General features: G+C 37.1%; 7 protein-coding genes across 20 annotated transcripts; 5 read left to right on the top strand and 2 right to left on the bottom strand.

The window, feature by feature from the left end:
• Window positions 1–16,106: 16,106 nt before the first annotated feature.
• Window positions 16,107–39,249, top strand: LDAF1 (lipid droplet assembly factor 1). Of its 3 annotated transcripts, none has more exons than XM_072597921.1 (6): window positions 16,152–16,517; window positions 17,546–17,597; window positions 18,433–18,610; window positions 31,223–31,391; window positions 32,582–32,720; window positions 38,349–39,249. In XM_072597921.1, the coding sequence occupies exons 3-6, from the start codon at window positions 18,515–18,517 to the stop codon at window positions 38,425–38,427; spliced, it is 483 nt and encodes a 160-aa protein (XP_072454022.1). In that variant the 5' UTR covers window positions 16,152–16,517; window positions 17,546–17,597; window positions 18,433–18,514; the 3' UTR covers window positions 38,428–39,249. The 3 variants fall into 3 exon arrangements, with proteins under 3 accessions (XP_072454024.1, XP_072454022.1, XP_072454023.1); XM_072597922.1 differs by lacking the exon at window positions 16,152–16,517 and adding an exon at window positions 16,618–17,036; XM_072597923.1 differs by lacking the exon at window positions 17,546–17,597 and having other exon boundaries at window positions 16,107–16,517.
• Window positions 39,250–59,198: 19,949 nt separating this feature from the next.
• Window positions 59,199–72,999, bottom strand: ZP2 (zona pellucida glycoprotein 2). 2 transcript variants are annotated; one of them, XM_072597918.1, is made up of 18 exons: window positions 72,802–72,999; window positions 72,414–72,502; window positions 72,148–72,231; window positions 71,569–71,663; window positions 70,181–70,333; window positions 67,970–68,014; window positions 67,585–67,749; window positions 66,753–66,849; window positions 66,487–66,668; window positions 64,884–65,007; window positions 64,186–64,373; window positions 64,004–64,095; window positions 63,768–63,892; window positions 62,778–62,967; window positions 61,589–61,724; window positions 61,398–61,494; window positions 59,720–59,800; window positions 59,199–59,365 (listed from the first exon to the last, which is right to left on the bottom strand). In XM_072597918.1, the coding sequence occupies exons 1-18, from the start codon at window positions 72,852–72,854 to the stop codon at window positions 59,223–59,225; spliced, it is 2,139 nt and encodes a 712-aa protein (XP_072454019.1). In that variant the 5' UTR covers window positions 72,855–72,999; the 3' UTR covers window positions 59,199–59,222. The 2 variants fall into 2 exon arrangements, with proteins under 2 accessions (XP_072454019.1, XP_072454020.1); XM_072597919.1 differs by lacking the exon at window positions 72,414–72,502 and having other exon boundaries at window positions 72,802–72,962.
• Window positions 73,000–84,840: 11,841 nt separating this feature from the next.
• ANKS4B (ankyrin repeat and sterile alpha motif domain containing 4B) lies at window positions 84,841–101,626 on the top strand. Its single transcript, XM_072597917.1, has 2 exons — window positions 84,841–85,084; window positions 99,715–101,626. The coding sequence occupies exons 1-2, from the start codon at window positions 84,921–84,923 to the stop codon at window positions 100,805–100,807; spliced, it is 1,257 nt and encodes a 418-aa protein (XP_072454018.1). The 5' UTR covers window positions 84,841–84,920; the 3' UTR covers window positions 100,808–101,626.
• An 18,922-nt stretch (window positions 101,627–120,548) lies between these two features.
• On the bottom strand, window positions 120,549–129,578 carry CRYM (crystallin mu). The gene is made up of 8 exons (XM_072597916.1): window positions 129,265–129,578; window positions 128,583–128,736; window positions 126,945–127,007; window positions 125,405–125,506; window positions 123,810–123,993; window positions 122,179–122,300; window positions 121,600–121,684; window positions 120,549–120,862 (listed from the first exon to the last, which is right to left on the bottom strand). Exons 1-8 carry the CDS (start codon window positions 129,432–129,434, stop codon window positions 120,798–120,800), a joined length of 945 nt encoding a protein of 314 aa, XP_072454017.1. The 5' UTR covers window positions 129,435–129,578; the 3' UTR covers window positions 120,549–120,797.
• A 26,974-nt stretch (window positions 129,579–156,552) lies between these two features.
• Window positions 156,553–421,193, top strand: LOC140497227 (phospholipid-transporting ATPase ABCA3-like). 4 transcript variants are annotated; one of them, XM_072597914.1, is made up of 31 exons: window positions 156,553–157,838; window positions 162,482–162,543; window positions 163,460–163,718; window positions 188,549–188,676; window positions 194,884–195,037; window positions 222,870–223,132; window positions 225,060–225,176; window positions 225,851–225,968; window positions 237,278–237,451; window positions 249,280–249,461; window positions 252,794–252,928; window positions 278,786–278,915; window positions 283,643–283,797; window positions 284,055–284,210; window positions 284,432–284,642; window positions 286,832–286,982; window positions 300,984–301,082; window positions 311,825–311,981; window positions 335,945–336,095; window positions 339,184–339,439; window positions 339,619–339,823; window positions 346,943–347,162; window positions 358,975–359,127; window positions 362,554–362,762; window positions 365,456–365,587; window positions 365,779–365,973; window positions 389,119–389,306; window positions 397,812–397,982; window positions 398,413–398,603; window positions 420,129–420,202; window positions 420,934–421,193. In XM_072597914.1, exons 2-31 carry the CDS (start codon window positions 162,490–162,492, stop codon window positions 421,054–421,056), a joined length of 4,911 nt encoding a protein of 1,636 aa, XP_072454015.1. In that variant the 5' UTR covers window positions 156,553–157,838; window positions 162,482–162,489; the 3' UTR covers window positions 421,057–421,193. The 4 variants fall into 4 exon arrangements, with proteins under 4 accessions (XP_072454015.1, XP_072454013.1, XP_072454014.1 ...); XM_072597912.1 differs by having other exon boundaries at window positions 335,795–336,095; XM_072597913.1 differs by lacking the exon at window positions 300,984–301,082 and having other exon boundaries at window positions 335,795–336,095.
• A 10,922-nt stretch (window positions 421,194–432,115) lies between these two features.
• Window positions 432,116–741,466, top strand: LOC140497226 (phospholipid-transporting ATPase ABCA3-like). Of its 5 annotated transcripts, none has more exons than XM_072597909.1 (31): window positions 432,116–432,220; window positions 460,826–460,911; window positions 476,518–476,779; window positions 495,282–495,409; window positions 509,418–509,583; window positions 542,943–543,202; window positions 548,046–548,162; window positions 548,811–548,928; window positions 552,017–552,190; window positions 580,538–580,719; window positions 600,738–600,872; window positions 603,906–604,035; window positions 609,882–610,036; window positions 612,479–612,634; window positions 613,001–613,211; window positions 618,734–618,884; window positions 626,868–626,966; window positions 642,512–642,701; window positions 649,608–649,908; window positions 653,915–654,173; window positions 654,341–654,545; window positions 670,657–670,870; window positions 682,345–682,503; window positions 684,528–684,703; window positions 708,991–709,122; window positions 709,313–709,510; window positions 724,920–725,107; window positions 729,979–730,149; window positions 730,575–730,765; window positions 740,473–740,546; window positions 741,207–741,466. In XM_072597909.1, the coding sequence occupies exons 2-31, from the start codon at window positions 460,858–460,860 to the stop codon at window positions 741,324–741,326; spliced, it is 5,076 nt and encodes a 1,691-aa protein (XP_072454010.1). In that variant the 5' UTR covers window positions 432,116–432,220; window positions 460,826–460,857; the 3' UTR covers window positions 741,327–741,466. The 5 variants fall into 5 exon arrangements, with proteins under 5 accessions (XP_072454010.1, XP_072454011.1, XP_072454009.1 ...); XM_072597910.1 differs by lacking the exon at window positions 432,116–432,220 and adding an exon at window positions 432,498–432,653; XM_072597908.1 differs by lacking the exon at window positions 432,116–432,220 and adding an exon at window positions 432,498–432,693.
• A 13,197-nt stretch (window positions 741,467–754,663) lies between these two features.
• Window positions 754,664–946,678, top strand: LOC140497225 (phospholipid-transporting ATPase ABCA3-like). Of its 4 annotated transcripts, none has more exons than XM_072597904.1 (32): window positions 754,664–754,762; window positions 757,559–757,627; window positions 766,367–766,448; window positions 767,265–767,529; window positions 768,037–768,164; window positions 773,050–773,215; window positions 774,738–774,997; window positions 793,302–793,418; window positions 794,196–794,313; window positions 799,135–799,308; window positions 812,194–812,375; window positions 813,241–813,375; window positions 822,787–822,916; window positions 836,446–836,600; window positions 837,137–837,292; window positions 837,654–837,864; window positions 840,230–840,380; window positions 843,117–843,215; window positions 862,286–862,490; window positions 864,818–865,121; window positions 895,001–895,259; window positions 895,439–895,643; window positions 898,923–899,142; window positions 912,917–913,072; window positions 915,088–915,272; window positions 927,422–927,550; window positions 927,808–928,002; window positions 932,062–932,249; window positions 932,986–933,156; window positions 933,680–933,870; window positions 945,704–945,777; window positions 946,478–946,678. In XM_072597904.1, exons 3-32 carry the CDS (start codon window positions 766,383–766,385, stop codon window positions 946,607–946,609), a joined length of 5,127 nt encoding a protein of 1,708 aa, XP_072454005.1. In that variant the 5' UTR covers window positions 754,664–754,762; window positions 757,559–757,627; window positions 766,367–766,382; the 3' UTR covers window positions 946,610–946,678. The 4 variants fall into 4 exon arrangements, with proteins under 4 accessions (XP_072454005.1, XP_072454003.1, XP_072454006.1 ...); XM_072597902.1 differs by lacking the exon at window positions 754,664–754,762 and adding an exon at window positions 754,861–754,939; XM_072597903.1 differs by lacking the exon at window positions 754,664–754,762 and adding an exon at window positions 755,082–755,169.
• Window positions 946,679–970,217: the final 23,539 nt, after the last annotated feature.

Here is a 970,217-nt window from a genome sequence, read left to right as displayed (position 1 = left end):
GACCTCTGCACACATCCCAGGCCTCATCCGTTGTTATACAGCCCCCCCCCCCCCCCCACCACCACCACTCAGGAGGGGAGAATATTTGGTGCCAAATTTGAGGGCATTATCCAGAAATAGAGAATACATGATGACAAAGTATTTTGCTATTTTGCAGAAGAAATGGACTTTGTAAGTTCTACACATTCACACACCAGTAGATGAGTACAGACTTGTACACATACCCACTAACATGTTGTATGGTGACTACATTTACTGAAAATCAGGTTATGATTTGACAAATGACTTTTTTTTACTTAGAATTTAAGTGAATAATCTTGCCAAAAAATGAAACAAACCATACAGAAATTATTCATTTCACAAACCACCTCTATTGTAGTGTGGTACCATGGGAAAAGTTCTGATTCTGGAGTCAAAGGATCTAAGTTCAAATCCTGCTTTTGACACTATCTGTTGGAATTAGAAAGTTAAGTGACTTGCCCAAGGTTGCAAATAGAATTTTAGTCATGGGTTAAAGAGGTATAAACTTCAGTTATGTATTTTATATTGAGACTGCCTTAGAAAATCCAGGACTCTGTGGTCATTTGACTCATTGATATGTAAATTTGCTGTTGTTAAGTTATTTTTCAGTTTCTTGACAAAGATACTGGAGTGGTTTGCCATTTTCTTCTCCAGTTCATTTTACAGATGAGGAATTGAGGCATATAGGGTTAAGTGACTTGCTCAGGGTCACACATCTAGTAAATGTCTGAGGCCAGAATTGAACTCAGGAAGAGGAGCATTCCTGACTCCAGGCCAGGCACTCTATCCACTATACCACCTACTTATCCACATACAGCTTTATATATACATTGATACCTACATGCATATATATGTATATACGTATACATACATACATAAATATATACATACATACATAATTAGCCCAAAGCAACTGTTTCCTAAATGTTACAAGCATTTCCTAAACGCTTGTTGTAATTGGATCACTGATGGTTAACGTGACAGAAGAGAAAAATGATAAATGTTGGAGGGGATCTGGAAAAATTGGGATACTAATACAGTGTTGTTGGAGTTCTGAATTAGTCCAGCCATTCTAGAGAACAATTTGGAACTACATCCAAAGGGCTATAAAATTGTGCATACCCTTTGACCCAGAAATATCACTGCTAGGTCAGTATCCCAGAGATATCAAAGAAAAGGGAAAAGGACCTATTTATAGGAAAAATATTTATAGCAGCTCTTTTTTTTAGTGGTGGCAAAGAATTGGACCTTGAGGGGATGCCCAATAATTGGAGAATGACTGAACAAGCTATGGTATATGATTGTGATGGAGCACCATTATGCTATAAGAAATGACAAGCAGGATCATTTCAGAAAAACCTGGGAGAACTTACATGAACTGATGTAAAGTGAAGTGAGTAGAACCAGAAGAATATTGTACATAGGAACAACAATATTGTACGATGATCAACTGTGAAAGACAGCTACTCTGATCAAGAGATTAATCCAAGACAATTCCAAAGAACTCATGATACTATCCACTTCCAGAGAAAGAACTGATGAACTCTGTGTGGTGATTGAAGTATGCTTATTTTTCTTGGTTTTGTGTGTTTTTTTCTTTCACAACATGGCTAATATAGAAATATCTTTTGCATGACTTCACATGCGTCATCAACATGATATTGCTTGCCTTCTCAGAGGGGCGGGAATGGGAGGGAGAGAGGAAGAGAATGCTTAACTCAAAATTTTAAAAAACAAATGTTATAAAAATTTTACATGTAATTGGGAAATATTTAGTAAAATAAAAGCATATAAATAAATATAAATTTAAAAATAAATATAAATTTAAATTTATAAATTTAAATATAAATTTAAAATAAATAAATATGAATTTAAAAATAAATATAGATTTAAAAAACTAATTGGGTCACTGGGGTAAGATTGGGCCTGGTGGCCTTGAGGCCCCCAAGACAGTGCCCCCTTAAGGGAGATTGTAGCTTATAGAATCTATGCTTGGAAACCATTATTATAAGATTAGATCTGATTGTCTTGAGACTATCAGGACACTGTCCTCTTAAGCGAGGTTGTAAGTTTATAGGACAAATACTGGGAAAATACTGACAACATTTTTCAAAGGTTAGTATAGCTCTGTCCCCCATTTTGTCTAACACCAGCTTGTTTCCTCCCTGATAACAAACCCCCCAAACAACTTTTTGCCCTGACCTCTAATATGCAAATTCACCAGCTCCAGGAGGGCTATGCAAAATCAGAGTATAAGGACCCTCTCTCAGAAGGGCACTTTGGAACACTCCCTCCCTGCTGACAGGACCCATATCTCTGTGATCCCCAATGTAACACTCCCCTTACACGAGTTATGCTCTGTTAGTGTGAATGACTGAATTGTATGTCGGGTCCCTTTTTCTCTCTCCCCTGTCTCCTCTTTTCCATTGCAATAAACCTTTGCATTGAACTGACTCCAATTGTTTTATGTATTATTCTCAGTATTCAAACTGATTAAGGGTTGTTTTCCCTGCTTTGGGCTTTTCCTTAGAAAACTGGGTACCTGGACAAGAATTTAACCTTTTGACTAGCTAAATATGACACTGTGAACCCAGCTGCTGAAGACAAGGGTTAATGTTATTTTTCAGTCATGAAAGACTTTATGTTTATGGGTTTATAACTGTATGTGGTTTTCTTGACAAAGATACTGGAGTGGTTTCCTACTTCCTTCTCTATTGGATTTAGGTAAACCAGTTAAGTCACGCAAGGTCACACAGCTGGTGAGTATCTGAGGTCACATTTGAATTTAGTTCTTCCTGAATCAAAGCCCAGTGCTCTATCCACTGAGTCACCTAGCTACCTCCATGGGCTCCAAGAGTTAATAGTGGAGCCCTACATCCTTCCAGGAGAGATTCCCTTATTCCTGAGGATTCCCTTATTTCAAAGGGTATCATTCAAAATGTACCCTGCAGTTTCTTGTTTTTTTCTTTTCTTTCTTCTAGTTTATGGTGTTTTAGCAGATGTTTAAAAACTGGCTTTCTTGGGAAAATATACATATGACACACTTTTAAATTTAATCTGCATTATTAACATTGTTTCCATAACTTTCTTAGGTCTAGATGATCAGTGAAACAATAAATCAAGCCCTGATTTGTAGCACTTGATTATTTCCCAGACACAAATGTTCCCAATAAAAATTTAACAATCAGCTCTTGTGAGCTAGTCAAAGGCAGCTTCAGAACTAGCTTTGTGGCCTTGGGAAAGTCACTTAACTCTTCTGAGTCTAAATTTCCTAATCTGTAAAGTAATGAGTTTAGACTAAATAAGGGGTTCTTAGCCTAGAGTCCACAAACTTTTTTTTTATAATTGTATTTTAACATAACCGATTTCCTTTGTAGTCTTATGTATTTTACTCCATTTAAATACATCATTCCGAGAAAGGGTTCATCCATAGGTTTCACCAGATTGTCAGAGATCCATAACATAACATAAAAAAAAGATAGGAAGATAAAAGATAGGTTTACATCATCCTTAAGGCCCCTTCCAGCTTTAAATTCTATGAATGAAACAAAAAAAGAAAAAAAACAAAAACAAACTTCTAGGATTTTCATTTGTTTATACTCCTCTACTTACAGGGAATTTCTATTCTGTGAAGTAATGCTTAGTTCACAAGTGGACCACTGATCAGAAGTTCAAGCCCCTTGGTTGGACATATCTGATGGGTGAGAAAGCTGATGGTGTCTGGCATATATTTGCTCACATGGCATCATCCAAGAGTAGGAAGCTAGGAAGTTGCTTCCAGGATACATGTGAAGACTGGAACATCAATGGATATTCACTAACTGGTTCCCATTGGTCTGCCACAAGGTTGGGAGAAACCTTTTCCCGTTGACTGCGTACTGGTTAACTGATGAAATCTTCAGAAGGGCCTATGACTGTTGCCACAGGGGGCAAAGGTGCCTGAAGGAGGCCAGGTGACATCTTTGACAACGACTTCTAGTGAGAGAACCATGCTATAAAGGGGAGGGCCTGTTGCCTTCCCCTTGTGAGGCCATATGGCTCCTGAGAAGCAGGCCTACTTTTTTGATCTTATCATTCTTTTCTGTTCTAGGTTCAGTGCATAGTCTGTAATACAGGTCAAGAGCTCCAGTCATGGGGATCTGAGAGTTCAGGAATCCAGGGCAGGCGCTGCAGTCAACCCTTCATCAACATCTTGGGGAGCATGAGTCCCAGACTCCAGCTCAGCAATGTTACCTTTAGACATGAACTTGATTGGATCAATGTTATGTAGAACTAAGCTAAATTGTAAACCTAATCCTCCACCCCATCCCCCTATTTACCTGAGGTATTAGGGGAAAATGTTTGTATCTTTGCTCTTGCTATATGTGTGAATAAATATTCCTTTGTAAAAGCTAATTGATATTAAGTAGCCAGAGAGAACTGGGATACTAGTTATTGGTCCCTAAAATGGAGAGGAAGCAGCCAATAGGGACTTGAGCTGGCGAGAGAAGAGCCAAAGTAAAGCATGTTTCAACTATATTGAGATTTGATTTGCAGTCTCACTTGCTGATCACTTCTCCAAAAGAAAATCAATCACTTTGGGACAGCTAGGTGGTACAGTGGATAAAGCACTGGCCCTAGAACCAGGAGAACCTGAGTTCAAATATGACCTCATACTTGCTAGCTTTGTGACCCTGGGCAAGTCACTTAATACTGACTGGCTCCAAAAAGAAAAGAAAAGCAATCACCTTGCTTCAGGAATTCCATTTCTCACCCACCATGCCTGTGGTGGCAAATCCTGTGACCCAAAGTGAAAAAATTAGAAACTAGTCAGGTCCTCCTGCATTTGTCCCTTTCTTACTATTCCTTATAAAAATCCTTCCCTTAGTTCATTACCTCTTGCCTGGATTACGCAATAACATTCTCCAACTCCAGTCTTTTGTCCTCCACACCATTCATTGCCAGACTGATCTTCTTGATAAACAGATCTAATCATGTCTCTAGACTATTTCAACTGTTTCCCATAATTTACCAAATCAAGTCCAGATGCCTTAGTCCATACACAATCTGGCTTTGTTCTCCTGTTTTTCTCACATTAATTCCCAACTACATGCCATTCATAGCCCACCTTGATTTCTTTATTCATATAGTTCCCCATATCTGGAATCCTTCCCTGCCCCCCCCCCACTTTCTGTCTATTGATATCTTACCCATCTTTCAATATTCCAGTTCAAATGCCACCTCCTCCATGAAACCCTCTCTGATCTCCTCCCCCAACTCAGGAAGCCATCCCCACCCTTTTCTGAACTCATAGTACCTTGTAATCCAGTTCCTTACTTGTCATATTCTAAATGGTATTATTACAATCTCATAGTACTTCATGATTTACAAAGTGCTTTCCTTGCAATAAACCTATGAAACAGTTCAAGCAAGTATTGTTATCTTTATTTTACAGTGAGTGACTTTTCCATAGTTACATAGCTAGCAGGTGTCAGAGATTGAAACCAGGTGTTCAGACTCTACATACATTGTTCTTTATACTATACCATGCTGCTGTGTCTCTATCTGTGTGCATGGTTTATCTCTTCTAATAGGTTATAAACTTCTTGAGAACAAGGGCATTCCAATTTATCTTTGTATGGCTGCAAGTTATGGAATGGTATCCAAAGAACAAAAGATAGGGATCTCCCAAAGGACAATGAAGAGGAATCTGCTTGGTATAAACAGGCTACAACACATTAAAAATAAAGAGTTGTGTAAGGGATGACGTTATTTTAAAAAAAAGTAACTGGGAAGAAAAAAAATAGGCTGGTTAAGTAATGAGGTAAGGGATAGCGAATGGATAGCCATGTAACGAGAAGTCAAGCAAGGTCTCTAATGCCTTATTGGAAGACAAAGAAGGATAGGCATGGATGAGTTGAAATCTGTACCAATGAATTAATATACACATTGATGAAATTAAAGAGTGACTGGAATTTTGAAGTATTCCCATTAGTACCCAGCAAAGTAGGATGCACATAGTAATATATACATAGTTTGATAAATGTTTGTTGAATGAATAAATGAAGATCATGAGTTAGGTTCTAAGGCTAGGATGCTTATGATCTTCATAGTTGCTTTTTTAGTAGGAAACAGCTGAACAATCTGTGAATCAGAGCGGGTTACCAACAAAACATAAACACATCAGAAAATGTATTATCATGGAAAACCTAACTTTTTATATCAGACCTGTGCTGTTAGCTTGTCTAGTACAAAGTTGTCAATCCTGTCTCTGACCAGGCTTCTCCATCTGTTCCCCTCACCTTGGTGTAGATCCCTAGATTCCCACTCTGTTAGAATGGCATCTTCTATGGAAATGTTTAGCATGATTTTACATGTGCTATAGGAATCACATTGCTTGCCTTTCAATGGGTGGAGGAAAGACTAAAAGGAGAGAGAAATTGAAACTTGAAATTAAAAAAAAAAAAGGAATGTCATCTTCAAGGCCTTTTCTACCATGGTAGAGTGGCAAGAGATCAGAGCTGGAAGGTCAGAATCTAAGGGATTAATCCAAACTCTATAACTAATTAGCCATGTGACCTTGGACAATTCCTGTCATCCTTCGGGTGTTGTTTATTCATGTCTAAAATGAGAAGCCTGGGCTAGATGTCTTCTAATGTCCCTTTCAGCTTTAACATTCTACCTTACCAAGAACTCAATTTTGCTCTCATCTTTTCTGAAGTCAGTCTCCATGGAAACCTGGAAAATGACTCAAAGTAGGTACTTAGTGGGAAAAAAATATGAATTTCATTTCATAGAATCATAAAATATTACAACCAGAGAGGTCAGATGTTAGAAGTCATCTAGTCAAACCTCTTTTTTTTTTCCAGATGAGAGAAAAGCTACAGGTCTCCAAGGTCACACATCTAGTAAGAGACAGGTGAAATTTAGATCCAGACCTTCTTCCAAGTTCCATGATTCCCTTGTACATAGCATGTTCAATTGCTCTAAAGTCATACATATTCCCAGCCCACCCCCATCTCAGAGGGGAAAGCTTTGCCATCAACTTCCTCATCTGTAAATTAAGGAGTTGGGCTAAATATCTCTAAAATTATCTTTAGCTCAAAAATCTACCAATTAATAAACTAGATTGCCCTCAGACAAGACCTCAGGAGAGAATTTATTGTAGATTTTCCTAGAGTAACCTCTTTTAAAACATTATTGGGCTATAGGAAGAAAGAAATAAAGAAAAAAGGAAGAAAGGAGGAAGCAGGAAAGAAGGAAAGGAGATGAGAGAGAGAGGAAAAGAGAGGAGGAAGGAAGGAAGGAGGAGGGAAGGAACGGAGAGAAGAAAGAAGGAAGCAAAAGAGAAAAGAGAAACCTTGAGAAGCAGAGAAATGATAGTCTCCTCTTTCCTTCTCCACAAAGGAGAGATCATTTTCACAAAACAGCCAAATTTTAGCAGTGCCCACCCTCAACAGAGTTATGACTTATTTGATTGTATCTGTGATGTCATAGTTTGGGATATATAATAATGTATTACATATTAATAATAATAATAATATAGACTGCCAACCATGTTTACCCATCCCTTACAACTTTTGCTCATGTCTCATAATATCACATCCACCACCCAATGTGCTGGAGCTTTCCTGGCAATGCAAGGCTATCCATGTACAGTCTGGTTAGCTATTAGATTGCTCTAACCATGTGACCAGGATCATCAGTTCTTCCTAGCATTCCTTGACAATATCTTTTATTTCTATTATTCAGAGGTGTTCAATCGATCTGTATTGCAAGTTGTTTACACTCACCATGCACTTCTGTTGTCCTCTCTTTGATATTCATTTTTAACTCTTTGGAGTCAGTTGTACTCTACCTGTTGCCATATAGCAGTATTAGTAGACTGTTGGTTTTCAAAAGATAGACCTTTGTTTTCAAGGGAAATCTGGGGTCAGTAAAAGCACTTTGTGATTTCCTGAAGGCAATTCAATCTACTCTTCTTCTCTTCAACTCTGGACCCAACTCTTTGTCCACCTGTAGTGTATGTCCCATATATATGTATGTATATATATATATATATATATATATATATATATATATATATATATATATATATATATATATATATATATATATATATATATATATATCTTGATGGGCAAGCTTTATAGGGTATCCATCCAAATGCATGATGGAATCTGGGCAAATCAGTTAGTTTTTCCTGTCTGTATCATCACTATCAATGCAAGAAAACAAAAAACAAAACATTTTTCAGCCTAGAGATCTGCTAATTCTTTATTTAACAAGGAATATGGGATCTTTTACTTAATATAAAGACAGTTTGGTACAGCAGAAAAGAATATTGAATTTGAAATCAAAGGACCTGGATTCAAATCCTGGCTCTGCCACATACTACTTTCTGGGGCTCAGTTACTTATTTGTTAAAAAAATGTTTAACTCATTCAGCAGGTTGAACCTTAGCTGAATGACCTCAAGGGTCCTTCTAATTCTATCCTTCTAGTTTGATCTCAAACCTTTGTACAAGGAGATGATAGGTAAGGGCATCATGATGCAAGAGTTCTTGTATGAGATGGAGCTTTATAAAGAACAGAAGGAAGATGAGAAGAAGGGGCAGATGATGGTTGAGGAAATTTCCTCATTGTTGTATCTCTTCCCATATCAATCTGCCAACACAAGAAGGTTTCCCTTCTTTCTTTGCCCTCATAATTTTAAGTCAAATTTTTGATATTTGAGGCAGAAACTCTTTCCAGACATGAGTTTTATCCTTCTTCCTGGCTAGAACTCAAGTCCCTAGACTAGAGACTTCATTCATCTGTGAAGATGATAGAAGAAGCAGATTCCCAAACTACTCAGCGATCCATGAGGCAACCCAGAGATCTGTCATGGCAACCCAGACATCATGATGTAGTACCTTTTATGTTCATCGAGAATCATGTTATTAACTCACATTATCCTGCCCCCTAACCCCAGCTATGGGAGCTGAGTCAAGGGACTGAAACACATCTAGACTTGCAACTTTCTGCATGTGTAGATTGGTGTCTTGGATTGAAGCATAGGCATTGAGAGTGTTTGCTGTGACTTTACCATAGCATCCCCTTTGGGCTACCACTCTAGGAATAAACCTGTGAGTCTGTACTGGCAACAATAGTCTTCACTAGTAAGCTTCCCATTAACAGTTATCTGGGAGACAACTGTTATTGTTGTTGTTCAGTCCTGTCTATTCATGATCCCATTGGGGTTTTCTTGGCAAAGATACTGAAGTAGTTTGTCATTTCCTTTTCCAACTCATCTTAGAGATGAGGAAACTGAGGCAAACAGGGTTAACTGACTTTCCTAGGGTCACAGCTAGTAAGTATCTGAGGTCAGATTTGAACCTTCTTGATTCCAAGTCCAGTGCTCTATCCATTGTGCCACTTAGCTTCCCCTGTAGCCACAACTAGATCTTAGTAAAGGCCTTTTACTAGGATGTTATAGTTAAAAAAAGTAGCTCTTCCTCCACCTCCAAACTCTTCTACAAATACACATAGCATCCTGGGAAGAATGGCTCACTACATTGGTAGTGAGGTACACGTGTAGGATACACATATGACAAAAACTCACAACTCCTGATATTTCAAGTCTCAGAGTTTTTTTCTCCCTTTGTAGAGTCCATACCAAACCCATTTTGGTTCAGTGTCTCTCCTGGATGGGTGGCTCAGCTGTGTGCCCAGAGTCAGCTCCATACCTTGATTCTCAATTGCCAGGATTAGCTCTCCAGTCCAAAGCTGTCTCTGTTCTCTGCCATAAGGGATCCTGTTCCTCTAGACTACTTCCTCCTTCAAATGACCAACTATCTTTCTCTATCTGGGTCTGGGTATAATATGTATCTACCTCTCAATTGTGCCTCAAATATTTAATTTTACAAACTCTTGAAATGTTAGATAAGGTGTCTCACTCTAGACAATTTGCTGCCAAATGACATAGTTAATACAAAGGGAGGAGAAAGAAATCTCCCCCACCCAAGGATCTTTCCCCATAAAATGTTCTTGAGGCTTCACTCCCTTTCCAAGTGACTAATGGGAAAGAGAGAAATCTCCCAGCTTCCCCAGCAAATCCCTATTGGGGGCAGCATTCTCTTTCCATTGCTAACTCGAATTAACATGTGTGTTTGATATTTTCAATCACGTTCAACTTTTCATGATCCTATTTGGTTCATGTCTGACTCTTTATGACCCATTTGGGGTTTTCTTGGATACTGCAGTATGCTGGATAGAGTATGTTTGATAGTGGTTACTGGAGTGATTTGCCATTTCCTTTTCCATCTCATTTTACAGATGAGGAAACTGAGGCAAACAGGGTGAAATGACTTCCCCAAGGTCACATAGGTAGTAGTAAGTGTCTGAGGTTAGATTTGAATTTATATCCTCTGGACTCCTGGGCCAGCACTCTATCCACTGCACCACGTAGCTGCCCCTAACTTGAACTGAAAAACTCTCTTAAATATCCCAGTGCCTCTCTGAAACCCTTAGAGAGGGAATTTGTTAGCTTAATCAATCACATTGTTCCCTTATGTCTTACTCGGAGAGCTGTTCAAACTTTGTAAAGGGATTACAAGCAGTTAAGACATTACTATTATATTATCTGTCATTTATTCTTTGCTTTCGATAACTCCTCAAGTAGTTGAAGGGTAGGATTGAATCACTCTCTTACACCATTTTCCTTACCTGATGTTCTTAATTTAAATAAGTTTTGATGTGGGGTGTGGAATTCATAGTAAAAGCCTTCTGTGGAAGAAAATCAAAGGATTAGGGAATTATGAGCACTAATTTGAATAGACTGAACCCAAATCAGGCTTTAAAAGTTTGGAGGTGAGAGGGAGGAGCCAAGATGGCAGAGTAGAAAGATATACACATGCTAGCTCCGAACCCACAGCCCATAAAATACCTGTAAAGAAGGACTCCCAACAAAATCTGGAGCAGCAGAAGCCACAGAAGAAAATAGTTCTTTCAAAATTAGAATGGAACAGATGGAGGCTAATGACTTTATGAGAAACCAAGAAATCACAAAACAAAACCAAAAGAATGAAAAAATGGAAGATAATGTGAAATATCTCATTGGAAAAACAACTGACCTGGAAAATAGATCCAGGAAAGATAATTTAAAAATTATGGGACTACTTGAAGGCCATGATCAAAAAAAGAGCCTAGACATCATCTTTCATGAAATTATCAAGGGAAACTGCCCTGATATTCTAGAACCAGAGGGCAAAATAAGTATTCAAGGAATCCACCGATCACCACCTGAAAGAGATCAAAAAAGAGAAACTCCTAGGAACATTGTGGCCAAATTCCAGGGTTCCCTGATCAAGGAGAAAATACTGCAAGCAGCTAGAGAGAAGCAATTCAAGTATTGTGGAAATACAATCAGGATAACACAAGATCTAGCAGCTTCTACATTAAGGGGTCAAAGGGTGTGGAATATGATATTCCAGAAGTCAAAGGAACTAGGACTAAAACCAAGAATCACCTACCCAGCAAAACTGAGTATAATACTTCAGAGGAAAAAATGGTCTTTCAACGAAATAGAGGACTTTCAAGCATTCTTGATGAAAATTTGACTTTCAAACACAAGAATGAAGAGAAGCATGAAAAGGTGAAGAGCAAAGAGAAATGTATTGGGAGGAGAAAGGGAGAAATGGAATGGGGGAAATTATCTCTCATAAAAGAGACAGGCAAAAGGCAAAAGACTTCTTAGTGGAGGGAAAAAGAGGGGAGGTGAGAGAAAAACATGAAGTTTACTCTCATCACATTCGACTAAAGGAAGGAATAAAATGCACAGTCATTTTGGTATGAAAACCTATCTCACAATATAGGAAAGTGGGGGAGAAGGGGATAAGCAGGGTGGGGGGGAGGGTGGAAGGGAGGGCATTGGGAGGAGGGAGCAATTTGAGGTCAACACTCATGGGGAGGGACAGGATCAAAAGAGAGAAGAGAAGCAATGGGGAGCAGGATAGGATGGAGGGAAATATAGTTAGTCTTACACAACACAACTATTATGGAAGCCATTTGCAAAACTACACAGATATGGCCTATATTGAATTGCTTGCCTTCCCAAAGGGAATGGGTGGGGAGGCAGGGATGAAGAGAAGTTGGAACTCAAAGTTTTAGGAACAACTGTCAAGTTCTCTTCTTGCTACTAGGAAATAAGAAATACAGGTAAAGGGGTATAGAAAGTTCTCTGGCCCTACAGGACAAAAGAGAAGATGGGGACAAGGGAAGGGAGGGATGATAGAAGAGAGGGCAGATTGGTGATAGGAGCAATTAGAATGCTCGGTGTTTTGGGGTGGGGGGAGGGGACAAAGGGGGAGAAAATTTGGAACCCAAAATTTTGTGAAAATGAATGTTAAAAGTTAAATAAATAAATAAATAAATTTTAAAAAATAAAGGGAAAATTAAAAAAATTAGCTATTAAAAAAAAAGTTTGGAGGTGACAGTGACTGGGGAGGGGATGGTTTGGAAACAATGAAGGGATTCTATAATTCAAATTGATCTCACTATCTACAAGCCACTGAGATAATGCCCAATTGTTTCCTTGGGAAGGATGGGGGAAGTGGAGGGAATATTTATACTCAAGGGTTTAGTTCCCAGCTCTTTTGTAGGTCCACCAATAAAAAATAGTTTTTCAACTTTCTATTTTGGTCCCATAGTATAAATTACGTTAGCTTTTGTCTTAGTGATACTTGAAGATGCCAGAGGACACCAGAGTTGTGAGCAGATGAGGAAGAGGAGAAGGCAGGCAGTTTTATCCTAACTTGATATCATCTACAAAAGAGGGGTAGGGAAGGGTAATAGTTAAAGAGTTTGCCACTCAAAGTTATTGTGAGGATTAAATGAGATAATTATGCAAATGTACTATGTGTCAGTTATTCTTATGAATGTTAATTAAAGTGATCCTACAGAAGAGAATAAATTAGACTGTGGGTTTGGCCCCTCAGGGAAATACAGAGAGGCAGCTTAAGGTTCAGTTTCTGGAAGAGTTTCCTAGAAGGATCCAAAAATGACTGTCTTGGGAAGTCATAGGACCATGGGAATTATTGATTTAACTATGGAAGGCACTTCAGAGATCATCTTTTCCAGGGTTCTTAACCTGGGGTTGGTGAATTTGCTTTTTTGTATGTAACTGTTTTTCAATATAATTAGTTTCTTTGTAATCTTTTTAAAAATTTATGCATTTAAAACATGAGGTACACAGGCTTCACTGGACTGTCAAAAGGCTCCATGACACTAAAAGGGTTAAGAACCCCTGATCTAGTCCAACCTGAAAATGGTGGCCCAGGGAGATTAAGTGATTTGCTTATAGTTACACAAGTGAGCAGAAGGAATATCTGAACCAAAGTCCTGCGTCTCCAGAGTTGGGGCTCTTTTTGTTATACCACACTTCCTCCAATGGCCATTTATTGAGCATCCAGTTCAGGGGATTTTTTTGGGGGGACAAAGTTGGACAAGATGATTGCTGAGCTCCCCTTCAGCCAATGGTGTATTGGCAAATGTTTAATAACTGGCTCTCAAAAAAAGAAAAAGTGTGTAGGACACACTTTTAAGGTTAATCTTAACATTAGCACTTTTCTCTGTTACTTTCTTAAGTTTCAAATGACAATCAACAAAACAATAAATTGATCCCTGATGTGTAGCATTTGCTGATTTTTGAGGGGGCAAAGGCTCATGATAGAGTGATGGGACTCGACCCCTAAAAAGGAAAAGACCATGTCTTTGAAAACAACCCAGTCCCTGAATTTTCCTATATATTTCAATAGGCCAGATCACTGGCTCCTCTGCCCAAAGTATAGGTCCCCCAGCACACCTAGATCACTTAATTAGTTTACTTAACTGTCCTTTCACTATCTCTCAGGGCCCACCCCAGAATACCTAATATTCCTTTCACATTTGCTGACTGGCCCAACCCAGACCACTTACCACTCCTTAATTCCATCCAGATCCTTTAACTGCCTTTTTTGTATAAAAATCACTAGTCTTACCTCCATGAAGTTGCAGTTTCTAAGAATCTTGCCTGCTCCCATTACCTTACTATCAACATTGTTTTTTGACTGGAAGAACATTTGAGTGTGTGAATTCATTCCAGGTGGATGCCACCTTGCTGCCTGACATTTCACACTAGAATTTTAACGATCTGCTCTCATGTTATAGCTGGCTCCAGTACAACCTTGCTTCTAGCTTTAGAGCTATGATTTTGTGATATATAACATTAATAGTTAATAAGTGTGGCCTCTACTTCTCCTGTAATCAGTATATCCAGGGCCTTGAGTGTATCACTGACCTTCTCTGTCTTCACAAAAATTTAGGCAGAGAAACTAGAGCACAGCATATCTTGGCTTTAGATAAATCTTATCACTTTTCTTTGGAGATAACCCCTTTTACTCAGATTAGGCTTCAGAATCTTGGTACTTTCATCGAAAGCACCACACTTGTCCAGTGTGATTCAACACTTAAAGTAAGGTGTGAGTAAGATAATCATCCTTTTGGTCCCAGTGTACCTTCTATCTTACATTCTAAGGTGTTGGTGGTAGGAGAGAAGCAAAATACTAAAGGGAGAAGGGGAGAGAGAAAGTACTGATATCGTGGCCAATTTTAGAATTCTTTGTAAAGAATCTTTCCTCCCCAGGAGGGAACTGGAATGGGCCTATCCCTAAAATGGAAATCTGTCCCCACAAATTTCACACACACACACACATACACACACACACATACACACACACACACACACACACACACACACACACACACACACACACACACACACACACACACACACACACACACCCTTTCTCCAACTAAGTCACGGTCATAGGGACAAAGTCCAGGAGAATCAGAAGTATAGGAGAGAGGGAAATTATAACAGAAAGAAAACTTTCTTAAATATTCTTGATTCTTATTATATTCTTAATAATACATTAATTATATTATTCTTAAATAAAATTATATATGAAATAAATATGAATATTTATTTACATGCACATAAATAAAATATTTAATATTTTTAAAGATAACTTAAGTTCTATTACCACCAAATATCAAATAAGGTTTGTAAAGCACTCAGACTTCATGATCTCGATTTGTCCTTATGACAATGTAGGGGTGAAAGTGTTATTATTATTTCACAGACAAGAAATTGAAACTTAGAGAGGTTAAGGGACTGGCCCAATGTCACATGGCTAATAGGTGGTGGAACTCAGATCTCCTGGCTCTTAGGTCTAGTGTTCAATCTATGAAAGGACGTCGTTTCTCACTAAACCACACTGAACTCATCTGCTCATATATAGAGAAGCAGGGGGATGTTGTGGAAAGAGTTTAGGATCTGGAGAAGCAGTGTGGTGTCAAAATGACGGGGTGCTGGACCTAAAGTTTAAATCCTTTATTCCATATCGATGCTTTGTGGATCCATGGTCAAGACACAAGGGTCCCAGTTAACAATCGTCTCCTACCCATGTCTGTCTTTCAGGTGACCCCTTCTTATCTTTCCAGTCTTCTTACACATACTCTGATCCAAGTGCTGTATTCAGTAACATTGGCCTCTTGGCTGTTCCTCAACCATCATGACTGATTAATCTTCAGACTCCGAGCGCTTTCACTAGCTGTCTGCCCTACCTGGAACGCTCGCCTCCTTATCTCTCCTGCCTAGTTTTCCAGGTTTCGTTCAACTCTCACCTAAAATCCCGCTTTCTGAAATAAGCGTTTTCCAGCCCTTCCTCTTAGTGCCTTCTCTCCGAGATTGCCTGCAGTTTACTCTGTCTTTACCTTGTTTGTGTCTACTTTCCCCCATTGGACAGTAGTAGGTTCCTTGAAAGCAGGGACTGACTGTCTTTTGACTTTCTTTGTATCCCCAGAATAGGTGCGGAAAGAGCATCTCAAGGCTCATATTTCTCCCATTAGAGATGACTTCCTTTAGGGTCCTCCTCTGCCCTCCCAAGAAACCAAGTTCTACTCATAGGAAGATGTTAGTGAGTTGTTTGGTTCTCTGGGTTCGCTCCCAGAGCCCAGCGGGGAGGGGCTCAATAAAGACGCCGCAGAATCCCTGCCTGTCCGGCCCTGGACCGTCCCAGCCCCGCTGCTCCGCCGGCTCTCGCTGTCTCCAAACCTCTCCGGCTTCTCCTTGCGCTCTCCGCCACCGCGCTGCGCCCCGACTCCGGCTGCCCACAGCTCCTGCTAACTGACAGCTCCAGGCTCGGCTGGAACTCCTCTGCTGGCCGGACTGGAGAAGACCCTGGGGGAAGGGGCGGTGCCGGCGGCGGGAGGAGGATCGGGCGGGGAAGGGGCCGGAGAGAAGCCGAGGCCGGCTGTCACCCAGCTCCCGCCCCTTCCGTGCGTCTGCTTTGGCTCGGGCTTCTCCTCCTCCTCCTTTACTGTCTCCCCGCCTCCTGTCGCGCGCCACCGGGGGCCCTCGGTTCTCTGCTCCGCTGGCCGAAGCGGGTGGGCAGCGGGGTCTCGGACAGCTGGAGCTGCGGAGGGAATCCGGATCAGGTGAGAACCCCGGCTATCTGATCCCGGCAGGGAGGGAACCCGCGGAGCTGCGAAGCGCTGGGTGTCTCCACCCCTCTTCCCCACCCCCAGATCCAAACAAAACACACTTTGTGTTTAGGGAAAGGGTGACTGCGCCCTCAACCCCTTCTCTCTCCCTACGACCCTAAAGGGAGCCTAGGATCTTTCCACTCCCCAACTTTCGGGGCTCCCTGGGAAGGGAGAGGCCTGAGCTAGGTCTGAGGTTTGAGGCGGAGAAAATAATGGTATTTGAGGATCCAACAAGGAAGAAGTACAGCAGGCAGCCCTGGTTCTCCTTTCTCAGTTGGAAAGATCCCATTCCTACTCCAGTCCAGTCTCAGCCCTGAGCTCTGGATTAGAACGTTGTTGGGGTGACAGTTTGGACCCCCAGTAGATAGAGTGGGGGAGAGAAGGAGGCAGTGTTTACTTTCGGGCTCAGGAGTGAGAGTAGGATGTCAGCTTCCCTCCTTGAACTTATGAAATGTGTCAAGAGACAAATTGGTAAGGCCTTGTATTCTCCCTGTGGGGGCTGGGTGGTTGTTGCCTGAGGTACCTGCCGATTCCTTCTTTTTGGATAAAATGGCCTAGCCAGACCTTCTTAACCTGGAGTTCATGAAATTTTTATCCTATACATGCATGTATATAACACACTTGTATGTAGCATATGCACATATGCCTGTGTTGCATGTATATATTTCTATGTTATCTACAAATATATAAACGTGTATATATGAAACTATTTCACTATGTTTCCTTTGTGATCCTATGTATTTTACTTTATGCATTTAAGAACATTCTTCTGAGAAGGAGTCTATAAGCTTTATTAGATTACCAAAGGGGTCCTTGACACACAAAAAGGTTAAAAATAACCGTATAGATATCAAAGGTTGAGTAATAAGGGACCCTAGAAACAGGAGTTGGTGTTGATACAAATGGGTGTTGGGACAAATGAGCTTGGTGACAGATGGGGGGAGGAAAGCTTCATTGATGTAATCTTTCCGATTTCTCAGCTCCTGAAGAAAGTGGCCTGGGGAGGACAAGGCTGCCTATAACAGAAATGAGGTACACAGAATCAATAGAATGCCCCTAAACCTGGATCTATTGTTGAAGAATTGTTTTAAGCAGACCTGAGTTGAAAATCTAGACTTGATGCGTTAAGATCCGTTAGAAGGGAATATTTGCTTTATATAATGTTTTTTGCTGTATTTTTCATTTACTGTACCAAATGTCTCTAGTACTTATGGAATGTAATTTTATTTGTAGAAATGCACTTTATATGACAGGAATTCAGTAAATACTTGTTGATCAGTAGCTCTTAGGAGTTTATTTACTTTGTAATGTTAGATACAACCACTACCAAATCTGGCTTTTTGATATGAAAGGGCTTTAGGAATCAAATAAATCTTGAATAAGCTTGGGAACTGCTCAAGTAGAAAAGGTCTTGAGATAAGATCATTTTCTGGTCGATATTACAAACTAAGCAGGTGACTTGGAGATAGGAAGAAAGAGGATGAACATGGTTATAGCCTCAGTTCACCTTTATACCATTTGGGTTTGAAGTCAATTCATTTCTTAATGGATATGTATTGAATACCTACTGTGAGGCTAGCATAGTACTGTGGGCACAATCAGTTTTTAGAGATATTGAGAAGACTGAGTACATAGAGCAATTAGAACCTAAATTCAAGACAATATAAATACAGTTCTCAAGTATGTGGTATGTATCGTAAATAGTAGGGGGAGTCTAGAAAGGTCTAGAAAGAAAGATCAATTTCACTGGGAATTGTCAGGTTCTTCATGGAGGAAAGTAGATTATGCTCAGCAGCTACAGTACGTTGATCTAATTTGTTACAGACCCTTAATTGATTAAGAATTACCTTTTTTCCCTTGCTTCCAGCAAGAAGTAAACAGAGACATGTGAAATACAAAGTTGGGTTATTTTGTTTGCCTGAAGAAACTTCAGCAGGTAGGAAAGAAGTATGGTGAAAATGGAGGCTTCCTCTATATCCAGAGATTTGCAGGAGCTGCAGAAGATGTTGACTTCCTTGATCACTTTCATCCAGAGTAACTCCGAGGTGAGTGTGAATTATCTGCAGGCTGCTTAGAGCTAGAACATGACCCTTTATCATGGGATTTAGAATAGGAAGGAATGTTTATACATCATCTAAACCACTGGTTCCCAATGTTTTTTTGTTCCATGTTGTTTCAACAACCACAACAAAAGTTTGTTGTAAACTCCTCCAGGATAATTTTAATATGCTACTCATAATATTCTATAATTATTTACTATCTCAGAAGGCATTAAAGAATTTTTAGTATGAACTTGTTGGACCATAGACTCAAACCACCAGTGGGGTTTGCAAACCACTAAATGAGAACCACTGATCTCATCCAACCCCATCACTTTACAAATGAGGAAATTTAATCCCAGAGAAGTAGCAAATATAGTACCAGATTTGAACCCAAGTTCTCTCATTTCAAATCTAATGTTCTTGAAACTATGTGGCTTGTAAATTTTTTTTTCTTATTTTATAGGGTAAGTCTTTGTAAATAAGTCAGCACCTTTCAAATGAGGGACCAGACCTATTAGAAACTCTAGTCTGGTTGTGTGATTTTATGTCTATCCATTGTTGTCCTTCAGTTTAATGTAGAGACAGTAGACATAGTGTAATGGATAGAAAGCTGGTCTTGGAGCTTAAAAAACCTGGGTTCAAGGTCTACCTCTGATACATATTAGCTTTGGGACCAGGCAGGTCATTTAACATCTCAATGCTCTAAGCAACATTTTAGGAGTATAAATCGCAGAAAAGGTGCTAATCTGCTTTGATAGAGGGAATTCCCTCATCCGGTTTTTGTTGTTCATTCTTTTCAGTTGTGTCCAACTCTTCATGACCCCATTTGGGGTTTCCTTCTCCAGCTCATTTTACAGATGAGGAAACTGAGGCAAACAGGGTTAAGTGACTTGCCACGGGTCACACAGCTAGTATGTCTGAGCTCAGATTTGAACTCAGGAAGATGAGTCTTCCTGACTCTAGGCTTGGCACTGTATGCACTATGGCACCACCTAGCTGCCTTCCTTCTCCAGTAGCTCTCCAATGAAACGTAGGTCCAGTCCCTATCTCTGCTGTACTGAGAAAAAACTTATCTTTTGCAAAAGCATGTCTTTTTGGTAAAGAGATAAACCAAAAAAGGAACAATTTGTAAATGTTGGTTGCTTGGTATTTTCTACCCAGTTTTCAGCAGCCCAAAATTCAGAGTAATGGGGTTGGGGTTTTGCTACGTTTGCCAATATACACACAGTGGAATTTGTCAGGCAACAGGTATTTGGTCTGGATAACTCTTAGCCAAGCTCGTCCTCTGTTGATGGTCTGAATCCAGAGTGGAAAGTGAGAGTACCCAGATGGGCATCCAGGAACATCCAGGAACAATCTGTTTCCCAAGGGCATTTTTTAGGGTTTCATAAAACTCTCTGAATTGCAGAAAAACATAACTGATTTCACCTCATTTGCATGTGTACAATCTCTATTTGCACAACAACAATCAACATATTTAGCTTGGAAGTTTTCAAGGATCTTCCTTCACAATGACCCTGTGAAGTAGATTGTGCAAGTGATATCTCCATTTTACAGATGAGGAAACTGAGGCCTGGAGACATGAGGTAAGTTACTGAGTCACATATGTCAGAGCCAAAGTTGGAACCAAGATGTCCTGACTTGATCTAGTGCAAACTTTTCTAGAGCTGGGACTCTTTAAGCTTTTTCTTTGCTTCCTCAATGCCTGGCGCGTAGTAAACATTTAATAAATTTTTGTCTATTAATTGATTCCATTGTACTATGATAACTCTCAGTTTTGTCCCTCACTGCAGAAAACAAACAACTGATTTTTCATGTTGTGGATTATTAGAGGCAAATATTTTAAATCTTGAGAGGCAGTGCTTTAGTGGAGCGAGAGCTGACATTTGAAGGAAGACCTAAGGTTCTGTCCCCCTAGCTGGGGGACCAGGCAGCTCCCTAGACTATAAATTGAAGAATATGTGACAATCTGCATTGGCAGCGGAAATAACTCATTGGAAGCTCTCAGTACTAATGAAATCACAGGTCTGGTTAAAAATAAATTAAATCTTAAACTGGTTTTCTTTGTCATCTAGAAAATTTCTGTGCTCTTCCCTCTATCTTTCCAGTATCATCAATAAGGGTGTGCTTAGGGAACTCAGACTTCAAAGATTTAATCTAAGGAGGAAAACAGAGCGCAGCTAAGTGTGTTACCAAAATCCTTGTTCTAATGGCTATCATTGTTTTTTAGATTTTTAAAAGTTCTCTAGACCACGTCTTCCTTCTGTTAGAGACAAAAAAAGTGTGGTTGAAAGTGTTGAACTTTGGGGTTTTTAGTTCTGGATTCAAATCTTGACTCTATTGCTACCTATGTTATTGGGCGTCAGTGGTATAGTAATAATCGATGCATTCTCATTTGGCTGTTCTTGGGCAAATCATTTTAATTTTTCTGTCTCAATATGTAAAATGGAGATATTAATATTTGTACTCACACTATTATTGTAAGCAGTGAATTAATGAATGAGTAAAAAAGAATTTATAAAGTCATTACTATTTGTGAAGCATTAAGGCTACAAGTAGTCCTTACTCACAAGACCTTCCTTACTCTCAAGAGGCTCGCCTTCTAATAAAAAGACATTATGGATATGTTTCATTTTCAAGTCAGATGAGAAGGTTTTGTGGTCCCTTGGGTATGGCAGCATTTTCTTTGGTATCATCTCTACTGAAAAAATCATTCATTTCTGACATTAAACAGTTTGACCCTGCCAAGATGTTTGGTGTCCAAAACAGGTTTTTTGGGGGTTTTCTGCAGTCATCTTTTACAGAATCAGTTGCACATGCAGCACATTGACAGGGGTCCTGGGGTGATGTCTATATGGGCTAGGCTAGAGGCAGACCGCCATGTCTGGTGTTGCCTCTGCCTGGACCCTTGGGCTAATCTGCCTCTTGGTAGGCAGTTAGTCAATAGTTGGTGTTGGCAGATAGGTGGCTCAGAGTGTAATGTGGCCTGATAGGTCTTACATCAAGAAGACCTGGGTTAAAATGTGGCCTCCTACTCTAGTACCTACCTCCCAGGGCTATTGTGAGGATCAAGTGAGATAATATTTGTAAAGCACTTAGTACAGTGCTTGGTACATAGTAGGGTCTATAGTACCACTATTATTATGGTGAACTCCTTTCCCACAGATTGCTCTTCTCAGTGATGGCTGCGGGGCCGGCACTGGAAATCAGGCCAGTAAACTTTGGGGCACTGATATTCCCAAGTTTCTTGGATTTCGGGTCCTGAGCTGACTACTTTGGGGTTGGAGGGGAGATGCTTTTTGAAGTGGCAATTGTGGTTTGACTTGCCTGGCACATTCTGTCTCCTCTCCGGGGTGCCTTGCAGCTTTTTTTTCTTTTTAAAGACTCGTTTGCCTACAGGTGGCATTTGGTTTTCAGTTGGTGGAGGTGACTGCTCCCTTTTCCACAGGACCTGCTAACTTGGATGATGGCTATAGGGGCCAGGATGGAAGCAGGGCCAGGATATAATGGTTCCCATTGGTAGAAGGTTGTACTTTGTAAACAAAGTTCTGTATAGAAATGAGAGTTATTGATACTAGTCTGAAGAATCAAGAGTTGACTGTCTTTTACATTCTTTCTTAAAAACTTTTAAGTACCAAGACTTAATTATTCTTTTTTCTGCTAGTTCCAAATTTTCTCCTTCTCTTATCCATTGAGAAAACAAGAAAAATGAAGCCTTCTACAAATACGTATAGTCATGCAAAATAAATTTCTGTCTCTTACATTCTGATTCCAAGGTATTGTATTCCTGTTCCACTAATATCAAAAGTATAGGGAATCCCAGTGTGGACATTCTTTCCACATATATAGAGCTGCAATTCCTCTGTAACTTAGTTAGTTGCCTGGGGCCCTGCTCACAATAATTTTAAGTAGAGCATTCAGTCCAGGGTTGGGGAACCTGCTTTGACTGAATCCAAATTTCATAGAACAAATCCCTTTAATAAAATGATTTGTTCTGTAAAACTTGGACTCAGTCAGAAGGCTGCACCCAAGGACCTAAAAGGCCACATGTGGCCTCCAGGCTGCAGGTTCTGCACCCCTATAGACCAACCTAGTCCCTGTTCGATTAAGGTGTTTTTATGAACAGCAGTGGGAAAACATTTTAAGGTGCTGCCTGGTTTCCCTCTTGATCATGGTGATCAACTTTTTAAAGAAAGCATGGACCTTTATTTTAAGGAGCTTGGTTCAGTAGGAGAAGAGAGGCAGCCTTGTGGGTTAGTTACCACCCTGACCTACCATCACCACCCCTCACCTGTTGGCAAAGTAGACACAATGGGAAAGAGCAGATGACAATCAATAACCTGTCCTAAATCATATTAGACTCCTTCCCTTCCTTATATGGTGGCTTCTGACTTGAGTGATTCACACTTAATGATCCTGCCTCATAAGAGGCAGCATGACAAGACCAGTCTCTCCTGGAAGCTCTGTGGGAACCCACTGAACAGCTACTAAATTCCGAAGTGGCTCAGGACCAAGGCTGTCTTTGTTGTTAGTTCTGCCCTTTTGGGGTATGCAAAGCATTGTGTGTATTCATACATTTGTTGGGATGCAGATGGGACAGTACGTTGGAGATGTTTTAATCCTTAGTTTCAGAAAATTTACTTGCCACAGCATTTGTATATAAATGTCTAAGTTACACAAATGTTTTTGTGTCTGTAAATATATATATCATATTTATGGACATGTATACATTAATATATATCCTACATATGATACAAATATGTGCTTTTATATATACATATGTGTATATATACATACATACATATACATACAGACACATATCCAGCATTTAGCACAGTGCCTAGCATACAATAGGTGCATAGTAGATATTTGTTAATTTGTTGCTGTTAAACATGTGTACGCACATCCATGACATCTATTTCTAATTTTCGTATAGAGCTCTGATTTCATAAATTCCTACTATCAGTGTATAAGAACAATAATACTTAATAATTAACATTTATATAGCACTTCCTTTATGGTAGACACTTTGCTAGGTGCCTTACAAACATGATCTCATTTGATCCTCACAATAACCCTGGGAGGTAGGTGCTGTTACTATCCACATTTTCAGATGAGGAAACTGAGGCAAACAGAAGTTAAGTGACTTGGCCGGAGTTGCATTGCTACGAAGCGTCTTGAGGGATGGAGCTGTATTTTACCCCAGCGTTTAGCACAGAGTGTTGCATATAGTAGTTCCTTGATAAATTTGATTGATTGAAGTGTCTGAGGATGAATTTGAACCCCAACCCTAACCCAGCCCCAGCTCTCTATTCACTGAGTTAGATCACTGACCAGTCTGTAACTTAATCATCTTAGAGAGTACCTAAGGCACTACTGGCCACGCAAGTAGACTATGGCAGAGGCAGCACATGAGCTCAGGCCTATCTGATGACAAGGTTCACCCTCCTCCTACCTATACCCTGCACCCAGCTGCCACTTGTAGATGTATGTCTGTAATTTTTTTAAAAAATCTTAGTAACTAAAGGTTTAGATATATTTTAGGATGATTGATCCATTAAAAAAAAGTTATTTCTGCGATTTTATTGGCAGAGAAAACTCTGGGTCTGAAAATTATCTCTTCCAACATATATCAGTACCTTCTCTAAAACTGGGTTAGGGATACAGCACCCTGAAATCTGGGAAATCTACATGGAATTTTTGGGCCCTCCCTTTGGACTAGAAGTCTGAATTATTATGGTATTAAAGGATAAAATACGTTGTTATTATATAATACTATGCATATATTTTATGCATTTCTGAGTTTCTTAAACTTTTTTTTATCTGCTAGCCTCCATATGTCATCTGCAGCTTCCACAAAACTCCAAAATAATTCCCATTTAATTTCTTATGCCGATCTGCAATATATTGAAACTAGGATAGAAAAGTCACAATATGAAAGGGATAACTGTAATAGTCTTAGAGACTTGCTGGGAGATAGGATGGAGGAAAGGGTTGTGTACTGAGAGGTTAGTCACTTGCCTGTGGTCACAGGGCCCCCATGTGGAAGAAATAGGAATTGAACCCTGTGATCCCAGAGTCAGGGGCTAGTTCTCTCATCATTGTCATGGTGCTCTTGATAGGAAATCCATAATCATTAATAATAGAATTTAAGGATGTTTAAGGTGTCGGCCTACAGAGTTTGTCTAAGAAAGGCAAACAGAATTAGGTCGCATCCATGTTTCTTTCTCTCAAACAGGCAACATGCATGTGTCCATGCATGGGAGCTGCAGTTTTGACTTTAGCTCCCTTTGGGGTGAGAGTGCACGGTTTGTATACCCTTTCAACAGGGGATGATATCACTCATCTCACCGCTGGGCAGAGAAAATATTTCTTTATCAGACCAATCCCAGCCATACCAGACCTCTCCCAACCTTGGGCTGTCTAGACAAAAGAATCTATATCCACGCAAATTTGAGTAGAACACCTTGGGCTTCCCTACCTTAGATCAAATTACTTGCAAGCTTCTTTGGGGTCTGGCCTAGATACAGTCTCATTATCGGTAATGTCCTTCTGAAGAAAAATAGAACTTTAAGTCCTGACTGTGGAAGAAATGGGCTGGAGGAAGCTCTGAATCTCCAAGATAATGGTTATTAATAATCATTTTTTACAAAGATCACCTCTTCTCTTCTAGGGATGATATTATGGAAGAAACTACTAGATTCTTCTCACCAAATATAGTGCTATTTGCATATAGTGGTGCTGCTATATGCAAAGCACTGTGCTAGAGACAAATTCTGGGCTAAATAGAGCATGAAGCTTCTCTGACTCAAGTGGGTGTCTCCGACATTCTCATATTTTTTTTTTTTAACTTTGCTCTTGTCTCTGAGTCTGTGTTATGGTTTATTTAGTGAACAGTTATGGGATTGAAATGGAAACGTTGGAGCTAAAAATCAATCCTACCATCGCTCCACCTGTCCCTGTGCTGACCCAGGCAGATGGCACAAATGCCTTTACTTGGTAAGGTAGACTAGTTGAGAATGTAAATATAATACAAACCTATCACTGCTACTAGAAAACAGTTTCCTGTTATTCTCCTACTGTCTGGTGCAGTATAAAAAGAAAGCCCATTGTAGTTTGGCTGCTTTTTGGTAATGTTAGCAATAAGAAAACTGTAAACCAAACATTATGCAATGCTTTAGGTCAGGATGGGTTTAGTAATCAGTCCTTTTCCTTCCTTTTCTTGGAAAGGAAGGTGTTAAAGGAGAATGGAGATGGCTTAGTAATCATTCTTCCCCACCCCCTAAGTTGCCCCAAGATGTTTGCTTATTATTCTGACAAGTCCTGACTCCTATGTGTTGTTTCAGCTTTGTTGCTGACCAGCAGGCAAACTCTCCACCATCTTTAGTTTAAGCAACACCAAAAGCCCCCCCAAAGGGGTTGCCCCAGAAAAGCACTTACAGGTATTCAGATGTGGACAACCCACATCTGGGACTCTCACCCAGCCTTATAACTACCTACTCTGAAAAAATCCTTCTCCGCTCTCTGATTATCTTGACTCTTGGACCAAAATTAAATTCAGGAGATGTGAGTGGAGATATCTAAGGAAATATTGTAGGTCTAAGGAGGATTGCAGAGCTCTTCCTTTCCTTTGTGGACTGGATTAGGTTGTAGTAAGCAAGACTGACCACTCACCTAGATGGAGTAGGTTAGATGGGTCTTTATGTGACGAAATTTTTGAAAGTTACAAAAAAGTTCCCTTCTCCCCCTTGATCTTCTCCTGCCCCTGTCCCTGAAATGTCCACTATCAAATTCACTCCTGTTTTAGTTCTTTTTTTCTAGCAGATCCCCACAGAAATGGAGGAGTTCTAACTAGAACACCGTTGCCTTGTATATGTCAAACAATCTGTAAGTCAGTCAGTGGGCAGATGACACAGTTCTATTGTGGGCTGCTTGGTGGTCCAGTGGATAGAGTACCTGGCCTGGAGTCTGGAAGACTGAGTTCAAATCTGGTCTCAGACACTTACTAGTTGTGTGTCCCTGAGCAAACTTCATCTGTAAAATGAGCTGGAGAAGGAAATGGGAAACCACTCCAGTATCTTTGCCAAGAAAACCCTAAATGGGGTCATAAAGAGTTGGACACGACTGAAAAAGGACTGAACAACAGGTTGGTCAATAAGCCTTTCTATGTACAGGCATTTTACTATGTGGTTTTGGGTATACAAAACAAGCAAAAACTTAGTTCTTGCCCTTAGGAAGCTCACATGTAAATGGAGGAGACCCAAAAAACCCACCAATCTATGTATATGCAAGATATATAGAGTAGATTTGAAAATAATCTCTGAGGGAAAGCATTAACTGTGAGGGGAGTGGGGGATGACTGGGAAAGTTACCTATAATAGGTGGGATTGTCACATTAACTAGTTATTCCGCTGAAGGGTCCTAGTTTTAATGAAGTAAGGAGTTGAGAAAAATTTGGAGCATGAGGCATTGTCCAGAGTGAGATATTGAGGTAGGATGTAGCAGTCAGGAGATATTATTAGAGCATTAAATGTCTTAAGGAATGGGGTTAGACAGGAAAGGCAACCTCAGAAATTTTCCCAAGTCTTAACGTATGTTTAAGCAATCTTTCCTTGAATTGCATCCAAAAATATCATATGTATTATACCTTCAGAGGATTTTCCTGTATTTCAACATAATTTCAACAGTGGCCACCAAATTACAGGTTTACTACCATATGGAAAGGAAAACCCTTTGGAGCTGAATCATGGCATCCCTGAGTTGAAAGGGATCTCAGAGGCCATTTGAGTCAACTTGTACTGAGTAAATAATGAATGAATGCAAAATGAAAAAGCATTTAGTAAGCTCTTATTTAGGTACTAAACATAGGATGAAAGTTGAATGTGAGACAAACCCTGCTCTCAAGGTGCTCACAGTCCAATTTGGTGCTCATATTCCAGATATAGGAGGGCCTGGCTACCCAGGTGAATGGAAAGGCCCTGTGGTTCTGGTTCTTAGAGTGCTTTTGAGATAAGCAGCCTAAAATGAAGAGACAATTCCTGGAAGACTGGAATCGTAGTTCTCCTTTCACATGATTTGCTTTTGTATTTCTGTCAACTGTCTCCCATATCTAGGATTATTTTTGGTTCTAGTCAACAAACTTTTATCAAGTGCCCACCATTGCAAGCAATAGAAATCTAATATTATAGAACCATATGTTAAGAAGTGGGATGGACCTTAGAGACCATCAGGTTTCCAATCTGGTGAATACATACCCCAGGGGAATGTGAAGCTTCTCTAGGGCCCATTGAGAAATATTTGGTATAACCATGTTATCCTCCTGACATATTCTAAAAGTAGTAGTGTTAGTAGAGGGGGAAAAGTTACATATTGAATAAAGTTTTCTTTTTGAAAAATTAGCCTTATCTTATTTTACTTCTTACATGCATATGCTTGTCAAAACCTAGAGTATATTTCTTTTCATATTAAATATGATTATAAGAAGGTTAACTAAAAGCCACAGGATACCAGGGGACCAAATAAATTTGAGAAACCTTGATCTAGTACAATTCCCTCATTTCACAGAGAATGAAACTGAGGGGAGACAGCCTTGTTAAGTGATTAGACCAAGAACGAACAGGTGCTAGAGCTGGACTTTGAACCCATATCCTGTCAACTCCAGATTCATATAAGTGGTGATAAATGTAGATTCACCCCTGGCCTTCTCACTCTGGAAATACACTCCGACCTTTCAGCCCCTTCCACTGATTGACTGGTTCCTTCCACCTTAAGGAAAGCACCCAACCATATATCAGCCCTGGGCTTCATTCTCACTCTCCATTTTTTCTTTACTATCCTCCCTTCCCTATGTCTTCTGCAAACCCTTTTTCTACTTAGGGTACCAACAACCTCCTAGCTATCCAGCTTCATAATTTTGATTCTTCTCACCATCATTTCTCCATGTTCCATCAATTGTCAATTTCTGGTTAATTTTATCTTTGCCATATCTCTCCCATCCCTTTCCATCCTTTTCTCTTAATTTACCCCTGTTTCAAGTCCTCATTACCTCAGTCACCTCATCACTCTCTCCCCTGGCCTATGCTGGCCTTCTAGTTGGTCTCTCTGTGACCATCTTCTCTCTTCTCCCTTCTGCCTCCTCACAGCTGCATAAATCACAGTATCACTTTCAGGCTCAAAGTGTGCTCCCTATTGAATAAAATATGAATTCTCCAGTCTGGCATTGAACATCCTTCTCAGTCTGGTTCCAGATTTCCTACATTATTTCTCATTATCCTCTTTTATATGCTACATTCCCACCAAACTAGACTACTGACCATTCTCTGAACTCCATATTGACCCTCTTTCTTTCTTACACAGGTAAGAAACCTGTACCTGGGGTGTACTCCCTTCTTATCACAACCTCCTAGAATCTGAAAACTTCTTCAAGACCCCACCTAGGTGTGACCTCCTCTTAGATGCCTTACTGATCTCCCTCAGTCTTTAAGTGTTTTCTCCCTCAAATTATCTTAAATAACTCAACACATCAATCATCAAGTATTTATTATGCCCTTACTATGGGCTAGGGCACTGGGGAAAGAAGTAAAAAATTAAATAGTCCTTGCCCTCCTCAGGAGGCTTATGTTATATTCAGAGAGAACACATTACATAAATCAAAAACATGCAAATTAAATATAAGGTAAATTTGTTGGAGAAAGGCACTTACTGTAAGAGTGTACAAAATAAACACAAGGTAAATTTGTTGGGGGATCAGAAAAGGCTTCATGTAGAACTGGGCACTTGAACAATGAAGGATTCTGAGAAGTAGAGGTGAGAAGGTAAGGCTGTAGGGGATAACCAGTGCAAAGGCACAAGGCAATAAGGGAGAGGGGTGAGGGCATAAGGAACAGCAAAAAGGCTAGTTTGGCCTGACCATAGAGTATGGGAAGGGGAGTAATATGTAATTTTGGAAAAGCAGGCTGGGACCAGTTTGTGAAGGACTTTACTAGCCAAACAGAGAAGCTTATTTTTGATTCTAGAAGCAGTAGACAGCCATTGGAATTTATTGAGTAGGGAAGTGATATAGTCAGACCTGCACTTTAGGAAAGACACTTTGGCAGGTCGGTGTATATTGGATTAATTCAATTCAAGCAACGTTTATTATATAAACATTACATAAATTGTATTGTGTAAATTCTTATATAAATAAGGAAAACAAAGACAGTACCTATTCTCAAAGAGTTTGTAATCTAACAGGGTAAGAACACACCAAAGGAGGTGGGAGAGGAGGGTGGGTGGGATACCAGGAAGGGCGAGGAGGCATCTTGTTCTGGGGAATTGAAACCAGGCAGAGCTGCAGATGCAGAGTAGAGTGAGTGAGCAGTCTAATGCCTACACTTTATACAGGAGGGCTTTGGGAAGGGTTTGTTACTCTACCCTCTGGCCCGCTAATTAAATTAGGAGAGAGAAAACAGAGAGGCTGCTGATCTGTTTGTGTGGAAAGTGTTTTCATACTCTGAATTTCTGACATGGATATAAATATAGGTAAGGGGAGTTTCCATATTGTGAATTCCTTACATAATAATAGCTACCATTTATATAGCAGCTTGGGGCCGCTTAATGACATAGTGGATAGAGCTGCTGGACCTGCAGTCAGGAAGACTAATTTTCCTGAGTTCAAATCCAGCCTCAGCTGTGAAACCTTGGACAAAGCACTTCACCTGGTCAGCTTAGTTTCCTAATCTGTAAAATGAGCTAGAGAAGGAAATGGCAAACCACTCCAGTATCTTTGCTAATAAAACCCCGAATTGGGTCATGAAGAGTCAAACATGACTGAAAATGACTGAACAGCTCTATTCATTGTGTATCGGCTTAGTTTCTAGTAGGTGCTATATTTTGTTGTTCAGGCATACTCCAAGAAGCTGTAGCACAGGCAGCAGCCACACCCTGCTAAAAGTAACCCCAGTAAAACCATCTTGACAGACAAGCTAAATCGGATTGAGGGTAACCAGCAGGCCTCAAACCCATCAGTAAATTTTAGGGGGCTGTCTATCCCAAGCACATGAAGAATTGCCCTCAGAAGAGGTTGATGAGAACGGTTTGTTCCAGCAGTCATGAAGGTGGCTGAAGCAAGTGCCATGGAGAGCTTAGATCTTGTTCAGACATTAGAGGTGCCACAGTCATCTATGTTGTCCCAGCCCATCAGCTATTGTCCTGACTTTTGTCTTACCACTGGATTTCAGTGACTCCAGAAGAGAGTGAAGCTGATGGCTTGGTGCAACTCTGCTTTGCTTAGATCCAATTCACTCTTGAGTCAAGACTCACATATCACTAGTGCTCTTTGAGACCAATGGCAAACAGCAACTTCAGACCACACCATGCTACCTCAAAACCCCCCAGACCCTTTTTTTGGCCTGAGTTTTAGACCGTCTCTTTGGCTTTGTCACATCCATCAAGACATTCCACACTCACAGTGCGGTTGACTATATCCAGACCTCTTTGATTATTTGACGGAGAGCAAAATCATGACAGGTATACAACTAGGAGAAAAGCCCTTGAGATGCACCCCCTTCCCCAAAGGTAGTGAAGAATGACAGCCTGACCTTCTGTGTAGTAACTCTGTGTCTCCTTTGCCCACAGGTGATTGCTTTTATGAACTCTCCAGTTGGTCGATACCTAGATAAGCATCCCTTTGTTGCCTTAACCTTGCTGATGTTCATTGTGGAATCCGCCATTCCTGTTGGATTGTTCCTGCTGCTGGTGGTGCTGATGTCTCTGGCTGCCTGTGTTGGGGTTATATTAGTGGAAGGTATTTCATAGTTTCTCTCCATAAAATGGGTTAGTCATGGGATCCTAAATGTAGAGTTGGAAGGAACCTTACGGATCATCAATCAATCAGTCCATATTTATTAAGTGCTTGCTATGTGTCAGTGCTAAGCACTGGGAATACAAAAAGAGGCAAAATATAGTCCCTGCCCTCAAGGAGCTTATAATCTAACAAGTAATACAACATACTGTTAAATCTATACAAAGCAAACTATATACAAGATAAATAGGAAATAATTAACAGAGGGAAGGCACTAGAATTAAGAGGGATGAGGGGCAGCTAGGTGATACAGTGGATAGAGCAACATTCAGGAGGACCTGAATTGAAATCCAGCCTCAGATACTTACTAGCTGTGTGACCCTGGGCAAGTCACCTAACCCCTATTGTCTCAAAAAAAAAAAAAAAAAAGAGGGGATGGGAAACGTTTCTTGTAAAAGATGGGATTTTAGATGGAACTTAAAGAAAGCTAGGGAAGTCTAGCCCCTTGTTTTATAAAAGAAGAAATTGAGTCCCAAAGGCTAAATAACTTACCTGAGGTGACTCAGTTGAACAGCATTTATTGAGCACTTATTATATATATTATGTCTGTTCTAGTCAAAATCTTTTAGACCAAGTGCTTCTGATTAAGCTCAGAACCCCCTTTTATTGTATCTTCCTCTCATACAGTTCTTGATGGAGATTAGAAATTATTTGTCATAATGAAATTCTTAAGTACCAGTTCCTAGCTGTTTGACTTTGAAGAGAGGATGTTATATCTCTCTGTGCTAGTTCTTGGTCATTTTTTTCCTTTATTTTTCTCTGGAAGGTACCTAGGAAAGCTTTCTAGACCAGGAGTGGGGAATCTGTGGCCTTGAGCCCACAGGTGGCCCTCTAGGTCCTCAAGTACAATCCTTTGACAGAGTCTAAGTTTTACAGAACAAATCCTTTTATGAGGCCGCAGGCTCCCCACCCCTGGTCTAGACTTTTCAGATGGCAAATGCTTTGACAATGTTAGCTATTCATTTTTATACTTGGCCTTCCTTTTTCTTTCTTCCCCCTTCCCGAGGGGCAGGGGAGAACTCTATCTCTTACTGAGGCCCAGTCACCATCAAAGAATACTGATCACAACTTTTTCTCATTGGGTGCAAACACAGTCCTTGTAACTTGACTGAATGCGTTTCTTCTCTCCCCAGGACTCATCATTTCTCTTGGTGGCCTCACCCTGTTCTTTGTGCTGTGTGGCTTGGGTTTCCTGTCACTGGCCATGTCTGGGATAATCAGCATGTGTTACATGGTCCTCTCAACCCTCATCAATTATTGGTTCTCTTTCGGGTAAATATTAACAAGAATTTAACTTCCTTATTTGAAGATTTAAACAAAGAGGTATAACAACTTCTGATCACTCTCTGGATCAGGAGTCGTTAGCCTGGTATTTGTGAACTTTTAAGACAAAAAATTTGGATAACTGTATTTTACAATTGATTTCCTATGTGGTTTTTGTCTATTTTATTTTATGCTTTGAAACTGAAAAGGGATCCATACGCTTCCCTAGACTTCCCAGAGGGGTCCATGATGCAAAAATGATTAAGAATTCTTGGAAGCTCCAGGTGCTTCCTATCACATGCCACATATCAAGTCCAGGAGGAGTTTATAATGGTCATTTCCATGCTCATATGGAAAGACTATGTATAGAGTACTTCCTTAATTCCTCTAAATCTAGGATCCATTAGTTTTATAACTAATCAATTAGGCACCTACTATGTATGTTCCACATACTATATTAGGCACTGGAAATGCAAAGACAAAAATGAAATTTTCTGCCTTAGGAGCTTAGGGAAACAACATGTGGACATATGAGGATATATGAAATAAATACAAAGGAACTTTTCAGGGAGGAGACAGTTGGGGATGATTAGGAAAGGCCTCATGGTAAGAGGTGGCATTTGAGTTGAATTTTGAAGGAAAGAGGGGATTCTAAGAGGCAGAGATGAATAGGAAACACATTCTAGGAATGAGGCACAGCCTGTACAAAGTCACAGAGAAAGTAGATGAAATATTATGTGCCAAACAGCAAGAAAGCCAGTTTAGTTAGACTGAAGGGTATGTGAAGGGGAAGTAATAATACTATTATATTTTTATTTTAGTAATGTTATATTATTATATTGATATATAGTATGTCATTTTCTATTAATATGTCATAGAGATTATATTAAATACTAAGTATAATTTTCCATTATTTGCACCAGTTAGAATAGAGGTGAGAATAGAAATACTGACTCATCTGACCTATTAAATATAATTGAGGAATTTTAAGCTCTTCCTTGTTCCTAAGCAAACTGCCCTAGCAACAACCCTATCGGGGCAGTGTCTTTAAATATATAGAGTATGTGTTGTGTGTTGTGTGTGTGTGTATATGTATATACACACACACACACATATACCTATACACATATATACATATATACAATATAAATATATAGGCAGCGTGCCTTGGACTTAGGAGGTCCTAAGTTTAAGTTCTACTTCTGACACATACTGGGCAAGATGTGTGTGTGTGTGTGTGTGTGAGTGTGTGTGTGTGTGTGTGTGTGTGTAGCCCTTTCAGGTTCCGGGGTTCCTTATCCCAGAGCCTACTCTGATGACTTGAGTTCCCAGAACAAGACCACATCTCCCCACTCTCATGGTTTCAGGGGTACCCCTGAGAGATTGAAGGTGTCCTAATGCTATTGACTTGAATCCTCTTTCTGGTGTGGTCCACTCAATATCGATGTCTATTTCAGTTAGTACCTCCCATATATCAATGATGCCCTCTACTAATTAGGACCTTAGTTTCATTTAACCAATGAATAACAATTAGTTTTTACTGAGAAGATATGATAAGTAAAGAAGCATAAAACATCCCCTGTCTCCCCCTAGTTGGGGGCCCATTCTCCCCATACCACCTTGGTCCCTAAGTTTCTTAAAGTGTTTGTTACAAAGTATTTGCTCCCTGTAAATTCATTTCCATGTACAGCGTACCAAGTAAATGAAGTAAATAGCATCTTCATTGATAATCAGGTTCATTGCTGAGCTGGATCTTGTAAGTGGCTCCTGATGGCCGTACTGGTAATAAACTATGGTATGGACTCCCATTCCTGGGCCTTTTGAGGTCTTCCAGTCGTAACCTACTCCTTTTCATCTGCAACACTCTTTCACTTAAGAGCAGGAAAGAATAAACTCAAAGAGTCAGAGAAATAATAATAATGGTTAATATCTATATAGCACTTACTATGTGCCAAGCACTGTACTAAGCCCTTTACAGATATCTCATTTGGTCCTCACAACAACTCTGGGAGTAGATGCTATTGTCATTCCCATTCTGAGGAAACTGAGGCAGGCAGCAGTTAAGTGACTTGCTCCTCATTGGTACCAGACTTAATGTGGACACCTCAATGGCTTTTTAGCCCTACTGTTGCTAGGAACTGCTGAGCTCAAGTGATGCAATACCTTCCATCCTCCCCCAGTAGCAACGGTTATAGAAGTGTGTGACTTTGACTGATAGGTTGGTACCTTTTGAATGCATACCCAGTTCTGACTCAACAGTCAGTCAAGAGAACATTTCTTTACCACATGGTTAATCAACCAGAAATAGTCATAGAATACCCATGTGCTCTCTGAAGTGGAGATTAAGGTCTCTCCATTCCATGTCAGGGACTGAGCCTTCATTAGCCAGGCCTCTGTTAAAGGCACATATGGGCAAACCTTGGAGATATTTGTAGATTTGGTTCTAAACCAACACAATAAAGTGAATATTGCAATAAAACAGGCTACATGAATTTGGTTTCCCAGTGCATATGAAAGTTAAGTTTATACTATACTGTAGTCTATTAAGTGTATACTAGTATTATGTCTAAAAAACACTATATACCTTAATTAAAAAATACTTTGTTTCTAAAATAAATTGCTAACCATCATTTGAGCCTTCAGCAATGCATAATCTTTTTGCTGATGGAGGACCTTGCTACGATGTTGATGGCAGCTGACTGATCAGGTGGTAGTTGCTGAAGGCTAGGGTGACTGGCATCTTAAAATAAGACAATAATGAAATTTACTGCATTGATTGATTCTTCCTTTCACTTAAACATTAGGGGCCATTATAGGATTTTTAATTGGTCTAATTTCAATATTGTCCTGTCTCAGAGAATAGGAAGACCTGAAGAGCCAGAAATATAGGAGAACAGTGAGTGGGCCAGTGACACAGACAGAACAAACACAACATTGTTCCAGTTTGCTGTTTTATATAGGCACAATTCATAGTGTCCTAAAACAAGTACAATGGTAACATCAAATATCACTGATCACAGATCACCAGAACACATATAATAGTAATAATGACAAAATTTGAAATATTGTGAGTTATCAAAATGTGACACAAGTACGTGACCCTGAAAACGTGGCACTGATAAGACTTGCTCTACGTATGGTCGCCACAGACCTTCAGTTTGTAAAAAACTCAATATATCTGAACTGCAGTAAAGCCAAGCACAGTGAGAAGAGGTGTCCTTCTATGCATATAGGAATGACATGTGTGTATATCTGTGTACTACATGTTCCTGTATGCACATATACACACATATAATAATCGTTCTCCCTGGGATAATAGCACAGCTTGGTGAGGAGATTCAAAGATCATCAGAATTGAAACCTCAGACATAGCTGTGTGACTATGGCCAAATCACAGCCTCTTAAGCGCCTCAGTTTCCTTTTTTTAAAATTAGAGATAAAATTTTGTTGCCTACCTCATAGGGTTGTTGAGGAAAACTTGAAATTGCTCATTTTAGAACCTCAGTATTTTTTCCCTCAAATTGGAGTTAATATTTGTCTTGCTTTCCTCACATAGTTGTTGAGGAAAACTTGAAAATGTTTATCCCTGCTCTGAGGCTTCAGGAAGAGAAAATTTAGGTTTTTGTTCTGTTTTGTTTTGGTTTTTGGGGACGAGGAAGGCAGAAGATGGTAGAAAATGGGAAGGAGGGAAAATAAATGCTTGTTAATTGAAAAAAAAAAGTGAAGAAAGAGAAAAGCTTTCCTTTTTCCACCGCACCTTCAGTTCCTCAGAGGTCATCTTTCACTCCTCCCACCAGATTCCCAGTCTCTGGGAACTTCTGGACAACTCCCACTCTTGGGCTGTTGCCACCAGGCAATGGGGAAGTAAAGAAACACTGAGTTCCCCTCTGGGCTCATCACCTTCCTTCTCTGTCACTTTCCTTATTGCCCTGTAGCAACTCCTTGAGATGGCAGGTGAGATTGCACTGGTTTCTTTCAGCCAAGTATTTGCAGGGAAAATATACCATTCCTAAACAAGGAAGAGATCCATGGAGTCTTATAGATATGCTGCATCTTGCTTCACTTTGTAGCAACACTACAACCTTAGCCAATGACTTGCCAGCCCTGAATAATCTGGTGCACGGGTAGGGAACCTTTTGCTTCAAGGCTTCATGTGACCCTCTACGTCCTCAGGAGTGACCCTCTACATCCTCAAGAGTGACCCTCTGACTGAATCCAAACTTCACAGAATAAATTCCCTTAATAAAGCAATTTGTTCTATAAAACTTGGACTCAGTCCAAAGGCTGCACCCAAGGACCTAAAAGGCCACGTATGACCTTGAGGCTGCAGGTTCCCCACCCCTGATGCAGTGCTCAGCACAATACTTGGCTTAATTTATATTATAATATAATAATTAGTAATAACCTCTGCTAACATTTATATAGTGCTTATTACATGCCAGACACTGTTCTAAACAATTTGCAATTGTTATTAACATATTATTATCATTAACAATTGATCAATAATTGTTAATTTTTTTAAAAAGTAAAGAATTCCTCAAATTCAGTTCCTCAAAGGTCAGACCTGGCTGAAAGAAACCAGTGCAATCTCACCTCCAATTTCAAGGAGTTGCTACAGGGCAATAAAGAAAGTGACAGAGAAGAAACATGATTAATTAACAATAACAGTAATATTAACGTATTATTAATAATTACTATTGCAATTATTATATCATTTGATCCCCATAACAACCCTAGAAGCAGGTGCTATTATTATCATCCCCATTTTACAGAAGCAGAAACTGAGGCAGAACGGTTTAAGTGACTTGCCCAGCGACCCAGGGTCCCACAGCTTATAAGTGTCTGAGGCCAGATTTGAACTCAGGAAGATCTGAACTCTGGGTTAGCCTTCTATCTATTACATCACCTAGCTGCCCACTCTACTACTTCAATAATTAATTAAGGGTTGACCTTTATATCTGTATAGGATAATTTAGATGTGATTCTATCTATATAGAAGAGAAACATCCTAGCTTATCTTTAGAATAGTGAAGATGTCGTAGGAGTAAATATTGAAATTCATGTGACCTTATTATGATTATTTTCTCATCAGTCAGAATGGCAAGCTACAAACACTATATAATACACTCCCGTACTGAAAGACTAGGAACGCTAATCTCTCCACTTATCCCTAATGCTAATTCATTATGTGGTTTAAGCACTTCATTAAACCCATCCTAGGCTCTTCATTTCCTCATCTGTAATAGCAGTAATAACCATTGATCATGTTTATGGAGCGCTTCAAGGTTTACAAAGTATAATATCATCTCATTTGATCTGCAGAACAATCCTGGGAGGTTGGTGCTATGATTATATTCATTTTACAGATAAGGAAACAGAGGCAGGGAGTGTTTAAGTGACTTGCCCAGGGTCACATAGCAAGTAAGTCTCTGAGGCTGAATTTGAACTTGGATCTTCCTGACTTTACGTCTAAGTCCTTGATCTGATGTGCCACCTAACTGCCTGTAAAATGCATCCAGCTGTGACAACCTGCCACAGGTGCATGGTTGCAAAAAAAGGCAAAGAAAGCTAAGTCTTTAGTTATATACACACTAATAAAGTCTTAGAACTGACTCTTCCTTTCTCCTTATTCTGCAGCTCACCAAAGCATCAGCAGAGCCTGGGAAACAAGTGCCCAAAGACTGTCCAATATCCCGACTCTACCAGGAATGACTGAGTGAAACCAGTACTTTGTTTTAAAGGCTTTGGGAATACATGCTGTGCTTAGGATATTGGATTATGGCTTTTGTCAGGGTGCAAGACTAATAGAATTTGTAGGTGATCACCACTATAGAAATATTGTTTAGTATTTTCAGGTTTGATTATTGCAGGACCCCTAGGAGAACAGGGTCCTGGCGGACTCACAGGGTCCTTCAGATTGTTGAGACAGCAACAGCTGGGAAGGCCTTCTCTTGGGGCCACATTACCAGCAAGACTTGGAAATGACACTATCCCCTCCTTTTCCTCATCCCTCTTCCAAAGTAAAACAATAAATAAAAGAATTTTAAAAATCCTCTCCTGCACAGGGAAGCTTGCTAGTATTCTGAAAAAGCTTAAACCTAAGCCTCAGGACTGACCTCTAGGGGCCCAACCTGCATAGATATGGGAATTTATTCAAAGCAGATTGGCTAGCCATTCTTTCCTCCTCTATTTGGAGTCTGAGGATGGACAGAGAAGGAAATGCTTAAGCCTTAATTGCTTTTATCAGAATAATAACATCTAGGTACATTAGCAGCTGCTTATTTAAGACTGAAATTCTGTCATTGGAATTTTTTGTTAAAGATATTTGACTCAAAGGAAGACACTCCAGAGATGTACTGTTAATCTTTTTTAATGGTTAAAAGCCGAAAAAACACAAAAACCACTTGTGCATTTTTTGGGGTATTGTTTCAAAGAGTTTACTATATTAGTCCATTTCCTGGAAAACATATGTAAAAGCACATGTTCCTGAGGTAATCCATTATTTGCCATGTTACTTTATTAAACTAAATTCTACTCACTTACTTTGCCTTTTTAATCTCTTCTAAGTGGGAGCTTGGGTGCTAGCCAGTGTCTCCATAGAACTAAATAGTCTGCATTTCAGGGAAGCTGGTCAGTCTATGCTGATTTCACTACAGAGGCTGCTTTAATTAATTTCATAATATTGAAGTCACTTCATAAGCCCCAGCTTCTCTGTCTCCTCTTTACTGTAACTCAGGGGTTCTTAACCCTTTTTGTGTGAAATGGATCCATTCTACAGTCTGGTGAAACCTATAGATGAATATCTTCTTCACAGAATAATGTTTTTAAATGTATAAAGTACATTATACATGTCCTTTATATATATAATGATCATATTATCAAATATAATATCAGATATGATGATCATATTATCAAATATAAACATATATATGTATAGGGTTTTTTGGGGGGGGGTGCAGTTTATAGTCGGTGTTAAGTGACTTGCCCAGAGTCTTGCAGCTAGTCTGAGGCTGGATTTGGACTCAGGTTCCCCTGACTCCAGGGCTGGTACTCTATCCACTGCACCACCTAGCTGCTGTAAAAACTGAGTTTATGGACCTCTGCTCCAACTCCATTTGGAATTGGTAGGATATTGCAGTGCTCATCCAGGTCTGTAATTTTAGCCTCATTTTTGGTTCAAACAGTTTTCATTTCATTTCAAATTCAAATCCCACAAATTTGAAGTGGCTTTTATAAAAAGGCAGCATTGTGCAGTGCATAGTGACCTGGCTGTGGAGCCAGGAACCCTAGGTTCAAGTCCTATCTCTACCACCTCCAATGGGACCCTTGCAAGTCACAACCTTTTCGTGCCCGGAGTGCTGTCTGTTAATCTGAGTTGTAGAGCAGGTGTTGATCTACATTGTTAGAGTTTCTTTAGTGGGAGTGCTCTGAATCTTTAAAGGGGTGGGTAACCTGTGGCCTCAAGGCCACATGTGGCCTCGAGGCCGAAGGTTCCCTACTCTTTTTCTATACCCATTAAATTTCAGTTCTGGTCCCATGAGACACACAGACCCTATTCTTAAGGACTTTACAGTCTAACATGGGAGAGAGACATACATAAATCATGGTGCAATGGAAAGTGCTATATTGGGAATGGGGAATGGGGGAGAAGTATCAGATGACCTGAGTTTGAATTCCATCTCCACCACTTGATACCTAGTGCAAGTATCTTCATATCTCTGTGCCTTCATTTTCTTTAAAAAACAAAAACAGGTATATATTTATCTAGCTATTGTTCATTCATTTATTCATTAGCATTCATTTTTTAATGTTGAGCTCCAAATTTTCTCTCTCCCTCCCTCCCCATTTCCACCCATCAAGAAAGCAAGCAGTATGATACTCATTATACACAGTGAAGCCATGCAAAACATATTTCTGTATTATGCAGCTCCATTTTTCTCATCTGTGAAATAAGAGACTGAGTTAGATCAGCTCTGGGTTCCCTCCTAGTTCTAAATCTAGTATCCTAATTATGCTGTAAGGTAGAGTAGGACACATGCAAAGGGAGTGGGGTGTGGGGATAGAGTTCCAAATAAAGTGTGCTTTACAAATTTATTTTTTTTCTCCTCCAAATTTACTTATTTGTTTTCAATTTTCAACAGTCACTTCCATAAGTTTTAAATTTTCTTACCCTCCCTCCCCAAGATGGCATGCAATCTTATATGAATGGACTCCTCACATATATTCTTATTAAGCACATTTTCACGTCAGTCATGTTGCATAGAAGAATTAAAATGAATGGGAGAAACCATGAGTAAAACTAAACAAAACTAAACATAACAAAAGAGAAAATAGTTTGCTTCATTCTGTGTTTGGACTCCATCATTCTTTCTCTGGGCGTGGATGGCATTTTGCATCATGAGTCCTTTGGAAATGTTTTAGATCCTTGCATTGCTGTGAAGGGCCAAGTCTATCAAAAACAGTCCTCGCACTCTGTGGCTGTTTCTGTGTATAATGTTCTCCTGGTTCTGCTCACTTCACTCAGCATCAGTTCTTATAAGTCTTTCCAGGTTTTTCTGAAGTCCACCTGTTTGTTAATTCTTATAGCACAATAGTATTCCATTACATTCATATACCACAACTTGCTCAGCCATTACCCAGTTGATGGGCATTCCCTCAATTTCCAGTTCTTGGCCACAACAAAAAGAGCTGCTATAAATAGTTTGTACACATGGGACCCTTTCCCATTTTTATGATTTCTTTGGGATACAGTCCGAGAAGGGATATTGTTGGGTCAAAGGATATACACATTTTTATAGCCTTTTGGACATAGTTCCAAATTGCTCTCCAGAATGGTTGGATCAGCTCACAGCTCCACCAACAATTAATTAGTGTTCCAACTCTCCCACAACTTCTCCAACATTTATCATTTTCCTGTTTTGTCATCTTGGCCTATCTGAAAAATGTGATGTGATACCTCAGAGTTGTTTTGATTTGGATCTCTCTAATCAATAGTGATTTAGAGCGTTTTTTTCATATGACTATATATAGCTTTAATTTCTTCTCTGAAAACTGCCTATTCATTTCTTTTGACCATTTATCAGTTGGAGAATGACTTGTGTTCTTATAAATTTGACTCAGTTCTCCATATATATTAGAAATGAGGCCTTTATTAGAGACAGTAGTTGTGAAAATTCTTTCCCCGTTTTCTGCTTCTCTCCTAATCTTGGTTGCATTTCCTTTTTTTGTGTGTATGCAAAAACTTTTCAATTTAATGTAATCTAAATTATCCATTTTGCATTTCATAACGTTCCATATCTCTTGTTTGGTCATAAATGCCTCCATTCTCCACAAATCTGACAAATAAACTATTCCTTGCTTCCGTAATTTGTGTATAGTATCAGCCTTTACACCTAGATCATGTACCCATTTGGACTCTATTCTGGTGTATGGTGTCAGGTATTGGTCTTTGCCCAGTTTCTGCCACACTATTTTCCAGTTTTCCCAGCAGTTTTTGTCAAACAGTGAGTTCTTATCCCAGAAACAGGGTCCATGGGTTTATCAAACAGTAGACTGCTGTAGTCATCGACTACTGTGTCGTGTGTACCTACCCTACTCCACTGATCTACCCCTCTATTTCTTAGCTAGTACCTGCTTTACAAATTTAAAGGAAGGGAGAAATCCCCTTCAGCTGGAGGCAAGTGGTGAGGGAAAGAAATGGAGGAAGAAAAATTCTTCTCTACCTTGTGTGAAGATTAGTTGAAGGAACTAGAGATGTATAGATCAGAGAAAAGATTTAGGGAGTGGGAAATGATAGCTGTCTTCAAGTTCCAGAAAGACTGTCATACGAAAACAAAGTAGTTACAAACGCAAGACTTCAGAGTCAAGAAGATGAGAGGTTGAATCCAGCCTTGAACACATATTAGCTGTGTGATCCTGGGTAAGTCTTTTAACCCCTATGCCTTCGTTTCTTAAGCTGTAAAATAGGAGTTAGCAATAGCACTTATCTCACAGGGTAATTATAAGAATCAAATGAGTTAAAATATATAAAACTCGGCAAACTTTAAAAAGCACTATATAAATGCTTATGAGATTATATATGATTTTGTGGTATAATGTATTATAATATACCATATGTTGTGTTATACTAATATATAATACATTGTATTATGATATATACTACATGTCATAATATATTATAAATGATCTAAAAATATAACTAGCCTTAGAAGGCAGAATTGGAATAGAAAGTTGCAGATTTAGGCTCTACATAAGGAAAAACTTACTAAACAATTAAATCTCCTCTAGGACTGTATTTGCTTGTTGGGGACATTATGGAGGGTGTGGCCTCTGAGGTAGGTCCTTTCTAACTTGGAAGTGATTTTTAAGTAATAGCTACAATTGGCACTAAAGCTAATTTCACATCTACAAGTGGGCAAGGGTCCACCAGAACTGCCTGTACTTATTATGACAACTTTCCCACCTCTAGTTCCAAGGTTGTGTTTCCCTTCCATTACAGGTTGGGCACCCCAAAGACAAGCCTGCTTCAAAGGTCTGCCCACCTTGCCACAGTTGCGAAAAGCCAAATTATAATCATACTTGAAGAACAAGCCCCAAGAATGATGATTCAAGTCATGAACATGATGGTAGCTTTTTAAGGTCTAATCATGCAAATTTTTAATTCTTTAGTAAACAGCCTTTCTGGTATAAGCTCCCACTGAGCACAGTCCTGTAATTTAGATTTCTTGGAAAAACATTTTCCCCTAATGAACTCTTGCCAGATTATAGTAGCTTATACTTAAAAAAGAGGGGCAACTTGACATAATGGATAGAAGGTTAGTCTTAGATCCTCTGACTTAGACAGCCCTGGGTTCATATTCTGTCTGTGCCACATATTAGAGATATGACCAGGGACACAAGTCACTTAATATGTCACAGTGCCCCTATTCTATTCTCTTTGAATAGCCAAGAGGAGCGATTTCACACTAATAGTTCCCAACAGTGTTATATTCACTGAACTGGAATAAAACCCCTAAAACTTTAGAGGGGAGAACAAAGATGCTACTAATTAGCCTTTCAAATAGGATTTAGAACTCATCAGCCTGTACTGACAGCATCTGAAAGCTCTCAACAGGACCACGTTTAAAGATGGTATTATGCCATGAGGCACCAAAGAGATTTCTTGTGTTGTCCATGATTCCAGACCTGTCAACTTTCCACAGGTTAGTATATGTAGACAGAAACACTCATGGGAACAAGCTGTCCCCAGGGTTATAGTGTTAACTCTGAGCTTTTTCTCTTGGCAGCAACACTGAGGCATATTCCAAATACTCTCGCATTTGACTAATCACCCATATGAGGTCTTGCTACTGCTCAATGGAATGTGGTCTTGAGCCAGAACTGAGCCTTTTGTCCCTCTGAGAATAGGAGCTATGACCACTGAGGGATTTTTTTTCCCCTAATGCTTCTGCTTTTTATATCACATTGATTACTAAATATACTTTTTTTTCCCTCCTCTGATCTGTAAGCCTTCCCTCGTAACATAGATTTTAAAAGAAAAAATAATAAATAATAAAATAATAAAAAAAAATAAAAAAATAAATAGTTCAGTAAAAATCAATTGACCAACTTTGCAGTGTATACAATATTCCACTCCCCTAGTTCCCCACCCTGGCAATGAAATAAGAAAATGCATTTTCTTAACTCCTCAGGGGCCAAGTTTATACATTATAATTACACTGCATTCAGGCTGAGGTTCTTTTTACATTATAATTAAGTATATTGTTTTCCTAGTTCTGTTTGCTTCTTTCTATATTTGTTCGTATGTTTGTCACATGTTTCTCTGAACTCTTTATTTTCATCATTTCTTATGGCATAATAATATTCCATTATACTCATGTACCATAATTTGTTTAGCTGACCTCAAACGCTTACTATCTGTGTGGCCCTGGGCAAGTCACCTGTTTGCTCCAGTTTCTTCACTGTAAAATGAGCTGGAGAAGGAAATGACAAACCACTCCAGCATTTTTGCCTGAAAAACACCAAATGAGGTCACAAAGAGTCAGAGGTGACTGAAAACAATTCAGCAATGACAACTTCATTCAGTGTGTATCTGCTTTGTTTCCAGTGCTTAGGTACCACACAAAGTGCTCCTGTTAATGTTTTGCTATATATGAGACCTTTCTTAATGCTCTCACTCAAAGGGTTTAAATGTTTTATTCATTTTTCCTAGCATAATTCTAAATTGCTTTCTAGAAGAAATAAACCCGTTCACAGTTCCACCAACAATATATGGGTATACCTGTCTTCCTCTAACATTTTCCATTTTTTGTTACTTTTACCAATTTGCTAAGGGCAAGGGAAAAGTCCCTACCAAGTAATTTTAGGTTGATTAAAACCCTGTGGTAAAAACATAGTTAATGGCAAAATAGATCTCTCGTTATTAGAAGCAGGTAGGTGGTACAGTGGCTAGGATACCAGCTCTGACGACAGAAAAGACCTAACTTCAAATTTGGCCTCATATATTTACTAGCTGTGTGTCCTGGGCAAGTCACTTAACTTCACCTGTCTCAGTCTGTAAAATGGGGATAATTATAAAAACTATTATCCAAGACTGTTGTTAATGCTTACCACTGTGCCTGAAGCATAGTAGGTACTTAAGAAATGCATTTTTTCTTCCTTATCTTATCTTTATCTTGGAATAAACAAACAGTGATTTTTCTTTCTAGAATCACTATTTCTTGATCTGTCATGGTCTTCTTTGTTCCCTCTTTGCCCAAATATATAATCCTATGGAACCCATGACTTTTTCTCACCCCCATCCCCAACACACCCCTCCCTCCAAAGCTCTAAGATCAAATGGACTAGGTCCAACCCCAAAAGATCATTCTCTTCCTCTAGGTCATTATGACCTCCAGCTAGAGTTTACAGTTTCTTTTTGTGTCTTATCATCTTCATTAGATTATAAGCTTCTGGAGGACAGGAATTGTCTTTTTTGTTTTCTGGGGGTCTTTTTGGTTTTGGTTTTTTTTGGATTTGTATCCCCAGCCTGGTGAGTAGTAGGCACTTAATGTTCATTAAGTAACCTATTAGATCCTATGAACTGAGACCTCCTGACACTCAGTCCAAGACTTCCTTCCCTTAGACTCTTAGGCATTTTAAAGCTCCATGGTTTCCATTGCAGTTAGTTAAAGGGGAAGACCAGGCAATTGAAAAGTTTGGAAGTCACAAAACTTTCCATACCCCACAGCATTTGGCAATTTAAAATGCATTCACCTAGTCAAGCTGCCGGTATAGAACTCATTTACTTCTGCTCTAACTGTGCTACTGGCCTTCCTTGCTACCATTCAAAGCTCAAGAAGCCATACTGGAGCTGGAGACAGACAAAAATGTCAAATTGAATGCATTAGTCTTGTTTAACCAGAAGAGGGAGCACAAGTTCAGGAGATTTTTTTTTTTTTTTTTAAAGCTGATTCATTAATGAGCAAAAAATGGTGTGTGTATGTGTGTTGGGGTATGGTACAGGATGACCATATGATTGGGAGAAATGAGTTAGTATAATTTTGGGTGCTAGGAACCCCAAGTCCCAGTTAGGAAAGAGACACTACCCAGCATCAAGTTTTAACAATCCTGGGAACCACAAAGATACTGGCAACCCTAACGGAAAAGAGAGTACAAGGATTCCATGTAGTAAAACACTTCCATATTAATCAATCTTTATAAAAAGCCTACCACTAACCAAGGCTATTGTCAGTCATCCTGACTAGTATTGTCTTGCCACTGGACTTTGATGACTGTGAAAGAGGGAGGGAAGTTGATGACTTTGGGCAACTCTGCCTCACTTAAATCCAGTTCATGAACCAGTCAAGACATCATCCTGTGATGTCACTGGTCTTCTTTGAAAAAGGAAGGATGAACAAGAACCGTTAGCCAAGAGCTGAGGGGTAGAAGTAGCAAACACTTGGGTTGGGCATCATGACAGCCAGTAACATTCCTGTCCCAAACCAGATGGAAAATAATTAACAAAATTAATAAGATGTCAGGATAATAATGTTAATATGTATTTTTTTCTAAGTCCATATGTATAGCCCCTTTGTTATTTTTAATTTAATATTTTATTCCCAATTACATGTAAAAACAATTTTAACATTCTTTTTTCATATTTTGAATTCCAAATTTTCTCCCTCCTTCCTCCACATTGAGAAGGCAGTTTGATATGTATAGTCATGCAAAACACATTTCCATGTAAGTCATGCTGTGAAAGAAAACAGACCAAAAAAATTTAAGAAAAATAAAGAAAGTAAAGAAAAAGTATCTTTAATCTGCTTTCAGGATCCACAAGTTCTTTCTCTGGAGATGGACAGCACCTTTCACTCACAAGTCTTTCAGAATTGTCTTGGATCATTATATTGCTGAGAATAGCTATGATATTCACAGTAGATTGACATACAATACTATTGTTACTGTGTACAGTGTTCTCCTGGTTCTGCTCATTTCCTTTTTCATCAGTTCGTGTAAGTCTCTGAGAACACCTTGCTCATTTCTTAAAGCACAATAGTATTCCATCACATTATATACAATAACTTGTTCAGTCATTCCCCAATTGATGGACAGTCCCTCAGTTTCCAATTCTTTGCCACCAAATATTTTAACTGAAATATTTTAGTACATGTAGGTCTTGTTTCCTCTTTTATGATCTCTGGGTTATAGACCTAGTGGTGGTATTGTTTGGTCAAAGGGCATGCATGATTTTGTAGTTCTTTGGACACAATTCCAGATGTACACTATTTGTTTGTCACTACTGCTAAAGAGAATGTAGACATAAGAGAAATTCAAGACACTTGAGGTCTGGAACCACAAATCAGAAACAGATAAAAAAAAAATCCAGCTTACATTAAAGAGTCCTTTGTTAATATAGATGAGGTATAAGGAGTTAACTAAAGCATTACTACATGATTTGCCACTTACTAGAGTAGCACGGCAAGGTTTAGAAGCCCAGTGTGAGCCAATCTTCCTGACTCTGCACAGTACATTATTATATAGCTTGTCAGGCTAATAAAATCATAGCTGTTTGGGTATGCATTTGTTAAAGAGGTTGCATGGCATATTAGAACAAGTAGTAAATGGACCTAAACTCCAGCCTAAGTGCCTTGTTGATTCCTAGCTGTATGAGTTGTTGGGTTGAGTCCGAAGTTCTCCGCCTCAGTTTTCTCATCTAATACAATTTGAATAATAATCTTTGTTGCAGTTAACCCTACGGGGATGAAGGTTATGCCTATAAAACTTTTTGCAAACCTTCAAGGGCTGTAGAAAAGTTTGTTCTTATTATTACTGCTTAACTCAGAGGAAAGTACTTTGTGTCCTGCTGAACATCAACTAAATGTATATTATCTACTTGGCAAGGTCTTTGTAAGGATGGCGAGAACTAAAGCAATTTGTAACAGAAACCATAGTGTAAGTGTAAATGATGCTTTTAAAGAAAAAAAAAGGAAGCTTTTTGGCTTGACCCATAATGTGTTCTTGATCCTCCCCCCCCCCCTTTTTTAGGAGGCAGTGAAGTTAAGGGACTTGCTCAGGACCACACAGCTAGTCTGTCCCTTTGACTGTTGGGCTGGTGCTCTATCCACAGTTCTTTCAAGAAAAACTGTTTTCATGAATAAATGACTTGGCGATTTTTGTTTTTTAAACGATAAGGGACAAAACAGTAGCAATCAGCTCCTCTAAGCTGAACTGGGTTTGATTTGGGCATAAAACTGATCGAATCCAGACTTCACAGAAGGGGGCTTGTTCTCTGAAATTTGGATTCAGTCAAAGGGACACTTGAGGATCTAGAGGGCCACGTGTGACCTGGAGACTGCAAGTTCTCTGGCTAGGCAGCATGAAGGGATTAAAAAAAAAGAAAATAAGATCTTATGGGGTTCATAGCCCCATTCCCTACTCTTTCTGACACTACTGTTAACAATCAATAGCATTAAATACCCACCTCAGAACTGAAAACAGAAAAACCAGGAGCTCTCTTGGCTCTGCCAAATGATACTAGTGATGTGGTGACTTTAGATCACCAAAATATGAAGACCAAGTTTAATATTATCTTTAAGAAGCCTTTGGCACATTCAGCTTGAAATGTCAAATAGATACTGGGTGAACTATCATTTTCCTATTACAGCTGTTATTTTTATGCATTAACCACCACTAATTTATGAAGAGTTTTTATGTCATCACAAAGGGCTTTAATTTTTAGTTTGGGAGACAGTCAGTTGTTGACAGCTATGTATTTTGTATATCATAATAATATATCATATGTAACGTCTTTCCTCCATGAAGCACAAAGTTCTTATGATCACTTTGAAAGCAGATGTGAAAATTATGCAGATGCCCAAAAGACATTGAGGATGGATGCGAGATTGTACTGAACTTACTTATAGTTTCCTGTTTTACTTCAGAAGAAGACAGAAAGCAAAATACTAGATATTTATGTTAATTCTCAAATCCTAGTGAGAGTTATTGGACTTGTTTATCTGAAAACATGCTTTGTTGATTCTTAAAAGCTTTGAATTTTCAGTTTTTTTAATGGAATGAAGTGAACTACTTTGGTTAAATTTGACCACTCGGCATTAAACACATTTTTTTGTTGCTGGTTTAGGAAAAACACTGAGTTTGCAAAACTCAGGCTCAGTAGAAACTCCCTTTCCCCCTCCCCTCACTGCTCCCGTACAGGCTCTGTTCCCCATTTCAAAAGAATCCATTCTAATCATTACTATTTGCAGACATGATGACAATGTGGTCTGTATGTTCATGAAATGGAAAAAAATGATTTTATGAAAAATTGTCTTCTTTCCTACAGAATTTTACTTCTGGGCTTCCACGGAAACGAGCATTTGCTTCAATTGCTGTTAAAAAGCAAAATTCAGACTTTGCTATTCTTTTGTTTCATAGTTACATAACATTGATGGTAAATCTCCTTCCTTTTGTTCTGTGGTGGGGTTATAACTCACTTCATCCTTTTAACTATATGCAAATATGTACTGTAGGTCTATATACTATACATTAAGAAGCAGCATGCTTTAGAATAGACCGAAAACCAGGAATATCTGGGTTAAATTCCTGCTTCTGTGTGACCCTGGAATACCTACTTGTTTAACCCTTTAGTGCTCTAGATAACTCTCTAAGACAGGGCTTCTTAACTTGAGGTTCGTGAACTGGTTATCAAAATATTTTAATAACTATTTCAATATAATTGATTTCCTTTTGTCAACCATTACCAATTTCATTCTAAGAAAAACAAAATTAGGCTACATGTGCATATTTATTTCTCTCAAAGCTTATGAGCCCAAGGAGAGATAGACAAAGGCGATCTTCAGAGTAATTCCCTCTTACCCCTCCTTCCTTAGGAGGTTGTCATAGGCTCAGGATGCCTAGGTCAGACAAAATTATAGTCTCCATATGTATTAACCATAATATGAGAAAGGAATTTCTTAATTGGATAGATTGTAAATACAATAAGATAAGAGAATGTCAAGGTGTCAATTGAAATTATAGATCCAGAATGTCTGTGTTTCTTCTGTCATTAACATTAATAATAAAACATAAGAAAAGTCTCATTATTCAAGACAGTGTCTGGTTCAAGGTGCCTTGTCCTTGGTAGTCATAAATAGAAGAATGTTCCGGGTCAGCTTCCTCTGACCTCGTAATTGCTAACACAGGAAGGGGCATTTTGGGTTCATTCAGAGAGCAAAGCAAAACACATCTGTTATGCTAGAGCTTGCAAAGCATTATGATAGGTTAAGCTCAGAGTGGGCCAAAATATCTCTCCTGATTGGCCAATTCAGGTTTTAGGCCTTTCTCAGGTCTTGGGGGTTGGAAATGGTTTGGGGAGGGGTTCACACTTTGTAATCCAACATTATTCTGAGAAGGGAGGTTAAGAATTCTTACTTTAAGGCTATAAGTTGAAGAGAAGGGAGTGATGAAGATGGGTTGAATTTCCTCACTCTGAAGCACCTTACGAATTGAAATCATAGGTCCAGGCCCGATCTCTACTGTTTGGTCTTTGTTTTTGAAGATCAATGACATCGCTCAGGTGATGTCTTGACTTGCTCGTGAATTGGATTGAAGTGAGGCAGAATTGTCCAAAGTCATCTGCCCATTCTCTCTTCCAGAGTCATCGAAGTCCAGTGGCAAGACAAAAGTCAGGACAATTGGCAATGGCCTGGGATGCAGAGCACGCCAACATTGGAGCATAGATTTAGAACTGGAGGGGACCATGGCTACCATCTAATTCAATCCTCTCATTTTTACAAAAGAGGAAAATTAAAGCTCAGAGGTTGGGACTTGTTCTAATAGCCGCACTATTAAGTGGTAATAGTAATTAACAGTTTATGTAGCTTTAAGGTTTATAAAGCACTTTACATATATTATCTTTTTAAAAATATTTTTTCTTTTATTTCATTAATTATTTCCCACTTAGATGTAGAAAAGTTTTTAACATTCCCTTTTTAAAATTTTAATTCCAAATTCCCTCTCTCCTCATTCCTCCCTCTTACTTGAGGAAGGAAGCATTTTGATATCAATTATACATGTGATATTCACATATTATCTTGTTTAAAACACAACAACCCTAGAAAGTAGGTTCTGTAGATGAGAAAACTGAGTGAAACTAAAGCAATTTAGGTGGGTTTTGAACCCAGGTCTTCTCACATCAAAGTTTGTACTCTTTCCACTATACCACACTGCCCCTTAAAACTCTGCAAACTTTTTTTTAAATTGGTTCTAAATCTTTTTCAGCCACTATGCAGCTGATTGACTTTGGGGAAATCATTTGAGATCTTTGGGTCTCAGTTTCTTCCTCTGTGAAATGCAAAGGTTAAGTAAGATGAATGCTGTTTTCATTACAGCTCCAGTTCTCTTTGATGTCTCTGATGTTATTGGTGTGGGTACTCCCTACAACAGTGGAGGTAATGGAGGTAGAAACCCCATGGGATTTTTCATTCCATATTCTCTTCCACAAATTTTCCATGGAGAATCTTCCCAAGAGCCTGGAGTTTTTTCCTTTAATACCTTGAGTATCTTAAAGGCACCCCTTGAAACACTTATCTATTAGTTTTGATTCTTACTGGACCACCTTTCCCAATTATACATGTCTTTTACTCTCCCTCTCCTGCAGTAATCAGAGGAGTATTCTATCAAGAACACATACCGCAATTTGTTTAACCAGTCTCCAATTAACAGGCATCCCTGCAATTTCCAGTTCTTTGCACCACAAAGAGAGCTGCTATAAATATTTTAGAATATACAGGTTCTTTTCCTTTTACTCAAATTGTCTTGGGAAACAGACCTAATAGGGGCATTGCTGGATCAAAAGGTATAGACAGTTTAATAACTCTTTGGGCATGATTCCTAATTGCTCTCCAAAATGATTGACTCAGCTCAGAAATCCACCACCAATGACTTAAGGTCTCAATTTTCCCATATCTCTTCCAATATTTGTCACTTTTACCTTCTATCATTGTAGCTAATCTGATAGGTGTAAAATGATATCTCAAGATTGTTTTAATTAATCAAAAATTTAGAGCATTTTTTTCCATATGATTATAAGTTGTTTTGACTTCATCTTCAGAAAATTGCCTCTTGTGGTCCTTTGACCATTTATCAGTTGAGGTTCATATTCTGACAGATTTGACAAAGTTCTTTATACATTTAAGATATGAGGCCTTTATCTGAGAAACTGTCTACAAAATTTTTTCCCCTAGTTTTCTGCTTTCATTTTGATCTTGGCTACTTTGGTTTTATTTGTACAAAACCTTTTTAATTTAATGTAATCCAAATTGTCTATTTTTACCTATATTCACCTATTCATAAGTCTGATAGGTAATATGTTCCATGTTCTTTAAATATTCTTATAATATCTCCCTTTATATCTAGGTCATGTACCCATTTTGACCTTATCTTGGTAAATGGTGTGAGATATTGGTCTATGCCCAATTTCTGTCAGACTGCTTTTCAGTTTTCCCAACAATTTTTATCAAATAATGAATTATTGTCCCCAAAACTTAAGTCTTTCCACTCATCAGACACTGGGTTACTATATTCATTTGCTGCTGTAGATCCACTCGGTTCCACTGATCTACCTTTCTATTCAGTACCAGATCATTTTGATTTTTACCTTATAATATAGTTTAAGTTTTGATTCTGCTAAAACTCCTTCATCTTTTTTTTTATTAGTTCCTTTGATATTCTTGACCATTTGTTCTTCCAAATGAATTTTATTATTTTTTCTAGCTCAGTAAAATAATTTTTTGGTAATTTAATAGGGATGACGTTAAATATACAAATTAATTTTGGTAAAATTGTCATTTTTTTATTATATTGGCACTGTCTATCCATGAACAATGAATATTTCTCCATATTTAAAACTGATTTTACTTGCATGCAAATTTTTTTTATAATTTTGTTCATATAGTTCCTGGGTTTGTTTAGGCAGGTGTACTCACAGATATTTCATACAGAAAGGGTCAAATATGCACTTCTACTACCTGGTTCTGCTGCATATTAATTAATGAGATGTGCTTTTGAATATGTATGGGTTGGACCCTAATGGCCTCCGAGGTTCCTTTCAATTTTTCCATAATTCTAATCTGAACCTAATTCTGGCGAGAAGAAATTAATTTTCTGAGGTGGAAATGATGGAAACCTTGGGAAAAGGGACCCCTCAGATTAAATTTGACAAAAACAATGAGGACATCCAGGCCCTCACAGAATCTGAATTGAGATCACAGAGCCCAACCCGTAATCTAATAAGAACACTTTTTTGTAACACACTTGACAAGTGGTCATTTAGCCTTTGTGTAAAGGCTTCAAGTGAGGAAGAACTTGATACCCCCCTGAGACAGCCAATTGTTTTTGGAGATCTTGAATTTCTAGAAAACTTTCCTTATATCAAACTTACATTTGTCTTTTTTCAACTTCTGATTATTTGTAGTTCTGTCCTCAATCAAATCAAATCTAAATTCCTTATGATAATCCTTTGATTTGAAGACAGCAATAATATTCTGTCCCACCTCAAATCTTTCCTTCTCCAGGCTAAGCATCCCAATTCCTTCAAATAACTTATATGACATGATTTTGAGACTCTTACCATCCTGAGGGTATACTGCTTCCCAACATATGCTTTATGTTCCACCTAAACTAGATGACTTAGTATTCCACTTCCCTTCCATCTGTGCTCCTGACTCTCCAGTTTCATTATCATAACTCAGCTGCCTTGCCCTACCCCTTCTGTTGGCCACCTCATCCCACTGGCAAGTTACTTCCAGGGTCTTCTATTTGGAGGATAGACCCAGATTGCCCATGTGTCATTTCCCTCCCAGATGTACTTCTGAACTCTCCAGATTTCAGCATCAAGACTTAACTGCCTTCTTACTCTGGAACTTCCTCAGCACTTGGGACCTTTTCCACTCTTGAACATCCCTCTATCATGTCAGCCCCCTTCTCCCACTGGCCTTCTTTCTGGAGGCCTCCATTTTTGATACAGGCTCAGCCAAAATCCTCTATCAATATTAAACAAACTAAAAGCATATTAGTGCAATATAATAAAAATCCCAGGTATTTATTAAGGCAGAAAAAAACTAGCAAAATAAAGCATTTTTGTTAAAAACTAATTTATATAAAAAAACAAAAAACTAAGAGGCACAGGAAAAAATAGACTTTAATAAGATAAAAATTGCCTAAAACCAAAGAACTAGCATTTTGTAGTACAGACACACTGGCCACTTTTGCAATATCAGGTGTAAAGGAAGGATGTCTAGTCACCATTATTATTTAATATAGTTCTGGAAATGTTAGCAATAGCAATAAGAAAACTACATTGGGTAAGAAGGAAGGGAATAGGCATTTATGTAATACCCAATAGGTACTGGGTCATGAGCTAAGTGCCTTATCTCATTTAATAAGAATGATTAAAAGGAAGAAAGTTATTTAAGTATTCCTAGAGATCCAAGAATTGAAAATGTAATATCTTCAATAAAATTCTGACATCAGACTTAAAAGGGTTCAGGAGAAAATCTATATACAATCCCATGAACTAAAAAGCTATAAGGGAAGTCAGTATAGGAAAGAGATCAAATTTAGTTTTTGAAAATTTTCCTAAGCACTCAAAGAGAAATAATCCTAATGAAGAGTAAAAAATGAGAGGTAAATGAAGTGATGTGAATACATGAGATCTTCACCAACCTTAACTTTAAAACTGTATATTTTGATTGACTATACATATTGCAGTGGAGGGATTGTTTTTTTGTTAATTTTTTTTTGAGAAAGGAAGATTGAAAGACATAGAGGGGGAGGGGTTATGGAAGGAAGAGAGGGAGAGAAGGAAGCAGAAGGGCCATAGAAGGAAGAGGGGAAGGGAGAGAAAACATAAGTTCAGAAGGGGAAATAGTCAAGCAAATCAGTGTTGGTACTGTAGTGCTAAATTTAATATGCTTTTTAACAAACTCTACTTAAAAGATTGGTTTCACATACAACTTTCATTCTTCATGGTATGTGGAAAGTTTGTCAAGATCATAAATGAAAATTCAAATATGAATGTACATATTAAAGCGAGAAGATAAAAGCAAGGGTAAATAGTGCTAAAATTCAGAGTAAAGAGACAAGCTCAGGACAATAGCTTAGCAAGGATAAAAGAAGGGATGAGACCTTTCTGGAGAATAGATGGTACAGTACTTCCACACAGAGAAAACAACTGTTGAATTCTTAATTTGTATCTTTTTAGCCAAAGAGAATTAACTCTATACTAGAAGTGATAGAATAATAATGACTCATGGAGTTTTTAACCTAAGCAGGGAGATAATGGGAAAACCAAGATGCTCTTGATCAATTTAGTCATCTGACCCAGATAAGCAATGGTCTTGAGTAGCTAGGAGCTGGTGGATATGATTGTTTCAACCTGATCAGTCAAAGTTGAAGGATTGTGGAAAATAGTGATATTTAAGGAAAAAGCTATAAAACAAAAATTCATGGATTCATGTACAGTCTTATTATTCTTTGGTTAACACACTTTTTTTCAAAAAAGAAAAATGAATAAGTACTGAAAGACAAGTGTCTTAATTTTCAAAATCGAACATCCATTATATAGGTCAACGAGACTTTGGTTCTCAGAAAAATTGTGAAACATATTATCAAAGGTATGGTACAAGAATCTCAAAAGAAGAATCAACAAGTCACAGAACAAACATGGTTTTGTCACCAAAAAGTCATGCTAACCTAACTCATTTCCTTTGTTTTGCTAGTGTTTAGTTCAGTAGATCAAAGGAAAATGGTAAATACTTGACAGAAGTATTTAACAAAGTTATCTCATGTTATCCTTATAAAAGAGATGGGGGGGTGGAGCCAAGATGGCAGAGTAGAAAGACACACATATGCAGGGTCTCCCCCCACAGCCCATAAAATACCTGTAGAGAGGGACTCTCAACAAATTTTGAAGCAGCAGAAGTGGAGAACAACAGAGTGGAGGAGATTTCCAGCCCAGGGTGACCTGAAAGGCCCATGGAAACGTCTGTTGCACTAAACACAGAGCAGAGCACAGAGCCCAGCCCAGCCTTGGCTGCATGGTGAGGCTCAAGCAAACAGCCCTTGGGGGCAAAACCTCCAGTCTCGGAATCCCCAGTCCCAGCAGCAGCCAGATCACAGATCCTTCAACCCACAGGAGCCAAAGGTCAGTGACGGTGCTTTTTCAGCTGGCCAGGAAGGGAGAAGGGCCTTCCATAGCTTCAGCCTTAGGCAGCTGCCACAAAGGCCACATAGGCAGGCGGCCACATCAGCAGGTGCAGCAGCCAGACCATTATTAGAGCGTAAAAACCCCCTGGGGGCATCAAAGAGCTGAGCCTTGCCTCGGCCCTGTGTGGAGGCCCTAGGGGAGTTGGTTTTTGTCTCACAGTGAATGGTGGCCCTGCCCATCCAGCTCATCTGAAAATCAGCCCCCAGTGCTGACTTGGAGGAACTGGAGGCCAGGTGGCTGTGGAGAGGCAACTGCTAAGATTCTGGGCACAAAAATCTCTTTCTGGGTCCAGACCAGTGCATGCTTGATTGTGCCCACCCTGGAGGAACTGAGATCTTACAGATTCCCAGAGTATACCCTACTCTTGACAAAGGACCCAAAAGTCAAGTAACTGGTTGGGAAAAATGCCCAAAAAAGGGGAAAAAAAATAAGACTATAGAAGGTTACTTTCTTGGTGAACAGATATCTTTCCCATCCTTTTGGATGAGGAAGAACAAGGCTTACCATCTGGGAAAGACATAGAAGTCAAGGCTTCTGTATCCCCAACATCCAAAATAAATATTCAATGGGGTCAGGCCATGGAAGAGCTCAAAAAGGATTTTGAAAATCAAGTAAGAGAGGCAGAGGAAAAATTGGGAGGAGAAATGAGATGCAAGAAAGTCATGAAAAGCGGGTCAACACCTTGCTAAAGGAGACCCAAAAAAATGCTGAAGAAAATAACATCTTTAAATATAGGCTAACTCAACTGGCAAAAGAGGTTCAAAAAGCCAATGAGGAGAAGAATGCTTTAAAAAGCAGAATTAGCCAAATGGAAAAGGAGGTCCAAAAGCTCACTGAAGAAAATAGTTCTTTAAAAATTAGAATGGACAGATGGAGGCTAATGACTTTGTGAGAAACCAAGAAATCACAAAACAAAACCAAAAGAATGAAAAAATGGAAGATAATGTGAAATATCTCATTGGAAAAACAACTGATCTGGAGAATAGATCCAGGAGGGACAATTTAAAAATTATGGGCCTACCTGAAAGCCATGATCAAAAAAAGAGCCTAGACATCATCTTTCATGAAATTATCAAGGAAAACTGCCCTGAGATTCTAGAACCAGAGGGCAAAATAAGTATTCAAGGAATCCACAGATCACCACTTGAAAGAGATCCAAAAAGAGAAACTCCTAGGAACATTGTGGCCAAATTCCAGAGTTCCCTGGTCAAGGAGAAAATATTGCAAGCAGCTAGAAAGAAACAATTCAAGTATTGTGGAAATACAATCAAGATAACACAAGATCTAGCAGCTTCTACATTAAGGGATCAAAGGGTGTGGAATAGGATATTCCAGAAGTCAAAGGAACTAGGACTAAAATCAAGAATCACCTACCCAGCAAAACTGAGTATAATACTTCAGGGGAAAAAATGGTCTTTCAATGAAATTGAGGACTTTCAAGCATTCTTGATGAAAAGACCAGAGCTGAAAAGAAAATTTGACTTTCAAACACAAGAATGAAGAGAAGCATGAAAAAGTAAACAGCAAAGAGAAATCATAAGGGACTTACTAAAGTTGAACTGTTTACATTCCTACATGGAAAGACAATATTTGTAACTCTTGAAACTTTTCAGTAGCTGAGTAGTTGGAGGAATTCAGTAGGATGGGATCATATCTTAAAATAATAAAATCAAACAGTGAGAAATATATAGGGAGGAGAAAGGGAGAAATGGAATAGGGCAAATTATCTCTCATGAAAGAGGAAGGAAAAGAGATGGGAAGAAAAAAAAAGTACATTTTCATGGATCCTTAAAGGCTACATTTAAAGAAGACATTCATGTCTTAGCTTTGGAATGGAATCTCCCGTAGAATTCCTCAGTAATCTCCTTTTGTGCTTAATATCTTTATCAGACTCAAATATGGGATAGTTGGCAAGCTTAGAAAGCAGGTGGTACAAAACCAGGAGAGGCAGTCGATACATCGGATAAGAGTCAAGATCCAAAGACATCAGTAGGCTAGATTGCTAGGCTTCCTCTTAGAAAGAGCTGTGGAAATGTACCATTAAGAAAATTTGCCATTAGGGAAATTACTTATGCTTGTATTTCTTTTCTTTTCTTTTTTTTTTTTAAATTCGCAGGTCCAAGATAGAAGAGGTATAGAAGAAATGATTGGTGTAGTTTAGTGAATTTTAAGGATCTTGATATGCTGAAGAATGTGCAAAGGAGGGTAATTCCTCATGCTAACCTGTTCAATTAATGTTCACACTATAATAAACTCTATTAGCAACCCCATCATGGCAAGAGAAAGGGGTTAGATCTCACAAAATTGTGTTACTATTTGTTGGTTTGGGGTTTTTTTTTTTTGTCACAAAAACATAGTATTTTATCATTATTGATCATTATTATGTTAATAATAATATATTGTTATTACTTACTACTGATAGAGACTGGATTTAATCCAAAGATATTCTTAAAGTGATATAGACAAGACATACTTAAGATCCCTCTTGGTTTCAGTAAATAAGGAGTTGGGATTTAACCATAAATTGCAAACATTTCTCTGTTTCTCCAGTTAAAGAAGTCCTATAACTCATGCTACTTTTTTCTAGTATAATTACTGATAAAATAAATGAATAAATAAAAGTTTTAGAAAGCAGTCTCCAGCATAGATACAGGGAGCTATAAGAAAGGGGACAATGTTGACTCTAACCCTGAATACAGTTACCTTCACTCTTAAGAAGCTAAGTAAAATTGATGCTTGGATGACTTTGTTAAGCAGCTCATTTATTAACTCACAGCTCTTGTCCTGCTTGGCATACATTTAACCAGACAAAGCACTGCCACAACAAATATCTCTCCTATTAGGACAGACCCTACTTGAAGAGCAATACTTGCTCCTTTATACCCAGGCCCTTCAGCGTCCGTGGGTCCTGAAAGACAAGGCAAACAGATTCAAGAATCAGATTTTAGGTCATGCCTACTTTAAAATTAAGGTCATCATTCTTCAAAGTTTCTATTACAAAGAATAGTAATTTTAATCATAGTTGGTTATAAGTTAAACTTTTTGGACAACTTGAATATAGTATAATATTAAAAGGCCTAATAATTGTCTGAATCAGTCCTTTCCCATCTAAAGGATGAGGCCAATTCTTAATCAGATAAGTACTTTTGAAAACAAATATACTTAATTGGTTTAGGAATTTGACACCAAGACAATATTTGAACCCAAAGTTTAATAACTCAAGTAAATAAAAATAAATTTCTCCACATGCCTTGTGTCATACCTCTAAATGAAGGGACCTGATCTGACACCAAAAAGACAGGTCCAGGAAGACTTGCTATTGTAGACTTTTCTTCAATGATGCCTTTGGAGAGAAAAAAAAAGATGTATATATACACATATACGTACACATTTATTTAGCATTACCATCTGGTCATCCAGATGAATGGTTAATACAGGGTTTACGAGAACAAGTGCTCTGGAATGTCTTGTTCTCTGTAGACCACTGTAAGCAGTCTTATTATAACGAGTGATCTCGTTTTTTTAAATGACTTCCACTATATTTCTTATTCTCAATTCTGGTGGAAATTATGTTTACAAAAGACAAGATCCACTGCTCAACAATGGCCTTTAAAGCAAATTTAGAACAGTGGTTCTACAATAAGATGAAATCTTTAATATTTAAAGAAAACAAACCAAAACAACTAATTTATGGCTGTAGGCAAGTAACTTACTCTCCAGGTTTTTAAGAGGCAAGGTTAAGGACCTCATAGAGTAAGGCTAGTAACTAAATATATATTTAAAGTAGGTAAGGTAAGTTATCGCTCTTCAAAGAGGTGCCACAACATGACTAATATGGAAATATTTTTTGCATGATTGCACTTGCATAACCTATATCAAATCGTTTACTGTCTCAGGAAGAGGGGGAAGGAAGGAGGGAGAGAATTTGGAACTTGATTTTAAAAAGTTAAAAATGGCTTTTACGCATAATTGGAAATAAAAAAAAAAGTTTTTTTTTTTTTTTTTTAAAGAGGTTTCAGATGTGATAGGTACTGCTTTCAGTGCCGGGGATACCAAGATGAGGAGGCCCTGCCCAGTAAGAAATGTAGTCTAGGGTATAGGACAGAGACTAACGATGACTGGAGACTGGAGAGCGATAAAGGAGAAATCTAAACAAAATGCTCTAGGAAAGTCTAAGGAATAGAAGAATAAGAACCCCACAATTCCTCTCCCTCAGCTGAATCAGGGAAGCCTTCATAGAGGATGGGGCACTCATGCCTTAAAGACAGCGATAGACTTTTTAAACAAAGATGTGAGAAAAATGACTATTTTCTTATTATGTTAATAACTAACAAGAATCTCTCTTTTTTTTTTTTTTTTTTTTTTTTGTTCAAAGCCTAGCCTCTCAAGGACATTTCTGACCTTGCTCCAAAATCCATCCCACTCAGACCGTCTTATCTAGGTGGAATTCTTACTGTAACCCCACCATTGTTGTACTCAGGTAGGACTAGGTGAAAATAGATTCTTTTGTGTGGAATGATCTGGGTGGACAAGAGTGTCTTTGTCCAAGAGTGACATGATCAAAGTCATGGATTCCCCCACTCCCCTCACCCCTGCTCTTTGTTAGGATAAGCCCACTTTTCATTGTGATGTTCATTCTCTCCTTAGTTGTTAACCAGAGTTAATTTCCATCCTAGGGACAGCCCCTTTTCCAAAGGTATTTCAACATTCAAGCAGCCTCCATGTGGGATCCACTAACTTCAATTTATTATCTGCTACCCTAATTAATAAATTGATTATTACCCAGAAACTGTCTCTTGGACTTTTCATTCGTCTACATTGGGCATAACTTATTACTAAGGTGCTGGTTGAAGATCAAGGAACAATGAAGTTCTCTTGCGTTCTAAGAAGGGCAAAGATTTTAAGACTTTAAGCCTGTTCCAAAACCCTTCAGTATTTACCTCTTTTCATCCTAGATGACCCAGGACAAGTCACAGAGCACAAAGGGGAATCTGGATAGAACTGGTCACAGAGTAAGACGCTGCAATGGAAATAGATCTAAAAGACATAAATGGGGGTGGGGAGAGGAAAGGAGCTTAGCTAATCTAAAGGCCCATCTCACCGGAGGATCGTGGCAACTTAGATCACTTACCAGGCTAGTGAGAGCTTGGCCACCAGATACAAAGGCAAAAGTTGTCACTTCGAACCTTTGGTAGTGATTGGGATAGTTCACTGAAGAGCCTACATGGTGGAATTTTGTGCGGTAGTTGTCCAGCGTATAATCACAGCTAGGAGGCAAACACAAGATGCCTGGTGCAACTTGAACCATATTAAAGTGTAATTGAGAAATATCAAGCAAAATAAATAAAAATAAAATTACATAGATGTTACATTTCAAAACTAAGTCAGTATGAGGCCTGGGGATCCTTATGCATGGATCAATGGTATCCATTTCTGTTTGAACTTGATGCCACTGAGTTTAGATGTATTACATCTCAAGGTTTGTTACAGAACTTCTAGCCACTCCAAGAGATATATCTCTGGTCCGTCGATAAGCTTTTATTAAGCATCTATGATGTGCCAAGGCACTAGTGGAAGCCCTATGCTCACAAACCCCAGCTTCCACTGTGGTTTGAGCATTTAAGAGGATATGCTAGCTCTGAGCATGCTCTTAGATTCAAGGGTAGAAAAAACGCTTGAAGTAAGAGTCATCCAATTATGCTTGGCCCTATCTCCATCCTGGCTTAGACCAGGGAACTTCAATAGCTGCTGTCCACTTCAGAAACCATGCCTTGGTGGAATTTTTATCCTGGGGCCCTGCCTTCATAAACCACTATGTCAGGAAAACTTTAGCACGGCTTTTCTTCATTCCCCCCCCCCCCCCCTTTCCCCACCTCCTCATCCATAGTGTCTTTATCAGACAACTGATATTTCCCTTCTCCTCTCCCCAATTCCCAGTTCTGGTGGTATGAACCATTATCAAATCAACTGTCATGATTCCTGGATGGATTATGTCAGTCTAGTCTCTCCCTATTTCTGTAACTTTCCAGAGGAAAGTTCCCTTTCCTTGCCATCATTCTCTTATATACATTGTCTTCCTCATTAGGATGCAGACTCCTTGAGATCAGAAACCAATTTTGTTTGTATCCTTAGTGCTCAAGACATAATAAAATCCTAGTAGATGCTGTTTTCAATCATTCAGTTTAAAGAGGCAGTCCAGTTTCACCTTTCCTATGAACCTGGGTGACATTGCATGGTTCCAAAGGTGTCTTGTTAATTTAGTCATCACAATTCTGCACCCAAGAACTAATTATCTTAAAGGTATTTTGTATAGACTTTACCCATCCACAATGACATTCCATCGGGGAAGAGATGTAGGGTCCGCTGATAATGTTGCCCAGCAGTCATCTAAGACGAGTTTGATGTTTGGGTCATTTCTATTTACAACTTGAACTTCCATGTAAATCGGTTGACGCAGGTATTTCACTATTGGATACTGATCATCCCTATAAGGCTGCAGATAGGACTTGTCTAGGAAAGAAGGGACAATACTTCTTGTAGGATTTTAGAATTTTAGTTTTAAGACCAGGGTAGAAATATGAGGAAACCAAATAGCATAGTACAATACCATATGAGATTCAGGAAGACCCAACCTCAAATTCTGACTCACATTAGTTGTGAGACCCTGGGTAAGTCACTTAGATTTAGTTTCCCCATCTACAAAATGGGATAATAATAGCGGGAAGGGAATACACTTTTATTAAGTGCTTACCATAGTATCAGGCACTGTGTTAAGTTCTTTATAAATGTTCAAGTTTGATCCTCAAAAGAAGCCTGGGAAGTAAGTGCTATCATGATCTTCATTTTTATATAGTTGAGGAAACTGAGGCAGGTAGGGGTTAAATGACTTGCCCAGGGTTCACACAGCTAGTAAATATGTGAGGCCCTATTTGCACCCAGGCCTAGCACTCCATTCACCAGCTGTGGATATGTGACACCAGCTGCTTCTATAATAGTACCCATAACATGTTTGTTGCCAGAGCCAAACAAATAACATGTAAATTGATTTACAAATATTGAAGCACTATAAAAATGTTAGGTTATTAAAGTGTACTAATATTGTTAATAATAATAATAATAGAAACCACTGACCATAACTACTCAAGCATAACCAGGATTGTGTAAAATTAAGTCTGCAAAAGGTGACTTTGCCAACAGGGACTGAAATTAACATAGGTTATAGTAAAGTGACCAACCAAAGGAAATTGAACTTGTCTTGGAGAGTTCAAGTGCCATGTAAAGCTTCTTGGAAGCTTTTGTATTACACTTACCTGGATAGATTTGAAGGATTAAGGAAAGTGGTCCTGGTTTCACTGAAGCAATTGGAGAAGGAGGACTGCTGATATTTGTTCTGACCATGAGGTCAGTGCTGGTATAGTAGCATCTCACTGTCAGACTAAGGGAGGGTGGGAGGGGAAGACATGAAGGTAAGTGCTTCTAGTTAAAATAATTTAGCTTGATACTAACCTAGAGTAAAACTAATAATACTGAACCAAGAGACTCTTACCTGAATTCACTGTCTCTAGTAATTTTGCTTGGGGGGAGATCTGTCCAAAGAGCATGGATTTCGTTTTCATAGATAGTTTGGTCTCCTTCAAACTTCAGGACAGTTTAAGGAAGAGTTTATTAGTAACTGGTTAACTTGAGGAGGGGCAGGTTTCAACCTCTTACTCTTTTCTTGTTACTGACCTTTGCTCTTGTTCCACACCCATTCAGGGGTATGTGAAATCGAACCATGTCCTGAGAGGGATTCTTAAAGGTCGGCTGGCAGGCTGTATCTCTTACTTGGAGCGTATCCAGGTTCAAGGCTGGCTTCGTTTGGTGACTGTAGACTTCAAAGTCCATAAAGCCATCAGGGGTACATGTGCTATCTGTAACTATAGTTTTACGGAGAGAAAGAATTTGTTTACTGAATAAGCTTTATAAGTTGATAATTTGTCAGCTACTTGGTTAAGAAAAAGGAGCACTGGATCTTGAGTTAGGAAAACCCAAGTTCAAATCTAGCCTCAGATACTTACTACTGTGTTACCACAGGCAAGTCACTTAATTTGTCAGTCTCAGTTTCCTCAACAGCAAAACAGAAATAATAACAGCACTTACCTCCCAGGTTTGTTGTGAGGATCAAATGACATAACTGTAAAGTACTCAGCACACTGCCTAACATGCTTAATTCTTCTACCTCTTCCTATTGGGGAGAGTCTTACCAGATCAAATGATGCGTTCAGACTCCTAGTAGTCTGACTACTTTGATAGAATTTTAACATCCTTCAATTCTGGGCAACTCACTTGAACTATATGTCCATAAAGGCTGGTATGGCCAGAACAGAGAGGAGGAAAAAACCCAAATAAAATGACAAAGCCAATCTTTGTATCCTTAGTATCCTTACCTACTGAAACAGGGGACTGGCAGAATTCAGGATAGGTGATCACAGATACCATCTCTCCATAATATTGAAAAGTCAGCTTTACTGAAGGTAAGTAAAACTGAATACCTGCACCATTCTCAGACACCTGAAAAGAAGGAACAATTTAAGGACTAATACCTAGTCATCAGGGCTAGTATGAGTTACCAGAGGTCAACACCAAAGGCAACAATCATGATGTTTATAGATTTGCTTTTGGTGGGTTTTTTTTTTTTTTTAAAGTCACCAGGTCATGGGACTCTAGATCATTTCATTAGATCTGGAGGCTTCTTGAGAGCAGGGATTATTTCCCTTAGTACAATGATGCCTCAGTATGATGAATGATGAAATACGAGACCAAGAGAAGCAGAGACCATACACAACAGCAGCAGAACAACCTCCTTTTCTTTCCTACCAAACCACCACACTCATCTGATGATGTAGAAATACAAGTATGGGATAGTAGAACAGTTATTAGACTTAGGAGCAAGAAGGCTCAACTAATCCCTGTCCCAAACATTCACTAGCTATGTGACCCTGGACATCTGACTTTACTTCTCTGGCTTCACTTTCCTCATCTAAGATGAAGGTTGAGCTGCATTGTCTCTAAGGATTGTCCTAGCTTGGACATTCTGAGAAGATGTAAAAGTGGGCAGTAGTTAAACTCAAAAACCAGTCACTCTCTTTCAAAAGAGAGGCCTCTCCTAGGTCATTACCCAGACAACAGGGTTGAAGAAATGACTAGAGGGTACTAGTGTAGTAAGGAGAAATGTCCACTGTCACAAACATATTACAAGTCCCTACATCCCTCAATAGTGTTCACTGAGAGTAGGAACACAGGATCCTATACTTAGAGCTACAGGTCATTGGGTCCAATTTCCTTCTTTTATAGGACACTGAATCCCAGAAAAGGTATGCTACTTGTCTAATGTTACCTAGTAAGTGGCAAAGGTGAGGCCATAAGGAGTTCTAGAACTCTTTGTACTATACCTCTGGGATAAGGACAGCTGTTGTTAGTAGTGAAATAAAACTTCAAGAAAAGACTTCTCTACTTTAATAGGGAATTTTAGATGGATTTCCATTAAGGTTAGAAAGTAGGTTTGCTACTTAGGGGGGAGGGAAAGGTATATGACCTTAGGTTAACAGGAAAATTCACTTAGAGTGAGCAAGTCATTCACTGTACTAGACAGCTGTTACTATGTTTGAATCTTTTATACCACAGGGAATTACGTGGACAACACAGTAACTTCCTGGGACATTAAGGTTGTAGGTGTCAAATCTCTTCATTTTAAATGAGGGAGGTCCCAATTCCTTCAAATCTGTAGTAAGGTAGCATATTTTATTTGTCTCTTCTTCCTTTCAGAGGAAGTACTATAAGCTAAAAGTTGTTCTGATTTAAAATAAACTTACTTTAATGTATTTTTATTTATTTCATAAAATATTTCCCAATTACATTTTAAAAAAATTTTTGACATTTGAAAAAAAAAAAAATTTGAGTTCCAAATTCTCTCCCTCCCTCCTACTTCTTGAAAAGGCAAGCAATACCTTAATTATACATGTGAAATCAGGCAAAACATGAGAAACTTACTTTAGATTTCAGAATTCTTTTGTTGAAATGTAGTCTTGAGCCATTTCTTGACTCTACAGCAATGCCACTGATCTTTGATGAATTCATGGGAACATTATGATTGTCTATATTTATGGCTGTCAGCACCCCTGGAAACTCAGGTATAATAAGAGTCATGTGTGTTGAATTACAAGTGGCTGGACCTGAAAGAGAGATCAGGATTACTTATGTTAATCTTAAACAAGTCTTCCATCTAAAAATGTTTTCTTAACTTCCAATGGCCTTACCTAATATGCAAACCATCCGGGATGAGAGGGTAAGCCTCTGTTCAGGAGGTCCATATGTAAGCTTGAGAGCCACAGTATACAGGTGATTGTTTTCTTGCTATTAAAAAGAAAAAGTTGAATATAAATTGACATTCTTTTACAGCATCAATAACCCAGTTAATCCATGTACAGAAGCACTAGAGTTCAGATTAGACAAAGCTTAACCATTTTGATATAATGGTTTTCTCTGTAGGTGAGAAACTAAGTACCTGGCACTTTATAAAATTAGAACACTTTTTGTATGAAGGAAATGTAATCTCATTCAGCATTTCAGAAATGCCAGTTGAATAAGCTTGAACACTTACTTGATCCCATAAATTTTCTGTTGCTAAAGAAACAGCACCAATAGTAGTGCTTAGCAGCTACAAAGGTATGGATTAGTGATTAGTGGGTAATTGGCCTTCACAAAATGTGCACAAGACTATATGCCTTGCTGCATATAGCTGCAAGCTATAATGATTAGTAACAGTGTTATATAATGAACAGAGGGCCAGCCATTGAGTCAGAGACCTGGGTTTAAGTCCCAACTTATACCGGTTATTCAGTAACAGACAAGTCACTTAGAACAGCAAATTTAAGAGTCAAAGATGAGTTGCTAATCTTCATCCATATTTGTGGAGGGAGTTTATATGCTTAGAGCTCTCCACACTAAACAGAATCACAGATTCAGACCAAAACAAAGAAACTAAATCACTTTCACAGGAAAAGGAATTCAAGTATTATCTTCTCTTATGACTAAGAGTCTTTTTATTTTTTTAAAGACACAGACACACAGACACAGGCACACAGGCACCTCATAGTGTGAGACTCCAGCAGCATCGAAGGACACTCGCAAGATGATTTTGCTGTTCTCAATGATGAAACTGTAGCCCCGCTGCATGGCTTCCTGCAGTGTAAGGGTTTGCATTTTGGGGCTATCACCCACAATGACACTCCAAGCTGTTTGAGGTTCTGTACCCTAAAAATCAAAAAGCCTTCTTAGATGTTTGTGTCTAAATTAAGTCCCATAAGGCAAGGTTAAGCCCCTTAGTTCAAATGATACTTCATCCTTAAAGCCCTTTAAAATAAGCTGCCCATAAGTAGAAAAATACAAGCTACCTTGAAGTCTTTAATTAAAAAAAAAACAAAAAAAACAAAACCCAAACAAAAACAAAAACAAAAAACCAAATAACCCATACCATAGTCTCATCATCAAAACTGGGTAGGATCTGTGAAAATGAAACCTGAAAAAAGGGAAAAAAAATCATTCTAGCTTCTAAAAAAATATATATATATATATTGTACATGATACTTACATAGTTCTTAAAGTTTACAGAGCACTATACATATATATATGTATATTTTTCCTTACATTAATTTTGAGTTTTCAACATTCAATTCCACCAGTTTTAAATTTTCTTCCAAGATGGCACGCAATCTGATATAGGCTCTAAATATATGTTCCTATTAAAACATTTTCACATTAATCGTTGTATATGCATTTTCATTTGATCCACAGAATTCTATAAGATAAGAACTGCAGTTATCATTGTCCAGATGAAGAAACCGAAGTTTAGAAAAGTGAAATGATTTGCCCAAACCATCCTGGCTGGTCAGTGTAAAAAGCAGGCTTTGAATTTGGTTATTCTTGACTTCAAGTCTAGTACATTTCCACTAAAACACAAAGTCCAAATCAGTCCACCTATGAGAAGATGAGGTCCTGACTCCCCAAAAAAAAAAAAAAAGATGGAAATATGATATGGAAAGGTGGAAAAAACATTAGGCTGAGAATGTGGAGACCCTAGGTCTTTGTTCTGGCTTAGTAGCAAGTTAATAGAACTGGGGTCAAAGAATTTCTATGCATTGGCTTCCTAAGTTACGTGCCTGGCACTTAACAAATATTTATTGATTTAGGTTAGACTAGGGAATTTAAAATCTTAGAGTTAAAAGGTACCTAGACTCTCATCTTAAGGTACCTAAAGCCTTCAAAGGGTTTGTAACCAGAATTTTCTTTTTTTTACTGAGCCAGTCTCTAACCTGAGAATGCTCAGAGCTGTACAAAGCAGGCCTAGAGATGGGAGTGCCAGTAATCAAGTAGTTTAATTAATCAATTTCAAGAGTGAGGAATGTTCTAGCTAAAGCAAAAGCATGGGTTATATATTTAAAATCACAAGTGGGGAGGGAGGATTACAAGCAGTCATTTAATGATTTCCCACAAGAAACCATTAATACAATAATTCTGGAGTCATGACTTTGGAGGTTGTGACCACCTCCCCTAAAAATAGAAACTAGAATTCTGTGATGGGAACAGGTTCTACCATCCAAAGACTGGCTTCACTTAAAGTCCAATGATCGTGAGCATTGTCAGAGCTTTGATTAATCAGTTTAAAATGCATTGTGAACTCTGACTTCCAAGGCAGAGAAGAAGCTCTTAAGAAAAGTAAATGAGTATTCATTACATATATCATATCGATTAATATGAAAATTATAAATTCCTTTCTCAGGTTCATCCATGCCTACAAAAGAAATGAACACAATTTTAGTTTTAAGTCTTGTAGTGGTGTTCAAGAAATGAGGATAAAAAAAGATACAGTGTAGAGCAGGGGTGAAGAACATGTTTCCTCAAGGCCACATGTGGCCCTCTAGGTCCTCAAGTGCGACCCTTTGACTGAATCCAAACTTCACAGAATAAAGCCCCTTAATAAAAGGATTTGTTCCGTAGAACTTGGACTCAGCCAAAAGGCCACACCCAAGGACCTAGAAGGCCATATGTAGCCTCAAGACTGAAGATTCCCGCCTCTGGGTAGAGAGTGTACCTACTTCCCCACTTCTGCATCTGCCCTACCCCCACCTTTACAGTTAAAAAAGGAGCAGCCTAGAGGAAGAAGCTATCCAAAATCATGGTTAATTGGAGTTAACACCAATTAGCCATCACCCACAGCAACAAAAGGTATTTGCATAAAGTTTTAAGGTTTACAAAACATTTAACAAATATTATCTCATTTGATCCTTACAAGAACCCTGGGAGACAGGTCCTATTATTATCTCCATTTTACAGATGAGGAAAATAGGCAAGTAAGTGTCACAACCCTCATGTTTATTAGGCTTCACTAAAATCTATTGGGTTTTCAAAAACATAGCACCTGGCCTCAACTGTAGACTCAGATGAGTGGTTACATTTTGGTGCCAAGCAAGCATTTCAAGTTCACATCTGTATATAATGTAGGGAGGGACAGTTCCTGCCTTCAAGGTAGCTTACTTACTTACTTAATAGGGGTAACAGGATTCTGAAACAAAACAAAAACCCAAGAGCTTGCTTAGATTTACCACATGTATAAAGAAAGCCAAAGTTGTGGGAGAGGCCCTCTGAAAGCAAGGAGCTAGAAAGATAGTGAGATTGGCATACTCACAGACATGAAATCCTTGGTACAGTTTGTGTGAGCTAACATTTGACCCAGAGCCTCATCAGCTTGAGTGGCAGGACAACTGAGACAGTAGGTTACAACCTGGTTGCTCATAGTCTCATTGGGCAGGAATCTGAGATTCACTTGATACACACCATGCTGGATACAGACAAAGCACAAAACACAGTTGACTCTACTGTAACAATGCTTGGATCAAACAGGTTTTGCAGTCTCAGAGGCCTGGGATAAACCCAACACTTTGCTCAAAGGAAGTTTATGTTTTGAACATCAAGAGGGAAGTCCTATGAACAATTAAACCCTTTCAGATAGTCTGACATGGTTGTACTTTTTGTAGAAGTGGGATTATATATTCTTAGTCTGAGTAACAAATTTGAGAATTATGTCTCACCCTCCAAGCCATGCCTGACACCTTTGACATCTGCTCCCACGTTTTAACCCTATTTCCTAGGGTTCTTTGTGATCTGAAAATTTCATTTTCTCTGGTAACCTTGAAGAGAGGCAACAAGGAATCTTCTTCTGTACTCACATGTGACCAGTATCATCAGGTAGTCTCATTTCCAACTCCCCCCCCCCCCCCCATTATTCTACTGATCAAGATGTGTACAATTCACTTTAGTCAAATTAGTGTTAGCGTCACCAAAGAAGCATGAGGCACATTGGAACAAATTGATGCCACTACCTATAGTTTAGTTTTAGAAACCAACATAGTTTAGCTCCCTAAACATCAGGGGGTTGAACTAAAATGTCTTCTAAGATCATTTCTAGTTCAATCTATGATCCCCATAGACTGGTATTAGCTCACTGACCAATACTGTCATTTATTAGCTGTATAACTTTCAGAAAGAACTTTTCTTTGGGTCTCAGTTTCTTTATCTGTATAAAATGAAATACCTTGTCTACTTAACAAGGTTGTTAATAGTCCAGATTATAGGATTTAGGTATCTAGTATAATCCCCTTACTTTGCAGACAAGGAACTCAAAAAAGGAATTGAATTGCCCACAATCTCAGTAAATGGAGGAATTAGAACCACTATGCCAAACCTACCACTAGCCAGTTTATCCTTGACGTGATATTCACAATTTTTTTTAAAAAGGCTTATAGCATGGATACCTTGGATATGTGGTTTCCAAGGCTTCATCAGGTTGTTAGTGATGATAATCACTAATAAATCACAGAGCTTTTGTTATTGACTGGCCAATATCGATGACCTAGTACTATTATAATGCCTATTAGGAGATAATAGCTTTTCTCTGCCACATGTAATGTTTATTCTGACATCTGTTTTCATGGTTCAGTAATTTCCCATTTGCCACAACCAAAATAGCCTCCCCACTCAGAAGTGGCTCAAATTATTTTCCCCAAAAACACTTACCACCATTTCAGCACAACTCTTATACATGATGTTCAAGGTGAGGTTTTCTGAGGTCATAACATGGGCACAATTCAAGATTTTATTGCCAAAGGAATCTAGAGGAACCAGAGAGGCAATCAGAAAAAGGTCCAGAGCACCACAGAAGTTTCAACAAAATTCCTAAATTTGATTAATATTTAATGTAGAATTTGCCCTACAAAGACTCCCAATCTAATCGTTTTTCTCAGTTGATTCATTCATGTGTAATTTTTTTTTTTTTTTAAGCATCAACTAACTTGAAGGCAAACACATGAAAGCTTATGGAGCAAATTATCTTTTCCAGGAAAGGCATGAAGGGATATCGCCACCCTAGGAACTGACTGTCTCCTATTCCCAATCTTCCTCAGCTTTATAAAGACTCTTGTACCCTTCGGATATTTCAGTGGTTACAAAGTACTGAGACATTTACAACCCAGTGAACTCATTCAAATCAGGGCTCCCCATTTTCTCATGTTTGTAACCTATGGTAAGGAATTGCATACAGTAGACATCAAAATAATATGTCAGTAAGGTGGGTCCAGTTAGCTAATCAAGACCTACCAACCACATATGCTTGCCAAGACTTGTTGCCAAGATCTTCAGGAAATCCAATCTTCATTTCGTCATCATAGCAAGTGACTGTGCCTAGAAACCAGAGTAGAGTGAATAACACACAACTGTTTCTTCCTTCTTCAGGTTGGGGGTGGAGAGACAGAGAATTTCTCTCTAGATATGGGAGGAAGGGTGAAGGGGGTTACCTTACCCACCCCTTGGTTTACTAGGAGCTTCTGTACTGATACTGAGAGGAGAAACAGCAGTCAATGTACCTGGGAAATTGTTGGTTGAGAAGTTACCAACCACTGCAGAAGTTACCAGAGCCATAAGGCAGAAGAGCCAGGGAAGCTGTGGGCCAGGGCTGTGGAGAAAAGAGAATATAACAAGGGCACCTCTGCCTCCACTTAGTGCAGGGATCCTTACCTCTTTATCTATCATGGACCCCTTTAGCACTGGGGTGAAGCCTGTGAACCCCTTCCCAGAATGATAATTTTAAATGCACAAAGTAAAAATACATTGGGGATTACCAAGGGAAATGAGGGCTGAGAAAAGCATTAAAGTGTTTGGGTTTGTTCCCCTTACTCCCATCTCCAAGTTCCCAAACTATAAAATTCATCCAAAGACCACAAGTTAAGAATCCATGCACCTAGTGCTACTCACCATGTCCCTTTAGGGACTCCAGTTAGCCTGACCCCAAAGACCCTTCTCCACATCGTTCACAGCAAACCAATCTCTGAGAGCTCAGCTCAGAAGCCTGAATTTATGTAGGGAAGGCTGTGCGTCTGCAAGGTTTCCTCCTGCTCCCCACCCTATCCCCCACAGGTGGTGCTTGGACTCATATCATGACTTCTGAGTCTCATTGGGAACACGTGGCTCAGGCAGAGAATTGGGGCAAGCCCAATGAGCACAAGCTGGGAGTGCATAGAATGAATCCCTCTTGAGAGAAGGGGATAATGTGGTCCAAGGCCCTCTCAGCAGTGGAAAGTAGGCCTAGTGCTTCTGTTCCAGGGAAGTAGGAATCTGCACAGTCCTGCAGCTCCTCTGAGGTGTTGCCCACCCCTTTCACCCCCAGCAAGTCTCTATTGATTGAGCACCTTGAGGTTACCCAAGAGGTGCCAGGTGAGTGACTTGGAATCCTTCTCAATGGTTGAGGAAAATGCCAGTATTTAGCACTTGGTAGCTATGATACTAACCACGGTTGAAAGGAAATGGTTTTAACAGAGCTAGGTGGCTAGTAGATAAAATCCTACTCCTTTGACCTCAGATACTTAACTAGTTGTATGACCTTCATTGTCACTTAAACAATGTCTTCCTCAATTTTCCTATTTGTAAATGAGCTAATAATAGCATGTATCTCTCAGGGTTGTGGCAAGAATCAAATGAGAGAATATTTAGAAATCCTTTTGTCAGCTTTAAAGGACTGCATAAACATAAGTTGTTGTTTTTTTTAAAGAAAGGAAGTGGACTGCTTAAGAAAAGAAACAAGAGAAAAACAAGTTGAAGGTGATGCCTCTTAACTCTCCTACCACTCAAGTAGGAACAGAGGATTTGGGATAGGGAAGAGACCTACAAGATCATTTACTCTTAATCTAACATTTAACAACTGAGGAAACTGAGCCTAGAGAGAATCAGCGACTGCTCCAAAGTCATACAGGTGAACCAAAATTCAAACTCAGGGCCTCTGATCCCAAGTTCAGTTTATCTAGATGCTGTGAACAACTATACTTCTTATTTTTCTTTTTTAAAATTTCTTGACTTTTGTGTAAATTTCATGGTCAGCAGCCAAGAAAATACAGCCAAAATCCCCTTTAGAGGTAAGTCAGGACTATTTGACTACTGTTCAGTCACTGTAGACTTTTCCTTGGATATGGCATCTAAGGGTTATTCCCCCCACCACCTCCCACCGCCACCCTGCACTTTTTTCTTTACAAGGATGATCTTTTATGTAGGCAGTAGCTAGTTTAGTTCATCAGAGGACCCTGCTTCAAAATCTCCCCAACAGGCCTGCTATGATACCTGACACTATCATTAGACAGTTCTTCCTTGGCATTAAAGTTTTTCAGTTCCAAGAATGTTCTGTTACCACTAAAATATCCTTGGAATATATAATATCTTAAGCATCTGAGTGTTTTGGAGTTAGAAGGGAGGATCTCTGGTCTAACCATCTCATTTTACAGATGAAAAAACTGAATCCTAAGGAGAGGGAGACAGTAAGAGGAACCAGAAACCAGACTGGCTGAATGATCTAGAACAATTGAATGTGTGTGCATTTACATACAAGCTATACTTCACATGCAAGGGGAAGCTTGCTCTAATGAAGCAAGAGGTGTCCCTCAGAGTTAGGAAGACGTGGCTTCTAATCTTGCCTTTGACAAGTACTAGTTCTGTCACCGTGGGCAGGCCACTTTGCCTCTCAGTGCCCCCAAACCAAGAGTGCAAGTTGCAAACCAGTTTGTGATCTGCATCAGTAAAGTGATTTTTTTCTCATTGAGAATTTTCCGTACCAACAAAATTACAGAGGGGGACTGTGCCAAAACTCCTAAATGCTTCACACACAGTCAGCAGTGTGTACTGTCTGAAAATGCAGGACACAATTTGGAGAATAATCTGCAGTATTCAATCGTTCTCCATCCCTTTCGTTAAGTCTAGACAATCAACAAAACAGCAACTCAAGCCCTGATTTGTAGCTTCTGCTGATTTCCAGGACATAAATGCTCACGCTGAAAATTTAACAATTGGTTCTAGTTTGCTGGCTCAAGCTGGTCTTGATCCAACCCACCCTTGTGTATAGTCCACTTTGCTTCTGAGTGCAAAGATTAATTAGAAATATTCCACAGTCAGCACTAGCAATAAAGAAACTTGGGTTCTGCCACTAACTTGCCAAAATTATGTCACCTTTCTGGGTCTGGTTTCCTCATCAGTAAGATGAGAGAATTGAAAGAGATGACCTCTAACCTTCTTGCTAGTTGAGACATTCTGTGGTTAATCAGAAAAATGGAAACTATAACTAGCCATAAATAAAATAGTGTAAAATAGCATGGACCAATAAGAAGAACTTTGGCAGCAGAGGACCTAGGTTTAAATTTAGCCTCAGTCACTGACTTGTGTGACCTTGGCCAAGTCATTTAATTCTCTGGGCCTCAGTATTTTAAAATCTGTCAAATGAGGAGACTGGACTAGATGGCCTTTTAGGTCCTTTCTGGCTCTTTATCTATGATCTTGTGGAACTGATATAACCCTCTTCCATTGTCTGTTGATATGAGATTCTCTTCTTATATACTGGTTGAGATGAATGCACTGACTTGTGTGAGAGGGAGGGTGGACTTGTCAAAAGCAGGGAGCACTCTAGCCTTTGTTAATCTCCTCAAACCTTGGGGGTCTCTTTTCCCCCAAGACAACGAGGTGATCAGAAGTTGGATGGAACCCTATGCTAATAATATTTAAGGGAGTAGATAGACATATTTCTAGCCTAGTACCCCATCTTTAAGTGGCCTCCAGTCATAACTTCCTGCTTCCCTTCCTGGCAAGAATTAAAGTCAGGGAAAAAGAGGTTCAAAGGCCTCCTTTTGAGTCACACAACTACACCCTTGTCACACATGTGGCCTCACTATACCTGGGGCCCTTCTGCTCTTGCTTATTCAGATGACCTTGAGGGAAAGATGATACATAATAGAACAAGCTGGGACACTTCCCATGGAGTTGGGCCTTTGTTAAGTAGATAAGTTTTGATCCCTTGATCCAAATGACAGACATTCTGTTGAAGATGATTCACCATAGGGCTAGAGTCAGGAAGAATCTTCAATGCCCAGTAGGTTATAAAAGAGTGGTTCTACTCTCTTGTTTCTTGATCAAATCACTTTGGGACTTTGTCAACTCTCAGACTTCTAGAGAGACTTTCCCTATCAGAAATTGAGGCTCTAAGCTCATGACAATGAGGACATATATTTGCTTGGATGGTTGCCCCGTCTGCCTCTATGTTTCCTCCTTGAGCACAGATCTGCAAGGAGCAGGCAGCAATACCTGGATGTTTTTAATACTGGTCATTGCTCCATGAGCCCCTAGGTTACCAGTTGGTTCTGACTGCCTGATGAAAGGTATTTCCTGAAACTTACAGCATTTCTTAGAGATGCTTCTAGATAGAATTATTCTGAACCTAGTAAAATTAAAGAACTATGCTTCGCTGCCCAACTTGGCCTTGTGAAGAACTCAGATGGTTCAGGCCTGAAATAAAAGTGAAGCAACTGTTCAACAGTCTCACAAATTGCCTTTATATTTGAGGGAAAGTTATAGAGGGAAAGTTATAATGAAGATGATGGACTATTGTTTGTATTTTAAATATTTGTTCATAGATAAATAGGGACAACTAGGTGGCACAGTGTATAGAGTGCTAGGCCTGGAGTCAGGAAAACTCATCTTCCTGAGTTTAAAACCCATTAGCTGTGTGACCCTAGGCAAGTCACTTAACCCTGTTTGCCTCAGTTCCTCATCTGTAAAATGAGCTGGAGAAGGAAATGGTAAACATTCTAGTATCTCTGCAAGAAAACCCCAAATGGAGTCATGAAGAGTCAGACATTACAGAATAACTAAAACAATACACAAATACGTAGAGCTCGTATTAAGTGCTTGATATGTACTGGACACTGTGCTAAATAGAAGTCTTTTGTGTTTTTAAACTTTTTTTAGGAGTAGTAGAGGAAATAAATAGCTGTTCTCTGATGCTTATTTTGTACATTGAATATCTTTTCTAGAAGAGGCCCTGTTAATTCCTTTTGGGAAAACTGGAGATATGAGCCATACCTAAGCTTTGTTTGGGGATTTTCCTTAGGATTTTACTCTGGGAGTGAATAGGAGTATAATGAGTGAGGGAAATGAGGAAAGCTTGTCTTCCTTTTTTTGGGTCAGGTCACCCCCAGGATGAAGTGAGGCTCTGTGTCATTCCAGAACAGGAATGCCTGGCTCATGGATCATGTATATACTCTGCAGTGACAACTAACATCTAATACCCAGTAAACCATGCTATTAGATAACTGTAAAACACTAACCCTGCAGTGCTGTGGTAGGCATAGCAACCACTAAGGCTCTAACATGTAGGCTGGGCTAGCTTTTCCCTAAAAAGTGGAGCAGTCATGTCAAACTCAAATAGAAATGGAGACTGCACACTCATATACAAAGATCCTTGTAGGCTTCATATTTTCTCAGAAAATCGTATATTAATCTTATTTAGATTTTATTGTCTTTTATTAATTTTGTTAAATATTTCCCAGTTACATTTTAATCTGGTTCCTGCAACACTTGGGAGTATGGTGAGCTGCATACTAGAGGGTACAAATGCAAGCAGGTAATGAAGCCCCTGCCCTCAATGAGCTTATATTCTAACGAGGGAAGATAACATAAAAATGGAAAATAGAAAACAGCCAGGGGGATAGCACACATACACTCAGTAGATGGTAGAAGCAGAGGAGTCATGGCATGGAGATGACTGGAAAGTGAGGTAGAGACCTAGACCCCAGCAAGATTAGGAAAAAGTTCACCTGTCAGAACTGGGGAGAATTCTAGAGGCAGAGTACAAAGTTCTGGTGGGAAAGAGGTAGAAAAAATTGATGGTTGGAATGCAGAAGGCATGGCATGGATGTGGCATAGAAAAGTAAACAAGTAACTTGGCCAGGTAACTAATGTAGACCCAGGTCTGGAACTCTATATTCTGTTGAATATGAGAGACTTTGGAGAGGAGAAAAGGTGAGTCTATTCCAGTAGAGGCATAGAGTATATGACCAAAAATTAGGTTGTAGTTGAGAATGGGTAAAAAATCTCTGTTTCAAAGAAAAGTTCAATAGGATGCATGAAAAACAAAGGCAAGAGCAATTCTACACAGCTCAAGATGTATATGTGTGTTGTACCTTCACAGATTGCATGTCAGGGAAGTTGTAAAGGAGATTTCAGCACTGGCCATGCAGAATGACTCAAAAGTCCTTTCCACTTCTAAAGTTCTAGAATTCTAAGTCTGAAAGGCAAGGAGGAAGGAACAGTTTATGGTAATGGAGCTAGATGGAGAAGAAAGTTTTTTTTAAAAATTCCCTTTTCCATTATGAATTTGACAGGCATCAGTATACATAATCATCTTAATAAACAAAGAAGAGAAAAAGAAGACTGCATATGAAAGGGTGAACTTCTGTTATCAGAGGAGCATTAAAAACTCTTCCCTACACCTTCATTTATAGAGGGCTCATGACTTTCCTGGTAACTTGATTTTCCATTGGCTGCTTTGCTTAGCTTAGACAAGGCTGAACACATGCCCCAAGACAATTACCCCCTTCCCTCCCCCAATCAACTTTCTTTTGTGTGTTCTCAGAGAGTGTCTCTCTCTCTCTTTTTTTTTTATTTGTATCCTCGGGGCTTAAACACAGTGCTTGGCATATAGTAGGTGCTTAAAAATGTTTATTGAATTGAATGATCAGTTGTGGTTTTTAAAATATATTAAATTTGACATGATAGTAACAAAACTGCCATGTCTATTTTGTGAACTTCCTTTTGCTCTCTTCTGTATATTTTAAAAATGTTTCATTGACACCCTTTTCTTTTTTTTTCTACATCGTTATCATTACCCACCAACATTTTCCCCACCCCCTACTTTACTTTCACCCAAATAGAAGCTTTCCCTTGTAACAAACAAGTATGATGGAGCAAAGCAAATTCACCCACCGACCATATCTAAACCCTTCTTTATTCTGTACTTCTAGTCTATCACCTTCTTGGGAAATGTGATTCATGATCAGTTTTCTGAAGACAAATAGTTCATTGACTGGATTAGAGTTCTGAAGTCTTTCAAAGTTTTTCTGAATTCAACCCTGTTATCATTTCTTATAGCGCAATAATATTCCATTCCACTCATACACCATAATTTGTTCAGCCATTCCACAATTGATGAGTGCTACTCCTTTAGTTTCCAGTTCTTTGCTACAACAAAAAAAATTGCTATAAGTATTTTCATACATATGAGTCCTTTCCCTCTGTCTCTGATTTCCTTAGGGGGTAAATGTCTCTTAGTGGTATGGTTGGTCAAAAGCTAGTGACTTTGGGCCTATAGTTCAAAATTGGTCAGCCCAATTCACAGTTCCATCAACAGTGCATTAAAGTGTCCGTCTTTCATAAACCTAGAGAAGAAAATTTAGAAGAAACTATTTCTTTCATACTTTGCTTTAGGTAGAGGGATATACAGTGTGCTTTCCACTCTACCATAAGTTGTCTGACTGGGCAGCTTCTAGCCATCAAAATTTACCTTCCTTTGGAGAGGAGAGGGAAGGGACAGGATGAGCTGAGTTACCCTACTGGCTAGGTCCCCATTCAGGCAGCTCGGACTACTCACAGGGTTGTTTGTCCTTAGTGTTCGAGGAGGATCATGACATCAGGGAAATGATGACATGACTTTCAGTTAGTTTTGATTTGAGTGAGTACATTGATAATGCATTTTTGCTTACTGTTAATATAATTTTGCTTTTTAATGGGAAGATCTTCCTTACCCATTAATGGACCTGGGAAGATTTGTAGGAAGGCTCATACCTTTTGTTAATTTTCTAATGAGGTATTGACTCTGAAGGGTTGTGATGCCCTCTGGCTCTAAAAAATGTATAAATACTCTGAGGGTGAAGTTTTACTTTGGGGCTTACTGACTGGAAGTATTTGTTTGGCTTGATGAGATTCTGAGAAGGCACTAAGCAGCCCCTCTAGCTTTGAAAACCCAGATGTTGGTGCTTCCCTTTCTGGAAAATATATCTGAGACTGTGACAGCCCTCCCCCCACAAAGAAGGGGTGCTTGTTGCTACAGTGAGAGAGGGCTGTGCAAGGTCACCAGCCTCACTTTCTCCTCTAGAGCCATCTGGATCAAGTGGCCAGATATTCATCAGGATGACTAGAGATGGCCCAGGATGCAATGGGAGACCCCGACCCTTTTTAGGCTAAGGCCTTGTACACAGAAAGGCATGAGGGACCGAAGAGAAGACAACATATGAGACTGTGGAGGTATGGATGGTAAATGAAACCATGTGAGTTGATGATTCACTAGTAGAATTTTTTCAGAGAAAAGCCAAGGAACCTAATCAAGTCATTAGCATCCTTTTCTATTGATAATCACTTGCATATTATTTTAAGTTTGATTTATAATTCAGTCTGCCATAGTGAAAGAAAATGGCAGCCAATAAAAGCTTTAAAGAGGTCATCTATTCTGTAATTTTACATGGATTTTGATGACCTTTGTTATCTGAAAAGGGGTAACAAGTATATGATTATCCTGATTGAGACTTTCAGGTCAGAATAATTTATTGGTATGAAATCTGAAAAATGGAGAAGAAAGAGAGAACTTTCCCTAGATCACAAAAGCCAATTAATTGCAAATGTAGAATTAAAATTCATAGCACTTACTGCGAATGTCTCTTCTCCCCCCGCCCCTCTCCATTTTTCTTCGTTATAAAGCACATCTAAATCATGAGAGGGTTGGTTTCTTTCTCTCTTTTCTTTTCTTTTTTGGCTGGACTTAAAAAACAAAAAACAAAAAGCCCTCTTTATTGTTTCTGGTCCTAATTAGACTGTAATACCGTCTGGGATTTAGCATTTTTAAAATATGCAGTTGAGAGATGCCAAATAATACCTCATGCAAACCAGATGGTACAATAGCAACTTTGTCTTTTATTCTGGCAGGAAAATAGGACTGTGAATAGTTTGAAACTTATGTGAACAAATTAAGTCCCACCAGCCCTTCAGAAGCGTTAAAATTCCATGAGTCAATCTACCCACCTAGTTTTTCTCTTACATTTTAATATGAAAGAGAAAAAAGAATGGGTAGGCAATGGTAATGATGTGAGGAAAAAGTGTCTTTTTACATCCTTTTAATAGGAAAACAAGGCAATTATTCTTAGTATCTGAAATCTTGTGAACAAGAAAAGTCTTATTCAAGTTGGTTGAAACAGTTTTGGCCGAATGGCAAAAAAGAAAACAGAGATCTAGCAGTCATTTTCTGAAGAGTTCATTTGACAACAATGTGCTTATCTGAACAGATAATGAGATTTTATAGGATAATGCACAAGTTCACAACAGATTGCAAGGTAGCGAAGTGAGGTATTGTTTGTACTTTCCTATGGGTCATGTTGTTAAGGGTTTTTTTTGAAACTCCTTTATTTCCTGGTTGGTTTTGCCTTAAATGAAATACAAAACCAAGGCAACATGAATTGAAAGGCAGATTTCCTCTCATTGCCTTTTTCCTTATTACCAAAATATGTGTGGGTTTCTGTTCCATGCAAGCAAGTTTCTTTTATAATCAGAAATGAAAAGCTTTAGAGACTGGAGAGAAACTGCTTATTGAAAACTAGATCTCTTGAGGGCAAGAGAGAGTATACTTATTACATGAATATATGTATTTCTGGGCCACTCAAGCCACTGAATTTCTCTTACAGTTTAGCAATGAATAGCTTTATAAAACAAAGGGAAAAAAATCTAGTTGGAAGTTTGCTAGCAAGTTTCTCTCAGGGTGGATTAGAAATTTGTACACATATGAATTTGTAATACCCTTTGCTTTCTTCTCTCTGTCCTCCCCACCCTCTACCTAAATGACCACAAAGGAATGAAATACCTTGCAGTTCCTAATAAAATAATTTTACTACTGCTACTTTTAGTCAATTCAAATTGGACTCTTTAATATATCTGACCCAGAATGCACATGCTCATACTTGATATCTTTCCTTTAGTTAGATTTACAGGAGAAACTGCAAATCTGTGGGAATAAAAAACCCTGCAGACTAAACCCTGAATTGAAAAAGTTAGTGCTGGCACAGCAAGAGTTACCAGTTGAAGATATGGGAAAACCTACCAAATTAGATCACTTCAATTAAATCAACTAAATCTCTTTTTTTAACCTTTTCCCATGGCCAGAAGTGGCATTAAGAATGGACTGACAAGCTATCCCATCAGTCAGGGTTGGCCAAGTTAGAATGATAAGATAATAAAAACAATACGAACAACAATAATGCATCTTTTCAAAACACAGAGAAGGTAACTGGATATCAGAATTAGGAAGAGACAGCAGAACACTGTCCAAATACACGGCTGAGTCTAACCAAAGTTCCAGAAGGAAATTGAATGCTATGAAATTGCAGCAACCAAGCTTGACTTGAAAGAAGAAATAGAACAAGGCAGTTCCTTACCTTTTTGGAAGAAGTGGAGGATTATGAAGTTTGAAATAATATTGACAATGTTGGACTTTTTTCCGTTGTGTTGCTTTGTTGAACTGATTTCTATCTTTTAAAAATTTTTTTGTTATAAGGATAGCTCTCTGTGAAGGGAAGGAGGAGAGAAAAATTGGGAAATATAGGTACTGTAAAAACAAAAGATACCATAAAATTTGTTTTGGAAAGAAATGCGAAAAAAATATTGGATTTTTTTAAAAAAGGAAAAACAACAACAAGAAATTCCACAAATTTTTTAAAAAGAAATAAGAAAATTTAGAATAGAAAACAGGTCTGAGATTAATCAATAAACCAGAGCTTCTACTAAAGAATTCAGCAAAACAAATGAGTAAGTAGGTAGTTAATAAATGTGGATGGGTGAAAGCCAGTTTGATTGATAAGGCCGTAGATGCCCCCCACAACCCCCAAGCAAGTATACAAAAACCCAGACATTAAGCTCCATTTTCAACCTTTTCCTGGAATGGTACTATTAGAATTAAATTTCCTTTTTCCCTTCTCCTCATTTCTAGTTCCCTGCTCATGTCCCTCCTTCTTCATTAGGTAATTTTATAAATACTCTCACTTTTTGGGTTCTATAGAAAACAAGTCAGCCTTACCTTGGTAAGATACTGCTTCTTTTCTCAAACAATCTATGAATTTTAGCCTGAGGGTTTCTATCAACTGAAGTATGGATCCTTCCTCCTCCCACCCCTGCTACCTGGTGCTACCCCACTGCAGGTACAGGGGCTGTACATTGAGATTGTCCCTGAAATCAGCTTTCTTGCCCTATGAGGGGAAATAAAGTTTATTAATTCTGTGTAGGATGATGCTTTTCATCTAGATTCTCCTACAATACAAAAACATATGTCTATAAAACCATTGAAACTGTAAAAAAGGAATGAAAGATTTGGGATTCAAAACTATAGATAAGGAAAATTTGGTAAAACAGAGCCAAAGGATAACATCGTTAGAAGAATTCATATTCTACAAAAGTCAAACTGACCTTGAGAAAAGGACTCAGAGATAAACTGAGGATTATTGATATCCTGGGAAAATGTTATTGATTTGAAAATTCTGACTACCGTACTGTAGGAACAATGCATGAAAATTATCTAGGAATATTGAAAATGGATGACAGAGTTCTGATCGATGGCAATCCTGGAGGACAGATAAGATCTTTAATCTCTAAGCAACACAGTAGTTAAACACCAAATTTCAATGTCTAATAATAGATACTGCAGGCAGAAAAGAGAGAGGCTTTTAGATATTAGGGAAAAGCTATTCAAATAACCTTTGGAATATGATATAATATCCCTCCCCCACCCCAGCCAAGGCAATCAGAATCCATCCCAAAATATGCAATGTGGAGCATCTTCATCAATAACAAAAGATTTCACCAAAAAAGGGACTGTAAAAAGAAGTGCTATTGATGCCTTTTTCTTGTTATATCACAGTCATTCAAGACATTCTTTCTTTCCCCAAAGCTTTCTCTTTCAAAGCCTTCCCAAAGAAAGCTATTGTCATCATTCTTTCTAAAGACACCAGAGACAAACAGGTTACTTGATCTAGAAATACTTCAAATGGGAGAAACGCAAGACAAGTAAATAAACAGTTAAGAAGCAAAAAAGAAATCCATATAATTAACAAATTCTCTCAAGGTTTGGGGGCAAGATATGGATATTGTTTTGGTTTTGGTTTTTTTAAAGAAAATTACATTGGTTGAGAGACAAAGAAAGATTATCTAGGGCCAAAAGAAATTAAAATGATTAAAATAGGAATGACAGTAAATTTAAATTGTGTGGATTAAAAGCTTCTTCATAAGTGAATCAACATTTCTGTTCGATTCATTCTTCATTCCCAGGTTAGCCATAACCCCTGAACAAAGTTAGCCTGCTCTAGGAGAATTTGTTCCTCTTTGCAACCAAATGACTCAGTTATCTCAAATACTCCTCCTACTGTTTACATGGCAACCAGGAAAAGGATCAAAGGTCAGCTTAAATCTCTAATTATTGTTGAGAAGTAGCTGAGAACGGAAGACCCATGAAACGTAAAAGCATCCCCCTGGAATAATGTCTTCTTTGTGACAGTGGGGGACAGAGAAAACAGAAGAGAGGAAAGCATAGTTTAAAAAGATACTTTCCCAATAAAATCTGGGGAGTAGTGCTAGATTATATGACAATGAAAACTGTCTCCTTTTGTTCAATGACTATATTGCCTATGTCACCTTTATGATAATCAGTTAGTGATGTAACCTCTGTTTCAGTTCCTTTTTCCCCCAAACTGTAAAATACTTGGGAGTGTGAAGGAAATAAAATAACCATTGGCAGCCATTCTGGAAGGAAAATTTCCTCTGTCAGATCTAAGTACTTTTCTGGCTTCCTCCAGGGAGGCAGACAGGTGATGAGCTTTGCCCTCATATTTCTACCTTATTGAAGGTATACTGCAGTTTATAGTCACTGATTAACCCCTCCCATTGAGGCAGGGCTGCTGGGTAGGCCTCTGCCTGGCAGAAGACTTAGGGCAAACACTCTGAGTGCTGGCTGAGGTAAGAGAAGAGCTGAATTTAAAATGTCCACCCGGTACCACCAAGCTGCGACTGATGGCTACCTGGAAATTCTGAAAGAGGCTACCAAGCGAGATCTTAATCTGTCTGATGAAGATGGCATGACTCCCACACTCCTGGCAGCCTACCATGGCAACTTGGAAGCTCTGGAGATCATCTGTAGTAGGGGGTAAGTTTAGACTATAGTTTTTGATAAAGGCCAAGTTACTCAGGGGATTTTTTCACATGAGAGTAAAGTAAATGGCACGTGGGACAAATCCTACAAGTCTTTCCTGAAGTCTTTAAATAACTGCCTCCTTGGGAAATGGGGAAATCCTATAGTTAGCGCCTCTTCCTTGTGTTTTACAATTCTGAATGACAGGCCTATCTCAATAATAATGATTGTGATAATAATAATAGACATTTACCTAGATCCAGAAATGCATTTTTTTTTAACCATTGAGCTGATGCTAGGTTTTTTGTTTTATTTTGTTTTGCCATTGAGGATGGAGCAAGATGATCTGGTGATAATGGCAAAGAATAGATGATGTTTCTTTTATAAGCCAGAGACACTGGAATGTGTTGCCAAGGATAAATACTTAAAAATCTTTGCTGAATATTTTCAAGACGATAAACTCCGTGTATCTGGCATGATTTTAAAATGCAGTTTAAATGAGTAGGAGGTGGGGATAGGAGAGAAGCAATTCTATTATTTTATGAATCTTTTTACCCAAAAGTAAATGCTCAACTTTTAAGAAGTTCTATTTCCAAGAACATTACCAGCATAAATTCCAGTTTATAGAATTTTTATTTTCTCTTCACCTATGAAGTCGCTGGATGAAGTTGTTCCCTTCTTGAAGATCTGGTCCCTGACACCGTAGCGAGACCCAGTTTCAAAGTTGGATGGCAGGCTTATTTATGAGTCAATTAAATAAGCTATAAATAGGACTTTGAGTTTGCCTCACTATGGGAACTACTTCATCCAAAACTAGGCCTAAACAATGATCTCTCTTTGTTCTAATTGAGGCATTAGCAATTTGCTTAATTCTGAGGACCACCAATAGAACTAAGCAGTATATGTGTTGGGGGGAGTGCAATAAAGGGGGAGGGAGGGAGGGAGGGAGGAAAGGAGGGAGGGAGGGAGGGAGAGAGGGAGAGAGAGAGAGAGAGAGAGAGAGAGAGAGAGAGAGAGAGAGAGAGAGAGAGAGACAGAGAGAGAGACAGAGACAGAGAGAGAGAGAGAGACAGAGAGAGAGAGAGAGACAGAGACGGGGGGGGCATTACACAGAAAGAAAGGAGGAAAGAAATTGAAAAGATGTTTATGATGGAGAATATCAGGGTCAAGGCCAGCCCTAGACATAGTGGTGAAATTAGCAAAGTTTTACGTATTCTGTTCAACTTTGACATTGACTTCCCCCAACTCCCAATTATAGGGATGTCTCCCTTAGTCTGCTACTCTCCTGCTGTTCCTTGACTCCCTTACTCCTTAACCTTTCTCTGCTTCTCTGTGAAATTTATTTAACATCTACTCTCATTAGTTTCAAAGATGATCTAATAAACTAGCTTTCCCCAATGTGCTAATGGAAAAAGGCTTAAAAGCCATTCTGAGGTAAATTATATTAATGGGAGCTTTTTCCAGCTTTGTCCTCTAGTCCACTTGTAATCCACAGGTGATGATTTCAGATCAGAAAGGTAAGAATAGTTTTAGGCACTGAGCTTTCCATGCACCTCTAGGATGATGCCTATCCACTTATTTTCATATAGGATTAGCTTTGGGCAGAATCATTTCTTCAGGATCTACCTTACTCCAAGTACAGAAAAGAAAATAATCAAGGTGAGGTTACCACAGAATTCCTTGTATTCCACTGAAGATGCTAACTAATTCTCAATGAATAATAAAACAAGATTCAAAAGCCAGTCCCTACCAAAAAGGATTATTCACTTAGAAAGAGAAAAGGGGCCTTAACAAAATATAAGAACATTGATTAGCCAACACAGCACAATTGTGTCAGATTGTACGAAAGGTATTATGGGATGAATGGTAGCAAAGGGGGAAGATGAACCACTTTCATTGCATTATTCAAATCAGAAAAGAAAAGTAGGGGAAAAGAGTTGGAACCTCAGCTGAACACTTTCAAGGACTGCCAATCTCAGCACAATATATGACAAGGATTGGGATTAACATAGGGAGTTATAGTGGAGAGATGAGAGTGGGGAAGGAAAGGAATATGAAAAAGGAAGAGAAAAAATCATATACCTGAAATTTCATTCCCCAGGGATCTTTAAGAATTGGAGGAATAGTTGTCTAGGATAATTTATGTATAATCTTTCCTAGAAGCAAGGGTCTAAACTAACTGACCTTGAAGGTCCTCCATTCCAGCCTCAGAATTGAATAAGTAGATTCTTAGTCATATCCATAATGTGATAGAAAACATTAATGTGACTCAGTGACCAATGCTCTTTGACACAGGCACCCTTTGCCTGTGACACTGTCACATGGACTAAGTGACCAATAAAGAGATTGCTTTATCATCCCAAACAGCTTAGTCCCATTATCAGCTCAGCACATGTCCCAATTCAGAGATGACCTAAGGGAGATCAGTTCAGCTGCATGCATATTCCATGGGATGACCACCATTGCACATTTAAGTATGGAACTGAATAATACTTATCTTGACCAGCTTACTATAAACAGAATTAGAAGAAAGAAGTTGAAGCTGAGTGTAAGGATGGTTGATAGGTATTCCTTGGTGAGACAAGGGCATTGACAGTTGGTCTTATTAGACATTCCCAAACAATAAGAAACATCAATGCATAGAACATTTGGTAATCTAATATGGTGCTCAAGATAAGTAGTTCCAAAAAGATCACTATGAAAACAATTATACCTTATGCACTAACATTTATTGTACAGAACAAAGAGAAAAATTACAGTAGAACTTGATAAGATCTTCCAAAGTAAATCAGCACATACTTGGTTACTTAGTGACTTCAATGCAAAGGTAGGACAAGGTAACAATGACAAGAAATATATTGAAAAAAAGGATCAGCAAAAAAGAATGAAAGAGTACAAAGATGAAGCCTTAAGCCTAAATGCCATGATTTTCTTCAAGAAAAGATTCATTAAGCTCTAGACGTGGTGAGAACCAAACAGCATCACAAAAGAATTTATTATCTTTTTAATAACTGGAAATGCTTCATTACTAGTGTGGGAGCAATTCCTGACCAGTCAGTCTGTAGACTTGTGAGATCAAAGATCAAAATGAATACAACACAAGGGGAAAGAATAAAAGGAAATAAAACATATGGAATGCAGTTGAAACAATTTAAACCTGACTTATAAAACAAGTTATTTTATAACTTGTTTATGTTATACAAACAAGTTATAGGGAGGAGAAATGAGGCTGGTGACCTTGCACAGATTTCCCTCACTCAAAACAAATTCAAGTACAAGTCACATCATCATTTCTCTGATGGCATGGTCTTCTTCGGCAACAAAGAATGAACCCAATGAAAAAGGTATGATAATGGTAGGAAGGGCATTGACACAGATAATAATTTTAACTTTAAACCAATTATCATAACATGGAAACTCAAAGAGTCTAAAGTCTTAGTCAGCAAATTCTTGATTTATTCACCAAAGAGAAAGAAATAGTAGCCAGAGGAAGCACTAACCTAGAATGAAACTCATTTATAAAATCTTGTTTAGTGGATGATGCAAGATTGTGAGCAGTATATACTGATAAACCAGAGAAACAGTGGACTTTATCAGAGAGAAGCAATATAGATTAGAACCAATTTAAAGAAAGTTTGACAATAGACCCAACCAAACAAGTTCATCCCAAGAAAATTAGGGATGAGAAAGGAGAGAGAACAAAAAATTTAAAAAATGAAAAAGATTTATAAGGATTTTTTAAAATCACAAATATCTTTCATCAATAAGGACAGAACCACCATACTTATACTCATAGAGGAGACAGAAATGATGCTAGAGAGAAGCAAGGTGGGAAAGCAACTGGATTGGATCAAGTATACATTGATGAGATTGATTCTGGAAGTGACACAATTATGAGGACAGGATGAGAGCAATTCATCTCTAGGCAAGGAAGATACCAAAGATACAACTATTTTTTGCATCTGTGAGAAGAGTGTAAGAAGAGAAAAGGACTTAAACCAGATAAGGAGGAGGACCTAGAGCAGGTGTGTTGGAGGCATTTGGACCATTGAGGTACATCAGAGGTTGAATATGACAAGGAAAAATTTTGTGAAATGGGATAAATTGAAGAAAACTTTAAAAGCAATCTCCAAGCCCAGATGTCCACATTCTATTTCTTGGTTGAAAAAAAAAAAACATGGTAAAGGACAACTAAAGAGGATATAATAAAAATGGTAAAATAAATAATAATTGTTGGGTTTTACATAGTATTTTAGTCTGCAAAATATATTTCATCCTCATAATAACCCTGGAAGGTTTGTTGTTCAGTCATTTTAGTCATGTCTAACTCTTTATGACCCTATTTGAAGTTTTCTTGGCAAAGACACTGGAGTAGTTTACCTTTTCCTTCTCCAACTCATTTTACAGATGAAGAAATTAAGATAAACAGGGTTAAATGATTTGCCCAGGGTCCCATAGCAAGTGAGTGTCTAAGGCTATATTTGAACTCAGATGTTCCTGACTCCAGGTCTGGAACTCTATCTGCTTTGTTGCCTAGCTGCCTTCCTGGAAGGTAGGTGCTTTTATTATTTCCATTTTACAGATAAAGAAATTGAGGCAGACAGAAGTTAAGTGACTTGTCCAGGGTCACACAGCTAATTAGTGTCTGAGGTCAGACTTGAACTCAGGTGTTCCTGACTCCAAGGACACGGTGCCATTCAGCATTGGCATAAAATTAGCTAGTAAAACCTGAAGAATTATCAAGTTTAAGAAGCCTAAGGAAGAGATAATTCCAAAATGAGTAAAGGGAAATAAGAAAAGGTTACTGGTACAATTAAAGAATAAAGGAAATGAATAGAGGGGATTAGTGGGTTGGGCAAGTTAGTGAAACCTATAGAACGCTGGTACAAAAAAAAAAAGGAGGGAGGTGTGGCTGTGAAGTTGTTGATACTAAGGAAAGGAAGCTAAGTGGTATTAACTGGCTGGAAAAATTTTTAACAGGTGTTTAGGGTTGAGGATTAAGTACCCACAAGTCAAAAACAGAAGCAGGACTGAAATCTCAACTGTTATGGAGAATAAGTGACTTAGAGGCTATTTCTGCTACAGCTGAGTGGCTATTATCTGTGTTCCCAAGTGTAGGCTAATCTCTCTCCTAGATAGTCATAGTGTCATAGCTATAAAGTTGGAAGGGACCTCAGTGGCCATCTATCTAGTCCAACTAATCCTCTAGATGAGGAAACTGAAGCCCAGGGAAATTAAGCTCCTTTCCCAAGTTCATACGTGTAGTAAGTGTCAAAGAATGTGTCTCCATAGTAGTAAGTAGGATAGAGATCATTCAGTATCTCAGGTGTCTATGTATGATTGGCCTTGTGGTGTTTAATATTTTCGTCAATAACTAGGATCAAGACATAGATGGCAAATTCATCAAACCTGAAGATGATTTTGACTTTGCTAGATTTCTCTGGTATAGATACTTCTTCCATTGTTTCATATTGCAACCCCTCTACATTTCCTTGTCCTCTGTGATTCTTGACTATGTCTTTCTATCAGTTCTCCATAGACTATCTACCCAACATTCTAGAGCCATCATGAAATGATTCCTGGCTATCAGAATTTTTTTTAAAGACTTCCTTTCATTGTAATGTCCAGAATGAGTGTAGGATTTAGAATCTGAAATTGTTGTTTAATCATTTTCAGTCATGTCTGACTCTTCATGACCCCATTTGGGATTTTCTTGGTAAAGATCCTGGAGTGGTTTGCCTTTTCCTTCTCCAATTCATTTTACAGATGAGGAAACTGAGACAAACAGGATGAAGTGATTTGCTCAGGATCTTATAGCTAAGAAGTGTCTGAGGCCAGATTTGAACCCAGGAAGATGACTCCAGGCCTGACACTCTATCCACAGAGTCACTTAGCTATCCATAATCTGAAGACTTGGGTTTAAATCTCATGTTTGTCATGCACACTTGTGTGATGCAAACTACTTAACCCTTTGGGCTTCAGTTTACTCATCTGTAAAATGAGGGGATGGACTCAGTGATCCCTAAGATCCCTTCTTGCTCGATATCTATGATTCTATAACCCAAGATCCCATCTACCTTTAAGAGTGGAATTTTTTCATCATTTTTGAAAGTTGATGTTTTAAGGTTAAGGACTTGATTGGCATAATAGAAACTGTAACCTCAGGAATAAGAACAACCAGTGTACACCAGGGCAGAAATGGGAAATAATAATTTCTAGAGATACAGGGAAATTATTCCAAGGACTGAAGTCTATCTATGGATGAGCTGGCTTTGAATGTAAGTTGATCTAAAGGAATATAGAAGCAGAAAATTCCTTCCTTGAGGCAAGGAGAATTTTTTTCACACCCAATGTAAAGCTTTACATATATCTGTATTGGATTTCATCTTTTTAGATTCAGCCCAATATTTTCTATTGAGACCTGTTTAGATCCTGACTCTGCAAAGGGTACATATCTGAGGAGAGCTGACATACTAGATGACAAACTCATTGATAATGCAATGCCAATGAAACCCTCAAACTAAGTTTAGTATAAATTTAATTTTGTAGGTTCAACCATTTTAAGCATACTCTGTAAGTTCACCAGTAAAGAATTTTGCAAGAGATTCTTCTGTGAAGTGTTTAATGCTTTCCTAATGTGACATTTAATTTCCTGATATCTGTTTTGTGAATCTGGAATTTTGCAAAGTAGATTTCTTTAAAGAGGAGCATACTTGTAGAATCAGATTGGTCTTTGTTAATGCAATTTCTCCACACTGGAAAGTCATTTGCAACAGTGAGACATGGGAAAATTCCACTCACCTGTGGGGTTTTTTCAAGCATTTATGACTGGACTCAGAACTCTGTCCTCTGTTGGGGAAAAATGCTTTCCATGCTTTTCTTTCTAGCTCTAGTTTCAGTTCAACTTGTGAAATTTCAGGAAAATGTTATCGTGTGTTTTTTAAAAATTATTTATATTGCAGTCATTGAGATATTTTATAATCATCTTTTGATGGCCAGGGTTTCTAAAGAGGCTTTCAACAGTTTTGTTTTAAAATAAATAGAACAGTGGGTTTTGGAAACGAGAGGCTATGTTTTTGTTGTTGTTTCATTTTTTTGTCTTTTTCAATATGTTTATTTATTTTTAGTTTTCAACATTCATTTCCACAAATTTTGAGTTCCAAATTTTCTTCCCATCTCTCCCCTCCCCACACCCCATAATGCCTTGCATTCTGATTCCCCTTCCATCAGTATGCTTTCCCTTCTATCTCAACCCTCCCTTTCCTTATCCCCATCTTCTCTTTTTTCTTGTAGGGCAAGATAGATTTCTATACCCCATTACCTGTATTTCTTATTTCCCAGTTGTATGCAAAAACAATTCTCAACATTCATTCCTAATACTTTGAATTCCAACTTCTTTCCCTTCCTACCTCTCCACCCATCCTCACTCAGAAGGCAAGCAATTCAATATAGTCTATATATATGTAGTTTTGCAAAAGACTTCCATAATAGTTACGTTGTGTAAGACTACTATATTTTCCTCCATCATATCCTGCCTCCCATTTCTTCTATTCTCTCTTTTGACCTAGTCCCTCCCCAAAAGTGTTTACTTCTAGTTTTTCCCTCCTCCCATTTGCCCTCCCTTCTATCATCCCCCTCACCCCACTTGTCCCCTTCTCCCCTACTTTCCTGTAGTGTAAGATAGATTTTCATACCAAATTAAGTGAGCCTGCTATTTGCTCCTTAAGCCAAATGTGAAGAGTAAGCTTCACTTTTTCCCTCTCACCTCCTCCCTTTTCTTTGAAAAAGCTTTTTTTGCTTCTTTTATGAGAGATAATTTGCCCCATTCCATTTCTCCCTTTCTCCTCCCAATATATTCCTCTCTCACCCCTTAATTTTATTTTTTTAGATATCATTCCTTCTTATTCAACTCACCCTGTGCTATCTGTGTGTGTACATATATATGTATGTGTGTGTGTGTGTGTGTGTGTGTATAATCCCTTCAACTATCCAAATACTGAGAAAAGTCTCAAGAGTTGCTAATATTATCTTTCCATGTAGGAATGTGAACAGTTCAACTTTAGAAAGTCCTTTATGATTTCTCTTTCCTGTTTACCTTTTCATGTTTCTCTTGATTCTCGTGTTTGAAAGTCAAATTTTCTATTCACTTCTGGCCTTTTCATCAAGAATGCTTGAAAGTCCTCTATTTCATTGAATGATAATTTTTTTCCCCTGAAGTATTATACTCAGCTTTTCTGGGTAGGTGATTCTTGGTTTTAATCCTAGTTCCTTTGACTTCTGGAATATCTTATTCCAGGCCCTTCAATCCCTTAACATAGAAGCTGTTAGATCTTGTGTTATCCTGATTGTATTTCCACAATACTTGAATTGTTTCTTTCTGGCTGCTTGTAATATTTTCTCCTTGACCTGGGAACTCTGGAATTTGGCTACAATATTCCTAGGAGTTTCTCTTTTTGGATCTCTTTCAAGAGGTGATCAGTAGATTCTTTCAATATTTATTTTGTCCTCTGGTTCTAGAATCTCAGGGCAGTTTTCCTTGATAATTTCATGAAAGAAGATGTCTAGGCTCTTGTTTTGATCATGGCTTTCAGGTAGTCCCAAAATTTTTTAATTGTCTCTCCTGGATCTATTTTTCAGGTCAGTTGTTTTTCCAATGAGATATTTCACATTGTTTTCTATTTTTTCATTCTTTTAGTTTTGTTTTGTAATTTCTTGTTTTCTCATAAAGTCATTAGCTTTCATTCTGCTCCATTCTAATTTTTAAAGAACTATTTTCTTCAGAGAGCTTTTGAACCTCCTTTTCCTTTTGGCTAATTCTGCTTTTTAAAGCATTCTTCTCCTCATTGACTTTTTGGACTTCTTTTGAGAATTGAGTTAGCCTATTTTTCAAGGTGTTATTTTCTTCAGCATTTTTTTGGGTCTCCTTTAGCAGGGTGTTTACTTGTTTTTCATGCTTTACTTGCATGTCTCTCATTTCTCTTCCCAGTTTTTCCTCCAACTCTCTAACTTGATTTTCAAAATCCTTTTTGAGCTCTTCCATGGCCTGAGCCCATTGAGTGGGCTGGGATACAGAAGCCTTGACTTCTGTGTCTTTCCCTGATGGTAAGCATTGTTCTTCCTCATAAGAAAGAAAGGGAGGAAATACCTGTTCACCAAGAAAGTAACCTTCTATAGTCTTATTTCTTTTTCCTTTTGTGGGCATTTTCCCAGCCAGTGACTTGACTTCTGAATATTCTCCTCACACCCACTTCGCCTCCAGCCAGTGCCTGGGGTCTGAGATTCAAATGCTGCTTCCCAGCCTCAGGGCTTTGGGTGGGGGCAGGGCTGCTATTCAGTGTGACATTAAGTTGAGGTGCTCAAGTGGGGGCAGGGCGGCCTCACGGGCTCAGTTCCCTCAGGGGGTTTATGCAGAGACCTTCAACAATGGATCCTAGCTCCTGCCTGCTTGGGGAGCCCTGGTCTGCTGCCGCCTCTGCTGCTGCCTCCTGAGGAGGCCTGAGTTATGGGGGCACCCCACTCCCCTCTTGGCAAGCTGAGAAGACCCTCTCACCAACCTTTGGGGCCTGTGGGTGGAGGGACCTGTGTGGCTGCTGGAGATTCTGTCCCTGAAGCCTACTCAGATCTGCTCCTCTCGGTGCTGCGTGGCCAAGGCAGGGCTGGGCTCGGCTCCAGGTCCGCAGCTCGAGGACCTTTGGTGTCTGTTTTCAGGGCTCTCTGGAACAGAAATCTCATCTGCTCCATTGTTCTGTGCCTTCTGCTGCTCCAGAATTTGTTGGGAGTTCTTTTTTACAGATATTTTATGGGCTGTGGGTTCAGAGCTGGTGTATGTGTCTTTCTACTCCGCCATCTTGGCTCTGCCCCTCCTCATTCTCTTTTTCAAGAATGCATATCCTAATTTCCTTTGTTCCCTTCTCATAGGGGGCAGCTAGGTGGCACAATGGATAGAGTGCTTATCCTGAGTTCAAATCTAGCCTCAGACATTTTCTAGCTGTGTGACCCTGGGAAAGTCACTTAACCCTGTTTGCCTCAGTTTCTTTATCTATAAAATGAGCTGGAGAAGAATATGGCAAACTACTCTAGTATCTTTGCCAAGAAAACTCCAAATAGGATCACAGAGAGTCAGATACAATTGAAAAATGACTAAACAGCAACCACATTCTCATAGGACATGGATTCAAGTTCCTTTATCTTCCTGGTTAATTTCCTCAAGCTTATCTGTATTCTTCTTAAACTGTGACATCCAGAATAGAACAAGATTCTTGAGATGTAATCTTATCATGGTAGAGTACATCGAGATAGCATCACCTTGTGCCTTAAAACTATAACTCTCACAATGCAGCCCGAGGTCTCTTGGCTCTCTTGATTGCCACCTTACACTGTTGATTCATTGAGCTTACTGTCCATTAAAATCCCATGCCTGTTTTTAGACAAATTGTTTGACCATTCTATACTTGTGAAGCTATTTTTTTTTCATCCAAGGTTTAAACTATATTTATCTGTATTGCATGCCATCTTATCATGTCAACCCAATGTTCAAGCTATTGAAACCTTCTGGGATCCTGACTCTGTAGATGCTAAAAACTGGGAGGGGTAGCTAACAGATGATGACAAATTTGATCAACATCCCATCTGTCCCTTTTTCTAAGTCATTGATAAAAAATCTAAAAATAGCATAGAGCCAAGGAGAACAGACCCCTGGAATGCTCCAATGGAGACTTTTAGACCTTTAGACAAATTGTCATTGAACCCCATTAAACTATTCCTTTTTTCAACTAGTTTCAAATCCTTCAAACTATATTATCATTGAACCTATATTTCTCTATCTTGTCTATAAGAATAGTATGAGATACTTTACAAAATGCTTTGCTAAAATTTATGTAAACTTTATCTACAGCATTCCCCTTGGTTCCATAGCCTTCTGGAGGATGAAGTTAAGGCAGATGTGCCTTAGATAAAGAAAGGTCTCCAATAGATAGCTTACTAAAGTGTAGGTCTGATCATGTCTCTAGCCTCAGTGATAAAATCCATAGTCCCCATTTGGGCTCTTAAGGACCTTTACAATCTTCCTACCAGCCTATCTGTCTAGACTCAGTATTTGATATTCCAGACAATATATTCCTGAACTGGACAAGGTACCTTACTAGAGTCAGCTCAATGCTCTAGGACTGTTGGGATCATTTTGTATCCCAACTCTTACCATCCAGTATGGGAGCTGCCCCTGTCAACTTTGTGACATTTACAAATTTGATGGCCTTTATCCAAGCCATCATTAAAATTGTTAAATATCACAAGGCCATAACCATTTGGATGCCATGTTGATTTAGACCATCTACATGCCCTAGAGACCTCCTGCCAATTTTATTTTTTCATTGAACCATTAATGACTACGCTTTGATCTTTTCTTACCCATATGATTCTTTCTTACTGCTTACAAACATGTCTGATATTTCAACCAGTTCAGAATCTAGTTGTATGATCATCTGACCCACAACTCTATCTTTCTTGGAAGTATAGTATGGAGTACTTTATCAAATACTCTTCTAAAATCTAGCTGTTATATATGTATAGCATTTCCCTGATCCACCAGTTTATTAAACCCTGTCATGAAAGGAAATAAGATTAGTTTTTCATGACCCATCTCTTATAAAGCTGTGCTGGCTCTTTGAAATCATTGTGTTCTTGGCTAGGTGTTCACTAGCCATTTTTTTTAAGGATTCATCTAGAATTTTACCAGATATCACCGTTCACTGCATACTTTATTTCCTCTTCTGAAAACTGAAACATTTGCCCTTCTTTAGGCCCATAGAGCCCCTTCCATTTTCCACTATATTTCAAATATTCCAGACAGTGAGCTAGCCAGTTTGAGTACTTCAGGATGCAGCTCAGCTAGGCAAGTCAACCTCAATTGATCAAGAGTGATCAGTCCTTACTTATCTTGAGTGTTAACTCCTGTTTGGCTATTTTGTTGTGTTGTGTTCTCCTTGCTAAAGAAAAGCAGCACAATGAGAAACGAACAACTTTACTTTCTCTCTCTTGTCATCCATTTCAAGCAACAGACCTATCCCTTCTATCACCCTCTTTTTTCCTTCCATAATATAGCTTTTTTTTTTTTTCCAAAATACAACTTCTTTTAATTGACTTTAGCTTTCTTCAGAGAATTCAGCTTATTCTAAGTTTTAGGGCTCCTGTCACTTTGTTTTCTGGCATATAATAAGTGATTAAAAAATGCTTTTTTTTTTTCACTCATTTATAAAACCACAACAAGCTGTGCCCTTCCTATTTATTTTTACCTTCTTTCCACATGACCCTGATGTTTATTCTTTTCCTACCAAATTCTTCTGGTTCTACTTCTTCTTGTTCTGTGTTGGCCTTTTGTATTAGAAAGTCAACATTTAGGGATAAGTTCAGGAATGCCTGGGGCCTTTCAGTCCAATCAGCGATGACCCCTATAAGCCTAATTTCAAGATTGTTTATCTTCCTGACCAACACTGACAAAATTGGGACCATCCACCCTAATTTAGCTCTCTCTTCTCCACAGGTCTACTCTTCAAGTCACCTTCCTGTTATTCCCCACTCTTTTCGCTGTTGCTCCAATCTGAGGAGAACAGTCATTGGCCCTTCTCTTTTAGAATGACACTTCCTCTACTCCTGATTCCATTGCCTTCAATCTCTTCTGGGAACATATCCTTTCATTAGCTGACTTCTACTTTTCAATCTCTCCTTCATCTAGTGTCTCTTTTGCTACTGCTTACAAATATGCTCAGATCTCCCCCAACCTTAAAAAAACTTCATTGAGCCTACTGTACCCTCCAACTATCATCCTATTTATTTTCTCTTCATAGCTAAATTATTTGAAAAAGCTGTCTACACACATTACCTCCATTTTCTCACTCCATACTTGCTTTTCAACCACATTGCAATAAATATCTCATTTCTGATCTCATTACTCAAGTTAAATTATCTTTTCCAAGGTTATCAATGATTTATTGTCATATCTAATGACTTTTTCTCAGTCCTCATCCTTTTTAATCTCTCATTTTTTAATGATATTAACCACTCTCTCCTCGTTAGGTCTTAGTGACTTCTTTTTCCTATTTTTCCCCTTCCTACTTGGCTGTTCCTTCTCAGTATTCTTTGCTGAGTGTAATGGTAATGGAATTTGAAGATCTTCCCTGCCCCTTAATAGGCTTATGTGATCTGCTTTGAGCTCTGGCCCAGCCCACAGACTGAGTCACGTGGAGCAGATGGTAGGAGAAGTTTGGTGAATGGATGGGGCAGGAAGTGTGCAGCAGGAAGAGAGAGTGAGGTAGAACTGAGAGAGAGAGCAGGCAGAGCAGAGCTAAGCAGCTAGAGTGAGTGAGAGAGGGAGTGATTTTGCCTAAGGGAGCTTGTTTGTGGGGAGTCCTGATGGAGCGAATGATTGGGGATAGCCATGCTCCCTTTGTTGGTAATGTGTACAAACTTCATTGTTACCATGGTGGAATTGGCTTTCTGGTACCTGAATAAATATTTTGGTTTTGTCTTTGGAGAAGAGAGTTTATATTTTGTGAATTTACCCTGGAAATATGCCTGCTGTGGGTATCATATTGGCACTACAATGGGTTATCATTAATGTCCCACCTCCTTTGCATGACTTAACCCCAGGGCCTTCTTCTTTTCATTCTCTACAGTTTCTCCTAAGAATATCATCGATTTTCCTGTATTCAGCCACCACATCTAAGCAAACAACTTTCAGATAAATTATATCCAGTCCCAGGATCACTCTTAAACCCCAGTCTGACTTTATCAGCTGCTTATTGGATATTTTGAATTGCATGTCCCATAAGCACCTCAACTTCCACACATCTAAAATAGCACTCATTATCATTTTTTCCCTAACCCTTGCCCCTTCCTAACTTCCCTATTTCTACTGCAGATGGCCCGATCCATCTAGCCATCCTGGTTCCAATTCCTAGAATTATCCGTCTTGGACTCTTCCCTCTTCCTCAACTCTCATATTCAACCAGTTACCAAGTCTTGTCAATGCTATCTTCATTAAATCTCTCTTGTCCATAACTTTGTCACCTCTCCTGGAGCCATCAACCTGTCTTAAATACTTGTCACCTCCTGCCTAGCTTACTTCAATAGCCTGAAGTGGTCCTAAGATCTCCAGTCTTTTCTTCTTTCCAATCTATCTTCCATGTAGACACCAATCCTAAAGCACAGTTCCAGGTTTATTGCAATACTCTCATTTACACATTCTTAAGTTCCAGTCCCAATACATGACATTCCATATCCCGCCTCAGTTCTTTGCACAAAAATTTGCCCCCAAGTCTAAAATGTACCCTTTTCATCTCTCTACCTCTCAGATTCCCTAGTTTCTTTCAAAGTTCAACTCAAGTGCTACCTCTTATAAGCAATCTCCCTGTTATTTAGGGCATCTACTTCTGGGAAAGTACTTTGTACCTATTTTATATCTACTATTCTGTGTTCATGCTGTTTATTATCAATAGAATATAAGTTTCTTGAGATCAGGGACTGTTTCAGGTTTGGATTTATGTGTTTTCATTGTGTTCTTAGTACCTCATACTGTTCCTGATACATAATAGGTGCCAAGTGAATAAACATAGGACAATAACATGTGTTTCCCACCCTTTCTCTTCTAGGGGTGATCCTGATAAATGTGACATTTGGGGGAACACTCCCCTCCATTGTGCAGCCTCCAATGGACACATCCACTGTGTTTCATTCTTGATCAACTTTGGTGCCAATATATTTTCCCTAGACAATGACTTACAGTCTCCACTAGATGCTGCTGCCAGCAGAGAGCAGAGTGAATGTGTTGACATCCTAGACAACGCTGCCAGGAATCAGAGTATCTTGAACCCCAAAAAGGTTGCCAGACAGAAGGAGCAGGCTCAAAGAAATGCCAGGAAGCAGATTAAGGATTGTGAAAAACTTCAGGACAAACATCAGGATAAAATGAATCGCACATTCAACAAGGAGAAGGGTGGGACCCTCACTTCTTCCAAGGATACTTTTTCCGGGTCATTGTCTTCAAACTCCTCCATTCCTAGTATATTTGAAACTTTCTCCAAGGGTTTGAAAGATACCTTCAAGGTAAGATACAAGAACAGGAACACAGAAGAAGAACAGATGGGAAAAGGAACAGAGAAGAAGAGCAGGAGAAGGCAGCAAAATGTGATGGAAGTATTCCAGGAAGATGAGGAAGAGTCATTCACAAATGGTTTTAAAGATAAGATGCAGCTCACCGAAGATGAGAATAGTGATGTGCCTCAAGAGTCCATTTTCAACCGTCCTGGTCTGGGCAATATTGTGTTTAAAAGAAATTCAGCCATTGAAGATATCTCAGACAGCAAAAGAGAAATAGGGTTTAATATAGTTTCTGGGTTACTCCAGAAAGGAGGACCAGGGGGCATTGGTGAGACTAACCCAGATGCCGAAACAGAAGAAGAAGATGAAGATGCTGTGCCTTGGAATGAGAATGAAATGGAATGGGAGGAAGATGAAGCAGATATTACCCCCCTTGAATTGTTCTTGATGTCTCAGAACCTGAGTGAGTTCATCCCCATCCTTATGAGAGAACAAATAGATCTAGATGCCCTCTTACTTTGCTCAGATGAGGATCTCCAGAGCATACAAATGCAGCTGGGCCCAAGGAAGAAAATCCTCAGTGCCATAGGCAGGAGGAAGCAGCTACTGCAGCATCCTGGCCAGATGACCGACACAAGTCTCTGATGAATGAGTGTGTGCAGAGGGGGTAGTGAAGAGTATGTGACCTTTTTAATGTAGGTCTGGGAAACATCTTGATGCCAGATGACTGCTTCTCTCTCTCCTCTTTCCATACCTAAAAAACGAACAAATAAAATCTCAAATCCAAACAGCCACTTGGAAAATCCCCCATTATCTTTTAGGGGAATCTTACCTTGACTTGAAGATGTCCTGTAGTTCTTCACATCTTGAACTCTGGGGATATTCCATATAAACCACCATTGGGTATCACAAAGAGACCAAGGGAACATAGAATGGTGTCTCATTTCACAAGACCTTTTCAAGAGTCTTTGCTGATTCATCTTAGGAAAGGTCTAGTGAATAACAATGAATAAAAAAAACACCTTTCTGGTTTCAACTTCAAACTTAAACTCATTTCTCATCATATTATAACCTGCTTCTTTTATTCAAATTCTTCTAAAGTGAGTAGACCAGACCATTTAAAAAAACCCCTTTACATTTCTGAAGTAAACACCAAAAGCATTATCTAGGGGTGGTCTGAAGACACAGAGGGGTCCCTCACCTCAACTTTGGATGATCATTTGGCATTGATATTACAGGGTGGCCAACACAAACTCTGTGTCTACTAAACACCCACATCACCAAAATCACTTTCCAGCAATCAGATGGTTCCGACTCCTCATAGCACAAAACCAGAAGGTGTCCAAAGTCACATTCCCTGACACCACCTTCTTTATTAGTACTTCATGCTCCCAAATCAAATGTACTTATCAGGTACCTATTGTCAAACTCAACAAATGGTGAATAAAGATGAATGCGAAATCATTTTAAGATGCTTACTTTAAGTTCCTTAGCATGTTCATTATCAAATGCCAGAATTCTCACTGTGATGGCATTTGGGGGCAATATATTCTTTGTCTTAACCTGCTGAAGAATGATTTTTACCAGAGATGCCCCTTGATGTAATCTGTCCTCTGCCATATGCTCTATGACTGCCTCCAGTAACTCTTTAAGACAAAAGGTGCAGAGATGGTACACAATTTCCTCACAGGGAGCACCCTATATTGATAAAAATGCCAGCCAAGACCAAAAACACAAACAACAACAATGACAGCAAAACCCAAGCAAGCAAAGAACTAGTTCTATTTGAGGAGAAAAAATTTATCTGTCTTCCAATTACAGCCACAGATGAACTGAATTGGTAGTAACTACAAACTTGACTTTTCGTTGTTGCTCTTAGACAACTGATCAGCAGGGATACCTCCTGTAAAACTCAGAAAACAGTTTTGAACAATAAGATGATTTAGGCCAAATCCACAACTCATTCAATTTATTTTTTTCCTGCTCAAATCACTAGGACATTTAATTGCTGGGGATTTTATTTCATTATTCAAGTTCTTCAAGAATTACAGGGAATGAATCACAGAATGATGGAGCTAGAAGGGACTTTAGTGACCTAAGTTCATCTTTTTATAGATGAGGAAACTGAGGCTCAAAAACGTTAGGTGACTTTCTTAAGGTCACACACATATCCAGTAAGTGGAAGAACTAGCATTCGAAGCCATGTCTTCTAAGTACAAGTAACTTGTCATTAAACCATATTGTTTTCCTTATTGAGTTATGTCCAGGAGAGGGACTAGATAAATTCTTAATGCTTTTCCCTATCTGTAGGGTCTGTGCTTCTTTACCTGTAATATAGCACTGCCTCTGGCCTCTTTCCTCCAATCTACACTCAAATGGAAGGTTGGTTCTGTCAAATTCAGAAATACATCAAAGTCGTAAGTGGAGGAATAGAGCAACTTTAATTGAGATAACAGGGTAGCAAACCTGTCACTCTAGGGAAATGGCCCATGAGTGCAGAGTACAATAGATTTTGCAACCCAAGGAATGAAGAAAAAGGTTTTTATACTTTTTGAAGAAAAGAGGGAGGAGGTTGTATGAGGTAGCAAGACCTAGTCATGACACCTCCAAATACCTTTGGCAATCCAGGCAAGAAAAATCACTTCATTCTGGCTGTTTTGCCCTTTATATCATCAATTCCAATGGAAGGGTGCAAGGACATTAGGAACTGAGGTCCAGCTTAAGTTAGATTCCTTTACAAGTTAAAAATCTCAGGGTGGGGAGACTTAAAGGGTGTGGTGTGGCTTAACCTAATAGAGAGTAACTATCTTAAGAATAGGAATATAAGTCATTACTAAAATCCTGACATTATAAGGATCATTAAGGGAGTGGCAAGTATTATTATATTTAGTATTAATGATTTTCTATTACATCAACAATTTTTTCTATCAGTTCCTCAAAGCTACTCTGGGTTATAAGGGAAATCCTATAGTGATTACCTCTAAATATTGTAGCTCCCAAGTCCCCAAGGGTGTGCTATCCAATAACAATTATAGAGTAGTTTCAGATTTTAGAAAAGTCTTTTACTCAAATAGCATGTTAAGTGTAAGAGTTTCAGAGTATTTTTTTGAAAAACAGTAACAACAACAAATAAACCTGGGGCACGCTTTCTCACAGACAAATAGACCATGGGGGTAAAAGAAAGCACAAGTTCGACTTACAATGGTCATGAGGCACATCTTTGGAGAACAGATGTAGCAAAATCAGTTCAGAACTCTAGAACATTAAGGCCTTAATGTCCTTTCTCCAGAGGGTGCTTGTGAAGTTCACCGTGGGGTGGTATTGGTGATGGACAAGTCACTCTGCTGCTAGGTTGGGGTGGCTCTCTACAGAATCCTGCAACTTAGCTAAATGGGTGATTTATCTGGGCTTGTTCCTTATAGGGCACACCTTCTTCAGGATGTGTTAGGTAGAGCAGACTGCTTGGCCTTTGGACTGACTCCTAATAGAGCATAGAATATCTGCTTAACATCTTGGCTTAGGAAAGGTGCTCAGTCATTGGGCTGATTCTGTTGAGGTCAGGGAGCCATAAAGTTGAGGTTTGGGGTGCTCACAACCCCAAAATACCAACATGCTGGGTTCGTGTCAAATGAATTTGACTCCAGTCTTCTTTCAGCCAAAGTAAAACAAAGTTTATTAAAGATTTGCCATACTGGGTTGACTCTTAAGAAGTCTGTATTTGTGATGTTCATATTGACATATGGTTCTGATACAATCTCAGCTAAACAGAATCAGAGCTGGATTGACTCTGAGCACCTTCATGGAGGTGAGATGAAACTCCTATACAGAAAGACTGTGGAAGGGATCTGGGGGTGGTCTAGTAGTCTGGGAGGAGGAGACTAAGGAGGGTCTTGATGGGACTGGGGTAACTAGTGATGTAATCAAAGACAGGGAAATAGCTGGAGATAATTGGGAAGTGTCAGACAATGAAGGGGTTTGGGTGGGAAGTGATCAAGGATGGGAATCATCTGCTAGAGGCAACAGACAATGGAGGACCAGGCTAGGTTAAGGGTAACAGATATGGGTATGAAAAGCCAGATTAAGTGGGAAGATTCAAGGAGAGTTCAAGGAGATTCCCAGAGCCTGTACCCCATCAATTCCTGAAATGTCTATGCTAGTTAGGTCAATCTATTGGACTCTCAGTGCTTACTCTGCAATGGGCAACTGTAGATTCCATTACCTCCAACTTTAGGGTTGCTAGGTGTTACTGTGCTCATTCAGTCAGTGTTATAGTATTCTTTCAGGAAGGACAGAAACCACTAACCTAGGCTTTGTAAAAGCCTCTCTAGTTTTGTTCCCTCAACGTCTTGGTTTTGAAGTTTCTCACTTTCCAGATAGAAAGTGGGAAAGATAGAGACTTTTTCTGTTCAGTAGTTCTTTCTAGTGTAGAATAGGGTTCCTTCAGGAGTCTCAGCCTAACTTATAGTGACCATACAGTAGCATTTTCCAGATTCCTGTTGGGTCTTCTATAAAATGACTAACTTAGAGCAAAGGTACTGGGGTCTTCTACGCCTTGGAGCAAGTTCATTGGTCTTTTATACAGAATTGAGCTACTTAGAACTTCAGATTCCCTACCAAGGTGTGGAATGCTTCATTTACACCATAATGGCCTCATTTTTGAAGCCCCCCTCCTCACCCACTCCCCCATTTTACTGTCTCCATTATTGCCCCTAAAGACCTTCAACTTTTCTGAGGTCTAAATACTTTCTTACTACTAAATGACTTGTTATTAGGTGATGAATGAAATTTCACAATGAGAAATCATTGTGTTTTTTTTGTCTGTTTGTTTAATCCTTTGTCCTCCATTTAAACACAAATAGCTTTAGGCAAGGTCTCTCATTATCTAATTAATCATTTACATGTATAATATTAATGAGTTCCTTATCAAGGTCAGTATTTGATGGGTAAAGAGTAAAAAGAGGGTGAAACTACTGGGAATTTCAGGGAAGTAGGGGGGAAAGAGAAAGGAGGAGAACAGAGTAGGACACTTCTCTTTCACATCCTTTCCTTTTTGCCTCTACCCCTTTTCTCTTCCTTCTCTTTTTTCTGTGAATAGCCCTGCCAGTACTAAATATACGTGATGTCCCAAAAGTCTCAGTGCAATATTAAGCTTTAAAAGTTCTAATAAATTAACTTTAAAACTTTAATAACTTACAAATGGGGAGGTGACTTGATTCTTCTTGATCCCCCAAATCTTTCCTCTTATTAACTTTCCAATTGGCAACAAGGAGGCTACCATTCTCTTCATCAACTAGGCTTGAAACCTAGGTGCCATCTTCAACTCTTCACTTTCTCTCTTTCCCTCACATTCAATTTTTTGCCAAGTCCTATCAATTTTACTTTTGTGACATTTCTTATATATGCCATTTTCTCCCTTCTGACGGTGCCATGATCATTCTATTCCTTCTATGCCTTTTTAAACATGGTTCAGTGATACTGTTGTTTTTCCTTCCTTTCTTTTTTTGATATCACTGTCATTATCATCTGTCTCCTCTAAGTTCTCTTGAACCCCACCTCCCATCAATAAAAACAAATCTTCCCTTGTAGCAAATACTAATGGTCAAATAAAATAAAAAAAAGGAACAAATTCTGGGAAGATGATGAAGTGAGAAGTTTCCTAGAGAAAGTTGCCCCCTTTTTCATATGCAATAATATGAATAAAGAGTCTGAAATATAGAACCTGAAACAAACTAATGCTTACAGAAAAATATTTGAAGATGAACTCACCAGCCCATGACTACTGCTACTTCTCTGTTTCCACCCTTATTTTTTCCCCTCTCTCTACTTCCTCCCACATTATATGTGCTAGCCTGGAACAACTCTGTGATTGCCATGACTTCAACAAATTCAGGCACCCAGGATTTTGTAGTTAACCACTTGGGGGGTCCCAGGGGAAACCTCACTACCAGGACAAGATGAGTTCCATGAATCATGAGAATCTCAGACCTGAGATTCAAGAAAAAAGAAAGGAGCTTGCTGTGGAGGAGTATAGAATTTTGTTGTGTTGTGCAGTCATCTAGTCATGTCTGACTCTTCATGATCCCATGAACCACAGCACTTCAGGTCCTTCTATTCTATTCTCAAAGTCTAAGTTCATGTTCCTTGTTTCTGTAGTACTATCTATTCCTCTCATCCTCAGCAGTCCCCTTTTCCTTTTGCCTTCAATCTTTCCCAACTTCAGAATCTTTTCCAAAGAGTCCTGTCTTCTCTTTATATAATCAAAGTATTTAAGCTTCATCTTCAGTATTTGGCCACCATGAATAGCCTGAACTATAACCCCCATGTAATTTATTATAATTTCTAATAAATCTCTATTTCTTTGAGTTCAAGCATTTTGGATAATGTGTGTGTGTGTGTGTGTGTGTGTGTGTGCATGCATGTGTGTGTGTGTGCGTGCGTGTGTGAGTATAGTCCCTGGTACAATCAGTTGTAGTATATATGACATCTGCAACTATATTTCACAAACATTAAATATCAATATCAATATTTACAATAACAAGACTGATTATCTCAACATCACAAGGAATTATTGTACGTACATACTGAATTTACATGGACATTACATGTATTTGACATCACACAACTGAAAGGAACAATTCTTAATTAAGTTAATATGGATGATGCTGTTGATTTACTTTACCGTATAAAGTCTGATTAACACAGTTTTAGATTAAAAAATTTATAATTATTGTAGTAAGAGATTAAGTTCCTCATTTCACAGAGCTGAGCTCCTGCAGAGCTGAACTGAAATAGCCAGTTTCTCAGACAATGGTTGTCCAAGTTCCCCATTCTTTAAGTCTCTGAACCATATTCCTCTCCTTTCGGTTGGCCCAATAATTCCGTGCTATCGGTTGTAACTATAATGCTATAGCCAATCAGATAGACAAATTGATGATGATAATGCCCTCTAACACCCCCCACAACATGTCCGCAGTTCAGTTTTGCAAATTGACCTACTTCTCTATTCTTTTTATGCTTCCTTATTTCTATAAATAGTCATTAATGTCATGAATATGTATTAATTTCATAAATATACTTCTGTAAAATCATTTGTCTTTTCTTCTTGAGAGGCCATTGACCCATTTATTGGTGATTGTTAGCACTACTAATTGATGTTTTGGTCAGAATACAGGCTCTTAGAATTTCTAGTACAACACAAGGTAAAACATTGTTTGATAATCTGCTTCAATGACTAAATTAATACAGAGGATATGACATGTATACATTATGATAGTACTTATGTGTCTGGGGTATACAAGGTCTTCCAGAAGGACTAGCACCTCAGGCATGAAGGCTTGTCAAGCCATTTTGGGGGCTGCTCATCTACCTTTGCTGTCCCCCAACTCTCAACTATGGCTCCAAGAACCTGTAGCACATGCCTGGTAAAACCACCTCAGCAGATAGGCTAAACCAGTTTAAAGGTAACTGGCAGGCCTCCAACCTGGTGGTGAATTAGAGGAATATCTTCCCTAAACATGTGAAGACTTTCCCTAGTGGAGTGACCACATAAGAACAATTTGTTCTAATGGCCATGAACACAGTTGAAGCAGGTGCTGTGGAGCACTTAGAGCTTGGTCAAGCATCAAAGATGCTTAGGTTGTCATCACCAGGCATTCTGACTTTTACCTTGCCACTGAACTTTGATGACTCTGGAAGAGAATGAGGCTGATGGCTTTGTCAGCTCTGTCTCACTTAAATCCAATTAGTAGGCAAGTTGAGATGTTATTGACACTCATTGAAAACGCAGGATGAACAGCTTCAATGTCCATAGTACAGAAGCAAATACACATTATCAATAAAAATATAAAAACAAACCAAAGCTATATTAACAACAGCAGTGTTGTTCAGTTGTGTCCAACTCTGTGACTCCATGGACTTGTCCACAGGATTTTCTTGGCAAAGATATTGGAGTGGTTTGCCATTTCCTTCTTCATTATATCCCCATTTAACAGTTAAGGAACTAAGGCAAAATGGGATTAAGTGACTTGTCCAGGATCACACAGCTGTTAAGTGTCTGAGGTCAGATTTGAACTATGGTCTTCCTGATTCCAAGCCCAATGTGCTATCCATTATGGCATCTAGAAGTGAGCATTAATATTACTTATATGCAAATAAATAAGCAGCAAAAAGTGTATAATTAATAGATGTAGCTACAGGACATTCATGATGCTAGTAATAAGCAAATAAATGGAAAGAGTAAAATAACAAAATAGAAGCATAACTCAGAAACAGGTAGTAATTAATATTTGTATCAATACATATCAGTGCATATAAACCATACATGTAAGGCATCTGTTACATGAGCAAACATTGTCATTGTCATCTGACTACATGTGCAGTCATTTCTTCAGTTTTACTTGTAACAATATTAGAATGATTATTGGTTGAATGGGTCTGATTCTTTAATGATTTATTTACTTGAGTACTGCCCCCCATCCCCATTCCTGAAATAGTTGATAATATGATAGATACCAGTTAATAGAGAGCTGGACCAGGAGTCAAGAAAACCTGAGTTCGATTCTTGTCTCAGATACCAACTAGCTATGTGATGCTGGACAAGTAATTTAACCTCTGTTTCTTCTGTTTTCTCAACTGTCTAACGGGGATAATAATAGTACCTACCTCCTAGAATTGTTGTGAAGATCCAGTGAAATAATATTTGTAAAACTCTTGGCCTATCTCAGTGCCTGGTGCATTGTAGGAACTATATAAATATTAGATATTATTATTATTGCCTCCTCCTCCTCATCAGTGTCATTGGATCTATAGGCTTTCATTGCTAAACATGATCTAATAGGGGCCCAAACTGATCATCATAATTTTCAGACTCCATGAATTATTTTTGTAATTTAGGAGGCTCTACAATTGAAATTCTAGACAGAAGAAGTATTGACTGTAGGTTCATTTCTGTCTGAACTGGGGTCCTCATTCAAGGCAAGGATTACAACATATAGTATCTTCATCACTTGAAACTCTTATCCTATATTGTATATACATGGTAAAATCATAAGTCATCACTAAGATATGACTTAACTTCTTACTACCTCTTTCCAGAGATAAAAAGTCAATGCAGACAAGTTCAAAAGATTTGTGTCTCCGTTCTCTGAATATACAGCATGATTTGCTAGCACTTTTCTTTGGATATATCAAACACAGGTCTCATACTTCTTAATTGTACTTGCCACCATCTTAGGCCGGTAGAACCTGTTTCTACCTTTGCAGTTCTCTCTTGATCCATATGTCTGAAGTTATCATGTAGTACTTTCATGGTCACAAAGTAATATGTATTGGTGTAAGAGACAGGGAATTTATGGAAGAATTTTTATGGAAAAGCAGACTAAAAGAGGGGGGCTTTCCTGGTTTCAGAAATGTTGGAACTTGGCAAATGGTATTTCCAGATTTGTCCTTATATGTTGTATAGTATTCAAGGGCTGAACTAGGTAACCTATGTGTGGTGGGAGAAGTATCCTAACTCTCCATCTCAGTTACAATAGTTTCTCCTTATTGAAATTGTCCTTGAGGTTTGATTGTTTCAAGGGATTAGAAGCTTTGGCTACGGACATCATTTCCTGGTCTCCTGTGTACAAAATAACCACGAACACCTCCAGCCTCAAACTCAGTGTTGACTGGTTGCCCATGATGGACAATTGGGAAGGGAAGCTTCATTTAGGACAGTTAATCCTCAACTCTGTTGAATAACCTCCCCTCACCATGACTAAGCAAATCTCCTTTTGTTAACAATTGAATAACCTATTAGTGTATAATATTCCAATAGAATTTGAACCACAAAGGTACTGACCTAAGTTGAGCCTAGCCCAGAATCATTGATGGAGTTATGCAAGAGTGGAATGAAATGAGCTCATCAAAGTTAGGGGTGAACAGGGCAGAGGAAAGTGAACCTACATTGACCTCTATATTTCTGATAGTGCTTTTGCCTCAAGAAATAGTAGGTGCTTACCATATGTTGCACCCATCTCTCTCAGTCCTAGGAGATTAGACAGAGAACAATGGCCATTCAAAAAGAGAGAACAGGGGTGGCTAGGTGGCACAGTGAGTAGAGTACTAGCCCTGAAGTTAGGAGGACCTGAGTTCAAATTCGGCCTCAGACACTTGACACACTTACTAGCTGTATGACCTTGGGCAAGTCACTTAACCCCAATTATCTTGCCTTCCCCCCTCCAAAAAAAAAAGCCACAAAAAGGAGAGAACATTATAAATATATCCTGTGGCATTAATACTGTACCCTGAAGAAAAGTACAGCTAACTGCTGGTGGTTGAATTTATATAATTTCATGTACGTGTGTGTGCATGGGTTGGGGGGAGCAGGGATTATAGTGGTTTCTAGGGCCACCAGCTGGTAGGACTATCTGGGTCAGGGCCTATCCTTTCTACCCTAAGACTATAATTTTGAGATAATCTGAAAAACTGCTAAAGAAATTGATTGGAACTTTTTAATGACATTCAGGAGGTCATTGAGAATTGTGTCATATGGACTCCACCCCCACTTAAATTTTTTCTATATAATATTTTTCCCAATTATGTGTAAATATAATTTTAACATTTTTTAAAAATGGAGTCCCAAATTCTGCCACATGGATTTTGTTGAGAGTCACTTGAAAAAATATTGCTTAATTCTTCCTGGTACTCAGAGACCTTACTGGAATTGGAAATATGTACACATGGGCCAATTGTTGAATTGCTGAGGACAAAGAGTATTCACTCTCTGTTTCAGTCTCTGTCTATCTGTCTGCCTCTTTCTGTCTCTCTGCCTCTCTGCCTCCCTGTTTGTCTGTCTACCTGTCTGTCTGTCTCTCTGGACTTCTATAGAGATCAGGACTCAGGTGCCCTCCCCCACATTGGCAGAAAAGGCTACTATTCTCACATGGGAGATAGAATGCATATACTAGTCTAGAGGAGTCTGGGTCTTTTGTTTTGTTTTGAATGGGTTTTGTGTTTCTGCCTAGCAAAAGGGGTCAGAGTGAGGCCTGGGCACAGGGCTATATCATTTACCCTTTCTTAATAGGGCAAAGTAAAGCTCCAGCCATGGAAATACAAATCAGTAGAAATGTTCTTCCCCTGCCTAGGGTGTTAGAGTTAAACCTTGGCGTGGGAAGGCAACAATCACCTCAGCATAGGCTGGTAGAGTAAGGTACCAGTAGGATCAGCAACCACAGTGCTCTTGCTTTAGCATGGTGGGTACAGAACCAGAACAAGATCTAATTATTGAATTATTAAACTAGCTACCTATGTGATTCCTTAGGTTGCCTGCCTAAGAGCAGTATAAACCCGTTTTATTCATATTAAACAGCTTATTTTGAAACAGTTTGGTGAATCTGGTGGGGTGCTTGGGAGCATGTGCTTGGACCCCAGTTCTAAAATCACATTTCTCTCTAGTTTCAAAACACTGTCTCAGGCAGTTTCTCCCCAGCCCAAGGACACAACCTGCCCCAGCAACAATTGTTATCTCCCTTCCTGCTACAGCAGTCAGCTACCCCTATAGAACTTATTAGCCTGAACCAATTGTGTACTGGCTGAGTACAGGCTGAGCTGGCTGTGTACTGGGTCATATCGACATTTACTACTCATTGATTAGTGAGTCTAGGATACGTATCCTAGACTTAGACATATGTATGCTCCCTTACATTTATCTTGTCTAACAAGACATTGATGAGAGTAGCCTGGTATTCCTTAGTCAGTCCTAACTGCTAGTTGATGTAGTGATGTTTCAGGCCTAGAACCACACCTCCACGTAACCCCACCTTGGACTATTTCCTGATGAACTCTGGGTAAAATACCTGCCCAGTAGATACCAAAAGTATATGTTCCTTTAAGAACTAACCACTTCTTAATCACTCCCTAATCCCACCCTGAATCACCTAGTTAGCATATTTGGCACATGGTTTACTATAGAATGTCCTATATAAACTTTACCTGTACCCCTCTAAAGTTGCAGGTTCCCTAAGAATTCTTGTTTGCTGAAAAGTGTAATAAACCTTAACCTTGACCTCAAGAATACTTGAGTCTGCGAATTCATTCCTGGTGACCTACCCCTGTATTCTGGTCTTTGCAGGGGTCTCACTCCCCCTCCTTTCTAACCCACATCATATTCTTTTCCCTAAATTGAGTTTGTCATGCATAGAGTACCCCCATACTTCAGACATAAGCCATAGTCATAGAAGAGAAGAAAATGAGCATGGAGCCAAGAAACTGCCCCAAAGCTATGTCTTGTTCCTACGCTATTAGTAGGAAACCATCAGGCTTTCCTTCTCTTATGTCAAAAGATACTGACATCTTTTCAGTTTTGGTTCATGTCATTGTTGAGGTCAGAGTTGGGAGAGCTGGTTCAGATTCGAAAGAACTCACTTAGACCTTCTCTGTAGCCAGTGGGAGCTTTATTGAAGCAAAAGTATATGGACCTGAGACCTTAGTAAGGAGTCAAACAAAGGCACTGATATAGGAAAGAACCAGACATATAAACAGAAAGCTATACAGCCTGTAGGATGATGATGTAATTTTTAGGGTTTCCATTGGGGATTGGAGATTTAGGGACAGGACAAGGAAGATGGATGACACAAGATAAGGGAGATGGGGAAATTTTATGTTCCAGGATAAGAGGGAAGTTTTATGGTATCTCAAGGTAAGGGGGAGAGACTTTAGGGTGCTCTCAAGCTCGGGAGGTGACCCACAAGGTACTGAAAAAGCAACCTTTGTTATTAACCGTTAGGGTACTTTTGTATCCACATCATCGTGAAAAGCCATGGTGGAAAACTTTTGTACTTGGTAGTTCTGCTGCTGATAGGTAATGCTTTTTTTATCCTAAGCTCTGAGGTTCAATCATTGAACAGGCTGTATTTTGTGGTTGTCCAGTCTTTTCAGTCATCTCCATCGCTTTGTGGCCTCATTTGGAGTTTTCTTGGGAAAGATACTGGAGTGGTTTGCTATTTCCTTCTCCAGCTCATTTTACAGGTGAGAAACTAAGGCCAACAGGAATAAGCGACTTGTCTGAGATCAGATTTCAATTCAGGTCTTCCTGACTCCAGGCAAGGTGCTCTATTCATTGTGCCACTTAATGGCCCAGAGAAAGTTGCAAAAAATTCTTTATTTTGCCCTAGATAACATCAGCATGCTAACATAGGTTTCCAAGGCCAGACTAAAAAGTTGGTGTGAGAAGTAGGGCAAGAGCACTCACAAACTTTCTTCCCTATAATTTTTGCATACTTTGCAATTGTTGCTTGGAAAGTAAGAAAAGTGTTTATTGTTTAGTTTTTTCTTTCTTTTTATTGGGGGATGGTGTCTCTTTTTATATTTTTCTCTCTTCCATTCTAAGTATGTATCCTTTTTTAAAGTCATGCAAAAATATATATTTCCATATTAGACACGTTGCCAAAAAAAGCAAGAAAAATAAAATGAAAAAATATGCTTTAATTTTCACTCAGAGCTCATCAGTTCTTTCTCTGGAGATCCTCAGTCCTTTGGAATTGTTGTGGATCAATATATTGATCAGAGTAGCTAAGTCTTTCACAGTTGATCATCATAAAATATTGCTGTTAGTGCATACAATGTTCTTCTGGTTCTGCTCACTTCACTTTGCATCAGTTCATATAAATCTTCCCAGCTTCTTCTGAAACCCTCCCTTTCCTCCTTTTATTCCTATGGTGTTTCATGATTAATTCTTGCTGGTTAGGGATGTTCAGAGAAAAAAATGGAGGGCTTCTGAGCAATGTTTGAATTAGGAGATGTGAGGGAAAAAATGCAACCTGTGTTCAAGTAGGGAAATAAACACAGGAGGAAGAACTAGAAGAGGGGGACCTGTCAGACTATAAGCAAAGCAGGTTTCAGATTCTGGAAGAAACCAGGGAAGAAATCTCTCATCTTCAGCAGCTCCAGAAATTTCAATGAAGTATTTTTTGGGCAAGTTCTCTAAAAAGGAACTTGGGAGTTATTGACCATACCTTCTGACTCCTTCTCCCAATCCCTTCCAAATATTTCAATTAATTTAATTGCAATTAATTCAAATAATTCAAAGCAAGTATAATGACTGCTAATCAGTTCCTCCCTTGTTTTGTTGAAGGGGGTAGATTGTATAATGTTAAGTGATCTTAGAGATTATCTAATGTAAGCCTTCACTTAACAGAGGAAGGAAATGAGGATTGGACAGATTAATTGATTTGTACAACACCACACAGGTAGTACAAGCAGCAGAACTGGAATATGAACTCAGATCTTCAAATACCACATCTAGGGTTCTTTCTAATACATATTGTACCAGAAGAAAACTGGGAAAGGACACACAGTAAAGAAGAAGGAGAGAAGACAAATTGAGACTTCATAATTTCACCTTCAACTGGGCTGAGATAAGTAGATATTGGGTAACTAGGTGTCACAGTATAGAGTACTGGACCTGAAGTGAGGAAGATTCATCTTTCTGAGTTCAAATCAGGCCTCAGACATTTATTTACTAGCTGTGTGACCTTAGGTAATTTCCTTAACCCTATTTGCCTCAGCTTCCTCATTTGTAAAATGATCTGGAGAAGGAAATGGCAAACCACTCTAGTATTTTTGTCAAGAAAAACCCAAATGGGGTCACTATGAGTGAGATACAACTGAACAACAACTGAGGTATTTTAATTATGCAATTGAAAAAGAGATAGCTGTGATTCACAAGATTTATGCAGATTTAAATGCACAAAAACAATGCAGACTTTGAAAAAGTGTTTATTTTCCAGGAAAGGTTTAATCTAATAGAAGTATTACTGTACTGGAGATAAGGAATCCTAGTTCAAGTCCTCATTATTTCCCCTCTGGGCTACTTTAATGACTTAATAACTAGTTTCCCTGGCTCTAGTCTCTTCCTTCTCCAATATAATCTTTAAACAGCTGCCAAATTAATCTTCAAATACACAGCATGATCACATTCCCAACTCAATCAGTCAGTTAATAAGCACTAATTATGTACCTAGTGGGCATTGTGTTAGCTGCTGGAGATACAAATTCAAAGAATATACAAGTATATATTGAATAAATCTGGAGAGAATAAATAAAAACACACCAGGTAATTAGCAAGAAAGGGCATTAGCAGAGGAATCAGAAAAATCTTCATGTAAGAAGACTGTGGTGTTTAAGTTGTGTCTTAAAGAGGGAGTCTTTAAGGCAGAGGTGAGAAAAGAGTGAGTACATTAGAGAAGACAGTGCAAAGGAATGGAAAAAGGAGGTAGAGCAATGTGGGTGAGGAACACAGAGGACAGTTTGTATGAATTTCAGAGCATGGCAAAGGGAATGATATTCAACAAAGTTGGAAAAAATAGATTGAAGCCAGTGTGTGAAGGGTTTTTTTGGGTTTTTTTTGAGGCAATCAGTGTTAAGTTGACTTGCCTAGGGTCACACAGTTAGTGTCTGAGGTCAGATTTGGACTCAGGTCCTCCTGACTCCAGGGTTGTGCTCTATTTACTGTGTCATCGAGATGCCCCTGTGAAGGGCTTTAACAGCTAAAAAGAGGAATTAATATTTCATCCTAGAGGCAACAGAGAGACATGGGAGTTTACTGAGTAAGGGGGTATCATAGTCACATCTGCACTTAAGAAAAATCATTTTGGTATCTGAGTGAAGGACAGAATATAGTGGGAAGAAACTGAAGGCAGGCAGATCAATTAGGAGTCCATTTCAATTATCTAAGTGAGAGGTGATGAGGCGTGATTTGAACTCAGAAAGATGACTCTTCCTCACTTCAGGTCCAGTACTCTATACTGTGACACCTACTTACCCAATATCTACTTGTCCCAGCCCAGCTGAAGGTGAAATTATCATGTCTCAGTTTATCTTCTCTCCGTCTTCTTTACTGTGTGTCCTTTCCCAGCTTTCTTCTGGTACAATATGTATTAGAAAGAACCCTAGTTGTGGTGTTTGAAGATCTGAGTTCATATTCCAGTTTTGCTGCTTATACTACCTGTGTGGTGTTGTACAAATCAATTAATCTCTCCAATTCCCAGTACGTGGAATGTTTGCACACTTATAGACACATCATTTCACCATTTTTACCTGTCCTGTGGTGACAGGCAAGTGACAAAGTCCTGTGGTAACAGGCAAGTGACAAAGCATCAGGTACAGATACACTGGGAGCTGTCGTCACGACTCTGAACACAGGCAGCCCAGACCATAGGGTCATCTTCTTACTGGAAGCAGCAGTGGGATTCAGTAGCCTCCTGGGTGTCTGAACAGCTTTTTAAAGATCATACTGCTCAACTCCTGGTCTGATAAAGGAGCTAGAAAAAATGCTCTAAAAATTGTCTGCTTACCCAACCCTGGCCTGATTACTGCAGTAAATGGGGATCCCACCCCATGGTCGAAATACAAAAAAAAATGTACAAAAACACCTGCAAAGATGATTCCATTCACCATCAGTACATGGAATGTTGGCACACTTACAGACAACACAAAATCTAGTAGACCTGAAAAGATGAACAGCTCTTGTTGCAAGAGAACTCAGCAGGTATCACATCTAAATAACATCCCTGGGTGAAACAAGGATGTCAAATGAAGGCCAGCTTACTGAAGTAGGATCTGGATACATATTTTTCTGGAGTGGCCACAATGAAGGGGAGCACTGTGAAGCTGATACAGGTTTTGCAATCAAAACAAATCTAGTCAACAAGCTTGTATGCCTACCGAAAGGAATGAATGACAGATTCAGGACAATGTGATTGCCACTTGAAAGAAAACACAGTCCGCCATCATCAGTGCCTATGCTCCCACTATGACGAACCCTGATGAGGTCAAAGAAAAATTTTAGGAAGATGTGGAGACATTTATCAAGGTGCCAAAAGAGGACAAGCTTATAGTTCTGGGTGACAGAGTGCTGGACTGATCGTAGACTTATCCTCTCCAAGCTAAATATTTGCATTAAAAAAAAATGGCAGCCACAAGGCAAAATGACTACTAGAAGAATTAATGTCAGCAGATTAGAGTGCTTCTCTGAGTGGGAACAGTTTGTTGCTAACCTGGAAGGAAAGTTGAGCCAACACACAGTTTGCAACAATGGAGCAGGAAAGAAATATTTGAAATATTTCAAAAATTTGGTGTACAGCACTGCATTTACTCATCTGGGTCAGAAACACTCACAAACATCAAGGCTGGTTTGACAAAAATGATGAAGAAATTCAGAAGCTAATGAATGAAACACAAGAACTCCAGAGGGTTTACCAGCAGGATAGTTCATCCATCTCTAAGAAGTCAGTATTTAATTCCATCAAAAATAAAGTATAAGTGAAGATGAGATGCAGAATTCTTAACTCAGTAAGAAGGCAAATGAAATTCAGTTTTATGCAGATAGTAAGAATCCAAAACACTTTTATGATGCCTTAAAGTCTCTTTATGGGACAAAGACCTATGTGCATCTCAACTAGTCAGTACTGATGGAGCCACATTGATTGCTGATGAGGGCACAATCCTAGGGATATCGGCTGAACACTTCCACAGAGTTCTCAACAGACTGCCATCAATTGTTGCTGAAGCAATTGACCATTTACCTGAAGTTGAACTCCTTCCCTCTCAAATTTCCAACTGAAGGAGAGGTTTTGAATGCCATTAGGCTCCTTTTGTGTGGCAAAGCACCTGGTGCTGATTCTATTCCAAGTGAGATTTACAAGGTTGGGGATCCATTACTCATTTAAAAACTGACTGAAATTTTCTGGGTTATATGACAAGAGATGATTATCCCCCTGGAACTCAAGGATACCTCCATTTTTATCCCTATAAAGGTAAAGGAAATAGATTGTCCTGTGACAATCATGGGCAGGGGGTATTCCTCTCTCTTAATCATTTTTAGCAGGAAGAGTCCTCTTTAATAGGCTGATCCTTCATGGAAGATAGTTATCTACCTGAGAGCCAGTGAGGCTTCAGAAAGGGCTGAGGAATGGTTGATATGGTGTTTGCTGCCTGACAACTCCAGGGGAAATGCCAGGAGCAGAACAGAGGTCTATACAAAACCTTTGTAGATCTGACCAAGACCTTTGATACTGTCAGTAATGAGGGCTTATGGAAAATTATGTCAAAATTTGATTGCCCAAAGAAGTTCATCAGTACTGTACATCAATTTCATGATAACATGTTGTCTGGGTTCTGGACAATGGACAGTGCTCTCGTGCTTTTCCAGTTACCAATGGAGTGAAACAAGGCTATGTGCTTACTCCTATGCTTTTTAGCATAATATTTTCAGTCATGTTGTCAAATGCCTTCAATGAGGATGAACAAGGCATCAAGGTCACAACTGCATCGATAGTAAATTCTTCAACTTGAAAAAGCTACAACTCAAGACCAAAGTAGAGGGAATGTTGGTGCATGATTTTCTGTTTGTAGATGATTGTACATTCAGTGCAGCCTGTGAGACTGAGATGCAGCAAAGTATACATTGTTTCTCTGCTTCTTGTACTAATTTTGGCCTAACAATTAACACCAAGAAAACACAAGTTCTCCATCAGCCACCACCACACCATCTATACATGGAATCATTAGTTACAGCAAATAGAGAAGTTTTGAGTGTTGTGGATAAATTCAATTACCTTGGCAATATATTTTCCAGGGATGTAGACACTGATAATGGGGTTGACTGCCAGAGCTAGCTCAGTGTTTGGGAAAGTATGGGAGAGAAGAGGTATTAGACTGCCTACCAAACTGAAAGTCTAAAATGCTATGGTGCTGATCTCATTATTGTATGCCTATGAAACCTGGACAGTATACCAGTGCCATGCCAGGAAACTGAATTGATTGTCTTAGGATGATTCTGAAGATCATCTGGCAGGATAAGATACCAGATGCTGAGATCTTTTCTCAAACTAAACTGCCAAGCATTCAAACTGTATTTCGGAGAGTGAAACTCCAAGGGCTGGCCAAGTTGTTTGAATGCCTCATGTACACTTACCAGAAAGACTATTTTATGGAGAACCCACACAGGGAAAGCACTTACATGGTAGTCAGAAAGAGCAATATGAGGACATTCTGAAGGTCCTTCTGGAGAACTTTGGAATTGATTTTATGACATAGGGGATACTGCCACAGGACCACCTCGCATGGCATGCCCTTATCAGAGAAGGTGCAGTGCCTTATGAGCAAAGCAGAACTGAAGTAGCTCAAAAGAAATGTGAGATGAGCAAATTTAGAGAATCAACTCCAAATGTTCACATGGATTATTCGTACCAGACCTGTGATAGAGCATTCTGAGCTTGTACTGGTCTGATCAGCCACAGTTTGACACGTTGTTACTTGACTCTAATATAGTGATGTCATTTTGATCCTCTTGGAAGGAAGGATACCAGCCAACTGAGCTGATAATGCCATCCCACCTACAGGTACCTTATGTCAATTTTTGCATATATGCTTATAGCTGTGCATATTTTCTCCTCTATTAGAATATAAGCTCTTTAAGGATTAGAACTGGTTTCATTTTTGACTTCGTATCCTTAGAGGCTAGTATAGGGCCTGGCAGATAGTAGGCACTTAATAAGTACTTATTGATTGATCAAAAGGCAGACTGACTCTACAATTCATTGTAAAGCACTTGCTCTAATAACCTTGTGAGGTAGGTAATATGAGTATTATTATCTCCACTTCAAACACAGGTTTAAACTCTAAGTATAACACATTTAACACAAGTTAAATGACTTGCCATATGGTCAAGAAGACTGCCCCAAGCCTCACAGAAAAATAACAGAATACCATGTGTTTGTTGCATTATTGCTACGACATGAGTGACTGTGAGAAGGGTGAAAAAAAATTTCAGATTAAATGAATTTTCAGAACTTATTAGCACTGATTTTAAACTCTGAACCCTTAAAAAAAATTGCTCATTCTAAGCAAAACTGATCATAGACTCTTAGATTTAGAACTGAAAAGGACTTTAAATGGCATGTAGTCCAACTCACCCATTTTACAGATAAGAAAACTAATGCCCAGAGAGGTTAAACAAGTTGCACACAATCATGTGGGTCATGTCAGAGTCAAATTTTGAACCCAAATCTCTGACTCCAAAACCAGCATTCTTTCTACCATATCATGCTGCCTCCCCAGATAAGGCTATGCATATTATCATAAGGTTCCTTTAAAAAAACAAAGAAAAATCAAATGCTACTCTCCCCCACCATGATTTTGTTCTTCATGTGAAGCTTTAAAGTTTTATCATCTAACATGATAAATATGGAAAGATTATTCCTTAAGTCTTTAGTGTTTGTGGTTCTATGATGCTTTCATTGGGAAAATCTCTGTGTCATTGTGGACCTTTGCCCCCAGCCACCTTCCAAAAGGAAAAACAAACATTTGGCTCACATGACTTCCACAGATAAGAAATGTAGCAAGCAAGTGAAGACTGGCAAACTGTTTATTTAAGGGAAATGCAAAGGTAGTAGTATCTATGGACAAAGAATACTATGATAAGATAGAGGAAAGGAAATACACAATACTGTCATTTTTTTTTTTAAACCACAAACAGTTTAGTTTTTGAGGCAGATGATACTAAGTACAAAAGAGTATTCTCCCCTGAGAAACTATGGGAGATGACTAGCAAGAATAGGTCTTAATGTTGAAGCATTTCAAGGCTACTTCCTTGGCTTCATTTACCAGATGACCAAGAATCATAGACCAGTTTGGCAGCAACTGCATCTTCCACCGCCATTCCTGGAATAGACAAAAATCCAAGTCATTTTTGACCTATTCTATTTCCTTGAAATAACCCAGACTCAACCCTATTTTCTGAAGGCCAAGTGATTATGGCAGATTTCTGATATTCCTACTAAATAAAATCAATGAGAAATGACAAGATGAAGGAAACATACTGTCATTGACTAGGTCAAGACTGGGGAGGTTTGGGAATGAATATTTCACCTGATTATTCTGGCAGTCACCTTTTATTGGCCACTGGATTTATTATGTGGTATGAGTTAGAGAATTTAATTTTTCAATATGCCCACAAAGGAAGTATCAGTCACCTGAAATCCAACACATTCTTTCAGGCTATTATTATTTCCATTTTACAGATGAAAAAATTGAGGCACTTAACCAAGGTTAGGTGAATTCTCTAAGGTCACATAAGCTAATAAGTGTCTAAGGATGATGATGGATGCATTAAATGCATTCTTGGCCTGGAAATTTGCCACTTACCTTAAATCCCCTTCTTAAAAGCATATGCCCTTCTGGGCCCCTCTAGTATATAAATAATGCAACTGTATTAATTTCTTTTTAACAAATATCATATACATTTATTATAAATAGCTCCAGTTACCAGAGGACTCATTTCCATTTCCACCACTGGACAAGCCACCATATTTTTAGTTATACAAATATAACTGTATATAAATGTAAATACAAAATATGAATAGAAATGTAATTTGTATTCAAGGGGTGATGACTCTTACCTAAGGATTTGAACACTGTAGTTTTCTCACGGTGGGCTGGCTTCACTCCCTTCACCACTTCTCCCAGCTCTGCAAAGATCTCAGCCTATGACATAAACACACATTGATGAAGGTAGGTCTGCATTGGTGGAAGTGGCATTCTAAACCAGAATTTGGCTGTTCCATGTTCATTGAGGAGATGGAGGGGAAAGAATCTTCAATTCTCACACCAAGCTAGTCTAGACTCCTCCATAACATGGCTATTGGAACAAATTGTTCTCATCTGACCATTTTGCCGGGAGAAGTCTTCACATGCTTGGGGGTAGACATCCCCCTAACTCACTGCTGGTTACTCTTAAATCTGGTTTAGCTTGTCTGCAAAGATGGTTTACCAGGGTATGGCTGCTGAGCATGCTGATTATGGTTCTTTGGAGCCATGGGTGAGAGTTGGGTGAATCAGGTGGACACCAAAGGTGGATAAGCAGCCTTGAAAGGAGCTTGTCAAGCCATCACACCACAGGTGCTAGTTCTCCTGAACATCCCATACATCTTGGAAAATCAGGGACACTCAAAGTTCAACAACAAAAGAAAGAACTTTACCCCAGACAGTATGACATCTCCAGACTCCTTGAGGGCTGCCTCACGAGAATCTACGTATAGCACACAATTCTTCATAATTTCATCATCTAGTTCTCTCCAGTCAGGTCTACTGGCTCCAACAGCTAATAGCAGCAACAGCCACAACAACAAAAATACCAAACAACAAACAGCAAAACAGAACCCTTGGTGAGACTCCAGCCCCAGAAACACAAACATATTAACAGCCTGAGTACAGAGGATGTGAGAAAGCAATGATTTTCTTGCTGAGGCCTAGGAATATGAACAAAATAGGGGGCATGTGGACTTGAGAAAAATTTCTTGATCAGAGAATTCATTCTCTTTCCCATTGCATTCTTGGAATTCCAGCATAAGGATTACATCAGCCCTTGACGAATTAGGTTCAGCCCCACTACAGGTACTTATCTCATCTTCAGGTAAGGGGAATGTTAGGAGCCTTGGGCCAATCAGTTCTCTGCAGCTCAGTAGCCTGTAGCCTGTTTTTGTTTTCCTCTGACTTTGGCACCTCAGTGGCTGGGGTGTTATTCTGTTTTCAGGTTTGCCAATAACTATATTTCTCTTTTACATATCCTTGTCTGAGCTTCTGTGCTGTGCCCCTCAGCCCTCCCAAGGTCTGAGTTTCTGTTCTGCCCCATCCTGTCAGGCCTCCCTGTGCCTGGTCTTTCCTAATGCCTCATAAGGCATTCTTATGGCTTCTGCCCTATACCCCCATAACTCCCAGTGTCTAGGTTTCTACTCTGTGTCCCCAGTTCTCCAGGTTACTGGGTTTGCCTCTGATGGTTTGTCTGTCTATGAGCAGGTCCATATTATCTGCTGCCAGACCACTTTAAAAATGACTGCCTACATATCTGCTCTCTATCTGCCCTACCCCACACAGATGAACAATCCAAATCTTAAGAGCTGAGGTAGACCTTTAGTTCCTGGTGTTTGCTTATTACCTCTCCTTTTGACCTCTAAATCAGGTGCTCCTAACCTGGAGTCCATGGGTATATTTCAGGGGTGAGGGGGAGGGGGACATGAATTTGGATGAGGAAAAAATATCTTTATTTTCACTAACATGTAACTGATATTTAGCCTTTCTTTCAAATATGAATGAAGCCAAGAAACATTATTAGGAAAAAAGACCCCCATGGGCTTCACCAGACTACCAAAAGGGTCCTGTGTGTTGTGGTTAACAAGACACAGTTTAACAAAAAAGGTTAAGAATCCATGCTCTAAATTAATGTCCCGGTTTGGGACCTAGTTTCAAAATACCATCTCTTTATATGCCTGAACCTGGAACAAATGATCCTTGATATTACTCCTATGTCTAGCCCCTTTGCTCTCACCTAACCTTGAAGGGTTGTTTGGATTTTGGTTTCAAGCCTTCTCTTGCCTAGCTTGTTGCAATGTTTTCATTTTGCTGGTAGTGTTCATGGTCAGGAGTTGGCCCTGCACGCAGTGGGTTAAGTTTTTGGTGCTTTGTCATTCAAATATTAGTGACTCAATAAACTATGTGGCAAGAGTATTTATGGTACTTATCAACCCCAACCCCTTTTATCCCTCCCCTAGTCCAGCAGGAACAATATTTATATCCTGTTTTAAAAGCTAAGGATCTCAGCCAGGTTGCTTACCATTGATATGGGCTCCTGGCTTCACCCATTCTCCAAATAAAATGGGTTTTGTTGCCATGGTGACAGTGATGATCACATCTGCGCCTGTCACTGCCTCCTGGACAGATGAGCAGACTCGCACATCCCCCTTCACTGTCTGAGCAAACTTCTCAGCATTCTTCTTGGTTCGATTCCATATCCGGACCTTTAACCAGGGTGGCAAGGGGGAATTATAAACAGTCACACTTTCTGGCAATTGTACAAATTCCAAGGGCGGTTAGAGAACAGTGCTTCCTGCAGAGGAGGCAGGGGATATGGTTGTCTAAATTGCTTACATTCTAATGGGGAGGGGTAACATACAAATCAACACTAAGTGGGCACAGATCTGAGTTCAAATTTGGCCTCAGGCACTAATAGGGCTCACCAGGCAAGCCACTTAACCTCTGTTTGCTTCAGTTTCCTCAACTGTAAAATGGGGATATTAATAGCACCTACTTCCCAAGGTTGCTGTGAGGATGAAATGAGGTAATGATTGTAAAGCACTTAAACATAGTGGGTCTGGCACAGATTAAACATTGTTATTGTTTTTATTACTACATACAAGAGAATCACAGAGTAGATGGGATCACTCTGTAAGGCAAATAGGTATTTGATAAAATAAACAATCTAGGGTGGAGAAATAGTATAATTCCACTGGATCTGGAGTCAGGAAGACCTGAGTTCAAATCCTATCTCAGACACTTTCTAGCTGTATGGCCCTGGGTAAATCATAATCTCTGTCAAGCCTCATTTTTCCTCATACATTAAAAGACACTTACCTCACAGGGTTATTGTAAGGATCAAATGAGATAACACATGTAAGATGCTTTGAAAATTTTAAAGTGCTATATAAACGCTGGGGCAGTTTGGTGGCACAGTGGATGGAGTGCCAGGCCTGGAATCAGGAAGACCCGAGTTAAAATCTGGCTTCAGATATTTACTAGATGCATGACCCTGGGCAATCACTTAACCCTCTTTGCCTCAGGTTCCTCATCTGCAAAATGAGCTGGAGAAGGAAATGGCAAACCACACCAGTATCCTTTCCAAGAAAATCCCAAATGGGATCATGAAAAGTTGGACACAATTGAAAAACGACTAAACAACGAAATGCAAATGTATTACTCATTTTAAAAAGGGCATCCCTTTCTGCTACTTCAAAGGAAGTCAGAAATTTGTCATTTCTAGTCTACATTTACCATTTGAATTTAGCATTTGATTATAGCCTATTTTGTACTGTTCTCAAATCCTTTACTTTGCACAATTCTCACCTCCCCAGTCAGGCTTTTCTAGAGAAGGGACAATGCTTTGCAATTCTCTTGGGTCATCATCACAGGCCTAGGCACATGAGCTGGGCACTCAATAAAGGAACTGCATAGCACAACCTATGAAGGAGCTGTAATGCACTTTGCAAATCTTAAAGCATCATATACATTCTTGCCACTATTGTTACCCTTTAAAAAAAAATTTGATAACTGTATTCCAGTGGTTTCCTTTGTAATTTTATGTACAGGGCTGTCTCAGGGACCCATGAGACAAAAAAAGGTTAAGAAAGTCAATTTCTTTCAATTCTACCTTACCTCTTTAAAAGAGAATTGCTCTTTGAAGATTTCATAATGACTGTAGGCCTGGACACCAGCACCAAGTATGCACAAAACTTCACTTGAAGGGGGTTTTAGAAACTGTTGGGTAAAAAGGAAGAATGGCCAATGGAGAGTTACTTGTGCAAAGACTACTTCCCTGTAGCATATTAGAGAGAGAAGAGACATCTGGGATGCAAATCAGGTGGTGTGATACCTATCTCTGCATAACCCATGTACTCAAGAAAACTGGAAACCATCACTTTGTGCCTCACTTTTCCTATCTGAATAGTGGGTGTGCTAACATCATCTACATGCTCAAAACATATAATTTAATAAAGCCCATGACAGCTTCTAAAACCCACACTCTTCCCATCACCAGGGGTCTCAATTGTTTCCTCTGCCCTCTGTTGGGCTTGTAAGAATGCCAGTCATTATGGCCTCTGAGGTCCCTTCATCTCTAGATCTATGATCCTATTATGGCATGATTCGGTGACTTTCTTTGATCCAATGAAAGAAAGAGGATAAAGAATACTTCTAGGCATCAGGGTGTGTGTGTGTGTGGGGGGATGTGTGGGGGGATGTGTGGAGGAGGGTATGTCAATGTATAAAATCAAGAATTTCCTGAGATAAGTGGTTGTCTTAGGTAGAGAATATTTGGGATCACCTATCCCAGGCTGTTACCCAAAGGTACCACAGAGTCAGATGGATTCTGAGTTCCCCACCATCCTCCCCCCAAAAAATTGTCAAACCAAAAAGGAAGGTGGGGAGAAACGCTTCAAGGAGAAGTTTTCTTCAGATTGAAATCTGCATTGAAAAATAGAAGTGCTATACAATGCAAAATGCTAGTCCTGTAACAAGGTTAGCCAAGCACTAGCACATGTATTTTAAGTTATCTCCCATCCAAAACCTTGGAAAAGTCTCAGAACAATCCCCCATTTATTCAACACTAAAGTGAGTTTGTATGTAATTAATAACCAGTTTACCAAGGTGGATGCCATGGTTATCTCATTTCATATACAATTACTGTGTTCCACGACAGTAATCCCTCAGTTCCCTTCCCCATAGGCCCAGAGCCAAATGCAATTTTAACACATTTATAAAATATACACCTGTTCCTTTTACTCCTCCCACTGATTTCCCAAGTTTTCTGGAGGTTAAGCCTTTTATTTCTCCCTTCCCCCCACCTCTCAGTGTATTATTTCTCTTGCATGGCTCCAATGGACTTAAAAGGTTCTAGAGTCTTCAACTCCTCAGTTTCTCCTTCTGTTCCCTAAAGTGACACTCTTTCTGATATTCCTTCTCTCTTACACAGGTGATCTTTATCTCCAGTTTGGGAAACCAAACTATTGTCCGTCTTGGCTCTGACTAGTCTAACATTCCACTTGTTTTCTTTGCCTTTTATGCCTTAGATGCCTTGCTCAGTCTTATTCATCTTACCAAGTCTTGGGTCTTATGTATCAAGTAAATTAGTGATAGAAACCCTTCTCCCACCACACACAACTTGACTATAAAACTTGTCATCAGAAGCAAGTCTTACCTTGGTTGCAATAGCTGACACAGCAGCTGTCCTCTTTGCAGTAATTATGTTTCCATCCATGATCTTTGGGAAAAGATTGACAAGTGGAATGAGTAGCACCCAGAATTTAGAGATACTATGTGTATCAGAAAACTTTTTTGCTTTCCTCTACCCTAGTCAAGAAACTTTCATTCCTTAGGACCTAGCCTTTGTCATATAGTTCTTGAGTCACTGAACTAGGCAGGCCTTTGAGGATCCAAAACGATCCCTTGATATTCACAAAAAGGCTTTGAGACTTTACCTGGACCTCATTTCTATTCTTCCAGGGTAAATAAGAGCTAGATACATACAATAATGTAAAAGAAAAAATCCCTCTTTTTTTCCATTCAGTTAGATAAACCTAAAGTACCTATGATGTCCAAGACACTGGAGATACAAAACCAAAAAGGACACAGTCTCTGTCCTCAAGAAGTTTGAAACCCACTATGTGGATACAATATGAACACAGAAAAACAAATACAAGATGATTTGAGAGGGAAAAAACCCTTAACAACTGGGTAGGGGGAATCAATTGGCATTTGAGTCATGTCTTGAAGGAAGCTGGAAATTTTAACAGTTGAGGTAGGAGAGGGAATACATACCAAGCATGCCTGTGTAAGGGAGATTGAGAGTCTACTTGGAGGAAATAGCTAGTAGTCCAGTTTGACTGAATGGGAAAATAGGCAAGGGGAGTAATATAAAATAAATCTGAATATGGAGATTACAAACAGCTTTAGAAATGAGGCTGAACAATTTCTATTTTATGCCAGAGGCAATGGGAAGGCACTGAAGATTTCTAAGCCAGGGAACAACATTGTCAGATATTTTAAGAATGAATATTTTAAGAATATGTATTTGGTGACTGTGTAAAGAATGGATCTGAGGAAGAAGGAACTAGATGCAGGGACACCAGTTAGGAAAACTAAGAGAGGTGGTATGGGCTTGGACCTTTGAGTGAAACGATTGGAACAGATGAGATGTGAGTCATTGTGGAAGTAGAATTCAAGACACATCTGTATCTACCCTGGTACTCAACCTCCTAACTTATTCCAAGTAATAGGGGCCTAATTCAGATAACTAAAAATTTAAGGGAACGAAGAGGGCATAAATATGTAAATTGGTATTAAGGAGAATACATTTAAAGAAATCTCAGATATGACTCATGAGGTCATATAAAAGGAAACTGTAAGAGCCAAAGCTTGAGGGGTCCCCTTTTGTGGCCTCCTCATTTCCAGATAAGACAACCTACTTGTCTATTTGAAATGAGGGAGTATCTCCCAGAAAAGTAAATTTTGGGCTCCTGAATTAGCAGGAGCCACTCATCTTAACAGATGGTCTCAGTCACCCAGTCTCATAGGCATACAGTCTTTCTTATTGATATAATTGTCCTTCAGTTACATCCACTGATTTACTGTTTTTTACACACATCCTTAGAAAAACAAACACACAATTGTGCTTGTATTAGACAGTCACTGTCACTTACACTCTGACACCATCACAACTGCTCTGGTTTTCATTCATTCCTTCTAACCTTGGATCCTAGGCCAACCAACCAAGAAGTTTCACAAAGACTTCCTTATCCCCACCCTTCCTTTCTCCTTCAAAGGAGCCCATACTTACCGAGAGTAGAGAGCCATTGCTGGGGTCAAAGAAAAGCACTGTGGTCTGATGTGAGGGAGCAGTGGAAGTGGGGCTCATTCCCTCATAGAAGGTTACTAGCTTGGTGGTAAGCGCATCTTCACTAGCGCTGTAGACAGGCATGATACCCAGGAAGCTACAAGGAGATGAAGCCAGACAGCAGTTTAGATGTGCAGAGACATTTCCAGCCCTTTTTCACTTTCCCATAAGGGAATTTCTTCTCCCGCCACTTTCAGCACGATTCTGCTCCCCAGGTGGCTACTCCAACGTACTTTCCCTTGGTGTTCCTCCCTTTTTGGATTCCTACCCGGGTACTACCTTCTGCCCATTTCTTGTCGGTATCAGAAGACCTGGGTTAAAATCCCACCTCTGACTCTACCTACAAGTGTGACCTCGGGCAAATCATTTCACTCACCTGGGCTTTAATGTCCTCATCTGCAAAATGGACTCGATGGCCGCTGGGGTTTTCTGCTTTAGGATCTGTGATCCTAAGTCCTTTTCTTTTCTGCCTTTCCCTTTATTCTTAGAGACTTCCCCCATCCTCTCTGGGTCTCCCTTATCATTTCCTCCTTTTTTCCCGTGTTTCTCTTTTCTTAGTCTCTCCTCTCCCTCGACCCACCCACACACCCTTTCTTTCTCCTCAGCCTCTCCCCTCTCCCCTTACCCTTGGTGTTTCGCCACAGGTATCACGGTGCGAACTGGCTGCACGACTCCTCCCTCCGAGCCGCTAGAAAAGTTGGCCAGCGCCTTTTCCAGGGCTGGTAACAGGATGCTGGAGCTGCCCAGGTACCGCTCCACATCCTCGGACCTCAGGAAAGCCGGACTCCAACTCATGGCGCCCGCTGCCGGCTGTCCGCCGCCCGCTGTCCGCAGCCTGCTGCCGGCTGTCCGCTGCCAGCTCCCGCGATTCCGGCAGGACCGCTTCGGCTGATCAGCGACACTGAGCAGCAGCCAGCCCAACAATCCCTATATAGAGAGACTGGCAGCCCAGCAGAGACGCCTATTGGCTACAGCCTTGCCCTGGGGGCCCTTGGAGCCGGCACAAACCCCGCCCCTCCACCGCCCCGCCAATGCACACTCTGGGTGGGATGTGCCCGCAGTGATTATTGACTCGTCCAGACTGGGCTTTTGATAGCTTCGGAAATAAGGTCTTTGGGTCCAAGTTTTAAACCCTGTAATTATCATCAGCCGTATTCTTTAAAAGGAGATTTGCAAAGCGTTTTTACAATCATTCCTTCCCATCTCTTATCTTACTCCAAGTCTGGGAAAACTAGAGGGTGGAGAGTGGAGCTGTGGCAGCGGTAGGGGAGACTGAGAGATGTTGGCGATTGGTGGGGAGATTCTTCCAGGTCTTAATTGCTACCTACTGGTAGGAGAGCCCTAGATGAAAGGAGACAGAGTGCCATTTAAAAACATTTTGTTTTCTGTTCAGTCCACTGGGGCTCCCAGGGCCTTCCATCAAGGTCTACCCAGATCTCAGAGCTGGGAATTATTTTGGGTTTCAAAATTTCTCCCTGGGTGACCACCACCTTTAATAACAAAACACTGCCCTTAAAGCACATAGCCTCTGGGCACTGACTGAAGGGGTCTGATCATACTAAAAATCTACTCTCCAGAACAAAGACATATTTCAACACCACTTGGAATATGTGCATTTATAACTACCCCCTTGGTGTCTTTAATGATCCTTTTTTGGATTCTTACAGTCTGGAAGTTCCTCTGAACATTAGAATACCTTTCCTTTCATCTTATTTTCTAGAACTAGATGAGAAGAAATTCGTTTTCCACTTAGGAACAAAAGAAAATATACACAACTGATATCTATAAAATAATGGATGACTGATTAAAAAAGTCACAAGCTTGTTTCCTAAATTCTTAAATGTAGAACCAGGCAGGCATCCACTTTAAACTTAAACTGGCTTACTTAAGGACAAATACAATCAATTCATCAGCAAATGTTCACTGAGGGTGGGTCAGATGCCAAGGGATACAAAGAGGTATAAGAAATGCCCCAGTCTTCAAGGAACTCACAAGGGAGTTGAGGAGATGCAAGTCAGTAAATGCTAAGTGCCAAATACACAGATTGTAAAACTACTCTGAAGTTCAAGGACAAAACTTTTGTGAGCTGGAGGGATCAGGGAGGCAAGATATGAATTGGGTCTAAAAGGTTGGGTAAAAATTCTTTTCAAGCCCCTCATTTTGGGTAAAATTTTGATAAGCAGACAAAAGATGAAAGGACCTTCCAGATTTAGGAAAGCATAGAACTGAGAAAACACAACATATGTTCAAGGAACAGTGAAGAGACCATTTATGTATAATGGAGGGTTAATGTAAGGAAACAGGAGGGCAATAAGGCTAGAAAAGTCAAACTAGGGCAATGAAGGAGTTCAGTCTTTTTTTTTGTCATCAGTGGAGAAATATTGATGGCCTTAATCTGGTGTCTGTGTGCAGAATGGATTGGAGGGAGTGGAAATGGAGGTAGGGAGGCCACTATATTTAAGATGATGGGAGTGAGACTGAGCTTGTGATTTCATTGGTATGGGGAACTCCCTGGATAATGAAACTCCTTCTGTCAGTTTGGGACAACACCATCTTGCTATTTATAATTTTAGAGAGGAGCCTAGGGAACTGAGTGATTAAGTGACTTGCCTAGGGTCATACAACCAGTATGTGTTAGAGGAAAGATCTAAAACCACATCTTTTTGGTTGCAAGGCCAACTAGCTCTCCATCCACCAGGCAATGCTGTTTCTAGTATCATAAGACTTGGAATAAAGAGCTTGAGAATGATAAGAAAGGAATAAGTTTTAGGAGACCTTGCAAAGGCAGAAACAATAGATATTGGTGATTTAGTGGATGTGGGGAGTGAGTAGTTCCATTAAAGGTAATCAAACCTGAGTGACTCAGAGAGTGATAATAGCATTAATAGAAAACTCTGGAAAAGCAAACTAGTCTGGGACAAAAAGAAGTTCAATTTTAAGCACAAGGAATAAGATAAGAGGATGTCTCTAAAAATCATTAAATAAGGTTGTGTCAGAGAGCCCCATAACCAACAGTTAGAGGAGTCTGAAGAATGTCTCTTGAAGGTTTATAAACCACCAAATATCTAAGCAACTACTTCAAGGATGGTATGAGCTTAACTGGCTTCAGAGTTGCTGATTTTCTACACTAGATGTGTAGGTTTACTACTAGGTTTACTCTCTGTCCCTGCAAAGGTTTGTTGGTATGTCAAGCAGCCCTGTATCTTAGCTAATACAGACAATCCTTATATGGTTCTTCTCTATTACATAGATAATTGAGGGTGTCAAGCAAATCAAGGTAGTTAGCATATCTATTTTTTACACTCTGATAGCATCTGCCCCTATGGAAGAACTTAGAAAGCTTGCTTTGGGGAAAATCATGAGACTGTGTAATGAACATGCCTTGGAGAGAGACTGTGGAATTCATGTAGATATTCAGTAACTGGTTCTTGTCTGCTAACCATGTGGTAAGGAGAAACCTTTTCAATTGCTTGCATTGCTGGAAGTGGGTCTTCAAAAAAGCCTTAGTTGCCTAGGCCTCATTCTCTTTGACTGTTTGTTGATTTCTTTGTTGATATGAGAGATGGTATTATAAGGGGAGGAACATTGGTCCCCCCCGCCCCCCAAGACAACACGTGCCCTCTGGAATGTACATCTCACCATTTTTGGGCATCTGTTCTTCCATTATATGTGAAGAAGATTACTCTAGAAGCTCTGGTCTCATGAATTCATAAGGTCTGGAGAGTTGACCTCTAAAACAAAGCTTAGGAAGGATATCTAGCATCTCCCCCCAAAATAAGTAACAGGATCTCTTCTAGAAAAGTTACTTAATATATAATATGGAGATCAGTTAGTATAGAACAGCTATTTATTTTTCTCCACCACAGGAAATGCTTAAAATTCACTGAAAAATGATCATTGAAAAATGGCTCAAAAGTATAAACTGACAAATGCAGAAAAGCATAAACTTATAAGCCATTATACTGTCTTGGAAGTAAAGACAATTTGGGGGAATTCTGAAAATTTATCACATTTTTCATTTTCACCCCAACTTTGTACTATCTAAGCAACTTATGAGTTCCAAATTTTCTGACTAGTGAGGACATAGTTTCTTTTCAGTGTTTTGGACAATATCCTCCTGCCTTCTCCTTTTCCTTCTAAGTATCAATGCTTTTCTAACACCTTCTCCCAATGGACAGTTAGTACTCACCTAGAAACTGCTGACCTAAGTGAAGATTCCAGTTCTTTCCCTGCTTTTCACTCTCCTCTGGACTTGGGATCCTCCCAATGAAAGGTTAAACTTTTCCTGCTGTGTGACAAGGTCAACAATGAAGGGGTGTGTGTGTGTGTGTGTGTGTGTGTGTGTGTGTGTGTGTGTGTGTGTGTGTGTGTGTGTGTGTGTGTGTGTGTGTAGTGAGGGCTTCTGCAATATTAGAGCTAGTCAGCAGTGTTTTCTGAAGATTTCTGTGAAGGTGTTTGGCTATCAGAATTGTAGAAATATTTGCCTTCCTATGATGTTGTACAGACAGAGCAACAGGGTAGAGTTTAAGTGCTGCAAGAAAAAAATTACTGCAACAAGTTGTTGGGGGCCTACTTCCTCTATCCCACTCCTGACCCAGTGGATTCTGGCAGGAATGAAGACTTTCTCTCCCTGAATAACCCTCCCTTCTTTATATTCTTTTTTTTTAAAATAACATTCTATTGCTGTCTTCTATTTTTACATCACCTTCATTTCCATGTATATCTTTCCCCTCCTTTTTCCCCCAGATATTCACTAACTTAAACAAAGAATAAGAAAGGGGGGAGGGAGGTATTTCAGCAAAACTAGCATATCAGCAAAGTCTGACAAATATAGATATTGTCAACCAAAGAAAGGACAAATGAACATTTTTTCTTTGTTGGGGTTCTTTGTATGTACCCTTTAGACCTAAAAAAAAACCCCAATCAGATATCCTTTTCCCCTTTTCCTTAGCTCAAAGATTTCCTAACCTTGCCCCTGTACAGCCCCTCAGTGTCCAAATTATAATCCCTAGGTCTCTCTGTTGAAGGTCCTTCTTCATGACGCTATGGAAAGTTGTGCTTGGAGGTGGGAGAACTATCATTCATGATACTGTGAAAACATCTCTCTCAGCTTTTCTTTATCTATTAAATGGAAATAGTAATGTCTACAATACTTAATTCACAGAATTGTTGTGAGGAAATGACATAATGTATACAAAGGGTTTTATAAGCATGAAGAGCTATGGAAATTTAATCTGTAATATATATTTTTTCACCATCTCCTCTCCTTTTCTCTGTTCTCACCTCAGACCTCTCTCTGTATAGGACTCTGTATTTTCTTTCTTGGCCAGCCTGAGTCTCCAGACTAACTGCATACTCTATTTTCAGTTCCCTCTCTGTTCCTTCCCTCTTCCAGCAAGTTCTCCAACCTTTGTCCTTATTTCCCAGTCTGATTTTCATCTCAGCCACTTCTATGTCATTTGAACAGAAGAAAGATAGAAAAAAGAGAAAGAGAGTGCAAGGAAAAGAAGGGAGAAAGAGAGAAGGAAGGAAAGAGAGAGAAAGAAAGGAAAAGAAGCCATTGATTTCTCAAACTTATAAGCAGGACTGGAAACATCCTTCTCTCAGGATTTCTGGTTCATGATCTATATTCAGAGAAGGAAATAGCAAGCAAAAGAGGTAGCTGAAGATTTGAGATAAAGTTTTCCTAGGCAAGCACATTTCCATTGTCATCAGGGGAGAGTCTGGGAGAGAAATCCTTTCCCTTCCACCCTCAAGTCTAAGGGAGAGAAAGCACTGATGTTTCCCAAAAGAAACAGGGTTCAAGAGAATGGCAACGTTTTTGCCTTGTTCTTCTTATAGGCCATAGAGCAGATTTCTCCTGACTCTGTCACCAGTTATCTTCAACGTAACCCCACATCACTGGGGACCAATTTGAAGTTGCTACATTACCTAAACAAAGCACATATCTTTCAGCAATGGACCACATGCCCAGCTCCATGGGAAGTGCCCCAGTTCATCAGATCAAGGTGTTCCTCAAACATCCCCATTATGTCTGTAAAGTGGTAGGTGTAGAAGCCAGATTACAGGTTAGGGGGAGAGTGAGTCATGATGAAGTCCTCGTTTCTAAAGGCATCATGCCATAGTGAATAAGGTACTGCTCTTGTAGTCAGGGAGACCCAGGTTTGAATCTTGCCTTAGACACTTACTTATTAGCTGTGTGACTCTAGAGTAGTCACTTAACTGCTTTGTGTCTCTTTTATCATCCGTTAAATAAGGGAGTTGGACTTCTAAGGTTCCCATTGTCTTCTAATATCCCTTTCTGCTCAAACTCTGATAATAAAAGAGGTAATTAGTAATAACCTCTAAAAAGGTAATCAAAAACATTTTTAAAGCTCTTGTGTTCTAGGTACTGAGCTAGGTATACAAATATCAAGGTTACACTTTTCTGGGGAGATACGCGTATTTGCAAATAAGTAAATGCAGGATAAATAGAAAATAAATACAAAGTGAAGATAATGGTGGTAGGGGGATACTAACAACTGGGAGAATTTTTTTTTTTAAAGGCTTCTTGAAAGAGCTAGAATTTGAACTAGGCTTTGAAAGGAACCAGGAGTTCTAAGAGTTGGAGAAAAACCTTTAGGATTGGGGGCTGACCTCTGCAAAGCATAAGGGGCTGGAAAAAACCACTCATTTGAGAAGTGTGGTAGTGAAATTGTAGGGTGAGGTGAGGGAAGAACACTTTGGCTAGTGAAGTAGGGCCCTTTCCCCTTCAGGCTTTGTGCTATCAATCAAGTGCTCATCTGCCCTGCCATCTGCACTCCTTAAGCAGGATTTTGAAATATTAACTTACATTCCTAGACCTCTCTCAGGTGCTGTGGCAGTTATTGTGCTCTCCCTTTTGGCTCTATCAATAGGGTGATAACCCAGATTTTTCTAGCAGTTTGATGTGGATTTATCCAATTGAATTCTTAGCTTGCTATACCCCAGCTCAGGAAAACTCATCCTCTCATCTTGTTTCTATCACCTTTCTTTCTTTGCCCTTGGACCTGCCCTGTCCTTAGTTAGATTCCATATCTCTACCTTTCCCTACCCTGACCATCAGGAAGGACCAGGAATTCCTCTGGAGCAGCAATGGTGACTAGTTCAGGGAAAACATATCTTGATTCACCTACCCTGGGGCAGAGATTTCCTGGCTGACATTTTGTATGTGAGTGTCTTAAAGATTCCTTACTTCCAAGGTCCCCCTCTATTATATTCAGGCTCTATCTTCCATATTCTCCACCCAACTCAATATTATCTCCTATTTTCTCTTCTTCACACCAATCTCAGAGGAAGAGAAATGACAATATCCACAAATGACAAGACCATTATCTGTTTCATTGTTCCTGGAAAACTGCCTCTTAGAGCATCCCTTCTCCTAGTTTTCAGCCACTCCTTATTCATTATTGTTGTTCAGTTGTTTTCAGTCATGCCCAACTCTTTGTGACCCCATTTGTGACTCTTTTGGCAAAGCTACTGGAGTGGTCTGCCATTTCTTTCTTTAGTTCATTTTACAAATGAGGAAACTGAGGCAAACAGGGCTAAGTGACTTGCCCAGTGTCACACAGCTAAGAAGTGTCTGAGGCCAGATTTGAACTCAGGAAGATGAGTCTTCTGTACTCTGTGCCTGGCACTTTTATCCACTTATTGCTTGTAAACATAATCTTCATTTAAAAATTTATTTGCATAAGACTTTCTTCGTAGGTAGAGATTGGTTACTAATTCCTACTTGTGTGAGAGGCAGAGTTGGAGAGACTGAAAGGCGAGATCTTGGTCTTCTGCCTTCCAGCCTTGAGAAAGAAGACTTATAGTTCTGCATAAACATTCCCAGATGTCTCTATATGTAAAAACAAAAACAAAACCTTTCATTTGAATCCAACAAACTTTCTTCTTACATCTTTCTTTCCTTCTTAGCCAAATTTGTAAAAAAAACAAAACAAAACAAACTATCTATACTCTCTTTCCTCGAACTTCTCAGTCCTTTGCAAAACTGACTTCTGACCTCATCACCCACCTGAAACTACTGTCTCCAAAGTTATTGGTGATTGATTAATTGAGATTTCTGATGGCTTTTTCTCAATCCTTAACCTTCTTGACCTCTCTGAAGCATTTGATTTTTAAAAATTTCTTGTATGACCTTAATAGGACAGCTAAGTGCTGTAGTAGCTCATATCCAGAGTCTAAAAGACCTGAATTAAAATCTGGCTTCAGACATGTGCAGATGTGTGACCCTGGGCAAGTCATTTAACCACTGTCTGCCTCAGTTTCTTGAGCTGAAAAATAGGAATAATAACAATAGCATCTTCCTCATGAGAGTTGTGAAGATCAAATGAAATACTCATTGTAAAGCACTCAGCACATGCCTGGCACATAAAACCTGCTATATTAATGGTGGTTATAATTATTATAATTATTAACATATGCACGAGAGCAGTGGTGTGCTAGTAAAGTTTAACAACTGGCTCTTTGGAGGGAAAATGTATGCACAATACACTTTTAAGCTTAATCTGTATTGTAATTTTTCCATCACCTTCTTAAGTAGTAATAACATAAGTCTAGACAATCAGCAAAACAACAAATCAAGCCCTGATTTGCAGCAATTCTGAGGCATAAAGTCTCATACTAATAATTTAACCATCAGTTTGAGCTGGCTCCTGCATGTGTTGCCTTGTTAAAAGAGAATTTTGAAAGCTGTGTCTTACTCTCCAGAGTCAGATGCTATTTTATAATGAGCAAACAGCAGGATCTCCTATTCTGTGAGTCTTCAACTCAATTGTGTGTCTGTTATAGAGATTAAAAAAACAACCCTGCTTTATTTATTCTCATAGTCTCATCAAGGACATCCTCAAGATGTGTGTAGATTAGTCTCAAAGATTTTTTTTTGGACTAGACCTATGAATTTGTTGGCAAAGTAGCTCTTGATGCTGAGAAAGTCCCATGACCAATGCAGATCAGTGCCTGTTCTGCAACTGACAGTCTTAGAGAGTTACCTGAGGCACAGAGAGATGATTGGGTCTTGCCCAGGGTTACACATCCAGATTGTGATAATGGTTGGACTTGAATTCAGTTCTTTCTGTCTCCTACTCTATTCTGTCATATCCTTCACAATCTTACTTTTGACATTCCAGAATGATATGGAGGTGGCCGTGGATTCTTCAACACTCTAGTTAGCTAAATGAAAGCTTGGGCAAGCTCTACCATGTAGGAGAGATCTCAAGTATGGTCCTGAAAACAGATCATGTTAATTTTTGAGAAGATCAGCCTACTTGGCCATGGCAACCTATGAAAAAAGAAAAATACAAAATAGTCCTGTCTTCTGCTGCCCCCTCCTGTTTCTGTAGCGAAAGTGACAATGTGGAAGACAAAGGGAGAAAGTGCTGAGTCTCAGTTTTTAGACCATATACAAATATCAACTTAGTTGTTAATACTTTAAGTGTGAGATTCTTGTTTAGTGACCAATCAGTGAATGTTGTGTTGGTAGAGCTAAAACTTAGCAATTCTTATATTTCTTTTTCTAAAAAATGAAACCAGAAGACAAAAGGATATTTTCAGGCTATAGAAGGATGGTTCACAAGTGAGGCAACAAGAAATATTTCATGGGCCATTAGGGTTGTCTCAATGCTTATTATAAGTATCTGTAAATTCTTTGGATGGACTGGAATGAAATTGCAAAGGAAATCTATTTGGATTGGTTGAAGGATTTGATCATGCCCTATGGAATAAAACCAGCTAGCTAGGTGAAATTAAAGATTCAAGGATAGTTGCTTAGTGATTGATGTCTTTTCACTTAGAACTGAGAATGGGTAAAAGAGTGCCTTTGCACTGTGAACTTCAGGGACCAGAAGATTTGGATTTTCATCAGTGTCCTAAAATCATCCCCAGAACAGCTGTGTCTGGAGTTAGCATCTTCCTCAGGAGACAAGGACTGGATGTGATAAGCAAAGGCAGATTCAAAGACTTACCTTGAAGTCTAACAGAAAAGCTAGATCTTACCTATACTCATTACCGACATGAGTATTTAACAAAGAGGTATTCAAAGACATTTAAATTGTTGGAGGACTTTTCACATTTACTCTAAAGCCTATGGTTAATAGATTGATTCGATAGGTATCCAGAACTTGTTCACCCCTAGTGATCAATTAACATATATTCCCATCTGGTTAAAGTTCTGACACATAGTCACTTATCTTAAGTGAGTTAAGGTCATTGTTTAGATTGAGCCCTACTCTTAACACATATATTTTGACAGGAAATAACTGATTCTTAATTCAAAAGTAATTTCTGAACAAATCACCAGTGTTAAAGCAAAGTACAAAATCAAAACCAAGTTAGAAGTGTTGACCTGAAAGTCTGGTCAAAGGAGGCAAAGAGTCCAGGTAATATGTAAATCCATATTGTTTATTTCCTTAAATCTAGCAGATAAATGCTTGCACAGATCCAAAACATAAGTTCTGACTGTGATAAAAGAATGACAAAGTTTTTGTATGTTTTAAGACAATCCCAGGATGTCTGTGTTCCTCAGATCTATGGTCTTCATATGTGTTTAACTATACCATGAGAAAGGAAGTTTCTTGGTTGAATAAACTGTAAATACAAATTGAAAAGACAATCGACAAAGTACTATCAGTTGGAAATTAAAATCCCAGGATATCTGAGTTTCTTCCATAAAGCATATGCCCATAGGATGCCAAGATAATACAAGCCCCACCACTCTGATTGCAGGCATCCTGTCACAAACAGGTCTGACAGAGCTGCCATAGAAAAGGACATTTTTAGATCAAAGTTAAGCAGTCAGACTGATTATATTAGTTTAGGGTTTGACCCTTATTGAGGTTCAGAATGGTTTGGGGACAGGTCTATAGAAGTAACAATAAAAATGAGAAGTTATAGTGTGCGGGTGAGACAACTCTAACAATTTTAATAATTACTTTATAATTTATTCAGTGTTAATCACCAAAAGGAAGAGACCAAAAGAACTACCCAAAACACTTTATCTCCTTACCAAATGGAGAAATATGGCAACCAAAGGCAGCAATAGTTTAAAATATAAACTCATTTAAAAAAAATCTCACAGAGGAATATGCACAGAATATAACCCTCTCAGATACTCTCCGAGTATATGTTTTTTCCCCTTGAAATGACTGTGATCTAAAGACAAAAGGCTAATAAAGATATATTTTTTAAATCTTACAAAAGAACATGGTAGAAAAGTGTGAGCACTATTGCTGATAAAACATTGAGAAGCAGTCTTATTTTTTAATTGGGAAAATAGAGCTCCTTATCTTATCCTACTAAATGTCTCAAAATCCCTTGTTATTATTCTCCATTGTCTCATCCATTTTCCAATGCTCTAATGAAAGAGTAGCTCTTCTTTCTAAGTGTAATGCCTTTACTTGTACCTTTGATCTCACCCGCTTTGTCTTCTCTGATAGATTGCCTCCACACTCACCATCACTATCACCATTCACCATCATCACCCCCCCAACAATGTGTTCTCTCTCTCTCTCTTTCTGTCTCTCTCTCTCTCTGCCTTTCTCTCTCCTTTTCACCCTTAATCCATCCCTATACAACTAGCTCATTCCTTGCTGTCTTTAAACATAGTCAAGTTTTCCTCATCTTTAAAAGACTCTCATTTGACCCTACCAGGACTCAAACTTTCTTCCTTTTCTCAGTCAAATTCCTATTTTAAAAAAGCTATCTATAATCAATGCATCTACTTTTTCTATTTTCACTCACTTCTTAAATCTTTGTACTTTGGCTTCTGACTTAATAAGTCAGACATTACTCTTTTCAAAGTTACCAAATGACCTTTTAACTGCCAAATCTGTTGGCTTTATCCTCAAATATGTGTGGGATGGAGAGGTCCCTACTCAAATTGACTACTCAGAGGCATCTCAAAGTACAAACAGAAGTCCTTTATTTGGTTCTTGCAAGAAGCAGACTTCACACTCCGCAAGCAGATTGGAGGAGGGGAAGCCCCTTATAGAAGCAGATGCAAAGTAATATAGCAGAAAACCACAAAACCCACAACTCCTCCCCTTTTGGTCAAGAGCCTGAGCAAGCAGCTTATTTTCAGAAATTTGCCCCAGATACAAGAAATATGGAAATGGAAGTCAAGGGCCTGAGCAAGCAGCTTATTTTCAGAAATTTGATTAGGAAATGGGTTAAGCAAATCTGGGGAGAGGGACGATAGGTGGTTTCACAACTTTGAGTTTCCTCATATCATATGATTTTTGAGAAATTGAAGCTCAGGCCTAGAATCTGATCTACTTCAGATTTAGGTCCCTGAGAAGTCTTTGCTGACTTATCACACTCAGATATGTTCCTTTTTAACCTGTCTACAGCATTGTTGTGATACAATTCACTTGTAAGTGAACTGGATTTAATTGAGGGAGAGCTGTGCAAAGTCACCAGCCTTACTTTCTCCTCTAGGGTCATTTGGGTCTAGTGGCAAGATGTAGTTCAGGATGACTAGAGATGACCTGGGAGTCCTTGGCCTTTTTAAAATTTAAGGTTTTTCTAAGTTCTCACTTTGACTGAGACAACACTCATTCAGTGTTTAAGGTTAGGTAAGAAATGAGCCAAGGAATGGCCACCTAATTTTTAAAAAAAAAATCATTTTGGGAGGAGAAGACCCTCAGGGTTTCTGGTCAAAATGTAAACAATTAATTTACATTCACTCTGAGTTAATGGGTCCCAAACAACGACCACTAAGTGAGGCTTAGGCCAGGACCTATTGTTGGCCAGACCAGAGTGAATTGGATTTAAGGCATGGTGTATAAGAAAGAAATGGCAAGATACCAAAATTTACATTCCTTTGAACAGAGCACTAGCAAATAAGGGTATGATACCCTATGTGGACAGAGGAAGGGAGGCTAAGGGAAGAGAAGAAGGAAGGAAGGAAGGAAGGAAGGAAGGAAGGAAGGAAGGAAGGAAGGAAGGAAGGAAGGAAGGAAGGAAGGAAGGAAGGAAGGAAGGAGCTGCGCTGTCCAACCAGAACTGGCCAGTTGGATCCCCAGTAGGGCAACTCAGACAACTCACAGGTTCTTTGTCCTTTGTTCTGGAAGAGCCTCCTGGGTGCAGTATATGACATTGCTGGCCACCATCTTCTTTTGCCAAATAGGTGTTTATATTTGGTTCTAAAGATATTAAGGAATTTACTAAGGAGTTTATGTTAGTTTATGTTAAACTCTTTTTTAAAAAAAATCTCAAATCTATACTTTATACAGATGCCCAAGTGACATTCCTGAAGCACAGGTTTGACTTCTCTGCTGAGTAAACTCTAGAGACTTCTTATTACCTTTAAGATGACATACAAACAAAAATGTACATACCCTTTGACCCAGTAATATTACTTCTGGGACTGTATCCCAAAGAGATCATAAAAATGGGAAAGGGTCCCACATGTACAAAAATATTTATAGCAGCTTTCTTTGTGGTGGCCAAAAACTGGAAATCAAGGGAATGCCCATTAATTGGAGAATGGATGAGCAAGATATGATACATGAATGTAATGGAATACTATTGTGCTAAAGGAAATGATGAACAAGAAGACTTCAGAGAGGCCTGGAAGGACTTATATGATCTGATGCTGAGTGAAAGGAGCAGAACCAGGAGAACTTTGTACACAGTCACAACCACAGCGTGCAAGGAATTTTTCTGGTAGACTTAGTACTTCATTGCAAGGCAACGACTTAAAAAATTGCCAATGGACTCTTGAGGCAGAACGCCTTCCACATCCAGAGAGACAACCATGGAATTGGATCACAGAACGTAGCAGACCACTTTCTTTTGTATTATGTTTTGTTTTGTTTTGCTTTATGGTTTCTTCCTTTCATTTTAATTCTTCTATGCAACATGACTGAGGTGAAAATGTATTTAATAGGAATGTATGTGCAGAACCTATAAAAGATTGCACACCATCTCAGGGAGGGGATGGGGAGGAAGGGAGGAAGGGAGAGGAGGGAGGGGAAAAAAATCTAAGATATATGGAAGTGATTGTAGAATACTGAAAACAAATAAACTAATTTAATAAAAAAAAAGATTACATACAAACTCCTTTGGCATTTAAAGCCTTTTAGATACCATGGTTCAAAGTTGTCTTTATAACATTATCATATATTATTCTTCTTCACAAATTTAGTGGTCCCCCAAAACCAGCCTTCTTGAAAAGCCCTCCTATGTGAGGTCTTTACTGATTCTTTCCCCTGATAATCCTTTCAGATCATTTGAATCCCAATAAGAGTCAAAGCCTGAACTAATTTAACTAGACTGATTCGCTCTAAAAATTCCCTTTTCTGTGTCAGCAATTTCAAAGACCAGATAAGGTGGACAAGGAGTTTTCTTCTTGTTTGTGACAGTATGCCTGCAACCAGAGTGGTGGGACTTGTTTTATCTTAGTATCCCAGAGGCATATGCTATATAGGGAAAAACAGATATCCTGGGATCATAACTGACACAACTTTGTCAATTTTCTTGTCAATTTGTCACACATATGGAGACCATAAATCTGAGAGACACAGACAACCTGGGATTGTCTTGAAACATATAAAAATTTTGTCATTCTTTTATCAAACAGTCAGAACTTATGTTTTGGCTCTGTGCGGCATGTATCTGCTAGCTTTAAGGGAATAAACAATTTGAATTTATAATCACCTGGCCTGTTTGTCTCTTTTAACCAAACTTTCATATCTACAGTTTCAGTGCTAGTAACAATAGATGGAACTGTTGGAGTGGACAAAGACAGAACAGCACCCCACCCTAGCGATGCTAATGACTCTGGTGCCTCAGGATTCATTTTTCCTGGAGTCTTATCCTTGATGGGCTCTGGTAAATTCCCTGTTCCCAGTTTCCAAAGGACTCCTACTAGTTTTGTTGAAGTCCAAAATTCCCTTTAAGCTAGCTGAGGGGGCAGGGATCAAGTCTGGTCAAATCACCCTGTATAGATCCCCTGGAAGTAAGGATCGCACAAGTATTGCCAGCACCAGTGTCAGTTAACTAAAGATAGCCCCAAATTATGTTGGCCACAGTAGGGCTCTTTTGGACTCCTCAAAGTTACTTTGTCTTAAAATCAAATTAAGTTTAAAGGCCAACAAAACATTTAGACAGGAGTGGAAATGTTTTTGTCAGTGATGGCTGAGCAAGAGCAAAGGGCCTTTTTCCTCAAGGCTTGCAAAGCTGCTTCAGCATCACCCCCAGTACTGGCTAATTCCCTCCACCCCACTTTCCCCTCTTTGTCAATAACCCCAGGTTGTCTTTCTCCTCCAACCTTCACTCCTTCTCTACCCTATTCCTTGCTTTCTCCCTCCCTTCCCTTAAAGGCTCTGATCCTGGGGAGGATAGTTGCACTTTGCCATTACCCCCTCCCTCCTCACCTTCTCTTACAAGCTCTAGTCCTGAGAAGAATAACTCTGTTCTGACTCTGTTGCCTCCTCCCCCTCTCACTTCCCTTCAGGGCTCTGATTTTGAGGAGGACAGCTGCACTCCACCTATAGATAACAGGCCTGAACCTAATCCCATGAGGTCTATTCCTTTAAGATAGTAAGAAACATAAGGAATGCTAAGGTTTCCCTCCAACAAGGACAATAGAGATGCTCTAAGCAAAGGTTGTAGGATCTCATCCCCATCTACCCCCTGTTCTGTCAGTCTTGAATCCTTGCAAATTCACCTACTCCTTTTCCTTGGAATAATAATAGCCAATTCATGATGGGGATTGTAGCAAGCCTCTAATTGCCCCTCTCCCTGTCATTAATTCTGAGCTCAGTATTTGTATGCGTCCTGTCTATTTATCTGTCAATGTGTGTTTCTGTATCTGGATCATGTATTCTGTGAATCAGTCTATTACCTTAGAAGGCAGACAGTCAGCAGCTTCTAAGGGCTGCAGGTAGGGAAACAAACAAAACTGTAAGACTCTTTTCCTTGTAGTTTCTGGCCAACCTGGAGCTACAGTGAAAAGTTAGATATGGCTAAAAACTACACTACACCTCCTCCCAAATCCTGATTGCTCAGCATTCCCCATTCCCTCCCCAGGTCAGAGTAAGAGAAGAGAATTCAGGAGAATTGTAGGGAAAACTTAAATCACCCTTCCCCACCTGGCAAAAGGAGGGGAGGGGCAATACTGTCAGATCCCCTGGGCACCTTGTAGCCCACCCTTCTAGGTAAAACTTGGGAATAGTACCCAGGTCCTATACATTCTGCCGACCCTGCCCCAGTAGCTGCAAACTGCCCCAGGTTCAGTAAATTTTTCAGTTATAGGGGAAAGGAAAAGTGGATGTGTCTGACCTGTGGTGAGCATTCTCTAAACCCTGCCTACAAGAATTATCACCACTGAGAAGCTAGCTTGGGCTCTTGGTAAACTCCACACTTCTCTATTCCAGTTGCAAAATGTATCAACTTTTTGCAAGCTATTTTATCTGTGTGCCCCATTTCCTGATTTGTAAAGGGAAAATAATAATGGTTGCTGTTAAGGGATCAAAATGATATAATGATTGTAAAATGTTTACGATTGGCATATGCTAGACACCTTATTATTATCTCTCTAATTTAATGTAATTTTACCTGATAACTTTAAGTAGTTTTTTTCTCAATAATTTCTATATGTGATAATCTAGAAATACAAGTGATGTCATCTGAAATTTAATGTTTGAATACTGTATTTCTAAATTGTATTGTATTCCTAAAATTCTCTTAGACTGTGCAATTTGAAAGACTACTATGAAGTAGAAATGGTGTTAAAGCAATTTTTATCTGGATTGTGTTATATATGGATTAGGTTTAAAAAATATATAGGGGTATGATTTTCAAGGCTTTTTTCATCTAATGACATATTTTTGTATGTTCATTTGAAAGTTTATGGAGTATCACATTCATGATCTATGTGAGATTTCAGAATATAATTAATTTCTAGTGATATATTTAAGGAAAAGGAAAAGAAAAGATACTGGGTAAATTTCAAAAAGTCTGGTAAACTTTGTGATTGTGATGAGGTGAATTTAATTATGTATGTTCTTGATTTATAAAAACACTCTTTTTCCATTACAGACTCCTTTTGACTAAGGAATTTTGTAATATTTAAGAACTGTGTAATTTGGCTTGTTATACTACTTTAGGAATTTGTGTTACCTAAGGAAATTTTATACCAACTTAGTTTTAATTAATTACAATGTTTAAAGGTTTTTTTGCTTCAAGGAGGACGAAAGAGATATCTATCATTTTAAAACTTTCCAACTAATTTTCTTCATGAAAGTTTAGCGACTATTCCTTTGAACATCAGGATAATTTTTAAACTTTTTAAAGAAGGGGAAATATTTTTAGAATAATTGTTTTGAAAAATCTTGTGTGAATTTTTAAAGGGTCTGCTAAATTTTCATTTGCAAGATAAATTATTGTTAAATTAATGCAAGGAGCTATAAAGCAACTTTTGATCTGAATTCAATTCCATGACCTAAGCAAGAGTTGAATTAGTGTTTGAACTTGTCATATGTATATCATATGAACTTATCATATGTATAAGACTCAAATTCTGAAGTGTCTCATTCTTCTAGACTGAGTATAATTAGAGAAGAATAAACAAGGATATAAATCCATCAACCTATGAGGTTAAAGTTAGGAACCTCTTATTTTGTTTAAGGAATGAAATTCTAGTACAGATGGTTATGTTACTAAAGAATAATAACTTATGAGCTATCTTGTCTTATGGTTGAAATGTAAAGGAAAGTTGAATAATTGAATAATAGGATCCAAAGGTTTGAAAAGATAAATGAAGATTTGATTGAAAATATGAAAGGCAGATCAGAAGGTTTGGGGACAAATGGGGGTTATCCAGGCCCTTGCTATCCCTAGATAGTTGCTCTGGATACCTTTGTGTCAGTTTCAGATGGTTTAAATATGTTGAGAGAGTGTGAAGAAGTATTTTTAAGAAGAAAGAAAAATTATGTAACTTTATTTGACAATTTAATAATTCATTCCAATTTGAGATGGCCCTATCTGAAGGATACCAGCCCATGTTTATCTGCTATTCAAGAGTTGGTGGGACTAAAATCTAGTATTGTTTTTGAGCTTTGATTACAAGGATGGTTGTCATATAACCAATAGTAGAATAGCATGTGCTGCAGACTGAGAACTGCTAAAGGTGGATGTCTGTGTCTGGGAAAAGTTTTGAGGACAACCTTGGACATGGCTTAGACTCTCCCAACTCTATTTCCCAATTGTGCTATTTTCTTTCTGAAAAAGGAAAATTCCCCACCTGATTAGTTCTAAACCAGGCTTTTAGCATCTAGTGACTACATGATTGACTATCAGATATGACTCATACCTGGAATCAAAAGGAGTTATGAAAGCTCTTTTCTTCTGTTCAAATATATGACATTGTCGCTCTTTTTCTTTTATAGCAAATTTCTATAATCAAGAAGTCCTGTAAGTATAAATTTAATATAGATATAACATCCTTCAAGGAGGAAATGATTAGACCAAGTAATGCCATAGATGTCTAATTAAATAGGATTGCAAATTTTGAGAAAATCAACAGGATCAGACTAATCCCTCTAAGAGTTATACACAAATGTATATCTCAAATGTGGATTTTTGCACAAAAATTGTATGATAGTAGTAAAAGTGAAGTTTTTTCTCCTTTATTAAAGTAACTGTCTGATAATTTTAAAAGGCAGATGAACTCATTTTATGGTTGGATCCACACATTTCAAGGTATTCTTATACCAAGTACAGGGTTTAGATAAGGACAGAACCAGAGAAGCAGACCTCCCTTTTTGAAGTGTTCTAAGAATAACATCTATTGAAACACTGGTAATAATGATTGCATTTAACTGTATGGTTCATGTTTAATTTTTCTTTGTTATCTTAGTAACATGTAAATTCCCGTTCTCAAAATTAGTCTATTGTGAGTCATCTAAGTAGTTTAATTTGTACCTAGCTTAGTGTACTTATGCAATTTGTGAATTGTGAGAAAAACTTTATTGTATTGTTTGAACCTAGCCCTGTGTGCCTGGGAAACTGAGCCACTTCTATGTGCCATATTAGCTATGTTGTGCAATTTCCTCCCAATTGTCAAATCATATGTCTTCCGGGAGCACCTGTCAGGTATGTCTGACTACTCCCATAGCTGTCGACTTGTGGATATGGACTTCTGGATTCATCTGTCATATCTAAAGATTGCCCCTGTTCCTAGTAAACATCTGAGCCCATAGGAGACCTTGCCCTCTGATTTCAAAGGGGCTTGAAAAAGATGACATCATACATAGACAGCTTTCCCAAGAGTCTGAACCAGACCTGTACAAAGAACAGCTCCCTCCCTACCTGACTGGTTGCCTATATCTTTGATAGCTTTAGCTTATTTTTACACATTATGCTCCCTACTTTGATCCCCCTTGCAGCCTGTTCCTTTTGTTTTTTGTAATTGCCTGTCTCCGTTTGAGATACTTTCAATCCATATTTACCACTCAATTAAGATTATGGCAGATATTATCTACCAACCTCTTTCCTTCTTACAGGTGTTGTGGATAGAATGCTATCTAGAGTCAGAAAGACCTGACTCCAAATCTGACCTCGGACATTTATCTGTGTGATCCTAGACAAGTCACTTAATGCTCTGCTTTGATTTCTTCAGCTTTAAAAAGGGATAGTAACAGACTCTACACTCCAGGGTTGTTGTGATGATCAAATGAGATAAAAATTGCAAAGTGCTTAGCACAGTGCCTGGAACATAGTAAGTGTTATATAAGAGCTTATTTCTGTGCTCCCTCTCCTATTATCAGATATGAACTAATTTAGTACCTAGCTCACAGTCTTTTTCTTCAACCTAATTCTTTCCTTTTTTCTAGGAGACTTCAACATACTCATTGGCTATGACATATTATTTACTTACTACTCCACCTCAGCTACAGAGATGGTCATTCCCATGATCTTGCCATGACCTGCAGGTGTTCCACTTTCATATTCACAAACTCTGAAATTCCTTTATCTCTTCTTCCATCTTTTCTTTTGCCTTATGACCCCTAATCTTATTCTTTGTGCTTATCATGACCTCTAATCCCTCTGCCTCTCAGTTCTTTTCTAAGGCTATCACCATGGCACTGCTTACACTTTCCTCACTTCCCTATCAGAAAAATGTATTTGGGAACCACTTCAGTTCCATACTGTCCTCTACACTTAAGTCTTTTGCCCTCTCATCTCATTGCCAGTCATGCTACTATCTCTCCTTTCACCCTTATCTCAAATGAAGAAGTGGACTTTTTGCCAAGGCAAATCCTTTTACATGTACCCATGATGCCATTCTATCCTAATCTTCTCTACAGAATTGATTGTCCCCTCTATTGTCCTCACTCTCTCACTAATCTTCAGTTTACTGACTCATTCCTTGCTGTCTACAAGAACTTCCATTTCTCTCCTATCTTTAAAAAAAATCATCTTTTGATCCATCTGTTTCTGCTACTTATCATCCTATATCTCTTCCCTTTTATGGATATCTCCTTCAGAAAGACACCTACAGTTAGTGCCTCTGCTTCCTTTCCCTCTCACTCTCTTCTTGATTCTCTGAAGTCTGACCTTCAACCTTATTGTTAAACTGAAATTGTTCTTTTTATTTTTACCAATTATTCCTCAATTGCCAAATCTAATAGTATTTTCTCAGTACTCATCCTTCTTAACTTCTGACCTTTTACACTGTCAATCACCCTTTTCACCTGGTTACTTGTTTCTCTCTAGGTCTTCATGCCAATGCTCTGTCCTATCTAATATTTCACTTGGTGATCTTATCAGCTCCCATGGATCCAATGGATTCTATGTAGATAATTCTCAGGTGTGTTTGTCCAGTACTGATAATCTCTCTCTCTGACTTTCACTCTCACATATCCTATCGACTAATGGACATCTAAAATTGGATGACCCATGACATCTTTGACACATGTCCCAAACTAAGCACTTTATCTCCCCCCTTTCCCCTCCTTCTCCCCAAAACCCTTCTCTTCTTTCTTACTATGGGTTGCAGGTAACACCATCCTCCCAATTACCTTAGCTCACAACCTAGGTGTCATTTTTGACTCCTTGCTCTTTCTCACCATCCATGTCTGTCCAATCTGTTGCCAAGTCCTATCATTTGTATTTTTGAAAACATCTCTTTTTTAAAAAATGAATTAATTTATTTTTAGTTTTCACCATTCACTTCCATAAGTTTTACATTTTCTCCTCCTCCACCTCTCCCCCTTCCCAAGATGGCATTTGAAACATCTCTTGTATATGATCCTTTTTCCCCTCTGACACAGCCATTGATGAGGGCTAGAGAGATAGAGGTACAGGAACTGCAAGACTGGAGTTCCCATAGTAGGCCATCTGGGAAAGAATTCACCGGCTCAAGCATTGTTGAGGTCAAGGTGGTAAAGATTTATTACACTTTTCAGTGGACAAGAGTTCTTAGGGAGACTGCGAGTTGAATGGTGTACAGGTAAAGTTTATGTAAGATATTCTATAGTAAAACATGTGCCAAATATGCTAACTAGGTGATTCAGGGTGAGATTAGGGAGTGGTTAAGGATTGGTTAGTTCTTAAAGGAACGAGCACTTTTAGTATCTACTGTGAAGGTATTTTACTCAGAGTTCATCGGGAAATAGCCCAAGGAGGGGCTACATGAAGGTGTGGTTTTAGGCCTGAAATGTCACTAAGTCAACTAGAGGTCAGGACTGAATACCAGGCTACTCTCATCAGTGTCTTGTTAGACAAGATAAATGTAAGGGAGTATACATATGTCTAAGTTTAGGATACATAGGACTGATAAGTGAGTAGTAAATGTCGTTATGACCCAATACACAGCCAGTTCACTCAGTACACAGCTGGTTCAAACTATAATTCTATAGGCGCAACTGGCTACTATAACAGAAAGGGAGATAATGGTTGTTGCTGGGGCAGGCTGTTCTTGGGCTAGGGAGAAACTACCTGGGATAGTGTTTTGAGGCTAGAGAGAAATGTGAATTTTAGAGAGAAATGTGATTTTAGAATTGGGGTTCAAGCACATGTGACCAAGCCCCCATCACCATCACCAGGCTTTTATCATCTCACACCTGTACTATTACAATAACTTTTGTGTTGGCCTCCCTGCCTCAAGTCTTTCTTCTATTCTGCTGCCTAAGTGATTTTCCTAAAGCACAGATCTGATCAGGTTATCCTCCTACTCAGTACGCACAGTGGCTCCTTGTTACCTCTAGGATAGAATATAAAATCCTCTTTTTAGCTTTTAATTCCTTTCACAATCTTAAAACCTTCCCAGGGTCCTTAACACTTTACTTTTCTTTACATAATTCACAGTCCTGTAATACTAGCCTCCTTTTTGTTACTTGCACAAGACATTCTATCTCCCAACTCTGTGTCTTTTCCACTCACTGGTACCCCCCAGGCCTAGAATGCTCTCATCCTCCTCTTTGCCTCCTGGATACCTTTGGATTCCTTCAAGTTCCAGTTCAAACCCCACCTTCTACAAGAAGACTTTTCTGATCTTCCTTAATCTTAGTGATTTTCTTTTGAGATTATTTCAAATTTAACATATCTTAATTATATATAGTTGTTGATATGTTGCTAGTTATAATGACACTAATTAATGATTTAGCTTAGTTTAATTTTTGCAAGAATTCTTTAACTTTATATTGCTTACCTCCAGGGATAGCTGTTACCTTGGAGACAGTGAAGATCACCTCAAGCCCAGTTATAGGGAATGAAGAAAGAGTAAATTATTCCCTCATATCTTCCCACTACTGCAGATTTTCAGTCCCATTAATTTGCATTTGGAGGATGAAGTGTACATTTTTACACTTAGTCCTCAAGCCCTCCTAGGTCCTGGTGGTAATCATTATGGTGGTCTCTACTAGCTAATATAAAGCGCTAGAGGTACTTGTATTCCAGAGGCTATATCACAGTTGCCAAAGGGAAGTTCACTTCTTGACCAAGAGAATATGAATCACCTTATCACATGGGGAAAAGTGCTTAACCTTTCTCAGTGTCAGTCTCTTCATCTGTAAAATGAGAGGGTTGGACTTTATGGCCTCTAGGGTTGCTGCTAGATTGAAATCCTATGATCTAACGACTACTTTGATTCTTGCTCAAATTTAATTCAACAAGCATTTATTAATTACCTATTATCAGAGTATACAAAGATGAATAAATGATAGTCTTTCAAGAAGTTTATAGTCTAGTATGAGTATGAGATATATGAATTAATATGAAACAAATTAGAAAATGGTTAAATACATAGGACAGATCAAAGAATGTGGCCTAAGAAATTCAAGGGAAAAAGGAAAGAAAGGTCATTTTAGTTGGGAAAATCAGAAAATGAATGATTCATGGAGTACGTAGCAATTATATTAGTCCTCAAGGTGGAGAAGTAGGGAGTTAAGAAAGCACTGGACAAGATAGAAGAATCAAGTGAATAGTTCAGTTTTGTTTGGAGTATAGAGTGCATGTAATTTACATTTTGATAACATTTTAAGGTTTACATAGGCTTTTTTCCTCACAACATTGCAAGGTAGATTAGAAGGCCCTTTTTTAGAGGAGGAAAATGAACTCAGAGAAATTAAATTATTTATACCAGTATTAGAGTGAGGAGTTGAACACAGGTCTTGTGGTAGCAAGTTCAATGTTCTTTGACCTACATCATGTTGCTATTATTATAATCTTCTTTTTTTTTAGGAAAAGGTTAATATACATTTAGAGATTTTCTAGCTGTGTGGCCTTGGGCAAGAAGCCTTTTAACTATTGTTTGCTTCAGTTTCCTGACCTATAAAAGGGGAAAATAATAGTATCTGTCTCAAAGAATTATTGTGAGCATCAAATGAGATCATATTTGAAAAGCACTTAGCACAGTGCCTAGCACATAGTAAATAATGTAATTGCTAGCTATTATTTATTATTATTATATTATATACATAACATACAATGTTATATTTTATACAGATAGATAGATATAGATATTCCTTCTAACCAAACTGACCTACTAGCTGTTCCATAACTCCCATCTCCTGCCTCCATGCATCTGCATAGGCCATCCCTCCTCACACTCCTCCATCTCCACATTCTCAGAATCCTTACTTTTCTTCAAGGCTTACCTCATATGTGATCTTTTCTATGAAGCCTTCTATGACCCACCTATCCCACTCCCTGCCCAGGTATCAGTGTTCTCTAATTCTCAAATATTCCTTGTGTTCTTTGAGCTTTCCTTTAATCTGTCTATTCCCTATCACTTATTATACTTATCAGTGTAGAAGGGTGGTGGTGTAAAGAGAATTTTAAAATGTCCTTTTATTAATTTTATTATTCAAAGCTCAGGACCATTCTTCCTGCAACTTTTAGTTAACTAAAAAACCTGTCTTTGTTTATATTAACATCACCTGACTAAAACCATATTATTAAGACGAGGCTATTAGACATTCCTCTTATAAAAGCCAAAGAGTAGTCTGAGCTCCCCAAAGCGATTTTGTTATTTGTTAACTCCCCTAGTTAACTTTCTTCTCCTGGAAGATGGTCACCTACCTGAGAGCCAGTGTGGCTTCAGAAAGGGCCAAGGAATAATCAATATGGTGTTTACTGCCTGATAGCTCCAGGTGAAATGCCAGGAGCAGAACAGAGGTCTATACACAACATTTGTAGATGTGACCAAAACCTTTGATACTGTTAGTCAGGAGGGCTTATGGAAAGTTATGTCAAAATTTGGTTATATGGAGAAGTTCATCAGATTGTACGTCAACTTCATGACAGTATGCTTGCCCAGATTCTGGATAATGGACAATGCTCTCATGCTTTCCCAGTCGTCAGTGGAGTGAAACAAGGCTGTGTGCTTGCTCCCATGCTTTTTAGCATGATGTTTTCAGCCATGTTGCCAAATGCTTTTAATGAGGATGAATATATCATCAAAGTCAGCTACCACACTGATGGTAAATTCTTCGGCTTGAAAAGGCTACAAACCAAGACCAAAGTGGAGGAAATACTGGTGCATGATTTTCTGTTTGCAGATAATTGTGCATTTAATGCAGCCTCTGAAGCTGAGATGCAACAAAGTATGGATCAATTCTCTGCTGCTTCTGCTGATTTTGGCCCAACAATCAACACCAAGAAAACACAGGTGCTCCATCAGTCACTACCACACCATCCATATGTGGAATCATCATTTACAGCAAATGGAGAAATTTTGAATGCTGTGGATAAGTTCATTTACCTTGGTAGTGTACTTTCCAGGGATATACGTATTGATAATAAGGTTGATGCATGTATTTTCAGAGCCAGCTCAGTGTTTGGGAGGCTCCAGAGGAAAGTATGAGAGAGAAGAGATATTAGACTGACTACCAAATTGAAGGTCTACAGACTCATTGTGTTGACCTCATTGTTGTATGCCTGTGAAACCTGGACAGTACACCAGAGTCATGCCAGGAAATTGAATTGCTTCCATTTGAATTGTCTTAAGAAGATTCTAAAGATCACCGGGCAGAATAAGTACCAGACACTGAGGTTCTTACTTGAAATAAACTGTCAAGCATTCAAACTCTGCTTCAGAGAGAACAACTCCAATGGCCTGACTACGTTGTTCGAATGCAAAACACACACTTGCCAAAAAGACTATTTTATGGAGAACTCACACAGGGGAGGCATTCACATAGTGGTCAGAAGAAACAATACAGGGACACTCTCAAGGCCTCTCTTAAGAACTTTCAAATTGACTGTGTGACATGGGAGACACTGGCACAGGACAGTTCAGTATGGAATGCCCACATCAGAGATGGTGCTGTGCTCTATGAGCAAAGCAGAATTGAGACAGCTCAAAGGAAATGCAGGATGTGCAAATGTGGAGTAACCACTCCACATGTTCAAATGGACTATTTGTGCCTGACCTATGCTAGAGCATTCTCAGCTTGTATTGGTCTGATCAGTCACAGTTAGACACACTGAAACTTGACTCTACTATTTTGATGTCATTTTGGTCCTCTTAGAAAACAAAGGACAGCTAACCAACCAACTAATTGTGGAAGGAGGAATTTTCCCAGATACAAGCTTTCTTGGGATAGCATGTAAAATTTCCCCCTCAAACAGCCTAAACCCTCTAAATGTTTTAATAGTAACCTGATTTAGTTTACCTACAGAATCTGTTTAACTAGGCTTGTTTCCCTAGGTCCTAAGGAAATGTATAAGATAAAGTCCTTAGGAGATGTATAAGATTATGACTGTTTAAGTTTGATCAACTTTTATGACATTTAAGAAAGTATGAGGTTATGAATTTGTCTTTCCTTTAACTTTTATGGCCTAAGAGAAATGTATAAGATTGCAATATTTAAAAGAATTATTTTTCTATCGCTGACATAATTTTATCTATGTAGAGCATCTCTAGACTACCAATCTTGGTTCAGGTTTATTTATTTATTTTGTCTGAGATATGAATTTGTGCATAAGCATAATAAAACCTAGGCTTTTAAAATTTTGTGTACTGGTAGATTAATTTCAGCAGCAGTTACCTACCACATACACGTAAATAAGAGATATTTCTCCCATAACAATAGTGTAGTAGAAAGAATACTGGATCTAGAGTCAGTTTAAATAGTGGCTTTGACAAGGTAGAGGCCCAGGCCGAGATCTTTTCCCCTTACCCCAAAAGAATTTGGGTCCCACTTGTGTAAGGACCTTGGAACACTCCATCTTGAACTCTCCTTGAATCTTCCCACTTGATCTGACATTTGCCAGAGGTGTCTATCTCATCTGGCCCCACCCCAGACTTCCCACCCTTGATTCCATCTAGACCTGATTCTCCCTTGGTCCCTTGGTCCAGGTCCCTGGTATTCCCCTTCCCTTCTCTGTTACCTCATAGTCACCCCAACCTATTAGCCATTCCCATCAAGATCCTCCCTAGATCCCTCCTCCAGTCACCCCAGACTACTTGGCCAATCTAGATCCCTTCTACAGTCTTGTTTCCATGAAAGTGCTCAGATTCTATCTGGCCCTCTTACGTTAGCTATAGAGATGCTCAGATTCCTTGAATCCAACCAATGCTGAGATTTCTTAAGGGTCTGGCCAATAGGGAGGATTTTTAATAAACTTTGTTTTCTGTAGCTGAAAGAAGGCTTGGGTTGAATTCATTTGGGCAGGACTAGTGTGTTGCTATTTCAGGGTCCTAGCACCCCTAAACTTCAACAATTCTGCCATTTACTACTTTTGTGATTTTTAAATTAGTTAACCTCACTGTATTTGTTTCCTCCTCTGTAAAATGGGGGGGGTTGATTACTACATTTGTTGTTGTTCAGTACGTGTGACTTTTTGAGATCCTATACTCTATAGCATACCACATCTTCTTGGGAGGATAACGTCGTCCACTATCTCCCAAGGTCTGTCCAAGCTCCTGTTCATTGTTTCCACGAAACTTATCCATCTCATCCTATGCCATCTCCCTTTCCCTTTTGACTTCAATCTTTCCAAACATCAGGGTCTTTTGCAAAGAATCCTGTCTTCTTTTTATATAGCTAAAGTATTTAAGCTTCCACTTCAGGATTTAACCTTCCAGTGAATACTGTCTGAATTAATTTCAAGTATTGACTGATTTGATCTCCTTGCTGTCCAAGGGACTCTCAAAAAGTCTTTTCCAATACCATAATTTGAAAACATTGACTCAGCTTTCTTTATACTCCAGCTCTCACAGTTATACATTGCTACTGGAAAAAACCATAGCTTTGACTCTACAGAACTTGGTTGGCAAGGTGATGACTCCACTTTTTGGTATGCTGTTCAGATTTGCCATAACTTTCCTTCCAAGAAGCAAGCACGTTTTTATTTCCTGTCTGCATTCGTCCTCTGCAATGATCTTGAGTCCAAGAACATAAAATCTTACATTGCTTCCATTTCTTCTTTTTCTATTTTTCAGGAAGTGATGGACCCAGTTGCCAAGATCTTGGTTTTTTTTGATGTTAAGCTTGAAGCCAGCTTATATACTTCCTTGTTTATCCTCATCAAGAGATTCTTAAGGCTTCTTCATTTTCTGGCATGAGAATGATACTGTCTGCATATGTGACATTACTGATACTTCTCTCAGAAACCTTAATTTTGACTTTTGATTCATCTAGTCTGGATTTTTGCATAATGCATTAGAAGTTAAAAAAATAAGATGACAGTATATAGCGTTGTCATACTCCTTTTCTGATCTTAAACCAATCAGTGTTCCATATTTGGTTCAAATTATTGCTTCTTGTCCAGATGACAAGTCTCTCAAGAGATGAGTAAGATGACCTGGCACTCCTGTCTCTTTGAGGATTCACCATTTTATTGTGATCAACATAAAGGCTTTAGTGTAGTCAATGATCCTTTTTTTTCCTTTCTGGAACTCCCTTCCTTTCTCCATAATCCAGGGATCACTAGATGTAGATTACTAGAAGGGATTTCTACAGTCCCATTCATAAATAAACTCTATGATTAGCAACAACCCCATAGGCCTCCTTAGAATATATGTGTTGAGGGCAGGGACCTAATTTTGTTTATCCTCTTCATATAAACAATGCCTAGTCCTGTGTTTTTCTTCTATAATCACTTCACAACTATTTGAATTGAATTGGAAATTTGGGAACTGGAAACTGGATTTGGCAAGAATGCAGCCTGAAGAACTGAAGAGTTTTTGTTTTCGATGTTTTGCAGAATTTGGGGCAGGAAGGAAACAAGGTGAAGCTCATCATTTTCCATCCTTGATTTTTTTTTTTTTTTTGCACAGAGGTGATTTGAATCCCATTTGGGCGAAGTGTCAGATTTGGAGTTCTTGTATTCAGGAGCTCCCAACAGCTCCCAGGTAGAATAGAAACTCCTTAAGGGCAGGGACTGCTTTCCAGTTTTGATTGTGCATTCCCTGTTCCCCCTCGCCCCAAAACTGTAGCAAGAGACCTAAAAACTACCATCCGTCCAAAAAGGATCCATCTGCTAGGAGAGGTGAAAAACTGGCAGATTAGCGGGCACCACCCACGTGCATCAAAGGGGGGATGAGTCGCGCCCCTCTGGTCACGTGACCCATCGAGAAGCAGTTGAGAGGTGTTGCTTTGCCTGGGCGTTCTGTGAATGCTCACTTTCAGCCCCTTAATTTGGGGGTGAGGCGGCTGTAGGGAGCCTGGATGCCGGACGAGAAGACGACAGCCTTCACCAAAGCCCTTGCGGTCAGGGAGTGACCAGGTGAGTCCGACCCCATCCCCACCATCTTCCTCCCACCTGTCCCTCACTCCTTTCCAGGTCCAGTACCATCTCCACATCTTTCCCCTTTTAAGATGTTAACATTTTTAAATGTTGCTTAACATTTCAAAGACACGCATTTTTAATTTATTCTTCTCCCCTTCAACTAAGCAGCAGCAACAAAATCCCGTTATAACAGATGTGCACAGTCAAGGTAATAATTCGTGCCCTGGCCCCGGCCGAAACGTTTGGGTTATTTATTCAGCGTGGGTCCCTCACCTCTACTTCGTTTTGGGTGCCCTTCAGTCCATGGCTTGCCTCTTTGCATCCACCAGGGATCGCAAGGCTTTCAAAGCTGCATTTTGTAAGATGATTGTATAATTTGGTTTTTCGGCTTTTGTTCGCTCTGTATCAGTTCATATAGGTCATTCCAGTTTTCTCTGAAACTCTCCGCTTCATCTTTTGTCACTTTTGTATGGGAGAATAATATCCATTACATTCATCCACCATAATTTAGCCATTCTCTACGAGATGTCGGGCCCTCCCTTTAGTCTTCAGTTTTCTGTTATTACAAAAGAAACCGTTAAGAAATTTTTTTATATTATGGGGATTAAAAAAAAATCTCTTTTGTTGTGTAGACCCAGCAATGGTATAGCTGGATCAAAGGGTGTGCACAGTTTAGTGACATTTTTCTACTTGATTTTTTCCCCAGAAGGCATCTACCAGTTCACAGCATCAATATGCCTGTTTTCCTAAGTCCCTCCAACATTTTTAATTTTCATTTTTTGTCATCCTTGCCAATCTGATGGATATAAAGTGGAATATTAGAGTTACTTTTTAAGATTTCTCTTAATTATTACTTATTTGGAGCATTTTTTTCATGCAAATGTTGATAATTTAAATTTCTTCCTCAGAGAATTTCTTTTTCATATCCTTTGACCATTTTTACCAGGGAGTATTCCTATAATTTTAATCAATTTTTATATATCATAGATATAAGACCTTTATCAGAGAAACTTGCTGCAAAGATTTTTCTCTCAGTCACATGTTCTCTTCATCCCCTTTTCTCCAGTTCCTTCTTCTTGTTTTCCCCTACTCCATTTCTTCAATTCTTGTTTACAGAAGCCTTTTCCATTGTCTGTTTCCCTGAGTGGCTATGGCAAATTCCAGAAAAATTTTGATCTATAGATGCAAAAACTGGTTCCTCAGGTACCTTAGTAAAGCAACAGTCAATCAATCAACATATATTTATTAAGTACCAGTTACTGCCAAGCACTTCTAGGTACTGAGAATGCAAGTACAAAGAATAAAACAACCTTTCTCTGCACCTCAAAACCCCTCTTCATTGTTGCCCTATGATATTTTTATTGATATCACTTTAAATGTATATTCATATGCGAATTATTGCCATTTTTAATTTAATGACTTAATCCATCTGCAACCATTGAGTATCCTTCTAGGTATTTATATCATCCTTTATTTCACACTCAGAATTTTTCTAAAGCTTTTTTTTTTAAACGAAGGGATGTTTATTTTACCCATTTAGCAAAAACAAGAAATATCTGGATGGTGCACTCTCCTCTAATCCACCTTAGTTCCTGGGGAAAGTAGGTTCAGACTTAAAGAAGTTTCTACCATTCCTTCTTGGTCCCATCCAATTCATGTCCAAATGTAATATTAGCTACTGAGCCTGTATCTCAGCTGCTGCTGGGCTAGGTCCTAAAAGCTGTTCCTCAAGATATTGATGCTGAACTGACTGGTCTCTAAACAGGCATAGATTTTTCTCCTTCACTTTTGGTGGTTTACTTTCTGACATTTTGAAGTTAATACATTAAAATTAAATCTCCTTTACCTAGAAGCAGGAAAGAATGCACACCACAGGAAAACAAAAACAAAAACCAAGAGCAAGGGTATGTGCGTTCAGCTTTGCCCAAATTTGGTGAGAGAGAGTCCAAGGCTTGTCTCTATCTTAGAGACCCTTAGCAACTTGTCTTGCTCCAAGACAAGGCAAGTCTGGAAAGAGCCTATTCCAAGAACAAGCTCCTAAAATTATGAGTTGGAAAGGATCTCAAGAGACATAGTAATTTGGAACTATGCCCAAAGGGCTATAAAACCATGTACTCTTTGATCCAACAGTACCACTACGAGATCTGTATCCCAAAGAAATCAAAGAAAAGAGAAAAGGACCTATTTGTCCAAAAGTATTTATAGTAGCTCCTTTTTTTTTTTTTTTGGTGGCAAAGAATTGGAAATTTAGAGGATGCCCATCAACTGAGGAATGACTGAACAAATTGTGATATGCAAAGGTGATGGAATCCTACTGTACTATAAGAAATGATGAGCAGCAGATTTCAGAAAAACCTGAAAAGGTTCACATGAACTAATGCAAAGTGAAGTAAGCAGAACTAGAATATTTCCCATAGTGTCAGCACCATTGTGCAATGATCAGCTATGAATGAATTAGTTTTTCTCAGCAATACAATGATCCAAGACAATTCAAAGGACTCATGATGGAAAATACTATCCACATCCTGAGAAAAAACTGATGGAGTCTGAATGAGGATTGAAGCATACTGTTTTTACTTTTTTTTTTTTCCCCTTTTTTGCAACTCTTTTCTTTGGGCCTGTTTCTTTCACAATATGACTAATATGGAAATGTGTTTTACATGCTTGCACATACATAACCTATATCAAATTGTTTATTGTCTTAGGAGAGAGATATTTTGGAACTCAAAATTTTTAAAAAATGAATGTTAAAAATTGTCTTTACATATAATTGGAAAAATACTATTAAATAAATACATAATACTATTATTTACTATTAAAAATGAACAGAAGATAGGTCTTATTTAGAAATTCTCTTTCCTTTTTTGCCAATCTAAGCAGTTTGTATTTTTGCAAATATTTTTCCACTTCACTTAAATTGTTAAATTTATTGGCACATCATTGGACAAAATAACTCTTCATAATTGTTTGGATTTCATCTGTGGTAGTGGTAGAATCACCTTTTTCATTTTTAGTACTAGTGATTTCATTTTCTTCTCTGTTTAAAAAAATCATTAAGTAATGACATTTTTAAAAAAACAACTCCTAGTTTTGTTTGTTAATTCAATGGTTTTCTTATACTCAGTTTTATTAATCTTACTTTAACTTTTCTGTATTTCCAATTTAGTGTTTAATTAGGGATTTTTAGTTTGTTCTTTTTCTAGTTTTTTAAATTGTATACTCAATCATTAGACTCTTATTATTTTTGTTTCCTCTCTGCTGAGCTTTCCCCCTACTTCACTATTTTTGTATTCTACATCTAGTAATCTTTAATTTTTTGAGAGATCTTTCATACTTGGTTTTCTAGTTGTATTTTAAAATTCTATGTTGAGCACTGTATTTTCATCATTCAGTTCACTAATTGCTGACTTAAATTCCTTATTTATTTTTAGTTTTATTTTTTCTTTTGAAAAAATACAAGATTCTGTATTTTGTCATTTGAAAAATGACAGGATTTTCTGTCATTCATTAGGCAATGTGGATGTATTATTTGCTAAGAGTATTTTATTTCTCTTTTTGGTTTTGTTCATGTTTTCCTTCTGATTTTTAGGATTCTCTTTCATAGTTTATCTTTTGTAACTCATATTGATGCTTATTCCTTGATACCCTTTTTAATGTATTTTCCCACTTCTCATTCTCTGGTACCTGCCTCTTCACTGGTGCCTCTAAACCCTTAAGCTGCCTCAGCCTCTTAAGATGGGGAATATGTGCCAAATTACACCAAGTCCCTGCCATAAGTAGTCTTTGGGGTGTTAAGCTGGTCTCAGTTGGGTTTCCAATCCCTCTTTCCTCATATCTCGAGCATCTGCCCTTGTAGGCCCATTTTCAATGTTTTTGCTTCCTCTTCCTGTTTTCTTCCTTTCTTTCACATCACTGGGCAGTCAGCATCTGCTGTTATTTGTGGAGTAGGGGAAGAGCAGGGGTGTTTGGATAGAAGCACTGCAGCATCAGGGCTTCCCAACTAGGATACGGCCCTGACACAAGTCTTCTTCTTAGCTTCTGCTTATTGTCATGGAAACATAGAATTTGAGGAGGGGGGATACTGAGTAATCCCTTTAAGTATTAAATTTTTCTGAGAATTAATTCATATATCCTAAAAAATAGTATGTATGTATGTATGTATATATACTTAGACTGAGGATTTAGCTTAGGTTACTCTATATCTGGATCATAAATCTTTGTTTGGACATTAAAGAAATTTGCTGAGAGTAGCGTATCCACCACCTTACTGGTCATAGTGACTATTTTTTAATGTTATTCTCACTAATATATTTTTCCTTTTTAAATGCAATTGATTGTGTGTCCAATAATATTAGGTACTTTTGTTTTGCACATACTTTTACAGGAAATACTTCAAATATTGTTTTTTGGCATATTATGTTGGCTTTTAGCTTAATGTAGATACTGTTCATCATATTAAGGAAAAATATCTTCTTTTAAATCATGATTATTGGATTTTTGTCAAAGATTCTTTTATCAATCTGTTGATATAACCATGGATTTTGGAGTGATCTAATTATATGTGGTTAAAAGTTTCTCAGATATTAGATTTCGAAATTTCTTCCATTTGTTCCCTGGCTAATGTTAAATTTCTCTTTTAGGTAAAAGCATGGGGACATTCTACAAGTTCACAATTCTTCTGTGGAAGAATTCTATTATCATGGTAAGTATAGGGACATATGGGAAAATACTGGAGGAGTTAATGAGGCAAAAGGAAATGCAGAATCATTCTCTTTCAGGTTTCTTTTTATTTTTGATCATTTTGTTGAGACTGTGGACAACCAAAGGTCAGTGGCTAATACTGAGAGAACCAAGATTGGGTTTCTAACCTAGACATTGTTAACAAACTAGTCATTGGTCGGTTGTCCAGAAATCTGTTTAAATAATTCTGGCCATGGGAAAGAAGTAAGTCAGAAAATTGGGTGTAAGCACCCCCAAATCAAGATGAATACAAATTGCAAAGGTCTATAGAAATTAGACAAGCTATGAATTACATACCAATTAGGTAAGGAGATGGCAAAATAGATACAATTACCAGAGATAAGGGAAGAATCAAATGCTATCCAGGCAGATAGGAATCATAAAAATACAGAATCTAAAAGTAAGGCAAAGCAGATTGTCAAACTTTTCAGCAGAAAATTGGGAACTAAAGGAAGTATTAGCAGCAGAACAGATAGAAAGCTCCAATGCCAAGAAGATGTTTATGGAACTCAACTGAGCACCATACCCATAATAGGACCTCAATAAACATTTTTTGAATGACTTATTAAATAACAGAGGCAACTGTCTGCTTCAGCCAGATGGCTTTTATAGCCTTGTTAGAGCAGAAATCAGTCCCCAAATTTGACTAGTTTAGGTCTAAAAATTGGAAGAAGATAAGTGGGAGCTTACCTACCTGGAGTGGAACATAGTTGGGGTGGAAGGAGTGTATATCTTACTAGGTAAAAATATTGACATTTTTCACATAAGGAATACTAGGGTGGTGTAGAATGGGGATGGAAAATAAGCTTTTAATATAAGAGAACTGATGGGGTGTCTCATGTATGTACTTTTCATTGGATTAATTTTTTTTCTTTCAGAAGCGCCTTTGGTACCGTATAGTCTTGGAGCTTCTTCTTTCACTGATGTTCACTTCATTTATTTTGAGTATTCGTTCTGTTAGCCATGAAATTCTTTATAAGTCTTATAATTACACTCTTCTGAACATCGATAAACTCCCCAGACGTTTGGCAAATGACATCAACAACACACTGGAACTGGCCTATGTGCCTTCCACAAGTGATGCAGTGAAGACTGTCATAGACGATGTGCAGAAAACTTTGGGCACTGCTATGAGAGGTTAGGAATTATGGAAAGAAAGAGGTTTCCTATAAACTACATTGTTTTATTGAGTACATTCTTTATTGTTCTCTCTCATAATAACAGGACTTGTAAGAGGTGATATATATTTTTCTCTGGTTACTGCTTTTGCTGCATCCCACAGGTTCTGATATATTGTTTCATTATTGTCATTCTCTTTAACAAAATCATTTATTGCTTTCTATGACATTCTTTGACCTACTCAGTTTTCAAGATTGGGTTATTTAATCTCCAATTAACTTTTAATCTCTGTTTCCATGGTCCCATATTAAATATAATTTTTATTGCATTATGATCAGAAAAGGATATATCTAGCATATCTGCTTTTCTGCATTTAACTACATATTTTTATTCCCTAATATGTGGCCAGTTTTTGTGTAGGTACCATGTACTGCTGAGAAAAAGCTGTATTTCTTTCTATTCCCATTCAGTTCTCTCCAGCTGTATATCATGTCTAGTTTATCTAAGATTATTTCATCCCCTTGACTTCTTTCTTATTTATTTTTTGGTTAGATTAATCTAGTTCTGAGAAATGAAGATTCAAGTCCTCTACTGTTACAGTTTTGCTATCTATTCCATCTATAATTCATTTTGCTTTTCCTTTAAAAATTTGGATGCTATAGTATTTGGTGCATGTAGGTTTAGTATTGATATTACTTCATTATCTATGGTACCTATTATCATAATATAGTTTCTCTGTTTATCTTTCATAATTAAATCTAGTTTAACTTTGTCTGAGATCATGATTGCTACCCATACCTTTTTGCATCAGTTGAAGCATAATATGTTCTACTCCAGCTCTTTATTTTTACTCTATGTGTATGTTTCATTTTTAAATGTATTTCTTGTAACAATATTGTCAGATTCTGGTTTTTGAATTCATTCTACTCTTCATTTCTATTTTATGAGTGAGTTCATCCCATTAACATTCAAAGTTGTAATTAGTAGTTGTGCATCATTCCATTCTATTTTTCATCACTGTTTATCTTTATCTCCCTCTCTTCTTACGCTATCCCTCCTCAGACATCTAATTGATTTCTAACTACTGCCTCCCTCATCCACAAACTTTCTAAGAATCCCTCTCTTATCATCTCTTCTTACTTTCCCATTCCTTAATCTACTCACCTTTCTAAGAGTCTCTCCCTTATTCTCTCCCTGCCTTTAAGAATCCCTCTCTTCTCACGTTACTCTCCTATTCCTTATTTTACCCACTCTTTGAAGAGTCCCTCCCTTATCCTATCCTCTCACCTTCTTCTTTCTGTGTAAGTTAGAGACTTTTATACCCCTGTACACGTATGCATGTTATTCTCTCTTTAACCCAGTTCTGATGAAAATAGGGTATTAACATTACTTTCCCTTCACCCCTTCCTGCCTCCACTGTAACAGTTCTTTCATTTATGCCTCATTTGTATGGGATAATTGCTCCATTTTTTCTCTTTCTAGACATTTATTTTTTAGGATCATCCCATCATATTCAACTCAACTTCAAGACTTCTATCTATGTATGCTCTTTCAAACTACCCAAATAATGATAACACTTACAAGAATTACAGATAATGTTTTCTCATGTAAGAAGTAAAAATTTTGACCTTATTAAGTTTTTTATAATTGGTCTTCAATGTTTACCTTCTTGTGTTTCTCTCAAGTCTAGTAGGTCAAATTTTCCATTCATTTCTGGTCTTTTCTTCACAAATACCTGAAAGTCCTTTAGTTCATTAAATATCTATTTTTTTTTCCATTCAGGATAACACACAGCTTTGCTGGGTAAGTAATTTTTAGCTGCAAGCTCAACTTCTTGGCTTTTCAGAATATATTGTTTTATGTTCTTTGATCTTTTAATGTTGAAGTTTCTAAATCTCATGTTATCCTGAGTGTAGCTTTGCAGTATTTAATTTTTTTCTAGTTGCTTGTGAATTTTCTCCTTGATCAGGGAGCTTTGAAACTTAGCTATGATGTTTCTGTGAGTTTTTATCTTGGTCTTTCTTGCAGGTGGAGATTGGTGGATTTTTTCCTATTCCTATTTTACCCTCTTACTTTAAAACTTTACCTTCATTTTCCTTAATAATCTCTTGAAGTATGCTATCTAGACTCTTTAAAAATAATAATTTCAAGTTACATATTTATTATCATATTATTATATATTTATTATTATTATATATTATTGTAAATATATAAAATCCAGCAATTTTTATATTGTCTTTCCTTGATCCATCTCCAGGTTAGTTATTTTTCTAATGAGATGTTTCACTTTCTCTTCTGTTTTTTTCATTTTGGTTTCTTATAAAGTCATTAGCTTCCCCTTGCCCAATTCTAATTTTTAAGGAGTTATTTTCTTCTGTAAGTTTTTGGATTTCTTTTTCCAATTTGTTGACTTTCTTTTCACAGTTTTCTTGATCTTGCTTTACTCTTACTTTTTCCCTACTTTTTCCTCAATCTCTTTTATTTCATTTTAAAAATATTTTTAAAACTTTTCCCAAAACTCTTATTGAGCTTGTAACCATTTTGCTTTTTTCCTTTGAGCTAGAAGTAGCTGTTTTAACTGCAGTGTCTCCTTCTGAGGTTGAACCCAGATCTTCTCTGTCACCATAGTAGCTGTTGGTGGTTAGGTTTTTTCTCTTTTGCTTACTCATTATTATTATTGTTGTTGTGTAGTGACTTGTTTCTTATATTTTAATTTTGTATTAAAGTATAAAGGTGCTAGTCTTGAGGTGTGGGGGATAATATCTCAGCCTTTAGGTTTTCTGTGCTATTATTTTCTGAACTTTGTCTGGGGGCTTGACTTTAGGTATTCCTCTTCACCCTGAACTGCAACCAGGGCCCGCTGCAACACTATCCCTATAAATACTTCTTTTCCCTATGGTCTCTCTTGTAGCTGTAAGCTTCATTTCACCTCTTGGCCCTGAACTAGGGACTCTCTGCAAGCCCATAGCCAGAAGGGGTCCCCACCTTTTGTAACTTTGCTGACCAGTGCGTACATATTTTGCTTGCTCTCAGCCATAACCCAGCACCACGTCAGGTTAGCACAACTGAACCTAGTGTCCAGCAATAGCAGAGGGTCCTGAAATCTTCCCTTGATCAAATGTCTGACCCCTATGCTGTGTGTGAGACTAAAGTTCCTGAAGTACTTCTTTGTTGATGTGGCAGTATCTTCCTGGAAGTATCTGCACTTCAATCAGGTCAAACCATCATCCTGGGATGTTTGGTCTTTCCTAATATCCTCCCAACTTGACTTAGGCAGACAATTGCTTTATCTTAACTTTTAATTATTTCTATGCCCAAAGTCCACTTTGAGGCATTGTTTTATATTATTTGTGAGGGAATTTAGGAGAGATAGGTAATGTTCTGCCTTATTCCACCATATTCCCAGAATCCTCCTCAGTATTGAAGTTTTATAATATTAAAGGCATGCAACAATGCTGATAAAATTACTATAAATTTATATTACCTGTCTAATTTCAACTTGGCCTTTATTGCTGCATAGCAGTCCTTTTATTCTTCACTGATTGACACTCATGCACCTCATGGTGACAGTTGCAAACCTTTTCCTCTCTCTTTTTTGTTGACATTTTTATTTTTATGTAGGGAAAAATAAAGTTTATACATAGCCAGTTTTATTTACAATTTTATTGTATACATTGTATTGATTTTATTCACTTGATTTCACTGCATCAAGTCATAAAAGTCTTCTCAAGTTCATGAAGCCATTCTTTTGTCATTTCTGATGGCATAGAAATATCCTCCACTATGTTTATGACAGAATTTTCCCAGCTGTTCCTCATTTGATGGGAACCCACTTAGTTTTCAGCTCTTTGTACAAAAAAGCTTCTGTAAACACTTGTGTATGTACTGTTCCTTTTCATCTTTCTTTGATCCCTGAGATATATGCCTAATAGTAGTATGGTTGAGTCAAAGAGAATATATAGTTTAGTGAGTTTGGGGACATATTTCCAATAGCATATTTCCATAGTAGCTTTGCCAATTCATACCTCCACCAACAATGCATGAGTGTGACTTTGCCCACAGTCCCTTCAGCATTTGTTAATTTCCTTTATTGTCTACTTTGTCAATATAATGGGTATGAGATGGTATCTTAGAGTTGCTTTCATTTGCATTTCTGTAGTTATTAATGATTTGAAGCATTTTTTCTTATGACTAATGATAGCATGGGTTTCTTCCTTTGAGAATTACCTACTTGTATACTTTTACCATTTATTAATTAGAAAATGGCTCTGATTCCTACAAATTCAAATCAGTTTCTTATTTGTCTTGGAAATAAAACCTTCATCAGAGAAACGAGTTGCCAAGATTCCCCTCCCCCGAAATTTCCCTGACCTTCAAATTTTTGCTGTATTGGTATTGTTTTTATGAAAACTTTTAATTTTATATAATAAAAATTATATATTTTCTAAACTCTATCCTTTGGTCATGAACTTTTCCTACATAAATAGATCTGAAAGAAAATTTCTTCTTTAGATGTCTATGTTGGTTATTATAGTACCTTTTATATCAATCAATAAACATTTTTAAAAAGGCCTGCTATTTTCCAGACACTGTGTTGAGGACTGGCACTAAATACGCATTAATTAATGTGCCTATTGGAGTTTATCTTGGTATATGTTGTGGTCTAGAGGTAACAATTTTTGTTGAATAATTGAGTACTTACCTCAAACCGGTGTCTTTGAGTTTATCAAACACTAATCTATTGTTGTCCTTGTGAAATTGTAATTATAATTGGACTTCATCTTGTGAGCCAAATCAATTGCTGTCCTCCATTTTGTACTGTTTCTCATAAATTGTATGCATTCTGGTAAACAAGGGGGCACGAACCACAGAGTTCCCTGTTCTTTGAACGTGCCCACCACAAGGTGGAGATGGGGGCTTGTGGGCAGATCTTTCTGGTCAGGATGGAAGGTTCCAGTCACAAGATTCCTTTAGCTACAATTTTCCTGTCACCAAACATTTCAACTTCAACTTTTCTTTTCAGTTCTAGCCACAAGAAATTTTATCAGTGACTAGCTAATCAGAAAACTTTGTAAACACATTACTCAAGATTTGTTTTGATTTGTTCCTCTTTATTGACTAGAAGAATGCTCTGTTAACACCCAGATGGCATCCTTGGTTTCTGAGGAGCCTAGAATCTCATTTATTCATAATTGCTAGCTTTGCTAATAAATTGATTGTGCTTGAACTTTAATGCATCAGTTTATCTTTATTGTGAATTTCAATTGCAACAACCTTTGTGTTTTTTAGCTAGTATAAAATTATTTTGATTACTGCTTTGAAGTTTAGATTGAAGTCTGATAGTGCTAGACTCCCTTCCTTCCTATTTTTTTTCCTTATTTCCCTAGAAATTTTTTAAGTTCCTCCAGATGAGTTTCATTTTCATTTTTTCTTGCTCTAATTCTTTGCTAGTTTGGTATGTCACTGTACATGAATAGATTAATTTAAAGGAATGCCATTTTTATTATATTGGCATGGCCTACCCATGAACAATTAATAATTCTTTAAATATCTAGATACGTTTTTATTTTTTTCAAAGTTTTTTTGGTAACTATATTTATTTGATTCCTGTCTGTGTCTTGGTAGATAGACTATCAGGTATTTTATGCATTGTTTAGTTATTTTGAATGGACTTTCTTTATCTCTCACTGCTGTGTTTTTATGGTAATGCACAGAATACTGATGATGTATGTGGCTTTATTTTAGTCTTTGCCTTTGCTGAAGTTATTGTGCTAATTTTTTAGTTGACTTAGTAGATTTCTCTAAGTAAAGCATCATATTATGTGCAACAAGCAAAAATTTAGTTTCCTCTTTACCTATATTTATTTCTTTGATTTTTCTTGTTTTATAGATATTATTTGTAGGCACATAGATAGCTTTTCTAGTACTATATCAAATAGTAAAGATGAGAATGCATTCTTTGGTATTTCCCTTATCTTCTTAAAAAAAGAGTAGGAGTCATTGTGAGCATGAAATTTCTTTAGGATTTCCATAGACACTACTTATTGTCTTAAAGAAATGTCTATTTATTCTTATGTTTTCTGAAATATTTTTCAAACAGAAATGGATAACGTATTAGCACAGCTTCTGGCACACATAGTAGGCATGATTGATTATTATTTCAACAAGTTCTGCATCTATTGATGTAATCATATGATCTTTATTATTGTTTTCCTACCAATTCCTTCAGTAAAGAAAGAGAAATCAACACAGGTGGGGAAGGTTTGCTTTGCCACAGGGAAATCGTATATTTATCAGTAACTTGTTATATTTCAGCCAGACTGGAATATTCTGTTGCCTGTTCATCCTTCACTTTGCCATTCCTCCTAGTTAGTCCTTTGGCCCAAGGATCTCTTCTCTAAATCCATCATCCTCACAGTTCCCAAACTTATATCTCCAAAGCATAGATCTGTCTGTATTACTTCCTTTTTGCCTCTAAGATGAAATGCCAACTCCTTTATTTGTCGTTTAAAGGAGTACACAGTTTGGATCTGACATATCTTTCTATGCTTGTCACACATTACTTGTGAAACATAATGGATAGAATACTGAATGTGGAATCAAAAGGCATGGGTTCAAATCCTGACTCTACCATTAATCACCTTAATCCCACACACCCCAGCACTGTGTATTTTAATTTTTTGAATTACATGTAAAAATAATTTTTAATATTCATTTAAAAAAATTTTAGTTCCAAATTTCCTCTCTCTTTTCCATCCCCACACCTTGAGACACCAAGCAATTAGACATTGATTGTACATGAGCACTCATGCAAGATGTTTTCTTACTAGTCATGTTGCAAAAGAAAAATGAGCAAAACAATTGCCCCCAAAAAACAAAGAAATAAAAAAAGGATGTTGTAAGTATTCCAATTCCATCAGGTTTTTTTTTGGAAGTAGATAACATTTCTCATCATAAATCCTTCAGAGTTGTCCTGGATCATTGTATTCCTGAGAATAGCTAAGTCATTCACAATTGATCATCATATTATATTGCAGTTACTGTGTACAGTATTCTCCTGGTTCTGCTCATTTCATTTTGCAGCAGATCATGTAAGTCTTTCCAGGTTTTTCTGAAAACATTCTGCTTATCATTTTTTACAATGCAATGGTATTCCATTACATCTATATACCACAATTTGTTCAGTCATTCCCCAGTTGATGGGCATCCTCTCAATTTCCAGTTCTTTGCCACTACAAAAGAAGCTATTATAAATATTTTGTATAAATAGGTCCTTTTACCTTCTCTTTGATTTCTTTGGAATACAGACTTAGTAGTGATATTGCTAGGTCAGAGGGTATTCACAGTTTTATAGTTCTTTGGACATAGTTCGAAATTGCTCATCAGAATGGCTGGAACAACTCCAACAACAGTATAGTAATGTATTAATTTTTTCACATCCCCTCTAACATTTATTTTCCTGTTTTTGTTGTATTAACCACTCTGGTAGGTGTGAGGTAGAACCTCAGAGTTGTTTTAATTTGCATTTTTCTAATCAGTAGTGATTTAGAGCATTTTTATATGACTGTCAATAGCGTTTATTTCTTCTCTAAACTGCTTCTTCATGTCTGTGACCATTTATTAATTGGGTGATGCTTTGGATTTTTATAAATTTGACACATTTCTTTATTTGAGAAATAAGGCTGTTACCAGGAACACTTGCTGTAAATTTCCCCCCTCCCCCAATTTTCTGCTCTCCTTTTACTCTTGGCTGCATTGATTTTGTTTGTGTAAAACCTTTTAAATTTAATTTATTGTATTGAAATTTAATTTAATGTAAAATCATCCATTTTACATCCCATAATACTTTCTATTTCATTTGATCATAAATTCTTCCCTCATCCAAAGATCTGGCCGGTGTATTATTCCTCATTTCCCTAATTTGCTTATGGTATCACCCTTCATGTACCTATTTTGATTTTATTGTGGTATATGGTGTGAGATATTGGTCTGTATCTAGTTTCTGCCAAATTGCTTTCCAGTTTTCCCAGCGGTTTTTGTCAAATATAGTGAATTCTTGTCCCAAAAGCTTTAATCTTTGTGTTTATCAAACACTAGATGACTGTAGTCAATTGCTATTGCGTATTGGGTACCTAATCTATTCCATTTATCCATTGTTGTATTTCTTTGCTTGTACCAGATTGCTTTGATGACTACTGCTTTGTAAAATACACTTTGAGATCTGATACTGCTAGACCACCTTTCTTTACATTTTTTTCATTGATTCCCCTGACATTCTTGACCTTTGAATTTCATTACTGTTTTTTCTAAATCTATAAAATAAGGTTTTTTTGGTAGTTTGATCAGTATGGTACTGAATGAGTAAATTAATTTAGGCAGAATTGTCATTTTTAGATTTTTTTGTTGTTGTTCATATGACCTATTATGTTTTTAGTTTTCCTATTAGTGAATCAATGTATCATTCCCAATATTAATCCAACATGAACAAATGTATTTTTCATAAGTCCTTCAGAATTGTCTTGGATCATCACCAAGAATAGTTAAATCATTCACAGTTGATCATTGTACTATATTGCAGTAACTGTGTATAATGTTCTCTTAGTTCTGCTTATTTCACTTTCATCAGTTCATGTATGTTGCTTTGACACCTTTTCTAATATCCTATTTAAAATTTCTCATATTAGAGGAATTGATCTATAGTTTTCTTTCTCTGTTTTGAATTTCTGATATTTATATCATAAATTTGGTAGAATCTCTTATTTTTTCACTTTTGCAAAAAAAGTTCACAGAGTTGGGCATATTAAAAAATGACTGAATAACAGTAAAAATATTACAATTACTTGTTTTTTGAATATTTTATAGGCGTTACTTGCAAATTCATTTGGTCCTGGAGTTTGATTTATTTGGATTCTTTTGGTAGTTTATTTATGGATGGTTCAGTTTTCTCTGTTGATATTGGGGTTTTAAAAATTCTCTATTTCTTATTCTATTGACTCAGACACTTAATATTTTTGTAAATTTTCTCCCATTTCCCTAATTTGCCAGTTTTATTTGCATATTACTGGACAAAATAGTTTCTGATAATTTCATTTTTTTCTTAATCTGTTTATTTTCAAGCTTCACTTTCAGTACTGGTTTTCTTTTAAAAATCAAATAAGGGAAATATCTCATTGGAAAAACAACTGACCTGGAAAATAGATCCAGGAGAGACAATTTAAAAATTATGGGACTACCTGAAAGCCTTGATTGAAAAAAGAGCCTAGACATCATCTTTCATGAAATTATCAAGGAAAACTGCCCTGATATTCTAGAACCAGGAGGCAAAATAAATATTGAAAGAATCCACCAATCACCTCCTGAAAGAGATCCAAAAAGGGAAACTCCTAGGAACATTGTGGCCAAATTCCAGAGTTCCCAGATCAAGGAGAAAATATTGCAAGCAGCTAGAAAGAAACAATTCAAGTATTGTGGAAATACAATCAGGATAACACAAGATCTAGTATCTTCCACATTAAGGGATTGAAGGACGTGGAATATGATATTCCAGAAGTCAAAGGAACTAGGATTAAAACCAAGAATCACCTATCCAGCAAAACTGAGCATAATACTTCAAGGAAAAAAAATGATCATTCAATGAAATAGAGGATTTTCAAGCATCCTTGATGAAAAGACCAGAGCTGAAAAGAAAATTTGACTTTCAAACACAAAAATCAAGAGAAACATGAAAAGGTAAACAGCAAAGAGAGATCATAATGGACTTACTAAAGTTGAACTGTTTACATTCCTACATGGAAAGATAATATTTGTAACTCTTGAAATTTTTCTCAGTATCTGAGTAGTTGGTGGGATTACACGCACACGCACACACACACACACACACGCACATATACAGAGGCAGAGACAGAGAGCACAGAGTGAATTGAATAGGATGGGATCATATCTTTAAATAATGAAATTAAGCAGTGAGAGAGAAATATATTGGGAGGAGAAAGGGAGAAATGGAATGGGGCAGATTATCTCTCATAAAAGAGGCAAGTAAAAGACTTTTTAGTGGAGGGAAAAAGGGGGGAGGTGAGAGAAAAAACATGAAGCTTACTCTCATCATATTCAACTAAAGGAAGGAATAAAATGCATACTAATTTTGGTATGAAAACCTATCTTACAGGATAGTGGGGGAGAAAGGGATAAGTAGGGTGGGGGGGATAATGGAAGAGAGGGCAGTGGGAGGAGGGAGCACTCTTGGGGAGAGATAGGATCAAAAGAAAAAATAGAAGAAAGGGGGGGCAGGATAGGATGGAGGGAAGTATAATTAGTCTTACACAACACGACTATTATGGAAGTCATTTGCAAAACTACACAGATTTGGCCTATATTGAATTGTTTGCCTTCCCAAAGGGAATGGGTGGGGAGGGAGGGATGAAGAGAAGTTGGAACTCGAAAGTTTTAGGAACAACTGTTGAGTATTGTTCTTGCAACTAGGAAATAAGAAATACAGGTAATGGGGCATAGAGATATATCTTGCCTTACAAGACAAAAGAGAAGATGGGGATAAGGGAAGGAAGGGATGTTAGAAGGGAGGAAAGATTGGTGATAGGGGTAATTAGAATGCTCAGCATTTTAGGGTGGGGGGAGGGGAGAAATGGGGAGAAAATTTGGAACACAAAATTTTGTGGAAATGAATGTTGAAAACAGATCAATTTAAATAAAAAAAATCAAATAAGGAAATGACTTTTCTATTTTAGTTTTTTTCATAAGAAAAACAGCTTCCAGTTTTTAAAAATTAATTTTTTTCTTGCTTTTGATTTGGTATGAGGCAAGAGCAAGGGCAATGCCATTGAGTCAGAAGATGGGGCATCGTGTGAGGAAGAATCAGAAGGCCAGTTTCATTGGATTGTAACTGAGACAGTGGGAACTAATACATGGTAATCCTGGAAAGTTATGTGAGGGCCAAGGTGTGAAAGATTTTAAAAGAAGTATGCATCTTCTCTTTCCTAGAAGCAATAAGGAACTACCGTGATTTGTTGAGTAGGGAACTGATAGAATCAGATTTGTATTTAAGGAAGATCACTTTGGTGGCTTTGTGGAAGATGGATTAGAGTAGGGAGAGACTTGAGACAGAGAAATCATATTCTAGGCAAGAGTTAATTAGAGTCTTAAATAAGGTGCTGTTTATATGGATAGTTAGGTTTTATGGAGGCTGAAATTATTTTTGCAACTGTGTGGGATACTTTGCCAAGTATTTTTTTTTAACATTCTAATTTTAATTTATTTATTTTCAGTTTTTAACATTCACTTCCACAAAAATTTGAATTTCGAATTTTCTTCCTGTCTCCCCCCTCCCCCACCCTAGGATAGCATGTATTGTGATGACCATTTCCTCCAGTCTTCCCTCCCTTCTATCATCCCCCTCCCCCTCCTCATCCCCTTCCCTTCTATTTTTCTGTAGGGTAAGATAGATTTCTATACCCCATTGCCTACATATCTTATTTTGTAGTTGCATATAAGAACAATTTTTAATATTCATTTTTAAAGCTTTGAGTTCCACATTCTCTCCCTTCCCCTCTCCCCACCCACCTTCATTAAGAAGGCAAACAATTTGATGTAAGTTATACATGTGTAGTCATGTGAAACACTTCCATAACAGTTATGTTGTGAAAGACCAACTATATTTCCTTTTATCTTGTGCTGCCCTCCATTTATTCTGTTTTCTCCTTTGACCTGCCACTCTCCCCAGTATTTACTTCTGATTACCCCTTCTCCTAATCTACCATCCCTTCTGTGGTCCCCTCTCTCTTATCCCCTTCCCCCCTGCTTTCCTGTAGGGTAAGATAAACTTCCATACCCAATTGAGTGTGTATGTTATTTCCTCCTGAAGCCAAATTTGATGTAAGGAAGGCTCACTTATTCCCTCTCATCTTCCTCTTCTTCCCCTCCATTGTAAAAGCTCTTTATTGCCTCTTTTATGTGAGATGATTTACTATATTCTACCTCTCCCTTTCTCTTTTGCCTAGTACAATCTTCTCAACACTTAATTTTCTTTTTAAAATATAATTTCTTCATATTCACCTCACCATGTGCCCTCTGTCTCTCTCTCTCTCCATTCTTATATATACATCCACATCCACATCCACATATGCATATGTATATTTTATATATATATACGTGTGTGTGCTTGTTTGTGTGCATGTGTGTGTGTGTATTCCCTCCAACTATCCTAGTACTGAAAAAAGTTTCATGGGTTACAAATATCTTTCCATGTAGGAATGTAAACAGTTCAGCTTTAGTAAATCCCTTATGATTTCTCTTTCCTGTTAACCTTTCATGCTTTTCTTGATTCTTGTATTTTAAAGTCACATTTTCTATTCAGCTCTGGTCTTTTCAACAAGAATGCTTGGAAGTCCTCTATTTCATTGAAGTTCCATTTTTTCCCCTGAAGAATTATACTCAGTTTTGCTGGGTAGATGATTCTTGGTTTTAATCCTACCTCCTTTGACCTCTGGAATATAATATTCTAAGCCCTTCGATTCCTTAGTATAGAAGCTACTAAATCTTGTATTATCCTGATTATGTTTCCATAGTACTTGAATTCTGACTGTTTGTACCGTTTTCTTCTTGACCTGGAAACTCTGGCATTTGGCCACAATACTCCTAAGAGTTTTCCTTTTGGAATCACTTTGAAGAGATGATCGGTGAATTCTTTCCATTTCTATTCTACCCTCTAGTTCTAGAAGATCTGGGCAGTTTTCCTTGATAATTCCTTGAAAAATGATGTCTAGGTTATTGTTTTTTATCATGGCTTTTAAGCAATCCAATAATTTTTAAATTATCTCTCCTGGGTCCATTTTCCAGGTCAGTTGTTTTCCCAATGAGATATTTCACATTGTTTTCTATTTCTTCATTCTTTTGAATTTGTTTTATAATTTCTTGATTTCTCATAAAGTCATTAGCTTCTAATTGCTCCATTCTAATTTTGAAGGAATTCTTTTCTTCAGTCAGCTTTTGGACCTCTTTGGCATTTGGCCCATTCTGCTTTTTAAGGCATTCTTCTTCTCACTGGCTTTTTGGACCTCTTTTGCCATTTGAGTTAGCACAATTTTAAAGCTGTTATTTTCTTCAGCATTTTTTTGGGTTTCCTTTAGAAAACTATTGACTCAATTTTCATAATTTTCTTGCATCACTCTCATTTCTCTTCCCAAATTTTGCTCTACTTCTCTTACTTGATTTTCCAAATTCTTTTTGAGCTCTTCCATGGCCTGAGACCAATTCATCTTCTTCTTGGAGGTTTTGTGTGCAGGATCTTTGGCTTTATTGTCCTCTTCTGGTTATATGTTTTGATCTTCCTTATAACTGGTGATGTAAGAAAATACCTCTTCATGAAGAAAGTAAGAATCTATATAGTCTGTTTCTTTTCCTCTTGTTTGCCCATTTTCCCCAGGTAATTACTTGAATTTTGAGCTCTTTGCTAAGTGGAGTGCTCCAGAAGCAGCTTCAATTTCAGCAGTGGGTTTTGGGGTTAGGACTGGGGCTGGGGTTAGGGCTGGGCAAGGGGTGGAGCCTGGAGCAAGGGCTGAGGCCAGACCACAGTCCCTTATCAACCAGGTGAGAGATTTTTCCCATTCATTTTCAAAGCTTTCTTTGGTGTTTGTGGGTTGAAAAGGTTGGAAAACACAGCAATCACCAGTGATTCAGTCCCCTGAGTGTTGCTCTAGCTCTGTCCACACCAGTATGGCCCAGGCCAAATTGTTCTGCTCCCAGGCTGATAGACCCTCCTTACTGATCTTCCAGATTGCCTTGGGCTGGAAATTTGCTTCAGTCCATCATTTTGTGGCTTCCACTACTCTAGAATTTGTTCAGAGTCATTTTTCACAGGTTTTTTGAGAGGTCTGAGTTGAGAGTTCTAGCAGGTCCATGCTTCTCCTCCACCATCTTGACTCCATCTACTTTGCAAAGTATTTTGCAACTTATTGATTATGTGGAGTGTGAAAGAGTGAGTAGTAGGGCATAATGCTGAGGTTATGAATTTGGGATACCAGAAGGATGATGGTACCTTTCACAATAATAGGAAAGGTTGGAAGTGAGGTAGAGGTACAGATTTAAGGGAAAAGATAATGAGTTCTGTTTTGATCCTGTTGAGTTTGATATGCCTTTGAAATATTCACTTCAAAACCTCCAAAAAGTAGTAGATATTGCTAGACTGAATCTCAGGAGAGATACTGAGGCTGGATATACCTCAGAGTTATTTGCACAGAGATAATAATTAAACTCATGGAAACTGATCAAAATCACCAAATGAAAATATACTGGACACAGAAGGCTCAGGGTATACACAGTTATTGGGCGTGATATGGATGTTTAATCAAGAGAAGGGTTGCCAGATAAGTAGGAGTAGAACCAGGAAATATTAGTACTATTAAAACTGAGAGAAAAGAGTATCCAGGGTGGTCAACAGAATCAAATGTTGAAGAGGAGTCCAGAAGGATAACACTAGAGCTATACTGCCTCTTGCCATTCTTCTAAAATAACAACATATATTCAAATATATAAGTGGGTGATTGCTATTTCAGTGCTGACATCATTAATCAAAGGGATATTACAGAACTTTTATATTTGAAATGAAACTTATACCTAAAATATTCTCCCAAATATTCCATTCCTTATCCCAGTACATTATCAAGCTTTAGCAAGGATACTTATTTAACTCTGTTCTCATTTGTGTTACTGTTGATTTTTAGTATTGGTTGTTGTCCTTCATTCTCGAAGAGGACCAAAAGGACATCACCATGATAAAGTGAAGTTTCAGTGTGTCTGACTGTGGCTGATCAGACCAATAGGAGCTCAGAATGCTCTACCACAGGTTGGGCACAGATAGTCCATGTGAATATTTGGGGTGGATATTCCAAATCTGCACATCCTATGTTTACTTTGTGTTGTCTCAATTCTGCTTTGCTCATAGAGCATAGCACCCTTTCTCATGTGGGCACTCCATGCTGAACAGTCCTGTGCCAGTGTCTCCCCATGTTGCACAGTTGAACCCAAAGTTCTTGAGAGAGACCCTGAGAGTGTCCTTGTATCACTTTTTCTGACCACCTTGTAACTGCTAGCCCCATGTGTGTTCTCCATAAAATAGTCTTTTTGGCAAGCATACATTTTGCATTCGAACAATGTGGCCAGCCCATCAGAGTTGTGCTCTCTGAAGCATAGTTTGAATGCTTGGAAGTTCCGCTCGAGCAAGAACTTCAGAGTCTGGTACCTTATACTGCCAGGCGACCCTCAGAATCTTCCTAAGACAGTTCAAATGGAAGTAATTCAATTTCCTGTCATGGCACTTGTAGACTGTCATGTTTCACAGGCATACAACAATGAGGTCAGCACAATGGCTCTGTAGACCTTCAGTCTGGTAGTAAGTCTAATACCACTTCTCTCCCAAACTTTTCTCTGGAGCCTCCCAAACATTGAACCAGATTTGGTAATGCATGCATTAACCTCATTGTCAATGTGTACATCCCTGGAAAGTATACTACCAAGGTAAGTGAACTTATTCACAGCATTCAAAACTTCTCCATTTGTTGTAACCAATGGTTCCATATATGGATGGCATGGTGGTGGCTCATGGAGCACTTGTTTTTTGTTGGTGTTGATTATTAGGCCAAAATTAGCACAGGCAGCAGAGAACTGATCCATACTTCATTGCATCTCAACTTCAGAGGCTGCATTGAGTGCACAATCATCTGCAAACAGAAAATCATGCACCAACTCTCCCTCCACTTTGTTCTTGGCTTGTAGTCTTTTCAAATTGAAGAACTTATCATCAGTACGGTAGTTGACCTTGATGTTGTATTCATCCTCACTGAAAGCATTTGACAACATGACTGAAAACATCATGCTGCAAAGCATGGGAGGAAGCACACATCCCTATTTCACTCCATTGGTGACTGGGAAGGCATGAGAGCATTGTCCACTATCCAGGATCCGGGCAACATGCCGTCATGGAATTGATATACAATACTGATGAACTTCTCTGGGCAACCAAATTTTGACACAATTTTCCTTAAACCCTTATGACTAACAGTGTCAAAGGCCTTGGTCAGATCTACAAATGGTGTGTACAGACTTCTGTTCCTGGCATTTCTCCTGGAGTTTTTGGACAGCAAACACCATATCAACTGTTCCTTGTCCCTTTCTGAAACCACACTGTCATTCAGGTATATGACCACCTTGCAGGTGAAGGATCAGCCTATTAAGGAGGTTTCTAGCAAGAATTTTGCCAGCGATGACTAAGAGAGAGACCCCTCTGTGATTGTCACAGGACAATCTATTTCCTTTACCTTTTTAGAGATGGACAATGGAGGCATCCTTGAACTTCTGGGGGATAGCCTCCTCTTGCCATATAACCTGGAAAATTTCAGTCAGCTTTTGTATGATCAGTGGTCCCCCTACCTTGTAAATCTCCACTGGAATGGAATCAGCACCAAGTACTTTGCCACATGAAGCAGCCTAATGGCCCTCAAAACCTCTTCTTCAGTTGGAAGTTCAGCTAAGGAGGGACTGACTTCAACCTGAGGTAAACAGTCAATGACCTCAGCATTGATTGATGATGGTTTCTTGAGAACACTATGGAAGTGTTCAGCTCATCCCTCTAGGATTATGTCCTTATTACTAATCAATGTGGCTCCACTAGCATTAAGTAGTTGTGATGCACCATAAGTTTTTGGTCCATAAATAACTTTCAGGGCGTCATAAAAGTGCTTTGGATTGTTACTGTCAGCATAAAGCTAAATTTCACCTTCCTTTTTACTGAGCCAGGAATCCTGCATTTCTCTAAGGTTTGCTTGTACTTTACTTTTGATGGAATTAAATACTGCCTTCATAGAGGTGGATGAACTATTCTGCTAATAAATCCTGTGGAGTTCTCATTTTTCATGTAGCAGCTTCTGGATTTCTCCATCATTTTCATCAAACAGTCTTGTTGTTTGCGAGTGCTCTAACCTAGATAAGGAAATGCAGTGTTGTACACCAAATCTCTGAAAGCTTCCCACTCCTTTTCTGCTCCATTGTTGCCAACTATGTGTTGGCTGAACCTTTCCTTCAAGTTAGCAACAAACTGTTCACCCTCAGAGAAGAGCTCTAATTTGTTTACATTAATTCTTTTGTTAGCCATTTTGCCTTGAGGGCGTCTCTTTTGATGAATACAAATATTTTTTTTGGAAAGGATAAATCTATGATCAGTCTAGCACTCTGTACCAGACATTGCCTTTGTCACTGTCACATCTTATCTGTGTCTTCTCCTTACAATCACATAATCTATTAGATTTCATTGTTTGCTGTGAGGGTGCATCCATCAAATTTTATTGCATTTAGGTAAATGGAATACAGTGTTGGTGATGAGAAGGTCATGTGATGCACAAGTCTTCAGCAGTAAATGACCATTGCTGTTGCTGTTTCCAGCTCTATTCCTCCCTAGGACTCCCTGCCAAGTTTGGTAGTCTGAGTGTACTCTAGCATTAAAGTCACCCAGAATTATAAGCTTGTCCTCTTTTGGCACATTGATGAGAAGGATCTGTAGGTCTTCATAAAACTTTTCTTTGACCTCATCAGGGTTTGTCATGGACCATAGGCACTGATGATGGTGACATGGCATTTTCCTGCTAGTGGCAATCGCATTGTCATGAGCCTGTCATCACTCCTTTTGGCAGATATATCAGTTTTCTGAGTAGATTAGTTTTGATTGCAAAACTCACACCAGTTTCACAGTGCTTCCCTTCACTGCACCCACTCCGTAAAAATGTGTATCCAGCTCCAACTTCAGTAAGCGGGCCTTCATTTGCCAACCTTGTTTCACTCAGGGATGCTATTTGAATGTGATACCTACTGAGTATTCTTGCACCAAGAGCAGTTCATCTTTCAGGTCTACTGTATTTTGTGTTGTCTATTAGTGTGCACATGTTCTATATGCCAATAGTGAATGGAATCATTTTTGCAGATGTCTGTACATTTTGTACATTTTTTTGGGTGTTTTGCCCACATAGTGGGATTCCCTGCCTGCTATGGTAATCAGTGCAGGGTGGGTTAGCCGACAATTTTTAGGGCACCTTTTCTATCCCCCTTCCTCACACCAAGAGGTGAGCAGTGCGATCCTTAAAAGACTGCTCGGATGCCTGGGGGGCTACTGAATCCCACTGCTGCTTCCAGTGAGAAACAACCCTAATGAATGCAGGGTTGTGACTACACCTCCCAGTGTATCTGCACCTGCTGCTTCATCACTTGCCTGTCACCACAGAATTTTTGAGACATAGTAGTAAAATGGAATGAGTGATGTCTTTTGATTCATGCATAAATGGATTTAAGTGAGGCAGAGTTGCATGAAGTCGTCAAACCTACTCTTTCCTCGGAGTCATCATAGTACAGTGGCAGGACAGAGTCAAGATGGCTGGTGATGGCTCAGAATGCAGTGGATGACCTTGGCCTCTTCAATGTCTAACCAAGCTCTAAGTTCTCCACATTACCTGCTTCAACTGCCTTTATGGCTCTTGGAACAAATTGTTCTCATCCGCCCATTCCATCAGAGGAAATCTTCACATGCTTGGGATAGACACTCCTCTAACTCACCAATGAGTTTGAGACCCCTTGGTTATCCTCAATCTGGTTTGGTCCGTCTCCTGAAACAGTTTACTGGGATGAGACCGCTGAGCATGCTTTAGCTTTTTGGACCACAGCTGAGAGCTGGGTGGAACACGTGGATACCAAAGGTGGAAAGAGCCCCCGAAAGGATCCTCCTGAATACCAAAGGTACTGGTCCTCCTGAACACACCCTACACCTCAGTACTTTTAGTATTAATATTTTAGTGAACAATTCACTTTTAGTAGAATCATTTATATGCACTGAAGTTTTTTTTTATATTGATGAGTATTTTTGTTGCTTCTTCTGAAGATAAGATGTGGATCTATCCATTACAAAATGATTTTAGTAGTTTAGACGCAGTTGAAGAAAAAGTCTTAAGAGATGAGTAGCTAATTTGATCCCCCCTGTGTGCTTGATGCTGGAAATTTGGCTTCTGGAAAGGCATTGATGATATGTAATGGATTTGTATAGCTTCCTAATCTGAAGCATGTGCAGATGTTCTGTAGCTAGCTCCAGTTGGCTAATCATGTATCAAGAAGATGTACTATTGATTGACTGCATAGCCAGAACGTGAGTGGAATTGCATTAATTTCTCACCCCTTCCCCATCCTTACATACAAGTAAGAAAGAAGACTGACAGAATGTCAAACTGTGAAAATGCAGGTCTTTGATCAAACCATTCAACTACGATTATATTCCATTACTCTTCTTAGAGAACTTGGTAAGTTTACTATCCCTTGGCAAGGTTAAGAAGTTTTAATTTTGTACATTGTAGTTTCTTTTTTTCTTTTAAAATAATCTAGTTTTTTTTTTTTTACAAATTTTATTTATTTTATTCTGAAAAATTTATTTATTCTGAATAAAACAAGCATTTCCATAACACAGAGAGATAGAAAAATAGGATTGAACCTGAAATTGCAGGTCCATTATGTTTGCTATTCCTTTCAAATATACAGCAAAGTTAACATGAGACTTTTTCCCCTTCCCCCACCCCTTACTTTGAGATGGCTACCATTAGACACAAATCTGTATATATATATATATATATATATATATATATATATATATATATATATATATATATATACACACACACACACATACATATACATATATATGCACACATATACACACACACACATATACATACACATATACATATATGTCAGCTCTTTTTCTGGATTCAAACAGCATCTTTATAAGATCTTTGTCATTAATTTGGGTATTTATAGCAGAATGACTTAGTTGCTCAAAATTGTTCTTAAAATAATACTGCTGTTACTGCAGACATGTTCTCTTAGTTTGGCTCTTCATTATTTTGTGGAGGTATCTCCATGTTTTTCTAAAACCATTTCTTATAGTGGAGGAATATTCCATGCTGAATGCGCACCATGATTTACTTAGCTATTCGCCAGTTGATGGGCATCCCTGCAATTTCCAGTTCTTTGCCACCACAAAGAGAGCTGCTGTAAATATTTTAGAACACATAGATTCTTTTCCTTTTCCCCAATCATCTTGGGAAGCAGACCTAATAGAGGTATTGCTGTGTCAATGGGTATAGGTAGTTTAATAATTTTTTAGGCATAATTCCAAATCTCTCTCCAAAATATTTGGATCAGTTCACAGATCCACCAACCATGAATTAAAATTCCAATTTTTCCATATCCCCTCCAACATTTGTCACTTTTCCCTTCTATCATTTTACTCAATCTGATAGGTATAAGGTTGTTTTAATATGCATTTTCTAATCAATAATGATTTAGAACATTTTTTATATAATTACAAATTGTTTTGATTTCTTCATTGGAAAATTGCCTATTCCTATCCTTTGACCATTTGCTATTTGGGGAATGACTCACATTCCTATGGATTGGACAAAGCTCTTTATATATTTGAGATATGAACCTTAATCTATCAAAATTTTCCTCCAGTTTTCTGCTTTCCTTTTGATCTTGACTACATTTGTTTTATTTGTACAAAACCTTTTCAATTTAATGTAATAAAAATTATATGCTTTACATCTCACAACACTATCTCTTGTTTGTCCAGAAATTGATCACTTATCCATAAATCTGATAGGTAATATGTTCCATGTTCTTCAGATTTTCTTGTGATTTCTCCCTTTGTGTCTGGGTCATATATCCATTTTCACATTGTCTTGGTAAATGGTGTAAGATGCTGGCTTATGCCCAATTTCTGCCAGACTGCTTTCCCAGCAATTTTTGGAACACATAGAACACATAGAACACACACACACACACACACACACACACACACACACATAAAATGAATTTTTCTCCTCAAAACTTAAATCTTTATACTTGTCAAATACTAGGTCACTATAATTGTTTGCTACTGTAGGTTGTATATCCGCTGTTACAGTGATTTACCTTTCTGTTTCTTAGCCAGTACCAGATTGTTTTGATAATTACTGCCATATAATGTAGTTTAAGATATGGTACATCCTTTAAGAAATTGAAATCCTTCCTTTGCTTTTTTAAAATCAGTTTCTTTGCAATTCCTTTTGTTGTTCCACATGAATTTTGTTATTATTTTTTCCTAGCTCAGTAAAATAATTTTTTGGTAATTTAATTGGGATGGCATTGAATATATAGATTAATTTTGGTATAATTGTCATTTTTATTATATTGGCACTGCCTAACCATGAATAATTGCTATTTCTCCATTTATTTAAATATGATTTTATTAGTATACAAAGTTTTTTATGGTTTTGTTCATATAGATCCTGGGTTTGTTTTGGTAGGTACATTCCCAGATACTTTATACTATCTAGAATTATTTTAAATGGGTTATCTCTAGCTATCTTTTCCTGTATGATCCTGTTGATGATATATAGGAATGCTGATGATTTTTGTGGGTTTACTTTATATCCTGCTGCTTTGCTGAAATTATCAATTATTTCAATTAACTTTTTAATTGAGTCTATAGGATTTTCCAAGTATATTATTATTTTATCTGCAAAAAGAAATAGTTTTATTACCTCATTCCCTATTCTGATTCCTTCTATTTCTTTTTCTTCTCTTGTTGTTATTGCTAGGATTTCCAATACAATATTGAATAACATTGGTGACGGTGGGCATCTTGTTTCACACCTGATCTTACTGGGAAGGCTTCTAGTTTATCCCCATTACAAATAATGTTTACTGATAGTTTTAAGTAAATGCTCCTTATCAATTTGAGGAAAAGACCATTTATGCCTATACTTTTAAGTGTTTTAATAGAAATGAATATTATATTTTATCAAAAGCTTTTTCTTCATCTATTGATACTTTCATATGATTTTTATTACTTTTATGATTGATATAATCAGTTATGTTAGTAGTTTTATGTTGACACCCTTGAATTCCTAGTATGAATCCTACTTGATCATAATGTACAATCTGTATAATACACTGAATTTTTATTTTCATGTTAATCAGTGAAGTTGGTCTATAATTTTTTTCTCTGTTTTTACTTTTCCTGATTTAGGTATCATTATCATACTTGCTTCATAAAAGGAGTTTGGTAGGACCCCTTCTTTGCCTATTATTCCAGATAATTTATTCAGTATTAGAATTAATTATTCTTTAAATGTTTAATAGAAATGACTTGTAAATCCATCTGATCCTGGTGCTTTTTTTTTTTTTTTTTTTTTTTTTAGGAATCTCATTTATGGTCCAGTCCATTTCTTTTTCTAAAATACGTCTATTTAAATATTCTATTTCCTCGTCTGCTAATCCAGGAAGTTTGTATTTTTGTAAATATTCTTCAATTTCACTTAATTTCTTAAATTTATTTGCATATAATTGGGCAAAATAACTCCTTATAATTGCTTTGATTTCTTCTTCTTTAGTATTCACCCTTTTCATTTTTATACTAGCAATTTGGTTTTCTTCTCTCTTTTTAAAAATCATGTTAACCAATTGTTTATCTATTTTATTAATTTTTTCATAATACTAACTCCTGGTTTTATTTATTCAATGGTTTTCTTACACTAAATTTGATTAATTTCACCTCTAATTTTTAGAATTTCCACTTCAGTGTTTAATTGTGCATTTTTAATTTGTTCTCTCTCTAGTTTTTAAAATTGCATACCCAGTTAATTGGCCTACTCTTTCTTTTTTTATTGATATGAGATCTTAGAGATATAAATTTTACTGTGATTACTGCTTTTGTTGTATCCCACAGGTTTTGGTATGTTGTTTCATTATTGTAATTTTATTTAACAAAATTACTGATTGTTTATATTATTTGTACTTTATCTTATACATTCTTTAAGATTAGGTTGTGTAGTTGCCAATTAGTTTTTTCCCTATATTTTCATGATCCCTTATTAAATATAATTTTATTGCATTATTATTTTTATTATTTTTATTTCTCCTATTAGGTATACAATTTTTGTGCTCCAACACATGATCAGCCTTTGTAAAGGTGTCATGTACTGCTGAGAAAAATGTTCATTCCTTTCTATTTTCATTCACTTCTCTCTAGATATCTATCATATCTAGCTTATCCAAAATTCTATTCACTTCTTTAAGTTCTTTATTATTTTTTTCTGGTTAGATTTGTGTAGTTCTGAGAGAGGAAGATTAAAGTGCCCCACTATTATAGTACTATTTTTACCTGTAGTTCATTTAACTTTTCTTTTTAAACTTTAGATGCTATAGTATTTGGTACACATAAATTTAGTATTGATATTGCTTCATCATCTAGGGCACCTTTCATCATAATGTAGTTTCCCTGTTTGTCTCTTTTAATTAAATCTATTTTAGCCTTGATTTTGTCTGATATCATGATGGCTACCCTTGCTTTTTTGCTGAAGCATAATGCAGTCTACTCTAGCCCTTAATCTTAACTCTGTGTGTATCTCTCATTTTTAAATGTTTTTTTTTTTGTCAGAAGCACATTGTGAGATTTGATTTTGAATCCATTTGCTATCAATTTCCATTTTGTGGTTGAAGTCACTCCATTCATGTTCAAAGTTATAGTTACCATTTGTGTATTTCCCTCCATCATATTTTTCCTCACTATTGTCCTTTTCAGCCTCTCTTTTTACCCTATCCCTTCTCTAGTTTACTTCTAATCACTACCTCCCTATTCCACACCCTTTTAAAGAATCTCTCTCCCGTATGCCTCCTTTTCCTTGTTCTACCTACTCCTCTAAGATTCCCTCCCTTTTCTTCTTCCCCCACCCTCCTAAATCTTAATCTATACACCTTTCTAAACCTCTTTTCTTATCCTGTTCCCTCGCCCTCTTATTTCTTTATAAATTTAGAAGAATTTTATATTCTTCTAAAAGTATGTGTTCTTCCATCTTTAACCCACATCTGATTAGATTAGGGATTTAGCACTACCACCCTTATTATTATAATTACCTCTAGTCCTGGGGTGTGGATGGTGCCTCTTTCTCAGGTCCTTCTTACTATTATTTTCTGAGCTTTGTCCAGGGCCCAATCTTGGCACTGCTTTCTCCCTCCAAACCACAGCTAAGATCCCCCAGTCACACTATTCTGGAAATACTCTTGCTCCCAAAGGACCCTCCAGTGGCTGCAACCTTCAGTTCTCACCACTAGCCCAGATCTTAAACCAAGAAGTCAGCTCCCATTTAAGTGTTCACAGCCAGCAGCATCCCTGCCCCACTGCTTCTGCGCTCATTGGGCATGTGTGCTGGTTCCCTCTCACCTTTAGCCAGCCTGGGGCAAATCCTGGCAGCACTGCTGTGGCTGGCATCCCTCAGCAGCAGAGGGTTCTTCAGTCTTCCCCTGCTCAAATGTCTGACCCCTCCCCCACCCTCAGACACTGTCTAGGAGGTGAGAATTCCTATGGTACAGGCTGAGGCTACTTCCCAACTTAGGTGTTGGGCTTATTGTTTCAGTGGAGATAGCATGGAGGTATTTGCCTTCACTCAGGCTGAACCTCCATCCCTGAGATCTTTCCTCCAATCTTCTCCTGTTGTCCCAGGAAGCCCACTGCTCTACCCGGACTCTTGTTAATTTTTGCTGCTATACATTCACCCTGAGGCACTAGTTTTCTTATTTATGGAAGAAATCTGGAGAGATTGGAAATTTCTGACCTACTCCACTGTCTTCCTGGAATCTCCACATTGTAGTTTCTTAATAAATGTTTGGTGAACTGAATTGTGAAGTAATTCTCATGTTTACATATCTCAGAAGCCATTAACCTTATACATCTTTATACAATTTAATTTTCCAATTTTTTCTTTCCATAGTTCAAGGCTTTCATTCTGAATTTGATTTTGAAAATTACATTAAGTTTTCTAGTAAACCATCTGAGATACTGGCTGGCATTGTTTTTCATCAAAAGTTTAATGATATCAAAGACACCCTTCCGCTTCAGGTGAGAAGCTTTTAATTAAAATTACCTTAATTTCTCTTTTTTGTTACAAGAATTTGTTCCAACGGGTCTTCAAGCAGTTATCTAGTACACTGGCATTCACGGGCATTTTGATACATGATTAATTATCACATCTGCTACATGATAACCTAGTTTTGAATTCAGGTCTTACTGATTTCAGGTCCAGTTCTATCCACTGTGCCACCTGGCTGCCCCTCATTTTTTGATGTTGTTCTTGCTTAGTCTGACTTTTTGTGATTTTATTTGGAGTTTTCTTGACTGAGATCCTGGAATGGTTTGCTTTTCTAGATTATTGAAGAGATAAAGAAACTGAGGCAAACAGGGTTAAGTGACCTGCTCAGGGTCACTCTAGTAAGTTTCCAAGACCAGATTTGAACTTAGATCATTCTGACTCCAGGCTCAGCACTCCATCCACTGTGCCACCCAACTGCCCCTTTTCATGATTATTCCACTCCAAATATTAGCATTCCCCTCTTAAAATTTTGTTTTATGCATTTTCTACTTGCTATAGAGCAGAATTTTTTTTTTTTAATCTAAGGTCGGTGAAATTAAACTTCTTTAATATAATTAATTTATTTTGTAATTCTATGTATTTTATTTTATACAATAAAAATTATTCTAAGAAGGAGTCTGTGGCATAAAAATGATTAAGAATTCTTGTTTTTGAAGAAGTGTGATATAGTGGATGAGAGTGACTGACTTGAAGTTCAGCTTACTTTATGCAGCATTTTTGCCTATTTCTTACATAAAGCTCTCTGCAGAGAAGACATGCACAGAGGATGTCCAATGCAGTCGTGCATTTGGAACTTGTAAATACTATTAGAAACCAATGAGCACTAAGACATGAAAGAACTAATTTAGTTTACCTATGTGTGAGACCTACCACAGCTCGAAGAATCCCTATGCAATATATGAGAAATAAAAAGTTTATGATAAAAATGTCAAAAATATTCTCCACATAGAGATCTTTTTACTGTTACTTTGCTATGTGGATACCAGAACTACTGAGAATAACATGACTTCTCTTTCTAGAAAGATAATAAACAGATGGATGCAATTGGTTTCTTTGACCAAAATCAACCACTTTTTGTGTGAGCTACCCAATAATTTCAGTATGAATTTCTCATTATTGTTACTTTTAGATGACTTACAGAACTGTGTCAATATATAATGCTTACAACAGCTCTATTAGTTGCAGAACATTTCATGAAAGAGTAAATAATTTAATTTTGTATTAAATTTGTATTTTGTGAGCCAAGGTGGCAGAGTACTAGGAAGAAGTACAGAGAGATCCTTCTCTCTATTCTATTTCAAATAGATCTAGAAAACTCATTTGGCTGAGTTATGATTAGGAAATCCAAGGAAATCCAATGTCACAATGACACATTTTTTCAGCCTAGGTTGGCATAGGAAGATAAGTGAGATCTGTAAACACTGAGATGGGATCTAGCCAAGAATATTTGTGTGGACCATTCTGTTATAGAGAGAAACTGTGCACCTGAGGAAGAAGAGGTCCCAGATCCAACACAGAGAGTATCAAACTTGTACAGTAGCACTAGCTACTCAGTTCATGTTCACGGATCCAGGGACAGACTGAGGAGAGGACCTGCATCTGAGAGTAGAATTTTAGGGTAAGGAGCCATTGAAGGTCTATGTACTGAGTAACTAGCAAGTTCAGAAGCAAGCAAAAACTATATGACTCTGACCTCAGGAGTAGAGTGGGCTTTTTAGTTCCACTGTGTGGCCCAGTCTGAAGTCTCTCATAGAATAAGCGGGGCAGGAATCTCAGATCACAGATTAAACCTGAAGTTCTGTCCTCTGGCTATTGGTGGCTGAATCCAGTAGTGCTCTGCTGGAAATCCTGCCACTGCAAGCCCACACACATGTTGCTCAGATCCAAACATAGGTCAAGAAATTGCAGAGGTCATACCTGAAAGCCATGATTCGACTTTGACCTAGGTCAGACCACTTAGGGAGTACTGAAAGCTTATAATCTCCAGCCTGAGCTGTCTCTGAGATACTGGAATAACACTACATTCAATGACCCTAGAAAGCTGCAGCAGGATCAGCCCATACCTTCACTCCAGAAAACTGTAGAGCCTGATCCTAACATAAAATCTGAAGTCAGGAAAAAATCTAGAAAAGTGAGCACACAGACAAATGAATCCCACTATTAAAAGACTTTTATGATGACAGGGATCCTGAAGGCACAAACCAAGAAGAAAAGAGTGACTCGAAAACATCAATCAAATCTCAAAGCAGAACACAGCTTGGGCATGAGTTTAACTAGAATTCCTGGAAAAGATGAAGCAAAAGTTTAAAATGGGTTGGAAATATTTCTGTCAATGAAATGAGTACTAGAGGAAAACATTTGAAAAGAATTCTGAAAGAAAGATTTGAAAAGGGAATTAATAACTTAACGTAAGAGTTGCAAAACCTTGCCTTAGAAACAAACTCCTTGAAGATAATAATAGTGACAAGACATTATTATTAAATTTAGAGCAGAACAAATAGAAGCCAATGACTCCATGAGACAACAAGAAATGTTAAAAATAAAGTCAAGAGACTAAAAATAGAAGACAATTTAAGATATCTCATAGCAAAAAAGGACTGACCTGGAAAAGAAATTGAGGAGAGAAAATTTAAGAAATGTTGAAATACCTGAAAGTCATGACTTTAAAAAGGACCAAAACATATATGTGATGATCTCAAAATATGTTTCAAGAAATTAAAACTGCCCAGGTCTCTTAGAACCATAGCTAAAGTAGAAACAAAAAGTATCCACTGATAACCTCCTGAAAAAACACTCAAAATGAAAAGTCTCAGGAGCTGTAGAGCCCAAATCCACACTTTCCCAATCAAAGAAAAAATATTACAAGCAGTCAGAAAGAATTTAAATACTGAGAAGCTAAAGTCAGAATTACACGTTTTAGTAGTCACCTGTTGTTGTTGTGTTTGTCCTTCATTTTCAAAGAAGACTATGATATCAGAGAAATGATAACATGGCTTGCATTTGACTTTGTTTTGAGTGAGTGAAGGCTGTGCAGGTCACCAGCCTCACTTTCTCCTCCTGAGGCATCTGGATCCAGTGATTAGATATTCACCAGGATGACTGGAGATGACCCAGGACGCAATGGGAAACCTTGGCCTTTTGGGCTTAGGCCTTTTCAGGTACTCTCTTAAAGTGAGGTAATGCCCATTCAGTGAACAGGCCTCTTTAAGAAGTTTTCAGGGGATGGCCACTTTAAATAGAAAAGAAAAAAAACAATAAATCAAGATGGGAGAGTTATTGTTTCAAAGAGAAACAGTTACTATTGACGTTCACTCTAAGCCAGGAGGGTCCAAAAAATAGCCATTGAGTGGAGTTTGGGCAGGGACCCATTGTTGTTCCATCTATGGACTTCGGAGTGCACTGGGTATAAGGTATAAGGTGAAAAAAAGAAAGGAAGGAAGGAAGGAAAGAAGGAAGGAAGGAAGGAAAGAAGGAAGGAAGGAAGGAAAGAAGGAAGGAAGGAAGGAAGGAAGGAAGGAAGGAAGGAAGGAAGGAAGGAAGGAAGGAAGGAAGGAAGGAAAGAAAGAAAAAGAAAGACAAGAAAGAAATCTAGCCAGTAAACCCCAAGTTAACTGGGCAGCTTCTGGTCATCAAAATTTGCCTTCTTTCAGAGAAGAGAAGGAAGGGGAGAGGGAGAGATTGAGAGGATGAGCTGAGTTACTCAGCTAACTGGGTTCCCATTCAGGCAGCTCTGTCTACTCATAGTTTGTGTTTGTCCTTCATTTTCAAAGAGGACCATGACACCAGAGAAAAGATGACATGACTTGCACTTGACCTTGTTTTGAGTGAGGGAGGGCTGTGTAAGGTCACCAAACTTCACTTTCTCCTCTTGATTCATCAGTCACCCATATAAAGGAGCAAAGAATTGGAATATAAGGGATATAAACTTAGAGTCAAGAATAATTTACCCAGAAAAACTGAGTATAATCCCACAGGGAAAAAAATGGATCTTTAATGACATAGAGAACTTCCAAACATCCCTGAGAAAATTAAATTGATTCTGTATCACTTTTTATTGCTCCCACTTACAGTTAATTGGTTTTATCCCATAACTGCCCAAGTTCTTTGTTTCTGAACTTAGTTTAGAAATTTGGATGATTTATAATGGCTTAATTTTAGAAACCCATTTCTGTTGCTAATCTCTGTCACGTTCTTGCCTCAGGGAAATCTGCCGTCCTTGGGGAATGTGGGTGGATGCCAGGTTTAATGCCAGAATATCTTTCAATAATATATAGTTCACTCTCTCTAACCTTGCAGGTGGACTCAAACAATGAACTTTTCTTAGAGAAGGGAAGGAGGGGGATGTTGCTATCCCCTCATTCCCTACTTCCAAACAATCATATTGTTTCTCATGCCTCAACTATGTAATTAGTGATGTAGTCCTCAATCCCATGATATCATCCCTTCTATAACCATTTGTATTTATTTCCTCACCTACACTGTTCTATCCTTAGTTCTAACCTTGTAAAATGAATTAAGTCTTCATCTCCAGGTATTTAGGTAAATGGAAGTAGTTGTTGACCCATTCTATTGGCAGATAGTGTTCTTATTAATAAAATGTTCTCTTACTCAGAGAAATTATGCCTCAGTTCACCTTTGCAAACTTTTTTTCTTGAGGTATGATAAAAAAGACTAGAGCTACACACAAGACCTTTGAAGTACAAACACAGTACTCAAGAGAAACATACAAAGGGAAACATGAGTGAATAATCATAAAGGACTAAACAAGATTAAACTATTTGTATTCTAACATGGGAAGTGATGTGCATCTCCTCCAAAGCCTATCATCATCAGGAATCATAGAAGGAATCTAATTATACTGAAGGTCTGGGAGAGGTTCAGTTATATCTTGATGATCTTAAATGCCAAATGGAAAAGAGAGAGGAAAAGGAATATACTAGGTTGGAGAGGGAGAGGAAGGTTGGAGAAAATTATTTCACGTAACAAGGGTGCACAAATAGAAGTCTATAAAAAACAAGGAGGAAGGGAGCGAAACCTGAATTTCACTCTCATGTTCATTCTTATGAACTAGTCAAAGGAGAGAAGAATATATAGCCTCAGAGTTGGGTGTAGAAATACATTTGACTAAATCAGTCAATAAAAATTTTTAAGTCCTTTATATGTGCTAAGAGGGAAACAGGAGGGAAAAGGTAGAAGGGGAAAAGAGGGAGGGTATATTAATGGCAAGGAGATTAATCCCAAGTAAACAAACTTTAAAGATGTAAAAAAAAAAGATACAGCAGATATTTTTGTTGTGGCAAGAAATTGAAACAAGAGGGGATATCTATTAATTGGAAAGTCACTGAACAAATTATGGCACAGGAATATGATGTAAGAAATATTGAAAGGAGGATTTTAGAGAAACCTGAGACTTGTATGAAGTGATGCATAATGAAATGAGTAGAACTGAGAGAACAATTTATATAATGATAGCAATGTTATAAAGACAAACTATTTTGAAAGACTTAGAAACTATGATCAATCTAATTACAAGCCATGACTCTAGAGAACTTGTGATGAGACGTTACTGTTTCCTAGTAGAGAGATGAAGGACTTGAGTGCAGATTGAGACATTTAAAAAAAACAAAAAAAATGGTCAGTGTGAGAATTGGTTTTACTTCTTATGCATTATTTTTAACAGAGGTTTGGTTTTGTTTTGTTTTTTCAGTGTGTTGGGCAGTAAGATGGGAAAAAGCAAAGGTGATTTTTGTTTCCTTTTTGAAAAATCAATTTAAAAAGTTTGAATGAGCACAAAAAGAGAAAAAGTAGCATTTGCCACTTATGTTATGGCAGTATTATTGTAGCATCATTTAATGGAAAGATAAATGTATTTGAAATCAGAGGTCTGAGTTAAAATCCTAACTGTGAACCAAGGAAAGTCACTTAACCTTTCTGGGCTTCAGTTTCCTCACATCTGAAATAATATGGATGATATCAAAGGTCCCTTCCTACTTTAAATCACTTGAACCTGTGTTGTCATTACATAATTCTCAGAATCTTGACTTGTTCATTTCAGCTCTGTGAATGAACCTCTGTTCTCTAATCACTAGAATTTCCCATGAAAACTTTAAATTTCTTTTGACTTAATGTTTTCTTTCAATATTTAACAGACAAAACATTATCATTGTTCTTTACAGGTTAGATACTCCCTACGTTTCAGTTCTGCTCCAAGGAGTCCCATTGAAATGATGATACGTAAAAAGAGGGAAGGTTGGCTGACAGATGCTCTTTTTCCAGCTGTAGCAGGAAAAGGACCAAGAAATTACCGATCAAGTTATGGGGGAGAGCCTGGTGAGAATGAATTTATGCATGTTTATTTAGTTAACAATCTAGTTGTTTACCTATTGTTTCACAGATAACACAAAAGAGACCCTGGAAGTATTAAGATTCCAGCCTCTAACTGGCTCACTCTTGATCTATTGAGACAGGCAGATGGCTTTGGAGGGGTTAATAATCAGCTTTATTCTAGTCTTGTCTTCTTAGAGGGTTGATTATAAAGGGAGCACTAACTCCTACAGCATTCCCTAATCATGCTTCTTGCAAGGGCAGGCAAGAAATGGGGAACAACTACCCCTACATCTCCATGGGGTCAATTGAGGAAGGCACAGCTTGTACACTCCCCTAAATCTTCTCAAGCCTTGCTTGATGGGGTGTGTGTTCATTCTTCATTGTTGAAGAAGACCATGCCTTCAGAGAAATGGTGACATGACTTGCACTTGACTTAGTGAGGGAGGGCTGTGCAGGTTACCAGTTTCACTTCTCCTCCAGAGCCATCTGAATCCAGTGACCAGATATTCATCAGGATGACTGGAGATGGCTCAGGATGAGGCAATTGGGATTAAGTGACTTGCCCAAAGTCATACACCTAGTGAGTGTCAAGTGTGTGAGGTGAAATATGAACTCAGGTCCTCCTGACTCCTGCACTGGTGCTCTATCCACCACACCTCCTAGCTGCCCCTGCTTGATGGAGACTGGTCAAGGCATACACAGATTCTCTTATGGGTTCCCTGTGGTTTCCCCACTCACTGACTTGTGCCCACTTGCTTTATAGGGCAACAGACAAAGAATGTATCTTGCCAACACAGGTTAACTTGAGCAATATTGTCATTTTGCACAAGCATAGCAAACATCAGTTGTCACTGCCATATCTCATGGTGCAGCTTCATAGGACTGTCTGTCACTATGATTCTAGGGATTGCTATCTAGGATCCTTGGGGCTGTTCTGGGAGTTATTATCTAACACCTGGAAACTAAACATTGACATGACCATAGATCCTGAGAAATAACTCTAAAAAAGGATAACAAAATCCTCCTCACATATGCCTATATTTTATGTTTATATTTTTTTGACTTTTGAAGAAATATATTTCTTTTATAGTTGTGAGTTAGATGGTTTAACTATTAGCTATGTTAGTTATTGTTCAAAAGAATCGACCACCAACTAGGTTGCTGAGTCTCTAGGAGTAGACTAATTGGAAATTTTGTGTTAAAAGTCAATCAATAACAATAAGAAGAGGTGGTTAAGGAAAAACGGTTTGGGATAGGCTATTTTAGATGAGTCAGTTTTTCTGGTTTTGGGTAGAGAGTGTACTGAGAAGCAAGCAGGAAATAGACCAAGTGAGACTGAACTATTCTGTCTCTTAGTAACATGAGCCACAAAGTAATATTGCATAATACTTCTAACTTGGAGTTGCTACATTTTTGAGAGCAGTGAGTTAAGAGTCAGGAGAACTGATGTGAGGGAGCGAAATTTTTGGACAAGGTGATTTTATTAACAGATCAAGATTGATATCCCTTGGTGCCCCTTTGGACACTTTGCTGTGTTGTTGCAGAAACTATAGGATGTGCAGAAATTTTCTATTAAGAACTTACAAAATAAAATTTGATGAGTCATTTCTTTATAATTGCTATCCTGAAATGGCACTGCTTTTGGGAACTCTAAATACAGGTTAGCTAGCTTTCACAGGCATTTTCTTTATACTGAAACCCAAATGTACCTGATGAGGCAGCAATTTCAACATTAGCTAAGACTGATTTTCCTTCTTTTTAAAATTCAGTTTTGTTTTATTTTGGGGTCCAAATCTTTTCACTCTCACCTTTCTCTTTTTTTCTCATCCCCTTGAGAAAGCAAGAAAAATAAAACCTATAAGAAACATGTATTGCCATGCCATTGGCCATATGAAAACAAAACATAAGCCTCAGTCTACTCCTTGAGTAAGCAACCTGTTTTGTCATGAGTCTCTGGAATTGTGGTTGTCATTGTGTTATTCAGAGTTCCTAAGTCTTTCAAAATTGTTTATCTTTATAATATTATTGTTATTGTATACATTTTTCTGCTGTTTCTTCTTACTTCCCTTTTCATCAGTTCATATAACTTCTCCCAGATTTTTCTGAAACTATCTCCTTCATAATATATCATATTATAATAAAATAACATTAGTTCATACGCCATAATTTGCTCAACTGTTCTCTAATTGATAGGCACCCCCTCAATTTCCAATTGTTTGCCATTACAGAAAGAGTTGCTATAAATATATTTGTTCAAATGAGTCCTTTTCCTCTTTCTTTGATCTCTTTGTGGTGTAGACCTAATTATGTCCCTAAGGTCATTGAGTCAAAGGGTATGCATAGTTTAGTAGCTTTTTGGACATAGTTCAAAATTGCTTTCCATTCACAGCTCAACAACAGTGCATTAATTTACCTGTTTTCCCACAGCCCCTCCCGCATATAGTTGTTTTCCTCTTTGGTCAACTTTGCTAATCTAATAGGTATGAAGCAGTACCTCACAAGTGTTTTAATTTGCATTTCTCTACTTCTTTGGAGAACTTTTTCATGTGGTTGTTAATAGCTTGAATTTCTTCCTCTGAAAATTCCCTTTTCTTTGACCATTTTTCATTTGGAGAATTCCTCTTCTTATAAATTTGACTCAGTTTTCTACATCAGAGAAACTTGATGCAAGGATTTTTTCCCTATGTTTCTTGCTTTTCTTCGGATTTTCGCTGCCTTGGTTTTGTTTGTGCATGCATAAAATTAAAACTTTAATTTTATGTAATCAAAATCCATTTTAACTTTGTGAATCTCTCTAACTTTAGAGTGATTTTCTTAATCTTAGTTGGCAAACTGTGGGGGCTACCAAGGGTCTTACCTTCTCTCATACTTTCACACTTCTGTTCTCATTCTCTCTTTCATACAAACTCCTAATTTCTGCTGTTGCTTAACCATTCTGACTATGAACAACAGATTTTTTCTTCTACACAAGAGGCCAGGATCCAGCAAGCAAATGACTCTTTTATACCAGCACTGAAAGTGCATACTGTTAAGTCTTGAATAAACTTATGGCATAATTAGTAGTTGCTGGCAGTTGTATGCCCCTTCAGCCTCTGATCAACAGCTTTTTATGCATCCCCAGACTGACACTTGTGTTCTAGTTCTAGCCTTGTCACTAACTTACATGACTTTGGGCAAATCACATAACCTCTTGAGTAATAGTCTTCATATTTGTAAAAAAATAAAAACTATTTTTTTGTAAAATGTTTGTTTATAGTTTTCGACATTCATTTCCACAAAATTTTGATTTCCAAATTTTCTCCCCATCTCTCCTCTCACCCCACCCCAAAACATCATGCATTCTGATTACTCCTTCCGTCAACCAGCAGTCCCTTCTATCACACCCCTCCCTTCCATTTATCCCCATCTTCTCTCTTTTCTTGTAGGGCAAGATAGATTTCCATACCCCATTACTTGTATTTCTTATTTCCCAGTTATATGCAAAAACAATTCTCAACATTTGTTCCTAAACCTTTGAGTTCCAACTTTTCTCCCTTCCTCCTTCCCCACCCATCCCCACTGAGAAGGCAAGCAATTCAATATAGGCTATATATGTGCAGTTTTGCAAAAGAGTTCCATAATAGTCATGTTGTGTAAGACTATATTTCCCTCCATACTATCCTGCCCCTCATTTATTCTATTCTCTCTTTTGACCTTGTCCTGCCCCAAAAGTGTTTACTTCTAATTACTCCCTCCTCCCATTTGCCCTCCCTTCTATCATCCCCCCACCCCATTTATCCCCTTCTCCCCTACTTTCCAGTAGTGTAAGAAAGATTTTCAAACCAAATTGAATGAGCCTATTATTCCCTCCTTAGGTGAAATGTAATGAGAGTAAGCTTCACTTTTTCCCTGTCACCTACTCCTTTTTCTCCTCCATTCAAAAAGCTTTTTCTTGACTCTTTTATGAGAGATAATTTGCCCCATTCCATTTCTTCCTTTCTCCTCCCAATATATTCCTCTCTCATCCCTTAATTTTACTTTTTTAGATATCATCCCTTCCTATTCAATTCACCCTGTGCCCTCTGTCTATATGTGTATAATCCCTCCAACTACCCTGATACTGAGAAAAGTTTCAAGAGTTACAAATATTACCTTTCCATGTAGAAATGTAAGCAATTCAACTTTAGAAAGTCTCTTATGATTTCTCTTTCCTGTTTACGTTTCCATGCTTCTCTTGACTCTTGTGTTTGAAAGTCAAATTTTCTATTCAGCTCTGGTCTTTTCATCAAGAATGCTTGAAAGTTCTCGATTTCATTGAATGACCATTTTTCCCCCTGAAGTATTATACTCAGTTTTCCTGGGTAGGTGATTCTTGGTTTTAATCCTAGTTCCTTTGACTTCTGGAATATCATATCCCAAGCCCTTCAATCCCTTAATGTAGAACCTGCTAGATCTTGTGTTATTCTGATTGTATTTCCACAATACTCACATTGTTTCTTTTTAGCTGCTTACAATATATTTTCTCCTTGACCAGGGAACTCTGGAATTTGGCCACAATGTTCCTAGGAGTTTCTCTTTTTGGATCTCTTTCAGGCGGTGATCTGTGGATTCCTTGAATGCTTATTTTGCCCTCTGGTTCTAGAATCTCAGGGCAGTTTTCCTTGATAATTTCATGAAAGATGATGTCTAGCTTCTTTTTCTCATCATGGCTTTCAGGTAGTCACATAATTTTTAAATTGTCTCTCCTGGATCTATTTGCCAGGTCAGTTGTTTTTCCAAAGAGATATTTCACATTATCTTCCATTTTTTCATTCTTTTGGTTTTGTTTTGTGATTTCTTGGTTTCTCACAAAGTCATTAGCCTCCATCTGTTCCATTCTAATTTTGAAAGAACTATTTTCTTCAGTGAGCTTTTGAACCTCCTTTTCCATTTGGCTAATTCTGCTTTTGAAAGCATTCTTCTCCTCATTGGCTTTTTGAACCTCTTTTGCCAATTGAGTTAGCCTATTTTTCAAGGTGTTATTTTCTTCAGCATTTTTTGGGTCTCCTTTAGCAAGGTGTTGACCTGCTTCTTATACTTTTCTTTCATCTCTCTCATTTCTCTTCCCAGTTTTTCCTCCACCTCTCTTACTTGATTTTCAAAATCCTTTTTGAGCTCTTCTATGGCCTGAGCCCATGGTATATTTATTTTGGATGTGTGGGATCCAAAAGCCTTGACTTCTGTGTCTTTCCCTGATGGTAAGCATTGTTCTTCCTCATCAGAAAGGAAGGGAGGAATTATCTGTGCACCAAGAAAGTAACCTTCTGTAGTCTTGTTTTTTTTCCCTTTTCTGGGCATTTTCCCAGCCAATGACTTGCCTTCTAAGTTTTCTTTCCACCCCCACCACACCTCCAGATCCTCCCAGCCAGTGCTTGGGGTCTGAGATTCAAATGCTGCTCCCCAGTCTCAGGGCTTTTGGCGGGGGCGGGGCTGCTATTCAGTGTGAGATTAAGTTCAGGTGCTCAGGTGGGGGCAGGGCCACCTCACAGGGCTCAGTTCCCTCAGGGAGTTAATGCAGAGACCTTCAACAATGGATCCGAACTCCTGCCTGCTTGGGGAGCCCCTGTCGACAGCCGCCCTCCCCCCCTCCCTCGCTGCTGCCTCCCAAGGGGGCCTGAGTTATAGAGACACCCCACTCCCCTCTCGGCAAGCCAAAAAGACTCACTCACCCCCGGCTGTGAGTGGAGGGACCTGCGCAACCACTGGAGATTCCATCACTGGAGCCTGCTGGGATCTGCTCCTCTTGGTGCCACGTGACCAAGGCAGGGCTGGGCTCTGCTCTGGGTCTGGGGTGCGATAGGCCTTTCGTTGGTTTTTCAGGGCTTTCTGAAACAGAACTCTCCTCTGCTTTGTTGTTTTGTGGCGTCTGCTGCTCCAGAATTTGTTGGGAGTTCTTCTTTACAGATATTTTATGGGCTGTGGGTTTGGAGCTAGCATATGTGTCTTTCTACTCAGCCATCTTGGCTCCTCCTCTAAGAGTTTTCTTACTGACCTTTGAAACTGTCTTTGACATTTGTGGGTTGATCACTCTGGGAACTGCTGCTGCCAGTGGTTCCCTGAAGCCTGTTCTGGTCCTGTCCCTGCCACATGGCATGGTCCACCTGGGCTGCACTCTACTCTGCATCCAGTATAATAGACCTTTCCTGTAAGCCTTCCATGCTGCCTTGGACTGGAAATCTCTTTCACTCTGTCATTTTGTGGCTTCTGCTGCTCTGGAATTTGTTTTGAGTCATTTTTTACAGGTATTTTATGGACTGTGGTGGGGAACTTCTACAGGTCCATCTTTCTACTCTGCCATCTTGGCTGCACCCAAGAAAAAGTATTTGACGTGATAATCTCTATTGATTTCTAAAACTTTAATGTCCTAAGATTCTATGAAGGTGAGCTAACTTGTTTGACTTACTTCTGTTCTCTGAGTCCATCTCACCTACTTTTGTTCAATTGCTTCCATATCTACTCGTGCCTCCTTGAGGTTTGTACTGCAATGTTTTATAGGCTACTATCCTATATAGAATCTCTTCCCCTTTTGACACTCTATCACTCTTGATTTATAAATCTTTATCTCTGGCTAATACCTAATAGACAGTTTTTCCATTGATGGTCCAGATCAACTGAGCATCCCTAGTAAAATCATATCCATTTAACACACTACAAAACCATACACGTGTTAAAAAATTTTTTTTTGTAAAGTAATCCATAGAATTAGCAAATTGCCTTTTTCCAGACTAGTTATAGGTGAATTGACATGATGCTCAATTCAGGTGTGGCTTCTTAGAGGCGAAATGTTTTGAGTGGTATTCCAACATGGGCCAGTTGTGTTAAACCACTATTTGCTAAGTTAGATCTCTGGTAGTGGTAGCAGGGGAGTAGCCAGTTTTTTGATAGATGTTCAAAGCAAAGAAAAATGCAATACCTCCTGTTTAATACTTATATATGCATCTTTTAGATTTTTTTTCTTCTCTAGTCACTTCATTACTTTGTTCTGGACTTTTTAGATCAAGAAATGATTCTATGGTTGGGTGATATTTTGAGAACTCTGATAACTTGAAATTATAAGAATAAAATATTAACTGAGGAGACTTTTTATTCCATTAGGGTCTCGCTTTGTGACATTGATTAACTATGCCTCAGTCTCTCTCCAAGGTTGAGATTTTAAAACCATGGAGAATAAATTACTCAGAGCTTCTTTTAGTGCTCCATATAGTAGAGTGTTCTGCATCTATGAGATGGATCAGAAGGCAACTACAGTAGACTATAGAAAAGTCATCAGTCCACAACTTAGAGCAGTGCCTCTCTTGGTATGCCTTGTGCTCTTATGACAGTCAAACACTCTTTTTGCTACCTACTTTTACTATAGCTCCATTTAGTTCACCATCCATAATTTCTCTTTCTTCATGAGCTCAAGTTTCCGTCTGAGGTCATTTCTAACCCTGATATATTATATTGCTGTCCTAGTGGTGGATGACTAACTTGAGGAACTGGAGGTCACTCAGGAGAATTTACAAAAGCACTTGAGAGGCAACCCAAAGTATTTGCATAAAAGTACCTGACTACTTCTGGCAAATAGAAACACTCATCAGGCTTAATGCATAAAAGAAACTAGAAAGTAGGTGAAACCTTTCCCAGTTATATAGATGATGAGCCTGCTAGATTTCCTTTGAAAAGTTCCACTATTCCTTGCAGCTATAGCTATCAATGTCAGCTTTGCTAAGAAATCAAGTGGTGACAATTAGATATGCAAGAACAAAGAAACAATTTAAAAAACAAAAATAATAGGTTTTTAAAGAATTATTAACAAAGAATCTTTGTTAATTCTAACATACATATATATTCAGAGACATATACACATATGCACATAGGTAGTGATGCTGGCCTTTTTATCAAAGTTGTAAATGTCAAAGTAGTTATCGGAAAGCATAGTGCAAAGGAAACCAAGCTTCTGGGGGCATCACAGAGAAATGGAGGTATTTCATTTTGGGTGTAGAGGCTTATGGTAAAGCTAATTCCTTTCATCTTCAGAGAATATTAGAAGGGCCTTAGCTAAACTGAGAGAATTTTTTTTCTGTGTTAGCCTTTCACACCAGTTCATTACCCAATAGTTACGTCACCATATAAAGTCTTTTCCACACTGGACCTGCTATTTAGGCGTTGCTTTGCAAAAGACTTGTGTGTTTACAATCTTTAGCCAATGCTCTTGGCAATTTAACTGTAATATTACTTTTACCCAAACCGATAGCCATAATCAATATGCATGCATTTTACATGTACCACAGTGTCGTGTAATTGGATTTTAACTTTTTCCTCCAGTGATTTCTTTATATTGTTAATTTGAGGAAAAAATGTGTAATCATTAAAAATGCTATGGAATCCAACCAACTTGACTCCTCTTCAGTTCTGGTTCACTGTCTGTTTGCACTGTCTGCCCAAGATATTTATTTGCTGATAGACTAACTCTATTAGCTAGTCTATCAATGACATATTACAGTCTAGACAAAAATATTTTTCATCCACTTGATTTTTCTCCATGTGGATAGATAGGCTGATCTCTTTTAAGGGATTATGCATTTCTTTTATGAGGCTTGATGTAGTCATCACAATACAATTTACAAATGGGAGTATTCTGAAGACTCTCTACAAGGAATCACTCTTCCATTTCAATTCACTTCTGTATCGGAAATCTTCCATGTCAATGGCAAAGACTTTCATTGAGTATTTGTCTTCTTATTTTATGTCGCTTATACATTAATAATCAGGATTCTAGAGAAGATCATATCTGTAGAATATCATCATTTCAAAGTCTGCCTATTTTCTTCTCTCTCATCAAATATACTTTCAGTCTGCATAGATTATTCTTGTGAATGTTTGAAGAACTACCTGACACTTTATTGCTTGCTGATTGATTTGACTATGCTTCAGAGTTCAGTGTTGGTTGTATGTTTCATCTTGCTCCCACAACCATGAGCTTTCTTCTTTTCCTTGTCAAGCTCCATGTTTGCCATTCCATTCCTTAGCTTTGGAGTTCTACTTAGCAGTTGCTTTTTTCTGTTTTCCTTTTCTAGTTATCTATTTTTCCTAAGCTTTTTTCTCTTTCAGTTAAATGGCTAAGTAAAATCCTTCTCCCTCTCCTTTCCTTCAACTTCTTTTGTCAACTTTTTATTTTATGAACCCTTTTCTAAAAATAATTTTTGAATGTCTTACATCTTTTTCTTCATTAATTCTCTTTCTTTTCTGTACGGTAGGTTTTTATTCTTTGCTTCTTGGTTCTTATTTGTTTCTTTTTTAATCTCTGTGTACCTCATGGAATTAAGGCTTCTAAAGTACCTAGTTTGAGTTCTCTCCTATAAACAATTATGTGCTACTACTTTATAGATCTTGACCCCTTACTCCTTTCTTTGTCTTGCTCTTAGATGCATAAATTTCTGTAGGAAATGAGAGTGGAAGTATTGCCCCATGGTAGCAATTTTCCTGTGGAAAATGGATCATGTGTCCCATTTTTAATTGCTGTTCTCCCTGTTATAATTTTCTTTTCTATTTGCCATGAAATTTCTTTTCTAGGTTCCTACCTTCCTACCCTTTTGAGTTGGTTGTCCATAAAAGCTCTCATTCCCCTTGTGAGGCAGGATGCTCTCCCTGGAGGCACAAAACCCTGTCTCAGCCATCACTACTCTCTCTGAGTACATAGTCCCATTGCAACTTACTTGCCTCTCAGTACAGAATATTTCTATCTTCCCATGCAAATATTCTTATATTGTGACTTCTTATCTTTATCATTTTGTATATTTTTAGAATCAAATATCTTGATGTCTATTTTTTTATGTTGTTTAACCTCATAAGTATCTCCTTTCTACTTCTTAAAAGGAATAATATATGTTGTTACTTATAATTTCCTTAGCAGCAGCATTTATTTGCCTTTTTTGTGTTTTTGTTGTATGAGGTTATTGCAGAGTGAGTAATTCACTCATGGTTTTTTGTTTTTTGGTAGAGATGCTTCATGTCTCTTGGATTTGCATCTTGAGCTCCTTAGCTCTTTAGAACATATTATTTCATTCCATCCTGTGGTTTCTGGTGGGTGAAGTATACTCTTGTGCTATTTGAACTTTTTTCCTTTATATTTTAAGATCTTTTCTTCTGATTACTTGTAGAATTCACTGTTATTGAAATGATTAAACTTAACCATTGTGACTTATGGAATTTGCAGTATAATTTTATTTTGTTTTGTTTTTCCTGAAGGTGATCTATTGATTCTTTCCATTGATACTTTGTTTTCTGTGTTCAGAATCTCTGCACAGGTTTTTTTTTTTTTTGCATTATTTTGTATATTCAAGTTTTTTGACTATTCATATTCTTCTTGGAGATCATTTCTTCTATATTTTCAGTTGTTTGACTTTGTTTTTACTATTTCTTGTTGCACTGCGGAGTCATTGCCTTTTGTTTGGTCAATTTTAATTTTTAGGAGGGAGCTAGATAGCACAGTAGATAGAGCACTGGGCCTGAAGTCAGGAAGCCTCATCTTCATGAGTTCAGATGCAGCCTCAGATATTTACTAGCTATGTGTCCCTGGACAAGTTACTTAATCTTGTTTGCCTCAGTTTCCTTATCTCTAAAATGAGCTGGAGAAGGAAATGGCAAACCACTCCAGTAGCTTTTCCAAGAAAACCCTAAATGGAGTCTTGAAGAGTTGGATATGACTGAAACAGCTGATCAATAGCAGCAAAAACAATTTTCAAGGAGTTTGTCTCTTGGACAAGATTTTGTACCTCTTGTTCCAAATGGTGAATTCCTTTTCTAATCCTTCCTTCCACAATTCTCTTTTCTTTCCACTTTTTTTCCTCTGTACTCTCATTTTATCTATAAAAACATTTTTTAAAGTCCTTTAAGGCTCTTGCTTCATCTTTTTCAGGAATTTTAGTTGAATTTGTGTCCCAGCTATGTTTTGCTTTGAGACTCTGCTTGCAGATGTTTTAGACTCATTCTTTTTTTCTGAGTTTATGTCTAAAAGGTCCCTGTCACCATAATAGTTTTTTATGGTTGAATTCTGCTCAATCAGGTCTCTCTGACTTTATCACTTTGTATTAGGTTCAGATTTCTGGAGGGACAGACTGGACTGGTTCTGTTACTTTCTTGGGGATATTGAATACTAGATTCCAGGATCTTAGGAAGAGCTCAGATTGGGGACCTGCAAACTTTTTTTGTTCTCAATGTGTGTGATTCTGGGAAAGGTCTGCTTTCTGGTGCTACCTCCACCCCACCTCCCAAGCCCTCTGAGCTCTGCAGATTCTTAAATTGGATTTGGGTCTGAGCAAAAAAAGGCTGCTCTTAGATTCAGACTCCATCAGCCACTAAGGAGCTCTACTAATCAATGACAGAAGTACAGACTCCCTTTAAGTCTAGGATCTCTGCCCTGGTTGTTCCTCTGCAGGTTTCATATTGGGCTAGAGGCTGGAACTGAGACCCTGCTTAACTCCAAATCACACTACTTCTTCCTCTTGAACTTGCTTCTCAGAGAAGATTCTGGGAAGGTGACAGAGTAGGTCAGGAAACTCCAGGTTCTCCAAATTTGCTTCACAAACAACAACAACAATGAAAATAGCCAGAACATATCCTCAGAGTGAATGTAGAGCTGCAGAAATAATCAAAAGTCTGGGTAAAGCAGTTTTCCTTCTAAGACAGCTTGAAAGGACCTCAGGAAAGACTCTACCACCAGCGGCAATGGCTTGGCATGAATGAAGTGTAGATACCTCCAAGAGGACTCCATTGAATCAACAAACAGATAAGCCCTGAGGGCACTTGCAGGCAGCTTAGGCCTCGGGAATTTTCACTTCAGGACAGTGTGGGGGTCAGATGGCTGAATAGGGAAAAGACCCTCCATTGTCACAGCATGCCTGATACAACCGTGCTGAGCAGATGTGGTCCCTGGCTGAGGCTGTGGGTGAGAAGGAGCTAGCACATTCCTAGTGAATGTGGTGGCAGAGTGGTGGGGACCCTACTGGCTATGGGCTCTTGCAGGAGAGTAGAGTCCCTAGCTTCAGTTCTGAGGCAGAGAGGAGAGTTGAAGTTTGCAGCCCTGTGAGGGACTGTAGGGAACAAGAGCTGTTATGTAAGTGTTTTGCATGGCTACGCGTCATGACCTAAATCAAATTGCTTGCTTTCTCAATGAGGATGAGTGGGGAGGGAAGAAGGGAAAGAATGTGGAACTCAAAGTTTTAAAAATGAATGTTAAAAATTGTTTTCTTTATGCAACTGGGAAGTAAATTGTAATGGGATATAGAAATCTATCTTGCCCTACTGGAAAATAGAGAGGAAGGGATGGAAGAAGGGGGAGAGTGATAGAAGGGAGGGCAAATTGTGGTTGGGGTGTACCCTTTCCTGGAAAGTGAAGGGGAGAGATGAGGGGAAATTTGGAATTCATAATCTTGTGGAAGTAAATGTTGAAAATAAATAAATTATGTTTAAAAAGTATAAAAGTCTTCTAAATTTAGAAAGAAATAAGAGGGTGGGAGGATAGAATAAGGGAGAGAATTTTAGAAGGGGGTGTAAGTTAAGAATTAGGAGGGTACGAGAAGATAAGGGAGGGAGTCTTAGAAGTTTAGGTAGATTAAGGTGGATGGTGGCAGGGTGAGGATATAAAAGAAAGATTCTTAGAAGGAGGGTAGATTAATTAATAGGAGACCAAGGCAGTAGGTAGAAGTAAATTAGAACAGTGAGAAGGGATACAATAAATAGGGCAAGAAGGATAGTGAGGAAAAATAGAATGGGAGGAACTAAAGAATGAGTAATTATAATTTTGAATGTGAATGGGGTGAGCTTTGCCCATGAAATGAAAATGGATAGCAGAATGAATTAAAAATCTGAATTCGACAATATGTTGCTTACAGGAAACAATAAAAATGAAAGATACATGCAGAGTTAAAATAAAGAGGTAGAGTAGCATTTAATATGTAAAAAAAATACAGGAGTAACCATTATGATCTCAGACAAAGCTAAAGCTAAACTAGATTTAATTAAAAGAGGAAAACGGAAACTACACTGTGTTGCTAATATTATTTAATAATGTTTTAGATCATTTAAAAATAACTATAGGTAGTATAAAATACCTGGTAGTCTCTCTGCCAAAACAAACACAGGAACTACATAAATGTAAATATAGCACATTCTTTATACAAGTAAAATCAGATTTAAATAATTGGAGAAGTATTCATGGGTAGGCAAAGTCAACATAATAAACATCACAATTTTACCTAGTAATGTATTTATTCAATGCCATCCCAATTAAATTACCAAAAGATTATTTTACTGAGCAAGAAAAAATAATGGTTCATTTAGAAGAACAAAAGATCAAGAATTTCAAAGAAACTAATGAAAAAAATATAAAGGAAGGAAATTCAGCAGTACTAGACCTTGAATGGTATTATAAAGCAGTAAGTATCAAAACTGTGTAATACTATCTAAGACATAGAAAGGCAGATCAATGAAAGAGAGCAGATATACAATACATAGCAGCAAAGAACTATTGTAACCTTGAAAGACTTAAGAATTTGGGATAAGAATTCAATGGTAAAAATTTTGGGGAAACCTGGGAAGCAAAAACATTCTAGCAGAAATTGGGCATAGAACAATATACTATATGCCAAAATAAGATCAAAATGAATATGTGACATAGATATAAAGTGAGATATCATAAAAAAAATTAGAAGAGCATGGAATAGAGAATAATATATAAAGAAATGAGATACAGAGTATTGTAGATGTAAAATGTATTATTTCAATTACATTAAATTAAATTAAAAAGTCCTGTACAAATAAAATCAGTGTAGATAAGATTAGAAGGAAAGCAGAAAGTCAGGGGAAAAATACTTTCACACAGTGTCTAAAATAAAGGTTTCATTTCTCAAATATATAAATTACTTTGTCAAATTTATAAAAATACAAGTCATACCTTACTTGACAAATGATTGAATTATATGGATAGACAGTTTGTTATGAAGAAATCAAAATTACATTTAGTCATATGAAAAATGCTCTAAATCACTATTGATTGATAACAATTTTAAGATATTATCCTGCACCTATTGGATTGGCTACAATGATAGATGCCCTTCACTTGGGGAGTGACTAAACAATTTGTGGCATATGATTGTGATGGAATATTACTATGATATAAGAAATAAGCTTTTTGATTTTAGAAAAACATGGAAAGAGTTAGACTTATGAAGGAAGATGCCATCTACCTCAAGAAAAGAAATGAAAAATAGAACTGTGTATAGTTTGGTCTTACATATATATTTTATATATATAATGGGGCTTTATATTTGTGTGTGTATATATCTGTGTGTGTGTGTGTGTGTGTGTGTGTGTGTGTGTATAGGTATATGTTTAATTGTTGCCTTCTGTAGGGCAGGATGGGGAGGGAGGGAAGGAAAAAATAAAAAGTACATAGGAGAGAACAAAATAAAACTTGGAAGCACAGAAAAGCTGGATAGCTTTGAAAACAATATGTAGTGTTTATTACATAGGTTTTCCAGAAAAAGTAAATGCTTTGAAATGAAAATTTATTGTTTTATATTGAGTCCTCTCTTATGTTCTGCTGTGTACATGGAAATGTTCTTTTTTTCTTTTCCTGTTTTGCACTTGTTTAAAATGAATAAAAATTAAAAAACAAACTTGCTCCTCTCAGTATATGATCTAGGGCTTATGATCACTCTTTTCTCCATACTGCCATCCCTGGGCATCAGATTCCTCTTTAATCTGCCCTGTATCTTTGACCTGAAACTAGGTAGGGAGCAACAGAACTGTTAGTAGGCACCTGTTACTGCACTTTACACAGGTTTAGTTCCCCCTGTTCTGGATCTGGGCCCTTCCTGTCCTAGTACCTCTCCTCTCCTTGTACTCAAGTGGTCCAGATGATTATGTTCTTGGCTAGACCCTGTGCCCAGAGCTTTCTCCCTATTTCTTTATATCTAACTGGTTTGGGAAAATTAATCACTAACTTTTCTTTCAATTTCCTCATCAGGATCCATTCTAGTGTTTTTAAAATATATTTGGAGGAATTTGGAGGTAGAATTTGCTGTAATTCTTGCTATTCTACCATGCTTTCTACGTCTCCAATTTAAGATAATTTTAGTTGATTTCTAGGGTTCTTTATGTAAAATATCATATATAAAAGCCATATTTTATTTCTTCTTTGTCTATGCTTATTTTAGCTTCTTTTTTTTATCATTGCACTATCTTGCATTTTTAGAACTATGTCAAATAATAGTGGTGATAATGGGCATGCTTGTTTTGCCTCTGGTCTTATTTTGAAGGCTTCTAAGTATTTCTTCATTATGTACGATATTGGATCTTGCTTTTAAATATATGTAGCTTAGCAAATTGAGGAAATGTCAATTTATTCCTGTGCTTTTTAATTTTTAAAAATAAATTAGTGTTGTATTCTGTCAAAAGCCTTGTAACCTTGTGATTATTATTTTTGCCACTAATATAGCCTGGTATGTCAACATTTTTCCTAATATGCATAAAATGTGTATGTTCTTTTCAATTTCTTTTTAGTAATTGCTAGAGTTCTATTATAGCTAACTTTTGTAAAATTCTTTACTGGTTCTTAACTTTTTCTTATTTATCTTTTTATTTTTTCTAGTATTGGAAGTGGAAGATTGAGGGCCTTAGATATTAAGAGTGTTGCTGTGTATTTCTCCCTATATTTTCCTTATATTTTCCATTAAATACTTAGGTGCTGTGTCATTTAGTACATATTAGTCAAGTATCAATTACCTGTGGCATTGCCATTATCAGTTTTCATGCTAGGTGCTGGATATACATATATGAAGAATGAAATAATTCCTACTCTTAAGGAGCTTATATTCTATTAGAGAAATAGCAAATAGGTGTATAAATTGCCCCAAAATAAACATAAGGCCCATATATGTGTGGAGATTTGATCTGTGATTTCATTGGCATAGAGAATTCCCTGATGAGGACAATTCCTCTATCAATTCAGGTCAGTACCTTCTCTGCAATAGTCTTAGAGAGTTTGACTGGCATATATTAGATGCTTAGTAAGTGTTGATTGATTGATTAATTGATATCCTACAGATAAGAGTATCTAGAAGAAGAGGATGGTCAAGACTGTCAAATGCATCAGAGAAGTTAAGTAGGATGTGGACTTGGAGAAGGAAATTAAGAGATCCCTGATAATAATAGAAGATTAGAAGGCATATTAGATTGCAAAGGGTTATGGAATGGGTTAAAAGAAGGGAGGTGGAGGCAACAAATACAGAAAGTTTTTTGATGACAAAGAGAGAAGAGATGTAGTATGATACTTTGAGTAGATGATATTTTATAGTAAAAAATTTTTAAAGATTGAGGAGATTTGTTCATGTTTCAAAATATAGGAAAGATATCAGTAGCTAACAAGAGGTCTAAGATTAGAGAGGTGAAATTGGGTATGACTGAAGGGACATTCTTCTGGAGAGTTGGGAGGACATCAAGGGTACATACAGAAGGGTTGATATTGGTGAGAAGGACTACTGAATCAGAGATGTTTTTAAATTAATTAATTTATTTGTTTTCAGTTTTCTATAATCACTTCCATATATCTTAGATTGTTCCATCTCCCTCCCCCTTCCCTCCCCGAGGCAGTGTGCAATCTTATATAGATTAGACACATACACTCTTATTAAATATATTTTCACCTTAGTCATGTTGCATAGAAGAATTAAAATGAGTAGGAGAAACCATAAAAACAAAACAAAACAAAACAACACAAGAGAAAATGGTCTTCTTCATTTTGTCATCTAATTTCTTATTTCTTTTTCTGAATGTGGAAGGCATTTTGCTTCAAGAGTCCACTGGGAATTTTTTAGGTCCTTGCATTGCTGTGAAGGGCTAAGTCTACTACAAAAATTCCTCACACACTGTGGTTGTTGCTATATACAGAGTTCTGGTTATGCTCCTTTAACTCAGCATCAGTTCATGTAAGTCCGTCCAGGTCTCTCTGAAGTCTTCCTGTTCATTATTTCTTGTACCACAATAGTATTCCATTACATTAATATACCACAACGTGTTCAGCCATTCCCCAACTGATGGGCATTCCCTTGACTTCCAGTTCTTGGCCATCACAAAGAGAGTGGTTATAAATATTTTTACACATATAGAACCCTTTCCCATTTTTATGATCTCTTGGAGATACACTCCTAGAAGTGATATTACTGGGTCAAAGAGTATGCACATTTTTGTAGTCCTTTGGGTATAGTTCCAAATTGCTCTCCAGAATGGTTGGACCATTTCACAGATCCACCAACAATGAATTAGTGTTCCAACTCTCCCACATCTTCTCCAACATTTATCATCTTCCTGTTTTGTCATGTTAGCCAATCTGATAGTTGTGATGTGGCACCTCAGAGTTGTTTTGATTTGCATGTCTCTAATCAATAGTGATCTAGAGCATTTTTTTCATATGACTATAGATAGCTTTAATTTCTTCCTCTGAAAACTGCCTATTCATATCCTTTACCCATTTATCAATTGGGGAATGACTTGTGTTCTTGTACATTTGACTCAGTTCTCTATATATTTTAGAAATGAGGTCTTTATCACAGACACCAGTTGCAAAAATTCCTTCCCAATTTTCTGCTTCCCTCCTAATCTTGGTCATTGCATTTATTTGTGCAAAAGCTTTTCAATTTAATGTAATCAGAATTATCCATTTTTGTACTTCATAATGTTCTCTGTCTCTTGTTTAGTCAAAAATCTCTCCATTCTCCATAAATCTGACAAATACACTATTCCTTGCTCCATTAATTTGTTTATAGTATCAGTCTTTATACTTAGATCATGTATACATTTGGACTTTATTCTTATGTACAATGTCAGGCATTGGTCTATGTCCAATTTCCACCACACTGTTTTCCAGTTTTCACAGCAATTTTTGTCAAGCAGTGAGTTCTTATCCCAGAAACTGGGGTCCTTGGGTGTATCAAACAGTAGATTGGTATATTCATTGACTACTGTGACTTGATAACCTAAACTATTCCACTGATCTACCTTTCTATTTCTTACTCAGTATGAAGTGGTTTTGATGATTGCTGTTTTGTAATACAATATGAGATTTGGTAGGGCTGGGCCACCTTCCCTTGCATTTCTTTTCATTAGTTCCCTTGATATTCTGAAACTTTTGTTCTTCCAGATGAATTTTGATATAATTTTTTTCTAGCTGTATGAAGTAATTATCTGGTAGTTTTATTGGTATGGCACTGAATAGGTAAATTAATTTAGGTAGCATTGTCATTGTTATTATATTAGCTCAAGCCTACCCATGAGCAAACTGATGTTTTTCCACTTACTTATATCTCACTTTATTTGTGGGAAAAGTGTTTTGTAACTGTATTCATATAGTTCCTGGGTTTGTTTTCACAGGTAAACTCCTAGATATTTTATAGTGTCTTCTGTATCTTCAAATTGGATTTCTCTTTTTATCTCTTGCTGTTGGGTTTTGTTAGTAATATATTGAAATGTAAATGATTTATGTGGGTTTATTTTGTAACCTGCAACTTTGCCAAAGTTGTTTACTATTTCAAGTAGTTTTTTACTTGATTCTCTGGGATTCTCTAAGTATATCATCATATCATCTGCAAAGAGTGATAACTTAGTTTCTTCTTTGCCTATTATTATTCCTTTGATTTCTTTTTCTTCTCTTATTGCTAAAGTTAACATTTCTAGTACCATATTGAATAGCAGTGGTGATAATGGACATCTTTGTTTCACCCCTGATCTTATTGGAAATGCATCCAGCTTATCCCCATTACATTAAATGAATGCAGATGATTTTAGGTAGGAACTATTTATTATTTTAGGGACAGCTCCATTTATTCCTATGCTCTCCAGTGTTTTCAATAAGAATGGGTGTTGTATTTTGTCAAAGGTTTTTTCTGCATCTATTGAGATAATCATATGGTTTCTGTTAGTTTTATTGTTGATATGATCAATAATACTGATAGTTTTCCTAATACTGAACCAGTCCTGCATTCCTGGTATAAATCCTACTTGATCATAATGCATTATTCTTGTGATAAGTTGCTGTATTCTTTTTTTAATATATTATTTAAAATTTTTGCATCTGTATTTATTAGAGAAATTGGTCTATAATTTTCTTTCTCTGTTTTGGTTCTTCCTGGGTTAGGTATCAGAAACATATTTGTATCATAAAAAGAATTTGGTAGTACTTCTTCACCAATTTCCGCAAATGGTCCATATGTTATTGAATTTAACTGTTCTTTAAATGTTTGATAGAATTCACTTGTAAATCCATTTGGCCCTGGAGATTTTTTCCTAGGGGGTTCATTGATGCCTTGTTCAATTTCTTTTTCTGAGATGGGGTTATTTAAGTATTCAATTTCCTCTTCGGTTAAGCTGGACAATTTATATTTTTTAAAAATATTCATCTATCTCATTTAGATTATCAAATTTATAGGCATACATTTGGGCAAAGTAATTTCTAATTATTGTTTTAATTTCCTCCTCATTGGAGGTGCATTCACCCTTTTCATTTTTGATACTGGTAATTTGGTTTTCTTCTTTTTTCAAAAAATCAAATTGACCAGACGTTTATCAATTTTATTGTTTTTTTTATAAAACCAACTCAGTTTTATTTATTAGTTCAATGGTTTTCTTAATTTCAATTTTATTAATCTCTCCTTGTTTTTCAGTATTTTTAATTTGATATTTACTTGGAGATTTTCAGTTTGTTCTTTTTCTAGATTTTTCAACTCCATGGCCATTTCATTGATCTCCTCTTTCTCTAATTTATTCATGTAGGCATTCAATGATATAAAACTGCCCCTAAGAACTGCTTTTCTGGTATTCCATAAGTTTTGGTAGGTTATCTCATTATTGTCATTCTCTTGATTGTTGTTGATTGTTGATTGTTTCTATGGTTTGTTGTTTAACCCTCTCATTCTTTAAAATTAGATTATTTAGTTTCCAATTAATTTTTGGTTTATCTTTCCATGGCCTTTTACTACATATAATTTGTATTGTATTATTGTCTGAGAAGGATGCCTTGACTATCTCTGCCTTTCTTTATTGTATTATGAGGTTTTTATGCCCTTGTACATGGTCAATTTTTGTATATGTGCTGTGTGCCACTGAGAAAGAGGTATGTTCCATTCTATCCCCATTCAATTCTCCCCAGAGATCTGTCATATCTACCTTATCCAGAGTTTTATACACCTCCTTAACTCCTTTCTTGTTTATTTTGAGGTTAGATTTATCAACTTCAGAGAGGGGGAGTTTGAGGTCCCGCACTAGTATAGTTTTACTGTCTATTTCTTCCTGTAAGTCCCTCAACTTCTACTCTAAGAATTTGGATACTATACCATTTGGAGCATATATATTTAGTACTGATATTGCTTTGGTGTCTATGGTCTGTGCCTTTTAGTAGGATATAGTGTCCTTCATTATCTCTTTTGATTAGATCTATTTCTGTTTTTGCTTTGTCTGAGATTAGGATTCCTATCCCTGCTTTTTTAACATTAGCTGAAGCACAATATATTCTGCTCCAACCTTTTACCTTTACTCCGTGTGTATCCTTCTATTTCAAATGTGTTTCTTGTAAGCAACATATTGTTGGATTATGGTTTTTAATCCATTCTGTTATCCCCCTCATTCTGTGAGAGAGTTCATCCCATTCACATTGACAGTTATGATTACTATCTATATCTTTCCCTCCATCCTCTTTCCCCATTTATGCTTTTAGTTCTCCCTTCTCCCTTCCCCTCCACAATAGAATTTTAATTTTTGACCACCTTAGTCTTCCATCCCTTCTTTCAGCCTCCCTCCCTTTTACTCCCTTTATCCCTTATTACTTCTTCCCTGTCATTTATCCTCCTCTTTCCTCTACTACTGCCTATTGAGCTAGTTAGTTTTCTATACTTGAGTTTGTCGTTCACTCCTGAGCTAAATCAGATGACAGTAAATCTCAAAAATGCTCATTTTTCTTCCTTCTTTCTGTCTATTGTAACTTGTTTTTGTGTCTCTTCCTATGATATAATTTATCTTTTTCTGTCTCTTGTTTTTCACATCTGCCATTACAATCCTTTGCACCCTTAAATTACATTTTAATCATCATATCATTTAATTTATACCCGTTCCCTCTATCCATGTACATCCTTTTAATATATCCTAATCAATATACAATTCTCAAGATTAACAAGTATCATCTTCCCTTATAGGGTTGTAAACAGTTTGCCAATACTGAATAACAAGGTTTTTTTCCCTGTTTACCTTTTTATACCACTCTTGAAATTTGTGTTTGAAGATCAAATTTTCTTTTGAGCTTTGACTTTTTCATCAGGAAGGTCTGGAAATTCCTTATTTCTTTGAATGTCCATCTCCTTGCCTGAAATATGTTCAATTTTGCTGGGTAACCTTGGTTGTAGTCCCAACTCCTTTGCCTTACAGAATATCATATTCCAGTCCCCCCAATCTTTTAATGTAGAAGCTGAAATGTCCTGTGTGATCTTTACTATAGCTGCTCGATATTTGAATTGATTCTTTCTGGCTGCCTGCAGTATTTTCTCCTTCACTTTATAGTTTTGGAATTTGGTAACAATATTCCTTGGTGTTTTCAGTTTGGGATCCCTTTCAGGAGGTGAACAGTGGATTCTTTCAATGATTATTTTGCCCTCTGGGCAGTTTTCCTTGATTATTTCTTGGAAAATAATATACAGGCTCTTTTTTTCATCATGGCTTTCTGGTAGAACAATAATTCTTAGACATTTCTGTCCTGGATCTTTTTTGCAGGTCATTTGTTTTTGCAATGAGATGTTTTGCATTTTCTTTTATCTTTTCATACTTTAGATTTTGTTTGACTGATTCTTGATGTCTCATAGAGACATTAGCTTCTATTTGCCCATTTCTAATTTGAATCAAATTGTTTTCTTCACTTAACTTTTGCATCTCCTTTTCCATCTATATAATTGTTTCTTTTAAGGAGTTATTTTCTCCAGTTAGGTTTTGTGCTTCTTTTTTCATGAGTTCAATATTCCTTTTAAATTATTCTATGATTTCTTTTCTTCATATTTTTAAAATCATCAGCCAGTTTTTCTTCTACTTCCCTAATTTGGCCTTTGAAATCCTTCTTGAGCTCTTCCAAGAATGCTCTTTGGACTTGAGACCAGTTCATATTTCCCTCTGAAGTTTCAGGTGGGAGTGCAGTCTCAATGCTGACCTCTTTGGTATTTGTGTTTTGGTCCTTGACCCCATAGAAAGACTCTATAGTCTTATCTTTTTTGATTTGCTTCTTGCTCATGATTACCCTTTCCCTGACTTTTAAAGTGGATCTCTGCTTCTGGGCCACAGGGGACTATGTCCCACATTTCTTATGCTTAGAACTTGAGGCTTTGTGTATTTTGCCCTCTGGTTCTTTCAACTAGAAGTTAGAATGTAGTAGCTTACCTGGTGCTGAGTTGGCTGGTGTGCCAAAGCAGAGCTCAGGTGAATTCTTTCTGAGTTTCCCCAGACTTACCCTGGAGGTAGCTGCATTGAGTGTGGAGATGGGGTGGTCTGGTCTGGTCACAGGAGATCTCCTCTTCTGAGCACAGGTAGGCTCAGTAGTTGCTGAACCTCATTTGTGCTAGGGTCTTCCTGATTCCCTTGACTGTGCTGAGGCAAACATGGGGTCCTGGTGTTGGCGATTGTGGGGCTCCATTCCCCTGGGGCTCAGGATCTTTTCCCGGTTTACTGAAGAGGGGCTATCTGGGACAGTTCCAATCCTGCACTGGTCCCCTTCAGCCACAGCAAGAGGGCCCCCCCCTTTATGATTTTTCTAGCTTCAGAGGCTAAGAGACTGTTAACCCCTTTGGCTGATCCCACTGATCCAGTATTTTTCCTGGGGATTTAGTCTCTGGATTTTTCAATGTCAACAAGGGAACAGATAGAGAAGTTACTGATCACTCCACCGTCTTGTCTCCTGGAAGCTCAAGTAGGTGACTTATAGACATTTAATCTGCTGGCTGATAATCTCAAAAAAAAGCTACTGCAATTACCTGGGATTCTGTGATTATCTATTGCTTAGTTCCCCTGGACTTCCACCCTTGGCTGATATGTTTGAGATTCCACAGTGTTGCTGCTGCTTCAGAATGCCCAGGGCTTCCTGCTCAGTTTTGCTATAGTGAGGTCTGCAGCAGTACGGCCTGTGCACTGTGTGCTCCTTCAGCCCCATGCAATAGATCTTTCCCATCAACCTTCCAGTCTTTCCTGGGTTGGAAATCTGCCACACTCTGTCTCCTATTGGATTCAGCCACCCTAAAATTTGTTCAGATTCTCTTTTTGATGTATTTGAAAGAGTTTGTCTCAGATCTTAAGTGAGCAGTTGCTCTCACTCTACCATCTTGGCTCCATCCTGCTGTGCATCAGAGAACTGATGAAAGGAGAGAACAGGAGTGTAAACCAAAGGGGTTCTGAGATGGAGAGAATGGGAGAAGAAGGAGCTCACTGTAAATACCATCAATTTTCTTACTGAAATAAGAGGTAAAGTCCTCAACTGAGAGAACTAGAAGAGGGGGAGAGTTGAGGGAGACATAGGGAAAGAAAAGAAAATTTGAAAAGCATCTGAAAATAGTGAAGTAGGGAAGCATTTGTGGAGGAATAAAATAACTATTATGTACAGCAAGGGCTCAGTTAAAGTTACATAATATGAATTTATAGTGTACCCAGGAGCATAGCATGTGACTTCTTTCTGCCTGTCTTTAACAGTGCAATAGTTGTGAAGAAATGAATAGGGAAAGTAATTTGGATTTGGAATTTGGCAAGGGATGAGCAGTGATATAGAACAAGCAAGTGAAAGCGATGAGAGTTGAAGACAAGATAGAGTTGGATTCCCTAAATTTGAGGGCCATATTGGGAAAGGAAGAAAGTATGTAGTTGTATCAGTGTAGTGGCCTTAGAAAATACCCTGTGATGGAAGTGTTGAACATAATCATGAAAGTGATCTTTAGGAAGGGTAATGCTTGTGGAGAGAGGGAATGTTATTTATGATCAGACACAGGTATGTGAAAGATAATTTTTTTAATATTAAGGAAATTACTGCTAAGGGTACTAGTGAGATCCAGGGTGAGACCATCTTGGTAAGTGGGTATGGGGGAATGAAGTAGTAGATTATGGAATTTAAGGAGGTTGAGGAATTGAGAGATTAAGGTATTGAAGGAGGATCAATATGATTTAAAATCATAAAGGACAAATGTTAGGGAAAAAGGAAGATAGTTCAGGGTAAGACTATTATTTCTTGATGTCTCACAATGTCATTAGCTTCTGCTTCTCCAAGTCTGCTTTTTAAGCAGTTATTTTCTTCACAGTTTTTGTATCTGATTTGACCAGTTCTGATTTTTTAAGAAGTTATTTTATTCAGCATTTTTGCGACTCTTTTACCAACCTGTTAACTCTCTTTTCATGATTTTCTTTTATAGTTTTTATTTCTTTCCCCAATTTTTGCTTGATTGCTCTTATTTTTAAAATAATTATTTTTTTGCTTTTGTTTTTTGAAGCTATTTTGAAAGCACTTCTAGAAATTCTGGTTGGGCTTCTGTTCAATCTGCATGTTTTCTTTAGGTTTTGCTTGTAAATGTTTTCACATCATTGTCTTCTAAGTTTGTGTCTTGAGCTTACCTGTCACCATAGAAGCCTTTTATGGTCAGATTCTTTTCTGATTGTTTGCTCATTCTTCCACTATATTTCTTGGTTTTGTACTTTATATTAGAGTTGGGTTTTTCCTCACCTTTGAGTTTGGGGGTATGCCTATCCTGTTCTGTCTTTTATATCTTTCTGCTAGTTTTAAAGGTTAATGAGTCCATAAATTTTCAGTGCTTCCAAAGTGATGTGATGGGGAGAGGTCTGATCAGTGCCTTCTTTGTCTGTGCTCTGGTCCTTATCTGGGTGTGACCCCCACTCCCTAATATCCATGACCACTTCTTTCTGTACTGTGGTCTGGTACTGGGTAATATGTGACAGAGCTGCCAGGGGACACGTGTTTGAGCTCCCATTCCTAGTACATAGGTCCCCTATTACATAGGATTGCCTTGCTAAGGGTTCTGTTTCCTTGCCATTTATGGGCATTGCTGGTGCTGCCCCTGCCACCACATGGTTTTGCTACTCTTCTGCTATGCTATGCATTTCTTGTCTGCGTAAATCTCTTTCTGTCTTCCTAGGTTGCCCTAAGTTGGAAAAATAGCTCATTGTGACTTTTAGTTGATTTTTCTGCCCACAATTCTCTTTGATGCATTTTTTAGATTGTTTTGGAGAAAGTAAGTTAGGAGAGCTCAATAAATGCTGGCTCCACTACTCCATCTTAACTCTGCCACTCTAGAGAATAACTCTTAATTTTAATGTTGTGCACCCATGTCTCATCTTGGGGACTACTTCTTTAAGAGACAGCTAACTGGCATGGCAGCTAGATGGCATTGGACTTGGAATCAGAAAGAGCTAAGTTCTTATGCTCTCTCAAATATGATAGGCAAATCACTTGATCTTTCTGTGCATTAGATGAGTTTCCTCATCTACAAAATGAAGGGGCTGGACATTACAAGATCTCTTCCTTATAAGTTCTAAGTTTGTGATCCTGTGGTCTATGACCCTATGACATGTGGTGGATAAGTTTGATACTCTGAACTTCAGAGGAGGAAAAGTTTTTGAATAATGACAGTACAGGATAAAATCCGGAAATGGTCTTGGGGAGCATGAAGTAGTCTACCTTTCCCTGTTGGAACAGTGTGTTTTGGGGTGTTACTGAAGGTACAGACATTGATGGAAAGAATGACAAGGAATCCAGTGTTTTCTGGGGGAATCCAGGTCTTAGTGAGGATAAGTACTGGAAAGCATTATAAAAGAAGTAGATCTGGAACAAAGGGGAATTTGTTTTCTGTGAAAATGGTAGTGGGTGGGCAGCCAGAGTATGGAATAGATGGGGTAAGGTTAAGAATGCAGGCTTAAGAGCATGGGAGTGTAGAATTGGAAATATTTAGTCCTGAGGTGGTCAGTAATTTAGTATTATAGGAATAAGGATGTGTGTGGTTTTCAGGGGGATTGCCACTTCTGATGTGAGGGCTTGCTGAACCCTTTTCAGGGCTGGTCAGTCATTTTGACATCCACCTGATTCACCTAACTCTCACCTGTGGCTCTAAGAAACTGTAGCATGCACAAAAACCACATCCTGGTAAATCTTCTCAGTAGATGGGCTAAACCAGGTGGAGGGTAATCAACAGGCCTCAAACCTTCTGGTGAGTTAAGGGGATACTTACCCCAAGCATGTCAAGACTTTCCCCAGTGGAATGGACAGATGAGAACAGTTTGTTCCAATGTCCATGAAAGCAGCTGAAGTAGATGCTGTGGAATATTTGTTTCAGGTATTGAAGACACTGCATTCTGGGTCATCATTCATCACCTTGTTTTTTTCCCTGCCTCTGGACTTTGCTAACTCAGGAAAAAAGAGTGAGGCTGTTGACTTTGTGCAACTCTGTATCACTTAACTCCACTTCACAAGTTATCACCCTGAGATGTCATTGGTCCTCTTTGAAAATGGAGGACAAACAACTTTATAGGGATAAGAAAAGAAGTAAGTGGTGGTGGATTATAGATGCAGGAGTAATAGTGTCTGATTGATGAATCATAATTCTCAAAGTTTCTAGAGGGTATTGTTGCTGAGCAAATTCCTGGAAATAGGGCTTTGGTTAACCTACAGTTCTCCTACTTGGGACTGGATAGATGGAACAGGGTAGCAGTTAGGGTATCAGTTGGTCTCCCTGGCCACAAGTTGAATAGAAGCTGCTGATCTACATTGGTAGAGGAAGTTTCCTATAATAATAAGATCACAGGACCCACTATTCTATTAAAGGTATATTCCTCTGTCCCTTGACTTCTGCAGTAGGATTATACTCAGTTTTATAGGATATTTTATTTTTGATTGTTAGATTCCTGCTCTCCCCCCTCCCCTCACATTCCCTTTTGGAATATTGAAAGTTTTCACTCCTCTAAAATAGTTGCAGTATAGTCTTGTATCATTCTAATTCTAATTTCTTGGTACTTGAATACTTTTTTTTTGGCCACTTGTGATACTTTTCATTTAACATAGAATCTCTGGATTTTGACTTTGACTTTTAGGAAGTGACCAGCTGATTCTTTCTGGTTTTAATTTGCCCTTTATAGATCTGGGCAGTTTTAGGGTTTTTTGCATAAGAGACTTTTAAATTCCTAGCTTGACTATCATGGACAGCACTCACCAGAAGCCCCTTTTGCCACTAAGTGCTTTGTCATTCTACTTTCCACCCCCATCTTAGAAAAACTCTGGGTTATTTAGAATGCCATTAATCCTTGGCTTTCTTTAGGTATCACTACATCTTTCCTGGAAAGGACACTAGACACTAGAGGAATTGTGACTGTGGGGATGGCCTTCATATCTCAGTTCCTTCTGTTCTGGAAATGAGAAGTACTGATTTATGTGCTGTCTGATTTGTATCTTTGACTGTTTTTCACCCTAATGAGGTTGTTATCTTTGTAGAGCAGTGAAAAGTACATTGAATTTAAAGATTAAATCTGTTAAGTAAGTTTAAGTCTAACTTTAGGATTTAATCTTAAATAGGTTTAAGTCTAACTTAAGGACATAAGACAATTCACCTAATCTCTCTGAACCCATTTCCTCTGTAAAATAACAAAATAACCACTTTGCCAATGATTTACAAAGTTGTTGAGAACATCATAAGAGATAATGTACATAATAATAATTTATAAACTCTAAAACGTTATATTGATTAAAACTTTATTATTTCTCATTCAGGCTATTTCGTTGAAGGTTTCCTGGCTGTACAACATGCTGTGGATAAAGCCATAATACAGTACCATAGAAGAAATACTGTGAAAGACAAGTCTAATATCACTCCTCTTGTTTTTGTAAAGAGATTTCCATCGCCATCTTTGACTAAAGATGAATTCCACAATTTTCTCCCCTTAATTTTTCCCTTTTCAATTTTATTAGTTTTCTCTATTACTGTACTCAGTGCAGTTCGTTCTGTTGTGTCAGAAAAAGAAAACAAATCCAAGGTAAACCATTTGTGTTTGAATTAAAACCCATTTTCTGTTGTAATTCTTGTGCGATATTCGAGACAGAATCTAAGATTTTGAGAGGACTCCACAGGCCGTCTAATCCACTTTATACCTACAATCCCTGAGAATCCCTACAATATCCCCAATACGTATCATGTACCTTCTGCTTGAAAACTACAGTAAGTTGAAACACTCTGCCTTCCCTGCCCACTTTAGCATAGTTCTAATTGTCAGAAAGTTTTCCTTGTATTAAGCCAAAATCTGACTTTTGCTGCTTCCACCTATTGCTCCTACTTCTGTTTTCTGGGGACAAGCAGAGCAAATTTAATTTGCCTTTCAAAAACCTTTCAAATACTTGAAGATTATAATTTCTTCTTAAGTCGTTTTCTTCTCTAGGTTAAATATACCCAGTTTCCTCAATCAATTCTTGTATGGCATGTTATTTAGTCCTTTTATCATCTTTGTTACCCTCTTCTAGACACTCTCCAACTTGTCTGTCTTTAAGAAAGTGTAGCTTCCAAAACTCAACACGGTATTCCAAATATGGACTTACCAGAACTGAGTATATTATTATTATACCTGTCTTGTCCTGGTTACTATTGACTTTCAGTTAAGTTACTGGTATTGCTCCTTTTTTGTTTTTTGGCTACGATATCACACATTTCATTCCTATTTCAATGTTGTTCACAAGAATCCACAGACCCTATATGCAGGAGCTGTTGTTTAGCTTCATCCTTCTTTTTGACATTAGTTTTTTAACCTAATTGTAGAATTTTATGTTTATTCAATTTCACCTTATTTGATTTAGCTTTTGTTCTGAGATGAAAAGAAATAAAAGGATTTTAAAAATTCTGCCTCTGTTCAGTAAATATCAGTTTTTCTTCTTGTCTTTATATCATCTATGCCTTTGTCCAAATAATCTATAAAAATATTGAACTCAGCACCAAATTTAGATCACTAGAACACTGTAGTAGAGATTTTGACATTGCCCATTAAAATGACTACTCTTTTGATTTGATCATTCAACAAATTCCAAATCCACCAAAATGTATTACCTTGTACCCCATACTTCTCTATCCTGTCCACAAGATTGCCTGAAAAATTTGTTTTGTAGAAGCCAAAGCATGTTATGTTTATTGAATTCCTTGATTTCCTTTTATTCTGTCAAGAAGAGGAAAAGATTAATTTCTCTTCATTATCTTCATTGGTATGACTTGTTTACTTGGAAGAGCTTAATGTCACCTGAAAGTTATGATCCATTTATCCCAACTTTTTCTCTAAACAAAACAGTCCCCTTGATACATTGGCAGCTTGATTTTTTTCATTCATTTGTTGAATAGACAGGCCTTTCCTTACCAACTTCAAAGGATAGATAGTATGCAAAGAACCAAAAACTATTGTGTTTTATAATCTAAATAATAAGTCCTATAATCAAAGACCTACAGAAGTGTATGTATGTATAGACATACTAAAAATACTAGAGCATAATAAAGTATACGGTATAACATATTGCTTTCTCATGCTCTACCCTTAAAAAAAGCATCCTTTGCCTCCTACCTGTTGGTCTTGTGAGTTATTAATACAACATGATTAATCAGCTATACCAGATGATGTTTGTTACAATTCAAAACATCTGATATTTTCATTGTGAATAATGTTAAAAGAATCTTTATGATTTTAATCTCTCTGAGCGTTAATGTCCTTTTAAAGTTATGTTTTAGATTATTTCTTAATAATTAGCAGTTGGAAGTAAAACTAGACTCTATAGATACTTTCATCACATATTTCCTGAGGATACAATGTAAGAAATAAGGAAAAGAACCTTTAGTTCAGTCCTGCAGAGTTTTATTTAACAGTTTACTATGTTATAAGACAAAAATGTTTGATCGTATACCATTTGTTTGGTCTTTCTGGTTCCTAACAGGAATATCTTCGCATGATGGGACTTAGTAAATTTTTGCTCTGGAGTGCTTATTTTTTTGTATTCTTCGTGCGTTTTCTTCTCACCATCCTTTTCCTGATTGTGATCCTCTTTTCCAAGGCAAGTGTCTGGGTGTGTGTGTGTGTGTGTGTGTGTGTGTGTGTGTGTGTGTGTGTGTGTGTGTGTGTGTGTGTGTTTATTTGGTTGAGGTTGGACAGGAGAGGAGAGACATTTTATTTTGAAGAGATGTTACACAATCAAACAACATCAAACAAACCCCAGATGTAACATGAAGCAATTGTTGCATTGTCAAGGTGATGATGGTATATAACTAAGCAAGCATTTACTTCTGGAGGATACCAGGAGAAAAGAGGACATTGAAGATAATACAGAAGTTATACTTTTCCTAATCTTACCTTAGCCAGGGTTTGCAATTGAGGAGATTGATAGAAGATTAAAATAAAGGAACTACAGGGAGAAAAGCCTGATATGAGTAAGTTATATTGAGACTACTGGGTGAATAAAGCTCTGAGACTGATCAAAAGTATATACTTAGTCTCTTGGGAAATATTTCTTCTATTTACAGAGATCAGGAAGATCCCTTGCCCTTCTGAAAAGGGTGAACTGTTTAGTTTATATTCCCTTTAACTGGGCTTTAGTCAGTGGATAGATTAGGTTAGTTGCTTTTGTAGTATTGCAGTATTTAAGGACATGATCTATTTCTTTCCCATTTTGTTATCCTTTAACAACATTTTTTATGTAACTGAATGAATTTATTGGATGTTTTGTGGTAGATTGCATACCTGCCAATAATTCGCCACAGTGATATATCTTTGGTGTTTGTCTTTCTGATGTGTTTCGCCATTGTTTCCATAATCTTCAGCTTCATGATCAGCACATTCTTCAGCAAAAGTGAGTCCAGGGGTCATTCTATGTCAAATTCTCAGAGATTATTTTCATTTTTGTCTTTGTAACTCCAGTACCTTACATACAGTGGGTACTTAATAAATATTTGTTGAATTGAACAAATTCGAGACACAGTGGGAACATGTTTTAGTACTCCCTCTTTAGGTAGCATTATTAGGTACTATACCTTCCATTCATGAGAATATGAGAAGATTTAGGCAGACATTTGAGAACTAAGTTCTTATTTTTAACACATTTTAATTAATTGTGCTAACTACTCTTTGATAAAGGTTGTTTTAATTAATAATGCATTTTTGGTTCCAGACTTAACTTGTGATGGTTATTTACAAAATGTCTTCATGGGTAATTATACTCACCCTGGATGTACATATAGAAAAATATTCAATTAGGAACCAAATTTGTGCTGAATGCAGAGTATTTCATTAGGTAATATGAGGAAATACAAAAAAGATGTATCTTCTTCCTTACTTTCAAAGTTTGTGCTCTGGTTGGGAGAGATAGAGTGTCTGGGTGCAAATGGAGCAACAGCTGTACAATCTTTATTAATATACCATATGAAGAAGTGACACTTTTCGTTGCTCAGTCATTTTTCAGTTATAGCTGACTCTTCATGACCCTATTTGGAGTTTTCTTGGCAAAGATACTGGAGTGGTTTGCCATTTCCTTTTCCAACTCATTTTACACATGAGGAAACTGAGGCAAACCAGGTTAAGTGACTTGTCCAGGGTTACACAGCTAAAAAGTGTCTGAGGCTAGATTTGAACTCAGAAAGATGCATCTTTCTAATTCCAAGCCCAGTGCTCTATCTACTGTGCCTCCAAACTGCCCTAAATGACAATTAATATAGTACAAAAACTACTTGAATTTGTAGGGAGACCTGGAGTAGAAGAGTGAACATGGTTCTGTGGGGCCAATCATGCAAGACTTCCTGGAAAAAAATCAGCCTACTTTTAAAGGAGATGGTGGACATTTTGTATAAAGATAGTGGCCTGTGAAAAGGGATTATGTGAAGACTGATGACATTTGTTATCTACCGTGCAAACTTTTATTTAAAGTTATACTTGCCTGTGTGGAACTTTCCATCAAATTGGGGAAACAAACATACATATCAAACAATTTGAGAGAAAGTGAACACAAAACACGCAAAACATGGAATATGAGTGCTAGAAGCATGTAGAATTAAGAAATTATCCCTGTAAGCATAAGGAAAATTGAGGAAGTTGTATTAGAATAGGCAAATTTTTAGTTACCTTTTTAAAGAAAGGTATCTTCTTTATGGCTGAGTCATTAGAGTACACGTCATTTCATAGAAAGGAACAGGGAGAGAAGTCTAGGCAGGGAGGCCATTATTTATAATAGTCATATAGACAAATTATCACTATAGAAAATGACCCACTGAGGGGATCATTGTCTCTGTTTAGAGGATTCATTGACTTAACTAGAGGCGACTTTTCCCTCTCCAACCTATAAGTTAAAATATATTTTCTCCTTTAGACCATAATTTTTATAACACAAACTATTCCCTCATTACTCTTATCCTCCTTCCCTACTAAGTCATCAGAAAAATGATCTCCATCACTCATCTAGTGTATGCATATGACACAAATCAGTTGTATTAGAGTCAGGAATTTTATCCTTCATGAAAGCTTAAGTTGGTACCATAACATGATATTAGTTGGTGGTTAAGACAGTGTTTCTTCCACAATTTTGCCATGTGCACCTAAGCCCAGTAGCTCTTAGCCAACATTTTTAAAAAGTCCTTTGGTCTACAAATTAATAATAATAATACCATCAATAATGACAAAACTGTTATTTTAAAAAATTTATTTATTTTTAGTTTTCAATATTCACTTCCCTAAAATTTTGAATTCCAAATTTTTACCCCCTCCATTCCCTTCCTCCACCCCAAGATGGCATGCAATTTGATATAGACTCTACATATACATTCATATTTAACATACTTTCACATTAGTTATGTTGTAAAGAAGAATTAGAACCAATGGGAGGAGCCACAAAAAAGAAAATAAAATGGAGAGAGAGCAAATAGTATGCTTCAATCTGCATTTAGACTTCATAGTTCCTTTTTGGATGTGGACAGCATTTTCCATCATGAGTCTTTTAGAGTTATCTTAGATCCTCTCATTGCTAAGAAGAGGTAAGTCTATTAAAATCTTTGCACGCTGTGGCTGTCACTGTGTACAGTGTCCTCCTAGTTCTGCTCACTTTACTCAACGTCAGTTCATTCAAGTCTTTTCAGGTTTTTCTGAAGTCTGCCTACTCATCATTTCTTATGGAATAACAGTATTCCATTACATTCATACCACAACTTCTTTAGCCATTCCCTCACTGATGGACATCCCCTCAATTTCCAACTCTTAGCCACCACAAAAAGAGCTGCTATAAATATTTTTGTACTTGTGGGTCCTTTTCCCATTTTTATGATCTCTTTAGGATACAGACCTAGAAGTGGTATTAAGGTCTAAGGGTATGCACAGTTTGATAGCCAAATGGCTGTCCAGAATGGTTGGATCAGTTCACAACTCCAGCAAAAATGCATTAGTGTTCCAATTTTGGGAAGCCTTTTCTGAGGGGTAGTCCAACTATGAGTACCTTTCTTCTATAACTACCTTGTATTTAACTATTTTGCATATATTTATAGTTTTTAGCTTTATATTTATGCTGTACACATTTTGCACTGATATAATTGATGCAGTGCCTATATATTAACACCCCTACACTGACTACATTTGCCTCTCTTTTCAATCTTAATGGTATGACCAGTTCAACTATACGCTATTTTTATATGTCAATCCCTTGTCCCCTTGTCCTAATGCCACTTGTAAACCCCCAATTGTGGTTTACTCTTATTATTTGCTCCATGATCCACTCAAAATGCTCTCTCTTCCCCACAAAACACTCCATCTCTCCTCCCCATATCTTGTCTTTGCCATCCCTCATACCTGGAATGTACTCAAATTGCCTCAAAGATGATGCTCTAGCACTCCCTTATATATAAAGCCTTTCCTGATCCCCCTACTGGTATGTCTGATGTTTTTCCAATTATTTATATCTGCCTTTATTTGCACGAAGTGTTTTGTAATTGGGTTCATATAGTTCCTAGGTATATCTTGCAAGTAGACTCCCAAATATTTCAAGTTATTATTGTTAATAATAACAGTTGCTTCAAAGGGTGTCCCATTTCTGGGATGGGGAATGGGTAACAAGAAAACAGTACCTTTAAGTACAAAAATATTTATAGCAGTTATTTTTGTAGTAGCAAAGAACTGAAAACTAAAGGGATGACTATCAGCTGAGAAGTGACTGAACAAATTATGGTTTATAAATGCAATGGAATTGTATTCTTAGAAATGATAAAAGGAAGGTTTTCAGAAAATCCTGTATGAACTGATGCAGAATAAATTGAGCAGAACCAGGAGAGTGATTTATATCATAACAACAACATTTAAAGATAAATAACTTTGAAAAACTTAAGAGCTCACATCAACACTGCAATCAACCATGATTCCCAAGAAACAATGATGCATTTACCCACCCTCTGACAGAAAGGTAAGGGACTCAGGGTGCAGAATGGGACAGATTTTTTTAGGCCTGGCTATTGTAGGAATTTATTTTGTAGTTTTCTTTTCCAGTTTTTTTTTTTTTTAATATTAGGGGTGTGATGGAAGGGAGAAAAAAATTGAGTATTCAGTTCAAAAAAATTTTTTTTTTATTTAGTTGGGACTGGAATTCCTAAAAGTCCATTTGAATCTGACAGCACAAATCTAATTAACATGTCAATTATACTAGTGCAGAGTAACTTTTTAAAAGGTGGCATTTGATATCATGAATAAATATATTTTCTTTCAGTATTTGATCTACATGTAGTTTTATTGCTTGCCTAAAAAGGAAAAAAAATATGATAGTCGATTCTCTAAGGGGAATGTGGAATGATTCAACCCTGAAATGTGACCATTTATTTTCTGGAAAATAATTGGGGTCCTTCATTAGTGATATAATGTAATTATATATATATATGTATATATATATGTATACACACACACACACATACACACACACACACACACACATATATATATATATATATGATTTAATGGTAAAAGGTGTTCTAGGCTAAGGTCTTTGTGAATGCTTAAATGGAACCAGAGCAGCTTATTGCAGTTATTATGTGGTGAATGCTCCTAAGCAGCTCTCATACTCCTTCTTAGAATGGTCTAACAAAGCTATAGCTAAGGAAATTTGTGATAATTGTACAAATACAAAAATCCACTAAATGAAGAGCCTTATCATGGATGTGGATTATCAAATGAATGTTTTGTATATGTTAGACATAACCCATTTTTTTGTATCCTCCCCAAATAAAACTGCCAACTGTGAAAAATCCTAGGTAATTGGCTACCACCCATTTATAATTTTAGATCTTAAACTACAAGAGGGTTCAAGCAAAGCTATACATTTAATGAACTATTGGTATATCTCATTAATGTTCAACATAAAATTTGACTTATAAAGACCCACAGCCAAAAGAGGGTACCCTTTTCCCAAAAGGAGTTCAAATTCTAGGCATACACGAATGGGGTTCAATACTTCATAGAGCCTGATCCCAAATAGAGAGTGGGGCGTGTGTGTGTGTGTGTGTGTGTGTGTGTGTGTGTGTGTGTGTGTGTGTGTTTAAAATCAGCTCTGGCTTATTTGCTTCCATTCTGGGAGTTCTGGGAAAATTCTCCTAAACAGAGATTCAGAATGATTCATGTCAAGGATCTCCCCCAAAGAGGCTTTAGCAGAGTGCCTTTGATAAAGAAACACTTAAATCAGAGAAGGCTTGTGAGTATGCATTATTGAATATTTAAAACATAAAGTAGTAGCCTATAAGATAGACTATACACTAATCTGTAAACAAATAAAAACACAAAACACTCAAAGAACTCACAAAAGCCCATCAGCTCTATTATATTTTTGTGGGAGGTAGAAAAGACTCCAGAAGACTTGTAAGATTGCTGTAGGCATTTCATTTTAACTTTTAAAATTTATCACTTAAAGTTGTTTCTTCACTACTCCAATAACTCAGGATTGTTATCATATTATCAGCCAAGAAATCAACTAATCTTTCATTTTGTGGCTATCTCTGATAAGTAAATGAAATCCTCTCTTCCCAAGTCTAGATACATTCCACCTAGGTTTGAAATTTTTCATTCTCTTGCAAAATCAGTTACAGTATACCTGACATCTGGATTCATATAGCATAACAGCATGAACATCTGCACTTTACAGGGATGATTAATCCAACAACCCAGATAATTATCTAAGCATGCCATTCATAGCAAATATACATCAAAAATACAGATGTATAGTGTAAAGTGTTACATGACAGGCCACTTCAGTGACTGACTACAAGTCTAAATGATGTATAGGATATAATAAATTCACATTATCATAGCAATATGTTCATATACATTGAACACAAGCAAACATGCATAACAGCAAGCAAACTAAAGCAATAGTAGCACCAATATGCCTACAGTTAACAAAATATACAGAAATTGCAGCATAGGTACATAATAAATAGCAAAATTATATATACTGGAGAGACTAATGTAGAACTTACATAATAGCACAAAAGCAAATATATATGATTAAGGAGAAAAGCACACTTAAAACATGCAATAATTTACATGTGAATCAGCAAACATTTGCAATGGCACACATTACATAGGTAAACATTAGCATGATTGTCTGGCTACTTGTGTAATTCTTTCTCTGGTTTCTCCCAGAACATCAAGTTAGTCTGACCATTAGTAGAATGTGTTTACCTCTTCTATGATCTGTTAAACTGTTAGTCCTTATGTCTGAATTATTAATGGTTCTATAGGCCAATAATAATTATCATCAGAACTAGAATCCTGCAGAGGGAGTAGCAAGAACAGCAGCCTCTTCCCTCAAACTCACCCAAATAGATCTAGAAAATGCACCAGATTGGTTTCTAATTGGGAAATCTGAGAAAAAAAATTACTGTCCAGTTCAGATTATTATAGAGAGGTCTGTAAACACTAGGGAGGGGGTTTGACCAGGAGGCTGTCAGGCAGAGCATTTCAACACATAGGGACTGTGCCAAACTGCAACATGACACCTTAGATCCACTGGGACATGACCTTGTGCAGGGGGCAGGAACAGGTGCCACTAGGCTGCTTTGTCAGTTCATGGCATCCATGGAAGGTCAAGGAGGTGACCACAGTGCCCACATCCAGGGATGAAAAGTGGTCATTAGTCTTAGGAGGAAATGTAGAATGTAGAAGCAAGCTCAGACTCCACAAGTGGTGTGTCAGATCTAGCATCAAGCCTGCACAGAAGTGACCAGGGTAGGAATCTCAGACAAAAGGCAAACTTGCAGTTTTATCACTCTGAACCAGCAGAATGTCCCTAGCTAACTGATAGTCGCTGAGTCTGGCAACAGTCTACTGGTGCTGATCCAGACTCAGATTAGGAACTTTCAGACCGAGAAACCAAAGGACTGGGATCAGATTTTGTCCTTGATCCAACCACTTTGGGACCATGAAAGCTTGTACATCACATCCTCAGTCTCAGCTATCTAGAAGAGCTTAGAATAAAACAACACTCAGTGCCCACAAGAAAACAGTAGCATGACTAGCCTAGACCTCTTCAGAAGTCCACAGACCCTAGCCTGAGAATCAAGTCCGAAGTTAAAAAATAGCCTACAAGAATAACAAATAAAAAATGAATCATATCATTAAAATGTTAGGGTAGCAGAGTTGCTCAAGACACAAACCGAGAAAAGGAGAAATGCCTATAAGCAAATCATTAAAGAAAAACATAGCATTAATTAAATAATTAAATAAATTAAACTAGAATTCCTAAAAGAGGTGAAGCAAGATCTTTATCTGTCTTTTAACAATAAACTTTTATTCATATTTTCTGTTTTTAACATCATTATAATTATCCTCCTCTCCCTCCTAGAGGGCTATCATTTGAAAAATAGTGTTTTTAGGGGGAAAAACTGAAAACAACTGATCAATATCTTTAAAAAAGGCCAAAAATACATGTAATATGGAACACCTGTGTAACATGTAATACCTTCAACCTCCACAAAGGGTTGAGTTTGATGAGGGGGGGGGGGGGGTTCCTCTTCTGTCTCGTCATTTGACTCCTAGATATTTATAATTTTGTTACATTTACTTCTGATTTTTGGTATGTGGCTGTTCTTTCTATTTACAATGTTACAGTTATTGTGCATATTATCTTCATGACTCTGCTTACTTCACTCTATCAGTTAATATAGTTCTTTCCATGCTTCTCTATATTCATCACACGCATCATTTTATACAGCACAATGATATTTAGTTACATTAATATATTTGTTTAGTCATTCCCCATTTGATGGTCATTTATTTTGTTTTCAGTTCTTTGCTATCACAAAAAAATGCTGCTATAAATATTTCGGGGTATATGGGGATTTTATTCTTATTAATGATTTCCTTGGCATTTCAGCCCAGTAATAGAGTCCCTAGTTCAAAAGGTATATACATTTTGGTCAGTGTTTTGCATAATTCTAATTGTTTTCCAAAATGGTAAAAGCAGATTATAGATCAATCCACAATGTTTTAATGCATGCATCATTCTACAACTCTTCCAACATTGGCTATTGCAGCTTTTAGTCATTTGTAGTCATGGGTCCAAGTTCAGCATGATCTTCAAGTAAATTTTTGTCATTGTGAGTCTGTGTCTGGGCCTCTGGGACTCTCATGGTAGTGGTTTGATCCCTGTGCCTGCTCAGATCTCACAGTGTCCTCGGTCAAAGCAGCGGGCAATCTCTCTTTCTTACTTTGGGAAGATTCACCACCAGTACATTAGTGTCTAACTTTTCTCACATTCCCTTCAACATTTGTCATTTACTTTTTCAGTCTTATTAGCCAATCTAATAAGAATGAGGGTAGTACCTCAGAATTGATTTAATTTGCATTTCTCCCATCAGTAGTAAATTAGGATATTTTTTTCCCTATGGCTATAGATATATCACCTGAAAACTGATCATATCTTTTGATCATTTATCAGTTGGGGAATGGCTCTCATTTTTTTTTTTTTTACAAATTTGACTCACTTCTCTATAGTTTGAGAAATTAGGCCTATATCAGAGAAACTTGCTTCAAAATGTTTTTTCACAATTACTATTACTAGCTATATTTCCCTCCATCCTTCCCCCTTCTATTCCCTCTTTCATTTTACCCTCTCCCTCCTCAAAAATGTTTTGCTTTTGACTGTCCCCTCCCCAAATCTGTCCTCCCTATCACACACATCCTGTCTCTTATCCCCTTCCCCTCCTACTTTCCTTTAAGGTAAGGTAGATTTCTATACCCAATTGAGTGTGTATGTAATTCCATCATTAAGCCAGTTTTTATGAGAGTAAGGTTCACTCACTTTGCCTCACCTCCCTCTTCCCCTCTACTGTAAAAGCTTTTTCTTGCCTCTTTTATATGAGATAATTTACCTGTTCTACCTCTCCCTTTCTCTTTCTCCTAGTGCATTCTTCCCACACACCTTAATTTTACTTTTTAGATATGATCCCTTCATATTCAACTCACACCTATGCCCTCTGTCTACATACACTCCTTCTAACTACCCTGATAATGAGAAAGGTCTTATGAGTTACAAATATCATCTTCCCATGTAGGAATGTAAACAATTTAACCTTATTAAGTCCTTTATGATTTTCCTTTCCTCTTTACCTTATTGTCCTTCTCCTGAGTCTTTTGTTTGAGAGTGAAATTTTCTATTCAGCTCTGGTATTCTCATCAAGAATGCTCAAAAGTTCCCTACCTTGTTGAGTGCCCATTTTTGCTCCTGAGGGATTATACTGTTTTTCTGGAAAGATGATTCTTGGTTGCAATCCTAGCCCCTTTGTCCTTCAGAATACCATAGTGCAAGTTCTCCAATCTTTTAATGTAGAAGTTTCTAAATCTTGTATTATTCTGACTGGCTTCACAATACTTGAATTGTTTCTTTCTGTATGCTTGCAATATTTTCTCCCTGACATGGTAAAATTGGGATTTGGCTTTATTATTCTTGGGAGTTTTCATTTTGGAATTTCTTTTTGGAGGTGATCAGTGGATTCTTTAAATGTCTATTTTACCCTCTGGTTCTAGAATATCAGGACAATTTTCCTTGATAATTTCTTGAAAATTGATGTTTAATCTCTTTTTTTGATCACAGTTTTCAGGTAGACCAAGGATTTTTAAATTATCACTCATGGATCTGTTTTCCAGGTCAGCTGTTTTGCCAGTGCGATATTTCACAGTCTTCTATTTTTTCATTGTTTTGGGTTTCTTTTATTCTTTCTTGATTTCTCATAAAAATCATTAATTTCCATTTGCTCCATTATAATTTTTAAAGAATTATTTTTTTCTTTGAAACTTTGGACTTCCTTTTCCATTTGGCCAATTCTGTTTTTTAAAGCATTCTTCTCCTCATTGGCTTTTTGGACCTCTTTTACCGTTTGGCTTAGTCTGTTTTTTATGGTGTTGTTTTCTTCAGTATTTTTTTGTGTGTGTCTCCTTTACTAATCTGTTGACTTGTCTTTCCTGATTTTCTTGCATCACTCCCATTTTTCTTTGCATTTTTTTCTTTACCTCTCTTACTTTCATGGCCTGAAAGCAATTCATATATATTTTTTTTTTTTGGAGTTTTTGGATGTGGGAACTTTAACTTCATTGTCTTCTGAGAGTGTGTTTTGATCTTCCTTGTCATCATAGTAACTTTCTATAGTCAGAATTTTTTTCTGTTGTTTGCTCATTTTCCCAGTCTATTATTTGATTTATATTTTTTTTTGTTAAATTGGGGCTCTGGTAGAGGGTAGAGGGTACACAGTTCCAAACTTCCAGGGTTTTGTGCAGCTGTTTTCAGAAATGTTTCTAAGAACCTGTAAGTTTTCAGTTCTTCCAAAGTGACATGATCTAAGAAGAAATGTTTGCTACTCTCCTGGCCTGTACTCTAGTCTGTGAGCAACCACAAACCCTCTTTTCTACCCTGGAACTGTGAGAAGGGTCCCCCCTCCACTGTGACCACATGCTCTGTTTTGCTAGTTCTCCTTATCACTGTGACTGCCACCTAGGACTGTGACCTGGATTTTAGTATGCAGAAAGAAACAGAGTCCTGTCTCAGTACTAACAAAAAATCCCCTGTAATCTCCTTACTAGTTGCTCAACCCCCTTACTAGCTGTGGGCTGAGAGCTCCATGAACAGTCACTGCCACTGTTGATACAATCATTTCCAAGGCCTGCTTCTGATTTGCTGGTGCCAGGGCTGCACTGGACTGTGCTCCTCTCTCATTCTGGTGTGACAGACCCTTCCTGCTGACCTTCTAAGTTGTCTATGGCATCAGTAGGCTGAGAGGTCTGGAAATCGCCATTGATTCAGTCACCTCTACACCTGTTCTGAGTTTGTTGGGGCCTGGTCTGCACTGGTGCAGCTTGTACTGGACTACACTCTTCTATACTGGGCTATGCACCTCTCTCACCATGATACAACAGATCTTTCTTATCCATCTCCCAAACTGTCTTGAGCTGGAAATTTGTTTCAGTCTAGAATTTATTTAGATTCATTTTTTGAAAGTATTTGGAGGGTTTGGGGGGAGAACTCAGGCAAGTCCCTGCCTTTACTCTACCATGTTGACTCTGCCTCCTATAGTGATTTTTACTCACAGTTTAGTGGCTCATGTTTCTATTTGAGTGTGGCATTGCTACTACATAGTGCTGCTGGGACCCTAAAGGGTGCATACTTCTTTCTTTACAGTTCCTGAGCAAACCTCGGTTTACTCAAGGGGAAGAGAGCTCTGATGAGTTCTCATAAGCAGGTACTTTCTTTGATCATTAATTAATATCAATTAGCCAGTCAGGCAATTAGCTTTCAGAAGGCTAGTGTTGGAATCAGGAAGATGTGGGTTCAAGTATTGCTCTTTGAAATGCTGACTTACACTTAAGTTGCAGATCAGGTGCTGATCTGTATTGGTGGAGAGAATTTCTTCATCAAGAGCTCTCCATATGAATGAAATCAGCTGTCTGGTGAAAAAAAGAAAAAAAATTGGTGCCCCATGAGAGAGGTAATATTATCACTGTATTGTGTCCATATGTGTACTACTGTATTCAGTTCTGTCTGCCATATTGTAGGAAATTTGTAAAACTGCCATATTGTGGCCAAAAATGTTTTCATGTGTCATTTAAGGTTATTGAATGTTGCTTAATTTTATTTTCTTTCTCCAAACTTTTTAGCAAAAATGGCTTCTTCTGTAGGATTTTTGATCTATTTCATATCCTACCTCCCATATGCTTACATCCAAAGTAACTACAAGAATTTGACTCTCAGCAAAAAGCTGTTTTCCTGTCTCCTTTCAAATGTTGCAATGCATTTGGGAATTACACTCCTTATCAAATCTGAAATTAAAGGTAAGCATTATTTTTCCAGTATGATTTAAGTTCTTTGAGCACAAAGACTATTTTTGGTTTTGCTTTTGAATCCTCAATATGAAGGACTTCATGGCATAGTGAAGTGTGAGCTGGCCTCAGAGTTAAGACTAAAATTTAAGACCTTCCTTTGACACATGTAGTTATGTGAACCCTGGATCAGGCAATCAACCTGTCAGTACGTGAAGCAATTCTTCGAGTCATATGGAGAATAGAATTTCTGACTTATGTTGGTAGGAGTTCAGTTTCATCATCTATGGTTTCCTGTATCAGTGCAATCATAGGTCCAGAGTAGATCAAAGGGGAAAACTCAACAAAGAGTAGGCACTTAGCAAATGTTTAATTTGAGTTCAATCCTTTTTGATTTCTTCCTTAACTGATAATGGTTCATAAGCATAAGTGGAAGACTGACAATGATGTCCTAGAGTTTTTAATAAAAATAAGACTAATTCTTAAAGTTTATGAAAATGCTTTGCTTATTTAACTAGAACTGGAAGTTCCTGGCTTTGTATTGTTTTCAAATAAAAATCCTTTTCAGTATTTGAAAGAAATTATGGAGTGTTTTTGGTTAATGCAAAATGAAAATTCTATGATTAAATTTACATTCAGTATAGATTTCTAAGGAAAACTCAGGTGCTTATAATAAATAGCCTGTATTATACCTGTCTTTGAGTGAGCCATGGTGAATTAAAATGTTGATTGAGAATTAACTGTTTTGTATTTGGATTTCTGGGTTGTGGCTTAAAAGATTCAGTGTGCAGTGTAGTAGAAAGAATTCTGGTCTTGGACTCTCAAGACTTGGTTTCATTTCCTGGATATGACACAATGGACAATTCTCTTTACTTCAGTTTCCTTATCTGAAAGTTACAAATAATAATACTGCCTACCTAATAGGCTTGTTTGGGCAAAGCTCTAAAAGTTATGTAAATGTGAACTATTGTTATTTATATTATTATAGATGTGAACTATTATATATTATACATTTATATTGATAATATATATTCATATTAATAATAATGGTTTCTTGGTTAGTGATGTAGTACACTTGACAAAAACTGGCATTTCTGCATATTTGCCTAAAGACTTGTGAATCTGTTCCAAAAGACTAAACTGATAATGAAAATAGAGGGGCAAAACTATTTACAAATATAGTACTGGAAAAGTTGCATCACAGAAAGTGCAAAACAGGGAGAATATCAGAAGAACGGATCACTAATTTGTTGGGAAGCAATATTCAAATGGGAGCCAGCAGGAAAAACTCTGCTAGGCACACACACACGCACGCACACACACACACACACAGTGTTTAATAAAGCTTAAAACATCATTTGCCTCCGTTTCTGCCATTTAACTGCCATCACTACAGAACTAAAAGGCAGTCACACAGGACTGTAAACCATTTGATATTTTTCTCTGATGCATTTTCATGGTCAAAGAATTCACCAGTGGCTAGATTACTTTTGATGAGTTTCTCTGTACTTAGATAGACCAGTCCTTAGAAAACTGACTTGTTCTGTTTCCATGGCCATAATCAAAGCCCTTTCAATAATTTTTGAGTAGCCACTGTCACTTCCTAGCCAACTTCCTTTTCTTTGCCCTTCTGATAGGAATATGTTTTAAGAATTATATAGTCCACTTCATTCTTCCCACTGCTTCATTAGCTTGGATTTCATCTGTGGTACTCTCATTCAAAGTACAATAACTCCTCTTATCCTCATTTTTTCTAGGTAGTTATTTTATTTCCTTCTTTAAAAGGGAGGTTTTGCTAACTAGTTAGTAGTGCTTATTTTCTAGAAATTACCCTTTCAGTCTCTAACATTGAAGAGACAACATCTTTTGCTTCTTAGAGAATTAAAATTCTTCAAGGTCCTTCATTTATTCATGATTTTAAAAAATTATTTTAAATTATTTCTAACACTTTAAAAAATTTTTGAGTTCCAAATTCTCTCCCCCCCCACCAATTGAGAAGGCAAACAATATAATACCCATTATTTGTGTTAGATATTGCAAAACATATATATTGGTCATGTTATGAAAAAGGAAGTAAAAGGAAGGGAAAACAATATGCTTCAATTTGGACTCAGAATTTATCACTTTTGTCTCTGGAAGGAGTCTTTAGGAATTTTCTTGGATTATTGTATTGCTGAGAATAGCTAAGTCATTCAGTTGATAATTATACAATATTGCTGTTACTGTGTATGGGTTTTCCTGGTTCTATTCACTTCAGTTTATATGTATCCCTAGATTTTTCTGAAACCATATCCTTTGTCATTTCTTTTTTGTTTTCGTATTTAAATTTATTTATTTAAGTGTTCAACATTCATTTCCACAAAATTTGGAGTTCCAGATTTTCTCCCCATTTCTCCCCTCCTCCCATCCCAAAACTCTGAGCATTCTAATTACCCCTAACACCAATCTGTCCTCCGTTCTAATATCCCTCTCTTCCCTTATCCCCATCTTCTCTTTTGTCCTGAAACGCAAGATAAATTTCTATACCCCATTACCTGTATTTCTCATTTCCTAGTTGTATGCAAGAACAACACTCAGCAGTTGTTCCTAAAATTTTGAGTTTCAGTTTCTCTTCATCCCTCCTTCCCCACCCATTCCCTTTGGGAAAGCAAACAATTCAATATAGGCCATATCTGTGTAGTTTTGCAAATGACTTCCATAATAGTCATGTTGTGTAAGACTAACTATATTTCCTTCCGTCCTATCCTCACACCCATTTTTTCTGCTCTCTCTTTTGACCCTGTCCCTCCTCAAGAGTGCTGACTTCTAATTTCTCCCTCTTCCCACTGCCCTCCCTTCCATTATCCCCCCACACCATGCTTATCCCTTTCTCCCCCACTTTCCTGTATTGCAAGATAGGTTTTCATATCAAAATGAGTGTGCATTTTATTCCTTCCTTTAGTTGAATGCGAGAAGAGTAAGCTTCATGTTTTTTTTTCACACCTCCCCACTTTTTCCCTCCACTGAAAAGTCTTTTACTTGCCTCTTTTATGAGAGATAATCTGCCCCATTCCATTTCTCCCTTTCTTCTCCCAATATATTTCTCCCTCATTGCTTAATTTCATTATTTTAAGATATGATCCTATCCTATTCAGTTTACCCTGTGCTCTCTGTCTCTCTCTCTATTATGTGTGTGTGTGTATGTGTGTGTGTGTGTGTGTGTGTGTGTGTGTGTGTGTGTGTGTAATCCCACCAACTACCCAGATACTGAAAAAAAGTTTCAAGAGTTACAAATATTGTCTTTCCATGTAGGAATGTAAACACTTCAACTTTAGTAAATCCCTTATGATTTCTCTTTGCTGTTTACCTTTTCATGCTTCTCTTCATTCTTGTGTTTGGAAGTCAAATTTTCTTTTCAGCTCTGGTCTTTTCATCAAGAATGCTTGAAAGTCCTCAATTTCATTGAAAGACCATTTTTCCCCCTGAAGTATTATACTCAGTTTTGCTGGGTAGGTGATTCTTGCTTTTAGTCCTAGTTCCTTTGACTTCTGGAATATCATATTCCATGCCCTTTGATCCCTTAATGTAGAAGCTGCTAGATCTTGTGTTATCCTGATTGTATTGCCACAATGCTTGAATTGTTTCTTTCTAGCTGCTTGTAATATTTTCTCCTTGACCAGGGGACTCTGGAATTTGGCCACAATGTTCATAGGAGTTTCTCTTTCTGGATCTCTTTCAGGAGCTGATTGGTGGATTCTTTCAACATTTATTTTGCCCTCTGGTTCTAGAACATCAGGGCAGTTTCCCTTGATAATTTCATGAAAGATGATGTCTAGGGTCTTTTTTTGATCAAGGCTTTCATGTAGTCTCATAATTTTTAAATTGTCTCTCCTGGATCTATTTTCCAGGTCAGTTGTTTTTCCAATGAGATATTTCACATTATCTTCCAGTTTTTCATTCTTTTGGTTTTGTTTTGTGATTTCTTGGTTTCTCACAAAGTCATTAGCCTCCATCTGTTCCATTCTAATTTTGAAAGAACTATTTTTGGGGGGCGGAGCCAAGATGGCAGACTAGAAAGACACACTTACATAGGGTCTCCCCACACAGCCCACAAAATACCTGTAGAGAAGGACTCTCAACAAATTCTGGAGCAGCAGAAGTGAAGAACAACAGAGTGGAGGAGATTTCCAGGCCACAGTGACCTGAAAGGCCCACAGAAACATTGGTTGCACCTGACACGGAGCAGAGCACGGAGCCTAGCCCAGCCTTGTCTTCGTGGCCCAGCGCTATGAAACTCTGGGAGGAGGACACTTTGGGGGTGGAATCTCCAGTTGCAGCAGCGGGTCCACAGATCCCTCAACCCACAGGTGCCAAAGGTCAGTGAAGGGGGTTTATCAGCTGGCCATTAAGGGAGAAGGGCCTTCCCATAGCTCCAGCAGCAGGCAGCAGCCACAAAGGGTGCACAGCAGCCCTTACAGACCGCTCCTTGTTGAAGTGTAAAAACCCCTGGGGGAACTGAAGAGCTGAGTCTTACCTCAGCCTTGGGTGGAGGCCCTGGGGGAGCTGGTCTTTGCCTCACACTGAATGGTGGCCCTGCCCATCCAGCTTATCTGAAAATCAGCCCCCAGTGCTGACTTGGCAGAACTGGAGGCCAGGTGATTGTGCAGAGGTAATTACTAAGATTCTGGACATAAAAATCTCTCTCTGCATCCAGATTAGTACATGCTTGATTGTGCATGGAGGAAGTGAGATCTCACAGATTCCCAGAGTATACCCTACTCTTGTCAAAGGACCCAAAAGTCAAGTAACTGGTTGGGAGAAGGGCCAAAAAAGGGAAAAAAATAAGACCATAGAAGATTACTTTTTTTGGTGAACAGATATCTCCTCCCATCCTTTCAGATGAGGAAGAACAATGCTTACCATCAGAGAAAGACATAGAACTCAAGGCTTCTGTATCCCAAATATCCAAAATAAATATTCAGTGGGCTCAGGCCATTGAAGAGCTCAAAAAGGATTTTGAAAATCAAGTTAGAGAGGTGGAGGAAAAACTGGGAAGAGAAATGAGAGAGATGAAAGAAAAGTATAAGAAGCAGGTCAACACCTTGCTAAAGGAGACCCCCAAAAATACTGAAGAAAATAACATCCTTGTAAAATAGGCTAACTCAATTGGCAAAAGAGGTTCAAAAAGCCAATGAGGAGAAGAACGCTTTAAAGAGCAGAATTAGCCAAATGGAAAAGGAGGTTCAAAAGTTCACTGAAGAAAATAGTTCTTTCAAAATTAGAATGGAACAGATGGAGGCTAATGACTTTGTGAGAAACCAAGAAATCACAAAACAAAACCAAAAGAATGAAAAACTGGAAGATAATGTGAAATATCTCATTGGAAAAACAACTGACCTGGAAAATAGATCCAGGAGAGACAATTTAAAAATTATGAGACTACATGAAAGCCTTGATCAAAAAAAGACCCTAGACATCATCTTTCATGAAATTATCAAGGGAAACTGCCCTGATGTTCTAGAACCAGAGGGCAAAATAAATGTTGAAAGAATCCACCAATCAGCTCCTGAAAGAGATCCAGAAAGAGAAACTCCTATGAACATTGTGGCCAAATTCCAGAGTCCCCTGGTCAAGGAGAAAATATTACAAGCAGCTAGAAAGAAACAATTCAAGCATTGTGGCAATACAATCAGGATAACACAAGATCTAGCAGCTTCTACATTAAGGGATCAAAGGGCATGGAATATGATATTCCAGAAGTCAAAGGAACTAGGACTAAAAGCAAGAATCACCTACCCAGCAAAACTGAGTATAATACTTCAGGGGGAAAAATGGTCTTTCAATGAAATTGAGGACTTTCAAGCATTCTTGATGAAAAGACCAGAGCTGAAAAGAAAATTTGACTTCCAAACACAAGAATGAAGAGAAGCATGAAAAGGTAAACAGCAAAGAGAAATCATAAGGGATTTACTAAAGTTGAAGTGTTTACATTCCTACATGGAAAGACAATATTTGTAACTCTTGAAACTTTTTTTCAGTATCTGGGTAGTTGGTGGGATTACACACACACACACACACACACACACACACACACACACACACACACATACACACACACACATAATAGAGAGAGAGACAGAGAGCACAGGGTAAACTGAATAGGATAGGATCATATCTTAAAATAATGAAATTAAGCAATGAGGGAGAAATATATTGGGAGAAGAAAGGGAGAAATGGAATGGGGCAGATTATCTCTCATAAAAGAGGCAAGTAAAAGACTTTTCAGTGGAGGGAAAAAGTGGGGAGGTGTGAAAAAAAAACATGAAGCTTACTCTTCTCGCATTCAACTAAAGGAAGGAATAAAATGCACACTCATTTTGGTATGAAAACCTATCTTACAATACAGGAAAGTGGGGGAGAAAGGGATAAGCATGGTGTGGGGGGATAATGGAAGGGAGGGCAGTGGGAAGAGGGAGAAATTAGAAGTCAGCACTCTTGAGGAGGGACAGGGTCAAAAGAGAGAGCAGAAAAAATGGGTGTGAGGATAGGACGGAAGGAAATATAGTTAGTCTTACACAACATGACTATTATGGAAATCATTTGCAAAACTACGCAGATATGGCCTATGTTGAATTGCTTGCCTTCCCAAATTAGATGAGTGGGGAGGGAGGGAGGAAGAGAATTTGGAAATCAAAGTTTTAGGAACAACTGCTGAGTGTTGTTCTTGCATACAACTAGGAAATGAGAAATACAGGTAATGGGGTATAGAAAGTTATCTTGCCCTACAGGGCAAAAGAGAAGATGGGGGAAAAGGAAGGGAGGGATGTTAGAAGACAGGACAGATTGGTAATTAGAATGCTCGATGTTTTAGGGGGAGGGGAGAAATGGGGAGAAAATTTGGAACCCAAAATTTTGTGGAAATGAATGTTGAAAACTTAAATAAATATATTTAAATTAAAAAAATTATCTCTGAGAAACAACTGCTCTAGAATAGAGATCAAAAAGAGATAATTCAAGTCAGCTCATTGAACTTCTTGAAAACTATGATCAAAAAGAAAAAACCTAGACATAATTTTAAAATAAATTATCAAAAAACTCTCCCCTGATACTGTAGAACCAGAGGGTAAAATAGAAATGGAAAGAATTCACTGATCACCTCCTGAAAGAGATCCCAAAAGGACAACTCCTAGGAATATTACTGCCCAATTCTAGACCTTACAGGTCAAGGAGAAAATATTGCAAGCACCAGAAAGAAACAATTAAAATATCATGGAGCCATAGTCAAAATATCACAAGATTTAGCAGCTTTTACATTAAAGAATCAGAGGACTTCAAATATGATATTCTGAAAAACAGAGGAGCTAGGTTTATAATCAAGAATCACCTACCCAGAAAAACTGAGCATAACCCTTTTCAGGGGGAGGGAAAGTGTTTTAAAGTTCTTTTATGCTTCCTCTCCCTCCCTTCTTCCCCTTGATTAGGCTACAATTAAGTGCGGACCTATTTCTGTATGGATATAGGTATTGATATATGCATACACATATACATATACATATATAAACATAAATATATACAACTGTAGACATATACTTTTCCTAACAAATCCTACTCCTGATCTTTGGTTTTGTGTTTGTGCATATCTCTTGTTTGCTATCCCTTCTGACTCCTCTTCTTTACTTCTATCTGCTACCTTGCCCCTTCTATTACTTAGCCCAACCCCTCTAATGATCCCTCCCTTATTCTCCCATTCCTATAAATCTAAACATCCTTCAATAGCCCCCTGTAACTATTCCCTCAAACCCCTAGAGATCCTTCCCTTGTCCTCCAGTTCCCATGGATCTAAACACCCTTCTTTACCCCCCCTTTAAACTATTCAGGGGAAAAATTGGTATTCAATGAAATAGAGATCTTTTAAGCATTCCTGATGAAAAGACCAGAGCCTAATAGATAATTTGAGTATGAAAATTTCAAATTCAAGACTCAAGAGAAGTGTAGAAAGGTAAACAGGAAAGAGAAAGCATAAGATTTTTAATAAGTTTAAACTGTCTACATTTTCTTCATGGGAAGATGATACTTATAAATCCTAAGAATCTGATAATTATTAAGGCAGTTAAGAGTATACATAAACAGAGGGCATGGATTTGAATATGACAGGATCATATCTAAAAATAAAATTAAGGGGTGAGAAAGAGGAATGCACTGGGAGAAGGGAAGGGGAAGAGGTAGAATGGGGTAAATTATCTCACATAAAAGAAGAGTGAAAGATGTTTTGCAGCAGACAGAAAGATGGGGTAGATGGCGGGCAGTGCTTGAAACTTAATCTCATTTAAATTTATTTTTTATTTTATGTATTTTATTAATTTATTACCACGAGGTAATATCATACATACATATGTTACCTTTGAGAAAGTAGGAGAGGAGGGGGACAAAAGAATGGTGGGGAGCTGATAGAAGGGAGACCTGACTGGGGAAAGCAGTAGTCAGAAGCATAACACTTTATAGGATGGGCATGGTGACAGGAAAGGATAGCATAAATGGAGGGGGAAAATAAGCTGGAGAGAAATACACTATCTGTCATCATAACTGTGAAAAAAACTTTACAGCAAATTTCTCTGAGAAATTCCTCTTTTCTCAAGTGAATAGATAGCTGTAAGATTTATAAAAATAAACCCTTCCCCAATTGACAAATGGTTAAAAGATATGATCAGGCAGTTTTTAGATAAAGTAATCAAAGCTATCTATAGTCATATAGAAAAATGCTCTAAATCTCTATTGATTAGAGAAATGCAAATTTAACAACTCTAAGAAGTTAAGGAGGTAATAGAATTTTAGAAAAGTTAATTATTATGAAATTGTGATAAAAGATAATTATGATAAGCCTTTGGAGAAAATTTAATGGAAATAGAAAAGAAAATACCTTTTTCTCAGTGGTACATGGAAGGTGCAAAAAAATTGACCATGGATAAGAGCATAAAATCTGCACAACTAAGTACAGAAAAGGAGAACTACTAAACTCATCCTTTACAAACCATCAAATTATGTTCAATAAAGTGTGTGGAAACAGATGAAAAATTAATTGGAAACTAAGTTATCTAATCCTTAAAAAAAGTGGGTCAAAAAACAAATATTAGAAACAATAAATGACTTCATTAAAGAGAATAAAGAAAACAATGAGATAAAAGAGCAACATTTATGGGATGCAGCCAAAGTAATACTTTGGGGAAAATTTGTATATTTAAATGCTTACATCTGTAAAATAAAGAAAGAGCAAATCAATGAATTTGGGGCATGCAATGGAAAAAAATGATAAGGAACAAATTAAAAACACCAAATTGGAAATCCTAAAAAGCAAAAGAGATTAATAAAATTGAAACAAAGAAAATCATTGAATAAATAAAAATTCAACTAATAAATAAAATGTGGGAACTGGTTTTATTAAAAACCAATGAAATAGGATGTGAGGGTAATCTGGCCTCCCATTGATTACCAGGGTTAATTTGGGTGGTCCAGCTAACTATGTGGGTGTTACTTTCCTAAACTGCTCCATGTGCATCCCTTCTGAAGCTGCATGCTCAAACAAAGAAAATAATCTTCTCCAGTATAGACATATTGTTCTTTGGTCAAAGGTATATGAGTAGCTGTGTTCCCCTGCTACAACATACTCCCAAGGTCCATTCGTAGGAGAATGTAGAGTAATCAAGTATCCAAGACTTCAGACACATTCAAATGATGTGCTGCATGTGGCAGTCTACTTTCCTTTAAAAGAAACAAACAAACAAACAAAAATATGAAGTAGTCAAACCATTGGTTAATTTGATTAAAAAAAGAAAAGATGCTAAATTAGCAGTATCAAAAACAAAAAGGGCAAATTCACCATCAATGCAGAGCAATTATGAGGAGCTATTATGCCTAACTGTATGCTAATAAATCTAATAACCTTAAGTGATATGGATACATATTTACAAAATATAAATTGCCTAAATTAACAGAAAAGGAAATAAAGTATTAAATAATCCTATTTTAGAAAAAGACATTGAGGTGGAGTCAAGATAGCAGAGTAAAAGCAAGGACTTCCCTGAGCTCTCTGACAAAGCCCTCCAAATACCTGTAAAAAATGACTCTAAACAAATTCTAGAGCTACAAACCCCACAAAATGACAGAGTGAAACAAATCCCCAGCCCAAGACAACCTGTAAAATTCACAGGAAGAGTATTTCATACTGGGCAGGGAGTACAGCACAGTCCCAGCATGGGCTACACTGACACAGATAGACTAGAGCAAGCCTCAGGGGACTGTATCTTTGATCGTTGTGATGATTTCCAGACTTCTCAACCCAAGAACACCAAAAAGGTCAATGGAAAAGCTATGTGAGACCTGGATGAAAGAGGAGGGTTCAGTCTGACTGGGTCCAACCCCAGCCCCAGGGTAGTGAGGATGGTGGTGGTGACCAGCAGTAGCAGCAGCAGCAGCAGAGGCTGCTTCTAGAGCTCTTGGCCCATAGATAATGGAGGATAGAGCAAATTCAAAAGTAAATTTGACCTTTTTATTTTTGATACTGGTAATTTAGTTTTCTTTCTTTCTTTTAATCAATTTACCAATGGTTTGACTACAAGATCCCTGAAGCCTGAGACAGTACCCCAATCCCCACCACCACTGGAAGCAAAGTCCTACCTTGACAAAGAGTTAGAAAGTCAATTATTTGGCTGGGAAGATGAGTAAACATTATCAAAGAACTCAGACTATAGAATCTTATTTTGGTGACAAGATCAGGGCATACAACCAGAGGAGGACAGCAAAGTTAAAGCTCCTACATCAAGAGCCTCCAAGAGGAATATGAATCAGTCACAGGTCATGGAAGAGCTCAAAAAGGATTTTGAAAATCAAGTAAGAGAAGTAGAGGAAAAAATTGGGGAGAGAAATGACATGAAATCATGAAAATCATGAATAAATAAAATCATGAAAAACAAGTCAACATTTTGCTAAAGGAGACCCAAAAAATAATGCCTTAAAAATAGAATAGCCCAAATGGCAAAAGAAGTCCAAAAAGCGCATGAGAAGAATACCTTAAAAAACAGAATTGGCCAAATGGAAAAGGAGGCCTGAAAGCTCACTGAAGAAGATAATTCCTTCAAAATTAGAATGGAGCAAATGGAAACTAATGACTTTATGAGAAATCAAGAAATTACAATGATCTAAGATATTTCCAAAAGACCTATGATTAAAAATGTTATCTATCTCCAGGGAAAGAACTGATGGAAACTGAATGCAGATGAAAGTATACTTTAAAAAAAAAAAACTTTATTTTTTTGTTTTATTTTTCTGGTCTGTATCTTTTTTAAAAAAGACATAGTTAATTGGGAAATATATTTTGAATGACTTCACATGTATAATCTGTATGAAATTTTTTATCTTCTCAAAGTGGGGGGAAGAGGGAGAGAGAATTTGGAGCTCAAAAATTTTAAAAATTTTGAAAATTGCTTTTACATGTAATTGCAAAAAATTTTAAGTGATTACAGAGGGTGTTTGGCTTTCAGTATTTGAACATGTCATATAAATATTAGTTGTATTTGAAGATAAGCTACTCTCTTAAAATGAAATCTCCTTGAAAAATGCCTACATAATATTATTGTATTACAATTTAGTTTTTAAAAACATTTAATTTAAAAGCTTATTTAAAACTTCTCTCACCTAAGGAGATAAACTCTCATCACAAATTGAAAGACATGGGAAAGAGGAAATTTTCAAGAAATGCAGATTTCCTCCTTCTCAATACTGTCTAATGTCTGAGTTCTGTAGAGGTAACTGATGTATTTTTAGCTTGGTATGAATAGTGACTTAATGTTTTCTTTCTTATGTTTCAGGGACTGGACTTCATTGGAAAGAACTTAGGCAACCAGTTACCACTGAAGATGATTTATCCTTTGGTTATATATTGGGAATGCTGTTGTTTGACTCTTTCATCTATGCCTTGGTGATCTGGTATATGGAATCTGTTTTTCCAGGGGAATATGGAATCCCCCAACCCTGGAATTTTTTCTTGATGGTGAGTTCTGAAGTTTTGTTGTTAAGGTCTTTACAGCACTTTTGGGGGTTAGTTGTTTGTGAAAGAGTGACTGTTCCAACTCCTCTCTAAGTTGTCTTGTTTCCAAAGCTTGTAATTATTAGGAAGCAAGTATCCATGGCTGAAACAATGGCATGAACCCCCTCCTAGTTCTTTCTCACAATTCACCTAGATTATCTAGAACAATAGTTGTTGATGTACATGTCTTCTCCATGGAAAAATTTAAGTTCTTTAAGCTTAATGTTGTATTATTTATCTTTGTATGCCCCATATCTAGCACATTGTCTAGCACATAGTAGATGTGTAGCAAGTGTCATTTCAACAAATTGTTTAATGGCTATAGCAAACTAAGGTAGAGTGAATCTTCTTTCTTCTTTCTCTGTCTCTCCCTTTCATACCATATTTTGTTTATTGACCTCATCTTGAGATTATTTCATTTTAACTACTGCTTCTGTATAAGTCATGTATTTTTTTACATTCCAATTTTAATTTTGAGTTACACTTACTCTCCTTTCTTCCTGCTTCTTCCCCTCCCCACTTACAAGACAAGTAATATGATGTCAATTATACATTCTATATCTTATTAAATTTTTCCATATTAGTCATGTTACAAAAAGCAAGGTACTTCAAAAAAGTAAAAAGCAATGTACTTCAATCTCCACCCAGAATTCATCAAGTTTTTCTCTGAAGGTGGATAGCATTTTTTCATCACGGGTTCTTTTGAATAGTCTTAGATCATGGTGTTCTTGAGAATAGCAAAGCCATTCACAATTGATCATTATTCAATATTGCTGTTACTATGTACAGTGTTCTCCCTGGTTCTGCTTATTTCACTTTTCAACAGTTCATGTACATCTTCCCAGGTGCTTTCGAAAATATCTCCCTCGTTATTTCTTACAGCACAATAGTATTCTATCACAACTATGTACCACAGTTTGTTCAGCTGTTCTTCAGTTGATGGGCATCTCCTCAATTTCCATTTCTTTGCCACCATAAAAAGATTTACTATAAATATTTTTAAACATATAGGTCCTTTTCTTTTTTCTTGTTTTTAATCTTTATAGTATACAGACCTAGTAGTGGTATTGCTGGGTCAAAGGATAAGCAGAGTTTTATAACTCTTTGGGCATAGGTGCCCATTGTTCTCCACTATGGTTAGACCAGTTCACAACTCCACCAACAATGCATTAATGCCAATGTTTTTACACAATCTCTCCAAAATTTGTCATTTTTTCTGTCATGTTAGCAAATTTGAAAAATATGATGTGGCACCTTTGAGACATTTAATTTACGCTTCTTTAATTACTGGAGTTTTAGACTATTAAACTATTGATACTTTTGATTTCTTCTAAAAACTGTCTGTTCATATCCCTTGACCATTTATCATTTGGGGAGTGGCCATTATTTTTATAAATTTGTTTCAGTTCTCAATATATTTGGGAAATGAGATCTTTATCAGAGAAGTTTGCTGGAAAATATTTCCCCTAATTTTCCTGCTTTCCTCCTAATTTTAGTCACAGTGGTGTCTAACCAAGCTCTAAGCTCTCCACATCTCCTGCTTCATCTGCCTTCTTGGCTGTTGGAACAAACTGTTCTCATCTGCCCATTCCACCAGATGAAATCTTCACATACATGCTTGGGGTAGACACCTCCCTAACTCACCAATGGGTTTGAGAACCCTTGGTTACCCTCAACCTGGTTTGGTCCACCTGTCAAAACGCTTTGCTGCGGTATGGCCACTGTGCATGCTGCAGCTTCTTGGAGCCACAGGTGAGAGTTAGGCAGAACAAGTAGGCACCAAAAGAGGCAACAGCCCGGAAAATGCTCCACAGCCATTACCCCAAAGGTACTTGTCCTCCCTGAATACAAATCTGCTTCCTGTGCTAATTTTGGACTAATAATTAACACCAAAAAAGCATCAGCTACCACCACACCATCCATACATGGAACCATCAGTTACAACAAATGGAGAAGTTTCGAATGCTGTGGATAAGTTCACTTACCTTGGTAGTATACTTTCCATGGATGTACACATTGACAATGAGGTTGATGCACACATTGCCAGAGCTAACACAGTGTTTGGGAGACTCTGAAGAAAGTTTGGGAGAGAAGAGACTTGGTAGACTGACTACCAAGTTGGAGGTCTACAGAGCCGTTGTACTGACCTCATTGTTATATGCTTGTGAAACATGGACGGTCTACCAGCACCATGCCAGGAAACTGAATTGCTTCCATTTGAACTGTTGTAGGAAGATTCTGAGGATCACCTGGCAGTGTAAGGTACCAGACACTGAAGTCCTTGCTCGAGCTGAACTGCCAAGTATTCAAACTATACTTCAGAGAGTGCAACCCCAATGGGCTGATCACGTTGTTCAATTGCAAATATGTTTGCCAAAAAGACTATTTTATGGAGAACTTGCATGGAGCAGGATATTACATGGTGGCTCCAAGAGCACAGAAGAATTAAGACAGCACAAAGTAAATGCAGTATGCGCAAATTTGGAATATCCATCCCAAATATTTATGTGGACTATCTGTGCTCAAACTGTGGTAGAGTATTCCAAGCTCATGTTGGTCTGATCAGCCACAGTCAGACACAATGAAATTTCACTTTACAATCATGATGTCATTTTGGTCCTCTTCGAAGATGAAGGACAACAACCAACCAACCAGTCACAGTGGTTATGTTTGTGCAAAACCTTTTTAACTTCATGTCATCAAAATTATTCATTTTACTTCCCTTAATGCTCTTTACCTCTTGCTGGTTCATAAACTTTTCACTTATCTAGAGATCTAACAGGCAAATTTTTCTACTTCCCTCTAATTCGCTTATGATATCATCCTTTATGGCTATATCATATTATTTTGGTATATGGTCTGAACTATTGGTCTTTCCTTTTTTCTGCCAGACTGCTTTTTATTCTTCTGGACAGTTTTTGCAGATATTGAGTTTTTATCCACAAAGCTGGGGCTTATCAAAACCAGATCACTATGGAAATTTACTACTGTGTATTATGTATCTAATCTATTCCATTGATGTACCACTCTTTTCCAGTACCAGAATATTTTAATGAGCACTGTTTTGTAATATGGTTTGAAATCTGAAGTAATATTTTAAAAATATATTTTAATGTTGTTGAAGAATTCAAATCTAAGGCAATTTTCCTGTGAAAATTCAGTACCTTTAAATATTTACTTACTTTGCCAGTTTTAAATGGAAAAGTTAATAAAGTTATTTTATTTTGAACTGTCCAAATGATTCAAACTTTTGACAACTGCTCATTTTTGTAATCAACTTTTGATTTTGCTCTTAGCCATCCTACTGGTTTAAGAATTCAAAGTTTATTGTGACTGTGGAGGACACCTGTGAAGTAGATCTAAAAAATGAATACATTGAGGATGATCCTACAGGATTAGTACCCCGGATCCAGATAAGACATTTGTGGAAGGTATTATATTTCAATAATTCTCTTTTCTAGCAGGGCCTAAATATCTGCTAACAGCATTTGATTCTTTAAAATTCATTTTATTTATTTGTAGCACTATTTAAAAACTTTTGAGTTCCAAATTCTCTTTCTCCCTTGAGTCTATCCCTTACCCATTGATAATGCAAGTAGTATGCTATCAGTTATAAATGTTAAGTCATGTAAAATGTATTTCTATCTTAGTCAAATTAGGAAAGTGATAGTGTTTTTTTTCCTTTTTGCCTATTCTTATTTCTTTGATTTCATTTTCTCCTCTAATTGCTATAGCTAGCAATTCTAGTGTAATATTGAACATTAGTGCAATGACAGATATCATTGCTTAAGTGTTGGTCTTCTTGGGAAGACTTCTAGTTTATCCCAATTACAGATTATGCTAACTACTGATTTTAGATAACTACTTATCATTTTAAGAAAAGTTCCAGTTACCCCTATGCTTGCTAGTGTTTTTAATTGAAATTGGTGCTGTATTCTGTCAAAAATATTTTTTTGCATCTATTGATAAAATAATAGGATTTTTTTTGTTTTCTTATTCATGTGGTCTTCCTAATATTGAAAGAGTCCTACATTCCTGGTCATACTGTATTGTATGATCTTTGTGGCAAAGTGCTATAATCTCCTTACTGGTGTTTCCTTTCTTTTGTACTTATTTTTAGTTATCAACATTCATTTCCACAAAATTTTGAGTTCCAAATTTTCTCCCCATCTCTTCCTTCCCCTCACCCCATAATGTCTTGAATTCTGAATACCCCTTCCCTCAATATGCCCTCCCTTCTATCACACCCCTCCCTTCCCTTATTCCCTTCTTCTCTCTTTTCTTTTAGGGCAAGATAGGTTTCCATATCCCATTACCTGTGTTTCTTATTTCTCAGTTGTATGCAAAAATAATTCTCAACATTCATTCCTAATACTTTGAATTCCAACTTCTCTCCCTTCCTCTCTCTGCACCCATCCCCACTGAGAAGGCAGGCAGTTCAATATAGGCTGTATATGTGTAGTTTTGCAAAAGATTTCCATAATAATCATGTTGTGTAAGACTAACTATATTTCCCTCCATTCTATCCTGCCCCCCATTTATTCTATTCTCTCTTTTGACCTTTTTCCTCCCAAAAGTGTTTATTTCTGATTACTCCCTTTTCCCATTTGCCCTCCCTTCTATCATCCCCCACCCCACTTGTTCTCTTCTCCCCTACCCTTTTGTAGTGCAAGATATACTTTCATACCAGACTCAGTAAGCATGTCATTCCCTCAAGCCAAATGTGAAGAATAAGCTTACCTTTTTCCCTCTCACATCCCCCTTTTTACTTCCACTGAAGAAGATTTTTCTTGATTCCTTCATGACTGATAATTTACCCCATTCCATTTCTCCCTGTCTCCTTGCAATATATTCCTCTGTCACCCCTTAATTTCATTTCTTTAAATATCATCCCTTCCCATTCAACTCACCCTGTGCCCTCCATCTATATGTGTGTAATTCCTCCAACTATCCAAATACTGAGAAAAATCTCAAGAGTTACAAATATTTTCTTTCCATGTAGGAAAGCAAACAGTTCCACTTTGGAAAGTCCTTTATGTTTTCTCTTTCCTGTTTACCTTTTCATGTTTCTCTTGATTCTTGTATTTGAAAGTCAAATTTTCTATTCATTTCTGGTCTTTTCCTCAAGAATAATTGAAAGTTCTCTATTGCACTGAATGACCATTTACCCCCCGAAGTATTATACTCAGTTTTGCTGGGTAGGTGATTCTTGGTTCTAATCCCAGTTCCCTTGACTTCTGGAATATCCTATTCCAAGCCCTTCAATACCTCAATGTAGAACCTTCCAGATCCTGTGTTATCCTGATTTTATTTCCACAATGCTCAAACTGTTTCTTTCTGGCTGCTTGCAATATTTTTTCCTTGACCTGGGAGCTCTGGAATTTTGCTATAATATTCCTAGGAGTTTCTCTTTCTGGATCTCTTTCAGGAGGTGATTGGTGGATTCTTTCAATATTTATTTTGCCCTGTGGTTCTAGAATATCAGGGCAGTCTTCTTGATAATTTCATGAAAGATGATGTCTAGGCTCTTTTTTTGATCGTGGCTTTCACATAGTCCTATAATTTTTAAATTGTCTCTTCTGGATTTATTTTCCAGATCAGTTGTTTTTCCAATGAGATATTTCACATTATCTTCCAGTTTTTCATTCTTTTGGTTTTGTTTTGTAATTTCTTGGTTTCTCATAAAGTCATTAGCTTCCATCTGTTCCATTCTAATTTTTAAACAATTATTTTCTTCAGTGAGCTTTTGAACCTCCTTTTCCATTTGGTTAAGTCTGCTTTTTAAAGCATTCTTCTCCTCATTGGCTTTTTGGACCTCTTTTGCCATTTGGGTTAGCCGATTTTAAAAGGTTTTATTTTCTTCAGCATTTTTGAGGGTCTCCTTTGGAAAGCTGTTAACTCACTTTTCATGATTTTTTTGGCATTTCTCTCATTTCTCTTCCCAATTTTTCCTCCACCTCTCTTATTTGATTTTCGAAGTCCTTTTTGAGCTCTTCCATGGCTTGAGACTATCACATATTTATTTTGGAGGTTTTGGACACAGAAGCCTTGACTCCTTCTGATGTTATGCTTTGTTCTTCCTCATTCAAAAGGATGAAAGAAAATACTTGTTCACCAAGAAAGTAACCTTCTATAGTCTTATTTTTTCTCCCTTTTGGGGTCATTTTCTCATCCATTTACTTGACTTTTGAGACCTTTGTTGAGAGGAGGGTGTATTCTGGGGACCTATAAATTCTCAGTTCCTCTAAGGTGGCACAATCAAGGGAAAGGTGTTTACTCTTCTCTTGACCTGCACATTGGTCTGGGAGCAGCCAAAAACTTTTCTACACAGAATCTATAATTGAATTCCCTCACCATAACCACCTCCAGCTCCACTGACAGTGCTCCTCCTCATCCCTGGGTGGAGCTCAGGGCTGAGAATCAGATCAGTGGCTCAATTCCCCAAGAGGCTCTAGGTGGAAGGCTCCGAAAATGGCAGCTGTTGCTGCAGTGCCTGCTGCCAGAGGTTCAGACTGTGCTTCCCTGTCCTGGGTGAAGGAGCCCTCCCACTGGCCTTTGACACTGTTTGTGGAGTTTGTGGGTTGTGGAATCAGGGAATTGCTGCTGCTGCTGATGTCCTGAATTCTGTTCTGGGTCCTGTCCCTGCTGTTCCCTCTGGTCTGCACTCTGTGCTTGTCTGTGCTCCACATGCCCATCTGGTCTATGCACTGCATGCTGGTCTAGTCTCTGGTGTTGTCTTTAAAAGTTTTGTCAGTAATTATTGCAAATTTCTTGCAATATTCCTGATATTTCAAATGCTGATACAAAATTATTGTATCAGTATAGGGAACCTGGTCTATAGTGTCTGTCTGTTTTTGCTTTCCCTGGTTTAGGTATCAAAAACATATTTGTGTCACAGACAGAATTTGGTAAGACCCCTCTTTTACCTTTTTTTTTTTCAAATAAGATGAGGTTAATTCTTCCTTAAATGTTTGGTAGAATTCATTTGTAAATACATCTGGGCCTGGGCATTTTTTCTTGGGACCTTATTTATGGCTTGTTCAATTTCTTGTTCTAAGATATGTTTATTTAAGTATTCTATTTCTGCTCCCATTATTCTGTGCAATTTATATATCTGTAAATATTCATCCATTTCACTTAGATTATGAGTTTATTGGCATTTTATAATTAGACAAAATGACTATGCATACATGCTTTAATTTCATCTTCATTTTTGATTCATTCAAGTCAACCTTTACATTTTTGTAACTGGTCATTTGGTTTTCTTTTCCTTTTTTTTTAAAATGAAATCTGCCAGTTTTTTATTGTATGGATTTTTACTAAAACCAAATCCTAGTTTTACTATTTTGCTCTTTTTACTTTTAGTTTTATTAATCTCTCCACTGATTTTTCAGGATTTTTATTTTGGTGTTTAATTTGGAATTTTAATTTGTTTTTTTCTAGTTTTTTTTAAATTGTATGCCAAATTCATCACTTTCTTCCTTCTATCCTTTTTTAATGATCTAGCTGTTTAGAGATACAAATTTTCCTCAAATTTAGTTATATCATCTCTTTGTTGTTATTATCCTTAAGGAAATCATTGATCATTTTGATGATTTGTTCTTAGATCCACTCATTCTTTAGGATTAGATCATTTAGTTTCCAAGTAATTTAAATATGTTTATTTCAGTAAATATTTTTCATCTAAAATTTTCAACATCTATTTTTTAATAATTTCAATTCCAAATTCCCTCCCAACCTCCCAGTCCTCCCCCACTACTTGAGAACTCAATTAATATAATGTTGCCTATACATGTAAAGCCATGCAAAATGTATTTCCATATTAACCATGTTGGAAAAGAAAGTACACTCACACACAACAAAAAAGAAAAATAAAGTAAATTTTGAAAGTGTGCTTCAATCTTCACTCAGAGGTCATCACTTCTGTCTCTGGAAGTGAACAGCATTTTTCATCATGGGTCCTGTGGCATAGTATTGGCTCTTTGTTTTTCTCAGAGTAGCTAAGTCTTTCTCAGTTGATCATCATTTCAATATTGCTATTATTCTATACAATGTTTTGATTCTGCTTACTTCACTTTGCATCGATTCAGATATCTTCCCAGATTTTTCTGAAGCTATTCTGCTTATCATTTCTTATAGCACAGTTAGTATTCCATCACAATCATATACTCCAACTGGTTCAGCCATTCCTCAATTGATGGGTATCTTCTCAACTTCCAATTCTTTGCCACTACAAAAAGAGTTACTACAAATATTTTTGTACAAACAGGTCTTTCCCCCTTTTCTTTGATCTCTTTAGAATACAAACCCAATAGTGGAATTGCTAGGTTAAACATATGTACAGTTTTGTAGCCATTTTGGCATAATTCCAAATTATTCTCCAGAATGGATGAACTGGTTTATAACTCCACCAGCAATTCCTTACTGTCTCTACTTTTTCACATCCTCTCTAGCATTTGTCATTTTCTGTCATGTTAGCCAATCTCAAAGAAGTGAGGCAGTATCTCAGAGCTGTTTTAATGTGAATTAACTTAAATTAACTTAGTGATTTAGAGCATTTTTATCCGACTATAGCTTTGATTTTTTTTTCTAAAAAGTGCCTATTTATAAATTGGGCAATGACTTTTATTTTTATAAATTTATCTCAACTCCCAAAGAAATATGAGATCTTTATGAGAGAAATGTGTAATTTTCTCACTGGCTTCCTGCTTTTCTTCTAATTTTGACTATATTAGTTTTGTTTATGTAAACCCTTTTTAATTTCTTGCAATCAAAGTTATCCATTTTATTTCTTGTATTCTGCTTTATTTTTCATTTGGTCATAAACTCTTTCCTTATCCATAGTTCAACAGCTCAATTTTTCTTTTCTTTTTAAAAAATATTTATTTATTTATTTTAAGTTTTCAACATTCATTTCCACAAAATTTTGAGTTCCAAATTTTCTCCCCATCTCTCCCCTCCTCCCATTCCAAAATGCCTTGCATTCTGATTTCCCCTTCCACCAATGTGCCCTCCCTTCTAATGCCCCTCCCTTCCCTTATCCCCATCTTCTCTCTTGTCCTGTAGGGCAAGATAAATTTCTATACCACATTACCTGTATTTCTTATTTCCCAGTTGTATGCAAAAACAATTCTCAACATTTATTCTTAAAACTTTGAGTTTCAACTTCTCTTCCTTCCTCCCTCCCCACCCATCCCCACTGAGAAGGCAAGCAATTCAACATAGGCTATTTATGATATCACCTTTTATTCTTTAATATCTAAATCATTTTATCCATTTTCACCTTATTGTGTTATATGCTGCAACATGTTGGCCTATGCCTAGTTTCTGCCAAACTGGTATCCAATTTTAACAGCAAATTTTGTAAAATGGTGAGTTCTTACCCCCAAAGCTTGAATCTCTAGGTTTATCAAACACTCAATTACTACGGTCATTTACTACTTTGCATTGCGTAACTATCTATTCCACTGATCCACCACTCTCTTAGCCAGTAATAGATTGTTTTATGATTATACCTTTGTAATATAATTTGAAATGAGTTGTTACTAGGCCACCTTCCTTCATATTTTTTCATTGATTTCTTTGATATTGTTGATATTTTATTCTTTAAGATTCTATTATCTTTTATAGCTCTATAAAATAATTTTCTAGGGAGCCAGAATGGCAGACTGAAATCAAAGACTTGCCTGAGCTCTCCCCCAAACCCCTTCAAATACCTTTAGAAAGTAACTCTGAACAAATTCTGGAGTTCCAGAACCCACAGAGAGACAGTGAGGCAGATTTCTATCCTCAGACAAATTGGTAGGTCAATAGGAAGGGCCTGTTGAACCAGGCTGAGATAAGAAGGCAGTATAACACAGGCCACACCAGCATAGACCTAGCCTCAACAAAGCTGAAGTAGACCATGGGAGACTGAAACACTAATGGAAGTGACAGTTTCCAGATTTCTCAACCCACAGATGCCAAAGAAAACTTAGAAAGTCAGCCCTGGCCCCATCAAACCAGGAGTAGGCCTTGGGAGTAACTGAATCAGTGGCAGCAGTGGCAGCAGCAGCAGTGACTGTACTTCGAGCTATCAATCCACATACGAAACATGTGAAAGTTAGTTATTTCGACTTATGGGGAACCAAAATAGTGAAGTAAGCAGTAAGTTACTTTCACTCTCCCTTATTGACATTGAAAAACGGAGAAAATATTGCCCCAGGAAAAATATTGAAATAGTGGAGTCAGAAGAAAGACAAGGTGTAGCAGTCTTTTAGCTCTGGAGGCTGGGGAGATTAAGGGAAAGGTCACTTGTGCTGTGGCTGAAGGAGACCAGTACAAGATGGGAAACATCCCAGCAAGCCAACATCAAGTCCCACCTCAGCAAACCAGCATGAGATCTTGAGCCTAAGGGTGGTGGAGAAGGCAAGCTCCAACACCAGGCACACACCAGTCACCACCAGCAGGTCCAGCTCAGCACCAGCCAAGCTGTCTCCAACTGCCAGCACCTGAGACCCCAGCACATAAAACCAGTAACCAGGCCCCTATTCCCCAGCACAAATAGGCTGGGATAGTTCCCCCTATGACCCAGAAGCAGAGATCAACTTTAAAAGCCAGAAAAAAGGCAAACAATACGAGCAAAAAGCAACAAAGACAACAATAACCATAGAGAAGTATCTTGCTTACAGGGAAGACCAAAACACAAATTCAGGAGAGGACAACATTGTAACTATACCCATGTCTGAAACTTCAAAGGGGAATACACACAGGTCAAGGGAATACATACAGGTCTGAAGCCTAAAAAGCCTTGTTGGAAAAGTTCAAGAAGGATTTTAAAAATCAAATGAGAGAGGTAGAACAAAAATTGAACAATTCTTTTAAAAATGCAATTGACAAAATGGGAAAAGAGTACACTGAAGAAAACAACTCCTTAAAAAGTGAGATTGGTCAAATGGAAAAGGAGGTACAAAACCTAACTGAAGAAAACAATTGTTTAAAAATTAGAATTGGGTGAGTGGAAGCTAATGATATTATGGGACATCAAGAATCAGTCAAACAAAAATTTTTTAAAAAATAAAAAATAAAAGAAAATGTAAAATACATAATTGGAAAAACAACTGACCTGGAAAATAGATTCAGGAGAGATAATTTAGGAATTATTGTTCTACCTGAAAGCCATGATGAAGAAAAGAGCCCAGACAGCATCTTCCAAGAAATCATCAAGGAAAACTGCCCTGAGGTTCTAGAAACACATGGTAAAATGTTATTGAAAGAATCAACCAATCACCTCCTCAAAGAAATTACAAATTTAAAAGTATTGAACTAACAAATAAAACTAAGAGCTGGTTTTATGAGAAACCAATAAAAAAGATAAACTTTTGGTTAATTTGATTTAAAAAGAAAGAGAAAACTAAATTACTAGCATCGAAAATGAAAAGGGTTCATTCACTATCAATGAAGAGGAAGTTAAAACAATAATTAGGAATTATTATTTATTATTTATTTATTGCCAATAAATTTGACAATCTTAGTGAAATGGAATTTAGAAAAATATAAATTGCCCAGATCAACAGAAGAGGAAACAAGATTCTTAAATAATCATATTTCAAGAAAAGAATTGTACAAGATGCTAATGAACTCCCTAGGAAAAAATTTCCAGGGCCAGATGAATTTACAAGTAAATTCTATCAAACATTTAAAGAATAATTAATTTCAATACTATATAAACTTTTTGGAAAAACAGGTAAAGAAGGAGTCCTACCAAATTGTTTTTATGATACAAATATGGTATTGATATCTAAACTGGGAAGAGCCAAATGGAGAAAGAAAATTATAGATCAATTTCCCTAATGAATATAGATGCAAAATTTTTAAATAAAATATTAGCAAAAAGATTACTGCAACTTTTCATGAGAATAATACACTAAGATAAGGTAGGTATGCAGAGCTTTTTCAATATTATAAAACTATCAGCATAATTGATCATATCAATAACAAAACTAACAGAAACCATATGATTATCTCAATAGATGTAGAAAAATCTTTTGATAAAATACGACACTCATTGCAATTAAAAATATGGGAGAACATAGGAATCAATGGAGTTTTCCTTAAAACTATAAGTTGCATCTTCCTAAAACCATTGGATAAGTTATATGTAATGGGGATAAGTTAGAAGCATTTCCAATAAGATTGGGGGTGAAACAAGGATGTCCTTTTATCACTACTGTTATTCAATGTGTATAAACGTTAGCTTTAGCAATAAGAGAAGAAAAAAATTGAAGGAATTAGAATAGACAATGTAGAAAGAAAGCTATCACTCTTTGCAGATGATAGGGTGATATATTTAGAGAAATCCTAGAGAATCAAGTAAAAAATTACTTGAAATAATAACTTTAGTTGCAGCATATAAAATAAATCCACATAAATCACTGGCATTTCTCTATATTACTAACAAAGCCCAACAGCAAGAGATAGAAAGAGAAATTCCATTTAAAGTTACAGTAGAGATCAAACATTTTTTGGTAGTCTGCCTGCCAAAACAAACCCAGGAACTATATGAACACAATTACAAAACAATTTTCATACAAATAAAGTCAGATCTAAATAAATGGAAAACATCAGTTGCTCATGGGTAGGCTGAGCTAATATAATAAAAATGACAATTTTACCCCAATTAATTTACATATTGAGTGTCATAACAAACTACCAAAAATCATTTTATATAGCTAGAAGAAATAATAACAAAATTCATCTGGAAGAGTAAAATATCCAGAATATCAAGGAAATTAATGAAAAGAAATAGTAGGGAAGGTAGCCTAGCCACATCAGATTTAAAACTGTTTTATAAAACAGAAATCATAAAAACTTCTGCGTACTGGCTAAGAAATAGAGTGGTGGATCTGTGGAATAGGTTAGGCACAGAAGACAACAATAGTCATTGGCTATATTAACCTTCTGTTTGGTAAACCCAAAGACTCTAGTTTCTGGGATAAGAGCTCACCATTTGACAAAAACTCCTGGACAAACTGGAAAATAATATGGCAGAAAATAGACAAAGATCAGCATCTTATACTATATACCAAAACAAAGTCAAAATGGGAACAAGATTTAGATATAAACACTGATTCTATAAGCAAATTGGGAGAGAAAGGAATAGCTTAACTGCCAAATTTACGGAGAATGGAAGAATTTATGACAGATACAGAACATTATGAAATGCAAAAGGGATAATTTTAATTACAATAAGTGGAAAAGTTTTTGCTCAAGCAAAGTCAATGCAACTAAGATTAGGAGGGAACCAGAAAACTGTGAAAGAATTTTTGCAACCAGTGTCTTTGATAAAGGGCTCATTTCTAAAATATGGAGAGAACTGAATCAATTTATAAGAATGCAATTGATAAATGGTCAAAGGGTATGAACAGGAAGTTTTCAGAGGAAGAAATTAAAGTCATTTATAGTCATATGAAAAAAATGCTCTAAATCACTAATGCAAATCAAAATAATTCTGAGGTACCACATCACACCTATCAGATTGGCTAATATGAAAAAAGGAAGATGATAAATGCTGGAGAAGATGTGGGAGAATTGGAACACTAATTTATTATTGGTGGAACTGTGAGCTGATCCAACCATTCTGGAGAGCAATTTGGAACTATGCCCAAATGGCTATAAAATGTGCATATCCTATGACCCAGCAATACCACCTTTAGTTCTGTATCACAAAGATATCATACAAATTGGAAAAGGAATGATATGTACAAAAATATTTACAGTAGCTCTTTTTGTGTTGGCCAAGAATTAGAAATCGAGGGGATGTCCATCAATTGGGGAATGGCTGCACAAGTTGTGTTATATGAGTGTATTGGAATGCTATTGTCTATAAGAAAAGATGATCAGACATCAGAAAAACCTTGGAAAGACTTGAATGATGCTGAGTGAAGTGAGCAAAACCGGGAGGACATTGCATACAATATGAGCCACAACGTATGTTGACTAACTTTGATAGACTTTTTCTCAGCAATGCACAGCTGAAGACAACTCCAAAAGGCTCATGATGGAAAATGCTGTTTACATCCAGAAAAAGAACTGTGAAATCTGAATGCAGATTGAAGCATATTATTTGCTTTCTCTCTTTCTTTTTTCTTTTTTTGGTTGTTTCTTCTTGTGAGTTCTCCTATTGTTTCTAATTCTTCCTTGCTACATCACTAACATGAAAATCGGTTCCATATGAATGTATATTAGAGCCTATTTCAAATTATATATTATCTTGGGGTAGGATTAGGGGACAGATGGGGAAAAAATTTGGAACTGAAAATTTTATGGAAGTGAATGTTGAAAGCTAAAAATAAATTAATTACTTAAAAAAGAAAATGTATGTGAAAAAGAAGATGAGACAGTCTTGTAGTGAAAGTACAGCATATTAGGTTGGTGTTGTATTTGTCCTTCATTCTTGAAGAGGACCATGTCATCAAGATGATGACATGACTTGAAGAATATTAGATGAATAGTTCAAGTGCTTGCTACACGGTATACCCATGAAATGTTGGTTGACCTAGATAAAGAAGGTTTCCAGAATGAATCTTCTTGTGAGAATTAAGGGAGGAGGGAAAAGATAAGAATCAAATTGGATGAAAAGGTATGAATGGGTTGGGATCTATATTTATGGAGAGAATAATGATTCAAGTGAGATCATGGATCCCTTGAAGATAATGTAGGTATATGGTTATGGAGTATGGAATGCATGGCACATGGTAGTTGATCATGGCTTCTTGGTTACCCTTTCATAGAGAGTACAAGAGAGTACAAGTCATGACATTTGCCATTTGATTCTAATCTTTCCTTTCTTTGAGCTAACTTACAGTTTTATCCCTGAGTACCTTTAAAATTATGTTGCTTTCATATGATTTTTATTTGTGTTACGTATTTGGTTTGGCCTTGCAGAACATCTCCAAGAGCATCTCTTTTTCTTACCCCTCCATTTTTTGGAGATTATCCCAATATAATAAACTCACAATGTGCCCTTTCTCTATGTAGACTCCTTGTAATTGCCCTAAAAATATTCAAATTCTTTAGAGTTACTTGTATCATCTTCCCAAAAAGGAATGTAAACATTTTAACCTTTAAGTTCCTTATGGTTTCTCTTTTGTTTTTACTTCTTTATGCTTCTCTTGAGTCATGCATTGAAAGTGAAATTTTGGGTTCATCTCTGGTCTTTTCATTTTTTGAATATTTGAAAGTCCTCTATTCTTTAAATATCCATGCTTTTCCCCTGAAGAGTTATATTCCATTTTTCTGGGTAGCTTATTCTTGATTGCATTCTTAGTTCTTTTGCCTTCTAAAGTATATTTCAAGACCTCTGCTTCTTGAACATGGTAGCTACTAATTATTTGTGATAATGACTGTGTCTCCATTGTATTTGATATTTTTCTTTCTGGCTGCTTGTAGTATTTTCTACTTGATGTAGGAGTTCTGGAATTTGTTAATATTCTTGAAAGTTGTCATTTTGGGGTCTCTTTTAGTGATGAATAGGTTATTTCAGTTTCTGTTTTTCCCTTTGGTCTTAAGGATTTAGCACAGTTTTCCTTGATAATTTTTTGAAATATGATGTCTTAGCTCATTGTTTGATCATGACTTTCAGGTAGTCCTGAAATACCTTTCAGTTAGACCCATTAATTTTCAAATTCTCTCTTCTTCATTTATTTTCCAGGTCAGTCTTTTCCCATGTGATATTTCACATTCGATTCAATTTTTCCCCTTCTTTTCACTTTTGATTGTTTCTTGACATTCCATGGAGCCATCAATTTTTACTTGCACAAATCTGACTCTTAAGGAATTATTTTTGTCTATGAACATTTGTACCTCTTTTTCTACTTGACTGATTTTTAAGGAGTTATTTTCATTAGTGAAGTTATGTTCCACTTTTACCGTTTTTATAATTCTTTTTAAGGGGTTGTTCTTTTCAATGAGGTTTTGAATCTTATCATTTGCCCAATTCTGTTTTTAAGGCCTTGTTTTCTTCAATACTTTTTATACCTCTTTTACTAACCTGTTGTCTTTTCATGTATTTCTTGCATTCACTCTCATTTCCATTTTCAATTTTTCCTCTAACAGTTATATTGATTTTTAAAACAAATTCTTAGATTGCGTCTAATTTGCATTTTTCTTTGAAGCTTTTCTTATAGCTATTTTGACATTTTTGTCATCTTCTGAGTTTTTGTCCTGATCTTCCCTTCCTCCATAGTAGCTTTTAACAGTCAATTTCTTTATTGTTGTTTGCTATTTTTTCCAGCCTATTTCTCTCCTTTGAACACTATGCTAAAATTGGGCTCTCTTCACCTGGTGATGTGTGTGTTGGGGAAGGTACTTCAAACTAAAGACTTTTTTGTGTTACTATTTTCAGAGCTAGTTTCAAGCATTTGGAAGTTTTCATTGCTTTCAGGGTTGTGTGATCTGGGAAGAGATGTGGTCATTGCTCTCCTTATTTGAACTCTGGTCCTTATCCAGGAAGAGTCCCAGATCCCTTGTGATCACAAGCACTATTTTTTCATTAGGGCCCCTACTCCCTTGAGTATGTGCTCTTCTCCACCCTAGAACTGTGACCCAGATGTGGTTATGGGCAGTGGGATTGATAAATAGTACTTAGTTCTTTACTCAGTGCTTATACAGAAGTATCCTGTAATCTGTTTTTGAACCATATTTTGTCCCTACTGTCTCTTGGTTCCTGAAATTGCTACTGTTGCTGTTGCAACCACCTCAAAGGTCCATAGATACTATTGCTTGTATTCTAGACCAATTCCTAATCCAGTGTAACAGACTGCTCCTTCCAACCTCCTAAGTTATCTTGGGCTGGAAAAATATCTCACTCTGAACTTTTGTTGTCCGAGATGCTCAAAAATAAGTTTGAAGCATTATTTTAAATTTGTTCAGAATGGCATATTGGAAGAGCTCAGTTTTAAATCTTTCTGTTTTCCACCATCCTAATTATGCACTGGAGTTTTTGGACATGGAAAAATGGCAGAGAATTATTTGCTAGAATTATTTGATAACATGATTTAATCCACATGACTGCTTTCCTTAGTGGAGAGTCAAGAGAGGAAGCTCAGCCATTGTCTCATTACTTGTGTGTTTATTAGTGCCTTTATAAAGGAAAGGATAAGATTTCCTGGATATGGCAACTATACCTTATAGTGATATTTTTACTACAAGAGAGGAAATCTATTGGTATCTTGTTGGTATGGTAAACCTAAGAACTCTGGGACCAATAGCACTCCATGACCACCAGGTCTGCCTCCAGCCTGGCCACTGCAGTAATCATTCATAGGAGTAGCCCCTGTGAAGAAGTACTCACTGTTCCACCACTTCCAATACCATCTGCCACCATGTGGTTGGTGACTCTTCCTCTTGCATTTCATCTGTCTACAATGGTTACTCTTTTGAGTTGCTCCTAAACACTTTTACTTTTGAAAGTCACATCATACTCAGGTGTACCCCAATTTTTCTTCTGAGCTGCCCAGTTACTAATAATAATCTTAGACAAACATTTTACATACATGAAAGTCTGTCCCTTGTAATTAGTCTTTGGCATGTACTTGTATTTGTACATACTTTGTGGATGTAATTTGGTATTGGCTCTTGTATGTCAAATCTTCTATTAAGTTCAGGTTTGTTTTCGTTTTTATTTTTGTTTTTTTTTTTTACCAAAGTCCCGAAAGTGTGACATTTATTTAATGCCCATTTTTTTTTTTCATTCAGGATTATGCTTAGCTTTTCTAGGTGTGATATTTTCATCTGGAACTCCAATTCTTTTGCTCTTCAGTATATAGTGTCCAAGACATAAGGTCTTTTAGTGTCACTGCTACTAGGTCTTGTTTGATTCTAATTGAAGTACCATCATATTTAATTATTTTGTGGAAAGGGTTTTCGGAATTTGACCATAACATTCCTATGAGTTTTCCTCAATGGATTTCTTTCAGGAGGTGATTGGTGGATTTTTTTTTTCTATTTCTACTTTCCTCTCTTGTTCTAATACTTTAAGACAATTTAATTATTCCTTGTATTATTGTATGAAGATTTTTTTTATCATAGCTTTAAAAGTCCAATTATCTTTATGGGTCATTCTCCCCACTTCTCACTGGCCTCTGCAGAATACTGATTAGGGAATGCTGTAGGATCTGATGCTCCCATGATCAGCAACTCTTTTTTGAGAAGACTAGACTAGAATAAAGTCAGATTATTAACTCCTCTGAAACTATCTTCCTGCCTTCTTGTCTGACCAGATTAAGAGTGAACCTGTTAGAGGTTGGAGTCCACAAACTCCAGTACCTCTTGTGTGTTTTCTGTGAAACACATACATACATATGTAGTCATATACTTTCCCTAACAAATTCTACTTCTGATTTTTGTTTTGATATTTTTGTGTATCTCTTATTTTCTATCCCTCCTAACTCCTCTATTTTACTTCTACCCATTACCTTGTCCTCCTATTACTTAACCTACCCCCCTCCAAAGATGCTTCTCTTGTCTTTCCATTCCCATTAATGTAAACACCCTTCTATACCCTTCCTTTAGCCCATTCCTTCATGCTTTCCTCTAGAGATCTCTCCCTTATCCTCTCCCCCCTCCCAATCCCCCTAGGATTTTCTTTCTTTCTGAATTTAAAAGACATTCATATATATATGTATTATATATATGTATTATATATAATATATATAATATATATGTAGTCTCTTCTTATATCCATTCCCAATGAAAGTAGCTTTCCAGAACTAACAACCCTTCCTCCCAATCTGTCTCTCTTGTCCTCCCATTTCCATTAATCTAAACACATTATTTCTTGTATTATTGTATGAAGATTTTTTTGATCATAGCTTTCAAAATGCAATTATCCTTATGTTTTCTCCTCTTGATCTATTCTCTGGATCAGTTTTTTCTTAGATGTTTCACGTTTCCTTCTATTTTTGCATTCTTTTTATTTCATTTTATTATTTCTTGATCTCTTATAACTTGCTGAATTCTGATTTTCAAGGAGTCATTTTTTTTCCCTTAAGATTCTGGATCTCCTTTTCTAATTGGTTGGCTTTCTTTTCATAATCTTCTTGTTTTTATTGGACTTCTTATTTTTAAAAAAACTTTTTCTTAATCTATCTCATTTGATTTTTAATTTTTTTAAAGTTCTTCCGTGAATTTTTTTTTTGGACAGGTGACCATTTGACGTTAATCTTTGGGGTAGAAGATTTTTTTTGCTTCTGTATTCTCCTCTGAAGATGAACCCTGATCTTCTCTCTTCCCATAGTAACTCTCTATAGTTGGATTCTTTCTCCTTTGCCTGTGCTTTAAAAAAAAAGTGTAGTAGCTTAGTTTTTATAATCACCTCTAGTCCTAGGATATAAAAGATGTTGCTTCTGGCCTCAAATCCATCTCCAGTTTTCCCCTCTGGCCTGGAACTGGAACCAAGTTCTCTAGCCTCATATAAGTACCCACATCTGGCTGTGTCCCCGACTTACTGGTTCTGCACTCACCAGGTGTGTGCCAGATCCTTCTCACCCCTGGCTGCATTTCCACAGCACAGCTAGGTTTGGCATTGCTTATCAGCAACTGGGTCAGATACCCAACACACCTTCCTGTCCCAGGAGTAAATGTTTCTGCCACTGGGGCCAAGGTAGCCTCCCAACTCAGCTACTCCCAGAGCTTGCCACTTGCTGTTTAAGCACATCTAGGACCTAGCCTGGAGTTTGCTCTTCACAGGGACCAACCTCCTCCTGGGACTTTTCCTCAGATCTTATTTTATTGTCCCAGGAGGACCTCTGTTCTGCTCCTACTCTTATTTATTTTTATTGCTCAATATTTGCCCTGAGGTGGTATTTCATCTCTTTTGTGGGGGAAAATCTTGAGAGTTTGGAATTTCTTTTTTTAATATATAGCCTATATTTTATAACATTATAGTGTAGGTGATATATTATAATATATAAAATGATATATAATATATGACATAATATATGTAATGCATATGTTATAATGTATATTATATATTTATGTATTTTAAATATATTATATCATATTATTTATATAATAATATGATATAATATAATATGATATGATATGGTATGATGTGATGAAATGTGACATGATGTGACATAACATGATGTGATAATATGTAACAATAATATTTAATAAAATATAATTTATATACTAAAATATACAATTTATTTTTCAGTTCTTAACATTCACTTCCACAAGAATTTGAATTCAAAATTTTCTCTCCTTCTTTCCCCATCCCTTACCCCAGGACAGCATGCACTCCATCCACTTCTTCCTCCAGTTTGTCCTCCCTTCTATTACCCACACTTCTTCCATCCCCCCTCTCCTCTATTTTCCTGTAGGGCAAAATAGATTTCTATACTCCATTGCCTGTGTATCTTAATTTCCTGTTTCATGCTAAAGCAATTTTAGTATTCATTCTTAAAGCTTTGAGTTCCATATTCTTTCCTCCCTCCCCACTCATCCTCACTGAGAAAGCAAGCAATTTGATATAGGTCATACATATATAACCATGTAAAGCACTTCCATAATATTTATGTTGTAAAAGACTAACTAAATTTCCCTCTGTCCTATCCTCTCCTTCATTTATTCCATTCTATCCCTTGACCCGTCCTCCCACAATAGTGTGTGCTTCTGATTATCCCTGTCTCCAATTTGCTGTCCTTTCTATCCCCTTCTCCCTTGCCTTCCTGCAGGGTAAAATAGGTTTCCATAAACCAATTGTGTGTTATTTCTTTCTTTAGCCAAATCCCATGAGAATAAGGCTCAATTTTCTTTCATCTCCCCCCTCTTTCCCTCCATTGTAGAAGCTCTTCATTCCCTCTTATATGTGAGACAATTTGCTACATTCTACCTATCCCTTTCTCTTACTCCTAGTAAATTTCATTCAACAGTAAATTTTATTTTTTTTAGGTATTCTCCCTTCATATTCAGTTCACCCTGTGCCCTCTGTCTATATATACATATGTATGTATGTATGTACATACATGCATATACACATATATACAAATATACATATACATACACACATACACACATGTACACACACATATATATATACACATATATAATATACACTTACATACATACCCATACACACCTACACACATACATTCCCTCTAAATACACTAATACTGAAAAAGGTCTTATGAGTTCCAGATAACATCTTTCCATATAGGAATGTAAACAGTTCAACTTTAATGAGTTCTTTAAGTCTTCTCTTTCCTGTTTACGTTTCCATGTTTCTCTTGATTTTGGTATTTAAAAGTCAAATTTTCTATTCAGCTCTGGTTTTTTCAACAAGAATGCTTAGAAGTCCTTTATTTCATTGAAATTCCATTTTTTCCCCCTGAAGTATTATACTCAGTTTTACTGGGTAGGTAATTCTTAATTTTGATTAAAACTAATCTCCTTTGACCTCTGGAATATCATATTCCAAGTCCTTCAATCCCTTAGTGTAGAACCTGTCAAATCTTGTGTTTTCCTGATTGTATTTCCACAATACTTGAATTGTTTCTTTCTGGCTGCTTGTAATATTTTCTCCTTGATCTAGGAACCCTGGAATTTGGCTACAATATTCCTAGGAGTTTCCCTTCAGATTTCTTTCAGGAGATGATTGCTGAATACTTTTCCTTTCAATTTTCCCCTCTAGGTCTAAAATATCAGGGCAGTTTTCCTTCATAATTTCTTGGGAGATGATTTTGATCATGGTTTTCAGGTAGACCAGTAATTTTTAAATCATATCTCTTGGATCTGTTTTCCAGGTCAAGTTCTTCTTCCAATGAGATATTTCACACTGTCTTCCATTTTTTCATTCTTTTGGTTTTGTTTTATAATATCTTTTTTTTTTTTACTGTTAAAATTGAGAATGTATTATTAAATGGATAGTTAGAAAAAGAAGCAAAGATTACAAAGAGTCAACATGACTTCATGAAAAACAGATCATAAAAGGCTAGCCTCATTTAGTTTTACTTAAAAATATGGAATGCTTCACGAATTTGTATATCATCTCTGCATTGCTCCAATTTTAGCATATGCATTGCTAAATCAAGCTCCTTCAATTACTTTTTTGACAAGGATATCAGACTGGTAAATGAAGGAAAAACTGAAAATACTGTTTACCTATTTTTTTCTCTTCTTTTTTATTTATTTATTTAACTTTTAACATTCATTTTAACAAAATTTTGGGTTACAAATTTTCTCCCCTTTTGTCCCCTCCCCCACCCCAAAACACCGAGCATTCTAATTGCCCCTATCACCAATCTGCTCTCTCTTTTATCATCGCTCTCTGCCCTTATCTCCATCTTCTCTTTTGTCTTGTAGGGCCAGATAACTTTCTATACCCCTTTACCTGTATTTCTTATTTCCTAGTGACAAGAACAGTACTCAACAGTTGTTCCTAAAACTTTGAGTTCCAACTTCTCTTCCTCCCTCCCTCCACACCCCTTCTCTTTGGAAGGCAAGCAATTCAATATAGGCCAAATCTGTGTACTTTTGCAAATGATTTCCATAATAGTCGTGTTGTATAAGACTAACTATATTTCCCTCCATCCTATCCTGTCCCCCATTACTTCTATTCTCTCTTTTGATCCTGTCCCTCCCCATGAGTGTCGACCTCAAATTGCTCCCTCCTCCCCATGCCCTCCCTTCCACCATCTCCCCCACCCTGCTTATCCCCTTATCCCCCACTTTCCTGTATTGTAAGATAGGTTTTCATACCAAAATGAGTGTGCATTTTATTCCTTCCTTTAGTGGAACGTGATGAGAGTAAACTTCATGTTTTTCTCTCACCTCCCCTCTTTATCCCTCCACTAATAAGTCTTTTGCTTGCCTCTTTTATGAGAGATAATTTGCCCCATTCCATTTCTCCCTTTCTCCTCCCAATATATTTCTCTCTCACTGCTTGATTTCATTTTTTTATTTGTTTTTCATGCTTTACTTGCATGTCTCTCATATCTCTTCCCAGTTTTTCCTCCACCTCTCTAACTTGATTTTCAAAATTCTTTTTGAGCTCTTCCATGGCCTGAGCCCATTGAGTGGGCTGGGATACAGAAGCCTTGACTTCTGTGTCTTTCCCTGATGGTAAGCATTTTTCTTCCTCATCAGAAAGGAAGGGAGGAAATACCTGTTCACCAAGAAAGTAACCTTCTATAGTCTTATTTCTTTTCCCTTTTCTGGGCATTTTCCCAGCCAGTGACTTGACTTCTGAATATACTCTTCACACCCACTTTGCCTCCAGATCTGCCTAGCCAGCACTTGGGGTCTGAGATTCAAATGCTGCTTCCCAGCCTCAGGGCTTTGGGTGGGGGCAGGGTTGCTATTCAATGTGAGATTAGATTCAGGTGTTCAGGTGGGGGCAGGGCTGCCTCTTGGGCTCAGTTCCCTCAGGGGGTTTATGCAGAGACATTCAACAATGGATCCAGGCTCCTGCCTGCTTGGGGAGCCCCTGTCTGCTCCCACCTCTGCTGCTGCCTCCTGAGAGGGCCTGATTTATGGGGGCACCCCACTCCCCTCTTGGCAAGCTGAGAAGACCCTCTCACCAACCTTTGGGGCCTGTGGGTGGAGGGACCTGCGTGGCCACTGGAGATTCTGTCCCTGAAGCCCGCTCAGATCTGCTCCTCTTGGTGCTGCGAGGCCGAGGCAGGGCTGGGCTCGGCTCCGGGTCCACAGCATGACGGACCTTTTGTGAGAGGTTGTCAGGTCCCTCTGGAACAGAAGTCTCATCTGCTCCATTGTTCTGTGGCTTCTACTGCTCCAGAATTTGTTGGGAGTTCTTTTTTACAGATATTTTGTGGGCTGTGGGTTCGGAGCTAGCATATTTGTGTCTTTCTACTCCGCCATCTTGGCTCCGCCTCTGTTTTATAATATCTTGGTTTCTCATAAAGTCATTAGTTTCCATCTGCTCCATTCTAATTTTTAAAGAATTATTTTCTTCAGTGAACTTTTGAACCTCCTTTTCCATTTGACTAATTCTACTTTTTAAAGCATTCTTCTCCTCATTGGCTTTTTGGACCTTTTTTGTCATTTGGGTTAGCCTATTTTTAAATGTGTTATTTTCTTCAGCATTTTTTGGGTCTCCTTTAGCAAGCTGTTGACTCGCTTTTCATGATTTTCTTGCATCGTTCTCATTTCTCTTCCCAATTTTTCCTCCACCTCTCTTACTTGATTCTCAAAGTCCTTTTTGAGTTCTTCCATGGCTTGAGACCATTGCATATGCTTTTGGAGGTTTTGGATATATGAACCTTGATTTTTATGTCTTTTTCTGGTGGTATGCTTTGTTCTTCTTCATCCAAAAGGATGGAAGAAAATACCTTTTCACCAAGAAAGTAACCTTCTATAGTCTTATTTTCCCCCTTTTGGGGGCATTTTCCCAGCCAGTTACTTGACTTTTGACTCCTTTGTCAAGTGGAGGGTATACTCTAGGAACCTGTAAGTTCTCAGTTCCTCCAAGGTGGCACAATCAAGGAAGGGGAGTTTGCTCCTCTCCTAGCCTGTGATCTGGTCTGGTATCAGCCACAAGCACTCTTTTCTGCCCAGGATCTGTGAGTAGGATTCCCTCTCCAGATCCTCCACCAGCTCTGCTATGTCAGCACTCCTCCTCATCCCAGGACCCTCACTCAGACCTGAGACCCAAATTAGCAGCTTGATTCTTTAGGTCAAGGACTCCCAAAGTGAATGCTGTGACACAGTGGCTGCTGCCATCCTGCAGCCAGGGAAGGACCTTGCTCCCTTCTCACCCAGGTGAAAGAGCTTTCTCACTGACCTTTGAAGCTGTCTTTGGCATTTTGGGTTGAGAAATCTGGGAACCACAGTTCTACCCATAATTCCACTCCCTGAAGCCTACTCCATTCCTGTCCATACCAAGTGGCCAAGGCTGGAATGTGCTCTACTCTGAGCCTAGTGCGATAGACCTTTTCTGTCAGCCTTCCAAGATATCTTGGGCTAGAAATCTTTTTCAATCTGTTCTTTTATGGCTTATCCTGCTCTAGAATTTGTTTAGAGTCATTTTTACGGGTATTTTATAGGCTATAGAGGGAGAACTAGAGCAATTTGTCTTTCTACTCCACCATCTTGACTCTGTCCCCTGTATGGGAATTTCTGTTAGGAGGAGACCAGATTATTGTTTCTATTTCCTCTTTGCCCTCTATTTCTAAGAGATCTAGGTAGTTTTCTTTTAAGATTTCTTGCAGCAGTGTTTGTGTGCTCTTTTGTTTTTTGATCATGATATTCAGATAGTCCAGTGATTCTTAAATTTTTCTCTGTGATCTATTTTCTAGTTGCTTTTGCTACATTACATTTTCTTCCTTTTTTTTTAGCCTTTTAACTTTTAATATTTCTTATTGTCTCATATAGTTATTGGCTTCTGTTTGGTCCTTTCAAGTTTTCAGGAAATTTGTTGCTTGTGCCAAGCTGCTAATTCCCTTTCCAGTTATTTCTTTTATAACACCTTTCCAGTTTTTTCCTCAAATACTCCCATTCCACTTATATGTAATGAGGCCCTATGTGTTCTGAGAGCCTATAGATGAAGAGGACTCTATATTTGGAGAGGGCTGTCCCCACACTGCAGCATGAGAGTGTCATTATGTGGCTCAAAGGGAGGAAGAATAGACATTTGTAGTATCTTCTCTATTCTCTCTTCTCCAAGGAGACTTTCATTCCTGTTGGGAGGGAAGCAGGAAGTTGTGTCTAAAGGTCCTTCTACGCTACAGGGACACACACACACACGAGAGAGAGAGAGAGAGAGAGAGAGAGAGAGAGAGAGAGAGAGAGAGAGAGAGAGAGAGAGAGAGAGAGATCTGGCTATAATTACATCTATCTGATCCTTTAAATATTAGTAGTCTAAAAGAATATGATCTCAATCTATCTAACTTGTGGTCATTCTTTCACTAAATGGGGGAAGGAGGATACTAATCCTTTTGTTGAAAGTTTGTCTCTGTTTCCACCAAATGTCAGTTCTATAATGAACTTCTAGTGAATAGCAAAGAAACCCATTTATCCATATCATAGCAAAACAGAAATCAAGAAAGCTGTACATAGGAGAATATATACTACACAATGAAGAGTGAAGGAGCTTTTCTTTTGGGAACAAGATAATTCACTTTAACCAAAGGAAAGTCATAGATCTCACCCAAGGAGAAATTTCCTGAAGTCTCTAGTGTCTCAAGCTGGAGATAGAGGCATGATGGAGACTGCCAGCTTCTCTCATTAGTTACCAGAGTCTTTTCCTTCAGGACTCTGAAATGGAGTTCGCCTCTTCCACCTTCCCTCTTGAAGCTGGAAGTCAGAAGTGCCTAAAGCAACTCGATACTTAAAGAAGGTCTGAAGAATATTGAAGAGAATGAAGCTCTTTCATTCTTGCCACCTCTGCCATTTCCCTCACTTAAAGCAGGACATTCATCTCCTCTGATAAAGAAAGAGTCCCATACCAATGGAACACGATGCCATATACAAACATCTTTTAACTCTTGCTTTATCTTTTCCAGGAATTCTAGTTGAATTTGTGTCCAAGCTGTGTTTTTCTCTCAGACTTTGCTTGTCGATAATCTGGAGTCATCCGCTTCTGCATTTATGTCTTGAGCATCCCTGCTACCATAATAGCTCATTACGATGGACTTCTTTTTTGTTGTTGCTGTTGTTGCCTGTTCTTCCAGCCTATTTCTTGACTTCACACTTCATGTTAGGTGGCACTTCTGAAGGAAAAGTTTGCACTGGTCTTGTTGCTGCTTTCTTGGCGTATTTTCAATTGTGTTATTCCAGGATCTCCTACACAGACTGAGAACCTAAAAGCTTTGAACATTCCCAAAGTTATCTATTCCAGAGCAAAGTGTGACTGCTGCCCTGCCTCCTCTAGTCTGAGCTCTATAAAGGCCTGTCCCCAGTTTGAGTCCAGGCAACAGTGAAATGCTGCTAGACTCTGCCCTTGTCAACCAACTTGAAAACTCTATTGACTCAGAGAGGCAGAATTGGAGGTTCTTCTTTGGTTTGGGTTTTTCACCCTGCTTTTTCTTTTGCAGGCTAAGCTGGATGCTAGAAGTGAAAGTCTGCTATGCACCTGAGATCTGGCACAGCTTCTGCTGCTGCTAGCATCAGGTTTGCTTTTTATTCCATGCATCACACAGGGCTTCCTTCCCACACCTTCCTCCCAAGAACACTAGTGTTGGTGCATATGTTCTTTTCTCACTCTTCCCTGGATCTTTGTCCTATGACTGGGTAGCTGGTAACAGTTGCCAGCATGCAACTTGTAGTTCCCTGGACTGGTACTCAGGTATGGATCTAAGAAGACCTCTTGCCCACATACATGCTTCTCCCTGGATCTTATTAGCATCCTCCTGGCTTGACTCTTTTTTCCAGTGTCCAAATATCTCACTGGCTGGACTGGCATTCCCAGGCTTTGTCTAATTGGACATTTTGTGACTAACGTGATACTTTTTTCTGAATTTTTCTATCAGGATTTAGTTTACTGCAAGTTTGTGGATAAGAACTTATTGCACTATCACTCTGCCATCTTGTGTTCTCCTACCCCCAGTTAATATTTCCTATGTAAATTTAGCTGCTATACCATTTGGTGTAGATATGTTTAGTATAACCAATATTGATTCATTGTCCAAGTCCTTTAAGTCTAATAGATTTTCTCTCTTTTTCTTGATATTGTGAATTTTTATTTTTGCTTTGTCTGTTAGCACAGTTGAAACTCTAGATTATATGATTCGCCTTAAGCATGTTAAATTTTGTTCTAGACTCCCATTTTTCAATCTGGCTATCAATTTTGTTAATATGTTTCTTTTATGTAGCAAGTTATTGAGTTTTGCTTTCTCACTATTCTGCTCACTATTCTTTTTCATTTCTTAAAGAATATTTAACAAATCTATAATTAAGGCATTATTATTATGTTTATGTTGTCCTCCATTTATTTTTTCATTGATTTTCATTAGCTGTCTCTTTCAAATGAGTACTACGTTGCTTGGATTAGGGTTTGCTTTTGTTTGGGATTTTTTTTACACTGCTTTGGAAGTATTCCATTTCTGCAGGCTTTTCACCATGCTTCTCTTACCACTCTTTGTATTTACCTGCCGAATTCCAAATCCCTTGAATTTACTTACATTCTTGACTCTTTGTATTTATTGATCTGTTTCTTTGCTTTCTCTTGTCCCTTCCATTTCCTTTCTTAACTAAGCTCATGGTTTGTTATCTTTTCTTACTAGCCTCCCCTCAAACCTCTTGGATTAAGAAGCATTCTATGTTGTACCTTTTTACATGAAGTTTTCCCCTTTTTTGTCTTTGTCCTTATTTTCTTCTGTAGCAGGCTATTCAGAATTTCATCCTCCAGTTCTTTAATCTTTACTAGTTCCTTCTTTATTGTTTCTATGTATTGGCATATCTTAGCTCATTTTTTTCCTGCTATGTCTCACAATTAGAAATACCAATTCATGAGGGAAGCATCATTAAATGGAAACACTGCTGTTTGATAGGAATTACTGTGCAAGTCCCTCCTTCTACCTCCACTTACCACTACTAAGGTCAGCCTATTTGATTTCTCATTTGATTTCTGGGTTCCTCTGCCACCCAGAATGCTAGATATTCTAGAGGACTAACATATCCCCTCTCCTAAGGTAGAATTTTATACTAGGAAGTGAAACCCTTGCTCAGAGAAGATGGTCTCATTATGTGTAAAATTTCCCTAGAAGAAACTCATTATAAGGCATTTGTTTCATCATATACCCTTTCCCATCTTGACTGCTGTTTAGGGCTACCTTAACTTTTCCTTTCTTGAATTAAACTCTGTTCTACTCCACCTTCCTAATTTCAGTTCTTCTTCTCCATTACCTATACATATATATATATTTTATTCCCTACCCTTATGCAGAGTAGAGAAACTACCATCCTTTGTTCAGCTATGATATGGGTGAATCTCTAACTTTTCTCAGGCCCATTCTTGTGTTTTGTTACTATGTTGCCATTCCCACAAAACATATGGATCCATGTATTAGAGGAGAGGAGATAGGCCAGGGACCATGGAGTTTAATTCAACTTTTATTCTTCTCTTTACCACATTTTTTAAATTCCCTCTAAATCTTTAGCCTTTACCTCCTAGGACAGCACCTGATACACAAGTGGTGGTATTTTCAAGAACTGATGAAGTTATTATGTTTGATTTTTTCTGGGTCTTGTTTACTTAATCTTAAAAAAAATTTCTGCTTTTTTAACCAATGTATTTCAGAAATTCCAGAGAAGTATATAAAGTTACTCTTTCTTTGCCTTTCCCACAGGTATTTACCAAAGGGAATACAACCAAAGCAGCAGTAAAAGACCTGACTCTGAACTTCTATGAAGGACAGATCACTGTCCTCCTAGGACATAATGGAGCCGGGAAAACCACCACCCTGTCAATGCTCACAGGTATGTTCTCTGCCAAGAGACCAGAGATCCGCTCTATACAGCTTTTTATGTTTTCAGAAGTAGAGCAGATGCTAACTAGCACCATCAGGCTTTCATCTATCTTTTTGTGATTGGATTTGTTATTTCAGTATTACATATCATCATTGCTCATTCAACTAGTTTTCAGTTCTTTGTAAGAGATTTGTTCTTATGAAAGTATGGAGCAATTTTTTTGTATTCTACAAAAATACTGTTCTCAAATACAAGACATTTTGCTTCTAAGTTAAATTAATGCAAATTATGTCTTCTGCTTCAGTTAAGCTTAACTCTTCATTGTTTTTCACTCCACCTGACTTTATAGTTCCTTTTTTCCACAACTTTGAACATTCTATTTTTAATAATTAGGTGATACTTCTCAGGTTCTAGTCCTACCAAGACAGTGGTACTTCAGGATAAACTGAAGGAAATGTGGCCATACTGTGCTGGGTGGTCAAAGGGACTTGTTACATGGAAACTCCTTCAGTGGATAATTTGTGTTAACCACTATTCTTAACATTCCAAGATTTTCTAGCACTGGCTTTTTAACTGGGCATTTAATACTTCTATCTTCATAAACATATACCCCCATTCAGTTTGGTTTCCTTATGATAGTTTTGCTTATTCTCAGCTTGACAATTCATGCATCAATACTGTGACCATCTTTCTGCCTTGTCCCAGCTTGGTCACCTTGTTTTCCTGATTCCTTCACCTTGCCTAGAGTCCAGGAAAAAGGAACATGATAATTAAAACAATAACAGCAACTAGAATTTATATAGCATTTCAAAGTTTGCAAAATACTTTACATATGTTATCTCAGTGGATCCTGACAACAATTTCCAGAAGCCTTCTCACTCTGGAAGTTGCCTCTTTCCCTGCAGCTCTTCCCTCTGACTGATCTCTTCTTCCCAAAACCTTTATTTTAAGGAAAGTCAGCCACATTCACTTCTCCATTACTCTTCAGGCTCTGTTCCTGATTCTCTGGATTTCTTTCTCTCCCTTCAATTTTTGGTTTCCTCCATTAGAATGCAAGTTCCTTGAGGAGAAGGACTTTTTAAAAATTGTATTTGTATTCCTAGAATTTAGCACAGTTCTTGACAGTTAAATGCTTTATAAAATGTCTGGTGACTTGATGGAGTTATAAACTGGTCTCGCCATTCTGGAAGGAAGAAAACAAGGAAACAAATGTTTATTAAAGACCTATTATGTGCCTGACACAGTGTTAAACACTTTACAAGTATTATCCCATTTGATCCTCATAATAACCCTGGGAGGTAGGTGCTATTATTATCCTCTTTTTGCAGTTGAGGAAACTGAAGCAAACAGGTTAAATAACTTACTCAGAGTCAAAGAGCTACTAAGTGTCTAAGGCCAGATTTAAATTCAGGTCTTCCTGACTCCAGGCTTAGCACTCTATCCAGTTTGCCATCTAACTACCCTTAGAAAAGGAAAGCTTCTTGATCTTTTTACCTGGAGATTCAATTGCTAGTCAGAAACCTCAAGGAGCTCAAAGACAGAAAAGTCTCAGATGCACCAAAAGAGTCATACCAACATTTTTTGCGACAGCAAGGACAGAAACAAGCTAGATAATTATTAATTGGAGAATGACTAAAGAAATTGTAGTACATGGATGTAACAGAATATTACATGGCCATAAGAAATTATAATTATGAGAAATACAGAGAAGTAAGAAAATATTTAATATGAACTGATGCAAAATGAAGTAAGCAGAAGCAGGAAAACAACAATGTTGTCTATAACAATGGAATGATCAGCAAAATGAAGAAAAGCTGAAATTTAAAGCTGTATAATTATAATCACTAAGCTTGTTTTTAAGAGGTGATATTAGAATGCATTTCTTGGGGCAACTAGGTGGTGCAGTGAATAGAGCATAGGCCCTGGAGTCCAGGGTACCTGAATTCAAATCCAGCCTCAGATGCTTGCTACTTACATTGAATAAGCTGGCAGATTTGGCTGATATATTCATTAGTTTTATTTGCTTTTCTTTTTCCATTTTTATCCTTTTTATTCCTTTTGAAAGGAATCCTTGTCCAGATAGAGGAAAGGTATTGTCATTTTTAGTTATTTAGAACATTTTTTTCATATCACTATAGATAGATTTTATTATTTCATCTGAAAACTGACAATTAGGGAATGACTAATTTTTATAAATTTAATATAGTTCTCTATATATTTGAGAGATGAGGCCTTTATCAGAGAAATTTGCTTCAAAGATTTTTTTCACAGTTATGATTGTTATCTCTATTTTTCATTGTCGTAGTTCCCCCTGTTTATTATATTCCCTCAATTCTCCTTTCACCGTGTCCCTCCTCAAAAGTGGTTTGCTTCTGCCTCCCTCAGTCCACCCTCTCTTATATAAGCACCTCTATTCCCTTTCTCTCATCCTTTGCCCTACTAGTTTCCTGTAGGGTACAATAGATTTCTGTACCCAACTTGAGTGAGTATATTATTCCCTCTTTGAGTCAATTCCAATGACAGTAATGCTGAAGTTCCCTGCTACCTCCTCCATCTTCCCCTCCACTATAAAAGCTCTTTCTTGCACCTTTTATGTGAGAAAAATTATTCCATTCTACCTCTCCCTTTCCCTTTCTCCCAGTACTTTACTCTTTCTCACCCCTTAATTTTAATTTTTTAGATATCAACCCATCATATTCAACTCATACCTGTGTGCTCTGTCTAAATATACTCCTTCTAACTGCCTTAATAATGAGAATATTGTTATGAGTTACAAGTTTCATTTTTTCACATAAGGATGTAAACAGTTTGACCTTATTAAATCCCTTATGATTTCCCTTTCCTGTTTACCTTTTATGCTTCTCTTGAATCTTATATTTGGAAGTCAAATTTTCTATTCAACTCTGGTCTTTTCATCAGGAATGGTTGAAATTCCTCTGTTTCACTGAATATCCATTATTCTCCTGAAAGATTATACTAAGTTTTCCTGTGGAGATGATTCCTACCTATAATCCTAGCTCTTTTTCCCTTTGGAATATCATAGTTCCAGTTTATCCTTTAATATAGAAGCTACTAAATCTTGTGTTATTTTGACTGTGGCTCGAAGGATACTTGAATTGCTTCTTTCTGGCTGCTTGAAATATTTTTTCCTTGACCTGGGAGCTCTGGAATTTGGCTGTCATATTCCTGGGAGTTTTCATTTGGAGATCTCTTTCAGGAGATGAGCAGCAAATTTTTTTTCAATTTCTCTTTTACCCTCTGGCTCTAGAATATCAGTGCAGTTTTCCTTGATACTTTCTTCTATGATGATGTATAGGCTTTGTTTTCATCATGACCTTCAGGTAGTTCAATAATTTTCAAATTATCTTTCCTGGATCTGTTTTTCCAGGTCAGTTGCTTTTCCAATGAGATACTTCACATTGTCTTCTATTTTCTCAGTTTTTTGGTTTTGTTTTATTGTTTCTTTATATCTCATAAATGCATTAGCTTCCACTTGGCCAATTCTAATTTTTAAGCAATTATTTTCTTCACTGAGCCTTTTCCATTTGGCCAATTCTACTTTTTAAGAGTTCTTCAGTGAATTTCTGTAGATCTTTTCCTATTTGCACAGTTATGTTTTTTAAGCCATTCTTCTCCTCATTGGATTTCACCATTTGACCTATTCTGTTTTTTAAGGTGTTATTTTCTATGGCATATTTTTGGTGTCTCCTTTACTACACTGTTGACTCTTTCCCCCCCCGTGATTTTCTTGTATCACTCTCATTTCTCTTTCCATTTTACTCTATCTCTCTTGATTGTTAAAATCCTTTATGAGCTCTTTCATGGCTTGAGACTGATTCATAGTTTTCTTTGAGACTGTGGATATAGGACTTTTGACTTTGCTATCTTCTGTGTGTGTGTTTTGAGTTTCCTTGTCACCACAGTAACTTTCTGTAGTCAGAATTTTTTCTGTTGTTTGCTCATTTTCTCAGTCTATTCCTTGACTCTTAACTCTGCTAAAGTGGAGCTCTGCTTCCAGGGTGGAGAGTGCACTGTCCCAAGCATCAGGAGTTCTGTGCAGTTCTTTATAGAGATATTTCTAGGAACCTATAAGTTTTCAGTCCTTCCAAGGTGGTATGATCTAAGGAAAAGTGTATTTACCATGCCTCTGGCCTGTGCTGTGGTCTATGAGTAACCACAAGCATTTCTTTTTGCCCTGAAACTGTGAGGAGGGTTCCTATTCCACTTTTGTTGCAAGCTCTAGTGTGTTACTACTCCTCATCACCCTGGAGCTGCCACCCAGAACTGAGGCCTGTATTGGAGTATGGGCAAAGTAATGGAGTCCTCCCCACGGTGCCAGCAAAGAGACCCCTGTAATCTCCTTCTGACCAGTTTTTCAACAACTTACTGTCTGTGGTCTGACAACTTCCTCCTTTATATTAGTGATGAAAGACTGGGCCTCCTAGAAATAAAGACTTCATGCCAAGGTCACACAGGTAACAAGCCACAGAGTCAGAATTTGAACCAGGGTCTTGTGCTCAAAATTCAATTTCACTTCTATGACATAGCTCTCCATAAGCCTGGGTTATATTCTGCCCTTCATCTTGGGGCTATGACTGTTCTAGAGTGTAGGGCTGCAACTCCTATGTAACTACTACCATGAAGATTAGGCAGAATCAAGCTTTTGATTTCAAAACCATATATTATAATGTCTTGTCACTGAAGTTAAGTTTCTTGGATATTTTTCTTTGTTCTAGGTATGTTTCCCCCAACAAGTGGAGAGGCACATATCTGTGGATATGCAATCTCAAAGAATATTGCTCAGATTCGGAAGAGCTTGGGTTTTTGTCCCCAGCATGATATTTTATTTGATTACATGACAGTATCTGAGCACCTTTACTTCTATGCTGGGGTGAGCCAAAGAGATACAGTATCATTTTGTTTATTTTGTTTCACCTCAGTTCATTTACTAGGATGTATGTGGCCATGAAATCTTTGCTATGATTCCAAATATACTTTTTGAAAAACTCTCTCTGAGATAATAATGTGAGGGAGGAGGGGACTTTCTAAACCAATACAGCTAATTAGAAATATGCAGAGGTGATGAACATTATTAGGTAGAGCTGGAAACTCTAAAGTATCCTTTTTTGATTTGTTTGGTTTTTTTAGCTGAAAGGATTGTCTAGGCAGGAATGCCATGAGGAAATAATTCGTATTTTAAACACTTTGAACTTGGAAGAAAAACGCAATACACTCTCAAAGCATCTAAGTGGAGGAATGAAGCGCAAGCTCTCCATTAGCATTGCACTCATAGGAAAATCTAAGGTAAAAAAAGTGAATCAGATGCATCTCTATTGCTGCCTGATAGACATAAAAAAGAAACCTATCAAGACATTCTCAGTGGGGAAAGACCTTAATGGTATGATGGGTATAAGGTGGAAAAGTAAGTCAAAGTAGTCCCAAGGTCAGTCCCAGGAATATTAGGAAGCTATCCATGTGGCACAGCATCAGTACTAATGTCACAGTGTTGTCCTTCTGCTCTGTAGGTGGTTATTCTGGATGAGCCAACAGCTGGCATGGACCCCATCTCAAGGAGGGTCACCTGGAATCTCATTCAGGAGTACAAAAGAGGGTGCACCATTCTATTGACCACTCATTACATGGATGAGGCTGACCTGCTGGGTGACCGCATCGCCATCATGGCCAACGGAACTCTGCAGTGCTGTGGTTCTTCACTCTTCCTCAAACAGAAATATGGTCTCTGTCTGTCCTTCTGATGCTTCCTTCATATCAATGTCAGACTAATTATTCTTATAATTTTTTTTATTATATATCTCCTTTAGACAGAAATTTTCAATGTTTCTTGCTCTATTACATCAAAACTCTTCTCCCTAATTTTCAAGGTCATCTAATCTAGTTTCATCTTTCCTCATTCAAAATTGGTCCCTCTAAAATTTTAGCCAAAGTCTGTCAGAGACCATTTACCAGTGTATATTCATGCTAGGAGAGAGGTCTAAACAGGCAGAGATCCCCTACTAAGGAGAATTCTCTCTGTTCCCAGAAATGTCCACTTATATCTTATAGTAATCTAAAAATAGAAGAGAGAATTCCATAGCAAAGTGAAAAAGGGTATGTAGTTTAAACTGAGGGTGTTTTTTAAATTACCCAACAAAATAGCATGGCAGAATTGATAGTGCTGAACTTGGCTTCAGGAAGACTTGGGGTCCCATCTCTGTTCTGACACTTACCAGCTGAATGTCATTGTCTGTTAACCCTTCTGAGTCTTGCTTCAGTCCTCTTAGCTGTAAAATATGATGGTTGGACTAATTGGCTCTTAAGGGCTCTTCCAACTCTAGATTAGATGTTTCTGAAATATTAATGCCTGTGTACTGTAGAAAATATCTTACAGAAACAAAAAATTTTTTCTTTAACTACTCCCTTTAAGAATTCCCTTTTAATCTCATCCAAAAAAAAGAAGGAAAAATCTCTCTTAATTGGGTTAAAGAGGAACACATTCTCACTCTTTGGTCAATATGAAGAAGACAAACTCTTTATAATGAGCCCTGTCTTTGGAAATTAAGATCCTTCGCTGAAATTAAGTCTTTGATTGAAGGAAGACTAAGTCTGATTCAAGTGTTAGCAAAAACTTCAGACTGGAATACTGTTATAATATTTTTCCCTTTCCCATTGCTTTTCCCTTTTCCTTCCTTTTTATCCTCCTCCTTCCTCTTCCCCTTCTTTCTTTTCTTTTTTTTTCCCTTTTCTTTCCTAACTAGGTCTCCCTATTTTGTCTAGGCTGGAAGTACAGTGGCTGCTCATAGGACCAATCATAATGTTAACATGTACAGAAGCTTTCACTTACTTTGTTTTTCTGACTTTGGATAATCCACCCTTCTTTAAGAAGGCCGGTGGTTCTCTGCTCTTGGGAGTTCGTCACATTGATGCCAGACCTATAGTCTTTAGTCTTATTGCAGCTCAAAGCTTCTGAGCTCAAAACTTTTGAATTTAAGCAGCGCATCAACCTTAGCCTCCTCAGTAATAGGGATTACCAGTGTATGCTATCACATCTGACCTATAATATTATTTCTTAATATTTTATAACATGACTAAAGCCTTAATGCTATGTGTGCTTCCATACTCCCTAAGCTTTTTTCCTTATTATGCAATATTCAATTTTTTTTCCAATCAAGAAAGTATGTGAAAAATATACCTTCAAAGTTGGCATTATTATTCCCTTCTCTATGTTTTTGTACATTTTGTTATACTTCCCCAGAAAACTTTCCTGTTTCCAAATTAATTGATTGAGTTATTGGTGAAGGAGAAAATATTTACGTAGTTTCTAAATCCAAGATCTATACCTTATTCTCATTGACTAGATAGCATCAAATCTCTAAAATAGTGAGTTTTGCTTGAAACCAAAGAATTTTCTTCCCTAGCTAACTTTCTGCTTGTTCTGGTGTTGGATTTCCAATCAAACGTTTTCTTCTTCTGATTTTTTGGCCTAACCATGAGAATCCTATAACTAAAATCAGGCCTTTTCCAGCAAAATAAATGGAAGATGCAACTGACTAGAAATATTGAAACAGTTAAGAGATTTTTTTAAAAAATAAATTCAGCCAAATAGTTAAAACTCACATTTAAGCACTTTGAGGTTTGTTAGACATATCTCACAGCCTCCCTATAACATAACTAGTGTATAATCCCATTTTATATCTGAGGAAACTGAGGTTCCAAAGGGTTCCAAAATTCCCTCATAAATGATTCTGTGGGAATTCAAATCCAGATCTCCTGACTCTGAGTTGGAGTATCTTTCCACAATGCCACACTCCATTTCCCTTTCCCCAGAAGCTAAACCAACCCAAACAATGAGTAGGCTAAGTATGGTCTATAAAGATCAATGGAACACATAACATTATTTCATTTGTTCTTACAAATTATTTTTTCAGGTGCAGGATACCACATGATCATAGTAAAGGATTCTCACTGTAACATTGAAAAAATTTTCCATATTGTTCATCAAGTTGTACCAAATGCTACTTTGGAGAGCAACTCTGACACAGAATTATCTTTTATCCTACCCAAAGAGACTACAAACATGTAAGAATTCTGAGACTTCTAGCCTAATAATTCTTGACAACTCAATGTTCATATTTTCCTTTTTTTTAATTTCTTAAGCTTGGAAAATGGGCCTTCTGATAATCTGAGAATCCTATATACTGTAGCAAGTAATGTATATAAATGTACACATTAGCAATCCACATGTTGAAAATTACTTTTATTTTCCTCATAGTACCATAACAAAAGAATCACAAATCTGTCCCCTATCCCTAACCCACAAACTGGTTAAAGGTAACAAAAATCATCACCAAATAACAGAAGAAAACACAGCAACTTAGAACTCAGTGTATAGGTAATTATTTGAATTAATGTGAAAATTTGGATATTTCATGTATAACGTATGGACAGTCACTCTGAGAGAGTTCTGTTTAAATTGTAGGAGCTCTTGTCAGTCATATCTGAGATAAAGTTTGTTACTGAGTCTGGGGAGTGTGTGTGTGTGTGTGTGTGTGTGTGTGTGTGTGTGTGTGTGTGTGTGTGTGTTTGAAGGGGGTAGTGGAAATGCCAGTCTAGTAGCCTATATCTTGTATGCAGGAAGAATATCTTGGATACAAAGTTAGTAGAATATATTTTCTGAATAAATCTTATTTCCTTCCTAGTATTGTAATTAATTGAATTGTAGCATCTCTCTGAACTACTATGCTTGTATGCAAATCTTAAATTCAATTAGATTGTGAAGGAAAATAAATTTTGATTAGATAAAATTCCACAGAAAACTTGAACCTTGGATAACTATTCTAAAGGGGTAGTGGGTGCTGTGTGTAAGAAGAGAATGCCATGGCTATAGTATTATGAGAACTCATCCAGTATATGCATGTTGGATGCTCTAGTACTGCAGGGATCCATTGAAGAGGAAAAGTAAATCTTTATGATGTTTCAACATGCTCCATTGTGTTTAGGTTAAAACTGTTACTGTAAAAATAACTACTTTATTACATAAAGTACATTAAAGTATTTCATCACTATCACTATATTTGCTTATAAACTCATCCCTTATCTATAGCTCTGACAGGTAAGTTTTACATGTGTCCTTAATTTGTTTATAATAATACCCTTTATGTCTAAATCATATACCCATTTTGACCTTATCTTGGTGTATCACTCAGGCAATATTCACAGCACCAAGGGCAACTAGAAATATGCTGGCATAGTTCAGAATTCTAAAGTATAAGAGATTCTCTATATAGAAGGCAGAAGAAAAATGTTGTTTGAGACACCAGAAAACCAAATTCCCAAACCAGAAAGCCAGATCTATCATAGTAGCCAAGAAGTCAGTACACATTAACACTGCAGGAGACAAAGCCATTCCCAAGCCTTCCCCCTCCACACACACTCCCTACCCCCGCTGGGACCTTCCCACAAACAAACACTCATGAGTCTGTTTGTCTGTGTCCTGTCTCTCCCCCCACCCTAACTTTTCCCAGTAACTTCTTCTCAGTTCTGCTCCATCCTTCCTGTTCCACTTGTTCAGCATGCTCCTCGTATTACATGTGACTTAGTCTTCCATGTGATTTAAGCAGGTCACATGGGTCTAGTAATGAATGGAAAAGAATTTCCCCTTTGAATGACTATTACATTCAACCCCAAGATCTTTCATGTTCATTACATAGGTCAGTGGGGCAATTGGTATCAACAGAATTGTAACAAGGATAACAGAATATAAGCACATAAAACGATATCTTAGGATGGGACTTGAGCACAAGCACCCCATCATTTCCCCCTTGAATGATTGAGGGATAAAATATTGGGGTAAAGGGTGAAGGTCTCTTCTTCTATAGCTACTTCCTGCTGAAATTGGACATAGAACTGTCCCTGCCTCAAGAAGTTCCATTTGAGAGGTCAGTTCTTTAGATGGCATCTGGGGTATGGTCAATGCCAGGTCCAGGGGTGGCACATCACATTCATGGACAAGGGGTGACATCTGGTTTAAGCAATAAAGCATCTACAGGTGGAGGATACTAAGTTTGCAGAAAACAAATCTTACAAAAGAGTTTAACAGACAAAAAAGCCCAAAAGAAACAAGGAGACAATAACCAGAAGCAGGGTAGAAATAAGGACAGTCGTGCTTTTGGAGTTCATGAAGCCACTATCATAGACTCATTCACACTAGAATATATGACCTAAGCGTCCAATTTGATAATCATCTTCTCCTGAATAAACAACAGTTATGGTATTATTCTTCCTATGTACTAAAATTTCCTCAGCCTTTGGCTTCCATTTTACCCATATTCTAGCTCCCAATCTTATTCTATCAGTAGAAACCAATCCTTCAGTTTCTATGCTAGTTATTTACAATTTCCACAAGAAGTATTGTTTCCCCAGGAATAATAATCACTTGAACTATTTTATCATCTTTACTAAACTATAGGAGTTCTTCACCTAAATTTTGGAATGTCATAATAATTTCTCCTTAATAACTACAATCTATCACTCCAGCCAATACATGTATTCCTTGAGCTGCTTATCCTGATTGAGATAATATCCATCCAAAATGATTTTTAGGGATTCTCATATGTATTCCAGTAGAAATTTTTCTTATTTTGTTTCTATCCAATCCAAAGTCCTCTAAATGATGTAAATCATATTCTGCTGAACCAAGTGTCCTTGGATATGGTGCTGGAACACCTGGCCTCCCAATACTCAATATTTGGAAACTTATGTATTTGTTTTTTTCTAATTTTCAGATTTGGGGTCATCATCCTGTCTAGAGGTGTGCTTCCTCTCAATGATCTGTTATTCAAATTACATGAAGCAGTGAAAAAATTATCTTTCCAATGTTGATAAGAATTATTAGAACTTAACTTCCTTAACTATTTTTTCAATAATCCATTCATTCTTTCATTTAACCTAGATGCTTATTGATAATATGAAATATGATATATCCATGTCATGTTCTTTAATACACAATATCTCATTTCATTACCTTTGAAATGTGACCCATTGTCATTTTGATCTGCATTAGGGTTCCATAATACAGACTTATGATATCTAGAGTTTTACAGGTGTTTTTCTGGGTCACATTCTTAGAGGGACAAGCCTCTAGTATGCCCAAATAAGTGTCAGCACAAGTACGTATAAATTTTCATCTTTTATCTTGGGTTGGGGGTCAATTTAATCTATTTGCCAAATTTGGGCTAGTACTTTTCCCCTTGCTCTCTCCAGTTTCTTTTCCAATTGACATATACAACATTCCTCTGCTACTTGTTTTTAACAATGATTGAGAGATACTAATACCTCGGTCTTTTGCTCACTGGTATGTGGCCTGGACCCTTAAATGTTCAGCCATTTGATGGACTCGTTTTGCTAGTACCAGATCATCAATCGATGTGAGTAGGGACAATATGTTCAGTAGCAATCTTTGCTCGTTGATCAGCATGTGCATTGTACTCATGTTCTGCCATGGTGAGGGCCTTGTGAGCATCTACATGAAAAACCAACAAATTAGTAACCAATGGCATATCCCATATATCTTCCCATAATTCATTGGCCCAGACTTGTTTGCCATGAATTTCCCAATTTTGATTTTTTCACATGGGCGTCCATGTAGCTAACCCATTAGCTACTCCCCATAAATCAATGAATGTATTACACTGTCCTGCTTGTTCTGTTTTGATAGCTTGATGTACAGCCATAAGTTCAACATATTTACTACTTGCACCTATCCAAGTACTTTCCATAGTCCATCAGTTACATGGGTTATAGGCTACTGCTTTCCAATGTCTTTTGTGGCTCAAATATTTTGCTGTAAACCATGCATATCTTTTGATCTTCAGTTAGTCCATCATATCTCTTATTCCATCAAGGCCTGTACCAACTGTTACTTTGGTTCAGGGAGTGTATCATTTCCCTCAGTATCTATGTTTGCTATAGATTTATGTAAAGCAGAAACACCACTTTAGCCTGCTTTAGATCTATTTTGAATGTACCATTTCCATTTAATTATGCTAGCCTCTTGAGCATGTCCAATTTTGTGAGCTTTTGCTAGTAATTTTACATAAGGGTTTCAAATTTGTCCTGGATGAGGTATGTAATGTCGCCAATATTCAAATAGTCCTATAAACCGTTTGACTTCTTTCTTATTGGCAGGGATAGGAAAATCCCGAATCTTTTGTCAGGCTTGTGGGAGAATCTCTCACAGTCCCTTATTCCATTGTATACCTCAAAATTTTATGGTTTGAGCTGACCCTTGAATCTTTGCAGGGTTAATTTCCAACCCCTTGCTTTTTATATACTCAAAAGTATTAAACTCTTCTCCACTTCTTTTACATTTTTTCCCTATACCATAATATCATCTAAGTAGTGGGTAAACTGTACACCAGGTAGCTCCATTTCATCCAAATGTTCAACCACAACCCTATGACAAATAGTGGGGCTATGCAGATATCCTTGTGTCAAGTAGGTAAAAATATATTGTTGACCCTTCCAAGTGAAAGCATATTGGTTTTCTTGTTTAGAATCTATTGGGATAATAAAAAAAGCATTGGCTAAATCAATAACTGTGTGTGAAGTCCTATCATATTTCTAAATCCTTCCTATTAAGGTAATGGTATCTGGAAGAGCAGCATACAAGGTAGGAGTCACCTTATTCAATTATCTATAATTGACTATCATCCTCCATGTCCCATCTGACCTTCATACTGACCAGAAGGATTTTTCCATCAAGTAACTGTAGAGACTAACACTACTGCTTCAACATATTCTTTATAATATTGCTCATTTAATCTTGCCCACCTGGCATATGATATAGCTTTAAAGTAATTACTTTAGATGGTTTAGATAAAATGATTGATCCATTTTTATTTTTCCCATTAAAACTGTATTAACTCCTTGCTGCAAATTACTGTCTCCCCCTCAGGTAAATTTAGAGTCATACCTCTCAATATATCTATTCCAATGATGTATTTAGGAATAGGTACAATTACCACAGCATATTCTTTCTTAGATAATTGTCCAATTTTCATCATTAATTTGACTTGTATGGCTGATATTTCAGTCCCTCCCAGTCCTGTAATGGGACTCAATGGGAGTTCCATGTTTAAGCTTATCAGGGTTTACATATATAAGGGAGGCCTTTGCCCCAGTATCTATTAATGCCCTAGTTACCATATTTGATCCATTTTTCTAATACATGGTCAAACTGATATGGGGTCTGTAATCCTGTCTGTGTATTTCTTTCATCTGAGCTAGGTCTCAGCCAATTCCATATTCTCTCTGAAGGTGTGACAAACTTGGATACAAGAGTTCAGGATGGTCTATAGGAGTAGTTCTTCTCTTTTCTGTCTAATATCAAGCTCCTTTTCTCTGTATATTCTGTATAGTTCATCAGTTGGAATACCATCTATGCTTCCAAAATCTATCCCTGCTCTCAATAGAGCCGCAAACAATTCTTTCTTTGTTAATCTGTTCTGACCTTGAATTCGCTGGCTATTTACTCTTCTCTATTGAGGAAATTTATCTTTTTCCCAGTCCCCTAAGTTACTTAACTATGAAATCTTGTCCAGTACCTCCAAAAGAGGGTTTTCTATTTCCCCAACTATTAGTCAAAACTAGGAGCTTGTAATCAGGAGGAGCTGTCTTTATTATTATATTCCTATGGGAAACTACTAAGGGTGTATCATAGTATACATCTGTGTTTCCATTCATTATTGCAGTCTTTATTATCTCCTCCTTTAACTTCCTTATACAGTTCCTAAGTGAATACCAGGGTCTATCTCCATTAGGCCACATAGAATCAGTATGGTACTGCATACTGAATCCTTCTGTGGCCAATGCTAACACATTTGTCATATTGTTACCTCCCCGAGTATTGTAATCTCTAAAGGCTTGCTATACTTGCCATCTAGTGAAACTCCTCCTGCCCCTTCATCACTTATTCTCACCATGCAAGATATTAATGATTCTCCTATCCTTTGAGTGAACCAGCTCAAAATATCTGTGACCTACTGCTGAGTAAAATCCTCAATTATCTCCCTACACACTGTGTTCCTTGGTTGGTTCTTTTGTTTTTGCCTTAGTATGAAGTGAGCTTCAGCCTTAGAAGTCTCTCCCTGCAACATTGTTTCATCTCTCAATTCTGACTTAATTTTCTATCCAGGTACTCTGCTGGCAGTCATCATCATGGCAACTAGACTGGGTTTATACAAAGATTGTTTGCACACTTCTTTTTCAAGCCTTCTACTTCATCTTAGCTAAATGAACAGCCTTTTCTTACATCTGAGACCCCCAGCTTGCTCTTTTAAAGGAAAGCCCAAATGCTGAGAATTTCTATGCTAACTAGCTATTTTTCGATATGAAGTTTTGTTCCTCCAAGATTTCATCTCTGCTTTCACACATAATACAGTAACATGTTAATAAAATCCAGCCTCTCCTACTTATCCCTGCCATCTCTTTCCCTGATCTTATCAGTATTCCTTGCAAGCACCTTTCCAAGTTTCTAGGTTCCCCCTCCTGTAATTTCACTTCCCACTTTTCACAGGGTCCACTGCTTTTAGCCCATTCCCTTGCTAGGGAGGAGTACAGTAAATCCTCCCATCCTGGAATATCCATTTTTTCCCTCTAAATCCTTTTTACCTCCAAATAGAGATTTTATACCCTGTGATCCTATTCCTGATGCCACATGTATCACCCAGACAATATTCGCAGTACCAAGGGTAGCTAAGAATATGCCAATGTAGTTCAGAATTTCAAAGTATAACATATTCTCTATATAGTAGGCAGATGAAAAACATTTATTCAGACACCAGAAAGCCAAATCCCCAAACCAGAAAGTCAAATCCATCATAATAGTCAAGAAGTCAATACACATTAGCACTGTAGGAGACAAAGCCATTCCCAAGTCTTTCCCCTTGCTGGGCCTTCCCACAAGCAAACAAACACTCATGAGCCTGCTTGCCTATGTCCTTTCTCTCCCTCTGCCTTAATATTTCTCAGTAACTTCCTCTCACTTCTGCTCAACCCTTACTGTTCCATCTGTTCAGCAAGCTCCTCCCATAACATGTATCTTAGGCTTTCATGTGATTTAAGCAGGTCACATGGGCCTATTAATGAATGGGAAAGAACTTCTCATTTTAGTTACTATTGCTCTTGATATATGATATGAGATGTTGGTCTGTGCCTAGTTTATGCCAGATTTCTTGTTATTTTTTTAGACAGTTTTTGCCAAATAATGAGTTCATGTACCCAAAGATTGGATCTTTGGAATTATCAAGTCTAGATTACTATGGTCATTTATTATTGTATACTTAATATACATTGATCCACCACTCATTTTTAGCCAATACCAAATTGTTTTGATGATCACTACTTGGTAATATAGTTTGAAATCTGTACTGTTAGGCTGCCTTTTTTTACATTTTTTTCATTGATTCCCTTGATATTCTTGACCATTTTTCTTCAAGATGATTTTTGCTATTATGTTTTTCTAGCTCCATAAAAATTCTTTTGTAATTTGATTGAGATGGCAACGAGTAAATTAATTTATACTGTACTACAATTTTTATATTTTCTTGGCCTACCCATGAGCAATTAATATTTTTATGTTATTTAGTTCTGTCTTTATGTGAAAAGTGTTTTGTAATTTTGTTCATTGTTCTATGTGTATTGGCAGGTAGACTCCCAAGTATTTTATAATAGCTGCAGTCATTTTAAATATAAATTTTCTATCTCTTCTTGTTGGGTTTTGTTGGTAATATATAGTAATGCTGATGATTTGTGTGGGTTTATTTTATATTTGGCAATTTTGTGAAATTGAGGGAATGCTTATCAATTGGGGAATGGCTGAACAAGGTATGGTATGTAACTGTAATGTAATATTATTATAATATAAAAAATGACAAGGGAGGTGGTTTCTGTAAAACTTAGGAAGATTTATATGAGTTGATGCAAAAGTGAAGTAAGAAGAAATAGATCATTGTACATAGTAACAACAATACTATAATCGTCAACTATGAAAGACTTAGTAACTCTTATCGTGATAATGATCTAAGAAAAGTCTAAAGGACTCATGATGAAAAATACTTTCCACCTTCAAGGAGAAAACTCATGAACTCTGCTTGTATACACTTTTCATTTTCTTTATTTTTCTTGGTTTATTGTGACATGTTCAACATAGAAATTTGTATCGCATTTTTTCATGTGTATACTTTATATCATAAAGCTTGCCTTCTTGGCGGGTGAAGGGAGGGCTAGAGGGAGGGAGATAATTTATTTTTATTTATTTATTTATCCATCTATACATTTACTTATTTTTTGTGTTCCACAATCACTACCATACAACCTAGATTTTTTCTTTCCCTCCCTTCCCAAGATGCCATACAGTTTTATATAGGTTCTACACATACACTATTAAATGCATTTTCACCATAGTCATGTTGTGTAGAAGAATTAAAATGAATGGGAGAAATCATATAATACATTAAAATGTAATACAAAAGAAAATGACTGCTACAATCTGTGATTGAATTCCATAGATCTTTCTCTGGATGTGGAAGGCATTTTGCCTTAAAAGACCATTTTTAAGTCCTTGCATTGCAATGAAGTTCTAAGTCTGCCAGAAGAAGTCCTCACACACTGTCGTTGTTACTGTGTATGAAGTTCTCCTAGTTCTGCTCCTTTCACTTACCATCAGATCATATAAGTCTTTCCAGGGCTCTCTGAAGTCTTCCTGTTCATCATTTCTTATAGCACAATAATATTCATTACATTCATATACCATAATTTATCTAGCCATTTCCCAATTGATGGGTATCCCTTTGATTTCCAATTTTTTGTCCAACACAAAGAGCATTGCTATAAACATTTTTGTACATGTGGGACCCTTTCCCATTTTTATGATCTCTTGGGGATCCAGTCCTAGAAGTGGTATTGATGGGTCAAAGGGTATGCACATTTTTGTTGCCCTTTGAGCATAGTTCCAAAGTGCTCTCCAGAATGGTTGGATCAGCTTACACCAACAATGAATTAGTGTTAAAACTCTCCCACATCTTCTTCAATATTTATCATCTTCCTGCTCTGTCATATTAGCCAATATGATAGGTGTGATGTGGTATCTCAGAGTTGTTCTAATTTGCATCTTTCTAATCAATAGTGATTTAGAGCACTTTTTTACATGACTATAGATATCTTTAATTTCTTCCTCTGAAAACTGGCTGTCCATATCTTTTAACGATTTATCATTTGAGGAATGACTTGTATTCTTGTACACTTGACTCAGCTCTCTATATCTTTGAGAAATGAAGCCTTTATCATGGACACTAGTTGCAAAAATTCTTTCCCAGTTTTCTGCTTTCCTCCTAATCTTGGTTGCATTGGATTTGATTGTGCAAAAACTTTTCAGTTCAATGCAATCAAAATTATCCATTTTGCCTTCATAATGCATAATTTCTTCTTTAGTCAAAAATTCTTCCCTTCTCCATAAATCTGATAAATACACTATTCCTTGACCCACTCTTTATAACTAAATCATGTACCCGTTTGGACTTCATTCTTGTGTACAGTGTCAGGCATTGGTCTATGCCTAGTTTCCGCCACACTTTTATCCAGTTTTCCCAGCAATTTTTGTTGAACAGTGAGTTCTTATCTCAGAAGCCGAGGTCCTTGGATTTATCAAACCATAGATTGTTATATTCTTTGCCTACTGTGTCTTGCATACCTAGCATATTCCACTTGTCTACCCTTCTGTTTGTTAGCCAGTATCAAGTGGTTTTGATAACTGCTGCTTTATAATACAATTTGAGATCTGGTGGAGCTAAGCCACTTTCACTAGCATTTATTTTATTAGTTCCCTTGATGTTCTGTACCTTTTGTTTTTCCAGATGAATTTTGACATTATTTTTTCTAGTTCTAGAAAATAATTATCTGATAATTTGATTGGTATGGCACTAAATAAGTAAATTAATTTAGGTAGAATTGTCATTTTTGTTATATTGGCTTTTAGTGTCATATAGTTTCCTTCCCTCTTTTGATTAGATCTATTACTGCTTTTGCTTTGTCTGAGATTGGATTGATACATGTTTTTCTTTTACATCAGATGAAGCACAATATATTCTGCTCCAACCTTTTACCTTTACCCTATGTGTATCACACCACTGCAAATGTGTTTCTTGTAAACAACACAATGTTGGATTGTGGCTCTTAATCCATTCTGCTATCTGTCTCAGTTTTATGGGAGAATTCATCCCATTCACATTCACAGTTATAAGTACTATCTGTATCTTTCCCTGTATTCCCTATTTATGCTTTTAGCTCTCCCTTTTCCCTTCCCCTCCACAACAGTTTTAATTTTTGACCACCACCTGTCACAGTCTTCCATTCCTTCTTTCAACCCCTCTCCCTTTTACTGCCCTTTACACTTACTACTTCTTCCCTCCCTTTTAACCTCTCCCTCCTTTTCTTCCCCTTTCACCTCCTACTGCTTATAGAACTAGTTAGATTTATATTCTTAATTAAATTTGTTGTTTTCTCCTTGAACCACATCAGATGAGAATACCTCTCAAACAATGATCATCTCCCTCCCCTCTTTCCCTCCCCTGTAATATAATTTTGTACTTCTTCCTGTGATGTAATTTACCATTTTTCTGCCTCCTTCTTTTCCCATCATCGCCGTTACAATCACTTTGTATGCTTGAATCACATTTTTATCATCACATAATTACTTTGTACTCCTTCCCTCTATCTATGTATATTCCTTTTATATTTCATAATAGATATACAATTCTCAAGATTAACAAGTATTTATATGGAGATAAACAGCTTGCTCAAATTGAGTAGCAAGTTTTCTTTTCCCCTGTTTACCTTTTTATGCCTCTGTGGAGATCTGCTTTTAAAAATGAAATTTTCTATTGAGTTCTGGTCTTTTTACTAGGAAGGTCTAGAAATTCCTTATTTCATTGAATGTCCATCTCCTTGCCTGAGACGTTATGCTGAACTTTGCGGGGTAACTGATATTTGGTTGTAGTTCCAGCTCCTTTGCCTTGTGCAATATCATATTCCAGTTTCTTCAGTCTTTTATTGTAGAAGCTGCAAGGTCCTGTGTAATCCTGACTGTAGCTCCTCGATATTTGAATGATTTCTTTCTAGCTGCCTGTAATATTTTCTCCTTCATTTAATAGTTCTGGAATTTGACAACAATATTTCTTGGTATTTTTAATTTGGGATCCCTTTTGGGAGGTGAATGGCAAATTGTTTTGATGACTGTTTTGCCCTCTGGATCTAGCACTTCTGAGCAATTTCCCTTGATGATTTCTTGGAAGATATTGTCCAGACTCTTTTTTTCATCATGGCTTTCTGGTTGGCCAATAATTCTTAAATTTTCTCTCCTGGATCTATTTTCCAGGTCAGTTGTTTTTCCAATTAGATATTTTATATTTTCTTCTATCTTTTCATTCTTTAGATTTTGTTTGCTTGATTCTTGATGTCTCATAGAGTAATTAACTTCTACTTGTCCAATGGTAATTTTCATCAAATTGTTTTCTTCAGTTAACTTTTGCATCTCCCTTTCCATCTGTTCAATCATTCCTTTTAAGGAATTATTTTCTCCAGTTAGTTTTTGTACTTCCTTTTCCATTTGTCCAATTTTCCCGGTTAGGTTTTGTGCTTCCTTTTCCATTTGTTCAATTTTCCTTTTTAAAGAGTTGTTCTCTTCAGTGAATTCTTTCTTCATACTTTTAAAATCATTGTCCATTTTTCCTTCTTCAGCTCATCCCAGAGTGCTCTTTGTACATATGAGCAGTTCATAGTCTCTTCTGAAGTTTCAGATGGGAGTACAGTCTCAATACCGACCTCTTTGGTATTTGTATTTTGATCCTTGTCCCCATAGAAAGATTCTATGTTCTTTTCCTACCTCCTTCATTTCTTACTCATGATGGTTAGGCTTTGTCTATTGTGGCCTCTGATTCTTTCAGCTTACCTGGTGCTGAGCTGGTTGGTGTGAGAAAGCAAAGGCCCAGAGGTTTGTTTGTCTTTCCCCTGATTAGCCCTGAAGCTAACTTGTCAAGTGAGGGGTAGGGGGTGGTCTGGTCATGGGAGATCTCTTCAGCTGAGGTAGAGCAAAGGCAAGCTCAGCACTTGGTGATTCTGGCTACCATAGTGTCTTCCTGTTTCCCCTGGAGCGTTGAGGCATGGTCCTGGTGTTGGTTGCAAGGCTCCAACCCCGTGGGGCTCTGGCCTCCACCACAGTAAGAGGAATACTGCTTAGCAATTTTCCCAGCTTCAGGTGCTACAAGACTGTTTGCCCCTTCTGCTGATTCCACTGATCCAGGATTTTTCTGGGGAAATATTTTATGGTTCAGGGACAATGAAGGGAGGCAGAGAGAGCATTTACTGATCTCTCCACCATTTTGGCTCCTGGAAATTCAAGTAGGTGACTTACAGACATTTAATCTGAGGGCTGAAAGTTTCAGGCATAGCTGCTGCAGAGATTTCTGGGGCTCTGTCCATGGCTCTCACTCTCTCAGCTCCACTTTACTCTTGCCCTGAACTGCTGTCCTGCCATTTGACAGCTTCCTCAGAATGCCCGGGGCTTTCCTGCTCAGCCCTGCTGTGGCAGGGACTTGCTGAGCTGTGTGCTACATACTCCTCCAGCCCCGTGGAACACATCCTTCCCATTGATCTTCCAGTCTTTCCTAGGCTGTGAATCTGTCACAATCTATCTCCTATTGGATTCTACACCTCCAAAATTTGGTCAGATTCTCTTTTTAGAGGTATCTGAGGGCGTTTGTCTAAGAGCTTAGGTGAGTAGTTGCTCTCACTCTGCCATTTTGAATCTGCCCCTTGAGGGAGATAATTTATAACTCAAAATTTTACATTAAAAATAAATAATAAAAATATTAAAATAAAAAATAAAATGGCTATAGGCAATATAAAATACAATGGATTCCACCTGGGAAGACATACACAAAAAATATATGAATACAACAAAACATTCTTTACAAAAATTAAGATCTCTAACTCTAAAGTGAAGACATCTAACCCTAAAATCAAAATAATCTGATACACATCAAGTGCTTATTATTAGCAGTGTGAGTTTTATTATTTTAGAATAAAATATAAATGTCTATATTTGTAACAGGTTTTTTTTTTTCAGTGAAGAAAGGGAAAGAATTGCAAGGGAGGGAAGATTTTAAAATCAAATTTAATTAAAATATGCTCCCTATGCTTTGGAGAACTGCCTCTTCTCCTTGCCCCCAGAAGAAATACATCTCCCAGGGTCTTTCTGACTGAATCTATGTGTATGTATATATGTATATACGTATATGTGAATGTGTACCTGTGGATATACGTATGTATTTACTCATGCACATAAGTGTGTATATACACATAGATACATGTATATATCTGTGAATATGTGTGTATGTATATGTGTATACATGTGTATGTTTATCTATATATGTTTTACATGTGTGTGTATGCGCACATATATGCATATATGTACATACACACATATATGAAATATTTTCAAATAAATGACAAAAGTCAAACCTTTTATACCGAGGTGATGCCTCTAATTTGTGCACATTTGTAGTATTAATCAATTTTTATGATTCGTAAATTTCTTCCCTTCCTTATATCCCATATTCCTAGTTGGCAACTGGTAAATTAATTAGAATAAGTGTTATAATATAGAATTATGTACTAGTAAGTCCAACAGCCCACTGTAATAACTGGTCATGGACAGATAGAACTTATCTGATTTTGGAAGTTGATAGAAAGAACTAGGAAACCAGAACCAGGCAGGAGATAGGATCAAGTCAAGGAAGGATAGTTTAATCTGTAGAAGGATGTGTGGAAATGAGATAGGTGGGAGACACTGGTGTGGCTTTCCCATAAGGCCAACCTATACTATTGAGCTCACGTTGCCAGAAATCTGTGCATATCCTACCAATCTTTGCCAATTCTTCAAAAAGAAAATTATTTTAGATTTCAAAACAGCCAGAAATCTGTTCAGAATCCCCATTTCTCTTTATGCCTCTTTCCCTCTTCTAGGTTTGAAGCTTTGTTTACTAAAGTAGAAATGGAAGAAAAACAGCTAGGAATTGCCAGCTATGGAATTTCTGTAACAACCATGGAAGAAGTCTTCCTTAGGTAATTATTATTCCATGGGGAAGAAGTACTCTTACCCCTTAAAATCACATGTTATTTAATGAATAAATGCCAATTTATAGGAGGAGAGAAGTAAAACATTGAGTTTTTAAATGTGTAAATATTTCACATTAATGTTTTTCTTGAAAGACAAAGACATTTGGAAATGGTCATGAGCTTTGTGTCACCCAGAGGGGCTAATATTTCTGATAGTGGGGAGGTCAAGGAGAGTAATGCTAAAGTTTTAAGAAAAACTGATAATTCAGTAATCAGATGGACAGAATGAGCATTAAATCCTATAAAATTCATTAGTTTATTGAGAGATTTTTAAAAGCAGAAGCTATTGAGGCAGCTGATCTTGGGGCAGGAGAGTTAGGTGCATAGGATAACACAGGGTTATTAATACAAGGAAATTGTAGTATATAGAAGTTTCAAAGAGAATAGTATCAGATTAGGACTTCTGCACCATGTTGTAGAATTAGATAATAGAAAGTCATTTTGGACTACAGAAAAAAAAATTGTCTTGATGTAGCCATAAAAGCAATGAGAAGAAGGTGAAGATGGTTGCTGAAAGGGTCATAAATGGTTCCTGCTCCTGGAAATATGTTTCATCTAAGTATGCCATCATTTCATCTGCAAAGAGTAATATTTTTGTTTCTTTTTGTCTATTCTTTTTCCTTCTATTTCTTTGTCTTGTTGCTATAGCTAGCATTTCTAGTACAATATTAAATAACATTGATGGTAGTGAACATTCTTGGTAGAGTTTGCTTGGAAATCTATCTGGTTCTGAGTTTTCTTCTTAGGAAGCTCATTTATATATTGTTCAATTTCTTTTTCTAAAATAGTATTTGTTTTTTATTTGTTGTTCTGTTAATACGGGTAATTTACATTTTTGCAAATACTCATCTATTTCATTCAGAATATCAATTTTATTGGCATATAGTTGAGCAAAACTACTCCTGATAATTGTTTTTATTTCATCTTCATTGGTTGTGAATTTTTAGGGCTGACAATTTGGTTTTCTTTTTTAAAAATTGAATTGTCTAATGGTTTATCTATTTTGTTTCTTGTCAAAGTTGCTTCAACTTGTATTTCTTTTGTGATTTAGAGCTATTTTGGAGAGTGGGGAGTACCTTTTCATGCATGACAAAACCAGAAAAATTCTATGTACATAACTGAATGAAGTGGGATTCGAAATTCAATTCAGATTCTAATTTTCAAATCCAGCTAGTGTTTATGAATACTTATTTGTCCACTTAGCATATGTACTGAATGCAGGAACTGGGAAAAATGAATACCACCTGGGTTCAGGTCAACTGTTAGAAAGATGTGGTAGAAAGAGAGCTTCTACCTGCTACTTGTGTGTTCTTGGACTACTTACTTCATCAGGGCCTCAGTCTCTTCCTAATAATGAGGTGATTTGACTAGATGACCTCCAAGATCCCTTAGAATGTGACTAATGATTCTTTTTTCACACCATCGGGCAGCCCAGATGATGGAGAGGAAGGAAAATGGATTTCCAGTGGAAAAGGCTAAATTCCTTACAGAACTTCAGCCTTCTGTACGGAAAGTTGTGGGATGATTCATAATAGAGGAGCTAACACTATTATTGTGATTGCTTGGTAATCACCACTAAAGTACTTACTAAAGTAAGGAGGGATAAGAGGATTTAGAACTTGTAGGGACCTTGAGGAGCTATCCCCACTCCATTGCTTTGCTGTAGATCTTATTGGGAAAGCTTCTAGTTGATCCCCATTGAAAGTAATATTTGCTCCTTGTTTTAGATTAATACTACTTATTGTTTTAAAGGATGCTCCATTTATTCCTATATTTTCTAGAGTTTTTAATAGGAATAAGTATTATATTTTGTCAAACGTTTTTTCTGCATCTCTTCAGATAATCCTATTATTTTTGTTGATTTCCTTATTGATGTGGTTAATTTGCTTATAGTTTTCCTATTATTGAAACAACTCTGTATTCCTGGTATAATTCCCACATGGTCAAAGTGTATGGTCCTTGTGATATAGTACCTTAATCTCTTTAATAGTACTTCATTTGAATGTTTTGTATCATTATTCATTAAGGAATTTGATCTATAGTTCTCTTGCTCAGTTTTTACTCATCTTTGTTTAGGAATCAGCACCATATTTCTGACATAAAAGGAATTCGGAGGACTCCTTTTCCTATGTGCAAATAGTTTATGCAGTATTAGGATGAATTGTTCTTTAAATATTTGGTGTAATTTCTTTGTGAATCCATCTAGCCCTGTGGATTTTTTTCTTAGAGAGCATATTGAGGCCTTGTTCAATTTCTTTTTCTAAGATGAAGTTATTTAAGTATTCTACTTCCTCTTCTGTGAATCTAGGCAACTTATATTTTTGTAAATATTCATGTGTTCCATTTAGATCGTCAGAATTTTTGGCATATAATTGGGCAAAATAGCTCATAATAATTATGTTAATTTCTCTTCATTGGTGGTGAATTCACCCCTTTTAATTTTTGCGACTAATTATTTGTTTGTATTTTTTATTTTTAAAATCAGATTAACCAGAGGTTTATCTAGTTTATTGATTTTTTTTCATAAAATGAGTTTCTAGTTTTATTTATTAATTCAATGGTTTTGTCCTAAAAATCAACGGAGAAATTAATAAAACTGAAAATAATAAAAAAGTTCCTACATCTTTCCTATTTCAGTGGGAACAAAGACCCTCTCTGAAATCTCCATTTCAAAACTCCAAAACTTTCAAATGCTGAATTTACACTGTCAGTGCAAACAGATTCCAACTTTCTTTACCCATCTACTCATCTTTAATTTTTTTCATTTCTTTATGCAACACTACTCTTTCTTTCTTCTACTTGTGTAATTCTTCTAGTAATCCCCTTTTAGGTTATTTAGTGGTTACAAACGCACAGTTAATACCAATGTCTTTAAGGACTTTTGGGCAACTAGAATTAGATACAATTGCATATTTTTTATAAGTGATAGACAGACTCAAAAATAACTCACTCAGAACAACAAGTTCCTCATTTTAGGGTGTCACAAATTTTAACAAGCAAGATGACTTTAGAGAAGAAATTGTGATCTAGCTCCTCAAAATTAACCCTTTTTTGTGTCACAAATATTGGTACCATAAAAAAATTCTCTGTTATTCTTACAACATTAAGTTACTGTTGGGGCACCTTAGTGGTGCAGTGGATAGAGCACCAGTGCAGGAGTCAGGAGGACCTGAGTTCAAATCTCACCTCAGACATTTGACACTCACTAGCTGTGTGACCTTGGGCAAGTCACTTAACCCCAATTGCTTCATCCTAGGTCATCTCCAGTCCTCCTGGTAAATATTTGGTTACTGGATTCAGATGGCTCTGGAGGAGAAGGGAGGCTGGAGACCTGCACAGCCCTCCCCCAATCAAAACAAAGTCAAGTGCAAGTCATGTCATTATTTCTCTGATGACATGGTCTTCTTCTTTGGCAAAGAAGGACATATACACACAAGTTACTATTATTTCTCTCTTCTTTATTATTTACTGTTAGTGAAACATTGAAAAGTTTTCTCAGAAATAACTTCCATTTTGGTGCTTGTTGATTGTGAATGATCCATATACCTAAATGCCTCTTTCTTTTAAAAAGTTTTGATATTTTCCAAAACTGTAGTTTTCCTGTTAGGAATTTTTCTTTTGTCTCTCATCAAAAGAGGAGCTGATTCCCTATTAGTTATAAATGAACAGAAATCCTTATTACACTAATTTAACTTTAAATTCACCTAAATGAAATATAACTCAATAATTTTTTTAAAACTCTCAACTTCCACAAAGGCTTTTAAGTGCCAAGGTTTCAAATTTTAGGGCCCAATATCATCAGTATTTCTCTGCTTTAAAATATATTTGACAATGATTTGAATTAGAAATATCCTTTTATTTGAAGCATAATAATTTCTTGATTTAATTTTTTTGATAAAATAATTTTTTACTTCATATAGAGCTAACAAGAATTGCACTACTTAAAACTATCTGATGGTGATTGTACTTTTCTGAAGAGCTCAGGGTATAATTTTTTCCATATTTCCTTTCAAATCACTCAAAATTAAATCCACTTATTTTTAAAAAATAATTTGCAAATTCTGCTTTTCTGTCTCACAATTTCAGTAGTTTGTACCTTTATAAACCATGTGATCATTTTAATTTGATCTTTTCTACTCTGAGAACCCTGTATTATTTATTACTTGATCATTTATGACTTTTCATGGCTTTCAGACTGGTCACCTTTACCTGCAAAGCCACTATTACTGAGGGATGCTTAAAATGGTCTTGGTGTAACTATAAGTAGCCCTAATACCATGAAAGTTACTAAGGGTTACAGGGCCCCACAACCAGCCCCCACTCTCTGCAACTGGAATCACAGTATCCTGCTCCTCCAGTTACAGGCATGTTGCTAGCAGCATTGCTCTTTCCTCTTTTCCATTTTGACGTGAACTAAACTATGCTTATATTTTGAGGGTATGGGAAATAGGGGGTCCCTGTGCTGGAGTCATATTTTCCAATCTTTTTCATCCTTTATGAAAGACTTCTGAATATCTAATCATAGACTTGGTATCTAGGCTCTTAGAACTAAGGGATCCCCAAGAAAGCCCTACCTGGTGGCACCTCTATTAGGTGTGCATGCACTTATTTTATTCCTGTATCTAATTTTTTAGTACATATTCTTGTTTTAATTCTATTTTCAATGGTTCTTTCCCTAATTTACAATAGTATTATTTATACGATTTGAACTTATTTTCATTAACCAATTGATTTCAACACAAATTTTACTGTGTTTTAATTTACCTAAACAATTGACTTAAACTGCGACAATATTAAACTTCACTTATTTTCAGTAGCTTTCTGACTTTAAAGCAAGTTTTCTTTTTCTGGGACCATCATCTCGGAGCATGATAAAAAACTCATCAAAATCTTTATAAAGTCATTCAAATTATAATTTAGTAGTGAAAGAAATTTGTTATTCCTTTTTCACAAATTTGGTTTGCAACCATTTTTATTTTTTGTATTTCAGTTTTTGGTTAATTTCTCTATCCCTTTCATCTCATTAATCTCCAATATGACCAGTTTTGGAAACAGAGAAAAAGTAGAGATGTACCCTCTTATGAGTATTTTTTAATAGCCTGTTTCTTTTGGTTGATCATGTCAAAAGAAAAGATGTAGGTAAAATACCTGTTAGTTTTAGGTTAGCACAAAACACCAATAGCATAGACAAAACAGAGACATATTTCCCATGCACTTAAAAATTTTCCTGATTGTTATCTAAAGTAAAGAACCCCCTATTTCCAAACTTAGTTTCAAATTCACACACACAGAACATATAACAACACACAACATTAAATGAGGCCTGAACTTTTTCTAAGGCATTCTCTAGATTTTGAAATCAAGATCTTACTTGTCTCCTCTATTAAGTATAGAACTTGTGACCATTTCTTTTTGGGGTTGGGGGAATTTGTTTTCCTTTATTATGTACATTTGTTACAAGGATTTTCTTTTTTTTTCTTTTTTATATGTCTAATTTATAATTTTATTTTATTTGTTTTCAGTTTTCTACAATCACTTCCATAAATCTTAGATTTTTTTCCCCTCCCTCTCCCACCAGATCAAAGGGTATGCACATTGATATAGCCCTTTGGACATAGTTTCAAATTGCTTTCCAGAATGGTTGGATCATCTCACAGCTCCACCAACAATGAATTAGTGTTTCAACTCTCCCACATCTTCTCCAACATTTATCATCTTTCTGTTTTGTCATGTCAGGCAATCAGATAGATGTGATGTGGTACCTCAGAGTTGATGTGATTTCCATCTCTCTAATCAATAGGGATTTAGAGCATTTTTTCATAAGACTATAGAGAACTTTAATTTCTTCCTCTGAAAACTACCTGTTCATATCCTTTGACCATTTAGTAATTGTGGAATGACTTGTACTGTTGTACATTTGACTCAGTTCTCTCTATATTTTAGAAATGAGGCCTTTATCACAGACACTAGTTGTAAAAATTCTTTCGCAGTTTTCTGCTTCCGTCCTAATCTTGTTTGCATTAGGTTTGTTCGTGCAAAACTTTTTCAATCTAATGTAATCAAAATTATCCATTTTGCACTTCATAATGTTTTCTGTCTCTTGTTTAGTTAAAAATTTCTCCATTCTCCATAAATCTGACAAATACATTATTCCTTGCTCTCCTAATTTGTTTATAGTATCAGTTTTTATACCTAGATCATTTGGACTTTATTGTGTACAGTGTCAGACATTGGTCTATGCCCAGATATTTCACATTATCTTCCAGTTTTCATTCTTTTGGTTTTGTTTTGTGATTTCTTGGTTTCTCATAAAGTCATTGGCCTCCATCTGTTCCATTCTAATTTTGAAAGAACTATTTTCTTCAGTGAGCTTTTGAACCTCCTTTTCCATTTGGCTAATTCTGCTTTTGAAAGCATTCTTCTCCTCAACGGCTTTTTGAACCTCTTTTGCCAATTGAGTTAGCCTATTTTTCAAGGTGTTATTTTCTTCAGCATTTTGGGGGGGTTTCCTTTAGCAGGGTGTTTACTTGTTTTTCATGCTTTACTTGCATGTCTCTCATTTCTCTTCCCAGTTTTTCCTCCACCTCTCTAACTTGATTTTCAAAATCCTTTTTGAGCTCTTCCATGGCCTGAGCCCATTGAGTGGGCTGGGATACAGAAGCCTTGATTTCTGTGTCTTTCCCTGATGGTAAGCATTGTTCTTCCTCATCAGAAAGGAAGGGAGGAATTATCTGTTCACCAAGAAAGTAACCTTCTATAGTCTTATTTTTTTCCCCTTTACTGGGCATTTTCCCAGCCAGTGACTTGACTTCTGAATATTCTCTTCACACCCACTTTGCCTCCAGAGAAGCCCAGCCAGTGCTTGGGGTCTGAGATTCAAATGCTGTTTCCCAGCCTCAGGGCTTTGGGTGGGGGCAGGGCTGCCATTCAGTGTGAGATTAAGTTCAGGTGTTCAGGTTGGGGGCAGGGCCACCTCACGGGCTCAGTTCCCTCAGGAGGTTTATGCAGAGACCTTCAACAATGGATCAGGGCTCCTGCCTGCTTGGGGAGCCCCTGTCTGCTCCTGCCTCTGCTGCTGCCTCCTGAGGGGGCCTGAGTTATGGGGGCACCTCTCTCCCCTCTTGGCAAGCTGAGAAGACCCTCTCACCAACCTTTGGGGCCCGTGGGTGGAGGGACCTGCGTGGCCGCTGGAGATTCTGTCCCTGAAGCCCACTCAGATCTGCTCCTCTTGGTGCTGCAATGCAGCTGGGCTCTGCTCTGGGTCTGCAGCGCAATGGACCTTTTGCGAGAGGTTTTCACAGCTCTCTGGAATAGGAATCTTATCTGCTCCATTGTTCTGTGTCTTCTGCTGCTCCAGAATTTGTTGGGAGTTCTTTTTTACAGATATTTTATGGGCTGTGGGGTTGGAGCTAGCGTATGTGTATCTTTCTACTCCACCATCTTGGCTCCGCCCTGCCATTTTTATTATATTAGCTCAACCTACCCATGAGCAAGTGATGTCTTTCCATTTACTTAGATCTGACTTTATTTGTGCAAAAAATGTTTTGTAACTGTGTTCATATGGTCCCTAGGTTTGTTTTGGCAGGTAGACTCCCAGATATTTTATAGTGTGTATTGTAGCTTTAAATGGGTTTTCTCTTTCTATCTCTTGCTGTTGGGCTTTGTTAGCAATATATAGAAATGCAGATGAATTATGTTGGTTTATTTTGTAACCTGCAACTTTGGCAAAGTTGTTTATTATTTCAAGTAGTTTTTTTACTTGAATCTCTGAGATTCTCTAATTATATCATCATATCATCTGCAACAAGTTAGTTTCTCCTTCGTCTGCTCTTATTCCTTCAATTTCTTTTTCTCCTCTTGTGGCTAAAGCTAACATTTCTAGTACCACATTGAATAACAGTGGTGATAATGGATGTCCTTGTTTCACCCCTGATCTTATTGGAAATCTGTCCAGCTTATCCCCATTACATATAATGCTTGCTGATAGTTTTAGGTAGATACTGCTTATCATTTTATGGAAGGCTCCATTTATTCCTATACTCTCCAGTGTTTTCAATAGGAACAGGTGTTGTATTTTGTCAAAGGCTTTTTCTGCATCTATTGAGATAGTCATATGATTTCTATTAGTACTTATGACCATCTTGTAGCTGGAGTCCTGCTGTCAGTCTAAGATAATTATTCTGTTTCCTAATTTTGTTAATGCTTTTAGAATCACATCAATAAAACATGTAATTTAGTAACAATACAAATTGCTTTAGTCTAATTTGCCAATTGGATTCACCTATTTAAAATGCACTGTGTTTTTTAGAACAAGTCCTTAATAGATAATAGAACTAGCTAAATTTCCATTACTCTAGACTTTTTTGTGACAGTACAATCACCAGTGTTAGAGACACATTTGACAAACAAAAAGGTATAAAGGAAAATTTATTAAAGTAGAATTCAGAGGAATTTAGCACTTTGGTCAAAGCTGACTTCACCCCTCTTCAGGAGGAGGGAGTGCCTTCTACATTTGTTATGAATGGGTAGTTTCCAAGGAAGGCTACATGAAGACTACAACTTGTTTATACTACAACAGGAAGCTTCTTATACTGTTCTGAATTTTGGACTCCATGCCCTACCATCCACTGGCCAAGTGACTTCATGTTCTTCTCTCTGATAGGCTTTCCCTCAAACAGCTTGTCAAGCCTGTGCACAAGTTTCTGACCTCTAACCTGACCAAACTAGGTCACAACTCTGATCACCTGAAGCTGTGGAAACAGAACTTTTTCCTTATTTCCCACACAGGAAGAAAAACTGAGGGTGATGAAGGATTTAACAATATCAGTGATTCATGTATTCTAAGTTCATTTGGGAGGGTATTCAATAAAATTCCATAACTTTCTAAGCATTCAAAGTTCTATGCTTTGGTCAAAACAATTCCCTAAACCCTTTGTATTCTCAAAGTAAATTTTGTACAGCTTAATAACTCTTTCTTTAGTCATCCCCACCTCCCCCCCAGAATGGGAGTCCACCCTTTTCCCAGGCTCTATCTAATGGGGATCCTGTAGGATGAATTTCTCCTCTTATGCCTATCCCATCTCTCCTGTGGGTGTCCCCAATCAGGAGTGGCAGTCTTCGGAGGAACTTCCCATGAGAGAATTGGACTAGATTTCCTAGGTATGTGCCTTTTGGCTATTCCTTCTAAGAAGTTCCCCAACTGAAGGCACTTAGAGACTACTTCCCTTAGATATCCTTCCCTGGACAGGGAGTCCATCCTTTTCCCAGGCAATTAAAATAAGGTGAGGGAGGTAATTTCCAACCCACCTGAGATCCTCTATCTGGAGTCTTTCCTACAGCTACCACTGTAATATGGAAGGGTTTGTTTTGACAGTTTCCCCAGTACTTCCAATTCTTAGTTTCTGGGCTTAACCTCTAGAGTCCTAAAACCAGTCAATCAATGCCTAAAGGTATATTGTGCTTATAAACATACATATGTACATATACATATATTTACATAAATATATAGGTGTGTATATATGACTAAAAGCTATTACCAAAAAGATAAGTGGTCAAAGAATATGAAAAACAGTTCTCCAAAGGATATTTACAAAGTACTCACAATCACATGAAAGAATGCTCAAAATCACTAATTATAAGGAATGGAAATTGAGACAGTTCATTGGTCGTTGGACTAAAAATGATAATAGTTGATTGTGGAGGGATTGTGGCTTGATGGGTTCATGAATGCATTGTTGGGTGACCTGTGAAATGGTATCACCTCTTTGGAAAACATTTTAGAATTATCGAAACAGAGTGACTAAAATATCCTTTTGAATCAGAGACTCTATTACTGAATTGATACTCAAAGAAAGGCATAAATAAGAAGAAAATTCTCATATAATCTAAAAATATTTATATAAGTATTTTTTGTGATAGCAAGGCATTGAAAACAAAATAATGCCCATTGATTTAAGAATGGCTGAACAATTGTGGTACATGAATGTAAAGGAACATCACTAAAGAAGGAAAGGCAAGGAATGAAACAGGTATATAGTGCCTACTAGTTTGAGGTGCTTTTGTAAATATTACCATTTGATCCTCCCACCACCCTGTGAGTTCATTGTTATTATCTCCATTTCACAGTTGAGGAAACTGAAACACAGGATAATTGACTTGCCTAAAGTCACATAGCCAGCAAGCGTCTGAGGACAGATTTGAATTCAGGTCTTTGTGACCCAAGGTCCAACTCTCCATCCATTGCACCACCAGTTACCTCAATTATTGTCTTGTAAGAGATGATGCATATAATGAGTACAGAGAAACATGGAAAGATCTACATGAGCTGATGTAGAATAAAATAAACAGGGCCAAGAAAACTACACAATAATGGCAACAATATAAATGAAATAAAAAAGTCACACACACACAAACACACTGGAAAAAATTCAAACTCAATGCAATAAAATTCTCAAGTATAACAAATATTCTGGGAAGAGGAGAGAGGTGAATACTGGGGACAACCATGGTGATGTCAAAAACAGAAGATATAAGTAAAAACTTACTTTTTTTTTCCTACTCTATGCCTTCTTTCTACTCAAATTATCATGCCAAGGAACCTTCTGCATGTTTGTTGTTTCATCAATTATCTTGCTTCACATACCTAAGATGTTTTGGCTACAATTAAAAGGATATGTTTTTTGGTGCAGGGTTGGTGAAATGGTCGATTTAAAGATGGATCGTCAAAGTCAAAGAACAGGAAACAACGAAGAAGAAGAATCTATATATGGTGGGGAGGAGAAATCAACTTACTTTTTAAAGACCTTACCCAAGCATGATCTCTCTAGTATGACATTCAACACTGGGGTGAGCACTTTACTTGAGAATGTAAGCCTGCTGAAATTTATGTAGAATACAAAGGATATCTTTGAAATCTAGAAAGGTTTGAAGATGTCAGCAATGAAAGATCTAGCCCGGTTTAAGGCCTTGTCTGCTCAAAATGTAGACCTACTAATTTCTAAATGCTGAGTCATGGGCTTTAGTCAAAATTTATATCATTTCATTTCAGATGCTGCCAGGATTACTTTGCAAAGGCCATGAATTAGTAATTCCATTCATCAGAATCAGTAACCTTTGATTTAGAATATATTCTTTTAGTTCTATCATCCTAAAAGGTGATTATTCATTCAGTCAGAATTGACCAGGCACTGATAAACTGACTCACATTAATCAACATTTGGAATGTTGCTTCCAAAGTGTAAATTTCCTTTAGAAATTATGGCTCTCTAATAAACCATTGCTGCCATGTCCATTATGTCAGTGCATTCACTCCTATAGAATAAGCATCCCACCATAAGTACCCCCTAAATTCAGGAGTATTTTATAGAAAATGAACTTAGAAATAGGGGATTAGGTGGCTTTTAGAATAACTTGAGAGGTAGTATGTTATAAGGGACAAAGAACCAATCTTAGAAGACAGTTTTCAGATAAAGAAATCAAAGCTATCTATAGGCATATGAAGAAGTGCCCTACATCACTTTTGATTAGAGAAATGGAAATGAAAATAACTCTTGAGATACCACCTCACACCTATCATATTGACTAATATGACAAAAAAAGAAAATTAAAATGTTGGAGAGGATGCACTGTTGATGGGGTTGTGAACTGATTGAATCATCTTGGAGAGCAATTTGGAACCATGCTCAAAGGGCTGCAAATATACCCTTTGATCCAGAAATACCACTACTGTATTCTGTATCTCAAAGAGATCATAAAAAAGGGAAAAGGACTAAACATTATTTTTACCTATTTTCTGATTAATTTATTCCATTTTATTCCAGTGTTTTGCTTTTTAAAAAATATTTATTTTGTTTTCAGTGTTCTATAACCACTTTCAAATATCTTATATTTTTTTGCTTCCCTCTCTCTCTTACCCCTCCCCTTCCCACTCCCTCGCCAAGATGGCTTGCAATCATATATAGGTTCTATACACACATTCCTATTAAATACAATTTCACTATAGTCATGTTGAACAGAAGAATTAAAATGAATGAAAGCATAAAACAAAACAAGACAAGACAAAACATAACACAAAAGAAAATGGTCTGCCTCATTCTGTGATCCAATTCCATAGTTCTTTCTCTGAATGTGGAAGGCATTTTGCCTCAAAAGTCCATTGGGAATTTTTTAGGTCCTTGCATTGCTATGATGGACTAAGTCTACCAGAAAAAGTCCTCACACACTGTGGTTCTTGCTGTGTACAAAGTTATCCAGGTTTTGTTTCTTTCATTCAGCATCAGTTCATATATCTTTCCAGGCCTCTCTGAAGTCTTCTTGTTCATCATTTCTTATAGCACAATTGTATTCCATAGCATTCATATACCACAACTTGTTCAACCATTCCCCAACTGATGGGCATTCCTTTGATTTCCAGTTTTTGGCTACCACAAAGAGAGCTGCTATAAATATTTTTGTACATGTGGGACCCTTTCCCATTTTTATGATCTCTTTGGGATACAGTCATAGAAGCGGTATTGCTGGGTCAAAGGGCATGCCTATATTTGTATCCCTTTGGACATAGTTCCCAATTGCTTTCCAAAATGGTTGGATCACCTCACAGTTCCACCAACAATGAATTAGCTTTCCTACTCTCCCACATCTTCACCAACATTAATCATCTTCCTGTTTTGTCATGTTAGCAAAACAGATAGGTGTGATGTGGTACCTCAGAGTTGTTTTGATTTACATCTGTTTAATCAATAGTGATTTAGAGCATTTTTTCATATGGCTATAGAGAGTTTTAATTTCTTCCTCTGAAAACTGCCAATTCATATCCTTTGACCATTTAGCAATTGTGGAATGACTTGTATTGTTGTACATTTGACTCAGTTCTGTCTATATTTTAGAAATGAGGCCTTTATCACAAATACCAGTTACAAAAATTCGTTCCCACTTTTCTGCTTCCCTCCTAATCTTGGTTGCATTGGGTTTGTTTGTGTAAAACCTTTTCAATTTAATGTAATCAGAATTATCCATTTTGCATTTCATAATGTTTTTTGTCTCTTGTTTTAGTCAAACATTTCTCCATTCTCCATAAATCTGACAAATACACTATTCCTTGCTCCACTAATTTGTTTATAGTATCAATCTTTATACCTAGATCATGTATCCATTTAGATTTTATTGTTATGTACAGTGTCAGGCATTGGTCTATGCCCAGTTTCTGCCATACTGTTACCCAGTTTTCCCGGCCATTTTTTTCAAACATTGAGTTCTTGTCCTAGAAGCTGGGGTCCTTGGGTTTATCAAACAGTTGATTGCTGTATTTATTGACTACTATGTCTTGAGTACCTAATCTATTCCACTGGTTTACTCCTCAGTTTCTTAGACAGTACCAAGTTGTTTTGATAATTACTGCTTTATAATACAATTTGAAATCTGGTAAGGCTAGGTCACCTTCCCTAGCATTAGTTCCCTTGGTATTCTGTACCTTTTGTTTTTCCAGATGAATTTTGATATTATTTTTTCTGGCTCTAGAAAATAATTATCTGATAGTTTGATTGGTATGGCACTGAATAAGTAAATTAATTTAGGTAGAATTATCATTTTTATGATATTGGCTCAGTCTACCCATGAGCAAGTAATGTTTTTCCACTTATTTAGATCTGACTTTATTTGTGTGAAAAGAGTTTTGTGATTGTGTGCATTGGGTTTGTTTTGGCAGGTAGACTCCCAGACATTTTATAGTGTGTACCACAGCTTAAATGGGATTTCTCTATGTCTTGCTGTTGGGCTTTGTTAGTAATATATAGAAATGCAGATGAATTATGTTGGTTTATTTTGTAACCTGCAACTTTGCCAAAGTTGTTTGTTATTTCAAGTAGTTTTTTACTTAATTCTTTGGGATTCTCTAAATATATCATCATATCATCTGCAAAGAGTGATAACTTAGTTTCTTCTTTGCCTGTTCTAATTCACAAGGGCCGAACTTGCAAAAACATTTATAATAGCACTTTTTGTGGTGGCAAAATATTGGAAATTGAGAGTATGCTTATCAATTGGGGAATGACTGAACAGGCTGTGGTGTATGAATATAATGGAATACTATTGTGCAATAAGAAATGATGAACAGGGAGACATCAAAAAAACCCGGAAAAACTTGTATGAACTGATGCAAAGTGAAATGAGCAGAACCAGGAAAACATTGTACACAGTTTTAGCAACATTGTGTGATTATCAGCTATGAAGGACTCAGCTCTTCTGAGCAACAGAATAATCCAAGACAAATAGAAAAGACTCAAAAGGCGGAAAATGAAAAGAAGGAAAAGAAAAGAAGGAAAATGCTATCCATATCCAGATAAAGAAGTAACTGGATTCTGAATGCAGGCTGAAGCATATTGCTTTAATTTACTTTATTCTTCCTCATTTTTTTCTCTTTTAACTTGTTTCTTCTTTCACAACTGTGACTTGTATGGAAATATTTATACATGATAACATGTATATAACTATATCAAACTGTCTGCCATTTTCAGAAGGAGGAGGCCAGGGAGAGAGGGAGAAAAATTTGGAATTGAAATCTTGTAAAACTGAATGTTAAAAATTTTCTTGATATGTAACTGGGGGAAAAAATAAAATACTATTAAACTCAAAAAAGAATTAGTTTTAGAGTCTCCCTTTACTTTGCATCTGCTGTTCCGCCTGGTTTTGTCTCCAAGGAAAGTGATGCCCCTCCCAGGATAATTTCATCACTTTTAATACTATCATAATGCTTCTAACTCCACGCTTCCCTCAGTCTTCTCTCTCCTCTGATTGGAGGGCTGGAGGATGGAGCAAAATTCTCTCAAAGCCTTCTTTCTTAGAAGGCAAAATTGAACTTTGAGCTACGTGGACTTTTGTACCTGCTGCTCTGCTTGGTTTCAACTCCACAAAATAAGATCCCTGGTGTCCTGATACCTCTGCTTTCCTGCCACCTTTTGGGTGTTGTCTTCCCCCATTAGATTGTAAGCTCCTTGAGAGCAGAGACTATCTCTTTATTTGTATCTCTAGCACTTAGCACAAGTGCCTATTAAGTAGGCACTTAAAAAGTGTTTATTGAATTGAAAGAAAGACTCAAGTTTAGATCTTACATCTGACACATATCAATTTTGTGATCATGGGTAATTCTGCTAACTTCTCAGTGCTTTAGGCAACTTGCTTAAGTTATAAATTAGATAAATTTCTGGCATCTATTGGAAGGAGTTTCACTTCCGGAGTTCTTCTCATTGATCAAATCACAAGTCAGGACCAAAAAAAATGAATTTGCATTTTGTTTAATTCATAGGACTGAAATCTGTGATGTGTTTAAAGTTTACATGTATGATAATTTTTAATGTCCTGCCAGTCAGAAGTATATATAAATATATACATGCATAAATACATACACAAATATATATATATATACACACACACATCCATACACACATATATACATACATATATACATACACACAGAGAAGCATTTATATTGGTGAGGGGAACCTGTTCTCATTTTATTTCCTCATCTGGCAGCCGTTCATTCTGACTCTGGGTTGCCCTGGGTACATATACTTCTAGGAGTAAAATGGTCAAAGATTTCAGTAGGATATCCTCCATCAATCTACAAATGAAATTGACTAGAATTTCAATCAGGCTCCCTGCCTGTTCAGGACTGCTGCCACTCTTTTCCTGCTTCCTATACCCACAAGGTTGAAAGTGAATATGTGGCATGTTTCTCTAGATAGATTGATGACCTCACTGTTAGAACTCAATAATTCACTTCCTAGTTTATTCTACTTCTACTTCCTACTCCAGGGGATATACCTAATAATGCACCCTTGATAGGACACTACTACTGTTACCAACTAACTACTACCCACAGGACAGGTAAACTGGAAGCAGCAAGGTATCCTGAGAAAAAGATGAGGTAATATGTGCTAGATCAGTTAAGCACTACCCATCCCCTTGACAATCACGTCACCTTAGATCCCAATGGAAACAGCCTAGAACACTGGAAATAGCAAAGTTAAGCTCTACTCCAAGCCTGAGACACAAAGTCATTAATGGAGGGAAGCAAACTATCTTCATCTTCACCAACAACACCAAGTATATTTAACAACTGAAGTAAAAGAGTAGGTAAACCATAGAGCCCAGAAAGTAACAGTACCACACCCTCCCACCACTACCAATCCTGCTTCTAACTCCTAAAGCCATAATTCTAGGACATAACCCTTGTGGAGTTGAGATATGGCCTCTGGTTGATGTGATATGGTATGGTTATCCTTCATTTTGAAGACAACCAAAATGACACCTCTAAGGAGTCAAGTTAGTGTGTCTGACTATGGTTGATCAGGCCAATGTGAGCTCAGAATGCTCTGCCACAGGTCAGGCATAAGTAGTCCATGTGAATATTTGGAGTAAATTCATTAAAATTGTGTTTCTCACATTTCTTTTGAGCTACTTAAATTCTGCTTTACTCACAGAATTCTCCATAAGATAGTCTTTTAGGCAAACATATATTTGGCATTTGAACAATATGGTGAGCTCATTGGAGTTGCACTCTCTGCAGTAGAGTTTGAACGATTGGCAGTTTAGTTCAAGAAAGACCCTCAGTGTCTGGTATCTTATCCTGCCAGGTGATTTTCAGAATCTTCCTAAGACAATTCAGATGAAAGCAATTCAGTTTCTTGGCATGGCACTGGTAGACAGTTCAGGTTTCACAGGCATATAACAATGGGGTTGGTATAATGGCTCTGTAGACTGTCAGTTTGGTAGTGAGTCTAATACCTCTTCTCTCCCATACTTTCCTTTGGAGCCTCCCAAAAACAGAGCTAGCTCTGGCAATGTATGTGTCAATTTCAATTGTCAAGGTATACATCCCTGGAAAGAATACTGCCAAGGTGAGTGAACCTATCCACAGTATTCAAAACTTCTCCATTTGCTGTAACTGATGGTTCCATGTATAGATGACCTTCTGCTGGCTGGTGAAGCACCTGTGTTTGCATTGTGTTAATTGTTAGGTCAAAATTAGCTCCAGCAGCAGAGAATCAATCCGTACTTTGTTGCATCTCTATTTCAGAGGCTGCATTGAGTGCACAATGTGCAAACAAAAAATTATGCACCAACTCTCCCTCCTCTTTTGTCTTGTCTTATACCTTTTTCAAGTTAAATAATTTACCATTAGTACAGTAGCTGACTTTGATTTCATGTTCGTCCTCATTGAAGACATCTGACAACATAGTTGAAAACATCATGCTTAAAAGTATGGAGCATGCACATAAACTTATTTCACTCCATTGGTGAGTGGGAAAGCTTGAGAGCATAATCCATTATTCAGAGAAAGCTGGGCAAGCATGCATTGTCATACAATGCTGATGAACTTCTCTGGGCAACCAAATTTTGACGTAATTTTCCATAAGCCTTCATGACTGACAGTATCAAAGGCCTTGATCAGACCTACAAAGACTTTGCACAGATCTCTGTTCTGCTCCTGGCATTTGTCTCGGAGTTGTCAGGCAGCAAACAACATTTCAACCACCACTCTTCAGCCCTTTCCAGGTGAAGGGTCAGTCTATTAAAGAGGACTGTTCTTGCTGGTAATGACTAAGAGAGAGGAACACCCCTTGCCCATGATTTTCACAGGGTAATCTATTTCCTTACCTTTACAGAGATGAAAACTGGCAGTGTCCTTGAAATTCTGGGTGATAACCCTACTCTTGCTATATAACCCAGAAAGATTCAGTCAGCTTTTGTATCGACAATAGACCCCCAACATTGTAAATCTCAGTTGGAATAGAATCAATACAAAGTGCTTTGCCATACAAAAAAAGCCCAATGGCATTCAAAAACTCTCCTTCAGTTGGCAATTTGAGAGGGTTTTGCTTCAGCAATGATCAATGACAGTCTTTTGAGAACACTATGGAAGTGGTCAGCTCATCTCTCTAGGATCCTGTCTTTATTAGTAATCAATTTGGCTCCATCAGCACTGACTAGTTGGGATGTACATAGAGGGCAGCGTGCAGAGTGCAGACCAGTGCAGAGCAGCAGGGACAGGACCCAGGACAGGATTCAGGTGCCACTGGCAGCAGTTCCCAGATTTCTCAATTAACAAACACCACATACAGCTTCAAAGGTCAGTGTGAGGGCTCCTTCACCCAGGAGAGGGGAATGCAGTCTAGACCTCTGGCAGCAGGCACTGCAGTGGCAGCAGCCATTTTTGGAGCCCTCAACCTAGAGCCCTTGGGGGAATTGTAAGACTGATCGAATCTCAGCCCTGAGTGGCAGCTCTAGGTGACCTCCATCAAAACCCCTGGGGAATTGAGCCACTGAACAGATTCTCAGCCCTGAGCTCCACCCAGGGTTGAGGAGCACTAGTGGTGGAGCTGGAAGCAGTTGTAGTGTGGGAATTCAACTGCAGATTATGGGCAGAAAAGTTTTTGGTTGCTCCCAGACCAGTGCGCAGATCAGAAGGAGGAAATACCTCTCCCTTGATTGTGCCACCTTAGAGGAACTGAGAACTTACAGTTCCCCAGAATATACCCTCCTCTCAACAAAGGTCTCAGAAGTCAAGTAATTGGCTGGGAAAATGCCCGAAAAAGGGAGGAAAAAAGCCATGATAAAAAAAAAGATTCTAGGCATCATCTTTCAAGAAATTATCAAGGAAAACTGCCCTGTTATTCTAGAACCAGAGGGCAAAATGAATATTGAAAAAATCCACAGATCACCTCCTGAAAGAAATCTGAAAAGAGAAACTCCTAGGAATATTGCAGCCAAATTCCAGAGTACTCAGGCAAAGGAGAAAATATTGCAAGCAGCCACAGAGAAACAGTTTGTATATTGTGGAAATACAATCAGGATAACACAGGATCTGGTAGCTTCTACATTAAGGGATCAAAGGGCTTGGAATATGATATTCCAGAAGTCAAAGGAACTGGGATTAAAACCAATAATCACCTACCTAGCAAAACTGACTATAATACTTCGGGGGGAAAAATGATCATTCAATGCAATAGAGAACTTTCAAACATTCTTCATGAAAAGACGAGAACTGAATAGAAAATCTGACTTTCAAACACAAGAATTGAGAGAAGCATGAGAAGATAAACAGGAAAGAGAAATCAGAAAAGGCTTTCCAAAGTTGAATTGTTTACATTCCTACATGGAAAGAAAATATTTGTAACTCTTGAGGCTTTTCTCAGCATTTGGGTAGTTGGAGGGATTATACACACACACACACACACACACACACACACGCACATACACACACAAAAAGAAAACACAGGGTGAGCTGAATAAGAGGGGATGATACCTTAAAAAAAAAGATAAAATTAAGGGGTGAGAGAGTTATGTATTAGGAGGAGAAAGGGAGAAATGGAATGGAGTAAATTATCACTCATCAAGGAAGCAAGGAAAAGCTTCTTCAGTGGAGGAGAAAAGGGACAATGTGAGAGGGTAAAAGGGAAGTTTACTCTCTTCACATTTGGCTTGAGGGAATGACATGCTCACTCTGTTTGGTATGAAAATATATCTTGCACTACAGAAGGATAGGGGAGAAGGGGACTAGTGGGGTGAGGGGGGTGACAGAAGGGAGGGCAAATGAGAGAAGAGAGTAATTAGAAGTAAACATTTTTGGGTAGAGACAAAGTCAAAAGAGAGAACAGAATAAATGGGGGCCAGGATATGATGGAGGGAAATATAGTTAGTCTTACATAACATGACTATTATGGAAGTCTTTTGCAAAACTACACATATACAGCCTTTATTGAATTTCCTGCCATCTCAGTGGGGATGGGTAGGGAGGGAGGAAGAGAGAGAAGTTGGAATTCCAAGTATTAGGAATGAATGTTGAGAATTGTTTTTGCACACAACTGGGAAATAAGAAATACAGGTAATGGGGTATAGAAACCTATCTTGCCCTACAAGAAAAGGGAGAAGAAGGAGATAAGGGAAGAGAAGGGTGTGATAGAAGGGAGGGCATATTGATGCAAGGGGTAATCAGAATGCAAGGCATTATGGGGTGAGGGGAGGGGAAAGATAGGGAGAAAATTTGGAACTCAAAATTTTGTGAAAATGAATGTTGAATACTAAAAATAAGTAAATAAACATAAAAATGAATTTTAAAAAATAAAATAATACACATAAAAAAAAGATATGCACATAGGTCTTTGACCCATAAATAGTCTTTAAGGCATCATAAAAGCACTTTGGATTGTTACTCTCTGCACGAAACCAAATTTCATTAGCTTTCTTACTGAGCCAAGAATCCTGTATCTCTCTAAGCTTTACTCATACCTTACTTTTGATGGAATTAAATACCTTCCTAGAGATGAATGAACTGTTCTCCTAGTAAACCCTGTGGAATTCTTGCTTTTCATTTAGCAGCTTCTGAATTTCTCCATCATTTTCATCAAACCAGTCTTGATGTTTTCAAGCGTGTTGACTCAGATGAGCAAATTTAGTGCTGTACACCAAATCTTAGAAATCTACCCACTTCTTTTCTGCTCCACTGTTGCCAACTATGTGTAGTTTAACTTTCCCTCTAAGTTAGCAACAAACTGTTCCTACTGAGAAGCACTCTAATCTATTGACATTAATTCTTCTGGTAGTCATTTTTCTTGGAACTGACACTTTTTTTGACTGTGAATATTTGGCTTGGAGAGGATAAGTCTATGATCAGTCCAGCACTCTGTTCCACATATTGCCTTCATCACTTTCGTATCCTATCTGTCTTTTCTCCTTACAATTACATAATCTATTAAAGGTCAATATTTACTGCAAGGGTGCATTCATGAAGTTTTATTGCATTTGGGTAAATGGAAGACAGTGTTAGTGATGAGAAACTCCTGTGATGCAGTAAGTGACCATTGCTGTTGCCATTTCCAGTTCCATTCCTCCCAAGGCCTCCCTGTAATATCTGGTAGTATGAGCCTACCCTAGCATTAAAGTTATCCAGAATTGCAAGCTTTTCCTTATCATCTAGTGATGATAAGGGTCTCCAAGTCTTCATAAAATTTTTCTTTGACCTCAACAGGGCTCAGCATGGTGCGAGCATAAGCACTAATGATGATAGCATGGTGTTTTCCTGCAAGTGGCAATTGTATTGTCGTGAGTCTGTCATTCACTCCTTTTGATAGGCAGACAAGCCTGTTGACTAGATTAGTTTGGATTGCAAAATCTACACCAGCCTCATGGTGCTCCTCTTCACTGTGGCCACTCCAGAAAAATGTGTATCCAGAACCAATTGCAGTAAGTTGACCTTCATTTTCCAGTCTTGTTTCACTCAATGTTTCTATTTGGATACAATACCTGCTGAGTTCTCTCACAAGAGCTATTTGTCCTTCAGGTCTGTGGATTTTGTGTTGTCTATAAGTATGCACATATTCCATGTACCAATGTGGAATCATCTTTGCAGATGTTTTTGTACATTTTTTAACATGTGTTTCAACCACACAGTGGGATTCCTATGTGCCATGGTAATCAGGCCAGGTTTCCGTAAGCCAACAATTTTTCAGGCACCTTTTCTAGCCCCTTCACAACAGGAGGTGAAGAGTATGATCTTTAAAGGGCTACTTGGAGACCCAGAGGGCTATGGAATCCCACTCCTGCTTCCAGTGAGAGGATGACTGTATGACTTGGGCTGCCTGTATGTAGGATTGTGACTACCACTCCCAGTGTATCCACGCCTGGTGCTTTGCCACTTTTTTGTCACCACAGGACTTTGAGATAGGTAAAAATGGTAAAATGATATAGATGTGATGTCTTTTGATCCATTCATAAACTGGATTTAAGTGAGGCAGAGTTGCATGAAGTCATCGGCTTCGCTCTCTCTTCTAGAACTGTCACAATCCAGTGGCAGGACAGAGTCAAGATGATTGATGCTCAAGATGCAGTGCATGATCTTGGTGTCTTCAATGTCTAACCAAGCTGTGAGCACTCTGCAGCACCTGTTTCAGTTGTCTTCTTGGCAGCTGGAATAAATTGTTCTCATCCACACATTCCACCAGGAGAAGTCTTCATAAGCTTGGGGTAGGCATCCCCCCAATGCACCGATGGGTTTGAGATACTTTAGTTACCCTCAACTTGGTTTATCCTATCTGTCAAAATGGTTTACTGGAGTGTGACTGCTGTGCATGCTATAGGTTTTTGGAGTCATAAGTGAGAGTCTGGTGGACAAAAGACACCAAAGATGGAAAGTAGTTCTGAAAAGCGTGCAGCAGCCCTCACACCAGAGGTATTGGTTTTCCCGGAACACATCCTACACACATGTCAACTGCCTCTATAAGTGCTATAGTCCCTACTTTCTCAGAAACAACAGCTACTGTAGATAGACCAGAAGGAAAAGGTTCTTACCACCAAAGTCCTTGATACTGTCAGATTGTTCAACATCAAAAAAAAATATGATTTTATCAGTCAATATGACATTAAAGAAGATGCATTACCATTTGCTTTGCCACTACAACCTTAGGATCATGGGATACTTCCATTTGATTTGCAGCTAAAATCTATATATTTGTTGTTTCCAACATTAGAATGTGAGGTCATTTGTTAGCAGATGTCATTTTTTTCTTTTTGTGTCCCTGAAGCTCAGCACAATGGTTTGCATATATAAATGCTTAATTAATACTTTTCATTAATTAATTCAACAATGAACTGACTTTAGAACAATGTAGCTCACTCAGAGATATCACAAGATTTCCTTTTTGTCTATGCTATCAAACAAGATGTGATTGCTTCTTTCATTTAAATAACATTTATTCATTAAAACACAACAGTTTTTTCAACTTCTTTGAAAGTTATAACATTTCTTTAGTTTAATCTCTTTGACACTGAATTAGATTCAATGTATTAAAATGTGAGCCTGGAAAGAGAGATTTTAAAAATTAACAGGTGAACTTTCAGGTAACATAACCACCAAGATAGAGAACTAGACATTTTATTTTATTTTCATGATATCTAAAAAAAATTACTTGGCAAAGATAAAGCAATTTCAGTTGTCTTCATGGTCCAGGATAACAGCACCTCAAACGAGATTTTAAAAAGTCCTATAAACAAACACCTATCTTGAGCCCCCTCCACCACTGGCTACCATGATACTGGCAGCTAGGCTATGCTATCTGATCCAGTCTCAGTAATTCACAGAAAACTCAAACCCACACCCTGGTCACTTCTCCCTCTTTCCAGCATCTTAGAGATCCAGTCTTCAAGCTCTAGAAATTTGCTGAGATCATAGAGGCTAGCACTGTGGCAACATTCTGTGATGCAAAAAATTTCTTTAGGAGATGGAGGAACAGAAGGTACAGGGCACAACTGATGTTTGGCCTTGAAAGAGAACTCAATCCTATACCACTTCCTCAAAAAGTGAATAAAGGGTAAAGAAAGGGAGGAAAGATTGAAACTATCAAACATTTATGGGGGAATTTAACAGAAAATACCTTGAACATAAGCAGATAAATCAATAGGCAAGAAATGAATTATGGCCTTCAGATCACAGATACCTCAGGCATCTATGAATAAATACCACAAAAAAAAGGAAAATGATCCAACACTTGATGAGAAAAAAGGAACTTGTGGAATTTGAATACATGGATCCACAACATTGCTCTTGAGTGAATTAAAAGAAAAATGAGAATTATGAGAGTTGAATTCATGACCTGAACTGCAGAAATGATTGGTAAAAGAGAAAAACTTAAATCTAAGACAGCAAGTCTCACCAAAGAAATGAAAGAGAAGACATCTAAAATTGAATATAAGTATACAAAAGTGAAGGACAATTCATAAGAAAAACAAAGGAAAACAAAATATTAAAAGAAAAGGCTCTTAATTCAAGCAAAGCTAATTGTTCTAAGAGAGGATGCATATATACAACCTGAGAATTATATGTCATTCAGAAGAACATGACAAGTTTAAAAACATGAAGACCATAATGCAAGAAATAATACAGGGAAACTGCCCAGAACTTCTGAACCCAGAAAAGAATTCAAAGAATTTGTAGATTGCTTCTAGGAAAACAAACAAACAAACAAACAAAAAGGCAGGAAACTTTCAGACACTGGAGGGTTTAAATTTAGCAATTCAATTCAGAAGCAACAAATTCTGCTGGACAAAGGGGACGAAGATCTTTGATTACAAAATGACAAGAAGTTTGAACAACACAAAACTATTCTACAACAAACAGAAAATATAGGAAGGAATGAAATAATTGGTTCTGCAAAACAATGAAGGTCAGATTCAGACTAGGTTGATGTATCCTTCAAACCTAAACTTAACCATAAATGAAATCAGATGGATGTTCAATAATAAAAAGTTTTTGAAAATTCTTACCAAAAAAAAAAACAAACCAGACCTAAAGAAATTATTTTCTTCTCAAACATCTCCAACAACAGAAATGTGGGAGATAAATGAATGCAGGAGGCAAAGACAACAGCTTCAAAGAATGATGGCAAAAAAAAATAAGAGACTTCTTTCTAAATATTCACATTTTCAAACACATAGTTTCTAAAGAGACAGTGGTAAAAGTGGATATTAGGTGGATCTAAGAATGGAGAGGTGGACTTGGGATGGACCTGGGACATTATGGACAGAATATGGCAGTATCTTCCATAGAAATAAATCAATATTTTTGGGGGAGGAACCACATTGCAGAATGGGAGGATGCATGAAGGTGATGGTAATGAAGTATGTGATGTGCCCATGGGAGGATGATGATACCTATGATTTGAGGAAGAAAAGAACCTACAGGAAGAGTGGGTGAGAAGGAACAGGAGGATTGAAAATGAGAAGGAAGAAGGAGATTCTTTTGGTTATAGGAGGGGGTTCAACTGATGGGAGCTTTTGTGGGTGAAGGGAGAGGAGAACCTTGTGCTGGGTGGATTTGGTGCTCTGCTCAAAGAGGAGAGTAGGAACTCCTGAGGACAACTGGCACCTGGGGAGTGTTGTTAACATAGACACAGGGAGGACACTTTGAGGCAAATGTCCAAAGAGGTAACCAGGGGGATGACAAAGATCAGTGGTGGGCTGCTTAAACAGGAATGTGAAGAGGCAAGAGTTCTACCATGCAATAGTATCCTTTATGATACCTATAGGAATTGGCATTGTTCTGGGAAGGAGGAAAAGAGGAAATCCAGGAGACAGGCTCTAAAAGACAATTACAGAAACTGCCTAGGGGGAGATCTCAGAATGGATACCACAGAAGTTTGGATTCCATGAGGAAAATAGAGGAGGATGAATAGATATTAGGGTCAAGATCCAGATAATAAAGATCTAGAGAAAAAGGAAAAAGAGAATGGATAATGAATAGAATAAGTGAGTGTAATCCTCTCTGGCAAGGGGAACAAAAGTGAAGTTTAAAAAACTAAAGAAGAGAACTAGTTGAAAGGGAAGAGAGGAAAGGGGCATCTAATTTGACTAAGATTTTTTTAAAAAGTCTAAGAAATAACAAGATAAAAGCAGAAAAGAAAAAGAAATTAATGAACAAAACTCTAAACACAAATTGGTATTAACCATAGGGAGATTGGTGATGGGGAGAAGATAGTGGGAATAGGGCCATCTTACAAAAGATTTAGCAAAAGTAACTGAAATATACCCAGCAAATCTGGATATAATACTTCAAGGGGAAAAAAATGGTCATTCAGTGATATAGTTGAATTTGAACATTTTATGTTGAGGAAAAGACCAGATCTGTATTTAAAAACTTGACTTCCCAAGACAAGAATCAAGAGAAGCATGAAAAGGTAAACAAAAAAGAAAAATCATAAAAGACTCTCTAAAGCTGAACTATTTACATTACTACATGGAAAGAAAATATTTTTAACTCTTGAATCTTTTCTCAAGTATTTGGGTAGTTGGAGAGATAGTACACACACACACACACACACACACACACACACACACACATAGATAAATAGAGAGTACAGGGGTGTGTTATATTAGAAGAGATGATACACACACACACACACACACACACACACACACACACACACACTAAAATAAAAATTAAGGGGTGAAGGAGGAAAATTCCGGGAAGAGAAAGGGAGTAATGGAATGGGGCAGGCTATAACTCATAAAAGAGATAAGAAAAATCTTATTCAATGGAGGAGATAAGGGAGAAGGAGGTGGGGAATAAAGCTACTCTCCCCATATGTGGCTGAAGGAAGGAATAACATGCTCACTAAATTTGATATGAAAATTTATATACACCACAAGAAAGTAGGAGAGGAGGTGACAAGTGGAGCGAGGGGAATGTTAGAAGGGAGGGCAAATGGGAGAAGGGAGTCACTAGAAATAAACACTTTCAAGAAGGGACAAGGTCAGTTGTAGGGGGGAAAAATAAGGGAGGATAGGGTAGGTCAGAGGGCAATATAATTAGTATTACACAACATGATTACTATGGAAGTCTTTTGCAAAACAACACATATTTAGTCTGTATTGACTTGCTTCCCTTCTCAGTGGGGCTGGGGAGGGAGGGGGAGAGGGAGAGAAGTTGGAATTCAAAGTATTAGAAATGAATGTTGAGAATTTTTATTACATATAATCAAGAAATAAGAACTACAGAAATAGGGGTATGGAAATTTATCTTGCCCTGCAAGAAAAGAGAGAAGATGGGGATAGGAGAGGGGTGGGGTATGATGGAGGGGAGGGTACATTGAGGGAAGGAGTAATCAGAATGCAAGGTATTAGGAAGTGGGGGGAGGGGAGTGATGGGGAGAAAAATTGGACATGTTACAAAGTGAGGTAAAAGCGATTAGTATTAAAACAATAGACTGAATTAATCACTGAGAATAAATCAATGACATCTTTAGTTTGGAGAAAAGAATTTCAGTCTAAATTTCCTAGAGGAAGGTAACCTCGGATAAAATTTGGCATTGATGCAGAAGTCAAGGTTTTAATGGTGAATTTGATTTTATGATTGCCAGTTAATCAGGAATTAGAATATGTATAGAAAGACATGTAAGCCACTTAAGACTTGCCTCAAAAGATGTTCCTTAGCCAAAGTGAAACTACAATCATATTTGAAACCTGGTTATTGGAACTTGACATTTTTAGATGCTATGGGACTATTAAGTGACTGTTCTTCTGAGTCTAACTCCAGGTATGGGAAGCAAGTAAGGTGATCTGAGCCTCCAATACATGATGGCAGTAAACTGATGAGATGCTGATATGAACTGCATAGGTGATCTCAAGGGAAGGGTGGAAGAGCAGCTGTTCAGCATGGGCTGAGGTGGGATTCTCCTGATTCAATTTTCCCACTTACACCTGGCAGACTTTAAGCCTGACTGAATGCAAGTTGATAATCTAATCCTGCCTTGCGTTGACATGAAGTTGGGGAGTTATTGTATCCCTGCAATGTCCTTACTATTGGTGGCAATTTCCTATAGTTAAAAGGTTTGTAAGCTTAATACCAGATCTATTCAATTATAGATTATGGGTAGGGGAACATGCGAGGTTGTCTAAAATTAAACTATTAGACATAGGACTTTAGACCAAAAACATTAAGTTAGGGTCCTTTAATTCTTAGTAATACTGTGGAAACAATTAGGTCAAGAGCTTGTGAAGTTAGCAACAAGAATATTATCTGTCTCAGTTGTTTAATGTTAAAAAAAAATTATTTTGTGGTCCATATTGTAAATGCTTTAAAAAGATATATCACCTGACCAAAATTTTGAATTGCTTTATCTGTTATAAACTGTTAAAAATAAATTAAAAAGTAACTGAAATAGTACTGTGCTTACAGTAGAAGATGGAGAAAATCATAACTTGATAAAATCCAATGTTAGCAATAGAGGAAAATATAAACCTAATTCATATCTTTAAATACGAATAGATTAAACAATCCAATCAAATGAAAAAGAGTGAGATTGGATAAGAAAACAAAATCCTACCGCTTGTGGCTTGTAAGAAATATTTTAAAAACAAAAATATAGACAAAATAAAACAGAAGGGATGGTAAAAGAAATACTATGTATCAAGGTAGTCCAGAAGAGCAGGAGTTGCAAACATGCTACCTGACAAAGGAAAAAACATTTTTTAAAACAAAAGGAATGAAGAAGAAAACATAAAAACGCATAATGTTTCATGTGAAAAGGAACCATAGACAACAAACCAAAATAGGTAATTGACTAACAGTCTCCAAATGCCTTAGCATCTAAATTCATAAAGGCAACAATATCTAAGCTACAAGAAGATATCAGAAAGCCATTTTACAGAAATTACATTTATTGCAACACTTTACAGCATCTTTTTTAAAATGTTTATTTATTTTTAGTTTTCCACACTCATTTCCACAAAATTTTGAGTTTCCAAATTTTCTCCCCATCTCTCCCCTCAACCCACCCCATAATGCCTTACATTCTGATTACACCTTCCATCAATATGCCCTCCCTTCTACCACACCCCATCTTTCCCTTATCACCATCTTCTCTCCTTTTAGGGTAAGATAGATTTCTTTATCCCACTACTTGTATTTCTTATTTCCCAGCTGTGTGCAAAAACAATTCTCAACATTCATTCCTAATACTTGGAATTCCAACTTCTCTCCCTTCCTCCCTCCCCACCCATTCCCACTGAGAAGGCAGGCAATTCAATAAAGGCTGTATATGTGTAGTTTTGCAAAAGACTTCCATAATACTCATGTTATGTAAGACTAACTATATCTCCCTCCATCATATCCTGGCTCCCATTTGTTCTATTCTCTCTTTTGACCTTGTCCCTCCCCAAAAGTAATTACTCCCTTCTCTCATTTGTCCTCCCTTCTATCATTCCTCTCACCCCACTTGTCCCATTCTCCCCTACTTTCCTGTATTGTAAGATAGATTTTCATACCAAATTGAGTGAGCATGTTATTCCCTCCTTAAGCCGAATGTGATGACAGCAAGCTTCACTTTTCCTCTCTTACCTTCTCCCTGTTCTCCTCCATTGAAAAAGCTTTCTCTTGTTTCTTTTATGAGAGATAATTTGCCCCATTCCATTTCTCCCTTTCTCCTTCCAATATATTCCTCTCTCACCCCTTAATTTTATCTTTTTTTTTAGGCATCTCCCCTTCCTATTCAACTCACCCTGTGCTCTCTTTCTATACATATGTGTGTGCATGTGTGCATAATTCCTCCACCTACCCAAATACTGAGAAAATCTCAAGAGTTACATATATTATCTTTCCATGTAGGAATGTAAACAGTTCAACTTTAGAAAGTCCCTTATGATTTCTATTTCCTGTTTACCTTTTCTTTTTCTTTCTTTCTTTTTTTTTTGGCAGGTCACCCAAATCTCTGTTTTATTCTATCCCTTGAGAGACAATCTTTTTTTTTTTTATTTAACTTTTAACATTCATTTAAACAGAATTTTGGGTTCCAAATTTTCTCACCTTTTGTCCCCTCTCCCCCCAAAACACCGAGCATTCTAATTGCCCCTATCACCAATCTGCCCTCTCTTCTATCATCCCTCTCTGCCCTTGTCTCCATCTTCTCTTTTGTCTTGTAGGGCCAGATAACTTTCTATACCCCTTTACCTGTATTACTTATCTCCTCGTGGCAAGGACAGTACTCGACAGTTGTTCCTAAAACTTTGAGTTCCAACTTCTTTACCTCCCTCCCTCCCCACCCCTTCCCTTTGGAAGGCAGGCAATTCAATATAGGCTAAATATGTGTAGTTTTGCAAATGACTTCCATAATAGTCGTGTTGTATAAGACTAACTATATTTCCCTCCATACTATCCTGTCCCCCATTACTTCTGTTCTCTCTTTTGATCCTGTCCCTCCCCATGAGTGTCGACCTCAAATTGCTCCCTCCTCCCCATGCCCTCTCTTCCATCATCCCCCCCACCCTGCTTATCCCCTTATCCCCCAGTTTCCTGTATTGTGAGATAGATTTTCATACCAAAATGAGTGTGCATTTTATTCCTTCCTTTAGTGGAATGTGATGAGAGTAAACTTCATGTTTTTCTCTCACCTCCCCTCTTTATCCCTCCACTAATAAGTCTTTTGCTTGCCTCTTTTATGAGAGATAATTTGCCCCATTCCATTTCTCCCTTTCTCCTCCCAATATATTTCTCTCTCTCTCTGTTTGATTTCATTTTTTTAAGATATGATCCCATCCTCTTCAATTCACTCTGTGCACTCTGTCTCTATGTGTGTGTGTGTGTGTGCATGTGTGTGTGTGTAATCCCACCCAGTACCCAGATACTGAACAGTTTCAAGCGTTACAAATATTGTCTTTCCATGTAGGAATGTAAACAGTTCAACTGTAGTAAGTCCCTTATGACTTCTCTTTGCTATTTACCTTTTCATGCTTCTCTTCATTCTTGTGTTTGAAAGTCAATTTTTCTTTTCAGCTCTGGTCTTTTCATCAAGAATGCTTGAAAGTCCTCTATTTCATTGAAAGACCAATTTTTCCCCTAAGTGTTATACTCAGTTTTGCTGGGTAGGTGATTCGTGGTTTTAGTCCTAGTTCCTTTGACTTCTGGAATATCCTGTTCCATGCCCTTCGATCCCTTAATGTAGAAGCTGCTAGATCTTGTGTTATCCTGATTGTATTTCCACAATACTTGAATTGTTTCTTTCTAGCTGCTTGAAATATTTTCTCCTTGAACAGGGAACGCTGGAATTTGGCCACAATGTTCCTAGGAGTGTCTCTTTTTGGATCTCTTTCAGGCAGTGTTCTGTGGATTCTTTCAATATTTATTTTGCCCCCTGGTTCTAGAATCTCAGGGCAGTTTTCCTTGATAATTTCATGAAAGATGATGTCTAGGCTCTTTTTGTGATCAAGGCTTTCAGGTAGTCCCATAATTTTTAAATTGTCTCTCCTGGATCTATTTTCCAGGTCAGTTGTTTTTCCAATGAGATACTTCACATTATCTTCTATTTTTTCATTCTTTTGGTTTTGTTTTGTGATTTCTTGGTTTCTCATAAAGTCATTAGCCTCCATCTGTTCCATTCTAATTTTGAAAGAACTATTTTCTTCAGTGAGCTTTTGAACCTCCTTTTCCATTTGGGTAATTCTGCTTTTGAAAGCATTCTTCTCCTCATTGGCTTTTTGAACCTCTTTTGCCAATTGAGTTAGCCTATTTTTCAAGGTGTTATTTTCTTCAGCATTTTTTTGGGTCTCCTTTAGCAGAGTGCTGACCTGCTGTTCATCCTTTGACTGCATGTCTCTCATTTCTCTTCCCAGCTTTTCCTCCACCTCTCTTACTTGATTTTCAAAATCCCTTTTGAGCTCTTCCATGGCCTGAGCCCATTGAGTGGGCTGGGATACAGAAGCCTTGATTTCTGTGTCTTTCCCTGATGGTAAGCATTGTTCTTCCTCATCAGAAAGGAAGGGAGGAAATGCCTGTTCACCAAGAAAGTAACCTTCTATAGTCTTATTTCTTTTCCCTTTTCTGGGCATTTTCCCAGCCAGTGACTTGACTTCTGAATATTCTCTTCACACCCACTTTGCCTCCAGATCCTCCCAGCCAGTGCTTGGGGTCTGAGAATCAAATGCTGCTTCCCAGCCTCAGGGCTTGGGGCGGGGGTGGGGCTGCTATTCAGTGTGAGATTAAGTTCAGGTGCTCAGGTGGGGGCAGGGCCACCTCTTGGGCTCAGTACCCTCAGGGGGTTTATGCAGAGACCTTCAACAATGGATCTGGGCTCCTGACTGCTTGGGGAGCCCTTGTCTGCTGCTGCCTTTGCTGCTACCTCCCGAGGGGGCCTGAGTTATGGGGGCACCCCGCTCCCCTCTCGACCCGCCAAAGAGACCCTCTCACCAACCCCCGTCACCTGTGGGTGGAGGGACCCACATGACCGCTGGAGATCCCATCCCTGAAGTCTGCTCGGATCTGCTCCTCTCGGTGCCTTGGCCAATGCAGGGCTGGGCTCGGCTCCATGTCCGCAGAGCGACGGACCTTTTGCGAGAGGTTTTCAGGATCTCTGGAACAGAAATCTCCTTTGCTCCACCGTTCTGTGGCCTCTGCTGCTCCAGAATTCACCAGGGGTTCTTTTTTACAGATGATCTATGGGCTGTGGGTTCGGAGCTATGTGTATGTGCGTCTTTCTACTCTGCCATCTTGGCTCTGCCTCCTGTTTACCTTTTCATGCTTCTCTTGATTCTTGTGTTTGAAAGTCAAATTTTCTATTCAGTTCTGGTATTTTCATCAAGAATGCTTGAAAATCCTCTGTATCATTGAATGACCATTTTTTCCCCTCAAGTATTATTATACTCAGTTTTGCTGGGTATTTTATAGCATCTTTCATTATACAATCTAAATATGTGTGTTACCTTGATGTGAACTATCATAATACTTTTTTAAATTAGAAGAAAAACAGATAATATACTTCTCAAAGCTATGGGTAGGAGACATATTCTTAACCAAACAAGAGAGAGAAGCAATTACAAAAGATAAAATAGATAACTTTGATTACATAAAATGAAGGAACTTATTTACAGATAAAATCAATACACCTAGAATGAGAAGTAGTTAAAAGAGAAGTGGGGGGTGGAAATCAGTTTTTCTGATAAGAATTTGTTATCTAAGAGATATAGTCATTACATAGACGTATATGTGGGTATGCATATTTGGCTGTCATTCTATATTATACATTACCCATGTTTTGGGATTTTTCAATGCATTGATCACTTATACTGATTCTCTCCCCTGCCTACTTTATGTCTTTAAATATTATTGTTTGTTAATTAATAACAAATAATAATTTGTTAATTTATTAAATAATAATATTTGTTAATAATTTGTTGATACTAAATAATATAATTTGTTAATAATAGAGATGATTCTCTGGGAGGAGGCAGGGAATGGATACTGGGGATAACTCTGGTGATATCAAAAAACAGAAATCAATAATAATCCATTTTTTTAAAGTTAATGAGCATAACATGCAAAGAATTGACCCAGATGTGTACCCTTAGGAACGATTCCCCAATAGATAATTTGTTACAGGATATGAACAAATAGCTTTCCAAAGAAAATTCTAATGTATACATGATCATATTAAAACATGTTCCATATCACTAATAGTAAAGAAATATGCAGTATAATAACACTGCAATTTCACTTTACACCATATAAATTGATAAAGATGAGGAAATAAGGGCAATAGTCAGTATTAAAGATGTTTGGAAAGTCAGGTACAAGACATATTGTTGATGTTGTAAAGTGGTTTAAACTTTTTTTATAGCAATTTGGAATTGTGCAAGAAAAATTAGTAAATTTTCCATACCTCTTGATCTAGCAGTCCTTGTGCTGGTCATATACCAAATGAGAGCAAAAGACAACACTGGTGCAATATTACCAAGAAATTCATAGCAGCACTCTTTGTGACAGCAAAGAATTATCAACAAAATAGGGTAGGAAATGGCTAAATGCTGTGCTATATGAATGTAATGAAATATTACTGTGTGCTAAGAAAGTACCTATATGAGAAATTCAGAAAAACATGGGAAGATTTGTATGAACCAAATGCAAAGGTAAGTGAACAAAGCCAAGAATACAGTATATCCATGGGCTACTCTGTATACATTATGACACAGAACAGAGTGCAAGGTTTGGAGTCAGGATGAATTGAGTTCAAATTCAGCCTCTTTCACTGTGTGATACAAGTCACAATTTCTGCTTGTCTCAGTTTTCTTGGCTTTAATGAAGTTAATAATAGTGCCTATCTCCCAGAATTGTTAGGATCAAGTGAAATAAAATTTGTAAAATGCTTAGCACAGTGTTTGACATATAGTAGGTGCTTAGTGAATATTTATTTCCCTTCTTCCCGCTCAATAGCATGAAAAAAGGAATTAATTTTCAAATAATTGGAGTTTACTCCAAAATAATAAGATCCTGGAAACAGATAAATGAAATGTACTGCTTTCCTCATGGCAGAGAGATAGAGAACTAATAAGACAAAATATTGCATACATTATCAGATGTTACTGTATTTTGCTTGATTGTTTTCTATGTTGTGAAGCATGATTCAGTGTACTGATGCTTTAAGAAATGACTGATATAAAAACAAAAGGAAATATATGAAATATATTTTCAGAAAAGTGAATAAAAATTTCTTTATGAAACATAACTCATTTCCTTTATATTTAGAGACCTGACAAATATAGGTTTGATAAATAGATAAGAAGTAAATGTGATTTTATTTTTTAATCATTATTGATATATTAATGGGGAAAATCATCATTCTTGAAGTGCAAGTAACATTTAGCCAAATAATGATTGACTATAATGCATGTTGTTGATACAGTATAGCAGTTTAAGAAGAGGTCAGTTCAAGTGAGTTCAGATAGGAGCCAAACTCCTGATAAATCTTATTGAAGATGCATGGAGCGGGAGAAAGGGAAGCCATGAGAAGTCCTGTGGACATGAGAGAGCAAAAGTTTTGAGGGCTACAGCTGCCACAAAATTCAAGGCTGTGTGGGGTGGTCAGGCTGGAGTGGAAGAATAGATTCTGTGGTGCTGAAAACCTTCCCCCTCACATGCACACTTATGAACCACAGGCTGCAGAACAATAATTCTGTATTTCTTTTTTCTTTCTGGACTTCCTCATTAGAAATCAAAGGCATAGCAAAGGGCTGGTTTTGCTGAGCAGAAACTTTAGAACCAAGACACAAGCTGAAATGGATTTCAGCTTGAATGACTTCCTAAGATCTGTGATCATTGTAATGTTGTGTCTCTTTTTTCCTTTTTCTAGTGTACTCTTTACTGCCAGCAGTTCTATGCCATGTTTGTAAAAAAGGCTATCTACAGTTGGCGCAACTGGAAGATGACCTTCATATGCTTATTGACACCTCTCCTGTACATTTCCTTACTGTTAAGTATCTTTCGTTCTCCACTTCATAAGGATGGGCCACTCTTGAAACTGGATTTGAGTCCATATGGCAAAACCATCGTGCCCTTTTCTATCTCTGGAAATTCATCTGTGACCCAGGAAATTTTAAACTACATTGAAATTTTGGTGACAGATAAAGGACAGAGCCTCCAAGAAGTGAAAGGTGAGGACAAGCTGAGTATTGTATGCTGTTGTGCAGAGCTCTCTGTGCTAAACAGTCTTACTATCAAGAGCTAGAGGAGATCATAGTGATTATTTGATTATCTTATTGGGTTAAGTGACTTGTAAGGGCAAACAGTTAACAAGCAGGCAGTGCACAAACTTGAACCCAAGCCCTGTAATTCCAAATTCTGGGCTCTCTTTGCCACAGCAGATGTTTCCAGTTGTAAAGAAAATGGGCCTGTGATACTTAGCTGGGCCACAAACATGGTATATGAAAGGCATCCTTTGTGCCTCTGGCTCCAAAACTCACTTGTTAACATGGACAGTTTTGCTAAAACTATTCCTGCATGCTGCAGCCCCTTCTTATGTATCAGTCTATTATACATATCTTATATATGATTATATATGACTATAAACAGGCTAAGATACTGGGCATTATCATTTCATGGCAAACAAGACTGTCTGATGAATGTTTAACTACCCAAACTCTCCATATCAAGCAGGGTGCAACACCAAAGTTGGCCCAGATACTGGATACTCACTAATATTTAGCTTGCTAAATATGTTCTGAGGAAGTGAGTGGGATAAAGGCCAAATGAAATGACACTTCCCAATTCATTCTGGAAGCATAAATGCAGGCCTAGAAAACTAGGGTAAGGAGTACTAGATAAAACCTATTGTACTTTACAGACTTGGATCAGCAAAGCATGGATTCCAAGCTTTTGCCTTTCACAATTACCTACTGGTTAGCTGAGTTACTACTAACAGCTTATTTTTCTTAAACTACTATGAATTCAAAACTGTAGAACAAGATTGGCTTTGCAAAATAAGCAAAGTGCAAAATTTCCAACATTTCTGGTAGTTAACACTAGTGAGGGATAATAGTCCCTTGGGTAGTTCAGTATAGGTTCTGAAGTAGATTTTTTTCACTTCTTAAATGTTTATTGTATTGTATTAATTTTTAAAAATTATTTTCATTTTTCTTAAAAGGAGGATTAAATCTGGCAGAGGTAGGAGGGATATTTTCCCCTCCTTTCCAAGAACTGATTGTGATATCAAGGCAAAAAGACATCAATAAAATGTATTTTTATTTCCATTGTGGAAGATCAAAATGCCCATGACAATGGAGATCATTTAATATAAGTAACATTAGTCTACCCTAGCCCCTGATCATTCTTGAAAAGTCTGCTCATCCTTTTTTAATGTGGGGAGGGAGGAGTTGGAACTCCTGGAGCAACTGGTACCTGGGGAGAATGGACACAGGGATTTTGAGGCCAATGGGGATAAAATGTGACGAGAATATAGATCAGCGGTAGGCTGCATAACATGGTAGGGGAAGGACCCTACCATGGGACAATGTCCTCTCTGACACCTGTATCCTCAACACTTAACAAAGAACCCAACACACAGTAGGCATGTTCAATTATTTGTGATCCCTTTTGGGGTTTTCTTTGCAAAGATACAGGAGTGGTTTGAAATTTCCTTCTCCAGCTCATTTTACAAACGATGAAACTGAAGCAAATAGGATTAAGTGACTTGGCCAAGGTTATACAGCTAGTAAGTATCTGAACCTTACTTGAACTTGGGTCTTCCTGACTCCAGGTCCAGTATTCTATCCACTGAGTCATCTAGGTGCCCCACTACATTCTGTAGTTGTTTATAAATGGAATTTCTCTTTCTATCCCTTCATATCAGGTTTTGTTGGTAACATACTGATGTGCTGGTGATTTGAATAGATTTATTTTATATCTTGCAACTTTGCTGAAGTTATTACTTTAATTAAGTTTCAGTTATCTCTCTAGGGTTTTTTAAGTAAACCATCACATTATTCATAAAAAGTGATTTTTATTCTTTGTCTATTTCTTCAGTTTCTTTTTCTTGTCTATTTGCATAGCTTTTAGTGCTATATCAAATACTAGTGGTGAAAGTGAACATCTGCATCTTTTAGAAAAAATTATTATTTTATCTCTACTATATATAATACTGTTTCTTGGCTTTAGGTAGATTTTTTTTATCATATTAAGGAAAGGTCTATTTATTCCTCCGTTTTTATAGTGTTTTTTTAACAGGATTAGGTATTGTATCTTGTCAAAAAAATTTTTGCATCTTTTAATATAATGATATGATTTTCATTGCTTTTATTTACTTACTCATATTAATAGCTTCCTTAATATTAAACCAATTCTGCATTTCTGGTCAAAATCCAGCATGGTTATAATGGATATGCATTGCAATAGACTCTTTGATAATATTTTATTTAAATTTTTTGTGTGTGTCAGAGTTCATTATGAATCATTGTTTTGATTTAATCTGGTTTAGGTGTTACGACAACATTTATATTCTAGAAAGAATTTGATATAGCCCCTTCTTTTCTTATTTTTAAAAATAGTTTACATAATATTTCAATTGTTTGAATATTTAATAGAGTTCATTTGCAAATCCATGATTTTTTTTCTTCAGGAGTTCATTATACTGCCTTCTCTCAGGAGCAAATCTATTAAGCTATACTCAACATTTCAAGTAGGAGACAATATGTAAAAGGCAGTAATAAAATGCCCCCCCTGTCAAGTCTCCCTATTGCTTCATTATAACTGGACCAGAAAGAGGTTGAGAAATTATTCCAGATGTTTAAAAAATCAAACCCCTATTCTCACTATATTAGAGATGATAGCTAGGACATGGGCCAGAATAGAGGAGAGATACAGATAATCACTGATAGCAGGGAAATCTTTAAAGGGCAATGAAAAACTCTAGCTAGACCTCTGCCATCGTTGTATTTTGGAAATATTACAAATATTAGTGTTGAGTTTGATATGTTTGTATTGTAGTTCTAGTTTGTTATGCTACATACATGAAAGTCAGGCTTATGAGTATATCTTTCTCTGCCATATTAGGTTTAACTGTGTAGATTTAGATTTAAAGAAAAGTAGTTGCTATGTTAATGTTTATGTTTCATCTTTAAAAACTTAGACTTGTAGGCCTCTTGAAGACAGATAATATAATTTTCATTTATTTTATTTCCACCTACATATGGAAGAAGTTATATAGTTCATATCATCTGACTTACCTCAAATGCCTCCCTACTTTAGGTGACCTAGAAGAGTTTCTAAGGAACAGTAGAAGCTGTATTGAAGACTGTATAGTTGCATTTTCCATTAAAGTCAATAAAACCAACATTGTTGCCACTGCTCTGTTCAACAATGAGGCATTCCATTCACCTGCAACATCCCTGACAGTGGTGGATAATATCCTATTTTTATTATTTTGTGGCCCCAAAGCTTCTCTTGAAGTCTTCAACAAACCTCAGCCTCATCAAGTCATCAGTGCTGAAAAACATTTCTTTGGGTATGTGTACCTTTCCTTCTCCTTAGGTTGAAGGGGAAGAGTAGTTTCAACAACTTTATTACTTCTCCTACTTTAATTGTGTTTACCATTTATGTATACTCCGGAAATTTATGTATATAGAAGGAATTTTTCCTACTTTCCACATATATTAACATGTCCCTATGTCCTCTCTCTTACAGTTTTTCTAATGGATATGTACTTGCCTTTATTTTAAATTTTGGCCTAGCTACCTTGGCAAGTAGTTTTTCTCGACAAACAGTCACTGAAAGAGTCGTTGGAGTGAAGCATATCCAGTTTGTGAGTGGTGTATATGTCCTAAGTTTCTGGTTGTCTGCACTGATGTGGGATCTCATCAGTTTCTTTATTTTCTATTTTCTGTTGATGGTAAGTATCACATGAGTATATCTTTTCCTATACCATAGAAACTCCTTCTTTAGTCAGTGTACTTTGAACTCACACCAAGCCAGAAATGGTCTGCAGCTACAGACTGAAGCCTCAACTCCTGATACTAGGAAATCCAATGTAGAATCTCCATTTTGAGTATTTCCTCCATCAGGAGAAAAAGGTTAATTTGTTGGTAACTTTCTTTCCCTAAAAATAGAGACAACCCTTCCTAAGTTTATCCATCAGCATATACTAGTCATAGAGCTTCTCTTAAGATAAAAACATTCTTTTGGTTGTTATGCTAAGCAACCTGCCCTATCTTACTGGAGTCTGTAGTAAACTTTGTTATTGTCCTAGGCATCCTCATTCTTAAGAACTCTTAGGTAGGCCATGTGGCCTATCTCCCTAGCTATGCCAAGAATTCCTATACAGAGAATTTCTAGTTTTACTTCTTCCCCTCCCAAAAGTTCCATCCTTGGAAACACTGAAATTCACATAAGGCTGAACAGAAGAGAAAATATCTTTTATTTGGTTTCTCTTTTCCATCAACCTTCCATGCTTCATCAATCCCCTCCTTATTTCTTTCCCTCCTATACTATGTCTATGTAACTGCTTGGTATTTATTTGTATTTAATCTGTTAATATTTATCCTGCATATACTTATAAAGAATTTTGTTGTCTCCCCTTACTCTATGAATAAGGATAAAATTAAAGACACTATGTTCTCATCTCCATCCCCAACTCAGCTATCTTATCACTCGTAAACTAATCATCAGATTATTTTAATACTACCTTAAAGCTCCTATTCAAAATAGAAGATCTGGTACATCCTACCTACATGCCCAGGATCTCTCAGTCTATCAATAAACATTCATTTCTTAAAGGTCTACTTGGGCCAAGCACTATGTACTGTGTATCAATCAATTTCCACTTCACATAAGGAACTTGCATTTTAACAGAGAAAACAAAAAGTGCATATAGAAACATATGCAGAATAAATAAAAAGGGAGTAAATGCCAACAAATACTAAGTATTAAATACAAAATAGTATGGGAGGGAAGACATTATTTGGGGGAAGGAATGGATCAGGAAAGTTCAGGGATGAAGATAGAGCGTAAGCTGTGCTTAAATTTTTTTTAATTTTTATTTTCAGTTCCAAACTCTCTCCCTCCATCTCTTCCCCCACCCATTGAGAAGGCAAGAAATACCATACTCATTATCATTACATCCATAATTATTATATATATATTTTGCATGTGAAGTCATGCAAAATGCTTCCAAGTTAGCCATACTGTAAAAAAAGAAAAAGGAAGGGGAAAAAATGTGGAGGGCAGAGCCAAGATGACAGAGAAGAGAGTGGGACTTACCTGAGCTCTCCCAAATTCTCCTAAAACAACTTTAAATAATGCCTCAAAACAAATTCTGGAGTAGTAGAATCCACAAAAGAACTGGGTGAAACAATTTTCCAGCCCAAGACAACTTAGAGGGTTGGTAGGAAAGACCTATTGCACCAAGGTGTGAGTGGAATGCAGTCCAGTGCAGGCTGCTACAACAGACCAACCCTCACAAATCACCAGCAAGCTTTGGAGGTTGGGATGGGAGTGGTGATGACTAAATCAGTGGTGGCAGCAGTATCTTCTGGAGCTCTCTTACAGGTGGTAAGAGAGTTGGACAACTGATCAGAAGGAGCTTACAAAAGGGTTCCTTTGCTGGTACTGCAGATGCAGGATTCTGTTTCACTGCCCATACACAGTTCTAGGTGGCAATCTTGGGCTATAGGCGCAGGTGAGAAAGAACACTAGCATATCAGAGCTTGTGGTCACAGGGAAGTGTGATCTGGGATGGAAAAGAGTGCTTGTGGTTGCTCATAGACGAGAGTACTGGCCAGTATGGTCATAAACACAGCTCTCCTTAGATCATACCACCTTGAAAGAATTGAAAACTTATAGACCCTCAGAACTAGCTCTGAAAACAGCTGCAGAAAAAGCCTAAAGCTTGTGAAAGAGCTCCCTCCACCCCAGGAGCAGAACCCAACCTTACCAACGAGTTAAAAGTCAAGAAATAGGTTGGAAAAAATGAGGAAAAGCAAAGAAGTTGAGCATAGAAAGTTGCTATGGTGACAGGGAAGATCAAGACACAAACTCAGAAGAAGACAACAAAGTCAAAACTGCTACATGCAGTGCCTCAAAGAAATGTGAATTGGTCTCAGACTGATTTCTGGAAGAGCTCAAAAAGAATCTTAAAAATCAAATAGAAGAGGTAGGGGAAAAATTGGGGCAAAGAGTGAGAGTGATGGGAGAAAATCATTCATGAAATACGAATCAACAGCTTAGTAAAGAAGGAACAAAAAAACCAGAATAGGTCAAATAGATAAATCAGCAGTAAAAAGAAAAAAAAAACAGAAGGAAATATGACCTTCAGATCTAGTAAATGACTTCAAGTGCCTATGCATAAGTACTGTAAAATTATGGGAAATTATTCAATACTTGATGAGACAGAGGACCCTAAACATTGTGTTTCTCAGTGATTTTAGAAAAGAAATGAGAATTTTGAGTGGAGAATTTAGGGAGTGCACAGCAAATACAGTAAGCAGAATAGAAAAATTTGACTGTAATGACAAGTCTCATAAGAGAAACGTTAACTTGGGAATGTAAATGCAACAGTAACATTAAAAGAAAACACACTCATTAGGCAAGCAAAACATACTAAAGTCAAAGACAGGATTCACAGACACAACCCAAACCTCATAGGTTTCCCAAAAGAACACAACAGGACAAAAAACCCTTATCACCATAATAATGGAAATAATAGAACTACCTAGTATTTCTAAACATGGAAAATAAAGCTACAATTTTAAAAATTCACAAGTCACCTCTGGATAAAAAACCCATGACTGCAAATTATAAGATGCATGGTGGTTAAATTTAACAACTCAATTCAGAAATGAGTTCTGCAAGTTATTAGAAGAAAGACCTTCAAATACAAATGAAAAGACATTTGAATGATGCAGGACTTTAGCACTCACTAGAAAAAATGGGGAGGAAATGGAATAATATGGACTGATGAACAATGGAGCTCAGATGCAGCCCAAGGTGACCCATCCTATAAATTTGAACTTAACATTCAGGATAAAAGATGGATATTCAATAATATAGAAGAGTGTGAAACATTTTAAGAAAGAAAACTGGATCAAATGAAGAGATAAGGAAGATACTACCAACATGTTCTGTCATGGAAGAGAAAGGTCCACAAATGTCCCACATTGTACGTTTTTTGACTTTTCCAGTTTATTGATAAGTTATGCTGACTTTTCTTTTCTAAAGAAAATATTATTTGTCATATCACATTATTAAGAGAGAAAAGGGGAGAAATACATATGATACTAGGGTGATGTAAGATACAGAACATATCAATAAAAACATGCTAAAAATGAAAACCAGAACTGAAGAGAACTTAAACAACCCCAAACAGCAGAAATGCAGGAGCAGTGAATGAGCATAGCAGGTAAAGACAGTAACCACAACAGAGTGATGATATGATGAGGAGTAAGAGACTTCTTTATTAATGTACACAAGGAGATAGGGGTGAAGGTAGAAATCTGGTAGAGATAACTATGAGGACATAGATGAGTTATTATGGATAAAACCTGTCAACATTCTGTATATGGGTGAGTGCTTCTTTTGTGGGACTACATTGTAACATGGGGGAATATGTAATAGGTGGCAAAGGTATTAGGAGAACAGAGAGAAGTGAATGAGGTCTTGGGACAAATCAAGGTTTAACAATAAGGGTAAGATAGCCTCTTTGGTTTCAGAAAGAGAAGAGTCTACTAGGAAATTGGTGATGAGAGGAGAAAGGCTGAAAAGGAGGGGGCAGAGAAGTGATTTCATTGATGAATATTCCTATAAATGAAGAGATAGGTGGTGAAAGGAGGAGACGACGTTACACTGGATGAAATCTCAGGGACTTTGTGCTTGAAAAATCTACTTGTCCTAGGGGATGGGAGTTAGAATCCCTGGGGACAAGTGGCTTCTGGAGGAATAAGAGAGCATGGACACAGGAAATTTCTGGGTGAATGGAGAAAAAAGTCAACAAGAAAGGGTGTAGATCAGTGATGGGATGCATAATCAGTGACATAGTTCAAGAGGAGCCTTACCATGAGGCAGTGCTAGATAGTGCAGTGGATAGAGTGTTGGACCTGTATTCAGAAAGATTTGAGTGGTGTGACTCTAGGCAAATCATTTAACTTTTGTTTGTCTCAGTTTCATTATCAGTAAAATGGGGATAAAAATAGCACTTCCATTGCAGGGTTGTTGTGGGGATCAAGTGAGGTAGAGATTGCAGAGCACATGGCGCATGGTAGGCACTATATGGATATTTCCTATTATTATTGTCATTGCTCTGAAAATGAGGCACAATGGAAAAGAGGAATCCATGGGATGAGCAATTCAAGGCAGTGGTAGGAAGCACCTAAAGGGGAGACTGCAGAATGGATACCTTGGAAGCTTTGATAGCATGAAGAATACAGAAAAAAAGGGAGAGACTAGATAATAATAGGATCAGAGAATATGAGTCTAGAGAAAACAGAGAAGATAGATAATGAAGAGATAGATGGAAATACTTTTTAGAAAGAGGCACCAAAAAAAAAAAAAAAGAAGAATTGTAAAAACTAAGAAACAGAACAACCTGAACTGGAGGAGAGGAAGAGGGAATACCGAATGAAAAGAGGGTATCAGGGATGACAGGAAGAGAGCCAGTGGGAAAAGAGTCACCTGAAAAAAGAGATTAAATTAACTGAAGGAACATAATACTGTGTTTATAACAGAAGAGCGAACTTAAAACTGAAAAGCTTCTGCACAGACAACATTAATATTTCTAGGATAAGAAGGGACAGGGTCAAATGGGGAAAATCTTTGTATTAAAACTTTCAGATAAGGGTTTGGTATTCATGTATATGTCATATATATGTATTTATAATAGCATATCTCTCTATATAACATATAAATATATCATTCCCTAATAGATAAATGGTGAAAGTATAGGAACAGATAGTTCTCAAAAGAACTGCAAAGCATTCACAATCACATGAAAAAATGTTCCAAATCACTAATAATAAGAAAAATGAAAATCAAAGCAACCCGAAGGCTTCACCTCACACCCTTAAAAAATAGCAAAGAGTACAAGAAAACAGCAACAATCAATGCTGAAAGAACTGTGGAAGGACAGGAACATTTATACATTGTTAATGGAGCAGTGAAGTGGCACAACTATTTTATAAAGCAATTATGAATTATACAAATAAAGTGACTAAAACATTATATCCTTTGAACCAGAAATTCCATTACTGAACTTCTACCCCGAGGAAGCCATTAATAATGAAAATGCCCATATACTCCAAAATATTTATAACAGCATTTTTTGTGATAGATAATTATTAGAAACAAAATAAATGCTCATCAATTGGGGAATAAACAAACTGACATTTGAATGGAATGGAATATTACTGTGATTTAAGAAATGATATTTCATAAAATAGTATGGAAAGATCTATATAAACTGATGTAGAATGAAGTAAATAGAGCCAATAAAGCGATAAGCACAGTAACTACAATTTAAATGGTAAAAACAATATCCCCAAAATCAAAAGTAAATATAGCAAACATATATAGATGAAGTGGAATTCAAATGAAAAGATATGAGAATACAACTCCAACCTAACCCTTTGAAGATGTAGGAGGTCCACAAATGTTATATATTGCATGCACTTTCAGACTTTTTCATGTATGATCAGATGTGTTTTTTTCCCCTCTTCTCCTTCTTCAAAAATGCTGTTGTCATATGGGATGGATCTCTGGGAGGTAGAGGATACATGGGATACCATTGTGATGTAAAAAATAGAAAGTATTAATAAAAACTTATTTTAAAAAACTATCCTTCTTTCAGTCTCCCTACATCATGTATCTTGTCTGAAAACTGGCCCTGGACTGGTCAATCATTACTGTTTCCATGTTCCTTTGACTGAATACAGTCACATGGGGGGAGTGGGACACCTCTTTTTCTGATTTCAGGGAATTTCATCTGTTTCCTCTTCCCCTATCAACTTGGAAAGTCCCTCATCTTTTCTCCAATTAGAAATCAGATCACCCAATTTTGTATCCTGGTTTTCTTTTAATTAATTGGTCTAATTTGATTGTTTTTAATGCATAAAATGCTGTACCCTTCTCCCACCTCTTCCCCATTCAGCCAAACTTGAGGTTACTTGGTCCCAATTTGCTATGCAATTGGCATGCATTACTTAATAAATTGATATACTTGGAAGCTCAAACTTTGTTTCCTCAGTCATTTCATCTTTCACCTGCCACAGAACTTTGAAACCTAGGTATTTACAGTAGAATTAGGTTTTATCTAGGTGGAATGCCCACTGGGAAGCTTCATTACCTGCCAGATTTCATTTAAAAGTACCCTGTCTCCCAAGAGCTAGTAGGTACAGATAAGAATAAAAGTTGAGAACTCACAGATGCTGGAGTGGTATGAAGCACTGTTTCGAAGTCTCTGGGTCTCAGGTTTCTCATCTATATAATAGGGGACTCAACTTAGATCATCTCTGAGGTTTAGTTATCACCCTTTAAAGTTCCTTCTCACTCTACTGCCTTTGTAGTCTACTTACATCTTATTCCCTTCCCCATACTTTTCCTACAGGATATTCCATCTCTCAAATCCAATTCATCAACTCTCCCTGACACCAGAAAGTTCACAGAGCCTGGTCCTAACACAAAGTCTAAAGTTAAAAATTAGTCTGAAAGAATGAGCAAACAAAAAAAGAATGCCAGTGGAAAAAAACAAACGTTTTACCCACCTTTTCCTAAGAAAAACATTTTTGTCTATTTTTCCAAGGATAGTTTCCCAAGAATCTTAAAAGGACTTCAGAGGAAAGTATTTCTTAATATTTCTAGGGAACTAAAAAAGGAAGTTTTTAATATGCTTCCATGATAAATTAATTTGCTCTACTTTTAAAGGTGAAACTAGCAGTTTGCTTCATTGATATTCTGGATTAATATCTTGTTTGTTGTACCATGTTATTTCATTCTACTCAACACCTTTACTTTGTCTCTGTCTCAGGGATTATTCAGAGCCTTTGATATGAAAATTTTTTTTGAACACGTACAATCTTTGAATATCTTATTTATGTTCATCTTATATGGATGGTCCATCATTCCTCTCATGTACCTGATGAGTTTCTTCTTCTCACAAAGTTCAAGAGCAGAATTCATCCTTTTCCTATTCAACATATTTTCTGGATTCATCAGCGTGTTCTTTGACTCCCTGATACATTTCAAAGGTAAGATTATCAAAAACTACTTTCCCTCTAATTGGCCCTTTCACAGGATGTAGTTATTAGAAAGTGCAATCAATCAGCTTTTGGAATAGGAATTTTACAAAACAGACAAGGTTCTATGAACCTGTGAAAGTCCATGCTTGTAGATATCCCCTAATCAAAGAGGTGAAACTCAGATTGACCAACCTGTATTGGGTTAGGAAAACTAGATTTATGTGGTTCGGCGTGTTGCTTGAAGTTTCTCCCTTCTCCAATTGATCCTTTACTCAGCTTTCAAATTGAATTTCCTAAAGTACAAGTCTAACCATCCCACATCCTTATTCAATCAATCCTACTGCCTCCAGAATCAATTCTCTTAAAACTCTTCATAATTTGTTTCCTTCCTACCTTTGTCATCTCCTTATACTTTACTCCCTTCCATATACTTTTTCATTCAATAACTTTGGCTTCCTTGCCATTCCTCCCAAAAGTCATTCCATGTCCCAAGTTCAGACATTTTCATTGCATAGAATGCATAGACCCTGGCCCTAAATACAACTCCAAAGCCAGAAAGTAGACTGAAAAAATGAGCAAACCAAAAAATCTCACCATCAAAAGCTATTGTGACAGGGACACTAATGACACAAAGCAGAAAAAGAGAATTATTCTAAAAAACCTATAAGTAAAGCATCAGTGAAAAACACAGCTTGGGCACAAATTCAAGTGCATTCTTGCAAGAGACAAAGCAAGAATTTTTTCAAAAAGTGGTAAAACTTTTTTTTTTATTAAATGAAAGGAGAATACCAGAGGAAAAGTTGGAAAAGAAATAAGTACTGTGAAAAAAAGAATTGAAAAGATAACAGCTTGTCATAACAGATATAAGAACCTTGCCAAACAGGAAACTCCCTGGAAGTTAGAACTGACTAGATAGCAGCCATTTTCTCCATAAAACAACAAAAATATGCAAACAAAGTCAAAAGGATAAAAACTAGAAGGAAATTATGATCTCAGCAAAAATAACTGACCTGGAAAACAGATCAGAGAAAAAAAACTATTGAGCTACCTGGAGACCATGATCAAAATGAGATCCTATTTTAAGAAACCATCCAAGAAAACTGCTCAAATTTCTTAAAAACAGAGGGCAAAGTGGGAATAGAAATAGAAAGCTCCACCAGTCAGTTCATTTGTATACTAATTTATGGTGTGTAAATACGGTGGAACATTCTGTTGTAGTGTAAGAAAAGATGAAAGGGATAGTTTAAGAGACACCTGGATCTTAGCTATGCTCTGGAAGACAAGATCTTATTTATTGGTAAATTCTCACTTTACCAGCAAATTGCTTATGCTCAAAATGTTATACCTCTATTTATCTTATTCTGACCTGTAACACTGTGCATGTTTGTAATGGGGGTTTTGTTTTCCTTTCATTCTCCATGGGGTGAGGAGGCTTTGGGATAAGAGTGAGAGAAGGTGGATTTTTACTATTTGACAAATACATATATATGTGTATGTGCACTTGTGTCTGTTGCCATCCCTCTGAGACTATCTCCAATTTATTCCATATATATCTCACCTGTATGTAATTGATTGCATATTATCTCACCCATTAGATATAAGATCAGGGATTGATTTTTGCCTTTCTTTGTATTTCTAGCACTTAGCACATTGCCTGGCACATAAGTAGTTGCTTTATAAATTGCAAATGTTTGATTTGTTGACTTTTCTCCATCACCACCACCACTACCCAAATCTTATCATATTGGGTCTTTTTTGGAAGCGATTTCTCAAACTGATATTACTAACAAAGCATCTGGCAAAGTAGCTGGTAAAAAGGGAGAAATTATTTCTAATTGTGAACCCTAGAAAGAAGGAAAGTATATTTAATTTCTTGTAAACAAAATATTGTAGGACTCTGGTGTTTAATCCACTCTGCTATCTATTTCTGTTTTGTGAGAGAACTCATCCCATTCACATTCACAATTGTGATTGTTATGTATTTCACTCCAATTTATTCCCCCCCATCCATTTATACTTTCTCTCTGTCCCTCCTTATCAGTGTTTGATTCTGGTCACCACCTCCTTCAATCTGCTCTCCCTTCTATCAGCCCTCCTTTTCTATTTCCTTTCCCCTCCTACTTCTGCCCTCTCTTCTATCAATCCTCCATTTCCTTAACCCTTTCCCCTCCTTCCATGTGGGGTAAAATAAATTTGTATACCCAACTAAGTATGTATATGTTTCCCTCTTTGAGTCAAATCTGATGAGAGAAAGATTTTAAAAGTTCTCACCCCCCCCATACACACACTTTTCCCTCTGCTATAAAAGGTGTTTTATATGTCTTCACATGATAGAATTTACCCTATTCTGACTCCCCCTTTCCTCTCCTCCTGATACAATCATTTTTTTCACCATTTAATTATTTTTATATCATCACATCAAAGTCAACTTATATCCACACCCTCTGTCTATGTATACTCCTTCTAACTGCCCTAGTAGAGATGTAGTTCTCAAGATTTACAAGTATCATCTTCCTGAGGGATATAAACAGTTTAATCTTATTTGAATAGCATGTTTTTTCTTGTTTTCCTTTTTATGCTTCTCTAGAGTTTTGTATTTGAAGACTGAATTTTCTGTTTTAGCTCTAGACTTTTCATCAGGAAAGTTTGGAAGTCCCTTATTTCATTGAATTTCCATCTTTTCCCCTGAAAGATTATGCTTAATTTGCTGGGTAGTTGATTTGTAGTTATAATTCAAGTTCCTTTGCCCTCCACAATATCATATTCCAAAACCCTTCAATTCTTTATTGTAAAGCTGCCATGTTCCTTGGAATTTTCACTTTGGGATCTCTTTCAGGAAGTGATTGGTGAATTCTTTGGTTTCAGGACTTCAGGTCAGTTTTCCTTGATAATTTCTTGAAAGATGCTGTCCAAGCTCTTTTTTTGATTATGGCTTTCAGGTAGTCCAACAATTCTTAAATTATCTCTCTTGGATCTATTTTCCAGGTTTGTTTTCCATCTGTTAATTCTTTTCATTTTGTTTGACTGATTCTTGATGTCTCATAGAGTTGTTAACTTCCGCTTGCCCAATTCCAATTTTGAAGGAATTATTTTCTTCAGTTAGCTTTTGTATGTCTTTTTCCATTTGGCCAATTCTACTGTTTATGGAGCTATTTTCTTCAGTGGATGTTTGTCTTTCCTTTTCCAAGCTGTTGACTCTGTCTTGTATTACTTTCATTCATTTTCCCAATTTTTTTTCTCTCTCTCTTTATTTGATTTCTATCTCTCTTTTTTGAGTTCTTCCAGGAAGGCTTTTTGAGCTTGAGACCAATTTATATTCCCATTGAGGCTTTAATGTAGGCATTTTGACATTGTTATTCGCTTTGGGTTTTGATCTTCCCTGTCACCACAGCAGCTTTCTACGATAAGGGCTTTTTTCTGTTTTTTGCTAATATTTTTAGCTTATTTAGTGACTATAAAAGTTGAGTTCTGCTCCTAGGACACTGTCCCAAGCTTCTTGTGTGGTGGGGTAAGAGGCCTTGCTTCCTGTGTCAGGGCCTCAGATGCTGGTGGCTTGCCCACTGCAATGGATGTCTTCACCTAGTCATGCCTGTTATGCCTAGGCTTCTGGAGCTAGGAGTTTGTCTTCTGTGCTGGCACTGCAGTCTTCACAGCTGGCCTGCTGAGGCAGGACTGAGGGACCTCAGCTACTGATCTGTGTTGTGACTAAGAGTCTCTTGATGGCTTGCCTGGAAACCCTCTATACTAGGCGGCACTTCCCTTTTACCCAAGTGAGACAGAACTTTCCTAAAGTTCTTCTAAGTTATCTTAAGATGGAAAATTATTTCACTCTGTCTTTTTGTGGTTTCTGTCATTTTAAAGTCCATTTAGAGGCTTGATTTTAAATTGTTTCTGAAGGAAGCTGAGGGGAGCTCAATCTCCTCGCTTTTCTTTGACATCTTGGCTCCACTTCCAGATCCAACTCAGGTTTTTTAATTTTTAAAATAAAATAAAATTAGGTAAAAAAAATTTACATCTCTTTTTTGTATTCTTTTCATTATCCACCCACCTTTTGTGTCTATTTTATACCTTCATTCTCTGATGCATGACACCTATAATTACCATGTCTCTCTTGTTTCTCTATATTCCTACATCTCCTAGGTATCCATTCTACATTCTCCCCTCTAGGCACTTTCTGCCACTGCCTGGTGGGGCTTGACCCATGCATTCTCATTTTGCATACCCGCTGTGCCTCATCCCCAGAAAAAAATAATTTGTTGTAAGTAGCATAGAGGATGTTGACCCACAGTAGGGCCCTTCCTCCACCATGACTGAATTTTCAGTCCACCAGAGTTCTCTATGCTTTCCTGGTTACCGTTTTTTTGACATTTGTCTCAAAAATCTCCTCCTTGGTTCCATGTTCTCTCACTTACCCAAATGTCATTTGCTTCCAGGAATTGTAACTCCCCCTTTCCCAATGTAAGATGAGTAGTAAGATGAGTATTTGCTTTTAATATTTTTAAAAAATTATTTTGAGTTCCACATTCTCTTCCTCCCTGCTCATCTCTCCCACACCCAATTAGAGGGCAAGAAATATGATATCACTTATTCATGTGAAATCATGCAAAATATATTTTGATATTAGCTATGTTTATACAAAAAAGGAAGAAAAGGTAAAAAAAATACAATTCAATTTGCACTTAGTTCATCAGTTCTCTCTTTGGAGCTGGATAGCATTTTTCATCATTAGTCTTCTGAAATTGTGTTGGATCATTTTATTGAATAGCTAAACCTTTCACAGTTGGTCATCTTTGCAATGATGCTGTCACTGTGTACAATGATCTGGTCCTGCTCATTTCATTTTGTATCAATTTATATAAGTTTTTCTGGGTTTTTCTGAAATCTGCTTGTCATTTCTTATAATAGTATTAGAATACGGTCATATACCATAATTTGTTCAGCCATTCCTCAATTGATGGGCATCCCATCAATTTCCAATTCTTTGCCACAAGTATAAATATTTTTGTACATATAATTCTTTTTCCATTTTCTTTGATTTTTTTGGGATACAGACCTAGTAGTGTATTGCTAGGTCAAAGGGTTTTATACCACTTTGAGAATAGTCACATTGTTCTCTAGAATGGTTGGACCAGTTCACAATTCCATCAATAGTGCATTAGTGTCCCTATTTTTCCACATCTCCTCTAGCATTTGTCATTTCTCTTTTCTGTCACATTAGCTATTTTGAGGGGTGTGAAATGGTACCTCATAGTTGTTTTAATTTGCATTTATCTAATTAATAGTGATTTAGAGCATTTTTTCATATTGCTATAGATAGACTTAATTTCTTCTTAAAACTGTCTGTTCTTATTATTTGACCAATTATTAATTGGGGAATGGTTCTTATTTTTATAAATTTGAACCAGTTCCCATATATTTGAGAAATGAGGCATTTATCAGAGAAACTGGATAGAAAAATTCTTTACCAGTTTTTTTCTTCTAATTTTGACTGCATTGGTTGTGTTTGTGCAAAATCATTTTAATTTCATGTCATCATAATTATCCATTTTGCTTCTTGTGAACTTCTCTGCCAAGTCTTGTTTGGACATAAATTCATCCATAGTTTGGACAGTTAAATTTTTCCATTTTCCCCTAACATACTCAAGAAGTCATCCTTTAAGTCTAATTTATTGGTCCATTTTTACTTTGTTTTGGTACATGATGTGAGATGTTGGTCTACACCATTTTCTGCCAAGCTGATTTCTAGATTTCCAAGCAATTTTTATCAGATGGTGAGCCCTTTTCCCAAAAGCTTGGAACCTTGGGTTTCACAAACACTAGATTAATCTGGTCATTTACTACTATGTATTAAATACCTAATCTATTCCACTGATGTAGCACTCTATTTCTTAACTAGAACCAGATTGTTTTCATTTCTACCACTTTGTAATAGTTTGAAATAAAGTACTTCTAGGCTGCCTTCCTTCACATTTTTTTAATATTCTTCACCTTTTTATTCTTCCAGATGACTTTCTTCACTATTTTTTCTAGTTCTAAAAAAATAATTCTTTGATAGTTTGGTATTGGATAGAATTGTCATTTTTGTGATATGGTTCATCCTATTCATGATCAGTTAATGTTTCTCCGACTGTTTAGAGCTATCTTTTTGTGAAAAATGTTTTGTAGTTGTGTTCCTATGTTTCCTGGGATTATCTTGGCAGGAAATATCCCTGGTATTTTATGTTGTCTGCCATTATTTTAAAATGGAATTTCTCTATCCCTTCCTTTTGAGTTTTATTGGTAATATATGGAAATGATGATTTACGTGGATTTATTTGCAACTTGTAACTTTGCTAAAGTTGTTCATTATCTCAACTAGTTTTTTAGTTGATTCTCTAGGGTTCTCCATGTATATTGCTATATCATTTTCAAAGAGTGTTAGTTTTGTTTCCTGATTGCCTGGTCTTATTCCTTCAGTTTCCTTTTCTTGTATTATTGTTATAGCTAGCATTTCTAGTAGAACATTGAATAATAGTGGTGATAACGGACATCCTTGTCTCACCACTGATCTTATTGGGAAAGTTTTTAGCTTATCCCTGTCATAGCTAATGCTTGCTCTCTGTTTTAGATCAATATTACTTATAATTTACAGAAAAGTTTCATTCATTTCTAGGATTTCTAGTGTTTTTAATCGGAATGGGTGCATTCTATTTTGTCAAAAGTATTTTTTTCTGCATCTATTGTACAATCATATGATTTTCATTGGTTTTGTTATTAACATTGTCAGTTTTGCTTAGTTTTCCCATTGAATTAGCCCTGCATTCCTAGTATAAATTTCACCTACTCATAGCATATGATCTTTATGATATGTTGCTGTAATCTTGCTAATATTTGGTTTAAAATTTTTACATCAATATTCGTTAGGGAAATTGGTCTAGTTTTCTTTGTTTTTGCTCTCTCTGCTTTAGGTGTCAAAACCATATCTTTGTTGTATAAGGAATTTGACTAGGAATCAATTTTTATCTATTTTTTCAAGTAGTTAATATAATATCTAAATTAAATATTTGATAGAATTCAATAGTAAATCCATCTGGTCTTGGGGATTTTTTCTTAGAGACCTCATTTATGGTTCATTTAATTTCTTTTTCTAGGATAGGGTTAGTTAAGTATTCTATTTCCTTTTCTGTTAATCTGGACAATTTATGCTTTTGTAAATATTTATCCATTTCAGTGAGATTTTCATTTTTACTAGCACATAATTGGACAAAATGACCCCTTAGAGTTGCTTAAATTTCATCTTCATTGGTGATGGATTAATCCTTTTCATTTTTGATACTGATAATTTGATTTTCTTCTTTCTTTCTAAAAATCAAATTAACTGATGGTCTATTTTTCATAAAACCAACTCCTAGTTTTATTTATGTAATGGGTTTTTCTACTCTCAATTTTAGTAATCTCTTCTTTGGTTTCAGGATTTCTATTATGGCGTTTAATTGGGGATTTTTAATTTGTTCTTTTTAAATTTTTTAATCAAATGACCATTTTATTGACATACTCTTTCTTATTTTTACTGGTGTAAGCATCTAGAGATAAAAATTTTCTCCTGTCTTGCTTTGCCTGCATGTCACAAATTTTTGTATGTTGTCTCATTATCTTTAATGAAATTATTAATCATTTCTGTGATTTGGAACTGCAACCAGAGCCCCTTCTCCTTTGTCACCACCCATGAGCACTCCTTTCCACCCTGAAACTGTGACTAAGAACTTTGTATGAGCCACATAGCACCAGGTCCTGTGCAAAATGTCTGCAAAAGGCCCTCGTAATCTTTTTCTGACCAGTTTGCTGTCTCTAGGCTGAGCTCTGGATAGTGTTGCTACCTCTGCCATGGTGTCCAAAACCCACAACTAGCACTCCTGCTGCATGGGTTCTGGGGCCCCCAACTCAGTGTCACAGATCTCTCCTGCTAACCTTCTAAATTGTCTCAAGCTGGAAAAAAATGCTCCATTCTGACCTTTTGTTGATTATATTGCTCCAGAATTCAATTTGGAAAGTTGTATTAAGATTGTTTGGAGGGGGAATATTGGGAGAGTCTGGCTGGATTTCTACCTGTGCTCCTCCATTTTGGCTCTACTCCTGAGGAGACTTTTCAAACAGCAAATCCCTCAGACCACATCCAATCTAAAGTCACTGTCTCCCTTCATAGACCATAGACCATAGACCATCTCTTATCCACTCTTCATCAGTGAAACCCCTTCTTACCAGGTAAGGCCTCCTTCTTTTCCTCATCTCTTCATTTTCCCCCCTCTTCCTCATCCAATCCCTTGTACATTCTTCCCTTTCTGAGACCACAGAAGCCATCTTCCCCTCATTGCTAGCTTTTGATTTGTCTACAGCACATCACACATTTCTTTCTATCCACCAGCCCTCCCCTTCCCTTTCATGAGCCTTCTCATGTGTTAATAAGAAAAAAAACCTCATTGAATCACCTATAGGCAGGTTATCATAAAATTCTGTCCAGAAATACTTCCTGTCTACCTCTTCACTATTACTTTTATCAGATTTCAACCTTCACTCTTGTCTCTTTTCAGTACTGCTTTCTTTCTTAAAATATTCCAAACTCTCCTTTATTGTTGATTATTAATATTTTTCATGTATGTGTTAGCTCAGATTTGCAGGTTAGAATACCCTGGGCTTCATGTTGAATTCCAATGCTTTTTGGAATACATTATTCCATTCCCTCCTATGTTTTCTAGTGGGTACAGAACAGTCTTATAATATTGAAATATCTTTTCCTTTGTATTTTAAGGTCTTTCTCTTGATGGCTTGCAGGACTTGATGTTTTTAAATGGAATTGTTAAACTTAACCATATGGAATTTTGGAGTTTGCACCTTTGGACTTTTTTTCTGGGGGCAATCTGTTAATTCTTTCAATTGGAATTTCATTTTTTTTTTATGTTCAGAAGTTCTGGGCAGTTCTCTTCTATTATTGCCTTCATTATGGTTCTAAGGTTTTTTCTGTCCTGTTTTGTTCCTGGAGACTTATGATCCTTGGGTGGTCTCTGTACATCCTGTCTTCAAGACCAGTATGCTTTTCTTGCATAGTGCAATTTTCTTTTAATGTTATTGCTTTTTGCTTCTCTTATTCTAGATTGTCCTTCATTTCTATGCATTTGCTTTCCTAATGAAATGTTCTCTCTGTGTGTGTAAGTCTTTTTGTTTCTCTGCCTCTCTCTGTTTGTCTCTCTCATTTCTCTTTTGAACCACTCAAAGACACTATGTTGTGGTTCTGTCTTCTCCCCACACTCTGCAGGGTTCTCTGTCTCATCAAATGTTGGATTATTTTTGCTTGGTTTGCAGTATCTAGTCATAGATGCCTACTCCCTGTTACTAGATCTGGATGTCATGTTTCCTTCTGTTGCCACTGGGAGTTTTTTCTGTTTATTGACCTGCTTGTATTCAAGGTCTTTGAGTGTTTTTCTTCCTGAAATCTTAGGCAGTCTTTCTCCTCATTTCATAGCTCTAAAACTCTGTGGTTCTATTGAAGAACTCTTTTCATGAAAACTCTCATCATACCAGTTCTTATTTCTAATACTTTAATTTCTAGAATCTTATAGGACAAAGTCAGGACTTATTTTTTTTTTTCTCCCAGCATGGCTTCTGTTTTATATCAAGTAAATCAAACTTACTTTCTTCCTCCAATTCTTGTTTACCATGAGAGATTTCCTTCCATCCCTCAGAAGTGAGGTCTTTATATCCTCTGTGGGAACAGAGTGAAATAGATTATTGTCCACTAAAATATCCTAACCTTCTTTGACCAATGAAGCAGTGAATAACCAGAATCATTTCCTTGATAATTTCATGAAAGATGATGTCTAGGCTCTTTTTTCGATTGTGGCTTTCAGGTAGTCCCATAATTTTTAAATTGTCTCTCTTGGATCTATTTTCTATGTCAGTTGTTTTTCCAATGAGATATTTCACATTATCTTCCATTGTTTCATTCTTTTGATTTTGTTTTGTGATTTCTTGGTTTCTCATAAAGTCATTAGCCTCCATCTGTTCCATTCTAATTTTGAAAGAACTATTTTCTTCAGTGAGCTTTTGAATCTCCTTTTCCATTTGGCTAATTCTGCTTTTGAAAGCATTCTTCTCCTCATTGGCTTTTTGAACCTCTTTTGCCAATTGAGTTAGCCTGTTTTTCAAGGTGTTATTTTCTTCAGCATTTTTTTGGGTCTCCTTTAGCAGGGTGCTGACCTGCTGTTCATGCTTTGACTGCATATCTCTCATTTCTCTTCCCAGCTTTTCCTCCACCTCTCTAAGTTGATTTTCAAAATCCTTTTTTAGCTCTTCCATGGCCTGAGCCCACAGAATATTGAGTCTGGATGTTTGGGATACAGAGGCCTTGACTTCTATGTCTTTGCCTGATGGTAAGCATTGTTCTTCCTCATCAGAAGGGAAGGGAGGAGATGCCTGTTCACCAAGAAAGTCACCTTCTATAGTCTTATTTCTTTTCCCTTTTCTGGGCATTTTCCCAGCCATTGACTTGACCTCTGAATATTCTCCTCACACCCACCTCGCCTCCTGATCCTCCCAGCCAGAGCTTGGGGTCTGAGATTCAAATGCTGCTTCCCAGCCTCATGGTTTCCGCAGGGGCGGGGCTGCTATTCAGTGTGAGATTAAGTTCAGGTACTCAGGTGGGGGCAGGGCTGCCTCTTGGGCTCAGTTCCCTCAGGGGGTTTATGCAGAGACCTTCAACAATGGATCCAGGCTCCTACCTGCTTGGGGAGCCCTGGTCTGCCACTGCATGAGCTAATGTCTCCCAAGGGGGTCTGAGTTATGGGGGCATCCCACTCCCCTCTCGACCTGCCAAGAAGACCCTCTCACTGACCCCCATCACCTGTGGGTGGAGGGACCCGCGTGGCCGCTGGAGATCCCGTCCCTGAAGCCCGCTCAGATCTGCTCCTCTCTGTGCCGAGGCCATGGCAGGGCTGGGCTGGTCTCCGTGTCTGCAGCACGACGGACCTTTTGCGAGAGGTTTGCAGGTCCCTCTGGAACAGAAATCTCCTTTGCTCCACTGTGCTGTGGCCTCTACTACTCCAGAATTCGCTGTGAGTTCCTTTTTACCGATGTTCTATGGGTTGTGAGTCCGGAGCTATGTGTATATGCGTCTTTCTACTCCGCCATCTTCCAGAATCATTTCCCCTGGTAGACTAATTCTCTCTCTTATAATGAACATAAATGTTGGTCTACTTGTTAAAGAACAGGGAGCCTGTGACTTACTACAAATCTTCAGTCTGTCTCTTTTCCCCATATATGCCTTCATATGGGTCAAACTTGGTAGTTATGTCAATTCAGTCTTAAAGTCCTTTAAAACAAGTCTCAGTAACATAATTTACTAATTCCTTATTATCCAATTATATAATAACTTAGAGTGGAGAATTCTGCTTCATTGTTGGAAAAAAACTCATTAACTTGTAGATACATTTCTGAGAAGATGTATTATCATTCTTAGTTTGTTAAAATGAAAAAAAAAATCCTATACCTTTCCTGCCTCTTCACCATTTCCCAAGCTTTGTGCCCTTTAGCAACATAATTTTCCTGTTCTGAGCCTCAAATTGGGTTGAAAACGGGAATATTGGTCCAAATGTTTCTGGATATCTTAGGCAGCAGGGACATGGATCATATTGTATAGAAACTGATAAAAGCAAAAAAATTTCAAGAATTCTGATTGCCATTAGGAGAAACACATGTATGTTGCCACTGGGGTCTTCATCGGCCTTTTTTGTTTGCCTTGGAGAGGTATATGTCCTATGATGAAAGCTAATCAATCACCTTTCCATCACAGTGTTCGATTTGGGAGAGTACTCAGAAATTGTGACCAGTTCATTCCTGCTGATTCCCAATTATACTTTTGGGATGTCCATGAAAGGATTTTTTGAAATTTTTCAGGCCAATAAACTCTGTGCTATTGCTCCTACCTCTGATTGCCCAGAAAATGGTAAGTACCTTTGAATTCTCCAGAAACTAGATACAACTCCCTAACCCAATCTTTTTTTATAGCTCTCCCTATTTTAGAGCATAAAACAGAGTGGTTGGAATCAATCAAAAAGAATTCATTAGGCCCCCACCATATGTCAGACACTATGTTAGGAACTAAGGACATAAATACAAAATAAATTAATTCCTTCCTTTAAGGATCTTAAATTGTGCTCAGAGGACACAATATGTTCACAAATTCATATGTGCAGTATTTGTGAAAAATTAAGGAAAAGTGATATTAGTAAGGAAGGACACTACATTGGAAGATTCATGAAAGACTTTTTGAATGAAATGACCTTTGAGCTGAACCTTGCAAGGAGTCAGGGGTTCCAAGAGGTACTAGTGACAAGGGAGACCATTGAAGTCATGAAGAACAGTCTGAGAGCAAGAACACAGAAGTGCCAGATGAAATGTTATGTAAAGGAAACAACAAGGAAGCCAATTCTGCTGGAAAAGAATGTTTGAAGGGAAGTGGTGGGCAATCAGCCTGGAAAGATAGACATAAGCCATATTGTGAAAGGCTATAAATGCCAAACAGGGCTTCATATTTTATCCTAGAGGCAATGAAAGGTGAGTGAAAACAAAGAGTTAAAGATGACTTCTAACTTGGGAACCTGGGGCACTAGAAGAATATCATGCCGTGGACAAAAACAAGAAAGTTAGGAGAAGTTGGGTTTAGGTAGAACAATAATGAATTCAGTTTTTGACATGATGTGTCTAGGTAAAGATATCTAGCTGGAGTTCAGGAGAGAAATGAAGGCTATATCTAAAAGTCATCTGCATAGAAATGATAGCTGAATCTATGAAATTTGGTGAAATTACTTACAAAAAATGTTATGAGGATAAGGCGAGGATCTTGAAATGACAGATCTATGGAGAACAGAAGGATTTATGACCAAACAAGATATAGAAAACATTATGAAATGCAAAATAGATAATTTGGAGTTACATTAAATTAGAAACATTTTGCACAAGCAAAATCAATGCAATCATAATTATTAGAAGCGAAGCAGAAAGCTGGGAAACAGCTTTACAGCCAGCATCTCTGATAAAAGCCTTATTTCTAAGATATATAGAAAACTGAGTCAAATTTATAAGAATACAAGTTATTCCCCAGTTGATAAAAGGTCAAAGGATATGAATAGGCTATCTTAGAGGAAGAAATTAAAGCTTCCTACAGTCATATGAATAAATGCTCTAAATCACAGTTGATTAGAAAAATGCAAATTAAAAAAATTTAAAAACTCACACCTATCAGATTGGTTAACATGATAAAACAGGAAAATGATCAATGTTGGATAATGTGGGGAAATTGGAACACTAATTCTTTGTTGGTGGAGTTGTGAACTGATTCAACCATTCTGGAGAGCAATATGAAACTATGTCCAAAGAACTATAAAACTGTGCATATAATAGGTCTGCATCCCCAAAAAGGGAAAAGGACCCACATGTACAAAAATATTGATAGCAGCTCTTTTTGTGGTGACCAAGAATTAGTAATTGATGGCAAACCCATCAATTGGGGAACAGCTGAACAAGTAGTGGTACCTGCATGTAATGGAATACTATTGTTCCATAAGAAATTATGATTTCAGAACAACCTGGAAAGACTTGCATGAACTGATACTGAGTGAAGTGAATGGAACCACTGTGGACCTAGAGCTCCAGAAACAGTGGCTGCTGCAGTTGCCTCTGCTGCTTCTGAGGATTCCTCTGCCCCCTCCCCTCTCTGCTGCCCTGAGGCAGGTTTTTTTCACTGACCTTCCAATTTGTCCTCAGTGTTTTAGGGTCACAAAGTCTGGAAACTACCATGGGTGTGAGAGATTCAGTTCCCACAAAGCATGCTCAGGTCTCCCTTTGTGCCGTTACAGCCCACACTGGACTGCACTTTGCTCCCAGTATGGGGTGATAGTCATTTCTTGGCAACCTTCCAGGCTGTCTTGGGTTGGAGATTGGAGATTTGCTTCACTCTGCCATTCTGTGGGTTCTGCACTCTAGAATTTGGTTAGTCATTTTTTTACTTTGGGGGTGCACTCTGGAAATATCATGCTGTTACTCTGACATCTTGGCTCTTCCCCCTCCCTATTATTTTAGAGGGCAACGTTATCCTCCCAATTAGAACTTAGAGTCACCCTAGGACTCTTCACTATATCTCATACACTCTCTTTCCATATTCAAGCTGTTGCCAATTCCTGTCAATTTCAACTTTGCAACCTGTCTTGAATATGCCCCCTTCTCTTCTCTGGCAGTAATAACACTGTAGTAGAGGCCTTCATCACCTCATGTATGGATTATTACAATAGCCTGCATGTGCCTGCCTCAAGTCTCTTTCTACTCCAATCTACATTCAGAATTCCATTCAGAAACTGAAGTGATTTTCCCAAAACACAGGTTTGATCATATCACCCAAAAAACTCTAGTGACTTCTTTTTGTCTCCAAAAGCAAATACAAAATACTCTGTTTGGCAAAGCCCTTCATAACTTAATTTGCTACCTTTTCTGCTTTCATACACCTTGCTCCCTAACAAATATGCTCTCATCCAATGACATTAGGTTACTGACTGTTCCATGAACAAGACACTTCATCTCTTACCTATAGGGAACTCTCTGGCCATCACCCAGGTCTGCAATACTTTCCACACTCTACTCCAACTACTGATCTCCCTGGCTTCTTTTAAGTCCCATCTAAAATACCATGTTCTACAAGAAGTCTCTCCCAACCTCTCTTAAATCCATTGCCTTCTCTCTATTAACGATTTCCTGTTTATCCTGTATATATCTTGCTTTGTATATATCTATCTGTATGTTGTCTCTCCCATTACATTGTAAGCTCCTTGAGAACAAAGACTGTATTTGTCTCTTTTTTAAATCCCTAGCACTGAGTACATTCTCTGGCACATAATAGGTGCTTAAGAAAATGTTTATTCATTGATTGATTAGGATTTTTAGGCCACTAAATGTTGCTGATCAATTATTGGTACTATTGTGTTTTGGAACTCCTGCCAAAAAGCGAGCAATTGACTCTTTGTTTTTATTGAAATCTGTATAAGGGAAGGGTTACAAACATGTTGGATTCTCCATCCTATTAAAAATCTTTAAGGGAGAAACTGAGAGTCATACTTAAAATATGGAAATATGTCTAGTAATCCTAAATTGCAAGCATTATTACATATGTTCATAAATATGTTTTCATTAGCTTTGTTGTATTTTATCATATCATAATGCTGAATGATACTCATATGTACCCTGCCTTCATAATTTGCTGTTTACATAACAGACCATTATCTGACCACAGGTTAAAATTAGAAGGTAGAGGGAGAATATTGACGATCTCTAAAAATAGTAAATTACAAAACAAGACATTTTCTCTTTTTTCCATTCTCAGGTACTGAGATTAATGTTTATTCATGGCAACGTGGTGGGATTGGAAAGTTTCTGGTTGCTATGGCTGCCTCAGGCCTTTTTTATCTCCTGTTACTTTGTTTCCTTGAAATATACCTTTGGAAACTAAGAAACTGTTGCACTCATTTCCTTTTCTCTGCTTACCTGATGTGGCAACAAATACGTAAGGATCTAGGATTAAAACAGAAAGAGGTATGGAATAAAAAGGAAATTAATTTTTCTACTGTTTACTACTTGGTACCTTAAGTTAGATACTTCGTTAAGTTAGATATATTGATATTCATGACAATCATTGTGATTGCTGACATCCTGAAAATGAAGCTTGACTGTAAACAAATTGTGATGAAAAGCCATGTATGCCTGTACACATGGACTGTTCTTGTGATTTCATTGTTACAGGGAATGCCTAGATGAGGAAACTTCCTTTACCAATACAAGTTCGCATCTTGTTTGCAACTTTATAGTCTTAGAGAGTTACTTAGAACACTGAGAGGTTGTGGTACTTGTCCAGAGACACACAGACAGGATATGGCAGATTCAGGACTCGAAACCATGTCTTCTCTGGCCAACTTTCTATCTACTATGCCATGTTGCCCCTTCTTTCTTTTATATATGTGTGTACATATGTACATATATATGTACAGAGTGATATACATGTATATATAGATGTATATGCAAATGTACATGTATGTGTGTGCATGTACAGCTGTACATGCTTTCAGATGGTTTCATTTCCTACTATAACATTACTTTCTGAGATTTAGTGTATAGATATGGGAATTTTTTTTCTGACTTACTTGTCCCCAGAAATATCAATAAGTCAGTAAGCATTCATTAAGTAATGACTTTGAGTCAGGAATTGTGTAGGTGCTATTGAGTCAAAGGTTAAACTGAAAGTCCTTTCTCTCCAAGAACTTACCTTCTATCTGGAAAAACAACATGTGCAAAATGTAGCTATATGCAAAATATATATGCAGCATTCCCTTTTAGCTCAGTTCCCTAACACTGATAGATTGGGTCCCCAGAGGAGCAACTGGGTTGTGAGCAACAAACTTTGGGTTTCTGAGCATAATTCTGTGAGTGGCTCTTCCTAATACTGTTGTTCATGCACTCTTATTCACATTACTTCCCATTAGCAGTCAGTCAGCATATGCAGTTATCCCTAAGAAAAGACATTTACTCAAATGCCATAGGAAAAAAAATTAGTAGTTCCAAAGCATTTTCCCAGGGAAACCTGGATTGTACCCTCATACAAGCATACAACATCTTGTAGGAGGAGAGATAGTGGGCAGTAACCTAAAGAACAATGGCTATGAGGCACAACTCTAGGGAAAACATGTGGCCAAGGTAACTTACAAATACCCTAGAAAGTGGTTTGTTTGCTAGTTAGGTCATCTGTGAGACTTCTTGGATTCACTCCTCAATCGGAAGCTGTAGTCTTCACCACTTCCAGTCTTTAGGTATAGCCATGTGCTGTTATATTTTTTCAGAAAGGGCAAAAACTCTTAGCCTAGGACTGTCAGAAGTCTTTTCAGTACTGTTTCCTCAAGATCTTAGCTCCAAGGCTTGTCACCTCTATAATAGCAAGTGGGAAGGAAGGAAGCCTCTCCTCAACACATGTTCCCAGTTCAAAAATGGATTCTTTTGATGAGGAATCTTACCCTAACTAACGGTGACCATCCCATGTGTTTCCCAAATTCCTTTTGGCTCTGTAAATGAGTGGATGGGGGGAAGTTACTTTGTCCCAGGGCAAATTCGTAGTCTCTGCTGGACTTTCATATATGATAGAACCACTAAATGCCTCAGAGTTCTCTGCAAAGTGTGGAATGCTTCATTTACACCCAACAGACCCTCACCCTTACATTTCATTTTCTCAGTCGCCCTTTATGACCTTTAACTTTTATGAAGTCTAAGAGTGGTTTCCAATAGAAATACAGTTAAGATAGTTTGGTGAAAATTAATTACAAAAAGAGGAGGAGGGAGATGTCAATAGTTGTGTATTTGTAGGACAGTACATCCCAGGTTTACAGGGGAATGCTTCGTAGCTACTGTTTTTACTATGCCAGTTTAGTAAATGCCTTTTCTAAGAGCTAATTGTGTTTACTGGCTTATTTTTAAGGGAAGCACACCAGAGGGGGTTTGTGAGCTATGGTGGCAGGCCTTTGGGCCCATACATGTCCTGGAACTCAAGGTAGCAGCCATCCTCTGGGGTCCAATCTATAAGTGTGAGTGCAAGTTGGTAGAAACCAGAGGGGTTGCTATAATTGGAATAGATGTGGTCCAGGCTTGATACAAAGTTGAGAGGAACTAGAGAAAATATAGTCAACTGGAAGAATAAGGAGACTAAAACATTAAGTCCTATAAAGTCAAGACACTTAAATGGAATGTTTGTTTCCCATAGTCATTTACATCCCAGGTAGGAGGGATACCTGACATTTTAGGCCCCTTATCAATTTTGAGTCTGACTGGGTTAGTTCTGTTACTAAGCTCCCCAAGAGAACAATTTAGAAACCTTCTCCAATTGCAGCTCAGCATACTCAAGCCTTAAGTGCATTTAGTATCTGTGGTACAATGAGTATTAATTTTCAAAAACTTTACCAGTGTTTGCAATTTTAGATAATGTTCTTTGTTCCAGCAAGAATAGTCAACCCCTCATCATAGCTGTATAGGCCCAATTTCTAAATTTATAGAATCCAGAAGTTTTATGTGCATGAGAACCGAAGTAGTGAGTGTGAAACTTCCTCTAAATCCCTGCTCAGAACTTCTGTAACCTCCCTGGAAGTATCTTTCTTCTACCTTCTTCTAGCAGCTCTCCCCCACCAGCTTAGACTGGCCCAGATACTTTAAGGTCATCCACAACATTAATCTTTATCTTGGAAATATAGGAGCAGGGAATTGAAGCACCAGAGATTTCTGAAGATGAAGATGTGGCAAAAGAGAAGAAAAAAATTCGAGACTGCCCTTCAGATGGGCTGTTATCTCTGCAGAGTCCACTAATTATTAAGAATCTCCTAAAGGTAGAGTTAATTAATGATCAATATTGTCCCATCCAAGGCATGTTGGAAATATCAAAAGTTTAATTCAGCTCATCTTTGCAATCAGGGGAAAGGAACTTGAGCTGAATGGGGGACAGTTCTTAAAAGTTGCCTTAGGAATGTTTCTTGCAAAAGATTAATCAATTCCATTGTTGTATTTTACATTTTCTCAGATATATTTTAAGTGGCCACCTTTCCTGGCTGTGGATAGACTCTGTGTAGCAGTCCGCGAAAGGGAGTGCTTTGGACTACTTGGTTTCAATGGAGCAGGGAAAACCACCACCTTCAAAATGTTGACTGGAGATGAGACTATCACCTCTGGGGATGCCTTCATTGCTAACCACAGCATCTACAAGGACATCAAAAAGGTAAGATGTTGCTACAGACCAGGATCTACAATAGACACACTGTCCTTCCTAAAGAATGGGGATCCAGCAAGTAGGTATAGAGTACTGGAGTAAAAGAGTATTGATGAGGTACAGGTTTCCCTCGAAAGGCAGCAAAGGCAAGGGAAAAAGATTGTAGGAAAATAAAAATGTAAGTCAGAGCTCACCAAGCTAACGTCCCTGTGGAGGACTATCAATAGTTCAGATGAAGCCTTTTGAACTAGCAAGGAAGAGCATTACTTACTTTTCCTTTTTGGCTTGACAGAATTCTTATTCCACTCCATTGGTTATAAACTTAATTGTTTTCACTCTTCTGGTTCAGTATCTGGAATCAAGGTACATCTCAAACTTGTTGAGAGCACCCCCATATCTGGTGCATTTACTTCTTCATTACTCACTGCTCAACCCTTTATAATCTGACTTCATCCTTCAGTTTTAGTAGAATACTAAAACTTCTCTCTCAGAGAGTGGTACCCCCTTACCTTTAAGTAAAATAGTTTTTAAAATTCCTCTCCTTTCTTGATTTCTCTGGAGCATTTAAAACTTTTGACCATCTTCTCCTATCTAATCTCCTGCCTTGACTTCTTTTAATCTATGGGCTCATGAATGTCCTTATACATCTAAGTAGCCTTTGTTTTCTTCACTGTTTTTCATCTTCTTCATCAAATTCCCAGAATTTCTCCCATGGTTTGTCTTTAGTTCTCTTCTCTTCTTTCTTTGAATTCTATCTTATCCACTTTTATGTTATCAACTAAGTTCTCTGTGTAGATGAAACCCTCAGAACTATATCTCCCATCTTGACCTCACTCATAAAAGCCAGATTGTCATTTCCAGCTGCTTGATTAATATCTTAACTTGTTCTACTAGCCTTTCAAACTAAAAATGTTGAAAACTCAACTTAGCTTTTGCCAAAAACCTGATTCTTCCTCCTGACTTTACTTTTTATGTCAGTGGCACTACTTGTGCTATCAGTGGCTTCTGGGTACCCATATTTGATACCTTAAGGTCATCTTTTTTAAAATGTTCTGCTGATGACTTTTTTTTTCATCACAGGCATTTACAAATTTACCTCTACTCCTCCACCTCAAATGAGACTTTACTTTCAACAAAGAAAAACAGTTAAGCAAAACCAACTGTAGTGATAATACATGACAATGAAGGCAACCTGATCTACTTAGCGTACCCACTTTATACAGAAACATAGAAGGTGCTTCTTTACATCTTCTCTGGAGCCAAGATTATTCATAACAGTTACTCATCACTGAGCTTCTTTTCTGTATTTTCAATTACCTTATTTTAGTAATAGTGTATATTTTTCTCCTGGCTCTGATTCATATGGCACAAAAACCCACAACACTCATAATAATTTGTTCAGCCCACAATTCAGTGTTTTTAAAATGGTACTATGCTACTACACTGTGCTACATATGCTAGGGATACAAAGACCGCCCCAAAATTCTGGCGTCATGGAGTTTGCATTCCATTAGAATTTAGGGATGAGAAATAAGATGTACATGGAAAAACAAATGTGCCCTGATTACAACCTAGAAAGATTGAGGATACATTTTCCAACATTGTCAGGTTTCCAGTTTCTTCAGCCCCAGAAGAAATTCCTCCCAGAACTTTTGTATGGGAGATATGATGGAGAAAGATAAGGGAGCAGTCACTCTAGGACTTCATGATCTCCTTATAATGTCACAAATTCTCTTTCTCCTTCTCTTCCTTCCTCCATTCCTTGAGAAAGCTAGCAATATGATAATAACTATACATGTGAAATCATGCAAAACATTCCCATATTAGCCATGTTGTAAAAAAGGCAATAAAAATAAAGTGAAACAGTCATGCTTCAGTTTGCATTCAGACTTTGTCAGTTCTCTCTTTGGAGGTAGATAGCATTTTTCATTATTAGTCCTTTAGAATTGTCTTGGATTATTGTATTGATCAGAGTAGCTAAGTCTTTCACAGTTGATCATTGTTACAGTATTGCTGCTACTGTCTACAACGTTCTCCTTGTTCAGCTTGTTTCACTTTCCATCAGTTCATATAAGACTTTTCAAAATTTTCTGAAATCATCCTATTCATCATGTCTTACAGCACAATAGTATTCCATTACATGCATATATCAAAGCTTGTTCAGGTATTCCTCAATTGATGGGCATCCCCTCAACTACTAATTCTTTGCTAAGACAAAAAGAGCTGCTACCAATATTTTTGCACTTATGGGTCCTTTTCTTTTTCCTTTGACCTCTTTGGGATGTAGACCTAGAAGTGGTATTGCTGGGTCAAAGGGTATGCACAGTTTTATAGCCTTGTGTGCATGGTTACTCTAAAACGATTGCACTAGCTCACAACCTTGGCAAGTAATTTTAAACTATATTCTAGACCACACCCATTTGATTTCATTAAACTTGAGGCTGGTTGTCATCACGTAGCAGATAAGAAGAGAAAGAATGAGTGTGAAGCAAATTATAGGGAACATAGCCCGTTTCTTCTCTGGAATAGCAGATAAAATGATCCAGGAAATGAGTCAATGATGAAGTAGTTGTCATCAATCACAACATTTAGTATTGTAGCTAGTGCTACACCACACAGACTCTGTCACTTATATACAAAGTAATTTCCATAAAGAGGGAACAGGTCTAACAGGAATGGCAGTTTGTTTAAAAAAGCAAGACAAAACTGGAGAGGACCTCTAGACAATCTGACAGGTAGACTACCTAGTTTCAGAAAAACTTGAAATTCATTCTAGACTGAATAATGACCAAGAAATCTAATTAAAAACCACAGTAGCTTTTTCCACCCCTGGGCTTCACAGAAGTCCATGGGCAATGGGAATAAGAGTTACCACCAAAATCCTTGGTAGCACAAGGAAAAAAGCAGGTAGTCTCCCAGTGTGACCAGAGATACTCTAGAGACACTTCAAGACTGTGTCTAAAAGTAGAAAGAGCAGAAGTCTCCCTGAGAAGTCCACCGAGTGATCAGAAGGTTTCAGTAAGAGATGTTGGAAGTCACTAAGAATAACAGTGATGAGTTTGATGTAACAGCACTAAGACTGGGAAAGAAGAGGCTCCCAAGAGCTCTAAAGATCCTCAGTAATATTCCTGAAATGCCACAGAAAGCCCCAAAGATCTAATGTTCTAGACCTCAAATATCTAGAGGGGTCAAACACGGCAAATAGAGGTCAAGAGGAGAACCCAGGGGTCTCAAGTAATATCAAGCAGGACCAAAAGTCTAAAAGGGGGTAGAGCTTTGGTACAATGCCCCAGTTCAGGGAGCTAAAGCTGGAGATATGAGCAAACCAAAAAGAGTCACCCAGTATAAAAATTATTATAGATCTAGAGATGCCCTCACATCCAGGCAGAACAAGAGAAAATTTCATCCTTACAGTAATCAGGGACTCAAAGGAAAAAATTAATTTTGCACAATTAATTACTGGAATGCCTAGAAGAAATTGCATAAAAGATAAAAATGAAATAAAAGCTCTGAAGGGAAGAATTCAAAGCATAATAAATAGCTTAAAGAACATAATAAATTTTATCCAAGTAATGAACTCTGAAAACTAGAATAGATCAGATTCTATGAGATAGCCAACAACATTAGGGAAAAAAACTCTTAAAATATATTTTAAACAGAAGAAATATAATACATAAGACTTTTTTAAAACTGACCTAAAATACAGATCAAAGAAAAAAAGTTAAGAATCACACTCCTTCATGTATGTACAAAAATATAGCAGATCTTTTTTATTCTGGTAAAGAATTGGAAACTGAGGGATGCCATCAACTGAGGAATGGCTAAACAAGTTGTGTTATATGATTGTGATAGAATATTATTCTGCTATAATAAATTCTGAGCAGGATGCTTTCAGAAAAACCTGGAAAGATTTACATGATCTGATGCAAAGTTAACTGAGTAGAACAAAGAGAGCATTGTATAGAATAACAGCAACTGCGGATGACTTAGTATTCTCAGCAATACAGGGATGTAAGATAATTCCTAAGGACCTATGATGAAAAATGCTGTCCTCCTCTAATGAAAGAACTGATAAAAATCTGAATGCAGATCTTAGTATACCTTTTAACTTTCTTCATTTATCTTGTTGTTTATTTGTTAGGGTTTTCTGATCTGTGCTTTCTTTCACAATATGTGAAATATGGAATACGGAAATATGTTTTGCATGATTTCATGATTGAACATTTATTACTTATATTAAATTGTTTGCCTTCTCAATGAGGTGGGAGGGGAAGCAGGGAGAGAATTTGGAACTCAAAATTAAAAAAAAACATTAAAATTGTTTTTACATGTAATTGGAAGAAAATATTTTTTGAAAAATTAGGTCCCATGAAAACCAAAGTATATGCACAGAAGACAACAAAATCAAAGCTCCTCCATCTAAAACCTTCAAGAAAAATATGAATTGGTCTCAAGTTATGGAAAAACTCAAAAAGGATTTTGAAAATCAACTAAGAGAAGTAGAGCAAAAATTGAGAAGAAGATTGGGAGATGATACAAGAAAATCATGAAAATCCAATCAAATATGTGTTGAAGGGGACCCAAAAAATTCAGAGGAAAATAACACCTTAAAAATAGACTAATCCAAATGGCAAAAGAGAACCAAAAGGCCAATGAGGGGAAGAATGCCTTAAAAAGCAGAATTGGTCAGATGGAAAAGGAGGTCCAAAAGGTCACAAAAGAAAATCATTCCTTAAAGATCAGAATGAAGCAGATGGAAGCTAATAACTTTGTGAAAAATCAAGAAATTATAAAGAAAAACAAAGAAATGAAATATTTCATTGGAAAAACAACTGACCTGGAAAACAGATCCAGGAGAGACAATTTAAAAATTATTGGACTACCTGAAAGCAGTGATTTAAAAAGAAAAGAGCCTAGACATCATCTTTCAAGAAATTATCAAGGAAAACTGCTTTGTTATTCTAGAATCAGAGGGTAAAATAGATAATAGAAGAATTCACCGACTGCTTCCCAAAAGAGATCCCCAAAGGCAAACTCCTGGGAGTATTGCAGCAAAATTCCAGAGCTTCTTGGTCAAGGAGAAAATATTGCAAGCAGCCAGAAAGAGACAACTTGAGCATTGCGAAAACATAATCAGGACAGCACAAGATCTAAGAGCATCTACATTAAGGGATGAAAGGGTTTGTAATATGAACCTCTGGAAAGGAGTTACGATTAACACCAAGACTCACTTACCCAGCAAAATTGAGTATAATACTTCAGAGGGAAAAAAAATGGTCATTCAATGAAATAGAGGACTTTCAAACATTCTTGAGGAAAAGACCAGAGCTGAATAGAAAATTTGACCTTCAAACACAAGAATCAAGGGAAGCATGAAAAGGTAAACAGTAAAAAGAAATCATAAGGGACATACTAACATTGAACTATTGACATTCCTACTTGGAAAGATAATATTTGTAACTCTGGAGACTTTTCTCAGTATTAGGGTAGTTGGAAGGATTGGTTCATTGTTGGTTGTTGTCCTTCATCTTCAAAGAGGACCAAAATGATATCATCATGATAAAGTGAAGTTTCACTGTGTCCTACTGTGGCTAATCAGACCAATACGAGCTCTGAATGCTCTATCATAGGTTGGGCACAGATAGTCTATGTGAATATTTGGGTTGGATATCCCAAGTTTGCACATCCTGCGTTTACTTTGTTCTGTGTCAATTCTCCTTTCCTTGAAGAGCACAGCAACCTTTCTGATGTGGGAACACCATGCTAAGTGGTCCTGTGCCAGTGTCTCTCATGTTGCACAGTCAAATCCAGAGTTCTTGAGAGAGGCCTTGAGAGTGGCCTTGTATCACTTCTGGCCACCATGTGATCGCCTGCCCCATGCCGGTTCTCCATAAAATAGTCTTTTTGGCAAGCATACATTTTGCATTTGAACAACATGGCCAGTCCATCGAAGTTGTGCTCTCTGAAGCATAGTTTGAATACTTGGCAGTACAGCTCAAGCAAAGACTTCAGTGTCTGGTACCTTATCTTGCCAGATGATCCTTAGAATCTTTCTAAGACAGTTCAAATGGAAGCAATTCAGTTTCCTGGCATGGCACTGGTAGACTGTCCATGTTTCACAAGCATATAATAATGAGGTCAGCACAACAACTCTGTAGACATTCAGTTTGGTAGTCATTCTAATACCTCTTTTCTCCCAAATTTTTGTCTGGAACCTCCGAAACACTGAGCTACCTCTGGCAATGCGTGCATCAACCTCATTGTCAATGTGTACATCCCTGGAAAGTGCACTACCAAGATAAGTGAACTTATCCAGAGCATTCAAAACTTCTCTATTTGTTGTAACTGATGGTTCCGTGTATGGATGGTGTGGTGGTGTCTGATGGAGCACCTGTGTTTTCTTGGTGCTAATTATTAGGCTAAAATTAGCACAGGTGACAGAGAATTGATCCATACTTTGTTGCATCTTAGCTTCAGAGGCTGCATAGAGTGCACAATCATCAGCAAACAGAAAATCATACAGCAACACTCCCTCCACTTTGATCTTGGCTTGCAACCTTTCCAGATTGAAGAACTTATCATCAGTACTGTAGGTGACCTTGATGCCGTGTTCATCATCATTGAAAGCATTTGTCACCATGGCTGAAAACATCATGCTAAAAAGCATGAGAGCAAGCACACAACCATATTTCACTCCATTGGTGACTGGAAAGGCACGAGAGCATTGTCCATCAACCAGAACCTGGGCAAACATGCCATCGTGGAATTGACATACAATATTGATGAACTTCTCCAGGCAACCAAATTTTGACATAATTTTCCATAAGCCCTTACGACTAACAGTGTCAAAGGTCTTGGTCAGATCTACAAGTGTTGTTACAGACCTCTGTTCTGCTCCTGGCATTTCTCCTGGAGTTGTTGGGCAGCAAACACCATATCAACTGTTCCTTGGCCCTTTCTGAAGCCACACTGGCATTCAGGTAGATGCTCATCTTCCAGGTGAAGAATCAGCCTATTAAGAAGGTTTCTAACAAGAATTTTGCCAGCAATGACTAAGACAGAGATCCCCTGTGATTGTCACAGAACAATATACCTTTATAGAGATAGACAATGGAGGCATCCCTGAACTCCTGGGGGATAACTTCCTTTTGCCATATAGTCTGGAAAATTTCAGTCAGTTTTTGTATAAGCAATGGTCACCCTATCTTGTAAATCTCAGCTGGAGTAGAATCAGCACCAGTGCTTTGCTACATGAAAGGAGCCTAATGCCCTTCAAAACCTCTTTTTTAGTTAGAACTTCAGCTAAGAAGGGATTGACTTCAACCTGAGGTAAACAATCAATGGCCTCAGCATTGATTGATAATGGTTTCTTGAGAACACTATGGAAGTGTTAAGCCCATTTTTCTAGGATTAGGTCCTTATCATTAATCAATGTGGCTCCACCAGCACTGAGTAGTTGTGATGCACCATAGGTTTTGGTCCATAAATATATTTCAGGGAATCATGAAAGCACTTTGGATTGTTACTATCAGTATAAAACTGAATTTCATCTGCCTTCTTATTGAGTCAGGAATTCTGCATCTCTCTAAGTTTTGCTTGTAATTTGCTTTTGAAGGAATTAAATGCTGACTTCTTAGAGGTGGATAAACTATCCTGCTGGTAAATCCTGTGGAGTTCTCATTTTTCATTTAGCAGCTTCTGAATTTCCCCATCATTTTCATCAAACCAGTTTTGATGTTTGAGAGTGTTCTGACCCGGATGAGCAAATGCAGTACTGCACATCAAATCTCTGAAAGTTGCCCTCTCCTTTTCTGCTCCACTGTTGCCAACTGTGTGTTGGCTCAACTTTCCCTCCAAGTCAGCAACAAACTATATAGAAAAAGGGCACAGGATGAGTTGAACATGAAGGGATGATATCTAAAAAAATAAAATTAAGGGGTGAGAGAGAAATATACTTGGAGAAGGAGAAATAGAATGGAGTAAATTATCTCTTACCTAAAAAAGGCAAGAAAAAGCTTTTTGAATGGAGGGGAAGATGGGGGAGGTGAAAGAGAGTGAGTGAACCTTATTCTCATCAGATGTGGCTTAGGGAGGGAATAACATGCACACTCAGTTTGGGATGAAAATCTATCTTACACTACAGGAAAGTAGGGGGGAAATGGATAAGTGGGGGGTGATGGGAATGATAGAAGGGAAGGCAAGGAGGGGGTAATTAGAAGTAAACGCTTGAGGAGGGACAGGGTCAAAAGAGAGAATAGAATAAATGATGGGCACAATAGGATGGAGGGAAATATAGTTAATCTTTCACAATATAACTGTTATGGAAGTGTTTTCCATGACTACACATGTATAACCTATATTGAATTGCTTGCCATCATGGATGGGGAGGGAGGAAAGGAGAGAATTTGGAACTACGTTTTTAAAATGAATGTTAAAATTATTTTTACATGCAAATGGGAAATAAGGCATACAGGCAATGGGGTATAGAAATCTATCTTGCCCTACAAGCAAATAGAGGGGATGGGGATAAGAGAAGAGAGGGGTATAATAGAAGGGAAGGAAAATTGGGGAAAGGGGTAATCAGAATTCATGCTGTCTTGGGCTGTGCAGAGGGGAGAGTTGGGGAGAAAATTTGGAACTCAAAATCTTGTGGAAGTGAATGTTGAAAACTAAAAGTAAAGAAATAAATTTTTAGAGAAAGGAAATCTCTTATATATTATAAGAAAACTTGCAAATTCTTAGTAAACCAATTCATTGTTTATGAATTTCACATCATTAGCATGGTCTTTCATAGTGTTGATGAGCTTGCTCAAGCATATGGTCTCAAGAAACTGTAAGTTTACAAGTAAAGTCACTTTACAAGATCTTTTCTTTGTACCTTTTCCCATACAGTAATCATGATTTTTTTCTTTTTTCCCATAATTTCCTTAGTCCCACAATTTACTAAGTGTTGTTACTCAGTTATAGACCTAGATGGCAGGGTTTTTCCAAGTTATTGTAGTTTGAGAGTCCTCAGTAAAGGTCAGGCCTGCCCTTCCCGCTCCTTTAAATAAGCTTCTCTTTTTGTACATAGGAAGCAAATAGTTCTTAAAATACAAATTGAACATAGTCATTTACAAAAATGAGAAGGAGTCTCATATAATTTACAGCAAAATTAATAATTTCAAGACACCAATTAAAAATTATTTTTTAAACTTGACATTAGTTTGCAAGACTCTTCAAGTATCTAGTTAGATGTCATCAAATTATTTATGTTTTGTTGATTCCTAATGTGCACAAATCTTTTCTCCTCTTCATTCATCATAAAAAAGTCAATAATAGGCAGGAAGTTTCTAAATGCTTCATCTATTTCAAAGTATCCAACTACAGCCTGTTACTTTTGGCTTCACTTTGAAACTTCCTCAACATTGCCCACAAACCCACCTCTTTATAATCAATTAAAATGACTTTCCCCTCCTAGCTATAAAACAATATATCTGTCATTCTGGGAGAGGGAAGGATTGCTGTTAATTTTATTAAAACAAATTCTAAAGAATGCTAATCCAAAACTTACTAGAATATATTGACTTTTATAAACATATTCAAACCACCATTTGGAGATTCACGGTAGAGAATTGAAATTTTAGTCACAAACTCAGTTTCTAATTAGTTTATAATATAAAAACATTATACATTCTGAGGGAAAAGAATCCCTTATTTCTTATCTACCTTTCCCTCTACACACCCAAAATCTGGCCATAGTTCAGGAATGCAAAGCAAAAGAAAGTCTCCTTTTGAAAACACAGAGAGCTTCCCAGGAAAAAGTTAGACCCAGAGAGATAAATTTACTGACGCAGTTGTCCCTACTAAGCTCTGTGTACAAAATTTTCTAAAAAGCAATTCCAATAGCATACAATAAAATCCTGCAACATGAGAGAAAGACCTCAGTCCTCTTTTTTTTAGGGTCCACGAAAATTTTCTTGTAGAGTTAGCCTATAAACCTATAAGACTGCACCTGTCTTGTTTCTTGAATATTTTGATCTAATATTTCATGTACTAATCATAACCCAAATAATCTTCATTGAGGTTTTTTTCTCCTGCCTGACCTTTAACTTGAATGTACCCAAAAAAAGAGGGAATGGAAGAGAGAGAGAGAGAGAGAGAGAGAGAGAGAGAGAGAGAGAGAGAGAGAGAGAGAGAGAAACTATCCCTATTTGGTCACATGTAAAGATTTGTTTTGTTTGACTATATTATAATACAACTCCCCCCACTCTCATTATGCTTTCTCATTTTTTTTTTAATGAGGGAAGAGTTAGTTGGAGGGAAATTAGTGAAACCAATACCAAAAATAAGTGAGAATCATTAGAACATATTTTTCAATACACAAAAGAGAGTAGAAGGAAGTATATTGACAAGAAGGACAGTATGGAACTTATTACATACTTTAAAAAAAACAAGTGTCATGAAAAAGAATCACAATCTTCTTTTTGTGTTCTACTGTTTATTTTGAAATACCCTTTCTCTCCTTTTGGTTCAATTTTTTTTTTAAAGAAAATTTTTTTTTCATCTCAGAAAAACTTTTGTAAATTGCAATATAGAGCATTATTTGAGAGACGTATTACAGAAAGTAATTTTTCCCTAGGACAGAAAAATAAGAGAAGCTATATCAAGTTTCACTCTGGAGTTGGAAATTCAGGGTAAATTTTTTAAATTTATTTATTTTAAGTTTTCAACATTCATTTCCTCAAAACTTTGAGTTCTAAATTTTCTCCCCATCTCTCCACTCCTCCCACCCCAAAGTGTCAAGCATTCTAATTACCCCTACCACCAATCTGCCCTCCCTTCTAACATCCCTCCCTTCCTTTATCCCCATCTTCTCTTTTGTCCTGAAGGGCAAGATAAATATCGATACCCCATTACCTGTATTTCTTGTTTCCCCGTTGTATGCAAGAACAGTACTCAACAGCTGTTTCTAAAACTTTGAGTTCCAACTTCTCCTCCTTCCTCCCTTCCCACCCATCCCCATTGGGAAGGTAAGCAATTCAATATAGGCCATATATATGTAGTTTTGCAAAGTACTTCCATAATAGTCATGTTGTGTAAGATTAACTATATATCTCTCCATCCTATCCTGCCCACCATTTTTTCTATTCTCTTTCAACCTTGTCCCTCCCCAAGAGTGTTGACTTCTAATTGCTCCCTGCTCCCATTGCCTTCCCTTCCACCATCCCCCCACCCTGCTTATCTCCTTCTCCCCCACTTTCCTGCATTGCAAGTTAGGTTTTCATACCAAAATGAGTGTGCATTTTATATTTCTTCCTTGAGTCAAATGTGATGAGAGTAAGCTTCACATTTTTGTTCTCACCTCCTCCCTTTTTCCCTCCATTGTAAAATCTTTTTCTTGCCTCTTTTATGAAAGATAATTTGCCCCATTCCATTTCTCCCTTTCTCCTCCCAATATATTCCTGTCTCACCCCTTAATTTCATTGTTTCAGATATGATCCCTTCCTATTCAACTCACTCTGTGCTCTCTCTCTCTCTCTCTCTTTCTCTCTCTCTCCCTCCTTCCCTCCCTCCCTCCCTCCATATGTGTGTGTGTGTGTGTGTATGTGTATGAGTATAATCCCACCAACTACACAGATACTGAAAAAAGTTTCAAGAGTTACAAGTATTGTCTTTCCATGTAGGAATGTAAACAGTTCAACTCTAGTAAGTGTCTTATGATTTCTCTTTCCTCATTACCTTTTCATGCTTCTCTTGATTCTTGTGTTTGAAAGTCAAATGTTCTGTTCAGTTCTAGTATTTTCATCAAGAATGTTTGAAAGTCCTCTATTTCATTGAAAGACCATTTTTCCCCTGAAGTATTATACTCAGTTTTGCTAGGTAGGTGATTCTTGGTTTTGGTCCTAGTTCCATTGACTTCTGAAATATCATATTCCAAGCCCCTTGATCCCCTAATATAGAAATTGCCAGATCTTGTGTTATCTCGATTGCATTTCCACAATGCTCAAATTATTTTCTTTCTAGCTATTTACAATATTTTCTCCTTGACCTGGGAACTCTGGAATTTGGTTACAAGGTTCCTAGGAGTTTCTCTTTTTGGATCTCTTTCAGGAGATGATTGTGGATTCTTTCAATACTTATTTTGCCCTCTGTTTCTAGAATCTCAGGGCAGTTTTCCTAGAAAATTTCATGAAAGATGATATCTAGGATCTTTTTTTGTTCATGGCTTTCAGGTAGTCCCATAATTTTTAAATTGTCTCTCCTGAATCTATTTTCCAGGTCAGTTGTTTTTCCAATGAGATACTTCACATAATCTTCTATTTTTTTCATTCTTTTGGTTTTGTTTTGTGATTTCTTGGTTTCTCATAAAGTCATTAGCCTCCCTCTGTTCCATTCTAATTTTTAAAGAACTATTTTCTTTCGTGAGCTTATGAACCTCCTTTTCCATTTGGCTAATTCTACTTTCTAAAGCCTTCTTCTACTCATTGACTTTTTGAACCTCTTTTGACAATTGAGTTAGCCTACTTTCAAAGATGTTATTTTCTTCAGCATTTTTTTGGTCTCCTTTAGAAAGTTGTTGACTCACTTTTCATGATTTTCTTCCATCTCTTATTTCTCTTCCCACTTTTTCCTCCACCTCTCTTACTTGATTTTCAAAATCCTTTTTGAGCTCTTCCATGGTGTGAGACTATTGCACATCCACTTTGGAAGTTTTGGATTCAGAAGTCCTTACCCCTAGCTCTTCCTCTGATTGCATGCATTGCTCCTCCTCATCTGAAGGATGGAAGAAAATACCTGCTCACAAAGAAAGTAACTTTCTATTGTCTTGTTCTTTTTTTCCCTTTTTTGGGCATTTTCCCAGCCAGTTACTTGACTTTTGAGTCCTTTGCCAAGAAGAGGGTATACTCTGGGGACCTGTAAGTTCTCAGTTCCTCCAAGGTGGCACAATCAAGGGAGAAGAGTTTAGTCCTTTCCTGGCCTACACACTGGTCTGTAAGCAAACAAAAACTTTTCTGCCCCAGAATCTGCAAGTAGTAGAATTCCCTCTCCACAGCTGCTTCAAGCTCTGTCAGTGCTCCTCCTCCTCACCCAGGCTCAGGCCTGAGATTCAGATCAGTGGCTCAATTCTCCCAGGGGCTTTAGGCAAAGGACTGCAAAACTGGATACTGCCACTACAGTGGCTGCTGCTGGTAGGGTCAGACCATGTTCCCTTCTCATCCAGATAAAAAAGCTTTCTCACTAATATTTGAAGCTTTCTTTGGCATTTGTGGATTGAGGGATCTGAGAACTGCTGCTGCTGCTGCTGGGGATTCCACCCCCAAGGCCCCTTCCAGTCCTATTCCTGCTGGTGCCGAGCAACCAGGGCTGGTCTGGGCTCTGCTGGCTGTGCTTAGCTCCACACCCTGGTGATATCACTTTCCTGTTGGCTTTCCAGGCTACCTTGGGCTGGAAATCTCTTTCATGCTGTTATTTTTTGGCTTCTGCTGCTCTAGAATTTGTTTAGTCATTTTTACAGATATTTTATGGACTGTAGGGGAAGAGCTAGAGTATGTGTGTCTTTCTACTCTGCCATCTTGGCTCTGCCCCCAAAGTGTATTATTCTTCTGATAAATTGCTGTAGCTTTTTTTGTTATTATGTTATGGAAAATTTTTGCATTTACATTCACTAGGGAAATTGGTCTATAATTTTCTTTTTCTATTTTGGTTTTTCCCAGTTTAGGTATCAGAACCATATTTGTATCATAAAAAGAATTTAGTAGGACTCCTTCATCAATTTTCCCAGATAGTCTATATTGTATTGGAATTAACTTCTTTAAATGTTTGATAGAATTCACTTGTAAATCTATCTGGTCCTGGGGATTTTTTCCTAGTGAGTTCATTGATGGCTTGTTCAATTTCTTTTTCTGAGATGGGGTTATTTAAGTATTTTACTTCCTCTTCTGTTAGTCTGGGCAATTTATATTTTTGTAAATATTCATCTATTTCACTAAGATTGTCAAATTTATGGGCATATAGTTGGTCAAAATAATGTCTGATTATTGTTTTAATTTCCTCTTTATTAGAGGTTTATTCATCCTTTTCATTTTTGATACTGGTAATTTGGTTTTCTTCTTTCTTTTTTTAAATCAAATTGATCAAAGGTTTATTGATTTTACTGCTCTTTTTTTTTCATGAAACCAGCTCTTAGTTTTATTTATTAATTCACTAATTTTCTTAGTTTCAATTTTATTGATCTCACCTTTGGTTTTCAGTATTTATAATGTGGTATTTAATTGGGATTTTCAAATTGTCCTTTTCCTATCCTTTTCAGTTGATTGCCAAATTCATTGATCTCCTCTTTTTCTATTTTATTCATGTAAGCATTCAGAGATTGAAAGCTTTCCCTAAGAAATGCTGTTTCTGCATCCCATAAGTTTTTCTAGGTTGCCTCATTATTGTCATTCTCTTGAATGAAGTTATTGATTGTTTCTACAATTTGTCGTTTGACACACTCATTCTTTAGGATTAGATTATTTAGTTTCCAATTAATTTTTGGCCTATCTTTCCATGGCCCTTTATTACATGTAATTTTTTTTGCATCATGATCTAAAAAGGATGCATTGACTATCTCAGCTTGTGAGGTTTTTATGTCCTAGTATGTGGTCAGTATTTGTGTATGTGCCATGTACCACTGAGAAAAAGGTATATTCCTTCATATCCCCATTCAATTTTTCTCCAGCAGTCTATCATATCTACCTTTTCCAAAATTCCGTTCACCTCCTTAACTTCTTTCTTGTTTATTTTAAGGTTAGATTTATCAAGTTCAGAGAGGGGGAGGTTGAGATCCCCCACTAGTTTAGTTTTGTTATTTCTTCCTATAATTTCCTTAACTTCTGAAGGTTTTGAATGCTATACCACTTGATGCTTATATGTTTAATAATGATATTGCTTCATTGTCTATGGTGCCTTTTAGCAGGATAGTTACCTTCCTTGTCTCATTTGATTAGATCTATTTTTGCTTTTGCTCTGTCTGAGATTAGAATTTGCAACCCCTGTGTTTTTTTGCTTCAACTAAAGCATACTATATTCTACTCTAGCTTTTTCCCTTTATCCTATATGTATCCCCCTGTTTCAAAAATGCTTCTTGCAAGCAACATATTATAGAATTATGATTTTTATTTCATTCTGCTATTCACCTCCATTTTATGGGTGAGTTTATCCCATTCACAGTAGGGTTACTATCTGTGTCTTTCTCCCTATCCTACCAATTGTGCTTTTATTTCTCCTTTCTCCCTTCTCCTCCTCAAAAGAGTTTTACTTTTAACCATTACCTCCTTCAATCTTCCCTGCCTTTTATTAACCCCCCTCTCTTTTCTTTCCCCTTTCCTCTCCTACTGCCTGTAAGGCAAATTAGATTTCTGCACTTAACAGAGTATGTTATTCCCTCCTTGAACTAAACCCAATGAGAGTAAAACTCAAACAGTGCTCATCTCCTTTCCTTCTTTTCTACTACTATAATATGTTTTTGTGCCTCTTCATGTGATAAAATTTACCTTTTCAACCTCCTTCTTTTCTCTTCTCCCTTCACACACTTTATTAGATTTTTTATCATCACATCAGTTAATTTGTACCCACTCCCTCTATGTATATCCCTTTTAAGTGTTGTAATAAATATACATTTCTCAAGATTAGCAAGTATCATGCTCCTCTATAGGGATGTAAAGAGTTTTCTGATATTAAATTTTAGCAAGTGGATTCTTTTCCTGTTTAACTTTTTATGCCTCTCATGAGTCTTGTATTTGAAGATCAAATTTTCTATTGAGCTCTGTCCTTTACATCAAGGTCTGGAAATCCTTTATTTCATTAAATATCTATCTCCTCGCCTGCGAAATTATGCTCAGTTTTGCTGAGTAATTGATCCTTGTTTATAGTCTAAGCTCATTTCCCTAATGAAATATCATATTCCAATCCCTCTGATCTTTTAATGTCAAAGCTGCAAGGTCCTGTGTGTTCCTGACTGTAGTTCCTCAATATTTGAATTGTTTCTTTCTGGCTGCTTGCAGAATTTTCTCCTTTACCTGATAATTCTGGAATTTGGCAATAATATTCCTTGGCATTTTAAATTTGGGATCTCTTTCAGGAGGAATCAGTAGATTCTTTTGATGACTATTTGGCCCTCTGGATCTAGGACCTCAGGGCAGGTTTCCTTGATGATTTCTTGGAAGATACTGTCCATATTCTTTTTTCTTCATCTTGACTTTCCAGTAGGCCAACAATTCTTACATTTTCTCTCCTGGATCTATTTTCTGGTTCAGTTGTTTTTCCAGTGACATATTTTATGTTTTCTTCCATTTTTTCTTTCTTCAGATTTTGTTTGACTGATTCTTGATGCCTTGTAGAGTCATTAGTTTCTGCTTGCTCAATTCTAATTTTTAATGAATTATTTTCTTTAGTTAGTTTTTGTACCTCTTTTTCCATTTGTTCCTTATTATTTTTTCCAGTTAGGTTTTGTATCTCCTTATACATTTGATCAATTTTACTTTTTAAGAAGCTATTCTCTTCACTGAATTCTATTTTCATTTTGTCAATTGTATTTTTAAAATCATTGGTCAATTTTTCTTCTACCTCTCTAATTTGCCTTCTAAAATACTTCTTGACCTCTTCCAAGAATGCTTTTGGAGGTTGAGTCCATTTCATATTCCCTTTTGAGATTTCAGATGTGGATATAGTGTTGTCTTTTGAATTAACATTTTTATCTTCCCTGTCCCTACAATAAGATTCCATTTGCTTTTCCAATTTGCTTCTTGATCATGGAAATTGCCTTTTCCCTGGCTAATGTGGTTAATGTGGATCTCTGTTTCTGGGGCAGAGCCCCATTTTTCTTGTACTGGGAGCCAGGGGCCTGGTGTGCTGTAACCTCTGGTTCTTTCAACTAGAAGCTATATAATACTGCAGCTTACATGGTGCTGAGCTGGCTGGTGTGTGCCAAGGCCAAGGCCCAGTGAAGTCTCAGTTTCCCTGGGATCACACTGAAGCTCATGGCATGAGATGTAGGGGTGGTCTAGCCACTACAGGTCTCCTCCTCCCCTAGGGCTGCATTAGAGTACAGGCTCAGTGACTGGTGGACTCACATCTGCACTGGTGTCTGTCCAATTTCCATGGCTGTGTTAAGGCATGCCTGGGGTCCTGGTGTTGGCGTTTATGGGCTCCACTACCCTGGGTCTCAGGATCTCCTTCTGGTCTTCTGGGGCTTGCTATGACATCTCCAGTCCTATACTTCCTCCTTCAGCCACAGCAACAGGGACCCTTCTCTTCAATTTCCCTAGACTCCTGATCTAAAATACTGCTGTAATCCTTCTATTGGTCCCACTATTCCAGTATTTTTCCCTAGGCAATATTCTTTGGGTTTTCCAAGGTCCACAAAGGAGGGTGAGAGCACTAACAGCTTACTCCACCCTCTTGTCTCACAGAAGTAGATAACATTTATTTAAGAAAAGCTCCATTTGCTCCTTTTCTCTTCAGTGTTTTCTCTTTTCTTTGCGAAGCATGTGATGTTTCACAAAAAGATTTTTCTGCATCCATTGATATAATAACGTTATTTTTGTTGATACTTTTACTGATAAGTCCAATTATGCTGATAGTTTTCCTAATATTGAACCTCCCCTATATTCCTGGTATAAATCCCTCCTGAAAAGAAATAGAAAAAGAAAAAAAAATTACAGTTAAGAAAAAATAAATTCTACCTGGTCATAGTGTATGGGTCTTGTGATATATTATTTTAATCTCCTTGCTGATATTATATATAAATTTTTGCATCGATATTCGTTGGGGAAATTGGTCTATAGTTTTCTTTCTCTGTTTTTGCTCTTCCTGGATTAGGTAATAACAACATGATTTGTGTCATAAAGGTATTTGGTAGAGATCCATAGTATTGGAAGTGGATTTTCTTTAAATGTTTGGTAGAATTCATTTGTGAATCCATCTGGCTCTGGAGATTTTTCTTCAGGCATTCATTGATGGCTGGTTCAACTTCTTTTTCTAAGATGGGGCTACTTAAGTATTCTATTCCCCTTTTTGTTAATCTTTCAATTTGTTTTGTAATTATTTATCCATCTTGATTAGATTGTCAGATTTATTGTTTTACAGCTGGGCAAAACAGTTTCTAATAATTGCTTTAATTTCCTCTTCATTGGTGGCAAATTCACCCTCTTCATTTTTGTTATTGGTAATTTGGTTTTCTTCTTTCTCTTTCAAAAATCAAATTAATCAATTGTTTGTCTATTTTATTGTGTTTTTCTTCATAAAATCAGTTTAATTTCTTAGTTCAATGGTTTCTTTCAATTTTATTAATCTCTCTTTTGCTTTTTGGAATTTCCAATTTGGTGTTCATTTGGGAATTTTTAGTTTGTTCTCTTTCTAGTTTCTTCAAAGTTATATTCCCAATTTATCTGCTCAAATAGCTCACTTTCTAAAAGAAGGCAACAAATACATGAGGGTTCAGCTGTAGGTGAAATGAAAAAGCCCAGTATCCTTAAGAGTATTGTAGGAAGGCAGATAGTGATGCATCACTTTAATATCATTTCCATCGACAAGGTCATATCTATTTCAGATGCTGAACCATTGAACAATGCCAAGGACATTAGCAGTGAGAACTTTGGGTTTTTTTTTTAGTAGAATTTTATATTTATATCTATTTCCAGCATCACCTAGTTCTCCCTCTATGTCCTTTTCTTCTCCTCTCTAAGAGATTTACCCCATGTAACAGAGAATATTGCCAAAAGAAAAAGAGGAAGAGGGGGAAAAAGCAGGAAAATTAAAAACCCATATTCTTGATATTATGCATACTGTTTCACATTCATGGATCCCTAACCTTTACAAAAGAAATAGGGAGCGATATCCTTTCATATCTTTTCTTCGGGGCCAGGCTTGTTCTTTAAATTTCACATTAATTTTTTATTGTTCTTTCCATTTACATTGTTGTCATGTATATGTTGTTTCCCCCTATTTATTTGCCTCATTTTTGCATCAGCTCACTCCTTTCCATGTTTCTCCATATTTACCATATTCATTATTTTTTTATAGCATATGCATCACAATTTGGTCTTTCTTCAATTGATAGGCATATATTTTATTACCATTTATTTGGCACTAAAATATGGAGCTATATCTCTCCCTAGTAGTGCAATCAATTTGTTGTTGTTTGGCCACTTCCGTATTGTCTCAGGTCAAAGTCTTTGTGACTCCATTTGGGCTTTTCTTTGCAAAGATATTATTTCCTTCTTCAGCTTATTTTATAGGTAAGGAAACTGAGGCAAACAGTGTTAAGTGACTTACCCAGGGCCACAAAGCTAGTAAATGTCTGAAGCTGGATTTGGACTCAGGTCTTCTTGATTCTACACTTGGTGCTCTGTCCACTGCACCATATAGCTTCCCCACAGCAGTACAATCATAGGGCATGGCTTTTTTAGTTTCTTATTTGCATAACTCCAAATTTATTTCCAGAGTGTCTTGTGCAAATTCACAATTTTACCCATCCAGGCAACAAACATGCCTTGTATTCTCTTCCAGAAACTATACTTATCTTTTATTATTCTTGCTTATTTCAAGAGTGTGAGATGAAATCTGGGTTGTTTTGAATTGTATTTCTTTTGTTATTAATTATTGGGAACATTTTTATTTTTTGTTAATGTGTAATTCTTCTGAGAATCTTTGTCTTTACTTTTGATTACTTTTCTATTCCATAGTGGCTTTCAAACATAGTTGTCTCTGTATCTTAGATAACAAATCCTTTTGTGGGAAATTTGATATATGGAATTTGTTCCAGGAAGCTATTTTCTCTTGTATCTAAGATCCATTACTTTCATTTGTGCAGAAGCTTTTCAATTTCATGTAACCAAAATTATCTACTTTATCTTTTATAATTATTGCTCTACCATGCTTGATTAAGCACACATATCCTAAACATAGGTGTGATTTGTGGTTACTATGTACAATATTCTTCTGGTACTGCTCATTTCACTTTACATCATTTTATACAACTCTTCCAAGGTTTTTCTAAAACTGTTCTGTTTCTCATTTCTTATAGTCAATAATTATTCCATCATAATTATTTATCACAACTTGTTTAGCTATCCCTTAATTGTTGGGCATCCCCTTGGCTTCCAATTTTTTGCTACCACAAAAAGAGCTACTATAAATATTTATTGAACAAATAGGTCCTTTTCTCTTTTCTTTGACCTCTTTAAATACAGACCAAGTAGTGGTAATGCTTAGTCAAAGGACATACAGTTTTCTTGTCTTTGGGGCATAATTCAACATTAGTGTCCGTATTTTTCCAAATCACCATCAGCATTTTTCATTTCCCTGTTCTGTCATGTTAACCAATCTGATAGATGTGAGGTGATATATAAGAATTGTTTTAATTTGAATTTTTCTAATCAATACTGAGTTAGAGCATATTTATCATGTGACTAATGATAGTTTTAATTTTTTTCTTCAGAAAACTGCCTGTTCATATCCCTTGACCATTTTTTAATTGGGCAATGGCTCTTATTTTTATAAATTTTACTCAGTTCCCTATTTGAGAAATGAGGTCTTTATCAGAGAAATTCATTGTAACATTCTCCCTCAGTTTCCTGCTGTTCTTCTAATTTTGACTGCATTAGTTTGCTTATACAAACCCTTTTTAATTTCATGTAATCAAAATTATTTATTTTATTTCTGTGAGCCTCTTTATCTCTTGTTTGGTCATAAACCCCTCCTATCCATAGATCTTTGGTCATAAACCCCTCTTATCCATAGATCTAACAGGTAAATTTTACTATGCTACTCTTAATATACTTATGATATCACCTTTTATGTTGTAATCACTTATCAATTTTGACCTTATTTGGAAATAAAATATGAGATATTGGCCTATCCCCAATTTCTTCTAAACTCTTTTCCAATTTTCTCAGCAATTTTATCAAATATTGAGATCTTACCCCTGCACCCCATCCCTCCTGCCTAAAGTTTGGAGCCTCAGGTTTGTTATGGTCACTTACTATTGTGTATTATATATCTAAGACTGCTTTCCAGTTTTCCCACCGATTTTTACCAGTTAGTGAATTCTTATCCCAAAAGCTTAGATCTTTGCATTTATCAAACATGAAGTTACTATAGTCACTTACTACTGAGTATTGTATACCTATTCTGCCCAGAGCTTCTTAAACTGTGGGTCACCACCCCATGGCAAAAGTAAAAGGTTCCTGAATGCCCAACAATGAAAAATTAATTAAAAATCAAACATGTAATGAATCTGAAGTGTTTCTGGTAGGGTTTGCCTATATTGCATCAGGCAGCTTCACTGCAGCTTTGGTTCTGAACACAAAAAGCCCACTTTGCACTGAGCATGACTTCAGCCCACACAATCCCAACAAAAGCTGCCAAAACTCAAAAAAGGGTCACAAGTAGAAAAAGTTTAAGAAACCCTACAAGTCTGTTCCATTGATCTACCATTCTATTTCTTAGTCAATGTCAGATAATTTTAATAATTACTGCCTTGTAATCTAGTTTAAGATCTAAACTTCCTTCCTTTACAATTTTATTAATTCATTAATTCCTTTAATATTCTTGACCTTTTGCCCTTCCAAATTAATTTTGTTATCTTTTCTTGTTCAGTAAAATAATTTTTTGATAATTTAATTAGAGTAGCATTAAATAAATCAATTTGTCTAGGTAAAATTGCCAATTTTGTTGTATTGACTTGGCCCGCCCATTAACAATATTTCTCTCCTTCTTTAAATTTTATTTTCTTTCTATAAAAAGTGTCTTATAATTATGTTCATATAGTTCCTGGGTTTGTCTTGACAGGTATACATGTGTTTTACATTGTCTATGGTTACTTTAAATGAAATATCTCTTACTATCACCTCTTGCACAGTTTTGTTGGTAACATATAGAAATGATAATGATTTGTATCCTACTTAATTTTATATCCTGCTACTTTGCTAAAATTATTAATTGCTTCAACTAATTTCTTAGTTGAATGTCTAGTACAGAGGTGGGGAACCTACAGCCTCGAGGCCATATGTGGCCCTCTAGATCTTCAAGTGTGGTCCTTGGACTGAACCCAAACTTCACAGAATAAATCCTCTCATTAAAGGGATCCTGGCTCCTTCAATTTCCTTTTTCTCTCTTGCAGCTATTGCTAGCATTACTAGTACAATATTGAATAATAGTAGTGATAACTGGTGTCCTTACTTCACTCTTGATCTTATTGAGAGGGCTTCTAGCTTATCCCTGTTACAGATAATACTTGTTGATAATTTTAGGTAGATGCTTCATATGACAAGTGACAGATAGAGAGCTTTAGGAAAGGAAGAGGATATGTCCAGGAGAACCAGGCCTAAGAGTCAGAAGATGAGAAAACATTCATTCTTTCCTTTTCTTAAATTCACTGAAGCTCCCAACTAACTGTCCCTATTGTCTCTAAAATCATGAGTGATGTGATATTGAATGACTGAAAGCCATAGATTAATGAAGGAGCCATGGGGAAGGAGTCCAGTTACAATATGATTGTCTGACATCTGGAGCCTCAATCCTACCCACATTCTCAACTTTTCAAATGTTTCCATGACAGAAATGGTAGGCAAAATTCAACTTTATTTTTTCTTGTTTGTTATCAAAATCTTTGCTTATGGACTTTCAGGTTCATTTTATGTTTGAATCTATATCTCTCTATATAATGGCTATTATACTTAACTGGCTATACTCCTCTGTAATCATGTACTAAAGCAAGTTTCTTTAATTTCACCATTTTTTCTCCCCTCTAAAGAGATTTTTTGAGAATAAGGAACAAGGTGGTTTTTTTTTTTTTAATTTAACTTCTTATTCCTAGAACAATGCTGGGCCCATAAAGGTGCTCAGTAACACTGGCTGAATAGTGTAGAATGCTAGAAGAAAATCCCACAGTTAAAAAAGAAATAAACAAAACAAAATGCTCAAACAAAAAGAAAGCATAACCTTGGCAACAAAATATAGGGCCAGTGGTGACGTTATGGTGAATATTCCCTATCAATCAAGAACCTGGATAGTAGGGACGATAAATCATCAGCCTCATCTGTGTTTATAGCACACACACTATTACATTTTTCTCATTTAGCCCAAACCTTTGACTTTTACCTACTTCCTGGGGCTGGATTCTCATTTCAGGTGAGACAGAAATTTAGCTACTGTCCACAGTTTGATGCTCTGCTGGACTACATGACATCAAGGGAGATACTAACCATGTACGCTCGACTTTGGGGCATCCCTGAATCTTATATCAACCAATATGTGGATAAAATGCTGCACTTATTATTCTTGGATGAATATTCAGACAAAATCACAAAGAACTACAGGTGAGAATTAGTTTTTTGCCAGGCGCTCTTCTCATAAAATTTCTTTTTTGAAGCATTGAAGGTATTTTTCATATGGAAGAGTTGGGAATTCTTTGTCAAGATGTTTGTTTGATACATGACCATTTTAATCTTATCAATATGCATAAGGATATCCCCCTGGAAAGCATAGTTACCATGTGGTTATTGAAGCATATCTTGGGACAGGGGAAAATCTATTCTAGATATTATGTAAGAGATACATAACCAGACCTGAGAGGATGGTTTAGGGCATGGAATTCTGATTCTCAAAACTTGTATTAATGATAAAGTTTCATTCACTTCCCATATGTTTGCTCCAAGTTTGCTATTGGTCAGCCTTGGAAGCATAAAGCATCTGAGTTGTTATAGAACATTCATAGCTTCAGTTGAATTTCAGTTGGGATGTCTCAAAAAGTTCAATTTCCTTGGGTCCTTTATATGCACTTTAAGGGGAGTGAGCATGTGTATATCTCTGAATGCAAAATGTCTTTCTATGTTACTTAATTTTCTTTTCTTAACAGTTTCTTAGTCCACTGGGCATAGCTGCTTTGGTTTCAGTGTTCTTTATTTGTTGGATCTAATTTTACTTATCAGATTAATATTCTTCTATGTTTGTATGCATTTGACCTCAGTAAAGCATCCTAGAGTATCAATTAGGTATAAAGGAAATTCAAATAATACAAGATTATTTTATAACCTCTGGAAACCATAGAAGGGAATGGAGTAGTATATTCTAAAAAGCAAAGAAGTTCAAGCTGCAACCCAATATGACATACCCTGCAAAACTGAGATTAATCATTAAATAAACATGATAGATGTTCAGCAAAAGAGGAACATTTGAGGCATTCATGAAAAAAAAAACATGAACAGAATGTTGGGATTGTAAAAGCTCCAAATAGTAGAAACACATGTCAGGTAACCAATCAATAATCATTTATTACAATGCTTAATCTGTGGCAGGCAATGTGCTGGTACGGGGGATACAAAGAAAAAGCAAAAATAATACCAGACTTCAAGGAGTTTATATTTTATCTAATAAGCATAATTACCAAAGAAAGAATAAGCATCGAAATAAATTACCTCCATGTTTACAGGTTATTTTAAAAAAGAGAAACGGAAAGAGAAGACTGACCAACATGATTAAAGAGACATAATCAAGAGATAAAAGCACATGAGCTGATAAAGATACAAGCAGAATTTAAAGAAATAGACGTGTTAAGATAGAAAAAACAAAATCATATACTACATGGCACATTCCCCCCAAAGATAAGTTTTTAGTCAATTTTTAAAGGATATGCCTGTCAGCTCACTTCTTTTTCCTTTGTTTTGGCTATTTCGATTGAAAACTGTCTACATAATATCCTTCATTTAAACACAAGTAGAATTGTTTCTATCATTTTAGCAAACAAACAGGTACAATAAATAGATTACTCCAGTTCTGTAATGACAGCGGGCACTATGCATTGTGTCCATTTTAAATATACCATCTCCAAAAGAGGAGTTAAGCTGAGAATAGGTAGGAAAATGGAGGGACAGCTGAGAGCTAAGGACAGGTGATTTGCAACTGTTTATGAACGAATTGAATCGTAACATTCTAAGCAGCAAGTAAATCATTTCTTCCTACTACCTCATGTTACAGATGAAGAAGCTTGGGTGCCTGTCCTGGATGCCTTTTTCCATTAAACATTGCTTTCCTTGACTATTGTGATGTTTCTCAGAGTTTGAGGTGATCCTATTGTATTAATTTACACCTGTAGAAGTGTAGTGGGTCAAGTCCTTGCTTAGATTTGAATATACTTATCATCTGCAATTTACTGAAACCACAAATACCTCCTCATTTTGGAGGCAGCAAAATGGTGGAGTAGAGAAGAACAATGATCTTGGAGTCGATTTGAATCATGCTTCAGAGCCTTGTTAGCTGTATGATCCTGGGTGAGTTACTTGACCTTATGCATTCTCAGTTTACATATCTGTAAAATTAGGATTATAATAGCATCTACTTCACAAGGTTGTCATTTTTGGAGACTTTTAAATGGAAAAAAATTATGCTTTCTCTACCATAATTATTTTTGCTTCCACTTTGAGTTAATAATTTTATTTTATAGCTGTTGGCAATTTCATAGTTTGTGTTCTAACAATTCATCATTTTTTCCCTTTATAACTTTTGCAAGAAATCTGACTTCATCCTTACTTTACCCTTCTCTGTGATAACAGTACCTCTTTAAAGGTCATTCTAAGGATAAATATTAGTACCTGAACTGGGCAGTTTTCCCATCCTGGTAAAACAGCTACTTCATAGTGTCACTGAAGGTGTGTTATCCTTTGACTAATTATTATGATAGTCACTCCCCACTCCTGTACTAGGTAATAATTATGTGCATCTGAGACCACTAAGGATATTGAATGTGTGTTAGGAAAAGTTGTCTGAAAGAACAATGACCAGTTCAAAAAAGATTGTCTTTAAGTTCATCTGGATGTACTCTGGCCACAGTTGACTCCCCCAGCCTTCAAGCCAACCATGAAATGAGATTGCTGATAAGTGATACTGAAGATAAAGATTTTTATCTCTATAAGTGAGAACAATAAAATTAAACTACTGCTGAAGAATTTTCCCCTGGATCTTACATGGATTCTGGTGTTTCTATCCATGTGTCAACTCCTGGCATAGGTCTTGAAATTCTACAGGCCTAGAAAAGCATATTTTTCATCAGAAAGCACCTAAAGAGGCCAATGAAATTTTAACATTCTCTTTCACTATTCATCTTATATTCAGCTTTACCACATCCTTCAATATACTCTCATGGAATGTACCTTAGTTTCACGTGTTAGTGGTGTGGCAGTGGTGTTTTCTACATAATTCTCCATTTAGGGAACACCCACTGCTAAATGTCAGAGAATAAGTCCAAGAGGCTGATTACAACTCTGCTCCTTGGAATTAGTCCTTTGTGCCTTGGACAAACCCTAAAACGTTAAATAACTTATTCACAATCACAGAGTCCTAACAACCTAGGTACTCTGAACCTAGGTACTCTGACTCCAGATCAAAAAGTCATTCTAGCATGCTGCAGTTACAACTGGCTATTTTCTAGGGGAATGTGGAGGATAAAGAACCCAACTTGAGAAAGGGGTTCAAATTGAGACTGATTAGTTGAAGTAAGGGACAACACAGGAATTGAGCCAGAAGCTAGGTCAGGTCAACACTTATAAATTCAAAGAAGGGAGGTTTAAGCCAGATTTTAGGCAATAACAGGGCAAGGAGTTCACGTCTAGGAATTGATATATTATAGTGGTTGAAGGCATTAGGACAATGATTTGACAGTAAGAGCCAAATTCAGAGTACATATATCAGAACCATTTCAGAAAGCTGGTAGACTCTGGTCAAAATACAGGCCTCTGGGCCCCATATAAGCAAGAATTTAAAGGACCTTTGTCTAGACTTAATGGGACAAGTAACATTTAAAAGTCAGTCTTTGTTGAAAGATCTCATCTCCCTTTCCTTTCTCCATCAAAATAAATGCTGTGTAACAAATGGGAAAACCAGGAAGTAGGGATCTTAAGGCAAACCACTAACAGAAGTAGATTTTTAATTTTTGAAAGATTTGGTAATCATCCAATTTAATTCAGAATGATTAACACCAATTCACACTGACAACTAGGTCCTAATTAGTGCAAATAATGAAAATTGTGAAATAGTCCCATATTCAGATTTGCACTATTTACAGTTATAATTATATGTAAAATATAGTATTTGCTTCCAGGCATTATTTCAAGTGGAAATAATGCAATTAAAATTTTAAAAATATGTATTATCTGTTTATTTATGTAAATAGAAGTGAATAATATAATTTTATGTAATATTAACCAAATTACAATATGCCTATGTAAGCAAATGATAAGGAAAATATATTACTGATTCAATTTTATCATGCAGTAACAAAGCAGTTATAGAAAGCTAAATTAAAAAAAAATAAAAAGTGCTGAATATCAAACCCCAAAATAAGCCTACAGTCACAGTATAATGAAAATATCATTATTGTTTGAACTATTTTAGCAGCATAGACTGAACTGTTCTATCATTCTTTAAATCCTGAAACATACACTGGGAGGTACAGAGAATTTCTCTAAACCTTGGTACATTTGCATGCTTATTTTCCCACACAATGAGCCTAAATGTACTTGGAAGACTTGGAACATTATCTAAAATTAATAATGCTCTAAACATGATATTGTTACCCTTGTAATATTTTTCAAAAAGTAGATTAAAATTATTTAAAGATAGTCTTTAAAACAGTTTTATCTAAAGGGTAAAATAGAAATTGAACGAATCCACCCATCACCTCCTAAAAGAGATCCTAAAATGAAAACTCCCAGGAATATTATAGCCAAATTCCAGAGCTCTCATGTCAAGGAGAAAATATTGCAAAGAGCCAGAAAGAAAGAATTCAAATATTGTGAAGCCACGGTTAGGATCACACAAGATTCAGCAGCTTCCACAGAAAAGGATTGGAGGGTTTGGAGTATGATATTTGGGAAGGCAAAGGAGCTAGGATTAAAATCAAAAATAACTTAGTTAGCAAAACTAAGTATAAGTCCTTCAGGGCAAAAAATGAATATCTAATGAAATAAAAGGCTTCCACATATTCCTCATATAAAAATGAGAGCTCAACAGAAAATTTGGCTTTCAAATGTAAGACTCAAGGAAAGTTTAAAAAGTAAACACAAAAGAACAATCATAAGGGACTCTATAAAATTAAACTTTTTTACATTCTCATATGGAAAGATGATACATGTAATTCCTAAGAACTTTATCATTATTAGGGCAGTTAGAAGGAGTCTACACAGACAGAAGGCATAGGTGTGAGTTGACTGTGTTGGGATGATTTCCAAAATAAAAAAAAAAAATGAAGGGATGAGAAAGATAGATGCACTGGGGGAAGGGGAAAGGGAGAGATGGAATAGGGAAAATTTTTCTTTCATAAGAGAGTTGCCCAAGGAAGATCTTTTACAGTAGAGGGAAAATGAACGAGGTGAACAATGCTTGAACCTCACTCTCGTTGGAATTGATTCCAAGAGGGAAGAACATATACAAATTCAAGTGATTATAGAAATCTATATTACCCAATAGGAAAACAAGAGGAGAGGGGAATAAGAGAAAGGGGAAATAATAAAAGGGAGAACGTATGGGGGGGGGCAGTGGTCAGAGGCAAAACACTTTTGATGAGAGACATGATAAAGAGGGAGAAGAGGAAACAAAAGAAAATGAGATGCATGGTAATTATAACTGTGAATGGGATGAGTTCATTCATAAAATGGACATGGATAGTAGAACAGATTAGAAACCAGAGCCTAGCAATGTGTTGTTTACTCAAAATACATTTGAAACAGAAACACACACACAGAGTTAAAATAAAGGGCTCAAGTAGAATCTAATATGCTTCAGCTGGAGTAAAAAAGCCAGGGGTATCAACCATGATCTGAAATAAAGCAAAAGCAAACCAACCCTATTTAAAAGAAATAACCAGGGAAACTACATTTTGCTAATAGGTACAATGAAGAAATATCAAATTTTTACGGCAAGTTTCCCTAATGAAGGGTTCATTTCTCAAATATATACTGAGTATAGAACTAATCAAATTTATAAAAATAAGAGCCATTTTCTAATTAGTAAACAAAGAATATAAACACAGAAGTTTCAGAAGAAGAAATAAAAACTTACCTATATTTATATGAAAAAATGCTCTAAACAATTATTGATTAGAAAAATGAAAATTTTAAAAAATACTGAGGTCCCACCTCACAGCTGTCAGAAATTATAAATGTTGGAGGAGATGGAAGGAAATATGTATACTAATGAATTATTGATAGAAGAGTGAACATTTGAAACTATACCTAAAAGGCTATAAAACTACCTTTGACAGAGTAATGCCACTTCTAGATCTATACCCCAAAGAGAGAAAAGAAAAAGGGAAAGCATGTATATGTACAAAAATATTTAGAGCAGCTCTTTTTGAGATGGCACAAAGATGAGGTGGCTTATCAATTGGAGAATCTCTGAACAAGTTGTGGTATCTGATTGTGATGAAATGCTATTGGGCTATTAAAAAAATGATCAGAACAGTGCATTCAGAAAAACATGACAAGACCTATATAAACTGAGGCAAAGTGAAGTGAGAAAAACTGGAAATTTATTAGGCCCAATAACAACAATGTGGTAACTGTAATCAATTGTGAATGATTTCACTATTTTTAATAATACTGTCATTTGAGACAGTTTACAAAGGACTCGATGAAAGAATGTTATTCACCTCCAAAGAAAGAAATGAGGAACTGATTGCAGAATGATGTACAATTTTCCTTACTTTTCTTGTTTATTTTTTGCAATATGACTAACGTGGAGATATATTTGGCATGATTTGATATGTATAATTGACATCATATTCTTTGCCTTCTTGGTGAGTCATGGAGGGGGCAGAAGAGAGAGAATTTGGAATCCAAAACTGAAAAAGAAGAATGCTTCAAACAATTAAATAATAATTTGAAAAGAGAAAAGAGAACTTCAGTTACCAATTCTTTCCTGTTTGACTGATAAAAGAACTGGAAGTTGTAGGTAGATGTGAAGCTTTTGAAACCAATAACCAAGCACTAATTTTAACTTAAAATCCTCTTCTGCATACTTCCCAATAAAATTTGATCATTACATAATTTAAATCCAGATTGAGTTCTTCCTTTCTTAGAATTATAAGTTGTAGAAGGCATCCTTTTCCAGAACAAGCCAGTTTCATTCACATTAAAATTTTGTTGATCACTATATTTACTTTTTATTATTTTCTTATGAGAATATTTAGTTGCTATATCCTCATATGTACTGGTAGTTTCTCTGGTAATTTCAATATTAAGCAACTGGATTCAATTTTTAAAGTGAATGAACCAACAACACTTGCAGTAAAAATTTCTTCACTATCTACCTCATTTCCATTTTTCCTGTCATTGCCTTAAACTTTAAGTTTTTGTCTAAATGGATGATCTCCTAAGAGGAAAGGGTTTTTGATGACTAGCTTCAATCCCTATGGCTAAAAGATGTTCTGTTTTTATGACTGTTATACTTCTGTTTCTTGTGATTGTTTGCAAATTCCAAAAAGCCTTGGCAACCTTGCTCTTTTCTTTTGCCTGTGTGTCTTATAATCGTCTGTGCTGTAGATTCAGACATTCTGACATCTTGTCTGAATTTAGAGTTATAACCACATTGATATCATTCAGTTACAATAAATGTTTGTTCTATCGTCATTTTTTTGCAGTGGCAAGTGTTTACATCTGAAATGGTCTTTTTCTGGTCCATTTTGTTATGGTAACTTAAAAAATTAACACAACTGGTAGCAATATGGCACAAAAACATCATATCACATCTACACATGTTAATACCCTCAAATAGGTCTCAAGGTCATGTTCATTGAATTTGGCTTACATTACATGCAACCTGCCATTTTGTATTTCACAGTAAATAGAATTTTGCATTATTAAGACTAGCATTGATTGCAACCTCGCTATATTCATATGTAATCATCATAGGCTAGTAAGCACACCTATGATGGTCAATCTTTTCAGAAGGCATAAATCTTAAATTGTTATTGTAGTAGAATGCTAAAATATTCTATATCTTTTGATATTTAAAACAATTAAGTCCTTTATTAAGCCATCATATGCAAAAGTTGGGACAGTTAGGTCATGCAGTGTATCCATTCTATCAAGTGCTGTCCCGAGTCAGGATCACATTTGAATTCAAGAAGAGTTCAAATCTGGCCTCAGAAACCAATTGTGTGAATCTGGGCAAATGATTTACCATATTTGCCTCAGTTTCTTCATATGAAAAATGAGCTGGAGAAGGAAATGGAAAATCACTCCAGTATCTTTGCCAAAAAAAAAACCCAAATAGGATCCTGGAGAGTTGGACACAACTGAAATGACTGAACAACATGCAAAAGTTACATTGCATCTGACTTTCCTAAAATCTTTAATTGTGGTCTCAGCAGTTATTTTTCTATAGCCAATTTATCTTTTGAAACGTATATTTCCAAACTCTCATGTCCTCTTCACCAATTCTACATTTTAGTTTCATTCTTCACTTATCATTTTTGAAATTACTTTTGAAATTACTAGCATCCATCCAATTAAAATTATTGATGGATCAGCAGCAGCTATATGGGTTGATTCAAGAACCCATTCAGCCACCATCATTTTATCAGGAATCCTGTATCTTGAGTTCATTCTATAGTGATGATCTCTGCCACATCCACTTCCTTTCTCAGACCAGAGATATTGCTACAGATTTTGATGACGAGTTAAGATTTTCTATTTAAATCTGCCTCCTTATGGTCCTGGGACCTAAGAAGGTTTTCAACCATCCTGCTAAATTCTATAAATAGTTCTCCATGAATTACTGCTATTTACATTCTATTCTTTTTTCTCCCTTTGTTTCCCTTCCTTATGGAGTGGTGGCACTAAGCGGAAGCTGAGCACTGGTATTGCCCTACTTGGAAAACCATCAGTCATCTTCCTGGATGAACCATCCACTGGCATGGATCCTGTGGCCCGACGTTTACTTTGGAACATGATAATACAAAACCGTCAATCTGGGAAAGCCATTGTCATAACTTCCCATAGGTATGAATCTAATTCTCGATCAGTGGTTGAAGGGAGATACGGGGGAGTCAATAAGTATTGAGCTGGTTTCAGAAGCATTGCTTGATTACCTTTCTGGCATCTTTAAGATAAGGGGGAGAAATGTCTAATTTTGCACATTACTCAAATGTTGGTCACTGGGCTGTGATCTATATTGTTTTTAATGCTTTAGAACACAGGGAAACTGGGGAGAAGTTCCTACTGATTAGGGATTGGTCTCTTCCTTTCAATGTGAAACATACTGATCCTGACAGCATCTTTACACTCTATTTAAGCTCTGGACTTTGGGAGACTGTAGTGCCCAGACTGGCCTCTACAGAGATGCGACATAAATTTCTGCCTCCATCTATTCCCTAGAACTCACTGAGAGGGAAAGTGACACATCTCTAGTCTTGATTCTTTGTTTCCCCAGCATGGAGGAGTGTGAAGCATTGTGCACTAGAGTGGCCATCATGGTGAAGGGGAGATTTCAGTGTCTAGGAAGTCTACAGCATCTCAAGAACAAGTTTAGCAAGGGATATACCTTATTAGCCAAGATCAAGAGTGATCATCAGGTGTCTGGGATGGAACAGCTTAAGAAATTCATCAAGACGACTTTCCCAGGTAGTACAGCTTAAGCACAAACTTTCTCTATGGCACCCCTTGAGGCATATGTTATTATTCCCTGAAATAATCCCCAGTTATGCTGAGAAAGAAGAGGGAACATTTGGTTTGCATCTGTTGCTTCTTAGCCATCTACTATATTTACTATTACTACTACTATATCTATTTATAGTGTAATGTTTTTAAACTATAGTGTAGTGTTTGTGGATTTAACTATACTTAGAGTTTAATTCTTAGGGATGACTTTGTTAATTATGAACATCATCTGTGGCCTAATTTTAAGATTTTTTCTTAATACCTTCCATACAACTGCTAAGTCCTGCTGCATCAGCAGTGTGTTCAAGATAGGTGCTAAGGAACCTTCATTATCAAAGAGTTTACAGTTATGAAGCACAAAAAATAAGTATATAATGAGGTCATATTATTATTAATGCAATTATATTATTATTTTAGTTATTGATATTAATTACTTGTATTAGTATATTATATATGTTTATAATATATTACATTACATATACAAATATTATATATGTATAGCTATTAATGTTATAGTTATAATGAACATAATCTCATTATTCTTCCCTACCCCATTGTCGGTTGCCCAGTTTGTACCAAATTCTAGAAGCACCTTCCAAGCTGAACTCTCCATATTCCCCTTTCCCTTAGGAAGTCCAGAGCCCTACTCCACTCTAATTCTTGGGTCCCTTATCCTTGATTCCACTAACCTTCCGCTGGGCCTTACCACATACCAGGCTATTTTGCCCTTTATGCTTCTAGACTTTTCCATTTCCCCTCATACTGAACCTTCCTAAATATGTCCATTCTCCTAATTAGAATTTGAGGTCTTTGAGAGTGAGGATTGTCTTCCTTTTCCATTTGTATTCTCAGTATTGAATTAGCACAGTGATTGGTACATAGTTAAGTGCTTAATAAATGCTTTTCCGTTCCATGACAAAGTGTGTTTCTCCATGCACATGGCAAAATAGCTCAGTTGTTCAAAACTAATGTATTTATATGTGTCCATTCTTTAGGCACATAGCAGATTTGTTCACAGCTGTGACTTTCCACATTCCTCTGGTAGGGTGCTGTGGTCCTCACCTTGCCACACTTTGAAAAATCAGTCAGAAGTCCAAATTCTCTCTAGGGAAGTAAAACTGATAGTGATACCACAACTTCTTCCATGTCTCACTGGTTTTACTGAAACAAATGTTTTTCCTTTAAGCTATACCTGTCTGTAAGTTGGGGAGTCAATTCCTCTGTTCATTGCTTACCAACTATTTTAACATTCCAAAGGTTCATAAGATTATAAACTTAAAGGATCCTTAGAGATCATCTTGTCCAACCCCATAATTTTACAGAAAAGGTGAAGAGAGGTTAAGCGACTTGTCTAGGTTCCCAGAAGTAGAACGGAACAATTCACAGAAAGGGTATTTGAACTTCTGATTCCAAAACCAGTGCTCTTCCTACCATACCACATTGCCTTTTTTGAGCTTAGGGATTAATTCTTCATTACTTCAGGTAGGATAATCTTCTCTAAACACTGAAGTAACTCAGACTGATAACATTTTTTTTAACTTAAAAAAATCATATCAACATGGGAATGGGTGGCACATTTTTTGTCCTGGGTAGGGATAGAAAGCAATTATTTTTGCAGACATTAGTCAAAGAATAGGGATGAATAGACATTTTGAACCAGAACATGGTAAATACTGGGAGCTCCTAGGGAACTGGAGCAGGGGATGATTCTAATTCAGTACTTCAGGATCCATGATTTCATTAGTGCAGTTACTTGTCACAGATTGTAGACCTCCACCATTCCCTCACCCTCCCACCTACCACATACACCATACCTTATTCGATGGTTTTGTGGGTATAAAAAGTCATCATCTTCTGGATCATGAAAAACCTTTCCAGATAATAATAACAATCACCAAAATTATAATAAAAAGCTACAGAAAAGTTCTCATAAGGAACTTTTCCATACAAAAATAATAATAAAGCCACAGGAATATCAGTCATGACATTTTTACATGAAACTTTATGTCTGTATATCTATCTCTCTATGTATCTCTTTTGTTTCTAGACTTAACTAGGTTATCCCTTATCTAGTACAGAGACAGGACTCAATACTTTTACAAGTTGATCACAATTGCAAGATTTTAAGCTCCACTGGCATAACACCTGTCATTTCCATGCCATAAATGATTCACTGAAATGCCCACTTGAATGGTGGGTACTGATATTATGTAGTATTTGTGTAAATTACCAAGTAAAATGTTGTAGCAGTAAGCATCTCAACATACATGGGGGGCCTTACATCATAGTTCTTAGATCTGCATTCATAAAAGGAAAGAACTTTTGAGAGGTTAAAAATCACTTTAACCAAACATTTATATCATTCCTTTAATGAAGCACATATATCATTCACCTAGTTCAGGGGAGTCAGCACCCTGAACTTCAGAGAAAATACAGAGAAATCAAAGATCAATAGACATGGCTTCTTCTATCTGACCATAATCAATACATGATATATTTGTGATATATGTATTGATTATGGTCAGATAGAAGACATTGTCTGACCATTTATATATATATATATCAACAGACAAGTCCAACTGTCTAACCATAGTTACCAGAGAGGGAAGCACCAACATCTGGGTTTTCAAAGTCAGGGGGCTACTTCCCAGTGTCTCTCATCTGATGCACAAACTTTCTTCCTAAGCCCCAAAGTAAAATCTCACCTTTTCAGAGCCAAAGGGCATGACCCTCTGACCCAGTGCCTCAACAGAAAAAACAAAAGGTACTTGGGACCCTTCTACAAAACACTGAGTTTCCCTCAATGGGCAGGCCCAACAATGGGTGGGAATGATCCTCCTTAATCACATTATTCAGAGGTATTATACTTCTTGGCATAGACAAAATCAGCAAAAAGATCCTACTTTGCTTGCCCTCACACATATACTGTGAAATTTCTAATAAGCTCTCTCAGATAATGAAATGCCTAGTACAATAAGACAGCATGGTATACTAGAAAGAATATAGAGTTGGAGTTAGAAGATGTGGGTTCAAATTCTTATTCCATTGCTTACAACTTGAGTGAATTTAGGCAAGTATTTCCTTTCTCTAGACCTGTTTCCTCATCTACAAAATGAGGGAGTTGAACTAGATGACCATAACGTTTTAAATGTATATTCTCATATCTCTCATGTCTTGTATGGCTAAACTCCTTGAGGTCCTTTATAATAGGTCCTTTCATTTTCTCTAACTCTTGTTAATACCTTACAATTCACCTTTTGATCTCATCATTCCATGGAAACTTCTCTAAATTTACCCAGTTATCTTTTAATGAACAAATCCACTGTCCTTTTCTCAAGCCTAATCCTTTTTGAGGGAGGCAGAGCCAAAATATCTGAATAAAGGCAGTTCACCTGAACTCTCCCCCAAACCCATTCAAAAACCTTTCAAAATTACTCTAAGCAAATTCTAGAGCAGCAGAACCCACAAAAGAGAAAGCAGGAAAGGTCTGTTGAACTAGAGTGAGAGAGAAGTACAGTCTAGCATAGGCTGTGCCAGTGCAGACCAGACCCCAGCAAACTAGAAGCAGGCCTCAGGGCAACTGAATCACTGACAACAGTGGTAGTTTCTGGACCTCTTAGCTCACAGGCACCAAAGTGAGCTTATATGGTTAGCAGGAAAGATCTGTCACACCTGGATAAGTGCAGAACAGCATAGGCCATGCTAGCAAAGCTACCACCACAGCAAACCAGGAGCAGGTCTTGGGAATGACTGAATCAGCAGCAACACTGGCTGCTTCTGCAGCTCTCAGCCCAAAGACAATAAGGGGCAGGGGTGTCAAACAACTGGTCTGAGGGAAATTACAGGGGTCCTTTTGCTAGAACTAAGCCAGAATTCTGTTGCTTTGCCCATTCTTGGATCCAGGTCCAAGTCCTGGATGGCAGTCCCAGGATGAGGAGGAGCACTGGCGTAGCAGAGCTTGCAGTCACAGTTTCAGGGCAGAAAGAGTGCTTGTGGTTGTTCACAGACCAGAGCACAGGCCAGGAAAGTAGTAAACACCTCTCCTTCAATCGGACCTGCACAACATACTATCTGTATGTTGTTCAAGTCTGTTTTATAACCTTTACTTTTTTTGCAGGCTGCCCAAAATCCTTTGGCAAGCCTCAAGTGGCATGAGGGCAAGTAACACCAATGTGATACCCATAGCAGCTGTCATGAATATGCACATGTATTTCCAGGGTAGATTCACAAAATATAATAAACTCTCTTCCTCAAAAGGCAAAATCAAAAGATTTATTTAGAACATCATTATTAGGATACCAGAAGGTAAGATTTAGCTATGTACTTATCAACAAACCAGAGAACACCAACGTCTTAGGCATTGTTTCTGTTAGATCTCCCCACAAACAAGTTTCCTTAGCTAGAATTCCACCTTCCACCCCTGCTCACACTTCCAAACTCAATTTCTCTCTCTCTCCCCAACCCAATTTCAGTTAAAATTCCATTGGGTAAGTTCTTCCCACAATGGGCTACATGTCACTCAGGGTGTTTCACAGCTGTGAGCTGGGCCAGAGCTCAAAGCAGGTTACAAAGGCCTATTAATGGATGGGGAAGATTTTCCTATTCCATTAATATTACATTCAGCCCCAAGATCTTTCATGTCCATTACATAGGCTGATGGGACTTTAGGGGTAACTTGTATCCACATAACTTCCATAACAATATAAAAGTGATAAAACAAAATAAACACAAAACATATCTTAGGTTGTGGGCTTGGGCACAAACACCCCATCATTTCCCCCTTCAAAGGAATAAGACCCCAAATCCCTTGGGGTAAGGGGCAAAGGTCTCGTATTCTAAAACTACTTCCTGCTGAAATTGGACATAGAGTTGTCTCTGCCTTAAAACATCCCATTTGAGAGGTCAGTTTCTTAGTCAGTATCTGGAACTTGGTCAATGCCAGGTCCAGGGGTGACACATCATAGTCTTAGACAGAGGGTGATATCCAGCTTAAGCAGTCATTCATCTACAAATAGAGGGCACTAAACCTATAGGAGACAAATCTAGCACATAGATTAAACAAACAAAGACTTCAAAAATAATTGGAAGACGATAACCAGAAGCAGGGTAAATATAGCCGTGCTTCTGGAGTCCATGAACCCACTATCATAGCCTTATTCACAGTAAAATATATGAATTAAGGGCACAATTTGGTAATCATCTTCTCTCGAATAAACAACAGTTAGCATCTCTACAGAGATACGACATAAACTTCTGCCTGCATCTAATCCCTAGAACACCCTAAGAGGGAAGGTGACACATCCCTAGTTTTGATTCTTAGTTTCCCCAGCATAGAGGACTTTGATGCATTGTGCAGTAGAGTGACCATCACTGTGAAGGGGAGATTTGAGTGTCTAGGAAGTCTACAGCACCTCAAGAACAAGTTTAGCAAGGAATATACCTTATTAGCAAAGATCGAGAGTGATCATGTACTCCTTAAGCTGCTAATTCTGATTTAGGTAATATCCATCCAAAATGATTTTTAGGGATTTTCCTACATATCCCAGTAGGGATTCTCCTTATTTCTTTCCTATCCAAAACAAGTCTTCCAAACAATGTAAATCATATCCAGCTGAATGGGGAGTTCCTGGATACAGTTCTGGGACATCTGGCCTCACAGTCCAATACTCAATATTTGGAATCTTACGTGTTTGTTGTTTTCTACTTTGCAGATTTGGGATCATCATTCTGGCTAAAGGTGTACTTCCTCCCAATGGTCTATTATTCAAATTACACAAAGCAGTGAACAAATTATCTTTCCATTGTGGACAAGAATTATTAGAACTTAGCTTCCTTAACTGTTCTTTCAATAATCCATTCATTCTTTCAACTAATCCAGTTAATTGTGGATATTATGGAATATGATATATCCATTTTGTATTGTTTAATATAGAATATCTCTCCATTTCATTGCTTTTAAAATGTGACTCATTGTCACTTTGAATCTGCATTGGGTTCCATAATATAGACTTATGGTATCTAGAGTTCTACAGGCCTTTCTCTGGGTCACAATTTTAAAAGAACAAGTCATTAGTACACCTGAATAGGTGTCAACACAAGTACATATAAATTTGCATCTTCTATCTTGGGGTAAGGATCCAACATAATCTATTTGCCAAATTTTTGCTTGGACTTTTCCCCTTGCTATCTCTCCAATTATTACCAAGGAACAGTTCATTTCTTTTCCAGTTGACATGTATGACGTTCTGCTACCTATTTTAACAATGAATGTGAGACACTAATACCTCAATCTTGTGCCCACCAGTGCGGGGGGCCAGCATCCCCTAGTGGTTCAGTGAAGCAGTGATGAAGAAAGGAACGGGTCAGGTGGGGAAAGTAAAGGACAATTCCCATTTATTAACTGAGGCCAGGGGTTTATATAGACCCTTACAATCAAACAAGCAAGCAGGCAAGGCGATTCCCATGAAAACATTTTTAGTTTACTTTTTAGACATCCCATTCCCAGGGTAGATATCTTCAGGAACTCCTATCTCTTCACTCAAGGTCCTTGTACTCTGCACGTTCTCTGGGTTCCCATGGATACAACAAAGCAAGAGGTCGTGGAGAGCCTTAACAGATGTTTGTGAGCATAGATTATAGAGCAGGCTTCAGAGAAACCCTGGCCCAGATGTTACCTACACTCCACTTTGCCCCTCAACACTTCCCCCTTTCTTTTGTTTTAGCCATAGAAAGTGTATTTGGGTTTGAAGATTTTTCCCATGAGAGAGAAGGCGCCTATAGATAGGTGGTGCGATACAAAGAAACACAAGTATTAATAAACACAAAGGTAGTATAGATACGATCCAGTGAAACAAGGAGGTAAAAGGATTTTCATTAGTAAAATATTTCCAAATTTCATTAGCTATACTTGCCGGGTCAAGATTTTGTTTGGATGCTTTCTCAATATCATATGCTATTTTGTTTAAGTCATCCATGTCCATAGTCAATGTGCTATTTCCCCATACTCCATTTAGATGATTTCTTACTTTCTTCCAATTATAATATGAATTATTATAGTGGATAGGTGTAAGGCAAAAAGATAGGAATCTATAATCACATTTCATTGCTAACTTAACTTCTAATATGTCTAACTCATTCCCTATTTGCACTAAGGTTTCTTTCATAGCATTTAAAATATGATAAACGTCATTATTAATTCTGGTTGTGCCTTTAAAGCTAATGATACATTCTTTGCTAAATTTTCCATAAAATGCATTTGCACTGTTTGCTCTTGCACAGTATATGCAGACAATCCTATAGATACAGAAGAAGCTATTCTTAACACAATACAAGTTATACATCTTTTTTGTCTTATTTTTTTACCACCAATTGGTCAAAAGTCTGATCAGCAGATGACAGGAACCATCCTTTGCTCTTAACAGGCATCATTGCAAATCTTGGGCGAGTAATTGCAAAAGCAATACCTTTCTCTTGGACTTTGGGGTCAATACATTCTGTGACAGTACAATTAAAACAAGTTACATTCCATACAGAACCCTTTTTTACTACTGAAACATTTCCAAATTTTCCTACCATACAGGCAAAATTTTTTCCTAAGCAAGCACGTGTGTCATTATGACTCTCTGTTTTATTAACCCTTTTGTCAGTGGGTATTGCCCTAATAGTCACATTAACCCATCCCAATGAAGCCATAGCCTTCCATAGTTGAATGTCTGATTTTCCTGAGGGAGGAACTATTTCAGGCTAAATCCAGCCTCCAGTAGCCAACGTGACATGATTTTGATTCCACATTTGTAACAGGATGGTACAGTTATTTGTCACATTATGGCAAAGAGTTTGGCATCTAACAAACTGGAGGAAATAAATTTATTATCCCATCCAAATAATTTACTTCAAGGTGGTGCTGATGGTCTCCTTATCATGCCTTTCGTGGATTCCTTGCTTGGCAACCCTAGCATTACTATATTCCAGTAAATTCCATATGCTCTAGGAATATAGTGTGCAGTGAGATTTATATATGTCAGCATAAAACAGTGTGATAAACTACTGTTTTTAGAAAAAGCATATAGGTGCAATAGGCACTAACCCTATGAAATTATGCAAAACCTTTGAACTACTTTCTGGTTTAGGAATATTAATTTCCTTATTAAACAGCACTGAAGCATTTCCCACCATAAGTACTTCCTCAATTTCTTCACCCCAACTCACCACCCTCACCCAAGGCGGATTATGCACTACAGCCCATCTCTCCATTTCAGTCTCTGTCTCCGCCTGGGCAGCTGTCCTGGTGCTGGTGGCCTGGAGTGCAGTGCAGATCGCAATCAGCATTGTCATGCTCTTGTCTGGCCGATGCTGAGCCTCTGGGCACCGGGTCTCTTTTCTTTCTGAATGCACAGCTTATCCGTTTCTCCAAGGAATGGTGTGGATCTGATGTTCCTTTCTGGGATCCAGACCACCTCCTGGCTATTTCCTGGAGAAACACAAGCATAACCTCGTCCCCAGGTTAGTAAATCAGATGGCCCGAACCACAACCCTGATTTCGGATCCCTCCAATAAACTTTTATGACTCTGCTGTCTATAAAGTGTGTTTTCTTTTGTTGAAATTGTTTTTGGGCCGGTGTGAGCCCTTCACAGTCTGGTGTCAAAAAATCTATAGTGTATAAGGCCATATATCAATTCTTTGTCGTGTCCTGTTCCCATCTTCTCCCCCTTTCTTTTGTTTTTGAAGGAGAGTCTTAATGTCACGGTAGTGATGTTCTACAATAGCTTGACCAGTGGGATTATACTGAATTCCAGTCTTATGGTGTATTCTGTAAGAATGACAAAATACACTGAAGGCTTGACTGGTATATGTAGGACCATTATCTGTTTTAAGAACTTGTGGAATGCCCAATACAGAAAAAGCATCTGTATAAATGATCAATAGCATGTTTTGTAGATTCCCCAGTAAGAGGGGTGGCAATAGTATAACCAGAATATGTGTCTATAGTGACATGTAAACATTTACTTTTGCCAAATTCCAGAATATGAGTAACATCCATTTGCCAAATTTGTAAAGGTGAACATCCTCAAGGATTAACTGCTGTGTTTTGTGGAGCTGGTAAAAATGGAATACATTTTGGACATGATTTCACTATGGTCCTGGCTTGCTCTCTAGTTATATGAAATTGTCTTCTAAGCATGTTTGCTGATTGATGAAAATGATCAGGAGAATGTTTTGCTTCTAGAAAAGTAAGTGTAAGGAGGCTGTCAGCTTGTTTGTTTTCTTCCGCTATGGGGCCAGGTGGAGATGAGTGTATGAGAAGGAATATGCATTATGAAAATCTTTCCTTGACGTATTCTAATTGTGTTTTGTAAAGTCATGAATAATTGTTGCACTTCATTTTTTATTTGAGCCATCTCAATAGGAGTAACTGTATATACTGCATATTTGCCATCTGAGACAATGTTGAAAGGACCTGTTATTTCTTGAATGGCTGTAATTATAGTAAAAAGCTAATTTTTTGTGTAGATTCAAAAGGTGTGGAAATAAGTCTTTGTGTATGAGGGGGTATGTAGTCAGCTACCTTACCATTTTTTTGTGGCATCAGTAAATATAGTTGTTGCTCCTGATAGGTTCTCTCTTTACCTGTGTCTGAATTATCCATTGATAAGGTTGTAAAAACCAAAATAGGTCATGTTTGATATTACTGTCATGTGGTCCTTGATATATAGTTAATATTATTTGCCATTTTATGTCATAAGTAAGCAGTTCCTCAATTTGCTCTTTGATATATGGTATGTGTATTATGTGAGGAACTTGTCCTGTTAATTGAATGCCTCTTTTTAAAGCTTTTCTTATCACTTGAGCTACTAATTGTGGATAAGGTGTGATGGACGTTTTTGGTTGGGCAGGTAAAAATACTCATTCCAAAATTGCTTTCTCCTGATGTATAGCTCCTAATGGTGTAAGTGGTGTATCTAGTATTGTTATTTCATATCCTGACTTTGAATCCCATTGACATGTGTAATTGTCTTTCATTGCTTGTTCAATTCTTTGTAACTGTTTATTAGTCAAAGGGATCAATTGTTGAGGAGATGTAAGATCTGGATCCCCTTTTAATATGTTAAACAAAGGCATCAGCTCGTGAGTTGCAATCCCTAAAGAGGGTCTTAATCAATTAATGTCTCCTAACAGTTTTTAAAAGTCATTTAGTGTCTTTAAAGAATCCCTTCTGATCTCTAATTTCTGTGGCCTAATTGCTTCAGGCCCTAGTGTGTGTAGCCTAAGTATCAATAAGGTGACTTTCTCTGCACTTTTTCAGGTGCAATCTTTAATCCTCACTCGTTAAGATTCCTTTCTGTCTTATCCTGTCCCTACTGTCTAACCTTAAAAGTTTCTGCTAGGGGTGACAGCTGAGCTTTATGGGGCCATACCAGCATAGGTGGAGGACATGACACCAGTGGGGAACATGCTGATCTTCTCCTGTATGGAGGAGTATAGGATGGTGGTGGCTCTGTGGAGGACGAGGGTTCCAGGGGTGCTGAGGGTGATGAGGCTTCCTCCGGCCAGGATTCTGCCTCTTCCCCCTCCACCTCCTTTTCTACTTCCATCCCTATCTGAGTTCCCTGCTCAAAAGTCCTCACTTCCCCTAACTTCTGAGGCTCCTGTAGAAATATTTTTATTATATTGTACATGGAAAATGCAGTAACAAAGGGAGTTTAAAGGGAGTTTCCTAGACCACAATCCTAAAGGTACATTTTGGCTTTGCTATTTCTGCCATAAATTCCAGTTTGCATATTCATCCTGTAGAGTCGCTTGCAATTCCACTGGGCCATTTTGCATAGGCCATAAATCTAGGGCCAACTGTATAGCAGCACTGGTTTCTTCAAAAGCTTTACTCTGTTCAGGTCCCCAATCAAGTTTATATTTCTTTCTAGTAACCTTATATAAGGGTTTCAGAATCTACCCTAAATGTGATATATCATGTCTCCAATATCCACAATAATCCTCTAAACTTTTGAGTCTCTTTCTTATTGGTAGGGAATAGGAAAATCCTGAATATTTTGTCAGATTTGTGGGAGAATCTCTCTCGGCCCTTTATTCCATCGTATGCCTAAGAATTTTAGTGTTTGAGCTTGTCCTTGAAACTTTGCAAGGTTAACTTCCCAAAATCTGCTTTTTATATGTTCAATAAAAACATCAAACTCTTCTCCTCTTTTAAATTTTTTCTTTATATCATAATATCATCTATGTAGTGGGTAATCTGTATGCCAGGTAGTTTTAATTCATCCAAATGTTCAGCTACAATCCTATGACAAATAGCAGGGCTATTTATTGTTCATTTCATCTTGTCCACCTGGCATGATACCACTTTAAAGTAATTACTTCAGAAGGTTCAGATAAAGTGACTGGGTTCATTTTTATTTTACCCACTAGAACTGCACTAATTCCTATCTTCCTTACTGAAAATTGGTATCTCCCTTCAGGCAAATTTAAAGTCATACCTTTCAATATATCTATCCCAATAATGTATTCAGGAATAAGTGCAATTACCATTATATATTCTTTCTTAGATAATTGCTCAATTTTCATCATTAGTTTAACTTCTCTGGCTGGTATTTCAGTCCCTCCCAGTCCTGGGATGGTAACAGGGATTCTATGTTTAAATTTATCAGGGTTTCCATACACAAGAGAGGCCCTTGCCTCAGTATCTATTAATGCCCTAGCTACAGTGGTTGATCCATTTTTCCAGTATATGGTTAAACTGATATGGAGTCTGTAATCCCATCAGTGTACTCCTTTAATCTGAATTTGGGCTTGGCCAATTTCCTGTTCTCCTTGCAAGTGTGATAAACTTGGATAAAATGAATCAGGAGGATTTCTAGAGGCAGTTCTTACTTCCCTATTCTATCTAATATTAAATCCCTTTTTCCCAGTACATCTTTTACAATCTGTTAGTTGGAATACCATCTATTCTTCCATAATCTATCCCTGCTCTCAATAAAGCAGTAAATAGTATTGATGTATTCTGACTTTGAATCCACTGACTATTTCCTCTTCTTTCCTGATGAAATTTACCTTTTCCCCATTCCTCTAGGTCACCTAAGTGTGAAATCTTATCTAGTACCTCTGAAAGAGGTGTCAGAATCAGGTGCTTACAAGCAGGAGGAGTAGTCTTCACTATTAAATTTCTATGAGGAACCATTAAGTGGGTACTCTGATATGTGTTTGCTTCTCCCACCATCATTGCAGTTTTCATTACCTCTTCCTTTAACTTTCTCATACAGTCTCTAAGTGAATACCAGGTTCTATCTCCACTAGGCACACAGAGCCAGTGGCATACTATTCATTGCATCCCTTGGCAGCTAATGCTAACACATTAGTTCCATTGTTACTTCCTTGAATGTAGTAATTCCTAAAAGCTTGTATAAAGGTATTCTGACTCATACCTATAAATTCAAACACTCTATATTATCTATTCCCACTCCTCCAGCCACTTTGTGACTGATTCTCATCACCCAAAACATCGGTGATTCTCCATTTTTTTGATGAATCAACTTAATATATCTGTGACTTCCTACTGAGTAAAATCCTCAGTTACTTCCTTAAACACTGGGTGGCATTCCTGGTTTTCCTGATTCCTTCATTTTACTAGATTTGCATTCGTATTTCCAGAAGCATCCTCATCTGAATTTGCTTCATTTTTCTCCCCTATTTCTTACTCCCAGGCATCTGAGTCCTGATCAGGCCCCAAAGATGCAAGGGTTGCATGCACTTTCCTCTTGTTAACTTTTCTTTTTCTGAGCCACTCTCATGATGGTCTTTTCTGTTACCACCTGATACTTTCCAGCTTGCTCTTCTAAAGGAAAGTTCTGACACTCTTCTTATGCAAATCATCTCCTTTTTCAACTGAACCTTTTCCCCCAGTAATTTGTCTCTACTTTCACATATAATGCAATAACTTGTTAACAATACCCATCCTGTTCTACATACCTCTGCTACTTCTTTTCCTGGTTCCTTGAAAACATCTTTCTAAATCTATGGGTTCTCCCTTCTGTAGCCTCGGTTCCTAGTTTTCACAAAACCCTGTGCTTCTAAAGTCCATTCTCTCACAAGGAAGAATACGGTGAATCCTCCCATCCTGGAATACCCATTTCCTTCCTTAAAGCTTTCCTGCCTCCAAGTGGAGGTTTTATATTTTGAGATCCCACCCTTATCACCAAATGTAACACCAATGTTATACCCATAGTAGCTGCTATGAATATGTGTATGTATTTCTAAAGAAGATTCACAAAATATAATAAACTCTCTTAAAGGCAAAACCAAAATATTTATTTAGAACATCACTAGAATGTAAAATTTAGCAATATATTCATCAGCAATCCAGGAAACATCAACATCTTAAGCATTCTTTCTGTTAGGTCTCCCCACAATCAAGTTTCCCTAAGCAGAATTTCTCCCTCTGCTCCTGATCACACTCTTTTCTCTATCCTCAACCTTCTATTTCAGTTAAAATTCCATTGGGAAATCTCCTCCCACTCTTTTTCCATTGGGCAGTCTCCTCCCATTGTGGGCTCGATGTGACTCAGGATGTATCACAGCTATGAGCTGGGCCAGAACTCAAAACAGTTCACATAGGCCTATTAATAGATGGGGAATGTCTTCCTATTCCATCAACATTACAGGGCTAAATGTTGTGCAGGCCTGCTGTAGGTCATACCACCCTGGAAAAACTGAAAATTTACAGATTCCTAGAAATATCTCTGAAAACAGCTGCACAAAACCCTTGAAGCTTGGGACGGTATGCCCTCCACACTGGAAAGCACAGCTGTACTTTATCAAAGAGTTAAAAGGTAAGTAACAGTCTGGGGCAAAGGAGTAAACAACAAAAATAAAAACCTCTGACTATAAAGTTATAATGGTGACAAGAAAGACCAAAACACACACTCAGAAGAAGACAATCAAGTCAAAGACTCTATATCCAAAGCTTCCAAGAAAAATGTGAGTTGGTCTCTGTTCAAGGAAGAGCTCAAAAAAGATTTTGAAAATCAAGTAAGAGAAGAAGAGGAAAAATTGAGAAGAGAAATGAGAGTGATGCAAAAAAATAATGAAAAGTCAACAGCTTGATAAAGGAAATACAAAAAATACTGAAGAAAATAACACCTTTAAAATTATACAAACCCATATACACACACAAACACACACACATATGTATACAGAGGGAACAGGATGAGTTGAATAGAAAGGATGATATCTAAAAAATTAAATTAATGGGTGAGAGGAATTTACTGAGAGAAGAAGAAAGAGAGTAATAAAATGGGAAGGATTATCTCACAGAAAGGAGCCAAGAAAAAGTTTTTACAAAGGAGGGGAATACGCAAGAGGTGAGAGGGAATGAGTGAGACTTACTTTCATTGGATTTGGCTTAAGGAAGGAATAACATATTCTATCAGTAAGCACCCCAAAATATACAGGGAGGCCTGCTATCACAAGTTCTTAGATTTATATTTATAGAAGGAAAGGCAACTTTTGAGGGGTCAACAATCACTTTAATTAGTTCAACCAAATGCTTTCAGACATGCCTTTCATCCTTTATATTTCCAAAGGTACCAAGGCTCCTATGTATTCAACAAAAAGAGAAAATGCAGAGAAATAAAAATCAACAGATAGGCTTCCAATTGTCTGACCATTACATACATACATAGTTACCAGAGAGGGAAGTACCAAGATCTAGGTTGTCAAAGCCAGGGTCTGCTTAGCAGCTTCCCAAAGTGTCATCTGGCACACAAACCTTCTTCCAAAACAAAACCTCAAAGTAAAACCTCCCCTCAGAGTACATATACTCTTTTCGCAGCTAAAGGGCATGATCCCTCATGACTCAGTGCCTCATTAGTAATCAGTAAAAGCTGTGGGCCTTCATAGGAAGCAAGCCTCCCCTAATCAAGCCTCCCTCAATAGCCCTACCTATTAATAGCCTATCAGAGAAGATTTTTAACTCCCATTTCACATGCATACTCAACTGGGTATAAAAATCTATCTTATTCCATAGGAAAGTAAGGGGAAAGGGGATAAGAGAGGGGGAGGATGATAGAAGGGAGGGAAAATGGGAAGAGGAGGTAATCAGAAGCAAACATTTTTGAGGAAAGACAGGGTCAAAGAAAAGAACAGAAATAAATAGGGGACAGGATAGGATGGAGGAAAATATAATTAGAAAATATAAACAGTCAACATGACTGTTATGGAGGTATTTTGCATGGCTGCACATATATAAGCTATATCATATTGCTTGCTTTCTCAATGATAGTGGGAGGGGGAAAAGGAGGGAGAGAATGTGGAACTCATAGTTTTAAAAATGAGTGTTAAAAATTGTTTTAACATGCAATTGTGAAATGAAATACACAGGAAATGGGATATAAAAATCTGTAGTGCCCTACAGGAAAATAGAAGGGAAGGAGATAAGAGAAAGGGGGCATGATAGAAGGGAGGGAAGATTGGGGAAATGGATATTCAGGATTCACATCATCTTGGAGTGGGGGAAGAGATGAGGAGAAAATTTGTAATTCAAAATCTTGAGGAAGTGAGTGGTAAAAACTAAAAATAAATAAATGATAATAATTATAAGAAGAAGAAGAAGAAGAAGAATCCACTGATTATCTCCTAAAAGAGATCCCAAAAGGAAAACTCCTAGGAATATTATCTCCAAATCTCAGAGTTCCCAGGTCAAGGAAAAAAATATGGCAAGCAGACACAAAGAAACAGTTTAAGTATGGTGGAGCCACAGTTTGGATAACACAAGATTTATCAGCTTTTTCCTTAAAGGATCAGAGGACTTAGACTATGATGTTCTGAAAGACAAAGGAGCTAAGATTATAACCAATAATCACCTACCCAACAAAACAGTATAATCTTTCAGGAGAAAAAAGGATATTTAATGAGATAGAGGACTTTTAAACATTCTTGATGAAAAAACCAGAGCTGAATAAAAAATCTCACTTTCAAATACAAGACTCAAGAGAAGTATAAGAAAGGTAAACAGAAAGGGGAAATCATAAGGGACTTAATAATGCTAAATTGTTTACATTCCCACATAGGAAGATATTTGTAACTCATAAGATGTTTCTTATTATTGGAGTAGCTGGAAAGAGTTTATATAAATAGGGCACAGGTGTACGTTGAATATGAAGGGATGATATCTAAAAAATAAAATTGAGTAATGAGAGAGATCTATGTACCAGGAGAAGAGAGAGAGAGAGAGAGAGAGAGAGAGAGAGAGAGAGAGAGAGAGAGAGAGAGAGAGAGAGAGAGAGAGAGAGACAGAGACAGAGAGAGAGAGAGAGAGAGAGAGAGAGAGAGAGAGAGAGAGAGAGAGAGAGAGAGAGAGAGAGGAGAGAGGAGAGAGAGAGAGGTAGAATGGGGTTAATTATCTCACCAAAAAGAGGCAAGAAAATAGCTTTTACAATGGAGGGGAAGAGAGAGGAGATGAGGGGGAGTGAACCTTACTTTCAATAGAATTTGCTCAAAGAGGCAATAACAAACACATTGAATTGAGCATAGAAATCTATCTTACTCTACAGGAAAGTAGGAGAGGAAGGGGATAAAGGAAGGGACATGATAGAAGGGAGGAGCAGAATGAGGAAGGGGGTAGTCAGTCCCTTTTTAGGAGGGACAGGGCAAAAAGAGAGAATAGAATAAATGGGGGGATAGGAATAAGATGGAGGGAAATACAGTTAACAATGTAACTGTGGAAAAATTTTTGATGCTAGTTGCTCTCGAAAAAAACTGAAGCAAGTTTCTTCTGGTAAAGGCCTCATTTCTCAAATATATAGAGAACTGAGTCAAATTCATAAAATTAAAAGTCATTCCCAATTGATAAATGATCAAAAGGTATGATCAGTTTTCAGATGAAGTAATCAAAGTTATCTGTAGCCACATGAAAAAAATACTGCAACTCACTACTGATTGGTGAAATGAAAATTAAAACAATTCTGAGGTACTACCTCATACTCACTAGATTGGCTAATAGGACAGAAAAGGTAAATGACAAGTGTTGGAGGGGATGTGGGAAAAAAAGACATTAATATACTGTTAGTGGAGTTGTGAACTGATTCAACCATTCTATAAAGCAATTTGGAACTAGGCCCAAAGGGTTATAAAACCATGCATTCTTTCTGAACCAACAGTACCACTACTAGGTCTATATCCCTAAAGAGATAAAAAACAAAAAGGAAAAGGATCTATATGTGCAAAAATATTTATAGCAGCTCTTTTCTAGGGGCAAAAAATGAGAAATTATGGGGATACCCATCAATTGGGGAATGTCAAAACAAGTTATGGCATATGATTATGATAAAATATTATTGTACCATAAGACATGATGAGCAGGATATTCTCAGCAAAACCTGGAAAGTCTTGCATGGGCTGGTGCAAAGTGTAAGGTACTGTGTACAAAGCACCAGCAATATTTTAAGATGAACAGCTGTGAATGACTTAGCTATTCTCAGCAATATAAGTATTCAAGAACTTCAGAAGGACTTGTAATGAAAAATGTTATGCATTCCCAGAGAACGAACTGATGGTGTCTGAATATAGATTGAAACGTACTTTTTCTACTTTTTGATTTTCTTGAGTTTTTAAAATATTTTCTTTCGCAACATGCCTATTATAGATATGTTTTGCATGACTACACATGTATAAACTATATCAAATTGCTTGCCTTCTCAAAGCGGGGAAGGTGGAAGGGAGACAATTTGGAACTCAAAGTTTTAAAAACAAATGTTAAAAACTGTTTTCACATGTAACTGGGAAAAATAAAATACTATATTAAAAAAAATTTTGATCTCCTTTTCCAGATGGTTAACTTTCTTTTCATAATCTATTTGATTTTCTCAGATTGTTCTTTAAAAAAAAAAATTTCCTCCATCTCTCTCATTTCATTTTTTTAAAATTTATTTATTTAACTTTTAACATTCATTTTAACAAAATTTTGGGTTACAAATTTTCTCCCCTTTTATCCCCTCCCCCCCAAACACCAAGCATTCTAATTGCCCCTATGACCAATCTGCTCTCTCTTCTATCATCCCTCTCTGCCCGTCTCTGTCTTCTCTTTTGTCCTGTAGGGCCAGATAACTTTCTATACCCCTTTACCTGTACTTCTTATTTCCTAGTGGCAAGAACATTACTCAACAGTTGATCCTAACACTTTGAGTTCCACCTTCTTTACCTCCCTCCCTCCCCACCCCTTCCCTTTGGAAGGCAAGGAATTCAATATAGGCCAAATCTGTGTAGTTTTGCAAATGACTTCCATAATAGTCGTGTTGTATAAGACTAACTATATTTCCCTCCATCCTATCCTGTCCCCCATTACTTCTATTCTCTTTTGATCCTGTCCCTCCCCATGAGTGTCGACCTCAAATTGCTCCCTCCTCCCCATGCCCTCCCTTCCATCATCCCCCCACCCTGCTTATCCCCTTATCCTCCACTTTCCTGTATTGTAAGATAGGTTTTCATACCAAAATGAGTGTGCATTTTATTCTTTCCTTTAGTGGAATGTGATGAGAGTAAATTTCATGTTTTTCTCTCACCTCCCCTCTTTATCCCTCCACTAATAAGTCTTTTGCTTGCCTCTTTTATGAGAGATAATTTGCCCCATTCCATTTCTCCCTTTCTCCTCCCAATATATTTCTCTCTCATTACTTGATTTCATTTTTTTAAGATATGATCCCATCCTCTTCAATTCACTCTGTGCACTCTGTCTCTATGTGTGTGTGTGTGTGTGTGTGTGTGTGTGTGTGTGCATGTGTGTGTGTGTAATCCCACCCAGTGCCCAGATACTGAAAAGTTTCAAGAGTTACAAATATTGTCTTTCCATGTAGGAATGTACACAGTTCAATTTTAGTAAGTCCCTTATGACTTCTCTTTGCTGTTTACCTTTTCATGCTTCTCTTCATTCTTGTGTTTGAAAGTCAAATTTTCTTTTCAGCTCTGGTCTTTTCATCAAGAATGCTTGAAAATCCTCTATTTCATTGAAAGACCAATTTTTCCCCTGAAGTATTATACTCAGTTTTGCTGGGTAGGTGATTCTTGGTTTTAGTCCTAGTTCCTTTGACTTCTGGAATATCCTATTCCATGCCCTTCAGTCCCTTAATGTAGAAGCTGCTAGATCTTGTGTTATCCTGATTGTATTTCCACAATACTTGAATTGTTTCTTTCTAGCTGCTTGAAATATTTTCTCCTTGACCTGGGAACTCCGGAATTTAGCCACAATGTTCCTAGGAGTTTCACTTTTTGGATCTCTTTCAGGTGGTGTTCTGTGGATTCCCTGAATATTTATTTTGCCCTGTGGTTCTAGAATCTCAGGGCAGTTTTCCTTGATAATTTCATGAAAGATGATGTCTAGGCTCTTCTTTTGATCATGGCTTTCAGGTAGTCCCATAATTTTTAAATTGTCTCTCCTGGATCTATTTTCCAGGTCAGTTGTTTTTCCAATGAGATATTTCACATTATCTTCCATTTTTCCATTCTTCTCGCTTTGTTCTGTGATTTCTTGCTTTCTCATAAAGTCATGAGCCTCCATCTGTTCCATTCTAATTTTGAAAGAACTATTTTCTTCAGTGAGCTTTTGAACCTCCTTTTCCATTTGGCTAATTCTGCTTTTGAAAGCATTCTTCTCCTCATTGGCTTTTTGAACCTCTTTTGCCAATTGAGTTAGCCTATTTTTCAAGGTGTTATTTTCTTCAGCATTTTTTTGGGTCTCCTTTAGCAGGGTGCTGACCTGCTGTTCATGCTTTGACTTCATGTGTCTCATTTCTCTTCCCAGCTTTTCCTCCACCTCTCTAACTTGATTTTCAAAATTCTTTTTGAGCTCTTCCATGGCCTGAGCCCATTGGGTGGGCTGGGACACAGAGGCCTTGACTTCTGTGTCTTTGCCTGATGGTAAGCATTGTTCTTCCTCATCAGAAAGGAAGGGAGGAAATGCCTGTTCACCAAGAAAGTAACCTATAGTCTTATTTCTTTTCCCTTTTCTGGGCATTTTCCCAGCCAGTGACTTGACCTCTGAATATTCTCCTCACACCCACCTCGCCTCCTGATCCTCCCAGCCAGAGCTTGGGGTCTGAGATTCAAATGCTGCTCCCCAGCCTCGGGGCTTCGGCAGGGGCAGGGCTGCTATTCAGTGTGAGATTAAGTTCAGGTGCTCAGATTGGGGCAGGGCCGCCTCTCAGGCTCAGTTCCCTCAGGGGGTTTATGCAGAGACCTTCAACAATGGATCCAGGCTCCTGCCTGCTTGGGGAGCCCTGGTCTGCCACTGCCTCAGCTTCTGCCTCCTGAGGGGGCCTGAGTTATGGGGGCACCCCACTCCCCTCTCAACCTGCCAAAGAGACCCTCTCACCAACCCCCGTCACCTGTGGGTGGAGGGACCTGCGCGGCCGCTGGAGATCCCGTCCCTGAAGACTGCTTGGATCTGTTCCTCTCGGTGCCGCGGCCGCGGCAGGGCTGGGCTGGGCTCTGGGTCCGCAGCATGATGGACCTTTTGTGAGAGGTTTGCAGGTCCCTCTGGAATAGAAATCTCCTTTGCTCCACTGTTCTGTGGCCTCACTGCTCCAGAAATCGCCGTGAGTTACTTTATACAGATGTTCTATGGGTTGTGGGTTCAGAGCTATGCGTATATGCGTCTTTCTACTTCACCATCTTGACTCCGCCCCCTCTCATTTGATTTTTAAAGTCTTTTTTAAGTTCTTCTATGAATTTTTTTTTGGACAGATGACCATTTACCATTACTCTTTGGGATAGGAGAGGCTTTTTTTTTGCTTCAGTACCCTCCTCTAGAAGATGAGTCCTGGTCTTCTCTATTCTTATATTAACTTTCTATGATTGAGTTCTTTCTCCTTTGCCTGCTTATTAAAAAAAAAAAATTATTGTAATCACCTCTAGTCCTGTAGTATGGGGAAGGGTGGAGGAGGGGGTTGGTTGTGTGATGTCTCTGGCTTCAGATCCTCCTTCAGTTTTCCTCTCTGGTCTGTAACCAAAACCAGAAACTTCACCCCACTCTAAGTGTCCACAACCAGCAGCACTGCTGCCCCATTGCTTCTGCACCCACCAGGTGTGTGCTGGTTCTTCTTGCCCTAGGTCATATGTGGGCAGCACCTTTTCCTGGCATCTTTTATCAATAGAGGGTTCCTCAATCTTGCCCTGCTTAGATGCTGGACTCCCCACACTGTCTAGGAGGTGAAAATTCCTGTGACTGGGGCCCAGGCTACCTCCCATCCCAACTTGCCCTAGGGCTTAATGCTTGCTGTTACATTGGACCTACCCTGGAGGTGTTTACATTTCACAGGAACCAAACCTCTATTCTCCAGTTGTCCCAAAGAAAAAGATCATTTAAATTATTTGCATTTGTGTTCTGTCTTTGTTAATGTGAATAACAATAATAATTGTTTGGGGCTTAAAAATTAATCTTAATGGAAATGCCCTAACCATGTCCATCAAAAGAGTCTCTTGCTTTTTCTCAGGTAGTACCCTGGTACACCAGTACCAAAGAATTCTCCGATTCTGCATTCCCAGTGAGAATCTCAGGTGGTCAAAGGTGAGTATGGGGCTAACTGAATGCCACAGGAGAAAGGGTCAATGGTAGTCTCATGGTGGATGAGTAGTATGAGACATTGAGACTCAAGTATTTTAAAATGCAATAAACTCAAGTCTATCAGGGACATTTTTCTCTGCAAAGAATTTGTTTATCCCTTTGGGTGAAAATCTTTCCATTCTATTAGTTTTTCTTCTGATATTCAGCAAGACTACATTCTCTTGGATTTCTTGTTCTTAATTATACCAAGAAACTCTGTAAGGCTTTCAATTTCAAAACATTTGCTACTCTGTGCTGGTCATGGAAGTTTCCTTACCAGGAATTTCCAGTACCAGTAAAATCACAGAAATAGGCCAAAAAAGGGAAAAAAATCCCTTATTCTGACATGTATTCCTTATAAAATGAGAACTTAAATGACTAATTTCTATGCCTTATAACCGGGAAGTGTATTTTACAAGAAATTCTCTCTCAGTCTCTCTCTCCTTTTCATACCTTCCCTCTCCCTCTCATCTATTGTTTCATTCTATGACCATAAATACTTATCCCCATTCTATCCTTCACTTACCTGTTCCACTTACTTTCATACCAATGAATGCAACCACATTGCACCACAATGTGCAATGCACCCACATTGCAACCACATATACATTTCTCCCCTTTCCCACCCAATGTATATGTAAGAGCACATTCAGGAGTCTTTCCAAGTCTTACACTGACTGTTTACTGCCTCAAAGGTATTCGGGATCTTGGAGAATGCCAAAGAAGCATACCATTTGGAAGATTATTCCATCAGTCAAACCACATTGGAGCAAGTATTCCTGGGTATTGCTAATCCAGAGATGATGGCTAATGAATAAAGAAAAAAATAATGAAAAGTTATACCACTGGCTCTCACCATATCCACAGCTGCTGCCTATATCTGATGCATAGATGGAAAACAATTCTATATCTGTTTCTTGATGTACGGATATAATAAAGAGTTCATTTTCCTCTTTCTGTGTCTAGGGGTAGTCTAGTTGTATCTAGGAGCTCCTTGCAGACGTGAAATAAGCATGAAAAGAAAAATCAGAAGTACTCAAAATCTTTTTCAGTAAAACCAATACATTTTCCCTCCCAGAACAAGTACCAGGATATAAGGAGGGTCAGAATTTAGTAGGGTAAGAAAATTGGTTGATTGTATAGACTTGGCATAATGAGTCAAGAGCTGGTCTCTTAGTTAAAAATAAAAGCCTAGGATAAAGCCTCACTTCTGACCATACTGCTTGTGTAAACCTGGGCAAATCACTTAACATTTTGGAAGTATTGTAGAGGGAGTTTCCTCAGCAGAAGTTCCAAACACCAATGAAATCATGAGGCTGTTAAAATTTATTTTTATTTTTAAACAAGATTTTAAGAAAAGATAAGGCACAGTTCCTGCCCTCATGGAGCTTACATTCTAGTTGAATGACATGACTTGTAAAAGATACTTCTTATTATTGATTTGTTCCAGTTGTGTCTGACTCTTCATGACTCCATTTGGAATTTTCTTGGTAGAGATACTGGTGTGGTTTGCCATTTCCTTTCCCTATTCATTTTCCAGGTGAGAAAGAGAGTTAAGTGATTTGTCCAGTGTTTCACAGCTAGTAATTGTCCGAGGTTATATTTGAACTTAAGAAGATGAGTCTTCCTGATGCCAGGTCTGGCATTTTATCCACTCTGTCATCCAGTTGCTACACAGAGACACTTAGAATAGAGAATAATACAGATATGGAGCCAAGATAGTGAAGTACAAGCTAAGAAACAACTGGATTCTCCCAACATTGTCCTCCAAAAAAATTTAAACTAATGCCTCAAATCAAATTTTGAAATGGCAGAGCCAACAATAGAGGGAGGGAGACATTTTTCTAGCCTAACTTAGGAGGTCTGAAGAAATTTGCAAGACTGGGGTGAGTGCAGGCCTGGAAGGCAGCAGGAGCACTAGGGGTGGGCTTTGGAGGTGGTCACAACAGTAGCAATAGATTCAGAAAGTCTAAGCCCAGAAATAGTAAAGAGGTTGATCAACTAGTCAGAGATTACAGAGAACTCTTTGCTGACACTGATTAGCAAATATGTTGCCCATAGACAGTTTTGGGTCAAAGTCCCTGGGTCAAGAAGAGCAGTACAGGGTTACAAGGGGCCCTTCCTGGATAAAGACCAAAGTGCAGACCAGGAAAGCAGTGACCACACCTGTTCCTACATCAAATCACCTTGAAAGCACGTAAAACTTGCAGACCCCCAGAACTAACTCTGAAAACAGCAACATGAAAAAGCCTGAAGCTTAGGACAGTGCCTCTCCATTCCCAGGTAAGAAGAACCAAACTTTAACATAAAGTTCAAAGTGAAGAAATATGCTGGAAAAATGTGCAAACAACAGAAACACTTTATTATAAAAAGTTACCACACTGACAGGGAAGAACAAGAACAAACTCAAAAGAAAATAACTTGAAAATAGCTATAAACAATGCCTCAAAGAAGATTTGACTGAAGACATGAAAAAATTTCTGGAAGAGTTAACAAAAGAATAAGATAAAATACTGGGAAAAGATATGATGCAAGAAAATTATGGGAAGAGAATCATTTGCTCAGTAAGAGAGGCACAAAAAATATTGAAGAAAATAACACCTTAAAAAACAGAATTGGCCTAAAGGTAAACAAGGTGCAAAAATTCACTGAAGGAAACAACTCCTTAAAAAGCAGAATTGGCCAAATGGAAAAAGAGGACAAAAGTTCACTGAAGAAAATAATTCTTAAAAAATTAGAATTGGATAACTGCAAGCTAATGACTCCATGAGACATCAAGAAACATAGTCAAAAGAATGGGGGAAAATGTAAGAAAATGTGAAATATCTCATTGGGAAAACAACTGACCTAGAAAATTAGATCAGACAGAGATAATTTAAGAATTATAGGACTGCCTGAAAGCCATAATTTTAACAAAAGAGCCTACCTATCATATATCAAGAAATTATCAAGGAAAATTGTTTGAATATGGAGGTGAAATAAAAAAATTAAAAGAATCTACTGATCACCCCCAAAAGAGATCCTATCATGAAATCTCCCAAGAATATCATAACCAAATTACAGAGCTCCTAGGTCAAGGAGAAAATATTGCATGCAGTCAGAAAAAAAAATCAAATATCATAGAGCCACAGCCAGGATCAGACAAGATTTAGCAGCTTCCATATTAAAGGAGCAGTGGGATTAGGATAGGACATTCTGAAAGGCAAGGAAAATAGCATTACAACCAAGAATAATAACCTACCCAGAAAAACTAAATATAATCTTCCAGGGCAAAAAAAAATTAGTTATTTAGCTAGATAAAGGACTTTCAAGCACTATTGATGAAAAGACCAGAGCTGAATAGAATTTTAATTTCTAAACAGAAGACTCAAGAGAACCATAAAAGGGTAAACATGAAAGAGTAATCATAAGGGACTTAGTGGAGTTAAACTGTTTATTTTTCTATGTGGGATGATGAACACGCAACTCCTAAGTAGTTTATCATTATTAGGACAGTTGAAAGGAATCATAAATAGAGGGCATGGGTATGAGTTGATTATGTTGGGATTATCTCTTTAAAAAAGTAGGAATGAGAAAAATTGATGTGCTGAGAGAAGGGAGAAGGGAGAGGTAGCATAGGAAAATTTTCTCAGATAAAAGAAGTACACAAGGAAGAGCTTTTATAGTAGAGGAGAATATGTGGCAGGCTTGCTTGAACCTGACTCTCAGAAATGGTTCAAAGAGGGAAGAATATAGATGGATAGGTAGACGGATAGATGGATGGATGGATGGATGGATGGATGGATGGATGGATGGATGAATGGATGGATGGATAGATAGATAGATACATAGATACACAGATACACAGATACAGATACACAGATAGATAGATAGATAGATAGATAGATAGATAGATAGATAGATAGATAGATAGATAGACACTCAATTAGGTATAAAAATCTATCTTTCCCAACAGGGAGATAAGAGGGGAAGGGGAATAAAGATATGAAGGGGGGGATACTATGGGGAAGGGTAGGTTGAGAGAGGCAGTGGTTAGAAGCAAAACAGATTTTTGAAGAGGAACAGGAGAAAGAGAAAGAAGAAGAAACAACATAAAATGGGATGGAGGGAAATGCACCATGATCATAACTGTGAGGGTGAATGAGATGAGTTAAACACATGGAATGAAAGGAGATAGCAGAATGGATTGGAAACCAGAATCCAACATTGTGTTGTATATAAGAGACACATTTGGGACAGAAAGACACACATTTAATTGAAGAGCTGGAGCAGAAGCTGTTATCCTTTAGCTGATGTGAAGAGAGCAGTGTGGCAATCATAATCTCAGATAAAGCAAAAGCAGAAATAAAACTAATTGAAAGAGTTAATCAGGGAAACTCCATTTAGCTAAAAAGTGAAACAGACAAATATCAAAAAATTTTATACCAAGTTTCTCTGGCAAAGTCTTCATTTCTCAAAAATATATGTAGGAAATGGAATCAAATTTATAAAAATAAAAATTGTGGGTGGCCAATTAATAAATTGTGAAAGGATATGAACAGGCATTTTTCAAAAGAAGAAATCAAAGGTTACTATGGTCATATGAAAATACTCTAAATCACTATTGATTAAAGAAATGCAAATTAAAACTCTGAGGTACCACCTTACACCCATCAGAAATGACAAGTACTACAGGGAATGAGAGAAAACAGCTACATTAATAAATAGTTGGTGGAGTAGTGAACTGGAGAACAATTTGGAACTATGCCCAAAGGAGTATAAAATTGTCCACACCCTTTGATCCAGCAATACTACTACTAGGTCTATACCCCAAAGAGATCAAAGAAAAAGGAAAAGGACCCATACATACAAACATGTAGCAGCCTTTTTTTGGTAGCAAAGAACTGAGAATTGAGAGAAATGGGAAAATGTTGGGAAATGGCTGAACAAGTTGTGATATATGATTGTAACTGAGTACTAATGTGCTATAAAAAAAAGACTAAGGGGATAGTTTCAGAAAAAGCCTTTGAAGATCTATCTATGCAAAGTGAAGTGAGAAGAACTGGGAGGTCATTGTGCATAGTAACAACAATGGCACAATGATGATCAACTGTAATAGATTTGGCTACCCTGATTAATATAGTGGTGCAAGATAATTCCAAAGGACTCATAATGAAAAACTGCTGTCCTCCTCTAGAGAGAGAGCTGATGAACTCTGAGTACAAATAGAAATATAACTTTCTTTCATTGGAGGGTTTTTTTTTTTTTGCTGTTTTTGTGATATGGCTAATTATGGAAATATGTTTTGTATGTTCTTATAAGTTTGATTTCGTACTATTTGCCTACTCAGTGAATGGGAGAGGCATGGGAGGGAAGAAGAAAATCTGGAACTCAAAATTTAAAAAGAAAAATATATTTAAAAATTTTTATAAAGAAATAATGTACAAATGAGAGAATGCTAAGAATTCAACAAGTTGGGAAAGGAAACTCAAGCAAGGGGGCTATGTTGCTTTAGAAAGCCACGGAAGTGGAGACACTATTAAAGGGTAGCTTGTCCATTTTTCCTACTACTCCCCTATTTCTGATTATATTTTATTTAGATTTACTTTCCCCTAAAGTTCATTATATCATGGCAAAAATAGTGGATTCTGAAAGAAAAGTGCAAGCTTTGGCTGGCTCTTTTATACTGAAAGAATATTGAATGCAGACTCAGAAATGGAATGTTAACTGAGTACCCAGGCTAGTTCAGAGAGTTTCATCACCAAAGGGCTGTCTAATAGCTTCTTTTGGTCATAGCTACTCATGAAAACTTTCCTAAGGCATAGATTGCGGGGATCTGCAAAGAGTACCTGCATTGATGAAATGACAGAACCATGATGCATTTCATTTGTGTGACACACCTCCTTGTGTACTCCACAATGGGTACTTAATGCTTCAGCCAAATGTACTACCACAATATGCCTTATCACTGAGACATTATGTTTTTCTACCTCCTCAGACTTCTTTGTAATTTCATTTTCAAGCACTGCTTGAGACCTTTAATAGATACACTTTGCTCACTCGAGGGAAGAAGAAATCATATTGTGAGGCAGAAAAGAAAAGTCCACTGCTTGACAGCTAGGTGTTCGATTAATTTGGACAATGCTGTAATGTGGTCTATTATTTAAATTTGAACTTCATTTTTTCCATTGGGCTATTACCAATGACCATATTTTATATACCGTGTTTCAACACATAATCGTAGCCACCACACAATCATCACATCCTGTTTTTCTACTCCAAAAACTGATTTATAATTTTTCATGGTGTAAATATAGTATAATATAATGCTGTTCATCATGCTGCTTAAAAGGTAATCAGAGTAACAATACATTCAGCAGAGGCATATGGATACACATTTATATCTCACACATTGTGAGCCACAGCACACATCAGTATGTTTCTGAAAGCTGGAGCAAATGGGGGAGGTAGGCAAATGAACCTTCCATGAGTAAGTCATGTGATATGGTAAGATTTGCATCTTCCTGTTAGTTAAACTGTGCAGTTCATCTGCCATCGATACATTAATTTCTTTCTGATTGTGGGTAAATATAAAAACGATTTTGTGGACATCAAGCTGAAAGTGATCGTGTTTGCTGAACAGCATGGAAACAGCTGCAGAATGACAGATTCCAGTGAGAGACTGGCAGAAACTAAAAGACAATACTGGCATAAAGGTTTTAAAAGCTTCACATAATGATCACATCCCAGTGTTTTGTAAAACAATTTGTCATAAAATCTGTGAGTTATGCAATGGAATACAGTAATTATAACTTTCATTTCACAGGATTCATTATTCACACTAACTGGTGCTTAGCTACATACAAGGGTTGGTCATAAATTCATAGGAACATAGATTTAGAGCTGTAATGGATGGAAAGGTCACAGAGTCCAACCCCCTTATTTGAAAGAGGAGTAAACTAAGGTCCTGAGATGTTAAGGGACTTATCATCGGTTATGGAACTACTAACCAAAGTGTTATGTGAATCCAGATATTCCTGATTTTAAATGCAGTGTACTAACCATTATGACCTGCTATTTCAATAATGTAGATAACTGAAAGATCTAATTATACTCACTGATTTTTAAAAATCTGTACTCTCAACCAAAATTAATAATTTTTCTTTAAAACAAAAACTTAGTTTCTGTGCTTTGTGGTAATTTCCTTCCTTGGTAGTATCAAGGAGTAGATTCTTCTCTACTTTGTAACACAATAAGAATTAAACATCTGAGTATCATTCTATCTTGTCTACTAGGACTTCTGAATTTGGGGCTTATTAGACTATCAATCCCTTAATTTCACTGGGAAAATTTCTTAGAAGAAATTGATGGGATCCTAATAAAGATGCCCCCAGTTAAAATATTCTGACTTCACTACAGGTCCACTGTACCTACCTAGCATCCTGCCCCTCCCCCCTTCACAATGTCTTCACTTCTTCATAGATACCTCACTACTCACTAGAATAGCAGGTGTGTCCCTGAACTCTTAGTTACCACAGAAACAGCAGGTGCATCCATGTGATGGGAACCGAGCCGCAGCCTCTACCTAGCTATTGCCCCAGATCCATTCCCACATATTTGAACTGATGTATTCTTGTATTCAATCACAATCACATCATCCATCTAGCACAAGACAGGATCACAATACCTAACTATTAATCTTGAACAGACTGGACCATGATAGCTAGCCAATTGGAGGACTGAATGACCAAAATGTTTAATCACAGAACTCCTCCATTACCTAATCCCTTAACAAATTCCTCCTCCTGCCTTTTTAATATTAATCATATTCCTTTATTCTATGTAAATTTTTGTTATGTAATTGCATCTTTACCCTATAAAAACCAGATTGCTCTTTTTGAAGTTACTGGTTCCTCTTAGAACTTAGCCTGCATTCTGAGAGGCATCAGTCTCAATAAATGCCTGTTAGAGATATGCTTGACACTAATAAGGTATCAAGGAAAATTTATTGCAAGGGGGCAGAGCAAAGGTGGCAAAGTAACAGCATGGACTTTCTAGAGTGCTCCCCTAAGCCCAGCCAAATACCTGTAAAAAATGGCTCTGAACAAACTCTGGAGCTACAGAACCCAAAGAGTGATGGACTGAAGCAAATCTCCAGGCTAGTACATCCTGGAAGGTCAACAAGAAGTATCTATGGCTCCACTCTGGCAGCAGGGCACAGTGCAGTGTGGGCCATGCCCACACAGACAGGACCTGATAAGGCCTTGGGGAGACTGAATCTCTCACACCTACAGGGGTTTCCAGATTTCACGACCCCAAAATGCTGTGGACAAATTGGAAGGTCAGTGGAAAAAGCCTGTGGGACCAGTGCAGGACAGTGGAGTAGTCTGGCCGCAGCTCTAGGGTGGCAGATGGGAGAGGAAGCAGAGGAACCCACTGCAGCCACAGCAGCAGCAGGGGCAGTTGCAGCCACTGTTTCTGGAGCTCTAGATCCATAGATTGTGGGGAAATTGAGCCAGCTGACAGTACATCCCATACCAACACTAGAAGCAAAGATCTGCCTTGACAAAGAGCTCAAAAGTCAACTATAGAATCTTTATTTTGGTGACAAGGAAGACCAAAACATGCAAACAGAAGAAAACAAAGTCAAAGCTCCTCTATCCAAAGTCTCCAAGAAAAATATGAATTGGTCTCAGGCCATGGAAGAGTTCAAAAAGGATTTTGAAAATCAAGAGAAGTAGAGCAAAAATTGAAAAGAGAAATGAGAGCAATGCAAGAAAATCACAAAAAGTCAACTGTTTGCTAAAGGAGACACAAAAAAATGCTGAAGAAAATAACATTTTAAAAATAGAATAACCCAAATGACAAAAGTGAACCAACAAGACAATGAAGGAAAGAATGCCCTAAAAAGCAGAACTGGTCAGACAGAAAAGGAGTTCCAAAACCTCACTGAATAAAATAATTCCTTAAAGATTAGAATAGAGCAGATGGAAGCTAATGACTTTATGAAAAATCAAGAAATTATAAAACAAATCCAAAGAAATGACAAAAATAGCAGACAATGTGAAATATCTCATTGGAAAAACAGCTGACCTGGAAAACAGATCCAGGAGACACAATTTAAAAATTATGCAACTACCTGAAAGCCATGATCAAAAAAAGAACCTAGACATTATCTTTCAAGAAATTATCAAGGAAAACTGCCCTGATATTCTAGAACCAGAGGGTAAAATAAATATTGAAAGAATCCACTGATTGCCTTCTGAAAGAAATCCCAAAAAGAAAACTCCTAGGAATATTGAAGCCATATTCCAGAGTTCCCAGGTCAAGGAGAAAATATTGCAAGCAGCCAGAAAGAAACAATTTGAGTATTGTGGAAATACAATCAGGATAACACAAGATCTAGCAGCTTCTACATTAAGGGATTGAAGGGCTTAGAATATGGTATTGCAGAGGTCAAAGGAGCTAGGATTAAAACCAAGAATCACCTACCCAGCAAAACTGAGTGTAATATTTCAGGGGGAAAAAATGGCTATTCAATGGAATAGAGGACTTTCAAGCATTCCTAATGAAAAGACCAGAGCTGAATAGAAAATTTCACTTTCAAACACAAGAATCAAGAGAAGCATAAAAAGGTAAACAGGAAAGAGAAATCATAAGGGACATCCTAAGTTGAACTGTTTACATTCCTGCATGGAAAGATAATATTTGCAACTCTTGAGACTTTTCTCAGTATCAGGGTAGTTGGAGGGATTATACACACATATATAGACAGAGGGCACAGGGTGAGTTGAATAGGAAGGGATGATATCTAAAAAAAATAAAGGGATGAGAGTGGAATATATTGGTAGAAGAAGGGAGAAATAGAATGGGGTAAATTATCTCACATAAAAGAAGCAAGAGAAAGTTTTTTCAATGGAGGGGAAGAGCAGGGAGGTGAGAGGGAAAAAAGTGAACCTTACTCTCATCACATTTGGCTTAAGGAGAGAATAATGCGAACCTTCACTTTGGTATGAAAATCTATCTTACTCTACAAGAAAGTAGGGAGGAAAGGGATAAGTGGAGGGGGGCTTGTTGGGGATGATAGAAGGGATGGCAAATGGGAGGAGGGGTTAATTAGAAGTAAACACTTCTGAGCAGGGATAGGGTCAAAAGAGAGAATAGAATAAATGAAGGGCAGGATAGGATGGAGGGAAATATAGTTAGTCTTTCACAACATGACTTTTATGGAAGTCTTTTGCATAACTAGACATGTATAACATATATCGAATTGCTTGCCTCCTCAGTGGGGTTAGGTGGGGAGAGAGGAAGAAAGAGATATTGGAATTCATGTTTTAAAAATGAATGTTAAAAATTGTTTTTACATGCAACTGGGAAATAAGATATACAGGTAATGGGGTATAGACATCTATCTTGCCCTACAAGAAAATAGATAGGGATAAGGGAAAGGAGGGGTGTGATAGAAAGGAGGGCAGATTGGGGGAATGGGGTAATCAGAATGCACACTCTCTTGGGGTACATGGAGGGGAGAGATGGGGAGAAAATTTGGAAGTCAAAATCTTGTGGAAATAAATGTTGAAAACTAAAAATAAATCTTTTTTAAAAAAGAAAATTTATTGCAGCAGAATTCAGGGGATATTTGGCCAAAAGTGAGCTCAACACTGCCTCAGGAAGGAAGGGCACTGAATACAGAAGTCAGATGAGCTATATACCTTAGTTCAAGACAGATCCTCCCACCAGGAGATGCAATTGATCTGTTCTCCATTAGGTCACCATCTTCTCTCCATGCCCATTACATAACCATCCCTTGTATGATCCTCCCTCCCAAATATGCTTTAACATAGAACCCATGATTAGAAAATGGAGGGCTTTATGTGGGGTGTGTCTGCCTATATACATGAGCTTCATTAAGCAAGCGCAGTGAAGAAAAACCTTCTCCAGGTAACTCTACCTCCTTTTTCCCTGGCTAGTTTCAGCTAGCTGTAGATTTGGTCCCTTTATCAAGGACTTTGTAATTTTCTGGAGGCCACTGTCTGTCTCCTGATTGGTTGAGTCCACTTGTAGTCTGCTAGCCTCATTATCTGATTTATTGTCAATGATTTCATCAACTAATAATAACTTGCGTAGAAATTTAACTTTTTGCCATCTCTCACATGCCTATACTTGGATTAGAGACGGTCTGACTCTGAATTCTTTGAGATAGTTTCACCACAACATATCATGAAACTCCAACAATTTTTGGCATCTTAGAATTGAAGCCTCAACAAAATCACTGTGATAAATGACAATGCTTTTGGTAAATTAGCTTTCTACATCAAGTCTCTCTACTGGCTTCCTAGTCCCTTCGTGAAATAGATGGATAATTCCTCTTAATCTCTCTCCCTTGTCTTAAAACATCTTGGAGCTGGATGTGGAATTTACTGAAAACCACACCTTATGTATGAATGTCCTACAATACCCCTGACATGTGGTTATTCAGCCTCTCTTGCGCATGCTGAATTCATAAACTTTCTGCTTCTGAGGCAGTTCTTACCACTTTTGAATTGCTGTAAATATTATGAAAGGACTCCCATCAAGCCTAAATCTGCCTCTCTGTAATTTAGGTACCAATAGACAACCACAATATTCCACCTGCAGGCCAGGTGCTTCAGGTATTCCTACGACACCTGTGAAGTCTGGAGTCCTTGCCATCCTCAATATCCAGGGCGTGAACTCCCAACGCATGTCCCCTTCCACTATGTGCCAGACTTGGCTTTATTTTGGAGTTCATGACCTCTTGCCTCTTGGTCACATGGCAAGATCTGATTTCCCACCCCTCCACCCACAAGCAAAATGTTTAAGAAGGCCTCCCTCTACTTTCTGAAAACAAGGCCCAGGCTCGTGCCACATCGGAGGGGCAGAGGTGGCTGATGGGAATTGAACCCCCAGGACGTCGGGCAGGGCCACTCCACAAGGACCCCTCCTCCTTCTGCAGCAGTGCAAAGGGGCCAGGAGAGGCAGGCAGTGAGCATATAGGGAGGTATGTCCAGCTTCAGGTTCCACCCACATAGCAGGGACGGCTAGGATTACTGTTCCTGAACTCTCCATTTTTTTCCTCCAAAGACCCCCTGGGAAGGAAGTCTCAGGGAAGGAAGTTGTGGAGAGACACCATGACATCTGCCTCATGCACGAGCGCAGATAGGGAGAGGGCACCAAGGAGGGGGTGGAGGAGGTTACCTCTAGTAACAGGTGAAATACTGCTTAGAGGCCGTTGGGAGGGGGAGGGGGGCAGGCATCACGTGTTCCCCTCGCTCTTACCCGGTGGTTGGGCAGCCGCACGGCGGTTGTGCTTATTGAGTTGCAGTACTTACTGAGAAGCCACAGTGGGAAGTGAAAGTCCAGAGGTGGAGCTGGGCCCTGGATGAGATTCCTGAAAGTTCTCCATTAGGCCGGGAAGGTGACTGTGGTCTTGCCCTGCCCCCTGCCAACTCAGAGAGGTGGGGTGAGTGCGCCCACTCTGCCCATGTGCGCTTCATGCTGCCCTGTGGCTCCTCTCACCTCTCCTGGTTTGCCTAGCCCTTTTTGGCAGAGACTGCCTTGGCTTCTGCCATCCAACCTGCATAGTGCCTAGAAGGTGTTGGGGCGGAGAGGTAAGAGCAGCATTTCCACTCACCCCGAAAAGCAGCCTCAGTAGCTTAGAAGATTGTGGATGGGTTTTATTTTAATGTATTTAATTTATGAAGCATTTAGCTTTCCTTTCCTACCCCTCCCCCCTACTTAAAAAAAACAAAACCCTTGTAACATGTAGGCATAAATAAGTGGAGTGGTATTGGGTGTGTCCAAAGTTTGGTATATGATAGTGCCCCGGGATCCTGCCTGATCACTTATTGGATCAGAGTTCTTACTGGCTTCAAAATGGCTTATTTGTACAATGTTACTATTAGGGATACCGCAAACATTGTTTCTCTGGTTCTGCTCTCTTCACTTTGTATCAGTTTATCAGAGTCTTTCAGGTTTCTCTGAAACTTTTTCACTGTTTCTTTCAGCACAAGAGTATTCCATTATATTCACAGAGCATCATTCCCTCAACCATAGATAGGCAACCTGAGTTTCCAGTTCCTTGAAAGTATAAAAAGAGATGATTGAAATATTTTTGTCCCTCTGGGTCCTTTTTTTCTTCCTTTGATCTCTTCAGGGATATAGACCTAGTAGTATTATCACTGGATCAAAGGGTAGGCAGAATTTAATTGCTCTTTGGACTTATGTCTGTTATGGAGAAATACTTTCTTTCTGAGTTACTGTGCCAACATATATTTACCACAGCACAGAAGTTGTAGAGGTAAAAACCTAGATTTTGTTATCATGTGCAAGCACAGTTCAGGCCTCAGAGAAAACAATGAACCTAAACAAAAATTAGAATACTAACAAAGGGCTCTCAGAGACAAAGTCACAACAGAATGACAGAGAAATATTCTTTCACCTATTGCAGTCTTGTACATTGCAATTTTGGCCATAAAAGTTAAAGAAAAGATTGATCCCCTGCTTCCTTCATTGTCATAAATGTTGAACAAATTTTGTTGAATTTCATGGGTCAACAAAACTAGATAAACAGACTTTATAGGTAAGCTAAGTCAGGTTATAGATTAAACTCCATTAAGAGGGTTCATAAAAAGGCTAATTGAGGGGGAAAGATTTACATATTCCACCGGCTTCTTATGTAAGAAATGCTTAAGGCCTAAATGAATTTTCACATCCCATGGAACAGATTTTGGTCAGATAAGGTCAATGTTAAGAGAAGACAGACTTCCAGTTAACCAAAAGTTGCAGAAAGAGTGGCCTAGAGGCCTGAAAAATGAAAATTAATCAAATGAAACCAAAATTCAAAAATTCCCATTATAATTTAACATGGTGTTTCAAAATGATTACATCAATTCACAGACCCAGCACTAGCGCATTGATGTGCTTGTTTTATCTTCAGCCCCTCCAGAATTTGTCATTCTCTCTCTCTCTCTCTCTCTCTCTCTCTCTCTCTCTCTCTCTCTCTCTCTCTCTGGTCAACTTTGACATGTGATAGGTTTGAGGTATATCCTCATGGTTCTTTTAACTTGTATTCCTCTAGTTATTACTTGATAATTTGGATTTTTTCCTTTAAAAACTACATAATTGCCCATAATTGTCCACATAGCCTCCCTGATAGAATTCTCTCCCTTTTCCTTTCTGCCAAACCATGTGCACTCTACTAGTGATGGCTCAACCCATGGTGATTCCTTGAAAGGGTATTTAACATTTTCTTCAATCTGCTTTATGCCAGTACTGAGGATTTCTCAATTCTACATTTTCACAATTCTCATATTTTTTTCCATTTTTATGTATTCTTGCTCTCACATTGCTTGTGTTAACAGAATTTTAAATGTAATCCAGATAGGACTAATTTCTAATCTGGAAAATAGTCAGAACCAACAACAGAGCAGGTTAGAGAGAGGTGTTTCAGGGGTCAAGCAGTGGTTTGATTAATGAATTTCAGAGTACGGAAAGTGGATTGCAAACCTTTGAAGTTCTCCTGGAGGAAAACAGGGTATTTGGTGGGAGATGCTAGAAAGACAGTTTATATACATGAATCACAAGTGGGAAAGGGGTGGGGGGCAAGGAGAGAAGGTGGATTACAACACAATCAACAAGGCTGTGATTAAAAAATTAGATATTTGTAATGGTAATTTGAATTAGAAAACCTTCCCTGTTCATTAATAGGTCCCTTAAGTCACATGGAGCCTGCGGTGGGAGGAGTTTACTGCATGGATGGAGCAGGAAGAGGCACAGCTAGAGCAGAGCTGAGAGGAAGTTAGTCTAGAGAACAATCAGAGCTAGGAAGGATGCAGGTTCCTGGGTAGAATGAGTGATTTTTGTGATTGTTTAAGATTTGGTTTAAGAGATCCTGCTTCAACCAGGAGAACTTCGTACACAGCAACAACCACAGTGTACTAGGAATTTTTCTGGTAGACTCAGTCCTTCACAACAATGCAAGGACCTAAAAAATCTCAATGGACTTTTGAGGCAAAGTGGCTTCCACATCCAGAGAAAGATCTATGGAAGTGGATCCCAGAACGAAGCAAACCATTTTCTCTTGTGTTTATTTTGTTTTGTTTCATGGTTTCTCCCATTCATTTTAATTCTTCTATGCAACATGACTAAGGTGAAAATGTATTTAATAAGAATGTATGTGTAGAACCTATATGAGATTGCACTCTGTCTTGGGTAGGGAGTGGGGAGGGAGAGAGGAAGGAAGGAGAGGGAGGAGGAAGAATCTAAGATATATGGAAGTGATTGTAGAAAATGGAAAACAAATTTAAAAATTTTTTTTTGAAAAAGAGAACCTGCTTGTGATGAGTGTAATGGACCTGGTTTGTGGGAAGCCTAGCAGAGTGAAGGCTTGGGGATGGTGTTGTTCTCTGCATTGTTATTGTATATAGACTTTTTTTTTTGTTGTGATGGATTTGGGTGTCAATAAATGTTTTGTTTCTGCCTTCCCTGTGGAGAGTTTGTGGTATTTCTTAATTCTGAATTGTGCAGTGATATACATGGCTTCCAAGGGCGCTGTGTATATTGCATTGGTGCTACAGTATTTCAAAACTGCTAAATATTTAATGAGGTATATATAGTTATAAAATTGGTAATAATGATACTACTAATAATATTAACGATAGTAGCAGATTTTCATTCAAAAATCTTAGCTATTATGAAAGTACATAAGGTACTTTAAAGATGTAGCTTCAACATATTAATGATGAATCAAATATTAGATATTTTCTGTATGCCTGAAGATCCAAAATATGGGTAGTTTAAATTTATAAGTAAAGGACTGATGAAATATTAACTATTAGGGAAACATCAGGAAGACATTCAAGCTCTAAATTGAGGTTAGTGAAGTTTTGCTATTTGAGGTAAAAATTCCTGGGACTGTAAATTTACTGTTGTTTTGAGCTTTGATTACTGGGATAGTTATCTGAATTGTCAGTAGCCAATAGTAGAAAATGGCATGTGCAGCAATCTGAGAATTGTTTAAAGGTGGATGTTGTGCCTGCGAAAAGTTGTGGGGACTACCTAGAACACAAACTATATAGGATCCTCCTAATTCTAACCTAGTGAAAATTCCCTACCTGGTTAATTCTGAGCCTTGCCTTTAACACTCCATGACTACATAATTGGCTGTCAGATATGACTCATGGCTGGCACCAAACAGAACTAGGGGAGTTTTTTCCTCTAATAAGATATATTATGTCCCTCCTTTCCCTTTCATAGTAAATTTCTATAATCAAGAAGTTTTTTAAGTACAGTACTAAATCTGTTTTATAATAGATTGATGCTGGAACATCTCTGTTACTATAATTGGATGCAAGTATGAACATCTTACAATTTTAATCTATATTTGTTATAATCTATAATCATAATACAGGGATGATATCCTCCACAGGGGAAAATGACTACACAAAGTAATAAACAAATTTTATATAAAAGCTTTCTAATTGAATGGAATAGCAATTTTTTAAAAAAAAAAAGGCAACAGGTTTATTAAAGTATTTCCTCCAAAGAACTATATACAGATGTATATGACTGGCTTCCAAAGTATATCTAATTATGGAAATTCAGGCTTTGAGTTTTAGTTTTAAGTTTAGTAATATGTTCTGGTAATAAGTCCTCAAAATGGGATCAAAGATTTATTAATTAAAGATTAATTGGATTTTACACAAAAAAATTACACAATTGATGATGATACAGAAAGTTAAATTATTTTCCCATTTTTTAAAGTATCTGTCTGATAATCTTAAAGGGGAGAAGAATGTATTATGTCACATCCTCATAAATTTTCAAGATTCTTATATCAGGTATAGGTTTTAGGTAAGGGTAGAAACAGTAAAGGATATATAAACTGAAATTCTCTAAAGTTTCATAATTGGAAAATCAAATTTAAGTGATTGTACTAAGCTATATTAATTCAGAATTATCTTATAACCTCTAGATTTGGAACCACAAAGGTCCTTTTTAGAGTTGAAGCCCTGCTGTAGAGTACAAATTTGAGTGTCAGCCTCTTTTTTCCAATTGCGTTTTACTGAGAGTTTCCTTAATAGAAGGTAGATTACTCTCGGTTTGTTACTTGGTGGTCTCAAGCCACTTATTAAAAGCATCCCATTCCAGTTATTTAACCTTTTTACTGGCATTATCAAGACTTAGTATAAACCCTACTTAGTCACATTTATTGCATAAATCGCTGTAGTCTTGTTTGTTAGGATTTGGTTTAAAATTTTTGATGTGATATTGTTTGATTCATCTTAATGGTCTATAATTTTCCATCTATGTTTTTATCCTTCCCTGGTTCATATATCAGAATTATATTTGTCTCATAAAAGGATTTTGTTGAGTGCTGTCTGTCTCATTTTTTTTTGAGAATAATTTGTGAAGTATGAATGCTAGTGGTTCTTTAAAAGTTTGATAGATTTCTTCTTTTAATCCATCAGGATCAACATTTCTGTTCCCCCCCCCTTTTTCAAAAACAATTGTTTATTTTGACAATTGTTTAAAAAAATTTTCTGAGTTCTAGATTCTCTTTTTCCCAGCAGCCCCTTCCCTACAACCCTGCTGAGAAAGCAAACTTATTTTTTTAATTTAAAGTTCTAAATTCTCTCCCTTACTCCCACACTTTGCCTATCCACTGAAAAGGCAAGCAATATGATATCAATTATACATGTGAACTCATGCAAAATACATTTTTATGTAAGTTGTAGGTAGAAAGAAAGCAAGAAAAATAAGGTGAGAAAATTATACTTCATTTTTTACTCAATTTATTAGTTCTCTCTCTGGGTAGGGATAGCATTTTTCATCCTGAGTCCTTTGGAATTTTCTTACATCACTGCATGGCTGAGAGTAACCAAATCTTTCATAGTTTATCCTCATATAGTATAGTGTATCATATAGTATTGTATAATACTCTCCTAGTTTTGCTCACTTCACTTTGTATCAGTTCATATAAGTCTTTCCAGATTTTCCTGAAGCTACCCTCTTCATCATTTCTTACAGCACATACCACAACTTGTTAAGCCATCTCCCAAATGATGGGCCTTCCCTCAATTTAAAACTCTTTGCCACCACAAAAAGAGCTGTTATAATTGTTTTTTTTTTACATATAGGTACTTTTCCTGTTTCTTTGATCTCCTTTCGATACTGATCTACTAGTGGTATTGCTATGTCAAAGGGCATGCTCCATTTATAACCCTTTGGGTGTATCTCCAAACTGTTCTCCAGAATAGATAGCTCAGTTCATAACTCCACAAAAAAATGCATAAGTATCTCTATCTTTCTATATCTCTTGCAGCATTTATTATTTCTCTTTTCTGTCTTGTTAACCACTCTGATAACTGTGAGGTGATACCTCAGAATTGTTTTAATGTTTTTAATTAATTTCTCTAATCAATAATGGTTTGAGCATTTATAAAATAATTGTACATAACTGCTTTCTTCCACTGAAAACTGCTTGTTCATATTCTTTGACCATTTATCATTTAGAAAATGGTTCTTATTTTTATAAATTTGACTCAGTTTCCTATATATTTGAGAAAGAGGCCTTGATCAAAGAAACATGGGGTCAAAATTCTTTCCCAGTTTCATGCTTGCCTTCTAATTTTGGCTGTGTTGATTTTCTTTGAATAAAACCTTTTTAATTTCATGTAATCAACATTATACATTATACTTCCAGTAATCTTTATTCCTTATATTCTTGTAAACTCTTCCATTATCTAAAGATCTGACAGGTAAAATTTTCCATGCTCCACTAATTTGTTTAGGATGACACCCTTTATGTCTAAATCATGTACCCATTTTGACCTTTTCTTGGCATATGGAATGATCATGGTTCTCAAGTTGTCCAATAATTCTTAATTTCTCCTTGATCTGTTTTCCAGGTAAATTGAAATATTTCATATTTCTTCTATTTTTTTCATTCTATTAGCTTTACCTTATTGTTTCTTGACATTTTATGGATTCACTAGCTTCTACATGCCTAATTCTACTTTTTATTTTTATTTTTTTTTATTTAACTTTTAACATTTATTTTCACACAATTTTGGGTTGCAAATTTTCTCCCCTTTTATCCCCTCCCCCCCCAGACCCAAGCTTTCTAATTGCCCCTGTGACCTATCTGCTCTCTCCTCTATCCTCCCTCCCTGCCCTTGTCTCCGTCTTCTCTTTTGTCCTGTAGGGCCAGATAGCTTTCTTGACCCCTTAACCTGTATTTCTTGTTACCCAGTGGTAAGAACATTACATTTGGTCCTAACACTTTGAGTTCCAACTTCTTTAGCTCCCTCCCTCTCCACCCCTTCCCCTTGGAAGACAGGCAATTCAATATAGGCCATATCTGTTTAGTTTTGGAAATGATTTCCATACAAGTTGTGTTGTATAGGACTAACTATATTTCCCTCCATCCTATCCTGTCCCCCATTACTTCTATTTTCTTATGGTCCTTTCCCTCCCCATGAGTGTCGACCTGGTATTGCATTCTCCTCCCCATGCCCTCCCTTCTATCCTCCCCCCCACCCTGCTTGTGTCCCTGTCCCCCACTCTCCTGTATTATGAGATAGGTTTTCCTATCAAAATGAGTGTGCATTATATTCTTTCCTTTAGTGGAATGTGATGAGAGTAGACCTCATGTTTTTCTCTTGCCTCCCCTCTTTATCCCACCACTAATAAGTCTTTTGCTTGCCTCTTTTATGAGAGATAATTTGCCCCATATAACTTCTCCCTTTCTCCTCCCAATATTTCTCTCTCACTGCTTGATTTCATTTTTTTTTAAGATATGATCCCATCCTCTTTAATTCACTCTGTGCACTCTGTCTCTATGTATGTGTGCGTGTGTGCATGTGTGTGTGTGTGTACTCCCACCCAGTACCCAGGTACTGAAATGTTTCAAGAGTTACAAATATTGTCTTTCCATGTAGGAATGTAAACAGTTCAACTTTGGTAAGTCCCTTATGACTTCTCTTTGCTGTTCACCTTTTCATGGTTCTCTTCATTCTTGTGTTAGAAAGTCAAATTTTCTTTCCAGCTCTGGTCTTTTCATTAGGAAAATTTGAAAGTCCTCTATTTCATTGAAAGACCATTTTTTCTCCTGAAGTATTATACTCAGTTTTGCTGGGTAGGTGATTCTTGGCTTCAGTCCTAGTTCCTTTGACTTCTGGAATATCCTATTCCATTCCCTTCTATCCCTCAATGTAGAGGGTGCCAGATCTTGTGCTATCCTGATTGTATTTCCACAATACTTGAATTGTTTCTTTCTAGCTGCTTGAAATATTTTCTCCTTGACCTGGGAACTCTGGAATTTAGCCACAATGTTCCTAGGAGTTTCTCTTTTTGGATCTCTTTCATGCGGTGTTCTGCAGATTCCTTGAATATTTATTTTGCCTTCTGGTTCTAGAATCTCAGGGCAGTTTTCCTTGATAATTTCATGGAAGATGATGTCTAGGCTCTTCTTTTGATCATGGTTTTCAGGTAGTCCCAGAATTTTTACATTGTCTCTCCTGATTCTATTTTCCAGGTCAGTTGTTTTTCCAATAAGATATTTCACATTATCTTCCATTTTTCGAATCTGTGCAGTATGTTCTGAGATATCTGTCTTTCTCATAAAGTCCTTAGCGTCCATCTGTACCATTCCAGTTTTGAAAGATCTATTTTCTTCAGTGAGCTTTTGAATCTCCTTTTCCATTTGGTTAATTCTGCTTTTGAAAGCATTCTTCTCCTCATTGGCCCTTTGCACCTCCCTTGCCAACTGAGTTAGGCTAGTTCTCAAGGTGCCAATTTCTTCAAGATTTTTTTGGTTCTCCTTTAGCAGGGAGCTGATCTGCTTTTCATGCTTCTCCCTCATCCCTCTCATTTCCCTTCCCAGTCTTTCCTCCACCTCTCTAACTTGATTTTCAAAATTCCTCTTGAGCTCTTCCATGGCCCAAGCCCATTGGGTGGGCTGGGACACAGAATCCTCGATTTCTGTGTCTTTGCCTGATGGCAAGCATTGTTCCTCCCCATCAGAAAGGAAGGGAGGAAGTGTCTTTTCTCCGAGAAAATACCCTTCAATAGTTTTATTTCTTTTCCCTTTTCTGGGCATTCTCCCCAACCAGTGACCTGACCTCTGAATGTTCTCCTCACACCCACCTCGCCTCCTGGTCCTCCCAGCCAGCGTTTGGGGACTGAGATTCAAATGCTGCTTCCCACCTTAGGGTTTTGGCGGGGGCAGGGCTGCTATTCAGTGTGAGAATTAAGTTCAGGTGGTCAGGGGCAGGGCCGCCTCTCTGGCTCAGTTCCCTCAGGGGGTTTATGCACAGACCTTCCACAATGGATCCAGGCTCCCGCCCGTTTGGGGAGCCCCTGTCTGTAGCTGCCTCTCAGCTTCTATCTCCTGGGGGGGCCGAGCCATGGGGGCACCCCACTCCCCTCTCAGCCCGCCAAAGAGACTCTCTCACCTACCCCCGTCAGTCACCTGTTGGTGGGGGGGTTTGTGCCGCCGCTGGAGATCCCGTCTCTGGAGCCTTCTCAGATCTGTGCCTCTCGGAGCCGCGGCCGCTGCCGCCGCCGCAGGTCTGGGCTGGGCTCCGCATCTGCAGCGCGACGGACCTTTTGCGAGAGGTTTGCAGGTCCCTCTGTGGGTAGGGGTTCCCGCGTGGCCGCTGGAGATCCCGTCCCCGTAGCCCTCTCGGATCTTTTCCTCATGGTGTCGTGGCCGCGGCAAGGCTGCCCTCTGCTCCCCGTCCTGGCGCCCAGTCCACGGCGCCAAGGACCCCCCCGCGAGAGGTTTGCAGGTCTCTCCGGAACAGAAATCTCCCTCGCTCCAATATTCCGTGGTCTCTGGGTGCAGAATTCGCCCTGGGTTGGTTCCCTCTAGCCGTTCTGTGGTTTGTGGGTTCGGAGCTATGTGTATGTGCGTCTTTCTACTTCACCATCTTGGCTCCGCCCCCTAATTCTACTTTTTAAGAAATCATTTTCTTCAGTGAACGTTTGTATCTCTTTGTCAATTCTTCCTTTTAAAGAATGTTTTCCTTCAGTAAAATTTTGTGCCTCTTTTTCCATTTGGCCAATTCTATTTCTTAAGGAGTTCATTTCTTCAGTGAATTGGTGTACCTCTTTTACTATTAAGCCATTTTTTTTGGGTTTTTTTTTTTCCGTTTAAGGTGTATTTTCACCAATATTTCTTTGTGGCTGCTTTGCTAAGTTGTTAATCCTCTTTTCACAGTTTTTTCTTGCATCACTACTCCTTTTCTCAGTTTTTCTTTATCTTTTTAAAATCTAATTCTTTTAGGAGCTTCTATTGAACATTTTTCCAGTTTTAATTGTTTTCATTTATGGCTTTGTTTGTAGTTGTTTTCAAGTTGTTGTCTTGTGCATTTGCATCATAATCTTCCTTATTGTTAGAGTAGTTTTTTAGTGAAGTTTTAATAGTTGTTGTACCTGTTCTTTCAGCCAATAAGCTATCTTTTACGTTTCTTTTTTATTCTGAACTTGAGAAATAAAACAAGCATTTCTATAACATATTAGAATAGAAAAATTGATAATTGTATGGAATTGCAAATCTGTCATGTACAAATTTCTATTCCTTTTAAATACAGAATAAAGTTATCATGTAACTTTATCTTTTTGGTATATTCATTTTTTCAAATTTATTTAGTTTTAGTTTTCAACATTTGCTTTTATAAGATTTTGAGTTATTAACATTCCCCCTCCAAGACAGCATGTAGTCTGATATAAGCTATATACATATGACCATATTAAACATATTTCCACATTATTCATGTTGTGAAAGAAGAATCAGAGCAAAGGGCAAAACCATGAGAAAGAAAAAAAAACAATAACAAAAGAGAAAATAGTATGCTCTGATCTGCATTCAGACTGCATAGTGCTCTCTCTGAATGTGGACAGCATTTTCCATCATGAATCTTTTGGAATTGTTATAGATCATGACACTGCTCCGAAGAGCTAAGTATGTCAAAGTTACTCATCACACGATGTTGACATTACTATAGACAGTGTTCTTCTGGTTCTGTTTACTTCACTCAGCATCAGTTCATGCAAGTTTTTCTAGGTTTTGCTGAAGTCTGCCTGTTCATCATTTCTTATGGAACACTAGTATTCCATTACATTCACATACCACTTCTTGTTCAGCCCTTTCCTAATTTATAGGCATCCCATTAGTTTCTAATTTTTGGCCACCGCAAAAAGAGCTGCTTTAAATATTTTTGTATATGTATGTACTTTTCCTTTTTTATGATCTCTTTGAGATACAGACCAAGTAGCGGTATTGTTGGATCAAAGGATTTGCTCAGTTTTATAGTCCTTTGGACATAGTTCCAAATTGCTCTCCAGAATGGTTAGATTACTTCACAATTCTACCAACACTGCATTAGTGTTCCAATTTTCCCATATCTTCTCCAACATTTACTATTTTCCTGGTTTGTTATGTAAGCCAGTCTGATGAGCATGAGGTGGTACCCCAGAGTTGTTTTGATTTGCATTCCTCTAATCAATAGTGATTTAGAGCATTTTTCTTTTTCTTTTTTTTAATTTTATTTCTTTACAGTGTTTTACAATCACTTCTATATATCTTAGATTTTTCCCCTCCCCCCTACCTCTCTTAGATGGCATACAGTTTATATAAGGTCTATACATACATTCCTATTAAATACATTTTCACCTTATTCATGTTGCATAGAAGTATTAAAATGAATGGGAGAAATCATAAAAAAAACCAAAACATAATACAAAAGAAAACGATCTGCTTCATTCTGCGATCGAATTTCATAGTCATTTTCTTGGATGTGGAAGACATTTTGCTTTAAGAGACCATTGGGAATTATTTAAGTCCTTGCATTACAATAAAGTACTAAGTCTGTCAGAAAAATTCCTCACACACTGTGACTGTTGCTGTGTTGCTGTCTCCTGATTCTGCTTCTTTCACTCAGCATCAGTTCAAATAAGTTTTTCCAGGTCTCTCTGAAGTCTTCCTGTTCATCATTTCTAATAGCAGAGTAGTATTCCATTACATTCATATACCACAGCTTATTCAGCCATTCCCCAGTTGATGGGCATCCCCTTGATTTCCAGTTTTTGACCACCACATAGAGAACTGCTATAAATCTTTTTGTAAATGGGGGACCTTTTCCCATTTTTATGATCTCTTGGGGATACAGTCCTAGAAGTGATATTGCTGGGTCAAAGGATAAGCACATTATTGTAGCCCTTTGGTCATAGTTCCAAAGTGCTCTCCAGAATGGTTGGAGCAGCTCACAGATCCACTAACAATGAATTAGTGTTCCAATTCTCCCACATCTTCTCCAACATTTATCATCATCCTGTTTTGTCATGTTAGCCAATCTGATAAGTGTGATGTGGTATCTCAAAGTTGTTTTGATTTTCATCTCTCTAATCAATGGTGATTTAGAGCATTTTTTTCATATGAGTATAGATAGCTTTCATTTCTTCCCCTGAAAACTGCTTGTTCATATCCTTTGACCATTTATCAATTGGGCAGTGATTTGTATTCTTGTGCATTTGACTCAGTTCTCTGTATATCTTAGAAATGAGGCCTTTATCACAGACACTAGTTGCAAAAATTCTTTCCCAGTTTTCTGCATCCCTCCTAATCTTGGTTGCATTGGGTTTGGTTGTGCAAAAACCTTTCAGTTTAATGTAATCAAAATTAACCATTTTGCACTTCATAATGCTTTCTATCTCTTGTTTAGTCATAAATTTCTCCATTCTCCATAAATCTGATAAATACACTATTCCTTCATCCTATTTGTTTATAGTATCAATCTTTATACATAGATCATGTACCCATTTGAACTTTATTCTTGTGTATGGTGTCAGGCATAGGTCTATGCCTAGTTTCTGCCACACTGTTATCCAGTTGTTCCTGCAATATTTGTGTAACAGTGAGTTCTTATCCCAGAAGCTGGGGTCCTTGGGTTTATCAAACAGTAGAATGCTATATTCACTGACTACTGTATCTTGAGCACCTAACCTATTTCACTGGTCTACCTTTCTGTTTCTTAACCAGTAACAAGTGGTTTTGATAATAGCTGCTTTATACTACAATTTGAGATCTGGTAGAGCTATGCCACCTTCCTCAGCATTTCTTTTGATATTCTGGACCTTTTGTTCTTCCAGATGAATTTTGATATTGTTTTTTCTAGCTCTACAAAATAATTATCTGATAGTTTGATTGATATGGCTCTGAATAAGTAAATTAGTTTAGGTAGAATTGTCATTTTTATTATATTGGCTTGGCCTATACCCGAGCAACTGATGTTTTTCCACTTACTTAGATATGACTTTATTTGTGTGAAAAAAATTTTGTAATTGTGCTCATATAGTCCCTGGGTTTGTTTTGGCAGGTAAGACTCCCAAATACTTTATAGTGTCTACCATAGCTCTAAATGGAATTTCTCTTTCTATCTCTTGCTGTTGGGCTTTGTTAGTAATATATAGAAATGCAGAAGATTTGTGTGGGTTTGTTTTGTAACCTGCAACCTTGCCAAAGTTGTTTGTTATTTCAAGTAGTTTTTCACTTGATTCTCTGGGATTCTCTAAGTATATCATCATATCATCTGCAAACAGTGATAGCTTAATTTCTTCATTGCCTATTCTTATTCCTTCAATACATTTTTCTTTTCTTATTGCTATAGCTAACATTTCTAGTATCATATTGAATAATACTGGTAATAATGGACATCTTTGTTTCACCCCTGATCTTACTGGAAATACATCAAGCTTATCCCCATTGCACATAATGCTTGCTGAAGGTTTTAGGTAGATATTGCTTATTATTCTATAGAAAATTCCATTTATTCCTATGTTCTCCAGTGTTTCCAATAGAAATGGGTGTTGTATTTTGTCAAAAGGTTTTTTTGCATCTATTGAGACAATCATGTGGTTTCTGTTAGTTTTGTTGTTGATATGATCAATAATGTTAATAGTTTTCCTAATATTGAACCAGCCCTACATTTCTGGTATAAATCCTACCTGATCATAATGTACTATTCTCATAATAAGTTGCTGTATTCTTTTTGCTAAAGTCTTATTTAAAATTTTTGCATCTATATTCATTAGAGAAATTGGTCTATAATTTTCTTTCTCTGTTTTAACTCTTCCTGGTTTAGGTATCAAAACCATATTTGTATTGTAAAAAGAATTTTAGAGGACTCCTTCCCCAATTTTCCCAAATAGTCTTTATAGTATTGGAATTAACTGTTCTTTAAATATTTGATAGAATTCACTTGTAAACCCATCCAGCCCTGGAGATATTTTTTCTAGGGAGTTCGTTGATGGCTTGTTCAATTTCTTTTTCTGAGATGGGGTTATTTAAGTATTCAGCTTCCTCTTCTGTTAATCTGGGCAATTTCTGTTTTTTAAAATAATTGTCCATCTCATTTAGATTGTTGAATTTATGGGTATACAGTTGGGCAAAGTAATTTCTAATTATTGTTTTAATTTTCTCCTCATTGGAGGTGAGTTCGCCCTTTTCAGTTTTGATATTGGTAATTTGGTTTTCTTTTTTTTTAATCAAATTGACCAAAGGTTTATCAATTTTATTGATTTTTTTCATAAAACCAGCTCTTAGTTTTATTTATTAGTTCAATAGTTTTCTTAATTTCAGTTTTATTAATCTCTCCTTTAATTTTTTTAATGTAATATAATTATTCATTTTGCATTTCATAATATTTTCTATCTCTTGTTTGGTCATAAATTCTTCCCTTCTCCATAGATCTAACAAGTAAACTATTCCTTGCTCTCCTAATTTGCTTATAGTTCCACCCTTTATGTCTAAATCATGTACTCATTTTGACCTTATCTTGGCATATAGTGTACGATATTGGTCTGTGCCTAGTTTCTGCCATACTGTTTTCCAGTTTTCTAATGAGTTTTTGTCAAATAGTGAAGCACAAGCTGGAGTCTTTGAGCTTTTATTAAAGAGTAGATTACTATAGTCATTGACTGCTGTGTCTTGTATGCCTAACCCATTCCACAGATCTATCACTCTATTTCTTAGCCAGTATCAAGTAATTTTGATGATTGCTACTTTATAATATAATTTTAGATCTAGTTTGGCTAAGCTACCTTCCCTTGCATTTCTTTTCATTAATTCATTTGATATTCTGAACCTTTTGTTCCTCTAGGTGAATATTGTTATTATTTTTTCTAGCTGTATAAATAATTTTTTGATAGTTTGATTGGTATGGCACTGAATAAGTAAATTGATTTAGGTAAAATTGTCATTTTTATTACATTAACTCAATCTACCCAAAAGAAACTAAAGTTTTTCTGATTATTTAGATGCAACTTTATATCTTTTACTCCTCAATCTTACCCAATTCCCCTGGCTGTGTTAAGGCACACCTGGGGTCCTGGTATTGGTGCTTATAAGCTCGACCATCCTGGGGCTCAGGATCTCCTGCTGTTCTGCTGAGGTGGGGCTTACTTAGATACCTTCAGTCATATGCTGGTTCCCTTCAGCCACAGCAAGAGGGACTCTTTCCTTTGATCTCTCTAGCCTTCTGAGCTAAATGACTGCTGTGCTCCCCTTCTTCTGGCCTCACAATTCCTGAATTTTTCCTGGATTAATATTCTCTGGGTTTTTCAAGGTCAACAAGAGAGTGTGAGAGCACTTATAGCTTACTCTGCCATCTTGGCTCCTGGAAGTTCAGGTAGATGACTTTTAAACATTCAGTCTGTGGGCTGATAGCCCCAGGAGCAGCCTCTGTTACTGTCAAGGTTATCAGGCTTCTCTTTTACTCAGCTCTGCCCAACTCCAGTCATGTGCTGAGAGGTTTGTGAATTGGCACTGCTGCTGGTGCCCCAGACTGCACGGGGCTGTTCCTGCTTCCTTATGGCTGAATGAGTATGTGCTGGTGCAGCCTATTTGCTCTGAGCTTCCCCAATCTGATGTAACAGATCCTTCCTGTCTACCTTTTGGGCTGTCCTGGGCTGCCACACTCTGTCTCCTAGTGTATTCTGCCAGTCCAAAATTTGTTCAGATTCACATTTTAGAGACATCTGAAGGAATTTGTGGAAGAGCTCAGATGAGTCCCTTCTTTTACTCTACAATCTTGGCTCTGCCCCCCCCTTTCCATTTCTTCGCCAGTACCAGACAGTTTTGAACATTAAAGCCTTATAATGTATTTTGAGATCTAGTATTGAACCTCCTTTCTTTAAATTTTTTTCATTAGTTTCTTTGATATTCTTAATTTTTTGTTCTTGCAAATGAATTTCTTTTACTTTTCCTAATTCAGTAAAATATTTCTGGTAATTTAATTGGGATGTCATTGAATATATTAATTAGTTTAGGTAAAATGGTCTTTTTTATTATATTGGCCCTGCCTACATATGAGTAATATTTCTCCATTTATTTAAATCTCATTTTATTTGTATTAAAAGGTTTTTATAATTTTGTTCATACAACTAGTACAGTTTTTGTTTTGACAGGCATACTCCCAGGTTTTTTTATACTGCCTAGAGTTATTTTAAATGGAATATCTCTTACCGTCTCTTCTTGCAGGTTTTTGTTTGTGATATTTAAGAATGCTGATGCTTTTTGTGGATTTACTTCATATCCTGCTGCTTTGCTAAAATTATTGTTTGAACTGAGTTTTTAGTTGAGTCTTTGAGATTTTATTATATCATCTCCAAGAAGAGATAGTTTTGTTTCTTATTCTGATTCCTTCTATTCCTTTTTCTTTTATTGTTGTTGTTAGGATCTCCAGTACAATATTAGCGACAGTATGGATCCTTGTTTCATAACTGGTCTTACTGGGAAGGGTTCTAACTTATCCCTGTTACAAATAATGCTCGCTGATGGTTTTAGATAAATGTTGTTTTATTTTCTCAATTTAAGGAAAAATCCATTTATATCTATACTAACAAGTGTTTTTAATAGAAATGAGTGTTGTACTTTATCAAAAGATTTTTATGCATCTGTTGATAATAATCATGATTTTTATTACTTTTATTATTGATGTGAGCAATTATGTAAATGATTTTTCTTATTTTTAAACCATTCCTGCATTCCTATTATATAAATCCTAATTGATCATAATGTGTAATTTTTATAATGTATTGTAATCTTTTCACTAGTATTTTATTTAGGATTTATGCATACATACTCATTGGTGAAATTGTTCTATCATTTATTTCTCTTTTTTTAGTCTCTCTGCTTTAGGTATCAATATCATATTTCTTTCATAATGTGATAGTATCCCTTTTTTGGCCATTATTCCAAATGATATATTTACTGTTGCAATTAGTTGATTTTAAATGTTTGATAAAATTCACTTGCAAATCCATCTATTTCTTGTTTTGAATGTTCCGTTAAGGTTGGACTCTGCTCCCCTAGGGGTGGGGAGGCACTGTCCCATGATTTAAGCTTTTTTGTGATGGCATTTTCAGTGCTAATTCTGGCCTTCTGTAAGTTTCTGGTGCTTCCAAAGTTGTGTGTTTCAGGGAAAGTTGTGGTTACTGCTGTTGTGATCCACTCCCTGGTCTTTACCCAGTAAGGGCCCCTTTTCCATTTTAGCCACAAGTGCTAGAGCTCCTCGGGGCCCTGGAACTGCAACCTCACCTCTACTCTCTTGTGAACAACCCCACAAGTACTCTTCTCTGCCCTGAGACTGTGACCCAGAAATCTATATGGGCAATGAAATTACCAAACAACACCAGAAAAAGATCTCCTATAATCTCCTGACTAGTTCCTGATCAGCTCTGGCCTGAGGCTTCTGCATGCTGCAGCTATTTCTGTCACTGCCTCCAAGGTCTGTACCTGATGTTGTTGATGCACATGCCTGGCCCAGCCTGCCAACCTTCTAAGTTGTTTTGTGCTGGGAAAATGTCTTACCCTAACCTTACTTTGGCTGTGTCATTTCACAATTTAGTTTGATGCATTGTTTTAAAATTTAGGAGGGAATGTTGGGAGACTTTAGCTGGGTCTACTATGCTATCTTGACTGCACCCTTGGTTCCTTTACAACTCATTCAATTTTTCCCCCCTGACATTTGGTTATGTAACATCTCTCTCTGGTCTTAAGATTTACTATTTCATATTTGCTTATTTTACATTTGAAGACATTCCTTCCTTTTGGGTCCTCAGTTGTGTTAGCATGTATGTTCTGATTATTTTTATTTCTTCTAGTTGCTTGTGATTTCAAATACCTTAGCCATTTTTTATTTTATTGATTTGATTTTTATCAACTTTTTAAATCAGATTAGATAAAGATTTATCAATTTTATTAGCCTTTTCAGAGAACTAGCTTTTAGTTTTATCTGTATTTTTCTATGGTTTTTGTTTCTATTTCACCTTTAATTTTTAATATTTCTTCTTTAGTGCCTATTTTAGGTTTTTCAGCTTTCTAATTTTCTAAACTGCATATTCAATTCATTTTTCCTTTTTTTCCTATTCTGCTAATGTATGTTTGCAAGGATGTGATTTATTCTTTGAGGACTCCTTTAACTAGTCAAAGAAAATAGAAATTGTTATATTTTTTCTCTATGAGTATTAATTGTTTCTCTGATTTGTTCTTTGATTCACTTTTTATTTAGGATTTCTTCATTAAATCTCCATTTAGGTCTGTGTTTTTTGTTTGTTATCTTTAAATCAGTGACTCTTTTTTATTGTGTTATGATCTGTAAAATGGATGCAGTAATCATTTGTGCCTTTTTACAGTTGTTTGCCATACCTTTGTGCCCTAATAGATGGTCAATTTTTATAAAAGTGGTATTGAGCATATACATAGTCTTTTGTAGTCCCATTTAAAAGATGTCACAAAATTTTAACTCTAGTTTCTTCAGCAGTGCATTTAATTCCATATTTTTATATATATTTTCTTTAGGCTTATCCAAAACTGAGAGAAAGATACTGGTATTTCTGATCAATATATTATTGCTGTCTCTCTCTTCTTGAACCTTAATTAATTTTTTTTATTAATTTGGATGCATTTAAAGCTTGAAAGTTTAATTCTGATATTGATGTGTTGTCTATGTTTTTGTTCAGCAGAATGAAATTTCCCTGTTTATCCCTTTTTAGCTTTTGAAAGTTTGTTTGTGTTTTGCCACTGTAGTATAATTTTAACTTGATTTTTTGGAACCATTTGATGCATAATAAACAAAAATTTCTTTCCTCTGCTTTATTTTGTATCTCGCTCTCTTTCTCTTTTAAAAAATGTATTTCTTATAAGGAAGAGATTGTAGAGCTTTGCTTTCTTTTCTAATCTGTTGCTCTTTTTCCTTTTATTGGCTCATTTTAGGTTTATATTTTTATTGATTTGTCTTTCACGTTGGATTTTTTCAAGTTATTTGTTCTTATTCTGCTGTATGTACAGTATTATTCTGTTCCTTCAGTTAATTTACCCTAAATCTTTTTTTAAGATGACCCTAGTTTTATTGACTTTTCCTGTCAGTACCAGCACCCACCTGTTTATTGCCCCCTTTCCTTTGAAGTCTTATTTATTTGCCTTGTTTTCCACCACAATCAAGTAAATTCTGTCTCCTTCCCTTCATCCAGTTTTGTTCATTAGTTACGTAAATTTTATTTTTCTTGTACTACTTTGCAGAGAAGATTTCTCTCACTGTCTTAATTATCTATTCTTGTTTTCTATCTGAACTAGACTCTCTTTCTCATGACCCCTATGATTATCTAGTCTCTAGTCTCTGTATTCCTCTAGGGAAAAAATTTCCAGGATATCCAATACAGATCCCCTTCACCCACCCCTAGTCAATTTCTACCATCACCCCTTGGGTGGTCTCTCTGCTCTCTCTGTGGCTGTTGCTCTCCTTGGGTGCCACATTCTTTCATCCCTTCTACATTTCTGTTGTCAGGTGTTCTGGAAGCAAGAATTCCTTTCAGGTTTGCATTCATTTCTGTGAATGCATTGAATGCTTCTTTATAATTGAACATCCGCCTTTTCTCAGTATACTTAAACTTACATTTTCAGGGGTAGGTCACCTGGACAACCTTCAGATCTCCTTTAGTCTTCAGAACACATTATTCCATTCTTTTCTGTTCACTAATTGTATGTTTATGTTTTATCCTGAAGCTTTGCTGAAGTGAATTATTTATTTGATTCTCTACTGTTCTCTAAGTAGCTACATTAATGTTGCCTGCAAAAGGGATAATTTCATTCCTTTTTGCTTGTGCTCATTCTCACAATTTCTTTTTTTCTTATCATGTTGTTATAGCAAACAATTTTATTTCCTTTTAATGGTGATAATGATTATCCTTTATTGCTTATGTTATTGGGAAGACTTTTAGTTTATCCACCTTCAAAATAATGTTGGCTTGGTTTTGGATACTACTTATATTAAGAAAAGATCTCCTTATTCTTATGCTTCCTACTGTTTTTAACTGGATTGAGCATTTTATCAAAAAAAATTTTCTGCATCTCTTGATTTAATCATATGGTTCTTGTTGTTATTATAATTAATATGGCCAAATATACTTATAATTTCCCTAGGACTGAATTAGCCCTGCATTTCTGATATAATCCAGCCTAGTTAAATGTATGGACTTTGTGATATGTTGTTGTATTTCCTTGCTAATAGTATGTTTAATTTTTTGCATTAATTTTGTCTAAAAGTACTGGTTTATAATTTTCTTTCTCAATTTTAACTCTTAGTAGAAGGAATTTTGTAGGAGGCTTTTTTTCCCAAAGACTTTATGTAATATTAGAATTTTTCTTCAAATGTTTGGTAGAATTTGCTTTTAAATCCATGTGATCCTGAGGTTTTTTTTTTCCTTTGGGAGTTAATTTATGACCTGTTTATATTTTTCCCCTAAGATTATTTTGTCCTCTTTTTCTTGTTCTGTTTATCTGGATAGAGTCTATGTTTTTGTAAATGTTCATGCATTTCTTATATTGTCAAATGTATTGGCATATCATTGGATAAACTGATTTTTTCTTTGTTGGTTGTGAATCACCTCAAAAAATTTTATATTGGCAATTCTTTTTCTTCTTTTTATAATTAAGTTAGCTGTTCATTAAGTTAGAATAGTTAGAATAGTTAGTTCATTGCTTCAATAGAATAGTTCATTCTATTGTTTTTAAAGCCAATTCCTTTTTTAAAAAAATACTAATCCAGTAGTTCTTTTGCTTTCAGATTTGTTAATCTCTTCTTTGAATTTTTTCAGAATTTCTAGTTTTGTTTTTTCATTGGGTTTAGTTTTTTCATTTTTTTTGTGCCATGTCAGTTTCATTGATCTGCTCTTTATATTACTGCTAATAGTATTAAGAGACAAAAACTTTACTCTGAGTAGAACTTTTGTTGTTGCATCCCCAAAATTCTGATGTATCATCATCTCATTGTCACTTTAATGAAATTATTGGTTCTCTGATCCACCCATTGTTTAGAATTAAGATATTTAGTCTCCAGTTAATTTTTAATCTTTGTTTCAAAGATTTTTATCGAATTTTTTTTAATATTATTGTCTGTTCAGCTTTTTCATTCCTACATTTACAAGGTTTCTGTTCATTAATACATGACTAATTTATGTGAAGGTGCCCTTCATTGCTTAAAAATGTTTAGATACTCCTTTATATTCCCATTAAGTTAATTTCTAGAGACCTGTCATATCTAACTTTTCTAAAGTCTTATTCAATTTTCTAAAGTCTTATTTAATTTTTAAAAAGCTTTATCAAAGTCTGAGAGAGTAAATTATTATTGTTTTACTGCTTTCTACTTCAGTCCACTTCAATTTTCCTCTGAAATTTTGGTTTTTAGGCTATTTGTTGCATTTGTTTAGTGTTGATACTGATTCATTTTCCATAGTTCTTCTTTGAGAACTGCTTGTTTTTAAACTTTGATCATTTATCTATTGGGTAATGGCTAATAGTCTTATACACACACAAACACACACAAATATGTGTGTGTACATATGTATGCACATATGTGCATCAATATCAGACCTTTGTCAGAGAAATTTGATACAAAGATATTTTTCCGTTCAAATATTTACCTTCTTTACCCTAAATTCATTAATGTCTGTGCATAAGATTTTCAGTTTCAAGTAAAGTTATATGGTTTGTCTTTTGTAATTGCCTCTCTGGTTTGTTTAAGACTGTGTCTCTTAACCATAAATGTGAAAACTACATGATCTATTTCTCTTCTTTTTTTCATAGTATTATCTGTTATATTCAAGTCATATATGCATTTAGAATTTATTGTGGAGTGTGGTGTGAGGTGTTTAAACCTAATTTTTCCCAGATTGCTTTTCAGTTTTCCCAGCAGTTTTGATCAAACAGGGAATTTTACCTAAATAACTTAATGATTTCCACTTTATCAAACACTAGGTTATTGAGTTCTGTTGTTTCTGAATTTTGCTTGTATAGTCATTTCCATTGGTTTAGCTTTCCATTTTTAAACCAGTACCAGATTATTTTAATGACTCCTACTTTATAATATAGTTTCAGGTCTAGAAGTACTATTCCCCTTCCATCCTTACTTTTCATCATTTCATTTGATATTCTAAAACTTTTTTTCAAATGAATTTTGTTATTATTTTACCAAGCTCTGCAAAATATCCTCTGAGTAATTTAATTATTGTAGTATTAAAAATACAAATTAATTTTTGGTAATATTGTCATTTTTATTTTATTGTCATGGCCCAGCCACAAGCATTGAATATTCTTCCACCCTTCCTTGACTTCTTTTTGGTCTGCCCTGGTTTTCGGTGGTTGTTTTTGATATCAAGATTCCTACATTTTATTTTTTCAGTCTTTTGATTGTGTGTTGATATTTCTTGCTGACTCATGGAGTCATTGGTATCAGTTTGGTCTGTTTTAGTTTTCAGGGAGTACTTTTCTTGCAGGTTTACCACTTTTTCTTCTGTGTTTTTATTCTCATTCCATTCTTTCACTCAGAGTTATTTTATTTTTGTTGTGGTGGTTAATCTTGCATGTCCTCTCCATGAGCCCCTCAGGGAGGTAAAGGTCCCACAGTGACCTCCACCTCCCAAGATTAGGCTCCCTTATATATTTGAGATTGAGTACTGGTTCTTCACAACCTTTTCTGATATCTCAAGATAGATTGATCAGTGACCTGGTGTCTCAGGATAGAGTGAACAGAGTGACTCAGAATAATAGGACCTGGTGTGTCCCTTTATGGTAACTGTTTACCTGCTATATAACTCCTCTGACAGCTGAATGGTCCCCATTCTGGTTTCTTATTACAAACCTGTCTGTTTCTTACAAACCCAAAGGCTCTCACTCCTCAGGTCTCATCATTTGCCACATTGTGTTGCTTCTACCTTCTTAATACCTTTTACATTGAATTCCCTTCTTTCCACTCATTTGACCACCACCTCAGTTCTGGACCTTACCACCTCTCACCTGGATTATTGCAACAGCTTCTTATTTGTATTCCCTTCTTGTGTGTGCTTCTAAGAATCTCTAGCCACATTTGAGAGAGCATATAGATCAGCTGCCAGCTCCTACATGAAGCCTTTCCTGAACATTCCAGTGTTGTTTCTGTCCGTTTTTTAAAAAATGTTTATTTATTTTTAGTTTTCAACATTCATTTCCACAAAATTTTGAGTTTCAAATTTTCTCCTTATCTGTCTCCTCCCACACCCCATAGCACCTTGCATTCTGATTATCCCTTCCACCAATCTGCCCTCCCTTCTAACATCCCTCCCTTCCCTTATGCCCATCTTCTCTCTTTTCTTGTAAGGTAAAATAGATTTCTGTACCCCATTGCCGTATTTCTTATTTTCCAGTATACTGTATGCAAAAAGTTTCTCAACATTCGTTCCTAATACTTTGAATTCCAACTTTTCTCCCTTCCTCCCTCCTCACCTATCCTCACTGAGAAGGCAAGCAATTTAATATAGGCTATACATGTGTTGTTTTTCAAAAGACTTCCATAATAGCATGTTGTATAAGACTAACTATATTTCCCTCCATCCTATCCTTCTCCCCATTTATTCTCGTCTGTCTTTTGATTTTGTCCCTCCCCATAAATGTTTACTTCTAATTACTCCCTTCTCCCATTTGCCCTCCCTTCGTCATCCACCTCACCCTACTTGTTTGCTTCTTCCCTACTTTCCTGTGGTGTAATATAGATTTTCATATCAAATTGAGTGAGCATGTTATTCCCTCCTTTAGCCTAATGTGGTGAGAGTAAGCTTCACTTTTTCCCTCTCACCTCCTCCCTTTTCTCCTCCGTTGAATAAGCTTATTCTTGCCTCTTTTATAAGTAATAATTTGCCCCATTCCATGTTTCCCATTCTCCTCCCTCTCTCACCCCTTAATTTTATTTTTTTTAGATATCATCCCTTCTTATTCAACACACCATGTGCTCTCTGTCCATGTGTGTATGTGTGTATGTAAGTATGTATGTATATATACATACGTGCATGTGTTTGTGTGTGTGTATAATCCCTCTAACTATTTAAATACTGAAAAAAGTCTCAAGAGTTACAAATATTATCTTTCCATGTAGGAATGTAAACAGTTCAACTTTACAAAGTCCTTTATGATTTCTCTTTCCTGTTTAACTTTTCATGCTTCTCTTGATTCTTGTGTTTGAAAGTCAAACTTTATATTTAGTTCTGGTCTTTTCATGAAGAATGATTGAAAGTCCGCTATATCATTGAAAGACCATTTTCCCCCTGAAGTATTATACTCAGTTTTTCTGGTAAGTGATTCTTGATTTTAATCCTAGTTCCTTTGACTTCTGGAATATCATATTCCAAGCCTTTCGATCCTTTAATGTAGAAGCTGCCAGATTCTGTCTTATCCTGATTGTATTTCCACAGTATTTGCATTGTTTCTTTGTAGCTGCTTGAAATATTTTCTCCTTGACCTGGGAACTCTGGAATTTTGCTACAATGTTCCTAGGAGTTTCTCTTTTTGGATCTCTTTCAGGAGGCAATCGATGGATTCTTTCAATATTTATTTTACCCTCTGCTTCTAGACTATCAGGGCAGTTTTCCTTGATAATTTCATGAAAGATGATGTCTAGGCTCTTTTTTTGGTCATGGCTTTCAAGTAGTCCCATAATTTTAGGATTATCTTTCCTGGATCTATTTTCCAGGTCAGTTGCTTTTCCAATGAGATATTTTACATTGTCTTCTATTTTTTTCATTCTTTTGGTTTTGTTTTGTAATTTCTGGGTTTCTCACAAAATCATTCGTTTCCATGTGCTCCATTCTAATTTTTAAAGGACTATTTTCTTCAGTGAGCTTTTGAACCTCCTTTTCCATTTGGCTAATTCTGCTCTTTAAAGCATTCTTCTCCTCATTAGCTTTTTTGGCCTCTTTTGCCATTTGAGTTAGTCTGTTCTTTAAGGTCTTAATTTCTTCAGCATTTTTTGGGTTTCCTTTAGCAAACTGCTGAATTGCTTTTCATGTTTTTCTTGCATCTCTCTTATTTCTCTTCCCAATTTTTCCTCCACCCCTCTTACTCAATTTTCAAAATCTTTTTTGACCTGAGACCATTACATATTTATTTTGGAGGCTTTGAATGCAGAAGCCTTGACTTTTAGGTCTTCCTTTGAAGACTTAAATTCTTCCTCCTCATCTGAAAGGGTGGAAGAAAATATCTGCTCACCAAGAAAGTAACTTTCTATTGTCTTATTCTTTTTTCCCTTTTTTGGGCACTTTCCCAGCCAGTTATTCAACTTTTGAGTTCTTTGTCAAGGCCAAGCTTGGAGCTAAGATTCAGATCAGCTGCTCAGTGTCCCCAGCAGCTTTAGGCTGAGGTCTTCCAGGGCTGCCACTCAGGGCTGAGATTCAGATCAGCTGCTCAATTCCCTCAGGGGCTCTAGGAAGAGGGCTCCAAAAATGGAAGCTGCAGCTGCAGTGGCTGCTGCTGGAGTCCATACCATGCTCCCCTTTCCTGGGTGACTGAGCCCTCCCACTGACCTTTGAAGCTGTCTGTGGTGTTTGTGGGTTGAGCAGGCTGAGAACAGCTGCTCCTGGTGGCTCCCTGAAGTCTGTTCAAGGTCCTGTCCCTGCCACATCAGGCTGCACTCCACACTTCCTGGGCTGCACTGTGTGCACTCCTCTCTCTCTCCTTTAAAAATTACTCTATGTAATTTTAAATATATTTATATTCTCCTATCTTTGTATATGCCATATACCCCCAGTATAATATTAGCTCCTTGAGAATAAGGACTGATTTATTTTCATATCTTCAAGGACTAACAGAATGCCTTAAAACAGTAAGTGTTAAATAATTGTTGAATTGATTTAGTGAGCCTTAAAGAGGCAACATGTTGCAGTGCAAAGAGAATTGGTTTTGGAGTTAGAAGACTTGGGTTCAAATTCCAACTTTGCTAACTTCAGACAACTCATTTCTCTTATTTGGGACTCAGTTTTGTCATCTGTAGAATGAGTAGAGTGAATTAGGAGGTCTTTAAGGCCACTTATAAATCTAAATCTCTGGTCTTGTGACCCAGCATCTTTCCATTTACTTGCATCTGGTTTTTCCTGCCTTCATTTATAATAAGAATGTCAATATTAGTGTGCTTTATTTCTTCCACTGGTATTTTGATTGATTGGATATTAATGATCTGACATTTACAGATGTACTGCTAATGTTTATAGATGGCCTAAAAATTTATTAACTCTTTGTATTCTCTACTAACTTTTCCATCACAATTAATATGGAAACAGAAGGGGGCTATTTAGAAGTGAGTGCCTTTGTTTATTGTCTCCTGGTTTATCATGGCCAAAGAATTAATTGCATGATTCAGGTACAGCATGACCGTTCTTTATGTAGCTATTTTGGCTCTTAGGATGCAGGTTTAGTCTATAACTAGTACTGTTGTAAAGAAAGTGTTTGTGAACTCTAAAGCACTTCGTAGATGTGATTTGGCTTTGAATCCTGCCTCAGGCATTTTTTTTACTGTGTGATCAGTTTTCTCTGAACCCTAGTTTCCTTATTAAAAAATGAGAATGATAATAGCATCTGCTTCCTAGGGTCATTGTGAGAATCAGATCACATGATAGTTTTAAAGTACCTGAAATACTTTGCAGACCTTAGAACACCATACAAATACAAGTTATTGAAAGACTTGAATTCCAGAAACGCTGTCTGAATCTTATTTTAAGTACTATAACAACAAGCAAAGTAGGATTTTTTGCTGTTTTTCTGGATTGAGTTTTAACCAATCAAATGTCTTTGATTGAATCTTTCATTGAATCAAGAGTCTTTGATGGGAAACAGTATATATACATATATATATACATACACACATATACATATATATACAAATACACACACATATATACATATATATGTATATACATATACATATACATATATACATGTATATGTTATGTATATATGCACGCATGTAGGTTTTTATGTGTGTGTGTGTGTGTATACATGTATATAGTAGAGACTAGGGAGAGAAGCAGAGCTAAGAGAGAGAAGTGAACATGAGGAGATTAGGGGAACTTGCTTGTGGGGAGGTCTAACAGAAAGAGTGTTTGTGATGTTGGCACTCTGTTGATCTGTGTTAATTTCTCAGACAGAAGCCCTGTCTGTTGGTCTGTGTTGATTTCTCAGACAGGAGTCTTATCTGTTGATCTGTGTTGATTTCTCAGACAGAAGTCCTGTCTGTTGGTCCTTATGAGTGAATTGAGATGATGATGCTGGTAATATATATAAATATTGTTATAGCCCTATTAAGTTTTGCTTTCCTAGAAACAGAAGCTGTGAGTAGGAGCCACTGGAGCCTGCTGAGAGGCAGAAGCAGGAAGGGTTTGGAATGAAACAGTCCCCATGAGTTGAGACAAGGAGCAGGAGGAGAGATCTGCCTGTATGTGTGAACCCAGGCAAGAGCTGGGAGTGGCCCACAGAGGAGGAGCCAGGAGTTTGGAAGTCAGCCTTGAGTCAAGATGAGAGATGACTTTACTTGGATGATTGTGTATTGATTAAGGAGATTGTTCTTTCAGTGACCTAGGGGTGGATGGTGTGGTATTTTCTTCTACCCTTTAAGGATATGTCCTGCTAGGGGAGACCCTAGCCTAGGACCACTTGACTTTGGGGATACCATGATATACCCTATGTGCCATATGACATACTGAGTGTTATGAGATACATTTATGTATTAAATAATATATTTTACTTAAGGATGTTGTTATGAATGTTATGCTTTACTTTGTTGAACAATGTTTAGTTTGTTGCTGAATAAATAGAGAGTTCATTATACTATGTGATTAGACCCTTAAAACTACTCACAGTAGCATTTCTCAGGTGTGCTCCTGTGATTGTTCTTACAGTTACTTAGTTTTGTAATCTTTGGCAATTTACCTAACTTCGTCACTACAATTTCTTTATTTCAGAAATGGGTATCTACCTCAAAGCTTAAAGCACATATGAATGTTGTATTGTAGGTTATTAATTTGTTGAATGAGTGAACAGTGAAAAGAATAGAGTCCCTTTATTTTGATTATCTTTCTAAGATAGATAACAAAAGTTTTTCTTTAAAGAAGAGGACAAAGAGGAAAGGATAGTATAGGAATATTTCTGTTACTGTGTATATATTCATATACTTACATGTGCAAGAATATGTATGTATTTATGAGCCCTAAATGTATCTTGTTTCATCTCAGACTAATGGTGAGTTTTGGCTTCTGATAGAAGAATGAAGTGGTTCAGAGACTTCAAACTTCTTGTCTGGAAGAATTACACTTTGATAGTGAGTATAAGCATTTGTGGGAAAATGAAGGAATTAATGATCCTAGTAGGGGGAGAGGGGTGGAAACTGTGCAAAATCATTTTCTTTCAATTCCTGTTTGTTTGTTTTGTTGTTGTTGTCAATGTTGATATCATAGGTAACTTGTAGGTTAGGAGCTAGTACTGGGAGAATAAGGGTAGTGTAAGTGGGATAAGAGCCTAAAGAAAACATGAATAACCAGCAAGTCTGTTATCCAGAAGCTTGTTTAAATAGAAGTTTAGGGAAAGGATTGTCATAAAATGATTTACAGGCACCCAAAGATCAAGGTGGATACAAATATGAGAGATATAGACAATTAGAAATCTTAGAAGGCAAAAGGGAAAACAGACACAGTTACCAAAGGTTTGGGAAAAGAGTGAATTAAATGCTAGTCAGACAGATAGGAATCAAAAAAGACACAAATACCACAAGGTAGATGATTAAAATTTTTAGTGGACAGGAACCAGGAGATAATGGGAACTGAAGAGGATAATGAAAAATTAGCAAAATAGAGAGATGCAAGGAACCAGGTCCAAGAAAATATTCTGGAACCCCACACAGAAACTTTTCAAGTGCTTCCTATTTTTGAGGAACTGTGCTAAGTGCTAGAGATAAAAAGAAAGCCCAAACCTCCCTCTCAATCCTCAAGCAGCTTATATTCTAACGAGGGAGACAACATGCATGTAATAATATATTCAGAGAAGATGGAAAGTAATCTCAAAATTATTTCAGTAGAGGTGAAAGGAGGCAAAGAAAAGTTTCTTGCAAAAGTTGAAATTGAGCTAAATTTTCAAAGGAAAGCAGACAACGTGAGGAGTGTGTACATTCCAGACATTAGGAAGAGCTGGGGAAAGATTCAGTCAGGAGGTTGACTGCCATGTTCAAGGAGCATCAGGTAGGACACTGTAGTTAGATTTTAGAGCTGAAGGAGAATAAAGTGTAAGAAATATAGGAAGGGCCAGATTGTAGAGAGATTTAAGTTTCAAGCAAATACTTTATATTTTATCCTAGAGGTAATAGGAAGCTTCCAGATTTTATTGAGTAAAGGGGTAGCATGGTGAGATCAGTTCTTCAGGAGGATCATTTTGAAAGTTGTGTAGAGGATGGACTGGAGTATGGAGAAACTTGAGGCAGTGAGACCAATTACAGTTATCCCTTCCATATCATGAGGGTTAGGGGCATGGCACCCCTGCAATCTGGAAAATCTGTGTAAAATTTTTTGGCCCTTCCTTTGTGATAGAGAAGAAATCTGAATTATTATGATATTAAAAGATAAAATAGGTTGATCTTATACAATACTGTCCATATGTTTTATGCATTTCTGAGTTTCTAAACTTTTTTGTGCCCTCTGTTGGACTTTGTGTGTTGTCTGGGGTGTCCACAAAATGCCACCCAAATTCCCATTTAATATCTTATGTTGACTCATGAAATATCGAAACCACAGTGTCATGATGGAGAAGTGATAACTGTAGAAGATAATGAAAAGGGAGTGTAAAAGTAAAGGTGACTCTACAGATCCATCTCTGACCCTGATGCTCAGGCCACCAACTAAATAACTAGAGCAGGGAGCACAGACCAGGGACTAGCCTGAAATTCTGTTGCTCTGAATCTGCATAGCTAACCAGCTATTTATCAGGGGCTGGGACCAACAGTTGTCTACTAAATCTCCAATTGAGGTAAAATTAAGGTTGTGTCTCCAAGACATAACCTGGGGTCAATTTGTGTCCTCAGGCCAGGAAGACAGCAATCAGATCACAAGCAGATCAGAGTACATAGGATAAGCTAAAAGTTTGCTTCTTCTTGATCTGAACCACACCTGAGATCCCTGAAAAATATGACCTTCAAGAGAAAACAGTGGCAGGACTTCAGACAGTATGGATTAGGATCAAACAAGGCCTCGGCATTTCTGATTAAATGATGCAGAGAAATTCAAGAAGTAAGGTTGAAAGAATGAGTAAACAAAAAAAGATACTAGTGATAAAGAGTTTTCATGTAGATAGGGACTTGCAAAATGCAAAGCAAGAAAAAACAAAACTCTAGAGCACCATCAAACTATGCTTGAAGCAAAAATATAACCAATTCAGAAGTTCAATTAAAATAGATGAAAGGAGTTATCAATAAATGAGAGAAGAAAGATTTGGGAGGAGATTCAGTTGCTTATTAGTAAAAGAGGTACAAAAATCTTAATCCAAATTTCAAACTGGAAACTTAGAATAGACAAATTAGAACTTAATGACTCCATGAGTAAACAAGAAATATTAAAACAAAATCAAAACACTAAAAAATAGAAGAAAATGTAAAGTATATTTTAAAAAAAAACCAAACTGACCTATAGTTCAGGTCAAGGAGAAAACACTTCTGAGAATCACTACTACATAAAAACCATAACTCAAAAAAAGATCCTGGTATCATATATCGAGAAGCCATCAATGAAAAGTACCCAGACCAGTTATATAACCAGAGGGCAAATTAAAAATGGGAAAAATCTACTAGTCACCACCTAGGAAAAAGAGAGAGATAAATTCCCAGAAATTTCAAGGCAAAAAATACAGAACTTCTAGGTGAAAGTAAAGATGTTGCAAGCATCCAGAAGGAAAGGGAAGAAATTCAGATTATCATAAAGTGTTTATTATAGAGATACATTCAACTCAATAAGAAAATTTGAGAGAATAAGAAGGGGGAGAAATAAGGGACAGGGCAGGTTCAAGGAGTGATTAGTCATTAGTAAAATAAACTCCTCAGTTATGAGTTTGTGGAGGATGGGTTCAAAGGAAGTAACAGAAAGCAAAACAACCTGTGATCAATGTCTCTGAGAGAAAGAGAAGAGAAATTGAGAATTGGTGCAAAGCATATTCCTTTAAAAAAAGAGTATGAGCTGGGGCAAAGAGGAAAAAATAAGTATGAGAGAATACGGTAGAAGGAATAGACAGTTAATAAGGATAGCTGTGAATGAATCAGATGAATCCACCCATAAAATGGAACAGGATAGAGGCATGCATTAGAAAGCAGCATCCAGAAGTATGCCTTTTACATGAACTACTCTTGAAACAAAAGAAAAATCTATTGTTTCAGCTGATAATATTTGAAAGAATCACATGAACAACAAAATTGAGGATTAGACATTTTTTCTGGCTCTCACAGCTCTCTCATAATTTCTCAAAATAAGAATTATGTGGAAGAGGTAAAGTGATTGCATCTTTCATGAGAGTGCAAGACACCAAGGTAACTAAGAGGAAGAAACCTGCAGGGAAGATGGGCCATTAGCCTACTCACTGAGTACTCTTTACTCTGCTAGTCCAACACATAGCTTCAGGGTTTTGTGCTCTGGGATCAACTCAGCAATTTCCTTGCTGATATTTCATATGTCTCTGCAAGTACATCATGTGTCTCTCCTCACTCCACTATTCTGTGGAAACAAGCAGCAAACATCAGCTGTCCCTTCTCAATCCCACCAAGAGTGTGGAAGTATAGGATAGATAAGTAGAAGTATTCTATTTCCACACCAGCATAGCACTCAGGTGGAGAAGTAAAGAAAAGATGGAGCTGGGATAGGATGCCAGGGTGTGGAGGGGGCTGCACCAAGCTAAAAAAAGGAAAAGCAACTGGCATCTGTGAATGTTCCAACCTGGGAAGAAACTGAAAGACCATTGAGGTTCTTGGCAGAAGGACCATCAAAGGGGAAGAAGGAAGGAAGTGAATGATAGGAAATAAAAGGGGAAAAAACTAAAATTGCCAGGAATCTGAGGAGGAAAAAAAGTTAAAAACTTTGACCACAAGCAGTTAAAACAGAAGGGGACATATTAAAACAGAAAGATGGGCACTAGGATAGCTGAAAAAGTTCAGCCAGTTTTGAATAAATATTGAAAGAAAAAAGAAATTGAACCCAATACTTGATGAGTCAGAGGACCTTATGGATTCTGAAAAGAGCACTGAATAGCCATAGGATATTTCTCAAATTGGTCAAGAGAAAAATAAAAATTGTGCAAACAGAATTTGTAGCTAGCATAGCAGAACTAAATAGCAAAATAAAAAAAAACTTGAATCCCTAGTGGCAAACCTACTAAAAGAAACAAAAGAGAGAACAGCTTATTGGGAATACAAATATATCAACGTGACGGACAATCTGAAAGAGGAGAAGCAAAAGCAATAATGTTAAAAGAACACAATCTTCACATAAGCAAAAATTACTAATCTCAAAGACAGGATGCATAGAGACAGCTTAAGGATCAAAGGTCTCGTAAAAGAACACAGTTCAAAAAACCTGAACACTATAATGTAAGAAATAATTAGAAAATTGCCCGTAACTTTTGAACACAGAAAACAAACTATCAATCAAAAGAATCAATACATCACCTTTAAAGGGAGAAAGACCTTCAAATAGAAAAGAAAGGAAATTCAAATAATACAAGACTATTTTCCTGCCATGAGAAATCACAGAAGAAAATGGAATAATGTATTTTGCAATGCCAAAGTGCTAACAATGCTAACTAAAAGGATATATCCTTCAAATCTGAGCCTAATCATCTGTGAAAAAAAATTGCTATTTAATAAAAAACCCTTTGAGGCATTAACCATCCTCACCCCACCCCACACTAGAAATGAGAATATTATTGAATTTGCCAGAACCTCAGACAATAGACACACAAAAGGTAAATAATTTAATAAATGGCCCTATTTCTAGTGACTATTTAAAGAAAAAAAACTAGAAAGAGAAAGAAACTAGTGGAATTGGAGACAATAGCAATAACAAAATAACAGTAGATGATTAAGTGATTTCTTTCTAAAAATACAAAAGGAGATAACGATGGTAGAGTAACTTAAATAGAAGAAGTCTTAGAGGACATAAGGCCTGAAACAACATATGGCCTAAGTCCCCTAATTCACATTCTACAAAGGAATTATTGTCTTTGAGGAATTTAACTGTAGAATGGGAAGTTGCATAAAAGGAGAGAGGGGAAATGGAAGCTAGAAGGAATGCATAGTATATCCCTATCAAGTCAGTGGTAAACAATGAAGAGAAAATAATACTTATAGTACCTGAGGAAAGAGGGGCTACCAGGGGATCAGTGAGTGGAAAATGGGGGAAATGAAATAGAAGGAAACCTTGATTCAGTAGAGAGAGAAGTGATATATTCTGTAAGGGTAGATGGACTTCATAATGGGAATACCTGCAGGGATAGTGCTTAGACCACTCCCTCCAAGGGAGTATTGAACCTCCTATTCTTTATTTTTACCCACATCTTTGTCTCTCTCTTATCATCCTGTTTCAGGAGAAGGGAAATCAGAGCTCCTGGGGGCAACTAACATTCAAAAGGAAGACATGAGCACATAGAGAAAATTTCATGGCAAGTGGGGAAAAAAATGCTTTGCAGAGGTCAGGGAGTAGAAATTGATTGCAATCTGAGACACAGAAAAATTTCTACCATGAGGCAATACTGCTATCTTTTCTATCTTCTGCAAAGATTGATCATTTAAAAAGTGTGCTCAACAGAAAAAAGGACAAGATCTAAGAAGGCAGTAATATAGAAATTATTAGACGAGAGTGCAAAGTAGATACTTTAGAAATTTTGATTTAATGAGGAAGAAAGAGACTAAAGAAGGAATAAATAAGTATAAGAAACAAATCAGAGAATAAAAGTTTAAAAATAGATGGGAAAGAGGATTAATAAAGAGAATAAGAAGAGAAAATAGTTTTTTGGAAAAGGTCCAAGGGGGAAAATACCAAATACTATTGCAGGAGAGGAAAAGAAGGGGGAATTTTAGTTATAAACCACTTAGAAAAAAAGAATTAGATAACTGGATAAAATGAAGAAAAAGGAAACAGAATTGAGTAGAACCCCAAAATAGAGAAAAGGCAACATATGAAAAGGTGGAGGAACTTAAGATTGAAAGGAAGAGAGATGGTGAGAATACAGTTTCCTTAATGTAGATTAAGTAAAAAAAATTGAAGAGACAAAGTATTTTCTTCAGAAAGAAGAGGAACAAAAATCCTAAATTCAGAAAAAAACAGTATTAGAGACAAATGGAGAAACCTCTAAACCTAACTCTTATAACTATAGACATAAATGGATTAAACTGGAGGTGTCAGACTCATGCTCCAAAGGCAGCAAGCAGCCTACGCAGTTCCTGAGGGGGGAGCCAAATTAAGATGCAATTGGAAAATGTTTAACAAAATGAAAATATAATATAACATAGATAATGTGATTTTCTAAGTTAGTATGCAGCCCTCAGGGATGTTTCTATTTGAATTTGGCACCTTTGGGTTAAAGAATCCAGTTAAAAAAGAGAGCAACAGATTGGATAATAAAACAAAACCTCACTTTTTATTACTTACAAAAAACACACCTAAAAAAGCAAAGACACAGAATTAAAATGAGGGATTATAACAAAGTTTATTATGTATCAACTGAATAAAAAACAAACAGGCATAGCAATTATATCAGGAAAAGCAAAAAAAAAATTCAAAATATAAATAAAGGAGAGAAAATATCATGGAAGCATAGCAAAGAAATTTCAGCATTAAACTTATATGCTTCAAAAGCTTTAGAATCGAAATTTGTTTTTTTTCTTTATTTTTAATCAAAGTAACCAAAAGTTTATCTATTTTATTACTTTTTCATAAACCAGCTCTTTTATTTATTAGTTCAATAGTTTTTTAACTTAAGTTTTATTAATCTCTCCTTTGGCTTTCAGAATTTCTAATTTGGTATTTTTAATTGGGGGGTTTTAATTTATTCTTTTCCTTGCTTTTTTTAGTTGCATGCCCAATTCACTGATCTCTACTTTCTCAGTTTTATTCATGTAAGCTTTTAGAGATATGGTTTCTCCTTAGAACTGCTTTGACCACATCCCATAAGTTTTGGTGTGTTGTCTCATTATTGTCATTCTCTTGGATGAAATTATTGTTTGTTTCTGTGGTTTATTATTTGATCCTCTTATTCTGTAGGATTAGATTATTTAGTTTCCAATTAATCTTTTGTCTACTTCCACAGCCTTTTATTATACATAATTTTTATTGCATCATGATCTGAAAAGGATGAATTTTATATGCCTGCCTTTCAGCATTTGATTGTGAGGTTTTTATGCCCTAATACATGGTCAGTTTTTGTGTAGGTGCCATGTACCATGCAGAAAAAAGTATCTTCCTTTTTATCCCTTCCTTTACATTCAATTTTATGTTCACCTCCTCAACTTCTTTCTTAAACAATAAACATTTTGCTAATAAACATTAAAAATAATCATTTTGTGGTTAGATTCATCTAGTTCTGAGAGGGAGAGTTTGAGGTCCTCCACTTGTACAGTTTTGCTTATCTGTTTCTTCCTGTAACTCCCTTAACTTCTCTAAGAATTTGGATGCTATACCACTTGGTGAATATATATTTAGTGTTGATTCATTCTCTTTGATACTTTTAGCAAGATATAGATTCATTCCTTACCTCTTTTAATTAGGTCTGTTTTTGCTTTTGCTTTGTCTGAAATTGCTACCCCTGCTTGTTGCTACCTTTACTTCAGCTGACGAATAATATATTCTGCTCTAGCATTTGTCTCTGCTTCAAATGTATTTCTTGTAAACAACATATTGCAAGATTATGTTTTTTAATTCACTCTCCTATCCATTTTTGTTTTATATGATTTATCCCATTCACATTTACAGTTATGATTACTAATTGTGTATTTCCCTTCATCCTATTTCCCCACTTGTTTATACTTTTCTCTCTCCTTTCACCCTGTCCCTTCTCACCAGTTTTGCTTCTGACTGCCACCTTCCTCTATCTGCCCTCCTTTCAGCCCTCTTTTTCTTTTCCCTTTTCCCTCCAACTTCTGACTCCCTTCTAATTTCTATTCTGTCAGCTCCCCTTTCCCTTTTCTTTCAGACCCTTTCCCCTTCTACTTCCCCATAGTGTAAAATAAATTTCTCTACCCAGCTGAGTGTGTATGTTGTTCTTTCTTAGAGTCAAATCCAATGAGAGTAAGGTTCAAACAATGCTCACCCCCTCCCTTCTTTCCCTTTACTGTAACAGGTCTTTCACACTTCTTCATGTGATATAATTTACCTATTCTGGCTCTTACTTTTCTCTTCTCTGAGTATAACCTTTTTTTTCACCCCTTAACTTTTTTATGTCATAACATAAAAGTCAACTTATACTCATACTCTCTATATAAGGATACTCCTTCTAACTGTCCTAATAGGGATACAGTTCTCAAGAGTTACAAGTATCATATTTCTCTGTAGGGAAAGCAGTTTAAATCTTCTTAAATAACATGTTTTTTTCTTTCCTGTTTACCCTTTTATGCTTTTTATGAGTCTTATATTTGAAGATCAAGTTTTCTGTTCAGCTCTGGTCTTTTCATCAAGAAAGTTTGAAAGTTCCTTATTTCATTGACTATCTTTTCCCCTCAAATATTATGCTCAATTTTGCTGGGTAATTGATTCTTGGTTTTAATCCAGGCTCCTTTGCCATCTGAAATATCATATTCCAAGCCCTCTGATCCTTCAGTGCAGAAGCTACTAAGTCCCATGTCATCCTGACTATGGCTCCTTGATATTTGAATTGGTTCTGTCTGGCTGCTTACAGTATTTTCTCCTTGACCTAGTAATTCTGGAATTTGGCTATAATGTTCTTTAGAGTTTTCATTTTGAGATCTCTTTCAGGAAGTGATCGATGGATTCTTTCCATGACTATTTGCCCCCTATTTCTAGGATATCAGGGCAGTTTTCATTGATAATTTCTTGAAAGATTCCATCCAGGCTATTGTTTTAATCATGGCTTTCATATCATCAGGTAATTCATAAATTATCTCTCCTGATTCTGTTTTCCAGGTCAGTTTTCCCCAATGGGTTATTACACATTTTCTTCTATTTTTTTTCATTCTTTTGATTTTGTTTGATTCTTAATGTATCATAGAGTCATTAGCTTCCACTTACACAATTCTAATTTTTAAGAAATTATTTTCTTCAATTAGCTTTTGTACCCCCTTTTCCATTTGGCCAATCCTACTTTTAAAGGAGTTCTTCAGTGGATTGTTTTTCTGATTTGGTCAATTATATTTTTGAGTAGTTATTTTCTTCAGTAACCTTCACAAAAACTTACCAAGTATCAGTGTGTAATAGATTCACAAATAAATGCAAATGACGAAAATACAAACTATATCATTTACCATCAGTAATGCAATAAAAGTCATATTCTGTGAAGGGTGTTTGAAGGACAGATTAAATTAATTGAAAGCTTAATAAATTTAGAAAAATGGGTGAATAAAAAAAGAAATAATGAAAATAATTTCATTATAGATAATATCAGCAATAAGACAACAAACCAAAATTTTAGGAGAGGCACTCAACGCAGTCCTTAGAAGACAGTTTATATTTCTAAACACTTTCATCAGTAAAAGATGAAAGAGAAGATCAATGACCTGAGCATGCACTTGAGGAAAAAACTACCTATAAATCAAACAAATTCAAAATTTCCAATTCAATACCAAAATAAACAATGTTGGGGATTTGTTTAGATATCTTTAAAAAAGTTTGTGGATGATTCAATATCTTTATTTTCCCCCAATTACATGTAAAAACAATTTTTAACATTCTTTGAAAAAATATTTTGTGTTCTAAATTCTCTTCTTCATTCCTTGCCTTCCCCTCATTAAGGCAAACAAATATAGGTTATGCATGTCCAGTTATTCAAAACATAATTCTATGCTAATTACGTTGTAAAAGAAAACACAGACCAAAAACAAAACAAGAAAAACAACGAAAGCAGAGAAGAAGTATGCTTCAATTTGCATTCAAACTTCATCACTTATTTCTCTGGTGATGGATAACATTTTTCATCATAAGTCCTTCAGAACTGTCTTGGATTATTGTATTGCTAGACTAGCTTAGTTATTCACCATTGATCATTGTACAGTATTGCTGTTTTTGTGTTAATGCTCTCCTGGTTCTACTCATTTCACTTTGCATTAGTTCATTTAAGTATTTCCAGGTTTTTCTGAGAGCATGCTGCTCATCATTTAGTATTCCATCACCATCATATACAGCAATTTGTTCAGCCATTCCCCAATTGATGAACATCCCCTTGGTTTCCAGTTCTTCACCACTATTAAAAGGTCTGCTATAAATATTTTTGTACATACAGTCCATTTCCTTTTTTAAAGAAATCTCTTTGGGACCTAGAGCTAGTACTGGTATTGCTTGATCAGAGAATATACATGGTTTTATAGCCCTTTGGGCATAGTTACAAAATGCTACAGTTGAATCAGCATACAGCTTCAACAGTTTCTCAATTTTTCCAAATTCCCTCCAACATTTATCATTTTTCATTTTGGTCATATTAGCCAATATGATAGACGTAGAGTGGTAGCTCAGAGTTGTTTCAATTTGCATCTCTTTAATCAATAGTAATTTAGATCATTTTATATGATTATAGCTTTGATTGTTTTGTCTGAAAACTGCCTGTTCATATCCTTTGACCATTCATCATTTGAGGAAAGGCTCAAATTTTTATAACTTTGCCTGCATTCTCTATATATTTGTCAAATTAGGTCTTTATCAGAGAAACTTGCTGTAACAATTTTTTGCAGTTATGATTACTGTGTATTTCCCTCTTTCCTATTTCTCCCCCTTTTTATGCTACTCTCTTGCTCCTTTTATCCTTTTATCCCAAAATAAAAATTATAAAAATTTGGGACAGATTAACAAAAATTTAAAGAAATGCCTGAATTAATAAACAGTTAACTCCTAAGAATAAAGCAAGGCATCAGCAACATTGCTTTTTAAGAAAAGGAGAAAACCAGATTACTAGAATCAACATTGAAAAAGAGCAACCCACAATCAATGATATTTATATATGAATATAATGAATATTTATGATGAATATTTACAAAAACATAAATTGCCCATATCAACAGAAAAGGCAGCAATACACAAATCCCCCTATCTTAGAAAAATACACTGAACAATCAATAAATGAACTCTCAAAGAAAAGAAAGGAAATATATCAGATAAAATTGGGAAGAAATTTCTGCAACAAATTTTTCTAATAAAGATTTCATTTCTAAAATATTTACAAAAATAAGAGTGATTTCCCACTTGATAAATGATCAAAGAATGTAAATTGGCCATTTCAGAGTAAGAAATCCAAACTATCAATAATCATATGAAAAACACAATCTAAATCACTCAACAATGAAAATTCAAACAATTTTGATGTGCCACCTATCAGATTGGCAAAGTTGGCAAAAAAAAAAAAAGAAAATTACAATTACTGGAGGGGGCTGTCAGGAAAGAAATACGTTATTGCATTGTTGGTCAAGTTGTAAACATGTCTGGCCATTCTGAAAATTAATCTTGGAACTATGCCCCCTAAGTTTATTAAACTATGGAACAAAACTCTTTGAACCAATGATATTGTTATTAGTCCTATATCCCAAAGAAATTAAGGAAAGGAAAAGTATTCACATATACAAATATACATATATAAAACTGTTTATAGAAGTCTTTTTGTGGTGGCACAAAATTGGAATCTGAAGTTGTGTCCATCAGTTTGGAAATTTTCAACAAGTTATAGTACATGAATGTGATAGGATACTCTTGTGCTCCTAGAAATGATAAAGGTTTTAGAACAAGTGAAGGAAATGGAACCAGTAGAACAATATATGATAACAATACTGCAAAAGTAAACAACTCTGAAAGGCTTAAGAACCCTAATTGTGCCAGTGACCGACCACAATTCCCGGATAGCTCATGACAAAATGTTTTATGTACTTCCAAATAGAGAGATTATAGATTCAGAGCAAATTTTGAGACTTTTCTTAGACGTGGCTCATATGGAGATTTGTTTTGCTTGATTATACATATTAGTAATGGTGCTTTATTTTATTTTTTGGTTTATCAGTGGGGCTAGGAGAATGAGGGAGGGAGAGAATTTAAAACTGAAAATACAATTGAATTTAAAAATACAAAGATATGTACAAAACCTTTGGGAAAAAATAATATGAAAACCTGACCTTACTATTCAATATTGTACCAAAATGTCAAAGAATCGGATGATATACCAATTATGATACCAGTTAGTAAGGTTAACATAAATAATTGTCACTAAATGAAATTGAAAAGATTCTTCATAAGCAAAACAAATATATCAACATTATCAACCAGGGAAGTGGTTTGGTGGGGGAAAATGATATAAAATTTCTCAGCTAAGGTTTTGTTGTCCTAAAAATCTAGTCAACTAACTTTTATGTGTGTAATATCAAAAACTATTCCCCATTAAATAAGCCAAAGAATATGAACAAGAAGTTCTCAGAAGAATTGTAAATTGTTAATAGCAAAAAACAAAAAACAATGTATCAAGTCACAGATGTCAAGAGAAATGCTAATCGAAGCAACACTGAGTTTCACACTAAACCTTGAAATTTTGCAAAGATGACAAATATAAGAATGATCAGTATTGGAAGATGAGCATGCTAGTGCATTATTGGTGAATCTATGAATCAGTACAACCATTCTAAGGTCAGCTAGGTAGTACAGCAAATATAGCACAAGGCTTGGAATCAGAAGTACTCATCTCCATGAATTAAAATCCTGCCTCAGACACTTACTAGCTGTGTGACCACAGGTAGCTCAACTTAATCCTGTTTGCCTGATTCTTTATCTGTAAAATGAGCTAAAGAAAGAAGTAGCAAACTATGAGAATAGAATAGCAATGATGAGATTGGTACTTCTGCCAAGAAAACCCCAAACAGAATCAGGAAGAGTGGAATATGACTGAAACAATAGTAATCATAATAAGCATTTTTGAAAGCATTTGGAATTATGAAAACACGATGGCTAAAATGTCAAGAGCTTTTAATATAGACATTGCAGTACCAAGGTAACCTCCCAAGGATACCAGTGATACAAAGAAAGCCCTCTATGTACATCAAAATATTTACAGCATTACTTTTTTGTAGTAGCGAAGAGCTGGACCCAAAGTAGTTGCTCATCATTTGAAAAATGGCTGAGTAAATTATGACACATTGATATAATGGAATATGTTATTATATTACTTTTGTAGCATCTCTTATGACAATGAATTTGAAGAATATAGAAAAGATGGAAGTGTTTTTATGAACTGATAAAGAACGAAGTTTCAAGAAAATCATATTCATAATGGATATTATGTAAAAGGAAAAAAAACTACAACCACAAAAGAATCACAAGTTAATATCACAAAATTACAGATAGGAATCTTGGTCCCAAAGCAGAGATATGAAAAAACATCCATACTTTATCCCTTTGCAGAGGTTCAAGGTCCATGGCTGGTACACTGAATACATTTTCAGATTTTTTTAATGTTCGAATTGGCTTTGCTGATTTTTCTATTCTACTTTCTTTTGTTAACTTTAAGAAAAATCTTTCTGAGGGATAGCTGTCTAAGAACAGGAAACAGTTAGGATACTGGAGGAAATTTCAGTGATGTAACAATAAAATTTATAAATGAAATTTATTGACAAAACAAAGGAGCAATAGCAAACATGGTTTCAGTCAAGGTAATAACAAACATAGAACTGATTAAAATGGATAAATAGGAAAGCTGCATTATTCTTGAAGATACTTGTGACCATGAAGTAATATCAGTACTTAACATATGTCTAAATAAATAATGGAAAAGTCAAGCAAGTTTTAGATAGAGAGCTAACTATAATATCTGAAAAGTTTAATGTCCTCCTTTTAGACCTTGACATATTGAACAAAAAGATAAATAATTAAGTAGTTAAAATATATGAATAGAATTTTAGAAAAGTTAGATATGATGTGTCTCTTATAATTGCTGAATGGGAATAGAAAGAAGTATTCATATTCTGTAGCACTGCATGGCACACTTGCAAAAATTATAAAACTGGCTATTTTTAAACCTCTCAAATAGAAGATAAAGGCAATATTTAACATATTTTATTAACCATGATGAAATAAAATACATTCATTAAAATTCCTTTGAATAAATAATTTGATATTAGAGGCTAAATGATTTGGTCATGAAGAACTGGTGGGTGAAGTAATAAGTCCTTTGACCAATAGGTAGTTTAACAAATGAAAATGACAAGAATGAAAAAACATATACCAGTATTTTGTGGATGTAGTCAAAACAGTTTTGAGGGGGAAAATTTATATCTCTAAATAAACATTTTACCCTACCAAAAATAAGAAATAGGCATACAACTAAAAAATATAAGAAACCAATAAGTTTTAAAAACTCTTAAAAAGAAAACCAGAAATTCTGTATATTGAAGAATAGTTTGAAATTGAAAGTTAAAGTAATAAAACCCTAACAATAAACTAATAATAAAATTAGTTGTTTGATTTTTGAAAAATCTAAGCAAAATAGTAAACTGTGAGCTAATTTACAAAAGAAGAAAATCAAATTATTATTATCAAAAATGAAAAAATTATAGGACAATAAAGGAAATTATTTTATATGATTTTGACCATAAATAATGCCCACAAAAACATAAAAACATGCCCATAAAACTGACAAATGAAATGGATGAACATATATGAAAATAAATCACATGCCTAGATTAACAGATCAAGAAATACACATCTTAAGTAGTTTAATCTCATGAAAAGAAATAAACAAGCAATAAATGAAATTACAAAGGAAAAAAGGTTCCAACTAAATAATTGCAAGCAAATTCTGTCAAAAATTCAAAGAAAAGTGAATTCCAATATTATATAAACTATTAGGTAAGAAAAATGAGATCGTATCAAATTCATTAAGTTATATGAATATGGTCATTTTATCTGCACCAGGGAGAGACAGAAGAGAAAATTTAAATTGACTAATATCTCTTAATAAATACCAATGCAAATATTTTAAGTAAAATATCGACAAACAGAAGCAAATCTTGAAGTAGAGAGGCAGTTCATCTTTGAAATTTCATGTTGTATTTATAATGAAATGTCTATAATATGTATGCATAGTAATATAATATAATGTAATGTAGCATATGTAATATATAATATAATGTAACATAACATTATATGATATATAAATAAAATAAATAACATTTATTATGTTATTTAAGAAAAAATAAAATTATACATAATGTAGATTCCAACTATGTAGAAACATTTATTTTATTTGATGTTTATTAATTTCAGAATAAAAATGAAAAAGATTATTGCAGTATTCTAGGCAGATAATGATGAGGACCTATATTAGGGTTGTAGTTGTGTGAGTAGAAAGAGGGGAATATTAGGTGGGTAGAAACAACAACAGGAATTTAACAAACATTTGTTGAATTATTAAATGAGTACCTAAGAGAACACTGCTTTAGCCAGAAAGATTTTATATTCTTTCTTGTAGTTGAGATATCCCTTCTCCAATTTGGCTAGTCCATTACCTCAGACTGGAAGCAGCTAAGAACATGGGAGCACCTCTCTGGAGTGGAAATATGTGGACTAGAAGAAAAGTATATCTTTAGCAGTAAAAATCTAGCCACTTTTTAGGCAAAGAGAGTAATTTGATATTGTTTAATGATGTTGAGTGAAAAGAACTGATTAGGTGCTTCATGTATGTTACTTACATTGACACTTTTTTTTTCTTTCAGAAGTGGCACTGGCTTGTTATAATTACAGAACTCATCATGACATTGTTGTTTCCTTTACTTCTTGTGCTTTTTCGCTATATTATCTCTCAACGTAACGTTCAATCTTATCATTACCCTTCTCTTCCCGTCGATAAACTGCCCAGTTTTTTGGAACATTTCTTTGAGAATAATACATGGGAGCTTGTGTATATACCTTCAAGCAGTGAGATAGTGAAGACTGTTGTTGAAGATGCATACAAAGCTTTAGGCACTGATATGAAAGGTAAGAATGGGACAGGGTATTTTTTTATTCAAGACATTCTTGTGTGTCCACTCCTACCCATAACTGGTGACTCTCTTAAGTCAAGATTCTAGGTTTCCTGAGTGTGAAATTATGAGCTGCATAAAGAATAGGAATAAAATTCAGATCAAATTTCTCAGCATAATCCAACTTTAATCATGTCAGAAAATAAATGGATTGAAGTTGATTATTTCTAATGTTCCACCCTATGGAACCTATGATTCTATCTATGATAATAAGGGAAGACAAAATGGTTAGTAGGGAATCCATTATGGGATATGTTCATGGGATACGATAAGGTGCTGATAAATAGAAAAGGGCACTGGGGAAATTACCTTCCACTGATAAAGTTCCTTGGTTGCCTCTGGTAGCTTCTTGGGCAAGTAGTGGTAAACTTAATTAGCTATGCAGCTTTATTGAGGGGGAACTCCATCTAGTGTAGTGTCATAGAAAGACCAAACTGGGGTAGAATACAGTAGAATGCAAAAGTGTGTGTGCATGTATGTATGTGGGTGAATGTGTTTGTACTTTGCCGGGGGAGTGGGTTTAAGTCCTAGCTCTGCCATTTACTAGCTGTGGGGTAACTTATATACATTACTGGACCTCAGTTTTCTTAATTGTGAAAAGTAGGCTACAGTAGTTGATCTTTAATGATTTTTTTTTATTCTAAATTTTGTTATTATCTAATTCTCCTTTTCTGCACAACCTCTTTGGAATCAGGTTTTGCTATATAAACTGAATTGGACTGTTATTGATCCACAATAGTTCTTTCACTCAACCCTAATTGACACTCTATCTCACTTTCCATTTTTTCTGTTACTAACTTCTCTTTTCATACTTCCTAGACCACATTTCCCCACTACTTCTCGGCAGAGTACTATCTGTATTACATTTTTTTAAAATCCATCATGAATTTTCTCTTCTCCCTTTCTCCACACTTAAAACCCTTTATCGTAATGTCCCTTTTTTCTGTTTCTTTACTCCAGGCTTTGTTAAATAGGTGAACTCTCTTCTTACTAAGGCAAACCCCTTCATCTTTACTCTTTTATAGTTTATTTTTAATTTTTTTTTTATTTTTAGTTTTCAACATTCACTTTTATAAGATATTGAGTTCTAAATTTTTCCCCTCATTCTCACTTCCCTCTCTCCAAGACAGCATGCAATCTGATATAGACTATATGTTTACAATCATATTAAATGTATTTCCACATTAGTCATGTTGTGAAATAAGAATTAGAACAAAAGGGAAAAACTGAGGAAAAAAAAACAACCAAAAAAGAGAAGTGTCCAGGGCTTTCTTCACTAATTTAAATCTCCCGGGCTCCCTACGCTAACTTTCCCTCCCTGGGCTTCACTTGGAATCTTACCTCAAGATCTATGTCTTTATTGGTCCTCAGACGTCTCTGGCCCCCTCCAGTGGGGGAGGGGAATAACTAGACAGAACACCCGAGTTGGCAGCTGCACACAATTTAATGGCTACATCACTCTCCCTGGGATCCCCCCAATGCCCCAGTATATCTTTAGGCACCCGAGCTCCTCCCATGTTCCTCCCCGTAGGCAGAGCCTATCCTGTTACTGAGGCATTCCCAGTACCTCGTAGCTTACTAGACCAGCTACCGTGCCACGTAAGCAGGTTAGCACCTCCAGGTGTCTCAACTTTCCATACAGGAGGCCAGGGTCCAGAGCTGGGTCCCAACAGAGAAGACAATTTCTTTTGATTGCATTCAGACTCCATAGTTCTTTCTCCGGATGTGGATAACATTTTCCATTACGAGTCTTATGGAATTTTCTTAGATCATTGCATTGTTCAGAAGAACTAACTCTAACAAAGTCATTGCACAATGTTGCCGTTATTGTGTACAGTGTTCCCTGGTTCTGCTCAGCATCAGTTCATTCTAGTTTTTTTCAGGTTTTTCTGAAGTCTGCCTTCACCATTTCTTATGGAACAGTAATATTCCATTGCATTCATATACAACACCTTGTTCAACCATTCCCTAACTGATGGGCTTCCCCTCAATTTCCAATTCTTAGACATCACAAAAAGAGCTGCTATAAATATTTTTGTACATGTCAGTCCTTTTCCCATTTGAATGCTCTGTTTGCGGTACAGTCTAGAAGCAGCAATGCTGAATCAAAGGGTATGCTCAACTTTACAGCCCTTCAGGCATAGTTCCAAATTGTTTTCCAGAACGCCTGAAACAATTCACAACTCCCCCAACAATCATTAGTTTTCCAATTTTCCTACATCTTCTCCAGCTTTTATCATTTGCCTATTTTGTCATGTTTGCCAACCTAATACTGAGTTGGTACCTCAGAGTTGTTTTAATTTCTATTTTTCTAATCAATAATGATTTAGGGAATTTTAAAATATGTCTATAGATAGCTTTAATTTATTCATCTGAGAGCTGACTATTCATATTCTTTGACCATTTATCAGTTGGGGAATGACTTGTATTCTTATAAATTTGACTCAAGGGGGGCAGAGCTAAGATGGCGGAGTAGGAAGATGCACATACACATAGCTCTGAACCCACAACCCATAGAACATCTGTAAAAAAGAACGCCTGGTGAATTCTGCAGCAGAGGCCACAGAATGGTGCAGTGGAGGAGATTTCTGTTCCAGAGAGCCCTGCAAACCCCTCGCAAAAAGTCCATCACGCTGGGGATGTGGAGCCCACCACAGCCCTGCTGTGGCCGTGCGGCACCAAGAGGAACAGATATGAGTGGGCTTCAGGGGTGGAATCTCCAGCAGCCGCATGGGTCCCTCCACCCACAGGTGATGGGGGTGGGTGAGAGGGTCTCTTTGGCGGGTCGAGAGGGGAGCGGGGTGCCCCCATAACTCAGGCCCCCTCGGGAGGTAGCAGCAAAGGCAGCAGAAGACAAGGGCTCCCCAAGCAGGCAGGAGCCCGGATCCATTGTTGAAGGTGTCTGCATAAACCCCCTGAGGGAACTGAGCCCCATGTGAATGCCCTGCCCCCACCTGAGCACCTGAACTTAATCTCACACTGCATAGCAGCCCTGCCCCCCCACCCCCACCGAAGCCGTGAGGCTGGAAAGCAGCATTTGAATCTCAGACCCCACGCACTGGCTGGGAGGATCCTGAGGTGAAGTGAGTGTGAAGAGAATATTCAGAAGTCAAGTCACTGGCTGGGAAAATGCCCAGAAAGGGAAAAGAAATAAGACTATAAAAGGTTACTTTCTTGTTGAACAGGCATTTCCTCCCTTCCTTTCTGATGAGGAAGAACAATGCTTACCATCAGGGAAAGACATAGAAGTCAAGGCTTCTGTATCCCAGCCCACTCAATGGGCTCAGGCCATGGAAGAGCTCAAAAAGGAATTTGAAAATCAAGTTAGAGAGGTGGAGGAAAAGCTGGGAAGAGAAATGAGAGACATGCAGTCAAAGCATGAACAGCAGGTCAGCACCCTGCTAAAGGAGACCCAAAAAAGTGCTGAAAAAAATAACACCTTGAAAAATAGGCTAACTCAATTGGCAAAAGAGGTTCAAAAAGCCAATGAGGAGAAGAATGCTTTCAAAAGCAGAATTAGCCAAATGGAAAAGGAGGTTCAAAAGCTCACTGAAGAAAATAGTTCTTTCAAAATTAGAATGGAACAGATGGAGGCTAATGACTTTATGAGAAACCAAGAAATCACAAAACAAAACCAAAAGAATGAAAAAATAGAAGATAATGTGAAATATCTCATTGGAAAAACAACTGACCTGGAAAATAGATCCAGGAGAGACAATTTAAAAATTATGGGACTACCTGAAAGCCTTGATCAAAAAAAGAGCCTAGATGTCATCTTTCATGAAATTATCAAGGAAAACTTCCCTGAGATTCTAGAACCACAGGGCAAAATAAGTCTTCAAGGAATCCACAGAACACTGCCTGAAAGAGATCCAAAAAGAGACACTCCTAGGAACATTGTGGCCAAATTCCAGAGTTTCCTGGTCAAGGAGAAAATATTTCAAGCAGCTAGAAAGAAACAATTCAAGTATTGTGGAAATACAATCAGGATAACACAAGATCTAGCAGCTTCTACATTAAGGGACTGAAGGGCATGGAATAGGATATTCCAGAAGTCAAAGGAACTAGGACTAAAACCAAGAATCACCTACCCAGCAAAACTGAGTATAATACTTCAGGGGAAAAACTGGTCTTTCAATGAAATAGAGGACTTTCAAGCATTCTTGATGAAAAGACCAGAGCAGAAAAGAAAATTTGACTTTCAAACACAAGAATGAAGAGAAGCAAGAAAAGGTGAACAGCAAAGAGAAGTCATAAGGGACTTACTAAAGTTGAACTTTTTACGTTCCTACATGGAAAGACAATATTTGTAACTCTTGAAACTTTTCAGTATCTGGGTACTGGGTGGGATTACACACACACACATACACATGCACGTGCACACACACATAGAGACAGAGTGCACAGAGTGAATTGAAGAGGATGGGATCATATCTTAAAAAAATGAAATCAAGTAATGAGAGAGAAATATATTGGGAGGAGAAAGGGAGAAATGGAATGGGGCAAATTATCTCTCATAAAAGAGGCAAGCAAAAGACTTATTAGTGGAGGGATAAAGAGGGGAGGTGAGAGAAAAACATGAAGTTTACTCTCATCACATTCCACTAAAGGAAGGAATAAAATGCACACTCATTTTGGCATGAAAACCTATCCTACAATACAGGAAAGTGGGGGAGAATGGGATAAGCAGGGTGGGGGGAGGATGGAAGGGAGGGCATGGGGAGGAGGGAGCAATTTGAGGTCAACACTCATGGGAAGGAACAGGATCAAAAGAGAATAGAAGTAATGGGGGACAGGATAGGATGGAGGGAAATATAGTTAGTCTTATACAACACAACTATTATGGAAGTCATTTGCAAAACTACACAGATTTGGCCTATATTGAATTGTCTGCCTTCCAAAGGGAAGGGGTGGGCAGGGAGGGAGGAAGAGAAGTTGGAACTCAAAATTTTAGGAACAACTGTTGGGTACTGTTCTTGCCACTAGGAGATAAGAAATACAGGTAAAGGGGTATAGAAAGTTATCTGGCCCTACAGGACAAAAGAGAAGATGGAGACAAGGGAAGGGAGGGATGATAGAAGAGAGGGCAGATGGGTGATAGGGGCAATTAGAATGCTCGGTGTTTAGGGGTGGGGGGAGGGGACAAAAGGGGAGAAAATTTGGAACCCAAAATTTTGTGAAAATGAATGTTAAAAGTTAAATAAATAAATAAAGATAAATAAATAAATAGATTTGACTCAATTCTCTGTATATTTTAGAAATGAATCCTTTATCAGAGATCCTGGCTATAAAAATTGTTTCCCATCTTTCTGCTTCCCTTCTAATCTTGGTTGCATTGGCTATGTTTGTGCAAAATCTTTTTGATTTAATGTATTCAAAGTTATTCATTTTGCATTTCATACTGTTCTCCATCTCTCGTTTGGCCATAAATTCTTCCCTTTTCCATGGAAATAACAGGTGAACTATTCTTTGCCTTCGTAATTTGCTTGTAGTTTCATCCATTTTTTATAGGAATGGGTGCTGTGTTTTGTCAAAAGCTTTTTCTGCATCTATCGAGATAATCATATGATTTCTTTGAATTTTATTATTTATATGGTCAATTATTCTGATAGTTTTCCTAATATTGAGCTAGCCCTGCATTCCTGTTACAAATCCCACCTGATCATAGTGTATTATTATTATTATTGTGATAAGTTGCTGTAATCTCTTCACTAATACTTTAAAATTTTTGCATAAATATTCATTAGGGAAATTGTTCCATAATTTTGTTTATCTGTTTTATTTCTTCCCAGTTTTGGTATAAGCATGTATTAGCAAGCACCTTATATAACCTTATACAACCAGCATGACCTGCTAGCACAGATTCTTTGATCTGCTTTATAAAGGAAAGACAACTTCAAAGGGGTTAACAATCCTCCTGTAATGAAGCTAGTTCACTAGTTCAGTGGAAAGGTCAGCACCCTGAAGGTGTAGAAAATACAAGCAGAGAAATTAGCACAAAGATTCAACAGATAGGGCTCTTACTATGTGAACAAAGTTAACACCTATATACACCACTGGATGGGAGTGCACCAACCTTTGAGTAGTGAGGGGGCTCTTAACAAATGACTACCCAGATTGTGGTCCACTGAATCAAAAGGTCCTTCGCATAAGCGAACCCGCAAAGCAAAATATCAACTTTCCAGTATTTATAACAAAGAATTTGCTCCTGATTGGCTTAGAATCATTAGGCACAAAACTTATGTGACTCAGCACAACTGTGAACTATCAGGGTTCAAAGGAGATCGATTCTTCAGATATTTTCCATTAGCCTGGGAAACTGAACTCCAGAAAAAAAACAACAAAAATCCCACTTCATTTGCGCTTATAAAATACCATATTGCTATCATTAAAAGAATTCCTTCTTCTCACAGGGTATTTTATTTCCTCTTCTTTTAGTCTGGGCAGTTTATATTTTTGTAAATATTCATCCATTTTCATTTAGATTGTCAGATTTCTTGATATACAGTTGGACAAAATAGCTCCTAGTTATTGTTTTAATTTCCTCTTCATTGATGGTAAATTCACCCTTTTCATTTTTGATACTGGTAATTTGGTTTCATTCTTTATTTTTTAATCAAATTGCCCAAAAGTTTATCTAGTTATTTTTTTTATAAAACGTATTTTATTTATTAAAATGATTTTTTATTTCAGTTTTATTAATCTCTCATTTTCAGAATTTCTAATTTGGTATTTAATAGGTGATTTTTAATTTGTTCTCTAGCTTTTTTGGTTGCATGCCCAATTTAGTGATCCCCTCTTTCTCCATTTTATTCATGTAAGCATTGAAAGATAAAGATTTTCCCTAAGAACTGCTTTGGCTGCATCTCTTAAGTTTTGGTATGTTGCATCATTATTGTCATGCTCTTAGATGAAGTTATTGATTGTTTCTATGACTTTTTGTTTGACCCACTCATTCTCTAGGATGATTATTTAGTTTCTAATTAGTTTTGACTATCTTTCCATGGCCTTTTATTACACATAATTTTTTTTTGCATCATGATCTTCAAAGAATACGTTGAATATTTCTGCCTCTCAGCATTGGATTATGATTTTTATGGCCTAATACATTATCAGTTTTTGTGTAGGTGCCATGTACCACTGAGAATAAGGTATATTCCTTTCTCTCCCCAGAGGCCTACCATATCTAACTTTTCTAAGATTCTAGTCACCTCCTTCTTTCTTATTTTGTGGTTGGATTTATCTAGTTTTGAGAAGTGGAGGTTGAGGTCCTCCACCAGTATAGTTTGTTGTCTGTTACTTCCTATAGCTCCCTTAACTTTTCCTGGATTTGTTCTTAATGGTATATCACTTGTTGCTACACCACTTATTGCATATATGTTTTAGTATTGATATTGCTTATTTGTCTATGACACCTTTTAGCAGGACATATTTTCTTTCCTTATCTCTTTTAATTAGATCCGTTTTTGTTCTTGCTTTGTCTATGATGAGGATTGCTATTCCTACCTTTTTTTACTTGAGCTGAAGCATAATATATTCTACTTCAGCCTTTTGCCTTTTACCTTTACCTTGTGTATATCCCCCTGTTTCAGATGTATTTCTTGTAAACAACATATTGTAGGATGGAAAGTTCATCCTATTCACATTCACAGTTTTGATTCCTAACTGTGTCTTTCTATCCATTCTATTTTTCCCCCTTATTTATGCTTTTCTCTTTCCTTTCTTCCTTTTCCTCCTCACCAGTTTTTTTTAATTCTGACCACCACCTCCTTCAGTCTGCCCTCCTTCTTATTAAACCCCCCTCCCTTTTCTTTCCCCTCCTCCTTCCTAGAAGGTAATATAAAATTCTATACCTAATTGAGTGTGTATGCTATTTCCTCTTTGAGCCAAATCTGATGACAGTAAGATTCAAACAATGCTCACCTCTCTCCCTTTTTTCCCTCTACTGTAACAGATCTTCATGTAGCTTCATATGATGTAATTTACCCTTTTCTGCCTCCTCCTTTCCTCTTCTTTCAGTAATAATGTTGTAATAAAGATATAGTTCTCAAGAGTTGCAAGTATCACCTTCCCATGTAGGTGTATAAACAGTTTAAGCTAATTGAATAAAATTCTTTTTATTTTCTGTTTATTTTTTTATGTTTCTCTTGAGTCTTGCATTTGAAAATTAAATTTTCTGTTCAGCTCTGGTTTTTTCATCAGGAAGGTTTGGAAGTTTCCTATTTCACTGAATGTCCATCTTCTCCCTTGAAATATTATGCTTAGTTTTACTGGACAGCTGATTTCTTGATTATAATACAAGCTCCTTTGCCTTGTAGAATGTCATATTCTAAGTCCTCCAGTCCTTCAATGTAGAAGCTGCTGTGTCTCATGTGATCCTGACTATATGGTTCCACGATATTTAAATTATTTCTTTCTAAATATTTTCTCCTTGACCTGATAATTCTCGAATTTGGCTATAATATTCCTTGGAGTTTTCATCTTGGGATCTGTTTCAGGAGGTGACAGGTGTATTCTTCCAATGATTATTTTTAGCTTTTCATTCTAGGATATCAGGGCATTTCTCCTTGATTATTTCTTGAAAGACACTCTCCAGGACTTTTTGAAAAATCCTTACCAGTAATTCTTAAATTATCTCTCCTGGATCTATTTTCCCAGTCATTTGTTTTCCCTGTTAGGCATTTTAAATTTTCTTCTTTTTTCATTCTTTTGATTTTGTTTGACTGATTCTTGATGTCTCAGTTATTAGCTTCCACTTGCCTAATTTTAATTTTTGATGAATGGTTTTCTTCAGTTAGCTTTTGTACCTCTTTTTCTATTTGGACAATTCTACATTTTAAGGAGTTATTTTCTTCAGTGGATTTTTTCCCCATTTGGCCAGCTGTATTTTTTAAAGAATTTTTTTTCTACATTCAGTTTTTATCCTTCCTTTTCTAAGCTATTGACTCTCTCTTGCATACCTCTCATTTATTTTCCCATTTTTTTCTTCTGCCTGTCTCATCTGACATTCAAAATTCTTCTTGAACTCTTCCAAGAAGGTTTGTTTGGCTTGAATTCAGTTTATATTACACTTTGAGGTTTCAAACCTGGGTATATTGACAGTGTTGTTCTCTTCTGAGTTTGTGTTTGATCTACTCTTTCCCCATAGAAAGAAAGCTGTGGTCAGCGTTAGTTTTTGCCTTTTGCTCATGATGTTTGTCTGTTTCCTGGCTTTTAAAATTGAGCTCTTCTGCTGAAGCACAGACAACACTGTCCCAAATTTCATGTTCTGGAGGCCAGATACTTGGTCACTGGCTCTTTGTGCCAGGGCCTCAGGTACTGGCAATTGGAGGCTTTAAGGGTCTGACATGTTCCCTGGTACTGAGTTGGGGTCTTAGTGGTGATATCTGGCATGTGCTGAGGCTAGGTGGGGTTTTTCTGCATTTTCCTGAAGCATGTGGGAGGGGAGTCTAGCCACTGGGGATACTTGACTTCCTGAGGCAACACAGAAGCATATTGAGGTCTGCCACTGGAGGATGCCTTCCCACCCTGGGCTACACTGATGCATGTCATAGTTCCCTGATGTGGAACCTACCAGTTTCCCTGGCTATGCTAAGGTAAGTAAGGGGTCCTGGTGTTGTCATTTGCCTGCTCCACTATAATGGGGCTAAGAATTTCTTGCTGGTTGCTGAAGTTGGGCTTGTTATTGACTTGCTGGGATGTTTACTGTCCTGAATTGCACTTACCTTTTACCTGAGTGAAATGGACCTTTAATTTCCCATTAATTTGAATCTCTGTGTCTCTGTGTCTGAATGCAGTTACTGAATGTAAGTTTGATTGCATTATGATCTGAAAAGGATTCATTGCCTATTTCTACTTTTCTGTGTTTTGTGGTGAGGTTTTTATGTTCTAGTACATGGCCAAGCTTTGTTTAGGTGCCAGGTTTCCTGGGGTAGAAGACTACTCCATCCCTTCCTTCTATTGGCTCCACTGTTCCAAGATTTTTCCTGGGGCACTAGTTTTTGGTTTTTAGAAGTAAGTGTTGGAGAGAGACAGTGATTTAGTCCTTACTCCACTGTCTTGGCTCCTGGAAGTGTCTGCTCTTTTAAAAAAAAATTGTGGGATAAGACAAGAATTTCTGTAACAGTATAATAAAAATATGTAAAACTGAAGCAAATTGAAAATCTATTGTGCACAACTTGCTATTTTATTTACATATATAATAGTTATATGTGACTTTTTTTTTTACTTCCCTATCCTAACTCTAGAAATGGCTACCACAAAACACAGATAAGTATTCATATGTAAAATCATTCTATACTTATTTCTGTTTTACCGGTTCCTTCTCTGAATGCAGATAGCATCTTCCTTCATATGTCCTTGGTAGTTAATTTGGGTATTTATAATACTCAAAATGATTTATTCACTCAAAGTCATTCTTAAAACAGTATTGCTATTACTATATAACAGTGTTCACTTAGCTCTGCTCATTTTGCTCTTCATTATTTTGTGCAAGCCTATCCATGTTTTTTTCTAAGATCATTGAGTTTATCATATATAATAGTATTCCATCACAGTCAGATAGCACAACTTGTTTAGCCATTCCCCAGTGAGGGGCATCCCTGCAATTTTGAGTTCTCTGCCACCGCAAAGAGAGTTGCTACACACATTTTAAAACATACATGTTTTTACTTTTTCCCTAATCATCTCTGAAAATAGATGTAGTAGTGGTATTGATGGGTCAAAGGGTAAACAGGCAGTTTAACAACTTTTGGGGCATAATTCTAGATTGCTTTCTAAAATGGGTAGATTGGTTAACAATTCCACCAACAATGACTTAGTGTCTCAATTTTTCCATCCTATCCATCATTTGTCACTTCCCCCATCGATCATTTTAGCCAGTCTGGTAGGTGTAAAGTGATATCTCAAGGTTATTTCAATTTGCATTCTTCTTACCAAAAATTATTTAGAGCATTTTATTCATATGACTATAAATTGTTTTGATTTCATTTTTGGAAAACTGACTCTCCTTGGATCTTTTATGCATGGAGGAATGACTTGCAGATTTGATGAAGTTCTTTACACATTTGAGATATGAGACCTTTATTTGAAAAACTGTAAAATTTTTTCCCCAACTTTCTGCTTTTCTTCCAATCTTGGTTACATTTATTTGGTTTGGACAAAATCTTTTTAATTTAATCAAAATTATTCATTTTCCACCTAATTTTGCTCTCTAGCTTTTATTTATTCATAAATTCTTTGCCTATCCATAAGTTTGATAAGTAATGTCTTCCATGTTCTTCCAATTTTCCTGTAAAATCTCTATATCTAGGTCATGTGTTCATTTTGACCTTATCTTGGTAAATTGTGTAAGATATTGGTCTATGTCCAGTTTCTGTCAAATTGCTATCCAGTTTTCTCAACAGTTTTTGCTAAATAATGTATTCTTACCTCAAAATCTTAAATCTTTACAGTTTATGTCTATTTTGTTCCAATCATCTACCTTTCTATTTCTTAGTCAGTATCAGATAGTTTTGATAATTATTGCCTTGTAATACAGTTGGCACTGCTAAACCTCCATCCTTTACTTTTTTTTATTAGTTTCTTTGAAATTTTGAAATTCTTGATTTTTTGTTCTTCCAAATGAATATTGTTATTTTTTTCTAATTCAGTAAAAATATTTCTGGTAATTTATTTGAGGAGACATTGAATATATAAATTGTTTTAGGTAAAATTGTCATTTTTATTACATTGGTCTTCCCTACCATGAACAATTACTAATTTAAATGTTAGTTGAAATAATGAGTAATTTTAGTAAAGTAGAATATATAAAGTAAATCATCAGCATTCCTACATAGCAAACAAGATATAAACATATAAACAAAATATAAACAAAACTCTGTAAGAATAGATAGTAAAAGATACTTCATTTAAAATATATTACCCTAGACAGCATAAAATATCTGGTAATATTCCTGTCAAAACAAACCTCAATATAAACAAAACTATAAAAATACCTTTTTATTCAGTTAAAATCATATTAAACTATCGAGACATATTTTTCTACTTTTACTTTTGATCACTTGTTCACCTGTCATTTTCAGGAGCTATTTTCTATTTCTCCTCATCTATTGGCTCCATTTTTTATTGTCTACCAGCATGCCAAGTTTTTCCCAATATTTAAAAAATGTTTACTAAATCCTGTCATTCCCTCAAGCTTACATCCTGTAGCTCTTATCTCTTTTACATCCAGACTCTTAGAAAGGGCTGTCTGTGCTTGTCTTCATTTTCTTATTTTTCATTCATTTCTCAGTCCTTTGTATTTGGGCCTCTTGATTCCTCTAGTTGACTGGGACTGCTCACGTGAAAGTGCACAATGTTCTTAACAGTAAAATCCAATGCCCTTTCCTCAAGACTCATCCTACTTGAATATTTTGCATCGTTAACAATGTTGACTGTTACCTTCTTTTAAAAAAAAATTAGTATTTTATTTTCCCCCAGTTACATGTAAAAACAATTTTTAGCATTTTTTTAAAGTTTTTGTCTTACAAATTATCCCCCTTTCTCCTTCTCTACCCCCTTCATTGAGAAGGCAAGCAATTTGGTATAGGCTATACATGTGTAGTCATGTAAAATATTTCCATAATAGTTGTGTTATGAAATAAAATACAGACCAAAAAAAAGCCAAGAAAAATAAAGTTCAAAAAATATGCTTCATTCTGTATTCAGACACTATTCATTCTTTCTTTGAGGATGGATACCATTTTTTATCATAAGTCCTTGGAGCATTATATTGCTGAGAATAGCTAAGTCATTCACAATTGATCATCTTACAATATAACTTTTACTTTGTACACAGTACATTTCACTGAATCAACTCGTGAGTTTTTCCAGGTTTTTCTGAGAGCATATTGCTCATTTCTTTTAGCACAATAGTATTCCATCATAATCACATACCACACACAGTTTGTTCAACCATTCCCCAGTTGATGGGCATCACCTCAGTTTCTAATTCTTTGCCCCCCAGAAAAGTGCTGCTATAAATATTTTTGTACATACAGTTTCTTTTCCTTTTTGGTTTTTTTTTTTTATCTCTTTTGGGATACAAACCTAGCATTGATATTCCTAGGTTACTGGTTATGCATGATTTTATGTCCCTGTGGTCATAGTTCCAAATTGCTCTACAGAATGATTGAATCAGTTCACAATTACACCAGCAATGTATTAATATCTCAGTTTTCCCACATTCCCTCCACCACTTGTCATTTTCCTTTTCCATCCTAGCTAAGCTAAGGGTTAAGAGGTAGCACCTCAAAATTGTATAATTTAAATTTTTTCATTACATCCTGGGCCATGTTCAGTTGTTTTGATGAGTACTTGGTGTCAGATGGCTTTAGAAGAGGTAATGCGACTGGTGACTTTGCACAGCCCTTCCTTACTCAAATCAAAGTGAATTGCAAATCATGTCATCATCTCCCTGATGTAATAGTCCTCTTCAAGATCAAAGGACAAATCTCTTGGCTTATTGTCTACCTTCTTTTCTCCATTATAAACCATTAATTATTTTGAGTTCAATGCAGAAGTATCTATTTATGAGGTAAACAGTGACTTTTAAAAAGTGTACATGAGAGGAACAGAACCAAGACAGTAAAGTAAAGGTAGGAACTCTAATGAGTTCTCCCCCAAATCCCTTCAGAAATTACTCTAAACAAATTCTAGAGCAACAGAACCCACAGAAAGTGGTGAAAAATACAGATCTATTGAACCAGGCTGAGAGAGGAGTGCATAACAGAGCAGGCCATACCAGCACAGACTGGGCCCCAGCAAACCCAATGCAGGCCCCGGGGTACTGAATCAATGCCAGCAGTGACAGTTTCCAGACTTCTCAGCCCACAGATGCCAAAGGCAACTTAGAAGGTCAGCAGGAAAGGTCTGTCAGACCTAGGTTAGTGAGAAGTACAATCCAGCACAGACTATGCTAACACAGCCCCAGCTGCAGCTCCAGCTGCAGCACAAATCTGACCACAGCAAACCAGGATTAAGCCTGTAGAGTGACAATCATCAGTGGTAGCAGCTGCTTCTGGAGCTCTCAATGCAACGACAGTAATGGGATTGATCAACTGATCAGAAGGAGATTATAGGTTCTTTTTGCTGATACGGAGGCAGGGTTTCATTGCTTTGCCCATCATTGAATCTGGGTTGCAGTCTTAGGAGGCAGTGCTAGGGCAAGGAGTACTGGCATAGCAGAGCTTAAAGTGGCAGTGGAGAGGGGACCCTCCTCATACTTCCAGGGAAGAAAGAGTGCTTGTGGTTGCTCACAGACCACAGCATAGTCCAAGAGAGGACAAAACACCTCTCCTTAGGTCATACCACTTTGAAAGAACTGAAATTAACAGGTCCCTAGAAGAATCTCTGTAAACAACATGTTGAAGGATTATCCCATTCACAATCACACTTACAATTATTATCTGTTTCTTTCTCTCCATCCTATCCCCCCCATCTGTGCTTTTATTTCTCCCTTCCCCTCCTCAAAAGAGTTTTACTTTTGACCACTGCTTCCTTTAATCTTCCCTCTCTTCAATCAGCCCCTTTTCCCTTTTCCTCTCTTACTGCCTATAAGGCAAGTTAGATTTCTATACTTAACCGAACATGTTATTCCCTCCTTGAACCAAATCTGATGAGAGTATAGCTCAAGCATTGATCATCTTCCTCTCTTCTTTCCCTCTACTGTAATATGTTTTTGTGCCTCTTCACGTGATGTAATTTATGTTTTTGACCTCCCCTTTTCCTCCTCTCCCTTCACACTCCTTAATTAGTTTTTTTATCATCACATCAATTAATTTATATCCACACCCTCAATCTGTGTATATCCCTTTCAGATGTTGTAATAAATATACAATTCTCAAGATTATCAAGTATCATCCTCCCATATAGGGATGTAAACAGTTTGCCCATATTAAATAACAAAATTTTTTTTCCTGTCTACCCTTTTATGCCTCTCGAGTCTTATATTTGAAGATCAAATTTTCTGTTGAGCTGTGGTCTTTTCATCATGAAGGGCTGAAAAATCCATTATTTCACTGAATGTCCATCATCTTGCCTGAAAGATTAATCTCAATTTTGCTGGGTAATTGATCCTTGATTGTAGTCCCAGTTCCTTTGTCTTATGGAATATCATATCCCAATCCCTCTGATCTTTTAGTGTAGAAGCTACAAGGTTCTGTTGAATTCTGACTGTAGTTCCTTGACATTTGAATTGTTTCTTTCTGGCTGCTTGCAGTATTTTTTCCTTAACCTGATAATTCAGGAAATTGACAACAATATTCCTTGGCATTTTCAATTTGGGATCTCTTTCAGGAGGTGATTGCTGGATTCTGTCAACGACTGTTTTGCCCTCTGAACCTAGGACCTCAGGACAGTTTTCCTTGATGATTTCTTGGAAGATATTTTCCAGGCTCTTTTTTTCATCATGGCTTTCCAGTAGACCAATAATTCTCAGATTTTTCTCTCCTGGATCTGTTTTCCAGACCAGTTTCTTTTACAATGAGATATTTTATGTTTTCTTCTATTTTTGCATTCTTTAGATTTTGTTTGACTGATTCTTGATGCCTCACAGAGTCATTAGCTTCTACTTGTCCAATTCTGATTTTTAACAAATTGTTTTCTTCATTTAGCTTTTGCACCTCCTTTTCCATTTGTCCAATTGTTCTTTTTAAGGAATTATTTTCTCCAGTTAGATTTTGTACCTCCTTACCCATTTGGCCAATTTTAATTTTTAAGGAGGTGACTGTATTATTTAAATCTTTGGTCATTTTTTTCTTCTACCTCTCTAATTTGTCTTTTAAAATCCTTCTTGAGCTCTTCCAAGAATGCTTTTTGGGCTTGAGACCAGTTCATATTCCTTTTTGAGGTTTCAAATGTGGGTATTTTATCAATCCTGTCATCTTCTGAATTTGCATTTTGATTTTCCCTGTCCCTATAATAAGATTGTATGGTTTTTGTTTTCTGATTTGTTTCTTGCTCATGGTTATTGAGTTTTTCCTGGCTTTTAAGATAGATCTCTGCTTCTGGGGTACAAGGAGCTCTTTCTCATGTTTCTTATACTGGGAGCTAGTGACCTGGTAACTGGCATTGTGTGCTGTGGCCTTATGTTCTTTCATCTAGAAGCTATATAATACTGCGGCTTATCTGGTGCTGCATTGGCTGGTGTGTGCTAAGGCCAAGGCCAAGTGAAGTCTGAGTTTCCCTGGGGGTACACTAAAACTTGCAGCATGAGGTGTGGATAATAGGCAGTCTGACCACTGGAGGTCTCCTCCTCCCCTAGAACACAGGCAGGCTCAGCAGCTGGTAGATCCCATCTGGGCTGGTGTTTGCCCAATTCCCCTGGCTATGTTAAGGCACACTGGGAGTGCTGGTGTTGTAACTCACCAGCTCTACCACCTTGGGGCTCAGGATCTCCTACTGGGCTGCTATGGTGGGACTTGCTGGAACATCTCTAGTGCTGCACTGGTTCTCTTCAGCCACGTTAAGAGGGATCCTTCTCTTTGCTCTCCCTAGTCTCCTGAGCTAAAAGACTGCAGTAGCTATTCTTCTGGTCCCACTATTCCTGGATTTGTCCTGGGGCAATATTCTCTGGGTTTTTCAAGGTCAACAAGGGAGGGTGAGAGTACTTACAGTTTACTCTGTCATCTTGGTTCCTGGAAGTTCAAGTAAGTGACTTTCAAACATTCAGTCTGGTGGCTGATAGTGCCAGGAGCAGGCTCTGTTACTGCCTTGGCCCTGTGCTTCATTCTCACCTCACTCTCCTGTAAGTATCTCTGAAAACAGCTGTACAAAATCCATGAAGCTTGAGACAGTTCACTCTCTACATGGGAAGCAGAGCCCTACCTTAACAAATAATTTAAAAAGTCAAATAATAGGCAAACAACAAAAAAAATTGACTATAGAGACTTACTTTGATAAAAAAGCTCCTACTTCCAAAGCCTCTAAGAAAAATATGAATTGGTCTCAAGTCATGGAAGAGCTCAAAAAGAATTTTAAAATCAAGAGAAGTAGAGGAAAAATTGGGAAGAGAAATAAGAGTGATAAAATAAAAGGGGGGCAGGATAGGATAGAGGGAAATATAGTTAGTGTTTTGCATGACTACACATGTATAACCTATATTGAATTGCTTGCCTTCTCAGTAAGGGGAGTGGCAAGGGAGGGTGAGAATTTAGAACTCAGAAGTTTTAAAAATGAATGATAAAATTATTTTTACATGTAACTTGGGAATAATAAGACACCAAATATATGTATACTACCCACCAAAAGAAAAATAAAATTGTACTGGAGATCTAAGTTCACTATTATCAAAGTGTCTTCCCAGTGGATGCTGGAAAATTCATAAGCTTCTTTGATATACACTTGTATAGGTATTTTCCCTATGATATCACGCTGTATGTGAGTGCTTATGGCATCAAATACTACTTAAATCTTGGAGCTTAACAAATGCCTTTGCTCCCTTGTGGTATAATTCACAATGTATAATTCTAAACCTTTTCCAATACTATATATGTATATGATGTTTTACATATAAATATATACATATATGTCTATATGTACATTATATATAATTTTTTATATGTACACATATGTGTATATTTACATATTAAAATCACATTTAATCTCACAAAATCCTGTTATATAGGGTTAAATGTTATATAGGATATAGGTATTATAGCTATATTCTTATTTTGCACCTTAGGAAATTGAGGCCTAAAGAGGGAAGTGACTTTCCTGTGGTCACATAGCTAGTAAGTGTTAGAAGTAGGAGTCAATTTTTTCCTGACTTTAACATGGTACTTTTTTTTTTACTACAAAATATTCTTTCTTAGAAGTCTTCATGCTGACCTCGACTTTTTCCAGCATCTCTGGACTTAATTCATTGATAGGTTTAAAAATTCTTGTCATAGCTCATAGTCAGATGGTAAAATAACCAGTATCTTTATGCTACCACAGATGATTACTCTTTCTGTAACTACATTATTTCTTCACCCATAAACAAACATCAAAGAACATGTGTGGATCAAATGAAAATAGTTCACTGTTTAAAATACCTATAGAGGTATCTGGCTTCTTCACAGGGTACATTTCAAAGCTTCAGTTGTTGTTTAACAGAGATTTATTGAATTGAGTTTTGAAGTGGTCTAATGGTCACAGATTTAAGATAGGAGAAATTATCAGATATTTCACTTATATAAATAGTGTGGCATAGTAAATAGACGAAGCCTTTGAATCAAGAAGACCTAGGCTCGTTTTTTACCTTTGCCACTTTCTGGCTCTGTGGTCTCAGGCAACTCTCTAAGACTGTTGGTTATAGCAGAGAAGACATCAGTCTACATTACTGGAGGAAATTCCTCAACTTGAGCTTCTTACACTATTAAATCATAGAACTGTAGAAAAAAAATGTATATAAATTTAAAAATTTTCTCTTTCCACAGTTACTGGCTTTTCTTCAGAGAACGCTTTTGAAGATTACATAAAACATAGTGGTAACTCTTCTAATGTTCTGGCTGCCATAGTTTTTAATCATGACTTCCATGATGGCAAAGATATCTTACCCCTTCAGGTAAGAAAATCTTAACACAATTTGGTTGTACTTCCTTATCGCAGATATTTAATATAGTCTAGAAATCCACAGATCTAAAATGTCCTCAGTCATTAATAAGATCAACTGTCATGCAATGGTACTTTGATGTTTAATTTTTTGTCACATGCTAGAGGATCATTTTCCTTAACTGCCATGTGGGGGGGTAGTGGGTACAAGAAAGAGCCAATCAAAAATGAATTTACTTTGGAGGGAACAGGTTTCCTTAGCTTTTTTTCTAAAGGGGAACTATTTGTGTTTGCCTGGAGTCTTACTATTAATGATAAACCCCCTTCCTTCACATTTTTTTCATTGATTCCTTTGATAGTCTGGACTTTTTTATTCTTCTGGATGAATTTGTTATTATTTTTTCTGATTATTTAAAGTAATTCTTTGGTAGTCTGATCAGCATGGCATTGAATAAATAAGTTAGTTTACTGACCAAACATTATTCTAAATACTGTGGGTACAGAGAAATACTAAATACTACAAAAGTGCTACATACCTAAAGTTCTTGACAAACCAGCTAGCAATCAAGAAATTCAACGAATAACTAAGTAAATTACTTCCTCCAATCCATGACTGAACAAAGTCATTGAGAAGCCCTTGGGAAATAAGAAATACCCTCTAGCAAAGCCAATACAAGTAAAAAGGGACTTCCTGTGTAATCAGAGACCACTGCAGTCCCCAAGATTCTGACTACTGAGGCACCAAGAGTAGGGGGTGGGGCTCTCCTGAAAAAGTCCCAATGTGGTACTATTTGCAACCTTGAGGTGGGTGTTGAGGCCCCAAGTGATATGGAACCATAGTGTTCATACCAGGATAGCACACGCTTAGATAATCTTGAGGTTCCAAGCATTGTGCTCTGAGATACCTAAGATGACCTTGAAGAGATAAGGAGGTCTAATCTTGGCAAGTGAAGGTCAATTTAAGAGTCCTTGAGATCCAACTCAAGGAGGACTGACCACCTTCATTCAAAAGTTAGATACTGAGGCAAATGCTGACCTAGGCTCAAAAGCCCCAATTCAGAAGCTAAAGCTTTAGATGTAAGTAAATTAACAGCCAGTACAAAAGAAATTATTATAGTTCTAGACATGCCTCTAAGTTAGGAGGGAATATCTTTGTTATAATTGTAAGCATAAACTCAAAGGAAGAAAAAAATTTTCCTCAAAAACTATATGAATACCTAGATTTTTTTTTTTTAATGAAGTAAAATGCTTCTTCTGTAAAATGGAAATAATAACATCTCAGGATCAATGAGAGCATTAAATGAGACAATGATTGTGAAATGCCTTCCATATAGTAGATATTATAAAACTTAGCTATTATTACTAAGAAATGAAATTCAGAAGCAAGTTGAAAAAAAGTGAAATAAAAGCCCCGGAGGATAAATTTGGAAAATATTTAGAAAAAATATGATAAAATTTTCACCAAAAAAAAATGGGCTCACTGAAAACCAGAATAGCTCTAACCAGTCAATTACTATATGACAGAGCAAACATTAGAATAAAAAGATGAAAATAGTTAAAGTAACATAAGATACTTGGTAAAAAAAAAAAAAAAAACCACAGGAAAAGAGATTTTAAAAGAAAGAACTTAAGAAACATTGAAGTTCTTGAAAACCATTAAAACAAAAAAGCTGGACAGTAAATCATAAATGAAAACTGTCCAGATCTTTAGGATCTGAGGGCAGAGCAAAGATAGAATCTACCAGTCATCTCCTAAAAAGAACTCCAAAACAAAAAGTCACATGCACAGTTAAGCAAAACAATATCCTTCAGTTATTGTATAAAAAATTATATACATTTCATTCTGCATCCTAAATCTATCAGCTCATTGTAATAGATAGTATACTATAAATGCTGCATGTAACAGTAAAATAAGAAAAAGAAATTGAAAGAATGATAATATGTAAAAAAAGAAACAAAATTATCACAATTTGAAGATGATATGATAGTAAATTATGGAACTCTAAAGAGTCAAAAATTATTTGAAACTAACTTCAACATATTCGCAAGATATAAAATAAGTCCACCTAATCATCCAAATTTCTATATAATACCAATAAAACTCAACAGGAATAGATAGAAAAATTCCATTTAAAATTACTATAGATTATATAAAAGGCCTGGAAATCTACTTTCCTAGATACAAATAAGAACTGTGTAAGTAGAAGTATAAACAACTGTTTGCAGATGTATGGAGTTCATCTTTAGGGAAGAAATCACTTACTAATGAGTAGGATGAGGTAATTGCTTGTCTTTCATTCTTGAAGAAGACCAATGACATCAGGAAGGTGATGTCTTGATTTGAAAGCTAATTGAATCTAAATGAGACCAAACTGTGTAAATCATCAGCCTCACTCTCTCCTCTGGAGCCATTTGGGACCCTGGCAAGATATACAGGATGACTGGAGATGGCCCTTGATGCAGTGGGAGACCTTGGCCTTTTTAAGCTAAGGTCTTTACCAGGTCTCACTTTGTGTGAGACAACACTCGTTAAAGGCTAGATAAGAATTCAGGCCAAAGATGGCCTAGTTTGGCTTCCCAAAAGAATCACTCTGGATGGGGAAGACCTTCAGAGTTTCTGGCTAGAACAGAAACAGTTTCTGTTTATAATCATTTTGAGCCACCAAACCCAAACAACGACCAAATGATACCTGAGTTGGGAACTGGTTTTGGCCAATCCGTGAATATTTTTGCTCAGAAAACCCACAGACAGAAGTCTGTGGAGTCACATAGAGTCATTCAAGATGAGGTAATATAATAAAAGTGATAATACTATGTAAATTAATTTGCTTATTCAATGCCATGCCAAGCAAAGTACCAAAGGATTACTTTATGGAAAGTGAAAAAAATGATAAGGATATTTTTATGGAGGAATAAAAAATTAAGAATGTTAAGAGAAATAATGCAAAGGAATGACAATGAAAGGTACCTAATGGTACTAGAGGTCAAACTATACTAAAAAGCAGTAATTATTGAGGGGCAGAGCCGAGGTGGCAGAGTAAGAGCACAGACTCACCTGAGCTCTAGCACAAATTCCTTCAGATACCTTTACAAAGAGAATCTGAAAAATTTTAGAGTGACAGAATCCATTAGGAGACAGCATGTGGCAGATTTCCATCCCAGGACAGCCTGGAATGTTGACAGGAACAAACTATTACACAAGGCTGAGGGAGTGCAGAGCTCCCAGGCTGCACTAGTGCAGACTTCACCATAGCAAAGCAGAGTAAGAACCACTGGGGCAGACTAAATCAGAAGCAACAGGGCAGATTCTCAAACGTATCAGCACAGATGAGAGTCCAGCAGAACTGAGAGAGAAGCACAGAATCCACAGCAGCGACTGCAGTCACTTCTGAGACTATCAGCCCACAGACTAATGTTTGAGAGTCACCTACTTGAACTTCTGGGAGCCAAGATGGCAGACTAAACTGGAAGTGCTCTCACCCTCCTCTTGCTGACCTTGAAAAACCCAGAGACTATTTCCCCAGGAAACATCTTGGATTAGTGGGGTCAAGAGAAGGGGCACAGCAGTCTCTCAGCTCAGGAGGCTGAGATCATCAAGGAGGGTCCCTCATGCTGTGGCTAAAGGTGACCAGTGCAGGACAGGAGGTGTCCAAGACAGCCATACCTTGGTGAACCAGGAGGAGATCCTGGGGGGAGTGGAACCCTTAAGCAACAATACCAGCACCCCAAGTGTGCCTTAACACAACCAGGGAACTGGGAAGACACCAGCACAGACAGGGATTCACCAGCCACTGAGCCTGCTTGTGCTCTAGCTCCTGGAAAGAGAAGATCTCCTCTGGTGAGACAACCCCTCCCCACCACCTCCTCCAGCAGCTTCAGTATAACCCCAGGGAAATGCAGAAAGACTTTACCTAGCCTCAGCCTTGGCACACACCAGTCAGCTTAGCACCAGGTAAGCTGCAGAATTCTAGCTCCTAGCTGAAAGAACCAGAGACCACAACATACAAATCCTACAGTTTTCAGCACAAGAAACATGAGACAGAGCTCCCCGCACCCCAGAAGCAGTGAACTACTTTAAATGCCAGGAAAAGGGCAATCATCAATAAGAAGCAAACCAGGAAAGCAAAGACCATAGAATCTTACTATGGAAACAAAGACCAAAATACGAATTCAGAAGAGGACAACATTGACACTGTACTCACATATGAAACCACAAAAGGGTAATATGAACTAGTCTCAAGCCAAAAGAGCATTCTTGGAAGATCTGAAGAAGATTTTTAAAAGCCAAATTAGGTAGAAGAAAAACTGACCTATGATTTTGAAAATCCAATTGACAAAATGAAAAAAATTCACTGAAGAGAACAGCTCCTTTAAAAAGGGAAATTGGGCAAATGAGTAAGGGGGTACAGAACTTAACTAAAGAAAACAACTCCTTGAAAGAAACAATCTGACAAATGAAAAAAGAAGTACATGGCACATACACAAAAACTGGTCATGCACTAGGGCATAAAAACCTTACAATCCAGTGCAGAAAGGCAGAGATAGTCAATGCATCCTTCTCAGATCATAATGCAGTAAAAATTATATGAAATAAAGGGCCATGGAAAGATAGACAAAAAATTAATTGGAAACTAAACAATCTAATCCTAAAGAGTGAGTGAGTTCAACAACAAATCATAGAAACAATCAATAACTTCATTCAAGAGAATGACAATAATGGGACTATCCACCAAAACTTATTGGATGCTGCGAAAGCAGTTCTTAGTGGAAGTTTTATATCATGAATAAACTAGAGAAACACTATACACAGTAACAGCCACAGTTTCTGAGGACTGTTTCTGAAAGGCTTAACCCTTCATATGCAGGGACCTAAAATATTCCCAAAGGACTCTTGAAGCAAAATGACATCCACATCCAGAGAAAGAACTATGGAATCAGAACAAAGAATGAAGCAGACTATTTTCTTTTGTGTTATGTTTTGTTCTGTTGTATTTTGTTTTGTTTTTTCTCATGGATTTTCCTATTCATTTTAATTTATCTATGCAACATGATTAATGTGAAAATGTGGTTAATAAGAAAGTATATATAGAACCCGTATAAGATTTCATGCCATCTGGGGAAGGGAAGGGGGGGAAATGAAGGGAGAAAATTTCAAACTTATTGAAGTGATTGTTGAAAACTGAAAACAAATAGTTAAACTTTTCAAAAAGCAATAATTATTTAAAATGACTTGGTACTAAATTGGTAGCAAATTGGCACTAAATATTTACCAGGTCATCGGTACAATAATTTGGTAAAAAAAAAAAAAAAAATTAACAAATCCATCAACAGAACAGATCAGGTACAAAACATGCAGAAGCAAATGTATCTACCACTTTGGTATTCTATAAAGACCCTACCTATTAGGATAATTACTCAGTATTTGACAAAATCTGCTGGGAAAATTAGACATCAGTATGAAAGAGATTGGATTAGACAAATGCTTCAGACTTTATTTAGAGATAAGCTTCAAATGGATACATGATCTAGATTTGAAACAAATTATCCTAAACAAATTAGAGAAATATGGGGGAGGGAAAAATTAACTATAATCTTTATGAAGAGAAGAATTCATGAATAGAAATGAAAATTCAAGGAATAGAGAGGATTACAGATTACAGAAAATAAAATGGGTAATTTATGATTGCATAAAACTAAAAAGATTTTGCTCAAAAAATTTAATAAAGATTAAAAGGGAAATAATTAGCTGGGAAAATATTTTGAGCAAGTTTCTCTGATAAAGATCTCATTCCTAACTGATAAATGATTTGTCATGAATTCAAAATTTACAAGGAAAGAAACCAAGACTAAACATAACCACAATAAAAAAAAATGATCAAAATCATTACTAATTAGTGGAAAGCAAAATAAAGCAATTCTGAGATTCCTCCTCATATCCATAAGAGTGGAAAAAATGGCAAGAAAAAAAGGAAAATGATAAATATTGGAGGGGCTCTGGGAAAAGAAGTACATTAATGCACTTTTGATGGACCTATAAATGAGTATAACCATTCTGGAAAGCACCTTGATATTATACGTAAAAAATTACTAAATTGTGCATGCGCTTTGAGCTAGTTAACTATATCACTGCTAGTCTTATAGAGAAAAGAAATTAGGGAGGAAGAGGTCTTTTATGTATAAAAAAAAATATTTATAGTAGCTCCTTTTTGTTATGGCAAAAAACTGGAAGCTAAAGGGATGCCTGTCAGTTAAGGAATGACTAAGTGGTGGTATATGAATGTAAAAGTACTGTTGTGTTATAATAAATCGATTATTTTTTAAAAGATGTGGGTTTATCTGACCCTAGACAGAGTGAGGTAAACAGAATCAAAAAGAACAATATAATAGCATCAATGTAACCCCTGTCCCATAGGCTATTGGCATGGAACTTAATCCTTTTTGATGGAGATGAAAACCCTTTCCTGTATGAGGAGTGGAGAGGAGTTGATGAGAGGAGAGAACTTCAGTTCTCAGCCAGTTTCCCTTTGTAGATTCTCCAAAGGAGAGTCTTCTTTGAACATATCATTGAGTAGGCTTCCATATTTGAGAGAGAAGATGGAAGAGACCAACCCCACTTCAGGTTCCTGAAGGAAAAGACTCTGGGAAGACATGAGGGAAGCTAGAAGTCCCCATCATATCCCCATTCCTAACTTGAGACCCTGGATGTTTGGGGGAGTTTCCTTTGGGTGACATCTAGGACTCTCTTTGTTGAACTGAATTATCTTGTTCTTAATGGGAGAGCTCTTTCACTCTGCATTGTTTGACATATATCTCTTATATATACATTCTTTAAGTTCTATTTTACTATGGTTTGGATAAATGAGTTTCTTTACCATTTCTTTGTGTTCACTGTGAAACTGATAGTTGGTGGGAAGGTAGTCAAGCCTTGAATATAGAGCTTTGGGTCTTCCCCACAGAATGACAAATGGAATAGAAGCTAGATAGAACCCAATTTTATCTCCTAGTCAAACAGTATTTAAGGGAGAAAACAGATATAATTCTAGTCTGGTACTCCCTTCTCTCTGAGGAGGGCAGAGAGTGACCTCTAGCTCTAACCTCCTGCTTCGCCATCATGGCAAGAATGAAAGTTTTCCTTTGCATAGAGTGAGTGGAGAAGACACTAGAAATGTTTCTTCTGCCTCCCTTTGAATCACACACACAAGAAAATGTTCTTACCACTTGTGAGGCCTCAGGATGTACATGGGGCTAACATATTCTTACAGTTATAAATGTAACACTAGCCCTTATTGTCTGAAGGTCCAGGATCCCTATCCCAGTGTTCTCCAGAATCTCCCTTACTCCAGTTCCATTTAGCCACCAACATATTTGTTGTTCACTCATTTTTCAGTCATGTCTGACTTTTATGACTTCATTTGAGGTTTTCATGCCAAAGATACTGGAATGGTTTTCTATTTCCTTCTCCAGCTCCTTTTGCAGATGAGGAAACTGAAGCAAACAGGGTTAAGTGACTTGCCCAGGGTCATACAGCTAGGCTGGATTTGAACTCAGTATGATGAGTCTTCCTGACTTCAGGGTCCAAACTCTATCCACAGTTCCACCTAGCTACCTTTAATATACATATTTTTACCTGGTTAAGTATGTTTGTCAGTTAAATTGGTCTGATAAAGATAAGACCTTATCTTGGTCTTACCTATAAAAATCAAATTTCAGTTTTACATTGTAATAGTGTTTCTGGAACTATATCAAATGATGGTGATTATAATAGGCATGCTTGCTTCAACCCTTATTGAAAAGGTCTTCTAGCATTTCTCCTTAATAGATAATGCTAGCAACTTAGTTTTAGTTTGTTCTTATCTCCTATATAAAGGGAAAGTCCATTTATTTTTGTCCTTTTTGTGCTTTCTACTTTTTAAACATAGGAGAGTATTGTATTTTATCAAAATCTATTTTGGCTGTGATTTATATAATTACTTATCCTTATCTATTATGTTTATAATTTTCCTGATCTTGAACCAGCCTCATATTCCTGATACAAAGTAACCTTGGTAATACAGAATAATATTTTGAATATATTGGTATAGCTTCTTTGCTAATATTTTATTCAAAGTTTTTACATCATTTTTCACTAGAGAGGTTGGTCTGTAGTTTTTTTTCTTCTTAGTTGGTTCCCTTTCTCTTCTTGGTTGTGGTGTAAATACTATATTTGTCTCATTGAAGGAATTTGATATCATACCTTCTTTCTCTCTTTTAGTAAATAATTTATGTAATATTGAAGTTTGTTGTTGTTTTACTGTTTTCTAGAATTCTTCTGTAAATCAGCATAAACCAGAAAAGTTTTCCTTGGAAGTTTATTTATACTTCATTTTAATGCCAGAATGGCAGAGAAAAGGGAGGAAGTTGCCTGAGTTCTTCCCAATTTCCGTTAAAACAATTTAAAAATTAAGCCTAAAACAAATTCTGGAGGAATAGAACCATGAAAACGATGAGTTAAAACAATTTTCCAACCCAAGATAACTTAAACTGTGGGAAATTGTGTCTCATTTGGATTAAGGGGGAACACAGCCTAACATAGGCAGTATCCAAGTAAGCCAGTGGGAGGCTCTTAACCACAGTATAGATCGGCAACCAAGGCCCTTTCATCCTGACTCAGCAAGCCAGCAGTACAACAGTTCACCTATGAGGCTTCCACACCAGTTAAGCAGGTTAGTGTTTAGCACCAGAGGCCCCACTGCAGAAAGCCAGTGACCAGACTCCTAGCCCCCAGTGCAAGAAGTTTAGGAAGTTTTGAAGTTTTGGCCCCCCTGTGCCCCAGAAGCACAGATCAACTGTAAAAGTCACAAAATAGACTGAAAAATGAGCAAAAGACAAAAGAGCCCTCACCATAGAAAGCTACAGTGTCAACAGGGAAGATCAAAACAATGTCTTGTTCGATAAGATTAATGTAAGGGAGTATACATATGTCTAAGTCTAGGGTACATATGATTGGTCAATGAGTAGTAAATGTCATTATGACCCAATACACAGCCAGTTCAGCCAGTACATAGCCCATTCAAACTAATAAATTCTATATGTGCAGCTGACTACTCTAGCAGGAAGGGAGATAACGATTTTTGCTGGAGCAGGCTGTTCTTGGGCTAGAGAGAAACTGCCTGAGACAGTGTTTTGAGGTTAGGGAGAAATGTGACTTTTAGAGAAAAATGTGATTTTAGAATTGAGGTCCAAGAACATGCACCCCAGCGCCCCATCAAAACCATTCAACTACTAAGAAGTCACCATGAGAATTACTCAGAATTTAGCAGTTTCTACATCAGAGGGCTTGGAATAAAAAGCAAGGACAACAATCATGGTATCAAACAAAGCAAAAGCAAAGTTAGGTTTAATTAAAAGACACAAGAAAAGAAACTATGTCTTGCTAAAAGTACCATAGATAATGAAGTAATATATACACTAAATGACATAGTATCCAAATTTCCAAAGAAGTTAAATGAGTTACAGAAGAAAACAGAGTAAAACTATACTAGTGGAGGACCTCAATTTTGTCCTTGCAGAACTAGATGAATCAAGCTACAAAAAAAAATGAAGAAATAAGTTAAGGAGGTTTATAGAATTGTAGAAAAGTTAGATATACTACATGTCTGAAGAAAATTTGAATGGGTATAAAAAAGGGTAAACCATTTTCCCAGTAGTATATGGTAACTACACAAAAATTTACCACGTATTGCCAGGGTTGGAAACCTGCAGACTTGAGGCCATATGTGGCATTCTAGGTTCTTGGCTGCAGCCTTTTGACTGAGAAAAAGTTTTATAGAACAGATTTTTTTTTATTAAGGGGATTTGTTCTGTGAAGTTTGGATTTAGTCAAAGACTAAGTTTTAGAACCTAGAGGGCCTCAGAGAGGTCACAGGTCCCCTCCCCTGTATTAGAGCATAAAGACCTCACAATCAATTGCAGATAGATATATTAAATACATCCTTTTCAGATTCTAATTCAATGCAAATTATATTCCATCAAGTGAAGTGTAAAGATTGTTTGAAAATTCATTGGGAACTAAATTAGCTATTCTTAAAGAGTAAGTGGGCAAAAAACAAATCATAAAAACAATAATTTCATCAAAGAGAATGACAGTAGTGAGACAACGTATCAAAACTTATGGGATGCAGCCAAAGCAGTACTTAGGGGAAAATGTATATCCCGAAATGCTTACATCAAGAAAATAGAGAAATAGAAGATCAATGAATTGGGTATGCAACTGGAAAAACTAGAAAAAGAAAAAAGTAAAAATGCCCAATTGAACACCAAGTTGAAAATCCTGAAAATTAAAAGTAACAAAACCCCTGAAGTTATAAATAAAACTAAGAGCTGGTCCTATGAAAAACAATAGATAAACCCTTGGTTAATTTCATTAAAAAACAGAAGAAAACCAAACTACCAGTATCAAAAATGAAAAGGGTGAATGTACCACCAATGAAGATGAAATTAAAGAAATTATAAGGAGCTGTTTTGCTCAAATATATGTCAATTTATTTGAAACAGTGAAATGGATGAATAGTTACAAAAATATAAATTGCCCTTATTGACAGAAGAGAAAATGGAATACTTAAATAACCCCTGTTTTAGATAAATAAATTGAACAAGCCATCAATGAACTTCCAAAGGAAAAAACTGCAGGGCTAGATGGATTTACAGGTGAATTCTACTAAACATTTAAAGAACAACCAGTTCCAGTACTTTATAAACTGTTTGGGAAAATAGCAACAAAGTCCTACAACATTGCTTTTATGACACGAAGGTGGTGCTGATACCTAAACCAGAAAGAGCCAAAATAGAGAAAGAAAATCATAGACCACTTTCTTTAATGAACACTGATAAAAAGGGTTTTTTTAAGTATTAGCAAAGAAATTAAAGCAGTTTATTGCCAGGATAATATACAGGTGAAATTTCTATCTGGTGAAATTTATGCCAGAAATGCAGGGTTGGTTCCATATTAGGAAAATTGCCAGCATAATTGACAATGTCAATACCAAAACTAACAGAAATCTTAAGATTATCTCAATAGATACAGAAAAAGCTTTTGACAAAATGCAACATCAATTCCTATTGAAAACACTGGAAAGCATAGGAATAAGTGATGCTTTCCTTTAAATGATAGGTTGTATCTATCTAAAACCATAAGCAACTATTAAATGCAATGGGAAGAGGCTAGAAACATTCCCAGTAAGATTGAGGGTGAAGCAAGAATGCCTATTGTCACCACTATTATTCAATATTGCACTAGAAACATTAACTATAGCAACGAGAGAAGAAAAAAATTGAGGGAATTAGAAGAGCTAATGAGGAAACAATACTATCATTCTTTGCAGATGATATGATAGTATACCTAGAGAGTGTAGTGAATAACTAAAAATCTAGTTGAAATAATTGCCAACTTAGAAAGTTGTAGGATATAGAATAAACTCACATAAATCATCAGCATTTCTATATGTTACCAACAAAGCCCAGCAACAAGAGATAGAGAAATTCCAATTAAAATTACTACAGACAATATAAAATACTTGGAAGTCTACCTGCTAAAACAAACACAGGAACTATATGAACACAATACAGAATACTTTTCATTCAAAGTCAGAGGAAATAATTTTAAAATATATACATGTATACATGTGTGTATATGTATATATATGTAATAAAATAATGACTACCTAAATTGTTACTTGCTCAATGCCATGACAAACTACCACAAAACTGTTTTATAGAGCTGGAAAAAATAACAAACTTCATCTGGAAGAGCAAAAGGTCAAGAATATCTAGGGGGTTGTTGAAGAAAAACAGTTACCTACCCGTACCAGATCTCAAGTTGTATTACAAAGCAGCAATCATCAAAACTGTCTGGTACTAGCTAATAACCAGAGCACTGGATCAGTGGAATGGATTAAGTATACGAGACACAGTAGTGAACGACAATAATAATCTAGTGTTTAATAAACCCTGAAACTCCAGCTTCTGTGATAAGAGCTCACTATTTGACAACATCTGCTGGGAAAACTGCAAAACAGTATGGCAGAAACTTGGTATACACTCGCATCTTATACCTTATGCCAAGATAAGGTCAAAATGAGCACATGACTTAGATACAAAGAGTGCTACCAGAAGCAAGTTAGGAGAGCAAGGAATAGCTTACCTGTCTGATAGGTGTAGAAAGGAAGAATTTATGACCAAAGATATAGTATAGTGAGTATTATAAGAAGTAAAATGGATTTTGATCACATTAAATTAAAAAGTTTTAGCACAGTACCAGTGCAACCAAGATGAGATGAAAAACAAAGCTGGGAAAGAATTTTCACAACCAGTGTGTCTGATAAAGGTCTGTTTTCTCAAATATGTAGAGGACTGATTCAGATTTATAAGAATACCAGTCATTCCTCCAGTTGATAAATGGACAAAGAATATGAAGAGGCATTTTTCAGAAGAAGAAATCAAAGCTATCTATAGTCACATAAAAGTCCTCTAAAACACTATTGGTTAGAGAAATGCACATTAAAAAAACTCTGAGGTACCCCCTCATACCTTATCACATTGTCTAATATGACAGGAAAGGAAAATGATAAACGATAGTGAGGATGTAGGAAAATTGGGACACTAAGTCCACTAAATCCCAAAAGATAACCAAATTCTGCATACCTTTTGATATAGTAATATCCCTACTAGGTCTGCATCCCAAAGAAGTCATAACAAAGGGAAAAGGACCTACACGTATAAAAATATTTGTTGCAGCTCTTTTTGTGATGGTAAAGAATTGGAAATTGAGGGGATGCCCATCGATTGGGGAATGGCTGAACAAGTTGTAGTATATGGATGTAATGGAATACTATTGTGCACTAAGAAATGATGAGCAGGAGGATTTCAGGAAAATTACATGACCTGATGCAAAGTGAAGTCAGCAGGACCAGGAGATCATTGTGCATAATAACAACAGCACTGTGTGATCATGAACAATAATTGACTTAGTTCTTCTTAGCAATATAATGATCCAAGATAATCCTGAAAGACTAGTGATGGAAAATGCTATCCAAATCCAGAGAAAGAGCTGAGTCTGAATACAGATCAAAGAATGCTATTTTCACTTTCTTTATTTTTTAATTTTTTTCCTTTTTTTATAAAAAAGCCAATGAAATTGATGAACCTTTGGTCAATTTGATTTTAAAAAAAGTAAAATCAAATTATCAATATCGAAAATGAAAAGGGTGTAGTCACCTCCAATGAGGAGGAAATTAAAACAATAATAAGAAATTACTTTGCCCAACTGTATGCCCATAAATTCAACAATCTAAATGAGATGGATGATTATTTTAAAAAATATAACTTGCCCAGATTAACAGAAGAGAAAGTTGAATACTTAAATAACCCCATCTCAGAAAAAGAAATTGAACAAGCCATCAATGAACTCCCTAGGAAAAAATCTCCAGGGCCAGATGGATTAATTCAAATACTATATAAATTATTTGGGAAAACTGGGGAAGAAGGAGTCCTCCCAAATTCTTTTTATGACACAAATATGGTTCTGATGCCTAAACCAGGAAGAGCCAAAAGAGAAAAAGAAAATTATAGATCAATTTGTCTAATGAATAGAGATACAAAAATTTTAAATAAGATTTCAGCAAAAAGAATACAGCAACTTATCACAAGAATAGTTCATTATGATCAGGTAGAATTTATACCAGGAATTCAGGGCTGGTTCAATATTACTTTTTTCCTTTTGTTCAGTTTCTTATTTTACAACATGATTAACATGGAAATATGTTTTACATTATTGTACATATATAATCTTCATCAAATTGCTTACCATCTTAGGGAGGGAGAAGGGAAGGAAAGAAGGAGAAAATTTGGAACTCCAAGTTGTATAAAAATTAATGTTTCAAGTTCTTTTTACATGTAACTGAAAAAAAAAGAAAATACTGTTAAAATCAATTTATTACCTAGTTTACATATTTTTACAGGTATAGTTTTCTGGTTGTTCGTTATAGGCTAACTACTCCCTACGTTTCAGTAAAACTGCACGAAATCTCTGGTACTTTTGGAAGAGAACTGTGATTGAAGAAGAGAAAACAGATTGGCACACAAATCTTCTCTTTCCAGTTTTTCCTGAATCAGGACCCAGAAATCCTGAGTTTGATGATGGAGGAGCACCTGGTAAGAATAAGCTTAACTATTATTTTATTTAATAGCTCAATTGTTTACCTACATTTTATGGGGCAGGGGTCTTTCAACCTTTGATGAAATCTTTATATTTAGTTGTCATTATGCATTAAAAGATTTAATTCTGTGTTTTTAATTTGTATTGGTTATGGCTCATAAGAGTTAAGCCCCTTTAAAAATATAGGCTGCTGAGTTTATGGAAGGAAGCTAAATGGAAATATTATCTCTACCAAACAATTAGAGGAGATCAAAACTAGACAGAGTAGAGTTGGTTAAGCCAAAATTGTCTGAGAAATAATTATATTATTATTAACATCTTACTTAATATTATTCCAGGAAATTATTTGGTTAGGGTTTTTCTTTTCTTTCATTTTTGTAGCTTTTTTCTGATTAAGACTTTTAAATTTTGAGGCATTTCTTCTCCTTAATAACTTGAGTAGTACCATAATATTAATATAGCACCTCACAATTTTTGGCTTGGATTTGTCATTTTATGACGGCAGCATAGGGTAATAGAAAGAGTAGTGAGTTTGGCGTTAGGAACATTGATGTTAGGGAGTCACTCAGACATGCAAGATAATCTGAGTTCTAGGAACCTTTCTGCCCCTCTGGGCACTTGTATTTCTCATGCAGAAGCTATACAGAGTTCAGAAACTTACAGATTCATCTAAGTGCATCAAATAAAGTTTGATTGATAATCTCATTATTTTTCTGAAATTCTGGTATTGCCATGGGTGATTTGGAGCACAGCCTAAATGTTACATATACATACTGAATCCCTATAAACTTGACAAAGCTGCAATAGCAGCCTTAAGTCAAACTGATTTTCTTAGCATTAATGTATACTGTTGTACAAACTGCTGGGGCTCCCAACCTTCTGACATTCATACTTGCATGCTAATTTATCCAGTCTCCCTTTAATACAAACTATCATGTACTCAGTGCTGATTTATTTACTTTTCCTTTATTAAATTTATTTATTTTCAATTTTCAACATTCACTTCCACAACATTTTGAATTTCAAATTTTCTCCCCATCTCTCCCCTCTCCCCACCTCAGGACAGCATACATTCTTATTACTCCTTCCCCAGTATTCTTTCTCTTCTATTGCTTCTCCCCCCTTATCCCCTTCCCTTCAATTTTCTTGTAGGACAAGATAGATTTCTGTACCCCATTGCCTATATATCTTGTTTCCCAGTTGCTTAAAAACAATTTTAACATGCATTTTAAAGCTTTGAGTTCCACATTCTCTCCTGTCCTCTCTCCCCACCCATCCCCAATGAGAAGGCTAGCAATTTGATATAGGCTATACATGTGTAAGCATGCAAAACGCTTCCATAACAGTCATGATGTGAAAGACTAACCATATTTCCCTCTATCCTGTCCTGCCCTCCATTTATTCCATTCTCTCCTTTGACCTATCCCTCCACAAAAGTGTTAGCTTCTGACTACCCCTTTACCTAATCTGCCATCCCTTGTATTATCCCCCTCCCTTATCCCCTTCCCTCCACTTTCCTATAGGGTAAGATAGATGTCCGTACCCAATTGAGTGTATATGTTATTCCGCTTTAAGCCAAATTCTATGAGAGTGAGGCTCATTTATTCCCTCTCACCTTCCCCCTCTTGCCTTCTCTTGTAAAAGCTCTTTCTTACCTCTTTTACTACATTCTACCTCTTTCTTTATCTTTCTCCCAGTACATTCTCCTCAACACTTAATTTTATTTTTTAGATATCCCTTCATATTCAGCTCAACCTCTGCCCTCTGTCTGTACATACATACATACATTCATATATACATACACACATATGTATATGTATATATAGAGAGAGTTCCTCCAACTGCCCTAATACTAAGAAAGTTTCATCAGTTGCAAATATCATCTTTCCATGTAGACATGTAAACAGTTCAAATTTATTAAGTCCCTTATGGTTTCTCTTCCCTATTTACCTTTTTCTGCTTTTCTTGATTCTTGTATTTGAAAGTCAAATTTTCTTTTCAGCTCTGGTCTTCTCAACAAGAATGCTTGGAAGTCCCCTATTTCACTGAAATTCCACTTTTTCCCCTGAAGTATTATACTCAATTTTGCTTGGTCAGTGAGTCTTGGTTTTAATCCTAGCTCCTTTGACTTCTGGAATATCATATTCCAAGCCTCCTGATCCCTTAGTGAAGAAGCTGCTAAATCTGTTATGTCCTGATTATATTTCCACAATACTTGAATTGTTTCTTTCTGGTTGCTTGTAATATTTTCTCCTTGATCTGGGAATTCTGGAATATGACTACAATATTCCTATGAGTTTTCCTTTTGGGATCTCTTTCAGGAGGTGTTCTGTGGATTCTTTCCATTCCTATTTTACCCTTTGGTTCTACAATATCAGGGTAGTTTTCCTTGATAATTTCTTGAAAGATAATGTCTAAGTTCTGTTTTTTATCATGGCTTTCAGATAGTTCAATAATTTTAAAATTATCTCTCTTGGATCTATTTTCCAGGTCATTTGTTTTTCCAATGAGATATTTCACATTGTCTTCTATTTTTTTCATTCCTTTGGTTTTGTTTTATAATTTCTTTGTTTCCATAAAGTCATTAGCTTCTATTTTCTCCTTTCTAATTTTTAAGAAATTATTTTCTTCCGTGAGTTTTTGAACCTCCTTTTCCATTTTGATCATTCTGCTTTTTAAGACTTTCTTTTCCTTATTGACTTTTTGAACCTCTTTTGCCATTTAGGTTCATCTCATTTTAAAGGTGTTATTTTCTTCAGAAAATTTTTGGTTCTCCTTTAGCAACCTGTTGATTTGTTGTTCATGATGTTCTTGGATCACTCTCATTTCTCTTCCCAGTTTTTCCTTTACTTCTCTTAAAATCCTTTTTGAGATCTTCCATGACCTGAGACAAAATGATATTTTTCTTAAAGGCTTGGTAGCATGAGCTTTGATTTTGTTGTCTTCTTCTGGTTGTATGTTTTAATCATCCTTATCACCAAGGACATAAGAAAATACCTTTTCACCAAGAAATATTCTATAATCTCATTTTCCCCTTTTCAATCATTTCCCCAGCCAATTACTTGACTTTGAACTCTTTATTAAGTGGTGGGTATACTGCTCCAAGCTTCAGGAGTTTTGTTCAGCTGTTTTCAGAGATATTTCTAGGAACTTGTAAATTTTCAGTTCTTCCAAAGTGGTATGATCAAAGGAGAGGTGTTTACTCCTCTCATGGTCTGTGAGTAACCACAAGCACTCCTTTCTGCCTTGGAACCTTAAGAATTACCTCTCCACTACAGCTCCACCATGCCAGCGTTCCTCCTTGTCCCAGCACTATCACCCAGGACTATAATTCAGGTCAGATACTTGATTCCCCCACTGTCTGTAGGCCAAGAGCTCCAGAAGCAAGCACGACTGAGACAGTGATTGCCACCACCCTGGTGCTAGGACTGGGACTGGGACTGGACCATGCTCCCTTCTCATACAGGTGAAAGACCTTTCCCACTGACCTTCAAAGCTGTCTTTGGTGTTTGTGGTTGAGAAGTCTGGAAACCTTCACAGCTTCCTGTAATTCAGTCCCCCAAGGCCTGCTCCAACCCCATCTGTGCTTGTGCAGCCCATGCTGAACTGTGCTCCACTCCTTGCCCTGTGTGGTAGACCCTTCCTGTAGATCTTTAAGATTGTCTTGGATTGGAATTTTGCTTCAGTTTGTCATTTTGTGGCTTCTGCTACTCTACAATTTGTTCAGTCAGTTTTACAGGTATTTTGAGGGAGAGCTCAGGAAGGTCCCTGCTTCTACTCACCATGGTTCCATTGTCTCTCCCCTGCTGTCCCTCCAAAACAAGCCTGATTTATTTGTTTTAGCTTCAAACACCAAGCCCTTTTCTTCCATACTTTAGGAGCTAGATTCTACCAACAATGACTCAAACACCAGACTCAAGAAATACATTCATAGTCCCAAAGAAACCTTGGACATAATTAGCAGTTGTGGGAAATTGTCAGCCTCCATGGCCTCAAATTCAAAGCTTTACTTCTGTCCTCAGAATGACATATGGGATCCAGTGATAGCTTTGCCACTAACTTATATGTGACCTGGGGCAAATGACTTAACCTCCATGAGTTTTAATTTTCATCTGTGATTGATTTCCAAAGTTCTTTCAGTGTCAACGTTCTTTGGTTCTTTGAAAGGGAACTTTGAAAGGGAACTAAATAGCTTGTTCATCCACAGCCTACCCATCCTACTCTAGCTTCAGTTGTTTCCATATCTATCCTGGATCATTACATTTTGCACTTTAATGTTTTACTAGTTACTATCCCATAATGTATTGCTTTATTATGATATAACTTATTGCTTTATTGACCTATCATTACTTGAGTAGTATCTCCACTGCTGCTCCTAGCCACCTGAGCATCACTGGAGAAAGTAAAAAATCAAACTGATTTCACCCCGTACAAAATCATAAAAGCAAGTACATTTTTTTAATTAAAAATAAATATTTATTTGAATTAATGAATTGTTTTGATCCAACTTCTGTGATATCATAAAGAATTAGAGGGTATTATCTTGGTCATAGGCAGGCTAGTAAAACTTTTAAAATATAAATGTCTGTGGGTGAGAATCCTTTAAAAAATTGATATCCTCCAAACCCATAAGCACAGTCATGTGAACACACACACACACACACACACACACAACAATACCTCTAAGGAAAAATAGCTATCATTACTTCTGTTAGCTTTAGCCTTTAAGGTAGGCTCATCTGGCATTTTAACCTTATTGCAGAATTTTATTTTTGTGTAGCCTAAAGCAAGGACTTATATTAACTCAGAAAAAAATAGATAAATGTAAGGAGGGCTTAAGGAAGCTAAGACAAAGGAAAATATGTCTCCTTAGTTTTAATGAAATGGAAGTCATTTTCTGAAATGAATTTACTCATATCAAGGGAGGGAAGACACAAGTCCCTCTCTCTTTGACTCCCCATAAGTTTCAAGTTAAGAGCTTGTAATGATTAAAAGCACTAAATGACTCTCAAATGCAATATAGTTGCCTTTCCTTTTGTTTAGTTCTGGGTCCATATCAATTTTTTAAAGGATTCTCACCCATGGACATTTATATTTTAAAAGTTTTACTAGCCTGCCTATGTAGGGTCAGCCCAAAATATCTGTATATAGATTGTTGGTTCAACTGTATATTTCAAAATGGAAGGAGTTGAGAGAAAATGAACAAATATTTATTAAGCACCTACTATGTCCCAAGCACTATAATAAATGCTTTACAAATATCTCATTTGAGACTCACAACCTCTGGGAAACAGGTTGGTGCTAAAATTATCCCCAATTTACAGATGAGGAAACTGAGGCAGGCAAAGGTTAAGTGGCCTGCCCAAGGTCACACAACTAGTTGTTATCTGAAGCCAAAATTTATACTTTGGTCTTCCAGATCCAGCACTCTAGCTACTGCTCCACTAAGTTGGTTTAGATCTTACATGGACAAAGGCATTTATCATCTCCTTGGTCTTTACTTAATGGCTAGACTAAACTCTTTTAATTGATTATAGATCTCATTTTGAAAGTGTGATACAATTAATGCAATGCCATCCTCAAGTGGGAGCATCTGGTGGGCCTCACCATTATAATGACTCCCTCTTCAATTCAGATACTGCATTAAGACATCTTATGTGATAATGTCAAACTCCTGTGGCAAGCATTTCTATGTCTATTTTGTATTGTTATATATTGAAAATAAAATCATAATTTTTTTGTTTTTGTTATTGCTTCTGTCAAAGAATATTTACTATCTTAACACCTGGAGGAAAAACACTTTGTATCACAAAGCCTTCAAAATGACATTTTTGTGCTAATAATTTAAATGTATTTTAAAAATATTCCCCAAATAATTGCACAGTTGATTCTCATATTCTCTTCACTTTTCAGTTATTTGTATGACTGTATAGATGTGATATGCTATAGAATATCATTGGTAGAAGCCTGACTGTTGTCTTCTCATGTCTTTATCGAGGGTGGTAGCAATCTATGTGTACATCACTTTCATTAAAATGTAGAGATGGGAAAGTAGACATGAGTCAATGATTATTGGTAACAGTAGTGCCCTTGGTTTTTATAGACATTTGATATCTTCCTTTTTTTGCTATCTTGAGATGAGCTCTGAATGACCTCAAAATCATATCTTAGAATAAAACTGTGTTGTGCATAGTTGATCTGATTTAGCTGTTCTTTGCTTTTCTGCTTGTTTGTTTGTTTTGCATTTTCATTTCCTCACCTAGAAGCCAAAGAGTGTATCTTCTCTGTCTTCCGGAGACAATAGTTTGTTATAATAACCTTGACAAGTCTTTTCATTTTTTTGTTTTGTTATCCTGTCAATTTCATTTCTAAGTGATCTGACTGAGTTGTATCTCTTACCAGATGTTCTGTAAATGTTTCTTCCTCCTTTGCTTTTTCTACAATTTGAGGCAATACTACTTATAATCTACGATCATCCTTATCTACAAATTTTGCAGTTGAGTTTACTTTTTAAACAAGTATTTCCTTAGGCTACCTTACCCTGATCCATTTGACAAATAGATCCAAGTATTGATTCACTGAGGTGATTTTAGACTCTTTTCGCCTCACAGTGGTGATTGGTTTATACACTTAGTAGTCCTCTGTAGGTATGTGCTGATGTCTGTATTTTAATCCTTTTGGAGACATCAATTATTTTTTAAAATATATTCTGAAACTTTTTTTTTTAATTTTGAACTTAAAGATAAAGAAGACAAAGGAAAAGAACATTTCCTTCTGCACAGTACAACACTAAAGAGGATCCATTACAAAACTATACATTTCCATTGCACTCTCCCTTTTTTATTTAAATTCCATAATAAAAACCCAGCATTTTCGAAGCTATTTAGCTTCTTTTTGCTTCATTCTAAGTTTTCTTTTTTTTTGTCTGCTGTGGACTTTTTATTTTATTCTTCTCTCTTCCTCCCCATACTACTGTAGAGAAGGCTATCATTAGACACAAATATATGTATATGCATATGCAAAATTATATGCATACTTTGTCATTTCTTTTTCTGGATGTGAATGGCATCTCCCTTTGTAGGTCCTTTGAAGTCTGTTTGAGTATTTGCAATACTCAAAATGACTTAGTCATTCAAAGTTGTTCTTAGAGCAATGTTGCTATTGCTATGTACAAAGTTCTTTTGGTTCTGCTCCTTTCACTCATCATTATTTTGTGCATGTTTTTCCATGTTTTTTTAAATTCCAAATTTCTAAATTCAACCAGCTCATCATTTCTTATAGTGCAGTAGTAAGTAGTATTCCATCAAAATCTAGAACTAGAATTTATTTAGCCATTATCCAATTGATGGGCAACCACTCATTTTCCAGTTCTTTGCCCCCGCAAAGAGAATTTCTATAAATATTTTAGAACATATATATTCTTTTCCTTTTTTTCTAATCACCTTGGGAAACAGATCTAACATTGGTATTACTGGGTCAAAAGGAACAGGAGTCTTTGGGTTTATCAAATAATAGATTACTATATTCATTGACTACTGCGTCTTGTGTACCTAACCTATTCCACTAATATACCCTTCTCTTTCTTAACTAGTACCAAGTACTTTATAATACAATTTAAGATCTGGTATGGCAAGACCACCTTCCCTGGCATTCCTTTTTATTAATTTTCTTGATATTCTAGACTTTTTTTTCTTCCAGATGAATTTTGTTGCTATTTTTTCTGGATCAATAAAATTTTTTTTTGTGATTTAATTGTTATGGTATTAGGTTAATTTGTTATGGTATTGTTATTTGTTATGGTATTAGGTTAAATTGTCATTTTTGTTTATATTGACTCTGCCTACCCATGTAGAATTAATATTTCTCTAATTCTTTAAGTCTGACTTTATATGGAGCTGTGTTATTGGCACATGATATCTTCATAGAATTTTCTTATTAAAATTTTTTCTTCTAATTTGGTATTGATTTTGTTATTGTTCTAACAGATAAATATTCTGACTCTAAGCAGACAGCTAATTTGGATATGAATCTCATATAAATAATGAGTAGTTTTACACTAACCAATTCATCAGTCAAAAAGCATTTAGAGAGTACCTTTTATGTGCCAGGCATTGTGCTATGTATTGGGGATATGAAGACAAGAATGAAGCAGTCTCCGCCTTCAAATTGTTTATATTCTATTAGTGAAGACAGCTTGTATGTATGTATGTGTGTGTATATATACTATATATATGTTATGCACTTTATGTATATATTCATATACACACATATGTACATATATGTCTGTGTGTATGCACATATAAACATATGTGCATTGATGTGGTCACAAAGTGCAGAGGGGAGAGTAATGTACAATGAGACTGGAAAGATAGTTTAGGGCCAGGTTGTCTAGGGCTTTAAGCATTATATGTTTGTAGGTATATATGTACACACATAGCATATATAAAGTATAGAGAAATTTTCATGTGGAGAATGGACCTGTGATTTTGTTGGTGTAGAGAATTCCAGGGTGATATAATTCCTTCTACCAATTCAGGGTAGCACCTTCTCTTCAATTTGTAAGTTCAGTAGCTTTTCCAGGATCATGTAGTTCAGATGTGTTAGAGGCAGGACTTGAACCTAGGTCTTTCTGTCTCTGAGGCCAGTTAATTATCTGCCTTACCATGCTGGTTCTGTATTCTATGTGTATAAATGTGGAGATATTTGTGCATGTGTATGTGAATACATATGTATGTGTGTGTGCATGTGTAGTAATCATATGGTAACTTTTTAGGTGGAAGGAGCAACAAACAACTTAGAGGAATCAAAAATTATCTCATGTAAGAGGTAGTACCTGAACTGAGTTCTGAAGGAAGCTAGGAATTTTTAGAGGCAGAGGAGTAGAAGCAATGGGACATTGTTTTTTTAAAAACATAAAGACAGGAGGTAAAATGTTATTTGTGTGGAATATCAAGAAAGCCAATTAGACTAGACTGCACAGTGTGAGGAGAGTAATATATAAAAAGCCTAGAAATGTAGGTTGAAGTCACATTATGAAGATCATTGAATATTGGAGGAGTTTATATTTGATCCTAAAGGCAATGAGGAGTCACTTGATACAAGGGATGTCATTGGTTAATATTGGTGTAACTTAAACCTATGCTTTACAGGTACCACTTTGGCAACTGTGTAGAGAATCTATTATAGAAGGAAGAGGATTGAGGCAGGGAGATTAATCAGGAGACTATTGCAATAATTCACACAAGAGGGGCTGAGGGTATGAATTTGCATAGTGACTGTGTGATTAGAGAGAAAGGGAATGGATGCAAGAGATTTTGTAAAGATAGAAATAGCAAGTTTTGGCACTGATTAGGTATGTGAGATCAGCAGGGAATCAAAGATAATGTCAAGATTGTGAACCAGGGTCACTGGAAGGACAATGGTGCCATCAAAAATAATAGAGAAGTTAGGAAAAGGGAGGAGTTGGTTTTGTGGAAGAATATAGTGAGTTCTGTGGGAAATATGAGTTCTGTTTTAGACATGTTGAAATACAAGTGCTTATACATCATTGTAATGGCTAGTAAAGTAGGATCTTTTGCTGTTTTTGTTTTAGTATAATCAAGAAATGTAATGCCTCTATTTGAATGTGATTAAGAAGATCCTTCCCAGCCATTGTTGGGCCTGGGAATATTTCTAAGAAGGTCCGCACTGGTTCTCCAGGGATGTGATGCCCTCTGGCTCAATAAAGTGTATAAAGACTCTGAGGGTAAGGTTTTACTTTGGAGCTTTGTTTTGGTAAGAAGGTTTGAGTGCTAGATGAAGACTCAGGGAAATTGATAAGGAGCCCTCCGGCTTTCAGAACCCAGATGTTGTGCTTCCTTTTATGGTAATTATGGTCAAACAGCTGTACCTGTTGGTTGAATTATGGTCAGGCAGAGGAAGCCACATCTGTTGACTTTTAATTTCTCTCTGTCTTCTTTGAGGTTCAGGGTGTTGACTCCCCTGAACTAGATGAATGATATATGTGCTTGGTTAAATGTGCTTTCTAACTGTGCTTAATTAAAGTGATTTTTAACCCCTTGAGAGTTGTTTTCCTTTTATGAATGCAGGTCTAAGAGCCTGTGATAGCATGCCCCCCTATGTATGTTGGGGTACTTACTGATACAGTCAACCAGTTTGCAATGTTCAGCAGGCAGTGTGAAATAGCATTGCAACTCAAAAGAGAGACCAGGATTAAATAAATATTTCTGGGTGTCATCTAAATAACGATGTTAACAGAACTCAAGGCAATTGCTTGTTAAGATACAATCAATTTTGTGTGTCTCTGTGTGTGTCTGTGTCTATATGTCTGTGTGTGATAGCATTTGGTGCCTATTACGCCCAAGATCTCTCCCAGTTTTTTTTTTAAATAATTATTTCATTTGTTTTCAATGTTCTATAGTCATTTCTATATATCTTAGATTTTTTCCTCTCTCTCCCCCTCTTTCTCCCTTCTCTCCTCACTCCCTCCCTGAGACAACATAAAATTTTATATGGGCTCTACACACACATTTCTATTAAATACATTTTCACCACAATCATGTTGAATAGAAGAATTTAAATGAATAGGAGAAACCATAAAATAAAACAAGACAAGACAAAACATAACACAAAAGAAAATGGTCTGCTTCATTCTGTGATCCAATTCTATAGTTCTTTCTCTGGATGTGGAAGGTGTTTTGCCTTAAAAGTCCGTTTGAAATTTTTTAGGTCCTTCAATTGCTATGAAGGACTAAATGTATCAGAAAAATTCCTTGCACACTGTAGTTGCTGCTGTGTACAAATTTCTCCTGATTCTGCTTCTTTCACTCAGCTTCAGTTCATAGAAGTCTTTCCAGGCCTCCATGAGGTTTTCATATTTATCATTTCTTATAGCAGAATAGCATTCCATTATATTCATATACCACAACTTGTTCAGCCATTCTTCAATTGATGAGCATCACTTTGATTTTCAGTTTTTGGCAACCACAAAGAGAACTGCTATAAATATTTTTGTACATGTGAGACCCTTTCCCATTTTTATAATCTCTTTGGGATACAGTCCTAGAAGTGATATTGCGGGGTCATTGTAGACCTTGGATCATAGTTCCAACTTGTGTTCCAGAGTGGTTGGATCAGCTCACAGTTCCAGCAACAATGAATTAGTGTTCCAGCTCTCCCACATCTTCAACATTTATCATCTTCCTGTTTTGTCATGTTAGCCAGTCTCATAGGTGTGATGTGGTACCTCAGAGTTGTTTTGATTTGCATCTCTCTAATAAATAGTGATTTAGAACATTTTTTCATATGACTACAGATATTTTTAATTTCTTCCTCTGAAAACTGCCTGTTTATATCCTTTGACCGTTTATCAATTGGGGAATGATTTCTATTCTTCTACATGTGACTCAGTTCTCCATATATTTTAGAAATGAGGCCTTTATCACAGACACTGGTTGCAAAAATTCTTTTCCAGTTTTCTCCTACCCTCCTAATGTTAGTAGCATTTGGTTTGTTTGTGCAAAAACTTTTCAATTTAATGTAATCAAAATTATCCATTTTGCAAAATTATCCATTTTGCAAAATTATCCATCATAAAGTTTTCTGTCTCTTATTTAGTCAAAAATTTCTGTTCTCCATAAATCTGACAAATACACACACAATTCCGTGCTCCACTAATTTTTTTATAGTATCAATCTTTATGCCTAGATCATGTAACCATTTGTACTTTATTCTTGTGTATGGTATCAGGCATTGGTCTACACCCAGTATCAGTCACATTGTTGTTCACTTTTCCCAGCAATTTTTGTCAGACAGTGACTTCTTATCCCAGAAGCTGTGATCCTTGGGTATATCAAACAGTAGCTTGCTCTATTCATTGACTACTGTGACTTGAGTACCTAACCTATTCCACTGGTCTACGCCTCTCTTTCTTAGCTTTATGCTTCATATCATAGCTATATGCTTCATAAAGCTTGCTGCTTTATGATACAATTTGAGATCTGGTAGGGCTAGGCCACCTTGCCTAGCATTTTTTTCATTAGTTCCCTTGATATTCTGGACCTTTTCTTCTTCCAGATGAATTTTGATATTATTTTTCTAGCTCTGGAAAATAATTATCTGATAGTTTGATTGGTATGACACTAAATAAGTAAATTATTAGATAGAATTGTCATTTTTATTATATTGGCTCAGCCTACCCACAAGCCACTGATGTTTTTCCACTTACTTAGATATGACTTTATTTGTGTTAAAAATGTTTTGTAATTGTGTTCATATAGTTGCTGGGTTTGTTTTGGTAGGTAGACTCCAAGATATTCATAGTCTCTACCATAGCTTTAAATGGGATTTCTCTTTCTATCCCTTGCTATTGGGCTTTGTTAGTAATATATAGAAATGCAGATGATTTATGTGGGTTTATTTTGCAACCTACAACTTTGTCAAAGTTGTTTACTATTTCAAGTAGTTGTTTACTTCATTCTCTGAGATTCTCTAAGTATATCATCATATCATCTGCAAAGAGTGATAACTTAGTTTCTTTTTTGCCTATTCTAATTCCTTCAATTTCTTTTTCTTCTCTTAGTGCTACAGCTAACATTTCTAGTACCATATTGAATAACAGTGGTGATAATAGACATTCTTGTTTCGCCCCTGATCTTACTGGAAATGCATCTAACTTAACTCCATTGCACATAATGCTTTAGGTTTTAGGTAGATGGTTTTAGGTAGATACGGCTTATTATTTTATGGAAAGTTCCATTTACTACTATGCCCTACAGTGTCTTCAACAGGAATGAGTATTGCATTTTGTCAAAAGGTTTTTTTTGTGTCTATTGAGATAATCATGTACTTTCTGTTAGTTTTCTTGTTAATATGATCAAAAATGCTAATAGTTTTCCTAATATTGAACAAGCCCTGCATTCCTGGTATAAATCTTATTTGATCATAATGTATTATTCTCATGATAAGTTGCTGTATTCTTTTTGCTAATATCTTTTTTAAAATTTTTGCATTCATTCATTGCATTCACTCAGTTGCAAATATTCATTAGAGAAGTTGCTCTATAATTTTCTTTCTCTATTTTGGTTCTTCTTGGTTTAGGTATGAGAATGGTATTTGAATCCTAAAAAGAATTTGATAGGATTCCTTCTTCCTCAATTTTCCCAAATAGTCTTTACAGTATTGGAATTAACTGTTCTGTAAATGTTTGATAGAGTTCACTTATAAATCCATCTGGCCCTGGAGATTTTGTTCTAGGGAGTTGATTGATGGTTTGTTCAATTTCTTTTTCCAAGATGTATTTATTTTATTGTTTTTTTCATAAACTCACTCTTAATTTTATTTATTAGTTCGATAGTTTTCTTAATTTCATTTTTTTATTTAATTAATTTATTTAACTTTTAACATTCATTTTCACAAAATTTGGGTTCCAAATTTTCTCTCCATTTGTCCCCTCCCCCCACCCCAAAATACCGAGCATTCTAATTCCCCCTATCACCCATCTGCCCTCTCTTCTATCATCCCTCCTTTCCCTTGTCCCCATCTTCTCTTTTGTCCTGTAGGGCCAGAGAACTTTCTATACCCCTTTACCTGTATTTCTTATTTCCTAGTAGCAAGAACAGTACCCAACAGTTGTTCCTAAAACTTAGAGTTCCAACTTCTCTTCCTTGCTCCCTCCCCACCCCTTCCCTTTGGAAGGCAAGAAATTCAATATAGGCCATATCTGTTTAGTTTTGCAAATGACTTTCATAATAGTCATGTTGTATAAGACTAACTATATTACCCTCCATCCTATCCTGCCCCCTATTGCTTCTATTCTCTCTTTTGATCCTGTCCCTCCCCAAGAGTGTTGACTTCAAATTGCTCTCTCCTCCCATTGCCCTCACTTCCATCCTCCCCCCCCCACCCTGCTTATCCCCTTCTCCCCCACTTTCCTGTATTGTAAGATAGGTTTTCATACCAAAATGACTGTGCATTTTATTCCTTCCTTTAGTGGAATGTGATGAGAGTAAACTTCATGTTTTTCTCTCACCTCCCCTCTTTTTCCCTCCACTAAAAAGTCTTTTGCTTGCCTCTTTTATGAGAGATAATTTACCCCATTCCATTTCTCCCTTTCTCCTAAAAGTATATTTCTCTCTCACCGCTTAATTTCATTTTTTTTAAGATATGATTCCATCCCATTCAATTCACTCTGTGCTCTGTGTGTGTGTGTGTGTGTGCATGTGAGTGTGTGTGTAATCCCACCAACTACCCAGATACTGAACAGTTTCAAGAGTTACAAATATTGTCTTTCCATGTAGGAATGTAAACACTTCAACTTTAGTAAGTCCCTTATGACTTCTCTTTGCTGTTTACCTTTTCATGCTTCTCTTCATTCTTGTGTTTGAAAGTCAAATTTTCTTTTCAGCTCTGGTTTTTTCATCAAGAATGCTTGAAAGTCCTCTATTTCATTGAAAGACCATTTTTTTCCCCTGAAGTATTATACTCAGTTTTGCTGGGTAGGTGATTCTTGGTTTTAATCCTAGTTCCTTTGACTTCTGGAATATCCTGTTCCACACCCTTCGATCCCTTAATGTAGAAGCTGCTAGATCTTGTGTTATCCTGATTGTATTTCCACAATACTTGAATTGTTTCTTTCTACCTGCTTGCAATATTTTCTCCTTGACCAGAGAACTCTGGAATTTGGCCACAATGTTCCTAGGAGTTTCTCTTTTTGGATCTCTTTCAAGTGGTGATCTGTGGATTCCTTGAATACTTATTTTGCCCTCTGGTTCTAGAATCTCAGGGCAGTTTTCCTTGATAATTTCATGAAAGATGATGTCTAGGCTCTTTTTTTTTTATCATGGCTTTCAGGTAGTCCCATAATTTTTAAATTGTCTCTCCTGGATCTATTTGCCAGGTCAGTTGTTTTTCCAATGAGATATTTCACATTATCTTCCATTTTTTCATTCTTTGGTTTTGTTTTGTGATTTCTTGGTTTCTCACAAAGTCATTAGCTTCCATCTGTTCCATTCTAATTTTGAAAGAACTATTTTCTTCAGTGAGCTTTTGAACCTCCTTTTCCATTTGGCTAATTCTGCTTTTGAAAGCATTCTTCTCCTCATTGGCTTTTTGAACCTCTTTTGCCAATTGAGTTAGCCTATTTTTCAAGGTGTTATTTTCTTCAGCATTTTTGGGGTCTCCTTTAGCAAGGTGTTGACCTGCTTTTCATGCTTTTCTTTCATCTCTCTCATTTCTCTTCCCAGTTTTTCCTTCACCTCTCTTACTTGATTTTCAAAATCCTTTTTGAGCTCTTCCATGTCCTGAGCCCATGGTATATTTATTTTGGATATGTGGGATACAGAAGCCTTGACTTCTGTGACTTTCCCTGATGGTAAGCATTGTTCTTCCTCATCAGAAAGGAAGGGAGGAATTATCTGTTCACCAAGAAAGTAACCTTCTATAGTCTTATTGTTTTTTCCCTTTTCTGGGCATTTTCCCAGCCAGTGACTTGACTTCTGGGTTTTCTTTCCACACCCACCACGCCTCCAGATCCACCCAGCCAGTGTTTGGGGTCTGAAATTCAAATGCTGCTTCCCAGCCTAAGAGCTTTTGGCAGGGCGGGGGGTGCTATTCAGTGTGAGATTAAGTTCAGGTACTCAGGTGAGGGCAGGGCCACCACACAGGGCTTATTTCCCTCAGGGGGTTTATGTGGAGACCTTCAACAATGGTTCCGAGCTCCTGCCTGCTCTGGGAGCCCTTGTCTGCTGCCGCCCCCACTGCTGCCTCCTGAGGGGGCCTGAGTTATGGGGACACCCCACTCCCCTCTCAACCAGCCAAAGAGACCCTCTCACTGACCTTTGTCACCTGTGGGTGGAGGGACCTGCGCGGCTGCTGGAGATTCTGTCCCTGAAGCCTGCTCAGATCTGCCTCTCTCAGTGCCTTGTGGCCAAGGCAGGGCTGGGGTCTGCTCTGGGTCCAGGCATGGTGGACCTTTCGCGCCAGGTTTTCAGGTCTCTCTGGAACAGAAATCTCATCTGCTCTGTTGTTCTGTGGCTTCAGCTGCTCTAGAATTTGTTGGGAGTTCTTCTTTACAGATATTTTATGAGCTGTGGGTTCGGAGTTAGCATATGTGTGTCTTTCTACTCCGCCATCTTGGCTCCTCCCCCCTTAATTTCAATTTTATTAATCTCTCCTTTGGCTTTCAATATTTCTGATTTTTCAGTATTTCTAATTTTGTATTTACTTGGGGATTTTCAATTTGTTCTTTTTCTAGCTTTTTCAGCTGCATGCTCAATTCATTGATCTCCCTTTTTCCTTATGTGCTTCATGTAGGAATTCAAAGATATAAATCTTCCCCTAAGAACTGCTTTTGCAGTATCGCATAAGTTTTGGTAGGTTGCCTCATTATTGTTATTCTTTTGAATGAAGTTGTTGATTGTTTCAATGATTTGTTGTTTAATGTACTCATTCTTTAGGATTAGATTATTTAGTTTCCAGTTAATTTTTGGTCTATCTTTCCATGGTCTTTTATTACATATAATTTTTATTTTATTATGATCTGAGATGGATGCATGGACTGTCTCTGCCTTTATGCACTAGACTGTGGGGTTTTTATGCCCTAGTGCGTGATCAGTTTTTGTATATGTGCCATGTACCACTGAGAAAAAGGTATATTCCTTTCTGTCCTCATTCAGTTTTCTCCAGAGATCTATCACATCTACCTTATCCAGAGTTTTATTCACCACCTTAACTCCTTTCTTGTTTATTTTGAGGTTACATTTATCAAGTTCAGAGAGGGGAACATTGAGGTCCCCCACTGGTATAGTTTTGCTGTCTATTTCTTCCTGTAACTCTCTTAATTTCTCCTCTAAGAATTTAGATGCTATACCACTTGGAGCATAAGTAATGATATTGCTGTGTTATCTATGGTGCCTTTTAGCGAGATATAGTTTCCTTCCCTATCTCTTTTGGTTAGATCTATTTCTGCTTTTGCTTTGTCTGAGATTAGGATTGATACTCCTGCTTTTTTTCACATCAGATGAAGCACAATATATTCTGCTCCAACCTTTTCCCTTTTCCCTGTGTGTGTCCCCCCCCCCCCGTTTCAAATGTGTTTCTTGTAAACAATGTATTGTTAGATTATGGTTTTTAATCTATTCTGCTATCCATCTGTTTTACGGGAGAGTTCATGCCATTCACATTCACAGTTATGGTTACTATCTGTGTCTGTCCCTCCATCCTCTTTCCCCCCATTTATACTTTTAGTTCACCCTTTCCCTCCACAAGAGTTTTAATTTTTGACCACTGCCTTCCTCAGTCTTCCTTTCCTTCATTCAGCCCCTCCCTTTTACTCCCCTTTTCCCTTACTACTTCTTCCCTCCCTTTTATCCTCCCCTCTCTTTTCTTTCACCTTTCCCCACCTACTGACCATAGAGCTAGTTAGATTTCTATGCTTAACTGAGTTTGTTGTTCCCTTCTTGAACCAAATCAGATGAAAGTAAATCTCAAACAATGCTCATCTGCCTCACCTCTTTCCCTCTACTATAATATATTTTTGTGCCTCTTCCTGTGATGTAATTTACCATTTTCTACCTCCTCCTTTTCATATCTCCTGTTATAATCCTTTTGCACCCTTAAATCACATTTTTATCATTACATCATTTATTTTACATCCACTCCCTCTATCTATGCATATCCCTTTTATATATCATTATAAATTTACAAATATACAGTTCTCCAGATTAACAAGTATTATCTTCCCTTGTAAGGATCTAAACAGTTTGCCCATATTGATTACAATGTCCCCCCCCCCCCCCATTTACCTTTTTATGCCTCTCTTGAGACTTGTGTTTGAAGATCGAATTTTCTATTGAACTCTGGTCTTTTCATCGGGAAGGTCTGTAAATCCCCTATTTCACTGAATGTCCATTTCCTTGCCTGAATTATTATGCTTAGTTTTGCTGAGTAATTGATCCCTGGTTGTAGTCCCAGCTCCTTTGCCTTACAGAATATCATACTCCAATTCATTCAATCTTTTAATTTAGAAGCTGCAAGGTCCTGACTGTAGCTCCTTGATATTTAAATGATTTCTTTCTGGTTGCCTGCAGTATTTTCTCTTCACTTCATAGTGGTGGAATTTGGCAATGATATTCCTTGGTGTTTTTAGTTCAGGATCTCCTTCAGTAGGTGAACAGTGGATTGTCTCAATGACTATTTTCCCCTCTGGATCTAGGACTTCTGGGCAGTTTTCCTTGATGATTTCTTAGAAGATATTGTCCAGACTCTTTTTTTTTTCATCATGGCTTTCTGCTGGACCAATAATTCTTAGATTTTCTCTCCTGGATCTATTTTCCAGGTCAGCTGTTTTTCCGATTAGACATTTTACATTTTCTTCTATCTTTTCATTCTTTAGGTTCTGTTTGACGGATTCTTGATGTCTCGTAGAGTCATTAGCTTCTACTTGCCCAATTTTATTTTTTATCAAACTTTTTTCTTTAATTAACTCTTGCATCTCCTTTTCCATCTGCTCAATTGTTCCTTTTAAGGAGTTATTTTCTCCAGCTAGGTTTTGTACTTCCTTTTCCATTTGTCCAATTTTCCTTTTAAATTCTTTCATGGTTTCTTTTTCCATTTTTTAAAAATCATTGGCCTGTTTTTCTTCTGTTTCTCTAATTTGGCTTTTAAAATTCTTCTTCAAGTCTTCTAAAATGCACTTTGGGCTTGAGACCAGTTCATATTCCCTTCTCGAAATATGAAGTTTCAGATGGGAGTACAGTTACAGTGCTGACCTCTTTGGTATTTATGTCTTGGTCCTTGTCCCTATAGAAATATTCTATGGTCTTTTCTTTTCTGCTTTTCTTCTTACTCATGATGATCACCCTTTCCTGGCTTTTAAAGTAAATCTGTGCTTCTGGGGCCCAAAGGACTCTGTCCCACAGTTCTTGTCCCTTGAACTTGAGGCTTTGTATGTTGTGACCTCTGATTCTTTTAGCTAGAAGCTAAAATGCTACAGCTTACCTGATGCTGTGCTGTCTGGTGTTGGAAAGCAGAGGCCAGGCAAAGTCTTTCTGGGTCTCCCCAGAGTTACCCTGGAGCTAGCTGCATTATGTGTTGGGGAGGGGTGGTCTGGCCACAGGAGGTCTCCTCTTCTGAGCTAGAGCATAGGCAAGCTCAGCAGTTGGTGAACCCATCTGTGGTAGTGTCTTCCCAATTGCCTTGTGGTGCAGATGCATGCCTGCGGTCCTGGTATTGGTGGTTGTGGGCTCCATCCCCCTGGAAATCAGGATCTCCTCCTGGTTTGCTGACGTGGGGCTATCTGGGCCAGCTCTGGTGCTGCACTGGTCCCTTCAGGCACAGCAAGAGGGACCCTCCCTTTGTGATTTTCCTAGTCTCACAGGCTAGGAGACTGTTTGGCCCTTCAATTTATTCCACTGTTCCAGGATTTTTCCTGGGGAAATATTTTCTGAGTCTTTCAAGGTCAACAAGGGGAGGGGTAGATCATTTACCAATTACTCTGACATCTTGGCTCTCAGAAGTTCAGGTGGGTGACTTACAGACATTTAATCTGTGGGCTGATAATCTCAGGAGAGGCTGCTACAGTAACCTGGGGCACCGCAGCTCTCACTTCCTCGGTTCCACTGGACTCCCATCCTGGGCTGATATGCCTGAGATTCTGCAGTGAAGCCACTGCCTCAAACCACCTGGGGCTCCCTGCTCAACCTTGCCACAGTGGGGACCACTCTGGTACGAACAGTGTGCTGTGTGATCCTCCAGCCCAGTGTAACAGATCCTTCCTTGTGACCTTCCAGTCTGTCCTAGGTTGTGAATCTGCCACAGTCTGTCTCCTATTGGATTCTGCTCCTCCAAAATCCATTCAGATTCTCTTTTTAGAGGCCTCTGAAGGATTTTGTCTTAGAGCTTAGGTGAGTAGTTGCTCTCACTCCACCATTTTGGCTCCACCCCTCTCCCAGTTCTTCTTGAGCAAAGTTTTCATGTATGTTATTATCAAACTTCTTTGTTGTGTACAAGTGTTTGACTTGTTTAATTTCTCACTCCTGAGTCATGTTTTTTTAATGTTTTTCCTAACTCTGCCTTATGCTCAGCTTTGCATTGAAGTCATTGAATATTAAAGTATGTGCTGGTTTATTCTGGAAGGTCTTTTCAAGTTTTTCTTAATGAATTTTATCTATATCTTCTACAGCAGATGTTGGTACATAGAATGCCATTATCTTTATGACTGTCATTTTAGAAATGGTTATGATCACAGCAAAGTGAGATGGTAACACATGTACATAAAATCATATTTCTAATTTCCTTTGGCTATGATAAAGCCATCTCCTTTATTTCCTGTTCCATGGAGTACCTGTGAGCCATCTTTCTATTAACTATAATATTTATTAACTATAATATTCTTTTATCTTCTCATTTCATTAATAACTAGAATAACAAGATGGGTATAATGCCACTCCTTTAGAAATATGTCAGCTTGTTGGTGATTATGACAGGATCCTAAACAACTAACACCCAGTGTCTGTAGACAGTATAACAACTGAGTTGTTAGCATTCACTGTATGACTTTTCTATTACTCTGTCCCTGTCACTACAGAAATGAAAGAGGATTCGATAGGACTGAAGGTCATTTTGTATTTTTCTGTTTTATGGGAAAAGAGACATAAAGTAAATTGACTGTGATGTCATAGTTCTTGTGATATAGATTCATTAGAGTCAAACTGAGTCTGGAATCTATAGGGGAGTAACCATGGAAGATATTAGGGACCACAGATATAGGCCTATGAGATGGCTCTGATCTCAGTGCAAGATCTCAGACTGAGGGCACAGCCTATATCTGAATGACCAGGACATGGACTGCAGACCAGGAGTGAGCCTCTAGTTCTATCACACCAGTCTCCTAACAGGATCTAGGATTCAACCCAGAAAACTGACTTTGACCCTACAGGTAAGAGACCAGGGCAGGAACTGCAGAACTAGAGTGAGCTTATATGTCCCTTTGAACATATAGAACTACTGAACAGAGAATGTGCATTTTCAGCTAAGGGCAAGCCAGTAGCTATGTTTCCCAGATTTTCCCTAGATCAGACAGATCCTACTGGTGAACAGTACTCAATATCTAGAGAAAGCATCAGGATTTCAGATAATAAGGCCAAAATATGCCCTCCAATGAGTTCACAGAGGCTGGTCCTAACAGAAGCTGTTTTGGAGCCATGGAAGCCCAAGACACAAACTCAGAAGAATGAAATACAGATAAAGGCTCCAAATAAAACACTGCTCATCCAAAATGTCAACTACAATTCCTGGAATGATATTATGAATTAAGTAGGAGTTTTAAAAATCAGAATAGGAATGAGAAATCTGGAGAAAACATTTAAAAAATGTTTTTAACAGCTACAAGAAGCCCAAAACCTTATCTAAATAATAGACTCCTGAAAATTAGAATGGAGCAAGCTGAAGTTAATGACACTTTGAGGCAATATGAAAAATTAAAACAAAGTCAAAAGACTGAAAAAGTGTAAGGACATGTAAAATATCATAGCAAAAACAACTGACCTAACAAACAAGAAGAATAGAAATCATTGGATTGTCTGAATGCCATAACAATAACCACAAAAAAGAGAATTATCATATTTCAAGAAATCATGACTGAAAATTGCCCAGACCTATTAGAAAGTAAAAGCAGAATCTATTGGTTGCCTAATAAAATAAGCTACCATCTAAACACTCTCAGAAACGCTATAGCCAAAATTTAAATATAACATAAATATAATACTTTCAGTTCAAAGAGAAAGTATGGCAAGCATCTAGAAAGAATTAAAGTACAAGGAAGCCACGGTCAAGATTACACAAGATTTGGGGGCTACCATTAAAAAAAGAGGAAAGCTTAGATTGCAATGTTACAGAAACATAAAAGTTCACAAGCATGATCCCATCAATATAATCCTATAAGGCAAAAAAATGGACCTATAATGAAAAAACAGATTCCCTCCCCACCCTGCAGATAAAAGCTAATGAAAAGACAGGATCAGGTAGAAACTTTTAAATGTAGAAGTCAAGAGAAACATAAAAATGTAAACATGCCTGATACAGTGGAAGAAACTATTCAGTGACAGGAGGAGAAGAAAATATACTCTCAGAAATCCTAGTGTCATCAAGGGTAATAGAGGGAATTAAATAATCCAGAGGAATTACACATGGTTTTGTTATATGCATTGATATTCTTAAAAGAAGAAAGAAAAGGGGAGAAGGGGAGGGACTTAAATCTCAAGTGATCAAAGTACATAACATAGATGACTCTACAGATAAAGAGAAAGAGACTGGAAGAACAGCAGGTGAGTCATTAGGGCAAAACATATTTCTCAAAAAGAGAAAGAAGAAATCTGTATATTGGACTCACAATTAAAAATCTCTAGAAAACCAAGAAAGTACAAAATCTTAATTAAACATCAAACTACAAATGCTGAATATAAAAAGGGACTGACAAAATTAAAAGCAAAAAAATCCCTTTTAAATAAACAGCATAATGGATTAGGAAGCAGAATCCAAAAAATGTGGTATTTGTAAGAAAAAAGCTTGAAATATAAAGATTCACACGGTAAAAATAAGGATCTTTTTGAAAGATAAAATACATAAAACATTCAGTGATTTTACTAAAATAAGAAAAAGGAAAACCAAATTATTAGTATCAACGATAAAAAAGATTTCACATCATATGCAGAACTCAAGGATAAATCAAAAATTCCACCAGCTTTTTGCCAATAAAATCAACAAGTTAGATGAAATAAATATTTATAAGATTATGAAATGCTTAAATTCATAAAATAAAAATAAAAAATCTAAACAACTTAATCTTAGAAAAAATTAAATAAGCCATAAGAGAACCATTAAGGAAAAATCCTGGACTTAGATGGATTTGTGAGCAAATTCTATCAGACATTCAAAGAATAATATTATTTAGACATTTACCAAAAATAAGAAAAGATAATCCCACTGTATTCCTTCTATGATATAAATATGATTTTGTTCCTAAAATGAGAGAATGAAAACAGAAAGAAAGCTGTAGATTTAATATTCCTAATGAACATTAATGCAAAAAATTTTAAATAAAATATTAGTAAAGAGGTTATAGTACCATTTTACAAAGATTACACATAACGTTTTAAAAATTGGCATCATTTGTATAACATAACACAATATATAATATTGATATATGATAATAAAATATGTAATAATGTAATATAGCAAAATCCAGCAGGAAATGATTAAAAAGAGAAAATTCATTTGAAAGAACTATAGAGAACTTCTAAGTCATGTGAGAAACAAGATAGACTAGACATTTTCTCTGATTTTCAAAATCTTTCAAACTTTTCTAAAACAAATTATACACTAAAGTTACAGTAATGTAAGCTATTTGTTCTTTGTACTCAAAGAAGACTGTATCAGTAAGCACCCCAACATACTTAGGAGGCCCTAATATCACAGGTTCTTTGATCTGCTTCTCTAAAAGGAAAAGCAGCTTTTGAGGGGTTAACAATCACTTTAATCAAGCACATGTAACATTCAGTTAGTTCAGGGGGAAAAGTCAGCACCCTGAACTTCAGAGAAAATATAGAGAAATCAAAGATCAACAGACATAGCTTCCTCCTTCTGACCATATTTCACAAATCAACAGACAGGTCTAATTGTCTGGCCATAGTTACCAGAGAGGGAAGCACCAACATCTGGATTTTCAAAGCTGGGGAGCTGCTTAATGGCTTTCCAGAGTCCCTCATCTGGCACATAAACCTTCTTCCAAAAATTAAGCCCCAAAGTAAAACCACACCTCAGAGTCTTTATACATTTTTAAGAGCCACAGGGCATCACATCCCTTGAGAACCAGTGTCTCATTAAGAAAAGATGTGGACCTTCCTACAAATCTTCCCAGGCCCAACGATGGATGGGAAGGATCCTCCTTAATTATGTTATTCAGAGACATTATACTTCATGGTATAAACAAAAACAGTGAAAGATCCCCTTTTTTTTTTTGCTTGCCCTCACATTCCACCCTTCCAGGATCCTTGGCATAACAATCTAAATGGCCATTGATCCTGGAACAAATAGGCATTAACGTTTCTTAAGTAAATATAACATAATTACATTTGCAGAATACATAACATAGCAACTTATTACCAGGGTGGCCAAATGACTAAACAAACACAAAGATATACATGTAACATGGCATCATTCTTTGAGGAGAGAGCAACTAGCTCCTCCTTCCTCAACCCTGAATAGAAATATCCAAGCAAAGTCCTCTTGGAGGTGTGTCTTCCCCACCCTGCACTCTCAGGTGGATGATCTAATGAGCCAGCCCCTACTTCCAAGTCCTGAGGGGCAACTGAACAACGAAGTCATCAGAGTGGAGTCCTTGGAGAGTACAGGGCACTTCCCCCCACCCACCACAGGCAACTCCACCTCCTGGGTCCCAAACTGTCCCAGGAGAATACTGCAAAAAAGCATACTCGGTGCCTTGTGGCACATTCCCAATCTTGCTCCAGGGCTGAACTCCCAAGTTTTGGGGTTCCTCCCTCCAGCAGACCCCAAACACCCACAGTTCTTACCTGGGTCTGTGCAAAGGCAGCTCTGTACTCCCATTCCTCTCACCTCACCAAGATCAGCACACAGACCTTTCTCCACTTCTGCTAGGTGGTTCAGCGCACAGTTTTCCACTCAGGTTCCAGGACTCCATTCCAAGCTCTTGCCGCTCTGGTTTCTGAATGCAATACACTTGCATCACTTTCACTCCTCCAGCACAGTCCAGACCCAGGCTAATTCACTCAATCCCTGGCTCTGGTCACCCCCACCTCCTAGGGCTCCACAGAATCATAGCCACCACAACCGGGAAACAACAGACAATTATCCCAGTCCCCACACTTTCCTTTCAATTTATGCAGATCCCATCCTTTTCACCACAATGTAACAGAAAACACCCCAAGATATACAAGGGAAGCCTACTAACACAGTTTCTTTGATCTGCTTCTCTGAAAGGAAAGGCAACTTTTGAGGGGTTAACAATAACTTTATTTTTTTTTAATTTTTTAATGTTTGTGTATTTATTTTTAGTTTTCAATATTCAATTCCACAGAATTTTGAGTTCCATATTTTCTCCACATCTCTCCCCTCCCCCCACCCCAAAACCATGAACATTCTGATTACGCCTTCCACCAAATTGCCCTCTTTTCTAACACTCCTCTCTTCCCTTATCCCCATCTTTTCTCTTGTCTTGTAGGGCAAGATAAATTTCTGTACCTCATTAACTGAATTTCTTATTTTCTAGTTGTATGCAAAAACAATTCTCAATATTTGTTACTAAAACTTTGAGTTCCAACTTCTCTTCCTTCTTTCTTTTGTTCTTCTTTCTTTTCTTTTTTTTTCTTTCTTTTTCCTTTCTTCTCTCCCCACCCATCCCCTCTGAGAAGGCAGGCAATTCAGCATAGGCCATATATGTGTAGTTTTGCAAATGACTTCCATAATAGACATGTTGTGTAAGACTAAATATATTTCCCTCCATTCTGTCCTGCCACCCATTTCTTCTATTCTCTCTTTTGACCTTGTCCCTCCCCAAGAGAGTTTACTTCTAATTGCTCCCTCCTCCCATTTGCTGTCCCTTCCATCATCTCCCCACCCTGCTTATCCTCTTCTCCCCTACTTTCCTATAGTGTAAGACAGGTTTTCATACCAAATTGAGTGTGTATGTTATTCCTTCCTTGAGCCAAATGTGATGAGAGTAAGCTTCACTTTTCCTCTCTCACCTCCCTCCTTTTCCCTTCCACTGAAAAAACTTTTTCTTGCCTCTTTTATGAGAGATAAGTTGCCCCATTCCATTTCTCCCTTTCTCCTCCCAATGTATTCCTCTCCTCCTTTAATTTCATTTTTTTAGATATGATTCCTTCCTATTCAACTCACCCTGTGCTCTCTGGGTATATACGTGTGTGTGTGTGTGTGTGTGTGTGTGTGTGTGTGTGTGTGTGTGTATAATCCCTCCAACTACTCAAATATGGAGAAAAGTTTCAAGAGTTACAAATATGTTTCAATGTAGGAATGTAAACAGTCCAACTTTAGTAAGTCCCTTATGATTTCTCTTTCCTGTTTACCTTTTCATACTTCTCTTGATTCTTTTCAGCTCTGGTCTTTTCATCAAGAATTCTTAAAAGTCCTCTATTTCATTGAATGATCATTTTTTTCCCCTGAAGTATTATACTCAGTTTTGCTAGGTAGGTGATTCTTGGTTTTAACCCTACTTCCTTTAACTTCTGGAATATCATATTCCATGCCCTTCAATTCCTTAATGTAGAAGGTATTAGATCTTGTGTCATCCTGATTGTATTTCCACAGTATTCGATGTGTTTCTTTCTAGCTATTTGCAATATTTTTTCCTGGACCTGGGAGCTCTGGAATTTGGCTACACTATTCCTAGGAGTTTCTCCTTTTGGATCTCTTTCAGGAGGTGATCAGTGGATTCTTTCAATATTTATTTTGCCCTCTGGTTCTAGAATATCAGGGCATTTTCCTTGATAATTTCATGAAAGATGATATCTAGGCTCTTTTTCTCATCATGGCTTTCAGGTAGTCCCATAATTTTTAAATTGTCTCTCCTGGATCTGTTTGCCAGGTCAGTTGTTTTTCCAATGAGATATTTCACATTATCTTCCATTTTTTCGTTCTTTTGGTTTTATTTTGTGATTTCTTGGTTTCTCACAAAGTCATTGGCCTCCATCTGTTCCATTCTAATTTTGAAAGAACTATTTTCTTCAGTGAGCTTTTGAATCTCCTTTTCCATTTGGCTAATTCTGCTTTTGAAAGCATTCTTCTCCTCATTGGCTTTTTGAACCTCTTTTGCCAATTGAGTTAGCCTATTTTTCAAGGTGTTATTTTCTTCAACATTTTTTGCGTCTCCTTTAACAAGTTGTTGACTCACTTTTCATGATTTTCTTGCATCACTCCCATTTCTCTTCCCAGTTTTTCCTCCACCTCTCTTACTTGATTTTTAAAATCCTTTTTGAGCTTTTCTATGGCATGAAATCATTGTATATTTATTTTGGAGGTTTTGGAAGCTTGACTTCCTCTGAAGGTATGCATTGTTCTTCCTCATCTGAAAGGATGGAAGAAAATACCTGTTCACCAAGAAAGTAACCTTGTGCAGTCTTATTTTTTCCCTTTTTTTGCTCATTTTTCCCATCTAGTTCCTTGACTTTTCAGTACTTTGTCAAGAGTAGGGTATACTCTGGGAACCTGTAGGTTCCCAGTTCCTCCAAGGTGGCACAATCAAAGGAGAGGACTTACTCCTCTCCTGGCCTGCAAACTGGTCTGGGAGCAACCAAACACTTTTCTGCCCAGAATCTGCAAGTGGTAGAATTCCCTCTTCACAGACACATCCAGCTCTGCCCTGTCAGTGCTCCTCCTCACTCTCAGACTGGGCTCAATTCCCCCAGGGGCTTTAGGTGGAGGGCAGAGCTGTCACTCATGGCTGAGACCTAAATCAGTGGTTCTATTCCCCCAGGGGCTTTAGGGTGAGGAGTCCACAAAGGGACATTGTCAGCCTCCACTGCTACCACCTGGGGCTGGGGCTGGGGCTGGGGGAGGACCCTGCTCCCTTGTCACCTAGGTGAGAAAGCTTTCTCACTGGTATTTATTTGAAGCTGCCTTTGGTGTTTGTGGGTTGAGGGATCTGAGAATCACTGCTGCTACTGGGGATTCAGCCCCCACTGCCTGTTCTGGTCCTATTCCTCCCTATGGCACATGGCCAAGGCTGTGTTGAGCTCTGCTCCATGCCTTGTATGATAGACTTTTCCTGTTGGCCTTCCAGGCTACCCTGGGCTGGAAATCTTTTTCACTGTTGTTCTTTGGCTTCTGATGCTCTAGAATTTGTTGAGAGTCATTTTTACAGGTACTTTATGGGCTGTGGGGGAAAAGCTGGAGTATTTACTTCTTTCTACTCCTCCAAGCACATGTATCATTCAGTTAGCTCAGAGGGAAAAGCACCTTGAACTTAAGAGAAAATACAGAGAAATAAAAAATTACCAGACATGGTTTCCTTTGTCTGATCATAATCAATACATATAACAGAAATCAAGACAGGTTCAACTATCTGATCATAGTTACCAGAGGGGGAAGCATCAATATGTGAGTTTTCAAAGCCGTGGGGCTGCTTAGTGGCTTCCCAGGTTCTCATCAGGTACTCAAACCTTCTTCCAAAACCTAAGCCCTCCAATCCTCCTTAATCACATTATTCAGAGGCATTATACTTCTTGGTATAAACAAAAACAGCAAAAGAGCCTACTTTTCTTGCCCATACTAGGACCAATGATATCAGGAAGATGATATCATGACTTGTAAGTTAATTGGATTTAAGTGAGGTAAGACTATGTGCAAAGTCAACAACATCACTCTCCTCTGGAGCCATCTAGTCAAGTGGCAAGATATAGATCAGAATGACTGGAGATAGCCCTGGATGTAGTGGGAGATCTTGGCCTTTTTAGGCTAAGGTCTTTCCCAGATCTCAGTTCATCTGAGGTAACACCCATTCAGTAATTGAGGCTGGGTAATAAATGAGGCAAAGAATGGACTCTTTTACCTAGTCAAGAAAAAAAATCCAAGAGGAGAAGATCCTCAAGGTTTCTGGCCAAAGCAGAAACAGTGACTATTTACATTTACTCTGAGCTGTCAAAGGCAAACAATGACCCTGGAGCTTGGGCTGGGACCTATTGTTTGACAATAAATGAAACCAGAGTGATTTGGGTTTAAGGCATGGTCCTTAACAAAAGAATGTAGCCAAAATTTACATAACTTTGGACAGAGCATCTGCAGGTAAGGGTATGATTATGTGGACAGAGGGTGAGGGAGGAAGGAAGGAAGGAAGGAAGGAAGGAAGGAAGGAAGGAAGGAAGGAAGGAAGGAAGGAAGGAAGGAAGGAGCAAGCTGCATTGCCCAACTGGAACTGGCCAGTTGTGTCCCCAGTGGGGCAGCCACTGTTAGTCCCAGATTTTTGTTTGTCCTTTGTTCTTGAAGAGGACCATGGTGTCAAGAAAGTGATAATCTACAACACCTAGCATCCAAAACAAGGTTTAAAAAAACACAAATATAAACTGATTCTTACTGAGCTCACTCAGCCCTCCTCCCTCACCTCCAGCAGTGAGGCTGTACTAACAGATCCAAGGACGTGATAGAAGCTTATAACAAAGCCCATGCCCCTCCCTTCTTTCAGTGCCATGGAGCCTCAGTTTTCAGTCTGGGCCTCAACAGACAGCAAGGTTGCCCTAGGCCCTCAGAGGGTCAACAGCCTTCCAGTGTCCACAATCCAGTAGCACCAGCACTGCAAAGCTCTGAACTCTCAGTTCCAGGGTAGACAATACCATGATACCAGTAGTGTCAGAGGTGGGTCAGTGACCTTGTATTATGAGAACTGGTACTATAGTGAGCAACCCCATAGGACCAGATCTGCAAAGCTCCAAACGCCCAGTGTTAGGCCAAATAATTAAGAAAGTGCAGACAGTTCTCACTTTATGTAAATTTGCATTATGCAAATTTGATTTTTACCTAAAGAATTCTGATAAAAATCCACAATCCCAAAGGAAATTATGAAAATTATGCAAAGCAGATGCTATATAGTAAGATGCTCTGTGATATGGCCTGCATAAATGATAATGTGAAGGAGAGAAGCGTTTCTGCATTAGTTCCCACATGTCTGAAGATGGTAAATGATAGTGTACCTCTCTCTGTGTTTAATAGTGATCCTTATATATTTTCATCATGATTGGCAGCAAGCATGCTCTTGAGGGAAAATGTAAACTGTCTCAAATGCAATCAGTAGACGTGGAGATGAAAATAGAAATAATTAGAAAATATGAAGGACAAAAGTTGTCCTCAGTAGTATGTAATCTTGTGATATGAGCTATGACTACTATAGTGAAGGATGTTGCTCAAATAAAGAAGCATGCAAAAAGCGATGCTTATGTGAAGTTGACTTGTCAATTGAAAGAAAGAAGGTGCTTTTCTAGAGATGGAGTAACTGTTAACTATACAGATAAAAGACCAGACTCAAAAGAATATTTCTTTAAGCCTGATAATAATTCAACCCAACTTAAATCTTCTAAGATTTAAAGGTAAAAGTAAGGTTCCTCTGAAGGAACACAGGAATTCATAGCAAGCAGTAATTGGTTTGTATGATTTAAAAGTCATGCAGCATTTCATAATGTTCAGAAATCAGGAAAGGCTGCTAGTACAGATATTGAAACAACAAAGAAGTTCTCAGAGTTCTTGCAAAAAATATTTTTTTTTACTTACTTGTGGTAGCAAATTTTTAATGTAGATGAAATTAGGCTATTTTATTTTTAAAAATGTCATCTTGAACCTACACCTCAGCGAAAGAAAAAAACTATGCTAGGATATAAAACTTCAGGAAATAGACTTTTTTTTACTTGGAGTGATTGCATCTGGAACTTCTAAATTAAAACCTCTTTTTGTGCAGAACTCAGAAAATTCTAGAGCATTGAAAGGAGCCAGCAGGCAACACTGAATTATTTTGCTAAATCTAGACATGGAAAACCCTTATTATCTTTGAACAAGTTGAAAAAGTTGAGAAGTTTTGTAATGATAATGGCAAGATTCTGTTTATTTGGGTTAGTGCCCCAGGTCACCCTCTCCATCTGGATGATTTTAATGCAAATGTAAAAATGGTCTATCTTTCTCCTAACACTACTGCACTATTACAACCTACTATCGGTGAGTGACTGTGAATTTCGAGGAGTATTATTAATGCACTACATTTGCTCAGGCAATAGCAGCTTTAGATGACATTGTGAGGTTCCTGAAAGTCCTATAACATTGACTGTGTAATCCAAAATATTACTAAGGCATGGGAAGATGTAACAGAAACATGTATGAAGAGTTTGGGGAAAAGTGTGCCTGCAGTTTGTTTCTTATTTTCATGGATTTGACAGAGATGAAAAGTTCAAAGAAATGAATAATGAGACTAAAATTAGTACAAGAATTGGAGCTAGAAGTAGATAAGAATGATGTGGAGGAGTCTGTTGAGTCTCATGGAGAAGAACTGCCAAATGAGAATCTAATTGAGTTGCTAGCTGTGTAAGACTCCAAAAGAAGAAAGGAATCCTTTAGAAACCAAAGTCAAAGCAAAAAGGTTTAAAATGAACCAGTTGGCAGAATCATTTCATCATTTGAGTGATTTTTTTTCTTTTATTGAAAAGATGGATCCAAATACTTGAAGATATTTTTTAAAGTTCAAAAACTATTTGAGAATAATATTGCTTGCTGTTGTTAGACATAGGAGTAAAGAGAGCCACTGTCTAAGCATCTCTCAATAGCTTAATTTAAAAAGTTTTGCAGCCAAGCACAATGTGATAATGGCTAAGTGCAGTGGGTAGGGAAAGGACAACATATTGCATACCTACGTTTACTTTACTGTACAGTCATTTTGCATATTTTTTCATTAACTTTACCTTTCATTTCACAATTCTGCTTATCATGCCACAGTATTTAATATTTCTGCGTTTTAGTACATAGAGTTCAAAGACAGAAGGAAAGTACCCATATGTACAAAAATATTTATAGCATTTCCTTTTGTAATGTGAAAGAACTAGAAATTAGATGAATAAATAATAGTATATGAATTTAATGAAATATTATAATGCTATACGAAATGAGGAACAAGATAGTTTCAGGAAAACCTGGAAAGACTTGTACAAACTAATGCAGATTGAAGTGACCAAAACCAGGAAAATAATTTATAGAGGTAACTAACAACATTGTAAAGGTTAACAATTTTGAAAAACTTAATAACTTTTACCACTGTAAAACCAGCCATGATTCCAGAGGACTAATGATGAAGTGTGCTACCGAGCACCTGACAGATTCTATAAACTCAGGATATAGAATATAATGCACGTTTTCAGATAAGACCAATATTACAAATACACACACACAGATGCATCATACATATTTGTTAGAAGGGTTTGTTTTCATTTTTCATTTGGGAGTGGAGAGGTGGAAGATTAAATTAATTCCTCTTAACTGAAAGAAAAAAGTTTAAAAATAAAAGAAATCACACTAAGGACAATATCTTATGGTTTTCCTCGCCACTATACCCTAGGGAGCACTGGACCTTTCGATCTGACATAAGTGAAGCATCCTATACGTACTTTCTCTCCCTATTGGAATGTGAATTCCTAGAGAATCCTAGTGATTTTCCCTTTGTATTCCCAGTGCTTAACACAATGTTTTTCACATAGTAAGAAGTTAATACATGTTTTCTCAATTATTCATTCATTCATGGAGAATGGAAACTTTAGTCCCAGAAAGATGGAGTGTTGCTAGAAAACACAAAAGCCAGTCTGGTTGGGCCATAGAGTATGTGAAGGGAGCATAATGTATAGTTAAGACAGAATGTCAAGCTAGAGCCAACTTGTGAAGGATTTTAAATGCTTAATATGATAGAAAGAAAAGACAACTAAATGGCTTTGATATCAGAGAACCTGAATTCACATTCTACTGCTCTAACTACCTTTCATTCCTTGAAAAAAATCACTTAATTTCACTTTTATAAAATCAGGAGATTGAAGATGTTCTCTAAGTCATTTCCATTGCTAAACCTTATCACTGACATTGTTGTGAAGGACTTTTTCAATTCCTATCTTGATTTTTATGTACTAGACTTCTCAGGAATTTCCTTGAGTATTCATTTCTCATTCTACACCTTCCCCACCCCAGACCCTCTCCTTACTAGGTGATTCAGTATATCACTTAAGGTTTCACTAATTGTATCCACAATAAGATACTTCAAGTTAAGACTTTGGAATAAGAATTGTGACTTTGGAGATGACTTATGTATGAGGTTGTTTTTGCTCGGTGAATGAAAAGTACCATTATGGGAGGTGCTTTTCAATCTACTGTGTTGCTCATCATTACTGTACTGAAGAGGACACTGAACTTGGCAACAGAAAATTTTATCTTGGGGCATCTAGGTAGCACAGTGAATAGAGCACCAGCCCTGGATTCAGAAGGACCTGAGTTCAAATCTGGCCTCAGACACTTGACACCCGCTGTGTGATATTGGGCAAGTCACTTAATCCCAATTTCCTTGCCTTCCCCCCTCCAAAAAAAGAAAGAAAATTTTGTCTTATAAATTATCATTTTCTGCACCTTTGGACACCTCCCTTAATCTCTCTGAGCCTTTTTCATTATCTGTAAAATGGGAACACCTCACAAAGTTGTTATAGGTATTATATGAGCTAAAGTATGTGAAAAGTTTTTAAGTTATAAAATGTTACATAGATCAAGGTTTTGTTAATATTTATTCTCTTTCCTTATTCAGGGTATTTCGCTGAAGGATTCCTGGCTGTACAACATGCTGTTGATAAAGCCATAATACAATACCATGCAAGAAATATTGCAACAGACCTGTTTAATACCACTTCTGTTTTTGTAAAGAGGTTTCCATTCCCACCTACTTCTGATGATAATTTCCATACTATTCTTGCCATTTTTTTACCCTTGACAATTTTATTCATTTTCTCCCTAATCATCCTCAACATGATACATTTTGTTGTGTTGGAAAAGGAAAATAGATTGAAGGTAAATCTACTTGTATTTGGTAGAAATGCTGTGGGGTGTTGGAAAGAAAATCTGAGGTTTTCAGGGGATTTCAGAGGCCATCTACTCTAACCCATATATGGCCAAAAATCTCTTCCAAAGCATCCCCAACAACTGGTCACATACTCTGTGTTCAAGGACCTACAGTTAGTTGAAACATATTACTACCTCAGGCACACCTTTTTATTTTGGGATAGTGTAACAGCAAGGACTCCAGCATACACAGGAGGGTCTGCTGTACAGGTTCTTAGATCTGCTTTTCTAAAAGGAAAGCAACTTTTGAGGGGATCAGCAATTACTTTCATCAAATGCATATACCAACAGAGAAAATCTAAGCAGAGAAACAAAAATCAACAGACAAGGCTTCCAACTGTCTAACCTTAAGCAATACATACATCATAGATCAACAGACAGATCCAACTGTCTGACCATTACATATATACATAGTTACCAGAGGGAGAAGTACCAACATCTGGGTTTTCAAAGCTGAGGGGCTTCTTAGCAGGTACCTCGAGTCTCATCTGGACAAACAAACACTTCCAATGAGTAAGCCCCAAAGTAAAACCTCACCTCATAATATTTATACATTTTTCAGAGCCCGAGGAAGCAAGATACAAATCTCTGACCCAGTGTCTCAATAGAAATTAACAAAAGATATTGAGGCCTATTAATGGGCAGTGAAGATCTTTAACTCTTCCCTCCACCCACCATTAACCTTACATTAACATTGCATTGGGCCTCAAGATCTCTTGAGTTCATTACATAGGCAACAGGCATTAACATTTCTTAAGTAAATACAACATAATTGCCACAAAGACATCACGAACTTCACATTTGCAGAATACCTAACATAACATAACATAACATCATTCTTTTGGAGTCAATGTTTGGGGAATGAGTAACCAGTTCCTACTTCCTCAATCCAAAACAAAATGTGCAAATAAAGTCCTTCATGGGGATGTGTCCTTCTCCCCACACTTGTTGCAGGCTTCCAAGTCCTGAGAGACGGCTGGAGACCTTGGGGGTACACGACATTTCCCCCATCCACCATAGGCAACTCCACCTTCTGGGTCCCAAATTATTCCAGGAGAACACTGCAGAAAAGCATACCCAGCTCTTCTGCCTTGCCTTTCAGAGCTGAATTCCAAGCTCCTTGGTTCCTCCTCCTCCATCAGAAGTTGGCCACTCCTGGCTTTTGCCTGGGTTTGCATGAAAGCAGCTCCCCACTCCTGTTCCAGGGCTCTTCAGAACCATAGCCACCACAACTGGGAAGCAATGAGCAATTATCCCAACCCCCATGCTTTCCTTTTAATATGCACATCCTGCCTGACTACACCATAAATGTAATAGCAAGGACTTCAGCATACACAGGAGGACCTGCTGTGCAAATTCTTAGATCTGCTTTTCTAGAGGGAAAGCAACTTTTGAGGAGGTCAACAATGACTTTAATCAAACACATATACCAACAGAGAAAATAGCAGCAGAGAAATAAAGACCAACACACAGGGTTTCTGACCATAAGCAGTACATACATCACAGATCAACAGACAGATCCAACTGTCTGACCATTGCATACAAACATAGTTACCAGAGAGAGAAGCACCAACATTTGGGTTTTCATAGTTGGGGGGCTTCTTAGTGGCTACCCAGAGTCTCATCTGGCTAAACATTTCCGATGAGTAAGCCCCAAAGTAAAACTTCACCTCAGAATATTTATACACTTTTCAGAGCCAGGGGGCACAACCCCCTGACCTAGTGCTTCAATAGAAATTAACAAAAGGTATTGAGGCATGTTAATGGATGGGGAAGATCATTAACTCTTCCCCTTACCCACCTAACCTCACGTTAACATTACAGATAACTATGATTTTTACAAAGCTGTCATCAAAGTAACTAACTTCTGCCTCTGAAACTTCCACTCATTGCTTCAACTTGTGTTCTCTGGTGCCAAATCAAATTTAATCAGCTTTCCACATAACAGCTCTTCAAATACTTAAGACTGTCCTATTCTCCTTAAATCTTCTCTCATTCAGGTTAAATGTTCCCCATTCCCTCAATTCGTTCTTGTACAGCATTTTCTTTGGTTCTTTCATCATCTTAGTTACCTTTTTCTGGTCACACTTCCAATTTTCTGTGTCTTTCCTAAAATGTAATCTAGAACTGGACTCAACTATACCCACTTCATCCTGGACACTTTGCCATTTTAATGCAGCTTTGGAAAACATCAGCTTTTTTGACTGCTATGTCATACTTTTTAAACTCATATTTAGTTGCTACCTGCAAAAAAAAACTCCTTCAAAACTTCAATTCCTTTTCACAAGAAAAACCATCTCCCTTCTGTCTTTCACTTTTTGAAGTTGATTATGTTGAGTGCAGTTATATAATATATTTATCCCTGTTAAATTTGTTTGAGTTAGCTATTATTCTAGGCCTAAGATGAACATCTCTTGATTTTTTCACCTATAGTGTTAACTGTCTTTGTATTACCTGTAAATTTGACATTTATGTTATCTATACCTTCATCCTAATAAGTCTATGATAAAAATATTTAACCACGTAGAGCCAAAGGTAGATCCCTACTCAGCTAGTGTCCTTCTTCTAGGCTGACGTTGACTCAGTGAAATGACTACTCTTTAGATCTGATTATTGCATCTACTTAAACATACTTCCATTCAACCTATATCTCTACATCTCAACCACAAGGATAGCTTTAAAATTCTAAGAAACAGGCATAATTTCATCAAGAATAGTTTATATTTTACAAACCTCATTTTGCTTTTTGACAGAATAACAAAATAAAACAGAGATATGAAAGTTAAGCATGATGCTTAAATCTAACTATACTATATCTATTGCATTTCCTTGATTTACTTTGATTCTGTCCAAAAAGGTCCAAATGACACATTCTCGATAGAGCTGTACTGGCTTTTAAATGGTCACTGTTCCTTTTTAATAATGTGTGCATAACTTTTCCAGGCATCAAAGGCCAACATAGCAACCTACTACTTTATTCTTTTTTTAATTGAGACAGAATTTACCTGTTGCCAGTTTTGTAATACTTCTGTTCTCCAGGATCTTTTACAATGACTGGCAAAATTATCAGCAATCACATCTGCCAGTGCTTTTAGTGATCTGTGAAATAGTTCTTCCACACTTCGATTTAAAATCATTGAAGGCAGTTCACTTCTACAAGACTTTATTTCCAAGACTTGTCTTTGGTTTCCATTTCCCTCCTAATTGTTATTATTCTGTCTTTTCCAATTTAATATTACTCTCACTGAGAGAGAAAACAGAAGGAAATAAGTACTTTACTAATAACTCATTATTAGCATACCATCACCTCTAGTTGAGACCCTCTCTTTTCTTTGAAAGTCTTGTCTCCAATCAATTTTTCATTCATTTTCAATATTAGGTTAATGTTTTTCTAAAATATATTATTACCCATAATATTTGGAAAACTACTTCAAGTGTCTGCTCCCTTGTTCAGTTGTTTTTAATTTAATGAACAAATCCACATTTACATAATTCATGACATTATTGTTTTGTATAATTATATGCCTCATAGACTTTATCTTTCTCCACTTAAGAATATGATTTTTTTCAATATGTTCTTCTGTGATGGTTTTTTTAAAAGAAAAATGTTTTTTATAATATTAATTTAAAAAATTTGGAGTTCCAAATTCTCTCCCTTCCTCTATGCCCTCCCTACCCATTGAGAAGACACAAGCCATATGATATCAATTATTCACGTTAAATCATGCAAAACATTTCCATATTAGCTAGGTTACAAAAATAAAACAAGAAAAATAAAGTGAAAAAATTTAATTCATTTTGCCCTCAGAGTTTATCAGTTCTCTCTCTATAGTTCTCTCTCTCTATTTTTCCTTATGAGTACTTCAGCATTATCTTGGATCATTATGTTGAACAGAATAGCTAAGTCAACGTTGATCATTATTATAGTATTGCTGCTACTGTGTACAATGTTCTCATGGTTCTACTCATTTCACTCTGCCTCAGTTCAGCCTGAGTCTTCTCAGGTTTTTCTGAAATCATTTCCCTCATCATTTTTTTATAGCAGAATAGTATTCCATTGTGATGGTCTTTTAAACCTTTGATTACTTTAGCAAAAAAAAGTGTACAAAGAACTAAAAATCATTATATAAACATTATCTAACCTAAAAATAATTCACATAACCTAAAAGTTACATTATTATCATACCTGGATGTATTGAAAAATGTTATAGCCTCATAAGCATGCAGTATAACGTCTTTCTCATGTCCCATTCAAAAACAAGTACTATTCTTTTCATCTCACCTACTGACCGTGTACATTGTTTCAATATACTGATCAATCAATACTGATGTTCATTACATCTGAAACGTTAGATACTTCTACTACTAGTGATTTCTGAGGTGTTTTTATAGTTCAGGAAAATTACTTTTTAACCTCTATAAGATTTCATTTCTACTTGTATCCTGGTTTTAGTATTTTCTACTTATATTTTATTTAGTTATTATAATATTTATATAATGTCATGTTATTCTAATTATTACATTTTATTATTTTATTACATTATATATTATAATATAATTACTTGAATATTATACTAAATATTACAACCTTTAGTATTTTTTACTGATCAGTAATTGGGGTAAAATTGGGAACTTGCCAATAGAACAGACATCACAAATTTTCCAAGAATCCAGTGTAAGAGTTAAAGAAAAAGTACTTTTAATGTAGTTCTTGATAGATTATTAAATAGTTTTCTATCTACATAGAAATATGCTAGGTCACATACCTTTTGGCTGTTTTGCCTTCTAACAGGAGTACCTCCGCATAATGGGAATTAGCAATCTGTTGCTGTGGAGTTCCTATTTCTTCACATACTTTACGTTTCTTCTTTTCATCATCATCATGCTTACTATAATATTGGCTAAGAAGGCAAGTGTATGGTGTTTTGTGTTTGTTTGTTGTTGTTGTTGTTTCAGTTTCATTGGGTAAGAGAATGGAGGTCATACTTTATTGTTGAATGGGAGATATTACACTGTTAAACAGAACATGAAGCAACATTGATGTAATATCAAATATATGTATCATCAAGGTAGTAGGTAGTGTAACTGAGGGCCTTCTCAAAATAGCAGGAGAAAAGAGGATACTGAAGGGTTAAAAACATAGAAGCTCCACAATTCCTCCCCATTCACACCAAGGGAATGCAGTTGAGTGTAATAAAGAAACTAGGTCACTTCCCACTGGGAAAAGAATAATATTGATAGGTGGTGCCAAGGTTATTAAGTAAATGAAAGGCCATCACAGATGATTCTGCTGTGGAAGCCATGAGGTTGATCATATGTACTCAGTCTCTAGAGAAATGCTTAATAAATTTTTAGGGCTCAAGAAGATTGCCCTTCCTGTAGGTGTGAGTAATTCAGTTATACTCCCTTTTATTGTATTGACAATTGATAGCTTATTAATTGCTTTACTGATATTACAGTATTTACAGATCTATTTCCTTGTCCCATTTTACCTTGTCTTCTTATAAACCATGCTTATTTGTGTAACTGAATTGACTTATTGGATGTTTTATGGTAGATTACATACCTGCCAATAATCCACTACACTGAAGGATCTTTGGTGTTTTTCTTTCTGATGTGTTCTGCCATTGTTTCCATATTCTTCAGCTTCATGATCAGCACATTCTTCAACAAGGGTGAGTGCAGAAGCCCATCTATTCAAATTTCCTGTAAAATATAAACTCCTGGAGGGAGTGTTTCTTTTTTTCTTTCTGTCCACCACTGCCTTACTCAAGGTAGGTGATGAATAAATATTTATTAAATTGAGATTTTGTAAAGAAACTCTAGGATTATATCTAGATGTTTGTATGCAGTAGGGAGGCAGACAGTAGATACGGAAAGAGAAGATAAATGAGAAAGTGGGGATGATAGGCAATCTGTTGGAAAGTTGGTGTAGAATGAATGGGATCACTTATTTATGTAGAGAAGTTAACCTTGGCTAGGAGAAGGGCCATCTCTTCATGTGAGGCAGGGATGAAAGAGGAGAGAGTGGCAGGAAGCATGTGGGGATAGGAGATGAAGAAAAGGGAAGAAAAAGGAACTCCCAGAGAATGCCCTCAGTTATTTTTTCTTAGTTTGGTTTTTTTCAGTAAATTAAAAGCAGGGTTGTTAGCTAAGAGGATGGGGGGAAAGGTGCTGTGAAGAGAGATAAAAAAATGTTTAGAAGATCTGCTGTGGAAAATGACATAGTGAGTTAATTATGGGGGTATAAAAAGATTGCCTAGCAGCAGTGGCAGATCAGTTTAGGATATATAACAAAATTGTGGTGGACCCAGGCAGGATAGTTGCATGATTTTCTCTACTTTTGTTTAACAGTACATATATTACATGCTTATGAATAAAGGCAGTAGATGGTGGGGTGATGCAAGACTGAGGATGACGGGACACAATTTGGCAATATAATAAAGGGTCAAAAAAGTCAATAAGAGGTCAAGGAAGTTAATGAGGACAACTTAGAGTTGGACTTGTTCACGATGGGGTGAAGATGAGTAAAGGAGGTGAGTGTAGCTAATGCAGGACTGATGACCTAGGAGAGAAGTGAGGGGTCTAGGGATTGGAAGTCATAGTATGGATGAAGAACAAAGTGTAGTGTGAGAAGACAGAAGGAGATGTAGAATGTCAATAGATTGTCCTCAGATAAGGGTATTTCAATGCTCATAAACATGGAAATTATATATTTGTGAGTGATGTCAAGATCAAGTTTGGGAGCATCTTTGTGGGTTCCTGAGGTGGTGTGGAGCAATAGGTTATGTAAAATGCTTGATAGATTTTTTTTGTTTTGCACAATGTCCCCAGAGTTTTTAGACATTAATGAATGTGGTATTAGAAGTTCTGGTCCAGGAGATGGTTGTCTACCTTGATGATATCATCATCTACTCCCATAACCCATATAAATCTATAATTATAGCAATATATGTTTTTTATGATTAGCCACGAACTTTACAAATTGATCTCATTTTGTCATCCCAACAACCCTGAGAAGTAGGTGCTATTGTTGTCCTCATTTTACACATAAGGAAACTGAGACTGAGAGAGGTTAAGTGTTTTGGTTGGGATCACGCAGTATTTTAAGGCAGGATCTGAACTCAGGTCTTCCTGACTCCAGGTCCAACACTCAATCTACTGTATCACTCAGATGCCTAATTATAGAAGAATATGGAATTCCAGAAGTACATAATAGTGTTTCAGGTTAACTATATGGATAAGACAAAGTGGAAGTTATATTCTACCTAGGACAAAGTAGTTTGCTCCAACTCATCTTAAAAGGATTCAAGACCCCACAGTTATGCTCCTAGAACTTCAACATGAGAACATGTTCAGGTCCTTCCAACCAGGTGAGGAGAATACTAGAAAAAAAAACTATGTGTACAATGGAGCATCTCACCTTGTTGATTCCCATACTAGCTCATCCTCCTCTACCATCCTCTTACCTCCTCCCTTAATAGATGTAAGTCTCTAGTTAGTATGCTAGAAAACATTGAGAGAACCCTAAACTACACTTTTCTTGATTACCTCATCCTTGTCTAGAGTCCTGGTCTAGTAAAGAATGGTAGTTAAAAAAAAAGCCATCTAATTTTTTCACGTGTCATATTTATCCTCCTTTACCTTCAAATGAAAAAGGAAATAAATAAATAACACTACTTGTGTTCCCAAGAGCTACCGTTTGCAACCGGAATTTTAATTTCCTGAGACTGAGTTTTTTGGACTGGCCTTGTGATTTCCCTATGTGATTTCTAGGGTACTTCCAATGAGGAAATTCCCTCTATGAGTGGAGATTGGCATCTATTCTAGATTTGTAATCTTAAAGAATTGCCTCAGACATTGGAAGGAGAAGGGATTTGCTGAGGGTCACACAGCCTGGAAATGTCAGAAGAAGAAAATGGAGATAATAAATGGTACCATTATATTGGGTCCTGTAAGACTTACCTCTAGAGTATTATACTCAGTTTTGCATGCCTCAAATTTAGAAAGAACATCAACAAGCCAAGAATCTGAAAAGGGCCCAAGGGCTTGTTTTGCCTTGAGGATTTGTGAAGAAACTGGGGATGTTTAGTTTGAAAACAAAAAAAGAAATTTGAAGGGGACAGTGATAACTATTTTAAAATATTTTAAGGACTTTGATGTAGAATAGAGAGACTACTCACATCAGAAAGGGTAGATAGATTTGATTTTTTTTAGCCCCAGAAGACAGATCTAAGGTGGATATTGCAAATAGGCAGATTGGGGCTTGAGTTATAAAAAACCTTAGAAACGTTTTAGAAATACTCAGAAGCCAAATGAAATGCTTTGGTGCACGTTCTCTTTCACAGGAAATTTTTAAGTAAAAGCTGAATGACCACTTGTCCCAATTTTGTAGATGGTAATTCCTGTCCTGGTACCCTTTATATCCTTCCAGTTCTATGAATCCAAGATTTGTTTCTACTTAGTGTTGCATTTTGAGAATTTCTCTTACTATTTATATTTTAATGAATGAATAACCATTCAAAAGAAAACTTCCATGAACCTAATAATTTGTCCTTGTTTAAGTTCTTGTAAAAGGCCATAATCTTTTGATGCAGAAGAGCAATTCTCAGAAGAAAATTTCTTTCAGCTTTTATGAGTGAAGTATCTGATAACTACACAATTTGATTATAAAACTGCCTTATTGGGTCAGAAAAGGGGGTTTGTGCTTTAAGTTATTGCATAACGTTTAACGATTTCTGTTTTCCCTTTCCAAATTTCTAGCCAATACAGCTGCTGCTATAGGAGGTTTCCTCTACTTTATTACCTACCTCCCATATCCTTTCATCCATTCTTATTATGGTGTGATGACTCTCAGTAAGAAGCTGTTTTCCTGTCTTCTTTCAAATGTCGCAGTGCTCTTGGGGATTCAGGTTCTAATTGCCTCCGAAGTTACAAGTGAGTATTCTCCACCATGACCAACCCTGCCCTCTCCGCAAGCATGGCACAAGGTCTTCAAGGGTGGGATTATTTTTTTTTGTCTTTGTATCCCCAGTGTAAGAGGAAACATGGCCCAGTGGATCTCAGAGTCAGGAGACTAGGTCCTGCCTCTGACACATCTTGGCAAGTCATTTAAATTCTCTGTACCATCTGAGACTATAAGTTGCTAACAATTTCCTTACCTAAGGTTCTGTACGTCACCAAAATCACAACTCTGAACAAAAATAAACTTTGTCTGTGTCCCAGTGCCTCGTAAATCATAGATATTTAATAAATGTTTAAATCATATTGAGTTCCTTTGGAGTTCTCTCTTTGCTGATTTAATCCTCTGGGTACACAATTGAGGTCATAACAATGACATTCTGGTGTTTTAAGTAATAATAATGATACTTACATAATGCCTAAAGATTTACAAACTTACATAGAAGATCAGGGGGCTTTTCAGTGCAAACATTTTATAATATTTAGAGAAACTGCTTTTAAGTAGTACCAAACAGAAGGTTTTATGATAATTACATTTGTGGTTAGTATATTATTTCCAAGGGGAACCTGCTTTTCAAAGCGTTTCATAGTAGACATGAGGAGAAGATAAAAATGTTTCCCAGTAATAGGTAGTCTACTAAGGACTTGAGCTTATGGTGAACTGTGGTGAATTAGACACTGATTGGAAATTTATTATCTTAGATTCAGATTTTTTGATTATGTCTTTTAAAAGGGGGACTGTGGTATGGTGGAAAGAGTGCTGGACTTGTAATCTGGAGGCTAGTTTCATTTCCTGGCTTTTTACTCTTACTGGTTACATGACCCTGGGAAAATCACAACCTCTATGTGCTTCAATTTCCTCACCTGATAATTTGGGATAATAAAATTATCTATTATTAAAGGTTGAAATTAAGAAAGCACTTTGCAAACCTTAAAATACCATATAAATGTGAGCTAGCATTATTAAAATACAGTAACCATAGACTCTTTGCTAGGGATGGAATAAACTTAACAAGTGCTGTTTGTTCATATTTTCCTGGAATTTTATGAATCTATTCAAAGTGAGGCTAAACTGATAAGGGGGAAGGAAATGATCAAAACAGTCCCCATTGATTTGACAAAGTATGGAAAAAAAGCAACATAGAAAAATATTAGAAGAAAATACCAATAATTTTTAAGAAGTGATATTCCAAAGGATCCAGGAGAAAAAAACAACTCATGACCTCAAATAACTACATATAAATATAGAAAGTATGAGGAATAAATGGGTTTAACTAGCCAATTTGTCCTCATAGGTATCTCAGAGACTTGGCGGAGTGAAATTTATGACTATAGTATAGTTCTTGGAAATTATACATCACTCAAAAGGAATAAAATAAAGGGTGGTGGTATAGCACTATATTTTAAGAAGAAATTTCAAATAGGAAATAAGACAGACAATTTTTGTGACAATCAACAAAGAAAAAAACAAAAGAAACATTATTATAAAACTACAGAGCACCAATATCAGGAGAATTAAAGGGGTGAATACTCATGACACAAAGAGACAGCTAGGATGGATGGCGAGCTAGGGTGGGAAATATGCCTTTTTCTGGGACCAAATAGATATTATGTGGCATATGTATTTGACTGACTGGCAAATCAATACACATGAGTGGAATAACTTGCATAGGGCAGGGTTTCAAGAAGTCTTAATTGTCCAGAAGGAGCAGTGGCATGATGGTTATCATGGAAATGGCCAGCTAGAATGTGAATCTGAGAACATAGCAGGAAAAAGGTATTTCAGCAGAGTATGACAAAGATACACTGCTGGCTACTTTATTCAGTAGTTTGGGATCCCAGTAATAAGTCTGCCTACTTCACAAACCAAGACAGCGGTAGAACCTAGAGAAAAAGGTTCAGGTAAACTCTTCACAATAACAAAAAAGACAGAGAACCTTAAAGAAGCAGAAAAAGTTAATAACGTCAAAGTGTTTGATTTTGACAATGAAGTGATCAGGCTGATGAAGGAAATAGAACTATCATCTAGAGAAGATAAATCACTTTTCAAGCAGAACAAGAAAGAAAAGCCATGAACTGATGTCCTTTCTATGCTCTTAGTACTATCTGCCACCACTTGGAAAAAAAAAGTGACACGAGCAACTTTTTGGATTTAGATCCAGGAGAAGGAAGAACATCTTAGACGACTCCAAATTGGACTAGCAGAATTTTTTGAAAATCTCATTTAAGGGCAATTTAGTTGCTTAGACTGGACAGGGATAATCATACTTTTCTCTCTGAATCCCTCCCACTTTAAAAAAAAAAAACTAACTTTAAAAAGCTTAACAGATATTTTTCTCCCTTCCCACCTTCCAAACTATAAAATATAAAAACCTTTTAACAAATATGCAGAACTGAGCAAAGCAAATTCATATATTATTCAAATATGGGACTTTCCAGAAGTGTGTATCTCATCTCTCTTTCAGGAGGTGGATAGCATTCTATATTAGTGGTCCTCTGGAATCATGATTGATCATAGAAGGAAGAGGGAGGAATTGTTGAAGAACTGGCCATCTGTAACTAAGGAAATGAAATGTACATGAAAAGTAAACACTTTCTGGACTAAGCGAATAACAGACTATTTGAAGCTGAGTACAGTCTCAGGCTGAGCAAAATGAAGCCATGATGTTATAACAACATTACTTTGTGGACTGTACTTTTGTATCTGTGAAATATTTCATGTCCCTCTCTCTTGTCAACTGTTTCATGGAAAGGTTATTTAAGTGTTCCCCTTTCTACCTTAAAGTTTGGGCTATATATCTTATGTGAAAATAGATTGATTTGTTTTATTTTCACTATGGGAAAGTATTCTGTGACTGGTAAAATAGACTGACACCCTTTGCTATCTCCTCTCTCTAAAGCAGAATCTATCCCAATATAATCTAACATTTTCCAGTTCTAACAGAACTTGCAGCGTTGTTTCTCAGCTTCAAAATGCCTATGGAAGTCTAGGGACAGCAATCCTAACATGAAATAGACCTCAGGTTGCTGAAATAATTTTGAATTTTTTACCTAAAGGCAGCACTTGCACTAATAACCGTGAAAGGGGAAAAAAAAGATCAAAGCATATTCTTGATGACCAGATTCTAAGTCAAACCAAAGAGAAAAGTCACGGAGGCAGAGTATAGTTATAATGTGTGAATTTCATGACTAGAGTGAATTTCCAGAATGAAGAGGTTTGGGGAATATTGTGGAGGAAGTCCAGAGTACAACCTGAAGAAAAACGAAGACATGGCTGGCTTTGGTCCTCTCCTTAAGTACAAGGTCTAGGAGGAAGCATATAACCTCAGGAAATGGCCACAGGGGCAGAGGGTAGTGCTACCTGGAGAGGAATGAAGTCAAAACCAGAGGCTAAAGTGAAAATAGAAAAAATCAACTCATCATTTCTTAAATAAACCCAAAAAAAGTCTGAGGAATATAACCCAAAACCAAAGCACTCATCTAAAACAAAATATTCAGAAACATCCAGAAAAACATCCAGAAACACATGCAGAAACAATCAGCCAGTTTTCAAGTATCATGGGTCTAAAGCTACAAGGCAGCCAGGTGACACAGTCAATAGAACACTCTACCTTGAATTAGTTCAAATCTGGCCTCAGACACTCACTAGCTGTTTGATCCTCAGCAAGCCACTTAATTGCTGTCTGCTTCAGGTACCTTGTTTCTAAAAATGAAAAAAATAATTATACATAACTTCTAGGACTGCTGTTAGAAAAAATGAGTGTTGAGAACCAAAAAACACAAATGTAAATGATAACTATTATTTTTATTTAGAAACAGCATCACACCAGACCTGACAGCTTATACTATTAGTGAGAGCTCTTAGAATACAATATTCATAAAGACAAAATATATAAGCTTACAAACAAGAATAACTTAGCTTACAAAGCTGAAAATAATTCTACAGGGGAAAACATATCTTAAAATGGAATAGAATACTTTCAAGCATTTCAAATAAAAAGATCAAAAGGGCAGGAACTTTAAAATTGCAAAAACAAGTTCAGTAAAGCCTATAAATATAAATTTATTTGAGCAACTGAAAGGAGCTATGTGATTATGTAAAGTTAATATTCTTATGGAGAAGAAGAAGCAAATGTTCCTTCAGGACCTTAATGTCTTAACAGAAGGAAGGGTAAAAGGAGTGATACATTACTATACAAATGAAGAAGAAAGCAGTGGAACTTGCAATTTCTCATAATTGGGTTATGTTATGAGAATATGCAAATGTGGAAAGAAGGTTTGGGAAGATGAATGAATCATTCTACCTAAAATAAATAAGAGAAAATTGAAAACACATAAACACAAACACAGTTTAATGTAAAAAAACATGAAACAATGGACACAGTTTGAAGACATTAGTGTGCTATGACCTAAAGGAGCCCAAATTCCGCATACTTATATCTCAGTAAGGCTCTGAAAACATACCAAAAAAGGTAAATAAATAGAATCAGATGTTAATTTCCCCATCCATCCCAGGGCTGCAAGTAAAAGACTGCCAGAGACCTGAAGAAACCTGAAATGTAGATAAAGCAAGGTGGGTAGAAGGTACCTCAGAAAAGAACTCTGAAATAACTAGAAAAATGCTGAGAGCAGAGGTCAAGAAGAGGGCAATCCCCAAATTCCATGGCAATTAAAAAGGGAAGAAAGACCCCAGGCATAGTCCAAAATGGGGAGGAGTGTTCCTAGAATCCCATTTCAGAAGGAGGAAAAAGGTTTCAGTGACAGAGCAGTCCAAGAACACTGACCACAACCCAAAAATGAACCTGAGGAGCATCCAGACAGGTTAGGCCAGAATCACTGCATAAGGCAAGACTAAATAATCCCTGCATAAAGTGGAGCCTAATTTTAGCCATGGTGTTCAGGAAGAAGCAGGTCTTTCCCATCCAGGAGAACTGGAAGAGTTTGACCCAAGCATAATCGTCAGATACTGAGGCCCATTATATAAGCAAACCAAAGAAAACACAAAATATATTGATAAACTCCTCAGGCTCAGAGACATCTAAGGGATAAACCCTGAAGAGGGGAGTAGTGCCACAACAAGTCCAAACAGAGCTTCAGAGAGAGAAAATGTCTTTGCTACAAGAATTGTAAGATTACATGGAAGAAATTAAATAAGAGATACAAAATGTAATGCTCAGAATTCTCAGAATTTCTGAGAAAGAAAAGGTGACTAAGGAAATTCATACTTAGAACAGACATTAGAAACTTTATTTAAGAACTGATCAAATAGAAAACAGCAAACCTGTGAGAAAACAAATATTAAACAAAATTTAAAGATTTTAAAGACAGAATAAAATATAAGAAATACAAATTCACACCAAAAAAACTGTCCTGTAGATCATATCAAGGAAAGATAATCCAAGAATTATTGAACTATTTGAAATCATGACCAAAATATGAGCTTGGATACCATGATTTGAAACATCACAAATGAAAATTACTCAGATTTCTTAGACGGAGAAGGCAAAGTAAAAATAAAAGGAATTCACTGATCACCTCTTGAAAGAAACTCCAAAATGAAAACCCTCAAGAGCCAAAAGAAACATACAAATGGATGCTTAAATTTGTTTAGTGGGAAGGGACAATGTGAGAATGAATTATTTATATGTAATAAATAATTGTATCTTCTCAGAACACTAATATCTTCAAGGATCATGGAGAGGTAAATAAGAAAGGCAGCATCGGGGGATGGTTTTGTTCTGTTTTCATGGTTACAGAAGACAGAAATTTGAGGGTTGAGGCACTATATTGAGGAGGAAAAGAGGATGAAGGGAAAGGAAATCACAAATAATAGCAGTGCATAAAATGAAGAGTGTGTGTTCATCCTTCGTTGCCAAAGAAGACCAAGCCATCAGAGAAATGATGACATGATTTGCACTTGACTTTGTTTTGAGTGAGAGAGGGCTGTGCAGGTCACCAGCCTCACTTCTTCTCCAGAGTCATCTGAATCTATGGACCAGATATTCATCAGGATGACTGGGGATGACCCAGGACGAGGCAATTGGGGTTAATTGACTTGCCCAAGGTCACACAGTTAGTGAGTGTCAAGTGTCTGAGGTGAGATTTGAACTCAGATCCTCCTGACTCCTGCACTGGGGCTCCATGCATTGCACCACCTAGCTGCCCTAATAATGAAGAATAATCAAACAAAGAAGAAGATGGGAACAATCATCTTGCAGACTTCATTTTCATCTGAACTGAACAAAGAATGGTTGAATGCAATTGTACGCAGATGTTACTGCAAAGAAATACCATAGACTCAAAAGAGAACTAACAAATGAGGAAGAGGGAAGACACAAAGAGGGATTTAAGAAGGAGAACAGAATAGGTAAGGGAACGGTCTCAATCAAAACACACTCCAATGTTTTAAAGAAGACAGTAAAGAGGAAATTAAATCAAAAGGGAGCAAAGTATAAAAACATAAGTTTGGGGTGGGGAGAAGCAGAAGAGAAGAAGGGCAATAAATCAGAAAAAGGCCATTTCATTTATAGTTTAGGCATTAGATATGTGTTCAGCAAACTCCCTCTCCTACCACCTTTTCATTAATAAGGCCAGAGGTAGAAGGAGAACAAAAAGAGGAAAAAGTACAGGAGAATATGATTAAGGAAAACACAATTAAAAATCATAATATGAACATGAATAAAATGAATTCACTCATGAAATGGAAGAGGGTAACAGACTCCAACAAAATGAGGATGAGATAGCTAGCTAGCACTTAAATAGTACTTTAAGGTTTACTAAGTGCCCTACATATGTCATCTCATTTAATCCTCACAAGTGTTGTGAGGTAGATACTATTATTATCCCCCTTTTACAGATGAGGAAACTAAAACTAAGAGAGATTACATGACTTTTCTAAAGTCACACAACCAGTAAGTGTCTGAGACAGAATTTGAACTTGGGTCTTCCTGACTTTAAGTACAGCATCATTAAGCACTATACCATCTGGCTCACTAATAGATGAACACTTGAAAAACAAATATTCACATAGAATTAAAATGAGGAGCTGGAATAAAATTTTTATGCTTCAACTCAAACTCAAAAATCAGGGGAACAGTCATGATTTCAGATAAGGTTACAGTAAATAATCAGGTTAAAAAAAGAGATAAGCTAAAGGTACCATCTAAAATGAATCAATGTTAGTACTTGATACCTATGCATCAAATTGCCTAATACTTAAAGGAATACCTGATACTTAAAGGAGATGTTAAATAAATTACAGGGACATGAACAAAACTTTAGAAAAATTAAAAATTCTTTACCTGTGGTTATTACTAAATGAAAACAGAAAGGCATTCACATAATTTTTTTTTTTAATATTTTTTTATTTTTTTAATGTTTAACAATCACTGCCATACAATTGCGATTTTATCCCTCCCCACCCACCCCCCACTACCTCCCTCCCTCCCCACGACTGCATACAATTCTGTATAGATTCTACATATACTTTCCTATTGAGTATATTTTCACTATAGTCATGCTATGTAGTCAGACTAAGATAAATGAAAGAATCCGTATAACAAATCAGAACATGATACACAAACAGATACACATACACAAACATGATCTGCTACATTATGTGAGTGACTTCCATATTTCTCTCTCTGAGTGTGGAAGGCATTTTGCCTTGAGGTCCACCATTGGGATTTTTTTTTTTTTTCAGAAGTTCTTGTGTTATTACAAAAATCTAAGTCTACCAGAAAAAGCTCTCACACACTGTGGTTGTTGCTGTGCATAAAGTTCTCCTGGTTCTGCTCCTTTCACTCAGCATCAGGTCATATAAGTCCTTCCAGGCCTCTCTGAAGTCTTCTTGTTCATCTTTTCTTATGGCACAATAGTACTCCATTACATTCATATACCATAATTTATTCAGCCATTCCCCAATTGATGGACATCCCCTTGACTTCCAGTTTTTGGCAACTACATAGAGTGCTGCTATAAATATTTTTGTACATGTGGGACCCTTTCCCATTTTTATGATCTCTTGGGGATATAGTCCTAGTAGCGATATTGCTGGGTCAAAGGGTATGCACATTTTTGTAGCCCTTTGGGCATAGTTCCAAATTGCTCTCCAGAATGGTTGGATGCGCTCACAGCTCCACCAACAATGAATTAGTGTTCCAACTCTCCCACATCCTCTCCAGCATTTATCATTTTCTTGTTCTGTCATGTTTGCCAATCTTATAGGTGTGATGTGGTACCTCAGAGTTGTTTTGATTTGCATCTCTCTAACCAATAGTGATTTAGAGCATTTTTTCATATGATTATAGATAGCTTTAATTTCTTCCTCTGAAAATTGCCTGTTCATATCCTTTGACCATTTATCAATTGGGGAATGACTTGTATGATTATACATTTGGGTCAGTTCTCTATATATTCTAGAAATGAGGCCTTTATCCCCGAGCTTAGCTGTGAAAATTTTTTCCCAATTTACTACATCCCTCCGGATTTTGGTTGCATTGGGTTTGGTTGTGCAAAAACTTCTCAGTTTAATGTACTCAAAGTTATCCATTTTGCATTTCATAATGCATTCTATCTCTCCTTTAGTAAAGAATTCTTCCCTTCTCCATAGATCTGATAAATACACTATTCCTTGCTTCTCCAGTTTATTCATGGTATCAATCTTTATACCTAAATCATGTACCCATTTGGACTTTATTCTTGTGTACGGTGTCAGGTATGGGTCTATGCCTAATTTCCGCCACACTGTTATCCAGTTTTCCCAGCAATTTTTGTCAAACAATGAGTTCTTATCCCAGAAGCTGGGGTCCTTGGGTTTATCAAACAGAAGGTTGCTATATTCCTTGCCTACTGCATCTTGAGTGCCAAGTCTATTCCACTTGTCTACCTCTCTGTTTCTTAGCCAATACCAAGTGGTTTTGATAATTGCTGCTTTATAGTACAGTTTAAGGTCTGGTAGCGCTAGGCCACCTTCCCAAGCATTTCTTTTCATTAGTCCCTTTGATATTCTGGACCTTTTGTTTTTCCAAATGAATTTTGATATTATTTTATCCAGCTCTAGAAAGTAATTGTCTGATAGTTTAATTGGTATGGCACTAAATAAGTATATTAATTTGGGTAGAATTGTCATTTTTATTATATTAGCACGGCCTACCCATGAGCAACTAATGTTTTTCCACTTACTTAAATCTGACTTTATTTGTGCAAAAAGTGTCTTGTAATTGTGTTCATATAGTCCCTGGGTTTGTTTTGGCAGGTAGACTCCTAAGTATTTTATACTGTCTACCCTAACTTTAAATGGGATTTCTCTTTCTATCTCTTGCTGTTGAACTTTGTTGCTAATATATAGGAATGCAGAGGATTTGTGTGGGTCATTCACATAATTTTTTAGATACATAACAGCTTTACAAAAATTAATCATGTATTAGGGCATATAAATCTTACTCCAAGAATATAGATATAGACAGAGAACACAGGGTGAGTTGAATATGAAGGGATGATATCTAAAAAATAAAATTAAAGGGTGATAGAGGAATGTGCTGGGAGAGGAAAAGGGAGAGATAGAATGGGTAAATTATCTCACATAAAAGAGGCAAGAAAAAGTTTTTACAATGGAGAGCAAGAGGAGGGAGGTGAGAGAGAATGAGTGAACCTTATTCTCATAGGATTTGGCTTAAGGAGGGAATAATATACACTCTAAATTGGGTATGAAAATCTATCTTACCCTGCAGGAAAGTAGGGAAGAAGGGGATAAGAGAGAGGCGATAATAGAAGGGAGGTCAAATAGGACTAGAGAGTAATCAGAAGCAAACACTTTTGAGGAGGAACAGGGTCAAAAGAGAGAATAAAATAAATGGGGGATGGGACAGGATGGAGGGAAATACAGTCTTTTACAACATGACTTATGGAACTGTTTTGTATGACTATGCTTGTATAATCTATATCAAACTGCTTGCCTTCTCAATGAGGGTGAGTTGGGAGGGAGGAAGGGAGAGAATGTGGAACTCAAAGTTTTAAAAACAAATGTTAAAAATTGTTTTTACATATAACTGGGAAATAAGCTATACAGGAAATAGGGTATAGAAATCTATCTTGCCCTATAGGAAAAGAAGGGAAGGGGATAAAAGAAAGATAGAAGGGAAGGTAGATTGGGGAAGGTGTAATCAGAATGCACATTGTCCTGGATTGGGGGTAGGGTAGAGATGGGTAGAGAAAATCTGGAACCCCAAATCTTGTGGAAGTAAATGTTGAAAACTAGAAGTAAACTAATTAATAGAAAAAATTTACCCCCAAATGCAGAGAAGTAGAAATACTAAGAGCACAATAAATTAATTCAAAAAAGGACCTGTGATGAAAAAAAAATAATTGAAGACTACAACATAAGCAACTGGTTGCTCAAAATCAAATTTTAGAAACAATAAAAAATTGCATCAAAGAAAATTAGAGTAGTGAGTCAACATACCAAAACTTGTGGGATGCAACTAAAACAAGTGGAGGAAGTGATTTCATTAACAAAGGAGATAAAGGACAAATCAGGGAATTGGGCATGCAACTTTTTAAAAAATGAATACTTAAAAATTAAAGCTACAAACTAAACAACAAGGTTGAAATTCTAAAAATGAAAGATGTTAATAAAATTTATATCAAAGGAATCAAATAATTGATAAATCTAGAATGTTTTTGAAAAAACTAATAAACAGCTAATCTGATCAAAAGTAAAGAAATGAAATTTTTATATAAAAAGGAGAAAAAATGCAACAAATGAAAAGGAAATAAATTATCAGAATCTGTTGCCCAGTCAGATGCTAGCAAAACTAAAAATTAGGAATACAACAACATAACTATCCATATTAACACAATAAACATAATTCATGTAAATAGCAATATCAGCAATTGACATAAATCAAGACATAAATGAACTGCCAAAGAAATGTCCTGGACCAGATTTTTGAGTGAATTATATTAAATATTGAAATAGGATTTAATCCTACTTTTACAAAAAACTGAAAAAATACCTTTCCAATCTTTTAAAATTAAATTTTTTTTCAATGAGCAAAAATACACCTTTTCTCCTCCAAATTTTATAGACATATATAGTTAAGCAAGACAAGTATGCATTGGCTATGCTCCCCTGTGCACCAAAATGTATCATTTCACAGTGTCCTTCATCTCTCTATAAGGAGGTGGGTAGTGTGTTTCATCATGAGTCTTTTGGAATTGTGTTCAGTCATATGCCAATTAGTATAAGTTGTTGTCTTTATTCAATGTTGTCTTTATACTTTTGTTGTCCTTATTCTCACCTCACTCTGCATCAGTTCATACAAGTCTTATATTTCTCTGAAACCATTCCCTTCATCATTGCTTATAGCACAATAGTATTCCATTGCATTCACTTAAGACAACCTGTTCATTCATTACCTAGTGGATGGGTACCTCCCCAGTTTCCAATTCATAGCTGCAACAAAAACTTTAAAAAATGTGTGTTGTCTTAGTTAGAATTTGTTTTACTTAAGACTAATCCCTCTCTTACTCTACCCTCCCTTTAATTTCCAATCTTTCCTTTTCTCCTTTCCCTTTGAATGAAATGTATTTCTATATCCAACTATGCATGAATATATTCTTCCCTCCTTTGACCAGTTCAGAAGAGAATAAGGTTCATATGTCAGTAGCTCTCTTCCCATCTTCTTGCCAAGGTCTCCAGTCTGTTTCTGAGATCCTGGAGTAACACAATAAATACTCTGTATCCCAAGAAAACAGCCTGGTAGAAGCCAGTCCTAACATCAAGTTCAAAGTAGAAATCAGACTGGAAGAATGAGCTTGCTAGAATTCTACTTGAACACTTAGATGATGTGAAATTATTTCCCCTAATTTTTCTCTCCCTTCCTACCACCCCCACTGTGCATTCCTCTTCCCCTTCTTTTTCCGTTCCTTGAAGATCATAAAGATATAGCAGAACCATGCTCAAGCCTTCTGTTTAGACACCCCTGGTAGTTGTAAAGTTCAGGTGGGATACACATATCACCTTCCCATAGTAAAACATAAGTAGTGTATTTTTGTTTAGTATGTTATATACTATTCATTATGTTTATCTTTTTTTTGCTTCTCTTTGTTCTTATTTTTGCAGTTCAAAGTTTCTATGGAACTCTGACCTTTTCCTCAGTTCTTGAAAGTCTTTTATATCATTGAGACTCCATTTTCCCTCTGTAGAATTACCTAGTTTTGCTGAATAGTTATTCTTGGTTGTAAGCCTTTAACTTTTGCCTTCTGGAATATTGTATTAAAATCTCTCTGCTCTTTTCTATCAGTGGCTACTAAATTATGAGTGATCCTAAGAAGTATACTCTTCAGTGTATGAATTCTTTCTTTCTGGTTGCTTTTAATATTTTTTCTTTGACTTGGAAATTCTGGATTTTGGCTATAGTGATCTGGGGCGTTTTCATTCTGTGGTTTCTTTCAGGAGGTGATTAATGTATTCTTCTTTTTTTTGTCTCTGTCCTTTCAGCCCAGGAGAGCTCAGTATTTTTCTGTTATAATTTCTCAAAATATGCTCTTTTTTCTTTTTGGTTGTAGTTTTCAAATAGTGCAATGATTCTTAAATTATTTATCCTTGATCTGTTTTCTAATTCAGTTATTTTTTCTATGCAATACCTTACATTTTTTTCAGGTCTTTTTTACTTTGTTTTTACTATTTCTTGTAGTCTCAAGGAGTCATTATTAGCTTATTTGGTTCATTCTCATTTTCAGAGAGATTGTTACTTTGGCAAGGTTTTGTTCCTCTTTGTTCCTTTCCAATTGTTCCTTTCCAATTCTTTCTACCATAATTCTTATTTCTTTTCCAATTTTTCTTGTACTTTCATTTGATTTATGAAAATATTTTAAGTTCTTTTAAAAACTCTTACTTCATCTGTTCCAAGAATTCTCATTGAATTTTTGCCTAGACTGTGTTTTTCTCCAAGGCTTTGTTTGTAGATATTTTATATTCTTTTTCTCCTTCTGGGTTTGTTCTTGAGTTTCCCTGCCACCATACTAACTTTTTTTATGGTATGATTGGCTTTTTGTTTGCTCATTTTTGATTTCTGACTTTGAACTTGATGTTAGGACTGACTTCTACCATACTTCTAGAGGGAAGGTCTAGGCTGCTCCCATTGCTATTTTCTGGGAGTACAGAGTGTTGTGTTACTCCAGGATCTCAGAAACAGATGAGACCTGCAAGCTTTCAGTGTTCCCAAAGTGATCTTATCCTAGGCATAGTTTGGGTTTGGATCTGATATGTGCTTTATTGTTTGAAGTTTCAATGAACTGCTACAGGATTCAACCACTATTAGCCAAATGGGAAGCTTTACTGGTTCAGAATTGAAAGAACTTAAGGGTTCCCTTTGATCTGATATTCCTGCCCTATTTATTCATCTACAGACTTCAGACTGAGCCTAGAACCTGAAACTGAGACCTTACCTAGGGCTTATGACCACTTCTAGGCATAGATCTCTTCCTCAGTCCACCCTGTACCTATGACTGAGAACAAGGTAGTGTGCAGCATAACTGACTGTAGTCGCCTGTTTGGGTACTCTGTACAAATTTAGGACCCTCTTTACTGTGTTTGGGGGACTCTTCTTGCTCTGGTTTACAACCTCCCCATGGGCTAGAGTCTTCCCTGTAGCATGTTCTTCACCAGACTCTCCCCAATCTCTGGAGACCTCTTTTTCCCTGTATGGACCTGAGTTGGAATAGTGATTCATTGTGATTTTTTTTCTTGGATTCCTCAGTCAGGATTCTGTCTGGTGTGTTTCCTAGATCTATTAGGATGACTTTGAGGAGAGTGGAAGAGAAAGACTTCCCACTGTACTTCTTGCTGCCCCACCATCTTGGCTCAGTCATTCTCTTCATTTGAATTTACATCTTGAGTGTCCCTATCACCATAACAGCTTTTTGATTGTGATATTTGTTTTTTGTTTGCTTATCCTTCTAACCTATTTGCTGACTTAAGCCTTTATGTTAGGACCAGGTTCTGTGCACTTCTGGAATGAGTGTAGGGGTGGGTCCTGCTACTACTTTCTTAAAAGGTTTCAATGTTGTATTATTCTAGGATCTCAGGGATAGTTCAGCCAAAATGGTCTGATTCAGGGCAAAGTCTGATTTCTTTCCCTCTAATCAAAACCCTTCAAGTTTGGGATTTTTGACTTGAGCTTGGATCTGAGAAACAGGCCCTGGACTTTTAGAGTCCCATTTGGAGTCCATGGTCCCTTTTAGAGTTTCAGCAGGCTCCTACTGAACTTAGCTACTATTGAAGCATTCAGAAGTGCCAAAGAATTTGGTGGCAAAAGCTTTCTTTTCTGGGACTTCTGTAGCAGTTGCTATAGCACCTTTCCATCTCCATAAGGGTTGTTTCCCATTATGATTGCTGTAAGCATTGTGCTGAAAGCATTGCTATTCCCAAGGCTCTAGGGATCAGGGTACTGGACTTCTTCCCTCAGAGTCTGAGGGGAAATGATAGTTAAGGTAGTGATAGTGTTTTGGCTTGACTGACACATGCTGCCTCCTATCTCTGTCTTACAATGACTTGCTTCATTGACTCAGCTGACTTACCTGTCCTGCTTATGGCAGCTGATTGGCAATTAGTGGAGACTGGGGGCCCCTTGTCTACAGGCATTTCCTCACATGATGGACTGGACTGGAAGCAGGATTAAGTGTACATGTAGGTATGTATTTGAATGACAGGGTTCATTTCTCTGAATCAGAGCCATCTCTAGCTTTAGCTAGGGGTTCTTAACCTAGGATCCACAAATTTTAAAGAAAGCCGTAGATAGATTTCAGGTGGACTTTGAACTTGAATGGGGAAGAAATGCATCCTTATTTTTTTCACTAAGCTCTAGCTGAAATTTAGCATTTTTTCCAGTTATAAACAACAACATGTCATTAGGTTAAGAAATCCTTTAAACTCTGTTCTTGATAATGGAATCACTTCCAACCTTTTGATCTTTTCAAATGTGGCTTTTATTTTACTTTTTTTCCAATTAATAAACATTAATTTTCTCTTCCTTTTACCTCCTTCATCTCAGTTAAAAGAAAAACAAAACCCCTGTAACAATATGCATAGTGAAGGAAAACAATTTTCCTCATTGGCCTCATCCAAAAATGTACCTCATTCTGCATCTTGAGTCCATCAGCAGGGAGATAGCATGTTTCATCACAGAATGTAAACAACATACCATAGAATGTTGGAATTATGATTGGTCACTGTATTGGAGTTTCTAAGTTTTTCAAAATGCAAAATTCTAAGTCTTTACAATATTGTTATTGTACAAATTGTTTTCATGGTTCTGCTTACTTGACACTGCATCAGTTCATACATGTCTTACCAGGTTTCTTTGAAACTATCTCTATCATTCTTTTTACAACTTAATAGTATTCCATCACATGTGTATATCATAACTTCTTTAGCCATTCCCCACTTGGAAGGCACCTCCTTAGTTTCCAGTCCTTTGCCACTTCAGAGCTGGTAAAAATAGCTTTTGTACAGATGTATCATTTTCCTCTTTCCTTGATTTCTTTGAGTGATACAGACCTAGATATAGATATGAATGGGTCAAATGACATATACAGTTTAGAAGTTTTGGGGGCATAGTTTCAAATACTTTCCAGAATATCTGAACCAGTTCATGACTCTAGCAGTGGGGCATTAAGGTACCTGTTTCCCCACAGTCCCTCCAGCATTTGTCATTTTCCTTTTGTCAACTTTCCCAGTCTAATGGGTATAATGTATTTGAATGTACATTTCTCTGATTACTATTGACTTAGAGCATTTTTCATATGATTACTGTTAGCTGGGATTTCTTCCTCTAAAACCTACCATTTAGTATCCTTTGCCCATTTATTGATTGGGGTATGCTTGCCAAGGCCACATTTTTTATATTAAAAGCAATTTCATAAAGAAGTATTGACCAACAATTCCCCCTGCTAATTAAGATATTATTCTTAGAGTAAATTCCAGCTAACTTTCATAGTAACAGTGTTACAAAAGATTTGGAAAAAATGGGAAAGACAAAGTATTTTTCTTTTTGTAAAATTAATTGTTTTAACATTTTTTTAAATTTCAGGTTTCAAATTCTCTCCCACCCTGCCATACTTCACCTATCCACTGAAAAGGGAAGCAATATTATATTAATTATTCATGTGAAATTGTGCAAAATATATTTTCATATTAGTCATATTATGAAAAGTAAGGCAAGAAAAATAAAATGAGAAAATTATACTTTACTTTGCACTCATAGTTTATCAGTTCTCTCTGGAGGTTGACAGCATTTTCCATCATCAGTTGTTTGGAATTGTCTTGGGTCATTGTATTGATCAGAGAAACTAAGTCTTTCACAGTTGATCATAATACAATATTATTATTGCTGGGTATAACATTCTGGTTCTGCTCACTTCATTTTACATCACTTCATATGAGTCTTACTGAGTTTTCCTGAAACCATCTCCTTCATCACTTCTTATAGCAAAATAGTATTTCCTCACAATCATATGCCACACCTTGTTCAGCCATTCCCCAATTTAGACTTTCCCCTCAAATTCCAACTCTTTGCCTCCACAAAAAGAGCTGCTATATTTTTCTTTATATAGGTCCTTTCCCCTTTGCTTTGAGCTCTTTGGAATATAGACCCAGTAGTGGCATTGATGAGTAAAAGGGTACGTTCAATTGTCTAGTCCTTTGGGCATTGTCCCACGTTGCTCTCCAGAATGATTCAACCAGTTCACAACTCAATCAACAATGCATTAGAGTACCTATTTTTCAATATCCCCTCCATCATTTGTCATTTCTGATAGGTATGGGTTGATACCTAAGAGTTGTTTTAATGTTCACTTCTCTAATCAATAAGGATTTAGGACATTTTTTCATATGACTTTAGATAGCTTTCCTTTGAAAACTGCCTGTTCATATCCTTTGGCCAAGTATCAATCAGTTAATGGCTCTTATTTTTATAAATTTGGCTCAGTTCTCTACACATTGAGAAATGAGGCATTTATCAGAGAAACTTGCTGTAAATTGTTTTATATTCATCACTTATGGTACCTTTCAGAAAAATCTAGTTTCCCTGATTATAGGTAATAGATCTATTTGTGCTTTTGCTTTATCAGAGATCATGATTGCTACCCCTCCTCTTCTTGCTTCTGCTAAAGAATAATAGATTCTGCTCCAGCCTCTTATTTCAACTCTATGTGTCTTTCTGTTTTAAGTGCGCTTCTTGTAAGTAGCATATATTTACATTCTAGTTTCTAAACCATTCTGCTATGCATTTCTGTTTTCTGAAGTGGCTCATCTTATTCACACAGTTATAATTACAAGCTGTGTATTTCCCTCCATCATATTTTCTTCTTGTCTTTCTCTCTCCCTATCCTGTCCATCCTCAAAAGTCTATTTTGCTTCTGACCATTGCCTTCCTTAATCTACCCTTGCATTTATCATTTTTTCTCCCCATTTTCTTATTCCTTTCCCCTCCTATTTCCTTGTTGTGTAAGGTAGATTTCTGTACCCAGGTGAATATCCATGAAAATAACTCTTTCAACCAGTTACAATGAGAGAGCTCAAACATTGCTTGCTACCACCAACCCCCAATTTTCTTCTCCACTATAAAAGTTCTTCCTTGTGTGCCTTCCTTATATGAGATAATTTCTCACATTCTATAGTGATTTCCTCCCTCTCCCAGTGAATTTTTCTTTCTCATCCTTCATTTTTTAGATTATTCCGATACATTTGACTCACACTCATGCCCTCTGTTTATGTAGATTACTTCTAACTGCCCTAAAAAAGATCAAGTTCTCCAGAGCTGCATTATCTTCTTCCCATACAGGCATATAAAAAGTTATTAAGTTATTATTAAGTTCATTAAATCCCCTGTGATTTCTCTTTCAGGCTTACTTTTTTATATTTCTCCTTAGTCTTGTATTTGAATGCCATATTTTCTATTCAGTTTTACTGTTTTCATCAGGAATGCTTGAAAGCCCTCTATCTCATTAAGTTTTCATTTTGGGTAGGTTATTCTTGATTGTAATTCTATCTCCTTTGCCTTACAAAATATCATATTCTAAGCCCTCCACTTAGTGAAAGCTGCTAAATCTTGTGTGATCCTCACTATGGTGCTATAACACTTGAATTACTTCTTTCTGGTCACTTGAAGTATTTTCTCCTTGCCCTGTGAGCTCTAGAATTTGGCTGTTAAATTCCTGGGAGTTTTCATTTTGAGACCTCTTTCAGGAGGTGATTAGTGGTTTCTTTCAATGTCAACTTTACCCTCTAATTCTAAGATATCAGGGCATTTCTCCTTGATAAGTTCTTGAATTTCAGCTCAACAAGGGTTGGGCAGACATTATTCCAAGCTTCAGATTTGTTCATACTGCTGCTTTCAGAGCCATTTCTGGAGATCTGCAAGTTTTCTGTGCTTCCAAGGTGATATGATCCTGGGAGAGGTATGGTCACTGCTCTTCTAGTCTGTGCTCTTATCTTTACCCAGGAAGGGTCCCTGTCTTACTGTAGCTGCAAACACTAGTGCTTTTCTTGGCTCTGGTACCATTGCTAAGTCTCCTTCTATCTTACAGCCACAAGTGCTAGTGATCCTTTCTGCCTTGGAACTATGACCAGGGCCCCTGTTTCCTTGGGATGAACTTCAAGTGCTTCTCTCTACCCTGGAACTACAATCCAAAATAGAGTTACCAATAAGCACCAGCTGATTGCCAGCACCATTGGCACCCAATGCCAGCAAAGGGTTTCCTATAACCTCTTTCTAACCAGTTTTCCACCCCCCTTATTTCTGGATTGAGAGGTCGAGAAGCTGCTGCTGCTGCTGCTGCTGCTATTGCAGCCACCTCCCAGGGTTATTACTGATGCTGCTGCTACCTGTGCTGCAGACTGGCCCCTACCCTGGTGTCAGAAACCTCTCCTGCCAATGTCTTAAATAGAGTTCAGCTGGAAACATGTCTGCCCCTGATCTGTTGTTGGCACTGGTACTTTAAAATTTGATTTGAGTTTTAAGAAAGTTGAGAGAGTTTGGCTGTGTTGCTACCACTATGCCACCATCTTGGTTTTATCACAAAGTATAGTTTTCAGTGGTCATTTTAAATTATATTTAATATGAAAAGAATAATAATAATGTCACATCCTTGAAAAGCTCTGGTCAGTATTTTTGATGTTTCAAATGACTACAGATAGTCCCTGTTCATTTCACTCTTACCATATTCTTTTTCTTTATGAGGCAGTTGGGATTAAGCAGCTTGCCTATGATCACACAGCTGGTAAGTGTCAAATATCTGAGGTCAGATTTGAACTCAGATCCTCCTGGCTCTATCCATTATACCACCTAGCTGCCCCTACTACATTAATCCTTATCTCTTACAACAAAATTAGGTCCTCATGACTCGAAGGTTTCCACACAGAGTTAGGCCAGTTTTTCCAAATGTTCTCCTGCCATGAAATTTCTTGATGTATTGGTTTGTTTGAGAATATTCTTAGACTTCTCTACTCTCTTGAGAAACTGAAAATATCAAACCCTGTATTGTAAATACAGGGGGAAAGAATTTAATCCGTTCTCATGAATGTGTTAAAATTTCATCTGAAAGAAATCTATGTACTAGTAAATAAATTTAGAACAAAAATGAATAATAGGTGATTCATATCCAAGATAAATGGAAGATAAGGAATTTTTCAGAAAGGAGAGAAAGTGCCAAGTATTGAAAATTAGTCAGTGTGATTGTTGAACCACTTCAATGACCTTTAAAACATGATAGCAAATGAAAGCAGTATTAAACAGTTAAAGAAAGGAAAATCTCCTGATTCTTGAGGAGCAAAAACATTTTGCAATTACAGAAATATTGTTTGAGCATTCAGAGTTTTCAGTGGACTGAAAGCTCAAAACAAGGTGACAGTATGATATGACAATCCAAAAAGCTGTAATTAATTCAAACTACATTAAGAATTTTAATGATCAATATGAGAGAAAGGATGTTTTCATTCTACTCTGTCCAGATCACGTCAGGAAGACTGTATTGAGTCCTACATGCTCCATGTTAAGTGTAGAGAACGGCACTTTCATCCTGTACAGCATTCAATAGAAGAAGATCACCTTTTTGTTGCTGGATGACATCATAATAAAGGAAGGGATGTGGCCATGTGCTTAATTGGGCTTTGTTATTATTGTTTTACTTTTGTGTACATGTCAGTTAAATACAATCTTGAGAGCAAGGTTGGCTTAATTCTTCTAAATGTTAGAAAAATACAGTAATTTTCCAACCTAAACAGTGGAGTAGGACAATGAACTTGGATCAACAGAGAGAATAAAAGAAAACTATTAAGAAACTAACCTTAACCTGGGGGGTGATCTGCTACCTTTTGTTGGCTGCTCAGTTAACATGGTCCTTCTTATGTCAGTTAGTTGAGTTTCAAGCCTGTCCAGTCCAGAAAGAAGCTTTCTAGACATTGTGTCTTAGCAGATACAAGTAAAGTTCAACAAGATCAAGGTGAAGAACTAAAAGCAAGCAGATGGTTTTGGGGAAGCTCAGTGTCTATGGGGACCAGTGCAGATAATACAGAGCCCAGTGGAGACAGCATGATGCCCAGTGAATACTGAAGATATGATGCCCAACAATGAGCAATTTGGTGACACCATCTGAGAATATTAGTAATTCTCTAGCATCAGAGGTGGGATGATTTGCTCAAGCTACATATACTCCTTAGCTACATATTTTCACTAAATTTGTGCCCTAGCCTTGACGTGTGCCCCCTGCTACATGGTTTCTAGTTTGTACTGCTTCTTACATATTTCTGGCCACATACATTTTCTATATACCTTCCAGGTGCAGTACCAGGCACCACTTTTGTTCAGTGTATGTGGCTTTCCCCTCTGGTAATGTGTTAATTTGTGAGGGTATGCTCTACAGGGCTATCTTTGCATTCATGTTATTTACTGTACTGTATAACTAAAGGGCTTCTATTTTTAAAGAGTGTGTCCTCTGACAAAAGTAAACACATTGACAGGGGTCCAGTCAATGTGTTATGATTTTGCTTAAATTGACCCACAGGGTCTTTTGAACCAGGAATAACTTTTCTGGGATTCTATATGTGAGGGTTTGTACATAGGAAAAACATTGACAAATTGGAACATTTCCATAGGATGGCAACTAGGATGGTTGGTATACTAGAGACTATGTCTCAAGAGTTTCAGTTGAAGGAACTGGGAGTGTTTATTTTGGAGGAAAGGTACAAAGGAGAAAAGGATGGAGGGATATAACTTCCAACTCCATCTCTCAATGGAATTCTAAGACTATACATTTCAGGGTCTCCCATTGCATCCTGAGCCATCTCCAGTCATTCTGATGTATATCTGGTCACTGGATCCAGATGGCTCAGGAGGAGAAAGTGAGACTGTGACCTTGCATAGCCCTCCCTCACTCAAATCAAAGTCAACTTCAAGTCTTGTCATCATTTCGCTGACATCATGGTCCTCCTTGAAAATGGTGGACAAATACAACAATATTTCTCCCAGTTGTCTGGATCTGTCTTTCTTTGTGTGAAAAATATTTTGTAATTGTGTTCATATAGTACTTGTGTGTGTGTTTCTTGCAGGTAGACTTCCAGGTATTTTATGCTGTCTGTATTGCTGATGCTTCTGAGATTAAATATAAACTCCTCTGTTTGACATTTAATATGCTGCAGAGTCTGTTCCAACCTATTTTTCCAAAGCGATTATATATTTCTTCCCCTCACACATTTTGTGTTCCAGCCAAACTGACCTACTTGTTGTTTCACATATGCAAAATTCCAGCTTCCACCTTTATGCCTCTGTAAGAGCTATCTTTGTATCTAGAATGCTCTCTTTCCTTAAATTCACCTCATAAAAATTCTAGCTTCCTTCACAGCATAGTTCTAGTACCACTTTCTACATTAGGTCATTCCTGATTCCTCTAGCTATCAATGCTTTTCCCCCACTCCAGGGAATTACTTTCTGTATACTCTGCATATATCTCATCTAGACTCATCTGCCTATGTATTGTTTATCTTGAGTAAAATATCAAGCTCTTCAAAGGCAGGAATTTTTTTTTCTTCCAATAGAGAAAGGCAGTGGTGTGGAATGGATACAGAGATGATCTTGAAGACAGGATTCTTGGTCTTGAACTGGGTTCAAGGCCAGTGTTTACCCCATACTGACTGTATGACCAAGGGAAACCAGTTAACCTTTTGGTGTAAAGTCGATGCTACACACAGAATTGGTAGTGTTTCCTCACCTGGATGTTCACTATACCACTGAAATAAGAGTTTTAGTTCCTATTTCTAGTTTCATCCCTATCCTATCCTGCCCTGTACTGTCCTATCCCCATTGGTTTACAAAGGGGTTTGGCACACAGCAGGCTCTTTAAAAACTTGTTTGTTGAATTATATGGCTGTCTTCCAGCATCTGATGACTTTAGCATGAAAGGGGGACTAAACTTTGGTTGAGTTCAGAGGAAACAACTAGGAAAGGACCAATGAGTTGAAATATCAGAGGTTGCTTCAGGTTTGGTTTAGGGAAAACATTCTAATAATCAAGGGCATTCAAAAGTGAAATGAGGCAGAGCTAGTCCAGAAAGTCTGGGAGTCTTTCCTATGACAGCATAATTACTTGTCAGTGAAGGTGTAGAGAGTTTTCTCAATCTAGTATGAGTTGAGTTATGGGATTTCTGAGTCCCTTCCAATTCTTAGACTATGCTATTCTGTTAGCCTGGGAGTTAGAAAACAATTGATTTTAATTTAATTCACCAAAAAGTAATTATTGAAGAGGAGGAGAAGTCTATGTGTTGACTCTGCTTTCCCTCCAAGTTAGCAACAATCTGTTCAGGCTAATAGAAGTGTTCTGATCGGTTGACATTAAATCTTCTAGTACTATCTTGCCTTGGGGTCCCCACTTTTGTTTAATGTAAATGTTTAGCTTGGAGAAGATAAGTCTATGACTAGTCCAGCACTCTGTGTCACACATTGCCTTCCTGGCTCTCACTTTCTCTCTGTTTCTTCTTACAATGACATAGTCTAATAAATGCTAATATTTGATACAAGGGTGCATCCATGAAGTTTTATATCATAGGTAAACAGAAGACGGTGTTGGTGATGAGGTCATGAGATGCACAAGTGTTTAGTAATAAGTGGCCATTGCTCTTGTTGTTTCCAACTCTACTCCTCTCAAGGACACCCTGCCATGTCGATTAGTCCATGTCATCTTTGGTATTAAAGTCACCTAGAATTATAAGCTTGTCCTCTTTCAGTACATTGGCGATGAAGGTCTCCAGGTCTTCATAAAATTTTTCTTTGACCTCATCAGAGTTCGTCATAGTGGGAGCTCAGGCACCTGATGGTAGTGTGATGTTTTCCTGCAAGTGGTAATCATGTTATCATGAGTCTGTCATGGGACAGCTTGTTTTCTAGATTAGTTTTGATTGCAAAACCTACACCAGCTTCACAGAGTTTCCCATCATTGTGGCCCCTCCAGAAAAAACATGTATCCAGGTCCAGCTTTGGTAAGCTGGCCTTCATTTGCCAGCCTTGTTTCACTCAGAGTCACTATTTTGATGCAATATCTGCTGAGTTCTCTCTCAACAAGAGCTGCTCATATTTCAGGTCTACTGAATTTTATGTTGTCCATAGGCATGTGCCCATTCCATGTACCAAAACTGAGTGCAATCATCTTCACAAAAGTTTTTGTATATTTATTTGTGTTTTGACCACGGGGGGGGATACCTGCCTGCCACTGTAAGCAGGCCAGGGTTGGGTGAAGCAGACAGTTTTTTTAAGTGAATTTCTTTTTTTTTCAACATTCACTTCCATAAGTTTTAAATTTTCTCCCCTTCCCCACTCTCCCCAAGACAGCATGCAATCTGATATAGGCTCTATATATACATTCCTATTAAACATTTTCATATTAGTCATCTTGTAGAGAAGAATCAGAATGAATAGGAGGAAGAATATGAGAAAGAAAAAAACAAAACAAACCAGTCTGAAACATGCAGCTTTTAAGGCACCTCTCCTAGCCCAGAAGGTGAGCATCACTGTCCTCAAAAAAAAAAAAAAAGGCTGCTCAGACACCAAGTGGGCTGTGGGCTGCCAAACTCCACCCCAGTAAGAAGATGACCCTATGACTTGGACCACCTGTGTGCATGGTTGTGACTACAGCTCCTACAGCATCTGTCACCTACCTGTCACCACAGGACTTTGAAATAGGTAAAAATGGTAAAATAGCATGGGTGATGTCCTTTGATTCCTGCACAAATTGGATTTAAATGAGGCAGAGGTGTACAGAATTGTCAGTCTCACTCTCTCTTTCCCTGTCATCAGAATAGTAGGAAGACAAATGACTGATAGTAGTTCAGGATGCAGTGGATGACTTTAGTTTCTCTGATTTCTAACCATACTCTAAACACTCCACAGCTCCTGCTTCAGTGGCCATTAGAACAAATTGTTCTCATTCACCCATTCACATGCTTGGGGTTATGCACCAAAAGGTTTGGGCTCCCTTGGTTACGCTAAACCTGGTTTAGCCTATCTGCCAAAATGGTTTACTGGGATATGACTGCTGCACATGCTGTAGATTCTTGGAGCCATAGGTGAGAGTTGGGTGGTAGGTGAACACCAAAAGTGCAGCCCTCATACCTGAGGTAATACTCTTCCCTGAAACCTATGAACCCCAAGAGAAGAAGCAATACAACCTAGTTCCATACTATACCTATTCTACAATGATCTAGAAAGTGTGCTACAAGAAATTCTGATTGGAAAAGTAAAAGTCACAATGAGTAATTTTTTTCCTATCACAGGATGACTTAGAGAAGACAGAGAAATCTACAGATGTTAGAAATAACATCTGGTCAGAAGCATTCATGGAGAACAAGAGCCAAGACAGGGCAGAAAGCATGGAGGCAGAAAGAGATTTCAGGGGATCTCTGAACTAGCACTGGGTACAATCTAGCAACTCTATTACCCACTACCCATTCCAGATTCACAGACCTAGGGCGCAGAGGAAACTTGAGCCCTAGCTGGGTACCAAGAAAGGAAGAAGTTCTGGAACATAGTCGTGTGTCTCTGCCACCAGGAACAGAACATGAGAGCTTGTTGTAGCTCAGCATGGAGGCCTGCAGTGGAATAACTAGGGCAGGAGTCTCAGACCAAAGGTGATCTGAGAATTCAGGCACTCTAAACTTGAAGAGCCTCCCAGAGGGCTACCGACTCAGTACAGCAGCAGTCAACTCAAACTCTACCAAGGACTTATTCAATGGTCTACGTATCAGACTACAAAGGGTTACTTTATTAAACTAGATAAATAATAAGTTGTTTGGAGGACAAAAATAGCAAGATTCCTTCTGGAGGAATGTCAAAGTAAAGAATAATTTTTAAAAGGAGTGGTAATGGAAGATGAAGCAGCAGTAACTGATCTGAGATCATGCTACAAAGTCATAATTGTCAAACCAGTTGGGTACTGGGGAAGATACAGAGGCAGCCAGGAGGCCCAGTGGTTAGAGTGCTGGGCCCGGTGTCAGGAATTCCTAAGTTCAAATTCCACCTCAGACACTCACCAGTTGTGTAACTCTAAGCAAGTCACTTAACCGCTATTTGCCTTAATCCACTTGAGAAGGAAGTGACAAACCATATCGAGTGTGCCAAGGGAGCACTATACAGGGTCATGAAGACTCAGATATGACTGAACAACCAATCAACAAAGAAACAGAGAGGTAAATCAGGGGAACGGCTTACATACAGAACATACGAAGGAAGCAAATGATCACAGGAACCCAAAGATCCTGACTACTGGTTGCAAAACAGAAACTATTGGGAAACCTAGAGAATAGTCTGGGTACATGACTTAGACATAAAGGGTAACATCATTAACAAATTAGAAAAGCGTGAAAGAAATGATCAGGATAGGATTCTGGACCAAAGAAGAGATAGACGGGTTCACAGGAGGTAAAACGGACAAATTTGATTAAATAAAATTAAAAAGATTTTGCATGAACAAAACCAATAAAGTTAAAATGAGAAAAGAACTAAGAAATTGGGAGGGGAGGGATTTTGCAGCAAGTTTCTCTAAGTTTCTAAGGTAAAAGCAAAATTTATAAGAATAAGAACCATTTCTTAGTTGACAGTCAAAGGACGTGAATAGGTAGTTTTCAGAGCTATCAATCACCATACAAAAATGCTCTAATTCATGAATATTTAGAGAAATACCAACTAAAACAATTTTAAGGTATCACCTCATATCCATCATATTGGCTAAATTGACAGAAAAATAACAACAAATGCTGGAAGGCATGTGGGAAAACAAATAATTAGTGCACTATTGTTGGAGTTGTAAACTGGTCCAGTTGTTCTGGAAACTATTTTGCTATTGTGTCCAAAAATCTATTAAATCATGCATAGCCTTTTAGTCAGTGATAGCACTACTAGATACATACCCCAAAGAGATCAAAAGAAGAGGGAAAGGAGTCATATTTTCAAAATTATTTGTAGCAGCTCTTTTTGTGATGCCAAAGAATTGGAAACCAAGTTGATGCTTATTAGTTAGGGAATGGCTGAACAAGTTATGGTATATGAATACGATGGAGTACTGCTGAGCTGTACAAATGATAGAGGGGGTGGTTTCAGAGAAACATGGAACCAAGACTTGTATGAACTTAGGCAAGCAACAATATTGTAAAGATAATCAGCTTTGAAAGACTTAGGAACTTCATCACCACAGTGACTAAGAACAATTTTAAAGGACTCATGAATAACATGATATCCACTCCCAGACTGGGCTGATGAACTCAGAGTACAAATTAAAGCCAACTTCCTTCCTTCCTTCCTTCTTTCCTTCCTTTCCTTAACTTTTTTTATTCTTCCTTTCTTTTTTCCTTTCTGCCTTTCTCCCTCTTTCCCTTCTTCTCTCTCTTCCACCTTCCCTTTTTCCTCTCATCCATTTTTGATTCCTTCTTTCCTTCCTTCCTTCCTTCTTTCCACAAAGCTAATGTGGGAATTTATTTTGCATGACTATACAGATTTGTAGTGAGTTTCAGACTGGATTGTTGTTGGGTTTTTCGTCCTCTCTATGGGTAGCGGAGGAGAGGTGGAGATTTCAAAACTAAAAATAAAATGAATTATAAATTATATAAATTATAAAATTATGTATAATGTATTAATTATTACATTTAATTATAATTATATATAATATTATGTATCATATATAACATTAATTATATAATTAAATATAATAATTATACATAACTATTATAAAATTATATAAATTATGAAATTAAAATTATGACATATAAAAATACACTAAAATCATGAATTATACAGAAATATGTGATTATTGAACAACTTTTTTATGTGTACACCCTTGCTAAGATATGTCAAGATGCAAGAAGAAAGTAAAAAGCAGGTCATTCATGAAAGAGATTACAGTCTAGTTAGAAATACATAAAACAAGTAAATAACAACACATCATGGACCATATGTACCATAAATATTCATTAATAGGAGAGATCAATGTGACTGAGTACTGGGGAATGTTTCATGGAGAAGTTTAAATTTGAAATGATCCTTAAAGGATAAGGTACATACAAGATGTATTAAGCAAGGATAATAGGATATAAATGAGTCTACCCAGGAGTAATTTGATGTCCTAATGCTTCACAACTTTTGTACGCTGACTATGAGGAAAGAAAAAGACACAGCTCAGAATATTCAGGTACACACTACTAACCCTAGCCTGTATTAGTCAGCATAAAAGACAGGTCCATGGTTTATTTGTAATTGATATAGACCCCTTATACAGTCCACTGCCACAATCCATGGACAAAGGAAATGAGTGGGCATTTCCCAGGAAATTTTCTCTTTCTCCAGATTATGCTCTAATAAAACTTACTCACTGTGATTCCAGCCTTTGAATAAAAAACACAAACATTCATGATTTTCCTCTTATCTCCCTAACTTTGTCCTCTTCCTGACTCTTTAAGGTAGTTACATCCTAATATTCATTTCTCTATATATCTCTTCTCCCTTACCATTATCATTCAAGCCCATAACTTCAATTTCTATCTCTATCAGATAACTTCCAGTCCTAATCTCTTTTGAGTTCCAGCCCTATTTCAACTGCTTACAAAATATTTTTTTCTTAAAGGTTCAACCAGAACTTCAGTTTATTAAAACCTAACCCCTAAAACCTGCAATTTTTTGTCTTCTCCCCTCATATCATCACATCATATTTGTGGAAGGTGTAGGGTAATAGTTATAATTTTAGCTTGGCATGCATAATAACCAAGTTCTCTTCTGTTGTGTTTCAGAAAAAGGAATTCACTGGTCAACTCTTATGCGGCCAGTCACCATGAACGATGATTTAACCCTTGGACATATCCTTGGAATGTTGATATTTGATTCTTTTTTCTATGCCTTCATAACTTGGTATGTTGAAGCAGTTTTTCCAGGAAAGTATGGAATTCCCCAATCCTGGAACTTCTTCTTGTTGGTGAGTTATGAAGCTGCTTTTCTTTAGTTTTTCTATAACATAATTCTGGCTACTTTGTGAAAGAATATGTATTCTTACCCTTCTCCATGGTTTCCAATTCCCAAAATTGAATTCTAGAGAGTCATTTAAGATAATAAATCCTCTTCCCCTTTACTAATTTTATTTTCAGTATGTTCATTTTTCATACATTATCATACTTGAATCAATTTGGTGACCTCGAAAGCCAAAATAGATGTTATAGAAAGTATTATCTATAGATGGTAACATTATAATCTCAGATGTCACTAATCATTATCTTTATTATTCACAACTCATTAGCTGCCCTACCCCCCCCCCCCAAAAAAACTTCACCTGGAGTGAATAAAGAGAGCTAAATATGCAATCTTTATTGTACAAAAGAAAGGGAAGGGACCCAGAAAGTGAGCAGCAGAGGAAAACCAGGAAAAAAAGATTAAAATTATCAAAGACCTTAAGAAGGAGAAAACTCAAGGAATTTGAGCATAAGCAGTTAAACAAAAGCATTAACAGCAGAAGGAAATATGGCCTACAGAACTGGTAAAAAAAAAAAAAGTCTGTCATCTCCTAAAAAATATTGCAAATTAAAGGACAATTATTCAACATCTGATAAGGTAGAGGGCCCAGTTGATTTTGAAAAGAACAGCAGGTTGTTCCTGAATGGTTTGAATGAAAAACAAGGATTGTCAGTACAGAATTTATGGTCTGTACAGTAGGGGTCTATAGGAATTCTCCCAAATAATTGGGAGAACATAAAAACTTGGATTGACAATTGCAAGTCCTCATAAGAAAAAAGAAGATGATTGATTGGGGACATAAATATATAGAAGTGAGGGGCAATTAGGTGGTGCAGTGGATAGAGCACCAGTGCAGGAGTCAGGAGGACCTGACTTCAAATCTCACCTCAGACACTTGACACTCACTAGCTGTGTGACCTTGGGCAAGTCATTTAACCCCAATTGCCTCATCCTGCATCATCTCCAGTCATCCTGATGAATATCTGGTCACTGAATTCAGATGGCTCTGGAGGAGAAGTGAGGCTAGTGACCTGTACAGCCCTCCTTCACTCAAAACAAAGTCAAGTGCAAGACATGTCATTATTTCTCTCATGGTATGGTCTTCTCTGTCAATGAAGGATGAACACACACACGTAGAGTTCTATCAAACTTTTAAAGAATAATTAGTACTTATGCTACTCAAATTATTCTCAATAATTGAGAAAAAAAGCCCTGTATCATAATCCCTTTATGAGGCAAATGTAGAAAGGGAATCACATCATTAATGAATATCAGTTTAAAGATTTTAAACAAAATCTTGACAGTGATTTATCCAACAAGTCGTTCAACATAACAAATGAATTTATACCATATCTTGCAAATTGACAAGAATGACAAAAGATGTCAACAATCACTGTTGGAGGGGTTGTGGGAAGATAAGCACATTGCTGTTGAAGCTGTGAATTATTACAACCATTTTGGAAAGCACTTTGGAATTATATAAATCAAGTAACTAAGATGTCCATACCTTTTGACCCAGAGAGTCCTTTATTGGGCTTTCACCTCAAGGAGGACATTGATATGAAAAAAAAAATCCCTAGATAAATCAAAATATTTATGGCAGCACTTTTTATGATAGCCAAAAAAAAAAAAAGGCAAGTAAATACCGGAATGATTAAACAAATTATGGTATGCAAATGTAATGAAATGTTACAGTGCTGTAAGAAATTATGAATGCAATGAATATAGAAAGACATGAAAAGACCTACATGAACTGATGACTGAAGTAATATAACATACACAATGACTAGAACAATATAAATGTAAATAACCACATTCATAAAAAAATCAAAAGTGAATGTTGTAAATTTACTAAATACAAACTTGGCTCAAAAGAAGAGCTATGAAAAGATGTTCTCAATCCACCCTTTCCTGGAGATGGAAGATCCATAGGGGTTACACATTGCACATGTCTTTATGCTTTTTCAATGTATTAATCAGTTTTGTTGGCTTTTATCTCTCATTTTTTTAAAATAAATTGTTTGGTCTATATTCCCCAGTTGATAAATGGTCAAAGGGAAGAAATTAAAGCTATCTATAGTCATATAAAAAATTCTCTAAATCACTATTGATTAGAGAGATGCAAATCAAAACAACTCTGAGATACCACATCACACCTATAAGATTGGCTAACATGACAAAACAGGAAGATGACAAATGTTGGAGAAGATGTGAGAGAGTTGGAACACTAATTCATTGTTGCTGGAGCTGTGAGCTGATCCAACCATTGTGCAGAGCAATTTGGAACCATGCCCAAAGGGCTACAAAAATGTGCATACCCTTTGACCCAGCAATATCACTTCTAGAACTGTATCCCAAAGAGATCATAAAAATGGGAAAGGGTTCCACTTGTACAAAAATATTTATAACAGCTCTCTGTGGTTGCCAAGAACTGGAAATCAAGGGGATGCCCATCAATTGGGGAATGGCTGAACAAGTTGTGAATGCATACGAATGTAATGGAATACTATTGTGTTATGAGAAACGATGAGCTGGCAGACTTCAGAGAGTCCTGGAAGGACTTATATGAACTGATGCTGAGTGAAAGGAGCAGAACCAGGAGAACTTTGTACATAGCAACAACCACAGTGTGCAAAGAATTTTTCTGGTAGACTTAGTTCTTCTCAGCAATGCAAGGATCTAAAAACTTCCCAGTGGACTCTTGAAGCAAAATGCCTTCCACATTCAGAGAAAGAACTGTGGAATTGGATCACAGAATGAAGCAGATCATTTTCTCTTCTGTCATGTTTTGTTTTGTGTTCTTTTATGGTTTCTCCCACTCATTTTAATTCTCCTATGCAACATGACTAAGGTGAAAATGTATTTGTTCATACTTTGCTTGCAACTCTTTTATTACTCTTCCCAGTTTTTCCTCCACCTCTCCATCATGATTTTGAAAATTGTTTGGGCTCTTTAAGACCTTTTCCCAGAAGTGATCCCATTGAGTGGTCTGGGATGTAGAAGCACTGACTTCCGTGTCTTCCCCTGATGGTGAGCATTGCTCTTCCTCATCAGAAGGGAGGGGAGGAGAAACCTGCTCACCAAGAAAGTAATCCTCAATAGTCTTGGTTTTTTTCCCTTTTCTGGGCATTTTCCCAGCCAGTGACTTGAGCTCTGAATATTCTCCTCACACCCACCTCACCTCCAGATCCTCCCAGCCCGCTCTTGGGGTCTGAGAATCAAATGCTGCTTCCCAGCCTCAGTGCTTTGGGTGGGGGCAGGGCTGCTATTCAGTGTGAGATTAAGTTCAGGTGCTCAGGTGGGGGCAGGGCCGCCTCACTGGCTCAGTTCCCTCAGGGGGTTTATGCGGAGACTTTCAACAATGGATCCAGGCTCCTGCCTGCTTGGGGAGCCCCGGTCTGCTCCCGCCTCCGCTGTTGCCTTCCAAGGGGGCCTGAGTATGGGGGCACCCCACTCCCCTCTCGACCCACCAAAGAGACCTTCTCACCGACCCCCGTCACCTGTGGGTGGAGGGACCCGTGTGGCCGCTGGAGATCCCGTCCCTGAAGACTGCTCGGATCTGTTCCTCTCGGTGCCGGGGCTGGTGCAGGGCTGGGCTGGGCTTCGCATTCGCAGTGCGACGGACCTTTTGCAAGAGGTTTGCAGGTCCCTCTGGAACAGAGATCTTATCTGCTCCACTATTATGTGGCTTCTCCTGCTCCCGAATTTATTGGAGGCTCTTTACTACAGATATTTCATGGGCTGTGGGTTCGGAGCTAGCATATTTGTGTGTTTCTACTCCGCCATCTTGGCTCCACCCCCTCTGAAAATGTATTTAATAAGAATGTATGTGTATGTGTAGAATCTGTATAAGAATGCAAACAAATTAATTTATTTAAAAAAATTTTTTTTTTTATTGTATGACTCTGTCAGGGAAAAGGGAAGTGATACTGAGGGAAACTAGAGAGTTATAAAAACATCAATGAAATCTTATTTTATGTGGTTCTGTGAAGTTCTCATATCATTTTCTACATTATTGTGTACTAGATTTTTTGATTTCTCATGTTCTTTTGAGAGACCTATGATCATTAAATTGACCTTTATGTCCTAATGTCAGAGATCAAGTTTTTTTTTATTGTTTTGTGTATTTCTTTCTTTGCTAAACCAACTATTTATTTATTTTTAGTATTTATCTTTTTAATAATTTTGAGTTCTAATTTATCTGTGTCCCTCCAGATCATCCCTGATCCATGGAAAAGGCAAGCAATATGGTATCATTTATATAGGTGAAGTCATACAAAATGTATTTCCATACTAGCTGTTTTGCAGCAAATTAAAAAAAAAAACAAGAAAAATTTTAAAAGTAAAAAAAGTGCTTCACTTAGCACTAAGAGTTTACCAGTTCTCTCTCCAGAGTTAGATAGCATTTTCCATCATGAGTTTTTTGGAATTGTCTTGGGTCATTGTATTCATTAAAATAGCTAATTCTTTCACAGTTTATCATTACGGTATTGCTGTTTCTGTGTACAGTGTTCTCCTGGTTCTGCTCACTTCACTTTGCATCAGTTCATATAAATCTTCTAAGGTCTTTCTGAAACTATCCTTTTTTTCTTATTGCACAATAGTATTCCATCACTATCATATACCACAACTTGTTCAAACATTCCCCAATTTATGGGCATCTCTTTAATTTCCAATTCTTTGCCACCACAAAAAGAGCTACTATGAATTTTTTTATACATATAGATCCTTTTCCTTTTTTTTAACCTCTTTGGGACAAAGACCTAGTAATGATATTCCTGGGTTAACAGAGATGCATGCTTTTATTGACTTTTGACCATAATTCTAAATTGTACACCAGAATAACTGAACCTAAATGCAATGTGAAATATTGGTTTGTGTCCACTTTCTACTAGGCTGTTTCCTAATTTTCCCAGAAGTCTTTGTCATATATTGAGTTCTTGCCCCAAAAGGTTGGATCTCTGGATTTATCAAACACCAGGTCATGGTCATTTACTTTTATGTAACATGTAGCTAATCTATTTCACTGAATAAACCATTCCATTTCTTAGGCAGTACCAAATTGTGTTCATGATTACCACTTTGAAATCTATTTTGAAATCCATTACTGCTAAGCTGCCTTCTTTCACATAGTTTTTCATTTATTCCTTTGCTATTCTTGACCTTTTCTTCTTCCAGATGAATTTTGTTGTTGGGGTTGGAACCAACATTGTGGATTAAAGGCAGGTACAAATTCCCCATCAAAAAAAAAAATGAATTCTGCAGCTGCAGAACCACAAACTGAAACAATTTTCTGGCCCAAGACAACTTAGAAGATCAGCAGGAAAGGTGTATTTCACTGGAATGAAAATGGAGCACAGTCCAGCACAAACCACACCCAACTAGACAGCAGCAGGTCTTGGGGGCATGTGCATCAGGGAACAGGGCTTCTGGAGCTCTTAGCTAAAACTTGTTCAGAAGGAGATTACAAGGTACCCTTTATCTTGTAATCTGGCAATGGGTGCAAGACTTTGTTGTATTGCTCATATGTGGTGCCAGGTCACAGTCAGAAGGAGATGAGGAGCAATAGCAGGAATAAGAACCCTGTTCACAGTTCCAGGGTGGGGAAAAGGACTTATGGTTACTCCCAGATGAATGCATAAGACAGGAAAGCAGTGACCATGCTTATTCTTAGATCATAACACCTTGGAAGAACTGAAAACTTATACACTCTCAGAACTAGCTCTGAAAACAGTAGCATGAAAAATCTGAAGCTTGGAACCCCCTCAACCCCAGGAGGCAAGCTTTAAAATAAAGGTCAAACTCAAGAAGTAGGATGGAAAGATAAACAAAAAAAAAATTTTAAAAAACCTGACCAAAGAAAGTTACAGTGATGAAAAGGAAAGATGAAGACACCAACTCAGAAGACAATGACATTTAAAGCATCTACATGCAAAGACTCAAGAAAAATGGGAATTGGTTTCAGACCCTAGAAGAGCTCAAAAAGAATTTTAACAATTAGATATGAGAGGTAGAGGAAAAATGTGAGAAGAAATGAGAGTGAAGTGAGAAAATCATGAAAAAAGAATCAATGGTTTGGTAAGGGAGGCACACAAAAAAATTTGCTGGTGCAGATAACATCTTCAAAAACAGAAGAGGCCAAATGGTAAAAAAAAAAACACAAAAAAAGAGAGAGAGACAAAAAGCAGCTGAAGAGAAATCCTTAAGAAGCAGAATATTCCAAATGGAAAAGGATGTACAAAAATTCATTAAAAAGAAACAAAAATTTCTTGCCAAGTGAGAAAAGGAGGTACATACAAAAGCTTACAAAAGAAAATGATTCCTTTAAAATTAGAATTGGGCAAATGGAAGCTAATGTCTCTGTGAGACATCAAGAAACAATAAAACAAAATCAAAGAATAAAAAAAATAGAAGAAAATGTGAAATAATCTCATTGAAAAACTACTGACCTAGAATATAGATCCAGAACAGATAATTTTAAAAATATTGGTCTAATTAAAAGTCATGGTTATAAATAGAGCCTAGACATCATCTTTCAAGAAATGGATAAGGATAGGACAGGAAAGCAGTGACCATACCTATTCTTATATTTTTATTGCCTATTTTTATTTTTTGTTTATCCTTCCAGCCTACTTCTTGAGTTTGACCTTTATTTTAAAGCTTGCCTCCTGAGGTTGAGGGAGTTCCAAGCTTCAGATTTTTCATGCTGCTGTTTTCAGAGCTAGTTCTGAGAGTGTGTAAGTTTTCAATTCTTCCAAGTTCTTCCTCTCTAAGAGTAGGAAAGACAGGAAAGCAAGGATAACTGCCCTTATGTTTGAGAACCAGAAGGTAAAATAGAAATTATAAGAATCCACTCATCACCTCCTAAAAGGCATCCCAAAATGAAAACTGTCAGGAATAGTATTGCCAAATTCCAGAGCTCCCAGGTCAAGGTGAAAATACTATAAGCAGCCAGAAACAATTCATATATCATGGAACCACAGTCAGAATAATATAAGATTAGCAGTTTCTACATTAAAGGATCTGAGGAATTGGATCATGATATTGTGGAAGGTAAGGGAGGCACGACTGCAACCAAGAATCACCTACCCGGTAAAACTTAGTATAATTCTTCAGCAGGAAAAATGGACATCCAATGAAATAGGACATTTTCAAACATTCCTGATGAAAAGACAAGAGCTGAATAGAAATTTTCACTTTCAAATACAAAACTCAGGAGGAGCATAAAAAAGTAAGCAGGAAAGAAAAATCACAACAGTTTCAGTGTGTACATTCCTACCTAACCTAAAAACTTTCTTTTTACTCAGCAGTCAGAAGGAATATATATATAGTCAGAGGGTATGGGTGTGAGTTGAATATGATGGGATAAAATGACAACATGATAACATGAATCCACTGGAAGAAGGTGAAAGGGAGAGGTAGAATGGGGTAAATTATCTCACATAGAGGAGGTACAGAAGAGTTTTTACAATGGAGGGGAAGGTGTGGGGGGAGAGTGAGTTAGTAAGTGAAGCTTACTCATCAGAAGTGGCTCAAAGAGGGAAAAACATATACACTCATTTGGGTATAGAAATCTCTCCAACCACATAGAAAAGCAGAAGTGGAAGGGGATAAGAAGGGAAGGCGTGATGGAAGGGAGGGCAGATTGGGGTAGCTAAAAGACAAAAGCAAAACAGTTTTGAGGGTGGACAGGGTGAAAGGAAAGAAAGTAGTGATAAACCAAGAAAATAGGATAGATGGAAATACACATTAATCCTAACTGAAAAAAATTTACAATAAGATACACTACTAAAGATCTCATTTCTCAAATATAAGGAGAACTGAGTCAAATTTATAAAAAATAGGAGTGATTCTTCAGTTAATAAAAAGTCAAAGGATATGAACAGGCAGTTTTCAGATAAAGTAATCAAAGCTATCTATAATCATATGAAAAATATCACATAATCATATTTTAAAATGCTCTAAATCACTATTGATTAATGAAGTGCAGGTTAAAACAAGTCTGAGCTACCACCCCATACCTATCTAATTGGCTAATATGACGAAAGGGAAAATGACATATGTTGGGATGGATGTGGGAAAATTGAGACACCAATGCATTACTTTTGAAGTTGTATACTGATTCAACTATTTGGTAGAGCAATTTGGAAATATGCCCATAGGACTAGAAAACCATACCCTTTAAGCAATACCACTACTAAATCTGTATCTGAAAGAGATTTTTAAAACAAAAAGGACCAATATGTAGAAAAATATTTAGAGCATTTCTTTCAATGATGGCAAACATTGGAAATTGAGGGGAAATTCATCAATTGGGAAATGGCTGAACAAGTTGTTGCATATGATTGTGATGGAATACTATCTTGCTTTAAGAAATACTCTAGAAAAACCTGGAAAGACTTACATAAACTGATGCAAAGTGAAATGACCAGAACCAGGAGAAAATTGTACACAATAACAGCAATATTGTCTGATGATCAACTATGAATGACTTAGTTAATCTCAGTAATACAATGATTGAAGATAATTCCAGAACAATTATTAAAATGGAAAATGCTATCCATCTCCAGAAAAAAAAACTGATGGAATGTGAATGTTGATGGAAGCATACTTTTTCTTTACTTTTTTTTATTTTCTTGGGATTTTTGGGAGGAGTCTATATTTTCCTTCACAGCATGACTAATGTAGAAATATGTTTTGCATGATTGTACATATATAACCTTTATCTCATTGCTTGCCTTCTCAGTGGAGGAAAGCGAGAGGAAGGGAAGGTGGGAAGGAGAGAATTTGGAACTCAAAAAAACTTTGAAAAGGTTAAAAATTGTTTTACTTGCATTTGGGGGAAAATAAAATATTAAATCATTAATAAATATACCACCTTTTAAAAATATTTATTATACTACCTGAAAGCCATCAAAGAAAGGACCTAGAATAGTACTTCAAGAAATTATTAAGGAAAACTTCCCTGATGTCCTAGAACCAGAGAATAAAATAGAAATTGAAAGAATATATTGAACCTAAATAAAGAGAACCTAATATAAAAACTCTCAGGAATGGTGTAGACAAATCCCAGAGTTCCAAGTTCAAGGAGAAAATATTGCAAGCAGCCAGAAAGGAACAATTCAAATATCATGAAGCCACAGTCAAGATAACAAAAGATTTATCAGCTTCTACCTTAAAGCTTCAGAGGCTCTGGAATATGGTATTTCAGAAAGCAAAGGAGCTAAGATCATAACCAAGAATCACCTACTCAGAAAAACTGAGTATAATCCTTCAAGGGGAAAAAGTAATATTTATTGAAATAGAGGACTTTCAAACATTCTTGACGAAAAGACTGGAGCTGAATAGAAAATGTGACTTTCAAAGACAAGATTCAAGAAACATAAAAAGTAAGCATGAAAGAAAAGTCATAGGAAACACAATGAAGTTAAAATGTTTACATTCATATGTGGAAAGATGATACTTGTAACACCTTAAGAACTTTGTCATTATTAGGGAAGATAGAAGTTGTGTACACAGAGGGCATGGGTATGGGTGGACTATGATGGAATGATATCCAAAAAAATAAAATTCAAGAGTGAGAAAGAGGGATGCACTGGGAGACGGTAAAAGGGAGAGGTTGAATGGGATAAATTATCTCACATAAAAGAGGTGCAAAAGAGCTTTTACAGCTGAAAAGAAGTTGAAAAAGGAGATGTGGGGGAGGGTGGTCAGAGTAAGTGAACCTTACTCTCATAAGAAGTGTCTCAAAGAGGCAATAACATGCACACTCAGTTGGGTATAGAACTTTCTCTTACCTTACAGGAAAGTAGGAGGGAAGTAAGATAAGGGAAGGATGAGAGGCTAATAGGAGGAAGATCAGAATGAGGCAGGCAGTGATAAGAAGTAAAATACTTTTCAGGAGGGACAGGGTAAAAGGAGAGAAGAGGATAAAGACAAGAGAAAAGCAATATTAAGGGAAATACACAGTCATCATAATTGTGAATGAGAATGGGATGAATTCACCCATAAAATGGAAGCAGATAGAATGGATTAAAAAACATAATCCTACAAGATGTTGTTTGTAAGAAATAAACTCAAAGCAGAGACACACACACACAGAGTAATGGTAAGGGGCTGGAGTAGAATCTATTATGCTTCAGCTGAAGTAAAAATAAAAGCAGGGGTAGCAATCATGATCTTGGACAAAGCAAAAGTATATCTAATAAAAAGAGATAAACAGAGAAACATACCACAGAAAATGAAATAATATCAATACTAAACATATACATTTCAAAATGGCATGTCATCTGCATTTTAAATAAAAAGCTAAATGAGTTCTAGGAGAAAGTAGTAAAACTTCAGTAATATAAAGGGAGTCCTCGACTTTCCCCTCTCAAAAGTAGATAAATCTAACCAAAAGATAAACAAGAAAGAAGTTAAGGGGAAGAATAGAATTTTAGAAAAGTCAGATATGATAGACTGAGAAAATTGAATGGGAATAGAAAAGAATATATCTATTTCTCAGCTATACATGACATCATCATATAAATTGACCTCATAACAGGGAATAAAAATTTCAAACTTTCTATGCCTTAATACATGGTCAGTTTTCGTGCAGGTGTCATGTACATGGAGGAAAAGTATACTCTTCTATCCCCATTCAGTTTTCTCCAGAGGTCTTTTACATCTAACTTTTCTAAAATTCTATTCATCTCCTTAACTTCTTTCTTATTTATTTTGTGGTTAGATTTATCTAGTTCTGAGAGAAGAAAGTTGAGGTTTCTACACACACACACACACACACACACACATACACACACACACACACACACACACACACACACACACATGGTTTTGCTGTCTATTTCCTCCTGTAACTCACTTAACTTCTTTAAAAATTTGGATGCTGCACTATTTGGTGCATATATGTTTAATGTTTATGCTCCTCCATTGTCTATTGTACCTTTTATCAAGATATGGTTTCCTTCCTTATCTCTTTTTACTAGATCTGTTTTTGCTTTTGCTTTGCCTGAGATCGTGGTCACTAAACCTGCTTTTTTTTGTTTCAGCTGAATAATAATAAATTCTGCTGTGTGTCTCTCTGTTTCAAGTGTGTTTCTTGTAAACAGTATATCACAGAATTTTGCTTTTTAATCCATTCTGATCTCTTCTTTTTTATGGAAGAGTTCATTCCATTCACATTCAGTTATGATTACTGTGTATTTGCGTCCATTCTATTTTTCCTCCTGTTTATCCTTCTTTCTCTCCTTTCACCCTTTCCCTCTTCTCCACTGTTTTGCTTCTGGCCACTGCCTTCCTTACTCTGCCCTTCCTTCTAACTGTCTCCCACACTTTTCTTTATTTCCTTCCCACCTGCTTCCCTGTAGGATAAGATAGATGTGTATACCCAACTGATCATTTAATTTATTCCCTCTTTGAGCTAATTCTGATTAGAGTAAGGATCAAATGATGCTCACTTCCCACTCTCTCATCTTCCCCTCACTTCCCTCCCCCCCCTGTAATTTATCCTTTAGACCTCTTCATGTTACCCTACCCTGCCTCTTACTTTCTTCTGCTCCCAATGTAATCCTATTTCTCACTCCTTATTTTCTTTTATATCATCCCCCTTAAGACACCTTATACCTTCATTCTCTTTACATATTTACTCCTTCTAACTGAACTAATATTGATACAATACTTAAGCATTACAAATATCATCTTCTTATGTAGGGATATAAAAAGTTTAGCCTTATTGAGTCCCATATTTTTCTCTTTTCTTTCTACCTTTTTCTGCTTCTCTTGAGTCTTGAAACTAAAAATCTTTTCTTTGTTGTTGTTCAGCTGTGTCCTTGCATCAGGAAAACTTGATAGCCTTCTATTTAATTGAATGATCATTTTTCCCCTGAAGAATTGTGTTCATTTTCTCTGGGTAGGTGATTATTGGTTGTAATCCCAGCTCTTTTCCCTTCCAGAATATCACATTCCAAGACATGATCCTTTAATGCAAAAGCTGCTAAATCCTGTGTAATCCTGACTGTGACTCCCCAGTATTTTAATTGTTTCTCTCTGGCAACTTGCAATGTTTTTTCCTTGACCTAGGAGTCTAGAATTTGGCTATAATAATCCTGTCATTTTGGGATCTCTTTTAAGAGGTGGTCAGTGTCTCTCAATGTCTCAATGTCTATTTTGCTCTCTGGTTCCAGGATTTCATGGCAGTTTTCTTTGATAATTTCTTGAAGTATGATGTACAAGTCCTTTTTTTGATCATGGCTTTCAGGTAGTCCAATAATTCTTAAATTATTGTCAATTGTTTTTCTGGTGAACTATTTCACATGATTTCATTCACATTTTCTTATATTTTTCCTTCTTTTGTTTTATTGTTTCTTGTTGTTTCTTAGAGTAATTTTTTTCTACTTGTCCAATTTTAATTTTTCGGGAGTTATTTTATTCACTTAGCTTTTTTTTACCTTCTTTTTCATTTAGCCAATCTCCTTTTTAGGAAGTTGTTTTGTTCAGTAAATTTTTCTACATCTTTTTTCCATTTTTTGTGCTTCCTTTACAAAGCATTGATTTTATTTTTCATGATTCTCTTGTATTACTCTCGTTTCTTTTCCCACTTTTTCTTCTAACTCTCGTACTTCATTTTTAAACTTCTTCCAGGAGTTCTTTTGGGGCTTTAGGCCAATTTACATTTAGACCAGTTGCATTTTTTGAGGCTTTGCATTTAGGCATTTTGACATTATTGACCCCTGCTGAATTTATTCTCTTCTTAATTTTCCATAACTATAATAACTTTCTGTGGTCAGGCTCCTTTTCTGCCCCTCTCTTCTAGCTTGTTTCATTACTTTTAAAGTTGAACTCTGCTCCTGCAGTAGAAGGAACATTGTCCCAAACTTCTTTTTCTGGGGCTGCAGGCCCTGGCTGTTTGCTTGGACCTCCACTGGTGTTGCCCTGAGACCCATGGGAGACCTTGCTGTGCCACAGAGGTTTGGTGGCTCACCTGGCATTGTGCTAAGGCCCACAGAGCACTGATATTATGCCAGGGTCAAAGAGTATACTTGGGGAGGTCTAGCTCATCCAGTGCTACAATGTGGCCTTGTGGTCCCAATCATTGACCTGTACTAAGGCTCAGGGCCTCCCCAAGCCTTCCTGAGTCATGTCCTGCTGGCTTTCTGGGACCCTGCCTGCTCTGGACTGCACTTCCCTTTTATCTGAGTGAAACAAACTTTTCCTCCTGACCTTCCAAGTTGCCTGGAGGCTAGAAAATTGTTTCATCCAATCTTTATGTTAATTCTTCTCTTCCAGAATTTGTTTTGAGCCACAATTTTTTATAGTTGTTTGGAGTCAAATATGGGAGAGTTCAGGTGATTTCCTGCTTACTTCACCATCTTGGTTCCTAGAAGTCCTCTCACAAGCAGTAATTCCTATTCCTTCAATTTCTTTTTCTTTTCTTATTACTATGTTATTTGTTCTTCATTTTTTAAGAGAACAAACAATAGCACAAGGAGGTATCTTGACTTGCACATAAATTGGATTTAATTGGAAGGGTTGTACAAATCATTAGCCTCACTCTCTCTTCCAGAATCATTGAAGTTCATTGGCCCAGGATGCAATGGATGACCTTGGCATTTTTGATGTCTAACCAAGCTCTAAGGACTCCACAGTGCCTGCTTCAACTACCTTCACCACTGTCAACAAATTGTTCCATCCACCTTTGGTATCACTAAACTCTCATCTGTGGCTCCAAGAAATTGTAATATGTACAGTGGTTATAACTACCATTTCAGGTAGAATAATGAACAATAGTAGACATCCTTGTTTCACTGTTGATCTTATTTGGAAAGCTTCTAGCTTATCCTCATTATATTAATGCTTGGTATACTTAGATTTGTACTACTTATTATTTTAAGAAAAGCTCCATTTATTCCTATGCTTTCTAAGTGGTTTTTAATAGTAATGAGTGTTATATTTTCTCAAAAGCTTTTTTCTGCATCTATTGAGATAATCATATGATTTGGGGTTTGTTGTTGGTTTTTGTTTTGTTTTTTGTAATTCATGTGGTCAGTTTTGCTAATAGTTTCCCTAATATTGAATCAGCCTTGCATTCCTGGTATAAATTCCACCTTGTCATAATGTGTTATCTTTGTGATATGTTAGTGTAACCTTCTTACCAGTATTGTATTTAAAACTTTTGCTTCAGTATTCATTAAGGAAATTGGCCTATAGTTTTCTTTCCTTTTTTTGTTCTTCCTGGTTTCAGTATCAGCAACATGTCGATGTCATAAGAAGAAATGGGTAGGATTTCTCATTTTCCTCTTTTTACATATAGTTTACATAGTATTAGAATCGATTGTTCTTTAAATATTTGGTAGAATTCACTTGTGAATCCATCTGGTCCTGATGAGTTTTCTTTTTTAGAGGATTCATTGGTAGCTTAGTTTCTTTTTTAAAAAAAAATTATTTATTTTTCATTTTCAACATTCCCTTCCACATGATTTTGAATTCTAAATTTTCTTCCCATCTCTCCCTTCACCCCAAGACATCATGCATTCCAATTACCCCTTCCCCAATCTGCCCTCCTTTCTATCACACCTCTCCCTTCTCTCATCCCTTTCTATCCCTCTGTTTTCTTGTAAGGCAAGATAAATTTCTGTATCCCATTGCCTATATGTCTTATTTCTCAGTTGCATATAAAAATAATTTTTAACATTCATTTTTAAAACTTTAAATTCCAACTTCTCTTCCTGTCCCCCTCCCTACCCATTTGCACTGAGAAGGCAAGCAATTTGATATAGGTTACACATGTGAAGTCAGGCAAAGCACTTCCATAACAGTCATGACATGAAAGACTAACTATATTTCCCTCCATCCTATCCTGCCCTCCATTTATTCTATTCTCTCTTTTGACCCTATCCCTCCTGAAAATTGTTTCCTTCTAATTATCGCCTCCTCCCCTTTGGCCTCCCTTCTATCATCTCCCCAGCTTCTACTTATCGTCTTTCCTTCTACTTTCGTGTAGTGCAAGATAGATTTTCAAACTAAATTGATTGTGCATATTATTCCCTCCTTAAGCCAGATCTGATAAAAGTATTGTTCACTCTTTCCCTCTTGCTTTCCCCTTTTTCCCTTCCATTGAAAAAGCTGTCTCTTGCCTCTTTTATGAGACATAGTTTACCCATTCTATTTCTCCCTTTCTCTTTCTCCCAGTTCTCACCCCCTATTTTTATTTTTTTAGATATCATCCCTTCATATTCAACTCACCCTTTGTACTCTCTCTCTCTCTCTCTCTCTCTCTCTCTCGTCTCTCTCATATATATGTATATATATATATATGTATGTATGTATGTCTGTATGTCTGTATGTGTGTCTGTGTCTGTGTCTGAGTCTGTGCGTGTGTGTTTATGTGTGTGTATAATCCCTCCAACTACCCTAATACTGAAAAAAGTCTCAAGATTTTGTCTCAAGGCAAATATTATCTTTCTGTGTAGGAATATAAACAGTTCAACTTTAGTAAGTCCCTTATTTTTTTCTCTTTCCTGTTTACCTTTTCATGCTTCTCTTGATTCTTGTATTTGAAAGTGAAGTTTTCTATTCAGTTCTGGTCTTTTCAACAAGAATGCTTGGAAGTCCTCTATTTCATTGAATGACTGTTTTTCCCCCTGAAGTATTATACTCACTTTTGCTGGGTAAGTGATTCTTGGTTTTAACCCTAGCTCCTTTGACCTCTGGAATATCACATCCCAAGCCCTTTTAATCCCTTAATGTAGAAGGTGGTAGATCTTGTGTTATCTTGATTATGTTTCCACAATACTTGACTGTTTGCAATATTTTCTCCTTGACCTGGGAACTCTAGAATTTGGCTACAATATTCCTAGGAGTTTTCCTTTTGGGATCTCTTTCAGGAGGTGATTGGTGGATTCTTTCAATATTTAATGTACCCTCTGGTTCTAGAATATCAGGGCAGTTTTACTTGATAATTTCTTGAAAGATGATATTTCTTTTTTGATCATGGTTTTTAGGTAGACCAATAATTTTTAAACTATCTCTCCTGGATCTATTTTCCATGTCAGTGGTTTTTCCAATGAGATATTTAACATTGTCTTCTATTTTTCATTCCTTTGGTTTTGTTTTATAATTTCCTGGTTTTTTAATAAAGTCATTATCTTCCATCTGCTCCATTCTAATCTTTAAGAAATTATTTTCTTCAGTGAGCTTTTGGACATCCTTTTCTATCTGGCCAATTCTGCTTTTTAAGCTATTCTTATCCTCATTGACTTTTCGGATCTCTTTTGCCATTTGAGTTAGTCTGTGTTTTAAGATTTTTTTCAGCATCTTTGAGTCCCCTTTAGCAAGCAGTTGACTTGTTTCTCATGATTTTTTGCATCACTCTCATTTCTCTTCCCAATTTTTGCTCTACTTCTCTTACTTGATTTTCAAAATCTTTTTGAGCTCTTCATGGTCTGAGACCAATTTATATTTTTCTTGGAGGCTTTGGATATAGGAGCTTTGCTTTGTTGACTTCTTCTGTTTGAATATTTTGGTCTTCTTTGTCACCAAAGTAAGATTCTAGTCTGATTCTTTTCCTACTTTTTGTTCATTTTCCCAGCCATTTACTTGACTTTTGAGCTCTTTATGAAGGTAGATCTCTGCTTCCAGTGGGGGTGGGAGGGTGTACTGTCAACTGCTTGACTCCCCCACAATCTGTGGGTCTAGAGCTCCAGAAACATGCTGCCCCTACTACTGTGGCTGCCACAGGCTCCTCCACCAGTCTACTCTCTCACACAAGTCTGACAGGTTTTTTCCACTTACCTTCAAATTTGTCCTCAGTCTTTTGGCATTATGAAGTCTGGAAACTACCACAGGTACCAGAGATTCAATTCCTCCAAAGTCTGTTCAGGTCCCATCTGTGCCAACATGACCCACGCTACACTGCTCCCAGCCCTGCACAATAGATGTTTCCCATCAACCTTCCAGGCTGTCTTGAGCTGGAACTTTGCTTCACTTCTTCATTCTGTGGGTTCTGCAGCTCCAGAATTTGTTTAGAGTCATTTTTTTACAGGTATTTGGCTGGATTTGGGGGGAAAGCTCTAGCAGGTTGCTGCTTCTGCTCCACCATCTTGGCTCTGTCCCCCCAGTTTCTTTTCCTATGATAATATTAAGTATTCTATTTCCTTTTCTGTTCATCTGGGCAAATAATATTTTTATAAATATTCATCCATTTCACTTAGGTTGTTAGATTTATTGGCATATAATTATACAAAATAACTCCTTACAGTTGCTTTAATGTCCTGGTGGTAAATTCACTTTTTAAAATTTTTTTATTCTAGTAATCATCTGTTTTATTTTACTTTCTCATAAAATCAGTTCCTAATTTTGCTTACTAATTCAACAATTGTCTTTTTTACATTCAATTTTATTAATCTCTCCTTTAGTATTCAGAATTTCTAATTTAGTGTGCGAATATTTTCAATTTATTATTTTTCTAGTTTTTTTAGTTACATGCCCTACACACTGTGATGTGACCAGAGCCTGTTCCCTTGTAGTCACAAGTGTTCTTCTCTGTCCTGTCACTGTGATTAGGGTCTCTGCTCCCTTGCTACCACAAATACTTTTCTCCCTCCTGGAACTGCATATGGGCCACTGAGTTGCCAAACAGCTCCTGTTCTTGCACCCAGTGCTAACATGGGGGTCCCTGTAATCTTACTATCTCTGGACTGAGAACTCTTAAAGCTGCTGCTGCCACTGTCAGTGCCTCCATGGCCCACTGAGGCTGTTGCTGCTGCATGTGCTCTGGGTCAGCTTCTACCCCAGTGTTACAGACCTCTTCTTCTGACCTCCTGAGTTGTCTTGGCCTGGAAATTGATTGACATTGATCTTTTATTGGAAGCAGTGATAGTGGGAGTTCTCAGTTCAGAGATGGTAAGATTATAGGGAGCCCTGTGTTAGCACTGGGTGCAGGAACAGGAACAATTTGCTTCTCTGGATTTCTATTTTTGCCTTATTTTAAAGTTATTTGGAAAGGAATGTTGGGAGAGTTCAACTGGGTTGCTATCTCTACTCTGCCATCTTGGCTGTACCCTTCCATCTTGGCTCCACACCAAAAAAAGTCTCAGGTATTCTTTTTACATTATTACTTTTTGCTTCTCTTTTTCTAGATTCTCTTCCACTTAATGCAAACAGTTTATATTCCAAATATGTTCATCTCACTTTCTCTTCTTCAAAGAGATTTTCCACAGTAAATTCAATTTTTTTTTTAAATCTACTAGTTGAGTTTTTAAAATCTGCATTGAGAATTCTCAGTTCTGTTCTTTTGTCATTCCTAATTTCTTCTTTTGCATATTCTGTTTCTCTTCTGAACTCTAGAGGTCTTTGTTGTTATTCCATGCTCTCTTACAGTCCATGGGATTCTGTATTTCATCAGGCGTTGTCTGACTTTCAATTGTCTCTTAATATTTACTAAGAGAGTTTTGTAATGTCTATATAAATTCTTTGTAATGTCTATATAAAATCCTTCCTACCTAAAAGGAGTCTTTAGAATTCTCTCTGTTGATTTATCTCAAGTGCGCTGGGAGGTTATTGATTTTATTCTAGGATATTTATTTCATGTATATTATGGGATTTGTTTTTCCTTGTGAAATTTTTGGTTTTTCAACCTTGTTTTTGTTTTCCCATATACTGCCTCCCCATTCATTTTCTGACTCTTTTGCCTTTGCTGATAGACTACAAAGGTGCCTCAGCCTCTTACTGTTGGGTGATACAGGATTCTCCAACTAGGTCCCTGACTACCCTTAAGTACCCTTAAGTACCCTTAAGAACAAAAATAGACCCATCTAGGTTTCAGTCTCTAGCTTAACTATGCTTGTTCTTCACAGTTCTTCCCTTGGTTTTCTTTTCCTTCTTATTGCTGAGCTGAATTAACTTCTGCTACTTTTTGTAGGATGGGGGTAAGAGCAGAAAATGTTTCAGGCAACATCTCTGCAGCTTCTTAGGAGTTCTTAACCAAGAAGTGGAGGTTCCCTCAATGCACCTCAGGCAAAAGGTTGTGAATTAACTTACATCCCTGTCATGGAATCATGGAGTCTGTTGGGGGATAGGGGGGTGGAGTTGGCAAATGAGTGCTCTAAGGATTAGAGAGTTCTCCACTATTAATAAAAATTTTACTTTTTAGGATTCTCTTATTTGTCCTATTAATTTGCCTGTGACTGTTATATGTATGTCATACATAATTTCTTTTGTGCGGGGAGGAGGCCTTGGAAAGTTCAAGGAGTCTGGAGAAAGAGCCTAAGCTCCCATCTTGCAGGTTATGAGACTTGTATGTCTGATCTCATCCACTCTTTATAAATATAATGAACTTGGAGTCATCATTATCATGGACATTGATGGAGCTGAATGAAAATTTTAGGAGGCCATTGAAACATGTAGGAAAACCAGTGTGTATGATTGAAACCCCATAGTTCCAAAATGTATTGCTTTTAATATGGTTTCAACATGTGTACTGACTTCCCCTGATAATTATCCTGGGTTACATACATTATCTACATATGTATCTTCTCCTTGTTGTAGTATAAATTCTTTCAGAGTTGGGTCCATGTCTTATCTACATTTGCATCCCCAATATTAGCAAGATATCTTTAAAATTTACATTAATTTTTTGAATGGCCACAGCAAACAAGGAATAATGAATCTTGCCATTTCCTCGCCTTCTTGTTTCTACCATGACTTCTCTACCATGACCTCATGCTAGGCTTTTTTTTCCTCTCATTTTCATTATTTTAAACTAGTGGCATTTTCCAAATATTCCTCTGACATTAAACATAGATATTCAAATCTAAGGTAATTTTAGAGTGAAAATTCATTACTTTAAACTTTATTCTTGCTTTGTCAAGTCTCAAAAATCAAAATTAGCCAAGTTATTTTATTTTCAAACGTTGGAGTGTTTCACTGTTGTTAATTTTTGTAATTATAATTGTAATCTTTGTAATTAAATTTTTATTTCCTTCTCAGAATTCCTACTGGTTTGGGACTTCAAAATCTACTGCAGAGACAGACATCGAACTCACCAACCCTTTTGAAAATCCATACATTGAAGAAGATCCTCTAGGCTTGGAAGCTGGGATTCAAATAAAACATCTCTCTAAGGTATTAATGCCCTGGATCTCTTTTCTAGCTAGAACTATATGTTTCAGTTGTCAGCACTTAACATAGCAAAGAGTTATTAGGTTTTAATTAACAAAGTCTTGTTAGAGTTCCTTCATTCCTTGGAAGAAAGTCAAGGAATTAACTTAAATTTGCAGGCAACAGTACCCATTTCTTTTTTTAATTAAATTTTTTCAATTAACAAGCAAATCAGTCCTCCTAATTCTCTCTCATACTGAGAAAAAGAAAAGAAGAAAGTCCTTGTAACAAACATAAATGATATATAAACAGATTCTGTCATTGGCCATATCCAAAAATATATCTTCATTTGAGTCTCATATCTCTGAGAAGATATAGCTTACTTCATCATGAGGTATCATTGCACTGATCAGCTTTAAGTCTTTCCAGGTACTTTTTCTTTGCATTATTTTTTTCTAAACAAGTTGTTCTGCTTTTGCTCACTTTATTCTGTATCACTTCATATAAGTTTTCTATTTTTTCTCTAATATTGTCCCTTTCATGTTTTTTTATGGCATAATATTCCATTACATTCATATACCACAGTTTGTTCACCTTTCCCCACTTGATAGATACCTCATTAGTTTCCAGTACTTTACTAGAGCAATAAAAGGGCTGTTATAAATATTTTTGTACATGTGGATCCTTTTCCTCTTTGATCTTCTTGGGGTATTAAGCTTACCATTTCTATTACTGAGAATGGACATGTATTCTTCAGTGATCTTTGGGAAAGAAGCAGTAAAATGTTTTCCAGAATTCCTGGACATATTCACAGCTCTTATAGTGGTTGTCTCAGTGTGCCTGTATTCTGGTAGCCCCTCTAATTTTTGTCATTTTCCTTTCTTGTCATCTTTGCAAATGTGACAAAGTGAACAGTATGAAGGAAAATCTCAGAGATGTTTTAATTTTTTCTAATTAATAATGATTTATAGGATACTTTCACTTGGTTTTTAATTGTTTGGATTTTTAACTTTGGAAACTCCTTGTTCATACTCTTTGAATCCATATCTATTGAGAATAATAGTCATTCTTAAATACTTGAATTTTTTATATATCTTCGAAATCAGACCTGCATCAGGGAAAAGTTGCTACAAAGATTTTTTTCTGATTTCTGGTCATAATTTTAACATCATGTATTCTGTTTGTGCAAAACACAGTAAGCCCCCTAGGTACAAAAGATAGCTAGGCTGCCTAAGGAGGGATAGATTGGCCCAGGTCAGAAAACGCAACAGGTTGAAACTTCTGTGCCAACACTACTGGGATTGGCTTGGCTGTCACCACTGCATTTCCAGCCAGGATGAAATAGAGAGATCAAGTCTCAAAAAAACAAACAGAAATGGATGTTGCAATTTTTTGTCTGTTAATGTTACTATATGATTGTGATTGTTTTTATTATCACCATTCTGTTTAAATTTTGACTCCAACCTAACTTTTCAGCCTTACTGTACATTATACCCTGTCCCAGAGTCTATAATTCAGCCAAACTAACCTTTTTTCTGTTCCTTAACTTCTGTTCCTATGTATTATCTCTTTGCCTTTGTACTGGCCATTCCCTGTACCTGGAATGCACTGACTCCATACCTCTGCCTTATAGAGCCCCATTCTTCCTTTAATGTGCAGCTCAGATGCCATCTTGAACATGAAGTCTTATGGGCTGTTCTTCCCTCTTTCCTTCACCCTCACACATTGCTAGTACTCTTTTCCAGTTAGGATGTTTCCTTGGACTTCTCTTTCCACAACACTGCTAAGAGTTTTCAGACTATTTACCTGCAATCCTGATGACTTCTCTGGAAGGACTTCTTTTCCATTGTCTAATCTTGTGTTCTTTTTAGATGATTGTTGGAGTAAAAGTAGGAGAATTGGACTCTTATGGGGATCAAATTAAGCTGAAGTCCTCCTTCATTCTTTTTTTCTTTGGAGGGGGAATGCAGGGCACTTGAGTTTAAGTGACTTGCCCAATGGCACACAACTAGTAAATGTCAAGTGTCTGAGGCTGCATTTGAACTCAGGTCCTCCTGACTCCAGGGTCAGTGCTCTATTCATTTCTCATCACCCCTTGTATGAACTTTTGTTACTGTTTAGGTTTTTATTACAAATTAAAATAGTCTCTTTTATTGATAAATTTAAACCTGAAACATGATCATATTAAAAAAAACTTAAAAGGGGGTCGCAACTGAACTGGACTTTAAAGGAAGTCATGAATTCTGAGGAGTAAACATAAGGATGGAGGATAGACATTTCAGGAAAGGCAGATGGTATAGCAAGTGCAAGGAAGCAGGCTATGGCATGTTGAGCTCAGAAAATAGGTGGGTGAGGGCTGCAATGTGAAATGAGACTATAAAGGTTGACAAGAGAAAGATCGTCTAGGACCTTGAATGTTATGTTGGCTAAGGAGTATGTATTTTAGAAGCAATAGGCAGCCATGGAAGGTTTTTAAGCAGGCAAATGACACATCAAATGATCTTAGAAAGATTATTTATTCACCAATGGAGAAGAGGGGAACGTGAATTTGGGGAGGGAGGTCTGGAGGTCATAGCTCTAGTGCCACTGGCGTCACACCAAAGCCAGGAGCAGCTAGCTTGGGGGACCCTTGTATGAAGTTTTAGAAGAACCTCCCTATTGTTCTTGCTGCTTGTTTCTCTCCTTTCCAATGCAGCCCTTGGAAGGTGCAAAGTCTTGTGATTTTGGATCTTTGTGATACTTTGGATACTTACTTTTCCCTTTATCTCTCCATTGGAGCTTCATAACATCCTATTCTGGAAGAACTGAAAGCATTGTGGATTCTTCCTATGTTTTGAAGTATCATTCAGAGAGGCCTTCCAACAAATTTTCTGTTAGAGAAGTTTCAAATCTTTTTACACTATGAAGTAGGAATGTCTCTCCTTTTATATTTTTATCTTTGGATTTGATGATTTCAGCAAAAGATTAATATGCCATAAATTCTTCAGAAATGCCAAATATACGTATGTGTAAGTGTATCTGTGTGTGTATAATTGCTTTTCTTTTCTTATTCCACAGGTGTTCATTGTAAACCATGTTAAGAAATATGCAGTAAATGATCTGACTATGAATTTTTATGAGGGACAAATCACTGTCCTTCTAGGACATAATGGAGCAGGGAAAACCACCACCCTATCAATGCTTACAGGTACATTATCAGCTCTAGTTAGCTGAGGAGCCAGAGACTTTCATGTCTTCAAGACTGGAGATGTTAACTTGCACCACAATATCAGGCTTTTATCTACCTCTCTCATAGCTGGATTTGTCATTTCAACATTCATACACACACACACACACACACACACACACACACACACAATGTATATGTGTGTATAATATTGCAATGAGAAAAAGTCTTCCTTCTCCCTCTCCTACCCAAACCTCCCCACTCCATCCCAATTGAAAACAATAGAAAAACAAAATATGTTAAAAAAAAAAAAAAAGCATGTATAGTCACTCATTTCTATATTTGGCCATGTCCAGAAAAATTTGTGTCAGTCAGCATTCTGAGTCCTTCACATCTCTTTCAGGAGACAGGGGACATGAATGATGAAACATCATCATTGGGCTTCCGGAATCATTGTTGGTCATTACACTAATTAGAATTCCTAATTCTCTCAGAGTCATTTGCCTTTACTATATTGTCATTGTAAAAATTGTTTTGTTGGATCTGTTCACTTCACTTTATATCACTTCATACAAGCCTTTCCAAGTTTCTCTAAAAATCTTTACTTCATTATTTCTTAGTGCACAATAGGGAGGGAGGAGAGGCGAGGAGAGAAGGGAGAGAGAGGGGATGGGAAGAGGGGGAGGGAGGGGAGGGGAAAGGAATCTAGCCAATAAAACCCAAGTTAACTGGGCATCTTCTGGTCATCCAAATTTGCCTTTCTTTGGAAAGGAGAAGGAAGGGGAAGGGAAGACAAAGAGGAGAGGAGCTGAGTTACCCAGCTAATTGGGTCCCCATTCAGGCAGCTGTATCTACTCACAGATTGTTGTGTTTGTCCTTCGTTGCTGAAGAAGACCATACCATCAGAGACATGATGACATGACTTACACTTGACTTCACTTTGCATGAGGGAGGGCTGTGCAGGTCACCAGCCTCACTTCTCCTCCAGAGCCATGTGAATCCAGTGACCAGATATTCATCAGGCTCAGCTATAACCTTTTGTGTTGTTATCTTAACTAAAGTTCTCATGTCATTAGCTCATTCTAGACTACTTATGGAATCTTCTGCATTCTTCTGTCCAGTGTATTCCTAAAAAACTTAACTGGGCAGCTAAGATCCTGAGGTTTCATATTACAAATCTCCCACCCCTATTCTCTCAGATGAGCCTTCATCTTATCTGTCTAAATCACCGTGGCCCAGTTAACACTGCATCTTTTCTATTGCTTCTTTTTGTTAACTTTTTAAATTCTGAACTTAAACATCAAAAAAGAGCATAAATATGGCAGAACACAAAAAAAAGATGATGGTATATGGAATTGTGATTCTCCACTTCACAATTGGGATCACACAGGACTTGGCAGCCGCAACATTAAAGTATTGGGGGTCATGGAACATAATATTCCAGAGGGCAAAGAAGCTAGGACTACAACTAGGAATCATTTACCCAGTAAAATCAAGCACAGTACATCAAGAGGGAAAAAAATGATCACTAAATGACATAGAAGGATTTCAAGCCTTCCTAAGGAAAAGACCTAAACTAAACCAAAAATTTCACCTCCTATATCAAGACTCAAGAGAAGCATAAACAGGTAAAAAGGAAATACATAAGGGATTCAATAGAACTAAACCATTTACATCCCTACATAAAAAGATGATTCTTGTAACTCTTAAAAATTGTATCACTAACAGTAAAGAAAGAAGGAATACAATATAGACAGAGGGTAGTAGTATATGGTGAATTTGAGGGAACAACATTTAAAAATAAGAGTTTCACAGTATGTTTCTCAGTTTTTGAGAATAATTTGTGTAGTATAGATGTTTATTGTCCATTAAAAGTTTGATTGAATTCTCCTATAAATCCATCTGGTCTGGATTTATTCTTTGTTAATACCTTTACAATTGGTTCAATTTCCTTTTCTGAAACCAGATTGCTTAAGATAATGGTGTCAAACTCAAATGAAAATGGGATCCATGCTGGCTGAATATTGACTTAGAAACCCACAAATTAACATGATCTATGTCATATTGTGTTTTAATTTAATTTTTGTTAAACATTTCCCAATTACATTTTAATCTGGTGTCAGCCTCACTAAGGAGTTTTGCTGTTGGCTTGGGTCCTATGAATTTGTCACTTAGGTTTGAGATATGCTCTCTTAATTTTGGTATTTCATATTCTAGAATAGTCATCTATTTCTTTTGTTCTAATCATGCTGGTATATTACTGTTATTCCAGATAATCCTTTAAAGTACCTCTCTGTTTTTTATTTCAGAGTACTAATAATAGCAGAAATATAAATCAAAACAACTCTGAGGTTTCACCTCACACCCAGAAAATTAACAATGATGAAAATAGAAGGGAATAATCAATGTTTGAAGGACTGTGGGAAGATAGGCACACTAATACATTATTGATGGAGCTATGATTTGGTACAACAAAGAAATTTATAATTATGTTCATACCCCGAAATTTAATTGCTAGACATATTCCCCAAGGAGGTCAGTGACAAAAAATAAGGATCCATCACACCAAAATACTTATTGCAACACTTCGCATACTTGCAAAGAAGAGGTAACAAAATAAGTGCACATTAATTTGGAAAAAGCTAAATAAATTGGGAAACTCAATCTAAGAAATAATGACTATGAAAAACCCAAATTATCATGGGAAAACATAGGAATTATTAGAAAATGAAGTCAGCAGAACCAGAAAAAGAAAATACATGATTTCAATAATTCCAAGTGAAAAGTTTGAAAAAAGGAAACTGAGTAATACATAATTATAATCATCAAGTTTGGCATTGAATTAAGAAATAGGAGAATGCAACTTCCTCCCTCCTTTTCAGAAGTGAGGAATTATAAGTATGGAGCATTTTGTAAACTACTAGAATAATATCTTGGTTAGTTTTACTAAACTTTTCTCTCTTTTTAATTCTTCGTTACTAGAAATGTCTCAACAAGAGAGGAGAGATATTTAGAAATGAAGGAAATATAAAAACAAAAGATTTCAAAATTTTTGTTTAAATATTTGTCTTTAAAAATCACTTCTTACAGCAAGGATTTTTAGTTAACCCTACTTGACTTGGTATTATTCTTGGTTAGATAATTTTGTAACTATTCATATATATTGTTATATAAAGATTCTTTTCTTGGTTTTTAAATTATAAACTCAACTCAGAACAGAAAATATAAACTTTATATCATGTTTTCCCACCTGTGTAAATACACATATAGACATTTTGACATAGTTCTAAGCATTTGATATCATTTTATATAAACACCACCATGTATTAAATTTTTTATCATTTATTGTGATGCAGAGAAAATTTACTTTTCTTTTCTGACATCAACTTTTTTTATTTTTTAATCCCAAATTCAATAAACACCAAAAGAAATAGGAATTTCCATATATAAATTATGACAGGAGAAGATTGTAAATGAAACTGTGGGTCTCTAGTTTTACTCACATTTATTGTATGTTGGAGGTTTTTTCTGTCTGTTATCTTCGGTACTTTTTTTTTTTAAATGCTTCAATGACCCTATTTTCTTTCCCTTTTCTTTAATAAATATTTTTATTCTTTTCTCTTTTTTGGACTGCCCTGCCTCTATCTCCTGTGTCCCACCCACCACCAATTGAAAAATAGGAACAAAACCCTTGTAACAAATATGCATATGAAGAAAAACAGATTCCTACATTAACCTTGTCTGAGAATGTCTTATTTTGCATCTTGAGTCCAATATATCTCTGTCAGTAGGCAAGTAGTATGCTTCATCATCAGTCCTCTGGAATCATGGTAGGTTGTTACATTGATGAGAGTGTTAGTCTTTCAAAGTTGTTTATCTTTACAATGTTTTTGTGACTGTATAAACAGTTCTACTGGTTCTGCTCATTTCATAAAAGTCTTCCCAAGTTTCTGTGAAACCATCCCTTTCATCATTTTTTGCAGCATAATAGTATTCTGTTACATTTATATACCAAAACTTTAGACATTGCTCTATTGATTGGCACTTTCTTAGTTTCCAGTATTTTGTACTACAAAAAGAGTTGCTATAAATATTTTGCACATCTGGGTCTTTTTCCTCTTACTTTGATCTTTTTGGAGCATAGGCCTTGTAGTGCTCTTACTGGGTCAAAAGGGTAGAAAATGAATATTTAATGAAATAGGGGATTTTTGTGACTTTTTGTGACTTTAGGTACATAGTTCCAAAGTGCTCTCCAGAATTTCTGGACCAACTCATATCTCCTGCAGCAATGCATTAGCATGCCTCTTTTCTTGCAGGCCAGCCAAAAATTATCATTTTCTTTTTTTGCCATCTTTGCCAGTTTAATCAGTGTAAAGTAGAATCTCAGTTGTTTTCATTTGCATTTCTCTAATTATTAGTGATTTGGAGCATTTTTATAGTTATTGGTAGCTTGGATTTCTTCCTGTTCATATCCTTTGCCCTTTTATCAGTTTAGCTAGTTCACAAGAGTTGCTGTTATTCTTTGTAGCTGAGTCAGTTCCTCATATGTTAGATATTAGACTTTTATAGAGAAATATGCTGGAAAGAATTTTCCCTATTTGTCTGTTTCCCTTCTAACTTTAGCTACATGGGTTTTGTTTCTATAAAAATTTTAGTTTTGTGTAATTAATATTGTTCCTTTTCATCTTTATCATTCTCTTTATTCTTCATTTGGTCATGAATTCTCCCACTATCCAAATCTGAAAGATAGTTTCTTCTTTGCTACCCTAATTTCCTTATGCTATTACCTTTCATGAAGAAACTAGTGAAAGAGATGGAGTTTGGTTAATATGCATGCTCTCTAATTAAAGCAAATGGTTTCCATTCTTTTTTTCTCCTTACCCTTACCCAAATCATAGGATTTTTACTCTTTCTTTCCTTTAATTCTCCTTTAACATTACTCCAAACTCCAGTGTAGGAGTTTGTTTTGCTTATGGTTATTCCTTCACTCATTTCCAGCCACCTTCTTAAATTCTCCTTTTCCCTTCCTCTACCCTTTTCTATTTCCCTATTGAAATGACACATAGCTCTTTGTATGTGTGGGTGTAATGCTGTATATGATTATATTGAACCTTCTTTTGACCAGTTCTGGGGAAAGTGAGTTTAATTGAATGTCCATTTCCTTTGTCCCTTCCTAGATATTTGTAAAGTCTTCTTCATATCCACCCCTGTTATATAAATAGTAAGTTTTCCTCCCCTTTCTTCTCCATTCTGTTCCAATATATTTCCCTATTTCTTTCATTTCTTCTTTTCCTGTATAGCTATCAAACAGAGAAGAATCACCCATAAGCCCTCTTACCTATTTTATTGATCTTTCTCTATAATCTTTGAAGACATGTGGGCTCTGAGAAGACAGGCTTTTTTCTCTCTCAATTATGATTCAAATAATGCATTATCACTGTATTTACCTTTCTGTGTTTCTCCTGCCTCTTGCTTTTTTATTCTGAAAATTTTGCCAATTTCTGCCTTTTTCACTAGAAATGTTTAGAAGTCCTCTATTTCATAAAATATCCATTTTCTTCCCATCAGACAATACTCATTTTTGCTGGATATGTTATTCTTGGTTTTCAAGTACTTTCTAAAACTCCCCTTTCTAAATTGGGAATTTTAGAAGGGTCCATGAACCCAATCCCTCTGATTCCAGATCCCAAACTCAGTTCATTGAACCTATTCTGTGAATGTTGTTGATTCATTCTATTACTAGAGTGTCAAGATGGAGTTAATCTGTCAAGATAAATCAAAAGGGTATTAAACCCAGGACACTATATTAACGTCTTCCTCCTAAATTTAAGTTTCTTGAATATGTTTGCTTGTTTGTTTTGTCTTAGGTATGTATCCTCCAACAAGTGGAGAGGCATATATCTGTGGGTATGAGATCTCCAAGGCCATGGTTCAAATACGGAAGAGCATGGGTTTTTGCCCCCAGTATGATATTTTATTTGATCACATGACAGTAGCTGATCACCTTTATTTCTATTCTCAGGTGAGCCAAAGAAACACTATTCCCCTCTCTTATAAAATTATATAGCTTTAGAGCTGGAAGGGACCTCATGTTTCCATTAATTAATCCAAGTCTTAGGGCCAGTACTTAAGTCATTTGTCTATTATCATATGGTTAGTAGTAGATTCGCAATTTGAACTGTGGGTTGTTGTAACAACAAGGACCCTGGCATACACAGGAGGGCCTACTGTTCAGGTTCTTAGATCTGCTTTTCTAAAATGACAGCAACTTTTGAAAGGTCAACAACCACTTTAATCAAACACATATATCAACAGAGAAAATAGCAGCAGAGTAATAAAGATCAACAGACAGGGCTTCGAACTGTCTGACCATAAGCAATACATACATCACAGATCAACAGATTCAACTGTCTGAGCATTACATACATACATAGTTACTAGAGAGAGAAGCACCAACATCTGACTTTTTAAAGCCAGGGGACTCCTTAACAGCTACCCAGAGTCTCATGTAACTAAACACTTCCAATGAGTATGTCCCAAAGTCTAACCTCAGAGTATTTATACACTTTTCATAGCTGAAGGATATGACCCTCTGACCCAGTGCCTCAGTAGAAATTAACAAAAGGTATTGAGGCCTATTAATGGGCTGAGAAGATCTTTAATTCTCTGCCCTCTTCCAACATTAACCTTTCATTAACATTATCAGTCCTTTGACTCCAAAGGTTTTGATTCAATCACTGTATTATGCTTCCTCTCAGTTTTATGACATAAAAAGTTCAAGAGACATAGTTTCTGGATAATTAATCATTTTATTAATCATGTCAACATGATTTTAATTAATAAAAGGGCAAGTGGCATTCTCAAATGTCAAAGACCCCTCATGGAACTCACTCACTACTCTTAGAAGAGTAGGTGTTCCTGAGGGTAGCAGTCAACTGTGATTGGTTAACAAGTAATTAGAATGTTATAATGAGAGTTGGACCTATTCTAATGAGGGCTGAGGGACCTGACTGAAAATGTCACTCATTGATAGAGACTATCTCAAGCCATATTAACCCCAGCTTTGGGGAATCTAGCCTACCTTGGTGGAAACCAATGGGTCGGAATTTACATTATGTTAAATTCTTTCTAAGGTCCTCTAGTTGGGTGAGGTAACAAAATTTCATCTCATCATCCATCTTGCCCTTCAGAGAACTACACTTTGATCTAATCCCCAGATGAGGAAAGGAAAAAAATCCTTTCTCAGTTAAATGTTTAGAGTGATGTGGCTATGGAAGGAAGACTTGCTACATTTCAAAATATATTTTCTAAGGGATTCTATTTCTGTAACAGTGAGATAGGGAGGGTGGGGACTTTTAAATAAATTCCTTTTAATGAATACCATGCAAGGTTAATAGGACCAAAACCTCAGAATAATTATATATTATAGGACTATATATATATATGTATGCGTGTGTGTGTCTTTTATATATATAAATATATAATTATAATTTATAGGAACTATTAAGAATAATGATAAAATAACATCTATTGATGCAATAATGTTACAGTACTTATACAGTCAGCTGTGCAAACCAGATTTTAAACTCACCGTTCATATATTTTTCTGAAGAATGTCACATTTTACTGTTTTAAATGTCTGAGGTGTTGTACCAGTTCTCTTATTTCTTATTTGATAGTGTTGAAATTTGTTAAAATAAATTTTTGGTAAGTTTTTTTTTTTTATGTCACTTACATTTCCCATTTTTTCTCTTCTCCCTTCCAAAAAGCCATTCCTTAAAATAAATTATATAAAATAGAATAAAAAAAAATTGGCAAATCTAACCAACGTTAAAAAAGACTGACATCGTATGCACGGTTCCATGACTAGGGTCTTCCTCCTCTAAGATTTGTCATTATAATTGCAGAGTTCACTTTTTGTTTTGTTGTTATCGTTCTTTCCATTTACATTGTTGTAGTCACTGAATGCATTGTTATCCTGCTCCCACTTAACCTGAATTTGTTTTAGTTCATATAAATTTTCTTATGCTTCTCTTTATTCCTCATATTCATCATTTCTCATGACGTAGCAATTTTCCATTACAATCATGTTTCACAATGTGTTTAGCCATTCCTTCATCAATAAGCATCTACTTTATTTTAGTTCTTTGCTTTCACCAGAAATGCTTCTGTAAATATGGAAACATCCTTTTTGTCATTAGCCTCCTAGATGTATTCCTAGCAGTAGAACCTCTGGGCAAAAACGTTAGAAATTTGAGTCAGTCTTTTAATATAATTCCAGATTTTTACCCAGAATAGATACACATCTACCAACAATACTAATGTATTATAAAGTGTGCCCATCTTTCCCTAAAAGGAAGGTGTTTTTTAAACCACAATTGTTAACTTAGATGTATTCTGAGACAGAGAAGACGATTAATTAGAGTCAGAAATGTCATTTAGGTGTTTTCTTTAATATTTTCAGCTGAAAGGATTGACTCTGAAGGAATGCCACAAAGAAGTAGGTCAGACTTTGAAATTTTTCAGCTTGGAAGAAAAACACAATGACTTTTCATACTCACTGACTGCAAGCATGAAGCGAAAGCTCAGCATTAGCATCGCGCTCGTAGGAGACTCCAAGGTACTCAAAGTGGCTAAAATGTATCCCTGTCACTGCTTGATCAGAGAAAAAATCAACTAACATAATTATAACTGAATTAATCCTAATATGTAGTTTTCCTCTAAAGGAGAACTCCCAGGATGTCCTCAGTGGAGAGATGCTTTCATGGTATGATTGAAGTAAGGTGACCATATGTTTGAAGTACCCAGTGTTTTACTTGGTCTGACTGTAGCTTATTCAGACCTTGGTGACTGCACTGCGGCAAGTGACTTAAGAGCCTTGTGCTCAGCTTTTTGGGAAATGCAAAGCAAAACCAAGGTAGGCCCTAACCACATTAAGGATCTACACCATTTACTAATATTGTGGTGCTGTCTTTCTGGTCTGCAGGTAATCATTCTGGATGAGCCAACATCTAGGATGGACCCTGTTACCAGAAGTATCACCTGGGATCTACTTCAGCAACTTAAACATGGCCACACCATCGTGCTGACCACCCACAATATGAACGAGGCTGATGTGCTGGGTGACCGCATTGCCATCATGGCCAAGGGGGAGCTGCAGTGCTGTGGCTCCTCATTCTTCCTCAAACAAAAATATGGTCTCTTCAACTTTTTTCCTTTTTCATGCATACTTCATATCACTGTCAAACTTCCTTATGCAGCTGAGGTTTTTTTTGAAGTTTCTCAAAAAGGCCCTGAAAATAGAGCAAAGAGAAAGGGGCAAGGGCAGAACTACCTGGATATGTGTAAGCCCTCTTTCTAGGGCTCTCTAAGTCTGAAGGGATTTCAGATTTAGTTGAGAGTAAACTAACCAGAGGATATTTTTTCTTTTAAATTTGTTTGACTCAGACTTTGAACGGACTGTAGGGCAAGAGGGGAGAAGCCAGCAACAAGAAATGAAGAAGTAAGTAGGGTGGAACAAAGACCTTTGTGGGTGAGTGGAGAATAGGAGAGACTGGAGCCAGCACAGCATTCTATATGCTGAACCCTGCCATCACAGTTTCAGGCATTCAGTCCATCAAAAAGCATTTATTAAGCACTTCTTATTTGCCAGGCACTGTAGTAAACACTGGTGATACAAAGAAAGGCAAAATGCAGTCCCTGCTGTCAAAGAGTTCACAGTCTAAAAGGCAAGATAGAATGCAAACAACTATGTACAGACAAGCTAAATGCACAAGAAGGAAGGCACTAAAATTAAAGAGAAATTTGGAAGGGCTTTCTGTAAAAGGATGGAATTTTACCTGGGATTTGAAGGAAACCAAGGAAGTCAGTAGTCAGAGCAGAGGAAGGAGAGAATTCAAGGGATGAAAAATGTCCATATCTGAGATACAGAGTATATTCAAGGAACAGTAAAGGGGTATGAATGGATTGAAGAGTAAATGGGCAGTGGAATACAGTGTAGGGTGTAAGAAGATTGGAAGGGTTGGGGGAAGGTATTTATGAAGGACTTTGAACACCAGACATTATTTTATATTTTATCCTAGGGGTGATTGGCCTTGATAACAGATTGCGAAGGGGAAAGTGATGAGAGAGTGAAGAGTTGAGGATGACATCTAAGTTGCAAGCCTTGGGAACTAGGAGGATGGGGGTGTAATAGTAATAAAGAAGTTTGGAATAGAAATAGTAATAGAAAAGCTTGGAAGTGGGAAAGGTTTTGTGGAAAAGCTAATAAATTAAGTTTTGAACATGTTGATATGTCTATGGGATATCCAGTTTCAGATATCTAATAGGCATTTGGAGATGAGAGATTTGAAGTCAAGAAAGATCTTAGAGCTGGATAAGGAGATTTGAGAATCATCACTATAAAAATAGCAATTTAATTCATGAGAGCTGATGACAACACTAAATAAAATAGTATAGATGGAGAAGAGGAGAGGGTTAAAGACAAAACCCTGCAATTTGTGGACCATAGTTTGTCCTTTGTTCTTAAAGAGGACCATGACATCAGGGAGATGATGACATGACTTGCATTGAATTGGATTTGAGTGAGGGAGGGCTGTTCAAAGTCACTAGCCTCATGTTCTCCAGAGCCATCTGTGTCCAGTGACCAGATAGAGATCAGGATGACCAGAGATGGCCTAGAGGTTAGTGGGCATGACCTGGATGAAGGTCTAGCAAAGAAGACTTAGAAGATGTCACCAGATAGGTAGGCAGAGGAAGATTTCCCCAAAATCTAGTGAGAAGAGAATATCAAGGAGAAGAGGGTGATCAACAGTGTCAAAGGCTACAGAGAAGCCAAGAATAAGGATTGAGAAAAGGGCTATTAGATTTAGTAAACATCTCTGATAAGTTTGGAGAGAGCAGTTTGGGTAGAATGAAAACAGAAGCCAGATTGAAGGGAGTCAGGAAGAAATTGAGAGGAAGGAAAGTCTTCCTACGAAGTTTAGCCACAAAAGACAGGAAAGATGTGGGATGATAGAAGGGGTGGAAAGATCAAGTGAGGGCTTTTTGAGGATATTTGTAGTCAGTATGGAAGGAGCCAGTATTTAGGGAGAGGTTGAAGATAAATGAGAGTAGGGATGCAAAAGGAGGCAATCTGTTGGTGGAGACAGTACAGTGGGATCACTTGTGCAGATTTTGCCTTGGAAGGGAGAAGAGTCACTTCTTCATGTGAGGCAGTGTTGCAGTTTCATGGTGTGTTGTGTCAGCACCATTTCAAAATAATTCAGAATCAGACCACCTCTAATCTAAGTATAGGCATTTGTTGAGATTAATGTCTTTCATGAAACAGGCTAAGTTCCAAGAGGAGCCAACAACTTAATAAGACAACACAGGCAAATTTACAGTTTAATGATGCTGATTACACAACAGAAATTATGAATATTAAAAAGACAGGAGGCATTTGCTAAGGGATTAGGTAACTGGGAGGGTCCCTTATTTGGTTCAGGATGGTCAGATATCCCTTTCGTGCTGCTTTCTGATTGGCTAGCTATTGTGGTCCTGTTTGGTCAAGATGGATAGTTAGGTATTATGGTCCTGTCTTGGGCTAAGTGAATAATGTGATTGGGGTTGAATACAAGATTACACATCTGTTCAAATATGTGCATTAGATATGGGGACACTGGCTAGCTAGGGGCAGTGACTGTATTGAGTCTAGGGGCCTGTGGTGTGGTTAACATCCGATTGTGTGGTTAAATTGGGACATTCCTACTGTTCAGTGGGGCCCATAAAGAAATTAGAATATTGTGGCTAGGGGCATCTTTATTAGGATTCCATCAGCAGAGATGAAGGAGGAAAGAGTGGTCACAGGTACCTGGGTGATAAAAGATAAAGGAGAGGGGAGGAAGAGGGAGCTTCTGATAAGTGACTTAATTTTATTCCCAGTAAAACATGATACAATATTTTCAACAGAAAGGGTAGGGCCAGGGGGAGACATGGGAGGTTTGAAAAGGGATGAGATAGATGACCACCACTAACAGAGGCAGTCATTGCATTCAGAGCCAGGGTTAGAATCCCAGGATTTGCCAGTGACCATCAAAGATAAAAAGGGCTATGATGAAATTTTTGGTTGCAGTACACAGCATCTTCTTCACTGAAAATCAAGTGCACTATTTAAACCATTGTTCGGTCCTTTGTACAACTGGTAGGCTGTCTCTTTACAGCCCTCTGGCTGAGTGTTCATCATTTATCTCCAAATATTCATCAGGGAGTTCATCTAAATATCTTATGGATGATGAAGTGGTTGTGGTGACTTACCTTTATAAAGTCATCATCAGTGGCTGGAACTATTCTTCAAAGAGGCAAGTTGCATGATTAACATGGAAATATGTTTAATTGGATTGCACATATATAACATATCAGATTGCTTGCCACCTTCTGGAGGGAGAAGAGAAAAAAAAGGGAGAAAGATTTAGAATTCAAACTTATAAAAAACAAATGTTGAAAACTACCTTTATACATAATTGGAAAAAATAAAATTCTGTTTACTAACCACACACACGCACACACACACACACACACACACACACACACACACACACACACAAAGCAAGTTTTGCCTGCCAGTTGAGAATGGCCACAATCATGTTCCTTCATTTGATGATAGTTGGTCAGATCTGAGATTCTCTGACTCCTTAATGACTGTCTACCGCTGTGGAGGGATAACTGACTGATTACATTTGGAATTCAGTATATAGACTGCTCTGTCTTTAGCCTCCTCAATCTTTTAGGTCATATTTTTGTTCTACACTGCTTGCTTCTTTATCTTTTGCTTGCTTGCTTGTGTGTTTGTTTTCTACCTTTCCATACTACAGTCCCTTCAAAGTATAGTTCTAACAAAAAACAAAGTGAAGGAGTTAGCAACAGTAATAATTGCCCTTAGGGAAATCTTAAAACTCTGAAGCTTAAGGAGAACTAGAAAAGGAGCTTATCTGCCTTTAAGCTCTGCTTCGTCTCCCTTTGCTCTATTTCCAAGCTCTTTTTGAGGAACTCCAAAAAGATCATCCACATTTGTAAACTACTTTCACCATGTGTCTCTTATTCACAAAAATTCACAATTGCTTCCTATTTCCAGCTCTATTAAATTTAACCTCCTCTATTTGATTTTTAAGGCCCTCTATAATCTGACCTAACTTTACCTCCCCAGTCTCATTTACTGAGTTAGGGAGTTCTCCAGGGGACCTGATCAACTGAGGTCCCATCTGATGAAATTTGAAAATATGATGGTCAGGAAACATAAGCAGTGAAGTGAAAAAAATGTTTCTTTTTCATTTCTCCTTTAGAAGGAGTGAAGTTCTTTAGTCAATTTCCAAAGAATCATCAGTGCCCCAAGGTGCCCTTTCAAAAACAACCCACTTCCTGAAGGGGCAGTGGAGATAGTTAGCCAGCCAACTGCCTTATTATGCCATCAAAAAAGCCAATTAAATAATTTATTTATTCCTTCTAAAGGAGAAATGAAAAAGAATTTTGTTTTTCAGTCATGCGCAACTCTTCAAGACACTATTTGGGGTTTTCTTGGCAAAGATACTATTGTACTTTGTCATTTCCTTCTCCACCTCATTGTAGAGATGAGGAAGCAAGCAGACTTGCCCAGGATTACAAAGTATCTGAGACCAGATTTAAAATCAGGAAGATGAGTCTTCCTTACCCCACGCTTAGCACTATACTTCCTAGTTGCCCCAAAGAAAAAGAAACATTTCTGAATATTTCTTCTAATACTTCAATATCCATGATTTCTGTTACCTGCCCCTTCTATCCATTAAATAGGATATATATTGAGAGAACTTAGTTGATTAGGACTCTTCTCCTCTATATCCTATTTCTCTTTACCCCTGCCCTGTTTATATCAACAGTAGACCCTTCTGTCCTACTCAAATAGGGCTTTTCACTAATTCACAAAATAACATATTTGTTCCCACCTCTTTGTCATTGCTCAATTTGTTATGATATCCTGGAACACATTCCTATCTCCAAATTGATTGATTGTTGATTGGTTATTATAGCAGGAAAACTTTGGAAACCAAGTAATTATACCTGCAGTTGGGAAGAAAGTTTGAAAACTAGGCAGTTTGCTTTGGTTACATGAGTAAATCTCAAGTTTAGTAACATCTCTTCATAACTAAGGGATTGTTTCCCCAGCTATATCTCTGTTCACTGTACTGTTTATTAGGTACAGGTTTTTATAACAGGAGTTTGCTTCATAGATTCATAGCTTTTTTATTATGAGAATCCTAACCCCAAGTTAAAGTATCTGAAGTCAGTTCCAACCTGAGGAGTAGAAGTTGAATTAGCATCATTTAGAGACCAGAATCCTGCTTTTTGCAACAACATCAAAATAACAACTCACATGTAAGTGCTAAAAGTTTTTCCCCACTGAAATTCTATCTAGATATATAATGTCTCTATTTTACCCATAAGCAAACAGAGGTTCATAGATGTGAAGTCATGAGTTCATGATCACGTACTTGGTCTCATATCAGTGGTGAGTGGTGGCTATAGAGTTCAAATCCAACCCTCCTGACTCCATGTCTAGATCTTTTCATAGAACAACAAGGAGATTCTCCATCTCTCCTCTCCTAAGGAGCTCAACTGACTCAAATCTGTGAGGAGACCAAGTGTGGGCTATTAAAAACAGTGGAATGAATTCACCTGTTTCATCTGATGTTAAAAAATATTTTTTCAGGTGCTGGATACCACATGGTCATAGCAAAGGAACTTCACTGTGATGCACAAGAAATTACCCAAGTTGTTCTTCAATATATACCAAATGCCACTTTGGAGAGTGAGTTTGGAGCTGAGTTATCTTTTGTCCTACCCAAAGAGAGTACAAACAGGTAGGAATCCAGAGCTTTATGTGTTTCTACTGCTCAGTGTTCATAGTTGCCTTTCTTGGATTGCTGAGTTTTGGCAAACATACCATCTGATAATCTAGGAATCTTGTCATTACTGCCATATACCAAGCAAGGAGTAATCAGTAAACTGGGACGTTGGAAAGTTACACATTGAAAATTACTACTACTGTCTTCATGGTCACATAAGAGTAGGAGAGAGGTCACAAATTTTATCCCTACCTGGATAAAAGTAAACAAAAGCATTTTTAAAAGGGAGAGGGGAAAAAAATTCCTAAAATATAGTACAGTTATCTCACATAGTGGGGGTTAGAGATGTGGTCAACCCTGTTGTCTTGAAAATTCATGTAAAAATTTTTGGCTCTCCCTCTGTACCAGAAAAGAAATCTAAATTATTGTGGGATTTAAAGATAAAACGTGTTGCAATTATACAATACTCTACATATATTTTATGCATTTCTGAGTTTTGAACTTTTTCTGTGTTGTCTGTTAGCCTTCACATTTCATCTGTGGCTTTGGCAAAACTCCCCCAGATTTCTCATTTAATTTCTTATGACACCCTGCAACATACTGAAACCAAAATGGGGAAAGTTGCAATATGGAAGGTATAACTATATTTGGCTAATTATTGAGTATAATGTGAAAATTGAATATTAACCATGGTTGAATAATCTAAGAGAATTCTATTTAAGCTGAATTATAGGTGCTTCTGATTTTTCTGGTTTATTTTGTATTCTACTTTACTGAAGCCATTAATTGTCTGAATTATTTTCTTTGTTGATTCTCTAGGGTTTTCTAAGTAATCTCCATTTCATTTGTAAACTATGACAATTTCATTTCTTGGCTTGTGTTTATGCCTTTAATTTCTTTATCTTGCTTTAGTGTTTTTGCTAGCCGTTTTAGAATTTTGTTCAGTAAGTTATAATTCTATTCTTGGTTTTTCTCCTTCATTTGTGGCTACTCCTCTTTAGCTTCTTTGGTTCAGTGACCTTTATTTTGTCCTTCAACTATGGATATACCTCCAGGTTCTTTCTTGAGCCTTCTTTTCTCTATTCTTTTTTTTTCCTCCGTGATCTTTTCTGCTCCTGTGGATCTCATTATCTCTCTACAGATGACTACATGTATATGTCCAGCCAAATATTTCTCCTGAGATCCATTTCTATATCACCAACTCCTGTCAGACTTTTCAAACTCAATGTCTCAAAGATACTTCAAACTCAGTATTGCCTAAAACAGAACTCATTATCTGCCCCTCAAAACCTACTCCTCTACCAAACTTACCTACGTGCTACCATCTTTCCATTCTTCCAGGATTCGTAACATTGGTGTTATCTCTTGTCCTTACACTCCCTAATCTCATGAATCCAAGCAGTTGCCAGACTTTGTCATTTCTATATGCACAACAGTTCTTTCATCCTGTTCTCTCTCCTTCACCCTCTTGCTCTGCTTTTCTCCCTCTCTCTCTCCTTTTCTCTTCCTCTGTCCCTTCTCTATTTCTCCTTCTGTTCCTTCAGTCACCACCTTAGTTCTAGCCCTCATGACCTCTAGTATACACTATTGCAGTAGCACCCTAACTCTTCTCCCTTCCTCAAGTCATTTCTCCCACAGCTGCCAAAGTGATTTTCCTTAAGAACACATCTGACCATGGACCTCCCTGCACAGTAAACTCTACCAGTTCCCCATTACCTCAAATATCAAATATAAACTCCTTTCTCTGTCTTTTAAAGCCCTTCACAATTTGGACTCAGTCTACATTTCCAGACTCACTATTTCCTCTCCACATTCTACAATTCAGTCAAACAACTCTTCTCTCAAATGATAACATTAGAAGAGGCTACCAAGACATGGATTGACTTTCACAAATATAATCTTGGAGAATAATCACACTATCTGACTACTTTGTTCTCCAAATCAACAATTTAAAAAAAAGAGATAAAGATTTAGGGTGAATCACATTGTCAGTGTCATCACCTGTTGATTGTTTAGAAAAGTGGGGACCACAGTTTGACTTTAGGGATTTTTCATGCCATTATCATTGCCAAGTTATAATAAAATGCATATGTTAAAAAAAAAAAAAAAAACCTACTGCAATACATGGTGCAGTTGATTGAGCACCTGCCCTGAAATCAGGAAAACCTGAGTTCAAATCTGCCCTTAGACTCTTTGGAGCTGTGTATGGCCAAGTCACTTAAACCCAATTGTCTCCACCCAAAAAAAAATAAAAATGAATTGCATTGTGTTGGGTTTTTTTAAGTGATAAATAGTGTCATACCTTGATTAAGGCTTTTTTGTGCAATATTGATATAATCTTGTGGTTTGGGACAGTTTTGTTTTTAGTGTGATTTATTATGTTGTTTTCCAAATGTTAAATTAATTTTGTATCCATTATATATATATCCAACTTAGTCATGGTGAATATTTTTTAAGTATACTATAGTCTTTTTGCTAGAATTTTAAGTACAATTTTGATCAGTATTCATTAGTGATATTGGCTCTCTCACTTTTTTATGTTTGTTTTTGTTTTATTCCTCACTGATTTACATATTAAATCACACTTTTCTTATCCAAGGAATTTGGTAGAGTGTTTTCATTCTATTGTTGAGAAAATTTTTCAAAATGTTCAACCATTGATTTTAAGCTTTTCAAATTTTAGATAGAACTCACTCAAAAATCTATCCAGGCAAGTTTTTATTTTCTTTATGGTTAGTTTAATTTCATTTTTTAAAGTGTGTTCTTTAAAATCTCTAGGACATTTTCAAATCTGGATATTTTGAATCTCTCTTAGATAATTCTTCATTTTCTCTAAATTCCAAGTTTTGATAGCAAATAATTGTCTATAGTAGATCTGTTCATTTTTTTTATTTCTTCTCTGTTGTTATAATTTTACTTTTCCTATCTTTTCATCTTCTGACACTTGTGAAATTTACCCCAAATAATGTCACATCTCTATTCCCTTATATTAGTAGCACTTTCTCTCACATCACTTCCAAAAATTTCAAAGAATTAGTTTTTAATGTTGTTTATCTTTTCTATTATTTATCTTCATATTCTCGACTTTGTCCTTTATTCTTATGTTAAGTTTGGTCACTCATTTTTTTCTACTTGGATTTTTGTTTAATTGCTTCCTCTATTTCTCCTTTTTTTCTATATTGCTCTGTGTTTTTTTTAAACACATCCATTGTAGTTATATTGTGAAGTAAAACATAGAAAAAAATTCAAGAAAAATAAAGAAAATGAAAAAGGAAGTATACTTCAGTCTGTATTCAGACACCATCAGTTCTTTCTGTGGGAATGGACAGCACTTTTTATCATAAGTCTTTCAGAGTCATCTTGAATCACTGCATTGCTGAGAAAAGCTGAGTCATTCGCAGCTGATCATCTTACAATATTGCTGTTTTGCATCAGCTCATGCAAGTCTTTCCAGGTTTTTCTGAGATGATCCTGCTCTTCATTTCTTACAGTACAATAGTATTCCATCATAATCACATACAACTACCTATTCAGTCATTCCCCAATTGATAAGCATCCCCTCAATTTCTAATTCTTTGCCCCCAGAAAAGAACTGCTATAAATACTTTTGTACATATAGATCATTTTCCTTTTATCTCTTTTAGGATACAGACTTAGTAGTGGTATTGCTAGGTCAAAGGGTATGCATGGCTTTATAGCCCTATGAGCATAGTTCCAAATTGCTCTGAAGAATGGTTGAATCAGTTCACAACTGCACCAACAATGAATTCATGTCTCATTTTTCCTACATCCCCTCCAACATATGTCATTTGCCTTTTCTGTCCTATTAGCCAATCTAATAGGTATGAGGTAGTATCTCAGGATTATTTTAATTTGCATTTCTCCAATCAATAGTGAATTAGAGTGTTTTTCATATGGCTATAGATAACTTTCATCTGAAAACTGATCATATCTTTTCATCATTTATCAATTGAGAAATGCCTGTTATTTGCATTAATTTGACTCAATTCTCTATATGTTTGAGAAATGAGGGCTTTATCAGTATTATCAGAGAAATTTGTTGTAAAATTTTTTCAGTTATTATTGATAACTACATTTCCCTCCATCCTATTCCTCCCTTCTATTCTATTCTCTCTCTCCTTTCACCCTGTCCCTCCTCAAAACTGTTTGCTTCTGACTACTCCTCCCCTAATCTGTCCTTCCTTCTATCCCACCCCACCTCTTCTCTTATTACAGTACTATTTTACTGTAGGGTAAGGCAGATCTGCATACCCAATTGAGTGTGTACATTATTCCCTCTTTGAATCAATTCTGATTGAGTTAGGTCCATTCATTTTCCCTAACATTCCTCTTCTTCCCTTCCACTGCAAAAGTTTTTTGGGTCTTTTAGGTGAGATAATTTACCCCATTCCACCTATCCCCTTCTTTTCTAATTCTTTCTTCTCTTACCCCTTAATTTTATTTTTAGGTATCTTCCCTTCACATACAACTCACACCTGTGCCCTCTGTCTATATATATATACTCCTACTAACTACTCTAATAATGAGAAAGGTCTTATGAGTTACACATATCATCTTCTCATGTAGGATGTAAACAGTGTAACCATATTAAGCCCCTTTCTTGTTTACCTTTTTGTGCTTCTCTTGTGTCTTGTATTTGAAAGTCAGATTTCCTATTCAGCTCTGGTTTTCCCATCAAGAATGCTTGAAAGTACTCTAACTCATCAAATATCCATTTTTTCCCTGAAGAATTATATTCATTTTTGCTAGGTAGGGGATTCTTTTGCTCTCTGGAACATGTTCCAAGCCCTCCATTACTTTAAGGTAAGAACTGCTAAATCTTGTGTTATCGTGACTGTGATTCCAGGGTACTTAAATTGTTTCTTTCTGACTGCTTGCAATATTTTCTCCTTGATCTGAAATTCTGGAATTTGGCTATAATACTCCTGGGAGTTTTCATTTGGGGATCTCTTTCTTGTGGTGGGTGATTAGTGGTTTCTTTCAATTTCTATTTTACCCTCTGGTTCTAGAATATAGGGGCAGTTTTCCTTTGTAATTTCTTGAAAGATGACATCTAGGCTCTTTTTTTATCATGACTTTCAGGTAGTCCAACAATTTTGAAATTATCTCTTATGCATCTGTTTTCCAGGTCAGTTGTTTTTCCGCTGAGATATTTCACATTGTCTTCTATTTTTTCATTCTTTTAGTTTTGTTTTATTGTTTTTTGATTTTTCATAAAGTCATTGACTTCCATTTACTCCATTCTAGATTTTTTTCCAAATTTATTATTTTATTTGTTTTCAGTTTTCAACAATCACTTCCATAAGTTCCAAATTTTCTCTCCCTTCCTCCACCTTTCCTCCCCAAGATAGCATTCAATCTTATATGGGTTCTATACATGGATTCCTATTAAGCAAATTTTCACATTAGTCATGTTGCATAGAAAAATTAAAACCATGGAGAAACCATGAGAAAAACTCAAACAAATGAAACATAACACAAGAGAAAATATTCTGCTTCATTCTGCATTCCAAATCCATAGTTCTTTCTCTGGATGTGTATGGCATTTTGCATCATAAGTACTTTGGAAATGTTTTAGATCCTTGAATTTCTGTGAAGGGCTAAGTCTATCAAAAATACTCCTCTCACACTATAGCTGTTACCATGTATAATGTTCTCCTGGCTGTGCTCACTTCACTCAGCATCAGTTCATATAAGTCTTTCCAGGTTTTTCTGAAGTCTGTCTTTTCATCATTTCTTGTTACACAATAGTATTCTGCTCCATTCTAATTTTTAAGGAATTGTTTTCTTGAGTAAGCTTCTGGACTTTCTTTTCCATTTGGCCAGTTCTGCTTTTTAAGGCATTCTTCTCCTCATTGGCTTTTTGGACCTCTCTTACCATTTGGCCTAGTCTGTTTTTTATGATTTTTTTCCCTCAGTACTTTGTGTATGTGTATGTGTGTGTGTGTGTGTGTGTGTGTGTATGTTTGTCCTTTACCAAGCTATTGACTTGTCTTTCATGCTTTTCTTGTACCACTCTCATTTCTCTTTCCAGTTTTTCCTCTACCTCTCTTTCTTGATTTTCAAAATCCTTTTTGAGTTCTTCCATGGCCTGAGACCAATTCATATTTTTCTTGGAGGCTTTGGATGCAAGAACTTTTACTCTGTTGCCTTCTTCTGGGTGTGTGTTTTGATCTTCCTCATCACCATAATAACTTTCTATAGTCAGAATTTTCTTTCTGCTGTTTGTTCATTTTTCCCAGTCTATTACTTGACTTTTTAAACTCTTTGTTAAAGTAGGGCTCTGCTTCCAGTGTGAAAGGTGCATTGTCCCAAGCTTCAGGAGTTTTGTGCAGCTGTTTTCAGAGATACCTTTAGGGACCTGTAAGTTTTTAGTTCTTCCAAGACAGAACGATCTAAGGAGACATTTTTACTACTCTCTTGCCCTGTGCTCTGATCTATGAGCAATTTCAAGTGTTCTTTTCTGTCCTAAACCTGTGAGGACGGTTACCGTTTCCACTGCCGCCAAAGCTCCACTCTACTTCTCACCCTGGGACTGCCACCCAGGATTGTCACCTGGATCTGAGTATGAACAAAGCAATAAAACCCTGCCTCAGTGCTAGCAATAAACACCCCTATAATCTCCTTCTTGCCAGGTGCACCCCCTTACCATCTGTAGGCTGAGAGCTCTGGAAGTAGCCACAACTGATTCAGTCACTCCCAAGGCCTGCTCCTGATTTGCTGTGACCAGGGCTGTGCTGGCATGACCTGGGCTAGACTGCACCCCACTCTCACCCAGGTGTGACAGACCTTTCCTGCTGACCTTCTATAGTTATCTTTGGGGTTTATGAACTGAGAGGTCTTGAAACCACCACCACTGCCACTGATGCAGATGCCCCAAGGCCTGCTTCAAGTTTGTTGGGGCCCCATCTATGCTGGTCTGGCCTTCACTGGACTATGCTCCTCTCTCACCCTGGTATAACAGACCTTTCCTGCTGACCTTACAAGTTGTCTTGGGCTTGAAATTTGTTTTGCTCTGTCTTTTGTGGGTTCTGCTGCTCTAGAATTTGTTTAAAGTCATTTAAAAGGTATTTGGAGGGATTTGGGGAAGAGCCCAGGGTCCCTCCCTTTAATCTGCCATCTTGGCTCCACCCTCTATCATGTTAATATTTGTTTTCTGAAATATAATGTATTCTCTAAGGTTTGTTTTAGCTTCATCACAGAAATATTGATATATTATCATACCCCTTAACAAAGTCATTACCTCTATTACATTTTTGGATCTACTTGCTACTCAGGATGTTGTTATTAAATACCATTTTAAGTCTGTATCTTTTGCCCGCTACTCTGCTAACAAAATTGTTTAAAGTAAATGAAATGAATGAATATTTATAAAATATCCATATTAGCAGAAAAAGAAATAGAGAATTTAAATAACCCAAATTTAGGGGGTAAATGGATAAGCCATAAAAGCCTCATACATTTACTGATAACTTAGTTCCAGCTCAAAAATCCACAGTGGACAAAAGGGAAGACTGCCCCTAGGGGTGGTTGACTGATGATATGTAAACTCTTAACAAGTGTTTGATAATTGAGTGGCAGGAAATCCAACAGTCAATTCTGGTAGTTTTTCAGGAAAAGGTTGGACTTGCCTATTTTAGATGATTGACAGCTTTTTTTCAACAAGGAAGAAGCAACCAGAAAGTTAAAATTGTGACCAGAGATGAAATGGAGACAAATGAGCATTCAGACCAGGGGCTTAAACACGAGGTAGGAATGGTTCAGATATAAAAGCTGAGGAAAGATATGAGGAAATGAGACAGCCTGACCTGGTAGAACTTTGTTTTAAAGGAAAGCCTTGTTAAAGTGTACAGAGTATCAGAAAACTGGTTATATCCTACTATTGTTAATCCTTCATGAGGAAATATATTTTGGACCCAAAATAAAAGGCTAAAAATTTATTTAGAATGGCATCTCTTTCTGCTTTTTGCCTTCTAGGTTTGAAGCTTTGTTCACTGAACTGGAAAACAGAAAAAAAGATCTGGGTATTGCCAGCTTTGGAGCTTCTGTCACAACTATGGAAGAAGTCTTCCTTAGGTTAGTAATTATCAATCTGAAACCAGTAGTCAGGATCGAGGAAGAAAGTGTTCCAGGTATAAGGACTCAGCCAGCAGCTGAGAGATGGAGTGTCTTGGCAAAGTGTAACTGGATCAAAAAGTACATGTCACAGAGTCATCTACAATTATGAATGGAGAAGAGAGATTGAAGGGAAATGTGGGTTTGGAAACAAATACCAGTCTAACCAGAGTCAGAATAATCAAAATGTTATTGGATTTTACATTATAACATTTTACACTGATATTTGTTTGAAAAGACAAGACTTGGAAATATATGTGAGTTCTGTTCCACCCAAAGTTACTAATACTACTGAGGGTAGGAGGACCACAAAGAATGACATCTGTAAAAACCTTTAGCTTTTAGAAAAACTGAAGCTTCAGAATGAATGAGTAAAATGATTATTGTGGGATGTGGGACTGAATAGAATAGTCACTTGAGAAATATTTAACAACCGAAATAACTCATGAGAGTAGATCTAGAGAAGAGCAAGGCTGATAAGCAGGAGAAAGGAAGGTGGTTGTTGTTCTATCATTTCAGTTGTGTTTGACTCTTTATGACCCCGTTTGGGGTTTTCTGGGCAAAGATACTGGATTGGTTTGCCATTTCCTTGTCCAGCTCATTTTCACAGAGGAGGAAACTGAGGAAAATGGAGTTATGACTTGCCCAGTATCACAAAGCTAGTAAGTGTCTGAAGCCAAATTTGAACTCAGGTCTTTCTGACTCCAAGCCTGGGACTCGATCCATTTTACCACCCTAAAGGCAGGATTAAGTACAAGGGCAGCCAAAATCCATAGAGGTTACTGCACCAGGGCTCAGTTCTGTTGGATAACAGTGTGTACCTATAGAAACAGGTAGGAAATACCTTGTTTCCTGAAGTAGCCATTATTCTGATTGGAACTGATAAATGAAATTTAAAACCACTGTAAAAGCTAAAAGCTTTATATGTGCCAGCAACTTACACCATTTGTCTATAATTTTTACCCTGATATTCCCCTTCTCTGTAATAAAATAATTTATGTATTATATTGATGGCACATTAAGCAGATGTATAGGCCAACAGGTAAGAACTATTGTCTGTCTGTCTGGTCATCCTTTGTTTTTGAAGAAGACCAAGACGTCAGAGAAATGATGACATGACTTGCACTTGACTTGGTTGTGACGGAGGGCTGTGCAAGGTCACCAACCTCACTTTCTCCTCCTGAGCCATCTCAGTCCAGTGACTAGATATTCATCAGGATTACTGGAGGTGGCCTAGGATGCAATGGGAGACCTTGGCCTTTTTAGGCTGGCCTTTGTCACGTACTCACTTAGAGGGAGATAATGCCTATTGAGTGAATAGGTCTCTTTAAGAAGTAGTCAGGGAATGGCCCTTTTAATGAACAAAAGAAAAAATAACTAAATCAACAGAAACTGTTACTAGTGATAATCACTCTAAGCCAACCATTAAGGGGAGTTTGGACAGGGACCTATTGTTGTCCAGCCCATGGGCTTCAGAGTGCACTGAGTTTAAGGTTTTGGGAAAAGGAAGGAAGGGAGAAGGGAAGGAGGGAAGGAAGGAAGGAAGGAAGGAAGGAGGGAAGGAAGGAAGGAAGGAAGGAAGGAAGGAAGGAAGGAAGGAAGGAAGGAAGGAAGGAAGGAAGGAAGGAAGGAAGGAAGGAAGAGAGGGAGGGAGGGAGGGAGGGAGGAAGGAAGGAAGGAAGGGAGGGAGGAAGGAAAGAAGGAAGGAAGGAAGGAATGAAGGAAGGAACGAAAGAACGAACGAACGAACGAACAAAGGAAGGAAAGGACATCTAGCCAGTAAACCCCAAAGCCCCAAAGGAAGGGGAGAGGAAGGTAGAAGGGAGAGGATGAGCTGGGTTACTCTACTTATTGTCTGTGTTCATCCTTCGTTTTCAAAGAAGACCATGATGACATGACTTGCACTTGACTGTTTTTAGTAATGGAGGGCTGTGCAAGATCACCAACCCCACTTTTTCCTCCAGTAAGAACTATTATTACAGAGAATAAAGAGTTTTTAAAATTTAAAAAGACTTTCCTATGCCAGGGGTGGGAAACCTGCAGCCACAAGGCCACATGTGGCCCTCTAGGTCCTCAAGTGCAGTCCTTTGACTGAATCCAAACTTTACAGAAAATAGTTCCTTTTATTAAGGAGATTTGTTCTGTGCTGTTTGGATTCAGTCAAAGGATCATACTTGAGGTCCTAGAGGGCCATGTGTGACTTTGAGGCTTCAGGTCTCCCACCCCTGGCCTAGGTCATCTAGTCTAACTCATAGTTAACCAATTCTTTGTACAATATACCTAAGACCCAATTCAGGTTCCACAGATAGGAGGCCTTTCCTGATTACCTGATGCTTGTAGTTCCTTCCTTTCTAAGTTTACCTTCTATCTTGACAACAACTATTATGCCTCCCCTTCACTTTTCTTCAGGGGGAAGATGTTCCCAGTTCCTTCAATCCATCATCACATGGAATGTTCTTGAATTCCTTCACCATTCTTATTGCTTTCAAGAGAATATGTTGCAGTTTGCCTTTCTGATATCTCAAACTGGTTGTCCAATTGGTATCTTAAACTCAGCATATCCAAAACTGAACTCATTTTCTTTACTTCTAAACTATCCCACCCCACTCCACTCCCTTTCCTATTACTATAGAGGGCAATATCACCCCCTCAGTCCCTCAGGCTCAAAACTTAGCAGTTATTCATTACCTCACACCTGGACTATTGCAATAACCTGCTTCCAGTCTCTCCATACTCCAATACATTCTACATTCAACTATTAAAGTCAGTTTTCTAAAACACGTCTGATCATGTCATTACTGTACTTAATAAATTCCAACGACTTCTTATTACTTCCAGGAATAAATGCAAAATCCTTTGTTTGTCATTCTAAGTCCTCCATAACCTAGCCCCCTCCTACCTTTCCAGTCATATTGCACATTGCTCTCAACACATCCTCTTCAACTCAATGACACTGGCCTGCTAGCTATTCCATAAACAAGACACTCCCTCTTTTGGCTTTTGGAATTTTCTCTGTCTGTCCTTCTGGAATGCTGTCTTCTCTCCACCCTATCTATTGACTTCTCTGGTTTCTTTTAAGTTGCAACCTAAAATTCCACCTTGTACAGGAAGTCTTCTCCAACTTTATTAAGTCCAGTGCCTTTTCTCTGCTAATTACTTCCTATTTATCTTGCATATAGTTTTATTTGTATATATTTGCCTATATGAGGAGGAGGGCAAAGTGGAGCAAAGATGGCAGAGTAGAGAAAGCACTCAGTCGACCTCTCCCAATATTTCCTTCCACATAATTTTAAAATAATTCTTCAAATCAAATTCTGGAGAGAAAGAGCCAAGAAAAGGTCAGAGTGAGACATTCTTCTGGATCAAGACAACTTAGGACATTGGACAAAGGGATGGAGGCTGGCTGGTGTAGATGAAACGTCAGTGGTGGGATGAGGAGGGAACAACAGAAGCATTAGCAGCTTTGGGAGCTCTGAAGCCATAAATGGCAAGTGGGCCTGACCTCTGTGCTGAACTCGGATAGCAAGGCTAGAGCAGCTCTACTGCCTACACTCGTATCCAATTTATAGTTCAAGGAGGAAGAGGAGCACTTCTGATCAAGAGGGAGTAGAGACCCTGAAGAGCCATATCAACTGTGGTCCTCAATGATTAGGGACCCTTCCAAGGGAGGGCCCAAAGCACAGACCAGGAGAACAATGACCATCCCTCTCCCCTGATAGCACCACCTTTGAAGCTCCAAAAAACTTTCAGACTTCTAGAACTAGGTCTGAAAATAGACATGTGAAAAAGCCTGAAGCTTGGGACAGTGCCCCTTTCCATCTTACCCCCACCCACTGAGAACAGAGCCTAACTTTAAAATAAATTCAGAGTCAAGAAATGGGTTGTAAAAATAAGCAAACAGCAAAAAAAGAACCTGACCACTATAGGTTACTATGGTGACAGGAAATATAAAGACACAAACTTACAAAATAAGTCAAAACAGCTAAAAGCAAAGTCTGAAAGAAAAAATATATAAATTGGACACAAGCCCAACAAGAACTCCTGGAAGAGCTAAAAAAATTATTTTTAAAATAAAAAAAGTTGTAGAAGAAAAATTATATAAAGAAGTTGGGGGAAGGAATAAATTATGAAAAGAGAATCAACTGCTTGGTAAAAGAGACACAAAAAAACGCTGAAGAAAATGGCACCTTAAAAAACGGACTTGGACAGATGAAAAAAGAAAAAAATGTGTGAAAACTCACTGCATAAAATAATTCTTTAAATATTAGAATTGGGAAGTAGAACCTAATGACTCCATGAAACATCAAGAAACAATAAAACAAAATCAAAAGAATGAAAAAATAGAAGGAATGTGAAATATCTCATTGGAAAAGCAAGCCACCTGAAAAATAGATCCAGGAGAGAGAATTTAAGAATTATTGAAATCCACAAAAGATGTGATCAAAATAAGAACCTAGGCATCATATTTCAAGAAATTATCCAGGAAAATTTCTCTGATATCCTAGAACCAGAGGCTAAAATAGAAATTGAAAAAAATAAATCCACCAATCACCACCTGAAAGAGATCTCAAAATGAAAAAATCCCAGGTATATTATAGCCAAATTCCTCAGCTTCCAAGAAAAGAGAAAATAGTTCAAGCCACCAATAAGAAACCATTCAAATATCATGGAGCTATGGTCAGAATCACACAAGATCTAATAGCAACCATGTTAAAAAGGCAGAAGGATAGGAATATAACATTCTGTGGTATTTGTCAAAAAAAATAAGAGCAAGCATTTGTAACAGGAATAAATGTGAAACCTTCCCAGTAAAATCAGAGGTGAAATAAGGATGCTCTTCATCACCTCTATTATTCAAAATTGTATTAGCTATAGCAGTAAGACAAGAAAAAGAAATTGGAAGAATAAAAAGAGGTAATGAAGAAACACAACTATCTATCTTTGTAGATAGGATGGTATTCTTAGAGAACTTTAGAGAATCCACTAAAAAAATGGTTGAAACAACATACAACTTTAGCCAAGTTTCAGGTTATAAAATAGACCCACATAAATCATCAGCATTTCTATGTATTACCAACAAAGCTCAGCAGCAAGAGATAGAAAAATTCCATTTAAAATAATTGTAGACAATATAAAATATTTGGAAGTCTGCCTGCCAAGGCAAACCCAAGGACAATATCAACACAATTACAAAACACTCTTCACACAAATAAAGACTAATCTAAACAATTAGAGAAATATCAATTGCTCATGCTTTGACTGAGTCAATTTTTTAAAAAATGACAATGTACCTTAGTTATTTATTCAGTGGCATACCAATCAAAAGAGTTCTTTTATAGAGCAAGAAAAAATAATAACAAAATTCACCTGGAAGAACACAAGATCAAGAATATCAAGGGAATCAATGAAGAACAAAGGGAAGGAATGCAGCCTAGCATATGTGATTTCAAACTATATTACAAAATGGTGCTTGTGAAAACAATCTCATACTGGCTAAGAAATAGAAGGGTGGATCTGTCGAATAAATTAGGTACACAATACATAGTAGTAAACAGTCTAGGCTTTTTGGATAAAAACTCCGTTTGACAAAAATTGTTGGGCAAACTGGAGAGCAGCTTGGTAGAAACTAGCCATAGACCAACACCTCACACAGTATACCAAGAGAAGGTGGAACTGGATAAATATTTAGGCATGAAGGGTGATGTCATAAGTAAATTAGAGGAGCGTGGGAAAATGTACTTGTCAGATCTATGGAAAAGGGAAGAGTTTATGACCAAACAAGACATAGAGAGGATTATAGCAAGTAAAAAGGATAAATTGGTTACATTAAATTAAAAAGGCTTTGCACAAATAAATCTAATGCAGCCAAAACTTAGAAGAAAAATAGGAAATTGGGTAAAGCAAATCTTTAAAGCAAGTTTCTTTGATAAAGACTTTATATCTTAAATATGTAGGGAACTGAGCTAAATTCATAAAAATGCAAGCCATTCTCCAATTGATGAATGGTCAAAAGTTGTGAACAAGCAGTTTATAGAAAAAGAAATCTTAGCTATCTATAATCACATGAATAAAAATTATCTGCATTAGATTGGAGAAATACAAATTAGTGATTAGAAAAATATAAATTAAAACAATTCTGAGATACTACTTTACATCTACCTGATTGACTAACATGACACAAAAGGAAAATGCCAATTCTGAAGAGAGTGTGGAAAAATTTGGACACTAATGCACTGTTGGTGGATTTTTGAAATGATCCAACTATCCTGGAGAACAATTGGGAACTATGCCCAAAGGGCTAGAAAACTGTGCATTCAGTGCAGACCTAGCAATACCCAAAGAGATCAAAGAAAATAGAAAAGGATATATTTATACAAAAATGTTTTTAGCACTCCTTCTTGTGATGTCAAAGAATTGGAAAGTAAGGAATTATCTATCATCATTATCATCATCATCATTATTATTATTATATTTAGTTCTATTTATTATCTATTAGTTGAGGAATGACTGAACAAGTTTGTGGCATAAAATCATGATGCAGTACTATTATGTTATAAGAAATGATCAGCAGGATGGTATTAGAGAAACCTGAGGTGACATATATATGAACTGATGCAAAGTAAAGTGAGCAGAATCAGGTGAATATTGTGCATAGTAACAGCAAATGCAGGAATGATTAACTATGAAAGACTTCGCTTCTTTGACCAAGACAATGATCCAAGACAATTCCAAAGGACTCATGATGAAAAATGCTATTCTTTTCCAGAGAGAGAATTGAGGAAGTCTCACTACAGATTGAAGCATGTTTTTTTCACTTTATTTTTCTTGTGGTTTTTTTTGTGTGCTTTCTTTTCCAACATGGCTCATATAAATAAGTTTTTCATTACTTCAAATTTAAAATTGATATCATATGGCTTGCCTTCACAAAGTGTGGTGGAGGAGAAGGAAGGAAACAATTTGAAACTCATAGTTTTTAAAAACTGATATTAAAAGGGAGTTTTTTACATGTAATTGGGAAATATTTAATGAAATAAAAATACATTTTGAAGAATTTGTATGTTATCTCACACATAAGATTTTAATCTTCTTGAGGGCAGGGACTATCTTTTGCCTCTTTTTGTATCCCTAGTACAGTCCTGGCACATAGTAAGGACTTAAGTTCATTGAATTAAATTGAACTATGTCTTTTTAAAACACATTTTAGGTTGTTTTTTTTTTAATTTTCATTGTAGTTACTTCCTATCTCAGTCCCTCCAAACTGAAATCTTGCTTGTAATAAAGAAATCTGTTAAGCAAAACATATGACACAATGAGAGAATTTGACGGTACATACAGTAATAGCTATAGTGGTCCCCTACCTCTTTGCCATGAAGCGTGAGTTATGTGTTTCAGTATCTGTTCTCTGGTACCTAGTAGTGGTAGGTTTTCTGTTATTCAGGGCCTGAATAAATAATTTGATTTTCTGTTACTCAGGGTTCATTTATTGTAGGCATTGCATATATTGTATAGTATGCAATATTAATACTTTTTATTTCTCTTTTCATCACCTTATACAAATCTTTCCAAATTTCTCTGAGCTATTCATATTTATCATTTCTTTATGACCAATAATATTCCATTATATCCATATGCCATTTTTAGCCATTCCTCAATTAATGGATACCCGTCTTGTTTCCAATTCTTTACTGCTAGAAAGAGGACTATAGTTAAAAACTAGATGTTTAGTAAACCTGAGCTTATGTCTTTGGCTTCATTGAGGGTATATGCTCGGTGATGGGCTTATAGGCCAATGAGTATGAAAAGTTAATTTTTATCACATAATTTCAAATTGATATCAAAATAGCTGGACCAAATCACATATATACAACTTCATGTATCAGTCTACCTATCTTCCCATAGCCTCTCCAGTCTTCTCATTTTTGTCATCCTTACCAATTTAAGTAATGTGAGATGAAATATCAGCATTATTTTTATTTGCATTTCTCTTAATATGTGTGATTTATAGCATGTTTTCACATAATTGTTATAGTTTGTAATTTTCTTTTTGAAATTGTTCATAACCTTCAACTTCCAGTCCTTTGGAGAATGGCTCTTTGTCACCTTCTTGTATATTTTGGATATCAAACTTTTATCCATGATATTTGATGCAAACATTTTTTCTGCTTTACTATTTGTCTTCTAATTCTGCATTCATTGATTTTATTTGTGCCAAAGATTTTTGATTTTATATACCCAAAATTATTCTCTTGTTTCTTTTATGATATCTGATTTTTCTTATGTACTTAAAAATACTCCTTCACTTATAACTGGGAAAAACAACTGATCTCATTTTCTTCTGATTTTTAAAGCTGTGATCCTTAATATTCAGATTGCATATCCAATTTAAATTTCTTTTGCTATATAGCACCAACTATAAACTCAATTTTTTCTAAATTATTTTCCAGTTTTCCCCTCAGTTCTTGTCAAAAAAAAGGAGTATTTCCATTGGAAGAGAAACAGTTAAATAGGGAAGAAATTTATGCAGCATATCTCTGATAAATGTCTCATTTTCCTGATATTTAAGAAAGTGATTCAAAATTATAAGAGCCATTGCCCACTTGATGAATGGGCCAAGAATATGAACAGGTAATTCTCATTGAAAGAAACTCAAGCTAGCTATAGTCAGTAGGACAAAATTGCTTCAAGCCACTTATAATTAGAAAAATATAAATTAAAACAACTCCAATATTCCATTCCACATACATCATATTGCCACAGTTAACAAAAAAAAAAAATTGATAAACAGAGACTGGGAAAAAAACAGTCATATTGATGCATTCTTGGTGAAGCTGTGAATTGGTATAGTCATTTTGGAAAACAGTTTCCAATTATGTCCCAAAAGTTACTAAAGTAAACACCATTATAAAACCTATACCCCAAAGAGTTCAGAAAGGGCATATATGTCTAGAAAAAAGTATGAATAAGGGGGTGGAGCCAAGATGGCAGAGTAGAAAGACACACATATGGAGGCTGCCCACACACAGCCCATAAAACACCTATAGAGAGGGACTCTCAACAAATTTTGGAGCAACAGAAGTGGAGAACAACAGAGTGGAGGAGATTTCCAGCCCAGGGTGACCTGGAGCAGAGCTCAGAGCATGGAGCCCAGCCCAGCCTTGGCCACAGGGCTCATGAACAGCCCTCAGGGGTGGAATCTCCAGTCACGGAATCCCCAGTCCCAGCAGCAGAAGGTCCACAAATCCCTCAACCCACAGGCACCAAAGGTCAGTGATGGGGTTTATTCAGCTGGCCAGGAAGGGAGAAGCGCCTTCACATCAGGCAGGCAGTAGGAGTTCTCAGGGCAGCCCCTACAGCAACCTGAGATCATAGCTGTATCCTAAAAACCCCTGGGGCCACTGAAGAGCTGAGTCTTACCTCAGCCTTGTGTAGACACCCTGAGGCAGCTGGTCTTTGTCTCGCCCTGAATGGAGGCCCTGCCCCTGCAGCTTGATTGAATCCCACCCCCCAGTGCTAACTTGGCAGAACTGGAGGTCAGATGCCTGTGGAGAGAAAAGGCTGCTAAGATTCTGGGCACAAAAATCCATCCCTGTGCCCAGACCAGCACACACTTGATTGTGCCACCTTGGAGGAACTGATATCTTACAGATCCCCAGAGTATACCCTACTCTTGACAAAGGATCCAAAAGTCAAGTAACTGTTTGAGAAAATGCCCAAAAAAGGGAAAAAAAATAAGACCATAGAAGGTTACTTTCTTGATGAACAGATATCTCCTCCCATCCTTTCAGATAAGGAAGAACAATGCTTACCATCAGGGAAAGACATAAAAGTCAAAGCTTCTGTATCCCAAACATCCAAAATAAATGTTCAATGGGCTCAGGCCATGGAAGAGCTCAAAAACGATTTTGAAAATCAAGTAAAAGAGTTGGAGGAAAAACTGGGAAGAGAAATGAGAGAGATGCAAGAAAAGCATGAAAAGTAGGTCAACACTGTGCTAAAGGAGACCCAAAAAAATGCTGAAGAAAATAACACCTTGAAAAATAGGCTAACTCAATTGGCAAAAGAGGTTCAAAAAGCCAATGAGGAGAACAAATGCTTTAAAAAGCAGAATTAGCCAAATGGAGAAGGAGGTTCAAAAGCTCACTGAAGAAAATAGTTCTTTCAAAATTAGAATGGAACAGATGGAGGTTAATGACTTTATGAGAAACCAAGAAATCAAAAAACAAAACCAAAAGAATGAAAAAATGGGATATAATGTGAAATATCTCATTGGAAAAACAACTGACCTGGAAAATAGATTCAGGAGAGACAATTTAAAAATTATGGGACTACCTGAAAGCCATGATCAAAAAAAGAGCTTAGACATCATCTTTCCTGAAATTATCAACGAAAACTGCCCTGAGATTCTAGAACCAGAGGGCAAAATAAGTATTGAAAGAATCCACCGATCACTGCCAGAAAGAGATCCAAAAAGAGAAACTCCTAGGAACATTGTGGCTAAATTCCAGAGTTCCCAGGTCAAGGAGAAAATATTTCAAGCAGCTAGAAAGAAACAATTCAAGTATTGTGGAAATACAATCAGGATAACACAAGATCTAGCAGCTTCTACATTAAGGGATCAGAGGGCATGGAATATGATATTCCAGAAGTCAAAGGAACTAGGACTAAAACCAAGAATCACCTACCCAGCAAAACTGAGCATAATACTTCAGGGGAAAAATTTGTCTTTCAATGAAATAGAGGACTTCCAAGCATTCTTGATGAAAAGACCAGAGCTGAAAAGAAAATTTGACCTTCAAACACAAGAATCAAGAGAAGCATGAAAGGGTAAATAGCAAAGAGAAATCATAAGGGACTTACTAAAGTTGAGCTGTTTACATTCCTACATGGAAAGACAATATTTGTAACTCTTGAATCTTTTTTCAGTATCTGGGTAGTTGGTGGAATTACACACACACACACACACACACACACACAGAGAGAGAGAGAGAGAGAGAGAGAGAGAGAGAGAGAGAGAGAGAGAGAGAGAGAGAGAGAGAGAGAGAGAGAGAGAGCACAGGGTGAATTGAATAGGATGGGATCATATCTTAAAAAAATGAAATTAAGCAGTGAGAGAGAAATATATTGGGAGGAGAAAGGGAGAAATGGAATGGGGTAAATTATCTCTTATAAAAGAGGCAAATAAAAGACTTTTCAGTGGAGGGAAAAAGAAGAGAGGTGAGAGAAAAAACATGAAGCTTACTCTCATCACATTCAGCTAAAGGAAGGAATAAAATGCACACTCATTTTGGTATGAAAACCTATCTTACAATACAGGAAAGTGGGGGAGAAGGGGATCAGCAGGGTGGGGGGATGATAGAAGGGATGGCAGTGGGAGGAGGGAGCAATTAGAAGTCAGCACTCTTGGGGAGGGACAGGGTCAAAAGAGAGAGCAGAAAAAATGGGTGTCAGGATAGGATGGAAGGAAATATAGTTAGTCATACACAACACAACTATTATGGAAGTCATTTGCAAAACTACACAGATATGGCCTATATTGAATTGCCTGCCTTCCCAAAGGGTATGGGTGGGGAGGGAGGGATGGGGAGAAGTTGGAACTCAAAGTTTTAGGAACAACTGTTGAGTATTGTTCTTGCAACCAGGAAATAGAAATACAGATAATGGGGTATAGAAAGTTATCTTGCCCTACAGGACAAAAAAGAAGATGGGGACAAGGGAAGGGAGGGATGATAGAAGAGAGGGCAGATTGGTGATAGGAGCAATTAGAATGCTTGGTGTTTTGGGGTGGGGGAGGGGAGAAATGGGGAGAAAATTTGGAACCCAAAATTTTGTGGAAATGAACATTGAAAAGTTAAATAAATAAATAAATTTTAAAAAAAATTTAAAAAACGAAAAAAGTATTAATATCAGCTCTTATTGTAGACAAAGAACTGGAAACTAAGAGAATGTATCAGTTTAGGAATAGATAGATAAAATAGGGTATATGAATGCAGTGAAATGTTGTTATACTGTTAAAAAATGATGAAAGAGATAGTTTTCATAGAAACCTGGGCAGACTTCATTGAAATAAATTGAACAGAGACTGGAGAAAACTGTATACCATAAAATAAACATTGTAAAAGCAAGCAATTTTGAAAGATGTTTAAGAACTCTGATAAATACAGTGATCAACTCTGCTTCCGGAGGATGGATAATGAAGAATGCTACTCATGTCCTGAGAGAAAAGTGGTGGATTAGTGTGGAGAAGGAAATGTACAGTTTGGGACCACAACAAATATAAGCATTTGTTGGCTTTACTTGTTGCAAGGTTTTAGTACCAAAACCACTTTAATGTCCAAGTGTTGTTTGTTAATTGTTTCATCATGTCAGACACTTCATGATCTCATTTAAGGTTTTCTTGGCAAAGATTCTGCAATAGCTTGCCATTTCCTTCTCCATCTCATTTTACAGATAAGGAAACTGAGGCAAATGGGATTGTGACTAGCCCAGGGTCACACAGCTAGTAAAGCATAAGATGTCGTTGGCTTTTTTATCTACTGTGTCATGCAGTTAACACATGTTTTGTCTGTTGTTTAATATAGTCCCCAGATATCTTAACATCTTTCTTATTCACCAGTCATGAAGTTAATTGGAGGATATTTTTTCTTTTTTAAATACATCTTACACAAATTGACCCATCATGTAAAGATCTTGTTGGATATGGGATCTGTCATCTAAAATGTGTGTTATTCCTTCCAGCTTTATTTCATCTACACATTAGACAGATACTCCCTCTACCTTGCAATCTTTGATGAAAATGTTGACTAACATTTACCCAAGGATCCCCTTGTGGCAGTGTAGTAGAGATCTCTCTCTAAGTGAACAATGAACTACTAAATTACTCTTTAGAAATTAAACTACTCTTTACTCTTTAGAACATTCATTCTGAATATTCCAAATGAACTGAATTGATACTATCACTTATCCCATTTCTCTCTATTATCATTTCAAGCATAGTATGAGAGATTGTACAAATTGCAGTGCTGAAATTTAAGTATGCTATCAATCAACAAGCATTTGTATAGTTTTATTTCTTATTCTGAACATGAAAAGAACATTTTCATACACACAGCAGAATACAAAAGGGTAGGGTTCTGTACGAAACTGAATCTCTTACCTTTTCCTGGAAATATATAGTAGATTCTTCAAATTACTTTCAAAACTATCCTGCTTTTCTAGGCTTCATCCTGAACTTCTTTCTCCTATCTTCTGTGCATTTTTTTCAAAATGTTTCAATGATACCCTTTTTTTAACAGCACTGTGTCTAACTCTTTTGCCCTTAGTATTCCCCCACCCCCAATCAACCAATAGGAAGAAAGGGGAGAAAACCATTGTACCAAATAAAGTCAAGGAAAATTAAGGCAAGCAGTGGCATATCCAAAAAAGCAAGTCTCTGCACCCTGTGTCCATGACGTCTCGATCAGAAACTGAACATGCTTCATCATAGGTCCTCTGAAGATATGGTTGATCATTGCTTTGATCAGAGTTCTTAAGTCTTTCAAGGTAGGGGAGGAAGGGAGAGACAGAGACAGAGAGAGAACTAAACAAAGGTATTATGCCATGACTCTGAAAATCTCTTCCTTACCCAATAATGAATGTGTTTTTCCTAGAGAATACTAAGTAATTTGTAGGTATCACTTTCATGTATTGGTTCAATGTAACCTCTCAGTTTAAGGTTAAAGCCTTCATTCACTCCCATTTTTTGGTGCACATTAAGAGTTTTGGACATTTTTCTTTGTATATGCTAAGAATTTTACTGAGTCCAAATGACTTTTATTTATTTTTTATTCATTAGCAAAAAAAAACTACATGATATGTAAAATTTTTTTTAATTAAGAGGTTATTAACCTTTTTAATGCAATGGACCTTTTGAAGTTAAGGATACCCTATGAATGCCTTCTCAGAATAATGTTTTTGAATTAACTAATTGTGTAAGATTAAAAAGAAAATTATTTATATTGAAACTGATCAAAAGACAAACAGTTACTATTTACATTCACTCTGAGCCTGTATCATTTCTTTGAATTCTTGAAATAACCCTATAGGACTATCCTTCACTGAACAGATGAGAAAAGTGAGACAAAACAGATACTATACCTTACCTAAGGTTCTTGAATTATTACTAAAAGAGCCAGAGCTTAAATGCAATTCTGACTTAGTTCAGTGATACTCCAACTACACAGATCCATACCCAGGACTAAAGGAAAATGGGAACAAAGAAAAGTCAGAAAAGAGTTGGTGACCTTGAAGTTTAGTATGAAGCTGCCCCTTGTATATTCTACACTTGATCCAAACTAGCCAAATATCCCTTCTGCTTAGATGACATCTCGTTGTCTATTACCATGCCTTTGCATAGGCTACCCTGTGCCTAGAATCCACTTCCTCACCTCTGCCTCTTAGGTTCCCTTCTTTACTTCAAGGCTTGTCTGAAGTGTTCTGTCATACAAAAGACCTTACCTACTTCCTCTAGTCATTGATGTTTGTTGCTGTGAAAATGCTTTGTTTTATATGTGTGCATATGTATTCACTCACTTACAGACATATGTACATAAATATATGTACATATATGTCTTTAGGGAGAGACACACACACAATATGTATTTAGTATTGGTTTATCTCCATGTTTTCTCCCCAATAGTATGTAAATTCTTTATGAGCAAGGTCTTTGATTTTTGTCTTTGTATCCCCTGAGATTGGCACAGAGCCTTGCGTATAGCAGATTCATAATACATGTTTGTTGACAAGTGAGTGAGTGAATAAACAAATGAATGAGTAGTAAGGAAGAAAAATTGAAAACAGGATGTGGATAGTAAGGACATACAGGTACTAAAAGCAAACAATTCAGATAAGAATCCATAAAGAATAAGAAAGGAATGAAAATGATCATTGAAAGGCATTGTGATCATATGAAGGGTATGTTCCAGGCTCTTATAAGAAAAAAAAGTTCTTTACATAATTTCTTTTTTAACCTCATGACAACCGTCGAGGTTGGTAGTACAGGTATATCTGCTCACATAACCAGTTCTTTCCAGTATATGGAAAATATTTATTTAGCATTCTCACCCTAAAGATTGTATTATTTAATAGAGATCAAAACTCAAGATACATAGCCATTTGAGCCTTGTCATTTGAGTAGCCACCTCTGGGCCCTGGGATTCCCAGGTTTGTGTTACAAGATCTCTTGAATGTGTAGCCTTTTATGCCACTGGAAATTAATGGTTTTTTTTTTCATTTTCCTTAAGTATGATCTCAGAACTTGTTGCTAATGATGTAGCTTACAGAAATACTAAAATTTTGTTGGCTACCTCAGGAGTGTTGAAAGGGATTTACTTTTTTGTCTTCTGTGCCTCTTCCTTCTACTCAGTAATCATACTGAGAAATCTCAAGTGTTTCATCAATTATCTTGATTCATATTCCTAAAAGGCAAATATATTTTAGCTGTAATTATAATGAAATACTTTTTGGTACAGGGTTGGTAAACTGGCAGATGACCAAATGGATCTCCAAGCCATGGAACCTTTATCATTGTGGTACGAGAATGAGGAAATAACCAGAAAAGAATCAATTGCTAGAAAACATCATCTTTCGAAAAAGAATTGGTTTAAGAAGTTCGTGAGCACAAACGTATTGAATACCTCTGCTCAGATGGCCAACACTGGCGTGAGTGCATTCCTTGGGATGGAAAGACTGCTAGACTTGGTTAGGGCAAAAGTTTGTTTTGTACTCCATAAAATTTGAAGATGTCAGCAATGGAAAAATTCATCCATATTTAAAGTACTGTCCACTCTACTGTAAACCTATTAATATCTGACTATTGACATCTGGAATGGATTTATACTATTATAAATACTACCAAGGAGATCTCTTGCAAATACCATGAACTGATATTCATTCTTCAGAGTCAATTATCTCTGCTTTAGGCTACACATTTCATCTCTGTCCTCCCACCTCCCACATTTATTTGTCAGTTCAACTAAAGTTGACCAGGCCCTGGTAAACTATATTTAATCAACAAATGGATCATTGATTCCAAGTTAGGCATTTCCACTGGAAACAATAACTGTCTTATGAAATATCACCATGTCCATAGGTTCAGTGAGAGGAAACAGGTTATTTTATTTATAAGAATGCAAGTGTCTGTCAAACTCCTAATCTACCACCTTATTTGAAAAGGTTAGCAGCTGTAAAGAGAGGAATAAGTATAAGAGAATAGGATGGGGTAAAAAACACAACTGTCAAATTTTATATTATTATTATACAAAGTTTACAAATATAGCTTTGTGAATGAGATGAACTTACTTGTGTAACAAAAGACAACAGAATATATTAGAAAGCAGAATTCAACAATATGTTCTTTTTAATATGCTTGAAACATTCACATATGATTAAAATGGGCTAGAGCAAAATCCATTGTGTTTTAGCTGATCTCAAAAAAAAAAAGCAGACACAGCAATCAGAATCACAGAAAAGGCTACAATATTTGTAGCCTTGATAAAAAGAGATAAGCAGGGAAATTACATTGTATTTAAAGGCATCATCAATAATAAGTCAATATCAATAATTCATATATGTGCAGCAAATAGGATAGCATTTAAATACTTAAAGAAAAGTTAATCAAATTAGAGGGGAAAATAGACAGTAAAACTACAATAGTAGTGGACATTAATATGCCCTTTTCAAACCTAGACAAATCTAACCAAAAAAGAAATGCAAAGGAAAGGTTAAGGACCTGAATAGAACTTTAGAAAAATTAGAGATTACAGATCTTTGGCAATTACTGAATAGGAATATACAGGAGTTTACAAAACTGACCGTGTATTAGGGCATTAAGACCTCACCAAAAAAACATAGAAAAGCAGAAATACTAAAGACATCATTTGCTCATTGAAATGCAATAAAATTTAAATTCAATAAAGGGCCCTTAAAGAATGAATTTTAAAAGTAATTGGATATTAAATTGCAGAATTCTAAAGAACTGGTGGGTCAAAGAAACAACCAAAATTCCATCAAAAAATTACAATGCTACAACCTATCAAAACTTATATGATACAACTAAAGCACTTCTGAGGGGGAAATTTTTTTTAAATGTTTGCTTCGACAAAAGAAAGAACAAATCAATGCTTTAGACATGCAGTTGGAAAAAATTTGAATACAGCCCCCACCTAAGCAACAAAACAGAAATTCTGAAAGTTAGAAAAGGATTGTCATTATCATTATTAATAATAAATTTGATTCTTAGTAATTTTATTAAAGAGCCAGTTATTTAGCTTTGTCACTCTTTCTGCAAAGAGGGTTTTATAGTTGATTTTATATAGCTCCTGGGTGACTCTTGGCAAACATACTTCCAACTACCTTTTAATTTAGTTGTGTTTGGTGAAATTCATCTTTCTAGCTCATCATGCTAGGTTTGTGCTATATAAAAACTAGTTACAACTTTTAGCAACAGTAATAATAATACTAATAACTAATCAACAATAACAACTAGCATTTACATAGCACTTTAAAAATATTTCATTCTTACAGAAAACCTGTAAGTAGATGCTACTAGTTTCTCCATTTTACACATCAGGAAACTGAGGCAGGCAGAGGTTAAGTGACATGTCCAGAATCTCACAGGTTGTGTCTGAGGGAAGATTTGAAATCAGGTCTCACTGACTTTAGATTTACAATAATTGAAAAAGAACTTATCAGAAACTACTTTATCTAACTAGATGCTAACCAAATGATAAGTTAGAGGAAATGGACAAATATTTTTAAGAATATAAATTACTCAGTTTGACAAAAGAAGTAATAGACTATTTTTAAAATGCAATATCAAAAAAAGAAATTGAACAAGGGGTATATGAATTCCCAAGCAAAAGGATGTACAAATGAATTCTATCAAACATTCACAAAGAATGGTTAATTCCAATATTATGGAAACTGTTTGCAAATTAAACAAAAAAAAGGCACTGTTCCAATCTCTTTCTATGATTTCTAACCCAAGGGAAGACACAGAAGAAAAAGAAAACTTTAGATCAACATCCCCAATGGACATTGATGCAAAAAAATTAAATAAAATGTTAGAGTCAAGTTCATACTACAAATGTTAGGTTGGTTTAACAATGTCATGAATAAAAAATATGACTATATCAATAGATGCTAAAAATATTTTTGACAAAATCTAAAACTTATTTCTCTCACTACCTCTAGAAATCAGTGGGGAAATTGATTTTAATATATTAAATAACATTTATCAATATCCAAGAGAAAACTATTTATGTAATGGAAAATAGAGGCCTCTGCAGTAAGAAGAAAGATAAAGCAAGGATACCCATTATTGCCACAACTATTTTAATATACTACTAGAAATGCTAATGATAGCAATGACAAGAATAAAAAGCTGATGAAATAAGCATAGGCAAAGAGGAAATAATCAGCACTTTTGACAGACAATATTGTGGGATATTTCAAGAACCCTAAAGAACTGGTGAAAAATTAATTGAAATAACATTACTTTAGCAGAGTTGTAGGGTATGACATAAATCCACAAAAATCATCAGTATTCATAATATATACATATGTGTATGTATATACGCATTCATATATATATATACATATATATATATAACCAACAAAACCCAGCATGAAGAACTAAAAAGAGAAATTCCATTCAAAATAATTACAAAAATTATTAAATATTTAGGAGTGTATCTATCAAGATTCTCCCAGGCACTATATGAAACTAACTATAAAACACACTTTATGGGGAAAAAAATTTTAAAAAATTAAACAATTGAAGGCACATTAGCTGCTTGTGGAAAAATGAGTCAATATGAAAAAATTGACAATATTAACCAAATTAATTTACTAATTCAGTTCTGTACCAGACTCCCAAATAAATATTTTATAGAGCTAGAAAAAATAACAAAAAACCCATGTGAAAGAACAAAAAGTTAAGAATCTTAAGAAAAATAATGAAGAAAAAGATTCCCATTTTTGGAATTGACCAGTTGAGATCTAGTATTGGTTGAGCAGAATCAACCAGTACCAGATCTCAAACTGAACTACAGTGTTACAACTATTAGAATTACTGATTTAAAAAATAGGTTGATGTGTGAAACAGATTATATATGCACCATACAGAAGCAAAAAAGTACAATAGCATAGTGTTCAATAAACCCAAAGAGCCCAGTTACTGGGTAAAAGATTCAATATTTGATTAAAAAATAGATTTAAATCAATATCTCACCATACACCAAGATATGCTTCAAATGGATACATGAACTAGATATAAAATTTCACATCATGCACAAATTAGATAAGCAATGAAGAAATTGTTTTTCGTATTTTTGGATAATGAAAGTTTATGATTAAAGAAGTGATAGGGAGGATCACACAAAATCAAATGTACAATTTTGATTATGTGAAATTTTTAGTTTTTACACAAAATATCCACTGTAGCAAAAATTAGAAGGAAATGGATAGTTTAAAAAATCTTCACAGCACATTTTTCTGATAAATATCTTCTTTATAAGATATAAAATGAAATGATTTAAGTTTATAAGATCCATTCCCTTACTGAAAAATGGGCAAAGAATACGAACAGTGTATTTTGAATATTAAAAATCCAAGCTATCAACAATATGAAACAATGCTACAAATTACTAATAATTAAAGACACACAAATTAAAGCATCTCTGAGATTCCCCCTACTTATTAGATTGACAAAGATGGCAAAAAATGAAAATCACAAATATTGGAATGGGTATGGGAAAATAAACATATTGCTGCACTATTGATGGAGATGTAAATTTATCTAGTCTTTTTGGAAAATGATTTGGAATTATCTTCAAAAAGTCATCAGATTATGTATATCCTTTTAATCTAGCTTTACCACTACAAAACCTATCTCTCCCCCTGCCCCAAGAAATGAAAAAAATAGGTACAAGAAATATATATACAAAAATAATTATAGAAGCTTTGTTTCTGTAGTCAAAAAACTGGAACCTAATGAGGCATCCTATTGGTGAATAACTAAACAAATTGTAGTATATGAATGTAATGGATGTATCTTGCCATAAGAAATGATGAAATGTATAGTTTCAGAATGAATTAAGATTTCTGTGAAATGATAAATAGGAAATTGAGGAGAACAAGGAGAATCGTTAATATAATAATAAGTTTTTAGAGAAAATCAACCCTACCCTAACTGCTTCTTTCTCATTCCCCATCCCAAATGCCCCAGGAAGCAGTAAAAATACTTCTGGAATTTGACTCAATCACTCTTGGTCCTAGTAACAAATGGTCCTGTAAGCAAGTGTGTATAAGCACCTATTCAGAGATAAGAACATGTTATGGTTTTTTTTTTTCCAACCCACTAAACTGCAGTCATTTTAATTCAATAAGTATTTATTAAGCACTTACTATGTGTAAAGTACTCTGTCTCATAGGTGCTAGGAATATAAAGACAAAAAAATAAAATAGTCACTGTCCTAAGAGATCTTACATTCTAATGGGAGAGAGGAATGATTTGTAACACCCTTTATAATAATTAGTTTACTTTGAGCCTAGGAATAATAATATCCCCTAATGTCTATATGGTTCTCTCCTTTGAAGCGTAAGAAAGTTTACTATACAGAAGTGGAGTTTAATTATAAATACTGTAACCCTAAGGAAAACTGAGCCCATTCATATGTGTGCATATGTGTGTATACACACCCACATACATATGCACACATGCACACATTCATGCATATGTGTATATTTTAGATAAATTTATAATACACTTATCTCTAGTTAACCCTTAGCTTCTTTGTGATGGAAGCAAAATTCAGCTTACTGAATTGTGAGTAATGATTTAGCAGATCATTTGAAAGGAAAAAAATTGAATAATGAATTATTTTATACTTTCTCTATATATATATAATATAATATAATAATATATAATACATATATATATTATACACTAGGAGAGGAATTTAGGGAAAGGGGACAATTCAACAATGACCACTTTCTTCAGGAGACATTTTGTGATCACTCCCCACTGCTAATGCCTTTGTCACCCCAATCAATTATATATGTCTGATCTAAACACATAGACATACATTGCATTTACCCCCTTGGAATGTAAATCTATTGAGAGGTAGTCTATTTTATTTGTGTCTTCATATTTCTAGCACTAAGCATAGTTCCTGGCACATTTAATTAATAAATTGATTGGTTGATTAGATCATCTTTTCTAGGAGTTTGCTAGTAAATAGCAGAAAGATATATAATGATAGCTTAAGGGGATGGTAGAGTTAAATATATATATATACATATATACACACATATATGTGTGTGTATGTGTGTATAGGTATACATACACACCTGTGTGTGTATATGTATGTATGTATACATGCACATATATACACACATATACACTCACACACACATTATACACATACATATATATTTTTTAAGGTCAGAAAATAAATACCTGAGCATGTTTGTAAGCAGCAGAGAAGGTATCAGTATATAAGGAGAAACTGAAGATGAGAGAGAATGAGTAGATGATTAAAGGGGCAAGCAACTGGAGTTGCTAGGAGGGGATGGGACAAAGACAACCAGAGAAAATGTCACTGGTAAATAATTGGACAGCATTTTATGCAGGGAATAGAAACTTTGGAGTTCAGGAACCTCTTCTTTCTGCAGGACCTCATCAGCCCTGGGACTGACACCTCATCAGTGCCTTCTGCTGCTGGGGCCCCTCTGATTGGAAGGTTGAGAGCTCCTCCTAGAATCTCCATTGAAGGAGGTTACCCAGGCTCATCATCTCTTTGTTTCCTACCTGGGTACACTCCTCATGCCCTCATGACAGATACTTTCCCTCCCTTCTACTTCTTTTTTAGCTTCCTTTTTTTCTTTGTTGTCTTCACCCTTAGATTGTAACTACTTGAGGAAAGAAACTTTCTTTTTTTGTGTTTGTATTCCTACAACTTAGCATGGTACATGGCATATGTTCTGTCAACCTGAAAGTTTGGTTAAAAGAAGCAAACAGGCTAGGTGATATGCAAATCCATATTATTTATACCCTTAAGCTAGTTCAGGCTAGTGAATTTGTACATACAAAGAGCCAAAATATGAATTCTGATTGTCTGATAAAAGAATGACAAAGTTTTTATATGTTTTAGGACAATCCCAGGATGTCTGTGTCTCTCAGATCTATGGTCTCCATATGTGTTCAACCATACCATGAGAAGGGAAGTTTCTTAGTTGAATAAGTTGTAAATATAAATTGACAAGAAAATTGACAAAGTAGTGTCAGTTGGAAATTATAATCCCAGGATATCTATTTTTCCCTGTATAGTATGTGCCTCTGGGATACCAAGATAAGACAAGTCCCACCACTCTGGTTGCAGGCACCTTGTCACAAACAGGTCTTTGAAGTTGTTGACACAGGAAAGAGCTTTTTTAATTCAAAGCTAAGCTCTCTGATTAGTTTAGACTTTATCCCTTATTGGGGTTCAAAATGGACTTCAAGTCGAATGGATTGCTTATGTCTGAGACCATTGTAATGGCTATGTATTTCTTTTCTTATTCTAGTGTAAGCTCTACTACCAGCAATTTCATGCCATGTTCAACAAAAGAGCTTTGTACTGTTGGCGCAACTGGAAGATGACATTGATACACATTTTGGCACCTCTGGTATTCACTTCCTTAGTGCTCAGTAGCTTTAGTTCTTTAATTTCTCAAGACAGCCCGGTCTTGAAATTGGATTTGAGTATATACGACAAAACCATTGTCCCTTTCTCTGTCTCTGGAAATACATCTCTGATTAAGAAGGTCTCAGAATACTTGAATATTATGCTAAAGAGTAAAGGACAACATCCCAAATTAGTGACAGGTAAGAAACATGTGATTACTGTGAGATGGTGTGAACAACTGTCCATTTCACGAAATAATAGCATTTAGAGTCAGAAGGGAAATGAACAAAGTTACCTAGGTAGGAAACCAGAGTACTAGGAATTTGAATTCTTCCTTTGACTCCAAACTCAGTGGTGTCTCTGCCTCTGTGCACCATGCCTCTTGAAAAGAGGTTGCACTCTGGAGAACTGGGGTCGGGAGGAAGCAGGAGGAGCAGCAGGTGGAATATAGGCTTGGAGAAAGAAGTACAGCTTTCTTGGCCTTTGTCCCCAATACTAACTAGAAGCAATTTGACTGCAAACATCCCTCCAACTTTCAGCTACCTACCATATGCCAATGACTGAGTGTATGGATTAAGATATTAGGTATTACCAGAGTGTAAGAATGTGTTTCATGAACCTCTAGCTATCCAAGGTCTCCCAAGTACAGATTGGTATATAACCTGAGTGACCCTAAATACATGGTGCATATTAATCTTCTGCTTTCTAAGTATGTTTTATGGAAACAGTAAGTGTGAAAGCTGAATGAACTGACTCAGGATCAATTCATTCTGGGGGCACAAATCCAATGGCAAGGAAATATACATACACACATACATACATACACGTATATGCATATATACATGTATATACACTTTTTGTAATTTAACCTGAATTTTTGTGAAGCTGTAGTTATTTAATTTTTTTCCAAAATAAAATTTTATTCTTCTGTTTGGGGAGTCAAGAGTACAGAGATGTGAAGGAAATTCCTTTTTCTCTATGTATCTTGTAAGTCCCTATTTACATATATATTTATCTTTCTCATGAGAATGTCATCTCCTATACGTTTTTGTTTCTTTGTTTCTTTAGCATTTAGTTCAGCATGACGTGTCTAATGAGCCCTTAATAAGTGCTTTAAAATTGATTGATTGTATAACACTTTCTCTGAGTTCATCTTCCCACCTCCTACTCATTCTAGCAAGGCTGGGTCCCCAGAGGGTGATGCTGAACCACCATGTGGGGACCTAACCTGCCAGGATACATGAGTGTTGAGAGAGTAAGACCAAAGAGGATGCTCCAATTAATTGACTGATTGATTATAGCTTTGGGGTTCACTTATTCATTGTTTTGTGGATTTAGGGAAATAAATCTTATCTTTCCTTCTCTATGTATGATCTACCCAGTTAATTTTCTTGCTTGAGATTTAGGTTTGTGTCTAGTGTTTTGTCATTTTAGTCTTTTTTTGCCTATTCATTCTTTTTTTTTTCTATTCATAGCAACTTGTCTTAGGCTTCTTTTCTCATGGTTTGGTCCCTCCTACTCTTACTACTGGGGGCCTGTTCTCTTTTGTGTAGACCCCTGACACTTAGCTTGAGTTAGTCATCTCAAATTGGTAGTTGGGGGAACTGGTAACATCCTAGCCCTGCGTGACCCCTTATAGGAGATTACTGACCACAGTTAGGTTTCTAGGCCCTTTTCCTTCAAGCTGTAAAACCGTGAGTATCCTCTGGGTAACACAATTTTTAATGCTTTGAAGAACCAGTTTTCAAAATAGCTCAAAGATAAATGCATGTTTAAACAAAATCACAGATGATGTAATTATAAAAAATTAAGACTTCAGCAACTACTAAAATAGCAAGGAGACCAATGTCACTGGATCACAGAGTATGTGGAGAGGGAATAAGGTATAAAAAAACTGGGAAGGTAGGAAGAGCCCAGGTACAAAATGCTTTAAAAGTTAAAGAAAGGACTTTATATATAATCCTGAAGGTCTTAAGGAACTGCTGGAATTTATTGAATGGGTCTGGGAAGTGGTTTACAAGAAGGCTGGGAAAGGATCCTTTATGATAAGCATCTTTCATGATAAGAGACTGAAATATCTCTCATAAAAGCCCTGCCCAGACCAGTTGTTTACTTTTAAAAGCACATAACATAAATAAGCAAAATTTTTTAACTAGAGCTCACACAGCTGTAGTTAATGATCAAGGTATAATCAGAATGCTGGTTTTCCAGCTCCTTCTATAGTATCCTTTCCATTATACTTAGTTCCTTCCACAAAATCAATTATTTGTTCAAATAGTCCTAAGGCTAATAATTAACTCTAAAGAGATAGATAAACCTAAGCAGTAGTACCAAAATTAGAAGGAAATGGTAATAATGTCATAATCTACTCACCTCTACTTATAATCACTGCTTAACTAATTTTTGGTTGTTCCTTTTTTTCCAATGAATTATTTTTATCTCATCTATCATATCTGTACTTTGGAAAACACCGTCCTGGCTCTCAGCTTATCAAAAGCTTTTTTAAACTGCTAGGTTTTGGTATAAGAAATACACAGGACTTCTTAACCTAGGGTCCATGGACTTGTTTGGTTTAATAATTGTGTTTCAATATAATTGGTTTCCTTTCTTCTTCTGCATATTTTATTTTATGCATTTAAAGATGTTACTCTGAGTAGGAGTCCATAGGCTTCACCATCTGCCAAAGAGATTTGTGCCATGACACAAAAAAAGGTCAAGAACCTCTGCAACCAATTTTCCTTGCTGAATTATTTGAAAAACTGCTTTGAGTATTCTAGTAAAAGAACCTTACCTATAACTATACTCTGTTGATCTCATGCAATTTTCCTTTGCTCCAAAATCCAGTGTTCACTAAGAAAGAAATCTTTGATAACTCATTCTCCCACCCCCAAGTCCTGGGATAATTCTTTCCAAGCTAGGGAACAGTTCGCCAAGTTTTCATATAACACTCCTTTCTTTTTCCCCTTCCTATTCATAACATGCAGTAAATTATGTTTTTAATCCTTGTAGTTGCCATTATTGTATAATTGAGATGATATCTGATTTCTTTGGAAATTTTGCTCTGGCACAAATAGTTTTAAAGGCAGACATTCTTAGAAAATTCATGTCATTTTAATTCCTGAACCTTTGAAAAAGAAAAGATTTAAACCAAGTTACATAATAGTTTTCTTGTTACAGCATTAGGGAGTCAATAAAGAAAGAGGATTTGAGAACAGAGCCTTGTAACTGAAACAGAGACATGCTAAATTTTAAAAATCTGCTTGTATATAATACTTGTGAAACTGAAAAGGAGAAGTTCAGGGTCAGTTTGGGGGCAACTTGGGATATACCAAGATAATTAAAAAATTGAACTTGAAAGCGGTGGACTCACTGTACAATGCTTTGTCTAAAATGTAAATCTGTTGAACAGTTACCAGTGTTTCAAGTACAATGTGTCATGTTAATGTGGCTAATAGTTATCATATGCCCTTGGTCAAGATATCCAACTCTTAGGTCACCTTATTTCCTCATTGTAAGGGCAACCAGAGACTGAGAAATTATTCGAAATGTTTAATAAAAATTCGTACTCCCTTCTGCATTTCATTAGAGATGGAACCAGTGCCACGATAGGGATAACCACCAGGCTATAGATCTTCATAGGACAATGAGAAAAAGCCAGCTGGTCCTCCATTATCACTAAAGTTTAGAGGTGTCACTAATGCTAACTGTCTCTGATTTATTTGCATTGTAATGTTGGTTCTCATGTTAGATACAGAAAAAACTGGGCTTGTGAGTATAACTATGTCATAGGAATTTTAACTGGGGTGGGATTAAATCTAAAATGGCTAGGTGGATTCAGATATTTACTAACTGTATGATACTGGGCAAGTTGCAATCTCTCTCTGCCTCCATTTTCTCACCTGTAAGGTGGAGATAATAATAGCACTTACCACTTAGGTTTGTTGTGAGGATCAAATGAGATAATATTTATAAAATCCTTTGGAAACCTTAAAGTCTTCTATAAATAAATGTAGTTATCACTTATATTATTATTGTTATTAACCTAACATAGCCTTAAGTTAGCTGCTCTGTCTCTGATAAAGGAATGTTTATGTTAGTAGACCACTGAAGACAGATATTGTATCTTTCCTTTTTATTCTAATCCAACATGATAAGGGTTCTACAATTCCTATCACCTGACTTACCTATAATGTTTTTCCACGCTAGGTAACCTAGAAGATTTCCTGGTTGAAAGTAAAATCTGTATTGAGCGCTGTATTGTTGCAATTTCCCTGGAAGTCATCGACAACAAGTTGATCGCAACTGCTCTGTTCAACAACGAGGCATACCATTCAGCTGCAATAGCCACTGCAGTTTTGGACAATATCCTGTTCATGCTGCTTTCTGGCCCTAATGCTTCTATTATGGTTGCCAATAAACCTCAGCCTGTCAGTGCCTTCAGTAATATCAATACTATCTTTCTTGAGTACGTGACTACCCTTCTCCTGGGGTTGGGGACCTTTTTGTATGTGTTATCTTTCCCTCCTTAGTAGTTTGCTTGTCTATTTTTGTATACTTAGGAAAGCAGCAGCTGTGGGAATCTTTCCTACTATCCATATGAACTAATGTTTTTCCATGTCCCATTTTTTGCAGCAATTTTAATGGGTATGAAATTGCCATTAGCCTGTCCTTTGGCCTGTCTACCTTGGTCAGTACTTTTGCTATCCAGACAGTCAGTGAGAGAGTAAATAAAGTGAAGCACATCCAGTTTGTGGCTGGTGTATATGTCATCATTTTCTGGTTGTCTGCCCTGATATGGGATCTCTTCAACTTCTTTATTCCCTGTTTACTCTTGCTGGTAAGTACCAAGGGAGTATGTGTCAAGGTCAAGTCTTTTCTCCTACCACAGCATCCCTCTCTTTAGTCAGTGCCATTCTGAACTCAAACCAAATCAGAAAAGGTCTATAACTGAGGACTGAAGACATAGTTACTAATACTGGGAAATCCAATGTAGACTCTCCATTATGAGCAGTTCTTCTGTCAGCAGAAAAAGGTAAACATGTTGGTAACCTTGTATCTGTAGAAATAGAGGCAACCCATCTTCATTTTACTCACCAATATATACCAATTATGGGAGTTTTCCAAAGACAAAATAATTATTCTTGTCATGTTATGTTAAGTGACCTGCCCTATACTTTTCAAGTCTGTAATAAACCTTTAACACTGTCCTTGGCATACCTGCTTGTCCCCATTAGTAATACCCATGCAGTTTTGCTTTTTCCACTTTTAAAAGTTCTCCATTTGAATATACTGGTATGGCCAGGTATAGCTACACAGAAGAGAAAATACCTCTCATTTTTTTCCTCCTTTCCACTGGTCAGCCATGGCTGGTGACTTCTACTAGAGCTCTTTGCAGAAGTTTACACACTGTGTAACCAGCCCTGAGCTAATTTGTCACCCTTAAAATGTCCATCAAAATACTATGTCACCCTTTGTACAGAGGTACTGATATATTTCCAGCTAGCTAGAGCTTTAAGTCTATGCACTGTTATTCCTATGGGACCTGTTCAACTGATAGAGTCAGGGAAAGGATTGACTAGAGACAGACGCTACTATACTAGCAAGTTATTCTTGTATATAGAAAATATAGTTTGTAAGAGTCAAGAGCTAAGCTGTTATTATGAGGTCAGTTATCAAACAGCAAGTGAGCTACAGTAAAGTAATGGCACCTTCAGGCCCTGGACCCTGAATCCAAAAGCCTTGGGAGCAGTAATGCCTCCTCAACTTCCATCTTCTGGCCCAGCCACTGAACATATCATTAGGGGAGAAAGGGGTACTCCTTGCTTATCACCACCACCGAGTGCTGAGTATTTACCACCAGCAGGCAGAGAAGCACAAGAACCCCCAGAGTGGTAGCACGTCATAGACCACCAGTTTTCCTGCCATCCTAGCTCTCAAAAACATCATGTGGGGCAATAATTCATATAGAGAAGGGGCCAGCCAATCCACCTGCTGCTAACCAGCTACCATTCACAGGGCAGGAAGGCCAATCTAGCTGAAGCAATAAGGGACCCTGTGGGAGAAATAGGAGGCAGCTTGTGCTAGATAATTCAAACTACAACACCCACCATCTCTCCTGAGACCCCTGTGGAGAGAGCCCAGCAGATTGAACCCAAAGAGTCTTTGGAATAGGTGATTCAAGAATGACTCCAACCAATGATAAAAACAAAATGAACAATAACTGACATTTTTATAGGACTTTAAGGTTTTAAAAATTCTTCATATGCATTATATAAGTCTCATAAAACATCATGAGGTAAATACCACAGGTGTAATTAGCTGCATTCAATTTCATTTTCAGTTGCAGATTCTCTCTCCATTTTTCCTTACCCATCAGGAAGACAAGAAATATAAAATTAATTACAAATATGAAGTCATGCAAACCAAATTTCCACATTAGCCATATTCTGACCAAAAAAAAGAGAAATAAAAGACAGAAACAAAGAAAGAAAGAAAAAATATGCTTCAGTCTATACAGTGAGTCCACCATTTCTCTCTCTGAAGGTGGACAGCATTTCTTCATCAGGAGTCTTTTGGAACTATAGTGGGTAGTTCTGCTTATTAGAGTTAATAAGTCTTTCCTTTATTGTGAAAAGTTGTTCATCTTCATAATATTGATGTTACTGTATAAATTGTTCTCTTGGTCCTCACTCACCTCGCTTTATATCTGTTTTCAAATGCTCTTGGTTTTTCTGGAACCATTCCTTTCGTCATTTCTTACAGCACAACAGTATTCCATCACATACATAAGCCATACCTCGTTCATCCATTCCTCATTTGATGAGCATCCACTCAGTTTCTAATTCTTTGGCAAATTTTGTTGTTTTTCAGTTGTGTCTGACTCTTCGTAAACCTTTTTGGGGTTTTCTTGGCAGAGATAGTGGAGTGGCTTGCCATTTCCTCCAACTTATTTTACAGATGAGGAGACTGAGTAAAACAAAGTGACTTGCCCAGGATCAATAACTAGTCTGAGGCCAAATTTGAACTCAAGAAGATAAGTCTTCCTGACTCCAGGCCCATTATTCTATCTGCTGTACCACCTAACTGCCTGAAACTATAAACACAGTTGCTATAAATATTTTTGTACATATGAGTCTTTCTGTTTTTACTTTGGTTTCTTTGGGGTATAAACCTAATAGCAATATTTTATAGTTTGGGGGTCATAGTTCCAACTTGCTTTCCAGAATGCTTGGAATAGTTCACAGCTCTGCCAACAGTGCATTAGCATACCCATTTTCCCACATCTACTCCAGCATCTCATTTTCCTTTTCTCTTCTCTTAGTCAAACTGATGGGTGTGAGGTGTACCTCAGAGTTATTTTAATGTGTATTTGCCTAATTATTTGTGGTTAAAGCATTTTTATGCCACTATTGATGGCTTTTATCTCTTCCTCTGAAAACTACTTGTTCATATCCTTTGACCATTTATCAATTTGGGAAATTGCTTTTATTTTTATAAATTTGACTCAGTTCCCTATACATTTGAGACATGAGAACTGAATCAAAGAAATTTGCTACAGAGATCCCTGCTTTCCCACATTTTCTTCTAATGTTAGCTGCCATGGTTTTGTTTGTGCAATTAAAAAAAATTTATAATCAAAATTGTCTATTTTACCTCCTGTACAGATCTCTGTCTTTTGTTTGGTCATTAACTCTTCCCCTGTCCATAGATTTGACAGGTAATTTCTTGCATACTCCCCCAATTTGCTTATAAAAATCACCATTTATGTTTCATGGGCTTATTTGGGGCTTCTCTTGGTGTATGACATGAGATGTTGATCTATGCCTAGTTTCTGCCAGACTACTTTACAGTTTTACCAGAAGTCTTCTTCAGGTAGTGAGTTCTCAATACCTAGGATCTTTGTGTTTATAAAACATTGGATTACTATGGTCATTTGCTTTGGTATATTGTGTACCTAAACTATTCTACTAATTCACCACTCTATGTCTTAGCCAAACATTTACTCCCTTGTAATACAGATTGAAATCTGGTACTACTAGTTTACTTTCTTTTACATTGTTTTTCATCGATTTCCTTGATATTTGTATCCTTTTGTTTTCCCAGATCAATTTCATTATTATTTTTTCTAATTCTACAAAATAATTCTTTGGTAATTAAATTTTTATGGCTCTGATTAAGTAAAATAATTTAGGTAGTATTGTCATTTCTTTTATATTGATTTGGCCTACTGAAGAGCAATTAATATTTCTCCTATTATTTAGATCTGTCTTTATTTGTGTAAAAACCATTCTGGAACTGTGGTCATACAGTTCCTGTATGTGACTTGTCAGGTAAGTTTCCAAGTATTTTATATTGTCTGCATTTATTTTAAATGGAATTTTGCATGAAGTCAAGCAACAATACGTTGATAAAGTAATGTAATGCTATAGAATGAGTGGGTCAAAGGAGAAATCATAGAAATAATCTATGATTTCATTAAAGAACAAATCATAGAAATAATCTGTGATTTCATTAAAGATAATGACAACAATGAGACAACATGCAAAAATTTGTGGAATGCAACCAAAGCAATAGCTAGGGGAAATTTTTTATCTCAAAATTAATCTTGTCTTAGAAAAAGAAATTGAACAAGCCGTCAATGAGTTCCCTAAGAAAAAAATCCCCAGGACCAGATGGATGTACAAGTGAATTCTACCAAACATTTAAAGAACAATTAATTCTGCTACTATATAAACTAATTGAAAAAGTGAGTTAAGAAGAAAACCTACCAAATCCTTCCATGACACAAATATGTTTTTGATAACCTAACCCAGGGAGAACAAAAACAAACAGAAAACCTTAAATCAATTTTCCTAATGAATACTGATACAAAAATGTTAAATAAAACACCACCAAGAAGATTATAGTATATTATCACAAAAATCATACACATTCCCCCCAGGTGGTATTTATACCAAGAACACAGGGCTGGTTCAATATTAGGAAAATTATAAGCATAATTGACCACATCAGTAACAAAAAAAAAAAATCATATGATTAGATAAATAGCTACATTTTGGCTTTTGACAAAATACAGCACCCATTGCTAACTCTATAAAGTATAGGAATAAATGGAGCATTCCTTAAAATGATAAGTAGTATCTATATGAAACCAAAAGCAAGCATCTCCATCATGGGGATAAACTATAAGCCTTCCCAATAAGATCAGGGGCGAAGCAAGGATACCCATTATCACAATTGTTATTCAAAATTGTGCTAATATGGTAGCTATAAGCAATAAGACAAGAAAAAGAAATCTAAGAAATAAGAATCGTCAACAAGAAAACATCTATGTCTCTCTGTAGATGATGTGATCATATACTTAGAGAATCATCAAGAATCAAGTGAAAAACTAACTGAAGCAACTAACAATTTCAGCAAAATTGCAGGTAATAGAATAAACCCTAGCATTTCTAAACACTGGTGAAATCACTAGCATTTCTAAACAACTGGTGAAATAGTTATTGCTCAAGCATAGAGTGAGCCAATATTTTTTAAAAGTGACAGTAGTACCTACATTAATTTACTTATTCAGTGCTATACCAATCAAACTACCAAAGAATTATTCTGTAGAACTAGAAAAAATAATAGCACAATTCATCTGGAAGAACAAAAGTTCAAAAATATCAAGGGAATCAGTGAAAAGCAATGTGAAAGAAGATAGATTACCTTTATCAGATTTTTGTTGCAAAGTGGTATTGTAATGTTACAAAGTGGTGACCATCAAACAATCTGATACTGGATAAGAAATAGAGTGGCGGATGAGTGGAAGAGATTAGGTATATAATATACAATACTGCATGACCATAATAATCTATTGTTTGATAAACTTAAAGATCCAAATTTTGGAGGCAAAGGCTCACTATTTGACAAAAATTCCTCAGAGAACTGGGAAGCAGTTTGGCAGAAATTAAGCACAGACCAGTATCTCACACCATATATCAAAATAAGGTCAAAATGGATACATGAATCAGATATAAAGGGTCATCATCATAAGCAAAGTAGGAGAGCACAGAAAAATTTACTTTTCACATCCTTGGATAAGAGAAGAATTCATGACCAAAAAAAGCTAAAGAGGATCACTATAAACAAGATAGATAATTTTGATTAAATGAAATAAAATTGGTTTTCTCCACAAATAAAACAAATGCAGCCAGCTGGAGAAAGGGAAGTTTTACAGCAGGTTTCTCTACAAAGGCCTCATTTCTCAAATGTATAGAGAATAGAGTCAAATTTATAAAAATATAGAGAACTGAGTCAAATTTATAAAAATAAGAACTATTCTCAATTCATAGGCAAAGGATATGAACAGGAGAAATTAGAACTATCAAAAGTCACATAAAAATGTTCTAAATCACTAATTGATTGGAAAATTAAAAGACTGAAGTACCACATCACACCTATCATACTGGCTACTATAACTGAAAAGGAAAATAACAAATGCTGGATGAGATGTGGAAAAATAGGTGCACTAACGTGCTATTTGTGGAGCTGCAACCTGGTCCAACAATTTTGGAGAACATTTTGGAACTTTTCCCAAAAGGTAGAAAACCATTTATATCCTTTGACACAGCAATACTACTACTAAGTCTGTATCCCAAAGAGATGAAAGAAAAAAGTAAAGGAGCTATATGTACAAAAATATTTATAGCAGCTTTTTTTGTGATGGTAAAGAATTAGAAATTGAGGGAATGGCCATCAATTGAAAAATGGTTGAACCAGTTGTGCTATATGATTGTAATTGAATGCTAAGGAAGTAGTTTCAGAAAAACTTTAGGAAGACATATAAATTGATGAAAAGTGAAGTTAATTGTACCAGAAGAATATTGTGTACAGAAAAAGCAATATTGCAATGATGGCCAAATATGAAAGGCTTGACTACTTCAATCAATAGTTATCCAAGACAATTTATAAAGGATCCATGATGAAAAATGCTATCCACCTCTAGAGAGAGAACTGATAAATTCTGAGTATAGATTGAAACAGGGGAGGAGCCAAGATGGCGGAGTAGAAAGATTCACAGATGTTTAGCTCTTACCCCACAGCCCATAAAATACCTGTCAAGAACTCTCAACAAATTCTAGAGCAGCAGAAGCCACAGAACAATGGAGTGGAGGAGATTTCTGTTCCAGAGAGACCTGATTAATTGACGCAAAAGGTCTGTTGAGCACTGGATGCGGAACAGATCCAAGCAGGCTTCAGGGATGGAATTTCCAGCAGCCGCGCAGGTCCCTCTACCCACAGGCACCAAAGGTGAGTGAGAGGGTCTTTTTGGCTGGCCAAGAGGGGAGTGGGGTGTCCCCATAACTCAGGCCCCCTCAGGAGGCAGCATCAGAGGCAGCAGCGGACAGGGGCTCCCAAAGCAGGCTGGAGCCCGAATCCATTGTTGGAGGTCTCTACATAAACCCCCTGCCCCCACCGGAGCAGATGAACTGAATAGCAGCCCCGCCCCCACCAAAAGCCCTGGAGGCTTGGGAGAAGCTCTTTTGAATCTCAGCCCCCAAGCACTGGATGGATGGAACTGGAGGAGAGGTGGTAGTGGAGAAGAAACTCAGAAGTCAAGTAACTGGCTGGGAAAATGCCCAAAAAAGGGAAAAAAATAAGACCATAGAAGGTTACTTTCTTGGGGAACAAGTGTCTCCCTCCCATCCTTTCTGATGAGGAAGAACAAGGCATACTGTCAGAGGAAGTCAAGGCCCTTGCCCCCAAAGGGAACTTAAAATGGGTTCAGGCAATAGAAGACCTTAAAAAACAAGTTAGCAGCTTACTAAAGGAAAACCAAAAAAATGCTGAGGAAAATAACAGCTTTAAAAAGAGGCTAACTCAATTGGAAAAAGAGATTCAAAAAGCCAATGAGGAGAAGGAGATTTTAAAAAGCAGAATTAGCCAAATGGAGGAGAAGGTTCCAAAGCTCACTGAACAAAATAATTCATTGAAGGAGAGAATTGAGTCCAGGGAAACAAATGACTATGAGTTAAACCAAGAAGTTAGTAAACAAAATCAAAAATTTGAAAAAATAGAAGATAATGTGAAACAACTCATTGGAAAAACAACTGATATGGAAAATAGATCCAGGAGAAATAATTTAAAAATTATTGGACTACCTGAAAGCCATGATCAAAAAAAGAGCTTAGACATTATCTTCCATGAAATTATCAAGGAAAACTGTCCCAGTGTTATAGAATCAGAGGGCAAAATGGATATTGAAAGAATTCATCGATCACCTCCTGAAAGAAACCCGAACAGAGAAACTCCTAGGAATATTGTGGCCAAATTTCAGAGTTCCCAGATCAAGGAGGAAATGCTGCAAGCAGCTAGAAAGAAACAATTTGAGTACTGCGGAAATACAATCAGGATAACACAGGATCTGGCAGCTTCAACATTAAGGGATCGAAGGGCTTGGAGTGGGATATTTCAGAAGTCAAAGGAACTGAGATTGAAGCCAAGAATCACCTACCCAGCAAATCTGAATATAATACTTCAAGGGAAAAAATGGTTGAATTAAGTGATACAGTTGGATTTGAAGATTTCATGTTGAGGAAACGACCAGATCTGTATTTAAAAATTTGACTTCCCAAGACAAGAATTAAGAGAAGCATGAAAAGGCAAACAGAAAAGAAAAATCATAAAAGACTTTCTAAAGCTGAACTGTTTACATTAGTACATGGAAAAAATATTTTTAACTCTTGAATCTTTTCTCAGTATTTGGGTAGTTGGAGGGATTGTACATGCACACACACACATACACATAGATAGATAGAGAGTACAGGATGTGTTATATCAGAAGAGATGACATCCACATAGACACAAAAAAAAATAAAATAAAAATTAAGGGGTGAAGGAGGAAAATTCCGGGAAGAGAAAGGGAGTAATGGAATGGGGCAGGCTATAACTCATAAAAGAGATAAGAAAAATCTTATTCAATGGAGGAGATAAGGGAGAAGGAGGGGGAGGGGAATAAAAGCTACTCTCCCCACGTGTGACTGAAGGAGGGAATAACATGATCACTAAATTTGATATGAAAATTTATATACACTACAGGAAAGTAGGAGAGGAGGCGACAAGTGGAGCAAGAGGAATGTTAGAAGGGAGGGCAAATGGGAGAAGGGAGTCACTAGAAATAAACACTTTCAAGAAGGGACAAGGTCAATTGTAGGGGGGAAAAGTAAGGAGGAAAAGGTAGGTCAGAGGGCAATATAATTAGTATTACACAACATGATTACTATGGAAGTCTTTTTGCAAAACAACACATATTTAGTCTGTATTGAATTGCTTCCCTACTCAGTGGGGCTGGGGAGGGAGTGGGGAAGGGAGAGAAGTTGGAATTCAAAGTATTAGAAATGAATGTTGAGAATTTTTATTGCATATAATCAGGAAATAAGAACTACAGGGATAGGGGTATGGAAAGTTATCTTGCCCTAAAAGAAAAGAGGGAAGATGGAAATAGGAGAGGGGTGGGGTGTGATGGAGGGGAGAGTACATTGAGGGAAGAAGTAATCAGAAAGTAAGGTATTAGAAAGCAGGGGGAGGGGAGTGATGGGGAGAAAAATTGGACATGTTACAAAGTGAGGTAAAAGCAATTAGTATTAAAACAATAGACTGAATTAATCACTGAGAATAAATCAATGACATCTTTAGTTTGGAGAAAAGAATTTCAGTCTAAATTTCTTAGAGGAAGGTAGCCTCAGGTAAAATTTGGCATTGATGGAAAAGTCAAGGTTTTAATGGTGAATTTGATTTTATGATTGCCATTTAATCAGGAACTAGAACATGTATAGAAAGACATGTAAGCCACTTAAGACTTGCCTCAAAAGATGTCCCTTAGCCAAAGTGAAACTATAATCATATTTGAAACCTGGTTATTGGAACTTGCCATTTTTAGATGCTATGGGACTATTAAGTGACTGTTCTTCTGAGTCTAACCCCAGGCAAGAAAGGCGATCTGAGCCTCCAGTACATGACGGCAGTAAGCTGATGAGTTGCTGATATGAACTGCACAGGTGATCTCAAGGGAAGGGTGGGAGAGCAGCTGTTCAGCATGGGCTGAGGTGGGATTCTCCTAACTCAATTTCTCCACTGACACCTGGCAGATTTTAAGCCTGACTGAATGCAAGTTGATCATCTAATCCTGCCTGGAGTTGACATGAAGTTGGGAAGATATTGTATCCCTGCAGTGTCCTTACTATTGGTAGCAATTTCCTGTAGTCAAAAGGTTTGTAAGCTTAATACCAGACCTATTCAATTATAGATTATGGATAGGGGAACATCCTAGGCTGTCTAAAATTAAGCTATTAGGCATAGGACTTTAAACCAACTACAATAAGTTAGGGTCCTTTAATTCTTAGTAATACTGTGGAGACAATTAGGTCAAGAGCTTGTGAAGTTAGCAACATAAAATCTGTGTCTCAGTTGGTTAATGTTTAAAAAAAAATTCCTTTGTGGTCCATATTGTAAATGCTTTAAAAAGATATATCACCTGACCAAAGGTTTGCATTGCTTTATCTGTTATAAACTGTGTTAAAAATTTTAAAAAAAGAAAAGAAACATACTTTTTTCACTTGCACTATTTTTCTTGCTTTCTTAAGTAACAAGACTAATATAGAAATAAGTTTTGCATGACTTCTCTTGTATAATAGCACATTGTTTGCCTTCTCAATGGGTGTTAGAAGGATGAAGACAATTTGTAACCCAAACCTTTTTTTAAAATGAATGTTAAATAAATGAAGTATAATTTTTAAAAGAATAAGAAACTAAATAGAAGGATGATCTTTATGGAGCCAAGACTTAGTGTTTACTGTGGTTAATGCATGGAAATGGTAGAAACTGCATTACATATCACCATATGGCTATAAAAAGTTAATACCTACTGACTACATTGAAAGACATGACCTGTTGACCAGAATTCTTTGAACTAGTTTAGATGAGAGTGATGCCTGTTTCACCACCCCCACCACCACCATTATTCCCTCCATCATATAAAACTCCTCACATTTATGTGAAATCATTTTCCCCATTCTTTCTGTCCCATCCTCCCTTTTCTTTTTTGTTCTTACATTCTTCTTTTCAGACCATCCCAATATAACAGAATCATACCTAGGTCTTCTAAGTATTTTCTCTCTGATAAAGTTGATAAAATTCTGAGGAGTTATATTTCTTATCCTTTAAGATAGGGGCATAAACAATTTAACCTTGTTTAATTGTTTATAATTTCTTACTCATGTTTACCTTTTTATGATTCTCTTGAGTCCCGTATTTTGAATGTCAACTTTTCTAGTCAGCTCTGGTCTTTTCATTAGGAATGCTGCTTTCTTAAGTGTCTAATTTTTCTCCTTTAGGATTATCCTTAGTTTTGCTGGTTAAGTTATTCTCAGTTGTAAGCCTAGCTCCTTTGCCTTCTGGAATATCATATTTCAAGCCCTCCACTACTTTATAGTGGTAGGTTCTAAATCTGTTAGGATCCTAACTGAGGCTCCATGACACTTGATTTATTTATTTCTATTTACTTTTATGTTTTTCTCCTTGATCAGGGTAGTTCCATATTTTGACTATAATATTCCTGAGAATTTTCATTTTGGAATTTCTTTCAGAAGGTAAACAATGGATTCTTTAAATTCTTATTTTACCCTCTGGTTCTAAGATATCAGTGCAGTTTTTATTTATAATTTCTTGAAATATGTCTCTGTTTTTATTGAAGACTTTCAAGTAGTCTAATGATTCTTAAATAGTCTCTTCTCAACATATTTTCCAAGTCGGTTGTTTTTCTTATGAGGTATTTCACTTTTCTTTTATTTTTGTTGGTCTTTTTCCTTTATTTTATTGTTTCTTATGTCTCACGGAGTTATTAGCTTCCATTTGTCTAATTCTAATTTTTAAGGAGTTATCTTCTTTAGTGAGGCTCTGTACCTCTTTTACAATTTGATCAATTGTAATTTTTATGGAGCTATTTTATTCAATATTTTTGTACTTCTTTTACCCAGCTGTTAGTTCTCTTTTGATAGTTTTCTTGCATTGCTGTCATTTCTTTTCCCATTTTCTGCTCTCCTACTCTAATTTAAAATCTTTTTGCTTTTGTTCTTTCTATCTCTTTGTTTAAGTCTTCTAGGAATTCCTAATGAGCTTGTATCCAATCTGCATTTTTTTAAAGCTTTATTTACAAATGTTTTCTAGTCATTTTCTTCTTCTATGTTTGCGTGTTGAGCTTCTTGTTGCCATAATGGCTTTTGTACAGTGAGGGGGATTTTTTGTTTGTTTACACATATTTCCAGCCTACTGTACTTTATCTTAAGTGTTGTGTTGGAGTCACCTCTTGATTTCTTTCCTTTTATGGTACTTTTGCTGCTTTCACAGCTCAGTCTAAGCCCTAGGTGACAGAGTATTCCTGTTCCCAATGCTAGCACAGGGATCTCCTGGGATATCTTTCTGCCTAAATGTTCAGTCCCATTCCCATTCTTGGGTGTTGATGTGTCCTTGTTGCTGTTCCCCATTTTACCCTCCTCCCCCAGTCCACTGCTATATCTACCTTTTGTGCTGCTGCCATTGCTAAACTCCTGGCCAGCTCCTGGCTGGAAAAATGACCCAATGGGACTTTTTCTTGGCTTTCTCAATTATAATTCAATATGGAGAATGGGAAGGAATGAAGGTAGAACTCTTGCTTGGTCATGCTGACTCCACTCCTCCCTCCCCTTGGGGTATTATCATATCCTTATAGATATGAGAGAAAGGATAGAGGTAAAAACAATGGTATTTAACTACTGATTAGATGTGTAGGAGTACTACAGTTCTTCCAAGTCTCCTAGGTTTGTAACCTTAACCCTTAATTTATTTTCCCTTCCTTCACATATCCAGGCTGTTGCCAACTCTTGCCATTCCTACCTCCTCAAGATCTTGCATATCCATCTCCTCTCCCTTTGTATTCTCACTGCCTTAGTTCAGGTCTTTATCGCATCTCGCCCAAATTAGTTCCACCACATCCTCACTGGCCTCAAAACCCCCTCCCATTTCAGTACATTCTCCATACTGCTGCAAAAGTGATTCTCTTTAAGATCAAATCTGACAATACTACTCAAGTACTCAGTAAATTCTAGTACCTCCCTATTCCCTCTAGAGTTAAATATAAGCTCTATTTAGGTTTTATTTTATATTTCATTCTGAACTTAGACACCCAAAAAGAGCTTTTCCATATACAGATCAGAATACATAAAGAGAAGCTAGGGATTTTATATGAAACCATGAATCTCCATTTCATGCTGCTTCTATAAATAGATAGATAGATAGACAGACATGTATGTATATATATATATATATATATATGTATATATATATATAATATATGTACGTATATATAATTACAGTATGTCATTCCACAAATTACTTTTAGAACAATCCTACTTATCTGTGCTTCCTTCTAAACTTCCTTCTGTTACCTTGTATTGAAAAATATTTCCATGATGAGCTTTTTTTTTGCATTACTCTTGTTGACATCTTATTTTTCTTCCAAATTCCCAGCTAAAACAAGATCTGAAAGAAAAAAAAAAACCTCTAACAAATAAGCATAGTCAAAAACTAGCTTAAACAATGACTGTCCATTTTTATACACCCTGAGCCCATCACGTCCCAAGCAGGCCGTGGATAATACACTTCATCAATGGCTGTTGCCTTGATCAGAGTTCTTAAGTCTTTCATAGTTATTTTTCTGTATTTTGTTTTCCTGATTCTCCTCGCTTCACTCTGAATTAGTTCATACTCCCAATAACTTCTCTATAATTATCTCTTTTGTCATTTCATAAAACACAATAACATTACATTATATTTATATGCCATAATTATTCCGCCATTTCCCAGTTCATGGGCATCACCCCCCCCCCTCAGCCCCCTTAGATTCTTGTTCTTTGCTTGTCTTTTCTTCTCTTTTCATCTCCCTTCAGGATCAGAAAGTTAGTCTTGCTTGCAAATTGTTTCCTTCCCAGTATTATCCTCTGTCCTAACTCCACTTTGTTTCCCTATCTCCACTTTTTTCCCAGTTGAGTTTAATATAATTTTTGTGAGTGTGATGCATTTTTCAGCACTCTTTTGTGCATTTTAGATGAGAGTGAAGTTTATCTCATTCGTTCTGTCCCTTCCTCCATTTATGCATACTCGTCTTCTTACACTCTAATTATGACAAGTAGCAAGTTCCATTCCCCCTCTTTCTCCTTCCTGTCCTTTCCCTCTCCCTTCTTAAAATCCTATTTCAAGCTTTGGTCCTTGGTTTTTCTTATGTTGGGCCTTTAATATTCTTTGAACACATTAAGATTCTGAAGAAATATTTATTTCTTCTCCCTCTGTGTGACTCATTTTGGTGGCCTGGAACCAAACTGCAGTAACTCTGAGGTATGTCTTCATTTTTTGACTGTTGGAATATTATAGTCTATGAGACCTGCTCTCATATATCATTGTTGTTGGTCAGTCATGTCTGATTCTTTGTGACTTATTTTGCGGGGGAAGGGTTCTTAGCAAAGATATGAAGTGGTTTGCCATATCCTTCCCTGGCTTATTTTATAAATGAGGAAACTCATTTATAAAAATGAGAGTAAAGAGTAAAGAGAGTTAATTTTTTTTCCCAAGGGCACACAACTAGTAAGTGGCTGATACCAGATTTAAATTCAGGTCTGTCTGACTGTAGGTCCAATACTCTATCCACTGTGCCACCTAGCTGCCCCTCTCATTTATAGTAGAAGCTCCTTGTCAGATTTTTGACTGTGATTCCTTGATTATCCTTTTTTTGCTATTGGAAATATTTTTCTTTAGAAGTTCTGAATCTTGATCAACATTATTGTGAGTTTGCGTTTCTATCATGCCCTGAGTAGGGTGACTTGGCAGAAGCAGGAAAACTCCTGGCCCCTCAATGTCACCTGAACCAGATTAAAATATAATTGGAAAATGTTTAACAAAATAAATAAAAATACAGTATAACACAGAAAATGTTAATTTGTGGGTTTCTAAGTCAATATGCAGCCTTCAGGGATCTTTTTATTTTTGAGTTTGTCCCCATTGGACTGAAAGGATTTGCATATGACTGCAAGGAAGAAACCCTGACGCATGCTGCATAGGGGAACTTAGATTTTTGTCTTTGCCTTAGTGGGAGAGACACTGAGAAAAAGAGGACAAAGGGAATAATTGGAGTGTCCTTTGTAGCTCTGTAGAAAAGGGCAAGGAGAAAGATCTAGAAAAAGTTCAAAAGAGAACAGAATAAGTAACACCAATCATCATCAGCCAACAGAGTGGCAGCTGCTAAGTTCTCTAAACGATGAACTATTGGTTGTCAGTGATAGTGTATTTCCTCTTGGGGGTATGCAAAGCAGCAGAGTGGGCAGTCTTCCTGCTCCAGAAAGAAGGAAGACTGGGAACAGATTCTGTGGGAGTTTGAGAAAGGTGGTATCAGTATATTAGAGAAGAAGGAAATTTAGGTAGGGGTGTGCGTTGGGCAGGGAAGATTTCCCTGAAGCACCTCTCGCTTCAGGCTTATACCAGTGTACTTAAGGGGAGAGAATGTGGTGAGAAGGAAGAGCATTTTTTGGTGAAAGTCTTCAGAGTAAGTACTTGTTCCCATCTTCCTTTCCCCAAGAGCTAGTGTATCGTTGCTCTAACAATGGAATCTGATTTTTCAAAGCTTCAGGAATGCTGTGGGTCTTTACATTAATATTTATGGCTTAGTGGAAAGAACTCTGAATTTGGAATCAGAAAATCTTAATTCTGGCCTTAATTCCTGTGTGATCTTGGAAGCAAGTCAACTTACTGGGCCTCTTTCCTCACCTATAAAGTAAATACATCACACTCTGTGACCTCTATGGTCTTTTCCATGAACCATGGGATATTCATATCCCCATATGAATATGTCATCTGGGAAGACTTCTGAGCCTTCTCTCCCCCCCACCCCCCGCCCCAGGCTTCTCTTCTTGAGTCTAAACATCCCCATTTCTTTCAACTGATTATATATTATTTTACTAACAGTAGTTTGCTTAGGTTGGAAAAGTGCTAGATTTGAAGCTGGGAAAAAAGTGTTTAAATTCTCATGTTGCTATTTTCTTATCTGTGAGATCTCTCCTTCTTCATCTGAAAAAAACAAGGAAGTTGAAACAAGGGAGATGACTTCTCAGGTCCCCTCCAGTTATAAATCAATGGTTCTTCATTCCTATCATTCTAAGTATAATAGACTGTCTAGTTAAGGACATTATACTTCTGCTGTATTATAAATTCTACATTCTACTTTATTCTACATTACGCATTCTCCTTCATCTTAAGAGCACATTAGGGTTTTTTGGTTTTGTTGGCTTTTTTGTTTTTGATTTTGTTCTTGGCTGCATCACATCACACTATTCATTCATACTGAATTTGAAATCTTTCTACCTATATCTAGTTTTTATACAGCATAAGAATAATGAAGATGCAAGTTTTCCTGGCATGACAAGGATGCAAAGCAGTCACTTTTCCCACCAGATCACATAATTGATGATGCCCAGGGCAAGGTTAAAGAGCTTTCTAAAGACTTAGTAGAATAGGACAGGTCACCTAACATGGCAATATTCAGGGACAATTGATCTAGAAACCATCTTATTGGTGAGTAACTGGAATATCTTCTTTGAGTTTCTTAGAATGTTCTGTAAATAGATATCTGCACTGGTAAAGGGATTTCCTCCCCCTGCATGACTTTTTTCACCAAGGGAAAAAAACATAAATAAGATGAAACTGGGGGTTGGAGTACAGGGCTAGTTTTCCTTAATGTTGAGCATTGTTGGGCATTCTATCCCTCTTCCTCTTTTAAAGGTGACATGAACCCTTTCTTTCTTTGGCATTGATGATTGGTTTCTTGCTTGATGTGTGGACCATGTTCTTTCCCTCCCTCCCAACCTAGCACCTGTACTTGATCTTAGGTGGTGTTCATAGTCTACAATATAGAAGCTTTCTACGGTCACTTTATGGATATCCTGATGATCGTCATGTTATATGGATGGTCCGTCATTCCCCTCATGTACCTCATGAGCTTCTTCTTTTTACGAAGTGCTGCTGCCTATACCAAGCTTGTCATATTTAACTTGTTTTCAGGATGGACCAGTTTCCTATTAGCCTTCTTTGTACGATTTAAAGGTAAGTTCTGGCATCAAGATCCACTTCCCTCTCTGCTCAGCTGTCTCTCCCCCAATCCTCTACCCCTTAACCTTAAATGAGCCCTTTTATAGAATGCAATCATCAAGAAGTTAAAAAGCAGCAATTTGATAGATAGGAATTTTGCTAGGCAGAGAAGGTGTTGTGGACCTGTGAAAACCAGTGTTTATGAGGAATCTTTCAATCAAGAAGATCAAACTTAATCTGACTGACCTACCCCTGGTGGATTAGAAACACAAGTTTATGTCATGCAACTATATTTTTTACACTGTCATCATTACCCCTATCTAAATTTCCTTACCTCATTGGGTCCCTATTAGAAGGGATTTCTCACTTGGGTGCTATTAACAAAGTCAGTGAGGCAGTTGGCAAAGTGGGAGATCATTCCCAATTCATTCCTGAAGAAGGGAGGGTATGTTTCATTTCTGGCAAGGTAGGTTGTTCACATTCTTCATGGAAAATGCACATGGACAAGATGAGTTTGATGAAGCTAGTTCATTTGGGATTGCTGGTAAAATCATACTTTTATTTTGCCAAGAGGAAAGCCTACATAGGAGAAAGCAAGTGTGGGTTCAGCACACTGGGCAAGTCATTTATCCTCTCAGTCTTGGTTTCTAAATCTGTAAATTAGGGATAAATAATAATAATAATATCTATAGTAGCTCCTTTTAATTAATAAGATAATATGTTTAAAAGTCTTGTAAAAGCCCCGTATAAAGCTCTATAAACATCAGCATTCACCAAGGATTTGTGATTTTAGTACTTGTGAGGACTTTCTGCATCTTTTCAGATCACAATCAGTCTGTAACTTAGAATCTAAGAAAGCTGCCTAAGGATCAGAGAACTTAAGGGAAGAGCCAGATAGTCTTTGAACCCAGGCCAGGCTCGCTTCAGTTCCAATATGTTGTCTACTATACCATTTTGCCTTTCTAAGAGAGATGCTGTTGATAATGATAGTTTGTTTTTTTTAACGTAGACATCATCAGAGCTTGAAAGGGATCAGAGCTTCTCTAATAATATACTCTTATGCAATTCAGAATTTTGGAAAAGTTTTTGGGCCAATTGGTTTCCAAAGAAGCTGACCTAAGGAAAGGGCACATCATCTCCCACAGTGACTTGGACACCGCTGTGGACCAGTTCTCTATTTCCTTCTTCCTAGCAGTGAAGAAGGAGACCTAGAATGTAGACAAATCCTATTGGAAGAAAGAAGATGCCCCTCTCTAGTATCATAGACTCTTCAATTTGGAAGAGGCCTTAGGTATCCAGTCCAAACTCCTCATTTTACTGATGAGGAAACATCCCTCAAGTGGTGAACCAAAATCCAGTGCTTTTCTGTGTACCAGGTGCTTGTTCAAAATACTTCTCTATACCCCTATAACTAGTCAGATGTGTTGACTTCATTCTTTTTCTCCTAAAGCAGAATTCTAGCCAGTAGGGAAGGGGAATGAGAAAATGTCTTTGCCAAAAAAAAGTTGACATAGTGAAAAGTATTACCCAAAAGGATGTGTAAAGACATGAAATACTCATCCTGTCTTTTCTTTGTTTGTTATATAAGCACCCCAGGGCAGCTAGGTGGTACAGTGGATAGAACATCAGTGCAGGAGTCAGGAGGATTTAAGTTCAAATCTCATCTCAGACACTTGACACTCACTAGCTGTGTGGCCTTGGGCAAGTCACTTAACCCCAATTGCCTCATCCTGGGTCATCTCCAGTCATCCTGATGAATATCTAGTCACTAGATTCAGATTGTTCTGGAGGGGAAGTGAGACTGGTGACTTGCACAGTCCTCTCTCACTCAAAACAAAGTCAACTGCAAGTCATGTCATTATTTCTCTGATGGCATGGTCTTCCTTGGCAATGAAGGATGAACACACATATTATCACCCCAATATAAAATGCAACATGAGGAGAATAGGTGGGAGCCTAATCCTAGGTCTTCTACTGACCCTTGTCAAAATTTTATTGAGGTTTTAATAAAACTAAAAAATTTAACTACTTTCTTCAGACTTTTCTCCATGGTATATCCCATTTGTTTTGAAATAATGTCCTCTTCCCACAAAATGGCTCCTTTTTCTGGTTCTCAAACGTATAATAATGGATTATCAAGGCCTTTCTTCCTATTCTCTTTCTTGTAGGCTATTTCCAGATAATCAATGTCCAGATATAGTCTGAGAAAGTCAGGATACAATAAGATTATTACCTCCCATTGCCTGAACACTATGTTCCTCTTAATGTAGCAAAACATTCTATTCACTTTTTTGGCTGCCGTATTACACTACTGACTCATGTAGAGCTTATAGTTTTGTATACTAAAACTCTCACATCTTTTTCAGAAAAAATTTCATCCAGTTACTCTTTCACCATCTTGAACTTTTGAAAGCGATTTTTTTTACCTAAGGTTAGGACTTTACACTTAATTATATTACATTTAATTGAATTAAATTTGACACAGCTTTGTAAATTGTTGAAAACTTTTGGATTCTTATTCTGTCATCCTTTTAATTAGCTAACCCTCTCCACTTTGTATTATTTGAACATTTGGTAAGTATATCATCTATGTCTTTAATATGAGTCTTTGATCATTTTAGGCTACTTAGTTCAAGGACAAATTCCTGTAACACTACATTACAGATCTTCTTCCAAATTGACAGTGACCCACTAACTCTTTGGGTCAGATCATTCAACTGTTTCTGAATGCACCTATAGTATATAGCCTGGTCTTTTTTAGTCATTAAGTCATGTCCAACTCTTTATGATCCTATTTGAGGTTTTCTTGGCAAAGATACTGAAGTGGTTTGCCATTTCCTCTTCTATCTCATTTTAAAGAAGAGGAAACTGAGGCAAAAAGGGTCAAGTAACTTCCTAGGGTCTCACACCTAGTATCTGAGGCTAGATTTTAATTCAGGAAAATGACTCTTCTTGACTCAAGACCCAGCACTCGTATCCATTACAACACCTAGCTGCCCCTTAGTATATCTCTCTGTTCTCCAAATTGCCCACAAGAATATGGAAAAAAGAAAAACAATCAAACCTATATTGATACCAGTCCAGTAGCACTGTGTGAAAAAAGAAATGAGCTAAATAGGGCATGATATGATGGAGCGGTGTTGAGTCTTTGTACTCACTGCTTCCTTTCCTAAATATTCAATAACATCTTTAAGAAGCTGCCGTTTTTCCAGGATCAAAGTCATACTCACTGGACAATAGTGTAAAGACTCCATTCTTGTTCCTTTTTGGAAAATTAGGATATTTTGGTTTTTTTAGTTCTGTGGCATTCCTCTGTTTTCTGTAATTATTTATTTGAAGGCTTCTGACTCTGACTCAATAATCACATCTCAGAGTCTGAAAGATCTCTGTGATAAGTTCATTTGGGCCTGAAAATCTGAAATCATTAAGGGAACCTAACCTTCTCTTTTTTAAATATATAGATGTTTGTGCATCTATACCTATGTGCCTCAATCTTTGCCCTAGGTCTATCACTTCTCTATCTGGAGGTGGATAGCATGTTTCATCTTGATTCCTCTAGAATTATTGTATTGATCAGACTTCATAAGTCTTTCAAATATGTTTGTCTTTACAATAATGTTCAATGTATAAATAGTTTTCCTGATTCTTTTCACTACATTTTGCATCAGTTCATACAAGCTTTCCTAGGCTTTTCTGAAACCATCTCCATCAATTCTTATAGCACAGTAATATTCCAATACAGTCGTATATATAACCATAATTTGTCCAGCCATTCAACACAGAGATTTCCATCAACTTCCATTTTTTTGCCACCATGGAAAGAGCTACTATGAATATGTTTTTGTATATCACATTGCTTTTCCTCTTTCTTTAATCTCTTGGAATATAGACCTAGTTGCACTTTGCAGAGTCAAAAGGTATACACAATTAAATAGCTTGGGGCATAGCTCCCAGTTGTTTTCCATAGTGATTAGACTAGTTCATAGCTCTTCCAATAGTGCATTACTGTACCTGGTTTTTTCCCCACATATCCTCCACCCTGTGTCTTTTTCATTTTTATCATTTTAGCCAATCTGGTAGATATGAGGTAGTACCTCAGAGTTGTTTTAATTTGCATTTCTCTAATTACTCATGATTTAGAGCATTTTTTTCATGTATCAATAACTTGAATTTTCTTCTCTGACAACTGCCTATTCATATCCTTTTGACCATTTATCAAGTAGAGAATGGCTCTTATTCTTATAAATTTGATTCACTTCTTATATATCTTAAAAATAAGACTTTTATCAGAGAAACTTACTATAGCTATTTTTCCCAATTTCTTGCTTCTCTTCTAAATTTCAACTGAATTGATTTTGGCTGTAAAAAAAGAAACTTTTTAAATTTTATGTAATTAAAAATTATCCATTTTACTTCCTGTGAAGTTCTCTCTCTTATTTGGTCATGAACTCTTCCTTTATCCATGGATCTGAAAGGTAATTTCATGCAAACTCCACTAATTTTGTTTTGTTGTCACCTCGTGTCTAAATCATGAACTCATTTTGAGCTTAGCTTGGTAAATGGTGGAAGATATTGGTCTATACATAGTTTCTTTCAGACTGCTTTCCAGTTTTCTCAACAATTTTTGTTGAGTATTAAGTTCTTATCCCAGGTGCTGAGATCTTGAAGTTTATTAAACCCAAGATTACAATACTCATTTTTTTTCTATATATGATATACCTAATCTGTTTCACTGATCAACCTCCCTGTTTCTTACCCAGTACCTAATTGTTTTAACAATTACAGCTTTATAGTATAGTTTTTGAGATCTGGTGCTGCTAGGTTCCCTTCCCATTTCTTTTCATTGATTCCCTTGATAGTCTTACCTCAAAAATATATTGTGCAGATCACATTGTTTAAACTTTTACCAACACACCCTTGAATACACTACATCTGGAAGGAGAATTCATTTTGTGTCCTAGACAATATTTATTGCCATGTCCCCATTTCATCATAACTCAAATAGTATTGCGCATTGGGATGGGAGTCAGGAGATCTGGACTCTGAGAAGGAGAGGAGAAAGCAGAGGAGGCCTGCCCTCTGAGAAGCAAAGATTCTACTAGTACATAAACAAAACTATCTGGGTGAGCGTGATACAAGGTAGAGTCTGATGGGGGCGAAAGGAAGATCCAAAGTGCTTTAGGAAAACTAGAGGAGACAGAGGATAATTCTAGCTGGGGGAAGTCACAGAAAGATTCAGACAAGGTGCCATCTGAGCTGACCTTTGAAGAAAGATAAAGAGTTTGATAGGCAGGGGAAAGAAAAGAGTTCATTCCAACCATGAGGCCAGGTAGCCTCCACAACATATGGTGATGAGAGACAAAAACAACTCACACTTAAATAGTGATAGAAAGAGCTTAGTGGCACATTGCATAGACATGAGTTCAAAGGCAGCCTTAGACATTTAATTGTTGTGTAACCCTGCACAGGTCACTTAACCTTTATTTGCCTTAGTTTCATATGTAAAAAAGGGGTAATAGTAACACCCCTCCTTTAGTTGCTGTGAGGATTAAATCAGATGATATTTGTGAAGTACTTTGCAAGTCTTAAAGTGTTAGATAAATTTTAATTATCAGCATTATTATTGTCACTATACAGGGTGCAGTCTAGCTTTCAAACCACACCAAGATTTTTGGAATACCTTGTATAGCACTTTTGCAGAATTTTCTCCAGCAGCTTCCTCTTTTATCCTAGTTGTATTTGTTTTATTCCTGCAAAAGCTTACCTCCAGTGACTTTTTTAAAAAATTTTAATGTCTTTATGTACTTAACCCTGCTTGATTAAACCTTAGAAATTCTCTCTTCTGTTTCGAAGATGAAATTTAAGGGAAGAAACTTAGACTTAGTTAAATTAAAGACATCCTTCCAAACCTCAATATAGCTACCCAGTTAGCCAGGTGAAGCTATTTGCCCAAATTTAAGCAGCCAAGGATTAAACTCTGCCTTTTAATCAGGGAGGTTGCTGTTAAAACTAGGCTTCACATAAGGCATCTCCATGTTTTTAGCCCTATGGTTTCATATCTAGTCTTCATGTCTAGTCCCACTAGTCTCAAAAGAAATTAAAAGTATTGAAATATTTCTGAAATACTTTATAGGAAGGTAGTTTATGACTTGTCTACATATACAAGTGTGTGTGTGCATGCATATACGTACATGCACATATACACACATGTACGTAAACACATGTGTGTGCACATACATATATACACATATATGTGTGTGTGTATCATGTCAATATATGGATACATACCCTTTTGGCAAGTAAGAACATTTGGGTTGACTTTGGGCCAAGGGCACTTAGTTTCACTAGGAGAAGACTTTGCATGTAAATGTTTTCTAAAGAACCTTCATCAAAAGAACACTGGAAAACAAGAGATCCTCCATCCTGTTATAGCCACAGAATGTTACCGTGAGGCAATATTTGGCCATGCAGGGGCTTTATTTTCTCACATTCAGAATTTTGGAGATGCCAGTCAGGTCTAGCCACATTTATATATTCCTCCCACTATGCAGTTGTACAACCTCTATTTGGTATAACCGTTTGTAGAAAGGGGAGTAGAGAAACCTGCTAGGCTAGAAAATAAGGTGAGGAAATATCTGAGAAGAGACCTTTGGCAGCCTTTAAAATTGGAGGCATCTGAGTCCCTGGCTGCAATGAATAACCTTGGCAAAATAGTACTGTGGTGTATTGCTATATGAATGAGTCTCTAGGAAATGCTCCAGGGAAAGGAAGAATCCTGTGGACCAGAGATATTGGGCCATATTTCTGTTTTCTGCCACGGAATGGTCAACCAGAATAATTTCAAGGACAAGGAGTATATGAAATTCAACCAGCCACCTGACAAAGTAATATCCTCATGGACAAGATAGGAAAAAAGATCATTAATTTTCATCTCTTTTGAATTGCTGTGCATCTCATCGATTATACCCAAAGTGCTCTAGTGTTCAGCTCATTCTTAGTAATATCTCCTACAAGCAAAACTTTCTTGAAAACCTACTTAATCTCTAGGGAAATATTCTTCCACTCGGGTTTGACAAGCTCTTTTGAATAGCACTTTGAATAGCTCTTCCTACATGACAGTGGCAAACACCTTTATAGAGCATACAAGGAGCGAAGTAAAATATATGTTCCTTGAAGCATAAACTATCACATTTTCATCTTTATTTCCCCAGAACACATCAGGGAAACTGAAAAATATCAGGTGTCTGTTGAATTATTTCTCCCTGTTTTCTGCATTACTTAATATGGCTAATAAGAAGAGGACTGATCAAAGTTAACACTGCAGTTGTATCTATTAAGGAATTATGTATGCTCTTAACATGTGGATGGCAGACACTAGTTTGGAGGACAACTTTTATTCTTATATTTTGTTTTCGTCTTTAATTTTATTGTTTTTATTATTGTGAACTTGACAAACAACATATTAAAACACATCAATGTACGAAGAACAGAAAAAGTAGATTGTGCATGATGATGTGAGTCTTCAGCATATATATGTTTGAGAATATATTAAATTTACCATGACAGTACCTTCTAAAGTTTTTCTTCTCTTGTATGTGTATTGGGGGAAAAAAATTTTCACGTTTTGGAGAGATGGAGCCAAGATGGCAGAGTAAAGGCAGAAACTTGCCTGAGCTCTCCCCAAATCCCTCCAAGTACCTTTAGATAATTATTCTATTGTGATAGAACCCACAAAAAGACAGTGAAACAATTTCCCAACCCAAGACAGCTTAGAAAGCTGTCAGGAAAAGTTTGTTGCCACAAGATGAGAATGGAGCACAGGCCAGGGCAGACCATGGTAGCACAGATCCAGCCCCAGCAAACCAGGAGCAGTGTGGATGTGTTTGTGTATATGTATATGTATACACATATACATATACACACATATACATAAACACACATGTATGCACATGCATGTATACACATATGTTTGTGTGTATATCATGTCGATATATGGATACATACCCTTTTGGCAAGTAAGAACATTTGGGTTGACTTTGGCAGTGGCAATAGCTGCTTCCAGAGCTCTCTGCCTATAGATAGTAAGGGGGCCAAACAACTTGTTCAACAAGAACAGCAGGAGATTATAGGCACTGGCACTGAGGTTGGACTCTGTTGTTTTGCCCACACTCAGATCTGGGTCTCAGTTCTGGGTAGCAGTCCCAGGGTGAGGAGAAGCGCTAGCATGCTAGAGATTGTAGCCACAGAAGAGCAGGGACTCTCCTCACAGTTCCAGGGCAAAAAAGAGTACTCATGGCCACTCATAGACCAGAGCACACACCAGAAGAGTAATAAACACACCTCTGCTCAGATCATACCACCTTGGAAGAACTGAAAACTTACAGGTCCCTGGAATTATCTCTGAAAACAGCTACAAAAAAACCTTTGAAGTTTGGGACAGTGTGCCCTCCACCTTGGAAGCAGAGCCCTGCCTTAAAAAAACGTAATAGTCTGGGAAAATGAGCAAACAGAAAAAAAAAAATTCTGGCCAAGGAAAGCTACTGTGGTGACAAGGAAGATCAAAACACACACTCAGAAGAGGATAGCAAAGACAAAGCTGTTACATTCGAATCCCCCAAGAAAACTATGAATTGGTCTTAGATCATGGAAGAACTCAAAAACGATTTTGAATATCTAGTAAGAATGGTAGAAGAAAAATTGGGAAGAAAAATGAGAGTGATACAAGATAATCATGGAAAAAGAGTCAACAGTTTGGTAAAGGAGAGACAAAGATACTCAAAAAAATAACACCTTAAAAACAGACTAGGCCAAATGGTAAAGGAGGTATAAAAAGTCAATGAGAAGAATGCTCTGAAAAGAATAATTGTTCAAATGGAAAAAGAGGCACAAAAATTCCCTGAAGAAAAAAGTTCCTTAAAAAGTACAATTGGTCAAATGGAAAAGAAGTTATAAAACCTCACTGAAGAAAATACTTACAGATTAGAATTGAGCAAATGGAAGGCAATAACCCTGTGAGACATCAAGTAACAGTAAAACAAAACTAAAAGATGAGAAAGTAGAAAACAATGTGAAATATCTTATGAGAAAAACAACTGACCAGGAAAATAGATCCAAGAGAGATAATTATAAAATTATTGAACTACCTGAAAGTCATGATTTTTAAAAAAGCCTAGCCAACTTTCAAGAAATTATCAAGGAAAACTAGCCTGATATTCTAGAATCAGAGGGTAAAATAGCAATTGAAAGAATCCACTGATCACCTCCTGAAAGAGATACCAAAATGAAAACTCTGAGGAATATTATAGCCAAATTCCACAGCTCCCAGTTCAAGGAGGAAATATTGCAAACAACCAAAAAGAAACAATTCAAGTATCATGGAACCACAGTCAGGACAACAAAAGATTCAGAAGCTTCTACATTAAAGGATGGGGAGCCTGGAATATGATATTCCAAAGGGCACAGGAGCTAGGCTAACAACCAAGAATCAGTTACCCAGCAAAACTGAGTATAGAGTAGAATTTGAATTCTTTAAAACATCATTGGTTATTGGGGATTTTAAATATTTTATGTGGTTTTTGAAAATTTTGATATCTTCTTCTGACAACTTTATATTCATTTTCTTTAGTCACTTATTTATTGAAGATGACCCTGAATCTTATAAATTGTTGCCTGTTCATTATGCTTTGAGACTCTATCATAAATGTTTAACATTTTTCATAGTTTTTTTATTTACTCTTCTAGGTGCATGACTTTTTGAGGTACAAATTATTTTATATTTACATACTAGACTTATATATTTTCTTTCTTATTTCCTCTAAGCCATAGATAGTTTATTTCTCATGATGCCTTGAATGACATGGCTTCTTATTGTTCCTCATTTTAAAAAATCATACACACACACACGCACACACGCACACACACACACACACATACACACACACTTATATTACATATGTTACAAAGCAGTTATAATTGATTTTAGTTTTTTTAAACAGAAATCAAAGTGAAACAGCTTAAGAAACAGAGGAAAAACATATAAAATGCCTTCCAGCACATAGATACAGGAGAGTTGAACATTTTTCTGTTCTTGCATCAATTCCCAAGTAGCAGTTGCTTCCAGCTACCACTGCTGTCTGTCTATTAGAGCTATTCCCATCAAAGTTCTTTTAGTAGGTGAAACAAGGGAACAATCTATACCAACACCTCATTGCTGGTGTTCATTTAAAGGACCCATCACTGTACTGTAACGGCTGACACCCTTTCTACTTTGGCCACTGTCAGTCCTCATCTCTTGTCTTCTTTGTATCAGTCTTGTTCAAAACAGGTCTGCCCCCAGTCCAGAGTACAATGAGGATATTTGTTCTTAGCCTCTATAGACCCTCACCTCTGCTCATGGAGGGGTCCATCTCCCTCAAAAATGTGATTATACAATCAAATACCTTGGTGAATTTTTCTATTTCATCTAACAAGGACATCTATTACTTTTCCCTCAGTGTGAAGGAAATCACAATCTGACTTTGAGACTGAGAAGAGAATCATTTATTAACAGAGTGATTACAGAATATATAAATTGTTAGATGAAGATTCACATAAGGACCTGGGATCTAGTCAGATACTACCCATAAGTGTGTGTGGCACAGGGAAGTAGGGAAAGCTGACATACACTGATGGAGCATTCCCATTGATCCTCCTTCCTCTCACACTGTGGTTCTATGAAGGGCCTCCTAAAATAAAAACTGCCACCATACCATCCCTAGTGTGTGTCCCTTCTATTTCTAGAATCTAGTAGGACAAAAATCTCTTCTCTCAGCTTGGCATTTGTGTTATATCAAATAAATCAAATTTACCTTCTTCCAGTCCTTGTTTACCATGGAACATTTCCCTTCATTACCCAGAAGCAAGGAGGTTTTTTATACACTCAGTGGGAACAAGCTGAAATTCATTAGTCTTCTCTAACAGATCCTAGCCTCCTTTGCCAGATGAAGCAATGAGTATTCAGAATCTTTTAACTCTGACAGATTGTCAGATCTAGCTATTCATGTCAGTTAAATCTTAAAGTCCTTTAAGTCAAAGTTTAGCCTAATTCCTTACTCCCTTTTCATTTAGCTATATAATAATTGTCATGTAAAGAATACACCTTTATTTTTAGAGAAATGTCATATGCTTACTAGTAGATTATTTTGTTGAAGATGTATTGGTTTTCATAGTTTTTTAAAATTAAAAAAGTATAATTTTCTTCCCTATGAGTACATCTTAGAACATGTGCCCTCTAGCAATGTTATTTCCTTGCCTAAGCTTCAAATGGGATTGAGAACTGGAGAAGAGGTCCAAATACCCCTCCTAGCTACCTAAGGCAAGAGAAATACAAATGTTACCAGTTATAAGGGGAAAATATAAACTGAAATAGGTGAGTTCTTCTGTCACTTAGTCTGATTGTCATGGGGAGGATGTCCTTTGGGAGAAGCTAATTGATCATCTTTTCATCATAGCATTAAACTTGGGTACATATGCTGAAATTGTGAACAGTTTATTCCTGGTGCTTCCTGGTTACAACTTGGTGATGGCTATTAGCGGATTTCATGAATTTATCAGGAACAAGAAGTTTTGTGATTTGCTTGTCACAACCACAGAGGATTGTAGTCAGTACAGTAAGTATCTTGGTTCCTCCAGGTCCTAGTTGCATTGCCTCTTCTCCAGCCTTCCCTATTTAGCAGAAGAAGGAAGAGAATGAATGGAATTGATCAAGAAGCATTTATTAAGCCCCTGGGGGGAAAGTGACATATTCACAAGCAAGTAATGAGAAGCTTGATACAGAGTACAGAGGGATTCTAGGACAGGGGTCCTGAGGTGAAGAATGTAAGAGAGACCTCTTGAAGGAAAGAGCACTTGAGCTAAACCTTGAAGGGATGGGGGAGTTTCAAGAAGCAGCTGCGAAGAATGAGCCTGTTCTAGGTATAGAGGACAGACTGTGTAAAGACACAGAGACAAGAGATAGGATTTCCTGAGTGATGAACAACAGGACAGTTTGACTAGAACAGAGTGTGAGAAGGGAAATAGCATGTGATCAATCTGGAAAGATAGCTTGAGACAAATGGTGAAGGGTTTAAATGGAAAAATGTGTTCAGATGTTCTCCCAGAGGAAATAGGAAGCCTCTGGAGCTTCTTAAGACAGAATGACTTGATCATACTCATGCTTTAGAAATATCAATTTGGCAGTTATATGGAAAATGGATTGGAGAAGTGAGAAATTGGATGTGGTCAAACTAATTAGGAAACTATTTCAATAGTCCAGGCAAGTAAAGAAGTTAGTGAAGTAGTGTGGTTGTAATATGAGTAGAGAAGAGAACTGGCAAAACTGATTCTGTATGGGAAAGGCGAGGGAGTTAAAGCAAAAAGTCTCATATGACTCCTAGGCTGTGAATCTGAGTGACCAGAGGAATGCCGGTGCCCAGAAGAGACTGCAGCTCAGGTAACCAAAGGAGCTAGGTCAAAACTACAACACTGACTAGTCCGGAAGCAACATTTAGGTAATCAAAAATGTCCTATCACCTTCTCACTGGCATTGGAGTTGCTCCTCCTAGATTAGGAAAAGAAGTCACATAGAATTAAAGAATATGGATTTCCCACAAAACTACTGAGAAATCAAGACTTAGTCTAACAGAAGTCTAAGTCTAAGAGTCTAAGATGGATTCAAGAAGAGGGAAGGCAGAAGGAGGAATGGGTTCGGGGAAAAGATCATTTTAGAAATAATTCGGCCTAAGATTCCTGTGTGACATCCAAGTGGAGAAGTCCAACAGGCAGGTAAAGATGTGGGGTTGGGCAGTTCAAGAGAAAAATATAGTCTTAATGTTTAGATTTGAGAGTCATCTGCATAGATATGTTAGTTGAATCCATGTGAGCTAATAAGATCACTAAGAAAGAGTTTAGAGTTGGAAAAAAGGAGAGCAAAAGATGGAGCCCTAGAGTACATGATTTTAAACAGATATGAATAAAGAACCAGAAAAGGAGCTAGAAGGATTTTTTAAACAGGTAGGAAGAGGAACAGGACAGAGCAGGGAGGAGAGGACTCAATGAAGAAGGACTGGCATCCATCATCAGGGCCCATTGTTAGTACAGAAGGCATTTCCACAGCCTGAGGAAATCTCTGTAAAATGTTCTAAGGTTTCAGAAAATACAAGATAAACTCAAGGTGGTCTCAGGGCTTATAGGGAATAAGGAACATGTGTTTCTCAAGAGAGTAAGGTGCATTAATTGTTTCAAAAATGTTGCTGAGTTGTAATGGGGACCCCCAGTGTCTGAATTCATACCAAAATATGAGCAACTATATTTTCATTGAGCTCTATACATCTGGGGAGAACTAACAGATGCCTCAGCTACATCAATCCACTAAAAACCTTAAAGGCAGAAACAGAGATTCACATTCAAACCATAGGAAGAAATATATCTAATAATCATTTCAGGGTGATGGTGTGTATTATTAGATATTTTAATTAATTGCATTGTCTTTCATTTTAATGCTCTTCATGTATACTCACCTTACTCGTTAATCTCCCCACCTCTTAAAACAAGAAAACCTAATGGAGGGAGAGGGGTGCAGTGTATTGATGATGGAAAACCTGTCTAAAAAGAGTAAATAAAAAGGCAGGGCATCCTCTCTTTTTGCCATTCACAGGTAAATATATCTACAAAATGAGCCAAAGAGGGATCGGGACATTTTTGATTGCCATGGCTGTTTTAGGTTTTGTTTTCCTCTTCGTGCTTTTATTCATTGAGACATACTCCTGGGAAATAAGGCTCTATTTCCATCGTTTCCTTCACAAGACCTACCGCATGCGGAATCCAAAATTGGTGAGTGACTGGACACAGAGCATAGCAACTACATAAGGTTACAGGTTTAAACCAGAAAAAGATACTGATTCTGTTGATGTCAGCATAGGTGGCTCATGTTTGTAGGATGTTATTTAAAATTTACCTTTCATTTTGTTCATCCCAACTTCCCAACTAATCTGCCCACAAAAAAAACAAAACAAAACGAAAAGTTTTCCATTGGTTCTCTGAAACTCAGAGAAGTTATAAGGAGGTGATATGGTATGCTTTGGGATCATAAGATTTATTTATTACTTGTTTGTAACATTCATTTTTTTCAATATCAAGTTTCAAATTTTTTCCCTCTTTTCAAACCATTAAGAAGACAAGCAGTATAATATCCATTAGACATATGAAGTCATGCAAAATATATTTCTATGTTGTCTATGTTGGGGAGAAAAGGCAAGAATAATAATGAAAGAAAAAGTATACATTGATCTGCACTGAGAGGTGATCAGTTCTCTCTCCAGAGATAGCATTTTTCATCCTGGATCCTTTGGAATTCTCTTGAATCATAGTATTGGTCAAAGTAATAAAGTCTATCACAGTTGACCATTGTTGCAATATTGCTGTTACTGTGTATAATCTTCTCGTTCTGCTCACTTAAGTTTTCATGGTTCATATGAGTCTTCCCAGGTTTTCCTGATACTATCACCTTCTTCATTTCATATAGCACAACATAGTATTCTACCACAACTGTATACCACAACTTATTTAGCCATTCCCCAATTGATGGGCATACCTTCAGTTTCTAATTCTTTGCCACTGCAAAAAAAAAATAATGAGCTGCTATAAAATAGTTTTGTATACATAGGTCCTTTTCTCTTTTCTTTAATCTCTTTAGTCAAGATATTACTGAGTCAAAAGATATGCACAGTTTTCTAGCCCTTTGGGGTTACATTATGCCTTTGGGCATAGTTCCAATTTTTTCTCTAGAGTGGTTGGACCAGTTCACACCTCCATTGAGGATGTGTTAGTGTCCCTGTTTCTCTACATTCCCTTCAGTCTTTGCCATTTTCCTTTTCTGTTATGTTAGTCAATCGATAGGTGTAAAGTGGTACACATAGTTGTTTTAATCTGTATTTTGCTAATCGATAGTGATTTAGGGCATTTTTCATGTGACTACTGATCAACTTTGATTTCTTCTTCCGAAAACTGCCTGTTCATATCTTTTGACTATTCATAAATTAGTGAATGGTTCTTATTCTTATAAATTTGATTTAGTTCCCAATACATTTGAGAAATGAGGCCTTGATCAGAGAAATTTGGTGTACATTTTTTTCTCCTCATTTCCTGTTGTCCTTCTAATTTTGGCTGCATTGGTTTTGTTGGTGCAAAAATTTCTTAATTCCATGTAATCAAAATTATCCATTTTACCTCCTGTGATCCTCTCCCCCTTATCCACAGATTTAAACGGGTAATTTTTTTGTGCTCCTCTAATTTGCTTATATCATATCATACTTTTTGACTAAATCATGTACCCATTTTGACCTTAGGTTGGTATATGGTATGAGATGTTGGTCTATGCCTCATTTTTGCCAGACTGCTTTCCAGTTTTTCCAGCCATTTTTTATCATATAGTGAGTTCTTATTCCAGAACCTTGAATCTTCACATTTATCAAACACTAGATTACTGAGGTCATTTACTCCAGTATATTGTGCACCTCACCCATCTAGCACTCTGTTTCTTAGTACCAGATTGTTTTGACGATTACCACTTCATAATATAGTTTGAAATATGGTACTGCCAGGCAACCTTTCTTCACATTATTTTCCCCCATTGATTCCCTTGTTATTTTATCTTGACCTTTTATTTTTCCAGATGAATTTTGTTATTACTTTTTCTAGCACTATAAAATGATTCTTTGGTAGTTTCATTGGCATAGCACTGAATAAGTAAATTAACTTTAGCAGAATTCTCTTTTTTGTGTTATTGGTTTGGCCTTCTCATAAGCAATTGATATTTCTCCAGTTGTTTAGATCTATCTTTCTTTGTGTGAAAAGTATTTTGTAATTGTGTTCATATAGTTTTTAGGTTTGTTTTGGCAGGCAGACCCACCAAATATTTTATATTATCTACATTTATTGTAAAAGAAATTTTGCTTTTTTTTCATTGGATTTTTGTTGCTAATAGAAAGAATAATGATTTATGTGGGTTTATTTTATATACTGCAACTTTGCTAAAAGTTAATTGTTTCAACTATTTTTAGTTGATTTTCTGGGATTCCCTAAATATAAAATCATATAGTCTAAAAAGAATGATAGTTTTGTTTCCATGTGGCCTATTCTTATTCCTTAGATTTCTTTTTCTTGTCTTATTGCTATAGGGAACATTTCTAGTAAAAACATTGAATAATAGTGGTGATAATGAACATTCTTGCTTCACCCCTGATCTTATTCTGAAAGCTTCTAGTTTATCCAAATTATAGATAATACTTGCTCTTAGTTTCATATAGATGCTATTTATCATTTTAAGGAAAGGTTTATTTATTCCTGCACTTTCTAGTGTTTTTAATAGCCATCGATATTGTATTTTGTCAAAAAGCAATCAATGTAATCATATTTTTAATTATTTTGTTATTTATATAGTTTATTATTAGTTTATTTATTTTATTTATTATTAGTTTTTTATTATTAGTTCAATGAGCCAATATTTTTGGCATAAATCCCACATGGTGGGAAAAATTGTTCTATATTTTCCTTTCTGTGTTTTAGCTCTTTATGATTAAAGTCTTAGCATCATATTTGTGTCATAGAAAGAATTTGGTAGGACTCCTTGGTCTATTTTTCTAGATAGTCTCTATAGTATTAGAATTAATTGTTCTTTAAATGTTTGATAGAATTCACTTGTGAATCCATCTGGTCCTCATGATTTTTCCTTAGGGAGTTCATTGATAGCCTGTTCAATTTCTTTTTCTAACATAAGAAATATTTAAGTATTCTATTTCCTCTTCTGTTAATTTTGGCAATTTGTGTATTTTAAAATATTAATCAATTTTACTTAGCTTGTCAGATTTATTGGTATATAATTGGGCAAAAAAGTTCCTAATAATTGCTTTAATTTCATCTTCATTGGTGGTGATTTTACCCTTTTAATTCTTCATATTGGCAATTTGTTTTTTCTTTTTTAATCAAATTAAGCACTGATGTGTCTATTTTATTGGTTTTTAAATAAAACCAGTTCCTAGTTTTATTTTTCTATTTTTAAATTTTTCTATTTTAATAATCTTTCCTTTGCTCTTCACAATTTCTATTTTGATGTTTAATTGGACATTTTAAAATTTGTTCTTTTTCTATTTTTTAGTTGCATGCCCATTGTATTGACCTACTCAATCTTTTTTTGTTGATGTAAGCATGTAGAGATATAAATTTTTCCCCTAAGTACTGCTTTCACTGTTTCCTCTCCCCCTTTTCCCACTGCATCCCTCTTTCTCACCCCTACTTTTTTTATATTAACCTAGCATAAACAACTCCCACTTGTACCTTCTGTCTATGTAGACTCTGTCTCACTGCCCTAATAATAGTAAAGTTCTTAGGAGCTACATGTAGCATCTTCCCATATAGGAATTTTTTTTTTATAATTTAAAAAAATAGTTTTCCTTTATAATTCCTTCAAACATTATTTCTAGACTTTTTCAAATCATGATTTTAAGTAGTCCAATAATTCTTAAATTATGTCTCCTCTATCTGTTTTTCTGACAGTTGTTTTTCTGACAAGCTATTTTACATTTTCTTCTGTTTGTTCATTCTTTTTATTTTGTTTCTTGATGTCTCATGGAGCCATTAGCTTCCACTTCCCCAATTTTAATTTTTAAGAAATTGTTTTCTTCAGTGAATTTTTGTACTTTCCCCAAAAAATATGGTTAATTCTGCTTTTTAAGGAATTATTTTCATCAGTGAAATTTTATACTTCTTTTACCATATGACATTCTGCATTTTAAGGAGTTATTTTCTTCAGTGAGATTTTGTTTTTGTTTTACCATTTGGCTAATTCTGTTTTTTAAGGTGTTATTTTTCTTTGGTGTTTTTGTGCCTCTTTTACTTTGCTGTTAAGTCTGTTTTCATAATTTTCTTGCATTTTTATTTCTTTTTCCAATTTTTCCTGTATCACTCATTTGAGTTGATCTTTCTTTAGATCTTCCAAGAATTCTTGTTAGGCTTGTGTCCAATTAGCATTTTCTCTTTGAGGCTTTGCTTTAAGCTGTTTTTATGCCATTTCCTTCATCTAAGTTGGTGTCTCAATCTTATGGTGACTCAGTTGTCACTATAGTAGATTTTTATGATCAGATTCTTTTGTTGTTGTTTTCTAATTTTCCCACCCTATTTCTTGACTTTGAACTTTATATTAGAGTTGGGTTCTGCTCACCATCCCAAACTTCAGACTTTTTTTGCCTCGCTGTTCTCACCACTAGTTCTGGGGGATTGTAAGTTTTCAGTGCTTCCAAGGTGGTATGATCTGTGGACAGGTGTGGTCATTGCTCTCCTGATCTATTGACTTTTTCCATTTTCTTGTACAGTTTTCATTCCTTTACCCAGGAGGGGCCCTTGTTCTCTTGCAATTGCAGGAGCTCCTCTCCACCCTGAACTGTGATTCAAACTTGGTTATGGGCAATGAGTTAAGAAACAGTGCCCAGTCCTGTCCCAAGTGCTAGCACAGGGGTCCCCTGTAATTTCTTTCTGACTAGTTGTCCAGTCCCTTTACTGTCTCTGAACTAAAAGCCCCTAAAGCTACTGCTGCAGCTGCTGTCACATCAATTTCTAAGGCCTACAATGGCTGGTTCTGCTGTATGCATTCAGGGTCAGCCTTAAGCTCTGTGTCACAGATCTCTTCTGGACTTCTAAGTTGTCTTGTACTGGAAAAATGTCTTACTCCAGCCTTTTGTTGTTTATGCCACTCAAGAATTTTGTTTGAGGCAATATTTTAAAACTGTTTGGAGGAGAATGTTGAGGGAGTCCAACTGTAAAACTTTCACTGCCCTGCCATCTTGACTCCACCCTAGGAAAAGCAGGATCATACTATTTAAAACTAAGAAAGAGTTTAGAACTTATCTAAATCAACTCCCTCTTTTTCTAAGGAAGAAAAGGAAAACCACTCAGAGTCAGTGAATTATTTGATAGTATATGGTTAACAAAGCTGAAATTTAAACCCAAGGGCCTCTGACTCACTCTGTTTCTTTTCCTAAAAAGAAAGAAATTAACTTTTCTCACTTAACCCATTTTAGTCACATCTTTCCTTGAATATGTTGGTATCCATGGTTATTAGCACTATAGATCCTACCATCATGAAAATGAGGTTTAACTTTAGATAGCCACTTGTGAAAAGCCATGTATGCTCATGCACATGTGTTAGATTTCTTTTTTTTTTATTTTTTGCTACATTTTGAGTTCCAGGTTGTTTCCCTCCCCCCCAAACCCTGCACTTAGAGAAGCCAACATTTGATATAGACATATATGTGAAACCATACAATACATACTTCTCTATATCAGTTCTTTATGGAAGTGGATAGCATTTTTCTTCATAAGTCCTTCATACTTTATTTGAATGACCATAATACTCAAAATAGCTTAGTCAGTTACTCTTCAAACAGTATTGTTGTTACTACATACAATATTATCTTGATTTTGCTTGTTTTACTCTGCATTATTTCATGTGCATCTTTCCATGTTTTTCTAAAACTAATCTGCTTGTGATTTCTTACAACACAGTAGTATCCACTAATGTGTAACATTTCTTAAGAGTAACAAACTATTTTTATAGGTAAATTATTGTATTGTGTATGCATCTATATATGTGTGTATACACACACACATTATTGTACAGTTTTTTAAGTTACATTATGTTCCTCATATAATGCCATCCTATAAGACTGAGTGCCCTGATAAGGGAATTATCCCTTCTGCCTCACTGGTTCCAAAATATTTATTAGCTTCAACAAGTGATGGGCAGATGGCTACAGATGGTATTTCTCTAAGTGTTCACAGAATATGACCACAAAAATGATGATAGATGGATTATCAGGAAAAAATCACCAGAATTAACTAAAGTCAGAGTGATGTAGAGCAAAATATAAGAAATATATTATTCAATGGTCAAGTTTCTGGTATTGTTTCCCTAATTTTTCTGGCTTCTCAAGTTCCTGTACTTTGAGTGTTTTTTCCCCCACCATCTCTGGGACTTCTGTGTTCTTATCTCTGAGGTGGGGAGCCTCTTGCCATCTCTTGACATTTTTTACATTTTTGTTTTCTTGAGTGACATTTTTACACCATTTAGGACCTCAGTACTCCCTGAATTTTGTTTTTATTTTGAGGGGTTTCTGTGAAATATTTGCATGTGTCTATATTCTTCCTTCTTAATTTTTTAATCAAAGGAAGGAAATAAATTCTTTATTTTTTAAATAAAAACACGAAAAATTCTTAATTTTTAAAGCATGAAATGTTACAATGAAGGTTTCACTTTTAGTGGGTAAAGGAGAATTGCCTATGATAAAGAGACAGAAGGACTTAAGAATCCCCATGTTAAAAAAAAAAAAAAAAACTTCCAGGAACAAATGAATTCAGTGGAGGCTAAAAACCAAAAGAGGTGTACTTAAAGAAGCCAAGCCAAAAAGGTAACTCTGCTTGGTCAGGAAGTAACAAGTCAGTAAAAAGAAAAAACAATCTATTGCTTCCCATAAGACAGCTAAGTAACACCACTGTGAGATTTCTGGACCTGGCATTAAGAAGGCTGGAGTTCAAATCTTCCCTCAGACACTTACCACTGTGAATCATTTAGCTTCAATCTTAGTTTCCTCAACTGTAAAATGGTGATAAGAACAACAGTTACCTCCCAGAGTTGTTGTCAGCTCCTTACAATCTTGGGGTTCACACAACAACCCTGGAAGGTGAGTGCTATTATTATCCCCTTACAGAATAGTAAACTGAGGTAAGAAGACATAAGATAACTTGCTTGGGGTCAGACAGCTAACAAATTTCTTAATGCCAAATAGCAAATGTCTTATATTAGTTTCTCATTTACCATAATTATCCTGATAAGAGAACAGACTCAGACTATATTCTGATTTCCTTCAGGACAGATTTTGGCTTAAAACAAATGAAATTTGGATTTATATTTGCTAAAGGTTACATTTTAATTTCAGTTTTTCTAAGGCCCCTACTCTTAGCACTTCAGAAGTAAAAAAAGATTATTTTCCATAAATTCATATATATATGTATATATATATATTCTTTTTCTAAAAGACACATGATGAAAATTCCCAGCTTCCTATACCCTTTTCCTCAATTTCCTTTAAGAGCTGGATCAAAGGAGTTACCCTAAGTATTTAGCTTCTAATTCTCATCCTCCCCAGAATTTCAAGTGGCATATATTAAGAAATATGTATTATGTATATGTATATATGTATGTATATATTCATGTATATATACACACATATATAAAGTTATACAAACAGTTTGAATACAAACAGCTTGAATTCACACTTGTTATAATTAGATTAGTTTAAAGTGTGCAGGGCTAAAATATGAGATTCTAGTTGAATGACTGCTTTGGGCACAACCAAAAAGAGATCTAAGGTATTTGATCTAATGTTGGCAGGGCATGGCCAGTTTTCCCAGGTGGAAATCTTCCAGAGTTTTCACAGAAGGAGTTAATTATATAATTCTCATTTGCATAATATTTAAGATCCTACATAATAGTCACAAATCACAATAACCAATATTTTTACAATATTCATTATTTTTATAGTGTTAAATTTAATATGGGCTTCTTACAGATTATCCTGAAAGGTGGTTGGACACAGCTAATCAGATGTTTATCTAACCTTACTACTAGACCAAAGCTGGTTAAAGACTGATTTTTTTTATAGAAATAAAAATCTTTTCCTTTGCAATTTCCAGTTCTTAACTAAAATAAAGGCACTGTACTTTAACCTAAGTATTGGTCTTAAAATTTTAAAATATTGACACTCTAATTCAGTCACCAATCTGCCATAAACACAAGCACTCAATGTTACTTTAAACTGTTAGCAGGTCTAATAAGAATTTTGAGGCCTGAACTTTTACAGATGAGAATACTCAAAGGGTTTCTTTGATATGTCAAATTCCCAAAAAAACCTTATAACTATCTCCTATATTTCTAAAAAGTTTTTTTAATATAACATATTTACAATAGTCTTGTAACAAATACATAACCTAAAGGAATGAAAGAACAGCATAATTTTAGAACAATATGTCTAAAACTATGAATTATCAAATTAATGCTAGGCACTTTTCTTTAACACATTACAAATTGACTCAGTGCAGAAGCAGCCCTTCTTTCTCCACAGTGGTCAGCTACAATCCCTGACTTCCCAGCAACCATGTCGAAGGAACCTGCAGTTGGCATTGATCCTGACACCACTTACTCCTGTGTGGGAGTCTTCCAACCTGGGAAAGTGAAGATCATTGCTAAAGACCAAGGAAACAGGACCACCCCAAGCTATGTCACCTTCACCTATGCAGAACATTTCATCAGTGATGCTGCAAAGAATCAAGTTGCGATGAACCCCACCAACAGTTTTTGATACTAAACATCTGATTGGTCACAGATTTGATGATGCATTTACCGAGTCAGACATGAAGCATTGGCCTTTCATAGTGATGAATGACATAGGCAGGCCTAAGGTTCAAGTGGAGTACAAAGGGGAGACCAAAAGATTCTATCCAGAAGAAGTATCATCTATGGTCTTGACCAAGATGAAAGAAATTGCTAAATCTTACCTTGGGAATATTGTCACAAATGCTGTGGTCACTGTACCAGCCTATTTCAATAATTCCCAGTGTCAGGCCACCAAAGATGCTGGAACCATCACTGGTCTCAACATTCTTCAAATCATCAATGAACCAGCTGCTGCTTATATTGCTTATGGCTTGGACAAAAAGGTTGGTGCCGAGAGAAATGTGTTGATCTTTCACCTTGGAGGTGGTACTTTCAATGTCTTCATTCTTACCATTGAAGATGGCATCTTTGAAGTCAAGTCCACTTGGAGGACAGTCAACCATTTCATTGCCAAGTTCAAGTGAAAGCACAAGAAGGACATAAGTGAGAACAAGAGGGCTGTTTGCCATCTTCACACCACTTGTGAATGTGCAAAGCATACCCTCTCTTCTAGTACCCAGGTCGGTACTGAGATTGACTTCCTCTATGAAAGTATAAACTTCTATACATCAATCACCCAAGTCCATTTGAAAGAGCTGAATGCTAATCTCTTCTGTGGCACCATGGATTCTGTGGAAAAGGCCTTAAGAGATGCAAAACTAGATAAATCACAGATTTATGACATCGTCCTGGTGGGTGGTACCACTCAAATCCCCCAAATCCAGAAGCTTCTACAAGACTTCTTCAATGGCAAGGAGCTCAATAAGAGCATCAATCTTGATGAAGCTATGGCTTATGGTGTAGTTGTTGAGGCTGCCATTTTGTCTGGAGATAAATCTGAGAATGTGCAAGACTTGCTGCTGTTGGATGTCACTCCTCTTTCCCCTGGAACTGAAACATAATACCACCATCCCCACCAAGCAGACTCAAACCTTTACCACCTATTCAGACAACCAGCCTGGTGTACTTATTCAGATTTATGAAGACAAGAGAGCAGTAGCAAAAGATAACAATCTGTTTGGCAAATTTGAGCTCACAGGAATCCTCCAAGCACCCAGGAGTATTCCTCAGGTTGAAGTAACATTTGATATTGATGCAAATGGCATCCTCAGTATTTCTGCTGTGGGTAAGAGCACAGGCAAGGAGAACAAGATCACCATCACCAATTATAAAGGACGTCTGAGCAAGGAAGACATTGAGCATACGGTTCAAGAGGCTGAGAAGTGCAAGGCTGAGGATGAGAAGGTGAGACAAGGTGTCTCCCAAGAATTCTCTTGTACTTTCAACATGAAGTCTACTATAGAGGATAAAAAACTGAAGTTCCTTGACAAATGTAATGAAATAATCAACTGGCTGGAAGAGAGAATTTGAGCTTCAGTAGAAAGAATTGGAGAAGCTCTACACCCCCATCATTACTAAGTATACCAGAGTGCAGGAGGAATGCCAGGAGGCACACCTGGTGGATTCCCAAGGGGTGGAGCAGCCCCATCTGGAAATGCTACTTCTGGACCCACCACTGAAATGGTCAACTAAACACACCAGAAGAAGCAGCATTCCACACATCTTTCCAAAAATCGACAAAGCAGTAAAGGTTTAAAAGTAACAATAAAGCTACTGTGTTAATCTGGGCACTCAGAATACTTGAATATGTGCAGAGGGAGAAAAGTGAACAACATTGCACTTTATCAGTACTGGAAATGAGTGGAAATGCAATTCTTGTTCGGGAGAATAAAATCTATTTAAAATTGGCACCATAAAAAAAAATATTACAAATCACATAACTAGGATAACTTGGCTTAAAATCACATAGCTAACACATTTCCTGATCAATACAGTATTATAATAATAGGTAAATAGATAATAGTAATAAATTTCACTTAAAATGAGACCATAATAATTTCTATCATGCCTGAATCTATTTTCCAAATAGTATCATATAGAAACTCAATTTAAAATTTCAGTTAAGGGGCGGAGCCAAGATGGCGGAGTAGAAAGATGCACATACACATAGCTCCGAACCCACAACCCACAGAACGGCTAGAGGGGATCAACCCACGGTGAATTCTGCACCCAGACGCCACGGAATATCGGAGCGAGGGAGATTTCTGTTCCGGAGGGACCTGCAAACCTCTCGCGGGAGGTCCTTCGTGCTGCGGACTGGGCGCCGGGACTGGGAGCTGAGTGCAGCCCTGCAGCGGCCGTGACACCGTGAGGAAAAGATCCGAACGGGCTACGGGGACGAGATATCCTGCGGCCACAAGGGTCCCTCCACCCACAGAGGGACCTGCAAACCTCTCGCAAAAGGTCCGTCGCGCTGCAGACGCGGAGCCCAGCCCGGACCTGCGGCGGCCGCGGCTCCGAGAGGTACAGATCCGAGCAGGCTTTAGGGACGGGATCTCCAGCGGCGGCACAAGCCCCCTCACCCACAGGTGACGAGGGTCGGTGAGAGAGTCTCTTTGGCGGGTCGAGAGGGGAGTGGGGTGCCCCCATGGCTCGGGCCCCCCCGGGAGATAGAAGCTGAGAGGTGGCTGCAGGCAGGGGCTCCCCAAGCGGGCGGGAGCCTGGATCCATTGTGGAAGGTCTGTGCATAAACCCCCTGAGGGAACTGGGCCTGAGAGGCGGCCCTGCCCCGACCTGACCATCTGAACTTAATTCTCACACTGAATAGCAGCCCTGCCCCCGCCAAAAGCCCTAAGGCGGGAAGCAGCATTTGAATCTCAGTCTCCAAACGCTGGCTGGGAGGACCAGGAGGCGAGGTGGGTGTGAGGAGAATATTCAGAGGTCAAGCCACTGGCTGGGGAGAATGCCCAGAAAAGGGAAAAGAAATAAAACTATTGAAGGGTACTTTCTCGGAGAAAAGACACCTCCTCCCTTCCTTTCTGATGAGGAAGAACAATGCTTACCATCAGGCAAAGACACAGAAATCAAGGATTCTGTGTCCCAGCCCACCCAATGGGCTCAGGCCATGGAAGAACTCAAAAAGAATTTTGAAAGTCAAGTTGGAGAGGTGGAGGAAAAACTGGGAAGAGAAATGAGAGGAATGAAAGAGAAGCATGAAAGGCAGATCAGCTCCCTGCTAAAGGAGAACCAAAAAAATGTTGAAGAAATTAACACCTTGAAAACTAGCCTAACTCAAATGGCAAAAGAGGTTCAAAAGGCCAATGAGGAGAAGAATGCTTTCAAAAGCAGAATTAGCCAAATGGAAAAGGAGATTCAAAAGCTCACTGAAGAAAATAGACCTTTCAAAACTGGAATGGTACAGCTGGACGCTAAGGACTTTATGAGAAAGACAAATATCACAGAACATAGCGTGAAGATTCGAAAAATGGAAGATAATGTGAAATATCTTATTGGAAAAGCAACTGACCTGGAAAATAGAATCAGGAGAGACAATGTAAAAATTCTGGGACTACTTGAAAACCATGATCAAGAGAAGAGCCTAGACATCATCTTTCATGAAATTATCAAGGAAAACTGCCCTGAGATTCTAGAACCAGAGGGCAAAATAAATATTCAAGGAATCTGCAGAACACCGCATGAAAGAGATCCAAAAAGAGACACTCCTAGGAACATTGTGGCCAAATTCCAGAACTCCCAGGTGAAAGAGAAAATATTGCAAGCAGCTAGAAAGGAACAATTCAAGTATTGTGGAAATACAATCAGGATAACACAAGATCTAGTACCCTCTACATGAAGGGATCGAAGGGAATGGAATAGGATATTCCAGAAGTCAAAGGAACTAGGACTAAAACCAAGAATCACCTACCCAGCAAAACTGAGTATAATACTTCAGGAGAAAAAATGGTCTTTCAATGAAATAGAGGATTTTCAAATTTTCTTGATGAAAAGACCAGAGCTGAAAAGAAAATTTGACTTTCTAACACAAGAATGAAGAGAACCATGAAAAGGTGAACAGCAAAGAGAAGTCATAAGGGACTTACTAAAGTTGAACTGTTTACATTCCTACATGGAAAGACAATATTTGTAACTCTTGAAACATTTCAGTACCTGGGTACTGGGTGGGAGTACACACACACACACATGCACACACGCACACATACATAGAGACAGAGTGCACAGAGTGAATTGAAGAGGATGGGATCATATCTTAAAAAAAAAATGAAATCAAGCAGTGAGAGAGAAATATTGGGAGGAGAAAGGGAGAAGTTGAATGGGGCAAATTATCTCTCATAAAAGAGGCAAGCAAAAGACTTATTAGTGGAGGGATAAAGAGGGGAGGCAAGAGAAAAACATGAGGTCTACTTTCATCATATTCCACTAAAGGAAAGAATAAAATGCACACTCATTTTGATAGGAAAACCTATCTCATAATACAGGAGAGTGGGGGACAGGGGCACAAGCAGGGTGGGGGGGAGGATGGAGGGGAGGGCATGGGGAGGAGAATGCAATCCGAGGTCGACACTCATGGGGAGGGAAAGGATCATAAGAGAATAGAAGTAATGGGGGTCAGGATAGGATGGAGGGAAATATAATTAGTCCTATACAACACAACTAGTATGGGAATCTTTTGCAAAACTACACAGATTTGGCCTATATTGAATTGCTTGCCTTCCAAAGGGAAGGGGTGGGGAGGGAGGGAGCTAAAGAAGTTGGAACTCAAAGTGTTAGGATCAAATGTAATGTTCTCACCACTGGGAAATAAAAAATACAGGTTAAGGGGTCAAGAAAGCTATCTGGCCCTACAGGACAAAAGAGAAGACGGAGACAAGGGCAGGGAGGGAGGATAGAGGAGAGAGCAGATTGGTCACAGGGGCAATTAGAATGCTTGGGTTTGGGGGGGGGAGGGGATAAAAGGGGAGAAAATTTGTAACCCAAAATGTTGTGAAAATAAATGTTAAAAGTTAAATAAAAAAAAAATTTCAGTTAATATTATATTTTGTACAAGGGCTATTTATTCCAAGCATTTCATATTATGAAATTCACTATTTCCAGTCAATCTACTGCTAAAGATTTTAAAAGTGACTAGAATCATTCAGACCAGTCTGACAAGAACATAGTGGGCCATATTTCATCCAGATTAGGCTTCTTTGTAGGCTTTTTCTAGTTGGGTGGGGCAACAAGTCCACCTAGATAAGATTGTCTAGGTTAGGGGTAAATTTGAGTATAATGTCAGAGATCTTCTTGAAAGACTGGACTTTGGTTGAGAAAATAGAAAAAACACTGAATCTTCCTAATATTTGGTTATTTAACACAAGAGAAATAATCATTTCTTTTAGCTAAAAGGCAAACTATGTCAAGAGTAAGAACATGCAATGATTGGTTATATCCAAATTGTGAGTTGTCTTGAATGTCAAGCTAAGGAGATTAGCCTTTACTTGGTAGGCAATGGATAATTGTTCAGATTTTGGATTGCCAGCCTCCAGAGTTTGATCTTAAGAGGCAAACTAAATTAGGACAACCTTCAGAGTTTGGTCTTCAAAGAGACAAATGAATTTTGGTCACATATGGGCAATTTATTTTCTTTAAGTTAGTGAAACATACATGTACACGAGTCAGAATAAACTGAACTCAAAGAAAAGCCAGTTGAAAGAGACTATATACCCATAAAGCTAGGAAGTGCCCCCACTTCCTTCTTGACTCAGTATGTCTGTTTCAGCCAAAATTATAGTTTCCATATCTGTCAGCCATAAACATGGGAATGTCATAACAGGATAGTATCCATAAAACATCAGCATAAGAGAAATGGTGTTAATCAAGCTACTGTCCATTTCTAGGCATCTGGTCCTTATCAGTCATAAATAGAAAAATGCTCCCAGTCAGCTTCATCTGTTCCTGTTTATATTGACACAAAGTGAGGATTTGGGATTCATTCAGAGAGCTTTCAGAGGATTATGGTATGTTAACTCAGAGTGGGCCAAAATGTCTTTTTCCTGATTGGCCAATCCAGCTTTTTGGCCTTTTTTTTAGGTGATGGGAGGGTCTCAAGCTGGTTTATATATCCCTTCTTTTGATCAAAGATGCACCAGAAGTTCCACCTGTAAACCAGGGAAGGCATGGGGAAAAACCTCACTCTTCCTCAGGAAAGGGAGTTTTAGGAGCCCACTACAATGCCACCCAAAGCAAGTAAGGATGGAACCAAAGGAAACCCAAGGTAGGGGAAATGAGGGGCATAGGAAAAGAAAACCATACTGCCAGGCAACCCAAACCAAAACCAGGGCTGCCTAGAGATACGGACAAACAGCATGTGGCATGTAAGCAACTGGAAAGGCCCCCCCCCCCCCCCATTTGAAGTGGGGAGGGAGCCCTTCATCTCACAGCCTGGGTCTGGATTCTTGAGAAACCCATCCGCATTAGATGTCATCTTCTTCATGGCCTTGCACAGCCAGAGAACAAGGTCTCTTGTGGACTCAGATGTCTACTTGGAGTGCAGGCATCTTCAGATAATCTAGGACTTCACATCCACAAGCTGGCAGCTGTGGAAGTAATCAGAGGGACCTGATAGGGGCTCTTAGAAGACATATAGATCGACAGTTGAGAGAAAACAGCATAACATAAGTCCTTGGTTAAAGTCACAAAGAAATTGTCTAGTTTCCCAGTCATGCAGTGCTGAGTTCAAACAATGCAATAAAGTTTTTCTTATAATTCCCATAACTGAGTAATTACATTAAATCATGTATAGATCAAACTACTTGAAAAGCTCACAATAGACTAGTTTTGAGAAGGGATATTTACATGTCACCAAAGTAACCAAGAAAAATATAAATATAAACCTGCAAAGTGATATAATCATTATCACCACTGTTAATTAACATCAAGTCTCACTATATCCCAGTAACTGGTTCTCAATGTTCATTTAAGCAACACCTTTTGAATCCCAGATGTCTCATGCAGTTATCTGGTCCCTGGATATCTTTTCTTGGACAATAGGCTTCTCAGGACAGCTCTAAATGGATTCTGCTTCTCTGGTTTCAAATTTAGATTATTCTAACTTAGTATAATTTAGTACAATACTTAAAATTGTTTCTCCAATTTTGAAACTTCAGAGAATTTCAATTTTCTCTACCACTTGCTGAGGTTTTTTGCTATTTCTCTACTATTTCCTTTTTCTCCACCATTTTTCTACCATTTGTTATTTCTCTCCTTATTTAAATCCTGTGCCTATCATAAGAATCTTAAAAAAAAAAAAAAAATTGAGGGTCCAACCATAAAATGAGCTCTTCTGCCTTTTAAAATTTTCAGATACTTTAATCATGGGAAAATAACTTCACTTTCTTTATCATTATCCATACAATTTGTGTGTAAAAGTCCAGTTTTGAGAACTTGTTACCAAAACATGTTTAAATCCTGAATAGGTAATGATAAATGATAGGTAAATTTTGGAAGCCAGTCACATACATCTATATAAAATTCTTAGAGAAAACAGTATAATCCTGTTGCTTTTCTCAAAATTTTTGCTGTCCCATTTAATTAGAAATCTTATCACATTACATCTTTGTCTAATCATTTTCCCTTTAGGAGGATATCATCCCCATAATAATATTTGGCCACAAATATAGGTTAAATTTGTAAGATATTCATACTTTCATCCTATTATAGTAACTCAGAGATGTTCCAGTATCAATCTATTATTTTATAGATCTAGTATTGCACTTGTTGGATGTTGTGTTCATCCTTTGTTTTTGAAGAGGACCACGACATCAGGAAGATGATGACAAGACTTGCACTTGACTTTATTTTGAGTAAGGAGGGCTGTGCAAGGTCGCAAGTCTCACTTTCTCTTCCTGAGTTATCTGGATCCAGTGACCAGATATTCATCAGAATGACTGGAGAAGGCCCAGAATGCAACAGGAGACCTTGGCCTTTTAGGCTAAGGCCTTTTCTGGTACCTCACTTAAAGTGAGATAATGCCCATTCAGTGAACTGGCCTCTTTAAAAAGTAGTCAGGGGGATGGCCCTTTTAATAGAAAAGAAAAAAAAATAAATATATAAATCATTCTGGGAGGGGCAGGAGCCTCAGGGTTATTGTTTGGAAGAGAAATTGTTACTACTGACATTCACAGTAAGCCAGGAGGGTTCAAAAACAGCCATTGATTGGAGGTTGGGCAGGAAGAAAACAGGCTGAAAGAACTTAAGGGATTTGCCCCCAGTTACACAACTAGTAAGTATCTGTGGTAGGATTTTTACTCAGGTCTTTTTGACTCCAGGTTTTGTGGACTATTCACTATGCCACCAAATACCTCTATTTAGCTTATAACTCCTTTGCTTTCCTACAATACATACATACCTATCAGTGAGTCACTAAGCTTTTATTAAGTGCCTAATGCTCATGGTACAAAGGCAGAAGACAGTTGCTGCTCAGGAGGTGCTCACAGTCTAACAGGGGAGACAACATGCAAATAGATATACACAGGCAGCTATATAAAATAAATAGGAAATAATCAATGGAGCAAAGGAGGGAGTGGGGAATGCTGAGGGATCAGGATTGGGGAGGTGTTTCAGAAGGGGGTGAATTCCTGGAATTACCCCAAAGTCTCAGGAGTTTTCCCCTGAAATTTTATAATGATTAATTTCCAAACTCCTTAATGATTAATCTCAAAACCTCCTGAATCTTCTAAGATATTTTTAGCTAAGAATTTATCTAACTTTTTTGAAATCATCAAAAAAAAAGTCTTACAGGTTTTTTCTCTTTTAAAAATAACCTAATTTGTCCTGCTTTCAGCTATAACCTCAAAATATCAAAAAAAAAAAAAAAGATTCATTAATCTTTCCCAGCGTTTTCTCTAGCTACCACCTTTAAACGGTTTTCTGGCTGGATCCATTTTAAATCTTTCAAGGTAACAACATATAGCTCACCTTACAAACATGGCACAGACACAGAGAGATAGACACAGACAAAATGACACAACAAATACAGAGTGCACAAATGACAGGGAAAGGGGAAGTCTGAAAGCTCTGAGAGGGTTGTTAGAAACCCTCATCACAAATAGGCTATTATTTCTCTGAAGAATTGAGGTGAGGAAGGTGGCAATGGGGTGGCTCTGTATACCTCTCCTAGATGAGAGAGGGGCAAAGAGAGGTGGATGGAGGCTGGAATCAGCAAGCTTTCCTCAAAACATCTCTGAGGTTGTGGATTTAAAGGGACAAGTCCCAGTAAGGTTAAGTTCAGGGATCTAGTCTACAGCCAAGATAGCATTATCTTCAGCCAGGACTGTAGCCCTCAAGGGAAAGGGGGGAGGTTAAGGAGATCAAATGGCATAGGGGAAAGGTGAAGTGGTTTTATGATTTTAAAAAAAATAGTTGGGGAAGCAGAGCCAAGATGGCAGAGTAACAGCACGCACTTTCTACAGCACTGCCCCCAAGTCTAGCCAAATACCTGTACAAAACAGCTCTAAGTAAATTCTAGACCAGCAGAACCCACAGAATGATGGAGTGAAGCAAATCTCCAGACCACGACAGCCTGGAAGGTCGTTGGGAAGTGTCTATCAAGCCACATGGGGGGCAGAGCACAGTCCAGCACCAGCTGTACCAGCACAGACAGGACCTGAACAGGTCTTGGGGAGATTGACTCTCTAGCACCTGTGGTAGTTTCCAGACTTCAGGACCCCAAATCCTAGGGATAAATTGGAAGGTCCGTGGAAAAAGCCTGTGGGACCAGTATGAGAGAGTGAAGTGGTCCAGCCCCAGGGCAGCAGAGGGGGAAGGGGGTCGAGGAACCCATGGCAGCCACAGCAGCAGCAAGGGCAGAGACTGGTACTGTTTCTGGAGCTCTAGACCCACAGATTGTGCGGAAGAGCTCAAAAGTCAGGTAAATGGCTGGGAAAATGAGCAAAAAAACAAAAAAAGAATCAGACTATAAAATCTTATTTTGGTGACAAGGAAGACCAAAACATGCAAACCAAAGACAACAAAGTCAAAGCTCCTCCATCCAAAGCCTTGAAGAAAAATATGAATTGGTCTCAGGCCATGGAAGAGCTCAAAAAGGGTTTTGAAAATCAAATAAGAGAAGCACAGCAAAAGTAGGGAAGAAAAATCAGAGTGATGCAAGAAAATTATGAAAAATGAGTCAACTGTTTGCTAAAGGACACTCAAAAAAATGCTGAAGAAAATAACACTTTAAAAAATAGACTAACCCAAATGACAAAAGAGATCCAAAAAACCAATGAAGAGAATAATCCCCTAAAAAGCAAAATTGGCCAGATAGAAAAGGAAGTCCAAAAGCTCACTAAAGAAAATAATTCCTTAAAGATTAGAATGGAGCAGATGGAAGCTAATAACTTTATGAAAAATCAAGAAATTGTAAAACAAAACCAAAGGAATGAAAAAATAACAATGTGAAATATCTCATTGGAAAAACCACTGACCTGGAAAATAGATCCAGGAGAAACAATTTAAAAATTATGGGACTTCCTGAAAGCCATGAAACCATTATCTTTCAAGAAAGCCAGGAAAGAGATTATCTTTCAACAAATTTTCAAGGGAAACTGCCCTATATTCTAGAACCAGTGAGTAAAATAAATATTGAAAGAATCCACCAATAACTTCCTGAAAGAGATTCCAAAAGGGAAGCTCCTAGGAATATTGTAGCCAAATTTCAGAGCTCCCAGATTAACAAGAAAATATTGCAAGCAGCCAGAAAGAAACAATTCATGTATTGTGGAAATATGATCAGGATAACACAAGATCTAGCAGCTTCTACATTAAGGGATGGAAGGGCTTGGAATATGATATTCCAGAAGTCAAAGGAGCTAGGATTAAAACCAAGAATCACCTACCCAGCAAAACTGAGTATAATACTTCAGGGGGGAAAAAATTAGTTGTTCAATGAAATAGAGGACTTTCAAGCATTCTTGATGAAAAGACCAGAATTGAATAGAAAATTTAATTTTCAAACATAAGAATCAAAAGAAACATGAAAAGGTAAACAAGAAAGAAATAATCATAAGGGACTTCTTAAAGTTGAGCTGTTTACATTCCTACACGGAAAGATAATATTTATAATTCTTGAGACCTTTCTCAGTACTAAGGTAGTTGGAGGTATTATACACATATAGACAGAGGGCATAGGTTGAGTTGAATAGGAAGGGATGATATCTAAAAAAGTAAAATTAAGGGGTGAGAGGAAACAGGGAAACAGGGAAAAATAGAATGGGGTGAATTATCTTTCACATAAAGGAGGCAACAAAAAGTGTTTTCAAAGGAAGAGAAGAGAGGGGAGGTGAGAAGGAAAAAGTGAACCTCACTCTCATCACATTTGGCTTAAGGAGGGAATAACATGCATACTCAATTTGTTAAGAAACTCTATCTTACACTACAGGAAAGTAGGGGAGAAGAGGATAAGTGGGGTTATGGGGAGATGATAGAAGGGAAGGCAAGTGGGAGAAGGGCATAATTAGAACTAAATACTTCTGAGGAGGGTTAGGGTCAAAAGAGAGAATAGAATAATTGAGGGCAGGATAGGATGGAGGGAAATATAGTTAGTCTTCCCCAACATGACTTTTATGAAAGTCTTTTGCATAACTACACATGCATAACATACATCGAATTGCTTGCCTTCTCAGTGGGGATGGGTTCAGAGGGAGGGAGGAAGAGAAGTTGGAATTCTAAGTTTTAAAAACAAATGTTAAAAATGGGGTATAGAAATCTATCTCATCCTCCAAGAAAATAGAGGGGATGGGGATAAGGGAAGGGAGAAGTGCAATAGAAGGGAGGGCAGATTGGGGGAAGGGGTAATTAGAATGCATGCTGTCTTGGGATGGAGGGAGGGGAGAGATGGGGAGAAAATTGGAACACAAAATCTTCTGGAAATGAATGTTGAAAACTGAAAGTAAATAAATTAGAATTAAAACAAATAAATGAAATAAGTTTCTGTTTCTCATTCTACCATTTCAGAACCAGGGGTGGAAATTTTCACCGTTATCTAGATGTCTTTTTGAGGTTTTTTGCTTGTTTTTTGTTTGTTTATTTTTTTTTAAGGATATATCTGATTACATTTAAGCAGTTAACATTCAGATAGCATTTGTTCTACACCAAACAGTGTGCCAAGCACTTTACAATCATGTGATCCTCATAACGTCCCTGGGAAGTGGGTTCCATTATTACCCCCTTCCAGAACAGTAAGCTGGGGTAAATAGGACTTTCTTGGGGCCATACAATTAATAAATTTCTTCATGCCAGATAACAATATTCTTTTGTGCTTAATCCTGATAGGAAGAGTACTCTCTAATGCTGTTCTTATTCCTTCATCACAGATATTTACTTAAATCAAATCAAATCTGGATTTATAATTGCTAATGATAAATATTTCCATTTTTTACAAGTCCAATATTCTTGGTCCTTTAAAAGGAAATATTATACACAAATTCATATTTTCCCTTAATAAGACATGTGGCAATAATTGCCAGCTCAAAATAACCTTTCCTCTACTTCCTTAAAGTCTTGAAATCCTGTCTCCTTTGAGACATCAAGTAAAGAGCTTCCCGTAGCATTTCAGGTCCCCATTCCATTCTCTTGGGGATCTCAGGCTTTATATACATAAATGTGTACAACATAAAGTTTGAAATCATACTTGTCATCATAAAATGAGCTAAAAATGTGCTGGGCCAATATTCTTACTGCTGCTTTTAATCCAGTCATAAAAAGAGACCTAAGGAATTTGAATTAATGCTGTCAGGGTATATATAGTCAGTTTCTCCAGGCAGAAACCTCCAGAGCTTCCAGACTTAACTTAATAATTAACTGAACAGTACAAGGAAGCATTTTAAGATTTTTGTAATAATCTCAACTTACAATAATCAATATCTTTCTTATAGCCAATATTTATATAGTGCTAGACTTAATAAAACCTTCCTACAGCTTTATCCTGAAAGGCAAGTGGACATAATTCCTTCTAACCCTCTATAACTTTATCTATTGGTTTTCAAATTAAGCTACAAAATTTTCATTTTCATTTTCTTTCTACTTAAAACAAAATCAATCTTCCTTACACCCTCGAAATATGCTTAAACCATCTGAAGCTGACACAAGGGCACCCAGCCCAGGATGGGGGGAGGGGTACACTTAGAGCACAGGGGTTTGCTCTTACCCAGCCTACTCCCATTTGTTCCCAACAGTTTTTTTCCCTCTACACTTCATATGTTCACTCAAGCTTTTATTTTTCTTTCCTAATCTTTCAAACCCATTACTCAGACTACCTTTACTTTCCTTTACATTCCAAATTGAAAAATTTTGATCCCTTAACAGCAACCATTATTATTTTTCCCTTTACAAATCAGGAAATGGGTCAAACAGAGATAAAACTTTTTTTGCAACTGGAACAGAGAAGTGTAGAGTTTATCAAGAGCAGAGAGGTGTGTCCCCTTGGTGATAATTCTTGGTTGCAAGGTTTAGGGAATGCTTGCCACAGCCCCAGAATATTCATCTCTCCCTTCCCCCACAAATGCAATATTTACTAAGCCTGGGGCAGTTTGCAACTGCTCAGACAGGGTGGACAATACATATAGGACCTGGGTGCTATTTTCAAGTTTTGCCTAAAAGGGTGGGCTACAAGGTTTCCAGGGGCACAGGACTGTTAGGATCACTGCCAGTTTGCAAGTGATCCTTTCCTCCTTTTGCCAGGTCAGGAAGTGTAATTTAAATTTTCCATATAATTCTCTTGCATTCTCTTCTCTTAATCTGATCTGGGATGAGAGGGATTAACATGAATTCTTGTAGCTGTTAAAAATCCCCAAATCCCCATACTGAGATATCTCTTGGGGAGGGATTAGGGAATGCTAAGTGCTCAGGATTGGGAAGAGGTATTTCAGCACAGATAAACTCTTGGAGCCACCTACAATCTCAGGAGTTTATTCCAGTAATTCCAAATGATCAGTTGCCAAACTTTTTAATGATTAATTTCACAACCTCCAGAATCTACTAAGATATTATTAGTTGCATCTGATTTTCATTGTAATTCCAGGTTGGCCAGACTGGAACAACAATGAAGTCTTACAGTTTTGTTTGTTTGTTTCCCTAGTTGTAGCCCCTAGAAGTCTCTGATTGCCTACATTTCAAATCCCAAAAGACTCATTTACAGCATACGATACAGACACAGACACACACTAGCAGACAAAATATGACAGGACAGATACAAGCAGAGCTCACAATTTATGACAAGGAGAGGGGGAATTAGAAGCTTGTCAGAAACCCCCATCATGAATTGGCTATTCTAGATGTTTTGTTGACCTTTAAACTATATTTGGTTTTAAGATAAAGTAAAGTCCAAATGAGCCCTATTATGGCCAACATAGTTTGGGGCTATCTTTAGTTAACTGACTCTAGTGCTGGTATTACTTATGCTAATTTTCCTAGATCAATCCTCAAAAGGGACCTAATTAATTCAAAGTGATTTAAGGCAACTTGGTCCCCACCCCAGAGCTAGCTTAAAGGAAATTTCGGACTTCAAACTAGTGGGACTCCTACTTTGGAAGCTGAGAATAAAGTAACTTACCCTACTCCATCAAGGATAAGACTCCAGAAAAAAATGAATCCTGAGGCCCCTGAGGCTTTAGCATTGCTAAGGTGGGGTGCTCTGTTCTCTCTCATTCCATCAGTTCATCCAAGTCATGGCACCATAACTGTTGACCTGAAAGTTTGGTTAAAAGAAGCAAACTGGTTAGGTCATAAGTAAATTCATATTGTTTATTACTTTAAAACTAGCAGATACATGATCATGGAGCCAGAAGGAAACTTCTGACTCCCTGATGAAAGAATGAGAAAGTTTAAATACACCTTAGAACAATCCCAACTCAAATTTATGGTTTCCTTATGGTTTTTGTGTTATCCATTTCATGAGAAAGGAAGTTCCTTAGTTGAATAAGTCATAAATACAGTGAGACAAGATAATTAACAAAGTAGTGTCAGTTAGAAATTAGGATCCCAGGATGTCTGGGTTTCCCTCATGTAGCATATGTCTCTGTCATACCGAGATAAGACAAATTCCAACACTGGTTTCAGGTATTCTGTCATAAACAAAGGAAAGAATGCTCTTAAGTCAGCTCTATGTGACCTAGTTGACATAGGAAGAGGGATTCTCTGAGTTTACTCAGAGAACAAAGAAACTGTTAGGTCCAGGCTCTTCTTCTGGTTGATTAATTCAGGCTTTGGCCTTTATTGGAGTTCAAAAAATTATATTAAATGATTATTAATACTTTTTCTTCAGGGGTTGATATATATCATCACCCCTACCATCATTCTGCCTTCTGACAGAGGAAATACCTGTTCTATCAGACCATCTCCCCACATTACCAGATCATTCCCAGTCTTGGGCTATCTAGGTAGAAGAATCTGTCTCCACCCAAGCCTGAGCAGATTAAATCCATTCAGGCCTGCGTTGGAGTTTGACCACAATAAGACTCAACTCATTCTCATTATCAGTATCAGTAATGTCCTCGTGAAGAACTTTAGAGAGGGGGCTGTCTGGGGGATGGGGAAGCTCTGAGAATCATTTTTCACAGAACCAAAGTGGTAGATGAAAAATCCAATCAAAAATCCTTCTTCAAGGAAGGATTAACATTTTCTGTGTTAACATTTTCCAGCTCTCCTCTGCTCCTTTATGTAGCAACTTTCCACAACCAGCTCCACCAGGGCCGAGCATGCCTTCAAGTCACCCACATTTTTGAACTTTTATCTTTGAATATAGAAGATGGAATTTGCTCCAACAACATTTCCAGAAGATGAAGATGTGGCAAAGGAGAGAGAGAAAGTCCTGGCATGCCCTGAAGATATGATCTCGTCTCTGAACAGCCTATTAGTTATTAGGAAACTCACAAAGGTAAAGCCAATCTATGGTCAACATTGTCTCACCAAGGGTATATCAGATGTGTTCCAAGTTCTGCTTGTCTTTGCAATTAGGGGAGAGGAACTTGCACTGAAGTAGGGGGAATAGCTTCTATGAAGTTGATCTAGCAATGTTTCTTGCAAAAATTCATCATTACTGTCCTTAACATATTGTGTCTTCACAGATATATTACAGGTCAAAAGTCCCTTTTGTGGCTGTGGACAAACTCTCTCTAACAGTCCAGAAAGGAGAGTGCTTAGGGCTTCTTGGCTTCAGTGGTGCAGGAAAAACGAGTACCCTCAAAATGTTGGCTGGAAATGAGACCATTACCGAGGGGGATGCCTTCTTTGAAAATCACAGCATCTGCAAAAACATTACAGAGGTAATATGTTGCTGCAGACCAAGATGTCATAATACACTGTCCTAAGGGATGGGGACCCAGTGGGTGGGTATGGGCTGAAGGTGTAAAGGAGCCTTGATGAGGTACAATTTTCCCTATAAAGGCTGAAAACCCAAGAGACAATCATGTAGACTTGAGAGAAATTGTAGGAAAATAAATATAATTTTCCTTTGAGAATCTGTGTATGGGATATACAATCTGATTTTCAAGGCCATAATTTTACCAAAAGTACTGTCTGAAAGATCATTTCTTCACCCTTAAATCTAATGGCTTTCTCTTGGCCTTCATCCTTTTTTAACCTTTTTGTAGCATTTCAGATTTGTAATCATCTTCTCCATCTACACAATCTCCTACTTTAATTTCTGTGAAACTATATTGTCACAGATCTTGCAACTCTTTAACTGCTCCTTTCCTGTCTCCTTCATTGGTTCTTCTTATAACATATGCTTTCCCCCAAAGTTTGGGGAGAGTAATTTCATAGAATACATTAGTAAAGAATCATATACTTAAGCTACACATATATTTCATCTGAAGAAAATCAGTCTTTGGACTCCTCCCTAGGATTGATCCCCATTGAGCAACTGTAGTCTCCATTGCTTCCACCTCAACTACAGTCCTGAGTGCTATTACATTGCTTCAGAACATTCAAGAACTTTCAGCCTAGAGCTTCTAGAAGCCTCCCCAGCACTGCTTGTTCATTGTCTTGATTCTGAGGCCTGCCATTTCTCCGGCAGAAGTGAGAAAACAAAATTACTTTGGCTGGTGTCACATCTTGAAATAAATCAAAATCTTAAGTGGAGGAATAAAGCATCTTTACTCAAGATAACAGGACAGCAAACCTGTCACCCTGGGGAATATCCACTAGCGGATTCACAGGAAAAGATTCTTACACTTTTAGGAGAAAAGTAGGAGGGAGTAGTATGAGGTAGCAAGGACTGGTCATGAGACTCCAGTCTTCCTTGGCTATCCAGGCATTCTGACTGTTTTGCCTTTCATGCCATGAATCCCAGTGGAAGGAAACAAGGACACTAGGAGCTTAGATCCAGGTCAAGCTAAGTTCTTTTACAAGGTAAAATCCCAAGGTAGGAGGGGGGATTCAGGGTGTGGTTCAGCTCAACCTAATCAAGAATAATCTTGAGTAGGAATTTAAGGACTTTACTGAAGTTCTGACCTTACTAGGACCATTTAAAGGAATGATAAGTAATATTACATTTGGTATTAACAATTTTCTGTCATTATGTCAACAATTATATTAGCAATTTTTGTCAAAGGTTTGTCTTTTAGCCTAAGCTTTCTTTCAAAAAAGCTTTCAGATACAAAGCTGAGTTCCCTCAGTGAGAGACTCCATCTTAACTTAAGGTGAAATGACTGAGAAAAACAAAGTCTGAGGATAGCAATTTATTAAGCAATGCATGGCAGTTGCCCCACAAACAGGGACCAGAACTCCTCTGCTTAGGCTTGGATCTGGAATACAGGGGGACACAGACTTTAATACATTAAAAACAATGAATCAAACAAGGTCAATTACAAGGAAACTAGACTTTCCAAGTTGAGAGGGGGAGAGTGAATAAGTACAATTCCCTGAATTCAGAAGGTGTTAAAGAGGTGTTACACTCCCTAAGTGTCTGTGACCAATCAACGGAACGTGGAAACAATAACTGATCAGTATGGGCCAGTTTTCTGATTAAACATACGTGTTGCTTGAGATGTACAATTGTGAAAAAACTTCTTGGATCAATCTCTGGATCTGATTGGGTCTCCAAACATCAGGGAGAGGTGGTCCAGCCCCCCAGGCATGCAGGGCTAGACTCAGTGCAGCAAGATTTTCTCCCAATTTCCACAGCTAAACCTCACACACAAGACGGCACTTGGGCTAGACCCACAACTGAACAGCAACTACAACGAACCACTTGCTGTCCCAATCTACTCAATTTTCTCATGCTTATTAAGGGTCCAGCACCATGTTAAAAAATTAAGGATACAAAAAGAAAAAACAAAACCATCCTATCCTCAAAGAGTTTACATTTTAATATACTATTTAGAAGTGGTGCCCGGAGGGATGTCTTGGTGGAGGAAGTCATAGGATGAGTGAAAGAATAGAGCAAGTAATTAGCCCATCCTTTCCAGGAACAGTTGACCTCCATTCTCAAAGTGGACCAAAATGATATCACTGTTAGAGTTAAGTTACAGTATTTCCAAATGTGGCTGGTTAGACAAATGAGCTCAGAATGCTCTACCACAGGTCAGGCACAAATAGTCCATATGAACATTCAGAGTGGATTCTCTAAATCTTGCATCTCATATTTCTTTTGAGTTACTTCAATTCTGCTTTGATCATAGAGCACAAGTACCTTCTTTGATATGGATATGCCATGCTGCGCAGAACTTTGCCAGCATCTCCCATGTCACCCAATTAATTCCAAAGTTCTTCAGGGAGACCTCAAGAGTGTCCTTGTATCACTTCTTCTGACCATCATGTTACTGACAAGGAACTTCTAGTGGAGGATACAACAATTACATATAAAAATAGAGACAGCATAAATATTAAATGAATAACAAAACAGTTAAATACAAGTTTTGGAGAGAGTGTACTAAGAGTTGGGGACAATAGGAAATGCTTCATGTAGAAAATGGTGTTTCAAGTGTGTCTTAAAAGGTAAGAGCACTTTTTGTGATGTGGAGGTAAGAAGGGAATACATGAATCCCAAGCATAGAAAATAGCTAGTACAAAAACATAGAGAATGGAGAAGAGGTTTTGTGTGTGAGAAACAAACAAGAAGACAAGTTTGGCTGGATCTCAGAGGGCAGGAGGAGGAATACTGCCCATTAATGCTGGAAAGGCAAATTTGGGCCAAGTAATGTAGAGCTTTAAAAGCTAAACAAAGGAGTTTTAGAAGTCAAATAGGAAGGTAGTACTGTTGATTGAGTAGGGAGTCACATGGTTAGATTTTCACTTAAAGGAAAATTACTTTGGCAGCAGTATGTAGGATTGAGCAGAGTGAAAGCTGGGAGAGCAGGGACCATACTTCTTCCCAGGTCAGAATCTTTGAAGCATCAAAAACTTGCAGTCTCCCAGAACTAACTCTGAAAACAGCAATATAAAAAGGTAAAAGTTTGTATGATGCCTTCCCACACCCAAGTGAACAGACCCAACATAAAGTTTGAATATAAAGTTCAAAGTCAAGAAATAGGGTCAAAAAATGAGGGGAAAAATTGATCATAAAAACCATTAGAGTGGCAGGAAGACAAAGATTAAAAATCATAAAAAGACAAAAATATGAAAACAGATACAAGAAAAGCTTAATAGAAAAAAAATACAAATTGGACACAAGCCCACCAAGAATTCCTGTAAGAGTTAAAGAGGGAGATAGGAGCAGTAGAAGAAAGATTGGTAATGGGAATTATCCAAGAAAATTGTGAAAAGAGAATTAACAGTTTGGTAAAAGAAGCACAAAAGAAATGAAGAAAATAGTACCTTAAAAACAAAATTGGTCAAATGTTAGAAGAGGCACAAAAATTCATTGAAAATAAGAACTTCTTAAAAAACAGAATTGGCCAAATGGAGAAAGAAGATGCAAATGCTCAATGAAGAAAATAATTCCTTAAAAATTAGAATTGGGCAAGTGGAAGCTAATGATTCCATGATACATCAAAAAATAAGTCAAAAGAATGAAAAAAAAAGAAGAAAATGTGAAATAGCTCATCAGACAAAATGACCCAGAAAATAGATTGGGGAGAGGTAATTTAAGAACTCTTGAACTCCCTGAAAGTCATGATCAAAAAAAGATATCACATTTTAAGAAATAATAGAGGAAAACTGCCCAGATATCCTATAACCAGAGGGCAAAATAAAAATTAAAAGAATTACCCAATCACCTCCTAAAATAGATTCCAAAATGAAAACTGGTAGGAACATTATGGCCGTATTTCAAAGTTCCCAGGTCAAGGAGAAAATGCTTCAGCCAGAAAGAAATTATTAAAATATCATGGTGCCACAGCCAGAATCACAAAATCTAGTACCTTCCATATTAAAGGAGTACAGGGCTTGTATATGATATTCTGTAAGGCAAAGGAGCAAGGATTACAACCAAAAATAACTTACCCAGGAAATCAGTATAGTCCTTCAGGAGAAAGTGGTTATTTAATGAAATAGAGAACTTACAGGAATTCCTGACGAAAAGATCAGAGCAGAATAGAAAATCTGACATTCAAACAGAAAACTCAAGAGAAGAATAAAAAGCTAAACATGAAAGAGAAATCATAAGGAACTCAATAAAGCTAAATTGTTTACATTCCTATATGAGAAGATGATTCATGTAAGTCTGGAGAACTTTTATCATTAATAGGGCAATTAAAAGGAGTTTATATAGACAGAAGGCACGGATGTGAGTTGATTATGTTGGAATGATCTCCCAAAAATGTAAAGGTGTGAAAAATTGGATTCACTGAAATAAGGACAAAGGGAGAAGTAGAGTGGGGAAAGTTTTCTCACATAAAAGAGACCCACAAGGAAGAGCTTTTATACTGAGGGAAAAAGTAAGAGGGCCAATGTTTAAATTCCACTTTCATCAAAAATTAGTTCAGAGAGGGAAGAATACACATACAGTTGTATAGAGAAATTCATCTTACCCAGTAGGGAAATATGAGGGGAGGGGGATATGAGAAAAAGATGGGGTGACTTTTAAAAAGAGAGTAAATTAAAGGAGGCAGTGATCAGGAGTAAAATAGACTTTGGGGAAGGAACAGAGTAAAAAGAGAAATATAAACAGAAGAAAATAGAATGGAGGGAAATTTACAGTAATCACAACTGTGAATGTGAATTGGATGAATTCACCTATAAAATGGAAGCAGATAGTAGAATGGATTAGAAACCAGAATCGAACCAGAAGTTGTTACAAGAGACACACTTGAAACTAAAAGACACATACACAGAGTTAAAATAAGGAGATGGAGTGGAATCTATTATGCTTCAGCTGACATTTAAAAAAAAGAGGCAAGGGAAACAATCATGATCTCAGACAAAGCAAAAGCAAAAGTAGAATTAATTAATAGAGATAATTAGGGAAAATACATTTTGCTATAAAGGTACCATGCATAGACAACCCCTTCTGGATCACTGGCTAGTGGCAGAGGTGCTTGTATAGGCTCAATGAAACCTCAAGCTATGCTGCGCAGGGCTACCAAAGACAGGTCATAGTAGAGAGTTCTAATAAAAGTGATACAGTGCAAAGGGAAATGGCAAAACACTCCAATATTTTTGCCAAGAAAACACCATAGACAGTACTGAAATGATAGAAGATATGACACCAGAAGATGAGCCCCATTGGTCAGAAGCTGAGCCAAAGCTGAAAAGAAGTCAGCTACAGATATGTCTGGTGATGGAAGGTAAGTGTGATGCTATGAAGATAATATTACATAGGACCCTGGAAGGTAATCAAAAGATTATTGGAATAACAGACAAATTTGGCCTTTGAGTACAAAATGAATTGGATACTTATAGAGTTTTGTCAAGGTAACTCACTGATCATAGAAAACACTTTTTTAATGATTTAATATTTCCCCAATTACATATAAAAACAATTTTTAACATTCATTTTTTTAAATTTTGAGTTCCAAATTCTCTCCTTCCCTCCTTCTTTCCCCTCCTACCCCCATCATTGAAAAGCAAGCAATTTGATATAGGTTACGTATACATATATAGTCATATGTATAGTCATGCAAAACATATTTCCACATTAGTCATGTTGTTAAAGAAAACACAGACCAAATAAAAACCCCAAGCAAAATGAAGTAAAGAAAATGTATGCATTGTTCATATCCTTCAGCCAGTTCTTTCTCTAAAAGTGGACAGCTTTTTTCATCATTAGGAATTGTCTTGGATATTTGCATTGCTGAGAATATCTAAGTCATTCACAGATGATCATCTTACAATATTGCTATTATTTTGTACAATGTTCTGCTGGTTCTGTTCATTTCACTTTGCATCAGTTCATGTAAGTCCAGGTTTTTCTGAGAACATCTTGATCATCATATCTATAGTATTTTCATCATGGTCATATAAAACCACTTTTTCAGCCATCCCTCAATGGACAAACATCCCTTCAATTTTCAATTCTTGGTTTCCACTAAAAGAGCTGCTATAAATACTTATACACATAGAGGTCCTCCTTTTTAATTTTTTTGTTTTTATATGTCTCTTATATGTCTTTATATGTCTATTTGTTTTTGGTTTTGTTTTTCATGAATTTGGGATACAGCCTGAGTAGTGGTATTGCTTGATCAAATGGTATGCATGGTTTTCTAGCCCTTTCAGCATGGTTCCAAATTGCTCTCAAGAATGATTGAATCAATATATAACTTCACTAATAGTGCATTAGTGTCTCAGTTTTCCCACTTGCCCTCCAACATTTGTCATTGTCCTTTTCTGTCATATTAGCCAATCTGATAGGTGTGAGGTGGTAGCTCAGAATTAATTTGCATTTCTTTAATCAATAATGATTTAGAGCTTTCTTTCATATGATCATAGATAGCTTTCTTTACTTTGTATGAAAATTGCCTGTTCATATCCTTTGACCATTTATCAACTGAGGAATGGCTCTTATTTTTATAAATTTAACTCAGTTCTCTATATATTTGAGAAATAAGGTCTTTATCAGAGAAACTTGCTGTAAATTTTTTCACAGTTACGATTATTATGTATTTTCTTCCCTTCTATCCCCCCCAAACTTGTTTATCCTACTCTTATCTTTTCTTTAACACTGTCTATTCTCAAAAGTGTTTTGTTTTTGACTTATACCTCCCCCAATCTGCCCTCCCTTCTAATAGTCACAAACATGCCCTTCCCCTCCTACTTTCCTATAGGGTAAGATAGATTTCCATACCCAACTGAGTATGTATGTTATTCCCTCTTTGAGCCAATTTTTATGAGAGTAAGAATCATTCACTTCCCCATCACCACCTTCAAGATCTTCCCCTCCATTGTATAAGCTAGTCTCTTTTATGTGAGATAACTTATCCCACCCTACAAAATACACTCCCTTTCCCTTTCTCTCAGTTCATTCCTCTTTTTCACCCCTAAATTTAATGTTTTTAGGTAATCATCCCATCATATTCAACTCACACACATGCCCTCTTTCTATGTATACTTCTTCTAACTACCCTAGTATTGAGAAAGTTTTTAAGTTACAAGTATCATTTTCCCATGTAGGAATGTAAACAAATTAACTTTATTGAAACTCTTCTGATTTCTCTTTTCTGTTAATATTTTCATGCTTCTCTTGAATGTTGTATTTGAAAGTCAAAATTTCTATCCAGTTCTCTTTTCATCAAGCATGCTTGAAAGTCTTCTATTTTATTGAATGTAATTTTTTACCCTGAAGGGTTATTATACTCAGTTTTGCTGGGTAGGTGATTTTTGGTTGTAATCCTAGATCCTTTGCCTTCCAAAATATCAGTTTCTAAGCCCTCAAATCCTTTCATGTATAACGTCTACATCTTGCATTATTCTGACCATGGTTCCACAATATTTGAATTTTTTTGTCTGCTTTCAATATTTTCTTCTTGACCTAAGAACTCCAAAATGTGGGCATACTATTCCTGGAAGTTTTCATTTTGGGATCTCTTTTAGGAAGTAACTACTGGATTCATTCTAGTTCTATTTTACCCTCTGGCTCTAGAAAATGAGGTCAGTTTTCTTGATAATTTCTTGAAAGATGATGTGTAGGTTGTTTCTTTGATTATAGCTTTCAGAGTCCAATAACTTTTAAATTATCTCTCATATCTATTTTTCAAGTCAGTTATTTCTCCATTTAGAAATTTCACATTTTCTTCTATTTTTCATGTTTTTATTGTGTTTTATTGTTTCTTGATGTCTCATAAAGTCATTATCTTCCACTTGCCCAATTCTAATTTTTAAGGAATTATTTCCTTCAGTGAATTTTTATACTTTTTTTTTCCCATTTGGCCAATTCTGCTTTTCAAGGAATTCTTCTCTTCACTGGATTTTAGTCCCACTTTTACCCTTTGGCCTATTCTGTTTTTTAAGGTGTTATTTTCTTCAATATTTTTTTTGCACCTCTTTTACCAAGCAGCTGACTTTTTTTTCATAATTTTCTTCTATTACTCTCATTTCCCTTCTGAATTTTTCCCCTGCCTCCCGTACTTGGTTTTTAAAATCCTTTCTGAGTTGTTCTATAACCTGAGAGAAATTCATGTTTTTCTTTGAGATTTTGGATGTAGCAGTTGTGACTTGAAACATGAGTGCATCTTTTGACCTTCCTTATCACCATAGTAACCTCTTATAGAATTTTTTCTTCTGTTTGCTCCCTTTCCAGCCTATTGCTTGATTTTCAACTCTATTCTAAAGAGGGACTCAGCTTCTGGACTGGAGAGCACACTTTCCCAACCTTCAGGGTTTTTGTGCAACTATTTTCAAAGCTATTTCTGAGAGTCTGTAAGCTTTCAGTTCTTCCAAGATGGTATGATCTAATGATTGGCATGTTTACTATTCTCCTGGCCTATACTCTGGTGTGTCAGTGACCCCAACCATTCTTTTCTGCCCTGGAACTATGGCCAGAGTCCCTGCTCCCCTGGTAGGCTAGTACTCTAGTATGCTAGTACTCCTCCTCTCCCTGAAACTATGACCTGAATCCCAGTATGGACAATGCAACAGATTCCTGCCCACAGCGGCAGCAAAGGGAGCCCTGGAATTACCTTCTGACCAGTTGTCCAACCTCCTTATCATTTGTGGGCTAAGAAATTTGGAAGGAGCCACTGCTGATTCAGTTCTTCCCACGGCCTGCTTCTAGTTTGCTGGGGTATGGTCTGCACCCACAAACCCTGCACTGGACTGTGCTTCACTCTCACCCTGGTGCAACAAATCTTTCCTGCCAACCTTCTAAGTTGTCTTGAGCTGTAAAATTGTTTTGTTCTATCCTCTTGTGGGTTCTGTCACTCTAGAATTTGTTTTGAGGCTTTATTTTCAAGTTATTATGAGGGGAATTTGGGAGATCTCAGGGAAGTCTCTGCCTTTTTTCTGTATTTTGTCTCTGATCCCCCATTCTTTTTCACCATCCCAAAAGCCGACCCTACATACACATGGACATCATTAAATGCCCAATATGGAAATCAAATTGATTATATACTTTGCAGTCAAAGCTGAAGAAGCTCTATACAGTAAGTTAAAACAAAACCTAGAGCTGACTATGGCTCATGAGCTTTCCACTGGAAAATTCAGACTTAAATTGAAGAAAGTTGGGAAAACCATCAGACTGTATAGATATGACCTAAATAACAACCCTTATGAATATGAAGTAAAAGTGATAAATAGTTTTAAGAGATTAATTCTGATACAGAGAGTGCTTGAAGAACTGTGGATAGAGGTTTACCATATTTTACAAGAGGCAGCAAAAAAAAAAATTCCAAAGGAAAAAAAGAGCAAAAAATTGAAATGTCTGCTTGATGAGGTTTTACAAACAGCTGAGGAAAGAAAGAAAGTGAAAGGAGAAACGGAAAGATATACCCATTCTGAATGCAAAATCTCAGAGAATAGTGAGGAAAGATAAGAAGATTTTCTTACATAAACCATACAAAGAAATAGAAGAAAAAAATAGAATGGGAAAGACTAAAATTATCTTCAAGAAAATTAGAACTATCAAGGGAATATTTCATGCAAAATGGGCATGACAAAAGACAAAAATGGAAGAAAAGATTAAGAAAAGATACCAAAAATACACAGAAGACCTACAGAAGATCTTAACATCATCAATAACCACAAGGATGTGGTTACTGATCTAAAGTCAGATATTGTGGAGAATGAAGTCAAGTGGCACTCAGAACGCATTGCTAGCAATAAACCTAGGGAAGATGATAGAATTTCAGCTTAGCTAAAATTCTACACTCAATGTGCCAGCAAATTTGGAAAACTCAACAGTAGCCACCAAATTTGAAAAGACCAGTTTGCATCCCAATCCTAAAGAAGGGCAATGCTAGGTAATGTTCAAATTACCATACAATTGTGCTTATTTCACATGCCAGTAGGTTATGCTTAAGATTCTGCAAGCTAGACTTTAGCAGCATGTGAAGCAAGGATTACTAGGAGAGTGGGCTGGTTCCTGAACAAGAAACCAAATTGCCAACAATCACTGGATTGTGGAGAAAGCATATGGAGTTCCACAAAAGCATATACTTCTGCTTTATTGAATACATTAAAGCCTTTGTGTGGATCACAACAAAATGTGCCAAGTCCTCAAAAAGATGGGAGTACCAGATCATTTTACTTATCTCCTAAGGAACCTGTATGTGGGCAAAGAGGCAACAGTTACAACCAAGCATGGAACAACTTATTGGTTTAACATGGAAAAGAGTACAATGCTGTATGTTGTCACCTTCTTTATTTAATTTACATGCAGAGTACATCATGTGAAATGACAGGCTATATGAACCAAAAGCTAGAATTAAGGTTTCTGGGAGAAATATCAACACACTCAGATATGCACCCTGATGACAGAAAGTGAAAAAGAATTAAGAAGCTTCTTGATGAGGGTGAAAGAGGAGAGTGTAAAAGTTCGTGTAAAGCCAAGCAAAGTAGAATTTTTTGCTTTACCTCTGAATAATGTGATTAAGGAGGATCTTTCCCACCTATTGTTGGGCCTGGGAAGATTTATAGGAAGGTCCATGACTTTTATTAATGAAGCACTGGTTCTCAAGAGATGTGATGGCCTCTGGCTCTAAAAAGTATGGAAAGACTCTGAGGTATGGTTTTATTTTGGAGCTGACCCGATGAAGACTCTAGGGAGCCTCTAAGGAGCCCCCAGACTTGGAAAACCCAGATATTGGTGTTTCCCTCCCTTGTGACTATGGTCAGATATTTGAACCTGTCGAATTATAATGTATGTATTGATTATGGTCAGGCAGAGGAAGCCATGTCTATTGATCTTTGATTCCTCTATATTTTTTTTGAAGTTCAGGGAGCTGACTCCCATGAATTAGGTGAATGATATATGCGCTTGATTAAAGGAATGGTATTTGTGTTTCATTAAAGTGATTGTTAACCCCTCAAAAGTTGCCTTTCCTTTTAGAGAAGCAAATAAAAGAACTCGTGATAGCAAGCCCCCTGTGTATGTCAGGGTGCTTATTGATACAGTTGGTTTGAGATTTAACATTAAAAAAACAACCTTAAGAACTTGGCAACTGGAACCATCACATCCTGGAAAAATAGAGGAAGAAGAAATAGAAGCAGTGTTAAATTTTATATTCTTGGGCTCAAAGTTCACTGCAGATGGTGACTGTAGCTATGAAATTAAAAGATTCTTGCTCCTTGGAAGGAAAGCTGTGGCAAATTTGGACAGCATACTAGAAAGCAGAGACATCACCTTGCCAAAAAAAGTCCATATAATCAAAACTATGGTTTTTCTAGTAAGATTGTATGAACCATAAGAAGAGCTAAGCATGGCAGAATTAATGCTTTCAAATTGTGATGCTGAAAAAAGACTTTTTAAAGGCCCTTGGATAGCAAGGAAGTCAAATCAGTCAACACTTAAAGAAATTAGACTGTTCATTGGAAGGTCAAGTATTGAAGCCAAAGTTTAAATCCTTTAGCCACATGATGAGAAAATTGTATTCATTGGAAAATACCCTGATGTTGAGAGAGATTAAAAGCAAGAGGACAAGGGGATAGTAGAGGATGAAATGGATAGATATCATCATGGAAGGAGTGAAGATGTGCTTGAACACACTGTGGGGGATGATGGAGGGCCTGATGTGTCTATGAGGTCACAAAGAGTCAGACATAACTGAACAGCAACTATAGTCAAATAAAGTATTATCAAAATTTTACAGCAAGTTTCTCTAAAGCATTCATTTCTCAAATATACAGAGAACTGAGTCAAATATATAAAAATAAGGGCCATTTTCTAATTGATAAGTTGTCAAAGCATAAAAACAAGCAGTTTTCAGAAGAAATCAAAGCTATCTAAAATCATATAAAAATGCTCCATATCACTGTTGATTAGAGAAATGCAAATTTAAACAACTCTGAGGTACCTTCTCACACCTCTCAGAAATGACAAATGATGGAAGGGATAATTAAAAATAAATATATTAATACACTGTTGGTGGAGTTATACTGTAGTTCAACCATTCTGGAGAACAATGTCAAACTGTTCAGAAAGAGCTAGCAAACTGCAAAACCCTTTGACCCAGCAATACCACTACTAGGTCTGTATCTCAAAGAGGTCAAAGAAAAGGGAAAAGAACCTATATATGCAAAAATACTTACAACAACTCTTTTTGTGGTAGCAAAGAATTGGAAATTTAGGGCCTGCTCATAAGTTGGGGAATGACTGAACAAGTTGTGGTATATGATGGAATACTATTGTGCTATAGGAAAATAATGAAGGGGGTGGTTTCACAAAAAGCTGGGAAAACCTACATGAATTGGTGCAGAAAAAACTGAGCAGAACCAGTAAATCATTGTACATAGTAACAGCAGTAGCGTAATGATGAAGAAATGTTAAAGATTTGGCTACTCTGAATACAGTGATCCAAGACAATTCCAAAGGGCTTTCATCATAATGAAAAATGTTATCCACCTCCATAAAGAGAACTGATGAACTCCTGAGTGCAAAATGAAATATAATTTTCTCACTTTTATTTTCCTGGTGTTTTTTTGTGACATGACTAATATGGAAATATGCTTTGTATGATTTCAAATGTATAATCAGTATCATGCTGCTTGCCTTCTTAGTGAGTGGAGGGAGGTTTGGAGAGAGGGAGAGAGTTTGGAACTCAATTTTTTTTAATGTTAAAAAATAAATAACAATAACAGACAAAAAAAACAATAGGCAATAAGAAAACCAAACTCTTGCTTTTTTTGCAGATGATATGAAGGTATACTTAGATAACTCAAGAGAATCAACTTTAAAATAAGTAGAAACAATGAACAACTTTAGCAAAGTTGCAGGTTTTTGAAAAAGACATAAATCATCAGCATTTCTGTTACCATTCCATTTTAAATTCCATTTAAAATAACTTCAGACACTATAAAATACTTGAGAATCTACCTGCCAAGGAACTATAGGAACCACCTACTAGGAACTATATAAACCTAGTAATAAAATACTTTTCACACAAGTGAAATATTGGAGAAATACTAATTGTCTATGAGTAGACTAAGCCAATATTATAAAAATGACAATACTACCCAAACCAATTTACTTATTCAGTGCTATACAAATCAAACTACCAAAGAATTATTTTATAGCGCTAAGAAAAAGTAGTAAAATTCAGCTAGAGAAGCAAAAGGTCAAGGGAATCAATGGGGCATGAGGGGAGGGGGTTTATGTGAATGAAGGTGGGCTAGCAGCACCAGATTTCAAATTATTCTACAAAGCAGAATTATCAAAATAATCTGGTACTGGCTAACAAAGGGAGTAGTTGATCAATGGAATAGAATAGTTACACAATATATAAAAGTAAACGACCAAGGTCACCTAGTGTTTGATCAACTTGATTGGAACAAGAATTCACTATTTGATAAAAACTGCTGGAAATCCTGGAAAGCAGTCTGGCAGAAACTAAGCACAGACAAATACCTCATACCATATACCAAGATAAACTTAAAATGAGTACATGATTTAGATGTAAAAGGTGATGTCATAAGCATGTTAGGGAAACACAAGAAAAAATGACTTGTCAGAACTATGGATAGAGGAAGAGTTAATAAGCAAACAAGAGACAGAGGTTCAGAGGAGGTAAAATACGTAACTGATTACATTAAATTTAACACAGTTAGCTCAAACAAAACCAATATAGCCAAAATTAGAAGAAAAGCAGAAAATTGTACCAGAAATTGTGCCTCAGATTTCTCTGATAAAAGTCATTTCTCAAATATATAGGGAATGAATCCAAACTTATGAAAAAAAGAACCATTCCTCAATTGATAAATGGTCAAAGGATATAAAAAGTCAGTTTTCAAAAGAAGAAATCAAAGCTATCAATAGCCTTATGAAAAAAAAGCTCTGAATCACTAATAATTAGAGAAATGCACATTAAAATAACTATTCAATACCGCCTTGTACCTGTCAGATTGACTAATATGACAGAAAAGGAAAATGACAAGTGCTAGAGGAGGTGTGGGGAAAATAGATATACTAATGCACTGTTGGTACAGGTATGAATTGGTCCAGCCATTTTGAAGAATAATTTGGAGCTATATCCAAAAGGGTATGAAACTGCGCATACCTGTTTACCTTCAAATACTACTACTAGCTCTATATCTCAAATAGATCAGAGAAAAAGGGAAAGGATTCATACATAAAAAAATACTTATAGCAGTTCTTTTCAAGATGGCAAAGAATTGGAAACTGAGGAATACTCATCAAATGAGGAATGAACAAGTGGTGATGTATGTTTGAGATGGAATACTATTATGCTGTAAGAAATGCTGAAGGAGATAGTTTCAGAAAAATCTGGGAAGACTTATAAGAACTAATGCAAAGCAAAGTAAGAAGAGTAGGAAAACAATGTACGCAGTAAGCATGGTATTGTAAAGATAACCAATTGTGAAAGATTTAGCTACTCTGATCAGTATAGAGTCTCATTTTGAAAAATGCTATCCATCTCCAGAGAGAGAACTGATGAACGCTGAATGTAGATGGAAGCATTTTTCCCTTGCTTTTCTTGCTTTCACACACACACACACACACACACACACACACACACACACACAAATACACACATGCACACAGTATGGCCAATATAGAAACATGTTTCACATGACTTAATATGCATAATCAGTATTATATTTCTTGCCATCTCAGTGAGTGGAGAAGGGACTTTAGAGATGGAGAGTATTTGGAATTAAAATATGTTTTTAAAAAAGAAGGGGAATTAAGTATCCCTTTTTTCCTGTCCACTGTTGTAATTATCTGTTATGACTCTTTTACCTGTCATATATTCTATGAAATGATTTTAATTTCATTCTTTCTCCCCCTCCTAGAAGACTGCAAGTTCCTTGACAATAAGAAAAGAGGTTATGGTTTATTTTTTTAAATATGTATCTCCTAAAATAATATCTGCCTGTAGAAAGTGCTCAGTAGTCACTGACTCAGTGATTATTTACTCAGTATATCCTATTGGGAATACCTATACTACCAAACCATTTAAACAGGCTCCATATGAACTGAAAACAAAGCCCTGATAGCAAAGTATAGGGCTGGTGGGAGCACAATGGAAAAGCAGCCTGACTAGGGGAAGACTTGGGAAGTTGACATTTTATATCTTAAACCTTATTTGGGGGAGGGGAGGGGGTTAGCATGAAAAAAATGTGATTTTCTCATTAAACCCAAGCTACGACATGGATTTACTGCCTGAGACTATTCTTTCATTTCAGGTGAGAAAGATAATAGGCTACTGTCCACAAGCTGATGCTCTCCTGGATCATATGACAGGGAGGGAAATGTTAATGATGTATGCACGCCTCCGAGGAATCCCTGAGTCTTATATCCAACAGTATGTAGACCGACTTCTTCAGATGCTATTAATGGAGTTCCATTCAGACAAACTCACAAAAACCTATAGGTGAGACTTTTTCCAGGCACTATTTTAAAATTCCCCTTTGAAGGGGAAATTCATCTGAAGGATCCTCATCAAGTACCTTGACCATATAATCCATGAGAATATCCTTCTCCTGGACAGTGTGGTAACACCTTGGCTATTGAGGGATTCTGAAAGTCATTGAAGATTAGTTAAGAAAGCATATCCTGGACCTTTTCTAACTTTCCAGTCCTCTTATACCTTACTACCTCACCCCCAACTCCATGTATACAGCAATCCAATGACACTACTCTCCTTGCTGTTTTTCACACATGACACAACATCTCCCTATTCCAAGCGTTTTCACTGGTTGTCCCCCTTGCCTGAAATGCCCTCACTCCTCATCTCTCAAAACTTCTCTGACTTTCTTCAGGTCCCAGATAAAATTCCATCTTCTGCAAGAAACCTTTCCTGATCCATTTCAATGCTAGGGTATCCTACAATCATCTTCACTGCACTGTATCCTATGTGCAACTTGCTTGCACTGGTCTCCCCGTTAGAAAGTGAGCTCCTTGAGGACAAGGGCTATTTTTTGCCTTTTTCTACATCTCCATCACTTGGCATAGTGCCTGGTGCATAGTAGATACAAGCTTGTTGGTTTGACTTGAAATGCCAACATGAGATGACAGCTTAGAACTAGTGATTTTGACTTTCAAAACATTTTAGTCACAAAATTTCATTCATATGTTCTTGCAAAGTTCATAGTTCATGAGAACAATTAGAGTAGACAACTGCCAAAATGATTTTTCTAAAACACAGCTTAGATCACGTTGCCCCTATACTCAATAAATTCCAGTGCTTCCTTATTACCTCTAGGATTAAATATAAATTCCTCTGTCTGACTTTTAAAGTTCTTTGCATCCTCAACCTCATCTATCTTTCTAGTCTTCTTTTATATTGCTCCCCTTTATATCCTCTGCAATCCAGCACTATTAGCCTACTTATTATTCCATGTATGTGATGGTCTTTCTTCCATATCCATCTCTTTGCTCTACACCTTCACCACCACTTTTTAAAATCTCTAGCTTTCTTCAAGACTCAGCTAACATAACACCTTCTATGAGAGAATTTTTTCCCAGTTTCCTCAACTACAAATTGATCTCCTTTAAGATTACCTTGTATTTATCGCATACATGTGCCTGTGTTGTATATAGCTAAATATATACATGTTCTCTCCCCACTTAAGAGTACAAAGATTATAAGCTATTTATGGTTTTTCTTTGTATCTCTATGTTTATCACAGTGCCTGACAACATAATACATGCTTAATGAATGATTGTTGACTGATTGAGATTGATTGAATAGCCAGTTCAAGAAATATTGCAGAAGACGTATTACAGAAAATTCACAGCTTCAGTTGAAATTTATCTGTAGTGCCTTAGAAAGTTCTATTTCCCTGTACCTTTTAGACACTATCTAAGAGGAATTTATGCATCTTGCATACAAAAATTTTCTTTTGATTTCTTTATTGTCTTTTCTTGTCATCTTGGTATCATGGTAACCTCCTGGACCTCCTTGCAGTCATATTTCAGTGCTTACTCAAGATATTAGCTTTACTTATCAGATCAGTAACTTCCTTTTTTCCCATTTAATAGTATTTTTTCAATTACATGTAAAGACAGTTTTCAACATTCACTTTTATAAGATTTTGAGTTCCTAATTTTTTTCTCCTTTATTCCTCTCCCCCCTCTCCAAGATGGCATGCAATCTGATATAGGCTATACATGTAGGATCATATTGAACATATTTCCACATTAGTCATGTTGCGGAAGATGAATCAAAACAAAAGGAAAAACCACAAGAAAGAAAAAATAAAAAATGTGAAAATAGTATGCTTCGATCTGCATTCAGACTCCACAGTTCTTTTTCTGGATGTGGATAGCAGTTTCCAGCATGAGCCTTTTGGAATTGTCTTGGATCATTGTATTGCTGAGAAGAGCTAAGTCTATCATAGAAATCTTGTACAATTTTGCTGTTAGTATGTGCAATGTTTTCCTGGTTCTTATCACTTTACTCAGCATCACTTCATATAAGTCTTTCCAGGGTTTTTCTGAATCTTCCTGTTCATCATTTCTCATAGCACAATAGTATTCCATTCATGTACCACAACTTGTTCAGTCATTCCCCGGTTGATGGGCATCCCCATAATTCCCAATTCTTTGCCATCACAAAAGGAGATGCTATAAATAGTTTTGTACATGTGGGTCCTTTTCTCTTTTTTATGATCTCTTTGGGATACAGACCAAGTAGTAGTATTGTTGGATCAAAGGGTATGCATAGTTTTATAGCCCTTTGGGAGCTCCAAATTGCTCTCCAGAATGGTTGGATCAGTTCACAATTCTACCAACAGTGGATTAGTGTTCCAATTTTCCCACATCCTCTCCAACATTTATCATTTTCCTTTTCTGTCATATTAGCCAATCTAATTTGTGTGGAGGTAGTACCTCAGAGTTATTTTAATTTGCATTTCTCTAATCAATAAATCAACAGTGCTAATCAGTAACTTTCTATATCTATATGTGTATATTTGACATTAGTAAATTATCCTTGACAGGTTTTGTTTTTTTTTTAGCAATTCACTTCCAGGTTACTGCTTATATGTACTCTATACACTCTCATGTTTTCTTAATGATTCACAAATACCCCTGTAATATAAGCTAAGTTTTAAAATCTATAACACTAAGAAGGTAATGAGTAGATTACAACACAATAGAGAAAAAACTATGAAGAAGAAATTGAATGAAGCATGTTATCAAAGAAATGAATGATCAGAAAAGATGGGCTGAACTAACAAATAGCTGACATTCCACTAATATCCTCAACAATGTCAATCAAGAGACATGAATGAAGGCCTCTAGCATGCTAAGCACTGCTCCTGTAGTTGTCTTACAGGAAGAAAAGAGCAAGAGTCACACAAGATGGGCAAGTTTAATCTGTATCAATGACAGGAACATCCACATCCAAGATCATGGCTCCAATGAAGTCATTTGAGTACATAATATCTCAAGTTATTTTAATTTGCCATCCCAATCTGACCTGTTTAAACAAGCTGTTGGTAGAAAAACAAAACAAAATGGATAATAACAGACATTGATGTTAACTACTGTAATTTCTTTTGGAAATTTAGCTAGTATCAAGCAATTGCCATAATAAACAGGCAAAAGAGCAAAGCAACTGCCTTAGACAGTGAACATTTGATTTCTTTACCAGCTTATTAGATAGAGTAGCCAAAGGTAATACCAATATAGAAAAATAAAATCATTTGCCAAATCTTAAGGAGGAAGAGTATAAGACAGTGTTGCATTATAAAATAAATGCAAAGAAAAGAAAATGATAAGGCACTATTGCCTTATAAAATATAAAGAAGAAAGCAAAATGACTTTACAGAAAATTTGGTGTAAGACATGATTAATTGCTAAACCATCCTGAAAACATTTAATGATGAAAATGGGTGAATAATAACAAATGAAAAAAATCAATCAAAATTTCAATAAAAACTATTTTCCCCATCAGTGAGAGTGGAGCTTCCATATTTGAATCACAGTCTCTGTTAGACTATATGAGGAAGTAGAAATGACACTAAAGAAAACAAAGGGAAGATTAGCAGCTGTGCCAGAACAAGAAGACATAGAGGAGTTTCGTACTATAGGTAGCACAGTTTGGGGAGCACCAAAGTATTGGTTCATAAGAAATCTGCAAGAGGGGAGACTACCCAACAATTAGAAAAATATCACAGACATGTTTACTTTAAAAATTAAGAAAGTATTGATAACAACATGTGGAAGAAAACCATAGCTTAAAATTCAGAGTTCAAGTCAGAAGAATTATTTAGTAACAAGAAGCTATAGGAGGAAATTCAAAAGGGAGAACTCCTCTAAAATAGGCAATTTAGAAGGCTTTTATATCCTGAGAAAAACAACTGCTTTTTTTTTTTCTCAAATTGTTTGCAGCTGGCCTTTCAAGCAGAGCAGGGCAGCTTTTTTTTTCTATAGTCTTTTATAACTTCAAACTCAATTTTGTTTTCTGCTGTCTCCACCTTTGCTGCCCCTCTGTAATAATGGTAGCTTTTTCCAGTAAGAGCCACATTCCAAAGTCATTAAATACATAAGCAAGTATAAGAAATAATCCATTATAGTGATCTCCATCCATTACAATTTCCCCAGTAATGGTCACATTGATCCAAGGCCATTGATAACTTTGAATATGTGCTAAGATTAAGTTTCTTAAGAGAACAATCATAACTTTTACCACATTTAGCATCTCCAGTCTTTAAAGACCAAGGATGAAACAAGACTTTGGCGAGAAGTCAAATCAGAAATTGAGGTTTTTTTCCTCCGGAAGCAACAGCAATAAAATTGAATAACTGCTTCGTGATTGTCCTCTGACTCTCATGAGAATGTTGGTACTTTTACCAGCATATCAGTAGCTAGTGTAAGACCAGAAGCTTAGCAGGCCTAGAGAATTATGCCCATCATCTGGAAGCACTTGAAGGAGCTCCAGAAGCTATGACTTCTCATATGCTCAGTACTTAGCACAATGCCTAGCTCATAATAACTATTTAAAAATGTTTATTGACAATCTAAATGTCTACATAGCCAAGCTATACATATAGTGTAAAAGATATTGTTTCCAGGGTCAGGTACAAAAATAGGGCTCACTTCTTGACATTTCAAATGAAAATGTTGACAAACAAAAAGGGGAGCTTGGAGTTTGCTGCTTTGGTTAGATTTACATCAACTCATGCTTGGACAGTGTCCTTTGGGACTTTGGAAAGGAATCCCTGTGAATTATTGCCATTTACAATCTCTTCTTTCTATTTCTCCTTCCCCTGCTTTTTTGCTTTCTTCTTCCTGAAGTGGTGGCACTAAACAGAAGCTGAGAAATGCTATTGCCCTAGTTGGATTCCCATCAGTCATCTTCCTGGATGAACCATCCACTGGCATGGATCCTGTGGCCCGACATCTGCTCTGGGACATGATAACACAGACTCGTGAATCTGGGAAAGCCATTGTCCTAAGCTCCCATAGGTATGGACCAATCTCCTGCTCAGGGTCTAATAGGAACTGTAGTGGAGACAATGGGTACTTGATTAGGGTCAAAAACATAAGCTGATGACCTTCCTGGAGGAGCTAACCAGGAGAAAGAACTTTCTAATTCTGACAGGGGAAATACACCAGGTTACTTAGATGTGGGTCACTGGGCTGTAGTCTCTAGAACTAACAACAGAGGGAATCTGGGGAAAAGTTCCCATGGCAAATTTAGGTATCTTCCCTTCCTCTCAGTGCTAAACACACAGATCCTGAGAGCATTCACTTTCCAGTCATGCTCCCAGCCCTGGGTACCTGCAATACCAAGACTGACCTCTCCAGAGAGGTCATAACCCCTGTCTATGTCTGGGCCCCGGGCTTCCCATGGAATGGGGATCCACCTTTGATCTTTTTTGTCTTCCCAGCATGGAGGAATGTGAGATGCTGTGCACTAGACTAGCCATCATGGCAAATGGGAAGCTCCAGTGCCTAGGCAGTCCTCAATATCTCAAGAACAAGTTTAGCAAGGGATATACTCTAGTGGCCAAGATCAAGAGGGATAATATAGAGACTGCGCTGCAATATTTCAAGGGATACATCACGGTGACCTTCCCAGGTACTATAGCTTGCACACAGACTTTCTCTATGGGGTGCCTTGAAAGTACATGTTTTTCCCAGGAATTCCTTAGCACTAATTATACTAAAAAAGAAGATGGGGTACATGGCCTGCCCACAGTTCATGTTAGCCAATTATAGTGTTACTTTATCTTTGGGAATTGAACTAGAGTTGAATTCTTGAAAATAATTGTCGCTTAATCATGAGCTGAATGACTATGACTAAATGTGAAGGTTTTTGCAGACATCTACTACACAATTGCTAATTACCTGCTTCCTCCGCAGTATGTTCTAGGAAGGTGAAGAACCAACAGGTGTGGAGCACAAAACAAAATGTATGGCTACTCACATACCTAACCTCTCAATATTCTCCCATCACATAACTCAGTGCATGTGGTGGAGTACCACAGTCATGCACAGCCAGATCACATATGACCATCCTAGGAACACAAAACAGGGAGGAAAGTAGATCTGTCCACAGTTATCTGACCCCAGCTATGATCGTGAAAGTGAAGTTGCTGCTAACATTCCAGTTTCCTCTAAGAAATAACTGTCTTCTTTAACCTCTGTCTATGTTAGAGAGCCAAAGAAAAAGGCAACCAGTTTTATTCCCTAAATTAAAGACTATTAATTATCAACCCAGCCACATACCCTGTCTTAGTTATTTTTAAATGACCTAAGTTCATAGGATCATAGATTTAGAGCTGAAAAGAGTCCTAGAGATCTAGTCTAAGCTCCTAATTTAATAGATAAGGAATTGTGGCCTGATGAAGTAACTTATTGGAGAGGGGGCTGTTCCCCAACAAGGAGAGGTAGCATTTGAACAAAAAGTCTTTTGACCTCAGATCCAGAATATCAATGATAATTCCCCTTTCATGGGATAGAATAGGATGTTATCTTCATTATTTGAGTCAAAAGAAGAATAATTCCTACACACTTTTCCCTCTTCTTTTAAATACCAAAGCAAATCAGACTGCTAATTCTTTTTTTTATTTTTTTAAAAATCATATGATGATTACACATTCATAACCTATAACAAATTGCTTACCATTTTAGGGAGAGGATGAGGAGGGAAGGAAGGGAGAAAATTTGGAACTCAAAAATTTTTTTAAATGCATATTAAAAATTGTCTTTACATATAATTAGAAAAAATAAAATACTATATTAAAAATCACATCTATTTTTGTCATAGAGATAAGGATAAATAGAAATTTTTTTAGAGACAAGAAACAAAAGAAATATATCTCATAATACAAGGTGATTTATAATAATCATAATAGCTAGTATTTATATAAGTTTAAAGTTTACAGAGTTCTTTATATATATATGTGTGTGTGTGTGTGTATATATATATATATATATATACGTACATATATATATATATATATATATATATATATATATATTATCTCATTTAATCCTCACAAAAGCCCTGTGAGATAGGTACCATTATTAGAACTGCCGAAGTGCACATTTCCATGGCACCACCTTTGAGAACCTAGTATCACCTATATACAATTAATGAATAGTTGAAATAAGACTTAAGTAGAGGAACCTGATCTTGTGCAATATATGTATAAATTATCAAGTGGAGCATGCAATGATATTTCCTAATTTCAAATGACACTAAGATCCACCCGGCATATAAAATGCAAGCATTTCTAGAAAAATATTAGATAATAATGGTGATAACAGGCAATCCTGCTTCACCACTAATCTTATTGGGAAGGTTGATAGTTTATCCCCACTACAAATAATGCTTGTGCTTGTTTTTAGATACTAATTTTTGAGGTGCAGGTAGATGGCTCAGTGGATCGAGTGCCAGGCGTGAAGTCAGGAAGACTAATCATGAGTTCCAGTCTGGTTTGAGATATTTACTAGCTGGGTGAACCTGGGTGACCCTGGGTAGGTCACTTAACCCTGTTTGCCTCAGTTTCTTCATCTATAAAAAGAGCTGGAGAAGGAAAAGGCAAACCAATCCTGTATCTTTATCAAGAAAAATCCAAATGGGGTCATAAAGAGTTGGACATGACTGAAAAGAATCAACAATAATTATCATTTTAAGAAAAGCTCCTTTTATTTCTGTTTTCTCACATTTTTAATAGGAATGGATGTTGTATTTTGCCAAAAGCTTTCTCTGCATCTATTGATATAATCATATTATGTTTGGTTTTGTTATTGATATAGTTTATTTTGCTTATAGTTTTCCTAATGTTGAATTGGCTTGTATTCCTGGTATAAATCCCACCTGCACATAGTGTATGATCTTTGTGGTATAGTGCTATAATCTCTTTACTAGTATTTTATTAATTTTTTGCATCAGTATTCATTAGGGAAATTGGTATATAGCTTTTGTTCTCTCTTTTTGCTCTCCCTGCTTTAGGTATCAAAACCATATTTGTATCATAAAAGGAAATTGGTAGGACTGCCTCTTTATCTATTTTTTCAGATAGTTTATATAGTATAGAATTAATTGCTTTTTAAACATTAGAGAATTCACTTGTAATTCCATCTGAACCTGGAGGTTTGGATTATTTTAAGGAGCTCATTTATGAATTGTTCAATTTCTCTTTCTAAGATTATTTAAATATTGTATGTCTTCTTTTAATCTTGGCAATGTATATTTTTTAATATTAATCCATTTCATTTACATTTCCAGTTTTGTTGGCATATAATTTGATAGGATAGGTCCTAATAATTGCTTTAATTCCTTCTTCATTGGTGGTATTTATTTTTGTTGTTGGTAATTTGGGGGTTTTTCCTTTTTTTTTTTTTATCAAACTAACCAAAGGTTTATGTACTTTATTGGGTTTCTTTTTTCAGTAAAACCAGATCCTAGTTTTATTTATTAGTTCAACTTTTTATCTTTCAAGTTTATTGATCTCTCCTTTGATTTTCAAGATTTCTACTTTGTTGTCCAAATGGGGATTTTTAATTTATTTTTTCTAGTTTTTTTAATCGCATGCCCAAAGTATTGATCTACTGTTTCTCTTTTTCATTGTTGTAAGTATTTAGAGATACAAAATTTCCCTTAAGTACTGCTTTGACTACATCCCACAAATTTTAGTATGTTGTCTCATTGTTGTCTTGATCTTAATGAAATTACACATTATTTTTATGATTTGTTCTTTGACCTATTTGTTAATTAGGATTCGATTTATTTCCATTTAATTTTTAATCAATGATTCCAAGGTCCTTTACTGAATGTAATTTTATTGCATTATGATTTGAAAAGGTACATTTAGTATTTCTGCTTTCTTGCATTTGTGTATAAGGTTTTTATGCCTGAATACATGATCATTTTTTAGTGTTAGTGTCTTGTGAAAGTGCCATCTACAGATGAGAAAAAGCTATATTTCTTTCTATTCCTATTCAGTTTTCTCCAGAGATCTATTATATCAAGCTTTTTCTAAAATCCTATTTATCTCCTGAACTCCTTTTTTGCTTATTTTATGGTTCGATTGATTTAGTTCTGGGAAGAGTAAATTGAGGTTCCCCACTAAAATAGTTTTACTGTGTTTTTCCTCCTGTAATTCATTTAATTTTTCCTTTAAGAATTTGTATGTTCTGCCTCGTTGCATATATATTAGGTATTGATAATGCTTGTCTGTAGTCCCTTCTAGTACAATGAAGTTTCCCTGGTTATCTCTTTTAATTAAGTTTATTTTTGCTTTGTCTGAAATCAAGATTGCTATTCCTGCCTTTTTTGTTTCAGCTGAAGCATAATAAATTCTGCTTCAGCCTTTTAATTTAACTCTGTGTGCATGTTTCTGGTTCTAGTGTGTTTCTTGTAAGCAAAATATTGTTGGATTCTGGTTTTTAATCCATTCTGCTATCCACTCCCATTTTATAGGTGAGTTCATCCCATTCACATTCACAGTTATAATTGCTAAGTGTCAATTTCCCTCCATCATATTTTCTTCTCTCTCTCTGTCTCTCTCTCTTACTCTCTCTCTCTTCCTCCCTCCCTCCCTCCCTCTCTCTCTCTCTCTCTCTCTCTCTCTCTCTCTCTCTCTCTCTCTCTCTCTCTCTCATTTTAGATGGATTACTATACCAAAGTGAATGTATATGTATGTGTATGTATGTGTGTGTGTGTTCTTCCTTTTATGGACAAGTACATATAATAATGAGCTTCAAGAATTGCTCTCTTCCCTGCCCTATAATTTTCTCCTTCATTATAAAAACTTTTCCTTATATACCTCTTTTACGTGAGATGATTTTTCTCATGATTTCTCATCTTTCTCTCTTCTCCCAAGTGCATCCCTCTCTCTCAGACTTCCATTCGTCTTTTGAGATTATCTCAACATAATAGATTCACATTCATGCCCTCTGTCTAAGCAGACTCCTTCAAATTACCCTAATGATGGTAAAATTCTTAGGTATTAAATGTATAATCTTTCCCATATAGGAATGTAAACAGTTTAACAACCTTAAATTGCTCCTATGTTCTCATTCATGTTTACCTTTTTATGCTCCTCTCATTCTTGGTGTATGAATATCAGACGTCCTATTCAGCTCTGGTCTTTTCATCAGAAATACAAGAAAGGCCTCTATTTCACTAATTGTACAATTTTTTTCTCCAAAAGATTATGCTCAGTTTTGCTGAGTCAGTTATTCTTGGTTGCAATCCTACCTCCTTTGTATTCTGGAGTATCATATTCTAAGCCCTTTGCTTTAATGTGGTAGCTGTTAAATCTTCTGTGATTCTGACTGTAGCTTCATGATATTTGAATGGTTTCTTTCTGGCTCCTTGAAATATTTTCTCCTTTGATCTGTGAACTCTGGGATTTGGGTAAAATTCCTGGAGTTTTCATTTTGGAATATCAGCTAGTGAATTTCTGATTCTTTTGATTTCTATTCTGCCTCTGATGTTAAGGTATCCTTTATAATTTCATGAAATATGATGTATGGGCTCTTTTTTGATCATGGCTTTCAGGTAGTCCAATAATTCTTAAATTATCTCTTCTTTATCACTTCCCCGGGTTAGTTGTTTTTCTGATGAATTATCTCACATTTTCTTCTATTTTTTTATTCTTTTGACTTTGTTTTATTGTTTATTGATGTCTCATGGAGTCATTAGCCTCCATTTGCCCAATTCTAATTTTTAAGGAGTTATTTTCTTTATTGGAGTTTTGTACCTCTTTTACTACTTGGCCAATTCTGTTATTTTAAGAAGCCATTTTTTATAGTATATTTGTACCTTTTTACCAGGCTGTTAATTTTCTTTTCATAATTTTCTTGCATTGCTCTCATCTCTTTTACCATTTTTTCATTATTACTTTAATTTTTTAAATAATTTTTATTCCTTTTTATCCCTTTAACTCCTATGAATTCTTGTTGGACTTGTGTCCAATTCACATTTTATTCTCTTAGACTTTGCTTCAATTTCATTGTCTTGTTTTTATTCTCATGTTCTTTTTGTTCTTTGCTCTTGTGTCCAGCCAATTTCTTGACTTTGAGCTTTATGTTAAAGTTGAACTCTGCTCACCTGGGGCAGGGGATCACTGTTCTAATCTTCAAGCTTTTTTTTTAACTAGTTCTTTTCATAGCTAGTTCTGGGAACCTGCAAGTTCCGGGTATTTCCAAATCAGAAAGAGACTTAGTCATTTGTTCTCCTTATCTGAATTCTAGTCCTTACTCTCTTACCACAATAATGCCTTTCTTCCCTGGAACTGCAACCAAGAACTAGGTGATAATGAAGTTGCCAAATAGTGCCTATTCCTGTGCCTAGTGCTAACACAAGGGTTCCCTGAGATCTCTTTCAGATGGTGTTCAAATTCCTTACTGTCTCTGGATGGTGAGAGCTCACATTCTTGCTACTGCTTCTGTAATCTCCCATGCCTTCAAAGCCTACAACTGGTGCTGCTGCCATGCTGTGCTCCCAGCCAGTCCCCATCCCAGTTCCACAGACCTCTCCTTCTGACCTCCTTAACTTGTCCTAGACTGGAAAAATGTCTCACTCTGACTTTTTTTGGTTATGCAATTTTAGAATTTAATTTGACACATTATTTTAAAGTTGTTTAGCAGAGAATGTTTTAAGAATCAAAATGCTCCCTTTATTCTGCCATCTTAGCTCCACTTCTCCTTTTCCTTGTCTCTAAATAAGAAGTTTGGAGTAAATGGTCTTTCAGATTTAACTCATTACTCTTTCAGTCTTTTTCATCCCTGATATCCCTTCTATTGCAATGTCTTATCAATCCCACCTCAAAAACATATCTTGGATCCACCCCCTTCTACACAGTTCAGCACCTGTCTTGTCTGATATCTTGCAATTGCCTCTTGAGTTTTTATTCTTATCTCCTCTATCCCTCATCCAATACATCCTCTACACAATTAGGATTCTTGAAATACATATCTCACTACGTCAACCCTTTATAAGATCATGAATGTAAAACTGAATGGGACCTTAGAAGCCATCTACTCCAACCATCTCATTTTATAGATGAAGGAACTGAATTTTAAGAAGGTTAAATGACTTATCCAAGATAATAGATGTAATAAGTGACAAGATTTGAAACCAAGTCCTTTGATTTTTAATACCAATACCCTTGCTCAAAATCTTCAATGACTCACTAGTAACTCAAGGATAAAATGCAATCTTCTTAGCCTGGCATTTAAAACTATACATAATCCAATCTTATTTCATATTATTCCCCTTACCATATTCTCCCTTCTCACCAATCTGTCATCCTCACTTTCCTTGTACATAACATTTCATCACTGGTCTTCCCACTATGTTCCTCAGATACTCTGATAACCTCCATCAAGCAGAATTCCCAGATTCCTTGAAAGCACGTTTCCTAAAACTTTTCTAATCCCTCAGGGCATTATCCTTCTCTCATTATTGAAATTAATTTATCACTACCTACATGTATACATGTTGTATCCCCTCAGTAGAACATAAGCTACCTTGAAGGCAAAGGATGTTCTAGTTGTGTTGTTATATCCCCAGCGCCCAGCACAGATCCTTTCATACAATAGGTGTTTAACAAATAAGCCTTGGACTTAATTTGTCCAATTGCAGGGGAAGGGATTGAGGGAAAAGTAATATAGAGTATTCTGGTTTAATTATAGGCTCTGAACTATAATACAGGAATGATACACAAAAGTCATTGTAGAGTCTACTGTGAAGACATTGGCCCAATAAAGTCAAAAATCTTTAGACAGTATTAGAAAGAATAATGGAAATAAAATGGAAAGTTTTTATTCTCCCAGAAAACCACCATGCAGTAATACTTCTATTACTATTCATATTTCTTTTGAAATTTGTAATGAGTCTAGAACATGCTCTACAGAACAAAAGCGAAAAACCCAGGCTTTTATTAAGTACATACTATGTCCAAGGCATTTTGCTAAATGACAAGGCAATGAAGACAAGTTAATATTGTTTCTCCCTCAAAGATTGTATCCTACTGAAGGAACACAGCACTTACACAGATAAGTCAGCATAAAATAATTTGACAAAAGAGAGCACTGGCAAACAGGAGAAAAATAAACAACTAGCTGTGGATTGTCGTATAGAAGTTGTTCCTTCAAGGAATTTTAAGAGGGTACAGGTGAGGAAGGAACACAATCCAGGAATGGGGATAAATTAGCAGCAATTGGAATGAGGGATTCTTGAATTTGAGGAACTTTTAAATAAGGCTGTTAAATAAGGGAAAGATGATAGGAATGATAAGAAAAGGATGAATGCAAGAGACCCTAGATGGCTTCCATTCACTTTAAGCCTCAAAGCATGCAGACATACCAAAAAGCAAGGATAAGTCTTAAGGATTGGGACTTTTCAGGTGACAGATTTTCTATGGAGAAATGATCAGGGATTGACACTGCAAATCAAATCTCATTATGATGTAACATGGTTGATTCTGGCTTTTCTTTCTCAGAGCCAAGCAGTCCACATCTCTCCTCTGATTTCTAGGGCACCTTGAGGAGTTTGGGGGGTTTTCCTTTCTCTGCAATCCTATTGGCTGTGTTTCCCACTCCACCCCCTATTTTAGGGGCCCAGCAGCCAGCATTCCTGTTTCCTTTAACCACTTAATATCAACTGACTTTAAAAAGGGATAATTATTTCACTAAAAGAGCAAGAATAAACATAATCCCCATATGTCACCTCTGTCTTGGGATAGGAGTAAGGTGGAGACATAGGTCAACAATTTAGTTAAGTTCCTACATAGCACTGGTCCCATCAAATTCACATCCTTCATTTGGTGGTAAATGTGTTTCCAAGTAAGAAATTAGGTGGCAGCCTACTCATCTCCTTTTGGAAAAGGAAAAAGAAATACATGCTTAAGACTTACATGTGGAAAGGATACTATTAAAGGATATTCTTTACCTTCAGATGTATATGCAAATAGAATATTACAGCCTTCTAAATCTGTATCCAGATTGGAGTATTGAAATGGCAGCTCTTCAGACTGCAGTGATGTGGCAGCTTTTTAGATGACTTCCCAGTTTCTCCCTTTTTTATAGGAAAAGTTAAATATATTGCATGTTTGTTAGGTGCTCCCTGTTTTTCAAGAGTTCCAAGATGGTAATTGGATAGAGCAAGGTGTTATTTGCCACTTTAATTTCCTGCTGTATGTGTTGGGATCTTTGAACACAGCTTAATGGTTGAGGGGAATTGACATATTAGAATGAACCATTCTCCAATTTACTCAACGCTAATGGAGGAAAATAGAGGATCATATCTTTGATACCAGGTACTATGGGGCTATCTGAGACCTAATAGATAATTACTGATGAAGTTATTATTGGAGATAGAGGCAAAGACATTCTCAACAAATTTTAGAGTAAAAGCAAAAAAAACCCCACAACATTTATAGGATATATGTCAATTATCTGGCAAATGCTAAGAGAATAACCTTAGGTTATTTTCTTGAGTCATGAATCAAAGTTCTTCTAGAAGTGCTCATTTATGTCTCTTTGGCCTACCACCCTTGGACTTGCACATTTTAAAAACTAACTCAGATTCCATATGGCAAGGGAATAAACTTCTAACCCTGGAAGAACCTAATAAGGGAGAAAATCCCTTATAGAGTAACATGGCAAAAATAAACATGTATATGCACATATATATTCTATAGCAAGTAATATTCATTTGCATTCCTCAGATTGAGGCAAGATAAAAACTTTCATTTACAAAGATCTAAGAAGCAAAACCACATCCTTATACCTATAATGAGAAATGAGTCATACATACTACAAAAATGGACATTATAGAAAACATTGTATAAGTCAAAAGCTTTGTTGGCCTTTCTAGAGCCACACCCAGTTAGTAGAGAATAGCTAATGCCTATCCCCTTGGAACTTTGTGTTTGTTTAAATTTGTATGGCATGTATAGGTTTTCAAAAGGCTTGTATATTTTTATAGGGGTTCATTAAGATGTAAGGATTGATTTACACTTCCTTATCACACTTACTGAAAATTGTACCTGAAATTGAAGAGTCAGCCTTCTCTCATCTCATGAAGAGTATGTCATCAGGAGTCAAATATAACCACAATTTATCTACTACTGCTGCAAAAATCAATCATATAATGAGTTTCAAAGGAAAAAGACTTTTTAAATTCTCTGCAATTATATTCTCTCTTCTTTAATGTGAATAATTGGGTTAACAGCCATAATTACTTTGGACTAAAAACAATTAATCTGCCAAGATATGCTTTCCCCCAACCTTGTCCCTTACAAGGAACTTCTTACTTTTTCTCAGGAAGTACCATGATACAAGAGCATCAAGGAATGGTCCAGTACCACATTCCCAGTGAGAATCTGAGCTGGGCAAAAGTGAGTATAGAACTCTCTGAATGCCACAGGAGAAAAAAAAAAACCTTATAGTGGGTGGGTAATATGAAACTTTGGGACACTTTTCTGAATTGAAATCATTCCATTCTTTTAGAGTTTCTTCTCTGACATCCAATATGGCTTTATCCACTGAAATTTCTTGACCTTAATTTTCCCAGGCAACAATCAATGACTGTAAATTGCAGAATAGTTGTATTGGTAGAGGGAGTTTCCTACACCAAATTATAGCCCTAGACAACCCTCCTCCACAAAAAGGAGTCTATAGGTCTGACTTGAGTCTCTTGTAATATAAATAAGTCCTGTGCCTCATGACTTGGAGGAATGTACTCTTCTAGAAAGCTGGAAATGGGAAGAACACAAACTTTGAGGGAGTTTTCATTCTGCCTGCCTTGCCAAAGAATTCTGAGGTTTGATACCTCTATTTTGGCCTCTCCCTTCAACGTCTGTTATTTCACTCCAAAGACATACGTGGGGAATGGAGAAAGAAATACTTTCCCTTACTTCTCTGCTCCACTTACTTTCCTACTAACACAATCACATATATACTAATTTCTCCTAATACACACCGAAGAACTAGGGTCTTGGGTCTCCTCTACCTTGTCCTTCCAGAACCTTACAGTGACTCTGTCTGCTGCCCCAAAGGTATTTGGTATGCTGGAGGACATCAAAGATGAATACAATTTGGAGGACTATTCCATCTGTCAGACTACATTGGAGCAAGTCTTCATGAGCTTTGCTAATCTAGAAGAGAAAGAAGAATGAAACAACAGAAGCAAAAGAGTAATGAAAAGTTGTACCACTGGGCTTCCCCATTATCCACAGCTGCTGATTACACCTGGTGCATAGGTGGAACACATCTCTATTTTGTTGTGTAAATGTAGTAAAGAAAACATCAACAAACATCTCTATTTTGTTGTGTAAATGTAATAGAGAACTTATTTTCTGTTCTGAAGATTAAGTTGAGTGTCTGGAGGTACAAGTGGTTACTTGCAGATGTGAGCAAAGCGTAAAAAGGGAAATCAGAAGTGCTCTGAACCTAATATTTTTCAGTGAAATCTTTACAATTTCCACATCATAAATAGCCTAGGAGATGAGAAAAAGCAGCAATTGTCAGGGTAGGAAAGAGTGAACCCACTGTTAGATGCCTGCATTCTGGGTATGATAAAAATAGCTCCCTCTGGTCAGTTGGCTTTGAATAAATCTGTCTTGGTAGTAGTTATTGGAGCCATTCCTAGATCTGAAGACAAATCACATGTCCTATCCTGCTTCATCCCACTCACCCCCTAACCTCATACAGAAAAAAAAGATGAATTCACAAAATGATTGCACGAGATGAGGAGGTATAGAGGAGTTCAAAGTGTCAAGTGAACATTAAGAGCAGGCTTAAAAGGTAAATATTCAATTTAATTAACAAGTTGCCTGTTTGCCAAAAAGCACCAGAACTTCACAAACTTGGATTCATATTGCAGGCCATATTCCCTCATAAATATACCTTACACAGCTCTGCCCCCATTCCAAAAAGACACTGAAAACCACTAAGGCTGAACTCAGATGTAGCTATCCATTGAGCTAGCTGAAAATCTAGGCAAACAATAGCAAAGAATTAGTGAAAGCATTCCACAAACAAATGTAAAACAGTGTCAACACATTGTCATCATCATTCTTCTCCACCATAGTTCAGAAAAGAAGTATTCTCTTCCAGGTCCTGACTTTAAAACTAGGAAAAATAGGGCAAAGTCTTGGTAGCCTTGGTTTTTCATGTCTTTCATGGCTTATGGCCCTCCATCTAGTCCTCAAAGCAGCTCTCAGTTTGTACATGGCACTGGCACAACTTTGACCATCACAATAAATCTTCCTAAAGTCCAAAGAGCTCTGCTGGGTACCAAGATAGAAGGTTTACATAAGACATGGTCCCTGTCCTTAGGGAACTTACATTCTACTAGGAAAACGTGTTCATTTTTCAACCGTATCTGACTCTTCATGACCATAGGGTTTGGGGTTTTCTTGGCAGAGATCCTGGAGTGGTTTACCATTTCCTTCTCCAGCTCATTTTACAGATGAGGAAACTGAGGCAAACAGCGACAAGTGATTTGTCCAGAGTCACACAGCTAATAAGCATCTGAGGTCAGATATGAAATCAGGTCTTCCTGACATCAGGTTCACTACTTTATCCACTGTGCTATCTAGCTGCCCAGGAATCATGACATATGCCCAAATAACTAGAGAATAAGACACAATTGAGAAGATGGTAGTCATGCAACTTTAGGAAGGTGTGGTGGTAAAGAGGAAGGCATTGCTGATGACAGTCAAGCCATCTTTTCCCACTATGCACTTATTCTTTTAAACAATGGTTATATTTATTTAGTATTTATTCTCAGTGCCTCTTGTCATGGAGGTGACCCTGGGTTCCTGAAGTGCAGATTCTGGCAGATCCAATTAAGCCAAAAAGTACTGTTTGCAGGCCTAGCAACAGACTCCATATTGGACATCTGAGTTCAGAGAGCTAAGTCTGGAAAACTTCATCACCAAAGGATCATGTACTAGATAATTAATGCTTTTAGTCACAGCTATTCATGAAGACTCTTCTAAAGAGTAGAAGTTGGCATCTGCATCAGTGGAAAGAATATTCTCTTAGTTTGAAGAAATCGTGGATCCTTGAAATATTTTTTTTGGTGAGGCAATTGGGGTTAAGTGACTTGCCCAGGGTCATACAGCTAGTAAGTGTCAAGTGTCTGAGGCTGGATTAGAATTCAGGTCCTCCTGAGTCCAGATCTGGGGCTCTATCCACTATGCCACCTAGCCATCCCTCGCTGAAATATTTAGTATTCTCTATCCCCTAACTTATACCTCAGTTCTCTACAACCAGTAGTCAGTGCTCCAACCAAAATGTACTATTCCTAGGGAGTTGCCTAGAAGGTTGTCTTCTCACCTTTCAAGTTGAATTCTTTTGCAGTATCACTCCAAGATGATGAACTCTGAAATTCTTAACCCAGATGCAGCCTTTACCCCTTAACTGTCTCTCCCTGGGTCAGTGGAGAAATAAAGTCAGTTATATCATGAAATGAATAGGGAGAGAAGGGAAGCCAACTGCTATCAGCTACATACAAGCAAAAAAGAGCCTGTTCTTCATTTATGGAGTTAGATAAAATATCTAAAGATACAGATTAAGAAAAATCCCACCCCACAAAGTAGGGGAAAAAACAGTACTTTGATTTTTTTATTATGAACTTGATAGAGATCAACAAAAGTGACCATTTCCATACACAAAGTACAGAAAAAGAGAATTGTATATGAAACTACGAATTTCTATTATCTATAGTTTGCTTTTAAGTACATGATAAATTTAACAGTAATTCAAATACCTTTTTGCTTTTTCTGTGTCTCTCTGGACTTCTGTCCATTTTTTGATGTGTTTTATAATTGCTTCATTGATTCTCTTTTCTTTTCTTTCCTGTCCCTTTTTTTTTTTTTTTGTCTTCATTATTACTGTTACCTACTCCAGGCAATCCCTACCCTCCCTCATAGCAAATGAATATGGCCAATATGGTAATGTTAGAAAACACAGGACTCATTCCGCAACTCTAGCTCATCATTTCAGTCATAATTCATCATCAGCCTTGTGAAGCCATGACTGTTATTGAATGAATCAGAGTTCTCAAGTCTTTCTAAGATCTTTTCTCTTATGTTGTTGTCCCTCAGTCATATTTGACTCCTCATGACCCTGTGCACTATAGCATATCCATTATCAAAGTCTGTCCAAGTTCAAATTTGTTGATTCTATGATACTATCTGTCCATCTTATCTTCTGCCATCCTTTTTCCTTTTCCCTTCAGTCTTTCTCAGCATCAGGGTCTTTTCAAGTGAGTCCCATTTTCTTATCATGTGGTCATTTATCTACAGGGAATGACTTTTGTTTTTAAATATTTTCATCAATTCCCTGTTTATCTTGAATATTACATCTTTACCATAGCAGTTTGGTACTAAGATTTTTCCCTTCTAATTTTAACTGCATTGATTTAGTTTGTGCCAAAACTTTTTAATTTTGTGCAATCAAAACTTTACATTTTATCTCCATTATCTCTATCCCTTAATTAATAACTTTTCCCTCTTCCATAGCTGTAAAAAAAAAATCTCCTTGCCTTTGCCTGCAATATATTTATGGGGTGACCTTTTCCATCTAGTCCCTACTCTCACTGGGAGCTTGTTGGAGTTTACTATGTGAGATCTTAGTCTAAACTCAATTTCTACCAGACCACTTTCCAGTTTTCTCAGCAGGTCATTGTTATTTATCCCCAAATAGGCCTTATCCTAGTACTTGAAATAGTGGGTTTTATCAAAACTGTGAGATTTCAATATGTTCTTGAAAATCAGCACCTTCATCTAATTGTCAGCTAAATGAATGCAATACCATATGATGCAACTTAATAGAAATAGAAAATTCTGCATTTTAAAACAGAAATTACAGTATAAGCATAGAATGGGGAAGATATGACTAAAATCTCTTCTATAACAAACTCAAAAAGTGATCTTTGAAGACCTTAATTTAAATGAGATCTTTCCCATTCATTAATAGGCCCATGTGACCTGCTTAAATCACATGGAAGCCTAAGTCACATGTGGTGGGAGGAGCTTGCTGAATGGGTGAACAGGAAGGGTGGAGCAGAACTAGGAGGAAGTTGGTGAGAGCGGTTGGGGTGGGAGAGGACACAGGCAGACACACAGTCTTGTGTTTACTTGTGGGAAGGCCCCAGCAGGGGGGCAGGGTTAAGGCTTGGGAATGGTTTTGTCCCCTGTAGTGCTAATGTGTATTTACTTCTTGGTTACTATGAGGGATTTGGCTTCCTGGTGTCTGAAAAAATGTTTTTGCTTCTGCCTTCTATGTGAAGAGTCCGTTATACTTTGTAATTAGATCTACACCAGTATATTCATAGTTACTGCTGGTGCTGAAAATATTGCCTTGGTGATGCAGCACTGCATTTTATTTTTGAAGAACTCTGGTTTTTAGGAAGTTATCCTTTTCATTAAGCAATCATTGAGGGAGTAAAAAAAAAAAACTCAAACGTTACACTACAAAGCAAAAAGAAGCTTTATTCACTTTGTTATACTCCATGGCAGGGAGAAGCCTATTGACTCATAGCTCTCTCTATAAGCCAAAGAAATTCTGATGAAAAGCTTTGTTCTTACTAGCATATACAGAATACAATGAAGAAGATAAAAAATGACAAAGGCATTTATGCTGGATAACAAATTGTTAAGTACAAGGTAAAACTATTCCACTGGAGGAGATAAAGACAGAGTATGCATTTTACATCTCAGATATGGTTTTACATCTTGTAAAGTCTCACTATACCAATGACACTGGTGATAAGAAAATATTGTGAAAAGTTTTGCAAATGGACAGAGCTGGATATAAATTAGATAAACCATTTGACTTCAGACACATACTCACTGTGTGACCCTGGACAAGTCACTTAACTGCTGTCCACCTCAGCTTCTTTATCTGTAAAAGGGGGATAATAGCACCTACCTCCCAGGGTTCTTGTAAGAATAACATGAGCTATTTGTAAATGGGCTTTGCAAACTTTAAAGTGATATATAGATCCTAACTATCTTGCTATACAGGGGAATGAATTTTTTTTACACTAAAATGGAGACTAATTTAAAGATGCAATCTCATGTCAAGAAAGGGAAGATAAAAGATCCCTCTCTCTATCACTCAATACTCCCCCTCTGAAGGTTTTATGGCCTTACTCAATAATATCTCCAATAGCTGCATAAATACAAAGTACTTGTAACTGAAGTTAGAGGGAACAGTTAGATTGTGTTGCTGGCCTAGGGATGTAGAATTCTGTTTATGAACTGAAGGACAAGGAAAATGACTAAAAGCACAATATAGAGATTAATACTTGGGATATACCCCAAATTGCATTATTAAGTTAGGGGTTATAGGAAAAGGGGTTAACTCATGTCTGATTGCCATGTAGTTTAGCGTTCAGAAGGTTCTGGATTGTGCAGTGCAGGTTAGTGTGTCCATTTCAATCTTCTTTTTACACAGTCCCTGTCAGAAAGTAAGCAGAGGTATCTAGTTTCAAAGGGGGGTAAAGTATGTTGTAAGATATGTGAGTCCATATCTGATGTCCCTGATAGTGGAAATAAATATTGATGGTTATCAGGGCTTAGATAAATTTTCCAGGAGGGTTAGAGGGTATTTTTTTCTATTGATAGATTTCTATGTAGACTCAGTCTCCTCATGGGAGGTTGTGGCAAAGGGTATCAGTAAATCAGAATAGAACTTCTGATACCTCTTTATAAAACAAACAAACAACCAAAAAAGAAACCAAACCCTAGCACACCTAATTTTTAAAAATTGAAGACACTTGACCATATAGTTCAGCTTGGTATCATCTATTTGTCTCATCTGAGGTGACTGGAAGTCTATCTGGCATTCACATACATCATGTCATAAGACTCTCACATAGTGTTAATCATGTTTTCAGTGTGCATGAAGATGATAGGAAGCATATCCAGGTCAGTTAATCTAGTCTAGGCAAAAATCTTAGTTATTTTTAAGATTATATTTTGTCATTTACTATTCCAAAAGATTCAAGGTGATATAAGCAGTGAGGATGTTGTTGCATCTCTATAAAATCTTGAAAAGTTCCCTTAGAATCTATTTTATAAAATAGATAAGTCAGTCTACTGACAGGGATACCAAATCTGGGAACATTCTTTTTATGATACAAATATGGTGCTGATACCTAAACTGGGAAGATCCAAAACACAGAAAGAAAATTATAAATTAATTTCCCTAATGAATATAGATGCAAAAATTTTAAATAAGATATCAGCAAAATGATTACAGCAACTTATTGTGAAAATAATGCACTTTGATCAGGTAAGATTCATACCAGGAATGAAGGACTTATTCACTATTAGGAAAACTATCAGCATAATTGATCACATCAACAAGAAAACTAATAGAAACTATATGATTATCTCAATAGATGCAGAAAAAGTTTTTCACAAAATACAAGACCCATTCCTACTGAAAACACTGAAGAAAAGCATAGAAATAAATGGAGCCTGCCTTGAAAGAACAAGTAGCACCTGCCTAAAACCATAAGCAATTATAATATGTAATGGCGATAAGCTAGATGCATTTCCAATAAGATCAGGGGTGAAAGAAGGATGTCCATTATCACCACTGTTATCCAATATGGTATTAGAAATGTTAGCTTTAGCACTAAGAGAAGAAAATGAAATAGAAGGAATTAGAATAGGCAAAGAAGAAACTAAGTTATCACTCTTTGCAGACGATATGATGATATACTTAGAGAAACCCAGAGAATCAAGTAAAAACCCTACTTGAAATAATAAACAGCTTTAGCAAAGTAGCAGAATACAAAATAAACCCACATAAATCATCTTCATTTCTACATATCTAACAAAGCCCAATAGCAAGAAATAGAAAAAGAAATCTTATTTAAAGCTATTGTAGACACTATGAAATATTTTGGTGTCTACCTGCAAAAACAAACCCAGCGACTATACAAATACAATTCCAAAACACTTTTCACACAAATAAAATCAGATCTAAATAATTGGAAAAACATCAGTTGCTCTTGGATAGGCCAAGCTAATATAAGAAAAATGACAATTCTACCTAAATTAATTTACTTATTAAGTGCCATATCAATCAAACTACCAAAAAAGTATTTTTTAGAGCTAGAAAAAATAATATCAAAATTCATCTGGAAGAACAAAAGGTCCAGAATATCAAGGGAATTAATGAAAAGAAACACTAGGGAAGGTGGCTTAGCCATATCAGATCTTTCATTGTATTACAAGGCAGCAATCATCAAAATCACTTGGTACGGTCTAAGAAACAGAGGGTTGATCAGTGAAATAGGATTCATACACAAAACACAGAAGTCAAGGACTATAGATAGCAGTCTACTGTTTGATAAACCCAAGGACCCCAGCTTCTGGGATAAGAACTCACTGTTTGACAAAAACCACTGGTAAAATTGGAAAACAGTGTGGTGGAAACTGGGCATAGACCAATGCCTAACACCATATACCAAAATAAAGTCCAAATGTGTACACAATCTAGGTATAGAGGCTGATATTATAAACAAACTAGGGGAGTAAGGAATAGTTTGTCAGATTTATAAAGAATGGAGGAATTTATGACCAAACAAGAGATAGAGAATATTACGAGATGCAAAATGGATAACTTTGACTACATTACATTGCAAAGTTTCTGCACAAACAAAGCCAATGCAACCAAGATTGGGAGGGAAACAGAAAACTGGGAAAAGAATCTTTAGATCTATTGTCTGTGATAAAGGTCACATTTCTAAAATATATGGAGAACTGAGTCAAGTTTACAAGAATACAAGTCACTCTCCAACTGATAAAAGGATACAAATAGGCAGTTTTCAGAGGAAGAAATTAAAGCTATCTAATGTCATATGAAAAAATGCTCTAAATCACTATTGATTAGAGGTACAAACCAAAACAATTCTAAAGTATCACATCACCCTTATCAGATTGGCTAACATGACAAACAGGAAAATGATAAATGTTGGAGAAGATGTGGGAGAGTTGTAACACTAATTCATTGTTAGTAGAGCTGTGAACTGATTCAACATTCTGGAGAGCAATTTGGAACTATACCCAAAGGGCTACAAAAATGTGTATACCCTTTGATCCAGCAATAATACTTCTAGGGCTGCATCCCAAAGAGATCATAAAAATGGGAAAAGGACCCACATATACAAAAATATTTATAGTGGCTCTTTTTGTGGTGGCCAAGAACTGGAAATCTCCATCAACTAGGGAATGGCTGAACATGTTATGGTACATGATTATAATGGAATACTGTTTGCTAATGGCGAACAGGTGGACTTCAGAAAAACACTGGAAAAAATTTGTATGAACTGATGTTAAGTGAACAGAGGTAGGAGAACACAGTAAGAGCCACAGTTTGCAATGACTGTTCTTGATAGATTTAGCCTTCACAGCAATGCAAGAACCTAAAACATTTCCAAAAATGCAAACTGCCATCCACAGCCAGAAAAAGAACTATGAAGTCAGAATGCAGAATGAAGCATACTATTTTCTCCTTTGTTTTGTTTTATTTTTCTCATGGTTTCTCCCCTTCATTTTAGTTCTTCTTAACATGACCTATGTGAAGATGTCTAATAGGAATGTACATGTAAAACCCATATAAGATTGCATGCCATCTTGGGGATGGAGGGGAAAAAATTTGGAACTTATGGAAGTTATTGTTGAAAACTGTAAACAAATTAATTAATAAATTTGGGGGGAAAATAAGAATAGTATTTCTCAACTTCTTCTCCAGTTGCCATGATGGGTTCACAGAGGGCAGCTACTATGCCTCTCAGATACCATGGTAAAGATAGTTAATACAAAATCTTCTCCAAAGAACCTGGTTTACTCCTTCCCAGTAAACACAGCATCCATGGCTTTAAACTTAGATCACAATAATAGTGAGGTACGTGTGTAAGAAATATGTGTGACAAGGTTTAACTCATATCACCTGCTCTGGAAGAGTATGCCCCACTCAAGATAAGTTGATCAACTGAAATCTCACCATGTAATACTCAACACATTCTCAGCTCTTCAGTGATCTCTCCTCTCTGATTGAAGGGCTGGAGAGCAGACCACTAAATTCTTCCCAAAGCCTTCCTTCATAGAAGGCTCCAAATTTTCAAAACTTTCCTGTTAACTCTAATTTCCATTAGTAGTTCTGCTTGGTTTGGATTCTGTGAAACAGCATGTCCCTAGTGTGGGTATTCTATGATGTCCTCTTACTTTTCTGTTGCTGTGCAGAAGCAGAATAGCATACAGTATAGATCAGGAAGGCAAGGATTCAAGTTTCACCTCTGGCATATCCTGGTTTGTGACCCTGAGCAAGTCACTTAACCTCTCAGTGCTCTATATAACTGAGTTGCCAAGGTGTTTCCTTATATGAGAGTTCTTTATATCAAGGAAACTGTAGTCCCAGTTCTATTACTATTATTACTACATATAATTAGGAAATAGCTAATTCTTTCAAAAAAAGTTATTCTACCCAAGTATTGCTAACACAGTAGATTTATTCTTAGTAAAACTGAACATAAAGCATTTGGCCTGGGGTATACCAAAATGGGGAATGTAGGGCATTGTTATATTAACTGTTTATGATCTCTGGGCCTAAAAGTTACAGACGGACATCACTGATGTGTGGTAATGATGGGATGCTTGAACTCCATTTCCAAGATCCCATTTCTCCTTAGCACTATCCCTGACAGTTTTCTCCCCAGCTCAGGGACACTATGCCTAGCAATAACTCATGAGTGGACCACAGTAAGACAAACTACCATTCCCCACAATTATCCATGAATGGGCCCCAGTTAAAAAAAAACTATCTTTCCAAGGCAGAACCAAGATGGCAGAGTAAAAGCAGGGATCTGCTTGAGCTCTCCTCCCAAACCCCTGTAAATACCTGTAGAAATGACTTTAAACAAATTCTGGAGCTGTAGAACCCACAAAATGATGGAATGAAGCAAATCTCCAGCCCAAGACAGTCTGGACAGTCGACAGGAAGGGTCTGTCACACTGGGCTGGGAGCAAAGCAGAACACAGTCTAGTGTGGGCCAAGACAGCACAGACAGGGCAGGGGCAAGTCTCAGGGAATTTAATCACTAATAGCTGTGGTAGTTTCTAAATTTCTCAACCCACAAACACCAAAGACAGCATAAAAGGTCAGTGGGAAAACTCTGTCAGACCTGAGTGGGGCAAGGGCGTGGTGCCGCTCAGGTCCAGTCCCAGTCCTGGGGTGGAGGAAGAGGCAATGAATGAAGTAGCTTCTACAGCAGCAGTGGCCACTGCAGCATCAGCAGCTTCTGGAGCTCTGGGCCCACAGACAGGGGATCAAACACATGATACAAAACCCCTAAAGCCTGTGACACTACATCTACCCCCACCTCCACTCCCACTGGATGCAGAGTCCTACCTCGACAGAGTTAGAAACTCAAGTATTTGGCTGAGAACATGAGCAAACAGAGGAAAAAAACTCAGACTACAGAATCTTAATTTGGTGACAAAGAAGATCACAATATACAACCAGAAGAAAACAAAGTCAAAGCTCCTACATCAAAAGCCTCCAAGAAAAACATGAATTGGTCTCAGGCAATGAAGAGCTCAAAAAGCATTTTGAAAATCAAGTAAGAGAAGTAGAGGAAAAATTGGGAAGAGAATGAGAATGATCCAAGAAAATCATGAAAAACAACTCAACAGCTTAGTAAAGGACACCCCAAAAATACTGAAGAAAATAACACTTTAAAAAAATAGACTAACCCAAATAGCAAAAGAGGTCCAAAAAGTCAATGAGGAGAAGAATGCCTTTAAAAACAGGATTGGCCAAACGGAAAGTGAGGTCCAAAAGCTCACTGAAGAAAATAATTACTTCAAAATTAGAATGGAGCAAATGGAAGTTAAGGACTTTATGAAAAATCAAGACATTATAAAACAGAACCAAAAGAATGAAAAAGTAGAAGACAATGTGAAATATGTCATTGGAAAAACCACTGACCTGGAAAATAGATATAGGAGAGATAATTTTAAAATTATTGGACTACGTGAAGGCCATGATCAGAAAAAAAGCCTAAACATCATCCTTCATTAAATTATCAAGGAAAACTGTCCTGATATTCTAGAATTAGAGGGTAAAATAAGTACTCAAAGAATCCACACATCACCTCCTGAAAGAGATACGAAAAGAGAAACTTGTTCAACTTGTTCTTGTGATGGGAAAAGAAAGGTTTTCGAAAAATTATTTATTTTTAGTTTTCAACGTTCATTTCCACAAGATTTTGAATTCCAAATTTTATCACCATCTTTCCCCTTCCCCACCCCAATATGACATGCATTCTGATTACCCCTTTCCCCAGTCTTCCCTTCCTATCCCCTTTCCCTTTACTTTTTTGCAGGGCAAGATAGATTTCTATACTCAATTGCCTATATAATTTCCCAGTTGCTTGTTAAAACAATTTTTAACATTTGTTTTTAAAACTTTGAGTTCCAAACTCTCTTACTTCTTCTCTCTCCACCCACTCTCACTGAGAAGGCAAGCAATTCAATATAGGTTATACATGTGCAAATTATGCAAAACACTTCCATAACAGTCATGTTGTGAAAGACTCTATCTCCCTCCATCCTATCTCACCCCCCACCCTGATTCTGTCCCTTTTCACAAGTGTTTGCATTTGACTGCCCCCTTCACCAATCTGCCAATTCAATCATCCTCCCCCTCTTATCTCCTTCCCCCTTACTTTCCTGTAGGATAAGATAACCAATTGAGTGTGTATTTTATTCCCTCATTAAGCTGAATCTGATGAGAGTAAGATTCACTCATTCCCTCTCACCTCCCCCTCTTCTTCTTTTCATTGTGAAAAGAATATGACCACTCTCTAGCGAAGACTGTATTTAGTTGCAACCACAGGAATTCAGTGGACAGGTCTTAAAGATTTTCCAGGTCTCTTCTGTACTTTGCAACCTAATTGGATTCAGATGGCTCTGGAGGAGAAGTGAGGCTGGTGACCTGCACAGTCCTCCCTCACTCAAAGCAAAGTCAAGTGCAAGTCATGTCATCCTTTCTCTGATGGCATGGTCTTCTTCAGCAGCGAAGGATGAACACACACAATTTAATCCAGGAAATGAAACATTTCAAATAATACAGTAACAGAATTAGCATTAGTGTAAAATCATTACATATTATACCAAATTTAAGATACATAGGTAAGCCTCCTGGAATGCCCAGCCCATGCTGTGTCTCTGGTAGGATGGTTAGAAAAGCAATGCAACCAGCGGAAAAAGGCCACAATAACTTCTTTTATATCATATTTTAATTATTTTGCAAATATCCAGATATCTCATGAATGGTACTAATTTCAAGGTGTTCTCGTAAATTAATTTAGAGCCAAGCTAACTTTTAAAGAGCTGCTAAAAAGCATTATCACCCTCCCATTCTATACATGCCTTTAGATACGGATGCATGTATACATGTATACACACATACAGACAGACACACACACACACCCCTTTCCGTCTGACAGCACAAAGCCAGGTCACCAGGCCCAGCTCACCATGCCAGGACCCCCTTCCCCAGGCTCTCCAGATACGCGACACCCCACAGATGCCACCCATCGGTGAAGCCTGGGAGGGCTGTGTCTGCAGACTCCCTCCTCGGCCTCAGCCCAGCGCTCCCTCCGCACGTTCTCATCAGCACTCGTGGGCCCCTCTTCTTGGAGAGGCTGCCCGCCTCGGGACGGGCACCACTGCCATTAATAACCAGCCTCCACGTAGCCCTGGAAGGTTCGCAAACATCGCCCGGGAAGAAAGCGGGCCGTCCCCACGCTACGGAAGGGGCTGTGGCCGAACTCCGATCTTCATGATGATGGTGGTGGTGGGTGAGCTCTTGGATTCTTTGGGGGGGTTCGAGGAAATGCCATCACTGCCCCCCCTTTTCTTAAGTAAATGTCTTCGTCAAAAGTTTTTTCAAAGAGAAAAAAAATCATTTCCCAGGCGTGCCAGCTACCCACCCCGAGGCCAGGCAGCCCAGGCTGAGGACCTGGCACCGTCAGGGGCAGAGATGGGGGTGCGGAGGAGGCACCCCCTCGCGGCAGTAATGGAGGCCTGGAGCTCCCCGCTGCCTCCTCTTCCAGCTCTAGGCCTCGCGCCCACCCAGCGGGGGCTGCCTAGGAGGCCGGACCTGGAGCCAAGAAGGCTCACCTTCCCAAGTTCAAAGCCGGCCTCGGACACTCCCTAGCTGTGTAACCCTAGGAAAGTCACCTCACCCTGTTTGCCTCAGTTTCCTCATCTGTAAAATGAACTGGGGAAGGAAACGGCAAACCGCTCCTGCATCCCTGCCAAGGAACCCCCAGATGGGGTTGGACGAGAGACTACCACGAGCCGCGGAGGCCCCTCCTCCCGGAGCCAGGAGGCGTCGTGGATGGCCCGGAGGAGGCACCAGCCAGCCGCGCACACCCGCCCCTCCCCCCCTCAGGCCTCGCGACGCTCGCGGAGAGGCCGTTGGGAAGGGGCGGAGGGAGCCGCCGCGCGGCCTCCGGCGAGGGCTCACTGCCCGTGGTCCTCTCGCGCCCTCTGTCGGTGGCGGCGGTGCAGCGGTTGTGCGTCTTTGGGGAGACTCGCTGGAGCGTGGGGGGCGGGGGGCGGGGCCCGCGGGGGGAAGACAATGGGGGGAGGTATAGGGCGCGTAGGGTGGGGGTGGGGAGGAGACCCTCGCGAGTTCTCCGTTGGGGGAGGGGAAATAAGACTGGCCTCTCACCGCTCTTTTCAACGGCCTGGTGAGTGCCGCCGGCCCCTCCGGGACTCCCCTCGCCTTGGGCTCGTACGGTGGGCCCATCCCCTTTCTGCAGCCCTTGGCCCACGCCCACCCCCCACTCGAAGGGCTTCCCAGCCTCTGCCCCTCCCTCGTTCAGCCCAAAACTTGGACCCCGGGGTCCTGGAGGAGTCCCAGGGTTTGGTGCGGAAGAGACTGCCAAGGCCCGTGCGAGGAGGACGGCGAGGCCTAGAGGTCGGGTGACATGGCCAAGGAACAGCCGGCGGGGGCGCAGGCAGGGCTTCAGCCCTCGGCCTCCTCCTTGGGCCCGGGGGTTGTACTGTGTCCCGTCGCCCGACTCTGTACCCTCCGGGATGCGGAGAATTCCCAGACCTTGGTACCCTGCCCCTCCCCCCAGCGGCCCTGGAAGGGTCGCGCCCTAGGAGGCTGCCTAGCCCAGCCCACACGGGAGACGGAGGCCCGGGGAGGTTGGGACTCGCCCAAGCGGAAGTGGAATTCAGTTCCTCGCACTCCAGAGGCAGTACTCATTTCTCTCCCCTTCTGCTGACTTGCCTGTTTGGGCGATGTGGCGGCCAGCCTGCCGGTCCCTCAGGCTTGAAATTTAGTGCTTACCTTTCTGTCTTTGACCTAACTCTCCCTTGTATCTATTAACCTTAATACATTAATTATGCTTCTGTGATGGCTCTCATATCTGTTCTGTCCTCTCTGCTCACTACTGTCATCATCCTAGTTCACACTTTTATTGCTTTTCCCTGGGAATGATCTGCCCTGATCAGGCCTGAAGATTCATCTTCCTGAGTTCAGATCTGGCCTCCAATAGCTGTGTGACCCTGGACGAGTCACTTACTCCTGTTTGCCTCTATTCCTCATCTATAAAATGAACTCGTGAAGGAAATGGCAAACTAGTGCAGGGCCTTGAAGAGTCAGAGGAGACTGAACAACAATTGCCTCTAGAAAAAAAGATGAACTCCTTAGCCTAGCCTTTAAGGCCCTCCATGTTCTGGTGGAGTTTTCTTTATACAATCTGGTTTCAACCTATTTTTTCAGTTTTATTTCATTTTGGATCCCTTCATGTGCTTTGTGTTCTAGCGAAATCTGGCCACTCCCCATATTCAACATGCTGTTCTGTGCATTAAGGCAGCTCCTCTCCTATAACTTAAAAATCCTCTTTTTTTCAAGGATCAGGTCAGGTGCCATCTTCTTCATGGATTCCTGATACCCTTCTTCCTCAAATGAAAGTTTTTTTTCTTCCCCTTTGCATTTTTCTAGAGCACTCTGGATCTCTCTTGCTGTATTGTATTCTCCCACTAGAAGGTATACATATTGTAGTCAGAAGTAGCATGTTTTCTCTTTGTATTGGCAGTGCCTAGCACAGTACTGTGCTCATAGCTGGCTTTTAACAAATTTTGTTAAATTGTTAGTTTAGGAGCTTGGTTTGCTCGTAAGATTTATCATGTTTTGCATATTAAACTTAGAATCATAGTTTATTGAGACAATAATTATAACTTTACAACCATGAACTAGGAATCTGGTGCATGTGTGTGCTGGTTTATTAAAAAGCATCAAACACCAAAGAAGAAGTGTAAAGTAACTAATGCTTTGCTCTGTTGTGTTAAGCAGATACAGAAAACTCTCAATTTTAGAAAAGTTAAGGAAAGTTTAGAATACTATTCAATGCTTCCCTTCATTTACTCCAATTTTTACCATGTGCTACAAAATATCTTATTTTTCAGAGCTATTACCAACTTGTTTCTACTTTCTTCTGAATGTTTAAACTTGTCCTTACTTCTGATTTGAGCCTTTTCAGCATTTAGAGTTATAAGATTCTTGTGTCTAATCTCTATAGTAACTGGATAAATTAATTTTTCTGGGCTTCTGTTATCTTTCATAATGAAGATAATGCCTTTTACCAAAGCATTGGGGCTGAAACAGATGCTCTCATGAAGTTGTTTACAGTATTTATGATTAGTAATAAGGGAGCCATTGTCCACCAAACTCCCAATTCTTTAAGGTATAACCAGAACAGGGACACTTTGATAGATCAGAAGTCAGCAAGAAGTACGTAGGCAAGCAAAGATCTTGCTGACTCATGTCAAAATGACAACTTCCTGAAGAACAGAATTTATATTGGTCTTGTATTTGGGAGTCATAGCTAAAGTGCTTGTTTTTGTTGTATAAAAACTATAATGATTCTATATTTTCACACACTATGCCTGTTGCAGAGGTTTTAGAAATTATTTGAGGAGAATGTTGTGGGTCAGTGTGTGAGCATCTTAATAACTTATTCTTCATTTAAAAATCATTATCCAACTAATTCGGCTTTTCTCTCAGAGGATAAGAAAGTCCCAGGGGGAAAAAAAAACTTTCCCCAGTGTTTCTCACCATTTTTCTGATCTTTATGCCATTGTCTCTACAGCCTCCTTCCTCCCCAACTTTTTCTTTCCAACAGCATTATTTCCCATATACTTCTCTTCATACTACAGCATACATATACATAATGTTCTAGTCTGTGTGTATCCATTACTGTCTTAGCTTCCTTCAGATCCCCCCACATCTCCCTTTCTATAGTCTTCCACATTCTCAACAGGTATTTATTAATGTTCTCTTTGCTGCATTCTCCAAGAAATAAAAAGAAAGTAGAAGACTTAAAGAAATGGATCAGTGGAGACTGAACAGGAGATCTCTCTCCAGGGTAAGAGAGGGGAAACAGAAACTTCTTAAGAAATGAACCTTTGGGGAGGAAATTCTAAAAGAGGGGATCATTTCCTTTCTATCAAAGTATGTGTTATGGGAGATTGAGAAGAATTTTTCTTGTGTTAACTGAGATTTATTCCTACCATGGCAACCAAAGCCACATTGGGATAAAAAATTCTCCACTGGCCACTTGGGAATTTGATAGGGAGGGAATCCATATTATGTCTTTTAAACCTCAGATGGAAAGATTAAATTATACATAGGCTGGATTAAGACATTACTTTTTGAGGTATAAGGTGAGTCTGATTTTTTGTTTATCACCTGATCCCTGCTCATGTGCAGACAAGTCCTGAGTAGAGACCTGGGGTCAGGAAGAGCTGAGTTCAAATCCTGCCTCAGACATTTTACTGACATTGTGACCCTGGGCAAGTCACTTAAACTTTTTTTGGAAAAGTCAGTTTCCTTTTGGAAATAGCACCTGCCTGCTATGAATATGGTGAAAATATAAGATTATATTTTTAAGCACTTTGTAAACTTTGAGGTGCTATGTTGTTGTTATAGAAAAAGGGCTGATGGTATAGTCAGACATTGTTCTGGGCATTCAGGAGATCTGAGAGTCTTGATTCCACAGTTATTTAGCTGTGACATTGAGCAGTATAATTCGGTTCATCAGACATTTGTTGAGCATCATTTGTGTGCAAGTCACTATTGTGGATGTTTGCTATGAGGGATAAAAGACTAATAAGTTTAGGGTTCTTCCCTCAAAGAATTTATAATGCAGGAGATAAAATATACATGAGTAATCAGAATACAATGTAAAAGTAAGTAATTGCTATAAGAAAGATGTTTACAGTGCTGTGGGACTTAGGAGGAGGAAGAAATAGAGATTACTTTTGTCTGTGGGAGTGAATGAACAAAAAACTATTAATAAACATTTACTATATGCAAATTATGCTAAGTGCTAGGGTTATCAATGGAAAACCAGAGACAGTCTCTGCTGTCCAGGGGCTTACATTCTAATGGAGGAGAAAACACATATAGGAAAGAAATGAGATCTTTCTCAGAGTTCCCTTGCACTTGTACCAGGCTTTGGAGGGGGACTTCCAAAAAATCTTAATATTGATGGACATCGGTGGTTCAGTGGGTTATAAATCAGTTATCACTTTCTTCATTGACTCTTTCAATTTTTCTTCTAATTACATAAAGCGATCCACTTCAAATTTTCAGTTACCATAGAGCAAGGCTTATTTCCCATACTTTTAAAATACAACCCTAAATCAGGATTATGTAAGAACTGTGCCAAATTTTAAATATTATGAACCTGATCAGGTGATACCTGGTGAGCCAGTAGAATGGTATAGGAAAAATAGAGATAATGTTTTTGATCTCTAGCATATGTTATATCATTACTGTAAGCAAGATGTACATCTCCCGAAATAGGATTGTGTGCTGTACTGTTTTTATATCATGGTCAAGACCCTGAAGAATGTTTCTACTGATACAGAAGATGACATTGTTACCATGAATCAGATAGGTATGACCCAAAATGATTTTAGCATGGGATGGTTGTGTTATCCCCAGCCGTATTTTGATTCTAGTACACTTGATATCTCTATTTATAGCCTTATACAATTTCAGCTTTTTGCCAAAGGTTCAGATAATGTTTTTACCATCTACTGCAAGAAATGGTTCTTCATAGCATATATCCAATGGTTGATATAACCTACAGAATGTAATCTCCTAGAAAATAGATACTGTTGCACTTTTTTATTTTTTTTCCTACTGCCTAGTATAGTGTCTGGCACATATTAGGTGCTTAATAAGTGCTTGTTGATATGCACTGATTACTGTAAAGGAATTTTTTCTTTAAATATAATACATTATTAATAGTTTTACTTCACCTTCATTTCCCAGTATATGTCTTTTTCTTCCTTGCCCAGACAGTCAGGTCAAATAAAATGAAGTCAACAAGCATTTTGTAAGTGACTATTGTGTGCCAAGTACTGTGTTAAGCACTAGTAATACAAAGAAAAGCAAAACAAAACAAAAATTGAGCTCTCCTCTCAAGGAGCTCACAGTCAAATGAAGGAGACAACATGCAGACAACTATATATGAACAAACTATATATGTGATAAATTGTATATATTCTGTATATAGGATAAATCAATAGAGGAAAGATATTAGAATCAGGGGAAATTGGGAAGGTGAGATTTTTAACTGGAACTTCAAAGAAAGCCAGGGAAGCTAGAAGGCAAGAGGAGAAGGGAGAACGTTCTAGACATGGGGATAGCCAGTGAAAATGTCTGACACCACACACAAGAACAAAGTCCAAATGGATACATGATCTAGGTATAAAGATTGATACTATGAATAAATTAGGGGAGCAAGGAATAGTATATTTGTCAGATTTATGGAGAATGGAGAAATTTATGACCCAACAAGAGATAGAGAACATTATGAAGTGCAAAATGGATAATTTTGATTACATTAAATTGAAGAGTTTTTGCATGAACAAACCCAATGCAACCAAGATTAGGAAAGAAGCAGAAAACTGGGAAAGAATTTTTGCAACTACTGTCTATGATAAAGGCCTCATTTCTAAAATATATAGAGAACTGAGTCAAATGTACAAGAATACAAGTCATTCCCCAACTGATAAATGGTCAAAGCATATGAACAGGGAATTTTCAGAGGAAGAAATTAAAGCTATCTATAATCCTATGAAAAAATGCTCTAAATCACTATTGATTAGAGAGATGCAAATCAAAACAACTCTGAGGTACCACATCACACCTGTCAAACTGGCTAACATGACAGAACAGGAAAATGATAAATGTTGGAGAAGATGTGGGAGAGTTGGAATTCTAATTCATTGTTGATGGAACTGTGAACTGATTCAGCCATTCTGGAGAGCAATTTGGAACTGTGCTCAAAGGGCTACAGAAATGTACATGCCCTTTGACCCAGCAATATCATTTCTGGGACTCTATCCCAAAGAGGTCATAGAAATGGGAAAGAGTCCCACATGTACAAAAATATTTATAGCAGCTCTCTTTGTGGTGGCCAAAAACTGGAAATCAAGGGGATGCCCATCAATTGGGGAATGGCTGAACAAGTTGTGGTACATGAATGTAATGGAATACTATTGTGTTATGAGAAATGATGAACAGGAAGACTTCAGAGAACCCTGGAAAGACTTATATGAACTGATGCTGAGTGAAAGGAGCAGAATCAGGAGAACTTTGTACACAGCAACAACTACAGTGTGTGAGGAATTTTTCTGGTAGACTTAGTACTTCATTGAAATGCACGGACATAAAAAATTTGCAATGAACTGTTGAGGCAAAACACCTTCCACATCTGGAGAAAGAACTATGGAATTGGATTGCAGATAGAAACAGACCATTTTCTTTTGTATTATGTTTTGTTTTGTTTTATGGTTTCTCCCATTCATTTTAATTCTACGCAACATGCATTTAATAGGAATGTACATGTAGAACCTTTATAAGATTGCAAGCTGTCTCAGGGAGGGAGTGGGAAGGGAGGAGGAAATGAGGGGGGAGGGAGTGGAAAAAAAATCTAAGATATGTGGAAGTGATTGTTGAACACTGAAAACAAATCAAATAATTCAATTTTAAAAAAGAAAAAAAGAAAGTTTTTGTATCAGTGTTCATTAGGGAAATTGTTCTATGGTTTTTTCCTCTGTTTTTGCCCTTCCCTAAATTACATATCAGAATCATATATGTGTCATAAAAGGAATTTGGTAGGACTCATTTACTCATTTTTTCAAATATTTTATGTAATATTGGGATTAACTGTTCCTTAAATGTTTGATAGAATTGACTTCTAAATATATCAGGTCCTGGGGATTTTTTTCGTAAGAAATTCAAAATATTTTTCTAAGATCAGGTTATTTAAGTATTCTTTCCTCTTCTGTTCATCTGGGTCATTTATATTTAAATTATCTCTCTTCAGTCTATTATCCAGGTCAATTGTTTTACTGTGAGATATTCCTCATTTTCTTGTCTTTTTTGTTTATTGATGTTTCAAGAAGTCATTAGTTTCTGCTTATCCAATTTTAATTTCTAAGGAATTATTTTCTTCAGTGAGCTTTTGTACCTCTTTTTCCGTTGACCAATTCTGTTTTTTTTTTATTTTAAATATACAATTTATTTATTTTTCAGTTCTCAGCATACACTTCCACAAGGATTTGAATTGAAAATGTTCTACCTATCTCTTCCCACCTCCCACCCCAGGACAGCATGCATTCCATTCACCCCTTCCTCCAGTCTGTCCTCTCTTCTATTACAGCCCCCCTCCCTTCATCCCTGTCCATTCTGTTTTCCTGTAGGGCAAAATAGATTTATATACACCGTTGCTGTACATATTAAATTCCAGTTGCATGCTAAAACAATTTTTAACATTCATTATTAAAGCTTTGAGTCCATATTCTCTCCCTTCCTTCCTCCGCACCAACCCTCATTGAGAAAACGAGCAATTCAATATAGGTCATACATGTGTATCCATACAGAACACTTCCATAATAGTTATGTTGTGAAAGATTAACCACATTTCCCTCTGTCCTGTCCTGCACTCCATTTACTCTGTTCTCTCCCCTTGACCTGTCCTCCCACTATAATGTTTGCTTCTGATTATCCCTTTCCCCAGTTTTCTGTCCCTTCTATTATCTTCCCTCTCCTATCCCCTTTCCCCCTGCCTTCCTACAGGGTAAATAGATTTCCATGTCCAATTGAATGTGTGTTATTCCCTCCTTAAGCCAAATCCCATGAAAGTGAGGCTCACTTATTTTCTTTTATCTCCTCCCTCTTCTCCTCCATTGTATAAACCCTTTCTTGCTTCTTTTATGTGAGATGATTTGCTACATTGTGCCTCTCCCTTTCTCTTACTCCTAGTATACTAAATTTTATTTTTTAGGTATTCTTCCTTTATACTCAGCTCACCCTGTGCCATCTATGTATGTATGTGTGTATATAACCATGTACATACCTACACATATATAATATGCACATACATACATACCCATATACACCTACATATATATTCTGTTTAACTACCCTAATATTGAAAAAGGTCTCATGAGTTAACAAATAACATCTTTCCATACAGTAATATAAACAGTTCAACTTTAATGAGTTCCTTAAGGCTTCTCTTTCCTATTTACTTTTTCATGTTTCTCTTGATTCTTATGTTTGAAAACCAAATTTTCTATTTAGCTCTTGGTCTTTTCAACAAGAATTCTTAGAAGTTCTCTATTTCACTGAAATTCCATTTTTTCCCCTGAAGTATTATACTCAGTTTTGCTGGGTAGGTAATTCTTGACCTTTGACCTCTGGAATATCATATTCCAAGCCCTTTCCCTTAGTGTAGAAGCTGCTAAATCCTGTGTTAGCCTGATTGTATTTCCATAATACTTGAATTATTTCTTTCTGACTGCTTGTAATATTTTCTCCTTGATTTGAGAACTCTGGAATTTGGCTACAATATTCCTAGGAATTTTCTTTTGGGATCTCTTTAAAGAGGTGATTGGTGAATTCTTTCCATTCTATTTTACCCTGTGGTTCTAGAATATCAGGACAGTTTTCCTTGAGAATTTCTTGGAAGATGATGTCTAGGCTCTTTTTTTGAACATGATTTTCAGGTAGATCAATAGTTTTTAAATTACCTTTCCTGGATCTATTTTCCAAGTCAGTTGTTTTTCCAATAAGATATTTCTCAATATCTTCTATGTTTTCATTCTTTTGGTTTGGTTTTGTAATTTGTTGGTTTCTCATGAAGTCATTAGCTTCCATCTGCTCCATTCTAATTTTTAAAGAACTATTTTTTTTCAGTGAGTTTTTGAACCTCCTTTTCCATTTGGCCAATTCTGCTTTTTAAAGCATTCTTTTTCTCATTGGATTTTTGAACCTCTTTTGCCATTTTGGTTAGGCTATTTTTAAAGGTGTTATTTTCTTGAGCATTTTTTGGATCTCCTTTAGCAAGCTATTGACTTGCTTTTCTTGATTTTCTTGCATCACTCATTTCTCTTCCCAATTTTTCCTCCACCTCTTACTTGATTTTCAAAATTCTTTTTGAGTTCTTTCATGGCCTGAGACCATTGCATATTTTTTTGTAGGCTTTGGCCTTGACCTTGCTGTCTTCTGATGGTATGCTTTGCTCCTCCTCATTCAAAAGGATGGAAGAAAATAGCTTTCTGTGGTCTTATTGTTTTCCCTTTTGGGGCATTTTCCCAGCCAGTTACTTGACTTTTGAGTCCTTTGTCAAGTGGAGGGTATTCTACCCTAGCCTTCAGAGGTTTTGTGCAGCTGTTCTCTGAGATATCTCAAGGGACCTGTTCTCAGTTCCTCCAAGGTGGCACAATCAAGAGAGGGGAGTTTACTCCTCTCATCTGTGAGCAACCACAAGTACTCTTTTCTACCCTGGAACTGCCAGTAGGATTCCCTCTCCACACCACCACCATCTCCACCATGCCAGCACTCTACCTAACTCCAGGACCGCCACTCAGGACTGAGACCCAGATCAGCAACTTGATTCCCCCAGGGTCTTTAGGATGAGGGCTCCAAAAGTGGACTCTGCTGCCTCGGTGGCTGCCACAGCTCTGGGACCGAGGGTGGGGGCTGACCACACTCCCCTCTCACCCAGGTGAAAGAACTTTATTACTGACCTTTGAAGCTGTTTTTGGTGTTTGTGGGTTGAGAAATCTGGAAACCATAGCAGTTACCTGTGATTCCGTGCCCTGAAGTCTGCTCCAGTACTGTCCTTGCCATGTGGCCCAGGCTGGGCTCCACTATGATCTGAGCCTGGTGCAGTAGACCTTTCCTGTCAGCCTTCCAGACTGTCTTGGGCTGGAAATCTGTTTCATTCTGTCATTTTGTGGCTTCTGATGCTCTAGAATTTGTTTAGTCATTTTTAGAGGTATTTTAAGGGACATGGGGGCAGAGCTAGAGCAGGTTCATCCTTCTAATCCACCATTTGGCTCTGCCCCCTCCAATTGTGCTTTTTAAGGAGTTACTTTCATTAGTGAGTTTTTGTACCTACCTCTTTTTCCATTTAGCCCATTTTATTTCTTGAGGGTTTTTTTCAGTATTTTTGTGCCTCTTTTACCAAGCTCTTATATTTTCATTATTTTCTTCCTTGTATTTTATTTGTCTGATTTTTTTCTCTACTTTTTTTATTTTGAAAATAAAAACAAAATTTTTATCTCTTCTAGAAATTCTTGTTGGAATTGTGTCTAATTGACATTTTTTTCTCGTAAGGCTTCACTTGTAGCTGTTTTGACTTCACTTTCTTCTTCTGAGTTTGTGTCATGATCTTCCCTGTCACCTTAGTAAACTTTTTATAGTTGGCTTCTTTTTTGTTGTTTGCTCATTTTTCTACCATATTTGTTGATCTGGAACTTTATGTTAATTTTTTACTCTATTTCCAGTGTTTGGCTGGGGTGAGGGGGGAGCAGGGCACCACTGGATTTAATACATGAAGAGTTTGAGTCTTAGAAAATATGTACTATTTAGGTCCCTGCAGGGGCACTTACCTCTTGCCACTAGAATTAGAAATTGTGAAATTGGTGCTCTTTTTTACTATTATTTTAAGTAGCTGCTAAATGTGAAGTGAATTTGCCTACTAATATATAGGTGGTGTGCTGAGGATTCTTTTTGTTAAATTTATTAAATTTTCAAAGTGGAAACTCCTCTTACCAATATAGATTAGCAATTCTTATGTGACTTACAATTGTACAGAGTTACCTGTAACTTGAAAAGGTAAAATGATGTACCTATCACACAGCTAGTATGTATTGAAAGGAAGACTTGACTCCAGACATTTCTGACTCCAAGTTAGTGTGTCAACTACGTCATGCTACCTCTTTTTTGAGGAAAAAGGTGTTAACTATAAAAAATTGATTTATATGTCTTAATACATTCAAGACTCGATAAAGAGTGACCCCTCTTAAATGTTTTGATTTTTCATTGATTGACCTATAAATCTAAGGACACATACACACACACACACACATACACATACTTATACACACACACACATGTTAGTAGTTGTATTTTTTGTGAGAGAAGCATAGTGGGAATCTTATCTTTCTAGGTTCTTGTTAAAACTTTTTTCAAAGAAGAAATGGTAAAAAGTACTCTCCAGTGCAGTGAACTCTGCTGATCACATATAGTTCTCCTTGTCCCTACTTCTAGAAACCATAGCTGAGATTCTGAGAAATGCTGTATTCTGACTTCCACTTTAGCAGTTAGTTTTAGGTTGGCTTTGGCTTGGTCAAGAATGGATTATAGTGTGGAACTACTAGAAAATTCCCTGAATCCAAGTTTTCAAAAAATACAAATTCATTTCCTGGCTCATATGGAGACATGATATTCATGATGGAGCTTCCATGAGAAAAAACCAAGTTTCACTCTCAAAGATTTTGTAAAAGAACCTACAATAAAGAAAAACAACCTAGGATGGACACAAAATAAGGACTTATCAAATGTAATGTTCTCTCTGTTAACTTTGAGGATGGGAAAGAAAAACAGAAAATATGGAGGGTGGTGGTTGTCCTTCGTTCTCGAAGAGGACCAAAATGACATCACTATACTAGAATCAAATTGCGATGATTCTGACTATGGCTGATAAAACCAATATGAGTGTGGAATGCTAAGAGTGTGAGTAGAAGAGTAGAAGACTAACTTTGGTTCTAAATTTCTCCTCTTATATCTGGTCTAGTGATGAACTTTTCACCATGGGAAGATGCAGTTTATTGTCCCGTCAGTTTTTGCTGCTTCTCTGGAAGAATTACATCATAAAGGTAAGTATAGACAACCTTTAGAAAATCCAAGGGGTTAATTGCCCAAGGAAAAAGAATGTCTGATGCTCTCATTTCTAGTGTCTATTATTTTTTATCAATGCTAGGACTTTGAGTGGCTATAGGTTACGTGTGTAGGAAGAGACAGGAACCAGGAGTACACTCAGATAGTGGGTTTAAATCAGATCTGGCCAGTAATCACATTAGTGGCCAGGAGTCTAGAAATATGAGTTAAGGTCTGGATAGAGTTAAGTCAGAAGAACAGGAAATATCAAAGGTCTAGGGAAGAAATAGATCATATACCAGGACATCAAACCAGTATTTGTAGTCAATCACATATAATGGTTATTAGAGCAAATGTAGAATTAACCACTGTATATATAAGTAGGCAAATATTAATAGGATACATATGCCAAAAAGAGTAAGATGAGCTAGAACCTAGCTGCTAGATGATCAAAGGTCTGGCAAACAGCCTGGCAGAGCCACAGAAATCCAAGTGTCTAGGCAAAATAGGCAGGAGAATAAATGGAGGATATTGACACCAAGACCTTCATTTCTGAGATGAGAAAGTATCGATGTGCTTCCTGTTAGAGCAGGATTTAGTTCCCAAAGGTGCCTAATATAATGCCTTCAGGTGGAAATGAGTGAGTGAAGAATACGTAACTAGAGAGGGAAAGTGTTCTTGAATGGCAGATTTTTATACTTTTCAGACCACAAAGCACTGGACGTACTGGTTTGAGGCTAGAAGAAAATAAAGAATTCTAAATGTAAGAGAATTGACTATGTCCGCTCTATGTGTGTTTTTAATTTCTCTGCCAGAGGCGGCTGTGGATAATTACATTCCTAGAAGTCGTCCTGGAATTGCTGTTTGCTGTTATGCTTTTGATGTTTCGCAAGTATATTCCCACAGAGAAGGTGGATTCTGTCCGTTTTGATGGTTACAATATCCAAGGCATACCAAGATTTTTCCAAACTCCTTCATGGAAACGCAGCCCATGGGAATTGGTTTATGTGCCATCCAACAGTGAAGTGGTGAAGAGAATCACTAGAAATGTGCAAGAGATTTTACGCATCAATATGAAAGGTTAGGAAATATGAAGAGAGGAGGTTCTACAATATATATTAATAAGTTAATTTGTAGATCACATTTATGTGTGTTGTGACTTACACTAAGTCCATTACTAGGGTACTCTAGGAAAAAAATCTCCAGTTATCTCATAAATATAAAATTATGAACAAGATAAAGCTTGAGGATGAAATTAAAATTGAGTTATTTCCCAGAATAGCCAACAAAAATGTAACTAGTTTGGACTAAATTATTTCCAAGGTAACTCACAGCTCTGTGAAAATGAAGTCATCTGGAGAAAAGGGTCAAGTTGATGGCTAGAATAGAAACTCTTTCCAAAGGAAAGTTGACTGAGAAGAAAGAAATTTTACAGTTTTGGAAGTTTGCCATTCCTTGGAAATTTTGATAAACCCATCCTTGTTAAGTGATCTGAAACTCCCACATCTCCTCAAATAGACAGAGTAATCAAACTTTAATTATTACCTTTATCTAGACAGTTGACTGCATGACTTTTTCCCTCCACAGCTCGAGGCTTTTCTTCAGAGCAGGCTTTTGAAGATTACATTAGATATCACAATGAGTCTTCCAATGTGCTAGCTGCCATTGTTTTTGATCATACTTTTAGCCACAAAATGGAACCCCTGCCACTTAAGGTGAGGAAATAATTGACTAAAATGTACCAATCGTTGTTTAACTTGATACCAGAAATTTAATGAAGTTGAAGACTCGCTGAAAGCTGAAAGGCCTTCAACTTTAGTCATCATTTCTCCAATTCTCATTGGATAGTTGATTTATCACCATATTTGTTACATGATCATTCATTTTACTGTTAGACGAGGGGTAGGATTGTTGAGGGGTTTAAAATCTGTATTTTAACCTTCTCTAATTGGCCAATCCCTGGCCTACATTTGTATCTCTTTGTTTCCCAAACTATTCGCATAAGTTCATGGCCCTTTGTCTTTCTTCCTCTTCAAACCTGAATTACTAGTTCCTAACCACCTAGACTGCTTTACCTGCTTGCTCTTCCATGAGGTAAGTCTCATTTCTTTAGATCTAACATCTTGCCTTTTTAATCTTTGTATCCCCATCATTATCTAATGAGACAGGATAGTATAGAATGAAGTTTAGGTTAGCAAGACTGAAGCAAAAGGAAAAGGAACAAAGACATAGAAACTTCGAAGTATGCGAATCCATCAGCAAATATTTATTAACTTTTTATGTGCCAGACACTATGTCAGGTGATGGGGATACTAAGATAAAAAGGAAACAGTCCCTTCTATCTGGGGAGAACATAGTCTATTGGGAATGGGAAATGAGAGAGCTCCCAACAGATGACTTATTTCAGACACAGAAATTTATGGCACATGACCTCAGCTAGACTATATCATTGCTTTTCTTTTTTCTCTTAGTTTTTTTTATTTATTTCAAACTTAAATACAAAATAAAAAATAAAAAAGTATTGCCATGTGCAAAGCAGAACATAAGAGAGGATTAAAAATATGCAGCAATAAATTTCCATTTCAAGAAAGCCTATATAGTAAATGCTCCACATTGTGTGCAGAACTATCCATCTTTTCTTTGCTTCCTTATAAGTTTTGTTTTGTTCTCTGCTGTGCACTTTTTACTTTGTTCTCTTTGTCCCCCTTCTTCCTCCCTTTCCTCCAAGAAGGTTACAGTTAAGCTCAGATATAGATACATACATGCACATGCACACGTGTGTGTATGTATACGAATATATATGTATACATATCTACACACACACATATATACATACATACATATACTTAGATATCTATAATCACACTCATGTATGGACATACACATTCATATGCATCTATGTAGGGCCGTGCTATACCTGTTTATCCTCTGTTACTTTGAGGGTGGATGACATCTTCCTTTATAAGTCCAAGTCTTTCCATATTTTTCTAAGTCCGCCAACTCACCATTTACTACACCATAGCAATATTCCAACCTTATACTCTCTAGAATATTGATTGGCTGACATACAGTGTAGTTTCTCTGTTTTTCTTTTGATTAAACCTATTTTAGGTTTAACTTAGTCTGAGATCATGGTTACTACCCTTACTTTTTTTTCTAATAAATTCCACTCCTGATTTTTATGTTATGTTTTGTGTATATTTCTTACTTCCTATCCCTTCTGAGTCCTCTACTTCAACCTGCTACCTTGCAGTCCTGTTACTTAACCTACCCCTGCCAAAGATCCCTTCCTTATTCTCTTCCCCCTTTCCCTTTACCCCCTTGTTTCTATCTGAATTTAGAAGTTTTCTGTAGCCTTCCAAATATATATCTTATTCCCTTGTTATCCCATTCCCATTCATCTAAACACCCTTCTCTACCCCTTTATCCTATTCCCTCACCCTCTTTCCCTCCCTTATCTTCTGCCCCATCCCTATCCCTTGGCCTTTTATTTATTTCTGAATTTAGAAGACTTTTATACCCTTGTAGATATAAATGTATTGTTCCCTCTTTAACCCCCCAGTGAGAGTAGGATTCCAGAATTACCAGCCCTCCTCCCCCATCTAATTCCTGTGTCATTTCTTCCTCTGACACCTCATTTGTATAAGATAATTACTATTTTAGATGGTACTGCTTTTTAGAATCACATCATACTCAGCTCTACCTCAGTCTTTCTTTTGAACTAATTAGTAATTTCAGTCTTTCACATATGGTTTACATATCCTCATATAAAAAGTAAACATTCTGTCCTTATTGAGTACCTTGTAATTGGTCTTTTATATTTACCTTATTTTTCTTCTACCTTATTTTTCTTTTGAATCTTGTGTGTCAAATTTTCTATTGATTTCAGATCTTTTTGCAGTAAAATCCTGAAAATCTGGCAGTTTGTTGAATGTCCATTGTTTTCGTTCAGAATCATGCTTAACTTTGCTGGGTATGATATTTTCAACCATAACCCCAGTTCTTTTGATCCTGTGGTCTTTTGGTATAGCCACTGCTAGGTGTTATGTGAATTCTAATTGTGGCTCTACCACATTTGAATTTTTTATCTTATTTCTTATAATATTTTCTCCTTGACCTGGGAGTTTTGGAATTTAGCTATGATATTCCTATAAGTTTTCCTCATAGAACCTCTTTGGCATGGTGATCAATGGATTTTTTTTTTTATTTCTACTTTCCTCTCATAGCACTTCAGGACAGTTTTCTTCAATTATTTCTTGTATTATTGCATCACATTCTTTTTTTTATCATAGTTTTCAGGTAGTCCAATTATCCTTATGTTTTTCACTTTCTCTTCTTTTTTTATTCTTTATATTATTTTGTTATTTCTTGGTCTCTTGTAACTTGACTGGTTCCCCTTGCCCAATTCTAATTTTCAAGCAATCATTTTCTTCCCTAAGATTCTGGATCTCCTTTTCCACTTGATTGACTTAATTTTCTTTTCATAATCTTCTTGTTTTCTTTGGATTTTTCTAAATTTTTCTTCAATCTCATTTTTTTTAGTATTCTAGTTACATGTAAAAACAATTTTTAACATTTGTTTTTAAAACTTTGGGTTCCAAATTCTCTTCCTTTCTGACACCCCTTCCCCTGCCATTGAGAAGTTATTTGATTTTTAAGTCTCTTTGGGGGAGGCAGGTGACCATTTGATGTTTCCCTTTGGGGTAGAAGAGGCTTTTTTTTTCTTAAGTATCCTGGTCTTCTGTATTCCCATAGTAACTTTCTATTCCTGTTTCTGCTTTTTAGCCTGTTCATTTTTTTATTATTTGTCAAAACTTATTATTGTAATCACTTCTAGTCCTGGTGCATGGGAGATAGTGTCTCTGACCTCAGATTCTCCTTCAGTTCTCCCCTCTGGCCTGGAACTGAAACTAGGAACTTCACCCTCCTATAAGGACCCACGGCCAGCAGTGTCCCACCCTACTGCTCTTGCCCTCACTAGGCATGTACTGGTTCCTTCTCGCCCAAAGCCATATCTCAATAGCACAGCTGGACCTGGTATCCCTTACCAGCAGAAGTTTCTTCAATCTTCCCCCTCTCCAGACATGGGAGATGAGAATTCCTGTATCTGGGGCCCAGGCTTCCTCCCAACCCAGCTAGCTATAGGGCTCACCCAGCTAGCTGTTTCAGCAGAACTAGCCTAGCAGTGTTTACACTTCATAGGGACCAAAACTCAGTCCTTCTCTGACTGGAGGGCAGACAGGAGGCCCACTGTTCTGCCCCAGTTCTTGTTTATTTTTACCACTCTATGTTTGTCCTGAGGTGCTATCTTGTGTTGTTTATAGGGGAAATCTGGAGAGCTTTGAATTTTTGGACCTATTTCTCAATCTTCCCAGAATCCTCTCCCTATCATTACTTTTCAACAGTCTTGATACTCTTCACATATCAACACCCTATCTCATTCCCCACTGGAGCAGCTGCTTCAAACTACAAGTCCCTCATTTGTCCTTACAGAACTTTGGCTGTAAGGCCTTGTTTAGACTGCTACCTTGATAAAATACTGAAACCAATCACAATCTGGGTCCTACTTATTTATCCAGTCTTATTTTAGATTACTCACCTTCATATACTCCAAGTCAATTGGAGTGCATTCCTCCATGACATTCCATTTATTGCTTGTGTACCTTTGTACTTGTGGTACATTCCATGTGTTCCTTGCTTATCTTGCTTACTTCAAAAAAGTCGCTAGGTTTCTTCACAATATTTCCCAGGTGACACCTTTTTTATGTGACTTCTGTGTGTATGTGTGTGTGTGTGTCTGTCTGTCTGTCTGTCTGTCTCTCTGTCTCTCTCTCTCTTTCCCTTTCCCTTTCATGATGCCTTTGCCCAGGCTTTCCCTATGCATCTCTGCTTCTTAGAATCCCAAGTTAAAAAAATAAATATAAAAATAAAAAAGAATCTCTCGTTTCCTTCATAGCTCAGCTCAAATGACACCCCTTACCTGAGAGCCTTTGATCATCCCTGAAGTCATCATCACCTCCCCTCGAATCACCTTATATTTATTTTGTCCATTATTATATGTACTGTAAACTGTTTGTATTCCCCAGGAGAATGAAAGCTCTTTAGGGGTAAGGACTCTTAAAATTTTTTTCTTTGTGTTCCTAGTACCTAACACAGTGTCTTTATGAATAGACACTTAATTTTTTTTAATTTAGCTATAAATTTAAATGAATTTGGGTTAAGAGAGATGTTTCTATTTATGCTGTACAGTTATAGATTTAGAGTGAAAGAGATTTTAAAGGCCATTGAGTTCAACTCCTCCCTCATTTTATAGATAAGAAAACTTGGGCCAGAGAGGTTAAGTGACTTGCCCAAGGTCGATGAGCTAAGTATCTGAAGGATGATTTGAACTCATGTCTTCCTGACTCCAAGCCTAGAATTCTCTCCATTACACTACCTACATGCCATGTCAGAGTTATTGTCTTTACGTAGCATATGTAGTCCTCGCTCATTTGACACTATGTGGAACTTCTTAAATAGTTAACAATCTTTCTTTGTTTTAAGTCTTTCTTCTTTACTTTCTATACCTTTCTAAGCCTGTTTTCTAATTACTCCTTATAGGTTAAATACCACCTGCGTTTCAGTTTCTCTCCAAGAAACACCTTCGTAGCAGGGAGACTTTTCTTGATGCCAAAGGAGCCAGAAGGCTGGCGCACTGCCCTTCTCTTTCCACTTTATCCATTACCAGGACCCCGGAATCATCTTTTGAGTGATGGAGGAAATCCTGGTGAGAATGATTTTTTTAAGCATTTTTATTTATTTAAAACTCAAATGATTACCTTTATAACCAATATTATGTATTTATTTTTTTAATCTATGAAGAAAATTTGTTTATGTTTAAACTATTTTTGTGTTTGTTAAATAGTTGAGCTACCTGTGATTTGATAGTTATAGTTCAAAAAGAACTTGGCCCCTATGAAAAATCAGATTGCTTTAACTTGTGAGGTAAGATTATTTAGAAATAGCATGCAGTGTCATAATTAAAGACAAATCAGAATAAGAGAATTGAGCTAGGAAAAAAACATAAATGTAGGGACCATTTGAGGAAACAAACTCATTCTTTCAGAAGAGGAGGGTTTTCTTTCAGAGAACCAAGAAGGAGGAGGACAAGGAAAGCAGAATTGGAGACATTGTTTCTGAGTAATTTAGTAATTAAGAAAATCAGATTACCATGATATTTTAATAAGTCTGGCTTAGAGGAACTTCCACATTTATGAGAAGTAGTGTGTGATAGTAAAAAAAGTACTGACCTGCATATGAAAATGCCTAGATATAGTCTCACCTCTACTACTGACTAACTGTAACCTAGAAAAGTCCCTTTACTTCTCTGTGACTCAGTTTCCTTATATGTAGAATGTAGAGTTGTTATTATACATTATTTAAGATCTCCTCTAGCTATAAAATTCTATAATAAATAGTGGCTTTCCTAGTCAATTTAAAATAAATTGACATGAGGAAATCCTATGCAGAATTGTTATAGTCAGGTTTAAAAAGCTAGCATACCTCTTTTTCTGAATGTAGAAGAGTTTTGTAGGTTTTATTTGCTTATTTATATTTTTCTGCACTCATTATTTCAGGAATTGATAAGAGTATCATATAAAGTACGTTAAAATCCTTTTGTTCTCTGTGTAAAGAAAAAAGTAAACCACCCAATAATTTTGTTTTTTAAATTTACGTAAGTCACAACATGATTTCCAGAAACTGTTCTTTTCTTCCTACAAGTGTACTTTTTCCTATTTGGAGATTTACATTCAAGTCTTTTAAAAACCTCTATTATAGCTTTAGTTGTTGGATAACAAGTTTTATAAATTACATCCTAGTGTATATAGTCAAGATATAGATAATTTACCTAAATAGAGATTCAAGATCCTATTCCTATGCTGTTCTATATGGTTCATTTCTTTCTTAAGCTTTCCAGTTTACAGAAGATTAGAATCTTTTAAAGCTGTTTATAGCTCACTATTTAAATGAACCTACTTTCTGTTTAGTTGATAAAAATGTCTAGCATACCAATTGTCATATATCAATTTAGAAGGAAGTGGAAAAGGCACAAAAATAAGGTAAGAAAGAAATACTTTAATTCACCAGTGTGCATTAAGTGCCCAAAGTGACACTATAAATATGTGCCTAGTGAAACAACATTTTTCTAGATGAAAGTATTGTTCTACCTGAACAAAATTGACATTTGCTTTCTTTCCCTGTGAGGTATTTTTCAATCTGTATGTAATATCCTTTGTTTTCTCATTCAGGCTACATTTCTGAAGGGTTCCTAGCAATTCAGCATGCTGTAGATAGAGCCATCATTGACTATCATACGCACGGTCATGTAGACTGGTACATTCATCGTATCATTGTCAATGTAAAGAGGTTTCCATTCCCACGTTTTGTTTCTGACAAGTTCCTTGAGTTCCTGGGCCAAGTATTGCCCCTGATAATTCTGCTGATTTACTCTTTAAATGTACTCATGATCATCCGAGTCATTGTTCAAGAAAAGGAAAAGCAATTGAAGGTAATCTTATTTCTTTGAATTTCAAACTTTTTGGTAGATTGAGCTGCTATGGAATGTTAGTAATTCAAGAAGCAATACTTAGTAGAGGACTTAGAATTATTGTCCTACATTCCCAGTAATTCTAGTTACTTGATATAAGATGTCATAATAATAAGGTGCACATGATAGCAAGTAACAAGGAGTCATTGAATCCACTCAGTTTTCCATTTCTTACTCTGATATTTTTTAACCTCATTCTTGAGTATACTTCTTTTCTGTTCAGTTTGGTATACCTGACTCTTTGCCAGTTCCTGTCTTCTGTAAAAAAATGTCTTTCTAAATGATTTCTTATTGTCCCTCCAAAGTTGTATCAGAATATTACTTTGTTATTGGTCATTATTGAGATCAGACAGATAGAAGAAGAATCAGAAGAAAGCAGTATCCAGGAGGAGATTATGAGTACTGTTGAAGATTGCAGAGAGGTCAAAGAGAAAGAGCATGGAGAAATGAACATTAAATTTGGCGATCAAGAAACTCTTGTTGACTTTGAAGAGAACAGTTTTAGTTGGATTATAAGGTAGAAAGTTAGAGGGTGCAATGATTAGAATCAAGTGAAATAAAGAATGAAAGTACTGAAAATGAATGGATTTCTCAAGGACTTTAGGCACAAAGGGGAGGAGAGATAAAGGACTTTAGCCAGTAGACATGGTCAAATTAAGTCAGATTTTTTTAAGGATAGGAGAGACATGGGCATGTTTGTAGGCAGTAGGAAAGTAGATAGGGAAACACTGAAGATCACTGAGAGAGTGGAGAAGATAGAGAAGGCAGTTTAATGAAGAAGGTAGGAAAGAATTGGGATCAAGGATCAATGTAGAGGGGTTTGCCTTGGCAAAAAGAAGGACCACATCTTCTTGTGAGACAAGAGGTGAAAGAAAAAATAGTTGGGGAAAATATCTGTGTTGTATGAGGCAAAGAGGAGAGGATAAGAGGGAGCTCTTACTATGATCTCAGTTTTCAGTGAATTATGAATTTGGGTTCTAAGCTTAGAATGTGGTAGCAGTGGGTACTATGGGAAGCTTAAAGGGATGAAATGGATTGGAATAAGTTCTTTATTGACTGGGATAGTGAATTGAAATGAAGACAGAAGGTGATGGGAGTAATTCAAGGTTGAGGTTGGCAGGATATGATAAGTGATAGGCCAAAGGATCTAGGGACCTGTAGTATTTTTAGTACAGAGTTGAATTGATTCACCAAAAGGCAGAAATGTAGAAGGTATAGTCAATGCAGTGGTGATGGTGTAGGGAGAAAAGCTGTAGAGTGGAGGAATAAGGATGAAAATGAGGATGAAAAACAGGATAAGGGCTGTGAGACATAGTAAAAGATAGAATAATAGGAAATTATTATCAAATATGGGAATTTCAGAGTTCAAGAACACAGAAGAACATTTATGGGTGATCTTATGATTAGGGCATGGTCATCTCTGTATATATAGGTAAGGTGGAATGAAGGAAACAATGGAACATGAATAAATTGAGAAACTGGGAAATTGGGTTCTTGAGTATCAGTATACATGTATATATTTTGAATTCTCCTAGTATGAGGAAAGAGTTGGAGTTGAAAGTCTAAGACAAACATGGAACTCATTGAGAAAGGAAAAAAGTTATCCTTAGCATTAGTAGATAACATCTACTGTAATCTCTGTTGGGTGAATGTTGGATTGAATGAACCTTGAAGGAGGAGAAATTATTGAGTGATGGTGGTAGAGGGAGAGACTGGAAGAGGCAATGGGGAAGTAAAAGTATCCCAACACCCCCATCTTGATTAGTTGGTCAGGGGATATGAGTGAAAGTGCCACCAACACTAGAAAGAGTAACCAGGTATATAGCATCCATTGGAGAAAACTGGGTCTCATAAAAAACTAAAGGATGGAGGAAGTAAGAAAAGAAAAGATAATTATGGAGCAGACATTCCACAGAGCCCAGTGGAGATGCTGGGTAAACCTAGAGTGGGACATTTGGGTAGGGGGAAGTATGGAAATGGGAGTAAGAGAACAGGCAGTAGGGTTTACAAATGAAGTTTGTAGCAGAGAATTCAGAATTACTGGGATGGGGAAAAATGAGGGAGTACGAGTATCCTTACCATTGAGTAATCCAGGCAGAGCAGCAGTTACTGAAGAGAAAGTGATATATAAACATATCAACATTTATTAAGTGCCTACTATGTGCCAGAGAGTGCTAAGTACTGGGGTTACAAAGAAAAGTATAAGGATTGTCCTTTCTCTCAAGGAGCTCACAGTCTAAATGAAGGAGACAGCATGGAAACAACTATACACAGGATAAATTAGAAATAATAGAGAAAGCGCTAGAATTAACAAGAATTGGGAAAAATTTCCCATAAAAGGTAAGATTTTAGCTAAGGCTTGAAGGAAACCAGGAGGTAAAGATGAAGAAGGAGAGCATTCCAGCCAAGGACAACCAATGAAAATGTCCCTATGGAAGATACAGTTTGTTTTCTGAGAAATAGCAGGAAGACCAGTGCCACTAGATTATAGAGTACATGGGAGAGGGAGGGTGGGCTTTGAATGCCAAACAGGATTTTATATTGGATCTTAGAAGTAATAGGAAGCTACAGAAGTTTATTGAGTAGACAGAGGACATGATCAGATCTCCATTTTTAGGAAGATCATTTTGATAGTTGAATCAGTATGTAATAGAAGACTAATCAATAGACTATTGCAGTTGTCTAGGTGCAAGATGATGAAGGTCTTCATCCTCTCAGAGTAGAGAAAGGGGATATATGCAAGTGAAAGTGTTAAACAAGATAAAGCCGACAGATTTTCACAACAGATTAGATATGGGAGTGGGGTGAGAATGAGGAGTTGAATGAAGATAAGGCCTAGGTTAAAGATGAGGATCCCCTTTACATGAATAGAGAAGTTAAGAAGGGGGAGAGTTTGGGGTAAAACACCGTGAGTTCAGTTTAGGGCATGTTGAACATAAGATGTCTTTAAGACAATAATAATCTGATTGAGAGGTGATCTAAAGTGGTAGGTAGCTGTGTGAGTAAAGAGAAAGAGTCAGATGTGAGAGATGTTTTGATGGTAGAAATGGCAAAATTTGGCAACTGATTGGATATGTGGGTTGAGGGAAACTTAAAAGTCCAGGATAATTTTAAGATTATGAATCCAAAAATGTTGGAAAGATGGAGATACCTCTGAGAAAAATAGAGAAGTTTGGTAGGGGATGGATGAAGGGGAAAGATGAATTCACTTTTAGATATGTTGAGTTTAAGAAGTATCTGATAATAGGCAATTGGTGGTATGGAACACAAGTTCAAGGGGAGAGTCAAGCTGGATATATAGGATTATGGGTACTCAGGATAGAAATACTAGTTAAATTCATAAGACCTAATGAGATTACCAAGAAAGAGTGTGGAGGGAGAAGAGAAGACAACCTAAGATACAACCTTTGAGGAACATCAGCAGTTAAGGGGACATTTTGTGAATGATGAGACAACCAAGAAGTCTGAGAACGAGCTGTCCATCAAATTGGAGAATTGTGAGAACAGTGTCATTAAAATTCAAAGAGAAGAGACTGTGTCAGTAATGTCAGATGCAGCAGATAGATCAAGATGGATGAGGCCTGAGAAAAGACTATAATTTTGCAATTAAGAGATGACTGGTAATTTTGGAGAGAGAAATTTCAGTTAAGTGAAAAGCCATGCTAAATGGTAAAGTGTTGAGGACTGACTGTAAGAGTAGAAGTAGTGAGCATAGATAATTATTTGCTTATTTTTTTCTTTTTTGTTAAATTTTTTTCAGTGAAAGTCTGTTTTCTTTTCCTACCTTCTCCCTAATTGACTAATTGAGAAAACAAGAAAAACAAAACTCCTGTTACAGATATGTGTAGTTGAGCAAAACAAATTACCACCTTGGCCATATTTAAAGAGTCTCAATGTGCACTTCATCACCTCTTTATCCAGAAGAAGTTAGCATGTTTTGTCATAAGTGTGCTAGAGTAATGATTGGACTGATCAGAGTTCCTAAGTCTTTCAAAGCTGTTTATCTTTACAATATTGCTGTCATTATATAAATTATTTTTCTGGTTTTGTTTGCTAAATTCATCATCAATTCACACAAGTCTTTCTGGGTTTCTCTGAAATCATTGCCTTCATTTCCTATAGTATAATAATATTCCTTCATGTTTATATACTATAATTTGTTCAGCTATTCAACAATTGATGGGCAACCTCTCAATTTCCAGTTCTTTGCCACCACAAAAACAGCTGGTATAAATTTTTTGTATATGTAGGTCATTTTTCTTTTTCTTTGACCTTTTTGGGATATGGACCTGGTACAATAGTGGTATTTCTAGGTCAAAGGATATACCCAGTTTAATATCTTTTTGGACTTTAGTCCAAATTACTTTCTAGAATAACTAAAACTGTTCACATTACCACCAAATAGTGCTTGTTTTCCTAGAACCCTTCCAGCATCTGTTATTCTCCATTTTTGTCAACTTTGCAAATCTGATGGGTGTGAGGTAGAACCTCAGAGTTGATTTTATTTGCATCTCTCTAATTACTACTTAGAACCTATTTTTTATCATGGCTATTCATACTTTGTATTTCTTCCTTAGAAAATTCTTCATATCCTTTGATCATTTATCAGCTGATGAATGATTCTTATTCTTATAAATTTGACCTAGTTCCAGGGAGATAGATAGATATACATACCTGAGAAATGAGATAATTATTGCTACAGAGATTCCTCCTTTCCCCCCATTTGCCTGCTTTTTTCTAATTTTAGCTGCTTTGCTTTGCTTTGTGCGGAAAATTTAGAAACATTGCCTCTTTTACTTTATCTGGCCTTCTTGATCCCTTGTTTGGTCTTGAACTCTTTCACTTTCCATCATTCAGGAAGGTAATTTCTTCCATGCTTTAGTTTATTTATAATGTTACTCTTTATAATTAAGTCATGTACCCGTTTGGAGTTTATCTCAGCATATGGTGGGAGGAATAGGTCTATACCTAGTTTTACCAAATTGCTTTCCAATTTTTCCACTAGGTTTTATTGAATACTAATTTTTTTAATGTACTAATTAAGATTTTTGGATTTATTACACCTTGTTATCATCATTAGGCAATGTTATCATTTGCTTCTGCATCTTTTGTACCTAATCTGTACCACCTCTCTGTTTCTTACACAGTACCAAATTATTTTGATGATTATAGCTTTATAATATGTCTTGGGATCTAATACTGCTTGACTCCCTTTCTTCTCACTTTTCTTTATTCATTCCCTTTAGATTCTTGATCTTTTGTTCCTCCAAATGAATTTTGTTATTATCTTTTCTAGCTCTATAAAGGAAACCTTTGGTAATTTGACTGATAGGACACAGAATAAGTTAATTTAGTTAGGTAATATTGTCTTTTTTATTATTCTGGGTTGATCTATCCATTTTTAATTAGTACTTCTTCATTTATTTAGATCTGTATTCGTGTAAAGAGTGTTTGTAGTTGTATTTATGAAGTTTTTATGTGTGTGTTTACCAAATATTTTATTCAGTTTTAAATGGAATTTCTCTGTCTCTTCCTGTTGGGCTTTGTTGGTAATATACATAAATGCTAATAATTTATGTAGGTTTGTTTTATGAAACTTGGCTGCAGCTGTTACTTATTTCATTTAGTTTTTTTAGTTGACACTCTTAATTCTAAAAAATAAATCATTTTATGTTCCACAAAATGTAATAATTTTGTTTTCTCCTAGCTTGTGCTTAGTTCTTTAATTTCTTGATACTATGACTAGCATTTCTAGTACTATCTTGAATAATAATGATGATAACTGTCAACCTTGCTTTAGTCTTGATCTTACTGTAGAGGCCTCTAGCTTATCACCATTGTAAATCAATTTTGGCTCTCAGTTTTAGGTAGATACTACTTTACATTAAGTAAGTATTCATTAGGGGTATTGATTTCCTTTCTCTGTTTTGATTCTCAGGTTTTTGTGTCGTAGAAGGGATTTAGTAGGACCATTTTATAGTATTTGAATTCATTATTGTTTAAATGTTTAGTACAATTAACTTGTAAATCCATCTGGTACATGTATGCTTAGTATTGATGTTAATCATTATCTATGGTACCTTTCAGAAAAGTGTAATTATTTTTATCCCTTTTAATTAGGCCTGTTTTTACTATTTCTTTGTCTGAGATCATGGTTACTATCCTTGCTGTTTTTATTTTAATTGTCATGATAGATTTTGCTCCAGCCCCATGTTTTAACTCTGTATGTATCTTTTAGTTGCAAGTATATTTCGTGTAAATGACATGGTTGGATTCTGGTTTCTTAACAATTCTGCTATCCTCTTGTGTTTTGTGGGCAAGTTCATTCCATTCACAGTTATAGTTTTTAAATATGTATTTCCCTACATTTTCTTCTCTTATGCTTTTCTTTCTCTTTGTTTTTCTGCCTTTTCTTTAAAATTTTGTTTTGCTTTTACATGCCTTCCCTCTTCTTTCTCCCACTTTTCTTAACTACCTTTCCTCCTGTTTCCCTGTTGGTTGAAATGTATTTCTGTATCCAGCTATGAATAAATGTGTATTCTTTTTTTCCTTTGACAAATTCAGAGGAGAATGAGATTCACCTATTGCCTGCTACCCCCACATCCCACTCCCTGTAGTATCGACTTCTACTTGTATACCTTACGTGAGACAATTTTTCTCGTTCTTCCTCTCCCTTTTCCCCAAACCCAGTTCACTTCTCTTCTTTTCCTTTTGCATTCTTCTGAGATCATTAAAACCTAACAGAATATCTCACACACCTGTGTAATTAGACTCTTTTGACCCTGATAATGATAGAATTATGAGGTTATGTATCCCTTCATAACTCCCCATATAAGAATATAAACAATTGAACCCTGTTTAATTCCTTGGCATCATTTATTCATGTTTGCATTTGTTTGTTTCTCTTTACTCCTGTCTTTACATTTCAAAGTTTCTAAGTAGCTTTGGTCTTTTCATTAGGAATGATTAGAAGTCTTTTATTTCTTTAGGGGTCCACATTATGCTCTATTTTGCTGGTTAAGTTATTCTTGATTATAAGCCTATTTCTTTGCCTTCTGTAATATTATGTTCAAACCTTTCCACTCTTTTATGGTGATAACTATAAAATCATGTGTGATCTTTACTGTGACTCCTTGGTACTTAAATTCTGCAATTTCATTCTTCTGCCCTACTTCCAGACTTTGGACATGATGATCCTGCTCTTGTGCTTCATTCCACAATGAATAGCTTGGTCCTCTTCTGGTCACTGGGCACTGGAATGCTCTATGAGATGGCCAAACACCAACCTCAGTACACCCAGACCTCTCTGTCTCTTTATGCCAACCTGTGCTGGAAAAATAACTCATTGATTTTTCCCCTCTGGATTTCCTGATCAGGATTTGGTCTGGTGCTATGTCATCTTGATTCTTTTCTGCATCAGCAGAAAAATCTACAGTTTTATTTCTCCATTTTAATTTTCCCTGGAATAGTTGTCAGGACTGTATTTGTATCATAGAAGCAATTTGGTAAGATCCCTTTTTTTTCCTCTTTTAGCAAATAGTTATATACTCTAGAATTAAGTTCCTTAGTCTTTTTAATTTAATTTTATAATATTTTGTTTATACTGTTAAATACCACACAAAACTCATTTGCAAAACTACACAGATATGGCCTATATTGAATTAATTGCCTTCCAAACGGAATGGGTGGGGAGGGAGGGAGGAAGAGAAATTGGAACTCAAAGTTTTAGGAACAACTGTCGAGTACTGTTCTTGCTACTAGGAAATAAGAAATACAGGTAAAGGGGTATAGAAAGTTATTTGGCCCAACAGGACAAAAGATAAGAAGGGGGGACAAGGGCAGAGAGGGATGGTAGGAGAGAGGGCAGATTGGTGATAGGGGCAATTAGCATGCTTGGTGTTTTGGGGTGGGGGAGGGGACAAATGGGGAGAAAGTTTGGAACCCAAAATTTGTAAAAATGAACGTTAGAAGTTAAATAAATAAATTAAAAAAAAAAAAAACAGACCAAGAGGGAAAGAAAAATAAAGTTTCTTTTTTAAAAAAGCATGTTTTAATTAGCATTCAGACTCTATAAGTTCTTTCTCTGTAGATAGAGAGCATTTTTCATAAGTACTTTAGAATTTTGTTGGGTTTATATTTCAGAGAATAGCTAAGACATTCACAGTTGATCATCTTATAATATTGCTGTAATTGTTCACAGTGTTCTCATGGGTCTGCTTACTTAAACTTTTTAGCAGTTCATGTAAGTCACCCTGCTCATCATTTCTTACGGCAGTTGTGTTCCATCACAGTCATATACCACAACTTACTCAACCACTCCTCAGTTGATAGGCAGTCCCTTAATTTCCAATTCTTTGCCACCACAAAAAGAGCTGCTATAAATATTTTTGTACATGTAAGAAGTCTTTTTCCTTTTTTTGTTTTTTATCTCTTTAGAATATGGATCTAGTAGTAGTATTGTCGAGCCAAAGGTTACACACAATTTTATTTATAGCCCTATGAACATAGTTCCAAATTGCCCTCCAGAATGGTTGCATCAGTTCACAACTGCACAATATATTACTGTCCCAGCTTTGCCATAACCCCCACCACATTTGTCATTTTCCTTTTCTGTCATATTAGCTAATCTCACCAGTATGAGATGGTCCCTCAGAGTTATTTTAATTTGAAGTTCTCTAATCAATAGTGATTTAGAGCATTTTTTCATATGACAGTAAATAGCTTTAATTTCTTCTTTTGAAAACTGCCTGTTCATATACTTTGAGTATTTACCAATTGGGGAGTGAATCATATTTTTATAGATTTGACTCAGTTCCATATATATTTAAGAAATGAGAGAATTTTGCTATAAATTTTTCCCCATTTTTCTGCTTTCCTTTGAGTCTTGGCTGCATTGGTTTTATTTGTGAAAATACTTTTAATGTAATCAAAATGATCACTTTTACTTCCCATAATGCTTACTTGCTTGGTCATAAGTTTTTCCCTGATTCCTAGGTCTGACAAGTAAAATATTCCATGTTCCCCTAACTTGCTTATGATACCACTCTTTATGTTTAAATCATATAACCATTTTGACTTATCTTGGTATTCAGTGAGATGTTGATCTATACCTAGTTTCTTTAAAACTGCTTTCCAGTTTTAACAGCAGTAGTGAATTATCCCAAAAGCTTGAATCTTTGCATTTAGCAAACAGTAGGTTACTGTGGTCATTTAGTACTATGTATTGCATACTTAACTTATTCCACTGTTCCATCACTCAATTTCTTACCCAGTACCAGATTGTTTTAATGATTACCAGTTTGTAATGCAGTTTGAAATTTGGTATCAGTAGGCCACTTTCCTGCACATTTTGTTCCCATTAATTGCCTTGATATTCTTGACCTTTTGTTCCACCAGATGAATTTTGTTAATATTTTTCTAACTCTGTAAAATAATGTTTGGTAGTTTTATTGGTAGGGCACTTAATAAGTAAATTAATTAAGGTAGAATTGTTATTTTATTATATTGGCTTACTTTACACATGAGAAATTAATGTTTCTCCACTTATTTAAATCTGACTTTATTTGAGTGAAAAGTATTCATATAGTTCCTGGGTTCATCTTGACAAGTAGACTTCTAAATATTTTATATTGTCTGTAATTATTTTAAATGGAAATTTTCCTTTTATCTCTTAATGCTGGGTTTTGTTAGCCATATATATAAATGCTGATGGTTTATGTTGTATCCTGCAACTTTGCTAAAGTTGTTCATTATTTCATATAGTGTTTTTTAATGGATTCTCTAGGGTTCTCTAAGTGTACCATCATATCATCTGCAAAGAGCAATAGTTTTGTTGCCTCATTCCCTATTCTAATTCCTTCAATTTCTTTTTCTTCCTCGTTTCTAGTACAATATTGAAGGATAGAGATGACAATAGGCATCCTTGCTTTGCCCCTGATTTTATTTGGAAGGCTTCTAGCTTATTCCCATTATAGATAATGCTTGCTGATGATTATAGATAATTATTATTTATTGTTTTTTAAAAGTTCCCTTTATTCCAGTGCTCTTTAGTGTTTTTAATAGGAATGGTATTTTATTTTTTAAAGACTTTTTCTACATCTATTGAGATAATCATATGATTTCTGTTGGTTTTATTATTGATATGGTCAATTATGCTGATAGTTTTTCTAATATTGAACCAGTCTCATACATTTTTGGTATAAATCCCACCAGGTCATAACATTCCACTTATCTATCACTATTTCTTAGCCAATATTAGATAGTTTTGATGATTACTACTGTATAATATAGTTGAGATCTGGTATTGCTAGGCCACCTTCCTTTTTTTAAAAAATAATTCTCTTGATATTCTTGAACTCTTATTCTTCCAGATGACTTTTGTTGTTATTTTTTCTAACTCTTATCAAATAAATTTTGGTGTTTTGATTGGTATGGCACTAAATAATTAAATAAATTTAGACAGAATTGTCACTTATTATATTGGCTTGGTTTACCCATGAGTAATTGGTATGTTTCCACTTATTTAAATCTGTTTTTATTTGTGTGAGAAGTATTTTGTAATTGTGTTCATATAGTTCCTAAGTTTGTCTTGGCAGGTAGACTCTCAAGTTTTTTCAATTGTTTAGTTATTTTTAAATGGCATTTCCCTTGCTGCTGGGCTTTGTTGGTCATATAAAGAAATTCTGATGATTTATGTAGGGTTGCCTTATTTCCCTGCAACTTTGCTGAAGTTGTTAATTATTTCAAGTGGTTTTTCTAGTTGATTTCTAGGGTTCTGTAAATATACCATCGTATCATTTGCAAAGAGTAATAGTTTTATTTCCTCATTACCTATTCTAAATCCTTGATTTCTTTTTTTTCTTTTACTACTATAGCTAACATTTTTAGTACTATATTGAATAATAGTGGTGATAATGGGCATCCTTGCTTCATTCTGATCTTATTGGGAGGGCTTCTAGTAGTCAGTAGTCCATTGATTCTTAAATGTTTTCTCTTTTATCTATTTTCCAGGTAACTTGTTTTTGCTATGGGATACTTTACATTTTCTTCAATTTTTCAGCCTTTTATCTGTGTTTTAATATATCTTGTTGCCTCATTCTCTCATTAGCTTCTATCTAGTATGTTTGAATTTTCAAGGCATTTGTTGCTTGAACAATGTTTTGTAACTCCTGTGTAAAGCCATTAATTCCCTTTCTGATTCTTCATAATTCATATTTATTTTCCATTTTTTTCCTCATGTCTCATTCCACTTAAAAAATATTTTAAAACTTTCCAACCTTTTGCTTCATCTCTTCCAGGAATTCTTGTTGAGTTTATATACAACCTGTGTTTTTCTTTGAGGCTTTGCATGTACATATTTTGGAGTCATTCTCTTCTTAGTTTGTGTTTTGAGCTTCCCTGACACTATTATGGTGTGGTTCATTTTCACTTTTTGTTTGCCCACAGTTCCATCCTACCACCTGAACCCAGGCATGTTAGAATGAGGCACAACCATGCTTCTGGAGGGGGTGTCTGGGCTAGGCCTGTTACCATCCTCTTGGGATATTGACTGTTTGATACTTTCTCTAGAGTCTCAAGGAGAGGCTGGAGACTTGCAAGCTTTCAGTGTTCCCAAAGGGGTCTTATACAAAACAAAGTTTCAATGCTGTCCACCTCGTCTTAGTTCTGTAAGTTTCTGACCTGGCTTTGAGTCTCTGCAAGAGTAGAATGCTGCTATTTATCTTTATCAGCCAGATAGAAATCTCTGTTGATTCAAAGTGCAGAAATGGAGGCTTTACTTTGGTCTGGGTTTCTTTCCCGCCTTGGTTATTCTTTACAGGCTCCCCTAGATGCTGTAAGTAATATCTTGCTTTGCACCTCAGGTCTGAGCCATAACATTGCCATTATTGATCTCTCCTGAACTTCCTTTCATGGTATACTGCCCAGGGTTTCCCTGTATTGTGTGCACAGATCCTCTTTTCAATCCACCTTGCATCTGTGACCCAGGACTGGATAATGAGTGAGATACTATCTGTTGCAGTGCCCCAATGTCAGCCTGGGGATGCCCCAGCATAGGTTTGTGACCTCCTTTTGTAGTGGTGTACACATGCTCCCAGGACGCTGAGATGCTTTGCATGCCACATGTTCCTGTCTCTACCTTGTTCCTTTTGTCTATAGACCCGCTTTTTCTCCCTGTGCCAACATGGGCATGACAAAGGACTCACTCTGTTTTTTTCTGGGTATCTCCAGGATTTGCATTTTAAAGATCTGTCTGGAGGAATTGTGCATTGCTAACTTCTACTCTACTAATATTGGCTCAACCCTCCTCTGTTTAATTTTTCTTCGTTGGTCTTTTATAGAATATAATTTTTATTCCATTGGAGTCAGAAGGTGTATTTAATATTTCTTTTTTTCTGGATTTGTTTCTGAATTTTTTATGTTTTAATATGTTGCATTTCATAATGGTGCCATGCACAACTGAAAAGGAGAAAAGAATCACAAAAGGTTTTTCAGTCTAATTTTTCAGTAATTTTACTTAGGTTCTTAACTTCTTTTTTGTATAATTTTTGTTATATTTGTTTAGGTCCTAATGAGATACAATGAAGTCCCTCAGTACTATAGGTTTACTGTCTATTCTTCCCTTTAATGCATTTAACTTTTCTTTTATTTAGATTCTTTGCCATTTGAAGCATCTGTGTCAATTATTGATATTAATTTATGGTCTGTGGTAACTTTCACTATAATGCAGTTTCCCTGTTTATCTCATTTAATCAAATGGATTTGTTTTTGCTTTGTCTAAGATTATCATGGTTATCCCTGATTTTTTTTTTTTTAGTTTTTCTGAAGCATCATAGACTTTGCTCTTGCTATTTTATTTTAAATCTCCAAGAATCTTTATAACTCAGATGTGTTTTGTGTAAATGACATATTGTTGGATTCTGTTTTCTAATTCATTCTGCTATCCCCTTTTATGGATGAGTTCATCACATTCACATTTGCATTTGTATATTTCTATTCATACTTTTCCTCTTTTTTCTTCTTGAACCCTCTTTACAAAGAAAAGGATGGCAAGAGAGATGGAGTGTGCTTAGCACCAAGGGCTCTATACTTGAGCAATCATCTTCTCTCTTATTCCAATTCTCTTTCTCCACTTCAGACCTTAATCACAGGTTCTTACCATTCATTTCTTTTCTTTTATATACCTCTTTATGATTAACCCTTCAGGCTTAAAGTTTGTTTTAATGTTGACTGATTCCTTCCTTAATTTAACCTCCTTCTTCTTCCTTCCTCTTTTTTCTCCCTATTTCTGTTTCCCTGTTGATTTAAATGATCTAACCTTTTTGGGCTGCTTACGAAGAAAATGAGGATTAAGTGTCTCCCTTTCTACCCACCTGATCTTATTTGTATATTATCTTATGCTTGCATACCCCAGTTATGTGAGATGTGCCCCCTCATCCTTCCTTCCCCTTTAAGCCATATTGCATTCCTTTCTTCCCCTTTATTTCATGTTTTAAGATCATCAAAATAAAATAAAACATAACGAAATAATTCCCAGACCATCTTATCTTATTAAATTCTTTCTATAACTCCTGATGACATGACAGTTTTGCAGGGACACGTGATACCCCCTACTACAATTTGAATGTAAATACTTAATCATTGTTTAGTCCCTTTCAGTTACTTGCTCATGTTTACCATTTTCTGTTTCTCTTGACTTTTGTGTTTGTATTTCAAAGTTTCTACTCAGGTCTCATCTTTTCATCAGGAATGTTTGGGAATCCTCTGTTTCATTAAAGGTCCATTTTGCCCCCCATAAGATTTTTTTTGCAGTTTTACTCGGTGAGTTATTCATGGTTATAAGCCTTTATCTTTTATATTTTGGAATACTGTATTCCATATTCTCTGATCTTTTAATTGTTGTGAAATCCTGACTGTGACTCCTTGGTACATGAACTCTTTCTTTCTAGCATTACTTTTTCTTTTATCTGAAAGCTCTTGATTTTGATTGTGAGGTTTTTTCATTTTCAGATTTCTTCATTTTGCAGCTTTAAAAATTTTTTATTGATATCTTTTGTTTTTATATCACCTAATTTTCCCTCAATTTTCCTAGAGAACCATCCCATATAGCAAAGAATCTTTTCAAAAATAAAAACAAAACCAAAAAGAGGATGAAGAAAAAATCAGCAACACAAATCAATACCTCAAAAAAATGTGAAAATACATGCAATGTTTCATATCCTTGACCTTCCACTTCTACAGAGGAGTAGGAGAAATGTATTTTCTCATGTCTTCTTTTGACCATATTTACTCTTGGTAATTTTACAACATTAATTTTAATGTTCATAGTGTTGATTCTCGCCATTTATTTTCTGAAATAATTATGTATATGTTTTCTAGACTGTACTTAATTTCACTTTGCTTTGGTTCATATAACTTTTTCCTTCTCTGTACCAAATTTGTTGTTTACTATAGGGCATTAGTATACCATTGCATTTACATATTACAGTTTGTTTAAGCATATCCCCCAAAATGGGCAAACTATAGAACTCATCTATGCTAAATTTCATAATGATAGTTTGTTATTGTTCCATTGTTTCAATTGTGTCTGACTCTTCATGACACTGTTTGGGGTTTTCTTTGGAAAGATACTGGAGTGATTTGCCATTTCCTTTTACAGTTCATTTGACGGATGAGGAGACTAAGGCAAACAGGATCATGCAACTAGTAATAATTAAATTTTAGATGATAAATTAAATGTTAGAGTGTAAAGGAGTCCTGAGACCAGAAAGTTTGGGAACCATTGCAGCAGAAACTTTCTTAATAAATTCAGGTTTAAAGTAATGATGTTTGCCCTCCTCTTTCATTTGTTAGTTTTTAGAAATGCTAGCAGAAACAGAGAAAGCAGGAGAAGGAAATTGAAGGTGTAAAGAAAGTCAAGTCCCTGTTTGGTGGTGATATTTTTAAACTGTTCTGTCTTTTTTTTCTAGTTGACCTTGTGACCAAGCTGTTTTTCTGTGAGGCTTTACTTATAAATATTCAAAGTCATTCTCTTGTAGGTTTGTGTTATTATGTATATTATTACTATAATAACTCTTTATCTTGGGAGTCTTTTTGTTTATTCATTCTCCCAGCCATACTTTGAAAATTGCTACTTTGTGTCAGGGTCAGGCTCTGTGAACTTGTGAGGGGATTTCTGGGCCCTATTTGTTCCTGGTTTGTGTTTTCTTGGGTCATGTTTTTGCTTTCTCTTGCATGCTTTGTCCCTTGAAAATCTCAGCGGTAGCTCAGACTGAGTTCCTGCAAACTTGCAGCATGCCCAAAGTGATCTGTTCAAGGGCAGAATCTGATGGTTGCCCTCCTGGTATGAATTTTACAAACTCCTTACCTTGGTTTATATATGGGGAAACCAATTACAGTCTCTACCCCACTTGGAGCTCCAGTAGATTGCTGCTGCCCTCAGCCTCTATTCACCTCCTGGAAGAAGAAGGTTCAGTGATAGAACTACTAGTTTCCCCTTGGTCTTAGCTCCCTGCTCAGGTTGCTCAGCTACAAGCCTCAGTAAAAATCAGGAGACTGAATCCTAAGCCCAGTTCTGGAGTCAGAGCCACATGCTCACTTCTGTTGCTCCTCGTTTCTCAGCACTCAGCCTCAGGCCCATGACCACTCCCTTGTCCTGACTAAGCAGCCAAGGTTGCCCTCCTCAGTCCACCCTGGCTCTGTGACCCATCTCTGTTATTAGAGCAGTAGAACTGCCACTTGGTCCCTATTCCTACTTGCTGAGTAGCCTCAGGTTGCATACGTACCAGATTTGCAACAGCTGCTTTCCCTAGGACACAGCTGCAGGACCCAGTTCAATCCCTGGACTAAAAGGTTATTTTTCTGTGCCTTCTTTGTTAGACTCTCTCCTTAGTCCTCACTGATCTTCCTATGATGACCTGAGCTAGGAAAATTACTCACTTAAATTTTCCAATCATAACTCAGTCTTATGCTCCTTAAAATTTTTGTTTTGCTGGTCCTCAGTTTCAAGTGTTTTTTTTCAGTAAAGTAAGAGACCAGGTGCTCAGTGGAGAGGAAAAGGGAGGTAGAAATATTGGGTGCTTGAGAAGGGAACATAGATCTGTTTAATAGCTTTTGTGGAGAATGATAAGAGATTAATTATGGAGGCATAAAATGAATGCCTTACTGAAATAAAGACAGGCATAATCGTTGTGAGGACAAACCTCCAAGAAGGTTTGTTTAGCATCTCGTGAGTAAGAGAAGAGAAGACAAATTGTAGGAGCAATTCAGAGCTGACTTTGGCAGGAGAGGAGTAGAAATAAGATAAAAGGGCAGATATTCAAGAGCAAAGGGAAGTATAGTGAAGAAATAGTTAACTATTGGGGTGACACTGGAGAGAATGAAAAGTGACATCAGAGCCGGAATAATGAATGTCCTAAGAAAGTACTAAGAGATAAAGGTCATGGAGATCTTTATGAGGAGGAGTGAAGCATAGTGAGAAGAAGAATGATAGGATATGATAAATAAGAGAAACAATTTCTTTCTTTATATGTTTTTATTGATTTCTGTTTCTTACATCACCATAGTTTTCTAAGTATCCCTCTCTTCCCCCTCAGAGAGCCATCCCATATAACAAACAGTATTTTTTTAGAGGAAAAAAAGATCAAGATAACTGATCAATATATAAAAAACTCTGAATGCATATGCAACATGTAACACCTATGGATCTCCCACACCAGTTTCTAAGTAGAGAAATGGAGTGTTTATGTGTGATGGTGAAATCAAGTATGTGATCATTTCTATATGTGGCCAAGAAGGAGTGAAGCAGTAGGTCAAAAGATTTAAGGGGACTGAGGAATTGAGAAGTTAAGGAATTTGAGGGAGCATTTAAGTTTTTAATCATTTTTGTGTCATGGACAGGGCAATAGACATATTAAAGCTTACAGGTCTGTTTCTCAAATGGTGTTTTTAAATGCATAAAAGAAAATATATATGATTTCAAAGGAAACCAAAAGTTAATTAAAATAAAAATATATTCTTTTTCATTCAAGTTCACTAACCCCCTGAAATCTATCTATGAACTCCTTGAGTTTTGTTGAACCTCCTGATCTAAGGGGATATTAAAGTCCCCTAGGGTAAGGACAGATTTGGGGAGGAGAAGATGATGGTAAGCAAAGGACTGAATTCCTTGAGAAAGGGGAAAAAAATGACTTGGAGGTAGGCATACTACAGCTAACATAATTCTGATTGGTAATCAAGAGGACTTCAGAATCAAAGGACTTCTTCCATTGCTTTTACTGGATGCTAATCCCTTTCTTTTCTACCTATCACCTGTGGAAACTGAATAAACAGAGACCTCTTCTTTTACTGTGACCCCAAACCATAGCATTTTAATATCCACACAACACAACAGTACAACACCACATTGTGCATAACATATTCATTATTAATAGCCAGTCTAAAAGTAAAAATTGCATGTTGGCTTTACAGATTATCTCAGTATACTAAATTAAAACTGATCCTGTTTTGCTGTAGTTTGAAACATCATAGATTCATAGATGTCAAAATTGAAGGAAACTCAGAGACCCATCTAGTCTAATCCCCTCATTTTACAAATAAGGAAATTAAAGCCCAAAGAGGTTGTGACTTACCCAAGATCACACAGTAAGTATTAGAGGGAGGATTTGACCCCATTTCTTCTGACTCCGGAGCCACTGTGCTTTCACATTGTGCTGCTGAACAAGAATCTCTATGGATAACAGTTACAGAAAGGCAAATTTTGGCTTATTTTAAGGAAGTCTTTCCTAATAAAGTTATTAGACTGTCTCAATGAATAATTAGTTATCTGTCTCTAGATGTCTTCTAGCAAAGACTAGGTAACTCCTTGTTGGAGGTGTTGTTAATATAAAATTCATGCTTGGAGCAGATGTTGGACTAACTGATCTCTAGAGTTTATTCTTTTCTTTTGAGTCTGTTTCTGTGATTCACCAATGTCATTGTTAAATATTCTACGTACTCTCCCTTATTTTTTGGTGACTTGATTTAGAATTTTCCACTGACCAGTAATAGGGATAAAACTAGCTTCCACAGCCATCATAAATGATGCCTATAAAAGTTACTCACATATTTTCATGGGTTTGGATATAAAAGACCTACATCAAAGTCCTTCACAGATTTATTTAATTTATTTAGTCATTTAGTCTGACAAACCAGGAACCAGGTAAGTGCTTGATTTTGTGCCATTTGGTTTATGTTGCTTCCTTCTTCTTTTCCCCCAAAACTCTCCTAGGAATATCTTCAAATGATGGGACTCAGCAACTGGCTGTTCTGGGTTTCCTATTTCATCACATTCATCTGTTCTTTTCTCATTACCGTCAGTTTGATTACAATGTTTTTCTTCATTAAGGCAAGTACTTAGTTTGTTCTGTCAAACTGCAATTCTTTTATAAGGGATGTTTGCTATTTGGAGGGCTGATAGAAGAAAGCAAAGTGATATGGGAGAAAGTGAGAGATTTGGTAAGAGAAGGCTTGGGCTCAAATCCCAGATCTACCACTTATTTACCTGTGTGGCTTTGAACAAATTACTTGGGGCCTCAGTTTCTTTATCTGTAAAATAAGAGAATTAGACTGGGCAACCTCTGAGAGTACTTCAAGGTCTAAATCTATGAATGAAATTAACAGTGATTGTTTTAGAAATATTGAGTCCAGTCAAAACTGTAGGTTAGTGTTCTAGGCAATCATACCTTAAATTTAAAGGGACAGATTTGCTGTTCCTTGAAAAGTGAGTAGTCCAGTTTACTTCACATCCCACTGGCCTCCAGGCACTGCTTGTTTGTTTGTTTGGGTTTAGACCTGAGGTTTCGTTGGTATTGGGAACTGCTACAAAAGTAACTCCTTCTGTGAAGGAAGGAGTTTAATCTTAAGAGACTTGGGGCACTAGATGTTAAATGATTTATCCAAGGTCATCTACCCATTGTGTGTAAGAGATGGAACTTGAATTAGGCCCTTCTGACTCTGAGGCTTATTCTATATGCATTATGCCTTGCTGCCATGAAGAGTTTTGGATTAACTGCATTAATCATGCAGGAATTTTAAACATTTTCTATTCTCTTCTCATCTTTCCCTTGTTTTTATGTAATAACATGTATCTGTGACTGATGTGATTTTTAAATATTTTTGATAGATTTTTAACCAACCAATACTTCGCAACAGTGATCCATCTTTGGTGTTTGTCTTTCTGGTGTGTTTTGCTGTTTCTTCCTTGTTCTTCGGCTTCATGATCAGTACATTCTTCAATAAAGGTGAGACTAGAAAGTTCTTCACTGACAAATCATCAGTCAGATGATTTTTTCTTGCAGAAACACTGAGGATTTATTTGGATTTTTTTATTCCCTGACGGCCTTCGCTACTGTGCAGTGACTAGCCAGTTTGGAGAGGATTAGAGGTCACAGATAGCTCAAACTCTTTCCCATTCTTATTTTATCTTGCTTCAGATCCATTAATTTTTGTACTCTATTCCCTTCCAGTGTCTAAAATAGGACTGACTGCATAGTTACTGCTTAGGAAATATTTCTAAATTGATTGCTACTTTTAGCCCAGTTTTTATGGATAATGATGTCTCTTTTCAAACTGTTGATGTATATTATGACCACAGCATGGTAGAATGATATTTTAGTCTATTACAATGTAATTTCTTATAGAATACTATGCGTTGATTATCTTTGCACAAAGTACTCTGTCAGTTGCTATTAAATTCTTGTAAAACATTCCTCACTTTGGCAGAATATATTTCTAGGAACCTCATCTTAAAGAGTTTTCTCTAGAGAAAAAAAAAATCTGATTGCACATATGTAGTCAATCAACTATTATACATTTGTTAAGTACCTACTATGTGCCAGACTCTGGAAATGTAAATATAATAATTAGAGAATCCTTGCCCACATGAAAATAGGGAGATTGTGTGTGTGTGTGCATGTGCGTGTGTGTGTAAGTAAAACTACATATATAAAATATTTCCAAAGTACATACAAAGTAATTGGGGAAGGGAAAGTATATAGGAACCAAATTGAGAACGGCTTTAAACACCAAAAAGAGGAGCTTGTATTTGGTGCTAGAGATGACAGGGAACCATTGGAGTTCATTAAGTAAAGGAGTAGCAAGGCTCAGGCCTGTACTTTAAGAAAACTCTGGCAACTGTATGGAAGTTGGATTGGAATGGGGAGAGACAGGAGTCATAAAGACCAATTAAAAAAACAAAGTAATCGTCTGGGTGAGAAATGATGAAAATCTGAACTAGGGTAATAGCTATGTAAATAACTATGTAAATATTGAGATGGAGTGGGCTGGGGGCTATAAAACATGCTGTGAAAATGTAATTGGTAATGTTTGACAACTGTTTAGATATGAAGAGTTTTAAAGTGAGGCAGAGAGGGTGACTTCAAAGATACTAAACTGGATGACTGGAATGTTAGTATTATAATTGACAGTAATAAGCATCTGGAAGAGAAGTAGTTTTAGGATTATAGATAATGAAAAATGTTTTGAATTTTAGGTATGAGACATCCATTTCAAAATATCTAATAGGCAGTTGATGTTGCAAGACTGGAACTCAGAAGAGAGGCTAGTATTGGATATATAAATGTGGGAATTGTCTGTATAGTGGTAATAATTAAACCTATAGGAACTTAGGTTATTGTTGTATTTGTCCTTCATCCTCGAAGAGGACCATGACATCAAGATGATGACATGATTTGCAGTTGACTTTGATATGAGTGAGGGAAGGCTGTGCAAGGTCACCAACCTCACTATCTCCTGAGCCATCTAGGTCCAGTGGCCTGATATTCATCAGGATGACTGGAGATGACCTGGAATGCAGGCAAAGGTCTTATCACATTCTCACTTTGAGAGAGATACACCCATTCAATGAATAAGCTTCTTTAAGTAGTTACTCAAGGGATGGCCCCTTTAATCAAAAAATAATCAAACTGGGTGGAGAAGACCCTCATGATTCCTGGGTAAAAGAGAAATAATTACCATTTCGTAATTACTGAAAAAAAATAGGAGCTTAGGAGGTCAGTTGGGGAGGGATACTAAAGAAAAGGAATATAGGTCAGAGTCTTTGGGTATGTCTTAGGGATGGAATATGAAGGTGATCCAGAGAAGAAGCAATCAAATATATAGAAATACCAAGAGAAATAGCATTGTTCTGGAAATACAGAGGGAAAAAGAGTATCTTGAAGGAGAGGGCTGTCCACAGTGTCAGATGCACAAAGAAGTAAAAAAGGATGATGACTGAGAAAAAACCTTTAAGATTTGTCAATTAAGAATTTATTAGTAACGTTGGAGGGAGCAGTTTTGGCTAAATTAATGAGGTCAAAAGCCAGATTGCAAAGGATTAAGAATAGAGAAGCTGAGAGTAATAAGAGTAGGCAGATTTCTCTAGGAGTCTGTCTTCTAAAGGAAGGAGGTGGAAAAAAGGACCATAGCTTGAGGGAATGATGGAAACAAGCAGAGATATTTTAAAGATTCAGGAGCCCTGGCCACGTTTATAGGCAGTAAGGTTGGAACCAATAGATTGGGAGAAATTGAAAATTAAAGCATGAGATGGGAGGGTTATTATGGTGGTGACTATTAGCAGTCTGCCAAAAAAGATGGAAACAAGAGGATGAGTACACAGGTACATGTAGAAGGGTTGGTTTTAACAAGAGCCATCTCTTCGTGACAGTCTAAAATAAAGGAGAACGGTAAATAATGTCAAGGAGTTTGAAGATGTAAAAAGGTGGAGCTTACAGCAAATGGTCTCTATATTTTTCAATAAGTATGAAGTGTGGTCCTTGGCTAAGAGGGTTAGGTTAGGAGGAGGTATGGGAGACTTCAGGAAAGGCAAGGAGATTTAAAACAACCTTTTTGAGTTGTAGGAAAGAGAATCAAAATGGAAGGATTAAAAGAACTGTCATACTGCTTCAGTGAGAACCCATTTGAGGTTAAATAGCTTAAATTTGTAGTGGTCCTACTCAGCATGCTAACATGACTTCCTCCATTTCTGAGACTCATGAGTAGGAGTGGAGGACATGTATGGTTCGTGAATGAGATGGGGCTATAAAGGATGATGAATCAAAAGACTCAAGAGGAAAGGAGAGTGTAATCTTGAAGTGATTATATAGGATTGAGACAGAGAATAAAGGACATTGAAACCAGAGCAAGGGTAAATGGCTTGAGAGAATATTGAGGGATGAAAAGACTGTGCAGTATTCTGACTCTAAATTCTACTATTCCCTTTATCTTTTAAAATACTAACTAAAACTGGATTGATATATGATGGCAGAAGGAGGATACTAAGATTTTACTGGGTAGCATCAGAAGTATAGAGGTTTCATCTGAAAATATTGAGCAACATTTTTCAGTTTTCGTTAGGTACTGTGGAATAATACAGAGATACATAAGGTAGGGTCCTTTTCCTCAGGGTACTTAGAAATTTATGGAGAAATAAGACATTCACAGATAATTGTAATACAATGTAGAATATGACAAATGTTCCAAGACATAGCAAATATTTTGGAAATTAAAAGCATTGAAATATCTCCAACTGAAGGAATTAAAGGAAACTTGGGGTAGTGAACAGAGAACTAGTCTCAGAACCAGGAAAATTTGGGTTCAAATCCTAGCTCTGGGAGCCTGAGCAAGTCACTCAAGCTCTCAGTGCTCCAAATAACTCTCTTCAAGCTAAAAATAAATTGCTGTAAAGGTACTGACCTGCATTGGTGGAGGAAGTTTCCTCATTAAGGAGTTTCCTATACCAGTGAAACCACAGTTCCATTCCCTATCTTTAGGGATATTTATCAGAGCTGTGCTGTTGTTGTTATTTTTATTGTCATCTGAGCTTGATCTGAAAGAATGGATGGAGATACAAAAATTCACTGAAGAAAATAGTTCTTTAAAAATTAGAATGGCACAGATAGAAGCTAATGACTTTATGAGAAACCAAGAAATTATAAAACAAAACCAAAAGAATGAAAAAATAGAAGACAGTGTGAAATATCTCATTGGAAAAACAACTGATCTAGGAAATAAATCCAGGAGAGATAATTTTAAAATTTTTAGACTACCTGAAAGCCATGATCAAAAAAAAGAGTCTCGACATCATCTTTCAAGAAATAGTTAAAGAAAACTTCTCTAGTATTCTAGAACCAGATGGCAAAATGGAAATTGAAAGAATCTACTGATCACCACCTGAAAGAAATCTCAGAATGAAAACTTCCAGGATATTATAGCCAAATTCCAATGTTCCAACTTTGGGAGAAAATATTGCGAACATTCAGAAAGAAACATTCAGATGTCATGATGCCACAGTCAGAATCGTGCAAGATTTAGCATATTTAGGAATATGATATTACAGCAGGCAAAGGAGCTAGGATTAAAACCAAGAATAATAACCTACCCAGAAAATGTGATTATAATCCTTTGAGGACAAATGGATATTTAATGAAGTAGAAGATATTTGAGCCAAATATCCCATTACAGGGTATATACCAAAATAATTCCACCACCTTTTGTGCTAACAAAAAAGTTAGAAGTAAAATGCATAACCTTAACTGAACAGATCATGGTGTATGAGGTAGTGGAGTGTTATTGTGGGTCTTGACTGATGTAGATATATCATTAATAAAACTTGGAAGTTATTTGGTAAGCAAGAAAAATGTCAGGGTAGAAGAGAAGAATCACATAGCAAGAATGTATTAAATAATGTGTATACTGTATATAAAATACCATGGAGCTCGTAATCTAATTGGGGGACAACTAGATATGTACCCTTAGGAAACAATTTGAGATGTCATTTTTTAAAGATGCTAAATAGTATAAAGTATGTTATTTCTAAGAGAATGCTGAATATTCAAATTGCTAAAGGTGGGGTGAATTGAAGTTTTTCTGGGAGAGATTTTTGAGGGCTATATTGGATGTAAATTCATAGAAATCATCAGGGAAACTATCAGAACAAAGTCACATGTGATTAAATGATATAAAAATGACCCCTTAGATGGAGGAGTTTGTTATTTTCCAAAGGGTTTGATTTCTTTTATTGCTTATTGTTTAAATTATCTCTATTTTCTCCTTCAAATTTTCAGCTAATATGGCTGTTGCTACAGGAGGGTGCATCTACTTCATCACCTACCTTCCATACTTGTTCATTAGTTCTCGATACAACCAGATGAGTCTTAACCAAAAGCTGTCTGCCTGTCTACTCTCAAATATTGCCATGACATTGGGGATCAATCTGCTAGTCAAGTTTGAAGTTAAAGGTGAGCATTTTCATTTTAAAATTCCATCTCTGTTAATTTAGTCCTTTAACAGATCTAAAGAAATGACAGCATCATCCTAGAATTTTAAATAGAACTGAAAATGTACTGACTTTATCATGTTTCCTGTTATTTAGAGGGAATTTTGGATAGTTCTAAGTTAGCATAGAAGTAAAAGCTTATTGATAATTAGATTTTTAAACATTTTTTTGTTTAGTTTTCTTTAATGTATCCTTTCCAAGGAGACTGTGACCTATACAGTTAAGAGTTTCATGATATGGATAGAGTGAGATTTTCTTTCTCTAAAATAATCTACAAAGTGATTGATCCATTCTTTTTCACAATTTACTCTTTACTAAGTTTTTGTTTCAGATAGTCATAAAGTGACTATTAAATGCCTCTTAGCTGCTGAGCAACTATGCAAGATCCTCTGGGAATACAAAAGAAGTATAAGGAACAAGCTTCTCTGAGAAGTTTCCACTAAGATTGAGGCTGAATATAAGAAACAGTTACGGGAATGTAAGACAGTATAGATGTTAAGTGTTGTTCAGAGAAGGGAAAATTCACTAAGAACTCTATATTCAAGTCTTATTCTATTTTAGGGATGTCTGTCACATCCTTTTTCTTCTATCTGCTCACTATCTGCCTCACAGGAGGCTTTTATTGCCTCCTGTCCAGCTATTATAATAGTTGTTGGTCACCCATTTTCTTTCCTGTCCAATCCATCTTCCAAAGAACTTCTAAGATAATCTTTTCTGAGAAACAGCTCTGACCCTATTCCTAACCTTTGTGTGACTACCTATTAACTCTGCAATAAAACACAAGCTTCTTAGTCTGTCATTTAATGTCATCTGGAATATGGTTCCATCTTTATTTCACATTCCTTTCCTTCTCCCACACTACATAAAAGCCACTACTAGTAGCTCTTCCCAAAGTTTCCTTTCTTTCTACTCCCTGATTCTCACAGGCTAGAATGAGTTTCCTCCTCAGCTTTTCTTTACAGAATCCTTATCTTCATTGAAGGTTCTGCATTAATGTTAGGAAATTAATGCTAAGGAAAACTAAGCCTTCCAAACGATTTGTTCTTTTTTCTCTCCTTAGTTCATGTTGTATTTACTTATATTTTTACTATCTCATTAGTAGAATATAAACTTGTTGAGAGCAGGAACAGCATCATTTTCGTCTTCTTACCTACAGAACCTAGCATGGTGTCTTCCAATTTTTTTTCAATTAAATTAAATTAAATGGTTTCTGGGGAAGGTAGTATTTGTGCTAAGTTTTCAGCCCAAAGAAGAGAGAACAAAAGGAATATAGAGTATAGGCAAGGAAAACATAACAAACAAAACTTGCAATTGAGTGAATAAATTCATGGGCAAATAGACCTGTCTCATCTGAGAGTTTATGTTAGACCATGAAACTAAATAAAATTATATTCATATGGCCATTTTATGAAGGATGTGAATACCAGGCATACAAGTTTAGTCTTTATCCAATGGGCAATACGATACCACAGTGTTTTCCTAAATATGGGGGGTGAAATGTTGAATTGAATATATTTGGGAAATTGCATGTTGGTTGATGATCTTGTCAACTTACATAAATTTAATTATGATCTCTATTACCAAGAGCTCACAGATCTGTATACCCAACTCTGATCTCTCCCCTGAGCTTTAGTCTCACACCTCCAGTTGCCTATTAGACATTTCTAACTGGATATCCCTGAGACTTCTTATTCAGCATGTACCCCCTCTTCTACTACCATTTGTCTGGTTCTTCAGAGTTTTAGTCTCAGTACTATTCTTATCTTCTCTCATTCCACACATCCAATTAGTTACCATATCTTTTAATCTCTATATCCATAGGTATCAAATCTGACAATTTCTCCCTCTTCACATAGATAACACCTTAATTCAGTCCCTAATACCTTTTACCTAGAGAATTAAAAATAACCTCCAAAGTCTTTTCACTCCATTCTCTTACCGTCTTCCATATTACTGCCAAAATGATTTTCTGTAAACACATATCTGACCATGTCACTCCACTGTTCAATAAACTCTAGGATTTCCCTGTTTCCTTACTAGAATAAAGTTATCTTCTCCATTCAATTGAGAGAATAGGATTCTTTTTTTTTTTACAAGTTCAGCTTGCTTTTTTAAAAAATTTATTTATTTTCAGTTTTCTACAATCACTTATATGAGCCTTATATTTTCTCCCCCTCTACCTCACCTAGATGGCATGCAAACTTATTTGAGTTCCACACACATATTCTTTTTTTTTTATTTTTTTTTTTATTTTTTAATGTTTAACAATCACTGCCATACAATTGCGATTTTATCCCCCCCCCACCTGCCCCCCACTACCCCCCTCCCTCCCCACGACTGCATACAATTCTGTATAGATTCTACATATACTTTCCTATTGAGTATATTTTCACTATAGTCATGCTATGTAGTCAGACTAAGATAAATGAAAGAAATCATATAACAAATCAAAACATGATACACAAACACATACACATACACAAACATGATCTGCTATATTATGTGAGTGACTTCCATATTTCTCTCTCTGAGTGTGGAAGGCATTTTGCCTTGAGATCCACCATTGGGATTTTTTTTTTTTTTGTAAGAAGTTCTTGTGTTATTACAAAAATCTAAGTCTACCAGAAAAAACTCTCACACACTGTGGTCGTTGCTGTGCATAAAGTTCTCCTGGTTCTGCTCCTTTCACTCAGCATCAGGTCATATAAGTCCTTCCAGGCCTCTCTGAAGTCTTCTTGTTCATCATTTCTTATGGCACAATAGTACTCCATTACATTCATATACCATAATTTATTCAGCCATTCCCCAATTGATGGACATCCCCTTGACTTCCAGTTTTTGGCAACTACATAGAGTGCTGCTATAAATATTTTTGTACATGTGGGACCCTTTCCCATTTTTATGATCTCTTGGGGATATAGTCCTAGTAGCGATATTGCTGGGTCAAAGGGTATGCACATTTTTGTAGCCCTTTGGGCATAGTTCCAAATTGCTCTCCAGAATGGTTGGATGTGCTCGCAGCTCCACCAACAATGAATTAGCCACACACATATTCTTATTAAATACATTTTCACTTTAGTCATGTTGCATGGAAGAATTACAATGAATGGGAGAAACCATGAGAAAGCCAAACACAGCAAAAACATAACACAAGAGAAAATATTTGACTTCATTCTGCTTTCCAATTCTATAGTTGTTTCTCTGGATGTGGATGACATTTTGCTTCAAGAGTCCTTTGGGAATGTTTTAGGTCCTTACATTGCTGCGAAGGGCTAAGTCTACTAGAAAAATGCCCCACACACTGTGGTCGTTACTATGTACAATGATGTCCTGGTTCTGCTCCTTTCACTCAGCATCAGTTCATATAAGTCCTTCCAGGCTTCTCTGAAGTCTTTCTGTTCATCATTTCTTATAGCACAATAGTATTCCATCACATTCATATACCACAACTTGTTCAGCCATTCCCCAATTGATGGGTGTCCCCTTGATTTCCAGTTCTTGGCCACCACAAAAAGAGCTGCTACAAATATTTTTGTACACAAAATTTTTATGATTTCTTTGGGATACAGTCCTAGAAGTGAGATTACTGGGTCAAAGGGTATGCACATTTAGTTCAGATTGCTCTCTACCTCACAGCTCCACCAACAATGAATTCATGTTCCAACTCTCCCACATCTTCTCCAACATTTATGATCTTCCTATTTTGTCTGTTACCAATCTGATAGGTATGATGTGGTACCTCAGAGTTGTTTTGATTTGCATCTCTCTAATCAATAGTGATTCAGAGCATTTTTTCATATGAGTATAGATAGCTTTAATTTCTTCCCCTGAAAACTGCCTGTTTATATCCTTTGACCACTTATCAATTGGGGAATGACTTGTATTTTTGTACATTTGACTCAGTTCTCTATTTTAGAAATGAGGCCTTTATCAGACAGTAGTTGCAAAATTCTTCCCTAGTTTACTGCTTGCCTCCTAATCTTGGCTGCATTGGATTTGCTTGTGCAAAAAACTTTTCAGTTTCATGTAATCAAAATTATCCATTTTGCATTTCATAATGTTCTCTTTCTCTTTTTTGGTCATAAATTTCTCCATTCTCCATAAATTTGACAAATACACTATTCCTTGCTCCCCTAATTTGTTTATAGTATCAGTTTTTACATCTAAATGATATATCCATTTGGACTTTATTCTTGTATATGGTGTCAGACATTGGTCCATGCCCAGTTTCGCCATGCTGCTATCCAATTTTACCAGCAGTTTTTGTCAAACAGTGAGTTCTTATCCCAGAAGCTGGGGTCATGGGTTTATCAAACAGTAGATTGCTATATTCATTGGCTACTGAGTCTTGAGTACCTAACCTATTCCACTGGTCTACCCTTGTATTTCTTAGCCAGTAGCAAGTAGTTTTGATGATTGCTGCTTTATAATACAATTTAAGATCTGGTGGGGCTGGGCCACCTTCCCTAGAATTTCTTTTCATTAATTCCCTTGATATTCTGGACCTTTTATTCTTCCAGATGAATTTTGATATTATTTTTTCTAGTAGTTTGATTGATATGGCACTGAATAAGTAAATTAATTTAGGGAGAATTGTCTTTTTTATTATATTGACTCAGCTTATCCACAAACAACTGATATTTTTCCACTTAGATCTGACTTTATTTGGGCAAAAAGTGTTTTGTAATTGTGTTCATATATTCCCTGGGTTTGTTTTGGCAGATAGACTCTCAGATATTTTATAATGTCTACCACAGCCTTAAATGGGGTTTCTCTTTCTATCTCTTGCTGGTGGGCTTTGTTAGTAATATATAGAAATGCAGGTGATTTATGTGGGTTTATTTTGTAATCTGCAGCTTTGCCAAAGTTGTTTATCATTTCAAGTAATTTTTTACTTGATTCTCTAGAATCCTGTAAGTATATCATCATATCATCTGCTGAGAATGATAACTTAGTTTCTTTTTTGCCTATTCTAATTCCTTCAATTTCTTTTTCTTCTCTTATTGCTAAAGCAAACATTTCTAGTACTATACTGAACAACAGTGGTGATAATGGACATCCTTGTTTCACCCCTGATCTTATTGTAAATGCATCTAGTTTATCCCCATTGCATATAATGCTTGCTGATGGTTTTAGGTAGATACTGCTTATTATTTTACAGAAAGTTCCATTTATTTCCATGCTCTCCAGTGTTTTCAATAGGAATGGATGTTGTATTATGTTGTTGAGATAATAATAGGGTTTCTGTTAGTTTTGTTGTTGATATGATCAGTAATGCTGATAGTTTTCCTAATATTGAATTAGCCCTGCATTCCTGGTATAAAACCTACCTGATCATAATGTTTTATTCTCATGATAAGTTGCTGTATTGTTTTTGTTAATATCTTATTTAAATTTTTTGCATCTATATTCAGTAGAGAAATTGGTCTATAATTTTCCTTCTCTGTTTTGGGTCTACCTGGTTTAGGTATTAGAACTATATTTGTATCATAAAAAGAATTTGGTAGGACTCCTTCTTCACCAATTTTCCCAAATAGTCTGTATCATATTGGAAGTAACTGTTCTTGAAAAGTTTGATAAAACTTGCTTGTAAATCCATCTGGCCCTGTACATTTTTTCCTAGGGAGTTCATTGATAGCTTGTTCACTTTCTTTTTCTGAGATGGGGTTATTTAAATATTCAATTTCCTCTTCTGTTAATCTGGGCAATTATGTTTTTTTAAATATCCATCCATCTCACATAAATTGTCAAATTTATGGGCATTAAGTTGGGTAAAATAATTTCTAATTGTTGTTTTGATTTCCTCCTCGTTGGAGGTGAGTTCACCCTTTTCATTTTTTATATTGATAATTTGGTTTTCTTTCTATTTTTTAAATCAAATTGACCAAAGGCTTATCAACTTTATTAGTTTTTCATAAACACAACTATTAGTTTTATTTATTAGTTTAATTGTTTTCTTAATTTCAATTTTATTTATCTTTCCTTTGGTTTCCAGCATTTCTAATTTGCCATTTACTTAGGGATTTTCAATTTGCTCTTTTTCTAACTTTTTTAGCTGCATGCCCAATTCATTGATCTCTTCTTTCTCTATTTTATTCATGTAGGCAATTAATGATATAAAACTTCCTTTGAGAACTGTTTTTGCAGCATCCCATGAGTTTTGGTAGGTTGTCATTCTCTTGAATGAAGTTGATTGTTTCTATAATTTGTAGTTTAACCTACACATTCTTTAGGATTATTTACTTTCCAATTAATTTTTGGCCTATCTTTCGATGGCCTTTTATTATATGTAATTTTTATAGCATTATGATCTGAGAAGGATGAATGGACTTTCTCTGCCTTTCAGCACTGGCTTGTGAGGTTTTTATGATCTAGCATATGGTCAATTTTTGTATATGTTCCGTGTACTACTGAGAAAAAGGTATATTCCTCTCTATCCCCATTCAGTTTTCTTCAGAGATCTATCATATCTACCTTATCCAGAGTTCTATTCATCTGCTTCACTTGTTTCTTGTTTATTTTGAGGTTAGATTCATCAAGTTCAGAGAGGGGCAAGTTGAGGTCCCCACTAGTATAGTTTTGCTGTCTATTTCTTCCTGTAACTCCCTTAACTTTTCCTCTTAAGTATTTGGATGCTATACCACTTGGAGCATATGTGTTTAGTAATGATATTGCTTCATTGTCTGTGGTGCCTTTTAGCAGCATATAGTTTCCCTCCTTATCCCTTTTGATTAGATCTATTTATGCTTTTTGCTTTGTCTGAAATTAGGATTGCTACCCCTGCTTTTTTTACATCAGCTGAAGCTATTATGTATTCTGCTCCAATCTTTTACCTTTACCTTGTGTGTATCCCCCCATTTCAAATGTATTTCTTGTAAACAACATATTGTTGGATTATGGTTTTTAATCCATTCTGCTGTCTGTCTCTGTTTTATGGGAGAGTTCATCCCATTCACATTCACAGTTATGATTACTATGTGTCTTTTCCTCCATCCTCTTTCCCCCCATTTATGCTTTTAGTTCTCCCTTTCCCTCCACAATGGAGTTTTAATTTTTGACCACTGCCTCCTTCAGTCTTCCCTCCTTTCTATCAGCCTCCCTTCTTCACTCCCTTTTAGCCTCCCCCTACCTTTTCTTTCCCCTTTCCCCTCCAACTGCCTGTTGGGCTAGTTAGATTTCTATACTTACCTGATTTTGTTGTTCTCTCGTTCAGCCAAATCAGATGAGAGTAAATCTCAAACAGTGCTCATCTCCCTCCCCTCTTTCCCTCTACTGTATTATGTTTTTGTACCTCTTCCTGTAATGTAATTTACCTTTTTATGCCTCCTCATTTTCACATCTGCTGTTACAAACCCTTCGCACCCTTAAATCACATTTTTATCATCATATCATTTAATTTACACCTGCTTCCTCTCTGTGTATATCCCTTTTAAATATCATAATAAATATACAATTCTCAAGATTAACAAGTATCATCTTCCCTTATAGAGATGTAAACAGTTTGCCCGTATTGAATAGCAAGTTGTTTTTTTTCCCTGTTTACCTTTTTATACCTCTCTTGAGACTTGTATTTGAAGATCAAATTTTCTATTGATCTCTGGCCTGTTCATCAGGAAGGTCTGGAAATGCCTTATTTCATTGAATGTCCATCTCCTTGCCTGAAGTATTATGCTAAGTTTTGCTGAGTAGTTGATCCTTGGTTGTACTCCATGCTCCTTTGCCTTATGAAATATCATATTCCAGTCCCTCTCAACTTTTAACGTAGAAGCTGCAAGGTCTTGTGTGATCCTGACTGTAGTTCCTCAATATTTGAATTGTTTCTTTCTGACTGCTTACAGTATTTTCTCCTTTAATTGATAATTTTGGAATTTGGCAACAATATTCCTTGGTGTTTTCAGTTCGGGAACTCTTTCTGAAGGTGATCAGTGTGTTCTTTCGATGACTGTTTTGGCCTCTGGATCTAGGACCTCAGAGCAGTTTTCCTTGTACAGGCTCTTTTTTTTTCATCATGACTTTCTGGTAGACCAATTGTTCTTAGATTTTTCTCTCATGGATCTATTTTTCAGGTCAGTTGTCTTTCCAATGAAATATTTTACATTTTCTTCTATTTTTTCATTCTTTAGACTCTGTTTGATTCTTGATGTCTTAAAAAGTCATTAGCTTCTACTTGCCCAATTCTAATTTTTTATAGATTGTTTTCTTCAGTTAGTTTTTACATCTCCTTTTCTGTTTGTCCATTGTTCCAATTAGGTTTTGTATCTCTTTATCCCTTTGTCCAATTTTCTTTTTACATTTTCCGTGAATTTTTTTCATATTTTTAAAATCATTAGCCAATATTTCTTTGATCTCTCCAATTTGGCTTTTAAAACCCCGCCTTGAGCTCTTCCAAAATACTCTTTGGTCTTGCAACCAGTTCATATTCCCTTCTGAGTTTTCAGATGGGAGTACAGTCTCAATGCTGATCTCTTCGGTATTCATGTGCTGGTCCTTGTCCGCACAGTGAGCTTCTATGGTCTTTTCTTTTCTGATTTGACTCTTGCTCATGACGATCACCCTTTTCCTGTCTTTTAGAGTGGATCTCTCAGAGGCTTCTGGGGCACAGGGGTCTCTGTCCCACAGTTCTCATGCTTAGAACTTGAGACCTCTGGTTCTTTCATCTAGAAGCTACAATGCTGCAGCTTACCTGGTGATGAGCTAGCACTGTGCTAAAGCAGGGGCCAGGTGAAGTCTTTCTAAGTTTCCCCTGATTTACTCAGGAGCTCACTACACAAGGTGTGGGGGAAGGGTGGTCTGGCCATCTGAGGTCTCTTCTCCTGAGCTAGAGCACAGACAGGCTCAGTGGTTGGTGAACCCCATCTGCACTAGTGTCTTTCTGATTCTCCTGCCTGTACTGAGGCAAGCCTGGGTCCTGATGTTGGCGCTTATGGGCTCCACCCTCCTGGGGCTCAGTATCTCCTCCAGGTTTGCTGAGGTGTGGCTCTCTGGGGCAGCTCCAGTCCTGCACTGGTCCCCTTCAGTCACAGCAATAGGGAACCCCCCCCCCTTTGCGATTTTCCTAGTCTCTCTGTCTAAGAAACTGTTTACCCTTTCAGCTGATAACACTGTTCCAGAATTTTTCCTGGGGAAATATTCTCTGGATTTTTCAAGGTCAGCAATGGGAGAGGGAAAGCATTTACATATCATTGCACCATCTTGGTTCCCAGAAGTTCAGGTGCATGACTTACATACATTTTTTTTGCAGACTGATAGTCTCAGGAGCACTGCTGCTGTTACCTGGGTCTCTGCACTTCTCTCTCGCTCAGTTCCACTGGACTCCCATCCTGGGCTGATAAGTTTGAGAATTTGCAGTGCTGCTGCTGCTTCAGACCACCCTGAGTTTCCTGCTCAACTTTGCTATGGCAGGGTCCACACTGGTACAGCCTGTACACTGTGCATTCTGTACTCCTCCAGCCCCTTGCAACAGATTCTTCCCGTTGACCTTCCGGGCTGTCCTGGGCAGGAAATCTGCCATACTCTGTCTCCTAGTGGCTTCTGCCACTGTAAAATTAGTTCAGATTCTCTTTTTAGAGGTATCTGAAGGAGTTTGTCTTAGCACTTAGGTAAGTACAAGCTCTCACTCTGCCATCTTGGCTCTGCCCAAGAGAACAGGATTCTTTTAATTGGCAAGTCTAATGACCTTTTCTCAATTCTAAACCTTCTTGACTTTTTTGCAGATTTGGACACTATCATTCTTGATTCCTTGATGTACTCTTCTCTAGGTTTCTGTGGTACTGCTCTATCCTGGTTCTCCTCCTGTCTGAGCACTCTTTCTCAGTTTCCTTTGCTGCATCTTCATCTAGGGCACATCCACTAAATAGGACTTCAGCCTTTTTTTCTTTTTTAAAAAAAATATTAATTTGTTTTCAGTTTTCTACAGTCACTTCCATAAGTCTTAGATTTTTCTCCTCCTCCCTCCCTCCCTGAGATGGTATGCAATCTTATATGGGTACTACACATACATTCTTATTAAACACATTTTTCACATTAGTCATGTTGCACAGAAGAATTAAAACGAATAGGAGAAACCATGAGAAAAACCAAAATGGGTAATTTTGATTACATTTAATTAAAAAGGTTTTGCACAAATAAACCCAATGCAACCAACATTAGAAGAGAAGCAGAAAACTGGGAAAGAATTTTTGCAACTAGTATCTATTGCACCAGGCTCAGAGTGGAGGATGTGTGAAATTAGGACATTAAAGCGTTGTTGGTAGAGTTGTGAACTAATCCAACCATTCTGGAGAGCAATTTGGAACTATGCTCAAAAGGGGTATAAAATGTCTATACCCTTTGATCCAGCAATACCAGTACTAGGTTTGTATCCCAAGGACATCGTAAAAAAGAAAAGGAAGACATATACAGAAATATTTATAGCAACTCTTTTTGTGGGGGCAAAGAATTAGAAATTCAAGGGTTGCCCTTCAAATGGGGAATGGCTGAACAAGTTGTAGTATAGGAATGTAATAGAATACTATTGCACTATAAGAAAGAGTTGAAGGGAAATACCTGGACTTATACAAACTGAACCAGGAGAACATTGTACGCAGTAACAGCAACTACAGACTTAACTCTTCTCAGCAATACAGTGATCCAAGATAATTCTAAAAGACTCATGATGGAAAATGCTATCCACATCTAGAGAAAGAACTATGGTGTTTGAATGAAGATCGAAGCAGACCCCTTGGTTATCCTCAGCCTGGTTTGACCCATTTGCCAAAAGGGTTTACTGGGGTGTGACCGCTGCACATGCTGCAGCTTCTTGAAGCCATAGGTGAGAGTTAGGTGGAACAGGTGGACACCAAAGGTGGAAAGAGCCCTAAAAAGGACTCAGCAGCCATCACACCAAAGGTACTGGTTCTCCCTGAACACACTTTATACCCCACAGGGAAAGAGGAGAAGAGGGAAAAGGAATTAGAAGGAGAGTAGATTAAGGGAGGAATTAGTCTTAGGCAAAGCAGTCTCTAAGAATATATAAAAAATATAGATCTTTTGGAGTTAACAAGTAAGGGGAAACTGAGGGAATACATATAAATTGGAGAAAACATGAAAAAATTCTAGCATATTAATGTGCTGAAATGATGGAGGATGTGCAAAGAAACCTGGGGAGACCTCTGTGAGTTCGTTGTTGTGATTGTTGTGGTTCATCCTTCATTCTTGAAAAAGATCAATGCCACCAGGAAGGTGATGTCTTGATTTGACTTGCAAATATTGAATTTGGATTTGGAATTGGATTTAAGTGAAGCAGGACTGTGCAAAATGACCAATCTCACTCCTCCAGAGCCATCTGGGTTCAGTGGCAAGATACAGATAAGGACAACTGGAGATGGCCCTGGATGCAGTGGGAGACCTTGACCTTTTTAAGCTAAGTTCTTTCCCAGGTCTCAGTTTAGAGTGAAGTGAATAGAACCAGGTGAGGAACCTAAAAAATGACAACAGTATTGCAAAGGCAAATAAATTTGAAAGAATTGGGAACTTTTATCAGCATGTTAACCAACAACAATTACCAGTACCTTGATTTTTTTCCCCAGAGGAACCCCAAATTCCCTCCCCTTCCCTCTTCCTCTCATAGGAACTTCAGCTGCATCATTGATTTGGAACTTGATGTTATTATTCTGACAAGATGTGTGCACTTACTCCTTGACCCAAAGATAGGGGCCATTGAATTTAGAAAGTCAAAAGAGAAACTATATCTATAAGCAGCCAGAATTCTCCCCAAGTCCTTAACACATTTAGAGGTTGTATTATGCCACCAAGTTATGACCCCCTTCACTATCCTAAAGCTCAAAATATACCTCTATTGACTATGTTTACATTGCATGTTACTCCCAATCTGATAATAATATGCACATTTCTATAATGTTTTAAAGTTTAAAAGTTCTTTCTAGGATAAAAAAAATAGTACTCTAGATTAAAACCTCAGATTTTTATATTCCAGCAGCAAAACCACACATCATCATCCAACACATTTTAAAACTGTGTATATCTCCTTCCAGAACACACATTTATTTTATGAACATGTTTTGAACTGTGGTTTCTACTTTTAGTTCTTTCCTAGATGTACAGCCTGTACCCTAGTCCTGCAGTATTCTAGTACTTGGAGAAACTGAAAACAACATAGTCAGTGTTTAAAAAAACTGGATGCTAGAGATGATGAATTTGCCTCAGGGCTCACATTTAGTTAACTGCATTACAAAGTCCTTGCATTCCAAGTTCTGTTCCTTGAGTTTCTAGTCCAAACCTAACAAACCCTGTGAATCAACTTAAAGTCTTATTTATTGACCTCAAATCTGAATTATCATTTCAAGGCTTGTTTAAATGTAGTTTTTGGTCTGACCAGGTTTAGGCTTGAGCCATGGTCTGCTGATGAAAAGTGAGATGACTGCAACTAACACTTGTTTGATCATGATTCATTTTTGTATAGTTTGATAATATGGTGCTAGCCAAAGGAGCATTGTTGCATGTAAGTAATATAGATGATGGCTGCCTAATATACCCTTTACATAACTAGGCTTTATTAAAAAACTGGTGCAGCTTAAGCTTGTGACAGATTCATTTCTCTTAGTTAAGGCCATTTCCACAAAAATCAGTGCACAAATTCTAATGTTTAATAGTGAGTCCAGTCCTAAAATTCATTGCTATTTTGAAACTTATGTTTCAAAACAAATTACTACTTGCTGATGTTCCATTAAGGAGAATTACCTGGGAGTAGGCTACAGATTTTTTTTTTCATTCATCAGGAAGCTTCAAAGCAACTCTGATTAGGCTTAGCCTAGTCTACCTAATAACTGCCTCTTATTGTATATTTCAGGAGATGGAGTTCATTGGGATAGCCTCATGGATACAGTGAGCATTGAGGATGACTTAAGTTTTGGACATGTTCTAGGAATGATGCTTTGTGATTCTTTGTGCTATGCTTTAGTAGCTTGGTATATGGAAAGTGTCTTTCCAGGGGAGTATGGTATGCCTCAACAATGGTACTTCTTCTTGAAGGTGAGTTCTAAAGATATTGTTTAGATTAGTTGTATCCTTGTGAGTTTTTTTTTTGAGGGGGGGGAGGTGCTGTTTGGTAAAAGAGTGATCAGCAGAATTCCTAATCCTACAGAACTTATTGTAAGCAGACATTTTTTTCCTCTCCTGGATTCTGGATTGTATCCTAGATTAATCCACAAATGAATTCATTTAAACATGTCTGCAATTTAATCAGATGGTCAGATGACCATCTTGCTAGTCAGATCTAATAAAAAATATATGTTAAATATTATCTGTGATCATAGCATGCATACCACCCTAACTGTGAGTAATTATCCCCCTTCTAGTAATACATGATGAATAAAAAACTATAAAGTGCTTTGTCTTTAAAAGAGAGTTCCAGAGATAAAGAATAGTGTTATTCCACTAACATTTTCAGAAACACCCTGAGACATAAGAATAAACCCCTTAAAATAATTCCATCAACTCTCTAAAATGGTAAATAAGAATATATTTATAAACTTCAACATTAAGGATGTTGATGAAGCTGAAAGAATGTATGGTCTTTGACCTACATGGAATACTACTTGCTTGAGTTACATAGAGTCATGGTCATATTCAACAATACGGTAGCAGTACTGTTGCTTTGTTCTCCTTTTTTCCATGACTCCAGTTTTAAAGATGCTTAATTTTGATGCCTTTTGAGAGTTTGCATTTTAATGAAGTTTTGACGTTGAGTTTTGGAGACAAGTCTAAGCTCGTTTTGTTATAGAAATTCAATAACTAGGAATTAGCTGATCCTTTTATTCATTTTCAGCTATTATAATTCTCTAGTTGTATTGTTTGTTGACTACCTCTCTTGGTAATATAGTTTTTATTATCTTAGCGCTCCTACTGGTACGGGTACCCACAACCTACTTTTAGGAGACATATAGTCTCTGATGATGTTCAACAGAATGAATATATGGAGGCTGAACCTGTAGGATTGGTGGCTGGAATACAGATCAAACATCTATCAAAGGTATTTAATTTTTCTAAATGTCTTTTTCCAGCTGGAACTGAAAGTATTGTAGCTATTGTAAAATCAATGTGTATATGGTTCCCTGGACCAACAATGAAGATATCAAGGTTCTAGTCCTAGTTTACCATTTACTATTTGCCTCTGAGAGCTCAATTAAATATTCATTTTGCCTTTTATATATTAAGCAATATCTCAAACACTTGGAGAGATTAAAAAGGTAAATGGTTCTGAAATCTGAGATTATTATTAAAAACAAATGCAGTCCCACTCTTTCTCCTATCCAGTTCTGGACCCAATTGACTTCCCATCTGCAATACTGTTATACATAAGCACTAATAAGCTAACTAAATGAACTTGTTATCCAGTTGCTTGTCAAAGTTTGAACAATAGATATTTTTATACATTTTGTCATTTCTGTACTTATTGTTAGACAAATCTTTCAAATTATTAAAAATCTCATTGAGAAGGCCTTGTAATGTTTTGATATATGATCTGCTCTAGAACATATAGAGAATTTTATCTTATATATGTATATGCAGAGTTCCTCTTCCACTTCAGCAATCCTCTATGTCAATGGAGGGTATGTCTTTGGGCATATTTTTTATGAACATAATGTTTTATACCTTGCTCGAAGCCATTTATCAGATAGTTGACCAATAATTAGCTGTTTGGTTTCATTTATTAAGTGATTTTACCTGCATGAAAAACTTCTCATTGGAGGAGAGCCTTTAAGGCTCAAGTTTATACTAAAAAGTTTGTAATTTTTTTTTCAAAATCAGTAAATAATAAATAATAAATTAAATAGAATCTTCTGTATGACTGGAAGTATATAATCTACTATAGAAAATATTCACAGAAGCTTACCTTTTCATTTCTTGTATTTCATCAAGGAAAGCCTCAATATGTGTTTAGAAAATTCTCGTAAAAATTTTATAAAGAGAAAGTAAATATATAAGTAGATTTTTTTAAATCTCCTTTCTTGAGTATTACTATTCTACATTTCTCCCATTCTTTTGATATCTTTCCCTTGTTGAGATAGTCTATAAAACAGTTTCTCAGTACCTTCAAGATTATGTTGCTTCTAAAATGAATGTTATCCATATGAATATAGACTAGTTCAGTGCTGCTTTGATTTTTTTTTTTGTCTTCTTAAGTGCTCTTTCTTGTTATAATACATAATAGCCTAGGGTGTTTGAATCCAAATATTGTGATTCTCTTCTCTAAGGATCCTAAAATATACAATTTTGCAACTTTCACTTTTAACATTTTTGTGACTATTTCTTCCATTTGCATTATTGTAAATATTGCATATATTGTTTTCTTGGGTCTGATTATTTCATTCTGCATCAGTTCATGTAGATCTTCTCTGTATTTACCATTTCTTACAGCATAATAATATTCCATTGAATTCATGTACTATCATTCCTCATTTGGTGTGCATGTACTTTCTTTCCAGTTCGTTGCTATAACAAAAAAGTGATGTCATAAATATTTTGGTTTATATTGAAACTGTCTTTTTATCAGTGGCCTCTTTGGGGTATAAGCCTAAGAATAAACCCTCTAGGTCAAAGGATATGGACATTTTAGTCACTTTATTTGTGTAATTCCAAATTACTTTCCAAAACAGTTGTATTGATTCACAGTTCCATCACCAAAGCATGAGTGCACCTATCTTCTCAAAATTACTTCAGCATTGACTATTGATACTTTTTGTCACCTTTGTCATTTTGTAGGATATGAAGTAAAACTTCAAGATTGTTTTATTTGCATTTCTGTTATTATTAATGATGTAAAGAATTCCTTCATATCACTATTAATGGTTCACAATTCTTTCCCTTGACCTCTTCTCTAATAGGGAATGGCTTTTGATAGATAGATAGATAGATAGATAGATAGATAGATAGATAGATAGATAGATAGATAGATAGATAGACATATCATATAAGCAGTTATTTATGCAGCTTAGATATCAAACATCAGAGAAATTTGAAGATTTTTTTCCCATTTAACTGCTTTTCCTACATGCGTTCATTTTGTTTGTATAGAAGCTTTTTAGTTCATGGAATCAAAGTTATCTATATTATCTTTTGTAATTGTCTCTATTCCTTATTTGGTTAACGATACATCTCCTACCCATAGTTGTAAAATGTATATAATCTGCTTCACTTCTAATTATCTTTATAGTATGATCTTTAATGTTAAGATAATATATCCATTTATAATGTATCATAGAATATGGTAAGGAGTTGATCTAAGTCTAATTTCTGCCACACTGCTTTCCAGTTTTCCCAAGAGGTTTTATCAAATAAGGAGTTCTTTACCAAGTAATTTATATTTTCCACTTTATTTAACACTGGTTTATTGTGTTCCCATTGTTTCTAATTCTCCCATCTAGTCTGTTCCATCAAATGCCTCCCAACTATTCTTGAAGAAAATATTCATGAAATATAGGTGTTAAAGGTCTGAGTAGTCTGCAGAGCTTTACCCCATTTTTGTTTATTGACTAAGAAACACATTTTCTAATAGTTTTCTCAGTCCTTTCTTGCTTGAACCCATCTTTAAAACTGAAGTCCCCACCCTAAATACATTAATCCCTCCCACTCTTTACTGTAGCCAAACTGGACAACCCTAGGTCCTCCAAGTATACATTGTGCTCTCATTTCTTTGCTTTTTCTCAGGTTCTGTGCTGTGAATGCTCTTCCTCACCCTAACCTCCTTTGCTTATTGAACTCCTTCCTCATTTTTTAAAAAGATAACTCAAAAATCTTCTCTCTGGGAATCTTTCTCTGAATATTCCCCATCCTGTGTTAGTAATGACCTTTCCATTTAGATGTCACATAGTACGTTATTTTATAAAATTGTAATGACCTTATGTAAAATTGCATACCATTCCTAGACTATAAACTTTTTGAGGGCATCAACTGTGTCTTATCTCTTGGTATTTCCCCCAGTCTACCTGGTAGGTAGACACTCCACACGATAGGCAAACAGTAAACATATATTGTTTGATTGACTATAGATGTAATAAGAACATAAGAGAAAATTAACCTAAATGTTACTTCATCTGGATTCTATAGCAGAAGTTCTGTGAAACCTATCTACTCATTCTAATAGTAATGTTTTTTTAAAAACAAAATACATAGGATTAAAACAATTAAACTTATAGACCCCAAAGGAAAATTACAGCTGAGTGATTAGGGAAAACTTAATGGAAGATGTGGAATTTTAACTGGATTTTTAAAATATAAGATTTCTTTTTTATAATATTTTATTTATGTTCTTTTTTTCCCCATCACCATCATTTCCCACTGACATCTACTTCTTCCACACATACACTCAGCATTGCAATAAAATCCACATTTATAACAAATAAGATTAGCTAAATAAAACAGATCAAAACATTGGCCCTGTCTGAAAATGTATTGGGGGGAGGGCACCTCAGTTCCACCGTATCTTTTCCACTTTATCCTATACATACCTTGTTTATACAAGTTAGTTCCACATTGTCTTCCTTCTTAGATTGTGAGCTCATTAAGAGAAAGGAGTGTCTTTTACCTTTCATTTTATCCCCAGTATTTAACATAGTGCCTGGCACATAGTAAGCACTTAATAGCCTGACTGACCTCTCTTTAGAGGCATGGAGCATTCTTTGCCATCAGTCCCCTAAAATCGTGATTAGGCAATGCATCGATAAGAATTCTAAAGTCTTTCATTGTTGTTTTCCTCTGTATTATTGTAGTCATTGTTCAAATTTGTCCCCTAGTTCTGCTTACTTTTTCTTGCACCAGTTTTCCTAAGTTTTTCTGAATACTTCATTTCTGTCATTTCTTAACATACAATAATATTCCAGTACATTAATATGCTGCAGTTTGTTCCAATTGATAGGTATTCACTTTCTTTTCAAATCTTTGCTACCACAGAAAGTGCTATTATAAATAATTTCTGTACGTATGCAACCTTTCCCTCTGACTTTGACTTCTTTGAGATATATGCCTACTAATTATACCACTAGTCCATGGATATATAATTTTTTCATAGGATTGCATATGGTTTTCCAGAACACTTGATAGCCTCTCCAACATTTTATTTCTTTGATTTTTGTCATCTTTGCCATTCTGATGTATGTGTGTTATTTTGATTTGCATTCCTGTTATTAGTGATTTGGAGTCTTCTTTCATAATTTACATTTTTCTTTTGAAAACTACTTGGTCATAATCTTTGACCACTGGCTCTTATTCTTACTTATTTGTGTACATTCCCTTTTTATTTTGAATATCAAACCTGTCTCAGAGATATTTGCTACATAGTTTTTTTCCCATTTAAGTTCTTCTCTTCTAACTATAGCTGCATTGGTTTTGTTTGTGTAAGTGCTTTTTTACTTCATATAATTGAAATTGTCTCTTTTAACATCTATGATTATCTTTATTCTATTTTCATAAAAATTTTCCCCCTTACCGTAATTATACGAGGTACCTTCTATTCTCTTTTTTTAAATGATAAGTTTTATATTTAGACCACACATCCATTTAGAACAAAACCAAAAATGAAATAGTCCCACAAGAAGCTTACATTCTGCTACAACTATGTTGTTGCATGGGAAGACTGAGTAGACTCTTAATTTGAATCATTGCAAACTGGTCACTTCTTACTCCTTACTGGAAAAACAAGACTTCTCTGTTTAATTTCTCCAGTCATGACAACATCTGAATGCACCTATAGCCAAAAGAACTGGATGCTGTCCAGAACCTCATGTTATCAAACCTCTGTCTGGCCACAGGCAAATACCTAAAAGTATAACGTCATCTGTGTTTCTGTTGTACTTCCAGACTGTAACATCAAGAGAAGAAAATTAGACTGCAATATGAAAGAATCACATACATACACATAATTTCAGAGTTTCAGATAGACCTAACATCTCAGAGTGAGGATATTGTTAATCTACTATTTTCTTGAGAAAGGCAGTAAAAAGTATGTAAAAATTGTCATTTAACTTTTGTCAAGAAGTAAAGCCATCAAAAGATTAAGGTATTACAGTAGTCAGTATTTTCCTTCCTTGAACCATAGCAAAATCAAGGAGATCACTTTGAGTCAAGACCTCTTCTTAAAATGTAACATTTAGTTCTTTTCTATTATTTTATATTTGCCTAATGTTTTACAATTTTAGAGACCTTTCACATATATTATTTCATTTGTTTTACTTGCAGAATCAGCGTATTTTCTTTTAATGTTTTTGATTATTGCTTTTCTTCTAGGTTGTTGTTGACTTCTGTGTATTTGAATTCCCAATCTATTGTTCTCTCTTTTGTTTCTTTGGTAAATCTCGCCCTTACAGATTCGAATTTTTCTATTCTGATCATTATTTTTTCTGGGCAGGACATAAATTCTACTTTCATAATTATCATTTCTCTCTTAAACCACTCAGCAACAATGTGGCGTGGTTGATCTCAAAGTCCACAGTGTTCTCTTCCTCATCAAGTGATAAATCATTTTATTTAATTTTACAGTATTTATTCATAAATACCTAAACTTGTTTACTAGATCTGGAGGCCATCTTTCCATCTGTTGTTACTGGGGTTTTTTGTTGATTTTTCTGTTTAGGTTCAAGGTGTTTGAGTTTGGCATTTCAGAGTCTGCTTTCCCCAGCAATGGCAGTTCAAAGCTTTGCAGTACTGATGCTTCTAAGTTGCAGCCCCTGGCAGGCTTTTGTTTTTGTCAGACTGTGCCATTCTGGCTGTCAACACACAAGCAAACTTCTGTAGCCTAGATCCAACATCTCTAAGGACTGTGGAATGGAATGCATAATTGGATTTTGATATATTCCTGTATTGTGTCCTGCCCACACCTTGATCTATACATCTTTTCTCTTCTATATATGTCTTCTTAAAATCCAAATTGGTTAGTAAGTTCCTCCTACATGAACATAGTTCTGTTTAGAACTCATCATTTTCCTCATCATCCAAATTGCTTTTCTTCACAATTTCCAGCTTTTATAGAAGGAAATTTACTGAAAAGGTATAACAAGGACAGAAGTACTAAAACATACCCTCCCTCCAAACAGAAGATATGGTCTCCCCTGTATTGATGCATTCCTTTGGGAGAGTGACATGGATTGAAAATAGAAAGATACTGAAGAATACATGATCCTATTTCAGGAATATTCTTGTCCCTTCACAGATCCACAACAGATGTATCTCGTGAAGTGGCTCTGTTAGAGCCACTATATTTCGGTGTCCTAGGGTACATACAGCCAGGGCCCCAGTACCTTGGCACCATCTCCTACGCAGAGGCTTTGATACCTGGAGTGGTCTTTGCTTCAGGTCCTTTCTTGTTATACCTTCCTTTATGGGATGGAGTAGTTCAGTGCTCTTTCATATGGTACTCTTCTCCACTGTTAATAGGTGTTCCTAAGAAAATCTAGGTTTGGCTAGAAACTTTCATGATACCCTGCTCCAGAAGTCATTGCATTCTTCAATTTCTCATGACATTATGAGGATACTTATGAAGCAGATAGGCTGTACTTTGTTCCAATTATGGGACCAGTCCATGTTTTCTTTGCTTATCAGTTTCTTTTCTGACTTCCTTTTACTCTAATTTTCATTATCATGACTACTATGTGCTTCTCTATTACCCTTTTAATGATCTTCAGTTTCAGTCTTGGGTGATTGTAAAGGCTCATGCCTAATAGCCATACAACAGTTATCAGAAGAATAAACAGAGGAGTCTTTGTTTTAGGGAGAAACTTGGGAGCATTTAAAAATTTTTTAAGGAAATCCACTTTCCTCCTCCTTTTTGGTTGTGGACCTAATTCATTTTCTGTTGGCAGTTTGCTGATGAACAAACTTTATAGGTTTCAGCCAAACTGCAATTGTCATTTTCCATATTTGTCATTTCTGACAATCTTGTGGGTCTGAGGTAGAATCAAAGTTGCTTTAATTTGCGTTCATCTTATTAATTATTTGGATAATTTTTCATGTGGTTATTGATAGCTTGAATTTATGACCTCTTGAGTAATGGCTCTTTTACAATGATGACTAAGGGGAGAATGGTTTCCTAGAGATGACCACAGAAGATTAAATGGAATGTTTTGATTATATAAATTTGAAATGTTTTACATGAGCAAAATGAAATGTAGTTAGATCCACCCAAACAATTAAATGGGAAAACCTTTTACATCAGATTTCTTTGATAAAAGTCAAGAATGGCAACAGTGTTGAAGGGGTGTAAAGAGATAGAAGCACAATAATACATTATTGATTGAGCTGTGGTATGGTACAGCTTTCTTGAAAAGCAGCTTGGAATTATGCCATGACCAAAAGAAAAAGATCCTAGCCATCATAGATCAAGAAATCTTCAAAACTGTCCAGCTCTTATAGAACCAGAGAGCCAAGTGGAAATAGAGGGAATCTATCAGTCACTTCCTGAACCCTCAAAGTGAAAATTCTCATAACATTATATCCAAAACCCAGAGTTACCAGGTCAAAAAAAAAATGTACAATCTACCAGAAAGAACAAATTTAACTTCAGAGGAGTCACAGTCATGACTGCAAATGATTTAGCAACCACCAGTATAAAGGAGTAAAGAACATGAAATACAATATTCCAAAAGGCGGTGGATATGGGCTTACAACCAAGAATAACTTACCCAAGAAAACTGAGGATAATCCTGTAGAGGAAAATCCTGTAGTCTTTTAATGATATAAAAGACTTCAAAGCATTCCTGATGAAAAGACCAGAGCTATGTAGAAACTTTGTGTTGTAAGAAGTGATGAAAGAGATAGTTTTAGAGAAACCTGGGAATGTTTACATGAACTGATGCAAAATAAAGTGAACGGAACCAGGAGAACAATTTTACAAAGACAGCAATATTATATAAAGACAAAAGCTTTTAAATAATTAGGAACTATGATTAATGTAATGACCAGCCACTCTTATGGAGGACTAATGTTGAAACACATGCAACCCACTTCCTGATAAAGAGGTGAAGGATTCATAGTGCAAAATGAGACCTTTTTTTGGACATGGGAAATGTTGAAATTTGTTTTTCTTCATTATACATATTTGTAACTAGGGGTTTTTTTGTTCTCAATGTAGAGGAGTGGTAAGGGAGGTAGAGAAGGCAGATTTTTGCTAATTGAAAAAATACATAATTTCAGAAAAGAAAAAAGGAATGTTTATGTCAAGAAGATCATAGATCCATTTGTCTTTGAATATTGAGTGAAATCAAGGATCTCTTATGTCACTCATCATATATTGTCAATTTGATTAGAAAGAAGATTTAATTAATTGATAGTTCCATCAAATGTGGTAATTGTTTATGGTCTCACCTAAATTGAATTTTGTCATTTTAAACTTCCTTTGCCAATTTAGTGGGCATAAGAAGACCCCTTAAACTTCTTTTCTCTCTGATTATTAGAGTTTGGATAATTTTAAATCTTTAATCAATTTATGCTTCATCATATTTTTTCCATAGTCTTTTATCATTTATAAGTATTAAATTTCCAACACACTTTTGCTACACTCATCTTACTAAAACATTTCTGTCATCATTTTACTCTCACACACGGCATCTGTTGGTAGCCTACAAGAAAAAGTGCAAGCAGCTTAGCATGGCATTGAAGGCATTGTGCCCTGGAACTCATATTTCCTGTCTTATCCATGTCTTCTTCTCTACATGTGATCTTAGTTACAGCTCTCTATGTATGTGTATATTCAGTATACCTCAAATATATGTAAAACTTTCTCAGCTGTATACCATTGCTCATACTGTTGTGTCTCCCTTTAATGTTACCTCTCTTTTCTGTCTATTCTCTTCCTAGGCCCAGCTGAAATGTCACTTTTTTCATCTCAGCATCATTTCTCCTTCCCTTTAAGATCTGTAGGATTTCTTTTCCTTAACACTCACTTAGTATTTATATAAACTACCTGGTATTATAAATTATATTTTCACATTCATATGTCTTCTCTCCCAACCACCTGAGGGCAGAGACTTCATCTTCTTTTTGTTCACCAAGATGTCTAGCCTAGTGTTTTAAAGGTAGTAATATTTCAACATCTATTTGTATATAGAATATGAGAACAGTATTACTGCTGCCTGCCTGTACCCATGTAGACAGTGAGACTCTTCTCTTAAGGCTTTGCATCATTATATGCTAGAAGCAATAGCTGCTGTTTTCTCTTTATAACTTTAAGCTTTACTGATAACTCTAAATCAGTTTCCTTTGCAGATAAGCTTTATCCTGTTTTACTCTGCGAAGTAGTAAAATCTACCCCCTTTGTGTTTCCTCATTGGTCTTAGTGATGTATGATAGAATACTTTCTAGGGATAGTTGATTTGAATACTTAATCTTGTCATTAAGTTCTTCAGAGTGAGGAAAATGGATGCAAAGTTACTCTTTCTTTGCTTTTTCACAGGCATTTGTGGTGGGGAGTAATATCAAAGAGGCAGTAAGAGACCTAACTCTGAACATATATGAGGGTCAGATCACTGTTCTTCTAGGACATAATGGAGCAGGAAAGACCACCACTTTGTCCATGCTTACAGGTATGTTTGCACTCTGACCAACTGAGAAGCTGAGGATTTGCTCTCCACAGCTCTTCATGTTTTCAGGGCCTTCACTTTTATTACTAGAGCTGAGTTTATTGCCATTACAACATTATCCACTGAAAGTCAACTTTCTTTTGCTTCAGTTCTTCCGTGATGATAGCTGAGCTATATAAAAACCTAATTAGCCTAATCCAGATGAGGGAAGACTATCTCTTTAACCACTGCCCCTGGCAACTCAAGCAGTTCATGACAATCTCCAGTGCTTTAGAGTCACAATGCAGACACAAGTCACTCACTTGGAACTTCCTCTTCTTCCAGGAACATGAGAACATGATGTTTCTTCTTAGTGTGAGTGCCTGAGATTTTATGAGTCTCAAAAAGAGATATATAAACCCAAAGGTGATTTAACCAAGAGATTTCACATATTATGATGACACAAAAACACATTAATGACAGAATCATACCATCTTCCCTCTGACATATTTCCATCAGGTAAGGGGTATGGAGTAAAAGTAAGATCCCTAACATGAACACCTACCCAAGAGCCTGGTACATTCGTAAGATGGTTGTTGATTAACTAATTGGTTATTAAAGCCCTGCTATGATGACTGTAGAAATAAAACTATCTTAACTTTCTGGACAGAAGTGGTGGCTAATAGCAGTTGCATCCTGTAGGAGGTAGTTCCCTAGCTATCTTGCACCCATCCCTTTATCTCAGTCATTGGACATATGGATAGCAGTGCTCTTTTGCAGCTGCTAATTTCTGTCTCCTACAGTACCTATCATCTTGAACTCTAGCACATTTTCTGGGAAACTTCCTACTCTGTGGAGAATTGCTAATAGAAGAGTGGGCCACCTAAATAAGGTCTATTGCCGTAGAGCACCTCTAGCTTGTGAATTTAACAGGGATAACTAGCTTTAAATGTGTCATTGTGGAGAATGAGGTGGACCTCTTAGCTTCTTGTAGTTGTAATTTATTACAAAATTTATTTTATTTATGTTTTTGGCTTTTACATTGAAGTCGTTCCACACTCACCCACCTATACTCTAGTATGAGCCCTATATTGTGGCAAGGAACAATTAAGCAAAAGCATCTGGTACGGAAAAACCTTGTCTGACGATATATAGAATAGTCTATAGTAGTTATCCCCTACCTCTCTGCTGTGAGGGGCAGCTAGATAGTGCAGTGGACAGAGCACCAGTGCAGGAGTCAGGAGGACCTGCGTTCAAATCTCACCTCAGATACTTGACACTCACTAGCTGTGTGACCTTGGGCAAGTCATTTAACCCCAATTACCTCATCCTGGCTCATCTCCAGTCATCCTGATAACTATCTGGTCACTGGATCCAGATGGTTCTGGAGGAGAAGTGAGGCTGGTGACCTGCACAGCCCTCTCTCACTCAAAACAAAGTCAAGTGCAAGTCATGTCATTATTTCTTTGGCAACGAAGGATGGACACACACACTGTGAGGGATAGAATGTGTTTTCATTATTTCTTCTTTACTGGTTTTTCCATTACTTAGAGTTAAATTTTCTTTTGGTAATCTTTTTATTTATCTTATTGCATCATTGGGTATATCGTTCTGTTGTTTTGTTCTACCTACTTTGTTCTGCTTCGTTGCTTACAAATCTTACCTCATTTCTCTGAATTCTTATATTGATCATTTCCTACTGTACAGTTTTTGTTGTTCAGTCTTTGTTTTCAAAGAGAACTAATGACATCATGGGTGATGTCTTGACTTGCATGTGAACTGGACTTAAGTGAAGCAGAGCTGCACAAAATCATCAGCCTCCTTTTCTCTTCCTGAGTCTTTGGAGTCCAGTGGCAGCATATAAGTCAAGACAGCTGAAGATGGCCCTTTATGCAGTGGATGACCTTGCCATCTCCATTGTCTAACCAAGCTCTAAGCGCTCCACAGTGTCTGCTTCAGCAGCCTTCGTGACTGTTGGAACAAATAGTTCTCATCCCCTAATTCACTGACAGGTTTGAGGACTTTTGATTACCTTCAACATTGTTTAACCCATCTTCCAAGACAGTTTACTGGGGTGTGGCCACTGACAACTTCTTGGAGTAAGAGTTGGATGACACTGGACAGCAAAGCCCTGAAAAAGGCTCAGCAAGCCCTCGTCTCAGAAATACTAGTCCTACCTGAACACTTCATATGCCCCAGTATGCCATAGGCCAGAAATTTTTCCCCATATGTTCACTTTATTTCCAGTTCTCTTCTACCTCAAAGAAGGTTACTAGGAGCATGAATATACATATACATACACACATGTATGTGTTTATGTATGTATGTATGTATGTATATATATCACAGGAGGTATTAAAGTTACATATATAACTACATTGCATACATTAGGTGTATATAAATATGCATGTATATATAAATGCACACACATATATCATTCACCATTTTTTTCTGTCTTTAACTTCCCTGGGCTATCCTTTTCTTACGCAGTCCTCTTTCATGTATAATTTCAAATTAAAATCTGAAACAATTAGACTACTTCATAGCTCTACCAATGTGTATCAGTATGACTGACTTCCCATAGTCTCTCCATCTTTGACTCTTCCTCTCTCTCTTCATCTTTGTCAATTTTCATAGAGATGGAGTTTTTTAATTTGCATTTTTCTTACTCTTATTGATTTTTAACATGTTTTCACATGGTTACTTATAATTTGCATATCTTTTGAGAACTCTATTCTTTGATATCAGGAAGTGGCTCTATATCTTATATATTTGTGTCAGTTCATACATGTATTTTATTTTTTTTAATATTTGTTGATTTATTGATTTAAAGTTTTCAACATTCATTTCCACAAGATTTTGGGTTTCAAATGTTCTCCCCATCTTTTCCCTCTACCCACCCCAAGACAGCATGCATTCTGATTACCCCTTCCTTCCCTTCCTTCTATTATATTTCTCCCTTCTCTTATCCCCATCCCCTCTATTTTCTTGTAAGGCAAGATAGATTTCTATACCCCATTGCTGGTATATCTCATTTCCCAGTTGCATGTAAAAACAATTTTTAACATTCTTTTTCAAAACTCCACATTTTTTAAAACAACCTCTCTCCTTTCTTCCCTCCCTATTCATTCCCACTGAGAAGGCAAGCAATTCAATATGGGCTATATATGTGTAGTTTTGCTAAAGACTTCCATAATAGTCATGTTGTGAAAGACTATATTTCCCTAAAAGTGTTTACTTCTAATTACTCCCTCCTCCCATTTGCCCTCCCTTCTATCATCCCTTCCCACCTCCTGCTTATCCTCTTCTCCCCTACTTTCCTGAAGTGTAAGATAAATTTTCATAGCAAATTGAGTGTACATGTTATTCCCTCCTTAAGCCACATGTGATGAGAGTAAGGTTCACTTTTCCCATCTTACCTCCCTCCTTTTCCCTTCCATTGAAAAAGCTTTTTCTTGCCTCTTTTATGTGAGAGAGAATTTGCCCCATTCTTTTTCTCCTTTTCTCCTCCCAATATATTCTTCTCTCACTCCTTAATTTTATTTTTTAGACGTCATCCCTTCCCATTCAGCTCAGCCTGTGCCCTCTATCTATATTGATATAATCCCTCCAACTACCCAAATACTGAGAAAATTCTCAATAGTTACAAATATTATCTTTCCATATAGGAATGTAAACAGTTCAGCTTTAGTAAGGCCCTTATCATTTCTCTTTCCTGTTTACCTTTTCATGTTTCTCTTCATTCTTGTGTTTGAAAGTAAAATTTTCTATTCAGTTCTGGTCTTTTCCTCAAGAATGCTTAAAATCTCTCTATTTCATTGAATGACCATTTTTCCCCTTAAGTATTATACTCAGTTTTGCTGGGTAGGGGATTCTTGGTTTTAATCCTAGTTCCTTTGACTTCTGGAATATCATATTTCAAGCCCTTCAATCCGTTAATGTAGAAGCTGCTAGATCTTATGTTATCATGTTTGTATTTCCACAATACTCAAATTGTTTCTTTCTGTCTGCTTGCAATATTTTCTCCTTGACCAGGGAGCTCTGGAATTTGACTACAATATTCCTAGGAGTTTTCCCTTGGGGATCTCTTTCAGGAGACGATCAGTGAATTCTTTCAATATTTATTATACCCTCTGGTTTCTAAAATATCAGGGCAGTTTTCCTTGATAATTTCTTGAAAGATGATATCTTGGCTCTTTTTTTTATCATGGCTTTCAGGTAGTCCCATGATTTTTAAATTGTCTCTCCTGGACCTATATTCCAAGTCAGTTCTTTTAATGAGATATTTCACATTGTCTGCTATTTTTTCATTCCTTTGGTTTTGTTTTATAATTTCTTGATTTTTCATAAAGTCATTAGCTTCCATCTGCCCCATTCTAATCTTTAAAGAATTATTTCCTTCAGAGAGCTTTGGATCTCCTTTTCCATCTGGTCAATTCTGCTTTTTAGGACATTGTTCTCTTCATTGGCCTTTTGGATGTTTTTTGTCATTTGGGTTAGTCTATTTTTTAGTGTTATTTTCTTCAGAATTTTTGGGGGTCTCCTTTAGCAAGCAGTTGACTCATTTTTCATATTTTTCTTGCATCACTCTCATTTCTCTTCCCAATTTTTGCTCTACTTCTCTTACTTGATTTTCAAAATCCTTTTTGAGCTCTTCTGTGGCCTGAGACCAATTCATATTTTTCTTGGAGGCTTTGGATAGAGGAGCTTTGACTTTATTGTCTTCTGTTTGCATGTTTTGGTCCTCTTTGTCACCAAAGTAAGATTCTATAGTCTGATTCTTTTTTGGGGGTTTTGCTCATTTCCCCAGTCATTCATTTGACTTTTGAGCTTTTCGTCAAGGTAGATCTCTGCTTCCAGAAGGGGTGAGGGTGTATTGTCAGTTGCTCAATTTCCCCGCAATCTATGGGCCCAGAGCTCCAGAAACAGTCACTGCTGATGCCTCTGCTGCTGCTGTGGGTTCCTCAGCCCTCTTCCGCCTCCACTACCCTGGAGCTGGGGCTAGACCACTCCACTCTCCCACATTGTTCCCACAGGCTTTTTCCACTGACCTACCAACTTGTCCTCAGCGTTTTGGGGTCATGAAGTCTGGAAATCACCACAGGTGCCCAAGATTCAGTCCCCCCAAGGCCTGCTCAGGTCCCATCTGTGCCACTGTGACTCATGCTGGACTGTGCCCTGCCCCCACTGTGGTACAATAGACACTTCCTAGCAACCTTCCAGGCTGTCTTGGGTTGGAGATTTGCTTCACTTCATCATTCTATGGGTTCTGCAGCTAGAGCCATTTTTTACAGGTATTTGAGTGGGTTTGGGAGCTTCACTCTAGAAAATCCACACTGTTACTCCACCATCTTGGCTCCCACACTCAAACCTTCTTACAAAAACTCAGCCCCCTCACCATGTACTTTAGATATCATACTTTCATCAATAATGTCTGAGGTAAAGAATTTTCCTGCTCCACAGTTTCTCTTCTAATTCTGTCTTTATTGATTTTCGTCATGCAAATGCTTTTTTAAAAGACTGATTTAGTAAAATAGTTATCCTTTATGATCTCTTCTATCTAATGCTTATCACAGTACCTTGTAACACTTAATAAATGTCTGTTGACTGACTATCTTTTAAGTAAGAAATCTCTCTTTATATAGTTATGAATGGTACCTGGTCTTATTCTCTTCTAATTTTTTTTTTTTTTTGGTGCAACTTAAATTCTGGTCATATAGTTTGAACTAATTGTGGTAGAAAGTATAAAATGGTGGATTAAGCCCAATTTCTGCAAAACTACTTTCTAGTTTTCCCAAAAATCTTTGTCTGATAGGGAACGCTTCTTCCAATGGTAGTTGCAGCTCATAATTAAGTTTCTCCATTAAAATTTGTTGTTCTTAGCAATAGTTATAGGACTGGACTCACTCCCTGCAATGGGGCTTATTTTCATCAATCTCTGTCACTGTGTTCTGTCCTTTTTCTCTCTTTATCTGTCTATATGTGTACAGACATATCTGTCCAATTGATCTATTGGCTATAGATAGATTAGAGAGAGAGAGACAGACAGACAGACAACTGATATAATTCACAGGGAACTTTTTTTTAGCACCTCCTATACTTCCTGTGGGAAAAAAACTAAATTATTAAGTTAAGCAATCACATGCTAGTTTGACAAATATGTTGAAAGATGGCAGGAGTGTTTGCCATAACAAACATCACTCTTTAATATTCATAATGGCAGAGCAAGCACAGAATGTAGTATTTACATTTATCCCCAGCAAATATCCAAATTCAGTTAGACACACACTACATTATACATTTATATATACATTTATGTCTAAGCAGTATATCATAGCTCAGTGGGAAGAAGATCCAGTTCAAGAGTTATTTTATTAACCCCATAGTTTTAAATCACACCCATTTCTTCACCAAAAAAAAATTAGTGGTACCTCAACATGTGATTGAGAAGGGAAGTTTTCTTTTTCTTAGAAGAACTCTCATCCCATCAGTAACTATTTTGGAGGTATATTGTGGATCCAGTCTTAGGTTCTTGATTTTCCTGTTCTACTGTATGCATCTTCCAGATAGATAGATAGATAGATAGATAGATAGATAGATAGATAGATAGATAGATCTCAGAAATCATCTTTTAATCCAGTTAAGTTAACCTCTTTTAAGGATCTACTATGTGCCTTGACACACAATCCTTGACTGTAAGGTCAAGGATTCCCCTGAAGAGTATAAACACAAATACACAGAAAAGTAAAATACAAACTATAGCATGTGTTAAGAACATCAGTAGGAAGCACTGAAAATTTTTAGCAGGAAAATTACATGATCAAGCCTTTGCCTTAGAAAAAGCATTTTTGCTTTTTATTTTTATTATCACTATTTGAAGAATGGATTGGAGAAGCTGGAGACAGGGAGACTCATTAGAAGGCAATTAGGATAATCCAGATGAGAAATGATAAGACCTTTTACTAGAGTGATGGCCATATGTGTGGAGAAAGGAGAACAGATTCAAGAAATGTTGTGGAGATGGAATCAAAAGGACTTGGGAACTGATTAAATGTGGGAAGTAAAGAAAAGGGAGATGCAAAGATGACTCCAAAGTTGTAATATCATGAAGAAGTTGGGAAGATAAATTAATTGAGGGTCAAAGATGTTGAGTCAAATTTAGACATCTTGAAATTGAGATACCAGCAGGTCATGCAGGTGGACAGTTCCCCTAGGTAGTTGGCAGCGTGGGATTGAAGCTCAAAGAAGAGATTGCATAGTTGTGTACAGCTAAGTTCCAATCCATGCAAATAATGAATCCTATTAAATGATCACATTATTCAAATCCATACTATTTGAAATTATAATTATATATGTAAAGTATGATAATTGGTTCATGTCCAATGGAAATATATAGGGTGAATCAATACTGGGAAAGTAGGTAGTTAACTCTGTCATTATTAAAAAGCTTCCCACACATTCTAACTTTTCTGTGGGATGGGAAAAGTGAGGTGTATATTCAGGAGTCTTTCCTGTTAAGGAAGCCATTAATCAGTTTCTCTAGTTGAGGATGTTTCAAGAGAAACACCAGAGTTTGTGCCCAGGAGATACACACTCCTTTCTTCCAGTCTTTTCCACAACCATTCCACTTCAAGAATGAACTTTGCTATAACCATCTCTAACAAAATTCTGTTGTGTTTGGCCTGCTCTTTACTGTATATGAGAAATAGTTTCCTTTCCTGCTGGAACATATCTGCTACCACTGGCTTCTCTTTTGCTACATTCTTGTATACACTATAGCACTTACGTTACAAGATTGTTATGAGAATCAACTGAAATCATGTATGCAAGGTACTTTGAAAAACATCAAAGTGCTATATTAATGTTAGAGTTTCTTATTATCAGCATTACTGTTATCATCATGATTTTGGTCATAGACAAGATATTCCATTTTGTAGAGGAGGTAGGACAGATTTGTCATTTGATTAGCATAGGGGACACCCAGAGTAGAAAGTCCTTCCACAAATCCAGCAAATCCACAAATTCATCTGTAATTTAGTCTTAGAGAGTTGCCTGGGAGCACTGAGAGGTTAACCCACTTACCCATAATAACATAGCTACTGGGTGTCAGACACAGGACAGGACTTCCTAAATGTGAGCCTAACCCTCTAGATACTATACCACACTACAACCCCTCACTTTGTTCCAGATGCCCTAGTCACTAGTGATGACCTCTAGTTAGAACAGAACATAAAGGAGAACAATAACCTCCATAGTCTCACAGTCTAGAAGCTAATCTATTTGTTTCCTATATATGACTTCCTTCCTGCTGAGATTTTTACATATTCAGTTCCCTGTATTTTGAGGAACTCTCCATCTCAGCCACTGTATATCTTAGACATTATTTTAAATTTGCATTTGTATCATCTTCACAAAGAAAACATTTAAGAAACACCAGCGTATTCCCTAATTGATAAATGGTCAAAGAATATGAACAGGCAATTTTCAGAGGAAGAAATTAAAGATATCTATAATCATATGAAAAAATGCTCTAAATCGCTTTTGATTAGAGATGCAAATCAAAACAACTCCGAGGTACCACATCATACCTATCAGATTGGCAAACATGACAGAACAGGAAGATGATAAATGTTGGAGAGGATGTGGGAGAATTAGAACACTAATTCATTTGTTGGTGGAGCTGTGAGCTGATCCAACCATTCTGGAGAGCAATTTGGTGCATACCCTTTGACCCAGCAATATCGCTTCTAGGACTATATCCCCAAGAGATCATAAAAATAGGAAAGGGTCCCACATATACAAAAATATTTATAGAACCTCTCTTTATGGTGGCCAAAAACTGAAAATCAAGGGGGATGCCCATCCATTAGGGAATGGCTGAATAAATTATGGTATATGAATGTAATGGAATACTATTGTGCTATAAGAAATTATGAACAGAAAGATTTCAGAGAGACATGGAAAGACTTATGATCTGATGCTGAGCAAAAGAAGCAGAGCCAGGAGAACCTTGTGCACAGCAACAACTACAGTGTGCAAGAGCTTTTTTCTGGTAGATGTGGATCTTCGTAGCAATGCAAGGACTTAAAAAAATTCCCAGTGGTCTTTAAGGCAAAATGCCTTCGACAGCCAGATAAAGAACTATGGAATTCAGATGCAGAATGTAACAGATCATTTTTGCGTGTGTGTATTACGTTTTGCTTTGTTATATGATTTCTCCCATTCATTATAATTCTTCTACACAACATGACTATAGTGAAAATGTATTTAACAGGAATGTATATGTAGAACCTATATAAAATTGTATGTCATCTCGGGAAGAGAGGGAGGAGGTAGTGGGAAAAAATCTAAGTTATATGGTAGTGATTGTAGAACACTGAAAATAAATAAAATTAATATAAAAAATAAAATAATTTTAAAAAAGAAACGCCAGCATAGCAGCTTCATAATCAATACCCATAGTATTCTACCTCTCCACCAAAAGACATTCATCGTTTCTCACAATGCAGTAATATTCCATTATATTCATATGTTCCAGTTGGTTCATGATTTCCCAGTCAATGGCACCTATTTTGTTTTTAATATTTTACTAACACAAAAAGTATTATTATCAATATTTTTATATATAAGGACCCTGTCTTTTTGTCTTTGATTCCTTTGGGGTGCAAATCTGGGCTAAAAGAACATTGTTAACTTTTCTTGAATAATTACAGATTGTTTTCCAGCATGATAAGAACTTTTGTTTTTGGCTTGCTCATTCATTTTGAGCTTACTCTTGTATTTGGTGTAAAGTGTGGGTCCAAGTCTAGTATCTGCCAAACTTTTCCTGTTTTCCCACTAATTCTTGTTCAGTATCCCATCTCTTCTTCATACTCTCCATACTTGGCTAGGTCTTCACTCTCTACAAATGTGCTCAGGTAGCTCCTAGTATTAAAAAAATTTTTCTTGACCCAACCATCTCCATATTGTATATCTCCTTTCCTTGCTGCTAAACTCCTAAAAAGAATTGCCTTTACTCATTGCCTCCTTTTCTTCACCATTTTGCTTCTCAGCCCCTTGCAATATGACTTTTGACCCTACTACTCTATTGAATTTACTTTAGTAGAAGTCACTGATGATACCTTAAGTCAAAAATTCCTTTCAGTCTTCATCCCCCTTTCTCTTTCTTCACCTTTCAATGCTATTTTCCAACCTCTGCTTCCAGATAAACTTTATCTTGCTCTTCATGATACTGCTCCCAATTCCTTTTCTCTTTTGCTAGTTCATTATCCTTCTCCTTCTCCATGCATGAGCATCCTCCAAGGTTCAGTCCAGAGCCCCCTTCCCTTTTCTTTCTATGTTCTCTTCCTTAGTGACATAATCTGCTCCCAAGGGTTTCATCACCACCTTAATAAATTCAGATTTAATATATCTCCCTTGGGTCACAATCCCATGTCTCCCAACTGCCACTGGATTTTCTTACCTGAGTATGATGCACACACCTCAAATTCATCATGCCCACAACTGAACTCATAGATTTCTTCCATCACCCTTCTAACTTGCCTGTTTCCTGTGGTGGTACAACCATCTTTCCAGTCACCTGGATTTGAAACTTTTGAGTCATGTTAAATTTTCCCCTCTTTGTCAACTCCTAGCACTATTCCATCACCAAGTCTTGTCATTCCATCTTTGCAGCATTTCTCATGTGTCTCCTTCTCTTCATTCAAACAGCCACCAACATGGTTCACATCTTTTTTATTTCTCACATTAACTGTTACAGTCTCTCTATTCATCATGCCAACCTTCATGCAGCTGTCAAAATAATTGTTTTAAGATTCAGGTTTTTCTGTTTGATAAACCCAAGGACCCCAGCTTCTGGGATAAGAACTCATTGTTTGACAAAAATTGCTGGGAAAACTGGATAACAGTGTGGCAGAAATTAGGCATAGACCCATACCTGACACCGTACACAAGAATAAAGTCCAAATGGGTACATGATTTAGGTATAAAGATTGATACCATGAATAAACTGGAGAAGCAAGGAATAGTGTATTTATCAGATCTATGGAGAAGGGAAGAATTCTTTACTAAAGGAGAGATAGAAAGCATTATGAAATGCAAAATGGATAACTTTGATTACATTAAACTGAGAAGTTTTTGCACAACCAAACCCAATGCAACCAAAATCCAGAGGGATGTAGTAAATTGGGAAAGAATTTTTACAGCTAAGCTCGGGGATAAAGGCCTCATTTCTAGAATATATAGAGAACTGACTCATATGTATAATCATACAAGTCATTCCCCAATTGATAAATAGTCAAAGGATATGAACAGGCAATTTTCAGAGGAAGAAATTAAAGATATCTATAATCATATGAAAAAATGCTCTAAATCACTATTGATTAGAGAGATGCAAATCAAAACAACTCTGAGGTACCACATCACACCTATAAGATTGGCAAACATGACAGAACAAGAAAATGATAAATGCTGGAAAGGATGTGGGAGAGTTGGAACACTAATTCATTGTTGGTGGAGCTGCGAGCACATCCAACCATTCTGGAGAGCAATTTGGAACTATGCCCAAAGGGCTACAAAAATGTGCATACCCTTTGACCCAGCAATATCGCTACTAGGACTATATCCCCAAGAGATCATAAAAATGGGAAAGGGTCCCACACGTACAAAAATATTTATAGCAGCACTCTATGTAGTTGCCAAAAACTGGAAGTCAAGGGGATGTCCATCAATTGGGGAATGGCTGAATAAATTATGGTATATGAATGTAATGGAGTACTATTGTGCCATAAGAAATGATGAACAAGAAGACTTCAGAGAGGCCTGGAAGGACTTATATGACCTGATGCTGAGTGAAAGGAGCAGAACCAGGAGAACTTTGTGCACAGCAACGACCACAGTGTGCGAGAGTTTTTTCTGGTAGACTTGGAATTTTGTAATAACGCAAAAACTTCTTATAAAAAAAAAAAATCCCAATGGTGGATCTCAAGGCAAAATGCCTTCCACACTCAGAGAAAGAAATATGGAAGTCATTCACAAAATGTAGCAGATCATGTTTGTGTATGTGTATGTGTTTGTGTATCATGTTTTGATTTGTTATATGATTTCTTTCATTTATTTTAGTCTGACTACATAGCATGACTATAGTGAAAATATACTCAATAGGAAAGTATATGTAGAACCTATACAAAATTGTATGCAGTCGTGGGGAGGGAGGGGGGTAGTAGGAGGTAGGTGTGGGGGGGATAAAATCTCAATTGTATGGCAGTGATTGTTAAACATTAAAAAATAATAATAAAAAAATAAAAAAAAAAGATTCAGGTTGGAATTAGTCACCAGAAGAGTGACTAATTCCAACCTAAATCTTAAAACAATTATTTATTGCCCTAGGATAAGATCTAGACTTTTCGGCCTGTCACTTTAAGTCCTTTATAATATCATTCCAATTCATTTTTCTGGCTTTATTTCACATCCTTTTTATATGCCATACTTTACAGCCAAATTGGGCTACTAGTTGGTCCCTATGCTCAGTATGGTCAATAGTCATTTTTAAATGCCTACTAGTGCCATGGAGGCACATACTAGGCACTGACAATACAAATAAGAAAAAAGAAAGATAGCCTCTGCCATCAAGAAGCTTAGCATCTAATGGGGAAAGACAACACAGAAAAGGAAGCTTGAAAGCTAGGGTGGGAGCCATGTTAAATTATTCCCTTTTTGTCGCCTCCTAGCACCATTCCATCACCAAGTCTTATCATTCCACCTTTGCAGAAAGGGCTAGACAGATGGATCTCTAACCTCTACCTTCCATTTTGCTATCTGGAGACCTTGAGTTGTACAATTCAACTCTCCTCTCTGTACCAAAGATCTTGTTATCTTCTCCTTCCTCCTACCTCTACACCCTTTTCAAGCCAAGTGTGTCTTCTGGCGCCCTCTCCTCAGTACACACAGTTCTGGCCCCATCTGGGCCTATTATAGGCAGAATGAAGCATCTGAGTGATGAAGGGATGTAGTCAGTCCTTCATTTAGCTTGGGTGAGAGGGTGTGGTCGAAGACAACAAATATGTATATAATCATTAAAAAAAAAAGGTGGAGTACCAAGGCAGATGGGATGTTTCTCCTGCCTTCATGCACTTGTACAAGCATACTTGACAGATCTCTGAATTTGCACATCTTTCTCTTCTATCTTTGCTCAGTTCAAGTGCTGGATGAAGCCTTCTCTAATGCCCCAGCTGAAAGTCTTTTCTTCACTGACATTTCCCTAATGTGTTTCCCTGGATCTCTTCTTGTCATTCTCTTCCGTATATTTTATTAATCTTCATTAATGACAGTCCCCCCAATAGAATACAATCTCCCTAAAAGCAGGGACTATGTAATTTTTTATTATCTCCAGTACCTAAATAATTATCTTACATATAGTGGCATTAAATAATTCTTTACTGAATCTAATTGGTTAAAGTAGAAGGGATCCATTTAGTCTGATTTCTTATGAGAACCTCAGAACAGAAGTTGTTACTGCAGATAAGCTTCTGAGATATCTTTTGTTTGGTCCTCAGGTCTGTATCCTCCTACAAGTGGACAGGCATATATCAATGGCTTTGAAATCACAAGGGACATGTCTCAGATCCGAAAGAACCTGGGTTTATGCCCCCAGCACGACCTCTTGTTTGATTACTTGACAGTAGCAGAACATCTTTATTTCTTCGCTATGGTAATCCAAAGAGAAATTTTTTCCCTCTGTTCACATGGTTCTAAGAAACACCTCCCTTAGAATGTCATAAAATAGTATTCTCATAGATTTACAGCTGGAAAGGAACTTAGATGTCATCTATCCCAACCCCTCTACAAATAAATAACTGAGGCCCAGAGGAATTACTTGATTTTCCCAAGATTTAAAAGGTAGATCCTTCAAGCTCAAATCTTGCACTCTTTACAATGTATAGCACTGCCCTAATCTTGTTAAAACAAAGTAAGACCAGTGGGAAGGGAACATCTGAAACTAAAGCTGCTCTAAATTGTAGCATTGCAGTTGAAGGGAAGAGTATTGGGATCTAGGGTTGGAAGACAGATCCCAGCTCAGCTGTGTCACTTACTGAGAATAGGGCGAATTACTTCACTTTTATGGACCTCACTTTCATTGTCTGTAATATGAGAGTAAATTATTTCTAAGGTTTCTTCTAGTTCTAGCTCTTAAGATTCTTATTTAAATTTAGAAGACTACTTAAACACTCTCTCTTGGTATTTTAGCTGAAAGGACTTTCTAGAAAGAAGTTAAAAAGTGAAATTGATCACATGTTGACTATTTTTAACCTGGAAGAAAAGCGAAATTCATTTTCAAAATCACTGAGTGGAGGGATGAAGCGCAAACTCTCCATCAGTATTGCACTTGTAGGAGACTCTAAGGTACTGAATCTGGTCAAAATGATCCTTACTGTTGTCTGATTAGAAACATTAGCTTATGTAAAATTTAAGTGAGATATTATAAACATAATCTAACAAGGACTTCCAAAGATATGATTGGTGAAGAAAAATATTAATGGTCTGATATAAAGTTATGGGATTGGTATGGTAATAAGGCTTCCAAGGACTAGTTCTGACTTAGCATGAATTGCTTAGTGAGCCAGATGACTCAACCACTTTGTCCTTTACCTTATCCAGAAAAGTACAAAGCAAATCTAAGCTGGGCTCTGTGTATAGTAAGAGATGCCATGTATGATATAGAACCAGTTATCAATGTCACTAAGTTCTCTTTCGGGGTCTGTAGGTTGTGATGCTAGATGAACCTACATCTGGTATGGATTTGATCTCAAGAAGGGCTACCTGGAATCTCCTTCAGCAGCAGAAAAGTAGCCGTACCATCTTACTGACCACCCACCATATGGACGAGGCTGATCTGCTGGGTGATCGCATTGCCATCATGGCCAAGGGAGACCTGCAGTGCTGTGGCTCTTCGCTATTCCTCAAACATAAATATGGTCTCTCTGGTTTTCTCCCCTTTGTTCCTATTAATCTACTAATGTCAGACTAATCTTTCTTAGTTATGATTTTCATTATGAATTTTCTCAGTAAAACCAAACTAACAACTAAAATGATTTCCTATTTCCTATTGTATCATATTTAAATTCCTCTGCCTAACTTCATCTTCTGTTATCTGACTCCATTTGAACTCTCCAAACTTATTTACCACTATTTTTAAGAGATACTGTACTCTAGTAGAGTATATATTCTTTTCTAGTCAGGCAGATCAGATCACTGGCCTACATATATATCATGCTCATTTCTACCTAATGTATAGACATGCACTACCATCTCCAACATCTCAGCCCTTAGCCTTCCTTAGGTAGACCAATTCAAACACTTGCCTTAATGAAAGGATTTGGTTTATAGATCACTTTCATTTTAGTTCCTGGAATGTGCCCAGCATTCTTTTTGGAACCGATAGGGACAGGAAGCACATGGTCCTGTTTGTGAAGTCATTGCTTTAGAAGAGTTCAGCAATCTAGTTGGAGAGGCAAGACACATGAAGCAGTTACAACACGTTGTACAATTAGATGTTTATATTGTTTTGTAAGATTTTTAGAAAGATCTTTGTTAACTGGAGTAGTAGAGTAAGATTTTGTATTAGAGATAAGACTTGAACTATGCACTGTACAATAAATGGTGTTTGGGTTGTTAGAAGGGAGAGGAGTGGGCATTTCATGAAGAGGAAACAATATAAACAATGGATGGAGGTGAGAGTGGTCATGGTCTGTGAGTCATTACAGAAACCAGGCTGAAATAAATGGTTCCTAAAGGGGTAATAGTGGAAAATAAGGATAACAGAAATAACGTAATAGAAACCTAAGACTAGGTTATGACAGACTTAAAAGCTAAATTTGGATTTTATCATATTTCGTTCAGGAGGCAAGTGTGTGTTTTTAAGTAGAAGAGACATTATATATCCCATCATCACCAAGGCTTTCCTTATGCTTTAATATTAAAAAATTAGTGTTAAATTATTGCTATTAAAAATAACAGCTTGTAAAATCTATGCATTAGAAAACAGTTGTTCCCAATTAAAAGCAAGATAAAAAGAAATGCAACATATACATAAAAATCAGGAACCTTCTCACCAATCTTTTGCTAATATTAATCACTATTTAATTCTGTTTTAGATTTAGGATCTTATTAGCACAAACTTTGTATGTGACGTCATGAGAATGTGAATTCCCTAAGGAATAAAGTATAGAGAGAAAATAGCAAAGAGCTGAGAACTTAGCCTGAATCAGTATTTATTATTATGACATAAGAAAACGAAGAAAAAAAAAGATGGAGCTCTAGAAAAGAGAGAAAGAATATTAAGGAAATAAAGGGAAGAGATAATTTCCAAGAGTGGGGTGTTCAACAATACCTAATCAAAGGTGAAGGAGAATGAAGATTATGAAAAACCTTTCAGATTTATCAAGAAGGTCATTGCTGACCTTCAATAAAACAGTTTAAATTTAATGGGAGGGCAGGGAAGCAGAATAGGAGCTATATTACAGAAACTTTTCTTCCCCCAAAAAAATTCCACTTTCTGCTACCTCTACATCTAGCCAGGGGTACCTAGGTGGTACAGTGGATAGAGCACCAGTGCAGGAGTCAGGAGGACCTGAGTTCGAATCTCACCTCAGACACTTGACACTCATTAGCTGTGTGACCTTGAGCAAGTCACTTAATCCCAGTTGCCTCATCCTGGATCATCTCTAGTCATCCTGATGAATGTCACTGGATTCAGATGACTCTGGAGGAGAAGTGAGGCTGGTGACCTGCACAGCCCTCTCTCACTCAAAAAAAAAAAAAAACACGAAGTCAAGTGCAAGTCATGTCATTATTTCTCTGATGGCATGGTCTTCTTCAGCAACGAAGGACAAACACACGAACACACACACACACACACACACACACACACACACACACACATCTAGTCCCAGACACCAGATAGGTATTAATTCCTGAGAGCAAATAACCATAAGAAATATTTGCTCAAACCGCAAGATTATCTTCCCTACAAATGTAGGGAATGTCTTCTGTTCCAAAATTTAGCAATTCTAGGGTCTCATACCAAAAGACTTTTCCTTACCTGCTTGATTATGCACTCATGAAAATACTCTTTCTAGGTTAAGTCCTTTGTTTAACATTCACCATCTGAGGAGAAAAACTTGAGAGTAGCATTTAGAGGTTCTAAGAAAAATCTCTTTACAATTGTAGCCAAGTTACGTAGGACTCTCCAGTTCCCTTTTCCTTTGGAGCTGCCACGTATGATCTATCAAGGGTAATAGAAAAAGTAAAGCTTTCATTTAATTTTTTAAATTATTTCAGGTGCTGGATACCACTTGATCATGGTGAAGGATCCCGAATGTAAAGTAAAGAAAATTTCTCAACTGATTTATCGCTATGTACCAAATGCCAAAATGGAGAGTAATGTTGGAGCTGAGTTATCATTTATCCTACCCAAAGAGAATGCTGAAAGGTATGAATCCAAAGAGTGCTCAGCTGATGACATTCATACTTTAATTATTTAGTTACTTTTCCTGTATTTCTCAGGCTAGGCACCTGGGCATCTGCTGACCTCATTTGGGGTTTTCTTGGCAAAGATACTGGAGTGGTTTATCATTTCCTTCTCCAGCTCATTTTACAAATGAGGAAACTGAATCAAACAAGGTTAAGTGACTTGCCCAATGTCATAGAGTGTCCAGTGCCAGGTTTGAACTCACAAAGTTAAGTCTTTCTGACTCCAGGCCCAACACTCTATCTACTGTGCCACTCAGCAGCCCCCATTTCTGCCTTTACTTTGTGCCAAGAATAGGCACATTCGTTAAATTTTCTGACAGAAAATTTAAATGTTGAAAATTCATACTTAGAAAACTCCTTCTACATAGCAGCAGGTCACATGTCTTCCACACAAAAAAAAAATAGAAAAAAGTAACTGGATATAATACCATAAATCAGAAAGTAATTACTACTTTCTAGTGTATCTAGTTGTAACATTTTTCTTTCAGTGTGTCATGTATTGGGTTTCAATTTTCAATCCATTATGTACCAGGGATTTCTTAAATAGGAGAATTTAACCTACTCATCTTTATTTTTATTGTTGTTAAATGTGCTGATATTTTATCATCCTTTGTTTTTCTCTTTTTTGCTTAAATTAGTTCTTAAACTTTAATTTTGAACACCCTTCTAGTAGATATTGAAAATGTACTTTGTTGCTAAATCAGCAACTCTGCAGTCTCATTGTTATTAATTTTGATTTCCTTTTAAAAATGCTGTTTTTGTTCTTTGTTCTTCTTTTCTTTAGCCTTCCAATTCTTAGATTACCTAATATAATGTTTAATTTAACTCTGTAACTTTGTATCATTATTACTATGTCATTTAATATATTAATTGGATAAATGTCATAATATTCCTTTATTTCAGTCATTTTTAGTTGTGTCTTACTTTCCATGACCTCTTTTTGGGTTTCCTTGGCAAAGATAGTAGAGTGGTTTGCCATTTCCTTTTCCAGATCATTTTACAGATGAAAAACCAAGGTGAACAGGGTTAAGTGGCTTTCTCAGGGTCATGCAGCTAATAGGTAGGTGTCTGAGGCCAGATTTGAACTCAGGAAGAAAAGTCCTCCTGACTCTAGAGACCTGGCACTCTATCCACTGTGCCACCTAGCTGCCCCTAAATTATAAATTATCTGCTTTAATTTGTCCTTTGGAGTTTTTCATTCCTTTGGTAACTGTTTCCTCTATTTTTATAATTTGATATATTCTGATATAGCAGAACTTTTTAATAATTATTTTTAAGTTTTTGCTATTATTAGTAGTATTATTTGTTTCTCAAATAGCTGTTGTAGTTTCAGTGGTCCTGAAAAAAAAAAGGCATTACTCACTTATCTTCTCAGAAGTCTAGTTACCACCTTAGAAATAGGCCTTATGGTATGGAATACTGGAAGCCTTCATGCCACTCAAGTATATTTATGACTGATTTTGATAAATGATTCTATAGATAGGTTCTCTGAGAAAGTTCAGTTTTGAAATGTTGAGGCTTTCCTCAGTTTTATTTGAGATCTACAACTCATTACTAAACTTTGGAAATATTTGTAGATATGTTAGCTCATATTTATTCTGTAAAGGGGAATATTTGAGGTCTAGTACCAGAACTATTTCTTTACCAAATGAATTTTGTTTCCTGTGTGATCTAACTAAATTATCTGATTTTAACATTTCCTTAGACCCAAGCACACATAAATTTGTTAATAACAGTATTGCTGTTATATCACTGTATATTTCCTATCTTTGTTTCCCTAACTTGAGGGTCCTTCCTGTAGGTACTGCCTCATACAGACTAACCTCTTTGTACCTTAGTCAAGTAAGCTGTAAAATGAAATTAGATTAGATGAGCTCTAAAATCCTTTCCAAATCTAAATCTTAAGATCCTAGGAGTATAGGCTTCCTTTCATCTATCAAAGTTTCCCTCCTCATAAGAGTACCAGCCTTTCAGAGCAATCTTCTTAAATTCAACACAAGTTATTTTATTATAGCCATAAGGATTTATGAGGATACAGAGTGTAGACAGACAAGTATTTACAAGCATATAGATTTATATATAGATTCCAAATTCATCCATTTTGCTAAAGATCTCTCCAAACTGGATACAATTGTCTTAGCTATTCTAGTGCCACTTATTTCTGGTCCAGGGCTTTCTGTCAATGTTCATAGATTTTTTTATTCTTCTCTTAATTCTATCTTGAATAACTTTTCATGAGGACTAGATCCCAACTGTCTAGCCAGGCTGTTTAAGAAAGCAAGTCTTCCCTTGTCCCCAGATACTAGTGTTTCTAGCTCTTTCTGTAAGTATTCTATCTCCCTCTACAACAAAGCCCGACTTTTCCTTTGATGAGACTGAATCCATTTTTCTGTCCTGGATGAGACAGTGGTGACATCTATTTGCTTATTACACAGTTGCCTTTAACGAGGTATAGCTGCTTAGGTAGTTGGTTAAGGTAAGGTTCCACCAAAGTTGTTTATTATCTCCTTCTCCTATTATTTCATTACCTTTCTGGCTTAGAATGGATGCACAAACTTCAAGAGTGTTATAATGAAGAACTAATTAATTTTTGTCTAACCTATGAGGGAAAAATTAAAAGACTGGGACAAAATGTTAGAAATGCAACTACAATGAACCAGAATGGCACTTTTTCTTTCTCTTTGCCTTTTTCTAGGTTTGAACAATTATTTACTGAACTAGAAACGAATCAGAAAAATCTGGGCATTTCTAGCTATGGGGCTTCTGTTACAACTATGGAGGAAGTCTTCCTTAAGTGAGTAATTTGTGGGTATACCCAAGAAACCAATCCTTCCCTGCCCCTCTCCTGAATCATATATGGATTTAGGAATAAATCTTCATCTAACTGAAGCCAGAGTAATTTAAAGTATACTGATGCCATGTGTTAATTTTATTTGAAAAGACAAGTACTGGAAATTTTTAAGTTCCTTTCCCCTGGAATAGGAAGTGTTATGGGAAAAATATCACCTCTTTGAATTCATGTAGTAGGTTACTGCTGCCAAATAAATCTACCACAGAGCAGAGATTAAAGATTAAAAAATTAGGTGTTATTATGCTTAAGCACATGTTCAGGAGGTAGAAAAATAATGCTGAACAAAGATTGGAATTTCTGACAAACCTCTAAAAAGACCATTACATGAGAGAGACAAAGAAATAATTTTTTACATGAGACAGTCTCATGCATCCTCTTAAGCCATAAAAGTTGAACAAACTTAAACAGAATCATAACAGATCTGGTTAAACAGATTATATACATATATATATATATATATATATATATATATATATATATATATATATATATATATATGTGTGTGTGTGTGTGTGTGTGTGTGTGTATGTATATGTATAGATATATATAGAGATATGTTTATATAAACTAAGTCAAGTTAACAGATTGAGACTACATTCAGAAGCTTCACAATGGGCCAACTGAGAGGGGAGATTTACGTGCCTCAAAGTTAATTACAGAGTTAAAAACCAGTTGGGATCAAGTCCAATCATTTGAGGAAACCTTGACTCCCATTCCAGCTTCTTATCTGAAGAATATTGGAGACCTTAAGGAAATTTTCGCATCCCATAGGACAGGTTTCAGCCAGCTCAATAAACTTCTAACTAGGAGAAACAGCCTTGATCTACCACCCCCTACCTAAAAATAAAAATTAATAAAAGGAAGTTAAAAAATAAAAAATTCTCATAACAGAGTAAGAGTGAAGTGTAGAACTTTTAGAGAAATCAGAGCTCATAAATCCTGGAAACAGAGGATGATGACTTGGCAAATCTTATCCATTCTACCTCCACACATCTTACCTATGTTCTCTTTCTCCACTCACACGACATCCTACTGAGGCTTCACTCACTTCTCACCTAAACTTTTACATTAGCTTCCTGACTAGTCTCATGGCTCAGTGCTTTTCCCTCATGCATATATACATACATATACATACACATACATATACACATGTACATAAATGTGTATGTGTATGTGCATGTATGTACACACACATATATTTTATTCCCCATACAGCCACCAAAATAGTTTTTCTAAAGTATATTAACCATGATAGCCCCAATAGTCAATAAATGCCAGTGGCAATTACTCTGAAAATTAAACATAAAATCCTCTGTTGGACCTTTAAAACACTTTACAACATGGCCTCATGCTACCTTTCTAGCCTTCTTACATATTTCTCACTTCCACACACTCTGGATCCAACCAGATTGTCCTTACATTTCTCCACACACAGTATTCTATCTCCTGTCTGATGCCTTTGTACTAGATGTTTCCTGTTTCTGCCCAGAATGCCTCCACCTCTTAGAATGCTCACTTTCCTTCAAGATTCAACTTAAACCCCAGCTCTTCATGAGGCCTTTCCTAGTCCCACTTTAGAATTTGTGTGTACCTCTGTGTATGTGTGTTGTCTCCTCTGTTAGAATGTAAGCTTCTTGAGAGCAAGGACTGTTCACCAAAGTGCCTGGCATTAATAATTCTTGTTGATTGGTGATTAATTCCAGTTATGGAGTGGAATACAACAAACAGTTGGGAAAGTTTTAAAAGCAGAGATAGCTCAGGGAAGTTGGTCCTAGGAATATGGCTGCCCAGAAAATGAGGATTTTAGTATGTGAAAATTAGGTGAGTGGAACTGAATTAGAGTTTGGCTAACCGGGAAGGTAACTGTGACCAAAGCTAGTGTACTAGAAATATGAAGGGACAACACTTCACTTCCTTTGTAGCTGTTTTGTTTTGTTTTTTTTAAAGCTGTAAGTTAAATAGTTGGGAAATTAAATTTTAACTCTCTGTGTACCAATAACTTTCCTAATTTGTAGGTGGTTTGTGCCCTGAAGTACTGTGTTCCTTGAAGTACTGAATTGCTTAAGTTGCCATATTTTCTGGACACACTGGACCCAGAGTATGCAGGATGCCCTGAATGTGCCAAGGATGAAGCACTGACTTGAGCTGATATAATTTGCTTTTTGGATCCCAAGTTGGACTCCCTGTGTGTCCTTGGGAATCTAGACAGGTTCCAGTCAACCTACACCAGACTGAGAAACTGTTTTGTGCCACTTGGACCTTTGTAGATAAGCAGACCATCCTATCTTCTTGGTCTAGCAGTTCCCAAGGGGAAAGAATGCAATTTATACCATCACCTTTCTCCTCCCCTTTGGGAGGTAGTTAATCCTTTTCCTCTCTACCTATGACTTCCCCTTTGCCCAGTAACTTAAAACCCAAGGTTTTCCCTGCACCATTGGGCTCCTTGCTATAAAGAATTTCCACATGCATGTGCCGTGTTACATCTTGTAACAAATTCAGTTGCAATGCATGTCTCATGGACATGTGATATTGTTTTTGGTTAACACCTGTAACCAAACATTTGATATACCCTAACTTGATAGCTTAAAATATATTTTACTTGGGCCTCACAGGAAAGGAGGTCAAAGGATGTGTCTGGGAGAGTGGAAAATGGCCATAGGTAAGTGTCCATGACATTCTATTTGGGGGGTACCATAGGAATTTCATCACTATTATAGATATATTGGAAATACAGATCTGGGGCAAAAGTCTAGGACCCAATAATATAAAGCTGATAGTAGAAGTTATAAGCATAAGAGTATATATTCTGGAAAATATTATTTCTAATGACAGCTTGATGACAGTTTGCTGGGTCAGAAAACTATAGATACCAATTACGCCTCTCTTCTACGAATGTTCACATATGTAAATATATACGTATGTGCATATATTATATATGTGTGTATATATATATATATATATATATATATATATATATATATATATATATATATATATAAAGGTGTGTATGTATGTGTGAGTGTGTATTGTTGTATTCATCCTTCATTGCCAAAGAAGACCATGCCATCAGAGAAATGATGACATGACTTGCATTTGACTTTGTTTTGATACATACATATGCAGCCACCTACTATGTATGTATATATGTATGTGTATAATCTCATTGAACTAAACTATAAATAAAGACTTTGAGACTAGGGACCATGACATATTTCTTTAGGGATCCTAGAATATCATGCACATATTAAGTAATAAAAAAATTGTTTTGGTTTGATTTGATAGTTAATTTGGTTTTGTTTGATAGGTAACTATCAGTTTTCCCTAATTCATTCTGAAGGTGACTTCAGCCATTCAATTTCAACCAGGAAATTTAATTTAATCACTTCCCATTGAATCATTCAATTCAAGGGAAAGTGTTTTTCCAAACCCTAAACATTGAAATGGAATTTAGATATTAAAAATAGTAAGAATTAATAATAGCTGGCATGTATGTAACATTGTGAGGTTTACAAAGCACTTTATAAATATTATCTCATTATATCCTTTCAACAACTTGGGGATATAGATGCTATTATTATTCCCATTTTACCAATAAGGAAACTGAGGCAGAAGTTAAATGATTTGCCCAGGATCACACAGTGAGTAAGTGCCACATGTCTTTTTTACATCAAGTCCAGCACTTTATACACTGTACTGCATAGCTCCCTCAGTATTATTTAGGGGAAATACAAAAATGTGAAGCTGTTTAGACTTTCACTTAAAATACTTTTTCTCCATAGTTTGAGCTAGTTCCAAAAGGGCAGTCTTTAAGTCTTTTAAATGGAAATTTGTGTCTAGGCTTGAATTAATCCTACTACTATATTCATAAATCACTACTGTGTTTCTGACAGGTAAATTAGTTCATCTATCCTTTCCTTAAGAATTTCCACTGTTCTGCTTTGGGACATTGCTAATTATTAGGAAGTTTTTGCTTTTATTGAACAAAAATCTACTTCAGTTCTCCATAATCTTGGTTTTGTCCTTTGTAACTACATATAATGAGATTAGCTCCATTTCTTCATGACAGCTCCTCAAACATTTTAAAATAGTTTTTTATGTCACACTGAATTTTGTCTTTTCAAAAATAAACATTCTTAGTTCCTTCAACTATCCCTTATACAATAAGATTTTGAGACTTCCTCCTCATTGTAATCATCTCTTTTTAGACCAAACAATTTTCTGATGATCCTCTTAAAATGTACTTGGCACATAATAGCTTCTTAAAATTTTGTTCAATGAATGTCTAGCAACCAGAACTGAATACAGTGTACCAATGTAGAGGACAACAGTATTGTTGCCCAATTTGTTCCGTTCAGCCAAACATTATATGTCTTTTACATCTCGATCACAGGGTTGATTTGTATTTTTCTCCCATTATTTACGTAATTCCAAATTGCTTTTCAAAATGGTGGTACCGACTCAGAACTTTACCAACAGCACATATGTACTATTTTCCTACAAACCCTTTAATATTTACTATTCCCATCTTTCATCTTTACCAATTTGCAGGGTATGAAGTAAAAATGTGATAGTTGTTTTGATTTGCATTTTCTGTTAACAGTGCTTTGGGCATTCTTTCATATGGTTGTGAATATAATTAAAATTTTGAGAATTGTTTGTTATAAATTAGGAAATGGCTACACATACATATTTACATATTTTTTTTGTTGTTTATCCTTGTATATCTTATAGGGCAGCTAAGTGGTACAGGGGATAGAGCACTGAAATCAGGAAGACCTGAGTTCAAATCCAGTCTTAGACACTTACTAGACCCTGGGCAAATCACTTAACCCTGTTTACCTCAGTTTCCTTATCTGTAAAATGAACTGGAGAAGGAGATAGTAAACCACTCCAGTAGTTTTGTCAAGAAAACCCCATTTGGGGTCATAAAGAGTTGGGCACAACTAGAATGACTCAACAACAACAAGCAGTAATGGATATGTATGCATATGAGTGTGTATGTATATAAATATATATATGTACATAAAATCTTTTAATTCTTAATATATATCTTGGATAACAAACTTTTATCACTTAGTCATAATGAATGATTTCTTGGATAAGCTGTTATAATCTATTTGACAGGATTTTGTTTATATTCATTAATGAAAATGGTATATTTATAGTTTTCTCTTTGTGTTTTATCCTTTCCTAGTTTGAGTGTTAGGACTATTCTGGGAAAGAATTCTCTTTTTCTTTCTCAATTTTTGAAAATAATTTGTGTATGAATTGTTATTTGGAAGTTTGATAGAATTCTCCTGTAACCTATTAGGACTAGGAGTTGGGGTTTTTTTCTTTTATTTTGTTTTTTAATTCCTCTACATCTAGTTCTCTTTTCTGAGTTATTTAAGATTTCTAATTGGTCTTCTGTTTAGTTTGGATATTTTATATTATTGATCCTTTATTTCTTTTGTGTTTTCAGTTTTGTTAGCATATAGACATATATATAGATAGATTCTGATTATATGTTATATGTATATGTCATAATGTTACATATTAATTATGTATTATATATATACACACACATATATATATATAGGTTCTGATTATTCTTTATTTCTTTTGCTTTTGTTCTGGTTTCACTTTCACCATTTGCTACTATGTTGATTTGATTTTCTTCTGTCTTTCTAACCTGATATAATCAGATTAGATAAAATAGAATCTCATCAGATCAATTTCATTAGTCTTTTAAAAGAACCAGCTTTTTGTTTTATCTGTCATTTTTAAGGAGAGAATTTTTTTGTTTCCATTTTATCTTTTTCCTCAAATTTTTAATATCTCCTCTTTTGTGCTTATGTTAGGTTTGTTTATTTCTTGCTTTTCTAAATGTTTTTAAATGCATATCCAGTTCATTAATCCTTTCTTTTTCTGTTTTGTTAATAAGAGATTTTTATTGATAAAAAACATTTGTGTTTTAATATTTATAACTTAAAATCATAACCATAATAATTAATGTGATAGCTAATCTTAAGCATAACATACAGAATAACAATCAAGAAATCTAATGAAAAACAATAGTAAATGAATTCATCCACACCTGAACAGCCCAAGAAGTCAGCCAAAATAGCAAAGACAAATAGGAAAGAGAACTCCTAGAAAAGCCAAGAAAAAACAAAGAGTAGCTTCCCAAAGCCACCAGACCCAAGCCAGAGACACTTGTAGCCCCAAGAATCTTTATTTAGAAGCATCAAGAGAGCCCCAGGTAGTCAGAAAGCCACAGTGAGGGCCTTTAAAGGGTCTAGGACAGAGGAACCTGCATCCTTGGGACCACATGTGGCCTTCTAGACCCTTGGGTGTGGCCTTTTAACTAAGTCCAAATTTTACAGAATAAATCCTTTTATTAAAGAGATTTGTTCTGTGAAGCTTGGATTTAGTCAAAGGACCACACTTGAGGACCTCGAGAGCCACATGTGGCCTTGAGGCCACGGGAGCTGCAGCAACCTGTGATCTGCAACTCCAGATCCCTAGCACTCTATCCTGAAATGTAACATAGGACCCTGGAGATTCATCGCTCTGAACTAATGCATTGTAACACCAAGAGGTAGAGATAAACATGGAAAGACAGGTGACCCAGATTGAGAGTAAATAAGACCAGTCATGCTACCCCAAAAGTGCAGCAAGAGGCAGAGCCTGGCCTTGGCATAAAATCCCCATTTAGGAAATAAAGTCGGAAAGGTGAACAAGTGAAAAATATGTAGGCTACTATGTAAAGTATTATGACAGGTTTAGAGATACCAAGAATCCGGCCTAGAAAGGGAGATTAACCCTATGACAACTGAAAGCAAAGACTGAAAGAAAAACGTATTTTCAAAAAAAAGACTCTATAAATATCTTGAAGAAAGGAAGCAAAAAAAAAAGCAAATGATATGAAACTTGGAACAGAAAGAATTAGAAGGAAAATAAGCTATAGAACAAAAATGATAAAGCTTACCAAAACAATGAACTCCTTGAAAAACTAGAATAGATCAAACAAATTCAATGACTCTGTGAGACAGCAAGAAGAATTAGAACAAAATCAAAAGACTGAGGAAACAGAAGAAATATTTTGTAAGCTTTATGATTTCAAAAATAACTCTCCTAGAAGACAGAGCAAGGAGAGATAATTTAAGAATCCTTGGTCTCCCTCAAAATGATGATTTAAAAAAAAAAAAGACTGAATACTATATTTAAAGAAATCCTAAGTGAAAACTTCCCAGACTCTAATCCATCCTCCATTCATGCACCAAAGTGATTTTCCTAAACTGATTGTGTTACGCAACTACTCAGTCAACTCCAGTGCCTCCCTGTCACCTCCAAGACCAAATAAAAAAATGCTCTATTGGGCATTCACAACCCTTCATAACATAGTCGCTTCCGACCTTTCCAGTTTTTTTTATACCTTATTCCCCATCTTGCATTCTTTGATCCAATGACACTGACCTCCTGGTCTGTCTACAAAAAAAGACCCTCCATCTCTCAGCTCTGGGCATTTTTCTGGCTATTACCTGATCCTAGAATACTCTCCCTCATCAACTTCACTTACTATCTTTCCTGGATTCTTTTTAGTCCCAACTAAAATCCCATCTTTTCCTGGAAGCCTTCCCCAATCCCACTTAATTCTTGTGCCTTCCCTCTGCTATTTTAGCTTGTTTGCATATATTTATTTGTATGCTGCCTCCCTCATTAAGGTATGAAGCTTCTTGAGGGCAAGGACTGTCTTTTGCCTCTTTTTCTATCCCCAGTGCCTTGCGTATAGTAGACACTTCATAAATGTTTAATTGATCGATCAGACCTATTAGAACCAGAAAACAAAGTGAAAATAAAAAGAATCCACTAATCACTCTCTTGGGGGGAAAAAACTCAAAAAGGAGAAGCCCCAGTAGTGTCAGCCAATATTCAGAGCTCCACATCAAAGATGAAAAATATTTCAAGAAGGCAGAAAGAAAGAATTCATATATCGAGAAACCAGTCAGTCTCACATAAATATAGTATAAATGAGAGGAGATATGGAATACAATATTCCAAAACGCAAAAGATATGATCTTACAACCAAGAGTAACTTGACCTATAGAGGTGAAGAAATGGACCTTTAATGGAATAGAAAAATTTCCAGAATTCCTGATAAAAATCGCAGAGCTGAACAGGAATGTTTCAAGAAAAACCTAGAAAGTTGAATTTATTTGAGCAATGGGAAGGTATGTATAATTGAGAATTGACATGTTATTACAGAGAGAAGAAACAAGTGTCCTTTCAGAATTCTAATGTATTCGGGTGGCATTGAAGGAGTTAAATAAAAACAGAGGACCTGAGAGTAGATTAATTCTGTTCTGAGGATTTTTAAGACAGAAAAAAAGACAGAAGGAATACAGTTCTCTAGGAAAGAGAAGGAAGATGATGTAACTTAACTGTTTCTTATAATTGAGGGGGCATGAGGAGATTTATACCAGTGTGGAGTAAGGAATGAAAAAGCAAGCAGGGTCAAACACACACAGAGTAGTGTAGAATGTATCATAAACTTTATAGGGAAACAGGTAGAAATAGGGAACTATTAAGGAGGAGAATAATACTGTAGAAGAAATAGTTGCAAGCAAAATCAAAATTAGTTTCTGGTGTGGAAGTAGACATTCAAAGGAAAGAAAATATCAGGAAACTGAAGGGTCCCCATCTGTTAGTGAATGGCTGAACAAATTGTGGTATGTCAGTATGATGGAGTGTTATTGTGGGGAGGCAGAGGAAAGATGAGGGAGTACCAGGAAACAGTACAGCAAGCTTTCTATCTTTCCCTCCCTCCCAAAAAAACTACTCCAGACACATCTAGACAGATCAAATCCTGATGGAGAAGTACCAGAAAAATGTCATGAATCATTTTTCCAACCCAGGTTGGTATAGGAGACAGACAGAAAGGTCTGTGGATCCTTAGTCTGGAGCAGTTATAGGTGGAGCAGTCTAGAGCTACAAGAGGCTGTGCATAGGGGCAAAAGGAACTTCCACACTCATATGCGAGCAACCCCATGTCCATGCGAGGGCATTGCAGGGAGTGAGAATAGGTGCCATCTGGCAGCTTTGACACTTGCTTCACAATTTCAAGTCATAGATCCTGAGCAGATTGAAGAAAAAGGCCTTGTCAAGGGGTTAGCTTTCCAAAATAGGTGCACCACAGCCCCTATTCTGTGAAGAGCAAATTCAGGAGCAAAGAGCAATTTTCATGGCTCAGATCCCAAGAACAGAGACAGGTCTCAGGTTTAATTTCTAGCCCAGTCAAAATGCTGCAGTGGCTTTAGGTTAGGAATCCCAAATTAAAGGGAAAGAGTGTAGTTCTGTGCTTTAAAGGTAGCAGAGTTTCTCAGTGGCTGAGTCAAGCAGCTATCTACTGTTGCTCAGACCAAAACCCATGTTAAAGAATTTATAGAACTCAGACCAAGGGTGCAAAAATTAGACTTTGCTTTAAAATTGATCACTTTTGAAACACTGAAAGCTTTTAGTCACTACCCTGAATTGTCCCTGGGATATTGGAATAACACAACCTTTGGTACCCCCCAAAATAGTGGTTAATTGGCCTTCCCTCCAGAACTAGCTCTGACATCAGATTGGGAATTAGGAAATAGGTTGGAATAGTGAGCAAATAAAAAAAGAATTTCATCCTAAAAAGCTACTATGGTGACAGAAATGCTGGAAGAAGAGAATGATTCCAAAATATCTAAAATCAAAGTCTCAAAGGAAAACACAGCTTGAGCACAAGTTCAAGTAAAGTTCCTAGAAGAGATGAAGCAAGAGGTATTTTTAATTTGTCTGATCAGCCTTCTTGCTCCCCCACCCCCAACTGAGAACAAGAAAAACAAAACCCGTTTCAAACATTTATAGTCAATCAAAATAAATTTCTGCATTGGCTATGCCCCCAAAAAATATTTTTTTCTCATTCTTCATTCTGAGTCATTCACCTTTCTATCAGGAGATGGATAGTATGTTTCATCATTACAGTAGGTCTCTGGAATCATGGTTGCTCATTATGCTGAGAAGATTAATGCAATAGTATTTCTTCACATTTTTATGCCATAACTTGTTCATCCATTCCTCAATTTATGGGCACCTCCCCCATATTCCTATCCTTTGCTGCCTCAAAAAGAGCTACAAATACTTTTTATACATTTTTCAAGTTTGTTTTGCTTAAAATTAATCCCTCTATCTACTTCCCCTGTAATTTCCCCTCACCCCTTTTCTCCTTTGACCCTTTCCCTCCTATTTTCATGTTAAGTGAAGTTGAATTTTGCACTCAGTAGTGTGTGTGTACATTCTTCTTTCTACCAATCAGTTAAATGAGAGCAAGGTTCAACTGTCAGCTGCTCCCCTTACCCCTTCTGTGTGTATGTATGTAGGTACTTGTACATCCTAATTATGTGAGATAATTTTCCCTCACCTTCCTTTCCCTTCCCACCTAGTATATTCCTTTTGCCTTTCCTTTCCACTTAGAATCATCAAGAATAACCACTCTCAAGCCTTTTCTAATTAGACTGCCACTATGAAGCTTGATGATAATAGGGTTCATAAGATACATGCGTATCATCTTTCCATATTTTAGTGTAAGCTTATCCTTGCTTAGTCCATCATTTTTTATTATTTTTTTTATTTTTTTACCTCTTTATGCTTCTTTTCACTCCTATGTTTGAACTTCACATTTTTTCACAGCTCAGGTCTTTTTATCAGGAATGCTTGGAAATCTATTTCTTTTCCAGTTTCTTCCTCAAGTGCTCTCTTATCAGTCAGCTGGAAAGCTCTGTTGGTTCAAAATGGCAGAATTGTATGCCTTCCTATGGTCTGTGTTTCCTGCCTTGATTATTCCTCTACAGGCTAGGCTAGATGCTTTTCTGACCTTGAGTTCTGAGCCACGCCACAATGCTGACCAACTATTCTAGGCAACCAAATTTTGACATAATTTTCCATAAGGCCTCATAACTGAGAGTATCAAAGGCCTTGGTCAGATGTACACACAAATGTGTACAGACCTCTGTTCTGCTTCTGGCATTTCTCCTGGAGTTGTTGAGCAGCAAACACCAAAGGACCATTCCTCCACCCTTTCTGAAGCCACATTGGCTCTCAGATAGATGACCATCTTCCAGGTGAAGAATCAGTCTACTAAGCAGAACTCTAATAAGAATCTTGCCAGCAATGACTAAGAGAAAGACCCCCTGCCCATGATTGTCACATGATAGTCTATTTCCTTTACCTTGAAAGAGATGGACAATGGAGGCATCCTTGAATTCCAGGGGCATAACCTCATCTTGTCATATGACCTGGAAAATTGTTGTATGCCTGTAAAACCTGGATAGTATACCAGTACCATGCCAGGAAACTGAATCACTTCCATTTAAGTTGTCTTAGGAAGATTCTGAAGATCACCTGGCAAGATAAGATACCAAACATTGAGGTCTTTTCTTGAAATAAACTGCCAAGCATTCAAACACTGCTTCAGACTGCTCAACTCCAATGTGGGCTGGCCATGTTGTTTGAATGCAAAACATACACTTGCCAAAAAAAAAGATTATTTTATGGAGAACTGACACAGGACAAGCATTCACATGGTGGTCAGAAAAAGCGATACAAAGACCCTCTCAAGGTCTCCCTTAAGAACTTTGGAATTGATTGTGTGACATGGGAGGCACTGGCACAGGACTGCTCATTTTGGTATACCCAAAGCAGAGAAGGTGCTGTGTTCTCTGAGTGAAGCAGAACTGAAACAACTCAAAAGAAGTACAAGATGCATAAATTTAGAGAATTCACCCCAAATGTTAATATGGACAATTTGTACCTGACCTGTGGTAGAGCAGTCTGAGCTCGTGGTCTGATCAGTCACAGTCAGACACACTGAAACTTAACTCTGACATAATGACATAGTGATGTCATTATGGTCCTCTTCGAGAATGAAGGACAACAATCAGTACTGAGAGGCAGCTCAAGAAAAAAAACAGGAGCTTTTCCATTAAGACTGGAAAATGGAACTTAACCTCTAGCTAAACTTTTTCAAGCTGCTAGAAAGGGGAACTTAGCCTCCGGTCAACACCCCTTTTTGCTAAAAACTGGAAAGGGGAATTTAGACTTTAAAAAGAATAATCCTGTAATTATTTTATTATGTCTTGTTCTAAATGATCTGTTACTAAATGATAAAGTCTTCTAAATCTATCTATTCATTAACTCTATAGGTAACCTAGACTTAAGAGACTATCTGTATTAGTCTGGCTTAGCTTGTTATTGCTAGCTTTCCCTAAAGAAACCATCCTGCTTGTTATTTCTTATAGCACAATAGTATTCCATCACAATCATATCCTATAACTTGTTTAGCCTTTGCCCAGTTGATGGGCACCTCCTCAATTTTCAGTTCTTTGCCACCACAAAAAGAGCTGCTATAAATGTTTTTGTACATGTAGGTTCTTTTTCCTTTTCTTTGATCTCTTTGAGATACAAACCTAGTAATGATATTCCTGGGTAAAATGATATGCATAGTTTTATAGCCTTTTGAACATAGTTCCAGTTTGTTCTCCAGACTAGTTGAACCAGTTCACAACTCCAACAAAAGTGCCTTAGCCACGTCCCCTCCAGCCTTTGTCATTTTCTTTTCCTGTCATGTTAGCCAATCAGATAGGTACGAGGTGGTATATCTCAGAGTTGTTTAATTTGTATCTCTAATCAATAGTGATTAGTTACATTTTTTCATGTAATTAATAGCTTTGATTTCTTCTTCTGAAATCTGCTTGTTCATCTTTGATCATTTATCAATTGAAGAATGGCTTTATTTTTGTAAATTTGGCTCAGTTCCCTATATATTTAAGAAATGAGGCCTTTATCAGGTCCAGATAGAGAAATGATGGATAAGTATAAAATGAAGCATATTTTATTTCTTTCTGAACATAATTAATGTTGAAATTTGATTTGTATAACCATTCATATTCACTACAGATTTATTTTTCTTGGTTTTTCAATGGGTGGAAGAGGAGGGAAAAAGAAAGAAAACTGAAAATAAAATAATTGTTAAATGAGTAAGCAATAATAACAACAATAACAGCAATTATAGCTGGCATTTGTATATCAGAATCCTTTCATATGTTATATCATTCGATCTTCACAAAAATCATATAAAGCAGGTGCTTTTCATATCCTCATTTTACAGAAGGAAAACTGAGGCCAAGAGAAATTAAGTGACTTGCCTACAATGTATCACCAAGGCAATATCCACAACACCAACAGTGACTATGAATATGCTGTGTAGTTCTGAATCAAAAGTATAACATACTCTCCAGATAAAAGGCAGAAGGAAAACATTTATTCAGACACCAGAAAGCCAAATCCATCATAGTAACCAAGAAGTCAATACACATGAGCAGTGTAGGGGACAATACTATTCCCAAGCTTTCTCCCCTCTTCTGGGGCCTTCCTACAGGGAAACACTCACAAGACTAGTTGTGCCTGCCTATGTCCTTTCTCTCCTCTGCCCTAACTGCTCTCACCAACTTCCTCCGAGCGCTGCTCTACCCTTCCTCTTCCACCTGTTCAGCAAGCTCTTCCTACCACATGTGACTTAGGCTTCCATGTGATTTAAGCAGGTCACATGGGCTTATTAATGGGTGGGGAAGATCTTCAAATTAAGCAAAAATACATTAACAATACATTCAGCCCCCAAGATCTTTCTTATCCATTACATAGGTCAATGGAGCAACTGGTGTCAACAGACCTTTACAACAATATAACAGGAATCACACAAAACAAGCACATAAAACAGTATCTTGGGGTAGGGCTTGATCATAAGCACCCCATCATTCTCCCCTCAAACAAATGGGGCTTAAAATCTTGGAATAAGGGGCAAAGGTCTCTTGTTCTATAGCTTCTTCCTGCTGAAGTTGGACATAGAGCTGTCCCTGCCCCAAGAGGTCCCATTTGAGAGGTCAGTTCTTTAGCTGGCATCCTGAGCTTGGTCAATGCCAGGTCCAAGAGTGACACATCACAGTTGTGGACAGGGGATGACATCTGGTTTAAGTGATCAAGCATCTGCAGGTGGAGGGCTAAAAGCCTACAGGAAGCAAATCTAAAAACAAGTTTAGCAGACAAAAAGACAAGAAGAAACAAAGAGACAATAACCAGAAGCAGGGTAGATAAAGGATCAGCTGTTCTTCTAGAGTCCACCAACCCACTATCATAGCCTCATTCATGGTAGAATGCATGAGTTAAGGGTACAATTTGGTAATCATCTTCTCCTGAAAAAATGAGAGTTACAGTGTTATCTTTCCCATGTGCTATTCTGTGCCTTTGGAACATTGTCTGACTTCAGTTTTATCCGTAGTTTAACTCACAATTTTATTCTATCAATAGAACCCAGATCCTCTGCTAGTTATTTTGGAAGGAGGGTGATAATGTTTAATATAAAATTTTAGAATAATCTCTTTGTTCTCTCTGAAGCAAACTCAGAGAATGCCTCTTCCTATGTCAACAAAAGCCTACCAGGGCTGACTTAACATTCCTTAAGAGACCTTTAACCTAAGACACTATCTTGAATAATGGGACATTTTCCATATCTTAATATTTGTAGACATATACTATGTTATGGCATGTTAATGGTAAAGAAAACACAGACATCTTGGGTCGTAATTTCTATGTGAAACTTTGTCAAACTCTGTTATCTTATTGTATTTACAACATATGCAATTAAGAAATTCCTTTACTAATGGTCTAGTTAGTCACTTATGGAGATCATAAATCTGAAGGACACAGAACACTTCTTTGTCCTAAAACATATTTAAGGCTGCCCAATTCTTTGTATCGGTAGCCAGAACATTTCTGGCTCCATAATGCATTTTGTTACCGTTGTCTTTAATAGGGAATTGATTGATTAATTAACTAAATCATAAAATGTATGCATTTAGCCTGTTGCCTTTTCTCTAACCAAGTTTTCGGGTCAACAAGGATCAGTTTTCACAAGGAGTATTGTTTCCCAAGAAATAATAAATCACTTGAACTAGTCTGTCGTTTTTACAAAACTGTATGGGTTCTTCATCTAAATTTTGGAATGTGACTATTTCTCCTTGATAATTAGAATCTATCACTCCAGCCAATGCAATCATTCCTGCTAATCCTGATTTAGGTAATATTCATCCAAAATGATTTTTAGAGATTCTCATACATATTTCAGTAGAGATTTTTCTTATTTCTTTTCTATCCAACCAAAAGTCCTCTAAACAATGTAAATCATATCCTGCCAAATGAAATGCCCTTGGATACAGTGTGGGGACATCTGCCCTCACAGTGCGGTACTCAGTATTTGGGATTTTTTCTGATTGGCAGATTTGGGGTCATCATTCTGGCTAGAGGTGTACTTCATTCCAGTGGCCAAGTATTCAAATTACATAAAGCAATTTCTTTTAGCTGAGCTTTTCACAAGCTTGTTCTTTCTTCTCTAATTATATTCATTCTGGAAGAATGAGTTACTTCAGAAATTAAATCTTTTTAGCCAAGATTTCAGATGGAAAATCTACTATTATATAGCAAACATCAGCATTTTCATTTTCTATCACATCTTTTTAAAACCCCAATCTGTATGTAACAAAATCCAAATTTAAAAGTTGTGACAATTACATTAGATTAATGTTGCATGTAACATATGCCCATCCTTGTGTCAAGCACTTTACAGTCATAAATGCCAAATAGCCATATCTTTTACTGCTTGATCCTGATAATAAGAGCACTCTCAGGTGCTGCTCTTTATTTCCTTCAGGAATATTTTGCCTTGAATCTTATCAAATCTGGATTTATAATCACTAATGATAAACATTTTAACCTTTTTTTCTTAAGTCAAATACTCCTGCTACTTAAAAGTAAACTTTATTCATAACTTCACATAATCCCTTTTTATTCTACTTCCTTAAAGAGCTGAAACTGCATCTTCTGTCTCCCCTCCCCCCTCCAAGGCTCACCAGACAAGGAGCTCTCCCAGTCCCATTCCAGCTTTTGAATCAGATTGGGAGGCAAGGAGGTAACTTCCCCTGGTGCACAGGGTAAAGAGCACATGGATACTGTTCTGTCCCACCCAAATCTTTCTCCCTTTACGTTTCAAATAAACCAAATACCCACTGATCTCTTCCAGCCTCTTTGTTCCTTAAAAAAAAAAGAAACCTTAGAGGTTAAGAGCCTAACAGTTCAACTTATCAAAAGAGCCACATTTTTTTTAAGCTGAATACACTACAAAGAGCATTCTGAGGGAAAGAGATTCTGTATTCCTTTATCTTTCTTTTCACATTCAAAAACTTGGCCAGAGTTTAGAGTGCAGAAAGAAAGTTTTTTTTTTTAGAAGGTTTTCTACTCTCTATTAACACCATTATGAAACAGTTCACAAACACACATACAGATGACATTTAACAAAGCATTATAGTACACATCACTTTCAAATTTTAATTCCTCACCATTACTCGAATTCTGCAGACACTGTCCAAGTTAACTCGTTAGCTTGGGGTCAACCTGGAAATTCCTGGACAGGGATATGACCAACAAAGGGTTTGCCGCGCTGAACTTCACTCCATCGGTAAAAGACCAATCACGGGGTGTCCTAATCTTTGCAAGGTAGACCAAGTTACCTGGTCAGCGGTCAAGTTTCCTCCCCAATTCCTCTCAACTCCCTGCCATGGTTTGGAGTTATGTGCTTACATGGAGTAGATTTAACTTAGAGGGAATGTAAAAAAAATTTTTTTTTTTTTTTACAAGAACACTCTCCCTGTGTTTTATCTCACTCCCTCAAGTCAGCAAGTCAGGCCTCGTGTTGGGTGCCAAATTGTTAGATAGGAGCTTGACACACAAAAGGATATCAAGGAAAATTCATTAAAATGGAGTTCAGAGGAAGGAGTGCCTTCTATGTTCATTATGAACAGGTAGCTTCCCAATAAGGATACAGGAAGACTACAACTTATTCAGAGCAATGGAAGCTTCTTATACCATTTTGAATTTTGGATCTCCTGCGACACCATTCATTGCCATATGACTGCATGTTCTCCTCTCTGACAGGCTTTCCCTCAAACAACTCATCAAGCCTGCACACAAGTTTCTGACCTCTACCTAACCGTGCTGGGTCACAACTCTGTGGAAACAACTTCCTTGCTTCCCATAGAATATAAGCTCCTTGAGAGCAGGGATTATTTTATTCTTTGTAATTATATCCCTAGCATCTAAAAGGAATTTCACCTCTTCGTTCTCCAAGATCACTTCAGCCTGGAATTTGCTTCTCGGAAGTATCCCACCCCACAGAAGCTCCATTTATAGATACCTGGGCCAGCTGTCTCTTCATTTCTCACCAGGATGCCTTCTGAACTTTAACATACCTCCCTCTCCCCTTACCTGTTCAGCTTCCATATTTCTGTTGTCTTTCCCATTAGAATATAAGCTCCTTGAGGATAGGAACTGTCTTTTGTTTGCTTGTATTTGCATTCCAGCCCTTAGCACAGAGGAAGTGCTTAATAAATGCTTGTTGACCTACTGACATCTAATAAATGCTTGTCTATTGAGTAATTGAGGTAGAGCATAAATGGAAGTTTTTAACACCTCTCAAAGAGCACAAGAGAGCCTAAAAGATAAATGCAGTCATGGATATGGTTGGATATGGACTGTTTGTTGAAGGGGAATATCTCTCTCTCTTTTCCTCTCCCTCTCCCTCTCGCCTGCACACACACACACACACACACTCACACACACACACACACACACACACACACATACACGTGTGTGCAATGATGCACACACAGGCATATACATACATGCATACACTAATGAAATACAATATAAAATCAGTGAGGAACTGAGGATTTAAAGAAAAACTTCAAGCAAGTGATACATAGATATGTATGTATATGAGCACAGACTAAATGAAAACATTTCCTTACAGTGGTAAGTTCCTTGTTGAAATTAGAAAAATGTGAACCATTAATAGTTTATGTGTATTCAGTTGGAGGACTTTCTTTTATATAACTCTGAAATACAAGTATAGAAGTAGATGGATGAGATGATCTAGGCAAAGGGGTTAGCAGGTTGGTTGGGAATAGTAGAAATTCATGGGGATAAGAGAATACTGGAAAGTTTGGCATTAAAGTCCTTGTTTGACTTGTCATACTTGGCTATAGGGAGAAGAACTAGAAACATCAGTTGAAAGTAACACAGAAGCAAATTAATCTTATAGAGGGGATTCCTGGTCAGGTATGGGTTAATCTACATATCTTCTGATGTCCCTTCCAACTGAAATTCAGTGCTTCCATGATAGAATTCTTCATGGAAATGAAATTGTCAGTAGACTGATTTGTATTGAGCTTAAGTCATTCAAGGTGTAAGTGAAGATGGAAACAAAATTTTCCAAGTAAAATTCTTCATTATTTGTGGAGGGTACTTTTCATTGTTGTTGTCATTCTTCATAACCTGTGTCCATTCCATTCCTGCAGGATTGCTAAAACAAATTCTTTCCAATTAACTTCATCCTTTTTGCTCTTGAATAATGGACTTAATTTTTTACAGCTAGATAAAAGATCAGAAAGCACAGAAGCATTTATATAGCAATGGATATAGTCCATTAAAGAATCAGGGATAATATAATATAAAACTTTATAATTTCTTTACTCTTATTTTGACTTTGTAATAGCTAAATGATTTTAAGACCTACCATATGTGCTCCTCAAAGACCTTTTAAGCATTTTCATGAACTTTAGACCCACTGTATATCCCTGAGAGATTTTTTGCCATACAAAATGCAGCTAGATTTTCAATTGCAGAGGTCATTTTTAATTATATATTTTGCAGATATCTCCATATTTGTTAGTAACTAGAAGGTTTCCCTGTTTTTGATGTGTTGAAAAATTATCCCTTTTTATTTCTGCTGCATGTCCTACTAAAAGTACTATTTAGTGTTTTATCAGTTACCTTGACAGCCTCCCAAATACAATTAACTGTCAGTTCCAGCTAAAGTGAAATGCTTTTTGGTACAGGGTTGGTAAGATGGTAGATTCCAAGATGGATCTCCAAGCCATCCAACTGTCTGCCTCGAATAAAGAGTTCCTGAGACAAGCCAGCAGAATGTCTTTAGAAGGAGATGAAATGGGTATTTATCTTAGCGACACTGATGAAGAAGATAAAAAAGATGAGAAGCAGCAGCATGAGCACCACTACCACTCTGTCAAATTCAATACAGGGGTAAGCAGTCTTGCTTGGAACTGTGAGCCTGAAAGATTTGCTTAGCACATGTTTGGATTTCAGTATTTGAACTAAAAACAAAGTTAGAAATATCATCTATGGAATACTCAGCCAGATTTAGGATATATTGGTTATTCTGTGCTGTTCAAGTAACTTCATGATGCAGGGCTACATCATAATAAGTCATTATAAGGAAAACTTTTGCAAAGATTATATTGCTGTTCTTACTGGTGTCATCATTCTGGCTTATATATTTTTACTTTAAAATGTGATTTTTTAGTTGTCATCCAAGAATTTAGTTGCTAGTTCTTCCAGAGTTTAGTAAGCAATTTTGAGTTAGCTAAAGTGATTCATGCTAATTAAACACATGGGTTCCTGTATTTACATGTTGAACTTTAACTTTTACATATCTAAAGGCTAGTATATTAATTCTCCAAAAAGGAAAGCTTCTTTGAGGCAACAAGCTAAAATTAATCATTACATTATTTATTAGGAACTCAAAGAAAGGGAAATTGAACAGTTTTAAGATAAATTTTCATTTCAGATGAATTAGAATTTTTGTTTCAATTTTTATTTTATTGGCATCCTCTGATGCATGTGTAAGTTGACATGTGAAATGATTATTCATGGCTTGGTCCCCATGACTGAAAAAACAAGTGGGAAAAATCATCCTTCCCTTTATTGTAACTGTCATTTTCCTGGATGCCTGAATCTTTGGAACTCTATGCAGTGTTTATTTGCATACTACCTTATACTTAGTAAACTCCAGTGGCTCCCTGTCACCTACAGGATCAAATACAAAATCCACTTTTGGTGTTCAAACCCCTTCATAACCTCGCCCCATCCTACCTTTCCAATCTCCGTACACCTTAGTCCATTCGACATACACTTTGATCTATTGATGTTGACTTTCTTGCTGTTCATAAGCAAGGCACTTAGTGTCCCAGCTTCAGGCATTTTCTCTTGCTGTCCCCCATGCTCTTCCTCCTCTTCTTTACTTCCTGAATTCCCTGCCTTCCTTCAAGTCTCTCTATTAGCAGTGGTGTCAGACTCAAATAGAAACGTGGACACTTCATTGGTACATAAAAATTCTTGCAGGCTATATATTGACTTAGTTTGAAAATGTAATGTTATCTAGGTTTTATTGTATTTTTAGTTATTTTGTTAAATATTTCCTACTTACGTTTTAATCTTGTTTGGGCAACTCCTTTAGTGTTGTGGGCAAAGGGTTTGACACCTCTGTTCTACAAGAAACCTTTCTAAACTGCTCTTAATCCTCTTTTAATTACTTCCCACTTATCTTGTATCTAGTTTATTTGTACATATTTCTTTCCTCATTGTCTCCCCTATTAGATTGTGAGCTCTTTGAGAGAAAAAACTGCCTTTAATCTGTTTTTGTGTTCCCAGCACTTTACGTTTCCTGACTGAGTCTTGATTTCAATATAATTATTTTCCTTTGTCATTTTATGTATGCATTTAAAAATATTCTTCTGAGGCGGGGTCCATAAACTTCACCAAACTGTCGGAGGTGTCCATGATACAAAAAAAAAAAAAAGATTAAGAACCCCTTTTTAAGTTAAAACTTTTTTTTAGTTTGGGCATGGTGTTCTAGATAAATAGAACTAGAAAGGTCTTTATAAGAACTTGAATCCCACTCTTTGACTTTATAAATAGGGAGACTGAAGTCTAGAGAGGTGATTTACCCCAGGACATGCAGCTAGTTGATGGTAAAGCTAAAGCTAGAAGCCAGGGCTTTTTCTGTCTCACAAACTGCACCATTTGCATGTGGTAAAAACAGGTGGTGGAAGCTGGCATGTGCAGGTTTTGTGGGAATTACTCGTTTGTGCCATATCATAACTGTGCTTGTACGAGAGAAGTAGTAGGATTTTGTCCTTTTCTTTATGCTGCTGTATTTTCAGGGGGAGTTCTTGTCCTTGACTTGAAGAGTTGTTTTTGTTTTGTTTTTTTTAATCTTTTGAGTCTGTGATAAATGGTGATTTCAGAAATCAATCTTTTAATAAATATTTTTTGATAAAACATAAGCAGAAAGTTTTTAGTCTAGTCTGCTTATTTTGATTATCTCTACTACACTACTTGTGTTGGCCAAGGCACTCTATTCAGGAATATCTCTCTGTTCTTTGACTACTATTAAATTACAGTCATATTGTAAACAAGGGGTTTCAAGTGTAAATATCTTGCTGCTGAGTATGTTTCAAGAGGTATTCCTTTAGCATCTGAGTTCAACAGGATGACCCCTGAGGTCTTTTCCAACTGTCAAATTCTGTTTCAGTAACCATTATAATACTTTATTTCTCTCTGCTTTTTAGATTTATCTCTACAGTCAGCAGTTCTATGCCATGTTAGTGAAGAGGGCTACCTTCAGTTTGCGTAATTGGAAGTTAATACTGCTGCAAATGTTAGTACTTCTGACATTTACTGCCATACTTCTGAGAGCCATCACCTTCTATTCAGAAGTGCGGGATGATCCTGCATTAGAGATGAGTTTGAAAAAGTACGGCCGAACCATTGTGCCTTTCTCTGTTTCTGGACATACTGAAATAAGTAGGCGATTCAGAGAACAGATTCAGGTTTTACTAACGGATGAGAAACAAGTGCCCCAGATGGTGAAAGGTAAGGATCACATAGAGGGGAGGACTTTCTGATTGACTGGCTCCTCCAAGAACTTTCAACTGAAGGAGGAGACTCAGCCCCATTATGGCTTTATCCATCTCTAGGCTGCACTGCTAAGTCATTTCCATAGGACTTTCTCTGCCTGGTGCCCCTGAGCCAAGTACCTTCTCTCTCCACAACCCTTTCAGTTCCCTTTTACATGTTATCTTTTTGCCCTAGAATTTAAGCTCCTTGAGGGCAGGAACTTTCTGCTTCTGTTTGTATAGCCACTCCTTAACACAGCGCCTGGCACTTAGTAAGCTTTTAATAAACGCTTGTTGTCTGACAGTTCAACTTACTAATATATTCGTTAAGCAGCTGCTGTGTGAAAAGTACTGTGCTAAGAATCTCACAGTGTCTCATTGTGCACAGTCTCATGGTTTGTAGCGCTAGATACAGTGCTTCAGCTTCCTGGATTGAGTCTTTAGATGGCAGTGGGCTAAAGGCTCCATGGCGTTGTTTCTTAGGGCCAGCTCATTTTGAAATCACAGCTCCCCAAGTTGGATTTATTCAAAGTGTTTATGATTCTGTAATTTAATTTTTTTCTTCAAATATAGTCTAATTGCTTCCATAGGAAGGTAATCAAGATAAAAATGATAAGGCAACTCCAGTTATATGCATTAAGAGTTATGTGTTGGCTCTTATTAGTCTATTTGGGGATGAGGGTATGAAATTGAAATAACACTGTATGATTCTCAGCCCATGGTATACTATATACATTTTTTAATACAGGAAAAGATGATGATTTTAGTCTTAGGGATAAGAGATTTTAGAAACTATTAATAAAAATGACTAATCTGTATTTGCTTTTACTCAATAGATACTAACATATCATTCATTCTTATTTTATACAAATACTGCTCACAGAATTCATTTATTTTTATCTTGCTTTTGTTTTTTATATCATAGTCATTTCCTGATATTCTTCCCCCCATATGCATTCTTCCTTGTAATAAAGAAACACAGTAAACAAAATATCACTACCAAAAAAAGAAAGAATATTTCATTATTTTTCTACGGGACCAAGTTTGATCATTACAATTAATCTAATTTCACCTGCTTTTTAGGGTTGTTTTTCATTTGCATTATTATAATCATTGTGTACAGCTACGTCTTAATTAGTACAAATGTAATGAGGCTATCCCTCCTCTCCAGTGTATAGCATGGAGGTATCATTTTGCATGTCTCAAAGCGAGGCAAAATAAACATCTCTAGCTTCTTCTCCGTCTTACTTTATATAATACCAGAAGGGGATGCATGAGGTGGGGCCAAAAACTTGGCCACTCTGCTGTCTGTAGAGAAAGGGACTATCAGGCTAAAATCATATCTTATCTGCTCACTTAAATATTATTAGTCTAGGGGTATGTGGTTTTCAGGTTCAAGCTAAGCTTCTGACTGCTGTTCATTAATTGGGGTAAAGAAAGATTCTAAGCTTTATTTCCTCGGCTTGATCCCTTTTCCACCTAATGCCAGTTCTGCAATGAACACACATAGCATTATTTATCCAAATCAATAGCAAAACAGAAATCAGAGGAAATATACTTTGGAGGATATATCACAGACGATACAGAATAAATGAGCTCTCCCAATGGGAACAAAGAGAGTCCTGGATCTCACCCCAGGGGAAGTTCCTCAAAGTCTCTGGTGTCAGAAGCTGGGGATAAGGACATGATAGAGACTGCCAGCTCCTCTCAAGTTCATCTTCTTCCCAGAGTCTTAGTTTCCTCTCAGTAACTTGAGTGGGGGTTGACATTGGCCATCTTTTTTCTTGAAACTGGAAGCCAGAAGCACTAAAAGTGAGTACACAACCCAAAATGACTCAAGATACCCAAAAAAAAAAAAACTAAAGAAACTAAACACGATTTAAGAGACTGGAGCTCTTTTATCTTCCCTTGTCACCAACTCCTCCTCACCCTTTTGCAGGTACAGGGAGTTGATTTTAACCAATGACAACGTCCCATATCAATGGGCCTTGGACCTCAGTTACACAAATAATGAATCTTGTATACTGATCACATTATTTGAATTTACACTGCATATTTTCATTATGCTGGAACCAATAATCTTATTTTATATAACTGTAACTTCAAATAATAGGAATAATACAATTATACAATAATACATGCCTCATTATTCACACTGAAAGGGTCCTAGCTGAATACTATTATCCTGGTTCTAATTCCTTCAACTTTGTTTCTAGTTTTGTTACTAAAAAATGTACTGCTAGAAATATTTTGTTACATAATGTTCCATAATCCAAGATTATTGTGGTTCATCTGGTGGCATAATGCCAAGAAGGAAATAACCAGTTTTTAGAGAGAACATCTTGCAAAGTCAATCTATTTCAGAAAGAGTAAATGGCACACCAACCTAAGAAAAAGAAGCAATTGGTGTTTTCTGTTTTTAATCTCTGTGGTACAATATGTCCAGGAGTTTGCAGCATTAATTTTTTTGTGTGTAATTCACAATTGTTTTCCAAAATAATTACATCAATTTACAACTGTCCCAAATGATTTATTAATGTGTCTCTCTTCTCATAGTGGGGCAGGTAAGTGATGCAGTAGATAGAGTGCTAGACCTACAGTCAGGAAGAGTTATCTTCCTGAATTCCAATCTAGCCTCAGACACTTGCTGTGTGATCCTGGGCAAATCACTTAAGCCTGTTTGCCTCAGTTCCTCATCTGTAAAATGACCTAGAAAAGGAAATGGCAAACCACTCTCAGGACCTTTGTCAAGAAAACCCCAAATGGGGTCACAGAGAGCTGGACTTAACCAAAAAACAACTGCACTTGTTATAGCACCTTCAGTGGAAGTCAGGTAAAAATTTAGAGTTTATTGAATTTGGTTTTCTCTTATTCATGGTTTGGGACATTTTTAACTTAGTTTACACTTCTTCCATGAAGCTCTTTCTTTATGTCCTTTGATATGAACATCCAACCGCCATTTAAAACAGTTTGGCAGGGGCGAGAGGCTAGCTCAGCAGCCCAGAGCAGGCCTTACTGATATTTTACCATATCGACAATAATAATAGTTGATATTTGTATAGTATTTTAATGTTTGCAAAGGCCTTTATGCACATTACCGAACCACGTAAGATCATGGGTCCACAATATAGGAGTTACAGAATTTTATCCTTCACAACGTCTTTCTACTGAGGAATACTTTCTGATTGCTTGTTTTTGTTAGATTATGGAGCATAGCCACTACAGTTCATCTGCTTTCAGGTCTAGATAGCCTTGACCTTATATTCAGAACCTAGAAGAAACATTAAGGTCATGCTTCATTTTCCTAGACAGATATGGTATTACTACTAGCTCTGTTTTACAAATGAAGTCACAGCCTTCTAGTTCGTAATTTTCCAAAGCCTTGTGGCTTCATAAATATTGGGGAAAACGGACTCCAATTCTCTCTTCATTAGCAATAATAATGAAAACTCACATGTTTTATAAAGTGATTTCTTCACAACAACCCTGTGAGGTAGGTGGAATACATATTTTTATTGATAATACAGGGAAGTAAATAGATTCAGAAAGGTTAAATGTATTGCCCAAGATCACCTGATTAAGTGACATAATAGGGACTTGAATCCTTTTCTTCTAATTTAAAACCAGTGTTCTTCCTGTTATACTGTGTCTTTTCTCAGTGTACTGTTACATGAAATATATCTCTTGAATAATTTTAAGTAATAGCTAACAATGGTTTATAAGAGGTAGGTGAATATAAAATTATATCTGTAAAATATTTGCAATATGTTGATTGTGATGAGGTTGGAAGCCAGATCCCAAGAGACTGGAAAGTGAGTGAGAGAAAATGAAGGCAAGTATAGATAGTGTTTTCTAGGCATTTGACCGTGAATTGGAGGAGAGATATAGGAAAGTAATTTAAGGGGATAATAGGCTGTAGTGGACATTTTTTATGGGTAGGATAGACTTGGGCATATTTGAAAAATAGAATAAATAAGAAGACATGAAAGACTGGAGGAGAGGGACCAGTCTTCTGGGATCAAGAGCACATAAAGACCTTGGAAATGAAAAGGGCCGCTCCATCATGAGGGACTGAAGGAAAGGAAGAGAGAGTAGGGAATGATGGCAAGGTGTTTTGAGTTCAAGAAAATAGACCTTATATAGAATGTTCTCAGTTTTCTCAGTAAAATAAAAGGCAAGACATTCAGCTAAAAGGGCAAGGGACAGGGCTGTGTAGGAGACTTGAGGAAAGAAGAGAATGTTTGGAATGACTTCTTTGGGAAGTAAGATAAGGAATTAGGATTTAAAATATTGCTTTGTTGAGGTTAGTTGACAAAAATTTGTAGTATATTCAGTCAGTTTAATTGCTTGACTTCCTCTAGCTCCATTCAATGACACATAGGTGGAAGTGGAAGACACAAGAGCAGCAATAGGACAAGGGAGCAGGAGTACTAAGAACAGAGGAGAGTATTATGCTGACCTAATTACCCAGAGTTTGAGATTGGGAAGAGAGTAAAGTCAGAGCAGAGGTAATGACCTGATTCATTCTTGAAGAGGACCAAAATGACATCGCTATGTTAGAGGCAAGTTACAGTGCATCCGACTGTGGCTTATCAGACCAAAATGAGCCCAGAATGCCCTATCACAGGTCGGGCACAAGTTGTCCATGTGAACATTTGGGGTGGGTTCTCTAAATTTGCTCATCTCGTATTTTTTTTTTTTGAACTACTTCAGTTCTGCTTTATTCACAGAGCACAAAACTTTTTCTCATGAGGACATGCCATGTCGGGTAAGTCTTGTGCCAGTGTCTCCCATGTCACACATTCAATCCCAAAGTTCTTAAGAGGGACTGTAATCCTTGTTGATTAGAATCTATTGTTGAAGCATTAGGATTCACTGTATCTTAAGTCCTCATGATCACTGCTGAATGAGGTTCTGTAATTGCAAATGGAAAGGTATGTGAGGGAGAGCAAATTTCTTTGAGCCCTAGAGCAGCCCCAGCATTAGCCCTATTTCTCAGTTCTGGTCCAGTGGACCATCAAATTCATATTGTTTTCTTATACCTAGCATGGATGGAACCATATTATCCATGACTATAGCAAAATGTGTATTAGTCTATCTTGATATACTCCAGTGGTATTGTATCCCCAAAGTGACCAGCCTCAGTCTTTTTATCCCTTTTAGAGGAATGTGTTTGCTGGACCAGATTCCATGAATTTTGTCCCTCTCTTTTTGGTTATCTCTGGTTGATCTGAGTCTGCCATTCTTTTAGTTTCTGCTCATACAGAAGATTTTCTGGGGTAACAAAACCCAACTTGTGTTGTTTTTGAATATCCTACTCATTATCTCTGTTTCCATCTTCCTGACTGACTACCAATTCTTGGTAGCAAGAGGGCTTTCTCATTGCTAATGTAGTATTAGGTACAAGCATAGCATTTTTTTAAGAAACATGAAAATGTTTATATCTTTTTTCCAATGACACATAAAAAGCAATTTTAACATTCATTTTTTTTTTAATTTTGAGTTCCAAATTCTCTCCCTTCCTTCCTCCCCTCTCCCCTTCTTGAGAAGGTGAGCAGTTTGGTACAGATTAAATATCTACAGTCATGCAAAACATATTTCCATATTAACCATGTTGTGAAAGAAAAGAGAGATCTGAAAAGAAAAACAATGTTAGTTTTTAAAAAGTATGTTTCAATATGCATTCAGATTCCATCCATTCTTCCTCTGAAGGTGGATGATATTTTCATCTTAAGTCCTTCACAGTTCTGTTGGATCATTGTGTTGCTGAGAATACCTAAGTCATTCACAGTTGACCATCATTACAATATTGTATACAATGTTCTCCTGGTTCTGCTCACTTCACTTTGCATCAGTTCATATAAGTCTTTCAAGGTTTTTCTGAGAGCATCCTGCTCATCATTTCCTGCTCATCACAATCATCTAACACATCTTGGTCAGCCATTCCCCAACTGATGAGCATCCTCTCAATTTCTAATTCATTGCCACTGAAAAAGAGCTGGTATAAATATTTTTATACATATAGGCTCTTTACCTTTTCTTTTGATCTCTTTGGGATACAGACCTAGTTGGGAGTACGCAGGTTTATAGCTCTTTAGGCATAGTTCCAAATTGCTCTCCAGAATGGCTGGATCAGTTCACAACTCCACCAGCAGTTTAAAAACATCCCACTTTTACCACATCCCCAACAATGTTTTTTCTTTTCTGTTATGTTAGTCAATCAGATAGGTGTGAGGTGGTACCTCAGAGTTATTTTCATTTGCATTTCTCTAATCAATAATATTTTACAGCATTTTTTCATATGACTAAGACAGCTTTGATTTCTTCCAAAATCTACCCATTCATATCTTTTGGCTGTTTATCAATTGGGAAATTGATAAATTCTTATAAATTTGTTTGAGTTTCCTATATATTTGAGAAATGAGGCCTTTATCAAAGAAACTTGCTATTAAATTTTTTTCCTAGTTTTCTTCTTTCCTTCTAATCTTAACTTAGCTGCATTGGTTTTTGTTTGTGAAAACTTTTTCATTTAATGTAATCAAAATGATCCATTCTACAACCCTTGATGCTCTCTGTCTCTTGTTTGGTCATAAGTTATTCCCTTATCTATAATCTGACAGGTAAATTATTCCATGTTCTCCTCATTTACTTATGGCATCACCCTTTACATCTAAATCATGTACTTATTTTGACCTTATTTTGGTATACAGTGTGACATGTTACTCTAGTTTTTGCCAAACTAGTTTCCAGTTTTCCTGAAATTTTTGTCAAATAATGTGTTCTTGTTCCAAAAGTTTGGATCTTTGTGTTTTTCAAACACTAAATTACTATGGTCACTTTCTAGTATGTATTTTGTACCTAATTTATTCTACAGAGCTAGCACTCTACTTCTTAGCCAGTGCCAGATTGTTTTGATGATTGTCACTTTGTAATACATTTTGAGATCTGGTTCTGCTAGACCGTCATCCTTCACATTTTTTTTTCATTGATTCACTTGATATATTTGACCTTTTGTTCTTCCAGATGAATTTTGTTATTATTTTTTCTAGCTCTATGAAGTAATTATCTGGTAGTTTGATTGTTATAACACTGAATAAGTAAATTAATTTAGTATAATTGTCATTTTTATTATATTAGCTTAGCCTACCCATGAGCAATTAATATTTTTCCAGTTGTTTAGATCTTTCTTTCTTTATGTGAGCAATGTTTTATAACTGTGTTCATGTAGTTCCTGAGTTTGTCTTGGCAGGTAGACTCCTAAATGTTATATATTGTCCACAGTTATTTTAAAAGGAATTTTTCTTTCAAATTTTTCTTGCTGCTGAACTTTATGGGTAATGCATAGAAATGCTGAGATTTATGTGGATTTAGTTTATATTATGAAACTTTCCTGAAGTTGTTAATTGTTTAAGTAGTTTTTTAGTTGATTCTTGAGGATCTTTAATTCTTTTTCTTCTTTAATCACATATACCAACAGAGAAAGTACAAGCAGAGAAATAAAGACCAACCAACAGGGCTTCTAACTGTCTGACCATAAGCAATACATACATCACTGATCAACAGACAGATCCAACTATCTGAGCATTACATACATACATACATAGTTATCAGAGAGAGAGGCACCAACATTTGTGTTTTCAAAGCTGGGGGCTCCTTAATGGATACTCAGAGTCTCATCTGGCACACCAACCTTCTTCCAAAGAGTAAGCCCCCCAAAGCAAAACCTCACCTCAGAGTATATATACACCTTTCAGAGCCAGTGCCTCATCAGCAATTAAAAAAAGGTGTGGTCCTTCCTACAAGAAAAGCTTTCCCTAATCAAGCTTCCCTTAATGGGCTTCACCTGAGGCCTATTAATGAGTAGGGGGAGATCTTTAACTGGCATTATATTGCCCAAGGTCCCAGCCTAGGTATCATCCTCAACTTCTTTCACCCTTTCTCACTTTTCTCCATATCCAGTCTGTTTTCAAATCCTGTCAATTCTCCCTTCACAACAATTCTTCTATGCACCCCCATCTCTTCTGACAACACCACCATCCTGGCGTACATTCTCATGTACACTCTCATTACCTCATTCCTGTACTGTTATAACAGCCTTCTGGTTGGTCTCCTTGCCTCAAGTCTCTCTCCACTCTAATCTGTCCTCCATACAGCTGTCATATTGGTCAAATCTGACCTTGTCATCCTATTATTCACTAAATACCAGTGACTCCCTTATTATCTCCAGGATCAAATATGAAATCCTCTGTCATTCAAAGCCTTTCATAATCTGGTGCCCTCCTACCTTTCCAGTCTTCCATATACTCCCCTTCCCCTACCCCTTCCTCCCCTCCCCTGCCCCCTGTCACATACACAAACACATTCTTTGATCCAGTGATACTGGCCTCCCTGCTGTTCCTCCCTCACACAAGACATGTCTCCAAATGAGCATTTTTCACTGGCTGTACCCCATGTCTGAAATTCTCTCCCTCTTCATCTCTGCCTCCTAGCTTCTCTGGCTTCCTACAAGTCCCAGCTAAAATCCCACCTTCCAAAAAAATCCACCTTAGTATGAGTGCCTAATTATCTCAAATTTGTCTTATTTGTACATATTGTTTGCATGTTGTCTCACCATTAGACTCCCTCAAGGGCAGGGACTGTTTATTTTCTGTATCCCCGGAACTTATTAAAGAACCTAACCCATAGTAAGCCTTAAATAAATGTTTGTTGACTAAGTTCACAAGGTAAGCACAATCATGCCCAACCAAGAATCAGAGAAAAAATTAATTAACCTTCATACAGTACTTACTATGTGCCAGGAAAGGACCTAAAGTGAAGAAGATTCACCTTACTAAGTTCAAATCTGCCCTCAGACACTTAATAGCTTTATGACACTGGGCAAGTCACTTAATCCTGTCTGCCTCAGTTCCTCATGTGTAAAATGAACTGGAGAAAAAAAATGGCAAGCCACTCCAATATCTTTTCCAAAAACAAAACCGAAACAGGGTCATAAAGAGTCAGATATGACTGAAATAATAACTATGTCAGGCACTGTGCTAAGTGTTTTGCAATTATTATATCATTTGATCCTCACAATGATACTTCAAGCTAAGTACTGTTATTATCCCTGTTTTATAGTTGAGGAAACAGAGGTTAAGTGACTTGCTCAAGGTCACACAGCTAGTAAGTTTCTGAGGCTGGATTTGAACTCAAGTCTATGACTCTTGCCCCAGCACTCTATCCACTGTACCACCTAGTTGCTTACTTCCATGATTGTTCAAGTATTATCATAAGAGAAGTATTTCTCAACGTATCTGTTTGCTTCAAGGATCCTTTTAGACCAAGGCAAAAAACTTTGAAAGGTCACTGTTCAAAATACCATCTTGGTTGGCAACAAGAAGTCTAGAACTATATCTTACCAACCTCCTAGGGACTCACAACCTGAACATTTTAACTGAACCCTTTTAAATATGTTAGGGATACTGAAATCAGAAGAAAAATATCAATAGATAGTTCCTGGTATACAGATACAATTCTTCCAGGATTGATGCTACCGGCTTTACCAGCTTTATACCTCATTTGCATATCTTTAAAGATGAGTCATGTCTGCCTTCTAATTTGTACTTTATGTTCTCAGAGAATTAAGAGACTGTAGACCCAACCAGTTCATCCCTCAACAGTGAAAAGCTAAAAGCTTACCACCTAACTGCACATTTGGCCGAAGGAACACTGCCAGAAAAAAAAAATGAAGGTGCCATGCCTGAGCTTGTTAGCAAAATGCAACAAAGTGACAGAATTTTGCTAAGAAATATTTAAGTTTTCATGGGATATTCACAAGGTATCAGACCTATAGAAAGATACTCCATATCTGATTGTGAAGAAACTGGGTAACTTGCAGATTTACAGAATAGACCCAGAGACTGCACTGCCCATAGATGAATTGGTTGAACTCCCTGATGAGCAAGTAAAAGCTGTCACTCACTTCGATGAATTTTATGCAAGAAGATACTTTGCCTGTCAGTCATGTAAAAACTGCCTACAACAGTGGCTCAGAAGCAGGCATTCTAAGTGAAGAATACTCTATGTAACATAACCCCCTAACCACAACTTCAAGTACTAGAAGAGGGAGAAGCAATACGTTTTCTGCCTGGTACTTGAGCTGAAGATTCCTAGGTTGCAGGCCCCCCAAAAGAGTAAAATAATACTGCTAGGTAACATGTATTTCCCACAAGTTTGGGTTTATGAAGTAGTTCTGTAGTTGTTAGGAGGCTTATTTTTCATGGTAGCACTAAGCATATTTGACCACTGAACCAAACTAACAACAAAAATACAAATTTTGTATGTGTATACACACAAAGAGAGCTGATAGATAGACAGGTAGACAGACAGATAGATGAATTAGTATATAGATCACTGAGCATTTTGACAAAAATTCTTTTTTTTTAAAGGTCATTGGCAGATTATTATTTTGTAATCAGATTAGGTTAACTATTATAACTCACTGCTTCTATAATCTTGAGGTATTATTTTCTTAATAAAAATTTTGCCATTAAAGTAATGTAACACATTAATTAAATGGTCAGAAAATCTAACTAAAGAATAATACTGTTTTCCAGTATAATGTGTGCCTTCCATGTAATCACATGTATTCATTGATATATTTTTTATTACTGCACTTCTGAGTTTGTATTTGTTTTATGAAAATTTTTGATCTTGCTGATTTGCTTTTGTCCTAGAATTATGCCTATATAATAACATCAGCTGCATTATATTGCTGCCTTGCACACCTGTCTGACCTCATATGGTTTATGGTTCACCAGACTGTCAAAAGGGTCCGTGATCTTGTTCTCCCTCTAACTCTCTGAATTTTATCACAGTGCCTCATCCTGAAATAAGAATATTTCACCCTGAAATATACTTATACCCCCAAAAGACCCTTTCTCCCATTATTGAATCCCTCTTGGAAACTCCGTTTTGAGGAAGAAACTGGGCCAGCCATCCTTCATATCTCTCCTGGCTCTGCTTTGGATTCTCCAGACTGCTACCATGCTCCTGTGGGTTCGTTCCCTAACTTACATTTTTTGCAAATAGTGAAGTGCCTCATCTCCCTTCCCCCTTCCTTTTTATCAAGGAGGCCTAGTACCTAATTCAGAGTTTTTCTTCTCTTTAAAGTTGTTTATTTTCCATGGTGTGTGTGTGTGTGTGTGTGTGTGTCTGTTTGGGTGTCTGTTTGTGTGTCTGTGTGTGTGTTCGTCCTTCGTTGGCGAAATAGACCATGCCATCAGAGAAATAATGACATAAGTTGCACTTGACTTGTGTTGAGTGAGGGAGGGCTGTGCAGCTCATCAGCCTCACTTCTCCTCCAGAGCCATCTGAATCCAGTGACCAGATATTCATTAGAATGACTGGAGATGACCCAGGATGATGCAGTTGGGGTTAAGTGACTTGCCCAAGGTCACACAGCTAGTGAGTGTCAAGTGTCTGGGATGAGATTTGAACTCAGGTCCTCCTGACTCCTGCACTGGTATTCTGTGCACTGTTCCACCTAGCTGCCCTATTTTTCCGTGGTAATTAGTATCAAAGCTAAGAATGTTTCCTTATTTGTTGCATGTGTGTAGAAAGTTGCTAAGAATATATGGCATACACACATTCTAAGTATAGGGACCAGAGGAGAGAGTACTCTTTCCCTTCAACCCTCACAGTCACCTGCTTACTTTAACAAAATCCAAGTAAAAGAAAGTTTTTAATCATTAAAGCATTTGTGGAGCCAAATTAAACAGCAAAGTAGCAGGAAAATAATTCTCACATATTTCTGAATCAGTGGAAGCTTGTTTCTCCTTTTCTCTGACAGTTGTTTGAGGGAAAAAGTGTCACTAAGAATAATGGCTCTTGAAAGACATCTTCCCACTCCCACCCTTTGGTAAATATTATTGCTATTCATATCTATCTCCTTGTGATCATGGAATCCAATAGTGCCTGCAATTCCACATCACTTTCTAACTCTATCTCCTTGTATTAAAACATCCTGTACCCCAGGGAAATTCTGCAAATAAGAGTTTGCATTTAGAAAATGTAGTCTTTAATCTAAAATGCCTGTTAAACTTTGTGTCTTCTTATTCTTTTTCTCCTTTATGATCTCAAACCAAAATGGGTTTGGCCCAAACCTATGACTTTGGTAATCTGGGAACCTCTCGGTTACTCCTCTGTCTTGTGCCTCTTGCAAAAAATACAGAAATCAAACAGAGTGAAGATTCTCCTAAATTCTCTGGCAGTTTAGCTTTTGACAGACTTTTAAAATATTGGGGGTTTTGGTTATACGTTTGTTTTTTAAATTATGAATACAAATTCTGCCGACGTGCTCAAGACAAGAACTTAAATCAGTCCTATGATACTTCACCTTTTCATATTTCTGAATGTGCATACATGTTTTGCATAGTCCTAATTCATTTGTATATACTACTATGAAAGGCAGCATAGATTTTAAATCTGTAAGAGATGGGTTCATACCCTACTTTTGACATTTAGTAGCTGTCTTACTATGAACAAATTGTTTATCCCCTCTGTACCTCAGTTTGCTTACCTTTAAAATGAAGATAATAGTATCTGTAGTATCTACCTCACAGAAGGGGCAAATGAGATCATTTATTTAAAAACTTTTACAAACTTTATAAGTGCCATATGTCATTTGTTGTTACTCTTCTCTGCCTTTTTTCACTTAATATATTCATCTTTCCACTCATTGAAAAAATCCATATTCTTGTAATTTTTAATAGCTTTATCACATTGAAATGTGTTAGTATAGTTAGCTTAGGCATTCTCCTGTTGTCAAGCAATTAGGTTGTTTCCAATTTCTTGCTATTATAAGTTCTGCTGATATTAATAGCTGTGTACAAAATACCTTTGTTTTTCCTTTCAGGTTATTTCCTTGGGATATATTTTACAGTTGGAATGATTGGGTTAAAGTATATTGATAGATTTGTTTCTTTGAAACAAATTCTAGCAATCTGACAAACACTGAACCAAATCTTCTAACAATATAAAAATATATGTATTTCTCTATACTCTGACAATACTGGATTTTTTTTAATATTTAATTTGTTTTTGTTAGTTTATAGGTCTGTAATAGTACCTCATAGCTATATGAATTTGCATTTCTCATATTGTTAGTGAAATATACTAGACATTTTAGTACATTTCACAAGCAACAGAAGAAATGGAAAGTAAGCACAGATTTATCTAATCCATTACATCTAACCCAGGTTGCACATCCCAGGTTCTCCACCTCCATTTTCCCATTACTTCTAGAAAGTATGTAACAACTGCTTCCATCTTTTATTGGTCTCTTTACTCTCATTGTTACTGTTGCTGTCCTTGGCTACTACATTCATTCACTCCTCCTACATTTCTGTTGTCTAGGGTATGTGAGAAGCAAATAATTTTATATGAAACAACTTAATCCAATTTTGAGAACTTATCACATCTTTGTCCTATCCCCCCTTTAAGGATATATGTGTGTATGTGTATGTGTGTGTATATATATGTATATATGCATATATATTATAGGTGTATATATGCACATAATATATATGGAGTATATACTTATATGCACATATATCTTCTAGAAGAAGTAAAACTGTGCAGACCTAATGCTACACATTAACAAAGGGATTGATGGCAAGGCTAAGAAATCATTTACCTAATTTGTTAAGATTGGAAGTTGGAAGAAATAGTGACCACAAATTCAGAATACTAAAACTAAAAATAGCTAGGGCTTCCATACTTGCAAAGTAATTAAAAGGGCAACTAGGTGGAGAGAATATTGAACCTAGAATCAGGAAGACTTATCTTCCTGAGTTCAGTAAGACCTCAAACACTTAATTGTTGTGTGATCCTGGGCAAGTCACTTAACCCTGTTTTCCTCAGTTTCCTCATCTGGCAAATGAACCAGAGAAGGAAATGACAGACCACTCCAATATCTTTGCCAAGTAAACCCTAAATGAGATCATGAAGAATTGGACAGAACTAAAACAACTCAACAATAAATAGTAACTCAGAGATGTTTAAGTATTGTAAAAACAAGATTCATCACATATTTTTTAAAAAGTTTTACAGTTCATCTGGTTATAGAAATTTGCTGTGAAAAAGAGAAAAAGGGATATGATTTATGACAGTATCAAAACTGTTCCTTCAAGGACACGGACTAACCTGAAATAAGCATAATAGGAAAAAGGTTACTTAGCTGTTTGATTACAGTTAAGGGCCATAATTACCCTTTATTTTGGTTTGTTCTTACTGTTGGATTTAGTATTTTATTTTTTCCCAGTCACATGCAAAAATAATTTTTAATATTCTTTCTTAAAACTTGGAGTTCCACATTCTCTCCCTTCCTTTCTCCCCACCCACCGTTATTGAGAAGGCAAGCAATTTGATATAGGTTATACATGAATAGTCATGCAGAACATCTCCGTAATAAGTCATGTTGTGAAAGAAAACATAGACAAAAAACCTCAAGAAAAATAAAGTTAAAAAGTATGCTTCAGTCTGTATTCAGACACCATCAGTTCTGTCTCTCTTGGGATTGGATAGCGTCTTTCAGCACAAATCCTTAAGAGCTGTCTTTGATCATTGTATTGCTAAAAATAGCTAAGTCATTGACATCTTAAAATTAACATGACAATTAACATCTTAGCATATTGTTACTTTATAAACAGTGCATTTCACTTTGCATCAGTTCATGTAAGTCTCTTCAGGTTTTTCTGAAAACATCCTGCTCATCATTACTTAAAGCACAACAGAATTCCATTGCAATCATGTACCACAATTTGTTCAGCCATTCCTGGATTGATGGGCATCCTCTAAATTTCCAGTTCTTTGACACAAGAAAATAACTTATAAATATTTTTGTACATATTGGTCCCTTTCCTTTTGGTTTTTTATCTTTTTGGGGATACAGACCTGGTATTGGTATTACTAGTTCAAAGGGTATACCCTTTGGGTATAGTTCCAAACTGCTCTACAGAATGGTTGAATTGGTTCACAACTCCATCAACAATGCATTAATGTCTCATTTCTCCCACATCCCCTCCAACATTAGTCATTTTCCTTTTCTGTCCTATTAGCCAATCTAATAGGTTGTGAGGTAGTACCTCAGAATTATTTTAATTTGCATTTCTCCAATCAATAATGAGTTAGAGTATTTTTTCATATGGCTATGGATAGCTTTGATTACTTCATCTGAAAACTGATCATATCTTTTGATCATTTATCAATTGGAGAAAAGCTCTTATTTTTATAAATCTGACTCAATTCTCTACGTATTTGAGAAATAAGACCTTTGTCAGAGAAACTTGCTTCAAAAGGTTTTTTTTCACAGTTACTACTGCTAATAGTATTTCCCTCCATACATTCATTCTATTCTCTCTCTCTTCTCACCCTGTCTGTCCTCAAAAGTGTTTTGTTTCTGACTACTCCCTCACCTAATCTGCCCTCCCTTTTATTGCATACCCCTTCTCTTATCCCCTTCCCCTCCTTTCCTGTAGGGTAAGATAGGTTTCTATACGCAGTTGAGCATATATATTATTCCCTCTGTGAGACAGTTACGATGAGAGTGAGGTTCATTTACTCCCACTCACCTCCTCCTTCTCCTCCACTGTAAAAGCTTTTTCTTGCCTCTTTTATGTGAGATAATTTATGCCATTCTACCTCTCACATTCCTTTTTTATTTTTTTAGATATAATCACATCCCTAATAATAAGAAAGTTCTTATCAGTTACAAGTATCATCTTCCCATGTAGGAATGTAATCAGTTTAACCTAATTAAGTCCCTTATCATTTTCCTTTCCTCTTTACCATCTCATGTTTCTCTTGAGTCTTACATTTGAAAGTCATATTTTCTATTCAGCTATGTTCTTTTCATCAAGAATGCTTGAAAGTCCTGTATCTCATTGAATGTCTCATTTTTCGCCCTGAAGGATTATACTCAGTTTTGCTGGGTAGGTGATTCTTGGTTATAATCCTAGCTCCTTTGTCCTTCCGAATATCATAGTCCAAGCCCTCTGATTCTTTAATGTAGGTGTTGCTAAATCTTGTGTTATTCTGAGTGTGGCTCTACCATATTTGAATTGCTTCTTTCTGGCTCCTTGCAATATTTTCTCCTTGACCTTGGACCTCTTAAATTTGTCTGTAATATTCCTGGCAATTTTCCTTTTGGGATTTCTTTCAGAAGATGATAGGTGGGTTCTTTCCATCTCTATTTTAACCTCTGATTCTGGAGTATCAGGGCAGTTTTCCTTGATCATTTCTTAAAAAATAATGGCTAGGCTATTTTTTTATTATGGCTTTCAGATAGCCCAATAATTTATAAATTATCTCTCCTGGATCTATTTTCCAATGAGTTATTTCACATTGGCTTCTATTTTTTTATTCTTTTGATCTTGTGTTATTGTTTCTTGATTTCTCATAAAGTCATTAGCTTCCATTTGCTCCATACTAATTTTTAAGGAATTGTTTTCTTCAGCGAACTTTTTTTTAAGTCCTGCTCCCTTTGGCTAATTCTACTTTTTATGGAGATTTTCTTTAGTTAATTTTTGTGTCTCTTTTTCCATTTGGCAAATTCTGCTTTTGGGGGGCATTCTTCTCCTCTTTGCATTTTTGTACCTCTTTTACCATTTGGCATAGTCTACTTTTTAAGGTGTTATTTTCTTCAGTATTTGTGTGTGTGTGTGTGTGTGTGTGTGTGTGTGTGTCCATTACCAAGCTATTAAGTCATTTTTCGTGATTTTCTTGCATTACTCTCATTTCTCTTCCCAATTTTTCCTGTACCTCTCTTACTTAATTTTCAAAATCCTTTTTGAGCTCTTCCATGGCCTGAGATCAATTCATATTTTTCTTGGAGGCTTTGGATATAGGAACATTGACTCTGTTATCTTCTGAGGGTGTGTTTTGATCTTCCTTATCACTATTGTAGATTTCTATGGTCAGAATTTTTTCCATCATTTGCTCATTTGAGCATTTAGAAGGAGCTATAAGATGATGAGTACTAACATTTTAACAGAAGAAGAAAAAAGTGACCCTTCAGAATTTAATATCGTGAAAATGATATTGAGGGAGTTATATTATCTAAGAAAATGGAGTGTGGGGAGTATAGGTTCTGCTCTGAGGGTTTTAAGATGGCAAAGGGAAGGTAGGGTAAAATAGGTGTACGAGTATAAAAATGGGAAGATGAGTATTGAACTTGCCTTTTCTCATAACTGCAGTGTGTGATAAGAAGAGTACACAAGCATGGAGGAAGGAGTAGGGAGAATGAGCATCATATAAGCTTACTCTTATCTGAAATGGACAAAGAAGAGTTGAACACAAAGAGTTTGATGCAAAACAACATCAAACTTAAGAGGGAAAATAGCGTGACTAGTGTGATCAGAAGACTAAAAAAGAAGGTAATGCCAGGGAAGAAATAGTTCCAGCAAAATAAGTTTAGTGATCCTTAAAAAATAGTATAAAAAATCATTAGAATCTAAGTATGGGAAATGTCTTAAATTGAAACTTTAAAAGGCTTAAAAACTCTGAACAATACAATGACCAACCAATGGACCTATAAAGAAGCATGTTACCCACCTCCTGGCCAGAGTTGCAGAGTCACTTTTTTATGATGACCACTGTATAGATTCATTTTATTTGACTGTGCTTATTTGTTACAATTCCTTTTTCCTCTTTCTGTCACTCAGTCTTTATTTAGGAAGGAGGGAGAGGAGGGGTTAGCACTAGTGATGCCAAATAATAAAAGGGGGGATCCTTGTAAAAAAATTTTAATGTACAAAGGATAGAACAGGAAGAAATTCAAAATAAAGTACAGAAAAGCAGGAAAATTCTGAAAGTAGTGTGTAGAATTTATTTAACATTTTTATAAGAAGCAAGGAGATATAAAATAGAGATTCATGGTTTCATATGGAATCCCTTTTTTTGATAGTCTGCTGTGTATGGAAATTCTCTTTTTAAAAGGGTGGGTTATATAAATTCAGCATAAAAATTATTTTTCTAACTTTTCATCTTGTAAAACTTTTTTTAAAGTTTATTTATTTATTTTTAGTTTTCAACATTCACTTCCATAAGTTTTACATTTTCTCCCCTACCTCCCCTCCTTCTCCCTCACCAAGATGACATGTAATCTAATATAGGCTCTACATATATATTCCTATTAAACATATTTTCACATTAGGCATGTTGTATAGAAGAATTAAAATGAATGGGAGGAACCATGAGAAAGAACAAAATAAAACAAAAAAAAGAAAATAGTCTGCATCACTCTTCATTAAGACTCCATAATTCTTTCTCTGGATGTGGATGGCATTTTCCACCATGAGTCCTTTGGAATTGTTTTAGATCCTTGCTTTGCTGAGAAGGGCTAAGTTTATCAAAGTCAATCATGCCACACCGTGGCTGTAATATTTGCAGTGTTTTCTTGGTTCAGCTCACTTCACTCAATATCAGTTCATACAAGTCTTTCCAGGTTTTTCTGAAGTCTGCCTGTTCATCATTTATTACAGCACAGTAGTATTCCATTACATTCATATATCACAACGTATTCAGCCATTCCCCAGCTGATGGGCATCCTCTCAATTTCCAGTTCTTGGCAACCACAAAGAGAGCTGCTATATATATTTTTGCACATATGGTTCCTTTTCCCATTTTTATGATCTCTTTGGCATATAGCCCTAGAAATGGTACTGCTGGGTCAAAAGGTATGCACATTTTTATAGCCTTTTGGGCATAGTTCCAAATTGCTCTCAAGAATGGTTGGATCAGCTCACAACCCCACAAACAATGAATTAATGTTCCAACTTTCCCACATCTTCTCCAACATTTATCATGTTCCTGTTTTGTCATGTTAGCCAATCTGATAGGTATGATGTAGTACCTCGGAGTTGTTGTGATTTGCATCTTTTTAATCAATAGTGATTGAGCATTTTTTCATATGAATAGATAACTTTAATTTCTCCCTCTGAAAACTGCCTGTTCATATCACTTGTATTCTTGTAATTTGACTTAGTTCTCTATATATTTTAGAAATGAAGCCTTTATCAGAGACACTAATTATAAAAATTCTTTCCCAGTTTAATGTTTTCCTCCTGATCTTACATGCAGGCTTTGTTTGTGCCAAAACTTTTCAGTTTAATGTAATCAAAATTATCCATTTTGCATTTTATAGTGTTTTCCATCTCTTTTTTGGCCATAAACTCCTCCATTCTCCATAAATGTGACAATCTATTTCTTGCTCACCTGATTTGTTTATAGTATCAGCCTTTATATCTAAACCATGTATTCATTTGGACTTGGTATGTGGTATCAGACGTTGGTCTATACTCAGTTTCTGCCAAATTATTTTCCAGTTTTTCCAGCAGTTTTTGTCAGATAGTGAGTTCTTATCCCAGAAGCTGGGGTCTTTAGGCATATCAAACAGTAGATTCCTATAATCATTGACTACTGTGTCTTGTGTTATTAACATGTTCCACTGGTCTACCCCTCTAACTCTTAGCCAATACCAAGTATTTTGATGATTGCTGCTTTATAATACAGTTTAAAGATCTGGTGTGGCTCAGTAGCATTTCTTTTCATTAATTCCCTTGATATTCTGAACCTTTTGTTCTTCCAGATGAATTTTGATATTTTTCTAGCTCGATAAAATAATTTTTGGTAGTTTGATTGGTATGGCACTGAATAAATAAATTAATTTAGATAGAATTGTCATTTTTCTTATATTAGATCAGCCTACCCACAAGCAGCTGATGTGTTTCTAATTATTTAGATCTGACTTAATTTGTGAGAAAAGTGTTTTGTAATTGTGTTCTTATAGTCCCTGGGTTTGTTTTGGCAGGGAGACTCCTAAATATTTTATAATGTCTACCGTAACTTTAAATGAAATTTCTCTTTCTGTCACTTGCTTTTTGGCCTTTGTTAGTGATATATGGAAATCCCAGTGATTTATGTGGATTTATTTTATATCCTGTAACTTTGCTACAGTTGTTTATTATTTCAGGTGGTTTTTTCCTTAATTCTGTGGGTTTCTCTAAGTATATCATCTTATCATCTGCAAAGAGTGATAACTTAGTTTATTCTTTGCGTATTCTAATTCCTTCTATTTCATTTTCTTCTCTTAGTACTAAAGCTAACATTTCTAATACCATACTGGATAACAGTGGTGATAATGGACATCCTTGTTTCACCCCTGAACTTTTTGGAAATGCATCTAGCTTATCATCTCTATATATAATGCTTACTGGTGATTTTAGATGCTACTTGTCATTTTAAGTAAGGTTTCATTTATTCCTATGCTCTCTAGTGTTTTTAATAGGAATGAGTGTTGTATTTTTTGTCAAAAACTTTTTCTGCACCTATTGAAATAATCACATGGTTTCTGTTAGTTTTGTTGCTGGTATGATCAATTATACTAATAGTTTTCCTAATATTGAACCAGCTCTGCATTCCTGGTATAAATACTACCTGATCAAAGTATATCTTTTTTGCTAATATTTTATTTAAAATTTTTGCATCTATATTCATTAGGGATATTGTTCTATAATTTTCTTTCTGTTTTGACTCTTCCTGGTTTGGGTATCAGTACCATATTTACATCATAAAAAGAATCTGCTAGGAGTTCTTTCCATTTTCCCTAAATAGTCTATATAGTATTAGATTTAATTGTTCTTTAAAATGTTTTATAGAATTCACTTTTAAATCCATCTGCCCGGAGATTTTTTCCATTGATGGCTTGTTCAATTTCTTTTTCTGAGATGGGGTTACTGCTTCTTCAGTTAATCTGGGCAATTTATATTTTTGTAAATATTCATCCATTTCACTAAGATTGTCAAGTTTATGGGCGTACAGTTGGGCAAAATAATTCCTAATTATTATTTTAATTTCCTCTTCATTGGTGGTGAATTCACCCTTTTCATTTTTGATACAGGTATCAAATCAACTAAAGGTTTATCAATTTTGTTTTTTCATAAAACCACCTCTTAGTTTTATTTATTAGTTCAGTAGTTTTCTTAATTTCAATTTTATTAATCTCTCCTTTGATATTTAGTATTTCTAATTTGGTATTTAATTGAGGATTTTTAATTTGTTCTTTTTTTAGCTTTTTCAGTTGCATGCCCAATTCAATGATCTCCTCTTTCTCTATTTAATTGATGTAAACATTCAGAGGTATAAAGCTTCCCCCAAGAACCACTTTCACTGAATCCCATAAGTTTTGGTATGTTGTCTCATTATTGTCATTCTGTTGAATGAAGTTATTGATTGTTTCTCTGATTTGTTGTTTGTCCCATTTGTTCTTTAGGATTAGATTGTGTAGTTTTCAATTAATTTTTAGTCTGTCTTTCTGTGGCCTTTTAATATATGCAATTTTTATTTCATCCTGATCTGAAAAGGATGTATTTATTATTTCTGCCTTTCTGCACTGGATTGTGAGGTTTTTATTCCCTACTACATGGTCAGTTTTCTGTGTAGGTGCCATGTACTGTTGAGAAAAAAGGTATATTCCTTTCTATACCCATTCAATTTTCTCCAGAGGTCTACCATATCTGCCTTTTCTAAAATTCTATTTAACTCCTTAACTTCTTATTTATTTGTAGATTAGATTTATCAAGTTTAGAGATGGGGTCCCCGATTAGTATAGTTTTGCCCTCTGTTTCTTCCTGTAACTCCCTTAACTTCTCCCCTAAGAATTTGGATGCTATACCACTTGGTGAATATATGTTTACTAATGGTATTATTTCATTGTGCCTTTTAGCAGGATATGATTTCCTTCTTTATCTCTTTTGATTAGATTTATTTTTGTTCTTGCTTTGTCTGAGATTAGGATTGCTACCCGTGCTTTTTTTTTTTACTTCAACTGAAACATAATGTATTCTACTCCAACCTTTTACTTTTACTCTGTGGAATCCCCATGTTTCAAATGTGTTTCTTGTAAACAATATATTGTAGGATTATGGTTTTTAATCCATTCTGCTATCCACTTCCGTTTTATGGGAGAGTTCATCCCATTCACATTCACAGTTATGATTACTATCTGTCTTTCTGTCCATCCCATTCCCCCCCTTTTATCTTTCTATGTCACCCTTCTGTCCTTCCTCAAAAGAATTTTGCTTTTGACCACCAGCTCCTTCAATCTTCCCTCCCTTCTATCAGCACCCCCTCCCTTTTCTTTCCTATTTCCCTTACTACTTCTGCCCTCCCTTCTACTCAGCCCTTCCCTTTTCTTTTCCCTCCTACTGCCTGTAAGGCAAGTTTCATTTTCTGTACTTAACTGAGTATGTTATTACCTCCTTGAACCAAATCTGATGAAAATAAAGTTCAAACCATGCTCATCTCCCTCCCTTCTTTCACTCTACTGTTTCTATGCGTCTTCATCTGATGTGATTTCCCTTTTTCTGCCTCCTCCTTTCCTCTTTTCTCATTACAATCCCTTTGCCCCCCACATTAGGTTTTTTATCATCACATCAGTTAATTTATACCCACACCATCTGTCTACATATCCCTTTTAAATGTCATAATAAAGACACAATTCTCAAGATTTACTAGTATTATCTTCCCATGTATGGACATAATCAGTTTGCCCTTATTGAATAACGTGGTTTTTTTTTTCCTATTTAACTTTTTATGCCTCTGTTGCGTCTTATATTCGAAGATCAAATTTTCCATAGAGCTCTAGCCTTTTCATCAGGAAGGCCTGGAAGTCCCTCATTTCATTGAATGTCCATCACTTTCCCTGAAAGATTATGTTCAGTTTTGCTGGGTAGTCGATCCTTTGCCTTATGGAATATCATATTCCAAGACCTCTGATCTTTTAAGGTAGAAGCTGCAAGACTCTGTGTAATCCTGACTGTAGTTTCATGATATTTCAATTGTTTCTTTCTGGCTGCTTGTAGTGTTTTCTCCTTGACCTGATAATTCTGGAATTTGGCTACAATATTCCTTGGCATTTTCAATTTGGGAATTCTTTTTAATTTTCAGCATTCATTTCCATGAGATTTTGAATTACAAATTTTCTCCCCATCTCTCCCCTCTCCCACCTCAAAACATTGTGCATTCTGATTATCCCTTCTCCTGGTATGCTCTCCCTTCTGTCATCCCCCTCCCTTCTCTTATCCTCATCTCCTCTATTTTCTTGTAGGGCAAGATAGATTTCTATACCCCATTACCTGTATTTCTTATTTCCCAGTTGCATGTAAAAACAGTTCTCAACATTCATTCCTATAACTTTGAGTTCCAACTTCTCTTCCTTCCACCCTCCCCAGTCATCCCCACTGAGAAGGCAAGCAATTCAATATAGGCTACATATGTGTAATTTTGTAGAAGATTTCCATAATAGTCATATTGTGAAAGACTAACTATATTTCCCTCCATCCTATCCTGCCCCCCATTTTTTCTTTTCTTTTTTTAATGATTTTTTTGATTTTTTTTATTTTCTGTGTTCTACACTCACTACCATATAACTTAGATTTTTTCCCTCCCTCTCCCTCCCTACCTCCTACCTCCCTCCTCCCACCCTGAGACAGCGTACAATTTTATATAGGTTCTACACATACATTCCTATTAAATACATTTTCACCATAGTCATGTTGTATAGAAGAATTAAAATGAATGGGAGAAAATCATATAACAAACCAAAACATAATACAAAAGAAACTGATCTGCTACATTCTGTGATCAAATTCCATAGTTCTTTCTCTGGATGTGGAAGGCATTTTGCCTTAAAAGTCCACTGGGAATTTTTTAAGTCCTTGCATTGCAATGAAGTTTTAAGTCTACCAGAAAAAGCCTCGCACACTGTGGTTGTTGCTGTGTACAAAATTCTCCTAGTTCTGCTCCTTTTACTCAGCATCAGATCATATAAGTCTTTCCAGGCCCCTCTGAAGTCTTCCTGTTCATCATTTCTTATAGCACAATAGTAATCTATTACATTCATATACCATAATTTATTCAGGCATTCCCAAATTGATAGGCATCCCCTTGATTTCCAGATTTTGGCTACCACAAAGAGTACTGCTATAAATATTTTTGTACATGTGGGACCCTTTCTCATTTTTATGATCTCTTGGGGATACAGTCCTAGAAACAGTATTGTTGGATCAAAAGGTATGCACATTTTTGTAGCCCTTTGGGCATAGTTCCAAATTGCCCTCCAGAATGGTTGGATCAGCTCACAGTTCCACTAACAATGAATTAGTGTTCCAACTCTCCCACATCTTCTCCAACATTTATCATCTTCCTGTTATGTCATGTTAGCCAATCTGATAGGTATGATGTGGTATCACAGAGTTGTTTTGACTTGCATCTCTCTAATCAATAGTGATTTGGAACATTTTTTTGTATAACTGTAGATATCTTTAATTTCTTCCTCAGAAAACTGCCTGTTCATTTCCTTTGACCATTTATCAATTGGGGAACCCTCATTTTTTTCTATTCTCTCTTTTGACCTTGTCCCTCTCCTAAAGTGTTTACTTCTAATTACTCCCTCCTTCCATTTGCCCTCCCTTCTATCTTTCCCCCATCCCACTTATCCCCTTCTCCCCTACTTTCCTGTAGTCTGATTTTCATACCAAATTGAGTGTACATGTTATTCCCTCCTTAAGCCAAATCTGATGAGAGAGAGTATGCTTCACTTTTTCCCTCTCACCTCCCCACTTTTCCCCTCCATTGAAAAAGTTTTTCTTGCCTCTTTCATGAGAGATAATTTGCCCCATTCCATTTCTCCCTTTTTCCTCCCAATATATTCCTGTCACCCCTTAATTTTATTTTTTTAGATATCATCCCTTCCTATTCAACTCACCCTGTGCCCTCTGTCTATATATGTGTGTATAATCCCTTCAACTACCCAAATACTGAGAAAAGTTTCAAGAGTTACAGATATTATCTTTCCATGTAGGAATGTAAACAGTTCAACCTTAGTAAGTCCCTTATGATTTCTCTTTCCTGTTTACGTTTTCATGCTTCTCTTGATTCTTGTGTTTGAAAGTCAAATTTTCTATTCAGTTCTGGTCTTCTCATCAAGAATGCTTGAAAGTCATCTATTTTATTGAATTACCATTTTTCCCCCTGAAATATTATACTTGGTTTTGCTGGGTAGGTGATTCTTGGTTTTAATCCTAGTTCTGGGGTCAGACCAAGTTCCCTTGCCACTCAGGTGAAAGAGCTTTCTCACTGACTTCTGAAGCTGTCTTTGGCGTTTGTGGGTTGAGGAATCTGGAAACCACAGCTACTGCCTGTGATTCTTTGCCCTGAAGCCTCCTCCAGTCCTGTCCAAGACGTGGCCCACACTAGGCTGCCCTCTTCTCTGAGCCAGTGCAATGGACCTTTCCTGTCAGCCTTCCAGGCAGTCTTGGACTGGAAATCTCTTTCACTCTGTCATTTTGTGGCTTCTGCTGCTCTAGAATTTGTTTAGAATCATTTTTTACAGGAATTCTATGGGTTGTGGGGGGAGAGATTCTACAGGTTCATCCTTCTACTCCACCATCTTGGCTCTGCCCCCCAATTTGTGATTGCTTTCAAGGAAAGATTGGTGGATTATTTCTATGACTATTTTACCCTCTGGGTCTAGGATCTCAGGGCAGTTTTCCTTGATGATTTCTTGGAAGATACTGTCCAGGCTGTTTTATTTCATCATGGCTTTCCGGTGGACCAATTATTCTTAAATTATCTCTCCTAAATCTGTTTTCCAGATCAGTTGTTTTTCCAATGAGGTATTTTATGTTTTATTTTTTTCATTCTTTTGATTTAGTTTGACTGATTCTTGGTGCCTCCTAGAGCCATTAGCTTCTGCTTGCATGTTTACTTTTTCATTTGGCCAATTATACTTTTTAAGGAGTTGTTTTCTTTCAGTGATTTTTTTTTTCCAATTTATCAATTGTATTTCTAAAAGAATTGATCACTTTTTCTTCTACTTCTCTATTTTGACTTTTGAAATTCTTTTTGAGCTCTTCAAAGAATGCTTTTTGGGCTTGAGACCAGTTCATACTCCCTTTTGAAGTTTCAGATGTAGATAGAGTGTCAATGCTGTCCTCTTCTGACTATATTTTGATCTTCCCTGTCCTCATACTAAGAAATCTTTTGTCTGCTTTTCTAAGTTGCTTTTTCCTCATTGTGATTGCTTTTTTCCTGGCTTTTAAAGTGGATCTCTGCTTCTGGGGCACAGGGGGTTCTGTCCTGTGCTTCCTGTGCTGGGGACTAGGGGATTTGTTACTGGCTTTGTGTGCTGTGATCTCTGGTTCTGGTACCTGGAAGCCATATAATTCTGTAGCTTAGCTGGTGCTGAGCTAGGGCTGGGTGGTGTGTGCCAAGGCCAGGTGAGGTCTTTCTGCATTTCTCCAGGGTTACACTTAGCAGCTCGCAGTGTGAGGTGTGAGGGAGCAGTGGTCTGGCTGCTGGAGGTCTCCTCCTCCCCTCAGGCTGCACTGAAGCACAGGTAGGCTCAGCACTGATGGACACGCATCCATGCTGATGTCTGCTGATTATCCTGGCTATGTGGAGGCACACAGGGGGTCCTGGTATTGGTGCTTGCCAACTCCACCATCCTTGGGCTCAGGACCTCCCACTGGTCGACTGAGGTGGGGCTTACTACAGGCTTGCTGGAACGCCTCCCTTCCTGTACTGGTCCCCTTCAGCCACAGCAAGAGGGACCTTTCCCATAAATCCCCCTAACTTCAGGAGCTAAAAGACTGCTGTACCCTCTCTTTCTGCTGGCTCCACTATTCCAGGATTTTTCCAGGCAGTATTCTCTGAGTTTTTCAATGTCAACAAGCAAGGGTGAGAGCAACTTACTGTTTACTACACCATCTTGGCTCTCAGAAGTTTAAAAATCTCATAAAACCTTTTAAACCTTACATTTTATTGCCATAGCCTTTGAGAACACAAGATCACTTCCATATAAGGATGAGTCACTATAGTTATGATGAGGGGTGGAGGGGGGCACTACAGGAATTCCACCACTGGTGTTCCTTGTGTTGGCCATCTGGAGAAGGATTCACGGACTCAAGCATTGTTGAGGTCAAGGTAAAGATTTATTATGCTTTTCAGTGGGCAAGAGTTCTTAGGGAACCTGCAGCCTTAGAAGGGTACAGGTAAAGTTTATATAGGATACTCTATAGTGAAACATGTGCCAAATATGCAAACTAGGTGATTCAGGGCAGATTTAGGGAGTGGTTAAAAGAGTGGTTAGTTCTTACAGGAACATGCACTTTTGGTATATACTGCTCAGGTATTTTACCCAGAGGTCATCAGGAAATAGCCCACGGGGGTGCTACCTAGAGGTGTAGTTTTAGGCCTGAAATGTCACTAAGTCAAAAAACAGTCAGGGCTGACTGAGAAATACCCAGGCTGTTCTCATCAATGTCTTGTTAGACAAGATAAATGTAAGGGAGTATACATATGTCTAAGTCTAGGACACATATGATTGGTCAGTGAGTAGTAAATGTCATTATGACCCAATGCACAGCCAGATCAGCCAGTACACAGCTGGTTCAGACTAATAAATTCTATAGGTGTAGCTGACTACAGTATCAGGAAGGGAGATAAGGGTTGTTGTTGGGGCAGGATGTGTCCTTGGCTGGGGAGAAACTGCCTGGGATCGTATTTTGAGGCTAGGGAGAAAGGTGATTTTTAAAGAGAAATGTGATTTTAGAATTGGGGTCCAAGAACATACACCCAAGCACCCCATCAGTTGGACTTCCATAAAGATGATAAGCATCTAGTATGGCTAACTGATACCTAGTTATTTCTCAGCTATTTCATGAGACACTCATAGAAACTATCTAAGCCAGAGTAGAAGTTTCCACAATGTGGCATGGGATTTTGTTTTAACTGACTTTGGTTCTTATAAAAAAATATATCTTTTCTAGGGAAGAATTTATGACCAAACAATAGATAAGAGAATATTATGAATTGCAAAATGGATTACATTAAAATAAAAAGGTTTTCCACCAACCAAGCCAATGCAACCAAGATTAGAAGAAAAGCAGAAAGCTTGGAAACAATTTTCATAGCCAGTGTCTCTATTAAGACGTAATTTCTAAAATATAGAGAGGACTGAGACAAATCTTTAAGAATACAAGTAATTCTCCAATTGACAAATGGTCAAAGGATACAAACAGGCAATTTTCAAATGAAGAAATCAAAGCTATGTGTAGTCATATGAAAAAATGCTTTAGCTCACTATTGATTAGAGAAATGAAAATTTAAAAACTCTGAGGTACCACCTCAGTCCTAAGCATTAGATTGACTAATATGACAGAAAAGGAAAGTGATAAATGTTGAAGAAATGGGAAAATCGGAACACTAATGCATTGTTGGTGCAGTTGTGAACTGATCTAGTCATTCTGGAGAGCAATTTGAAATTATGCCCAGAGGACTATAAAATTGATCCAGCTATACCACTACTTGGTCTGTACTCCAAAGAGATCATAAAAAAGGGGGTCAAGTTGCCATGTGTATTAAAAAAATATTTATAGCAGTTCTTTTTGTGGTGGCAAAGAATCGGAAATTGAGGGATGCACATAACTTGAGGGATGGCTGAACAAGTTGTGGTATATGAATGTAATGTAATGCTATTTTTCTATAAGAAATGATGAGCATGTAAGTTTCAGAAAAACCTGGGAAGACTTGCATGAACTGGTGCTGAGTGAAGTGAGCAGAACCGGGAGAACATTGTACACAGTAACAGCAACATTGTACGATTACCAACTTTGATAGATTTAACTCTTTTCAGCTACACAATGATCCAAGACAATTCCAAAAGACTCGATGGAAAATGCTACTCACATCCAGAGAAAGGACTATGGAGTCTGAATACAGATTGACACATACTATTTTCTCTTTATTTTGTTTTGTTTTTCTTGTGTTTTTTCCCTTTTGTGCTGATTCTTCTTTCACAATATGACTAATGTGGAAATACATTTAATATGATTATACTTGTATAGCCTCTATCAAATTGCATACTGTCTTGGGGAAGGAAGAAAAAGGAAGGAGGAAAATTTGGAACTCGAAATCTAATAAAAGCAAATGCTGAAAACTAAAGATAAATATATTTTTTTAAAAAATATATCCCTTCTAAAGAAATTGGATCAAACTAGGAATCCTAAAAGAGAATTTAAGGGAGGGGATTAGGAGAAAACTATGTCACAATAAACAGTATGAATTGAAGGTCAGTGGTTTATTTCACTCTTAATTCTGTTGTGTTCTTTCTGATTAAGAAGGTTGCACATAACACAGGCAGTTAGGAAATGAGTCATTTATCTTGGAACTTTTGGCCTCAAAGCCTGATGTCTAAACATTAAGATTTGGGAAAAGGTATACTCTACTTTCTTTATCATCTTACATGCAACAATTTGTAGATTTCTCCCACAGCAACAGATATGTAGAACTAAAAGTTACCTCAGAAACTCTGTTCCAACCCCCTCATATTACAGATGAGGAAACTAAGGTCAAAAGAGGTCAGTCATCATGCCCAAGATTGCATGGGCATTAAGAGTCTGATGTGGTTTTGAATCTACTCACTCCGTTATATTACACTGTCTTTTCATGGATAATTTAGCTGAACCCCTGAATGCACATGGTTTACCTTAAACATTAAAAGAATAATATCCTGTTCCACACAATCCCATTGAATTGGAAATTTTATTTAACACTGACCTGACCAGGATGTTTGAAGTTGCTATAGCCCAATTTCACACTCTGGGCTGTATTCGAGTTGTCCTTTTAGTCTTAGGAGAGATTAGTGGCCCTTACAGTAATATTTATTCTTCCCAAGCATAACCATACCTCAAGGAGAGGGGTTGCATCTTATTATATGATTCATATTGACAGACCATTGTGGCTTCCCCATCCTAGGTAACATAGAAGAGTTCCTCCTGAATGGTAGACTGTGCACTGACCGATGCCTTGTTGCAGTTGACATTGTTTCCAGAACTGATAGGACAGTTATCACTGCTTTTTTCAACAACCAGGCATACCATTCACCTGCAGCAGCTGTGGCATTGGTGGACAACATCCTACTAGTGTCATATTCTAGTAGTCGCGCTTCCATTAGAGTCTCCAATAAGCCTCAACCTCAAAGTGCCATCAAAGCTGCAAGGGAACAATACCATAAGTATGTATCACTTTCTCAATTCTTGTCTTATGGTTTTCAAATCATTAATACTTCTTCCTTCCTAACACTTTGTACATTTAAATATCATATTTTGGAAGCTGGCTCCTGATATGAATCAGTCTTCCCCGCTACCAGTCTACTAGGCCATACTGATATGTCTCCATATCCTTCTCCCACAGGGGCAGTCGTGGACATGAAATTGCCTTCAGTTTGTTCTTTGGTATGGCTGCCTTGGCCAGTAGTTTTTGTCTCCTGACAGTCACCGAGAGAATCATTAAGGCAAAGCACCTCCAATTTGTGAGTGGTGTACGAATTGTTAATTTCTGGCTCTCTGCCTTTTTGTGGGACCTCTTGAACTTTATCATTCCTTGCCTCCTGCTGCTGGTAAGTGTGTGTGTGTGTGTGTGTGTGTGTGTGTGTGTGTGTGTGTGTGTGTGTGTGTGTGTGTCAAAGTTGATTAGTCCAGGGTACAGCTTCCCCTTCAGGCAACAGTGTTCAGTTCTTGAATCTAGCCACAAAGGCTAAGGTTTGCTAGAGTGGCTCTTGCTGCTGGGAAACTGTCTTTTGAATGTCCTCTCTCCATCCCTTCCCTCAGTAGAAGAAAGTTTGCTTCCTGATATTTTGGTGTCTACAGAAGTCTAGTCCTAGTCCCTTTATTCACTGATGTGTGCTATTAACAAAGTTGATGCCCTGGACATCATCTTCATACAGCTTCCCTACTCTAAAGCCTCTCTTGACAAAGGGGACAAAACGAAACTGTTAAGAAAAGTAAGAAAATGCTGTCTTCTTGGTGCCTTTGTTTTCCCTTTGATGAGTCAGGGTTTTTAAAGATAGTTAAAATAGTTTGACTAGGGGCAGAGCCAAGATGGCAGAGAAACAGCATGGACTTTCTAGAGCTCTGCCCCTAAGACCAGTCAAATACCTGTAAAAAATGGCTCTCAACAAATTCTGGAGCTGCAGAACCCATAGAATGACAGAGTGAAGCAAATCTTCAGCCCAAGACAGCTTGGAACGTATCCAGGGAGGGTCTATCACACTACGCTGGAAGCAGAGTGCAGTCCAGTATGGGCCATGCCAGCACAGACAGGACCTGAGCTGGTCTTGGGGGGACTGAATCTCTCACACCTATGGTGGTTTCCAGACTTCATGATCACAGAATGCCAAGGACAAATTGGAAGGTCAGTGGGAAAAGCCTGTGGGACCACTGAAGGAGAGTGGAGGGGTCTGACCTCAGCCCCAGGGCGGCAGAGGGGGCAGGGGATGGAGGAACCCACAGCAGCCACAGCAACATCAGGGGCAGAAACAGCAACTGTTTCTGGAGCTCTAGGCCCACAGATTGGGGGGGATCAAGTGGTGGACAGTACACCCCCCACCTCCACCGGAAGTAGAGAACTACCTTGGCAAAGAGCTGAAAAGTCAAATAAAAGACTGGGGAAATAAGCAAAAACCTGAAAAAGAATCCTAGAATATATAAATATATAACATAGACCGTAGAATCTTACTTTGGTGACAAGGAATACCAAAGCATGCAAACAGAAGAAAACAAAGTCAAAACTTCTCCATCCAAAACCTCGAAGAAAAATATGAATTGGTCTCAAGCCATGGAAGAGCTCAAAAAGGATTTTGAAAATCAAGTAAGAGAAATAGAGCAAAAATTGGAAAGAGAAATGAGAGTGATGCAGGAAAATACTGAAAAATGAGTCAACTGCTTGCCTAAAGAAGACTCAAAAAATGCTGAAGAAAATAACACTTTAAAAAATAGACTAATTCAAATGGCAAAAGAGATTCAAAAAACCAGTGAGGAGAAGAAGGCCCTAAAAATCAGAACTGGCCAGATGGAAATGGAGATTCAAAAGCTCACTGAAGAAAATAATTCCTTAAAGATTAGAATGGAGCAGATGGAAGCTAATGACTTTATGAAAAATCAAGAAATTATAGGAATGTAGATAGGAAGTAAAAGGAATGAAAAAAATAGCAGACAATGTAAAATATCTCACTGGAAAAAAAACTGACCTGGAAAATAGATTCAGGAGAGAAAATTTAAAAATTATGGAACTACCTAAAAGCCATGATCAAAAAAAAGAGCCTAGACATCATCTTTCATGAAATTACCAAGGAAAACTGCCCTGAGATTCTAGAACCAGAAGGTAAAATAAATATTGAAAGAATCTACTGATCACCTCCTGAAAAAGATTCCCAAAGGAAAACTCCTAGGAATATTGTAGCCAAATTCCAGAGTTCTCAGGTCAAGGAGAAAACATTACAAGCAGCCAGAAAGAAACAAGTCAAGTATTATGGAAATACAATCAGGATAACACAAGATCTAGCAGCTTCTACATTAAGGGATTGAAGGGCTTGGAATATGATATTCCAAAAGTTAAAGGAGCTAGGATTAAAACCAAGAATCCCCTACCCAGCAAAACTGAGTATAATACTTAAGGGGGAAAATGGTCATTCAATGAAATAGAGGGATTTCAAGCATTCTTGATGAAAAGACCAGAGCCGAGAAGAAAATTTGACTTTCAAACACAAGAATGAAGAGAAACATGTAAAGGTAAACAGGAAAGAGAAATCATATGGGACTCACTAAAGTGGAACTGTTTACATTCCTACATGGGAAGATAATATTTGTAACTCTTGAGACTTTTCTCATTATTTGAGTAGTTGGGGGGATTATATACATATAGACAGAGATTACAGGATGAGTTGAATAGGAAGGGATGATATATAAAAATTAAAATTAAGGGGTGAGAGAGGAATATATTGGAAGGAGAAAGGGAGAAATGGAATGGGGCAAATTATCTCATAAAAGAGGCAAAAAAAGCTTTTTCAATGGAAGGGCAAAGCAGGGGAGGTGAGAGGGAAAAAGTGAAGCTTACGCTCATCAGAGTTGGCTTGAGGAGGGAATAACATGCATACTCAATGTGGTATAAAAATCTATCTTACACTACAGGAAAGTAGGGGAGAAGGTGATAAGTGGGGTGTAGAGAGGATGATAGAAAGGAAGACAAATGGGAGGGAGGGGGTAATTAGAAACAAACACTTTTGGGGAGGGACAAGGTCAAAAGAGAGAATAGAATAAATGGGAGGCAGGATAGGATGGAGGGAAATATAGTTAGTCTTTCACAACATGACTTTTATGGAAGTCTTTTGCATAACTACATATGTATAACCTATATTGAATTGCTTGCCTTCTCAGTGGGGATGGCTGGGGAGGGAAGAAGGGAGAGAAGTTGGAACTCAAAGTTTTAAATACCAATGTTAAAAACTGTTTTTACATGCAACTGGGAAATAAGAAATACCAGTAATGGGGTATAGAAATCTATCTTGCCCTACAAGAAAATAGAGGACATGGGGATAAAGGAGGGAGGGTTGTGATAGAAGGGAGGGCACATTGGGGGAAGGTGTAATCAGAATACATGGTATCTTAGGGTGGCTGGAGGGGAGAGATAGGAAGAAAATTTGGAACTCAAAATCTTGTGGAAATGAATGTTGAAAACTAAAAATAAATAAATATTTAAAAATAGTTTGACTAAATACTAGTTTCATATCCCTACTTTTAAAAGTAGAACCATCAGTTTCTAAATCTAGGGTTCTTAGCTGATGTACTTCTCATTCCTTAACCCATGATTCCTATCTCTATATTTGGTCTCTTTGTTTTAGGTTGTATTCAAATACTGTGGTGTGAAAGCTTTCGTTGAAGACTATCATGCAGCAGATATCTTATTAATCTTCGTGCTATATGGCTGGTCCGTCATCCCTCTCATGTACCTGCTGAGCTTCTTATTTTCTGGTAGTGCCACTGCCTATGCCAAACTTGTTGTATTCAACTTCTTTTCAGGCATGATCAGTTTCCTCTTTGTCTACATGGCAGAATCTAATGGTAAGGATGATAGCATTTACCTTTCCTCTCCTTTCAGCTGTCCTCTTCCCAAATAAGCCCTTTCCCAGGGGGAAGCAATGAGTAACTGAGGAGAAGCATTTTAAGATAAGGAAATTAATAAACAGGCATTGACTATTCATGACTGTCATAAATCTTGCCCACATTGGAGAAGATAATATCTAATAGTCTTTCCAAATAGATTCTCTGATTCCTTGAAGACTCCAGTTGAGGGCTATAGAAATAAGTAAGAATAGATCTTAGTTTAAGAAACAGGCTGGAGTGTTACAGCCCTAATCCAGTGACTTATGTGACACACTTTGGTTCTATAAGCAGAAGTATTTGAGGTATTTCTTCCCTAAAAATCTTCTCAAGACAATACCATTGATGGATACAGTGAGTGAGCTAAGGAAGTGCATGGAGATGATTCTTGGATGGTAAGTCTAAAATAGGAATAAGTACAGTCAATCTTCAACTTTTTCAGGGGGAGCATTCCTGTAAAATGACATAAAAGTCAAAAATGGGAATGTTGATACATTGAACCCATGAGAAATGGGGAGTTAGGTTCTCCTGACCAAGAAAAATTGTAATCTTTCACCAGAAATTACTGAAAATACACTTTTCTGCATACAATTCTTTATAACAAAACATTAATTCTGCACATTAATTTATGCACTTTTCCTAACACAGTAGCCATGAAATAACCCACGAAATGCAGTACATAAAATAAAACTGGTAATATGCAAAACATTTTTCTCACTAGTAATTCCCTGGAATTCTATAATCCTTTGTGCTAACATCTCAATTTCAAAAAAATTAGATTTCAGACAATGTTTAATTTTAATTTAATTTTAATTTAATTTTCATAACATGAAATCTGCTGTACCATAAATACTGTATAGCAAATAAAATTCTCAAAACTAAAACTTTTTTGACCTGAATGTTACCTTCCACTGTGTAAGATGGTGGTATGAAGGCACTGCACTGTATACTATGCTGCTTTAAACCTCTCTACCTTGGCTGCCCTCTGAAAACTAAGGGAGAGGTTGCTGGGACATTAGTTGCTGCTATTGGACGACACCAAGACTGGTGAGGTTTCAGCATCACCTCCAACACTTTGTCCTTCACAATGACAATGGGGAGGAGCCAAGATGGCGGAGTAGAAAGATTCACATACGCTAGCTCCGAACCCACAGCCCATAAAATACCTGTAAAAAAGAACTCCCAACAAATTCTGGAGCAGCAGAAGCCACAGAACAACCAAGCAGAGGAGATTTCTGTTTCAGAGAGCCCTGAAAAACTGACAAAAGGTCTGTCGCGCTCTGGACCCAGAACGCAGGCCAGCCCTGCCTTGGTCACGCGGCACCGAGAGGAGCAGATCCAAGCAGGCTTCAGGGACAGAATCTCCAGCAGCCAGGCAGATCCCTCCACCCACGGGCGCGGGGGTGAGTGAGAGAGTCTTTTTGGCTTGCTGGGAGGGGAGTGGGGTATCTCCATAACTCAGGCCCCCTCGGGAGGCAGCAGCAGAGGCAGCAGCAGACAAGGGCTCCCCAAGCAGGCAGGAGCTCAGATCCATTGTTGAAGGTCTCTGCATAAACCCCCTGAGGGAACTGAGCCCTGTGTGGTGGCCCTGCCCCCACCTGAGCACCTAAACTTAATCTCACACTGAATAGCAGCCCTGCCCCTGCCCAAAGCCCTGAGGCTGGGGGGCAGCATTTGAATCTCAGACCTCAAGCACTGGCTGGGAGGATCTGGAGGCCAAGTGGGTGTGAAGAGAATATTCAGAAGGCAAGTCACTGGCTGGGAAAATGCCCAGAAAAGGGAAAAGAAATAAGACTACAGAAGGTTACTTTCTTGGTGAACAGGTATTTCCTCCCTTCCTTTCTGATGAGGAAGAACAATGCTTACCATCAGGGAAAGACACAGAAATCAAGGCTTCTGTATCCCAGCCCACCCAATGGGCTCAGGCCATGGAAGAGCTCAAAAAGGATTTTGAAAATCAAGTTAGAGAGGTGGAGGAAAAACTGGGAAGAGAAATGAGAGACATGCAAGCAAAGCATGAAAAACAAGTAAACACCCTGCTAACGGAGACCCAAAAAAATGCTGAAGAAAATAACACCTTGAAAAATAGGCCAACTCAATTGGCAAAAGAGGTTCAAAAAGCCAATGAGGAGAAGAATGCTTTCAAAAGCAGAATTAGCCAAATGGAAAAAGAGGTCCAAAAGCTCACTGAAGAAAATAGTTTTTTCAAAATTAGAATGGAACAGATGGAGGCCAATGACTTTATGAGAAACCAAGAAATCACAAAACAAAACCAAAAGAATGAGAAAATGGAAGATAATGTGAAATATCTCATTGGAAAAAAACTGACCTGGAAAATAGATCCAGGAGAGACAATTTAAAAATTATGGGACTACCTGAAAGCCATGATCAAAAAAAGAGCCTAGATGTCATCTTTCATGAAATTATCAAGGAAAACTGCCCTGAGATTCTAGACCCAGAGGGCAAAATAAATATTCCAGGAATCCACAGAACACCGCCTGAAAGAGATCCAAAAAGAGAAACTCCTAGGAACATTGTGGCCAAATTCCAGAGCTCCCTGGTCAAGGAGAAAATATTGCAAGCAGCTAGAAAGAAACAATTCAAGTATTGTGGAAATACAATCAGGATAACACAAGATCTAGCAGCTTCTACATTATGGGATCAAAGGGCGTGGAATAGGATATTCCAGAAGTCAAAGGAACTAGGACTAAAACCAAGAATCACCTACCCAGCAAAACTGAGTGTAATACTTCAGGGGAAAAATTGGTCTTTCAATGAAATAGAGGACTTTCAAGCATTCTTGATGAAAAGACCAGAGCTGAAAAGAAAATTTCACAATGACAATGGATGTCATTGGAGATTGTGAAGGATGCAACAGTAGATCAAAATAATAAATAACAGATCAACTCCACAAACTTGCATGTATTGCACCTCTCATTTTTTTCTCCACTGAGCATCACTGCAAATAAAACCATGCAAATGCTTGAAGTCACAAATTTAAATGCATGAATGTTGAGAATTGACTGTATATGATACTTCTAAAAGTGGCAATTATTCACATATTTTGTAGAAGATCATTGTAATCAGATCATTATATTTGTTTGTTGGAGAAACAGAGTTAACACTTACATTTTATGCAGAGAATAAGAAAGGGAGCAAAATTTCTCCACAAATGGAATTTCAGTTATTTCTGATAGCACCATATCCATGTGTGTCTTATGTAAAATCAGAGTTCTGAAAATGTGTTTTGGTCCAATTTATTTCAAATGGATGTGATTCAAAGGATATGATCTGTGTATCTCAGCCACCATATCTCCATGTCCAAAAACTTCTATCCAATCTAAATGATGAGGAAATCCACAGCAATCAATTTCCCTTTTTTCCAAATCAGAGGTTTTTAGACCCTTTAGCCTAAAAGATAATGAACCAAGATATGCTTCCTTCCATCTCCCTCAGAATGACAAATACTGTTAATATAGAAAATCCTATACAAAGTAATGAAAAGTAGAACCAAAAGTACTGACCATAAGAATCACATGAAAGATATTATTCAAAAAACAGTGATTTGGATGCCTGCAAAAGGGCTAGGCAAAGATTTTGTACTCCACCTCTACTACTGTGTCTTAACTAGGTGGTTAAGTAAATAGACTATATGATGAATAGAATGCCAGGCCTGGAGTTAGGAAGACCTGAACTCAAATCCAGCCTCAGATATTTACTGGCTGTGTGGCCCTAGACAAGTCATTTAACCTCTCTTTGCTTCAGTTTCCTCAACTATAAAATGGGTATAGCACCTTCCTCCCAAGGTTGTTGTAAGGTTTAAATGAGAAAATATTTATGAAGTACTTAGCACAGTGCCTGGCATATAATAGGCACTTCGTAAATGCTTATCTCCTTCCTTGCTGCCTTCTTTTCTTCCTCTACAGTCTTACTAAATAAAGCTCTGGAATGATTTACATGAACCTAGAACAGCAACCAAGGGCATAATGGGCATTAAAAGAAATGTACTTATCACAACTGAAATAGGGTGTAAAGAATTATAACAGAAGCAGAAACAAAGGAATTCAAAACAAACTTAACCAAATCCTAAGACTGCCACTGCTAGCTGTATGTGGCTCTCAGTCTAGACTAGCCCTTGTGGCTAAGATCAGCCACTGTCAGTTCAGCATAGGAAACACTGGAGTAGAATATAGCCAGAGCAGAGCATACAAAGCAAAAGTGACAGTAGTAGTGACAGAGGGGGCTCCGTCTCTCCATCTGGACTTGGAGTATGAGTTGCCTATGCATGTCCCCTGTGTGTATGCCCTCTCACACCAGTGGTGTAAGAATTTGTGAGATAGTGTGTTGTGGGGATTGAGGGGGGGTGGGGTTGTTTCTTGTTAACTTCTTGGTCATCTGTTTAATTAAATTAGTGACTTCTACTTTAAAACAATATATCCTCTTATTGGTCTGGTAAGAGAAAAACATTAGTGGGAGCTATTGAGCTATGGATTTGAATAGACAAAGACCTAAAATGTGCCTTGAATAATTTTCAGAGACCCCATGTGTGAGGAAATGAAAAAAAAAAAAAACACTGAAGGACATTGTAAATGAGGATAAATGACAAGCCACTTGTAGGACACATTGGTTTGACTGCAATAAAGTGTTCCTTGGGTTAGGAAGTAGAGAAGAGCCATCAATAATCAAACCCTTAAAATACATGATTATGAATGTGGACTTCACTCAAAAGGTTAGAGGAACCTCTTAATTTTTATTTTTTTATTTATTTTTTTTTTTTTTGAAACTTGGTGATTTGATCTAAGCAGTACTTGGAGAGGAAAATGCTGAGGGAGGTATGCAAAGAGGCTTATAACAAGAGTCATAGATTCAATAGATGACTGTCAACAGACATCTAAGACCTAGGTTAGTCTGTGTTAGGAGGGAGTGAATCCAGGGGTTATCATAGAAGAAATAATAGATGAACATTTTATTTTAGATAGTGTAGTGAAGAAGATAAAAGACTCGAAGATCTATTAAAGTGAAAAGTCAGGGGTTCTAATTGATTATAACATGAACATTTGGACTGATTAACAGATTAGGGAGAAAGATTATGGCCCAATTGTAGATATCAGTTGAATATCAGTCTTAATGCTGAAGGAAGGATTTAGTCTGGGAAAAGTGATTGAAAGCTCTGAATTTGTACATATATTTGGGATTAATCTGTATACAGGTAGAAATAGAATTGTATTTCTGATTTGGAGTTTGGGGTTACAGTACTCATCCCCAAAGACTAAATGAGCACTTGTTAGATATGGTATAGAGGAAATTCTTGGTTAGGTATGAGTTGGATTGGCTTATTTAGTCTCATCTACTATGGTGCAGTGAAAAGAGTGCTAGATTTGAAGTCAAAGAAGGTGGATTCAAATCCTCATTCTATCAATTACTGCCTGTTTGATTTTGGGCAAGTTGCTTAACTTCTCTTGGCCTCAGTTTCCTCATCAGTAAAAAAAAATAAGAGATTGAACTAGATGACCCTTGAGGTCCCTTCCAACTCTAAATCTATGATCCTATGGTTTTATGATCCTGTGTTGGGGATGTATGGAGGATCTGGGGAGAGGGCTGTGCTACCTTATGATTACATGATCACAAGGAATAAAAGAGGTTATTGTGTTACTTACATTTATTTATATTTGTCATTTTTAATATCATAAAATATTAGATTTCCCAAATTTTTAAATGAACAAAGGCAGCCCCTTTATTAAGGGCATGATTATAAGTCATTTTCAATTTATCATTGCATCCAATACCTGAGTCACGGCACTTCAGTATTCTAATTTTAATTTGAAGGTTTGTTAATTCTGTTTTTAAAAAACCAACAACAAAATTTGGATTACCATTCCATTACCTTTTCCCTCCAGACTATTTCCAGAACTTCTATACGAGGTAGAATACAGAGTATGGACCACACTTTGGCAGCTGTGTGAAAGATGAAAGGAGAAACTGAAGGCAGGGAGACCAATTAGGAGACTCTTACAATAATCCAAGGAAGAGGTAATGAGGGTTTGAGTTAAAGTGGCAGCTTTGTGAGTAGAGAGAAGAACATGCATTTGAAAGAGGATGTAGAGGTAGAAACAAGATTTAGCAATTGTTTGAATATGAAGGGAGAGAGTAAGGTGTCAAAGATGATAACTAAGGCTGTGAACCTGGATAACCTGAAGGATAATGGTGCCCTTGAATAAAATAGGAAAGTTTGGAAGAGAGGTGGGTTTTGGAGAAAGATATTGAATTGAGTTTTGCATATATTGTGTTGCCTCCAAGATATCCAATTTGAAATAAGACTGAAGCTTAGGAGAGAGACTAGGGCTGGATAGAGATAGAAATAGAGATATATAAATATCTAGAGATAGATGGTAGATAAATAGATCTAGATTTGTGTAGACATATAGTTAAATATGGATGTGTGTGTGTGTGTGTCTATCTACCATCCTTATCAAAAATGTGTAGATTGGTTCCTCCTGGTTATGAGTGCCCCAGAACCATACTTTATAAGTTTGCACATGAAAAACTATAGCTCATAAACCCCTACCACTTTTACTTTTAGTAACTGACACAATTAGCTCAAAGCAAAGACATTTACTGGAATAGACTTGCATGGAGAGTAATAACCAAATTTCTCCCTTTATAAACTAGGGACACTGTGTTACAACTACATACCGTATCAGTGGGTGAAGTAAGCATAAATGAAGAATACACTGCTAGAGAGCACAGTTAGGGAACCCATAGCCAAGACAAGTCATACCTCTTATGGATGATTTTCTGATGGACACAGAGTGTCTTCTGAGGAAAGGTTACTAGGGTCCAGTCCAGGTGTCTTCCATCTGCCCTAGAGTAACCATTTTCATCTGTACCAGCACAAGACATCTTCTACCTACTGCTGCCCAACCAGTCTCCCAACTGGGATGTGGAAAACCTCCAGTACAAAGAAGAGCAACCTTCCCTTTGACTTTAGACTTTCCATTTCTTGCTCCATCTAAGAGTGGCACTTTCTGTTCAATGATGAACATTCTTACACCTGGTCATACCCTTCTTATTCCAGTGGTTCTGAACTCCTGTAGATCATCATTCCTCACCTGTCACTTCATTCCTCATTCCCATCCCCTCAAACCTCCCACCTCAAAGTTTCATCCTAACTCCACTCAGTCCTTCCACTGTGCCCTCCGGAATACCTGTTTCATAAAGCAACTAACTTCCCTTCATCTTAAATCTATTCCTTTCCCACTCCTTCCATCTACAGACTTTTACTGAAACTTGACTCCTTCCTGATGATATCGCTCCCCTGGCCACCCTTTCTAGTTCTGGCTACTCTTTCACTAATTCTTCTTGGTTCACTGATTGAGGATTCTAGGTTCTCCCCCTACCTCTGTGATTCAGTGATTCCTTTGAGAGTCATGCTATCCCTTCCTACCAGCCAGTCCAAATCCTGTTAGTTGCTGTCTGTAGATCACCAGGTCATTCTCCTTCCTTCCATGATGAGTTTTATATCTAGCTTACAATTTTTCTCTCCTCCCCAATTCCTGCCCTCATGCTTCAACATTCATACTGATTCTCCTTAAAGTACCCTAGCCACTCATTCACCTCCCGTGTGTTACTCCATCATACTTCAACCATACACAAAGATGGTCATACCTTCTCTCTTACTATCAACCATAAATGTACCACTTCCATGTTCAAAAATCCTGATCCAACTATGAGCTATTGAGTTTTTACCTCTCTGTGTCTTCCCTTACAAAACCCCACTCTCCAGCCATAACTTCCCATCCCTTGACCCTTCAATTCTCTCCCAGGCCTTCTCCCCTGAACTAGCCACTCTCTTCTCTCCATCTTGACTCCTTGGTGACTGAATTCACCTCTGCACTGTTCTATTGAGTTCCTAGCCCTTTTATGATATTGCTGATTATACTCAGCCTTGGTTCACTTATGCAATTCATTGCCTTTGTTCCTCCTATACATGTGATACTGAACAAAGATGGAAAAAATCACACAATTCTTCCAACTAGGTTCATTACAAATTTACATTACACAACCTCAACTGGGTCTTCACTGCTGCTAGGTAACTTACTTTAATCACTCCCTTATCAACTCACTATCCTACTCTCCACAGCACCTCTTCCAAACCTTCTCATCCCTCCTCAAACCTCCTACTTTCTCAGCTGAGAATCTTCCTTCATATTTTACACACCAAATTGAAGCTATTTGCCATGAGCTCCCTCTTCTCCCCTCTTTGCTATCTCCTACCAGGTGCCTTCTGCTGCTGTCTCCTCCTTTACCCCTGTCTGATATGATGAAGTGACCCTACTTCTTACCAAGGGTAACCCCTGTAGTTGTTCAAGTGATCCCATTCATCATAGACATATGATGTCTCCAATAGATTGTCCCCTCTGTCATCCCAACACTTTCATTTATTTTCATTCTATCTTTATCTGCTGGTTCATGTCCTATTGCTCCTGTCTCCCCTATCCTGAAAAAAAAAAACCCTGATCCTTTTGTCCCTACTATTATCCTGTATCTCTTTTGCCCTTTGTAGCTTAAACTCCTCAAAAAGGCTGTCTCTACTTTCTCTCCTCTCTTCTCTTTCTTCTGAACCCCATATAATCTGGCTTTCAACCTCATCATACCACTGAAACTGTTCTCTCCAAAGTTACTAACAATCTCTTAGCTGCCAAATACAGTGGCCTTTTCTCTGTCCTCATTCTCTTCAGCCTCTCTACAGTCTTTGGCACTGTTAATCACTCTTTCCTCCTTGATACTCATGTCTGTCATCAGCTCCAATGGATTTCATTTCCATCTATATGCTGATGATTCTTAAATCCACCTTTCCCACCCTGTTATATATGCTGACCCCCAATCTCACATTTCCAAATGCCTTTCAGACATCTCAAACTGGATATCCAGTAGGTATCTTAAACTCAGTCTGTCCAAAACCAAACTCATCTTTCTCCCTAAGCTATTCCCCCCTCCTACCTTCCCTATTACTGTAGAGGACAACACCATCTTCCCAGTCCCCCAGGTCATACAATCTAGGAATCTGTACCAATCTAGGAATCATCCTGGGCTACTTACTCTCACACCCAAATCCAAGCTGTTGCCAAGGCCTGTCAATTTCTTTGCAATATCTGTCAAATACACCCCCTTCTCTCCTCTGGTACTTCCAGTACTCTAGAGCAGGCCCTCATCACCTCATGCCTAGACTATTGTAATAGCCTGCTGGTGGGTCTGCCTGTCTCATCTCTCTTCCCACGCTAATCTATCTTCTATTGAGCCACTAAAGTGATTTTCCTGAAATGCAGGTTCAATCATGGTCCCTCTTTACTCAGTAAACTCCAATGGCTTCCTGTTGCCTTCAGGAACGAATACAATATGCAGTGTTTGACATCCAAACTCCTTCATAACATTGCCCCCTCCTAACTGCCTCCTGAAGTCCCTTCCAACTCTAAAATTCAGTGTTTCTCTTTTCCTTAGTACCCAGCCACACCACCCGCACAAGCCCACAATGGCATCACAATTCAGGCTAATTATGGCCAGTTTCATGCTTTCTTTTCCTAGATATACTGAGTTTACTAATGCTTGCTGCACTGCTAGTCTTGACCCATGGTACTGACAACTAATCATAAAACTATTTCTTTTTCCTAAAGACAAAATTTTGAGATACCAATCTTAGATTCAAGAGAAAAGAGCTTTCTGCTAAATCCTAGATTGTATACCTCCACATTAATTGCAGGGATTCAGTGAATAAAACCACTGCTCTTACTCTAAGCTTACAGTTTAGTAAGGAAGCTAAAGCATGTACCAAAGTAACTATAATACAAGACTGAATATCAAAGAAAAATCAGAGAGATTGGGGGTGGTGTGGGAATTCTGCCGAGGAAGACAAAAACCTTCAAAAGATTGCATTTGAACTGGACCTTAAAGAATGGGTAGGAACCTTTGCTGGAGCCAAAGCTAGTAGCATTCCAGAAACAGATGTGAGCAAAGGGAGACAAAAATGTCTGGAGTCCATTTCAAGAATGGCAAGTAGTCCAATTTGGTTAATGTATAGGATGAACAAGGATAAGTATTGTAAGATTAGTCTGTAAAGACAATTTGAGATTCAAGCCAAGCCACTGAGAAAGAAGTGCTCTTGGGGGAAGAGCCTTCTCTCCCTTTTCTCCATCCCCCCTCCACCCAATTTACATTGTCATTGGAAGAACCAAACCAGTAGAAGAAAAAGTATCTATCCAGGAGTCGAGAGAGATTCACTAAGGACAAGCATAGATAAATATGAATGCAGCCACCCAGGGGAGGAAGCAGCTTCAAGAATCGTAAGCCCTTACAATTGAAGTACAGTTTTCCTTGTTTTTAAAACCTAGTGTGGGAGTGAAAGCAGGGACTCACCTGAGCTCTCCCTCAGACCCCTTCAAATACCTCTGGAAAGTGAATCTCAGCAAATTCTAGAGAGGTGGAATCCACAAGGAGATAGAGTGTGGCAGATTTCCAGCTCAAGACAACTGGGAGGGTCAAGCGGAAGGGTCTGTTGCACTGGACTGGGGAGAGGAGTGAAGTCTAGCTAGCAGGCTGTACCAGCACAGACCTGCACATGGTGAGGTTAGAGCAGACCCTGGGGGGACTGAATCACTGGCAGCAGTGGTGATTCCCAGACCTCTCAGTACAGAATAGTGGGGAGGGATCTGTTGGAACTGGGTGAGAGAGAGGCATAGTCCTGAGCAGGCCCTGTGGTGGAGGCAGCAGCTGCTCCTGGGGTTATCAGCACACAGACTAACAGTTTGAAAATCACCTGTTTAAACTTCCAGGAGCCAAGATGGAGTAAGCAGTAAGTCACTTTCAGCCTCCCTTATAGACTTTGAAAAACTCAGAGAATATTGCCCCAAGAAAAATCCTGGAATAGTAGAGCCAGCAGAAAAATGGGGTACAACAGTCTTTTAGCTCAGGAGGCTAGGGGGATTAATGGAAAAGGTCCCTGTTGCTGTGGCTGAAGGGGACCAGTGCAGGATAGGAGGAATCCCAGCAAGCCAGCAGCAAGCCCCAGCAGACCAGCAGGAGATCTTGAGCCCAAGGGTGGAGCAGGCAAGTGCCAACACCAGACACACACCAGCAGCTCCAGTTCAGCACCAGGTAAACTACCAGACCACTAAAACACCTGGCTGCCAGCACCTGAGGCCCCAGCACAGAAGACCAGTAACCAGGCCCCTACCCCCAGTGGAAGAAGTCTGGGACAGTTCCCCCTGGGCCCCAGAAGTAGAGATTAAATTTAAAAACCAGATAAAAGGCAAACAACATGAGCAAGAAGAATCAAAGAAAAACAATGACCATAGAGAAATATCTTGGTGACAGGGAAGGACAAAACGTAAATCCAGGAGAGGACAACACGGTCAATATACTGTAGTGCCAATACAATATTCACAGCACCTACAGCAGCCATGAATATGCTGGCATAATTCTGAATCACGAAATAGAACAGACTCTCCACATGAAAGACAGAACCAAAACATTTATTCAGACACCAGAGAGCCAAATTACAACACCAGAAAGCCAAATCCATCATAGTAACAAAAATTTATACACAGTAACAGTGCAGAGAGCAATACCAGTTGCAAGCCTTTTCCATGCTAGGGCCTTCCCACAAACATTGAGGAGCCTAGCTCTCTGCCTCCTCTCTCTCCCTCAGTTTTGACTGCTCAGCCCTATTCTTGTTCTGGCTCTTCCTGTTTCACCCTTCCTGTTCCACCCATTCAGCAAACTCCTCCCACCACAGGCTCCATGTGACTCAGACTGCCATGTGACCCAAGCAGGTCACATGGGTCTATTAATGAATGGGAAAGATCTTATTTAAATTATCATTACATATACCCACAACCAAAACCTCAAAGGGAAATATGAATTGGTCTCAAACCCAAAAAGCCTTCCTGGAAAAGCTCAAGAAGGATTTTAAAAGTCAAATAAGAGAGGCAGAAGAAAAATTTTAAAGAACAATTGACAAAATGGGGGGGAAAAGTACACTGAAGAAAACAACTTCTTAAAAAGTGGAATTGGCCAAATGGAAAAGGAGATACAAAAGCTAACTGAAAAAAACAATTCATTAAAAATTAGAATTGGGCAAGTGAAAACCTACCTATTCCTTAAAACTGCACTAAGACTTTAGGACCACCCTGTATACGTATGGTTCATTTAGTAAGTTTTCTCACTAATGCATTCATTCACATTACGTACTATGAACAATTAATGAATAGCAAGTTTAAAAGCAGATAAAATTCAGACTCACCATTTTCATGTTGTACCTTCCCTACATTTCCCAAAGCACAGATGCTGCCTGGGTTGTTCACTTGGATCTTCTCTTCTTGGCTTTATCCCCAATTGCAGCATCTTCTTCCAGGACTTGTTGCTGCCATAATCCATTCCCTTTCTTATCTCTGCTATCTCCTACTCCATAATTCATCCCCTTAGAGCCAGGTTTTCCCTACATTCCAATATGTGAGATAGTCTGATAAAACCATGTAGGATGCGCCAAAGCTCCTCCCTCCAGTACCTAGGCCACATATGTGTATTATAACAAGGGCCTTCTGAGGACAATAAATGATTATTTTGTCTTTCTAGAGTATTGTGTTGTATTTTTAATGTTATTTTTAATTTATGACATAAAAATAACATTTCCATAAGATAGTACAGTACATGAAACTACCAATCTACTGTGCACAACTTGCTATTACTTTCAAATATACAACAGAATTTTCATGTAAATTTTTTTCTTTTTTAATTCCCTTCTCCTCCTCCTCCCCCACCCTAGAGAGGGCTACCATTAGACACAAATATAAGTGTGTATCTGTGTGTATGAATATATATGGATATGTATGTCGATATATCCACATATATATACATATATATACCTATTTGTGTACATATGTATATATCAACATGTACACACACATATATACATATATATGTAAAATTATTCTGTATATACTTCTGCTTCTCAGTTCTTTCTCTGGATGCAGATAGTATCTTTCTTCATATGTCTTTTATAGTTAATTTGGATATTTATAATAGACAAAATAACTTATTCACTCAAAGTCATTATTAAAACAACATTGCTATTACAGTATTCAGTGTTCTCTTGGTTCTGCTCATTTAGACTTCATTATTTAATTCAAGTCTTTACATGTTTTTCTAAATTCATTGAGCTCATCATTTCTTGTAGCACAATCATGTCTTGTACTGTATTAATATATGCTAATTTATAAACAAAAAATAAAAGAAAATGAGTCAATAAAGGTGAAATTGACATAAAATCTCCTGTATATGTAAAATCACTGAAGTTAGTAGAAAAGAATAAACAGAAATGGCTCTTATCCCTTAAGAGGTTGACAACCTTTGTCTTAGGTTATATCCCCTCTAGTAATTTTGCTTCCTTACCGGACTCTTGAGTCAAAATGGAAACTGGATAATTGGTTCAGGTAGTCTTCCTCATCGCAGAAAGAGCAGACATAACGTAAAAATATTCACTGCACCCAAAGGCTATTTTAGAACTCTACCATGATTGATACGTACCTATGGAACCAGATATCAGGAAAACAAATTTACTAGTAAGTAAGTGGTATTTTTCAAGTATTATATGTAGTTTAGAAATTATATGAGCCAAATTTGGGTATCCTAGGGAGTCAGGTTTCTTGCAATAGAAAGTAATCTATAACTTTTTCCATCATAGTGGTAGTAATGGCGAATTCCTCCATTAAAGTGTTGGATACTCTATTTCTGATATTTCCCAATCACAACTTGGGGCAGTCTATCAGTGGATTTTATGAAAACCTCAAAGCCCAGAAATACTGTACCTCTGTTGCTGCTCGAGATTGTGAAGAGAAAGGTGAGTATCCAAATCCAAGTAACAGTTTCTTCTCTCCAGCCTTCCATGTTTAGTAGCTGAAGGAGAAGAAATAGTGTGTCATTAAGACCACTGGCAATACAGAAGTTATTTCCCTAGCGTGAGGACTCTCTGTGAAGCAATTTAAGACCTCATGGAAGACATAAAGGGTAAATGGTTTTGAGGTGTTTTGCTTTTCAGAAAGTTAATTACATTGATTCTTTCGGACCAAGAGTGGATAGCACAAAAAAAATGATTAGGCAGAAATGCCACCCGCTTTGTTTGGATTTTGAAGGAAGCAAAGGCCTACTCTCCAGGGGTGGGGAAACTGCAGCCTTGAGGCTACATGTTGCTTTCTAGACCTTAGGTGCAGCCTTTTGACTGAGTCTAACTTCTACAGAACAAATCCTTTTGTTAAGGGAATTTGTTCTGTGAAGTTCGGATTCAGTCAAAGGGCTGTACTATCTAGGAAGTTGTAAAAATTATTGAAAAATTTATCTTCAGTCTTTGCCCCAAACAGTGGCATTCCATTTCCCTACTTCAGTTAACCAGCAAATGTGTGTGTGTGTGTGTGTGTGTGTGTGTGTCTGTGTGTCTATGTGTCTGTGTCTGTGTCTGTGTCTGTGTCTGTGTGGATGCATACGTATATCTAAAAAAGTCTTATATTCTAAAGTCAGAAATGTCAGGCAGCTGGCAGCACACTACAAAGTGTTACCCAAGCCAGATTAAAATATAATTGGGAAACATTTAACAAAATTAATAAAAATACAATAAAACATAGATAACGTTACATTTTAAAACTAAGTCAATATGTAGCCTGCAGGGATCTGTATGTATACTTAGTGGCCTTCTTTACTCTGACCACACTGTTCTCTGTGACATACACCCCAAAGGCTCTTCTCCCTTTAAAAGGTTTCCCACTCTTCTCATAAGCTATATCTCCTCTAGCATTTTTTCCTTACCTGGTCCTTGAACAGAGGGTTAGGAAATTATATGAATGGTGCCTGTTATTTTTTTCATTATCAGAGAGTGGATCAAGATCCTTTTACCTGAAAGGTTCAGAAAGAATTTGTTCCTAATCATTTATAATTAGTGTGATTAAGTTCCATTATCTCTGACTCTAGAATTGTCTCAGTCCTTTTATAGATGTTTTACAGGACTTAGAGGTTTCCACAAGAGAGGTACTCAGTGAGACAACAGCCTTTATCTGGCACATTTTAACTCTCATAATGGAAGGCATAATGCCTACCTTGACAGCTAGGGGCATGCTGCAGAGCCAAGAGAAGTTGAGGCAACCATCAGAGACCCTAGAGAGGAGATAACCAGACCTTTGGAGGAACAGGATATATCCATGCCTTAGCCAGAAGCCCCATATATTAAGGAGTAAGATCCAGGACTTTTTTTTTAATGTGTACCTGTGTCTGTCTGCAAATGAGTGAGAAAAATATATGAGGATTAAACTGTACACAGCACCAGGAAAAACTATTGACATTAGTAACCAAACAAGAAGAGAAAAACTGAAAATTAGATTACATTTAAGTTAATTGTTTACCGTTTATGTCTTAATAACTATGTAATACCATAGGAAAAATAATGATCAGTATTCACATTTATGTTGCATTTTAAGGTCTGTAAAGTATTTTACTCTTATCAGACACACGATATAGTTAGTGTAAATATTGTCATTATTATCCCTGTCCTGAGAGGTTAAGCTAATTACTTATGACATATATCTGAGGTAGAATAAAAAGAACTAGCCAGTATCCAAATCCAGCACATTTATCACTATTCCATACTATCATTTTATTAAATATGCTCCTGACATATTTTCCTTTGTTAGATTATCATGCTAAATGCTGTCCAGTCTTCCCTCATTTATATAGCTTATGTACCATGATCGTAGGAACTTTAAAAAATTAGAGGGAACATTTGTGATAAGAGAACCTTTCCAAATATAATAGATAAGGAAGAAAGAAATCAGATCATCCCATGAGTATATCTCTTTTTGTTATCCTCAGGTATTCAATATGAGAAGAATATTTATTCATGGATGGGTCATGGGATTGGAAAATATGTTGCCTCAATGGCTATCACAGGCCTCATTTTCCTTCTCCTACTTTTTCTTATTGAGAGCCAAGTCTGGAAATTGAGAAACCAACTGAGTCGCTGTATATTCTTTCGATTCTACACAAAGTGGCGTAAGGTAAGTGACTCAACATGTTATTTAGGAACATAACATTTGTGTAAGATTTTTTCACAGAACATGGAATTTTCCCTCCCATTGTACTGACCCCTGTGTAGTACGTGTTATCTGCCATCAAGTGGAAGGGAGAGCCTTACCCATGTCCCAGCAGTCAGGGGTTTCTATGATACTTTGAGGTATCATAAGATCATTCATTTAGAGCTCAGTAGGGACCTTGAAGGTCACTTCAAGCCCCTCATTTTTCGGATGAAGGAATAGAGACAAAAAGTAAGTGGCCGAGGTGGGATTTGTGCCCAGGTTCTCTGACTCCAAAGCCATTGGCCCTTCCGCCATGCCATGCTACTTTGGACACATGCATCTAAACAGACATAGCACTAAAAACAAGTAATGTTCATAGTTTGAAATAAAACATATATATAAATTAAGCTGGTAATTTTCTGTCCTTCACCTCTGAACTAGTTTCTTTGGCTTTATTCTAGTTCATGGATTTGTTAAGTGACTTTTACCTTATATAACTATAACTGTCTGAACTTTTGTCTCAGAGTAACACATCTCATGTACTGCTTTTTTTTTTATGGGGTGAGAGAGGTTGGGAGTGTGGGAGAGAGGAAGAATATGAAAGGAAAGACTTTAAACTTCTACTGCTTACTTTCTTACTTCCAATGAACCATGATATCATTATGGGTACTCCCTCCTTTAATACATATCACAACCTCTCTATGCCTTGTGGGATGCTCTTTGTTTCTATGACTGACAGATTTCATTTCCTGGCTGTGAACTTTCTGGTAATGAAATGAGTCTCTACAAACTTAGCTAAGCTGGTTCACAGTGTCTGTCGCTGTGTCTGGGTACTAAGACTTGTACTTTTTGTGGCTTGTACTTTTTAATGATAGCTAATTGTTCATTCTTATAAGTAAATGATAAATGCCACTGATACTACCCAGGAGGAATAGATTATTTTAGGGGTTTCAGAAAACAGTAAACCAAAAGGAAAAGTAGACTTCTAAGGGGGAAATAGAAAACAGAAAAAAGCAGTAACAATACAGCCTGGAAGCTTGAAAGGTAGCCAATAACTAAGAGTGCAACTCTAGTTGGACTGGGGATAGAAATGGGAGAACCAGAAAGATCTACTCAAGGATAGTTCCTCCTGGATTAAGGGTAGAAATCAAAAGGTTTTAAAAAAAAGTTGATTTCTTAGGGATCCAAGATGAGAGTATAATGGGTCTTTATGCTAGAGTCCTAGCCTGGGAAAATAATGAGGACAAATGACTGGACAAAAGTATTTAAAAACTAATAAATTCTTACTAAGTGCCTGCTAGTTACTGTGGGGAATATGAAAAAAAAAGACAAAAACTAAGTCCCAGTCCTTCAAGAACATACAGTTATAACCCAACAGGGGTTGAAATAATCTTTTGAGATAACATTTTCATAGCACCTTAAGCTTTACAAAGTACTTTCATGACAACAACCTTGTGAAATAGGTAGTAAAGTTTTATAGATGAGGAAACTGACACTCAGAGAAGTTAATATAGCCAGAAATAAACAACCGTCTAAACCCGTGGCTTGTACTCCTTCCACGTGAAACAATAGAAGGCAGTCTGTAATTAAGCTTTCATCTGTGTGGTACAGAATATAAGTGCTATAGTATGCAGAGGAACTTCAATGAGGGCTCCAGATCCAAGGGATCTTTAAGTGAAACTTGTAATAGTCTCAGTATAGAATTTTATGCACCTGTAATTGTCTATATGTGCTTTGTATCTTCACTGGATCCTCATGCCCACAGTATTTTTTATTGTTATCTAGACACCTGGGCTAGCACCTACTGCTTTTTATGACTTGTTATGAGGAATAAGGAAGATAAGTCATAGTAAGGAACATGATGACCAAAGAGAACCTGGGTAACCCTATTGTCCATAGCCATTCTTTTAAAAGCCAAGTTTTGTGCTCAAGGTCTTGATTGGCTGAACATCTTTCATCAAAATATCATTCCAGAAAAGCAAACATGAGTCTTATTTGACACAGGAGGAGGTGGGCTAAAAGAGGCAATGCTCTAGGTCCGTGGCCCTCCAGGAAGGAGAAAAATAGAAGATATCACAGAAGACTTGACCTTGTTCAGTTTTCTCACCCCTTTGGACCAGCTTGATCACTCACTCACATGTACTTTCTTATTTCCTTTTATTACCCAACATTATTTAAACTTCCATGGGGGATATAATATAATGGTAGAGCCTGTAAAACCAAACCATGCACTTAATCAATGCTTATTGATTCATTTAAATGTAAAGTTTACTTCTTATAGTCATCCATTACCTAGGCAAGAGAAAGACCTTTCCTTTGAGACTCATTCTAAATTATGGAGCTCATTAGGGCTCTAGGGCCAAACCCAGTAAGGAAGATTTTTCTCAAATTCCTCCTACTTCAGTTCAGCACTCTCAGAGCTCCAGGTCATTTTGGTGTTTTGGTAAGAAAAAAAAATTATTAGTATGGCTGTAATTTCCATTTCTAGCAAAGAAGGTATTCCTTAGTCAAGGCAGTATGAGCCCAGTTTCCAGATCTGGAGGACAGTTTACTTTGAACCTCAGATTTGAAGTGATAGATTGGAAATCTTCCTTAAAGTGCTTTTCAGAGTTTCCCAGCAGCAGCAGCATCAACAGGCATTTATTAAGTTCTTATTAGGTGCAAGACATTATGCTAATTATTTAGGATACATACATAAAAAGGCAAAAACATAATCTCTGCCCTCAAGGAAATCAGTTCTAAAGGGGGGAGACGATATGCAAACAATTATGTAAAAATGTTGGAGGGGATATGAGAAAGATGAGACAGGAAGCATAAGGTAGAATTTGAGCTGAGTCTTGGAGGAAGCCAGAGAAGCTAAAAAGGAGGAAGGGAGGAGGGATAGCATTCCAAGCATGAAGAGGATAGTCAGTGACAAGGTATGGGGCCAGTAGATAATAGTATTGTGAGTGAGGAACAACTAGAAAGCCAGTGCTGCAGAAAGTATAAGAAGACTAGAACAGTAGGAAGGGCCCAAGTGGGGAAGGACTTTAAAAGAAAAACAGGAATTGATATTTGATCCGAGAGGTAACGGAGAGCCACTGAAGTTTATTGAGTAGGGAGAGGCTATGGTCTTTCCTGAAGAAAGATCACAACTGGCAGCTGGATGGAGGAAAGATTAGAGTGGGCAAAGAACTTGAGGCAGTAAGACCACCCAGCAGGCTATTTCTTTAGTCCAGGTATGAAACAACTGGAAAAGAGAATGATACTTAGGGAAAGAATAAAGAGTTCTGTTTAGGACATGTTGATTAGAAGATGCTTACAGGACATCAAGATCAAGGTGTTGGTGATAAAAGATGGGAGGTGAGCACTGGATAAATAGATATGAGAATCATCAGCATGAAAGTGATCACTGAATCCATGGAAGGTGATAAGCAAAGAAAGCTAGGTTATTATAGAGGAAGAAGAGAGAGGACCCAGGATAGACCCTTGAGGGACACCTAAGATTAATAGGTGTGGCCTAGAAAAGGAGATCCAGAAAAACAAACGAGATGGTGTTGTTGGGGTTTGGGGTGTTGGGGACCCCAAAATACCAACATTCCAGGTCCTGCTAGAATGAATGAATACAAGCCTTCTTAAAGCCAAAGAAAAACAAAGTTAATTAAAGATTCACCGTGTTGGGTTAACAAGATCTTAAGGAGCCTAAGCATTTGTAACGCTTGTAATTCACAAGCGGGCCAGATAGAATCTCAGCTAGACAGAGTCTGAGCTGGATTGAATCTCAGCACCTTCATGGAGGCAAGATGGACCTTAAATACAGAAAAAGACTGAGGGAAGAATCTAGGTGCTGCCAGCTAGTCTGGGGCCCCAGGAATGGTCTTGATGGGGCAGTATGGGAATGACTGGTACCCTGGGGTGAATACAGATAGACTCTAGGGAGGATCTTGGTGGGAGTGGCTGGTAGGTAATAGGATCAAAGAGAGGAATATCAAAAGAATCCTAAATAGAAGATAGGGAGTATCTGGCCTGAGAGAAATGGAAGGGGAATCCAAGGAGCCCCCCCAAAGGCCAGACTTTCCAGGAGCCCTTCAGACAAATGGGACAAAAACCCTCCCGATCCAAGGGGAAAAGGTCTTGGCTTGGGCTTGTACCTCATCATTCCCCCCTCAAACAGATAAGACCCAAATTCTTATGTGGTAAGGGGTGAAGGTCTCAGCTTCTAAAACTGCTTCCTGCTGGCAAAGGGTGTAGAGCTGTCCCTGCCTCTCTGGTCCTGTTCAAGGAATCAGACTTCAGAACCTGGGTGGTGCTAGGCCCAGTGGGCTGGACACCTTAGATTCAGTCAGAGGTTGGTATATGGCCTGGGCTGTCATCTGGAAGTTAATGGCTTGCACTCTGGAAAAGACAAATCTGACAAGGAATTTAAGAAAGGAATAAGAATAGGGTCAAATATAGAAAGAAGCCAGGATTCCCATTAAGATGATTTAGGGGCACTAAGTTATTATGGTCTGAGTGAATGGTGCTCCAAGGATCAGAATGGTTGCACATAAGTCTTCCAGTTGAGAGGGGTATCTTTAAGGGATCAATAAGAGTATTGTAACTAGAAGGAGCTGTGGCATTGTGCTTTAAACCTACCAGGAGAGTAGTGAGAAGGATGCAATCAAAGATGCAAGTAGAAAATGCTCCCTTGGAACAATTGGTACAGCTGGTCAACGTAAAGTTCCAGACAACACCTTGTAAGCAAGGTGTTGAGATGGAAAGAGTAGCCCATAGAGGGGTGGCCAACATACAAAGGGTGGCATGGACTTCGGAGGAAGTTGTATTGGGGAGGGAAACTTTCGAAAAAGTCGACTTCCCCCCTGCCTAATGAGTTTCCCAGTTTGAGGAAGGAGTTATCCTCCCACTTTTGGAGGCCAAGTGTATTTAAAGTCTCAGGGAAGAGGAGAAAAAGGGTTAACACTATCATTGCCAATTCAAAAGGAAACAGTTTCAGAAAAGAGAGAGAAGTAAAAAGAAAAAATATTTTCCCTGGAGGGGATTCAAGAAGACTGTGGCAAGGCCAAAAAATAGAAGGGCACGTTTGATAGGGGAGTTTGTTTTCTGTCAGGTATCCCCTTTCTTTCCAGATTGCTCCATGGACATATAGAACAAGGAAAACATATTTTGAGTAAATAAAAACATCAACTGGCCTAGGGTCAGGTCCTAAGGAATGGGTTAAGACTCCCAAATCCTGTCCTCTTCCTTTCATCAACATACAGAGTGAAAGGTTTTCCCAGATTGGGCAGGGCTAGTGCTGGGGTGGTGGTCAAATAGCCTGGTCTGAGTCAGTGCACTGAGTAGGGTCATAAAGGGGTTTAGCAATAAAGCCAAAATTAGGAATCCAGAGTCTACAAAATCCAGCCATGCCTAAAAAACACTCAAACTTGTTTCTTAGTGGCTGGAACAAGGATAGACAGGATTGTCCTTTTTCTCTGATGTTAAGGAGTGAGAGGTGGGCATGAGTTCATGGCCCAGATACTTCATAGACTTCCAAGCTATCTGGACTTCGTTCAAAGAGACCCTATAGCCTCGAATGCCCAAGAAATTAAGGGCTTCTGTGGCAGCAGTCAAAGAACCCACCTGGGTGGGGCTACAAGTAAGAATATCATGCACATACTGAGTTAAGCTACTACCTGCTAGTTTCAGGCATCTTAATTCTCTTCTTGAAGCCTGGCCAAATAATTGAGGGTTACATTCAAAGGCAAAAATAAATTGTGAACATTCTCCATTAGGCTTTTTTGCAGGAAGGATTGCAGTGTTGCATGGAGATGAACAAGGGACAGGGATTTTATACTTAAGGAATTTTTCAATTAGAGGTTGTAGTTCTTCCCAGGCCTCAGGCTTAATCAGATACTGGCTGAGATGGGGGAGCACTTTAGGGTCTGGGAGGCTAACAATGGCTGGGCTATCAGAAGTATCTCGTCCTAGAATTTCCGTATCCCAAACAATTGACTCAACTGTCTCCCACACACTCAAGTGAACATGGGGAGATTTAGTGAACAGAGGTAAAAGGGAGATGGGAGGATTAACTAGAGAAAATTGACTCCCCAATTTCACCGTCAGGTCCCTTTTCAGCAAGGGAGTAGGGCTAGAGGAGGGCACACGGAAGGAGTGTTTTAACAACAGATCCCTAAGTAGGGAGAGGGTATGTCTGGAGACATTCCTTAGTTTCCCCTTCAATGCCTATGACACAAGGGGTCAAGGGGTGGATAGGGCCAGAGCAACTGGTTAAAGCAGAGAACTTAGCCATGTTAAAAGTGGGTAACCTTACCTTCAGCCTCCGTTTTTGCCCAGGGCTTGGAGAGAGAGGTGGAGAAAGTGGGAGCACTGCCAGCACCCAGGCTTTCCCTTTGTTCCAAGTCTTGAGAAGACTGGAGGACAGGGTACTGGGGGGAGGCTCTACCACTTTTCCAACCTTGAGGACAGTCCTTCCTCCAATGTCCCTTCTGGTCACATGGGCACAGTTCCACAAGCATTAGTTCCTAGGGTTCCCTTTGGGGGGTGCCCTGGAGGGGCACTCCTTGGACCAGTGACCCTCCTTGAGGCATTAAAAGCAGGTTTCCCCACTGCCCAAGTAGCCAGGCTTCCTCCAAGGGGGCGCCCTGGAGGGGTACTTCCTGGGTCTTTTCCTGGCCATGGCAGCAGCCAAGAATTGAGCATGTTCCCTGTCTCTGGCCCTTCTGCATTCTCTTTCCTCTACTGCAACGAGGCCTCTGTTGTTAAAGACTCCAAAGGCCATCTCCAGTAATTGGGCCTGAGGTGTTTGGGGTCCCATTGCCAATTTCTGCAGTACCCTTCTAATATATGGGGCAGAATGATTAATAAAATACATGCTAAGGATTGCTGCCCCTTCTATGGAGTCAGGATCCAAATTTTTATGCTTTTTAATAGCTTCTACTAGCCAGTCCTGAAAAAGGGCAGGGTTTTCCTTTTCTCCCTGAATAATTTCCCTAACTTTTTGAAAATTTACTCGTTTTTGAAATGCAGTTTTTAGGCCTTCTTAACAGGCAAATTACCATATGGTCTCTCTTTCTCATCCTCACTCTTTCAATAATCCCACTCTGGGTCAGTAGTGGGAACAGCAGCTGCTTCTGAGGGGTATTTTAAGGGATCATTGCTTGCCATATGATGCCCAAACTTTGAGGCATGTTCCCAGATTCTCACCTTCTCCTTAGTGGTACAACAGGCAGAAAAAAGAATATGCAGATCATTTCAAGAAAGTTCAAATTGTAGGGAAATGTCCCTAAAACCCTCAGTAAACTTAATGGGGTCTTCCAAGTATCTCCCCAGTTTCTCTTTAACCTGAATGAGGTCTGAGATGGAGAACGAAGCTCATACTCTGATTGTCCCACTTCTCATGAGGGAGGAGCTGGGGAATGCTGACTGAACTGGTTTAGGCTGCAAGGTCATCGGGCTGGCAGGGGGAAAGATCAGCTGGCACCTGAGGAGGCAAAGGGGTTTGAGGGAGAGATACCCCAGAGACTGCCATGGGGATAGGGCCTGAGGCCTGAGTGAATGTTGCCCCAGGGAGAGGGGCTGCAGAGGGAGGTACCTCAGCAAGACCTATGGCTGGGAACTGAGCAGGAGTCATCGAGGGGGAAGGAGACATGGAAGGTAAATGAGGCAGGAATCAAGGGGGGTTGGGGTAGAGGAAAAGGGAAGGGAAATCAAGGGAAAGAAGGGATGACCAGGGTTGGGGGAGGCAAGGAAGCAATGGGAAGGGCTGGGGAAGATTGGAATGGGGATAGGAATTGGGATGGTGGGAATGAAGATAGGGAAGGAGGTGAGGCTGTGAGGCCCCAACGTCCAATTCACCCCTATTGCCCTTTTGTGGGGCAGCTCTGGATACAAGCATCTTACAGTCTTTTCTGAGAATGGGGTTCTCAGAGAGCTTGATGAAGGCCATTATGTAGAGTATTTCTATCCATTTTCCTTTATGGCAATAATATAACTCTAACTGTAAGAGTACTGCATTGTAAGTTCCCAAAAATGGGCCATACTTCACAGTCCTCCAGGTGATACTGAGGCCAAACTGTGTTCCAAAAGAACACCAATTTTTTCTTTTCAGTTCTTTAGAGACGCTAAATTTTTTCCAATTTTGTAAGAAACATCTCAAAGGCAGATTTTGGGGGATTGAAGAGGATTGACCCATTACAGGCATGGGGCTGGAAGTCCCTCCCCCTGTGAAGGAGGATGTGGGAGTAAGCCTTGAAAAAAACAAGAGGAAAAAAAGTAACTGACTTTTCCCTAATTCCCTAGTGCCCAGGGAATTCAGAGTTGGGCACACACTTGCTGATCTTAGAGGGTGTGCCCAGGTCCACAGCCTCAAACACAGCCACTAGACCGACAACCTGAGAGAAGAAAGTAACCGATATTTCCCTAATTCCCTAGCACCCAGGGAGTTCAGAGAGTTGGGCACACACTTCCCAATACTAGGACCTGAGGTCAGGTCCGAAAATCCCTTCCAAGGTACTTGTACAGCAAGAAGAGGATAGGGAGAGGAGGAGGCTTACATACCTTCCAGTCTTGGCAGAAGAACTTGAGATTAGCAGTTCTTCCCAGTCAGGAAATCAGAATGTTGAGGTTTGAGTTGTTGGGGACCCTGAAATACCAACACACCAGGTCCTGCTAGAATGAATGAATACAAGCCTTCTTAAAGCCAAAGAAAAACAAAGTTTATTAAAGATTCACTATGTTGGGTTGACAGGATCTTAAGGAGCCTAAGCATTTGTAATGCTTGTATTCACAAGCGGGCCAGATAGAATCTCAGCTAGACAGAGTCTGAGCTGGATTGAATCTCAGCACCTTCATGGAGGCAAGATGGACCTTAAATACAGAAAAAGACTGAGGGAAGAATCCAGGTGCTGCCAGCTAGTCTGGGGCCCCAGGAATGGTCTTGATGGGGCAGTATGGGAATGACTGGTACCCTGGGGTGAATACAGATAAACTCTAGGGAGGATCTTGATGGGAGTGGCTGGTAATAGGATCAAAGGGAGGAATATCAAAAGAATGCTAAATAGAAGATAGAGAGTATCGAGCCTGAGAGAAATGGAAGGGGAATCCAAGTTGCCAGACTTTCTGGGGGCCCTTCAGACAAATGGGACAAAAACCCTCCCGATCCAAGGGAAAAAGGTCTTGGCTTGGGCTTGTACCTCATCAGTGTGATCAAACAGGTAGGAAGTGACCTGGGAGGGAGCACTGTCACCAGAATCTAAAGAGAGCGGTACTCAGGAGAACAGATTGATTAACAGTTACAGAAGATGGTGAGATCAAGAAGGATGAGGATTGAGAAATGGTCATTAGGTCAGTAAGATATCATTGGTAACTTTGAAAATAGCAGTTAAAAATGAATGAAGTTGGAAACCAAAATTCATAAGGTTCAAAAGAGAGTGAGAGATGAGGCAGTTCTGGCATCCATGGAGCTCTCACTGGCCCCAGAAAATCCAGGGGACAGGGTGTAAATTTCATGCGGGGGGGAGGGGGGGGCGGCTTGAGGAGGGAGGGGAAGGGGGAGGTACCCATGTCTACAGCAGGTGAACAGTTTATGGCATATTGTAACAATGTAGGTAATTGACTCTAAGGGCTGGAACAGTTGGGCTTGAGGCAACTGGGCACCACTGCTCCCACTCTGGGGTCCTTCTCTGAAGTTCTGCTAGCCTCTCCCATGATACCCAATGCTGGCCAAACCAAGGAAGCTGTGAACCAGGGTCCGGAGGCAGCCCTTGGGGGTACATGTCCCACCCATCTCTCCCTGACCCCCCCCACCCTGGTTACTCTCATACCTACACCCACCCTGACTTGGAGGGTGGAAGTAGGAGGGAATTGGTACCAGAGGTTCCAAGTTGTGGGGTCACCCTTCCAGGTCAGTACAATAGGGAACCCGGGTTCAGGGTGAGCCAGGCCTTTCCAGTGAATTGCCCTGGCTGCAGCTTTTTAGTGAGGCTGGGGAGCCCCAGGGAGGACCTGCCCAGCCCACTGGCTAGGGCAGGGTATCTCCCCTGAAGCTTTCACAGTTCCCCCACCAACCCCACCTGGGGCAGTGGCCACCCTCCAGAACCCCCCCAGCAGCAGTGAGGGGCAGCTGGGCTAGATGGCACACTGGCTAGAGACCTGTTCCTGTAGTCAGGGAGACTTGAATTCATACCCCTCCTCAGATACGTAATAGCTGTGTGACTTTGGGCAAATCACTTAACCCTCGGTTTCCTCATCTATAAAATGATCTGGAGAAAGAAATGGCAAACCACTCCGAATCTCTGCCGAGAAAATCCCAAATGGAGTCAGGAAGAAGTGGGTAGAACTAAAAAAGGACTGAACAAGAGAAGAGAGGAATTAGAGGTTGTGATTTAGAAGGATTTCTCAAGGAATTTAGTGAAGAAATAAATATATGATGATAGCTAGCAAGGTTGGTTCTGTGGGAAACACAGCGTTCTCAAAGAACTCAGAAACAGAGTGGGCAAGAGGAAGGCATTTATTAACATGTCTCAAGATGTGGGTGCTGCTTACAATGAACACACACACACAGAAGCAAGAACAAGCTTAAACACTGTTAGGGTAGTTATACCTCCCCTCAGAGTCAGGATTGGTCCAAACTCCTCAGGGTTACAGTCTTTCTGACACTCCCATTATATGCATCTGTCCCCTCCCAGATCAAGTGATACGTATTCACAAAGTGGAGGGGTAATCTATCCATGAGTGTGTAAGTTAATATACATGCAGGTTATTAAGCCTGCACAGATACAAGAAAACTTTGCCCCTTGTTTGAACTTTCAGGTTTTAAGGGATTGTCACATTCCAGCCCCCAGTTCCTGTTTCAGACAGGATGTACCCTAACCATAAATTGAGTAAGGGGAAGCCTAAGGCCCTGGTGTTTCCTCCCCCATAGTGCTGTGGAATCAGAATAATGAAATTCCTTTCTCACAGTTTGATCTGGTGAGGGTTTTGTTTTTTTTAAGGATGGAGAAACATAGGTATATTTGTAGGAATATGAGATGCAGGCAGTAGATATGGAGAGAATGAAAATTAGTAGGGAATAGGTATATTGGAGAGGGCAGTCTGCTGAGGGAAGACTGAATGGACTGATATCCAGGATGCATGTAGAAGGATTTGCCTTATTTGCCAGTACAGCTCTTCCTGTGAGATAGGGATGAAGGGCAAAATAGCAGTGGAAGACCACTAAGTGATGTGAGATGAGCAGAAAGAGAACTCTCAGCAAATGACCTCAATTTTTTCAGTTAAGCATGAGGCAGTCTTCTGAGAAGGGGGAGGAACATGTACAATAGGATTCTTAAGGAAGTAGAAAAAGATTTAGAATAGTCTTCCCGGTGATAGGATAGTGAATTGATTAGGAAGTAATAAAAGGGTTGAATTGCTACAGTGAGAGCCCATTTGAGATTATGTAGCATAAGTTTGTAGTGTTTTCAGTCAAAGAGGTTTCATGATTTTCTCCAGTTCCATTTAGTTGAATAGTAGCAAAGATTGGGATTTGGCAAGATATGATCAGTGATAGAACAAAGGGGCAGGATAGTGAAGTGTAAAAGATAATAAATAATTGAACTAGATCACTGAATGGTCAGGGTGGTCAGGGGAGAAAAGTATAGCTCTTGCAAAAGTGATGGTCTAAGAAAGAACTTAGAGGGTAGAAGGATTGAAGATCATGGTGAGAATAAACTGGGAAATAAAGAACATAGAAAAGAATATGATCAGATAAAGGAACTTCAGAGTTATGAAATTTATGGCTGATAGTATGGTTAAGGGTATCAACATTTCTATATGTAGCTAAGGTGGGATGGAAGAATAAGTATTGAGGAACTGCAAAGTTAGCAAGTTTAAGGGGAGGATCAATAAGTCTCAGGGTACTGAATTCAAGGAAGGAGAACGTGCTGGAGGTCAGTGGTGTGGAGAAATAGGTCATGGGAAATGAGTAGATTGAGGAACTGGTTAAGTTAGGGTGTTTAAAGGATGATCAGTATGTAAGTTGATACATCTATGTTAGCATCTTCATGTATGTTTCCCTTCCAGCCCTTTCCTACAACTGTCCCCCACCAGCTAACTTTGGTCAAGACTCCTGAAAGATGTCTATATCTTTGTTCCTTGTCTTTGGAATGTAATTACAGGCAATGAATGAAGCACCACAACCACCAGAAGATACTGATGTGTTAAATGAGAAGAAGAAAATTCGAGACTATCCTATAGAAGCCATTTCAGTCATGGAGAGTCCACTGATTCTTAGAGACATCATGAAGGTAAAACTCGTTAGTGGTCGAAGTTATCCTGGGCTTTCTTAACCAGGGGCATAAAAGATGCATGTCATTATAGCAGATCTTTGAGATCTGCATCTATTCTTCCTTTAGGGTAGAGAAGTAGCCCATGCAAAAAAAGGAAAACCTTTTTTTATATCCACCTTTGAAAATGGAAGTGTTTGTTGCACACTGGTCTGTAGTGGCTGTTCTTGATTTATAGGCATTGTTCCTTCAGTATTATATTATCTGGGTTTTCTCAGGTATATTATCGGTGGATACCCATCCTGGCTGTGGACAGAATTTCCTTTGCAGTCATGAAAGGAGAATGCTTCGGGCTACTTGGTTTCAATGGAGCTGGGAAAACAACCACATTCAAAATGTTAACTGGAGATGAAACTATAACCAGTGGGGATGCATATTTCGATGGCCATAGCATCAGCAAGAATATCAAAACAGTAAGATACTACTACTAGGATCCAAAGTGAAATGATTTTCTGAGATATATGGGGTTAGAGATCACACTGGCAGATCTGGGTTTATAGGAAGAAGATATACTGGGAGTACTTAAGGAAGCAATTGAGCAAAAATATATTGGTAAAATAAAAGTAACCTCTGAGTGGAACATATCTTGTTGAGCCTCCTGAGGTGGGAAGGGTAGGAGGGGGGAAGAGGCAGAATTGTATTCCTCACAGAGAAACATCTGTGGCATAGGTAACATAAGTGAATGTAGGCTACAGTATATTAACAAAAATAACTTTCATACCTGAAATGGTATAAAAGACAAGCTTGAATGGAAAAGGAAGTAGGTTTGTCAGATACAAGAGGAAGATATAACAATAAGATAATTTGTTTTGCATTGATCTATACAAAATATTAAAATAACGAGAGAAAGTAGTTTTGATAGCTTCTATTAGAGGATTTATGAAAGGATATGAACAAGAATCAAGCAGTATGCCAAGGTATGTATGGCATACATACATTTCTCATTCTGCATGGAAAAAATAGTACTCATAGCAATGGGGCTACAGATCTCTAAGAGGATGAAGTATATACACAGATAGGTGTACTCATATCAGGTCAGTACCAATACATGGAGTCAACATAGAGTATTTTACAAGCAAAACCACAGCACTTTTATTGTGTGCCAACAAGGACCCATTCTTCAAGCTGATCAAGAATGGAGACCCTTATCCATGAGTTCCATTTATATGATTTAAGACTTTCTAATTTTTTTCTAATTTACTTACTAACCACAACCTCTAATTGCCCATAAGAAACTTTATGTCAGCATAGCTGCACATGTCTTATGTTCACCAAACAATTCAATTCAGTGAGGATTTATTAAGTACCTGTGTGCAAGCTGCTATGCCAGACAATGGAAATATAAAAAAACAAAAATGGTACCCTCCTCCTCATCACGATCACAGTGAGTTTATATTCTCCAGAAGTGGGAGTGGGAAATACAACATGTACTTAACTCAAGCAATCCCAGGGATCTATGTTCCATCAGTGTAAGTAGTACCTTCCAGTGGTGCAAATTTTAACCCATTCTTGTCGGCTTTTTCTTTGTGATGATTGTATATATCCTTCCAAAAGTCTGCCACAGGGAATCTATATAAACTATAGATAGATAGATAGATAGATAGATAGATAGATAGATAGATAGATAGATAGATAGATAAAATTATTCACAGAGAGAAAACGGAGCTATATCTTCACCAGATGATGCTCCTGATGGCAGATGATGCCCATGAGGGCAGACAGCCTTGCTAGTAAAAATAATAAAAAGAATATCCTGACTCCAGTAATCTGACTTTAATAGGTCACTCAGTCAGTAGCAATTTATTATTTGTATCATTTGGCTTCATTTTTGCTTTGTATGAAATATTTCCCCTTCTGGAGGGGAACTTGTTGCAAATGTTGCAAAAACCTAGAAAGCCTGGGCACTTGTCTAACAAAGTCCTATGCCTCCTACCAAATATATGATTCCTGCCCAAATATTATTTGCACTATGATTTAAATGTAAATTGTGATAAATTGTGTTATTTAGCCACAATATCATTATGATATTATTTTTGTGATTACTTATTTGTTTCATAAATATTTAATTTGGCATAATGAAAAGATTTTATCTATTCATATAAACTAAATAACTAAACTAGAAATTTTTAAAAATTGAGTTGGAATCTTTTAGAAAAACTTTTTTAGAAAAATTAAAAAACCCACATTTTATACCCTTGTTTTTCTAATGGGTAAAAAATGTGGGTTTTTTAATTTTTTTAAAAATTGTTTTTGATATCTGATTTTTATTTCACCCACATTTCCCAGCATATTTCCATCCTCCTCTCCCTCCCTCCCTCTCTAAAAGCAATCCTTTGTAACAAAGAATTAAAAATGGGGAAAACAGTCCATTAGGACTAACCCTGATATCCAAACGGTTAGGCAATAGTGTTCCATATGGAACAGTGTTCCATATCGATAATTTCCCCAATTTCTGCAAAGGAAATGTGAGAAGGGTGCCTTTTCATATTTCTTGATCATTTTAATTTTGTAGCATTGATTGATTTGTTCTTGTCATTTACATTGTAGTAGGCACTGAGTATACTTTTTCCTTGATTCTGCTTTCTTCACTTCATATAATCTTTTATGTCTTTCCACAGTTTTATGTATTCATCATATTTATTGTTTCTTGCAACACAATAATGTTTCATTATATTCATGTACCATAACTTATTTAGCTATTCCCTAATCAATGGTCGTCTACTTTAGTTCCATTTCTTTGCTATTGCAAAAGTGCTGCTATAAATACTTTACTGTATGTGGAGCCTTTCTTTTTGTCACTAACCTTCTTAAGATATATACATACATACATACATACATATCCATATAATTATAATCTCTGGGTCAAATAGAAAGATGGCTATTTTCATATATAATATATATATGATATATTACCCTACTAATATGGAACAAGCCTAATGCCCATTGGCATTTATGTTAACTTAAAAGATAGTTTCACTCACTTAATTGCAAGCATTGGAAATTGCTATATAAGGTGAAATTTGGGGGGATAGCAAATTTGACTAGTATATTGCCTATGACCTCACTTTGATCCTGGAAAGAAAAAAGTGGTTATTAACTCATTTGAGTCCAAATAGGACCTTGGGTCTAGAGTCTACTAAGGTTTGGGTTCAGATCCTACCTCAGACACTTATTAGCTCTGTGATCCTACACAAATCCCTTCACCTCTCAATGTCTTTCCCTTAGTCATCTCTTCTTCTCCCATGGGTTCATCTCTATACATATCATTTCAGCATCTGTATAGCCAGCCCTCATCTTACCCCTAAATTCCTGTCTTACATCACAAACTGCCTACTGGATATTGTCTGGTAATATCCCAAATTTAGCATATCCAATCCAAAGCCAATTGTCTCATTTAGGGAGCTAAACATACTGTTCCACTAAACTCCTTTCTTTCTCTGGAGGATAGTCACCCTTCCAGTTACCCAGATTCACCATCTTAGAATCATCTTTAACTTGTTCCTTTCTCACACTCCCACAGACAATCATTTAACACTTTTTTTAATTTTACCTATATCATCTCTGACATCCCTTCTCTCAGACATCATATTATCACTACACAACTTCAGGTTCTCTTCCCTTTCAGTGATTCCCCGTTACTTTCAATGATTTGCTTTGAGAATAACAGGCAAATCTCTTAACCTGGTATTTGAGGCTCTTAACCATCTGGACCAACTTATTCTTTGCAACCATATTCAGTTCTACTTCATCTACTCTCTTGCCCTAACAAAACTAGATTACAACATGTTCCTCAGACTTCACATTCCATCATCTATCTTTCTGCATCCTCACAGGTCATCCCAAAGCCTAGCATGTCCTCCCTCATTTCTGTCTTTCAGAATTCTTATCACAGACACATTTAGATTGCTGCTCAAGAACACTAGACTCCCACAGCCACATTGCTGCACTGTGTCCTTTCTTTTCCTACTCTAAAAATAACCAGCCCTGAATAAATAACCAGTGTGATGAGCCAAAGAAGCCCTGCTTCTCTCAGCTTTTACAATCTGATTACAGTCAGCTTCATCATGAAGAAAAGTGGCTAGTACAGTCCCAAGGACTTTTTTCCCATAGCTGCTGCCTTATCACCCTCATGGCTCAGTTGTCCTGTCATCCTTATCGTGTCACGTATTTTATTTCTTACACATTCCCCCACATCCCTGAACATAGTAACTGTTCAGGAACTAGTTGAATCTAATCCAGGTAAAAAAGTCCACAGGACCAGTTTACTCCAATGGGCTCCTGCTGCAAAGAACCTTTAGCCCTGATATTAGCAGGGATATTGTAGGGGAATAAATCTCATTAGAGATACTAACCAGTCAAAGGAATTCCATGTCCTGTATATAGAAAGCAAGTAAGCAGGGAAATAGCATGTTTTTTTTCAGTCCCATCCTTTGACTGAAACCATTTCCTGAGGTACTGAACTCTTATTTCAGGTACAGCGACGAATCAGTTATTGTCCTCAGTTTGATGCTCTGCTAGACTACATGACAGGAAGAGAAATGATGTATATGTATGCTCGATTGTGGGGGATTCCTGAAAATCACATCGATCGTTATGTGAAAAACATGCTGAAGTCATTGCTCCTTGAGTCCAATGCAGACAAGCTCATAAGGAACCTCAGGTGAGATGCCAGCCTTCCCTAGTCCTTCTTTTCTGTATCTATAACCTTTAGAAGCAGAATCAGAAGGGAGCAGGAGATTCCTAATCAATAGACTTAGGATATTATCATATAGACTTTGTCACCATTCACAAAGTCAGTCTTCTACCAGAAATTCCATGACTGCAGAGGGGCAGCAGAGATCTGCCTGTAGGGAGTTGATCAGCTACTGCCATTCTACAATGAACAACTGTATTTAGGTTTGCTTTCCGCTAATTGACCCCTGCTAGAGACAACAGATCCATCTCAGATACTAGCTGCTATTGATGATTCTGATGCTATGATCAGGGTTCCTTCCTTGGACCTAGCTCCTTATTGGCCTGGAGTATAGAAGAATAGGATATCAGCATCACAACTTGAGTGGCTTAGACCTTGTCCTAATGCCTAATGATACATAGAGACAATGACTATGCTAAAGGAGCAGTCAGCCAAAAAGACTGTTGTGACTCAAGTGCCAGCAGTAGGGATGATCTAGGTTGCCTACATAGACAAAACATATATAAATTTAGTGCCATAAATTTAGATCTTACTGATCAGAGCCAGGTATGAGGACATGACTCCCTTCTTGGGCATGTATTGAAAATATCATCAAATGAAAAGTCAGTGTGCTGCTTAGGACTTTGATTATCTCTTATTATTTTTCTGTAAATTACTGATATTCATAGCCTCTTTTTCTTTATTTGCTTTCTTCTTCATGGAGTGGTGGCAACAAGCGTAAGCTGAGCACTGGTATTTCCCTAATTGGAAGGCCTTCAGTCATCTTCTTGGATGAGCCTTCCAGTGGCATGGACCCTGTGGCTCGGCGCCTGCTCTGGGACACAGTGTTGCGGACCCGTGAGTCCGGCAAGGCCATTGTCATAACCTCCCATAGGTGTGGCCCGCACCTTGGTCAGGGATGTGGGGGGAACTGTAGTGGGGATAGCAGGGCTTTGTTGGGGCTGGGAATTCAAATCAGTAACTCTGAGTCTTTGAACATCCTGGGAACAAGGCCTCCTAATGGCTAATTTTGCCAAAGGGAACATCCTAGGATCCTTAGATGTTGGCCACTTGGGTGAGGTCTTTGGAACCCTTAGAATTTAGACTGGAAAGATAGAGGGAAGCTGATAGATGAAAGCTCCCACAGTGACTTTGGACATCTGCTTCTTTTATATACTAAACACTTACAGTTTCCTCAAAATGAAGGGATTGGACTAGAAGATCCCTAAAATCCTTCTAGTTATAAATTCTGTAATCCTATGACCCTTAGAGTTTCTGTCTTCCCCAGACACACCCTGGGCTCTGAATACTAGGGCAGGTCTCTCCAGGGATGGTATACAAAGTCCTATATTTGTCTAGACCAAAGCCTTTACCCTACAAGGAGGGACATTTCCAGCCCCGATCCCTTGTCTCCCCAGCATGGAGGAATGTGAGGCTTTGTGCACCAGATTGGCCATCATGGTGGCTGGGAAGCTGAAGTGTCTAGGGAGTCCACAGTATCTCAAGAACAAGTTTGGAAGTGGATATACTTTGGTGGCCAAGATGAAGAGTGATAGTACAAGTTCTGATGTGGAACAGTTCAAGGACTTCATTAAGTTAACCTTTCCAGGTATGATAGCTTGAGTAGCAACCTTCCCAGTGTAGACATGTTACTGCCCTGTCCTGTGATGAAAAAGGAAAGCTCCTTGGTTACCCTCTTACCAATCGCTCTTTGGCATCAACTAATTATTGTTTTTAAGGTTTCCTTCTGCCAACTAACCTTGAAAGTTCTGCAGCCCTCTCCTACCCTAGTCAAAGTATGCTTGGAGAAGGCGAGTTAAAACTGATGGACCCTATTTTCTCTTCTTACACAAAAAGCCTGTATAGGTCATGGGTATTAAAAAATTAGGTGATTACTCACCAACATAACAGTCTCTCATTATTATGGCACAGCACAGTGTTCTATGCATGTGGTAGGATAATACAGTCATTCACTAGTCTATATATATGTAAGACTTTAAGGATTAAATGGGAAAAATGACAGATAAGTTTTGGTGTGGATAAAGTAAATGGGATAAATGGTTCTAGGAGAAAATAATTCAAACTGTATTTTATAGGATAATGTATTTAACATAAAAGATACCACTATCATTTATGATCCAGTTATAATAGACCCTGGGAGTCACTATAGAACCAATACTAAAAAAGGTACATAAAATCAAAATAGAAGAAAGATAGCCCCATATAAAAGATCATTAGTTATGACACCACTATACTTTTGTGTAGATCTGCTCTCTTGTTCCAGACCTTAAGATACTGTTTCCAGCCTCTTTTTCTAGACATTGTTCACCTGTTCTCTTGTACCGGTTTTCCACCCTGGGCCACCCTTTGCCTGAACACCCCCTGCCTCTTTCTGAATCTGTTCAGTTATCCTGGCTTGCCTGCTTAGTTCTACACTTTGCATGCTGTCTCCACCTTGATGTTACATACCAGATTCTGGTCATAATGTCATTCCCTGGAATAAATATACTTACACCCCTGCATCTATAGTAATGGAACCTAAATGTGTGACCACTTGCCTGTATACTACACTACCTCCCCTGCTCTACTGGCTTCAATAAGCTACTCTCCTGGTCTTTTCTGGTCTGTCTTGTACTTCTGCTACCCACAGCCTAACACTGAGAAGCAGGTAGGAAACCAATGTCATTAATTACTTCTCCTATCTAAGACATGGTTTAAGATAAAAACGTCATTCAGTTCAACAAACATTAAGTGTATGCTTTATGTGCAAGTCACTTAGGTGAATGGAAAATAAAGACAAAATAGTCCCTGCTCTTTGAGTTGAGTCTCTAATGGTAGAGTTCTGGTAGAATATGAGGACAAATAGGTAAAATGCAAAGTAATTTGAGGAGTGAGAAAACTAATAAAGAAGGGAGCCAGGGAAGACTTTACAGAGGGGGAGTGCCTGAGCTGAAACTTGAAGGAAGAAACAGATTGTGAAAGGTGAAGGTAAAGAGGCATTCCAAACATGGCATGTGGTCCATATAAATGTTCCAGTATGGGAGGCAGAATGTTGAGTTCAGAGTACTGCTGGAAGTGCGATTTGGCTGGAACATAGAGTCTATAAAAGGGAATATCATGAAATAAGGCTGAAAAGGTAGACAGAGAGCAGATGTTTTGGGAAGCTATGTAGATGACAATGAGAGAGGGAAAAGATTAAAAACCAGGAGACCAGTTAGGATGCTGTTACAACAGATTAGCTTGAGAGGATGGTAGCACAAAGTGCAAATGACAGAGTAGAACCAAGCACGTTTTTATGTTACAAAGGAATCGCTAGATAGGGAGAGATTAAAAATGAGGTGGGGAAAGGGGATAAGTGATAGAAACTCCTGGAAGGTACAATATTGAAAGCATGGAGTTGAGAAGAGGCACTTTCCCAGATTAAAGGACAAGCAGTTGTGAGTACATACACAGAGATATTTTTAGATGTGGAATTAGGGGACATGGAGGAATCCACATTGATTCATCTCAATTTTCTCCATAAAACAGAAAGCTCCACCGAGTGGGGAGCAGGGTTGGGGATTTCAGAAGAGAGGTTTGGAATACTTACCAAAGAGAAGGGGTTGGATTTGTGACAGATGGCCAGCATCCCCATGTGGCTTGGTGAAAGTGGTGAAGAAGAAAGACACGGGCAGGCAGAAGAAGATAAGACAACTCCATATATTGTTCTGAGGGTCAGGGTTTTTAAAGACAGAAACTGCAAGTCTATGTGACAATCAACTCATTTTCCATCCTAGCAATTTGGCCAGTCTTATCATCTTAAAAAATGTTAGCCTAAAGGGCATCATCTATTTTATATATCCCTTGTATTCTGTAGTTCTCTTGTTTATCTCATGGAGACAGCAACACTTAGGGGGGCCTGGAGAGCTATTCTGGATGATAATGAGCACAGTCTCAGAGACCAGATTTTCCCAAAGTTCTAGCCTGAACTTGCCACCACACTCCATCCTAGCCCTCAACAGTTGGAGAATCAATCAAGAAAGAATGAAAAGATTTCTATGCAGCATTGTGAGTCTTTTTGAGATAAATAACATGAATTTCTTGCTAATGAAGTCAATATGCTTTCATGCCTTCTCCCAAGGCTATAAAGGACAAAGGAGCAAGGGGTTCAAGGGTGGAGGACAATATATATTTGAGTGGGTTAAATACAAGGTTAAGACTCTGAAGCAGGAAAGTTAGATCAAAGCAGGAATAGTAATGGACTGGGAAAACAAGGAGGGATTGGAGGACTGGAATTTGCCATGATGATGAAAAATAGTTTAGGAAGAATGAATTAGAGGAGAGAGTAGAAGGACAGTAAGTTATTATCAGAAAGGAAATTTTCAGAATTCAAGATCAGAGCACAGTTAAAGATGATGTTGAAATTTTATAAGGTATGACCATCTCTGTCTGTCTAGGTGGAGTAAAAATGAAATAATAACAATAACTGACATTTATATAGTTCTATAAAATTTACAGAGTACTTTGAACTTCACAAGAACACTGTGAGGGATAGGTACAAGTAATCTATTGGAGTTGAAGAAGTTGATGAGGAAGGCTAAGATTGAATAATTGAAACATTAACATGTATGATGACATCCCCAATTTTGAAGGTAAGGATTATTATACTGAGAAGTTCGAAGACTGAGCTAGGTCCTAAATTCCTTGAGAAAGAAGACTGACTTGGAAGTGCTAGGTTATAAGAAGAATATGACCTCAGCGATACGGACCAAACCTCAAAGTGGAAAAGTTTGCTGAATGATAGCAACAAAAGGAAGATCTAGGAAACAGCACTGGGGAACAAAGAGTATGATGGTTTCTTCTCCTAGGAAGCATGAGAGAAATAGCAACCTCCACTGCAAAGGATGGTAAGGAAGGCATTTCCTTCCAGAGAAAAAACAAGCCCCTAGTAGCACAAGATGTACAAAATATGAAAAGAATTTCATCATCTCAGATATCATCTAGTCCAATCCATATTTGATAAAAATATTCCTCCAAAATATGCCTGACAAACGATCTTCTTCCCTGCTTCTACCATACCCTACTTTTTTTTCCTTTCTCAACCATTGATAATCAAATCAATATTACTTTTTACTACTATGACAAGTATAACACTTGAATTTCACATGGCTCTGTAGGCTGTCCCTAGGAAAAACTCCCTCCCCTAACTCCTCAAACCCATCTGTTTCAGTCCCATCCCTCCAATATCCCTATTCCTTTTTCCCCTACACTTCTATTGGGTCCTCTAGACCCCCTGTTCTATTGTTAACAAACTCAAATTTGGCCTCAGATACTTTGTAGCTTTTTGACCCTAGGCAAGTCACTTAACCTCTATTTGCTTCAATTTTCTCATTGAAAAATGGCAAAAAATAACAGCATTTACCTCCCAGAATTATTGTGAGAATCTAACGAAGTAATAATTGTAAAGCATTTAGCACAGTGCCTGGTATACAGTAAGCTCTAAATAAATGTTAGCTATTATAATTCTATTATATTTGTGCCCTACCCCTCTCAAAAAATCCTTTATTTCATATTTACTTATGCGGGCATGTTATTATCCCTAATAAAATGTAAGGGAAGGGATTTTCTTACTGTGTTGTTTTTTTTTTTTTTATCACTGGCACCTAGAACTGGTCTAGCATATTGTACCATAGATGGCAACTTGCATTATAAATGCTTGTAGAATTGAATTGGTCTTCTAAATTTTGCTAGAGGACATCCAGGACAATTTGCAGGGGAGGAGAAAGGGAAGGTGAAAATTTTGGCTATGTACTATAACCAATTTGAAAGGAACTAGTAGAGGGACAGCTGGCTAGAGAAGAAGGAAAGGCATTGTTAGGATTTTTTTCCAAGCCTAAATTTGCCACTTTTTAGCTTCCACTCATTGTTCCTAATTCTGCTTTCCAGAACAAAACAAATCTTACCTTTCTTACATGGCAACACGTCAGATATTTGAAGACAGCTTTCATACCCTCCGTAATTCTTCTCTTCTCCAGGCTATACATCCAGTTTGTTCAGCCAGCCTTCTCATGCCATGATCTTGAGGTTTTCCACCATAATAATATCACCCTCCTGTGGATATTTTCCACCATATTAATGTCTTTCCTAGAAAGTGCAGCCTTCAGTTCAAAGCATCTGTCATCATCCTAATCTGGTGATATGGTTTGAGGGGTTCAGGGACCCCTAAAATTCATGGACTCAAGTAATCTTTAAGTCAAGTTGGCAAAGGTTTATTGTTATGCTATTCAGTGGGCAAAAGTTTTTAAGGAACCTGAGACCTTAGAGGGGTACAGTTAAAGTTTATATAGGAAAAACTATAGTAAAACATGTCAAGCATGCTAATTAGGTGATCCAGGGCAGGATTAGGGAGTGGGTAAGGAGTGATCAGTTCTTAAAGGAACATGCATTTTAGTATCTCCTGCACAGGCATTTTACCCAGAGTTCACTGGAAAATAGTCCAGGGGGGCCCACATGGAGGAGTGGTTTTAGGCCTGCAATGTCACTAGGTAAACTAATGGTCAGGGCTGACTGAGAAGTGCCCAGGCTGCCCCCCATCAATGTATTGTTTTGACAAGATACACATAGGGAGTATACATGTGTCTAAATCTAGGATACACATAACAAGGAGTCCAATTCAGCCAGTACACAGCCAGTTGAAACAAATAAATTCTATAGGTGCAGGAAGAGAGATCAGTGTTTTGCTAGGGCATGCTGTCCTAGAGCTGGGGAGAAACTGGTAGGGATAGTGTTTGGAGGCTAGGAAGAAATGTGATTTTGGAATTGGGGTTCAAGCACAGGCACCCAAGCACCCCACCATTCCCCCCTTAAACAGATGGGACCCAAAATCATTTGGGATAAGAGACAAAGGTTTTGGCTTCTGAAACTGCTTCATTCTGAGAATGGATATAGAGCTGTCCTTGCCTCATAAGGTCCCCTGTTCAAGGGGTTGGGTCTTTAGTCAGTGTCCAGAACTTGGCTGGTGCCAGATCCAAGGAGTGATGGGTCATGGTCTCAGACAGAGGTTGGTACCCAACCTGAGCTGTCATTTGCAAGTGGAGGGCACTGAACCTAGAAGACACAAATTTGGCAAGGAGATCAAGGACTAAAAAGGACTAGGAGGAAAATGACCAGAAGTGGGGTAGGTATGGAAATACTGTCAAACTTCCTCACACCCTCTCAACATACTTAGTAACTATCCAGGGACAGGAGGGACTCCAGTGACCCCCATTTGTCCCAAGCCTTCTTATCTGCTTTCCATATTTTCAATCAAACCTTTATTTATCTTTCCAAGTCTTTTGAAACCATTACTCAGACTACTTCGCTTTCCTTTATATTTCTACCAAAGACAAGATAGCTCCTAAGTTATTACTCTTCACTAACATAACTGTACTGCCTTAAACAAAAGAGGTTCCTGACTTTCATCTCACAACTGAATAGATACACATCCTTGTTTCCCAAGCTTGTTTATCCTTCCCTAACTATATTCACTCTGGAAGAGAAACTTCAAAAATTAAATCATTTACGTATGATAAGTTCAAACAGTAATTTTAACTCTTGCTTCTGCCATCATGAAATGACTACAAATTCAATTCAGATCAAAACAGCAAGCTCTCCTCTGCTTTATAGCTCATTACATTAATTTAACAATAAATTATCTTGCAAATGACAATTTGGTAGGCCTACTAAAAAATTACACAAGAGATTTTAAAAAAAAAACATTTCTTCTAAAAGTATTTCCTTTTCTTTTAAAACAGTTTAAGGTTTATTCTGAAGTTAAGAGAAATAGTCACTAAACTTTTAGGGAGAAAACTCATTGAAAACTTTTGAAATGATAGCTCTCTTTTCACCTTAAAGCAAAAAATAAACCTTTAAAATTAAAATTCATTAAAACTAAGTTGGTGTAAAATGTCCTTAAGTAACATAAATTCCCAAAGTATTATAACAAACTAAGTTCCTATTCATTGCAGAATTCCTAGATATCACAAAGTGCCTTAGTCAAAAAGGTGTTGTAATGGAATCTTACACAGGTAACATTAACAGACTGATCACAGAAAAAAAACAATACTGCTCTTAGAATTTCTTTAAACAATGATGACATCTTAAGGTGAGTCTTAAGCAGTTTGCATAAATTTCTGCACATGTTCTAATTCTAGATAAAAAATAATATTAGATTTCCCAGTGAGATTATACAAAAGAGCTCATACGTTTTACTGACCACTTGCTTTTATCATATAAGTTTGCTATAGAAGGAAAAAAGCAGGGATATGTGACATACTGAATATGACAGGAGAAAATATCCTTGACTTTCTTCAAATTCAGATAAGAATCAAAATTCTCCAATCATGAACCAGCAATTCCACCTCATAGCCAAACTCAGGAATAGTCAGGTGGGAAACATTCCCTTTCAAAGTAACAGTGGGGAAACTGAGCCAGGAGGATCCCATCCTAGATTGAGGCTGATTGTCCTCTCAGCTTTTCCAGACACAGACTTCCACTTGTAACAGTCACATTCTCTCTGAGTAGCTTGTGGCAGTTCTCTCAGATACTGATTTAATGCAGACAACTATACCCAAATTCAAACTCAAAACAAAATTAGTTACAGTCCCAAGAGCTTTTTACCTTAAATAGCAAGTTTCTCCAATCACAGCTTAGAGCCAGATAACAGTTAATTTTACTCTCACATAGTTGCAACAAGCAATAAAGATTTACCAAGACTCACATACATAAGGGATTCCATTTAACATCTTTCCTTCTCAAATATAAACTTGTCCTGGTGTAAAAGCCAATCATTAAAATCCTTTCCGTCTATGGTACATATAAACTTGCACCTTCTCAGCAAACCAAGTTCATTGTTTAGGAACTCCATATCTCAAACAAGTTTCTTTCCTGAGGCTCATGACCTTGTCCACACAAATGGTTTCCAGGGGCCTTTGCAATTTTACAAAATAAGGGGAATTGACATGGACCCCAGGGAGGTACTGATGCTGATACCCCTGCCTGCCAACCCCCATAACACAAAGAGGAATGGGCCGAACCAACCTGGATAAGGCTTTTATCTAAATACTCTCCTTTCTACACACAGTAATCAATTAACAATTTTAAGTATTAGCATTAAAAAAGTAACCTCAAATAACTTATTTAACAATCTTACAACTTTCATAAGTGATAGCTAAATGCTTTCCTTAAACTTTATACCTGTGCTCCTCTCCTTCCTACATGCTTAAACTTTCTTGCCTTTCCTTCCATCTACTTATCTTGTCGTAGACTTTGATTAAAGCCCCTTTAAAACTGCACATATCTATATTTCTTTCTGTTTCTGAACTGACACTTTTCTTACCATCTTCAACTTGCCATTGCCAATCGTATAAATATTTTTCTCTCTTTTTCTCTCCTGTCCATTCCTCTGAGAGTGCTGCAGTGAGGGAGCAAGGGAGTGGAGGAGACAAAGAGAAAGAGGCATTCCAAGGAAAGTCCAGCTTTCAGCCTTACAAGGTGTCAGATTACACATATACACAGATACACAAACACAGAACAGATATAGACAGAGTAATATAGATAATAATATAGATAATAAATGAGGAATCCAAAAATTCAGAGAGGATTGTCATAAATCCTCTGCACAAACTGGATATGTTTGCTTGGCCCTCTAGATCATAATGGAGACCAGGTAGACCAACCTTTAAGATAATGTAGGGGCAGGAGGATCCAAGATAGCGGAGTAGAGAGACACACATACCTAGGTCCGAACCCACAGCCCATAAAATATCTGTAAAGAAGAACTCTCAACAAATTCTGGAGCAGCAGAAGCCACAGAACAACCAAGCAGAGGAGATTTCTGTTCCAGAGAGACCTGAAAACCTGACACAAAAGGTCCATCACGCACCAGACCCAGAGCCCAACCCAGCCCTGCCTTGGCTGCGCGGCACTGACAGGAGCAAATCTGAACAGGCTTCAGGGATAGAATCTCCAGCAGCCCTGCAGGTCCCTCCACCCACAGGTGACAATGGTTGGTGAGAGAGTCTCTTTGGCTGGTCGAGAGGGGAGTGGGGTGTCCCCATAACTCAGGCCCCCTCAGGAGGCAGCAGCAGGGGCAGCAGCAGACAGGGGCTCCCCAAGCAGGCAGGAGCATGGATCCATTGTTGAAGGTCTCCACATAAACCCCCTGAGGGAACTGAGCCCTGTGTGGTGGCCCTGCCCCCACCCGAGCACCTGAACTTAATCTCACACTGAATAGCAGCTCTGCCCCCCCCGCCAAAGCCCTGAGGCTCAGACCCCAAGTGCTGGCTGGGCGGATATGGAGGCAAAGTGGGTGTGAAAAGGAAGCTCAGAAGTCAAGTCACTGGCTGGGAAAATGCCCAGAAAAGGGAAAAAAAATAAGACTATAGAAGGTTACTTTCTTGGTGAAGAGATAATTCCTCCCTTCCTTTCTGATGAGGAAGAACAATGCTTACCATCAGGGAAAGACACAGAAGTCAAGGCTTCTGTATCCCAAACATCCAAAATAAATATACCATGGGCTCAGGCCATGGAAGAACTCAAAAAGGATTTTGAAAATCAAGTTAGAGAGGTGGAGGAAAAACTGGGAAGGGAAATGAGAGAGATGAAAGAAAAGCATGAAAAGCAGGTCCACACCTTGCTAAAGGAGACCCAAAAAAATGCTGAAGAAAATAACACCTTGAAAAATAGGCTAACTCAATTGGCAAAAGAGGTTCAAAAAGCCAATGAGGGGAAGAATGCTTTCAAAAGCAGAATTAACCAAATGGAAAAGGAGGTTCAAAAGCTCACTGAAGAAAATAGTTCTTTCAAAATCAGAATGGAACAGATGGAGGTTAATGACTTTATGAGAAACCAAGAAATCACAAAACAAAACCAAAAGAATGAAAAAATGGAAGATAATGTGAAATATCTCATTGGAAAAACAGCTGACCTGGAAAACAGATCCAGGAGAGACAATTTAAAAATTATGGGACTACCTGAAAGCCATGATCAAAAAAAGAGCCTAGACATCATCTTTCATGAAATTATCAAAGAAAACTGCCCTGAGATTCTAGAACCAGAGGGCAAAATAAGCATTCAGGGAATCCACCGATCACCACCTGAAAGAGATCCAAAAAGAGAAACTCCTAGGAACATTGTGACCAAATTCCAGAGTTCCCTGGTCAAGGAGAAAATATTGCAAGCAGCTAGAAAGAAACAATTCAAGTATTGTGGAAATACAATCAGGATAACACAAGATCAAGTATTGTGGAAATACAATCAGGATAACACAAGATCTAGCAGCTACTACATTAAGGGATCGAAGGGTGTGGAATAGGATATTCCAGAAGTCAAAGGAACTAGGACTAAAACCAAGAATCACCTACCCAGCAAAACTGAGTATAATACTTCAGGGGAAAATATAGTCTTTCAATGAAATAAAGGACTTTCAAGCATTCTTGATGAAAAGACCAGAGCTGAAAAGAAAATGTGACTTTCAAACACAAGAATGAAGAGAAGCATGAAAAGGTAAACAGCAAAGAGAAGTCATAAGGGACTTACTAAAGTTGAACTGTTTATATTCCTACATGGAAAGACAATATTTGTAACTCTTGAAACTCTTCAGTATCTGGGTAGTGGGTGGGATTTCTCACACACACACACACACACACACACACACACACACAGAGAGAGAGAGAGAGAGACAGAGAGCACAGAGTGAATTGAATAGGATGGGATCATATCTTTAAAAAATGAAGTTAAGCGGTGAGAGAGAAATATATTGGGAGGAGAAAGGGAGAAATGGAATGGGGCAAATTATCTCATAAAAGGGGCAAGCAAAAGACTTTTTAGTGGAGGGAAAAAGAGGGGAGGTGAGAGAAAAACATGAAGTTTACTCTCATCACATTCGACTAAAGGAAGGAATAAAATGCACACTCATTTTGGTATGAAAACCTATGTTACAATACAGGAAAGTGGGGGAGAAGGGAATAAGCAGGGTGGGGAGGGAGTATGGAAGGTAGGGCAATGGGAGGAGGGAGCAATTCGAAGTCAACACTCTTGGCAAGGTTCAGGATCAAAAGAGAGAATAGAAGCAATGGGGGGCAGGATAGGATGGAGGGAAATATAGTTAGTCTTACACAACACAACTATTATGGAAGTCATTTGCAAAACTACACAGATATGGGCTATATTGAATTGCTTGCCTTCCAAATGGAATGGGTGGGGAGGGAGGGATGAAGAGAAGTTGGAACTCAAAGTTTTAGGAACAACTGTCGAATACTGTTCTTGCTACTAGGAAATAAGAAATACAGGTAAAGGGATATAGAAAGTTATCTGGCCCTACAGGACAAAAGAGAAGATGGGGACAAGGGAAGGGAGGGATGATAGAAGAGAGGGCAGATTGGTGATAGTGGCAATTAGAATGCTCAGTGTTTTGGGTGGGGGGAGGGAACAAATGGGGAGAAAATTTGGAACCCAAAATTTTGTGAAAATGAATGTTAAAAGTTAAATAAATTAATTTAAAAAAAAAAAGATAACACAGGGGCAGATCCCCAGGTATAGGGGGGAATTTGCCCGTTTCTTTGTCTGTAAGCCTATAGAGCTCCTGTAGTCTAATAGCCTTGAGCAGCATCTTGGAAGAGGGGAAATAATGACCAACATGTTTTCCCAAATAAGGTGTCCCCTGTCAGGAGGGAATCTACCAGAGCCTGTTGCAGGCTCAACCCAGCGTCCCTGCAAGCCTTCCTAGATGTTTGAGGGGTGAAACCCGACTACAGGGCAAGGAGAGGGGGAAGCTTGTGAAGCTTAAAGGAGAGGAAAAGCTTAGGGGAAAGGGAAGAAAAAGGAAGCATACCTTGACTTGGAGAACACCTGAGACCTCAGGCTGTGCCTCACGTTGGGGACCAGAAATGATAGGGTTAGAGAGATACAGGAACCCCCAAAACCAGAGTTCCCAGACAAGGTCATCTGGAATGAATTCATGGACTCAAGCATTCCTGAAGTCAAGTTGGCAAAGATTTATTATGTTTTTCAACAGGCAAGAGTTCTTAGGGAACCTGTAATCTTAAAGGGGTATATTTAAAGTGTATATGGGATATTCTATAGTGAAACATGTGCCAAATAAGCTAACTTAGGTGATTCAGGTAGGATTAGGGAATGGTTAAGGAGTGATCAGTCCTTAAAGGAACATGCACTTTTAGTATCTACTGTGCAGGCATTTTGCCCAGAGTTCACTGCGAAATAGCCAAGTGAAAATAAGGGGCCCAGGCAATGGCAGTTCAGGGGGTACTGGCACACATTTTTAGTCATGCCTATGTCTATACTTGTGTTCTCCCTCCATTGATGTGATTTGACAATAACAGTTATTTTTAATTTAAAAATAAGTTTACCAGGAAACAGCTTTTCCACATCACTTTCCCTCACCAAGAATCTCCTCCCCATTTTAGGCACAACACTAAATCATGAACACCAAGGAATGGTCCATTACAACATTCCCAGTGATAACCTCAGCTGGGCAAAGGTAAGTATGGGGAGCCAACACAAACTAACGCTCCTTAAAATAAGAGTAAGAACCAGCCTTATGGGGGAGGAGTACTATGAAGCACTGACAGGCTCAGCTCCATCAAGTACCTTTTATCTGAGTGGCACAGTGGAAAGAAAACTGGACTTGGCATGGAAAAAACCAAAAGGGAAAATAATATTCTACCTACCTCACAGTGTGTTTATGAAAGTATTTTGTAAATCTTAAAGCATGATATAAATATGAGTTGTTTTGTAGCCTGGAGACATGGATTATTCTAAGAAACTGAGGTTGGAAACAAGAGCAGAACCTTTAACAAATGCAGGGATTCCTAACCCCAGAGCTGTAAATTTTAAAAACTGTATTTAAGTATAATTGGTTTCTTTTGTAATCCTGCATATATTATTTTATATTTTTAAAAACATTATCCTGAGAAGTCCGTAAGTTTCACCAGATTGCCAAAGAGGCACCAAAAAAGGTTAAACTCTCTTCCAGTCATTTGTTACAATTTTTGACTATAAAGGGGTATAGAAAAAAAGACCTTCCTCCTCTCTGGTTCCCATTTGGCTATATCCTCTACTACCTTTATTTCACCTACCTTTTTCTCCCAATACCTACATAAGAATAGAGGGTCCAGGTCTCCTCTGGGATGCTCCCTGGGGTACTTTGTTAATGTTTGACTCTGTCTGCCACCCCAAAGGTATTTGGTATCTTGGAGAAAGCAAAAGATGTATATAAATTGGAGGACTATTCCATCAGTCAAATCACACTAGAACAAGTGTTCCTGAGTTTTGCGGGACAGGAAACAGCAGAAGATGAAGAAAATGACTAAAGAGTTTTCTTCACCACTGGCCCTTATGACATGTGCCTATGTAACAAATAAAGGGACACTTATTCTACATGTAAGCCTTTGTCTTAATTTATCAATATAATAATTTATTTTCTACTTGGAGAATTCAAGTGAGTACCTTTACCCATGATAAGTTCCTTGTAGATGTGTGCAAGACATGAGAGAAGAAATCATAAATACTCAGAGCCTAAAATCTTTCAATAAAATGTCTACACTTTTCTTTCCAAAATCAGTTCAAAAAAGAATGATATTTACAGTAGGACAAAGGACAGAGTGCTCTGAGCTATAAGTGGAACAAACATAACCAAACAAACCTAAAATAGGATATATTAAAAATTAAAGGGGAAATAGATTAATTTGAAACAAAAAATAGAAGAGATTAATAAAAACAAAAATAGTTTTTTTAAAAGACTAAGAAAATTGATAAACCCTTAGCTAATCTGATTAAAAATAAGAGAGCAGAAAATCATCTCATTAAAGACAAAATGATGAGCAAAGTGAAATCACAGCAAAACCAGGAGAAATAAAAAGAATAACTTATATTATACATAGTCATGTGCTAACAAAACTGAGAACCAAAAATACAAAATATAAAAAATAAAATGTCTGGGGGGTGGAGCCAAGATGGCGGAGTAGAAAGACACGTATACGCTAGCTCCGAACCCACAGCCCATAGAACATCTGTAAAAAAGAACTCCCAGCGAATTCTGGAGCAGCAGAAGCCACAGAACAGTGGAGTGGAGGAGATTTCTGTTCCAGAGAGCCCTGCAAACCTCTCCCAAAAGGTCCTTCGCACTGTGGACCAGGAACCCAGCCCAGCCCTGCCTCAGCCGCGCAGCACCAAGAGGAGCAGATCCGAGTGGGCTTTGGGGACGGAATCTCCAGCAGCCATGGGGGTCCCTCCACCCACAGGTGACGGGGGTCGGTGAGAGGGTCTTTTTGGCGGGTCAAGAGGGGAGTGGGGTGCCCCCGTAACTCAGGCCCCTTTGGGAGGCAGCAGTGGAGGCGGGAGCAGACCAGGGCTCCCCAAGCAGGCAGGAGCATGGATCCATTGTTGAAGGTCTCTGCATAAACCCTCTGAGGGAACTGAGCCCTGTGTGGTGCCCTGCCCCCACCTGAGCAGCTGAACTTAATCTCACACTGAATAGCAGCCCCACCTCTGCCCAAAGCCCTGAGGCTGGGAAGCAGCATTTGAATCTCAGACCCCAAGCACTGGCTGGGAGGATCTGGAGGCCAAGTGGGTGTGAAAAGAACATTCAGAAGTAAAGTCACTGGCTGGGAAAATGCCCAGAAAAGGGAAAAGAAATAAGACTATAGAAGGTTACTTTCTTGGTGAACAGGCATTTCCTCCCTTCCTTTCTGATGAGGAAGAACAATGCTTACCATCAGGGAAAGACACAGAAGTCAAGGCTTCTGTATCCCAGCCCACTCAATGGGCTCAGGCCATGGAAGAGCTCAAAAAGGATTTTGAAAATCAAGTTAGAGAGGTGGAGGAAAAGCTGGGAAGAGAAATGAGAGACATGCAAGCGAAGCATGAAAAACAAGTAAACACCCTGCTAAAGGAGACCCAAAAAAATGCTGAAGAAAATAACACCTTGAAAAATAGGCTAACTCAATTGGCAAAAGAGGTTCAAAAAGCCAGTGAGGAGAAGAATGCTTTTAAAAGCAGAATTAGCCAAATGGAAAAGGAGGTTCAAAAGCTCACTGAAGAAAATAGTTCTTTCAAAATTAGAATGGAACAGATGGAGGCTAATGACTTTATGAGAAACCAAGAAATCACAAAACAAAACCAAAAGAATGAGAAAATGGAAGATAATGTGAAATATCTCATTGGAAAAACAACTGACCTGGAAAATAGATCCAGGAGAGACAATTTAAAAATTATGGGACTACCTGAAAGCCATGATCAAAAAAAGAGCCTAGACATCATCTTTCATGAAATTATCAAGGAAAACTGCCCTGAGATTCTAGAAGCAGAGGGCAAAATAAATATTCAAGGAATCCACAGAACACTGCCTGAAAGACATCCAAAAAGAGAAACTCCTAGGAACACTGTGGCCAAATTCCAGAGTTCCCAGGTCAAGGAGAAAATATTTCAAGCAGCTAGAAAGAAACAATTCAAGTATTGTGGAAATACAATCAGGATAACACAAGATCTAGCAGCTACTACATTAAGGGATCGAAGGGCGTGGAATAAGATATTCCAGAAGTCAAAGGAACTAGGACTAAAACCAAGAATCACCTACCCAGCAAAACTGAGTCTAATACTTAAGGGGAAAAAATAGTCTTTCAATGAAATAGAGGACTTTCAAGCATTCTTGATGAAAAGACCAGAGCTGAAAAGAAAATGTGACTTTCAAACACAAGAATGAAGAGAAGCATGAAAAGGTAAACAGCAAAGAGAAGTCATAAGGGACTTACTAAAGTTGAACTGTTTGCATTCCTACATGGAAAGACAATATTTGTAACTCTTGAAACTTTTCAGTATCTGGGTACTGGGTGGGATTACACACACACACATGCACACACGCACGCACGCACACACACATAGAGACAGAGTGCACAGAGTGAATTGAAGAGGATGGGATCATATCTTTAAAAAATGAAATCAAGCAGTGAGAGAGAAATATATTGGGAGGAGAAAGGGAGAAATGGAATGGGGCAAATTATGTCTCATAAAAGAGGCAAGCAAAAGACTTATTAGTGGAGGGATAAAGAGGGGACGTGAGAGAAAAACATGAAGTTTACTCTCATCACATTCGACTGAAGGAAGGAATAAAATGCACACTCATTTTGGTATGAAAACCTATGTTACAATACAGGAAAGTGGGGGAGAAGGGGATAAGCAGGGTGGGGGGGAGGATGGAAGGGAGGGCAGTGGGAGGAGGAAGCAATTCAAAGTCAACACTCTTGGGAAGGTTCAGGATCAAAAGAGAGAATAGAAGCAATGGGGGGCAGGATAGGATGGAGGGAAATATAGTTAGTCTTACACAACACAACTATTATGGAAGTCATTTGCAAAACTACACAGATATGGCCTATATTGAATTGCTTGCCTTCCAAAGGGAAGGGGTGGGGAGGGAGGGAGGTAAAGAAGTTGGAACTCAAAGTTTTAGGAACAACTGTCGAGTAATGTTCTTGCCACTAGGAAATAAGAAATACAGGTAAAGGGGTATAGAAAGTTATCTGGCCCTACAGGACAAAAGAGAAGATGGAGACAAGGGCAGAGAGGGATGATAGAAGAGAGAGCAGATTGGTGATAGGGGCAATTATAATGCTCAGTGTTTTGGGGTGGGCGAAGGGGACAAAAGGGGAGAAAATTTGGAACCCAAAATTTTGTTAAAATGAATGTTAAAAGTTAAATAAATAAATTAAAATAAAATAAAATAAAAATGTCTGTCAGAAGACCAGACAGTGATCTTAAATAGCCCAGTCTCATAAAAGGAAATAGATTTAGCTGTAAACAAAAGAAAATAACTCCTGGTCCTAATGCAGAGAGAATTATATCAAACTTTTAAAGAACAGTTAGAAAAGTAAAGTTAGTACTTTATTTGCAAAATTTAAGAAAGCACCCTAACAGACTCCTTTTATGAGACAAGTATTGTTCTAACATTTAAGCCAGGGAAAGACAAAACACAAAACTACAAGCCAAAATCATTAGTTAACATTGACTCACAATTTTAAACAAAATCTTGTCGAAGTATAGTGATTTATCTAAGTCATTATGAGCAAGTAGGATTTATATCAGGGATACAAATATGATTCAACATTACGAAAATAACATAATCATATCAAAGGCAAAAACATCCAAAACTACATGATCATCTCAATAGATGAAGAAAAAGCCTTTGACAGAGTAGAACATTCCTTTATACTGTAAAAAGTATAGGCAAAGAGGGATCTTTTTTTAATATCATAAAAAGCACCTATCTAAAACCAAAAGCAAGCATCATATGCAATATGGATACACTGAAATCTTTTCCAATAAACACAAGAATGAAGCAAGAATGTCCACTCTTCCCACTATTATTGGATATAGTTTTGGAGATGCTAGCAATAGCAATAAGACAAGAGAAAGAAATTAAAGGTAAAGAGGAGATAAAACTATCCATTTGCTGATGTTATGATTATTTACTTGAAAAATCCTAGAGAATCAGAAATGCTATTTATTAAAACAATAGCTTCAACAAAATTGCAGGACAAAATAAATCTTCAAAAATCAAGAGCATTCCTATATAATAATAAAACACAAGAAGCAATAATAGGGAAATCTAATTCCAAATAACTACAAAATGTATAAAATATTTGGGGATTGACCTACCAAAGCACACAAAAGACTTGTATGAATTCAATTACAAAATATTCCTTAAAGAAATAAAGACATCCACACCCACAGAAAGAACTATGGAGTCAGAATGCAGAGCGAAGCAGACTATTTTCTTTTTTGCTTTGTTTTGTTTTGTATTCTTTCTCATGGTTTCTCCCATTCGTTGTAATTCTTCTATGCAATATGAGTAATGTAAAAATGTGTTTAATAGGAATGTATGTGGGGATGCCCATCAACTGGGGAATGGCTGGGCAAGTTGTGGTGTAGGAATGTAATGGAATACTATTGTGCTTTAAGAAATGAGGAACAGACAGGCTTCAGAAAATCCTGGGAAGACTTATATGAACTGATGCTGAGTGAAGCAAGCAGAACCAGGAGAACATTATACACAATAAGAGCCACCGTGTGTGAGGACTGATCTTGATAGATTTAGCCCTTCTCAGCAATGCAAGGACCTAAAACATTTCCAAAGGACTCATGATGCAAAATGCCATCCACATCCAGAGAAAGAACTATGGTGTCAGAATGCAGAATGAAGCAGACTATTTTCTTTTTTGTTATGTTTTGTTTTGTTTTTCTCATGGTTTCTCCCATTCACTTTTATTCTTCTATGCAACATGACTAATGTGAAAATGTGTTTAATGGGAATATATTTGTAGATCCCATATAAGATTGCATGCCCTCTTGGGGAGGGAGGGGGAAAGAGGGTGAGAAAATTTAAAACTTATGGAAGTGAATGTTGAAAACTGAAAAAAATTAATAAATTTTGGGGGAAAAGAATTGATTGTGTGACATGGGAGACACTAGCACAGGACCACTCAGCATGGTGCACCCACACCAGAGAAGGTACTGTACTCTATGAACAAAGCAGGGTTGAAGTAGCTCAAAAGAAATGCAAGATATACAAATTTAGAGAATCCCCCTGAAATGTTCACTTGGACTATTTGTACCTGACCTGTGGTAGGATATTCCAAGCCCATACTGGTGTGATAACCATAATTGGTCACACTGTAACTTGTCTCTACAAGAGTGATGTCATTTTGGTCCTCTTCAAGAACAAAGAATAACATCCAACCACCAACCAACCAGTAGACTCCTATAATCATATATTTACTGTAAATATTTTTAATCTCCTGTGATAGTTTCTCTTCTTATTCTAACTGAAGTTTTAAAAATGTTACACAATTGAGATTATCTATTTAATGTTTTGTAATACCTGAATCACTTGTTTGATTAAGAATCCTATTCCTACCCATAGTTAAGAAAGGTATACAAAACCTACAAAACTAAATGAAAGATATGAAAAATTCTTTAGTTTGTTCTTCATTTTGTTAACAGTATGCCTCTTTATACTTATATATCAATTTGGAGCTGTAGTGGCATATGGTATTTGTCTAACCTTAATTTCTGCCTAAATGGCTTCAAGATTCCAGAAGTTCTTATCAAATAGAATTCTTTCCTTAAAAAAAAGTATGTGTAGAACCATACCATATTGCAAGCCATCCTAGGGAGTGAGGGGGAAAAATTTAAAACTTATGTAAGTGAATGTTGAAAACTAAAAATAAATAATAATAGACAAAACAAATAAAGACTTAAATAGGTAGAAGAATATTCAGTGCTTATGGCTAGGCTATGCCAATATAATAAAATTGACAATACTACCAAAATTATATTTTTAATGCCATGCCAATCAAATTACCAAGATATACTTTATAGAACTTGATGAAATAATAACAAAATTTTAAAAACCAAAAGGTCTAGAATATGAAGGGAAATGGTGAAAAGAAGTATCAACAAAAGAGGAATAGCTTTTCCAGATCTCAAACCATATTATAACATAGGAGGCATAAAAATCACCTTGTATTGGTTTAAAAAAAATAAAACTAAAGAACTAAATCAGTGAAACATACTAGACAAGGGAGAATGTTTCTTAATAGAACTCAGTAACCCAGTAGTATATTTTATAAAGTGGAAAACAATCACTTAGGAGGGAAAAAACTGCTGAGAAAATTGAAAAGCATTCTGTAATAAATTAGACTTAAACCAAACTTTATATCATTTTCCATAATATATTCTTAATAGATACATGACCTTAATATTAAGGATCATACTATTAAAAAAAATTAGGAGAGAAACAGATCACATGCCTCTTATAGCTATGATTAGGAAATATATTTTTAACCAAACAAGAGACAGAAGAAATTACAAAAGATAAAATAGCTCTTTGACTACTTGAAACTGAAAAGCTTTTACCTAGATAACATAAATGTACCTAGGATAAGACTGGAAGTGGTTGAATGGGGGGAAAATAGTTTGAATCAAATTTCTGATAAGAACTTGATATCCAAGAAATATAAATAATAACTAAATATGAGACTAATTCTCCAATAGATAAATAGTTAAAGAATATGAACAAAAAGTTCTTAAAAGAATTGTATTCACAGTCACATAAAAGAATGCTCCACATCACTAATAATAAAAACAGATGCAAATCAAACAGCAAATCACCTCACACCCTGCCTGCAAATTGGCAGAAGTAAATGACATATGTTGGAGGAGTTGTGGAATGATAAGTACATTAATACATTATTGGTTGAGCTGTGACAATGTACAAACATTTTAAAAAGCAATTTGGAATTATCCAAATAAAGTAACTAAAATATCCATAACCTTTAACCAGAGATTCTGTTCTTGAGCTTATACCCCAAGGAAGCCATTGATAAAAAGAAAGTCCTTATATACACCAAAATATTTATAGCAGCAGTTTTTGTGATAGCTAAATATTAGGGGTGGGGAGAATAAATGCCAATCAACTGGGGAATGGTTAAATAAATTTTGATATACAAATCCTGGAGCTAAGATGGTGGAATGATCTGCAAGTGCTATCTGCCTCCCCTTGTTGTCCTTGAAAAACCCAGAGAAGGGGAGGAGCCAAGATGGCGGAGTAGAAAGATACACATATGCTAGCTTCAAACCCACAGCCCATAAAATACCTGTAAAGAAGAACTCCCAACAAATTCTGGAGCAGCAGAAGCCACAGAACAATGGAGTGGAGGAGATTTCTGTTCCAGAGAGACCTGAAAAACTGACACCAAAGGTCCGTCATGCACCAGACCTGGAGCAGATCCCAGCCCTGCCTTGGCCACGCAGCACCGAGAGGAATAGATCCAAGAAGGCTTCAGGGACAGAATCTCCAGCAGCCTCAAAGTTCCCTCCACCCACAGGCGCCAAAGGTCAGTGAGGGTCTTTTCAGCTCGCCAAGAGGGGAGTGGGGTGTCTCCATAACCCAGGTCCCCTTGGGAGACAGCAGTGGAGGCAGCAGCAGACAGGGGCCCAGATCCATTGTGGAAGGTCTCCACATAAACGCCCTAAGGGAACTAAGCCCTGTGTGGTGTCACTGCCCCCACCTGAGCAGCTGAACTTAATCTCCCACTGAATGGCAGCCCTGCACATGCAAAAAGACCTGGGGGTGGGAAGCAGCATTTGAGTCTTGGACCCCAGGCACTGGCTGGGCGGATCTGGAGGCAAGGTGGGGGTGGAGAGGAACCTCAGGGGTCAAGTGGCTGGCTGGGAGAATGCCCAGAAAAGGGGGGGAAAAATAATACCATAGAAGGTTACATTGTTGATGAACAGATATCTCCCCCCATCCTTTCAGATGAGGAAGAACAATGCTTACCATCAGGGAAAGACATAGAAATCAAGGCTTCTGTATCCCAAACATCCAAAATAAATATACCATGGGCTCAGGCCATGGAAGAACTCAAAAAGGATTTTGAAAATCAAGTTAGAGAGGTGGAGGAAAAACTGGGAAGGGAAATGAGAGAGATGAAAGAAAAGCATGAAAAGCAGGTCCACACCTTGCTAAAGGAGACCCAAAAAAATGCTGAAGAAAATAACACCTTGAAAAATAGGCTAACTCAATTGGCAAAAGAGGTTCAAAAAGGCAATGAGGAGAAGAATGCTTTCAAAAGCAGAATTAACCAAATGGAAAAGGAGGTTCAAAAGCTCACTGAAGAAAATAGTTCTTTAAAAATTAGACTGAAACAGATGGAGGCTAATGATTTTATGAGAAACCAAGAAATCACAAAACAAAACCAAAAGAATGAAAAAATGGAAGATAATGTGAAACATTTCCTTGGAAAAACAACTGACCTGGAAAACAGATCCAGGAGAGACAATTTAAAAATTATGGGACTACCTGAAAGCCATGATCACAAAAAGAGCCTAAACATCATCTTTCATGAAATTATCAAGGGAAACTGCCCTGAGATTCTAGAACCAGAGAGCAAAATAAGCATTCAAGGAATCCACCGATCACCACCTGAAAGAGATCCAAAAAGAGAAACTCCTAGGAACATTGTGGCCAAATTCCAGAGTTCCCTGGTCAAGGAGAAAATATTGCAAGCAGCTAGAAAGAATCAATTCAAGTATTGTGGAAATACAATCAGGATAACACAAGATCAAGTATTGTGGAAATACAATCAGGATAACACAAGATCTAGAAGCTTCTACATTAAGGGATCAAAGGGCGTGGAATAGGATATTCCAGAAGTCAAAGGAACTAGGACTAAAACCAAGAATCACCTACCCAGCAAAACTGAGTATAATACTTCAGGGGAAAAATTGGTCTTTCAATGAAATAGAGGATTTTCAAGCATTCTTGATGAAAAGACCAGAGCTGAAAAGAAAATTTGACTTCCAAACACAAGAATGAAGAGAACCATGAAAAGGTGAACAGCAAAGAGAAGTCATAAGGGACTTACTAAAGTTGAACTGTTTACATTCCTACATGGAAAGACAATATTTGTAACTCTTGAAACATTTCAGTATCTGGGTACTGGGTGGGATTACACACACACACATGCACACACGCACACACACATAGAGACAGAGTGCACAGAGTGAATTGAAGAGGATGGGATCATATCTTAAAAAAAAAATGAAATCAAGCAGTGAGAGAGAAAGATATTGGGAGGAGAAAGGGAGAATTGAATGGGGCAAATTATCTCTCATAAAAGAGGCAAGCAAAAGACTCATTAGTGGAGGGATAAAGAGGGGAGGTGAGAGAAAAACATGAAGTCTACTCTCATCACATTCCACTAAAGGAAAGAATAAAATGCCTACTCATCTTGGTATGAAAACCTATCTTACAATACAGGAAAGTGGAGGATAAGGGGATAAGCAGAGTGGGGGGGGGGGGGGGAATGATAGAAGGGAGGGCGTGGGGAGGAGAGTGCAATTTGAGGTCAACACTCATGGGGAGGGATAGGATCAAAAGAGAATAGAAGTAATGGGGGACAGGATAGGATGGAGGGAAATATAGTTAGTCCTATACAACACAACTATTATGGAAGTCATTTGCAAAACTACACAGATTTGGCCTATATTGAATTGCTTGCCTTCCAAAGGGAAGGGGTGGAGAGGGAGGGAGCTAAAGAAGTTGGAACTCAAAGTGTTAGGATCAACTGTAATGTTCTTACCACTAGGAAATAAGAAATACAGGTAAAGGGGTATAGAAAGCTATCTGGCCCTACAGGACAAAAGAGAAGACAGAGACAAGGGCAGAGAGGGATGATAGAAGAGAGAGCAGATTGGTCATAGGGGCAATTAGAATGCTTGGCGTTTGGGGGGGGAGGGGAGAAAAGGGGAGAAAATTTGTAACCCAAAATTTTGTGAAAATGAATGTTAAAAGCTAAATTAAAAAAAAAAGTTAAATAAATAAATTTAAATTAAAAAAATGTGAGAATAAAAAAAAAAAAAACCCAGAGAATATTTCCCCAAGAAAAATCCTGGAATAGTGGAATCAACCAAAAGGATAAACCCTCTCTTAACTGGAGAGGCTAGGAAAATCACAAAGGGAGGTCCCTCTTGCCATAACTGAAGGGGACCAGTGCAGGACTGGAGCTGTCCCAGACAGCCCTACCTCAGAGAACCAGGAGGAGATCCTGAGCCCTAGGGGGTGGAGCACCAACACCAGGAACCCAGCCATGTCTTATCACAGATAGGGGAATTGGGAAAATACTGGTGCAGATGGGGTTCACCAATCGCTGAGCCTGCCTGTGCTCTAGCTCATGAGAGAAGATCTCCTGCAGCCAGACTACCCCTCCCCAATGTCTCATGCAGTGAGCTCCAGGGAAATTCAGAAAGACTTCAGCTGGCCTCTGCTTTGGCACACCAGCCAGCTCAGTACCAGGTAAGCTGCAGCATTCTAGCTTCCAGTGGAAAGAACCAGAAGTCACAATACACAAAGCCTCAAGTTCTCAGCACAAGAACTGTGGGAAAGAGCCCACTGTACCCCAGAATCAGAGTTCCACTTTAAAAGCCAGAAAAAGGCAATCATCATGAGCAGGAAGCAAACCAGAAAAGAAAAGAACATAGAATCTTACTATGGGGACAAGGACCAAAACACAAATACTGAAGAGGTCAGCATGGAAAATATACACCCATCTGAAATCTCAGAAGGAAATATGAACTGGTTCTCAAGCCCAAAGAGCATTCTTAGAAGAGCTCAAGAAGAATTTTAAAAACCAAATTAGAGAGGTAGAAGAAAAATTGCCCAATGATTTTTAAAATATGAAAAAAGAATTCATGGAAGAATTTAAAAAGAAAATTGGACAAATTGATAAAGGGATACAAAACCTAACTGGAACAACTGGACAAATGGAAAAGGAGATGCAAAAGTGAACTAAAGAAAATAATCTATTAAAAATTAGAATTGGGCAAATAGAAGCTAATGACTCTATGAGACATCAAGAATCAGTCAAACAAAATCTAAAGAATGAAAAAATAGAAGGAAATGTCTCATGTCTCATTAGAAAAACAAGTGACCTGGAAAATAGATTCAGGAGAGAAAAATCTAAGAATTATTGGTCTACTGGAAAGCCATGATGAAGAAAAAGAGCTTGGGCAATATCTTCCAGGAAATCATGAAGGAAAACTGCCCAGAGGTCCCAGATCCAGAGGGCAAAATCGTCATTGAAAAAAATCCACCAATCACCTCCTGAAAGAGATTCCAAACTGAAAACACCAAGGAATATTGTTGCCAAATTCCAGAATTATCAACTTAAGGAGAAAATACTGTAAGCAGCCAGAAACAATTCAAATATCGAGGAACTACAGTCAAGATCACACAGGACCTTGCAGCTTCTACATTAAAAGACTGGAGGGATTGGAATATGATATTGTGTAAGGCAAAGGAGCTTGGACACAACCAAGATCAATCCAGCAAAAATATTTCAGACAAGGAGATAGACATTCAGTGAAATAAGGGATTTCCAGATCTTACTGATGAAAAGACCAGAGCTCAACAGAAAATTTGATCTTCAAAAACAAGTCTCAAGAGAGGCACAAAAAAGTAAATGAAAAAAATTGTTATTCAATATGGGCAAACTGTTTACATCACTATAAGGGAATATGATACTTGTTACTCTTGGGAATTGTATATTTATTATGATATTTAAAAGGCATATACATAGATACAAGGGGTGGGTATAAAATAAATGATGTGATGATAAACTGTGATTTAAGCATGTGAAAGGATTGTAATGGGAGATATGAAAAGGAGGAGGCAGAAAAAAGTAAACGACGTGACAGGAAGAGGAAAAAAAACATGATATAGTAGAGGCAAAGACGGGAGGGAGATGAGCATTGTTTGAGATTTACTATCATCTGATTTGGTTCAAGTAGGGAACAACGAACTCAGTGAAGTATAGAAATATAATTTGTCCTATAGGCAGCAGGAGGGGAAAGGGAAAAGAAAAGGGAGGGAAGGCTAACAGGGAGGGACAAAGTAGTAAGGGAAAGGGGAACAAAAGGGAGGGGAGCTGACAGAAGAGAGGAAAGACTGAGGGAGGCAGTGGTCAAAAATTGAAACTCTTGTGGAGGGGAAGGGAGAAGGGAAACTAAAAACATAAATGAGGGGAAAGGGGATGGAGGGAAAGACACAGATAGTAATCATAACTGTGAATGTGAATGGGATGAATTCTCCCATAAAATGGAGGCTGATAGCAGAATGAATTAAAAACCACAATCCAACAATATTGTGTTTACAAGAAACACATTTGAAACAGGGGCATATACACAGGGTAAAGGTAAAAGGTTGGAGCAAAATATATTGTGCTTCAACTGATGTAAGAAAAGCAGGGGTAGCAATCCTAATCTCAGACAAAGCAAAAGCAGATATAGAACTAATCAAAAGAGATATGGAAACCGTATCCTGCTATAAGGTACCATAGACAATGAAGCAACATCATCACTAAACATATATGCACCAAATGGTGTAGCATCCAAATGCTTAGAGGAGAGGTTAAGGGAATTACAGAAACAAATAAACAGCAAAACTATACTAGTGGGGGACCTGAACCTCCCCCTCTCTGAACTTGATAAATCTAATCTCAAAATATACAAGGAAGAAGTTCAGGAGGTGAATAGAACTCTGGATAAGGTAGATATAAGACATCTCTGGAGAAAATTGAAAGGGGATAGAAAGGAATAACCTTTTTCTCAGCTGTACATGGCACATATACAAAAATTGACCATGTATAAGGGAATAAAAACCTCACAATCCAGTACAGAAAGGCAGACATAGTCAATACATCCTTCTCAGATCATGATGCAATAAAAATTATATGTAATAAAAGGCCATGGAAAGATAGACCAAAAATTAATTGGAAATTAAATAATCTAATTATAAAGAATGAGTAGGTTAAACAACAAATTATAAAAACAATTACTTCATGCAAGAGAATGACAGTAATGAGACAACCTACTAAAGCTTATGGGATGCTGCAAAAGCAGGGGGAAGTTTTGTATCATTGAAATAGAGAAACAGAAGATCAATGAATTGGGTGTGTAGCTTAAAAAGCTAGAAAAAGAACAAACTGAAAATGCAGAAGTAAATACCAAATTAGAAATATGGAAAACCAAAGGAGAGATTAATAAAATTGAAATTAAGAAAACTATTGAACAAATAAATAAAACTAAGAGAGTTTTATGAAAAAACCAATAAAGTTGATAAACCTTTGCTCAATATGATTTTTAAAAAGAAGAAAACCAAATTGCCAGTATCAAAAATGAAAAAGGTGAACTTATCTCCAGAGGAGGAAATTAAAACCATAATTAGAAATTACTTTGCCCAACTGTATATCCATAAATTCAACAATCTAACTGAGATGGATGAATATTTTAAAAAATATAAATTGCCCAGATTAACAGAAAAGGAAGTTGAATACTTAAATAACACCTTCTCAGAAAAAGAAATTGAACAAGCTATTGAACTCCCCAGGAAAACTCTCCAGAGCCAAATGGATTTACAAGTAAATTCTATCAAACATTTAAAGAACAGTTAATACCAATACTATATAAACAATTTAGGAAAATTGGTGAAGAAGGAGTCCTACCAAATTCTTTTTATGATACAAATATGACACCTAAACCAGGAAGAACTAACACAGAGAAAGAAAATTGTAGACCAATTTCTCTAATGAATATAGATGCAAAAATTTTAAATAAGATATTAGCAAAAAGAATACAGCAACTTATCACGAGAATAATACATTATAATCAGTTAGGATTTATACCAGGAATGCATGGCTGGTTCAATATTAGGAAAGTTATCAGCATTATTGATCATATCAACAGCAAAAGTAACAGAAACTACATGAATATCTCTAGATGCATAAAAAGCTTTTGACAAAATATAAGACCCATTCCTACTAAAAACACTGGAGAGCATAGAAATAAATGGAACTTTCCGTAATATAATAAGCAGTATCTACCTAAAACCAATAGGAAGCAATATATGCAATGAGGATAATCTAAATGCATTTCCAGTAAGATCAGGGGTGAAACAAGGATGTCCATTATCACCACTATTATTCAATATGGTTCTAGAAATGTTCACTTTAACAATAAGAGAAGAAAAAGAAATTGAAGGAATTAGAATAGGCAAAAAAGAAACTAAGTTATCACTCTTTGCAGATGATATATTTAGAGAATCCTAGAGAATCAAGTAAAAAAACTATTTGAAAGAATAAACAATTTTGGCAAAGTTACAGATTACAAAATAAACCCATATAAATCATCTGCATTTCTATATATTACTAACAAAGCCCAACCACAAGAGATAGAAAGAGAAATCCCATTTAAAGCTATGGTAGACACTATAAAATATCTGGGAGTCTACCTGCCAAAACAAACTCAGGGACTATATGAACACAATTACAAAACACTTTTTGCACAAATAAAGTCAGAACTAAGTAAGTGGAAAAACATCAGTTGCTCGTGCATAGACCATGCCAATATAATAAAAATGAGAATTCTACCTAAATTAATTTGCTTATTCAGTGCCATACTAATCAAACTATCAGATAATTATTTTCTAGAGCTAGAAAAAATACTATCAAAATTCATCTGGAAGAACAAAAGGTCCAGAATATCAAGGGAACTAATGAAAAGAAATGCTAGGGAAGGTGGCCTAGTCCTACCAGATCTCAAATTGTATTATAAAGCAGCAATTATCAAAACCACTTGGTACTGGCTAAGAAGCAGAGGGGTAGACCAGTGGAATAGGTTAGGTACTCAAGACACAGTGAATGAATAGCAATCTACTGTTTGATAAAGTCAAGGACCCCAGCTTCTGGCATAAGAACTCACTGTTTGACAAAAACTGCTGGAAAACTGGATAACAATTTTGCAAAAACTGGGCATAGACCAATGTCTGACACATACACAAGAATAAAGTCCAGTCTGTGATAAAGGCCTCATTTCTAAAACATATGGAGAACTGAGTCAAATGTACAAGAACACAAGTCATTCCCCAACTGATAAGTGATCAAAGGATATGAAAAGGCAGTTTTCAGAAGAAATTAAAGCTATCTATAGTTAAATGAAAAAAATGCTCTAAATCACTTGATTAGAGAGATGCAAATCAAAGCAACTCTGAGATACCACCTCACACCTATCAGACTGGCTAACATGACAAAACAGGAAGATGATAAATGTTGGAGAAGAAGCAAGAGAGTTGGAACACTAATTCATTTTTGGTGGAGCTGTGAGATGAAGCAACCATTAAGGAGAGCAATTTGGAACTATGCCCAAAGGGCTACAAAAATGTGCATACCCTTTGACCCAGCAATACTGCTTCCAGGACTGTATCCCCAGGAGATCATAAAAATGGGAAAGGGTCCCAGATGTACAAAAATATTTTTAGCAGCTCTCTTTGTGGTGGCCAAAAACTGGAAATCAAGGGGATGCCTATCAATTGGGGAATGACTGAATAAATTGTAGTATATGAATGTAATGGAATATTATTGTGCTATAAGAAATGAGGAACAGGAAGACTTCAGAGAGGCCTGGAAAGATTTATATGATCTGATGCTGAGTGAAAGAAGCAGAACCAGGAGAACTTTGTAAACAGCAACAAATACAGTGTGTGAGGATTTTTTCTGGTAGACTTAGAACTTCATTGCAATGCAAGGACTTAAAAAATTCCCAGTGGTCTTTTAAGGCAAAATGCCTTCCAGGTCCAGAGAAAAACTATGGACTTTAATTGCACAATAAAGCAGATCATTTTCTTTTGTATTATGTTTTGGTTTGTTTTATGATTTCTCCCATTCATTTTAATTCTTCTATGCAACATGACTAAGGTGAAAGTGTATTTAATATGTATGTGTAGAACCTATATAAAATTGTATGCTGTCTCAGGGAGGGAGTGGGAGGTGGGGTGGAAGGAGGGAGGGAGGGAAAAATCTAAACAAATTATGGTATAAAATATAATAGAATATTACTGTGCAGTAGGAAATGACAAACATAATGAATGCACAGAAGTATGGAAAGACTCCTGTGAACTGATGCAGAGTGAAGTAAGAAGAGCCAAGAAAGAGAGACCTGGAAGAACTTATGTGAACTGATGCTGAGTGAAGGGAGCAGAACCAGGAGAGCATTGTACACAGTAGCAACCACTATGTGTGAGGAATTTTTCTGGAAGACCTAGCCCTTCACAGCAATGCAAGGACCTAAAAACTTCCCAATACTCGAGGCAAAATGCCATCCATATCCAAAGAAAGAACTATGGAATTGGAACGTAGAATGAAGTAGAATATTTTCTCTTATGTTATGTTTTGTTTTGTATGGGTTTTTCTCATGATTTCTCCCATTCATTTTAATTCTTCTATGCAACATAACTAATGTGAAAACATGTTTAATAAGAATTTATGTAGAACCCATATAAAATTGCATACTGTCTTGGGGAGAGAGGGGGGAGGTAAGAGGAGAAAATTTATGTCTTATGGAATTGAGTGTAGAAAATTGAAAGCAAATAAATTAATTTTTAAAATTTAATTAAAAAAAGAAAAAATGGAATGTTACTATGCTACAAAAAATTGGTGTGTGATGAGTACAGAGAAGCATGGAAAGATCTATATGAATCAATGCAAAGTGAAGGAAAAAGAGCGAAGAAAACAATATACACAGTAACTACAATGTAAATGGAAAGAATAGCAACACACCAAAAAGTCAAGTGAATATGGCCAAATTATAAGGAAAGACTTGAATGAAGAGATATGAAAGGATACCCCCAATCCACCTTTCACGGAAGTAGGAGGTTCCCAAAGGTTACACATTGTACATGTTTTCATACTTTTTCAATTTATTGTTCAGTTACACTGACTTCTTTCCTCTCTAAAAAATGCTGTTTGTTATATGAGTTGACTTTCTGGGAGGGGTAAGAAGAAGTATATTTGGGATAACTTTAGTGATGTTAGAAACAGAAGATATCAATGAAAACTTGCTTTTTTAAAAAAAAAAAAAAGGACTGGAACAGAATTTAGTAAGCATCAGGTAAATATAAAAAAGCAGGATTTGTACCCATGTTATCATAAAAAGCAAAAACAAAAATTTCACAACATAGAGATAAAAAAGGAAAAGTAGAAAGACTCAGAGGCAACAAACCAGTATTGATATTAGGCTTATATGCTCCCACTGCCTTAGCATCTAAATTCATAAAGGAAAAAAAATCTTATTTACAAGAAGACATAGACAGTAATACAATATTGGCAGGGGGTGTTAATGTTCCTCTAAGTTTTTGGATGAATCTAACAAATATAACCATAAGGAAAAATAGAATTGGATAAATTGCTGGGGGAAAAAAAGCCTAGAACTAAATGGTTAATGGCATCTTCTAAATAGGACTGCTAAAGAATATATATTTCTCACCTCTACATTGAACTTGTACAAAAATAAATGATGTATTAGGTCACAGAGATATTGTAAATAGATGTAAAAAGGCAGAAATAGTAAACATTCTTTTTTTTTCATTTTGAAGTACCTATACTTTTAAATAGCTTTCTTTCCTTTTTTCTTTCCTTTGTCTGTGTTCATCCTTCATTTTCGCAGAAGACCATGACATCAAAGAAATGATGACATGACTTGCACTTGACTTTGTTTTGAGTGAGAGAGGGCTGTGCAAGGTCACCAGCTGAGGCTTCCCCTCCTGGGCCATCTGGATCCAGTGACCAGATATTCATCAGGATGACTGGAGATGACCCAGGATGCATGGGAAACCTTGGCTTATTCAGGTACTCACTTAGAGTGAGGTAATAATACTCGTTCAGTATGGAGCTGGGAGGGAAAGAGCAACAGTTACTACTGATAATCATTCTGAAGCCAGGAGTGTTCAGAAAAGAGCCCTCAAGTGGGGTTTGGGTAGGGACCTATTGTTGTGCAATGTACGGACTTCAGAGGGTTTTGGCAAAGACAAGGAAGGCACGAAGGCAGAAAGGAAGGAAGGGAGGAAAGGAAGGAGGGAGGGAGGGAAGGAGGAAGGGAAGGAGGAAGGAAGGAAGGAAGGAAGGAAGGAAGGAAGGAAGGAAGGAAGGAAGGAAGGAAGGAAGGAAGGAAGGAAGGAAGGAAGGAAAATGCGGAGGAGCAACTGAACACTAAGGCAGTTTCTTTTTGCTCCTTGTGCTTCCAATCCCAAGTGCTCAATGTAACTCTATGCTCATCCAGGCCAAATAGTAAGAGCAAAGGAGTAGGGATGATTGGGGAACAGGAGAGATGTCAGGGGGAAAAGTTTGTGAGGGGGTTAAATGCCAGATCCAAATGAGTTCCTGGCTCTGTTCCAAGAAGCCAAGCATGGTGGAGGCTGGGGACAGCCTCTTGGGCTAGCAGCCGGACTACTGGACAAACATATTGTTTACAGAGATAATTAAATAAAAATAGTAGTCAGTTTTGGAGGAACACAAATGGAAATTTAACAATGAAATCTTAAATAATGAATGTATCAAAGAACAAATCCTAGAAATAAGAACTGTATAAAAGAAAATGATAATGATGAAATCACATGCCACAGTTTCTCAGGGGGAAAATTACATTCCTAAAAAACATACAGTAACAAAAGAGAAAGACTGAGGATGAGAAAACTGAATATATATACATATATATACATATAATTAAAAATTAGAAAACATAAAAATAAGCATATAGGAGGATATATTTTAAATTAAAGTAGAAATGGATACATTGGAAATGAAAAGAACTTTATAAATAAATACTAAAAGTTGATTCTTTGAAAAGACTAACAAAATAGATAAGCCTTTAGCAAATCTGATTAAAGAGAATAGGGCAGAAAATCAAATCAACAATGGTAAATGAAAAAGGCGAGGTCACAACAGAATCAGAAGAAATAAAAATGCTCAGAACCTACTATGTATAATTTGACGCTAACAGAATAACAGCATTATCTCAATAGACACAGAAAAAGCTTTTGAATAAGTTCAATATTCATTTATACTAAAATCTCTACAAAGCATAAGCAGAGAGGGATCATTTTTAATATACAAAGTATATACCTAAAACCTAAAGCAAGAAATAATATGCAATGGAAATACACTACAAACTTTCCCAGTAAATCACTAATATTTTATATAATTGTAGAAATTCTAAAAATAGTACTAAGATGAATTAAATGCACAAATATAGGCAAAAAGGATATAAAACTATCTCAATTTGCTGATGATAAGATGATTTACTTAGAAAATCCTAGGGAATCAGAAAAGATACTAATTGAGGCAGTATCTTTAACAAAGTTAAAGGCTATAAAATAAACTCACAAAAATCAACAGCATTTCTATATAATGATAACAAAATCAAACAAGAAATAAGAGAAAGTAAAATATCATTCAGAATAACTACAAAATGCATAAAATATTCAAGATTAGTCTACCAAAATATGCAAAATTTTGTATAGATTCAATTAAAAAGTGCTTCATAAGGAATATTTACCATTTATTAGCCATGCCAATATGATAGAAATGACAATGCCACCAAAGTTATTTTTATCATTCTAATGATATCTTAAACTATTGAAGAAATACTTTATGGAATTTGATAAAATAATAAAACACATTTAGAGGAACAAATAATCTAGAATATTAAAAAAAATGAAAAGTGGTTGGGAAGGAAGGAGAATAACACTTTCAGACTTCATATTATAGTGCAGTAGAAACCAAAATAATAATTAATAATAATGCAGTAGACACCAAAACTATTTGATACTCTACAGAAAGAGAGATAGTGAGAGAGAAGAGGAGAGAGAGAGAAAAAAAGAGAGAGAAGTAGATCAATGAAACAGAAAAGACAAGGGAAAACCAAAAGCAATAGAACTCAATAGCCCAGTTTTCAATAAACCAGAAAACAAAAACTACTTAGGAAAGTACTCCATACTTTACAAAAGCTTCTAGGAAAATTGGAAAGCAGTCTGGTAGAAATTAGACTTAGATCAACATCATATACTGTATTCCACAATAAAATCAAGATGGAAATGGTTTTTTAATATCAAAGATGATACCATAAAAAATAAGAGAATATCTTATACCTTTCCCAGCTGTGGGTAAGAGATATATCCTTAAACAAACAAGTTATTGAGGCAATTATACAAGATAAAAGATAATTTTGATTACATAAAACTAAAATGTGCTGCACCAAATTAATGAATCTCAGTTAAGAAGGTAAGTCTTAGAACGGGAAAAATATCTTTGTTTCAAACGTAAAGTTTGGTATCTAAGACATATAGACAACTAACAGATTATTGTTGTCTATACTGTACTAGTTGTATATGTACGTGTGTGCGTATAGCCAAAAGCCATTCCCCAATAGATTAAAAAGTCAAAGAATATAATAAAGTTCTCAAAAAGAAATGCAAATTACTAATTACCATATGAAAGAATACTTCCCATCACTAATAATAAGTGAAATGAGAAAATCACAGCTTTAAGGTTTTCCCTCATGTAGCAAATTAGCAAAAGTGACAAAAGACGGGTATGGTCAATGTTTTTTTTGGGGGGGGTGGTATGGGAACATAGGCACATTAGTGTATTATTGGTAGAGTTGTGAATCCATATAACAGTTTGGAAAGCAATTCGAAATTATGCAAATAAAATGACTAAATATCCACACATTTTGAACCAGCAATTTCACTACATGTACCCCATGGTTACTGTGTAGATTGTTTTAGTTCTGCATCATTTCATGTCAATATTCCCAGGTTTTTATGAAACTATCCCCTTTATCATTTCTTATTATAGTATTCCATCACATTCATATACCATAACTTGTTCAGTCTTTCCCCAACTGATGGGCATCCTCTTAGTTTCCAATTCTTTGCTATAAATATTTTCATATGGATAGATTGGATCCTTTTCCTTTGATTTTCTTGGGGCAAAGACCTAGTAGTGAGTGGTATTTCTGAGTCAAAGAATATACACAGTTTAAAGCCTTTCGATTGTAGTTTGAAATTGTCATCCAGAATGGTTGCATACACAGCTCCAACCAACTGTACATTATCGTACCTATTTTCCCTCAACCCCTCCAACATGTCATTTTCCTTTTCTGTCAGTCAGTCTGATAAATGTGAGGTGGTACCTCAAGAGGTGCTTAAATTTGCATTTCTCTAAATATTAGTGCTTTAGAGCATTTTTTCATATAACTTGATAGATTTGATTTCTTTCTCTGAAAACTGTTCATATCCCTCAACCATTTAGCAATTGGGGAATAGCTTTGATTTTTATAAATTTGGCTCGATTCTCTATATATTTGAAAAATGACATTTTTATCACAGATTTCTTTTGTAAATTTTTTCCCAGTGTCCTGTTTTTCTTCTAATTTTGCCTATCATGGCACTTTTTGTAGTAGTAAAGAACTGGAAACAAAAGTTGGTGGCCATCAACTGCAGAATGGCTAAACAAATTATGGTATAAAATATAATAGAATATTATTGTGCAGTAGGAAATGACAAACATAATGAATGCACAGAAGTATGGAAAGACTCCTGTGAACTGATGCAGAGTGAAGTAAGAAGAGCCAAGAAAGGATAGGTGCAATTATTGCAATAATTTTTTCTAAAGGCACAAATATTCATGAGAGTTGAAGCAGAAAAGTAGGGCTGAGAGCTTCAAGAAACATATATTCCTTCCTACTTCATTGCCAGAAGAATATGACTAATACTAGGAAATTCAAATAATTGTACCAGAAGTCTGTGAGTTATGTTGACCTTTTTGTTTTCCCCATCTTTTTTTTTTCAGTTTGCTCCTGTAATTTTCAGCCAGATGAACTCTTCTTTCATAATTTTTAACATGATAAATGTTTTAACATGACAATTCTGTGTGATGACTAGCCACTGATTTGGGTTTAACAAATTTGTACCACATCTCACACTGTATTCCATAATAAATTCAAAATGGATACAGAACATTAATATTAAAGATCATGTTGTCATTGTTATTCAGTCATTTTTCAGTCATGTCTGATTCTGACACCATTTGGAGTTTTCTTGGTAGATACACTGGAATGGTTTGCCATTTCCTTCTCCCAGCTCATTTTACAGCTGAGGAAACTGAGGCTAGCAAATTTAAGTGACTTGCCCATGATCACACAGCTTTTAAGGGTCTGAGACTGGATTTGAATTCAGGAAAATGAGTCTTCCTGACTCAAGGCTGGGTACTCTATCTACTGCACTACCTAGCTGCATTATTAAAGATCACCCATTAAAAAAAATCAGAAGAAATGATCATATACCTTTCCCTGCTATGGACAGATGTATTCTTAACTAAACAAGAGATAGAGGCAATTACATAAGATAAAATAGATAACTGTTCATTACATGAAATTGAAAAGTTCTGTAAAATTAAAATGCATCTAGGTTAAGAAGCAAGGTTTTTGAATGGGAAAAATATCTTTATATCAAATTTAGAGTTTGATATCCTTAAAAAAAAAAACAACTTTTTTTTGGCCTATGGGATTAAATTAAAGGTATATATTGGAAAGTTACTACAAATGAATAATGATTTAGAGAATTCATTTGTCCAAAATTAAGCCTAAATCAATGGACAGTTAACAGACAAAACTGTCATATTAAAACACATTATTAAAACTATTATAAACAAAGAACTCAAAAATTACAAACAACAAGCATAGCTCCAAAGAAGAGATCCAAGAAGACACCCCAACCTACTTCTTTGCAGATTTGGGAGATCCACAAGCGTAGGATATTACATATGTTTTCAGACTTTTTTGATGTATGAATTGATTTTGCTGATTTTTTTCTCCTCTTTAAATAATATTATTGTTAAATGAGATGGTTTTTTGTGAGTGGGAGGGTGAGAGATACTGGGGGGGATTCTATTGTTAAAAAAAGACAAAAATATTTTTAAAATAAAATTCAGTAAGTGTGGAATTTCACATTTAAATTCAAAAATCAGTTACACATGGACAATATGGGAGAGGTCCAGCTAGACAAGTTCATCTGACAAAGATCAATTTGACTTAATAGTGTGATATTATCACTAAAAGATCTATTTCAATCTTGGGCTGCATTGAACGATGCAGAATATGCAAGGTCCTATCATACTCTCTGCCCAGGTCAAATTACAACTGGAATACTGTGTTCAGTTCTGGGTGCTACATTTTAGGAAGCAACTGAGAATATAAAGTCCAGAGGAAAGCAAACAAATAACCCTAAGAATGTTTAACCTGGAGAAGATTTAGCAGGGGACATATCTTTAAAAAGGGGGCTGAAATATAGATTAGACATTCAGCTTCTCCCTGGAGAACAAGTGATGATTAGGATACTCTTACTTGCTTGGAATGTTGAGAGGGGATCTTTGTTGCATGCATTGCACTTCTTGGCTTCAGAGGTCCCTTCCAACTCAAACTCTGTGAAGTAAATTTTCTTTTCCCAATGCCATCCTCTGCCCCTAAAGATCTATGCAA

This window comes from Notamacropus eugenii, chromosome 3 (assembly GCF_028372415.1).
Source record: "Notamacropus eugenii isolate mMacEug1 chromosome 3, mMacEug1.pri_v2, whole genome shotgun sequence".
NCBI lineage: Eukaryota > Metazoa > Chordata > Mammalia > Diprotodontia > Macropodidae > Notamacropus > Notamacropus eugenii.
This window is presented reverse-complemented; position numbering and strand designations above follow the sequence as displayed.

What these genes read in the sequence shown, in the direction of transcription:
- ZP2 (XM_072597918.1), bottom strand. Translation starts at nt 72,854, where the DNA reads ATGTGGAGAAGGGTCTTTGGGGTCAGGCTAACTGGAGTCCCTAAAGGG. An exon ending in GTACCAAGGATTTCATGTCT is followed by an intron (nt 68,015 to 70,180) that starts GTGAGTATGCCA and finishes CCCTTTTTTCAG; the next exon opens with GTTTCATTTTCACAGATCCT. An exon ending in ACTAGAGACAGTGAATTCAG is followed by an intron (nt 63,893 to 64,003) that starts GTAAGAGTCTCT and finishes ACCCTCCCTTAG; the next exon opens with TCTGACAGTGAGATGCTACT.
- ANKS4B (XM_072597917.1), top strand. Translation starts at nt 84,921, where the DNA reads ATGTCCACCCGGTACCACCAAGCTGCGACTGATGGCTACCTGGAAATT. An exon ending in GAGATCATCTGTAGTAGGGG is followed by an intron (nt 85,085 to 99,714) that starts GTAAGTTTAGAC and finishes TTTCTCTTCTAG; the next exon opens with GGGTGATCCTGATAAATGTG.
- LOC140497225 (XM_072597904.1), top strand. Translation starts at nt 766,383, where the DNA reads ATGGGAAGATGCAGTTTATTGTCCCGTCAGTTTTTGCTGCTTCTCTGG. An exon ending in AAGCTCATAAGGAACCTCAG is followed by an intron (nt 932,250 to 932,985) that starts GTGAGATGCCAG and finishes TTCTTCATGGAG; the next exon opens with TGGTGGCAACAAGCGTAAGC. An exon ending in ATTGTCATAACCTCCCATAG is followed by an intron (nt 933,157 to 933,679) that starts GTGTGGCCCGCA and finishes TTGTCTCCCCAG; the next exon opens with CATGGAGGAATGTGAGGCTT.
- LOC140497227 (XM_072597912.1), top strand. Translation starts at nt 162,490, where the DNA reads ATGGGGACATTCTACAAGTTCACAATTCTTCTGTGGAAGAATTCTATT. An exon ending in CAGCACATTCTTCAGCAAAA is followed by an intron (nt 225,969 to 237,277) that starts GTGAGTCCAGGG and finishes CAAACTTTTTAG; the next exon opens with CAAAAATGGCTTCTTCTGTA. An exon ending in TATCAAATCTGAAATTAAAG is followed by an intron (nt 237,452 to 249,279) that starts GTAAGCATTATT and finishes CTTATGTTTCAG; the next exon opens with GGACTGGACTTCATTGGAAA.
- LDAF1 (XM_072597923.1), top strand. Translation starts at nt 18,515, where the DNA reads ATGGTGAAAATGGAGGCTTCCTCTATATCCAGAGATTTGCAGGAGCTG. An exon ending in TCATCCAGAGTAACTCCGAG is followed by an intron (nt 18,611 to 31,222) that starts GTGAGTGTGAAT and finishes CTTTGCCCACAG; the next exon opens with GTGATTGCTTTTATGAACTC. An exon ending in TGGGGTTATATTAGTGGAAG is followed by an intron (nt 31,392 to 32,581) that starts GTATTTCATAGT and finishes TTCTCTCCCCAG; the next exon opens with GACTCATCATTTCTCTTGGT.
- CRYM (XM_072597916.1), bottom strand. Translation starts at nt 129,434, where the DNA reads ATGAGTTGGAGTCCGGCTTTCCTGAGGTCCGAGGATGTGGAGCGGTAC. An exon ending in TGTCAGCTATTGCAACCAAG is followed by an intron (nt 125,507 to 126,944) that starts GTAAGACTTGCT and finishes TTTACCCAACAG; the next exon opens with TTTCTAAAACCCCCTTCAAG. An exon ending in TACAGTGTTCAAATCCTTAG is followed by an intron (nt 120,863 to 121,599) that starts GTAAGAGTCATC and finishes TGTCTATTCCAG; the next exon opens with GAATGGCGGTGGAAGATGCA.
- LOC140497226 (XM_072597909.1), top strand. Translation starts at nt 460,858, where the DNA reads ATGAAGTGGTTCAGAGACTTCAAACTTCTTGTCTGGAAGAATTACACT. An exon ending in CTTCCTCAAACAAAAATATG is followed by an intron (nt 613,212 to 618,733) that starts GTCTCTTCAACT and finishes ATATTTTTTCAG; the next exon opens with GTGCTGGATACCACATGGTC. An exon ending in CTTCTTTGTACGATTTAAAG is followed by an intron (nt 670,871 to 682,344) that starts GTAAGTTCTGGC and finishes TTTTCATCATAG; the next exon opens with CATTAAACTTGGGTACATAT.